The sequence below is a fragment of the Heloderma suspectum genome, chromosome 4, assembly GCF_057233095.1.
Source record: "Heloderma suspectum isolate Gila_16-S chromosome 4, 16-S_ref, whole genome shotgun sequence".
In the NCBI taxonomy this organism is placed as follows: Eukaryota; Metazoa; Chordata; class Lepidosauria; order Squamata; family Helodermatidae; genus Heloderma; species Heloderma suspectum.
The window spans coordinates 236838000-237922500 of record NC_139461.1 but is presented as its reverse complement, the minus strand read 5'-3'; the positions used below and the strand labels follow the sequence as shown (position 1 = coordinate 237922500).

General features: G+C 43.6%; 4 protein-coding genes and 1 long non-coding RNA gene across 19 annotated transcripts in view; 3 read left to right on the top strand and 2 right to left on the bottom strand.

The window, feature by feature from the left end:
- Nucleotides 1-1569, top strand: part of SZT2 (SZT2 subunit of KICSTOR complex) — a 103625-nt gene extending 102056 nt beyond the window's left edge. For all 11 annotated transcript variants that reach the window (XM_084852785.1, XM_084852792.1, XM_084852787.1 and 8 more), the window contains one exon: nt 1-1569. This exon is cut by the window's left edge and continues 597 nt beyond it. The gene's annotated coding sequence lies outside the window, so the exon portion shown is untranslated.
- The window catches only part of HYI (hydroxypyruvate isomerase (putative)), an 8376-nt gene extending 570 nt beyond the window's left edge, over nt 1-7806 (bottom strand). Inside the window, exons 1-8 of one of the 2 annotated variants that reach the window (XM_084852797.1) lie at nt 7517-7806; nt 6411-6522; nt 3407-3521; nt 2726-2804; nt 2181-2230; nt 1861-1930; nt 1481-1615; nt 1-1206 (exon numbers count right to left, since the gene is read on the bottom strand). The exon at nt 1-1206 is cut by the window's left edge and continues 570 nt beyond it. In XM_084852797.1, the coding sequence (XP_084708923.1) occupies nt 1133-1206; nt 1481-1615; nt 1861-1930; nt 2181-2230; nt 2726-2804; nt 3407-3521; nt 6411-6522; nt 7517-7715 (834 nt within the window). In that variant the 5' untranslated portion in view covers nt 7716-7806 and the 3' untranslated portion in view covers nt 1-1132. Of the gene's footprint in view, nt 1207-1480; nt 1616-1860; nt 2277-2725; nt 2805-3406; nt 3522-6410; nt 6523-7516 lie in introns of those variants that run through there. The other variant, XR_014790589.1, reaches the window with a different exon arrangement.
- A 243382-nt stretch (nt 7807-251188) lies between these two features.
- PTPRF (protein tyrosine phosphatase receptor type F) lies at nt 251189-975332 on the top strand. 3 transcript variants are annotated; one of them, XM_084852779.1, is made up of 34 exons: nt 251189-251526; nt 360808-360894; nt 551204-551362; nt 648433-648578; nt 649819-649960; nt 853621-853809; nt 867913-868023; nt 884241-884510; nt 886454-887035; nt 887479-887612; nt 889651-889795; nt 896220-896525; nt 898961-899154; nt 912606-912632; nt 915606-915723; nt 921671-922249; nt 922768-922865; nt 927430-927683; nt 928471-928561; nt 930232-930444; nt 933173-933324; nt 936044-936159; nt 939722-939819; nt 949706-949829; nt 950964-951139; nt 957204-957323; nt 958082-958236; nt 959958-960243; nt 963336-963514; nt 969213-969339; nt 969991-970116; nt 970463-970617; nt 970930-971065; nt 972629-975332. In XM_084852779.1, exons 3-34 carry the CDS (start codon nt 551281-551283, stop codon nt 972695-972697), a joined length of 5700 nt encoding a protein of 1899 aa, XP_084708905.1. In that variant the 5' UTR covers nt 251189-251526; nt 360808-360894; nt 551204-551280; the 3' UTR covers nt 972698-975332. The 3 variants fall into 3 exon arrangements, with proteins under 3 accessions (XP_084708905.1, XP_084708906.1, XP_084708907.1); XM_084852780.1 differs by lacking the exon at nt 912606-912632; XM_084852781.1 differs by lacking the exons at nt 251189-251526; nt 912606-912632 and adding an exon at nt 309294-309372.
- Nucleotides 946130-1026476, bottom strand: LOC146348287 (uncharacterized). 2 transcript variants are annotated; one of them, XR_014790587.1, is made up of 5 exons: nt 1026417-1026476; nt 984971-985058; nt 957690-957848; nt 956062-956199; nt 946130-949747 (listed from the first exon to the last, which is right to left on the bottom strand). It is a non-coding gene; the product is annotated as an uncharacterized LOC146348287 (long non-coding RNA). The 2 variants fall into 2 exon arrangements; XR_014790588.1 differs by lacking the exon at nt 984971-985058 and having other exon boundaries at nt 947028-949747.
- A 302-nt stretch (nt 1026477-1026778) lies between these two features.
- Nucleotides 1026779-1057851, top strand: KDM4A (lysine demethylase 4A). The gene is made up of 22 exons (XM_084852782.1): nt 1026779-1026887; nt 1028025-1028192; nt 1029731-1029906; nt 1031789-1031903; nt 1032700-1032893; nt 1033354-1033403; nt 1035858-1035961; nt 1037502-1037639; nt 1038812-1039059; nt 1039986-1040173; nt 1041649-1042007; nt 1042603-1042723; nt 1043534-1043712; nt 1045115-1045313; nt 1046700-1046776; nt 1048258-1048313; nt 1048509-1048617; nt 1050827-1051015; nt 1051451-1051621; nt 1052297-1052416; nt 1053060-1053152; nt 1054684-1057851. Exons 2-22 carry the CDS (start codon nt 1028055-1028057, stop codon nt 1054822-1054824), a joined length of 3165 nt encoding a protein of 1054 aa, XP_084708908.1. The 5' UTR covers nt 1026779-1026887; nt 1028025-1028054; the 3' UTR covers nt 1054825-1057851.
- The last annotated feature ends 26650 nt before the right edge of the window (nt 1057852-1084501 follow it).

The window sequence follows — 1084501 nt, the reverse complement described above, 5'->3', positions numbered from 1 at the left end:
ACAGTAAAAATACTATGTCACTGATTCCCACACAAGCTGTTGCAATTGTCCCAGGAGAGAAGCAGAGTAAGCTCCCACTATCTTGCCAAAACAGCATCTCTGCCGTGATGGATGGGACCACTGCCAGATTCTTATCCCGGGCTTGTAGGATGAACTGATTTATTTTCTAAGGCATTTGGTTCAGGCTTGGGTGAATGATGTCACTTCTATCTGCCCAGAATTTATGCTGCAGCATACAGCCTTGAAGTATGGAGCAGTAGATCCTGGGCCTGGCCAAGGTGGTACTTTGGGGCATGTGTGGGCGACTATAGGTAGTTTAAGCAGCAGTGTGCTGTGCAAGGAGAATGCAGATAAAGTAGAAGACAAGATATCCCTTGAAATCCCAGCTGGAGCCACTACGTGGCACTATAGAGTTAGGTCTGGAGAGGCTGGGCTTTCCTTCCTCCCTTTGCACCAAATTGCTTCCCATTCTTTGATGGCACGCCATCTCCCTCTTGCTAACATCATTGTTTAGTGTGATCTGAGGGTGGAAACCTAATCTTTCACTCCTTAGTGTGTCAGCCCTTGTAATTGGAATGAGAGGGTGGGTGTGCAGATGAATTGCATTCTAAAAAACAGCAAGGTAGTGTGCATGTCTCACAGGGAGAACTATGGCAGGAATACCATCTGTCCAGGAACACAAAGCGACACGGGAGTGGAGCCTTAGCCATTCTGGGGCTAGTACTGTCACTTTATTAGGCAACAACATCCTGCTGTGGTCTTGTAGTCCTAGTCCCCACTCGGCCATGGAAGCTAACTGGGTGACTTTGGGCCAGTCACAGACTCTCAGCCCAACCCACCTCACAGGGTTGTTGTGAGGATAAAATGGAGAGGAGGAGGATAATGTAAGCCGCCTTGGGTTCCTTGCAAGAGGAAAAAAGGCGGGATATAAATGCAATCAATCAATCAATCAATTGTGCCTAAAGAGAGAGAGACATGAAATAAAGGGATATTTTAGGTGGTTGAGCTGGTGCCAAAAGGGTGGCCTTTCCAACACGGCTTTTCTCTCTACTGGCATGCAGTGATGGGCACTGTTGTTCAGTCCACCTCTGGTGCTCTTTATTCCAGTTTTTCTGCTGTTGAGCTTAACCCTTCAGCTTCCGCCATGCAGCAAACCATGATTCTCCCAGTATGAGTGCAGCCAGCCCAGCCCCTCCAACGTGTCTCCTGCAAGGGAAGCCATAAGTATGCACATCAAACAAAAAGGCAGTCTTAACAGCCATCCCAGGCTTCTACAAGCCTAAGCTGCTTTCACAGGCCTGAAGCCTCTGCTTGGCTACAGAGCAGCAGAGCCTGGGTTGGTGCTGCGCTCTGAAACGAGTGCCAGCAGAGAAGAGCTCCTGATTGTGGGTTGCGCGGGTTGCCTTAAGACTTTCACCTGCAACGGTCAGCTTCATACAGCAAGCCCTACCCCATTCCCCTAAGATAAAGGAAAACTCGCCTTTTGGTTTATACTCGCATCCTACATAGCCACTGTAACCCATTGAGTCCAGCAGGTCAAACAGGTACGGGTAGTTCAGTTCTCCAGGACTGTCAGGCTCGTGCCGTGCTGGTACCTGGGCAATCTGAATGTGTCCTGCAGAGGAAGACAGTGGCCATCAGAAATAAATGTGGGACTGGGCTTAGGGTCCTGCCTCACCCATACCCACCCTCTTACACTACAGTGCTACCCGTGCTGTAGCAAAGTCTAGCACTTGCCCTTGGCCAACATCCATAACGCTAAGTTGCAACAGATTGCATGGGGTGCAGGCAAGAGAATGGGAAAACCAGGGAAATGGGTCACAGACCTGAACACTACGGAACAGTTGGACAACGCCTTACCAATGATTGGGAAGTATGTCTCCAGGTTCTGAGTCAGGCTACCATCCATGATCTGGCAGTGGAAAATATCCTGTGGAATGAACCATGTACAGAATAGCAGACCTTTAGTCCAAGGCCAGTACAGGTGCAGAGAGACTGCTGCCTCCTTCCTCTCCCTTTCACAGTATAGAGACCTGCAGCTCATCCTCCCCGCTGGTCTCTAGCTGGGGAGCAGCTGCTGCAGCAAGCAGCAAGAGAGCTACTCTGGGCCCAATGCCACCTCCTGCAGCCAAGGGGTGGGATCAGAATCTCCGCAGGGAAATACATCCTATCAGACTCACTAGCTGCAGCTTCAGGCTGGGGCTTCCCACCTTCTTCAAAATGGCAGCAGCTGAGGGAATACAGATTCACAGTATCACAAGTGTTTGGCTGTGACTCTGGAAGAGAAGCCATCTAATTCCATTTCTTATGCATCTCCAAATCCCAGTACCCATTTTCCAGTATTGGAGTAGCCCCTAGAACAGGGGTAGGCAAACATTTTGGGCTGTGGGCATATTTAGCAATTTGAGAAACTGTCCTGGGTACCGCCAGAAATTGGCTGCCATGGGAAGTGTGAAAAAGGAGGCAAAGGTGGTATCTGAGCTCAAACACCCTAAACAGCTCCTTTGAACCCACATTTTTCAGCACCAACAGAAACTTATTCCACAGCAATCCTAACTGCTAAGAAAATGTGTTAATTTATAAAAGTGGGAGGGGTAGGGCACCTTGGTGGGTGCCAAGAAAGTTGCTGGGGGGTACATTGGTGCCCATGGGCACCACACTTCCTACCCCTGTGCTAGAAGCACAGCCCCTGCCTGTGAAGGGGAAGCCTTGTGCTTTGGCTTACCTTGCTGTGGGGTGGTCAAAAAGTAGCGGGGATCACTAATCCGGCTATTTATAGGTTCCAGTAAACCAACCAGATTTTCCTGCAACACCAGACAAAAATAGGAGAACAGTCACTCAGAGCCCTGATGATGATGATTTCAGTTATATCTCACCCTTTTTCCTCTTGCAAGGAACCCATGGCGGCTCACACAACTCTCCTCCTCTCCATTTATCCTCACAGTTGAGCTGAGAGTCAGCGAATGGCCCAAAGTCACTCAGTGAGCTTCTTGGCTGAGTGGGGGGGATTAGAACTGATCTCCAGAGTCCCAGTTCAACACTCTAACTACTACACCACACTGTCACATGACAGAAAATTTTGCTGTTAAGTTCCTCTCCTCTACTGTGTCAGCTGTGGATGAATATCATAACCCTGATGCATACTATTTGAGTGCCTAAATCTCCCCTAGCCCATGTCAAACTCTTAACCAGCATCCTTCCTCTCTGTGCAACCTCCTGGACTTGGTTGCCCAGGCTTGTCAACTAATTGAGTTGGAGCTTCTCTGAGCATGTCTTGCTATTCTTTTGGCTACTGGAGCTCAGGAAGGTCTATTACTATCCTATGGAAACAGTGTTAAGTGGGTACCTGACCCTTCTGAAGCAGCAGTGCAATCTGCTAACTAATGAATATCCACCAAACCCATACCTGAGCCAGGATGTCAGCAGCATATCTGAGGTTCTCAATGAAGGTGGCTTCCATCTCAGCTAACACTGCCTCCCGTTCAGCACCCATAGGAAGTCGCCCAGCCATAATGTGGATCCTACAAGCATAGGGCTGTCTCAGGATAGAAGAGGGACAGTCAACTACCTCTGGCATGGACTAAGGCCAGAAGCAGCGGTGTTGATGGATATGCGTCCTCAGTTCAAGGCATCTGGTATGATGCGACCACAATGAAGGCTATGTCATGACTGGTTTAATCATGCCTTGAGGAGATGCACAGACCCATGAAGTGATCTTCTGCACTGAACCGTCAACACACATCACTGCATAAGGCTTATAATGGGGGCAGGCTACTACTTTCCATGTAGAGCAGCCATGACAAGAGCATCTAAATTCTGTAATCAGAACAATACAATGACAGTCAGTTCATTTAATATGAGCTCACCTAGCTTGCCTTAGGTTATTAGCTCATGAACACCCACAGGCCACATATACAAGATCACTGGAGATAGATGAATAGACTTTTAGGATCCTTTAATCCTGATGTTGGACATATGCAGTCACTTTGGTAGGAGAGATGGATATTTTTCACCATTGCCATGCATGTGTTGTTTACATATAAAATGTGGATTCTAACCAAAGTTTCTGCATGTGGTTACAGAAACAGATCGGTGTGCATTTTTCCAGATTAATTCATGTCATTTAATAGCGTAATCTTATGAATGGGGCAACGACCAGTGATGCCACTTTTGTTCAGCTTTCTCTGCCGAAATCCTAGGGACTGGAGTGGCCTAGTGAGGAGCTGCAAAATTGGTATTGCCGGTGAACTTCTGGCACTGTCCTAAACATACGTCAGTAGTATTGGTAATTTCTGAAGTTCAGGAGTTCATCATGACAGCCCCCACAAGTCAAGCCTCCAAGAAGAATCCATAGTTACGCCCCCTGGATGCTAGATGGATGGATCGATCAATTGATCCTACTTGTCTACTGTTTATACCCTGGCTTAACCCTTGTTAAAGACTTGATAATAAAACACATACCATCAAAACAAAAAAAGAACTAAAAAAACAGTTTACAGAGCACAACTACAATTCTATGCATAACCTGGGTGCTTAATTCTGACTGCATAGGTTCAATTTACAAAACACCAAGCTTTAACAAAAGTTCCTTAGCTTTTAATTAGTAAATGTGAACAATCTTGCAAAGAAGTATTACCATTTAAACTGCTAGCACGAACTAGGAGCCACATCAAAGAAAAGGAAAAAAGTAGCCAGCTTCTGCTTGATTATTGTCCTCATTCTCTGACTTCCTCTGTGCTACTCTATCACAAGCAATAGTAAAACTTTTAAGCCCTGTTATCGCCTTACTCACTTGCCAGAGCAAAGAGAATCTGTCAATCACCCTGGCCTTCTGGCAGATATCACTGCTCCTACTCTGAAAAAAGGTTTTCTCTCCACCAGCTTTGAGACTAGAGAAGTCTCATTTCAGCTACACAGCAGCAACTGCAGCAATACTTCCATGCTGTCTACCTACACTGAGCTACCTAGTTTGATTCATCCACGATGTGGTCATTCATTCAGAATGACTATTGGCTGCAACAGCAACTCCATTCACCAGCACCAGCAGCTCATGCCCACCTAAGATTGGCATGACTACCATGACCAGCTCTTTCATCTATAAAGATGCCACTCTGTTGCCTTTAGAAAATAAAAACCTTTAAAAATGAGAGGTTTGTTTTATTACATCATCCTTAGTTGGTGATTGCATAGGTATACTTTTAACGCAGAATTACTTTTATCAGGAAAGCAGCTAGTTTTACCTAGAATATTTTCCCAAGATGCTTTCCCAGCACCTGGGCCGGCAAAGAACTAAATAAGGACTGCAGGAGAATTTGTGTAAGAGGTCTCTGGATATTCACTATCACCTCCAGCATTTATTGGGTGAAGTCTCTCTCCTCCCCTGTACCCTCTTATTACCTTTTTCTGTTCATTGCAAGCTTATCTGCTACTGCCAGTCTTTGTTTCCTTCTCCTACTTATGTCTTCCTACTTCCTGGGTCTCGACTAAATTGCCATTTTCTGTCCGTCAAGCCATCTCCCTTCAACCCTTCTTAAAGCCATTTCCCCCCAAGAAATAGTACAGGAAATTATCTTCTTACAGGTTTCCCCTCCATCTCACCCTTGTCCTCTCTCTTTTTATGTTCCAAAGGCCATCCTCACCCAAGCTGTATGCCGCATATTTAATACAAGAAGAAACTACCCCAAACAAGAATTTGGAACAGCAGTTGATACAGGGAATCAGAAGTATTTAATGTGGAAAGATCCTGTATTAACTAATGCCTGTAATAAGATTACAGTACAAACATATCCATACTGTCCTTGCATGTGAGCTAGCACAGCATCCGGAAAAGATGGCCCAGTACTGTCTCTGAATTACAGAAAGGCACTAGACCAGGCTTCTCCCACCTGGTGCCCTCCAGATATTTTGGACTTCAACTTCCATCAATCTCAATCAGCATGGCCAATGGTCAGGCATGCTGGAAGCGGTAGTCCAAAACATCTGGAGGGCACCAGGTTGGGGAAGGCTGGACTACAGGGAACGCTCCAAAGTGCCCCTGCCGCACTTCCAAAGAACAAGAACTAGAGCAATGGATTGTCTCTCCTTTAATAATAATTAATAATCAAGGCTGCTACCAGACAAGTTTAGAAATAGGTAGACACAACCACTTACCCTTTGATTTTTTTCCCAGGCAAGAGGCTCTGCTTTTGCATGGATCTATGAGGAGCAAGGCAGCAACTTATTTTACCCCTCACAGTAGTAAGATGTGCAGTAGTAAGAAAACCTGTAAAAGATCCCTCAGTAACATAGCGACCACAAGGAAAGTGATGTCTGATTATTCCTGCATGGAACAACTACTCCAAGGAAGGGATGATATTGTGTCATATACAACTGAGTCCACTGTCAGATCAAGCTATATATTAAAGTACTACCTTGGACATTTCAGGGCCTTGGCATACTCCACAGCCAAAGCGAGGCCCTCCCGGAATTCAGGTTGCCGGCCAGGTACTGCACCTAAACCCTTGTCACCTTTGTCTTGGTTTCCTGAGAAAAAATAGCCTCCTGTAACATATGTATTACGGGTGGGGGTAAGCACAGTAGGTAGGTTTGGGCCAGAAAGTGGCCTTGTGGACTGGAAGGAAACTGAGACAGGAAAGGGGTATGCACCACATAGGACACCTGCTGCTATAAGTGCGAATGAGTGCTCAATGTTCATATTCTTTGAGGTCAGGCAGAGGCAAGAGGCACAGAACAAGTTTATCTCCAGAGTCCTTGGCAGGCAAGCCCCAGGCACCTAAAACCAGCCACCCTTTCTTCTCATCAGCCACTGCTCTGAGTGTGAGGGGAAAGGCCATCTCAGGAGGCAGTAAGGATTATAGCAAGGTTTAAGAGGTTAGAAGTTGGAACAAGATCTCAGAGCATAGTCTGCCCAGAAGGAAATGATGTTGGGCATTATCTTGGGCATCCAAGGTGACACAGAGGAGCAGGATAAGAGATAATGGAACTGACTTGTACTCAACAGTTGCAGGAATGCGTGACACCGGCTGGCAGTGAACATTTGAACTGATACCAGGAGAGAATTGCCACTTAAAAATAAAATAAAAATAAGCAACCTTCCCCAACCTGATCCCTGCGGATGTTATGGACTTCAGCTCCCATCAGCCCCAGCTCGCATGAACAACGGTCAGGAATTCAGGGAATTGTAGCCCAAAACATCTGGAAGGCATCCGATTGGGGAAGGCTGAATCAGCAGCTGTGCCTTTAACAAGCGGGCAACAACTGGCCCCAAAGAGGAGAATTGTTTTCTTTGCACGGAGACGCGGAAGCAGGAAAGCTTGACCTACTGAGGTCCGCCTGGTAGGCGAGCACAGGGCCTCCCGCCCCGAGGCGCTCGCTCCCCCTACTAGCGGAGCTCTCTCGGGCGCCTGCGGAGCCACTGGCCTGTGCCACGCAGGTCCGGGGAGGGGTCCGCGGCTGGGCGTATACAGCGGGGGCAGCGGCGGGGGCAGCCGACAGCGACGCCCAATTCGGCTGGTACCTGGAGGGGTATTGAGCAGGACCAGCTCCAGCCCGGCCCGTTCTGCCGCCGCCCGCAGCTCCGCCGCGCCGCAGGCGTAGGGGAAGCCCAGCTCAGCCGCCCGGAAGCCAGCCCGGGCAGCCGCCTCCATGCGCTGGGGCAGCGTCGGCTGCTCCTGGAAGAGCCAGTTCAGGTTGGCGGCAAAGCGCAGCGGTGCCATGACGACGGACGGCGGCCGGGCAGCCCGAGAGCGCCCCGGGGCGAGCCGGGCAGCGTCCGCGGCCCGGCGCAGACTGCGCGCGGCTCGGGGCGGAGCTCAGGCGGCGGCGCCTCCGCCCCCGGCCAGCTGGGCGGAGGCCGGGCGACGCTGCCCTACGCCGCCCGCGGCTCGCAGGCGCGGCGCTGCGCCGCGCCAGGACGGCCCCGCTCGCTGGAGGAGCCTCCCAGCGCGGAAAGGCGCGGCGCGCGTACGTCCGGCCCGGCCGGCCACGTTCTTGCCGCGAGGGCGCCTTCGCTCGCCCTGCGCCGCTCTCGCCCTTCAACCCCGGCCCCCTGGTATCTCCAGAGGCCGCTTGCCACGGCCTTAAAAGGACGTGAGAAAAGGCTTCGTCCTCATCTTGAGCTCAGTCCCAAACCAAAACCCAGCTTCCCCTGACCAGAGAAAATCACCTTTTTTTCCCTCTTGTGTCAAAGCACCTCGCTGTCTCCTCGGCATCCGTGCATTCCCCTCCTTTTCCCGGGCCATGTGGAGTCCATCCCATTGCATCACCCTGTGGCCTGTGTGACTGTGTGACCTGTCACTGTGAAAACCACACCCTGTGTGACTGTGGCCGCGTCACTGTGAAAACCACTGGGGAACTGAGTGGAACACTCCTGAGAATAGCTGGACTATATTCCCGCAAATGGAGGCTGCAACATCCCCCCCCCTTCTCCCCATAACCATCCCTCCCCAGAGCCCTCCTGCAACCATCACAATGACCTGCTGACCTGCTCTTCCTCCCACACTGCACTGGGGACTAACCTGGATTTGTAGGCAATGTGACAACACCATCTTGTCACCTTCTGTCCCCTCCCCCCCCTTGCCCTGCCTTTTTGACATCTTGCCTGAAGAAGAGATCTGGGGATCTCGAAAGCTTGCACATTTTTTGGTGATCTTTTTGGTTGGTCTAATAAAGGTATTACAGCAACGCAGATATTGGATTTTTTTCCTTATGGTCAACAAGTCTACCTACCTTTCCTCTTTTGCCTTCCTGCTGTTACCTTGCCCGTAGATTCTCATCCATCTTCTGCCCCAGCACTGCCTGTTCAGCACACGCACACCTTTTCACTGTCCATGAGCAGAGGTGTAGCAACCCCTTGAGAGGGATGCTGCTGTGCTTTCATTGTGGGGTCAACTGAACCCTGTTCTAGTCAATCCTGAGTTTCATTTCACTTCATTATGTTTGTGGATGCTGCTGTTTGGGTTCCATGGAGGGTGGGAGCAGCAGTTGCCCAAATGTAAGCAAGACCTGCTCTACCATAAAATAAAACAGGATTTCAGGCAACATATTCCAGAGGCGAACACCGTTTCCCTGCCTCTTCTCTCTGTATTTGAGTGTCATTTTTTAAAAAATGAGCTGCTATCTAGAGATTCGTTGTGATTTTTTTTTCTTGGTCTTTATTATTATTTTTGCTTCAGGTGTGAAAATGTCTAATGGCAGCAGAGAGTATATGGAAATTTGGCCACTCCTTAAAGTATCTGCTTAGCTTGGAAGCAGGTACTACTCGTCTCATAGTTGGGTCATGGGGAGTGGGGGGGGGGGATGGCCACAAGTTGTCCCTCTCTTAGAGAAAGGTCATAGAATCACAAAACTGGAAGGGATCCGCCTACCTTCGCACTTTAAAATCTGTCTAGTTCAATACTCTGCTCAACAGCCGGACCAATACAAGCTCTCTGAGGCCGTACTGCTGTTCAGTCTGGAGCGTACTCCAAGCAGGAAGGAAGCACACAGCAAGACCAGTAAATCCACAGAGGCCATGCAAGCCAAGCCAAGCTAGGCCCCACAAGGAAAGGTGAAAGCCAGTTCCCTGCCAGAAATTACCACCCCTCACCCCATCTAATCCACACACTCCCATGTCTTTTCCCATACAATTATTCTAAGCCGAGAACATCTTAGAGGTATAAATTTGGAGACTGGGCCTAAGGTTTTCTGCTCAGTGCCCTGCAAGATTACGCACCCTCCTAACCATGCACTTTGCAGTTCTCAGCTGCTCTGCGGCACTGCTGTCTCCAGCCTCTGCTTTGCATTTTGCACACGGCTCCTCTGTGGCCCGATGCGTGCTGTTTGTTTGCTTTGAAGTGATGTATAATCTGCGCTGATAATTAAAGAACGTCATTCCAGGGTTAGTATTTATTGATACCAATTTAACTCGCCTCATACATCAAACACCAACCATCCATCGAAATCCCTGGTGCATTTCTGCATCCTGGAGACCTTGTTTTCATTATCCAGAACTGACAGGAATGGCTTTGGGGGCACTGGCTGCTCTGCTTTGCCTGAGGCTTCATACTGGCTACCTTTTCTTCCTTCAGCACAGACAGAAGCATGGCTGCCATTCTGGTTGAAATGGGGCTTTCTTTAGGGCGATGTGTTCAGTTCTGTGATTACTACATCATATACCACATGTATATAGCAAGTCACCAGGAATGTAGTTCAGGACCCCTGAAGGTCTAAGAGTACATCATATTACGGATTAGGAAGCTTCTAGGTTGAAGATTATTCATGTGTAATGTTTGCTCATTCAGAGCACTTAATATCCAACAGGGACTGTGCCAGCCCCATGCTGGTCCAAATGGCAGACCAGGAGTGCCAGTCAAAACATGGAATTGCCCTAAGACTGTGTACATATCTTTGTACCTCTTTTCTACCCCACTCCACTTCCAGTTCAGTGTTCTATGCTTTTAACTGAACAACTTACTCAGGCAGTTAGCAGTACTAGAATCTGCCATCAGTTATGGTGTCCCATGTGGTATAGTGGTTAGAGCATTAGACTGGGACTCAGGAGATCCAGGTTCTAGTCCCCATTCAGCCATGAAGCTGACTTCAGCCAGTCACTGACTCTCAGCCTAACCTACCTCACAGGGTTGTTGTGATGTTAAAATGGAGAGGAGGAGATCATGTAAGCCATATTTGGTTCCTTGCAAGAGGAAAAGGTTGGATATTATTAATCAAGGGAGCAATCCTATGGCCGTTGGTCAGCAGCTAGATGGCCATAGGATATGTCATTTCCCTGGAAACGTCAGTTTCTAGGAACCGACCTCAGAGCCCGCACTCTGAGGTCAGTCCCCTGACAACCAACCTTCCCCCCCTCCCACACTGTCTCGCAGGCAGCTCAAAATGGCCCCACACTCCGCGCTCAGAAGAGGAGCATGGAGCGGCGAAAACAGGGCGTTCCTGGAGGTGTACCAGGGCGGGGAAGGCAGAAATGCTGGTACGACATATCCTCTGTGTCATCTGGCAGCCACTTCCCCCAATCCGCCTTCCCATGGCTAGATAGCTGAAATCGGCTTGTTGTTGTTCAGTCGTGTCCGACTCTTCGTGACCCCATGGACCACAGCACGCCAGGCCTTCCTGTCCTGCGCTCTCTCCCAGAGTGTGCTCAAGTTCGTATTCATTGCATCGGTGATGCTATCTAGCCATCTCATCCTCTGCCGTCCCCTTCTCCTTTTGCCTTCAGTCTTTCCCAGCATCAGGGTCTTTTCCAGGGAGTTTTCTCTTCACATTAGGTGGCCAAAATATTTGAGCTTCAGCTTCAGTATCTGTCCTTCCAAAGAGCACTCAGGGTTGATTCTGCAAATGCAGGGTGGCTGAAGCGTGGAGGGGACAATCCCCTCCGCCCTTCTCCTGCCCTGCATTGGATAGGCAGTCGCCTCCGAGTTCAGAGGTGGCTGCCTATCCTGATAGGATTGCACCGTAAGATTATGATGATGTCACTATTTGCACCAGTGCAACCATGGCTGGTCTGTGTAATAAGGCTGCCAACCAGCTGGGTCTGTTTACATAAACCAAATCCCGCTGTTTTCACCATTATGCCAACAACACTTTAACTTAGAAGAACAGAAGAAGAGCCATGCTGGATCAGATTTTTTTTCCCGCCTCCCAGCTGAGCAGAGCAGAGCAAAGCAAGCTGCTCCAGCTGGTCCAGGGACTACAGAAGCAGGCAAGCTCCCAGAGAGCGAGCGGACAGAGCGAGCGAACAGGGGGAGCAAACGGGAGTTGGCCAGGGGAGTTGCAGTGGTTGAAGAGACAAAGGAGACAGAGGCTAAGAGGTAAGTGGGTTGCAGGAAGCCCAGGGCGCTGCCCTTTATCCTTCTGATTGGCTGTGAGCTCACCAGGTGCTTCTGAGAGCTCCAACTGAATTGGGTGTGTGTGGCCTGAGTACTCCCAGCAGCTGACTGGGCGGGAAGCTTCAGTCTGTTTCCCGCCTCCCAGCTGAGCAGAGCAGAGCAGAGCAAGCTGCTCCAGCTGGTCCAGGGACTACAGAAGCAGGCAAGCTCCCAGAGAGCGAGCCAACAGGGGAAGCAAACAGGAGTTGGCCAGGGGAGTTCGGCAGGGGAGGTCAAGGGGGAGGCCCCTAACATTTTTTTAATTTTTTTTACTAACTTTTTTTCATTTATTTGACTTGTAGCACACACTTCCACACCAGTGGGACTCTGCTTTTAACCTCTATTGAGTAGAGGAGCAGGCACAGGCTAGTCTAGAACAATCACAAAGCTAGACACAAAAGGGAAAAGAGGCTATGGAAGGACAAGACTCTCCAGTGGTGGTGACCTGCAAGGTGTGTGCAATGTTTGTTTTCTTGCCTGAGAACAACATGGCCTACACCTGCAACAAGTGCAAGTTGATCACGCTGCTGGAGGAAAAAGTAAGTGGACTGGAGCGGCGACTGTCGACCCTCCGGGGAATAAGAGAACACGAAGAGTTCTTGGACAGAATGGGGGAACTACAGCAGCAAAGTGCAGACCAGAAGCTTGAAGAGCAACAGCAAGATGAGGCAGTGGGAAATGCTGAGGTGAAGAAAGATGGAATAGAGGATACTCCTTGGAAAACGGTGACAGTTAGGAGAGGAAGAACTAGACGCCACTCTGCACCAGTGGAAGCAGTGGAGCTGTGGAACCAATTCCAGGTACTTGCAGATGAGACTGGAGGACAGCCTGCAGAGGAAGAATCACAGGGGAACCTGCATGAGAGTGAGCAAGAGGCTAAAGGTCAGTCAAACAGAGGTGATGAAACCCAGGCCTACAAGAAGAAGAAGAGAAGAGTGGTAGTAGTGGGAGACTCCTTGCTGCGTGGGATCGAGACCCAAGTATGTCGCGAAGACCCATGGACTCGCCAGGTATGTTGTCTCCCGGGAGGACAGATTAGAGATGTGACTGAAAGGTTGCCTGCACTCATAAAGCCCACTGACAGGTATCCCTTTCTTCTCATCCATGTGGGAACAAATGATACCGCCAAGTGGAGCTACGAAGAGATCACGTCAAACTTTGAAGCTTTGAGAAGGAAACTCAAGAACTTTGGGGCCCAGATAGTTTTCTCATCCATCCTTCCAGTAGTTAGAAGAGGGATAGAAAGGGAACGAAAAATACTCCAGGTGAATGACTGGCTACGAAGGTGGTGCCGACGAGAGAGATTTGGATTCTGGGACCACGGGCTATACTTCCTGGAAGATGGGCTGTTGGCTAGGGATGGGTTGCACCTCACAAAGGCTGGGAAGAATGTGTTTGGCCACAGCATGAAGAACTTCATCAGGAGGGCTTTAAACTGAATTCTACGGGGAAGGGAGATGTAATGTTGGGGGTAACAGTGGACATAGGCGCATGCACTGCAATGGAGAGAACAGCTCTGATAGCGCCCAATAATAGTCTTCAGACACATGTAGGAAGAAAGCCAGACTATGAAGCACATGGTCTTCGATGTCTATATACTAATGCCCAGAGTATGGGAAACAAACAGAACGAACTTGAACTCTTAATACAAGAGGGAAATTATGACCTGATAGGTATAACTGAGACTTGGTGGGATGACTCTCATGACTGGAATACAGCAATTGAAGGATATAACTTGTTCAGAAAGAACAGGAGGAACAGAAAGGGAGGTGGGGTTGCACTGTATGTGAAAAATACATATCTCTGCACAGAAATACAGGAGGATGAGCTTGGTAGCCCCATCGAGAGCATCTGGGTTGAAATAAATGGAGCAAAGAATAAAAGGAACCTGGTGGTCGGAGTCTACTACCAGCCACCCAATCAAGGAGAAGACAAGGATGAAACTTTTGAAAAGCAAATAGCCAATGTTTTAAGGAAGCATGATGTAGTAGTAATGGGGGACTTCAATTTCCCCGATATTTGTTGGGAGACAAATTCTGCAAAACATGGCCCCTCCAGGAAATTCCTGACTTGTGTGGCGGATAACTTCCTCCTACAGAAAGTAGAGGAAGGAACTAGAGGATCGGCTATCCTTGACTTGATCCTAACCAACAGAGATGACTTAGTGGATAAAGTAGCAGTTACAGGAACTCTGGGGGAAAGCGACCATGTTGTACTTGAGTTCTTGGTTCTAAGGGAAGCAAAAGCCGAGTGTAGTCAAATGTGTACCCTGGATTTTAGGAAAGCTGATTTTCATAAACTCAGAACAATGATCAGTAAGGTCTCATGGCAAGCGATGCTAGCGAGAAAAGGAGTCCAAGATGGGTGGGAGCTTTTAAAAAAGGAAATTCTCAAGGCACAATCACAAACAATTCCAACAAGAAGAAAAGGTGGAAGACAACAGAAGAAGCCAATGTGGCTTCACAAAAAGCTTAGGGATGACCTGAAAACAAAAAAGGACACATATAGGAAGTGGAAAGAAGGCCAAGTAACAAAGGAAGAGTACAGGCAGATAGCACAGAATTGCAGGGATGGCGTCAGGAAGGCTAAAGCTGAGAATGAGCTGAGGTTAGCAAGGGATGTTAAAAACAACAAAAAGGCTTTCTTCAGCTACGTGCATAGTAAAAGGCAGAGGAAAGAAATGGTGGTTCAGCTATTAAATAAGGATGGAAAAATGATAACAGATGACAAAGAAAAGGCAGAGGTGCTCAATTCCTACTTTGGCTCTGTCTTCTCCCAAAAGAGGGTCTATGACCCCCCTGGCAAAGGCGAAGTACAGGCTGAAGGGGCAGGATTGCAGCTTGAGATCGACAGGCATATGGTCAAGGAACACCTCATTACTTTGAATGAGTTCAAATCTCCAGGGCCAGATGAACTGCATCCTAGAGTCATAAAGGAACTGGCAGAAGAACTCTCAGAACCGCTGTCTATTCTCTTTGAGAAATCATGGAGGACGGGGGAAGTGCCAGATGACTGGAGGAGAGCTAACGTTGTCCCTATCTTCAAAAAGGGTAAAAAGGAGGAACCTGGGAACTACAGACCAGTCAGTCTGACATCAATTCCTGGGAAAATTCTGGAGCAGATCATAAAGCAATCCATCTGGGAGCACCTTGACAACAATGCCGTGATTACTCGAAGCCAACATGGATTTGTCAAAAACAAGTCCTGCCAGACAAATCTGATCTCATTTTTTGATCAAGTCACCTCCCTTGTAGACCGTGGGAATGCTGTAGACATCATATACCTCGACTTCAGCAAAGCTTTCGACAAAGTGCCCCATGATATCCTGATGAGCAAACTAGCTCGAAGTGGGCTAGATGAAACAACGATCCGGTGGATCCACAGTTGGCTACAGAATCGGACTCAAAGAGTGCTTATCAATGGGACCTTCTCAAGCTGGGGAGAGGTAACGAGTGGGGTACCGCAGGGCTCAGTCCTGGGCCCAGTGCTCTTCAACATTTTTATTAATGACTTGGAGGAGGAGGTGCAGGGAATGCTGATCAAATTTGCAGATGACACAAAATTGGGAGGGATAGCTAATACTTTGGAAGACAGAAACAAAATTCAAAGTGATCTGGATAGACTGGAGCGCTGGGCAGAAAACAACAGAATGGCATTTAATAGGGACAAATGCCAAGTTCTGCACCTAGGAAAAAGAAACCAAATGCACAGTTACAAGATGGGGGATACGTGGCTCAACCACACTACGAGCGAGAAGGATCTTGGAATTGTTGTCGATCACAAGCTGAATATGAGCCAACAATGTGATGTGGCTGCAAAAAAGGCAAATGCTATTTTGGGCTGCATTCATAGAAGCATCGCTTCCAAATCCCGGGAAGTACTAGTTCCCCTCTACTCAGCACTGGTTAGGCCTCATCTGGAGTACTGTGTCCAGTTCTGCGCACCACACTTTAAGAAGGATGCAGACAAACTGGAGAGGGTTCAGAGGAGGGCAACAAAGATGATCAGGGGACTGGAAACAAAGCTCTATGAAGAGAGACTGAAAGAACTGGGCATGTTTAGCCTTGAGAAGAGAAGACTGAGGGGAGATATGATAGCACTCTTCAAGTACTTGAAAGGTTGTCACAGAGAAGAAGGCCAGGATCTCTTCTTGATCATCCCAGAGTGCAGGACACGGAATAATGGGCTCAAGTTACAGGAAGCCAGATTCTGGCTGAACATCAGGAAAAACTTCCTGAGTGTCAGAGCAATACGACAATGGAACCAATTACCTGGGGAGGTGGTGGGCTCTCCCACACTGGAGGCCTTCAAGACGAGGCTGGACAGCCATTTGTCGGGGATGCTCTGACTTGGATTCCTGCATTGAGCAGGGGGTTGGACTCGATGGCCTTGTAGGCCCCTTCCAACCCTACTATTCTATGATTCTATGATTCTATATGAGACCCAAAATACATCTAGTCCAGCATCCTGTTTCTCACAGTGTCCAGCTAGGGAAGCCCACTAGGAGATCAACAGAAAGCAACCAACCCTCTCCTGCTGTTTGTCCTCAGCATCTGGTACTCAGAAGTCTACAGACTCTGAACATGGAATCAAACACAGCTTTATTCTGAGCTGTCCCTTCCTCTCCTTCCCCTGGCTCCCAATTGGAGATATTTGAGATCATTAATGTTTTTGCGACAGTTTGGCATCTCTCATCTCCAGAGCACCCTGTGGAACCTGTGTTTGCGTACTTGATTAGGGCACTTGAGGACAACATCCTCTCCCACCGTTTAACACCTTTCTCAGATACAAGATCTAGGCATGGACACACTAGCTTTCCTCGTAACGTGTGTATGTTTTTATTAATATTCCCTCCATCTTGTGGCTTTTGGAGTTCACTGATTAAACCTGGTGGTGTGAGACATGTCATTAAGTGATTTTCCATTCCAGAGATACTATTTCACGGTTTTGTACATTCGTTCCATACATCAGTTCAGATAAAGCATCACATGTTCCTGAAATTCCATACGCACAGCAGAAACTTTCCATAACTTGCAGCAGGGAATGACTTGTTGTAGACGTTGCTTCAAGGTGATCTCTCCGATTTTGGTGTGAATATGTACATTGTTGTTATAGGACCGTCACCAAAGAAAGGATTTAAAAGAGGACAGAAGGAGTGCAGTTTATTTAAGCTTTAATACAGCCTTCCCCAACTGGGTGCCTCCAGATATTTTGTACTATAACTCCCATTGGCCATGCTGGCTAGAGATTATGGGAGTTGTTGTTGTTGTTCAGTCGTTCAGTTGTGTCCGACTCTTCGTGACCCCATGGACCATAGCACGCCAGGCCTTCCTGTCCTCCGCTCTCCCCCGGAGTGTGCTCAGGTTCATATTCATTGCATCGGTGATGCTATCTAGCCATCTCATCCTCTGCCATCCCCTTCTCCTTTTGCCTTCAGTCTTTCCCAGCATCAGGAGGGCACCATGTTTGGGAAGGCTGTTTTAACACATATCTTTTAGAGGAACTATTGAGGTAACTGGTTTACTGGTGAAGATTCTCCAGCTGTTTAGAATTAGCAGCAGACAGCTCATACACTTGCACAATTGTGGGTAAGTTGACTCTCCATTCTAGCATCAATTAACTATGCAGGGAGCCTATATAGTTGTGGTTGGCAACTAGCAACCCCCCAGCTCAATTCAGCTCATGGATGATTGCCAGCTAGTCCACAGGCCAATTTCCCTCTCTTTGCTCTTCCTTCCTTCTCCCTTGACAGTCTACTTGTTTGCCTGCTGCCAATACAACAGCCAGAGAAACAGCTGGGCTTAAAAGTCCTCTCCCAGCATGTGGCTAGGAAAAAGGTGCAGAAACAGCAGAAAATAGCAACTACTCATGAATTTCCCTATTAATTTTGGTTTTTCCAGTGACAATTGATATGTGTGTAGATGTGTGAACACATGGATAATTGCTAACAGTCACTCATGCTGTTTCCTCAGTTCCTCTCTTCAACATCTTGGAGTAAGCCTCATGCCAGCATGGAAGTAGTCAGCATGTCAGCCAAGCCGGAAGGACAGAGTCCTTGTGTGTGAGTTACAAAATAGGCACAGTTTCCATGAGAAGGGCAGCATATGTTGTTGTTGGCAGGTGAATGTTTTTGTAAGAGAGTGTGGCCGGTCAGCCCAGCACTCGCTCCTAGGCCACCCCATCAGCCAATTAAGGTACCAACCTTAATTGCCATCTGGCATGCCACTGTTTTCTGTTTGTTTGATGCCCTTGGGGAAAGGGACCTTAAATTATTCCATGGACCTGCCCTCCTTTTCTTTGGACATTGTTTTCTCTTAGTCTGAGCTGAGTAAGCACTGACAAATGAGTAATCAGCCATTCTTTTGTTTGTGTTGCCCTCTGAGAGGTTAAAGCAATTTCCTTTTTGACTTAGGGAGGTTCATTATGCCATTGTATGAGAACCCCTGCAGTGATAGGATAACTGCTGTATAATTATGTAACTAGCATAAAAGCTTGCTGAGGTTAGAATATATTGTTTGAACTGATTTAGTTGGATTGATGTGTTGCTTTCAGCACCACAAAAGGTTGCACTATTGTTCTCTGATATTGGGAGAAGCTTGTGAGGGTGTCAGTTTACTGCCAGTGAAATAACTCAGAAGCTGTCAAAGGAAAGCATTCCTTAAAATACACTCTGAGGAGGAATGCAACAGCAAGAGAAAAAGCTTGACAAAATGCTGGGACACGAAATGAAACAATACAGTTAAAAGAAGCGAAAGGCCGACTGGTGGCAGTGGGGTGAAGGACAGCCATTTGGAGGGAATACACAGTGAAAAGATAGAGAAACCCAGAAAGGAAATAAGGAAAGACAAAAGCTATGAAAAACAAGATATAAATACAATGGGCTGGATAGGGAAGCTTGTAGCAAAGAAGAAGGAAGCTGGTTTCCACTGAAAGGTTTTGAGGAGGGACTTCTGGGTTGCTTAACCCCAAGTTGGTAGGCGGAAAGGCATGGTGCACCCTCCTTGAAGTCTAAGCTTTTTGGCTACCTCCAGCAACTTGGGTGGCCATCCCAGATTGACTGTTTCCATTGTATCAGGGGTGGCCCACTTGTGGCCTTCTGGGTGCTTTGGCCCATAACTCCCATCAGCCCTAACCAGCATAGCTAATGGTGAGAGATGATGGGAATTGTAGGCCAAAACATCTGGAGGGCCACGAGTTGCCCACCCTGCAACATATGGATCTATCTGTTACGAATAGAGAGGCAGTTGCCTGCCTCATCATTGCAAGCTGTTGGAATGGATAGCCTGCAGCTTTTTTCCAGCCCTGTATTTCTTCCTGCGTGGGGCACCTGCCCACAAACCCATCACAGGATAAGCACTTTTAAAAAATTACAACTGCTCCTGCTTGCTTGCTGCTACCCATTCAAGTCAGGGTCTTCAGGTGCCGGGATTCCAGGCTCTGGAAAGAAATGAAAGGGCCTGGGGCTCAGCTCATTAGGAGGGCTACACCACCTCGACTGCCCCTGGCACTAATTATACCACTGTGTGCTAGGAGATACTGTAGCTCAGCTGTACCCATCTGAGATGAGGAGGACTGCAGCAGCCCAGCTCACCCTTCCCCAGCTCATTACAGCAGCACCATGACAGCCAAGCAGGGAGGGAGGGTGGAGGCAGCACAATGCTCAGCTGGGTCTGCAGGGCAGCTGGCTAATCCATGGCATCTAGCTCTGTCTCCAGTAATAGGCAGCAGCCCATAAATGCCAGCACTCCAATTAGTCCTGCCCCCTGGCCCCATCACTGAGGAGGAGCTCCTTCAAAGCAGTATGAGACAGAGATCCCTTGGTACAGAGGAAATCTCACAGCGCAGATGACAAGAGACTCCCTGGCAGCAGCAAGGTGGGGGGCACTTTGTCAGGGATCGGCTCTGGTCACAAAAAGGCTCTGGAATCCGCCTTGATATGGGACTCAGGCCTGCAGGACGTTAGTAGCAGGGCCCCATGTTCCTTTATGGCCAGAGGGGCTGTTTTGTGCATTACTTTTAAAGAGGCCAATGTGCTCACCTGAGCAACACCTGTGTCTGGAGATGTGTGCAAATGTAATGTCAGAGAAGTACAACATACATATCTACATCCATGAGAAGACACAGCATTACAGACAGATTTCAAATTACATTACAAATCAGAAGACAGATTTGGCTTCTCAAATAGACGTGTGTGTGTGTGTGTGTGTGTGTGTGTGTGTGTGTGTGTGAGATGTGCAGTCTTCTCAGAATATGTGCAGCAGAGATTGTGGACAGAAACTGGGTTCTTTACTTCAAAGAAATATTCAGCCCCTTCCTCCATCTCCTGGACCTTCCTGGCCTACTGCTGACTCACTTGCTTGCTTACCAAACCTTCCCACCACCACCACCACCACCAGCACATAGCCCCTCCTGTGCCGTTTCTCCCATTTACATAACTGGTTCTTTGCCTCCTTAGTTGGTTTCTCAGGTTCCTGCTTCTCATCTCATTTGATCCAGGAACTACCCTCCATGGACTCAAGGAAGGTGCCTCTGCCCAGGTTTGGGGGACACCCCCCAAACACACACCACAGCTCACCCCATTCAACAGGGTCCCCCAACTGTCTATGTATCATCTGCAGGGAGCTTGAGGGGCTACTATGGGGAGGATGGGATGGGGAGGTTCACTTCCACCAACCTCGTTTCATGTTTCTTAATCTGGATCCAAGCCATTGTCTGCTCTGGCTCCTTTCTTCAACCTCTCTGCTTTCTGTCCTGATATCTGTCTCCTTAGCTCCACCTAGTACTACTACACTGGTCCTCTGCCTCTGTTCATTGCAGAGGATCCTGGAGGAGCATGATCTCTGTGTTTCAGAGCTTCCTGGGAAGGTAAGAAATAGAAAAGGGAGATTCATGTTGTTTCTTACGTTCTAATTCATCATAAGGATAACCTATCCTCCCTTCCAGGTCATCTCTGCATTGCAGAAGAGCTTGCATGTGACAAGATCTCTCATTGCACCAGGTCCTTAGGAAGGCTGAGAAACTTGTGCTCTCTCTGGCCTGCCTGGAGGCCATGTACAAGGTGACAAACATTGAACATTTGGCTTGTTGGGCCACTGATTGGCTTCTGGGCCTCAGCAAGTGCCCACTTTGCCAACCACTGGAAACAGCCAAGCACAGGGCTATAATGCTACTAGGACAAATGGGCAGACCCAAATTCTCACTGAAGTCTGTGCTTTATTGTAGCAAAGGAGTCTGTCCCATTAAGGGATGTGGGAGGGCCTTTCATTTCCACAAAAGGTATTTTTGGCCAGGTGTTGGCCAGATGTATCCAAAGAGGTGTATTAATTAGTTTCCTGGGGAGCTAGTCCATAATAACAGCTCATTAATGGAGAAAGTGTTTGCTTTTTTCATTTAGACCCTGCGTATTTTATCATTAATGAAATGTCTCAGATGACACAGATGTCTGTGTAAAATATGAGAAAGTATGTCGCTATGCTATGCAAGTATGCAAACATGCCAGCTTTTAGATCTTACAGAACTCTTCATTAAACCAGCATGGAAAGATAGCTATAGACCAGATGTCATTATAGTTTTTCCTTTACTGGCATTAATCCCAATAACTGGAAAAGAATGGTAAACCTCTCAAAATGTTTTGGTCTCTTTCGAAAGACACATTTTAAAAAGCCCATCAAGTACCAGAAGGAAACATTTCACACACACCCATATAGGTTTTAATACCTATAATGGAAAGAGTAAGATGAGATCCAGCCCTAAGTCCATTTGTGTTGAAGGAGGCTATATACTAACGCAATTTGTGTTGTGTCACCAATCACTTGAAACCAGTGACACAATACATTGAGGCATAGGACTGGAAACTGCAGTGATGACCCAAGAGAAGGAGGATCTTGTGTCAAGCAGTATGAACCAGAATCTAGGGGTCAGACTAGATGTGATGTTTGGTGTTACAAAGCTGGTTTTTGCTTGTATTGGAGAGAAATTACAGCAATGGTGTATGGGAAGGTATGGGGAGGGTTTACCCTTTGCCCCCTAACTGTCCTGATCAGTATCCCCCCCCCCCCCGGGTACTTGTTCTTCACAGCAGGAGTAAAGCTCCTTGTGGGGGCTGGAGGAGAAACGTCTTCCTGTTCTGAGTTCCCATTCTGCAAAGACAGAATAGCAGGAACAAATGGTTCTGTCTTGGCTTGCACGGGGGAAAGGAAGATACATGGCTTGAGAAGCTGAGGGTCGTGATCCTGGGGAGAGTTTCTAATGTGAGGTCACTGGATGGGTTTTCAGGATAGATATTATAGTATCCAAGGTTGACTGAGGCTCTTGGTTGTCTATAGAGTTACCTCCAACGTCATGTTGCGTGCATTAACGTCAATGTAAGCAGTGAAGACCCCTTCATGGATCACTGCCGTGTTGTGGCAAAGGGGCTTGCGTAACTCAGTGAAGCCATAAGCTATGCCATGCAGGGCCACCCAAGACGGACAGGTCATGGTGGAGAGTTCTGACAAAATGTGGTCCACTGGAGAAGGAAATGGCAACCCACTCCAGTATTCCTGCCAAGAAAACCCCATGGAACGTTTCACAAGGCTAAAAGATATGACGCCGGAAGATGAGACCCTCAGGTCGGAAGGTGTCCAATATACTACTGGGGAAGAGCAGAGGGAATTTCCAAGTAGCACCAGAAAGAGTGAAGCAGCTGGGACAAAGCCGAAAGGACACTCAGCTGTGGATGTGCCTGGTGGTGAAAAGAAAGTCTGATGCTGTAAAGAACAATATTGTTTAGGAACCTGGAATGTAAGATCAATGAATCAAGGTAAGCTGGAGGTGGTCAAACATGAGATGGCAAGTTTGAACATCGACATCTTGGGAATCAGTGAACTAAAATGGACAAGCATGGGCAAATTTAATTCAGGTGACCATTATATCTACTACTGTGGGCAAGAATCCCTTAGAAGAAATGGAGTAGCACTCATAGTCAATAAAAGGGTGGGAAAGGCAGTACTGGGGTACAATCTCAAAAACAATAGAATGATCTCAGTACAAATCCAAGGCAAACCATTCAACATCACAGTAATTCAAGTCTATGTCCCAACCACTGAGGCCAAAGAAGCTGAGGTTGATCGGTTCTATGAAGACCTACAACACCTTCTAGAACTAACACCAAAAAAGATGTCCTCTTCATCATAGGGGATTGGAATGCTAAAGTAGGAAGTCAAGAAATAACTGGGAAACAGGCAAGCATGGCCTTGGTGTACAAAATGAAGCAGGACAAAGGCTAATAGAGTTTTGCCAAGAGAACACGCTGGTCATAGCAAACACTCTTTTCCAACAGCACAAGAGGCGACTCTACACATGGACATCACCAGATGGTCAATATCAAAATCAGATTGATTATGCCCTTTGCAGCCAAAGATGGAGAAACACTATACAGTTAGTAAAAACAAGACCTGGAGCTGACTGTGGCTCAGATCATGAACTTCTTATTGCAAAATTCCGGCTTAAGTTGAAGAATGTAGGGAAAACCACTAAACCATTTGGGTATGACCTAAATCATATCCCTTCTGAATATACAGTGGAGGTGAGGAATAGATTTAAGGAATTAGACCTGATAGACAGAATGCCTGAGGAACTATGGACAGAGGTCTGTAACATTGTTCAGGAGGCAGCAACTCAATCCATCCCAAAGAAAAAGAAATGCAAGAAAGCAAAGTGGCTGTCTGATGAGGCTTTACAAGTAGCTGAGGAAAGAAGGGAAGCGAAAAGCAAGGGAGAAAGGGGAAGATATATCCAACTGAATACAGAATTCCAGAGAACAGCAAGGAGAGACAAGAAGGCCTTCTTAAATGAACAATGCAAAGAAATCGAGGAAAACAACAGAATGGGAAAGACTAGAGATCTTTTCAAGAAAATCGGAGATCTCAAGGGAACGTTTTGTGCAAAGACGGGCATGATAAAGGACAAAGAAGGCAGGGACCTCACAGAAGCAGATGAGATTAAGAAGAGGTGGAAAGAATACACAGAAGAACTATACAGGAAAGATCTGAATGTCCCTGATAGCCATGATAGTGCGCTCACTGAACTTGAGCCGGACATCCTAGAGAGTGAAGTCAAGTGGGCCTTAGGAAGCATTACTAAAACAAAGCTAGTGGAGATGACAGTATTCCAGCTGAGCTATTTAAAATCCTAAAAGATGATGCTGTTCAAGTGCTGCACTCAATATGCCAACAAATTTGGAACACTCAACAGTGGCCACAAGACTGGAAAAGGTCAGTTTACATTCCAATTCCAAAGAAGGGCAACGCCAAAGAGTGTTCAAACTACCACACAATTGTGCTCATTTCCCATGCCAGCAAGGTGATGCTCAAAATCCTACAAGCTAGGCTTCAGCAGCATGTGAACCGAGAACTACTGGAAGTACAACCTGGGTTTCGAAGAGGCAGAGGAACTAGAGATCAAATCACCAACATTCACTGGATCATGGAGAAAGCAAGAGAATTCCAGGAAAATGTCTATTTCTGCTTCATTGACTATGCTAACGCCTTTGATTGTGTGGATCACAACAAACTGTGGCAAATACTTAAAGAGATGGGAGTACCAGACCACCTTACCTGTCTCCTGAGAAAGCTATGAGGGTCAAGAAGCAACAGTAAGAACCAGACATGGAACAACCGATTGGTTCAAAATTGGGAAAGGAGTACGACAAGGCTGTATATTGTCGCCCTGCTTATTTAACTTATATACAGAGTACATCATGAGAAACGCCAGGTTGGATGAATCACAGGTCAGAATTAAGATTGCTGGGAGAATTATCAACAACCTCAGATACGCAGATGATAACACCCTAATGGCAGAAAGCGAAGAGGATCTCAAGAGCCTCTTGTTGAGGGTGAAAGTGGAGAGTGCAAAAGCTGGTTTGAAACTCAACATTAAAAAAACGAAGATCATGGCATCTGGCCGCATCACTTCCTGACATATAGAAGGGGAAGAAGTGGAAGCAGTGACAGATTTTATGTTCTTGGGCTCCAAGATCACCACAGACAGTGACTATAGCCATGAAATTAAAAGACGCTTGCTCCTTGGGAGGAAAGCTATGGCAAACCTAGACAGCATAGTAAGAAGCAGAGACATCACCTTGCCGACAAAGGTTCGTATAATCAAAGCTATGGTTTTCCCAGTAGTAACATATGGCTGTGAGAGCTGGACTGTAAGGAAGGCTGAGCGCCGAAGAATTGATGCGTTCAAACTGTGGTGCTGGAGAAGACTCTTACGAGTGCCCTGGACTGCAAGGAGGTCAAATCAATCAATCAATCCTAAAGGAAATCAACCCTGACTGCTCCTTGGAAGGACAGATACTGAAGCTGAAGCTCAAATACTTTGGCCACCTAATGCAAAGAGAAAACTCCATGGAAAAGACCCTGATGCTGGGAAAGATTGAAGGCAAAAGGAGAAGGGGGCAGCAGAAGATGAGATGGCTCGATAGCATCACCGATGCAATGAATATGAACTTGAGCACACTCTGGGAGAGAGTGGAGGACAGGAAGGCCTGGCATGCTATGGTCCATGGGGTCATGAAGAGTCGGACATGACTTAACAACTGAACAACAACAACAAAGCAGTGAAGAGCTAGAAATCACTATCATGTAGGCAGGTGCCCCAAAGTAATACAGCTGTGAAAGCCCTGCCTGATTTTGATGCCGCAATCAGCATCACAGTAAAATCTTGAGACCTTTACTCTAACCTTCTCCCAACTGCTGTGCTTGTTAACTAGTGAATAGGTCTGGACCTTAAAATAAATATTTCCAATGCCGGCAAGAACAGGTGTTGTTCAAAAGGATTACCTTTCTAGCCTGACTTCCTCTCAAGTCTAAGGAATTCCCTCCCTCCATTCTTGACTACAAGATCCTTCCTAGATGAAGATAACTTTGAAACTATAAACTGGGAGGGGTTGACCAAAGATTTAAAAATGGCTTGGATGGACTTCGACCCACAGTATCCCCCTCCTTAAACAAATGATTGTTTCCTCCCCTTAGAAAGAAAATCTGCCTTTCCAGAAATGTTGTCCATGCCTTGTTTTCTGCCTCGGAACTTGGGCTCATGCCAATGACTGACCTTCATGATCCTGGCGGCCTATTCCACTGCATAAGCAGTTTTCCGCAGGTGAGTGACTCAGGTCAATGTGTGCAAGGGGATTAAAAAACAAGAGCCAGTGGGCTATCCATTTAAGAGCTGCAACTCAATTAAGGCTATTGATTAATCAATGAGAGCAAGCATGACTCCACTCTTCAGCAACAATAAAAATCTTGGCCAGTGATGGACAGCTGCAAATTACGAAAGAGGAGCTGGATTTCAGGACAGACCATGAATGGTGGTAAAGGAACTCTGCTGAAGATCATCAAGGGTGTAGTTAACAAGACATGAGCTTGCCAATCCCACCACCACTTTGTAAAACTGAAACACAGAATGTTCACTTCTTTTTTATTGCAATGCCAAACCAAACACCCTAAAATTGGCAAATTGCAGCATGGCGTGAGGAGCTAGAAACACGGTCTATTCGTCTACTCTGTGAGGAGGTGCCAGATGAAACCAGTTTGTGAAGTTTTAAGGGTTACTCGGGTCTGGTCTTTAGCACTAAAGTCCTGCAGTAACAGGAGAAGCCATAGCTAGTGGGGGTTTCACTTTACCTGTTAAACTTTTTAGAAACCTCTCCAGGCCTGCACCTGGTGACTCCAGTAACTAAGTAGGTCCTGTAGAAAAGGCTGTAGTGGGCCCCACGCTAATTGATAAGTCCTCATCCTTGCTAATTACCATCTACAATGGCTGAGGTATGAGGCACAGTGATGGCTTTCCCTCAGTCTCTTGCTTGTGTTTGAGTTGGGCTGTATGGATACACATTAATTAGTAAAGAATCCAATTCAGTTTGTTCAAATTGACAGTTCGTCTGTACCATGCCCTCCATGATAGAATGGGAGAAAACAAGTAGATTCACTATGTTTTCACAAAGTATTTCTACTATGTCAGCATAATATGTTGCCACATAATACTTAAAATATTAACATTAACATCTTAGCACTGCCGCCTCTCCCAGGACCCTGCCCTTTCCCCTGGCCCACGGTCAAGCGAGGAGAAAGAGCTGATCTCCAAATCTGCAGAAGATCGGAGATAAGCCCTTTTCCCTGCCCCTGCACAGCGATGTTGGAGCAGGGAAAAGGGCTTTTCTCTGATCTGCAGCAAATTTGAGATAAGCCCTTCTCCCCTCTCACCACTGACTCTCAGTCCCCAAACACTACAGCACAGTAGTCAGAATTTCAAAATTTGATTCACAGTGACAAAGTCAGGGCTGGCACAAGACCTCCTGCCAGCTGAGGCAAGAGGCTGCTGCCTCTTTCGGGGGGCCCACTTGTGACAACAGCAGCAGCCACCCCTTCCCTCCCCCCCTGCCAATGATGTGAATGGTGGGAGCAGGTGATGGAGACCTCCCCCTCTCTTCCTCACGTGTTGGCAGTGGCAACCGCTCCCTCTCCCCCTCTACTCCCCAGCACTAGTGACAATGATGATGGCCATTATGACAGCCACAACAACCTCCCCTTTCCCGCTCCCAGCGGCAGTAGCATAGGTGTTGGCACGGCCCCTGGATCTTCTGAGCTGCCCCAGTTGCCATCATCTGCCTTAATATGAGCCTGCTTCTTCCTTCTGAGCTCAGTAGCTTTGCACTTACTAAGGGGGCCTTAGGACTCGCTCCCTTAGCAGACCAATAGGGAGTGTAGTGTGAATGCACCAGTCTTTTAAACTAGAGAGGAGGCTGCTACTTTTCCTTCCGCAGCCTGCTCATTGTGTTTTCTGTCTCCCCCTACTTTTCTGCTTTTATATGCCCACTGCTGGGAGCTTGCTTGCAATGACATTTTGGAGAGATAAGGGCAAGAAGAGCTCTATGTGAAACACTGGTATTTCACGCGGCATCTGATTTTACTGCCCCAAATTGGAACCTTCGGCTTCTGCAGAAGTTCAGTAGCTTCAGCACAGCAAAAGATTCAATGAGCCCCAAAAAACTTCTTTCTCCCCCTCCACTTTAATTTCTCCTAAATAGCCGCAGGCTTCAGATTATTTCAAAAGGAGGGTTAGGACTATGTTACGTCATGATTGAGGAACTGCTGGGGCTTTTAAATAGGTTTTACTGTTTTTAAGAAAGCGAGAAGAAGCTCTCAGCCACTTCACCACATAAAGTTAATTTACATATGTGCAATCCTTACAAACCCTCCACAGCCTCCTAAATTCCTCTGAAGTGCTACCTCTCAGAAAGGAGCCAGTTGGCTTGGGGAATTCTCTCCCCCGCTCCCTCCATTTCCAATCACAATTCTTTTCTTCTTCTTCCCTCTCTTATCCCGACCTCTCCTTCTCTTCTTTATTCCACCCAGAGCATATCTTGGAGAATTCTTAAAGAGAATTCTCTTTGGTGGGCAGCAGCAGTTCTGAACTCCATGGATGGTAATACCTGAATCTTTATGTTTTAATTAATTTTATATATGGTCACAGACTATTTAGAACACAAAGTAATCCTCAAAATAAAATACTTAAGACCAACCCCCCCAACAATTCAACAATTATTTAAAATATTTAAAACTTAAATACAAGTTAGTATATTAAAATGTCATAAGCCAATTGTTACATATGAGTCTGGAGAAGGACCTTACGAATTTTAACAGCAGAAAATAAAAATTTTGCAACCACCTCTGTTACATGCTTATTAGTATCAGCCAATAAGTAAATCAAATACCAGTCAGAGAATCTTCCAGGGAATTTATTTACAATAGGTGTAATAAGTCTTATTCACTCCTCTCTATAGAAATTACAGACAAGGAGTACATGTGATAAAGACTACTGCTTCAGCTCCACATAAACAAAGACGATTTGTATAAGGGATCCCCTGGAAGTGACCATCCAGTACAGCAGAAGGAATTGCATTAAACCTGGCTTTAGAAAAGATGTTGCAATATTTAGGAATGGTCAGATTTACAAGGTATTTTGCACAACTCTTCATGTCAAATGTCAAGCCTAGGTGAATTGGAGAACACGTAGTATGGGCAGCAGATAAGGAATACTGGATATCCATGTCTTTAATCTGGAGCACAAGTATAGATTTTGCTTGAGAAATATCTTGGGTGGAAAGAAAGCTATCAGAAAAACCCAATATCTGTAATTTGCCTCTGATAGCTTTAGACCACTGGCTGGTGTAATTGTCTTCCCAGAGAAGGGGCACATATCCTGGTTTGGAATTTGGAGTTTTAGCCAGTATCTAAATGCCCAACGTCAAGCAATACATTTTACTGATGAAAACCCAGCCTCACGCCTTAAAATTGCTGATGGCACACAATTAGGTGCACCCAAGAGTCGATGCAAAAAAGATGAAAGTATTTGTTCTAAGGCAGAGGAAAACTCTAAGATCCACACTGGAACTCCAAATAGTAATTGTGGCAGCACCTTAGCCTTAAATACTCTGAGTGCAGCAGGGATAAACTGTCCTCCCCTAGTATAAAAGAAACGAACTATAGCTTTAGCACTGTTAGATGCTGATTGTATAGCAGAAGAGCAGTTCTGAACTGCATTTGACTTTATACAAACTGACAAGAGGCTTTGTTGGTCTCCTTCGCCTCACTCAAGTCTTCAAGAAAAGTGGGTTCATATGGTTGCAGAGGAACGAATCTGGGGCTGTTTCGTTTGTCAGTTGCCTTTATCCAGGAACAGGAAGATGTTGCACACTCAAGAGAGTGTGCATAGGATTCCAGCACAAGTTACTTTTACTGGGAGGTTAGCAGCCTGATTTTCTGCATGTTTACTCAGAAATAAGTGCTGAGTTGTGAGCATGGTACTGCAGGCTTAATACACTGCCCACCCAATTCCAGTCTAATGAATTGATTACCCTTTCAGCCCGGTCCTATGCATGTTTTGTCATTTGTGTTTTTTCTTTTTGCAAGGACTCTAGCTTCAGTGGTGAGGGAAAGGCATTTAGTACATGCTCAGAGTTTCTCCATAACTTAGCCCTAGTTGAAAACAGACTCACTGGCTGAATCCTGGTGAAGTCTTGGCACAAATGAAGTTATGGGGAGGAAGATACAATGAGAGCTTGTGCATAACAAGGAGGAGGTAGAGGAGAGTTGTACGAAACAAGACATCTGTTTTTATGAAGAGTTGCTGGAGGATGATAGGATGAGGGATTGTTTATGGAGGATGTAAGTGTTTAATGGTGAAAGAAAAGCATTCTACATATGCTCAGAGGCACTCTATATTTAAGAACATAAGAAGAGCTATGCTGCATCAGACCAAGGTCCATCTACTCTAGCATTCTGTTCACACAGTGGCCAACCAGCTGCCCATGGAAATCCACAAGCAAGACATAAATGCAAAAGTACCCTCCCACCCATGTTCCCCTGCTGCTATCATTGGTGAAATGTAAATAAATCCTAGTAATTCTAAATTTGCATGTATGTATATGTTCACTGAATATAGACCAAGTCTGAAGCTCAAACAGGATTTATGTCTCAAAATAACATATTTTGCTTTAATTTCACTAAGAGCTGAAAAGGAGGGATGGAGCATGGTTCAATGACTAACAGATCCACCTTCTAATCCTAGGGCACATTTTTACCATGGTCACCCATCACTGAGATGGCCATTCTTCAAATGCCAGCACTCTTCAATATGAAAAAAAACTTGAAGTGGATTTCAAGCAGCATAATTCCCTAGCACCTGCTCCTATCCTTCTGAAACTTTGCAGGTTTCTTGCCTGGGGAACACCTCTAATGACCTGTGCATTTTCATACAAATTTACCCAAAAACTGTTGAGGGAGGGGGTGAAGGGAAGGAAAGCAAATCACTTCCTCCTCCAAATTGGAGAACTCCCCTTCTACATGAACTGCTGCACCTATCTTTCTGAAACTTTTCTAGTTCCTTACTTAGGGACATCTCTAGGCTGTCTCTAATTTTCAGAACAATGGTCCACAAGGAACATAGAAAGATAAGTATGTCCTGTTTTGGAGACCCTCAAAATGTCAAGGCTACCCTTGCTCAAAAACTGCTGTGGCTCTCATTCTGAAATTTGGTAGACATGATCTCCTCTGATGGGGCAATGAATCCTTAAATTTTCACCTAATTCTTTCAAGGAATAAACATGTTATTGTCAGTTCCCTTTAAAAGAAAACCAATATATAAAGGCATGTAGCACAAAAACACTCTGCACCTATTTTTCTGACATTGAACAGGTGTAACCCCCTCGTAAGGGGCTACTATGCCTGCAATTATCATCCAATCCTGATAAAGAGAAAAAAGTTACAATTTTTTAAAATTTCCCATGATAGCCAACAGGAAGCATAAAGACTCAGTATTCGGAACCTTACCTCAGGTTTGGTACTGAGCTGAAGTGGATGGACTCCAAATTGACTCGAGCAGAAGCAGGATGTTTTCCAAACTGCTGAACTGGTTTTTAAGTTGAAGTGGGAGTGGGCAGAGTCAGTGCGTACTTCTAATGTATGCATATATGTATGTGTTCATTTATACATGCACTCACGCACGCACATATATTTTAGAGGTGTGCCCTGACCCTCTGGTTCAACTTGGACTTTTTATATTTATATATATATAATTATATATAAATTATATATAAATCTGTGCCCCAGATTTTTTAAGACCCTAGCAATGCCCCTAGGCGGTAGTTCACTGCACAGCTCTCTCCTCCCTTGATGCCTCGTTTGAGGGTCCATCCTCAGAGTGAGCCATTGGAAGGGAGGTAGCATTGGAGACCTCCTCTACCATAGTCGCACAGGTGATCTCCAGAGTCACCTCTCCACCACTGCCTTGCTCTGAGGAAGGACCCCTCACAGCAAGGCATTTGGGTCAGGGCCTCTGGAGAGCTATGCTGGTCGCTCTCTCATCTAAGAAGCTGGTGGGGCTTCTCAGATGCCATGCTTTGGCAAGCTGCCAAAGCAAGGCATTGACTGTGGGATGCTCCAGAGAGCAGCTGGCACAGCTTTCTGGCATGCCGAGCAGGATGCACAGGGGACGTGGGATCCACCACCTGAGCCCATGAGATGGGCTCCATCACCCACCACCTGAGGTGGGTGATGGAGCCCATCTCATGGTAGGGCCAGCCTTGGGCAAAGTTGCAAGAACCAGTTCTGTCTCTATCTTGCCAACCAGACTGGTGAAGTTGGCCCTTAAGTTCCAGTATTATTTATACAATGTTTATTTATATTTATGGCCAATTTACAAACCAAAGGACCTCAAAGTAGCTTACAATAGTCAATTAAAACATAATCATAACATCATAAAATATCAATTAAAATATTATACAACCAATCACAGTCACGAAACAAGACTAAAAGCTAAAAATAGCAACTTGATAGATCCAAAAGAATTTTGAAGCGCAGAAGGCCTGATGGAACAAATAGGTCTTTATCAATCATAAAAAATGTATTAGATACACGCAATATGACAGCAAACCAAACTCATAATGAGAAAATAGATGCTGTGTCTATTGAATAGGTACAGTATTACATATGGCTGTACTGTTCCTGACTTCCAGTGCATAACATACCACTGTGTTCTACAAAGTCTAGTCACTTCAAAGCAACCTCCTCAACATTTACCACCTCAGCCCTGTATCTATGTGCCCTACCAGTGCCCTAATCTTGTGCATGCACTGTGATGTATACTAGAGATATGGAAATAAGCACCTGACTGAGCCTGTAAATGTGGTAGAATGAGCCATTGCACTAGCTATCTTTTAGAGTCACTAGGATCTCCACCACCCCATTCGTTCTATGAGGGGCTGGTTTCTGACAGCTGGTTCCTACTTATCCCAGCCTTCCATGCTTTTCCTCAACATTTGGATGTTGCCATGTGGCACAGTGCAATGCAAAAGAGTGCTGGCACTTCTCCCTAATGCCCAGTTATTTGGTTACATTAACTGCAATGATTAACAGTGCCAGCAAATGCTAAGCAAAAATCCAACAAAGACATCAATTCAGTCTGCTAGCTTTCCAAGCCATGGACACCGTCCCTCTTCTTTAGGGCTTACTTCAATCTTTGGCAGGCACAGATGAGTCCTGGGCCTGGAAAGAACACATACAGAATTATCCTAACCAGGTTTATTTGGAAATAAGTCTCATTAATTTCAATTTACTTCCAGTTTCAATTAATTATGTTTAGGATTGCAGCCCAAGTCTGAGTGGTGATTTAGAAACCTAGACTCTCCAGGGTAACAACAGCATGACTGATGTTAGCAAGAGCAATTTCTGACAAAGAGGACAAGGGAAGGAAAAGCCAAGGGTTCCCAGGTCGTCCAACAGAAGCAATTTCTGGACCCTAAATGCTTGGAGGTACCATGGCAGGATGCAGCCACTGTACTTCCCAACCTGTTCCTCCACTAGTTATCCTGCTGACCCTCCCATTTTATTTTTATGTTTTTGTATTTACTTTATAGATTTCTATCCCACTTTGCAGGGAATCTACCTTCACAAGATGGCTGACATATTTGTTGTTGTTTATTCCATCAGTCGCTTCTGACTCTTTGTGATTTCATGGACCAGCCCACGCCAGAGCTTCCTGTCGGCCGTCACCACCCCCAGCTCCCCCAAGGTCGAGTCCGTCACCTCCAGAATATCATCCATCCATCTTGCCCTTGGTCGGCCCCTCTTCCTTTTGCCTTCCACTTTCCCTAGCATCAACATCTTCTCCAGGGTATCCTGTCTTCTCATGATGTGGCCAAAGTACTTCAGTTTTGCCTTTAATATCATTCCCTCAAGTGAGCAGTCTGGCTTTATTTCCTGGAGTATGGACTGGTTTGATCTTCTTGCAGTCCAAGGCACTCTCAGAATTTTCCTCCAGCACCACAGTTCAAAAGCATCTATCTTCCTTCACTCAGCCTTCCTTATGGTCCAGCTCTCACAGCCATAGGTTACTACGGGAAATACCACTGCTGGCTGACATATGCAGTAGCAAAATACAGTAACAAATACAAATTATCAAAATAACAGTAAAATCACACAAACACATCTCTCTTGCTCACAAGTTCAAATTGTGTGTGAACTTCTTATGTATTTATATATTTTCTATTACATTTATATCCCACCTTTTTTCCTCTTGGAAGGGACCCAAGGCAGCTAACATGGACCTCCTCCTCTCCATTACCCTGTAACGTAGGTTAGGCTGAGAGTCAGTCATCCAGTGAGCTTCATGGCCGAATGGGGACTAGAACCTGGGTCTCCCGAGTCCCAGCCCAATGCTCCAACCATTACATCACACTGGCTCTCATAGCATGAGATTGGCTTAAAACAGCCAATTTGGGTCTCTGTTTCTTTACTATCTGGTACCTGGGTCTGACAGCTCATCTGTCACACTGACCCTACTAACACTGCAGCCACCTGTTAGAGTATCGCTGAAATTCTCACCCTTCCACAGCGAGCCTTGAGGTCCATAGGTTTGAATAGTCCTCCAAAGCCATGTGATTCAGTAAGACCATGTCCATGAGCCTGAAGCAATGCTCAGCTACCAACCAAGAGCCTGAAAATCCTATGTAGAGCTAAGCACATGTAAGACGATTTTAACCAATGGGCTTAGAGCATTCGTAAATCTGCATAGGGTCAAGGCTGCAAAATTGAGAGCGGGCAATCTACAGCTTTCACTGAAGATGAGAGGCCCACCAGCCCAAGTGAGGAGAGCCAAGAAAACATCTGGCATTCCTCCTGTAAATGCTGATTGCCACATCTCCTGCTCCTGCCTATTTTGCCATTTACTTTGTAGTCCAAGAGGGCCCCATGGCCTAAGGAATGCCATGGAGAAGGGACATGCTGCAAGCAGATCAAAAGGCCATTTCAGGCTCGCTAGTTTAATCAGCTCAGTTACATTTTTGTTGTTGTTCCAATCTGGCTCTTCTCTCCTTAACAGGGGTAATAAAAAGAGAAGCCAGTGTCATGGCTCATAGTCAGCCCCAATGATGGTGACCCCTAGCTTGGAGAGACAGAGCAGCTAGATGGATGCCATTTCCTTGCAGGAAAGATGGAGCCGTCAGATGTCTTTGCTCCCTCTTCTAGCAGATTGACAGAAGAGAGGAAGCCTGCTGCAGGGAGATCAATCTTTTGGCCCTCAGTTTATTAGCTGACTCTTATCTTTTGCTAAATTTCAAAACACAGCTTTGATCTCTTTTTCCCCTCTCTTTCATGCAATGTGATTTAATTTAAATGGGCTTTTCTGTGGGCATGAGGCACGCATTCAGAAAAAGGTTGATTCCAGCACACTGATGGAAGAAGCCAGCAGAAAGGATTTGTGCAGAGCACTGGTAGGTTGAGGAGGGAAGGGGGTAGGAAAGAGGAACAGAAGGACGCCTCTGGCCTAACGCACATTTGGCCATCAGCATGATGGCTGCTGCTTTACCCACAGAACTCAGGGCCAAAGCACGAAATATGCACAGTTGCACGGCAGAAAATCCAGACAGACTGCTTTTTTGCTGGGAGGGGGTGATTCCAGTAGAAGAGGGGCAGGCAACAGGTCCCTCCCCACTGCCCCCATGTCTGCGATGCTAATGTATTTTGGTGCTGCAGCAGCAACAAAAAAAGACACATTGCCCATTTAAATGTAAGCACACGTCTTGTTTGAATGGCAAATCAGTCTTGTGGAAGCGCAATTTGCCTTCAAAACAAGGTGCGCGTTCACCACACAACTTGTTTTAAAGCGGAAATGCAGCTTTTTTAATGCTACTGCTGCACCACCAAAATTTACCAGGAATTCAGCAGCACAGCTGCGATTTTGGCATTGGGGTGAGTGCAGCTCCCAGGGGGACTGGGGGCCAATTTTCAGGGACCATCCAAAGTTGCTCACCCCTGAGGCAGAGAAACAGCAGGGGAAAGGGGGATCTTAACCCTTAACCCACCTGCCACTTTTCTAGTGTGGCTGCCCCTCGCCCCACAATGCTTTCCCTCCTGTGGGATCCCAGAAAAAAAGTGGGCAGGGGGGGAAAAAAGTGGGCCCTCTCCTTCCACCACTTCTCTGCTGAAAATCACCCACTCCCAGTATACTAATGTTCAGCAAAGAAGCAAGCTACTAAGGGTTTCTTACACAGTTCTGTTCAACTGTAGTATCACCCTCATACAAGCAAACATTTCTCATGCACTCCCCCTCTATACACACACATGCATGTGCGCACACATGCATGCACACGCATGCACGCACACTCAAACACCAGGTATCAAGGGTCCAGGGAGTACTTAGTCATACTGATCCAGGGGCATGTTTCTACACTATTGGCTTCACTTTCTTTGCAACTTTGTTGCGATGTTTCCCCAATCGCATCTTCTCCTTTTCCTGTTTCCACAGCCCTTAAAGACCCAGCTTATCATCACTGTAGCCCTGGGCTCTGTGCTGTTTCCACTGAGCTCTAATCAAATTATTTTTTTGATGGATGGGTGGAGTCTGGGTTGGGTTTGATTACCTCATCAGTGTTCCTGTCTCCTTGGCCGTGTTTCCAGGACAACAGAAGGAGAAGCTAATGGAGGAGTACCAGATTTTTAAAAGGATTTAGCTTTGCTGTGAAGAGAGGCTTCCCTCCTCTCCCCCACTTTCTCCTTTCCCCAGAAAGCCCAGATGCACCTGCATTTCAGGAGCAAACCTCATTGAGCACAATGGGAGTTACTTCCGAGTAGACACACATATGCTTGTGCTGGGAAAGGGGGGGGACACAAAGAGGGAAACCAGCCCCCATTTTAACCCAGAGGACCTCATTGACCACAATGGGCGTTACTTCTGACCAGACAGTAATGGGTTTGTTGGGGGAAAGAGAACAGTGAACACAAGGACAGTAAACACAAGGACAGAAACCAGCCCCCATTGTAACCTGCAGGATCTCTATCAGGAAGCTCTGAAGTACTTTCTTCCTAAGGCAATTCATTGGAGCCTCGTAATTCCACTTGGTCGCTTAATCGCACTTAAGGAATTGGGCTTTAACGTGTGCCATTTCAGTTGAGGGGGAATCTCTGTAAGTTCTGATGTGGCCATTCAAAGGCAAGCCTCATCGACTGCAATGGGAGTTACTTCTGAGGAGACACTAATGGGTTTCTTGTGGGAAAGAGACGGAAACCAGCCCCCATTTTAACACACAGGATCTCTATATGGAAGCTGTGAAGAACTTGCATCCTAAGGCAATGAACCGGAGCCTCAGCATCATTTAAGGAATTGGGCTTTGATATGTGCAGTGTCAATTGAAGGGCTTTGCTGTTATTTCTGTGGTCATTGAGAGGGCAAGCCTCATTCAGCACAATGGGAGAAAACACCCCTTCATTGGGGTCATGGGCTGTGTTCTGGTGTTTATTTTCAATGATGTTTTAAAAGTTGGTCCCTCAGCATCCTGCTCCAAAATGGCAATGAAACTTCTGGAAAACAGGGAGGGAAAGGGTTGGGTCACTGAGGTCAGAGTGGCACACCCACAAAGGCCGGGCTACATACCCCATGAGCAGGACTATGATGCTGAACCCAGCGCGGTTGTGGAAACAGGTCAGTAATGGAGCTGAAGTAAGCTAGAAAAGTCAGACTATAGTCAGAAGAAGTGGGTTTTCTGCGTTAAAATGTGGGGCTGGTGCTGAATGGCCATGACGTCATGGAAACACAGAGACCTCACTGCACAGTAAGGTTGGAGTAAATTGCTGGTGGAAACACAGCCCAGCTTGACTGTGACTCGGCTTGAAAACTAGAAGTCCAGAGTTCCATACTTGAAAGAAGGCAAGGCACATAGTGTGCTGGATGGTGTAGTGCAGGTGGGCAGAAGATAGACCTGGATCTACTGGTAGATCTTTAGGTGATTTGCAGTACATTGGCAAGGATTTCTAACTACCAAGAATTTAACAATAGCTGCAAAAAAAAGGACTCCCTACTGCCCTAAATTATATGCTGAAAGGAAGAAAGCTTGCGGTAACTTGGAGTTGATTTTTAATGGAAGGACTGAGAGCTCCATTCAGTTCTGATACTCAAAACAATTTCCTAGGCTCAGAATTCTTTAACTGGAAGTGTGTACCTTTTGCACCAGACTCTGGTTGTGCATCTTGGAATTCTAGTGAAAAATAACATAGATCCTGCAAGCCTGAGGACTCCTGGCTGCTGGTGTAGCATTCTTCAGGAATAGAGAAGGTCTTCCTGTCATGCTGAGATCCCTTCTCTCACCACCTCCCTCCACAGAATATACAAGGTGGCCAAGAACTCTCTAGCAGATGGACAGAAAGCAAAGGCAAAGAGCAAATCATCCTAATCCAGCTGACATGGTGATGATGGATGCAGTCTTGACAGGCCTGAGCCATCCATCTCCTCGAGACAGTGAGGCAGATACATTGCCTCCTTGCTGTGGGTAGCAGAAGATTTGCTGCCCGGTTCTCCTGTCTACTAAAAGGGACTGCACACTCTTCAGTTCATTCCTAGCAAGGAGTTGGGCAGGGATGAGGGTAGGCGGACTAAAGGCAGACCTAATGGGGTTTTCCCTGACTGGGGATGATGGGAGTTGTAGTCCAACACATCTGAAAGGCGCCCACTTGGGAAAGGATGCCCTATTCTATCTCAAATGATTGACTGCTGTATAATAGTTTTCAAAATGTTCTACCTTATGGAAACCTTTTTTTACCCTTCATTAACTCACTAAGGAGCTTTGTGCGTTGCAAAGAATTTCAGGGCATAGTCTAGGGAAGGGGTGGGGAATCTGTGCCCCTCCAGATGTTTTTACTACAACTCCCACCAGTTCCAACTAGTTTCACCAATGGTCAGGGGTGATGGGGGCTGTAGTTCAACATCTGGAGAGCCACAGTTTCCCCACCCTTGTTCTAGGGCCAACTGCCTTGTGTGCAGGAGAGGAAGAAGTCAGAGATCTGTTTCACACATAATGACAACCTTGAGTATGGGTTATTGTTTAATTGTGGGTTATTGTTGAATCATGGGTTGTTGTTATGTGTGAGCCCTACACTATGGTTTAACTATGGCTTGTTAACCATGAACAACCCAGAGTTCACAACCCAACAACAAACTATGGGTTCTCTTCCTGGGTTGTTCATGGTTCACAACCCATAGTCAAACCATAGTGCAGGGCTCATACATAACAACAACCCACAATTCAACCACAACCCACGACTGAATGACAACCCATACTCAACCCATACCCTAGGTTGTTGTTATGTGTGAACCAGGCCAGAGAGATGATCTCAAATCACTGACATCTCCACCTACTGCTGCTTCACCAGCAGGGAGTGGACATGCTCTTCCTCTCCTCACAGAGGCCATTAGAGCCAAGTGCCCTGTGAGCAGGAGAGGAAGAAGAAGCCAGCAAGGGGTACCACCATCATCATTACCTCATTTAAATAGGCTATTTAAAGACCACATACAGAGTTTATTGTTTTAATGATTTCTTATTAATTTTTATTAATCTCATGTAAGCCACTCTGGGTACCTAGACAACTGAACAGCAGGGTAAGCCTACAATAAAATGAATATAATAAACAACAGAGCACACAGATCACATAAAACAAGGGGGGGGAACACTTTTTCTGTTGAGGGCTGCATTCCCTTGGGGGTGATCTGTCAGGGACTTGGGACGGAGACAGAAGTTGCCAGGGCCACCCTTTCTTTCCTTCTGCCACCCTCTATCACCTCCTCTCCTTCCTTCTCACCCAGTGCGCTGTCCAGAAAGTGTTACAGAGGAACTTCAGATGTGCTGACACTATGACACATATATTCTGCACTATGGATTGAATCAGCATTACCTTGACACCTTGGCCCAAGAATCCATTTTTGTTCTGGAAGGCACAGCCTCAAAAGCTGCCAGGAGTGGTGTCAAAGCTCTGGAACAGCTGCAGAGGTATGGAGAGCCACAGAACATGCTTGCATGCTCTTAGACTGGATTAAAGAAAGTTGTTCCCTGCAACTGGGAGAAAGATGCAAATGCCTGCCTCATTGCCATGTCACCATCCAGATGACTTATCTATAAGGGTACCTTTGAATCAAACGCCATAGTGCAAAAGATGACCCAGTCCTGAAGTGCTCCTATCTCCCACCAGACAGTTCAGCAAGTACAAACACTACCTGAACAACCTTGATTACACCTTTTGTTTTGTATACTGTACTGTGCTGCTCTGCATAGTCAGCTAGATGTAAATTAATCAATGGGCAACATGAGCTTCTTTTCCATTCCCCAGAACCAAACTGTTGGCCCCTTTGTTGTCCTACACTGGTTCCCGCCTCTGAGCTCTTTGTACCCATTGTTTCAAATCTTATAGCTGCCTTGGAGTTTGGGCAGTCATTCATTCTTTCTGCTTGGGCAAACCTCACGTAGGTGTGTCTTAGCTCTGAGAATAACCCAGGATCCAACTGGCTTTAATTCTGTTCCTCATAATGCTTTCCTAGCACAATTCTCTGTTCTACTCTGATTCCTGACACCATTCCAGGGCCAAAGTCTCCCCTTGTGCTTTCCAACTGAACCACCTTATTGCTTCATTTGCTCAGAGAGACCCATTACCTTGTACACCCAGAGAGAGAGAGCGCTTCACCAGCCCGGGTAAAGCACCCATTTGAGTCCCAAAGCTGCATTCTATAAGTGTAGGAACACTGACCAGCTAGGCCACACAGGCCTCTACAAGCTCTGTGTGAGTTGCCAGCTTTGAGTCCAAGATCAAGAAATGAGCTTAAGGTCGAAGGCACCGGAAAGCAGCTGCCAGTGCCTCCCAGCTTCTCCCTAGAGTTTCCAATAAGATTCAAAAATGGCCTATTCAGTTTGAGTGGGCCATTTTTGAATCTTATTGGAGACAATAAGGAGCTGTATTGGCAAGGCTTTGTACCTGGTGCCAGCTCCCCTGCCCTCTGAGGTGGGAGAGCACAATTGCCCTGCTGCATCACACACACACCACATTGTCACTGTCTATCACTCCCAACCCCAACCACTGGTGTCCCACTACCTGCTACCCTACTACCTCTTCCACCACTGCCTGCCCTCCGGCTCACTCTCAGCTTGATCTGGATGCCAGAGAGCTCTCTGAACAGCTGCATCTGTCGGAAAAAGCAGCCAGTGTGGCTCTTTAGAGAGCCAGTCAGGCCCAAACGCTTGGCTGTGAGGGGGTCCTTCTTCAAAGCCAGGCATTGTGGGAGGGGTGTCCAAGGAGATTGCCTCAAATGCCTCAGAGCCAGAGGTCAGGGGGCTGCCCGAGAGTGTGGGGTTGGCTGGGCTCTCCAGAGCAAATGCCGCAGTGGGCGAGCAACCAAGAGGGCTCTCCAGAGCATTTGGCACAGTGCTGCCACCTCGCTGGAGCAAGGCAGCAGCTGGGGACCCTCTTAGTCAGGCAGGGAGCATGCGATTTGCTGCTCCGAGGGAGATTCAGCCTGCGTCATGAGGGGGCCAGTCCCGGCAAGGTTCTCCATCTATTTCTATTTTCAATCTCTCTGTCCTTGCCCTGAAGTTTAAACTATCAAAGCCATTCTTTTGGCTGCATATTGATAATGTAGACTTCAAGAGTGCCTGAAGTGGCTTGAGGCTATTGCCCCATTTTTAAAATTGGAACTAAACTGAGGAACCCAAGGGTACTCTGTGCCCACAGCATTTTCCTAACCTTTTGCAACTAACCAGGAAGTGAAGTCCTTTGGGTTCCCCTTCCTCTGGAAACAGGTAATTATAGCCCCTCCTACTTTCTTTTCCTTTCCCCCCTAAATCTATCCATTTCCACCTCTATGGCCACCTATCACCACCAGCACCTGAGTTCCCTTGGTTACATAGACGTCCAATCCCCTGCTCTGCCATTTCCGTAGGGCCACCCTCTCTCCTTATTTGGCAAATGCTCATTTCCCCAATCTTCATCTTTGTCTATCTTGCATCTCTACAACAGTCTAAAATCCTGCATTTAAAATGGGGCGTTCTGCTTCCGTTATCCCTCTTTCACTGGGTTCCTTTTCCCCCTCCCCTTTCCCCCTCCTTCTCCCCTGTATCTGAGTCTTCCATATCTTTCATTGATCTCACTCCTCTTCTTGCTCCTTTTCTTCTTTTCACAGAGGAACTCTAGGGGAACACAACCCGGTAATTTGATAGCTCATTATCTGAGATCTATTTAAGAACGGAACAAAGGGCATTTAGTGCAGGAGACACCCTGGAGGGTCACAGCGTCATCACAAGAGCCCACAAACTTCCATGAGAGAGCCATCTCAATAGCAGGGCGAAAGCTCTGTGTGAAAAAAGCCTTAGGGCACTTCTACACCAGCCTAAAATCCTGCTTTAAAAAGGCGGCTTTCTGCTTCTGTTTTAAATGCAGGATCACCCCTGACTCCCTTTACACGCGCTTCCTTCCCCCCCCTTCTCCCCATATCCGAGTCTTCCATTATCTTTCATGGATCTCGCTTTCACTGATCTTGCCACTTAAGTCTTTTCACGGAGGAAACTGAAGCAGAACCAGCGGTGTAGTGGTGGGGGGTCATGCGGGGCATCGCTCCAGCACTTTTTTTGAAGCCAGCCCCCAGCCGGGGTGCAGTCTGCTAGGGAAGGAGGAGGGAGCAGAGGGAGTGCAGGCGGCTGCCCCTTGGCTGCTGGCCAGACAAACGGAGAGAGGGAGAGAGCCTGAGGGTGCTCTGCAGCCTCCTCTTGCCCCCCCCCCCGTCTCCTCAGCTCTTGGCTTCTCCACCTGTCCCTGCTCCATGCCTGCACGCCCGGTGCTGCCCTCATCTCCTGCAACACCGGTCACCCATTCAGGCCTGCTGCTGCTGCTGGCTATGGCAGCAGCGGGGGGCGGGGGGCGTGCTGCCACCATTATTTACTTATGGGGCAGGGCAGGTGGCTGGTTTGTGCTAGTTTTTAGGATTTATCACACAATCCTATCCAGGTAAGTGTGTGTAGGACTGCAGCCTTAGCTGCTTTCCCAAGATCTCTGTAAATTTAATTAAAAGACTCATTGGATTGCACTGTTAATTCTTGATTTCTACAGTAAGCAGAACTGCCAAATGCAACCTGCTCTGTCAGCTACACTTTTTGGTACAAGGTTGGCATGTATCTGGGCAAACAAACCCTGGTGGAGGAAAGGGAAACAGAAAAAAAATCAGTTGAGGGGTAGAGGAGAAAGAAGGTAGGTGTGTGTGCGTGTGTGTGTGTTTCAATCCAGCTAGGTGTGTGGACATTTCTGTTGCAGGATGGGAGTGATATAATGAAGGAGCTTAGGAAAGGCTAATGGGTAATGTTGGGGCGCTAAGGGAGCATGCAGGGGGGCAGTTTAAATGAGAAGGGATCTGTCCATGAGGGCTGAGTTGAGACAGGTTGAAGCTTCCATAGAGTATAATATTTTGAAAACCTAAAATGTTTGTGTGTGAGTGAGTGAAAAAGATTAACACCCCTGCATTTTTTTCTCAGACATCCAATTGAAATACCACTGCCTTACTCTCAGCTGCACTGTTTTTGGATCCCAGCTGAAGGCTGTATATCTTACAAGGTTGTACAATCTTGGAAGGGGCGTGGCTGTGACTGTCATGAAGGGACCCTGCACTTCTGAATTTGCCACTACACTAATGAGCAGAACACAACAGGGTAATTTAATAGCTCATTATCTGCAATCTAGTTAAAAATGGAACAAAGGGCATTTAGTGCAGGAGGATCACGGCATCATGTAAAGAGCCCACAAACTTCAGTGAAGGAGCAATCTCAATCGCAGGATAAAAGCTCCGAGTGATGAAGCCCTTAGTTAATCCTGGTAGAACTTGTATACTGGCCCATGTGCTAGGGGGTGGGTATACTAACACAGCCATTTTTTCTCTTCTGTAACAAAGGTGCATATGAGTGTTTTAAAGAACAAAAAGTTGTAAGAACAAAGTCTATGCTTTTGGACTTTAGTGAGTGTTCACGCTGATTTCTTCGATTTAGAAGTAGCTATTCCGCATTTGTAAGAGCATGGTACATAAATCCACTGTATGCACACTACATCTCTGATTAAAGGCCCTCTTAGACTCACGTTAGCTGTTACATGTAGACACATGCCAGTTCCATGTGTGTGTGAGTAAGGACACACAGCAACAGGAGGAACAGATCACTCTTGCCAGAGGTCTGAACTAATCACTTGCAAAAGACTTTCTCAATGAGGCTGACACCCCCCACAATATTTGGCTGAGGGCTGCAGGTTGCAGCAAGAGATTCCTGGCTCATTTTCCCTCAGGCAAAGCAGCAAAAATGTGCAGTACCCTGTACCCCCTTGGAACTTGTCAAAAACATTTAGGATGCTTTGACTCTGTGGAGTAGCCTTCCCCAACCTGAGTCCCTCCAGATGTTTTAAACTATAACTCCCATCAGCCCTAGCCAGTGTCGGGGAAATTGTGGTCCAAAAGACTGGAGGTCACATGTGTTCGGAGGATTTGGTAAAGCACTTTATTCATGCATGAGGTTGCTCTCCTGAGAGAAGAACAACAACTCCAAAATGGTGGTGCGCACACACGCACACACATAAGAGGTGGCCTCTGGATGGGGCGGTTCTGCCTTCAAGGCAGCCTCCATGCCAAGGTTACACAGCCAATAGCAACATTTGGCAGCAACCTACAACCAATCATATTCAGATAACACAGCAAAGGTTCTGCACATGCTCATTTATACCTTATTCATGTAGGCATGATGATCTCATCATGACTCTTGGCACATACGCAATGGTATCTGTTATCGGAGTACTTCAAGGCACTTCCTTGCATGAACACAACAGAATTGCAAATGTGCTTTGTCCATCTCCAGCTATTGGAGATAGTCTCTTACTGTTCACCCACAGGGGCTTGTTTGCTTGTGTGAAGTATTTTTATCCTGTCCCTCAGCCAAAAAGGTTTCCAGAGTGGCTTACACAGAATCAGTAAAACAAGATAGGCCCTGCCCACAGGCTGACAATCTAATCTAATCTGAGCTAATCTTTTGCTAACATAATCTGGAGAAATCAGCAAGGTGAAGCTTTCCAGGGCATGGAGATAAGCATTACCAGTTGCTGAAAACTATAGATCATCAAGCTGCTTTTAAGGGCACAGGAGCCAGTTGAGAAATTGGCAACCCCTGATTTTCTAGGCCCTTCTAGTCTTTTACTGCTACTCCCACACCAGTATGGCCAATGGTCAGGAATTATGAGAGTTGTAGTTCAAAACATCTGGAGGGGCCCAGGTTAGAGAAGGCCTCTGTAGAGTAAGGGCACCCAGATACTACATGTCTGTTCACTAAGATCCCTTAAATCACAAAGAATGTAATGGGTATTTCATTTAATAAGAAGGGCATGGGATAGAAAGGATTCAGTAAGGGAGAATCAGTGTTGGTTGCAAAGGAAATAATAACTAAAATGGAAGCAGACCATTTCTAAAGAATAGCACTGTTATCAACATATTAACTAATGCTTAGGGTTTAGATCTGATAAGTACCCGCACCAACCACCACCAATCCACTGCCATTTTGAGTGAATATACAAACAACCATCAACCACTTGGTGACCCAGCAGCTTGAGCCCAAATGGATCACCAAATTACGGAGAGATGAGGAAGCTGATCTTGGGTGGTTTACTGCCAAGTAGTAAGGATTATTTCCCTACGTATCAGGTGCAAATGTGCAATAGAATGTGTAACAAAATGATTGTCTGTATGGGCTCTTGTGATGAGGATAATTTTGCCATACCTGGTAAAAAATCTGGGTAAGCAAAGCAATGGAAACATGACCTACTTCATGAACTCTATTACTGCAGGTTCTTTTACAGCCTCTCAGAAGATACCTCTTAGCTCCAGGGCTACTCATGATGTCCCATTGCTTCTCTGCTCTTTACTCCAATCCTAGGACACTTTCAAATCCAAATCTAAACATATAACCTTGTGCATCAGCAAAGAGACTATCATAGTTGCATATGGATATAACTGACTCAAGAAGATACATACATACACACACACACATGGCCCCATTTAATCAATTAATTATAATTAAATTATGAATATGCATATTATATTTTGATATTTATTGTACATAATAGGTGCTGTCAGTAAAATAACAGATACATAATTTACATCAGGGATGGGGAACGTGTGGCTCTCCAGATGTTGTTGCGCTGCAACTCCCATCATCCCTCACCATTGGCTATGCTGGCTAAGGCTGATGGGAGTTGCAGTCCAACAACATCTGGAGGGTCACATGTTCTCCATCTCTGCTTTACATTTTGGGAAATCACCCAACACCCATTGCTTGAATCAATAAATATGCAGAGATTGTTTGAAACAATGCTGCCAGCAATGAAAATCTTTCAAAGGGGTTCCAATTAAAATTGGCTTTTTAAAACCCACATGTTTAAACTCTGGTTAATGTATTTGATTAATCACACCAATTAATGGAATAATGCTTTCAGCTCTGCTTTCAAGTTGTCTTTTTATTTATTTTTATTTTTTAACGACACTGAAAAGATAACTTCTAAACCACATTTGTAATTTAAACATGGCTATCATCTGTAGTTTATGATGTGGCTCTCCTGACATCAATGTTTCAGATTTGGCAGCTTCAGTTAACTTTTATTTTATTACTATAGCTAACGGCTTTTTTAAAAGCATCTTAATATGTAGAACAAGTAGCACTAGAGAGCTCCCATTTCAATACATGCAGATTTGCCTTTTATTCAGAAAAGGCTGGGGACCCTAATGTTTCAATGAAAGTAACATGAACAGGGAGTGCCCCGGGTTACACTGATTTCACCTAAGGCTTTCATGCTGACTGAAAGTGTAACTGATTCCCATTGCTGTGTTGGCACGGGACAGAGTGAGAAGCAAGTGGCTGGAGCCAGTGATCTTCCTCTCCTTCCTGCAACCACTGTGGAAAGAGCTTGATATTGATTGGGATTGTGTGGGAATACGTCACAGGCAGTGTTGCCTGAGACTTTTCGGCAGAAATGAGCAGAAAGAGCAGGGCAGGCCCTCTTCACCACTGAGTCCATGAGAGGCTGCTATCAAGGACTGGTCCTTACCGGAACACTCTAAACTAGGGTGCAGAACCTCAAATCCAGAGTCTGTGGTTCCCCAGAAGGCCACTCCCACTTCCCCTGGCCACCCCCTTTTCTTCCAGCCATCACTTCTTTGGTCGCTTCCCAGCTTTTGTGCAGTTGTCACCCAATTCTAAAAGGCTGAAATGCCTCTCCCGAGGCCTCGTGACTGACAATAAGACCCTTAAGCTAAAATATGCTCATATCTTTGGCCCACCCCCTTTGCCTTTGGACCCACGCCTTTCATGGGGCGCAGTCCCCGAGAGCATCTCGAAAATGGAATTCAGCCTCATGCTGAAAGAGCTTCCCCAGCTCTGCTGTAAGTTGCCCATATTTTAAGCCCTATTCATTTTTATTTCATTTCATTTCATTTCATCCATTTATGAGTTGCCCTATAGCTGAAGCTGTCAGGGTCAAAGCAAAAACAATAAAACCAAAGATAAAAACAACAACACATTAAAAGCCTTATTTTAAAAGCAGCAACAAAAAATCAGTATTTAAAAGGGATAAATAATTGAGCAGCTAGAAACAGAGAAGATTATTTTAAAATGCAGCATTACACATATTAAAAAATAAAGCAAGCAGCAGCTAAAAATACTTTTAAAAGGCCTGGGAAAATAAAAAGGCCTTTTCCTGGTGACGAAAATTCAACAAAGTAGGCGCCAGGAGGACCTCTCTAGGGATGGTGTTCTACAATTTGGGGCCTATGACAGGAAAAGCCCGCTCATGCGTAGCCACCTACCCAAGGCCTGCATTAGTCTCTTGATGAGATGTTGCTAGGAAGACATATGGAGGGAGCAATCCTATGGCCGCTAGACAGTGGCTAGACGGCCATAGGATATGCTGTTATCCGGGAAACGACCTCAGAGCCCACGCTCCAAGGTCGCAGAGAACTGACCTCCCCCCAATTCTGTGCTGCCTTGGAACAGCCCCATCCTCCACACTCTCAAGAGGAGCGCGGAGCAGCCGCAAAGGGCGTGGCTGGGGGTGTTCTGGGGCGGGGAAAGCGTAGCTGCCTGTACACAGCCTCCTTCCCCACGCTGTGGTCCCATGGCTAGACAGCCACAATCGGCTGTCTAACAGAAAAAGCAGGGCAGGAGGAGCGTGGAGGGAACAATCCTGTCCACGCTTCTCCTACCTTGCTTTGGATAGGTGGTCACCTCTGAGTTCGGAGGCGGCCGCCTATCTAGATAGGATTGCGCCCTCAGTCTCACATATTTATGGGAATCTGAGTACAATAAAAGTCAGCCCCTTGTTGGAGATGGACTGTTATTTTGCCCAATGGGTCAATAAGCTCAATTTCTGTTGTCAGTGATTTAGCCAGTGAATCAAAAAATTAATTTAGAGGTTAGGTCCTATAACCTGCTTAACAATTCTGAACTTACACGTCCAAAGGCTTGGCTGGTTCTAATTTGATGAAGTATTTTAAAGCCTGAATATCAGGGCTTTAAAATCAGGAGAAGGAGAATGCAGGAGAAGGAAGAGTGGGGATGAGCTTGCTGGTCCTGTCCCTCTGTTGCATCACTATACTTGGCTGCAGAGCTCTACATGCATTGCTCAGTGGACTTCCGATACAGGGACCGCCTGCTGATATGGGGAAAGTTATGTTTAGTTTCCCTCCAGAACTGAAGAAATAGGGAATTCTTTGCACCGGGCCTGGGGCTTGTGTAAAGTTGTGCCATTGATTGGGGTGTGACCATGGACTGAACAGGTATAGAATATGGCATAAGTGTGCTCCTCTGTGCCACCCATGATCTGCCTTCACCTCCACCCCATTTTAGCCCTTCCAGTGGTGGCATGTTCCACAGGCATATCTAGGATGTTCTGATAGGGTGTCATATTTTTCATGACATCATTTTCAGATGCTATGGCCCTGCAGCTGGCAGTTCTCAAGTATAGGATCTCAAGTACAGGATCATGCTGTCATTCATTAAATTTGAACTCTTCTAAGGGTTTCCTAACAGCTCTATAGCAATATGTGAACACTGCAAAGGGTGCTCGTTAGCTTGGCTGGTTGCAAATAAATTATCCAGGCACACTGCACTGAAAGCTATAACAGCCAAGAAACTCAGCTACAGAAGAGAAAAAAAAACCAAAAGGAAAGGTGGCTGTTTTTAAAAGCCTATGGTTTGAGTTCTGGATTTGAATATCTGAGCCTTAATGACCTTGCAGATATTAAAGGGCACAGACACATGAGAAATTACACCTCCTACTTCATTCCCACACAGAGCCAGGTAGTTTGAGCTCTGAAAAGGGATGTACTTCAACACAAGCTGCTTTACCTATAAAGCATTAAAAAAATGAAATGTAGACCTGGTTCACACGTAACAGCCCAGAATATAGGTTCAGTATGGTTGTCATTGAATAAGTGGGTTGTTGTTGAATCATGGGCTGTTGTTACATGCAAACCCTGTGCTATGCTTTAACTATGGGTTGTTAACCACAAACAATCCAGAACTCATAACCCAACAAACCATAGGTTCTCTTCCTGGGTTGTTCGTGATAACAACTCATAGTTCAATCATAGTGCAGAATTTGCATGTAACGACAACCCACAATTCAACAACACATGATTTAACAACAACCCATACTCTGGGTTGTTGTTACATACAACCCAGGTCATTCTGTTTCCACACTGTAGAATGGAGCCCCACATTGGGCATCCTGGACAGAGGCAAAACTAGGAGGGACGGAGGGATTAAACAATTGTTCTTGTTCTATGAGGCAGCAAGTATCTCCCTTACACTCTGGTTCACGTTCATAAATTATGTACATTCTCTGTGGATGTAATGAACTCCCAGAAGTCAAGGAGTCTGGTGTACACAGCAGAGCAAAGACAGCACTCATTAGGTGTCTTTAAGAGGCCCCCAAAGGCCTCTGGCTTTTCATGCAAACCGACGGCTCATTAAAAAACAATAATTGATCAGCAGGGAGCTAAACACAAGGCCTGCTCCACCACCACCACCACTCACCTTTCCTTCCGGCCTGATTTTCTCCTTCAACTTGGACTTGTTTGTGAATTCAAGCAATCCTGAGTTAGCTTCTCACTTAAATAGCAGCCACTAGCTGTCTGTCTGCCAGGGTGACGGAAGCAGGTTGCAGCCCATGCACAATGCCATGGCCCTCTCTGCTCCTGTCGATTCTGGTCTTTTGGTGTTTCCACACAATCCCCAAAGTGCTTTAGGAGAAGGTGGCTGTAACCACCTGCTGGATGAAGACTGACTAAAGTTGAAGGGGGTCAAGCAGCTCCTCAGGGCTTGTTGCCCTCACCTCACCCTTCTCTTGTTGCTCTGATTGCTTGGCACCCCTCCTTAAATAGACTGGCTTCCTGCCCACTCCCAGATCTAAGACAAGCTCCTCTGCCTCACTTTCAAAGCCCCCCCGGCGTTGCCCCCCTTATCTTTCTGTCCTTATATCCTGATACATCCTAACTCATGACCCTCATTCCTTCAGACCCTTCCTCAAAACCCACCTTTCCCATGGCGCCTTTGGTTCAACTCCCTGGCTCACTTGCACTTCTGTAACCTAGAGGGTAACTAAGCCTAAGCAGGTGGAATTGAAACAATCCCACATTACTTCCCTATTTACCTCTGCTTCTACATCCTATGTTGTTCTGCCATATTGAATTTTAGATTGTATGCATCTCGGGGCAGAAACCTGCCTTCTTGTACTCTGTAAGTAAGTGCACCCTGATGGAGGTGTGTGTGTGTGTGTATATATATATATATATATTAATTACCATCATTCTGTTTTTTAATAAGTGACTGGCTTGTAGACTCGATGGCCTTATAGGCCCCTTCCAACCCTACTGTTCTATGATTCTATGATTCTACTTTGTGCCATATTGAATGTGGTTCTGGCCAATAGCTAAAACAATAAATCCAGAACAACTCCCCAGGGTTAGTGGTTATTGACAAGAGGCAGGACAGCTGGGCACAGGTGATTCCCCTGCAGGACACCCAAGCCAGTATTGACAGTGGCAGCATATTTTCGGACCTTTGTCACAACCATGGGCTGCTAGAACTGTTTTTCAAAAGTAGAAACCAAGGATTTTGTGTTCAAAGGTATTTGAAAAACAGACACATCTACTGTTGTTTATTTTTTAGAAGTGGTGAAGAGATAAAAAGCAATAATTGGGTTCCTTGGGCATAACAGGAGTGATCGCTAGATATTATTTCAATTAGGAAAAGTTTGATTCTGAGGATGTTACACACAGAAGCTTGCAACATTAAAAAGGGCCAATGGGGTAAATAGGAAAAGGCCTTTGAAGAGGGGCAGCTGGGAGTCTGAAGTTGCCCCTCCAGAAGCAGCATTTCCTTTTTAAAAAGGGCTGTCAGGGCAACATTGCATGCATCTGTGTGTGACATCTAATTTGGTCCATGCTCCTAACATCACAAAGGTCTTCAAGCATAAAGACCAGTTTTTACTTTGGTGTCATAGTGTCAATAGCCCAAAGACGTGGGCAACTTTGGAGGCTCCAGGGGGCATTTTTACCACTCTGCACCCTCCTGGAGGCTGAACTCCTCCCACTCCCCCCCCCAGTGGAATTCTGCAGGACGGCAGCAGCAAAACACTTGGCAGCTTGCCGCCAAAATTCAGCAGCAAAGCACTACGGAGCAGTAAGTAGTTCAAATTTAGCTTGCGAACAAGCTAACTATGACCTATTTACTACTCCTTAGTGGTAAACAGCCAACTTTTTTTGCCACCACCACAAATTTTGGTGGTGCGGTAGCAGAGGTCAGAGGGACTGTAGTGGGGGGCGGGGGGATGTTGCCCAAAGGCCACATGTTGTCCTGCTACAAACCTTCCATCACATTTACATAGATGAGGAAGTTCTTATACAGATACATACGGTACAATGTATACCATACAATGGCTCATTCATAACAGGATTCACAGTAGATTAAGATTCACAGCTCTTATGGACACGGGGTTGTCACTGTCACAATGGTATACATACCATACTATACCTTTTTGGCCCTTACAAGGTCCACATGACTATGACTGCTACAGGTTCATGAAGCGTTGGCAGAATACAAGCTGAACTTTTGGCAAACTTACCCAGGATTATTTAACAATAGCAAGAGAAAATTGTGATGTTCTTTGTCATCCACCCACTCAGGGAGTGACACAGTTCAGCATCTTCGCTCAGGAGCCTCTCAGCTGGGTTTGCAGGTGCTCCAGAAAGCAGCGCATACCAAGCAAATAGAAGGCAAGAAAGAACCAGGCTATCACTCAAGAGCAGAAGTGGAGATTGATCACGGGATGTGGCAGCTTTATGAAATCGATCACTGTTATCTCCAGGGGATGCATACAGCAACAAATTAATAGGAACCTCACAACCAAGCAACACATGGTTGGCTCCATGGGAGCGCTTGCAAACAGTAGGGTTCCTGAGAGAAGTATTGAACTCCCTCCCCTCCTCCCTGCGCTTACATGATGCTTCTAGATGTGCACTGCTGCTTGTGTTCACTGCAAATATTTAAAGCCAGATGCGACATATCTGCCCTCCAGATGTCTTGGACTGCAACTCTCATCATCCTCAGCCAGCATAGCTGACTTTGTTGCTAGGTTGACTCTTGGTGTTTCTGTAGCAGTTACTGCACCTTCTACTTTGCAGTTATGCCACATTGGTACAGTGCTGGTGCAGCTGCTGCCAAACGAAGCTGACCACAGGATCAGCGCACACAAGTGTGAGTTGTGAATTCCCCTGTTCAAATCTCACTTCAACCACGAACTCTGGCAAGCTACTATGTCTCAGCCTTAGCTTCTGCATCTAAAATATGATGATAATGACGACCTATTTTACGAAGTTGTAGTAGTAAGGATTTCTGGGTGAATGCATGTGAAGCCACTGAGCACTCGAAAGGTACTCCATGAAATGCAAAAGTATTGTGTTCAACAACTGCAATAAATTCCTGTGGCTCATTATAGCAAGTGATTGCAGTCACTGAAAACAATACTTTGCATTTTATGCAGTATTTTTTGAGTGTTAAATGTGCTTCACAGACATTCACTCAGAAATCCTTCCTACAACAACCTGTACTGTGGGAAGAGATAATGCATGCTAGTGCACTGCAACCAAGGGAAAGTCTGACTCAAAGTCTGTGAAACCCATACTGGGGGCCATGTAGCATGTATTTGCTACCATGTCCACTCAGTCCCTGGTATCACGTGCCAACCCAACAGGTGGTGATGGTGATGGTTCAGAACCAGTTGACAAAAGCTGCCATCCTACACACCCTGTCATCTGCAGACTTCTGAAACTGGCCAGCTAGACCTAGTTCCAGTTCCTGTACAGAGCAGGTCCCTTCCACTGCATTTCTTTCTGACTACGAGATTTCTGTAGGGAGATGGCCTGCATTCCCCAAACGTAACAGGAGAGGGCAGCCTCAGCACAACAGTGAGGCAGTTGATGGCAGAGGAGTTGATACCTGCAGAGGAGCAGGTAGAAGGTGGTTGTCCAGTTCCCCAGTTCACCTGGGGGACAAGGCAATCTTCTTTGAAATCCTTCCACTGCTGCTGGTATCCTGGCCTCAGCACCTCCATCCCTTGCTTAGGCCTCACATTAACATTCGACTGCTATGATCTCTAGGTCATGCCAAGGTCTGCTAACGGGTAGCAATCAAGAGGCCGAGAGCCTCTCCTTGCAGTCAACTCCTGAAACTAACATCAGTAACTAATGAGCGATAGCAGTCATTCGGTTCCATCCATGGAGGATGTTAACAATCAGCAAGGGATCAATAAGCAGAGGTGATTATTGAAAGCATGAGGAGGAGGGAAATATGTTGATTATGTTGGGTTGTTAATCCCTTCTTAGCCACTGTTGACTATGCAGGTGTTTGGGTTGGGTCTATAGCTGAGGGGATGGGAATTGTACTAGTCATGTTTGTGGAGTAATTATTCCTCCCACCCACAGTGCCCTGTTATGACACTGTCACAAACACTCAAGGGTTTCGAGTGTGAGGGACTGGTTGTCATATAACTGAACCCAGCAGGTTTGGGGACCCAGCAGTCAAATTAGGGTAATACCAACCACCTAGAAGTAATCAGCAGCAGATATACTCCCAGACCCCTTGGGCTTTTGTTCCTATGATGCCAGATGCACTAATAATTTCCAGATCTGCTCTCTCCCCAATGCCAGGCACTCAGTTCAGCACAGATCACAGTTCTTTTGGCACAAATAATACCGAAGTCCAATACCAGTAAAAGGTATATATTAGCAGGGGTGGGCAACTTGTAGCCCTCTGGATGTTTCAACCTACAACTCCCATCAGCCCTAGGCAGCAGACCCAATGCTGAGGGATGATGGGAGTTGTAGGCTAAATTGCCTGGAGGACCAAACTGTGCCCACCCCTGTATTAAAGGGATGTTTGGGGATGTTGCAGTGAAATTTACCTTGCTGCATAGCAGTGTCACAAGGTTTTCAGAAGCTTCCAGACTGGAATCAAAGGGTCACAAATTCAGCTGGATGCCCTCATTCAGTATCCCCATGGACACAGCAACTCTATCACTTATGCCAACTTCAGATCCGAGGGCCAAATCCAACCCTCCTGGGGTCCCAGTTCAGCTCATTGGGGTTCCTCAGATGTCCACACCCCCTTTCCTCCCAACCACCAATTGCTGGGTAGCTTCCCAGCTTTTGTGCAGTTTTTTCCCTCAAAATAAAAGGTTGAAACGCCTCTCCTAAGGCTTAGCTACTGGCAGTAAGAACTTTAAGCTAAAATAGGCTGGTATATTTGGTTTTTGGCTCCATCCCTTTTGCTTTTGGTGGTGCTCACCACTGGAATGTGGCCCCTAAGGGCTCCTCCAAAATGGAATTTGGCCCTCAGGCTGAAAGAGGTTCCCCACTCCATTCTCGCCTTTATGAGCTCTAGCCTCAGCCAGCCCCAATGAGTTCCAACTCAGGACATCTTTGGTGAGTTGGAAATGGAATATAAATATTAGGTAATCCCATTTCTCTTTGTGTCTGTGCAGAAGGATGAGTCATTAATCTTTCAAAAAAATATTTGGCTCTCTGAGGCCGAATGTCAATCTCTCCATGCCCTTGGTGGTCAGTTTTTGTACACTGGGGCACTCCTGGATTTAATGCCTTACTGAGGCTGGGGTTTTTTTGAGATCAGCCTTCCCCAATCTGGTGTCCACCAAATGTGTTGGACTGCAACTCCAATAATTCCCAGCCAGGCATGGCCAATGGTCATCCAAAGTTTCCATCTAAGACATCTGGAGGGCACCATGGTGGAGAAGGCTGCTTTAGATGGTAATGTGTACTACTGGTACACTTACTTCAACATATGGTAAACCAGCCCTACTCCATCTGGGGGCCCTCCCATTCATTCTGCTAAGTGGGGGCCTAGACTGCGACTTGATTGTGAGCCACTGTTTTGAGTATGGCTAGGAATTGTGGGTATCTTCCTACCAAGTCTGGATGCAGAAAGAGACACTCATGATGTGTTGACTATTCTTGTCTTATATCTTTAATTATCTAGACCATAGCCATTTTGTTTCTGATCAGGCAGGATCAGCTCAAGACATTTTGGAAGACGATCTGTTGGAACCAGAAGAAACCTACTGAATCTCAATAGGCTACAGTAGGTCATATGACAAGAGAAGACTTCACCAGGTAGGGATGGGCCAATGAGTGATGTTTGAGCTCACCAAGCTTTTCCGAACATCAGCTCGCCGCTTGTCTTATGTTTGATTTACGGCATAATCCTATGCATGTTTAGACAGAAAAAAGTCCTGTAATTCCCAGCATCCCCCAGCCAGCATGAGGATTGTGGATTACATTCATGTTTGCAATCGCTGCTCATTTTCACAAACAAGAGAATTGCACAAACTGAACAGCAATTGAACATGAAAGTCGCACAAAATCCCCAAATTTGCTCAAATTACTAAAGTTGCGCAAATCTCCCCCATAGACTAAAGCAGGGCTGATTTCAACATTTGTGCAAATTTGGAAAATTGTGGAAATCGAACAAGGAAAGTGCACAAAGCAAATGCAAACACATGTTTGGTAATTTGCAAGCATTTTCAGCGGACACATTCTGGCACTCGCAGTGGGGTTGTGAAAAGGGCAGTCTTGCATGTTTTGCAAGCAGAAACGAACTTCTCATACATCCCCATCCCCAAATATGTTTAAAAGCTTCTGGGTTAGGCTTGCTCTTTGGTCTCAGCTTGCTGCTGTTCCTTACCACAAACGTGGCCTCACAGATTTCAGCCCTACTAACCTGTCAGTAGCTGGTAAGTACTGAACACTGGGTGCTTCCAGACAGAGGGCTCTTGGCAGTAGCCATCAGAAGACTTGTGCAGTTCATCTTTTTCTCCTTAACCAATTTTAAAGGGAAGACAGCAGAAGCAATAGGAAAACACAGTATGGTTATTAGTTGATGACAAGTACGCCTGGACCCCCTGTAAACCTCTGTGAAAAGGCAGAGTGATGGCGCCCCCCCCAAAAAAAAAACCCTAAAAAGCCTAATCTGGAAGCACCCACTAGTCCCATGTGTGTCTTGGCTTTCCTGCCACAGCCCAGTATTTTGCTGGGGAGTCCCTAAGCTTAAAGCCTGATCCTCTAGGTGAGCTCTGGGCAGCTGCTTTTGTCTCAAGGCTTCTCTCTCTCTTCTCTCATTGCTTTCTTCCAGGGCCAGGTAAAGCAGCCACCCCTGCTCTCTGTGGTGTGACTGCTGCATTGGAAAGCAAAACCATCATGGGAATGACAGAAGTGGCCTCCTTATCTGTAGCATTAGGACTTTGCTGTCACTACCAGAGCAATTAGCATCTCATTTAGAGTCTTTAGCTGCCATAATCTGCCTCTCATGCTGATGTACTCAGAAGAGGGATAAGAAGGAGTTAGTAATGGCCCCTGGGGGCCGGGGGTGGGGGGCGGGGAGAGGAAAAGAAGGAACCAGTAACCTTACCTGAAGGCTCTCAATGCACATGGACATCCAAGGGATTAGAGGGAACTAGTAATACCAGTTTCCCTGTTGCAGAGCCTACAGCTAGAATTACACAGGATCCATGCTGGACCCAGATTTTTGCTTTACATCTGTGGGACACACTTAGAGTCCACTTCCTACAAGAAGCAAGACCCAGGAGTCCTGAATCCATTTTCTCCTGCCCAACACAGCCATCCCCATTTCTGATTGAGTAGGACCCCAGGTTTTGTGGCTTTTGGTGCAGTCCGCTTCCCACTGTCCTTTATTTTAAGGATACAACCCACAAACCCCTGCTAAGGTAGCACAATTTTAGAGACTGCCATGTTATTGAAATGCTTATCTAATTGTCCTTCTGAACAGGAAGCGAGGTCCTCTGCAGGCTATGCAAGCTCGGGGGCGGGGGGGATGGCAGGACTGTCAATCCAGCTGCCCCCTAGGGGAAACTCAATGGGAACATGGATGCAGCTTGTAAGAGACCATCTGTTTGCAGCAGCAGCCTCCAGCACCCAGGCTGCTGCCACATGCTCCCTGGGCAGTGCTACTTTTAGCTTTACCCTGGGGGACACAACTCATTCTCAGGATGGAGGCAACCAGCTGCCAGAACTTACACAGAAAGGAGAAACTGAGTTCTGCACTCCGTGACATCCCTCTGTCCTATCACAAGAGACACGGTTGTGCTTCTTTCTGGAGCCCATCCTCGCCTTCGTGCTCCCACAAGGCACTCTAGCAGCCCAATTTGTCAGAGGCTTGTCATCAGGTGGCTTCCAAGTAGTTCTGGAAGTACATAGCAAATCCCTCTTTCTATTGTGTTGTCTTTCTAAGCCCAGAGGCCAGGGAGAAATGTTTGTCCCAATGCACCCGATTGGCCCATCTTACCTTGAGGGACATGTTGCAGCATCTCACTAGCAAGGTTCTTCTCAGTGTGTGCCTTGAATGAAAGCAGCCTCCATGGCATTATTACACTGTCCTTGCTGTGAGAACAGCTTCCTGAGTGAGGATCCAAGCTGATGCAAGAAGGAACCAGCCCTGTGGTCTTTCCTTCAATGGACAGCTCCTTCCTCTGAAAATCAGTGTCATTCGACCACCTACATTTCTTGATCCTCACTTCTATAGATAGTACACTGTGGAAACTAGCAGGCAGATCCCTAGCCTGTGCAATGTAAAGACCAATGGGGGAAGGCAGGCAATTTGGATTCAATTACGTTAAGAAATCAGGTTTGTCAAATACTAGTCAGATTTCCATCAATGACAGGACAGGGGTGATAGGCCTGAGGATTTTTGCTAGCATGCAGGAATGCTGTATAAGGGAGGAGCAGTTCAAAGTCTGCTTCAAACAGTGCAAGAACTAGGCCTGACAGCTATCCCTCACCCACCCCACTATTTGGGAACGCATGGCTGTGCATTCTAACCTGCCCATGTGAAGCCAGCTTATTGCCAGGGAGGCAGAGGCTGTGTGTGTGTGTGGGGGGGGGGAAGCAATCTCGGTGTGGTTCAAACACAGATGTATTGCCTCTCTGTCTCTTGATCATACCATGTGTGCAACCTTTTTTTTTTTTTTTAATGGGCATAACTTCCTAGAAGACACACTGCACTGGAAACCCAGTGTGATCAAGAGACAGATGATAGAGTTATTCTCTAGTAGAGGGGATGAAACATACAACCTGAATGTTTAAAAGTGTGCAAAATGGCAAGCCATTGGGCAGAGTAGATAGCCTTGCTCATTTTAAAAAGAAGTCTAAACGAGCACTGCCACACTGGTGTAATACACTGGTCTGAAATAATAACAATCTATTAAATAAAACAAAATCATGAAATGGCCCAATTTGATGGAGTTGGCTTGCTGATCTCCATTCATGTCACAGGCAATATCCATTAGGCACCCATGCTACTGAGGGAAGGACTGTATTTTCCCAGGCACAAAATACTGCATTTTGAATACTCAGAAAGTATGGTATCTTTATAACAGAAGAGCTACTTAAAGAGAAAACGTTTGGATCCTGCATAACTACAAAAAAGTCACAACTCATGAAAAAAGCAATTGTGTAGAAAGGTCCCATAATTGTTTTTTTTTTTGCTGCAAATGGCAAAAGTGCTGGTTGCCTCCTGGGGTGCTGGACTGAGGCAAGCTAATTCCTCTTGAGCACCTTAGTTCCTCAGAGCCCAGAGCCCAGCTAATAATTCTGAGAATTCTCCAGAGGTCCTGGACTCAGAAAATATACTTTGCTGCAGAAGAAACCAAAGCAGAGGCAGGGCTGGCTCTACCATTAGGCGGAGTGAAGTGACCACCACAGGCAGCTGGTTTAGTGTGTCATGAAAATGCAGTACATTGTGAGTTATTAAATTTATTATTGTTTTATTTCTACAACCAGGGAGGGGGAAAGATGCTTGTGGGGGTTTTGGCCTCATGTGCCAAAAAAACTTAACTGGCCTTAGGCGCCTCGACTGGGGGGCAGGGGGCATTTGCCTCAGGCAGCTCAGTGTCTTTTGCTGGCCCTGAGCAGTGGTTGTGATGGCCTAAGAGGAACTACTTGCTGCTGAGGTGGTCTTGAACGTAGTTTTTCTGATGCTAAGGCAAACAGCAGGAGGAGCTCTCTCATGTAATGGCCATATGCAGAGGGATCATTTGGGCCTGGACTACAGAGGATGCTGCTCCAGCCCCCCCCCCCCACATCTCCAGTTAAAAGGATCAGGTAGCAGGTGATGGGAAAGATGTCCACTGCTTGAGACCCTGGAGGAACGCCTCTGCCAGTCAGAGCGGGCAATACTAGGCTACAGGGATAAGTCATCTCTGACACCATGTAAGGCAGCTAAATTTGTTTCCATAGATATGTGCATGACCGTGGAGGCTGGTGGCTCTGATGTCAGCAGGGAGGTAAATAGCTCTGGGTTTCAGTCAGAACTCCAAAGCAGCTATCCAAGGTGTGAAGCCAGAGTTCTGACTGAAACCCAGAGTGGATTCACCGTCCACTGACTTTGGATCCACCAGCCTCCTCTGGTGCACATACACTGGCCAAAGGAGGGCACAAAGAAAAAAAAATAAAAAGGTAATATTGGGGGCGGGGAGTTATGAAAATGCAGGAAAAATAATATGATGTGGGTGGGCAGGGGAGCGGCTTGCACAAAAACGTCACAGGCATCCTTCAGTAGGTGCTAATGACACTGGAACACCACCCACCTCCACAACATGCCAAGCAAAATCATTTTGTGTGCTGGTACAAGAAGCACTGTTGTCCAGCAATCGCAGTTAACAACTTAACTCGGGGTGGGCAGAAGGTAGGCCTGCAGATGTTTTGGACTTCAACTCTCAGAAGCCCTTACCAACATGTCCAATGGTCAGGGATGCTGAGAGTTGAAGTCTAAAACATCTGGAGATCTGCCTTCTGCCCATCTGTGGTTTAACTGTTGGGAAATGGGTAATTCTCCCTTAACAGGAGCAGTTGCAGGGCAACACTGACTGATCTGTTGAGTTGCATCTCTGAAGACCCCCTGGAAAAGCCACTGCATCTGGAAAGGCCCAAAGATATGCCACAGAAACCTGGTTCTCTGGAACGTGGGCGGCTGGTAGACCTCCACAGTGCTATGACTCCACATTTAGGATTGTTAGTCAGTAATCTGTATTTGTTTTAAACAAATCTCAAGTGAGGCAGTGGCCTATTTACATTCTGCCTGTGTTTACACAAGCATAATAGTACTAGCGCAACAGTTTCCCCCTGAAACATGCCATCACCACCTCCCCATGCTGTGACACATTGGGAGGGCAGCTCAGTGCCTTCCCCAGCATTGCACCAACCTGCAGCTCACCCTTCTCAACCGCAAGCCCTGTCATCTGGCACCCATGATGGGGAACGTAGTGCAGCCATTTATATGCACAGACTGAAGGAAAAGCCAGTAATTAATGAAGCCCCTTTCATTACTATTATGCAAATGTGATTAATTTCAGCTGTTATGAATATGCAAATATTACAATTATGATCTAATTACCAGCACTTGTGATGGGGAACAGGCAAATGGTTTTTTAAAAAGCAGCCAAAGCACCCCAGCAGTGCCAGATGGGCACAGGGGTATGAGGTCAGGGGGCATTTGATAGCTGGCAGAGAACAACAGAAGCAGCAGAACAGCCAGGCAGGAAGTGGGATGAATGAACATGATTAACATCACCGGGCCTAGGGAGGAAGATGTGTTCCCCAGCCTTTCAAGTCACCTATGTGCCCTTTGCTATAAGTGTCATCCATCTGGACACAGAAAACTCCATGCCAACTTCCAGACACATTGTAGCTACTGAAAGATGAGGCATAACGAGAGTGATCAGAAAGAATAAGCTGCATTAAAGGGATGGGTCATGAACACACTGGAATTATTACCTTTTCCATTCTTTAATGGAGTGTGCTGTTTTAACAGCACCGTCAGATGCAGGAATTGAGCTTTTCCCATCCTACCACTTCTCCCTTTGCCAGAAAAAGCTGCTAAGGGAGCAACCCTATGGCCCCTAGACATTGTCTGGGGGGCCACAGGATACTGGGGACTGCCCTCTCCACTGTGGGAGACAGTGCTCTGATCTAGGAAGGGAGCAACAGAGATCCAACCCCCCTCTCCCACCCACAGCCAGCACAGGAAGAGCCATGCCGGCTGCACTCCAAGGTCAGAAAAGCAGCCTTGGAGAGGGGGAAAAGGAGGCGTTTTGGTGGGTGTGGGGAGGAGCAGACTGGAGAGGCCAGGATGTGAACTGTCCTCCTTCCATCCAGTGAAAAATGCAGAGTTGCTGTCCAGCACATCTGGAGGACACTTTGCTGGGAGTTGCGGGCCAGCACATGTGGAGGACACATCGTCACAGGGAGTTGTTGCCCCCAACACATCTAAAAAACACATGTTTACTGGGGGTTGTGGGCCAGCACATCTGGAGGACACGTGTTTGCAGGCCAACATGTCTGTAGGACACTAATTTGCTGGGGGTTCTAGGCCAGCACATCTGAAGGGTGGCAGCTTGGCAAAGGCTGTCACAAGGGATAACTTAAGCAGCCTCATATCTGCCCCCCCCCCAAGATACGAAGGGCTGGGTAGCAAGACTCAAGCAGGCTGGGATAGACCATCCACCTTCTTCCAGCCATGCCATCTTTCAGTTCATCTTGGTCCCCGGTGCAGCCAGCTCAGATTAGTGCTAATCCTGGCACCCCCGCATCTCCAGAACAGCGTAGGAACCATTCCGTTCTCTCTCGTCCCTCTGGAAAACTCCATGTGGGCTGGGTGGAGCACTGCAATCCTTTGCCTCCGTTGAGATGCCTGATGTGCACGCCACATGCGGCTACAGCAGCAGCAGCAGCCCATATTTTATTTATAGATGCATAATTAGTGTTTTCCCTGGGAGAGGCAGAAGCTAAACATTGCTCATTAGAAGGGCTGTGCCTGGCACAGGCAAGTGCAGCTCCATGCTGGCTGAGCAGTGAGGGGCCAATAAGAGAGCTGCTCTCAGAAGGGCGCAGCTCAGGCAGCAAGGGCAGCCATGGGATGAGAAAGATGTCAATGCCCAGGATGATCCCTGGGTGGTGTTTTCTCCCTTGTAACTAGCAGCAATGCAAAAGAGCTCCCTTCTTAATATACTGTGTGCTGCACTGATAAGGTAAGGACCAAGAGGAACTCCTGGAAAGATCCAACCATCCCTTTAGCCTTGGCAACACCTTAGGCTGTCTCACACCTTATGAGAAGCCAGCTTAGGTTTGCTACCAAATAAACTTGGAGCTAGGGGGCTGCAACCAACTCTGGCTCTCTGTTGAATGTACTTATATGATAAGCATGTTTGTTGTATTCACAACTTACATTTTTTAGTGTGTACTTAAACCATCTTTTGCGTACACCTAAAGATGTGGTGTGTGGACGTGGCTCCTATTTGACCATGGCAATGGGAAATTTTACATCAACATGATCATGCCATATGAAATCTTTTTGCTAGGACAAGATTGGTGGCAATAGTTGAACTATGAGGTTTTCAACTTCATTTCAAAACAGAAGCCCGGTTTCATAAATTCATGGTTATGGACAGAAGCTGGAAAGTCCATGAGGAGTGTCTGGTCATAAGCTGGAAATTGGTGTTACAGAAGGAAGAAGTTTCCAACAAGAAAGAAGGACTGCCTATTTTGCATGTCTGCCTGTCTTTCTCAAGCCTCAAAAGCCCATTTCACTGTTATTCATGTACATGTATACCACTGAATGCTGCATTAATCTCTTTCTTTCCAAAGCACCATCTTAAGAAACACCCATGGAACTAATTCAAAACACTATAATAAAATTTCAAATTGTATGAAACGTCTGGTTTTGCATATAGATAGAGACAGGACAAATGAGTAAATGTGCATAAAGTTTTATGCAGTATTTGATCTCAGAATTTGGAATTTATAGTTATAGAATTTGTACTTACATGGAACAAAAATCCAAACCCCTTGTAGATAACTTGTCCAAAAAAGATTATATGAAATTGTACCATGTACACACGTACACCTGATCCAGCACAAGAGAAGATTTTTTGTATGCACAGCCAATGCAGTTGCAGATGCGCATCAGGGAGAATGCACATCTGTATTCACACAGCTGTGTTCATCCAGGCCCCATTGAGCTGTCTGGATGAGTCCTTTAATGTGGAGCCCTTCTGGGAACACTAGATGTTGCATGACTAGAACTAAATGGAGACCCATGAATTAAGGGTGTGCTTACTGTTGCCTCTGCCAATCAAATGCTGAGGTGAAGCAGCCATACTCAGTAATTCCTGCCACTTAACTCTTAAAGAATCTCATGGCATTGCTAGCAGGTTTCTGCCATGATGGTGATGTTGGAGGCAGTAGTAGCTGATCAAGAACTAATCAGACTGGATACAGAAGAGGCCACCCAGAAATCTTAAGATGCTGTTGCCCTGATGGATCAGTAGGTGGTGCTCTTGCTTCAGTCAGCAGAGCTAGGACCTAGGGATGTAGGAAAGTCACTTATATTTTCAGGGATCCTGTTTGTGTGGGGGGGAGGCGCTCCATCCCTCCCCCCGGAATCCTCGACGGGGGGTGAGGCGATCCGGTCCTCCCCCCAGGAATCCTCGACGGCCGGCTCTGCTCCGCGGCAGCTCCGCGGAGCAGCCGGCCAGGCCAGGGCCGTCCGCAGCCGGATTTCCGGCTGCGGACTGGCTGGTGTGGATGCAAATGGTGGCTGCCAGAGTGGCCGCCATTTGCATCCAGCCAGGGAGCTGTGATAGGCTACGTAAGTCTTTACATAGCCTATCACGTCTGGGTAAAAAAACACACACAAAAAGGGATACGCAAATGGCGGCGGCTACGGCAGCCACCATTTGCATTCCTTATTTTTCGCCGTTTTAGTCTATGTAAATATTTACGTAGACTATTACAGTGAAAAAAAAGGGGGACGCAAATAGCGTAGTGGGTGCTATTTGCGTTCCTTTTTTATTCACCGTTTTAGCCTACGTAAATATTTACTGTTTTTTTTTTTTTTAACCCAGACGTGATAGGCTACATAAGTCTTTACGTAGCCTATCACGTCTGGGTAAAAAAAAAAAAAGAAGAAGACCAGACTGCAAATGGCGGTCGCGGCAGCCAGTCGAAAGACCAGCCGCCGCCGCCGCCAAAGCCGCCGCTGGAGCCGCCGCCGCCCGGAACATCCGCCCCAGGTAAGTCTCGTCCCGGGGGGGATCTGCGGGGCGGGTGGGGGGCAGGCTGTTCTGCCATGGATTTCGGGGGGCCAAATGCCAGTGCATTCGGCCTCACTGAAATCCGTGGCGGAATTCTCTGCCATCCCTACTAGGACCGGTGTTTAAGGGGTGCTATATACCCTCTGGATCTTGACACAGCAAGCAGTAATCTTGTCCCTTTCCCAGAGGGGAAACCAGAGTCCCATTACTCATGCATACACCAACTCATTTACAGTGGAAATTTAACAGTGCTCCCAGCCCCCATGCGTGCCTGCATGCCAGCAGTTTTCAGACTTGCATCTTTAGGGAACGTCTTCCACATCTGCACAACAGAACACCACTGGAGATGGTTCTGGGGCATATCCCACACACTCTGCTCACACAAGGCACTGACCAGGTCTGTGGAGGGGGGGGTGGAGAGACACACAGCTATTAAGAGTGCTCTTTAGCAAACACAGCCAACACTTCCCTGCAGCTGCACACAGCAGGGGGGAGCTATATAATGAAAAACAAGCTGTTTTTCAGGGAAGCTAGTCCTCCATTACTCATATTCTCATTGTGGAACCCTGGATATGCCTGTGTCTGTGAAACACAGAGGGACTCACCAATGGCAACTGGTCATGAAGGCTATATATGGTCATGCCTCTGATACTGGAGGTATCCAGTATCAGAGACAGTATGTTTCTCCATACCAGTTGCAGGGGAACATGAGTGGAAAGGTGCTATTACACTCATGACCTGTTTGTGGCCTTCCCACAGGCAGTTGGTTAGCCACTGCCTGTGGGAAGAGAATGCTGGATTAAATAGGGGTTTGGTCTGATTAAGATGCTGAACTGCAGACCGAAAGATTGGCAGGACAGCAGTTCGAGACCCAAGTGCCACGTGACAGAGTGACCTCCCGTCTTCAGTCCCAGCTTCTGCCAACCTAGCAGTTGAAAGCAAGAAATTGCAAGGAGATAAATAGGTGCCGCCTTGGCGGGAAAGGTAACAGCGTTCCGTGCACCTCGGTGTTCAGTCATGCCGGCCACATGACCACGGAAGCGTCTTCGGACAGCGCTGGCTCTTCGGCTTAGAAATGGACATCAGCACCACCCCCTAGAGTCGGACACGACTGGCTGGGGACACCTTTACCTTTACCTGATTCAGCATGGCTCTTCTTATGTTCTTATTCCCAAATAAGTGTGCATAGCCATAGAATGGTAGCTTCACAACACTCTGGAAAGTAAGTTCACCTGAAAGATCATGAGCGAATGACTTTGAGCACTCAATGAGTTCAATAACTGAGCAGGGATTTGAATCTGGGATCTCCTCATCTCCAAACCACCGCACTACACTGCCGCCCCCCTTTCAGGCATCATATTCACACGAAAAGTGTAATATGAGAAATCATCATGACTCAAATCAGTGAGCTCCCACCTTGCACATGTAGCACTTGTTCACAGATTTAATAAGCATCCAAAGGTCCTTTGCCTCTGTCTTATTGTAACATGAATCAGGACAAAAGGGAGTCATGCCCAAGAGCCATCCATGCCCTATGAAACCAACCCCACAGCAGGACTTTGCTAAAGCTGGTTCTCAGCCGACTCAGTGATGCTTGCAAACAGACAATTGCCCCTTGATCCTCTCTCTTTCGCCATGAGCTGGTGCCTTGGGGCAGCGCATCAAGCAACCAGTTGCTCTTGCTGCTTGATTAATAGCCCTTTGCCAAGGAGCAAATGCTGTTACACAGACACACAGGGCGGAGCTAAGGTGGGTTGTTCTTGGACTGGCACTGCTTGAACAAGAATCCCACAATTCCCCCAATAACCCTCGCCCCCCGCCCCAATTCTCTTCATGGCTAAGGGTCTGCCCTCACTTTGTCTTGTTGACTGTGCAGCTGCCTAATCCCAGCCGAGAGGCGGCTGCATTTCCGAGCTGCCTGGTCCAAGCCGTCTCGGCTCTAATGCAAACCATCCATCTCCATTCCAATTAGACATTACAGGGGAGTCACACGAGACACTCCTATCGGCAGCAGCATCTCAGCTCAGGCAGCTCTGCAGAGCTGGGGAATTAGGTAACCAGGCAACAGAGGAAGATGCAGCACTGCTGTGACACAGAGTTAAACCCAGCAGCACAACGCCGTGTGCAGCCCTGTATGCTGACCCTTGCATGTGTCCAATACACACTAGCCCAGACCAACTAATGGGTCTACAACTACTAAGCTTTCCTGCCAGTTCTCTCATGACAACAGGCATGCAATAACCTTCCTCTTGCTGCACACACATAAACACACACATGCACGCATGTAGACCAGGGCTTAGCCCAGAAACCCGCTTTTCTAATGCCTGAATTTAGCCCTGGAATGTATGAAGCAATAATTTAAAAATATGAGTGCCTTTGGGCATGTGCAGAGTACCCAGAGACCTGCTTACCACAGAAAGGGAGGGAGGGGGTGGCTGACAGGGTCACAGAGGAAAGAGGCAGGAGAAACCAATGTGCCTTCCCTCCTTTGGCAAATGGAGATATAAAGGTGCATGTGTGTCTGGTATCTTAGCTGGGAGCTGACACCCTCACAGGCAGCATCTGAAGTCTCAGGAATCCTGCCAGGAAAAAAAGAAAAGAAAGAAGGTGGCAACACCAATCTTGCCCATACATAACTCCCTTCATCCCTATAGCTTGGGATCTATTTTGCCCATATACTTCAGCAGCCCTTGTGTACTTTTGTCATGCCTATGAAATCTCTTTGAATTGACAAGTGAATTGTGTGATCAGGTGGATATACGCAAGAGTCCTGGAGCACCTCCCAATCACTTACATTTAAGGTAGTGGCTTTGGTGCGCTTCCTAGCCACACACGGGCCTGTGTTCTGGCTCATCCCTTAGACCAGCTTTCCCCAACCAGGTTCCCTCTGGAGGTGTTGGAGTACAACTCCCAGAATCCCCCAGCCAGCAACTGGAAGGCACCAGGCCAGGGAAGGCTGCCTTAGGCGGTGGGGTGCTGGAAGTCGTGGCTGATCACAGTACAAAGAGCTGCAGTAGACGGCAGGGGCTGGTGGCTCTGATATCAGTGGGGCGGTGAATCCGCTCTGGGTTTCAGTCAGAACTCTAAAGGAGCTATCCAAGGTGTGAGGCTCCTTTAGAGTGCTGACTGAAACCAGGAGCAGATTCACTGCCCCACAGACATCAGAGCCACCAGCCTCCACTGGCGGGAGGGCAGGGGCAAAAGGAACCATCTGCTTGATCTGCAGCGGACAAAAAAGTGTTCTTTTTTTGAACCAAGCAAAGTAACAGGTCTAGGCGTGGGCAATTATTACCCACCACAACATGCAGATGCTGTGGTTTATAACAGCCCACACCTAGACTTGTTGCCTCGCTCTGACAGAAAAGAAGTTCTGTCATTTTGACTGCTGAATCACTTACATATACACAATTTTAGAGTTTCCCCATTCTTAAACAAAAAATCTTGGTGGGAGCAGACAGGGAGGCGGCCCTATTCACATGGCTGTCCCTTCGGCCGGCCACATGGGGCCTTGCAGTTGCTCTCTCGGCCTTTCTGTAGCAGAGAAGGACTGACTCCCTACCATCACCTGCTTTCATTCAACTCCAATTTGTGCTAATTACTGCCTGCTCTTCTCCCCTCAGGGGGCAGGATGAGAGGATAAACACAGCCATGCAGGCAGGAATTAACCGCCATGCAAGCTCTTCTTCCTCTGCTCTCAGCTGCAATTGCTCCAGGCTTGTAGGCAAGGAAGGCCTACCTTGCCAGGGTCATGCTTGCCACAGCAGTCAAAGCAGGGGCTGCCAGTAGGAGGTGGGAAATCACACACCCGAGGAGGAGGCTTGGCATGTGTGCCATTTTCTGAGGCCAGCTCTGGAAAATATGCAGGTTTACACAAACGGCCTTCTGCAATAATATTCCATAGCAACTGAGCAAGCCACAAGAAAGACATCATTATTATTATTTATTATTAAATTTATTAATCGCCCATCTGGCTGGTCACCCAGACATCATTACTACCCCATGTCAGAGTGGTCAGCATTCATTTCCTGAGACACACACAGAGACCGGGTTCAGATGACCCATGGTACCTGCAGGTACCAGATTGACTATGCAAACCCCACTTGGGAGTTGTCATCTTGTGTCATATGACATGAGAACACCCAAGCAGGGGACGAATATTCAAAATGGCGGCTGCACATGCCCTGCACCCCTCACAGCTTCATCATGGGTTAGGCTAACCCACAGTGAGTTGTTGTGTTGTGCAAACAAGCCCGCACACTACATCCTATATGTGCACACAGAAGAATACCTTACAGAATGTTGCGGCTCTGTTTTCACAATGTTGAGGGGGGGGGAATCCAGCTGAATATGAAGATGTGACAAATACACCTTTGTGTCATGACCCCAGATTATAGAAACAAGGAATTCATTACAATGGGCTTTGCTTAAATTGTTTAGATGAAATACCCTCTTTTAGACAATAATCGTTGTCTAGAATAAACAATAATAGTTACTTTAATATAATGTCTGAATCAACCTAAAGGGTTGCTAAAGCTGCAGTCCTGTACATACTTACTGGAGAGTAAATCCAGCTTCACTCAGTGGGACTTACTTCCAAGTAAGGATTGGGCTGTACGCCTTACAATCCTATGCGTGTTTACTCAGAAAAAAATCCTCACTGTTCAATGCAGCTTACTTCCAGGTCAGCTTGCATAGGACTGTAGCCTCAGATATATATATTTCTCCACTTGGGTGGGCCAAGAACTAGCACTCCAAAGTAAGGTGGTCAGGTGAAAAGGTCAAACTATAACAGCTGAAATACCCTCTTCTAGGCAAGGGTTAATTGTTGTCCATCAACATTTAGCACCTGAACAGCTGACTGAAAAGGCAGCTATACTTCTTTGCATGCTTCGAGACATATGGCTCCTAGTGCTACCAGTCAGAAGGCATTGGGCAACTATTCCATCTTTTCTTCCTTATCGGATTTTCCACAGTAAGAAAAAGGATGGAAGAAACAGTGAGAAAACAAGGGAGGGTGACAAGTAGAAGACGACTACATCTGGATCCAACCCCCCCCCCCATCAAATTCTATGAACAAGGCAGGGCAACTGCACAACAAAGCCTTCTCTGGAAGTGCCCTTTATCACATGGCTGGGTTGGCAATCATTCTGTTCCTGTTTGTTTTGATGCCTAGAACCCAGAGAAGAGAGCTGACCAACTTTTTCAGGCAGGGCTCCTGGATCTTTAATGGCTCCTGTCAGGCAGGCAGAAATATAACAGCTAACACTTTGCACAGCATTTTTATTTCCACACCTGCTGGAAAACAATCACCTGCTCTATTTCTGCTTGTCGTGCAGTTGTTGGAAGCACAGATACTCTGCTACGGGGGGTGCGGGGATGTTGGCAATTCTATTTGTGATGGGATATTTTTTCTAATCCTGGAGAATCTGAAAGATCTGCCTTTTTCCAGATTCAGTGCCTTGTTTTTGTAGTCGCTACTGTCTGAGCTCAGGAGGCCTTGTATCCTGACCAAATATTATCATCTCCACCTGCTATCACCAATTTTGTACTGATTGATTGATTGAAAATATTTTTATCCTTCTCCCTAGCAAAGAAAAACTCTTAGAGCTGCTTACATGGAATCAATAAAACAAGACAGTCCCTGCCCACAGGCTTACAATCTGAAAAGACAAGGAAAAGGGAAGAGAAGAGGTAAACATTAAATAGTTTTTCAGCAGGGCTGATGGAACGGCCATGTTTCCCCCTCTCATCTCCCCCAGTACAGCCTGCTAGAATGGCTGCAGGTAGTAATAGTTGAGGGAGGAGGACCTTTCACAAGGGAGGTATTTCAGAAGAGCTGGTAGATGGCCAGCTTCATTATGAAGGCTCACCTACCAAGGCCATCCACCAGCAAAATTGAGCAGTGCCCAGAGCCCACAAACTTTGGAAGAGCTTGCCAAACTTAATCCTCCCAGCATGATCCCTAATCAATCCTCCTGGCTGGTCTCCTGAGACTTTTGAAATGAAGAAGAGTGTGTAGCCAGCGTGGTGTGTAGTGGTTAGAGTTTTGGACTAGGGCTGGGGAAACCCAGGTTCAAGTCCTCACTCGGCCATGAAGATCACTGGGTGACCTTGGGCCAGTCACCAGTTCTCAGCCTAACCTTCCCCAAAGGGTTGTTGTAACATTAAAAATGGGGAGGAGAACAATGAACACTGCCTTGAGCTCTTTGGAGGAAAGGCAGGATATCCATGTAAGAAATAAAAATAATAATGCATCAAGGGCGCAATCCTATGGGCACTAGGCAGTGGCTAGGCTGCCATAGGATACGTTGGTTCCCTGAGAACCCACTACCTCCCACTCTGCCTCGTAGGCAGCGTGGAATGGCCCCACACTCCATGCTCATGCTGAGCAGCACAGAGCAGCATAAAAGGGGCGTTCCCAGGGGCAGGTGGAAATGCCAGTACAACACATCCTATGTGTCGTCCGGCCACCGCTCCAACTTCCCACAGCTAGACAGCCAAAATCAGCTGTCTAGCCATGTATGCAGGGCAGGAGAAATGCGGAGGAGACAATCCCCTCTGCACTTCTCCTGCCTGGCATTGGATAGGCAGTCGCCTCCGAGTTCAGAGGCCGCCGTCTATCCTCATAGGATTGCTCCCTCCAGAACTAAATGAGCAGAATGCCCCTGGGGAGGGAAGGGCCTTGGTGTGTGTGTGTGTGTCTTGGGGTAGGGAGCAGCTCTGAAGCTCTCTTGCTCAAAGCCCTATAAGGACCTGGGCTCTCTGATGAGTATAGGGTTTATTATCTAAATCATTCTGTCAAAGAGGAGAAAGTGAGGTCTATCATCTGGTTGTCCTTGTCAGAGAGGATGGGGGATGCAGGGATGACTTATCAGACCTCCCAGGACCACATAATTGAGGAACTAGATTGGGATATGATATTCTCACATGTCTGCCCGATTTATTGCCACATCTCTTGGGTCAGTTGTCAGGATCAATCACTTTGAACCTGCTGTGACTCTGGGGTGCTCGAGTTCTTTCTATAGCAAGCCAGAGGAAGTACAGGGCCTGAGTCCTCATCTCCACTCAGGGGAAACTACATTTTAGTGGAGATTTCACAGTAAAACTGGAGCAGAAGCTGGGTCTAGCTGCTGGCGTTCTGGCCCACAGCAAATTAAAAGTCACCAGTCACGCTTTAAGCACAAGCTACAGTACTGTCATGGTGCTTTTTGCCCACTGTGTCAAAGATTGCCACTTTTTAAAACAAAAACTGCTACTTTAAAAGCAGCCTTACGTACTGGTAGCTGGTGATGCTTTTCTCATTGTTTATCTCCATACCACGAGAAGATGCACCTCCTAAATCTGTGTGTGTCCAGTTGCTATTAAAGACATAACAGCAGGGCCACATAAAAGGTAACAACTCCTAGCCATGAGGCCAGTAAAAAAAAACAAAGTAGCTAAGCTATTCACCATTGTAACAGCTTAATCCTCAGTCTTACCAAGAGCCTATTTGTTCTTTCCTATATATACCCAATAGACCCCAGAGACCTTCAGGAGACTCCTTATTGATCACTCTGTGACCAATAGAATGTTGCCAGGTAATAACACGTAGGCAGGTCTTATCACTCTGGAACGCATGTGGCTTGAGAGGCACAAACTGTGGTAAGCTTCAGATACCTCTTGAGAACACATTCATTTACATGGACTTTCCCTGACCTGTACGGGACTGTGACACTGCCCTCATTTATTGATGTAATGTTTTTAATTTTAATACCTCCAACTCTCAGTCGCTGCAGGTATTCAAGCAAAGACTGGATAGCCATCTGTCAGGGATGCCTTAAACAGGATTCCTGCACTGAGCAGGGGGTTGGACTCAATGGCCTATATGGCCCCTTCCTACTCCATTATTCTATAACTATGTAATATTTTATGTTTTAAATATTGTATTATGTATGCATTTTCATGAGACCAACTTAGAGATTTCATTACATTAAGTGGCAAAGAAGTATTATAAACCAACACCCAAACAAATGTTCAGCTGAAACCCTACAATGGGTTACTACATATCAGGGCTGCAAAGACATATGCTGATCCCAGGGGATCCATGATGCTGCGGGTGTAATCAGGAGCATGTCTCCTCCCTGTGAACAATACATCTTAGCTTAAAAGCAACACAAAAAGCCGAACCCTGCAAAATACACAAGACACTACCAATGAACAGAATGAGCTCAATGCTAGATGCAGTCCTCTTCTGCTGCCTGGATCAGTCCTGGCTGGATGGACAGAGAACAATTCTCTGCCACAAATACCGTCTTCCCTCAGACTGCAGGAAAAGCTGCAGTTGAGAGGCGGCGGCTGCAGGCTCCTTCCAGAGCTACCCTGGGAGCTCATGCACAGGTTTTACTGCCCTGATATTTCTTGCAGAGCGAAATCTATCTATAAATCTGCCACTTCCCCTCATTGGTCTCTTTGCGTGCCAGCCTGCTGGGTCAGGAAGTACTAATAGCCGGTGTAATGTAGGCTGACACCACAGCCCCAGTGCGGCAGCTCACCTCTCTGAAGCGTCTGCTCAGAGAGAGAGAGAGCAAGGAGAATGAGCACAGGCAATGCAGCAAGAAGAATAATCCTGCACAGCTTAGCCAGCAATATTATGGAAGTAGAGGGAGGAATCATTGTATCTGTGTCTGGAGAGAAAGGTGGCAGTACCTAAAACCAAGCTAGGAACATAGGAGGCTGCTTTATACCAGGTCAGGTTCATCTAGCAAAGTATTGTGCACTCCAGGGGGTCCCCAACCTTTTTGGGTCAATGGACACAACTGGAATTTTGAAAGCATGTCATGGGAGCTCTCACAACATGGCTGCCATGGGGGTGGGGCTTGCCCATTCACAAAGTGGCTACCATGGTGGGCATGGCCAGACACAAAACAGTTATTTCCCAGAAGGCAAATGGTGAGACGCAAAGAAAAGTAACTTGACCAAGAACTTAAGTACACAGTAGAGGTAGGAACTGAGCTCCAAAACACAACCCACTCTTTTGAACCCAAATGAAGATGGCGCTGGAGCATAACACTTCACTTTGTAGCATTCCAGCCTCCCAATTAAAAAAAATAAAATAAAAACACCTTAGGAAATAAAATAAAAATCAGGAGGGGAAGAAAGCCTGGTGGATGCCAAGAGACATGCCTGTAGGCCCACCGGTGCTTCAAGCACCACATTGGAGACCCCAGGTCTACTCTGACTGCCACCAGCTGTCTAGGGTCTCTTGTAAGGGGAGACACGATAGAGGTATACAAAATTATGCATGGTGTGGAGAAAGTGGACAGAGAGATCTCTTTCTCCCTCTCTCATAATACTAGAACCCACGGTTATTCCATGAAACTGATTGGTGGGAGATTTGGGACAGATAAAAGGAAGTACTTTTTCACACAGCGCATAGTCAACCTATGGAATTCACTTCCACAAGATATAGTAATAGCCACCAATTTGGATGGCTTTAAAAGGGGGTTGGACAAATTCCTGGAGGTGAAATCTATCAATGGCTACTAGGCTTGAGGGCTATGTGCTACCTCCAGGATCAGAGACAGTATGCCTATGTACATCAGTTGCTGGGGAACATGGGTGGGAGGTGCTGTTGGACTCATGTCCTGCTGGTGGGTTTCCCATTGGCCACTGTGTGAACAGAATGCTGGACTAGATGGACCCTTGGTCTGATCCAGCATAGCTCTTCTTATGATCTAACGTTCTTATGTTTTGTTTTACGTTGCTCAATCCTTTTAACCAGTTGGGGGCAGGTTTGCTCCGATGTCATGGGGTGGTAAATCCACTCTGAGTTTCAGTCAGAACCAGTCAGAACTCTAAGGGAGCTATCCAAGGTAGCTCCTTTAGAGTTCTGACTGACAGCCAGAGTGGATTCACTGCCCCACTGACATCACAGCAGCTAGCCTCCACTGCTTTTAACTGGAGATACCAGGGATTGCACCTAGGATCGTCTGCATATAAAGCACCTGCTCCATACCACCAAGCTATGGCTCCTCAAGGTCAGTTGCCTTGTATGGAGACAAAGTTAATAGGGCTGCTGCCATCTTCATTACTGGCCCCTTGCCTTTCACAACAACCATCTTAACTACCAGCACTGATGCTCATCTCTGTGCCATCATGAAAAGCTTGAAATTTATCTGAATCAACTTGCTGTCAGGCTGTTTTCTGGTCAGTTGGCAACCCTATTCTTTAGAGTGGAGTGCCTGTTGTTGTTGTTGGTGGTGGTGTTTTTAACCAAGATCTTTTGTCTAATGAAACTAAAGACCTGAAACATACATGCTGCCTGCAGTCCCTCAGGCGGCCTCACGGAGCCAGGCATACGAACCTATGGTGAGTTTTTCAGAATGTCAGTTCTAAAATGTCCAGTCTTTGTCACTTCTATTTGATAAGGCTCTTCAGAATTGCACCAAAACAATGGCTCAGATGTGGGAATCTAACCATCATGTTGCATATCACAACCCAAGATCATTTACTTATGAACTGCTCCTAGGCAGTTTCACTGAGTTCAATGGGATTTACTCTTAAGTAAGCATGTTTAGTTAGGACTGCAACATTAGGGCCTTTCCTGGTTATGAAAAACAACAACATGGATTTCTTTCCTAATGCCATATTTGTGCTAGCTCCAATCCAGGGCTGGTAGCATAATATTCATCCCCAACGTAATGGAGATGAGGGGGAATCCTCATACTCATTTTCTCCAGTTTTGTTTAAGTCAGCAGGGATATGCATTGCAGCAATGGAGAAGGGGAAGCACAGAACCTTCGAAGAATTACATTGCATAAGAACATTAAGAATGTGGGATCAGACAAGGCCTATCTATTCCAGCATTGTCTTCTCACAGTGGTCAACCAGATACCTACAGGAAGCCTGCAAACAGGACATGAGTGCAATAGCACCCTCCTACTCTCCACTTGTCCTCCCCAGCAACGGGTATTGAGAGTCATACGGCCTCTGATACTGGAGGTAATATACAGCCATTGTGACTAGTTGTCCCTGAAACACAAAGCTGCATTGCAAGTTGGGCAAGTGATGATGCAACTGCATGATTGTTTGGTCAGACTGTCTAAGGGCCTGTTCATACACGTACTCAGTGCACTGACTGGCTTATGTAAGTAGTCCCTACAGCAGGGGTGGGCAACTTTTGATCCTCCAGATGTTTTGGCCTATAACTCCCATCAGCCCTAGCCAGCATAGCCAATAGTGACTGATCATGGGAGTTGAAAGCCAAAACATCAGGAGGGCCATAAGTTGACACCCCTGCCCTAAGGGCTTTGGATCGGACAGGATCCTTGAGAGATCATGGCTTGGATCTAATTTTTGTGTGACAGATTCTGGGTCTCCCTGTCCCCTCTGCATGCTTTGGGGCAGAAGCCTAGCTGTGGGGGGCAAAGGCATTGCAAACAGACCCTTTGTGGTATCTGTCTCTCCATGCTGTGCTCTCCATCCCAATACAGAAATACCAAGGCTTATGGCTAGAGATCAATAAGCTGTGAACATGGCCACTGGAGTGCTGTGAGAAAAGCTGCCTTTGTGCTAAGTCACCATGTTATTTCGTACCCTTCCTTGCAGGCAAATGGCCCATGTCATCCTCCTTCTACTGAGCCAGCTTTAATTACATCCACTAGAGGTATGGCCTATCAGCAAGGTGGCTTCTGTAGAACCTGAAGGCCAAGTACTACTTTACAGGGTGGGTGGAAAGTAGCATATGTGAGTTTTCCTTCATGGGAATTATTGATAGTATATTCAACAAAGAGTAAGGACTAACCATTGTATGCTTTTATCAGCTTCATCCAAAATAAGCTTAGTCTAGCCCACAACATTTTATGACACTCTTAACCTTGTTGCAGCACAGTCCTATGTATACCTGCTCAGAAGTAATTCCCATTGAGTTCAGTGGGGCCTTAGGTAAGTGGGTATAGAATTACAGCCTTGTTCTTTAAAATGCTACTAGACCCTTGGTTGTTATTGTGGGTTTCTTATACAACACTGGGAAGCTGACATGCACCGTCTTCCCAACCTGTAGAAAAAACAACGGGGGGACGGGACACAGAGCTTCAGACAACATGGGGTGTACGTATTTGTGTGTGTGTTGGCGTGTGTTTGTTTTCCTAGATAATCATTGCAGACTTGGCCAACCACAGAATTCGTATTCCCAGTCCCATAATCCATGGCTTTACCACATGCTCAGAAAAATCAATTCCTGGGGACTGGAAGAGATAAAAGAACATCAGTATCTACTGGGCATTGACCACACCTGTGTACTCCCTAGCATCTCCCTGTGCTCCATTCCCCATTAGCTGGAGCATCAGGGGTGCCCTATAACAATTTACCAAGAGCCATCCATTCATCAGAATGAAGGATCTCTCACCATATGCCTTAAAAAGGGTGTCAGAAAGGAAACCCGGTAGCCAGTGTCAGGGAAGGGCAAGGCCACACCTCTAGAAACAGCATCTCTAGAGAGACTAGCTCCAATCAGTGGGCCAAGGGAAAAGAACTTCCTCCACTACCAGGAGGAAAGGGCAACGCTGTTCTGACCTGCCAAAGGGCTGGTGGATGCTGAGGAGCAGCAGCCTTCTGCATTTGTGTAATGCCAAAGAGGAAGAAAGATGGGATCTTCCTGCCTTATACCAAGCCAGCCCATTGGACCATCTAGCTCAGTATTGTCTACTACACGAAGGGTGGGCAGAAGATAGATCTGGATCTACCGGTAGATCTCTGGGTGATTTGCAGTAGATCAGCAAGAGGTCTTGATTCCCAATTGTTTAACAATAGCAGCAACAACATGACTCCTGTACCCCTACCACCCTCCTAAATTATGCTGCAGAAATAAAGTTTGGGGCGGCTGGTGTGCATTTTTGTGTGAAAGGACTGTGAGTGCTGTTCAGATCTGGCACTCAAAACAAATTCCTAGGCTGAGAATTCTTTAATTCTAAGTATCCATCTACATATTGCACCATGCTCTGGTTGGTGGATCTTAAGATTCTAAAAAAAAAAACAAAGCAGATCCCACAAGCGTGAAGTCTGTCCATGCTTGTACTACACTGATTAAACGCAGCAGTCTTTCTCTCCCTTACTTGGAGATGCTGGGGCATGCAAAGCATATGCTCTACCAGTGAGCTACAGCCCTTCCACAAAGAGGGAGGAGCCCAGGAGAAAATAGCTCCTCTCTGAAGTACAGTGATCAAATACAAAAAAAAAAAGGACAGGTCTCCTGTACCTTTAAAACCTATCCCAGCCCACTGCCACACCATTCCTAAATTATACTGCTGAAATGGGGAAAAAAACCAGAGGGAATTCTGGCAGGTGCAACTTCTCCTGTAGTGTTGAGAAAAGCCATGTCTCTTTTTTCTACAAAACTATTAGTTTAATGGTATGTATATACCACTTTCTAAAATTATTTACAAAGTGGTTGGTGGTAATAATGGCCCACAGGCTCCTTTGTAGTGAGTCACCCTAACACAGGGGTGGGCAACTTGTGGCCCTGCAGATGTTTTGACCTGCAACTCCATCAGCCATAGTCAGCATAGCCAATGGTGAGGAAGGATGGGCGTTGTAGGCCAAAATATCTGGAGGGCCACAAATTGCCCACCCCTGCCCTAAAGTGAAGCTAAATTGGGGCAGCAGGGCTAAGGCTGTTACCTTGTCCTATTGGTCCCTTTCCTGTGGCTTTAACAGCAGCCTGATACACAGGTATTATTCAGCTGGTGAACCTTTTCCCACTGTTTAGCTTCATCTCAGGAAAAGCACTCCATGGCTCAATCTCTCTGGGTGAGGCTGCAGTTAAAGGCCTAGGAGTGAGGCCAAGAAAGGAGGAGGCAACTTTACTCAAAAGAAAAAAAGAGAGGCCACGCAGCAGTGGCAACAAGTTGTGGTCAGGTGCCATTCTTGCAGCCTTGGCTCGCCCAGGTCCAGCATCTCTAAGGCTCCCAAGCAACACTCCACTGCTGGATGAGGACAAAGTCAGCCATGGGCCATTCTCTCAGCAAATATACTTCCCAGTAGCAACTACTTAATGGCCTTCAGTTTCATTGGGTCACAGAGCAGCTCTGCCTGGTTGGAGCACTGCCTGCTCATGCCACTACCACAGCATACGTCCCTTGACCGAGGAAGCTGTGCCTGTTTCCCAAGGGCGACAAGTCTCCCTTTCTTGTCAGCACATCTTCTTGCTGTTGCCATAGTTACCAAGACTGCGTGTCCTTTATCCCACGGAACTCTCTGTAATGAGGGGCATAATGAAAGGAACATTTCAAAGGAAAGGGCAACATCATGTTCGGCCACCTTCCTCCATCCCCAAGGAGCAAGTGGAGCTGAGCACCCTACCCAGGAGGAGGGGGAAGGGATCTTGCCTCCCAGACTTTATTCTCACATTGGCCCACAGAAAAACAGCTCTTCCACTGCTCCGCATCCTCACACCAGCTAAACCAAGCCATTGTTCTTACTCCTAGCTTTTCCCTGTTTTCGACACCATTCCTTTCATGCACCCTGGGCCTAGGGTAGCCACGTGCAAAAGAGGACAGAGTTGCTGCACCTTTCATAGTTGGGAAAAAGAGGGAATTTTGCATGACAAACGCCACTTGCTGGAATTCCTGTTTCTATACAACAGCTAAAGGTATAGGAACCCCATTCTTATTTTCATCTGGCCACCCTAACCCCATCACCTTGTTTTTGGTGCAGAAGCCCACGTTCACACTAGGGTGGTGATTGGAGGGCAAAAGGGATCTTACCCTGGCACCCCATCATTAATTGTGCATAGCCTTCCATGTACAGCAGTGGTAGGAAGCCTAGTGCCTTCCAGATGTTTAGGACTACAGTTCCCATCAGGTCCAACCAGCATGGCCAATGGTCAAGGATTATGGGAGCTGTAGTCCAAAATATCAGAAACTGCAGCTCGTGCAAAATGTGGTAGCCAGACTGCTAACAGGGACCAGAAAGTCTGAACATACAAGACCAATTCTGGCCCGCTTGCACTGGCTGCCTATATGCTTCCGACCCAATTCAAAGATTTTGACCTAAAAGCCTTACATGATGGACCTGATGGCTCAGGTCATCATGTACTGACCCATACACTACACTCTGCATCTAAGGCCCTCCTCTGGGAACCTCATCCGAGGGAGGCTCGAAGGGTGGCAACAAGGGAAAGGCCCTTGCTGGTGGTTGCCCCCCATTTATAGAATAATCTCCCTAACATGACCTGCCTGGCGCCAACATTGTCATCTTTTTGGTACCATATTAAAACTGCCCTCTTCTCTTGGGCATTTGGCGGCATATAAGGAGTCTCTTTGATTGTCTCTGATGGATTATTTTAAATTGTTTTAGAAATAACTTGTTGTGTGTGCTATTTGTTCTATGTCATTATGTGAATGTTTTTATTCTTTATATAATGTATTTTAATTTTTTTTTTTTAATTGTGAATCGCCCAGAGAGCTTCAGCTATGGGGTGGTACAGAAATATAATAAAATTCACCAAGCCTTCATTGGGATTGCTTCACTGGATGCCAAAGCACCATGGCTGGTGAAGGTGCAGCAGCACTATCTGAAAAGGAGGGTTGTGAGCATTCTTGCGTTGCAACAGTGTCACTGTGCGCTATTGTGTTGCTGGCTGGGCATAGGATCCTGCCTACCTTGTTGTTGTTGTTCAGTCGTGTCTGACTCTTCGTGACCCCATGGACCATAGCACGCCAGGCCTTCCTGTCCTGCACTCTCTCCAGGAGCGTGCTCAAGTTCATATTCATCAGCCTAAATTGCATAGGAATTAGGGGGTGGTCAGATGCAACAGAGGACAGGGCTTCTGCCCCTTTAATAGTTATGTAGAAGAGGGAATTTTGCATGACAACAGACACCAGTGGAAATTCCTGCTTCTATACAACTATTAAAGGTGCAGGAGCCCTGTCTTCTTTTTCACCTGGCCATCTTGCTGGGGTTATAAGATCAGGCAGCAAATATTTGATTTTCAAATGCACTGGAGCCAAAACTAATATCCTTCAGGAACTGACTTATTGGCATAAGTAAAAGGATTAGTAAAGGGATGAACAGGAAAGTGTCTTCTGGCAGGAGGTTAACTAGCAGTACTTAACCCATCAAAGAATGGTTTCTGAATCATACAGCTCATTCATTAAGCAGATGGGCAATTCTTCTACTCAGGAAAAACTCTTTAACATTTGACAAACACAGAGACCAGCAGTGAACAATTCTCACCAAGAAGGAGAATGGCAGTTCAATTTGAATTCAGATACCCTGATGCAGGCTTAATGCTGGTTGTTGCCACCTTTTCAAACTGAACCCGACTGTCATTTTGCTTGCAGCATACAGAACAAGCCATAATTCTGTATCCAATTCAGGCACACAGCCAGGTTCACATGAGGACCCCGTCCCTGTTCCCTTTAGCATTCTGCAGTCCTGTGTTATTGTGGCGGGGCCAGGCCTTTATATGCCTTGCTGCAGATTTTAATTAAAGTTAACATTCATATGGCTCCCCAAAGTAGGCAAAATAACCAGCCACAAAGGGGTTAGGGAATGGAATCTCTAGTCTGCAGCCACTAGACTACCTTATCCAAGGCTGTGCGTAACTATAATACCCAGGAAGAAATTCTACCCCAATACATCACTTCCTTCTCCCAAACCAAGGCACACTCTGCTTCCTTTGCTGCCTTTTTAATGAATTAATCTGATTGCAGCCGGCTGTGTAAATTGTGCTCAACTGAGGCCAGAGATCATGGAGCAGGAACTCTAGCCAAAATACTGGAGATTATGTTCTGAATCAGTCCCAAAAAATCTGAAAATGTACACCATGAGCTGGCAGCATGGGGATCCAGTCCCAGAATTGGTCTCATTGTGATGGGCTATTTTTTCCTCCTACAGTCTGGTTATGGGAATGCATCCTACTCCCGCATGAATAATTCACAAAGCCATCAATCTCTGTGTCCAAATATCAATGTTACAAGGGGAGTCAAAGAGCACTTAGGAATAAAAGCTTCATTAAAAGCCTTGGCCAGGCAGGGGTAGGGAATGAGAAGGAGGATTTGCCCAGCAATGCAAGGAGAAGGTGTATGAATGAAAGGGATCTGGCAACAGGAAGAACTGCCAGATTAACATTTCAGAAATAAGAAACCACAAAGATCTGGAAACCATACTAAAAACAAAAGCAAAAAATGCACGCCACATACAGAGAGTATGTATGCAGGGAGCGAGGAGAAAAAGACTGGGCTGTCACAGAAATAAAGACAAGGCAGAATGTGTCGGGTCCAGGCAGCCTCCAGTTGCAAGGCATACTGGCTCTGATCACAAACCCTGATGCGGTTCTGAAGAACAACTCCCACTGCAATGTTACCATACCCCCATCCTCTCATGTAACAGAAATTAGTGGGATGCTGGGAAACTGGATATCAGCACCCCCTGGGGAGTGAAAAACCCACATCAAGTCAGAGAGTAACACTTATCAGATTGGGGAGGAGGGGGAGGGGGGATCCAGCTGACACAATCTGCTAGCATTGTGCAGCCTAGATCACACATCTCCATCTGAGCCTCCATCCCAGCACTGACTGACTGCTGAAAGGCAAGAACCAGCGCTGTAGGGCTCCACTGGATAGATTTTCACCCCAGCATTGCCCCAGTTCAGCCTCTGCAAAGCACCAGGTGATGGAGCTACAGATGCAGGCTTTTCCGGACAGACATTCCCATGCCGCAGGGAGCGAATTAATTTGCTTTGTGTATCAGTTACTCTGCTAACTAGATCACAGCGATTTAAGCCTCAGCCCGTCCGTCTAGCTCCCCAGGGTACGGCCCCTGGCAACACTGCTACACTCCAGCATAAGTGGGGTAAAGAAATACTCGCCCAGGGGCTCCAGCACAGGCCAGGGAATGGTGGACCCATCTGGAATTACCAGATGCCATGCCTCAGCCACAGGCCCTCACTCCCAGGGAAGGCTGAGAGGCTCCCCTCTCCCTGCCTCTTCCCAGCAGAGGGTGCCGTGCACAAGACACAGGCTCAGGCAGCCATTGCCTCCCCCTCCAGCCAGGCTGTGTCACTAGGGGGCACTACAGGGGCATGCAGACTGCGGGGAGAAGTCTGGAGCTCAGGAGGATGCTATGAATACAGGGACAGGGCAGTGGAGCAGCCCAGAGCACCTCTGGAATGAGGGAGATGATAGGGTGGAAGTTCCAGACCATGAGATCCTGTGTCAGCTCACTCAGATACTTGGGGGCAGGCAGGAACTGGCTTCTGATCAACTGAGGGATTCCTGTGCTTGAGATCTGATTTGTGAGGATGCTTCCCAGGTCTCAGTTCCTCCAACCTGCTTTATGCACAGCCCAGTACATCAGAGCAGACAACTATAGGAAGGGTGTGTGGCTGATGCACCCTTGGAAGCAGGAGGCATTTGTTGGGTAGATGTGGGCACTGCTGCTCCTGCTGTCTCAGTAACTAGTTTCTATGCAGTGGCACCCAGCATAATCAGAGGCAACCAGAAGGTGAAGCGTTTGCCAGAGTGAGGAATGGCATGTGAGAGAGAAAGAGACAAGAGACAATCCATAGGAGAGACAGCAGCACTGCCACACATCTGCCTGCAAGCCGGTCAGGAAGAGTTGTGCTCCACATTCTGTCTAGTGCTTATTACTGCCACTGTCTCCGTAGGAAGAAGGCATTGGACAGGGTTAGACTATCAACAGAGATGCAAATAGCCAAAGGGGTTCATTGGCCAATAGGTCTGACTGGCCTAGCCATACAAGCAGTGAGCAAAAACCTTTCAGTGACTAGTCGACCCTTCCCCAACTTGGTGCCCTCCAGATGGCTTGGACTATTTATTTATGTATGTATTACATTTCTATACCACCCAACAGCCGGAGGTCTCTGGGTGCTTCACAAAAATTAAAACCACAAGTACAGCATAAAAAATATAAAATATAAAAGCATTACACCTACAGTATAAAAGTATAACCAGCATAAAACCTAGCAGCAATGCAAGGATTTAAAATACAGTAACAAATTTAAAACAGCAGAGCTCAAAGGCTAGATTGCTAAAATGCTAACATTCCTAGGAAAATAAAAAGGGTTTCACCTGGCACTGGAAAGAGTACAATGTAGGCACCAGATGAACCTCTCTAGGGAGTTCATTCCATAACTGGGGTGCCACAGCAGAAAAAGCCCTCTTCCTGGTAGCCACTCACCTCACTTCCTTTGGCAGGGGCTCCCAGTCCACTAAGGATAATCTTAGGGTCCAGGTAGGTACATATGGGAGGAGATGATTCTTCAAGTAACCTGGCCCCAAGCTGTTTAGGGCTTTGAATGTTAATACCAGCACTTTGAATTGGGCCCGGACATGGACTGGCAGCCAGTGCCGCTGGAAAAGTACTTGCCTAATATGATCACATTGGCCAGTCCCCGTTAACAATCTCACTTCCCTGCTTTGGGCCAGCAGAAGTTTCCAGACCGTATTCAAAGGCAGCCCCACATATAACGCATCGCAGTAATCCAGATGAGAGGTTATCAGAGCATGGAGAACTGTAACTAAGCTGTCTCTGTCCAGATAAGGGTGTAGTTGGTATATCAGCCTAAGCTGATATACCACCAAGGTGCCACCAAGTCCACCTGTGCCTCAGTGACAGTTCTGGGTCCAGGAACACCCCCAAACTATTAACCTGAGCCTTTAAGGGGAGTGCAACCCCCTCCAGAACAGGTTGAAAATCATCTACAACTCCAAGCATCCTGGCTGGGGTAATGGTTATAGTCCAACACATCTGGAGGGTGCCAACTTGGAGAAGGCTGGACTAGTCCTTCCCCATCCCTCTTCAGGGTGATACTATGGTGGCATTAACATTGTATCTATGGAAACACACCATGGAGCTGGAAGCTCAGGTTTATGATGTCACCCAAACCAGAAAAACCAGCCAGCAGGACAGGTTTGTCTTTGCCTGGATTACCTCCTCCCACTTAGGCGCACAGCTTTGGGTGCTAGGAAAAAGTGGGCGGGGAGTGGCCTTTCATTACCAGGCAGATTGTGTGATCATGTGTAAGAGGCTGTGCCTGAACTAGCAGAAATCCCCAGGACACTTTAACACTGGTTTCGCCCGAGAACTGCACCGTGCTACAAGTGTTAGTTGCACACTCGATGAGGGCCACTGTACTACCTAGCCACATGATCTGCACTGCAGACCAGCACAATAATGGCTCTGACTGCTGTACTGCCATCTGCACAATGTCAGGGGCCGTGTGAGTCAGGACTGGATTATTCTGTGCCACACCATTCCTGGAGATGCATGTGCATCAGAGCGTCCTACAATCCTTCCTACAATCTTGTGCAGACAGGTGCTGGGCCTTTGATAGCCCTCCATTCAACCTTGCCTGCAGTCCAGACAGATGAGGAAAGATCACTGGCTTTCCAGAGACCACTACAAGTTTCTATGTAGTTTGCAAGGATTAGGTGTGCTGAAGAGGGCACCTAGGCTTTGTAAAGACACATGGTGATCTGCTTTGATTGAAGAGATACATGTATATGCATCTCCTTGTTCCCACTTCCTGCCACATCTGAATTGTGGCTCCCAACACTGCACAAGCAACCTGGGAGAGCAAAGAGATCAAATGCTGCATCCACGCCCAACTTTGCAGAAATGCTCCTATTGCTTGGGGTGAATTGCATGTCTAGTAAATGTATATGGCACATGCGTCTGTACTAGACTGTGAACACTGAAAGATGTATTGGATGTGGATTTGTGTAAATGTTATGCAAATGAGCTGTGTAAATGTTTCAAATATAAATGGAGAATTTACTTTTTATAAACAGCATATAAATGTTCATGGCCATTTACAGAGCAAAATAAGAGACAAGCCCCTACTCCAAGGAACTTAGTCTCAAATATCTGAGACACTCAAAATGAGTTCAGAAGCAAACATTAGATTTACCTAATTCAGGTGACACTAAGCAGTAAGCAAATGGAGCAGGATAACTTCAAACACTGGTTATGAGGCTAGCATTTGAAGAAGAAGAAAAAAAGCAGAAGTTTTAAGCACATTCTGCAGAGGCTGAGCTGAAATGCAAAAGAGCTCATGGCCCATCAAGCAGCTCCAGACATCACAGTGCCTGAACTGAAGGAGCCGGATGGATATTGCTGTGCTATAGCTGGACAAGGGGGAAGAGATGAGCCTTGTCCAGCCATTCTCTATGTCTGCCTCTTCCCAGCACATCATCCTAGGGGCTTTGTCATACACTGCTGGTACAGTCAGGTCCAGTGGGCTAGGTGCTCAATCTCTTCCCCATCAGGGTAATTAATGGGCTTCAGGGCTCACTCTCTGTTGCTGACTTAATTGCTACATGCTGCAAACACCAGAGAGGTGGCAAGGAACACGGGCAACAAGCAGTAGATTAAGCAGCATTAAGCAGCACATCACTAGATCTCCATGGATCCTGTCCCTAGAGTTTGCTGCCCTGCCAAGACCTCCTCTCGTGCACAGCATCCAGCCCCAGTGCAACTCAGTGCCCTGTCTGAGCACTTGCACATCCCAGTTTATCACATTAAGGAAGGTCCTTTTGGCCTCTGGGGAGAGCCAGTACCTTCTCTAGAATTTGATGGAACCTCCTTCAGAGCAATGAGAGACAGAATTCTGGGGCAAAATTGGGCACACAGAGAGCTTTCACAAAAGAAGGACAACCGGGACTGTGTCTCCATGAAAACGGAAAGAGAAGCGAAGGGAGGAGTACCAGATTTTTAAAAAGGAATCAGCTTTGCTGTGCTTTGGTCCATGCAGGGCTCCATGAGCAAGTGATCCACACCAGTAAAAGTCGCTTCACAGAACATACTTCCTGGTAGTGGTGGGGGGTTTGGAGTGAACATCATCTGACTGGAGGGCCACTCAACCAATAAGAGAAGCTTCCCCCCTCCCCCCCTTTCTCCTTTCCCCTGAAACTCCAGATGCACCTGTATTTCAGGTGCAAGCCTCGTTGAGCACAATGGGAGTTACTTCAGAGTAGACACACATATGCTTGTGCTGGGAAAGAGGGGGGAACAGGGATTGGAAACCAGCCCCCTTTCTAACAGCAGACTCTTTATAACACAGGTGTGAAGTAGTTACTTCCTAAGGCAATAAACCAAGCCATGGAGAATCGCAGGTTCCGTAGGCACTTTACAGGCTTCAGGAAATCAGTGCTTTAAACACGGAATTCAATTCAGGGGGATCTCTTTAAAGTCCAGTGTGGGCATTCAGAGGGCAAGCCTCATTCAGCACAATGGGAGTTACTTCTGAGGAGACACTAATGGGTTTCTTGTGGGAAAGAGAGCAGTAAACACAAAGATGAGAAACCAGCCCCCATTGTAACCCAATGCTGCGCAGGATCTCTATAACGAAGGGTTGAAGTAGTTACTTCCTAGGGCAATAAACCAAACAACGGCGAATCAGAACCTCAAGACAGCGCTTTACAGCAGTTAGGGAATTTGGGCTTTAAACTATGGCATTTCAATTGAGGGGGATCTCTGTAACTTCTGATGTGGGCATTCAGGGGAGAAGCCTCATTGACCACAATGGGAGTTATTTCTGAGTAGACAGTAATTGGTTTGTGCAGGGATGGGAAACACACAGGAAACACCCCTTGACCAGGGCCATGGTGAAAGGCACACCCCTGGGCAGGGCTAGCATACCTGAGGTAAATGTGGGGGTTGGGGCACACAGCAGCTATATCGGAGAGAACCTGACTTAAGGAAAAGAATTGGACTTTAAACAGTCTCAGGAAATCCAGTTTTTCCCCCATAAGTTCTGGGGTGGCTGCTGGATGGCCATGATGTCATATATCCCTAATGACCTCTGAACGCAGCCAGCTCAGAGTACATCGCTCATGGAGACACCCCCAGAGGTTTCCCCTTTTTTCATCAACAACAACCCATGGGTTGCTGCCCACCCAAACAAGCCATGCTGGCCAGGTTTGGACAACATAGCAAACTGCACCAGTGTGGGTAACTAGCAAAATCTGCCCAGCAGGCACCTGGCATACACAGCAGCTGCAACAAGCCATGGTGGCCTGTACTAGCCGCCATGAGTGAGTGAACCAGGCTATAGTGTTTTACTTCTTCTAGCAGCACCATGGATCCTAGACAGGCACAACAAAGCCCAAGGCTGAGCCAATCTGTTCAGCAATGCTAATGCAGATAAATGTCAGACATGGCCCCAAATAGATTTGCAAGCCAAGTAAGGTGATAGACTACTCCCTGCTAGGTAAGATGGGTTGCTTCCCAAGTCTACCAACCTCAGACATCAACAAGCAGGCTTGGGCTTTCTCCCAAGACACCACAGAGGACTTTACATCCTTACAGAAAGAGTTCCTCATGCTCCTTCTGAGCATGCTCAGCAATAACAAGGTGCTCCTGACCCTGCCACACATAGCAAGTAAGTTGCTTGAACATATCAGTAATACAGGAGTGCATGCAGTACAGTGGGGCAGAGAAGTGGCTTGAAACCCATGTAGGTTAGAGAAGAACAGAAATGTCCCAACCCCAACTGTTAGCTCGATTGGCAGGCAGCCCTCAGGTTCCCAGCTGCTCACTCCAGCTTGGTAAATGTGCCAGCATGCACCACTGCGAGCCCTAATGGACAGAGTAAATGGAAACTTGCCTGCCTGGGACAAATTGCAAAGCGCATTATGGGACCACGTCCAGATCTCTAACACACTAATCATTCCCCAGCTCAATTAGACACTGACATACACACATGCCCCCAGCGGTCCCCAAGCGAAGGCTTAAACAGTTGGAATCTGCTGCTGGCTAATTTGCACGGAACCAAAACAGGAGGGTGGAGCTCCCAGCTGTGCAATCAAAGAGTAGGAGGAGGACTTTGGAATGGTCAGGCCACACCTCTAATTACCCAGGACAAAACACATTGGCATGAGGCCAGCCAAGTCTACACCACACTTGTGGCAGAAAGGACCAGGATTATGGAAATAATTAATGGCATGGATGTGAACATTGTGAGGACCAAAAGATGCTCTGTATGATCTGATGTATGAAATTAATGTGGAGAACTGTGAAATGGAATTTCCATAACACAAAGCCACAGAACAACGTCTCACATCACTGAGTTTCAGAGGGAATCTCCGAAGCCAAAAAATATCACAGTGTGGAGGAGAATATTAATTGAAATGTATAAGTCAGGGGGAGAATTTGAATTCGTAGATGTCTAAGTCAGAGATCCTGTCCTCAAGTCATTCCTGCTGATCAGGGTAGGAGGACCATGACCAAAAAAAACCCTGGCGGAACACATAGATAGGCCAGCTAGGGATGGATGAAACTATCAATTTCAGTTTCATTCATTTTCTCCTTTTTCCAACTTTAAGTTGGCTTTGCTCCATTTCTATTTCAGGTTGCAAATGATTTTTTTTTAAGTCACCATGAAAATGTGCATACATGTTTGGGTTCATTTCTCCTAATGTACTGTTCTTTTTTTGCAAACATTTCCTTAACGCACTTTTTGATTGGAGAATTGCCATTCAACATTCAGAAATGTGTGAATATCGAAATATAACTGTGCTTCAGTTTGCATATTGCCTTCAGATGTTTTGGACTACACCTCCCAAAAGCCCCATGCAGCATGGTCAATGTTCATGGATTATGGAATTCTAGTCCAAATCACTTGGAGGGCACCAGGTTGCTTATTCCTAGCATATTGGTTCTGGAAGTGTGAATTAGGTAAATTTGCATTAAAATGCAAACCAAACTAATTTCTTCCCCATCCCTATGCCAGCATCACGAATTCATGCCAGTGAAACTATATGGTTGTGCTTGTGGAAGGTTGTGATAGTGAGACCCTGATGCCTGAGGAACACCATCAGCATAAGGGGGCAGAATGGGTGGTATAAGGAACCTGGGAAGGAATAAAACGTGGTAAGAACTCTGTGGTCCCTCTTGGATCACTCCTGCCCTATGTGCTCCTGTAGTGTTAAACCAACAAAATTGGTGTTGTAAATAAAAAACATTCTCTTTGCAGTCACTGGAGACACTGCATCCTCCCCCACTGCACACAGGCCCTGCCACGTTGGAAGATAGGATTCTAACTAAACCAGTAGCCAATTCCGGCCCAGCACGAAGAGCATAAAAGCCCCAGCAAGGGAACAAATTTCATATAACAAGACACACTGTTAAAAACACAGCATGAGGCTGTATCACTGTATCCCCATCTCTATAGAGCTATGATCGTAGAAGTGGTTACTTGGGGATGGGAAACTTCCGTGAAAAGGAACACTTGGCCGAATGGGAGCACTTTGCCCAAACAGCAAATGTCCACAGTTAACAACAAGGTAGGAAAGTCAGACAGATAGCACTTGTGTCCTTGGACCCCTTACAGGAACTTAGTCTCAGGACATCACAAACACTCACCAACCACAGCTGGGGCTGTAAGCACATAGCATCCTACTCATATAAGTGGGGAGTCTCATCAGGGAAGGGGAGCTGATTCCTCAGATATGACTCCTTAGCATTCTCCATCCCTCCTCAGGTATCTCAAGATGCTTAGAACACTCAAACATCCATGCTCACAGACTGTCTTCCCCCATCCCTAAAATGTGGGTGGAGGTATACTGGCTTAACACTCTCTTACCCACCACATAGTTGCAGTATCCCCCACAAAGAGGATACAGAATAAGAATTGCTGTAAAGGGCAGACTGTGGGCCACCAATCCAGGTGATCTCCCACAGCCACCTTTGTTGGTGAAGACCAAGAACTCTGATCCACTCTTTGCTATTGCTAGTCATACTATTCTGACTCATTCTCCTTGGAAGGTTAGAGAAAGGCAAGTATTACCAGTGCATTGTCTCAATGACAACTTTATTTCACCAGGAGGTGACTTCCCAAAGATAGGCAGCAGGGCAACTAAAAGCTGAGCGCATAGCCACTGGAAGAATGGTAAGCCTGGCTGTGGAATGGAGAAGCACTTTGATGAAAAGGATCTTCCTGTCTCAATTACCCATTCAAACAACAGGTAACCACATCCAATCTGACCGTGGAGGGTGGTGGCTCTGAAGTCAGTGGGGCAGTGAATCCGCTCCAGGTTTCAGTCAGAATGCTAAGGGAGCTATCCAAGGTGTGAAGCACCGTGGATAGTTCCTTTAGAGTTCTGGCTGGTTCTGGCTGAAACCTAGAGTGGATTCCATTGCCTCACTGACATCGGAGCCATCAGCCTCCACTGCAATCTGAATCCCCCACCTGCTAAGCCCCGTCCCTCCCATCCACCTCCTTGCATCCTTCCCTCCAAACTCTATTCCCCCTCTTTCCATCCCACCACCTGTTTACCTGGCTTGCTGTTCTGGCAGCCATAGGATCAAGGACAGAGAGAGGTTTGTCTTTCGTCTCCCCTCTGTGAGGCCTTGCAAGCCAAGTGGGTCGCAGAGACAGAGGGCTTAGGTTCTTCACCAGCTCAGATTAAAATGGAGTCAGAAAAGGACTGTAGGGGTCTTGCTATTCATATTTGAGGGGACCATTAGGAGCTGCTGACATCTGTACTTCCGAGTCAGGAAATAGGAAATTCGGCAACATCCCTAGTGCCTCCTTGGGTGGCCTTTCAGCTGTATTGCAGCACTTGCCATCTGTGCAAGCCGACGGTTTCTCAACATGCTCACGTTAACTGTACAGCCAGATTGTCACAATGCAACAAGAACAGCCATTGGTATTTAGCACCAGTCTGAAGCAGTCCTGCCACAAGGCCTCTGCCCAGGCAGAGAAACAGCCCTCACGGCTGCAATCAGACACAGGCAGCTCACTCTAATAGAGACTGCTAAGACCACAGGGGAAATAATTGAAAATAAGGGCTCCTGCAAACCTGTTTGGAGTTGGCGCTTTCTCCTGAGGGGGAGGAGATTATCTTTACCCAATTTTCCCAGTTAAAATCCTCCCCCGATCACCATTTGCCCCACAGATAGCTACTGTTTGCCCTGAGAGGTATTATAGTATGGGAGGGGGCTGTTAAGCAGGGAAATGGCCCAGGGGGGAAGATAAAATCCTCTCCCACCCCTTCTACTGCTGCAGTCCCAATCCAATTCACATACATGTGCGCACGCGCACGCACACACACACTGTGATTGTTAACCTTTTTTCAAACCACAGGAAATACCAGTCACAAGCTTCCTGTGTCACATGTAGCGTGGCCCTGGGAATCCAGGATATTATATTATTATTATTATTATTATTAACATTTCTATACTGCCCAATAGCCAGAGCTCTCTGGGTAGTTTGCAAAGATTAAAAACATTAAAAATACAATATACAGAGATTAAAAACCATTTACATAAAAAAACACATGAACAGACAATATACACAAAAGAAACATATATCTAAAACAACTTCAAATAAACAATCTCAAAAGCAAAGAACCATAGCCATAAGACATTCCAGGATCGATTAAAACTTATCATATGCTGCTGAATGCCTGGGAGAAGAGAAAGATCTTAACCTGGCACCAAAAAGATAAGAATGTTGGCACCATGCAGGCCTCATCGGGGAGATCATTCCATAATTTGGGGGCCACCGCCGAAAAGGCTCTCCCTTGTTGCCATCTTCTGAGCTTCCCTCAGGCAGCCGGAGGAGGGCCTTAGATGTTGAGCATAGTATACAGGTAGGATCGTGTTGGGAGAGGCACTCCATCAGGTCTTGTGGTCCCAAGCCATGTAAGGCTTTATAGGTTAAAACCAGCACCTTGCATCAGGCTCAGGAACATACAGGCAGCCAGTGCAAGTGGGCCAGAGTCAGTCCTATATGTTCGGACCTTCTGGTCCCTGTTATCAATCTGGCCATTGCATTTTGCACGAGCTGCAGTTTCTGAACTGTCTTCAAAGGCAGCCCCACGTAGAGTGCATTGCAATAATCTAACTTGGTGATTACCAGAGCATAGACAACTGAAGCCAGGTTATCTCTGCCCAGATACGGACAGAGCTGGGCCACCAACCAAAGTTGGTAGAAGGCACTCCATGCCACTGAGGCCACCTGAGCCTCAAGTGACAAAGATGGCTCAAGGAGAACCCCAAGCTACAAACCTGTTCCTTCAGAGGGAGTGCAGCCCCATCCAGAACAGATTGAGCACTCTCCATCTGGTCAGAAGAACCACCCACCAACAGCATCTCATTCTTGTCTGGATTGAGTTTCAGTTTATTAGCCCTCATCCAGTCCATTGTCGCAGCCAGGCACCGATTTAGCACATCCACTGCCTCACTTGAAGATGAAAAGGAGAAATGGAGCTGCATGTCATCAGCATACTGATGACAACATGCCCCAAAACTCCAGATGGCCTCACTCAACGGTTTCATGTAGATGTTAAATAGCATGGGGGACAGAACTGATGCCTGTTGAACCCCATACTGGAGAATCCACGGGGCCAAGCAATATTCCCCAAGCACCACCTTCTGGAGATGACCGTCCAAGTAGGAGCGAAACCACTGCAATGCAGTTCCTCCCACTCCTGGCTGAGACAATCATCCCAGAAGGATACCATAGTCAATGGTATTGAAAACTGCCAAGAGATCAAGGAGAATCAACAAGGTCACACTCCCCCTGTCTCTCTCCCGACATAGGTCATCATACAGGGCAACCAAGGCTTTTTCCATGCTAAAACCTGGCCTGAACCCTGACTAAAATGGATCTAGATAATCGGTCTCATCCAAGAGTGTCTGGAGCTGGTTGGCAACCACCCGCTTAAGAACCTTGCCCAGGAAAGGAACATTTGCCACTGGCCTAAAATTACTAAGATTATCCGGGTCCGGGGAGGGTTTCTTTAGGAGTGGTCTCACTACTGCCTCTTTGAGGCGGCCCGGGACCACTTGCTCTCGCAAGGAGGCATTAATCACTTCCCTGGCCTAGCCAGCTGTTCTTCCCTGCCACTTTTTATCAGCCAAGAGTGGCAAGGATCCAGTATGGAAGTGGTTACATGAACCTGTCTACACACCTTGTCAACGTCCTCCAGCTGTACCAACTGAAACTCACCCAGGAGAACAGTGCTCTGGATACCTCACCAGATTCACCTGCTATAACACTGGAGTCTAAGTCGTCCCGGCGGTTGCAAGAGATCTTATCCTGGAAGTGCCTAGCAAATGCATTACAGCGGGCCTCAGAGGGATCTACAGTGTCCTTAGGGCTGGCATATAATAGCCCCAGACAAGGAGCCCTCAGAGTGAATGTTGACATCCCGCAAAACCAACAGTCTGGGGGATCGCAACAGTGCACCTGAGACCACCTCCGTCAGCTCAGATAGGGAGCCTGTTGAGCAGCAGGGTCAGTGATACACCAACAGAGTCCCCAGTCTGGCCCACTGGCCCAACACAAGGTGAAGACACTCCAGACCAGTAGTCACATGGACAAGGAGCCTGCAGAGGGAGATGGAGTTCCTACAGACCACAGCAACCCCCCCTTCCCTGGCCCTCAGGTCTTCCCTGATGCTGAACCAAGTACCCCAGTGGGCAGAGCTGGGAGAGACTAACTCCTCCCTGGTCACCCACCCAGGTCTCGGTTATACATGCCAGATCGGCCACCTCATCCACTATTAAGTCATGGATGAGGGAGGTCTTACTTTGAACTGATCTGGCATTTAAAAGCAGCATCTGGAGACTCGAGGGCAGGCTGACCGGGCAACCAGCATGCCTGCAGTTGCGAGGAGGGCCGGAACACGACGCAGCCATTAACTGTCTGGGCCGTGTTCCCCTAACCTGGCTAGCCCTCCTCCCAATGCCATATCTCCCTTGACCCATAACCACACTAATTGCAGGCCCCTCAAGTGCCCTGACACGGCCATATATCTTCTCACCCAGGCACATAACAGGATCCTAAGCAAAACAGACACAAAACAAAACCAACCAACACCCACACACAGAAGCGACAAGAACCAGTCAACCCAATGTTAGTGGGGTGGTCCTTGCCCTTACGTCAGGTATCAATACAGGATAAGCTGGGGTGGAGTGGGATGCAACCTGGTTTTTCCTTCTCTAGCTCATCTTCTTGCTGCCTGACCAGGGTGTAGTTCTCCAGCTTGAAGAAGTTGACCTTGAGTTGTCCACATGCTGCCCTTGGCTAAAGTGAGGTTAGCCTTAGAGCCCCTTTCAGGACACAGGGGGGAAACAAGGCCAGCTCTATGATTAGGGAGTGTGGCGCAGTTGCATTAGGTGGCAGATGCTGGGAGGTGGCACCAAGGTGATGGAGGTGAGAGCTGTGGGCCATCCGGCCTAACCTGAACCCCCTAAGCTAGACTGCTGCCTTCCGGTGTGGTGGAGGAAGCTGTCCCATTGCCAGAGTTGAAGAAAGATTCAACTGCCACTCCAGTGACTACATGGAATGGGAGGGGGCGCCACCTTGCCCTTCGCTTCAGGCAGCAAAATGTCTTAGGCTGACCTTGGGGGGAAATCTGTACTAATGTCATCCCACCTCCCACTTCCTGTCCTTCCTGGCTAACAGATCACTTCTTCATCATCTACTGAGCTGGATGAAAGCAAGTGACAATGACTCATCCCTGTGTACACCGTGGGCTCGAGACGCTTTATGTTTTGATTGTTCCTTGAATTACTAGTGAATATTTTATTGTAGGGATCAGGAAACTGTCACATTTCTATTATCATTCTGTATTCATTTCCTTGGCATCTTTGGCAAGCTTCAGAGCCCATCAAAGAGTGACAAATGACATTAAGTATAGGGATCACTTCGCTGCACCTACTGCTGAAATGAAATCCCTCTGGGTGTGGGTTGGAGCAGCCACAGAATACCACAGGTTCCTGGTGCTTCTTAGGCCTATTTCACAAACAAGACAAATGTTCTACATGGAAGTCACTTGAATGTTGCAAATTGCACAAATTCCACATGATGAACTACACACAGCGTCAGGACCAGGGTGGGTTTGCAGGTGGCCATACTTTCATTAAGACCTAAAAGGCATCTTGACCAGCACCAGTTCCCAAGGCTGGTGGCCTGAACTGGACATTGGGGTCTGATGTGTAGCAACCCAAGCTGAATATGCTGTTTTACTGACCAGGCAAAGGCAGAAGACCAGACTCTCAGTACGTGTCTGAGCAAAGGGCAATTCAGAAGGGGGGGAACATACATAACAGATGTTGTTGGACTTCAACTCCCATCAGCCCCAGCCAGCATGACCAATGATAATAGATGATGGAGACTGTAGTCCAACAGCACCTGGAGGGCCACAGATTCCTAGCCCTTGCTTTATACTACCAGCCAGTTGCTTGCCCTCCAACAGTCCCATTTCAGGCAGGACTACCATGTTTTTCAGAGCTTCTTCCTAGAGAAAACCCAACCCTTTAAATCTCTTCATTGTCAGATGTTTCCCTCATCTCTTTGTTTTTTGTGTTTCTTTTTAATTCTACGAATGCCAATGACAACCAGAGCTGAAGTCCCCAGGATAAACCTCACAAATGTTTTGCCTGTCAGACTGGTAGCTACAGCTTTCAGCAAGATAATTGTTGATCATAGATCATATGACTACATGACTATACCTTATGTGGTCTGATCCAAACAAAGAAATGAGCATAATATGCATTCTTTCACATTCACTTGCTGATTTGTCATCTTCTGAACTTTCCTTCTAAAAGCCTTCAGTCTTATGCAAATCCTATGCTGTTTGGCTATTGTCAAGCACTTTGCTTCTCCCAGGCAACCAAAGTTTGAGAGGGGAGGAGTGGATGAAAATGGGATGAGGAGTTGGGGGTGATTTTTTGCTGGCTTCTGTCTCCTTCCCTAATGTACTGATATATCCTCAAGAGGAACATTAGAAAATGAAAAGTGTCTTCTTCCACTGTGCTGGTGGTGGGTGAGAAGGAGAAGGAGAAAGAAAAAGAGTGATTGAGAGAAACAATTTTGGGGCACTGGCTTCAATGAGTGAAGGGGGAGAAAGAGGAAACCAAGAGTGGATTTTCCTGTGGAGGGAAAAGAATGAGGGTTCAGCCTTTATACTGAAAATCCTGCCTAAGCCTGTGCTCAGTGGCACTGTGCTCCTGAATGCCTCTGGGCATTCAGTGTGTGTGTGTGTGTGCGTGTGTGCACGCGCGCGCATGCGTGTATGTTGGGGAGAGTGGGACGGGGGGGGGGACACTTGGGGCTCCAGCCTTGACCCTTTGCCAGCTGGTCAGAGCCAAAGCTTTCATAAACCAAATAATCTCTGTGGAGAGCAGCCAAGGTTGGACATTCAGACTGACTGATCAGTAGCCTAGGAGAACCTGATCATGGTGTCTCCCTGCAGGTGATTCCTGGATGTACCTAGTAAAGGGAGTGAGTTATGGGGGAAAGGGGAAGGGGAAGAGTCAGTCTGGATGTGTAGCAATGCAGGTTTTGTAGATACCTAGAGGTGCCTGGGCATGCCTATTTTTCAGACACATATTCTAGCAGGGGTGGGGGGAGACTGGGTTTGTCACCCAAGGAAAGGCAGGCTCTGAAATACATGGGGCCCAGGCCATGAAATGCTTTAAAGGTTAACACCACCCTCATGAACTGGGCACAGAAGCACACTGGTGGCCAGCACAGTCTTTAACATATAGGCCAGCCTTCCCCAGCCTGGTGCCCTCCAGATGTGTTGGAATGCAACTCTCACCATTCCCAGCCAGCATGGCCAATGCTGGGAGTTGCAGATTAACACCTCTGGAGGGCACCAGGTTGCTGAAGTGCAATGTAGGCTGCAAACCAGGGTTGCAGGACCTGGGCCCATGCACTTTGCCCCAGCCAGCCACCAGTCGTTAGTTTCTTGGCCTTTGCACATTCTTTTTCCCCATTAAAAGAGATTGAAATGCCTCTCCTAAGACTTAGTTGCTGGCAGTAAGAGCTTTAAGTTACAATATGCTGGTATTGGGAATATTTGTGGAATTTGGCCCCACCCCTTTTGCATTTGGCCCTACCCACCACTGGGATGTGGCCCTCAAAAGTTTCTTTAAAACAGGATTTGGCCCTCAGGCTGAAAGAGGCTCTGAACCTCTGCTGCAAATGCTTATTTATTTATTTAATTAATTTATTAATTGCCTATCTGGCTGGTCACCCAGCCACTCCGGGCAATGTAAAACAATAAAAACAGTTCAAAACAATAAAATTCAACATTAAAACATCGTATTTCTAACATTACCCTAACCCACCCCAAATGCCTGCCTGAACAAGCACGTTTTTAATGCATGGCGGAAGCTCATTAAAGAGGAGGCATGGCGGAGTTCCCTAGGGAGGGAGTTCCATAGTTCCACAGTTCTTATGTACCAAGATGCCTTCCCTGCTGCATGAAAGAAAGATTGAGAGCACCTACTAGTGTTGCATTGAGATCAGTAGTAACGGGGGCAGGGGAAGAGGATGCTCGCTACTGAGCTCCCTTCAAAACCTGACCATTCCTCATGGCCGGCTCTGTCATTAGGTAGTGTGAGGCAGTCATCTCAGGCAGCAGATGCTGGGAGGTGGCACCAAGGTGTTGGAGGAAATTGCTGGGGACCATGCTGACTGCTTTGTATCCCCTAAGCTAGCCTGCTGCCTTCAGGTGTAGTGGAGGATGCTGTCCCATTTCCAATGTTGAAGGAAGATTCAATTGCCAGTCCAATTGGCTTTTGTATGTGGAATGGGAGGGGGCGCCATCTTGCTCTTCGCCTCTTCGCCTCAGCCATTCCTTCATTTGTTTGCTCCAGTGTCTGAGCTTTCTTGTTGCAGAATACCATGCTGCATCTCTCTTAGGCAGAGGTTCTTCACAGCTTTTGGCATGGCTTACTAGCCAGACACAATTAGTAGTTGCCAGTGACCCTCCCCTCCCCTCCCCTCCCCTCCCCTCCCCTCCCCTGAGTTCTCTGGATATGTCAGAGGACCGAGGGCTCAGGTCTATCTCACTTCACTCAAGCCTCTGCAGGCAGGGGCATCATGAGAGACTTGCACTGCTTCTGCCTTCTGCACAAGCCTTCTGCATGAAATCAAATAAGACCTAGCCTCTCTCCACACTATCCCCGCTCCTCTGGAACATGCAGAAGACTAGGTGAGAGCTCATGACTTCTCTTTCACTTCATGCCAGGCTTTGTAGAAGGACTGGAGAGATGTGAACCCCTCCAGCCACTTCCCAAATGCCTGTGGGCATATCTCTCATGCCGCTTCTACCTTCTGCAAAGCCAGCATTGAGCAAGAGAGTGACTCCTCCCCTCCCCTGAATTCTCTACAATGTATGAAAAACTGAAGAGGGGGCACCCAAAGGAGAGGGCTGTTGTCCTTGGCAACCAGGTGAGTGGAATTGTGGAGTCCTGCTCCGCCGGCAAAGCTGATGACTTATTTCCAACACCTCCCAAGAGGCTACGCAGGCCAGATTGGGATGCCCTGCAGGCCAGATAAGCTCCACAGACTGGAAGTTCTGCACCTTTACTCTAGTAGTATCAGTAACTGCAAGGACTAGCAACCTCCAGTGTGACTGTGGAGGACAGCTGCTACGTCAACTGCTGTGGATTTGTTAACCCAACACTTCTTTCACAGACAGTCTATGCAAGACCCAGGTGCATGCTCGGTGGCATCACTCACGCCTTTCCATTCCCAAACTCCCCCTGCCTCAGCCAAAATGCAAACAGAGTTACTCCCTTAGCAGCAGCAGGATTCCAGAGCCAGGAGTCTGATGGATCTGGGTCCTCAGATAAACTGCCCTGCCAGCTGCCAGCTTCATCCCGATGTGCACATGGTCACTGCCCTGCTCTGAGGTGAACTTCTACCTCCCCCAGAACTCCCAGGGATCAAGGACCGCAAACAAATGATACGGTCCCTGCCACAGTGCATTCAATCAATTGTGGCAGTGCCCAAACCCTGCCAGATGCCCCCATGCCCTGTTAGAGGGGAGGGACATAATTCTTTAGCAGCTGGGGGCTGCAGGGGAATATGCACACTTTAGAGTGACTATTTAACAAACAAACAAACAGAACTGTAAAAAGCTGTGGTGCCTAGGAGGACAGATGATCATTATTATTTATAAAGTACCATTAGTATACATCGCATATTACAGAAAACATAAGCAAGAAAGAAAAGGTCCCTGTCCTAAGGTACTTACAATCTAAATCTGAACATTGGCTGGGGTGGGAGGATAACAAAGGGAAGGAAGAGGCATGTGCAACAAAACAGAGAAAGGAGGAATGGGAAAGGCAAGAATAACATGAGATGGATGCGAGCACATGCAGTAGCTATCTACTTAGGCTTTGTTTCATTCAGGGATGAGGACTTGAGGGGTTAATCCAAAGGCATCACAGAACAGATGAGCTTTCAAGAGAGATCTGAAGGAAGAGACAGAGGTAGCACCAGTGTTCTGGGATTGAGAGCTGGGCATATGGGGCAGCAAAGGAAAACGGGAAGTGTGACTTCAGATACCAAGAGTGAAACATTAAGTTGCCAGATGCATTTTGACCCTTCTGGTCTCCTTCATCAACTTAAATGTGACAGGTAGCAACCTCACACTTCCAGAAATGCATTGATGGGCCAGGCCTTTCCTATGCTGCTCAAGCACAGAAGAAGAGCCTTGCCGGATCAACCAAAGGCCCATCTAGTCCTGCATTATGTTTCCACATTGACCTACTAGATGCCCATGGGAAGCCCACAAGCAAGATGTGAGTGCAAGAGCACTCTCTCAGCCATGTTCTCCAGCAACTGATATTCGTAAGCATACTGCCTCTGATCCTGGAGGTAATATAACCATAATGACTAGTAGCCATCGCTATATGACCCTCTACATTAGTACTCAAAAGGCAAACTGTAAATCCCCATTTGACACATCTTCTACTCCTAAGAGTCTCTATGGCAGCCTTCTCCAACTTGGTGCCCTCCAGATGTGTTGTGCTACCACTCCCATAATTCCCAGCCAGCATAGCTATTGGCCATGTTGGCTGGGAAATATGGGAGTTGTAGTCCGCCACATCTGGAGGACACCAGGTTGGGGAAGGCTGCTTTATGGAATGAATGTATGTAAATGTAGGTGTATGTGGTAAAATGCAGGAATCTAAAGTTGCCAGCTGGTTCTTGCTGAACTTAAATGCCTCATCTCACATATCTTTCCATATTCTTTGGAGAGCTGGGGATGGGGGAGCTGGAAGAAAGAATGCCATGGACAGATATAGCAGGATATGATGGCAGAGAGATGAGGTGGCAATGGCAGTGAAGGAACCACCTGTGCCAACATGGCTCCTCCAGGTGTGTAGATTGTGCAGTTTGGCTGTGAGTGTCAGAAGCACATGGAGTGTACATCCAAACCTCCCCCTGCCCAGCTGTATGGCAAAGAATCAAAGCTGATGTTTTGGTGATAAAACCCCATAGCCCATTTAGATGACTTGGGAGAATACATTACCAAGAGAGCTGGACCTCTCCCTACATCAGAGGTGGGGAACGTGTGGCCCTCTAGATGTTGTTGGACTGCTGCTTCCATCAGCCTTAGCTAACATAGCCAACAGTGAGGGATGCTGAAAGCTGCAGTCCAAGGGCCAGAGGTTGCCTACTCCTGCCCTACAGCCATTCTCAGCCCAAACAAGAGATTGAAATTGGCCCATCAGCAGTGTACGGTAGCATGCAGTATATAACCTAAGTGGCTATAAACCACTTGATCCAGACAGGGCAGGGAAACAAGCATTTGTAGTGCTTGTTCTCCAGGTACTGCAACACTTTCTCTTCTTCCATTCTCCTAGTTATGCCCATCCTGCTCCCACACTATAACACAGGAGTGCACAACCTCAGCCAATGGGGGATGCATTTGGCCCCCCAGGGTTCTCCAGAAGGCCACTCCCTTTCCCCTGGCCATACCCCTTTCCCTGGCCACACCCCTTTCCCCTGGCCACACCCCTTTCCCCTTACCACCAATCATTTGGTAGTTTCTAGGCTTTTGTGCATTTCCTCTTCATTCTAAAAGGTCAAAATGCCTCTCCTAAGGCCTGGTTACTGGCAGTAAGAGCTTGAAGCTAAAATATGCTGGTATTTTTAGTATTTGGGCCCTGCTCCATTTCCCTTCAGCCCCACCCACCACCAGAATGTGGCCCTAAGAGGTTCTCAGAAATAGAATTCAGACCTCAGGCCAGAAGAGGTTCTGCACCCCTGCTGTAACATGTACTCCTGGGCCCAGCCAGCTCATTGGCTAATTGCCATTCTCACTGCCACAGTTGCTCTATTCTGAAGCAGAAAGAAGGAAGGGAGCCTCTTTGGGGCTCAGCTCAGGAGGAGCCACTTTAGCAAGGAGTTTTCCTCCCACTGTAAGGACAGTACGAATGTACCATTAGAGGACAGTGACTGCTCCTTCAGTGGATCTTGTTCAGTCATTAAGTCGTGTCCAACTCTGCGTGACCCCATGGACCATAGCACGCCAGGCCTTCCAGTCCTCCACTCTCTCCCGGAGTATGCTCAAGTTCATATTCATTGCATCGGTGATGCTGTCTAGCCATATCATCCTCTGCCATCCCTCTCTCCTTTTGCCTTCAGTCTTTCCCAGTATCAGGGTCTTTTCCAGGGAGTTTTCTCTTCGCATTAGGTGGCCAAAATATTTGAGTTTCAGTTTCAGTATCTATCCTTCCAATGAGCAGTCAGGGTTGATTACCTTTAGGATTGACTGATTTGACTTCCTTGCAGTCCAGGGATTCGTAAGAGTCTTCTCCAGCACCACAGTTCAAAAGCATCAATTCTTCGGCGCTCAGCCTTCCTTATAGTCCAGCTCTCACAGCCATACATTACTACTGGGAAAACCATAGCTTTGATTAGACGGACCTTTGTCAGCAAGGTGATGTCTCTGCTTCTTACTACGCTGTCTAGGTTTGCCATAGCTTTCCTCCCAAGGAGCAAGCGTCTTTTAATTTCATGGCTGCGGTCACCGTCTGCGGTGCTCTTGGAGCCCAAGAAAAAGTCATTGCTTCCATTTCTTCCCCTTCTATATGCCAGGAAGTGATGGGGCCAGATGCCATGATCTTCGTTTTTTTAATGTTGAGTTTCAAACCAGCTTTTGCACTCCCCACTTTCACCCTCAACAAGAGGCTCTTGAGATCCTCTTCGCTTTCTGCCATTAGGGTGGTATCGTCTGCGTATCTGAGGTTGTTCATAATTCTCCCAGCAATCTTAATTCCGACCTGTGATTCATCCAACCCGTTGTTTCTCATGATGTACTCTGCGTATAAGTTAAATAAGCAAGGTGACAATATGCAGCCTTTTTGTACTCCTTTCCCAATGTTGAACCAATCGGTTGTTCCATGTCTGGTTCTTACTGTTGCTTCTTGACCCTCGTACAGGTTTCTCAGGAGACAGGTAAGGTGGCCTGGTACTCCCATCTCTTTAAGTATTTGCCACAGTTTGTTGTGATCCACACAATCAAAGGCTTTAGTGTAGTCAATGAAGCAGAAATAGACATTTTTCTGGAATTCTCTTACTTTATCCATGATCCAGAGAATGTTGGCGATTTGATCTCTAGTTCCTCTGCCTCTCCAAAACCCCGCTTGTACTTCCGGCAGTTCTCAGTTCACATACTGCTGAAGCCTAGCTTGTAGGAATTTGAGCATAACCTTGCTGGCACATGAAATGAGCACAATTGTACGGTAGTTTGAACACTCTTTGGCGTTGCCCTTCTTTGGAATTGGAATGTAAACTGACCTTTTCCAGTCTTGTGGCCACTGTTGAGTGTTCCAAATTTGTTGGCATATTGAGTGCAGCACTTGAACAGCATCATCTTTTAGGATTTTAAATAGCTCAGCTGGAATACTGTCATCTCTGCTAGCTTTGTTTTAGTAATGCTTCCTAAGGCCCACTTGACTTCACTCTCGAGGATGTCCGGCTCAAGTTCAGTGACCGCACTCTCATGGCTATCAGGGACATTCAGATCTTTCCTGTATAGTTCTTCTGTGCATTCTTTCCACCTCTTCTTAATCTCATCTGCTTCTGTTAGGTCCCTGCCTTCTTTGTCCTTTATCATACCCGTCTTTGCACAAAACATTCCCTTGAGATCTCCGATGTTCTTGAAGAGATCTCTAGTCTTTCCCATTCTATTGTTTTCCTCGATTTCTTTGCATTGTTCATTTAACAAGGCCTTCTTGTCTCTCCTTGCTATTCTCCAGAACTCTGCATTCAGTTGGATATATCTTCCCCTTTCTCCCTTGCTTTTCGCTTACCTTCTTTCCTCAGCTACTTGTCAAGCTTCATCAGACAGCCACTTGGCTTTCTTGCATTTCTTTTTCTTTGGGATGGATTGAGTTACTGCCTCCTGAACAATGTTACGGACCTCCATCCATAGTTCCTCAGGCACTCTGTCTATCAGGTCTAATCCCTGAAATTTATTCCTCACCTCCACTGTATATTCATAAGGGATATGATTTAGGTCATACCTGAATGACTTAGTGGTTTTCCCTACGTTCTTCAACTTAAGCTGAAATATTGCGATAAGAAGCTCATGATCTGAGCCACAGTCAGCTCCAGGTCTTGTTTTTACTGCCTGTATAGAGCTTCTCCATCTTTGGCTGCAAAGGACATAATCAATCTGATTTCGATATTGACCATCTGGTGATGTCCATGTGTAGAGTCGTCTCCTGTGCTGTTGGAAAAGAGTGTTTGCTATGATCAGCGTGTTCTCTTGGCAAAACTCTATTAGCCTTTGTCCTGCTTCATTTTGTACACCAAGGCCATGCTTGCCTGTTATCCTGGTTATTTCTTGACTTCCTACTTTAGCATTCCAATCCCCTATGATGAAAAGGACATCTTTTTTGGTGTTAGTTGTAGAAGGTGTTGTAGGTCTTCACAGAACCAATCAACCTCAGCTTCTTTGGCCTCAGTGGTTGGGGCACAGACTTGAATTACTATGAATGGTTGAATGGTTTGCCTTGGATTCATACCGAGATCATTCTATCGTTATTGAGATTGTACCCCAGTACTGCTTTTCCCACCCTTTTATTGACTATGAGTGCTACTCCATTTCTTCTAAGGGATTCTTGCCCACAGTTGTAGATATAATGGTCACCTGAATTAAATTCGCCCATGCTTGTCCATTTTAGTTCGCTGATTCCCAAGATGTCGATGTTCAATCCTTGTTCCAAGCACCAAAGTGTTTTCCAGGGACAAAATTTAATAACACAGTCCCTAATTTAAATTTATACAAGGCCATCAATTACCACAGCAGCATCTGGGAACTCTGCTGGCAGTGTCAAATTGCCAGTCCTGGTTGTTTTATTGGGATTTCATAATATCTGGATTATTTGCAGACAGGAAATTTCCTTACATTAATTAAAACATTTTAACAAGCCAACACAATCAATCATGTTGCTCTCTTTTCAGCCCCCCAGTTGTGTCCTGCTCCAGCTTTCAAGGGATCGCAGCAGCTCAGAATGTTCGCTGTTTTCAGATGTTCAGAAACCATATGCCATGAATGCGAGTGGTGGGGAGCAGGATTCCACTCGTGGCCCCTGACCTTCATGCATTCATTGTCCCTTTGTGAACGGAGCCTCAGCATTTGGCAAGGCCCCAGATGCATATACAGAAACTGTACAGGTACAACTTGTACCTGCATAGGCTCTGCTCCCAAAGAAATCATGAAGGCTGGGTCTGGGGATAACATGCATTGTCCTGCTCCCCCTCCAAAAGTGATTTCTGTGCGGTGCCCAAAAAAGGTGTTTATGATCACTGCCAGCTTGAGGTTTTTGAGGGCCCTTGGGCAAGACAACCTCAGTGCCCCCCTCCCGCAGTGAGTCTACCTTCTCACTACCATTGTCTCCAGCTGCTATTGCTGCCCCTCCTCATCACTGCTACCACACACTTGCTTGACAGGCAGAGAGCCAGTGAGCAAGTGGGCAGTGGCATCTACTGCTCCTCCTTCTCACCACCACCGTTGTCTGGGTGAGAGGCAGGTGAACAAGCAGTGTGTAATGGTGAAGAGGAGGAGCAAGTCCAGGGGGCTCTTGTCAGTGGAACCCTGCTGGGATGTGGGCCCTCAGCATGTGCCTGACGATGCCTACTATTGATGCCAGCCCTGCTTGTGATCTCAGCTAGAATTTCAGGGCCACTGACAACTCAGAACAGCCTTTCCCAACCTGGGATCCTCCAGATGTGTTGAACTATTTTTTCAGATTTACTCTCTGGGGATTATTGGAGTTGAAGTCCAACACATCTGGAGGGCACCAGGTTGGGGAAGGCTGACTCAGGAATTTACGAGTTCTATTTCCAGACCTGCCCCAGGAGCTGCACTAAGCAGTTTTTCCCAGAGGCTGATGGACTGAGAGAACAGCCTCATTGCATCCCACACCATACAGCCTAGAGCTGATGTACACATAAAAAAGCGTATGGCCTCCAGGGATTTTACCATTACAGAGCCCCTCTCTGGGAGGGGAGAGATCTTCACCAGACCCCCTCTCCAGGAGACCAAAGTTGCTGAGTGCATATACTGGAGGTTGGGCCTGAAGGGCAGTCTGGGGATTCTGCTTGTGTACCGTCCACCCCGCTGCACGACTGACTCCCTGGCCGAGGTACTTGAGGTGGTCTCTGATGTGCGTGTACAGTCCCCTAACGTACTGGTATTGGGGGAGTTCAACGTACATTCAGAGGCCATCCTCACAGGAGCACCTCGGGACTTCATGGAGACCATGGCTTCCTGGGAGCTGCACCATATTCTAACTGGGCCCACCCATGTAGCCGGTCATGCACTAGACCTTGTGTTTGTTTCTGGAGAAGTGGGGAATGATCTGGAAGTCGGGGGTTTATCCACCACCCCCTTGTCATGGTCAGATCACTATCTGGTGACGTTGAACTTCTTGGTTCCACAACCCCTCCGCAGGGGTGGAGGACCCATTAAAATGGTCCGCCCCAGGTGTCTTATGGATCCAAATGGATTCCTGAACGCGCTTAGGGATTCTCTGGGGCACGCCAACGGCCACTCGGTCGAGACCCTGGTGAGTGGCTGGAATGCCACAATCACTGGGGCATTAGATCAGGTGGCTCTGAAACGCCCTCTCCCCCTGAACAAGGCTCGGACTGCACCATGGTTCAATCTGCAGTTACGAGCTCTGAAACAGGAGGTGAGACGGCTAGAGCGCCGGTGGTGGAAGTCTCGCTCCAAAGACGATCAGACACGGGCTAGAGCTGTATCTTCAGCCTATCACATGGCGATGAAGGCAGCAAAAAAGGAATATTATGCTGCCTCCATCGCGTCTGCAGAGTGCTGTCCCAGGAGGATGTTCCAAGTGGTCCGGAGCCTGGTCGGTCCTGTGGCTCCTGAACCACTGGAGCATTCTAAGGCCTCCTGTGAGGCCTTGGCAAGGCACTTTGCAGATAAAATTGATCAGATTAGGAGTGTTACTCCGCACGCTGTGGATACAGTTAGTGAGCAAGAGGCGGCCTGTGGCAAACCGGTTTTGTGGGATTGGTTCCAGCTTCTTCCTCCTGATGAAGGCCGACCACCTGCTTACTTGATCCTTGCCCATCTTGGCTCATTATGAGCTGCAGAGAGAGGCTGGGTGAGGGGATCAGGGCGCTAGTGAACGCCTCCCTTGAGGAGGGAGTGATGCCATCAGCCCTCAAGGAGGCAGTGATAAAACCGCTCTTAAAGAAGCCCTCCTTGGATCCTCAAGTTCTGAACAACTTTCGCCCAGTCTCAAATCTGCCATTTTGGGGCAAGGTGATTGAGCGGGTGGTGACGATGCAGTTGAAGGCACACTTGGGAGAAACTGATTATCTAGACCCATTTCAGTCGGGCTTCAGGCTTGGGCATGGGACAGAAACGGCCTTGGTCGCCTTGGTGGATGATATGAGGAGGGCTCTGGATAGGGGTGAATGCTCCTTCCTTGTTCTCCTCGACCTCTCAGCGGCTTTTGATACCGTTGACCATGGTATCCTCCTGGACTGCCTGAGGGGTTGGGCAATGGAGACATCATGTTGCGGTGGTTCCGGTCCTTCCTCTCCGGCAGGTACCAGAGGGTAGCACTGGGAGAGGAGGTTTCGGACCCATGGCCACTCACTTGTGGGGTGCCACAGGGTTCCATCCTCTCCCCGATGCTATTTAACATCTATGTGAAGCCGCTGGGGGCTATCATCAGGAGGTTTGGGGTGCGGTGTCATCAATATGCGGATGACACACAGCTCTAACTCTCGTTCAAATCTTCACCAAGGTTGGCCATAGAATCCCTGTCCAAATGTCTGGAGACAGTGAGTGGCTGGATGGGGAGGAATAAGCTGAAGCTGAACCCTGACAAGACCGAGGTAGTTTTGGTGGGAGACAAGAGGAGGCTGGGGGATGCTGACTGGTGTTGAATGGGGTACGGCTACCCTTGAAAGACCAGGTCCACAGCCTGGGGGTCATTTTAGACTCCCAGCTGTCCATGGAAGCTCAGGTGTCAGCTGTGAGCCGGACAGTGCTGTATCAACTCCATCTGATACGGCGGCTGCGTCCCTTCCTTCCTGACCATCTGCTCCCATAGGTAGTACATGCCCTGGTCTCCTCTCGTTTAGACTACTGTAATGCGCTCTACGTGGGGTTACCCTTGAAGATGGTTCGGAAGCTGCAGCTGGTACAGAACGCAGCGGCTCGCCTGATTAAAGGCAGCCGCCGGCGAGATCACATCACTCCAGTGCTGAAGGAGTTGCACTGGTTACCAGTTGTTTTCCGGGCCAAATTCAAGGTGTTGGTTTTGACCTTTAAAACCCTATATGGTTCCGGCCCAGCCTATCTTAAGGAGCGCCTCCAGCAACACCAGACAGGCCGCTTAACAAGATCAGCCTTGGATGGCCTTCTCTCTGTCCCATCAGCCAGGACAGCTAGACTGGTGGGGACAAGGGAGAAGGCCTTCTCTGTGGTGTCCCCCACTCTGTGGAATTCCCTCCCTAAGGAACTCCGCCATGCCCCCTCTTTAATGAGCTTCTGCCATGCATTAAAAACGTGGTTGCTCAGGCAGGCATTTGGGGTGGGTTAGGGTATTTTAGAAAATGTTTTTATTGTAGAATTTTATTGTTTTAAACTATTTTATTATATGTTGTACATCGCCTAGAGTGGCTGGGTGACCAGCCAGATGGGCGATTAATAAATTTAATAAAAATAAAACAAACAGAGGGAGATTGCAAGTTCTAAAAAACAACCACCCCCAAACCCTCCTTCCATCTAGAAAGCTGACTTATCAGATGGATGGCTAAACTAATTTTCCCCCACCCCCAGTGTCTTAGGTTTCCATCAGCTTTCAAAGAAATGTTTTGACACAAAGGAAGATATTCAATCCGGACAGCTTTACTGCACACTTTTTCCAAAAGTGTAGATCAGCTCTCACTTACAGATTCCATTGCTCTGTAGCTTTGACTTCGTGAGTTTTATCCATAACCCCCATATTATTTCCTATAACATGGTGTCATATTTGTGTCTGTGTCCTCACACTGTAAATGAACAAGTTGACAGTAATTCAATATAATGCGGCATGTACACAGGGTTATGGATATGAAGCTGATGCAATGTCCATGCTACAACTCTGATGCTACAATGTTGCAGCTTCTTGTACTCTAAATGCAACAGTCTTGTCAATTCAGAACTGGAAAATTATGGAGTTGGAAAGAAGGATTTCAAAGGCCACTAAGTGGAATTCCCCTGCTACAAGGACAGAGACCTTATACCAGCCTTCCCCCAACCTGGTGTTCTCCAGATGTTTTTGATTTCAAGTCCCATTAGCACCAATCAGCATGGCCAATGGTCAGGAATGCTAGGAGTTATAGTCCAAAACATCTGTAGGACTCCAAGTTGGGGTAGGCTGGCTTATACACAAAACTTCCCCGGGGGATCTTTGACAAGCCTTACTTTTAAAGCCTCCAAGGAGATTCTAAACAGGCAGTTTTGTTGCTGGAGTGCTTCTCAAATTTGAAAGGCTTATCCTACTACCTAAGCTAACCTAAACATCATATCCTGTCCTTTAAATGGCCTCACTTCTGTTCCTTTGTCCTGAGTGAATATGGTGAATAACTGCATTCCCTCTTCTTTCTGATGTCTCTTTAAGTAGCTGAAAATTGCTTTTCCTCTCATTTCCTATTGTCCACGCTAAACATATCCTGGTTACTTCAGCCTTTTCTTCTATGACAACCCTTTGGAGTGGGTCCTTCAACTCCCACATAGTTTCCCTCTAAATCCTTTAAAGTTTGTTGACAGCCTTCCTAAGATTAATCTCCAGGCTTGGTTATACATTCTGTTATATAAAATGGCACTGGCCTTTCATGCTATAGCAGTGCTCCCCAACTCCATGCTCTCCAGATGTGTTGGATCCCCAGCCAGCAGGCCCACGTTGGCTGGGAATAATGGGAGGTATAGTCCAACACACCTGAGGGAACCAGGCTGGGGAAGGCTGTGCTACAGCATCACATTGCTGTGAGGCAAATGACATGTTGGCACATGGGACCAGATCCTAGCAAGCCCAGATTGTCCATCCTGAGAACAGTGAGTCTGGGAAGGTTTTTTACCATGGCAGTCAGATGCCTTACTTGTTAGCAACTGAGATGGCAGGAATTGTGTGTGCCTGATCTCCCCCCGACCGACCAACACACACACACACACACACACACACCTTAAGGCAAGGGTGGGGAACCTCTTTCATCTCAAGGGCCAAATTCAACTTTGGAGAAGCTCTTGGGGGCCCTCATTCCAGTGGTGGGAAAGGCAAAAGGGGTGGGGCCAAATACAACCCGCCCCCCCAGCATATTTTAGCTTAAAACACTTACCACCAGTAATGAAGCCTTAGTAGAGACATTTCAGTCTTCTAGATAGGGGGAACGCTACACAAAGGTTGGTGGTTGGGAGAAAGGGGGTGGGGACATGGCCATCTGGAGAACCCTGGAGGGCCCCATTCAGACCGCAGGAGGGCTGGATCTGGCCCCCAGGTCTGAGGTTCCCTACCCGTGCTTTACTGGCTGAGCAGGCCTGAGAATGAAAAATAGACCAAGGACGTGGGCTTCATGTAAGTATGCTCCAACCCTACATCCTAGCCAATACAGAAGGCTGAATCACAAATTTAATCAGGGTTAATGTGGCTAAAAGGGATTCCCCCTGACCTCAAAGTTATTAGCAACGTTTGAGGAGTGAAGTGCATGGCACTCAGGAAAAGAGGGGCAATCCTGGACAAAGAACCCTTGGCTAATCCGATTCCCTTGCCAGAGCCAGGCATGGTTGTGAGAAAGCTCCTGCAGATGCCTGCACAGGGCTATATGATCGGCAATGAGAATTCATCCCTGTAGCTCTTTTTGCAGCCTGCAAAATAATCCACAGAAACCAGCAGCAGATACCAAATAAAGCAAAAGTAATTATGCCCTGCAATGCTTAGCTGACCAGGCAATGGGGGGCACGGGCACAGAAGGCGGAGGCACTAGCTATTCTGTATCAAGGGTTCTGGGTCCATCTGCTTTCCCTGGAGGATATCTCTGACCCTCCGCATTCATCCTTCAGGGAAACCGAGGTCAAAGCATCAACAGTGCCCTGGAGGATTCTACCAGCTGCTGGGGCTGGGAGCGTTGGCAGGCCTCAGCTAAGGGACAATGTCCCTTCTGTTTAGTTCTGAATGCACTGCGGCACATTGTGGCAGTCCAGTGGCAGACAGAAAAAGGAGAGGAACAGCCAGTATGAACACAGGGCTCAGAAATCATGGAGCACTGGATATAAATGCCCCATGGTCTGACCTGAAGCACCTACATGATGTCCCATCCAAGCCTGTGCTAGGAAGCAGCCTATAGTGCACAGAGAGAAGGCCAGCCTGGCAAAGCCTTCATTATAGCAGGTGTTCTTTCACTCTATCCCCACCTACACAGCTTGACTCTCACTTCCCTGCTGAGGACCTGACTCCATCCTCATGCTATAAAACTAAAACCAATAACATGGTTATAGATCCTGGGTTGAGACAAAATAATGATCAGAACAAACCAGGGTTTGTCATATTTGGATGACATGACAAACTATGGTTTGTTGCAAACTGGGATCAGAAGTTTCTCACCTCCTCCCCTTGGGTGCAAAGGAAACAAGAGGAGAGAAGTTAGTGTAAGCTTGAGCTTTGCTACAGTGTGTGTTCATGCTCATGGAACTCATGGGTCAAACCTTAAGAGCGATGTCCAAAGATAATTTTAAAATACCTCCACTTCATAAGTTTGTCAGACACCTAGGTTAAGGTGTAGGCAGGACAGCGGGCTTTGCCCACATCTTCACTGAGGAGCAGAAAAAGCTAAAGGCATAACAGGGTCCTGCCTGGCAAAGGACTTGGCACTCTTCCCTCCTTGTGAATGTGGTTCTGAAGATGGCAGTGTGGGCACTTGTGATGTTATCACAGATATGAGGCTTCAAAGTTCCTAGTCCCTGTCATAACTTCCAGAGGGGTAGTCATGTTAGTATGTTGCAGCAATAACAACTGCAGTGTCTAATACTCCTAATGCAAAGATCATATGCTAAGGATCCAATGTGTCTGGATTCCATTAGTTCACTTAATAGAAAGTGTCACCTGTTACTGTTTACACGGCACAGTTTGCACAAAAACCACTTCAGTTCAATCACTTCCACATAAGCCAGGCATTAACAATGATCTCTTGACACGTTCTTGCAAACCTCTGGCAAACACTGTCTGTGTATGCAAGGAGAACCTCAGAGTCTGGCTGGGCTCCTTGAGAGCAGAGCAGATGGGAGCTGTTGCTCACCTATTCATCTGGGATTCTGCATCCCTCCTCCAGAAATCACAGCAAGAAGGTGGGCCTTTTTAAATGGCTATGGCCATCAGCTCCAGGTTTTTGAGGGCCTTTATTTATTTATTTATTACATTTCTATACCACACAATAGCAGAAGTTCTCATAGGACATTGCTACATGAAGCAAAAATCCCACACCCTTACCAGGGTTGCTTCTTCTGGAGTCTTTGTGGGATTACGATCGGCGCAATACACGTGCTCCTCCCCCCCCCCACCTTTTTGGCTGTTTTCTTTGTGGGCACATTCCATATGTTTCATTTATACAGCCACTAGATGGCACTGTGATATTGCACAATTCCAGAAATACACCACTTCTTTGATGATGGTGTATATTTATTACTGCACTTTTGGCAATTTTAAAAAAGGCAGAATAATGCTTAAAAATGACGGGAGAGGTACCAGAGGTTGATGACATCATGAAAAGGACGCGCAAACTTCCGTGAGTGACCCACTGCAAGTGCACGATAAAAGCCTCAACCAATGCGTCCCCTCCCGCAGTGAGTCTACCTTCTCACTACTATTGTCACCAGCTGCTATTGCTCGTCCTCCTCGCTAAAACTTGCTTGCTTGATAGACAGAGAGCCAGTGAGCAGTGGCATTTACTGTTCCTCCTTCTCACCGCCACTATTGTCTGGGCCACAGCAAGAGACAGGTGAACAAGCAACTTGCAGTGGTGGAGGAGCAAGTCCAGTGGGCCTTTCCCAGGGTGTGCGCCCTTGACAGATACCCAACTATGCCTGCCTTTGGCTCTGGCGATGACACAAACCACAGAAATGAAGTGACTCATTTTTCATCATTTTACCTATAGGCCTACTAAGACATAATGGGGAAAGCATCATGTAGGTCTGCTCCACAGCTATAAACTAGGGGGTGTACAAACTGTACAAACTGTAAAGCAGAGCAGCAGTGGGTGGCAGAGGGCTGCTGATCTATTCCCCTGCAAACCATTTTTCTCCTGAATCGCACCTCCCAGCTGCATGGAACACTTTCTCCCATATGTATCTACCTGTGCCTTAAGGTCATCCATGGATGACCTTCTTCATGTGTCCCCTCAATCTGAGGTTCAGAGGCTGCCTAGAAGAGAAAGGACTTTTTTGGTGGTAACCCCTCAGCTTCGGATGCTCTTCCTAGAGAAGCTCACCTGGCACCCACATTATTGTCCTTTTGGCACCAGGTCAGGACTTTTTTGTTCTCCAAGGCATTTAAATTTGTTTGTTTTTATGTTAATTATATTTCAATTCTACCCAATAACTCTGGGCTGTTCACAAAAGTTAAAACAAAAAAATACAAAAACAGAATAAAACAGAATATTTAAAACTTTAACAGTTTAAAACACCAAAAAAACCAAAGTAAAAACCAAAATAAAAGCCAGCAGTAATGCAAAGATCTAAAACTGCACTAACACAGTTTTTAAGACTGAAGGACTAAAAATCTTGGTTGAATAAAAATGTCTTCATCCGGCACTGAAAAATACATAACAGATGTCAGGTGATCTTCTTTGGAGGGCATGCCATAACTGGGGTTTCACCAGGGTGTCACCACTGAAAAGGCCCACTCCTTTGAAATATTTTAGATACATTCCATTAGTTCTTGTGAGGTGTGTCTTTTAGCTCCTGTATTTGATGGCTTCTTTGCACTTTTACCATCTGTATGGTTGTTTATATGTTGGCATGTGTTATTGGGTTTTTTATGCAGTGCTGGTTTTTACTTTTTATTTACTAGGATTTTTACTGAAGCCAAATCCTGGAAGCCAAATTTAGGTTGCTAGGGAGGCTGAAAACCAGAACCACCAAGGGGGCTTTCTTGGAAATGCTACCTGTTCCACACGCAGGGCCAGCTACACAGGCGAAGCTGAGGAGTCTCAATGCATGGATGAGATGATGATGCTGGGAGAAGGGGGTCAGATTTGTTAGGCACTGGGGAATGTTTTGGGACAAGCCGGGCCTGTACAAGAGGGACAGGCTCCACTTGAACCAAAATGGAACCAGACTGCTGGTGCTAAACATAAAAAAGGTGGCAGAGCAGCTTTTAAACCAAACCCTGGGGGAAGGCCAACAGAAGCTGGGAAGCATCCGGTTCGGGTTAAATCATCCCAAAAGAATGAAGATTAAAATGTTTCTGATTACCCAAATGTAGAAGGGGAAGAAATAGGCCAGGAGCACATGGTAGAACATAACAGCCAATCAAAGGGGCCAATGTCCCATAGCAAAAGATGCACACTCCAGAGGCATCTGGGGAGGGATACTGTATATAGGTATTTCTAGGCAAATGCTAGAAGCCTCCGTGCCAAAATGGGGGAGTTGGAGTGCTTGATTTTAAAGGAAAACCTGGATATAACGGGCATTACAGAAACCTGGTGGAGCAGAGAGAACGGGTGGGATACAGTCATCTCTTGCTATAATCTCTATAGAAAGGACAGGGAAGGGAGTACTGGGGGAGGTGTTGCCTTGTATCTCAAAGAAAGCATAGTGTCGAGCAGACTAGAACACCAAAAAGGAATAGGATCTTCCACAGAAGCTCTGTGGGTGGCAATACCAGGCTCCAAAACTAATTTAGTGCTAGGAACATGCTATCATTTCCCAGACCAGAATGCTCAGAATGACCTTGAGATGGAAAATGCAATCAAGGAGGCCTTCAAACAAGGAGGTGTTATAGTAACGGGCAACTTCAATTACCCCCATATGGATTGGATAAATGCATGTTCCAACCATGAGAAAGAGGATAAATTTCTCGATGCCCTAAATTATTGTGCCCTAGAACAGTTAGTCAGGGAACGGATCAGAGGGGAGGCGACGTTGGATTTAATCCTAAGTGGTGTCGCCCAGGACCTAGTATGAGATGTAAATGTTGTTGAACCAATTGGAAACAGTACGATCAGATTTAATATATATTTCAGTTGAAAATTGCCCAGGAAGTCCAACACAGTCACATTTGACTTCAAAAGAGGAAACTTCTCTAAAATGAAGGAACTGGTGAAACGGAAGCTAAAAGGGGGAATCAAAAGGATTAAATTCCTTCAAAGGATTACTCAAAACCACAATAATAGAAGCCCAGCTGAAATGTATACTACACGTTAGGAAAGGTAGCACCAAATCCAAGAGGTCACCAGCATGCTTAATGAGCAGTGTTAAGGGAGCTATTAGAGAAAAGAGAGCTTCCTTCAGAAAATGGAAGTCTTGCCCAAGTGAGAAAAGCAAAAGGGAGCAGAAGCTTGCACAAAGACAATGCAAGCAGACAATAAAAGATGCAAAAAAGCATTTTGACAAGCATATCGCTAACAACATCAAGGCCAACAATAAAGAGTTCTTTAAATACATCAGAAGCAGAAAACCAGCTAGTGTCCTGTTCTGGACCAACTCTTGGCTGTTTGCAAGCTAGTACAGGGAGCAGGCAATAGAATAGTCAAGTTGGCAAGCAAACGGCCAAGCACACAGGTCTCAGTCCAAGGCATTTTAAGCTAAGACAGGGTCAACAATCCAGACGGAGGTCAGAACACCAGCAGTCAGGCAGGCAACAAGGAGCAGGCAGCAGCGGGAGTAGTCAAGATAACAGGCAAGAGGTCAAACACAGTAAAGCAATCAGGTGTATTACTCAGTCCAGAAGCAGGATTGCTGAACAGTCCAAAAGGTCAGGAACCATAGCATCAGACACAGGGCACAATACAGGCAACAAGGCATATGGCAGAAGCTGGAAGGACCAAGCTGCTCCACAGTTGGCTAGCTTCCACTGCAGGCTTTTAAGCTCCAAGCCAGCCAGACCCCACCCAGAGCTCAGCTGTAGCAATCAGACCTCCCGTCCCAAAGGCTACTCCTGAGGAGTCCCTTTCTCCTGAGGAAACCTCTTCTGCAGGCGAGCACTGCTTTGCACAGGAGCCCTGCTAGCCTGCCTCTTGAGGCAATGACACTTCTGGGGATCGGGGGTGGCTCAGTCTCTTCCTCAGAGGCAGAGTCCTTCTCTCCTGACTTGGATGGCCAGGCAGCCACTTCCTCCGAGGGTTCAGGCTCCTGTGGGGCTGGTGACAGTCCCTGGTCTGGGGTATCCTGGGCTTCTGGGACCTCCAGCTCCTCCTTTGAGGAAGTCTCCTCCAATTGGGGCATGACAGCTAGGGAGGCAGTTGGAACACTGGATGACAGTGGAGTTAAAGAAGTACTGAAGGAGGACAAGGAGACTGCAGAGAAGCTGAATGAATTATTTTCATCCGTTTTCACTGCAGAAGATCTAGGACAGATACCTGTGCCTGAACTGATGTTTTCAGGAAGGGAGTCTGAGGAACTGAGGCAAATAATGGTGACAAAAGATGAAGTTCTCAACCTTATTGATAAATTGAAAGCAAATAAATCACTGGGCCCAGATGGTATCCATCCTAGAGTGCTCAAAGAACTCAAATATGAAATTTCTGATCTTCTAAGTAAAATATGCAACATGTCCCCTATATCAGCCTCTATACCAGAGGACTAGAAGATGGCCAATGTAACACCAGTTTTCAAAAAGGGATCCAGGGGGGATTTGGGAAATTACAGGCCAGTTAGTCTGTTCCAGGTAAACTGGTTGAAGGCATTATCAAAGATAAAATTAGTAAGCATATAGAAAGACAAGCCCTGCTGAAAAAGAATCATCATGGCTTCTGCAAAGGTAAGTCCTGTCTCACTAATTTTTTTTAGAGTTTTTTGAGAGTGTCAACAAACATGTAGACAGGGGTGATCTAATAGACATTGTTTACTTGGACTTCCAAAGGCTTTTGACAAAGTCCCTCACCAAAGACTCCTGAGCAAACTTAGCAGTCATGAAATAAGAGGACAGGTCCTCTTATGGATCAGTAACTGGTTAAAGAACAGAAAGCAGAGAGTAGGGATAAATGGTAAATTCTCCCAAAGGAGAGAAGTAAATAGTGGGGTCCCACAAGGATCTGTATTAGGACCAATGCTTTTCAACCTGTTCATAAATGATCTGCAATTAGGAGTGAGCAGCGAAGTGCCCAAGTTATTATTTAGGGTGGTTAAAACAAAAAGGGATTGTGAAGAGCTCCAAAACAATCTCTCCAAACTGGGAGAATGGGCATCTAAATGGTAAATGTGGTTCAATGTAAGCAAGTGTAAAGTGATGCATGTTGGGGCAAAAAATGCCAACTTCAATAGCCTGATGGGATCTGAGCTAGCGGTAACTGACCAGGAAAGAGACCTTGGGTTCATAGAATCATAGAATAGTAGGATTGGAAGGGGGCTACAAGACCATCGAGTCCAACCCCCTGCTCAGTGCAGGAATCCAAGTCAAAGCATCCCTGACAAGTGGCTCTCCAGCTTCATCTTGAATGCCTCCACTGTGGGAGAGCCCACTACCTCCCTAGGGAATTGGTTCCATTGTCGTATTGCTCTAAAAGGCAGGAAGTTTTTCCTGCTGTTCAGCTGGAATCTGGCTTCCTGTAACTTGAGCCCATGATTCCATGTCCTGCATTCTGGGATGATCAAGAAGAGATCCTGGCCTTCTTCTCTGTGACAACTTTTCAAGTACTTTAAGAGTGCTATCCTATCTCCTCTCAGTCTTCTCAAGGCTAGACATGCCCAGTTCTTTCAGTCTCTCTTCATAGGGCTTTGTTTCCAGTCCCCTCATCATCTTCATTGCCCTCCTCTGAACCCTCTCCAGTTTGTCTGCATCCTTCTTAAAGTGTGGTGCCCAGAACTGGACACAGTACTCCAGATGAGGCCAAACCAGTGCTGAGTAGAGGGGAACTAGCCCTCCCCAGGATTTGAGAGCTATACTTCTATTAATGCAGCCCAAAATAGCATTTGTCTTTTTTGCAGACACATCACATTGTTGGCTCATATTCAGCTTGTAATCGACAACAATTCCAAGATCCTTCTTGCTTGTAATGTTGTTGAGTCACATATCCCCCATCTTGTAACTGTGCATTTGGTTTCTTTTTCCTAGGTGCAGAACTTGGCATTTATCCCTATTAAATGTCATTCTGTGGTTTTCTGCCCAGCGCTCCAGCCTATCCAGATCACTTTGAATTCTGGTTCTGTCTTCCAAAGTATTAGCTGTCCCACCCAATTTTGTGTCATCTGCAAATTTGATCAGCGTTCCCTGCATCTCCTTATCCAAGACATTAATAAAAATGTTGAAGAGCACTGGGCCCAGGACTGAGCCCTGCGGTACCCTGCTCGTTACCTCTCCTCAGCTGGAGAAGATCCCATTGATAAGCACTCTTTGAGTCCGATTCTGTAGCCAACTGTGGATCCACCGGATCATTGTTTCATCTAGCCCACTTTGACCTAGTTTGCTCATCGTGGGGCACTTTGTCAAAAGCTTTGCTGAAGTCAGGATATATTATGTCCACAGCATTCCCACAGTCAACAAGGGAGGTTACCTGATCCAAAAATGAGATCAGATTCCTCTGGCAGGATTTGTTCTTGACAAATCCATGTTGGCTTCGAGTCATCACGGCATTGTTTTCAAGGTGCTGACAAATGGATTGCTTTATCATCTGCTCCAGAATTTTCCCTGGGATTGATGTCAGACTGACTGGTCTGTAGTTCCCAGGTTCCTCCGTTTTACCCTTTTTGAAGATAGGGACAACATTAGCCTTCCTCCAATCATCTGGCACTTCCCCCTTCCTCTATGATTTCTCAAAGAGAATAGACAGTGGTTCTGAGAGTTCTTCTGCCAGTTCCTTTATTACTCTAGGGTGCAGTTCATCTGGCCCTGGAGATTTGAACTCATTCAAAGTAATTAGGTGTTCCCTGACCATATGCCTATCGATCTCAAGCTGCAATCCTGCCCCTTCAGCCAATACTTCGCCTTTGCCAGGGGGGTCATAGAACTATGTGCTATGACCCCCCTGGCTATGTGCTACCTCCAGTATCGGAGGCAGTGAGCCTGTGTACACCAGTTGCTGAGAAACATGGGTGGGAGGGCGCTATTGCGCTCATGTCCTGCTTGTGGGTCCCTGGTCGACAGCTGGTTGGCTACTGTGTGAACAGAATGCTTGACTAGATAGACCCTTGGTCTGATCCAGCATGGCTCTTCTTATGTTCTTCTGTACTGTTTATTATTCTTTTACTGTTATACAATGCCTAGAGAATTTGTTTTATGAGGAATTAAATTAAAATAATTATTAAATAACTTCTCCCATCTGGGCTCCAAGAATAAAAGAGGAAAACATGGCTGAGTGTTGGGTGCAGCAGGTGGGAGAAGGATTCAGCCCTCCCATATTGGCTACTTTTCTATTTTGAATCACTCCCTCCCACTTTACAGCTGTGCAGCACAAGCCCTGTTCTAAGAGTCTTCCCAAACCTGGTGCCTTCCAAATGTGTTAACTACAACTCCTACGACTACCCAAGGGATGATGGGAGTTGCAGTCCAACACGTCTGGAGGGCACCAGGTTGGGGAAAGCTGATATGGGTCATACAGCCATCCCTTCTAGCTTAAGGACCAAATTAGATCTGATGGGGGAGGGGGAGAGCAAGTGTTCTTTAGTTAAGAAGAGCTTCACCTGTGAAATTTATGGGGATAGGGGCTGTAATTCAAGGCACAAGGGCAGGGCCATTGAAAAGGTGAAAGCCCTAAGCAGGAAGGTTGTGTCACAGGTGGCAATTGGGTAGGTCACATCCACTCATGAGCTGCTGATGCTCTTCCAATGTGCCTCAGCTGTAGTTTATGCACAAGCAGACTGAGGGCGGGGGAGTTCTGCTGTTCCCCCATTCACTGGACAGACAGAGGGCTCTTCTGTGGGTGTTGATAGGAATGCTGCTAGTGCAGGACTATAGCTGCCAAATTCCTCTTGGTAGCCTCTTACTGCATGAAGTTGCATTTTCATGAAGCAACTGCAAAATAAGGAAGACAAGGTGCTGGGATGTAGAGTTTGTACCTTCCCCATGGTCTTGCACACAGCGCAGGTGCATCATGCTATGGCCCCAGCTGGCTGAGGAAGTCCTTGCTGTCTGTTGCAGGCATGCTGGGTGAGACTGCTTTGACCCCAGCAGGTGTCTCATGCTGTTCCTCTGCTTCATGCAACAGATGCCTTCCGGTCAGGCTTCTCTGAACACGACAGGTAACTTGTATGAGAGTCAATGCTCTGCCATGCAGAACACATTTCAGAACGAGAAAAAATGCGCTCTTGTACATAAGCCTGTTCTCCTTTGTTACGCTGCAGATCCATCCTGAGCTCTCTGAGTGCTGTACTGCACAGAGCGTGCTTGCTGGAGAGGTAAGAGCGTTACAGCATGGAACAGATTTTCAGTTTTTGCCAGATAAGGAATGAACCAGCCAGTGATGAACGTGAATTACACTGGTGGAGTTGTGGGAGGGGGCAAGTTGGAACTCCCATAATATTATACTGGCTCTCTAGCTTAGGGCCAAACTAGATGTGATGGGGAATGCCATGTATATTTACGCACACGTCTTCCCTGCTCATATATAAAGCAGGGGAAAGTCTATTATTTACACAGTAATAAAGGAATGCACACCGTGCTCCATTACTTCAAGCGCTTTTCTTCCCAGTCCAGTTCACTTCCAATATTGGAGCCAGAGTGGGAGAAAAGGATTTTAAGCAATGGAGTGTAGCAAGGTGAGGCAGGGGAGGGGAAAGGGTTTAGCTTCTCTCACCCATGCATGCCTTTTACTGCAGCCTTCCCCAACCTGGTGTCTTCCAGAGGTTTTGGACTACATAATCCCTGACCACTGGCCATGGTGCCTGAGAATGGTGGGAGTTGTGGTCCAACACATCTAGAAGGCACCAGGTTGGGGAAGGCTGCAGTAAAAGGCATGCATGGGTGAGAGAAGCTAAACCCTCTCCCCTCCCCTGCCTCACCTTGCTACACTCCATTGCTTAAAACCGTTTTCTCCCACTCTGGCTCCAATACTGGAAGTGAAGGCTGCTTTTAATATAATAGACTCCAGCCCTCTACTTTGTATGTGAATCGGGCAGGCACATGCTTGGAACCCATCATAGAACTGATGTAGTATTGTGGCTAACACTGAACATCAAGCCAGGAACTCCCCAGTTCAGATCCCAGCCATTAACTCATTAAACATTCTTAGGCAAACTATTATTTCCTTGGCCTCAGCCCCTCATCTGGAATATGGGGATATTGGCCTACCTTATAGGGGTAAGGAAAGGATTACTGAGAGTAACCAGTACGCATTCCAAAGAGCCATGAATGCTAATTATCGTTAATCATTACCACCACCACCCCTTCATGGATCACTGCCTTGTTGTGGCAAAGGGGCTTGCGTAACTCAGTGAAGCCATAAGCTATGCCATGCAGGGCCACCCAAGACGGACAGGTCATGGCAGAGAGTTCTGACAAAATGTGTTCCACTGGAGAAGGAAATGGCAACCCACTCCAGTATTCTTGCCAAGAAAACCCCATGGAACGTATCACAAGGCTAAAAGAGATGATGCCGGAAGATGAGCCCCTCAGGTCGGAAGGTGTCCAATATACTACTGGGGAAGAGCAGAGGGAATTTCCAAGTAGCGCCGGAAAGAGTGAAGAGGCTGGGCCAAAGCCGAAAGGACACTCAGCTGTGGATGTGTCTGGTGGTGAAAAGAAAATCCGATGCTGTAAAGAACAATATTGTTTAGGAACCTGGAATGTCAGAAGGCCTGGCGTGCTATGGTCCATGGGGTCACGAAGAGTCGGACAGGACTGAACGACTGAACAACAACAACAATTACCACCACCACCACTTCTGCTTTTCTATGAGGGTTCTGACTCCACTCTAATATCTGGAACAGCGTGAGGGAAGATGAGTAGCTGAGATTATTAGCTGGGCGGTGTTTTTTCCCCTCACAGGTGCACTTGTGTAGCTCTGTGGGAATCTCTCCCCGGTAATGGGCTCCTTCCATCATCAGTCTCTGTCTTCTTTAATGGGATGGGGGAGGGGAATGTCCCCAGCCTGACCCCTGCTCAGGCACTCACTCCCAGCCAAGAAAGGGCCCCTCAGACTTTGGACTGGGAATGGTATGTGAAGGAGAGGAGGAGGAGGAGGAGGAGGGGGAGGGGGGAGGGGCAGAGATAAGCGCAGTGGAATGCAGGGGCTCCTGACAACAGTACCAGCATCTCGCAGCTTGTGCAAATTCCTGCTGCGCCTTCGTGGGAGGAATGTTTGCTGTACCCATCAAGAGCACTCAAGCTGTGAGGAGCCCAAGGGGGAAACTATCTTCCTGATAGTGCCATTACACCTAAGTACCAAACAAAGGCAGAGAAAACACAGTAATTCTGCCCAAATGGGGGAGGACAGGTGCCAAATATTTAAGGATATTTTCATCCCTCTGTGCTGAGCAACTGGGTAACCCAACCCTGCAATGCCAGCCTCAATCAGCCTGCTAACCTCCCAGAAGGACACTTTTGTGCTTAATAGTTACTGTCCCATACTATCATACATATATAGGGCAAGCTGCCCGCAAGCATCAGCAAAGCCAGCTCCACTTTCTCCTTCCATAGACATCTCCAATTGCTTTAGCCACAGCTTTGAAAACTTTAATAATGAGCAGGCAGCTTGCTGAGGAACCACACGTATTGCCCAGAATGCTCACCAGACCTGGGACGTGGTGTTGCTGGAGAGGGCAGCAGGGTTTTTTTTTCCATAGGGAAGACATTCCCCTTCCCTTCTAGGGCTCTGTTCCATGTGGGTTTTCCAAAAGGAATGAACGGTCCAAACATTTGCCTATATATACAATGTACTAAGAACCATAAAAGCAAATGATATGGCACAGCGAAAGTATACAATAAGCATACAATCAAATTGAACAGGAGAAAAACCTTATAGCTTAAAAGACATGAGAGATAATTTTCCTAAATCATGTCAGTAAAGACATCAAGCAAAGTATTAACAGAATAATCATATCCCTCAGTTGCCCTCACTGGGTGAAATAGGATCACTTCTCATAGCCCTGAGCTGGTGGAACACGAAGGCAGGTATGCTAGCAAATTGAATTTACACCAGCGGTACGACACCATTGTGTTGGTGGGAGGCCACTGTCAGCAAACCACTCTCACAAAGGGAAAAAAAAATCAGACAGAGTACATATGTGGCAGGTGAGGAACAAAGCTGAGTAGGAATTTCATGTTCCCCCAAGGGGTTGCTCCTGTCTTCTGCAGCAGTGCAATATTATGCCAACAAAACTGGTGGCTCCATAGCAGAGCCTGCCACATTGGAGGATGGGGTTCCTACTAAGCTTCGCTCCTCATGTGCCACATACATACTCCACAGGAATCGCACAACAAGACAACCCCCAACTGGGGCTTGCATATTCAAAACAGCGGCTGCACACACCCCGAATGTGCCACAGCCTCACCATGGGTTACATAACTCATGGCGGGCTGTCAGGTCATGTGAACAGCCTGATACTCTCTCTCATCATTGTTACCACTTGCTTGCTTGACAGGAAGAGAGCCAATGAGCAAGTAGCCAATGGCATCTACTGCTCCTCCTTCTCACCACCACTGTTGTCTGGGCCAGCATGAGAGGCAGGTGAGCAAGAAGGTTGCAAGGATGAAGAGGAGGCGTAAGTCCAGGGGGCTCTTGCCAGTAAGCCCCCTGAACTATACCTACCCTTGATACAGGCCCTGGCACAGCACCACAGAGTCTTCTCCAGCACCACAGTTCGAAAGCATCGATTCTTCGGCGCTCAGCCTTCCTTATAGTCCAGCTCTCACAGCCATACATTACTACTGGGAAAACCATAGCTTTGATTAGACGGACCTTTGTCGGCAAGGTGATGTCTCTGCTTCTTACTATGCTGTCTACGTTTGCCATAGCTTTCCTCCCAAGGAGCAAGCGTCTTTTAATTTCATGGCTACGGTCACCGTCTGCAGTGATCTTGGAGCCCAAGAAAGTAAAATCTGTCACTGCTTCCATTTCTTCCCCTTCTATATGCCAGCAAGTGATAGGGCCAGATGCCATGATCTTTGTTTTTTTAATGTTGAGTTTCAAACCAGCTTTTGCACTCTCCTCTTTCACCCTCAACAAGAGGCTCTTGAGATCCTCTTTGCTTTCTGCCATTAGGGTGGTATCGTCTGCATATCGGAGGTTGTTGATAATTCTCCCAGCAATCTTAATTCCGACCTGTGATTCATCCAACCCAGAGTTTCTCATGATGTACTCTGCATATAAGTTAAATAAGCAGGGCGACAATATGCAGCCTTGTCGTACTCCTTTCCCAATGTTGAACCAATCGGTTGTTCCATGTCTGGTTCTTACTGTTGCTTCTTGACCCTCGTACAGGTTTCTCAGGAGACAGGTAAGGTGGTCTGGTACTCCCATCACTTTAAGAATTTGCCACAGTTTGTTGTGATCCACACAATCAAAGGCTTTAGCGTAGTCAATGAAGCAGAAATAGACGTTTTTCTGGAATTCTCTTGCTTTCTCCATGATCCAGCGAATGTTGGCGATTTGATCTCTAGTTCCTCTGCCTCTTTGAAACCCCACTTGTACTTCCGGTATGTCGATGTTCAATCTTGCCATCTCATGTTTGACCACCTCCAGCTTACCTTGATTCATTGATCTGACATTCCAGATTCCTAAACAATATTGTTCTTTACAGCATCAGACTTTCTTTTCACCACCAGACACATCCACAGCTGAGTGTCCTTTCAGCTTTGGCCCAGCCGCTTCACTCTTTCTGGCGTTACTTGGAAATACCCTCTGCTCTTCCCCAGTAGTATATTGGACACCTTCCGACCTGAGGGGCTCATCTTCCGGCGTCATATCTTTTAGCCTTGTGATACGTTCCATGGGGTTTTCTTGGCAAGAATACTGGAGTGGGTTGCCATTTCCTTCTCCAGTGGACCACATTTTGTCAGAACTCTCTGCCATGACCTGTCCGTCTTGGGTGGCCCTGCACGGCATAGCTTATGGCTTCACTGAGTTACGCAAGCCCCTTCACCACAACAAGGAAGTGATCCATGAAGGGGGGACAAAGGACCTATGAGGTGTCAAAAAGAAGTATCCTTGTACCATTCATTTTGCCAGGGACATGCTTCCCTTTGCCTAAATAGTATAAAAACCCAGCGCTTGAACACCTGTTGCTCCTGGCCTCCCAAAGTTCCAGTACCACATATTTTGGTGCACTGCAAGTTCAGTATTCCTGGCTATGTCCATTGGCTCTCACTCACTCCTTGCTGAAATCACTCTCAAGCCACAGACCCCAGGGTTCTGCCAGACAGCCTTGTCAACCCTTTTCTCCAGGACATCTAGTTCTGGTTGCCGAAGTCCCAGCTTTCGCTTAAGTGGAGACTTACCAACAGCCTTTTTCAAGGCTTCTTTTCCACAACCACTGCAGGAGTTTCTCTGTACTTCAGCGTTGTTTTCAGGAAGGATCCAACAGGATCCCAGGAGAAGTATCTTGCAGTCCCTGTTCTATCTTCTGGAAGTACTGTCCCTACAGATTGTAGCATCCATCCCCTTTATCCGCTTTCCTATCACGGGCTTGCATGACGGTTGGTTAGACCCAGTATACTGGCCACCAGGCCCTGGGATATGGACATGCCTCACACAAACTATTGCAAAACCCTTCTCTCTCGAGTCAGTAGTTCTCTCTCCACCCATCCCCATAAGCCTTAGACCCCAGTTTGCTTAGCCCTGACCCCACTAGCACTTCCAGAACCATAGTCCAGCCCAATTTGGCTCAGCCCTACCATTCATGTCTGTGGCATAGCCTTCCATGCACAGTAGCCCTCGGTTTAGACACCAAGTGGGCCTTTGAGCTAATTTCCTCCTTTTGAATCCTGTGCATGGATGTCTATGGCATTCATTTGTTTTCTGCCTGATCTGTTTACTATGCCTAGGGTTCGTTGTATATGAACTGATTAATTCAGTCCTGGAATACCTAGAGTGCCTTTTAGCACTCAGCTAATTCCCAACATGATCAGTGTTTATATGTCTTGATTCTTGTGTGTTAAATAAACCAGCCCCCTTTGGAACAGAGTTGTGTGTGTGTGCCTCATTGGGACTATCTGCCGAGACCTGCTACGAGAGCACTTAGATGCGTGTATCTCGGATCGTGTATATGTGTTCCTGTCTGATTATATCAAGCAGGACTCCAGGAGAGACTTGAGGGTCTGGGCCCAGGAAGTTATAAATGCCTCCTTGCAAGAGGTCCCAGCTGCCTTGAAGGAGGCTGTTGTGAAATCACTCCTGAAGAAAAGCTTCTCTGGAGCCTGACGATGGGGGTTACTATTCATTATCAGCCAGTTACAAATATATCCTTTCTGGGCAAAATGTTCAAGTGATAGTGCATCAGCTGCGGCCCCTCCTGAAAAGACACAGCCTGGCCACAGTTATCCATGTCCTAGTATGATAATATTTAATTTGGAGTACTGGGTATAGCATAGCAATGCATCATACATGGCCTGCTTTTGACGACAATTTAGAAAATGGTGAAAATGTTTCAAAATACAGGACCTGGATTATTGGCCAGGACTAGGTGAATGGAACATATCACTCCAGGTTTAAAACAACTACACTGTTCCCTGCTCCATTTCTGAGCACCATTCATGTACTGACAAGCATTAAGCTTTACAGAACTTAGGAACCAAGTACCATAAAGACGAATAGATTTAAGGGATTAGACCTGATAGACAGAGTGCCTGAGGAACTATGGACGGAGGTCCGTAACATTGTTCAGGAGGCAGCAACTCAATCCATCCCAAAGAAAAAGAAATGCAAGAAAGCCAAGTGGCTGTCTGATGAGGCTTTACAAGTAGCTCACGAAAGAAGGGAAGCGAAAAACAAGGGAGAAAGGGGAAGATATACCCAACTGAATGCAGAGTTCCAGAGAATAGCAAGGAGAGACAAGAAGGCCTTCTTAAATGAACAATGCAAAGAAATCGAGGAAAACAATAGAATGGGAAAGACTAGAGATCTCTTCAAGAAAATCGGAAATCTCAAGGGAACGTTTTGTGCAAAGACGGGCATGATAAAGAACAAAGAAGGCAGGGACCTAACAGAAGCAGATGAGATTAAGAAGAGGTGGAAAGAATACACAGAAGAACTATACAGGAAAGATCTTAATGTCCCTGATAGCCATGATAGTGCGCTCGCTGAACTTGAGCCGGACATCCTAGAGAGTGAAGTCAAGTGGGCCTTAGCAAGCATTACTAACAACAAAGCTGGCGGAGATGACAGTATTTATTCCAGCTGAGCTATTTAAAATCCTAAAAGATGATGCTGTTAAAGTGCTGCACTCAAAATGCCAACAAATTTGGAACACTCAACAAGACTGGAAAAGGTCAGTTTGCATTCCAATCCCGAAGAAGGGCAATGCCAAAGAGTGTTCAAACTACCATACAATTGTGCTCATTTCAAGTGCCAGCAAGGTTATGCTCAAAATCCTATAAGCTAGACTTCAGCAGCATGTGAACCGAGAACTACCAGAAGTACAAGCTGGATTTCGAAGAGGCAGAGGAACTAGCAATCAAATTGCCAACATTCACTGCATCATGGAGAAAGCAAGAGAATTCCAGAAAAACGTCTATTTCTGCTTCATTGACTACACTAAAGCCTTTGTGTGGATCACAACAAACTCTGGCAAATTCTGAAAGAGATGGGAGTAGCAGACCACCTTACCTGTCTCCTGAGAAACCTGTACGAGGGTCAAGAAGCAACAGTAAGAACCAGACATGGAACAACCGATTGGTTCAACATTGGGAAAGGAGTACAACAAGGTTGCATATTGTTGCCCTGCTTATTTAATTTATATGCAGAGTACATCATGAGAAACTCCGGGTTGGATGAATCACAGGTCGGAATTAAGATTGCTGGGAGAATTATCAACAACCTCAGATACGCAGACGATACCACCCTTATGGCAGAAAGTGAAGGGGATCTAAAGAGCCTTCTTCTGGCCCTTCTACTGCCAGAGGTGAGGTGGCTGGTGACTGGAGATACAGACTCCACTGTGGTGGCACACCAGCTTTGGAAACCCCTCCCCTGGAAGGTTTATCTGGAGCTGAATGCTTCTGCTATCTTTTCTGTGCCGGATGACTTTTTTGTTTTCTCAAGCCTTTTAGATTTTTTTTTAAATACTTTTATACCACGTAATAGGCTAAAATCTCTAAGCATACATAGTATAACACATAATACCCTATTCAAACCAATGTGAAAACAGTGTACAAACAATATAAAATAATAAATAATGAAAAACATTACAACAAAAATGATAATAAGATTTGTTGACTTCAACTCTGCTTTTATTGGTTATGCTGTTTAATGTGTCTTCAGTCTTTGTTATTTTTTCTGTTTACTGATCTCATTGGTAACAGGGGTGGGAGGGGTTCTATTATCAGCCACTCTGAGAATCCTTGGATCTAAGAGCAGGATAACAAATATTTAAAATAAACAAACAACGAGATGCATGAAGTAAGGCTAAATTATTCTGCCCCCATTTCTACTGAAGTAGGAGAAAACAAGTGGCAACTTTAGTGATGGAGAACTTGGTGAAAGGACTTTTCTTGCAAAAGGGAATACTTTGCACAAACAACAAACATACATTTATATACAAAATTTGTATACTGGTCCACATCTAAACCAGATTCCACAGTGGTGAATATAAAAGGTAAAATGATACATTGCCAACAACAAGGTTAGGAAGGCTGGATGGATATATCTTTTGTTCTCAGGCCCCTTACAAGTACTCTGCTTAAAGACCGCACTAATACCCATCCACCAGGAACTTCAGCTACACTGCTGTAACTGGGGTTACAAAGACAAGGCACCCACCGCTGATCATCAAGGATGGGCCCACTAGGAATGGACAGCACATGCCTGAAAACAGGATTGCTGAGCGTCCTACATCCCTACACGGACTGTCTCCTCCCATAGAATATGAGGAAACTGTGTACTGCTTTGAGAACCCTCTCTTATTCAACAGGAAGTAGTTCTGTCCCCCACAAAGATGATACGGGTAAGTATTGAGTTTTCATGAAGGGAAGGGGATCATAGAATAGTAGGGTTGGAAGAGCCCTACAAGACCATCGAGTCCAACCCGCTGCTCAATACAGGAATCTAAGTCAGAGCATCCCTGACAAGTGGCTCTCCAGCCTCGTCTTGAATGCCTCCACTGTGGGAGAGCCCACCACCTCCCCAGGTAATTGGCTCCATTGTCGTATTGCTCTAACAGTCAGGAAGTTTTTCCTGATGTTCAGCCGGAATCTGGCTTCCTGGAACTTGAGTCCAGTATTCCGTGTCCTGCACTCTGGAATGATCAAGAAGAGATCCTGGCCTTCCTCTCTGGGACAACCTTTCAAGTACTTGAAGAGCACTATCCTATATCCCTTCAGTCTTCTCTTCTCAAGGCTAGACATGCCCAGTTCTTTCAGTCTCCCTTCATAGGGCTTTGTTTCCAGTCCCCTCATCATCTTTGTTGCCCTCCTCTGAACCCTCTCCAGTTTGTCTGCATCCTTCTTAAAGTGTGGTGCCCAGAACTGGACACAGTACTCCAGATGAGGCCAAACCAGTGCTGAGTAGAGGGGAACTAACACTTCCCAGGATTTGGAAGCTATGCTTCTATTAATGCAGCCCAAAATAGTATTGGCCTTTTTTGCAGCCACATCACATTGTTGACTCATATTCAGCTTGTGATTGACAACATTTCCAAGATCCTTCTCGCTTACAGTGTTGTTGAGCCACGTATTCCCCATCTTGTAACTGTGCATTTGGTTTCTTTTTCCGAGGTGCAGAACTTGGCATTTATCCCTATTAAATGTCATTCTGTGGTTTTCTGCCCAGCACTCCAGTCTGTCAAGATCACTTTGAATTTTGTTTCTGTCTTCTAAAGCATTAGCTATCCCACCCAATTTTGTGTCATCTGCAAATTTGATCAGCATTCCCTGCACCTCCTCATCCAAGTCATTAATAAAAATGTTGAAGAGCACTGGGCCCAGGACTGAGCCCTGTGGTACCCCGCTCATTACCTCTTCCCAGTTGGAGAAGATCCCATTGATAAGCACTCTTTGAGTCCGATTCTGTAGCCAACTGTGGATCCACCGGATCATTCTTTCATCTAGCCCACTTTGACCTAGTTTGCTCATCAGGATATCATGGGGCACTTTGTCAAAAGCTTTGCTGAAGTCGAGGTATATTATGTCCACAGCATTCCCACAGTCCACAGGGGAGGTTACCTGATCCAAAAATGAGATCAGATTCGTCTGGCAGGATTTGTTCTTGACAAATCCATGTTGGCTTCGAGTAATAACTGCATTGTTTTCAAAGTGCTGAGATATGGTTAGGCTGAGAGATGGTGATTGGCCTAAGGTCACCAGTGTTTGAACCCAGGTCTCCCCAGTCCTGGTCTAACACTTTAAACCCTTGCAAACATCCTTGCAGAAAGAGCAGGATTAAGCCATTCTCTGCACAGTAGCCAGGCCATGTCAGAATCCCAGCAAAACCAAGGCCATGCAGGGTGGAGGGAAAGCTGATTTGTGGCAGACTGAAGGACAGACATGGAAGGGTTGTGAATGCATTTTTCTTCTAACATGAAGAGGGAAACTTCCCCAGACATTAGACCAGCCTTCCCCAATCTGGTGCCCTCCAGATATATTGGACTACAACTTCCATAATACAACTCCTAATGGTCATGCTGGCTGGAAATTATGGGAGTTGCAGTCAAACACATCTGGAAGGCACCAGATTGAGGAAGGCTGCATAGAACCACTCGTGGTCAAAATTACACTTGTTACGTATGGGTACGCCACCCCCAGCATCTTTGAGCATAGCTGTTCAAACTCCCCTTTTCAAAGTTGGTGGATCGCACCTTATAGAATCAGACACTCTGTTCTTTAAACAAACTTCTATGTTTTATTTAAAGAACAGGCTTTTCCACAGAGCTCTCTCAGGCTGTGGCTTCTTTCCCCACAGGCCAGAAGAAGTGGGTGTTGCCCTTAACTACTTCCTGGTTCCTTCTAGGAAGCACAACCTATTCAGGCTGAACCCAGTAGTGGCTTCATATTGTTACATCCCCCTCTAGGAATCAGCCACAAACACCTAATTCAGCTGCCTGAGTGGCTTGCCAGATGTGCAGACTTCACTTCGATGATCAGGCATTTGAGCCCAATACATGTTACTTTCAGTTATTATTTTCATCATGCCTGAGAATCATCCTTTGATGCAGCTAGAGCACTGTTCAAGCTGGAACTCATAAAATCTAACTGTAGCCAGTTCCATAATCTCTGAAACTCCAAAGTCAGGGCCAACTTTACCATGAAGTAGTCACTTCAGGCAGAAGGTTCCACAGGGGGCAACATTTGGAGAAATGTAGCTCTCACAGAACTGTAGCACTAGCTTGAGCAAAGACTTCAAGAGACATGCAAGCCACATGGGGGGGAGAATTGCTCAGAAAGCCCTAAGAGGTCTGTTGTCTAGGCAAAACTGGCCTGCTCAGACAGGGAAACAGCTTGTGAGACATTTTTGGCTCCGGGGTTAATTGGCATATATCAGTGCCATCATGTCCCTGTACCTATAGACCAGAGATCTGTTATGGCCACATTTCATCCAGTAAAACTGTTATCCCTTCTGCTTTTCTTCTGTATACACCCCAGAGAAGGGCAAGGGATGATGCAGGAGTTCTGGCTGCGCTGCAGCAATAGATTTATTGATTTTTCCGAACACATTATTTACTCAGGGATTGATTAAAGAAATTCCAAGGCAATAGCCCTTCCCTCCAGAAGCCACCTTACTGGAAGTGGAATAGGAGATCTCTGGCCTTTAATAAACCAACAAGAATTTATTTTGTTGGCTTGTGAGCACAATGAATGGTAAGAAAGCCAAAGTGAAGGAAAAGTCCTGGCCAATCCTGACTTTCAAGCGTCTGGAGCGCCTGTCCATGTCACTCAACATTATTCCATGTCATCCATGGCTGGGGAGGTTTGCTGGGGCCACCCAAGCTTCCAGAGCAGAGCTAGCTGTCAGCACTTTAGATAACGCTTTGGGAGCCTGTGTAGAGCCGCCTCCACAATTGTTTGGGAACATTTCAGGATTCGTTAAAGAAATGAATAACTAACACAGCTTGACGCGGCATGAGAGGGCAGTGGAGCCGGTACTGCCAAGAAGGGAGATATTACTAATTCAGAAGGAGCAGTCACAGATCCAGCCACCGGGTGCATTGGGGCCTGGTCTGGCAGAGAGCCTGCAGAACACATCCCTCCTCCATGCAGCACCCTCCCTCCCCCATGGGAGACCTGCAATGTGGCTGGAACAAACATGCCCAGCATTACACCTTCCATCCTCCGTGCAACGGCTGAGGCCTTAAGGCATCAGGTGAGCTATCTCCCGAGGAATTAAGGGTTGGGGGAGAGCAGTTGTTTTCCCCCCACTGGTGTAGCTTTGTGCCTCATCCATGCCAGCAGCTATCAGGAAGCTGAACAGAGAATGGAGCACTACTATTTCAAGTACTTCATAGCAGGGAGGGGCGAAGAGTGAGGATGGCAGCAGCAGCAGCTTAATAGCAGACTCTCAGCTCTCAATGATCTGCTTCTAAAAAGCTGCATTTGCACTCTGTTCGGAGTCTCTTGTGACGGCAGGCTCCAGCTCTTTAAAATCAAATGATGCTTAAAATTAATTCTGTTAACTGATGAAAGAATTCTGATTGATGAATAATATCGCTCAGCTTTTCTAAAGGAACGTTTAGGAACGCCTTCCCCTGTGATGTCTGCTCCAGTCTTGCTCTGTAACCTTGTCATTCATGCTTTTCTTAGGAACATGCCATGACATCAGGGAGGACAGATGTGTGGGAGCTTTCAGGCCAAAGGGAGGCAGGTTGTGAGACACAGGGCTCAGGGAAATGCTTCTGTTTATAGCATGCATCCATGAAGAGAAGGCTGGTGGACACAGTTCCAGAAGCAAAACACATCCCTTCTCCTCAGGTCATACTGGACTGAAAATGCAATAATGTAGACCTCCTGAGCCCCTTTAGTTGGGCTTGGGGGCCTTTCTTCATTCCAACTCTGCTTTCTTCTCCTAGAATCTTTTACTACCAAGATGAAGCAAGTGTAGTAAGTGGAAGATGTTGGTCTCACCGAAACCTCCATTATCATTATGACCTAAGTCAGCTTCCCTCGACATGGCACCCTCCAGATGTGCTGGATTGCAATTCCCATAATTCCTATCTAGTTTGATGAGAAGTGTCACCACAAAGTTTCTGCCTATGAGTCTAACAGAAGGTGCCTTACACTGTTACAGCCTGGAACATGTATTATTGAGAAGAATTCATTGCATTTCATTTGAGTGTTATTCCTTATAACCTGTGTGCAAAATGATTACTTCTATATACCATAAGCTAGCTTTAAGTGCAAAAATGTGTTCTTGGAACTTGGGCAGGGGAGCTTGCTGAGGTGGATTGGTTAGTTCTTCAAAGTAAAAATCTAATTACCTCATAAGTAAATAGACCTTTGCAAACGTGTTTTTGAAGTTAGCTGTTAGCCTGGCTGCGTTAGGGAGAGGCCCTCCTGAGGTAATAAGCAGAAGCTAGGACTGAGTCCAAAACATCAAACTACACAGATGTAATTCTAAGATAAGGAGCTAGAGCTAACATTGGATAAGATGTTATAAACAGTGAGATTTTGGCATGGTTAAGCAGAGAGATCATGGGAGAACAAGAAGCCTACCAAACATGATTGCCTAAGTTCTGCCAACCATGCCTGCCAGATAGGTAGCTATAAGATCTCAATGATGACTGCTTTCTTGGTTGAGAGGAATAGAGCTTTTAATAAGAATATGCTAGCCACTATTTCTATTATGCTTCTAATCATCCTAAGGGCGCAATCCTATCGAGATAGGTGGCCACCTCCAAACTCAGAGGCGACCGCCTATCCAAAGCAGGGCCGGGGAAGCATGGAGGGGATTGTTCCCTCCACGCTCCTCCTGCCCTGCATTTTTGGCTAGACAGTCAATTGCCACTGTCTAGCTGCGGGAGCATGGAGCGGGGAAGGAGGCTGCTGTATGACACATAGGATGTGTCGTACAGGCAGTTCCACCCTCCTCGCCCCCAGCCACGCCCCTTTTTGGCTGCTCCGCACTCCTCTTGGGAGCAGGGAGGCCACGGCTGTTCTGCTGCCTCCGAGGCAGTGTGGAAGCCGGGGGAAACAGTTCTCCAGAAACCGACCTCAGAGCACGGGCTCCAAGATCAGTTCCGGGAAAACAATATATCCTATGGCCATCTAGCTGCTGTCTAGAGGCCATAGAATTGCTCCCTAATTGTATTGTCTATAGCAATGTGAATTGTTTGTTTCAGCATTGCAAAGTTTTGTTATTGTCTAATACAGTTTGAGCAGTAAAAATATATTTTGTGGTACCACTTTGTGTTATCTAGCTTGAGGGGTGCTTCAGGGCCCACAACCCAGAAATTAATCCTTGAAGCCCAGAATGCTCAGCTGGGATTTATAGACTGACTGGGGTCCATCCATATAGGTACAGTTCTCTCCCTTGTGGGGAGCCTACATGGAAACGGAATGAGAACTGCTTCCAGTATTATCTGGATTTTCATGAAATCGCTTTTGGTTCATCCCAGGCACACGATGCAAAAGGTGTGGAACAAACACTACCTTAAAACCTGCTTTTCACAAGTCAAACTACATTTTAATCCACCTTGGATGGGCAAAGTCCTGCTAGCAGAAGTGAACGTCATCAACCCCACAGATGCTGCTCAGCCAGTGACAGGGGCTTGCTCCCACCCCTCTCCATGCTCCACTGCTCAGGGAAGTTTGATGGAAGAGATGAGTAATGTCAGATAGTTTACCCTACACCTCTCCCCCTCACATCCACTGGCTGTGAACCAGCAATATTGAAGCCCAAGGACAGACCGGCAGGTAGCGCCTAGGTCCTGCACGGAAGGAAGGGAATTGGAATCGCCTACCTCTGCTAGCACTCCGGAGGCAGTGGTGGCAGCTGCTACCTCCACTTCCCCGAGTTAAATGAAGGCTCCTCTTCCTCCCCACAAACACACACACACAGAAAGGCAGACATGAATGAATCAGCGGCTGCTCTCTGTGAATGGAAAAAGCAAACTGCTCGGTTACTTAAAGGGGTGACGCAACATGATTCCGCGATTGGGGAAGTTTGTTCTCAGCCCTGTCCATGCTCCCTTGCGGCACTGGCAACCTTTTCTCCTTCCCTTCTGGGTATTCCTTAGTTGTAGGTGTATCACGCCACTGCAAAGTTGCAGATGTATCAAGACTGCGAAGTTGTAGGTGTATCGCATTAAAGCGACAGCAAAATGCCGTGGCTGCAGGCTTCTGCTATTGGCTGCCCTTTCTCCTTCAGCTCTGTGTATTCTTTATTGTGTACTACATATAAATGGGCTACTCCACTATTGTGAATGAAACAGCGCCACTGCTATTATGAAAGGGAAAAGGAGGCTACTTATTGTGAAAGCAGCCCTACTGTAAATGGGGAAAAAGAGGGAATGGGGGGGAGGGGCAGACCCACCCCTTGACCATGTCACTTGCAGGTCACAGAGGCACGCCCAGGATTTAATGCGGGGGGATGGGGCACACTCCTGCAGAACTGCTCCGGAGCCGCATTTAAGAAAAACAATGGAGTAAAAGGATTTTCCAAAAATGTGTATTATTGGGACGAATGCTGCAGGGTGGCAGCAGATTGGCGACAGCATCATCTTTTGCAAATGACCCCAATGCGCTCTACCGCCACATCAAATTGGCCATGTAGATTGGCCCCTGGCCAGGTGAGTCACAGACACACCTTTTCAGGTAAGGGAAAGAAGCTAGTTGGATGGAATGGGAATGGTTTACCTATCTCAGCACCGCTAGCAAAACTTCCTCATAGTACCTCCCAGGTGTGGGAAGCCAGCAGACAGAGACTGGCTGTCCAGAAGAGTGGAAGAAAAAGGAGCATTGAGGAGAATTCCTAGCACTTTATTGAGAATGCAGGACACAAAGGTAGTGCATACTCCAAAGAAGGGAGGCCAAGCTGCTGCTTCACTTGCAGCCCTGAAGCCAAGGAGAAAAGGAAACAAAGAGGGGACCTACTGGAGAAATAGCCTAGGACAGACTGGCACCAGCACTTAGGCCAGCTGAGCAGTTGCCCAGGAGCACAGTACTACCACAGAGCCCATGGGCGAGTTTTGGATGACCCCTTCTACCAGTGCCAGCTCCAGGCTTTTGAGGGCCCTTGGGCAAGACACCCTCAATGGATCCCCTCTCTCAGTGCGCCTATCTTCTCACCACCATCTCACTACCATTGTCACCAGCTGCTATTGCTACTCATCATCATCACTGTTACCACTTGCTTGCTTGACTGACTGACTGCCAGAGAGCCACTGAGCAAGTAAGCAGTGGCATTTACTGCTGCTCCTTCTCACCACCTTCATTGTCTGGGCCAGAGTGAGAGGCAGGTGAACAAGTAGGTTGCAATGGTGAAGAGGAGGAGCAACTCCAGGGGGCTCTTGTTACTGGGCCCCTGCTGGGGTGTGGGCCCTCAGCCCGTGCCCAGGCATGCCTATTCTTAATACTGACCCTGCCTTCTACTGCAATTCAACAGGCTATCTATACTGCAATGCAGGGAGTCTCACACAGCAACAAAGTTAGCTATCAGAACCCTGCCACTATGCTACATATCTGCTAATTTGGGGGCCAGCCCAGCAGCTTTTTGGGGAGCCCACTGAAGATCTAGAAAAAAAGGCTTTCCTTAGCCCTTCCACTGGTTCCAGGAAAGCCAGTGGTGTTTTGGCACTGCAGCAGCAGAACTAGGGACAGTGTGCGTGCATCTATGTACACGTGCTTGGATAGGTTGCTAAGTGGTCCCCCCAAGACACATGGCATCTGCCCAGCTGCTAGTGTTGGTCATGAGGGCCAGGCTGGAGATGGCATATTTTCTGAGAGAGAGCAGGCCTGTGTATTCCTGTAGGCTCTCAGGGATCTATCTCGCTGCCATTATAGCTAAAATGCATCACAAAAGCACATGCATCCCCCCTTCTGCTTGAAAAAGTATAATCTCTAGCCAGGACTATGATTCCCTAATGGCTCTGTCCAAATCTGGGGCATTAGCTGCCACCGCTGCTGCCCCCCACCTCCTGATTCAATCAAGCAGAATGTCACTCCGTTCCTTCTCTGTGCTATGTTATTTGGGCTGTTTAGCTGTGTGCCTCTTGGTGTCAGCGGGCTGAGATAAATGGCCCAAACATGCTTCCTAAGTGCATTTCTGGGACGTGGTTCCTCAGCAACAATCAGTCGAGGCATGGCTTAGCACACAGGAGTTCACCATTATGGTCAGTGGACGGGGTGACCCAAGCCAGAGGATAAATGTTGTCATTTTAACAGCTTTATTACTTACGCAGATGCAATGAGACGGTGACCTCTCAGTGATCGCAGTCTAAGTCAAATTCAAATAAAATTTATTCCCAGAGCAAGATGAATTAATACACATGCTAATTTTACCTGGTGTCATGCATGGGTTGCAAAATCTATGGTGTCTTCATGTCCTCAACCTGGAAGTGTCACATCTTACAGAACAGCAAACCTTAAATCGCATTGCCATTGGACTTCCCTGACGGTAGGAAGGAGTACAACCCCACTTCAATTGACATTCCCTCTTACAGAATTTCCGAGGGACCTTTCATTGCTCCAGGAATCTTTATTTTATTTTATTTAAGGTATTAAATATCCTGCTCTTCAGTCCAAAACGACTCCCAGAGCAGCTTACCAAAGAACTTAAAAACAAGAATAAAACAATTTAAAAATCAATAAAATGACACAAAAGCATTAAGCAGCAGAGCAGGCAGTACTACACTGTGAAAACAAGATGAAAACTAACAGATCTAAAAGGCCTGAGCAAATACAAAGTCTGCACCTGGAACCAAAAGGAAATCAGACTTGGCAACAGACAAGCCTCCCTGAGGAGACCATTCCAAAGCCAGGTCACCATACCTGAGAAGGCCCCGTTGCTAGTCACCCCCCACCCCACATCTCCAGTGGCAGAGGGAGAACCTTGAGAAGAGCTTCATACTTGGCTGGGTTTATATGGCAAAACATGGTCCTTAAGGTACTTGGGTTCCATTCCATTTAGGGCTGTAAAGGTGAAAACCAAACTGTTTGTGCTCAGAAATGGACTGGGAGCCAGTGTAGTTGTTTTAAAAACTGGGTTCACCTGGTTCTAATCAGTAGTCCAGGCAATGTATTTTGAATGCATTTGCTGTATCCAAGCCGTCTTCAGAGGCAGCCCCATGTACAATGCCTTACAGAAGTCCAAATGGTTGTTGTTCAGTCGTTAAGTCATGTCCGACTCTTCGTGACCCCATGGACCATAGCATGCCAGGCCTTCCTGTCCTCCGCTCTCTCCCAGAAATGGAATGTTACTCAAATGTGGATAACTATGGCCAGGGGGGGATCCTCACAGAAATGGGTTCAGTTCGCGCTCCACTTTGCTGCACTTTTTACTGAAGTCAGACCTGCTCCGTCTGGGGACGCACGGGGCTTGAAAACCCGGATTATCCCAAAGCTAACCTGGGGCTCTCGGCAGGTCACACAACAGTTTACTGCAAATTACTGTGAATTGTTTGGGTGGCTACTGGGTGAAGTCTCATCTACGTCATCATTTAGAGAGCCTGTTTCCCACTCTCACCTTGTTCCAGCCCTTCTGGTTTCTCTGGCCAGTGTGTGTGTTAGGGCGCCCACCCTCCCCATCCTACGTCTGACCGTCCCCACCCAATTTAAAAACAGTATTTTCCCTCTTAAACTGCAATAGCACAGTAGCAACAGGAGTGAATGCACAGACCCATTGATTTCATTTTACTTAGGATGCTGGAACCATCAGGTGGAGTAATTCTTTCCTGAGGGACTTTGCCCTGCCTCTGCTTAGCGGCAATGTAAAGACTTCTCCTCCAATTGCTCTATTTTGACTTATCACAGTGCCCTAGATTTGCTATCGCGCATTTCTATTAAAGAACGAGGGGACTGGCTATGTCCCCCCTGCATTAAATCCAGGGTGTGCCTCTTTGACCTGGCAGTGTCTTGGGGTGCCACATTCCCTCTTGTTTCCCCAATGGAAGTAGTTTTTCCCATTCCCATTGAGAAAATCTCCAGAAGTGCAGCGGTGACCTGTCACATTACTGCAGTAGTGGGGGCACTCACTCACTTTAGGTGCCTGCTTTCCATCTTTAACATATCCCCGCATTCTGTGCATGTTTACTCAGAAGTAAGGAATACATCTCTCTCCTGCAGTGAAAGGGTTAAAAGCTAAGTTTAGTAACTTGCCCTAAAGTGCTCTTTTGCTTCTCCGATGCTCTCTTAAATCACTATTGTGATGTTGTACTTCTTTTATGTTCTTTACTTTCTCTGTTGTTACATAAAATCCCTTCTCCACTTTATCGCGGTAACGTTATGGGAGCTTCTCATTGTGAGCAGGGTGAAGGAGAAAGGAAGGGGGGTTGGAAGCAATAGGCCAAAATGCACACATGAGAAAAAATAGGATGGGAGCAATAACTCCGCAGCAGATTGCTGGGATGCAGAGAAATTGGGGTGGGGGAAGCCTTCAGATGCTGCACTGGAGGACTGGGGATTTTTGTTTCTTCAGGGAAATCTGCACACACAGGGAAAATTATTCACAATGTAGCATTAATGCACTATTTCAACGCTGCACTTTTATGCCTTATCGATTTAAGAGGCATTTTAAAAAGTTAGAGGCTGCTGGGCTGAGCACATCTTTACTTTGCACCAGAGTTTAATGATAGGCAAGGTAAAGTAAATACCACGAGGTAGCTCAGACCTCCTGAATGGCCCACCACAAAATGGCAGAAACATCGGGAAAAATACAAGGAGAGAAACACTGGGGAAACACCCCTTGACCAGGATCAGCATGGTCATGGCCAAATAAAAGACACACCCCTGGGCAGGGCTATCATGCTGGAGTAAATGCGGAGGGTTGGTGCACACCTCAACAGAAGCACTAGGGATGTCAGAGAATTCCGCCAAGGACTGAAATGGGATTGAATTCCCTTCAGTCCGTGCCACAGAATCCTCTGCGGAATGGCACCACGAGGTCCTGCGGAGCCAGCAGTCATGCGGCTTTTTTTCGTCATCCGCAAAGAGTAGCGAAATTTTCGTAAATAAAAACACAGTGTAGTATATTCCGATAATAAATACGTAAGTTGTTTTTTTAAATTAATTGTGCTCACTGCCTTGTTTGTGGGTGTTCTTTTTATTTTTTTATTTATTCTTAAATTTATTAATTGCCCATCTGGCTGGTCACCCAGCCACTCTGGGTGATGTACAGCATACAATAAAACAGTTTAAAACAATAAAATTCTACAATAAAAACATTTTCTAAAATACCCTAACCCACCCCAAATGCCTGCCTGAACAACCACGTTTTTAATGCACGACGGAAGCTCATTAAAGAGGGGGCATGACGGAGTTCCCTAGGGAGGGAGTTCCACAGAGTGGGGGCCACCACAGAAAAGGCCCTCTCCCTCGTCCCCACCAGTCTAGCTGTCCTGGCTGATGGTACAGAGAGAAGGCCATCCGAGGCTGATCTTGTTAAGCGGCCTGTCTGGTGCTGCTGGAGGCGCACAATTTAAATTGAAGTCCTCCTTCTCCGTTTACTTTCAGCCAAAACACTTCCTCTTCCTAGGGCTTCCCAAAAGAAGGCTGTCTTAGGTGTGCCTGAGCGATAAACTATTTGTTTAAAGCAATGCTGTTTTAAAGAAAGAAAAAGCCTTTTAAAATGACGATGCCGGTCCTGGAGTGGCATGGTCATTTCAAAAAGTTTTTCTTTCTTTAAAACAGCGTTGCTTTAAACAAATAGTTTATCGCCCAGGTACACCTAAGACAGCCTTCTTTTGGGAAGCCCCTAGGAAGAGGAAGTGTTTTGTCTAGGGATGGCGGAGAATTTCTCCACGAATCTCCGGGAGGCCAAATGCCAACGCATTCGGCCCCCCGAAATTGGTGGTGAAATTCTCCACCGGCCCCCCGCCCCCCCCCCCGGGATGGGACTTACCTCGTGCGAATGTCCCTCTCGGCGGCGGGTCCCAGCGGCAGTTCGGCGGCATTTCGGCAGGGGCGGTGGCGGCGGCCGGTCTTCTGACCGGCTGCCACCGCCGCCATTGCAAAATAAAAAAGTAAAGTAAAAAAAACCCCACACAACCGTGATAGGCTACGTAACGATTTACGTAGCCTATCACGGCTAGATTTCCAAAGTCAGCCATGATAGGCTACGTAAATCGTCACGTAGCCTATCACGGGTGACTTTGAAAAAAAAAAAGCGCGTATGCAAATGCCGGCACCCATGGGGCGCCGCCATTTGCGTTCCTTAGTTTGGCACGTCTGGTCTACGTAAAGATTTACGTAGACTACGGCGAAAATAAGGGCAACGCAAATAGCGTTCCCTCATTTTCACCACAGTCTACGTAAATCTTTACGTGCCAAACTAAGGAACGCAAATGGCGGTGCCCATTTGCATACGTGCTTTTTTTTTTTTTTTCAAAGTCACCTGTGATAGGCTATGTGACCATTTACATAGCCTATCACGGCTGACTTTGGAAATCTAGCCGTGATAGGCTACGTAAATCGTTACGTAGCCTATCACTTGTGTGTGTGTGTGTGTGTGTGTGTGTGTGTTTTTTACTTTACTTTTTTTTTTTCGCGGCCGGGTAGACGGGGCGCTCCTCCCTGGCCTGAATTTCGGCGGCGAGGGATGGGGCGCCTCCCCCCCGGCCTGAATTTTGGCCAGGTGAGGTGGGGCGCCTCCCCCCCCTCGCCTGAACTTCTGGGGGAGAAGCGAAGCGCCTCCCCCCCCCACCACGAAGCAAGCTGCGGGACAAGGTAAGTCCCTTTCGTCCATCCCTAGTTTTGTCTGAAAGTAAACGGACACAGAGGATTTCAATTTAAGAAAAAAAAAGTAAATATTTACGAAAAATAGCGATTCTTATGGAAGTTACGCAGACTCACAGAAACAGCTGGGCACTGGAATTACAGTTGTTGTTACGGATTTATCTTCGTAATTTTCGGAGTGGAAAAAAGAAGAGGAGAATTCCGGGGGCTTGTGAACGGCGGAACAGAGCACTGGCCGCAAACTGCGGAAGTCAAGCAGTACAGAACAATTCGTACATCCCTAAGAAGCGCAGACAAGCCGAATTAAGGAAAAGATGGACTAAAAATAGTCTCAGAAAAACTGGTTTTTCCAGCGCAAACTCTGGTATGGCTGTGGGATGGCCACGATGTCATGTGCCCTGAACGACCTCTAAACACAGCAAACCCACAGCAAACTCCCTGTGGGAACAACCCTCAGGAGGAGCCACATCTCATGCACCAACCTTAGTTGGGGGAAGGTGATTTGTGCTATGGAAGTCACTCAGGCTTCCAAAGACAAGGCTGCATGTAACAGCATCCTCAGAGTACAAACTTGATTCTTCAGTGGAGTGCAACCCCATCCAGAACAGGATGGAAACAGACAAGTCACCCACCAACAATATTTGTGCCTAGTCTGGAATGAGCTTCAGTTTATTGCCCCTCATTCAGCCCATTACTGATCCTTGTCATTGTTACTACACTTTTGTACCTTCACCAGAACCGTTTGAAACAGAGAAATAGCACTGGCTATCCTGAACGCATGGAGGACACTTCTCTCCAGTTCCCTGGATGACCTCACTCAGGGTCAAAAGACATGGGTTGTATCCAGTGTTAGTCTAACATATGTCCCGTTCATTTCAGGGAGTCATAAGAACATAAGAAGAGTCATGCTGAATCAAACCAAAGGTCCATCTAGTCCAGCATTCTGGTCTACTCTAAGTAGGGCTAATATTGGATACAGCCCTATGTGACACTAATTTACATAGGGTAGGACCCATGATCTGTCTTCCAGAGGAAGAGCTCGCAGAAGATCCTTCTGCTGATTTTTAAGGATCCACCCTCTCCCTCTCCCCCCCCCCTCTCTCTCACACACACACACACACACACCACAGCTCACTCCAGTCAGCAGTGTCTCCAAACACTCTCTGGAGCATTTTCAGGCGCCTGGGATGGGGGCCGTCATGGGAAGCAGGGGGTAGTGAAGTCCACTTCTATCAGTGCAGTTGATCCAGTGAAATCTGGATCCAACCAGTAGCATGTAGCTGATCCCCGTCTTTGTTTTTTTCCCTAATGTAAGTGTACGTGGCTCCAATTCAGATTGGGACTACAGTATATTGTGAAGGGACAATCAATCTTTCCCCCACCAACTGCTTGTTTCTGAAACTACCACCCCCACACCACGTGAGGGGTTAAAAAAAGAAAAAAAAAACTCCACTGGTGACAATGGAGGCTCCCCTCGCCCCATGTTTTAAGTCCCCACATGTGTGTGTGGGAATTTCAGGCAGTGCTTCCTCGCTTCCCGAAGGAGTAAGGTTTAATCCGCCCTTCCCAGTACACTGTGGTGCCACTCTGAATCAGGGCTCTGTACGCTTACACTAGGGTAAAAAACGAAAAGAGAGGGGTCAACCACATGCTACATAATTAACATAACATGGAACGTGACCCTCAGAAGTTTAACATGTTTGTTAAACAGCACAGGAGACAAGGTAGGGTACATCATAGCACAACTGCCATGGGGCACAGCAATTGTCCTCCAGCACCACCTTCTAGAAATGGCCATCTGGACAGGAACAAAATCACTGAAGCACAGTGTTTCCAATCCCTATCTCAGATAACCCATCAACCAGAAGGATACCATAGCTGGTAGTATCAAAAGCCATCAAGTTGTCCAAGATAATTAGCATGGTCACACTTTTCCTGTCCTGCACTGCCCATCCACCAGGATACACAACACAGTTTCAATGCTAAAGTAAGGCCTGAGACCAGATTGCAATGGATCAAGGCTGCTCTTGCTCAGACTGGGAACTCCTAACCAGATCCAATGACAACTCATCAAGTTCTCCTACTTGTCTTCATGCACTGGTGTTTTATAGTCTTATACACACAAACACGGAATTCTGAGTAATCAGATAGCTTATTTTTCTACTGCAGCCTTCCCCAACCTGGTGCCTTCCAGGTGTTGCGGACTTTAACTCCCATCAGCCCCAGCCAGCATTGACAATGGTCAAACATGCTTGGAGTTGTAGTCCAAAACATCTGGAGGGCACCAGGTTGGGGAAGGCTGTTCTATTACTGCAGAGAGCCTTCCCTTTGTTTCTTCTTCTAAGCTCTGTTGCTCATCTAGTTCACTTATGATTGTCGTTCTGACCGGATAAAGTCAATAGCAGTGTTGTAATGGAGAGAGGGCTTGCAGAGTCAAAGTACAGGGACTTTTCAGTTAGCAGAGACAATGATGTGATCTGCCACCCCACTCCACTCAGGCTTCCCTGTTTCCTCTGAGTTTATCTGCATTCCTCACTATGGTTGGGGAAGCAGGGGGCAGGATTAATTTTCCCAGCAACAATATATAGTTATTCAATCATCAAAAAACCTGCTGGTCCTGTATTGCTTCGTAAGGCGATACAGGACCAGGACAACGTGGAGCATCTTTGCTGGTCCCAGGCACACCATCCTCCCAATCTGGATTCGGGACTGAAATATCCAGGAAAAGTGGGGGTGCATGGAAGGTAAGTTGTAAGTAAGCGCAATTTGTGACATTGCACAACAGCATGACTGATCATGGGGTGCGTCAGATAAGGCGTCAGCCTTAGCTTCCTTCCTGGCTTTGTGAGGTTTGGACCAACATGAGATAGCCTTATTGTCTGGTCTTTGAAACTGGCAAGTTTTTTGATGATTGAATTTCCTTGAATTTTGAAAAGCAATGTTATGTCTCCCCAAGGGGGGGGGGGTGCGTGTACACACACACACACACACACACAAACACACTCACACACACTACTCTGTCTGTCTGTCTCTGTCTTTCTCTCTCTCTCTCTGTCTTTGCAATCAGAGGTACAGTGCTTCTGAACATTGAGGTCCTACCACGAATATGAATATAAGAAGAGCCATGCTGGATACGACCAAGGGTCTAGCATTCTGTTCACACTGTGGCCAACCAGCTGCCCAAGAGGAACTCACAAGCAGGATATGAGTGCAACAGCACCCCCTGCCCATGTTCCCCAGCAACTGGTGTAAACAGGCATACTGACTCTGATATTGGAGATAGCTATAGCCATCATGACTAGTAGCCCTTGATACCCTTAACCTCCATGAATTTGTCCAATGCCCCTTTAAAGCCATCCAAATTAGTGGCCATCACTACATCTTGTGCCAGCGAATTCCATAGTTTAACTACACACTGTGTGAAGAAGTATTTCTTTTTACCTGTCCTGAATCTCCTACCAATCAGCTTCATGGGATGACCCTGGGTTTTAGTATTATCAGAAAGGGAGAAAAATGTCTCCTTATCCACTTTCTCTAACCATGCATAATTTTAAACACCACTATCATACAGTGGAAGCCGGAGGCCAGTCTGAATGGTGAGAAGGAGGGCAAGTCAGCAGAGACATAGCCAGGGGGTCATGAGAGGCAGAGCCAAGGGGGATTAGTGGATGAGGAGCAGTCTTTGAATCCCCGACCCATACTACAGAAGGAGAAAACTGAGGCACAAAACATGGAAGGGGGGGAATTGCATAATCACACAAAAGTACTCCTTTGCATCTACATTCTCCTTTTCTAGCAATAACTCTCATTTCACAGAGAGTCAGGTGAATTTAAGATGATGAATGGGAGCTGAGAGTCCACACAACCATAATAAAAATAATAATTAAAATAAAATTTGATACTCTCAGAGCCACATAGAAAAGCAGCCTTTGGAACATAGGAACAAGTTCTGAAAGCCTCCCAACATCCATGCTTTTGTTCTGAAAGCATCCAAAAATCAGTCACAAGGCATCTACCAGAGCAAGCCTACTCAGAAGCAGCACAGTACAAAATTATGTATGTATGTATTTCTGTACCACCAATAGCCAAAGCTCTCCAGATTATGCATATCTTACTTCTAAGAAGAAAGGACTAGACTGCCCAGGAGAAAGTATAGGCATCCCTTTGTATGTAATGATAATGATGACTGTATCCTCGGAAGCCAGCAGGAACCGTTTGCAACTCCCCCCACCCCGCCTTCACACATAAAAACACCCCAAGCCATAACATCAATGATAATGATCATAATTAAAATAACACATGATATTCTCAGAATCACACAAAAAAGCTGCCTTTGGAATACAGGAACAAGTTCACACTCCTGTCTCACCAATCCATGGTGTACAATTGTTCGCCAATCCTGATTAAAAAATAATAGTATTCTGAGCATGTGTAGTTTCATCCTTTAAACTCACTTAAATTATATCACAACTATGACTGCAGAAATACAATGGAGCTTGTTTCTGCTATCCTGATGCTGAACATATTTACTTCAGAATCAGCACCATTTGCTTCTAGAAAAAGATAATCTATTTCAAAAATAAAATATTTTTTAAAATGTCAATTTGTATAGTTTTGTATTTTTTTATCCTGTAAGTTCTACCCTTATAAGTTCTACCCTTAACAGCGGCCTAAAAATTCCATTTCAGTAGGCTGTGCTCAGGGAGATGAGAGTGAGAAGCAGCATCATTCCTACTGAAAGGCTGGCTGGGGAATGCTGGGAGTTGTAGAACTTATTTCTGCCTAAATGTGCCTAGGATTGCATCCTACTTTTTCCTCTCATCCCTTCCATTCTGTTTTCCTTGTGTGTCATGTCTTTTTAGATTGTAAGCCTGCATGCAGGAATTGTCTTCACTTACTGTTTGAATTCAACATGCCTGTGGTTTGTTGGGTTGTAAACTTGACTTGTCCAAAGCCTTTACAGCATGTTTGATTTGATGAACCTCCTTTTGCATTGTGTTCTTGTATGCACCCTGCAATGTGTAATGAGAAACAGCTTTACCACATGGCTTCTACATCTTGGCTCTGTGTTTCCTCCTCCCTCCCAATCCCTCTCCTTTTGTGTTATGTCTTTTAGAATGTAAGCCCATGGACAGGGGCTGTCTTGGTCCCTATTTTTGTAAATCACCTTGGGAGACTTTTGAGCTAAAAGGCAGAATAAAATGCAATCAATCAATCAATCAATCAATCAATAGGCTTGCATACAATTTCAATTTATATCTCTTACTCAAAAGTGGCTTTGAAAACATGACTGGCAGTGCAGAAGCTCCTGTGATAAAAATTAATGAAAATTTCTGAGTGCATGATACCGCATACTTCTAATTCTGTTGTACAGAGAATCCTGTGTAACTGGGAAGTTTGCAATTTTCTTTTTCTTTGAATCTGCAGAAATTGTCCTGAGAAGATGTGAAATTACTGTCCTTATACAGTATTTGCCTAACTTGAACCAGAAAGTAATGGATTGGGGGGGGGGGGGTGTCATAGAATCATAGAATAGTAGGGTTAAAAGGGGCCTATAAGACCATCGACTCCAACCCCTGCTCACTGCAGGAATCTAAGTCAAAGCACACCTGACAGACAGCTGTCCAGCTTCATCTTCAATGCCTCCAGTGTAGGAGAGCCCACCACCTCCCTAGGCAGGTAGCATTGTCGTATTGCTTTAACCGTCAGGATGTTTTTCCTGATGTTCAGCTGGAATCTGGCTTCCTGGAACTTGAGCCCATTATTCCGTGTCCTGCACTCTGGGATGATCAAGAAGAGATCCTGGCCTTCCTCTCTGGGACAGCCTTTCAAGTACTTGAACAGCACTATCATATCTCCCCTCAGTCTTCTCTTCTCATGGCTAGACATGCCCAGTTCTTTCAGTCTCTCTTCATAGGGCTTTGTTTCTAGTCCCCTCATCATCTTCGTTGCCCTCCTCTGAACCCTCTCCAGTTTGTCTGTATCCTTCTTAAAATGTGGTGCCCAGAACTGGACACAGTACTCCAGATGAGGCCTAACCAGTGCTGAGTAGAGGGGAACTAGTACTTCCCAGGATTTGGAAGCTATGCTTCTATTAATGCAGCCCAAATTAGCATTGGCCTTTTTTGCAGCCACATCACATTGTTGGCTCATATTCAGCTTGTGATTGACAACAATTCCAAGATCCTTCTCGCTTGCAGTGTTGTTGAGCCAAGTATTCCCCATCTTGTAACTGTGCATTTGGTTTCTTTTTCCGAGGTGCAGAACTTGGCATTTATCCCTATTAAATGTCATTCTGTGGTTTTCTGCCCAGCACTCCAGCCTATCAAGGTCACTTTGAATTCTGTTTCTGTCTTCAAAGGTATTAGCTATCCCGCCCAATTTTGTGTCATCTGCAAATTTGATCAGCATTCCCTGCACCTCCTCCTCCCAAGTCATCAATAAAAATGTTGAAAAGCACTGGGCCCAGGACTGAGCCCTGCGGTACCCCGCTTGTTACCTCTCCCCAGTTGGAGAAGATCCCATTGATAGGCACTCTTTGAGTCTGATCCTGTAGCTAACTGTGGATCCACCTGAGAGTTGTTTCATCTAGCCCACTTTGAGCTAGTCTGCTCATCAGGATATCACGGGGCACTCTGTCGAAAGCTTTGCTGAAGTCGAGGTATAATGTCCACAGCATTCCCACAGTCCACAAGGGAGGTTACCTGATCCAAAAATGAGATCAGATTCGTCAGGCAGGATTTGTTCTTGACAAATCCATGTTGGCTTCGAGTCATCACTGCATTGTTTTCAAGGTGCTTACGGTTGGATTGCTTTATCATCTACTCCAGAAATTTCCCAGGGATTGATGTCAGAGTCAAACTGACTGGTTTGTAGTTCCCAGGTTCCTCCGTTTTACCCTTTTTGAAGATAGGGACAACATTAGCCCTCCTCCAATCATCTGGCACTTCACCCGTCCTCCATGATTTCTCAAAGAGAATAGACAGTGGTTCTGAGAGTTCTGCCAGTTCCTTTTTTACTCTAGGATGCAGTTCTTCTGGCCCTGGAGATTTGAACTCATTCAAAGTAATTAGGTGTTCCTTGACCATATGCCTATCGATCTCAGGCTGCAATCCTGCCCCTTCAGCCTCTACTTCACCTTTGCCAGGGGGCCATAGACCCTCTTTTGGGAGAAGACTGAGCCGAAGTAGGAATTGAGCACTTCTGCCTTTTCCTTGTCATCTGTTATCATTTTGCCATCTTTATTTAATAGTTGAACCACCATTTCTTTCCTCTGTATCCATGTATCTGAAGAAAGCCTTTTTGTTGCTTTTAGCATCTCTCGCTAACCTCAGCTCATTCTCAGCTTTAGCCTTCCTGACGCCATCCCTACAGTTCTGGGCTACCTGCCTGTACTCTTCCTTTGTTGCTTGGCCTTCCTCCCACTTCCTATAAGTGTGTTTTGTTTTCAGGTCGAGAGGAGGCTGGGGGATGTTGACCTGGTGTTGAATGGGGTACGGCTACCCTTGAAAGACCAGGTCCACAGCCTGGGGGTCATATTAGACTCCCAGCTGTCCATGGAGACTCAGGTGTCAGCTGTGAGACAGACAGCGCTGTACCAACTCCATCTGATATGGCAGCTGCACCCCTATCTTCCCGACCATTTGCTCCCATCAGTAGTACATGCCCTGGTCTCCTCTCATCTAGACTACTGTAATGCGCTCTACGTGGGGTTACCCTTGAAGATGGTTTGGAAGCTGCAGCTCGCGCAGAACGCTGCGGCTCACCTGATTAAAGGCAACCACCAGCATTATCATATCACTCTGGTGCTGAAGGAGTTACACTGGTTACCAGTTATTTTCCAGGCCAAATTCAAGGTGTTGGTTTTGACCTTTAAAACCCTATACAGTTCCGGCCCAGCCTATCTCAAGGAGCGCCTCCAGCAACACCAGACAGGCCGCTCAACAAGATCAGCCTTGGATGGCCTTCTCTCTGTCCCATCAGCCAGGACAGCTAGGCTGGTGAGGACGAGGGAGAGGGCCTCCTTTGTGGTGGCCCCCACTCTGTGGAACTCCCTCCCTAGGGAACTCCGCCATGCCCCCTCTTTAATGAGCTTCTACCACGCATTGAAAACTTGGTTGTTCAGGCAGGCATTTGGGGTGGGTTAGGGTATTTTTAGAAATACAATGTTTTGATGTGTAATTTTTCTGTTTTAAACTGTTTGTACTATTGTACATCGCCCAGAGTGGCCAGGTGACTGGCCAGATGGGTGATTAAGAAATTTAATAAATAAATAAATCCATAAGCCCAAGATCTCTGTCTTGGTTAGTCACAAGCATACAAGCTAAGTTGGGATTCCCCCACCACCACCCCATGTGTATCACTTTACACTTGCTTACATACAGCTGCATTTACCATTTTGATGTCCGTTTTTCCTCTACAGAGTGATCCTTTTGGAGCTCTTCACAATCCCTCTTTGTTTTAACTGCCCTAGTTAATGTGGTGTCATCAGCAAACCTGGCCACCATGCTGCTTAGTCCTAGTTCCAAATCATTTATTATTACTATTATTACATTTGATATTATTACATTTATATCCTGCCCTTTTTCCTCTTGTAAGTAACCTAAGGCAGCTTCTATGGGCATCGTCCGCCTCCATTTCATCCTCACAACAACCGTGTGAGGTAGGTTAGGCTCAGAGTCAGTGAGTGGCCCAAAGCCACCCAGTGAGTTTCACAGCTGAGTGGGGACTAGAACCCAGATCTCCCAGGTTCCAGTCCAACACTCTAACCACTACAACACACTGTCTTTATGAACAAGTTGAAAAGCATTGGTCCCAATACAGATCCCTGCTATCTAAAAAGCTATCTAAAAGTTCAATATGTTTGAAAATATATTTTAAAACTTAAGCAGGAAAACAGTGAATACCCTTTTAAGTTGTTAAATCAAATCATGCCACATGAGAAGGCTTAAGATATGAATGGTTTATAAAGAAAATTACATGCAGAAGAACATAATATACAGAAGTAAGATATGAAACACACAATGATTACAAAGAAAATCCATGTGTATGCTTTGCAAAATACACTACAGTTTAACTCTTGCTAAGGCCTATTACAAAAAATGTTGGTGGGCCCAGTAGACCCAATGTTATTAGGCCCAAAGCAATGTTAGTAGGCCCAAGTAAGCCCAGTAGCAGTTTCAGTTGTACTTAGCTGTATTTAAACTTTCACCAATCCAAAGTAGTTAAATGCAGTGCTTGAAGATTTCAGCTATATTGCCATATGAGCCAAACTTTTAGAGAAAAGGAAGGGAGGGAGGGATAGGGGGATTAAAAGGAATGTATAGCTACCTCGGCAGATACCAAGCAGGCTTTCGTGGACCCAGAGGAAGGTTGAAAGAGACCTCTCCTAGAACCCAGAGTGTACAACTCAGCAAAGTCCAGGTAGGGAAAAATAATCCAGGTAGAGAGTGAAGACAATATTTTAAATTGAAAAGTGTTGTGAAGCCCATGCTTTACCAGTGAGCATAATAAAATAGCAGGCAAAAACTACACCAAGCTGCTCAGGCACCAGGTGCCTGGCTCAGAGAAACTGGCTTGGGGAAAGATGGCCCAAAATAGTCTCAAAGCCAAGAGAAAACATGTTCTAAAAGAGAAAAGAGGCCTCTTCTTCTCCCAAAAGGGAGGCAAGATCCAAAAAAGTTCTCAGAACAAATCAAAACCTGCTAATAAAGTTCAGAGTTAAGCAGAAGGTAAAAATCAAGCAAGCCAGGTTGGAACAAACATGGTTCTTGTCTTTTTCACAGGGTGCTGTTGCTTTCTTTAATCCCCTGACAGCCCTCAATTTTCTGCTTTTTGATTGGCTCTTTTCTGTAGTTGCTAACTGGAAAATTTGGATCTGAATGGGGGGGGGAGAAACCTGCAGGGGCAGTTTCTCATTGTTTTAGGCAGCTGATGTTACTCTAGGCCTTATCATACATAATACATGGAAACACTCCAGACTCGTGGAGCTGCTAGCTGCAGGGAGTAGCACATACACGTAACCTTTTCTCATACTGCTCTATTGTTCCATGGCTTGACCACAGCTTTGTCAGCATGATTGCCTGCTTCTCAATCTCCAGGCAACAAAACTTTCTGCCCTCAAGGAAAGACAGGCCTGCTATGAAGCCAAGTTTCACTCCCATTCCATGCCATAGCTTCCTTCTCAGACCTCTGTTCCCAGCACTTGAATCCAGAAAGGGACCTTAGTAACACAAACAGATAATGGGAAAGGGGGGAGCAGAGGAAGAAGGGGAACAGCTGGGAATCCAGACCAGTAAACAGAAGCAGTGAGGTCTGGTCACACTGAGGGGATTGGTTGTCTGCGAATACACACACAGAGGACCCAGAAACCGAGTTAGTTGATGCTGCTTTTTCTCTACATGGCAGTTATTCCCCTCCGCCCAACCCCGCAACATTCCAAGTGCTGGCTTATGAAATCTCATAGGAATTCAGTATACCAATAAAAATTTTAAAAATAAGTAAACTGAATTTTTAAAAAGAAATTCCATCCCACCAACTACAATAGAAAGGGAATAGGAAAACATATATGGTTTTCATATGTAGCTTCCAGCTTTTTGGCAAATGATGGACACAAACAGTTGCCAACACATGTTTTCAGTGCCAAAACTGCATGATCAAGTATTAATTTTATTTTTTCTGTTAACTTCCCTTTCTCCCTCAGTCTTCAACCAATCTTCCTGAAATTTTCAGGTTATGTAAAATAGACATTTCCATTTGGCACGTGTGATTGTCAGGAAGATTGAGAGCTAGTGTGGTGTAGTGGCAAGAGTGTTGGACTGGGAATTGGGAGATCCGGGTTCTAGTCCCCACTCAGCCACGGAAGCTCACTGGGTGACTTTGGGCCAGTCACAGACTCTCAGCCCAACCCACCTCACAGGGTTGTTGTTGTGAGGATAAAATGGAGGAGGAGGAGGAGGACCATGTACGCCACCTTGAATTCCTTAAGGAGGAAAAAAAGGCAGGATAGAAATGTGATAAATAAATTAAATAAATAAGATTGGTGAAACTCTTTCAATTTTATTAAAGTTGGAATAACCCACCCACCCTGCTTTTCATTTAACATGGTGGAATCCTTTTTTGACTGATCGCCTTATCTGTTGGAGGCACAACTGTGCCTCCAATAATTAGCTATCCCTGTTGTAAAGTATTTTGGGGTGGCTTGGTCTTGAATGAACAATTAAGACTCATTAGCTTTATAAAAAGACCTGCTCCTAGTGAAGATGAAAACTGCTAGAAGTGGTTTGCTGATATGGATTGACACAGCTGCCTGCATTTTTGGACTCCCCTTGGGGATATGGCCATGGGGATTGACAAGACAAGCACCTGCACTTCAAGATGTACTACTATACCACTGGTCAATAGTTCCTACTCCTTGGAGTGAATTACCAGGCACCTGGTTTAAGAACTGAAGAAGAGACCTCCTGGATCAGAGCAGGGATCCATCTAGCCCAGAATCCGGCTTCCCACAGCAGTCAAGCAGATTCCTCCAGGGAACTTGGAAACAGGGTTTGGAAACAACAGTCCTCCTCCACTGTTGTGCCTCAGCAACTGGTGCTGAGCATCATACTGCCCCTGATAGCCATTGTGGCTAATGGCATATCAAATGGTTTCCAGGAGATCCTCTTATTTGAGCTTTCGGTTCAATTGCCTTTGCTGTTTTGTCTTGATGCTTACATCATACCCTTGAGAAACGAGAGGGGCTGCAGCTCAGTGGCAGAGCACTTGCTCTGCATGCAGAAGGTTCCAGGTTCAATATTCGGCATCCCCATGTAGGGCCAGGAAGGAATCCTGCTTGAAACCATGGAGAGCCACTGCCAGGCTGTGTTGACAATATTGGGCTAGATCGACCGAGGCTCTGATTCGGTATAAGGCAGCTTCTTATGTCCCAAATCTGCCACAGCCAGGCATCTGAACAGGGCTGGCTGCTGTCCCAGTGTCTCCTCAAAACCTTTGCAATTCCTTGCACCCCTACCACTCACTACCAGTCAGTTAACCACTCCCTCCCTCTTGTCTCCACATGGCTGCCATTTTATCTTCTAATCTAGACACTTCTTTGTCCTTTTCTGTAGGTCACCCCAAGTTGGGCTGCCTGCCAAATTGTGGAGCAGAGAAGCTTTGCTATTTCCTACCAACAATCTCAGGGAGATAAGAGAAACATGGAAATAGATGCAAAATGTTCTTACATCTTGTAGATACGCATGCCAGATGACACCAAGGTGCACCTCGGTCCAGCCCCCTCAGAATCTAGCCCTGGAATATACGAAACAAAAAATGGAAAGGAGTATCTCTGAGCATGTGTAGACCAACTTTCTCTCACCACTGAGAGTTTAGGGGCTAAGGTTTCCGAACCTTTTTGTTTCAGCTCTTCCCATTCCCACAATCCAGGTGTATGTGTGTTTTAGCTGTTTCTGGCTCCCTACCAAAACACGTGACTAACAGGGAGTAGTGTGAGCATTGCAGTCCACATGGCTGGCTTTGTGTACTGATTGATCACAGGAGCATCTCACAGGGAAAGGTGCGTCCTTTTGCTCAAAAGACAATCCCTGTGCTCCTAGTTGTGCTTCACAGGGGCCAGCCATGTCGCATTTTGCTTGCATAGCCATTTTCCTCTTCTCACGCATATTCTCATTCAAAATGCTAATTGCCCATAAAAATCATTACAGGTTTCTCAGTTTTCACACTGGCATATGCCCTTCAGTGTAGCACATCCCCCTGAAATGTGCAATTTGACCAGATGTGGCTGTCAAAGAAATAGACAGACTGACAGATGCCTTTGCATTTTGAATTAGGTGTAACCAACGGCAGTTGCCCACCCGTTCGTGAATGCCGAGTTGGCTCCTTTCTGAAAAAGCTTGTGATTGACAGAAACACGGATGCAGCTAACACCTGAAGAAGTAGCTTCTCCCTCAGCCAGGCGCTGGCTCATGATGTATGTAAGTAATGAGTAGATAGCCGCAGGGAAGAGTGCAGGAGCTCTCAAGCCAAAGCTGTGGTCTATCCCCTTATCCCCCACTGCCTCGCTGTCATACCATCAGCTCTCTCTGCACATCAGGTAATAACTGCTAGGAACGGAGAGGGCTCCAGTGCTCACCAAGGCAGAGCCGAAGTCCATCCCTGCTGCTGCAAGAAAATGCCGCTACCAACAGTTATTGGGCAGTACAGAAATTTAATTAATTGATTGATTAATTAATTAATTCAAAATAAAATAAATATTGCTGCCTAGAGGAGCTGCAGGTGCCAAGGAGCTGCAGTTTGCAAGCTGATTTCAATTTGTGAATGCAGGAGGGCACAGAGAAAAGGCTGATGATCGTGAGGTGAGCTGAAAGCTTCATATCAGGCAGCAAAAGCACAGTAGGCCCCATCCAGTCCCCATTACCCTCACAAGTGTCCATTGCCCTACATCAAGGGTGGGCCACCTGTGAGCTCCAGGGCCTCTTGCCTCAGCCTAACTTTAAAAGCCCTCTGCATGTGATCAATTCAGTTCTCTGGCAGGAGCGACCTATCCCTGCCCTGGGAGATCCTGCTGGGTGGGAAGAAAGAGAAAGAAAGAAGAGGGAGTGGCTGAAAAAGAATAGGGGTGACCCATCCATTTTAGTTCTAACCCTTTCCACCACTGGCTTCAGCCCCACCCACTGCCAACATGCCCCCAACAGATTACCCATGAGAGGATACAGACAACAACAGAAAAAAGATTGCCCGCCCCTGCCCTGCATATATAGTGGCTACCTCCACTTGCACTAAGAAATTGTAACAAAAGACCGCTAAGGGAGCAGGGGACACAAGACATAGTGACAGATGCTCTCAAATAGTGACATCATTATATGTAAGCCCCCGGTTGAAGATAAACCACTTAAAAGAGACAAAGCTATCCCCTCTCTGGACTTATCCACGCAGCTCTACATTGTGAAACTGGGACTGCGGTTCTAGTGCTTTCAGTCCCTACCATCCCAATGTGCAAGGTGAGTCAGATCATGCCTGTTTCCTGCCAGTCTACACAGTTTGTTTCAGTGCACAAATGTGGGGGATGCAGAGACAAGGCTGAAAGCTCCAAATAAGGAAACAACTTTTGGGGAGCACATTAGTGGAGCTAATCTTTGGAACACTTTGTTCAGAACATGCCATTCTTGGAATCTTATCCCACCAGCTCCACCATCTTGTTGTAATAGCGGGGTAGAAGCATCCCTGGGATGAGACAGAAGTGTTCCTGGTCAGTAGAATGGAAGATCAGAGTATAGGAACTCAACCTGGCTTGGATGGGGTTGTGCTCTTCCTGAAGACACAGGTTCACAGTTTGGCTGTGCTCCTGCATCTGTTTTTGAGCTTGGATGCCCAGGTGGAGATGGTGTGCCATCTGTGCCCATTTTTGAAATGTAAGTTCTGGTCCTAGTTACACATACCCTAGTTATATGTCAATTGGACTACTGTAATGCATTCTACATGGGGCTTCCTTTGAATACTGTTGAGAAACTTCAGCTGGTCCAAAATACTGCAGCCAGACTATTGGCTGGGGACCAGTTTTTAAGAGCATGTGACTCCACTGTTATAACAGCTTCGCTGGCTGCCAATACACTTCCAGGCACAATTCAGTGTGCTGGTTATCACCTCAAAGCACTAAATGGCTTGGGCCCAGCTTACATGAAGGACTGCTGCAACACTCTCCTATATTCCAACGTGACAAACTCCTATTCCAATGTCTGGGACTCTGGAAACCTGTGGAAAAAACCCTGCATAGACAAATATCCTTGGTTTTGGATCCAATCCACTTTCCCAGCTTAATCCCTTTTTTTACAATGGGCAACTGGCCTGAACTGGCTAGTTCTTTTGTCATAGAAATCCAAACCTGTTTAAAAAGGTAGAACCATCCATTAGGTAAATTTCAGATTGGCTTACCTTGAGCACTTACATCAGAGGTGGAGTTTATTTTGCCATTGATTCGAACTACACTTCATCTTAGGATAGAGGCCAGCTTCAGATGGTCTCAAATTCCCATAAATATATGGAGTATCACCCCATTCCCTTATCTCCTTCAGAACTATGTGAATCAGGTGACCAAAAATGTTCTGCCAGAGATTTAATGCTGTTTCAGACCATATATTCTGCAAGGCACTCTGTGCATAGTCTGAAACCCAGGACTCTAGTCAAGCAGGTAAAATTTAAGTTGATTTACTTGTTGATTTTATTTGAAAGCCTGTACATGATTTTGTTGTCTTCCTTTCTCTTCTTATTTTTCCTGCTATGTGCAACCCCTTCTCCAAAATAAACTTTCTTTATATGCATTGATCATGTGCTTCATTTGGCTTAAAGGGTATTTCTCTGGACGTTCTTGATAAAATACCCCTCCTGTGCTAGACTGCATGATTATTAAGCCAATCCTTGGCTTGGATCCAGAATTGTTGTTCCACCAACAAAAGGATACTACAGGTGGAATGGGACTTCTGCACCCTCTCCTCCCCCCCTGCAGCCCCCACACCCTCCAAATGTGCTCTGGTGGTTTGGGGGACCTTCTGGAGGAGATTTGGAGGGTGCACGGGGGGAGGGGCTGCAGTTGGGAGGAGAGGATGTGGAAGTGCCATTCAGCCAGCAGTATCCTTCCGCTGGTGGACAACAATTCTGAATCTAACCCCTAGTGTTCTAAGGATATTTTACAAGGTCCAGTAGGATTGTGTCTCCTCTAGGCAAGTCAATGTAAACTTCCTACTTTTTAATATTTCTAGAATTGGGCTTAAGCGAGGGGTCCTTGTCAACCGGGTTCAGAACCCCACCCACCCAGACAGCCTAGGGCATTTTTTTAGACTGGGATCAGCTTGTGGTGGCATATTATCATAATTCTCTTTCAGGGAATCCTTACAAAACAGAGGGAATCTTGTCAGTTCAGAACTATTTATCCCCACACATTAGCTCAGTTCACACCGAATGACTAACTATGAGTTAAACAACCCATAGTTAGTTGGGGCCATGCAGCAGTGAGCAACCGCGCTGCCTCCCACCCACTCACCACTTCCGCTTTGCATCAGCTTACATAAGCAAGCCAAGAACACCCTTTTCCTGGTTTGTTCGATGCAACATAGGAACCCAGAACTCTGGGTTGGTGAGGAACAAACAACCCAGATTTGAATCAATGGTTTGTCATTCGGTTAAAACTCTGGGTTATTTATCCCTCAACAACAAGAGTTCTGGGTTCACACATTGCATCAAGCAACCCAGGAACAGGTGTTCCTGGCCTGTTTATGCAAGCTGATGCAAAGCAGAAGTAGCTAATGGGTGGGAGTTGCATGCTCACTCACTCCTGTATAGCCCTGCCAATACATGGGTTAACCAGATGTAAACCAGACTACTGTCATGAATACCTTCTCCTTAACTCGTGGTTTGTATAGCTCTTCTGGAGAGGCCTTTTTCTATGTCCCGCCAACATCTGAGGCGGATTTTGCAGGAAATTAAGAGAGAACTCTCAATGGCGGCATCTTGGCTTTGGGAACTCCTTCCTGAAGGCGATTCAAACAGCACTCTCATTTTTAGTCTTCAGAAGACATGTGAAGGCTTTCTTGTTCAGACAGGTTTTCTGCCTGTTGAGGTAATCTGTTGAGCTAGCGGTTTTATAATCTTGTTAAGTCAGCTGCTGTTTTTGATCTGCTCTTGTAGGTTTTATCTTTCTTTTTCCTTTAAAAAGTGTAACTGATTTTATTTTAGTTTTAAGTATATGGTGATATTTACTTTGTAATTGTATGATCATTTTGTTAGCAGCCATGGGTGCTTAACTGCAGAAGGGCAGGGGAGAAATGTAATAAATAAATCAGGGGAATTTTCTCTCTCTTTTTTAATTAACTAAAATTATAAGAGTCAGTGAATACACAAAATAAAAGAATTGTTCATAAATAATCTTGAATATTTATTGAGTCAGTCATGTATCTTATAATACCATAACTAAACCCAAAATTGTTACAACCCCCCTAAAATAAAATAATGTATATATTCACTTATTTAAATTACACTTACTACCTCTCTTAACATTTCCATACTTAGCTGTTGTATTCCAGTACTGTAAGACACCTTGGGCGCAATCCTATGCATGTTAAGACAGAAAAAAGTCCTATACCTCCCAGTGTTCCCCAGCCAGTAATGGGAATTGTAAGACTTTTTTTCTGTCAAAACATGCATAGGATTGCACCCTTTGCCATCTTTCCAAAGAATCCTTTTTTGGTTTCTCTCCGAGCATCTCTGGCACCATCCCATCCATGGCATGCAGAGTGCTGCTGGAGCAGTAGGATGAACAGGGAAGGGAAACTGAGAAAGAGATAGAAGGAGAAAAGTACCTGCAGCAAAAGGCTAAGTTCAGTCTTGCTAGAGATAAGGAAATGACTCTTCCCCTCCCCTCACTCCCTGCAACTATTTCTATGATACATTGTCCACCTGGGAACATGAGAAACTGTCACCTGAATTAGCTGTAATGGCCAAGCAATTACTGTTCCTGGCCTACTCCATCTCATTGCTGAAAGAAACATGAGTGGAAATAACCAGCAAAACCCAGACCTTCTGAGCTAGGCTGCATTTTCCCCCTTGCTAGCAACATTTCATCATTTCCTGGTAGAACAAGTGCCCCCTGCCATAGATACCAGATAATGATTACAGAAAGCCATGAAATATACATAGATATAAACAAAGCATTAGGACAGATGCTCAGAAAGTACTAATACTAATGTTTTGGAGATGCTCAAAAAGTACTAATACTAATGTTTTGGATTTCCCTAAATGAACAGCAGGGATTGGGGCACTTTAAATACCACATGTTATTATACATGCAAGCAACTGAATGAATGATTAGGCTGACCACCTGACGGTGCACCTGTGGTATTTGTACTTGGGCTCAGGAATATGTCTAGGTGCCAGTTATAATAGATTGACTTTTGGATGCTATAAGCTTACTTGGCCAAACTAAATGTGATATTATTCAAGTCTTTAGGCTTTGCATGGCATTAAAAAAAAGCTACTGGGGGGTTTCCTGAGCTGGATCAAGACCATGGCACGGGGTGTGAGGAGGACTTTAACCCTTTGCTCCACCATGCCCACTATTTGCAATGGGAGAAAAACTCCCATTGTGAATAGAAGGTGTGAGGGGCAGGGGGAAAAGAAGATTCTGATCAGGACTGCATTGGGGGCAAAGAGTTAAAGCCCCCCTTTTCCCACACCAAGGTCCCAATCCAGCCTCCTCTCCAATTTATTAATTTTAAAGGCAGCCATGCAAGAACTAAAACAGGGGAGCAGAACCTCTTTCAGCCTGGGGGCCAAATTCCATTTTGGAGAAGCTCTCAGGGGCCACATTCCAGTGGTGGGAGGGGCTAAAGGCAAAAGGGGCGGAATTAAACTACCAGCATATTTTAGCTTAAAGTTTTTATTGCCAATAACTAAGTCTTAGAAGAGATGTCTCAACCTTTTAGAGGCGGGCGGGGTGGGGCGGGGCGGGGGGGAGGGACTGCACAACAGTTGGGATGATTGGTGCTTGAGGGAAAGTGAGTGAGTCTAGGGGGAGGCGATGTGACCTTCTGGGGACACCCAGAGGGCCAGCTTTGGCCCCCTGGCCCTCATTTTGCACCCCTGCACTAAAGACATTAATAATGTCACAGACTGTATAAATAACAGCTCCAAACTGTATACATTCCTGCTCAGTTATAAAGCTTAATGAACAGGCTTGGACAAAGATGCTCTCTTTTTTAGCCTATCCTTATCTCAGAGGATTGTTATAAGAAGAACTGTGTACCATTTTATATGCTGGGAGGGAAGGTATAAATATGAAATTATAATTAGACATGAAGGCAGATGCACAAACTCTGTCACATTCTGATCCTCTGCTCAAAGTATTCTGTTCTGTTCCTTTCACAGGTGAGATAAGTCAGCTGCTTTTGGACAGCTCCCACCAACTTTTTCCCATGCCTGCCATAGGTACCTAGGGCTTGACCCTGAAACATATGGAGTAATAACATAGACAGTGCACACAGACATGTGCAGAGTGCCTTTCCTTCACCAATAAATCACCAATACTTAACCACAGCAAGCCGCACGCAAGTTCAATGAGCTTAGTTTTCACTGGTTTATGTGGCGCGTTTTTATTTATTGAACATTTTATTGAGGGTTTTATGGTTATGATATGATCTTCATATCTTGTAAGCTATTCTGAGCCATTGAGAAAAGTAGGACAAAACATCAAAATAAAAGTAAATAAGGGATTAGGGCAAAGGCCTACCAAGTCAAGATGTATGACTTCCAGGCAAACTTAAGACTCACTGATTGATGATGGGTAGCAGGGGAGGGGGGGATAGATGGCTTGGAAGAGTCTAGAATACAGCTACAGCTATGTTACTCAAGCCCTGTAATGAGCAGACAAGAGAGGCTCACCCAAAGAGATAGACACTTTTTAGCTATGTTATCCTAGACATACCTCACTCAAAATTCCATTTGTCTCCGGTCTGCTTCCCTAATATTTGCCCATTTTCCTCACTTTCAGTTTCAGTAAACAACAGTCTTCCTTTGCTCCCCTTGCTGCCTGTGTGGCAGAGCCCCAGAGCTATTTATATGGTAATTGATTTGTCCTGCCAGCTCCTGCATCATGGCCGCAGGGTCAAGTCATTATTTGCATTATTCCAGGTGGGACATGACTGAAGGCTTGTTCTCATGACCCCCCCTGAATGCATGTTTTTAGTCAATCCATGCTAGCTATAAACAGAGCTATTTGTGTGAATGCTGACACTGTGTGCAAATGTGGCACAGACTGGCTTTTTGCATGCTGCTGCGAGTCTACTTTTGGGGACATAGAAGAAAGCATGTACAAGCTGATCTACGTGTTGCATTGCTGGATGGCCACAACATAGCTAAAAGTTGGCCCAGAACTACGCACTACTGCAGCTGTTATGTGTGGAAAGAGTTGTGAAAATAGGCCTGAAAGAGTTGTCCATGGTTTGGGGGAGGCACCAAGGAGAGATGCTAACTAAGCATCAGCAGCACCCAGGGTGTTTGAATGGCAGGTCAACTACAAAGCCTCAGCCAGTTCATACATTCCAGAAGGGGACTCTACCACCCGGCAATGCACATGGGTGAATTACATGGCTGAAGGCATCCCGCAAGGCAAAACCTCACTGCACACTTCTTGGCAGTCAGACTGGAAGCTTTCTCCCCAATCTGCTATTTTTGCATGTGCATGGAGAGTTAATGGGGATATGCATTCATGCTTGCTGCAGTCCCTCATGAGGACTTGATGACATGCCTTTGGTAAATATTTGAATAGGCTCTCAACTACCTCTTCTCACTGTTCTACAACAGGCAAAATGAGATTAGGGCATCAGTATTCAGCACAAGGCCCACAGTCACTTTTGTCATGCCCCTCCAGGAGGTTAACAGATGCCTTTTCCTGCCAGGGGTTCTTTTCTTCCCTTTCCCCATCCAAGGAACAATGTCATTTGTCCTGCCTGCGTCTTCTCCCACCCCCACAGCAAGCCTTTCCTGTCACCCACTCCTGTGCATCAGAGCAAGTCTCACCAGAGTGGGAAATTACCCCCTCCTTACAGCAGCAGGGAGTGGGGAAAAGGTGGTGTGGCTGCAGTCATTTAAGAGCACAAGGGGCAGCAGGCTTGGATCTGGAGGGGGTTGCACTCCCCCTAAATGATCACGTTGGTAGTTTGGGGGTGCTCTTGGATCCAGAACTGTCACTTGAGGCACAGGTGAACTGAGTGGCACAGAGCACTTTTTATCAGTATACCAACTACGCCCTTATCTGGACAGACATAGCCTAGTTACAGTTATCCATGCTCTGATAACTTCTCGTCTGGATTACTGCAATGCGTTATACGTGGGGCTGCCTTTGAAAACAGTCCGGAAACTTCAACTGGTCCAAAATAGGACAGCAAGATTGTTAACAGGGACTGGTCAACGAGCTCATATTATGCCAGTATTTTTCCAGCTGCACTGGCTGCCAGTCCATTTCCAGGTCCCATTCAAAGTGCTGGTATTAACATTCAAAGCCCTTAACGGCTTGGGGCCAGGTTATCTGAAGGATCACCTCCTCCCATATGTGCCTGCCCAGACCTTAAGATCATCCTCAGCGGCCCTTTTCCATGAGCCTCTGCCAAAGGAAATGAGGCGGGTGGCTACTAGGAGGAGGGCTTTTTCTGCTGTTGCACCCCAGCTGTGGAATGAGCTCCCTAGTGAGGTTCGCCTGGCACCTACCTTGTATTCTTTCCGACACCAGGTGAAGACCTTTTTATTTTCCCAGGCATTTTAGCATTTTAGTTTTCTAGACTTTTAGCTTTGCTGTTTTAAATGTGTATTTTAAATCCCTGCATCGCTGCTAGGTTTTATTCTGGTTTTATTCTGGTTGTATTGTTATACTGTGGGTTTAATGTTTTATATATTTTATATTGTTTTATTGTGTGCTTTTTGGTTTTAATGTTTGTGAACTGCCCAGAGAGCTTTGGCTATCGGGTGGTATAGAAATGGAATGAATGAATGAATGAATCTGTGAAAGGATGTGGCAGCAGCTGCAGAAACACCATCCATCGGTGGAAAAATGGCACGGGGCCAGGTTGATATGAGGGACTCATCCTGAACAGAGCCCCCCTCCCTGTCCCCTGTCCATCCCCCCCACACACACACACACACACGCCTCCTGAATTTTGAGGCAGTGAAGGAAAGCATCAGGATGAGAAAAGGTGATTTTTAATTTCAACTTCATTCCAAAGCAGAAAGGGTAGAGAGAATGGCAGAGGCTGTGAAGTTGATGAGGTTTCTCAGGACATAGCATGGCCCCAAGAAGGAGGAGAGGAGGGAACACTGGCATTGCTGGCATGGGAAGTGGAGGTTTTAACAGAAGGTGAGAGGAAGAGTCAGGGTTGCAGTTGCCAAAGGAAAGGGGAAGACCAGCTGTGGATGAAGGAGGTCAGTATAGTACCCCTTGGCTGAATTTTTCCCCCTACTAAAGAGAAACCCATGCAACATGCTCTAAAAACACTAGCATTGTTTCTTTTTAAGGAGCCATCCTATGCAAGTTTAGATAGAAAAAGGCCCTACAACTCCCAGTATTGGCGTATTTGAGCATGCTGAGAGTTGTACGACAGTCTAAGCATGCATATGATTGTGCCCTTAGTTACATTTGAATCCCACCTGTCTTCTAACAGCTTGGAGTGGTGCTTTAATCTCACCACTACCTTGCAAGGTAGGCTAGCGATTAGGCTGACAAACACTGGTTGGGTTCACACAACATGAAAACCCACACTCAAGGTTGAGCATAGATTGAGTGTGGATTGTTATAGAACTGTGTGTTGTTGCTGAACTGTAGGTCATTGTGTTCTGTGAACCCAGACACACTAACAAACCATGACGAGAACCGATGGTTTGTTGTTGGGTTGTGAACTGTGGCTTGTTTGTGGTTAAGAAACCATGGTTTGTTAGCACAGTTGGGTTCACACAACACAATATCCCATGGTTCAAGAACACACTCAACCCATACACAACCTTGAATGTGGGTTGTCGTGTTCTGTGAACCCAGTCAATTACTTGCCCAGTTCCACCCAGTGACTTTCACACCTGAACGGGGCTTTGAACCCCAGTTTGCCATATTCATAGCCTACACTTTAGCCATTGCATCATAGTACCTATACATGTTCTGGGGGACTTTGGGCAAGATACCCTCAGAAGCTCTCCCTGAACTACTGCTTTTGGGCCCAGAGGGAGAGAGCAGGCAATCTGCACAACCACACAGGGAGAGCAGAAGGCAAGCAGAGGATGCTGCTCCACCTCCTAAGTCATGTCAGTGTTTGCATGCATAGGGTGAGTAGGTGACAACCGGAGTGAGGAGGTGGGCCAGGAGTTTCCAGGGGCTGGCAGTGGGCTCCTTGCTGGGGTAGGTGCCTAGCAACGCTGGCAGGGCTTCCTACGCCAAGGCAGGTCAGGGGCACCCCAAATCAGCCCAAGCCAAATCAAGGCCGCCTCGGAAGCCCCAAAGTGGCTTCCTAGTCAGATCAGGGGGTCCATGCACAGCCCTACTTTTCATACAGAAGGCCTCAGGTTAAATCCCTAGCATTTCCAAGCAGGGCTGGAAAGCCTCCTGCCTGAATCCCTGGAGAGCTGCTGCCAGTCAGTGTCAACAGTAGATGGGCCAATGGTCTGACTCATTTCCTATGTTCCGTATGTACAGCTTTCTATGCTCCACAGATGCAGAATACTTACCAGGGATTACTGTGGTGATCTAACAGTGACTTGAGATTGAAAAAAAAAAGTTAATACTGCATAGCCAAGCAGAAAATGAAAGAGAATGCCAAAAGTTTCAAAAGAAATGGTGTGTTATCTGCTCCTAGGAGAAGCATCTGCCTCAGAACTTTAAACAAGTTGATTGTGGCAGGTGAGACTGCAAATGCGAGTCAGACAGAAATTCAACAAGTGCAGCTTGTTCTCTCACTGGATCCTCATGCCCAGGAAAACTTGCATTTGTTTCTTGTCTACACATTATGCAAGTATTAAAGGCAGAGAGCTTATGGCAGGGTTCAAGGTGGCTCTTACAGCGAGGTATAACCAAAACAGCTAGCAGGATCCTCAAAGTAAAGTGCTGGGATTAGAGAATGAGACTCTGGGTCAGTGAACCAGGGTTATAATTGTTAGAATAAACAGGGAACATTGCAAGTAGATCTCTGATGGTACTTGGCAAGAACAGAAGATGTGACTTTTAAAAATATATAGGGGCCTTGAGAAGCATGTCCAATCAGGGAGCACGGTAGGTCTGGCCAATCAGGGAAACTGATGCAGTTGTGTATAAAAGACATCAGGCTGCATTTTTCTACTTCTGTGGCAGGGTCTCAAATTTGTGCAGTTTGAACAAACTGTGGTCTCAGAATGTGAAATGTGATCTGGGAAATCAAGGTGTTTAGATAGGGTTCAGAAGATAATATACCAAAGGTGCTTTGGGAGGCTCCTAGCCAATTGGAAGACATGTGCAGCTATTCTGTCATTTTCTCTTTAACAGATTGTCTGTGGTAAGAAAAAAGATGGACATAGTGGTGGGTGACAAAGAGAAGACAACAATGTCTGGAGCCACCACAGGGTGGATAGTGCAATAAAGGGCTTGTCTGGAAGCACAGCAAAATTGCATACTATGAAGAATAATTATTAATATTCATTCACAAAACAGCTAGAAACAATGTATCCTAGATCCTTCTACACAAGGTTACATAATGGAGTCAGATGAAGACATAATGATGGTGGCCTGAAAGGTTCTCTGCAATCAACAGGAAGATCTGCTCAACTGCCTCCCTCAGAATTTTCTCACCCTACAGGGAAAGTTTCCAACTTTGGTCTGTAGCTTCCAGCCGAGCAAATTTACGGGCTATTTGTTTCAGTAGATTTGATAGCCAGAAAGCAATCTTAGGAATCATGTGTATCAGAAAATGCTAACGCTAATGGGAATTTCAGATAAAGGGATGATAACGCTGATAGAAATGAAACCATCTAAAGTATAGCCAATTGAAGGCTAAAACCTGATGAAAAGTTGCTGGAATTTCTTTACACTAAATCATTGAATGATATCATTACAGATAAGGAACTGAGGTACTATCATTCTATAATATATCCTGACCATGATCTTCTAGATTGTATATTTATTTGAAACATTTTATCCCACCTATATTGACCCCAAGGTAGCTTACAAATAATTAAAAACATTATCCATTACAACAGTAACAAAGTTAAGACAACAGCAGCCAGTAAAACAGTAAATAAATCAATAATAAAAACCCATCAAAAATTAAATGCTGCCTTTTTTTCGGAAAAATAAAAAGCTTTTCAGGTGCAATCCTATGCATGTTTAGGCAGAAGAAAGGCCTACAACACCCAGCATGCCCCAGCCAGCAAGGCCTTTTTTCTGTCTAAATATGCATAGGATTGTACCCTTAGTTAATGTCTAAAAGATAGTAATGTAGGTGCCACACAAATATGGTTAGGGAGGATTTACTATAGTTTATCATAATAGGAACATGCCTAGCCTCCTCCCACCTGCCTCACATGCTTCCCTCTCCTCCTATAGTGCAGCTCATCATATCCCCCAACCCCCCAAATTGTTAATCTGGTTTGTTCAAAATCAGACAACTTCAAACCACGGGCTATGAAGCTGGCTTGTTTGAAGCAAACCATTGTTAAGATTAAGTTTTAACCCATAGTTTAGGGTTTGGACAACATGCTAAACTGCAGTCAATTTAAAACAAACACCAAAACCTCTGATTGCCTCCTTGCAGCCAATCCGAATAATCACATTTAAACAATTTCCTATCTTTTTGTGGTCTTGTCTTTTTTGCCTGAACATTATGTGAAAACTGCCAAACTTTACCATCCCCAAGAAAACAAGTAATTAAGAAAATAAGAGTTCTCTTAATTAGTAATTAAAAGAACTATTGCCATAATCAACACTATGCAATACACCTTCCAAATTGCTGTTTGTTTCCATGTGTGATCTGGGGGACGGTTTTAGGCCCTGTTCTATGGCGAGAGCATGGATGCGTATGGAGGGGCACCTCAACCACCAATCCCATGATGTATCCAGCTTTCAAGTTCTGGTGCCACTGATGCTCTTTCATCTACACTTATTTTGCCTCTATATTGGTAATGGGAGAAGGCAACATTTATTAATAGGCCAAATTCGGCATGGGGCCTCCAGTTGCTGACACTTATTCTACTTTCATAAGAATGACTCCTAGTTTCAATGTGAGACTGGAAGCCAATCCAAGTTCACAATCTATGGATCCTGGAAAGGACCTGATTATGTCCTCTCACATCCCCTTTGTCACCCTGAGAACTCTACTTTTACTATCCACGATAATGAGTGACTTGGGGAAGTACTAAACATCAGACACTTTTGCAATTGTAAAATAGGAGAGAAGTTCTCCAATTGTTGGTTTCTCATGGAACCGCCAATTTTGGCCTGATATTTAACCAGAAGGATTAAGAGGGCAATCCTGTACACGTCTATTCAGAAGTAAGTCCCATTGAGTTAGATGGGGCTTCTCCCAGGTAAGTGGACATAGAATTGTGGCCTGAATGCACTCTTCTTTGGTTCAAGGCCATCAGGCCCTTCAACTGAAAAAGATGTTCACCCCTGCTATAGATAGTACCTTTGAGAATTCAAGCACCCAAGCCTCAAGATGGGCATCTTTAGCATGAGGCAGTCAGCACTTTTGGAGAGGTAGGTTTAAAGGAATTGAAACTATAATACAACAGGTGCCTTCAGGTTGGCTTCTCTCATCTTTTGAGAGACAGAGTGAGGGAGGGTGGTGGTTGAAATAGCAACAAGGGGTTTAGCTGATGAGCAGAATATTGTCAAAATGTCAGGATGGGCTTATCTTTATTTCCTGGCTTTGTATAGTTAATAAAAGACGGGGCAACCAGAGTGATTTTAATTCCCTTCCTATGTGAGGGTAGTCAAGGAGCAAAGGCTAACAAAAGCATCCTTCCCTTCTCCTCCTTGCCTGCCCTGGGCAAAGTTCCTTGTTTGATACTTCTCTGTTCCCCAATTGCTTCAGAAGCGGGAATTCGTCACACAGGCCGCCCAGCTGCTGCCGCCACTGCCAAGCAATTTAGCAGTTGCATCATAGCAAATGACTCCACACCTGCTGCCAATCAACTGCCTGTGCAATTACTTTGAAGCAAGGGCTCGCATGAGCAGCAGCTCCACAAGGTGAGGGGACAAGGTGCCAATGAGCCCAATGAGGTACTAATAAGCTGGCACTGCCAAAGTCCCCCTTTGGCCTTAGGACAGCACTTAACAGCCTGGCCTCTGCTAGGGAAGTGTTTGCAAGTAGTAAAGCCACGGCCTGCCAGCCAGCCAGGGGCCACTACGTGGCTACACTACAGCAAACAACTAATGAGAGGGTTCAGCCATCTACTTGTACTGTCCCAGGTGCATTTCTTCGAGGCTGCCACCTGGCCCCTAGTGCGAGTGCCAGCTTGTACAGCTTTTTCTTTCACTTTTGCATCATCACTGGCAGTATATAAGTGGATAAAAAACATATTCCCATTGGACAACTCATGCTCAAGATTATATAGATAGTCCAACACTTCGCATTTAATCTTTTCACAGGCATATTTCAAATGTCTCCTAATATGCATGTTTATTCATGTACATTTGTGTAATTATGAGACAGGCTGTTGCCTAATGTTAAAACTGTGCGAAGAAAAACAACTTTTTTCTTAAAGCATCCTAAAAGATAGCATTAATAAAGTCAGTAAAATAAAAACTTTGTAAAGACTGACTAACATTCACAATGCAGTATGTAAGTATTTCACCAAACCCTTCCTCAGGTGGATGCTCAACACTAAGGGCACAATCCTATCAATAGCACCCTCAGTGATTGGAAGCCCCTGAACTTGGAGGTGTCCGACCATCCAATGCAGGGTGGGGGGAGCAGTGGAGGTGATCTTTGCTTCCCCATCCTCCCACCCTGCAGATTTCACTAGATGGGCCCATCTAGCGAGGGCGCTTTGGAGGGAGAGGGGAGGAGGCTCAGGGTAACTTGTATCCTGGCCTCTCTGGTCTGCTCCTGTCCCCACCCACCAGAACACCCCCTTTCTCCTCCTCTGAGGTTACTTTTCTGACCTCAGAAGGCAGTCGACATGGTTATTTCTGTGCCAACTATGAGGGGGAGGAGAGGAGGGTTGGATCTCTGACTCCCCCTTCTGATGTCGGAGCACTGTCTCCGACCACGGAAGAGAGAAACCGAACAATCCTATGGTCCCTGGGACACTTCTCTCTCCATCGATCACACGACCCAGTCCTATGCATGATTATTTGGAAGTCAATCCCACAGAATTAAATGGGTCCTAAACCCCAGTGCTTAGGGTTTCAGCTGGAGTCAGTAGAACTGACCTTTCTGCTCATGATTCCTTTACCTTCTACCTCAGCTCAGGGATGACTACTAACAGTTAGGAGTGTCTGTTTCCTTTCTCTCTTTAAATTCTTTTCCTTTCTAAGCCTAATACATTTGGAAAAAAATATTATTGCTGAAGAGAGGATGGGGTGGATGAAGCACCTGCACCCTTGCTGTTGTAGAGCAATGGATTTGTCAGAGGATGCTGTCCACCTGACCTGTTCAGTTAGTGGGTCAGATAAAGCATGGAGACCAAGGAGAAGGGAAAAAGCAAAATGCACTTACCCACATAAAGAGAGACGCAGGAAATTAGAAGAGACTGCAGACACAAAGACAGCCATGACCCATTCGTTAATGTGTCGAGAACAATGCAGCAGAGGACAACCCCAGAGATCAGCAGATGACAATACAACTGTGGATGGCTGAGATATAATCATAAGCTCCAACGTGCAGCTCTTGGGCTATTTCCCCCACTGTTCATCCGCACAACTGAGCTTGCTCACTCTCCTTTGCAGTTTCATTTGTTTATCAAGATAACATTTCAGTGAAAGCAACAGAAGAAGAGATGACAGAGAAAAGAACAAGTGCATGGAAGGGGAAAGACGGGGGCCTGCCAGGATGCCAACATGAAATTGAGTTTAGCAAACTGCTGTTGCTCATTGCTCACTGATAACAAGAACACGAAGGGAAACTAGTATCAGGAGCCAAAAATGTATTAGGCAGCAGCTGGAGAGGCCAAAAGCAATGGGGTGAAGAGAAAGATGATAAAAGAACATCTGTCAAAACTAGCCCAACCCCTTGTCAAGGTAGAGGCCCTGGGGCAGCAGGCCCGAGAGTTTCAAAAGGTACTTTGAAAAGTGATCCTTGACTTCCCACCAGCACCTGTGGGGAATAGGAAGAGAGTCCTTCCCTATTAAAAAGGGTGGGAAGGGAGAGCTGAGAAACGGCAAGCTACTCAACCATGTTACTGGCACTTTCCAAAAGGATGCTCTTCCTGTGCACACACTGGGCCCAGGCTTGTCAGTTCTGCATTTCAGAAGTCCTCAAACATTGCACATGCTTTCCCCACTAGCATCGTTTGAAGTCTCCCTGCATTTTCTGTTGATTTGCTGTACAAAGTTTAAAAAGCAACAACAAATTGTCCTTCACTGGATTCCTTAACATAAAGTCATATGTTAACTCTGAGAACATTTCTTCAAAAAGATTATGTTCTTCTAACAAAATGTTTTGTGTAGTTAACCTCTGTCTCTCCCCATTCTCCCCTACTTGGGTCTATTCTCTGCTTTGTTTGATTTAAAACTACAAAACCCTTTTGGGCAAGGCCTGTTCTAAACTGTGTCTACAATACAGCACACCGTTATGTCTAACTTGTGCTGGCGTGTGGCCAATCTTTGTACAGTGGCAGACTTCAAACTGCTGGTGCCTTAGACATAGAATATGGGGGGGGGGATTAATACTACAGTCTGACCTTTGTAATTCTAATATGAATTAGCCCTGGTGTGAGTAATGTTGCCAGCTGGTTCCCCCCACCTCAACCCTGGGAAGGCTCCTGAACCTCTACTCGGTGCATCGTAGACAGATGTTCAACAGGTCCATCTTGTCTCAAGTAGCTGCATGTGCTTTGAGAATCATAGAATAGTAGGGTTGGAAGGGGCCTACAAGGCCATCGAGTCCAACCCCCTGCTCAATGCAGGAATCCAAGTCAGAGCACCCCTGACAGATGGGGTCTTGAATGCCTCCAGCCTCGTCTTGAATGCCTCCAGTGTGGCATTCACACTACCTCCCCAGGTAATTGGTTCCATTGTCGTATTGCTCTAACAGTCAGGACATTTTTCCTGATGTTCAGCCGGAATCTGGCTTCCTGTAACTTGAGCTCATTATTCCGTGTCCTGCACTCTGGGATGGTCGAGAAGAGATCCTGGCCTTCTTCTCTGTGACAACCTTTCAAGTACTTGAAGAGCACTATCCTATCTCCCCTCAGTCTTCTCTTCTCAAGGCTAGACATGCCCAGTTCTTTCAGTCTCTCTTCATAGGGCTTTATTTCTAGTCCCCTGATCATCTTTGTTGCCGCCCTCTGAACCCTCTCCAGCTTGTCTGCATCCTTCTTAAAGTGTGGTGCCCAGAACTGGACACAGTACTCCAGATGAGGCCTAACCAGTGCTGAGTAGAGGGGAACTAGCACTTCCCGGGATTTGGAAGCTATGCTTCTATTAATGCAGCCCAAAAGAGCATTTGCCTTTTTTGCAGCCACATCACATTGTTGGCTCATATTCAGCTTGTGATCGACAACAATTCCAAGATCCTTCTCGCTTGTAGTGTTGTTGAGCCAAGTATCCCCCATCTTGTAACTGTGCATTTGGTTTCTTTTTCCTAGGTGCAGAACTTGGCATTGTTCCCTATTCAATATCATTCTGTGGTTTTGTGCCCAGCACTCCAGCCTGTCAAGATCACTTTGAATTTTGTTCCAGGGTATTAGCTATCCCACCCAATTTTGTGTCATCTGCAAATTTGATCAGCATTCCCTGAACCTCCTCCTCCAAGTCATTAATAAAAATGTTGAAGAGCACTGAGCCCAGGACTGAGCCCTGCAGTACCCCGCTCGTTACCTCTCCCCAGTTGGAGAAGATCCCATTGATAAGCACTCTTTGAGTCTGATCCTGTAGCCAACTGTGGATCCACCGGATCATTGTTTCATCTAGCCCACTTGAGCTAGTTTGCTCATCAGGATATCATGAGGCACTTTGTTGAAAGCTTTGCTGAAGTCGAGGTATATTATGTCCACAGCATTCCCACAGTCCACAAGGGAGGTTACCTGATCCAAAAATTAGATCAGATTAGTCTGGCAGGATTTGTTCTTGACAAATCCATGTTGGCTTCGAGTCATCACTGCATTGTTTTCAAGGTGCTTACAGACTGATTGCTTTATAATCTGCGTAGAGTAGTCCCAAGATATCAGTATCCAAGTGTATAGTTTAGGAGCAAACCACTACGACATAGGCAATGCTGTGTGCTCTGCGGTGAAATTATCTGTGTATTAACATAGCATCTGTATGAATACGCTCCCAGGACAACTTTAGCACCGAGGACTGTAAGTCCCTGTTTCCTAGAGAATTATGGCCATTAGACTCTTGAAACCAACTGCCATAATGGTATAGAAGAGCAGTTAGACCCTTTATCTGGCCATAGACTGTAACAAACAGATTGGGAGTTTATTTCCCTTTCCTTTTCCCCATCTCTTTGATATTGGGAATTTTGCAACCTCATCTGCAAGTTACAGGAAGGGGGTAGTGTGGCAGTTAGCTAGTTAATACATGGGAATTTAGGGCATAGCTAGCCTAAGGATCTCTATAGCCTACAGTGTGGTTTCCTGCTCCTCCCCTTCCCTTACCTCTCTCTCTCTCTCTCTGACCTTTTGTCATTGCTGGGAGCACATCTGCTTGCTTGCTCTAGTTCCTGTCTGTACAGTGAAGCACAAAATGGACTGAACAAACTCCTTTTGGAAACTCTATGCTGTACCTGTATTTTATGGGCAAGATTGTTTATGAGTAAAACCATTTTACCTTTTCTTCACCAAAGAAGGGTGCGGTCTCCTTTTATTGTTGTAAGATAGCCTGTGTGCATGTGGGACTGGTAAATGCTCATTCTGTTCTGCCACTTGTTTTTTTCTCTGCTAACTGCCTTTTTAACAGGCGGCAGCAATACCAAGTAATTCCCATCAGTTGAATGCTGGTGCGGTATAGTGGCTAAGAGGCTGAGGTACAAATCATGAAGTTCTTGGTTGTACTTTTGCCTCTGTCATGAATTCTCTAGGTGGCCTGAGACAAACCCCTCTTTCTCTGCCCAAGTACCCCAATCTGCAAGTCAGGAGCTCATCATCATCCTGATTTATTTTATAGGGTTGTTGTTAGGATTGCAACTAAATAATGCATGTGAACCACTCTGAACACTTGCAAGCACTACACAAATGTTAATTGTTGTTATTAAGGATCATTATTAGAAGATCGCCCATTAGGCAGTTGACTTTCCTGGGGGCAAATTCATTCCTTTGTTGTTGTTGCTGTTGTTGTTCAGTCGTTAAGTCGTGTCGGACTCTTCGGACTCTTCGTGACCCCATGGACCATAGCACGCCAGGCCTTCTTGTCCTCTACTCTCTCCTGGAGTGTGCTCAAGTTCAAGAGTCTTCTCCAGCACCACAATTCGAAAGCATCAATTCTTCGGCGCTCAGCCTTCCCTATAGTCCAGCTCTCACAGTCATACGTTACTACTGGGAAAACCATAGCTTTGATTATACAGACCTTTGTCAGCAAGGTGATGTCTCTGCTTCTTACTATGCTGTCTAGGTTTGCCATAGCTTTCTTCCTAATGAGCAAGCGTCTTTTAATTTCATGGCTACAGTCACCGTCTGCAGTGATCTTGGAGCCCAAGAAAGTAAAATCTGTCACTGCTTCCATTTCTTCCCCTTCTATATGCCAGGAAGTGATGGGGCCAGATGCCATGATCTTAGTTTTTTTAATGTTGCGTTTCAAACCAGCTTTTGCACTCTCCACTTTCACCCTCAACAAGAGGCTCTTTAGATCCTCTTCGCTTTCTGCCATTAGGGTGGTATCATCTGCATATCTGAGGTTGTTGATAATTCTCCCAGCAATCCTAATTTTGACCTGTGATTCATCCAACCCGGCATTTCTCATGAAATTCATTCGTAAAGGTGGATAAATACTAAGGTACCAATATCTCCATGATCTCAGATTGTCTTAGTTATGCTGACAGTTCAGGAACGTGAATGGAAAGCCAAAGCATTAGTAGCAAAGCTTCCCAAAGAGGGAAGCCTTCCAATGAAGGTACTGGGAGAGCAAGCGCTGAGGGCAATTTAAATTTTCATAAGGTGATAGAAGGTTTGCTACCCAGTTATTTCGATACAGGCATACATGTAACTGGCACTGAGTCAGAAGGCAGCAAGGAATGCAAGCAGGAAGATGGTATTCTGTGCTGATAACTGTAAAATCCATAAACCAAATGGAAAGAAAGAAATAGTTCTCGTATCTGGAAAGCAGAATGTTTAAGGCTGTGTCTGCACTTTTCTTCTCTGCTACTTTGATGCGATAGGAAGCAGACATTACTGTGAGACCACATGGACAAGAAATTATGTAGTGGGGGGTGACCCACTGCCAAGGTTGCTCCTGGAGCCATTCAGACTTGAGGAATGCAAACATCCATACTGTTGCCCCAGGTTGCAATGCATCATCAACGAGAGGTGCCAAGTCTCAAACTGCCCCACCATATATCTGCCTGCAAACATTTACCCCTAATCCAAGATGCATGGGGAGAGGGACGTATTGGAGGTGGAGAGGGAGTAACACACTCTGAGCATGCTCAAGGGTGCTTTATAATTAAGAGAATGTCATGGTGTGAGTCCTGTGGGTAAAACACATCAGCATGAAGTTGGTGCAGAATTGCATCTTGATGAAAGTCATACTTTCTGCAAAATCACACTAGGGAGAACTCTGACAGGACGCACTTTGAAAAGCACAGCCGCTGCAGCAGCATTTATTGCCAGGTGAAGAGTGAAGTGTTCAGTAGGATGAAACGGTTTTTCTTCAGTTGTGTTCCTGATGATGACACTGCATCCTGAGAAGATACACACTTATTACTGACCTCCATTTTTTCACAGCTGTAGCTTTGCAGCCCACATGGTGAGATTCTCTTCTAAGGCCTCTTCTAATTTATAGCATGATAAATGCACAGTTCTCACTCATTGTCCCTTTATTCTAGGTAGTGCTTCCATTTGGGGCATCTTGTGTTTTCCCTGCACAAGCAGCAATATTTTGTTACAGAAGAAGTATGAGCTGTCTCCCTACCACCCCAGTATCGTTGCCTGAGGGTCGCAGGCTGCGGTCCTGTGCACAGCCACCGGGAGTAAGCACCATTGGACAGAGGTAACTTCTAACATGGATAGGATAGGGTTGACAGACACTGAAATGGTTAGTGCTTGTGACGTCACTAGTGAAGAATGACTAGTGATGTCAATGTGCTGTGATCCCCACCTCTACCAATCTAATTATGATAACTTGTTTAAACAAAAGTTTCTTTCTTTCTTTCTTTCTTTCTTTCTTTCTTCTGTAGAAGTTGATCACTCCCCCACTGTACCTATCAACAGCAGGGGTGTTTGTCCCATCTTTAAAAAATAGTTAGATGATAAATGCCAGCAAGATCATCCTCTCCTCCATTCTGAGAACTGGTTGCTTCTTATTTAAGAACATAAGAAGAGCCATGCTGGATCAGATCAAGGCTCCATCTAGTCTAGCGTTCTCGTCACACAGTGACCAACCAGCTGTCAACCAGGAACCCACAAGCAGGGTGTGAGTGCAACAGCACCCTCCCACCCATGTTCCCCAGCAACTGGTGTACACAGGCTGACTGCCTCCAGTAGTGGAGATAGCACATAGCCATCAAGTCGAGTAGCCATTGATAGCCTTTTCCTCCAGGAATTTGTCCAACCCCCCTTCTAAAGCCATCCAAATTGGTGGCCATCACTACATCCTGTGGTAGCCAGTTCCATAGTTTAACAATGCTCTGTGTGAAGAAGTACTTCCTTTTATATGACCTGAATCTCCCACCAAGCAGCTTCATAGGATGACCCCGGGTTCTAGAATTTTGAGAGAGGGAGAAAAATGTCTCCCTATCCACAGTCTCCACACCATGCATAATTTTGTAAACCTCTATCACGTCTCCCCTTACCCTCCTTTTTTCCAAGCTAAACAATCCCAGCTGTTGTAACCTTTCATCACAGGGGAGATGCTTCAGCCCCTCTTTAATTTTAGTTACCTTTTCCCATGCTTTTTCCAGCTCTACAAAATCCTTTTTTTAGGTGTGGTGACCAGAACTGTACACAGTATTCTAAGTGTGGTCGCACTACATACTTATATAAAGGCAGTATGATTTTGGCAGTTTTATTCTCCATCCTTTTTCTAATTATGCTTAACATGGAGTTTGCCTTTTTTTTACAGGAGCTGCACATTGGTTTGACATTTTCATCATGCTGTCCACCACACCCCAAGATCTCGTCATTGGTCAGTCACTGCTAGCTAAGATCCCATCAAGTCATACTTGAAGTTGGGAATTTTTGCCCCAACGTGCATCACTTTACACTTGCTTACATTGAACTGTATTTGCCATTTAGATGCACATTCTCCCAGTTTGGAGAGATCCTTTTGGAGCCCCTCGCAATACCTTTTCGTTTTAACCACCCTAAATAATTTGGTGTCATCGGCAAACTTGAGCACTTCACTGCTCACTCCTAATTCCAGATCATTTATGAACAGGTTGAAAAGCATTGGTCCTAATACAGATCCTTGTGAGACCCCACTATTTACTTCCCTCCATTGGGAGAATTTATCATTTGTTCCTACTCTCTGCTTTCTGTTCTTTAACCAGTTACTGATCCATAAGAGGACCTGTCGTCTTATTACATAATAAGACGATAATAATTATTACATAATATGTAATAATCTTATTACATATTACATGCTCAGGAGTCTTTGGTGAGGGACTTTTGCAAGCCCAAGTAAACAGTGTCTACTAGATCACCCCTATCTACATGTTTATTGACACTCTCAAAGAACTCTAAAAAGTTAGTAAGACAGGACTTACCTTGCAGAAGCTGTGTTGATTCTTTTTCAGCAGGGCTTGTCCTTCTATATGCTTACTAATTTTATCTTTAATAATGCCTTCAACCAATTTACCTGGAACAGACATTAAACAAACTGGCCTGTAATTTTCTGAATCCCTCCCCCCATCCCTTTTTGAAAACTGGTGTTACATTGGCCATCTTCTGGTCCTCTGGTATAGAGGCTGATCTTAGGGACACATTGCATATTTTGGTTAGAAGACCAGCAATTTCATATCTGAATTCTTTGAGAACTCTAGGATGGATATCATCTGGGCCCGGTGATTTACTTCCTTTCAATTTATCTATAAGCTTGAGAACTTCATCTTTTGTCACCACTATTTGCCTCAGCTCCTCAGACTCCCTTCCTGAAAACATTAGTTCAGGCACAGGTATCTGTCCTAGATCTTCTGCAATGAAGACAGCTGAAAATAAGCCATTCAGCTTCTCTGCAATCTTCTTGTTCTCCTTCAGTACTCCTTTAACTCCATTGTCATCCAATGGTCCAACTGCCTCCCTAGCTGGTTTCCTGCTTCTGATACGATTTAAAGATTTCTTTACTGTTGGCCTTGATGTTGTTAGCGATATGCTCCTCAAAATGGTTTTTTTGCATTTTTTATTGTCTGCTTGCATCTTCTTTGTGCAAGCTTCTGCTCCCTTTTGTTTTCCTCACTTGGGCAAGACTTCCATTTTCTGAAGGAAGCTCTCTTTCCTCTAATCTCTCCCTTAACACTGCTCATTAACCACACTGGCAACCTCTTGGACTTGGTCCTAGCTTTCCTAACCTGTAGCATTTAGTTCCTTCCTTGACTGTTCTGTACTCCCCAACCACACATCACTAGCCCTAAAACACAGATTTCACCTATTTAAAGAAAAAAGAAGCAGCAACATCAGCAGACACTAACAGTAGCAGCGTGTTCACACTGCAGGTACAGTTCTTCCAATCCCACTGTGGCTTGTAACCTGTTACCCTAGGTGCCCAAGATTTTTAAATTCCTTGATGCTATTCCTGTCCATTTGCTTCCTGGTCCTGTGCTTCATGCCATCCCACACTTGGAAACTTGGTTACCCCAGTTGATGCAGGGAAAAAGTGGACACCAGGAACCAGGATCAAATATGCAGGAGCAGGCATGTCTCCCATTTCACTGAGAGATTCAGAGGTCTATGTCTCTTCCAGGAAATCAGACCTTATTGCATTGTTTGTACAAGGTAGGGGCTAACTCAGCCTTCCCCAAACCGATGCCCTCCAAATGTGTTGACTATAACTCCCATCATCCCTGGCAGGTATGGATGTTTGGGATGATGGGAGCTGTAGTCGAACACATCCTGGGGTTGGGGGGACAGTTTGGGGAAGAATGGCCTGGCATAACAGAAAAATCCAGGAGGTTAATATAATATCTCAAAAGTCCCCACCCCCAGATTCCAGTTACGTCTACAACCAAATCTGAAAGGGAGCCAATATGGGCAATTTATATTACAATTGAATCTTAAGATGAATCTGAACTTAGGATGCACACATCACTACAATGAGTCAAGCAACCCAAGAGATTAGCCTGTGTACCCAATAGCTGGTGATTAATCATTAATCAGATTAATCCAGAAATGGATATTCATTATTTGAACTCACCAAGATCAGAAAATGTGGTTTCAAATTTATACGTAATACCAGGGATGGGGGAGCAGGAAGGGAAGGGAAACTGTGTACAGCATTGTAAGGGAACTGGCCTGCCCAAGAGATGGAAGCAAGTAGATGACAGCAAGGCAACGGGCAATTCTGCAGCACAGTGCAGCAGGGCAGACACCCAGAGTTCATCTCTTCTCTGTATTTTCAGGGGGTGGAATGGGACTTCATGTATAACTCTCTAGCTAAAGTGACCTAATTTAGAATGCTTGGGTGAAGCTCTTATTCTGAAAGACATTAAAAATGCCAAAGAAAGCAGTGGGGGGGGGACATTCAGGGAGTGACGCAGAAGATATGTAAAAAGAGGTTTGAAGGATCTAGTTTTATAATTTAGCTAAGGGAAAATTCAGGGGGGACAGCCTCTCTGTCTATAAATACCTTCAAGGTAACTGGATAAATGAAGGAAGGGAATTAATTCACAGGCTTAGCAGGTGTCAGGACAAAAAGTAATCACTTGGAGTTGAGCAGGAGAGGTTTAGGCTAAGTAACAGAAGATCAGTTACCAGAAAGAGCAGCTGGACAGCACTGTGGCTACCTAAGAGGTGCTGAAGAAGGTTTCAGTGCAGCAGGACTCAACCACAGGTCAGAAGGGGTAGGGAACTTGGTGCCCTCCATATGTTTTGGACTAGAACTCCCAGAAGCCCCAGCCAGCATGGCCAATGTTCAGAAATTATGGGAGTTGTAGTCCAAAAATCAAGTTTGCCTACCCTTTCTGTTCAGACTCAAATCTCCCCCAAAGTCGTGTCCTCTGACCTGAAAGCCTTGCCCAATGCATACAGCAGGGATGGGCAACTTGTAGCCCTACAGAGGTTTTGGTATACATCTCCCATCAGCCCTAGCCAGCATAGCCAACAGGGAGGGATCATGACAACTGTAAGCCAAAACATCTGGGGAACCACAAGTTCCCACCCCTGGCATAGAGGCTGCTTGTGCAGTTACTTAACACAGAGTGAAAAGCACTCTGGACGTCTTCAGAAAGGCTCTAATCTGTTATCATTTCACATGTTCCAGGTTGGAATGCTGGACAGAGAGACTGGATTGAAAGAAGAACAGGGTTCCTGTGTGTATAACTGCAACCTAAGTGCAGGGGCATTTTGTCACGCAGAGATGGCAAAAGTTGCACCAGCTGAAATTCCTCTTCTATAGGACTTCTAAAGGTACGGGAGCACTGTCCTCGTTCACCTCTGCCCCCCTCCTAGTGCTAGCTCAACTTACACCCCAAGGGAAAAAGCAGGCCTGCCTAATGCTAGATTCAAGGCAGCAGCAAGCAGCATGTGAGGAGTGGTAGCTGGCTTAGCAAATGGCACAGATCACTGAGAAATAACAGCAGTAGGGGAAAATGTTTTTGCTAGCCAAGAATTCATAATATAGATAGAGTCAGGCTCTGCTTCCCATGGCAGGTTTATTTGCTTTATTTATTGCTGCTGAAAGGTGCTCTCTTGGCAGACCCCAAAACCTCTTTGGTGAAACTGAAGCTGCAGAGGCAGCAGAGGTGGATGCAGGCCTAGCAGTGAATCTGCAGTGAGAGGCTGATACAATTTCTGCCCATGCTTGCAGCCTGCTCACTCTGCAAAAAGATAATAATACATTTGTGGTGCTGACTTCACCTGGGTAACCCTATGGGTCACTGAAGCCTGAAAAAAGTGTTCTCGTGTTTTGAGGAATAGTCTAGTGCTGTGGATAATGCTGGGGCATCCGTGATATATCCAGCATTCATGTACGTAGGTGTCTGGAAAACCAGATCAACCTTCCTCAAGCTGTAAGGGACACTGTTATTGGGGGGGGGGGTGGCTTGGAGGGGCGTGTGTGTATGTCTACACTGTTTGCCGCTTGATCTCTCCCAAAGCCTGTTCTCTGCAGCTGTGGGAGGCCAGTATTATTTTGGATAGGATAATTGTAGGCTTTTAAAAAGAGAAATTTCTACAATTCTATTTTTGAGGAGGGGTGTGTGTGTGTGTCCCCGACCCTGATAGTCTTTTTCGAAGGAAACTAAATTAAATAATAAAACCTGAAAGAGCCCAGAGAGAGCTGGGCAATTTATTTCTTCCTGCTGCATCTTGCTTTAACTGCATCTGTTAGTACTTGGAAATGGCAGTAGTGTAAATGTAGTTGTTGTTTATCATGTCACTGTCACTGTGTGTGGCTATGGGGTGTGTTAGTTGCTTGGCTCTGTGGTGGTTGCAGATAAACATACCTAGGAATGAGAGCCATGTTTTGTTTTGTCTTTCCTGCTGCAGGGCAAATTTTGCTTCCCTCTATCTTTGCTCATGGACTCCATTGCTTCAGACAGGCTTTTAGTGCCCCCCCCCTGCACCCCACACTCTTTTTTAAGGTACCATACATGTTTATCTAGTTAAATGTTTATTCTGCACCCTTTTAAAAATTGATTCAGGTACTGGTGGTTTTGTGATGGTCATCAGAGCCAGCCAGTCAGCTTTCGCACAGCCAGTTTCTGCTGGGGACAGGAAAACAGGTTGCTCATGCGCTAAATTATCCAAGGAAGCTTGTACATCCTACCAAAAAAGGGTGAACCTAGATCTGGAGCAGGCTCACCCCCCAAACTGTGTACATTTGTATGCAGCCATAAGTTAACATTCATGTTTCCTGTGCACAGAGAATAAGGAGAGGTTCCCAGTTCTGTCTATGTACGTGGTGATGGTGATGGTGATGGTGATGTCGTCTATGCACATTATCCTACTTCTGAGTCGGGTGAGACCTTGCATAATAAGTCTGGTTATGCAAAATCTGTCATCTCTGGCAGCATCAGTGTAAAGCGGAAACCAATTTGTGGCATTCTTGCTTCAGCAGAGGGCTGCGAACTCATACTAGCTCCTGCTCCTTCATCTGCTGTTCCTGGGTCTTTTAACAGAAGCTTGATCTGCAGGAATAGGCCAGTCATAATGCTTGTCCTATGCTGTGAGACGCTTCACCTGCTAATTTCTACATTTCACATTGCTGTTAAGAGTACAGGAGTAAGCCAGGCCAGGTTTTTCAGATGAGTTGGCAACCCTAGGATCAGAATTTGGCATTTAAGTTGAATAACGTTATTTGTGATCCATTCTTTAAAGCAGCATTTTAACTTCTACCTAGAGGAAGGTTAGGCTGAGCGTTCATAATTTGTCCAAAGCTTCAGAGCTAAGTAGAGATCTGAATCTGGAGGGGAAAGCATCTAAACATAAATTAATCTTGAGTGGTTTTTGTTTTTTTATGCCACGACTTGCCATTTAAATACTTTCTGCACATTCAACACTGCTGACAAGTGAACAAGGGTTTGTTGGGTGATGATGATTAAATACTTGGCTTGTTTTTTAGAACTACCATTCGGATCTAGGGCACAAGTTAACACTGTCAATCTAAAGATCGGCCTCCGCTCACCCCACCCCCCACCCCAAACGCAACAGTGTTTGGTATAATTTTGATTCCATAGCATTTGATCCAGCTGCCTTATGGTTGCATTAATTGTAGCTTTTGGCATAGAACTGGTGTACTAAATAATGTATTGACATTCATGCTTCTCAAGCAATTAGCATTCATCCTACTGTGTAAGCAGGTTTCCTTAAGGTGTGCACTTGAGCTTGCAGGTTTAGCTGGGGAGTGATAAATGGGGTGGCCAGGCTGGAAAAATCACACAAGCCGAGGAGAGAAGGCTTCATGTCCACAAGCCTAGCTATCGCAGTTTAACAAGGGAGACCCAGTTTAATGGACATCCTCTGTTATAGTTATTAATGGTAAAGTCCAGATAAAGAAAGAAAGCCATCATTTTAAATGTCAAGTATAAGAGCACCCCCTTAAAAACAACAGAGACTGGTTTCTACTTTAGACAGCCTACCTTTTCTCCTAACAGAGGCTCTGTGCCTTTAACTGCAGCATGGCAGATGAAAATCAAAATGGTCTAGCTTTCACCTTATTGCAACACTGCACCTGTTGAATTTCTGCTAGTTGCATACCCAATAAAAGCACAAGAAAATAAGTGGCATATATATTCTGTTTTCTTCCAACATGGCAAAGAAAAAAGTCATTGCACAGGTAAAGCCAGCACCTTGAAATCTGGAGAGCGTATATAAAATGCAAGATGGTATCCTGTAAGTTAAAGCAGGAGTAAGCCAGATTCTTATTCCCCTTACTTCTGTCGGCATATTATGTAACTGATGTGATTTAAGGAGGCAGTGCCAAGGTCACAAGGTTTCTACATTTTCCCAGACTACTGCTTGACAGATTGTGAGCACTTCTTGGATTCTTTTTTGCTGCATGTCTCAGTGTTTTTTGTTATACTATCAACAACACAGATGCTGGTGTCTGTAGCATCAGCAGATCCTGGGCAGCCCTCCAACAGCAAGTCTGCACATCTAAAACACTGTTTCCATTAAACTGCTGTGTGCTGTTTGGCTATCAGTGCCCTAGTCACCCAAAACACCCCAGGAACACCCCCTTCAGTGTAACCCCCCTCCCCTTGTTGCAGGGACTGGGTAGGATATGACATTTGTCTTCAACAAAATGTTGCCTGGGATATTTTTTATCACATATTTATCACACACAGTTACATTTAAAGAGATACAAGAATTTCTAAATCTTTCAAGCTCCTGAGGAAGCAGCCCTAGACTCCGAAACACATCTCAAGCGATAAATAATAATGTGCATTATCCAGCACCCGAGTTTGCTCTTTGGGGAGGTAGGAATGTGAGCCTGTGTCTTGCCAGTCCAAGTCCAACCTACTATCAGTATACCACACTGGCTCTCATACCAGACATGAATGCATAGACACGGGTAAGGCAGATCCGGCACAAGGAAGGGACCACTTTACAAGCTGCAAGATAAACCAGAAATAGTGGTGTAGTGGGAGCCAAGGCTCACAGGGTAACAGTGCCAGCATTTTTTTGATTAGCAGGAATGCTGACCTCATCTGCCACTGCCGTCAGAATTCCCTGTCCCCTCTGAGCTTAGCTACAATCCTCACAGTACCTGGGGGTGGAGGGGGAATGAGTTTTCCCAACAAGAATATATTGTTCCCTGTTGCAATGCAAAGTATTTTGGGGTTCCCTGGCCTTGAATGGACAATTAAAACAATTTACAAAAGACCTGCTCCTGCTGGAGATGAAAACTGCTAGAATTGGTTTGTGGAAATGGATCAACACAACTGCCTGAATTTTTGGACTTTCCTTGAGGGCGTGGCTTTGGGGACTGTCATGATGAGTGCCTGCACTTCCAAATTTACCACTACATCACTGAAGAGATGTTATGGCATGCAAAATCCTCTACCCAGCCTTTTCCAACCTGGTATTCTCTGGATGTGTTGGACTACAGTTCCCATCCTCAGCCAGCTGGGGATGATGGGAGCTGCAAGCCAAAACATCCAGAGAGCACCAGGGTGAGGAATCTGCCCTAGCCCCTGCTATCTGAGGAACTGCAAAAAGAAGCCAGACTGTATACTCACCTGCCAGTGAAAAATGTTCACATACCAGAACAGCCTTAATATTAAATTTGACTCCAAAAGCACTGAGAAGGCATGGAATAATTTTGCCATATATACAAATAACAACAAGCTTGATGCTACTTCTTCAGGATGAGGCAAAGTGAGGTGGTTGCCTCAGGCAGCAGAGGCTTAGGGGTGGGAAGCAGCACCAGTAGGTGTTGGGAGACAGAGCTCTGTGTACCCCACAGCCTGCCCTCTGCTCTCTAAGCTAGCCTGCTGCCTTCAGGTGTAGTGGAAGAAACTGTCCTCTTTCACTAATGTTGAAGTAAGATTCAACTTCCAGTCCACTAGAGGAAGTGGGAAAGCATCCTCCACTTCAGGGCCGATTTCAGGGCTTTCTGTTCATGAGTGAGTGCAGCTACCAAAAACCAAAATGTCACCATTCTCAGATGCAAGTCTGCAAAAAGTTAGGTTTGGGCATATGTACTGTGAGTAATCCAGTTGCACTCAATGGAACTACTCACTTGCATACAATTAAGTATGGTCATAAACCAATACATACTTTAAATCAAATACCAGCCATATAGTATGAGCGGCAGGGAATCCAGCTCCAGGAATTACTTAAAATCCCTAGATAATATCCTCTCTAGTTGCTACTCTTTTACATCTTTTATGGATTATTTTTTAAATGGTTAAGCTATTTGCTGCTGGTTTTGGTCCCTTGGGTAAACACAAGAGCAGGCAAATTTGCAAAACACGTTTGCATGCCAAGGTGACTCTAAAGGCTCCTTCTATCAGGTAAATACATAATTAGCATGTTTGCAAATAAATTGATTATGCACATGATTGAAGCGGGTTCTGGCTGCTGTATAAATATCATGTTGGTTTTTTTAAGTTGCATAATGAGTTATTTATCCATTGAGCCCTTTTGTCTGTTAGGTTTCTGCTTATGTACTGCTATTGTCAATATCCTATTGCACATAGGTGGCTTTTTTACAGTGGCTGCAGTGCAGATTTGTTGCACACACATGACACATCTAGAATTGTTGTTAACCTGCAACCCCTTTTTATTTTGCAAGCCAAGACTACTTTATCTCCTTCCCAATTTAGTTTGCTTGCTTATCTAACTGACCTGGTTTGCATGATCACTATGGCTTAAACAAGGTGGCTTGTTTAAGCCATGGGGCATGCCAGGCACCATTTGTTTAATCACCCACCTGGACATGGCTTGTCATGTCATCCAAATCCAGGTGGCATGGCTTGTTGGAGGGGGAAACAACCCTCATATAACCCATGGGCTGTTGTTGGGTTATTTGTGGGTTGTTTCCCCCTCCAACAAGCCATCTTGCCCAGGTGGGTGATTGGGCACATGGCACCTGGCACGCATGATGGCTTAAACAAGCCACTTTGGCATGATGAAACCATGGTGACTGTATAAACCAGGCCTGTGTCTATTGTTTAAACTTCCTGGGCCTTAAAATCAACAAAATTAAATAATTCTTGCTTGTTTGATAGATTTGCCTTTGTAATATTTTTGTTCCACAAGAAAATAATTTTATATTTATTCTTGGACTGTCTAAAGCAGCATTCACCAACCTGGTACCCTCCAGATTTTTTGGACTATAACTCTCATCAGCTCTGACCACCATGGTCAACGGTCAGGAATGCCAGGTGTTGTAGTCTAAAACATCTGAAAGGCACCAGGTTGGGGAAGGCTGGATTAGGGTCCTAGTTCAATTGCTAAATATTGGTGTGCTGCACCCATTTTATGCACCATATCAATGAAGGGTACAAAACCGACTTCATGGCTTAAAAAAGTTACAGTTGCCAAAATTCCATCTTCCTAGAACTCTTAAAGGTAGAGGAGCCTGGCCCTCCTTGGCATTTTAGAGGCTAAAAATAAATAAAATAACATAACAATCTGCTCACTCTCCTTATACCTCAGCAGTATGCTTCTAGAGCTCTGAGGAAAAAGAGGTCTCCCACCAGTACAATCCCACAATTTGGCACTGTGTTAATGACTGAACCTGGTCCCAGAACAGTGGTGACATAGCAGATGCCAGCATTGTCCCCAATGTTTCCTTCCTGTCCCTAACAGCCCCTTTTATAGTATCTTAGGGGCTAAACAGAGGAAGCCTAGTGCAACCACAAGCCAGCCTCATTAAGAGAAAGTGTTTTGCTTTGTAAATAAATATGGTTAAACTACAGACCATCTGCCACAGGAACAGGATGCTACTTTAGCAGAGGCACCACCACCACAGCTAAAACTGTTTGACAGAATCAAGCTACAAGTTGTCTTCAACCAGTGGCATTGCTAGGTCTGGGTCCATGGGCCTTTGGCCCTGAATCTATTTCCTGGGACCCCACATCTACTCCATAGAGCCCTGAGTGTCCACTGGTGCTAATGGAAGAGTTGTTTTCTCAGTTTAATTGCCATGCAGGGTGCAATTTTCAAGGGAGATTTCAGCTGGGGGAGGGAAGGGTTAATTCTCTCCTTCCCACATGCTGCAACCCACCCACTCAAATTCATCCCCTGCATGGTAATTAAGCTTAGAACAAAATGTTTTGCATTGGTTTGGGATGATCTGGGTCAGGGTGCAAATTCATTGGGAAAAAATACTTTATTTGAGATCATTTGGATGAGAAATTTATTTGCTGGCTTTGCCTCCTGTGAAATTTAAATTGTAATTGTTTCTAGATTTGCATATATAGCTATAAATTAGCATATGCAGATTTTATGTAGATCTGTGTCCCTTCAGCCTGGGGCCCAAATCTTTAAAGTGCCTAAAATGCCCCTGTACTTAACAAACGATGACTGTGTTTTGTCCAGTATAAGACATTATTGTAATAAGCACATGTGGCAACAAGTGAAATACACTGTGGTAGATCATTCTAATGTGACAAATAGATATCTATAGAGTCATAAATGGTAATGCTTAATATCATCTGAAAAAGCCATACAGGAGGAATCATACAGCAGTGCAACACAGTGTACGCTGCATTATGGAGCATCCTTCATATAGAATGTCCCAAAATATATCATGGAGAATTCATCATGAACTAGACAGGCAAAGACAAATAAGATTTGCCAGTGACATATTGGGAGAGGAAGCAACTTGGAAAGATTAATGTGTAGGAGATGCTGGACAGATGAACGGACAATGGCCATGCTCACTGGGAGTGATGGGAGCTGTAGCCCAACACATATGGAGGGCACCAGGCTGGGGATGGCTTCTGTAGAGTTTCTTATTGAAGTGTTTGTTGGAATTAGTTGCTGGAGCTCCCAAGCAGTAGGCAAGCCATATTAGTCAAATCCAAACCTGCAGACATTTATTTGTGTTGGCAAATTATCACAGGAACTATTTCCCAGCATGGGATGGTTCACACATCTTCATTCATAGTTCCATGTTAGTTTAGTTAATGGTGAAAGAGATCCCACAGTAGTTCCCGAACATCCTACGGTAAAATAGTATGAATGGCTCAAACAATAACTACTGCCCACCTAGAAAGAAACAGTTGCCAAGAATTGCTTCTTTTTTTCTCCATGGGCTGGAATGCATTTACTTTCACAGAAAAGGAATAAAAGAATACAAATAGTCAGAAGTGGAGAGGGAAGATGATGAGAAAGTAAAGGAGATGAAAAGGGGAAAAGATAATGTTCTAGAACAAGGGTCAGCACTGCAGCATGTCAAGTAGAAGTACTTTAGATCATGTACACAGTGGCCTGGTTTGCCATGGTTAATGAACAGTGGGTAGTTGAGAAGACAAAAGGGAGCAAGTGTGCGTGCGTGCTAGTTCCCTTGCACCTGTGCACTCCCACTTTGATAAACAATTCAGGAACACTTTGTGATGAGGGAACTGGTGAAAAGAAAGTTGAAAGGGGGAATCAAGAGAGTTAAAACCCTTCAAAATGCTTGAAAGTTACTCAAAACCACAATAATAGAAGCACAGATAAAATGTATACCACAGGTTAGGAAATGTAGTGCCAAATCCAAGAGGTCACCGGCATGGTTAACCAGCAGTGTCGGGGAAGCTATTAGAGAAAAGAAGGCTTCCTTCAGAAAATGGAAGTCTTGCCCAAATGAGGAAAACAAAAGGGAACACAAGCTTGCACAAAGAAGATGCAAGCAGACAATAAAAAATGCAAAAAAACCATTTTGAGGAGCATATCGCTAACAACATCAAGGCCAACAGTAAAGAAATCTTTAAATCGTATCAGAAGCAGAAAACCAGCTTGGGAGGCAGTTGGACCATTGCATGACAATGGAGTTAAAGGAGGACTGAAGGAGGACAAGGAGATTGCAGAGAAGCTGAATGAATTATTTTCATCAGTCCTCCTCATTGCAGAAGATCTAGGACAGATACCTGTGTCTAAACTGATGTTTTCAGGAAAGGAGTCTGAGGAGCTGAGGCAAATAGTGGTGACAAAAGATGAAGTTCTCAACCTTAAATAGATAAATTGAAAGGAAGTAAATCACAGGGCCCAGATGGTATCCATCCTAGAGTTCTCAAAGAATTCAAATATGAAATTGCTGATCTTCTAACTAAAATATGCAACACGTCCCTAAGATCAGTCTGGCCAGAGGACTGGAGACTGGCCAATATAACATCAATTTATAAAAAAGGATCCAGGGGGAATCCAGGAAATTACAGGCCAGTTAGCTTAATGTCTGTTCTGGGTAAATAAGTTGAAAGCATTATTAAAGATAAAATTAGTAAGCATATAGAAGGACAAGCCCTGCTGAAAAAGAATCAACACACTCCGCAAAGGTAAGTCCTGTCTCACTAACCTTTTAGAGTTCTTTGAGAGTGTCAATAAACATGTGGACAGGGTGATCCAGTAGACATTGTTTACTTCCAAAAGGCCCTCACCAAAGACTCCTGAGCAAACTTAGGAGTCACAGAATAAGAGGAGAGGTCTTCTTAAGGATCAGTAACTAGTTAAAGAATAGAAAGCAGAGAGTAGGAATAAATGGTAAATTTTCCCAATGGAAGGAAGTAAATAGTGGGGTCCCACAGGGATCTGTATTAGGATCTGTCATGGTCAGCGGCTTAGCTGGACTTTCAAGGACCACACTAACACGGTCTGCACTCACAAAAAGCTTTATTCAGAATGGAGTATTGAATCACTGAGATGCTTCATCTCAGACACTTGAGTGACACAGAATGGAATTTCCAGCCCTCTGATGGTAATAAACAACTTACGCCAAACCATATTCCTCCGTGCTCCCCCCTCCCATATTTGCTAGTCATCATTGCAGTTTCTCATACAAGAAAGCTAATGCATTACATCTCTTGCTTAAAATCACATGTAGCTTCGTAAAGGTTACAACAGCTGACAGGAAAATACTAGCTTAACCGCAAACTCTATAGGAAGCTACAGAAACCCACAAACTACATCCTGTTTCTCTTCACCTCTGCACCAAGTAAAGCCTTTCCTAAATATTCTGCTTTGCTGAATGGCTCTTTATCTTATTATAACTGCTAGCTTAAAATGGAGTCTCTTTGGTCAATGCTGAATGTCCATTACAGCCATGACAGTTCCCCCATTTGAATCCATTCTTCAGACTCACATACCTGGGTTTCTCTTAGCTTCTGGGTTTCATCTTTCTGTTCTTTTTCTTCCTGCAAGTTTTGCATAACCATTATTTTCATCTTTTTAGCAGAGATAGTTTTTTCTCTGCCCCCTTTGTTCTTTTCACACAACACAAAACACATGCCATACACAACTGGAAGCAAACAAACAAGTAGCAACAACAGGAACCCAACCAGAATCTATTTTAGAAGAGGCTTGAGCCAGCTCAGCCAGTCAGGTAACCAACTGGGCAGCCAACCAAGCCATTTTTCTGCTTGACCAGAATCCCTGGGAATGTGTGTTATCTCCTGTCTTTTTGCAGCATGCTCTAGAGCATCACTAATTTGGGCATTTACCACTTCTAAGGAGCTGTTCACAAACACACAACATTCATAGAATCATAGAATAGTAGAATAGTAGGGTTGGAAGGGGCCTTTAAGACCATCGAGTCCAACCCCCCTATCATCTCCAATCACAGCTTGAAGCCTTCTAACATATCTTCCGAGACAAATAATACCCACTCCAATCATGAAGAGTATTGTCCCTTTAGCAAAACAACTAATTACATTGATCTTACTTTTAGGGTTGGGAACATTTTCTCACATTTTGCAAGCTTCACTAAGGTCTCATTTATTTTGGTGTTAACCAGACGGAAGGGCGGAAACCATTCTCATGCCAGGGACTAGCCATGCAACGTAACAAGTTCCCCACCACCTGGTAGGGAGCTTCTTATATGCCCGGGTGTCATATACAAAATACAGACCTTCCTCTGAAAGCCAGTTTGCACTTGGTCAATGAAGGAACTCATAATTTCCTGTAAAGGGCACTCAGTAACCCAGTACACTGCGGCCTGTGACCCTTGTTCCGCTTGGGAAACAGTTTCCCCAGGTAAGATTGTGTGAACACTCCTACACTGTCTGACTGCTATGTAATTATGTATGTGTGGCCAGCATTGCATTCTTGTGGTGTTATTTGTGCGATTTTCAGGGTCTAAAAGGTTCCGAACCTATATGCACACTCAGTGCCATTTAAGAGTATTTTTCCTTGTTTCTCTCCCCTCACCTCCCAAAACTAGTCCATTGATAATAACTCTTTCTTACAAACTTATTGTTCCTTTTCTCACTTCCCAATACCAAACGTTGTTTGGGTGACAACGGCCAGATATTCGCCTATGTGATTGTACCCAGCCTAGACCCATATGGAATTTGCAGTGATCATGGTGCGATGAATTGGCCCAATGGGAATAGGAAACATTGACACACTCTGCTTGCTAGTACGTGGCACATGTGAGCATACCCCACAACTCTGTTCTGTCAAATTGGCCACTCTTTGCATCCATTGGATGGCCAAGTTCCCATTGTAGGAAAGAGTGGGGGCCTATAGGAACATAAACACAGCTCTTATTATAAGCCAAATCATTATTCTACTTGGGCTTGCCTGTTTTTCTCTTCACTCAATTTGAAAACCACACAAACAGTCTGAATATCACACTCAGGAGGAAGAACAAAATCACACATGCAAGCGCCAACTGCTCTTGTTGTTAAGGGCTCATTGGTCTTGGGGCAGCCGTCTGCATCAGGCAATCATCTAGTTCTGGGCATGGTCTGGCTACTGGCCTGCTGATCCTGAGCGTCAAGGGTCCAGTGGTTCAGGCTTGCCACATCTGTTCCTGGACTCGACAATCTGCAGGGCTCTCTTGTGGCTCACGGGGCGCAACCGCCTTCTTGACGTGAGTAACGTGGATCCAGGTGTGGTTGCCTTTCACCTTAACCGCTGTCATGGTCACCAGTTGCATCTCATGTGGGCTGGTCCACCTGGGCTGCAGGGCATTCTTTTGCTAGAAGGCCTTGACCTACACTGGACTCCTGGTAACAACGACTGGTTTGGGCGCTGTCAGGAGCTGGCTGCCTCAAACCTACTTTAACCTGTTGAATCAAATGCTGAAAACTTTTGATTAGAGCTTTGCAGTATTCTTGCATCTGGTTATCAAGGTGGTCTAGACTGCATGCCACTGGGGGTGACACCCCTCATTGGTCTCCCTATCAGAATTTCATGTGGGTTAAGTTCATTTCTTCCTGGGGTGGCCCTCATACTGAACAAGACCAAGGGCTGTGCCTTTGGCCAGGGTAACTTGTTTTGTTCACAGATTTTTGTTATTTTATTCTTCAAAATGCCATTCTGCCTTTCTTCTGCCCCCACTGACTAAGGGTGGGGCAGTGAAAATGTTGCTCGATGCCTAGACTTTTGACCACTAGCTGGACCACTTGACACTTAGGCATTTGGATGGGTCCATTTGCAGTGACAGGAAGGGCCCTCCAAAGGAGGGTATGCCCCATTTTTTATTTATTTGCTTATTTATTGCATTTATATTCTGCCTTTTTCCTAAGGAACTCAAGGCGGCTTACATAATCTTCTTCTTCTCTATTTTATCCTCACAACAACAACCCTGCAAGGTTGGTTGGGCTGAGAGTCTGTAACTGGCCCTAAGTCACCCAGTGAGGTTCCATGGCTGAATGGGGACTAGAACCCAGATATCCTGGCTCACAGTCCAACACTCTAACCACTAAAACACACTGGCTCTTTAATGGTTTCTCACTGTTATGCCTCCGACAGGTTTCACACTGGGAGGCTGGAGATTCGCAAAGGGCTGTGACTCTTGGAGCATACCACACTTGCTCGATCATTTTGCCATCCCCCATTTGGTTGTATATCAGCCCATGTGGGCTGCACGAACCATACATTCGTGTAACATACTTCTTCCTCTCATTCAGAACCAGAGTCGGGGTCAGAGTCGGGGCCTTTTCACTGGTTATTTTGGGCAGGGACACTCTCTCTGCATGTGACCTACTTGTCTACACTGGAAACGTTCTCTCTAAAAGATTCAAACAGGGAACGGGGCTGCGGTCCCCAATTCCCTTTTCTCAAAACCTCTGTGACTTCGCGCTCGTCCCCAACTCCTCACCAACATCTTCCGCAATTCCCTCTACCTCCAAACTGAGCTATTTGTTACTGTAGCTGGACTACTTGTAGGCTTAAATCTGCTCTTCTAGGTCTTCTCTCTTCTTTGCATCTACACAGTGCTGTCCAACTTCAGTGACTTCATCTAATTTCTTTCCCCTCCACCTTATGGCTACTTCTTTAAGAGTCTTTTGAATTGGGGGAGGGAGAGCAGGCATGATAGTGTTCACTATTGCCCTAGGGGCAGTTACATTCAGGTTGTGTACACCAGACCATCTTTCAAATGCTTTCATAATTTGGTTTTGGAGATCTGCTGCTGTCTCTCCAGTTTTACATTTTATGCCGTGTATTTTATCCCAATTACACGTGTCTGGGAACACTTTGTCAAATGTTGCCACTAGATTATCTAGGTGAGTTTTCAGTGTCATGGTCTGCTGGTGGATCCTCCGGCCATTGTGACTGGGTTTGCAGCTTATTCCAGTCTACTGGGCTAACAATTAAATGCATTAACTGATTGACATCAGCCCAAGTAGGATTATAACAACTCACAACACAAAGGAATTCCTTAAATTTCTCTGGGTCTTTCCAGGGATCAGGGAACTGTTTGACTAAGTTCCTCAAATCAGATGGGGACCATGGGACATGTACTATCATTGTATTTTTCCCATCCTCGGAAGGCACTTGGCGCGTAGGACACCGAAGGTCCTCTGACCTCTCTTGGTCCTGACCTGAATCAATGTAATGGACTCAGGAGGTGGCCTGTATGGTGGTGACTGACTATAGGCATCAAAAAGAAAGTCTTCAGGAGTCTCATCATCAGTAAAATCTTGTCTAGGGGTGCTCTATTGTACCTTCTGATTAGAATTCTGAAGTCTCTTAATTTCTGTTTCAGATAAGTGTTTACCAGCCTCTGCATACCAATCATAATATATGCCCCAGGGAGGCTGATTTATCCTTGACTCTTGACCCTCTAATTGGGTTCTGAAATACACAATGATTTCTAATTTAAAATTGCCCTCAGTTGGGAACCAGAGCCTCGGATCTCCTCTAATGTCCCTGTTCCACTTGTTTAACCATTTACAAGTCTTGGGACTATAATTGTCACCAGAAACCCCCTTCCTGGTGATGGCATGGGAATCCTCTTACTTTGTTCTGACCCCATTTCCTCAATAAACAGAGACTAATACAACACCTCGTTCGCCAATGCACTAGCAATCGTTCCAGCTCACTGCCTGGATTAGCTAGTGGCTTTCACAGGGCATCTTCACTGGTCTAGGATCACAAAAGACAGATGAAACAAGACAAATAAACCCGTGCCTTTCCCTGGGGCCCCTCTTTCCTGGTAGCAACTTCACCGAGTTGCTATGGTCTCTCTGGAGACAACCCCGTCTTAACAAGAGACTTCTGAGCCTCAGATGGAGATCACCATTTCAATGGTCCGTCCTGGGCAGAACCGTGTTGCCATAGTGAATCTGGGTGAGAGGCAAGGAGGACACACCTTTGTCTCTTAGGAATCCAAGCCCTTAAAGGTATTTTTCAAATGGGTTCCGTCTTTTCCAGGGATGGCCAGAGCCAGGGTCCTGCGATACCTTGGGTGGTCACTTACCCCAAATGCCAGATCCTGGATGAGCCCCCAACTGTCATGGTCAGCAGCTTAGCTGGACTTTCAAGGACCACACTAACACAGTCTGCACTCGCAAAAAGCTTTATTCAGGACAGCGTATTGAATCACTGAGATGGTTCATCTCAGACACTTGAGTGACACAGAATGGAATTTCCAGCCCTCTGATATAGATCATAATAAACAACTTACGCCAAACCACATTCCTCCGTGCTCTCCCCTCCCATATTTGCTAGTCATCATTGCAGTTTCTCATATAAGAAAGCTAATGCATTACATCTCTTGCTTAAAATCAAATGTAGCTTCGTAAAGGTTACAACAGCTGACAGAAGCTACAGAAACCCACAAACTATATCCTGTTTCTCTTCACCTATGCACCTGTTTCTCTTCACCTCTGCCTTTCCTAAATATTCTGCTTTGCTGAATGTCTCTTTATCTTATTATAACTGCTAGCTTAAAATAGGGATGTACGAAAGTCCCTTACCGTTGACGAAGGTTGATTCGCAGTGGGGGGGAGGCGCCCCGTCCCTCCCCCCTGAAATTCTGGCCGGGGGGGAGGTGCCCCGTCCCTCCCGCCGCGAATCCTGTTCTGCCGGGACTGCAAATGGCGGCGGCCGTAGCCGCCACCGTTTGCGTCCCTGCAGTCAGCCATGATAGGCTACATAAATGTTTACGTGGCCTATCACGGCTGAGTGAAAAAAAAAAACAAACCACGCCTACGCAAATGGCGGCACCCATGAGCACCGCCATTTGCATTCCTTATTTTGGCACGTGTAGTCTACGTAAACATTTACGTAGACTATGGCGAAAATAAGGGGAACGCTATTTGTGTTCCCCTTATTTTTGCCGTAGTCTACGTAAATGTTTATGTAGACTACACGTGCCAAAATAAGGAATTGAAATGGTGGCGCCGATGGGCGCCACCATTTGCATACACGTGGGTTTTTGTGTTTTTTTTTCACTCAGCCGTGATAGGCTAACGTAAACATTTACGTAGCCTATCACGGTATTTTTTTAAAATCTAGCCATGATAGGCTACGTAAATGTTTACATAGCCTATCACGTTTTTTGGTGTGTTTTTTTTACTGGAAATGGTGGCGGCGGCAGCCAGTCGGAAGACCGGCTGCCGCAGCCGCCGCCGCCGCACCACTGCTGAACCGCCGCTGGAGCCGCCACCGCCAGGGACATTTGCACAAGGTAAGTCCCGTCCCGGGGGGGCGGGGAGGGAAGACCGTTTCGCCACCGATTTCGGGGGGCCGAATGCGCTGGCATTTGGTCTCCCCGAGATTCGTGGCGAAATTCTCTGACATCCCTAGCTTAAAATGGAGTCTCTTTGACCAGTGCTGAATGTCCATTACAGCCATGACAGACCAATGCTTTTCAACCTGTTCATAAATTATCTACAATTAGGAGTAAGCAGTGAAGTAGCCAAGTTTGCCAATGACACCAAATTATTTAGGGTGGTTAAAACAAAAAGGGATTGTGGGGAGCTCCGAAAGGATCTCTCCAAACTGGGTGAATGGTCATCTAAATGGCAAATACAGTTAAATGTAAGCAAGTGTAAAGTGATGCACACTGGGACAAAAAATTGCAACTTCAAATACAAGTTGATGGGATCTGAGTTAGCAGTGACCAACCAGGAAAGAGACCTTGAGGTTGTGGTGGACAGCTCAATGAAAATGTCAACCCAGTGTGCAGCCACTGTAAAAAAGGCAAAGTCCATGTTAGGCATAATTGGAAAAGGGATTGAGAATAAAACTGCCAATATCATACTGCCCCTATACAAATCTATGGTGTGACAACACTTGGAATACTGTGTACAGTTCTCCTCACCACACCTAAAAAAAGATATTGTGGAGCTGGAAAAAGGGCAGAAAGGGCAACTAAAATGATCAAGGAGCTGGAGCATCTCCCTTATGAGGGAAGGTTACAACAGCTGGGATTGTTTAGCCTGGAAAAATGGTGAGTGAGGGGAGACAGGATAGAGGTGCATGGTGTGGAGAATATGGATAGGGAGACATTTGTCTCCCTCTCTCATGAATCTAGAATCCGGGGTCATCCCATGAAGCTGATTGGTGGGAGATTCAGGACAGATAAAAGGAAGCACTTCTTCACACAGAGCATTGTTAAACTATGCAATTTGCTACCACAAGATGTAGTGATGGCCACCAATTTGGATGGCTTTCAAAGTAGATTAAACAAATTCCTGGAGGAGAAGGCTATCAATGGCTACTAGTCCTGATGGCTATGTGCTACCTCCAATATCAGAAGCAGTATGCCTATGTACACCAGTTGCTGGGGAACATGTGCGGGAGGGTGCTGTTGCACTCATGTCCTGCTTATGGGTTTCCCTTGGATAGCTGGCTGGCCACTGTGTGAACTAGATGGACCCTTGGTCTGATCCAGCATGGCTCGTCTTATGTTCTTATGTTGTGATATCTGAACCCAGAACTCTGGGTTGCTGGGGACAAACAACCCAGAGTTTGAACCCATGGTTTAATACATGGGAATATGCAGTGATAAGGAGTTTTATTTAATGCAGGGTGACCTAGAGGAAGTAGGTATTATCTGAAATGTTTGGCAAACTGGCATAAGATAAACTTGCCCTTTTGTGATTTTGTATCACTTTTGTTGTTTTATGGCTATTCTTAGTGCCTCCCATTTCTAACTGAACATACTATTGTGCAAAAGGGTTTAAGTGTTCGATGTGAATTGGGGAACAAAAAGGTGAGATTGGGCCTATTCAAGTTTCCTGATGCCAATTTACAGATGCTTTAGGGGACACTGCTGAGCTACATTAGAATATAAGGTTTTATCACACCTTAACACACTGACAGACACCCCCTCCCTGCAAAACTTTTGAAGCTCCAACTAATCTTTCCAACCCTTAGCCTGCATCTGTCCAGATCTCAATCTACAGGACCCTTGTTTTTCAATGGTCACAGCTAGATCACATCATCCCTAGAGATGGGAGTGAAGAGAAGGCGGAAAAAGAAAGGTGGAAGAAAGACATGCCCCTTTCAAGAAGGAATCTGGCTGTTCACTTAGCTTTTTGTTAAAGCTAATCTCCTTAATGAGGGAAGGGTCCTGAGCAAATGCTCCTCTTATTTTTCTTAACAATGGGATGTGCCCTGCCAGATGATATGCCTGCAGCCAAACCTGTCTGGCAGATTTCAGGCCCACCTTCTCTCTTAGGATCAAGAATCACCAAGTTGGAAAGGCCCCACGAGATTATTCAGCCCAACTCCAATTCTCACAAAAATATATATTACTGTGATAATTCCCTAACAACATTTATTTATCACCAGAGCCTCTTTGGTCTAAAACATGACTGAATTAAATGAACTTCACTTAACTGGTCATATTTATCCCCATATAATCTCACATCTATATGACTTTACAAACAACATGCTTGCGCTGTTCATCACATCACAGAGAGTCAGTGTGGTATAGTGGTTAGAATGTTGGGCTGGGATGCTGGAGATCCAGGTTCTAGTCCCCACTGGGTGACTTTAGGCCGGTCACTGATTCTCAGCCTAACCTACCTCACAGGGTTGTGTTGAGGATACGATGGAGAGGAGGAGGACCATGTACAGTGCCTTGGGTTCCTTGCAAGAGGAAGAAAGGTGGGATATCAATGTAATAATAAATGAAATTAAAAAGTATTTATCAGTGTTTTATCAATATTTTGATACCTCATTAGATAATAGTTGGCTAAATTAGATTGCACTGTGCTGTATTTGTGTGTTGGCATGAGACAATGCACACTGCCTAAAGGAGAGGTCCATGTGTATGGAAAGTTTGCACACACACTCACCCACAGAAACTGATTCAATAAAGGATATCAACTTTCCCTGGATTGGCTTCCTTGCTCTCTGCCAGCACTGCAGCAACATTCCAAACAAATAAAAAGCTTACGAGTTAACAAAAGCCAAAGACTTTTATTAGTGGCACCACTATAAACACAACAGCACTCTGAACACCACATTTGGCATCCCGGTGAACTGCAAAAGCTCCCCAGTGCCCTATAATTGGGGAAACACAGATTGCACCCCATGTCTCAGAGATTGTTAATGCTACGGTGGGATTTGCTGCTGCCAGTCTAGTCAAAGCAATTTGCTCTCTTGTGACACTATCAGCTAACAAATTCATGACATGGATACAGATGTTTAGGAACAGCTGTTTCCAGGAGTCCAGGAATCCAAAAGTAAACACGGATGAAACTGCTGTTGTGTCTTCTTCCTCAGCCCAACTTTAAAATTTTAAATTTATTCTGAGTGGAGAAAGGCTTCACATAGAAGCGTTTTTCATTTTGTTCTCTTTTGACAGTACTGGATACAAAGGAGAAAATTTGCTGGAACTTCCACTCTTTACAGCCTGGCTGAACCTTGACCTCTACCATTATCAAGGCTCACAGCACTGCAGAAATTATCCGTGGTGCTGTCAGCGCAGGACTTCGGGACAGCCATCCAGGGCCCCACTCAGCAGAATGAAAAGGAGGGTCCACAAACGCAGCAGGGTCGGCTTACAGTTGCAGTAACTGAAGTAATGCACATTAACATGTAAACGGTGGAGGGGCTGCCGTAAGAACATTAAATGCAGAATCTAACATTACCATAACTGAGTCTGGAAGTGATGGAGAAATACAGCTATCTTATTACCAACCCACAAGCCACATTAAGTTGTTTGGATGCAATTCCTCTAGTCACTGGAAAAGTTTGGCAACAAAGAGGCATGTGGATGTGGCGTGTGAAGTTTTAGTAAGGCAAAGGCCAGGAATTGCCATTGCATGGGCAGGCAGGGGGTGGGGACTGACAAGAAGGAGGCCTCTATGATCACACCCAGACTTTGGAACTCTGTTGCCAGGGTGGTTTGCCTTGCCGCCTCCTTTGTTGGCCTTCTACCACCTTCCTATTTAAAAGCTAGGTTTTTATTGCTTGCGTACTGTAATTATATGCACTCTTTCTGATTGCTTACTCTGGTTTTTAACTCTGGCTTTTTCTTATGTTTGATTATGCTTCTTGCTGATGTTGTTTTTGAACTGTTTTATTGTTTATTTTAATTGTTGGTTGTTCCTTGTATATACTTCTGTTTTTGTTGTATTGTATTTTACTGTCTTTGTAAGCCGCCTTGACCTATAAGAGTGGGGTATCAATATTTTAAATAACCACATAAATAATAGCTGAATTGCCATCTCTCACCAGAGGGAAACATTAGCCATAGCTTGTTTGCACATAGGTTAATTTGTTTAAATAATCTAAACTTAACGCTGTCAGTTTTGCCAGCTTTGGAAAAAAGGTAATTAAATATTTTATGCTACTACTGGGATTAAAAAAAGATTAGCAACCCTAGGGCTTTGTTCGTTGGAAGAGTGGATCCCTTACACTTACACAGGGGTTCCCAAACTTTTTGGATCTGTGGGCACATCTGGAATTCTGAGAGTGTCATTGGTACTCTCACAATGGCTGCCACAGGGGCTTGCCGAGGCACAAAATTGCAGCCATGGGTGGCCTTGGCAGTCACCAACCACATTTCCATGAAGGCAAACTTGTGAGACTAAAATAAAAGGAACATGCCCAAGAGCCTAAGTATAAGGTAGCGTGGGATCTGAGCTCCAAAACACAAAACCACTCTTTTGAACCCATAGTTTTCTGTTCCAAAACACATTGCACAAACAGGAAACTGATGAGGCTCAGAGGGAAGTAACCTGGCCAAGAAACTGAGTACAGGGCAGAAGTGGGTTCTGAGCACCAAACGTAAGCCTGGCATCAGGGGTCGGCATGAGCAGGCAGCTGCTAAGGGACCAGAGGCTCAAAAGGGCCCAGGCCTGATCCTGCCCAGCAGCTACTGCCAGGGGCAGACTGGTGTTGTTGTAGTTGCTCTTCCTCCTCCTCCTCCTCCAGTCCTCCTCCTAGGCATGGGTAAAAGAAAGTGCTGCTGCAGCAGTCGGCCAGGCGAGCTTGTAGGGCCTGTGCTGCTTCACTTCAGAACAAAACCATTTTTAACCTTACATTTTGAGTAGCAGCAACCTGAACCAATCAGATGCTGCCCTGGGGGGGGGGGACAATGAGGGCACAGGAGTGGCAAAAAGGCCACCCCTTCACTGCTCCTGTACCGTCATTGGCCATCCCCACTCCAAAGGTAGCAACCAATTTGTTTAGATCAAAATGTAAGTTTAAAAAAAGTTTTGTTTTGAAATGGAGTGGTGGCTGGCCCTGGTGCAGGGAGGCAGGTTGGGTGGTGTGTAAGTGAGGGGCCCATTGGCAGCACTATGCTAAGGGCCTACTGGGGGCTGCACCAGCCCTGACCAAATGCCAAATCACATATTTCCCTCCAAAAAGCACAAATATTCATTTCACAGAAGACAAAACTGGTGATGCTCAGAGAAAACACACACACACAAGCCAGGAAAAACACACCACACATACAAAACCCAGGCAGAACACACACCATGTTCAAACAAACAAAGCAGCTAACACACACTTGTTCTCACTACCCCCCTCCCCCAGCCCACCAGGATGCTCCCTGCTCCCCCTAGCCACACAGGACACTCCCTACCACCACCAGCATACCTTTTTCTTTGATCTGGATGGCTGTGTATACTTCAAAACAAAGCAGCCACCCACCATTTTTAATTTCTAAGAATGTCTCTGGAGCCCATGTAGACCCCAGAGGCATTGTTGGAAATAAACAATACAGTGCTAGAGGCCAGCACTTTGCTTTGCAGCATGCCAGCTTCCCAGTGTGTGTGTATTTATATATATTACAATTCAGGATAGGCAAGAAGACTGGCGGGTGCCAAAAGAGGTGTCTGTGGGCACCACTTGGAAACCCCAGGCTTACAATTTCAGCCCTTGAGTTCAATAAACTCCAGTTATGAGGTCGTAGGAATAGGAAAGTCATCTCCTAGACTGGAAGAAATATTTTAAATTCCTAGATGTAGGTACCAAATATTTAGGTGCCAGTCCTCTCTAAGGCTGAATAAATATTTCTAATACTGCAAAGGCACAGAAGCAACTAGGCACGTGGGATTTTTTTTAGCTCCTCTGAGACCCCAGAATACCAGTCAACTTTGTTGATGTTAGGCTAGATGGCCCAGTGGACTGGCTTGGTAGCTGGCTTTTTATCACCCGGATCATCTTCTGCCTCGGAAGCATTTTTCATGTCACTTCAGCAGCTCACTACCTTTCGCAGTAGAGCTTTTGAGTCACCTTGAATACAGGCTTACTTGGTTATTTGTTAACATTTATTAAATCCCAACAGTGTGTGAGGTATCGTTCAGAGTCTCTGGCAGACAGCTGACACTCTCAGAATGCTTCTTTCCCAATACAGAATACAAAGATTCAGCGTGCTTCCAGACAAGGCTTTTCTGGTGCCATCACCGTGCCTCACTCATGGATTTTACTGGGGTCCAGACTTCATCATCTTCCACTTGTAGCCCTCCCATGTTTTCCCAGCACTTCTTCCATCTTTTTCCTTACCACAAAGAATATGTTAAGGTAAAAAAAAAAAAAAGGATGGAATTGTTGCACAATGCCTTCCAGTTGGTAACACTAGGAACCTTCTGTCTGGAAGCACCCTTATTTCTTTATTACAATTGTATTCTGTTCTCAGGTCATGGAGCTCAGTGCAACAAAAGCAGACTTCTCAGGCATACAATCTCCCAGCCTGATTCTGGACAGGCTATTTAGTTTCAGTGGTGGAATGACATCAGGAGCTCTTAGACTTTTTTTTTTTTTTTTAACTTTTAGGCATTAAGGTCACTTCAGGCTAGGGATGTATGAAAGTCACTTACCTTTTCGAAGGGTGACATTTGTGGGGGGGGCGCTCTGTCCCTCCCCCCGAAATTCTCCCTGGCCAGCTCTGCTCCACGGCAACTCCGCAGAGCCGCCGGCCGGGGCTGCCCGCAGCCGGACATCCGGCTGCTGGGCAGCCTGCACAGAGATGCAAATGGCAGCCACCATAGCCGCCGCCATTTGCGCCCCTGTCTTTTGCCGTAATAGGCTACGTAAATATCTACGTAGCCTATCACGGCAAAAAAAAAAGGGGGAATGCAAATGGCGGCCGCCGTGGGCACCGCCATTTGCGTTCCCCCCCTTTTTTTTGCCGCGATAGCCTACATAAATACTTACATAGTCTATCACGGCCTCCGCAGGGACGCAAATGGTGTCCCTGTGTTAGCTGTGATAGGCTACATAAGTATTTACGTAGCCTATCATGGCTATAATGAAGAAGCGAATGGCGGCACGTAAGTGCTCTGTTTCGCGCGCCATTCGTGGGGCGGGGGGCTTCGTTCCGCCACGGATTTCGAGGGGCCGAATGCACTGGCATTCGGCCTCACCGAGATCCGTGGCGGAATTCTCTGACATCCCTACTTCAGGCATAGTCTAATTGGATGCAATCTATGAAGCAGTACTTCTGAGAAGCTACCAATGATTTAAAACGGTTTAACATGGTAGTCCAATGCATAGTAGCTGTATTTGGTAAATTATTCCCATTATGGGTAAAATTTAGTTTGATCAAAAAAAGGACTCTTAAGATGGTTTGAGCACCCTGATAAGCCACAAACATTTCATAAAGCTCCTCTGATTCACTTTTAAAAATATAACTTTCTTAACTGAATAAATCTGGATTCTTTTAGTTCCTCCTTTTTTATTTAATATTTTCACTTATCTCCCTCAGTAGAACTTTAATGTTGCTTTTCTGCTGAGGATTGATGGAAGGGGCAACATGGAGATGTTTCAAAAGAGTTTTGTATCTGATAATTGCATTGTTTCCTTTCAATAACTTTTAAAAAAATCATAGAGCTCCTAGTGTAATTAGAACATACAGTGGAAATGAAGAAAAGACATAGATGCTGTCTTCATGCATATATCTCATGTAATTAAAAAGTGAGGGGGGGAGAAAACAAATACAAAATGTAGGACAGACTAGTTTTCATCCTGAATACTAATTTCAGTGCAGGGGTTTGATAAGTATACAAAAGGATGAAGAGGTAGCAAGAACAGGGCTGTATTAACCATGAAACAAAATCAGGCATAAAACAGAGCCTCAGCCAGATTTTTGGTGGATGGGAGTGGGGGTCGTAGGATCGTTATCTGGCATTTTTCAATCGTGGAGAGTTTGACTTTCCTGCTTTTTGCATTGGGCTCCTTTAAAATTCCTCAGACTGAGTGTCATGCCAGCTGTTTCCACAACGGTGACAAGAGAGTAGCGACTATATTCCCAGGTGTAGAAAACTCTCAAATGACAATTGCCTACCTAACTCAAGGTTCAAAATACCCCTGCTTCCTGCACTGTAGCATATTTCAGGTGAGGTGTAGGTAAGAGGGAGTCTGCTTTTGTGTTCGTGTCTAAGTACTGGCCGTAGAAAAAGGAGTAAAAAACAACCTCAGAGCAGAGTTTAGCCTAAGCCATGCCCATGAATACTTATGGAGGGAACCAAAAGTACCATTTGGTGGCACCCATTTCATGGAATGCCCTTCCCCCTGGCATTCAGGAGATGCCAACTGTGGCATGCTCACCTCTTGAAGACCCATCTTTTTACACAGGACTTCCCTGAGTGATTGTGCTGCCCAGTTTGTTTACTAATTATGTTGCTGTATTTAGTTTTAATGTTTTTGTATTTATTATGATGTATATTAATGTATTTAAGCAGTATACAAATCTATTTATTATTAATAAAAATATAATTTCAGCAAGTCCATTCCATATAGTATATATGGCAGGGTTGTAGTTGTTCAGTCGTTAAGTCGTGTCCAACTCTTCGTGACCCCATGGACCATAGCACGCCAGGCCTTCCTGTCCTCCGCTCTCTCCCGGAGTGTGCTCAAGTTCACAGTCATTGCATCGGTGATGCTATCTAGCCATCTCATCCTCTGCCGTCCCCTTCTCCTTTTGCCTTCAATCTTTCCCAGCATCAGGGTCTTTTCCAGTGACTTTTCTCTTCGCATTAGGTGGCCAAAATATTTGAGCTTCAGCTTCAGTATCTGTCCTTCCAATGAGTAGTCAGGGTTGATTTCCTTTAGGATTGACTGATTTGACCTAATTGCAGACCAGGGGACTCATAAGAATCTTCTCCAGCACCACAGTTCGAAAGCATCAATTCTTCGGTGCTCAGTCTTCCGTATAGTCCAGCTCTCACAGCCTACATTACTATTGGGAAAACCATAGCTTTGATTATACAGACCTTTGCTGGCAAGGTGATGTCTCTGCTTCTTGCTATGCTGTCTAGGTTTGCCATAGCTTTCCTCCCAAGGAGCAAACGTCTTTTAATTTCATGGCTCCAGTCACTGTCTGCGGTGATCTTGGAGCCCAAGAAAATAAAATCTGTCACTGCTTCCATTTCTTCCCCTTCTATATGCCAAGAAGTGATGGGACCAGATGCCATGATCTTAGTTTTTTTAATGTTGAGTTTCAAACCAGCTTTTGAACTCTCCACTTTCACCCTCAACAAGAGGCTCTTTAGATTCCCTTCGCTTTCTGCCATTAGGGTGGTATCATCTGAGTATCTGAGGTCGTTGATAATTCTCCCGGCAATCTTAATTCCGACCTGTGATTCATCCAACCCGGCGTTTCTCATGATGTACTCTGCATATAAGTTAAATAAGCAGGGTGACAATATGCAACCTTGTTGTACTCCTTTCCCAATTTTGAACCAATCAGTTGTTCCATGTCTGGTTCTTACTGTTGCTTCTTGACCCTCTTACGGGTTCTGCAGGAGACAGGTAAGGTGGTCTGCTACTCCCATCTCTTTCAGAATTTGCCAGAGTTTGTTGTGATCCACACAAAGGCTTTAGTGTAGTCAATGAAGCAGAAATAGACGTTTTTCTGGAATTCTCTTGCTTTCTCCATGATCCAGCGAATGTTGGCGATTTGATCTCTAGTTCCTCTGCCTCTTTGGAACCCAGCTTGTACTTCCGGTAGTTCTCGGTTCACATACTGCTGAAGCCTAGCTTGTAGGATTTTGAGCATAACCTTGCTGGCATGTGAAATGAGCGCAATTGTACGGCAGTTTGAACAATCTTTGGCATTGCCTTTCTTTGGAATTGGAATGTAAACTGACCTTTTCCAGTCTTGTGGCCACTGTTGAGTGTTCCAAATTTGTTGGCATATTGAGTGCAGCACTTTAACAGCATCATCTTTTAGGATTTTAAATAGCTCAGCGGGAAGACTGTCATCTCCACTAGCTTTGTTGTTAGTAATGTTTGCTAAGGCCCACTTGACTTCACTCTCGAGGATGTCCGGCTCAAGTTCAGTGACCACACTATCATGGCTATCAGGGACATTAAGATCTTTCCTGTATAGTTCCTCTGTGTATTCTTTCCACCTCTTCTTAATCTCATCTGCTTCTGTTAGATCCCTGCCTTCTTGGTCCTTTATCATGCCCGTCTTTGCACAAAACATTCCCTTGAGATCTCTGGTTTTCTTGAAAAGATCTCTAGTCTTTCCCATTCTATTGTTTTCCTCGATTTCTTTGCATTGTTCATTTAAGAAGGCCTTCTTGTCTCTCCTTGCTGTTCTCTGGAATTCTGCATTCAGTTGGATATATCTTCCCCTTTCTCCCTTGCTTTTCGCTTCCCTTCTTTCCTCAGCTACTTGTAAAGCCTCATCAGACAGCCACTTTGCTTTCTTGCATTTCTTTTTCTTTGGGATGGATTGAGTTGCTGCCTCCTGAACAATGTTACGGACCTCCGCCCATAGTTCCTCAGGCACTCTGTCTATCAGGTCGAATCCCTTAAATCTATTCCTCACCTCCACTGTATATTCATAAGGGATATGAGTTAGGTCATACCTGAATGGTTTAGTGGTTTTCCCTATGTTCCTCAATTTAAGCTGAAATTTTTCAACAAGAAGCTCATGATCTGAGCCACAGTCAGCTCCAGGTCTTGTTTTGACTGACTGTATAGAGCTTCTCCATCTTTGGCTGCAAAGGACATAATCAATCTGATTTCGATATTGACCATCTGGTGATGTCCATGTGTAGAGTCGCCTCTTGTGCTGTTGGAAAAGAGTGTTTGCTATGATCAGCGTGTTCTCTTGGCAAAACTCTATTAGCCTTTGTCCTGCTTCATTTTGTACCCCAAGGCCATGCTTGCCTGTTTTCCCAGTTATTTCTTGACTTCCTACTTTAGCATTCCAATCCCCTATGATGAAAAGGACATCTTTTTTTGGTGTTAGTTCTAGAAGGTGTTGTAGGTCTTCATAGAACCGATCAACCTCAGCTTCTTCGGCCTCAGTGGTTGGGGCATAGACTTGAATTACTGTGATGTTGAATGGTTTGCCTTGGATTCGTACTGAGACCATTCTATCGTTTTTGAGATTGTACCCCAGTACTGCTTTTCCCACCCTTTTCTTGACTATGAGTGCTACTTCATTTCTTCTAAGGGATTCTTGCCCACAGTAGTAGATATAATGGTCACCTGAATTAAATTCGCCTATGCTTGTCCATTTTAGTTCGCTGATTCCCAAGATGTCGATGTTCAATCTTGCCATCTCATGTTTGACCACCTCCAGCTTACCTTGATTCATTGATCTTACATTCCAGGTTCCTAAACAATATTGTTCTTTACAGCATCAGATTTTCTTTTCCCCACCAGATACATCCACAGCTGAGCGTCCTCTCAGCTTTGGCCCAGCCGCTTCACTCTTTCTGGCGCGACTTGGAAATCCCTCTGCTCTTCCCCAGTAGTATATTGGACACCTTGCGACCTGAGGGTCTCATCTTCCGGCGTCATATCTTTTAGCCTTGTGATACGTTCCATGGGGTTTTCTTGGCAAGAATACTGGAGTGGGTTGCCATTTCCTTCTCCAGTGGACCACATTTTGTCAGAACTCTCCGCCATGACCTCTCCGTCTTGGGTGGCCCTGCACAGCATAGCTTATGGCTTCACTGAGTTATGCAAGCCCCTTCGCCACAACAAGGCAGTGATTCATAAAGGGGATATGGCAGGGTACTTCAGCATAATAATACTTAGCATATATATAGTGCTTTTCTTAAGTGCTCCAGCTGCATTATCACATGCGCTATCTCAGAAATCCTTAGAACAAGCCTATAAGGCAGTAGTATTATTACCTCCATATTACAAATGGGTCTGATAGTGGCTTGCTTGAGAGCCAAACAGCTCTTTACGTGGGAGACCTGTGATTGGATCTCCCAACATTTTAATTTTAAAGCAGATGTGGAAGATTCTGAATTTGATCAGAGCAGCAACTTGGGCGGGGGGGGGGACATGTTTAATTCCCCCCCCCCAGTGCCATTTTCACAGTCTCTAAATGTCCCCTCCCTGAAATTGCTATTACACCCATGGTGGAAATATAAGTAGCTCTTACTCCCTTATGTCTAAGAGCAGTTCCAGGGAAGGGAATTTAGCTTAGGAAAATGGTGCCACAGAAAGGGTCAAGAATCTACCATTGCCAATGCTCCAATTAAATCCAGAGCTCTACACGCAGATACTTTCATGTAAAAACAGAAACAACAGGAGATCCAACCAAGGGATCTCCCACACAACATGTAGTTTGGTCCCAAGGCCAGTGAGTGAATTCGTGAGGATTTGAATCAAAGTGTGGGATTTTCCAGCCCATACGCATAATCACTATGCTATACCTGCCCTCCAGCATGGCAGCTTCCTTCTGGGCATGTCCTTAAATTGGTTCCAAGAAAGGAAAACTTGTCAGCAAGGAAATACATGAAGGAACAGAAGTAATACATGTCCATTGTGCCTTTAAGAATGCTGAGCTTTAAAAAAAAAAAATTAAGAACAAACTGGAGGTACATGACTGAGAGTGCAAATTATGACTTCAGTGCTTAAGGAATTCAGTCAGGAGGTGGAAACTGCATGGCCACAAAGTTCACAACTGAGAGAGAAGTAAAGTGTGTGTGTGCATGTGCGGGAAGGATTTAAATAGAAGCTGTACTTGAGGAAGAGTTTGGGTACAAAATTCCTTTCTCAGCAGAAGGAATTAAGAAATGATAGTGGGAGTCATCCACTGTCCTATCGTTTCCTTTACTAAGCATGCCAAATATTTCAAGTTTGGAAAAAAGCCACCTCAAGTTGCCTGATATCAACAACAGAAAGTGCAGTGCCTTGAGAGTTTGCAGAGAAACCACTCCCGTTGGCACCATCTGCCAATAATGCTCTAACCTGTCTACCACGCAGCTTGACTACTCCCTGCCTCATATTTTTACCTCGTTCCTCCCAGTATTATTGGTGTACATTTCCACAGCATGTCGAAGGTGCATTCTGTGCAGTCACTATGCAAGGGACCACACTGCCCTTTATGCATGCCAGTAGGGATGATAGTTTGAAATGTTAACTAATATTATTGATAGACTCCAGAAGATGCACTGGACATACTGAAAGAGGAGGAGCATGTGGTTAAGATGAGTCCAATTATCTCCTGAATGTGATTTGTAGAGTCAGCTATCCCCTGAGAAAGGGAGTTTTGAGCTAATGGCACTGAAATGAACTGTTTGGCTGTTGACTAAGGCATTGATCTCAGGCCCTGATTTTGGGAGCTGTTGTACCAAGGCCCTGGCTAATAGGATCAGTTTTACAGGTCTCAGCACTCGTGCAGGAAACCAACCCCGCCGCAAGCCCCACACAAGAGCAGACATCAGTTCTGCTACACCAGTGCTCTTCCACTTCCTGTGCGCCTCCTCTCCTCTGATACTCTGCCCAGTGTCACCCCCTAAAAGGGGGTGGGTACCAGAATAGATAAAGGAAAGGCCAGAGATGGTCCTTTCACCACTATATCCTATGGACTGCTGTTCAGTCCTGGAACCAAGAGCAATGATGCAGCCAAGAGGGGACTTTAGACCAAATGAATCTGTGTAGAAAGTATCTTTCCACTTGCCAGTTAAAGGAATGTGGCTTTAGCAATGCAAACTATTGTTTGCACCAAAGCAGCTAAAACTAATCTATAGGATCTGGCTGTAAGAAGATTAGAAGCTTCTACTGAGTCAAGGGAAACAGTTATTTGCATTAAAGCCCTTCCAAATATCACATGCATTCAGATTTTAATTAGTTTGCTAAACAGTTAATTGGTTAAGAGAAGGCATTTTATTGACTACAGTCCCAATCCTAAAACTTGTGGCATACACATACAAGATTTAGATTTACAATGACCTATAGTCTTTGCAGGGGTAGAGGAAGCCAATTTGAATAGTTCAGTCCTGGAAACTCATTAGACCCTGATGGATTTCTGATGGCTCTGGGAGATTTTCCTGCTGGCATAGCTAACGAAACGATGGGGAAATGGCCTGGGTGGTGGTTGAGATGATCACTCTAGATGCCCTCTCCTACTGGTCAGAGCCTGGGGGCCTCCACAGTTTACAAGCAGCTGAGGCAGTGGTCTACAATTTCACTCACCATGGTGAATGTTCCACCACCCTCTGGCAAGTGTGATGAACCCCAGTCTTACTCCCAGCCTTGGAACCGGAGAAAGAGGCAGAGATCGTTGCCACAGTTGTGCTGCACTTCCAAGGCACCAACAAGTTCCAGCCCTCTTCAGTCTGCAAGCTGCCCCAGGAGGGCCGGGATTAGGTGTGCAGTTGCTCTTGGTTTCCAAGGCCTTCTAACAGCCTTCAGAGTACAGTACAGTACAACTGTGTGTGTACACAATTCCTCCCCGCTCTCTCGCTCCGAGCAGGGGGAGGCAAGGGCTTATTTTCACATTACACTTCCAAGGCCAGCACAGTGGCAGGAATCATCCCCACCACTATCCTAGCCCTGGGCTTGGGAGGGGAACAGGAGATTGTGCCTGACCCCATACTGAAGACTGGAAAGTCAGTGGGGAGAGGGTCCCGGTCAAAAATAACAGACACCTGGCTGAGGTCAGTGAAATGGCACGGATGACAGGCTGGTGGTGGTGGTGGTGGTGCTGCTGCTGCTGGTGAAAGATTTGTGCTAAACCCAACCACAAGCAGGCTGGAGCTCACATTAGAGCCTATTCTGTCAAGGTGACAATGGGCATCTCTACACCAGCCTAAAATCCTGCGTTTAAAACAGGCTTTCTGCTTCTGTTTTAAATGCAGGATCACAGCGAGTCCCTTTTTCATGTGCTTCCTTTCCCCCCACCTCCTTCCCCCATAACTGAGTCTTCCATTATCTTTTATTGATCTCATTCTTCTCCTTGCTGCTTTAACTCTTTTGACAGAGGGAACTGAAGCGGAACAAAACGGGGTAATTTGATAGCTCATTATCTGCAATCTATTTAAAAACGGAACAAAGGGTATTTAGTGCAGGAGACACCCTGGAGGGTCACAGCATCATCTAAAGAGCCGACAAACTTCTGTGAAGGAGCAATCTGAATCACAGGATAAAAGCTCAGTGTGAAGGAGCCCAATGGCAAAGAGGAGTAACTTTTCTGCCACCATTGCCTCTGTCATGTTGGCCAACACAGCAGTATTCATAGTTGTAAAACAGGGGTGCACAACTAGTTTTAGGTGGGGGGCCAGATGACCCCCCTCCCAGCTGCTTTGGTTGCCCCACCTCCTTCTCCCATTGCAGGGGGTAGGTAGGGTGGGCTAAGCGGAAGGGGACTTGCTTGTGCGAGTTCCAACGCTCTCCACTCAGATTGGACTTAGCAGCATGAATGAGGGGTGTTGGGACTTGCCCATGTGCAGGGACAGCAGCTGCTTTCCTGGTGGGGGCGAGTCCCAATACCTGCCCCCCTGCTTCACCACTGCTATCACCAACCTGAGACTGGAGATAACATCAGAGATTCTGCTACTGGTGTGCGCCAGCAGGGGAATCCGCACTGTTATTTCCAGTCTCCTATCGGAGATAGCAGCCGGGGGATGCCCTATGAGGGGATTCCTCCGGGGACGGGGCTGTGTGAGCTGGACTGGGGTGCCCCACAGGCCAGATTAGGCTGTATGCCAGAGGTTCTGCACCCCTGTTATAAGGGGTCTTTTACCATTTGACCCACAGAAGGAGTTAGACGATGTCTCAGTGGCCTGCTGTGATCAACTTCAAAATAAAATGACTAGCACCTGCTCTTTCGTGTGCTAGTTATCCCTAGGGCATCCATTTGTCTTTTCTTTTTTTAATGGCTACTTTCCAGTTTGTGCAGCCTCAGACAAGTAGTGCAAGTGGTGAGTGGTGGCACTTACCACTGCACACTTGATCGTCACCATTCCTGGCTGCTTCAGCTGGCCAGGAAGAAACTGGCCTGTTGAGAGGAGCACATTGCACAGTTTTGAAGGAGGCTGTAGTAAGGCTATCCCTAAAGCAACTCTCTCAATGCCTCCAAATTAAATGCCTTTCAGCCAGTCTCAGATATGCCATTCTTGGGTGAAGTGTTCAAGTGTATGGTGATAACCCAGCACCAGAGATTCTTGAATTCAACTGATTACCTGGAACCTTTTCAGTTTTGCTTCCCATCTGGTTTTGGCACTGAAACAGCCTTGGTTGCACTAACAGACAACAGTGCCATGAGAAGAAAATGTGTCACTGCTGGTCCTGGGAGTGTAACCCACTTGGTCAACAGCTTCTGATAACATCAAGCATGGCATCCTTCCAGGTTGCCTTCCTAAGGTGGTATTATTGGGAGGAAGCATTTTGGAGTGCATCTAATTCTTCCTGGGTCTCGGAAGGTAGTGCTGGGAAACTACTACCTGTGACCTTTGGCATATGGATGCCATCTTGTCTCCTGTTTAACATCTACATAAAACCAGTGGGTGATGTCATCCAGTGATTTAGGGTAAAATATCATCAACATGTCGATGACACCCAGCTCTACTTCTCATTTTCATTTAATCATAAGGAGACAGTGGAAGAGCTAAACCAGAAATTAGATGGGGGCAAACACATGGGGGCAATCTAGACAAGATGGAGGTATTGTCAGTTGGGGGTGCAATTGATCCAGGTGTAAATGTACAGCCTGTGTTGGGCAGGATTGCACTCCCTCTGAAGACTCAGCTCTGCAGTATGGATGAACTCTTACACCTGACCTTGCTACTAGGGCCTTCTTCACACGGAGCTTTTATCCTGCTACTGAGATTGGTTACTCATGGAAGTTTGTGGGTCCTTTAGATGATGTTGTCAATCGCCAGGGCGTCTCCCACACTAAATGATTTATTCCATTTTTTAAAAGATCAGAGATAATGAGCTATCAGATTACAGCGCTTGAATTCCCTTGTGAAAAAGGACAACCTGCAATAAGAGGAGCTAGACCAATGAAACATATGAAAAACTGAGATAAAGGGGAAAGGTGGGGAAGGAAGAGCATGTAAAGGGAGTCTGTCATGATCCTGCATTTGCAGGAAGCAGAAAGCCTCATTTTAAATGCATGATTTTAGGCTGGTGTGGGGATGTTCTAGATGTCCAGGAGCCAGCAGTGGCTAGGAATGTCTTCTATCAACTAAAGCTGATATGCCATCTGCACCCCTTGTTGTAGAGGAAGGATTTATTAACCTTGGTGACTTCCAGATTACATTACTATAATGGTCTCCATGGCAATACACTCTTTATTGTAAGCCATCCAGATAAAATTACGTTATGGGGCAATATACAAATGTTTCAAATAAGTAAATAAAATGATGCTGGCTTGAAGTGTACTCGGAAACTGCAGTTGGTACAGAATGCTGCTGCAAAACTGTTTATAGGAACAAGGCACACAGCATAATTTTAAAATTGTTCCACTGGCTCCCAGATGGATTCTGGTCTTAATTTTAGGTGCTGCTGGTTTTGACCTTTAAAGCCCAACAGTCTGGGAGTGGGTACCTTGTGAATCATCTTCTGTATGAACCTACCCATACACTTAGGTCATCTACAAAAGGCCTGCTCTGTTTCTTCTCTGTCAGAGGTACCGAGGGCGGCTGCAGAGGACAGGGCCATTTCAGTGGCAGCACTGAGGTTATGGAACTCACTCCCCAGAGAAGCTTGTTGCCTTGCTCTTTTATTAATTTTGAGGCACTAGTTAATAATGGCAGTTTTATTTCAGCGCACCCTTGGGATCAATTGAGTTAAAAATATAAATCGAGTTAAGAAAACTGGGTTGAACTACTCTTGCTTTGTTTAGATTGTTTGGATTTTTCTGGTTTTATTGTTTTAATTTGTTTTAGTGCAGGGGTCGGAAACTCAGATCAGATGGGGGGCCGGATGAGCTCCAATCTGTGATCAGAGATAACAAGGGGGTTCCTCTCCCCACTTCCTCCCCAAGCCTCCAGTAGTCCCCAGACCATGTGTGCAGATTGGGGAGGGGGAGGGGCTTGGGAAAGGGAGTGGATGGGGCCAGGTAGGGAGCCCAAGCCTCCACGGGTCGGATTAAGTATGTGGTCTGGAAATCCTCCACCTCTGTTTTAGTGAGTATTACCTATTATGTTGTTCATGTAATCCATTTTGCAAATTAGCTTTGGGTGGAAATTAGTGGGATAAAAATATCTTCTAAAATAAAGTGCTTGGGTGGATCAGATTGTCAGGATCAGGGTGTACATGCCTCTAAACTAATTGATTAAAGGTCCCACCTTTATATTTGTTCATGGTTCAGACCATTCAAACTTGCAAACAAATCCCACTGGGAATTGGAATACTTTCACAGATGATATATGAAATGTAGCTTATGTGGTTGTACCCATTCTTCCAACAGTGGTGATCATGAACTCAGAAAAGAAGGAGAGAATATTTTGCATAAGCACCACTCTGAATATCTATCTTTGTGACTCCTCAGATATCACCCAGACATTCTTGATTGTCAAAACAATGCACTGATTGCAATGAGTACAGTAAAACATGACAATCAGTGATTTGTGTGAAACCTGGAGGTGCCACTGCTGAAAAACACTGCAACCAGTTACCACCTTCTGAATTAATAATCCATAATATATATGCATACTATTATTCTAGCATTTTTAAATCAAAAAAGCATTTGGCACTTGTAAATCATGTTTACCAATGAAGGCTGAATTAAGTATAAAGAACCCGGTCTTGGATATCCTCAACTCTTAGTTGAGCACATTCAGAGAAAGCTGGATGAAAGTAATCCCATAAAGCAGCATTTTGCCTGTGTCCCCCGTATGTTATTTAGGTTAACGGAGAACAAGAGCCTGAGAATCAATGGATTTAAATTACAATATTTCATTAATAAAACTAAGAGTGCAATCCTAGCCCCCGAATGTTGGTAACTAGAGAGAATTAAACATTAAGCTAGAGCCAGGGCCTGCAGGAGAGAGCCAGGGCCTGCAGGAGAAGCCACCACTACCGGGGAAGAGGCATGCCTGCTGCTGCTGCTGGGCCTGCTGCTGCTGCTGCCGCCACCGCCGCCGCCACCACCACCACCACCAGGCCTTCCCTGCAGACTTCTGCCTGGCAGACCGCCAGTCCCTGCAGGACCAGGCCCCCAGGTACCCAGCCAGCTGTGCTGCTCCACCTGCCCCTCCCTGGAGGGGCTACATAAGCTGGCTGGCTGAGGTGGCCTGGGAGAGCCAGGGCCTGCAGGAGAAGCCACCACCACCGGGGAAGAGGTGGGGGGGCTGCCGCCGCCGCCGCCGCCGCCACCGCCACCACCACCACGCCTTCCCTGTGGACTCCTGCCTGGCATTATTTTTAAGTAAATAATAAATTTAAGTAAATTTATTATTTACTTAAATTTATTTTTAAGTAAATAATAAATAAAATAAATTATTTTTAATTGTTTTTTTAATTGTTTGTTGTTGTTGTTGTTGTTTTTCTGGGGGATTTTGTTGTGTTTTTAGGGGTGGGTAGCCTGCCTGATAGGTGGGAGCGAGGGGGCATGTGTCCACCTGATGGAGGCAGTGGGGGGAGTGTTGGGGGCCAGAACATACCGAGGCTGGGCGGCAGGCGCTGGCGGAGTGCTAGGGGCAGGCCATGTCAGGTAAGGGGAACAAGGGAGAGATGTGTAGTATCTGTCCCCTGCTCTGGGCCTGTCCAGAGCCAAAGCGTGACCCCATCTTCTGGCCTTCGTATGCTGCTCTGCAATGCCAGGTCTGTTACCCAGAAAACCTCCCTCATCCATGACATGATCCTGGATGAGGGTGCAGACCTGGCATGTATTACGGAGACCTGGCTGGCCGAGGCTGCTGCTCCAACCCTTGCAGCCATGTGTCCAGCCGGATTTTTGTATGCACAGCAGCCGAGGGCTGGGGATCAGGCAGGGGGAGTGGCTGTTATCTACCGAGAGTCCTTGGTCTTCACCAGACCCCCTCTCCGGGAGACCAAGGTTGCTGAGTGCATGTACTGGAGATTGGGCCCAAAGGGCAGTCTGGGGATTCTGCTTGTGTACCGTCCATCCCGCTGCACGACTGACTCCCTGGCTGAGGTGCTTGAGGTGGTCTCTAATGTGCGTGTACAGTCCCCTAACTTATTGGTGTTGGGGGACTTCAACATACATTCAGAGGCCATCCTCACAGGAGCACCTCGGGACTTCATGGAGACCATGGCCTCCTGAGAGCTGCACCATATTCTAACTGGGCCCACCCATGTAGCTGGTCATGCACTAGACCTTGTGTTTGTTTCTGGAGAAGCGGGGAGTGATCTGGAAGTCGGGGGTATATCCACCACCCCCTTGTCATGGTCAGGTCACTGTCTGGTGACGTTGGGCTTCTCGGTTCCACAACCCCTCCGCAGGGGTGGAGGACCCATTAAAATGGTCCACCCTAGGCGTCTTATGGCTCCAAATGGATTCCTGAACGCACTTGGGGATTCTCTGGGGCACGCCAACGGCCACTCGGTCGAGACCCTGGTGGGTGGCTGGAATGCTGCAATCACTGGGGCATTAGATCAGGTGGCTCCAAAATGCCCTCTCCCCCCGAACAGGGCTCAGACTGCACCATGGTTCAATCCGCGGTTACGAGCTCTGAAAGAGGAGGTGAGACGGCTAGAGCGCCGGTGGCGGAAGTCTCGCTCCAAAGACGATCAGACACGGGCTAGAGCTGTATCTTCAGCCTATCACGTGGCGGTGAAGGCAGCAAAAAAGGAATATTATGCTGCCTCCATCGCGTCTGCAGAGTGCTGTCCCAGGAGGCTGTTCCAAGTGGTCTGGAGCCTGGTCAGTCCTGTGGCTCCTGAACCACTGGAGCATTCTAAGGCCTCCTGTGAGGCCTTGGCAAGGCACTTTGCAGATAAAATTGATCAGATTAGGTGTGTTACTCCGCACGCTGTGGATACAGTTAGTGAGCAAGAGGCGGCCTGTGGCAAACCGGTTTTGTGGGATTGGTTCCAGCTTCTTCCTCCTAATGAAGTGGACAAGGTGCTTTCATCTGAAAGGCCGACCACCTGCTTACTTGATCCTTGTCCATCTTGGCTCATTATGGGCTGCAGAGAGAAACTGGGTGAGGGGATCGGAGCGCTAGTGAACGCCTCCCTTGAGGAGGGAGTGATGCCATCAGCCCTCAAGGAGGCAGTGATAAGACTGCTCTTAAAGAAGCCCTCCTTGGATCCTCAAGTTCTGAACAACTTTCGCCCAGTCTCAAATCTGCCATTTTTGGGCAAGGTGATTGAGCGGGTGGTGGCGATGCAGTTGAAGGCACACTTGGAAGAAACTGATTATCCAGACCCATTTCAGTCGGGCTTCAGGCTTGGGCATGGGACAGAAACGGCCTTGGTCGCCTTGGTGGATGATATGAGGAGGGCTCTGGATAGGGGTGAATGCTCCTTCCTTGTTCTCCTCGACCTCTCAGCGGCTTTTGATACCGTTGACCATGGTATCCTCCTGGACTGCCTGAGGGGTTGGGCACTGGAGACATCATGTTGCGGTGGTTCCGGTCCTTTCTCTCCGGCAGGTTCCAGAGGGTAGCACTGGGAGAGGAGGTTTCGGACCCATGGCCACTCACTTGTGGGGTGCCAAAAGGTTCCATCCTCTCCCCAATGCTATTTAACATCTATGTGAAGCCGCTGGGGGCTATCATCAGAAGGTTTGGGGTGCGGTGTCATCAGTATGCGGATGACACGCAGCTCTACCTCTCATTCAAATCTTCACCAAGGTTGGCCGTAGAACCCCTGTCCAAATGTCTGGAGACGGTGAGTGGCTGGATGGGGAGGAATAAGCTGAAGCTCAACCCTGACAAGGCCGAGGTACTTTTGGTGGGAGACAAGAGGAGGCTGGGGGATGTTGACCTGGTGTTGAATGGGGTGCGGCTACCCTTGAAAGACCAGGTCCTCAGCCTGGGGGTCATTTTGGACTCCCAGCTGTCCATGGAGGCTCAGGTGTCAGCTGTGAGCCGGACAGCGCTGTATCAACTCCATCTGATACAGCGGCTGCGCCCCTTCCTTCCCGACCATCTGCTCCCATCGGTAGTACATGCCCTGGTCTCCTCTCGTTTAGACTACTGTAATGCGCTCTACGTGGGGTTACCCTTGAAGATGGTTCGGAAGCTGCAGCTGGTACAGAACGCAGTGGCTCGCCTGATTAAAGGCAGCCGCCGGCGAGATCACATCACTCCAGTGCTGAAGGAGTTGCACTGGTTACCAGTTGTTTTCCGGGCCAAATTCAAGGTGTTGGTTTTGACCTTTAAAACCCTATATGGTTCCGGCCCAGCCTATCTTAAGGAACGCCTCCAGCAGCACCAGACAGGCCGCTTAACAAGATCAGCCTCGGATGGCCTTCTCTCTGTCCCATCAGCCAGGACAGCTAGACTGGTGGGGATGAGGGAGAGGGCCTTTTCTGTGGTGGCCCCCACTCTGTGGAACTCCCTCCCTAGGGAACTCCGTCATGCCCCCTCTTTAATGAGCTTCCGCCGTGCATTAAAAACGTGGTTGTTCAGGCAGGCATTTGGGGTGGGTTAGGATATTTTAGAAAATGTTTTTATAGTAGAATTTTATTGTTTTAAACTGTTTTATTGTATGCTGTACATCGCCCAGAGTGGCTGGGTGACCAGCCAGATGGGCGATAAATTTATTAATAATAAATAAATAAATAAATAAATAAAATTAAGAACCCAGTCTTAAGATGGTGCATTGGTGTCCCTTCACTGGTGGAGAGGACTGGGGGGGGGGGGGTTCTGCCACAATGGAGGCTTCCACTGTGCCTGCTATTATTGCCACCAGCAATAGCTGGCAGAATGGGCCAAAAAGGGGCCATTCTGTGGGTTGGGGCAGAAAGTAACCACCTTTGGATCTGCCTTCCATTCTCCCAAACCGACCTAATCCAGCTATGAGCTATGCCAGCCCTGGAACTGGTGTAGGTAATTTTACCCCTCCCCATCGCTGCCAATGGCAGGGGGAAATTCAAAATATATCATTCCACTGGGCTGAAAAGCGTGGCAAAACCAGCTCCCCACCCCCCAAATACCATCTGCCCTGGTTGATTTCGGGGATGAGGCAGTAATTCCATCACTCTGCTCCTCCTTGGCCCAGTTTAGGACTGCTCTGCCCACTGCCTGTTGGAAATGACACAGTGTTTTTCAGCCACTAAAGGCACACTCCTATGCTTGGCTGGCTGGGGCATGCTGGGAGTTATAGGACTTTTTCTGTCTAAATAAGCATGGGATTGTGCCCTAAAGGAGTGAAATTTTGCAACAGTCAGTTGTGAGAGCAAACTAATCTGGATAAATATGAGAGAAAGGGAAAGGGAGAGTAGACAGGAAAGCAATAAGTGGTTGTTTCAGTTATACCTGCTTAGACTTGATTATATGCTTAGTTACAGTAGGGGATGAGAATATGCAGGAGTTATGGTACGTGCTGTAAGAATCTAAGAGCAGATATGGCAGGCTGGAAGAATTATCACCCCCCTCCCGCCGCAGCATGTGGTCTCCAGCATCAGTGACTTCAAGTTATTTTTTTTAAAGCGTAGTAGCACAGGCCTCTAACACTACACTTTTCTCTGCTTTCAGGTTTAGGGTCCCTATATGTGAGAATGCATGCTAAAATCGTAATGTTTAACATTACTATATTTTAAAAATATTAACAACATATATACTAAAGGGGCTGAACTGGCTATGACTTACCCAGAAAAGAGATCTTGGGAATGTTGTAGGTAGTTAACCGAAAATGTCAACACAGTGTTGATGTAGTGAAAAAGGCTAAGAAGTGGTGGAGTTTGGTGGCTCTGATGTCAGGAACTATCCAAGAGTTCTGACTGGTTCTGACTGAAACCCAGAGTGGATACACTGTCCCACTGACATCAGAGCCACTAGCCTCCACTTCTAAAAAGGTAATTGGGATTATAAAAGGGATTGAAAGTAAAATAGCAAATATAATAATGCCACTATATCAATAATTGGCACAACCACACTTAGGGCGCAATCCTAAGTTGATAAGTGTTTGCCTTCAACCTCGGAGGCGACCGCCTATCCAAAGCAAGGCAGGAGAGGCACGGGGGGATCATTCCCTCCGTGCCTCTCCTGCTTTGCTCTTTTTCACTAGACAGCCGTTTCCAGCTGTCTAGCGGTGGGAGGGGGCCGACCAGGAGAGGAAGCTGCCGTACGACACATACGATGTGTCGACACATGTAGCTCCGCTTTCTCCGCCCTGGAATGCCCCCAGCCCCGCCCCTTTTCAGTCGCTCCACACTCGTCTTCCAAGCGTGGAGGACAGGGCTACTCCGCGCTGCCTTGGAGGCAGCACGGATGAGGAGGGAGGTCAGATTTCCACAAACTGACCTCGAAGCGTGGGCTCCGAGGTCAGTTCCTGGAATACAGCATATCCTATGGCCTGCTAGACAGTGTCTAGCGGGCTACAGGATTGCTCTCTTAGAATATTGTATATAGTTCTGGTTGCCCCATATATATATGGTTGCCCCAGCTGTAATATATATATATATATATATATATACACACACACACACACACACGAACTGAAAAGTGTGGAGAAAAGGGTAACTAAAATAATCTGAAAACTAAGACCTATGAAGAATGGTTGAAAGAGTTGTGTTTGTTTAGCCTAAAGAAAAGAAGCTGGTCTTGGGTCTATAGAAGCAAGCAAGCTGCCACAGAGTGAGTGATCAGAGCGAGTGAACAGGGGGAGCAAACAGGAGGTGGCCAGGGGAGTTGCAGTGGCAGAAGAGACAAAGGAGACAAAGGCAAAGAGTGGGTTTTTAGCCTGCAGTGAGTAGAGGACCAGGCACAGGATACTCTAGAACAACCAGAAAGCTAGACACAAAAAGTGAAAAGAGACTATGGAAGGACAAGACTCTCCAGTGGTGGTGACCTGCAAGGTGTGTGCCATGTTTGTTTTCTTGCCTGAGAACAACATGGCCTACACGTGCAACAAGTGCAAGTTGATCACACTGCTGGAAGAAAAAGTAAGAGGACTGGAGTGGAGAGTGTTGATCCTCCAGGGAATAAGAGAACACGAAGAGTTCTTGGACAGAACGGTGGAACTACAGCAGCAAAGTGAAGTACAGGAGTTAGAAGAGCAACAGCAAGCTGAGGCAGAAGAGGAAACTGCTGAGGTGAGGAAAAATTAAGTAGAGGATACTCCTTGGAAAAGGGTGACAGTTAGGCACAGAAGAACTAGAAGACACTCAGCACCAGTGGAGGCAATGGAACTAGGGAACATTTCCAGGTACTTGAGGATGAGACTGGAGGACAGCCTGCAGAGGAAGAATTACAGGGGAACCTGCATGAGAGCGAGCAAGAGGCTGAAGGTCAGCCAAGCAGAGGCGATGAAGCCAAGGCCTACAACAACAAGAAGAGAAGAGTAGTAGTAGTGGGAGACTTCTTACTGCATGGCATCGAAACCCAAGTATGTCGTGAAGACCCATGGACTCGCGAGGTATGCTGTCTCCCGGGAGGATGGATTAGAGACATGACTGAAGGGTTGCCTGCCCTCATAAAGCCCACTGACAGGTAACCCTTTCTTCTCATCCATGTGGGAACAAATGAGACCGCCAAGTGGAGCTATGAAGAAATCACATCAGACTTTGAAGCTTTGGGAAGGAAACTCAAGAACTTTGGGGCCCAGATCGTTTTCTCATCCATATTTCCAGTAGTTGGAAGAGGGATAGAAAGAGAAAGAAAAATCCTCTGGGTGAATGGCTATGAAGGAGGTGCCAATTAGAGAGATTTGGATTCTGGGACCATGGGCTATACTTCCTGGAAGATGGACTGTTGGCAAGGGATGGGTTGCACCTCACAAAGGCTGGGAAGAATGTATTTGGCCACAGCATGAAGAACTTCATCAGGAGGGCTTTAAACTGAATCCTACGGGGAAGGGAGACATAAAGTTGGGGGTAACAATGGATGAAGGCTCATGCACTGCAACAGAGAGAACAGCTCTAATAGCACCCAATAATAGTCTTCACAAACATGTAGGAAGAAAGCCAGGGAGGTAGTGGGCTCTCCCACACTGGAGGCATTCAAGATGAGGCTGGACAGCCATCTGTCAGGGATTCTCTGACTTGGATTCCTGCATTAAGCAGGGGGTTGGACTCGATGGTCTTGTAGGGCCCTCCCTACTATTCTATGATTCTATGAAAGAAAAGAAGATTAAGGGAAGAAATGATAGCTGTCTTCAAATACCAGAAGGGTTGTCATGCAGAAGATGGAGCAGATTTGTTCACTGTTGCTCCAGAGGGCAGGACTAGAACTAATGGGTGAAAATGTCAAGGAAGTATATCTCAGCCAAACATTTGGAGAAACATCCTAACATAAGAGCTTTTCAGGAGATGGTGGGGTCTCCTTAATTGGAGGAAAATGGAGTAGCACTCATAGTCAACAAAAGGGTGGGAAAAGCAGTACTGGGGTACAATCTCAAAGACGACAGAATGATCGCAGCACGAATCCAAGGCAAACTATTCAACATCACAGTAATTCAAATCTATGCCTTAACCACTGAGGACGAAGAAGCTGAGGCTGATCGGTTCTATGAAGACCTACAACACCTTCTAGAACTAACACCAAAAAAAGATATCCTCTTCATCATAGGGGATTGGAATGCTAAAGTAGGAAGTCAAGAAATCACTGGGATAACAGGCAAGCATGGCCTTGGTGTACAAAATGAACAAAGGCTAATAGAGTTTTGCCAAGAGAACACGCTGATCATAGCAAACACTCTTTTCCAACAGCACAAGAGGCGACTCTACACATGGACATCACCAGATGGTCAATATCGAAATCAGATTGATTATGTCCTTTGCAGCCAAAGATGGAGAAGCTCTATACAGGCAGTAAAAACAAGACCTGGAGCTGACTGTGGCTCAGATCATGAGCTGCTTCTTGCAAAATTTCGGCTTAAATTGAAGAACGTAGGGAAAACCACTAAACCATTCAGGTATGACCTAAATCATATCCTTTATGAATATACAGTGGAGGTGAGGAACAGATTTAAGGGATTAGACCTGATAGACAGAGTGCCTGAGGAACTATGGACGGAGGTCCGTAACATTGTTCAGGAGGCAGCAACTCAATCCATCCCAAAGAAAAAGAAATGCAAGAAAGCCAAGTGGCTGTCTGATGAGGCTATACAAGTAGCTGAGGGAAGAAGGGAAGCGAAAAGAAAGGGAGAAAGGGGAAGATATATCCAACTGAATGCAAAGTTCCAGAGAATAGTAAGGAGAGACAAGAAGGCCTTCTTAAATGAACAATACAAAGAAATCGAGGAAAACAATAGAATGGGAAAGACTAGAGATCTCTTCAAGAAAATCGGAGATCTCAAGGGAACGTTTTGTGCAAAGACGGGCATGATAAAGGGCAAAGAAGGCAGGGACCTAACAGAAGCAGATGAGATTAAGAAGAGGTGGAAAGAATACACAGAGGAACTATACAGGAAAGATCTTAATGTCCCTGATAGCCATGATAGTGTGGTCACTGAACTTGAGCCGGACATCCTAGAGAGTGAAGTCAAGTGGGCCTTAGCAAGCATTACTAACAACAAAGCTAGCAGAGATGACAGTCTTCCAGCTGAGTTATTTAAAATCCTAAAAGATGATGCTATTAAAGTGCTGCACTCAATATGCCAACAAATTTGGAACACTCAACAGTGGCCACAAGACTGGAAAAGGTCAGTTTACATTCCAATTCCAAAGAAGGGCAATGCCAAAGAGTGTTCAAACCACCGTACAGTTGCACTAATTTCACATGCCAGCAAAGTTATGCTCAAAATCCTACAAGCTAGGCTTCAGCAGTATGTGAACCGAGAACTACTGGAAGTACAACCTGGGTTCCGAAGAGGCAAAGGAACTAGAGATCAAATCGCCAACATTCGCTGGATCATGGAGAAAGCAAGAGAATTCCAGAAAAACGTCTATTTCTGCTTCATTGACTACGCTAAAGCCTTTGATTGTGTGGATCGCAACAAACTCTGGCAAATTCTTAAAGAGATGGGAGTACCAGACCACCTTACCTGTCTCCTGAAAAACCTGTATGAGGGACAAGAAGCAACAGTAAGAACCAGACATGGAACAACCGATTGGTTCAAAATTGGGTAAGGAGTACGACAAGGCTGTATATTGTCGCCCTGCTTATTTAATTTATATTCAGAGTACATCATGAGAAACGCTGGGTTGGATGAATCACAGGTTGGAATTAAGATTACCGGGAGAATTATCAACAACCTCAGATACGCAGATGATACTACCCTAATGGCAGAAAGCGAAGAGGATCTCAAGAGCCTCTTGCTGAGGGTGAAAGTGGAGAGTGCAAAAGCTGGTTTGAAACTCAGCATTAAAAAAAACTAAGATCATGGCATCTGGCCCCATCACTTCCTGGCATATAGAAGGGGAAGAAATGGAAGCAGTGACAGATTTCATTTTCTTGGGCTCCAAGATCACTGCAGACGGTGACTGTAGCCATGAAATTAAAAGACGTTTGCTCCTTGGGAGGAAAGCTATGGCAAACCTAGACAGCACAGTAAGAAGCAGAGACATCACCTTGCTGACAAAGGTCCGTATAATCAAAGCTATGGTTTTCCCAGGAGCAACGTATGGCTGTGAGAGCTAGACTATAAGGAAGGCTGAGCGCCGAAGAATCGATGCCTTCGAACTGTGGTGCTGGAGAAGACTCTTACGAGTCCCCTGGACTGCAAGGAGGTCAAATCAGTCCATCCTAAAGGAAATCAACCCTGAGTGCTCATTGGAAGGACAGATACTGAAGCTGAAGCTCAAATATCTTGGCCACCTAATGTGAAGAGAAAACTCCCTGGAAAAGACCCTGATGCTGGGAAAGATTGAAGGCAAAAGGAGAAGGGGACGGCAGAGGATGAGATGGCTAGATAGCATCACCGATGCAATGGATATGAATTTGAGCACTGGTGTGCTATGGTCCATGGGGTCACGAAGAGTCGGACACAACTTAACGACTGAACAACAATGACAACAAGAAGCAGAATTCTGGGAAGCCTGATTGCAGGGAGGACTGTCACTGCATTAAGCTGAACATGGTTCTAAGCTCGTTTCAGGCCTTCCCACTCAGTGCAGGAAGGTTGGTTCGAGGAGGGGCCAGGACCAGTGTGTACCGCCCTGTAGCTCTTCCACACTTAGAGTTTTGAATGCCTGCATCAAGTGGCCATTGCTTTCATGCCCTACTTCTGAGTTTCCAGGGGTATTGGCTGGTAGCTGCTGAAAAAATAATGTGGGACTAAGTGGGGCTTCATCTGATGAAGTAACTGGGTAAGGTAATGTATTCCATACATTTCTGTGGTAATTTTTAAAAATCTTGTTCCATATTTATTTACTGAGAAATCGTATACTGCACCATTCGACTGCATTTGCATAATTCCATGTGGCTTACAACAATTAAAACAAAACAACCCTACCCCCTGAAGAAATCAAACAACAGCATAAAAATGGAAACAGGCTCGGCAAATAAGAACACTCTAACATGAAGTTGCACAACATAAAAATCATCTGCCCAGCAAGACAAATGCCTGCCAGAAAAGGAAAGTTTTAACCAGGCAGTGAAAAACAGATCTCATGGGGCAAGGTACAGGTGGGCAGCACATGGAAGTTGTTCAACCCTGGGGTAAGGTATTCCACAGCTTGGGTGCAGCCACCAAAAAGGCCCTCTTATTTATTTATTTATTTATTTATTTATTATTAAATTTATTAATCACCCATTTGGCTGGTCACCCAGCCACTCTGGGCGATGTACAACATACAATAAAAACAGTTTAAAACAATAAAATTCTACTATAAAAACATTTTCTAAAATACCCTAACCCACCCCAAATGCCTGCCTGAACAACCACGTTTTTAATGCACGATGGAAGCTCATTAAAGAGGGGGCATGACGGAGTTCCCTGGGGAGGGAGTTCCACAGAGTGGGGGCCACCACAGAAAAGGCCCTCTCCCTCGTCCCCACCAGTCTAGCTGTCCTGGCTGATGGGACAGAGAGAAGGCCATCCGAGGCTGATCTTGTTAAGCGGCCTGTCTGGTGCCGCTGGAGGTGCTCCTTAAGATAGGCTGGGCTGGAACCATATAGGGTTTTAAAGGTCAAAACCAACACCTTGAATTTGGCCCGGAAAACAACTGGTAACCAGTGCAACTCCTTCAGCACTGGAGTGATGTGATCTCGCCAGCGGCTGCCTTTAATCAGGCGAGCCGCCGCGTTCTGTACCAGCTGCAGTTTCTGAACCGTCTTCAAGGGTAACCCCACGTAGAGCGCATTACAGTAGTCTAAATGAGAGGAGACCAGGGCATGTACTACCGACGGGAGCAGATGGGATCCATAAGACGCCTGGGGCAGACCATTTTAATGGGTCCTCCACCCCTGCGGAGGGGTTGTGGAACCGAGAAGTCCAACGTCACCAGATAGTGATCTGACCATGACAAGGGGATGGTGGATATACCCCCGACTTCCAGATCACTCCCCACTTCTCCAGAAACAAACACAAGGTCTAGTGCATGACCGACTACATGGGTGGGCCCAGTTAGAATATGGTGCAGCTCCCAGGAGGCCATGGTCTCCAGCCTCTCTCTTGTCCTGACCAATCATGCCTCAGGTATGGATGGGACATGGAGAAGGACCTTTCCAATAGATCCGAGAGAGCAGGCAGACTGGGAGAGAAGGAGGAAGTGCCCTGGCCCCAAACTATTTAGGACTTTAAAAGTAATCACTGACACTTTGAATTATTACTTATCATTGGGGTTGGTATCTCCTGCATGTTATGTGGGAGAAAAGTCTTTCCTTTTGTCAGTTTTAAATATACCAAGGTTAATTTAATCGGGTAGTGTGAGAAAAGCCCTTGTGACTTCATGGACCGGTGGTCTTTCTCCAGAGCAACCTCCCTCCCCACAGCCCAGGCATGCAGTGTTCAATTCTCTTGCATCTCCTTTTGAGCAGAACCAAATGGATGGCTATGTGTCTGGGCCTCCTGTGACCCTTTTAGCTCCAGGATGAGCAGCTGTAGCCATTGCGGAATTCAAGAAAAAATGTCTGCATTCAAGAGGGCTAGGATACGGTTGCTGTGGGAACAGTAATGTAGGTTCCCTTACCTTTCTGTAATTAAAATATCAACAGAAAAACACAAAGTGCATTTACTTCTCTGAAAAGCAAGCTTTGTAAATTTGTTATTTTATGTGTTATATATTTATTATGTCTCCAGAATTTCAGAGCTGCATTTACTCAGTTTACATTAACAAGCTAAAGTTGTATTAGCCATCAGCCCTGCAAATTAGTCCTAGGATCTGAAAGAAAAGCTGGAGGCTTTGTAACCAACAGTAAGAAATAAAGTTCCACAGGGCTAATTCTTCTCAGTGATACTTGTCTTGGTGTAAGACTATTTATTTCTAATTATATAAAAAAAGTTGCACCTATTGTTCAAAAAGGGAGTCACATGCTTGTAACAGTGACACAACCAGGGCCTGAAATTAGAATCTATGTATTGACTCATGGGAAAAAATAGAATTCTACTACAGAGCAAAAAGTATGCAAATCTTGCTTTTGTTACAAAAGTCAGCAGGATGACTTTGACATAGGCAGGTCACAGAAAAGTTTGGGTGAGCAGCAGATGCTATTTCATCAGATTAACTTTTCATAGTAGGACTGCATGTGAAAGCAGTTTCTTTTTCATTAACAGAGAATGTTGCAATACTGAATTTGCTGTAAATGACACATGCTAATAAACTTGGGCGATTTCTACTGTTGGAGTATGGAGTTTTGAGAATCCATCTGGAATAAAGGTGCCATGCCCTACACATGTTTTAATAGTAAGGCTGTATTCACACTGGGACTACTCCAGTGTGATCCCTAATCTTTTGTTTTCAATATATTGTTCTTTGTGTCCTTACTATGCACCTTCTTTGCACCTTCTTAAGTCTTTGCAATACATATGTAGTTCCTTTCATCACAATTGACTATTCTCATTTGGGGGGGCAGGCTTTAATATGTGTGTGTGTGTGTGTGTGTGTGTGTGTATGTATGTAAGTATGTATGTATGCAAATGTGTACAGTCAGGGGTGTGCCTGGCTTAGGGTTTGTTCATTAATTTCCTTAACTAATAATTTGTGCTTAGTCTTTCTGAAGCTTGGATTATTTTTCTAATTAATTTGGGGTGGATGAAAGGTGAGGGATCAACAGTTCTGGGGTTTCTCATTCACTTGCCTGCCCACAGATGGGAGAGTTCAATGCCAGTGAGAAGGGGGTATTATTCATCTCAGTCCTGTTTCTCTAAAGATAACTGGGATGGAATATCCACTCTAGTGGCAGGAATGTTTCATGCAATGTGTGCTGATTAATAATTAGAGGTCTCTAACTACGGCTTAACAATTAACTGGTTCTTTATTGAGAACAAGTATTTACAGAGCTATTCTGCTTCAGCTTGATTCCCCACACAGTGCACATAGGATCTCAACTAGTGTGTCCTCCAAACTTTCCCTCACTGCAATATATCATTTTCTTCTAAAGTTCTGTTCAGGTTGCTGTAACTTTCCTTTGAATATAGCAGCAGTATTTTTTTGCTGAGACTCTGCTGGCCCATCGTAGGGCTGGCCCTACCATTAGGCATACTAAGGCAGTTGCCTCATGCAGCTAATTTTGGGCACCATTAGCAAATTGGTAAGTTAATGTTGTATTTTTACTACCAGGGAGGGCAAGAAGCATTTGTGAGATTTTCTGTCTCAAGTGCCAAAATAACTTAATATGTACCCTGAGCTGGATGGTGCAGAGCATTTGCTGCTGCTGCTCCTCAGGCAGCAAAATGTTTTGAGCCAGTCCTGCTACTGGGACCAGAAACTACTTGTAGATGGCATGGTGGCCATTTATACATCACTGAAGGAAATGCCTCTTCTTAAAAGAAGACAAGAGGATGATGGATTGCATAAAAATTGCATATGTGAACTTATATGTATAGAAGAAAATAATTTCTATAATTGAAAGAGAAATACAATACATCTCACCACAGGAGGAAAGACTGACCAGGTGATCATTTCCCCTGCTTAGTCTGCTGTCCAGGTGCTAACTGTTGATGGGCAGCTTCAAGGCCTCTGCTGCTCTCCCTTCTTAGGGTTCTTGATCTTTAAACCAGACTTGGACTGGATTGCCCTTCAAATAGAGGCCATCTTCAAACATAGGACTGTCATCTGACAGCCCTTCAAACTGGGGACTGTCCTATGTAAAGCTGGCCACATAGCCACCCTAGTAGATGGTCTACTGCAGGAACATGGCATTTACCAGGCTGTTGTGTTCAGTTCAGCTGCATAATGGTTCTAGTACATAAGTTTTCCATTTCTTGTCTGGGTGACTGCTTCACACAAAACATCTATATTATTCCTATATTCATTTTACTCTCTTCTGTATTGTATTAATGGCCTAATGCAGATCTCTCACAGGTGGTAGAGGATGGGAAACATCAGCCCCCCAAATGATGGCATGCAACTCCATACTCTTCTTAGAAACCTCAGAATTCAAGCGTTAATTTTTTCTAAAGTGGGGAGATAAGTTTGAGAAACCAACATATAATAAAGATTCAGAAACCAGATAAAAAGGTCACACATGAATTTGGTTTCATCATTTTGTGGGAATTAATTCAAATCGGGTTTTTCTTCCAACGTTTTATACAGTTGCTTGTTTATCTTCAGCAACCCTGTAAAGAGGTTACAGCCCAATCCAACGAAGATGGAAGTAACATGCTTCCACCTTTGTAATAGATCAGCAGGCAGAGTGCTCAATGTTCAATTTAAGGGAAACCGGCTCAATCACAACATGCATCCCAAATATCTTGGGGTCACACTGGATAGGACACTTTCCTATAAAGAACACTTGATGAAGATTGCTGCCAAACTGAGAAGTACAAATAACATTCTACACAAACTATGTGGAACTAGCTGGGACTCAACAGTGGATATGCTGAGAACGACCACACTCAGTCTGGTTTACTCAGCAGCAGAGAATGTGCCCCAGTGTGGCTTAATAGTCCGCACATGAGAAAGATCGATACACAACTGCATGAGTCAATGCGTATTGTTAGTGGGACAAGACGATCTACTCCCACATACTGGCTGCCTATTTTGAGCCATATACCACCTCCGGATGCAAGACGAAAGAGTGCCCTTCTTCAAGAATACCGGAAGATTATAGACAATCTCCAGCTACCAATATTAAATGACATAACCTACTTGGAGCGAAACAGGTTAAGATCGAGACATCCAGCCATTTCTACTGCTAAAGTTCTTCTAGAAGATGATTTCAATATCCACAACATGCGGAAACAACATTGGCTAGGAAACTGCCCTCCACAATGCCAAAGCTTGCCCTGCATCTTGGAAAAACCACCTGGATTTGACCAGCCCCATGCGATATGGACAACTTTGAACCGAATTCACATGGGTCATGGTAGATGTGCAGATGCCCTTTATAAATGGGGCAAAACAACATCATCAAATTGTGATTGTGGGGCTGAAAAACAAACTATCCAACATATAGTGACAGTGTCAAAAATGAGCCTATAATGGAGACTTCGCTGATTTCCTGGCTGTGACAACTGACGTAAAAAACTATATCTGTAACCTAGACATATGTTTGTAATATTCCTGTCTATATTTTATATTTTACATTTCATATTTATTATGCTCTATGTTTTTATTGTAATGCGATGTAAATGTGCCATACGATAAATAAATAAATAAATAAATAAATAAATCCCGTATACCCAAATTCAACATGTGATACACTACATGATACTTAATTACTGGGTGTTGTGGGAAGCATTCAATAATTTGGCAGAAGAAGCTGGAGGAGGCACAACATTATAGCCATAGATCATTTTGCACCTGAAAAAGACTGTCAAATTATATCCTCACAAAGGAAGTGAAAATTGTGTTGTTGTTTTTTAGTGGAAATATTTTTAATGACCTAGAGAGAAAGACAGACAGACAATGGAAGCAAGAAAATGGTGTCCCTTCTGGAATCTACTCCCTGAAGCAACAGGCTTCACAGTAAGGCTGTCCTTGGCATAGCTGCATGGCGAGAGGACAGGGTAGGTGCTGGATCTAAAGAACTACTTAAGGGAGGCTGATTGCCTGAGGGCAATATCTGGAGTGATTAATTCAGGAAGAACACCTCTTAATACTGCGTCTAATGTCATTATAATCAATACAAGGCATGCTTCACAGTGCTTTGATCATCATAGGGAAACTGTGATGTCTGTGTACATCACTGTGTACCACCATTTCTCAAGCCCCTTGCTCTGGGCCAGACAATGGTGTTGGCGAGATCTCACTGCTTACTTACTCACTGGCTCTCTCCCTATCAAGCAAGTGACAGCAGTTATGAGAAAGAGAATGAGGAGCAATAGCAGCTGGTGGCAATAGACTTTACTGAGATTGGGGGCATTAAGGGTGTCTTGCCCAACGGCTCTCAAAATCATGGAACCAGCACTGCTTATAATACATGTAAATGTAACTCTTGTACTTGTGTGGGAGTTGTCATCATTTGGTGCTGCATTTTCTCTCCCTCTTCTTTCCTAAATCTTGCAATAAGAATGCAAGCCATTAACATTATTCTTCCTCCTTCCATGCATCTTGTACTGCATTGTGTAGATGTGTTGCTAAACTATCTAACTAAGAACTATTTACAGATCTGCTGAATTACAGCCTAAATCTTCAGTATAGCACACACAGCCTAATGCCTGGTGTGTCCTTCAAATGCTGCCTTCTGACAAGTCATGCTCCACTCTCCAAGTTCCAGTGCAGGTTGGTACAAGTCAGACAAGCTCCCCTAATTCCTTTACAGAAGTGATATTTCAAACCAAATCTAATTCTAGCTGCCATTGCCTCAGGAGGCTTGTGGAGAACAATCTCTTGTCAGGAAGCAGTAAACTCCCCCACTAGTAATTGTAGAATCATAAGGTTGGAAGGCACCCCAGGGCTTATTTTTTCCAGTCCCTTGTAGGATTCCCTATAACTAAGCCACCTCCAAAAATGCTTAGCTAGTTCTTTTAAAAATCTCCAACAAAGGAAATACTACAGCTTTCCTAGGTAACTTCTGTCATTGCCCAACTACTTCTTCTGTGGGGAAGGTTACTAATGTTCAGCTCAAATTCCTGCAACTTAAACCCATTGCCTCTTGATGTACAGTCACTATGGTATCTAGCACGGTTTCATCAGCCATATAAATATTTGAAGGCTAGCATCATGTTCCATCATAATCATAATGAACTCTTCATCAAATTTTTGATTATTTGTCTAAATCTTTACCCAAGTATGCGACCCATGGTAGTCACAGTTTTTCAACTGAAGTATAACCAGTGCTAAAGTAATTTTACTTTAGGACAGATTCAGAACAGATAAAAGGAAGCACTTCTTTACACAGCACATAGTTAAACTATGGAATTTGCTATCACAAGATGTAATGATGGCTGCCAATTTGGATGGCTTGAAAAGGGGAGTAGATAAATTCATGGAGGTTCAGGCTATAAATGGCCATTAGTCATGATGGCTATGTATTACCTCCAGTATCTGAGGCTTCTGTGTACCAGCTGCTGGGAAACACGAGTGGGTGGGGGCTATTGCAGTCATGTTCTACTTCCCACAAGCAGCTGGTTGGCCACTGTGGAATAGAATGCTGGAATAGTTAGGCCTTTGGTCTGATTCCACATGGCTCTTTTCATGCTCTTATGTGCCATTCACTATTTCTTGGGTACAGAGTTTCTGCTAATGCATCTCAAATTTATACCTTTAATTTCTACAGCTGCAATATACTTCAAACACATGTTCTTCTTATGATTCACTGTAACTTGGCCCCAGGTCTTTCTCATCTGCAACTGACTTTATCCCCTCAATTTGAATTTGTGCATATGGTTAATTGAAACAATATCATTTTTTTTCAATGGAGATACATTTATTGTTTTTGGCTCAAGTTTTCAATTTAACATGATATTATAACTGTAATCCTATCCTTCTAATTGTGTGCACTTCACCCAGTTTTGTCTCATCCACAAATTTCATAAATATGCACCATAATCCTTTATCCAAATAATTCATCAAAAAGGAATGGAACTCATGAACTGAAGTCCCATTTTGCAATTGTAATCGTAATTCAGATTGCTTTTTAGAGGGAAGTCGAGGAAGAAAAATCATAGGAATAATTACTGCTGGTTAATAAAGCCTATTTATTCTCCTATTTAGGGTTAATTTTGCAAGCTTACCACTTGTTCAGGCACAAAGGATCGAATATTAACAGCACAAGGCCTTTCAATGATACCCAGGAGAAGGATAGAGATTTCCCAAAGTCTCTTCTACAGCAGGAGGTGGGAGAGTTGCAGGAAAACATTGAAAAGGTGCAGGGAAATGCCAAACAGAGCCATATGGTCCTCAAGATGTACTGCAAAGTGAATCTACAGAGGGAAACATTCCCTTGCATCAGCATGAATGAATTCAAACGTTGGATCAAAAACATGCGACACAGTCCAGAAAACTGCACCAACAGGCAAGTGAAAAGCTCTAATTGACTATAACATTTTTTTTCCACCCACTAGAAAAAAAATGTTGTGGAAGATGACTAGATTCCCATCACAAATATAAATCTCATTTTATATATAGCAGCTGAACTCATACCATGATCTAAATCCATTCAATAACAGAATGATTAGAATTTAAATAGCAATTCCAGAGTGTTCAAAGTGGTTTATAGACATGATCTTTGTGGTTTTTACAACAACTCCGGTAGGTCAGTATTATTGTTCATATATTGTAGAAGTGGGTTCAGGCTGAGAGATGGTATTTGGCTAAGACTATCTAGCAAGTTCACAGCCAAGGTGAGTTTTGAACTGGGGCAAATAGTTTAAATGGTACTTACTTCCACTAAGTGCTTAGGATTGCTGCCATAGAAACTGTTTTTAAAAAAATTAGGTTTGACATCACTGAGCAGTGTATTTAAATAAATAGTAGGGCTTCCGAGGCAGGCCCGATTTGACTTGGGCTGATTCAGGGGGGGGAGGGGGGGACACCAGCTTCAGCCTACGAAGCAGAAGCGGGATATGGACATCTGAATACCGCTTCAGCCCCCCCAACATGCCGCCTCCCCTCCCCTTGCCTCGCCACCCCAACACCCAGCTCCTTACCTGAGCCCTTGTTCTGGGGGGGGCGCCGCTGTCAGGGGAGCTGCTGCTGCCACTGCTGCCGGTGCTGCAGGGGGAGCTGCTGCCAGCGCTGCTGGGGGAGCTGCTGCCAGCGCTGCCTGTCTCAGTCCGCCAACTGCCTGTTCTGCCCTCTTTGCAAGGAGGGAAGAACAGGTGATTGCTGGGAGGCACCGGCCGCCTGTCAAGCCTGCATGGCCTCCTTCCTTGCGCAGAAGGAGACCATGCAGATTGGACAGGCACGAGGGCAGGAGTTGCCTTCCAACTGCGCCCTCTCCCTTCTTTGCAAGGAGGGGAGGGCGCCTGGTTGGAGGACGAATCCTGCCTCTGCTCAAGCCTTCACAGGTTCCTTGCTTGTGAGGAGCCTGTGAAGGCTTGAGTTAGGCCAGCACCGGCAGCTCACAATGAGGGTGGGCTGCCGCTGGTGCAGCTGCCACCACCAGCTCCTAGGCCCTCTGGATGCTTGCTGGCAGTCGTCTTATTGTTCCGGGGAGTGGGGGGAACCATTTAAAAAATGGTGACTCTCTGTATTTCCATTTTAAAAATGGCTCCCCCCGTTTCTGGAATAATAAGACGGCTGCTGGCGTGTGTCCAGAGGACCCCGGTAAGGAGCTGGGTGGCAGCGTGGCAGCTGGGCTTCAGATCACACTGAAGTACTTTTGAGCGACCTGATTCACTTTGGGCCACTTCGTGTACCCTCCGCCTCGACTTGGAGGTGGCCCAAAGCACCCTGCTTCAGGTCAGAACTCAGTCTTCAGGTCAAAGTGGTGCACAGCCCTAACAAATAGTGTAATTATGCACAAATAGTATTGGTGAAATCACATTAATAGGCATGTTTCTTTCTTTCAGAAAAACCTCCAGCATCTGTTACTTATTGTATATACTATTGCTGCATTTCATTCCTTCCCAGTTGCTGTTTGTAAAACTGAGTGTTTGCACTCTGAGCATTTCTTCAGAATTCTCACCCATCACTTAGGGAGCAATCCTATGGCCATAGGATATGCTCTTTTCCAGGAACTGGCCTCGGAGCCCGCGCTCCAATGTCAGTTCCCTGAAATTTGACCTTCCCCCTCATCTGTGCTACCTCTGAGGCAGCGGGGAGAAGCCCCGAGCGCGGAACGACTGAAAAGGGATGGGGCCAGGGGCGTGTTCCAGGGCAGGGAGAGTGGACCTGCGTGTATGACATCCTATGTGTCATACGGCAGCTTCTTCTCCTGGTCGAACCCCCCACCGCTAGACAGCCGATCCCCCCGTGCCTCTCCTGCCTTGCTTTGAATAGGCAGTCGCCTCTGAGGTCGGAGGCAGCGGCCTCTCTACTTAGGATTGCGCCCTTAGTTAGTTCTGCCGTAAGTATTTTGAATCATGTTATTGTTGGAATTGATACATCTTTGTTTAGAGGTTGGCTGTCCGACCCAGCCTTTTTGTGATTCAAATATATAAAACATATGGCCAATTTCCAGAGAGGCAGCCATGTTAGTCTGTTGCAGCAAGAACAACCAAGATTATTGTGTCACCTTAAAGACTAACACATTTATTATGCCATAAGCTTTTGTGGACTCTTGTCCACTGACATAAATATGTTAGTCTTTAAGATGCTACAAGATTTGTTGTTGTTTATATAGTGAATTGTTATTCATTCAGATCTACACGCTATAGATGGCTCTATGGTTCCATAACACAGTATTCACAAAGCCAACTCTTGAGAAGCCATAACATTTTGAAAGGTAAACAAAACAAAACAGGAATTTGTGGTATATGAAAGACCATCTCAAGAATCACTATATTTGGTGAGAGTTCCAGTTCTGGAAAAGGTATGGGGGCAGGGAAGGCCTCTCTTTCTTGTAAACTCCTGACTTCTTCAGAGTTAATTTTTTCACACTGTATAACTTAAGGGATCAGTCTGGCAGAGGCATTCTCACAAAGTGAGGACATTGAGGGAGGTGATATATAACATCTTGAACACCTTGACCTTTGACAGTCGTGGCTGAGCTGCCTACTCTGCTACTGTGTCTCTTCCAATTCTCTTGGAAGAGAACCTGCCCATCTTGTCATACTCTCCTTAATATGGACTGCTATAACTTATTTTCCTTCTATATTCTGGATAACTGCTGCCAGATATGTTTTCTTTCCTCCTCTAAACCACAATTCTCACCTTACCAATCAGGCTTGCTCATATGGACCATGTGTCTCATACACATACCTTGTGAAATCTCAGACTCAAATAGCATGTCACTTTTGCTGTGGTGTCATCCTGCAAGACAAACTCAGCCTTGTGCTTTCTCTCTCTCTCTCCCTCTCCTGCTCGCTGCTGTTAATTACTTTTTCTTTGTGAATATTTCTTTCAATAAATGTAGCAGAAAAGACAGGAAACAAAACCAAGCAATCTCATCTCCATACATAAGAAGCATCGTTGAAAACAAAACTTGGATGGGAAACTTGACAGTTGAAGAACTAAGGCAGGAGGTGCTGCAAAAATTTGTTGTTTTTAGATTTAAAATATCCAGGGTGCTTCCAGTTGTCACTCCTAAGAACACCAAACTGGAAGGGAAAGGGGAAAGTAACTCCAAAAAGGAAGCACTAACTAGGACAGAAGGTTGGTGCTACTGTTTTGGCACAGTGGCTGGCTGCATAATGGCAGAAGGCCGGTCCTACCATTAGATAGAGTGAAGCAGCTGCCTCAGGCAGCAGATGCCAGCAGGGCGGAGGGTGATAGTTCCTTGGCCATTCCTCCTGAGCCTGGCTCCCCCAGCTGCTCCCCCTAAATCCCATCCTCCTGATCCTACACCCCAGTGGCAGCAATGCTTGCTTGTTGTTGGGTTGGGTTGTCTGGATATCTTGCCTAATTGCCTTCTCCCAACGCATCCCTGACAGGTCTGTTAAGAAAGACTCCTAACTGAAAAAGCAGGCAGAGAGGCAGCCAGACCATGCACTCCACCAGGCTTCACATGTGTGAATTTGTTGCTTTGCTCACATGGTACATGCTCATGAGGTGCCTGCTCTGTTGCAGTATTTGTGTGGGAAGACAGCAAGGGCCAGGAGGAGCGGTGAGTGAGTCCAGAGAATTGTGTATGCTATGCAGCATATCCTGTGCCCCCTAAGATAGCCTACTCCTTTCAGGTGCAGTGAGGATGTTGTTCCATTGCTAGTGTTGAAGTAAGATTTAACTGCCAGCCCTGTTGGCTTCTATATATGGAATGTGTGGCATGCAATCTTGTCCTTCATTTCAGGCCACAAAATGTCTTGGGCCAGAATGGATGGCTGCTGTGTGACCTATTCAGCAATCTAGCTAGTTCATCTGGACTAGCAATGCCCATCATCAATGAATGCATGAATGCATTTATATATGCAAAAACATTCACTTGGAACTGCCTTGATGCAATGGACACCAGAGAAATATTTGCACAAAAGGCTGGTGCATATATAAAAGGGGAGACAAAGAATTCTAGGGACAGATTCAGAAAACAGTGCACTCTGAAACCAGTAAACATGTGGACATGTTTTTCTGCAATTCTCAAGCAATGAAACTCAACCTAATTCTAAGAGGGGGACTTCTAAATAAATATGTGGACATCAGTCTGCCTGGACCATGCTATTATTTATATTTGAGATGCCCAGACTTGTTCCCACAGTGCAGCATGTGAATATTTCCTCATTAAGAATTTGGATGAACTCACAAGCTCATTTATTATAAATGTGTAACCTACTCATCAGAGAGCAATAGCTTTTGGTTACTGCTGACCTGAGACAGGGCCAAGCCAACAGCCTCTACACTATTCCCAGTTCCTCACAGCCATCTACTTTTATTATTACATTTTCAAACAGTTATGCTGTTAATACTTAGGAACTGAATCCTGAGCATGCACAAAAACCTTCTTGCTTTACATTTATTTGGATTAAATTGTGGTAGCTCCATGCTATGGATCTATGACAAAAGAAATAAGATATACATGATAATGTGCACTACTTCCCAAAAACCAAATTAAAGTATGTTCCGGCATTAATTAACATAAAAGCATTTCCCTTTTTCCTCTTATCTCATACAAAGGAACAACAGCATTACTTTAAATATTTGACCATGGCCGTGGAGCTGATATGCTGAGCCAGCCTGCTGTTAGCCCATCAATATTAGAACACTGCTTTCTTGTGCTCCAATTTGTCTGTCATCTCTGTCTGCTGCCTTTTATTTATATAGTAAGATCTTGAGCAGGGCTTGATAGTTGTATCCAGAGAGGACATTGGCCATGACTACAAAAACTCAGCTACTACCACTATAAATTTAATTGAGTTTTTCTTCATGCACGACTCGCAAACTATCCAGTGGACCAAAGGCTTCTAGTACAGAGGATGTGATTTCCAGGATGACATCAATCTCAGTTTCTCATCTTAGAAATGGCCTGAAGCCTTCATATGGAGGGGAGTCACACCTTGCACCTGAAACTTCCCAGTCCAGTTTTTTCAATATGACTTGATCAGAGCAGAAGGCAAACACTCCAATCCAGCAAAAGAGATCTAAGTGTGTTGTTGACACAGATGCACGTGTGGATACATCTCCCAGTGCTCACCTTACCCCGATTGAACAGGCTGGGTGCACCTTTTGATGCAATCCACACCTGCTGCCACCACTTATGTGTTTACAGCTTGTCTGCGACTTCAGGACCAGGGACCAAAGTGCCGGCACCACAGCCAGCTCTACCATTCAGCAGAGTGAGGCAGCTGTCTCTGGCAGCAGATGCTGGGGAGCAGAGAACAGAGGCAAGCTGTTAAGGACAGAGCAGTATTTGCCACACAGCTTACCCTATGTTAAATTAGTCTGCTGCTCTCAGGTGCAATGGAGGATGTCATTAGTGCTGAAGTAAGTTTCGACCACCAGGCCAGTTGGCTTCTGGAATGGGGTGGGGGGAGCATATAGTTCTTTGCCCCAGGAAGCAAAATGTCTTGGGCCAGCCCTAGTTGGCACATGCCTACTAATGTGCATGTATGGCAAGAAGCTGCATGCTTCCCCACACGCTGAGGATACTGGAGGCAAGTGAAGAACTCCTCATTATGTGCAGGTTATTGACTTTCCTGGAGTCTCAGGTATCCTTTAGTCTTCATCCTTCTTTTCCCCATTGGCTTGATTACACCACTCCTATCCATCCCTTCTGTATCATCTTTGTTCTTAGTTCAACTCCTTTGTCCCAAACTAAGAATGACCATTTCATTAGACTCCTTACCTCTTTCATTTTATTAATTTTATGTGTGTGACATTAAGATGTAATGCTTCCATCACCATTAAAATGCCAGATTCTCAGATTTTCCCCTCTTCATTTTTAATGAGTAGACAGAATCCAGATGGCACAATCTCATTTTCCATTTGCTGCTGTGACCAACTATCTTTACAATTGTAGGGACTAGACTAATTAATGGAGAATAGTAATACCAGCAGCTGTTAGCTAAGGGCCACTTCACACACTACCATTTTTCTGCACGAAGATAATCTCTATGTAGGAAAAAATTAATTTACCAGGCAGGATTATCATATGGTCCCACCATGCTGGTGGCTGCTACCTCAGGGCTAATACTAGTGTAGCATACTTATTGTCAGGGTGGACACTGAGCCCATAGAATCCCAGAGTAGTTCTGATTCTGAGGAAGAACAGTCGCTCCTGGGAGAGGAGCGTGCTCCTCTTTCCCAGGACCAACAGCTGATGGAGATTCCTCCCACCAGCATTCCTAGTTTAGTTAGCAGTCCAGGGAGTGACCAAGCACAGACTTGGTGGATGCGCGACGCAGACGCAGAGAGCGGCGCCAGATGGAGGGCGCGGAAAGGAGGCGTAGTGCCAGGTTGGCGCGCAAACAACGGCTGCGCCCAGAGGATCCAAGGGAAAAGGGGAGGGACTCTCCCTAGTCCTTAAGTTCAGGGGTCTGCCAGTAATTCCCTTTCAAATGGGGACCAAGCTGTCAAGGGCTCCTTGGAGGCCTCTCTCAGTCTAATCCAGTAGCCAAGTCCAGACACAGACAAAGGAATTCCTTTCAAAGCTTTATTCTTCTTTTACAACTTAACAACTATACCGATTGCAACTAGATCTGAGCAGCCCAGTACCTATGCCCTAAGTTGGAACAGTTGGTCCCCGTTTGAAAGGGAATTACTGGCAGACCCCTGAACTGGGGCTGTTATAGGGTGCTTCTAGACAAGTATTTTATAGTATCATCACTCTGCCTCATTCACAGAATTTTATATAGGGTCCAGATCATCTTCAACTTGTAACCCTCCCATGTTTCCCCACCACTTCTTCTGTCTTTTTTCTTATAGCAGACAATCCTGCAGGGGGGAAAAGGCAGAATGCTTTTCAATGCTTTCTGACTGGTAGTGCTAGGCACCCTGTGCCTGGAAGCACCTATAGTTCCCCAAGGGCCCAGACTATAACTTGCCACCTTCCCTTCCCCCATCCATGGCACCTAGGAAACACAGCCATATAGAGCAGAAGTGAAGAGGCCCCAAGATGAGCTATACCTACAACAGGCTTAGTGTTGACCCAGGCTTAGTGCAGGACTGACCCTACCATTAGATCCCAGGATCAATCCCTTGCCATTGTCTTACAAGGAAAAGGAACTGCCCCTATCTGCTAACCATCACAAGAACAAAGGCACAACTCAAACAGTGTATATTGAACAAGATCAGCAGTGGAATGAGATCTGCAGGCAACACATAGAAGTGAGGTGGTTCTTGAAGAGCTCCTATGCCTGTGACAGTTGAAAGAGAGTGTGCAGGGTAACAGGAGTAGCTTTCATTTCAATGCATCCCTATGTTTGGATATTGCTGTACTTGCTAGATAGCTACCTACCATGCATTCTGAAAAGGCACAGGAGCCTAGGAAGAAAAGGTGACAACCTCACTCATTGCTGCTGGTGCAGTTGATGGTCTGTATGGAGTGAAACTCAGGTAAATAATTGCCTCTGTGAGTGGGATGAAGGCTGCCTGATTGCCTATAGAGAGATGAAAAAGACCTGGATTTTGTCATGAGTTAAGGGAACATTGGATTAATGACTGAGAAATGGTGCTGCCCACTATGTGGTATTCCATTATGCACGTGCCATTCCAGTTTCCTACTCTACCAGAGGCAGTTCCCCATGAATCTATGTTGGGGAACTCACCCACTGGGGAAGAAAATGTGGACAGTAAGACAGTGCTTACCCATCTCATGTGTGGAGGACAAGCACTGTCTCCAGTGACTGTTGTGCTCCATGTACCTTGGCTCATATACTGCAAGGAAGATGGAGTCATGATGCTTGGCCAGCACTATCAATAAGTGCGGTGGAGTGATAGATGTTCATCTACAAAGATGGCTGTGCTCCCCATGACCTTCATCAATGCAATTGCATCACTTCAGTTTGAGATTTTGTTGCCAACAGGGGGCCCTTTCCATAACCTGTATACTCACCCTTTGAGCCCAGGTTGCATGGCAGACACTGCTATCCTCTGCAGAGTAAGAGAGGGATACTTAATCAGCATACAGTTCTCATATTGCAAGGAAAAACATTCAGTGGAGAAGACACTGTGTTCATGGGTGAGTGACTGGTGTACATTGGAGTGCTCAGGGTAGAGGATGGAGATTATTTGATTATCTACGCATTGAATGTAGGTTTTCCACACCCTGACTTACCTGTCTGGGTTGCTTTGTCCTTGTAGTCCCAGTTGCAGCAGTGCCTTTAGGGTGTTGGTAGGTGTTTGTATCTGTAGTCCTGAGGTGGAGTACCTGTAGGGGTTCTGAGAAGGAGAAGACAAGGGTTAGCAATATGCCCGTACCACTTTTTTTGTGAACCTTGGCTGCTTGGTTTTTGGTTTTTTGTTTAGTGCAAACTGCTCTTTCACCAAGGTACCCATCACTGAGTTTCCACTTATGTGCTCTAAGTTCTCTGGCCATGAAGAGAGTGATAGCTCTATGGTTTGATGCATAAGATCAGAATTCTCTGGCTAGGTTGTATATATTCTGGTGGTGTGTCACAATTGGCTGCAAAATTACTTGCAATCCTGCCCTTTCTTCGAGCTATAGGGGTGGAGAGGGAGGGGGAGAATAATCTTGGGTTGTTTAAATTGGAGTTTTAAAAAATTACATCACCTCTTTTTCAGGCATAACATTATGCCATTACATAATAGGAACAAGTCCTGAACAAATATAAGATTCCACACTTCTACTTCACTCCTCCTTGCCATTAGTATTGCTCCACTGGCACAATGCCTCCACCAGCAGTAGTCTCCTGCTCAGGACTGACCCTACCATTAGGCAGAGTAAGGTGACCACCTCAGGCAGCAGATGCTGTGGCAGGGAGAAGCAACAAGATGTTGGCGGACAGAGCTGTATGTGCCATATGACCTGATCCATGCCCTCTAAGCTAGCTTGCTACCCTCAGCTGCAATGGAAGACACTGTCCTGTCACTTGTGTTGATCCAGCTGCCAGTCTAGCTGCATTTTGTACATGGAATAGGGGAAGGGGAGTGGAACATCTTCTCCTTCACCTTAGACAGCAAAATGTCTTGGACTGACCATGCTCCTGTTGGTGCAAGTGTATCACTGTGCTACTTTACATTGTGTTCTGCCAGCATAGCATTACCTCTGCTGATGCAAGGCACTGCTAGAATGGTAATGGTGTGTGTGTGTGTGTGTGTGTTTGTGCATCACAAATACAGAGTTCAGGCTGCTACATGCAATGGCAGTTCTACTAGTGTACTCACAGGCTAGAAAACATTAAAATAGTACCTCATGTCTTATAGTAAACTCCTTTGTTTATAGAGAGGTCTTATTTCCATATAGGAAAATAACAGTAGGACAAGTTGCTGTTAGATGCTCAGGTTGCCATTAAGCCAAAGACTGCTGAAAGTGTGGTCTGAACAAGATGTAAGGGAAATCATGCCTCACAAATAGACTTTGACATACTTAGGATGTGAATAAACATCTGGCTAAAGTATTGTGATGACCACTGGTTGTGAACAAATAAAATGTATTTGTGGATAAAAGGTGTTCTAGCTGATAAAATATACCTCTACTAGATCTCTAATCAAAGCCTTAAAAAATAGAAAAATATCATGACAGAAAAGGATCAGCAGTTGGTTAAAAAGTAGAAAACACGAAGTATAATTGGTATCAAATACAAACAACTGCATCTCAGGATCCTCTTTCATCAGTGTGTGCTACAGCTGACATTATGAAGTGTGATGGGGAACTACATGCCTAAATACTCAGGGACGTAGGGACTACATATGGACTACATCTTTCTAATATGAATCCACTGCCTGGTTAGAAATGCACACTTCTTCACACTTTACATGTTTACGGTGGAACCTAGCTATCGTGTAAAGGTTTTAACTCAGCCTTCCCTAACCTGGTGCTTTCCAGATGTTTTGGACTTCAACTCCTGTCAGCTCTAGCCAGCATAGTCAATGGTCAAGAATCCTGGGAGTTACAGTCTAAAACATCTGGAGGGCATCCGTTTGGAAAAGGGGCATGAATGGACACTGAAGGATGAGGATAATAAGCTAGATTCTAAGCATGTTTCTAAAATATGAGATTGGGTAATGAGTTGGTTATGTGACCAGGCTAACTGACTATCTTAATCCTTACCCTTTGTGGGAAACAGCTGACTCTGTAGACCAACTGGTGCCCTACATGGTTCTTCACTACATTCAGTCCCTCAGACTGGGGGAGGGGTGGAGAGAAAAAGATAGACTTGAGTTGCCCTTGACACTGTTGAGGAGACTTGTCATCCTACCATCATCTTCTGGTGGTGGAATGTCATGAGAAAATGCCACTGTTGTGACTATCCACTGGAAGGAAAGTGTGCACTTAGGCATAGGTCTGCTTGAAGTGGGGTTTATAACTAGGTTGCCCCATTCACATGCTGAAAGTCACATTCCTTGGGTTGGGATTGGTATACCCAGAACCCAATAACTGGGCCCCAACAACAGCATGAATGCTCTATAGACTTGTGCTGTTTCCTCTTGGGTTGTGTCATTAGGATGGATATATGGTGTTTTGGGAGTGAAGCTGGGACCTTATATATATATTTCATGAGCATGTATAGATGATTATTCAGTGAGTGGTATGTTCAGTGTCAACATCCTTTCCCCCTGTTCTCCATTATTAACTTCACCCCATTGGAGTTCTTGACATCCAGCCTCTGTCCTGGTCTTGGCACGTAAGGAAGAATTATCTTAAGTTTTGTTATCTAGCATCTTAGGTTTCTGGGTGGTGGCTCAAACAAGAGTTGATAAGGACCTAGTTCTTTGTTGCCACTGCTACAATGCACTATATTACAATACTATTATAATGCATTATAATTCTAGCTCCCATCCTACTTGCATCTCTCTACTAATAGAAATACCACAATTTCAATTTCACTGTAAACATCGATGAAGTATCCAAAACCTTAGTGCTCTGTGCTGTTCAGGTCACCCCTTAGAAAGACTGGAAAATACACACGACAAAGGCATTATCTAGATATTGGGTATGGCACTAATTCTATGGAAGGAGAGTCATGAAGGATCAGAAGTCTCTAGCCTTTAATAAAAGAGTGCCGAGGAAGGACAAAGATCATGGCTGTGTAGAGAGAGTGAACAGAAAAACAGTAATTGACTGTACCAGTACACAAGTCACACTGGACAAACAATAAAAAGGATGAAAAAAAAATGAATAGCCATCAAAATTGGCAGACGTACCAAAAACATTATTTGCACAACTCAAACATTCCAAATTTAATATAAGATGAAAGAACTGAGTTTTGTGATGGGTCTTAAATAAGGTTATTAATATTATTAATAATAAACATTAACATTTATATGCCACTTCTCTACTATCATGGAGCTCAAGGCAGTGTACATATGGGGCTTCTTCACACAGAGCTTTTATCCTGCTATTTAGATTGGTTACTCACCGAAGTTTGCAGGTCCTTTAGATGACATCGTTAACCTCCAGGGTGCCTCCCACACTAAATTACCTTTATTCCGTTTTTTAAAAGATCAGAGATAAGGAGCTATCAAATTACCATGCTTGAGTTCTGCTTCAGCTTCCTTGTGAGAAAGGAAAAGCCACAATAAGAGGAGCTCGACCACAGCGCCATCCAGTGGCTGTATAATGAAACATAATGAAGATTCAGATATGGGGGGAAAGGAGGGGGGAAGGAAGCGTGTGTAAAGGGAGTCCATCGCAATCCTGCAGTTAAAACAGAAGCAGAAAGCCCTGTTTTAAATGTAGGATTTTAGGCTGGTGTAGAGATGCTCATCCCCTTCATGGATCACTGCCTTGTTGTGGCAAAGGGGCTTGCGTAACTCAGTGAAGCCATAAGCTATGCCGTGCAGGGCCACCCAAGATGGACAGGTCATGGCAGAGAGTTCTGACAAAATGTGGTCCACTGGAGAAGGAAATGGCAACCCACTACAGTATTCTTGCCAAGAAAACCCCATGGAACGTATCACAAGGCTAAAAGATATGACGCTGGAAGATGAGCCCCTCAGGTCGGAAGGTGTCCAATATACTACTGGGGAAGAGCAGAAGGTATTTCCAAGTAGCACCAGAAAGAGTGAAGCGGCTGGGCCAAAGCCGAAAGGACACTCAGCTGTGGATGTGTCTGATGGTGAAAAGAAAATCCGATGCTGTAAAGAACAATATTGTTTAGGAACCTGGAATGTTAAATCAATGAATCAAGGTAAGCTGGAGGTGGTCAAACATGAGATGGCAAGATTGAACATCGACATCTTGGGAATCAGCGAACTAAAATGGACAGGAATGGGCGAATTTAATTCAGGTGACCATCATATCTACTATTGTGGGCAAGAATCCCTTAGAAGAAATGGAGTAGCACTCATAGTCAAGAAAAGGGTGGGAAAAGCAGTACTGGGGTACAATCTTAAAAATGATAGAATGATCTCAGTATGAATCCAAGGCAAACCATTCAACATCACAGTAATTCAAGTCTATGCCCCAACCACTGATGCCGAAGAAGCTGAGGTTGATCGGTTCTATGAAGACCTACAACACCTTCTAGAACTAACACCAAAAAAAGATGTCCTCTTCATCATAGGGGACTGGAATGCTAAAGTAGGAAATCAAGAAATCACCGGGATAACAGGCAGGCATGGCCTTGGTGTACAAAATGAAGCAGGACAAAAGCTAATAGAGTTTTGCCAAGAGAACACGCTGATCATAACAAACACTCTTCTCCAACAGCACAAGAGACGACTCTACACATGGACATCACCAGATGGTCAATATCGAAATCAGATTGATTATGTCCTTTGCAGCCAAAGTTGGAGAAGCTCCATACAGGCAGTAAAAACAAGACCTGGAGCTGACTGTGGCTCAGATCATGAGCTGCTTCTTGCAAAATTTCGGCTGAAATTGAAGAACGTAGGGAAAACCACTAAACCATTCAGGTATGACCGAAATCATATACCTTATGAATATACATTGGAGGTGAGGAATAGATTTCAGGGATTCGACCTGATAGACAGAGTGCCTGAGGAACTATGGACGGAGGTCCGTAACATTGTTCAGGAGGCAGCAACGAAATCCATCCCAAAGAAAAAGAAATGCAAGAAAGCCAAGTGGCTGTCTGATGAGGCTTTACAAGTAGCTGAGGAAAGAAGGGAAGCGAAAAGCAAGGGAGAAAGGGGACGATATATCCAACTGAATGCAGAGTTCCAGAGAATAGTAAGGAGAGACAAGAAGGCCTTCTTAAAGGAACAATGCAAGGAAATCGAGGAAAACAACAGAATGGGAAAGACTAGAGATCTCTTCAAGAAAATCGGAGATCTCAAGGGAACGTTTTGTGCAAAGACGGGCATGATAAAGGACAAAGAAGGCAGGGACCTCACAGAAGCAGATGAGATTAAGAAGAGGTGGAAAGAATACACAGAAGAACTATACAGGAAAGATCTTAATGTCCTTGATAGCCATGATAGTAATGTCCTTGCTAGCCATGATAGTGCGGTCACTGAACTTGAGCCGGACATCCTCGAGAGTGAAGTCAAGTGGGCCTTAGGAAGCATTAGTAACAACAAAGCTAGCGGAGATGACAGTATTCCAGCTGAGCTATTTAAAGTCCTAAAAGATGATGCTGTTAAAGTGCTGCATTCAATATGCCAACAAATTTGGAACACTCAGCAATGGCCGCAGGACTGGAAAAAGTCAGTTTACATTCCAATTCCAAAGAAGGGCAACGCCAAAGAGTGTTCAGATTACCGCACAATTGCGCTCATTTCACATGCCAGCAAGGTGATGCTCAAAATCCTACAAGCTAGGCTTCAGCAGTATGCGAACTGAGAACTACCAGAAGTACAAGCTGGGTTTCGAAGAGGCAGAGGAACTAGAGATCAAATCGCCAACATTCGCTGCATCATGGAGAAAGCAAGAGAATTCCAGAAAAACGTCTATTTCTGCTTCATTGACTATGCTAAAGCCTTTGATTGTGTGGATCACAACAAACTGTGGCAAATTCTTAAAGTGATGGGAGTACCAGACCACCTTACCTGTCTCCTGAGAAACCTGTACGAGGGTCAAGAAGCAACAGTAAGAACCGGACATGGAACAACTGATTGGTTCTTGGGAAAGGAGTACGACAAGGCTGCATATTGTCACCCTGCTTATTTAACTTATATGCGGAGTACATCATGAGAAATGCCGGGTTGGATGAATCAGAGGTCGGAATTAAGATTGCTGGGAGAATTATCAACAACCTCCGATATGCAGACGATACCACCCTAATGGCAGAAAGTGAAGAGGATCTAAAGAGCCTCTTGTTGAGGGTGAAAGAGGAGAGTGCAAAAGCTGGTTTGAAACTCAACATTAAAAAAACTAAGATCATGGCATCTGGCCCTATCACTTCCTGGCATATAGAAGGGGAAGAATTGGAAGCAGTGACAGATTTTACTTTCTTGGGCTCCAAGATCACTGCAGACGGTGACTGTAGCCATGAAATTAAAAGACGCTTGCTCCTTGGGAGGAAAGCTATGGCAAATCTAGACAGCATAGTAAGAAGCAGAGACATCACCTTGCCAACAAAGGTCCGTCTAATCAAAGCTATGGTTTTCCCAGTAGTAATGTATGGCTGTGAGAGCTGGACTATAAGGAAGGCTGAGCACCGAAGAATTGATGCTTTCCAACTGTGGTGCTGGGGAAGACTCTTGCGAGTCCCCTGGGCTGCAAGGAGGTCAAATCAGTCAATCCTAAAGGAAATCAACCCTGAGTGCTCATTGGAAGGACAGATATTGAAGCTCCAATATTTTGGCCACCTAATGCGAAGAGAAAACTCTTTGGAAAAGACCCTGATGCTGGGAAAGACTGAAGGCAAAAGGAGAAGGGGACGGCAGAGGATGAGATGGCTAGATAGCATCACGGATGCAATGAATATGAACTTGAGCACGCTCCGGGAGAGAGCGCAGGACAGGAAGGCCTGGCGTGCTATGGTCCATGGGGTCACGAAGAGTCGGACACGACTGAACGACTGAACAACAACAACAAGAGATGCTCATGGTCTCCCATTCACCCACTCATCAGATCCACTTAGCAAGGTTGCTACATCATAGGCCTTCAGTCCATGTCCTGTGGGCTTCATTTAAGGAAAGAAGAAGAGACATAAGTTAAGATCCCTAAATAAATTCTGGTTGAAGTTGTGGGATTAACAAAATAGAGATATGTACAGGGGGGAGGGCTGAGCTTAGAAACATATACAAATAATCCAGGGTGAAAATGAGAAAAGGAAAACTACATCACAATTCTATACACATCTACTCAAGAGGAAGTACTTTAGAGTTCATTGGAGTTATTTTCAGAAAAGTGTGCTTAGGACTGTAGCCTCAGGGTGTGATCCTATACTGCAGATTGGCTGGTAGAAGTTGGGCAGACTTTAGAATACAGCAGAAGCCCCACTACACCGCATATCCCCCGATATTCCTCCACCAGTGCAGATATACCAGCACAACTTCACCAGCAGTGGGAGCAGCATGGGGCACAGACAAGAGAATGATGGGAGAGTGATGGGGAAGAACAGTCATATGCCAGACCCCGATCCCATTCCTGAATCCTGACTTAGCATTGTGACAATTCCAGAGTAGGAATGTTGAACCCGAGAGACAGAGAGAGAATGATCCTTCTCCTCTATATGTATTTGTACTTTTACTGAGTAAGCCACATTTGAGAGAACTGTGGCATCCCTCCTTTGTTTACCGTGGGGCACTGTGGTGGCCCTTCATACCATCCTGCTGTGTTGCTGCAGCTGCCTGTGATCAGTGGGATTTGGCAGTGTTGCCATGGATGCAGGGGGTGGGGCATAGCTGTCATTGTTGCTCAGTTCTGTGCTTTTTGTTGTGGTGTTTCCCCTCTGCAAGTTTTGTACTTTGCAAATAAGATACCAACTTAACTCCATGGACATTGTGGCTACATAAATGGGCCTCCAGCATATTGGGGCCGTAAGACTGTTTAGCCCGTGTGCTATGTCATTTTCAGTTGCTCCTCAGATTCTGCTGCTTCTTGCCTGTCTCCATCCTCCTTTCTTGTTTTCTCCAGCTCTTTTATTTCAAAGGCAGTTAAGATGTGGATCTCCAGCTATATGCCTGCCAATATCTTTTGGCCCCAAGGCTAGGCATGCCCCAACAAGCATAAACGTGTATAACACAGTTAAGAGAAGCGTGGGTTTTAAAGACTTGGTTGTGCAGTTTTGGATTAATGATGGCTGTTTTAATTATTTATTTGTACAGCACAAATGAGGGGGGCGAAGAAGATGCACTGAGAGCAAGCTAACACGACATGATGAGAACATTTTCAGGGGAACTCTCCCCCTCCTCTTTGCCAGAAACCCCAACAAAGAAGGTTGCTGTACCTACTTCGTTACCTGTTTCTGCTGGAGAGGGTTCTGCAGGCGGAGCCCAGAGAGTTCAGGCAACGACCAGTGAGAAAGCAGCCCCACCTCCAGCCTGTCTTTGTGAGGGCGGAGCTGCCGCTGAGCCCTAGCTCATGAAAAGGTGGTGCTGGGTGTGTCTGACTGGTTCCTCGTACAGATTTGCTAACCTTTAGCCCAGGGGCCCCGGAGCAGTTCACACCTATTTCTGACGAAAATGGCATGACTCAGTCGGGGGTGGGGGGAGTGACCCACCGTAAAGAGAGCGAAGACTGGCCGTTTGCCGAGGGTACAGGAGAGAGTTTACCTCTCCAAACAACCTTCTGGCAATTGTGTGAGGGACCTGCCCCCAGCGTGTAAATATCCTCCCTCTCCTGCAGCTCCGGGAGGACGGAGGGGCCAGGGAGGGGGTTTCACGGGCGAGAAGAGGCCGTGCGTAATAAAATCATAAAATCATAAAACAAGGGGGCTGAAAGGAGAGAGGGGGAGGGGAAGAGTGAGATGCAGCCGGGGTGGGGGCTGTAATAGGCATAATTCTGTGAAAGGGACGGGGAGGGCACACCGAAATGGGGGCGGGTGCCTGGGAGGAGGAGATCCTGGGCAAGAGAGTAGGTGATGCGGGTTTCCATGTTGGCAGTTCCGTGGAAGCCGTCGGGAGAGGGCGAAGCGGGTTTTGAGGGAGGAACCCGAGAAACGGGGGCGGAGAGGGACTGTGCAAAGTCTATCCCGAGGTGTGCGTGCTTCAACTCCACACACTGGAGCCCGAATCCTAGTGCTATTCTAAGCAGGTTTACTCGGAAATCATCCCCCCTCATTAAAATGGGTCTTGTTACCAAGTAAAGTGTGAGTAGGATTGCAGCGCGAGGGAGAAATTCTAGGGGCACGACCCAGAGAGGTGAGCGGAGGGAATTTGGTCGCCCCACGGCGTGCGTGCGTGCGGGGGGCGAGAGCCGCATACTGAGGAAGATTGGGACACACAACTCTTGGCCAAACATCAGCATTGGCTGTCGTGGGTATTGAAGAAAGCTTGCGTGCGGGGGGTGGGGAGAGACATGGAGCGGGTGTATCGGGGTGCACGAGGAGGACTGTGCGAGGAACGCAAAGCGTGACCGGGAGGGGGAGGGAAGAAAGCGGCGCAGCAGCCTGGGCGGGGGGGAGCGGCGCGCGAGAGTAGGAGGGGTTGAGAGGCGGGCGAACGGGCGCGAGCAACTCCTGGGCTCTGCAGGCAGGCGGGCGGGCGGGCTGGCTGGCTGGTGCAGGGCGCGCGCGGCGCGGGCCTGCTGAAGCGGGTTGGCTGTGCTGGCGGCTCTTCGGGCGCGCGCGCGCGCGGACTGCGTGGTCCCGCGCACAGAGCGAGGGTGTGCGTGTGTGTGAGGAAAGGGAGCGGAGGGGCTCCGGGAGCTGCCGGTGTGTGCGTCTGCACGGGAGGGAGAGCGCTTGAGAGAGCGAGAGAAGGAGACTGTGGCGGAGCCCGGCGCCAGCGGCTGCTTGGAGGGTCGGAGCAAGGCAGCATGCGGGTGGCGTCGCCCCGGGCGCGTGTGGTGAGTAGTTTCCTTGGCGTCTCGCGGTCTTGCCGGTCACTCGCCGCCTGTTGAGTGGAGAAGGCATTCTCCTCCGCCTTTGCTAAAAGACCCCCCCCCCCCAAGTTGCCCACCAAATCCTGGACTTCCTTCGTGGCGACTTATACTCTGAATGCGCCGCGGCTTTCCGCCGGATCAGCTTCAATCCGTCCCCCGGGGCGGGAGTGCCGCTCTGTTCCGTCGTCCTCCTGGAAACGTTCCTCCTCTTCAGGAGCGGGAGCTCGCCCTCCCCACAGAGAGGAGGGAGTCTTTGGGACCTGATCCACAGGCGGTAGGTTGAGTTCTGTGTGCAGGCTGGGGATGGATTGTTACCCGGCCCGCCCGTCTCTTACCTGCCGCCGCCATTCTCAATCTTCTTCCTTTTTTATTCAGGATTCCAACTGAGGGTCGTTCCCCCCCCCTCCCGGTCTGCACCGGCTCTGGGCTGTATCCCCCCCCTCCCGCGGTGGGCGCTCTCTGTGTGTGTTTTTAGTTGGCATTATTTCTCGGGGACTTGGGTTGTACCTGTTTTGGAACTGTTGCATGATGGAGCATGTGTATTTTCTCCTCCCCTCCTTTCCCTCGATTTGTACTTAAGATGTACGTGTATGGCAGTCGCCCACCCTCCACTTTAAAAAAATCAAATGGTGGCGTTAGTTGCAGAAAATAATTAAAAAATACATTATAAACATCGTGGAGACCCTTTTTCCTGATTGTGCGCTCAAGGAGTTGAAAATAAAACAAGAATTTCCCTTATATGAAGGAATAAGAAGGAAAGCATCAAGTGTCCGAATATTCTTGTAGCCTGGAAAGATGAAATACGTTTTCCATATTAATGAAAGTGGCCCGGTGACCTTAACCACTGGAAGACGTAATACACCGGAGTCATCGACAGTGCCTGTAAAGAAATGAGTCTTGGTGTATATTTTTTCCCCCAATGGCGTTTTGAAAAGGTGAAGAATAGAGATGATCAGTCTGCCTGATTTCACCTGCGGTGCCTACAACCCAAGACTTTCATGGTCAGGAATGTTGCCTTGCCTGCTTTTCCACCCTGAGACAAATGTTTAGAAACAAAATCTTTGGATTTCTCCCAGGTCTACCGTACAGTCTGGAAAAGAGAAGCAGTGACGCTACTCCAGCAATAGCCCCGAAACTAGATGCCTTTAGAATGCCTTCTTTCTCCTTTCAAAAGGGAACCAAGTGTGTTGGGCTTTCTGTCTTTTTGCTTTGTTCTCTTTGACTGCAGATTGATGGAAAGAAATGAGAGAGAAACAATGAGTTTCTTGGCATTGGTCAGACTGGTTTGTGGTTTTGCACTCCCAGACAGCTTTAGAAAGGTGCCTTCTTCCTTCAAAGTATGTGCTTAGTGCTCCAGGCTAAACGTGGAGCAATTAGAAAACTACCTGAAACACATTTTTGCTCTGACAGTTGGTTATTAGCATTTATCATTTTATTTTCTTTAAAGGAAGAGATGTATAAAAATTACGGACAGCTTTGTGTGTTCTTAGCATTTGCATATTTTGTTTCTGTGATACAGGTTTCTGTTCCTGCAATAACATCTGTGGGCAAAAACAAGGCCAGTGATTTGTTTTCTCTTCAGTTAAATAGTAGTTGGCAGTGACTGTTAAATACTGAACAATGTTGCTTTACATGTTAGTGTGTTAGGTGCTGAGGGCAGAACAACTTTGGCATTTCTCAGAGCCCTAATATAGAATGAAAACAGTGGAAAGCTTCCCCTTGGAATTATGTGAGAGAACATTCTTCCACTATAAATTCCTTTTTGCCTTTCATTCTCAGAGGTGCTCTAATATGTTTGTATGTAAGATTTAAACTTTTGCCCCCTGTTGGACTGGCAGGAGTACTTTAGATGAGAAGAAAAGGACCCTTTTAAAATGCAAATGGTGTAGGCACTTTGTCAGCCAGCTCCCACTCAACCTGTTGGTTTCTTTTTAACTGAAGCGATGACTAGCAGATTGTATGAAATCCCAAAGCTACTTTTGAATATCAGGAATAAGAGTTAATATTTTCAGTGTTGCACTTTCCAGTTTTTAAAATCTTCATATGATGGCTTTACATGGCGGTATAAAAACCCTGAACAATGGAATTGCAGTTATGAATTTGAGTTCGTTATTGTGCAAGGCAATGTAGCTGGCTGAAATATTAATAGGATGCAGGAAAATGAATGCATGCAACTCTTGGTTATTTCCTATATCTATTGTTTTTATAAAGCAGATGCAGTTCTTGAAAGTGCAGGCTAAATATTCACCTTGAATTTTAAATCCTTACAAGAATTTCCACACTAAGAAACATGTATTCATGGAGATCACTTGAATCCATGAAGGCCAATGGTCTCTGGGACAATTATGTTAAGAGTGTTGAAGATCCATACTTACTTTCGCTATCATAGATGTTATCAATTGTAGTTGTAGTGACTAGCAAAATGGCTACTTGTCAAGTAGAGAACTGAATTATAGAATGATTTGTTCTAGGCATAGCCATGTAGTCAGAGTTGAGAAATTAGCTGCCTTAATGTTTGCAGTGTTTTGAAATCCTTGAATAAGATAACTGAGCCATCTAGTTAAAAAGTTCAGAGGGTGATTGCTCACCCCATGCTCCATTTATCCGACCCTGTCTCCTCTTCCTACTCCACCACTACCCTCATTTTTTCTTGTTACTTTTCCAGAAGATAGGGAGGGAACTGGGAAAAAAATGGTATTAGTGCACTATGTTCCCGTGTGTTGTGCTAATTGTAGCCACTCCCTGCATCTGGAAGGAAGATAAATACCCCTATTCACAGCCTCTATAAGGTAGCCCTGTGTTAACCATGGCTGAATTATGGTGGCTTTGCCCAGGGCTTTCTGTGTCTCCTATATAAGTTTAAAGAGCTTGTCTAGTTTCCTAGAGGCAATTTTTGCTCACCACAAGTGAAAAAAGGAGTGTCTAATTACAGTTTGAATTAACTTCATCATGGAAAAAATGAACAAATAGGACATAATATACCAGGAATGTCTCCTGCTGAAGTCTTATTTAGAGAAGTAAGAAGCAGGACCATAGGTGTTCTTGTATGCAACTCAAGTTAATTTCTCTGAGGCTTGGGCAGGGGCAGTGTCTGGTTGGTATCCTTTGATTTTGCTTCTGTTAATCATCATGTATGTTCATATTTAAAGGAAATGTTACATGACAGTTTTAGATTGCCAACACTGTTGGCTGCTTCTCCTTGTCACTAGAGGTCCTGGGTCGACTACCTTAATTTTAAAAACTGCATTTAAAACTCAGGTATGTAGAACTCATTTTGATGCTTGACTCCAAGTGGCCAATTTTACATTGCTGTCAGTGTACTTTACTTTAATCCTTGGTTTATTACTTTGTCATAGTAGCATTGTTTTAGCTATCATTCTGAGAGTGTTTACATACAAGAGTGTGATTAGGTAATTCAACTTCGTAAATAGGAAATGTAGCCTGTCATCCCAACAGCCAACCTTATGATTCTAGAAAGTTGTAAAGCAGTATATTTGAGTGTCCAGTGGGTTGCTTTTAACTCACTAAATTTGAGTGTGACATGGTTTGGCATTCATCCATTTCTGGAAAAGGTATTCATAACGAAAAGTTAAAACAGCTTATGGTGAAAGAGCGAATGCATCCCTTTTACTACAAAAGATTTTTATAATTCAGCTGGGTTATAAATATTGCCATCTGCCCTTTCTGCTTTTTTATGTGTTGCTTGCCTGCGATAGTGTGTTGGCTCTTGGCAGAAACCATAAAGAAGCTATAGTTTTTCTTCCTCTGTCCTTCTGCTGATAATGTCAAAATATTTGGAAAACAAAGTAGGAACATTTCTGGACTGAAGCATTTGGTTCACACTGGCTGAAGGACTGTTTGGGTTTCATCTTCATTTGCTTGTGGTGGTGCTCATGAGAAGATCTGACCAATATCTCTGCCTCTTGCCTTGGCAGTTGCTGTGTTGCAACTCTCAGGAAGGAGAAAGATGTAAGCTTGTATAATGGGAGAAAAGCTTTTGTTTTTGTTATCCTCATAATGCTGGGCTGAGAGGAGAAATGCTTAATGAAGATGATTACTGCTGAGTTCTTGGCCTTCTAGAAATCCACTCGTAATATAGGTTCATGCATTTTCTTTGGCATCCATATACTTAAACCTGCAAATGGTAATGATGGAGTCTGCTAATGCTATACTGTCAAGGAAGCACAGTTCTTCGTATACTTTTCCATTATATATCTTAACTTAACTATTACTTTTGCAAGCAAATGTTTTTAAAAGATAATGAGCAGCTTTTTATAAGGAACCTATTATTCCTGACTGTACTGGTCTTCATTGGGTCTTAAATATGGTACTGTATTTTTCTCTGTCCCTGCATTAGCGTGAATAGCCTTTCACTGATGTTAACCTATTCAGGTAGTTTCCCCAATAGAAATTGATTCCTCAGACACTCCTAAAAGCTATACGAATAAGAACAGAGCTTAGTAAACTGTTCCAGCAGAGTGTGATTAACATGTTTGTAGCTGCATAGTTTGTAATTTACGCTTTTGTACAATGTGACATGCATGATTATGAAAAGCTTGAGTTGTGTATTTTATATGGTAATAGGACTGTAAACTTAAGAACCCATCAAGTATTTGTTGAATCAGCTAAATGCCACCAGACAGCAGTTTTCTGGACTTGTTAGTACATTATGAAGGGCAACCCTTTTTACATTCCAATTTTACTGTGCTTTCTAAAGTGCTTTTCCGAAGAGGCTAAGCGTTAAAACTACTTAGTTCCCATTATGCAACACAATAATAGTAATAATAATAAAGCTGTATCTAAGATATCAGGACAAAATGCTGATGTGTAATGCTAATCCAATGCAGAAATATTAAGTGTCCCTTGTACAATGCAGGGTAAGAGGATCACATTGAAGTAACAGGATAGTTTGACAGTTGAACTTGAAACTGAGTGCATCTAAATTGCACAGGGCACAATTGGTGCAGACATTTTCACAATACTTGTACAGGAATCCACAGACACATACCCTGAGGCATGAATCTAGTAGTGTGTGAGTTTCTGCTGCAATCTTGAGATTCAGTTTGCTTTTAATGTTTTTGTTTTTTTTAGTTCTTGTGGCTCTAGATAACATTGGGGGATATTTTAAAATGCATAGCGAAAAGCAAATAAAACCCCCACATTCCTTAAAATAAGGCCTCATGGTTTCTAAGCATGCCACAGTTTTAAGGGTTTAAACTATGATATTAACCTGGTTTGCACATTGAAAACAGTGTTTTTGATGATGTTGACAATGAACCTTGAGCTAGTGTGCTGGTGACTGACCACTCCTGCTGGGTTAACCCAGGAACGCTCTGCCTGAACCTGGAATTGGAGGTTATTGGGGGAAGAACAACCCAGACCTATAAATCATGGTTTACAAGTTGGGGTTGTTGTTTCCTTAACCTCCAGTTCCAGGTTTGGATGTCATGATAGATGGTTGTTCAACCCAATGGTAGCGAGTGGGAGCCAGCACTGTTGCTTGTATTGGGGCTACTAGTACCCTCTAATGTAATACAGCCCTAATATAACCCTCTAGTTCATAAGTTTTCAGTACGGCCCTCAGTGCTGATAGGATTAGTAGCTCTTGTTCTGGAAAGTAATTTCGTGAACTGAAATTATCCGTTCTATGGGAGTATTGTTGTATATATTTGTAATTTACCACAGAATCCAGACTGCTCACTCATGATGTGGATTCACAAATTCTTGGTATTGTTTTTAAATCAATTATCCAAACCTTCCAAATGTTGTACATATATCTGTGGACTAATGTGTGCTGGGCTCCTCCCATCAGCAGGAAGATGCCAAACCTAATTTTGAGCTTGCAGAGCCCAGGGTGATTAAATAGTTGAACACGCATTGAACACGTTCACGGTTTTGCTATCCTTGTGGCTCTCCAAAAAGTAATTGCAATAACGCATCACCTGGAGGAAAGTGGTTATATGAATTGGCATTTTTTGTAATAGTACATGTGGGCATCAAATGAAAGCAGTGGGAGAGCAGTCAAAAAAGGAAGGAATAAAATATTGTGGTATGGTTGAGATATGTCATGTTGACCTACTATTTATTAAGTATTTGTTTATTTCTGGTATGGATGCTTATGTTAGGTAAATAAACTTGGATTTAGTCAATGGATTCCGCCTTCCCTTAAACATTGACTGCTTTAAATGATTCACATGTTTTCATAACATTTTTTAAAATTGCCTTTAATGACTGTTGATGCTTTGTTTTCCGATTCAGTACTATGTTTTCATTTCTATCAAAACATCTATGTAATTATTACAATATATAAGCTAACAAATCATGATTATTGCTGCTCAGAATATTGTCCAGACTCTTTGTGGATACAAGTCTCAAGCTATATTAACTGACTCACTGACTCTATGTGACAGGGGAAGAAGGAAATAATTGCAGTTTTACAGAAAAGGAAGGAATGTTTGTTTCACTGAGTTTTACTTGTAAATCTCTGTGTTTATTAATATATCTTAACCAGTGGGACCTGCTCCAAAATGTTGCATTGTGGAGTGAATCCAGCCAATCAACTGTGCTCCCCTCCAGGATACCCCATCCATTTTTTTGTCATCCCCAAACAATCAACAATTTGTGGCAAATGTGCACGCCTAGTTCTTTTTGGGTTGTTTTTGAGGTTCCCCGCCTTTTTTTAAAGAAAGGTTTTTGTGTATTTCCCCATCCTGCTGATACCTCTTTCTTGTGCTTGGATGGTGCTGTTTTGGCTACATAAGCATCAAAATGCACAGCCTAAATATCAGAAATAGAGGAGATAAAGATGATTTATCAGAAGTTTCACAGACTTGGATTAAGTTTGGCTCAGTAAAACCAAGTTGAATAAGTAACCAAATTAGACAGCGTGTGGAAAATTCCTGGCAAAGATCTAGCAGGGGTAATATACATCAAAATGGTGATGGCTTCCAGCATATTAGGATGGGTGAAATAACATTTGTGCATGTAAGTTAATTCCTCATTGTTACCAGTGGAAGCTGGGGAGACATTTTACTGGGTATTTATTTGTTATCCTGCCCTTTCTTCAAGAAATTCAGGGCAGTACACATGGCTCTCCCACTTAAAATAAAAATCCTCACGACAACCCTGTGAGATAGGTTAGGTTGAGAGACAATGACTAGCCTAAGGCGAGCTGATGAATTTCATGACTGAGCAGGGGTTTGAGTCCAGGTCTTCCTGGTCACAGTACAACACTGTTCACCATGGCACACTGATTTCTTCAGGATGATAGATCCTTGTACTTGGCAGGAATTGTAGCTGGGCCTCTTTGCATGGCAAGTGTGAATTCTATAATTAAACTGTCATTTGTTTTCATTAATGTGTGTGACAGATACGTTTGTAGAAATTGTATCTGCTGTCCTTGCAAGGTTTTGTTTTACTTTGTGGTAGTTTTTCTTTTTAGTAATGATAATTTGAGAGCTAGTGGCTTGTGAATCAGGAACATAGAAACACAGGAAGCTGCCTTACACTGCATCTAGCACAGTTGTCAGCGGTTCTCCAGGGTTTCAGGCAGGAGTCTGCCTGGAGACATCGGAGATTAAAACTGGAACCTTCTGCATGCAAAGGATGTGCTCTGTCACTGAGCTGGTTCAGTGCTGGCTCCCCTCCCTCAGGGATCTACCTTCTCACCACCACTGTCACCAGCTGCTACTGCTCTTCATCCTGTTTCTCATCATTGCTCCCACTTGTTTGCTTGGCAGGCAGAGAGTCAGTGAGGAAATAAGCAGTGGCATCTACTGCTCCTCGTCCTCCTTTCCATCAACATTGCCTGGGCCAGAGTGAGAGGCAGAGTTCATCATCAAGAGAGAGATGAACAAGCAGGCTGCCATGGTGAAGAGGAGGAGCAACTGCAGGGGGCTTTTGTCAGTGTTTTGTTCCTGTTGGAATGTGGGCTCTCAGCGGGGGGCCTGACCATGCCTACCCTTGTTGCCAGTCCTGGCTGTGAATATACTCCTTGGCCTTCTGCATTGCTGTCTCTTAGCCTCCAATTCCCCATCTGAAATATTAGGATAATAATGCTAATCTACCTTACAGGGTTGTTAAAAGTATATAAATAATACAATATATGTAAAGCGCTTTGGAATACTCTAAAGCGCTACACAACGTTCTTTAGATACATTATCATTAAAATCTTAACAGTTACTATTTTTATTTGGCTTTGAAGGCCAGAAGAGTTTGGGTATGGGACAGGTAAGAAATTGAGGGGGAAAAGTATTTCAGGAGGTAATGCTTGTCAAATAAAAATGGTATTTTGCAAGGATACAGTGTAAGGTTCGGGAGATTTGTGGTGAATGGTTTCCCTGAGGTGGCTTCTGTGGTTTGGACTGTTACATGCATTATTTCTTTGGGTCTCCTTGTTTAGTACAGGCATTTTTAGAGCTCATATGAATGATCAAGTAACACCTGGGTAATTGAACACTGCAGGGGTTATTTGGTCATAACTACAATTGTTCAGCAGGAAATTAACAGTGCCTGTATTAGTTCGCTAAACCCTCACTCAAAAGTCCACAAATTTTGGTTTGGCTCACTAGCTGGGCATTATTTCTGGTTGCCGCTAGCCCTTCCCCAGGTGAAATGAAACAAGGCTCTTTCCGTAAGAGCATTCTTGTTTTATGCACAAGGGGCTCTCGGAGAGTACAGAAATAGAGAGATCTTGTTTGTTCAAGACTTTGATTTACTTATTCTTCCTTGGTAGCAGCAGTAATAATCACAGTTCTTCTGATCTTTCACTTGAGACAGGGTGGTTGGTGGTTGAGCCCAGCTGCAGCCCAGCTCTGTGATGGTGTCTTTATGCTGCAGCTGCACCACGAGGCCGTATGTCTACTGCAATAGCATCTCATTGCCTTTATCACCAGCCATTGAAACAACCCCTCCCACCCACTTTGCTACCAGCCCCACAGCAAGAATGAACAAACAGCAACAGCCATTCCTGTAGACACTAGCAGTGTCCACAAATCTGCAACGGGGTCCATGGGGAGTGGAATACCACCCTCAGGAACACGCAGAAGCAGCAATGAGAGGGTAACTAATTCAGAAAGAAAGGGGAAGGGAGGTGATAAAGGGAACATAGAAGGAGAGAGTTTTAAAGCATCTGGAGTTTAAGGGGTGTGTGTGGATGCATCCTGACAAATAGGAAGAAGAAAACAAGCCAAAAGAACAGATAGGAAGAAGAGCTCCACCTTAACTTACAGAGAAGGTGAGCAAGTTCATTAGCAGCACTCCATCCCAAGTTCTCTCTTGCCTTTTCATCATGCCTCCCCAAATAATTGGGATGGGGTGAGGGGATCTGTGAGAAGGACTCATACTATGTTAGCGTCTCTGATCTGGTTGATAGAGAGACCATAGGTGACAATGTACTGTGCCCTTTCTGATCTGTCTGGTTGAAGTGCTAAAGAAGGGAGCATCTTCACAAGCAATAAACTGTATGTAGGATTCTTGCACAACACGATCTATATGCCATTTTTAATTCCTGCAGATGAGTAGAGTATGAATTAAGGGGTCCACAGTGGGTCTGCAGAGGAAAGCATAGGGAATCTCTCCAATTAATATCCTGAACAGACCAGAGGAGAAAATAGACTTAGGTTGATATTTAGGGAATCTGATGGACTAGCAACTTTACAATGTTTTTGTTGTTGTTGAGTGAGTGACCAGATATCTTCTGTGTCTTTGCTTCTAGCCAGCATTATGTTTTAATTGGTAAATGCCTGTGACTATAATACTCATTTTGTTGGTCTGAAATGGGGAGAAACGCCACCACATTTAGGAAGGGTTTTCTGTTACAGGAAATCCAGACACACAAGTAATACTTTTGGCTTGGTTTCCATAGGGAATGCATGAATAGGAGTCTTCTCAGCTTGTTTGGGATCTGAAGTAGGGAGGCGTCTGGGATCTGAAGTAGGGAGGCGTCTCGCTTCCTGCAGAGGTCAGAACACTCAGCTAGTAGAACAGACTTTATGGACTGGCTTATTTTCTCCTCCCCCCATACTCCTGGGAAGGAGGAGGAAGCAGGAGTCACTGCTGTAGCTGATCTCCCATGAATCCGCAAGGGTCTGTGCTACCGGAATAGGTGAGGAACTGTGGCTTTGAAACAGTTGGCTGCTGTTGTTTGCTGATCTGTATGAGCCAGCATTCTCCAACCTGGAGATGTTGTCTGGGGCTGATGGCAGTTGCAGTCCAGCACTACTTGGGGAGCACCAGCTTGGGAAAGATGAATATGGGGCAGTGTCAGCATTTATATATATTTAAAATATTTACAAAAAACTGAATTCAACCTACTTGTCATTCCGTCCTTTGTCGCCACAAGCCACCTAACTTACACTGTTCCCAGCAAATATTTAAATGCTTCATCTAGTCTCCTGGTGAAGATTGCTCTGTAGTTAGGAAGAAGTAACAGAGTGCTTCTCTGTGTATCCCCTTACAGCCCTAACATGGTGGTTAGATAGTGAACTTAAGTGGGCACCCTAGGTCAGAACACTGTATAGAGTTCCCAAGTCATCTCCCATTTAGATGCTATTCAGACCTAAAGATATTTGATACAGAGATTGGAGAGTGGCCCAAAATAGAAATTTAAAAACAACAATTAAATCAAAGCTAGAACTGATGACAAGAATTCTGTGAACGCTGCAACAGCATAACCAGATACAAGCAGAATTAAAATTAGAGATCTAAAAGGGTTAAAGGTTTTAAATTACATGGTGCTAAAATTACAACAAATTGGGTGCCAGATGAAGCTCTCTGGGAAGAGAGTTCCGAAGCAAAGGCTGCAGCGTATGCTCCTCATGTGATGGTGGTGGGACCTGGAGAAAGGTCTCCAGGCAGATCTTAATGCATGAAGAGACTCATGTGGGAGGAGGTAGTCCTTGAGATACTTGGGACCTGCTGCACCATCTACAGGTATACAGGTCAGTGCTAGCACTTTGAGTTGTATCTGGAAGCAGACTGGGAGCCAGTGTAGCTGTTGCAAAACTGGCCTTGATATGTTCCATTCACCTAGTCACAGTCAATAATCTGCTGCTGTATTTCTAAGCTAACTGAAATTCATGAACACTCTACAAAAGCAGACCCAACAGCAAATGTATTACAAGTATTCAAAAGGGATGTTACAAGAGCAGAATTATGACCAGGCTATCTGTCCAAATGGGGCTGCAGCTGGTGCATCAGATGTAACTGGTAAAAGGTGCTGCATGTCACAGAAGCCACTTGGGCCTTTAAAGTCAAGGCTGGATCTAACATTCCCCTCAGACTGCAGGTATGAACCTTTGGGGAAGTGCAACCCCATCCAGAACAGTTTGAACACCACTATGAAAGGAAGATGCACTAACCACTAACAGTTCAATCCATCTTGTCTGGATTGAACTTCAGTTTATTGCTCGATTACTGATTCCTGTCATTGGCTCAAAACCCTATGGCTTCATCTGAATTGGATGAAAAGGACAAGTAGAGCTGGTTGTCACGTGCATGTTGATGACACTTCACTCAGCAGTTTCATGTAGTTCTTAAACAGCATGGGGGACAGAATGGAACACCTCTGCATAATTGCCATGGGCCAGAGCAACATCCCCCCCAGCAATACCTTCTGCAAATATCCATCAAGGCGCTGAGAAATGGAACTGTATGGGTACCTTGATTAAGTCTGGGGCCAATATGTTTTAAAAACTGCTTGTCATAGCACATAAACATGCTAAAAACATGAGTTCAAATCTCCAGGGCCAGATGAACTGCATCCTAGAGTAATAAAGGAACTGGCAGAAGAACTCTCAGAACCGCTGTCTGAGAGTCTCAGAACTGCTGTCTCAGAACCGCTCTTTGAGACATCATGGAGGACGGGTGAAGTTCCAGATGACTGGAGGAGGGCTAATGTTGTCCCTATCTTCAAAAAGGGTAAAAAGGGGGAACCTGGGAACTACAGACCAGTCAAGTCTGACATCAATCCCTGGGAAAATTCTGGAGCAGATCATAAAGCAATCCATCTGGAAGCACCTTGAAAACAATGCCGCGATTACTCGAAGCCAACATGGATTTGTCAAAAACAAGTCCTGCCAGACAAATCTGATCTCATTTTTTGATCAAGTAACCTCCCGTGTAGGCTGTGGGAATGCTGTAGACATCATATACCTCGACTTCAGCAAAGCTTTCGACAAAGTGCCCCATGATATCCTGATGAGCAAACTAGCTCAAAGTGGGCTAGATGAAACAACGATCCGGTGGATCCACAGTTGGCTACAGAATCGAACTCAAAGAGTACTTATCAGTGGGACCTTCTCAAACTGGGGAGAGGTAACGAGTGGGGTACAGCAGGGCTCAGTCCTGGGCCCAGTGCTCTTCAACATTTTTATTAATGATTTGGAGGAGGGGGTGCAGGGAATGCTGATCAGATTTGCAGATGACACAAAATTGGGAGGGATAGCTAATACTTTGGAAGACAGAAAGAAAATTCAAAGTGATCTGGATAGACTGAAGCGCTGGGCAGAAAACCACAGAATGACATTTAATAGGGATAAATGCCAAGTTCTGCACCTAGGAAAAAGAAACCAAATGCACAGTTACAAGATGGGGGATACGTGGCTCAACAACACTACAAGCGAGAAAGATCTTGGAATTGTTGTCGATCACAAGCTGAATATGAGCCAACAATGTGATGTGTCTGCAAAAAAGGCCAATGCTCTTTTGGGCTGCATTAATAGAAGCATAGCTTCCAAATCCCGGGAAGTACTAGTTCCCCTCTACTCAGCATTGGTTAGGCCTCATGTGGAGTACTCAGTCCAGTTCTGGGCACCACACTTTAAGAAGGATGCAGACAAACGAGAGGGTTCAGAGAAGAGCAACAAAGGTGATGAGGGGACTGGAAACAAAGCCCTATGAAGAGAGACTGAAAGAACTGGGCATGTTTAGCCTTGAGAAGAGAAGACTGAAGGGAGATATGATAGCACTCTTCAAGTACTTGAAAGGTTGTCACAGAGAAGAAGGCCAGGATCTCTTCTCGATCATCCCAGAGTGCAGGACACGGAATACTGGACTCAAGTTGCAGGAAGCCAGATTCCGGCTGAACATCAGGAAAAACTTCCTGACTGTTAGAGCAATACGACAATGGAACCAATTCCCTAGGGAGGTGGTGGGCTCTCCCACACTGGAGGCATTCAAGTCGAGGCTGGACAGCCATCTGTCAGGGATGCTCTGACTTGGATTCCTGCACTGAGCAGGGGGTTGGACTCGATGGCCTTGTAGGCCCCTTCCAACCCTACTACTATTCTATGATTCTAAAAGAGTAGCACTATTCTTCCAGCTTATAAAAACCACTGGGAACTATGGGTGCTTCCAGACAGCGCTCCTAGTACTACCAATCAAAAGACATTATGGAGCTGTTCTGCCTTTTCCTCCTTAACGGGTGAGAAAAAATACAAAGGAGGAGTGGGGAAACATGGGAGGATTACAAATAGAGGGCAACATTGTCTGGAACCCTCCTAAAATTCCGTTTGAGGCAGTATAACTCCATAATAAAATCTTTGTTCAGGAGCACCCAATGACCTCATGTAATAACAACCCATGGATTGTCAGGGCCATGCAGGAGTGAGCGAGCGTGTTGCCTCCCGCCCATTTGCCCTTTCTACTTTCTTTCCAGCTTATCAAATAACCCAGGAACATGTGAAACTGGAACTCAGGGTTGTTCAGGAAGAAACAGCCCAGAGTTTTAACTCATGGTTTGCTGTTGGATTAAAGCTCTGGGTTGCTTCTCCATGAAACAACCCAGAGTTCCAGGTTCACACATCATGGAGTACCAGCCAGGAAGGGTTGTTTTGTAAACCAGAAAGAAAGCAAAAGCAGTGAGCAGGTAGGAAGCAGCTTGCTTACTCCTGTGCAACCCCGACCAACCATGGGTTAAATAATCCATGGTTGACTGTTATGTGCAAACCGGGTCTATGACTCTTTGCAGAATTGAGTTGATCTACAGATAAAAAACAAGAAATACCTGACCTTTTTATTGACCAAGCACAGTGAAATACAAATAGTTCAAACAGTATGGACAGTGAAATGTAGAGCCCTAGAACTGCAGACATACAGACATGAAAATAAGTTCATGTAATTGAGTACCTCTCCTTGAGTGTAATATCTTTTGTGCCGAATAGCTGTGGTATTTAGAATTCTGTAAGTCTTGTATTTATTAGCATTTATTAACTGCTTTTCTACATTTGTCTTTGGCCTGAAAACAAAATGTTTCTTTTTATAGAACTTCCTTTTATGACTAGCTTGTTCATGTCACCTCTATGTATATGCATTTGTTTGTGCATTTCGCCTTTTTCTCCTTTTGTGCTTCATTTGTAATGTTTTTTTTTATAACTTTTGTTTGAAAAACAAATAAATGTATTGTTTCTTTCTGAACATTTCTTTTAGAGGTCTCCACTAAATAGTAGTTCTTAGCCGCAATCATATGTGCTTGTGTTTTTCTTTTCCTCTGTGGATTATTTATTTGTTGAATGCTGTTTCTTTGTTCTGATCTTGTTCTTGGGCAGCTTTCAATTATTGTAGTGATAAGTACTATGGAGAACTAAACCCATGGAAACAAGCGTTTCAGCAAGCTGAAATGCTCTTGATTTTGTTTTCCATAAATTGTTAAAATGAAAACTGTAAACTTCTGAAAAAAGCGTTATTGTTTCCCGGAAACCTGAGACTGAGATTCATATCTAATCTGGTTGTGTTTCTTTTTGGCTTTACTAGGTACTGCTGTTGCCTCCATAGGAAAAAAAACAAGTGCCTGTATTTATGACTAGAACTTCGCAGTTGAGTTTAGCAAATGCAGCTAGGTTTTTAGCCCAGACACATTTAAAATGAGCTATTATGGAAAGAGAGCTGATATTCTAATAAATTACCTTCGTACTATAGGTATGAAGCGCTCATCATCTTCATGAAACTTCGCATCTCATACTTAATCCATGTATCTCTCTCAGTCCCCAAACTATGAAGCCATAGGACAAAAGTGCTTGTCCTTTAAAGCTCAGAGAAAGGAGGCTAATAGTTGGAGATATCTATGTATATTTCAACAACTTCCCTAACATCAGCCAGAGAGCACCAAATCCTTCTACCTATTCAATATTTTTCTGGCACCAGTAAGTAAACATGCCAAAAGCATGAGAAGTACTTTGCATGTTTCTTCAGAGGAATAACTGGTTTTATTGGATAAGTGGAATGCAGTGGATATAGTCAAAGCAGTGTTTTTCAGACTTAAAAGTCCCTTCTAACTTATGCTGTGTCCCAAGTCCATTTTGGCTTGCACAGCAGCTTTGCACACAACTGCATGTATGCAGCTCGTTGCTGTGAGTGTCATCAGTATACTCATTGCATCCAGTTTTTCCCCTTTTATAGCTGATTCAGGTGAGGCACTGGAAATGCTGAACCATATCCGGGCTTGGTACTGGACTAGATGAGGGCCAATAAACTAAAGTTCAGATGAGATGGAGGTGCTGTTGGTTGGTGATTCCTCTGTTCTGGATAGTAGTTCCTGACTTGTTCTAGTTAAAGTTCTAGATAAAGTTGTAGTTCTCTTGAAGGACCATATGTGCAGTTTTGGGAGAGTGGGCTTGATTCAGCTTTACCCATAGAGGCACAAGTGATCTTTGTGGCACAGAGTACCTATACCCAGTTCTGGCTGGTGTACCAACTGACACCTCTTCTGGATAGCAATAGCTTTGCCATGGTTATCCCATTCTCTAATAATCTCCAAGCTATAATGTATTTTATGTGAGCCTGCTTCTAAAGACTGTCTAGAAACTTCAGTTAATTCAGAAGACAGACCAGGGGTAGGCAACCATTTTGGTCTGTGGAATCATTTGGCAATCTGAGAAACTGTCCTGGACATCACGACAAAATGACTGCCATCTGAGGCTGACTAGTCACAAAGGACAAGTAACTTGCCCAAACGACTTGAGTACAAGGTAGAGGTGGGGTCTCAGCCCCAACACACCCAACAACTCCTTTGAACCCACAGTTTAGAGTGCCAACAAAAATCTATTTCACAAAAGGCAAAGCTCTATTGTAGTATAAATACTGTTAACTAATTTTCAAAATAGCTTGGAAGAATGAGTACGTAGCATGAGCCAGAGTGCAATTAACTGTGATGCTAGTGTGAAAGCCCAAGGGGGCTTTTATGCTTCTTTTTTCTCAAGCAGCACCCTGCCCCCCCGCCTTGTTTTAGAGATGTGAAGGCCCAGAAAAGAAACAGAAAAATTCAGGGGAAAATACATTTTTCCCTCCAAGACTTTTTGGTTTTGTGTGTTCCTGAGATTTGACAAATGGAAAAAATGGATTATGCAATATTTTCTTTTAGAATGATGAATAAAATGCTTATAACAAGATGATCATATATTGGTACGTAGCCTTTCCTCTCTCAAAATAATTTTAAAAAACTATATAAAAGGGAGGCTTTTATGTAAGGCTATGTACATTATCAGATCATTACGATTCCTGTACATTGATGACAAGCAATACAGTACAACTCTCAAATACAAGAGCAAGATGCATTTCTGCCTCCAGGGGCACTGCCATTTCCACAAGAGAAGGAAGAAGTGCCTTTTTGCTTGTGGGCTTCCATCTAGAGATTGATAAAATCTGTATTGGTTCTAAAAATGAATGCTTTCTATGTCTGCTTGATGCTGTGGAGAAGACTAAGTTCAGAATGCATAAAACTTTTGGTTTACTATAATGTTGATGTTTTCTTCTGTTTTTCCATTTAAAATTTTTGCCTGCTTCTCGTAAACTGGCAAAAACTAAGAGATGCTATAGATTCCTTAGAGTTCAGCAGCTTGTAGCTCTATTTGTAACAAAACTTAAAAACCTTTAAAAATAAATTCAATTAATAAATTTGTAATTAAAAGAATAATTTATTTCAGACAATAAATTTAATATATCAAACATGATTTGTAATGAGCAAATACATAATTCATTTTATGTTCCTAAAGTAATAAAGTGACCTTAGATCAGTAAAGGGCATTAAAACATTCCCCCCCCCCATTTTCCACACAATTTCTGTTTTTTTCCAAAAAGAATAGGAAAAATCCATGTCTTCAAATTTTTGGAAATCAGATAGAAGGAAGCAGCAAAGATAATGGCTTTAGAATGATATACAAGTATAGAAACAGCTAAAAGAAATCTAAAGACCTGTCATAAAGAAGATGAGAGATGTTTGCAAACATTAGTGAGAGAAGGACAAGAAGCATCAATGAAACTTGAGAGAGAATGAGTGAATGCCTTTGGAAAATGAAGACATACAGTCTCATTGTTTGAGCAGACCGTTATTATAGCTTGTTGTTCCCACAATTATTCTGTGTGCTGTTACTTATTTCTGTTTGATAGGTGGGAACTGAAGCTGGGACTCACTCACTTGCCCAAAGCAGCCAATAATTAACCCTGTCTAAACAGGGATTTGAAATCAGGTCCAACACCCTCTCTCATCTGCCATCATATCTTTGGAATATGTTAATGCTATCCTGATCAAAAATATATTCTGACTAGCTTGAAATTATTTATTTATTATTAAATTTATTAATCGCCCATCTGGCTGGTCACCCAGCCACTCTGGGCGATGTACAACATACAATAAAAACAGTTTAAAACACTAAAATCCTACAATAAAAACATTTTCTAAAATACCCTAACCCACCCCAAATGCCTGCCTGAACAACAACGTTTTTAATGCACGATGGAAGCTCATTAAAGAGGGGGCATGACGGAGTTCCCTGGGGAGGGAGTTCCACAGAGTGGGGGCCACCACAGAAAAGGCCCTCTCCCACGTCCCCACCAGTCTAGCTGTCCTGGCTGATGGGACAGAGAGAAGGCCATCCGAGACTGATCTTGTTAAGCGGCCTGTCTGGTGCTGCTGGAGGTGCTCCTTAAGATAGGCTGGGCCGGAACCATATAGGGTTTTAAAGGTCAAAACCAACACCTTGAATTTGGCCTGGAAAACAACTGGTATAAATACTGTTTATTATGTTTTATATGTATTTAATATTTGGCCCGGAAAACAACTGGTATAAATACTGTTTATTATATTTAATATGTTTTAGCTTACAACTCCTATCATCCCTCACCATCAGCTATGCTGGTTAGGTTTGATGGAAGCTGTAGGCCAAAACATTGAGAGGGCCACAAGCTGCTTGCCCCTGCAATAGTCTTTACTGGACTAACATTTGTGCTAAAACCCCCAAATTCTGCCTTTGGAATATATTGTGCAAGCAGTTCATACCTGTACCAATCCTATTCTGGTTCCACATTTTCCCTTGTATTGTGATTTTTTTGCTCTTCCCCCACTCTCCCAAGGAAGATGGTTGTTAGGGGCAATAGGAGTGAGGCAGGAATAAGGAAACCATTCCTCTTCCTTATATATAATATATAACTTGTATTTTCATTCTTTTATTAGATTGTGAGCATCTCCTGTGTGTTCTGGGGCTTGGTATCCAGGAGGATACCATTGACCATGGTATCCTCCTGGATTGACTCCGTGGGATGGGTATTGGAGGCACTGTGTTACAGTGGTTCCGGTCCTACCTACGGGGCCGATTTCATTGGGTGACTATTCCTCGGCCCCTTGGCAATTGAGCTATGAGGTGTCACAGGGTACCATCTTGTCCCCAATGTTGTTTAACATCTATATGAAGCCGCTGGGAGTGGTCATTAGGGGATTTGGAGCTAAATGCCATCAGTATGCTGATGACACGCAGCTCTATCTCCCTGTGACATCTGAATCAGGAGAGGCTGTGCAAGTCCTGAATCAGTGCTTATACTCAGTAATGGGCTGTATGAGGGCCAATAAACTGAAGCTGAATCCTGGCAAGATGGAAGCCCTGTGGGTGAGTGGTTCCCGGGTCTGGGAGATAGGCTCATTGCCTGTTCTGGATGGGGTTGCACTCCTTCTGAAAGATCAGGTCTGTAGTCTGGGGGTACTCCTAGATTCATCATTGTCACTGGAGGCCCAAGTGGTCACGGCGACTCAGAGTGCCTTTTACCAGCTATGGCTGGTTCGTCAGCCACGGTCTTTCATGGCCAGGGATAGCTTGACCACGGTGGTACAGGCATTAGTAACCTCAACACTGGATTACTGCAATGCGCTCTATGTGGGGCTGCCCTTAAGGCTGGTCTGGAAGCTGGAGCTAGTGCAGAATGCAGCAGCTTGGCTTTTGTCGGGAGCTGCCCCTTTTCAGCGTGTAACTCCTTTGCTGAGGGAATTGCACTGGCTGCCTATTCGCTACCAGGCCAGGTTTAAGGTATTAGTACTAGTGTACAAAGCCCTAAACAACTTGGGACCAGGATACCTGAGAGAGTACCTCTTTCCTTACCAACCACAACAACCTGCCTGGTCACTAAGGTCATCAGAGGGCTTGTTCCTGGTGGTTCCACATGGACCCATGGCCCGGTTGGAGTCCACTGGGAAAAGAGCCTTCAGTGTGGTGGCCCCCTTCCTGTGGAATTCCCTGCCTTTAGAAGTCAGGCAGGGGCCAACATTGTGTTCCTTCTGGCGGCTCCTGAAGACGTCGTTATTCCAAGAGGCCTTCTTTGCATGACCAGCCATGGTTTGTTAATTCCACTTTGTTGGGGCTTGTCTTTTTGTAAAAATGTTTAACTCTTTCTTTAAAAATGTTTTAACTCTTTTAACTTGTTGTTTTATTATTTTACCATGTTGTTCACCGCTCTGAAATCTTCTGATGTGGAGCGGTATATAAATATTGTAAATAAAAATAAAATAAAATAAATATAATACATAACTTGTATTTTCATTCTTTTATTAGATTATGAGCTTCTCCTGTGTGTTCTGAGGCTTCTCGCTTTACCCTCGTGGTACAGGAAGAAGCCCCACTGCTGTGGCTACTGCCAAGCTAATGTAAGAACCCTATCTTAGTGGTCTTGAGATTCATCAGAATTATAAGTGAGTTCGGTTTGGAGATCTTCTTTTTAATAGTGCCAGTATGTTTTTATCCGCATTGGAGCAGGACTGAACTGGGCTTCTATGAACTTTCTCTCCTTGTTACCATGCCGCCACCAAAGATGCATGTATTGTGTTTAGATATTATTAGAATGGGAAACCATTTGTGGTTGGACAATTGTTAACATTGGCTGGAAGCTGGCTGACATAATATGTCTGTAGCAAATGAGGGGCAAGTTTTCTAAGTGGAGCTCAGTGCTTTAAAATTATTGGTTTTCTCAGTATTCTAAGTGATTTGATAGCCTGTTGGATTCTAATTGCAGAGTGTAATTAAAATAAACGTCATAATGCTAATCATTTATGTATTTTGCCTATGGCTGATGTTTTCAATTGGGCACTGTGATAGTTCATTGGAAGTGTTTTTATTACTATTTCTATTATTCTGCATGTTTTCAGTCCAGTGATATTTTTGAAAGTGGATAAAATATTGCTGCACAGTGTCATTCTGGTTTTTTCATTACTTAATTGTATATTCTAGTAATAATGTAATTATTGCTTTTAACAAAATCTGCCTGGCTTGAGTGTTTAATTCTATCAGACTCGAGCAGTTGCTGATCAGGGGAATAAATGACAGGTTATACATGGATATGAATAGTCAATTATTAGCTTCTTTAGGGGGAGGGAATGTTTCGCTTCTGTCCAATGCCTAGCGTTGCAAATCAAAGCAATATACCAGATGTTTGTCTTGACAACTGCAGTGTGTGTGTGCAGAAGGATTTGAAAGGAAAGCATTTGGTACTTTTTTAGTTTCTGTTACTTGTCTTACCTGGTTATTTCCCCACCCCCATCTGCCTGTGGACAACCTTTTAGTGATTTCTATGGGCCAACTTTTTTTTCTAGGCACCTATTGCTTCTGAAAGTACTTTTGGCTGTGGACTGCTTGGATAGGCAGCTGGATTAATAATTCAGGTTTGGTGTAAATTGTTACTAATGTACCTGGGCTGGCCTGAATTGGGTACTCTTAAATTTTTGTTTTGTTATCTAAGCATGTAGGGTACATATTGTGGAGCTGACAGAAAAGCCTGATAAAATGGCTAATGCTTTTTCTTTAGTTGTAACCTAGTGGTGAGACTCAATTTTGTGTACTAGGTAGTCACCACAGTGTTGAATCTGGAGGATGTGAGAAACCCAATTTCCCTGCCTGGCTTTGACTTTCACGTTGAAGCTTTGGACAAATCACACCTTTGCAGCCTAAACTACTTGACAGGGTAGCTGTGAGGCTAAAATGCCACTGATGTCCTTGGAAGGATGCTGGGATGCAAATATAATGAGTCTGAATCTTCCTTTTTTCTGTTCTGAAAGAATAGTTAGAATCTAACATAATAAAAGGATATGAATCTCCTCCATGAAAAAGTTGAAGTTACATCAGAATGCAAAAACAACAAAGACTCTTGTGGTACCAAAAAACTAAAAAATCTATTATGGCACAAGTGTTTTGACTTGAAGACTAACAAATCTATTATGGCATAAGTTTTTGACTTAAAAGATCAGTGGGCATGAGGCTAGATTTCTGAGTACTCCTGTTAGATCATTTTAGCAAAATCCAAGAGCATTTCTACACCAGGCTAAAATCCCGCAACTTTACTGGGGCATTCTGCTTTCATTTTATATGCAGAATCATAACGGGCTCCCTTTACATGTGCTTCCCTTTCCACACCTTTCCCCCTCTTAACTGCGTATTCTGTCGTGTTTCATTATACAGCCACTAGATGGTGTGGTGATCTAGCTCCTCTTATTACGTCACTTCCTCTTTTCATGAGGAAATTCATTGTGCTGTAATTTGATAGCTCATTATCTCTAATTTTTTAAAAATGGGATAAAGGTAATTTAGCATGGGAGACGCCCTGGAGGCTGACGGCATCATGTAGAGGACCTGCAAACTTCCATGAGTAACCAATCACAATCACAAAATAAAAGCCCCATGTGGAGAAGCCTCAAGTGATTGTTCCAACATATGCTCAGGTTGTTATTCCTCTGTGGGTATTACCCCTATGGCCAGGGTGGGGAATATGCGGCCCTCCAGATCTTGTTGGACTGCAACTACCATCAGCCCTAGCCAATATAATCACTGGTGAGGGATGATGGGAGCCCTGCCATATAGTGATAAAAACTAGGTCTGAATCAGCCTATAGTTTTTTTTCCTTTATATTTCCTTTAGATTTGGCATTCTTAGACGGCTGGGCTACATTTTATGAATATACTGGCAACTGTTGTTCATAAGCAAATGGAAATTCAAGTAAAGTTGTTCCCCAATGAACATAATTTGTTTAGTGATCCACATTTGCAAGTGTGTGAAGCAGGTTTTTGCTGCCCTGCTGCCTCCTTTGAGCCCAAAATGACGCTGGTAATTCTAAAACTGAAGGAAGGTTCATTGCCTACCTTGTTTTGAAGTTCACTAGCAGAATAATCTCCTCATACCCCAGGTTTCAAAAAGCCTTTAAATTTGCTTGATGTGCGCAAAATGTTTTGAGCAATTAAAGCAATTACTCTTTTTAAACTAATTACTGGATGTTAACAGCAAAAATGGGTATGATCAAAAACAAAGATGGCAAGGACCTAACAGAAGCAGAAGAGATCAAGAAAAGGTGGCAAGAATATACAGAAGATCTGTATAGGAAGGATAATAATATCGGAGATAGATTTGACAGTGTGGTCAGTGAGCTAGAGCCAGACATCCTGAAGAGTGAGGTTGAATGGGCCTTAAGAAGCATTGCTAATAACAAGGCAGCAGGAGATGACGGTATCCCAGCTGAACTGTTTAAAATCTTGCCAGATGATGCTGTCAAGGTGATGCATGCCATATGCCAGCAAATTTGGAAAACACAAGAATGGCCAACAGATTGGAAAAGATCAACTTATATCCCCATACCAAAAAAGGGAAGCAGCAAAGAATGTTCAAACTATCGAACAGTGGCACTTATTTCACATGCCAGAAAGGTAATGCTCAAGATCTTGCAAGGTAGACTCCAGCAATTCATGGAACGAGAATTGCCAGATGTACAAGTTGGGTTTAGAAAAGGCAGAGGAACTAGAGACCAAATTGCCAATATCCGCTGGATAATGGAGAAAGCCAGGGAGTTTCAGAAAAACATCTATTTCTGTTTTATTGACTATTCTAAAGCCTTTGACTGTGTGGATCATAACAAATTGTGGCAAGTTCTTGGTGGTATGGGGATACCAAGTCATCTTGTCTGCCTCCTGAGGAATCTGTATAACGACCAAGTAGCAACGGTAAGAACAGACCACGGAACAACGGACTGGTTTAAGATTGGGAAAGGAGTACGGCAGGGTTGTATACTCTCACCCTACCTATTCAAACTGTACGCAGAACACATCATGCTATGTGCTGGGCTTGATGAAGCCAAGGCTGGAGTTAAAATTGCTGGAAGAAACATTATCCATCTCAGATATGCAGATGATACCACTTTGATGGCTGAAAGCGAGGAGGAGCTGAGGAACCTTATGACGAAGGTGAACGAAGAAAGTGCAAAAGCCGGGTTGCAGTTAAACCCCCAAAAAACCAAGATTATGGCAACCAGCTTGATTGATAACTGGCAAATAGGGGGAGAAAACATGGAGGCAGTGACAGACTTTGTATTTCTAGGCGCAAAGATTACTGCAGACGCTGACTGCAGCCAGGAAATCAGAAGACGTTTACTCCTTGGGAGGAGAGCAATGACAAATCTTGATAAAATAGTGAAGAGCAGAGACATCACACTGACAACAAAGGTCCACATAGTTCAAGCAATGGTATTCCCCGTAGCTGCGAAAGCTGGACCATAAGGAAGACTGAGCGAAGGAAGATAGATGCTTTTGAACTGTGGTGCTGGAGGAAAATTCTGAGAGCGCCTTGGACTGCAAGAAGATCAAACCAGTCCAAACTCGAGGAAATAAAGCCAGACTGCTCACTTGAGGGAATGATATTAAAGGCAAAACTGAAGTACTTTGGCCACATCATGAGAAGACAGGGTACCCTGGAGAAGATGCTGATGCTTGGGAAAGTGGAAGGCAAAAGGAAGAGGGGCCGACCAAGGGCAAGGTGGATGGATGATATTCTGGAGGTGACGGACTCGACCTTGGGGGAGCTGGGGGTGGTGACGGCCAACAGGAAGCTCTGGCATGGGCTGGTCCATGAAGTTACGAAGAGTCGGAAGTGACTGACCGAATAAACAACAACAAACAGGACCTTAAAGAAAGGGAAAGGGAAAGACTTGTGCATGTCTGAAGCATACATGTCTTGAACATAGAAATATAACCTTGGTAAAAGCAGTGGCTGAAACTTTTCAAGGTCTGTAAGCAATAAAAAAGCATAAAATTAGTTCCTGTTAGAAATCTATTAAAATAGTACCTGGTTCACTGAACATTCCGTGCAAGCTCCTCCTTGGAATCCATTCCTTTTAGAAATACGTTTTTAAAAGTCACAGCAACATTGTCTGGACAGAACATCAGGGAAATTTGTAGCTTTATTTTTATAAAGAAATTGTGCGGAATTAGTATTGATTTAATATAGCAGCTTGCTAGCACCACTGTATTAAAGGGTCACTTTCCAGCTCGGCTGCTAAAGTCTCCTCTACCCTCCCCCCCCCCCCTCCGCCATGGCTCCTTTAGTTCAGGAATGTTTTTGCCAGGGGTAAGGGAATAAGGAGGCTCTCATTTTTTTTTTTAAATCAACTTTTGAAGGTTTTATTGCTAGACTTAAGTTGTTACGAGGTTGGAACTCAGTGCATAAATTCTTATCTTGGGGACTGGAGTTACATGCTGTTGTGATCTGCTGTGTTCATTGATTTGCTTATTCTCTTCCATACACATTTTATTAAATCAGCTTGTACAACTGTGTTCTCTTGTGTGGATAAGCACATCTCTGTTTAAGCAAGTCCCTTGCCTGGGTTTTTCAAGGCAGCTATGAATCATAAACGTTTCTGTTACCCTGCAGATTATTGTACTACATGGCCTCTATAAGGAATTTTGTGCACCTTCAAAGTAAACCTTTAAACAAGATTAGTACATTCTTATATCTCAGTTTTTACATTGGTACATCTGGGTTGCTCAAATTTTGTCAAAAATATTTTGGAGTGGTATTTTAATACCATTTGATTCTAGTGAGGAAGGTACTGTTGAACTCACATTTGCTTTGAATATTACTTAATGAGTGCAGTTGGATCAGTATTGGCATTCGGACATAGAGTAACAAGGTTGAAAACAGTCCCAATAAACAGACATATGACATGGTAGTTAATCGCATAGTTTCCTGGTGCTGCATATCTCAGGTAGGTGAATGTAGTATTTGAACAGACAGAATTGAATTGCAGTCATGCTGTGTTTGGCAAAACAGCCCAGTTCTGAACTTCTGCCAATTTCTGTTGTTCTTGTGGGGGTCTTGTCACACGTATAGACTGAAAATGTGTATCTTATACCTTGCACAGCCTATTTAAGGAAAAGTAAAAATATACTTAACATTACAATGATCTATGAATAAAGAACAGAGGGAGTTACTAGACTATGAACTGTTGCAGAGATCTCCATCTGCTAAAACAACCTTGCTAAATTTTTATTTGTGCTTTTTGCAGGGAGAGCAATTCTTCTATTTGTGGGAGGCCAAGCAAATATAGTTTATCACAATGACTTCGTTGCAGAAACTGAATAAATGTCTCTTATGTCTGATTTGTCTTGAAATTTTGCTTGAAATAGTAGAAAGGTTGTGTGTGGACCTGCTTAAAACCTATTATCTTAATCAGGGGCATTGCTAGGTTCTTAAAAGATCCGGGGCACAGGCCCATAACACAAATTTGCATATATTATATCTAATCTCTGAGTCTAGGCGGATCTCTAGTATATATGTGTGCGTGGTGTGCATGTGATGTGCTTACGTTGTGCATAGATTACATACATACATACATAAGAAGTGTGCACTGACCCCCCACCCCACTTCAACTCACACTCGGATTCAGCATTTTGGAGAACATCCTGCTTCTGCTTGGGATAGTTTGTAGTCAGTCCACTTCAGCTCAGCACTAAACCTTGGTCAAGGTTTGGAAAAATGAGTCTTTATGCTTCCTGTTGACTACCATGGGAAATTAGAAAAAAACTGCAAGTTTTTGTCTCTTGGTCAGAACTGGATGGTAATTTCAGGCATGGTAGCCACCTAGAAGGGTATTACCCCTGCCCAATATCGGAAAAATAGGTGCAGGGTTTATATTTTGATTTTCTTTTAAAGGGAACTGCCAATAACATTTTAATTCCTTGAAAGAACTGCATAAAAATTTCAGGATTCATTGCCCCATTACAGGAGATCATGTCTGCCAAATTTCAGAATGCTAGCCACAGGGGTTTTTGTGCAAGGGTCGCCTTGACATTTTGAGGTCTCCAAAAGAGGACATACTTATCTCCCTATTTTCCTTGTGGACCATTGTTCTGAAAGTTACAGACAGCCTAGAGTTGTCCCGAAGTAAGAAACCAGCAAAGTTTCAGAAGGATAGGTGCAGCAGTTCATGTGGAAGGGGCGTTCTCCAATTCGGGGGAGGGAGTGATTTGCTTTCCTTTCCATTCACCCCTTCCCCAACAGTTTTTGGGTAAATTTGTATGAAAATGCACAGGTCATTAGAGGTGTCCCCCAGGCAAGAATCCTGCAGAGTTTCTGAAGGATATACATACATGCAAATTTAGAATTATTAGAATTTATTTACTTTTCACCAATGTTAGCAGCAGGGGAACATGGGTGGGAAAGTGCTCTAGCACTCATGTCCTGCTTGTGGGTTTCCAGTGGGCATCTGGTTGGCTGCTGTGTGAACAGAATGATGGACTAGATGGAGCTTGGTCTGATACAGCACGGTTCTTCTTATGTTCTTAAACAGAGATTGCCTCTGAGTGTGTGCAGAATGTTTTTCTTTTACCACTGAGCACTTACATTCTCCCCCTGCCAATTCTATTCCCCTCCATGCAACCATCCCTCCTTATCCTACCATCCTCTAGCAAGTCTTCATCAAAACAGATGTCTTGTTTTGTGCAACTCCTCTCTACCTCCTCCTTGTTATGCACAAGGTCTCATTGTATCTTCCTCCCCATAACTTCGTTTGTGCCAAGACTTCACCAGGATCCAGCCAATTAATCTGTTTTCAAAACTAGGGCTAAGTTATGGAGAAACTCTGAGCATGTACTAAGTGCCTTTCCCTCACCTCTGAAGCTAGAGTTCAAGCAAAAAAACCCCAAACCCACAAATGACAAAACATGCATAAGACTGAGCTGAAAGGGCAGTCAATTCATTAGATGGAATTGGGTAGGCACTATATTAAGCTTGCAGTACCATGCTTACAACTCAGGACTTATTTCTGCGTAAACATGCAGAACATCAAGGTGCAAACCTCCCTGCAAAAGTAACTTGTTCTGGAGTCCTATGCACACTTTCCTGAGGGTAAGCCTCATTAAACATAATGGGACTTCTCAGTAGGCATACTTAGGATTGCTTAAATTAACAATATTTATCTCCCTTTCCACTTAAAAAACAAACCAAGAACTCCTATTTTTTAAATTAAAGCTTTCTGTTCATAGGAAGCTGCCTTATACTGAGTCAGACCCTGGGTCCATCTAGCGCAGAATTGTTGATACTGACTGGCAGCAGCAGCTCTCCGAAGTTTCAGGTAGGATTCTTTCCTAGCCCTACCTGGAGATGCTGGGGATTGAACCTGGGGCCTTCTGCATGCCAAGCATGCGCTCTACCACTGAGCTACAGCCCTTCCTATTGCTGGATAATGGCAACTGACAAACAGTTTTGTTTCTCTGCAACCATGTGAAACCACTCTTCTCAAAGACTTGAGTGAGGAGAAGGAGAAAACCCAACCCTCTTGTCTGTTTGTATAAAGTCAAATACAGTTCAGAACTTCTCTTGCCCACTGAAGAGAATTCTCTTTAAGAATTCCCCAAGATATGCTCTGGGTAGAATAAAAAAGAGAAGGAGAGAAAGAACAAGACAGGGCAGGAAAGAAGAAAAGAAACATGGTGATTGGAAATGTGCAGGGGGGTGGGGGGGTAGAGAGAATTCCCAAAGCCAAGTGGCTCCTTTCAGAGAGGTAGTACTTCAGAGGAATTTAGGAGGCTGTGGAGGGTTTGTAAGGATTGCATGTACTTAAATGAACTTTATGAGGTGAGGGGGCTGAGGGCTTTTTCTAGCTTTTTTAAAACTGTAGAACCTATTTAAAAGCCTCAGCAGTTTCTCGATCATGATGCCACATAGTCCTAACCCTCCCTTTGGGATTATTTGAGTCCTACAGCTATTTAGGAGAAATTAAAGCAGAGGGGGAGAAAGAAGTTTGTGAAGGCTGACTGGATCCTTTGCTGTACTGAAGCTACTAAATTTCTGCAGAAACCAAAGGTTCCAGTTGGGGCAGTAAAATCAGATGCAGTGTGAAATACCAGTATTTCACATGGAGCTCTTTCTTCCCTTCCTTCTCCCTCTTCAAAATTTCATTGCAGGCAAGCTCCCAACAGTGGGCATGTAAGAGCAAAAAAGTAGGGGGAGAGAGGTTTTTTGCACCTCAAAAAAACCCCTACACCAGAGATTAGGGATAGTGACCTCCTAATGGTCACCTTAAACACCTTCTGATTAGGATCTCTAATCCCCTGGGTGACTTGACAGTTTTTACTGTTTGTTTTAGACTTTGAGAAAAGGAAACTTTATGGATGGTTAGCACAAAATCCACTGGACCTAACTGTCTGAAATTTGGTAGATTCAGTCAGCTCCACAGGGCCTGCCAGGTCTCCAAATTCCATGAATGTATGTGGAAGCACAAAAAAATTATAGCTCTTTATTTTGACAAATTTTCTTGGAAAAACAAATTTTACCTGTGGCTAGCACAAAAGCCACTAGACCGAACTGTCTGAACTTTGGCAGGCTTAGTCATCTCTATAGGGTCCCCAAATTCCATGCACGTATGTGGAAGTACAAAAAAAAAATAGCTCTTTGCTTTGACACATTTTTTTCAAAATAACAAATTTTACCTGTGATTAGCACAAAACCCACTGGGCCGGATTGCCTGAAATTTGGCATATTCACTCAACTGCATGGGGGCTACCAAGCCTCCAAATTTCATGTATTTGTCATACAAACACAAAAAGTTATGGCTGTTTTTGTTTTCCAATGCAAGTCAGTGGAAAAATATATATATAAAAAAAGGCAATTAGGACAGCTCAAAAGATCCAGGGCACAACTCAAAAAAGATCCAGGGCCTGTGCCCAGGTGGTCCTCTCTCTAACGATGCCCCTGATCTTAATACAGCTGCAGACTCCACAGTAACCACAGTGACAATTAAGCACAATTTTTGCATGCTAAGGTTTTCCAAATTTATTAATTACTTAAGAACTTCAACTGTTTGTATTGTGAAGATTCAAAATGGTGTTGCCAAGTTTCCTTGCTGATACAGGCATTGCTGGTAGCAGAATTTTTTTGTGGGGGGTGGATGGGGTGTGTGTTAAATGATGGCTTTGAACTACTACCTATAGGAATGAGGAGGATTTCACCAACCTTAAAACATTAGTTTGAAGTAGATGACACAACTAGCAGGAATATTGCCAGCTATTACTGCACAGTATTGTCAGTTCTCACCGTTTTACTTCTAGAAATCGGTTGCATTCATGTTTCAAATAATCCCTTTTAATTTCTGATCACATAGCACAGACAAACATACCCTAGCAAAATGTAATAGTGAAGGAAAACAATTTGGATATTTCTGTATGAAATTCAAGTTCCCAGTGTTGTCAGGAAAGCTAACACATGATCTTACTTTTTCTAGTTTATCAGTTATAGTTCAGATGGGTATTTTGGATTGTTTACTCAGGTCCCCACTTGTGCATAATGTAGCTATTTATGTTTTTGTTCTAAATTGCCTTCATACAAGTTAAATATTGCTTAAACTAAAGATGAGCAATATGCTCGTGGGATTAGCCTATTCTAAACAGAGACAGTAACATATTTTTAGAATTTATGGTTAGAGAATCATTCCAGTGATGTAGCCATGTTAGTCTTTTGCTGCAAAACAGTCTTTCAGCATATTTTAAGACAGATTTATTATGCCATACTTGGTTGGACTAGAAGCCACTTCTTCAGATGCATGACGTATATCATCAGTTGATAGATATAGACACACTGCACCCTGTTGTGAATGAGTCACTCTGTTCTTATCATGTATACATTTTGACGTGCATAGAAATATCGCAGACGTAGTGCTACCCTTACATTCCATGACCTTTTAGTCCCACTGTTTAGTGTACCTGTGTGTACATTATGTAATCTGCCAGCTAAGGATAACAATGTATGCATCTGATGAAGTGGTCTCTAGTTCAAAAAAGGCTCATGCCACAATAAATGTGTTGTTTTTTAATTGTGCTGTTTGTTTTAGAGAATTGGACTCAGTTGAGTTGTTGACATAACTGGGATTTGATGTGCAATATCTCTCTCAGCTTCTGTTTTCTGACTATAAAATGGGAAGCTTATCTGCACGTTTATACACCACATTCAGGAATGCTCAGAGAACTAGTGAAATAATTGTAAAATGCTCAGTATATTTACATCACTCATTTTATCTGCAGTATTGGCAGAGGAACGTACACTATAAAAACTAAAAGAACAATACCATGAAAATAATGTTTTATGATACACTGTCATAAATAAAACACCATCATAGCAGAAAACATCTAATGTACTCACCTTCTGAAGGCCCAGTAAAAAAATAAATGTCTTTGCTTGCTTCCAGAAAGATAACAGAGAGGGAGTTAAATGAGCAACCTGTACCAGATTTCTAAAGCCACTATTGAAAAGGCTTTCTGTGGAGGCTAATTAGTCGCCATATAAGGTGGTCTTATATGGCAGATCTTGAATTTTGGTGGGGTTCATATGGAGGAGACAATCTGTGAGATAATCAGGACACATGCTGTTTAGAGCTTATAGGTCTAACCCAGCACCTTGAATTGTGCCTGGAAACAAATTGGCAGCCAGTGCAGATGTTTAGAATAGGTGTGATACTGTGACAACTTGCACCTGGCAACTGTCAATGCATTCTGCACTACTTGAAGTTTCTAGTGCTGGGTGCAGAAGTAGCTCAAATTGTGAACCTTGTCCTTCAGGGAAAGTGTGGACCTCATCCAGGACAGTTATTTCCTGAGCCAGCAAGTCTCCCACCACCAACAACTCTGTTTCGTTTGGTTTGTTTAAATATATCCACCGTTAGCCAGTCAGTTATGAAATCCAGATATGCATTCAGGAATGCCACCACCTCACTTAGCCTTGATGAAAAGGAGTAAAGTTGAGTGTCATCAGCACATATGTGACACCAAACTCCATATCTCTGGATGACCTTTCCAAGTAAATTCCATGTAGATATTAAAAAGTGGAGGAGGATCTGTATAGGACAGCCCCACAAGAAGGAACAATAGTGTCCTAGCACTAACTTTTGGAACCTACCGTCCAGAAAGGAGCTATGTGTAAGTGCTACTTTCAACTCCCAAATAGGAAAGTTGATCCAGGAGGAGTCAGTAGTATCAAACTGTGGAGAAGTCCAGAAAAATAAATCAACAGGGTCATACTCCTGCTGCCTATTTTTGCATAAGTCCTCTATCAGGGAAACCAAGGGTTTTCTTTAATCCAAAACCTGGCTGGAAATCAGATTTGAAATGGACCTAGGTTATTGGCTTAATGCAAAAGCAGCTGGAGTTGTCCAGCCGCCACCACCAAATGGACAAATTGGAGACTGAACTATAATTGCCCAAGTCAGGAGGACCCTATGCATATTTAGACAGATAAAAGCCCTACAACTCCCAATATTCCTCAGCCAGCATGTCCAGACCCCTCTATCTAGATGATGCTAGTCAGATGTTACTAGCCAAGAAGGTCAGGGATTGAGTGGGCATGTTTTGGTGCATATGCATCCATGTACTTTGTGTATATCCTCAGGTGAAATCAACTGATACTTCTCTGAGCAACCACAAGCTAGTTTATCAGCAAAATGATTCGCAAGTGAGTCCCAATGGGTTACTGATAGTTCCACTCGGTCATTAACAGGAACCTATTGACGTTTGCTGACAACCCAAAATAAGTACACCAGATATTTGTCTGTTCATTTTTAACATTTCTATACTGCCTTATTTGCTAAAAAGCCATCAAGGTGATACACAGAAATTTAAAACAATGAAATCTTTAAACAACAACAACAATAATAATATTAAAAACAGTAAAACATTGGAACATTAAAACAACTATATCATTTAAAAGGCCAGATTTAAAAGATGTGTCTTTACACCCTTTCTATAAGCCAAGAAAGTGTGGGCCAATTGTAGTTCTTGAGGGAATGTATTCCATAGTTTGGGAGTGACACAGCCCTTTCATGCGTGCCTGACAAATGGGCCTCTGTGGGTAATAGAACCCTCAAAAGGGTTTTCCTGCAGATCATAATGCCCAGGTAAGTCCATAGTGAGACAGGCGGTTGCTTAAATAGCTAGGTTTTAAACGGATGTAGAGCTTTAAAGGTTCAATCCAACACCTTGAATTGAGCCTGGAAAGTGATTGACAACAAGTGCAGCTCTTCCAAGACAAATGTAATATGCCTCAATACCATGCACCTGTTAGCAGCCTAGCTGCCACGTTTTGCACCAATTGTACCTTCTAAATGCTCTTCAGTGGTAGCCTTATGTAAAGAGCATTACAGTAGTCAAAACGTGATGTAACAAAGGCATGGATAACTGTTTCCAAGTCAGACTGACTCAGGAAAGGTCACAGCTGGTGGACCACGTGTAACTCGTTGCCACTGCTGCCACCTGAAGATCCAGGGACAGTGTAGGATCAAAGAGCACTCCCAGTTGACAAGTCTGATCCTTTAGAGGGAGTGCAGCTGTTTCAGAACAGGTTGAATCGTGATCCCCGAGTCAGTTTCTGCTGACCATCAGTGCCTCTATCTTGTCTGGTTTTAACCTCAGCTTGTTCACCCTTGTCTAACCTATTATTGAACTAAGGCAATGTTCAGGTGTTTCAACTACCTCCTTGGTGACAAAGAGCAATAGAACTTGGTGTCATTACCATATTGGTGGTGCCATACTCCAAAGCTCTGGATGACTCAGTGGTTTCATGTAAATGTTAAATAACATGGAGGGCAAGATAGAAACTGGTGGGACACCATAAGCCAAAGGCTGTGGAATTGAACACCACCTTTGGACCCGATCCAACCTGATCTAACAGAAAGGACTGAAAGCACTCCAAAGCCACAACCCCAAGGCCAAGCCCTGCTGGGCTGTCCAGAAGGATACCATGGTTGATGGTATCAAAAACAGCCAAGAGGTCTAAGAGAACTATTGGGTTGTGCCCTCCCCCTTGCAGTTCCCCACGTAGGTCAGCCACCAAGGTAACTAAAGCAGTCTCAGTCCCATATCCCAGCTGAAAACCCAATTGAAATTCTGCGGATGCAATGTTGGCAGAGAAGTAGGAGTCCTTTGCCACAAACTTTGCATGGAATAGGCCTTCAAGTAGGCAATAAGGTGGGTTTAGTCAGATTTGTCCTGATTATTGTGCTACCTATACACTATTTATCACCCAGTCAATTCATCTTCTTCAGATAATGTTCCTCTGAAAGTTCCTCTGAAAACAAGGGGATTGCATTAGAGCTCTTCAGTGGGAAAGAACCTTGGGGAGCAACTGAGTTAGCTGTCCAGATCAGCCCCCTTTTCCAAAAAATGTCCAGTGCATCAATAGGAACTTTGAAAACTTGCCAAACCAGTTGAGAACTCCATGAGGGCAGACTGGAAATCCATTGGATTTAGCAGCCTCCAGGGGTGAATTATTTGACTCTGTCCTCTGCTTCTCGAGAGGCTATTGAGTTTGTGAGTCCCACTCTCATCAGGTAATGATCTATCGATGTATTAAATAAGTAAACGTTCATGACAAGGAAATCAGTTAAAGTTTCCCCACTCACAGATTAGCCTCTTCTTGTCCAGTACAAAACATTGGATCAAGTGTATGAGCAGCTACATGTGTTAGATCAGAAATACAGTGGGCAGGGCTATGGTTGTCATAGTGGCCTGAAGTATACCAGAAAATTGGGCCTTTCTATGGATGCTGAAATCTTCCAGGAGCAAAAGTGTGGATATTTTCAGTACCAGGCTTGAGACAACCTTCTTGTACTCATTCAAGGACTACACTAGGCAGCAGGTTGGATGGTACACTAACAGAGTCACTAATATGTTTATAGTGCCCCACACTGGATACATACACTCAATAAAAGGAGTCTGTTGGATGGGGTGCCTGGTAAACAAGATTGCATCTTTGTGGATAATGGCCAGTCCACTTCTCAGTCATAGTCCTGGTATCTGCCCCACTTACCTCCTCTATCATTCCACCTAACACACAACACACCCTAAAATAAAGTAGAGATCAAGTGTAGAGGAAAATATAATTATGACCTATCTCTTAATTAAACCATAACAGCTGCTCCCATTCTCCCTCACCCTGTTGGAGAAAACTATATTTTTGTTGATGTTGAACTAAGGCTGCAGTAGTTGGTCTCCATGATCTGATGTTTCCTGTTGTTACCCTGGCACAAGTGAGAGTGGTAATGTCTATTGGCTGCTGAAATGTTGTTATGCTTCAGACCAAATTAAAAAAGTAAGCATCATAACAGAATTCCTTGCTTTCATTTTGCTTTGAAAGTAGATTTTTGTTTACTTTATATGCTGCAAAGCATTTCTAATATTATGGCTACCAGATACTTAGTTCTGTGGTAGCAGTTTCCAGAGGGGTAGCCCCATTAGTCTGTTGCCATTAAAAAAAAAAAAGACTAACACATTTATAGTATAAGCTTTTGTCGACTACAGTCTGCTTCATCAGATGCATGGAAATTTATCCATAGTTTATATACCTGAATATATACATATGATTTGTGGGGAGAGAACTGTAAACAGTGAAGTAGAGGAGAACATAATGGAGATAGTACAGACAGTGACAGTTATGTTACTAGTTGTGACCATTCACAAAACAGTCGTTGCTGATAACACAAACATTTTGATGTTGGGAAAGCCAATCAATGCATATAGCATGATTAAAAACAATAACACCCTGTGTCTCATTTCAAGCTGTAGGAGATAGAATTGAACCTCTTGAATTGTAACTCAAATTATAACCCAATTCATAATTTTGTAATAAAGTGATAAGTTAAAGTTGTTAGCTGTTGAACTAAGAGTGTCTGTAGATATTAATGCTGAGCTGAAAATTCTCAGAAGATACTTTGTTGAGAAAAATTCTGGGAATTTTCCTTTTCACATCCTTAACCCCCCCGACCCATTTTACAGAATGTTTTCTGAGATTATACTAGGTCTAGGGCATCACTGGGAATGCAAAATGGCCAGGATGCCTCAAACCAAACAAACAAACAAACAAACAAACAAAAATCCTTTGGGAACAAAAGAAGCCATGTCACTATTGATGAAGTAGCTCCATTCCAGGAGAACTTTTCCTCCACCCCCAAGAGAATATTTAGTGAAATGGTACCCCAGTTTTGGGGAGGCCATTTTTACTCAGCCCTGTTATGGAAACTTTGATAAAATGGATCAAGGATATTAAAAAGAATATAAACAGTATTTCAGAGTGTAAATATCAAAACTTTCCTGACAAAATAGGTATTTTATGACATGACTGGCTTTTTAGCAAATAAGGCCGTATGTTGTTTATTTGTTCATTCGCTTCCGACTCTTCGTGACTTCATGGACCAGCCCACGCTAGAGTTTCCTGTCGTCTGTCGCCACCCCTAGCTTCCCCAAGGTCGAGTCCGTCACCTCCAGAATATCATTCATCCATCTTGCCCTTGGTCGGCCCCTCTTCCTTTTGCCTTCCACTTTCCCCAGCATCAGCATCTTCTCCAGGGTACCCTGTCTTCTCATGATGTGGCCAAAGTACTTCAGTTTTGCCTTTAATATCATTCCCTCAAGAGCAGTCTGGCTTTATTTCCTCGAGTTTGGACTGGTTTGATCTTCTTGCAGTCCAAGGCGCTCTCAGAATTTTCCTCCAACACCACAGTTCGAAAGCATCTATCTTCCTTTGCTCAGCCTTCCTTATGGTCCAGCTCTTGCAGCCATAGGTTACTAAAGGGAATACCATTGCTTTAAGTATGCAGACCTTTGTTGTCAGTGTGATGTCCCTGCTCTTCACTATTTTATCAAGATTTGTCATTGCTCTCCTCCCAAGGAGTAAACGTCTTCTGATTTCCTGGCTGCAGTCAGCGTCTGCGGTAATCTTTGCGCCTAGAAATACAAAGTCTGTCACTGCCTCTACGTTTCCTCCCCCTATTTGCCAGTTATCAATCAAGCTGGTTGCCATAATCTTGGTTTTTTTGAGGTTTAACTGCAACCCAGCTTTTGCACTTTCTTCGTTCACCTTCGTCATAAGGTTCCTCAGCTTCTCCTCACTTTCAGCCATCAAAGTGGTATCATCTGCATATCTGAGATGGTTAATGTTTCTTCCAGCAATTTTAACTCCGGCCTTGGATTCATCAAGCCCAGTACATCGCATGATGTGTTCTGCGTACAGTTTGAATAGGTAGGGTGAGAGTATACAACCCTGCCGTACTCCTTTCCCAATCTTAAACCAGTCCGTTATTCCGTGGTCTGTTCTTACCGTTGCTACTTGGTCGTTATACAGATTCCTCAGGAGGCAGACAAGATGACTTGGTATCCCCATACCACCAAGAACTTGCCACAATTTGTTATGATCCACACAGTCAAAGGCTTTAGAATAGTCAATAAAACAGAAATAGATGTTTTTCTGAAACTCCCTGGCTTTCTCCATTATCCAGCGGATATTGGCAATTTGGTCTCTAGTTCCTCTGCCTTTTCTAAACCCAACTTGTACATCTGGCAATTCTCGTTCCATGAATTGCTGGAGTCTACCTTGCAAGATCTTGAGCATTACCTTTCTGGCATGTGAAATAAGTGCCACTGTTCGATAGTTTGAACATTCTTTGCTGCTTCCCTTTTTTGGTATGGGGATATAAGTTGATCTTTTCCAATCTGTTGGTCATTCTTGTGCTTTCCAAATTTGCTGGCATATGGCATGCATCACCTTGACAGCATCATCTGGCAAGATTTTAAACAGTTCAGCTGGGATACCGTCATCTCCTGCTGCCTTGTTATTAGCAATGCTTCTTAAGGCCCATTCAACCTCGCTCTTCAGGATGTTTGGCTCTAGCTCACTGACCACACCGTCAAATCTATCCCCGATATTATTATCCTTCCTATACAGATCTTCCGTATATTCTTGCCAGCTTTTCTTGCTCTCTTCTGCTTCTGTTAGGTCCTTGCCATCTTTGTTTTTGATCATACCCATTTTTGCCTGGAATTTACCTCCGATGTTTCTAATTTTCTGGAAGAGGTCTCTTGTCCTTCATATTCTGTTATCTTCTTCCACTTCCATGCATTGCTTGTTTAAAAATAATTCCTTATCTTTTCTGGCTAACCTCTGGAATTTTGCATTTAATTGGGCATATTTCCCCTTATCACTGTTGCCTTTTGCTTTCCTTCTTTCTTGGGCTGCTTCCAGTGTCTCAGCAGACAGCCATCTTGCCTTCTTGGTTTTCTTTTTCTTTGGGACGTTTTTTGTTGCCGCCTCCTGAACAATGTTGCGAACTTCTGTCCATAGTTCTTCCGGGACCCTATCTGCTAAATCTAGTCCTTTAAATCTATTCTTTACCTCCACTGCATATTCATGAGGAATATTAGTGAGGTCATATCTAACTGATCTGTGGGTCTTCCCTCTTCTCTTTAGCCTGATTCTAAATTGTGCAATAAGAAGTTCGTGATCTGAACTACAATCAGTTCCAGGTCTTGTTTTTACCAACTGCATAGATGTCCGCCACCTTTGGCTACAAAGATGTAGTCAATCTGATTTTGGTGTCAACCATTTGGTGAAGTCCACGTATAAAGTCGTCTTTTAGGTTGTTGGAAGAGTTTGTTATGCACAGTGAGTTGTCTTGGCAAAATTCTATCAGTCTATGTCCTGCCTCATTTTGTTCTCCCAGACCATGCTTGCCTGTAATTCCAGGTGTCGTTTGACTACCCACCTTAGCATTCCAGTCTCCTGTAATGAAAATAACATCTCTTTTTGGTGTATTATCCAGTAGGTGCTGCAGATCCTCATAGAACTGATCTACGTCTGCTTCTACAGCATCTGTGGTTGGGGTGTATATTTGGATCACTGTGATGTTAAATGGCTTACCCTGAATTCGAATTGAGATCATTCTATCTTATAGAAGCATATAATTAATAATAATTTATAATTTAAAAATTACTTAGCCACAAGCTGTCCAGGAATGAACACTTCTCCCCCTTCCCCCAAGTAAAATGAACTTCAAACAGCGAGAAACAGCTAGAGGCCAAATGCAGATATTCTTAGTCAGACTTGATTTTGCAGCCGTGGGCACACAAGTAGTATTGATTTATGTAGTTCATAGAGTTCATTGTGACTGCTCATCAAGGCAAGGATTGCAGACAGTCTCCTTGGCTCCCACTGCCCCCCCCCAAAAAAGAGGGCTTTGTAAAAAGTTTGCTTGTTATCCTCAGAGCACTTTAGCCACTGATATCCCATCCTCAAAGTGTTTTGAGAATTGGGTTATAACTGCAGCTTTAAGGTGGTACGTATATCTGAAATTTTGTTCATATGCTAGTTCTAGGATTAACCTATGAACAAAACTTCGGATATGCTCTTCATAGTTCTAGTGGGGCAGCCCACAAAGTATATGGGAATATCACCCCTTCTTAGTCACCAGTTAATTTGATCCGGAAGAAGATACTTTCTTAAAACGTTTTTGCTAGCTAGCATGATTTCATATTTGAACTGCTTCTGTGTACATGCTGCTAAGATTATTATCTACCCTCTTCTCACTTGTCTCCCTATGAACACTGAGTGTGCTTTTGGGTGCAGGACTGTGACCTGCTCCTGACATCTGTGTATTCAGCAGGATGTGTAAAACAGCACATGTACAACTGTGTGTGATCCACGTGCAGGAGTCCTGTGTTAAGGAAGTCCCCTTCCTGAGTTAGCCAGGATAGTCTCTGCAGTGCTGTTGGAGTCCCCTTGGCTTGTTGTGCTGAGGGACTTCACCATACATGCTGAGGCTGCCCTCACAGGAGTGGCATAGGCAAGTATAGGTTTGTCCCAGTTCATTTCTGTCTCCATTCATTCAGCAGGGGACACCTTGATCAGGGTTTCTGGGGTGAATGGGGTGATGGTGAAGTAGGTGTGGGAATACTTCCTATACCCCCATTGTTGTGGACAGATCACTGCCTAGTAGGGTTTAAGTTTACTGTAAGCCACTGTGGGAGTGGGGGACAAATTAAAAGAGTGAACCCCAGGAAGCTGATAGATACTAATCGTTTCCTGAGGGCTGTTGGGGATTTTATTATCACCTTGGCAGGCGGTTCTGTTGAAGCACTGGCTGGACTCTAGAATGGCAAAATGGTCTGGGTGGTTTACACAATTGCTCCTGATTGCCCTTTTCTGCTATGTAGACCCAAATGAATCTTGGTGGACAATGTATGCTGGGAACTGGTCAGGTTTATTCGGCTGGATGTCTCTGAGGCTTAGGATAATGGTATCCTTCTGGACTCCCTGGCTCATTTCCGCATCAGTTTGCAAATTTGGCAAAAGAGGTTCACACAAAAATCCGTGCACACTTTTTGCAAGCAGTTATTCCCTAACGTAATGCATTTTCATTCAATTTCCTTCACTTTTTGAGTTGCAAATTTGGCAAAAAATAGCCACACACAAATCCTGGTGTGCACACTTATTGGAAACAGTTGCTCCCTAATGTAATGCATTTTTGTGCATGCTTTCTCCTAAAATATGCATGTTTGTTCCAATGTTTCTTTCGCGAACTGCATAACGAAGTTCTGAAAAATGTGGATTTCAGTGTACAAATGTGTTCCAGTTCATGTATTTATATCATTTCTATACTGCCCAATAGCCGAAGCTCTCTGGGCAGTTCACAAAAATTTAAACCAAAAAGCACACTGTAAAACAATATAAAAACATTAAAACCACAGTATAACAATACAACCAGAGTAAAACCTAGCAGCAATGCAGATATTTAAAATACAGATTTAAAACAGAAAAGCTAAAAGTTTAGAAAGCTAAAATGCTAAAATGCCTGGGAAAATAAAAAGGTCTTCACCTGGCGCTGGAAAGAATACAACGTAGGTGCCAGGCGAACCTCATTAGGGAGCTCATTCCACATTCCAAATATTCTAAACACATGTAAAGTACCTATTTTGTCAGGAAAGTTTTCATATTTACACTCTGAAATACTGTTTATATTGTCTTTAATATCCTTGAACTACAGTAGCTCTATTTTATCCAAGTACAATAATAGGTACTTTACAATTAAGTACCAAATATTGGTTTGGGAGGTGTGAATTGGGCATGTTCATATAAAAATTTGGACTGAACAAATTTCTGCTCGATCCCTACTCCTGTGTAAGTGTGCAGAGGATTTTAATTTTAGAAGTAGATGCCCAAAAATTAAAATAAAATTGCAGTCAGGAATAATGGGAAGAAATTTAGTTGGAATATAGCAGTTTCCCCCTCTCCCTTTTTAACAGATACCTTATTGAATTTTTATAATAAAACTTTTTGGGTCTTTCTAAGAGAACTGAATGAAAGATCTTACATGCCAAAAATCTGGTTTCATCATGAATTCTAATTAAAAAAAATAACTCCTCCCCCCAGTAGTTATTCAAACCTTGCAAGGCAGAGAGTTTCAGTAATCTTGTTTAATAACTGCATCTGAGAGTAGACTTGAGTTTCTGGAAACATATACCACAAATAAGTTGTTAGTCTTCAAGATGTCTTGTTCAAGAAGTCACACATGGCTTCTCCATTTTGGCTTTATTTCTGTAAAATAAATAATGACACGGTGTAATATGTCATGTGTTGTTGTTCATCTGAGGTTGTATTTACCTAATTTTAAGACCTGCTAAGGACCAGATGATTTTTATTATGTCCTGATACATAAAATCATAGAACTCAAAGAGGGTGTACTTTCTTTTTCACATGACTGTAAATGATGTGTAATGGTCTTCATATAAAGTTACTTTTTGAAGTTGGGTAGGGGAGATCATTCTAAAAAATGTGAAAGGAAAAATGGCCATTTTTTTTTTTTGGCATAGGGTATGTTTTTAATTTGCACCTACCATTAAGATGGCAAGAGTTAGACCCTGCCCATGGGCTTGCAAACGAGTATTTCAGTTACCTTGGCCCAGAACTGATTGCACACAACCTAGACAGTAGTTTCCATTTTCTTTGCTTCCAGGTAGCAGTTGCTCTCCTGTGTCAAAGAACATGAAAAGCAAAGGAAGCAGTGTTGGTCCATAAGAACAATTCCAGTCTATCAACTTATTAAGCCCTATCTTTCTCTTCACCTTTGCCCTACACGTTTATTAGACGTCGGCTGGGCAGAGATGGTATCTTTATAGTATACCTCGTTTAGTGCACTGCTGGTGTTAATTAGCAATAATAATCCCAGCCACCACCTCCGCACTGAAGTTTAAATAAGGGAGTAAGCGGTTTCTCTCACTTTGGGTAATTGAAAGTTGTTTCACTTTTGTCACAATATGTAATTGCCATGGGTAAGACACCTTTTTGATTTCTGGCGATGTGTCACTTTCCTTGCAGATTCTCTTCCACTTTGTTCTAAACTGGCTAATAATTTTAAGAGAGCTCCTGTGTGGTTTCCTGGATATGTGACTCACAGAAGGAATATTATACAGGCACGCATCTTCATGAAAGTAAAGCCAGGCAACCAGCCCAGCTTGGTAGTGGAGGGTTCAGACTTCAAAGCCACTGTCATGACCTTGACTGTGCACAGACAAGCTATGTGTGGTACTAAGGAGCTGAAAGGTCCTCTGGATGCTTACTGCCTTGGTGCAGTTATGAGATGATTTTATTAGTGGTCTAGGAGTTCCTAGCAGCTACTCCCTCACCCTCAAGTTCCGTTTTTGAAAGTGTCTTAAACAAGAGACATGAGAGGCTGAAATACAAAGAAACCTTTTGAAGTTGAAAGTGGGTCTGCATGAAAATGAGCTGCTTGCCTGTGAAAGGAGTCAAGTGTGAAAGAATAGGATAGTTTCACTAAATGAATCTGATAGTCTGAATAAGACACTATAGTGAGGCAGAGAAGAAAAATTTGTAAAGGTCAGAATTGATCACATGATCTGAAACTAGGCAGTGGAAATACATGAAAAGAATTGAGTGGAAATGCTTCAGTTTACTTTTTTTTCTTGGCAGCCTTTTTTGTCAAAAGGAACTCCAGAAAAATAATAAAAAGAAGCTGGGAATTTGATTCCTTTGGGATCTTGTCCCCCTTTCATTCAGCTCTTCTCTAGTTTCAAACCTTTTGAGATCAAAGAACGACAGTTCTTCATTACTTGCAATATCTCATTACAAAGACAATTCTAATACTGCATACTTCATTTGGCCAACACTCTTGTGCACATTTTTCTCCAAATTACCATTTTAAAATATTCTGAGTAGTCCTTGTTAGTGTTTCTTTATTAATACTTTAGTAATCAACATAATTTTCAGGTTCTCGTACTATAAATCTGAATTACTTAGAACAGAAGTAATTTGAGTTGTGAAATGTCTTTTGAATACCAAATGCTGCTTTGACAACCCACATCTATGACTACGGTATTTGCATAATACTGCGTTGGCCAATTTTTTTATTAGTGTAACTGAGATCAGATAGTGTGTGCTGTCTATCTTGATCGAGATATTATCAATCCCATCACAGCTGGCATCTTCATCATTAGAGTCATGTCTATTGATCATCTTTTCTTACCTCTGCACGGAGTAAATAGCAAATGCTGGTGAATAAATAGCTTTTGGATTTTTCCAAGATAGAAACTTTCTCATTTTAAGGACTCTATAAACCAGGGGTGGGCTGACTTCTGTCATCCATGATCTGCCATTTTTTAAAAACTTGGAATCTCTGAGGCTAATCATTTTGTTCTAACTTGACAAAACAAGAATGCATACTCAAGATATCTTAAGAAATAACTAGTCTGTGTTAGGTGTTCATGAATATACACTCTTGTTTAAGAATAGTCATGCCGATTAGATTAAGGTCCACAAAGTTCCGCATTCTTTGCAAGAATCCTAGCAACTAGCAGGTGTTAGGTGGCCCACTAGTGGATCACAAATTATCTTGTGTTGTGCCTGTCTCTGCTATAAACAGTTGAGAAGTTTTCTCTCAGGGATGTTGTAGGTATAATTCTTTAGCCACTACTGTTATGTGAAGGAGCATGGCTCCTAAAGAAATAATCTGAGCATCTGAATAATTCAAAAGGATAATGCTGTGTATAGACCGGTACTGATTTTCTGGAGGTTGTTCAAAAATTGAAGAAGCTTAAGTTAGCTATGAAAGTCATCTCCTTCTTCTTCCCCAAAGGTTGTGGTAAAAGAGATAGGAACCGTGTTCTCTATTTCTAGTTAAGCATGATATAATGCTTATTTGAAAGTAGACATTCTTTAATTTTTGCACTCACATGGGTATCACAGATTAAAAACAGCAAGGAGAATACATTTTGCTGCAGTTACGTAATTGTAGTTTTAAAGCAGCCTTGATATTTGACCGCAAAATAATCAGATCCTGAAACCTTAGAGAGACTGCTAGACCTAATCACCAGCCCTTTTTGTTCCATTATTGGCCCCCAGTTACCAATCCCATAACCTTCTTGATGGGAAAGAACAATAAAACGTGGGAAATAGTCGAGCCATAAGGAATTAAGTTTGTTTTTCTGGACAGGTGAGAGCGGGAGGGATACTTCCCCTTTTCTGAAATGAGCTATGTGCAGTGTTGCATAGTACTTTTCACTGTAGTTTATACAAGGTTGGCAGCTGCTGTACCACACACTGATTCATGAGTTTATCAAGCCTACTTTTCTTCATTGCCCACCCCCCTGGAAAGTAAGTGACACATTGGCATCCACTTTCTTCTCTTTCTCTGAACAGGAAATCTAGGAACTGGCATAGTTGCTATTGCACTGTGGAAAGTAGTATATTATGTACAGATCCACTAGATCTTTTAGACTCCTAAGCCTAGTTCAGATATAATGGACATGATGTGTGATTTTTAAATTCTGCATCCAAACTTCATCCACAAATTGTAGTTTGTCTGGAGCTGACAAACCAGGATCTGAGGCTGCTTTGCAAAACACTTTGTGCCAACTTTGATTTTTCCATTACATATGAACTCAGAGAGCCAGTGTGGTGTAGCAGTTAAAGTTTTGGACTAGTGCTAGGGATACCTAGGTTCAAATCCCCACTCCCCATGTAGCTCGCGGGGTGACCTTGGGCCAGTCATGCTTTTATAGCCTAATGTACAGGTTCTCGTAAAGGGTAACCATCTACTCTGTCCTGAGCTCTTTGGAGGAAGGGCTGGATAAAAATGTAATAAATAACGTAGAAGGCATAGAAAGGAAACGAATTACTCGCTAAGCGATATTGGTTTAGGTAGGGTTTCTGCGGGATGCTTTATGTGGAATGGTTTTTCCTCTGCTGAATCCAAATATTTAAATCCATTGCTTTTAAACTATAAAGTGATTCTATAGGTTCTTAAAAACAGTTTCCCACCTGCCTTTCTTTTTTGTTCTTTGCAGTCTTTATTTGAACTGCACCTCAAGACTAAGGAAAGGAATCTGTTACTGTATTGCTTTATTTCCTTACAAGAAGGCATTTGACTAAGCATGCAGTCAAAGCATGATACACGTATGCATTGGTTCTTCAAATACCCGCAAAACTGTATGTTGCAGCTGAATACATAAGCAGAATTTTTCTCTACTATGATTATTCATTTAAACGATTCAAAGAGTTTGCATTTATTTACACTTGCTCTTTGGGAAGCATCAGAATTCTATCCATATAGGTGAATTGGCAGATCACTTTCTGGTAGATCCATAATTTATGAAATAGTAAAACTTCAGTCTTTTAAAACACTCACACTAGCCTATTCTGTGATTTCACTCCTTCTTGCTTATTTTGCAACCTTGCAACTTTATCTGCTTCACTTGATAAATCAAGAAAGATTTGCTTTATGATCTGGATCCAGGCATTGTATACTGTTGTGCAGAGACACAGAAGGATGAGCAGTCTTCCACAAATTCACTTGCCACAAGTGAGTGCCCCTGATCAGCATGACTTCTCAATCCAAAGGGGTGGGGGGTCTCAAATTGTGCTGAGTTGGGACCATTTCTTATGAAAACTGGCTTCTGCGTAGTTGTGGAAGGGAGGAAGGGTTCTTCAGTTGCACTGCTGAGATTTGGAGCAGGCAGAAAAAGGGTGAGGACTTGGAGCTCCTGCCTGCTCTAAAGTTCAGTGTGATAAAGTTCAGGGAGATGTCCCCTTCTCCCAATTTCCTCTGGCATGTGCAGAGGAATTTGGGATGGGGAGAGAGCAGTGGTAGCCACATATGGCTAATAAGTCAAGACTTTTCTGTTTACTTACTGTTTCTTTTAAAATGTGTTAATTCTTTTAATATGTATTCTGTTCTTTTATCGGTTGTTCACCGCTCCAAAATCTTTGATGTGGAGCGGTATATAAATATTGCAAATAAATAAGACAAAATTAATGGACCTCTGAAGATGGGTTTGCCATGCAAGTAGGATTTGGATGTAGTTCAGATTCCTGTCTGTCTGCACCCCAGTTGATCTAAAGCAGGGAAGGGAAACCTGTTGTTGTTGTTGGCCATATTTTCTTGGTAGTTATCTGTCTCGGACTACATGCCCGTGGTGGGCAGAACTGGAGCCAAAAGTGGGTAGGGCCACCCCTTCTTTCTCTCTCTGTGCCACTCCTCTCTCTCTTTCTTCCTCCCCACCCAGCAGACTTGCCAGAGATCTGAACTGATTACTTGCAGTGGGCTTCCCTCTTTTCCATTGCCCCCAACTCCTTTTCTCCTTCCACTTTCTTTCTTTCTTTCTTTCTTTCTTTCTTTCTTTCTTTCTTTCTTTCTTTCTGGATTCCCTCCACCTGCATGAAACTAGGTTGAGGGCTGCAGATTACTCAGCCATGATTTAAAGCCTGATAAGCTACAAGAAGTAAGTTTGTATTGTATTTTATCTAAGACACGGCTCATGCAAATAAGTGACATTTATTTTCTTTACACAATGTGTCAAGAAAATTTAGTGTGAACTCGTTGTTTACATGGGGACAGCTGTAGTCATTTTTGTGACCAGCGGCTTGAAAAGGGCAGCTATGATTCTAGAAATGCTGCAGCTGATTCACACTCAAGTTTCTAAATGCAGTCATGTACTGGGTACATATCATGTAAGGAAAATAACCACTAGCTTAGGCACTTAGGAGAAATTCCTGTGCTCTGAGTTATGTAGCATGTGAAGGTCCTATCTCCTTTTGCCTAGCAAATAAATACTGTTAAAGAAAAAAAGTTAATTGACTTGTAAGCAAGAAAGCTGTGTACTATTTAATCTTGGCGGAATTATCCAATTAACATGTTCCCAAAAGTCTGCCCTAATGTATTGCTCAGCTAGCAATATTTTTAGCAAACTTAGTCTCCAAGGCATTGCATCCAAATCTTTTTCTCTTTAGTAATTCTTCCAACAGAATCTTGCTTGGTTCAGTGCAATTAGGATAGTTCACAGCACTGTTCTAGGCTTTTGCTCACAGGCTCCTGGATTTCTTTCAGAAGGAGGAATTAGCTGTGAACTTGGATATGTAGCATTGTGTGGCATAGATAGTGGGTCTCTAACACATCCATACCAAATTGTACTGGATATGACAAGAACCAGAGGAGGGATAGAAAAGATATGAGTTGCAGCTGCATACTTAGCAGCTGTTTGCATGTCACAGTGGCATTTGGTGGCAAGAACAAACCATGGGTTAACTTTGGGTTCTTTAACCCATGAACAACCCCAAGTGCCTGGGTTTGGATGTTGCGGCAACAACCTACAAATGCAGCATTCATACGTTGTTGCTCGAAACTGGAAGCAGCGCATGCACAGCATGTGTTCCTGCAATTTGTGGGTTAATTAACCCATGATTTGCTGCCGAATGCTACCATTACCTGTGAACAAGGTCATTGAATTGTTTGTAGATTTAATGGCAATTTAATATTGGGAAAAGAGATCAAGGATGACTTGCCTTGAACACCATGTAAATGGAGAGAGAATTTATGCTATTTACTATCTAGCCCAGAGGTTCTGTTCATGTAATATCTGGAACTAAGGACTGGCCTGCTTCCCTTTGCAGCTCTTTAAAAGGGCTTGTTCTGCTGATCTGACCACTTCCTAGGGCAGAGGGCAGCTTACTCCTCCTGTTAGTAATACATTTCAAATGGGTTGCTTTCATATTCTGATATTTATGTATGTACTATGAACCTGTTTTGAGTTGACTTCTGTAGGCAGATGCTATGGATAACAACATACTGTTTATATATTTATATTTTTGTTTGCTGTTTTTCATGCTCTGTTTTCTGTTGTATACTACTTTGAGTGTAATGTTTATGGAAAATGAAGTATACAAATAAAGAGACTGTGACTATGGACTTTTCAAGAGTAGGTAATGTGAGAAGACCAAGGGATGCAATTTGTAACAAAATTGGAATGGTGAACTTTTAATTAAGTAGAGCTGACTACACAGTATAGAACACATATTTAAACCTGTTTTCATACAGGTGAAATCTTCCTAGTTGAATTCCATCACTTCTTCTCTGATCGATCCTTATTTGTAAATAAAGTTTTGTGTTAAGGCTGTGCATACTTTGCATTAAAAACAAAGGAAACGAATCACATTTCTGAACCAAGAAAAATAAAATTCTGTGACATATAAATCATGTCTATCAAATGCTGGCATATAATTTTCATATTTTCTTTTGATGCTGACTGTGCAGAAGGCGAAGTAGATATTCAAGCCCCATCCTCTGTTAATTGGGGTTTATTCCAGGAATTCCCCACATATTTTTTATCTATCTTCAAGAGCTTCTGCTCTGAAAAGTGGCCAAGAAATAGCAATAAGAGGAGTTCTTCTGGATCAGTCCAAAGGTCTGTTTAGTCAAGCATCCTCTTTCCCACAGTGGCCAAGTAGATGCCTATGGGAAGATGAGAAGCTTGGACATGAGGGCAAAATAACCCACTCCCACTGCAGTTTTCCAGCAACTTGTATCCTGGAGGAAGGAACAACAAAGATTAGAAATGTAATTTTAACATAAATGAAATCTTGAGTCCCTCAGGATGCTGAATTCTGTATCCAGTACTGATTCTGTGTTTGCATGGTGCAGTTGCAGAATGTGCATAGCACATGTACTAGTCATGAGCCCGGTTTGAATTGATCACAGAGGGGAAATCCTGGGCGAATTTGCAAAATTACCCAAGGCAGCATGGCTTATTGTGTTGTGCGAACTTGGCCAAAGTGGCTTGTTGCCCTGGGTAACAAGCCATCTAGAAACCTACAACAGGTCATGGGCTCTGGGTGGCTTGTTACCCATGGCAACAAGCCACTCTGACTGGGTTTGCATGACACAACAAGCCACACTGCCGAGGATAATTGTGCAAATCCCCTGGCACACAGCCAGCATGTGCATGGTGATTGTGGTGGTGAGGTATAAGCCACCATGGTGTACAGTGGTGAGAAAAAGTTTGTGAACCCCTTAGGATTGTCACATATTTGCAACCTAAAATGTTATTAGATCTCACTCTAACCCCATAATCCTAGATAAAGAACAATAAATAACCTGATTAAACAAAGGACACACACATATGATGCTTTTTCAACATTTATTTATCCACACCTGACTCAACATTCAATATTCATGTGTGAAAAAGTATGTGAATCCTTAGATTCAGTACCTGCTGTCACCCTCTGGAGCAGCAATGACTTCAAGTAAGTGTTTCCTGTAACTGTTGGTCAGTCTCTTACATCGGTTTTGAGGTATTGTGGCCCATTCCTCCTTACAGAACTGCTTCAAATCAGTGAGATTTGAGGGCTTCCTTGCATGAACAGCTTGCTTCAGGTCCTGCCACAACATTTCGATGGGGTTTAGACCATACTTTGACTAGACCATACTAAAACATGGAATTTCTTCTTCCGCAGCCATTCTTTTGTAGGTCTGCTTGTATGTTAGGATCATCGTCATGTTGCATGACACACTTTTGGTTCAGCTTCAGCTCACGGACCGAGGGCCTGACATTCTCCTCTACAATTTTTTGATACACTGTAGAATTCATGGTTGTGTCAATGAGGGCAAACAGTCCAGGTCCTGAGGCAGCAAAGCAGGCCCAAACTATTGCATTCCCAACGCCATGCTAGACGATTGGGATGAGGTTTTTTGGTTTGAACTTGGTGTTTGTTTTTTGCCAAACGTAACATTTCTCATTGAGGCCAAAAAGTTCTACCTTGGACTTGTCTGTCCAGAGAACATTGTTCCAGAAGTACTGGAGATCATCTATGTGATCTTTAGGGAACTTCATTTAGAGAGTAGTGGTTTCCTCCTGGCTATCCTCCCATGAACACCATTCTTGTTTGGTCTTTTTCTGATCATTGAGTCATGAACACTCACATTAGCCAAGGTGAGAGTGGCCTGCAGATACTTGGATGTTACTCTGGGGTTCTTTTTGACTTCCTGGATGGTGCACCGGTTTGTTCTTGGTGAGATTTTGGTAGGATGACTGCTCCTGGGTACAGTGACTGTGGTCTTGAACCTTCTCCATTTGTAGAGTATGCGACAGTGGATTGGTGGAACCCCAAATCCTTAGAAATGGTTTTGTAACGCTTTCTAGACTGATAAGCAGCAATAACTGCTTTTCTGAGGTCCCTAGAGATGTCTTTCAATCATGGCATGATGTGTTTCTACACAACCATATGGTGAAGACTGAACTCACAAAGTTTCTGATACTTTTATAGGGTGGAGGCTCTCAAACTCACCCCTGAAGATCTACCTAATTACTTAAATACCTCTTATTATTCCCTTTAGTTGAGCTGATGCAACCAGCGGTTCACTTACTTTTGCACATTCTCTGACTCTTAAGTACTCATTTATACATTGTTTTATTTCACAAGACATGAATTGGTTAATATAAACCCTACTGGATATTTAGAAAAGGGCTGGTTTTGATTCATGAAGGCTATCATGGTAAAACTATGGAAGTTCTGTAATTATCATTAGGGTTCACAAACTTTTTCTCATCACTGTATTTCCCCCTCTGTGATTGTGCAAATGTGCTCATGGTGTCATAGTAAGAGATGACACATAGGAAATACAGTCATATGAATAATACTAGATCAAACTGTGTCCATAATTATCCCTATGTTAAGGCAAGCAAAAGTGTGAACAATTATATATATATATATATATAGGTTTTAATTATACTTAGGCAAAATCTTTATAGACAAGGCTGGAATGAGGTTTTGGACCCAGAAACTAATTCTGATTTCTCCTCTTTTCATCCTGTGCCATTTTTGCTTGTGTTAATCAAAATGTGGAAACCTTGCTACAGTACAACCTCAGGTTTGAATTTTCTGATCAACTACATACCTCATTACAGGTTTACAGATAGTTCTACTGCTGTGAGGTTAAGCCTGGAGTAAAAAGAGGTGGCAGCTAAGAGGGAATGGTTTTCAACTAGTTTACAAGAATCTAGGATGAGGGCCAAGGTGTGTGTGGGTGTGGGAGGACAATGGTAGAACTGGTAAGATGATTTGGGGTGTGGGTGAATTCTGAGGAATACAAGAAATTTAGTGAAGATTGGTGGTAGGAGAGCCTTCAGAATCGCCAAACCTATCAAAAGCTATTTTAAAAAAGATCACTCCATTGTCAAAGTTATTGTTATTCAGCTGTACATGCCAAGAAAGCAAATTCAGCATGCTATTGTTTAGAATTCTTGATGGTTTCATTTTATAGCATTTCGAATTGGAATTTTCTTTAACTTTGTGCACTCTGAATAATACGTTCTACTAAATGTGATTCTTCCTGGAGACATTGAAGCAATGTTACAAATAGCTTCTTGTTTAGTGCACCAGAAAGACATTCTAGCTGAAGCGGAAACTAAATTTAATTTCTTTTAAATTATTTGTTTAAAAGCCTTTGAGTGTCAGGACTGGCTCCAGATGGTAGCTATGTTAGGCATTCCATGGCCAAAGATTGGCAATGAGTCATGCCCCAATGGCATTGCCTCTGTAACTTTGACAGAGCACCCAAGAAGCAGCATGGGAAAGTTTGCAACCCATCTCTTCCGGGTTGAGAGAGTCCCCCGAGCACTGCTTGGAGTGCTTGCACAGAATGAAGGAAGAAATGTAAAATACGTATGGTACAAACTCTAATGCATAATTCCTTTGTTTCAATAATGATGCATGCATTTGGTTTGGAGAATTGGGGAGTTTGGATAAAGTATGGGCGTATGCTTGAGGACTCAGGAAAAAATTAAAAAAGACAACATTGTTCTGTTTTATTTTACTGACAAAGGTATCTGTGTGTGATAAAAAAAAGAATGGTTTTGTGTACACAACGGGACTTCCTGATTGGCTCTGAAGCTACGAATCCTTCTGACTTCACAGTTCAATGTGTATATTTCAATGCCAGTTGTAAATATGAAGTAATGACAAAACTTGCAATAGTATTAACTTAGCTGTTTCCCACATGTGTATAATTTTGCATGGATTTTGAACCAATTCATTGTTTGTAAATTGCACTGATCTCAACATATTTGGAAAGGGGTGAGGGTGGGGAGTGAAGTTGCCATGGCTGTAACAGCTGGCAGATACTACGAAGTTTATTGCAAGGTTTTCAGTATACTGTTTTCCATCAGGGAACTGTTTGTTTCTTCTAAACTTAAAGCTATAGTTATAATGGACAGAGTTTTTGCAACTTCTCTAACTTCAGTGCAGGAACATTTTTTCCTGTAGTCCAGTTGAAATGCTCAATTTATGGGGGCACTATTAAAACAATAACAACCCTTCATTTTTTTCCATGTGTAAGAGGAGTATTGCTTTACAACGCAACCCTATATATGTTTATTTGGAAGTAAGTTCTACTGAATTCAATTGGACTTGCTTCCAGAAAAGAATGTATAGGATTGTAGCCTTAAAGTGCTTCCAGATGGACGGCTCATAGCATGATCAATCAAAAAACATTGTGCAGCTATTCTGTTTTTTCCTTCATAACAGATTCTTTTATGGAAAGAAAAAAAGATGAAAAGTTCTGGAAGAACACGGGGAGGTTACAAATTGAAGACAATGTTATCTGGAGCCCTCATAAAATTACGTGAATAAGGCAGGGCAGTTGCATGATAACAGTCTTGTCTGGAGGCACTTTTAGTTGATCTCCTCCGCATGGGTAAATTTGAAAATTTCTGTTCTAAATTCTTTATTTAAAAAAATAGTGCTGGCTGTAATATTTATCCTTTTAATTTGTATCCTGCTTTATGCATGTCGTGCTTTGTTAATGAAGCTAGGCACATTTTGCTGCTGTTTATAGCAGCATAATATACATGGTGCTTTAGAGAGAAACATAAACAAAAAGGGCAGGTTTTTGTGCCCAGAAGCTTGTAGTTTATATTAAAAAAGAGAGAGAGAGAGAGAGGCAAAGGAATTAGAAGAATAATATAGAATATTAGCAAATGCTTCCTGTTCCACAATGGGGGAAGGATCTTCAAAATTTCCCAGTTTTATTGCTGTGCTGTAAGCTTCAATAACCTGTAAGCACCATCCTTGGTTTCCCAACTGTATGCACGAGCTGAATTTTTAAAACAAGTTTTTCCTTCCTGACAACTTCCCTTGTTGGTCATTAAAGTGCTTTGGATGGCACTTGGGAGCACCGACCCAGATCAGTGACAGGGTTGACCACATGGTGTAATCAGGAACAGAAATCCAGGGCACAACAGGGAAATGATGCAACATTGTGGTCTGGATTCCTGTTCTGGATTACATGGTCTGGTCAACCCTGACACTGACCTGGGTCAGTACTTACACTTTGGAGCAGCAGCCCCTGAGATGTGAGAGGCTGCCACCACAAGAAAATACCGCCCTCCCATGCACACTTGGGATTGCTTTCTGCTTATGAATGGCAGGGGTTAGATCCTGACGAGTGACAATTATATTTTCCATATCTAGTATTGTATCAAAATTTCAAAACAACGTTTGCTTCTGGTTTTGGGTGTGTTATCAAGCAGTTATCAAGCAGTACTGATTTCATGCAGTCCTGTTCTTGCAGCAGGTGGAAGATAATACTCTCACAATACTCTCACACACCCAAGATTTTCTAGAGGAAGTATATTTTACTACAGTGAGAAGGAGGCTAGATTTAACTGTCTGGATTCTGTTTGAGGAGCACATGGCGGATTAGTTAAAATCCGGATTATTTAAATCAGCAATTTAAACAAAATAACCATTTAATATTTTTTCTAAACACCAAAACATATCTGTTGACAACTGAATAGAACCTTTATATGTCTACTATATAGTAGGATTATACTACTAAAGGAGGGTATACTTTGCTACATATTCATCTCAAAACATACATCTGTTTCTCTCCTTGTACTCCTGCAAGTAAATGCAATACTATTTACTTCCAGACTAAGTGGCCAGAACTTTCCAGGCACAAGGATTGCTAGTAACTGGGCTGATAGAACAGTGTTTTCTCCTTGTGATTGCAAGCAGTGTAGTCATGTGTCCTGCTTTACAGAGGACAGTCTTCTATTTGAAGGTGGTCTCTATTTGAAGGGCTGTCATGTTCAGGCCCCGTTTAAAGATCAGGAACCATAAGAAGGGAAAGCAGGAGCCTTGAAGCAGCCCATCAACGTCACCTAGACAGCAGACTGTGCGAGCACACAGATCATCTAGTCATAGCCTTCCCACTATGGTGAGATGTATTGTATTTCTATTTAATAATTTCTAAATTTTTATCTATGCATAGAAATTGTCATATACACATGTTATGCAAATCCGTGTCCCCTTTTTGGTGATACATTTCCTCTTTATGGCAATGAGTACTTAATTGGAAATGAATATTCATGTTGTTTGGTAGGAAGATTCATACATTTTCATTATTTGAGAGCTGAACAAATTGATTATGGGACTTAAATAGGAGTATGATATCATGTGCATGGGCTCAGTGCTATATCCTGTATGCAGCATAATTACCTGGGGCAGGGGCTAGATCCCAAAGTATTTGATTTGCCGGTCTCTGGGTGCTAGAATCCAATCTATAGTAGCAGTGTTCTATTGTGCCATATTTATAATGCTTGCCCTGAAAGGTAAGATGCTTTTTGCATTGTTCTTTCCATAGAAAAATCTTCAACCTTTGAGTTCAATAATAGGTCACATGGCTGATCATATAAAGTAGGGTAGGCAGACTTCAGGCTTTTGGGATCTACTTTGTTTTGTTTGGTTTTTACTAGAACCTTGAGATCCACTAACTGCAATAAGTGCAGAAGACACACACTTTGAATTAAAGAATGCTGACCCCAGTAATTTGTTTGAGTACCAGAACTGAACAACAAGGGCATGGCCATGACATTGTGAGGGCTTTAAAACGAAAACAAAACAAAACAGACCCTTTCCATCCTGTGCTGGTTTCCAAATCGAACCCCTGTGAAGATATTTGCTCTGCTGGGGGGAAAAAACAGCTTCGGGGGGGACGGACGAACGGATTTGGATCGGGGAAAGAGTGAACCTCCCATTGTTGGGGGCTCTGATCAAATTTGATGCCCTCACATTTTTTTCTAAAGCACACACACACATTTTGTTTAATTTGGCCCTTGAGCGGCACAAATTATCAAATAGCTCCTTCCTCTATGAGAACACTGAGGGAGGTAACCTGGGAGGAACTTTCCATGCACACAGTATGCCACTTGGTAACACATCTGACTATAGTAGCTTAACTACTTGAGCTTTAATGCTGCTCCTTCACTCTGCAGTGTGGGTGGGAGAACACTGCATTCTTCTCTTTCCCAGGCTCCAGACCTAATTATATGGTTGCCACTGGTGACCGGGGCACCACAATTTGCATCCCTGAAGATGGGGTGGGATTAATGGGCTGTTGGGAGGCAAATTGTATTCTGTAAAGATTGGGGACAGCTGGGAGGGTGCGGTGGGGTCAGTAGCAGAGAGATGTCAGGGTTGCAAAGCACAGAAATCTTGCTTCCAGGTAACTGAAAATTCCACTCAGATTCTGAGCTGTGATTAGATGCTGCCTTTACTTTTAGCAATGGTTTTATGCTGCCATGAATGCTACAAGCATTCACATTTATAAAATAAAAACCTGAGAGTTTAAGATTCCTTAGAATGCAGCAGTTTTTGTCCTTGAAGCCACTTGAAACCATTTTTAGCAAATCTCCCATGCTACACTCACTTTAGTTTACAAGCTAAGCTAATATGAAATGCCCTTTTTCAAGTCCAGTGTGTCTGTTGGAGCTATAATATATAGAGAGCAGAGCATAAACATTTTCCCCAAACAACATTCATGTACATACTGTAATACATTTGTGGTCTTTAATCAGTATTTTATAGATACACTATTCTCATTTTGTTTTTTTGTTTTTTTGTCCAGTATTTAATCTTAGCAATTTAGCATTAATTATGCTTGTAACATGTGGTAAGATGCCAAATGTATTACTAAAAACCGGTGTACTACTTCTGGTTCATTGTTTTTATCCCATAATCATAATTCTAAGAAAAATACAGATGTTTCAGGCAAAGAACTTACATACATCACATATAATCTACATAAGCATTCAGTGCTTGTGATTTCAATTCAGGGGTTTATAAATTGTTGCTGGTCTTGGTAGATGGCTATTACTTGTGGTTGCACTGATGCACCCCCTCCCATGAGTCTTCTGGTATGCATAGGGGACTAAAGAGGGGGAGACGTCTGTGACTTTGTGCAGAGCTTCAGAGAAGCTTCTTCTAGTGTCTCTGAAGCTCAGCAAGAAGTCAGTGATCAGCCGTGCTCTTCCCCTGATGTCACTGTGTGTGTGCCAAGGGACTTGGAGAAAGGGTGGGGTTTGCGTCTGTCACCTTCCCATCACAAATTGAGAACCCTTCCTCCCCTTTCTAGATCACTGCACTGTGTGGAGAACTTGCTTGGAGGGAAAGGAGGCATTTTTGCTGTTGTGCTGCATCAGAAGCTGGCAGTAGCCAGACTGAATTATCTTTAATAACAGTTCCATTATTTTTTAGTAATTTATTTTTATGCATCTTTATTATAGCAACCTCTATAGGAATGCTGGTATTCCATTAGTTTGCAGCAGAAGGATAGATGGGATTGCAGGGCCACTCCATTGGCTCTGATGAGAGGTGGCTGCATTGGCTCCTCCTCTCCCTGAACTGTTTCTGCTAAGCACTTTGTAGCTTTAAGAACTCTTGCCTCACTTTGCTTGGCTTTCACTTTATCCTTTTTTTCTTTTCTGTCATGTCTTTTAGTTTGTAAGCCTGAGAGTACAGACTGTATTGTTTGCTATAGATCTTATGCAAGCCACTATGGGAGCCTTTTCCACTAAAAAAGCAAACATGCTTTCAATAAATAAAAAATGTAAAACCTTGCAAACAACCTCCCCTCCTAGCGAAAGAGGGCATAACACACTAAATGCTTTACCCAGAGGCATGACTCTGATACATTGCCCATGAGGTTGCCTGCCATAGCCCTAGCACCACTGTAGACCAGCCTGGCCACTGTCATCCTACATTATATGTAGGAAAAGTTGCTTGACTTGTTAGTTCAAATTATGTGCAGGCTTAGTAGCCCATAATTATTTCTATTAGCCAGCAAGAATATAGTAAAAGTGCCTCTGAACAAATGTGCAGAGTGCCTTTCCCTTTACACCCAGCAAATGGCAGCCCCCCCCCCCCCAAATTAAGAAGAATGGCTAATAGTACAAATGGGATTGTTCCCCAAAAGCCAGAGTTCTCTGCCGCTCTCCTGAAAATTGCCCCCACTTCCCTAGTAAACCACAGCATAGTAAGCATTTGTTTTTAAACCAGGGTTAAAAAGGCTAGGAGACGGTCTTTCCCTCTCTCCTAAAGAAACCCATTCCAGATTTTTCTTCCTTCTCTTTTCAGGTCAATCAGTTTACAAACCAAGCGTTTCTATTCTTCATAAACACATATATACCTACAACTGGAATGAAGTGGCAGGAGCTTGTTGACTGGGAGGTATTTGGAAGGAATATATACTCGGCATGAGGGGTGGAGGCTGGGGCTGCAAACATTCTTCAGTAGCTCCTGCTGGGTTCCAGGAGAAAGATAGTATGGAACAGCAGGGGGAAGCAAAGTAAACTGCATAGTGGAAGCAGCTTTGCACATGGTGAGGGAGAGAAACTAAAACACAATGCTGAGCAGCACCCAGAGAGAGATTGAGAAGGGTGCAGCCAACCACACACAACCAATCATATGTGATCGGTGGGCTGAGGGTAGGGAAAGGTTTTTCTGGCAAATTTGGGTGCTATAATGCAGCCTCCTTCTCTAAGCATTCTTGCTTGGCAAGATCAAAACCTGTTTTTGGCCCTACCGTGTTGGTGACTAGATTCATTGAAGGTTGTACCCTGGCATTAAAGTGTTCCCATAAGAATTAGCACCCAGAGATTTATGGGGTGCATCTTGAAAGAGAGACCAAAATGCATTGTGTAAACGTAACCCACTGGTACATTTTTCTTTAAGAATTATGAGTGGGAATATTCCTGCACATGCTCAGTCAAGGAGTGAGTAAAACTCCTTGACAGTGAGCAGTTGCCAAAATGCAGTGTGGAATAAGCTTGCTTTCTGCTCTCTGTAAGACTCAGAACCCTTGAGACAGGTTAGTAGAGAGGTTTCCTTTTGAAATTTGTTTTAAAGAGTCATGATTTTTTTTTACAAACACTATGAGTTCCTTGTTTATGTTTTATATACATATAAAGGGCTGTTTACAAAGTTATTCCTGTGTTGCTGGATCCTAGTCCATTTTGAGAAGATTGCTGCGGAGCTGGAGTGAACTGAGTAGAGGCTGTTTTCTTTCTTCGGTCAGCAGAAAAATCAAACTTTGGAGAAATTTTTATATTTTTGTTGTGGACTCAAGATGAAAGGCAGAACTTTGGGAGGGCTGTGCTCTGTTTTATTGTTTTGGTGGTAAGTGAATTGTTATGCATGTAAAATTATTACATGTGCATTATTATTGTTTTTAATTAAGAAATTAAAATGATATATGTTAATTGTCTCTGTACAAGGCCTTTGCTGTGAGTCCCTTTAGAGACCCTGAAAAAAAGGGTTACATAAAGTTTTCTGATGTATTACTTCTCTAAGAATGAAAGTGATGGTGTGGAAGGAGCAGGAAGCACACATTTCTTGCACTAACTGCCTTTCCACTTTTTTGTCTCAACTAAAATTTTATTTACTTATTTTAAAATGTAGTCCTTGGTTAAATAGCCTCATTAGATTCCTTAAGCTGTTAATATAAAAACCAGTAATAGAATAAAAGCACCCCCAAAATCTAAAAACAGAAGCCCAAGCAACAACTTTATCATCCTCCACAATTAAAAAAAAAATTAAACAGGAAGGTCTGGACCAGTCTTCAGAGTCAGCCTGGTGAGCCTCCATGGGAAGGACAGTAGGGATGTACGAAAGTCACTTACCTTTTACGAAATTTGATTTGCGGTGGGGGGGAGGTGCTCTGTCCCTCCCCCTGTAATTCTGGCTGGGGGGAGGCGCCCTGTCCCTCCCCCCCAAAATTCTGGCCGGGGGGGGGAGGCACCCCGTCCCTCCCCCCCGAAATTCTGGCCGGGGGGGGAGGCGCCCCGTCCCTCCCGCTGCGAATCCTGGCCGGCCGGGTCTGCAAATGGCGGCGGCTGTAGCCGCCGCCGTTTGCGTCCCTGCAGTCAGCCATGATAGGCTACGTAAACGTTTACGTAGCCTATCACAGCTGAGTGAAAAAAACACAAATGCGCGTATGCAAATGGCGGCGCCCATGGGTACCGCCATTTGCGTTCCTTATTTTGGCATGTCTAGTCTACGTAAACATTTACGTAGACTACGGCGAAAATAAGGGGAACGCAAATAGCTATTTGCGTTCCCCTTATTTTCGCCGTAGTCTACGTAAATGTTTACGTAGACTAGACGTGCCAAAATAAGGAATGCAAATGGCGGTACCCATGGGCACGGCCATTTGCGTACGCGTGGTTCCCCCCCCCCACTCAGCCGTGATAGGCTACGTAAACATTTACGTAGCCTATCATGGTATTTTTTAAAAATAGGCTACGTAAATCTTTACCTAGCCTATCACCCTTTTTTTTTTTTAACTTGGAAATGGCGGTGGCGGCTGGTTGGAAGACTGGCTGCCGCCAAGCCGCTGCCGAACCGCCACTGGAGCCACCACTGCCAGGGAGATTCGCCCAAGGTAAGTCCCATCCGGGGGAGGGGGCGGGGGGGAGACCGTTTCGCCACCGATTTCGGGGGGCCGAATGCGCTGGTATTCGGCCTCCCCAAGATTCGTGGCGAAATTCTCTGACATCCCTAACAGGAACTGTAAGAAACCAGGGCATCTTAATTCTGCTGCTTCTCAGTCTTGTCACAAGCCATAATCTGTGAGAGGTAGGAACCTTAAACTATAACATTTTGGAACATTTCTTCCTAACATCAACTGCCATTTATTTTAATGCCCCAAAATTAATATTGTATGTACAAGAATATATAGGCTGAGTCTATTAGATGTGCAGAATTTATTAACTCTGATTTATCTTTAAACTTGTCCACATTATCTGTAGATATTGTATAGTGAAAAGAATTAGGGTTCCTTGAGTATATTTAGTTGAGACGGTTGTCAAATATGTTGAGGCGGGTGTTACTTTAGTATATACTATATGGGATGGCAATAAGTGGCAAATGTGACTGTTGCAATTGCTATACAAAAGCATTATGTGTACTTTCATTTTTGTAAAAATGTAGATTCAGAAGTAGTGAGTTGTTTAAAATGTCGACTAGTGTAATGACGTACTAGCTGATGCTCTGAATTTATAATGAAAGAGCAGCAAACAAGGGTAGAGATACCTTGTCAGTCTCCCTGTTTTTCACAAATAATATTAACATTCAACGTTTTTTTTACTGGGTTCTAGTCCTGCAGATTTATATATCCTTGCTTTAATGAACAAATCCCATACACATTATGGTGCTTGACTTTTAGAAGGCTTTATTTCCCTAGAAATGCCTGTGATGCTATTGTTATCATATTTGATGTCTTAATTACATTCTAATTGTTCAACCATTTCTTTCTTCTCCTTGTTATATTTTAAAAGGTCAGGTGTCTTAGTTTACTTGTCCTTCATTTCTCTTTTTTATTTTTAGTGGACCAGGTTTTTAATTTTTTTTGTCCTGCATTCCCTTGATACATTTGTGATGGCTTGCTTTATCCCTCCTCTTTGGCAGCATTAGCTTTCTGGTATACTTTCCCTTCAAGCTGTAGTTGACTTGTGAGTTTGTTCAGTGTCCTTCCACTTTGTGTTTTCAGTGCAGGTTTAATAAATTGCCTTTCAGTCTCTCTGGAATCCATATTGGTTGCTACTTCTCTCTTCAGGCCTTTTGGGTTTATCTGGGAATAATGCTTTAATTAGAAAGGTTTCTCCAGATTTGTTTCATAGCTCTGTATTTTAATAATTCTTCTTGCTGGTCTTTACTAGTCTTCAAATTCCACCAAGCGTGGATTCCTGAAATAAATTGCCTTTTAATAGTTGGATTCTGTGCACACACCACCCCCAGTGTCAGTCAATTACTTGATTAATGGTCTCTGAGATCAAGCTTGTGGTGTTTGCATCTCATGTAACATTTCTGTAGTGTCAGTGTGCCAGGTCTAGGCACTGTACAAATGATATGGGCCATGCTATGTCCAAAGGGCTTAGAATCTAAGATTTGTTTCACATCTATGGTCAGTTCATTATTGAAGTATCCTGAGCTCATGTCTTTTGAGCCTTCCTAGTCTCACATACAACTGCTAGTGTACCTAGATATCCCTCCACAAGATGTGGTGATGGCCACCAACTTAGATGCCTTTAAAAGGGGATTAGACATATTCATGGAAGATGCGGCTATCAGTGGCAGCTAGTGATGATGGCTATGTGGTACGTCCAGGTTCAGAGGCAGTGTGCTTCTGCAAGTCAGTCCCTGGGGAACAAAAGTGGGAGAGGGCTATTGCCATTTGCTTCTTGTGGGCTTCCAATAGGCATCTGTGGGACGGCTGCTATGGGAAAAAGTCCATCCATAGGCTGCTGTGGGAAAAAGGACGCTGGACTATGTAGGCCTTAGGTCTCTTCCAGCAGGGCTGTTCTTATGTTCTTATGATAAGATTGTCTGCCTGTATAGCATTTCTTCCCCTTCATGGATCACTGCCTTGTTGTGGCGAAGGGGCTTGTGTAACTCAGTGAAGCCATAAGCTATGCCGTGCAGGGCCACCCAAGACGGACAGGTCATGGCGGAGAGTTGTGACAAAATGTGGTCTACTGGAGAAGGAAATGGCAACCCACTCCAGTATTCTTGCCAAGAAAACCCCATGGAACGTATCACAAGGCTAAAAGATATGACGCCGGAAGATGAGCCCCTCAGGTTGGAAGGTGTCCAATATACTACTGGGGAAGAGCAGAAGGAATTTCCAAGTAGTGCCAGAAAGAGTGAAGCGGCTAGGCCAAAGCCGAAAGGACACTCAGCTGTGGATGTGTCTGGCGGTGAAAAGAAAATCCGATGCTGTAAAGAACAATATTGTTTAGGAACCTGGAATGTCAGATCAATGAATCAAGGTAAGCTGGAGGTGGTCAAACATGAGATGGCAAGATTGAACATCGACATCTTGGGAATCAGTGAACTAAAATGGACAGGCATGGGCGAATTTAATTCAGGTGACCATTATATCTACTACTGTGGGCAAGAATCCCTTAGAAGAAATGGAGTAGCACTCATAGTCAAGAAAAGGGTGGGAAAAGCAGTACTGGGGTACAGTCTCAAAAACAATAGAATGACCTCAGTACAAATCCAAGGCAAACCATTCAACATCACAGTAATTCAAGTCTATGCCCCAACCACTGAGGCCGAAGAAGCTGAGGTTGATCAGTTCTATGAAGACCTACAACACCTTCTAGAACTAACACCAAAAAAAGATGTCCTTTTCATCATAGGGGATTGGAATGCTAAAGTAGGAAGTCAAGAAATAACTGGGAAAACAGGCAAGCATGGCCTTGATGTACAAAATGAAGCAGGACAAAGGCTAATAGAGTTTTGCCAAGAGAACACGCTGATCATAGCAAACACTCTTTTCCAACAGCACAAGAGGCGACTCTACACATGGACATCACCAGATGGTCAATATCAAAATCAGATTGATTATGTCCTTTGCAGCCAAAGATGGAGAAGCTCTATGGAAGCAGAAAAAACAAGACCTGGAGCTGACTGTGGCTCTGATCATGAGCTGCTTCTGGTAAAATTTCAGCTTAAATTGAAGAACGTCGGGAAAACCACTAAACCATTCAGGTATGACCTAACTCATATCCCTTATGAATATACAGTGGAGGTGAGGAATAGATTTCAGGGATTAGACCTGATAGACAGAGTGCCTGAGGAACTATGGACGGAGGTCTGTAACATTGTTCAGGAGGCAGCAACTCAATCCATCCCAAAGAAAAATAAATGCAAGAAAGCAAAGTGGCTGTCTGATGAGGCTTGACAAGTAGCTGAGGAAAGAAAGGAAGTGAAAAGCAAGGGAGAAAGGGGAAGATATATCCAACTGAATGCAGAGTTCCAGAGAATAGCAAGGAGAGACAAGAAGGCCTTAAACGAACAAATCAAAGAAATCGAGGAAAACAACAGAATGGGAAGACTAGAGATCTCTTCAAGAAAATCGGAGATCTCAAGGGAATGTTTTGTGCAAAGACGGGCATGATAAAGGACAAAGAAGGCAGGGACCTAACAGAAGCAGATGAGATTAAGAAGAGGTGGCAAGAATACACAGAAGAACTATACAGGAAAGATCTTAATGTCCCCGATAGCCATGATAGTGCGGTCACTAAACTTGAGCCAGACATCCTAGAGAGTGAAGTCAAGTGAGCCTTAGGAAGCATTAGTAACAACAAAGCTAGCGGAGATGACAGTATTCCAGCTGAGCTATTTAAAATCCAAAAAGATGATGCTTTTAAAGTGCTGCACTCAATATGCCAACAAATTTGGAACACTCAACAGTGGCCACAAGACTGGAAAAGGTCAGTTTTCATTCCAATTCCAAAGAAGGGCAACGCTGAAGAGGGTTCAAACTACCGTACAATTGCGCTCATTTCACACGCCAGCAAAGTTATGCTCAAAATCCTACAAGCTAGGCTTCAGCAGCATGTGAACCGAGAACTACCGGAAGTACAAGCTGGGTTCCGAAGAGGCAGAGGAACTAGAGATCAAATCGCCAACATTCGCTGGATCATGGAGAAAGCAAGAGAATTCCAGAAAAACGTCTATTTCTGCTTCATTGAGTACGCTAAAGCCTTTCATTGTGTGGATCGCAACAAACTGTGGCAAATTCTGAAAGTGATGGGAGTAGCAGACCACCTTACCTGTCTCCTGAGAAACCTGTACGAGGGCCAAGAAGCAACAGTAAGAACCAGACATGGAACAACCGATTGGTTCCAAATTGGGAAAGGAGTACGACAAGGCTGTATAGTGTCGCCCTGCTTATTTAACTTCTATGCAGAGTACATCATGAGAAACGTCGGGTTGGATGAATCACAGGTCGGAATTAAGATTGCCGGGAGAATTATCAACAACCTCAGATACGCAGACGATACCACCCTAATGGCAGAAAGCGAAGAGGATCTCAAGAGCCTCTTGCTGAGGGTGAAAGTGAAGAGTGCAAAAGCTGGTTTGAAACTCAACATTACAAAAACGAAGATCATGGCATCTGGCCCCATCACTTCCTGGCATATAGAAGGGGAAGAAATGGAAGCAGTGACAGATTTTATTTTCTTGGGCTCCAAGATCACCGCAGATGGTGACTGTAGCCGTGATATTAAAAGACGCTTGCTCCTTGGGAGGAAAGCTATGGCAAACCTAGACAGCATAGTAAGAAGCAGAGACATCACCTTGCTGACAAAGGTCCGTCTAATCAAAGCTATGGTTTTCCCAGTAGTAATGTATGGCTGTGAGAGCTGGACTATAAGGAAGGCTGGGCGCCGAAGAATTGATGCTTTCGAACTGTGGTGCTGGAGAAGACTCTTACGAGTCCCCTGGACTGCAAGGAGGTCAAATCAGTCCATCCTAAAGGAAATCAACCCTGAGTGCTCATTGGAAGGACAGATACTGAAGCTGAAGCTCCTATATTTTGGCCACCTAATGTGAAGAGAAAACTCCCTGGAAAAGACCCTGATGCTGGGAAAGACTGAAGGCAAAAGGAGAAGGGGACGGCAGAGGATGAGAGGGCTCGATAGCATCACCGATGCAATGAATATGAACCTGAGCACACTCCGGGAGAGAGCAGAGGACAGGAGGGCCTGGCGTGCTGTGGTCCATGGGGTCACGAAGAGTCAGACACGACTTAACGACCGAACAAAATAGCATTTCTTGTCATCAGCCTTGGGAGGTCTTCAAGAGGGTTTAAATTTTTTTACATTTCTTACACCTTTACAAAAGACCATTTCCAACACTTCCTCTACTGTTATGTTTTTCCTAACCTACTTCTCCTACAGTATATCTCACTTGGGCTGCAATCCTTAACATACTTACTTGGGAGTGAACTGTATTGAACACAGTGTGATTTACCTGTGGGTAAACATGCATAGGATGGTGCTGTAGGATTACTTTTCTCTCCCCCTTTTGTTGTTTATTCTGTCATTCGCTTCCGACTCTTCGTGACTTCATGGGCCAGCCCACGCCAGAGCTTCCTGTCGGCTGTCGCCACCCCCAGCTCCCCCAAGGTCGAGTCCGTCACCTCCAGAATATCTCTCTCCCTGCCCATCATTAAATAACGTTTAAATTCTCTGCCCCATCACTGCAATCTCTGAGCTTGGGGTAAACCTCCACCGGTATTTTGTCGCATTCTTGGTTTAGTTTCTAAAAACTTAATCAAGGAGTTTATTCGATCCTTATATTATTAATGAAGTTATTAAATAAATCTAAGCAGGTTCTTGTGGCATTTTGCTGGTGCATTCCCCAGTGACACATGCTGCAGTTGTCTTTATACATAAGCTGCTCTTTTGTCTGTACAGTGAAACCTACAGATAACGTCTTTAGAATGCATTTTTCAGTTTTTGTTAGAGAGGTATGCCTGTATACCTCTGTTCTATATGAAATATGCATTATCCTTCAGTTCAGTTTATTTATTAAATGGGTTGAAGATGAACATTCTCCAGTCTTAAAACTTTGCAGAGTGGTATTTTCAGAAGTTTACAATAGAAATGCTGATGTAATGCTTTCACATGCATGGAGTTATGGCAGCTGATCATGTGATGGCCAAAAGGTTTAGTACTTACTGCACTGAGTCTGCTAAGTGCTTTTCTTGTTTGTTTTTGTTTTAGATGCTACACTAAGCATACACACTTCGTAGCGTACGTAGACTTTACCCTTGGGTAGGCTTCTGCTCAGTTACATTTTTTCCCCTTGCATATACCTCTACTGCTTTGAAGTAGAGTCTTTCTCACTTCAAATTTCCGGCATTACCTTTCTGGATTTGTCTTTGGAGAGAAATTAATAAAGGAAAGAATAACTACAGCTTAGTTTGTAGCATTTGGCATGGAATTTGGATCCTAAGCACATTTGTTATTAGAGATGGAAGAAATAATGGTGCTGTCCTTTTGTTAGGGGAAAACATATTACAGATGAAACAACAGATTTACCCCCTGGTATAGAAAGTAATATGGAAGATAATAAAATGCCTTAGTGCACTGATGCTGAAGGGCTGAAACTACTAGCTGTATTGTGAGCTTTTGGGTTTTGTATTATAAAGTGGACATATTTGTATGTGCATACAACTATGTTATTTATACAGTACAATATTGATAAGCCTTACATTGACTCTTTAAAACCATACTTTCCTCTTGCAGAAGCCCCTCCCCACACCTCCAGTCTTTGTCGACATGCTTATCTGTTCCCTTATGAATGAAAACAAAGAAAATCTTGAGTATCTGTTTAAGCAGCTCAGCGCCATTCTCTTTATTCCCATTGCTGTTGCCATAGCCACCCTCTAGTTGAGCTTTATACTGTCAACTTTGCAGGGGGAGATGTCATCAAAACCTTGATGCATTTTAAATATAACTGCAGATATCATACAGCAGCTAATCTACCTCTTATTGGAAACCTCCCTACAAAACTCGGCACTTTATTTATTTTGCTCCCTGCAGAACAGAGAACAAACTTGCATTACTTTAATGCTTAAATTATTGTAATACAATGATAGATAAGCATGATTAAAGCTAAAATGCAATAGTCTGCTGGTAATCATTTGCAATAGAATGTTTTAGAGATGAGAACTGAAAGGTGTGTGAATAGTAATTATTAATCTACTTGATAAATGATATTGAGTTTTTCTGTTGATGGGAAAGTAGATTTGGTTTTGAACACATACTTTTTTCAAGAATGTTCTGAGTATTTTATTGCTGTGGTATAAAATAGTTTGAATATAAATGCAATATATTGTCTTAATATAATATATTAAGTTGTATTATAATTGTTTTAATAGACCTTTTGGCCGTGTACAGGATTTTAGTGTGGCTTGTTTTGGTCAGGTGGCATTTGAATGCTCATTGTATTGTTTTATATATGAAATAAGATGAGCCAAGAGTCCCTAGGAAGCCTTGTGAATTGCAGGTCTCAAGTGGGGCAGGTGGGATATAGTTATGGATCTCTTAACAGAGAATTATCATTATCTCACCAAACTATAATTCTCCAGATTATTTAGGGGAAGCCAAGACAAATTGATATAAAATCAATATATTTACAGTGTAAATACCCTTTAACTCTCCTTTCATAACTTGGGGAATCTAATGGAATCTGCCAGAGGAGACAAGAAATATAAAATATTTAATAGTTTTGAATAAGTTGCAAATAGAAGCAGTGTGTGTCAAAATGATGTTGTGCTTCTGCAATATGATGTCTTTAGAAGCTCTCTAGCTTGTTCCACTTGAAAGCATTTTGGGATTATGATAATGGTAGAGTCTGCCCTTTCTCCCACTTCGTGAAAATGGAAAGCTGGACTACTGAAGCATTATTTCTCAGTGTTTCCCCTTGGTATGTTTTGTCTTCAAGGTAAATAGAGCTGAAGGTTATGAAAGCAAATTGCAGTTTTGAGGGAATAATGAATAATTTTATGCTAAATAATGAACTAGTAAACTCGAAGCTTATGTTGCAAAAGTAAATCAGATGTAATGACGAGTCTCCACTGTGTTCAGTTTCTAATAACATCTTTGCTGAACAGCAGGGATGATATGTCACTTCTTTAATTACTTTTAAAATGCCGATTATAAGGTGTGTGTATTAGTGATGATCTGCTGCTGTTTCAGGTCAATAAGTGTCTTACTTCAATTTATTCTAAATTGATTCTTTACAGACTTAAAGGAAAATTGTAATAAGGCTTCAGACTACAATAATGATGTCCACCCCAGGGTGGTTTAACTATAATTAACTATTGGTAGCCAGTTTAGTTAGAGCAATGCTAAAGCTGTGTGAAGGCCATCTCTGCAAGAGTTCTTATGCTGCTGGAGATGAGAACACCTTTATTAACTACGCTATAGGTGGTATAAAAGATTATTGAAAACCAAGTAACAGTTTCAAAAATCCCATTTCCTTAAATTTACTTCCACTATAAAATCAGTGCAACAGCGTTCCCTTTAAAAATTCTTCTTTTGTAGAGAGATGTTGCTGCTACTGAAGGGATGTTGAAAGGGAGGATGAATGAGGATGTTAGGCCCAGGTTTCTCACCTAATAATAAGGTTGAAAGTGTAATCATTGAACATTTAAAACTTACTTGGGTAATGTGGTATATGAAAGGTATATTGCAGTATCAGTTTTCAACTACCCCAATATTGGCTTGTATCATCTTATGGGGTTTTCTTTTGGGCTTAAACATAGAATCTAAGGTCAGGTGGGAGCTAGACTTCCCACTGTGCAATCCTACACATTTCTACTGAGAAATACATTCCATTCAGTTCTATGGGCCTTACTCCCACTTAAGTGAACATGGGATTGCAGCCTCAGTCTAGCCCCCTACACATGACTAGCAGCATTTGTCATTCACAGTACTGTGGCACTCTTAAAAATGTAGCTTGGTCCTCCCTGCCAGTGCCACAGTCCCCTCAGTTCCAGAGGAAAGTGCAAAAGGGTGAAGCAGAATCAATGCAATTTATATAAGTGTTCAGGCATATGTTGCTTTTTGAGTGGAAATTGCTGCTAGGACTTCTGCATTATAATAGTCTGAACTAGGGATGCTCACCGGATTTGGCTGAAGCACAAGTTGGACTCCTTTGGACCATTTCTGGTGCTTCCTGAGGTGAAGTGGCCTTCCTTCCAAAATAACCAGAACTAAAGCTGGGCCCTGCACAAGACTTCATTCGTTGTTCAGCTTTGGAAAGGCTGGCAGCGTCTCGAAAAATAGTGTCTTTTTCTTTCATTTTTCTAAACTGGGGTGGGCAGAAAGTAGATCTCCAGATATTTTGGACTTCAACTCCCATATTCCTGACCATTGCCTATGCTGTCAGGGGCTTCTGGGAATTGAAATCCAAAACATCTGACAATCTACTTTCTGCCCATCCCTGCTCTAAATGTTGATGGGGGGGGGGGAAGGAGAGTGAGGTTGAGTAACTGACAAGTCCACCTTATAATCATAGGACATGTTTTACCAGGGGTTCCTCCAATCACTATGTTATGGGGAAGGCAAGGAAGGGACCATGGGACAGACATTCTTCCAATGCTACCATTCTTCTGTGATATGTGCCACTTGTATGCAATTTGCCCCAAATCCAAATCATTCACCCCTCCCAAATTTGGGCACTCCCCTTCCACATAAACTGCTGCACCTATCCTTCTGAAATTTTGCATTTTTCTTACTTAGGGCTACCTCTGTGTTGTTGGTCATTTTCTAAAGAATGGTCCACAAGGAACATAGGAGGAACTATCTATCTGAAACTTGGTGGAATTGATTCCCTCAGAAGGGACAAGTGTCCTTGCAAATTTCATCCGATTCTGCTAAGAAATAAAACTATTATTGGCAGTTCTCTTTTAAAAAACAAATCAAAATATAATGGTGTGTAATACAACTCCCCCTGCACCTATTTTTCTGACATTTGGGAAATGTACTCCCCACCTAAGAAACTATTATGCCTGCAAATTTAATCCATATCTGACAACAGAAAAAGTTATAGTCGTGATTGCCCAAGATAGTCAGTGAGAGGCATGAAGCCTCAGATTTTCAAATTGTGGCTTGGGTTTGATACCCGAGTTGGAGCAGACAGCCTCTGAATGGGTTTGAACAGAATTGGGCCATTTTCCAAAGCCCTGAATTCAGGTCCAAGTTGAATCCTGTGGTCATTGTATACCTCTAGTCTCAACTAAATATCAGAATGCAACCAGTCACCTGTTCCTTGTGTCAGGTAGATGTTTAGGCAACAAAAACCAGACACCTCTATGATGTGTGCCATTTTCATGCACCTTACCCAAAAAGGCATGGGGAAGGAAGGGGAAGCGAATTACTCACTCCCCCTCAAATTTGAGGACTCCCTTTCCACATAAGCTGCTTCCAGAAGTTTGGAAAGGTGGCATTTTAACACCCATTATAAACTTCGTGGAAACATGTCTTCATGTTCCTTTTTTTCTCATTCTCCATCTTTGTTAGATTGCATGTTACTATGCAGAATTTTTAAAGACAGTGTTTATATTTGGAAAGGATATTTCCACAAAAAACTTGTCTTTTTTTTTTTTTTTTGCCAATTTGGACTTAGTATCCTGATAGATTGCTTCTTTGTCCCTCCCAAAAACACTGTTATGGGAGAAGCCTAGTAAAGTCATTCCCTGAGTGGAAGAGCTAGCAGTACACCACCTCTCATCTCACCCCCCCCCAGCATTTTTCTTTTATGTAGAGGTTTAAGCGGGGTCAGGGGCAGGGAATGTATTCCATCTGGCTTACAAACAAACTAAAAACCACCCTATGAAGCTCTGAAGTGGGTCCTTAACTTCAGGATGAGCCTGTTTTACTTTGGGCCAGAGTCCCCTTGGTTTGGAGTCAGTCCAGATCTCTCCAAATCATACCTCTTTGGCTCAGGCTTCAGATGAAATTATTGTTGTTGTTGTTATTTATTTATAACCTGCCTTTTCCCCAGTCCTGGGACTCAAGGTGGCTTTACAACATTAAAAACTTGTATAGTTAAAACGTATAAATAGAAATATACAAAAGTTAAAAAATATAATTAAATCATCAATAATACTGAAATTGTATAAAATTTTAGAATTTAAAAAAACCAACAACAATATAAACAATAGTATCAATCCATCATATTCTCACAAGTCCAGACTATCTATCCCCAGAGGCCTGCCAGAACAAAAAAGTTTTTGCCTGCCTGTGAAAACACACCAAGGAGGGTGCCACTCTTGCCTCCCTGGGAAGGGAGTTCCAGAGCCTTGGGGCAGCCACCGAGAAGGCCCTCTCCCACATTCCCACCAGGGAAGCCTGTGATGGTGGCAGGACTGCGAGAAACGCCTCCCCTGAAATCTCAGGGCATGAGCAGGCTCATAGAGGAGAATATGGTCTTTCAGATAACCTGGACCCAAGCCATATAGGATTTTATAGGTCATGACCAGCACTTTGAATTGTACTGGAAACAGACTGGGAGCCAATGAAGCTGTTTTAACTGGAGAGTTGTATGCTCCCTGTAGCTAGCCCCAGTCAACAGCCTGGCAGCAGCTCTTTGAACCAGTTGAAGTTTCTGAAACTCTTCAAAGGCAGCCCCACATAGAGCACGTTACAGTAATCCGAACAGGATGTAACGAAGGCATGTGTCACTGTGGCCAAGTCAGACATCTCAAGGAACAGGCACAGCTGGCACACTAGCTTTAACTGTGCAAATGCACTCCTGGTCACCGCTGAAACCTGGGCATCCACGCTCAGGGCTGAATCCAGAAGCTGTGAACCTGTGTCTTCAAGGGGAGTGTGACCCCATCTAGCACAAGCTGAATCCCTGTTCCCTGATCTACCTTTCAACTGACCAGGGGCACCTCTGCCTTGTCTGGATTAAACTTCAGTTTGTTTGCCCTCATCCAGTCCATTACTGCCGACAGACACTCATTTAGCACTGGAACAGCTTCCTTGGAATTAGATGGAAAGGAAAAATAGAGTTGGGTGGCATCAGCATACTGGTGACACCAAACCCTAAAACTCCAGACAACCTCTCCCAGTGGTTTCAAGTATATGTTAAATAGCATGGGGGACAAAACAGAACCCTGAGGAACTCCACAGGCCAATGGCCAGGGAGTTGAACAGAAGTCCCCCAGCACCACCTTCTGGGTCCGCCCCTCCAAGAAGGAATGGAGCCACTGTCAAACAGCGTCTCCAAGTCCCATCCCAGCAAGGTGGCCCAGAAGGATACCATGGTTGATGGTATCAAAAGCTGCTGAGAGGTCCAGCAGAACCAACAGGGACACACTCCCCTAGTTCCCGGCATAGAAATGGATGCAGAACCCTAGTATTTGGGCTTTGTTTGCATCTAAGACATGTGGCAACAGTATAATGTTAGTGTCCACAATGGGAGAAGTAGGCAGAAGTAAAGGAGCAACATACACGTAACTGGGTGAAAATGGGTTGCAATTTATTAGTGCTTAAGAGGGAAATGATCCAAACATTCTAGGTGGGCAGTTGCCCACTACTGTGCATAGTCTTCTTACATCATTACTGCCACCCTTCCTCCCCTCCCCTCCCAACTTCTTGCAACTGCACCACTGGCATCACCACCTCCTCTGGCTCTCCCTGTTCACTCTGTGCAGAGTGTTCCCACCTGCTGGTAGCAGATGTTTATTGGATGGGAGAATGAGGCAGAAGGATCAGAGAGGGGCCAGGGCTCCCCATTTCAATGGAAGACCCACAGATCTGGGAGGCATATAAAGATCCATGCAAACCTGGAGCCATCCCTGCTGGCATCCAGGGTGCATACTGGTTATAACATGGGCAGAAAAAAGATACAAGGCAAGAGGATGATGAAAGTCAATATCTGTTACCCATAGCCATCAACTTTGGAGTGAAGCTGTTAGCACATCCCAGTTACCGATTAGTTTCAGTGCCCCAGATTCCCAAGGCCTTTTATGCAGTTACACCCCCAAGGGGGTTGTAATAGGGCCAATGGCTTCCTACTGATGTTTAACTTCTGTGGCCTAGTTACTTCTGGCTAATTGGTTCTACTTTGTGCCTTGATATTGATGGCAACACCTATATGATAATTGGCTTTCTTCAAAAGGCTTGGTTCTCTGTGGTCACAGGGCTTGCCAGTGCTGCTTATTATTTTGCTGTGCTTGCTTCTGTATTCTGACCTTCAGGGAAATGTGAAAGCCCAGCCGCAATTGCATAGCACTGCATTGAGAATGGACTGTATTCACAGAGGGTCCAGGAATTCTAGGTGTTAAATGTAAGGCTATAGCCACCATCAACAAATGTGAGGGTGAATTCAAATAATTTTTGTTATTCAGCTTGTTAATGATGATGTTATGCATCACTTTCCCCACTTAGAAAAATATATGCCACAGGGACTATGTATCCTGCTTTGTCATCTTACCCTTAATTTGTTTTTGCTTTTTTGTGGGGGACACAGATTTGTTAAGACAATACTTCATACTGCTGTATGGTGTGTGTGTGTGAAGTATTGATTAGTGCTGGTCAGGCCATGGCAGCTCACTCCGCTGCTTACAAAATAATTTCACTCCTATGTAAAGGGCTGCACTGAGCTAATCCTCCTTACACTGCAGCACTTGTCACCTACCTGATAGGTGTTAAATACTCCATTCGGAGGGGATTATCACCAGCTCCTCTGTTCTAGCAGTGGAAGAGAAAAGAGAGCAGATGCTTTCTTGCTGTTCTCTTAGGGAGGAGTAAGGGGGATTCCCAAGGGCATGATTGTAACACTTCTCTAAAGCTATTTGGGATCCTCCGGGATAAAATTTGAACACAGGGTTTAATAATGCATTTTTGGTGGGGCTTTTAGTTTTAAAACTGTGGGCTGGAGGCTGGTTTTTTGCCTTTTTTTTTTTTTTTACATCCCCTGCATCAGTATAAAGGCCTCCCTTGTGACACACAAGAGATACTACATTTGCACTTGGTTTGTTTATCCTAGCTGTGGAACTCATGTGCTAATGAAGAAATTCTTCTTTAAGATGACTGCTCTTCTCAGTACTGGTTAGGGATGGGCAGGCCCCCCCCTGTCTGGGTTCTCTGGGTGCCCACCCAGCCCCTGCCCCCACTCACGCACACCCGGACCCGCACTCAAGCTCCCTGCTGCTTGCTGAGCCACCTGCATTCACCCAGGCATCAAGCTCTGCGATTACCATTTTTTGAAAAATATAGCGATCGTGAGAATGCACATATTTGTATATACGCAAAATGGGGCTGTCACCCATATACGCAAGATTACAGACATTTGCTTGCCTGTAATCTTGCGTATATGGGCCATTCATGGCCCCATTTTGCATATATGCAATGTGCACATTTTTGCAAATGTGCATATTTGCATATACACGTATATGCACATTTTCGCAAATGCACATATTTGCATACATGCAAAATGGGGCCGTGAATGACCTATATACACAAGATTACAGGTGCTTCCTCTCCTGCAATCTTTTATTCATGGCCCCATTTTGCATATACGCAAATATGTGCATTTGCGAAAATACGCATATTCATGTATATGCAGATGCGCACATTTCTGAAAATGTGGGCATTTGCGTGTATGCAATATGGGGCCCTGAATAGCCCATATACGCAAGATTACAGGCAAGGAAACGCCTGTAATCTTGCCTAAATGGGCTATTCACAGCTCCATTTTGCGTACGTGTAAATATGCACTTTTTCATGAATGACACTTTTTTCCTGAAAAATGGTGATCGCAGAGCTAGACCCTTCCACATGGGTGAGTGTGGGTGGCTCGGCAAGCAGGGGCAGGGGCTTGGCGAGTGCAGGTGGGGGTGTGTGTTCCACTGGATTCCTAGATGGAATCGGGCGCCTGCGCCATCCCTAGTACTGGTGATGGCTCTTGGGCTTCACCATAAATGATCAGAGCAGCTTTACCAATTGATCTGCCTTCTGCTGATTTGTGTGGAATGGTTCAAATTCATTAACGTCTTTACTGAGTTACAGGAGGAGAGGTTTGGGTTATACGTAAGAAAAAAAATAGGGACTGTGATACTCTGTCTCGTCTGTGAGGATTTACACTGTTCTAGTTTGTTATAAAGGTAAGCAAAAAGAACAGGAAATCATCCTTATTTCTTGTCATACTCCAGAAGATTAATGATTAGCAGTGTTTCAGGTCTGAGAATACTTTCTAGAAAGCCTCTGCCTGTTATCAGCCAGAGTTTATTATGGAAGTACATATATTTTTTAACTATAAGTGAAATTAAAGCCTATTCAGTTGGGTTATTGTTCAGCCCAACTCTCATGAAGAGAAGATATGGATGTGTGGGTTAACTTATTGCCCTGAGCATCTTATGCCCGACAGTATGCCCCATGTTTATCCCTGAGAGCAGCAATGGCTTCTGAAGTGCTCTGTTAAACATGTGTTTCCTATTCAGTGATGAGGAAAACAAGGGCAATGTAGGCTGCAGAGTGTGTATTATGCTTCTGCCCAGTTTTATTTTTATGCTCTATATGAATTCTCCAGTTTAATTGTGAGTTGTCTATCTCTAAGGACTACAAAAGGATATTAAGGAAAGAGCAATGTCATAAACTTGCTCAATGTGTTCACACATTATCAAATGAGAACCTTCAAACACTTATTTTATTGAATGCATTAGTGTCCCCTGTTAAAACTGTTCCTCTTGGATAGAAAATAGATCTGGCTTGGAGGTGATAGCAAAATACTAGAGACTTGAATCCTCTTGATTATAGGCTTTCAATATTCTGAATGATTCATTCTGCTTTTTTGTTGTCTAAACCAGCTGTTAAAATTTACCATATCCTTTAAGTAAATTGAACAAGGCTTACCACAGAAATATGAAAATAAATGTGAGTAACAAAAGTCAAATTGGTTTTAGTCTCCTTTTTTCAAACCTGTTCTTGGGATTATTGGTGGCCCGCAATCTTAGCAAGGCGAGTTTTAAAAAAATAATTTTCAAGTGAAGCTGGCAGTCAAGACTTAGCAGCTGTTTATTCAAGACGAGTGGGTGATTTATAAGCCAATTCTGAGAATTGGCAGACTTGTTGCATGAAAAGGGATCTGTTAGATGTGAAGGGGAATGTGCAAGGTACGATAAATGTACTGCTGGTATATCTGGTATTTTAATACTGTTTCTCTTCGGTTTTCTAAACAATCCCAGATGGTCAGTGTTGGTTCTTCCAAATAATAGGCTAAGGGCTTACATAACTGAGATGAGGCAAGATCAGTACTTCGTGGTACTATTAACACTAGGTAATTGTACTATACCATAGTGTATAAATGGTTCAGTATTATTTATTTATTACATTTTATTTCCCATCTTTCTTCCCCAAAACCTCAAGGTGTTATACAACAGGGGTTCTGAACCTCAGGTGTGGGAGCCAAATCCAGCCTGCCTGGGATCCCAGTCTGGCCCTCCAGGGCCACACCCCTTTCTCCTGGTCCTACTTCTTTCCTCTGCCAGCTGATTGTTTGGTTTTGAGTTTTGAGCAGTTCTCCTCCCCCTCCCAAGTATAGTTACTGGCAGTAAGAGATTTAAGGGAAGGGAGATGTAAAGTTGGAGGTAACGATGGACGAAGGCTCATGCACTGCAACGGAGAGAATAGCTCTAATAGCGCCCAATAATAGTCTTCACAAACGTGTACGAAGAAAGCCAGACTATGAAGCACATGGCCTCCGATATCTATATACTAATGCCTATGGGAAACAGACTATGGGAAACAAACAGAACCAATTTGAACTCTTAATACAAGAGGGAAATTATGACTTGATAGGTGTAACTGGGACTTGGTGGGATGACTCTCATGACTGGAATACAGCAATTGAAGGATATAACTTGTTCAAAAAGAACAGGAGGAACAGAAAGGGAGGTGGGGTTGGACTGTATGTGAAAAATACAAATCCCTGCACAGAAATACAGGAGGATGAGCTTGGTAGCCCCATCGAGAGCATCTGGATCAAAATAAATGGAGCAAAGAATAACAGGAACCTGGTGGCCGGAGTCAACTACCGGCCACCCAATCAAGGAGAAGACAAGGATGAAAAGCAAATAGCCAGTGTTTCAAGGAAGCATGATGTAGTAGTAATGGGGGACTTCAATTTCCCCGATATTTGTTGGGAGGCAAATTCTGCAAAACACGGCCCCTCCAGGAAATTCCTGACTTGTGTGGTGAATAATTTCCTCCTACAGAAAGTAGAGGAAGGAACTAGAGGATTGGCTATCCTTGACTTGATCCTAACTAACAGAGATGACTTAGTGGATTAAGTAGCAGTTACAGGAACTCTGGGGAAAGCGACCATGTTGTACTTGAGTTATTGGTTCTAAGGGAAGCAAAAGCCGAGTGTAGTCAAATGTGTACCCTGGATTTTAGGAAAGCAGATTTTAATAAACTCGGAACAATGATCAGTAAGGTCCCATGGCAAGCGACTCTAACAAGAAAAGGAGTCCAAGATGGGTGGGAGTTTTTAAAAAAGGAAATTCTCAAGGCACAATTACAAACAATTCCAACAAGAAGAAAAGGTGGAAGACAATAAAAGAAGCCAATGTGGCTTCACAAAAAGCTTAGGGATGACCTGAAAACAAAAAAGGACACATATAGGAAGTGGAAGGAAGGGCAAGCAACAAAGGAATAGTACAGGCAGGTAACACAGAATTGCAGGGATGGCGTCAGGAAGGCTAAAGCTGAGAGCGAGCTGAGGTTAGCAAGGGATGCTAAAAACAACAAAAAGTCTTTCTTCAGCTCCGTGCGTAGTAAAAGATAGAGGAAAGAATGGTGGTTCAGCTATTAAATAAGGATGGCAAAATGATAACAGATGACAAAGAAAAGGCAGAGGTGCTCAATTCCTACTTTGGCTCAGTCTTCTCCCGAAAGAGGGTCTATGACCCCCCTGACAAAAGCGAAGTACAGGCTGAAGGGGCAGGATTGCAGCTTGAGAACTATAGGCATATAGTCAAGGGACACCTAATTACTTTGAATGAGTTCAGATCTCCAGGGCCAGATGAACTGCATCCTAGAGTAATAAAGGAACTGGCAGAAGAACTCTCGGAACCACTGTCTATTCTCTTTGAGAAATCATGGAGGACGGGGGAAGTGCCAGGTGACTGGAGGAGGGCTAATGTTGTCCCTATCTTCAAAAAGGGTAAAAAGGAGGAACCTGGGAACTACAGACTAGTCAGCCTGACATCAATCCCTGGGAAAATTCTGGAGCAGATGATAAAGCAATCCATCTGGAAGCACCTTGAAGACAATGCAGTGATGACTCGAAGCCAACATGGATTTGTCAAGAACAAATCCTGCCAGACGAATCTGATCTCATTTTTTGATCAAGTAACCTCCCTTGTAGACCGTGGGAATGCTGTAGACATCATATACCTCGACTTCAGCAAAGCTTTCGACAAAGTGCCCCATGATATCCTGATGAGCAAACTAGCTCGATGTGGGCTAGATGAAACAACGATCCGATGGATCCACATTTGGCTACAGCACTCTTTGACTCAAAGAGTGCTTATCAATGGGACCTTCTCAAACTGGGGAGAGGTAACGAGTGGGGTACCGCAGGGCTCAGTCCTGGGCCCAGTGCTCTTCAACATTTTTATTAATGACTTGGAGGAGGAAGTGCAGGGAATGCTGATCAAATTTGCAGACAACACAAAATGGGGCGGGATAGCTAATACTTTGGAAGACAGAAACAAAATTCAAAGTGATCTGGATAGACTGGAGCACTGGGCAGAAAACCACAGCATGACATTTAATAGGGATAAATGCGAAGTTCTGCACCTAGGAAAAAGAAACCAAATGCACAGTTACAAGATGGGGGATACATGGCTCAACAACAGTACAAGCGAGAAAGATCTTGGAACTGTTGTCGATCACAAGCTGAATATGAGCCAACAATGTGATGTGTCTGCAAAAAAGGCAAACGTTATTTTGGGCTGCATTAATAGAAGCATAGCTTCCAAATCCCAGGAAGTACTACTTTCCCTCTACTCAGCACTGGTTAGGCTTCATCTGGAGTACTGTGTCCATTTCTGGGCACCACACTTTAAGAAGGATGCAGACAAACTGGAGAGGGTTCAGAGGAGGGCAACAAAGATGATGAGGGGACTGGAAACAAAGCCCTATGAAGAGAGACTGAAAGAACTGGGCGTGTTTATCCTTGAGAAGAGAAGACTGAGGGGAGCTCTGATAGCGCTCTTCAAATACTTGAAAGGTTGTCCCAGAGAGGAAGGCCAGGATCTCTTCTTGATCATCCCAGGGTGCAGGACATGGGATAATGGGGTCAAGTTCCAGGAAGCCAGATTCTGGCTGAACATCAGGAAAAACTTCCTGACTGTTAGAGCAATATGACAATGGAGGCAATTACCTGGGGAGGTGGTGGGCTCTCCCACACTGGAGGCGTTCAAGACAAGGCTGGACAGCCATCTGTCAGGGATGCTCTGACTTCGATTCCTGCATTGAGCAGGGGGTGGACTCGATGGCCTTGTAGGCCCCTTCCAACCCTACTATTCTATGATTCTATGACTCTAAGCTAAAATATGCTGGTGTTTTTGGTTTTGCCCCTTTTCTTTTGGCTCCCCCCATTGCTGGAATGTGGCACCTGAGAGCTTCTGCAAAATGGAATTTGGCCCTTGGGCTGGAAGAGTCCCTGAACTTCTGGTGTACATGGTGCTCCACTCTTCCATTTTATCTTCACAACAATTCTATGAATTCTAGATTAGACTCAGAGATACTAATTGGCCCAAGGTCACTCATGGAATTTCAACCTGGGTCTCCCTAGTCTTCATCTGACTCTCTAGCAGGGGTGGACGAGAGTGACTTACCTGTCCGCTTCCCCCGTGAAGTTCAGGCCGGGGTGGGAGGCTTCCCGCCTCGCCCGGCCGAAATTCAGGCCGGGGGGGAGGCTTCCCGCCTCGCCCGGCCGCGAACTCGAAAGTTTTAAAAAAACAAAAACGCTCCCGTGATAGGCTACGTGACGATTAACGTAGCCTATCACGGCTAGATCTGCAAAGTCAGCCGTGGTAGGCTATGTAAATCGTCACGTAGCCTATCACGGGTGACTTAAAAAAAAAAAAAGCGCGTATGCTAATGGTGGCCCCCATAGGGAGCCGCCATTCGCGTTCCTTTTTTGGTTGCTGTAATCTACGTAAATCTTTACGTAGACTACAGCAACCAAATAAGGAACGGGAATGGCAGCTCCCTATGGGGGCCGCCATTATCCGTACGCGCTTTTTTTTTTTTTTTAAGTCACCCGTGATAGGCTACGTGACGATTGACGTAGCCTATCACGGCTGACTTTGCAAATCTAGCCGTGATAGGCTACGTTAATCGTCACGTAGCCTATCACGGAGGTGTTTTTTTTTTCTTTGATTGAAATGGCGGTGGCGGCGGCAGCCGGTCGAAAGATCGGCTGCCGCCCCCGCCCAGGACGAACACCCGCCGAACTGCCGGCCGGACCCGCCGCCGGGAGGGACATTCGGCAAAGGTAAGTCCCGTCCGGGGGGGGGGGGGGCGGAGAATTTCTCCCTGAAACTTGTTCAGGGGGCCGAACACGTTTGCGCTCGGCCCCCCGAAGTTTCGGGGAGAAATTCTCCGACATCCCTACTCTCTAGCCACTAAATTGTACTGGGTTCATGGGCAGCTACTATGCACTTCTCTTGGTTGTTCTTGCTGTATACAAATGGCTTCATGATAAACCTGTATTTATGGTAATTCAAATCCAGCTGTAAAGTGTTCCTGAAGTGGGGCAATCAATTCATTATATGTTTTTCTGTACAGGTATAAAATGGTAACCCTAACTAACTCATTTATTATGGCATAAGCTTTGCAGTTAGATCCCACTTTGTCAGATGCATGAAATGTTATCCTGAGTTGGCAGAGAAAATTTGTAAACAACAAGGCCTAAAAGCCAGGCCTTGTAAGATTTACAGCAGGTCTATGACATTTCTATGCAAAATTCTAATATATACAAGATAAGAACAGTGGTAGTTATTGGTGTTAACACAATCTTTCTAGCTTTGTAATGCTAATTTCTTACCTATAGTGAGAGAGAAATCTGTGTTCCCGATTAAAACCTATAATGCTATTATTATGGAACTGTTCATATTACAGAATAGTTCCAAAGTACGAGACATCGGGCCCTGCAGTATAAGACAGGGGTGGCAAAAGGTAGATCTTCTGGGAAATATCTGGGCATTTTGAAGTGGGTTGGCAAGGGTTTCTGCCTCACAGTAGCTTAATAATAGCAAGTAAAGATGCGAGTAAAACCTAAAAATAATTGCTTGCCATGGCTGGCCTTGTATCAATCATTTATCTCCCAGTCTCCATTTTATTTTATTTTATTTTATTTTATTTATTTATTGCATTTATACCCTGCCTTTTTTCCTCTTGCAAGGAACCCAAGGTGGCTTACATTATCCTCCTCCTCTCCATTTTATCCTCACAACAACAACCCTGTGAGGTGGGTTGGGCTGAGAGTGTGTGACATGTTCCTTGCTGGAAAGTAGTTGCCTCTGCCCAGGTCTTTGTGCACTCTGCTGCCAGTTCTAGAGATGTGTTGGAATCCCCGATCTATAGTAATTCAGAAGTAGATGTCTTTATTTAGGTCATCCCAGTCTATGGTTCATAAGTTGAGCTCATATGTTGGCATAGCTACCTTAACCAGCATTTTGCGTGTACCTTCTTTCCCACACCGCTATTTTTCACCTGACTGGTTGGTGGACATTGGGGTTCTAGTACAAACCAAAGTAGATCCCACAAGCTTGGAGTCTACCTGTCTCTGGTAAGTGAAGCCCCAAGGCAGATTAAGTAATAATTTTGCAATGTCTCATACCATACTATTTAAGACCCAGACTTTATACCCTGACATAAAAGCGCTTATGGTAGGGTGTACCAACTGCTATACAGTATTGCAAAGCACTATATTAACTCATGTGTTACAGAGACATTTTAGTGGTAATTAATCCAGTAATCCTATTTTTAGTCTGTGCACATGAGAGAAAAAAAGCAAGCCACTTAGCCTAATAACTGGAGTTCTTGCTGATTCCACCTCTATTTTTTGTAAACTGCTTTTACACCTAAGATGTAGTGTACACAATATTTGGAATTCTCTAGTTCCCATTTATAGCAGATAATGCCTGGCCGTTTTTGCTGAATCCAACAATGTTTCTGAGATCAGTCAGATGGGAAGTTGTTGTCTTCCAGACTCTGCTTGATAAGAGCATTAATTAAGGATGTTAAACTCAAATGGGTTGAGAGGATTAAAAAAAACACACACCTATAATTTTTCACTCAAAAATCACTGGCTTTGACAGTGAGGGAGATGATGGTTAGCTTCTTAAAAACAAAACAAAACTCTTGCCATCACAACTCTAATGTGCTACCTTTCCACACCTTGCTTTACTACAGTGATTGCTGTTTCCTCCAGTCACCAACTTCCCCTCTTCCTGGGTGTGGGCACCCATCTATAGCTCCTAACTTCCCACCATCTAAGCCTGGGGTGGAAAACAAGCAGCCTGAGGGCCATATGTGATCCTTGGCCCAACTTCATCCGGTCCTCAGCATCATCCTGCTCTCTAGACTGCCCTTCTAGGAATCACTCCCACCTTGTGTGCATGTGTGTGTGTGAGAGAGAAAGGATGGGGTGCAGTCTTGCAGTGCTGTAAATTCTGTCCACCATCAGATCTAGCTCCATACAACATTGGCTGTGGCCCCTTACTGGCTTTTCCTTTGCGTCAACAGCCCTTCACAGGAGGAAGGTTCTCCTGATTTAAGCCCCCTTTTTGCATAGCCACTCCTGGTCTTAGCCCTCTTTTCACACACTAGAGCAGCTGCCTCCTCCATCCTTCCTGTCTAAACATCCCTGTCATCCAAGCCTCATTTTTCTCTGACCAAAGGCCCTCACCACTTGTTCTACATCCTTCTCCCTTGGCTATAACTGCTAGTGAATTGCCACTCCTACCCTTTGACATCTGTGTTGCTAATTTAAACGGAATGAAGAAGAGTCTGATCCTGCAGCATCCAAGTCTGATCCTGCAGCATCCAACGGCAGTCATTAACAGATCACCCTCTCTGCCCTAACAAGGTCATTGTTTCCTAGACTTGAATATGGCTCAATAATTTGTGTGGCCAGCATGATAGGGATGCCACATTGGGAACCTCAAGGGGCCTGATTAGGCTCCTAGGCCTTAGGTTTGACTGTCCTGGACTAGATGGTCTGGAATTGTTTCGGATGAAAGCTTGTAAATTGGATAATGTTTCTGGTAGCCAGGTGAGATCAGGAAGTGATTGATAACTAAAGTATCATGGTATATACTCTTCTTATAGATATTCTTTGATTCTTGTCTCCAAGGCCTTCTTTGTTTTTTAAGAACTTGTTTGTCCTGCCTTCAGTTGAAAACATACACACTCTTTTCATATATGAGTTGAATTGATGTGGCTGTCAACTACAGGGGTGCTAAGGAGCTGGGCTTAATTCAGAGTAAGTTTCTCAGATCTACATTTTTTACTGTTTTAAATAAAATAAGCATTTAAAATACAGTACAAAAGGTTTTTTTTTTTCTCTTGGCAGGTAGAGTAATAAGTAGATAGATTTAGTGTGTAGTTATTTGCTGTTGTAGCTGCCAAAATTAGAAATCCATTTGTGGAGGCAAATGTGATTAACTATTAACAAATGGTTCTGAAATGAATTAAAGGTTATAAGAGCTCTAGTTAATCTTATGTATGAACTCATTACTAACAAGGTAGAGCAATGCTTGCCCTTGCTTGCCTTATACGTTTTGAGTGAATATTGTGTATGCCACACAAAGTATGCATCGCCATTGTATGTATGTATGTATATATTTATTTAAACAAACATCGCAAATACCAGGGCAGTATTCTAAAGAATGATTTAAAATCACGTAAGATACAATAAAAGCACAAAACATATATCCTTATCTGGATAGAGATAGCCTAACTACCGTTATCCATACTCTGGTAACCTCTTGTCTGGATTATTGTAATGTGATATATGTGTGGCTGCCATTGAAAACAGTCCAGAAACGTTAGCTAGTGCAAAATAGGGCAGCAAGATTGTTAACGGGGACTGGCCAAAGTTATCATATTATGCTGGTATTTTTCCATCTGCACTGCTTCCAGTCCATGTCTGGGTCTGATTCAAAGTGCTGGTACTAACATTCAGAGCCCTAAATGGCTTCAGGTCAGGTTATCTGAAGGATTGTCTCCTCCCATATACCCCTGCCCGGACCCTAAGATCAGTGTCAGTGGTCCTTTTTGGGGAGCCTCTGCCAAAGGAAGTGAGGTGGGTGGCTGCTAAGAAGAGGACCTTTTCTGTTATGGCCCCCCAGTTGTGGAATGAGCTTCCCAGAGAGGATTGTCTGGCTCCTATATTGTACTTTTTCTGGTGCCAGGTGAAGACCTTCTTATTCTCCCATGCATTTTAGTCTTTCACTTTCTGTTTTAAATGTTACTGTATTTTAAATCTTTGTATTGCTGCTAGGTTTTATTTTGGCTTTTACTTCTATTTTGTGCTGTGGTTTTAAACTTAAAATGCATCTTATGTTCTGTTTTATGGTTTTAATTGTTGTGAACCGGCCAGAGAGCTTCGACTATTGGGCAGCATAGAAATGAATGGATGTTTTCAGTGTACACCTAAAAATGTTACATGAGAATTTGACACAAGCATGTTTTATGCAGGCTAATTTAACAGAATGCCGTGACTTACTGTAGCCCCTGTCCTGGCTAGGCAGGAGGCCCAGGGGAAGTGGCCTGCTCTACAGCACAAGCACTCACAGGTGGTTCTTCAGCATGTCAGGCAGAATTCAGTGAGGACCTTGGACAGTGTACTGCAGTGGATGCTGGCTGGAATACTCCCTCAGAAGAGGAGTTGTTGTCTCAGTAAGGGACGGCAGCTAATTGAGGCCTTAAGAAAGCTTGTAGCCTCAGCCCTTTCTGAGGCTCCACCTCTGGAGCTGGATGCAGGTTTTAAAGGATCCATGGTTCTCTTTGAAGTGGGATGAATAGTGCCTCAAAGCCCTCCTTGGGCAATGTTAAGCCTCCAAGCCTGCAAAATGACAGCTGCCTGACTTGGTAATAAACCCAGACTTGCCTCCACAATATGTGAAATGGCTCAAAGTCTTCAATGGTAGAGGAGGAAAAAAGCAGCGGTTGTTGCAGGTTCAGTCTTCCTGTTCCTATGAGCAGTGCTCTTACCTTCAAGAAGAAATAAAATGGTGTGTCCATACCTCTTCAGTGCTTGGTGCAAAATGGCACTGACTATACCTCTGAGAAGCATATAATGAATCACTTCAGTGGTGGCTCATGCCCCACTGGTGAAACTGAATTGTTGAACCAGTTTCATCCAGTGAATTCTGAGAAGCTCATCAAACCATGGTGGCTTCCAGGGCATTCAGAGAGACTCCTCATCAGGATTCTACAAGTGTTCAGAAATGCATGGTGATGATTATATAGGAGATTGCTATAGTGTCAAAAACACAAAAACACTCTTCTCCATAATGCATATAATTCTTGCTCTTGGAGCAAGAAAAGAGAGTAAAGATTGCTATATTTCTCTCCTAAGTGTGTGTGTGTGTGTGTGTGTGTGTGAGAGAGAGAGAGAGAGAGAGAGACGGATGGAGGGAGGGAGGGAGGGAGGGAAGAAGGGAGATGGAGGGCACGCCTGACCTGTGTAAACATCCGCCTGTCCTTCACTGTTTTGATATCTCTGGTAAGCCTCCTCCCTTTCATGTCCTTCCATAAGATGAAGAGCCCTAATCTTTTAAATCTTTCCCCATGTGTAAGCCTCTTCAGGCTTCTAATCGCTTTTGTCACCTGTCTCTGGACCCCTTCTATTTCTGCGCTATCTTTTTTTTAGAGATAAGGTGACTCAAAATGAAACTAAAAAAAAAATAGATCATGCTATTTATAAACAGTCTTGCTGCTGTTTATGCAGCATCCTATATGAACAGATGTCTGGACTACCATTCTGCCCTTGCTTCTGGGTGGGTCAGTAGAAGGAAATAAAGAGAAATGAGTTTATTTCTATAGCTAGTAACTGGTGGAGACAAATCTAATGGGAAAACTGTGGCAGGCTGCTGGGAAATCCTAGGGGCAAAGGACAAGGAGTAGGATAAATCTTGCAGAGTTCCTTAATTGATGCTAGATCAGTAGTATTAAGGAGACTTTGATGGGCTTTTAATAAAAGAAGGCGGCTGTTATTATCTGGTGAATATTGCATAAACTGTGGTGAGAGGAGCTTTTGGTGTGGCGGAGCCATCAAGTATCCAGGTTTGAGCAACACATCAACTTGTGTAAAGAGAACTCTAAAAATTTCCCACAATGGAGTCTGAATTGCTCTCCTTTCCAAAGCTGGCAGGCTTGGCAAATAAGATGGATGAGAGATAAGGACACTTTGAGAAACCTACACCGAAATTTTATATTTGTAACCTCTTGTGTTTCCTGACTGATTTGGGTGCTATTCACATCTAAAGAACAATAGAACAGTGTCTTTTTTTTAAAAGCCCACAGCTACAATAAGATAACAAAATGGTTCCTCATGCCTTAAACATTGGTCTGACTTTGGCAAGAGAATTAAAATGAGAGTATGTGGGAAGGGAACAGTTTGAAAGTCAGCTCACATGATTTTAAACTTAAAATGGAAAATGATAAATAATAAATGTGAAGTTTATTTCTGTGCTGAATGCACTAGTGCTTTTTGCATTTGCACCTGTAACTTAGTGCACAATTTTATGCATGTTTAGACAGAGAAAAGGGCTACAACTTCCAGCATGCCCCAGCCAGCCCTGCTAAACATGCATAGGATTGTGGTCTTATTCTGCATTTAAGCGAAGCAGATGGACGACAATATTTTCAGCCCTGTCTTCAATCTGCTCTTGAGGGTTCTCTCTTGAGTTTATGGTTGGCTACTCTTCTTTAATCTGTGTTTCACCAATGTAGGCTAACAGGGTTCTGGCTATTCTAGCACATCAGAGACTTGATTAGGGTATTGCAATCATAGAGCCTGTATAAAATAATAAATGGGAGGAAAGTGATTATATCCTTGAAATTAATTCTGTGGACCTAACTGGGTGGCTATGAGGCTTGGAAGTGGTATGGTTTGCTGGATCTAATGAGTAATCCATTTGTGCTTCCTCTGCTTTTGTGGTAGGCATGTAAAGGTTCCTGGATTCTCATAGTGGAAGCCAGTACAGCTGGTGAAGAATTATTTTGCAAGCACTCAGTGACACAGTATGAATTCTGCTTGCATCAGTAGTACTGTATTCTGTGTGCATAGTTGTTGGGTACAATCCCTCCCTTTGCCTTTGCCCTTCCATACTTATTTAAACACCAACCAGCACAGCTAAATCTCATGTGCGTATGTGGCTAGGTTGTGCATGCGTAATTTTTGACTGAACTCATACTGGCTAATGTAATGCTTTAAACTATGGTGTGGTAGTTGGGAATGCATGGGCATGCACGACAGTTGTGCATGTAAATAAATAACTTCTGGAATTTAAAAGAAAATGCATTTTCAGTAAAAGAATGAAAGCAGAGGCAAAAAAGGAAGGGTGCAGGTAAAATAGGCAGTTCAATAGTAATATCAGCTGTCCAGAGAGCTTCAGCTATTGGGTGGTATAGAAATGAAATGAAATAAATAAAAATATATATTTTACTGAGCATCTAGACTCCCAAATTTATAATTTGAACAATAAAGAGGGTAGATAGGTAAGTCTATTGGTCAAGCCCAGTAGCCTCAGTCCAGTAACAGTAATACTTCAGATCAAATGATAAACCAAAGTGATAACTATACACTTCCAACTTCTTGTTGTTGTTCAGTTGTGTCGGACTCTTCATGACCCCATGGACCATAGCATGCCAGGCCTTCCTGTCCTGCGCTCTCTCCTGGAGTGTGCTCAAGTCCATATTCATTGCATCACTGATGCGGTCTAGCCATGTCATCCTCTGCTGCCCCTTTCTCCTTTTGCCTTCAATCTTTCCCAGCATCAGGGTCTTTTCCAGAGAGTTTTCTCTTCGCATTAGGTGGCCAAAATATTGGAGCTTCAGCTTCAGTATCTGTCCTTCCAATGAGCACTCAGGGTTGATTTCCTTTAGGGTTGACTGATTTGACCTCCTTGCAGTCCAGGGGACTCGTAAGAGTCTTCTCCAGCATCGCAGTTTGAAAGCATCGATTCTTTGGCGCTCAGCCTTCCTTATAGTCCAGCTCTCACAACCATACGTTGCTACTGGGAAAACCATAGCTTTGATTAGACGGACCTTTGTTGGCAAGGTGATGTCTCTGCTTCTTACTATGCTGTCTAGATTTGCCATAGCTTTCCTCCCAAGGAGCAAGCGTCTTTTAATTTCATGGCTGCAGTCACCGTCTGCGGTGATCTTGGAGCCCAAGAAAATGAAATCTGTCACTGCTTCCATTTCTTCCCCTTCTATATGCCAGGAAGTGATGGGGCCAGATGCCATGATGTTAGTTTTTTTAATGTTGAGTTTCAAACCAGCTTTTGCACTCTCCACTTTCACCCTCAACAAGAGGCTCTTTAGATCCTCTTCGCTTTCTGCCATGAGTGTGGTATCGTCTGCATATCTAAGGTTGTTGATAATTCTCCCGGCAATCTTAATTCCGACCTGTGATTCATCCAACCTGGCGTTTCCCATGATGTACTCTGCATATAAGTTAAATAAGCAGGGTGACAATATGCAGCCTTGTCGTACTCCTTTCCCAATTTTGAACCAATCGGTTGTTCCATGTCTGGTTCTTACTGTTGCTTCTTGGCCCTCGTACAGGTTTCTCAGGAGAGAGGTAAGGTGGTCTGGTACTCCCATCTCTTTCAGAATTTGCCACAGTTTGTTGTGATCCACACAACAAACTTCATTGACTACGCTTTAGCGTAGTCAATGAAGCAGAAATAGATGTTTTTCTGGAATTCACTTGCTTTCTCCATGATCCAGCAGATGTTGGCGATTTGATCTCTAGTTCCTCTGCCTCTTCGAAATTTTTTATTTATTCATTCATTCATTCATTTCATTTCTATACCGCCCAATAGCCGAAGCTCTCTGGGCGGTTCACAAAAATTAAATCCAAGCAACACACAATAAAACAATTTAAAATATACAGAACATTAAAACCACAATATAACAATACAACCACAATAAAACCTAGCAGCAGTGCAGGAGTTTAAAATACAGATTTAAAACAGCAAAGATAAAAATTTAGAAAGCTAAAATGCTAAAATGCCTGGGAAAATAAAAAGGTCTTCACCTGGTGCCGAAAGGAATACAATGTAGGCGCCAGGCGAACCTCACTAGAGAGCTCATTCCAGAGCCGGGGTGCCACAGCAGAAAAAGCCCTCCTCCTAGTAGCCACCCGCCTCACTTCCTTTGGCAGGGGCTCACGGAGAAGGGCCGCTGATGATGATCTTAAGGTCCGGGCAGGCACATATGGGAGGAGGCGATCCTTCAGGTCACCTGGCCCCAAGCCGTTAAGGGCTTTGAATGTTAAGACCAGCACTTTGAATCGGGCCCGGAAATGGACTGGCAGCCAGTGCAGCTGGAAAAGTACTGGTGTAATATGAGCTCGCAGGCCAGTCCCTGTTAACAATCTTGCTGCCCTATTTTGGACCAGTTGAAGTTTCCGGACCGTTTTCAAAGGCAGCCCCACGTATAACGCATTGCAGTAATCCAGACGAGAAGTTATCAGAGCATGGATAACTGTAGCTAGGCTATTTCTGTCCAGATAAGGGCGTAGTTGGTATACCAGCCTAAGCTGATAAAAAGTGCTCCGTGCCACTGAGTTCACCTGTGCCTCAAATGACAGTTCTGGATCCAAGAGCACCCCCAAACTACGAACCTGATCCTTTAGGGGGAGTGCAACCCCCTCCAGAACAGGTTGAATATCACCTAGCCGGGCAGACGAACCACCCACTAACAGTACCTCCGTCTTGTCTGGATTGAGTTTCAGTTTATTAGCCCTCATCCAGTCCATTACCGTGCACAGGCACTGATTCAGAACAGTCACTGCCTCACCTGGTTTTGATGTAAAAGAGAGGTAGAGCTGGGTGTCATCTGCATATTGATGGCACCTCAGCCCACACCTCCGGATAGCCTCCCCCAGCGGTTTCATGTAGATGTTAAACAGCATGGGAGATAAAATAGAGCCCTGTGGAACCCCATGGCACAATTGCCATGGCACATAGCAGTAATCCCCCAGCACCACCTTCTGGAATTGGCCATCCAAGTAGGAGCGGAACCACTGTAGTGCAGTGCCTCCTACTCCCAACCCAGACAACCTATCCAGAAGGATACCATGGTCGATGGTATCGAAAGCCGCTTGTACTTCCAGTACTTCTCGGTTCACATCTGAATGCAGATTTCCAGAGAATAGCAAGGAGAGACAAGAAGGCCTTCTTAAATGAACAATGCAAAGAAATTGAAGAAAACAATAGAATGGGAAAGGCTAGAGGATCTCTTCAAGAAAATCAGAGATCTCAAGGGAACGTTTTGTGCAAAGACGGGAATGATAAAGAACAAAGGAGGCAGGGACCTAACAGAAGCAGATGAGATTAAGAAGAGATGGAAAGAATACACAGAAGAACTATACAGGAAAGATCTGAATGTCCCTGATAGCCATGATAGTGCGGTCACTGAACTTGAGCCGGACATCCTCGAGAGTGAAGTCAAGTGGGCCTTAGCAAGCATTACTAACAACAAAGCTGGCGGAGATGACAGTATTCCAGCTGAGCTATTTAAGATCCTAAAAGATGATGCTGTTAAAGTGCTGCACTCAATCTGCCAACAATTTTGGAACACTCAACAGTGGCCACAAGACTGGAAAAGGTCAGTTTACATTCCAATTCCAAAGAAGGGCAACGCCAAAGAGTGTTGAAACTACCGCACAATTGCGCTCATTTCACATGCCAGCAAGGTGATGCTCAAAATCCTACAAGCTAGGCTTCAGCAGTATGTGAACCGAGAAGTACCGGAAGTACAACACTACAAATGTTTAGAACAGAACCCCTTCTCACATCATCCAACATCCATAAGGAGTTGTTCCCTGTACAACAACTTGTTGCTTCATACAAATTATGGTGAGTGCTGGCTAGAGCAACTGGAGACCAGACAACCTGTAAAAGAATTTACATATTCATGCCAAACAAATACGAGTGTTTTGGCACCTTAAAGATGTACAGATTTATTGTGACATTAACTTCCATGCACTAGAACCCACTTCCATCAGATTCATGAAGTGCGTGCTCATTTTGCAGATATATGTATGGTGTGTGTGTGTGCACATGCACTCCACATACACACATGTATAGAGGGAAAACTGTGAACTCTGTGGCCAAAAGTCTATAAAATGCAAGAGGTACAGTATGTGACATTTCTAGCTAAAATGTATACCAGAAAGCCCCTTCCGACCCTATGATTCTGTGATTCTATGATAAGCAGAGGGACCATTCGCAGCAGCACTCATTGGTGATAACAAGGTTTGGTATGCTAGTTTCCCAGCTATAGTGGAAAAGAAAACCTTGGTCTTCAAGTCCTGAATGAATAGAATCCAGCTTTCTGATAAATTATAGTTCTGAATGAAAGCTTATGGAACAGTAAGTCTGTTTGTCTTTAAGGTACTACAAGGCTTCTTTTGTCTGCTGTAACAGACTTCTAGAATTTGTAATCTTGAATTGTACATCCCTAATATGGGATATGGCATAGAATCAGCTCAAGAAAGTATTTACTCACAACTTCATAAAAAGACACAACAGCATGTAATGTGGCAAATCTTCAAAATAATTAGCACCACAAATATAGTTACATATTTTTTTGTAGAGAACCTCTCGAAAGCTGTTCATAGAATTGTTTGGTAACATAGGACAGCAAATTTCCTGCTGGCATTACTGTAGCCTAATTCTTAGATATTTCTCTCAGCGATATTGTTATTTGTTTTGTTTGTATACCAGAGAGCAAATCTAAATTATCAATTACTAATGAATATTATTTGTGGGTATTTTGGTTTTCATCTGTGATTTACCCAATAGAAACCCAGTACAGCAGTTTTCCAACCTAGCGCCCTCTAGATGTTTTGGACTACAACTCCCAGCTTTCCTGACCATTGGGCATGTTGAGGCTGATGGGAGTTGAAAATATTTGGAGGGCACCAGGTTGGGGGAGGTTGCAGTATATACTACATATTGAGGTGAGTAAGCACAAAAGAAATGTCAGGAAGTTGGGCACCCATGCGTTCTCAAGCTAACCATGTACAATTCTGCTTGCCACCCTTGCCATTGTGAGTATTTAATCTCCCTCTGGTTAAGGTGATGAGAGTAGCCCCAAACTTGCTTTCCAACTTATAGTTGGAAACTGGCAGAGGATTGTACCTGACTTCACACAGAGGCACAGTGAAAATTTGTGGACCTCTGCAGAAAGTATTATTTCTGGTTGCATCCTTAAAATAGGAACCTGAAATCTAGACCTGGTAATGAATTTGCTAGTATGCGTAACACCCAATGCCACCCTCAGAAAATGTATTTATTGCCCCTTGTGTGTGCAGTACATCTCTCCTCCCCCTTGCCCCCCTCAATAGGTCAGGTCCATAGAGGAGTTGTGCATACAGATGAGCGAAGCTACTTGGGTGTTCCCCTCCCCTCCCACCTGAAGGGGTTTTGGCATAGAGTGGAATTGAAATAATTTTGTTCCACCAAACTCTGGAGTGAATTGTGGAAGCCTTAACAGCCCTCTGCAGTTCACCCCACAGTGAGTAGATGGTGTTCTACCAACCCCTTGCTGGATCAGAGGGTCCTCAGAATATGAAGGAGCAGGCCAGGGAAGGAGTGCTCAAACATCCTGATGGCCCTCATGCGAGGGCGTCGTTATGATATGGCCCACCTGGACACGGGCCCCGGATCTTTTTTTTGAGCTGTGGCCCAGATCTTTGAGCTGTCCTAATTGCCATTTTTTTTTTAACGTTTTCCCATTGACTTGCATTGGAAAACTGAAACAGCCGTAATTTTTTTAGTTTGTATGATAAATACATGAAATTTGGAGCTCCCATGGATCTGTTTAAACCTGCCTAATTTCAGGTAGTTAGGTCAAGTGGCTTTTGTTCTAGTCACAGGTAAAATTTGCTATTTTCAAGAAAATCTGTCAAAGCAAAGAGCTATAATGTTTTTGTCCATCTGCATAAGTGCATGGAATCTGGAGACCTGACAGCCCTCATGGAGCTGATTGAATGTGCCAAAGTTCAGACAGTTAGGTCCAGTGGCTTTTGTGCTAGCCATGCATAAATTTTCCTTTTCTCAAAGACTAAAGCAAAAAGTAAAAAACTGTCAAGCCACATGGGATTAGATATCCTAATGAGAAGGTGTTTAAGGTGACCATTAAGAGGTCACTACCCTAATCTCTGGTGTAGGGTTGTTGTTTTTTTGAGGTGCAAAAAACCTCTCTCCCCCTACTTTTCTGCTTTTATATGCCCACTGTTGGGAGCTTGCTTGGAATGACATTTTGAAGAGGGAGAAGGAAGGGAAGAAATAGCTCCATGTGAAATACTGGTATTTCACACAGCATCTGATTTTACTGCCCCAAACTGGAACCTTTGGATTCTGCAGACGTTTAGTCACTTCAGTACAGCAAAGGATCTAATCAGCCTCCACAAACTTCTTTCTCCCCCTCCACTTTAATTTCTCCTAAATAGTTGTAGGACTCAAATGATTCCAAAAGGAGGGTTAGGACTATGTGACATCATGATCGAGGAGGCTTTTAAATAGCTGAGGCTTTTAAATAGGTTCTGCGGTTTTAAAAATGCTAGAAAAAGCCCTCAGCCACCTCACTGTATAAAGTTAATTTGAGTATGTGCAATCCTTACAAACCCTCCACAGCCTCCTAAATTCCTCTGAAGGACTACCTTTCTGAAAGGAGCAACTTGGCTTAGGGAATTCTCTCTACCCCCACCTCACCCCATGCATTTCCAATCACCATTCTTCTTTTCTTCTTTCCTGCCCTGTCTTGTTCTTTCTCTCTTTCTCTTCTTTATTCCACCCAGAGCATATCTTGGGGAATTCTTAAAGATAATTCTCGTCGGTGGGCAAGAGAAGTTCTTAACTGTATTTGTCTTTATACAAACAGGGTTGGTTTTTCTCCTTCTCATTCAAGTCTTTGAGAAAAGTGGGTTCACATGGTTGCAGAGAAACAAATCTGGGGCTGTTTTGTTTGTCACTTGCCATTATCCAGCAATAGGAAGGGCTGTAGCTCAGAGCACATGCTTGACATGCAGAAAGCCCCAGGTTCAATCCCCAGCATCTCCAGGTAGGGCTAGGAAAGAATCTGGCCTGAAACCCTGGAAAGCCGCTGCTTCTGGTCAGTATCAACAATACTGGGCTAGATGGACCCAGAGTCTGATTCAGTATAAGGCAGCTTCCTATGTTCCTATGAACAGAAAGCTTTAATAAAGGAGTTTGGGGTTTGTTTTTTAAGTGGAGGGGAGATAAATACTACTCATTTATACAACCCTATGTATGCCTACTCAGAAGCCCCATCATGTTTAATGAAGCTTACCCTCAGGAAAGTGTGCATAGGATTCCAGCACAAGTTACTTTTGCAGGGAGGTTTGCACCTTGATGTTCTGCATGTTTACTCAAAAAGAAGTCCTGAGTTGTGAGCATGGTACTGCAAGCTTAATACAGTGCTTACCCAATTCCATCTAATGAATTAACTACCCTTTCAGCTCAGTCCTATGCATGTTTTGTCGTGTGTGTGTGTGTGTCTGTGTGTGCGCGCGCGCGCATGCATATTGACGTGAACTGTAGCTTCAGTGGTAAGGGAAAGGCACTTAGTACATGCTCAGAGTTTCTCCATAACTTAGCCCTAGTTTTGAAAACAGATTAATTGGCTGGATCCTGGTGAAGTCTTGGCACAAATGAAGTTATGGGGAGGAAGATACAATGAGACCTTGTGTATAACAAGGAGGAGGTAGAGGAGAGTTGCACAAAACAGGTCATTTGTTTTGATGAAGAGTTGCTGGAGGATGGTAGGATGAGGAGGGATGGTTGCATGGAAGGGAATAGAATTGGTAGGGGGAGAATGTAAGTGCTCAGTGGTGAAAGAAAAGCACTCTGCATATGCTCAGAGGAACTCTCTATTTAAGAACATAAGAGCCACGCTGCATCAGACCAAGCTCCATATAGTCCAGCATTCTGTTCGCACAGTGGCCAACCAGATGCCCATGGGAAATGCACAAGCAGGACATGAGTGCCAGAGCACCCTCCCACCCATGTTCCCCTGCTGCTAACTTTGGTGAAAAGTAAATAAATTCTAATAATTCTAAATTTGCATGTATATATATCCCTCAGGAATTTTACAGGTTTCTTGCTTGGGGGGACACCTGTAATGACCTGTGCATTTTCATACAAACTTACCCAAAAACTATTCGGGAAGAACAGAAGGGGAAGCAAATCACTCCCTCCCCTGAATTGGAGAACGCCCCTTCCACATGAACTGCTGCACCTATCCTTCTGAAACTTTGCTGGTTCCTTACTTCTGGACAACTCTAGGCTGTCTGTAATTTTCAGAACAATGGTCCACAAGGAAAATAGGGAGATAAGTATGTCCTCTTTTGGAGACCTCAAAATGTCAAGGCCACCCTTGCACAAAAACCCTTGTAGCTTTCATTCTGAAATTTGGCAGACATGATCTCCACTGATGGGACAGTAAATCCTGAAATTTTTATCCAATACTTCCAAGTAATAAAAATGTTATTGGCAGTTCCCTTTAAAAGAAAATCAACCCTGCACCTATTTTTCCGACATTGGGCAGATGTAATCCCTTTCTAGGGGGCTACTATGCCTGAAATGATCATTCAGTTCTGACCAAGAGAAAAAAGTTAACAGTTTTTTTCTAATTTCCCATGGTAGTCAACATGAAGCATAAAGACTCATTTTTCCAAACCTTGACTCAGGTTTGGTGCTGAGCTGAAGTGGACCAACTATTAATTGGCCCGAGCAGAAGCAGGATGTTTTCCAAAATGCTGAATCCGGGTGTGAGTTGAAGTGGGGTGGGGGGTCAGTGCACACTTCTTATGTATGTATGTAATCTATACACACACAAGCAAGCACACCACACCACACGCACACATACATATATATTAGAGGTCCGTTTAGACTTGGATATATATGTATGTATGCGTGTGTGGTGCAAATTTGTGTTATGGGCCTGTGCCCTGGATCTTTTAAGAACCTAGAAGTGCCCCTGTCCTCATGTGATATAGCAAGGATGATGTGTTTTTATAGCCCTTCACCATACACCGTAAAAACATCATAGCAGACTTTCTCTTCTGCAGAGCGGAGAATGCTGCACGTTACAGAAGAATAAGTCATTGATTCAGTGAGGGGTAGGTAACCCCCTCCCTGGCAGGATCAAGGGCATTGAGATGAGGGTGGTGGTGGTTTTGTACAGCTCCTACTAGAACCTGTGGCTCTGGTGTGGATTCCTATGGCTGTTGGACTCTGCCCCATCCCTAGTTGTGTATGAATCTTAGCTTTAATTTGTTTATTTTTAAAACTGGATAATCAAGTTCCCCCCACTGCTAAAATAGAAAACAGAAGATTTTGGATTTAGTAATTTGTAGGTGGGCTTCCTGTTCATGAACTGAAGAAAATAAAATCTTCGGATTTAATGGGTTAATCTTGTACCTATCTAAAACTTGTACTTGTATGTTAGGAGATTAGATCAGGAGACCACCGCTTTGTTTCTCCTGTAATTAATTTCAAATTGTAGCATGGACTGTACTTACTGGGGGGCGGGGGGATGGCGCTGTCATAGTAAAAGAAACAATGCATTAGTAACTATTAAATCACTGGGAGAGAGAGCGAGAGAGATCAGATAAAAGTGTGACAGAGGGTTTTTTTTTCAAAGTAGTTTGGGGGCTCTAGGAACTGACCTCAAAGTTTTAGGTGCCACCTTGCATATGGCTGAAAAATATGTTAAATTTTGAAGTGCAAGAGTCAGGTGGTCTACTGTCCGGGATTTTCCTAGACCTGCAATATGTGACACCCCCTGCCCCAATATTTCAATCAAGAAGAAAGAAGAATACAGTCAGTGCCACAAACAGCATACTAATGATTATTATTTATACATATAATATGAATATCAATGACAATGACAGAATGTTAGAAAACTGATTGTATAAAATACATAAAACTGACTGTATTGAAAAAAAGAAGCCTAAAACTCAAGTGTCCATGTATTTATAAGTTCTTACATCAGATACAGTATTTGTCAATGCTCCTCATACATCTTGATGACAGTTTAGTCCGTTGGTCATCTCAACAGGGGATGTAAGCCCTCATGTGATCCATTTGCAGTAAATAAACTTGTACAATGTCCTCAGTGTGTAGTGGATCCTTTAAAAAAAGATGGTATATTCCCTAGTAATTAACAATTCTCTATAGAAGTGGGTCCCTGTAAGAAAATGTTGTGCATGTGTGTGCAGGGAGGCTGCCCAGCTTTGAGCAGCTGCCTTACATGAGGAGAGATTGGATCAATTGTCAGCCCTCCCAGTCAGTGCTTTCAAAGCCCTTCCTCCTCAGTTTCTTCTCCTGGGCATTCTCCTTGCCAGAGGAGGGACAGTGGAGAGCTGTTGTAGGATCCAGTGGGGAGGACCTTGGGCACCATTGAAGGGTCTTTTGCTGCCTTCCCTTCAGCTGCAAGAGAGGGGTATCTTGTTATCTCATGCTGTCTGTTTTGCGGGGGGAGGGAGAGGGCCGAAGAACAGAGAGAGAGCCAGTTGGGGGAAGGGCCATAACTCAGTGGTAGAGCACATGCTTTGGTCCCAGGTTTGATCCTTGGAATCTCCAGGTAGGGCAGAAAAAACTCCTTCTTGAAACCCTGGAGAGCTGCTACCATGGCGCCCACAGGGACCTCCAGTGGTGCCCATAAAGCTTTCCACTCTCTGCCCACTTCAAAAATTATAAAATATAAACCTTGAAAAACATTAGGGCATCTTGTTGTCCTTCATGTTCCTCCACCTGCTGCAGATCAGCTGTTGGCCAGCAGGCAGAGAAGAGTTGTTTTCTGGCCCCACCCAATCTTTTGCCCACACGGATCTTTCCCTTTGCTTTGCCTCTCACCACTCCCAGTCACTAGCCTCACTATTTCTCTCCCCACATCCCTTTTCCTCACTATTTCTCTCCCTTCCCTGTCCCTAGCCTTCTTGTTTCTCTCCTTTTCTAGCCTCTAGCCTCGCTTTTTTCTCTCTCCTTTATCCCTTTGCCTTGCTGTTTCCCCCTCCCAGCCTGTAGCATCACTGTTCCTCCCCCCCAGCTCACTTTTGACTAGTCACCCCGCCTGGCAGCCATTATGTGACTAACCACATCTGCCATTGCAGCCATTTTGTGGTGGTGCCCACATCAGTTTCTCAAATTCCCAAATGTGCTCACAGGTCCAAAAAGCTGAGGACCTGGTGTAGAGAATATTGATCTCGATGAACAAATGGTCTGACTCAGTGTAAGACAGCTTCTTTAGTACACTGTTGGACTGGCTGCCTAAATTGCCATGGATTAGGAAAAGGAGGAAGAGATGGGGAGGCAGTCTCATTTGCAGGCTTGAGAAGAGCAAAGGTGAAATGATAAGAGGGAGATCTGGAGGGAGAGAATAGAGACTTAAGATGTAATTATCCCTTCTCTTCTTAAATGCTGTGTGTCTCTTCCTTACTTGCCTCTCCATGTCTCTTGCTGTCCTCTTCCCTCTGTGAGCATGTATGTACATGAGCAGTTTTCCTTTTTCTGCGTCTGAGATTTTTAATCCCATTCATTCTTTATTCTATTTTTTTGTATTTGTGCATACCTCAAGGATCCCCTAAGCATGCAAAAATCTCTTGTTTGTGGGTGGGGCTGATTTGGCAATACAAGAACTGGCACTCTTCCTCTGCAAGTTAGAGATAGAATATATGATAATTTGCTGGAGAGTTGAAGTTACAAAACTCCAAAGTTCTGCTCAGGATAGAATATCATTGCAAACCTCTCTACACTTACTGAAACAATCAATTCACAATAAATGAAATACTCCTCCACTGAAAGAAGCTCATTTTGCATCAATGAGACCCTATAATAAAAGGCATAAAAACAGTATAGAGAATCCTTTAACTCTGAACATTCACCAGTTGTTACACTCCAGCAGACATAAAATGTAGATGAATATATACTGCACTTTGAACATTTTTAAACACCATGTTTTTGTGGATCAGTGCATGTTATATAGTCACCTTTGTAATATTCTATCACTATCATTAGTGAATCAGGTTGTATATATATACTTTTTGGCAGGCTGCCTGGTATAGAGGACTGAGAGACACTTTGCCCCAGTATTTGATATTATGTGCTGTTACTTTAAGAAGGTCAGCCTGGCACTCTGCATACAGACAAGCCTGGAGGGCATACATCTCCAGCTGGAATGAGTGAAAAGGCCCAAGCAAGCTATCGTGCCATGAGGTCAGGAATTTCTGGTCATGTACTCAGGACAAGATTCAGCAATATTACCTAATCGGCCCAACAAATTGGGTGCCACATGATTAGCTTATGGTACATTAATCAGGAGAAAGACATGAATACACCCCAGGCAAAGAATACATCCCAGGCAACCCTCACAATGATGAATAATTAATAATAAGTATGGTGGTCAGATGGATATTCCCACCCTTAAGTACAGCAATCCCAGAGGAGTCCCAGCCTGATTACACAAACTTAGGGATGTACGACTTACCTGTTTTGTTTCGTGACATCCGCGGTGGGGGGGAGGCGCTCCGTCCTTCCCCCTGAAATCCTTGCTGGCCGGCTCTGCTCCATGGCGACTCCATGGAGTCGCCAGCCGGGGCCGCCCACAGTGACATCCGGCCACTGCTGGGCTGCGCAGGGACGCAAATGGCAGCCACCGTAGCCACCACCATTTGTGCCCCTTTTTTTCGCTGTGATAGGCTATGTAAATATTTATGGCAGCTGCCATTTGCGTTTCCTTTTTTTGCCACGATAGGCTACGTAAATATTTACATAGCCTATCACGGCCTCCACAGGGATGCAAATGGTGTCCCTGCGTTAATTGTGATAGGCTACATAAATACTTACGGAGCCTATCACGGGAAAAATCGTGAAGTGAATGGTGGCCGCAGATGCGGCCGCCATTTGCAAAGCAGCGCAAATGGCACCAGGTAGGTGCTCTGTTTCGCATGCCTTTCGTGGGGGGGGGGCTTTGTTCCACCATGGATTTTGGGGGGATTTCGGCTTCACTGGGATCTGTGGCGGAATTCTCCGCCATCCCTACACAAACTAGACAGAAGATCTCCAATGTGTCAAAAGTAGTTTTCTTGTGGTAGTCATTCCACTCATGTTTCTTTTTGTTTGAATACTATAAAAACCCAGAGCTCGAATGCCTGTTGTTCCTAGCCACCCCAAGATCCTGGTACTGTACGTTACTAGTGCATGACAAGCTCCGTGTTCCTGGCTGTGTTCATTGGTTTTCACTCCCCTTTGCTGAAATCACTCTTGAGCCACCTGGGGTTCTCCCAGAGAGTCTCATCAACCCTTCCTCCCAGAGCTTGGCCTGGGGTGCCAAGCTGAAGAGGGCGCCAAGCTGAGCTGAGGGGCTGTGTTTTTTTAACGTACTGTCTGCAGTGAGCTAGGGTGGGAAAATGCAAGCGTCTGTAACCTTTCTTTCAAGGTTTTACAGGTTGTTTGGGTACTCGCTACAAAAATGATCTTCCTTCAATTAGCTTTAAAGTATGTTTCTTTTTCAGTTTCCATTTTGATGTCATTTGTGCTAGGTAAAAATTAGCGGAACACAGCTTTGTTGCCACAACTTTGAAGCAACGTTACCAAGCACTTAGCAGTTCAAATACTGTAAACACTGTAAGCCCTATTGTCAGGGTGGAAACTGAGCCTATAGAGCCCCAGAGCAGTTCTGATTCGGAGGAAGAACAGCAATCCGTGGGAGAGGAGCTTGCTCATCTCTCACAAGCACAGCAGCTGGCAGAGATTCCTCCTGCCAGCATTCCTGGGATAGATAGTGACCCTGGCAGTGAGAGAGCGCTGGAGGGGGGCTTGCTGGACGCTCGGCGCAGACGCAGGGAGCGATGACAGATGGAGGGCGCAGAAAGGAGGCGTAGCGCTCGTTTGGCGCGCAAACAACGGTCGCGTCCTGAGGAATCAAGGGAAAGAGGGAGGGTCTCTCCATAGCCCATAAGTTCAGAGTCTTCCCATGGTTCCCCTTCAAACGGGGACCAACTGCCTTACCTGGAGCTTAGGCTACTCTGCTATCTTTCCCCAGTGCTGTTCCTTGCTTAGTCACTAGTGATTAGTATCTGAAAGAGTCATAAAGGAATAAAGCCTTGGAAAGAATCCTCGTCGTCTGTGTCCCGAGTTGGCTATTGGAGGGGACTGCAAGAGGCAGCTATGGCGCTCCTGACACCTATATAAATAATAATAAAAGAAAGCCGTAAGCTGTAAGAGGTCAACTGGATACCTTTTTATGTATAGCTTTTCTTTATTATTTTTAAAGATAAAAAGAATGGGTATTCTAAAATAAAGAATGCTTACCAAAAGATTGGAACTGCTATAAAACAAAAAAATATTACAAGTAAAACCCGTGATAGTTCTGCTGTGTTGCATAGTGCACTGCCACTGCTCAGAGTGTGGCTTTTTGAACTTTGGCTGGTGCAAATTGTAGCGCAGTGGTTGAGAGATCAAGGTTTTGAGCAATGTTGTTCTCAGTGGACATCGCACCTGCACCAGGCTCCATAAATCCTCTGGGTGGCCTTGCAAAACTGAGGATTTATGGGGGCCGGGGCGGAGGCACCAAAGGCACTCCTCTCCAAGGGTGCTATTTATCCTAGGGCCAGCCCTCCTCCCAGTACTCCAGGTTCTGGCCACCAGCGAGAAGGATCACAGCCAGCCTTCTGTTTTATGGTCCCCCTTGTTTCCTCGTCAAGCCCTGTACCCATAGCTGCTGCCAAAATCCTGTAGAGGATTCGGACAACACACAATATGAGCTGGAATCTTTCTGATTCCAGTTGCACACAGTACATATCTGGAGAAGGAAACAAGGAGAAGCAGGAGGTTGGCACACAAGGTGCTGGAAATACATGTGTGTGTGCTGAATTTAGGTGTCCTTATTGTCAGACCTTCCCCTTCTGGCCATGGTAACTTTACACAAAGATCAGCCACTATGCTTCCTCCATGGCTAGAGACAAAGCTTTTCTGTCTCCATGGCTAGAGGCAAGCCCTTTCTCTCCCTCCTATTTTGCAATCCTCCTTTTGCTCACCTTTCTCCCAGGAAACATCAGAACATCTCCCCAGCCTCTACCGCTTTCCAGGAACTGAGCCCAGATTGGCCACGCATGTCTGCCTAGCATTCTATTCAGAGCAATCCCTGGTTCAGACAACAAGCATGTCTTTAAGCTAAGTTCCCCACATTTGGGTCCTATGCATGGTTCTCTATGGTGCGCATTTGGTTTCCTGCCTTACATGTTTAATAAATGGGGTAATCGGTTCCCTCTTAGAATTCATGTAATGCCTTATGATAGCAACAAGCTAATTCTCCATAACTGATCATTATGTATATTTCTGATTCTTTGTCACAAATAAACCAACTATTTTTGGATTAGACGTGTGTGTGTGTTTGTGTGTCACTGGAACAAATCTGCCAAGAATGTTAAAAGATCCCTTAGACACACGTATCTCGGAATGTGTGTACCCTTACACATGTGTTCAGAGAGGACACTCAACATACTGTATGTCATTTGTGGCATTGAGTGTAATTTCTATTGGACTCTGTTTGTGTTTGCATTTCTCTTTTTTTGGTGGTGGTTGTTCAGTCATTCAGTCGTGTCCGACTCTTCGTGACCCCATGGACCATAGTACGCCAGGCCTTCCTGTCCTGCGCTCTCTCCCGGAGTGAACTCAAGTTCGTATTCATTGCATCGGTGATGCTATCTAGCCATCTCATCCTCTGCCGTCCCCTTCTCCTTTTGCCTTCAATCTTTCCCAGCATCAGGGTCTTTTCCAGGGAGTTTTCTCTTCGCATTAGGTGGCCAAAATATTGGAGCTTCAGCTTCAGTATCTGTCCTTCCAATGAGCACTCAGGGTTGATTTCCTTTAGGGTTGACTGATTTGACCTTCTTGCAGTCCAGGGGACTCGTAAGAGTCTTCTCCAGCACCACAGTTCGAAGGCATCGATTCTTCGGCGCTCAGCTTTCCTTATAGTCTAGCTCTCACAGCCATACATTGCTACTGGGAAAACCATACCTTTGATTATACGGACCTTTGTCGGCAAGATGATGTCTCTGCTTCTTACTATGCTGTCTAGGTTTGCCATAGATTTCCTCCCAAGGAGCAAGCGTCTTTTAATTAAATGGCTACAGTCACCGTCTGCGGTGATCTTGGAGCCCAAGAAAATGAAATCTGTCACTGCTTCCATTTCTTCCCCTTCTATATGCCAGGAAGTGATGGGGCCAGATGCCATGATCTTCGTTTTTGTAATGTTGAGTTTCAAACCAGCTTTTGCACTCTCCACTTTCACCCTCAACAAGAGGCTCTTTAGATCCTCTTCGCTTTCTGCCATGAGGGTGGTATCGTCTGCGTATCTGAGGTTGTTGATAATTCTCCCGGCAATCTTATTTCCGACCTGTGATTCATGCAACCCGGCGTTTCTCATGATGTACTCTGCATATAAATTAAATAAGCAGGGAGACAATATACAGCCTTGTCGTACTCCTTTCCCAATTTTGAACCAATCAGTTGTTCCATGTCCGGTTCTTACTGTTGCTTCTTGACCCTCGTACAGGTTTCTCAGGAGACAGGTAAGGTGGTCTGCTACTCCCATCTCTTTAAGAATTTGCCACAGTTTGTTATGATCCACACAATGAAAGGCTTTAGCGTACTCAATGAAGCAGAAATAGACGTTTTTCTGGAATTCTCTTGCTTTCTCCATGATCCAGCGAATGTTGGCGATTTGATTGCTAGTTCCTCTGCCTCTTCGAAACCCAGCTTGTACTTCCGGTAGTTCTCGGTTCACATACTGCTGAAGCCTAGCTTGTAGGATTTTGAGCATCACCTTGCTGGCATGTGAAATGAGCACAATTGTGCGGTAGTTTGAACACTCTTTGGCATTGCCCTTCTTTGGAATTGGAATGTAAACTGACCTTTTCCAATCTTGTGGCCATTGTTGAGTGTTCCAAATTTGTTGGCACATGGAGTGCAGCACTTTAACAGCATCATCTTTTAGGATTTTAAATAGCTCAGCTGGAATACTGTCATCTCCGCCAGCTTTGTTGTTAGTAATGCTTCCTAAGGCCCACTTGACTTCACTCTCGAGGATGTCCGGCTCAAGTTCAGTGACTGCACTATCATGGCTATCAGGGACATTCAGATCTTTCCTGTAAAGTTCTTCTGTGTATTCTTTCCACCTCTTCTTAATCTCATCTGCTTCTGTTAGGTCCCTGCCTTCTTTGTCCTTTATCATGCCCGTCTTTGCACAAAACATTCCCTTGAGATCTCTGATTTTCTTGAAAAGATCTCTAGTCTTTCCCATTCTGTTGTTTTCCTGGATTTTCCTGGAGTTCATTTAAGAAGGTCTTCTTGTCTCTCCTTGCTATTCTCTGGAACTCTGCATTCAGTTGGGTATATCTTCCCCTTTCTCCCTTGCTTTTCGCTTCCCTTCTTTCCTCAGCTACCTGTCAAGCCTCCTCAGACAGCCACTTTGCTTTCTTGCATTTCTTTTTCTTTGGGATGGATTTCGTTGCTGCCACTTGAACAATGTTACGGACCTCCGTCCATAGTTCCTCAGGCACTCTGTCTATCAGGTCTAATCCCTTAAATCTATTCTTCACCTCCACTGTATATTCATCAGGGATATGATTTAGGTCATACCTGAATGGTTTAGTGGTTTTCCCTACGTTCTTCAACTTAAGCCGAAATTTTGCAACAAGAAGCTCATGATCTGAGCCCCAGTCAGCTCCAGGTCTTGTTTTTACTGACCGTACAGAGCTTCTCCATCTTTGGCTGCAAAGTACATAATCAATCTGATTTCAGTATTGACCATCTGGTGATGTCCATGTGTAGAGTCGCCTCTTGTGCTGTTGGAAAAGAGTGTTTGCTATGATCAGCGTGTTCTCTTGGCAAAACTCTATTAGCCTTTGTCCTGCTTCATTTTGTACACCAAGGCCTTGCTTGCCTGATATCCCAGTGATTTCTTGACTTCCTAGTTTAGTATTCCAATCCCCTATGATGAAGAGGACATCTTTTTTTGGTGTTAGTTCTAGAAGGTGTTTTAGGTCTTCATAGAACCAATCAACCTCAGCTTCTTCAGCATCAGTGGTTGAGGCTTAGACTTGAATTACTGTGATGTTGAATGGTTTGCCTTGGATTTGTACTGAGATCATTCTATCGTTTTTGAGATTGTACCTCAGTACTGCTTTTCCCACCCTTTTGTTGACTATGAGTGCTACTCCATTTCTTCTAAGGGATTCTTGCCCACAGTAGTAGATATAATGGTCACCTGAATTAAATTCACCCATGCCTGTCCATTTTAGTTCGCTGATTCCCAAGATGTCGATGTTCAATCTTGCCATCTCATGTTTGACCACCACCAGCTTACCTTGATTCATTGATCTAACATTCCAGGTTCCTAAACAATATTGTTCTTTACAGCATCGGACTTCCTTTTCACCACCAGACACATCCACAGCTGAGTGTCCTTTCGGCTTTGGCCCAGCCGCTTCACTCTTTCTGGCGCTACTTGGAAATTCCCTCTGCTCTTCCAGTAGTATATTGGACACCTTGCGACCTGAGGGTCTCATCTTCCAGCGTCATATCTTTTACCCTTGTGATACGTTCCATGTGATACGTTTCATGGGGTTTTCTTGGCAAGAATACTGGAGTGGGTTGCCATTTCCTTCTCTGGTGGACCACATTTTGTCAGAACTCTCCACCATGACCTGTCTGTCTTGGGTGGCCCTGTACGGCATAGCTTATGCTTCACTGAGTTACGCAAGCCCCTTTGCCACAACAAGGCAGTGATCCATGAAGGGTTTTTTTGGTGGTAGGCTTCTTTAATGTGTGTTTGGCCTTTTTGTCATTGTTTTGTGGTAGGTATAACAGTCAAACCACTTTTAAAATAACATAAGCAGAATTTTTTGAGCCTACCAGAAGTTTTATTAAAATGTAGTTTTGTATGACAGCATGATTGCCTCTGGCCAAAAATTAATTATATGTGTTGCATTTCCATCTCTAGTGAGGTTTGCACCAAGGATTTTTTTATGTTCCGTTTTCAACTCAGTTTGCCCCAGTAGTAATCTTTTTCCTATTGGGTAGATCTTAGAGGTGGGAATGGAATAGGTTATTTCTTACATTACTCACAGGTGTGTTGGCTCCAAAGAACAAGCCTAAAAAGCTAAAAATAAAGGGACATAGCTGATACATACATGTTTATGTTTGCCACTTGATGCTCTTCGCTTTCCCTTAGTAGTTCCCATTTATCTTTTATTGTTCTCTCTTTTAATAAACAACACTTGCGGACTGAATTTTTAGTAATCTATTAAAATAGGCTATTATAACAAGAATTGAGGGCCATATTTGGTGTGCCAATATTTTAATGTAAAGCATTTGGCCTCTGTCAGCATAATACCCTGCCTTTATCACCTCATTGAATATGCTAGAGGAATGCTGATAGTAATTTGCACAGCATCATTTAATCTCCTTTGTCAAATTATGAAGTTGTTATTGATTTCAAGCTGCTGGTTAGCTTTACAGAGTTCTTTGCATCTTAACGTTTTTCCTAGGGATTTTCATGCTATGTTACTTATTGCTAGAGCTGTCAATTAGGAATAGATGTCATGAACAGTGGGGAACAAATACGTTCTCACTAGACCTCACAGTCTGTACTCTATTTCAAACAGAAAGTTGTCTAACTTAGGGTGTAATTAAATAGTGGCTATAACTGGTAATAAGCAGTAAATTAAAGCATGCCGAACTCTCTCAAGTCCTTTGTACTTTTGGATAAAATGGCTAGGATGGGGGGAGATTGCTTATTTCAAGGACAGAATCAGGCTTCCTGAACTCTATTGCTCTTGTAGTAGCCCTTAGTTTGAGGACCATGCACTATGGCCTTAAAATAGTAGATATATATGTGCAATAATTTGTAGTAATGTTATTCTCTTTGCCTTGTAGTCTGTGGAGCTCGTTTGAAACAGTGTAACAGAGTAAAAATATGAAGGCATACATAAAATGGTCTATGTGTTTAGCTAAAACATCATCCTGGCTAATTGTTTTCTACCCTGCAGTTGCACTCCTGGAAGTTTGCATTTTCTGATGTTAACTAAAAAGATTAATATTATTAATTTTTTATTTCAAAAAAGTATAACTTAAAATAATTGCATTTAACTTGCAGCTGATGCAGACAGCACACTTCTCATCCCTCAGCTAGTGTTAAGGAATTGGGAGCAGCCCAGAGGATCCGGTGCACTTTCAGATGTAAATTTCCAGCCTGAACCATAGTAAAGGCCCACACTGGCACTGTCCTTAACTTGCATTATTTTGACTTGATGAGATTATAACAGTGAAACTTGGCTGTGGCTTCATAATTCAAGTGCATCTTTTTCTCTGTATGAGAAATGGATGCAGGAACTCTCTATTTCAGATACTTTTAGTCATATTGGACCAAACAGATGCTCAGCCCCTTCAACCATAGTACAAGAGGCTTCCTTAAATCTAATAAATATATAGTATCTTACCCCCTCTGTCGTTACCAATGAAAAGTTTATCCCTTGCGCTGGAGAGGATGCAAGGAAAAGGGGTCTCTGATGCTGATGTGGTGGATTCTGGGAGCATGTTCTTGAGATTATATCAGACATAGCAAGCTGTTTTGGAAATAACACTAAATCATAGTTTGGCATGGTGTGTGTGAGCCTGCTCTCTCCTCATAGCTGCAAGGAGGAGATCAGAAGCATTTGCTTCCATTTTCAACTAACCATTGTTTCTCGTTATGTCTGACCTGGGAATGGCAATTAGTTGTAACTATGGTTTATTTAAATAAACCAGGATCATCAACCACAATTTGTGGGATTTTAGAAATGCTTTTGCTTAGTCTTTGCTTTGAAAACATCAAGTGTTAGAGTCCTTTTCTGTACATTAGATGACCCACTGAGTTAAGGAGAGGGTGAGGAACATTTTAAATGCTTTATAATTGTATGCTCAATTACTGGCTAATTTGATATTTGGTATGATAATTGTATGTAAAAGTATGTGGGCATTTTAACAGCTTTCGGAATGTACCTGTTTGTAAAAACTGGTGAAGATTCAAGTACGCCTTACAGTTTCACTGTTTCTGCCATAAGGGAGCATTGCCCTCCAATAGACAGCATTGTCTTCAGCTCATAAACTGGCATTTTACCATCAGTCACCAGATGATTTTCAAATGTCAGTTAAAGGTGCATGATAAACTCCCAGATTTCAGTTGGAGGCTGAAATCGTGCTGTACTAGGCAAAAATTTGTAGGAAGGAAATGTTGACCTTTCTTAAATGTTCCCTTCACACCATCAAAAATGTGTGCTTTAATTAGATGCGCCTCAGCAATACAAGACCTTTGGACCTGCAGTGTATGTAGCAGAAATGAATGGGAATAAAAACTATTGAAAAGTCTGTCAGGAATTCTTGATGTTAATTCTGGGTCTGATCTTCCAGACTGACAATGCATTTAAGAAATTGAGAGCTTGAATTGCAAATCTAGGTAGTGAGCGACCTTGTTGGAATTTACTCATAAAGTATGGTTTAAATCGGGGGTGGGCCCTCTAGATGTTGTTGGTCTACAACTCCCAACAGCCCTAGCTAGTATAGCTAATGGTGAGGGATGTTGGGAGTTATAGGCCAAAACATCTGGAGGGCCACAAGTTGCCCACCCCTGGTTTAAATCATGCAAGAGGCTCCCAAGGAAGCTCTCTACAATATGGGGCTTTAAACTGAACAAGTGGGTAATATTACAGATGCTTGTTGGGGTGTGTGTGTTGTGTTTTCAGGACTGCAAAATAACATACCAGATCCACGTGATAGACTAAAGGTGTGCATTAATACTCTGCAAATTCTGTGTAGTTTGAATATAGCTAGAAGATATGGCAGCATTACCAGTGAGGTACAATTTAAGAATGATTAAGCATCAGCCTCCTTTTTCTGGAGAGTTTATCTGAATCACTTTACATAATTATGAGCTAGTAGGACAGGAAGGCCTGGCGTGCTATGGTCCATGGGGTCACGAAGAGTTGGACACGACTTAACGACTAAACAACAACTGGGATTTAATGAGGATTGAGCAGTTGGCTCGCATTTCAACTATTACCATCAATGGCGTGGTTGGTCTATTGGTTGAATTAGGTATCAGCATTATAAATAAGAGCAATGTTAAGATCCCAGTCAGTATTTCAGGAAAGGATGATGGGTGAACTGCTGTACATTCAGGTCGCAGCAAAATGTTAAGTCTTGCAAGCCAGGGTTTGAGGCTGTCTCTATTATAGCACCTAAATTGTTCAATATGTTTGGCAAATCTGTAGACCCCAGTTCATTGCCACAAACTGCTTCCATTTCCAGCAGTGCTTGTTCAGTTGAGAACCTCACTCACCCAAATTATTTAGGATAGTTTCCAATTTCACTGAATCTCTCTCTACCTATAATCCTAACGTTCTGGAGGCCTTTGAGAAAGATTGTGGCATCCATAACGAGTACATTCTGATTAGAATTTGTTTGGCAGACATGCTCTACTTGTGCATAAGGAACTGTAGCTGACATTCTTAATGCTCTCCTGCTGACTGGCAGCATATATAGTTACTTTATGGAAAGTTTCCAGTGTATATTGAGATTATTATGTTTTGTATTTTATAGGGCACCACCTGAATGGATCTGATCAGTGTGAAAAGGACCTACGACTCCTGTTTGCAAAGGAGCTGTGCGGAGGTTTACTGCAGAGAGGTGGGTATAAGCGAGCACCATGTAGAGAAATATAGAGTGGGCACCGCTACAGCTTTTTATATAATGAAAAATATCATTTTTATAAACCACTCTCAACTAGTCTTTTATAAACCTTAAAAGTACAAGATTTGTACGACTTTAAAAAAGAGAAACCTTGAAAAAAGAGCAAACACAAAAAAGTTCCAGTTGTAAAAAAATAATTGGCACCTCACACATGTGTAAAAATGGCCTGGAAGGGCAGGTGTGTTTTGCTGGGGATGACCTGTGAACCTGAATTTGTGTCTCATATATTTGTGCTGCTGTGAATAGTTCTCCTTAAAATATTCTAGGTAGCTGAGGTTGTTTCTTTTAGGCTACAGATTTTAGAATAGGGGTTTTTTTTTTCTTTCAATTGTGCAAATTCGCAACGGAAGTATCCAAATTATCCAACAGTTAAACTACTTTCTACTTTGAAGTTAAGTTCACTAAGTAAATCTGCACTTCTAGTACTAGTAATATTGCTCCCCCTTCCAATAATTGCCTTTAGCATTTTCTTACATCCAGTTAAGGCTTTTAATTAACTCAGGAGGGCTGCATACTATGTTAACCACAGAAATGCAAGACAAGAAGTGTTTTTTTTAATTACTAGGTGTTCTTGTAAAGCTTGCGCTAGAAACCTAGAAAATGATTAGAAATTCAGAGTGCCCCTACTGCTCATGAAAGAGACAGAGATTGTTGAAGCTTCCACTGGAGGAAAGGGGGAATTTTTGCCAATTCTCCTTTCCCTCTGTGCTCTCCCCATGTCACCTCTCACAGGGTTTCAGAGCGTCCCCGAACCTGCTAGAGTAACTTTTCAGGGGGCTGTATAGAGGAAAAAAAATGGCAAAAACAATCTCCTCTTTCCCAGCTGGAACATCATGTGAGCAGCATTCCATTTATAGGAACTCTGGATTCAAGCCAATGCATTTTTAGCAAGTATGTAGATCAGGTCTGTGGGCTGATTGTGCCCCCCAATAATAGGGGGAGCTCAACCCCCTCCAGAACAGGGTGACCACCAGATGAACTACCCACAACCAGTCTAGGCCATGTGGTCTGGATTGAGTCTTTTTTTCCCTCCTTCTGGCTCATTTTTTAGTCTGCTTCTGTCTTTCCTGCTCCATCTCTACTTGTGTGCTGCTGCTGAGCTGATCAAAACTTTCATTTTTTAGCAGTCATACACTGAGGAGTCACAAATTCATGCAAGCTGTGCAGCATTCCTGCCTGGCTGTATCAGGCTGGGAAAAGTGGCACTAATACTACTGTGGACCTTTGGACCTAGGGAGAGGAGGAGCAACGTAAATGTAGTGACACAGGCATTCTCCCATCATCACCCTCATTGATATGATTGTGCTGGATGCAGATTGTTGTGGGGGCGGTGTCAGGTGCATAATTTGGGGGTCCTCTTGGATCCATCATTGTCACTGGAGGCACAAGTGGCCTCAGTGGCTCAAAGTGTATATTGTCAGCTGAGATTGATGGACTAACTATTACTTTACTTGTACAGAAGTAGCCTAGCAACAGTTATGGTTTCTAACCTCCCATTTGGATTGTTATAGTGCATTATAAGTGGGGCCGCCACTGAAAATGGTCTGGAAACTTCTGTTATTCCAAAAGAAGGCAGCTAGACTATTAATTGGTACTGACCAATACAATCATATTATCCCAGTAATTTGCCAGCACTGGCTGCCAGTCTGTTTCCAGGCCCAATTTAAAGTGTTGGTTTTAACATTTAAAGCTCTAAACATCTTGGAGCCAGATTAACTAAAGGATTGTCTGGTCCCATATCCACCTACCCATATCCTAAAGTTATTGCCTGAAGCCCTCCTCCAGGCACCCCCACCAAATGAGGCAAGGTGAATGGCTACAAGAGAGAGGGCCTTTTTTAGCAGTGGGGCTAAAAAACGTCTGTAGAGTGCCCTCCCCAGGGAGGCTTGCCAGGCACTTATATTATGGTCTTTTCAGAACTAGGTGAAGCTATTTTTGATTCTCCCAGACATTTTAAGAATTGTGTTTAGTGCTTTTAGATCTTCACACTGTTTTATCTTGCTGTTGGTTTTACTTTGGTATTATGTGCTGCATAGTTTTACCTCTTGCTGCTGGTTTTATTATATGCCGTTTTTATCATGTTTTTTTAATCATTATTTACTGTTTTGTATTTTATGTTTCTAATTTACCTGTACGCTGCCCAGAGAACTCTGGTTATTGGGCAGTCTAAAAGTGTAATTAGCAAATAAATAAAAGGTGGGAATGGATGGGGTGCAGAGAGATCTGCGTGGAGAGAAAAAATAGTGGGCTAAGATTCAGAGAGAAACAGACAGACATATATATGGTTGTGCAGGAGAGAAGAGAGAACATACTATTTGGGACATATGGGTAAAAAGCAAATACTGAGTTAAATGATAACCAAAATGCTTTTTTTTCAACTGTTAATAAAACTGTCAAACAGTGGTGCAGCTAGCTAATTTTAGATCCTGGACTTATGGTCTTACAGGGGGGTGATGGGGGGCTTAAGATGTCATTATGTATTACTTCGGTTGCGAAGAACCCAACTAACATTTTTCTTCTTCCCCCACCCCACGCTGCCATTTCATGCTTTATGGCTTCTGCATTCCTAATATGTTTCAGCAAAAAGAAACAAACGAACAACTGTTTGCTTACCCTGATTTAAACAAACAAACTTCGGGCATGTGCAGTTTCACATTTTAAACTCACTTAAATCATGGCACCATCATGACTAAAGGAATAATATGAAGTTTGCTTCTGCTCTGCTGATGCTAAACACATTTACTTGGGAATAAGCCCCATGCTGTGGAAAAGGAAATTATAGTTTAAAATAATAAAATAAGCATCTGTAAATATTTATCTGCCTGGCCAGTTACCCTCTGACCATATTTTTTTTAAATAAGAAGAAATGATGCTGCAGTGAGCAATATCAGTCCTGGTAAGCCCCATCACCTGTCACTCTATGGGAGGTCATTTGGGGGCCCTTGACTGTGGGGCCCTGGACTTCAGCCCTTAAGTCTAGCCCTAGCTGCACCACTGCTGTCAAAGTGGCCCCCTGTGTGATTTGAGTTGTATGTTCCTGTTATAGACTCACGTTTGTTTTCAGGGAAGCTATACTATACTGGTACAGGGAGAATGCCTAGCAGATCTGACCCCATGTAGCTGGATACTGGCCTTATTAACTAAAATTGAAAACCTTTCTTCCCAAACACTTTTTGAAACTATCTCGAGATTACTTTATATGGACTGGTGTTTTTTGGCTGGACCAACTGAGAATGTGGTTTTGCAGGCTGTGATAGTTTGCATCATCCCCTCTTCTTTTTAAAAGAAAGACATAATAAAAAGATAAAGTTAAAATAACCAGGTGATACTGATCATTCAGCAAATACCAGCAGCATTAAAATCCCAGGAGTCTCCATTACAGCGCTAACGCAAGCTCTCCTGCCTCCTGAGGCAGGAGAGCACATACAATGCCGCCTTTGTTGCTGCTGCCCGTCTCCCCCTACCCACTTCCACATTCATGTCCCGCCAGCCCCATCCGTCTCCCCCCTCCCCTGCCCCATCTGTCTCCCCCTGCCCCATCTGTTTCCCCGCTCCCCGCCTGCATGCATGCCACATCTGTTTCCCTCCCACCCCACCCCAGCTCACTCATCCCTTTGGCGCCGCATTTCCCGTACTATTGCCATGCTCTGAAGAGCTGCATCAATCAGAAAAGCGGCCAGCATGGCTTTTCAGAGACCTGGTCAACATCAAATGCCTGGCTTGAGGGGTTGTTTCTGAGAACCAGGTCTTGTGGGAAGGTGGCTATTCAGAGAGCTTGTCTGCCGGGCACTCACTCTGAGAAGATCTGCAGAGCAGCAGCAGCAATAGGGTACGGGGGGCGGTTGGTGGTATGGTGGCAATGGAGGGGCAGGCAGGCAGCACACAGCAGTGGCAGGTCCTCCTGGGGCTGGTCCTGGCAAGCAAGGAGGGCAGTGGGGAGCCCTGTCTACCATTCCTTGCAGTGCATAGCCAGAGGCAGCTACCTCACCCTGCTTCATGGGAGGGCTGGCTCTGCTCCATTAGCATTTTATCTTGTTTTTTTACATGCTAAATGTGCATATTAAATAATGGTTTTAAACCATTGTATTTATCCTGAGCTGGTGGGATGAACTGGACTAAGATTCATTTTTAAAAAAAGTCTCTTCCGTTATCCATTCAGTCTGGTTTAATGCTAGCTATGTTGTCTCATCTCTGTTTCTGGGCTTTTATCTCTAATCGTAGAAATCATAGAATAGTAGGGTTGGAAGGGGCCTTCATATCTCCCCTCAGTCTTCTCTTCTCAAGGCTAAACATGCCCAGTTCTTTCAGTCTCTCGTCATAGGGCTTTGTTTCCAGTCCCCTGATCATCTTTGTTGCCCTCCTCTGAACCGTCTCCAGCTTGTCTGCATCTTTCTTAAAAGTGCGGTGCCCAGAACTGAACACAGTACTCCAGATGAGGCCTAAACAGTGCCAAGTAGATGGGAACTAGTACTTCCTGGGATTTGGAAGCTATGCTTCTATTAATGCAGCCCCAAATAGCCTGATTTCCTTAGGTAGCTTTTAATTTGCAGGTTAGTTAGGGAAAGTTATTCATTTTAATCTTGAATCCCTTTATTTCTTCAACTATCTTCATTCTAGATTATAATTCTTTCTCACTTTGGAGTTTGTAGTTATATCTATGAAGGACTTAAAAAGGAAGTTTTGTCACAATCTGGGTTTACTATTACTACTGGTTTAAACAGCATTCTCGCAGTGGTTTCACACTGGTAATTGTTTATGCTTAATCAATTAAACAAAGTTGCATCTAGGAGCTCCCCACCCTATGAATCTATGAACTAAAGGGACTTTGTGATCATTATGGATAATCAAGTTATTATGTGCAATGCTACAAGAGATACGAGATCCATAGGCAGGCACTTCAAGGTGTTATTTCTTTTTTATTGGTTGGACATCTGTTCTAGAATCCTTGGCTCAGTAATGAATGTAGATTTCTGGTCCTAAAAATGACTCATTTAGATATTTCACCCTTAATTCTAGCTTGTTCTATCACTAATCATAAATTAGAAGCAGACAACAAATTCACTATAGATAATAAGATTATGAAGGCAAATTATTTCAGCTCATAGTTTGGCATTCCAGTATCTGAATGTTGCATGTTGAAATATGTTTGGCGTATTTCTTTTAAGATATGAACAGATCTCTTGTCTGTCTTGTAGTGCAGATGCTAAAAATTTGATTAAAATGCTGTCTTTGTTGCAGCACAGAATGGGATTAACAAAAACGAACTCTAATCTTTCTCAAATGTTTGAAGTTCACATTGTAGAATTAAAATTAGGTACTATAGTAGTTAGTGACTAGGAAGAAAAGTGAGTCTCTCTCTTCTGAAGTGTGAATTTCTCATGAACTGAAAACATAGGTGGCGTAGTACTGCGTGATTGTACTTGCATCAGGCTCTAGCCCTGTGTTTCATCAGATATTTCATCTCATGGTGGGCACGTGCACATCCTCTCTGGCCAGCACAAAATACTTATGCTTTCCCTTCCTTGCTTCACCTTTTTGCTGGTTGCAACAATCAACCCAGGTGTGACTCTCAGTAGTTTTGGCCTAGCCACTATACTCACTTGGGTCTACTGTTCCCTTTTCTCATAGCTGATCCATAGCTGGAACTGCTGGTTCTTCCTTTAAACTGTTTGTTGATCAAAGAAGGTGCAGGAAATCTGCTCCATAACTGTTGCTGAATACCATTGTCACCTTTTGTCCAGTGGCAGCAGCCATCCCGCCCCCCCGAATGCCCCTGAGAATAACACTGTATCATGGTGTAGCATCATTCCAGAGACGCATTCTGCTCCACATTTGAAAGGGAACACTGCTGGGCTGCTGAGGGCTTTTTTTTTAGTTAAAAACATTTTTTTAAACCCTCTGCCACCTCATCTTTAAAGGTAAGCTCACCCCTCACCCAAAAGCTTTTTGGTTTTGCGCCCCCCCCCCGTGAAATTTGCAGAGGATAAATGGTCCTGTGAAAGGGTGGGGGGATGTCTACATTGAGGGCTGTCCAAGGTTTCACACAGAGGTCTTTCTCAACCATACTTGGAGAAGCTAGGTATTGAACCTAGGACCTTTTGCATACAAAGCATGAGCTCTAGCACTTAGGTATGGCCCTTCCCTAAAATATATTCCCCCTTGCCCTTAGGAACATAGGCTTTATACTAAGTCAGACCATATGCTCCATGCATGCACACGTGAAGCCCCTTCTGCAGAATCAAACCAGTAGATCATCTAGCTGTCTGCTCTGACTGGCAGCAGCTTATCAGGGTCTCGGACTGAGGTCCTTCCTAGTCCTATTACTTAAGATTCTATCATCTCCTGTTAGAGACAGAACCTTTTAGAGACTGTGAGCTTTATATCTACATAGCATAGACTCTACTAATGAGCTATGAGAGCTGTGACCCTTCCTGTCTTCAAGGCAACATCTTGTTTATGCTTTTCAGATAATCCGCTAGTGATATTCACAAAGCGATCAGGTATGCTAAAAAGTATGTTTTGCAAAACTGTCTCTTCAGCTACTACTATATTTTAGACAGAAAGTAAACAATAGCTTTGAACTCATCTTTCTCTCTCTTTGAGTTTAATCCAGATTAATGATAGCATAACCTATTAGTGGTGTGTCTGTGTTTGAAAAGGTGGTTAATGTTTTACCTATTGCTTCAGGTAGAAGGAGTAACTCTGAACCCTTCCCAGACAGCCGTTCAGCTATTTGGAATTTGTAATAAACACCTTAGATACAGTAGGATTCTCTTAAATACAAATTCTGTGTAACAGATGACAGAACATAATGAAAACATAAACTGTTACACAAATAAACCTGTCAGATGCATAACACTGCTGCTATAAACAGCTATAGAGTTTGCATACTGGGTTAGGATGCTGCTTTTGGGGTCAGTAAATCTACCAGGGAAAGAGAATGCTGGGTCTGTGGAAACATCTACTTTCCCTGGAAATAGCCCTTTGGCGTAAGCCTGAGGTTAGGTCAGGCACAAGTATTTTAATGGGTGTATTGTAAAAAAATATATTGAAAGAGATTCAGGCAGTGTGGAGTTTGAAAACTTGTGCATAGCTTTTGGTTTGACATGTTGCCACAGTGCCCTAGAACATCCTACTGAATTAAAGGACAACTGTTTTTTCTTCATTCAGCAGGGTGGGGATGGGTGGGGACAAAAATTAGGCTTTTATTATCCCGATTACCTTATTTCTACTCCTCTTTAAGTCTCTGGGTATGTACAGCACAATAGTATTGATCTTTGACCCCATTCACCCTAACCAAACCAAGTCATAGGCATCACCTATGACCCAAGCCTGTGTTATATGTTATATTAAAGCATCTACTTCATATTGTAAAGCATCTAAAATGTGCTGCAATATTCTGAGCTCCTTGCATAATTCAAGCAAGGTAGTTTCACCCCAGTGAGGTCACCGTGATGTGAAACTTCAGATAATTTGGATTACTTTTGAATTCATGTAGTTTGTATTTTGCATAATGCTGAGTTTTCATGTCACTTACTGACAGTACTGGGCTAGATGGACCAAGGGTCTGACTTGGTATAAGCCAGCCTCCTATGTTCTATATGTAAATGATATAAGTCATGTATCAGGGTGTCCTGTGAGATGTGCTGCTGGCATGTTTCAGTTGTCAAGGAAGTTAGAAGCAACAGGTGAGAATTTCCAATCTCTTACAGCTGTTTCCTGACTGAGGTGGCATGTGGGATGTTCTGTTCACAAAGGTAGAGTGAGATCATGCAGCCATTCTCACAGGTAGAAGGAAATCTTAAAGATTAAGAGATCCTGGGCTATTTTTTTTCTCCTCATAGGGGTTCTCCTAACCTTTCCTATACCTTTGTATCTGTAATGTTATACAGTTTTTAGGCAACTAGGGTGGTTTTGAGCTTGCAGTATACATCAGGTTAAAGCTTTTTAAAAGAAGAGAGAGAGATTTTTATTGATAAAGATATGAAGAATGAAAGACAGCAAAGACTGTCGGAAATTATAGAAAATTAAAAATACTTTTAACCCTGTGCAGCATAATCTATAGCTTTTTAAAAACTCTTCATTGATGGTACAATGTTGAATTGGTTCTAAATCTTTAAAACATTGCTAGGTTAGGATTTACATATTTACCTATCAGTGGACAGGTAATGGGCAGCAAATTCCAAATAATAGGTGAAATTAAACAGCTTTCATAGGGACAAAATTGACTTTTAAAAAAAAGCCCACCAGGGACTGAGGAGTTGAGTTTTTGACCATTGGTCCAGTCAATTGCTGACTGATGGTTGGGGAAAACCTTTGGAAAACCGGGTAGGAAGGAGAATGAAATGGAGTTTTCTGGAGGGGGGCATTGAATAGAACACTCCACACTGCGAGATTTTATTGCATATCACACTTGCAATCACCTGTGCTTAAAATATGTATGAACAAAAGCAATAAGGCCTTCCTGAATAGCTGTGAGAGAAGTACAATATGTGGTTTGCTTATATTTATATGAACATTGCCTCAAATCATGGAGCCATGAACATAAAAGAAGCTCCCTGGAAATTTCCCAGTGTGCCATAAAGCGGGAAATAGTTTCACTGCATTGGCAGATGCTTCAAAGGAAAACTTATCTTTTTACAATTCATGGGTCTTCCCTTTTGGCCTAATAATTTATGGAGCCTCCGCTCTTCCATTCAGCAGGGAGGGAATCGTCTCTGAAGTCTGAAATAACTGAACAATGTTTTTGTGTATGGCTTTGAATGATCAAAATCAATTTTGAGAATCGTTATTAATTTTATTTCCAAAGTTAATAGAAGTTATTGTTACCAGTTACAAAGGAAGATTTGCTTTTCAGTAGTGCATATTAGTTGTAACATTGATTTTGTCTTGAAAGTGTCCAGAAAGAGAATTTAGAGCAAATAAAACAGGTGTGAAGGTACATGTTTTGCTTGTAAAGATGATACTGTAGGGATTTATAAGAAATCGAAAACCTTCTGCAGTTTCAATGAAATGTAGTAATTTGTGTCTTAAAACATCCCCAGTTTGACTATAAAGGTCTTATCTCACCTGTATAAAGAATTTATGTGCAAATGCATATTTTATATTTTACTGTTTTCCATCTATGGGTTGCTTTATACTTTTTACAAATGGTAGTTGTGCTGTGTTTTGGAGACAACAAAAATGTGCGAGCCATTTGATGTTACTATGTTGTAAATGATGTTAGTTTATTTTGACTACAAATGAGGACTGAAAAAGCTGAATTTGTGTGTAGTCTTTTAAATTAAAAAAATTGCAATTAGCTTGAACACTTTACAGCTCACACTGGCTTTGAGTTTTTGTGTTAAGCTTTACCTTGCTGATCCTTTGTCAGCTGTAGCTCCTCTTTAAACTCCAGTAGTCTCCTGTTAATGTTAAAGATGTTAACAGAACCAATCTGTGTTTGAAAGAGAATTCTGGTACAATATGCCAAGATGTTTGTAGTGGGATATACTGTTTCCTGTCTTCAAAGCTGGGAAGGATGTTAGGAAAAGAATTGGAAGAATAACTCAAAGGTGGAAAACAATAGTAACTAGTCGTATATGCTTAGGCTGACCATACGTACCATTTTAAACAGGACAGTAACATTTTTTTCATATTTCCTGACCGCCCTGTCGTTTTAATATAAATGTCAATTTTGTCCCGTTTTTAATTTTGTGTAAAAACTGAATGCATTTATCATAAGGCTCTATGCTAATCAATGCATGTAGTAAAACTTCTAGTGTGATGAAAGAGGAAGTTCCATTTACTTTATCCAGTCAGGGCCAGGCTTCTTGAACTAGCGGTGATCAGACGCCGCCCCCTCGCTTGTCTGCAGTGGCGGGGAATTCAAGAGGCGGTCGCTAAGCCCCATTCAGCGTGTGGGAGCCAGGAGAATGAATCTTACTGTTATTTCTACCATCATTCCGCCCATAGAGATTCTTCCCGCCCTACATTCAGTTTGATCCGTCCCGTTTTTGTCATCCCAATATCCCGTTTTTGTCTCAAGGAAATATGGACAGCCTATTTGGATTTTAGGGACCAGATGTTATTGCTAGAATGCTTTGATAAGTAAAGTAGCTGTTGTTGTTGTTGTTGTTGTTATTATTATGTGCTTCAGTGAGTTCACTTTGGGGTGAGAGGCAAAGCTGAGAGAAAGTGGCTTACCTAAAGCACCCTCATGAGTTTGTGGGTTTGTGAGATTGAACTGGGAACATTCTAGCTCATTCCTGCTACACTAATTCTGTTGCTAGATATCTTTATGGAAGATAACATTTTTGATTGATCAGTTAGGATTTGATACTGAAATTATGTATGTGAAACATTTTGAATACCTGAAATACACTATATAAATGCTAATTATTATTTTTTAGATATTTCGGCATTAGAGATTAGACATTTTAGAAGGTCTTATCTCTAATACTGACTTGGATTCTAACTTAACATCTGTAAATTGGACAGAATTCATCAAACAGAGCTTTCCCATCTCTTGGTTCCTTCTGCAGCCTCCAGTTGGGGAACTCTTTGCATTAGCGTGGGATATGTGGAGAGCTGCAGATGGAAGGGGAATTGGAAGAAATCCCTCCCTTTTTGTGAACTGATGAACAATTTAGGATCTAAGCCACTAAATTCAAGCTCGTTTGCCACAGTAGTTGCTTTCATGTTGTCACCTTTTCCCACTGAAATGGGAATTTTATTTTAATTGTTAGCCACCGTAAGTCTTTTGAGGAAAGGCAGGATAAAATGGTTTTATATAAAATCAACTATCAATAAGTAAGGCAGGGTTGAAATCAATGTTCCTTCCCCAACTGCAGCAGCATAAACCACTTGTGCACAGAGAAAGAGCTGTAGGAAGCAAGTTCCTTATATATTTGGAGGAAAAATGTTTCATGCTTGAGCCTGCCACTGTTGGCGAGGAGCATGTATAATGTCAAGTTGCAGAAAAGCTGCTGGCTTACACTTTTGTTGAGACACCAGAAATCCAGTGAAGAATATATGCTAGAAAACAAAAGTGATACTAATAACTGTGACAGCAAAAATGTTAATGTTGTTGTATTGGCACAGTATAATTGAAAAAACAACTACTACTACAACAGTAATCGCAATTAACAAATCCACCCCACCCCAAATTTCAAAGTACAAATTCTAAAAATATATGCAGCATACAAGTTGTTGTTCAGTCGTTCAGTCGTGTCCGACTCTTCGTGACCCCATGGACCATAGCACGCCAGGCCTTCCTGTCCTGCGCTCTCCCCCGGAGCGTGCTCAAGTTCATATTCATTGCATCGGTGATGCTATCTAGCCATCTCATCCTCTGCCGTCCCCTTCTCCTTTTGCCTTCAGTCTTTCCCAGCATCAGGGTCTTTTCCAGGGAGTTTTCTCTTCGCATTAGGTGGCCAAAATACTGGAGCTTCAGCTTCAGTATCTGTCCTTCCAATGAGCAGTCAGGGTTGATTTCCTTTAGGATGGACTGATTTGACCTCCTTGCAGTCCAGGGGACTCGTAAGAGTCTTCTCCAGCACCACAGTTTGAAAGCATCAATTCTTCGGCGCTCAGCCTTCCTTATAGTCCAGCTCTCACAGCCATACATTACTACTGGGAAAACTATAGCTTTGATTAGACGGACCTTTGTCGGCAAGGTGATGTCTCTGCTTCTTACAATATCAGAATCTTTTATACAACATAAAAGAAGGAGCCTGGGGAAGGAGGACCAGCCAGCAGCTGCACCGGGTGATCCTGAGCCTGAGCCTGCTTCTGCCCCCGCCCACAGGTACTTAAGGCGGGGCTGCCAGAGGCTGCTCGGGAAGGAGCCTGGGGAAGGAGGACCAGCCAGCAGCTGCACCGGGTGATCCTGAGCCTGAGCCTGCTTCTGCCCCCGCCCACAGGTACTTAAGGCGGGGCTGCCAGAGGCTGCTCGGGAAGGAGCCTGGGGAAGGAGGACCAGCCAGCAGCTGCACCGGGTGATCCTGAGCCTGCTTCTGCCCCCGCCCACAGGTACTTAAGGCGGGGCTGCCAGAGGCAGCGCCTCGGCGTCACGCCAAGTGCGATGCTAAGTGCGCACTTAGCGTTGCACTTGGAGTTGTGTAGGATCTGAAGATCTACCCACCTGCCTCTCCAGAGACACCAGCAGCCACAATACCAGCAGCAAATAGCAGCAGCAGAGGGCAGCAGCTTTAAAGACAAGGGGAAGGGGCAAACGTGGACTATCTGCTCCTTCTTAGCTGCTGTTCTCTTTTATCTCTTTTATATTCTTTTAAATTGTTGTGCATTTTATATCCTAACATTTTAATATGTGCCTGGGAGGACTATTGGGCAACTCAGGGGGTGGGGGAAGTGCCACCATAACTGTGGTCACGGGCAGGGGGAGATATGGCGTTGGGGGATTAACAGGCCAGCTGAGGAGAAGAGGGGCTAGACACCTTACAGCTGTCCCCTCTTCTGGTTCTTCCCCCAACCTGATGGTTCCTGGCAGCCTTACCAGTCTGCCCTCGGGTCTGGTGGTGCTGCTGCTGAATGCCAGGTCGGCCCAAAATAAGACCTCCCTCATCCATGATTTGATTGTGGATGAGGGGGCTGACTTGGCATGTATTACTGAGACCTGGGTGGGGGAACTGGGAGGGGTCACTGTCTCCCAGCTGTGCCCTCCTGGGTACTCGGTGCAGCACCAACACTGATTTGAGGGTCGGGGAGGGGGGGTTGCCATGGTCTATAGGAATTCAATCTCCCTCTCCAGGCTTCCTGCTCATTCGAGTGCAGATCTTGAGTATTTGTACCTTGTGTTGGGTACCCGGGACAGATTAGGGATTCTGTTGGTGTACTGCCCACCCTGCTGCCCATCAGACTCCCTGCCTGAGCTGACGGAGGTGGTCTCGGACTTGGTGTTGAGGACCCCCAGGATGATGGTCCTGGGGGATCTCAACTTCCATGCCGAGGCCGCTGTATCCGGGGCGGCTCAGGACTTCGTGGCCGCCATGACAACCATGGGGCTGTCCCAACATGTCATCGGCCCAACACATATAAAAGGACACACGGTTGATCTGGTTTTCTCGACTGGGCAGGTGGATGGTGATCTGAAAGTGGAGGAATTAACATCTGTCCCTTTGTCATGGTCAGATCACTTCCTGCTGAGGTTTAGACTTCTGGCGGCCTTTCCCCTCTGCAAGGGTGGGGGACCTATTAAAATGGTCCGCCCCCGGAGATTAATGGATTCCGATGGATTCCAGAGGGCTCTGGGGGATTTTCCTGCTGGTATGGCTGGTGCTCCTGTCGAAGCCCAGGTCGCTCTGTGGAATGCAGAGATGACTCGGGCGGTTGACATGATCGCGCCCAAGAGCCCTCTCCCTCTGAGCAGAGCCCGGCCAGCTCCTTGGTATACACCTGAGCTGAGAGCAATGAAGCAAGAGAGGAGACGGCTAGAACGCAGGTGGAGGAAAACTTGTGCTGAGTCTGACCGAACACAGGTAAGAGCCCACAATCGAGCCTACTCTGTGGCGGTGAGGGTGGCAAAGAGACCGTTCTTTTCCACCAGCATTGCATCTTCTCAGTGTCGTCCGGCGGAGCTTTTCCGAGTGGTTCGCGGCCTGTTACGTTCTGGGCCAGGGAGAGAGACGGTGGAACCCTCGGTAGCACGAGGTTTGCCGGGAGAGGGACAGGGGGAGTGCGACCCTGTTGATTCTCCTGGACCTCTCAGCGGCTTTCAATACCATCGACCATGGTATCCTTCTGGATAGGTTGTCTGGGTTAGGAGTTGGAGGCACTGCACTACAGTGGTTCCGCTCCTACTTGGATGGCCAATTCCAGAAGGTGGTGCTGGGGAATTATTGCTCTGTGCCATGGCAATTATGCCATGGGGTTCCACAGGGCTCTATTTTATCTCCCATGCTGTTTAACATCTACATGAAACCGCTGGGGGAGGTTATCCGGAGGTGTGGGCTGAGGTGCCATCAATATGCGGATGACACCCAGCTCTACCTCTGTTTCTCATCAAACCCAGGTGAGGCAGTGGCTGTTCTGAACCAGTGCCTGGGCACGGTAATGGACTGGATGAGGGCTTAGAAACTGAAACTCAATCCAGACAAGACAGAGGTACTGTTAGTGGGTGGTTCGTCTGCCCGGCTAGGTGATATTCAGCCTGTTCTGGAGGGGGTTGCACTCCCCCTAAAGGATCAGGTTCGTAGTTTGGGGGTGCTCTTGGATTCAGAACTGTCACTTGAGGCACAGGTGAACTCAGTGGTACGGAGCACTTTTTATCAGCTTAGGCTGGTATACCAACTACGCCCTTATCTGGACAGAGATAGCCTAGCTACAGTTATCCATGCTCCGATAACTTCTCGTCTGGATTACTGCAATGCGTTATACGTGGGGCTGCCTTTGAAAACGGTCCGGAAACTTCAGCTGGTCCAAAATAGGGCAGCAAGATTGTTAACAGGGACTGGCCTGCGAGCTCATATTACGCCAGTACTTTTCCAGCTGCACTGGCTGCCAGTCCATTTCCGGGCCCGATTCAAAGTGCTGGTCTTAACATTTAAAGCCCTTAACGGCTTGGGGCCAGGTTACCTGAAGGATCGCCTCCTCCCATATGTGCCTGCCCGGACCTTAAGATCATCATCAGCGGCCCTTCTCCGTGAGCCCCTGCCAAAGGAAGTGAGGCGGGTGGCTACTAGGAGGAGGGCTTTTTCTGTTGTGGCACCCCGGCTCTGGAATGAGCTCCCTAGTGAGGTTCGCCTGGCGCCTACATTGTACTCCTTTCGGCGCCAGGTGAAGACCTTTTTATTTTCCCAGGCATTTTAGCATTTTAGCTTTCTAAATTTTTATCTTTGCTGTTTTAAATCTGTATTTTAAACTCCTGTACTGCTGCTAGGTTTTATTGTGGTTGTATTGTTATATTGTGGTTTTAATGTTCTATATATTTTAAATTGTTTTATTGTGTGTTGTTTGGTTTTAATTTTTGTGAACCGCCCAGAGAGCTTCGGCTATTGGGCGGTATAGAAATAAATAAATAAATAAATAAAATAAACATGGGTGTAAAAAACTCAAAACATAATTGGTGCAGTTGTGAAATTTCTTAGTATTCTGAATAATTCCTTCTGAATAAATTCTGGCAGAAAACTGGTCCATTAATCTGGTTTTGATGATCCATATTTATGGAAAACAGTTGCAATGTCCTGTTTGATGCAAAACACGGGTTTTTTAATCGTATTGTTGGAAATGACTGAAAAGTTACAAACACAGCATTGTAATATCTCTGCTATGGGGTCAAATGCATCCTTTTTGTATATTAACTTTTCAAGGTTTTGCATTGAGCTAGAAATTGCAACTTTCAGTATGTTGTTTCTTACACTAGTCTGTAATTTGAAAAAAATATTTCTTTTGCAAATATTTTAAAGTTTGCATGCATTTTTCACTTTTTACTGGATTGTTTTGTAACAGAAATAAGAAAGACACTTGTTATGGCATGAGCTTGTATAGCAGGATTGGGCAACGCTGGTCTGCATGCGGTCCCTTCCCTTCTGTGACCCCCACCCCCTGAAATTGAGGGGTATTCCCTCTAGAAATAATGTCTGTATTGGCTGTGGAGCTCCCAAAAGGTCAAATTTAGTTTGGAAACACCTTTTAAATGTTTCTATTTTTGGTGCCTGCAGGGAGTGGGGCTGTCCAGAGGCAAAAATCCCTCCCAGGCCTCCTGCAGTTGCCCACTCCTGTTGAATAGGGTAGAATAGCCTTCCACAACCTGGTGCTTTCCAGAAGTTTTGGATGACAACTCCCAGCATTCCTGACCACTACCTGTGCTGGCAGGGGCTGATGGGTATTGAAGTCTAAAACATCTGGAAGGCACCAGGTTGGGGGAGGCTGGGCTAGAGCCTTCTTTTGTCAGATTCATAAAGTGATCTGGAAGTTTATATGGGTGTACATGTACTGTATATAATGGATGGGATTGAGAGAGCCATAAGCATTGTTCTGCTCATGCAATAGGATGTTCCCATTTCCTTCTTCCTGTGGCAGCCTGTTGTGCCCCACAAGTTAGATGTGGTGAGGGGACTATTGGGGGAAATTGAACCTCCCACTTGGTCAAGTGAAATCCCTTTCACTCATGCAAACAGCTTTCTGGAAAAAGCATGTTTGTGTGTTGACAGGGGATTGGATACAGACTTGGACTAAACCCATTGAAATGGATGGGACTTTTGTTAGTGATGACTAACTTAAGTCCCATTTATTTCAATTGGCCTACTGCAAGCCTGACTAAGTCTGGATCTAACCCATATAATCCTGTCATAGTCATAAGAAGACAGATGAATTTAAAGTCCTGATGAATTTATGATCTATTTAGGTGCGGCTCACGCCCACAGCCGTCAGAGCATAAAGAGTGCCACCACCTCATGCCAATTCAATCCGCGTGCCTGCAAAGATACTGTTAACACTACAGGGGTGACTCACCTTCAGTAACGAAAAAACCATTTGTAGCTTTTGTTTTAAAATTTATCTGATATATCTAATGAATTCTGCAACTTCATGCTGTCGTTAAATATGGTTGCTCTAATGCTGGCCATAATATGTCCTTGGGTATTAAAATGTCCCCCCACTAGTTTCTGAACATTGCCACTTTTAATGTCTGATCTGTGTATCTTTCTTAACTCAAATACTGATCTCTTTGATCTTTGTAAACAGCAAAAGAACATTGTTGACAGGTATGGCATATTTCATATTGGAGGAAGTGGATGAGAGTGAGCACTTGATAACATCAATTATTATGTTAGGTTGCATAATAATGTTGTTTATGTTAATGGGGAGTAGCCATTTTTGGTTAGGGGACTCTCTGTAAGCAACGTTTGTCCTCCTACCTGGTGTTGAGGTTTAAGCAACACCAAATGAGGTTCAAATTTTAGCTTTACCGCTACACTGCAATCAGCGTTTTACTTGTTTATCTGGAACAACAATGCCTAAAACATGGAGAAAGAATGAAAGGATAAACAAAAACAAGACACAACTGTTTGCATGCGTACTGTGTAGTGGATTTAAAAAGACTGAAGTTGTAGCTACCTCTTGGGGTGATCAATGTGTACATATTAAATAGAAAGTTAATTGCTGTCATCCTCAAAGTTAGAGAAAAATGAAAGATTATAGTAAGTTCATTGTTTGAGGTCGTGGTGATCAGGAATTCGTTAAATAAGGTTCTCAGTTTTGACCAGTTGATCCTAAGCTTAAGGTACACTGCCTTGAGGAAATGGGAATCTGTTTACTCTAGGATTCTTCACCCTGATGTTTTTGCACAGACCTCTGTTTTGTGGTTCCACTTACTTACCTCATACTTTAGCTTGTGTCCAGACTTAAATATGATTTGAATAACATTTGACTGTTAAAACTTAAGTGACAGATATAAAGGATGCTCAGATAATGATAGCTCTAGGACTCTTAAGTGGAAGAAATCCCAAACATGTGCTCTTTCATTTATTACATTTCTGTATTGCCCAACAGCCAAAGCTCTCTGGGTGGTTTACAAATATTTAAAAACTTAAAAATACAGTATTATGCGTAAAATAAAAACAGTTTAGCTATAAACATATAACTAGAGCAGACACACATATATATCCAAACAATATCCCTTGAACTGATTAAAAACCTATCATATGCTCCCAAATGCCTGGGAGTAGAGGAAGGTCTTAACCTTGCACTGAAAAGATAACAGTGTTCGTTCCAGGCAGGCCTCACTGGGGAGTTTGTTCCATAATTGGGGGGCCACCACCGAGAAGGCAGTCTCCCTTGTTGCCACTTTCCGAGCTTCCCTTGGAGGAGGCACCTTAGATGATGAGGCCACCTGAGTCTCAAGTGACAAAGATGGCTCCAGTAGAACCCTCAAGCTACAAACCTGCTCCTTCAGGAGGAGTGCAACCCCATTCAGAACACCCTCCATCCATCAGAAGATGGTCTTGTCTGGATTGAGCTTTGGTTTATTAACCCTCATCTAGTCCATTGCCACAGCCAAGCACTGATCTAGCACATCCACAACCTCACCTGATGAAAATGAAAAGGAGAAATAAAGCTGCGTGTCATCAGCTCTCCGAGCTGCTCCTCTTGCAGAGTGTCTAACACACAGGAGGACAACTTGTGGCCCTCCAGTTGTTTTGGTCTACAATTCCCATCATTTTTCACCATTGCTATGCTGGCTACAGCTAATGGGAATTGTAGGCCAACAATATCTGGAGTGTCACAAATTTCCCACCTCTGCTCTAACATATATAGTGGACAGTAGATATTGATAAAACCTCATGTCTCTATGGAAGGTACTGGAAGATGTTTGATATGGAACACTCTCCCTTAATGCATCTGACGAAACAGTCTGTCTATGAAAACTCATACTGCAATACATGTGTTAGTCTTCAAGGTGGCGCAGGGTACTCTTTTGTTTTTGCTAGAGCACTAAGGAGTGGCTACTCTTATGAGAACTCTGGGAAGAGTGAAAATTAATCACCTTTTCCGTTCTATAACAACTGGATTTTTGCCTTAGGTAATGCCTTCTCTGAGATATCAGGAGAAAAAAGATAATGGGGGAACGCTGCAAAAAATGCATGGGTGAACAATACTTTAGCCACACCGCCTTGCTGATCCAGACTTCTAGTTTGTGTATTCCACTGCTCAGACCACGGCTTCTGTTTAGATATTATGTTAGCATCTAAATTCTCTTAGAATGGACTTTCATGTGCTTGTGATTTTGTGCTTGATTTATCCAATATTTCATAGTTTGGATTTACATTTCTTGTGGGGGATGTTTTATATATTTCTTTAGGCTCGTTCTTATCCTAGTGTACATAAGATAAACACATGATGATGAGTGTGGGGAGGGGAGAGAATGTTGAACCTTTGACATAAAGCAGTTGTTTAGTCATCTTAGTATTCCATGATTTTTAAAAAATACAACAGTAGCACTGTAATCTGCTCGAAGGTCTAGACCCTATATAGGGAGAAAAAATAGTTACATAAGAAATAAAAATGCTGTTTGAATATCTTAACTTCTTCTGCTTTAAAAGAACCTTCTTATAGACTTCAGGCCTTCTAAACAGTAAAAAGCTTTTCACCGTAAATGTATTCTACTTAGATTTCACTTAGACTTTTAGGAGCTGGATTCTAAGTAGAAAATATTGAATTACTTCCTGTTAGACTTTCAGAATGTGCATAACAGCAAATTGGGTGAAACAACAAATGCCATGAAAAGTGTAGTTTCTCTTTAGCTAAAATTCATAAGTCAGTATTATCGGAAGCAAAATATCTGTTTATTATAAATTTTCATTGAATTTCCGATGAATGGGAAAGTATAATTACTCATCTTAAACCCTATATATTGGCATGCCAAATTCTTAGATCAGAAATCAATTTAAGGTTGGTTGCAAGAACGCAAGGGAGAATCATTAACTTCAATTAAAATAAGCACTAAGGATTAGCATAATCTTCCGCTTGCTATCTCATTGAGGAAAAATGTCTATCTGACATCTTCTCCAGCAATAAGTTGTTGCATTGCCAGCCTTTGAAATGATCCCAGTTTAAACAATGTGCTTTTTAAAAATGGAAAGAAACACCTTATAGAATTAGTTGAATGAGAACAGTAATTACTTCTTTTATAAAACCTCACAATGGGGGTTATGGGTTAACCAAATTAAGCTAAATAAATATTTGTTGGTGTTAAACTAGCTTAGGGTGCAATCCTATGGCTGCTAGATGGCCATAGGATTTTTCAGTTTGTTGGAACAGAGCTCAGAACCTGCGCTCCAAGCTCGGTTCCCAGAAACCCAACTCCCCTTCCCCTCCCCCGTTGCCTCATAGGTGGCACAGTTCATCCCCAGCTCCACGCTCGTAAGAGCAGTGTGGAGTGTCCAAAAGGGGGGCGGGCGTTCCTGGGGGCAGGGAGGGGAGGGGACCATGGAAGCACCGTTATGATACTTCCTACGCATTGTCTGGCCTCCCCCCTGCTTCGACATGCCCTGACAAGACAACTGAAAGCGGCCATGTAGCCACAAATACAGGGTGGCCTGAGTACGGAGGAGAAGATCCCCTCCTCGCTGTGCCTGCCCTACATTGGATAGTCAGCCGCCTCCAAGTTTGGAGGTGGCCAACTATCCCCATAAGACTGCGCCCTTAAGTGTCCACCTTTGGGGACTTTTCAGTTCCGCAGGGTCATTTTGAAAGCTGATTAGTTAATAAATGAGTGACATTAGGCTCCTTGAGTGCCATTTTTGGGTAGAAAGGTGGGGTATACATTAAATAAATAAATAGAATTCTTGAGCAAGGAGAGGCTTTAAGTTGGTATGGTATTCTGGTGTGCTAGGAAAACAACTTGAATTTGCCCTGGTGCTAACTTGTAATGATGCCCGTGAGTTTGGATTGTTTGTGAAAGATATGCTGGTGTATACATTCTGGGATATAGCTTTTCAACTGCTGCGTCTCCTGTGTGGTAAAACAGTGTAGTAACTGCAAAAGTATAGCCCATCTTTAAATCAATCTGCATCTAGAGTAGTTACTGGCAAAGGATAAAAGCCCATTCAAGTAGTTGCAGCCACAGAGTTTAATGCTAATGTTTTCACAGGGCACATAGAAATCATTACATATATTTCATCAGAAGACATAAATCATTAGTGTTTGAGAGCACAGCTGGAGATGGATTGTCAGAAACTCCAATTAAATGTCTGCTCTGAAAGTAGGTAATGATGTAACCCACAAGTTATGAGAATATTTGTGGCCAAGAAGCAAAACATAGCTAATTTTCAGCAATTAGGAAATGACTCTCTGCTTAAGACCAAGATGCAGTGTCATAAATAACTGCAAAGGGTTTATTGAGCTGCACAGGATTGATTCTGCAGTGCAAAGTTGACTGCAGGTATTAGGGACAGGTTAATGAGAATTTTGTGCTGAAAATTCTCCTCTTGATCTTAGCGCTAGGTTTAGAATGTTTAATTAGTTCAGATTACAGTTTGATTTGCAGCCAGGTAAAGAGACAATATGTGTTGATCTGGAGGTTGGAACAATATGCTGCTGTTTTAATTTTTTAAAGGGCCAATGGTAGGCTTATATTTCTGCTGATTCACCTTAAGTAGTTCCTGATCTAAATCTGATGCCAATTTCTTACCGGCGGTAAAACTGAGTCTAGTTATAGTTATATCACTTTATAATGCAGGTGGGGCCCCACATAAATGAATGCTCCTTTCCATATTATTATTATTCATCAGTTTTCTGTCCCATTTTTCTATACAAGTACATTCAAAGCAGCCAAAAATGACAGAGGACTTTGGCTATTGGGCAGTATAGAAATGAAATAAAAAAAACATGCTACCCCCCCCAATAAAATTCATAACAGCTTCAGAGTGAGTCAGTTAAAACCCCTCAGAAACAGCATCAGAATAAGCTATATTAAAAAACGCAAGCAGTAACTGCCATGAAGAACCAAATATCTGAACAAAGGCAGGTTTTGAGTGCCGAGCTAAACATGGGAAGAGAGGGAACCTAACCAGTCTCCCTGGGAGGGCATTCACCCGTTTGGGCACCGTGACCAAAGAGGACCCATCTCTCATGTCCCCCAGCTGTACCACTAGCTGCAACACAGAGCAGGGCTTCCAAAGCCAATCTTAAGGTATGGGCAGGTTCATACATAGAAAACTAGTATGTTAGAACTAGGCTGAAATGCTTATCCTTGACATCTGTTTAGAGGGAATACTTTGTATAGAGGCACATTCAATCACGTGAGAATTCTGAAATGGTACAGTCTGCACACAGGCTTGCCATCTCAGTGAGAGCTAAGCCTGAGCCTTAGTTTCGGATAGTAGGAGGCTTGAGTTTTATTTTCTAAATGTCTGTCTGCAGCAATTTAACCTTGGAATATTTCAGGACAAATAAATTAGGCTAAAGTTATGTGTATTCATTTGAGCTATTTTTGAATATAAACACATTCAAATATATATTTAATGTGAGACTAATCAAGACTTTGAAGACTTGTCCATCATCTTCTCCCTAACCAAGATGCAGTGTATAATTTAAAGCACAATGAAAGATAACAGGCTCTGGAATTTCTCTGGGTTCCAAAACTGATCTCTGTATTCATATGCTTTTAGATATGAAGCTTTCTTTCAAAATGATGCGTATAATAATCCAGTTTTAGCAAGGAGACCACTTTCAGAATTACTCTACGTTATTGATTTATATTAACATCAAAAGAGCACACCAAACTAAATTTTACCAGGTGACTTGCCATGATAAAAACTGCTTTGTCAACTTTTGTTCAAAGGTGGTGAATGAATGAATAAATAAATAAAATGCATAATAAACATTGTTGTGTTTATGCAAAGAGATGAGGCAAATACCTGCGACCTTGTTCACTGAACTCCTTATTATTGTTTGCACAAAGAAATGCAGGAAGAACATTGTAGTTGTTTCTTGACTATTACTTGACTTGCAACATTTCCAAGTATCACAACTGTGACACTTTTGTACTTGATAGAGCAAAGATAATTGTATCAATAGCTTGTTTCTAGCTTGGTTAGAAATTATTTAATACTAGCAAAATGACCATCCGTAGGGCAGGGCATATGGCGAGGCTATTGCCTATTTGAGGTGTTGTGGGGTGGGATCTGGCAACAGAGGTCAAACAGCTCTAGGAGGCAAGAATAGTCATCCTAGCTTTCTGAGTGTGAGGGAAGACACCTGACAAAGTAGCTCTGCCCAAGTGATGAAGCATCAAGGTAGCTGTCTAGTTTGGACATAATGACAACCCATGGATTGTTGTAGCCACATGGGAGCAAGTAAGTGCACTGCTTCCTGACAGCTCGGTGCTTCTGCTTTGTTTCCAGATTACAGTACAACCAAGGAACGGCCCATTCCTGGATTGTGCTCTATAATTTGATTGCTGGAACTCTGGTTGAGGGAGAAACAATCCAAGGGATAAAACTCAGGGTTGTTTCACCCTCAACAATCCAGAGTTCCAGGTTCACTTGTTACAGAGCACAACCCAGGAACCGGGCATTCCTGGGTTATTTTGTAAACAAAGCAGAAGTGGAGAGTGGTTGGGAGGCAATATGCAGCCCCGACTAACCATGGGTTAAACAACCCATGTTTGGTCATTACGTGTGAACTGAGTCAGTTACCTTCATAGCTGTTTTTATTTATTGGGTGTATTTACCTGAAAAGCTAAGTTATTCACTACTAGAAATGGAGGGAAGAGTTGACTACCTGGCCACCTCACCCTGTTACTGAATCTGCAGAGGTGCATATCTGTCTCCTTTACTTTTTCTTACCTTGAGGCTTAGTCATTGGAGCTGAGACATTTCATTGGCTGGGGCTCCCCCTTGCATTCAGATCTGGGCCCCATCACAAACTTTCCCTAATTTTACGCCTCTGCCAGCTTTCCCCAGCTGCTGCTCCAGCCAATTAGATTAGGAGGACTTTGTTTAAAAGACAAGGGTGTGGGCTCAACTTCTGGGGTGAAGCAGACTGCAGTGAAGTCAGTTGAGGACCCTGGGAGTGGGGATTTTTTATCAGAGCAGTGGACAATGAATGGGAACTATGGAGCATAGTTAGAGACCTTCTGGGCATGCTATTCATGATGAACCTGACTCAGTGAGTCTGTTTGCATGATCATGGAAGAGAAACTAAACCAGAGTGGCTTATTTCCCCTGTTGCGTGTGCCAGGGTGATTTGCATAATTACCCTCACTAGTGCAGCTTGCCATGTTGTGTGAACCTGGTGAGGGCGGCTTGTTGCTGTGGTTAAAAAGCTACCCCAGAAGCCTAAAATAGCCCATGGATTCTGGGTGGCTTGCTAACCATGGTAACAAGCTACCCTCTCAGGATTCGCGTGACATGGCAAGCTGTGCTGGTGAGGGTAATTATGCAGATCACCCCGGCATGTGACTGGCACACGTGGTGGGGGAAATAAGCTACAGTGGCTTATTTCCCTCTCTGATTGTGTGAAGCCAATCAGAGTGCCCTTTTCTAGATTTACAAACTGAACTAAACGCAGAACTCTTAGATTGAATTTAGAAGTACATCAAAATGTTAACTTATGGGCTGCACTTAGCCTAAACATTGAGTGTACATTGAACTTGAACTGGAAGCTAAGCCTACATTTTGTTTTACAAGTAGACTTTTCTACTACATCTGCACTATGGCCCTTATCCATGTAGAACAATATATTATGGTTTTTAACCCCTTTTCCAAAAGTCTAGGTATCTGGCTGCAGTGGGACCCATTTCTTGAGAAGAAACAATTGTCCTCTTGCACCAAGGATATGCCTCTGCGGGATGGGGGCTCTTGGTAATGGGAGATTTGATCATTAGAGCCAAATAGCTGGGTTTATGACAGCATGTTATGTGATGTGCTCTAGTTAGACCCGTGTACAACTTTGCACAAGTTCTAATGAGACTCGCGCACCCACTTATAAAGAATCTTTAGACATTGGCAGTAGAGCGTCTATGACTAAGAAGATTATTCCCACCCAAAGAGATTCACACTCAGACATTGTTGGAGAGGATAACGCCACAATGGCACATTTACTGGGGTTTACAAAGATTCAAATGCACAAGCTAATTTGGGGAATTAGCTGAGCAAATGTCTTTAACTCTTAAGACCAGCTGGGGATGCTCCAGCCTTCACCAAGTTAGGAGTCTGCCTGAAGCCTACACACACACACACACACACACGGGGGGGGGGGGAGGGAAGGGAAAGGAAGAGGAGGTGGAGGCTACAATTTCTACAAAGAACCTCGAAAAGCAATATACCTTTCCTTGGGCTGAAGCCCTTTCCTGCAGTCAGGAACTAGTGTACGTTGCAGTTCCTGGTATTAAGTAAAGAGGAAGGAAAGCAGAGAGCCTTGGCTGGGGAGGCAGAGCACCCACTGTTGGCACCTTGCTCTGGCAAGCAAGGAGCTTAACCATTTCAGTGATTTCAGCTTGGAGCCTTTCCTCTGGGAGGAAAGACTCTTGAGTGATTTCAGCAGCAGTGTGGTACCTTACCCCTGCAGGCGTGAGGCACCTAGTGATTTCAGCAGCATGGCCACCCACCTCTGTGAAGAGGGGGACTGGGGACTGTCCCACCCTGAGGCTTCTTATACAGTTCAGAAAAAGGCAGTGACATCACACTCTGATGAACCAGACACTGCTCATAGGCACTGGTAATGGTGCTACTTGCTATGGGAGAAAGAGTGAGTTGGCCTCCCATCTTGAGGGTGCTTGAGGATGATGGCTGTACTTGCCAAAAACAAAAGTCCTACTTAGTATCTCTTATTCACGTAACAAAAGATGACCTTGCATCTTAATGACTGTCTTAAAGGCAGGTGTCAAGGCTGGAGTTCAACGATAGGAGTATATTGCAGATGGTTGACTAGATAACTTACCAGATATCACTCTTGCTATCCAGCGCATTCATGTTTTGCTGAATTTTGACCCCTACCTTTGCCTTTGGGGAATGCATTTTAAGAAATCCATTAGAAACTGAATTACTTGATCTAGCCTTGGATGTTGCTGTCAACTAGGGATGTACAGATTCCCCACTGTTCGTTCTGGTGGGGAATCTGCGGGGGGGGGGGATGCGATCCGTTCGTGCCCCCCCCGCCCTGGGAATCCTCCAGAGCGGCTCCGCTCCGTGAGGATTCCATGAAGCTGCCCGGCTAGAGGGCCATTTACCTGGATGGCTGGAGCCTTTCTCCTCTGCGCCGATCACCTTTTTTTTTTTTAAATGGCGATCGGCAGGATGTGCCCATAGACTTATATGCAAAATAGAGCCGTGAATCTTGCGTATAAGCCTATGGACACATAGACTTATACACAAGATTCACAGCTCTATTTGCATATAAGTCTATGGGCACATCCTGCTGATCGCCATTTTTTTTTAAAAAGGCGATCAGTGTGGAGGAGAACGGCTCCAGCTGAGCAAGCAGCCGAGTGCCATCCCGTGTGGAATCCTTGCAGTGCAGAGGTAAGTGGGGCCATTCTGTCACGGATTCCAGAGGCCGGATTCCAAAGATTCTGGCCTTATTTGAATCCGCGGCAGATTTCTCTAACATCCCTACTCTCAACCCCATTCCTGTGCCTTTCTCCCACCTTTGCTGAGGCTAGGGATGAAGATGCCTGGCTTTGTGGCTGTGTCTCAGAATGGAGTCAGTACCGTTCAGTCAAAAGAGGGCTACTTTGTAACAATGTAGACCACACAATGACCTACCTGCTTGGTGTAAAAGTTGGCAGATGTCGTATGTCATCTAAATAGTGCTGGGCAGGAGCCAATTTTTATGGTGCACGTCAGCACCAGTTATGTGAGAAAATGTAGTCGTGTAATCCTGGAAGCCAAATTTAGGTTGCTAGGTAGGAATCTGAAAGCCAGAACCTTCAAGATACCTTTCTCTGAAGTGCTGCCTTTTTTACACGCAGGGCCAGCTAGATAGGTGAAGTTAAGGGGCGTCAGTGCATGGATGAAACAGTGGTGTAGAGAGGAAGAGTTTAAATTTAGACTGGGAAACATTTGGGGACAAGATGGGCCTGTACAAAAAGGTCTGGTTTCAATTGAACTGGAGTGGGATCATACTGTTGGCATGTAACATCAAAAATATAGCAGAGCAGTTGGTTTTAAACCACCTATTGAGGTAAAGCTGGCAGGAGTTGGGGAGTGTCTGGTTTGGAACAGAAAGCAGAGAATAGAAATAAAGGGACAGTTCACATAACATAGGGATGTAAATGTGGTGATCCCCCAGAGATCTCTGTTGGGCCCAGTTGTTTTTAACGTACATCAGTTATCTGGAGTTCAGAGTGAGCAGTTACGTGGCCAAGTTTGCTGATGACACCAAATATTTAAAGGTGATTAAAACAGAAAGGGACAGCAAAGAGTTCCAAATGCATCTCTGCAAACTGGGGGATTGGCCATTAAACTGTTAAATGTGAATCAGTGTAAGCAAGTGTAAAACGATGTATATTGGGACATCAAACCCTAACTTTACATACATGCTAGTGGGTTCTGAGCTGGTGGTGACTGATCAGAAAAGAGATCTTGGAGTTGTGGTGGACAGCTCAATGAAAACATTGACCCAGTGTGTTGCTGCTGTGAAAAAGGCAAATTACATGTTAGGCATATGTAGGAAAGGAATACCAATTCATGGTATGACCACACTTAGAATACTTTGTACAGTTTTCATAGTATCATAGAATAGTAGGGTTGGAAGAGGCCTGTAAGACCATCGAGTCCAACCCCCTGCTCAATGCAGGAATCCAAGTCAGAGCATCCCTGACAGATGGCTGTCCAGCCTCATCTTGAATGCCTCCAGTGTGGGTGCAGTTTTGGTCACTGCACCTCAAAAAGGATATTGTAGAACTGATGAAAGAGCAGAAAAGGGCAGCCAAAATGATCGAGGGTCTGGAACAATTCCCCTCTTAGGAAATGTTACAATGTTAGGGGTTTTCAAGCTTAGAAAATGGGTAGGGGGGACGAGAATGATAGAGTGTATAACATTATGCATGGTATGGAAAAAGTGGATAGGCTGAGGTTTTTCTGCTTTTCTCATAATACTAGAATCCAGGTTCATCCAGTGAAGCTGAATGGTGGGAGAATCAGAATAGACAAAAGGAAGTACTTCACACAGTGCATATTAAATTGTAGAGTTTGCTACCACAAGTTATAGTGATGGCCACCAACTTAAACAGCTTTAAAAGGGGATTACAAATTTATGAAGGATATAAGGCTTTCAATGGCTACTAATCATGCTGTCTTGTGTGCTACCTCCAGGTTCAGAGGCAACATTCTTCTGCATACCAGTCACTGGGGAACAGAAATTGGAGAGGGTTATTGCCATTTCCTTCTTGTGGGCTTCCCAAAGGTATCTGGTTGGCTACCATGGGAAAAAGGATGCTGGACTAGATAGGCGCTGATCCAGCAATGTTCTTCTTACGTTCTCATGTTCATTTTTGGCAGCCTGACCTCCAGGCAGCTATGCCATGCATAGAAGAGAGAGAGTTGACCATCAGGTCTGCTGGGACCCTGCTTTCACGTACGTCTTCCTCTCACAATAAAAGCTCATGGTGGGCTTCCTATGTGTGTTTGCACCAGAAGTCAAGCATGACTAAAAAATACGAAGTAGGTACTGGTTCACAAATTATGTAAGCACGGGTCACATTGTCTGATGCCAGACCTTTGTATGACTGGCAATTTCATTAGAGCAAATACTTTGTGTGTGTGTGTAGTGTTATGATCTCTTGCATAAGATTTGGAAATTGCAAGTTGATACCATTACATAGAAGGGCTCACCCTCATTACTAGCGCACCTCATCAGACAAGCCGTATTTTAGATAGGGGTCAGCAATGCCAATTAGCTTGCAGTGATGTCTTTATAACATGGCTTTCTTCCAGCCCACTCCTTGTCCTGCAACCACTGCAAGGAAAGAGCCCGATCATTTTCCCAGCAGCACTTAATTTTTTTACTTGAGCTGCCCGAGACAGAGCGTGTTGATGCTGTTAGCTTTTCAAATTTTTCTTTCTGACTTGGTTGCTTTATCCTACTCCTTTTCCTTCCTTAACTGCAGGGAAAAGCAGCTGAGCCTGGGTGGGGGTGGGAGTAGTAACACTGATTTATTTTCTGTGGGTGCTTAAGAAAGAGTGGAACGCTGCTGGGACAGGGAGTGAACACACATAATCTGAAAAGGGGTGGGAGTCTCTGACGATGGGTGCATGTCTTAGCTCTCAGAACAGAGCTACATAAGGTGCACATGAGGTGCCTAAGTTAGAGGCTAACCTGTAAATTGCACCTTAATTTGTTAGGAATGCTTCAAAGCACATGAGTCCAAGAGAAGTGTAATCAGTACTAGGGTGTTATTTGAATATAATAGATGAGATTTCATACTATCAAGAATAAGAAGCCAGTGACCAGGTTTCAAGGAATTGCATAAGTTTAACACCACTGATAGGGAGTGGTGGTGGTTTGACTCAACAGAAGTAAGTGCCAGTTCTCCTTCGTGGTCTCTGTGCATCACACATATGGGCTCCGCGCCTGCATGGAGACTCATTCGGGAAACTTCCAAGCTGAGTAGTTTTGGCGGGAACCCCTCCCCCACTGTCTCTGGTATATTTAGTGTGGGTTCCCGCCTCCTCCTCAGTTCCTTTTCGACCGCCTTAGCGTTACTTCATGGGGAACTTCTTCGACATTCTGTCAAGCTGTATTGTTCCACCTTTCTCTTATCCTTGGTTCTTTTTCCTTCTTTATCTTTTTCTTCTTTACCTAAACACGAGAAAAACAAGCGAGACAGAGAGAGAGAGAGAAAAGGAGAGCGTTGGAGAGCGTTGATTGCCTCAGCGGCAACGCGTTTTTTCTCCTCCAGCTTATGGCCCAAAAGCCTCTGTTTAGAAAGTGCATGGCATGTGGCAGTAAGGTGCCTTCTTCGGACGGTCACTCCTTATGCCTACACTGCTTGGGAGAATCCCATAAAGTTGAATCTTGCCACCACTGCCAATCGCTGTCGAAGCAGGCTCACAAGAATAGAGTAGATTGGCTAAAGGTGATCCTTTAGCAACGGGCCTTCAAGCGGTTGATATGCCTAAGGCTCGGACTCCTCGAGAGCCGCCCGCTGTTGCTTCTTCCACGAGTACAATGGTAGCAGCCCCTGCATCTCAGTCTTCTCCTCCATTAACCGCAAAGCCTGTTCGAGTGGATCCACCTACTCCAGGAAGAAACCTGACTATCTCGGTAGCTAAAAAACTTTCAAAAAGGGCAAAACACCCTAAACCAGCAGTGGATGCACCGGAGAAAAAGAAGAGAAAGAAAATCTCTAAATGGCAGGAGAAGGAGCGGGATGTCCCGCCTCCCCCTCCTCTACTTGATTCTCCCATCCATGTTGTGATTCCTCCAACACTGGTGGTGACTTCAGATCCGACCTCCACAATCTAGGAGGGTGAGTTGAGGGACACCCCAAGCCCACCACCCTGTCCAGCTCAGACAGCTCCATAACGGAGATCCAGGTCTCCTACACCACGCCGTTACGATATTCAGTCACCTCGGTATCGGCCGACGCCTTCTCCTTGGCAGCCTCTTCGATACCAATCTCTGGATCAATACCATACGGATCGTTGGCAGGGACAATATGACCGTGATTGCTCCTGCTCTCCATCCTGTGCTTGCGATCGTTTTTCAGTCTCATTGTCTCCTCCCCATGGACAGTAATGTGATGCAGATTGGAAGCTCAGGAGGGACCGCAACCTTTTCCTGGATCGCTCTCGTTACCTGGGAGCCACTTCTCCGTTACATGCTCTGTTTCAACCTGAACAACGACTGCAGCTCGAATTACATGACACTTTCTGCCCTTCTCCGGTACCAAGATGTTTGACGTCTCTAACACTACACCAATCTGGCCGGGACCGTCAAGCTCCACCACCTCCAATCCCGCCTCATGGTGCGACCGATGTAGCACAGCGACCTGCCCCTTCACAGGAATCTATATAAAGTGCATAGTTGCATTCTAATTTCTATATACAGTGCATAGTTGCATTTTAATTCTGGTGCTCAGTGGTCTACTTGTCTACACTGCAACGCCTTCTCAAAGCAGGCGAGGAAAAATAGATCTGAACCAGCTTACAGCTGCTTTATGGAAGGGGGCTTTGGAGTCTGTCGAAAGCCCTAAGACAATGGTGGAGGCAGTTATGCCACCCCAGCCAGGGGCAATAGAGCCTGTAGCATCGGGGTCCAAATCCCCCCGACATCCTGCTTTGCCAGGCACCCAAGACCCTCCAACATCAGGTCAGTCTTTGACGTTGACGCCCGCGAAACGAATTTCCAAAACGGCAAAGTCTTCAAAAAAGTCTACCCTTTCGTCTTCTGATCATAAGAACTGAAAGAAGACCGCCAAAAAATCTCAAGATGTCGCTCGGGACTGAGTGAATGATCAGACAGCTGTTGCTCCTCTGTGTGTTCAACTGCTGCCAGAACAGTCACCGGTTTGACATGAGCCTCCTGCCTCTACCCCAACAACACCTCGGAATCAGCGATTGGGGATAGACTTTGGTACCAAAGTCCATACTGACACTACCACCCGTATCTTCGCCCATACCGAGAGTGCCTTTTCACCAATGGGAACTTCCCCCATTAACATCCACATTGGAGGATGACACCAGAGAGCTCTCACCTCGACAACCACTACCTCATCCTCTGCGGCCTAGAGATACTTCCTACGATCAGGGCTGGAAGAGGCGCCAGCGGTCACCTGAATCGGTGTACTCTGTACATTTGTCTTCCAGAGCTTATACACCTGTTCGTGGAGACAGAGGTTGGTACCAGGAATGGTCTAGATCCCCCAATCAGATTGGGGAAGGCATCAATCTTACCATAGACATCCCAGGCCAGTGCAGTGGACTACATGTAATGGAGAACCGGAATGGCAATATCGCCGCTTGCCAGATCACCCAAGTTGGGAAGACAGTCAATCCCGATCAACGCCATCAGCTATGGTATTGAAACCACCAGATCAATCACTGCTACTGGGACCAGTGTCATTGCAGCCCCTTCTGAATGTGGCCCTGCCTCCTCCTGTGTATTGGACTCCTATGACTCTGCCTTAGGCACCACCACAACAAAGTCTAGTACAAACTATGTTTCAGACGCAGGCATCGCTCCCTGAAGCGGTATCAGGTCTATAGCCCAACTCACAACAGACAGCACAACCACAGTTGCCTGAGACAGAGGGCTATGAGTCGGACTCTACTTCCGAGTATTCAGGTCCGCTTTCACTTTCTTCACCTGATGCGATGTTCAGTGCGAATGATGCCTTCTCTCCTTCTGATGATTTGGGCCATTTCACTGACGAAGTTCTTAGAATGGCACAGCACTGGGGCTTGAAATGCAGCAAGCTGCCCCACCCATACAGGACCCAGTCTTTGATGCAGTAAATGCAGACTCATATAAACCTGTGGCTATACCACTATTGCTGACTCTTAACGAGACTATCAAGCAGTCATGGGGTGCCCCCTCTACAGTACCATCAATATCAAAGTGCCTTGAGGGTATGTACCATCTGCGCAATACTGACTTGGAATACTTGTTCAAACACCTGGCACCAGAGTCTGTGGTAGTCGAAGCAGCGCAAGGGAAGTCGAGGAGAGTACATTTTTCGCCAACCGACAAAGAAGGAAGAAGGTTGGACTTACTTGGCAGGAGACTGTACTCTTCTGCTTCTATGGGTTTCAACATTGCCAACTATCAAGCTGCAATGTCAGGTTATCATTCGTTGTGGGACAAAGTGGTCAAGTTACTGGAGCATTTGCCAGATGATAAGAAGGAAGTGGCTCGTCTTTTCAAGGTGGAGGCTTTGAAACTGTCAAGGCAACAGATTAACACATCTTGCCATCAAACAGATTGCAACTCTAAAGTTCTAGTGAATTCAGTCACCCTTCGATGCCACGCTTGGCTCCAGTCTTCAGGTCTTCCACAGGAGCCAAGAGCTAGAATAGAAGACTTGCCATTTGATGGACGCGGCTTGTTTAAAGCCAAGATGGACAAGGCACTAGATATAGTACAGAAAGCTTGCACCACGGCACGTCGGACGGGTTTTCTCTCACAACCTGAACAGCAACAAACTAGACGTCATCGCTGGTTTCAATCTTCAGTCCCTAGATACCAGCCGTACAGCCCTGGACTTGGTCAGTAACAATAACGACCACAGACAGGCTGGCAAGGGAAGTCTTTCCAGCATTTGAGGTTCCAGGATTACCGCAAGAAGCAGGAGGTTAGAGGCAAGCGGTGTCCTTGACTTGCTACCCATTCTTCGATCATCCTACCACCAGCCTCCCCTTTTTGGGACATGTTTGGCGAAATCCCATCTGGCATGGAGACACATCACAACAGATTCATGGGTTCTAGCCATATTCTGGAAAGGATATTTGATTGAATTTGGCGCCATCCCTCCCCTCGGTATCTTAAAGTTTAGGGCTCCATCTCTACTCCTCCTTACTGAAGTTCAGACCCTCCTTGTCAAAGGGGCAATTCAGCCGCTTCCACAGAACCAACTGAAGGACGGTTTTTATTCTCGTTACGTCACGATACCAAAGAGGGATGGAGGCCTTCAGCCAATAATGTACCTCAGGCAGCTAAACAAATACATTTCACCCAGAAGATTCCACATGGTCACTCTGGGATCTATTCTTCTCCTCCTTTTCCGAGGAGTTTGGTTCGCCTTCATCGATCTCAAGGACGCTTACTTCCATGTAGCCATAGAGCAGTCTCACCAGCATTTCCTCCGTTTCGCCATCGGTCCCGACATCTATCAGCTCAGAGTTCTGCCCTTCAGTCTCGCCACCACACCAAGAGTATTTACAAAGTGCATGGCAGTCGTGTGTGCCCATATTCGATTGCAGGGGATAGAAGTTTATTCTTACATAGACGACTGGCTTCTGGTAGCGTCGACAAAGGCACAGCTCCTGCAGTCAATAGAGGTGACCTGCAATCTCCTCAATACTCTCAGACCTTGAAAAGTCTCACCTGCTGCCTACTCAGATCATAATGTTTATAGGGGTGCTATTAGACTCCAAAGTGGGCAGAGCTTTCCTATCTGATACCAAACAACAGACAGGAGTCACATTTTCATCAAATGTGCAGACAAGCAAGTCCACCACAGCGTACAAAGTACAATGCTTCCTGGGGTTTATGGCAGCTACTACGGCTGTCGTCTGATATGCACAGCTGCAGATTAGACCCCTACCGAATTGGTTCATCTGAAATTTTGACAACAAACTCAGTGCTTGCTGGACCAGGCTGACGCTCCCATCCAACATCAAGGATTCTCTACAATGGTGGTCGGTACCAACCAACTTGAATCAGGGTCTCCCATTTATCCAGTTATCCCCATTGGTGGTGGTGATGACAGACACGTCCCTCTCAGGATGGTGAGCCCATTGCCGGACACTAATGGTGCATGGCAGGTGGTCCACCAGCGAAGCCACTCAACACATAAATGTTCTAGAGCTGACAGCAGTGGACAAGGCAATTCGCGCCTTCGAACTGGACCTGACAGGCTGGCTGGTCCAAGTGACATTGGACGACATGACGGTGACTGTATATATGAATAGGCAATGCCGGCCACATGACCACGGAAGCGTCTTCGGGCAGCGCTGGCTCTTCGGCTTAGAAACGGGGATGAGCACCGCACCCTAGAGTCGGACACGACTGGTTGGGGACACCTTTACCTTTACCTTTTTACATGTCACGGGAGTGGACAATGTTCTGGCAGATCAGCTGAGTTGGTCAATGCAAACATCCCACAAATGGGAGTTGGACAGATTGGTTCTGACCAACCTCTTCCAAGTGCTGAGGTACACCACGAATCAACTTGTTTGCCACTGCAAGCAACGCTGTCTGCCACCATTTCTGCACAAGAGCAGGATGGGGTCTGGGCTCACTGGGAGATGCCTTTGTTTGTCAATGGGATGGGACTCTGTTTTACATTTTCCCGCCATTTCCATTAATAACCAAGGTTTTGGCGAAGATTGCGACAAATGGTACCGACTGCATCCTGATAACACCTTGGTGGCCACGCCAGCCCTGGTTTGAGCCCCTAATGAGGATGGTGAAGGGCCAGTATCAATGGCTCCCAATAACCCCATCTCTGCTGTCCAGAGAGGGAGGTCAGATTCGACACCCATACCTATTGACTCTGTGCATGACAGCATGGAAAATCCAGTGACAAATGATCCTGAAGCCCCAGACAGAGTACAGAGTACAGAGATCCTAGACGCCACGCGCAGACCCTCCATTTATCTCTATTCAAGGAAGTGGGATAAATTTGTGACGTTTGCTTGTCAGCAGTCTTTCCATGCCAAGGGATGCTCAATTCATAATCTCCAATTTCTCCTTTCACTTTTTGAGAGAGGACTTAAACTCTCCTCCCTCAGGGTTTACCTGTCCGCTTTTTTGCCTTTTTCTCCCTCCTGTTGAGGGTTTTTCTGTTTCTTCACATCCTATGACTAAAAGGTTTTAAAAAGGGATGAGGAATTTAGCACCCCCGTTTCGATCGATGGTACCTACCTGGAGCCTTTCGGTTGTGCTAAAAGCACTTTCATCGAAACCATTTGAGCCTCTCGCCACAGTAGAGTTGTGTCTTTCCTGGAAGGTGGCATTTCTAGTGGCCATAACATCTGCACGTCGGGCTAGTGAGCTTTGTGCACTTAGGATTGGCCAGCTGTATCTCCAGTTTCATTGTGATAAAGTGGTGGTGCGCCCTGATCCTGTTTTTCTGCCTACGGTTATTTCAGAGTTCCATTTGAATCAGGATGTTGTGCTGCCTGCTTTCTTTCCCTCCCCATCCACACCTTTGGAGTCAACATTACACACACTCGATGTGCGTTGTGCATTTGCATTTTACAAAGCGAGGACGGAACAATTTTGTTTATCACTGCGCCTTTTTGTTTGTTATGGCAGCAGAAGGAAGGGCCAACCTCTGTCCACTCAAGGCTGGTGTCTTGGATTGTTAAGACCATTGAGCTCTCATATGAGTTGGCTGGACATAAAGTGTCTTCCCCAGTTAGAGTGCACTCTACTGGGCGGTAGCGACATCCGTCACATTTGACAAAGGGGTTTCTGTTCCTGAACTATGTCGTGAAGCTACATGGTTGACACCATCCACCTTTGTCAAGCATTACAGGTTGGATTCTCAGGCGAGAACAGACTGTGTTTTGGTGGTGCTATCCTGTCATCTCTACTGTAATGGGATACTGACCCACCTCCTGGGTAAGTTCGCTTGCTACTCGCCCATATGTGTGATGCACAGAGACCACAAAGAAGAAATGCAGGTTGCTTGCCTGTAACAGTAGTTCTTCGAGTGGTCATCTGTGCATTCACATAACCCACCCACCATCCCCACTTCGGTGTCATACTCAAGTTCGATATTTGGTACTGAAGTGTTCACTTCTCTTGGTTTCGAGGCCACAATGTTGGTCTCACGGAACTGAGGGAAGAGGCGGGAACCTGCTAAGGATACATATGCTGGATGGTGGAGGAGGGGTTCCTGCCAAAAACTCTGCAGCTTTAGAAGTTTCCCGTTTCAAGGCTCCTTGCAGGCGCAGAGCCCATATGTGTGAATGCACAGATGACCACTCAAAGAACTACAGTTACAGGTAAGTAACCTGCATTTTTCACTGTTCCAATTAACATTACCCCTCCAGCAGGTAGTTCAGAAGTTATTACTCAGTAAAAACAAGAACAGCAATGAGGTAGGAAAAAGATCACCTTTTCTTTGCTTGTTGAGCAGGTGTGGTTTATCTGAAGAAAAAAATTGCCCGAACTGAAGATGGTGTCTTCAGTTAGATCTTTATACCTCAGTTCTTGTGTGAATGCACTGTCCTAAAGTAGGATTGCAGAGTTAGCTTTGGTATTCATGTTTGCTCTAATGTAATGTCTCTTTCAATTTAGAAGGTCATTTGAGTATCTGCAGCTCTAAAGCTAGTAGGGAGACAAATACCCTTGTATGAGTCTACGTTTTAGGCCTGTTGTATTCTTAGAGTGAGAGGACCTCACTGGCTCACAAACTCCTCTCCCTCAAGTCCCTCTTCCTTCTTCTTGAGGCTTGCACACTCCCAACTCCTTTGTCCTCTCCACCTCTCTCATTTACAAATACTCATCCTCATGGTTAATCTGTACTAGCATTTTGCTAATCATGGTTAGCCAAACTACAGTTTGGAACTTTAGTTAAAAGTGGGCTTACAGACTATGGTCTGAGTTAATAATAGCTAACAACATCCTGATAAAAACATAACAAAGCACCAGACTAGCTCCAATATTAAAGGGAGGAAGGAATTAATGTGCACATTCCTTTAATGTGAGTCTGTAGGACACATCCACAGGCTCCTAAACATTGTTATAAGACTTGGTTAACAGCTATATTTTCATTTCATTTATGACACTTCTCTATCCCCCAATAGCTGAAGCTCTCTGGGAAGTTTACACAGATTAAACCTTAAAATACATTATACATAGTATAAAAGCTATTTACATACAAACGTATAAGCAGGCAGCGCACACACAGGCACATATATCTAAACAATTTTAATGATCAACAACAAGAAAAATCCAGGACCTGATACTTGTACCAGGCCTTAAATGTAAGCATGAGAGAAACATTTCTAAAGTGTCTTTCTGCTTACTTTTCTTACCCAAACCACTTTGGTGAATATTTGGTTTATATTAAGGTGGTAGACATTGCTAGCTAAGCCTTAAAGTTGCTATCAGCCTTAAAAATCAAATCAATAATTCGAAGAGCCAAAGCTCTTTATAAAAAACAAACTCCCGTATACTGTCCTGGATCAATCATGGCTTCAAGAGAATAACACATATTGCTGATCTTCCTATGGGCACATTCTTGTTAATTCCATTGTGAGGACAGTGGGGAAGCTGCAGCGGTCTCAAATATAAATTTGTCCATAGAATTACATGTTTGTTTCTTTATGGGATTTACTGTCACAAGATGTAATGAATGATGACCACCAGCTTTTGTATGCCTTATGAAAAGGATTAGAGTTAGACAAACTCATGGAGCTGTCGAAGGCTACTATTTATCATGGCTGTATGGGACCTCCAGATTCAGAAACAGTATTCCCCTACCATTGACTAGGGAGGGCTGTTGCCTTCACACCCTTCTTGTCGTCTTCTGGAAGCGCATGCTGTGAAGAGACGGGACTAGAAGCAGCTGTGGTCTGATCAGCAGGCCCCTCTTGTGTCCTTATGGAAGATGCAGCGTAATGAACTTGCCTTGTGCATACGATGTACTGCTTACTCTTGCAGAAGAGTGTCCCCAAAGAATTGTGCTACAGATTGGGTTAATGTACTGTAGTGACCTTTTCTTTCTCCGACCATTTGCTATTATTCATGTGTGTGAGTGTGTTCTATTAAACTGTTCAGCATTTATTACTTGATGCAGAAATTTGTTTAATACAAGAAAAATGTTAAACGATACATGCCTTTCCAGCCTTAAGTGATTTACATTGCACATTCCAGTCACTAAATTACTTGTTAATAATGGAGACCCTTCTATGGATTATGTCAGTAATTAGTCCATTTCTGCAGTGTCTAAAGATGTTATCATTTGTTTGTTAACCAGAGTAGGGTTTTTCCAGCAACAAGTATAAATAATCTTACCAGCTCATTTGTGAACCAAACCAGAGAGCAAACTAGAGTAAAGTTAACTGAATCTGCCCCCACCCCCCAATTTATTTATTTATTTCTATCTGTCTGTCTGTCCGTCTATCTATCTGCCACCCATCTGGCCCGCTCCCCTGTGGGAGAAAACAGTGGTGAGTCAAGGGAAAGCAGGATGACGCTAAACTATTCAGCGTCATCTTGCACTTTTGAGTTCTGCCTGTATAGAGCTGATTTTGGAGTACATGAATATCCATAGAATTAGAAGCAGTAGAGTTCAGTTATCCTAATCAGCTCTTCTGTTTAAACTTTTTGAAACAGAAATCCCTGTGTTTTGAATTACTAATTTCTGTAGCACTTTTCAGAGTACAAATGCTTTATCATCCCTATTTATCTTCACAACAACCATTTAAAGTAGGTTAGGACAGTCAGTGACTTGTTTAAGGCTAGTTGATGGAGACTTTGAATGTGGGTGTCCAGAAGTCTAAAGTTATTCCACAGCATAACTTTTTAAAAATGTGCACAGATAAATGCAAAACTACATCCAAAAAGGAGGAGGGTAATAAAAATATAAGATGCAAAAGGAGAATTAATAGGATGGCCACTTACTGATCACATAAGAAAAGGACAGGAGTAGGCAGGTTTGCATAAAATTTGTATATGCTAGTTTCAGATGCAAAGTTTGAAATTATAAGTGTAATTTAAGTAGAAATACTATATGTCTCACCATAGTGGAGAAGACCGTGACTTTTTTAATTTAGGAAGGCCTGAAGTTGATTTGGGCTCATATAGTTTTGGCCTTGCCTACAGTGTATACTTTTATGACAATTATACTTGCCAATGTGTGAATTCAGTGTACTGCCCAATCACCATGAAGTTAACAAACCATGTTATCTGATATTCAATACAAAATGGGAGCCTATGCCACTGAGTCCTCAATTCTAAATGTACCCAGGCCAGAGAAATAAATATATATTTTGTATGAGAGGTCACTAAATTACATGACTGATAAAGCAAATGACTTGCACAACTTTCATTTTCGTGACTAGCATTAACTTTGCAAACACAGCTCAATGATTTTGAGAGGAAACAAAGGCTGATATCAATTAACACCTTAAAACATAAATTAACATGGTAACTTAATCACAAGTAACATTTGCAATTGAACTCATGCTTCCTTGGTGCTAATGCTTAAGCTACCCTTTCCCATAATTTCTTTAGCGGCAGGCAACCAATAAGAGAAAATGTTAAGACAAATGGAATGAAAATGAATTTTGAGCAATTCCTGCCCTCAACAGTGTAGCTTAAGTACCAGTACTAATTCTGCATCGCCCACACCAATGATGTAAAGACTCAGTTTTAAAGCACTGTAACTCACTTGTTTCCTGTATTGTTTGAAAGCTTAAAGAGTTACAGAAAATTCTGGATTTCCAGAAAAATAACAGCAAGGTCAAAACTGGTACCTATGTTCCACAAATAGCACCCCACTCCCATCATTCTCAAATCCAGCCATTCAAGTTCCATGGGCCTGCTCCATATGTTGTCTCCAGTTCCTACTGTTCACCTCCTTTTGCATTACAGACTTTGGAGATTCCTTATTTATCTTTAACTAACGTGGCTGTGTTTTATATGTGCTTGCTACGCCCAAGTGCTTGACACACATTGTGCCACAAAAAGAACTACCCTGGATTATTTTAAAATCAAAATACATCCTCCCAAACTCCTGCTTGGTGCCCACTGTCTTGAAAGTATATGAATAACACCTACACCAGCTCTGCCCCTGGATCCACCTTGACTAATAGTACACACTAGATATTTCCTGTGATTTCCACTTCAATCTGAGAAAAGTGAAGGAAGTGCAGTCAAGAGTAAATAACTCCATTCCAGACTCCTTTCTGAATTAACTGCCAATTGAAGCTCTCATAAATACTTCCATTATCTTTTAAGATTAGGCAGATGCCTTCTAAGTTTTGTTAGAGGTCTTAGTTGTTTTGTTTCCTTATGTTGCAATGCAAAATTAAGGCTGCCGTGATGACCATAGATAGCATGAATTGTTGGTTAAGTATTTTCATGCTTTTTGGTATTTTAACTGGAGTAATCTTATGCCTTTGTAATCTTATGCACTTAAGAGTTTTGTATTTGAATTTGTTTCAAAGTGTTAATTATGAATGACAGTTATTATGCCTATACTGATGTTTTCCCAGATGATTAATGCTACTAGATCAAAAGCAGCATTCTTCACTGAAACATGCTGTCAGTTGGGACATTCTTCTCCATTCTCTCCCATCCCTTCATTCTGACCACAAACAACCTCTTTAATTGCTTTTCATAGGAAGCTCCCCTCAGGGTAATTCTATATTTCCTTAATCCAGCCTTTCCCAGCCTGGTATCCTCCAGCCAATGCTGGCTGGTGATGATGGGAGTTGTAGTCCATATTTGGAGGGCACCATGGCTACTTTAATCCATGTAGAACTAAAAGCGAGAGCATTTAGTTCTTCTTCCACCCTGGACCCAACAGTACTAGATAACTACCGCCCAGTTGCAAATACCCCTTTCCTAGAAGGTTCTTGAAAGGGTTGTGGTGGAGCAACTGCAGGCACTCTTGAAGGACACTGATTATCTAGTCCCACTCCAGTCTGGGTTTCGATCTGGTTACGGTACTGAATCAGCCTTGGTTGCTCTGATGGATGACCTTTATCGAGAGAGGGACGAGGGAGTGCAACCCTCTTAATTCTGCTTAACCCCTCATTGGCCTTTCATGCCATCGAATATGGTATCCTCATGGATCAACTCCATGGCACTGTGTTACAGTGTTTCCAGTCCTATCTGTGGGGTTGATTTCAGACAGTAACATTGGGTGACCATTCCTTAGCCCCTTGGCAATTGAGCTATGGGGTTCCACAGGGTACCATCTTGTACCCAATGTTATTTACCATCTATGTGAAGCTGCTGGGAACAATCATTAGGGGCTTTGGAGCAGTATGCTGATGATACACAGCTCTGTCTCTCCTGATTCAGATATCCCTGTGACATCTGAATCAGGTGAGGCTGTGCAAGTCCTGGATCAGTGTCTAGATGCAGTAATGGGCTGTATGAGGGCCATTAAACTGAACCTGAACCCAGGCAAGACGGAAGCCCTGTGGGTGAGTGGTTCCCGAGTCCGGGAGATAGGGTCATTTCCTGTCTGGATAGGCTTGTACTACTTCTGAAAGATCAGGTTTGTAGTTTGGGGGTACTCCTAGATCCATCATTGTCACTGGAAGCCCAAGTGTCCATGGCAGCTTGGAGTGACTTTTACCAGCTTTGGCTGGTTCATCAATTATAGCCTCTCCTGGACCGGGATAGCTTGGCTACAGAGGTATAGGCGCTAGTAACCTCAAGATTGGATTACTGCAATGCACTCTATGTAGGGTTGCCCTTAAGGCTGCTCTGGAAGCTAGAGCTAGTGCAGAACGCAGCAACTCAGCTGTTGTTGGGAGCTGCCCCTTTTCAGCATGTAACTCCTTTGCTGAGGGAACTGCAGTGGCTGCCTATTCGCTACTGAGCCGGGTTTAAAATTTTGGTACTAGTATACAAACAATTTGGGACCAGGATATCTGAGAGAGAGTGCCTTCTCCCTTACCATCCTGCCTGCTCACTGAGGTCATCAGATGGCATGCTTCTGGTAGTTCCATATGGGCCTATGGCCCAATTGGAGTCCACCAGGAGATGAGCCTTCAGTGTGGTGGCCCCCTTTCTTTGAAACTCCCAGCCCCTGGAGGTCAGGCAGGCGCCAACACTGTGTTGCTTCCGGCTCCTCCTGAAAACAGTGGTGTTCCAGTAAGCATTCCTTAATTGACCAGCCATGGTCTTTATTGGCATTCTGTTTTTAATAATTTTAATATGCTGTTTTAATCTTTTTTTTTTTTTTACTATTGTACTTCTTGTGTTCACCACTCTGGAATCTGTTTGGATGGGGAACAGCACTCAAATGTTGTAAATAAATAAATAAATACATTTTGAAGCATTTCATCTGTTCTCTGTAGCTGCAGAGGCATGAGATAGGATACTCTTATCCCAGCCACCAGCTGGCTAATGAAGAACTATTGTGCGGTCATCTCCCTCCAGTCATGAGTCCCACTAGGCTAGGGGAAGATCAGCCCAGTTCAGGTCATTAGCCCTCTTCCCCCTCTCCAATACAACTCTGCTGCTGCAGTTTGTTGCCCTATGGCTGCTAAGGGGAGGGGCCCTAATCACCAGCAAGAGGAAAAAAGGGCTGATGGGAAATTGTACGTCCTCCCTCCCAACAAGGTGAAGATTGTTTCTTCTTTTCCATCTGTTTTAAAAATGTAAATTTAAAAGGATTTCAAAAAGTGTGGTAGCATGAAGTGAAGAATCTTCCATTACAGTGGTAGGTGGAAGTGTGGAATCAAAAATCCCACTGGCCACTTATAAGACCCTGGATGTATTAAAGTAGTTCTCTGGAATGTGGTTGTTATTTATTCTGTGGCTCCCGCCACTAAGTGATACTTCGAGCTGCAATAAGAAGTCTAACTTGCTAGTATATTCTAGAATACCCTTATTCAGCACCAAGGTTGGATGCTTTGGTTTGTTTGTTTGTATGCTCTGTATGCGGTCTCTGCAGCAACTCTCTGGGTGGCCCACAGAGCTGCTTTTGTTGCACACTGGAGTGGAATCTTATCAGTCCCCCCAAACCGTGACATTCCTCTTTGTTATAGTCCCCTCCAGGGTAATATTAGGATTCTTTTTGGTTGCCTTGATCAACTGATTCTTGAATCTTAAGATAGATCTGAGTGTCCCCAATAATGCCTTTTTGCTAGTAGGGGTGGCTGTGTTTGATCACCATTCATGTCTGCATTTTCAGATAAAGCCAGAATATAATAAATAGAAAACATTAAGGGATACTGTCAAACTCTCAGAAGAGATTGCTCTTATGGGAAAAATAAGTAAACCTCCACTGCACACTTGCATACCATTTTACAGTGGGGTGTGAGGAACATGAAACTAAAATTATGTTTTCCCTGAGCTAAAAAGCACAACTGCAAAAGATGAATAGGAACAGAGTAGGTGTACCACCATTACATTTGATGTAAGGATTGCTTTACATGTCTGGGAAAGGTACGAGGGTGAGAATCTCTTGAATAGTCCAGAATAGGAAAGAGACGGAGGGGCAGCTTTTTATCTCTTCCCCCTGGCAACAGTTCTCTTTAAGTGTGGCAAAATGCTATTGGTCAGGTAGCTGGCTCTGACTCTTCTCATGAAGAATTTGGAAAAATGACTAAATATTTGCTATACAGGTATGGTTATAATTTTGATTAAAATAATATCAACTTAGAAAGTGGATATATCTTAGTTACTTGAGAGACAATTTTAAAATCCATTTTAAAGTTCTAAACAAGAGTGATTACATTTTGCTGAAGGGTAATAGGGTTAGGACATGTTCCATTTGATGTTAAGGATGAAAGATTTGTTTCCTAGTTTCCTAGCTTAGCTAGATAAAGCAAGAGGCCTTAATCTTATTAAAAGAACTGTGGCTGCTTTAAACTACTGGCATTTGAAATGTGTAATTTCCATGCATTCATGGCTTATGTGCCATTCAGAGTCTAAAACAAGGCAGTCCACTATCCCCTTGTAATTAAGTGTCTGTGGCAACAGCTGTTGGGAAAATGGCTCACAAAAAGGCATGAATATGAGGAATCGATTACAGAAAGCATTTTATTGTCGTGGCAATCTGTAATTTCTTCAAATGCTACTGTGAATTTAAAGGATATAAGACATTCTTAATGCTTAATAAATGAGTACCTTACTTTCTCTTAACCATAAAATTAGCTGCTGAGTGGAATGTCTTTTGATTTATGTAAAATCTATTTGTTTATATTTATATAAATTTATATCCTTTCAATATAACAATTCTCAAAGTGGAAAACAAAAATAAAACCAAGATACAATTTAAAACACCAGTAAAACTCTCTGAATGAGACAACAAGCAGAGAAAACAAATATAGCAATCAATAAAGCCAAATAGGTACATTCACCATAAAAATCTTTTGTAACTCTTGAATTTAATTGAATCCTGAGCTATGAACAATTGTTCCCACCTCCAGTTCAAACCAGCAAGGGGTTAATCAGGCTCTGACACTGGGGGAAGTTCAAGGAGAAGTCCCATAGCTTAGTGGTAGAGCACATGCTTTGCTGGTAGAAGGTTCAATCTCTGACATTTCCAGGTAAGGATGGGAAAGGCTTTTGTCTGAAATGGTGGAAAACTACTACCAATCAGTGTAGACAACACAGAGCTAAATGAACCAATGGATTGACTTGGGCAATTTCCTATGTTCCTGGAAGTGGGGATAAACTATGCAGGTGGTCCTTAAACACAAAGAGATTCTTCTTTGCACTTTTAGCATGTTAGTGTCCGATTAAGTTCTTGTTGGTTTAAATCAGCCTTTCTCAACCTGGTGCTCTCCAGATGTGTTGGACTATAACCCCCATCATCCCTAGCCAGCCCAGCCACTGGCCATGCTGGCTGAGGATGATGGGAGCTGTAGTAAAAACATAAGGAGGGCACTAGGTTGAGGAAGGCTGGTTTAAACTAATTGGAGATTGTAATTTAAATAACTTACCTGAAATGCAGTGAGTTGGATCCAGACTTAGTCATGGTTAGAGTAGACCTACTGAAATAAATAGGACAAGTAAGTCATTGACTTTAAGCAAGACTAAGTCTGGATCCAACCCAGTAACAATTTGGCTGAATGATCAATCTTGAAGTGGAAGTTAAATTTATTCATTCTACAAATTATTGTGTCATATCCAGGAGGCTAGAATGGATTATGGCCAGGAAGAGTGGGACATCATGTGAGACTTTTTATTCCAGTACATCCTATTTGATTGAAAATTGCTGTGCAATGAGAATTTTATGCAGTTTGGAATTGTGTCCTTTCCTTTCTTGCCTGGAATTGTACTTCATGTTCTTGTGTACCATTACTATGGTAGTATAAATAAGTTTTGTTTATGCTTTTTATTTAAATTGGAAATGCTGAGGGCTCATTCAAAAAAAACAAAGTGTTATGCCTGAATTTGCATTTGCTTTTCATGGCTTTCTTTGTCACTGCATGTATTGGGTGTACAATAAATTTTAAATATTTTAAGAGAAGGTAATTCAGATAAGCCAAAGAATAAAATTATTATCAAGGTCCGAATCTAATGCTTTCACTGCCTCATGTGTAAGAGGCAAAATCAAATTTCTTCTACTATTTAGGTGTTGTTTAGTTGTACCATTAAAATAACTTGCTATACTCAGTTGCCTTAGCTGATTTACCTCATGTTATTCTTGAGTACAGTTCCAATTCTGATGTGTTCCCTCATCTCCTGTTCCTTTTTCCATCTTTCTTTTGTTGAGTTGCCAACATTTCTTCTTATGTTACCTGTTAAACTCATAAAAGAGAGGACTATGGCATATGGTGAAGTGAACTGTATTTACTACAGTTGTTGTGTGTTCATCTGCTAGTCTTGTAAATGATAACCGAATTTCTGTTCCAGGAATCTGGCTTTACAAGAGAGGATAAGAATTGCCAGTGTAATTGTTAAAAGTATCTGTTGTAGTGAATGCACCAAAACCTACAGTTGAGCTATTGAAAAGAGATTGCATATAAGTATTAAAACACAGTTAGCCTAGTGGTTTGCAGCATGGGTAATATGAAGGAATGTGTTAGGAATACCCTATTGTTTGACCTTCAGAATTTATGTATTTTTAAAAAGCATTGCTTCGATTTTAGAGTGTTTTAATTGGAACTCTAAATAGTAAAGGCTTTTAAAGAAACAAAGTGCTCCCTAGTTGAAAGATAACTCTTTCCTTGTCGGTTTGTTGGGTAAGCTGCACCCTAAAGCCTGAACTGATATGCTTGGACATGCAGAAAACAAATAGGTATGCACAGCCTCTGTTGATGCATGGGTGAAACTTTTCAGGTTAACAAATAGAAATCAGCAATACAAGGTATTATATTTTTCAAGGGTTTAACAGGAGTTACTGACAGCTGAGAAACAAGAGTGCCAAACCTATCAAACCTACATGTCCTTTTGAGGTAGCTGTGAAAAATATAAACAATGTCCCAGAGAAGCAACTGTTCTAGTAGTAGAAAAGGAGAGCTGATGCGTTTATCATTAAGTATGGCATTGTTGCATACAATTCGGAGAACTGAGAAAATTAAATGCATTTTAAGTAGTATTTGATCCTATGTACTTTTCCCCCTAGAAACTGAATTTGTGTTAAATTTATCTTGGCTCATGAAAAGAGATGTAATGACTTCTGCTAACGAGATAAAGGCAAAGGCAGCACTTAATTTCCTAGGTGATACACAAAATAAAATGATTTGCATGCCTTCAAAAGATTATGCACAACCTTGTTAAATGCAGTACAATACAAATGAAGAACAAATGAGCTACCCAGATAGGATGCATTTTTGTAACTCAGGGCTGCTGTCTGCAGAATTCCAATAGAGAGTGAATCAAGAGGCACTTGTTCTCTCCAGTGGCTCTCAGGTTTTTGATAATCATTGTTGGCAAGATGATGTATCCAGGCATGCATTGATAATGTGTGTGTGTGTGTGTGTGTGTGCGTGTGCGCGTGCGCGAGTGCGTATGTTTGAAAGCAGTGATGTGTCAGTCCGAGGTTTCATGGTTACGGTACTTTTTGGAGAAGATGCAGACTTTCCAACATCTAAATCTAATTTAGTTCAATAGTATGCATATTTTTCTTTCCTCTGACTGATTGCTTTAGAACATGCAATATATTCAAGTCATTTTAACAAGAGATGTTCCCAATAATTGAAGAATTCCCACTTTTAGAGTGTTCTACATGCAAATAAAGTGTCTGTGTTGGTTCCAGGGGGTGATTTTGCAATTAGACTAATCTTGTAATGAGTGATTAGGTGAGCGACAGCACTCTGCTTGCAAACAGTGTATATTGACTGGTGAAGCACGGTAATGAAGCGTAGAAAGCTCAATGCCCAGTGTTCTCTGGTAGAATTGTCAGTCACTGGCAAATCATGGCTGAAACAGTTTATTGAGTATGACTGCCAAATCTTACACAGGTGCCAGATTAATTTTGATGTATCGCACTTAGAGCAATGGCTTTGGACAGTTACTTTGCAGTGCATTTGCTGGAAAACCATCAGAGGAAATTTTGAACAATTGGACTAAAATAGCTATGCTACTGTAAATAATCTCCTGTGATGCTTTAAAATCTCTGTAATTAGAAATTAATGCTTGTGAATTGTAACATGTTTCTACTATAAAACTAATTTCTGCTGTCTGTTCAGAAAGACATTTTTTAGGCAAAAGCTGAAAGAGGCTGCATATTCTGCATGTTGCTTTACTTATTTATTTAATACTAAAATGTCCCAATCTCACTATGTACTCTCCTCGGGAATATTCAGGTTATAGTGTTCCAAATCGGTTTTAATACTTTTGTGGGTGTTGCAGTCTTCAGTAACTCAGTGAAGAACTGTGGGGATATTTAAACAATAGGTATGATGTACTTAGGAAAGACAGGATGTGATATTCAGCCATATAAAACAATAAATAGAAAAATAGCAGGCTTGACATAGATATACATTGCAGCAATATTATACCCTTTTATGGAAAAAAGACTTTGTGAAATTAGTGTATTGTGACTTTATAACCTATGTGATTTAGAGCCAATTGAAAATATTTTGATACAAGTTGAACTCAAACATAAGTTTTAGGATTTAATCATTATGAGGAAAAGATTAGGGCAATTACATGGGAGAAGTACTTATCAGAAACCATCAACAGGGCAAGTGGTAGGAGGCGGAAACTTGGCCTCAGATGGAAAGGTCTGTTGGTTTATTTTTCCTAATTCCTGGTTGTATCTAATAGTAACAATATGCACTATTTATAAAGTGCCTCAGACACTAGGTGCTGTACATTTAACTTCAAAGGAAGAAACTCTGCCAGCAGACTTACAGTCTTAAAAAAAGGACTATTAGGGTAGGGAAAGACACAAAAGAGGAAGGGGAAGTAGAAGAAGCATAGATCAAAAGTTAAAGATGTGTGAGTGGAGATATATTTTCAGAAACACTTGAATGAGGGAGAGGTGTGTAGATGTTGAAAGAGAAGAATGGAGTGTAGGATGATGAGAGAAGTATTGTTGTTCAGTCGTGTCCGACTCTTTCGTGACCCCATGGACCATAGCACGCCAGGCCTTCCTGTCCTGCACTCTCTCCCGGAGCGTGCTCAAGTTCATATTCATTGCATCGGTGATGCTATATAGCCATCTCATCCTCTGCCGTCCCCTTCTCCTTTTGCCTTCAGTCTTTCCCAGCATCAGGGTCTTTTCCAGGGAGTTTTCTCTTCGCATTAGGTGGCCAAAATACTGGAGCTTCAGCTTCAGTATCTGTCCTTCCAATGAGCAGTCAGGGTTGATTTCCTTTAGGATGGACTGATTTGACCTCCTTGCAGTCCAGGGGACTCGTAAGAGTCTTCTCCAGCACCACAGTTTGAAAGCATCAATTCTTCGGCGCTCAGCCTTCCTTATAGTCCAGCTCTCACAGCCATACATTACTACTGGGAAAACCATAGCTTTGATTAGACGGACCTTTGTCAGCAAGGTGATGTCTCTGCTTCTTACTATGCTGTCTAGGCTTGCCATAGCTTTCCTCCCAAGGAGCAAGCGTCTTTTAATTTCATGGCTACAGTCACCGTCTGTGGTGATCTTGGAGCCCAAGAAAGTAAAATCTGTCACTGCTTCCGTTTCTTCCCCTGAAATGGGTGAAGTAACCTGAGATTTAAACAAGAGAAAAGTATCTGCATAATAGAGATGTCAAGAAGGTTAGTAAAATGACAGAAGAGAACACAAATAAGGAGCCAAGGAAAAAAGATTGCATTGGTTCTGTTTCATTATCAGATCTAATTGAAGGGGGTGTAATAAAGGAGAAGGGAAGACATGGGGAAAAAACAAAAACAAATGGTTAGCAGAATTAATAATGGAAGAAGTGGGGAGAAAGAGGGGAAAACCAGAAAGAAGACAATTCTAGCAATCATGCTGAGAAAGAATAAGAGAACAAAGCAGTGTCTTTGCACTAGAGGTGCACCATTTAAATCAGCTTGGGGGCCATTTCTACATGTTTTAATTAAGAGGTTGCACTGCTCATAACCACAGAAAGGTGTGTTTGTAATGTTTAACCCATTCTCTGCTAACTCTTTTTCTCTCAGTACTGTCTACACCATCTCTGTTAGCCATTCTTACTTTCTCTCTCTATTCCATACCATACTCTGCTTGGAAACACTTTAAAAAGCACTCAAGGCTTTAAATCTCCCAGCAGTTCAAAGATGCACATGGGCCATGAAATGTGCTTGGTTAGCTGTAACAGAATGGAAAAATTGGAGTCGTCTCCCCCCACACCTCTTAACTTAGAAAGAGAAGAAACAGTGCAGAGCATTATTCTATTAATGGGCCTGTTTCATAACTTTCCACAGGACTTCAAATAGGAAGGCCAATGAGCCTTATGTGGTACAAGACTGCAGTCAAAGGAGAATGAATTTTAGCAACATTTAGAATTTGGAAACAAGTTTTTGCAGTAGCTTGAGTAAAAGAAGAAAAAGAGTCAAGGAAGATTCAGGGTTCCATACCTGGGGCAAAGGAAGAATAGAAGCATTATCCACAGGTCGAGAAAAAGAAGAAGGTATAGATACAGGAGAAGGACGTATCAGCAGCTCTGTTGCAGTTAAATAAAGCTTAAGATAGTGAGAAGACATCCACTCAGAAATAGCAACAAGACAAGCAGTGATATTAGAAATAAAAGATGGAGATGAATCAGAAGTAGGAAAGTAGAACTGCAGTTTGTCAGAAAGACAGGGCTATTCACACAACATGCTAACCCACGCTCAGTGGTTGAGTGGGTTGTTTTGAACTGTGGGTTGTTTGTTGAACTGTGGGTTAGCGTGTTGTCTGAATGCAGATGGGGTGGCTTGTTAACCATGCAGTGTTGCTTATTTTTTTGAACAAGCCACCTTGAGAATCCATGGTTTGTTGCTGGGTTGTTTAGGGTGGTTAACAAGCCACACTGCATGGTTAACATAACCCACCCTGCAGAAAACATGCTGCGTTCAGACATCACACTAACCCATGGTTCAACAAACAACTCACGGTTCAAAACAACCCACACTCAACTGCTGAGTGTGGGCTATGTGTTGTGTGAACAGCCCCAATGTCATTGAAAAAAGAACAAATAAAAGGATCAAGATAAAAGAGAGAAGGGGACTGAGCCCTAAGGAACTCCAACTGAAAGATGGGAAAGATACAGAAAATGAATGTCCAAAAGATAAGCATATGCCCACCAAAACCTAAAGAGAAAAGAATAAAATAATTAACAGTGTTAAAAACTAAAGAGAAGTCAAGTAGCAGCAGAACAGAAAGTTAACCACATCATTTAGCAAGTAAGGGAGCACTGAAAATGGTTTAAGGACAACAGATCCAATGGATTGCAACCATTTCTGGTTTAGTTTATTTCAGTCTCAAGGGAATGCTGGAGATTATGTGCCTATTACTAAATATGTATACGTATGTGTGTTTATACGTGTGTGATGGTTGGATGGATAGGTAGCTAAACATTCTTAAAGTAGCAGGAAATTGCTGTGGGGGAACATGTAGCTGTGTACTGTTCTCTTTTACTTTTGCTTTTTTTTTTTTAACAGACAAGTGCTTATGCTGATGTGCTCTCAATATTTATTGTTATTCTTGTCATTTGAGGCAGGGTGGGTATGCTGTTTGTCACAGGTATATACGCAGGCCAGCAGGCGAACATACCCCTATTGCAGCAGTGTTGGCGGTGCTGCAGAGGTCTAGTTTCCTAGGCACAAGTTAAAATGCTACAAAACCCTGTAAAACTGGTTTGTCCAGAGACTATGGCAAGCTCAAAAAATGAATATGTATACTGTGGACAACAGTGGCTTTTACAGTGCCACTTCTGTGTCTCCTCAAAGCTATTTCTGAATATAGATATAGTGCCTGTGCAGGAGATTTGAGCTTCTTTCCTGCTCTTATTTTTTTGCCATACACCTCTTCTTTCATTGGAGGGCTGTGGCAGTGCTTGGTGGCTGCTTCTGGGATCTCTCGCTTAATATTTCTAGTGGCATGTGTTTGCTTTTGTTACAAAAGATAAACTCTTGAAAAGCAATAGAATGTTTACAAAATGAAAAGCTTTTATCCTGTTGCCTGCAGTTCCTAGAGGCATTGGGGAAATGAATGCATGCAAGTATGGAGCAAGCTCACTGTGAACAGCCTGATTCAAGCTTTCCCATTCCTATTTCCTGCCTCCTGTCTGCTTCCTTGCTGTTCCTTGAAAATAGAGCAGTTCTATTTCCCAGATGACCACTAGAATTAAAAAAAAAAAACCAAGGCAGTATCACGAACTGCTCTTCTTTTTGAACAAATTGTGTTGTCATTTTTTCCCTTTTAACTGGTATCTGTAGTACAAAAATGACACAGTTAATTAATGCAGGATTTCTTTTCTGTGATGCATAATATGCAAAGCTTTGGTAACGTGATTATTAGATGTGTTTCACTTGCAAGGATGGGATAACTGGAAGATGAATTTTCTTTTTGTCATGGACAGTGATGGATCAAAAATAATCCCCTAACATTCATTTTATTACCTTCCTTAACAGAGGAATTAAGATCTTAATTGAAGCCCTGGAAAATCAAATTGTTTACCCTGGGAAGAAAAGCTACAAAATATGGTGTAGGTCATAAAAGTGCTCAGATCTATTCATATCACACAATGAAATCAAGTGAATAAAGATTTCAGTTAAAGGCTGGCATGTATTTACAAGGGACCGTGAAGGCATGTCCACAGATTGTACAAGCAGTGGCAATTGACAAGAAAAAAAAGGGTGTGGTAAGATTTCCTGGAGTATCTTGTCTTTCAATAGAAGAGAAAAAAATCTGACACAACTCATTTGTATATTCATATTCTTTTAAATATGCTAACCTTTAAAATGGGCTTAACATTGTGTGTGTGAATAAACCAACAATACTTTCAAATTTTGATTAAAACTAACCACACCATAACTACTCCAGTGCAGTAGTTACCTAAGAAAAAGCATCAGGACTCAAGCCTCCCATGGGTCTTGAACTGGTAGCCCAAGCAATGTCAGGCAGGGATTCAGCCTGTGGGTGCAATATGCAGTCTTGGCCAAAATTGGAACTGCTGGGAACTGCAGACCATTAAAGAAGCCTCTTGAATATCAGTAATTCAAAGCAGTCTATGTGATAATATCTAATCCCTACAAAAACGTCTGGGTCAGGCTTACTTGTTGATCTTCGTAATTGTAAGATCCACTCTTTGCCTTGCTCCCCCTCTGCCTTACCCTCAATTGCACAGACCTGATAAAAGGTCAGTGTAGGAACTGGGCACGTTTGGATTCAGTTTGAAGGGAGAGTATGTATCGAGTTCTGAATTCTTTTTCTTGAGTGCAGAAGAAAGCTATGTTTTTGAAGGTCAGCAAGTGATGGAGAGAACAACCCAGAATTGGCCTCATTGCTAGAGTTGACATAACTCTAGTGCTCGCAAAGTTTGCAAAAGTGTAGTATAGTATTCAGCAAGGAGTATGGATCCTTTGTTTTCCGAAAAGCACATTGGAACAACAGGCGTTGAATGAGCAGCTAGGATTCCTTTGGCAGACACATACATAATACTTTGCAGTTGCTATAGGTGCTCTTTTTGTCATTTAGCATGAAGAGTAGCAGTAGTCATTACTATAGTGGGACACACCGACATGGTAATGACTGAGGATATTTCTGGGTAGCATATGGCACATGCACTAGTTGCATTCCCTGTGCAACTCAAGCTACATTTTGGCCATCACTTGGAAAAACTGGCCTTTTAATGGATTGTTCTAAAAGCCTTTCAGAAACAGTAAAGTAGTTGTCTTTATTGCTGCAATTTGCTAATAAGTTCACAACTCACACCAAAGTAGAAAGTACTTAAATAGTTAGGCTTATCAACCTGAAAGATGCATTGTCTCAGCTGCCAAGACTGATTCCCTTCTGGTTTTTATGCAGTGAGCAAAATATTCAGCTGTGTTGTTAATTAGGAAACATTAGCAATATGAACAAGCAGATGTGATTTTAGCTATTAGTTCTCAAATCACCTCCTTTTAATCAGTTTGAACACTGATGTTCAGGTTAGACTAACAGGTCTCTCTTGCAGACCTAAATTGTATCACTGCCTAAAATGTGATCAAGTTATTCTATAGTTTGTGGCCCTTATTCTTACACATGAATCACCCCTTTTAACAACAATGACCTGGTTCAGATGACACGACAGTCCACTGTGGGTTAATTAACGCTTGAGGTGCCACAGTGTGTGCCAGCCGCCATTATGAATATACAAGCCCTGGGCGGGGGTTGCCGTGGTTTGTCATGTCATCCAAACCCAGGTAGCGGAGATTGTTTGAGGGTTACACAACCCTCGCATGAACCACAGTCTGTTTTACGGTTATGTGAGGGTTGTTTAACCCTCAAATAACTCCTGCCACCTGGTTTGGACAACACAAGAAGCCATGGTAACGCCTGGCAAGGGCTTGCATATCCATAATGGTGGCTGGCACGTGCCACAGTCCCTCGCAGGTAAATTACTCCATGATAGGCTGTTGTGTCATGCAGACTGGCCCAGTGTAGTTTAGTGGTCTGTCCAGTGTATAAACCTGTCTTTACCAGTGACCTGGATGCTGGAGAGGATATGCACACCTGGTCAAACTGTAGTGATCCACTCAGTTTTAGTGGGCTCTAGTGCAGGTATAGGCAACTAGATGCCTGTGAGATGTGTTGACTACAACTGCTATAGTCGCTGTGTATTGGCCATCCTGGCAGAGGCTTATGGGAGTTGTAGTTCAAAACATTTGGAGGGAATCAGGTTGCCTATCCCTAATCTAGTGCTTGGGCACAAGATGTTCAGCTGAGAGGACATACACAGTATTAATGATTTTTTAATGACTGCAAGTTACCTTTCAAATAGTATCAAATTATCGAAAGCTCAGTTTTTCTATTACCAAATACAACTGTTTTTCTATTAAGAAGATTTTTTTTCCCCAAATGGAAGTGGTTTAATTAGAAAACAAATACCATTAACGTGTTTACTCCATACCATGTGGCCACTTTGATCTACTGTCTAGTACCTCTTCCATGCACACCAGTCAAGAACTTCTAGCTTAATTATCTGCTTTTGGCCCCACCTTATTTCTCATTCCTCCCCACAAATATGTTAGTTTAGAGAATTGCTTCACTCTTGGCTCCATGATTGTAAAGCCATCTGGAGAAAATGTCAGTGCCAGAATTAAGTAAATAGTGAAAATATATTTTCTGATATTCGTAGTCTATCACGAACAGTATTTGAACATGAGAAATGGCATTATAAAGTCCTAACATTTCCAAAACAAATAGTTAAGCTTCTGACATTTGCATCTTGGTGTAATAACACTAGACACTTCTGTGTACTCTTTCCTGACCCAAACTACTGCTAGGACTGTCATTGCTGTTTGCTCCTAATACATGCTACTCTATCTGCTCATCAAGACTGTTTCCATCATAGTTTTTGTCTTGCTACTGTTGAATAACTGAGGTATTGCTTGTTTGCTAAGGTTATTTCAAGGACTCTAGCTGTACAGTGACTCACATGACCATGGGTTTACCCGAGATATGCCTTACAAGCTCATGTAGTGGCCATTGTGCTTTTAAGTATGGACTCTATTAGCTGATAGAAATGTCTCTTTTAATCACAGATACTTTGTTAGAATAGTGAGAAACTGAAGTGGTTTAATTTCAGAACTCCACATTTACTTTAAAATATTATTGTACTCTAATGTGACTTTATGGTGATCTTTGAGTAAGATAAAGCTGTCCAATTATTCAAATATTGATAACAAGGTTTTTATCTCTCCTCATTTTATATTTTTTTCCTGTCCAGATTTATGCTAACTTATGGGAATAAAGGACCTTGGGAAATTTCTGTTTTGTCCTATTTATGGTAATAAGAATATGGAATCTCCACATTTGGATTTTAGACAAGCCAGGCAGCTTAATTTTTTTGTAACATCCAGTCGTTTGTTAGTTGGAAGTGTTTTGCAACAGAGACAAGATCAGGGATTCCCATGCCTTGTTTTCAAGCCCACTTTCTAATATTGAACTCCCCATGACACCAGTCATTTTAACAGGGTAATGATACTACTAATAATAATTTATTACATTTCTGTACCACCCCATAGCCAAAGCTCTCTGGACAGTTTACAAAGATTAAAAACATTTGAAATACAGTATACAGAGATTAGAAGCTATTTACATAAAAAACAGATGAACAGGCAATATACACAAAGACAACATATATCTAAAAGCAACTTCAAGCTATCAACCATAACCATAAGAAATCCAGGATCGATTAAAACTCATCACATGCTGCCAAATGCCTGGGACAAGAGAAAGGTCTTGATCTGGTGCTGAAAAGATAACAGTGTTGGCGTGAGGCGGGCCTCATCTGGGAGATCATTCCATAATTTGGGGGCCATCACCGAGAAGGCCCTCACCCTTGTAGCTGTCTTCTGAGCTTCCCTCTGAGTAGGCAGCCAGAGGAAGACCTTAGATGTTAAGTGAAGTGTATGGCTAAGTTCATGTCGGGAGAGGTGCTCCATCAGGTATTGCAGTCCCAAGCCGTGTAAGTCTTTATAGGTTAAAAGCAGCACCTTGAATCAGGCTTGGAAACATACAGGCAGCCAGTGCAAGTGGGCCAGAGTAGGTCTTACATGGTCGGACCTACTGGTCCCTGTTATCAATCTGGCTGCCGCATTTTGCATGAACTGCAGCTTCTGAATCTTCAAAGGCAGCCCCACGTAGAGTGCATTGCTGTAATCTAATTTGGAGATTACCAGAGAATAGATAACTGAGTCCAAGTTATCCCTATCCAGATAGGGGCATAGCTGGGCCACCAACCGAAGATGGTAGAAGGCACTCCATGCCACTGAGGCCACCTAAGCCTCAAGTGACAAAGATGGCTCTAGGAAAATGCCCAAGCTACAAACCTGCTCTTTCAGGAGGAGTGCAACCCCATCCAGAACAGGTTGAGCACCCTCCATCCAGTCAGAAGAACCACTCACCAACAGCATCTCAGGCTTGTCTGGATTGAGCTTCACAACAATTATCCCAGAAGGATACTATGGTTGATGGTATTGAAAGCTGTCGAGAGATCAAGGAGAATCAACAAGGTCACACTCCCCGTGTCTCTGTACCGACATAGGTCATCATACAGGGCAATCAAGGTTAGATCATAGAATGATAGGGTTAGAAGGGGCCTACAAGACCATCCAGTCCAATCCCCTGCTCAATGCAGGAAGCCCGATTCCCAGGCGGGCTCCCATCCAAACACTAACCAGGGCTGACCCTGCTTAGCTTCTGAGATCAGACAAGATCAGGCACATTCCCCTGACTGAAATGGATCTAGATAATCAGTCTCATCCAAGAGTTTCTGGAGCTGGTTGGTAACCATCCACTCAAGAGCATTGCTTAGGAAATGAACATTTGCCACTGGCCTAAAATTACTAAGGTTTTCCAGGTCCAGGGAGGGTTTCTTCAGGAGTGGTCTCATCACTGCCTCTTTGAGGTGGCCCAAGACCACTCCCTCTTGCAAGGATGCATTAATCATCTCCCTGGCCCAGCCAGCTGTTCCTTCCCTGCCACTTTTTATCAGCCAAGAGTGGCAAGGATCCAGTATGGAAGTGGTTGCACAAACCTGTCCAAGCACCCTGTCAACATCCTTGAGCTGTACCAACTGAAACTCATCTAGGAGAACAGGACAAGGCTGTGCTCTGGATACCTTACCAGATTCACCTGCTGTAATACTGGAGTCTAAGTCCCAATGGATGCAAGAGATTTTATCCTGGAAGTGCTTAGCAAATGCATTACAGCGGGCCTCAGAGGGTTCTACAGTGTCCTTAGGGCTGGCATGTAATAGCCTCTGGATGACTCTGAAAAGCTCCACTAGGCAGCAAATAGAGGATTCAATAAAAGCAGCAAGACATTGTTTTTTGCTACCCTCACTGCCCCTTAATATACTTACCACCCCACCATGAATTGCACTTTCCTCTTGCCTGTCCAGGCCTTCTGTCTCCATTAGGACTGCCTGCTCCATCCTCATGACTCCAGCTAGGTTCATGGTGCTAGAGAAGGACCAGGCATGTACTGTCCCCTGCTCCTTTTATTCCATCTGTTCCACTGAATGTATAGTCTAGTTGACTATTATTTGGTGTGTGATACTGATATACCCCATAGTATTTGGGAAAGGACTTCAAGGTGTGAATGTTTTGCTTTATGATTCTGGGTTGAATATATTTGTTAGTAGTTGATCTGGGATATCAGACAGCCTTATTGTAAGAAGGGTGGCTGCTTTCCTGCCTCTGTACTGTGTGTTACATCTTAGTTCCAAAGCTGGCTGTCATCATTGGTCATTTTTGTTTGGTGACAACCTTAGCTATCCTGTAGAGAGAGATTTTAAACTCCAGAAATGAGCCTTGACCAAGCTTTCTGGGTGGATTTATGGGAGGTTTTCACCATGACACATGGCAAATGACATTATGAGCCTTTAAGCATAATCTTTTCTACGTAGGAAGGGCAAATCAGTCACAATGAAACATAGCTTTCAGGAAAATGTAGTAATAAAAAGCAAGTTTAACTTGAGTATTTTATTGGCATGAATCAGTTTTGGCCTGATAGATGTTTTTCAGTTCACAACATCAGCAATAGCACTGTTATCACTTGATTCAGACGTTTATTTATTTATATACAGCATTTTTACCCCACTCTTCAGCAGAAAGAGGCTCCCAGAGTGGCTTACAAAGATTACTATTTGGACATGTTATAATGATTTCCCCATTATTTAGCTGAAAAAGATTAATTTAAAAAATCCTCACAAGTTACTTTCTGTCCAGCAATTGATTAATTGGTTAAATATAGTAGCTTTGCTAAAGAATACCCCACCTTTAATTGTTTTTAAAGTCCAAGCTTGTGTACACAAATAGTTATTCAACACGTCAGCAAATTTTATTCTGGGTTACATTATGCTGTTTGTGTTGCTTTCTGGTAGTCTTCAGAATGGCCTGTAGAGATTTGGTGGTACAGTATACTTTTATAAATGTTATAGGAATCATTGGCTGACATAAACAACAAACCACATGGTGAGAAAGAGAGGAAGGAGCGGCCAGAATACATAGAATGTTGAAAGCATAATGGAAGGAGAATGAGAGTATTGATGGCAGACAATGCTGTTATCTTGATCTAGCACTAAATGCCTCTGCCCTACTTCCCAGCCTCCTGGGCACATTGTTTCCTCATGTCACTGCTGTGGTGGCTGTAGTGGATTCTCTGAGCTTTTGCCTCGGTGTAGCCTCCCATAAGATGACACTGTAAGATGCAAGTGAGTTGGGCTTTGGATGCATAAGTGTCTGAAGTTAATTATCTACTTTATCTTCAGCAAGCTGTCGCTGTATTAAGTCCTGACTAAGAAAAACAGACAAAGGCCTAGACTGTGACCAACATATTGGCTGGCTGTATCTTCTGTTTGCACATCCTTTTGTGAACAAACAAGTGTGCTAGTGCATGGTGCTTCTGTCTTGTTGTGGGACAGAGTTCCTGGTTCAAACGTCATGACAAACAACCCAGGGACACAGCATCCCTGGGTTGTTGGGCAGCGTGTGCTAGCATACTCACTTGTTCACAAAAAATCAGGGTTTTTTAAAAAAACCCTTGGGTGATGAGCAAACCAGGCCATAGACTTTCCTTCCCACCATGAGTGAGGACCTGAAGACATACCACCTCTACTTGTATTATAATTATGCCAAAGAAATATTTGTCAGTTGAGTGTGTGTGTGTGAGAGAGAATTTTGAGCAGTGCTATTTCTTGCTTACTGGTTTCTTGTGAAGACTTGGTTGCCTTGTTTTACCAGTAGGATCAGCTATTTCAATTATTTATTATCCCCTTTTATAGGCAACCTATGTCTGCAACACTCCCTATATGGCACTGATATATACAAAGCTAGTAATTCTGATACATACAATAATAATAATTTACAGCCCAGTCCTATTTGTTTTTACTTGGAAATAAGTCTCACTCAATTAGTTCATTGAGACCTACATCCCCTCTTGTTCTTCCTCACTTGGCGTTGCCACTTCTGACCAGATCTCTTTAAACCAGTTTTCTATTTCATCCAAACCAGGAAACTGTAATTTAATATTCGCTTACTAACCAGGATCTGATTTAGGCATTGCATCGCATTACACTGGCACAACCATTACACAGGCAATACACTCACCACTGCAAGGGCCAAAAATGAGCAAAGTTTGGGGCATGGTGGGGAAGGAATGGGACTCAGTTGGAACCTTATGCTCAGTCTTGTCACTAATACCAATGTAATGTTCTGCACACAAAACAATGGAAGTGTTAACTTATGCTTAGAGGTGCAATTTTAACTGAAGAAGAAAGTAGGCCCACCACATAAGATATGAAGCTACTGCTATCAGTTAATGATCTAGACTAGTAGAATGTGCCACAAGCATAAACAAGAACAAGAAATATGTGCAGAGCCAAGAACTCAAGCATATGATCTCATCCACATGCTACACAACAGGCCACAAAACATATAACATGTATATGCATATTATCATGGGTACATTTCCCAATTTTACAGAGGGAATACACCTAACACAAGAAAAAGGTTAAATACTGAGACCCCAAGATGATAATAACTAGCTAGGCTGGCTTCACCCTTTAAAATAACTGGATATGCCCCCCACCCCCAATTTTATTTCTGCTTCTGTTACCTGAAGTGAAAGGCCTTTAAGTTATATTGAAGGCCAAAACAGGGCTTCTGAAGTGTCTACCAGAAGCAAGGTTGAAAATATAGATAAAACATAATACATGGTGGATTTCTCAATTTCATGTGGTGCTTGTGTTAGCAGAAAGATGTGTGGAAATCCCACCCCACTCTATTTTCTGTAGTTTTTTATTTGATGTCTTTGTATATAATATAAGCTCGTAAGTTCCTCATTGATGAAATTCTGAGCTTTGGTGAGATACACTACTACATAGTCCAGGGCTGGCTCCAATTTGGCAGGGCAGGAGAACAGGCTTCACAGTGTCTGTGGACCCTCTTCTTTGCTTCCCCCATTGTGGATCCCTTTGCCCACCACCACCAACTCAACAATGCCTAAAAGGAAATGCCCCACCCTGGAAAGGAATTAGGAAATCAGCCCGAATACATTGGGATCAACTCCTATCTCCTGGTGGGATGGGTGGCAGCAGAGTTTGTTCTGTCCTGTTCTGTACTCCCATAGCCTTGCTGAGTAAAGCTGCTGTGGGTCAAAAAACAATGAGAGAGTCATGCTGCACTCTCTCCAGTTGGAAAACCTGCCATTGAGTCAGGGCCCTCTGAGGCAATCTCTCATTTCCTGACTGGTGGTGTGTATGGAAGAGGACGCTAAGTAGAACTCCTGATTATTTGGATCCGTAACAATCTGGTTTCAGGCCTGGGCTTGGGACAGAAATAGCCTTGGTCACCTTGGGGGTGGGAAGAGTGCAACCCTATTGGTTCTCCTGGATCTCTCAGCAGTTTTTGATACCATCAACCATAGTATCCTTCTGGTCCAGCTGGCCAGCTTACATTTAGAAGGTGTGGTTTTATGGTATATCTGGTCCTTTGTGGAGAGTCAGTTCCAGAAGATGGTGCTTGGGGACTTTTGTTCTAGCTTAAAGCACTTGGCTCTGTATTGTCCCCCATGTTATTTAACATTGACATGAAATTGCTAGGAGTCATTATCCAGAGTTTGGGCCATAATGTCATCAGTATGCACATCAGCTCTACCTCTTGTTTCCATCTACTCATCCCAGGGAGGCTGAAGAACAATTGAACTGGTAGATGAAGTAAAGCTCATCTGAAGCTTAATCCAGACAAGATGGATGTGCTGTGGATGTGGAGGCTTTATATATTGGAAACTGTCTTGTGAGGGAATGACCCTAACATGACCCTAGACCCTTAAAAAAAAAAGTCCTTCACACTCCTCCTAGCTTCACCAACCACCAAAGGGTAAAAGGAGTATGAAAGAGTTCCACTTCATTTTAACCAGGTGCTCCTCCCAATAGAAATAGATCACACCAGAGACCACTATGACGTCCTCGTGTGGATGTTTAGGTCATTCTCCCATTTCTCAGACAGAGGCAAGCCAGGCAGCTGAAGAGCTGGAGTTTATCATGCTCTTTTTTGTCCCCATGATGTAAAAGGAGTGCAAGAGCTCCCTCTCTTGGGCATTGCCATAGGGGTCTCTGGTACAATATCCATTTCCCAATAGGAGAAGCAACAGTGGAGTATAACTTTCTGGAGCTCCATCAGATGCCTCTCCTGTTGGGAAATGGGAAATTGCCCCAGAGGCCCTGTGATGCTATAGGGGCCTCTGGGATAATCTCCCATTTCCCAGTGGGAGTAGTGCATGGCAGTTAGCAGAGGGAATGTGTGAAACTCCCTCACACTCTGCTTTTTTTTTTTCTGTAGACCAGTCCCACCACCCTTTTTGAAATGAAAGATGCCCCAGCATCTCTGGTCAGTGTGTGGCCCCCTGCTGGGCCTTCACAGGTGCTCAGTCATGTCAACCTCTTATTCTGGGTTTAATACAATCTTTAATGAAATCTTTGCAATTATTTATCAATATTATAATGTAAAACATATAGCGTTGTCTTAAGAGTTTACTGTTCTTGTGCCATACATAAAGATCTTACTCTGTATTTATGGTTTATTCAAGCTGAGGCTATAGAAGTTATCTAAAAAACACACTAACACACCATAGATTATTTAACGTAATAAACTGCTGCAATTATGACATTTTACAGGCATCTATAGCTAGTGTATATTTGCAGCTAACTTAGCTTTGCGATAAGATCATCCCTGAATTGTTGTTAAGAGAGACTGCTGCCCACATGTGTGCACAGTTAAATTAGCTCTGTAATGTATTGCGTCATCCCTGGGATTTTGCACCCAAGGAAGCCTATGTTTGATTGTTGTAAAAAGTACAAAAAGCAAATTAGCGTTGGGGTAAGAAGTAAAATAAGCTATCGGAACTGTTTGGCTACTGCGGTTATTCAAGTGCAGTATTTCACATCACTATACTTGATAAGTTGAATCAACTCTTCTTGAAAGGTTTCTTCTAATGTCTGAATGTTTTCTTTTTCTACAAGTGAAGTGTTTAATCCTTCAGGCGGCTTCTTTGCTCTGAGAATTCTTTTCTTGTAGTATCAAACAATCCTGTATTAGGGGAAAGGTTTTCTGGTGGGTTGTTTTGTAGGTGTAGATCTTCTTTTCTTTTTACCTTGGGTCTGTTGGTTCGAGAATGCTGATAAGAGATTTTATGTCAGGGGTGGACAACTTGTGGCCCTCCAGATGTTTTGGCCTACAACCCCCATCAGTTCTAGTAGATCAGAGCCAACAATGAAGCAAGATGTAGGCCACAACTTGCCCACCTGTCTGTTATGTGGTAGTGATTGGGAGATCCTTTGTTACAGCTCAGTTGTAGTGGCCTGGTTTCTCCTTGCCTTGAGATATTAAATGCGAGTGGGCCTAAAGTCAGAGTGTGATGGGAACCAGGAATGGTTTACACCAGAACTTATCTGGTTTAGATGGTGAAGGTTTTGCTTTCGGGTTAGATCTAACAACTTATGCTCACATTTTAAATAGCACTAGTTCTTGAATGTTCTAATGTATTCCGTCTAGCAAGTTCTTAAGATGTTTTGGACGCTGCCACTGATACAGAATGTGGCATCTCACAGCCTGACTATAATAGGCCACTATGAGAATTTTATACTGGTACTCCTGGGTCTGCATAGGCTTCCTGTATTCTAAGCGCAAATCAAAGTTCTTATTTTGACTTATGAAGGCTTGAACATCTTGGGGACTGCATGACTTTGAGATTACTTGTGCATCATTGGTCCTATTAAGATAAACACAAAACATTAGTTTGTTCTTGACTTGTTGCAATTGCTTTTTTTTTTTTTAGTGTTGTGTGTTTTATTGTTGTGTTGTTTTATTATTAAATTGTTAGCAACATTGGGCAGTATCCAACGGGGCTGCTCCAGCTTCCCTGGTTCCGTTGTGCTTATGGGACCCACTAGTTGCACAATGGAGCTTTTGCGCTTCTAAAAATAATCCAGGAAACCAGTGGAAACACTAGTTTCCAGATTGGAACAGGTCAGCAGAGCTCCTTTCTGCAAGCTCTGCTGATCTGCCCCATTCTGGAAATTAAGCATTTCCACTTATTTCAGGTTATGTTTACAACAGCAAAAGCCCCATTGTGCAAGCGGTGGGTGTTGTGAGTGCATGGGCACAATAGATTACTGTCCCTTGAAATTATATATAGAGTGGGATAATGGGCAGTATCCAGTGGGGCGCTTACACCCCTGCCCATTTCCTTCCACCCTGCTGATTTCCTTCTGCAAGCGGTAGGTTCCGCCAATTCTGTTGCGCAAGTGAGTCCTACTGCTTATGCAAAGGAGATTCAGAGCTTCCTAGGGGAAGCCCCGAAATGAGCAGAAATGCTTGTTTCTGGAAGGAGGCAGGTGGGCAGAGTTCCTTTATGCGAGCTCCGCCGATCTGCCTCCTTCTACAAACAAGCATTTCTGCTAGTTTCAAGTTGCCCTTGGAAACGCTGAGGAAGATCGTGCCTTTGAGGCTGGCATTTAGAAGCTAATGGTTAAACCTGTAGGGCTTTGAGTATATTTGACCTCTTGTTTTATATGGTTTTAAATATGATACATTGTAGGATAGGTAGTATAAAAGCATAATCGATAGAATGCACTAGATTCAACACAAACAGTCAAAAATTCATTTTCTGTCAACGTTTTGTGCCTCATTGGGAATTAAAAAGTTTGTTCTGGTAATTCTTGTGATTGGGCAGTGGGGGTGGGGAGAAATACCAAAAGCTTTATTCTACATTGCTGTTCTTATGCTTAAGGCAAGAGGGAGAGGAGCTGTTTGCTCTCTTTTGATTTGTAAGAGTTGCATATATTGAGCCTGATTTAAAGATAATACTGGTGTTGAGCCATTGTTTCATGACCCATCATCTCATTTAAACTGGCTCCTGTCCAACATTTGTTAACTGCCCGGAGAGCTTCGGCTATGGGGTGGTATAGAAATATAAGAAATGAAAAGAAATGAAATTCATGCATTATTAGTACACTAGCACATACCTGCCCATGATGTGGAACCTTGACATGCTAACCATGCGCACAGGCAAAATCACCCCGTTTGAATAAGACATTGGGCATGTGTAGTGCAGTGCTGTCAAGTTCTTCTTACCCATGCAGCATCACCAGAGGTTAGAATAGCAGAATTAGGTGACCAGTTCCTTAAAGAGCATAAATGAAAGTGACATTCTTGCATTTAGGAACTGAATTTCCTGGTATTCGTTAAAATTAATTCTACCTTCTATTAATATAGATTGTGTAAAATGGATGCTGCTACATAAATGCAATTTGTTTCTTTAAAGCTGGTCTACCTTTACAGCAAATGTAATTGGTTTGAGATAAATTGCTGATTTTTAATTTTGTGGATAATGCGAAACCTGTTGTTAACATAAATAACTTTTTGGAGAGCAATATGTAACGTTAATAACTTGGTGAGCATCTGTCCCTTGAATAGTGACTCAACAACTAATTCCCCAAAGTTTGCTTTCCTTCTGACATTATATTTTTGAGTATTTCACATTATTACTCGCAATTGTTCTCAATTCTGTGTAACACGCAGTGCTCTTCAAAACTGAAGTTGCATTCACATGGCCATCTCAGTCTATGGCAGTTACATTAAAAAAAATAACCTGAAAAAGCTATAGTTGTGATTGAGTGTAAAATTTGATCAAAGCAGACTAATGCACAAGCAGTGGCAGTCATACAAATGCCTGAGACTGTGGTTTTGTAGCTAAAAATCAGCCCAGGCTAATTAAAAAACACAGCTATCATGGGCCAAGGCACTTGTCTGAATGGGTCTTTGGTCTCTTGAAGGTTAAAAACAAAGCAGATGAGAATGGAGAACTTGGAGCAAGATACTAGGACTTGGATCCAACAACTCTTTGTGGGTACGAGAACTCCAAATTGTGCGTAGAGGTCCACAGCCTTAAGCGGCTTATCCATTCACTTTAGTAAATTTATTTATTTATTTATTTATTATTAAATTTATTAATTGCCCATCTGGCTGGTCACCCAGCCACTGTGGGCGATGTACAACATACAATAAAACAGTTTAAAACGATAAAATTCTACAATAAAAACATTTTCTAAAATACCCTAACCCACCCCAAATGCCTGCCTGAACAACCACGTTTTTAATGCACGACGGAAGCTCATTAAAGAGGGGGCATGACAGAGTACCCTAGGGAGGGAGTTCCACAGAGTGGGGGCCACCACAGAAAAGGCCGTCTCCCTCGTCCCCACCAGTCTAGCTGTCCTGGCTGATGGGACAGAGAGAAGGCCATCCGAGGCTGATCTTGTTAAGCGGCCTGTCTGGTGCTGCTGGAGGCGCTCCTTAAGATAGGCTGGGCCGGACCCATATAGGGTTTTAAAAGTCAAAACCAACAGCTTGAATTTGGCCTGGAAAACAACTGGTAACCAGTGCAACTCCTTCAGCACTGGAGTGATGTGATCTCGCCGGCAGCTGCCTTTAATCAGGCGAGCCGCCGCGTTCAGATGAGATTCCTGTTAAAGATGAGATTCCTGTGACTGGGAATTCCACGTACTTGTTGGAACTCACACAACCCTCTGGATTGGGAGCAGTCTAACAAATAATGTTAATTTTGCTTTTGACCTATAGGAAAAAGGTTAAAACACTCCAAAACATTTCTGTTCTTCTTTAAAAGAAGGTATATCTTAGAAAAATGGATGTGTAAAATAGACCACTTACTTTCATTTTGATATAACAGATTACCAATATAAACCGTGGCTGGTCAATTAAGGGAGGCTTCTTGGAATAAAGATGTTTTCAGGAGGCACCAAAAACAACACAATGTTGGTGCCTGCCTGACCTCCAGAGGCAGCGAGATCCATAGAAAGGGGGCCACCACACTGAAGGCTCTTCTCTGGGTGGAGTCTAATCAGGCCATAGATCCATGTGGAACCACCAGGAGCATGCCATCTGATGACCTCAGTGACTGGGCAGGTTGATAAGGTGCTCCCTCAGGTATCCTGATCCCAAGTAGTTTAGGGCTTTATACACTAGTACCAAAACTTTATATCTAGCTCGGTAGTGAATAGGCAGCCAGTGCATTCCCTCAACAAAGGGGTTGCATGATGGAAAGGGGCAGCTCCTGACAGTAGCGAAGCTGCTGCATTCTGCACTAGCTCTAGCTTCCAGAGCAGCCTTAAGGGCAGCCCCACATAGAGTGCATTGCAGTAATCCAGTCTTGAGGTTACTAGCACCTATACAACTGTGGCCAAGCTATCCCAGTCCAGGAGAGGCTATAGCTGGTGAACCAGCTGAAGCTGGTAAAAAGCACTTCAAACTGCCATGGCCACTTGGGCCTCCAGTGACAGTGACTGATCTAGGAGTACCCCTAGACTACAAACCTGATCTTTCAGAGGAGTGCAACCCTATCCAGAACAGGAAATGAGCCTATCTCCTGGAATCAGGAACCACTCATCTGCAGGGCTTCCATCTTGCCAGGATTCAGCTTCAGTCCCTCATCCAGCCCATTTCTGCTTCTAGGCACTGATCCAGGACTTGCACAGCCTCACCTGATTCAGGTGTCACAGGGAGATTGAGGTATGTGTCATCAGCATACTGATGTCACTTGGCTCCAAATCCCCTAATGACCACTCCCAGCACCTTCATTTAGATGTTGAATAACATTGAGAACAAGATGTTACCTTACAGAACTGTCATGCCCCTGCTGGAGGACTCTTCCTCTGAGGAGGAGCTAGAGCCCCCAGAGACAGACAGTACCAAGGAACCATACCTGTCCAGAGATCTGGGGGAGCCTGCACCCTCAGAAGAGATCACCATGGGACCATTCCTGCAGGAATCATAGAAGAATAGTAGGGTTGGAAGGGGCCTATAAGGCCATTGAGTCCAACCCCCTGGAGAAGTTCCATCTCTGAGACAGAGGCTGGGCAACCACCTAGCCCATGAGAGCATCTGCGCCTCAAGAGGCAGGCCAGTAGGGCTCCTCTGAGAAGGAGTGCTGATTACAAAAGAGGACTCCTCAGGTGCTGTTACAGAAAAGCCTTGCCATCGGGGTTCCTCATGGCAACATTCAGTTCATTTTGGAATGACCAGCAGGACCTCCTCTGAAGATCTTAAATGTCCCCTGGGTATATATAAGGGAAGGCAGCTTGCTAAGTATCCCAGTCCCAATTTGTTTAGGGCTTATTTGGACCACCCCTGTCTTAGCCTGAACCCTATTGGTTGGAAGTCTCTATGCTGGAACGTTTGCTGGTTTCATTGCATTTCTTCTGTATTAGCCCTGCACTGACAGTGTGCTGCAGTCAAAGCAGGAAAGGAACCCCCTAACTTAATTGCCAAAGGCCTGAGGAATAGACACCCAACGTTATTCTCTGAAATTGACCCCACAAGTAAGAGTAGAACCACTGTAACACAGTGCCTCCAGTGCCCAGCTGACGAGTCAATCCAGGAGAATACCATGGTCAATGATATCGAAAGCCAATGAGAGATCGAGCAGAATTAAGAGGGTTGCACTCCCCCTGCCCCTCTCCCAATAAAGGTCATCCATCAGGGTGACCAACACTGATTCAATTCTGCAACCAGATAGAAACCCAGATGGGAATGGGTCTAGATAATCACTATCCTCCAAGAGTGCTTTCAGGTGCTCTGCCATGACTGTCCCAAGTACCTTCCCTAAGAAAGGTTATTTTCAACTGGGCAGTAATTGTCAAATACCATTGGGTCCAGAGTGAGTTTCTTCAGGAGTGGTCACACTACTGCCTCCTTAAGGACAGCAGGTACCAACCAACAATATTGGGGAACCATACTATTTATACTTGCTTTATCTGGTGATATCCTGGGTCATAGCTCTTGGATGCTTTCTTGCTCTTATAGTACTTATGAAAGGAAATAGTGTGCTATGGTCTTTATGTGTGAGAACTGTACAGATGAAACTTGCAGTATAGCTATTTGATCAAACTAGCTTGTGCTGGACCTAATGTCATTGGACAGATCACTTTTATCTCTGGAAATTGATTCCTGGGCTAAGACAAAATAATTTTTAATCTAATAACAATCCAAAACGTATTGTTAAGGCAAAAAGCCATTGCACACAATAGTCCAAAGTATAACAAAGACTTGTACCCCTTGTATCAGACTTGTATCAGCCAAGCGGAAGAAAGAAAAATAGAAGCTGAAGCAGGTTCGTGAAAGAGGGCCCAGTAGAAGGTTACTTGTAGGAGCTTGAACGGACCAGTTGGGAAAGCAGGTCACGTTTTGTAACTGGGAGCTGTCCAGCAGAGAGCCAAGGAACTATTCACACACAATCATTTTCATTCACAGTAGCTTAAATAAGCCACTGTGATTTGTGGCACTTGCCAGGCACGTGTGGATGACCATTCCATAACCCAGTCTCCACTCATAGGTTGTTGTCTTGTCCGAACCTGGCAAGGATGAGTTGTTGGCGTGGTTAACAAAACACCCAGAACTCAATGGCTGTTTTAGTGTAGTTTGTTAACCACTACAACCACCCCACCCTTGACAGTATGAGAGAGGGTTGGGTTATGGAATGGGTGCCATGGTGGCTTATTTAAGCCACTGTGACTGAAAATGGTTATGTGAACCAGAACACTGTCTACAGAAGTAGGAAATAAAGGCAAATGTTTGGCTTTTAGAAGTAATGTCCTAGTAATGGGCTTGTTTGGATTGAAAGATTCCAAATCACTGGGAGGCACAGTCTTGTCTTTGATGCCTAGCATGTCAGTCATTGCATAACATGAATCCAGTAACTTATTATCTGTGTCTGAGGACAGACTGGTACTAGGGTCTGCAAATGGGGTTGTGAGGACTGGTCATTATAATTAGAAATTTCAAAAGCATCTTCTCTTTGGCAACAAAAAGTATTTAACAAAATTTAATCCCATTTTGTAAGCTATCGATATGCCAAATTTAATATTATTAGGCTGTATAGAAGATTGAGATTTGTCATCATATATTGAAAGCAGTTACTTGTAAGTTGATCACATTTCTACAAGAGTACTCAAGGCAGCTGATTAAATAAATTAATAAAACATCATAAAAACCATCAATTTAAAACATTAAAACAATAAGCAGCAGCAGTTATTCCTGATTAATAACTAGGTTCTAGAGGCGTCCACTGGAACAAAATAGTTTTCTCTGGCCATCTAAAAGGAGGCAGTGATGGGACCAGGTGTACTATTTTGGGGGGGTATTCCAACTCTTATTTCAGGCCACCTCCTGTTGCTTACCTTCTAGTGAGATGAATAGGAGGAAGACTGCTGGATTGTAGTGCTGTTCTCAAACAGGCTTGTGGAAGGAAGGGAGGAGGCTAATTTGGGGATATTTTGGTCTCTGGCTATTTAGGGCTGTAAAGGTAAAAAGCAGCACCTTGAACTGAGTTTGGAAGCAAATTGGTAATCAGTGAAGCTGCTGAAAGATCAGTGCAATGTTATCTGCTCTACTAGTTTCAGTCAGAATCCTGGCGGCCGCATTCTGTGTCAGTTGTAGGTTCCAGACTCCCAAAGGTAGCCTTGCATAAAGCACATCACTTAATCTAGTCTGGTAGTGACAAGGGCATGAATAACTGAGGCACGGCGTCTGGTTTTTCCAGGAATGGTACAAATGGCATACAAAACAAAGTTGATTAAAAACACTCCTAGCCATTGCTGTCACCTAGCTATCCAGGAACAGGGCTAGACATAGTAGTATTACCACACTGTGAATCCACTTTTCCAGTGGGCATGCATCTGCATCCAGAACAGGCTGAACACCTACTCCAGGATCACTGTAACACCTGATGAATACCACCTTCATCTTGTCTGGATTAAGCTTCAGTTTGTTTGCCCTCATCCATCCAAACCTGTGGCCAGGCACCTTTCTTATCCAAGGAGTTTTATCTGCTTTTATTGCTGCTTTTATTCTGCTGATTTATTGTTTTTATTTTACTTTTATGGGTTTATGTTACTGTAAACTGCCCTGGTAATACTGCAATACCACCTGGTATTGAAAGGTGGAATCACCATATTTACTAACAAGTTAGACCTCAAATGAAATGTAGTGTGAAGTGCTCCCGTTTACCATGCCAGCCAGCTATACCTTTTTTCAGGATACTCCACTCCATTCTCCCCGTTTCTGTTTTTTTCTCCCAACAGTCACTCAGCATTCTGTGTCTGCTGAGCATGCTCAGTATTCCTAAGACTGCTTTGGGGGTTCCCCCCATGAGGTTTTCTCAAAAGGTTTTTTAAAACTTCTACAGACGTCGCCATTTCTCCATGCCTACCAATAGCTGCCCCTTATGTGTGAATGGTGACATTTTGGCTACATAAATAACTGCACTCAGAGGGAAGGAGGGGTGGGTAACCTGTACTCCATGGGCCACATGTGGCCCTTGGAGGTCGCCTGTGCCCAAGGAGGTCACCTGTGCCCAATTCCCCCTCCTGCGCCATGGTGGCAAGATAGTGCTGGGGAAAGCGGGTGTACTATTTGATGGGCTGTTTAGGAGTCCGATTGAGCTGGGGGAAGGGAGTGCATGGAGATAATCATCCCTGTGCACCCTCTTTCGTACCACATTCTATTCCCTGCCATTAATAACTTTAGCCTCTGCCTCCTACAGTGATCCGTGTGTGTGTGTGTGTGTGTGTGTGTCCATCCCAGAATTACCAGCTGGTACTGCATGTAGCCTTCAGGGCTGAAAAAGTTTCCCATCCCTGGATACACAGGATAACAAAGTCACGTACTGAGTTATGGTGGCTATGTAGTCAAAATGGGGATATTGAGAAACAAGAGGAAGATATCAGTATCCTTAGGGTAAGCCCAACGTTTGCAGAACTAAAGAAAATATTTAAGGGAGGGAAAATTCTCTAAAGCGCCCCCCCCCCCAGTCCAGTGAGGACTGAGCATGCTGAGTGGCAACAGAAGGCTGAATGTGTTGCGAGGAGAAAAAATTGTGAGGGAGAGCGATGGAATGGAATATCTTGAAAGAAAGCATGCATGACTGGCTCCAAGGAACACTTAACAGGAACATGCCACACTGCAACATTTAGTTGCAGATCTCATATGTAGACATCTAGCAAATAAATAATAGAATAGACTGGAGTCCTAGAGAATAATAACTTCTGGCTAGCAAAATTATGCTCAGTGGCAACACATAGTATTCAGGAAGACAGACAAACTTGGAAACCTTTGAAGAAATATGGAAGCCATTTTTGGAATACTTTGGTGATAACTGGTGCAGCCTATTGAAGTAGCCCTTTGAGCCATTCACGCACTTCAAATCTATGTTTCCTTTCTTATCCTCCCTCTGTCTTTTCTCTTTGAAAAAGCAATGCGGGATTATAACCTCTGATCTAAGTGGCACTGTGACATTTCATGCAGGAGGGTGGGGGAGGGGAAAGGGCAACACATATACGTGTGGGGGGCAGCGGGAAGAAAGTGTTGTGCTCACAGTTCTTGGCCATGTAGATGTTTTCCTTTAAATATGTTTCTCTGAAATGTATTCAGTTAGAATCTCTTCTCTCCTTGGAAAGAGAAAAGATTTAATAAAATATCAACAGGAAAGGAGCTGAGGGTGAAAACAGCACTGGGTAAACAGTTTGTAGGGACAGGAGAGGCTGTATGCTGCTGTTAAGAAAAGGGCATTCATGGTAACAAGGAGGCATCTACTTGGCATGCTCATGCAAAGACATAAAATCACATATTCATTTGAACTAACCATCACAACTCTAGTATAAATAAAGACTACTTGAGGGACAAAAAACACTACAGCTAACATCCTCATCCTGTGGATCGCCGTAAGATTTGCAGTTCAGATATACTTGCACCACTGTAGTTGAAATGCCTTTTTGTTATCTGACATCCCTGGATTCTGTGTAATAGACCTCAGTTCCTTTCCTGACAGAGTGGTGCTGTGAGCCGTCAGTAGCACAGCTATGCTACATGGACAGGTGGGGAATAGAGGAGAAGGTATGGAGAAGCAATGTTATTGGGACCTTTATTCCATATTATCTGAACTGCTGAATCAGTGCAGTGAGGCCCCAGAAGGTTTTTCCTAGCTCTAATTAAACCTGTCTTGCTTTAGTACTGTTGCTTATTTGTAAGCAGCTGCATAACTTTTATTTTAAGCATACATGGAATATATTAGCAGGATTTATAATTGTGGATACCATACTCGAAATACATTTATTTGATTGATTTTGCTTGCAAGTTCAGAAAATAGTTCAGCTGACTACTTTAGACATGCAGTTCATTCTGAAATGCCCTGTCAATACTATCCACATTAATCTAATTTCAAAGATGGTATTTAAAAGTACAAAGTTATAAGGCAGAGTAGTCACATGTTTCATAGAAGTTAAAAGTACCCTAATGAATGATGGTGATTACTCATTTCTGTATAAAAAGAGAAGAGCTTTGTCTTCCTTCCAACCTGGCTTGCTATGGCTTTTCTTCTGCTAGGCATGACCTGCTGGCCACTACTTACAGCTCACGAATACATAGGCTTTTGATGAGCTGGTGTTCTAATAGGAGTGGTCAGGTGGCAGTGTGAAGCAGGAGCATTCATGTGGGAGGAGTAATTTCTCTGCCTGAATTCCTGTGTCTAATTGGGCTCTGTTGTCGCTTTATGTACATATTGTGGATAAAATATGTTTCCGACTGTCTTGCCAAGTTAAAAAAACTAATCAACTAAGGACAAGAGGTTAACGTAGGCTGAACTCTGAATAGAAATCTCATGCTGTTGCTTAAAAGTGGAGGATTTATAGAACATCCCCATTTTTTAAAAAACAGCAACATAGTAACATAGTACTAAAACAGATTTGAAAAAAATTGCTTCACAGCATTGCCATCAGGCCCTGTGTGACGGTGATACATGAGGCTCTGTCCCACGGATGGGGTCTTGATTCTGTGTTTAATCAGGCAACTAATTCACTTGGTATGTTTGCATGCACATGCACGTGCGCACGTGCATCTTTCCGTCATGGTTCACGACAGAAAAGATCTTGCCGTTCAGACTCATCTTGTTACTTTTAATGCACAGCTGAGGCCTGTTCAATAGACAGAACAGTGCTACTTAATTGACCCGGAGAGCCGCACCCTCAACCTTGTGATTACTGCTCTTGTTGCCCTGGTTTACTCCCTGGTCACTGGGAGTAGCAAAGGTATAGGGCAGTGGAAGTGGGAGGAGAATAGGTGAGGCTTGGCAGTCTAGATCGGGCCTCCAGATGGCCTATTGAAGGCCTGGAGTATGGAAAGAGGAAGGGGAGTAGAGCATATGCTTTGCATGTGGAATGTCTCGGGTTCAATCCAGGGCTTCTCCAGATGGGACTGGAAAGACTCCTGTCTAAAACCTGGGAAAGCCACACACAGTCAGTGCAGGCAATACTGAGCTAGAAGGATCAACGGTCTGATTTGATATAAGGCAGCTTCCCATATCCTTATGAAATGACACCTGAAGAGCAAAAAGGACTAGACCCTGCAGAAAATGATGTTATTTATTTAAAGTGTGTGTATTCCATCTCATTTTTTATAGCTGCTCAAGGCATCTTATAACATATTCAAAACATCATCATCGTCATCATTCCTCAATTTTTTCTAGGTGCTGCAGAAAGATTGTTAAAAAACATATGGTACAGTCTAATACAAGACAGGATACACACACACACACACACACACTGGGGAAGGAACAGGAAAACAAAACTCACAATATAATCCTGTGCTTGTCTACTGTGAAGTAAGCCCTATTAAGTTCAATAGGATTCCGAGGTAAGTGTGAATAGGATTGCAGCTTTAACCACATCTCAACAAAAGATGTTTAAAAATAAAGATTAAAGGATAGGAGCACAGCAGGTAAAACAGACATAAATTCAAAAGGTTAGTAAAAGAACTTTTCAGCTCAGCAGACCAAAAAGTTTTAGTAAGGCAACGTAAGGCCATTAGAGAGAGGGAGAGAAGACGAACCTTCCTAGATAGGGAGCCTAGATGTAGATACTGTGACTCCGCACTACCTCACACTGTCTGTAGAGAGTCTCCTTTGGCACAGCTTGTATTACATGACATGCTGGTGAAATTATTTGAATTGAGAAATGCCTGGGAGGGGAGACTGAAACACAAAGGTGTGTTGAACAGCAGACTTTGACTGTACATAGGGCTGGAGTAACTCTAGCACTGAGATTTTTTAAATTGTAGTTTAGTGATCATCTCCTAAAGGCATTTATTCTTTTTACAGGAACTTAGTGAAATTCAGAACATAGTTCTGGTATTTACTGAGTACATGCCTCTAAGCACTTGCAAATTATTGCTTCTAGTATTTAGGTGAAGTTTGCAGATTGGGAAGTTGCTCAGTTTCATTGACTTGTGATAGGCATGTGAGCATGAAAGTAGTATTTCTTAGAAAGCTGTGGAAATTAGCTTGTGAGAGAATTAGTTTTTCTACTTTAGTAAGTAGCCCCATTTGGTACGAACACTGACTAAAGCATTCCCAAAGGAATGTTTTCAACAGAAACACTAAAGCTTCCTTAAAAGGGTCCTGGACAGATTTGTTTGTAATACTGACTGAAGCAAGAGATAAATGGTGATCATATCTAGTTTAGTAATGTGTTGAAATAATGTCCTGAAGTTGCAGCAGATTTGTGGTGTTAGTTTGATCCCCCCCATGGTTGCACACCTCTGATTTGAAGAGATGTACCTTTAGAGATGTCATAGAATCAAAGAAGCATAGAATAGTAGGGTTGGAAGGGGCCTTTAAGACCATCAAATCCAACACCCTGCTCACTGCAGGAATCCAAGTCAGAGCATCCCTGACAGTTGGCTGTCCAGCCTCATCTTGAATGCCTCCAGTGTGGGAGAGCCCACTACCTCCCCAGGTAATTGATTCCATTGTCCTATTGCTCTAACAGTCAGGATGTTTTTCCTGATGTTCCTGATCTGGCTGCCTGTAACTTGAGCCCATGATTCCGTGTCCCGCATTCTGGGATGATTGAGAAGAGATCCTGGCCTTCCTGTCTGTTATCATCTTTCAAGTACTTGAAGACCACTATCCTATCTCCCCCCAGTCTTCTCTTCTCAAGGCTAAACATGCCCAGTTCTTTCAGTCTCTCTTCATAGGGCTTTATTTCCAGTCCCCTGATCATCTTTGTTGCCCTCCTCTGAACCCTCCCCAGCTTGTCTGCATCCTTCTTAAAGTGTGGTGCCCAGAACTGGACACAGTACTCCAGATGAGGTCTAACCAGTGCTGAGTAGAGGGGAACTAGTACTTCCCAGGATTTGGAAGCTATGCTTCCATTAATGTAGCCCAAAAGAGCATTGGCCTTTTTTGCAGCCACATCACATTGTTGGCTCATATTCAGCTTGTGATCTACAACAATTCCAAGATCCTTTTCGCTTGTAGTGTTGTTGAGCCAAGTATCCCCCATCTTGTAACTGTGCATTTGGGTTTCTTTTTCCTAGGTGCAGAACTTCGCATTTATCCCTATTAAATTTCATTCTGTGGCTTTCTGCCCTGCGCTCCAGTCTATCAAGATCACTTTGAATTTTGTTTCTGTCTTCCAGAGTATTAGCTATCCTGCTCAATTTTGTGTCATCTGCAAATCTGATCAGCATTCCCTGCACCTCCTCCTCTAAGTCATTAATAAAAATATTGAAAAGCACTAGGCCCAGGACTGAGCCCTGCAGTACCCCATTCGTTACCTCTCCCCAGTTTGAGAAGATCCCATTGATAAGCACTCTTTGAGTCCGATTCTGTAGCCAACTGTAGATCCACCGGATCGTTGTTTCATCTAGCCCACTTTGAGCTAGTTTGCTCATCAGGATATCATGAGGCAGTTTGTCGAAAGCTTTGTTGAAGTCGAGGTATATTATGTCCACAGCATTCCCACAGTCCACAAGGGAGGTTACCTGATCAAAAAATGAGATCAGATTTGTCTGGCAGGATTTGTTCTTGACAATTCTATGTTGGCTTCGAGTAGTCATTGCATTGTTTTCAAGGTGCTTACAGACTGATTGCTTTATCATCTGCTCCAGAATTTTCCCAGGGATTGATGTCAGACTGACTGGTCTGTAGTTCCCGGGTTCTTCCTTTTTGCCCTTTTTGAAGACAGGGCCAGCATTAGCCCTCCTCCAGTCATCTGGCACTTCACCCATCCTCCATGATTTCTCAAAGAGAATAAAGAATAGATAGTGGTTCTGAGAGTTCTTCTGCCAGTTCCTTTCTTAGTCTAGGGTGCAGTTCATCTGGCCCTGGTGATCTAAACTCATTCAAAGTAATTAGGTGTTCCTTGACCATATGCCTGTCAATCTCAAACTGCAATCCTGCCCCTTCAGCCCGTACTTTGCCTTTGCCAGGGGGGTCTTAGACCCTGTTTTGGGAGAAGACTGAGCCAAAATGGGAATTGAGCACTTCTGCCTTTTCCTTGTCATCTGTTATCATTTTGCCATCCTTATTTAATAGCTGAACCACCATTTCTTCCCTCTGTCTTTTACTATGCACGTATCTGAAGAAAGCTTTTTTGTTGCTTTTAGCATCCCTCTCTAACCTCAGCTCGTTCTCAGTTTTAGCCTTCCTGATGCCATCCCTGCAGTTCTGTGCTACCTGCCTGTACTCCCTCCTTTGTTGCTTGGCCTACCTTCCACTTCCTATATGTGTGCCTTTTCAAGTCATCTCTAAGCTTTTTGTGAAGCCACATTGGCTTCTTCTGTTGTCTTCCGCCTTGTTGTTGGAATGGTTTGTAACTGGGCCTTTAGAATTTCCTTTTTTAAAAACTCCCACCCATCTTGGACTCCTTTTCTTGTTAGAGTCGCTTGCCATGGGACCTTTCTGATAATTGTTCTGAGTTTATTAAAATCAGCTTTCCTGAAATCCAGGGTACGCGTTTGGCTACACTCGGCTTTTGCTTCCTTTAGAACCAAGAACTCAAGTATAACATGGTTGCTTTCCCCCAGAGTTCCTGTAACTGCTACTTTATCCACTAAGTCATTTCTGTTGGTTAGGATCAAGTCAAGTCAATCCTCTAGTTCCTTCCTCTACTTTCTGTAGGAGGAAGTTATCCGCCACACAAGTCAGGAATTTCCTGGAAGGGCTGTGTTTTGCAGAATTTGTCTCCCAACAAATATCGGGGAAACTGAAGTCCCCCATTATTACTACATCGTGCTTCCTTGAAACATTGGCAATTTGCTTTTCAAAAGTTTCATCCTTGTCTTCTCCTTGATTGGGTGGCCAATAGTAGACTCCGACCACCAGGTTCCTGTTATTCTTTGCTCCATTTATTTTGGTCCAGATGCTCTCGATGGGGCTACCAAGCTCATCTTCCTGCATTTCTGTGCAGAGATATGTATTTTTCACATACAGTGCAACCCCACCTCCCTTTCTGTCCCTCCTGTTCTTTTTGAACAAGTTATATCCTTCAATTGCTGTATTCCAGTCAGGAGAGTCATCCCACCAAGTACTTACACCTATCAAGTCAGCTGGCAGCATCTTACCTTTCTTCTGTTGGTATTCTTGGCATTCTCTAAGGTGCTGTGATACAGTTCTGCAGGTAATTCCATCATAGCATACCTCTGATTTTTAAAAAATTATTCAAAATTTAAAAGGTTAGGCACTGTGGACTGAAAGAAACTGTAAGATTTGTAAGCAGTTGGCTGAAACCCCTCACCCACATACACACTCAGAATGCATTACTGAATGGATTGCTGTCAGATTGGAAAAATATATTGAGCAGTGTTCAACAGGTATCAATGCTGGATACATTGTTGTTCCATTTTTTCCATTAATTACTTGTACAAAGGATAGGACAGCATACCTCTAATTCATGGATGATATTGAATTGGGCAGAAATAAACACACCTTAGGGAGATTGTGTGTGTGTGTGTGTGTGTGTGTGTGTGTGTGTGTGGCGGGGTAGAGTGGGGTGGAGGGATAAACATTTCCATCATAAACTGGAGAACTGCACAAACAGCACCACTTTAGGGTGAATGGTTCATAGAAGAGCATGAATCTACAATTTGCTTTAGAAATTCTTTAGAGAGCGCTCTAAGAAGTTTGCAAGGTAAATTATATGAGGAAAGATTATAGATAGTGGGCATGTTTGTCTTGGGGAACAATCATTCACTCACTGATTTATGTTAAACACTGGGAAACATTTCAACACCATAATAGCAATTCAGGAAATCGAATAAGCTGCCTAAGGAATTGTGGAACTTCCTGCCTTGGAAGTTTTCAATAAAGAATTGGACAGGTATGAATTACCTGTCAGGATCCTTTAGATCCTAAACCCTATAGAAATAGGATATCCTTCCTTGGGTGAGGAATTTAGGCTGATGCATCATGGCATTCCTTAAGCATCAGTGTTTTTGCCTGAACAAATGATCACATCGATCATAAAAGGTTATACAGGACTTAAAAGTTCAAACTCAGTTTGTCATACAGTCAGGGTCAGAAATATTGGAACTGTTTTGGCAGTTGGCCTCTGTACTCCACCACATTGAAGTTAAAAGGAAGCACACCCCGATGGGAGCGAAGTCAGGACTTTCAGCTGTAATTCAAGGGGCTTGACAGAAGTGGGGCACTAACCATTCAGGAAGGACAGCCAGTGGCATACACACACACACCATCGTTGGTGGCTCATAAGTAATGGAACAAACCAACATCACTTCAAACTTAAGGATCGCCTTTAATACCTGGATGAAAATCCTTTGCTGTCAATGACTGCCTGAAGTCCGGAACCCATGGACATGACCAAATGCTGAGTTTCCTCCCTCGAGATGCTTTGCCAGGCCTTTAGTGCAGCTGCCTTCAGCTGCTGCTTGTTTGTGGGTCTTTTTGCCTTCAGTCCTGTCTTCAGTAAGTGAAAAGAATGCTGTATTGAGTGGAGATCAGGTGACTGACTTGGCCATTGAAGAACATCCCACTTCTTTGCCTGGAGAAACTCTTGGGTAGCTTTTGCTGTCTGTTTTGGGTCATTATCCATCTGCAATATGAAGTGGCGTCCTATCAGTTTGGCAGCATTCGGCCGAATCTGAGCAGAAAGTATAGCCCTATACACTTCAGAATTTGCCCTGCTGCTTTTATCAGCAGACAGGTCATCAGTAAAACACCAGTGACCTGGTTCCATTGGTAGCCATACATGCCCATGCCATAAGACTGCCTCCACCATGTTTGACAGATGTGGTCATGCTTTGGATCATGTGCTATTCCTTTCCTTCTCCATACTTTTCTTTTCCCATCATTCTGGTACAAGTTAATCTTGGTTTCATCAGTCCAAAGAATCTTATTCCAGAACTGGGCAGGCTTTTTTAGATGTTTGCTGGCAAAGGCTAACCTGGCCTTTCGGTTCTTGAGCGTTACCAGTGGTTTGCACCTTGTTGTGAAGGCTCTGTATTTACATTCATAAAGCCGTCTCTTGACTGTAGATGTTGCCAATGACATGCCTACCTCCGCAAGAGCGTTCTTGACCTGGCTAGATGTTGTGAAAGGGTTCCTCTTCACCATGAGCAGAATTTTGCAGTCATCCACTTTAGTTGTCTTCCATGGTCTTCCAGGCCTTTTGCTGTTGCTGAGCTTTCCAGTTAATTCCTTCTTTTTCAGGATGTTCCAAACTGTTGTATTGGCCACTCCCAATGTTTTTGCTATCTTTCTGATGGGTTTATTTTGTTTCCTCAGCCTAATGATGGCCTCCGTCACTCTCGTGGACATATCTTTGGACCTCATGTTGGGGCTTCCAGTGAACAGCTACCAAATGCAACTGTAACACTCAGAACCACCTCCAGGCCTTTTATCTGCTTGATTGGTCATGGGGCACCCAGGAAACAGGCCACCCCTGGCCATGCAGCTGCTTGTCAGCCATTCGTTCCATTACTTATGAGCCACCAACGATGGGTGTGTGTGTATGCCACTGGCTGTACTTCCCGAATGGTTAGTGCCCCACTTTTGTCCAACCACTTGAATTACAGCTGCAAGTCCTGACTTCGCTCCCACCTGGGTGTGCTTCCTTTCGACTTCAGTGTGGTGGTGTACAGAGGCCAACTGCCAAAACAGTTATCCTTGTTCCAATATTTCTGGCCCTGACTGTATATTCAGATGCCCAATTGCAGAGAAGTCCTAATTGTCTTATGTGTCTCTGAAGGTGACGAGTCGGTGGGAGCATATTTTATTGATTCTTAAACGTCTTTGTTGATTACCAGTCCATTTCCAAGCACAATTCAAACTGCTGGTGCTTACCTTATAAAGCCATATACAGCTTAGGATAGAGTACCTAACGTCCACATCAGCCTGTCCTCGCACAGAGGATCTCCTTTGTGTGCCACTGCTATCAAAGGTGAAGTGGATGGTGACTGGGCCTGCTCAGTTGCTTATCAGCTGCTCCCTGTGTCCACAGGGAGGCTCACCTGGCATCCACTTTGTTGTCTTTTCAATGCCTGCTGAATACCTTTTTATTTTTCCAGGCTTTTCACCTTTAACAGGAATGAAATTTTTGATGCTAGATTTATCCATTTTATTCTTTCAGTTATGTTCTTTGTTTTATTGTTTAGAGCTACTTTGGAGAACGTTTATTCTGAAAAGCTGCATACAAATCTACTAAATATATAAAAGATGACAGCAGGATGTATATTTTCAGTTGAAACACTTCCTCCTAGGATAGCCCTATGTCCTCTTTTACAGACGACAGTCCTCTATTTGAAGGTCTGTCTTGTCCAATTACAGTTTAAAGATAAAGAACTACAAGAACTGTTGGCCATCTAACAGCTAGCAGGCGCACAGGCCACCTGGACACAGTGTTCAACTCTATGGTTAGATGTGCTGTATTTCTATTTAAATTACAATAATTAATTTCTAAATTTGCATCTATTTATGCAAATCACTGACCTCTTTGGTCCTCTTTTTTGGTCATGCTTTTCCTCTTTTTTGGCAGTTCATACCTGGCCACTCCTATCCTCCACAAGGCAGACAGGTTGCTGCTGGACAAACGTTGGATGTTACACTAGAAATGTATAACACATATAAAGTACAAAAGTAAGTTACGCAGCCCCCAACCAATACATTTCATGTTTATTGTATGGAGTTACTATACCCAGAATCAGGACATGTGAAAGTAGAATTATAAAGTTGAGTCAGGATTGAAAATGAAATTATATCATTTAAAGCCGGAATTGTTGGGCTGTGATTGAGTTTTGTTTTTTAAATATATATTCAGTGGGAAGGTGATGACACTCAGTCACATTATATATAGTTTATCCACTTATGTCCATATGATAAACCTTTGTATCTACTCCTGAAAGTAGTTGGAGTTATGTATGCCTGTCTCAGTGAATCTTCTTGGCATTTATGAAAGTTTTAATAGTAGAACTGGAAAGCCTTAGTTCTGCACTCCAGCAGTAACGTTAGAGAGGGGATGCTCACTATTAAATAGTACCACTCAGTGATGAAATCTTTGTTCCATGGAGCTTTCTGTTCAAGAAGGAGGGGGGGGGGAAAGACTGTTTAAAGGAATGTGGAGGAGAAAGACTGATACTCTAGAATTGTATGTTAGGGATCTATAGTTCAGTACTTATAAATGCACTGTGACTAATGAGAGATTTTCTGAACTTCTACCCTGCAGACGTAGTCTATTGTTTCAAAGTAAAGCTGGAACCATTTTTGGCTCCTACATTCTTGCCGGTTAGAAACCTTTCTAGCCTTTCTCTTTTGCAGTTAAATGGTTGGAGTACTTCAAAGGATTTTAAGGCAGTGCTACAGATGGAAGGTAGTGTTCAGGGTGTGCTCAAACTGTGAGTGGGATATGAGCACCCAAGAAAGAGCAGGAAGCTGCCTGAGTTCATTGCCTTGTATAGGGAAACATTCCACCAGTTCCACTTAATATGAAGAGATCCAGTATGAAAGCTACTTGCACCTGACCCATCCTTGGTGGAATTTGTCATAGTATGGTCCCTACAGCTTAGCTCCAGCCCTTTCTCTCAAGACCCTGACAAGTCTCACATGAACATGCCTCAGATATTTGAGTTAGCTTTCTCCCAGGTGCTAGGTCTTTTTGGTATGGGCTGTGTGGCAGTCTACTGCTGAGATTTGGCCATAAAGATTATCAGGAGATGTACTGACATGAAACCTACAGTGATAGTGCCTGATCAAAGGGCTGGATGGCCTATCTACATATTCTACATGATGTTGTCCTCATCCTCTGCTACTTTCAGAATACGTTTTCTACTTGTAATGATGAATTGCTTGTTACATCTTCTCTTGACACATTATACCTGAAGGCTCCTTGGCGGAAAGTAGATTTATATCGCTACCTGGTAAAGGCAGAGGTCTTGCAGAAATGTTTCCAGAGTCAACATTTCTTTTAAGTCAGTAATTGCTTAGCGGAAGGTTGCTGTCTATGTGAAGTATTTTTCTGCTGTGCTTCCTGTGGTGGTTTTCTAGACTGGAGTCAAGGAGAAACCAGGTATAGAGAGTTCTTAAACTAAATGACTTGCGCTTAATGGGAAATTGATTGTAACATCAACCTGGAAGTACTCAAATCCACACATGCATGTATAACACTTGTAGGTTTGCAACTGAATGTATAAACTGGTTCTGTTGAAAAGCTCTGTGTTTTGGTGATGTCATATTTGATCTGTGACCATTCATTCGCTTTAGTCAACCCTTGATGAAACATGCTTGTGTTAAGAAGTCCAGAGAGGATGGCTTTTGCTGTAATTTCAGGTTCTAACTAATCACCATACTTGGGGTCAAGAAGGAATTTTGCCCTAATGCAGATTGATTTGTTGAAGGTTTTTCATTTGTAGTATAGCTTCACTTGTTTGCTTTAGTCATCTTGAGTCACCTGCTTTATTGGACCTTTGATGATGGGTGAATAGTCAGAATGGCCAAATGAGATGTGTTAGGCAGCCATATTATTTTGCCTTAAAGACTAGTACGACTACCATCAACTGCTGAACTATAATCAGTCACAAATCATGAGCCTTAAGAGTGGGATTCTGGACATGTTTCTGCTGGCTCCTGAGAACAAATACCTTTTTCACGTAAAGCTTCTAGGGTTTATTTTGGGTACAAGTAGATGTGTGCGCATATAATTATATGAAAAATTGGCTTCCAAACAGGATACAAACACCTTTTATGCTTACAATACTGTTTCGCTAAAGGAACGCTTCCACCAACCCAGTTTTTACTGCTCCTCTGCAGTGAGCTTTACCATTGTATACACAAGTGATCACATTTTGACAACATTATGTTTAGGTTCTGCAAAACCATAATCAGTTGTATGAATGCAAACTATTCAAGCTATATAATAATTTCCTAAGCCTGCCGTCTCACACCTCATTATTGTGGAGAGAGGCAGGCAAATGATAAATTGCTTGGAAATCAGAAATTGTTCATCTTCTGGAACGGCTTAGTGGAAGGAGAGGAGGGGAGGGCAGAAGTTGAATGTGCTTTTTAAAATCATCTGTAGTCTAAGGCATGGTTAAAAGCAACATTTTCTACACATTCTGTTAAATTGAACAAGCGGAAAAAACGGTGAAATAATGAATATTAGGATTGCCTTTGTCTTCACTGTAGCAGTATTCTAAAAAAATAGAAAGCTAAATAAATTACCATGCTGTTGAATTTCAGATATTGATATTTTTAAAAGAATAGAATATTGTATAATGTTTGTGACAGTGTTTTGTGGCTGTGTATTATTATGTTAGCAGTTCTGCAAAGTACTTTTAGGTCTTGTTAAAGCTTATCCATTAACAAGACAGATTGCGACGACTTGAATATCTTAATAGTAAATTTCTCATCCCATTAATAAGAAAATGCAAAGAATGTTATCAGAAATTTCTGTCTGACATGCAGAAAACACTAAACTTTTATCGCAATGCAACAAAAATAAACTCATTTACTGCTGCACAAAAATGATTATGCCCTGTGTTTGCCTGTTGTAAATTTGATTTATTCCTATAGTAATTACAGCAGTTGATTTGGGGAAAGTTGAAAACATTTTTTTCCTCCAGCATAACAAGGCTTCTGTGTTCCCTTTGCTACTGCATTGCAACACTTTGAACTTGCTTAGCAGACAGGACAAAAGGGCTTAAAATTAAAATACTAGGAGGATGAAAAATACATTTGTCTACATTAACTTTGTACATTTCCCATTTTTAATTCTAATAATAAAAGAAAAATAGTATGACTGATATAAGAGGTTATCTTTCCTTTTTTTCCCCAATGTCCTTCTCCAAATGCTTCAATAAAGGGCAGGGCAGTTCTGCAGGATGGTTTGGCAATTCTGCTGCATACCCTGAAGTACAATTTAATTATTAGCTGTTGGTAAAATAAACAAGAAAGTAAGTAAACTAGCTCCAGTGCCCAAGGTCACTATAAAGTGCACTTATATGCAGAGAATCAACTCTTGATGGCAAATACAAATGCAAATAATTCCTAAGACACTTGCAAGTATGGTATCCGCTCTTTACGAAGTATAATTATATTACTGTGTTCATTTACATATTTTAAGCCTACCAAAATCCATCTGCTTGATGAGTACTTTGTATACTTGATTTTAGAAAAAAGCACACAAGTTCAGGCTATTGTAAGCTAATCAGTTGCCCCAATCACCAAAGGAATAAATCTTGTGTATTACATGGAGAACGCATTCAACTTGGGGAGAAGGCTAAATCAGTGCTCAACGTTTTGATGGGAGATGCCCACTAAATATTTCTATTAATTAATTTTGGTGGGGTTTTCTAGCCTCAAATCAAACACTGGCCTGTTCTGGAAAAATAGGGCATGAGGATTTCTGTAGAGAACACTGTAGAGCAGTGATGTGAGGCAAAAAATTTTCCATACAAAATTTTCCAAACTGGAAATTTCCCCAGTGTTTCTTTTTTTTGCAGAAAATTTCCAATTTCATAAGTATTTATTTATTTGTTTGTTTGTTTCATTTCTATACCCCCCAATAGCCAAAGCTCTCTGGGCAAAATTAAAACCAAAAAGCATAGGATAAAACAATATAAAATATAAAACCACAGTATAACAATACAACCAGAATAAAACGTAGTAGCAATGCAGAGATTTAAAATACAGATTTAAAACACCAAAGCTAAAAGACTAGGAAGCTAAAATGCCTGGGAGAATAAAAAGGTCTTCACCTGGCACCGGGAGGAATAGAACGTAGGTGTCAGGCGAACCTCTCTAGGGAGCTGATTCCACAGCTGGGGTGCCACAGCAGAAAAGGCCCTCTTCCTGGTAGCCACCCACCTCACTTCCTTTGGCAGGGGCTCATGGAGAAGGACCGCTGAGGATGATCTTAGGGTCCGGGCAGTCACATATAGGAGGAGGCGATCCTTCAGATAACCTGGCCCCATAAGGACTTTGAATGTTAATACCAGCACTTTGCATGGGACCCGGAAATGGACCGGCAGCCAGTGCAGCTGGAAACGTACTGGCCTAATGTGATCTCATTGGCCAGTCCGTGTTAACAATCTTGCTGCCCTATTTTGGACCAGCTGAAGTTTCCAGACCGTTTTCAAAGAAAGACCCACGTACAACAAATTGCAGTAATCCAGATGAGAAGTTATCGGAGCATGGATAAATGTAGCTAGGCTATCTCTATCCAGATAAGGGCATAATTGGTATACCAGCCTAAGCTAATAAAAACTTCTTCATTCTACTGAGTTCACCTGTGCCTCAAGTGACAGTTCTGGGTCCAAGAGCACCCCCAAACTGTGAACCTAATCTTTTAGGGGATGTGCTGCCCCCTCCAGAACAGGTTGAATATCACCTAGGCGGGCAGACAAACCACCCACTAACAGTACCTCCGTCTTGTCTGGATTGAGTTTCAGTTAATTGGCCCTCATCCAGTCCATTACCATGCCCAGGCACTGATTCAGAACAGCCACTGCCTCAGCTGGGTTTGATGAGAAAGAGAGGAAGAGCTGGGTGTCATCATATTGATGGCACCTCAGCCCACACCTCCGGATAACCTCCTCCAGCGGTTTTATGTAGATGTTAAACAGCACAGGGGATAAAACATGTGGAACCCCATGGCATAATTGCCATGGCACAGAGCAATAATCCCCCAGCACCACCTTCTGGAATTGGCCACCCAAGTAGGAGCAGAACCACTGCAGTGCAATGCCTCCAACTCCCAACCCAGACAACCTATCCAGAAGGATACCATGGTCGATTGTATTGAAAGCCGCTGAGAGGTCCAGGAGAATCAACGGGGTCACACTCCCCCTGTCCCTCTCCCAGCAGAGGTCATCCCACAGGGTGAACAAAGCAGTTTCTGTTCCAAAACCAGGCCTAAAGCCCGATTGAAATGGATCTAGATAATCCGTTTCGTTCAAGAGTGCCCGGAGTTGTCCTGCAACCACCTGCTCAAGCGCCCAGGAAGGGGACGTTGGCCACTGGCCTGTACTTGTTAACGTCCTCCGAGTCCAGGTTAGGCTTTTTCAGGAGTGACCTGATTACCACTTCTTTTAAAGAGGCTGGCACCACTCCCTCTCTCAAGGAAGAATTTACAACCTCCTGGACCCAGCCAGATATCCCCTCTTTGTTTGATGTAATAAGCCATTAAGGGCAAGGGTCGAGCACACAAGTGGTCAGTCGGACTTGGCCAAGCACCTTATCCGCATCCTCAGGCCTCAATAACTGAAACTCATCCAATAAAACTGGACCAGATGGTGCTCTGAACGCCTCTGCCAATGGAACGGCATTAATTGTGGTGTCCAATTCATGACGAATCTGAGTGCTTTTATCGTCAAAGTGCTGTGCAAACTCATCACAGCGTGCAACCGAGGGTTCTGAAGTCTCTCTCTCTGGCCCAGAATGTAACAGACCACAAACCACTCGAAAAAGCTCCGTTGGACGACACCGAGAAGATGCAATGCTGGTGGAAAAGAACTGTCTCTTTGCCACCCTCACCGCCACAGAGTAGGCTTGATAATGAGCTCTAACCTGTGTTCAGGCAGACTCGGCACAAGTTTTCGTCCACCTGCGTTCTAGCCATCTCCCCTCTTGCTTCATTGCCCTCAGCTCGGATGTATACCAAGAAGCTGGCTGGGCTCTGCTGAGAGGGAGAGGGCGCTTGGGCACGATCATGTCAACTGCCCGAGTAATCTCTGAATTCCACAGAGCAACCTGGGCTTCGACAGGAGCACCAGCCGTACCAGCAGGAAAATCCCCCAGAGCCTTCTGGCATCCATCAGAATCCATTAGCCTCCAGGAGCAGACCATTTTAATAGGTCCCCCACCCTTGCAGAGGGGAAAGGCTGCCGAGAGTCTAAACCTCAGCAGGAAGTGATCTGACCATGACAAGGCGACAGATGTTAATTCCCCCACTTTCAGATCACCATCCTCCTGCCCAGTTGAGAATACCAGATCAAGCGTGTGTGCTTTTATATGTGTTGGGCCCATGACATGTTGGGACAGCCCCATGGTTGTCATGGCAGCCATGAAGTCCTGAGCTGCCCTGGATACAGCAGCCTCAGCATGGAAGTTGAGATCCCCCAGGACCATCATCCTAGGGGTCCTCAACATCAAGACCAAGACCACCTCCATCAGCTCAGGCAGGGAGTCTCACGGGCGGAGGGGTGGGCGGTACACCAGCAGAATCCCTAATCTGTCCTGGGCACCCAACACAAGGTACAGACACTTAAGATCTGCACTCGAATGAGCACTTGTTGGTTCATTACTAACGAAGAATGGATGCCCATTGCAAATTCAATATTAGGCAAGCTTGCCAGTTTCAAAGCTGTAGATGAGTAGTTGTCAGCATGTCATGCACAGCTCTTTATTAGTGTGTTAACAGCTTTCAGTACCTTTGGTTTTTTTCTTAAACAATGTAAGGGAAGTAGATGCTATTGTCTTTAAATGTTTACAGATATTCCATTAAAAATCTGCTTAATATAAAGTTTAAATCACATTAACATTTAAATCACATTAAGTGTGCTGTAGTTTTTTCCTCAGATATTAAGGTCAAATAGTTGTGGTGTATTGGGACAAAACATTAACATGGGGTACTTATTTTAGCTTTGCTATTTACTAAATATAGGTAAAATAAACATGATATATAATATAGGTAAAATAAATTAGATCACCCTTTGGGGCAGGGGTGGGCAACTTGTGGCCCTCCAGATGTTCTTGGCTACAACTCCTATCAGTACTAGCCAGCATAATCAATGGTGAGGGAAAATGGGAGTTGTAGGCCAAAACATCTGGAGGACCACAAGTTGCCAACACATGCTTTGCATAGTAACATTTTCCAGAAAATGTTCCCAGTAAGCTTTCCAGTTCAAAAATTTCCAGAAAACCCAGATCACTAGAGTAGGGAAACTAAATTGGCTATCCAGCTGCTGTATCCAACTAATTCTGATGGTATGCATTAAATACTTTTGGCCCTTGCACCAACATTCTTATGAATTAATGTGTGTTCCAAATTTTCCCTGTATTTGTTCTGTCTAGATGTTTAGATGCTTCAGAAGGTTGCTCTGTGAGAGAATGTGATGCTAAGAGGGTTGCTTTTGAAAGCATGCTCTGTTGCCTTTCATCCATGTCTAGGACTATCTTGTTAGCATATACATAAGGCTTTAGCCCTTCCTCTTCTATTAGTTGACTCTTCTAGCTGCTGTCACCTCTCCATTGTGTTACAGCCTACAGGGGAACATTGAATCTCTTGGTGAGAGCAGCTGTAGATTTTAGGTACTTGTAGAGCAGAAATGGACCACTTGTGGCCCTCCAGATGTTTTGGGCTACAGTTCCCATCAGCCCTAGCCAGCATAGCCAATGGTGGAGGGTGATGGGAGTTATAGGACAAAACAGCTGAAGGGCCACCCTTGGTCTAGAGGGATCCTCCATTTGGGTGTCCCAGTTTTGTTGTTCAGTTATTTTCTTTGGCTCTGGGGTTACTTAGGAGAAAGGTTCACTATGACAGAAGATACTGTTTCAATTCAGGGCTTTATTTGGGGGTGAGGAATTAGAGGTGAGAGGGATTACTGGCTGATTGTGGTCAGCCATTTATCAGTGGAAACACATTTTTATAGCAAGTCTGCTTAACCTTTAATCAGATCTTCATCTAAGATTGAATTAAAAAATAGTTACATGGTCTGTTCACTCATTTCTGCTGAACTTGTTAAGAGCAGGTATAATATATGCTGGCTCTAATGTTATGGTTTTTCAAAGTCAAATCCTAACCCATATGACTGGGATTGCCCCAGTGTTGTTTCACTTCTTTAGAATTTAATTATAAGATCAACTTTTCTTTCTCAAACTATTTTGCACCTCATTCTAGTATTTCTAGGTTTGATAGGGGAAAACTGCGATCTGCATAATCACCAGAAGCTTCAGCTTAGAGTTCTGAAAATTGCAAACAAGCTGGTATTGTGGTCATAGTTAAGCGTTGATCAAAATAAACCAAAACACTTTTCATGCTAAGACCCACATCTGGGGTGTTCCTTAACGAGCAGGAATAGTGGTAAACTAACCAGCTTTTTGCATATCACTGAGGGTACCTGGCAATACTGAACTTATGTTGGTCTAGGCCAGACATTCTAAAAGCCAAAAGTAAAACTGAAGAATGCTTTTAAACCGTCATGAAAATAGGACATACATTCAGATATGAAAGAAGCATTGTGTTCCAATTATCAACACATTAATGTAATTTTAAAGGTAAGTGCAAGACTCATGCTGATACTTTGACTTGGGTTCTGGCCAATGTATGTTTGAATTGTAGTCCTTTCCCCTAGAAAAAGATTCAACTCTTCGATATATATATTGTTGCTGTTTACAAATGTGGTGTTAGCTTCATGGAGCCCTGCCCATGTGAAAACTGGTTCTTGGAATTACTGTACCACTGACATCATGTTTGAACTGGGCCTTAGAATTGCGTAACATGATTAGTCATGCTCCACATGTAAGTATGCCCCGAGAGTTGAGGAAAATCTAGCTTTTTAGAGCTCCTTTACCACCTTGATTAAAGAATGTTAGAGAGGGATATTAATCTTTAAATTACTTTGAGTATGTATCTAAGACTTCAAGTACAATGCAGTTGTCTCATGGGACACATTTTGGAGCAAACTCAATTTGTTTGGTATAAAAATTGGATGGCATTCAGTAATCTTACTCACTGCTGTATATGACAAATTATTACCAGTTTATGTCTAGTGTAAGTAGTTGTCAATAGTGTTCTGATATAAGCAGAGTTCAGTATACTTCAGTAAGACCTACAGTTATCTTTTGGAACTAGCTGTATCGTGTGACCTGTGTAGTGTGGTCGTTGTTCCCTCTTGTTCTGCCATACTTGACTGTAGCTTTCTTGTTTATTGGGTGATGCATATCCTTTGACTGGGAAGGGAAGAGACTACCTGCCACTGTTAAAACAGTGAGGAGACCAGTTTATTTTGAACAAGTTACCTGTGCTGGTATTCTCTTGCTTTTGCATACAATTCCTTCACAGAATTAGAACAGTTTTTTTTTTTTAATGCATCCTGGCGTTCCTCTTCCCCAATTTGTGCAAAGTTCTTTCCACTAGCTTTTCAGTTGGTGAACAAAGCAGGAAAGAGTAAGTAATATCAATAACCCAGAGTGGGGCCAGTGAGGGCATGTGGACTGGGGAGATGGAGGTCTGGAGTGAGAGGTCTGGCATTTTAACCCTTGTCATAGACTTATGATGGCATTCCAGGCATTAGTTCCTGTGACAGTTGCACTTGTGACTTTTCTGGCTGCTTCATGGGCAGTCCTGAAATCAAGGAAGGCAAAGGCTGTTAGTAGATTCTTTATTGCTTTAGGAGTTTCTGGTGTTTAGCGTCAAGCCAGTTTTTCTTTGACATCAGTGATAGCCTTGTCTTCTGAGGAAAGAGCCAGTTGCCCTTTGGAGTGCATCAATCCTTCAGTGGATGAATGGCACAAAGCAGTAATTATTCTCTGCCTCTTGTGATCTGAGTAGTGGAAGCTGTGCGTCTGGGCACATCATTAAATTTCCAAGCAGCATGGTGGTTAAAAGCCTTGAAAGGGAGAGATTCTGGTGGCATTTTAATATGTTGGGGATGGGAGTACTCAGTAACAGGTGGTATTTAAAAACTAATTAATATTTGTGAATAACAATGTGTTACTGGTAACAAAACAAATCAATCTCTATGTGAATATTTATGATGTTGATTTTTTAGGGCTTCTGGAATTGCACATTATTTCTCTGGCTGCCATTGCATGTTACTCTTCAGTCATAATTTCCTGCACAAAACTGAACTCCTCTTGACAGCAAATAGCCAAGTTCCTGGGAGTGAGATGGTTTGGTAGATTAGCAGAGCGTAATTCTTGATAGTTCAGTATATTTGGGTGACTAAGTTCCAAACTTTTTAAATATTCTTTACCATTACAGTGAGCTGTGCAATTTAGTGTGTGATTTCATCCTATTAAGAGCCAGACCATGTACACAGATAATGCTATGTTTGAAGTGAAAACGGGTGTTAAAGGTTGCTCTGTCTCGACTTTTGTGAACAAGTGTTTTACAGTAGATCAAACTTGCCTAATGTAATCTTCATAATGCTTTCATTTGAACTGCTCCCTGTGGCTTGTGTTTGGGGGAACTCAAAGAGGAGAATCCACTTTGTTTCTTAGTGGGGCGGAGTTTTCTATTTCATGCATGTTCACACTGCCATTTGAAAAAGATAATGGGTTTTTAACCTCAATGAATCTTAGATTGCAGTCTTTGTGCTCATGGAGCATTTCTTAGTCTTGTACAGGGAACTAAACTAGATTGTTTTTTCCATCGCCTATCTTACCCATAAGCTGTGGTCTTTGGAGGTCTTTTATGGGGCAAGTGTTCATTTGTCTAAGTGCTTCTAGTATGATGGGTAATTTTTTTTTAAAAAAAAAAGTGTGTTGACATAGGATTGTTATTTAAACTGCATTTTAAAATTCTCAATGATAGCATGCTTTTTTAAAACAAAAATCCTTTTAAAGTGAAATATGAATTTAATAGACGCATGCTAAGGCCAGGCCTGCACTTACAATCTCTTAATAAGGAATTGAAATTCCTCCCCTCACCCAGCTCCTTACCCTGTTGTGGGCAAGAAAACACCTTCCGAATGCCGAGCTACTCTGTATTGATGACAGCAGCTGCACCATTTCATAGCCATCAGAATACATGAAGCGAGTGGTAGCCACTGGGCTAGTAATTCAATTCCAGCTGGGGAAAGGGGCAGTTCTTCTGGCCTTCTGAAAATGGAAATGTATTTCTGTTTCTAGGATGGCGGGGCAGAGGAGTGGGAGGAGGAGATAACTGTAGTAGTGGATGCAGCAACAATAGAAGTAGCATCAGCAGCACTCATGGGAACTTGGAGGAGAAGAGCCCTGGGCCTAGGTGGCCACAAGAAACAGACAGGACAATATCCAGAAAAACCTGTCCTGTCTGGCTACTTCAGCTTGAGAACCCAGCAGTCCTGCTTGTGGCCACACATTTCCCGACCCCATGAAGCAGATGAGGCGATATGCCTTTGAATATCTGTCACTGGTGAACATGACTGGGAAAGTGCTATTATGTTCATGTCCTGCTTGTGGGTTTCCCGTAGGCACTTAGTTGGCTGCTGTGTAAACAGAATGCTGGACTAAATAGGTGTTTAGTCTGATTCAGCAAAACTCTTATGTTCTGATTAGATACTATTACTTTCCTTTGGACCCCTGGGGCAAATGAAGTAGCTGGATCCCAGGAACTTTTGTTATCCTTCTCTCCTTATTGAGACCTAGCAGAGGCTGTACACTGCAAGAACGTGGAAAAGCCAACACCACCCCTGTAGGGAGGTCCTCCAGAATTCCAATGTTCCATATCAGACTTTGAGGCTCCCCTTGCCATGGCACTGCCCTATGAGTGAGGTGTGCTGTGAGGCCATGGCACACATCCCATAACAGAAACAGTGTGACTCTTTTGCACTGTGGGTTCAGGAATGCGCAGGAGCAAGCGTGCTGACTTCTGTCCGCTTCTGTTTTGCTAAACTCAGCAGACATCCCATCTTGGATTGTTGTCCATGACATGTGAACCCGTAACTCTGGGTTGATGAAAGAGAAACAACCCAGAGCTTTAACCCATGGTTTGTTTGCTTCTGTGTGCTGCCGAACAATCCATTGTTAACAAACTGTGGATTGTTCATTGCATATGAACTGAGTCATTGAATTAAAGACTGCTTTCTATACAATGATGGGATGTATTATGGAGTAGTATAGTCAAAGAAGATAATATTAGAACAAAAAAATTCTCTATACCCCTGAAATATACAACTTAGTATTCTGAGGGGGGCAGATTTAGATACACTTAAATCTAGTCAATGTATCAAATCAATTCCCTCCATGTGAACTGTGTTTAGCCCTAACTTTAGCTCTGTTACCTATAACAGTTATTTTCTAAAATTAAGAAATTACCTTAATCAAGGTATATTTGGTAATATTAAGGTTTGGGAAGGCTAAAATATTTCTGAGCTGAGGAAATTAATGCAAGATAATGGTATTGAATCATATGCTGAATTTTTAGGAATCATGGCAGGACGTAGTCCACACAGCTAGTGTTTCCAGACTGTTCACACTTTTTATGTATATTTAACTGATTTTTGTTTAAAAACATGCATTTAAACAGCTGGGTGAATTTCCTTGTGTATAAAGTATTCAGTCCAAGGCTATACAGTATGTTAATCTGCTAGGTATTTCTCAATAGTTGCCCTCATTGTCACTTGTACACCACCAAATAAACAGAAGCTATGGGGAAGAACTGCTATAAGGCCTAGAACAACTCTATCTTACCTAAGGTCCTGATTTTCCCTTCCAGTAGTGGGTGGGGCCACCCCATTGCTGGCATACGCCCTGATGTGCTTTTCTCTCCCCCACAAACTTTCACTCATGTACTTATATACTCAGACAATGACACTCTCCTTTCCCAACTACACCTTTCTATGTTGGACCAATGTGCAGCTGCATCCCTCATTACCAGACAATATCAGAAATCCAAATCATGTAGCTGTTCCCTGGATGATTGCCATAATTTTGCCTTCCCCACATTCCTTGCAATTGATCTATGTAGAATTCCTCCCAACCCATTCATAATTTACCAATCCAGTTGTGTCAAGGTTATCATTCTTGACAGTACACTTCCTTTTAGGTATTTTTTTTTTTGCTTACTTTACTGTCCATTAACCAGAGTCCTTCACATCTGTACAACAAGCAACTTTTTACTAAATGTTAGGAAAATGCAATGCACCTCTTAAGATGCAGGTGGAAGCTTGGATTTCACTAAAATGAGGTAGGGTGAGTGAAAAGTGAAGCACCTATATATAGGAAGACATGGCAGTAACAGTCCCAGGTGAATTTCCAGATAACTGTTCTGATCTGCTTCACTTCTCAGCTAGTGCCCTTTTTTAGAGAGAAGGTAGGATCAGCAGCAGTTGATCTGGCTGCTCTGTTTCTTCTGACCATGGTACTGGCAGATTACCCACCTTCTTTTTCCTTGTATCTGGCAAATGTTGTGCAGAATGCAATGGACAATATAACTTCTGTCAGTACGTTGACCTCCACATTTGGGAGTGAATAGACAGATCTCCACTTTGCCCTCAGCCAACCAAAAGTGCTTTCTGCAGGCATTCTGATATAACTAAAGTATATAGTCTTGGACTGAATACTTTATACTCAGGGAAATGCACCCAGGAGTTTAAAAGCAGTTTTTTTAAAAAGACTTTTAAATATACATAATTGAATTTTATTTCATGGTGCTTCAAAGGGCCCCGTAGACAGACATAGCCAATCTCAGAGCTTGTGCAGGTTCATATAGATGAATAACCCTATCCCAAACAGTTCACTTCAGAACAATGTAAATCTGTACACATTATAGCTAGTGCTTGTTTGCTTGTTATCAACCTTGGGCAGCATTTGAACTTTACAATAGCCTGTGGCTATGCTCCATGCTGTTAGGTGTGGGTTTATAGAGGACAGTGCACTCGGAGTGGAGATAGAAAGCTATAAAACTCTTTACGCAGCTTTAGCTAATGTAGGAATGGATGGGTGGTTCAGCTAGAAGTGTGAAAGCCAACTGTACCATAACTATTTGGGGGGTGAATTGCTTACAGAAATTAGGCTTTCAAGCATTTACCAATCGGTTCTTCAAAGTAGCTGCCCCACATTGGTTAGCTCATACTGTGGAATGTTTGCCACAAAAACAGCTCTTCCAATTTGCTACCTCCCAGTTTCTCTCTCCCCAATCCCCCACACCCCAGGTCCTGCTACATAAAGGTTTATTAATCTTTCCTCAACTTACAGAAGCACAGTTGTGGAGTTGTTGTGCGAACAGATGCCCCAAGTTAAGAAAGGAAGAGAGAGAGAAATTGTACTATGCCTACCGCGTGTTTGAGGTTACCAGCAGATTGCTTTTCAGACAGAATGAATATCAGCATATCACCAAAGTCCTCAGTTGCTGTCCCAGCCCCATATCTTGATATCTCAAACCTTGACCTCTTGCCACTGGAGATCAGCAGAAAGAAATAGAGAAATACTCTGTTCTTATTGGTGGGAGATTTCACTAGAAATTTGTTTATAAGCAGTGGAAGTGCAATTCTCATCGAAGGATCGGATTTGTTATGCGATTTTGAAGAACACCTGTTTGTGGAGGTGAGGCTAGAGCATTCAGAGAGGATGGGGTGGGAACCGTGGGCAGAATAGATGCAAATTTTTAGCCTGGAATCTTGTCTGTTAGCCCTTATCCTTATATATTTTGCTTAGTGGCAAATTTAGGAATGTGTTGTATTTTAATTTTGCACTGTGAACCATGTTTAGAGCTCAGTTGTGGAAGGAACCTCTAACATGAATTGGGCTGTGAGTGAGGAGAACTGGAATATGGGATGGATTTGTGTGATTAGGGCAGCCAGCAACAAGAAGAGCCTTTTGAGTGTTTTTATTTTCTGTTTGTTCAGCACACCTTTTTATGTGGCAAGGGTACTGCATTTTCTTCAGCCTGAGGTCTGAATTCAGTTTTAGGAAAGCTCTCAGGAGCAGCATATCAGTGGTGGGGACTGAGGGTAAAGGGGGTAGGGCCAAACTTTAAAAATGCCAGCATATATTAGCTTAGAGCTCTTACTGCCAGTCACTAAGCCTTAGGAGAGGCATTTCAACCTTGAAGAAAAATGAAAAATACAGAAATCCATCAAATAATCGACAGTCAGGGAAAAGAGGGTAGAGCCAGAAAAAGGGCATGTGGTCATCTGGGGAACATTGGAGGGCTGGATTTGGTCCACAGACAGGCTGGATTTGGCCTGTGGGCTTGGGGTTCAACACCCCTGCTCTGTGGTGTAGCCGTCTCCAGAGCAATCACTGTAACTGTGGTTTGCCAGTTCAGGCACCAGAGCACACGAAAGTTAGCATAAATCATGGTTCACAAATACACTTCAAATTATGGTTTCTGATTCTGGTTTGTGGATCAGTCACAAACTATAGCTTGCCAATTCAGACGTCATTACACAATTTGGTTAAGCTTCACAAGCCAAAGTTGGACATGACATCTGAACTGAGCCAATGTTTAGTTTGAAGGTATTCTTCAGTGTGTGTAAAAACAAACAAGCTGTGAAGACCTAATATTTCTAGCCCTTTAAATTACCCAGTGTTATGTTTGTGAATTAATGCTAGCAAGGCAAATTAGAATTAAAATGAGTACTTTATCTGCATATGTTATTAAAAAATTCAGTGTGAATTCCTTGACTTCTGCCTAAATATTTTCATTTAAAAAAAATAATGATGAGAAAGTATGCTTTTATAGCGTAGGAGAGTTGGTGGCTGGGATTTCTATTCCTTAGTTAAGATTTTATGAATCATAGTTAAGTGAATTAAGTACAGAGCTACAATAGGAGTTTAGGTTTTGTACACTTTAGATGTTCGGGGGGTGAGGGGTGGGAATAAGTGTCCAGAAGGATAAAACACACAAGAAACTATATGGCACACTTTTGGTTCTAGTTTTCATTGAAGTAGTAAACCTGTGTCTAGGCTGTTCTAATTCAGGGTAGAAGAGTTCTAGCCTAGCCCAATTTCCCGTGTGGAGGAAATATGCTCTAATTGCAGGAACATTCAGTCACATGACCCCTCACCTGCAGTCTGAAGTAGTACAGTCCAGACACAGGTTACCACCTCAGTGAAAAATAAGTCACAGGGTGCTTCCAGATGAGACTTCTTTGGCGCCATCACTCTGCCTCATTCATGGAATTTTACAGGTGTGTGTGTGTGTGTCCAGATGTCATCATCATCTACTCATAGCCTTCCTGTGTTTTCCTACCACTTCTGTCGTTTTTCTACTGCAGAATACCATGAAGTAAAAAAGATAGAATTGCTGCACACTGCCTTCTGATTGCTAGCACTAGGAGCCCTCCATCTGGAAGCACCCAGTCACTGATTATCCAGGATGCTAGAAAAGCACTGAACCAGTATGAGGTGGTTCATTAAATTTGTTTATCTGCCTGTGTCGATGGAATTAGTAGACATTTTCATGTGTTGATATTGTGCCTTAAGCAACTACGTCAAGTTTAGGCAAGTGACTTTGAAGATAACACATACTGGGATTTTATCACAGAAAAAAACATTGAAGATCATCCACATTTCTGTCCCTGGTATTTGATAATAAGTGCTGATATGTGAAGAGGTTAAAGAGTTACTAAAACTTCCTTAATCTCTTTTTTTAAAAAGCCATATTTTGTTATTGGCTTCAGATTGGCTTCAGATTTTGTGATGTAAATGTGATAACATTGTAATGGAAGCATTTCATGTCATCTTAACTTGGTAAAATACATGCATTAAGCAGTATTTATGTTAGTACACGTTATGATGCATATTGTAGGTGAGGATTCTTTTATCTGATGATGACACTATTTTAAAAGCCCTCTTCAGTTCTTCTTTCCATGGTGAAAGAAGGCCTGAGGAACGCTTCAGCCCTGTCCTCTCCTTCATTGCATCTGCTGCCCTATATACGTGGAGGGCCACTGTCTGAAGTACAGAGCCTCCTCTATCCATGGGGGCTCTCTACACGATTAAGAACCCTGAAGAGGGATACAATGAATAAAGTAAGTGCTGGCCCATAACCTTAGCAGTCCATTAAGTTGTACGTTGTTGTGGCTAATATGAATAGAAGGCAAAAGCTGATTACATTGGATGCCAGTGTAATCCAATGTATTTCAAAACAATTGGCAAAGATGCTGAGATGTGTTTGTACTTGGTAGGTGTTCCCAGAGATGTTGGGGTTTGTGAGCAAAGAGAGAACCCAGTTTCATTTGTAGCAAAAAGCCTGATAGCTGCTAAAGTATTTGGGGTCTAAGAAACAGTAAACCCAGATGGGAGCTGTGAAAAAAACAAAGCAGGGGAGAGCCCAGGGCCAAGGAGATATGATCAAGTGTGGTCAAAGAAGTGTTGCCTGAAGATGAGGAACAAATGGGAGTCTGGGTGTTCAAAACTTTATGCTTCACAGAAGAATTTATACATATTGGCAATGTGGATTGGCATTCTTTTTAATAGCTAGAACAAGGGTAGGGTCTAGTAACTCAAGATTTGGTTGGCAAAGTTGGGTGTTAGATGCTTGTAATCCCCCCCTGCCGCCCCCCGTACAGAGAGACCACAAGAGAGTCTGTGTAGGTGTGAGTTCTACATGGAAATACAAGGGGAAATCTGTCTGGGACAGGGCATCTTAATACCTGGGAACACATTCATCATCATCTTATAGACTAGTTTTTGATACATGCTTTATTGGACTTGGTTCTTGAGCATGTTGGCAACTTATCTAAAAAACACGTCTATATGAAAAGAAGAGAGAGATCCCTGCCTGTTTTTTGTACTGTGCAACCACGGGCAAGAAGCTTAGAAAAGTTGAAGAGTGATTGGAAGGTCCTGACATATCTCTGACAAGAGTAATAATTTCCTAACTCATTATCTGATAGTGGTTAAATAACTGTAGTCATGAGCCCTCTGCTGATGTTACACAGTGATTGTTGAGGGCCCAGGCAATGCCCTTAGGAAACGTGTACAACACACATTCAGAAAATGGCATGGCAGTGCAGTGCGTTACCAGTGTATCTTTGTTGTTTTGCACTTCTGCGGATTATTTGTGCATAGTCTTGATGGTAATGGATGTTTTGTGAGTTAAGGTGAGTCCTTTAAGTTATATTACTTCCCTATGTAAAGTATATATAGGATGGAAACTTTTTCATATTTCTATATGGCCCTGGAAAAAGTTTTTGGAATGTGGACTGTAGAGCAGGTGTCTTTTTGTAAACCTTTTTTCTTTGTTAAAAGCCTGAAGCAGCTAAACCTTGCTTGTGGAATTTGTTTGTTTGTTTGTTTGTTGGAGGGGGTTTTGAGTGGCATGCAGCAGCATCTTTTAAAGTGACTGTCTTCTTGCTCAGTTGGAAAGGAGCTTTCTGATCTGGGTCATAGTTTATCTGTACTGGCTTTTCCTTAAAATAATTTCTTCAATAAAATCAAGTTGATTTGAATAGAATTTTTTTTTTATTATAAACAGTTCTTTCTCCTGCAATGCAGATGAAAGGGAGAAAAGTTGTTTTTCATTCTTGTTCAGATAAATATGTCGGAAGGGAGAATCCTACAAACAAGTTCCTGAAGATAAATCATAAACTACATTAGCTACATTCAGATTACGTTTTGTAAAATTTTCCATCTGTATAACTTTCTGAAATTTCTGAGCAACTTGTTGTTTTAACAAGAGAGCATTGCATTGTTGCTCTTACACAGATTTACTTATTTATTTTATTACATTGTTATATAGTACTGTTATATTGTGGTTTTAATGTTCTATATATTTTAAATTGCTTTATTGCGTGCTGTTTGATTTTAATTTTTGTGAACCGCCCAGAGAGCTTCGGCTATTGGGCGGTATAGAAATGAAATGAAATGAGTAAATAAATAAATAAAATACATTTCTATTTATGTAATAGAAATAGCCCCCCTGGGCAGTTTACAAAAGTTAAAACATTAAAATACAATATACAAAGTTTAAAAGCCATTTACATAAAAGCACACAGACAGTATACACAAACAACATATAACCAAAAACAACTTTGAGCTAAAATCAGTTTAAGAAAAAATCCAACAATAAAAACAACACAGCTTAAAAACAGTATACAAGAGTCAGCAAAAGGATCAAGAGTTCTAAAAAGGGAAAGCCTGCCAGAATAATGGTGTCTTTAATTTCTGCTTAAAGACCTTCAAAGAGGTCAGCAGGCTGATTTCAACCAGCAAATAATTTCACAACTGAGGGGCAGCAAAGGAAAAGGTCCTCTTGTGTGTGGCTGCCAATCTCACATTAGGCAGCTGCAGCAGATAGCCCTCAGAGCACCTTAGGTGGCAGAGTGGGACGTAGGGGAGAAGGTGCTCCATAAGGTACCTTGGACCTAGACTATGTAAGGCTTTAAAGGTAAGAACCATCACTTCATATTTTGTTCAGAAACAAATTGGTAGCCAGTGTAAAGATTTTAAAACCAGTGTAATATGGTCTCCATGGGATGTCCCAGAGACCAACCTGGTGCCATATTTTGTACCAGTTGAAGTTTTCAAACCCAGAATTATTGAATTATGTTATCTTGAATTATGACTGGCTCCACATTTTTGTGTGACCCTGGCTATCAGTGGACTCTAATCTTACCTTTTGAATCACCTTGTTCTGCTTTTGCAGTGGGACTATGTCAGATGAGAGGAAGCTGTTAGAAGGGGTTGGGTGGGAGATGGTAATAATGGGACAGAGTAAAATTTTTAAAATGCTTCCAAGCATCTTCCCTTTACTGACTAGAGGGTCACCTCTAAGCTGAGAGGTGTGTGCCTGCTGCTACTCTGAGGGTGCAATCCTATGGGGATAGGCAGCCGCCTCCAAACTTGGAGGCAACTGCCTATCCAATGCAGGTCAGGAGAAGTGCGGAGGGGATCATCCCCTCCATGCTTTAGCCACCCTGTATTTGCCGATTTCTACAGCCATGTTGTAGACAGCCGATTTCATAGCCGCGGGGAGGCGGAGTGGGGGAAGCGGCTGCCGGATGACACATAGGATGTGTTGTTCCAGCATTCCCGCCTTCTCCGCCCTGGAATGCCCCCCGGAATGCCCTGTTTTCACTGCTCCGCACTCCTCTTCTGAGTGGGAGCGCAGGGCTGTTCCGAGCTGCCTGAGGGGCAGCACGGGAGGTGGGGAAAGTCGGTTCTCAGGGTATCGACCTCGGAGTGCGGGCTCCGACGTATCCTATGGCCGTCTAGCTGCTGACTAGCAGCCATGGGATTGCTCCCTGAGTGGAGTCCTTTTGCCTCTGTGGTCTTGGGCCTAAGGCTTAACTGGCCCACCCTTGTTGTTTTGTTGTGTGGTGATGAGAGGTTCTACAGCAAAGGCCACTAGAAACATTTGAATACTTCCAAGTTAATTTGGAGCTATGACGATTAAAGGGAATCATCCACATGCCTCCCCCCGCCCTTTCAGTACAGGAATGACATCGGACCATGGTCTCTTGCATTACATCATGCTTGTTTAATTGGGAGTTGCTGTGCTGCTGTTTTTGTATGAAATGCTGAACAGGAAGCATGGGAAGCTTATTTCTGAACATGGTTCCGTAGCGTGTATTCACATAAAAGGTGGTTTTAATAATATCCTGCCACACAAATATGTATAAATGATTTGTCCCAATAAAATAATTTACTGCAGGAAATATTCCACAAATATATTACATTGGAAAGGTATAGCATAAAAAGTAAATTGGTGCGATTTTTGTAACAAATATCTTCAGGCCATTATTGTGTTACTATTTTGGAATACCCGCAGTAGCAGGTTACGTACCTGATCCCAGCATTCACGGAGTACATTGGCAAGGCATCCTTTTGACTCCTGGCACCTTCACTTTACTCCAGTAAATACATAAGTGGTTCACGTCTCAGGGTAGTAGTGTAATTTAATGTGCGGGATTGCAATAGTCCTGGAGTTCTGTATAATAGTAATGTGGAATTGGGAGCGCAGTGCAGCATGCTTCACTCACCTTGTTCTAAATGTGCTTTTGTAGCTTTTGTGCAGTGGGAATTGGCTTTAAAAACCTGAATATCTCATAAAACCAATATTCACAGGCAACTTGAGATTGTGCAGATTTAACCTTATTTGCAGAATCGAGTTGCAGTGAAGTCCTCTGCTTCTTTTTGAATTCCTTTCTTCCCTCAGTACATGCTTTGGTGGTTTTTGTTTTGTCATTGTCAAATACTAAATTAATTTCTGTTCCTGAAGCTTATATTATAAAGTTGACTTTAGACTCATAATAATTGTCAATTTAACTTTGATACCATGTAGCATTTACCAGCTACACTGTAGCGGTGGGATTAAATAGCTGCTCCATAGTGTGCCTGTCTGAAGCAGTTGAGGGATTCATTGAATATTCAAGATATGTAAGGCTGCGTACATTAGGTTTTTGGGTGCTGAGGCCTCCTTTCGGGGAGGCACTCAACTGTAATTGAGTTGGTTTTGTTTAGTTAACAATGCCTGCTAAAATGAGTCATGCCTTAGTATATGTATTGTGTTTGAAATTGTACTGAGCTGCGAATATATGAAGAATATATGGGAAAAGTCCCACAAGTTTCACTTCTAGATATAATTTGGGAACTAAAGGGATTCTTTATGCAGAAGTTAGCATCAAGCTGTGGGCTTTCAGGATGCAAACAAGTGTTATGATATGGTATATGGCAAGAATATGGAGCCCTAATGCTCTCCTATAGAATTGAATTTGTTGTGCTACACTTGAACAATTGTACAATTACCAAGAAATAACATTAAATCCAAAAAAATGTAAAGCATTTATAACTGAGGGGAGAGGCAAATATTTAAATACAAGAAATGCAGAAAACTGGCTAAGCTCTGGCACCTCTGCAAACATCCTAGGCATTTTGAACAGGGCCCTAATCTGCATGAAAGAGAGCATTATGATACTGTTGCAAGCAAAATAATTGTGTACAACATGCAATGACCTGTCTTTCTTGCCATGGTTAGGTCTGTGCTGGTGTATTGTGTGACCATATTTTAATATTACAAACTAGAACAACAAACATACTGGGAGGGGAAGAGGCATAGTGCCCAGCGGCAGAGCATGTGATTTTATATGTATAATGTCCCAGGTTCAAACTCCGGCATAACCAGTGGAAAGATCTCAGCAGGAAAGACCCTGCCAAGATCTGAGAGAGCTGCTGCTGGCAAGAGTACACAGCGTTGGGGTAAGATGAACTAATGGTTTGACTCTGCTTATGACAGGTTCATATCTGTAATATTTTTGATTACATGAGTAATACTGGAAGAAATGGGCATGTTTCACTAATGGTAAAAACTGCACTATGACGAAAACAAGAATCCCAGAAGTTTCCAAATACTAGGTTGGACTTCAGCTAAACTTCTTTGGGCATGGAATGTTTTATAGGATCATAGGATTTTAATTTTCCTTGTAGCTTAATACAGTGCGCTAAGACTAGATACACTTGTTAGCCCATATGTACTCCAAGATTTAACCTCTCTCAAAACAAGACTTGTACTCACTTCCTGTGCCTCATGGTTCTGTATCATATCCGAAATTGATCTTGAGCATTTTACTTTGTCAGAGGATGTGCAAGAGCAATTTTGGACAAGACTGTGAAACATGGATAGCTTTTTTTTTTAGAAAAGCAGCTGTAAATTTGGAACAGAAACAGACAACAGAAGTAGGCAATGACTTCCCATTTCACACTGGCTTTTCTTTGTGAAACAAAGATAATTTTCAAAGCTTCTACTAATGATAGATAACTTTTCAGAAGATGAGCAGTCTAAAGGGTTTTATTGCTCTATTACTTTCCTTAATAATGAACCAATGAACATATTACTATATAAAGCTGGAAGTCAGAAAGTAAGTTTTCAAAAACTAACACTGAAGAGCTGCTTCCAGTAGTACCCCTGTACCCAATAATTCAGCAAAAGGCAGGGAAAACCCCACAGGTACAGCTAGTTTTGGAATTACATCTGTCAGTTATGTGTCAGAATGAAAGTTTATATTATTTTTCATCATTTCTCTTTTTTTGCTAATTTTTTCCCTTACAAGAGATGGCATTTTGGCTTGCTTTTGAAAGGCCTTGTTATAGCCAATCGTAACGTTGTGGTGTCTTGAGAGTAACAGTATTGCAACAGTAAATGCAGATGGTTTCCTATTCCATCTGTCTTCTTAGATAGTTTGACTAAAATAGAAATCATTAAAATAAGAAAGTGTGTGATCACTTTTCAGAGCTGGTAGTTTACCTTATTACCACATTTAAAGTAGAGTTGAATTAGAAGAATAGAATCATAGAGCTGGAGGATCATCTAGTCCAACCCCCTGCTCAGTGCAAGTTCTGCTCTCCAGGGTGCAGCTACAACTCCCTGACAGATGGCCATCCAACCTCTGCTTAAATACCTCAAGTGAAGTAGAATCCACCACCTCCTGAGACAATATGTTCCATTGCTGAACAGCTCTCACTGTTAGGAAGTTTCTCTAAAATCTGCATCCCCGAGATTTCCATTGTTTCTAGTTCTGCCATAAAGAAGATTTAACCCATTTAATATGTAGCATCTGCACTAGCATCTGGGAATCCTTGTGATTACCCAAAGAACTTGTGTTGGTACTGGTTCCTTGCACCACAATGTGGTGAGCATGATTTTCTTACAAAGACACTTGTCTGTATGGAAATGTGTAGGTGTTTGGGTTATTTATCCAGATTTTTAAAGAAGGTCATCTAAAAAGCACAGAATATCACCCAGCAAGTGCACAATCTTACTTTTGGAAGGGTAACTATTAAAAAACAAACGGACAATGGAAGTGTTGAGGACAGTATAAAAATTAGTGTATACTTTTATAATCACATATTCTGTGTCACAATTCTTAACTCTGTCTGGTACCTAAAACAAATAGCGTACTACCAAATGCATGCATTTTATATTGTTGTTTTGTGCATATACCCTTGTTATGTATTTTTTGAACAAACATGAAATAAAAATATTTATAATGTTTAAAAAAATCATCTAAGGGGCAGGCAGACTTTCTCCCTGTATTCCTATGGTCAGGAATCCTCTTAGGGCCTGTGATTAGTGATAGCATGTAAACTGCAGCAAAATTTTGACTTGTTATTTCAAATCAGTATGTGAATGTCAGCCTTCCCATCCTCTGCAGATCACAGCTGTGCATAGCTATCCTTTTTGCCCATTCTCTCTTCCATTTTCACTGCCCTCTCAGACTCCTCCAACAGGTTTTTTCCCCTCTTCGCCTTATTTTTCTGGACAGTTCGATGTTTCTATCCTTTCCTAGGTATACTTTCCCTTCTACCTGCCCTGTCCCTTTCTAAGATCTCAGCAGCTCAGGCAGTGGTGCTTAGGCTGAGGACAGCTTAGCCCATAGCAAAGAACAGAGCAGTTTAGCCAGACAGCTAAACTGTGGAATTCACTACCACAAGATTTAGTGATGGCTACCAATTTGCTGGCTTAAAATGGAGATTAGACAAATACATGGAGGATAAGGCTATCTACTAGTCCTGATGCCTATATGCTACCTCCATTATCAAAGGCAGTATGCCTATGTACATCAGTTGCTGGGGAGCATGAGCCAGGAGGGTGCTGTTGCACTCATGCAGGTTTCCCTCATGCAGCTGGTGGCCACTGTGGGAACAGAATGCCTTTGGTCTGATCCAGCATGTTTCTTCTTTTGTTCTTATGACAGCTTTCTGAGAGCCCAGATCCTCTCTGATTCAGGCAGCTGGCCTAGCACTGCCCAAAAGGACTAACAGATGTCATCACTGCCACCACCACCACCACCCACCACCAAGTCCTTTAGTGCATTGCAATATAGATTATTCTCTCTACCCACCTTTTGCAGTTGTGTTTTCAAAACTGTGTAGTGTTATGGAAAAGTTGCATTTACCTGTGCGTGCGTGCGTGCGTGCATGCATATATATATATATATATATATATATATATATATATATATATCTCCTGGAATCCTTTAGCACATACCAGGATCTCTCTCTCTCTCTCTCTCTCTCTCTCTCTCTGCAGTCATTTATTACTCCTACTAGATATATACCTCCTGTATGACATGTTCTGGAAGTGCTAGAATCTTCAGTAATTTATTCTTGTGCATAACCCACAATGGACAGTGCAGTAAACATGAGACTTCTGGATAAATGGAGTTGCATAAATCTTTTAGTCCAACATATCAGTTGCAAGGGCAATCATCTTGCCAAAGGAATGGCTTATAATGGTTGCAGTGAAACACAACACATTATGTGCAGTGGTCAAATATTAATATGCATAGGCAGTGTTTAAAGATCAAGAATGAATCTTACTGAAGATGAAATTTCAAAGCGCTTCGAAGGTTTCATAATGAGGCTCCTGGATGTAGTAAGCTCTGCCTTATCAAAGGCAGTCACTCTTTCGTGAACTATATCAACAATTAAATGAAAATGTGTTTCTTGAAAAGGTTTGCTGACACAGAATACTGAAGAATTTAGACTTAAGGGTCTTCTTAGGTCCTTCTTAATTACCTAAAAATGTAGCTGTGGTACTTAACAGGGAACCAGATTGGCCACTCTGAAAGAGCAATTGTGTATCTCACTTGTCTGTCCCTCTTTTTTTAATCATAAGGATGCCCTTTTCCAACCAAGTCCATTAAACTAATGAGGGTGTCTCAATGAGAGGTGTGGTTAATGTTAACGTTACCTTTCTTTATAGCCACAGCCATCTGTAGGAATCCATTTCCTCAGCTAATGATTAGGACGTTGACCCTGCCTGTCCATTGGGCTTTGAAACAAAAGAATCCATGAAGATATAGTGGCTTAAGAAACTTAAGACTATTTGTGTGGTCTGAGCTAATTGTAGTGTCTAACATTTTCTTCTCCTATATAATGTGTATAATGTCTTAAAATTATAGTGTGAATTTAAATCTTTATTTTTCATACATAGTTCTGCTTTGCTGTTTCCATGGTCCAATCATTGAATCAGGCTTCCTCCAAATGGAAAATACTATTACCCTACCTACCTAAATGCCTCCCTATTTATTTCAGTTTTTGAAGCTTGTTTGATTTTTGACAATGTGTGCTGTCCATTGATACTATATCAATCAAGATTTTTTAACTGATAAAGTGGACCAGAAACTGTTTCTGATAATTCAATCTATAGATATTACAACGAGGACAGCATTATTTTTTCTTGGATAGCTGTGTGATGGATTGGCCGTAGATGTTCCTGACACATCCTGTCAGAAGAGGTTATTTTATCTGAAACCAGTATTACAGAAGAGAGTGGTCCTGAAAAACATCATTCACTTTTATTAGTGACATCCATCACTTCCTAATTATTGCAGTTTTCGGGTAAGAAACAAGTTCTCCTTAGTGTCCTTTCAGGGACTTGATTGTCACTGATGTAACCAGACTGTACTTAAGTGACATGGGAACTAATAGGATTAATTTATTAGAGTTAGGGCACACCTGTGCTTCAGGCTGAAATACACTGCTTTAACTTGGAGCCATATATTTTGAGTGTATATATCAAGCAATTTTGCTGAGACTGGTAATACTAAATTGAGCATAGTAGCAGGGATGAACATCCCAGTATTCATATTAGATATTAGAGCCATTTTTGTTGAGTAGCTTTATAAGAACATACCTCATAGCACAGAAATGTGTATCTTCTAGCCACTTCTCATATTTTTATTAGAACTAAGAAGAATATAGGTTTCATATAACTTCATTCCCCATGTTGTGTGGTGTTCTTAAATATATGAGATGAAAGGATGAAAAGTGGTAAATTAAAAGAGCAGAATTTCAAAACTACATGATTTTTAAAAGTAGCATGCAGTTTTGGTCCATTTGAAATAGACACTTCGGTCACTTTGAATGGCTGAGCTGGCAAAAAGGAATTTGTCAGTCTCTAGCATGTTGCGAATTAGGCCATCAAACATGTAACTAGTGCTGTCAAACTTGTATTAAGTTTTCATTGTTGTGAACTAGTCACCAATCCAGGCATCGTTTACTGACATTTTAAGAGCTTGGTAGGATAAAATGGACAAATGGATCCATTTGAAAGAGCACACAAAGTGGAGGTAGATTGTGTTAATCCAACCACTCTTTCCAGATGAGCTTTATTGTTCTTTGGGTATACATGACATTAAACTAAGTTTTTTCCAAGTCTGCTGTCAGTGTATGAAGGAAACGGATTCTCTTTTTATTTTTGTGAGGTTGTCTATACTCTATATAAATGGGTGAGGTAATATTAACACAGTTTCTGAGGAGTGGAAAATCAAGATTTTGCAACAGATATTTTGCATTGGAGGGTGAAGATGAAGGTGTATAGAATTACATTTTATGTATGTATGTATATATTTAAAATATTTCTTGGCCGTCTTTCAGGGAAGGAGCCCTCTCAACACAGCATACAACAATAACACTCACATAATAAAAACAGATATGGTAATAAAAACAGTATAGCAATACAACTCTGATAATAAAAACAGATATGATAATAAAAGCAGTAAAAACAGCAACAGCAGCAAACATCCTAAAAAGCAACAAATATGCAATTGATATATGTAATATGTCTTCCCTACCCTAGTTAAATGTTTCAGAAATTCTTGCAGTTACAAACTTTTGGAAAACAGTAACACTTTATAGAGATATGCTACTAGTAGTATTAATGCTGCCAGTTTTAGATTATGACTGAGTCTGCCTGTCATGAACGAAGCAACAAACATGCTGCCTCCCATGCACTTATCATTTCTGCTTTCAATTTACAAGTCAGGAACTACCCAGTTCTTGGGTTGTTTTGTGATGTGTGAACTCAGAAACTCTGGGTTGTTTATGGGTTAAACAGCCCAGAGTTAACCCAACAGTTGACCATGGTTTGTTGTTGGGTTAACTTTGAGTAACTTAACCCATAAACAACCCAGAGTTTCCAGGTTGTCTGGGGCACTTCTAACAACCTGGGGCATTCCTGGGTTGTTAATTGAAAGTGGAAATGATGAGCATGTGGGAGGCAGTGCACTCATCGCTTTGCTCATCCCTGTAAATTCCTGGGTTAAACAAGAAAAGAGAATGCAAGAAAGACAGGTTCCTCATCTATAACTGTAAGCATTTAATAATTATAATGGACAGTTTTTGTTTTCAGGAAAACAGGTACAGATTTACATATTTAATGTATTATTTATAGAACTGAAGTTTGCATGATCTGGTAATAGCAGTAATTAAATAATCTGGCAGAGGCAGTAGCACTAGTTTTTGCGGCGGATGGGTGATATTGACTTCCTGAGAGAGAGATCCCCATTACATAGGCATTCATTTTAAATTCAGGCCCAAGGATAAAATCTACTATCCATAAACGATGCAGGAGTGGGTGGCTTTTACTTCTCTGCTAAATACATTGCTGGCTTCCCCATGGCGGGGGTAAATTGGTCAATTAATGTGACCCTGCTGGGCACAGTCATAGGCATCTGTTATGCCATCTACCTACCATGAGACCCAGATACTTCTAGTATTTTCTCTTTCCATTTTTCTCCGTCCATCTCATAAGATTAGACAAAGTTTTGTGCATGATAAGAATAGCAATAGCTGTTTTCCAGTATGATCAGTACAATGAATTCTTATTCGTAAATTTTAGACTGATGGAAGCTAGATGTGAATGTCAGGGAAAAGGATATCCTTAATTGTCATGTGACTGTCTGAAGTATCCAGAGCAGGCTGGATGTCTGTATCATCCTGTCTTCCTCTCTGTATCTCACAGAGTTCTTCTTCCTACCTCTCAGCTATCTCCCTTTATCTTTTCACACATCTCTCTGCATCTTGAGCATAGGAAGAGCCCTCCTGGATCAGTCCAACAGTCCGCCCAGTCTTTTTCCAAAAATGGCCAGGCAAGTATCCCCAAGAAGCCCACAAGAAGGGTGTGAAAGTAATGACAACTCTCTGTACTACTCTGTTCAATGTTATAAGCCTCTGTCATGTCATAAGAACATAAGAAGAGCCATGCTGAATCAAACCAAAGGCCTATCCAGTTCAGCATTCTGTTCACACGGTAGCCAGCCATTTGCCTATGGAAAGCCCAGTAGCCCCCATCTCCTGCTTATGTTCCCCACAACTGGTTTACAGAGGCATGCTGTCTCTGATACTTGGAGGCAATATATAGCCATCATAACTCTTAGCCACTGATAGGCTTATTCTCCATGAATTTGATTTATCTCCTTTTAAAGCCATCCAAATTGGTGGCTATCACTACATTTTCTGGTAGCGGATTCCATAGTTTAAGTATGCACTGTGTGAAGTACTTTCTTTTATCTGTCCTGAATCTCCCACTATTCAGTTTCATGGGATGACCCTGGGTTCTAGTATTATGAGAGAGGGAGATAAACTTCCCACTGTCCACTTTCTCCACACCATGCATAATTTTGTATACTTCTATCATGTCTCCCCATACTCACTCATGAGGGTACATTTGGAGCAGAGAAACAATGGGTGAAGTACTCCCTCCCCTCACTGCTTTTCCACTCTATATTCCCTCCTTGTGAAGGAGCAGCTTTTCTTAACAAAGACATTAGGGACTCCCTTCCACATATTTGTGCATAATGCGCACAACTATCCCCTTCATGAATCTAAAGTATAGATTTGACATGCAGTGTGGAGGTTGGCTGGCTGCAACAGGCTGGAAAAAACTGGTGTCAAATCTACCATGCACCTCTGAATCCAGGAAGAGGTGGAGCAATAGGGAACATAACATGGGTATTTCCCATTCCCATCCCCTCATTGACAGGCCTGTCTAAGCCACAGATGTTTCGAAGGTGCCACAAATTAGAGGTGTGGGATTCTTCTGGAGGCTGCAAGTAGGGAGGAAACTGCACTTGGTTCTCAGGCCTTATATTGTATTTATTTGCTTATTTTACTTGTTGCATTTATATCCTGGCTGGTGGCATATATGATCCTCCTCATCCTCTCCATTTTATCCTCACAACAGCCCTGTGAGGTAGGTTAGGCTGAGAGTCAGCAACTGGCCCAAAGTCACCCAGTGAGCTTCGTGGAAGAGTGGAGACTTGAACCCAGATCTCCCCAATCCCAGTCCAACACTCTAACCACTATACCATTCTGGCTCTCCAGAGTAATGGTACAGGCCAGGATTAGAAAGTTCTGGGCTAAATAGACCTATGGTCTTTGTGGGCACAGCAGCTCCTTCTGGACATCTATCCCAGTTTGCTTGTTTGCCCTGCCAGCTTCATCCCATCTACTTTAGCCAGCTTCATGTCATCACTACCTCCAGTCATGTTAAGCCTTTCTGGTGTCCATGCACACACACCATTGTGGTAGCAGCAATGCATAGATGGTCATACATATTTTCAGCAGCATTAGTGTTCAGAGGAGTCAAGGAGCAGAAATTATATGTATTGCCAGAAGCATCCGTCAGAGGAGGGGAGCTGTTGCCATCTGGCTGTTGTGGTCCATGGTTTAGAAGAGGTGTTTGTAGGGAAATATATTGAACTCTACCTCAATGTGAGAGTTGGGTAGTTCACACAATGCAAACCCCGTTTGGACAAAGAAACAGAAGGATTACCCATTTGAATTTGAAGGCCAGTAGTAGCTACGGTGCCTTGAAGTTCCACTGCTGTATTTTTAGAATTAGCTGGTATAATGATGAAAAGAATGGGTAGTGCAGTTACTGCATACAGTTTGAAAAAGACTTGCTACAAGCACAGGCTTGAATAACCTCTTCTGGATTCCTTCTTAGTTTGGCTTGCTATCTGTCCACCTCCTCCTCCAAGTTTGTCTTCCCAGGCTTTACATATTGTAGAATCTTTTTGAGCTTTTCAGGTTCCATACCTCTTTCAGTCTCCTTTTGTAGCCTCAACCAGTTCTCTTAAGTCTTTTTTCATCATTGCCTGCTATTCCTGACCTACAAAATCATTCTGCTTCACTTTCAAGAGATTCTTTTGCATTTGACCTTACCTGAGGGTTTATTCAAAGCATTTTTTTCAACTGCACAAGCAGCCTGTGCAGTGTCCCATCCCCAGCGTGTGAGCACCTCCCCAAATTTTTCTAATGGAAAAAAAAATATATGAAAGAGGGCAGAGAAAATGGGAATGATTAGAGAAATTAAAATAAAGAGAAACAGGAAGAAAAGAGGAAGAAAGGAAGAACGGAAAAATAAGAGAAGGTAAAATGAAGATGCCTTGCAAAGAATGGGTGAGATTATCTTTCCTCCCTAAACTGTAGTGGAAGAGTGAGACTCCCTCCCCACAAAAGTATAACTGAGTGGCTGAGAACCCTCTGATTATAATTATTACAATTTATTTTATTTACAATATTTATATACCACTCCACATCAAAAGATTTCAGAGCAGCGAACAACAAAGATAAAAGAATAAAACACCATGTTAAAACAATTAAAACATTTTAAAAGAAACTAATTCTATTACGATTTAATAAAACGTAGCTGGTCACGCAAGGAAGGCCTCTCGAAATAATGTCTTCAGGAGGCACCAAAAGCAACACAATGTTGGCGCCTGCCTGACCTCCAAAGGCAGGGAGTTTCACAGGAAGGGGGCCACCACAGTGAAAGCTCTTTTCCTGGTGGACTCCAGCTGGACCATGGGTCAATGTGGAACCACCAGGAACATGCCCTCTGTTGACCTCAGTGACCGGGCATGTTGGTAAGAAGAAAGCACTCTCTCAGGTATCCTGGTCCCAAGTTGTTTAGGGCTTTGTACACTAGTATTAATACCTTAAACCTAGCCTGGTAGCAGATAGGCAGCCAGTACCACCCTCAGCAAAGGAGTTACATGCTAAAAAGGGGTAGCTCCCGACAATAGCCAAGCTGCTGCATTCTCCACTAGCTCCAGCTTCTGGACCAGCCTTAAGGGCAGCCCCACATAGAGTGCCTTACAGTAATCCAGTCTTGAGGTTACTAATGCTTGTACCACCATGGCCAAATTATCCCTGTCCAGGAGAGGCGTTAGCTGGCGAACCAGCCGAAGCTGGTAAAAGGCACTCTGAGCCACTGTGGCCACTTGGGCCTCCAGTAACAATGATGGATCTAGGAGTACCCCCAGACTACGAACCTGATCTTTCAGAGGGAGCGCAACCCCATCCAGAACAGGCAATGAGCTACCTCCCAGAATAATAGGTTATTCAAGCCTATGCTAATTGTGGTGACTAGAATTTATCCTTTCACAAAACGATTGTCCTGAAAAATACGTTGGGGTTCTGTATGGTACATTAGGAATAATAGTTCTACAGCTGTCACAGAATCGAGGCTCCTCACAAAAAGGCACTTCAAAAACTGCATAGCTACCTTTAACCTAAGCATATAGAAGGACAAGCCCTGCTGAAAAATAATCAACTTGGCTTCCACAAAGGTAAGTCCTGTCTCACTAACATTGTAGAGTCCTTTGAGAGTGTCAATAAACATGTAGACTAGAGTAGGGATGTACGAAAGTCACTTACCTTTCCGCGGATTATGTTGATGGTGGGGGGGGAGGCGTTCTGTCCCTCCCCCTGGAATCCTCGATGGGGGGGAAGGCGATCCGTCCCTCCCCCCGGAATCCTTGACGGGGGGGAGGCGATCCGTTCCTCCCCCCCGGAATCCTCCACAGCCGGCTGTGCTCTGCGGCAGCTCTGCAGAGCAGCCGCCCAGGCCAGAGCCATCTGCAGCCGGAGCAGCCGCCATTTGCGTTCCTTATTTTTGGCCGTCTTAGTCTATGTAAATATTTACGTAGACTATGACGGCGAAAATAAGGGGAACGCAAATAGCGTAGCGGGTGCTATTTGCGTCTCTTTGATTCGCCGTTTTAGCCTACGTAAATATTTACGTAGGCTAAAACGGCAAATGAAAAGGGACACAAATAAAGAACAGAAAGCAGAGAGTAGGAATAAGTGGTAAATTCTCCCAATGGAGGGAAATAAATGTATTAGGACCAACGCTTTTCAACCTCTTCCTAAATGATCTAGAATTAGGAGTGAGCAGTGAAGTGGCCAGGTTTGCGGATGACCCCAAATTATTTAAGGTGGTTAAAACAAAAAGGGATTGCGAAGAGCTCCAAAATGATTTGTCCAAACTGGGAGAATGGGCATCTAAATGGCAAATGCGGTTCAATGAGAGCAAATGTAAAGTGCACGTTGGGGCAAAAAATGCCAACTTCAAGTATAGCCTGATGGGATCTGAGCTAGCGGTAAGTGACCAGGAAAGAGATCTTGGGGTTGTGGTGGACAGCTCAGTGAAGATGTCAACCCAGTATCCAGCTGCTGTAAAAAAGGCATACTCCATGTTAGGCATAATTAGAAAAGGAATTGAGAATAAAACTGCCAATATCATATTGCCCCTATACAAATCTATGATGCAGCCACACTTAGAATACTGTGTACAGTTCTGGTCACAGCACCTAAAAAAAATTATTGTGGAGTTGGAAAAAGTTCAGAAAAGGGCAACTAAAATTATCAAGGGGCTGGAGCATCTCCCTATGAGAAAAAGGTTACAAGAGCTGGGATTGTTTAGCTTGGGAAAAAAGGAAAGTAAGGGGAGACATGATAGAGGTGTACAAAATTATGCATGGTGTGGAGAATGTGGATAGGGAGACATTTTTCTCCCTCAAAGTTCTAGAACTCAGGGTCATCCTGTGAAGCTGATTGCTGGAAGATTTAGGACAGGTAAAAGGAAGTATTTCTTCACACAGCGCTTAGTTAAACTATGGAATTGGCTACCACAGGATGTATTGATGGCCACCTAGGGATGTATGAAAGGTACTTACCTTTCGGGGATTATGCTGATGGTGCGGGGGGAGGCATTCCATCCCTCCCCCTGGAATCCTCACGGGGGGGGGAGGCGCTCCGTTCCTCCCCCCCCCCCCGGAATCCTGGCCGGCCAGCTGTGCTCCACAGCGATTCTGCGGAGCTGCCGGCTGGCTCCGCCAGCAGCCGGACATCCGGCCGCTGGCTAGCAGGGATGCAAATGGCGGCGGCCATAGCCGCCACCGTTTGCGTCCCTGCAGTCAGCTGTGATAGGCTACGTAAATCTTTACGTAGCCTATCACGGCTGATTAAAAAAACACACACGCGCGTACGCAAATGGCGGCGGCCATGGCCGCCGCCATTTGCGTCCCTTATTTTGGCACGTCTTGGTCTACGTAAACGTTTACACGTGTTTGTTTGTTTGTTTGTTTGTTTTTTAATCAGCCGTGATAGCCTATCACGTACGTAGCCTATCACGGTGTTTTTTTAAAATCTAGCTGTGATAGGCTATGTAAATCTTTACGTAGCCTATCACATTTTTTTTGTTTTTAAACCTGGAAATGGCGGCGACAGCCGCCGGAGCCATCACCGCCAGGAGGATCCGCCCCAGGTAAGTCCTGGGGGGGTGGCAGGGGGGTGGGCCATTCCGCCACCGATTTCAGGGGGCTGAATGCGCTGGCATTCGGCCTCCCCAAGATCCGTGGCGGAACTTTCGTACATCCCTATGGCCACCAATTTGGATGGCTTTAAAAGGGAGTTGGACAAATTCCTGGAGGAAAACGCTACCAATGACTACTAGTCCTCCAGTACTAATGGCAGTGAGCTTACGTACACCAGTTGCTGCGGAACATGGGTGGGAGGGTGCTGTTACGTTCCTGCCTTGCTTGTGGATTCCTGGTCGACAACTGGTTGGCCAATATGTGAAGAAAATGCTGGTCTAGATGGACCCTTGGTCTCATTCAGCATGACTCTTTTTATGTTCTTAAACTGCAAATCCATTGTAAGGGCTTGGGAGCAATTGGTGCAACAAGACGATCAGGTCTGGCTTTAACACAAAGTGATCTAATTTACATGTTATACAATAAAACATTTTGGATTAAATCCACCAGGAATTGGTGGAGAACTTTTAGAAGCTAGGCACATTACTATAAGGGCAAACTGGGGTGGGGGCTTGTGAGTTAGGAGACGGGGGATTCCCTCTATTAGGGGAACAAAACAGACAGACACTACTGCACTGTAACAAGAATCATTTGTCTTATTGACAAAGCTCTCTGGAAGTGTACAAACATACATCAAGATAATAAATATATAACACAAACTAGCCTTAATTGTGTCTGGATGTCTTGTGTTCTTTGGCAAGCTCCATCTGTAAGATCTTGCAGTCTGCTGGGTTGAGTTGAGGCCTTGTTGCCCCCCGAAGAACCTGTGCTGAACTGAACCTGCTGGAAGTCCAGTCATGTGATATTAATGTTCTTCAAGGATTCTACAGTTCTTCAGAAGGGTGAAGGACTAACACTAATAGGAAGAACAAGACCTCAAAAGACCCTGGGAATTGGAGTATGATGCAATATAAACATGTGTCATGTGCTGTAGCAGTGGAAGTAGAGTTGCCCTGTTCTGTTTCAAGCTGTCTGCTGAAAGGGACTAGAGTGATCAATGTTACCCAGGCTACATTTTGCTGAAGGGCTTTGATGGAAGAAGTCAGTTCAAGGGTTGCTGAGGAGAACTGTAGCTGCTGAAAACAGTAGTTGGAACACAGGTTGGTTCACTAGATTGGAGCAAAGGCACCACCTGCCGACATATCATTCATAGCTAAGCTCCCATCTCTGCCTGCTGATGAACCTCTAGTGTTTGCTGAAAGGAATATAATGCCTCTTGCTGTACCAGCAGTACTCTCAAGTGCCCCTGACTCTGCTAACAATCAGGAGAAAACTGGGGAAGCTCACAGTGCTGTTGGAGATGCTGAAAGCGCTACGTCTAACCACATCTGGTGGCATGTCAGGTCATAATGGTGTTATGAAGCCAGCTTCCAAATTCATCAAGTACAATCCAAAAGACAACACCTTTGAACATTTTCATCAAAATGGCCAATGCTATGTTAGGTGTAGAACATGTTTCAAGTCTCCCGACGTAGTAAAATTGTTTTCAAAGAGTACTCAAATGCCCTCCATTGCAAAAGAATGTGGGAGTATTTACAGAAATGAGACAATTCAGAAGCATCTGGAACTATCACAGTGAAAGCGTTAAAGCATTCCAGCTTTCAACCTTGACACCTGTGGAAGTCCTCTGTGGGAAAGCAATATCCAAGGCCAGTGAAAAATTAGCAGACAAAGATGGTGCTGTCCTCCTGCACACTTACGAAGATGCAAAGAAACTGACTCTGAGTGTGTACTCATTTCGTGCAAGAGTAGTTGTGAATAAGTTGGCATCTGTTTTTTCCTATAACAGTGCAGAATTGGTACATAGGACTCAGATGGACTTTCAGTACTTGGTGTCAGGGTGGAAACTGAGCCCAGAGAGCCTCAGAGCAGTTCGGATTCTGAGGAGAAACAGCTATCCATGGGAGAGGGGCCAGCTCATCCCTCACAGGCTCAGCACCTGGCAGAGATTCCTCCTGCCAGCATTCCAGAGATAGAGAGCGACCCGGGTAGTGAGGGAATGCGGGAGGGGGGCTTCTTAGACGCTCGACGCAGACGCAAAGAGCAATGAGCGATGGAGGACACGGAAAGGAGGCCTAGAGCCCGTTTGGCACGCAAGCAACGGCCGCCTCTCATGGACCCAAGGGAAAGAGGGAGGATCTCTCCCTAGCCCAAAAGTTCTGGGTTTTCAAGTGACTCTCTTTCAAACGGGGATCAACTGACTACTTGAAACTTAGGCTACCTTGTTCCTTGCTTTAGTTGCTGGTGATTAGCATCTGAAAGAGTCATTAAGTTGTAAAAGAATTAAAGCTTTGAAAAGAAATCCTTCCATCTGTGTCTTGAGTTGGCTATTGGAATCTACTGGGAGAAGCCGCCAGAGCGCTCCCGACACTTGGCTCCAAATCCCCACAAATAATTTATGCAGTGCATTGTGGAAAGTGAAAGAGACAGTCTCACCAAGAAATTGACTGAAATACATTGGTGCTGTCCCCGAGGTAAGATGGGACTGTGGACCAAACCAGAAATGATAAAATTTAGGTAATGGTGAAAATCATTACAAAATCTGGGGATGATGAGTAGTACTTTTTGGGTGTTAGTGGAACCTGCAGCTGTGGTGCAAAAGGAGTGCTGGATGTAGTTGAAGATGTCTGCAGCAAGACAGTTGGACCTGCAGCAGCTAGGCACATCTTCATGCATGTATCCGACTTGGTCACAGATGGAGCATCTGTCAACAGCCCACTGATCAAATATTGCATGGAGGTCTACAAATAACTTCCCCTTCATGGAACACTGCCTTGTTGTGGCGAAGGGGCTTGCGTAACTCAGTGAAGCCATAAGCTATGCCGTGCAGGGCCACCCAAGACGGACAGGTCATGGCAGAGAGTTCTGACAAAATGTGGTCCACTGGAGAAGGAAATGGCAACCCACTCCAGTATTCTTGCCAAGAAAACCCCATGGAACGTATCACAAGGCTAAAAGATATGATGTCGGAAGATGAGCCCCTCAGGTCGGAAGGTGTCCAATATACTACTGGGGAAGAGCAGAGGGAATTTCCAAGTAGCACCAGAAAGAATGAAGCGGCTGGGCCAAAGCCGAAAGGACACTCAGCTGTGGATGTGTCTGGTGGTGAAAAGAAAGTCCGATGCTGTGAAGAACAATATTGTTTAGGAACCTGGAATGTCAGATCAGTGAATTGAGGTAAGTGAAGGTGGTCAAACATGAGATGGCAAGATTGAACATCGACATCTTGGGAATCAGTGAACTAAAATGGACAGGCATGGGCGAATTTAATTCAGGTGACCATCGTATCTACTACTGTGGGCAAGAATCCCTTAGAAGAAATGGAGTAGCACTCATAGTCAACAAAAGGGTAGGAAAAGCAGTACTGGGGTACAATCTTAAAAACGATAGAATGATCTCGGTACGAATCCAAGGCAAACCATTCAGCATCACAGTAATTCAAGTCTATGCCCCAACCACTGAGGCTGAAGAAGCTGAGGTTGATAGGTTCTATGAAGACCTACAACACCTTCTAGAACTAACACCAAAAAAAGATGTCCTCTTCATCATAGGGGATTGGAATGCTAAAGTAGGAAGTCAAGAAATCACCGGGATAACAGGCAGGCATTGCCTTGGTGTACAAAATGAAGCAGGACAAAAGCTAATAGAGTTTTGCCAAGAGAACACGCTGATCATAGCAAACACTCTTTTCCAACAGCACAAGAGGCGACTCTACACATGGACATCACCAGATGGTCAATATCGAAATCAGATTGATTATGTCCTTTGCAGCCAAAGATGGAGAAGCTCTATACAGGCAGTAAAAACAAGACCTGGAGCTGACTGGGGCTCAGATCATGAGCTGCTTCTTGCAAAATTTCGGCTGAAATTGAAGAACGTAGGGAAAACCACTAAACCATTCAGGTATGACCGAAATCATATCCCTTCTGAATATACAGTGGAGGTGAGGAACAGATTTAAGGGATTAGACCTGATAGACAGAGTGCCTGAGGAACTATGGACAGAGATCCGTAACATTGTTCAGGAGGCAGCAACGAAATCCATCCCAAAGAAAAAGAAATGTAAGAAAGCAACGTGGCTGTCTGATGAGGCTTTACAAGTAGCTGAGGAAAGAAGGGAAGCGAAAAGCAAGAGAGAAAGGGGAAGATATATCCAACTGAATGCAGAGTTCCAGAGAATAGCAAGGAGAGACAAGAAGGCCTTTTTAAATGAACAATGCAAAGAAATCGAGGAAAACAACAGAATGGGAAAGACTAGAGATCTCTTCAAGAAAACTGGAGATCTCAAGGGAACGTTTTGTGCAAAGATGGGCATGATAAAGGACAAAGAACGCAGGGACCTAATAGAAGCAGATGAGATTAAGAAGAGGTGGGAAGAATACATAGAAGAACTATACAGGAAAGATCTGAATGTCCCTGATAGCCATGATAGTGCGGTCACTGAACTTGAGCCGGACATCCTCGAGAGTGAAGTCAAGTGGGCCTTAAGAAGCATTAGTAACAACAAAGCTAATGGAGATGACAGTCTTCCAGCTGAGCTATTTAAAATCCTAAAAGGTGATGCTGTTAAAGTGCTGCATTCAATATGCCAACAAATTTGGAACACTCAACAATGGCTGCAAGACTGGAAAAGGTCAGTTTACATTCCAATTCCAAAGATGGGCAACGCCAAAGAGTGTTCAAACTACCACACAATTGCGCTCATTTCACATGCCAGCAAGGTGATGCTTAAAATTTTACAAGTTAAGCTTCAGCAGTATGCGAACCGAGAACTACTGGAAGTACAAGCTGGGTTTCGAAGAGGCAGAGGAACTAGAGATCAAATCGCCAACATTCGCTGGATCATGGGGAAAGCAAGAGAATTCCAGAAAAACGTCTATTTCTGCTTCATTGACTACGCTAAAGCCTTTGATTGTGTGGATCACAACAAACTGTGGCAAATTCTTAAAGTGATGGGAGTACCAGACCACCTTACCTGTCTCCTGAGAAACCTGTACGAGGGTCAAGAAGAAACAGTAAGAACCAGACATGGAACAACCGAGTGGTTCAAAACTGGGAAAGGAGTACGACAAGGCTGCATATTGTCACCCTGCTTATTTAACTTCTATGCAGAGTACATCATGAGAAACGCCGGGTTGGATGAATCACAGGTCGGAATTAAGATTGCTGGGAGAATTATCAACAACCTCCGATATGCAGACGATACCACCCTAATGGCAGAAAGCGAAGAGGATCTCAAGAGCCTCTTGTTGAGGGTGAAAGAGGAGAGTGCAAAAGCTGGTTTGAAACTCAACATTACAAAAACGAAGATCATGGCATCTGGCCCCATCTCTTCCTGGCATATAGAAGGGGAAGAAATGGAAGCAGTGACAGATTTTATTTTCTTGGGCTCCAAGATCACCGCAGACGGTGACTGTAGCCATGAAATTAAAAGACGCTTGCTCCTTGGGAGGAAAGCTATGGCAAACCTAGACAGCATAGTAAGAAGCAGAGACATCACCTTGCCGACAAAGGTCCGTCTAATTAAAGCTATGGTTTTCCCAGTAGTAATGTATGGCTGTGTGAGCTGGACTATAAGGAAGGCTGAGCGCCGAAGAATTGATGCTTTCGAACTGTGGTGCTGGAGAAGACTCTTACGAGTCCCCTGGACTGCAAGGAGGTCACATCAGTCAATCCTAAAGGAAATCAACCCTGAGTGCTCATTGGAAGGACAGATACTGAAGCTGAAGCTCAAATATTTTGGCCACCTAATGCGAAGAGAAAACTCTCTGGAAAAGACCCTGATGCTGGGAAAGACTGAAGGCAAAAGGAGAAGGGGACGGCAGAGGATGAGACGGCTAGATAGCATCACCGATGCAATGAATATGAACTTGAGCACATTCCGGGAGAGAGCGGAGGACAGGAAGGCCTGGTGTGCTATGGTCCATGGGGTCATGAAGAGTCGGACATGACTGAACGACTGAACAACTACAAATAACTTAGTTGGTGAAGTTGGACACATGTTCCAACAGCTTGTAGGGCTGAGCATATATTTCCACACATCAGGGCTCAGATCCAGAGAACTTTGGGACATTGCAGAAACCATCAGCTGCTGTCTCCTTGCACTCCCCAAGCTTTTTGGGGCCGGATGGACAGAGTTTTCCTTCTCTGCATTCAGTCTTAGTGTCTTGGCATTCCCTAGTCCTCATCATAAAGATGTTTGAGGAGAAGGCAGCACCTGGGTTTCTTGCATTCCTTCTTGGTGAAGGTAAGCTCTTCTATCCTTTCTGGCTGATGTACTTACAGTCTTCAGTAGGTACCAGAAGCAGCTACAAGGGGATAGGGTCACCATCCTCAATATAGTGAAGCTGGCAGTGTTGGTAAAATCAAAGCTGTTGGCAATGAAAGAACAGTATTCACTTGGTGGGTGAGTAAAGGCTTTCAAGGATGAAGCTGTTACACAGCCAGGTGGAACAGCAATGCTGAAAGGAATTCAGCTGGTAACAAAGCACAATAAGAGATGCAAGGAACACCACCAGTATGTATCTGACAAGAGGGATGTTGGTGCTGTCTGTAATGAAGTAGTTAACTTTCTTGTTGAGTTGTTGAATCAATGCTTTGACATTGATGCTGATAGTTGCTGATTAGGAAGGCTTTTTCCACCTTACAACCTTCACTGAACCTGGAAGCAGTTCACAAGGTGCTTGGTATAGACCTTAGTCTGGCAGAACTCTCACTGGAATACAAGGAGATACTTCAACTTGATAGCATCAGTGATGTTCGCAAGATGACATTGTCCCATTTGGTCCATTTTCCTGCGTTATCCAAAAAATACAGAAATGTGACAACACTCATGGTATGTCTTCTAGTGGCTAAGCCTCATAGTGCTGATATTGAAGGTCTCATCAACACAAGTGTCACGTTGAAGTCCATAACCAGAAACATTTTCAGTTGTGTCAGAAAATGAATACCTCTACGTTTATCACAATATGCCACCTGTCATTGGAAGGGATCCTAGGGCATCAGTGCTCCTATGGATGACTAAACGAGAGCACAGAACCAAAGACACAGCTAAAGCAAGAGAGCAGATGTGGTTTACTCAAATTTTCTCAGGGGCTTCCAAGCAACACTGTTCATCCCATCCAATCCCAGATGGTGATGATCTGATGATCTTATAAAAGGAAATTTTGATGTGATAGGTGTAGTGTGAGAAGAGGTATGTCACAATTACATAGTCATCTTCTTTGCATTTGTACTGCTACGTGCCACTGTTGTATACCTGCCTATACTGTTGATATGTACATGAGTTCATAAATGCTTTTGACTAGTCAAGCAGTTGGTCCCAATAATATATGATTTAGTATAAGGTTATGAAGATTGAAAGGAAACAATAATCACCTTAATGTTCTATTTCTTTATCTTTCTTATCTATTTTAAGAAACAACCTTGTTCCTGATTAAAGCCCGTATTCCCAACTGCAAAAAAAACTTAGTGTCAACTGCACAATTTTTTTCCAACTCCACAAAATGTGTCCAGCTGCACATTAGAATGAACCCTCCTGACCCAACATTAGTAGCCTTACGCTTTGCTTCTCAGTCACTTGGTCTCTGCAGCTCTTTCCTAGGTAGCATTGTCACCTTAGCTGCTGAGTTATTAAGTCTGTTCAATTTGGCCTAATTTGGAGGAACCGTTCCCACCTTGCTAAACCAGAGTTGAGCAGCCAAGACTGAATGACAGGGTTGCACACTCCTTCTTTGCTGCTCCCCATGCCTCCCCACAGTTTGAAGTTGTTTTAGTAAACTAACATTAAGAGAGCAATTCTATGGCCCGAGCTCTCTGCCCCTCCCTCTTGCAGCCGGCATTGAGAGAAATGTGCCGGGTGCCTCTGCGAGCTCAGAAACACAACCTCAGAGAGGAGGGAAAGACGGCGGTTCTGTGGGTGGGGAGGGGACCATGGTGGCTGCCTTACAAACAATTCTCCGGCCAACCTAGCCTCCTTCCCTCCCACTCCCCAAGCCTCAGCTACATGGGCAGAAACACCTGTCTAGCTAAAACGCAGAGTGGGGGGAGCGCAGAGGTGACAGTTGCCTCCACACTCCTCCCACTATGCGTAAGATGCCTGTCAGCCTCTGAGTTCAGAGGCTAACGGATATCCAGATAGGATTGCACTCTAAACCACACCTCCCCAGTTTGGATGTAATGGCTACCTATAGTTTAATTAAACCAGGATGTAAGCACCGAAGAAAGGAGTGGGCAAGGAGAGAGCACACAGTCCTGTTGCTTGTTCCTAATTGTTAAACTTTGATTTAACAAGTCCAGGAATTGTACAGCCAAACTGGACCTTTGTCTTTCTGTCTCTGGGCTTAACACCTGGCCATGAAGTGGGGATGTTATCCTGTTGCAAGCATAGTATCTGTTGTTACTTATTAAATGATGTTAGTATGCATGGTGTATGCTTCCAAAGTAGTAATTTTTAATTTTATTCTCTCCAGTTTAATATGAGCTTTTTAATAATGTAGAACTTCAGAGACAGAAGCAATGCATTTGCATATGCCAGCTACACACCATCAGGTTTGTGTCTTTATACATCCTGTGTTTTATTATCAAAGCCTGTTTTTTTAAAAAAAATATTCATAGCACCCAAAGGTGCGCTAGGCACATCACAGAAGTCATAAAGAGACACAGTCCCTGCACTAAAAAGCTTGTAATCTAAATTTAGGATTGACGTAATGCATATGGATAAGGGAAATTTTGTGTGTGGTGTGAGAGAGCTGCAGGAAAATCAGCTGATTACTTAATGCAAAGCAACTGCATATTATGCCTGAATAAGAAAAAAAATGGTTGGTGAAAACTATTGCAGTTAATTGACTTGTAATAACTTAAAGGAGTAACATCTTGTGAGAGAGATTGAACAATTAGGAAAATGTTCAGGCCTACTCTGGTTTGGAAAGGGCATTTCTTGACTCCATCTGTGAGACCAGCTGTCAGGAAAAAGAAGATGGGTTGCATAGCATTTAGGATAGGTCTTCTAATGTTGGAGGGAAGGAAGTCTGAAGTAGTTAGGTTTTCCAGGAATAAGGCTTAAACAAGATTTAGGAAGGTCATGTGACCTACTTTACAGAGGACAATTCTTCTATTTGAATAGTTGTCAGAGGACAGTCCTGTATTTGAAGCGGTCCTCTCTTTGAAGGGCTGTCCAGTTTAAATATAAGGACCCATAATAAGAAGGCAGAGCAGAGATTTTGAAAATGCCCAGCACCTGAAGAACAGACTGAACATGGGGAAACACAAGTTACATGGTTATACTTCCCAAAGCTGGTGAATTGTATTGTATTTCTATTTAAATTATAGTAATTCTGAATCTTCATCTATACATGTAAATCAACATATGCAAAATGCATGCAGATCTGTGTCATCTTCTGGTGATTGTTTCCTCCTTTTTGGCAGTGCATAAGTGGTCACCCTAATCATCGTACATCCACTTAATGCATACTCGAGGACAAAGCGACAGTCACTCAGTCATGGTTTGCCCTTTCTCCAACCTGTTTGTGTACTTACTCACAAGAGAAGGTAACTGTCGTACCTCAGTTCAGTTGGTAATTGCTTAATTCTGGAATACAAGACAGCTGAATGTAGGTTTGCCACATAAGCAATCCTGTCTGTACCTTTTTAATACAAGACCATAGGAAGCTGCCTTATACTCAGTCAGACCATGGGTCCATCCAGCCCAGTATTGTCAACACTGACTGGCAGCAGCTCTCCCGGGTTTCAAGCTGAAGTTTTCCAGCCCAAGCTGGGGATGCCAAGGGACCCTCTGCAAACAACCTGGGCCCTTCTGCATACAAAGCATGTGCTCTACCACTGAGCCACAGCTCAGTGGCTGTGGGAGAGAATGCAGTCTTTGAGCCTGACACTGAGTGCCCCCACCTGTCCCCTTTGCCCACCCTTTTCCTGTATCTGCTGTGTGGTAAAACTGGCTGTAGCTGGTGGGGGGAAAGAGTGGGGGCAGGATTCTCAAGCACTCCTTTCTCTTCCACTTATCTCAGCATTTTTAAAGGGTAGAGACATGATCTCTAGGCGGCAATCTTATCTTTCCACCTTGCAGGAGAAATGGGATGCAACACCTCTTCTTAGCTCATCTGCTAGAGTGTCAACGCTGACATTGAAGCGCTGTGTTTTAGTCTGTTTTTTCAGTTAATTTCCATACTTGGAGATTGAAGCAGCTCGGCACCTTTGAAAAGCTTAATCCTGTCCAGCCTAAAATTCCATTTGTATGCCATGGGTGAAGGCAATATTAGTAGGACTGGGAACAGGGGCCTCCAGGCAAGCTTTCCTTCTTTAGGAAGCAGTTGCCAGTATTCATTTTTTCCCTCTGAAATATCAAATTTTTGATCTTTCAAAAGATTGAAGTGCAATATATCTGTCAACTCCCTACAGACTAATTTGTGGGTAAGTCCAGTGCCAGCATAAACTCCTTTGCAGGGAGGATGGAAGAGGCCATCTGTCAGTGCTATTCTTTGTTGCTTTCCCAATGATTGCTGGGGGGGGGGGGAGTTGGAAAGTTGTCTGCTTTAGGTAGAACCTATCTTGGCCCTGATACCTGAGGGAAGTGAAATCTGGGATACTGATATTATGTGGCTGCCAGTGCTTTGAATGTTGTCTTGGAAATACAGAAAGCAGGTGTTCATTCCCATTTTGGATCCCTTTCCTCTGTTTTTCCTTATTATAGAACTTGGCCTAATTCAGTGTGCCTGAGTGCATACAACTGCTGTTCGTTCTTCATAACATGTCCCTTAGATATAGTTCTGTGATCATGCAAATGCATCATTTTAAAAAGAGATTTGCTTTTGAAGACTCTGATTAGCAATCTGCTTTCTTTTTCAGCTGAAAGTTAGGGGCAGAAGTCCAATTCACTGTTTATGTTGAAGAGGGAATTTCGGTTTCTTGTTTTCCTCAGCCATTAGATATGCAATTTGAGTAAATAGCAGTTTTAATCAGGTTTAATGACGTCTTCTCTGTGTGTAAGGGTCCATAAGATATTTAAGTCTAAAGGTCTGTTGTAATCAGCTAGGTTATTAGATTTGTTTACAGATCATACACTATGGCTTTCCTTTAACAGTGTATGGTTGACCTTTATTCTTAGTTAAAAGTTAATTGGGGAATACACAATACAGTTACTACTGCTGCTGACTGGGATGTGTTGCACTGCATATACTTTTTGAAGGGGAATAGTAAGATATCAGCTTGCCATATATTATGTGTTACAAAATTACAAAAACCATGTGTATTGGTCATGTTTGAATGAGCTGAGGGCCATAACAACAGGTGATATTAAATGCGTACTTGGAAGCTTTTCATCCCGACCACAGCGTGTGGTGAGGGGAGTTTTAACTCTTCTCTCCCAAACTCTGATCCAAATGAAAATCTCCTCTCCCCCTCATACTGCCATGAGCCTTAGGGGAAAAAGCTCTTGGTGTAAGTGAGGTCTTTTTTTCTGAGGGTAAGAGTAGCATGGGGGCAATTTGCATTGGGGTTGTGTCTGGGGAAGGAACGTCCAAACCGCCCTTCCCCTTATACTGAAGTCCCAGTGAAAACTGGGGTAGGGGCGGCACCTATTATTATTTTAGTTTTTTAATTATGTTTAAATAGTTTTTTAATTATGTTCCAAGTGACATGTTTAGTGTCATTTATACTTTGACACTGACAAAGGCTACTTGGTGTTTGAGATAGGAGTTGAGCATGCAGGGATGGGGAAATCACAGAACGTGAAAATAATAATGGTCTTTGCATAATGTTCTTGAGCGTTCAAAAGCGCTTCACACAGAGACAAAGCCAGACTCAAGGGGGCCCCCAGCATTGTGTTTCTGATGGGCCCTGTGCCGAAGCCACCTGCCTACCCACAGTCTTGGCTTGGGGCATTTCTTGTTTTAGAAATTAAAAACTGATGCTAACCCAGACAATTGGAAACCCAAGGGGAAATCTGCCTGGAGGGACTATCTTGTGGTAGTCCAATGTTAATAAAGGCAGTTCTAACTGGCCTGTCATTCATAGGAGAGAAGTTACATCTACACATTAACGGTTTCCTTGAGTGCTTATAATTATTGATGATTTTATGCAATGAATTAATTGTAGCTTGTTGTATGATAGAAGAGTGTGGTGGTCACTGTAGGGAATGGGGCTAGATGCTGGACTAAATGGACCCTTGGTCTGATCCAGCTGAGCTTTTCTTAGGTTCTTATGTTCAGTATTATGAAATGTTGGAATAATCTTCCCCTTCCACTGCTCGTGTACATAAGAGTTTCTGTCTTCTTCTTCTTCTTCTTCTTCTTCTTCTTCTTTTGGTGTCTGAGCTTTTATTTTGCTGACATTGAGTATATATCTATTATGATTTTATTGAGAAATAGTGGGGTTAATATTTAATTCTGTCCCACCCACTAAATAGATCAGACTAGAACAGACTCACAGGTGGTGTAGAGGATCAGGGAGTTCACGTATATCTCTCAGCAATTTCCATCTCTTCTTATTCCTCCCCCAAAAGGTTCCAGGTTGCGTGTAGTTGCCAAGAATACCTCATTACCCCAGCTAGTAAGGAGACATTGTAAGAAGAAAAGGCTAACAGTTCAATAATATGTGGGGCCATTTTTGCAAAAACATCAAAACAGATTAGAATTATTTGCATAAAAGGAAGATATGAATTACAATTTCAGATTTTAAAAAAAATGATGTCAAAAGATATGTGCACAATCTTCACTCTACCTGATGTGCCCAGAGGGAGGATTTAATTAAGGGTTTAATAGCTTAGCGTCCTGGGTTTGATACAGTGTTATGTGCTCTCTTTCTGCAGTGATTTGCCCTTAGTAATAATCACTGTTTGAATAACTAGATATTTCTTTTATGTGAGATTCCAGTTAGTTCTAAAACTTGTTTTAAACTGGTAAATCCACAATGGTTTTAAAGATAGCTACTTCTTGTTACGTGCTGCCTAGATATCCTAGGTTTATCTAATTGAACCTACAATCCTAAGTACAATTGCTTAGGTATTTTCTACCTAAAGTATACCTATTTTATACCTATAAACGTCTACAATGACCAACACCAGAACATTAACAAAGATACAGGCCAATGCCTTTAATTATGAGCTCTCAAGCATGCCCCCTCAAAGATCAATATATGTCTTTAGTGTATAATTTTTCCATTAAAAAAAAACATGCTTTTGTGTCCAATGTTTATGACCTGGTTCTCATGTCACAGTGGCAATTCCTGGGTTGTTTAACCCAGAAATTGCTGGGGACAAGCAAAGCAATGAGCACACTGCATCATGTGCACTTGTCATTTCCACTTTAAATTAACAACCCAGGATTGCCCTGAACAGCCCAGAAACTCCAGGTTGTTTATGGGTTAAGCAACCCAGAGTTAACCCAACAACAAATCATGGTCAATTGCTGATTTAACTCTGAGTTGTTTAACCCATAAACAACCCAGAGTTTCTGGATTTGCACGTTACAAAACAACTCAGGAACAGGGCAGAAACAACGAGCACAGGACTTGCATGCTTTGCTTGTCCCCACAGTTCCCAGATTAAAAAAACCAGGACTTGCCGCCATGAAATGTGAACTGGGTCTATATGTCTGAACTTGCCAGCATTCATTGTGTGGCTAGGTCTATTTTACATCAGTTCCTACCAGTGCAGGAAAGATTTTGTTCTGTTATTCTGCCCCTCAGAAATTCATACCGTTTGGGGAAGGGCTGTTAAGCATTGGCCACCTAATGCGAAGAGAAAACTCTCTGGAAAAGACTCTGATGCTGGGAAAGACTGAAGGCAAAAGGAGAAGGGGACGGCAGAGGATGAGATGGCTAGATAGCATCACTGATGCAATGAATATGGACTTGAGCACACTCCGGGAGAGAGTGCAGGACAGGAAGGTCTGGCGTGCTATGGTCCATGGGGTCACGAAGACTGGGACACGACTGAATGACTGAACAACAACAAAAATGTCCGGTAGAGTGTAATACTAATTTTGGACACTGTAGGACCATATGCTCTCTGCTCCAATGGCCTGATACAGATAAATTCCTTCAATTAAATCCCTGTGCCACCCCTTTTTTTTTGGTGGGGGTAGAGAACTATGACCATAAGGTATATTCCTTGAGCTGTCCTTTGACAAATGAAAGATTTAAAGCACAAAAAACACCTATAGTGATGGTAGACTCTCAGTATTGACAGAAGCACCTGAAGCTTAGGAGTATCTGTTCATAATCCCAGAGGGAGCTGTCATGAACATTTCTTCATATTTGGAGTTGGAGAGTGTACTTACAATATCTATTTCTTCTATTGAATTTCCTGTCAACTGCTAGTGTATTTATGACCATAATGGACGTTCCAGCAGCTTGACTGAGACAAAACGGTATGTATGTACATCCATTTCTCAGCGTATTATTTTATATCTGGCAGGACCTGATGTCAGAATATGTGAAATATTTGAATTGCAGCTTTATTAGTTACAAAAGAGCCATCTGACACCATCATAAAATATTCCTTCCTTGCAGGTCGATTTTAGCACTAAATTTGGAGTGTTTTAGCCATGTTTCGGTATACTGAATGAGAACTATTCTCTTGGGCCATATGGCATCTGCCTCTGAAACAGTACTTTGGGCAAAAGCCTTGTTCCAGGCCTTGAATATTTATTTAACCTGACTAAAGATTATCAAATGTAATGAGGTGAATTCTGGGCACAATCCAGACAGTGCTACCTTCTCTAGCTCACATACTTCTCACAAAATGTTTAACAAGCCTGTGTAGTACTCGTACTTAAAAAAAAATCTTCCCAGGTAGCATAGTATTCTATTAAACATGGCAATTCTTAAACTGTTATACATTTCCTTCAACTTAGCAACGTAAATATTTTATATGTCACATAATTGAGTGTCTATTTTTGTTTCTTATTTCAGTTTTAATAGGCTTAGCAGATCTGAAATGGTCACTAAGTTGTTTGGAGTTCCTCTTTGTAGCAAGGTCACTGGATCATTAACAAAGGCCTTCCTTGGGAAGTTGCTGCTATAGAACTAACATGCCTTGCCATTAAACTTGATCAATATTTAATATCAAGATATACAATTTATTTTTTCCTGTCTCTGCAAGAAAAGAAGCCACTATTGAGCAGTAACTTTTCACCCACTGGAAGTCTGCTTATCCAGCTCTTCCCATTCCCGTTACAGATGTTAAAATTGTTCAGACAACAAATTAAAACAACAATAACAACAAAACAGTGCTCCGGAGAGGTGAAATAAACATTTCTTCCACCAAGACTACTTCCTATGAAGCAACCTGTGTTGTACCACTGCATTTCACTCTTCTAATTGGTAATCTTTCTGTCTAGCAGTTTCTGCAGAGCAGGGCTTTTCATTTTTTGACTTGATAATGTGCATTTTCTAAGCATAATTTAGACCCAGGGTAGGCAACTTGTGGCCCTCCAGATGTTTTGGCCTACAACTTCTATCAGCCCTAGCCAGTATAGCCAATGGTGAGGGATCATGGGAGTTGTAGCTAAAACTTCTGGAGGGCCACAAGTTTCCCACCCCAGATTTAGACAGAGCAAAGCTTTGTAACATTCATGTGTAGCTCTGATAAAAATAGATTAAAGAAGAAGAGTGCATAGTAACATGGACCTATGGCAGGAGTGAGCAGATAGGGATTAACTCTCTGCATGATTTGCAGTAGATCAGCAAGCTTCTCCTATTCCTAATTGTTTGAAATAGCAATGTGTAGGTCTAAATTAAACTTTTAGAATCCCTGACCTGTAGTTAATACAGATGTAGATTTGTATTTATATATGCAGGTCATCCTAGAATATGGTTTATCCAGTATGTAATTTGTACTGTTTGACCCACTTTTTATGTGTTGATTTTAGTATTTCATTTAATTTTGTTCTTATTGTTAATTGCTTTGAGAATTGTGGGGTTTTTTTATGGAGCAACTCATAAATATAATAAATAATGCCCCTGAACTATCATTTTGCATATGGCTCCAGTTAGTAGATTTAGGGGTTCTAGTAAAAAACAAAGTAGAACCAATGAACTTGAAGTCTGCCTTCCCCTGACCAATGGCATTTTCTGGAACCTACCACGAATGTAACTCTGGCTCTCTGCAAACCAAATTTTGCAAACTCATTGCCATTCTTCAAAACACATGCTGCCTCTTCCTTCTCCAGAGCAAATGTCCTCTCCCCTTCTCCTTGTTTGTCTTAATGAATTATGCATGTTAACCATGGTTTCTGCTAGCTAAGTTTATCCTTATCCAGGCTTTGCAAACTCACTTCAAACTCTGATTAAGTTCCCTAGTTAGTGTTAACCACTGCTCATATCAGTGCACATAAAATGGTAAACCATGTTTTATGGCTTTATATGTTATGTTTTCATATTCTTTGCTTTAAAAAAATTTCTTCTGCAAACAATCAAAAAAACATCCAGTTAATGGGGGGAGTAAAAATGCTGTAAATAAATAGTAATGAACTTAAGGAAAACTTAAGTACTTAAGGAAAACAAAGGGAGAAAAGGAGAGTGAGAAGGGAGTGTACACTCCCAAGGCTGGCTTTTTGCAGTCCCAGACGTGGTTCACACGGTCACAGCGGCTTAATCAAGCCACAGTAGCTTGTTTAAGCTGTGGCATGTGCTGGCACTTGCTGGGTGCCATGTGCCTAATTACCCAGCCAGGCACAGCTTGTCATGTCATCTGAACTTGGGTGGCAAGGGTTGTTGGAGGGGGAAACAACCAGCATGCACTGTGGCTTAAACAAGCCCATGTGGCTTGTTTAAGCCATGGTGATTGTGCAAACCAGGGTAATGAGTGCAGATCTATCTGCACTGGATCTAGATTAACGAAATTATTGCAAAAGTTGAGCTATCCTTTTTACAGTACCAGCACCACTGAGGTTGGGGCACTTGTCTTCCTATCTTATTGCATAGACTGGAAGGGGCTAGAATAATCTTGGCCCAGTCTGCCTGCCTCAGGGAAGTGGGAGGGGAACCAGGAAGGAACTTGTACCTTGTTTTCAGCTTGCTAGGGATATATATGTTTATACGTGTCTCAAACTGACTTGTCTATGTTCAGGGAATAAGCATTTCTGGAACATGAATGCCTGGGGGAATTTCATACTAATGTTTAGGAAATATGATCCCTCTTTGGTCCTGTCTGTATTCTGCTGGAGGAAGGCTGCTGTAAGTCCGGTAGAGCTGGGTTAGAAACTAGCATGTTTACTGAAATAAATGGGAGCACAGTATACATAACTTCAGGAATTTTAGTCTATGTAGTGGAGTGCCCTTGTAAGGTACCTGGGAGAAGTAACAGAAACAAGATCAGAGCTTTTCCTGAAAAGGAGGTTTTTATTGAGAATTTGAAACAAAAGGGAAATTGTATGGTAAATTACTGAAGGCTTGTAGAAGGGAAGTGGGGCAGGGGGGGAGAGAGAGAGAGAGAGAGAATGATATGAAACAAGCAACTATGTGGTGATGTTCTAGGATTCAGGGAAAAGGCAAAGACTGAAGTGGTGGAAGCTGGAAAGCTGATGAGAGGGAGGGAACAAGTTATACCTTGTGACAAGACTGAGGTACTTTTGGTGGGAGACAAGAGGAGGTTGGTGGATGTTGACCTGGTGTTGAATGGGGTACGGCTACCCTTGAAAGACCAGGTCCGCAGCCTGGGGGTCATTTTGGACTCCCACCTGTCCATGGAGGCTCAGGTGTCAGCTGTGAGCCGGACAGCGCTGTATCAACTCCATCTGATATGGCAGCTGCGCCCCTTCCTTCTCGACCATCTGCTCCCATCAGTAGTACATGCCCTGGTCTCCTCTCATTTAGACTACTGTAATGCGCTCTACGTGGGATTACCCTTGAAGACGGTTCGGAAGCTGCAGCTGGTACAGAACGCGGCGGCTCGCCTGATTAAAGGCAGCTGCCGGCAAGATCACATCACTCCAGTGCTGAAGGAGTGCACTGGTTACCAGTTGTTTTCCAGGCCAAATTCAAGGTGTTGGTTTTGACCTTTAAAACCCTATATGGTTCCGGCCCAGCCTATCTTAAGGAGCGCCTCCAGCAACACCAGACAGGCTGCTTAACAAGATCAGCCTCGGATGACCTTCTATTTGTCCCATCAGCCAGTACAGCTAGACTGGTGGGGACGAGGGAGAGGGCCTTCTCTGTGGTGGCCCCCACTTTGTGGAACTCCCTCCCTAAGGAACTCCGCCATGTCCCCTCTTTAATGAGCTTCTGCCGTGCATTAAAAACATGGTTGTTCAGGCAGGCATTTGGGGTGGGTTAGGGTATTTTAGAAAATGTTTTTATTGTAGAATTTTATTGTTTTAAACTGTTTTATTATACGTTGTACATCGGCCAGAGTGGCTGGGTGACCAGCCAGATGGGCGATTAATAAATTTAATAAATAAAAATAAATACCTTTCTTCCCCTATGATCTGCCTGAAAAGGTATTGAAGGGGGGAGTGTGGGTGAGGGTCCTTGGCATAAAGATGAATCTAAAACAAAGACAGGAAGAGCAGCGTTCCTCACATAGAGGGCTTCCGAAACTAGGCCCTCTAGGAGCTAGTTAGGCTGAGTGTATCCTAACAAGACTGCCCTCATGAAATCACACTTCTCATGAGATTTTGTGGAATTTCACTCAGTTCAGGGATTTAAGATCAGTTATCTTAGAAATACAAAACTGAAGCTAGGGTGACAATGGGAAGGAAGATTTCCAGGACCATAAAGGGGGAAGATGATTGACTATCATTCTTGACAAAGGTGGATGTGTTTTGGTATGAATAAGAAGGTCAAACTTGGGGCTTTCAGTAGCCACTTGATAAGTACTACATGATCATTGGTACAGTGTTACCTTGATTGAATTAAGGCACTGGGGAGAGGTGGCTTTCGTGTCTTCAGGAGTTCAAAGGCCAGCATATAGAAGGCTGGGACACTTCCTTTTCCATATCAATAGAAGGTGTCAGTAAGGACTGCAGATCCATTCTATCCTTACTGTTAGACCTTGCCAGGTAATATTCCTAGACAAAATGGAGCCTTTTGAGCAGAGATGATAGTGTGGAGAGGTGGAATTGTTCTCTGTGGGAACAACCTCCTTGGTCAGCCTGCAACAGTTCCATGAGGAACCATCAAACCTGGTTGTTCAATAAACTATTAGTATGCAGAAATTATTCCTCTTCATTAAAGCAAACCAACCTTTTCTGACTGAATTCTCATTGACAGCAAGCCCTGTGTTTAGTTCCTGCTGGTGTTCAATTCTCATTTGGTAACTTTTTCTCATATAAATATTTTTGCTTTGCTATGGGCTTTGTCCTGTGGCCTCCACTTCTTTCCATGGAAAATAATACATATTTTATAATTAAAATGTTGTACCATATTTAGTATAGGAGGTGCAATTTTGTGTATTGCAGTAGACAATTGTACATTGTAGCGGACACGTCTTTAGCTGTCTTAAAATGTCTGTCTTTGCATTTTGTCACAGTATATCAACAGCTGATTCCCTGGTTACTGATGACCAGGATGGCAAATCTTTGGATTATGTACTTCTAAATGAGCTCTTCCCTTGTTAAGTAACCATGTTTATTTAAATCTGATAATCCTGCTTGAGATAATTTATTTACTGTCTAGCCAAGATGTACATCTGTAATTCACAAAATACATCACTAACCTGATGCTAAACATCGTGTTTGGATTATTGCAATGCGTTATATGTGAGCTGCCTTTGAAAATAGTTCAGAAATGTCAGTTGGTACAGAATATGGCTGCAAGAGTTGGACTGGATGTTATGAAAATATTATGCAGTGCTTTGTCTCCTTTACTGGCTTCTGGTCCATTTCCAGGTTCAATTCAGAGTGCTAGTTTTAACCTATAAAACTTTTCACAGTTTAAGAAAGTAAATAGAGCCGGACCAAGGGTCCATCTAGTCCAGCATTCCATTCACACAGTGGCCAACCAGTTCTCGACCAGGAACCCACAAGCAGGACATGAGCGCAACAGCACCCCCCCACCCATGTTCCCCAGCAACTGGTGTACATAAGCTTACTGCCTCTGGTACTGGAGGTAGCGCATAGCCATCAGGACTCATACCTATTGATAGCTTTCTCCTCCAGGTATTTATCTAATCTCCTTTTAAAGCCATCCAAATTGGTGGCCATCACTACATCTTGAGGTAGTGAATTTCATAGTTTAACTATGCGCTGTGTGAAGAAGTACTTTCTTTTATTTGTCCTGAAACTCCCACCAATCAGCTTCATGGGATGACCCTGGGTTCTAGTATTTTGAGAGAGGGGAAAAAAAGTCTCCCTATCCATATTCTCCACACCATGCATAATTCTGGGATCCTTAAGGTACAAGGTCCTACAACTCCCAGCATGCCCCAGCCAGCCATGGCAGCTGGGGGAAACTGGGAGTTGTAGGACTTTCTTCTGTCTAAAAATGCATAGGATTATGCCCTTAGTATCTGAAGGATCACCTCTTCCCACATATACTTTCCCATGCCTTAAGATCCTTCTCTGAGTGCCACTGCAAATGAGGTATGGTGGGTGGCTAAGAGAGAAAGGGACTTTTCAGCAGTAGTCCCATGGTTGTGGAATTGCCTCCTCAGGGCTCGGCTCGTGCCTACATTTTATTTTCACAGGCCTTTAAAACCTTTAGTATGCTGTAATTTAGTATTATTTTAGTTCTTTGAAATCGTTTGCTTCTTTGTATCCTATTTTAATTGTTTAGTATTATGGTGTTTTATTTTCCTTTTCTCTGTTTTAAAGTTATTTGTCTTTATAGTTGTGCTTTTGTGTATTGGTTGTTGAGTCATCATTTGTAGATCTGTAAGACCTGACACACCACAAGCTACCTATCTTTCCTTAGTCAGATTTTGGAAGAAGTATGATAATAATCAGGCCATGCGTTTACAGCTGGTATCCACAGGTCTAGTGTTGGTGAAATTGGAGAGAGGGTCACAGAACAGATTGTATCACTCCAGTTGACAGGACTCTTCCTAACATATTGCAGGCAATCCATCTGCATTGTAGGTTGTGTGGGTTTGTTCTTCATTGGTTCAGGTCAGGATGTGAAGTTGACCACAGGTTTCTATTAGTGGAAATGTGCAGTTTTAGACTATTCATGGTCAGGTTTACAGTTTGAAGGCAGTATCTTCCGCTGTATTTAGACTTGAATGAATTGTTTATGATTACTTTATAAAATCCAAATTTGTCTTAAATATTCAAAGGCTTGTATATGTGTATGCTGTTGACTTTTGACTCTTGAGTTCTCTTATGTGTGTTGCGGTGCTGGTGTTTTCTAGACTGGCAGGCACAAGAAGCAGGGCCTTTTCAGTGGTGACGCCATCTTTGTGGAACTCAGATGGGATGTGTGTTTGGCCCCCTCTTTCCCTGTTCTAAACAGGCCTTAAAATATCTTTTTATTCCAAATCTTCATTTAATTGCTGATGCTGATCTGGTGTTTGATCTCTGCTGGTCTGGACTGGGATGTTTTAATGCTGTTAAGTTTAATGTATCTCACATGTGTTTTATATCTTAAATTACTTTTATGATTATAGGATTTTAAAATGTGTTTATATTAGTTTGATTATATTGGAAGCTGTTTTGTGGAAGCTATTTGGTTGGAAAAGTGGGATAGCAATACATAATAAATGGATATGTCTCAACATCATGGTTAGTGCTGATTTATCTCACTTTCCACTGGACATAGTACTTGTACCACTATAATAGTGACATTGTCAAAACCTTTAGTTCTTCTAGTTTTTAGGTTCCATTAAGTTTCCTCAAAACTTTAATATTTAATTGACCCAGTAAAATTTAAATGCTGCATCTTTCAACCAAAACATTATTTTTCTTATAGTGCAGACTAGATGTACACGGTGGAGCCCATTGCCACCAGAAATGGTGATGGATAAATATATTGTTTTGTTTTTAAATTGACATTTACAGACGTGGTTGATATTGCCACTCTTTGTTAAAATGAGTAAGACAGCTTTGTGGTTGGAATTTCCATGAATTAAAGGAATTTAAATACCCTAGAGACAAATGGGCAGTTTACATGATTAGCTAGCCCTCTATGTTAGGGCAACTTTGTGTGGTCCAGCGGGCAATTCCCCCCTGGACCTCCTGTGGGCCACATTTCTGTCACTGTTGCAGCCAAAAAAAAAAGTGGAGTCGAAGTAGCAGTCTGCCACCGAAATGCAGCGGCAAAATGCTACAGTGGCTTAAAACAGGCAAATTTAGCTTGAAAGCCTTTGTAGCTACTATGGAGCCACCATGGGGGGTTAAAATGGACAAATTTAGCTTGTTTTCAAGCTAAATTTGTCTGCTCTAAGCTTCCATAGTGGTTTCCTGTCAAAATTTGATAGGGTGGTGGTAGCGTATTGCCCACCCCTGCTCTGTGTGGCAGCAACTTATGATAGGATGATTGTTTGGCTAGAAAACCAGAATTTTGAATTGGGTAGGATCTGGATAGAATTAAAGTAATTGCACCAGCAGGGGAAAGCATGGTTTGACTGAGGACTGCTGGGGAAAAGCTACTTGGAAAATGCATGTATGAATCAATGAAAAGAGTGAATGAAGAGTTTTGATGGTGTTAAGGGATACGACACTAAGCTGGATCTGCATTAGTCTGGCTCACTAGGGTTAATGTTAGGCTGCCTTACTTACTTGCTTCTGAATTATGGAGGGCATCTTTTTGATAGCTGCCCCTGTGTCATGAAGAGGTTAAGCTGCTGTTCTGCTTCCTCTAGCTCAAGAGCAGTGTTTAGCTACTAATGTCCCTTTCCAAATTAGGTTGATATTATTCAGATTATAGATTACTATGGTACTATGCACATTTTTTATTAAACAAAAGAGGCTAAAATATGTGTTCCACTTGGATCACAAAAAGTGTGGGTGGGGGGAGAATCTATATGTGCCTAATGAAAAGAATAAAGTCAGCTTGGCGAAGACAAATATATTGCCATGCCTCCCAGAGAATATAGCCAATATTGGTTTGTAAATTATTATTTTTAAAATCAATAATTTCCTACATACTGTTTTTAATCTAATGTTAATTAATAAAAGTAAATAAGTGAGGTGTGTTGTTGTTGTTGTTGTTAAGTTCTTCTGTCTCTGTTTTGACCATTAGGTACTGGCTACTCCTTTTTGTCTTTTGAAAGGCAGCTATTCATGGAGGCATGTAGATGTTTCAGAGGATGAAGTTCAGTAGGTGTACTCCCTAGTTTTAAAGGATATTTGCTATATCACGAGGCTGAGACTTCTCTGCTCTTGCAAATGATGAATTGGAAAGGTGGCTCTTATATGCCCTGAAGGCTGCACACCAGACCAGCACATGAACAATAGGGAAGCCTGCTCTGTTTTGGGATTAGCAAACCTCTGTTAATTTTTCAGTTGCATGTCGGAGGCTCTCTGTTGTAGCCATGCATTGTGACATCATCTGTTTTGCAGACAGTTGTGAGACTTCAGAATAAATAGTAGGCTAATTCCAGCATTCAGTGGGCTGGCTTTCTGCTGAGTGGGAGCAGAACAAAACCAGCTTTGTGATGGGTTGTTTTTATGTTTCTCCACAGAGCTGCTGGAAGTCTAAATTATAGTTTTTCTGATGGCTATTGGAGAAAGGGCAGCTAAAACCGGGGGGGAGGGGGAGGTACTGGGAAAGCTGTTGTCAGAACTCAGATGGCTACAATAGAGGTTTCCATTAGCTGATGAAGTACTAGGCGTGGGAGGTCTATGGCATCTGATCAGAACTGATATGAAAAAGGAGTTGTTGTTGTTCAGTCATTCAGTCGCGTCCGACTCTTCGTGACCCCATGGACCATAGCACGCCAGGACTTCCTGTCCTCCGCTCTCTCCCAGAGCGTGCTCAAGTCCATATTCATTGCATCGGTGATGCTATCTAGCCATCTCATCCTCTGCCGTCCCCTTCTCCTTTTGCCTTCAATCTTTCTCAGCATCAGGGTCTTTTCCAGTGACTTTTCTCTTTGCATTAGGTGGATAAAATATTTGAGCTTCAGCTTCAGTATCTGTCCTTCCAATGAGCAGTCAGGGTTGATTTCCTTTAGGATGGACTGATTTGACCTCCTTGCAGTCCAGGGGACTCGTAAGAGTCTTCTCCAGCACCACAGTTCGAAAGCATCAGTTCTTCGGCGCTCAGCCTTCCTTACGGTCCAGCTCTCAGAGCCATACATTGCTACTGGGAAAACCATAGCTTTGATTATGCGAACCTTTGTCGGCAAGCTGATGTCTCTGCTTCTTACTGTGCTGTCTAGGTTTGCCATAGCTTTCCTCCCAAGGAACAAGCGTCTTTTAATTTCATGGCTACAGTCACCGTCTGCGGTGATCTTGGAGCCCAAGAAAATGAAATCTGTCACTGCTTCCATTTCTTCCCCTTCTATATGCCAGGAAGTGATGGGGCCAGATGCCATGATCTTAGTTTTTGTAATGTTGAGTTTCAAACCAGCTTTTGCACTCTCCACTTTCACCCTCAGCAAGAGGCTCTTGAGATCTTCTTCGCTTTCTGCCATTAGGGTGGTGTCGTCTGCATATCTGAGGTTGTTGATAATTCTCCCGGCAATCTTAATTCCGACCTGTGATTCATCCAACCCGGCGTTTCTCATGATGTACTCTGCATAGAAGTTAAATAAGCAGGGTGACAATATGCAGCCTTGTTGTACTCCTTTCCCAATTTTGAACCACTCGGTTGTTCCATGTCTGGTTCTTACTGTTTCTTCTTGACCCTCGTACAGGTTTCTCAGGAGACAGGTAAGGTGGTCTGGTACTCCCATCTGTCAAAGATCATTGTTCTAAATCTATGCCGGAGAAAGTACTTGTCCAGAACCAAGTTATATCCTGGACTGAGAGGTTAAAACTGATGAAGCCTAGAGAATGGTCAGACATTAAAGGCACAGAAAGGATATTTTGTCACCAGGTCATTCCTCAAGTTAGAGACTGAAATGAAGAACTGGTAATCATGAAACAAATTCAGAATAAAAATTCTTCAGGATAATCAAGACCCAGGATCAAGGTCATTAGGTAGCTGCTGCTAGAAAGCTCCAGGCAGGCTGCAGTTGACCACAAGAGCTAGCCACAGAGATCCTTGGTCTATTCTTCACAACTCCACATAAGTTGCTCTATCTCAAATAAGGAAGCAATCTGATCCTAAGAGTTTATTTTATCTGCAGACTTTCCAGTTGGACCTTACTCATGATTAGATGCTGATATGTGTGGCTGTAATGATTTGTTTGAAGAGCTGTGATCTTTGGAAGACGACCGTAATCTTGAAAATGAAATATTTTCTGGCCTGCATTTCAGTGTGTGATTTGTTTCCCTCCAGGGCATCCTTGTTTCTGTTTAGCATTCTGTATGCCATATTGAGACCTGGGTCTTGTTTAATCATTTTGGTTCTGATTGCTTCCTTGTATCCATAGGTCGCATCTTGAATTCAGTGTTTTGCATTACAAATCTACTCTCAGGAGATGGGTAGAATATATGGCTCCATCTGCCATGTCTCATTTTAGCTTTTCTCAATGTGTTCCCATTAACAGGTGAAATACTCGGCCCACCGAGAATTTAGCTCATGTCTCGGTATACAATTGAAGATGAATGCTGTCCAGACAACTGTTCTGCAGCCTTGTGATGAGGTGGTTGTAACAGAGAATATTCAAAAGTATAAGCCTATTCATACTGCAGATCATAATTTGCAATCATGTGATCACCTTGTAGTTTAAATACTGAACTGTACTTCCCTTTTCTGTCTATGCATCAAATTCTGAATACCAGGGAAAATGCAAGGTAGGTAGTTTACTCAAAGGAATATAATTTGCACTCTTTTGATCTTTGGGATTTGACTAGAAATGCCTCTGAAATGAAGATGTAACATTTAGAAGTTTATTTCAAGAAATGCAACACTAAAGGTGCTAATGATAATTCTGATGTTGATATTAGGTTTTATATAGATTATCATTATATTAAGCCATAATTTTGCATCCCTCAGCTGTTTTTGTGATAGAATTATTTTTTAGTGATTAAAATGTATTTTCCATGTCACCTTTAATGCCTTAAACAGCTAGTTAACACCTTTGTTTAAAACATCTGCTTCAGGCTGTGATACAGCTTGGAAATTTTTAGCCTAGAAGATGAACATTTTACCTGTTTGAAGGGCTAAAAGTAGATTAGTCCAAAATGATGATTTTAATTATTTTTTATCTAGTACCTCTCCTAAAACCTCAATAACTGTTGCTGTAGCAATAAACTGTTCCTGTCACTAGGGCAGAAGTGGTGATGCCTCCTAGTTTTTTAGTATATTTTTATGTCCAATTATTTTCATCATATGTAGATATTTTAGAGGGGGAATGAGAAAAAAGGAACATCATGACTTGGTGTTGATGAGCAGCCACTTCACAGCTGATATTGGCTGCATTTTGACATTCATCCACAGTTTTATAAACCATGACTATGGAGCCTAGAACAAGCATTGTGGCTCCCTCGCCCCTCCCCTCTCCTCATCCTATCACACTCCAGCTTGGCTTGGAGATCCTGGCTTGCATTAAGCCAGAGTTTCCTGTTTCCTCCAAACTGGGGCCCTCTGACTTAGTGTAGTGAACAAACAAGATAATAAGCCAGGGTCTGATCCTGGATCTCTAGGATATTAAGCCAGGACCGTTGTACCAAATCTGACACATGAGAGGAAGAGGGCAGGTGCAAGGGAAAGGAGCATGGCCATTACATTCATCTATGGCTTCATAAACCACAGATTATGAAGGTGTTGATGAATGTCCAAATGTGGCCATTATGTGTCTCTGCTCCCTTGTTCCTGGCAAATACTGCAAGTAGAGTGCTTCACTTTTTTTCCCTCTTCCTTTGGTAGGAGCAACACAGCAGGACTGGCAGTAGAGCTGTATGGATTAAACCATTTCTTTATTCATTCTAAAACTGATCTAAAAGATCAGCGTTGCAAGTCATTTGCTTTGCCAGAAGCAGTTACTACTCACTGCAACCAGATGCCAATACCTATTCTTCCTTTCAGAATTTTGTTCCTTGAAGCTAGAAAGTGCTGTGGAGCTAGTAAGCCAAGTCCCTGGCCTTTTAAGTTCAAATTAGTTGTTTTAGTAGCCCGCTAGTGCTCTTCCCAGAGTACTCTAGTGTTATTCCCAGCCATTTAAAGTTGGGAGAGGGAGCTGGAATTGCTCTAATAGCTTTCTTTCTATTTAGTGCTCTTTCCAGCCTAGGAAATAGAGCATAGTGCTGTTCTAACATAGGTGGAAAGAACACCAAAAGGTATGCTGGCTCAGGAAGATGGATGTGGATACATAAGAAAGGGGAGTGGATGTAATGGGTTAGTGGTGGGATGAGCAAGATGCCATGCAGTGAATGAAACACATTCTGGAATGCTCAAATATTTCAGTGTTAGGATATGGAGGGTGAGATTCTGATTAGAGATTGATTTTCTTAACCATATTTATTATCGTCGAACAAACATGCAGATACTATGTAATGTTTGGCCAAACTGCTAAAAAATGAGTTAGCCTCATATTCCAGATGATTTGCATGCCATAAAATGTCTTAGACGATGCCTTGGCTGTGGAGCATCCCTCTCTCTCTCTCTCTCTCTCTCCCTCCCCCCCCGCCCCACCCCCAGTTTGGAATCAAGATGGATTAATATTCTGTGTCCAGCAGCCCAACTCAGTTCTTCTGTTTCTGTATTGTTCTTTTTTCTCAAGCTTACACTTGTGCAGGAAACACCTGTTTAACATGTCCCTTACATTTCCACGTGTGTCAAATTGGCGTATGTCTCCAAGCAACTAGAAAAGCTTCCCAGGATGGCTTTCAAAGCATGCAGTGGCAGCAGAGAAATATTTGTTTGTTGCCTTCACCACCACAGAGTAGACTCAATAATAGGTACCTGTGCATGATCAAATTTGGATTGAGTCTTTTACCACTTGCACTCTAAGTTATCTCCTAACCTGTTTCATTGTCCACAGTTCCACAGTAAACCAAGGAGCCAAATGGGCTCTACTATGTGGAAAAAGATGATTAAGAGCACTAGTGTTAATTGCTCTGGTCATCTGCATTTCACAAAGCGATGAAAGCGTTGACAAGTGTGCCACCCGTGCCAACTGGAAACAACTCAAGGGCATGTAGAAATCTATTGGATTCCATTATCTTCTGCAAATGGACTACTCTAATAGGTCCACCATTTCTGCAGAGGGGAATACCCATTGTAAGATTAAACCTCAGCAGGTAGTGGTCTGACCATGACAAGGGAATGAACACATCCCCCACATCCAGACCACCATCTTCCTGTTCACTTGAGAACGCCAGGTCTAGAGTGTGACCTGCCATATAGGTTGGGTTGGTGATAAATTGGGACAGTCCCATGATTGGCATGGTGGCTATGACATCTCAAGCAGTTTCTGACAAGGCTGGCTCAGCTTAGCTGTTGTGGACATTCAGTCAGAGGGTCTTCTGCATCAAAACTGAGGCAAACATTGTCAGCTCAGAAAGGAAAGTATTGAGAAGTTGGGTGGTCAGTACACCAACAGCAGTGCCACCTTGTCCTTAATGCCCAATGCCAGGTACAAATATGCAAAACCAGCGCTTGATCTGATGGGAAACCTGAAAGGGAGATGGAATGTCTATAGACCACAGCAACAATGTCTCCTCAAACCTTCAGCCTCAAACTCAAACCTTTTAGTGTTGCATTAGATACCTGGGAGGGGAAAGCTGAGATAAACTAACTTCACCTTCTGAGTTTTGGTGACACAGGCCAGGTTGGCCCCCTCATCCATGACCAAATCATAGATGATTGTCTTATTATTTATCAAACTGGCAGCACTTGAAGACCCAGTGGTAGGTTTGCATGACTCCTCAGAATAATGTGGTTAAAGGAAAGACTGGAAGGTTGAACAGATCCCCCTTTCCTCTTCTTTCCTGTTGTCCTATCTCTTTCCCCATTAACACTGGTATCGTGGCTCCTTCCTCTCCGCCCCCCGGCATTTTCCACACAGGATCCATGACGCATACTATGCAAACTAACCAAACAGGTAAAAGATTTATCAGAAAAAGTTTAAGTTATGGGGAGAGCAATCCTATGGCCCACAGATAGCATCTGGGGGACCATAGGATATGTCAGATTCCTAGATCTGAGGTTGGAGACAGCACTCTGACCTCAGATCCAGGAATCCACGCTCCGCCCCCTCCCTTTCACAGCCAGCACAGAAAGAACAACACCGACTGCCTCTCCAAGGCTGGGAACACAACCTTGGAAAGGAGGTGAAGGAGGCATTCCGGTGGGAGGGGAGGGGAGGGGACTGGAGATGCCAGGATACGAGCTATCCTGAGGCCTCTCCAACCTCCTTCCCTCCCCCTCCCACGCACCCAGTTAGATGGGCAAAAATGCCCGTCTAGTGAAAACACATTGCAGTAGGAGCAGGCAGGCAAAGATTGTTTCCACCCGCTCTACGTTGGATGATGGTGAACCTCCAAGCTTGGAGGTTTACAGTCATTGCAATAGGATTGTGCCCTAAAAGAAATATATACCTTAAAATTAAAAGCCCCAGTAATAAGATCCAGATGTTAACATCAATATAGCCTCAATCTGCTGTCTCTTCAGAAAGGATGCACCAATGTAAAACAGTCTAGGGTGTTTCTAATATCCACAACCCAGCTACCTGAACAGGGCAGAACCAACCTGCTGTCCAGACTAGTCCTTGAACTCACACTTTGAGCTCTCAGTCTTGGCAACAGCCTCTCTCTGGGAACCTGCAAACTGTGCTCATTCAAACTCTAAATATATGCTGAGGGCACCTTTGCTCCCATGTGATCCCCCGCCCCCCAGTGGTAACATTGAAAAGGAAGTAGATGCAGACTCCCCTGCGGCAGGTGTTCTGATTGTCTTAGGGTGCAGGTCTCCTCACCAGGATTTAGATGCCAGCATGACATCTGGCTCACTCAGTCACAGTCAACTGTGGTAGCAATTTAACGTGTGGTAGCAATTTAACAGGAGTCAAATGGTAAATATAGTCTCTCCTGCTCTTTTGATGATCTGACTGCTGTTGCTGTGGACTGTTCTTGTTGTCTGGCACACCTGGTGGCCCTGGGGATATCCCCATACACACAAACAGCTGCAGAAGGCCCTGCAGCAGGTGTTTCGGTCATCCAGATTGGAGTCTCCACATATATCTGGAATGAGCTTCAGTAGCCATCCAACATTATGTTTACTACCCTGCTATTTCTGGAAAATGTATTTAAAGTTTGGTTTAGTCCATCCTGTGTTAAGATGATCCAGGAGCCCTTTTCAGGGATTGTACTTACACAGTGACCATATTTTTACAAGTGGTGCCATGTGCTTGTATCTGAGAGAGCACCCTTGTACTACCTTGGAAATAATGGTACTTAATCAAAGAGCTAGAGCTTTCCCCACTGAAGTGTACAAAAGCAGCTGTAATTTGAAATGCTTCTGTACTGTGTTGTTACGATTCATTTTTGGTGGTTTAGGACTGGATCCTATAAGCTGATGTACAAACACAGCATCTCTCATAGGGATAGGGAGGAAAGGTATTCCCATTAGCGCCAGGGCAGACCCTTTTGCTGGTGCAGGATCGAAAACTCGCCCTGGAGTAGCCTTCACCATTGCACCATTCTGAGACAATGTGTATAAAAGCCAGGTGATACAGATTAGTTGGCTAACTGACGTCACTATTACAGATATAGAGGAAAAGAGCATATTCTAACTATCCGGAGGGGTACTCCTTTATGAAAATGCAATACACAGAATCCAAGGGGACACTTACGCCCCCACCAATCCCCTTCCGCAAGTGGTAGGTCCCATCGCACAATTCCGTTGCACAAGCAGGACCCACCACTTATGCAAGGGAGATTTAGCATTTACTAGGGGAAGCCCTGAAATGAGCAGAAACACTCGTTCCTGGAAGGAGGCAGGTTGGCACAGCTCCCTTATGTAAGCTCCACCAACCTGTCTCCTTCCAGAAATGAGTGTTTCTGCTCATTTCTGGTTGCCCGCAGAAGGGCTAAGTTGGCATTGTGCAAACAGTTGGGGTGGGGAAGAGAGTTGGCAGGGGCGTAAGCACCCCACTGGATTCTGCCCAGTGTTTCTATGAAGTTTGACATGTTACTGGGAGCAATTTTTGTTCATGTGAACCATGGGTCAGAACAGGACACTGATGTGAATATTGCCAGGAGTGCCCCAAGCTGCACGGTAACAGTTATTTGTGAAATTGCTCTGAGTGTCTTGTAGAGCTAAGACCAGAAGCAGAACAAATATTTGCGAAATATCATCTCATGCCATTTTTCTTTCTGTGTCTCCACACTCATGGTTGTTGCTTGCAAAGCGTTAATGCTTCAGTGCTTCAAATGGTGAGTGTAAAGTATGGAGGCCTCACTGAAAGGCAAGTGGCTATGATTTATTCCACTTGCAGTTTACGCAGACCATGGCCTGGCATCCATTTTGGAGAAAAAGGATTTACACTTCAGGAGCATGCTCAGTCTTACTCTGCTAAACTAAGTATTCTGCCTTTTGGCCACTAAGTGGCAACAAACCTAAAACATTCAAACATTTAGAATTTGGATTCATCCATTCTCTCTCTCTTGCTCTCCCCCCCCCCCCACTACAATTATATGTACATATGGTTGGAAATACTTTATAAGGTCATGGTTAAAAGTAATACTGTCTTCCTCAAGCGCAACGGAAATGGATCTCAGCTTTGAGCCTCAGTCGCTCAGCATTTCGGTAGGCACACCTGGTGCAAATAGGAAACCTTCAAGAAGTGGGATGCAGATTTTTATATAGATGCTTGATGTTAAAATAGATGGAATGAATTGTGTTACCATTTGTACTCATAAAAATGCATTTTTTAAGATTGTAAAAGATGAGATGCAAACTACTATAGTTTATGGTGTTACATGGAAGATGCTTTTGGTTCAGTATTTATGTACATTCTAATCCTAAAAACCTGAAATTGTTTTTGACTTATTGCTAAGTCTGCTTTGCCATCCCCACACTTATGTGGGGGAAAGCATTCTTTGTTCCTTAATGTTTTTCTTTTGAACCACATCTACTTTACATTTATGGCTTTAAGTGACCAATCTGAATGAAGCAAGTCTGTTTTTGTTACATCAACAGGCCATTTAGTATTCATACAACAGATAATCATTCTTCAATTTATGCAAGTAGTGTAAATTTAGGTCATATTTGGAAGGATATTATGGCTCACTAGGGTTGCTGTGCTGTGCAGTCTTGGTGCTACTGCTTATGTAGTTTTAGGAATAACTTTCATTTCTTTAAGAGATTTAACCTAAAGCTGTGTCTCAGTTCAGGTTAGCTGCCCTGTGTTTGGCAACAATGGTTGCTTTCACTTTAAGAGGCTCAGTCCAAGAACGGAGCAGGTCTGGGACTTGGAGTCATGATGGGACAATTAGCCAAGCAATCATGCCAGAAGGAAGGCAATATTTTTTATTTTATTTATTTATTTATTTAATTTCTATACCGCCCAATAGCCGAAGCTCTCTGGGCGGTTCACAAAAATTAAAACCAAACACACAATAAAACAATTTAAAATATATAGAACATTAAAACCACAATATAACAATACAACCACAATAAAATCTAGCAGCAGTGCAGGAGTTTAAAATACAGATTTAAAACAGCAAAGATAAAAATTTAGAAAGCTAAAATGCCTGGGAAAATAAAAAGGTCTTCACCTGGCGCCGAAAGGAATACAATGTAGGCGCCAGGCGAACCTCACTAGGGAGCTCATTCCAGAGCCGGGATGCCACAGCAGAAAAAGCCCTCCTAGTAGCCACCCGCCTCACTTCCTTTGGCAGGGGCTCACGGAGAAGGGCTGCTGACGATGATCTTAAGGTCCGGGCAGGCACGTATGGGAGGAGGCGATCCTTCAGGTAACCTGGCCCCAAGCCGTTAAGGGCTTTAAATGTTAACACCAGCACTTTGAATCGGGCCCGGAAATGGACTGGCATCCAGTGCAGCTGGAAAAGTACTGGTGTAATATGAGCTCGCAGGCCAGTCCCTGTTAACAATCTTGCTGCCCTATTTTGGACCAGCTGAAGTTTCCGGTCTGTTTTCAAAGGCAGCCCCACGTATAACGCATTGCAGTAATCCAGACGAGAAGTTATCAGAGCATGGATAACTGTAGCTAGGCTATTTCTGTCCAGATAAGGGCGTAGTTGGTATACCAGCCTAAGCTGATAAAAAGTGCTCCGTGCCACTGAGTTCACCTGTGCCTCAAGTGACAGTTCTGGATCCAAGAGCACCCCCAAACTACGAACCTGATCCTTTAGGGGGAGTGCAACCCCCTCCAGAACAGGTTGAATATCACCTAGCCGGGCAGACGAACCACCCACTAACAGTACCTCTGTCTTGTCTGGATTGAGTTTCAGTTTATTGGCCCTCATCCAGTCCATTACCGTGCCCAGGCACTGATTCAGAACAGCCACTGCCTCACCTGGATTTGATGAGAAACAGAGGTAGAGCTGGGTGTCATCTGCATATTGATGGCACCTCAGCCCACACCTCCGGATAACCTCCCCCAGCAGTTTCATGTAGATGTTAAACAGCATGGGGGATAAAATAGAGCCCCGTGGAACCCCATGGCATAATTGCCATGGCACAGAGCAATAATCCCCCAGCACCACCTTCTGGAATCGGCCATCCAAGTAGGAGCGGAACCACTGTAGTGCAGTGCCTCCAACTCCTAACCCAGACAACCTATCCAGAAGGATACCATGGTCGATGGTATTGAAAGCCGCTGAGAGGTCCAGGAGAATCAACAGGGTCGCACTCCCCCTGTCCCTCTCCCGGCAAAGGTCATCCCACAGGGCGACCAAGGCAGTTTCCATTCCAAAACCAGGCCTGAAGCCCGATTGAAATGGATCTAGATAATGCGTTTCATTCAAGAGTGCCTGGAGCTGTCCTACAACCACCTGCTCAAGCACCTTGCCAGGAAGGGGATGTTGGCCACTGGCCTATAATTGTTAACATCTTCTGGGTCCAGGTTAGGCTTTTTCAGGAGTGGTCTAATTACCGCCTCTTTTAAAGCAGCAGGCACCACTCCCTCTCTCAAGGAGGAATTTACAACCTCCTGGACCCAGCCGGACAACCCCTCCTTGTTTGATTTAATAAGCCATGAAGGGCAAGGGTCAAGCACACAAGTGGTTGATCGGACTTGGCGAAGCACCTTGTCCGCATCCTCAGGCCTCAGTAACTGAAACTCATCCAATAAAACTGGACCAGACGGTGCTCTGAACGCCTCTACCAATGGAACTGCATTAATGGTGGTGTCCAATTCATGACGAATCTGAGCGACTTTATCCTCAAAGTGCTGTGCAAACTTGTCACAGCGTGCTACCGAAGGTTCCACTGTCTCTCTCCCTGGCCCAGAATGTAACAGGCTGCGAACCACTCTGAAAAGCTCCGCTGGACGACACTGAGAAGATGCAATGCTGGTGGAAAAGAACTGTCTCTTTGCCACCCTCACCGCCACAGAGTAGGCTCGATAGTGGGCTCTTACCTGTGTTCGGTCAGACTCGGCACGAGTTTTCCTCCACCTGCATTCTAGCCGTCTCCCCTCTTGCTTCATTGCCCTCAGCTCAGGTGTATACCAAGGAGCTGGCTGGGCTCTGCTCAGAGGGAGAGGGCGCTTGGGCGCGATCGTGTCAACCGCCCGAGTCATCTCTGCGTTCCACAGAGCGACCTGGGCTTCGACAGGAGCACCAGCCATACCAGCAGGAAAATCCTCCAGAGCCCTCTGGAATCCATCGGAATCCATTAATCTCCGGGGGCGGACCATTTTAATAGGTCCCCCACCCTTGCAGAGGGGAAAGGCCGCCAGAAGTCTAAACCTCAGCAGGAAGTGATCTGACCTTGACAAAGGGACAGATGTTAATTCCTCCACTTTCAGATCACCATCCTCCTGCCCAGTCGAGAAAACCAGATCAAGCGTATGTCCTTTTATATGCGCTGGGCCGATGACATGTTGGGACAGCCCCATGGTTGTCATGGCGGCCACGAAGTCCTGAGCCGCCCCGGATACAGCGGCCTCGGCATGGAAGTTGAGATCCCCCAGGACCATCATCCTGGGGGTCCTCAACACCAAGTCCGAGACCACCTCCGTCAGCTCAGGCAGGGAGTCTGATGGGCAGCGGGGTGGGCGGTACACCAACAGAATCCCTAATCTGTCCCGGGTACCCAACACAAGGTATAAACACTCAAGATCTGCACTCGAATGAGCAGGAAGCCTGGAGAGGGAGATTGAATTCCTATAGACCACGGCAACCCCCCCCCCCAACCCTCAAGTCGGTGTTGGTGCTGCACCGAGTACCCAGGAGGGCACAGCTGGGAGAGAGTGACCCCTCCCAGTTCCCCCACCCAGGTCTCAGTAATACATGCCAGGTCAGCCCCCTCATCCACAATCAGATCATGGATGAGGGAGATTTTATTTTGGGCTGACCTGGCATTCAGCAGCAGCACCACCAGACCCCAGGGCAGACTGGTAAGGCTGCCAGGAACCATCAGGTTGGGGGAAGAACCAGAAGAGGGGACAGCTGTAAGGTATCCCCTTACATTATATTAAGGCATGTACAGAGGTCTAAGTTAAGCACAGCCACCGAGTCAAAACAACAGTTGATTAAGTGCCCCATGATTGACTCAGCTGCAATAATTAGGCTGTAGCTTTGTATGCATATTTCAGAAACTGAGTGATTTTCCCCCTAGGTCTGACTTAATCATAGTCAGGGAATTCCCCAGTATTTTGAGCATAACAGTCATGAGTAGGGGTAAGCAATGTGGTGTTTGCGAGCACCAACGCACCCCTGGACAACTTTCTTGACAACTTTCTTTCGCCAAGGTGCTTTACCCCTTCTACCTTTAAAAAAAACTAGCACACATTACAAATTGTAATTTCCAGTTACAAATTGTAGCCTCCTACTCTGTTTTCTACAGTGCATGTGTGTGTGCATGTGTTACAGTTCTGTCTATTTTTGAACCAGTTTGTGGTTGGAAACTCGGCCACCTTGGTGCAGTCTAGTGCATGCCCTCCCCCACCTTTTTTTGTGGCCTCTGCCACCCCACAGCTTGCCAGCACTGAAATTCGGCAGTATAGCAGCGTCGTCAAAAAATACATTTCTTCACTGTAAAACAAGGCATGCAGGGAGAGCACACCTTGTTTTAATGCAAATTTTCACTCCTGAGAGCTTCCGGATGCATTATTATGCATTAAAACAAGGTGTGCAGGGAGGGCATGCCTTGTTTTAAAGTTCAAAGGTGGCTTTTTTGCTGCCATCTTATTGCCACAGAATTGCACTGGAAATTTGGCAGCAGTGGGAGGTTCCAGGGGAGGAAATTCGCCCCCAGACCCTCTGAAGTTGCCACCCCTGGTCTGGTGGGAAGAATTGTTGTCAGGTTTAATTTTGTGGTTTTCATTGTATTCCCTTCATCCTCAAGCCTATTGTGGTCAGCCAAGACCTCTAAAGGAGTTGGTTGATGCAGAAGTGGTCAAGAAGATGTACCTGTGTTGCACTAGTGGGTGTGAAGCTGTGCTCTCAAAAGAAAGGCAAGAAGTGGACTGCACACAAGGTGCTGGAAATTGTGTATGAATCAGAACTAGGTACCCTTAGTTCTGTCCTCCCCTTTAGTCACAGTGATTGTGCTCAAGAACTAGCCTTGGCATATTGACTACTGCCAGAGGCAAGCCTCTGCGACTTCTTTGCGACTGCCCAGTCTTTGCAGTCTCCTCTCCTTTCTTTTTCTCTCCCTTTTTCTCCCAGTAACCTTAGGGGTCCAACTTTCTGAGATCTGTAGCCCAGCCTAGTTCAACATGGGCTCTCCACACATGTCCATGGTCTAGTTCTCCTTGCACTGTCACCCTCAGTTTACTTACCAAGTAGATTCTTAAGCTAATCTCCCCGCCATTTGAACCTGATGCATAGGTATTTATGTTCTTCATTTTGCATTTGTGTACATTTGGTTGATTTGCCTAGGGTTTGTAATCTGTGAACTAATTGAATCACTCCTAGAGTTTATATAAGTGCCCTTTGCCTACTTATACAAACTCCAGGATAATCATTGTTTTGATTCTGTTTTGATTCTTGTGTATTCAATAACATTTCCCCTGTTTTTGAAGAGACCAGTGTGTGTGTGTGATTGGATCATCCTAGTCAAGGCACACTATTGTCAGAGTTAAAAGATCCCTTAATGGGTGTATCTCAGAATATGTGCACTCATGTACACTTGTCCAGAGAGGACATTCGGTAACACAGCATGGCCCCCTTTGACCTGATCTAGGAGTATTTTCTCGTAGCATTCTCTTACATTAGCATACACTGCCATTGATTAATTTAAAGGAAGCACAATTTTGAAAGCAGTCTCATTGAATGCTGGATCCATTTTTGTATTTTGAGATCTTTCGTGTGTTTTCAGAATGCAGAGAAAATTTCCTTTCATAGTTTGAAAGGACATACTTTTTAATGAACTGAGCTTTATTTGGGGATTTGCCCTCTCACTATAGCTGCTAAGCTGCCATAGTTCCTTTGTTCATGAATGGATACCTGGAATCATTTCTGTGGGTTTGTTCAAAGTGGTGGTAGTTGTGGCTGGCTGTAGCACAGTAATGTGGCTGTGGGCTTCAAAAGGGATGATCTTCCTGTTGGCTTAGATTGATGAATATGGGTGAGCTATGCTGCATTAGCTGAATGAATGGTATGTCATCCAACTCCTAACTTTGTAAATGATGGGTGAAAAGCTTTAGCTAATGCCTTTTTAATAATTAATTGCTGTGTACGGGCACATTTTAAAGCCATTTTCATTTTATATGTTACGATAGAGCTTTGATTAATTACTCTTTCTTGCAAAGTTGTAATAGAATGGTCTGTGAAGAAATGTTATACTTCTCATTGACCAGCTAATAATGGATCAGTTTAGAGGCAGTTGGCTATAGTTCAAGCTTATTTATTGAGTATAGTGGCATGTACATTAATGTTAAAGTAATAGAAGCTGCTGTCTGTTTTGATGGACTGCTGTCCCCTGCTCTTCTTACATTATGTATATTTGAGGATTGGGCAAGGAGCTCCTTGTGTGTGGATATTGCATGCATGACTCTACTGAAAACAAGTGTTACCTCAGGGGCACCCTGAAATGCCAGTCTTCTTGCTACCACATTTAACACTAATATATTTTACAGACACAACACGCAGCTCACGCATGAGCATATACACACATTGTTGCCATTTGATAGTCAGACGTTTGCATCTTAAGAGTGGTAAGACACCAGTGTTTGGTAGGAGCTTCTTGCACTTCCTACAGCCCACTGAATGACTCTGCCTCTGACTTATACTGTATTTATCACCTACTGTTTACTGAATAAAACTTGGTGAACACAACATAAGATGGGACCTAGACTACAAGGAGTTCCTGTCACTAGTTGAACCCACAAGCTTGCTTGTTCTCAGAATCTTGTGTATGAAATGAATGTTAACACAAATGAGACCAGGCCATCTAGTTCTCATGGCAAAATACAGAATAACCTGAGAACTGCTTAACAAAACTAGAACTTATTCAGAAAAGTGGAGCATAAATTTGGGCACACAAAAAGGAAAATAAAGTAGCATTTTGCTGATAGACTTCAGCCAGACATTGGGCTGCAGTACTTGGAATTACAAAGAATAGATAGATTTAAGTAGATCTTTCTTGGAGAGAAAAGTTGTCTCTCTGATGAGCAGATGCTGCCATCATTGAGTTCTTATGGAAACCTGTTTGACTAAACAAGAAAATTTGACATCTTGAATCACATAAATGCTACCATTCTGAAGGAAGGAAGCTCTTTCCAGTAGAGTGATAGTACAGTCCCTCATGGTAGCAGAAGTGATCACAATCTTTTTAAAGTTTCACTGTAACAAAGGACTCATTAATATGTGGATTAAACAGTGAAGGAGCCTTGGAATCAGGAATGTGAACGGACCATGTAAGAGTCTTATCAACACAATTAGCTAATGTCACAATGAAGTTGGCTTGGGGATTACAGAGAGGCTCACATTTAGTTCAAATGGAAAGGCAAAGAATCTGAGATAATTGGTTCTGTATAAACCCAGGAATGAAAGACAACAGGAATGAAGGTGACTTGATTTTAAATCCTGTGCTGGTTTACATTCAAAACTGCCACCCGTTGGTGCAGATTGTAGAGATCATGTGACCATATTGTTGCAGTGCTTGCACTGGCTTCTGATTTATTTCCAAGTCCAATTGAGGCTTCAGTGGTGGGGACTAGATTCACAGCAGGACTCCAAGGCATGCTTTTGCATATATTCATCAGAAGTGACACTTCTACCCTGCTTGATCCCCACACACTTTGCAACTTTTTGTCTCCTTATGTGGAGTAAGAGGGTAAAATAGGTTATTAAATTGTGAACAAGTAGTGTGTAGTAAGAGCATTTATTGTGGCTATTTTTAAAAACCTCATAATTACTGTAGCAGTGTTATCAAACTAAGGTCGGTCAGTCCACCCACTCACCTCCTTTTTTTAAAGTAAAACATTTGGGCTGTTGGCATGCATAGTTATTATATAGGCCTGTTTAATTGTTTATAACAATAGTGACTCAGTGTGTAGAACCAATGCATTGGCCAGAGACATAGATGTTTTAGGGAGTAATCACAAGGGGTGTGAATTACAGGGGGGACTCCTTGCCTTTCCAGAGTTGTCTGATAACATTAAGACTGACATAGATCCCGCACTGCCTGCAAAAGGATCTTTTTTATCTGCAGAACAGTTACATACATCTGCATCTTCCATTGCTCTATAATATGTAACATGCCTATACCCTTTTGAGTAAAAACACACATATTCCTCTGAAAATAGGAGGTGCCAGTGAATCTTAAATCAGCACCTTGTAAATGGGGAGCCTGTCCAATCCTGCAGGTCATCTAAGGAAGACTGCAGTGTATTTTGTACATTAATGATTGCTATAGCAGATATTAACATCAAATCTGTGACCTGTATCTGTCTACAGAGTCGTTTGGATATGGAGTGCAGTAATGGTATGCAGTACCTATTTCATCTATTAAGAGTTCCGGGGGGGGGGGGGAGCAATAAAGTAATGCAGTAAAAAATGTCCCAATTGTCCCTGCTATAAAATGCTGTTGGGCCTTCTGGCAGAATGTCATGAGCAATGAATGGGGCTGCCCAGCTGTCAGCAGTCATTTAGTAATGAAATACCACAGATATATTCAGTAATTCTCTTCCCCTCCTTCCTCTGTGCTCTGCTGCTATACTCACTGAAGAGAAGATTCCGTGAAATCAATTAGCTGAGCTACCTGTTTCATGCTGGGTGGAATTAGTTGCAGGGAGAAATCTCAGTTTCCTTCAGCATTAGGTGAATTGTGAAACCAATTAGTTGCTTTAAACCTCCAAGAAGATTTTTTTATATACAGAGAGAGTAAAAACAGCCTGGCTAATTTGGCATGCAGACATCACTAACTTCCCCAGCAATGTATTAGCTGCTTGAGTTAAAGTTAGCCACTCCAAATTTCATCTGGCCCAGCTTTCTGTAGGCTGCTATTTATAGTTCTGTTTTGAAAAGATTCATGTCTAATGGTGTTTAGCAAAAAGTGTACCTAATACTTACGTGTTAACTTTGCCCCCATTGAAGATGGTCTGACAGTAATAACTGTGTTCAAGACCTAATCTGTCTGTGGTACATGCATATTCTCAACCAATTTTTGTACAAATGAGTTGTGATGGTTGCACTCATGTGTCACTGGATGGTGTTTTTTAATATAAAGATTTAAGGCTGTGTGTTTATCCTTGCAGTCCAGTAGCTTAGCATGAAATGGTTCAAAAGATTTACTCCTGCAGTTCAAGATTCTCAAAGTTGCATGAATAAGCCCAGGCCTCTAATAAACAAAAGCCTAAAGAGCTGGTTTGCCGTCTTCTCTGCAGATGCCTAAAGCTTTCATCCGTCCAGAAAAATGACAAACTGCATCAAGCAAAATAAGTTATTGATGGCAGACTATTTTTTGTTAACAGTTCCTTTAAAAACACTTGCAGTTTCTGATGTGATGTTCTGGCAATTAACTGCTTAAACTCTGCTAAAAAGCACTTTATAAATTGGTGATTCATGCCATAAATTTTCATAGTCCCTAGAGGTAGGAAAGTTGTTGCATTAGTGTTAACTGGAAATTTTTGAAGGTAATAGTTAAATAAATACTTCAGTTGTTGTTGTTGTTCAGTCGTGTCCGACTCTTCGTGACCCCATGGACCATAGCACGCCAGGCCTTCCTGTCCTGCGCTCTCTCCCAGAGCGTGCTCAAGTCCATATTCATTGCATCAGTGATGCTATCTAGCCATCTCATCCTCTGCCATCCCCTTCTCCTTTTGCCTTCAGTCTTTCCCAGCATCAGGGTCTTTTCCAGAGAGTTTTCTCTTCGCATTAGGTGGCCAAAATATTAGAGCTTCAGCTTCAGTCTCTGTCCTTCCAATGAGCACTCAGGGTTGATTTCCTTTAAGATTGACTGATTTAACCTCCTTGCAGTCCAGGGGACTTGTAAGAGTCTTCTCCAGCACCACAGTTCGAAAGCATCGATTCTTCGGCGCTCAGCCTTCCTTATAGTCCAGCTCTCACAGCCATACATTACTACTGGGAAAACCATAGCTTTGATTAGACGGACCTTTGTCGGCAAGGTGATGTCTCTGCTTCTTACTATGCTGTCTAGGTTTGCCATAGCTTTCCTCCCAAGGAGCAAGCGTCTTTTAATTTCGTGGCTACAGTCACCATCTGCGGTGATCTTGGAGCCCAAGCAAATAAAATCTCTCACTGCTTCCATTTCTTCTTCTATATGCCAGGAAGTGATGGGGCCAGATGCCATGATGTTAGTTTTTGTAATGTTGAGTTTCAAACCAGCTTTTGCAGTCTCCACTTTCACCCTCAACAAGAGGCTCTTTAGATGCTCTTCGCTTTCTGCCATTAGGGTGGTATCGTTTGCGTATCTGGGGTTGTTGATAATTCTCCCGGCAATCTTAATTCCGAGCTGTGATTCATCCAACCCGACGTTTCTCATGATGTACTCTGCATAGAAGTTAAATAAGCAGGGCAACAATATAGAGCCTTGTCGTACTCCTTTCCCAATTTTGAACCACTCGGTTGTTCCATGTCTGGTTCTTACTGTTTCTTCTTGACCCTCGTACAGGTTTCTCAGGAGACAGGTAAGGTGGTCTGGTACTCCCATCTCTTTCAGAATTTGCCAGAGTTTGTTGTGATCACAAAGGCTTTAGTGTACTCAGTGAAGCAGAAATAGATGTTTTTCTGGAATTCTCTTGCTTTCTCCATGATCCAATGAATGTTGGCGATTTGATCTCTAGTTCCTCTGACTCTTGGAGACCCAGCTTGTACTTCCGGTAGTTCTCGGTTCGCATACTGCTGAAGCCTAGCTTGTAGGATTTTGAGCATAACCTTGCTGGCATGTGAAATGAGCACAATTGTACAGTAGTTTGAACACTCTTCGGCGTTGCCCTTCTTTGGAATTGGAATGTAAACTGACCTTTTCCAGTCTTGTGGCCACTGTTGAGTGTTCCAAATTTGTTGGCATATTGAGTGCAGCATTTTAACAGCATCATCTTTTAGGATTTTAAATAGCTCAGTTGGAATACTGTCATCTCCGTTAGCTTTGTTGTTAGTAATGCTTCCTAAGGCCCACTTGACTTCACTCTCTAGGATGTCTGGCTCAAGTTCAGTGACCGCACTATCATGGCTATCAGGGGCATTAAGATCTTTCCTGTATAGTTCTTCTGTGTATTCTTTCCACCTCTCCTTAATCTCATCTGCTTCTGTTAGGTCCCCGCCTTCTTTGTCGTTTATCATGCCCGTCTTTGCACAAAATGTTCCCTTGAGATCTCCGGTTTTCTTGAAGAGATCTCTAGTCTTTCCCATTCTGTTGTTTTCCTTAATTTCTTTGCATTGTTCATTTAAGAAGGCCTTCTTGTCTCTCCTTGCTATTCTCTGGAATTCTGCATTCAGTTGGATATATCTTCCCCTTTCTCCCTTGCTTTTCGCTTCCCTTCTTTCCTCAGTTACTTGTCAAGCCTCATCAGACAGCCACTTGGCTTTCTTGTATTTCTTTTTCTTTGGGAGGATTTCGTTGCTGCCTCCTGAACAATGTTACAGACCTCTGTCCATAGTTCCTCAGGCACTCTGTCTATCAGGTCTAATCCCTGAAATCTATTCCTCACCTCCACTGTATATTCATAAGGGATATGATTTCGGTCATACCTGAATGGTTTAGCGGTTTTCCCTACTTTCTTCCATTTAAGCTGAAATTTTGCAACAAGAAGCTCATGATCTGAGCCCCGGTCAGCTCCAGGTCTTGTTTTTACTGCCTGTATGGAGCTTCTCCATCTTTGGCTGCAAAGGACATAATCAATCTGATTTTGATATTGACCATCTGGTGATGTCCATGTGTAGAGTCGCCTTTTGTGCTGTTGGAAAAGAGTGTTTGCTATGATCAGTGTGTTCTCTTGGCAAAACTCTGTCAGCCTTTGTCCTGCTTCATTTTGTACACCAAGGCCATGCTTGCCTGTTATCCTGGTGATTTCTTGACTTCCTACTTTAGCATTCCAATCCCCTATGATGAAAAGGACATCTTTTTTTGGTGTTAGTTCTAGAAGGTGTTGTAGGTCTTCATAGAACCAATCAACCTCAGCTTCTTCGGCCTTAGTGGTTGGGGCATAGACTTGAATTACTGTGATGCTGAATGGTTTGCCTTGGATTCGTACTGAGATCATTCTATCATTTTTGAGATTGTACCCCAGTACTGCTTTTCCCACCCTTTTGTTGACTATGAGTGCTACTCCATTTCTTCTAAGGGATTCTTGCCCACAATAGTAGATATGATGGTCACCTGAATTAAATTCGCCCATGCTTGTCCATTTTAGTTTGCTGATTCCCAAGATGTCGATGTTCAATCTTGCCATCTCATGTTTGACCACCTCCAGCTTACCTTGATTCATTGATCTGACATTCCAGGTTCCTAAACAATATTGTTCTTTACAGCATCAGACTTTCTTTTCACCACCAGACACATCCACAGCTGAGTATCCTTTCGGCTTTGGCCCAGCCGCTTCACTCTTTCTGGTGCTACTTGGAAATGCCCTCTGCTCTTCCCCAGTAGTATATTGGACACCTTCCGACCTGAGGGGCTCATCTTCCGGCGTCATATCTTTTAGCCTTGTGATAGGTTCCATGGGGTTTTCTTGGCAGGAACACTGGAGTGGGTTGCCATTTCCTTCTCCAGGGGACCACATTTTGTCAGAACTCTCTGCCATGACCTGTCTGTCTTGGGTGGCCCTGCACGGCATAGCTTATGGCTTCACTGAGTTACGCAAGCCCCTTCGCCACAACAAGGCAGTGATCCATGAAGGGGTACTGAATATTTCAGTACTGTGTGCCATAGCTGAAGTTTGACCCTTCTTGTCCATGAATCTATGTTTTTAACAGGGGAAAAGGGACACAGCTAGAACGTTTGAAGTTCTGTTGACCCTTTCTTATGGACCGTTTTGAAGCTGGATCATTACTGCATTCTGGTTGTTGAAGGGATGTTGTGAACCTTGCAGTTTGCTGGCTATGAGTGTTGGGGAATGCAACATACTTGCTCCATTTGTCCGACAAATCTCTTAAACAGGCTTATTGTTAATCCCAAGCACAAAGGTACTGTTTTAGCAGAGTGTATCCAGAGTAATTTGAAATCATGGGATTTCAGGCTGAAAGATCTCTGCTCGACAAATTCTGATGTGGGACGGCATTGGCTACTCCTGGCTTGTGCTGTGAGCATAATTTTTGGTAGTTAGCTAAAGTTAGCATTTTAAGTACTTCAAGAATCTCTATTATGAGAGTTTTTAGAAACATTATGCCAAGGAATTTGTTGCCAACTGTGAGCAATATTCTAGAAGCCTCTAGAGCTGAAAAAGGGTGGTCAGTTTAATCCAAATCTAAAAATGGGCACTTCACTAGATACCATGGACCAGGAAGTGAGAGTGGGAGGACATGGGGGAATAAGGGAGACTGTGAGCCCAAAAGCCATTTCTTGATGGCCAAACTGTGGTTTGATTTCTACTCCTGAGTTTGGCAATAGTCTCCTCACAGTCTTATGCAGTTGGTTTTATTAACAGTTTTGTTGAAGGTATCTATATTATTAGAAAAGTTACAGTTAAATGTTCCATATAGAGTAAAGATTTACAACAATGCTTACAATTAGCCTTCTAATATCAACCACCATTTATACTAATAGCAGTCTCAGTTGTTTGAGTGCCATTACTTATGTAGCCAAATGGCACCACCCTCAAACAAGAAGGAGGTATTAGAAGGCAGAGAAACCCCAAGGTTTCCAAGAGTACAAAAAATCCTTGGAAGAGGGATTCCCCCCCCCCCCAACATCCCAATGAGGACTGACCATGCTCTTAGGCATAGAAGGCTGGCTGACTGTTGTGGGGTGGGGAATGGAAAATGGGGAGGAGGGGTAATGGAATGGAATATCTGGAAGGAGGCATGGCTGATTGGCTGGAACACTTTGGTCCCACTTATATATACTAATAGCAGTCTTAAGTTTTCTGAGTGCTGACCCCTTATAGCCAGCCAATATGGCTCCATCTACATAAGACAAGGAGGTAGCAGCAGGTTAGGGGAGCCCTAAGGTTTGAAGAAGTACAAAACTACCTAGGAAAACACCTGCAGCGGGGAGAAGCCCGCCAAACAGCCCAATGAGGAGGACATAGTGTGCTCAATGACCATAGAATGCTGACTGTTGCAGGAAAAACAAAAGAATAGGTGGAATGGAGCGTCTCAATTCCCGAATAGGAGCACTCAACACTGCAGCATTTTGTTGCAGGTCCCACTTGTTTCCTCCCAAATTCTAATTCTAAATACCATAACAAGAAAGCACTTAGAACAGATACAACGGCTGAATAAAGAAATTCCTGTATTGAGTGTATGCTTTTAACATGACAATCAAATTTAACAGTATTCAGTGAGGAGATGCAATCCGTATTTGATTGGAGGAGGCAGGGGGTGGAGAGCTAGGTATTAATAAAGTTTTAACAATTACACATTTTCTGCTAGATGGATACAGGTATTAGCCATCGTACATGGCTTCATGATTCTACAATTCCCCCTACCTCTAAACTTTCCTGATTCCTTCTGTTGAAGGTTTGTCCTGCAAAAGCTTTTTTAAAATTAAATGGTCATGTGTCTCTGCTTTTTAATGTTCATATGAGTGTATTGGTTATTTATTACAAATTTTTAAAAACATTAAAATGTTCATAAGAAAATAGATTGTGTGGTTTGTTATGCTTTTTCTAATGTTTGCCTAATCTAGCAGTGCTGCTCTTGGATATCCATATATATTGAGAGGAGAATGAAGGGTTTTACTTACTGTAACCTTGCGGCCTCCCCCCGCCCCCGATTCAATTGTCTGAGCCCCCACTCCACCCCCAGCATGCCTCTTATTATCACCCCTAGGACACAGGGAAGGAGTTGCTGTTATATGAACACAGACACACACACACACTCACACTCACTCACTCACTCACTCCCCTCCCCAACTCCTAGATATCAGAGAAGAGGAGCGGCTGACAATATTGCATGACAGTTGTTCCCTTTTTCTCTCACCCCACCCCAAGAGTTAAAGGATGTAGGTCTGTGAGGGCAAAAGAACCTCAGCCCTGTAAACACCCTCCATAGCATCACTGTACAATGCTCTCCCCTGGGAAACTTGTCTGGTGCGCACTTCAATGGAGTGAAGGTGAAGATTTTTTTTATTTCCCCAGGCTTTTAATTTCATACAGAAAATGTTTCAAGGCTGCTGTGTTATCCTGCTCTTTTATCCCATTGTTGTTTTTACTCTTTTAGATTTTATTGTTCGTTATTTTATAAGCTGTGCTGGAAATATTTACACTGAAGGGTGAGATACAAATGTTAAATCAATCAATCAATCAGTCATTCAATCAGGAGACTGAGTGCAGGCCTGCATACTTATAATCTCTCTCTCTCTCTCTCTCTCAGAGGGGGTGGGGGGAGAGAAGGCTTTCAGCTAAGTCACTTGTGTTTGGCCAGGCAAAAGAAACAAGGGTGACTGGATTGACCTCCTCTGTCTTGTCCCTTTCCCTCATAGAAGCCCAGGAAGAAATGGAGGATCTAGTTCTGTGGGGTTTTTTTACCAGTTGGATGATTGAAGCTGAGCCTAGGTTCTGCTTTCATTCTGTCCCTCTCCCCTTGCTTTTGTTAATGGGGGTGGGGGGACAACGGACAGAAAGAGAGGATCCTCTTTCTGGGGTTCTTTTAATCCATGGAGTGGGTGCAGGGTCCTGTGTACTATGTCTTGTCCTGACCTCTAACACATTAATTTGAACAACAAAGATTCTTGTGGCACCTTAAAGACTGTCACATTTATTATGGCAAGCTGTTGTGGTCTATAGTCCACTTCATCAGATGCATGGAGTTATTGAAAGTTTAATGTTTATTAAGTACAGTTGAGAGTTTCAAGTATGTATATACAACCTGAAACTCTCAGGGCATCTCTACACCAGCTTAAAATCCTGCTTTTAAAATGGGGCTTTCTGCTTCCGTTTTAAATGCAGGATCACAAATCCCCTTTTCATGTGCTTCCTTTTCCCCCATTCCCTTCCCCCTCCTTCTCCCCATATCTGAGTCTTTCATGATCTTTCATTGATCTCGCTCCTCTTCTTGCCACTTTTCCTCTTTTCACGGAGGAAACTGAAGCGGAACGCAGCGGGGGTAATGTGATCGCTCATTATGTGTGACCTATTTAAAAATGGAACAAAGGGCATTTAAGTGCAGGAGACGCCTTGAATGATCATGGCATCATGTAAAGAGCCCACAAATTTCTGTGAAGGAACAATCTCAATCGCAGGATAAAAGTTCAGTGTGAAGGAGCCCTCAGTAAGTCTCTATGTATCTGATGAAGGGGGCTATAATCCATGAAAGCTTATACAATAATAGATTTGTTAGTCTTTAAGGTGCCACAAGAGTGTTTGTTTCAGTACAGAGTTCCATTCTGGAGGCAGCATGTGGGAGTGCTTCTCTTGCTTGTATCTCACTGCCTTCCTTACTGCACCAAAGAGATAGCCTAACATGGTAGCTTTGAGTACAGAGCACCTTTATTCTGTAGGTAGTGAGTGTTGCTGGTCCTCTTTCCTTTCCAGAAAAGGAGAGGGAGAGAAGCAACCCCATGCGCTGCTTCCAGAATTACTGGACAACTGAATGCACACACATCAGTCTCACCTGAAAACAGTTTTAGTTATTTTCACGTCAGTTTTACTGCATAGAAAACATTACTGCCTGAAATACTCCTTATCCACAATTCTTAAATGCTAGAATCAGCATTTGAGCCAAAGGAAGGGGAGGGCTATTGCATGAACTGTGCTGACATTTTCACTGGGTGTAAAGTCATAACAATTTTATTGGTTGCACCTAACAAGCAAGAATTAAAATGTAGGGAAATGTTTGTGGTTTTAATATCTGTAGTGTTTAATTCTTCTGATTGTTAAAGCATCATTAAAAACCACAGATTGAAACTGAAAAGATCTAATAAAGAGCTTGTCAATAGGAGAAGCTCCTGATCATTCTCCTCCAGGCCATTTTGCCAGGGAAAGTATGAGCCTGCATAGCTCTTTGTTTCATAACCATGGAACAGGAGCAATACGTTGTTTAGATGGCTACTTTTCACTAGTTTTGTGAGGAGTTATCTAGACAAAAGAATTATGCAGTGCATGGTTCATACTAAATCAGGCCCACCACACCTCTGCCTCTTCCTTTCTTGGGCCCTAATATTCCTGTTCTGAATGATTATCAAATGTTAAATACGCAGCCTATGCACTGAAGTGGATCTGCCAAGTCTCCCCCTCTTTTGTCTCTTCTCACCTCCAAATTGCATTGGGTATGTGTGGCTTTGTGTGGGGTACCAAGGAAACACTGAGACTGGAATTGGAGTGCCAGTGGTCCCTGGGAATAGACACTCCCACACACGCCCCACCCAAGTGGAAACACTCTTGTTAGGTATGTATGTAAAGGGCAACATACAAGTACAAGATATTTTACCACACTATACAGAATGTTGAGTCCAGGACCAGCAGTATCTTACATCTGGGACCAGCAGGCTTACAAATAGAATATAGTTTGAAGAATGAACAAAAAACACCATTAATGAGCACTGCTGCATCCTACATCCTAGAAAATAAAGAGGTTCCATATCCTATGGGAAAATGGCTCAAATGGCAGAAAATAGCTCCCTGTTCATAACCGAGAACTACCGGAAGTACAAGCTGGGTTCCGAAGAGGCAGAGGAACTAGAGATCAAATCGCCAACATTCGCTGGATCATGGAGAAAGCAAGAGAATTCCAGAAAAATGTCTATTTCTGCTTCATTGACTACGCTAAAGCCTTTGATTGTGTGGATCACAACCATCTGTGGCAAATTCTGAAAGAGATGGGAGTACCAGACCACTTTACCCGTCTCCTGAGAAACCTGTACGAGGGTCAAGAAGCAACAGTAAGAACCAGACATGGAACAACCGATTGGTTCAAAATTGGGAAAGGAGTACGACAAGGCTCTATATTGTCGCCCTGCTTATTTAACTTCTATGCAGAGTACATCATGAGAAACGCCGGGTTGGATGAATCACAGGTCGGAATTAAGATTGCCGGAAGAATTATCAACAACCTCCGATATGCAAACGACACCACCCTAATGGCAGAAAGCGAAGAGGATCTCAAGAGCCTCTTGTTGAGGGTGAAAGAGGAGAGTGCAAAAGCTGGTTTGAAACTCAACATTACAAAAACTAAGATCATGGCATCTGGCCTCATCACTTCCTGGCATATAGAAGGGGAAGAAATGGAAGCAGTGACAGATTTTATTTTCTTGGGCTCCAAGATCACCGCAGACGGTGACTGTAGCCATGAAATTAAAAGACGTTTGCTCCTTGGGAGGAAAGCTATGGCAAACCTAGACAGCATAGTAAGAAGCAGAGACATCACCTTGCCGACAAAGGTCCGTCTAATCAAAGCTATGGTTTTCCCAGTAGTAATGTATGGCTGTGAGAGCTGGACTATAAGGAAGGCTGAGCGCCGAAGAACTGATGCTTTCAAACTGTGGTGCTGGAGAAGACTCTTACGAGTCCCCTGGACTGCAAGGAGGTCAAATCAGTCAATGTTAAAGGAAATCAACCTTGAGTGCTCATTGGAAGGACAGATACTGAAGCTGAAGCTCAAATATTTTGGCCACCTAATGCGAAGAGAAAACTCTCTGGAAAAGACCTTGATGCTGGGAAAGACTGAAGGCAAAAGGAGAAGGGGACGGCAGAGGATGAGATGGCTAGATAGCATCACCGATGCAATGAATATGGACTTGAGCACACTCCGGGAGAGAGCGCAGGACAGGAAGGCCTGGCATGCTATGGTCCATGGGGTCACGAAGAGTCGGACACGACTTAACAACTGAACAACAACAAAAGGTGGGGAGCTGGAAACTGCAAAGTAATAATGATGTAAAGGTACTGTGTCTTGCTGCACAATCCTGGAAGCTGGATGGAGGGGAATAGTTGAGAGCTTGTAATTTTCTGCTGCTAGAGAAGATGTAGTTACAGTATGCAGAAGATTTTCTTAATTTTTGCTTTATCTTGAAAACAGACTAATAATGTAACATTTGCTTGGTTCCTCTCACACCATTAAATAGACTTTGTTGTCGTCCCCGTCCCCCCCCCATAGAGCTTTTGCCTTCAGGAATGTAAGCTTTGGCAACCAACAGAATTAATATAGCTTTCCTTTTAAGTGCTATAAAAATGTGTATGTGTGCGAGTGTTGAATCAAATCATAATGACTTGGAGTGTACATTTCAGCACATTAATGCCTGAATGGATTGAAAAATCCACCAGCAGTAACTTTATTCCTTCAGCAAACTCGGTAAAAAAAATTACTGAAAGCCTACCCAAGAGGCTGCACATTTTGTATCCCCTTTAGGTATCTCACAAGGTCAGTTAAAGACTGTAGTCTGGAAAAAGTGAGTAACTTCAGTAGCAAAGCAGTGACATTACTGGAGATAGCAGATGGAAGGCACCCCTTTTTAAGGTCTATCCATTTACTGTCAGCAAAAATCTTGATTATGAAAGGCCAGTTCCTTTTGTGAGGTACATAACTCATAGAGATGGATCTTCTATTACAATCCAGGTTTATCTTGAATCAGTGTATTAGTGGAGTACAGTTCCTTTGGTGAACAAGATGTGTAAAAGTTGTGAGGTATAATTGATATATAAGGAAAACACACCTATAATTTGCGATAGCAGGATTGTGGAATAGCTGTGATTTTTTTTGAAGGCCATGCTCAGGACTTGCATTTTGCAGATAGTTTCTTTTTCTCGATAGCACAGATGAATTGAAAGAAATGAATAGAAGTCGGTCTTTCTGAAAAGCACAGTTGCATGCATGCACGCGCATGCTTGCGCACACACACATGCACACTCTCTCTCTCTCTCTACTGTAAAAATAAAGGTTGATAATATTCCTGTTGAACAATGTTATACCTTTTGTTCCATCCTTAGTGTGTTCTTGTTGGCTTTTATGGCGTTTGTGGTACCAGTATCACATTCATGGTTCAACAAATTCACTCATCATCTTGCTAGTGGAAAGTGTCCCACACTTGCCACAAAAGCCTCCCTTCTGGGAAAGGCACTTGGGTGAGGCGTGGTTTCTCTCCCATCCTGCAAAAGCCCATTTCACAGCTGTCTTGTGCAAATCCCCACTGGAAGGAGAGAACCCATGTCTCCTTTCAAAGAAGGTTGATTTGCCTCACTTCGCATTTGTTTTTGTGGGGAAAGGAAGGGAAAGAAACCATCTCTCCTTTTTGTTCATTGTGTGTGTGTATGTATATATAATATATGTAAACCAGCCCATAAACTGAGCGCAGAAAGAGAGAGAAACCAGCTGACCATCAGACCCATTGAAAGAGCCTTGTTGAGCCTTGTTTTCTGTAAGCCCAGAGATCAACTTTATTTTCAGTCTGGGAATGTTTAGAGCCAGACTGATTTCTAGATGGCACCAGTGTGTTAGAATTAATCCTTCTGGTTAATCTCACAGTTACTAGTTTTTTATGAACATCCTCTAACATCACTTGTAGTCAAAGTATATTGAACAAACAGTGTACACAATTCCTTTCTTATGTTGATGATTTCTGCATTCTCTGAGGTTTCCTGGAGACCATTCTTATTGCATTGGCAAATTACAAAATTATGCTGAAGTATGCACATTCTCCTGTGTTTCTTGGAGAGTATGCATATTGCCCAGAGAATGTACAAAACATAGTTTAAACATGTGTAACCTGCCTCTTACTACTTAAAACCAGAGAGTTAATCCTACTTACACATCTGGACAAGGGCAAATGAATTAACAAAAGAATTATTAGAACATATTAAGAATAAATCACCCATCCCAATAGAATGGGGCTGTTCGCACAACATGACAACTCATCATAGGTTATTTAACTGATTTTAAATATGCATCCCTGTTTGGGGTTGTTGTGTTGTTCGAATCCGGCGAGTGTGGGTTATGCGAGGGTTAAACAATCTTCACATAACACCCCCCACACACACACTCCAGGATTGTCATGTTGTGCAAACCCATGCTTGACGGGTTCAGACAACATGACAACTCCCAAGCACTGGTTGGATATGCAACATGGTGCCTGTGGACAGCATGGCTCATTGTGGGTAAAATGACTCAAAGTGAGTTGTGGCCTGTTGTCCGAACCTGATCAATATCTTGTAAAGACAAACCGAATGAACCCTTCATAGATAACAAAACACAGCTGAGTGCTGAGCACAGTTCTGCAAATGACCATGGATGGATTGGTCATAAACATCCCAAACTGAAGTATAGGAGCCAGTTACAAAATATAACAATGTATAGTTACCCTCAGCTGTGGCTCGGGGCCACCAACAACCAGACCTCAGCTCTGTAAAGTGGGTTCTCATTCCTTCAGAGCAGCTCTCAGGTCCTCAACAGCAAAGCAGCCTCTGGCCCAGGCAGGATCAGTAGTCTCTTTTCTTCCAGAAGGCAAGAAGATATATCACAGCTCTCAAGAACCTAGGACAGTCTCCTGCTTCCTTATTGAAGTCAGCCACACTTGGTCCATTTTGTCCTTTTTCTTTCAAACATCCTTTGAACAAGAACTAGCACCAACAACAGAAATGCTCTCCCTTTTCTCACTACCTTAATTTTTGTCAACTGCCCAGAGAGCTTCGGCTATTGGGTGGTGGAGAGATACATACATACATACATATATACCTGCCTTGAGGCTTAAATACCACCTTGGTCATGGTGAGCACACCCACATTAACTCCAAATATATTAATTCTCTCCACACCATGGCAAAACGTGATATAACATTACATTCTGTTACATTGTACATTCTCCTTTACACTGTTATAAATGAAAATATTAAAACTTAAAAAAAAATTACTCCCATCAAGTTTTCTGGATTTCCTTTCCCGCTTACTATACTCCATTATGAGCTTCTGAGGCCCAGTCTGGTATGCATGCACAGGCCTCAAAGACAGTTGCAGACTATGCACATTGACCAGAGAATGGGCATATGGCCTGGAGAATGTAGGAAATGCCGTCAGATGCACAATCCCCAAGGCCTGTTGGGGATTATGCACAATGGCTGGAGAATGTGCAAAATGCAGTTGAGTAACGCACCTTCCTGAAGGCCTTTTGGAGATTATGCATTATGGCTGGAGAATGAGCAGAGTTTCCTCTTCATGAGCAGATTATATACACATTCTTGCACATTCTTCATGAGGTATGATAAATATACACAATAGCCAGTTGGCCGCTCAACTCACATTATCCTTAAAAGTGTGTGTGTATGTGTTCACACACCTACACAGAGGGCAGATTTACATGATCACGTTTCGCCATGGTGGCTTAAATAATCCACCGTGGTTTACGGCATGTGGCAGGTGCCCATGGGCGCCAGTTCCATAACCCAACCCCCACTCATAGGTTGTTATGTCATCGAACCTGGTGAAGGTGGGTTGTTGGCATGGTTAACAAACCACCCAGAACCCATGGGCTATTTAAGGGTTGTGGGTGGTTTGTTAACCATACCAACAACCCTCTCAATGAATGGCATGACAACCTATGAGTAGGGTTTGGGTTACAGAATGGGTGCCTGTGGAAAATGATTGTGCAAACCAGGTCACAGAGTTCTTCTGTTTCAAGCAGGTCTTTTGCAGAAATTGCCAGCATTACTTTTGCGCTGCTGCTGCCTCTCAGAAAAGCCCAAGGAGAAGGGAGAGAAACTAACTTTCCTTGAAAGGTGGTAGGGTGATTTCTCTCCCTTCCCATCGGATGCTTGTGCCTGCCGCAAAAGGCCAGTGTAAGGCAAACAACCCTTTCTTACCTAAGTTCTCTGCTCATGCCACAGGACTGGAGAAGGGAGGGGTCAGTGGTGACCACAGCAGTGGCCTCAGTAGTGAATTGAGCCAAAAATGCATTGGTCTCCTGGGGAGCTGAGCTCATAAAAGTTATTTAAATGCTAAATGCTGAGGACAGTGAGGAATGAGGGAATGTGTTTGTCATTTAACAGCCATAGCAGTTCATTCTAGAATTTAATCTCTTATTTCTTCCTGCTTGCTTGTCTCTAGGCTATAATGAAGGATTAGAGTATTGTTTTTATTGTCCCTCCTTTCTGTTTCCCAAGGTTTAAATGGATGAAGCTATTGTTTCTCAGACGCTCCCTGGCACTATGGAAAGTAACCATGTAGCAAGCAGTCTCATCTTTCTCTGCTCATGGATTCAGTAACCATTTAGCATTCACATGGGGTAGACACTGTGGTATATATGTCAATATAGTATATTGCAAATATGTATGCAGAATAGCAGTTCAAACAAACAACAATGATAGCAACCAACAAAGGCCTGCTCAACGAGGAGGCATCTTACTTCTTTGCTTGATCTGTGTATCACTGACCATCACATACCTCATGTCGTGCCCAAGGGTTTTAGATCTCTTTCATTCAGTCAGGTTTGCTACAGGTAACCAAGAATAATACCCAGATCAGTGAATGATTGTAGGCCAGTGGAAATGAATGAGCAGTGATTTAGGATTTTCGGTGCTATTTAATTACATTACCTCTTTGGATAGGTTTGTTGTGCAGGAAAGAACAGGCAGGAAAACTGCAACAAAATGCCTTTTAAAAAAGAAGAAAAAAAAAGGTGTTTTGTCTCTGTGTGTATTTCATGTTTCTTGCTACACAGTTGTGAAATACCTGGTGTTTTTAAAATAACATTAGAGCAGCCCTTTGAATGGCAGACAATGCGTACAGGCCAGAATATTGTACAAGAACCCTTATACTCAATGAAATTTATACATTATTTTTTGGGAATACGCTTCCTGTGATCTCTCATTTGGCCCAAGTAGCATGTAGTTATTGCTGGTTATTCTCTGATAGGCTAACTCCCTTGATGTGCCAGTCTGCAATGTCCAGAAAGTATCAGCCAAGACCCTATTTCGTAATTGGAATCATTTTCAGAACTATTTCTTCTTAAATGAGTTGTTCTGCATGTCTCCAATAGCATCTGTCCTTATTGCATGAGTATTCGTAGCTGTACTACTCAACATTACATTTTCATAATTAAATCAGTTATTTAACAGACAGCTTTACCCCACTTAGTATAGTGTGTGTGTGAGAGGGTGTGTGTGGTTGCCTTAGGCTGCAGATGCTGGGGTGCAGGGAGTGGCATCTGGGTTAAAATAAATGGAGCAAAGAATAAAAGGAACATGGTGGTCAGAGTCTACTACCAGCTGCCCAATCAAGGAGAAGACGAGGATGAAACTTTTGAAAAGCAAATTGCCAGTGTTTCAAGAAAGCATGATGTAGTAGTAATGGGGGACTTCAATTTCCCTGATATTTGTTGGGAGACAAATTCTGCAAAACATGGCCCCTCCAAGAGATTCCTGACTTGTGTTGCTGATAATTTCCTCCTACAGAAAGTAGAGGAAGGAACTAGAGGATCGACTATCCTTGACTTGATCCTAATCAACAGAGATTACTTAGTGGATAAAGTAGCAGTTATGGGAATTCTGGGGGAAAGCGTCCATGTTATATGTGAGTTCTTGGTTCTAAAGGAAGCAAAAGCCGAGTGTAGCCAAACGCGTACCCTGGATTTCAGGAAAGCTGATTTTAATAAACTCAGAACAATGATCAGTAAGGTCCCATGGCAAGCGACTCTAATGAGAAAAGGAGTCCAAGATGGGTGGGAGTTTTTAAAAAAGGAAATTCTAAAGGCCCAGTTACAAACCATTCCAACAAGAAAAAACAGTGGAAGACAACAGAAGAAGCCAATGTGGCTTCACAAAAAGTTTAGAGATGACCTGAAAACCAAAAAGGACACATATAGGAAGTGGAAGGAAGGCCAAGCTGCAAAGGAAGAGTATAGGCAGGTAGCACAGAATTGCAGGGATGGCGACAGGAAGGCTAAAGCTGAGAAAGAGCTGAGGTTAGCGAGGGATGCAGCAAAACGGCTTTCTTCAGATATGTGCATACTAAAAGACAGAGGAAAGAAGTGGCAGTTCAGCTACTAAATAAGGATGGCAAAATGATAACAGATGACAAGGAAAAGGCAGAAGTGTTCAATTCCTACTTTGGCTCAGTTTTCTCCCGAAAGAGGGTCTGTGAGCCCTCTGGCAAAGGCAAAGTACAGGCTGAAGGACCAGGATTGCAGCTTGGGATCGATATGTTCAAGGAACACCTAATTACTTTGAATGAGTTCACATCCCCAGGGCCAGATGAACTGCATCCTAGAGTAAGAAAGGAACTGGCAGAAGAACTCTTAGAACCGCTGTCTATTCTCTTTGAGAAATCATGGAGGATGGGTGAAGTGCCAGATGACTGGAGGAGGGCTCATGTTGTCCCTATCTTCAAAAAGGGCAAAAAGGAGGAACCTGGAAACTACAGACCAGTCAGTCTGACATCAGTCCCTGGGAAAATTCTGGAGCAGAAGATAAAGCAATCCATCTGTAAGCACCTTGAAAACTCAAAGTGATTACTCAAAGCCGATTTGTCAAGAACAAATCCTGCCAGAGAAATCTGATCTCATTTTTTGATCAAGTCACCTCCCTTGTGGACTGTGGAAATGCTGTGGACATAATATACCTCAACTTCAGCAAAGCTTTCACAAAGTGCCCCGTGATATCCTGATGAGCAAACTAGCTCAAAGTGGGCTAGATGAAACAATGATCCGGTGGTTCCACAGTTGGCTACAGGATTGGACTTGAAGAGTGCTTATCAATGGGACCTTCTCAAACTGGGGAGAGGTAATGAGCGGGGTACCACAGGGCTCAGTCTTGGGCCCAGCGCTCTTCAACATTTTTATTAATGACTTGGAGGAGGAGGTGCAGGGAATGCTGATCAAATTTGCAGATGACACAAAATTGAATGGGATAGCTAATTCCCTGGAAGACAGAACCAGAATTCAAAGTGATCTTGATAGACTGGAGTGCTGGGCAGAAAACCACAGCATGACATTTAATAGGGATCAATGCCAAGTTCTGCACCTAGGAAAAAGAAACCAAATGCACAGTTACAAGATGGGGGAGACTTGGCTCAACAACACTACAAGCGAGAAGGAACTTGGAATTGTTGTCGATCACAAGCTGAATATGAGCCAACAATGTGATGTGGCTGCAAAAAAGGCCAATGCTCTTTGGGGCTGCATTCATAGAAGCATAGCTTCCAAATCCCGGGAAGTACTAGTTTCCCTCTACTCAGCACTGGTTAGGCCTCATCTTGAGTACTGTGTCCAGTTCTGGGCACCGCACTTTAAGAAGGATGCAGACAAGCTGGGGAGGGTTCAGAGGAGGGCAACAAAGATGATGAGGGGACTGGAAACAAAGCCCTATGAAGGGAGACTGAAAGAACTGGACATGTTTAGGCTTGAGAAGAGAAGACTGAGGGGAGATAGGATAGCGCTCTTCAAGTACTTGAAAGAGTGTCATAGAGAAGAAGGCCAGGATCTCTTCTCAATCATCCCACGGTGCGGGACACAGAATAATGGGCTCAAGTTACAGGAAGCCAGATTCCGACTGACCATCAGGAAAAACTTGCTGACTGTTAGAGCAATACGGCAATGGAACCAATTACCTGGGGAGGTAGTGGGCTCTCCCACACTGGAGGCGTTCAAGATGAGGCTGGACAGCCATCTGTCAGGGATGCTCTGACTTGGATTCCTGCACTGAGCAGGGGGTTGGACTTGATGGTCTTATAGGCCCCTTCCAACCCTACTATTCTATGATTCTGTGATTCTATGATTCTAAGATAGAGTTGTGTGTGTGTCACGTGTGGCCTGGCCTGCGCCCCCTAAGCTAGCCTTCTGCCCTCAGATGTGGTAGAGAAGACGTTTCATTGGTCTTTTTGAAGTAAGATTAAACTGCCAGTTCAGCTGGCTTTGCATGGAATGGGAAGGCTGGTATCCTGTCCAGCAAAATACCTTGGGCCAGCCCTGTCGCCAAATATGTCTTGGAGTCTCTGGGCCGTATCCAATGGGGCCACACTTAGGGAATTAATTCAGCACTATCATAAACAACATTTAGTACAACGCCAATTGTGTAAGAAGACCCGTTGCACCAGCTTATGGTATTAGTGTTGTGCTAGAGGTTGCTGAAGCTAGTGCTACATCAACTGCATAAACACAATGGCCTCATTGGATGCTCCCCTCTGTTAGTTCATGACATTTGGTAGGTGCTGTGGGACAAATTAGTATCTCTCAGCCTAACCATTTTGAAACATTATCTGCAGTATTTTTACTTTGCAAAACATTTGATATGCATCTGTCTGGGCTTTAGGAAACCAAAAAACATATTATGAAGGATATCAAGCACGTTTGGTGAATAAGAGAAATTACAAGTTCCACATACTCTATATTTATGCACAGTGTTGACTTTGTAAAGTTATGAATTTTTTAATCAAATCCAGTGTCTTAGTTTTGTGGCAGTGAAAAGTCTTCTGCCTCCTATAAAGAATATTTGAAAAGAAGCCCAATTTTATACAGGTTCAATTTATGATCAAACTGTGGTTTGTGGTAATCATGGTTTAGAACCTAAACAATGGTTTAAGCCTCCAGGAATACAGGCAATCACTTTTATTGGCTATCTGCTCAACACTCTTGTCATTAGGTGCAGTGGCCTCTAGAGATGAAGTAACACTGATAACAGTTATTTGTTCCTTAATCATGGTTTGAGATGCTGTTTGAATTGGGCCATAGAATACATAGAACATAATTATTAGCTGTAAATGGAATACTTCTTCGCCCATCAGATATATTGACAAACTGTAGCACAGAATTAGTCCTTTCACAGGTGGTCCCTGGCTTAGAATACAAACATGCACTCTCTATGTTGCAGTCTTTGCTTAGTAATGTGTTGGTGTTATCCTCATCATTGCAACATTTTTGAGTGCATCCAGATCAGGGTGAAAAAAAATGCTGTGTAGTAGAGTGAGAGGAAAAATGGGAATTAAATCTAATAAAGGAGTGATAAGAGGCATCGCTCATTGCTTACACATGAACTGATCATGCATCATGCCAGGATCAAGGCAAGAAAGGCAGCTCTATGACACTTTAAAGGATTGTTCCATGGCAAAGCTGCTTCCCTCTGCTAGAGGTGTGGTTTTGTACCAGTCAATCAGTAATCCCTGATGAGAGTTGAACTGCTAGGCTTATTCCTCTAAATACTCCATATGTTTTAATTAAAGGAGTGTGATATGCAGAACATGGTTTCCTTACCTTTCAATTTAAAAAACCTTCGATAAGATTTTATCAGCTTAGGCTGGTATACCAACTACGCCCTTATCTGGACAGAGATAGCCTAGCTACAGTTATCCATGCTCTGATAACTTCTCGTCTGGATTACTGCAATGCGTTATACGTGGGGCTGCCTTTGAAAACGGTCCGGAAACTTCAGCTGGTCCAAAATAGGGCAGCAAGATTGTTAACAGGGACTGGCCTGCGAGCTCATATTACGCCAGTACTTTTCCAGCTGCACTGGCTGCCAGTCCATTTCCAGGCCCGATTCAAAGTGCTGGTCTTAACATTCAAAGCCCTTAACGGCTTGGGGCCAGGTTACCTGAAGGATCGCCTCCTCCCATATGTGCCTGCCCGGACCTTAAGATCATCATCAGCGGCCCTTCTCCGTGAGCCCCTGCCAAAGGAAGTGAGGCGGGTGGCTACTAGGAGGAGGGCTTTTTCTGTTGTGGCACCCCGGCTCTGGAATGAGCTCCCTAGTGAGGTTCGCCTGGCGCCTACATTGTACTCCTTTCGGCACCAGGTGAAGACCTTTTTATTTTCCCAGGCATTTTAGCTTTCTAAATTTTTATCTTTGCCGTTTTAAATCTGTATTTTAAACTCCTGTACTTCTGCTAGGTTTTATTGTGGTTGTATTGTTATATTGTGGTTTTAATGTTCTATATATTTTAAATTGTTTTATTGTGTGTTGTTTGGTTTTAGTTTTTGTGAACCGCCCAGAGAGCTTCAGCTATTGGGCGGTATAGAAATAAATAAATAAATAAATAAATAAATGAGGATCCCCTTGCAGTTTTTGGTGTCCATTGTGCAGTGCTAATTTTGGGAGGGTTCAGCTATCCAAGAAGATAGCTAAACCCCATGTTTCTGGCCGAGCATCGCAGTTGTTTAACAAGACTGTCTTAAAGTCTTGTAGTACTGAAAAAATCTTGCCTGCTGGAAGTAAGAACTTCAGAAAAGCAATGACTGTATTCACACAACACGACAACTCACCATGGCCAGCCAACCATTCTGGTTTGCCATGTCGTCCAAATCCGGAGCATTTTCTGTGGGGTGGTTTAATGTTTGCGAACAAGCCACATCAAGAACCCATGGCTTGTAGTAGGGTTGTTTGTGCCCATGGTAGGTTGTCATGTCATCCGATCCTAGGAGACCGATTTTATCGTGGGTTGCCAGGATTGGCTACAGAGCTGCTTTGCATGACCAGCAAAAAACCCTGTGCTACTTTTCACCATTTTGGCAATGCCACCTCCAGCCTCCCTCACCAGTGACTACCTTTCCACTGATGCCAAAAGGGCGCCTTCAGGAAAGAATCACCTACAACTTTAAATAAGTAATTAAAGAGACTTTCTCTGCCAGTGCAAAAGGAGGAGGAGCCACTAAGCCAGGCTATTGAGTGTTGCTGTGGGGCGCTCAGAGCGGCTGGGTGGCAATCAGTAGAGCAGACTTGTCTTAAAAAAAAACTATTCAATGGCTGCGTAGCAGTAGTAGGTCATCTGCTCTACTAGCTGTAGAGCAAGAATGTGGATGGCAGAGAGAATGAGAAACAGAGCACTATGAGACTGAGTTTTATGATTTTTAAAAAAAAAATTAAGAGGAGAGTGAGTGAATGTGAATGTATTAGCAAGAGAGAGAGAGCAAGCAAGCAAGCAAGCAAGCAAGCAAGCAGAAGAGATCGTGTATGTGCGTGCATGTGTTTATGCCCTTATTTCTTATACGCACTTGGCATTCATGATTTTGAAGTCACTTGGAGCACAATCCTGTGGCCGCTAGCAGCAGCTGGACAGCCATAGGACTATTTTGTTTTCGGGAACTGACTTCGGAGCCCGTGTTCCAAGGTCGGTTCCCAGAAAATCCCCCCCCCTCCTCATAGGCAGTGCAGGTCATCCTGGGCTCTGCTCTTGTAAGAGCAGCATTGAGTGGGAGGAAAAGGGGCATTCCCAGGGGCTGGGAGGGGTGGAGACTTCGGAAGGGCTGGTATAACGCCTCCTATGCATTGTCCCCCCCCCCCACTCCAAAGCGCTGTGGCTAGACAGCTGAAATCAGCTGTTTAGCTGCAAATGCAGGACAGCCAGAGCACGGAGGTGGAGATTCCCTCCATGTTCCACCCACCCTGCATTGGATAGGCAGTTCACTCCTGGTTTGGAGGCAGCCGCCTATTCCCGTAGGATTGTGCCCTTGCTTCAGTTTCCTTCTCTACAATGTGGTTTGTTGCTGGAACAAAAAAAGTGGCCCCAAAGGAGTGCTTTTGTGTTGATTATTGTCGCTGCTGCTGTGTTACAGTGTTACAGCGTTACAGCATGCAAAAGGATGGATTTGGGGTTCTGAGAAGTTGCTGCTGTAACTATGGTTATGTCCACACTACAAAGTAGCCCATGGTTCTTATACCCATACTGCGTCGGGGGAGAGTAGTGGATGATATCACCGGAGTATATTCTATTGTTATCTAGTTTGCTAGATTGGGCTTGATTGATTGATGGATTGATTGATTTTGATTTGAATTATACCCCGCCTTCCTACCAAGAAAAATGTCAGGGCAGCTTACAGTCACAAATAAAACTTGATGAAACAATATATTAAAACACAATCAAGAACACAACAATAACTGAATAAAAACAGAATCCAACACAACAGACCTGCATATACACCAAAGGCCCGCTTGAATAAAATTGTTGTTGCCTGCCAGGAGAAGGACAACAAAAAGGGAGCCAACCCAGCCTTTTGCCTCAAGGAGATCTGCAGCCAGGCAGTGGGTTTTTTGTGGGGGAGGGGAGGTTGGGGGTGGGATGCAGTCAAGGGGGACTGTGAAGTATTTAATGAAAAGAACAGTACTTTCATTCATTAAATACTTTCTGTATTTAATTTCCTTCTGACTTTGCAGTTTACAATTCCCTAACACCACCATCAGCACCATATGTATTATGTATAATCCTGAAATAAACGATAATACTCCATGTATCTGATAAAGTGGGCTATAGGCCACAAAAGTTTATGCCAGAATAATTTTTTAGCCTTTAAGGTGTCACAAGACACTTCATTGTTTTTGCTGTTAATAAAGTTTCTTTGAGCTGATGTTCATGCAAAAGATGGAGGCACATTGTTGGGCCATATGAGAAGAGAATGTTTTTCACATTTTTTGTGTTTAATATGAGTTATAAGAACCGGTATCGGTGTTTAGGCCCCCTCCCTTGGGTCTCTGTAAAATAAATGTCGAAGTGGGGCACTTGCTGCACCTTGTCTGTACTGCACATGCGTGGAATGAGTACACACAGTAATGCAATGCACAGATGGCCATTTTACATGCTAAGAAGGCTTATTATGAACACAGCGTAAGACAATTATGTTTTTCTAGTATACTATTATTTACTTTATTTAATTTATTAATACTACATTTATATCCCACCATTTTTCCTCTTGCAAGGAACCCAAGGCGGCTTACATGGTCTTCCACTTCTCCATTTTATCCTCACAACAACCCTGTGAGGTAGGTTAGGCTGAGGCTCAGTGACTGGCCCAAAGTCACCGAGTAAGCTTCATGGCCAGGTGGGGACTAGAACCTGAGTCTCCCAGGTCCCAGTCCAACACTGTAGCCACTATACTATACTGGCTCTCATATTTGTGTTTTGCCTTCCCGGATTTTAACCTTCACAATAAACCAGTAATATAGATTAGATTGAGAAGTAGTGACTGGCCCAGATCACCCAGTGAGAAATGGGAGGCATTTGCCCATGCTTCTCAGACAGAAAAATGTCCTGGGCCAGTACTGGCAATGTATGCATGTGTGTCCTGTTTAGCTTTTGTGTCTGAAAGAGGCAGTGGGTCAGTCTGTGTTTCTTTCTTAAGCGTGTGCGTGTGTGAGAGAGAGAGAGAGAGAGAGAGCACTTCAGTGTGTGTTTGTTTTCTGTGTAAAACAATGCTTTAAAAGGGGAAGCATGTGTTGGTATTTGAGTTCTCCACCATAGAAGAGATATTAGTGTTTTGCTTCCAGAAAAGCATAGAAGATGATTTCCACTAACATATGTAGTAAGCAATGTTTTTTGCATTATTATTATACGTTGTTGACTGTGTGTGTGTGTGTGTATGCACAAATGTATGTGAATTCAGTACTGAGGGCAGAGTAGGGAGCCCACTACAGATGGCTAGCCCTGGAACCTATGATGGACTTGATCCAGCCGTAAGGATATCTCTGTAGGACATCATCATTAGCAACTGCAGCATTGTGATTTTGTATGGTTGTGTGAATTCACACACACACACACACACACCCTGCCACTGTGCACTCATTATCTTAAAGTCACTTGATTCTCTGTGGAATGAAATTTGTTTCTGGAACAGGAGAATGTGGGTTCAAAGCAGTGTTTTTTTTTTGTGGCTCTTTGATTTCCCCACCTCCTCTTTTGCATGTACAATCTTAAAGTTCATTTTAACTAGAACCAAAATGGAACCAGACTGCTGGTGTTAAACATAAAAAGGGTGGCAGAGCAGCTTTTAAACAAAACCCTGGGAGAAAGCTGACAGGAGCTGGGAAGCATCCGGTTCGGGTTAAATCATCCCAAAGGGATTAAGATGAAAATGTTTCTGATTGCCCAAATGTAGAAGGGGAGGAAATAGGCCAGGAGTACATGGTAGAACGTAACAGCCAATCAAAGGGGCCAACATCCCATAGCAAAAGATGCACAAGCCAGAGGCATCTGGGGAGGGATACCATGTATAGGTGTTTTTATGCAAATGCTAGAAGCCTCCGAGCCAAAATGGGAGAGTTGGAGAGCATTATTTGAAAGGAAAACCTGGATATATTGGGCATTACAAAAACCTGGTCGAGTGGAGAGAACCAGTGGGATACTGTCATCTCTGGATATAAACTCTATAGGAAGGACAGGGAAGGGCATACTGGATGAGGTGTTGCCTTGTACATCAAAGAGGGCATAATGTCGAGCAGGCTAGAATACCTAAAAGGGGTAGGCTGTTCCACAGAAGCACTGTGAGTGACAATACCAGGTTCCAAAACTAATTTAGTGCTAGGAATGTGCTATCGTCCCCATGACCAGAATGGTCAGAATGACCTTGAGATAGAAAATGGAATCAGGGAAGTGTCCAAACAAGAAAGTGTTTTAATAATGGGCAACTTCAATTACCCCCACATTGATTGGATAAATGCACATTCCAGCCATGACAAAGAGGTTAAATTTGTCAATGCCCTGAATGATTATGCCCTAGAACAGTTGGTCAAGGAACTAACCAGAGGGGAGGTGACCTTGGATTTAATCCTAAGTGGTGTCACTGAGGACCTAGTACAAGATGTAAATGTTGCTGAACCAATTGGAAGCAGTGATTGCAGTACGATCGGATTTAAATGGAAAATTATTTGGATCATTTATTTAAGTGGAAAATTGGCCAGTAAGTCCAACACAGTCAGATTTGAGTTCAAAAGAGGAAACTTATCTAAAATGAGGGAACTGGTGAAAAGGAAATTAAAAGGGTGGGGGTCAAGAATATTAAATCCCTTCCAGCTAAAACATATACCACAGATTAGGAAGGGTAGCACCAAGTCCAAGAGGTCACCGGTATGCTTAATGAGCAGTGTTAAGGGAGCTATTAGAGAAAAGAGAGCTTCCTTCAGAAAATGGAAGTCTTGCCCAGGTGAGAAAACAAAAAGCAGCACAAGCTTGCACAAAGGCGATGCAAGCAGACAATAAGGGATGCAAAAAAGCATTTTGAAGAGCATATTGCTAACAACATCAAGGCCAACAATGAAGGATTCTTTAAATATATCAGAAGCAGAAAACCAGCTAGGGAGGCAGTTGGACCATTGCACGACAGTGGAGTTAAGGGATTACTGAAGGAGGACAAGGAGATTGCAGAGAAGCTGAATGAATTCTTTTCATCAGTCCTCGCTGCAGAAGATCTAGGACAGATACCTGTGCCTAAACTTATGTTTTCAGGAAGGGAGTCTGAGGAGCTGAGGCAAATAGTGGTGACAAAAGATGAAGTTCTCAACCTTATAGATAAATTGAAAGGAAGTCAATCACCAGGCCCTGATGGTATCCATCCTAGAGTTCTCAAAGAACTCAAATATGAAATTGCTGATCTTCCAACCAAATTATGCAAAATGTCCCTAAAATCAGCCTCTATAACAGAGGACTGAAAGATGGCCAATGTAACATCAATTTTCATAAAGGGATGCAGAGAGATCCGGGAAATTACAGCCTGGTTAGTTCAACATATGTTCTGGGTAAATTGGTTGAAGGCATTATTAAAGATAAAATTAGTAAGCATATAGAAAAACAAGCCCTGCTGAAAAAGAATGAACACGGCTTCTGCAAAGGTAAGTCCTGTCTCACTAACCTTTTAGAGTTCTTTGAGAGTGTCAGTAATTACGGAGACAGGGGTGATCTGGTAGATGTTGTTTACTTGGACTTCCAAAAGGCTTTCGGCAAAGTCCCTCACCAAAGACTCCTGAGCAAATTTAGCAGTCATGGAATAAGAGGACAGGTCCTCTTCTGGATCAGTAACTGGTTAAGAAACAGAAAGCGGAGAGTAGGAATAAATGGTAAATTCTCCCAATGGAGGGAAGTAAATATTGGGGTCCCACAAGGATCTTTATTAGGACCAATGCTTTTCAACTGTTCATAAATGAACTGGAATTAGGAGTGAGCAGTGGAGTGGCCACGTTTGTGGATGACACCATTTTTTTTAGTGTAGTAAAAACAAAAAAGGGATTGTGAAGAGTTCCAAAAGGATCTCTCCAAACTGGGCAATGGGCAGCCAAATGGCAAATACGGTTCAGTGTAAGCAAGTCTAAAGAGATAAATGCAATGCGGGGAAGACGCATGGCGCAGCAGATCTCAGTCCATAAATTAGTATCAGAATGGGCCATGAAAGCACCTGCACTTTTGTGAACTATTGTTTGCTTGCTTCTCCTTTAGTCATTTTCTTGGAGCCCTTGAAATATATTTTAAATTGTTTTATTGTGTGCCGTTTGGTTTTAATTTTTGTGAACCGCCCAGAGAGCTTTGGCTATTGGGCGGTATAGAAATGAAATGAATAAATAAATGAATAAATAAATAAATAAATAAAGAGATGCACATTGGGGTGAAAAATGCCAACTTCAAGTATAGCCTGATGGGATCTGAGCTAGCGGTGACCGACCAGGACAGAGCTCTTGGGGTTGTGGTGGACAGCTCAATGAAGATGTCAACCCAATGTGCAGCCACTGTAAAAAAGGCAAACTCCATGGTAAGCATAATTAGAAAAAGGATGGAGAATAAAACTGCCAAAATCATACTGCCTTTATATAAGTATATGGTGCGACCACACTTAGAATACTGTGTACAGTTCTGATCACCACACCTAAAAGAAAGATATTGTAGAGCTGGAAAAATCGCAGGAAAAGGCGACTAAAATGATAGAGGGGCTGGAGCATCTCCTCTGTGAGGAAAGGTTACAACTTACAAGCTGGGATTGTTTAGCCTGAAAAAAAGGAGGGTAAGGGGAGACATGACAGAGGTCTACAGAATTATGCATGGTGTGGAGACTGTGGATAGGGAGACGTTTTTCTCCCTCTCTCAAAATTCTAGAACCCGGGGTCATCCTATGAAGCTTCTTGGTGGGAGATTCAGGATAGATAAAAGGAAGTACTTCTTCACACAGCATGTAGTTAAACTATGGAATTGACTACCATAGGATGTAGTGATGGACACCAATTTGGATGGCTTTAAAAGGGGGTTGGACATATTCCTGGAGGAAGAGGCTATCAATGGCTATTAGTCTTGATGGCTATGTGCTACCTGCAGTATCAGAAGCAGTAAGCCTGTGTACACCAGTTGCTGGGGAACATGGATGGAAGGGCACTGTTGCGCTCATGCCTTGCTTGTGGGTTCCTGGTCGACAGCTGGTTGGCCAGTGTGTGAACAGAATGCTGGACTAGATGGACCCTTGGTCTGATCCTGCATGGCTCTTCTTAAGTTCTTATGCCTCAGTTTTCTCTTTCTGTGGAATGGGTTGCTAGCTGTTTGGGTTTCAAAAGACAGCTCCACCTCCAGTGACACCCTTGGCTCCACCTATGGTGACACGCCCTCGGCCCCACCAGTCAGATTGGCTACCAACCGCCAATGTACAGTATACACAGAGATGGCAAAGAATGACCAGGTCTGAGATGCTGAACCTATGACTTTGGCAGTTTCCCAGTCAAATGTGGCTTTGGTACAGGTAATAGGGCTGCACAGTTGTCAACAAGAATATGGTAGTAGTTAATGTACAGAACAGCATGCATATATCTCACCACCAGAACAGGGAATTCTCTCCGTATTGTTTTCTTCTAATTATACCTCATTGAGCAGTCCTTTCAGTTTCTTCCCTCGGGTATTGCCAAACCAAGTCAGGGAGTGTTTCTGTTATAATGTGTTCCTACTAAGCTGTGTGTGTACCTTGTTACAATATCTTTAATGTAATGGCTGCATGCACATTTCCTTTTCTTCTGTAATACACAAACTCACTGGTATCCACTGCAAGGAGGTATTTGAACAGTATTGTGCTGATCTTGTTCAAAATGGTCACCTGTTTTACAGTTTGCAAAGAAGCCCAACTAGTGTATCTTCTTTACATGGTCAGAGTTTGATTATTAATAATTTAGCATCACTTCCCAGCATATTCCTCAGGATTTTTAGAGAATACTGTTTGCCTTTCTCAGTGGCATATAGAAAGTGAAGGGTAGTTTTGCTCCCCACCCACCCCACCCCGCCCCTAGCACTTTATTTCTCACTAAGTACGATGTACTTTATTGTTAGACATAATTAAATAAGTTTTGGCTCCTCTTCCTGTGTTGGCTCAACAATGTTGGCTTTCTGCCCTGAAAATGCTAGAGAAGATTTAAGGCCTTTTTTCTCCCTCAAAAAGCAAGTGTCTGTCTAGGTTTCTCTATGATAAAATTGTTTTCTTGTCTGCCATGACAGATAAGAACACAAGTAGACAGAAGTTGCCTTCTTCCTCAGTAGAATTCCTGAAAGGAATTCCCATTTCATTTTTCAGTGGAATTGGTAATTTCTCTTGGACAGAAGATGCAGGCAGGTCCCTTTCACTAGTAGTCTGAGGTACCTTGGCCTCATTTTGTTTTTCAAATTGGGACAGGTTAATAATTGTGTTCTTTGTGCAAGTGTATACCTCCCATTTTCTCTTCAACTTCTCATTTAGTACTTCAGTGTGCTACTCGAGTGTACTGACACACTTCTTAGGTTGCTTGAAGAGGTATTTCAGTCTTCTTTTGATGCTCATGAGAGATAGCTGCTGTTCTGCCTGAATTTCTGAACTCTTGCTCCATATCTCTTTCACTTCGTATCTCTTCTTTCACTTGCATTTCTGTAAGATTAATTATGGTTGCTGAGTTTGTGGAGGAAGCACTTGATACTTCTCCAATCCAGCCTTAAAATTATTTTCCATTTTAGGAAAGAGATGCCAGAATTTTGAACATTATGCACATTTATTCAATTTACTTAGTAGTTTCATTATTAACAGAATCCTTACATCGTGTCAGTTAACAGGAATAGTGTCCTTAAGACATTGATTTATGAGAGTTAGCTGTGACTGATGCTGGAATTTTAGTCTTTAGGATTTCACATTTTCTGTAATCCTTTAAAAGTTGAAAGCAGAATTGACCCTGTTTGACATTTCAGATGTTTCTGGGACATTTCACTCTTGAAACAAATCTATAATTTCCGTTTTCCTTTTTGATTCAGATATCCAAGTTTAAATGGCAAAATACAAATATGATGATAGCTGTGAATGCTGCATGCACATTTAAATGGCCAGGGTTTCCTGCAATAAATTTGGAAGTGAGCGACTTGATCTTTTTCTCATTGATGGGAGGAAAAATGCCTGTCCTGATGGTGCTAGATGTTTGTTTTGTCTTTTACACTTTAGTACTTTTTCTTCCAGAGCTCAGAATGTAGCGTATGAATCGGCTTGCAGATTCAGGAGTGAGATTTTGCCCTAGAGATAATAAGTGGATGCAGGGATTGATTTGGCATATGGGGTAAGACTCTATTTTAGGCAGTAGAGATATTGGCTGTGTATGTAAATGTGCAGGATGTACACACAACTGGCAACATTAAAAAAAGTTGATTTGTTTATCTTGTCCCAAGGGCACTATGTAAGTAACAATGACTTCACATTTACAAGAAAAGAGGGGATTCCTGTCCTCAAACAGCTGACGGTTGTAACTGTTAATAAAAAGTCTGGCAACAAATGAAGAAAAATTATTCAAATACTGTCTTTATGTTATGCTAGATTTACTTCATGTTATGCTTGATTTTTTCTGACATATTCCAGGTTTAGGGGTAAATGTCAACATCCACTGGATTTCTGAGATACAGTCAGGGCCAGAAATATTGGAACAAGGATAATTGTTTTGGCAGTTGGCCTCTGTACACCACCACATTGAAGCTGAAAGGAAACACACCCAGATGGGAGCAAAGTCAGGACTTTCAGCTGTAATTCAAGGGGTTTGGCCAAAAGTGGGGCACTAACCATTCAGGAAGTACAGCCAGTGGCATACACCCCCCCCCCCATTGTTGGTGGCTCATAAGTAATGGAACAAACCAACATCATTTCAAACGTAAGGATCGCCTTGAATACCTGGATAAAATTCTTTGCCATCAATGACTGCCTGAAGTCTGGAACCCATGGACGTGACCAAATGCTGAGTTTCCTCCCTCGAGATGCTTTGCCAGGCCTTCAGTGCAGCTGCCTTCCCCTGCTGCTTGTTTGTGGGTCTTTCTGCCTTCAGTCTTGTCTTCAGGAAGTGAAAAGCATGCTCTATTGGGTTGAGATCAGGTGACTGACTTGGCCATTGAAGAACATCCCACTTCTTTGCCTGGAGAAACTCTTGGGTAGCTTTTGCTGTCTGTTTTGGGTCATCATCCATCTGCAATATGAAGTGGCGTCCTATCAGTTTGGCAGCATTCAGCCGAATCTGAGCAGAAAGTATAGCCCTATACACTTCAGAATTCATACTGATGCTTTGATCAGCAGTCAGGTCATCAATAAACACCAGTGACCTGGTTCCATTGGCAGCCATACATGCCCATGCCATAACACTGCCTCCACCATGTTTGACAGATGTGGTCATGCTTTGGATCATGAGCTGTTCCTTTCCTTCTCCATACTTTTCTCTTTCCATCATTCTGGTACAAGTTAATCTTGGTTTCATCAGTCCAAAGAATCTTATTCCAGAACTGGGCAGGCTTTTTTAGGTGTTTGCTGGCAAAGGCTAATCTGGCCTGCCTGTTTTTGAGCGTTACTAGTGATTTGCACCTTGTTGTGAAGGCTCTGTATGTACATTCATAAAGCCGTCTCTTGACTGTAGATGTTGCCAATGACATGCTTACCTCTGCAAGCGCGTTCTTGACCTGGCTAGATGTTGTGAAAGGGTTCCTCTTCACCATGAGCAGAATTTTGCAGTCATCCACTTTAGTTGTCTTCTGTGGTCTTCCAGGCCTTTTGCCGTTGCTGAGCTTGCCAGTTAATTCCTTCTTTTTCAGGATGTTCCAAACTGTTGTATTGGCCACTCCCACTGTTTTTGCTATCTCTCTGATGGGTTTATTTTGTTTCCTCAGCCTAATGATGGCCTCCTTCTTTCACATGGACACCTCTTTGGACCTCATGTTGGGAGTTCCAGTGAACAGCTACCAAATGCAACTGTAACACTCAGAACCACCTCCAGGCCTTTTATCTGCTTGATTGGTCATGGGGCACCCAGGAAACAGGCCATCCCTGGCCATGCAGCTGCTTGTCAGCCATTCATTGCATTACTTATGAGCCACCAACGATGGGTGTGTGTCTATGCCACTGGCTGTACTTCCTGGATGATTAGTGCCCCACTTTTGTCACACCCCTTGAATTACAGCTGCAAGTCCTGACTTCGCTCCCATCTGGGTGTGTTTCCTTTCAACTTCAGTGTGGTGGTATACAGAGGCCAACTGCCAAAACAGTTATCCTTGTTCCAATATTTCTAGCCCTGACTGTATACTAACCATACAGATAGAAAATCATACAGGAAAAAAAGTTCCATCTCTACACTCTCAATTCACAAGGCCTTAGTAATCCCTTCATTTTGGCCTAGAAACTATAGATTCAATCTCTGGATTTCTTCAGCTACCTCTTGGTGCTTGTCCATAGCGTGGCACAAGGCCATTATAATGAATGCAAGGCCTATGCATGCCTTCCATATTCCCATCTAGCCTGCTCAATCAAGAAATATGAGAGTGCAGTGAGAGGAAGGATTGCTGAATGGGGCTCCTGTAGTGATCCCTCTGTGTGGGTATTGTACCCACAGCGAAATATTTGTCTTCTGACTTGTAGAAAGTTCTTTTACATGCCCTACCTCCTTCTTAAAGCCTAAATGCACTGCTGATTATTATTGTGCAGTGGAGACCCTCTGCTGGTTTCCTATTGGATGTTGCTTCCACTATCGGGCTATATTGCTGGGAAAATATTCCCTTCTGAAAATGGATGACCTCAGCTACATAAATAAAGAAGTCTTTTAATGCATCTAATTTCAAAATATAATGGCATTTACTTAGAAATATAAAAATGTTATTTTAAATATAAAATACATTTTATATTTTAACATTAAACTCTCCACTTCAAATGGATTCAAATTTTGTGGGTGGACAATTTTTCCTTACATGCAGCAAGAGTAGCAAAAAAGGAGACTTCCTTTTGAGGATGGAGAGACATCCAGACCCATCTTAATCACTGACTTAGAGATGGCAGGTAGAGGAAGGATGCCATCAAAAGGAATGGGTTTCTCTTAAACAAGATGGGAGACTATTAGGGCTGTCAGTGTAGAAATATTAAAATTTATGACCTAGCTTTTTAAATGATCTGTGTATTTTAAATAAATCTGCATGTTACCAAAACCTCATAGAAGGATCTTTTGATGATATTAGAGGTAGGATATAGTTTCTCCAGTTTGCAAGCCCTTGAAATGTGATTAACAAACCTTTGGAAATAAAGCAGGAAAACCCTTCTTGAACTGCACAGTCCTGTATGTGTTTACTCAGAAGTAAGTCCCATTAAGTGAAATGGGGCTTACTTCCAGGTAAGTGGATATAGGATTGCAGTCTAAGTTGTTTCTTAAAGCAAATTTAACACAGGGAGGAGTGGGCCAGCGTGTTTTTAGTGGCTGGATGGTGGTGTGCCTTCGATCTTAGCTCCACCAATTGATTGGTTGGAGGGTAAATATTAATCTGCTGTTGAAGCTTTAGTTGATTGATCTCCAAATTAAATTGATTAAAGCTTACTGAGATCGTAGAGGGGACAAAAAATGGTGTTTGAGAGAGCAGAACTATAAAACGTTGTTTATATAATTTGCAGTTTATCAATTGTTTTTGGTACACTTGATAACCATCTTGATCCTTAAAATCATAAATCTGTTCAGCCTGAGATCAGATTTGAATTTATTTCCCTGAGGGTGTCATGGAAGGGAGGAAGTTCAGTCTTCCCAATAATAATTTGGTATTTCACATACATTGAGTCCTTATCTCAGAACAAAGTGAGTATACTTAAAGATCAGTTTGTCACCTGTAATAAGTAAAACTCTGCTAAGCAGGTATTTTATTTTAGTGAACATGCATTTAGTGAACATGCTGTCACTTAGGGCCAAACTAAATGTGATGTGGCCAATCTGTAATTGTGTTTACAGGCTCCCATGCATTTTTTAAATAAATTAATAGTGGGGCAGGGCCTGAATTGGCCACCAGAGCACAGCACTGAGAGCAGGGGTTAATACTTTCTACCATGCCATTTTACTGCTTTCCAAAACTGTACAGGTGAAAACTATTGATAGCTGTAAGTTTTCCTGAATGGGGCAAACAACAAGGGTGGATTTTAATTGTGCAAATGGTGCAGGGGAAAGGGTTAACCTGCTCTCAGCACGTGCCACAGTCCCAATCCAGTTCTCTGCCCCCCCCCACTTATCCATCATAATAAAAGATGTGTGCGTGTGTGTCTGTCTGTTTGTTAGTGCCATAGCACCAAAACGATGAAACGTAAATACCTGAAACTTGGCATGCATACTATTTCAACCTGTGTGAAGCTGGATCCGTTCGCTAGCTGATTAAAAGAAAGTCTAGTTGCACTCTTGGTAGACTGCTCATCTGATAGCAAGTCTGCTAGTTGGCCTTCCTCCAAGGCTACCTGTAAAGTACCTTCTATCCATTCAGATGAAGAAATAGGCATGTGTGTATTTGTCCCATGTTATCTATGTGAAGGAGCATCTTGTGTCAAGAGGCCCCTACTTAGGATTATTTGTGGAGTTGTCAAAAGCCAGTGGTTATGAAATGCAGTGCTTGCCATGAATAAAAGGTCTTCCATTGACAAGGGACACATGAAATAAAATATTGGAACCTCATTATGGATAACACAGAGCCTAATAAGTAAGCAGTCCAGGTGCCCGTTTTAATTCTAGCATTATGTATACAGTGATCCTACCTACTCATTGGCATAGGAAAAGTGTGTTGCTTTTCAAATGTGTTTAGAGGTCTGATAAATTTTTCTTTTTCTTTCTTTGCTCTGCAGGAATAAATCTGCATCTGGGATACTGGATGTGTTGACTGCTTGCCTATGAGTAAAGGTGACTTTCTCTACTTTGGAATATGGTGCCTAACTTCAGCATCCCAGTATTTGTTGTGCCAGCAGTAGTTCTATGCTGCTTGATGTCATCCATCGAGGCAGATAGTAAGTAGCATTCAAATGGGAAAATGTTATGACTGAGAACACCGTCAGCAGACTTTATTCATCCAAAGTTAAATGGGTCTAAAGCACATGGATTTGAAACAGGGGAAGGCGCTGTGTTAGTTTGTTTTCAGTATGTGTGATGCTTGCAGACAAGTCCAAACTGAGGGAAACTATTGAATTACTTCATTGCCTTTGTTTACCACATTTCAGGTCACCTTGGATCAAAAGGGGTGCAATTCTTGATTTCGTATCAGTTCTTAAGATTTTTGTTTTTATTTGAAAGCACAGATCTGCTATTTTCTTTTTTCTTATTCTTTTCTCTGTTACTTTTGTATGTCTTGTGCCTTGTACTATTGACTGGATATATATATGTTATGATGAATCTATGATTTTATATAGTTCTAACGTATTCTTTTAGATAAGTTATTCCTAAGCTAAAGAGACCTAACCATTTTAGCTTCTTCTTACATCGGGAGTGTTTTTGTCCCCTTATGCATCTGTGTGCATATGGACACAAATACCTACATATACACTTTGGGCCCATTACATTTGACAGAAGGGGAAGAGATTAACGTTCATCTTTAAAGTGTGCTGACCACATTACTCAAATTTTATGTCATGCATGCCACAATTGATTTCTATATAAGTGCATTTTCATATCTTGTTTTCTTTTCTGCTACTTCCCTACTTGGCATCTGTTTTTGCTTTTGAATGGCGTCAATATATTGTACTAATCTCTTCAGGAAATTGGTCATAGGCTAATTAAGAATCCAAAATATGTAAGTCAAGCCATGGTGGTTGCTTATTTTATTATTTATTACATTTCTTTACTTCCCAATAGCCAAAGCTCTCCGAGTTTATATGCTGTGACAGTGCCTGTTGTTTAGGGTTACTTCTGTCTCTGCTGCAATCCTTTTATCACTAGTATGGTTATGGAAATAGAATGAAATTAAAAGTAGAATTGGGCTAAAATAGGAGTGGTTTTTGTGAAAGCTTCTCCCCCTAGTAAAAAATGCCTTTCTTGAGGTGGGGGGACCAGCTGGTCAGTCCATCCAGGGTGAGAACAGGAGATATTGCCCTCATTCTGAATTGGCCCAGTTGCATTCTAAAGCCATCTCCCTGATCTTTAGATGAAATTATTAGTAAGATAATGATGGAAGTAGAACAGAAACAGCTGCTGAAAGGGGCAGCAAAACAGGTGCACAAAGCATGACAAAACATTTTTTGTTCAGGGAGGAGTATGTAATGCCTTAATGTTCATCTTGGGATAATTCAGTGAATCTCTAAGCAGAAGATAGGTTTAATGAGGATGCTAGGAGTAAGTATATGCCTGGTACAGGATAGTGCTCAAAAAGTGTTTGTTCATATATTATACCTTGCCTCATCCTGCACCCAAAGTTTTACCAAAGTTTTAGTATTACAAATACTAAAACAATCAGGGGAGTAGTAGGGGGAGTAGTATATATATAATTGATTGTGCAGCCAAAGGTCTTCATAACATAAAACTGAAACCATTACATAAAGCAAAACTACATGTCACTATGCATATCATGTCCATCGGAAAATTTAAAGTTAAATATAATAATCCTAAAGCACAGTATAAATAGCTAAAATACTTAATATAGGAGTCTCCAACCCTTTGGGGTGATGGGCGCATTTGGAATTTTGAGAGAGGGTTGTGGTTGCTCTCACAAAATGGTGGCCATGAGAGGGGTGCCCATTCATAAAATAGCTGTTACAGTGGGCATGGCTAATCACAAAACACTCATTCCCCAGAAGGCAAATTGGTGAGCCTATAAGAAAAGTAAGTTGCCCAAGAACCTAAGTATAAGGCAGAGGTGGGGTCTGAGCTCCAAAACAGAAAACCACTCTTTTGTATCCAGCTTTCTGCTTTGACACCCATATCATAGAAAATAAACTAATGAGGCTCAGAGATGAGTAATTTGGCCAAGAAGCTGAGTACAGTGCAGTGGTGGTGTTTAAGCCCCCACAAAGCACAACAAAATAGCCATTTAACAGAAGGCCTGCTGATGGTTCTCAGAAACACACACACACGCATACCCCAGGCAAAACTCACAAGATCACAGGCAAAACCCCCCCAACAACTTGCTTTCCACCTTGCTCTAGCACCCTAGAACACTTCTGACCAGCCTTCAGCATATGTGGGGCCCAGAGGCATTTTTGGAAATAAAGATGGCACTGGATGGTGGCACTTCAGTTTGCAGCATGCCAGCCTCCCAGTTAATTTTTTTTTAAAATTTAAAAAACCCTTTTAAAATAAAAATCAGGAGGAGCAGGGAGCTTGGCAGGCACCAAGAGAGGTGTGTGTGTGTGCACATTGATGCCCATGGGCACCACGTTGGAGACCTCAGAGTTAATAGAACATAAACTGCCAAAACAGTCCTAAAAAAGATGTGGTTGCATTCTTTCCAGTGTTTGGTGTGTCCATCCCCCTCACAGCTGGATAACTGGGAAGCACCTGGAGTAGAGGCATGGCAGGTAGGCAAACCATCTATATAGAGGGATAACCTATTCCACAGTATTATTACAGTATTATTACAGGCCGGTTAGCTTAATGTCTGTTCCAGGTAAATTGGTTGAAGGCATTATTAAAGATAAAATTAGTAAGCATATGGAAAAACAAGCCCCGCTGAAAAAGAATGAACACGGCTTCTGCAAAGGTAAGTCCTGTCTCACTAACCTTTCAGAGTTCTTTGAGAGTGTCAATAAACATGTAGACAGGGGTGATCTGGTTGTTTACTTGGACTTCCAAAAGGCTTATGACAAAGTCTCCCACCAAAGACTCCTGAGCAAACTTAGCAGTCATGGAATAAGAGGACAGGTCCTCTTATGGATCAGTAACTGGTTAAAGAACAGAAAGCAGAGAGTAGGAATAAGTGGTAAATTCTCCCAATGGAGGGAAGTAAATATTGGGGTCCCACAGGGATCTGTATTAGGACCAATGCTTCTCAACCTATCCATAAATGATTTGGAAGTAGGAATGAGCAGTGGAGTGGCCAAGTTTGCGGATGTTTGCAGTTTATCTCTTCCCATATATACCTGCCCAAACTTTAAGATCATCCTCAGTAGTCCTTCTCCGTGAGCCCCTGCCAAAGGAAGTGAGGCGGGTGGCTACTAGGAAGAGAGCCTTTTCTGCTGTGGCACACCGGCTGTGGAATGAGCTCCCTAGAGAGGTTCACCTGGCACCTACGTTGTATTCCTTCTGGCACCAAGTGAAGACCTTTTTGTACTCCCAGGCATTTTAGCATTTTAGCTTCCTAGTCTTTTAGCTTTGTTGTTTTAAATCTGTATTTTAAATCTCTACATTGCTGCTAGGTTTCATTCTGGTTGTATTATAATATTGTGGCTTAAATTATTGTATATTTTTGTATTGTTTTACTGTGTACTTTTTGGTTTTAATTTTTGTGAACCGCCCAGAGAGCTTTGGCTATTGGGCGGTATAGAAATGAAATGAAAAAAATGAAATGAAAAAAAAATGATGACACCAAATTATTTAGAGTGGTTAGAAGAAAAAGTGGTTGTGGTGGACAGCTCAGTGTAGATGTCAACCCAGCGTGCGGCCACTGTAAAATGGCAAACTGCATGTTAGACATAATTAGAAAAGGAATTGAGAATAAAAATGCCAAAATCATAGTGCCCCTATACAAATCTATGGTTCGACCACTCATAGAATACTGTGTACAGTTCTGGTCACCAAAAAAAGATATTGTAGAGCTGGGAAAAGTGCAAAAAAGGGCAACTAAAATCATCAAGGAGCTTGAGCATCTCCCCTATGAGAGAAGGTTACAACAGCTGGGTTTGTTTAGCTTGGAAAAAAAGGAGGGTAAGGGGAGACATGACAGAGGTCTACAAAATTATGCATGGTGTGGAGAATGTGGATAGGGAGACATTTTTCTCCCTCTCTCAAAATTCTAGAACCTGGTGTAATCCTATGAAACTGATTGGTGGGAGATTCAGGACAGATAAAAGGAAGTACTTCTTCATGCACTGCATAGTTAAACTATGGAATTCACTACCACAGGATGAAGTGATGGACACCCATTTGGATGGCTTTAGAAGGGGGTTGGACAAATTCCTGGAGGAAAAGGCTATCAATGGCTGCTAGACTTGATGGCTATGTTCTACGTCCAGTACCAGAGATAGTGAACCTATGTACACCAGTTGCTGGGGAACATGGGTGGGAGGGTGCTGTTGCTCTCATGCCTTGCTTGTGGGTTCCTGGTCGACAGCTGTGTGAGCAGAATGCTGAACTAGATGGACCCTTGGTCTGATCCAGCATGGTTCTTCTCATGTTCTTATGTGCTTATGTTCTTATTGTGTACCGGCTGCGATTTCAGGATAATTCTCAAGGGAAGCTGTGCTCAGAGTGTAGTAATGTAGTCAGTAGAGGTTATAAGGGCATGAATGAAAGGGGAAAGATCCTGACTCTCTAGAAACCTCCAAGTGGGTTTAGGTTTTCTACTAACGTTGCCTCTGTCTTGTCTGGATTCACCTTAACACTATTGGCCTACATCCACAGAGTTGTGTGCACAAGCTGCTCCCCTCAGAACAGCCCCCCCTCCCTCGACGCCAGATGTATCTACATGTTGTTAATGTCCATGGGCATTTCTTCTTTCTTCTTTCCAGTATTTAACATGCATGTGATCTCTTCTCCTAGATCCAGTAGGAGTTTCCTTATGATTTTTCTCACTCAGCATTAGCCAGCCTTGGAGAATGTAAGTGCATGCTGCTGGCTTGCTGCCTGAAAGGGGAGTGCAGAGAAAGACAGGTGGGATGGGAGGGAGGGAGGGAGGGAGGATGGATGATGTTCCTCCCCATCCCACCCTCAAGGGCCATTTGCCACTGCTGCTGTTTTCTTCATGGTCTGACTTTGTTCCAGCAGTTAGCACTGCTGCAGTTGACAGAGTTATAGCCATTCTTCCAGATTAACAGGTTCAGGAATAATTTTTACATTTCTGTTCTGAAGTTGTCCTTGTACTGTGAATGGCTTTCTTACCTCAATATTGTTCTGTTAAGCTATACCAGAAATAAAGCAAAGAACCGTCTAGGTTTCACCCATTTAGGTGTGGGGGCCTGGGTAGATGATTATAGTTCCTTTCTGTTCTTTCAAGCAGAAGTAGCAATGCTCCGAAACATTTGGAGCATGAGTTAGTTGAAGATCACATTGGGAAACCTTTCAAGGCCTGTACTTAATACTTCTTCATATTAAATGGCTGAATGTGTCCTTTTTCCTTATACTTTTCTTCAAACACTTTTCTTACAGCTGCTGCATAAGTAATATATTTGCTAGTAATACCTCTGCATAGGAAAAAGCATATTTGTCTTGTATTAAGTGGGGTACAAGAGTTAATTTTGCTTCAGTAACACATATGCGCACATTGGCTTTCCAGTTCATGTATTCATAATGCAATATACTTGTACCCTCTATTTTATGTGCAATAGTGGACATTCTTTTTCTAGCGCAGAGATTATTTCCATGTAAGAAAAATGTCATGTGGTAAGTGATTCTGAGATGGGTTGAGGGCACAGAAATCTACAGGCCTCTTCTTTATCCTTGCACAGAATTACTTCCTGATTGGGAAGGCAGATTTTGTGGTGCTACAGCCTGAGTGACCTTACATCCTTCCAAGAGTATACAGATTAACATAGAGCTTCGTTGCATGTGATGGGTGGTTTGGTCTTGATGTGTGTCTTTAAATTCTAATTTTTCCCTTATCTGTCCTCACTGGTGCTGTTGATAACAAGACGATAGTGTTCACAGCATATTGGTCTGAATCACTGCATTAGGTGGACAGAATGGAAGTGCATCAGCTGCAATTGGCAGCACTGCTGAATGTTGGCAATTTCATTTTTCCTTGCTGTCTGTGTGACAAGCAGGAATCAAAGCAATCAAATGCCTAGTTAAGTACTGACACTACCTGGAGATGGAAATTGTGTGTTTTACAGAAAAGACAAATTCATTGAAACACCATGCAGTTGTGGCCGTCGGTTTTGTGCAGAAACCAAATATGCTGGTGAATAGAATACAAAACTGTTACTCAAAAAACGGAGTCTAGAGAGGGACTGATTAATGACTCTGTTTATTTATTTATTTTTATTTGAACTCAGGCATTTGCCTTGTTGATGAGAAGACATAATTTGTATAAACATGACCCCGCCTCCCCAATTTGTACACAGGCATTCCCTCTGCTCCTCTGAAGTTGCTGAAAAGTACTCTGGGAGTGTCAAGCCCAATTAATATATGCTAAGTGTTTGAGATTCTTCTGTTGTAAGGTGATAGTGCAGAATAGACCTATAATTGACCTAGGTCCCTGGGCTTTGTGAGAGAATTATGTGTAGAAATGGAGCGTAATTGATAATGTAGCAGGGTGTACATGGATCAGTTGTGCTGTATGTGTCTGAAAGCAGATTTCCGTGAAAGCAGAGAACCCAGGGTGTCTCACTCTCAAAATCTGTTTTGTTTTTTCTGCTCCAGTTTTTGCTGCTGCTGCTCTTAGCTTCTTGATAATTAGGCAGCTGTGCATATAGTGAGACATCACAGGGTGAGATAAAAACAGATCCTTGAAGTGTCATTTCATGGGGAACAAACTATGGGATAAATATGGACTTTCCTAAAGTTAGGTTTACAGGGTAGTCTTGAGAGAGCAGTATATGACTCAGATATTTCAGAATGGGGGGGGAGTCTTGTAGATTACCCTGTTGTAAAAAGCACTAGGATAAGCAACATAGCTCAGACATCTTTCTTAAGATGGTATAAACATTGCTAGTGAAGACAGAGGGTGAGGCCTGTGCTGGTGCATGTCTGTTTTTTAATTTACAGATGCTGATTTGACAGAATGCTTCCAAATTTTTATCTGTAGAGTGTAGGAAAAAAATACTAAATTTCCTCTGATCTGAGTGTTTCTGTCAGGGTGACCTTAATTTCATTATATTTTTGAAGCAATTCAGGATGATTGTTCTACACTTTCTCCCTCAGCTTCTTCATGTTTGTCTTTTATGTGACCTCTCTGCTTCCCCTTCTGTCAGCTCTTGACTGTGCAAGGGAAAATAGCTTTGCAGATTTCATTTAATGTTCATTTTGATTGTCAAGGAAAAGATGCTCTTTCCAGGCTTCTGGAATATATTGCTTACTAAAAACCCAAACACTGCAAATCTTTTTCTGAAAACCAGGAAATGAAAATCAATTCTTTCAGCAGAAGCTATTGGGGCTGTGCTGTGTTTCCTTTCCCTTTATTAGGCATTGTGTTTGAGGTTTGGGGCATGGCTTCCATTAGCTGGGGCCAGGTTTGGGTGACCCACCAGAACTCCCTTTTCCATGGCAAGTGAGTTTCAGATTATCTCAAACAGAATTTCAAAGCCTTTGAAGAAAAAAGCCACATCAGAAATGACCTTGCATGATGGAGGAACAAAAGTGGAGCTTATATAAATGGAGAAGTGAACTAACATAGGATATGCTCAATTACCTGCACTTGACTTTTTGACATTTGGGAGCAACTGTGTTTCTTTACTGAAGCCTCCTCTTTGGGGCTTCAGTACAGAGAACAGTCCTGTCACTTGGCATTTGTGCCACAAAATCTGGAGTTTATATGAATCTGTTGTATCTTCCTTTCTAATCTTGTATATAATGGTTTGGGCAACATACGGCATATTTGCATGTTATTGATTTCAACAAATAAATGGCAACATTGGGGTAACACCTCTGAACAGTACACCATTACTGTCTCCATTACACTTGTTGCATCCTCCATAGTAGCATCCCTCCATGGGGTTTGAACAGTCTTCAGGTAGTTTAAGGTCTTAGGGATCTTGATTGTCATTGTCAGGTGCATCCCCTTCTAAGGTGCAGGGCTGGAGTGATGTCCCCTCTTTATACTACTGTACTTCTCGCCTATTGTGATGCCTGCATTGGTTTTTGCTTACCAGTTTGTCACTCCTGTATTCCGTCTTTCTTTCCAGTCACCTATGTTTCACAGTTAAGTGTTTGGTAACGGTCACCAAAAATGCTCTGAGGGTCTCAAGTTATTCTTGTCACTGAATTGTCACTGGAGGTCAAGCAGTTTTTTTAACCTGCTGGAATTAACTGACATCTGCGTCTTGGAACTTTTGAGGTTTGTTTCAAGTGGCCATGTTCAGAATTTGCATCTGGGGGAAAAACAAGGCACATCTTTAGCTATACTTTGGCCTTCTGTTCCAGAAACACGTCATTTACTCATCTTCTTTCTCTGGTACACATTTGCCTTCCAGTGCTTCGCTGATGATTATTCTGTACCTATGAAGTCCCAGAAGTGACCAGTGCAAGATAGCTTTGAGAAGGACTCATCGTTTACCTCTCACTTCGTTTTACTTCATGTTCCAAAATTGTTTGCATGTGTGTGTGTGTTTTTAATAAGATTGATGGAATTTCCCAAATGGGATGGAGGACTTTGTCCTATCTTGGAATTTCGGAATTTGAATAGTTTTATCACAACCAAGAGATTCAGAATGACCACCTTGGCCACAATTCTTCCCTTCCTGCGGAGAGATGTTTGGTTTGCTGCCGTGGATCTCAAGGATGCATACTTTCACATAGCAATCGAAGAATCTCACCGGAGTTTTCTCCGTTTCATGATCAGTACTGACATCTTCCAATTTTGAGTTCTATCATTCAGGTTGGCAATGGCTCCAAGAGTCTTTACAAACCGCATGCCAGTAGTATGTGCTTACCTCAAGATCCAGGTCATTTCCCTAGCTCAACAATTGGCGACTAGTTGCTACATCAAAGGGTGCTCTAGATCGGGCTGTTGTAGTTGTTCTAAATTGTTTGTCTGTGTTAGGACTTGGTGTCAACCACAAGAAATCTATTCTTCGACCATCTCGAATCATTCAATTCATCGGAGCAGTGTTGGATTCTTGGATGGCCTGTGCTTTCCTCCCCCTAAGCAGAGTGCAGACTTCAGTGTGGCTGGCCATTTCCCTCTACCACAGCATACAACCTTGCATACCATCAAGTTTGTTGGGGTACATGGTGGCAACGGTTTCGGTAGTGGAATGGGCAAGGTTCCAAATGAAGCCATTACAGAACTAGTTCCTTCGAGCATGCAGCATTGCAGCCGATACGCGACGGATCCAGTTAACAGTACCGGACAGGGTTGTGCAGTGATTACAATGGTGGATGGACATAACCAACCTTCAGCAAAGGGTTCCCTTCATACAGCCGCCTCCATCTCAGGTTATAATGATAGATGCTTCTCTTTTAGGATGGGGGGCTCACTGCAGCCATCTCTGGACCCAGGGGTTATCGGACTTGAAGGAGAAAAGACGGCAAATAAACTGTTTGGAGTTTCTGGCTATATGGAAGGCCCATTGGGCATTTGAGACCTGTCTCCTGAACTGTACATATTTTAATGGGCAGTACGTCTGTCCGTTGGCATTTAAACAAGCAAGGGGGGACTCATTCATCCAACTTGGTGCACCTGACACTAAAAATGTTTAAATGGACCGTTCCGAGGAGCATTTGTTTAATGGCCCTACATATTGCAGGAGTAGACAGTCTCTCAGCAGACTCCCTAAATCGCAGTTACTGATTGTCCCACGAGTGGGAGTTGTCACCAACAATTTTACACTGGCTGTTTTGAAGGTGGGACTGACCGTTGGTGAACCTGTTTGCAACCAAGGTGAACACAGTCTGCAGGAGGTTCTGTTCGAGAGCAGGAGCAGGTCGTTAGTTGATGGGGGAGGTGTTCCTACTACAGTGGTCCAGGACCTTGTCCTACCTTTTTCCTCTGTTCCCCCGTTCGGCAAGAATGATTGTGAAAATCAGGGGAGACAGCACCAACTGCATCTTGATTGCCCTATCATGGCCAAGGCTGTTTAGCCATGGGAGAGTTTTCTTGTCTCCCATTGCAGTTGAATTTCATATCTCAACACAATGGTATGCGCCATCACCCAGATTTGCAGACACTGAGCCTGATGGCTTGGAAGTGATTGAATTCCCTTCTATACCGAAAGAGGTGCAGAAGGTATTAGATGCAGCAAGAAAACCAGCCATGCAACATTCTTATGCTAGTAAATGGCAGGTTTTTCGGTCTTTTGCGGAGTCTACTGGTTTTATTTCTTCATGCTGTTCTGTAATGGACATACTCTGTTTTCTTCACTATTTATATAAAAAGGGACTTAAATACTTGTCTGTACAAGCACATTTGGCAGCCATTTTGGTGACCAGGGGACCAATACAAGGGGGTTCGATTTTTACTCACCCTCTTCTTACGCACTTTTTGAAGGGTGTAAAAAACTACTCCATCCATCTCTATGATAGTTCGGCCATGGAGCCTTTTGGTAGTGCTTCAGGTTTTGACAGCAAAGCCATTTGAACCCTTCGCTATGATTGATCTCCATTTATTAACCTGGAAGGTTGTGTTCTTTGGTAGCTATAACATCTTCCAGGGGAGGAAGTGAATGCTCTACTTTACGGATTGATTTGCCGTATCTTCTTTTTCACAGGGACATGGTAGTTCTCCGACCAGATATCATATTTCTGCCAAAGATAGTGTCTGATTTCCATATCAACCAATCAGTTATGTTGCCAACCTTTTTTCCATCTCCTGAGTTGGATACAGAGAAGAACATGCATGCTTTAGATGTTTGTAGGGCACTAGCTTTCTACAAATCCAGGACTGAATCTTTTTAGAAGTCACAAAGGCTTTTTATGTGTTATGGGGGAGTGAAGAAAGGACTACCAGTTGTGGATAGTACAGACTATTCAGTTAGCATATGAGGTCGCAGAAAAGGAGCTCCCCATTAATGTCAAGGTGCATTCTACACGTGCAGTGGCAGCATCCACCGCTTTGGGGTGTACCATCGCTGGACTTGAGTAGTCTAATCCCTCAACTTTTGTGAAGCATTATAAACTTGTTACTCACCCATATGTGTGATGCACAGAGACCATGAAGAAGAAATGCAGGTTGCTTACCTATAACAGTAGTTCTTTGAGTGGTCATCTGTGCATTCACACAGCCCATCCACTGTCCCCACTTCAATCTCGATGGCTGTTTGATGTCGGTATTGAGGTGTAATATTTTCCTCATATCTGAGGCTGTAACATGTCAGTCTTAAGGAACTGAGATGATATGTGGAAACCTGCTTGGACATGCACACAAGGATGGTGGGGGAGGGTTCCCACCTAAACGTTTTTCCTCAGCCTTAGAAAGTTCCTGAAGCGAGGCTCCACACAGGTGCAGATCCCATATTTGTGATGCACAGATGACCGCTCAAAAAACTACAGTTACAGGTAAGCAACTTGCATTTATACTTGCTGGAACTGCCAACATATATGGTATTTTGGAGCTTTTGTTAAACTGGTAAATGTTGATTTTCATTTTAATGCTTTTAAAATAAATGTTCAATTTTTCTTATGTTTTTAATTGATTACTTAGTTATTTGTGATATGTATATACCACTAAATAGAATAAAATCCCTAAGGGAGCAGTCCTATCGGATCTAATGCTGGGCAGGTGGAGCGTGAAGGAGATCTTCTCTACGTCCAGCCACCCTGCATTCACGGCTAGACAGCTGATGTCAGCTGTCTAGCCACAGGACTTTGCGGGGGGGGGGGGTGGATGACGCATAGGAAGTATCGTATCGGAAATTTCGCACTCCCCACCCCTAGGAATGCTCCCTTCTGCCTCACTCCACACTGCTCTTCCGAACGCGGAGCCCGGGGGTGATCTGTGCTGCCTATGAGATGGAGGGGGTGGGGAAGTGGTTTTCTGGGAACCAACCTTGGAGCATGGGCTCCAAGGTCGGTTCCTCAAAACCGAACAATCCTGTGGTCATCCAGCTGCTGTCTAGCAGCCATAGAATTCTGCCGTAAGTGGTTTATAGTTTTAATTCTTATGTCTTTGACCCCCTCCCATCCAATTTATCTAATACCAAGCTGTCCATTTTCAGCTGGCATGGAGCAACTTAGTTAAAGGATCCCAGGATGGGTGGGTATATGAAGTGCACCCGTGCTGGTAGACCATATGCAGCCCCTTTGAACACCACCACTACCATTGAAGATGTTCCCTTGTTTATGCATTTGTATATAAGCAGTTTTGACTTCTCCCAACAATCTGTTTCATGAAAATGGAGGCTGTTTTTGGGAAGTAACATTTCCGTCTCCATATTCCTTGCTTATAATATGCTGGTGTTTAAGAAGCAGTTGTCTGCAGATTTGTTTGCCCCTTTCCTTTATAGTATGTATATAGTATGTATGTATGTATTTTTTGACATATCTATACTGCTGAATAGCCGAAGTTGTCTGGGAGGTTTACAACAAATTAAAATCATAAAATACAAAACAATACAATATCGATAAAATACAATATAAAACTTTAAAACTACAACATAAAAATAAAACAATCAAACTTAAGCTAGCAGCAAGACATTTAAAATACAGTACCAGATAAAAACAACTAAAAATCTAAAATGGCTGGGAGAATAAAAAAGTCATCACCTGGTGCCAAAATGAGCACGAGGTGGGCACCATGTGAATTTCTCTGGGAAGCTCATTCCACAACTGTGGTGCCACTGCAGAAAAGACCTTCCTTTTTATATGTCATATATCAGCTCTACCACTTTAGCTCCTCTTAAAGGGGGAGCTCCCCTCAGTTTATTGATGAGTTAACTCAGTGGCTGTCTGTGGGGCAGTATTCTTTGGGAGGCGGAAAAACAAGGCACTTGGAAGAGGATGCCAAGTTCCATGGAGGGAGAGAACTGTGTAACAGTCAGAGATAGAGGCATTTTCTTCCCAGTAGCAGAGATCTAGTGTTCCAGCCATCAAAACTTCTGTAACAACCACAGAAACTACTAAGAAGCAGAGAACAGCAGGGAGCTTCAGCCAATAGTAGCTTCTTCCTCTTTTGCTGCTGCCTCTGTGTGGCTGTCTGGCTTTAGGGAGGGAGTCTGACATGCCTCGTTCTGGTCCTCTTTTTGAATGCCATTTTTGGTTTTGTGTTTCAGTCCACAGATCCCTTCTACGCACAGCAGTGGGCTGCATACATATACAAGGATTCTGCACATTTGTCTGCTGGCAAGATTAACAGTAGGATGGGTAGGGTGGGAGCACCTGCAAGATAGAGTAAGTTTTAAAAGGGCCAAGTTTTAAAAGTTTGAGAGGAGATGTTTCACTGGTGTGGCACAAGTTGAGCCAAAACGTTTGAAGGAGTCAGAATGCCTCTGGTACGTGCTGCAAACAAATCTAGTCACAAAAGGGTCAGAAGTCACAGTTAGGATTCAAATCCCTTCATCCACAGGTGATCACAGCAGCCTTACTGGACCCATTTAACCTGCTATCCTTTTTCCATTGCAGGAAAGTGTGCTAGTGATGTACTTGATTCTGTTGCATGCTTTCAGCTGCCAAAAGCGTAATGAAACCCCAAGTATGAAAATGCCTCACTCTTGAGTGATAGGAGTTTGTTAATACCTTCTGTTGTTTATATGTAGTATTATCAGAGAACATATCACTTCATAAGCAAAAGATGGGATCCTGGTCTGCAGACCTTAAAATGTAGGCAGCGTGTTGGGATGAAGGAGGAAAGGCTAACAAGGGATGGAAGCAAGTAAATGCAGTTACCTTTCGTTTAATTTTTTTAAATGCTTTTCTTCTTGCTACTTCTCCTGTGAGGATTGCAACATGGGGCATTGTAGTCACAGGTGCTGGTTTTCTTCAAACTGTGCACAGCTTTCACTCACAGGTTAATGTAATATAACCCTAAAAATATGTTAATATAATGAGCCTAGGAATAGTAGTAGGCCTCCTATAATATACACAGATGGACTATTGCAACAAAAGAATTCTTGCTGTGTTATTTCCTGATTCAGAAGGAAGCTCTGCGTTAGCAGGTCATATTATTTAGTGGCTCTCAGGATATATGTTTTGTGTATCTGATTGTGTTGGCTGGAGCCCCATGATATCTAGGGTTTGATTTATTGACAGTGATTGTGACAAACAATTTTTCTTGCATTGCATTTAATGACTTGTGCTGCTGTTCACATTGCAAAACTACTATCTGTTTTCCTGGGTAAGCTTGTCTCAGGGATTTGCATGTGTTAATTACTGATGTGCCTCTGCATCACATGTTAATATATAATCTAAATTTCCTGTCTGAAAATCCGACATATTGTAATTAATATTTGTTCAAATATTCTTGCTTTATCAGTATGGTCAGAGAGATCAAGGAGAAACCAATCTTCTATAAGCTTAGAGTTCCTAAAGTAAGTTCATAAAGGATTGGGGGTGGGTGGGTTGAAGGATGTCTCAACTTTAGCCTGTTTTATTCATTCTATCAAGTTTTTTTTTAGGGGAGTAGGGGGGTCAGATTCCTATTTATCAATATTATAGGCTGTTATTCTGTGTATTTATTCATTTGAAATTATGTTTAAGTTGCCTTTAAGGGTAGAAACGTCCATGTCTAAAACCTCAATATTCCTTAGAATCAGATCAACCATATTGCTGTCATTTGATCTGGATAACAAGATGTAATTTCCTGACTATTATCTGCTCTCACATAATGACCCAGCTTGCATGTAACGGCAGCAAATTGTGGGTTAATGAATGCACATGTCAGGCGCATTCTGCACCCATTTTGAATATTCAGCCCCCAATCTGGGGTTCCTATGTGATGTCCAGACCTGGGCACTTTAAGTTAATCTTGGATTAGACAACACAAGATAATCTACAGTTAGTAGGAATGTATACAGTATGCATTGTGGCAAATCTTGGGTTAATTAACCCACAATTTGCCACTGTTACACACAAACAGTCCCATAATGTTGGGAGCCAAGCAGGAACTAACCCAGCTCATTTGCAGTAAGCAAGGATTTTGGAGGTAATCCTGGCTCCATCTCAGTTTTGTTACAATCAGCAGGGGTTATGTGGGAAAGCAAGATTTAGGGAGCAAGGCGAAACTGAAAGAGATTAGGAGAATCCTACACAACCTTAGTCTGAGGCTACCAACCTTTTACACACCAAAGCCATATGCAGCTGTTTGCCTGCAACACAAGTAGGGCTAAAGTGTAGAGGGGATGTGAATGTTCAAGCAAGCCCTGCCTTAATGTCCCCACATGCCTGGCTGCATAAGTAATCGACTGTTTTAGTTTTGCCAAAACCATCCATTCATTGTCAATTATGTCTTTGTCCAGCCCACATCTCTTAGGGTGCAATCCTATGGAGTCATCAGCCTCCGAACTTGTAGGCTGATGTCTGTCCAATGCAGGACAGCTGGAGCACAGAGGCGATCTTCGTCTCTGTGCTTCAGCCATCCTGAATTTTTGGCTAGACAGGCGATTTCACCTGCCTAGCTGTGGAGCTTCGGAGTGGGAGAGGGGAGGCAACATGGTGCATAGGAAGCTGTATAACACAGCTTCTGCAGTCTCCTCCCCTCCCCGCCCCCGGGACAGCCCACTTTTCCCTGTCTCTGAACTCAGTTTCTTAGCACAGAGACATAGCCAGCGTGGAGAGAGCCACGCCAGCTACAAGGGGGCAGGGGCAGGGAGCACGGTTTCTTAGTTCCAAAGCTGGAGCCCTGGTTCCAGCCTCAGAGCCTAGAAACTGAAAAATCCTGTGTCCCCCAGTCGCTGTCTAGGGAGCATAGGATTGCTCCCTCCATAACTCTTAACTTCCTTTGATAAACTATTGATAGTATTTCTTATCACTATTACTACTTCATTAAAATGCTTTCATTTGTTATCTTCATAATTAGCCTATTTCTTAACAGTCTTTCCTAAAATATTCTGCATCTGTAGAGAGTAACTGGGAATTCTAGGATACCTAGTCAAGTTTCCTCCTTTATCTTAAAACAGTAAATTTTATTTCTTCCCTTTGTCCGTCTGCTGTTGTTTCCTGCAAATTTTGAGTTATATCTTAAGTTATATGTTTGGCATAAATGAGTATATTTTGTCCTGCTAAAACACTAACTCTAATGTTTCCTGAAATATAAATACTGCATGTGAAGGGAGTAGTGATGAGACTAGAACCTGCACCACTGGAGATCAGCTGACATGTATAGATGAAGTTTTGTTGGTGTGTTAAGTTTACTAAGTGCTAATAGACCAGAAGTATCATAAATACTGTATACTGATGGTTATCCTTTAGAAAACTACTAATAGGTTACATCTGGTTTGTTCATATAGCATTTCTATTCTGTCTCTAACTTGGCTTTGAAACAAGCAAGCTTAACAGATATAACAGTGCATTTTCTTCATTCCTCTCTTTTCAGAGGGTAGAAATTCCACTTAAGCGCTTGTTTGGCATACAAGTGGGTATTATGATAGCAATATTCAGGCTTGGATGGTATTTACACCCTTTTTCTGAGAATGTTCTGCATAAACCTATGGGTTTTGCTCTAAAATCCCCTAGGACTCTAAACTCTGAAGCAGGTACATAGAAATATATGTTCTTTTTTTTAAAAAAAAACAAGCAAACAGTCAGCTGCCTCAGCAGTCTAGTTCTCAAAATGTGGGAATTGTTTCAGCTGTCAAGGAATATTCCAGATTCTTTCACTTTAAACAGCATTTTAAAGAAATAAAGTGAAAACACCTTCACAATTTTCATTTGGTCGGAGTATCAAAAAGGACTTGGATATATTTGAAAACATTAAGCTCAGAAAAAGGAGGGTTGCATAAATACAGTCTAGAGAACATAAAAATAAAATATTGGAAGACCTTTTTGAGCTTGAGAATAATTTAGAATTCTTTGTTGTTCAGTCGTTAAGTCGTGTCCGACTCTTCGTGACCCCATGGACCATAGCATGCCAGGCCTTCCTGTCCTCCGCTCTCTCCCGGAGTGTGCTCAAGTTCATATTCATTGCATCAGTGATGCTATCTAGCCATCTCATCCTCTGCCGTCCCCTTCTTTTGCCTTCAATCTTTCCCAGCATCGGGGTCTTTTCCAGGGAGTTTTGTCTTCTCATTAGGTGGCCAAAATATTTGAGCTTCAGCTTCAGTATCTGTCCTTCCAATGAGCACTCAGGGTTGATTTCCTTTAAGATTGACTGATTTGACCTCCTTGCAGTCCAGGGGACTCGTAAGAGTCTTCTCCAGCACCACAGTTCGAAAGCATCAATTCTTCAGCGCTCAGCCTTCCTTATAGTCCAGCTCTCACAGCCATACATTACTACTGGGAAAACCATAGCTTTGATTATATGGACCTTTGTCGGCAAGGTGATGTCTCTGCTCCTTAATATGCTGTCTAGGTTTGCCATAGCTTTCCTCCCAAGGAGCAAGCGTCTTTTAATTTCATGGCAACAGTCATCGTCTGCGGTGATCTTGGAGCCCAAGAAAATGAAATCTGTCACTGCTTCCATTTCTTCCCCTTCTATATGCCAGGAAGTGATAGGGCCAGATGCCATGATATTTGTTTTTGTAATGTTGAGTTTCAAACCAGCTTTTGCACTCTCCTCTTTCACCCTCAACAAGAGGCTCTTTAGATGCTCTTCGCTTTCTGCCATTATGGTGGTATCGTCTGTGTATTGGAGGCTGTTGATAATTCTCCCGGCAATCTTAATTCCAACCTGTGATTCATCCAACCCAGCGTTTCTCATGATGTACTCTGCATAGAAGTTAAATAAGCAGGGCAACAATATGCAGCCTTGTCGTACTCCTTTCCCAATTTTGAACCGATCGGTTGTTCCATGTCTGGTTCTTATTGTTGCTTCTTGACCCTCATACAGGTTTCTCAGGAGACAGGTAAGGTGGTCTGCTACTCCCATCTCTTTCAGAATTTGCCAGAGTTTGTTGTGATCCATACAACCAATGGCTTTAGCGTAGTCAATGAAGCAAAAATAGACATTTTTCTGGAATTCTCTTGCTTTCTCCATGATCCAGCGAATGTTGGCGATTTGATCTCTAGTTCCTCTGCCTCTTCGAGACCCAGCCTGTACTTCCGGTAGTTCTCGGTTCACATACTGCTGAAGCCTAGCTTGTAGGATTTTGAGCATCACCTTGCTGGCATGTAAAATGAGCGGAATTGTACGGTAGTTTGAACAGTCTTTGGCATTGCCCTTCTTTGGAACTGGAATGTAAACTGACCTTTTCCAGTCTTGTGGCCACTGTTGAGTGTTCCAAATTTGTTGGCATATTGAGTGCAGCACTTTAACAGCATCATCTTTTAGAATTTTAAGTAGCTCAGCTGGAATACTGTCATCTCCGCTAGCTTTGTTGTTAGTAATGCTTGCTAAGGCCCACTTGACTTCACTCTCTAGGATGTCCGGCTCAAGTTCAGTGACCACACTATCATGGCTATCAGGGACATTCAGATCTTTCCTGTATAGTTCTTCTGTGTATTCTTTCCACCTCTCCTTAATCTCATCTGCTTCTGTTAGGTCCCTGCCTTCTTTGTCCTTTATCATGCCCGTCTTTGCACAAAACGTTCCCTTGAGATCTCCAGTTTTCTTGAAGAGATCTCTAGTCTTTCCCAATCTGTTGTTTTCCTCGATTTCTTAGCATTGTTCATTTAAGAAGGCCTTCTTGTCTCTCCTTGCTATTCTCTGGAACTCTGCATTCAGTTGGATATATCTTCCCCTTTCTCCCTTGCTTTTCGCTTCCCTTCTTTCCTCAGCTACTTGTAAAGCCTCATCAGACAGCCACTTTGCTTTCTCACATTTCTTTTCCTTTGGGATGGATTGAGTCGCTGCCTCCTGAACGATGTTACGGACCTCTGTCCATAGTTCCTCAGGCACTCTGTCTATCAGGTCTAATCCCTTAAATCTATTCCTCACCTCCACTGTATATTCATAAGGGATATGATTGAGGTCATACCTGAATGGTTTAGTGGTTTTCCCTACGTTCTTCAATTTAAGCCGGAATTTTGCAACAAGAAGCTCATGATCTGAGCCACAGTCAGCTCCACGTCTTGTTTTGACTGACTGTATAGAGGTTCTCCATCTTTGGCTGCAAAGTACATAATTAGAATTCTTAACCTTGGACAAAGCCCCTCACCTGGTGACAGCATGTTCTCTCCTTGAGTGGAGGTGGCCAGCTAGATTGAGAAGGCCCTTCCCCGTAGAGCTGGGAGGCAATCTCCAGTCAACTTCCTGCCTGAGAAGCAGGCTCCATCAGGGTTCCTGTGTTTGGCATCAAAGCCAAGCAAAAGAAAGAAAAAAGAACAACAGGAGAAGGGGAATATTGCTGGGTAGCTGGTTGACATTTGTCCCACCCTGGCACATAGGGTCATCCTGAAAAGTCCCTACCACCACCACAACACCAAGCATTTGCTCTCAAAATAAGATATTAATTGAAGCATTTGGTACTATCTTGCATAGTTTGAACTTTTGCCACCAAACTTACTGGACTTGTTGTATGTTAGGTCTAAGGATGGATCAACCTGTCAATTTCGGTTCCACTCAGTTTCTAATTTTTCTGACCTTAAATTCATTCCATCCTGTTCCCTCGTCAGTTTGTGATTTTTAAAAAAATGTTCTCAGAAAGGTTTATACGCATTTGTGTGTGCATTTCTCCTAATATATGCATTTTGTATGCAATTTTGCCTAAAATATGTATGTGTTTCAGTTTGCATATTGGTTCAGGAAGTGCAATTAGATACGTTTGCATTAAAATGTGACTCAAATAAATGCCTACCCCATCCCTTGTTAGGACATGGAAAACAGGCTTCAGGCTAGCAGGATCTACTTTGTTTTTACTAGAACCCAAAGATCCACCAACCAGGGTCTGGTGTAATATTCCCACACTTAAAATTAAATAATTTTGAGCCCAGGAATTTGATTTGAGTACCAGAACTGAATGCATCTCATAGTCCTTCCACAGAAAAATCTACTCGTTACAACAGTCTTTCTTCATTTCAGCACTATAATTTAGAGCAGGAGTTGTTTTGTTGCTGCTATTGTTAAACAATTGGGAGTCAGCAGTCCTTGCTGATTTACTTCAAATCACTCAGATCTATCAGTAGATCCAGTTTTACCTTCTGCCCACCAGAATTAGGTCATTTGTGACAGTAATAGTACAATCTGCACTGGCTGTAGACATTTAATACCTACAAGCCATTCATTAGCTGCTGGCCTTCTCTACAATACACATTGAGCTTTTGGCAAAGTCACAATAGTCACCGATAGCAGTACTAGAGGAATCTCAAAAGGGATTAATGATTTATAATGGCAGCTGCTGCCACATTCTGAACCCTTCATTAGTCAGCTTGGAATCTAACATCAAGGAGCTTTATATAGATAATATACCAATTTTGTTCTGTGAAAGAAATGGTGGACTTTTTTCTTGACTCAAGATTCTCTGGATCCTGCATTTGAATATTTGAGGAGCAAAGTATGCTCATCTTGCATCATCCTGTTCTTTGTGTGAAAAATAATTTAATACCTCTGGCTCCCCCTTAATGTTACAATAACAGCAGAATCTGAACAGTACTTCCCAAAGCATTAAGGTAAATGCCTTGAGTTGACTTGTTAGCTATTGAGACTCCTAACTTCAAGAAATGTGTCTAGTCCTGTGATGGTATTGACCATTAATTACTGTTTAGTGTTAAGAGAGTTCCTTCCACATGCCACTATGTAATGGTAAATATTTTATCTATTTAAAACCTGATGCATAACTGCTGTTAACCTTTTCTAACCAACTAATGATTCTGTATACTTCAATCACATCCCTTCTAGTTATAGCTTTATCTAAACAGAGAGTCCAATAATTTAAAGTGTTCATCTGATAGTGTTTGTGGGCCATCTTTCACTTTAACCAGTTTTCTCATTAACACTTCAAAAGCATCTTACTACTTGCAATTATGGAGGTGAAAATAGTGCTGGAAAAAGAGCATCAACTGAAGCTGCAAAGTGGCTCTATCCCCACCCTACTTCTGGAATAAGCCCTGCCCAAGGCATATGACAATCTGTCATCATTTGACAGCACAGTCAGGGATGTAGTCCAGTAGTCCAAATGCATTGTAAGCAAAATCTGACCCTACCCTATGTGCCAGTGACTTAGACTACTTGAAGGATGAGTGAGGGGGCAGAGTGCATATTTCAAATACCTTGGAAAGCTAATTGAAATATAGGTTCACCTTCACACTTATACGTCACAATAACTCATGGTGGCTTAATAAGCTACTCACAGTAGCTTATTTTTTTAAATAGTCCATGATGCCCTGCCACATGACCATGCTAATAAGCTATGGTGAGTAGCTTATTAAGCTACTGTGTGTAATTTGACTCACCTTCCCCTTCCCCTGTCCTGCTGCAGTCCCCCCGCCCAAGCAGTGGTGCTGTTTCACCTCTAAAGCGCTGGACATTTGCAGGGTCCAGACAAAACTTCATAAACAGCCTCCCCCAGTCAGGAGGCACCCAATCCACCATCAAACCCTGCCATAATCACTCACCAAGCAGCGAAAAACCTGAGTGCAGCAAAAAGGGGGATGGAGTTGTAAAACCTTGGGGGTTTGCAGGATCGAGACCAAATTTCACACATAGCCTTTCCTAGTTGTGAGGCACCCAATCCTCCATCAAAACCTTGAGCAATTGCCCCAGGGAAGCGAAAATCCCAAGTGCAGCAAAAAGGGGGTGGTGACTAGGGTTGCAGCATCAGGACCAAACCACACACAGCCTCTGCTAGTCAGGAGGCACCTGATGCACCCTCAAAACCCAGCGCCCTGACGCTGACAGCAAGGAAACTCCAGGAAAAAGGGAAAGGTTCCTCCTGTGCAAGCACTGAGTCATTACTGACTCCTAGAGAGATGCCGCTTTTGCTGGCATTTTCATGGCAGACTCTAGCTGGGTGGTTTACTATTGCCTTCCCCAGTCATGACTACCTTTCCCCCAGCAAGCTGGGTACTCATTTTACTGACCTCGGAAGGATGGAAGGCTGAGTCGACCTGAGCCGGCTACCTGGGACCCAGCTTCCGCTGGGATTGAACTCAGGTTGTGGGGAGAGTTTCAGTTGCAATACTGCCGCCTACCATTCTGTGCCACACGAGGCTCAGGGAAACTCCAAGGTGGCTATAAAACTTTGGAGGTTTGCAGGATCAGGACCAGGTTCAAAGAGATGTAACGCTCATTCACTGAAGTGCAGTTCTTCCCATAGCCATTGCTGGCAAAGATGCTTTAATGTCTTCACAATACTGCAATTGCAAGTTTGCACAATTGCTTGAATCTGCAATCGCAGTATTGGGAAGACGCTAAAGCCTCCTTGCCGGTAATGGCTATCTGGAGAATTTCACTTTAGCACTTCAGCGAATGAGTGTTACATCTCTTTGAAGCTTGGATTTTTGCTGCTGTCAGGGCACTGGGTCTGGATGATGCATCAAGTGCCCTCTGAGCAGGAGAGGCTGGGTATGAGGTTTGGTCATGATCCTGCAAACCTTCAAGCTTTTATAGGCTTCTCCCCCTTTTTGGTGCACCTGAGATTTTCAGTGCTGTCAGGGTGCTGGGTTTTGATGCTGCATCGGGTGCCTCCTGAGTAGGGGAGGCTAGCTATGAGGTTTGGCCCCAATCCTGCTCATTCTCCCCCCGCCCCCCATAGACTGCTGGCTTGGTTGCTTCAACATGTTTCTAAGTGTCAAGCCAGCGAAGAGCAGAGCGACAGCAGTTTTGACTGCTCTTCCCATACAACTCTGTAGCCAGCCAAAATAAGCCACAGTGACCACCAGACAACACAATAACCCTTTATTTATTTATTTACAATATTTATATACCACTCCATATCTAGAACAGATTTTGGAGCGGTGAACACAAAAAATAAAACAGTAAAAGAATAAAAAAATTAGAACACCACATTAAAGTTATACTTGTTTAAAAAACAATGCCAATAAAAACCATAACTGGTCAATTAAGGAATGCCTCCTGGAACAGTGCTGTTTTCAGGAGGCTCTGAAAGCAACACAATGTTGGTGGCTGGCTGACCTGCAGAGGCAGGGAATTCCAAAGAAAGGGGTCCGCCACACTGAAGGCTCTTCTCCTGGTGGACTCCAATGAGGCCATAGGTCCATGTGGAACCACCAGGAATATGCCCTCTGATGACCTCAGTGACTGGGCAAGTTGGTAAAAAGGTGCTCTCTCAGGTATTCTGGTCCCAAGTTGTTTAGGCCTTTGTACACTAGAACTAAAACCTTAAACCTGGCCCAGTAGTGAATAGGCAGCCAGTGCAGTTCCCTCAGCAAAGGGATTACATGATGGAAAGGGGCAGCTCCCGACAGCAGCCAAGCTGCTGCATTCTGCACTAGCTCCAGCTTCCAAGCAACCTTAAGGGCAGCCCCACATAGAGCGCATTGCAGTAATCCAGTGTTGAGGTTACTAATGCCTGTACCACCGTGGTCAAGCTATCCCTGGCCATGAAAGACTGTGGCTGACGAACCAGCCGTAGCTGGTAAAAGGCACTCTGAGTCGCCGTGACCACTTGGGCCTCCAGTGACAATGATGGATCTAGGAGTACCCCCAAACTACGGACCTGATCTTTCAGAGGGAGTGCAACCCCATCCAGAACAGACAATGAGCCTATCTCCTCGACTTGGGAACCACTCATCCACAGGGCTTCTATCTTGCCAGGATTCAGTTTCAGTTTATTGGCCCTCATCCAGCCCATTACTGAGTTTAGGTACTGATCCAGGACTTGCACAGCCTCTCCTGATTCAGATGTCTCAGGGAGATAGAGCTGTGGATCATCAGCATACTGATGGCATTTAGCTCCAAATCCCCTAATGACTACTCCCAGCAGCTTCATATAGATGTTAAACAACACTGGGGACAAGATGGTACCCTGCGGCACCCCATAGCTCAATTGCCAAGGGGCCGAGGAATGGCCACCCAATGTTACTGAAATTGGCCCCGCAGGTAGGACCAGAACTACTGTAACACAGTGCCTCTGATACCTATTCCACGGAGTTGATCCAGGAGGATAGATACCATGGTCAATGGTATCAAAAGCCGATGAGAGATCAAGCAGAATTAACAAGGTTGCACTATCCCTGTCCCTCTCTTGCTAAAGGTCATCCATCAGGGCGACCAAGGCTGATTCAGTCCCATGACCAGGACAAAACCCAGATTGAAATGGGTCTAGGTAATCGGTATCCTCCAAGAGTGCCTGCAGTTGTTCCGCCGCTACCCTCTCCAGAACCTTTCCTAAAAAGGGGGTATTTGCAACTGGGCGGTAGTTGTCTAACATCATTGGGTCCAGAGTGGGCTTCTTCAGGAGTGGTCGCACTACTGCTTCCTTGAGAACAGCAGGGACTACCCCTTCCTGAAGGGAATCATTCACCACTCCACACCCTGGACCCACCCAGTCATACCCCCTCGGTTAGCTTTTATTAGCCAGGAAGGACAGGGATCAAGAGGGCACATGGTCGGTCGCATTGCTGCAAGCACCTTGTCCACATCATTAGGCCACAACAACAGAAACTGATCCCACAAAATTGGGCAGATGGTGGCGTCAGACACTGCTACCCGCAACGTCATACAATAAGCACGATTATGTGCTCTAGAGCAGGCTCATTCATCTTTGCTTTGAAACTTGCACCATTTGCACTCTAGCTGACCTCTAGCCTGTTTCATTGCCCGTAGCTCTCCAGTATACCAGGGAGCAAAATGGGTTCCACAGCACTGGAGAGGGCACTCGGGTGTAATCGAGTCGATGGCCCTCCACATCTCACTGTTCCACTGTGAGGCTAGGGCCTCGGCTGGATCACCAGCTTGCTTCACTGGGAAATCCCCAAGAGCATTCAGAAATCCATCAGATTCCATCAGCCTCTGTGACCATGGGTTATCAGAGTAGATTATGTTGACCAAATAAGCCATTGTGGGTTAAAAAAAACTCCCATCAGATGACATAATAACCCATGATTGGTTAATTAAATCATTGTGTCTTAATTAACCAATCATAGTTTATTGTGATGTCCGAACCCAGTCTTTACTCACCTGAAGAAACCAGAGAATTGCATGAATGCTGTTTTGGTTCATTGGCGTAAGGAGCTCTCCAAAGGGAATATAGTTCTTATATAAGCAGGATGATTAGTCCCACCTTGAGGGAGTATCCAAAAAGGTCCTGAATGCTATTTTAGACATTAAACATAATGTTGAGGAGAAGAACTCCTGACAAATATAATATGTTCATTTTTTATTTCAGAAAAGGGTGGGGAGAATACACCCATTCCACTTCCAGAGTTTATAGAAAGAATGAAATACCTTACAAGAATAAAACATTACAAAAATGAAGCAAAATCAAAATTGTTATAACTTATCTCAAGATACTTTTTAAAAATTAAAAAGCCAGATTTGCCATCAAGACTGTTTTTTTTCCTTGTGAGAATATGAACATAACATTTTAATTGCTTCATGAGCATAATATCCCAGACCTTAATCAGCCACTCTAAGGGCACAATCATATGCAGGTTTAGACAGAAAAAGTCCTACAATTCCCAAGATTCCCCAGCCAGCATGTCTAAACATGCATAGGATTGCACTCTTAATTGTCCTAGGGTATGTCTGGATCTCTCTTACCTAGTGAAGGTTATCTTGGCTTCTGTGAGTAAAGTATCTAAAGGAGCACCTAATCCCATATCAACCTGCCCATACCCTAAGGTCATCTGCCATTTCCAAGTGCCTCCTCTATCAGAAGTGAGGCAGATGTCCATCAGAGAGAGAGAGCGCGCGCACGTTTTTATGACTGTGATGCTCCAGTTATGGAATTCACTCCTCAAGGAGGCTTTCTTGACGCCTGTGTAATATTTTAGGCTCCAGGCAAAACTGTTTTATTCGCCCAGGCATTTTTAATACTGTTGGACATCTTATCTTCTAATTGTATTGTTGGCTTGTAGTGTGCTGTATTTTAAATTTTATATTGTTGTAAATAACCTGGAATCTGTTTTGATGAAGGGTGGTATATAAATATTTTAAATAAATAAAATAAATTCCAAGTTAGAGAGTGAATTTGAAAAACATCTATTTGAGCTTCAAAAAGTCTCAATATAACCACTTACAACTGAAATAAAACTGTTCCGCCAGTGTGAATTCCTTATTTCCAATGTAGACCAATCTTAACACAACTCCACCAAAATGTAGAAAATTTGGCAATAGTGTACCTCCAACAAAGACAAATGTGATGCTTTTAACAATGTTGTCTGCGCACGTCTGTATGAGTATTCTTGTTAATTCTTGTTAAGCTGCTCTTAGAGCTCTCTCTCTCTCCTTAGGGCACAATTCTATACATATTTTTCCTGTCAAAACATGCATAGGATTGTGCCCTTAGAACATCAAAGACTTATTGGCTCTTTCTAAAATGGAAAGAGCCACGTGTTTGTTATTGTTTTCCCATTGCGAGGAAGGATAACTGGTGGCAGGGACTGTGTGGTTAGTGAGGGAGACGGGGTGGACAGTAGAAGTGGTAGGTATGGTTGAAATGAGACGTGGCAACCATTGAATAGTTGTTGTCCAGAACTGAAAGAATTCGGACAGCTACTTTAAAGGAAGATATTTTTAATGTGCCCTCTTAAACACAGAATATTCTTTCTACTATAATATACAGCCAGGGCCAGAAATATTGGACAGGGATAACTGTTTTGGCAGTTGGCCTCTGTACACCACCACATTGAAGTTGAAAGGAAACACACCCAGATGGGAGTGAAGTCAGGACTTTCAGCTGTAATTCAAGGGGTTTGACAAAAGTGGGGCACTAACCATTCAGGAAGTGTAGCCAGTGGCATACACACACCCCCCATCGTTGGTGGCTCATAAGTAATGGAACAAACCAACATCATTTCAAACTTAAGGGCCGCCTTGAATACCTGGATGAAAATTCTTTGCAGTCAATGACTGCCTGAAGTCTGGAACCCATGGACATGACCAAATGCTGAGTTTCCTCCCTCAAGATGCTTTGCCAGGCCTTTACTGCAGCTGCCTTCAGCTGCTGCTTGTTTGTGGGTCTTTCTGCCTTCAGTCTTGTCTTCAGGAAGTGAAAAGCATGCTCTATTGGGTTGAGATCAGGTGACTGACTTGGCCATTGAAGAACATCCCACTTCTTTGCCTGGAGAAACTCTTGGGTAGCTTTTGCTGTATGTTTTGGGTTATTATCCATCTGCAATATGAAGCGGCATCCTATGAGTTTGGCAGCATTCAGCCAAATCTGAGCAGAAAGTATAGTCCTACACACTTCAGAATTCATCCTGCAGCTTTTCTCAGCAGTCAATAAACACCAGTGACCCGGTTCCATTGGCAGCCATACATGCCCATGCCATAACACTGCCTCCACCATGTTTGACAGATGATGTGGTCTGCTTTGGATCATGAGCTGTTCCTTTCCTTCTCCATACTTTTCTCTTCCCATCATTCTGGTACAAGTTAATCTTGGTTTCATCAGTCCAAAGAATCTTATTCCAGAACTGGGCAGGCTTTTTTAGGTGTTTGCTGGCAAAGGCTAATCTGGCCTGTCTGTTCTTGCACGTTACCAGTGGTTTGCACCTTGTTGTGAAGGCTCTGTATTCATAAAGCCGTCTCTTGACTGTAGATGTTGCCAATGACATGCCTACCTCTGCAAGCGCGTTCTTGACCTGGCTAGATGTTGTGAAAGGGTTCCTCTTCACCATGAGCAGAATTTTGCAGTCATCCACTTTAGTTTCTTCTGTGGTCTTCCAGGCCTTTTGCTGTTGCTGAGCTTGCCAGTTAATTCCTTCTTTTTCAGGATGTTCCACACTGTTCTATTGGCCACTCCCACTGTTTCGGCTATCTCTCTGATGGGTTTATTTTGTTTCCTCAGCCTAATGATGGCCTCCTTCACTCGCATGGACACCTCTTTGGACCTCATGTTGGGAGTTCCAGTGAACAGCTACCAACTGCAAATGTAACACTTAGAACCACCTCCAGGCCTTTTATCTGCTTGATTGGTCATGGGGCACCCAGGAAACAGGCCACCCCTGGCCATGCAGCTGCTTGTCAGCCATTCATTGCATTACTTATGAGCCACCAACGATAGGTGTGTGTGTATGCCACTGGCTGTCCTTCCTGAATGGTTAGTGCCCCACTTTTGTCAAATCCCTTGAATTACAGCTGAAAGTCCTGACTTTGCTCCCATCTGGATGTGTTTCCTTTCAACTTCAGTGTGTACCGAGGCCAACTGCCAAAACAGTTATCCTTGTTCCAATATTTCTGGCCCTGACTGTATACTTATGGGATTGTATAATAGAGTGTCTGAGACTAAGGGGGTTACATTTCTGTCTTGGAAAATAATGCTTGCTCCTGTTGATGAGCCAGTGAAAATGTTCTAATGAAAATTAGTTAGATTTCAGACTTGCTGAAAAATGTAGTGTTGCAGGCTCAGTTTATGCTGAATTTTCTTACTAATTTCCTCCTATGCAGATTGAAGGGAAGCTGTACTGGAGTATGGCTAATGCGGCAATTATAAGGACACCGTTTGTTTTACTTTGTGTTAAACAAAACATATCTATTCATAAGGTGAAGATTGCAAATATATTGTATATGATTAGTCTACTGCTGAGATGAATTTCAGCTACACTGCATCTTACTATCACTACTATTTAACATTTATTTTGTTAGTAATGGCCTATGTTGTTTACTGAACATATAAATGCTTAAGTACTGAGTGCCACAGAACACATACCTTGTGTTTCTGTGGCAGGGGGTGGGGTGGGGGGGATGGAGATGATTGCAGATTTAATGACTCAGTTATAGTTTACATGCCAGGAGAACAGAGTTAAGGTTCCAGGGACAATACTGATTTATGGCTGTTTCCCATGTTAGGTCTCTTTAGAGTTACTTTAGACAGCAGATTCTGGGGTGTGTATGTATGCAATTTCCCTGTCTCCAATTTTAACCTCTTGGTTTTAAAAAAAAAGAGCTCTAGTACAAAGCTAGGACATTTTAACTTTTTATGTCAGGTGTGAAAATGTCAAAGGGTGGCACTAGTATTATGCCAAATTCACAAAATGGAAGTTACTGATGTTGCACTAGTATAAAATTGTACTAATGCTACGAGCTAAGCGTCTTTGTCATTTGAGTAGCACCAAACGCATCAGTTTTGTCATATAATGCAATGGGAAACTTGGTGTTGGCCTGAATGACTTAATATAATTTGTCAAAAGAAAATTTTTATTTCGTATAATTGGGTTGTGCAGAACTAAATGATTCTAGCTTGAGACAAATTAAAAACATAATGCTGAGGAGTTAGCAAGGAAGCTTTGATTGCTGTGGTCAGGATGCTTTCCTATGACATGTGGATTTAAATCACCAATATATTTCTATAAGAATAAGAATGAAATATAGCAACCTGTTATGAATAATAGAATATGGTAATAATGCAGCAGTACACAACAGCTCTACAGACTGACAGCACTGCTGCTAAGAGTTAGTATTTTAAAATATGTACAACCCGTTGTCAACAGAATTAAGAACGGCAACATTACATGGCTTATTTCTGCATGAGGGTATTTTGTAGGGAAATTTAATGACAAACCGTTCTGCATTTTGACCTTTTTATAAATATTCTGAGCTTTAGCATCTTCCAGTGAATTGGTGAAATTCTCAAATTAAGACATGCAGAATCTTAATGGCTACTCTGACATTTTGCTAGACCTGGCTGCCTGAGTACCTGAACTTGATTAGTTTTCTAATGTGCTTGCTCTGCCAAGCCTGAGACACCAGTTTCAGTGTAGTTTAGTTTTCTGTAAAGTGATTGCACTGCAAACCTCTTTCCAATTAAAAGGTGATGCTGTTCGGGTAATGGAAAGTTGTTTTATTGTTCTTGTCCCTTGATATGCATGAAAGCAGTAAGGTTTTAGGAAAGTGATATAGCGTGTGTTTTTGTAGCTCTTTATTTTCTACAGCAGGTATTATTTTCAAAAATGTAGGAAATTTCTCATGAGTCTAGCTGACTGGATGACAGAGAACACTGATCAGCAAGACACCTTCTGCATTAGAGAGAACTTAGTGAGAGGAAGAGGTTTCCTGCTTCCAAAGTAGGACAGAACTACTAATTGTTTTTAAAGACCAAAGAAATCTGAGATGACACTGCCCAGTTGTGACAGCCAAGTACCTTGGTTAATGTCTGATTCCAAGCTGATGAAAAGAGTAACTCCTCCCCTCAGGCAGACTAATGATCTCTTTTTGCCTCCATTAATTTACCCTCTGATTAAGACAACCAGTTCAGACCTTGGCAAGGATGACAGTAGTGAGCCAAGGAAGATAACCTGAGGGAAATAATTATCAAAGTGGTAAAGGAGGTAGGTTTGCTATTTTTCCATAAGTGCAGAGGTAAAAACAACAACACTCTAGACTACAGCTCTTGGATGATGAAAATAAATCAATTAGAAATGCCAGAAAATGGGGTCCAAGGCATTGCTGATGTATGCTGAGGAACAAGCATGCTGATTCTCCATTCTAGTCTGCAGTAAAAAGTCTGAATAGAAGCAGTTCACTGATTATGTCTCCATATTTGGCAGTGGATTCTAGACCTGATTTATAGCATTTGTTTGGCTTTCAGCAAGTAGTAAATGCATTGCTTAATTATTCATGGCAGATGTATTATTGTGGGAAATTAAGACATCAAGAAACAAGTAAAAACTGTTACTGAAGAAAGTGATAAACAAAGCTAGAAGTGGAAGGAGCTGTGGGATGATGCTCCTGAAACATCAGGGGCTGGCCCTCAAGAATAGTTGTTTCACACCTTCTGAAAATAATCGGTTAAACTTTCCAAGTCCTTAAACCTCTCACTCATCACACATAATTAATAGTGCTATATTAACTTGTAAGTTAGATTTAATTTGTTTAATGTGTCATTTAAATTATCACATTCACAAATGTGAGAACCCCCCTCTATTGTCACCTTGAGCAGAGAAACGTGTATAAGCAAACTCACATTTTCTAGTTATTAACTTCCTTGATTATTGTGAAAAACCTAGCTTTTGGCTCACAGAATCTCTGTTAGGTCTCTCCCCCCCCCCCAATATTGTAGGGGGTTGCCTGTAACACTGCACCATCTTTCTACAGTGTAATATTGCTATCCCACCCCAAAGACATGCAGTTATGAGCTCTAAGAGGGAGGAAAAATGTTCAACCCTGGAAGCTTCATAGTCTCTTCATAATAGTAGAGGCTTCCTGGAATCATCTGGCTGGCCATTGTTTAAAAGAAGATGCTTAAGTAGGTGGGCTCTTGGTCTGATCCAGCAGGGCTGCACTTATGTTCTGACATGGAAGGTTGCAGCCTTGGCATCTTCTCTGCCTCTTTCATAACACCACTACATAGGTGGCTCTGTCAGCGAAATGGAGTTAATTAGGTCACACACCATTTCTAGAAGGGTGAGGCTGGCAATATTAGTCTCCTTACCTAAAGTGCTGTCCAGCTCTGGCACTTTGTCACAGAAGGCAAAGGGAATGAGGTAGGAAGAATGCAAAGTATCTGAGCACAGCCCACTGAGGATCCTAAAAACCACAGTAGACCAGTGATTAGCAACTGCTGTGGTTTTGAGGCGCCCACCATATATTTTGGACTACAGCTCCATAATCCCTGACTATTAGCCATGCTGGCTGGGGTTGGTAGGAGTTATAGTCTGGAAAACACCAGTGTGTCTGCCCGTGCTGTAGACCACCCCCCTCCATCATAGGGACAGGGAAATAAGCGCTGGTGTGAATGAAAGGATGTTGGGTTAAGAATATGGGAGGCTGATACGGTGAAGTAGTCAGTGAGGTTAAGCACCAGTTAATTAGACTTGGTAAGAATGGTGATGTTAATGAGATAAAAAATGATCAGTTGCAATAATTCCAAATTTAGTTTAGCATGGAGTGTTTTGCAGCTTTAGACAGATGTAATTTTCTATATTCTACAAATGTAGCTTGTATGAACTGGGAAAGATGGCTTAGTGTGACTTCTCTTTGTATTTGACATAGCGTAAACTCTCTGCATTTTGTCTCGTATAAACAGAGAAGCAGATTGAGCTACCAATGCATTTCGAGGATTGAGGGGGGGTGTCTCTGTGGTGCCAGATCCATTTAGAAATAAGGCTCAAGTTCTTGTCTTTTCTAGCGTTTCAGTGACCTGTGGATTTGTGAAGAATATTGACAAATAGAGCTGATCCCCAAAAGCGCACCAGTCAAATTTAACACAGGCATGCTGACAGCCTAGTCTCAGTGGTGGCAGAGCATATGTTTGGACATTAGATTCCTGAGATACCATGTGCCATTACTCTTGTTTATGATACATGCCTTGCCTTCTTTGCTTGGGGTAGCAGCAGCTATTCACACTGGGTGCATATGTGATGCTCTCTATGTGGTGTATCTTCCTAGACGTCGGGGAGATGGAAGGAAAAATGAAGGGCGTAGGATCTCCTCTTGCCCTGATTATGGCATCTTCTTTACTGTAGAAACAGTCCTGTCCTCTTAGTGGAGTTTCATTCAAGTGAGGCAGTCTGCATGGTTCTGCTTCACAGTGTCACATGAGGGGTGGGGTTTTTTTGGCCATATAAGTTTCTGAGTTTCTAACATTTAATAAAACTAAACTAAATTGTGAAAACAAAGATCAGGAGAAAAGAGTTAAGGTAACTCTCCAAACTGTTACTGTTATATGAAAAATTGAAGACATTTTACATGGTAGAAACAATTATTTTTTAATATATTTTTATTTATTTTATATGAATGAAATAAACAGTACCAAAATTACCAACAACCTCATCAATGCCTCAATTTCCCAGCAATACAATATTCTGATGAGGACACCACAATAACAAAAAGAGAAGGAAAAAGAAAAAGATAAGGGAAAAGGGAGGAGGAAAGGAAGCGAAGAAAAAAGAAGAAAATTCCTTCCCCCTCGCTCCTCCCCTCCCTCTCCCTCCCTCCTAACAAATTGAGTTTAAGCTCCAATACCCCCCGGTCTCCAATGTCATTCTATTTTAAAGACTATATCTATAACCTTAACAATCTTACAATTTAATAAACAACCTTACATTTCTATATCATATCATCAATCTTATATCAAAGAGAGAGGTCTAAAATTCATTCCCAAAAGCCTAGTATTATTAGTAATAATTTAATATTTATATATAAAATATTACATAATAATAAAACTTAATATAAACCTTCAACATTCAGTAATATATTTTATACTAGATATATTATCTATTTTAAGATAAAAGCAAGAAAAAACAAGAAATGAAAGAAAGTAAGCCTATCTATCTATCTATCTATCTATCTATCTATCTATCTATCTTTTGAGTTAGCCTGGATCATATAGGCTAAATAGAAACAATTAACAAAGCTTGTTTAAAGATTCCAGTTCATGTGGTTGTAACAAAATTCTCACGCTTTTTTACGTTCAGCCAAGCCTCCTCCATTTCATGATTTTGAAACTTCTTCATCTGACCTTCAGACACAATACAAAGAGTAGCAGGATATTTTAAGTAGTATTGTAAATTCATTTGTTTTGCCAAGTTCTTTGCTTTGATAAATTGCTTTCTTTTATTCGCCACCTCTTTGATGTGGTCTGGAAACAACATAATTTTATCTTGTTTCCAGGAAAGGCTTCGAACCTCTCTAGCCAGATGCAGGAAAAATTCTTTGTGGAGACTTTTGCAAATTGAGCTATGATGGTGTAATCAGTCCCTTTAGCATTTGGCACACGAAATGCCTGCTCAATATCAAGTAAATAATCAGATGGAATAGGGAGTGTTTCATGCAAAAGTTTATTCACAAAAACAAGCAATTTTACATCATTAGGCAAAATTTTAATCCCAAAAATACGTACATTGGATCTCTTCGTGAAGGCGTCCAGTTGAGAAACTCTGTCAGAGATGTTTTTTAAATAAATTTGTATTGTGGTTTTGTTTCCAGCCACACGGTCTTCAAGCTCGTTAATTTTCGACTCCATTTTTTGCCATGACACATTAATCAAATCTACAGCTCCTTGCAGGGCGGTGATGGAATTTTAGATCAAATCCAACCTCTTGACTTGCTCCGTAAATTGCGAAGATAAGGTCTTTATCAGCGAGAGTTCGGGGGGAGTAGATGTGAGTTCCTTCTTTCTCCTCGGCGCAGACATGTTTCTCCCAAGCAGATCTTACAGGTCCTCAGGTGTTCTCAAATATTGTTAAAATTATCCCTCAAAGGTTGTTGATATTTCTTAAAGCATGTATTATATGGAACACGTCAGCCCTGTTTTCTCCTATAAAATAGGAGTCTCAGTACAGCTTTTCGCGTTGGTAAAGCTCTGGGGAAATAATCCTGGAATCCAGTCCCGCCACTATTGCGTGGGAGTTACATTTCTCCAAGATGTTGCCCAGAGCTGATGCCTTGCCCCCCCTTTCCATTCCAGGGGGGAGATGAAAAGGTTTTCCAACCTTTTAAAAAGCTGTTTGAGAAAGCTCCCACAGAGCCCCATGGAAGCTACCAGAGTGACATCGGTCCCGACCGGAAGTCGGTAGAAACAATTATTGAGAGAGCTCTATGGACACACTCTGCTTTGTTCGAAGACTGAGTTCAGGGAGAGTCCCAGCATTTGTCTAAGCCCCTCCTGAATTTTAGGTATCCTTGAATCCATGCTCCTGATTCTGTAGTGTCCCTTACAGTGCTGCAGGCTCCTTGTACTGGGGACCCCATCTAGTAGAGCTGGCTATCTTGAACATTCTAAGAGTTATTTATGGGGCAATTCCTTCAGGTACTCGATGCCAGTTGGTCTGATCTTATATAAAATAAAGGTTGCAATCATATGGTCCCTGGGAGAGTGTCCCTGGGGGGAATAGAATTTAGTGAAATTCCCTCTCTGCCCATGGAGAATGAGGTCCACTCTCTCAAGCAACCCTGTTAGTACAGAGAAACCTGCTTCCCATGCTGTGCCACTGCTGGTGCTCAGACAGTGGTAACTGCAAAAAGGGAGCTTTCCAGAGCAAATTGGGGGAGGGTTTAGATCTGCTAGATCCAAAGCCCTCCCTTTCCCCCACAACCCCCCACCCCCACCCTGAATGCAGGGAGGGAAGTATACCAGGTCTCGGGGAGAGAAAAGTCTGGGGAACAAAAACAGCTGCAAAAGAAGAAAAGAAACCAGAAGAATGCTCCCACACACACATACCTTCCACCCTTCTGGCACAGGCCCAACACAGCTTTGGATTTGGAAATTCTTCTGCCTTGGATTCTTCTTCCTCTGTCACCATTAGTTTGCTCTGTAATTTAGGAAGCATTACTAACTACCGCACAATTGCGCTCATTTCACATGCCAGCAAGGTGATACTCAAAATCCTACAAGCTAGGCTTCAGCAGTATGCGAACCAAGAACTACCGGAAGTACAAGCTGGGTTTCCAAGAGGCAGAGGAACTAGAGATCAAATCGCCAACATTCGCTGGATCATGGAGAAAGCAAGAGAATTCCAAAAAAAAGTCTATTTCTGCTTCATTGACTACGCTAAAGCCTTTGATTGTGTGGATCACAACAAACTGTGGCAAATTCTTAAAGTGAAGGGAGTACCAGACGACCATACCTGTCTCCTGAGAAACCTGTACGAGGGTCAAGAAGCAACAGTAAGAACCAGAGATGGAATAACCGAGTGGTTCAAAATTGGGAAAGGAGTACGACAAGGCTGCATATTGTCACCCTGCTTATTTAACTTCTATGCAGAGTACATCATGAGAAACGCCGGGTTGGATGAATCACAGGTCGGAATTAAGATTGCTGGGAGAATTATCAACAACCTCCGATATGAAGACGATACCACCCTAATGGCAGAAAGCGAAGAGGATCTCAAGAGCCTCTTGTTGAGGGTGAAAGAGGAGAGTGCAAAAGCTGGTTTGAAACTCAACATTAAAAAAACAAAGATCATGGCATCTGGCCCTATCATTTGCTGGCATATAGAAGGGGAAGAAATGGAAGCAGTGACAGATTTTACTTTCTTGGGCTCCAAGATCACTGCAGACGGTGACTGTAGCCATGAAATTAAAAGACGCTTGCTCCTTGGGAGGAAAGCTATGGCAAACCTAGACAGCATAGTGAGAAGCAGAGACATCACCTTGCCAACAAAGGTCCGTCTAATCAAAGCTATGGTTTTCCCAGTAGTAATGTATAGCTGTGAGAGCTGGACTATAAGGAAGGCTGAGCACCAAAGAATCAATGCTTTCGAACTGTGGTGCTGGAGAAGACTCTTACGAGTGCCCTGGATTGAAAGGAGGTCAAATCAGTCCATCCTAAAGGAAATCAACCCTGAGTGCTCATTGGAAGGACAGATACTGAAGCTGAAGCTCCAATATTTTGGCCACCTAATGCGAAGAGAAAACTCTCTGGAAAAGACCCTGATGCTGGGAAAGACTGAAGGCAAAAGGAGAAGGGGACTGCAGAGGATGAGATGGCTAGATAGCATCACCGATGCAATGAATATGAACTTGAGCACGCTCCGGGAGAGAGCGGAGGACAGGAAGGCCTGGCGTGCTATGGTCCATGGGGTCACGAAGAGTCGGACACGACTGAACGACTGAACAACAACAACAATTTCATTGTTTAAAAAAACCTTTTCTTTATGACAAGAGTTAAACTTGAAATAGATATGTGTGAGCCTTTCTGAGTATTTTCCTTGAATTTTGTGAAACTGGCACCAGTAGGTGGGAACCTGTTTCCTGAGTGGGGCCCACTTGGTTGGGTGAGTCTCCATTACATTAGCGTCTAAAATGTGTGGGCAGCTGCAGTGAAACTGTGCCACTTTTGAAACTGTAAGTTTTATTCAGTGGTGGTAGCTACAGAAATAAAGTCAGGGCTGAGCATTTGTGTTGAGGTCCCTGCACTTAATGCCTACTGTGTAACAGACAAACCGACAGCCTAACAATGGATGTCAGAGAAACAGAAACAAGACAAGTGGAATCTGCAGCAAATTGTTCCTATGGGCTGTATCCAATGGGGTTCTTATGGTCCTGCCAATTCTCTTGCACGCTGCCCATTCCCATCCTCAAGTGGCACCCATCACTTGCAGAATAGAGAGTTAGTGCTTCTGGGACAACCAGAAATGAGCGAAAATGCTCGTTTTTGGAACGGGGCAGGTCAGCAGAGCTCGCATAAGGGAGCTCCGCCAACCTGTCCTGATCCAGAAACAAGCACTTCCGCTAATTTCGGGGCTTCCTCTGGTAAGTGTTAAATCTGTTGTGCAAGCGATGGGTCCCGCTTTGCAACAGAATCTGCAGGACCCTCTACTTATACAACAGAATCTGTGGGGCACAAGAGAATTGGCGGGGCATAAGCATCCTCTTGGATACTGCCCCATGTATCTTCAGCTCCCAATAGGGAAGTTCCTGTTGAAGGTTCTAGCTTAGACAGCAGTGCCCCCCTGCAGCATACTCCATTCCACCTCCACCCACTCAAGCTTCCCATTTCCTTTTTCCAAATGATGTTCAGCATTCCATGGCTACTGAGCATCCTCAGTCCTCATAGGACTATTTTGGAGTATGGCTTGCCCCTTTAGGTCTTGTTTAGATTGTTTTGTATTTCTACAAACATTGGATTCCCCTGAGTATGCTCATTCCTCCCTTTTGTTTCTCAGTTAACCTATGAAATCATCAGCACTCAACACCTGAGACTATTAGAGGGAGTGATGGCCAGTGCATATTCGTCTCACTCCTGCTTTTGTTTTCTTAAGGAACTGAAGGTTTGTTTAGACAGGGAAGATGGTGTGAGTTGAATTACCAAGTATGGCTACAAATTTGTGGGGAGAGGTGTCCTGAGAGATGTGACTTATAAAGGGCAACTATTTTGAATGTGTTTTCCCAGTGGAAAAAAATAGTGAGACTCGCAAGAGAGAAAATGTTGCAGAGTTGAGGATACAATGCAGGCTACCAGTGGCAAGAATTTTCCAATTTGATGTGTGGAGTTTTTGTGGGCTAGGGGTGGGAGCCGTGTTTATATTTTCCTAACTTTATGTCTTAGCTCTGTACTTAACGCCATCTGGGGTTTTTCTTCTTTGAACAACATTAAAAACAAATATCTCGAATTATCATTTTGGTTTAAAATAGAAATACTTTGGTTCCAGAACATTTGTGTGCTTTATGACTTCATGTAATGAGTTTATCTCTTAGGATTATGTACAAAGCAAAACATAATTTATACAGAACCATTTAAGAGCCATGGTTATTTACCTAACCCATGGGGTTAAATTCTTTTCTGAACTTAGGTTTACATTGGAAGGTGAGGTAGGTGAATATGAAGAGGTCACTGATTATCTGGAGAAGGACACAAAAACGTTAGCATTATCTGTAAAATGCTGGTTTTAGTGTCTCTGTTTACCCAGAATGGCATGGAGTTTTTAAAGCAAAAAGCATTTCCTATTTAAAATGATGCGAGCAAAACAAACTTCGTAAGGCTGGCTCTCTGTTGACGCTCATACTGTTCTGAAGTTGCCCTGATGTTTTCCACAGAAGCAGCTTCAATGAGCAAAATCTGACAGATGGCTTTAAAAGGAGCAATATCAACAAGGCTTCTTTTGGAAAACAAATGCTGCAGTTGTGACTTTAGATTGAGATGATTAATAAAAGTTTTTATAATGTGGGCAAAACTTGTTTTCCTAATCCAATTCCTAGGAGATCTAGCAGTGACAGACAGTGTCTAGCAGAAGCAGCTGACTTTGCTAAATGTGGGATGGGTTAAGGTAATATATGACCAGCAAATTCCTGCAATCCAAATGGGCGTTTTGCGGGAGGGCTACTTAAGTACCATATCTGTACAACTTCAGGGGAGATCACCAGACTACCAGAGGAAACGGCAATCTATCCGTTCAGCCTGTCATTAGAGCTAATGAGGAGGCTGCTGGTGAGTGATAACCATTTGGTGATGGTGTAATAATATCTTTCTGGCACATGTCTGATCATGGGCAGCATGCTGATCCCAATACTTCTCAAAAGGTTTCAGAAGAGAAGGCACACAATTCTGTACACTTCAACAAACACATTACTTTAGCAGCAGAAAATTTATATTTCTATTTACATCTCCATTTATATCAGATTGGAACATTCTACCACTTTGGAATATACTGGAACTCTATTCCTTATTAATATAGAAATGAATATATTTCTGTAATTTCTTTTACTTTAAAAACACATACCAAGTGACTGAGGACATTTCCAGATGATCAGTTTATAACAAAGCAAATCCAGTTGTTACTCAGGGCTTCTAGACATCTTTCCTAAAGACAGCTGAATACTTTTGATTCTTTTTGTAGCTGATGTGCCTGTGTGGTTGCATGAATGTCTTTGACACATATTGGGCTTCTCCACATGGGGCTTTTATCCTTTGATCAAGATTGGTTACTCACAGAAGTTTGCAGGCCCTTTACATGATGTCGTCACCCTCCAGGGCCTCTCCCGTGTTTTGTGACCATTCCCGCGGCTTTATTTGCAACAGGGATAATGAGCTATTAAAAATGGTGGTTTAAATGTATTTGAATCGAAGTGTGTAATGACAGAGTTGCACTATAATAGCAGCACCATCTAGTAGCTAAAGAATGAAACACATCAAACTTGCAGATAAAGGGAATCCCCCTCCCAAAAAGAGGAAGTGCATGTGAAAAAGCAATCTTAATCCTGCAAAGAATCTGGAAGCAGAAGTTGCGAAATAAAAAGCCTGGTGTGGAGAAACCCATTGGCACCATGGCATCTTCATCTATCTGATTAAGTGTCCTATAGTCCACAAAAGCTTATGTGGGAATAATTCTATTATTCTTTAAGGTGCCAGAAGACTCTTTATTGTTGCTGCTGCTGCAGTAGATTGACATGGCTAATTCTCTGGAAGTTCTGACTGTATTTCCACTGTTTTCCTGGTCCTTAAGCATTATGGGCTAGGCAGTCTCTGTGATAGTGTTGCAGTGCTATTTCTGGGGCAGAAACAGCTTTGAAGGGCAGTTGCACCTGCATGTGCTGTTATCTTCTCCTGCTTCTTAGAATACAGGTTGACAAGCAGGCAGTTAAGTTTCATAAATGTATTTGAAAGGCTGCCTTAGGCCAGTTTGCAGTCCTCCTGCATCACAAGAGCTGTGGCTTGCTCAGATTGAAGCTAACCATCCCACCTTCTTTGCCCTTCTTCCCATCTGGCATACTTAAATATGTGCTAAAAATGAATTTTGGTACAAGGCAACCCCACTTTTGTCCATAGGGGCACCTTACGTTTGTTTGGTACATGCCAGTTTATAGTGCTGACTCTGAGGGAAACTAATCTTTTTAAAAAGATTAGGACAATCAGAGCTTATTTATTGATGCATAAGGAAGACAGACTTCTGCTGAAATGCATTTTAGTGAAATCATCAGAATATTTTTGTGAGCTGCCCCACATCAAACACTGAGATGCCAGATTCTCTGTGTGTCAGTATGACCTCCACATAGAAATTCAAAATCCTCATCGCTTCAGTTTGACTGGAGATGGTCTGGCTTAAACCTCACAAACGAACTGAGATCAAAGTACTTCCCTGGGAAAACTTCTGTTTAAATATATTGATGTTTTAAATCTAATGCCACAGATGTTTCCCCAACCCCAAAGAACATCCTTGTAGAAATAAAAGAACTTGCATGTGTAGACATCGGCAGGAAAAGAAAAAAAAACCCTCTCCTTCAGATGATTTTCTGCAAGTCCTAGAAGTATGGTATTTCAGTGGAGTTATTTCTTGGTAGTTTTGCTGAGGTAGTTTTCCTCATCCGTTTTCCATGTGAAGGTTTATTTGAAGTATTCGATCTTTAGACACCAGTTCATTGCACATGGCTTCAGTTTCTAGAAAGCAAACTTATTTTTATGTTACTAAAATATTTCTAGCCCTCTCTATATCCGTAGATCTCAGGAACGGATACGACAATAAAACAATCCAACATAGAACCAAAATAAATCCAACATAAACCTTGGTCGTCTTGCCTTTGGGAAAGAAGATGATGCAATGGGAAAATTAAAACCTTTTAAATAGTAATTCTGTAAATCCCAGACTCAAAAGGTATTTTGGGTGATCACTGTATTACCCCATTGCAGGACATGGAAAAACTTGAAACATTAGAGCAGTTTGTGCCACACCTCTTGCTAATTCCTTTCCAAACTCCTATATCCAGCTACTTTATATTGTAATTAGACTGTCCTGAACACTAGATTTTAGGGCTGATTTATATACATTTAGTTTTTTGCTGTTATACTGGACAGACTAATGGTTGTTAGAAGACCATTAATAATTACCAAAAGAGCCACAAATATAGAACTTTCAAATCAGTATTTGACATTCACATATCCTAGACATTCACATATCCTAGACACATTGCTTCATTATTCCCTCCCCCACATTTGCCCAGCTTCTAAAGATCTCTTGCTTGTCTGTTCCTTTCCTGGTAATATCACAGCTCCTAGTTCTTCTTCATGGTCTCTTTGCAGCTTCACATCTGGATTCTGTACCTGTGCAAAGCCTAACTCAGGAAGCGTTTAAAGGCAAAGACAAGTTCACTTGGGATGGCCTCAGTGTGAGGAGCACCCTAGCTGCCTCTTGCAGTCCCCTCCGATAGCCAACTCAGGACACAGACGACGAAGATTCTTTCCGAGGCTTTATTCCTTTATTACTTTATGACTCCTTCAGATACTAATCACTAGCGACTAAGCAAGGAACAGCACTGGGGAAAGATAGCAGAGTAGCCTAAGCTCCAGGTAAGGCAGTTGGTCCCCATTTGAAGGGGAACCACGGCAAGACTCTGAACTTATGGGCTATGGAGAGATCCTTCCTCTTTCCCTTGGGTCCTCGGGACGCAACTGTTGTTTGAGCACCAAACGAGCAGAGCGCCTCCTTTCAGCGCCCTCCATCTGTCGTTGCTACCTGCATCTGTGCCGAGCGTCCAGCAAGCCCCCCTCCAGCGCTCTCTCACTGCTAGGGTCACTATCCCAGGAATGCTAGCAGGAGGAATTTCTGCCAGCTGCTGTGCTTGTGAGAGATGAGCGAGCTCCTCTCTCACGGATTGCTGTTCCTCTTCAGAATCAGAACTGCTCTGGGGCTCTATGGGCTCAGTTTCCACCCTGACACTCAGCAGCCTTGGTTCGTGATGCTGAAGCAACTCTTGGGTGGGACATTTTCACGGCTGCCTCTCCAAATGGACCCTCTGTCTTGGGACTGGGGCAAGATTCTCCACCCACACCTACACAGCTTCAGCTTAATGGCATGGCTCATCTGGCTGCTGAATCCTTCCCGGAGGCAGTCGCTGAGGTACTTCAAGTGGCCAGTAAACCATCCACCACAGTGGCCTACACGGCCAAATGGAAGGCATTCGTGAACTTTGTGGCAGGACTTCAGACAAATGTGGTTACCTGTCCTTTGCCCACCATCTTAGACTTTCTGTTTTTTCTAAAGTTCAGGGGCTCTGTCTCATTAGTTAAAGATTATTTGGTGGCCATTTTTGCCAGTGAGTGCCCAGTTGAATTTTTTCTGTATTTTTTCATCCTGTGGTTAAACAGTTCATGAAAGGTTTGTCTAACCTGCATCCATCTCACACCCTACCAACAACCTTCTGGAGCCTCTCTGTCATTTTGTCACAACTAATGAAGCCACATATTGAAATGCTTGCCACATGTCCTCTGAGGCTTTTGTGCTGGAACACTGCCTTTCTGCTGGCAATAACATCTGCAAGATGGGCGAGCAAAATTTATGCCCTCAGACATGGCCCACCATTCTTACTCATGCACTGGGAGAAAATGGATCCAAGACTGGATATTTTATTCCTCCTGAAAGCAGTGTCGTCTTTCCACCTTCATCAGGACATTACCCTCCCAGTATTCTTCCCTAATGTGTCTATACCTTTGGTGTCCTCAGTACATACCTTGGACATTCACTGGGCATTGGCATTTTATCAGGGCAGGACTGGGAAATTCCAACAAAATACGAGATTATTCCTCCACTACAAGGGTCCCCAAAAAGGGAAGGCAGTCTTTGTGCTGCACTTTTCATAGTGAATCTCCTTGACTGTCCACCTGTTATACCACCTGGTTAAACCCTCTTCCAGACACAGTCTGGGCGCATCCTACTAGAGCCGTTGCAACATCTACAGTCTTCCTTTGGGGATTTTCAGTGGTGAATCTTTGCTGGGTGGCTGCGAGGCCCCAGCTCTCTGCCTTAATTAGGCATCATCAGTTGGATGTTTGGGCCAGGTTAAATGCCTCTTTTGGAAGGACTCCCTGGCTTATTAGCACTTACCTTGCCTCCAATAAGTAAGCAAGCTACTCTTCCCATATGTGCGACAGCACAGAGACCATGAAAAAGAAAGACGGGTTGCTCACCTGTAATTATAGCTCTTTGAGTCATCTGTGTACACAACCTATCCTCCTGCCCTACTTCACATGCCCCTTATGCATCTGTTTCCACTTCCTTTTAAAATTAATTTTATTTAAAAAAACACATTTGTATCCCACCCTATATCATTAAGATCTCAGGGCGGTGTACAGATAAAATCAATTTAAACAGTATAATACAATAAATAATTTAAACCGCAAAAAAAGTAAACAATTGAACAAGCTAATACCAATTAAAATCTAAAACAGCAAAACACTTAAAACAGTGTGCTACTTTGGGAATGCATTTAGCCCTCAAAGGCTTTGGTAAAAAGCCATGTTTTCACTTAGCGCTGGAATGAAACTAATGTACATGCCAATCAGGCCTCCAAGGGGAGGACATTCCACAAACAGGGCGCCATAGCAAAGAAGTCCCTCTCCCACGTCCCACCATAGCATATGTCTTGCACTGGTGGGATGCAGAGGAGGGCCCCTCCAACAGATCTCAGTCCTCGGGCAGGCATATATAGGGCATAAATGTCATCACCAGAACCTTGAATTTTGACCAAAAGTATATTGTCAGCCAGTGCAGTTCTTTTAAAACTGGTGTTATATGATCTTTACGAGATGTTCTGGTCAGCAGTCTAGCTGCTGCATTTTGCACTAGCTGCAACTTCCGAGTCATCTTCAAGGGCAGCCCCACATAAAGTGCATTGCAGTAGTCTAATCGGGAAGTTACAAGCACATGTACTACTGTGGCTGGATTATCCCTGTCCGAGAAAGGCCAAGCTGGTGGATCAGGCAAAGCTGGCCCCAAGAACTCTGAGCCATGGAGTCCATCTGAGGTTCCAGTGACAGACATGGATCTAGGAGTACTCCCAAGCTACGCACCTACTCCTTCAGGGGGAGTGCAACCCCATCCAGGACAGGTCGCTTACCCAGTTCCTGGACTCAGGAACCACCAATCCACAGAGCTTCTGCCTTGTCAGGATTTAGCTTCAGTTTATTGGCCCTCATCCAGCCCATTATAGCCTCCAGGCACTGGTCTAGCACCTTCACTGCCTCAGGCGACTCCAATGACAAGGAGAAATAGAGCTGAGTATCATCAATGACACTCCATCCCCAAACCCCTAATGACCTCACCCAACGGCTTCATATAAATGTTGAACAGTATGGGGGATAGAATAGAACCCTGTGGCACTGCACAGCATAATAGCCATGAGGTAGAACAGGAATCTCCCAATACCACTCTCTGGAATCGGTCCTGCAGGTAGGAGCAGAACCACTGTAACACAGTGCCCCCATCCCCCATCCCGCAGAGCTGATCCAGTAAGATACCATGATCAATGGTATCAAAAGCCACTGAGAGATCCAGGAAGATCAACAGGGTAGCACTCCTCCTGTCTTTCACCTGGAGTAGGTCATCAGTCAGAGCAATCAAGGCTGTTTCAGTGCCATACCCTGGCCTGAAGCCACACTGAAATGGGTCCAGATAATCATTTTCCTCCAAGAATGTCTGAAGCTGCCCAGCCACCACACGCTCAAGCACCTTGCCCCAAAAGGGGATATTAGCAATGGGGCAATAGTTCTAACATACCTCTGGATCCAGGGAGGTCCTCTTCAGGAGAGGGTGCACTACAGCCTCTTTCAGGGCAGCAGGCACCACCCTGTGACAGAGTGAAGCATTTACCACCCCCTGGACCCACCCAATCAATCCACCCCTGCTAGACTGTATTAGCCAAGATGGGCAAGGGTCAAGCTTAGATGTGGTGGGACAGACTGATTCAAGCGTCTTGTCTACATCATCAGGCTGCAACAGCTGAAACTGATCCCAGGAAACACAACCAGATGGAACACTGGACACCTCCCTAGACTCTGCAATAACTGTGGCATCAAGTTCTGAGCGAATACAAGTGACTTTCTCCTCAAAGCGCCTAGCAAATTTATTACAGCAAATGACTGAGGGTTCCAATCCCGATTTCTCTGAGCCCGAGCCAGATCCCAACAGGTTCTTCGCCACTCGGAACAGTTCTGCTGGGCGACATTTCGAGGACAAGATAATAGAGGTGTAATACGATTTTCCCCATCCTCGCTGCCACATAATAGGCACAAGTCAGAGTCTTTGCTAATCTTCGATCATACTCGCTCCGAGACCTGTGCTGCCTGCACTCTAGCCATTGTCCGGCCTGTTTCATTGCCCACAGATCTTCTGTAAACCAAGATGAATTACGGGCTCCACAGCACCAGAGTGGGCATTTGGGAGCACTTGTATCGACAGCCTTTCCCATCTCGCCTTTCCATAGTGAGACCAAGGCCTTGACTGAATTGCCCTATCAGCCGGAAAATCCCCCAGAGCATTCAGGAATCCATCTGATTCCATAAGTCTCTGGGGTGGACCATCTTAATCGGTTCCCCACCCCTGTAGGGAGGCTCTGCTACCACCAAACCAAACTTCACAAGTAAATGCTCTGACCATGACAACGGAGTTTTTGGACCCCTCCCCCCAAACCCACATCATCCCGCATCTGCCCAACAGCAAAACCAGGTCCATGGTATGTCGTGACACATGTATCAGGCCAGTGATGTACTGAGACATCCCCATGGTTGTTATGAAGTCTCGAGCAGGCCCTGTCAGGATAGCCTCAGCATAGCTGTTGAAGTCCCCCAGAACCACAGTCCGAGGGTTCTCCAGCACCACCTCCGAGACCACCTCAGCCAGCTCAGGCAGGGAGACTGCTGGGCAGCAGAGTGGGCAGTACATCAGCAGCATACCCATTCTGTCTCTTTGGCCCAATACAAGGTACAGACCCTGAATATTGGTGCTAGGATGGATGGGTTTCCTCGTGAAGGAGATGGAATCCTTATGGATGATGGCACCTCCACCCACCCAACCCTCCAATCTAGGTTGGTACTGTACTGAGTACCCAGGTGGACAAAGCTGAGACAGATCCACCCCACCCAGCTCATCCAACCAGGTTCCAGTAACACCATGTCAGCCCCTTCATCCACAATCAAGTCATGGATAGTAATTGTTCTCTTATGGACCGACCTGGCATTCAAAAGCAGCACCAGCAGATCAGAGGGGGGACTACTTATAGCTACTCTGTCAGTCAGAAACTTGAACAGAGTGGGAAGGCAGGAGCCACACCCTCTTGAGCATACAGTTGGGGTTGGGGCAGCCTCCAGAACTTTTCTCTTGCTTTCAAAGCTTTCTGAAGTAGGCTTTCCACAGGTGCAGAACCCATATGTGTGACTGCACAGAGGACCACTCCGAGAACTACAGTTGCAGGTAAGCAATCTGTCTTTTCCCCAACTCTGCATTCATTCTCTCAGATCCCTGCTTCTGAGTGAGCTCTCTTCCCACACAGCTTCCCAGACCTCAGCCTCTCTAGGAAGCCACCTTTCATGCAAAAAGCATATAGCTCTTCCTCTTCCTAGGCCCATGTGAAGTCTTTACATAATCAAACTGACAGACATCAGTTCCCTCACAGTCCACACAGTTAATATTCTATGTATTAACATGTTTATCCTGACCAGGTTTGATGTTTGTAAACATTCAGTGATACCTCAACAGTTCAGTCTGGGGGCTTACAAACCGATTACTTTTTAAACCTATTCTATAAAATATTAGCAATGTGATCATTTGGGAGGTTGGGGCATTTACTCACTCAAAGGAGCACAAGAACTTAAAGGAACATTCAGTTAGAGAGAAGTGGGGTCTGAATATACTAGGTCTTATAATTATTATCAGGGAGCTTTAGACAAACACCAAACTTACAGGAGAAAGCTCAGCAAGCCTTTTTAAAAATACAGTAAAGACATTGCTGAGTAAATGAGTACTATATAAGAGAAGTTCTTTACAATTGTCTAATATTGAAGCAATCTTAAATATACAGTATAGAATCCCTGTCACTGTAGGGTTGCAAGCTAATCAACTAGGTACAAAGGTACTTCCACTATCCTGAACATTTCAGGCTTTTCATATATTAAAAAACAAAAATGTAAATATGTTGTTAATTTACTTGTCTGATGAAGCAAAATAAATGAATGAATCTCAAACAACTGAATCAGGAGCTAAAAGAATATATGATTCTTGGGAAAGAAAAAGCCAAAAGCAAGTAGCTAGTTGGAATGCTAGCTGATCTACAAGTATTGGCCTGTTGGGGGAGCAGGAAATTCGGAGAATTTCTCCCCGAAACTTCGGGGGGCCGAGCGCCAACGTGTTCGGCCCCCCGAACAAGTTTCGGGGAGAAATTCTCCGCACCCCCCCGCCCCCCGCACCCCCCCCGGGACGGGACTTACTTTTGCCGAATGTCCCTCCCGGCAGCGGGTCCGGCCGGCGGTTCGGCGGGTGTTCGTCCGGGGCGGGAGCGGCAGCCGGTCTTTTGACCGGCTGCCACCGCTGCCATTCCAAGAAAAAAAAAAAAACGCCCCCGTGATAGGCTACGTGACGATTAACGTAGCCTATCACGGCTAGATTTGCAAAGTCAGCCGTGATAGGCTACGTTAATCGTCACGTAGCCTATCACGGGGCGTTTTTTTGTTTTTTTTTTTAAACTTTTGAGTTCGCGGCCGGGCGAGGCGGGAAGTCTCCCCCCCGGCCTGAATTTCGGCCGGGCGAGGCGGGAAGTCTCCCCCCCGGCCTGAATTTCGGCCGGGCGAGGCGGGAAGCCTCCCCCCCGGCCTGAACTTCGCGGGGGGAGCAGCGAAGCGCCTCCCCCCCACTGTGTAAAGCTTCGAGGACAGGTAAGTGAGTTTCGTCCACCCCTAGCAGGCACTTGAGGTTCTTGGGTTCCATTATTGGAAGGCATATGCAGTGCTGGCATGTAAAGGCTGCAGCTATGATTAATCCACTCAGTCTCAAAGTTCCGCCTTTTTACCTCAGATGAGCCAGTGTGGTGAAGTGGTTAGAGTGTTGGACTGGGACTCTGGAGATCTGGGTTCTAGTCCCCACTTGGCCATGAAGCTCACTGGATAACTTTGGGCCAGTCACTGGGCTGGTTCGCATGGCACGCCGGGCTCACGGTGTGTGCCAGGCATGTGCATTATGAATATGCATCCCCCAATGGGGTTGTGGCATGTCATCCAAACCTAGCCATCGGGGGTTATTTGAGGGTTAAGCAACCCTCACATAACCCTAAAACAAACCCCACCAGGCTTGCATATTCATAATGGCGACCACATGCACTGCTGATTGTGGGTTAAATAATCCATGGTGAGCCTGGTGTGTTGTGCAAACCAGGTCGGCCTGCCCTACCTCACAGGGTTTATGAGGATAAAATGGAGAGGAGGAGGACGATGTAAGCTCTGCCTTGGGTTCCTTGCAAGAAGAAAAAAGGCAGAATATAAATGTAATAATTTAAGATAAGAGATGTCAACGTGGGCCCACAATTTGGGGGAAGAAGAAGCATGTGTCTGTATGGGGATAGTGAAGGACAAAACTGAAATGCGGTGCAACAGAAGTGCTGGTTTGGGCTTATTTGATTTTTGGCTATTGCAGAAGAGCAGTTTAGTGCGCATCTGGTTCCTGATAGCATAGGATATACTATTGGGGGTGGAGGAGGGCTCAGGAGTCTATTAGACCCACAATGCTGGGAACCGGAGACTCCTTTGAGATGAAGCAGGGCTGACTCTTGTTCCTCAGCCTTGATTAGTGACCATATAAATATTAAAGGTCTGCACACCATGGGTCAGTAACTTTTGTGTTTGTGCTCCAATGATAGTATTTTGTTGTGTCTGTAGTATGTTGCTGTTCTTAGCAGTTTCTGTTAGCTGTGTTTGTTTCTTCTAAGTTATTACAGTTTATATTGATGTTAGCTGTCTTAGGGAGTTTTCAAACCAAAAGACAGGATAAAAATGTTTAATAAAAATTTAATCATAGCACACCTCACCCAAACTCAGCATTATTTTTGTAGTTGCATTTTATAGCACAGATATACAAAACAGAATAAAAGGAAAGCATTTATTCATCAAAGCAAATAGAATTAATGCTGATCCAAATTAATTTTTTTGGAACTGATATGGATCAATATAAGGATTTTAGATTACGTAGATGGTTTATTAAAATGAAATTACATAATGGTCGTAAGTCTGGTGGCTGCAGCTATGGAATTGTTAATAGTGTGAGAAATGCCCAGTATTAAAATAAATGTTGTTTTTTAAAAATTTTATCAGAAAAGTGACAATGTGAGGAATTACATCTTTCTGATTCAGTGTTTCTGTACTAATATAGCTTAATAGTCAGGAAAGGTGGTGTGCTTCCAAGACAGGTTGGGAATCCTTTTTTTCTGATGGGACACATTCCTTTTGGCGTAATCTGTTGGGGCTGCCTGCTGGCACTGGGCAGGGCTGACGCCTGCAGTGGGCAGGACCAGTAGGTGAGGCCATTCTCTTCTCTCTCCCCTCCCCTTTGTCCCCTCTCAGTGAGTTTCCAGGGGAGGGACAAATCGCTCTTTCCAGAGGTCTGAACTGATGGCTTGCAGAGAGCTTTTGATATTAGTCCCAAGAGCTGCATGCATCCTTAGGGCCACAGGTTGCCTATAAGAGAAGTGCCTGCTTTTGCTTCTAAAGGCTAAGACCCACTGACTTCCTGGGTGTGCTTCAACATGTATTGGTTTGTATAGATCACTGCTGTGATTTGGAGCACATTATCTCTGCATCTGACAGAATTGGGGGCTAGTCTCTGAGATAGGTGTCCTTTTCATCTCCCCCTCACCCCATTACAGTTATTGGTTCAGTAATGACATGTTTGCAAATAGGATGCTTGAGGTTTTATCTGGTGCAGTTAGAGAATACATACACCCTATAGATTTATCCTCTATGAAGCAAATAACTATAAAGTAGTAGGAGGGAGAAAATCAGACTCCAAAAAAGTAGGAGGAGCTATATAAGAGGGGATGTATAGAGAATATCTGTATGTAATTGAGAACATGCCTGTCACCGAGATTTATTACTTTTGAGTGAATTCACACAAAATGTTGGAGCCCCTTTCCCCCTGCTACTACTTCTAATGTAATTCACTGCACCCTTCCTTTTAAACTGAGGTGGCATAGAAGGAGCTCATGGCTTAGAGGTCAAAGAAAACTCCCTTTTAACGCTCAAATTGTACCTTGCAGTGAGTTCCCTTTTTCTCTTTTCTTTTCTCTTCCCTTACTTAGTTTTTCTTAAAGTCAAGATCAGCCCAGGCAGATTTAGGGCAGAAGAATAGTGAGGAGAGAGGCTGATTAACCCTTTCTTCTCTGGTTGTTTTTCAATCGAAAAATCACCCACCCCAAGCTGCTTTTTTCAGCTGCAAAGGAAGAAGATACGGAGTCCCCATATCTTGTCTCCTCTGGGTGAAAAAGCAGCTTGGGGAGGGTGATATGTTTGACCAAAAAAATACCCAGAGGGGAAAGGGTTGAACAGCCTCTTCCATCCAATCCAACTTGTGGCCTGCTCAGGCTGGTTTTGGCTTTAAAAAACACACACCAAACATAGAGAAAAAAACCTGGAATTCTCTGTAATGTGTAATTTGAGCCTAAGATTCCCCACCTCCAGTCCCCACTCACCTAGACATGTATTTTGCCATTGCTGGACGGATGATGCTTTGAATATACTATGAACTGTCTGATCTACATTCGGTCTGTGCAATATGTACTGTGTCTCCTGCCCAGCCTTCATATCTGCATTAGGGATGTACGAAAGTGACTTACCTTTCGCGGATTATGTTTATGGGGGGGGAAGGCGCTCCGTTCCTTCCCCCGGAATCCTCAAACGGCCGGCTGTGCTCCGCGGCAGCTCCGCGGAGCAGCTGGCCAGGCCCGGCCAGGCCAGAGCCATCCGTAGCTGGATTTCCGGCTGCGGAGGGCTCTGGGTAAAAAACAACAACTGCGTACGCAAATGGCGGCAGCTACAGCTGCCGCCATTTGCGTTCCTTCTTTTTGGCCATCTTAATCTACGTAAATATTTACGTAGACTATGACGGCGAAAATCAAGGGGAACGCAAATAGCGTAGCGGGCGCTATTTGCGTCCCTTTTTCATTCACCGTTTTAGCCTACGTAAATATTTATGTAGGCTAAAACGGCGAATCAAAGGGGGACGCAAATAGCGCCCGCTACGCTATTTGCGTTCCCCTTGATTTTCGCCATCATAGTCTACATAAATATTTTCATAGATTAAGATGGTAAAAAGAAGGAATGCAAATGGCGGCGGCCATAGCTGCTGCCATTTGCTTACGCGTTTTGTTTTTTTTAAACCCACCCCCAACCATGATAGGCTACGTAAAGATTTACGTAGCCTATCATGTCTTTTTTTCTTTTTTTTTTAAACCTAGCCATGATAGGCTATGTAAATCTTTATGTAGCCTATCACGTCTTTTTTTTTTTTTTCCACAAGCCTGGAAATGGCGGCGGCGGCAGCCGGTCGGAAGACTGGCCACCGCCGCCGAAGCTGCCCGGAAGATCCACCCCAGGTAAGTCTCATCCCGGGGGGGATCTGCGGGGGTGGCGGGGGGGTGGCAGGCCATTCCGCCACAGATTTCGGGGGGCCGAATGCACTGGCATTCGGCCTCACCAAGATCCGTGGCGGAATTCTCTGACATCCCTAATCTGCATAGTAAATTGGTACTATCATAGTGTTGGTGCAATAAGCATGATCTCCTCAGTATCAGGAATGAGGTCAGCATGGGATTTTGTGTGCCATCATCACTACTGCTTGGAGAGGAATTATTTCATGTACCCCCACTTTGTCTCAGCCATTCAAAATGGGAGCATGAGAAACAAATCGATTTGTCAATCCCTATTTGTGGGAGTTTAAGATTTAAACTTTCATAGATTAGGGCCCGTTTGATTAAAGGCATCTGAAGAAGTGGGCAACAAAATTCACTAGTCCTTAAGGTGCCACAAGTCTGTGTTGGTTTGGAAGCAATAGTCCAACGTAACTGCCCATCTGAAAAATACCAAATCATTCAACTTGAATAATCAAAGATGGAACAAATTGTTACATTGCAAATAGAGCAGTTTTTTTAAAATTCTGACCATTAGTCTTGAACAATAGGCAAGATTCAACCACCCACCTGAGTTTTATTCATGTTAAAGGACGCTGTGCGGCCGTACATTAAAATCCTTGCCAATTTACTGACACCAGTTCATTAAAATAAAAACAAAAACAAAAAGTATCAAGGTAGTGCTAATCTGTATCTTTGAGCCTAGCAAATGGCTTGGGCTGACGCTGAGGCAAGTGCCATTCTCTGCTGATCTCAATAATATCCCAAAGCAGAGCCCCACTTCAGCAATCATAAAGCCCTGTAAAGACCCCTCCTCCTGGGCTCAGGGGAAATTGGATCTTTAGCAAGATAACGCTATCGCCTAATCTGATTAGCCCCAGAGACTGCAGATAAACATAACAAAGAACAGCCGGACACCAGCTGTAAACCCAATCCAGTCAAGTAAATCAGGCAGCTGCCCTGAGAAGCTCAGCATCTGGGGCCTGTCACATACAATGCTTTTAGGGAAATGACAGACTCAGTTCTCACGTTAGACATGGGAAAATGTGTTAATCTGTTTACCTTAAATGGATTTACCTCAGTCTGAATAAGAAGAGATTGCTGTAGGAAAACACTGCGATGGCTGTGGCTGAGCAGGCAGAGAAGAGCTGTGTGCTAAGGATGCCAGGTCTATTGCCCAACAGCATGACACAGGTCAAACAGAAAACATGAATGGCAGCACAATTTAATTCAGCAGTGAATGGAAACATTAGGTGTGATGACAGCATAACCTACAGCTATGTCTTGTGTACTACTAACCTGTGGTTTCGCTTTTAATAACCTTCACATATTTTTTCAAGTACAAATTCATTCCATCTTGTTTCCACATCAGAAAAAAATGTTTGTTTCTCTCTCAAAAATATTTGTACAAAAATGCATTTGTGTGCAAGAAAATGCATACCAATTTCCACATATATTCTCAGTTTTTGGAAGCCGTTTACCCTAATGTTTTTCCAGTTGGTGGGAATCTGGCCTGATATGGAGCAGGAAAGCCCTGAACCATGCCCCATCCCACCAAAGAAGCAGCCTGGCTTCTTGCTATTAAACGGTGACAAGGGGGAACACAAGCAGAAGAAGTCAGAGGAGGGGAATAGAAGAGTGAGAGCAAGCAATACACCTAGGAAGTGATAGAATATAGACTCTTAAGGAGTCTGGGTGGGGGAAGGTAGTTCAAACACCCATCTTAATCCAAAGAAAGGAGTCAGAGTAAACTTCTCACTGGAATTAAAATAGTGCCCCTCTAAGGACTTCGGACACACTTCTCATGGACTACTGAAGTCCAACCATTCTTCCTCCAACAATTCTTAGTTTCCCCATCATTCAAGAAGATGGTCCTTCCTCTGTGGGTTCCATCACCCAATCTTCAGAGAAGCGGAAAGGCCAGAGAAACACTGTCTTCTTCAAGGTGCTGTCAGAAACTATAAGGTGACCAACCACTTATCTTTGTTCATGACGAGACTGGTGAGACTTCAAACCCTAGAGGCTTACACTTATCAAAGGATCCCGTGTTGTAACATGAATCAATAAAATAGGTGATTTTCTTCAAAGTACATGGTGTCCACTCTTTAATCGTAGATGGAACAAGCAGGATATGATGTGTCCCTCCCTACGGGGGCCAGGGGTGCACTGCCTAACAAGGGAGGGGCCTTGGCTCAGTGGTAAAGCACCTGCTTTGCATGCAGAAGGTCCCAGGTTCAATCCCCAGCATCTCCAGGTAGGACAGGAAAAAACCCTGCCTGAAACCCTGGGCCAGTTCTGCACCTCATGTCATATTAATATGATCCCATCATAGTGATGCTACATCCCTCTTGCACATTTATATGTCGTAGCACATGCAATGACATGTTTTGTGGTATTTTGGATAATACGGAATAAAAAACAGGAAATAACGTTAGAAAAGCAGTATATGAAATGCCTAATGTGGCCCAACAGTTATCAGTACACTTCAATACTGATAAAAAGCACTAGTGTAGATCTAGCCCTGGAGAGCTGCTGCCAGTCAGTGTTATCAATACTGGGCTGGACAGTGGTCTGACTCAGTATAAGGCAGCTTCGTATGTTCCTAACAGAGTGTCTTCAAGGATAGAGTACAGAAGAAACATGGCAAAAGATATAGAGACAGAAGGCGACAAGTGGTTGAATGTAGCTAAGCTTGTTTGGAACAGAGAGTAGGATGAGAGGAGTTATGGGCTAAGACTGTATTTCTAGATTTGCACAGAACTAGGGTATAGACCTTCTGACATGGAGGTCTGTACTGTGCCATTGGACTACGTTCAAGTATATTCATACTTGGTCTCCCTGCATGCCTCCACAGCTCCTCCTGTTGCTCAGATAGATCTGTGAGAGATTTTAATTACAGCCAAACTGACTGTTCTTTTCTCTTATTGAAGCTGGATTTTCTGTGAACATTGTATTATTCACAAATTCAAATTTTCCAGGTCAGAATATTCATGAACATTCCGTAACACCATAGTAGTTCAGCCAATTGCAGCTGGATGCCTTATCACCAGAAAATCTCATAGTGTATTACTATTACACTTTAGACAGTGACCACAGGCTGTCTTATTTGTTGACTTGAATGGTCTTTGAGGTTCCTACACTTTTAAGCTCACTGGATTGCTTTAAATAAAAATGTTTTTCCATTCTGTTTTATGCTGGGTCATGCATAGCTTAGTTTTCTGTAGATGAAACTGAGTTTATGTTTCAGTTGTTGGACTTGCTCAGTTGATGAATTTGCCAAGTCTGTGTATGTTCAACAGTCACACCTAAACGTTGGATGTTTTGCCAGGGTTAGCTTCTACCTCAGCATGTCTCCCTTTAGGGTAGAAGCTAATATTTTAGGGAGACATTCTGTACCATCTCCTATCCTGCCTTTGGAATCCCATATTGTGATAGTACTGTTGTGATAGTAGGAGCAGTCATAGTGGACTACAGCACATATTTAGCATTAGCTGCTGTATCTGCACGCAAAGCAAACCTATTAAATCCCAAGGTGATCATCTTTTATAGTTGCCTTGCTTACCTCAAGCCATTGAAAGGAACTGGTGAATGTAAACATTAAGTATATTCTGCCAAACAAGTTCCTCTATTTATTTTATTTATTTAGATCAGTTTCTGGTCTGCTTCTTCCCAAGGTTTGGAGGGCATTGCAATATAAAACAATACATGCAGTAAAAAACAAATACCCAGTTAGGTTAAAATTACCTCATGCTTGCTTAGTCTGCTGTTGAAACAGCAGAGGTTCCAAACAGGAAGATTCCAACAAGTATTCAGGGTTGGACTCTGACGGACCTCTAGGGAAAGGGAGTTTCACAACTTTGGGGCAGCCATCACAAATGTTTCTCTACACATCTGTGCTAAAGTTTCCGTTTTGAACTTGGAATATGGATGGTATAGTCAAGATTGGACTCTTGGTTATCTCTCAAATTATGAAAGAATCAAACAGTTAAATTTCATTTATTTCATTTCTGTACTACCCAATTGCCGAAGCTCTGTGGGCAGATCACAACAATACTTCAACATCAGCAGGTTGCAATGTGTCTGGAAAGCTATAGAAAGCCACTATGACCATAGCACAGCTGCTGTATGCTAGTTAGGCAAGACTAAGTTTTAAAAAGTCAAGGACAGAAATGCGTTGCTTCTGTGTTTTCTCTTTGAGTAGCATGCCTTCTTCCTGTGGAAGAAAAGCTGCTGTCACATCTGCTCATACACCGAAATGCTTCTGTCTAGGATGTTGATTCCCAGTAACCTCTATTTGATAATGGCACTTGCAAGTAGCTGTTCCGTACTTCTATTCACTAGAGTAGAATGGGGTCAAGAATCTTAATTAATTCTCCCAGAGCAACATTGAAACCTTATCTTCACTAAGAAATATTCACTCTCAGTGCCATTTCCTTTGTCAATTCTGTTGAAATGATTCAGCAACTAGAAACAAAGATAGGTTAGCTGCCCTGACTTGGTGATTTTTTTTTTTTAATGTCCCTGAGTTAATACAATAATGTCACTAAGATCCAAGCTGAGACCTGGTTTGTATATAACGAAAACCCAGAGTATAGATTCAGTATGGGTTGTCACTGAATTGTCTGAACTTTGCACTGTTAATCACAAACAATCAAGAGTTCACAACCCAACAACAAACCATGAGTTCTCTGCCTTGGTTGTTTGTGGTTAACAATCCATAGTTAAACCATAGTGCAGGGTTTGCACATAACAATCCACGATTCAGGAAGAAGTCACAATTCAACAACAATCCATACTCAACCCACACTGGACCATACTCTGGGTTGTCGTTATGTGCAAACCAGATGAGGGCCCTGACTCATCCGGGAAGCTTTCCAAGCTGGGGTGTGCTGAAGCAGCATACACTGTCCCCTCCGGGCAGTCAGCCCTGCCTTACGTTGGCCTGTTTTGGGAGCAGTGCCAATATGAGAGCCACTCACAGACTGCCTGTGCTAAAAGGATGCCCATTTCTGTAGGAACAGCACAGGTGAGGGGAAAACTGGCAAGGCGGAGGGAGACAAATTCTGCAAAACATGGCCTGCAAAACATGACCCCTCCAAGAGATTCCTGAATTGTGTTGCTGATAATTTCCTCCTACAGAAAGTGGAGGAAGAAACTAGAGGATCAGCTGTCCTTGACTTGATCCTAACCAACAGAAATGACTTAGTGGATAAAGTAGCAGTTACGGGAACTCTGGGGGAAAGCAACTATGTTATACTTGAGTTCATGGCTCTAAAGGAAGCAAAAGCCAAACGTTTGTAGCCAAACGCATTCCCTGGATTTTAGGAAAGCCGATTTTAATAAACTCAGAACAATGATCAGTAAGGTCCCATGGCAAGCGACTCTAATGAGAAAAGGAGTCCAAGATGGGTGGGAGTTTTTAAAAAAGGAAATTCTAGAGGCACAATTACAAACCATTCCAACGAGAAAAAGCGGTGGAAGACAACAGAAGAAGCCAATATGGCTTCACAAAAAACTTAAGAGATGGCTTGAAAACCAAAAAGGACATAGGAAGTGGAAGGAAGGCCAAGCTACAAAGGAAGAGTACAGGCAGGTAGCACAAAATTGCAGGGATGGTGTCAGGAAGGCGAAAGCTGAGAACGTGCTGAGGTTAGCGAGGGATGCAACAAAATGGCTTTCTTCAGATATGTGCATAGTAAAAGACAGAGGAAAGCAATGGTGGTTCAGCTATTAAATAAGGATGGCAAAATGATAACAGATGACAATGAAAAGGCAGAAGTGCTCAATTTCTACTTTGGCTCAGTCTTCTCCTGAAAGAGGGTCTGTGAACCTCCTGGCAAAGGCAAAGTACAGGCTAAAGGGGCAGGATTGCAGTTTGAGACTGATAGGCATATAGTCAAGGAACACCTAATTACTTTGAATGAGTTCAAATCCCCAGGGCCAGATGAACTGCATCCTAGAGTAATAAAAGGGACAGGCAGAAGAACTCTCAGAACCACTGTCTATTCTCTTCGAGAAATCATGGAGGACGGGTGAAGTGCCAGATGATTTGAGGAGGGCAAATGTTGTCCCTATCTTCAAAAAGGGCAAAAAGGAGGAACCTGGAAACTACAGACCAGTCAGTCTGACATCAATCCTTGGGAAACTTCTGGAGCAGATGATAAAGCAATCCATCTGTAAGCACCTTGAAAACAATGCAGTGATTACTCAAAGTCAACATGGATTTGTCAAGAACAAATCCTGCCAGGCTAATCTGATCTCATTTTTTGATCAGGTAACCTCCCTTGTGGACTGTGGGAATGCTGTGGACATAATATACCTTGACTTCAGCAAAGCTTTTGACAAAGTGCCCCATGATATCCTGATGAGCAAACTAGCTCAAAGTGGGCTAGATGAAACAATGATCCAGTGGCTTCACAGTTGGCTACAGAATCGGACTCAAAGAGTGCTTATCAATGGGATCGTCTCAAACTGGGGAGAGGTAATGAGCGGGGTACCGCAGGGCTCAGTGCTGGGCCCAGTTCTTTTCAACATTCTTATTAATGACTTGGAGGAGGAGGTGCAGGGAATGCTGATCAGATTTGCAGATGACACAGAATTGGGCGGGATAGCTAATTCCCTGGAAGACAGAACCAGAATTCAAAGTGATCTCAATAGACTGGAGTACTGGGCAGAAAACCATAGAATGACATTTAATAGGGATCAATGCCAAGTTCTGCACCTAGGAAAAAGAAACCAAATGCACAGTTACAAGATGGGGGATACGTGGCTCAACCACACTACAAGCAAGAAGGATCTTGGAATTGTTGTCGATCACAAGCTGAATATGAGCCAACAATGTGATGGGGTCGCAAAAAAGGCAAATGCTATTTTGGGCTTCATTAATAGAAGTACAGCTTCCAAATCCCGGGAAGTACTAGTTCCCCTCTACTCAGTACTAGTTAGGCCTCATCTGGAGTACTGTGTCCAATTCTGGGCGCCACACTTTAAGAAGGATGCAGACAAACTGGAGAGGGTTCAGAGGAGGGCAACAAAGATGATCCGGGGACTGGAAACAAAGCCCTATGAGGAAAGACTGAAAGAACTGGGCATGTTTTGCCTTGAGAAGAGAAGACTGAGGGGAGATAGGATAGCGCTCTTCAAGTACTTGAAAGGTTGTCACAGAGAGGAGGGCCAGGACCTCTTCTTAATCATCCCAGAATGCAGGACATGGAATAATGGGCTCAAGTTACAGGAAGCCAGATTCCGACTGAACATCAGGAGAAATGTCCTGACTGTTAGAGCTATATGACAATGGAACCATTTATCTGGGGAGGTAGTGGGCTCTCCCACAGTGGATGCATTCAAGATGAAGCTGGAGAGCCATCTGTCAGGGATGCTTTGATGTGGATTCCTGCATTGAGTAGGAGGTTGGACTCGATGGTCTTATAGGCCCCCTCCAACCCTACTATTCTATGATCCAGTAGAGGCTCCTACTGGAGAGAGTCAATTTGCCCCAGTTCCCCCTGCACTACTTCCCATGCTGTTCTTTAGGATCCCCCACCCTCTTGGGCAGACTTTAGGATGGCACAGGGGGCAGAAAGGCAAAAATCACCTTGCCCTTTCCTCCAGCAGAACCATCCTGTGAGTGGAATTCCACTCATCAGTAGTCTGGATCTCAGCCAAAGGATCTCAGTCAAGGAGTTCATGCCATGCATATAACCAGCCTTATAGATTTCCCCCTTCTCCTATAAACAGCCCCCTGTAGTGCCCAACATTATCCTTGAAACTTAAGGGAATGTCATTGCATCTTCTGATTCAGCATGAGCAAGTGTTGTGGTGGGGAGGGAAGAGGGAGAAATTGTAATCCATGCATGCCTTTGTACATGTTTAAAGACATTCTTTGGATCATATTTGTCTAATGTTGGTGCAGTTTTAGTTAAACTGATCCTTAGCAGTTTTGCTTGTACTGCAGACATCTTCTGTTTGTATCAAACAGGCTTTCTGTGTGTCTGGGAGCTGGGCACCTAATCCCATCCAGTAGGTTGCAGATGGAGGTTAACATTTAAAGCACACTGCCATTTTCCTTTTGACATTTACCTGTCAATCCCTTCACTGCTAATACCCAAGGACAAAAATTGAGATGCAATGGCTCAGTGCTGCATGACATATGGAAATGTTACTATCTTTGCTCTTGATTAATATGTCTCAGAAGTGCTAGATATCCCTGGAGGTATTTACATGCTGTGTAGTCTCCTGCTCTTTTCAAGACCCTAAAGGTGCACAGCCAGGATTTTCCACAAATCATCAAATAAAAAGGACAAGTTATATATTTTGCATCTAAATCTATGTTCTTAAACTGAACTGAGAAGAATGAACTGTTGAATAGTTTTCCCCCCATCATTGAATTAATTAAAATGAAAAAACTGTGGTTTCGAAAGTCAACTCTCCTGGGAAGAGACTTGCTCTTCATCTAAGCCACTTAGTAGAACGAAAGCAGATAAATGTGTGCTATGTTTTTTGTTCTGTTCCTGAAAAGGAATCCTTGTTTGTGGAATTCACTGCTGCAGAGGGACCTATTGAAGCTACTATGTATGGGCAGGCTTAGGTTTAGGACTGTCTATAAATGAAGACATAGTTGTCTCTTCCTTGAATGCAACCCATGACTATGAGTTTTAAGTGTGTTTACGTGTGGTGGGAATCTAAATCTTTATTATTGCTGTAGCTCTGTGTGTGTGTGCACGCGCGCGCATGTAAAAGAAGCTAAGCAGAAATGGAATAGACTTGGATTTTGGCTTTGGAATATGTGTATATTGTATGAGAAATAATCTTGTGACCAATTATAGTGAAAACCTACCATACTTGCAAACATAAACCCTCATAGATTTCTTAGAAATGGCTACTTGCCACAAAGATATCTTTACAAAAAGGGAAAATATGCATGGGGTTCTAGCCCTGTTATAACATTCCACTGAGTGTTCTTGCCATGTTAACTTTTGTACTCACTTTTTAAATGTGTATTGAAAATGGCCAAAGGCATATACCTTGTAATGTCTGAAGGAACAGGTGTATACCTAGCAATGCTTCCTGAAGCAGCTCTGCAAAAAGCATGTCTGACAAATGCACATTAGGAAGATGTTTGCTTCCTTCCCAATCCAATATTTAAAAAACATAAATAGGAGAAAAGTAACACTGGAAGTGTCCCTTAGGTACCTGTATTGTTCCAAAAAGATTTTTGCCATCCTTCCCTTCATTGAGGGTCACTTAAATCTTTTAAGACTCTCTACATCAAAGGTCCATCTAGTAGCTTTTTGTCCCCAGGTATGGCCAGCAAGAACTTATAGGAAGCACACACAGAGTATGATGGAGATAGCTATCATCTGTTGCTTGTCCCCAGCATTTGACAATGTATGATACTACGTCTGGATAAGGAAGTTTGGTTTTTAACTGTCATAACTAATAGCTGCTGATAGAGACATCTCCCTTGAATTTGTCTAGTTCTTTAAAAATCCTTCTTAGCTTGTGATCATTAGTAATGCCTGGTTCACACATAACACCAACCCATGGTGTTGTCAATAACCATATGTTAATGAATTCTGTGTTGTCATGATGTGTTAACCCAGCTGTGCTAACAAACCACGGTTTGTTAACCACAAACAACCCAGAAAGAAAGATAACCCATGGTTTGGTTTTGGGTTGTGGACTCTGGGTTGTTTAGGCCATGAGTTGTTGCTATGTGCGAATACAGAACCATAAATTGTTCATGGGTTGTTTTGCCAGGCTACAGAGGCGGTGAGCAAGGGTGGTAAAAATAGAACCAGAGCTCTACATGCTAGTGCTGCAAAGGCATTTGGGATACAGGGAGGGAGCGGGTGAAAGAGGAGAGGAACAAAGAACCCAGGGGTTGTGACAAAAGACATAGTTTGTTGGCCAGACAAATCCTGGGTAGGGCAACAAACCATGGGTTAAATAATGGGTTATATATGAACCAGATCTCTGACTTGATAAATTCTATGTTGATGATACGTTGCATAACAAAATATTTCCTTTTGGACTTTTGGGGGTGACTTTTCCAATATGTCGTAGACATTTTATTTGACCCTCTATTGTAGTGCTTTTCCAAGATTTTCAAGTTTTCTTTTAACTTAACATTATGTTTTGGAGAATGTTATCCTTTACAAATGTGATTGTGCTGTTGTGTCTGCTTAATTTTTAACTTGCACATTTGTAATCACTGTTTTCAAGTGGTTTGCCAACACTTACACCATGAATCAGATCTAAATGGTGCATTTAGGATCATGAATCAGATCCTAAATGCACCATTTAGGATTAAGAGTAGCCCCTTTCTATATATTCAATGACCTTCTACTCCAGGGTACAATCAAAAAGTATATCTAAACATTCTGTCTCTTTGTCATGATCCAGTTTACTCATGTAGTCTGAGGGTAGCTGAAATCCAGTTTATTGTTATTAAGCTGTTTTCCTGATGTATTTATACAGTTTAATATCATTATCAGGTTTGGTTAAGGGAGTTCACAAGTTCATTTGATAGGTAAACATACTAACCCAATTCACATGATTATCTAAACCATGGCTTAGGTGAATGTGAACAACCCATGGTGAGCCTTGGGCTTGCACACTCTCCTCTCCCCTTCCTTCACACATGAGAGTTTCTGTTTTCCCTTTAGAATAAACAGTTCTGTGTTATGTATGAACTTGGAATTATGATATGTTCTAATCAAGTTAATTCAAACAGACTGAGATGGTTTGATATCCTGGTTTATTAGCTAACTTTGGTTAGAACAAACCACAGTTCCCCAAGATGGTACATAGTGCAGAACTGTGGTTTTTTCTATAGTTAAAGTGGAAGCTTTCATTCACCTCATCTTGCACATGAAGGAGATGGGAAATGGAAACTTTGATATTCCAGGTATTTTGTATGTACCTGAACAGGGAATGCTAAAACTAGGGACACCACATATATTGTATGGTGATGATTTAAGGAGAAAGAACCATAATATTGGAGTACATCCATCCTCCTGACATAAAGGGGTTAAACACATTCTATTTTGAAAGCAAAGGTAAATGCTTTAGAAGTTAGATTCTAGGTAAAGTATTAAATTAGCTCTTCCTGTTTGACACCTTATTGTAACTACCAAGCAGCTAACATGTGGCTTTCTGTAATAAAGATTAATTTTGTTTTCTTCTGGGAAAATAGCTCCCCTTGGAATTGGTTTAAAAAAAAACCCAAAAACCTCCATAGTTTACAGATTTACACAATCTTCGTCTCTGTAATATAACAATAAATCTGAACTTCTTTGTGGTGCTGACTAACATATACAGCTCTTTTACTTCTGTTTTGGTGGGATAATTTGGTTCTTTACTGCTGTTTCCTTGCTTATTTATTTAAAAATGTATATCCTGCCGCCTCCTCAGTGCTTGGCATAGCTTCTAAAATATAAAACATTCTACAAGAAAATCTCAACGTATAAAAATATATTAAAGTCATCATCAAAACTACTAAAAGGAGATAAAGTGGCAGTAAAGATAAAGTTCTAAAACAAACCAATTTGTCCTATGATGCAGAAAAGACTTAACGTTTCTTAGAAATTTCTTAGTAGCCAGGTGCATGTCTGAACTTCTACAAGATGCCTATTCAACATCCTCTCTAGGCCTCCATTCTAAAGGGACTGTGCTACTCTGCAGTTGTTCTTACAACCTTTGCTGCCAAAGACCTTAGTAGATGGGGAGAAACATGTTCTAAGAATTCTGCAAAGCAAGATGCCATCATATGTTGCAGTTGAATATAGAAGTAATGGGCAATGCACTTTGCTTTCCCACTGATCAGGTTTCCCCTTTGGAATGCCAAATTCCTAGGAGTGTACGAAACCCCACTTACCTGGCTCTGCTGGGTTCCACGGCGTGGGAGACGCGATCCGGTTCTCCCCCTGGAATCCTCGCCGGGGGGGAGGGGAGACGATCCGGTCCTCCCCCCCAGAATCCTGCCCAGCTGGCTCCACTCCATGGCCAGTCCATGGAGCCACTGGCTGGGCCGATCCACAGCAAGGCCTCCATCCGCTGCTGGGCTGCTGTGGCCACAAATGGCGTCCTGCATAGGGGACGCCATTTGCGTCCCTACGCTAGGCCATGATAGGCTACATATATATTTATGTAGTCTATCATGGCTAAAGCGGGGATGCAAATGGCGGCCGCTATGCCATTTGCGTCCCTGCTTTTGCCATGATAGGCTACGTAAGTATCTACGTAGCCTATCATGGCAAAAGACAGGGACGCAAATGGCATAGCGGAAGCCATTTGCGTCCCCGCTTTAGCCGTGATAGGCTACGTAAATATTTACGTAGCCTATCACGGCCTAGCGTAGGGACGCAAATGGCGTCCCCTACGCAGGATGCCATTTGCGGCTACAGCAGCCCGGAAGCTGACCTGGAGCTGCCGCTGGAGCCGCTGCTGCTGCAAGAGCCGCTGCCAGGTAGGTCCGCTCTGGGGATTTCGGGGGGTGGCGGGGGGTAGTCTGTTCCTCCACGGACTCCCGGGGGCTGGATTCTAAAGAATCCAGCCTCACTGGAATCCGTGGTGGAATTCTCCAACATCCCTACAAATTCCATATGCATGTACAGTTAGGCCCTTGGCTAGGCTGTGTTGTATTTCATTATCCTTCAGAGATGTGTGTGTTGTTAGAAATTATTGCTTTGTAATATGCCAGATATTTTATTTGACACTACCCAGTTTTAGACCCGTTTAATCAGGCCTGTCCATCTGGCTTTAGTATTCACACATAAACATCAAAACTGTATGGAATAGCACCACTGGGAAATGGCTCTCGGCCTAGTGTGTGTGGGCAAGGGACCACTGTGTATCCCCGTAACAAAGAAGAAGTTCCTGTAGAGAAAAAGCTGTGTTTCTGGTTCCCTGTGGAAGTTGAATTTGCTCCCTTGTATACCTGCATTTGTCTGATATTTAATGACATGATCAAACCACTTGATGGGAAATATCCATTCCAATGGAAAAATCCAAAGGGAGTTTCTCAAGAATTATCTATTACTTCGGGTTTTTCATATGACTACTGAAGAAGGCTTTTCAATATGCTTCTGCTTCAGACAGTGGGGTCCTCTCACCTAACTTTAGGAGCCAAACATGTAACATGCACAATATATGAGAAACGAGAAGCCAGAAAACAGCTTCTCTGTCCTGTTCTTTTTCGATGCCATGAGCATTAGTAACAGGTCAGTACATTAAGCCCATGAATTATTGAACGTTCAAATGGATATGGAATTGGGAACATTTCTAGTGACTGAATGCAGTTGAATTTAAAAGACCATTGAAAGAGGAAAACCCACATAACATTGAATGCTTTTCTGCTTCTCAACTTTTCTGTGAAAAGGTGCTTGCACTTATGGCTGTGAGAAAATAGTAATTGTGGTTTGCATTCTCACATGTAGAGTTAGTGTGATTCTGAAGGGGAAAAGGAGCATCTCATTCCTTTTCTCCTCTGTCAATGGAATATCTTCTAGTTTCAAATGTGCAGAGTCTGAAATCATTTGTGCCTGTGATCACCAGCAGCAGATTTCAAGCTCAGAACTTTGCCTATTTTTCTTCTTTACTCTGGCATTGCTGTTAAATTAGCAGCCAACCAAAAGAGTTAGAGGCAGCTGATTCTATAGCTGTGTGGTGGGCTGCTCAATTTGCCGTGTCAGAACAGATGGCACTTAACATTTACCTTTGCTCTCTCTTCATTGCCTGTCTGTGTCTTCCTTGAAAGCATTCTATGATGCTTTCGGGTCAAAGCCATCTCTTCTTGAGAGGAGAGGGCACAACTATTGAACAGTTAGGGAAGGTAAAGTCCTTTGTGTGTGGTTCTGCAGAGTTGGGATGCCTACTGAGCATAGACATTTGTACATCACACTAACTTGGAAAGGTGACTTAGCCTGTTGACATGTGACTTAAAAATACGTTCAAAGGATCTAAGCTTGACCAGCAGTAGCTTTTCCTAACCTGTATGAAGATTCTTAATGGTATACGGTTTGTCTGAGGTAGCAACATGCTGTCAGGGATATGCTAGCAGAGTAGAGAAATAATATGCTTGATGATAAAGATGCAAATGTTCAGTAAAAGTAAAGATTATTGGAAACCAAGAATGATGACTTGTGGTTACACAATGCTGCTGGAATATGCTGCAGAATAAATAAAATAGAGTGAGCTGGAGTGAGCAGGCACTCCCAATGCGAACCTTCACTGCATCACAAACAGATTCTGCGTTGTGACAAAGATAATGCTAATTTGAAATGTAATCAAATGATAGTGGTGTGTGGCACCCAAAAGAATTTGTCGAATAATTTAAAAACTGCTCATATGATGGCAAGGAGATATTGGAAGAAGTCTGCTTTTATTAATAGTGCAACTGGCTATAGAAGGTTCATTGGTGCTTTCTAGAAGGCCTCTAGTCGCTCTTAAGAACTATAATTGTTCCAAATGCAGGTTATGTTCCTGCTCTGAAAAGAGAAGACTGCTGATCTCACAAAGTCTACAGGAAGAGAAAGCAAAATTTGGAGTTGTCTTCACCTATCATGGCTAGCACAGATTTCCCCCACAATTTCCATTATTCTTGCCTGTGACAGCTCAATCGTTTGTTCCCTGCACAGATCATGGAGGCAGTTAATCTTATTCTTTCCATCTCTAATATGGTAGTTGCTAGTTAATTATCTATGAGAGAGGGGTTAGGATGCTCTCCTGCCAAGGAGACCATATGCCCCCAAGAAGGGAAGGGAAGAAAACACCTGTGGTAAAGGCAACTAGGAACTATCTAGTTTTCTCCAATTTAGGTATCATTTGAGGAAGGAGAGCTCCTGCACAGAAGTTGTGAACTTGTCATGACTATCTCTCAGGACATATTGTTGCCCTGGAATTTTAAGAAAGGATGTTCAGACTCTGTAATTTGAAGGGGAATTTCATGCTGTGATTCATCAACCAGGACTTATTCATCCCATACCCTGTATGGATTTATTTCATTGAAGTGTAAAGTAGGAATGGAAAATTCATCTAATCCTTGGATGTTACATAGAGTTGTTATCAAACAGAATGCTTTATGTCATTTGTGTGTGCGTATGTCTCCCCCACCACAAAATTTGTATTTGTGTCCCCACCCCAGCATATCTGTGTCTCCCCCCCGCAGTGTGTGTGTGTGTGTGTGTCTGCGTGTGTGCTCCCCCCCCCGTATGTGTGCGTGTGCTCTCTAGATCCCTTGGCAACACCAGATTTGGCCCTAAGGGCCAAAATAGTTACGCACACCTGTTCTAGAATATTTTCATTGTATCCTCAACATTGAGCCTGGTGTCACCGCCGATGGTTCCTGAATCTAAAAGTGGATCATTCTCCAACTCAGAATCCTACGGTTAGTGGCTGGAATTGGGAAGGCTGGAATTGGAGTGTAGCAAGATGAAGGTACTGCTCTGTTGATGGGGGAAAGGCAGAAAGTCTGACTCTTACTGTTTATGCTTAGCTTGGCCAATCAAGAGACTTCATAGCTGCCTGTCACTCACAAGGGTCAATGTTCTTCCAGTGTTGCCAGTGGTAAAAAGAGGGCCCAGATTTCACACACACACACATACACACACACACACACACCCTTTTACCACTTGCAAATGGGCCAGTGAGATGAGGGAGGGGCATTCCTAGTTTAGAGCAAAATTAAAAGAAAATAATCATTTTATTTGCTTAAACGTGCTCTAAAGAGCTTCCATAGAGGGTCTGAGTCAGGTTACTGATATTTTTCCCATGCCCAGGGAAGGAGGAGAAGTGGACACAGGATTAGCTATTGGTAGGAGAATTAGATCAGTCCCTCCATGAACATACAGCTGAGTTACCAACTTCTTGTTATAGTACAGAGAGGAATTACCCATGACCATCTTGACAGATGCAACTCAAAAAGTGTCCATGCTAGCTCCTGCCTATAGCAGGAGGAATGGTACCAGTCAATATATGTATAATAAAAAGAAGAAGGGAATTGACCACTTCACTGGCCGTTCACTTTACCATCCCAAGGAAATGTATCACTGCCCTTGAGATTCATTAGGCTCATAATTTAATTGGGCTCTTGATATATCAAGTTTTCAAGGACTTAGGTGTCTTGCACAGAAGTCTTTAGCCATTAATGTGGGTCTTCTATACACAAGAAGGTGCCATAAGTTAGTAAGAAATCAGTTTCCTTGAAGAGATTCAAAGGGTTAAAGGCTATATGGAGCTAATTCACCCTCTACTTTATTACTTTATTGCCAGAAAAGCAGACAAAAGTATTTACCTGGAATAGCAGTACCTGAGAAGTTAAATGACACTGTTGCTTAGATTTTGTATGTAAGATTAATAAGATGAGGGAGTAAATTCTGGGAAGAAGATATGGCCATTACTATATTACCAAAGCTTCCAGTAGATAATTACCCTTTTAAAACACCCAGTGCAATTTTTCCTTTTGTTTGCCTCACGTACAAGCTCCCTCTTCTTATGTCAAAGCACATACAGGCTTGTATGAGAGGGTGGGAGCAAGGTTGTTGATTCTCTTGGGTACTGTCCTTTTAAATTTTTCCAAGAGATAGGGAGCCTGGATTTTAACAGACTGCGAGGTGAATCAAGTTACCAACCAAGCAAACAAAACACAACCAACCCAATTTCACAGCAACATCTTGAACAGAATATATGGAGGCTGAAGAACAGCAGATGAAAACTCACTCCCCTTTACCTACCAGTTCCTAAGAGTTAAGATTATTTTTCTGTCAAAATCGATGCACTCATTAATCTGGTTTACACAACATGACAGCCCACTGTGGGTTAATTTACCTGTGGGTGCCATTTTTTGCATGGCGGCCAGCTTGCTGTGGCTTTATCGTGTCGTGCAAACCAGATGGCAGAGGTGGTTTGAGCGTTAGATTGATTCCTTAAATTCAGCGGGGAATTATTCACATTTCTCCACCACTCTTTTCTGTTGGAATATTCAAACAATATTTGTTCCCATTTTTACAGACTTGGGGTGCCATCAGATTTCCAATAATTTGCATATAGTATCCATGCTGCAGCCACTGTATGAGATAGCAATGTTAGATTTTAGTTAGAAAAAATAACAACGCGTTCAAGTTCAGTCTCAGTCCTGTAATCGAGTTAATATATCATCTGATTCTAACTGCAGTAGGACATGACTATCAGATATGGGTCATGGTTCAGTTTTAAGAAATTATGTGTAGAGTTTAACTTGTTTGATTGTATTAAATTCAGATTTCATCTTGAACTAGGTTATTTTTTAAAAAGAGATACTTCCTATAGTTGAAAAGTCAATTTTTAAATCATCAGTTTTTATCCAGCCTGTACTCTGTTGATGTCAAGAGCAATTTAAGATGGTATGAAGACTCATTAATTCAGGTACACAGGTTAGATGACAGGAGTGACTTCCACATTTTAGCAATTGTATAGTCCCATTACATTTTACATAACTACAGTGTTTTGTTTGTCAATTAAAAGCTATTCTATATGTATGTATGTATGTATGTAGTCATTTTTGTCCCATCTGTCTGTGAATTCTATTCACCTGACTTCCCCAAGGAGTCTGTTAAGTGTGCTTGGTTGAATGCCAACCCATCATTGCCTAATGGAGTTAAGTACAATGTGGATATACTCAAAAACCACACTGGATAAATTACATACATGGATGCCTGTTAATATGATAAGAACAGCACTTATATTGTGTATGTAATTTACTCCATGAAGTTCACTTATTCATAGGTGAAGGACCAAATTAGCAAGACAAAAGTGCCTGGTAATGTTGTTAATAACGATCACATGAGTCTGCAAGATAAATCCGAGGCTCTGGCTGATGTGATGCTATTGAATTCAGAGTGTATTGGATTGGGGCAGCTTACACAGTGGGAAGTTTAGTGTCTCCTGAAAGCGATTTGGGGCCACTGTGTGCAAATCCAAATAGCTTTTAAAACCCTCTAATTCGGAAAGGCAGCCTGCCACCATTCATTTCGTTGATACCTGAAAGTCTGGTCTCCAAATCAAACACATAACCTACCAACAAACACAAGTGCTTCAGAGCTAGAAGGAATATTGGATTAATGTTGGTCGTTTTCTGTAACTTCCCAAGACACGGAGTTTGTTTTCCATGTAAACAATAAGTACTGTGAATATGTTCCACTGGCAAAGTTCTGAGGAAAATTAAGGTCTAGAACTGTGAATGGTTCAGTGGGCAAATGCTGGAACACCACAAATCACTTAAGGGACCATCACTTTCATTTGTATGTAATGGAAGTCAAGGAAGCAGCTGCTTTGCTAGCAGTGAGGTTTGTTTTCACGGTTTCATCTTTAAATTTGTGTTTTTCTTCTAGTCATTTAAAGACAGAAGAAAAACACATGCTATAGGGCCAGCTAAAGTGCTTGCTTGTATGTTTACTGTATATCTTTCTGTCATGATGACAAAATTGTATTTCTGCTTTGTGACCTCCTCGAGATGAATAAGCAAATGCTGTGAACACAGGGGAAATGAAGGCAAGGAACTTCATGGAAGCTCAAGCCACATAAGTGGTGCCTTTTGGTGTTCTGCTTTTCAAAAGCTGCCTAGTGTGGCTGGTTCTAAGTGTGCTGACAATTTGCTACAGTATTTGTAGAACTGGCAACCAGTCAAATATGTGTTTCTTTTCTCCCCTAGAGACCATACCAATTTTAAATACTCATACTACCTTTAAATACTCTACAGCCATCTTGTTGTATAATTAACAGAAGTTTAAGTGTTGGTTTAAGTTTAAGAGAACTCTGGGCCAAAAATTCAGAAGTGTAGTAAACAATGTATACATTAAAAAGCCAACCCCGGCAACAATGGCATCACACAGGGAAAAAAATACAATAACAAAACTGAACTCATTCTGTTTTTAGTCTCTCTGGTTGAAGATGCATTGTAGAAATAATAATATAAACAAACAAACTTTAGCTTAGCATTAAGATGTTTGCTAAAGCCAAGATACAAGTTTAACACTGCAATTTAAACACAGTTATCTGGAAGCAAGTTTCACTGAACTCATTGCAGCCATGAAGCTGATTACTGGGAGATTCAGGACAGATAAAAGAAGTACTTCTTCATACAGCACATAGTTAAACAATGGAATACACTACCACAAGATGTAGTGATGAGCACCAATTTGAATGGCTTTAAAAGGAGACTAGACAAATTCATGGAAAAGGCTATCAATGGCTATTAGTCATGATGCCTATATATTACCTCCAGGATCAGAGGCAATATCCCTATGTTTACTGGTTGCTGGGGAACACAAGAGGGAGAATGCTAATGCATTCATGTCCCACTTATGGGTTACCCAGAGGCAGATGGTTAGCCACTGTTTGAACAGAATGCTGGACTAGATGTACCCTTGGTCTGAGTCAGCATGGCTCTTATGTTCTTATGCATGTCTGAGTAGCCATGCATAGATTTGCACTGTGGGATACAGTGCAAAAGCTTCAAGACTTCATATCTCCATAGTCAAGCAAGATTCAATACATCCCACCAGAAGCAAGCCAATCTCTGCTTTTAGTTCCAGGAAGTCAGTGTAGATGCAGGTTGGTCAGTCAAAGACCCCAGGTTAGGGGCTTTCCTCACTGCATGCCACATAGGGTCAAATATATCAAAAAGAGCTGCTTCTCTAAAAACAAAACAAAAAGCCAGGGATTTATGTCATTTCTAACTAGGGCTGAAACATTTAATTGATAAGGTAGATTATTAAAGCATTTTAATCAACTAAAAAGGCATCCCTGATTAGCCAAGCAATACATGGTTTTTTAGAGTCAATTATTTTTAATATAAATTTTATAATTTGTAAAAAGCACAGATAGCGGGTATCATCTTGGAAAAGTCATTTCTACTTAACTCTTATTTAGGAGGGCAGTCCTCTTCTAAGATGACTCTTTGTGTGAAATACATGCAACATAGAAAAACAAAGGGAGTATACTTTTTCTTCAAAACTGCAGTTTAAGTCACATGCAAATATATGCATATTTAATTGTTTAATTAATCAATCAAAATGCATTTGATGAATGACTAAGATTTTTTATTAGGGTGCATGGTGGATTGATTTAAAACCAAGGCTGATTTAAATAATTGATTTTAATCAAGTTTCCCATTGAAACATCTTTCTAACATTTTCTGAATAATGGTGCAAATCTAACTACAAAGCCATGTTAATTTACAACAAAGGAGAGTATTATTTACACTGTTTTTTCATTCTTATAACTAGGTCTTCTATTTGTCACACAGTTTACATTTTGCACTTTTGTTTTCCCTATAGAGGGAATGCCTTTAAAAATTCATATATAGGGTTGGTCTTATGATCAGCATTTGAGAGCAGTGGTAAATTTTGAAGTGCAGGTGTTCATCATAGCTCCATCCCCAAGGAGTGTCCAAAAATCCAGATGTGTTGATCCATATCTGTATAGATATAGGATAGCTCAAAACAATACATGTATGCATGGGATAGCTCACAACAATATATTATTGCTGGGAAAATCTGTTTCTCCCCAGCTACTATGGGGAGTGCAGCTAAGCCCAGAGGGAACAGAGAAATTTGCCCCAGTTCTTCGACCATGTAAGTTGTGACTCCACTACACCACTGTTTGTGAGGTTAAGTATGAGAATATAGGAACCTGCATGCTGGACTTTTCTTCTTCTTCTTCTTCTTCTTCTTCTTCTTCTTCTTCTTCTTCTTTCCAGTGTTGCTGTTTTCTGCTTCACTCTGTCTTGGCTCAGCTCTACCCTCACAAAAATAAGATAGCAAACAAAAATAAAATGAATTGTTATGTTTGGTGTAGGTAGCATGTAAATATTTATATTTAAGAAATGATCAGATTAGTTCTTCATTTACATAGAAAAGTCTCCTTTACATCAATGTATCTGGTAGAGGCATTGATTCAGTTTAGAGATTAACTGTAAGTCTAGGATACTAATAACCTAGTTATTATTTAAAATAACCCTAGTATTCTTTTTTAAGGCCCATTTTAAATAAAATTATTTAATTTTTTAAAAATGAACCATTTTTTATCCATCCTAATGGGTGACAGCTCTGTTTCTAACCAATCCAAGGCTGACTTAGATGCTCAGTGTATAAGATTTACATAGTCCATAACACAGTACTTCTATTTGTACTATTCAATTTTCACAAGCCCTGTTTAGGCTTAAAGCAGGTAGAGGGTTGAGGTTGTGCACGCTGGCCCCTGCCTCCTTCAGTTCAGACCTTGCTGTATTAAATCGGCAAGGTCTGAAAGGGAATTCTACGCTGAACACGAGGAGAATTCTCTGCATGATCAGGAACCTGATAAGGCATTTTAGTCTTTCAGTTTCTATTGTTTTAAATATGTTACTGTACTTTAAATCTTTGCATTGCTGCTAGGTTTTATTTTGGTCTTTATTTTTTATTTTGTACTGTAATTTTAAGCTTTTATGTTGTATTTTATCATACTGTATTTTATGGTTTTAACTGTTGAGAACTGCCCAGAGAGCTTTGGCTTTGGGGCAGTATAGAAATGTAATAAATAAATAAGGCAGGGTCTATGTCACGTGGATGGAACAATCTCATGGGGGCATATGTTCACAAAGATCAAATGGGCTTCATGCCCAATAAGCAAATCTCAGAAAATGCTAGAAGAGTGTTGAGTACTATATATTTTTGCAAAACCACCTGCAATCTTTTGATTATGTAGATGCTCAAAAAGCATTGACTGTTAGGAGTGGTCCTTTATGAAATCAGCGCTATCTAGAATGGGTATGGGACAGAGAGGTTTTCTGCATACTATTGAACAACTCTACAAAGAGTCAAGAGCAGGGATCAGAACAAATGGATTGGACTCATCCCTGGTTTATTCAGAATCTGTTCTTTTAAAATGTTTTAATTGTTTTAATTATGGGGTTTTATTCTTTTATCTTGTTGTTCACTGCTCTGAAATCTTTGATGTGGAGCAGTATATAAATATTGTAAATAAAATAAATAAAAAATAATCCCCATTACTCTACAGGGAAGAACAAGGCAGGGGTGTCCTTTTATCTCCCTTTATCGCTTTTTGCGTTGTCTGTTGAGTCTCAATTTCAATAAGAAATAATAGAAAAATTACTGCATCACTATCAAAAATGAAGAATACAAATACATCTGTTTGTGTACGTGGCAATCATCACAAATAATCCTGAACTGTCACTTCAAGAAATTCAAAGAGAAATAATCGTGGGTATAAATATAGATGATGAAACACAAAATCAACTTAGCAAGATATTTCAATTTTCATGGGTAACTAGGGCATGGAAGTACGTAGACAGCGACATTACAGAAAACTATACAAAACTGGTTAAAAAAATATCATTTCTTATTTCTGAAGCAAATTGAACATGAAATATACTCATGGGAATCTTCCCACCTTTCTTGCTTTGGGAGAATTGCTGCAGTCAAAATGACATTACTCCCAAAACCTAACTTCCATTCCCATTTACAGACAATATCTTTAAAAATGGCAAAGAGTAATCAATAATTTTATATGGAAGAACAAAATACCCAAATGTAATCAAAATGATTTAAAGAAAGAAAACAAAGGGTGAGTAGGGGTCCAAATTACATTATAGCAATTAATAAGTGTATATTGTCAGAGTTTTTCATTGGAAGGGGATGGAATATACAGAGGAGCATGGTTTTCCTATTAGTGAGATAATGGTAATTTTGTCTGCATTAAAACATCTACACGAGATCAGAAAACCTTTCATCAGTGCAACTTTAACAGATGGAGTTAAAGGGTGCATGATATCCGAGCTATACATATTGTTGATTGAATTATTTTGTGGGTCATCTGAAGCATTAAAAGCAGGCTGGGAAGTAGATTTAGGGATGCCAGTTGACCATTCCGTTTGGGACAAGTGTTTTATTTCTGGCTCAGCTAAGGCAATAAGTGCAAGAGCAAGGGAACTGACTTTCAAAGTATTTTTTGGTGGCACTTAACCCCTATCAAGACACAGAAAATCTTAAAAACAGCTTCAAATAAATGTTGGGGTCTATATCATGGGATTGGTACAGTTATCCACATGTGGTGGTCATGTCTTCTGGTAAAGGCTTTTCAGAATAAAGTTTTCAAAGAAATTAACAATATGACCAAATAAACATTACAAAGATGCCAGCACTTGCAGTTCTGGGTATTTTTCCAAAGGTATTTTTCTACACTGCAAAAGGACATTTATTTTTCACTAATTAGAGGCCGCAAGAGCCACAATTGTAGCCCAGTGGAAAACTCAGTATATTTTTCTGTCAAGGCTCAGTTTTGGAGGCTTTGGGATTGCTTATTAATAGACAAGCTTACCCACAAAATGATTGTTAAAGGTCATGCAAAACCTGAAAATTTTATGCAATATGATAGCTGTTTTTGTGTATATAGATCATACATCAAAGACCCTTCAGACCATTGTAAGATTTTGGTTACATCTTACAATGGTCTGAAGGGCATTGGTCTGTTTTCTCTCTACAAAGAAAGAACAATTTCAGCTTGAAGATTTTTCAATTCTGTATTCTGTGTATCCAAACTAAATTGGTTGCGTTTGATTATTTTCTTTAACTTTTTCAGGCTACGTTTAGCCCATGTCCATTGTACTGAAAAAATGAGAGAGAGAGAGAGAGAGAGAGAGAGCAATCATGCTTATATTTCCTTGGAATTTGTCCTAATTGGAATATACAGGTTTTAGGAAGGTACCTGTTCTCCAGTAAAAATGGATGTGATAACAAAGTTACCTTAAGGTACAACCTTATGCATGTTTAGACAGAAAAATGTCCTACAAGTCCCAGCATTCCCCAGCCAGCCATGCTGGCATAGGATCGCACCCTTAATGTCAGTTCTGGTCTTTTAATTATCACTCCCTTCCAGGAAATTTCATCAGATGATTTATCCTCATTTCTTTTTCCTAGAATCATAGAGTTGGAAGTCCGGTCCAACTTTCCCCAATCTAGTGCCCTCTACAACGTCCATCATCCCAACCTCCAACACCACCAGTCTTACTGGCTGGAGATGATGGCAGTTGCATTCCAACCCATCTGGAGAGCACCAGATTGGGGAAGACTGATCTAGTCCAACCCCCAACTCAGTGCAGATTCTGCAATGCAGGATGCAGCTATCCTGCAATTCCCTGCAATTTTTCACTCATTGGTTCTGAACCTGCCTTCTGGAGCAACAGAGAACAAGTCTGCTCCATCTTCTGCATGACAAACTTTTAGATATGTGAAGACTGCTATTGTGTTTCCCCTTAATATTTTCATATCCAGGCTAAACATACCTAACTCTTTCAACTGTTCTTCATAGGACTTGGTTTCCAGGCCTCTCACCTTCCTAGTTGCTCTTCTCCAGATGCACTCCAGATTGTCAGTGTCCTTAAAATGTGGCACCGAGAAATGGACACAATAAAAATGTGCCCTGGCTAATGAAGAATAGAGTAGACCAATGACATCCTGTGACCTACACAATATGATTCTGTTAATGCAGCCTAAGATTTAATTACCTTTTTTAGCAGCCACATCACACTGATGGTTCATATTCAGCTTGTGATCCACTAAGACACCTAGGTCTTTTTTACATGTACTGCTGCTAAGCCACGTCTCCCCCATCCAATACTCATGCCTTTAATTTTTTGTACCCAAATGTAAGACATTGCATTTATCTCAGTTGAATTTCATATTGTTTTAGCCCTGTGTTCCAGCTTGTCAAGATCCTTTTGGATCTTGATTCTGTGATCTGTGTTATCCCACCTAGTTTGCGTCATCTGCCGATTTGATCGTAACCCCTCAACCCCAGGTCATTTATAACAATGTTCAGTAGCACAGGGCCTAGGAGAGAGCCTTGTGGCACCTCTCCTCAGGAGAATGCTGAGCCATTAATGAGCAGTCACTGAGTGTGGTTCCTCAACTAGGTTGTGGACCCACCTAACAGTAGTAGCATCCAAGCCACCTGTTATTGTGTCAACAAGGATTTCAAATGCATTGCTGAAATCAAGACATACTATGTCCATGTCCATGGCATTCCCGTGATCTACCAAACTGGTAACTCTTACCAAACAAAGGAGATAAGGTTGGTCTGGTATGACTTATTCCTGACAAAAACATGTTGACTCTTAGTAATCAATGCATTATTTTCTACATGCTCACAGATGCTTAATAATTTGTTCCAGAATTTAACCTGGTATTGATGTCAGGTTGACTGGTTCTGGATCCACATTTTCCCCCTTCTTGAAGATGAGAAAAACATTTGCCTGTCTCCAGTCTTTTGGTACCTCACCTGTTCTCCAGCAATTCTCAAATATTGCACAATCAAAACAAGCCACTGTGACTTAAGCAAGCCACAGTGGATTGTTGTGAGCTGCAGCATGCGCTGGGTGCAATTTGCATAATCACTGCCCAGCTGTGGGTTATTGTGTCATCTGAACCCAGGCAACATGGCTTGTTGGAAGGTTAAACAACCCTCCAATAACCCTACAACTCTTGATTGCCTGGATTCAGATGACATGATAACCCTCAGCTGGGCAATGATTATGCAATTTGCACGGAGCGCATGGTGCAAGCTCACAACACCCAGGTTCAGATGGCTCTAGTTGTGACCAAGCAGTGATTATGCAAATCATGCCTGGCATGCATCGCAGCTCGCAGCAAGCCACAGTGGCTAGTTTTGATCATGCAAACCGACCCAGTGGCTCTAAAATAATGTCCACAAGCTCCTTCAGCACCTGGGGATGTAAATTTTTTCTCCATGGAGAGTTGAACTCATTTAAAGTAGCTAGGTGTACTCCAACCATCTCCTTGCCTATCTTCCTTATATAAGGAAATCCTTCCTTATATAAGAACATAAGAAGAGCCATGCTGGATCAGACCAACGGCCTATCTAGTCCAGAATTCTGTTCACACAGTGGCCAACAAGATTAATTAATTAATTAATTAATTACATTTCTGTACAGCCAATTAGCCGAAGCTCTCTGGGTGGTTTACAAGACAAAGCTTAAAATCATAAAATGCAATAACATAATAAAACAGTATAAAACCATAAATTTAAAACAGAATAAAACAAAAGCTGTAACCTAGATAAAAGCCAGCAGCAGTGCAAGGATCTAAAAATGCACTAACACTGATGCATTCAGGAAGTCCACATGTGTGGATTTTCACAGGCGTAGGACAAGAGTGCAATAGCACCCTCCTGCTTGTGTTCTCCAGCAACATACAGCCTTCTCCATGAATTTGTCTAACCCCCTTTTAAAGCCATCCAAATTGGTGCCCATCACCACATCTTGTGGTAGCAAATTCCATAGTTTAACTATGCACTCTGTGAAGAACTACTTCCTTTTATGTCTTGAATCTCCCACCATTCAGCTTCATGAGATGATCTTAGGTTCTAGTATTATGAGAGAGGGAGAAGAATGTTTTCTATCTACTTTCTACAACATGCATCATTTTGTACATCTCATGTCTTTCAGTACTCACCTTTTTTCTAAGCTAAACAGTCTCAGATAGTGTAACTTTTCCTCATAGGAGAGTTGCTCCAGCCCCTTGATCATTTTGGACGAGCCTTTTCTGAGCCTTTTCCAGTTCTACAGTATCCTTTTGAGGTGCATTGATGATTTGTGCTACCCTTATGGGAGAAGAGTTCTGTTTTCCCTAAGCAGCAGACTCTACCCATTCCTTGATAATTTTGTTCCTAATCTTATCAAAGAAGCCCCTGTTGCTTTTAGCATCCCTCACAAGTCTCTGCTTATTCTGTGCATTCGTCTTCCTGGCACGATCCATACAGGTTTGGGCTACTCTGTTATATTCCTTGTATATGTCCCTCCTTCCATCTCCTATACTTGTCCCTTTTTAGTCTCAGCTCATCAGAGAGCTCTCCGTGCAGCCACACTGGATTCTTTTGGTATCCCCATTTTTTTTTGTGCCTTCAGTATAGCAGTTTTCAAGATCTCCCATCCCTCTTGAATTCTCCTTCAGGATTTCTAGCCATGGGATTCTACCCAACTTTTCTCTGAGCCTTTTGAAATCAGCTTTCCTAAAGTCCAGGGTATGTGTCTGACTAAGCATAGTTTTTACAGCCCTTGGTATCACAAATTCCAAGTTGACATGGTCACTTTCTCCCAAGGATCCTGCCATGTTCACCTCTTGTTGTGTTAGTGAACTCTCTAGCTTTTATTTTCTCTATCTTTTCAGAAAAACTTTGAAACCTTTTCCTGAACAGGGTAAATAGACTGAAATTCTTTACATGCATATGAGCCCAAGTGACTTCTGTGGCGAGGAGCAACTATGATCTCGGAAGCTAAGCAGGGTCAGCCCTGGTTAGTACTTGGATGGGAGACCGCCTGGGAATCAGGCTTCCTGCTTTGAGCAGGGGGTTGGACTTGATGCCCTTGTAGGCCCCTTTCAACCCTATGATTCTATGATTCTAAATGTGTTCTTCTAGCTCATTCTAACATTACTCCAATTTCACTAATCCTCCTTGCCACATGGGCATTAGAACTGTACATTCCAGTATTATCTCCCTAACGTTAGTGAGCTGGAAATAATTATTTTCTTCTGCAAGATATTTCACTTTAACCCTGTCATCTTTTGCAGACCTTCAAAATATTCAATTATGGCTTCTTGGCTATGTGCCCTGTGTGTATACATTATTGCTTCTTGTTTGCTTAAGAACTGCTGTCAGTTTCACTAGGCATTTCTGAGATCTTATGTAATTCAATAAAAACATGTCCCTGGCCACTTTTCCCACATGATACATAATACTACATATACCTTTATTATAGCCTTTCTTGCCATCTCTATGCCTTGGTGTACACATTAATGAGTTGGCCACAATGAATTGCTTAAGTCTTTTTCTGTGGCTCATCTTTCCACACAATTCCATTTTTGGTGAGAAAGAATGGTGCAGTGTATGATTAGACCATGAAGCTCCAGTTTTGGAGAGATCATTTTTTTCCATAGTCAAAATGATACAACAGCTCTGATTGCTACTTATTTCCAGATAGATCCTAGCCACAGAAATTGGTTTCGTTACCCAAATTGGGACTTTTGGCTAGTTCTCCACTGCAACATAAACCAATCTGGATTTGCGCTGAGTCAGACATGTGGGAGTGGGTTTTGTGCATATGTTCTTGGAGAAAGCCAGAAATGTACATTGCAGTGACATTGTTTAGGACAAAACCAGAATATCTTGTATCTAGAAATGTTAGCTTCGAGTGAGACACTTACTTCATTTAAAAGATTAGAAGACAGCTAGTCTCCTAAAAGATTAGGAGAAGCAACCTATTTTTCCATTGGATTGAGATTGGAACTTTGTTTTCTAGAAGCTAATTGGACAAGCTGTTTTTTCCTCAGTCCCCTTTATTTAAGTGGGAAAATTAAAATCACCATTTGGATCCTAGAAATATACCTTCTGTTTTAGACTTCAGTACTACGTTCTCTCACATGGACAGATAATGGTATCAACTTCCCTTAGCTTGCCAGATTTCCAAATGTATGGCAAGGTTGGATTCATCATTTTGTTTTCATCTGTACTGTCTGCCTTGAACTCCTTTTCCCTTTTGTTTCTGTGTATCCCAAATACACTTCTTAATTTGGAGGTCTGCTCTAATTGGTGAATTTGCAACTCAAGAGCTTCCCACACAAGCCTGACAGTTCACTTATGCTACAAGGTTGTTAGGGAAATAGAGAAGGTATGATTAAGGGAAGCTTTTGGCCAGTGACTCATCTCATTCACCAGTCTCTCCTCCCCAGTTTTTGTCGATAGGAGGTGGTGAAAGTGACAGAGAAAGGAAAAAGTGGAATTGGGCCAGAACTTGTGTTCCACCAGTTCTCCAATCTCACTGCAGGGAGTGTAAGGGGGTAGTACAAATTGGAAGTATTGTGGGTTTGTGTTTAAATAGTTAAGGGTGCAATCCTATGGCTGCTAGACAGTGGCTAAATGGCCATAGGATTGGTTAGTTCCCAGAGAACTGCCTCCCCACCTCCTTGCCCACTGCCTTGTAGGCGGCGCGGATTGTCCCCATGCTCTGCACTTGGAAGAGCAGCATGGAGTGGGGCAAAACGGGGCGCTCCTGGGGGCAGAGCAAGGAGTTCATAAGTGCTGGTAGGATACTTCCTATGTGTCGCCAGGCCTCCCCACCTCGCAGTCCAATGTCCCGCAGCTAGACAGCTGAAATTGGCTGTTGAGCCACAAATGCAGGGCAGCTGGAGCGCGGAGATGATCCCCTCCATGCTCCACCCACACTGCATTGGATAGGCGGTCGCCTCTGAGTCTGGAGGTGGCTGTCTGTCCACATAGGATCGCTCCCTAGGAGAATTAGCTTTCTCAATAGCTTTAACAAAAGAATGGGACTAAATGTAACATTCCAGAGTTGCAGGAATTGCAGTTGCAGAGTAGTAACATTCCTAGCAGTTGCAGGTTCAAGAATCTAAAAGTTCTGAGGTGGTCAGGACAAACAGGTGTCAGGCAAAAGGCAAGGTCTCAGCAGGTAGCAAGGTTCCAAAGCAACAGAGCAGACAAGGAGCTGGCAGAAGGAGAGCCAGTGCCCAGTCCAGAAGTACTCATACCAGGAAGCAGTCAAGGAAGCCGTCCAGGGTAAAGGGAATGGGAAATAGGATTCAGAAAGTTCTCATCATCTTTGTTTCCAGCAATTTGTCCAGCTCCCAACTGCTGTTCTTAAGCAGAGGATGTCAGAACTCCACCCAGGATCCAGCTGTGGCTTATTGGTAGCCCCTGAAAAACATCTTCTTTCTCCCTGCTCCCAAGGAGTTCTCTGCTGCAGGCAGGTACTTCTCCTGGTTTGAGGAGTCTGGCCTGCCTCTTCAGTCTGTGTCATTCCAGGGGTCTTGGCGGTCTCTCCTCTTCTGCCTCTGAAGTGGATTCCCTTCCTCCTGTGGGGGTAGGTTCAGGGTGACCCTGGAGGGTCCTGAGCCTCAGCAGCTGCTGCAGACTCTGGATCTTCCTTGGAGGAAATCATCCAGTGGGGGCATGACATATAAGATGCAAAAAAAGCGTTTTGAAGAGCATATCACTAACAATATCAAGGTCAGCAATAAAGAACTTTTTAAATATATCTGAAGCAGAAAACCAGCTAGGGAGGCAGTTGGACCATTGGATGACAATGGAGTTAAAGGAGTACTGAAGGAGGACAAGGAGATTGCAGAGAAGCTGAATGAATTCTTTTCATTTGTCTTCTCTGCAGAAGATCTACGACAGATACCTGTGCCTGAACTGATGTTTTCAGGAAGGGAGTCTGAGGAGCTGAGGCAAATAGTGGTGACAAAATATGAAGTTCTTAAGCTTATAGATAAATTGAAAGCAAATAAATCACCAGCCCAGATGGTATCCATCCTAGAGTTCTGAAAAAAATCAAATATGAATTTGCTGGTCTTGTAACCAAAATATGCAACATGTCCCTAAGATCAGCCTCTATACCAGAGGACCGGAAGATGGCCAATATAACACCAGTTTTCAAAAAGGGATCGCCGGGGGGGGGGGGGGCGGAATCCAGGAAATTACAGGCCAGCTTGTTTTACATCTGTTCCGGGTAAATTGGTTGAAGGCATTATTAAAGATAAAATTAGTAAGCATATAGAAGGATAAGCCCTGCTGAAAAAGAATGAGCACGGCTTCCACAAAGGTAAGTCCTGTCTCATTAGCCTTTTAGAGTTCCTTGAGAGTGTCAATAAACAAATACAGAGGGGCGATCCGGTAGACTTTGTTTACTTAGACTTCCAAAAAGCTTTTGACAAAGTCCCTCACCAAAGACTCCTGAGCAAACTTAGCAATCATGGAATAAGAGGACAGGTGATGATGAGCAAACTAGCTCAAAGTGGGCTAGATGAAACAACAATCCGGTGAATCCACAGTTGGCTACAGAATCGGACTCAAAGAGTGCTTATCAATGGGACCTTCTCAAACTGGGGAGAAGTAACGAGTGGGGTACCGCAGGGCTCAGTCCTGGGCCCAGTGCTCTTCAACATTTTTATTAATGACTTGGAGGAGGAGGTGCAGGGAATGCTGATCAGATTTGCAGATGACACAAAATTGGGCGGGATAGCTAATACTTTGGAAGACTGAAACAAAATTCAAAGTGATCTAGATAGACTGGAGCGCTGGGCAGAAAACAACAGAATGACATTTAATAAGGATAAATGCCAAGTTCTGCACCTAGGAATAAGAAACCAAATGCACAGTTACAAGATGGGGGATATGCGGCTCAACAACACTACAGGCGAGAAGGATCTTGGAATTGTTGTCGATCACAAGCTGAATATGAGCCAACAATGTGATGTGGCTGCAAAAAAGGCCAATGTTATTTTGGGCTGCATTAATAGAAGCATAGCTTCCAAATCCCAGGAAGTACTAGTTCCCCTCTACTCAGCACTGGTTAGGCCTCATGTGGAGTACTGTGTCCAGTTCTGGGCACCACACTTTAAGGGAGGATGCAGACAAACTGGAGAGGGTTCAGAGGAGGGCAAGAAAGATGATGAGGGGACTGGAAACAAAGCCCTATGAAGAGAGACTGAAAGAACTGGGCATGTTTAGCCTTGAGAAGAGAAGACTGAGGGGAGATATGATAGCGCTCTTCAAGTCCTTGAAAGGTTGTCACAGAGAGTAAGGCCAGAATCTCTTCTCGATCATTCCAGAGTGCAGGGCACGGAATAATGGGCTCAAGTTCCAGGAAGCCAGATTCCGGCTGACCATCAGGGAAAACTTCCTGACTGTTAGAGCAATACGACAATGGAATCAATACCATAGGGAGGTGGTGGGCTCTCCCACACTGGAGGCGTTCAAGACTAGGCTGGACAGCCATCTGTCAGGGATGCTCTGACTTGGATTCCTGCATTGAGCAGGGGGTTGGACTCGATGGCCTTGTAGGCCCCTTCCAACCCTACTATTCTATGATTCTATGATTCTATGGATCAGTAACTGGTTAAATAACAGAAAGCAGAGAGTAGGAATAAATGGTAAATTCTCCCAATGGAGGGAAGTTAATAGTGGGGTCCCACAGGGATCTGTATTAGGACCAAGGCTTTTCAACCTGTTCATAAATGATCTGGAATCAGGAGTGAGCAGTGACATGGCCACGTTTGTGGATGACCCCAAATTATTTAGGGTGGTTAAAACAAAAAGGGATTGTGAAGAGCACCAAAAGGATCTGTCCAAACTAGGAGAATGGGGATCTAAATGGAAAATGCAATTAAATGTAAGCAAGTGTAAATCGATGCACGTTGGGGCAAAAATCCCGACTTCATGTATAACCTGATGGGATCTGAGTTAGCGGTGACCATCCAGGAAAGAGATCTTGGGGTTGTGGTGGACAGCTCAATGAAGGTGTCAACCCAGTGTGCGGCGGCTGTAAAAAAGGCATACTCCATGTTAGGCATTATTAGAAAAAGAATTGAGAATAAAACTGCCAATATACAAATATACACACTGCCTCTATACAAATCCATTGGCGTGACCACACTTGGAATACTGTGTACAGTTCTGGTAACCACACCTAAAAAACCATACTGTAGAGCTGGAAAAAGTACAGAAAAGGGTAACTAAAATGAACAAGGAGCTGGAGCATCTCCCCTGTGGGAGGTTACAGCAGCTGGGATTGTTTAGCTTGGAAAAAAGGAGGGTAAGGGGAGACATGATAGAGGTGTACAAAATTATGCATGGTGAGGATGGAGAATGTGGATAGGGAGACATTTTTCTCCCTCTCTCAAAATACTTGAACCCGGGGTCATCCTATGAAGATGATTGGTGGACCTTAAGCTGTCTTCCCAGTTCAGAGCAGCTCAGTTATTACATATTGAGCATGGGTGAAAATCATATTGCTGGGGATATTCAGAAAACAACTGGCTTAATTTCTATAGGGTGTGTTAGAGTGTTTCTTCGATACCTTGCCAGCAATTGAAACTTGGCATCTTGGTAACATGGAAATGATGTCTTGTTTGTCTGCAGATGCTCTATTTTGAACTCTGTGCATGTGAAAATAGTCTATACAAATAAAGAAAAATGGCATGTGTATTAGGAATGCCAGAGTGCACTCATTATCATTAGTCAAGTTGCTCTCCTTTTCATCAGGTAGATGAGGCCAAGATCCAGCTCAGAGAACAATATACACTATCATTAAAATGAAATGTGTTTTTATCTGTATCACCATTTGTAGTAGCCAAGAAAGCTTGTTTGTTACCCTAACAGGTTTCCTAATGAGATTGTTTACAATGGAGTTTATTGGGGTTGGGAGGCCAAATAATAGTGTGCTTTGTGTTTTTCTACAAAAGAAGGGTGAACTCACTTTAAATTCTTAAAACTAAAGGAGTGAAAATTAGACTGGCGAGGTCTCTGAACTTGCTGCATCAAGAACCAGCTGCTTGCAAAGGAGGATTAAAACCTTTTAATCCTTTTCTGCAAAATAATATGGTGTTTAATGTGGCAAGCATGCTAGCAAAATTAATTTTCATGTTCCTTTTTTCAGTGTGGAGCATTCAACTCCATCTCTTTTTAGGCAGCAGAATTTCGCTCTGCTTCTTTTCCTGATTGTATATGTTCTGAGCTTGTTGCACATTGCACTGCAATTTAATAATTTTGACATTTTCCAGAAAAAGTTGTAAATTAGGAACTGTAAGTTTGAATGTAAGCCCCCTACAGCAGTCTATTAGAACCAGGGTCTGACAGTGCTGAGAAGGCTGCCTGAGGCAGTGCAATAATAACCCAACTTTGTAAATAAGTTCACAAAAGTTACTAGCCTACAAAACATTTTAATAGCCTACCTACTGATACACACTATAAATGAAAAACACTTTTTGGGGGTGTGAGCAACGTACTGATCCCATGCTGTAGAAAAAGCCTGTTTAACACATCCTCGCTAGCTGGTCTGGGATTAAAAAAAAAAAGGTAAAGGTGTCCCCAATCAGTCTTGTCCGACTCTAGGGTGCGGTGCTCATCCCCGTTTCTAAGCCGAAGAGCCAGCGCTGTCCGAAGACACTTCCGTGGTCATGTGGCCGGCATGACTGAACACCGAGGTGCACGGAGTGCTGTTACCTTTCCTGCTGAGGCGGTACCTATTTATCTACTTGCAATTTCTTGCTTTCGAACTGCTAGGTTGGCAGGAGCTGGGACTGAAGACGGGAGCTCACTCCGTCACGCAGCACTCGGGTCTTGAACTGCTGACCTGCCGACCTTCCAGTCTGCAGTTCAGCGTCTTAACCACTAAGCCACCGCGGCCATGGTTTGGGATTACAGAATTTTAAAAGAAGAAAAGAAAAACATACAATAAAATATTGGGTTTTTGTTTGTTTCAAGTTTTTGTAACTTCAAAGCAGCACAAAGGAACATACAGAAAAAAGTCTTGGCTGCATTTACACCTTTCAATCCTGGGTCCCTTTCATATTGCCATATTCCAGTTCCCCAAATCCAGACAGTCTAATTTGCATATTATGCAAACTATTGGGTGATTATGCACATTGTGTAGTGTGTTGGGAAAAGGGTAAGTAACCCCTCTTGCTGATTTCTCATTCGAAATCATCCCTTTCAAAGTTGCTTTATAGGAAGGAAACAGATGGTCGGGTTTTCTAGGGTATTTGTATATATAACATGTATGTGAACCCTCAAAGGCAAAATAAACATTAAGAAAATTATGTATTTTAAGAAGGATGCAACCCTATCAAAGTTTCCTGAGTAAGCTCCACAGCGGGTCTTATGTCTGAGCAGTGATGTGGGACAGAAATTTTTCCAGGGTATTATTTTTCTGCGGAAAAAAATTAATTTCATAATTTTGTTAGTAAAAATGGATGTATGCCAATTGCAAATACAATATTAGGCGAGCTTGGCAGTTTCAAAGTTGTAACACATGAACCCAGACACTGTGACCTGGGTTGCGCAATCACTGCAGCCCACCATAGCTTATTTAAGCCAAGATGAGCTGCAGTGTCTGTGGGTGCAAAACTGCCTATTCAAGCTCCAGCCATGACTTGTTGTGTCATCCAGACCCAGGTGGCAGGGTTTGTTTGAAGGTTAAAGAACCCTCAGATAACCCATGGTCTGTTATATGCTTATTTGAGGATTATTTAACCCTCAAACAACCACTGTCCAGGTTCAGGCAGCACAGCACATCATGGCAACCCCTCACTGAGGGTTGAATATTCAGAATGGCTGCCCACACGTGCCACAACCCATGGTGGGCTGCAGTGATTGTGTGAACTGGCCCTAGGGGTTAATCATGGGTTAAACAACCCACGATTAACTTACCATTAGTTCTCTGGTTAACTACCCACAATTAACCCATAGTGTCTGGGTTCACATGTCACACAATAACCACCGATTGGAAATTGCATATTCAAAATGTTCACGGCAAATCTTGAGGTAATTAACCCATGGTTTGACACTGTTCTGTGCAGATGTGGCCGAGTGTGTTTTAGAATATCAGGCAGAAGTGAAATGAAGGTTGGCTGTGAGTAAGCACTATTCATGTTTGCCCCAGGAAGGCAGGTTGGGAGTCTGTGTGAAACAACGGTCAGACAACATGCAATTCCTACAATTTAATCGGTTGCATCCCTAACTCTGTCACAAAAATAAAGCAAATTGCTGAGATAGAAAAATATAAAAGAGAGACACTGCTCAGTTTAAGACTTGGTGTGATTGTGTGATGCTTTGATGGGACTAAAATGCCATGTGTAATGTGACTGCATGCAGGTCAGTGGAGACTGAGGCTTCTGCATGCAATTGAGCAGTCAGTTTCGGCTGAGTGGGAGTCTGAGGGGTCATTTGAATTAAACTGATTTTTGCTGTAACCCGAGGTATGTCTTTTTTTTTTTGAGGGGGGGTATTTTTGGCTGGAAAACCAAGCTAGGCATTGGCAGATGTGCCAGAAGTGATGGAGGTCTGACAGTAATAACTTTTACTGTGGTATTTCAAAGCACTGTTCAACAACCCCAAGGCTCAAACTACACATGGTTATTTCAGGGTTACCCTGCCCCACCTAGGGAAATGCAGGTGGAAAGCTGCAAAGTTGGTTGCAGAATCAGCACTGGGGGAGGGGTGATTAACACTTCCCCTTTAAGCTGTTTTTACAATCAAAATTCATCAACCCACCACAATAGTCCCCCTATCTTCCCCGTTGGGTGGGAAAGCAATGAACACCTGCTACAATCAACAGCACATTCCTCTGACTGCATTTCCTTAAAAAAACAAACCCAGCACTTCAGAAGACATTGGACTGGAGTGTTGTCATATACTCCTCTCTGTCCCCCAGCAATATGAGCTACTTTGTAGGGGTGATGTAACCTATACTCAGCCACAGCATGCATGCACACATGCGCACGTGCGCACACACACACACGCACGCACGCACAGAGTATGGGGATGATAATAATAATGGTGGGCTATTTCCATTGGCATTAGTAGCATTAGTAACAACAAAGCTAGCAGAGATGACAGTATTCCAGCTGAGCTATTTAAAATCCTAAAAGATGATGCTGTGAAAGTGCTGCACTCAATATGCCAACACATTTGGAACACTCAACAGTGGCCGCAAGACTGGAAAAGGTCAGTTTACATTCCAATTCCAAAGAAGGGCAACGCCAAAGAGTGTTCAAACTACCGCACAATTGCGCTCATTTCACATGCCAGCAAGGTGGTGCTCAAAATCCTACAAGCTAGGCTTCAGCAGTATGCGAACCGAGAACTACCGGAAGTACAAGCTGGGTTTCAAAGAGGCAGAGGAACTAGAGATCAAATCGCCAACATTCGCTGGATCATGGAGAAAGCAAGAGAATTCCAGAAAAACATCTATTTCTGCTTCATTGACTATGCTAAAGCCTTTGATTGTGTGGATCACAACAAACTGTGGCAAATTCTTAAAGTGATGGGAGTACTAGACCACCTTACCTGTCTCCTGAGAAACCTGTACGAGGGTCAAGAAGCAACAGTAAGAACTGGACATGGAACAACCGATTGGTTCAACATTGGGAAAGGAGTACGACAAGGCTGTATATTGTCGCCCTGCTTATTTAACTTATATACAGAGTACATCATGAGAAACGCCAGGTTGGATGAATCACAGGTCAGAATTAAGATTGCTGGGAGAATTATCAACAACCTCAGATACGCAGATGATAACACCCTAATGGCAGAAAGCGAAGAGGATCTAAAGAGCCTCTTGTTGAGGGTGAAAGTGGAGAGTGCAAAAGCTGGTTTGAAACTCAACATTAAAAAAACTAAGATCATGGCATCTGGCCCCATCACTTCCTGGCATATAGAAGGGGAAGAAATGGAAGCAGTGACAGATTTCATTTTCTTGGGCTCCAAGATCACCGCAGATGATGACTGTTGCCATGAAATTAAAAGACGCTTGCTCCTTGGGAGGAAAGCTATGGCAAACCTAGACAGCATAGTGAGAAGCAGAGACATCACCTTGCTGACAAAGGTCCGTCTAATCAAAGCTATGGTTTTCCCAGTAGTAATGTATGGCTGTGAGAGCTGGACTATAAGGAAGGTTGAGCGTCGAAGAATCGATGCTTTCAAACTGTGGTGCTGGAGAAGACTCTTATGAGTCCCCTGGACTGCAAGGAGGTCAAATCAGTCAATCCTAAAGGAAATCAACCCTGACTGCTCATTGGAAGGACAGATACTGAAGCTGAAGCTCCAATATTTTGGCCACCTAATGCGAAGAGAAAACTCTCTGGAAAAGACCCTGATGCTGGGAAAGACTGAAGGCAAAAGGAGAAGGGGACAGCAGAGGATGAGATGGCTAGATAGCATCACCGATGCAATGAATATGAAGTTGAGCACGCTCCGGGAGAGAGCGGAGGACAGGAAGGCCTGGCGTGCTATGGTCCATGGGGTCACGAAGAGTTGGACACGACTGAATGACTGAACAACAAATTTCCGTTGGCAAAGTACATTTTTGTGTGTTTATAAACTCTGGAGAAAAACTGTTATTTTGCATGAAATAAGATGTGTTACGGATTAAGTGTTGTATATGAACCACAGGTTGTGGTCTATAACAAACTCTGGTAAGTTTCAAAACAAGACAACTTCAAACCATGAGTTTTGAGGCTAGCTTGTTAGCCTTAATTGGACTGGATATAAAACATCATCTCTGGTTCATAAACAATGCTAAGCTGGGATATTGTGAAAGCAAAACTAAATGCTGGTGAAGCCCTTCTCCCAGCCATGTGGGAGAAGAAGGGAGGGGGAAGCCAGGGAAAGCCTGTGTGCAGTGAAGCCAGCTCCTAACCTATACTAAGATGGAGTAGCACTCCTTCACCAGGCACCTTGGTCAGAGCACATATGATGTCAAATGTCCACTAAGTAGGACCCTTCGCTTGGAGAAGTATCCTTATCTCTGCCTTGTGAAATTGCAGTGGCAATTTTTCTCAAGCTATGTATAAATAAAATTTGTTCTTCCACCATTGTCATTCTCTGAAGACATCAGTTGTAGGGGAAGTGAGTTAAGCTAACAATGGTTAGGTGTATCAACATACCTTGATAGAAGGAGGCAGGAACAATTTCAGCATAAGTGGGAGATGCATGGTGAAGGAGCTCCTGATCTCATGGCTCACTACCAATCCCTTCACTGTGTCTAGAGCTACACGTGTACCAGGTGTGATTGGCTGAGATAATTTAGTTTTAATTGGTTTAATGCTAGTCCTATTAGTAATTTGTCTTCATTGTAGCATCTTAGATAATTAATAGGAAGTTTCTCTTGTTAATGGCTATGGATGTGGGCCAGTACTTCTACTGTGTTTTGTAGGCCATAACCCACTTCGTGAAGTGGAAGGATTCCCTTGCCCAGTCAGGTGTGCCCTTATTGCTTAGCATATGCCATGCAGTACATTTGTCATTTTTCTCATAAACAATGGCAAGTGTACTATTGACAAGTGAAATATCAATATTAAAAGCCAAGATGAAACATAGCTTTGCTTTCTACTGTGCTTCTTAGATAACTGAGCCCAGTTTGAGCTTGCACTCAACTCTGCAAAACCCTTATGTATAAAAGAGAGCATCTGCATAAAAGAAGACCATTTTAATACCTTTTATATTCTTCTGAGTCTGCTTTGTGCTCATGAGCCATCAGTAACTCTTTCTTACCTCTTTTGTTTCACATTTTTCTTGCTTGTTCCTATGTCTCTTAAATCACTTCTCTATGCTTTCCCACCCTCGAGTTGATAAAATTGTATACAAAATAATCCATTAAATAAAATGTATTCTGGCAGTGGATCTTTGTGACCTCAACCTAAGAAATCTCTTACTTAAGAATTCAAGAGCCAGTTACTATATTTCACAGCTACAAGACATATAATTAAAAGTGGAATCCTCATCTTAAAACAATGCCTGGGGAGTTTTCTATATTGTAGAAAGCCTGGAACCCATGGTGATGGCCCTCTGGTGCAGTCCATTAGCTTGATTGGCAGAGTTGCTGTGGAGGAAGAAAGGGCATATTTAAAAACAGCATCTTTTTGGATGAATCAGGTTGCAGAAGGTTGTTGGCCTGAGGCATTAACCGTATCTTGTAACATTATATATTCTGTGTAATCAGCATTTATTCCACACCCCATGACAAATTAGAGATTCTAACTGTTGTCATGAGCACCTTAATTTAGCATTGTACCTATCATGGCACCATCTGCTGGGAACAGGTAGACTTGACTGCTCCCTCCTATATTCACTATATTTCATGTAAAATACATTTGTTTAAACAAAAACAACATGCTTGAAGATTTGGGTGCATAAAGAATTCATTTTGGTGTATCACCTTCTAGGCAGGTCTCTCCAGAAAAGACTTCGTCCACCATAACACCCTGCAGTCCTACCCTGGCTAGATGACCCAGAAGGATACCATGGTCAAGGATACTAAAGGCTTCTGAGAGGCCCAGGAGAACTAATATGGTTGTACTCCCTCCTGTACATTCCCTGGGATAAGTCATTTACCCAGGCAACCAAGGCTGTTTCAGTCTAGATGCATATATTGTAGATTTTTGGCTATTTTTTTGTGGCTAGTTTTATCAAAGCAAAACGTTCTCCCACCTTGTTTGCTCCAGGTGTTGTTGTTTATACCCATAGATATACTTCATGGAAGGCACTGGAGCCATAACTGATCACATCCTGTTTGCCAACCGAGAATGCTAAACTTCCTTTCTGCCAGACTACTGGTACCTTTCTACCAGACTTCCTCTTTTCCCGGCATTTTAAATGGTCTCAGAAATGAGATGGAAGTTTGGATGACACGATTTGTAAAACAGAAGAAAAAGGAAACTCAAAAACACTCGATTGGATCCAGATGTGCTGTTATGCAGGGATCCAGCAGAGGCTCCCACACCATGACTCATTTGTTTCTAAATCTTAGGGATTTTAGTAATCCATTTTCAAGATCTTTCAGAGATGGTATATTTTTGGCAGTTTAGGATTTTAGTTAGAATAAATGCAACATGTTTCCCAATTGTCCATTTTGCTTCCCAAAAAACTTCTGTGAATTTTTAAAATCTTTTTTTTAATTATTTTTATTGAGTTTTAATCACATATTTTCAATCTTATCAGTGAGCTCATAAAAATATTCTAAGAAAACACAAACATTACGTAGGAAATTCAGTTACAGTCAACTAGGATCACAGGAGTTTCAACATATTAGTAACTTCATATTTTTCCACAGAAGTTGAAGGGGTTTAAGATTCAGTTGTAATTATCGAATTGTATCTCTCCATATCTGTCCATGACATGATGGTGCTTTTCTCTGGGAACCTTGTTTGTTGATAAAGTCTATGAATTTATACCAGATTGTATGGAAGGTGTCAGATTCTTTTTGTTGTCTTTGTGCCCTTATCTGTTTAGTTAGTTTTTCAACCAACACAATATTCCAAAGGTAGTTATACCACACAATTATTGATAGATCTGTAGACTCATTCCAATTCTTTGCTATTAATTGATGAGATGCTATCATCATAAAGGTCAGCATTTCTTTGTCTGGTAAATGTTCATTAGGGCTGCTAAAGACAGATAGTAGTGCCAGTTTAGGATCCGCATGAACCTCCACTCCTGTTATATTACTGCATTCTTGAAAGACCTCCCTCTAGAAGTTTTGTATTTATCCACATTCCCATGTACCTAATGTATTACATCCCCTCCAACAGTTCAGTGATGTTTATATATATGGCTTAAAGTTATTGGGGTTAAATACCATCTCAGTACTACCTTCAAGGAGTTCTCCCGTATTTTGCTGACACTGAGCAATATGGCTTTTTAACCCATATTTCATTCCATTCCATTTCTTTTCTTCTATCTTTTCTTGTATGTCATGTTCCCATATTTCTTTCAGCCCTATGGTTGTTCCCACTGTTTCCATAATCAATATCTTATAGTGAGTTCTTTATCTTAATTCCTAGGTAGATATTCATATATATTTTGTATATTCTCCTAATATTTAATAAGTGCATTCGATAGCTAGTGATGACTTGAGTTCAAAATTTTATATCAATATTTGGAAGCATGGGATATTTAGTATGTGACAATATTGATAGGTAATATCTAGTGGTATATCAGACTCAGTGGCCTTGTAGGCCCCTTCCAACCCTACTATACTATGATTCTATGATCACAATGGTTTTCAGAGAATACTCCCCACATTGATTGAGCTGCTAAGGAAATCCTGTGGGTTGCAGATGATTGTGGAACATCTTTTAGGACGCACACTGCTCTAATAGAGCATTCTTGGGCTTCACCATCTCCTAGTGGCAAAGAACTTGTGATTCATAGAATCATAGAGTTGGAAGGGATCTCAGAGGTCATCTAGTCCAATCGCCTGCTCATGCAGAAAATCTGCTGCCACAGTATCCCTGATACGTTGCCATCCACTTGTGTCTTTGCATTACCTCCATCATGACTTTTACCCTTATTGGCTCCCAGAGGGATGTTCTCTTTGTATTTTGTAAGAGAGGATGTGTAAGCTTATCCTTCAACAGTAAAGATACAGTGAGCCTGCAGGTCACAAGAATAGTATTCCAAAGCTTGTCCACCATTATGGATCTTCTGACTGAGGAACTCCACCATAGGCTTCAGAGAACTCAGGCTTCCCCATAAGACTGCTGTATCATATTTGACATTGTTTATGGACAGCATGGATTGGTACTTAATATTTTACAGTATTTGATAGTTGACATATAATGGTATTTTTATCTTGAAGTAATCGACAAATAATGTGGTCTTAGTTTTGTATCAGCGTAGCGTACAATGGTAGTTAGTATTCGTTAGTATATATGTGGTAGTTCACAGCTTATGAGATTTCTTACTGAAAGCCTGCCAAATTCAAAACTATTAAGAGATGACAACACGTCTAACAGTTACTCTTGGGCTCTACAGTGTGACTGTTGTTCTGCCCTGCTGCTTTGATTCATTGTTTTATGTTTTTTAGTTTTTAACTGACTACTGGTTTTCTCTCCTCTTTTGTAGTTGTAGTTGGAGGTATATATATTTTTTGTGTTTATTGTAATTTTTAAATTTACTGCTAGCCTCATTGGGCACTGAATATGGAAAGGTGGAATAAAAATTCTGATGATAAAGTAAATACACATTTAATTGAAAGTAAATTCCAAGGTGTTCAATGAGGCTTACTTTCTAGTAAGTGTGTTTAGGACTGCAACTTAAATCACTCAAATGTGTGAGGTAAAACATTCACCTTCAAAGTGTATGTATCAGTTTTGACTTTGCCATTTACATTAATATTTGAATTGAGAAATTGGAAAAATTGGCAATTTTGGAATAGTTAAAAATATTTGTTTCTACTCTAGCAGCTTTGGACCTGCCAGGTTTATGAAAACTGTTTTCAAAGTATGTTTATTGCATCCTTTTAAATTCTGTCAATTAACAATAGCTTTCTAATTTACATCAAACTTCAGTGTGGTTGTCTATGCTGAAAAAGTCATCCACCCCAATTTAAAATGATATTAAAACTTCCTTCATGAAATGTATGTTGGCAAATTATTTACTAATGTGGTGGAATCATAAAAGCGAGATTATCTCTGGAGTTCTTAGTGGTCGGAAAAATTCTGCTTTTCTATATTTTTTCTTTAAGATTGTAATCTTATACACACTTACCTAGGACTATGTCCCTTTGATCTCACTGGGGCTTACATCCGAGTACGTATGTATAGGTTTGTAGTGTACATGTTTTACTTTTGTATGAGCTAGAAGAAAATCAACATGCTTCATATATATGTGATATATGTGCTGGGAGAAAGCTATGCATGGTGATATATAATTTCATTCTTAATTTGGATTCTACTGTCTGTTATTTAATAAATTTAGATTAGTTTACTAGCATCACAGAGTAAATAACATAAAATAAAAAGACCAAATCAAGGGTAGAAACTCAGTACATGACAAATCAGCTGAACAGACTGCACTGCAAAATGGTCATTTAAAAGTGCAAACGACATCAGCGTGAACCGTATCAAAATTTTGCTGAGAGAGATGGTAGAGGGGAAGAAATACAGATATATGTAAATATTACTAAGTAGAAATAGATGTGAGTCTGGATAAGTAAATATGTGAAATCAATGTAAGTTAAGCAATCACAGCTAATAATTGATTGATTTTAATCTCAGGTTACTGTCTGTGGCACTGTAGTGAGCTGTCAATTTCCCACATCTCAGAAATACTTTCTCTGAGCTTACCCTGTGCTTCTCACTGCTAGGCCTATATTTAAAGGGCTCTTCATTATTCCAAGATATTTAAGCATTTTCATAGAATTAATTGTGTGCATAAATACTTCCACAAATTGGGAGTGAAGTAAGATGGTGTCAATTTGAATGGATTAAATGAACCAACCAGGGAAGTTCTCGTCTTCGCTGTAAGGTACTATAGTGCACAGAATTATGTATAAGGAATTAGGTCTTTTTCTACTCCAGATTCTTAAAGTCTTCTTCAAAGAGCTTGCAATGTGATGATCTCAGTTCCTCTGATGGTCTCCTTCCATAATTAGCATTCTGATAATATCCTGGCAAATAGAGTGACTGGGTTTTCCCAGTGGTGACAACAGGGCCTGGACCACAGGGTGCAGGTCTGGGGGCCCACAGTCTGAGAAGGGCCCCCAAATGACCCCCTGATAGGTGGAGGCTCCTCCTGCTGTCCTCCTGTGTCCTCATTGGCCATGTCCCCCCAAAGGCAGCATCTGATTGGTTCAGCTCACCTGCATGCAAAATTTAAGAAAGGGGAAAAAGCCCTTTCCTTTAAAATGGTGTGCTGCTGTAGCATTTCCTTTACCAGTGAGTCAAAAGGAGGAGGTGATGCAGCCACACCACCCCCAGTAAAAAATAAAAGGAGGGTGAGGGTGTGTGGGAAACCAACTTGCTCACAAACCCCACAAACATAGCAGCACCTCTGAGTTTGTCTGTATTATTCCATGGAAGCTTGAATTGTTTTTTCCTCATGATGTTCTTCTTCTTTTTTAATGCTAGGCTTAAATTGGGAATTGGATCTTGTAATTTTCAGCAGAGCACACCATGTGGAAAAACTTTTTGAAGTTTGTGTTCAACTTGAATGGATGCATCAGAGGGATAGAAATTTCTTCCTTCTCCAGTCTCAGAGAAGAATGCGGTGGCAGCAGCGAGGATGATGCTGACCTTTCCCCTTAACCCTTAACGGAAAAGGACAGTTCCACTCTGTGATTTTTAACTAGCATTTAAATTATTGGGGGTTGGCATAACCAGGAGTTTGTTTGTTTTTTAGTATCTTAGTGTGCATTTTTAATAACAGGAACAGCAAGTGTGCATTGAGCTTTTTCATAACCAAGTAAAGCAGAAACACTTCATTGTGAGAAACACTGCAAGGCCATCCAAGCTGTTTCAACCATTGTTCTCTATTATGAAACAATGTTTATTCTATCCAATAGCTGATTAACTCCACCTGCAGATGGATTATGTGCTCCCAGAAATCAGGATCCAACTCTCAGGGGCATTGATAGATACTTAAAGGATTCAGGGCATGGGCCTGTAGGCCCACCCCTGAGAATAATTAGGCATGTCAGCATTTTACAGAAGGCTTCATGGCTGGAGAATGGGGAAGAAAGACCCACAAAGCTTCATGACATACTCTCAAAAAGGGAAGTCACTTCCTTCCTCAGCCCTATATGCAAAACTGTTTAAAGAGAAAAGGAACATGTGCCTTCAGGATCACAGGCCTGGCTTTTGTCAATACTTTGGTAAGTGGCAATTGCTAGAAATAGGTATGAGGCAGCTTTTCATCATTGGATTGGTTTGGCTAGGTTTAAACTTGGAATGCTGCAGTACTCATTACCTTTACTTTAGACCCCATGCACGTCTTGCCTACATCTCACCACTCGATTTATTTGTCTTGTAGGCAAGCCAAATTTCATGAAAACTCCTGAGGATCAGATTGGGATTTCTGGAGGTGTAGCCTCCTTTGTATGTCAAGCAACAGGAGAGCCAAAGCCACGTATCACATGGATGAAGAAAGGAAAGAAGGTCAGCTCCCAGCGATTTGAGGTAAGAAGAGAACAAGCGTTTCCTGAGCATTTTGTGATGGTGCCTGTATGTTGCATGGTATTAAGTATGATCAAACCTATGGAAAGGTTTGGAAAGGATAGTTTTCTTCCTGACATATATGCTCTGTAGTAACATACTTCTGACTTAACAAATTTCCAGACTTGCATTATTGAGGAGAAAAATGCTTCCTTATAGGAGTGTTTGATTAAATCTCACCTGAAAGTTCAAACAACAAGATTCTCCAAGTTATAGTACAGTTTCCTTTTGTTATCACTCTATAATCTGGGTTTCTTTTGATTTTGCTCTGTTTATACATTTCTTCTGATTTTGCTGTGTTTGTACATTGAAATTAGATGAATGTGAAGTTAATTAGTCTTGTGTCAGTTAATTTGCAGTCGTTGCCATTAGGGAACAATTTATAGGTGATTTCCTGGTAAACTAACAAGTTCCCTCTTTGCTTTATGGAATGGTTAAAGCCTTTTTACCATTTAGCGAAATGGAAAGATAATGGCCCAATTCATATAACACATACAAACCATAGTTTGCTTGTTTGTGCCATACCTTGGGCTTGCGAACTCCTTCTTTCCCCTCTCACACCATCCTCCAGTTCACTTAAACTATTATTTGAACAGTTTACTGTGATATCCAGATCAAGCAAGCTATGGTTTGTACCAGCTGTAGTTTTCTTCCAATCTAGAATTGCAAACCACGGTTTACAATTGTACTTCCAGTTTGGACATTATGACAAACTATGATTTGTTCAAATCAGGAAGTGAATGAGAGGAGGAGAAAGGAGAAGGAGATAACACATGAATTTAAAGCATGTTGCTAATGACCAAACCATGTCTCATGGCAAAGCCATAAATATTTATAAGCTTGCCAGTTACTTCACTGTTTTGCTTATGCTAATACTCAAAACAGTTGTAAAACAGTCTTGCCCTAAGAGATTCTTTAATCTTCAGCCAAAGCAGTATGATCTCTCAATTAGCATTGCCACAGTAAATACCATTTGTTGTGTCCTTCAAATTTGACACATCCAGATTTCATCTTGTAAAAAAAAAATTAAAAAAAATCAAAGTAGAACTGGAGAGTGGAGGAACCGGGAGGCATATGCGGTCCCCTGGCCCTTTCCCAATTTCTCAGTCATACTTAAAGAACTTGGAACATTGCATGTACACAAGACCATGGTTGTCTTTGGATCAGTAAAAGTTGGTAACAAACTTCCCTTCTTTTGGAAAAGGTTATTGAATTTGATGATGGGTCTGGATCAGTTCTACGCATTCAGCCACTGCGTGTCCTTCGGGATGAAGCAATCTATGAGTGCATGGCTACCAACAGTATTGGGGAGATAAACACAAGTGCCAAACTGACAGTGTTAGAAGGTAGGTGGGAGCCTGTTTAGTCGCTGAGTTAGAACTGGATACTACATACTGTAGCTAGTTGTTCATGTTGAAAAGATTGGACTTAGAATTTGCTGTTGGTATGTTTGCTGTTTCTCCTTCTTCTATAAAAGGATTTACGTTTTGATTGTGGTGTTCTTTTCATATCCAATCCGTTTTAGTGTTTTATTAATAATGTCATTATTAAGGACATACATTGAGATTTATCCTGGATGGATAAGGCAATGTTGTACCAATTGCTTGGAAAAGCATCTACTCTCAAATAACATGCATGTTTGAAGAGGGGTTTACAGCAAGATCTGGATTTCATTATTGTTATCTATAAGGGGAAATGCATAAAGCTATGCAGTCTACCATGCTTAAAATATTCCTAACTCTTCCATGCTAGTGATGCCATTGGTTTTTTTAATCTTAGGATTGCACCTCTTTTTTCTCACTTTGATATGTGTAATGTACAGGATGAAAAATTGTGCTTGGGGGGGTGCGGGATGCCCAGGGGGGCCCCTTCTCTCTCTCTCTCTCTCTCTCTCTCTCTCTCAGTCTTCTCTGCAAAAGTGAGGAGAACAAGAGTGAGCACCCAGAGGAAGGCTAGCAGGCAAACAAAAGAGCTTGGAAAAGGTGACCATAGAGCCTGGTATCTAGAGCATCTAAAGATGCACTAGCCGTTGAGCTCCTTGATCATTTGCCTGCCTGCCTGCTTCCCAGTCTTCATGTTTGTGTCTCTTGGGGGAATAAAAGAGACAGAGATACTGACTGGAAGGCAGGCCAGCACACACATGACCATGGACACTATCCTGCTAATTTGCCTCCAATTTCCGTGTGTGTCTCTCTTTTCTCATTGCCCTGGAGGCTAGAGGAGAAAGAAGAAGATGCTAACTGGGTAGCAGTGATCCATATTCAGAGGCTAGAGGAGAAAGAGAGAAGCCAGGCTGGCAGGTGTGTGTGTGTACATACCTCACTCTTGCTGTACCTACTTGCTCTGACCACACCCATTTTTCACTCACTGCTGAAATGCAGACCCCAATAAGTTCCGACCGAAGGAATGACCCAGTTTGCACAATCACATCTTGTTAACCCTACCGTAAGTGTCAGTTGCATGCCGGCCAGATTTCCCTAATTACCCTCACTGTTATTGTCCAAACCTGGAAGGCATGGCTTATTTGAGGGGGTAGCAACTCCCAAATAATCTATGGACTGTTATTGGGTTATTTGAGGATTGCTGCCCCCCCCCCCCCCACAAGCCATGCCGCCCAGGTTCAGATGATACGGCAAGCCGCACCAGCAAGAGTAATTAAGGAAATCCGGCTGGGATGCAACCAGCACACGTGGTGGGGGAAATAAGCTACTGTGGCTTATTTCCATTGCTGTGATTGTGTGAATTGGCCCTCTGTGGACCTCACCAGAAAAAGGGTTCCCTGCCGCTGGCTTAAACTGTGAGGGGGAAATATCTCCACACATTTTAAAGGATTATAAGGTAAATGAGATGCATATCCAAGTCTTGATATGTTAATAACATTGCATTGCTTTCAGTGAAATGTACACTCTGCTTGGAGATGCATATTTCACTGAAAGCAATGTAGTGTGGATAGACAGCATATGCCCTATAACGCACATCTGGATGTTCATCCAAATTTAGGCCTACGGTTCGAGATCCAGCAAATCATATATGCATAGGAGGAGCCTTCCATATGCAGATCTCCTTAGCTGGATTGGGTGAGGAAGCGTGAGTAAGAAGTGGAAAGGGAAGATTAAAGACAGGGGAAAGCCCTTCTCTTTGTCTTGCCTCTCCTCTCCCCTGCCACACACACACCCCGCCGCTTTTTTTGTACTGTCCTTTGATACTGTTTATCTGTTTAGATAGTCTGGAGATGTCTGGATGTGCTGTATTCTCTGAATCAATTTTAATTTGCCCTAATTGTCTAAAATGGAAACATCTGTTTTGAAAACAAAGGATTAAGCAGATATCTTGGTTTATATAAATTATTAACTAGTGCAATCTTCCAGTGAAGAAGGCTTATGTTGCAACATAGAAGTTAAGAAAAACATTGCTGCTGCTTCTTTTTTTAAAGCTTTTTTCAGATTGTTCCACATCTGGAACATTGTATGTCAATGACTGAGCAGGAAAGAGGAGTCTGTAGTATCTCATGAATTTACAATAGTATTAATGGGAGCCTCTGTATATCTGAGAGCTAAAGGGTAGGTCAGGTGGTTCTAAATAGTTTACCGTCCTTACACCAACTGTTGTTCTTTCACATATTTTACTTGACCATCAGATCTCCTCTAAGTTTCTACTCAGTATATTTTAAGGCATTAAGAAGCCATAACTGTATCCTGAAAAGTTTCAACTCTGAAATTAGAATATTTGTGGGTAAGATTAGTATAAGAAAACTGGGCTAGCTTATTGGGTTTATGCAAGGTTTTTTAAATGCATTCTGGTAGGTAAGAAATGGATGCAATAACAGTCTCAATATTGGTCCTTCTCTTATTGCTCCAGGTTTGAATGTCAAGGGTCTTTTGGCTGAAGAGTGTTTTCTTGCTTCTGATAGTGCAGGTTAAAATAATGTTTGGATAGTAGAAATGGTCCTGGTATTTATTTATTTCAATAAGTGTTTTGGCAAAATCCTGTCTTTAATACATATTATTATAAATATATGCTGCAAAAATATTCCCACAGCTCCCCTTGGGGCTTTGCATTAGAGTCAGAAGTTCGCAACCCATCAATCAGGGTTTAGTTGGCTTCCGTAGTGTCATTTCAGCTGGCTAATATGGGACCTTGATTTAGATTTCTGCCATGGATTGTGGTGCTCTTTCTGCTTGCTAACATATTCCATTTGGTACATCGTTAAGAAGCAAACTGGAGCCAAGAATCCAAATGCAAGCAAATGTTCTGTAGCAGTTACTTCCCTGTGCTATCTTTCATTCTCCACTTCCATCTCTCTGACTCCAGATTCTGTTGGTGAACAGAGCTGCATACACTTAGTGTAATTGAAAATTATTTCTTCTGCTGATAGCAGGAGAGGTAGACATGCAAACACCTCTCCCTTTCTTTTTCTCCTGGGCAGCTGATAAATTGAATAATGTATGAGTCATATTGAGCATTTCTGTCTTTTTTCAATTATTACCTGCAGCAGCACAGAAATACTCTTGCATGCCTAGCAGAGGAAGAGTTTGAGCAAAGTGAGCAGGAAGGGATCAGAATCAATAAACTGACACACACACACACTCTCTCTCTCCCTCCCTCTCTCTCACACAAGGAAAGCTTCAGGGACAGTTAGTGGGCACCTGGTGTCACAAATTAATAAATATGTGATTGAGTTGTAGGGTTGGGGATTACACTTTGCTTTACAGAGCCTTTTAAATAGGGAGATTTTACAGAATGTAAGAAGAGAAGGAGCATTTCCTACACTTCACCAATGAGCGACTCACCATATTCTCCTTTTGAGCAAAGCACAACAGCTCTGTTGGGCATGACAGAGGCCAGATTGGATTAGCATCCATTGCCCTTCTGTATAATCTGCATTCTCTCTCAGAGTCCAATAGCAACCCTGGCAAGGAAAGGGAGCGAGCTGCTTTTCTCCTAGGCTTTGTAATTTATGCATTTCTTTTATCATCCTGATCTCTTGCAAGCATATTAGTATTGATGAACAAAGACTTTGGCAATTTGAACTTAAATGCAGCATGGCTAGCCTTTACCCTATCAGTAGCTTCAAGCACACAGTGGCACATCAAGACAACACGGAGCCAATATACACATAACTTAATTCTCTTTGTTTTAAGCTATCTTAATGAGAGTTAAAATATTGTCTTTTTTTCCATCTGTGCTATATTTGCATAGCTGCCTTGAGTTTCGGCTCCATAATTCTGTATCAGCCGAGAAGTGGATTCCCCCAGTGATTTGTGTTTATGAATTCCAGCTCCTTTGTTAAAATGTGAATTGCCACGGTCTTGAAGCTGGACTTGGAATGACTTAGATTCTAGTTAGCTCTGCCAGTTGTCTTTGCCTAGGAGGATACTGTAGACAGAAAGCAGAGCAGAGAGTAGGGTGTTTATCATATTTAGTCTTGGAATCAAACAAGGGTATGGTGTGGGGAAGGGAAGAGGAAGGGGAGAGCACCTCTGTCTCTCCAAGGCTCACTGATTACTGAACCATATCATGAGTTTAATTTCCATCACCATCTGCTGGCTTCATCCCAGTTCCTGGAGTTACCCAGTTTGAAATGCAGTAAATGATAAACATTTGACAGTTACAAATGATTTCTGCAGAGAGCTAGATCTCCCAAGGCCCGAGACAATATGTCCTTGTAAATGCTCATCTAACACTAGGTTTGCCATTTCAACAGTAAACAAAAGTTAGCTGTGTTTAATCCTTATTTACGCTTAGTTAGTTACAAAAGAATCAGCAAGAACAAGGGAGTTTGGCTTATGTTTATCTCATTCTCTTTTATATACTCCTGCCAAGAAAGGAGTCTTTGTCATAAAATCAGAGTAATTAAAAGAAGAGAGGTTATATTTGAATAGTGTCTCTAAGCAAAAGCTAGTAAATTAGCGTTATGGGTCATTTCAAACTGGAGAGAAATGTGACATTTCTAGGGGGGAGAGAGCTTTCAAATCTCTCATAAGACCATAAGGAGAGCCATGCTGGACCAGGCCAAGGGTCCATCTAGTCCAGCATTCTGTTCACACAGTGGCCAACCAGCTGTTGACCAGGGACCCACAAGCAGGGCATGAGCGCAACAGCATCCTCCCACCCATGTTCCCCAGTAACTGGTGTACATAGGGCTACTAACTCAATTGTCATGCAATGGTCCAACTGCCTCCCTAGCTAGTTTTCTGCTTCTGATATATTTACAGAATTCTTTATTGTTGGCCTCAATGTTGTTAGCGATATGCTCTTCAAAATGCTTTTTTGCATCTCTTATTGTCTGCTTGCATCGCCTTTGTGCAAGTTTGTGCTGCCTTCTGTTTTCCTCACTTGGGCAAGACTTCCATTCCCTGAAGGGAGCACTCTTTTCTCCAACAGCTCCCTGCTCATTAACCATGCCAGCGACCTCTTGGATTTGGTGCTACCTTTCCTAACCTGTGGTATACATTTTAGTTGGGCTTCTATTATTGTGGTTTTGAGTAATCCCCAAGCCTTTTGAAGGGATTTAATCTTCTTGCCTCCTCCTTTTAACTTCCTTTTCATCAGTTGCCTCATTTTAGAGAAGTTTCCTCTTTTGAAGTCAAATGTGACTGTGTTGGACTTGGGCAATTTCCCATTTAAATGTATGTTAAATCTGATTGCACTGTGATCACTGTTTCCAATTGGTGATCTGAGATCTCATACTAGGTCCTGGGTGACACCATTTAGGATTAAATCCTAGGTCTCCTCCCCTCCTCCCCTCTGGTCAGTTCCATGACCAACTGTTCTAGGGCACAATCGTTTAGGGCATTGAGAAATTTAACCTCTTTGTCATGGTTGGAACATGCATTTATCCAATGCATGTGGAGAGTAATTGAAGCCACCCATTATTACAACACTTCCTTGTTTGGAGGCCTCCCTGATTCTGTTTTCCATCTCAAGGTCACCCTGACCATTCTGATCATGGGGACGATAGCATGTTCCTAGCACTAAATTAGTTTTGGAGCCTGGTAATGTCACTCACAGTGCTTCTGTGGAAGAGCCTACCCCTTTTAGATATTCTAGCCCACTCGACATTATGCCTTCCTTGATGTACAGGGCAACACCTCCCCCAGTACGCCCTTCCCTGTCCTTCCTATAGAGATTATAACCAGAGATGACTGTATCTCACAGGTTCTCTCCGCTCCACCAGGTTTCTGTAATGCCCGCTATATCTAGGTTTTCCTTAAAATCAAGCACTCCAACTGTCCCGTTTTGGCTTGGAGGCTTCTAGCATTTGCATAAAAACACCTATACATGGTGTCTCTCCCCAGATGCCTCTGGCATGTGCATCTTTTGCTTTGGGACATTGGCCCCTTTGATTGGCTGTTACGCTCTACCATGTACTCTTGACCTATTGCCTCCCCTTCTACATTTGGGCAATCAAACATTTTAATCTTTATCCCCTTGGGATGATTTAACCCGAAACGGATGCTTCCCAGCTCCTGTTGGTTTTTCCCCAGGGTTTGGTTTAAAAGCTGCTCTGCCACCCTTTTTTATGAGCTCGTCCCTCTTGTATAGGCCCAGCTTGTCCCAAAACGTTTCCCAGTGCCTAACAAATCTGAACCCCTCCTCCCTGCATCATCATCTCATCCACACATTGAGACTCCTCAGCTTCGCCTGTTTAGCTGGCTCTGCACGTGGAACAGGTAGCATTTCAGAGAAAGCCACCTCAGTGGTCCTGGATTTCAACCTCCCACCTAGCAACCTACATTTGGCTTCCAGGACCTCAGAACTACATTTCCCCACATCTTTGGTACCAACATGGACCACAACCACTGACTCCACCCCGGCACTATCTGCTAGGTTATCTAGATGGTGCGTGATATCCTCAACCTTCACACCAGGTAGGTAATTTACCATGCGGTCTACACACCCATCACAAACCCAGCTGTCTATGTGTCTAATGACCGAATCTCCAACTACTGCAGCCCCCCCCGGAGGTACATCCCCGGAGGTACATCCTCAGTGTGAGAGACTGTTCATCTTCTGAGGAATGGGTCCCTTCTAGGGATCATTTCTCTTCCTCAGAATGACTCCCTCCTTCCCCGAGACCCGCATTCTCCCTAACAGCAGAGGAGCTCTCACCCTGGGAGTGGGACACAGCTAATCGGTCCCTGAATGTCTCATCCACGAACCTCTCGGCTTCTCCAGGTCAGCAACCTTGGCCTCAAGGGAATCTCCTTGTTCCCTGAGAACCAGGAGCTCATTACACCGAGCACACACCGATGACTTCTGTCCAGCAGGCAGATAGTTATACATGTGGCACTCAGTGCAATACACTGGATAGCTCCCACCTCCCTGCTGGCTTTCTACTTTCATAACTGGTTTTTTCTTTGAGTGTGTTTTCCCTGGAATACTTAGTTGTTTACTATGAGAGGGTGGGGAAATTATTTATAGTTATTTATTTACAGTTACTTACTGTGAGTACGGAATAGGGAGGAAAGAGTTGATTGCCCTGGCTTCCTCGGCCTGTTGCTAAACCTGCACAGTTGCTTAATTCACTTATTTGCTGACACTTTGTCCCTGGGGCTGAGACACTTTGTCACTGGGGCTCCTTCTGCTCAGAAAGCTGGCTCCCTTGCAAGCGTGCCTCCTTATATACATAGGCCCAACTGCTGCTGCAGTGAATCTCATTGGAGGGCCTCGCCATTTTCTTTAGGTCAGAACTGTTAAATCATCCATATATCTATCATAGGGGCAGCCTAGAAATGAAGCCTACAATATAACCTACAACTGGTCTGAGCAAGCTTCCCAGTTTACATTTATATCCATTTTAAAGCTTCACGCTTATCTTTTTAACATGAAAACAACTCCCCCTCTCAGAAATGGCCCTTAGCAATGCTATATTCTGGGTTCTAGTGGTAGCCAGGCATCACAAAGGTAGCCTAAAGTTTTGTATTTCAGGTGTTGACTTTGACTGTCAACAAATTGCTGTGATCTTGGTGCCTGTGCTCTAAATTCCATTATTTATGCCAAATTTAGACAGCAGTATAGTGTTATGTTGCTCCATCTTTTTATGTAACAATGATAATGGTTTCTACAGATGAAGATGATATAATTTAGGTAACTTTCTCAACCAGAGAAGGTTTAGGGAGTTATCAATCTCTCATCCAGAAAGGAGTGTCAGCAGATTTATAGAATTTATCAACTCCAAATGTCATAATTTCCATGTCTTATCACTGTTTAAATGAGTGATTAATGGCACATGACCATATAATGTATCCACAATGACCAGTTCCATCAAGAGGATTGCCATGCACTGTTATCAGCTAGGTTCATTCTGCAAGGTTTATGGAGCAAGAAATACCACCTTTGAAAAGTTTTAAATGGCATCTTAAAGAAATTAATACACAGTGAAGACCCTGGTGTGAGAACCTTGAACTGGAAAAAAAAAAGTCTTTGGCCTCTAAATCTTGATATCATTTTTCATTGAGAACAGTTTTCTGTTTTCTTTCTGATCAGATCTTCTGATCTGCAGCAGATTTGCAGCCAGAAAGTTATCACATTTGACTTGGCTTCAGGATGTCATTGGGAGCACAATGGAACCTCATGCTCAGAATGGATTAAAAAAATAAAACAATTTATTTGATGCTTTGGGCATGAAGTTGCTCATTTTAGCTGAGCCAATTCTGAATCAAGTCTTGGAGGAGGGGACTATCACTCACCACTACAGAGAATATTGCCCTCTGGTTTTGACTATGTGTGCTGTGTTTTCAGCTCACAAAGGCAGGTTGGCAGCAGGCTTAGGCAGAGGACAGGTGTGTGCTGCTCCTGGCAGTGGGCTCAGGCAGTGTAAGTGGACTGAGAACTGCTGAGAGTTTCAAGGGAGGTTGAATTGATCTCCATTACTGTTGCCAGAGCAGATCATGCATTCCCTGACTACCAAAAGCTAGGCTGAAGAAGCCCAACAAAATGTCACTGGTTTCCTTTTATTATTTATTACATTTATATATGCAGGGAGCTCAAGGTGACATACATGTTCCCATCCGCCACCCCGGTCCATTTTATCTGTCCACCCCTGTCCATCCTCCTGTGAAATGAGGTTAGGATAAAAACAATGACTGGCTCAGAGTTACCCAGTGAGTTTCATTGTCAAGTGGGGGATTGAACATGGTTCTCCTTGGTCCTAGTTCTATATCTTGGCCCGTTTGCATGATAATGCAGGCCACCATGGCTTAGATAAGCCAAGGTGGGTTGTAGTGCATGCTGGTGGCTATTTTGAATATTCAGTCCCCAGCAGGGGGTTGCCATGGTCTGTTGTGTTGTCCGAACCTGGGCGGCAGGAATTGTTAGAGGGGAATTGTGTGAAGGGTTAAACACCCCTCAAATAACCCACAGTCTGTTGTAGGGTTATTTGAGTGTTGTTTAACACTCAACAACCCCTGCTCCCTGGGTTTGGATGACACGACAGAGTATAGCAAACCCCCACTGGGGGTTGAATATTCAAAATAGTATATGCCGCAACCCACCATGGCTGAAATAACAGTGGGCTGCAGTGTTCATGTGAACCTTGTCTATAACTACTGTACCACACTCCTTCCACAACTCTACACTGACAAAACAATGGTGGGCTGCAGTGATCATGTGAACCTTTTTTTGTTTGTGTGAACCGCCCAGAGAGCTTTGGCTATTGGGCGGTATAGAAATACATACATACATACATACATGAATGAATGAATGAATGAATGAATGAATGAAGCCTTGTCTATAACAACTACACCACACTGCTTCCACACTGGCAAAAGAATTTGATAGGGGTACGGAAGCTGGATGTAGGTTGACTGGTGATGGGCCAAACTCTGTGTGGGCCTGCATCGTAGCCAAGGGCAGAACAGTCCTCTCAAACTTGGTTGTAGTCTGCAAACAGATGCATAGCATGAAAAATAAGATGTATTAGAATATTAAACTGCTGGTCTCAAATCTGCCATCCTCTACAACCTGCTGCCTGAAGCAACCTGATTCAGCTGTTTCATGTTAGAGATCAGCTTTGCTGTCAAGCAGAGTTGTACTTTGCTTCTGCTAGTTAGTTGTGTAATATGTAAAACAAACAGTTGTGTAAAACAAACACCTTCTAGACAGTTCTTAACACTGTGATATTATGCCCACTTTGTGTTTAAATATCCACAACAATGGGATGGAGACAGAAGCAGAATTAAATATCCACAACAGTGGGATGGAGACAGATGCAAAATCTGATTGCATTGCTGCTGAAAAGCTTGATGTGCCATTTGCCATGGAATAAGGCAGAGTGACCCTTCTCAAAAAGGCATCATCTAAGACAGGGGTGGGCAACTTGTGGCCTTCAGATGTTGTTGGCAGCTCCCATCATGCCTCACCATTAGCTATGCTGCCTAGGGACACTGGTTGCCTTCTCCTGACCTAAGAAAAAGTTTGAGGAGAGTGAATATGCATTGGAACTGCACTCTCCAACATACTAACACTTGCCCTACTTAAGAACATAAGAAGAGCCAAGCTGGATCAGACCAAGTATCCATCTAGACCAGCATTCTGTTCACACATTGGCCAACCAGCTGTCGACCAGGGACCCACAAACAGGGCATGAGCGCAACAGCACCCTCCCACCCACGTTCCCCAGCAACTGGTGTACATAGGCTCACTGCCTCTGGTACTAGAGGTAGCACATAGCCATCAAGACTAGTAGCCCTTGATAGCCTTTTCCTCCAGGAATATGTCCAACCCCCTTTTAAAGCCATCCAAATTGGTGGCCATCACTACATCCTGTAGTAGCTAATTCCATAGTTTAACTATGTGCTGTGTGATGAAGTACTTCAACTGGCCCGTAATTTCCTGGATTGCGCCCCCCCCCCCCCCAATCCCTTTTTGAAAACTGGTGTTACATTGGCCATCTTCCAGTCCTGTGGTATAGAGGCTGATCTTAGGGACATGTTGCATATTTTGGTTAGAAGATCAGCAATTTCATATTTGAGTTCTTTGAGAACTCCAGGATGAATACCATCTAGGCCTGGTGATTTATTTGCTTTCAATTTATCAATAAGGTTGAGAACTTCATCTTTTGTCACCACTATTTGCCTCAGTTCCTCAGACTTCCCTCCTGAAAACATCAGTTCAGGCACAGGTATCTGTCCTATATCTTCTGCAGTGAGGACGGATGACAGACTTCTGTGTACACTGTCCAAGTTGGGGTGTGTGTGTGTGTGTCTGTGTGTGTCTGTGTGTGTAAAGAAAATTCTAAATACCACTGGGGTTGCTGACATTGTTTAAAACTTTTACTGATGCTGTGCTTTAACAGCATCCCAAACGCTGCAACACAGAAGTGAAATAGGTTAAGCTTTTCCTATACATACTCACTTAGGAGTAAGTTCCATTGAAGAGTTTCCCCTTAGTATTCAAGAAAGAAGAAGCTGATAATAACAAAATTGGCATAGGGAGATTTTGTATGTTGCCCACTATCTGATCAAGTAACATAGTGAAACATCTCAAGAATCCTGTGGGCATTTGCTTTGGAAGAAGCACTATTGGGATTTACTACTGGGAAGATATTTAATGGATTGGGTAACATATCAAGTGAGTGACAGGAAAAACAGCATCTGCTAAAATGCTTCCTTTTTTTGTAACTAAGGCTGCAATCTTAAACACATTTGCTAGGGAGTAAGTCCCAGCAAAGAGAACAGGATTTGCTTCTGAATAAACATGCTTGGGATTGGGCTGAAATACTTGTCACGGGGTAGCCATGTTAGTGGAGTGGAATGAGGTGGGCAACTTAAGGCTGCAGCCCTATGGTCGTAACTTAGTACAACTTAATTCTGGGGAAACTTGCAGAGGGTCAGGCTGCAAACATGCCCCAAGTAACCAAGGGTCAGTTGATACAGGAGAACCAAATGGCAAGCCTTTCCCCTCATTTCTTGCTTGTGGGTTTCCTGGGGTCATATTGGTGGCTGCTGTGGGAGGCAGGCTACTGGACTGGATGAGCCTTTGGTCTGGTCCGTCAGTGCTTTTCTTATGTTCCTGAATTAAATGGATGAAATGCTTCCCCATCTAAAAATATCCCTGTGCATAGAAAGCTAGTATGTCAGGGCGATTTTCAGCCTAACCTTCTGTCTGACATACTAGTTTTCTATGTGTATTGATATTTTTTCATGTGGAAGAATTAAAGTGTACAAGCCACCACCTGCAGTCTGAAAGTACCTTTCACACAATGCATATTTAATGAATGTGGTTATGGCCACTAGCATATATGCCTTTAAAAAGGGTTTGGACAAATTCATACAGGAGGATAGGTCTATCAGCAAGTATTAGCTGTGATAGCTAAATAAAATCTCCATGATCAACGGCAATCTACCTCTGAATGCCAGTTGCTGGGGGCAAATGAGAGGGAACCAAAAGCTTCCTATTAAGAAAAGTAAAAAGCTAGAACACTATGACCTGGGAATCAACATTTTTTTAATTTTATTTTAGTCCAGATAAATAATTTTGTAATGTAAAACAGAATATGGCAAGGAGGAAACACCAGTAGGGTTAAAAAAAGAAGCAGCAGCTTGTAGCTGGCTCAGTGAAAGGATCTAATATTTAAAAGTTATTTGTATTAATATAATTTATCACTGATTTGCATCAGAAGAATGGATATCAGAGAGAAGTGTGTTTTTTAAGGTAAGCCTTTTGTTTTGTCAAAAGCTGCCTCTCAGCTGTCCTTCAGTATCTCACTGCTGCTGCTGCAAAGTTCAATGGAGTAAGGTCATGGTTTGTTTTGGGGTTTTTAAAAAAAACCTTTTTGGCAGTTAAAGCGCCACCAGCAGGGTGCTCAGGATGGGAGGCTGTCGCCTGACAGGGGCTCCAGGCCACTGCCCTAAGGTGGTGCCATTGGTGCCATTGGCTGCAACTGGCAGTTTCATCTTCTTACATTGATATGAAATATCAATGCCCAGGTTAACAAGCTTTTTTTGCCCATCCCATATTAAATAAATAGAACACTCCTTTGCCAGCTGCATATTTGTTTCCGAAGGACCTTCCCCAAGCCTCAAAAGACCATTATACTGCTGCACTATAGAGGAAGGGCAATCTTTCCCTCATGACCGTAAAGAGCCAGCAGTACTTTATAACTAGAAAGGAGAGGGAAAGGGTCACACATTGATCATGGGGAATACCTCTAGGTTTGGAGCTGACTGCACAGCTTGCTGCACATCCAGCCCTGAATTCTCCAGTACAGTGTAGGGAGGTGGGATGTAAAACCACGTCCTTGCGCTGTACTGCTGAGGCTTGGGACTACTTCTGCAGCATTCAGAAAGACATTTAATCCCATTCCTGTATACTGTGGCTTAGGTTGGAGGTGACCACACTGTTCTCATCCTCCATCCCTTCTCTTCTCCCATTAAAGATTGCTTAGGAAAGAAGGCAGGCTGAGCTCCCCTGCGAGTCCTTGCAGTCTCCCAATTTAAGGAACCTAATAGCAAGGTGAGAGAAAGGCAGATTCACCTGCTGCCTGTTTAGAAGTCAGGTCAGAATCAAAGAGGGCCCCCTCACTATGCCTCACCTACAATACTGATGGAACAGAGAATTTCATTGAGGCATTTCCTTCCTTTCCTTCTTCAAGCCAAAACAAAATCACACCATTATTATTAATCGACCACTTCTTGATTCCAGCCTGCAGCACGGGCTGTACAAAATGAAAGGCTTGTTGCAATGTTTACCAGAAGTGATTACAGTACTCTTAACAGCTGGTATCAATACAATGCGCCCCATTGCATGTCTCTGACTCTAATTCTTGTTGTTGCTGGTTTGGTTTGTAGAAGAAATCATTGTGTAGTTGCCATATGACTAGCAGCAATTTGTGACAGCTCATCACCCTAATTCTGTTTTGAAGGGGTGGGGAATGTGAAGTGACTTTATTCAAATTAATACTGCTAAAGATATTGAGGTTTGAGTGCTTTGACTACAATTTGTCTCAGACTGACCCTATGGATCGTATTTGCTTAGACTGATCACTTGTATTTGGCCTCAGAAAGCGATCTTCCTCCCATTTGAAGTTAAAGGTTCCCTGAGCATATTTGTTTGCTGTCTGGGACAGTAGGTAGAGGCAGAGAGAGAAATTTCTTGGGATCCCCAGAGATAAGAAAGGAAAATAAGTAATTGTCTCTCATTTAAAACTGTAATGTCTACAAATAGAGTAGTAAAAATTTTAAGAATTGTTAAAGGTAGCTTCCCCCCAAAACAGCTGCCTGTAAAGGCTTTACTCAAAAGAAATTCACAGAGATATGTGAGGTAAGGCTAATTATAAAAGTTTATAAAAAATATAAAATACAAAAATTATTATGTACCATGAGGTTAATTTTAAGATTAGAAATAAGCATCAAATCACGTTGTGTAAAATAATAATATAATCTGGATTTAAATTATTTGTTTGCAATATCTGTTCCAGTTTCTAGAAAATATGCTGGGGGAACCTGTAGCCATAAATCATTTGGTTGACTTTCTCAGCCCACAAAGTCTGTTGAGACGGATTGACATGTTCAGTAAAACAGGACTTTGGTGACTTGTTTTCTGTTAAAGATTGCAATTTAACACGGTAGTTAAATAAATGCTTGTGTGCATTTATTACAACACGTGGAATATCTTCTTCAGTTTTTAATATGCAGGTGCAGTTTTTGGTAGTCACAGAATTTATCATAAAAGTCTATTGTTGCTATTTCCCCAAACTGAAGTGCTTTTAAAAGTACCAGATTTCAAATTCATATAATAACTATTGTTTTTACTGTCAGATTTCCAGAATGGTTAAGACCTCTAAAATCTTAGCATACTGGAAATTGATTGATCAGCTTTTCAGCCTGGATGACCCAAAATGCTTACTGTGCTGTGTTGTGCTGGTAAACAAGACCCCTAAACAGTAGAAAAATTACACCTGTTCCATCTCATATGAATATGTGTGTGAGACTGCTTTGCTGACAAAGATGAGAACTTTAGTTTTCAGATAATCTGCTATTTGTCTAAGAAGTATTACTCCAGGCAGATAGCCTGCATACCCCAATTTGCATTGGTGGGAAATGCCATGTCATTAGAATAAATAAATATTTTTTTCTATATCTATGAAAATAGATATAGAAAAAGGAGTAAAAAAACATTCTCCTTTTAATTCCATTATCTCTTTTATATATGTCAAAATAGAAAAGGGGCAGGAATTCAGTCTTGTTTCAAACAGGTAGTGGAGGTTCTATTAGATCAAAGGTGGACAACCCACAGCCTGGAGGCCACATGTTCTCTCCCTAGGCCTTAATTGCAGCCCCCAAAGGTGCCCTGACCACCACCACTCCACCACCAAATTCTTTCCCCAGCATCCCTGATACAGATTGCTCTTTCTTCTCTGGTAGCCCCAGCAAGGAAAAAGTGATTCGTATCAGGTTTGCTGGGATGTGTGTACTCACATGCCTGAGTGTGCATGTGCACGCAACCCTTGACCCCCAAGCCAGTTTCACATGTAGCCCTCAGGGCTGAAAATGTTACACATCTGTCCATTAGATAGAATCATAGAATCATAGAATAGTAGGGTTGGAAGGGGCCTACAAGGCCATCGAGTCCAACCCCTTGCTCAGTGCAGGAATCCAAATCAGAGCATCCCTGACAGATGGCTGTCCAGCCTCGTCTTGAACGCCTCCAGTGTGGGAGAGCCCACCACCTCCCTAGGTAATTGGTTCCATTGTCGTATTGCTCTATCAGTCAGGAAGTTTTTCCTGATGTTCAGATAATAGTGCTATAGATGAAAACCTGGTCAAGTATGTATCAAATATAAGATACAGACCAGTATCGGCAAATGGAAATCAATATTGGTTACTGCAAAGTTATCCCATAGTTTCTCTCCCCTGCCCCCGCCAGTACTGAAGGGTGCCAAGAGACGCAACATAATTTCGTTTTGTTGGGCGGTTGCATTCTTGACTATCAGGTGTGCCAAAACAAAACGGCCAGAATTAGGGAAAATCAAAATCTTACAATTTATGAAACTGGCACAATTTTATTTTTGACTGTGTCAAGATTACTGTAGTTCCACACCCAATCTTGCAAACAAGTTCACAAACCTTATTAGCCCCCTTTTTTTTTTTACCACCTTCCCTGCCCACACATAACTATATTCATCATTTGTGGCCTATAAGAGAAAAAAATCCAACTCTTTAAAAGCTTGCCTGTGTAGTAACTTGGGAAACATTGTTATTTGTCATAGGGGAAAAGGGGGTAGTTATTTTCAAGCCTAGAATAAATTATGTGAAACAACATATATATCCCCTTTTTCATGATAAGTAGCACTTGTCACATCAGTCACCATATCTCCCATTAACTGCATTGCCACTTTCAGGGTTATTCCTAGGCAAGGAATATGAATACAATTAGATCCTGGTATTAGGATAAATCAATCATATCTAGGTTCATGGTAAATAAGAGAACATTCTCGGAGTATCTCTGGTTTAAAGAAATTGAGATCTTTCAGTACAAAAGGCCAGTTCTTGAATCTGTTTGTAGCATTTAGTGCAATAAACCCCGGGGGGTTTCCCTAGAAATTAAGATATCTATAATTGTGCATAGACTGGCTTATGAATGGTATATGAATGGTAATGGTACAGGGATACAAAAAATAAACGCATTGTCTCGTTTATCTGATTAGACTCCTGGATCTCTAGAAATCAACATGGATATTTATATCATAGAATCATAGAATAGTAGGGTTGGAAGGGGCCTATAAGACCATTGAGTCCAACCCCAATATGGATCATCAGGGAGCGGAGGGCACATAATTTGGATAACTAGGAATGTTGTATAATCAAGATTCAGACCAGGGACTTCAACTAAATTTGCTTTAGCAGTATTAAACATGCTGTTTGTAAAGAGCTTTAAAATCCAGCAACCTGCACTCTGAATTTATTAATTACCCCAGTAGCTTCTCTCCCAAAGTGATTGTATTTCACTAGGGAAATATCTGTAGTTTGCAGAGTCTCATGAAAAATTTGAGTGCTTGGTAAATCTTATGGATGCTTCTTGCCAGCTCAGTTTCTTTTTGTGTTAGAGGTCCAGAGGAGGCATTTAATCATCCTTTGTCCCAGGAAAGGATCCCTGTGTTAAGGAAACTAATGTGGCAATATGTGATCCATCCTGTTCTCCTTGGTCCTCCCAGTCTTCCAGCTGCTTGATGAGTTGGGTTAGTTTTTGCCATGGAAAAACTGCACTGTATTCATCTGTCATGCTAATGCCTTCCTCTGTGGCTTCAATCCCTTTATCACATTGGTCCAGCTGGACTGAAATCTCTCCAAATTCTTGCTTAGCAAGCTCAGTGGAGAAGCCCCAGATCTGATTATCAAGTGGTAACTGCTCTCACACTAACTAGCAGCCTGCGTCTTGCCGTGCTGCCACTCTGTGGATCAACATTTCAACGCAGTTCGCAAAATGTTAAAGCGACATACAGACTCCAGAAAACATTCCTCATCTAATGAGTGGCAGTTTATTACCTGAAGTAGCTTCTGCCCCGATGGAATTTTTTTCTAGCTTAAGGATAGGTATTTGCATTTTATTTTGCAAAGTCAAAATGTCTGTTACCTTTACAAGTCTCATATGGCCAGGATAACTTTCATGTCACTTTTTAGTTTCCAGCAGGAGAACCAAGCTCATGAATGGTACAAACAAGCCACCAAACCATGAGAGTCTCAGTCTTCTGGTCTGGCTGATGGTTATGTTGCCACCAGCAAGTGTTGCTTTATTCCAGACAACTCTTGAGGTGTAGTGAATATGCACTGGACTGGCTTTACCTGTGCCTATGAACAAACGTGTGTGTGTGTGTGTGTGTGTGTGTGTGTGTGTGTTTCCAGCCAGAACTCTAAAATTCTGAGGGGGAAAGGTAATAGATATATATTAGGTTGCTGTGTTAATACCGGATGTAATACTATGTTTGTACTAGTGTAAAACCCATGTTGCCATGGGCACTAATATTCTGAGGGCAAAACATTCTGCAAATTGCAGTTCTGGGTAGTGCTGGCTGATAAGAAAATCCCACCTATTGGGAAGCCTGAGAGGAGTTCGACTTTTTAAGTTGCTGTGCCAGCAGATGATGCGGGTGATGCACTCCTGGCTCCATGGAAAAAGCAGCTCAGCTTAGCCAGCCTGTTCTGTGCCTGCTCCATGCGCCTTCCGAGTCCAGACTGGAGCAGAACCAGGAGGAGGTAGTGCCTTCATAGGGGCTGCTGCTTCCCAGCCTGCGCACTTGCCTTCAGCAATTATTATTAAGAATTATTATTATTTTTATTTAAAAATTGTTGTAGGCTGGCTGGAAAGAAAGCACCGTAGCAAATAGAGACACTTGGGGAAGGGAATTGGGGAAGCAGCAACAATGGAGTGCTGATGGAGGACCAAAGATCCCAACCCTAAAAGGAAAGGGGCAAAGGGGGCTTCTCTTTTCTTGGGTGGGGGGCAGAAAAATACAGTTGGATGTGGTTGCCAGGGTGCCCCCTGAGAGATAGAGGGGGAAAGAGGAGGCCCTTGCTGGGGGGGGGGGTGTCATTTAAAGATAGGAAGATGAGGAGATCAGGGGCATGGGGGGCCTGCCTTGCTATACTTTCCAGTGGGCATTATTGCCATTTATTTCTTTTTCTGAGAGTGGTTAATGGTGTTCTGTCCATTAGTGAACTGTATTCCCCCCCTTCACATTCATTTGGAGGTGGATAGGGAGGGGAAGGGGGCAGAGGAGGGCCTGGAGGGTTTCAGTGGCAACTGCAGGGCCCCTTCTCTCACCTCCAGGAGGCCACATTCTCTCTTATCCAAGTAAGGTGACAACCCCACCACGTAATTCACCGACATTCTCTTGCCGCTGCTGCCTCCTCCGCCTCCTCCTCCATCTTCTTCCCCATTTTATTTATTTTTATATCAATAAGAATTTCCCTCGTTAACTTCTGATCAGGGGAAACCTTTTCTGTGCACGTACAGCATCTAGAATGCTTGAGGAGAGGCTGGATAAATGCAGCAGAGGTGACATCTTTGTCTCTGGCAGAGGCTGTTCTTTTCGAAGGGGTGATGGCAGGTTGTGCCATCTTTGCTTCTGGCTGGGATGGGCTTTTTGTTTTTAATGGAGGTGAGGGTAGGAGAAAGAAACCCGCCAACAGGAGCTGCCATCTTTGTTTCTGACACAGAGGCTTCACTTGTTAATGTGGCAACAGCAAGAAATGCCATTTTTTCTTCTGGCAAAGAGGCTATTCTTGTTAACATACTGTTGACTATTAAAGCTTGAGCTCTGAACTTGTTTGAACTTTCAAAATTTTCTGCACATCTACACTGCTCAAGCTTCAGTTTAAAACAAAAAAGAGCAGAATCTGTTTGGTAGATCTCAAGTAATACTCCTTATACTACTGTATTCTTATATAGATATGTAACACATATTTGATGTGGTGATGTGCATAATAAATATTTTTAAAGGATTCTAAGCATAAACTATATTGCTTGAAGTCAAGTGATGGAGGGAGTGTCAAATCAAGAGGTGAACATTGTCTCTTGAATCATAAGGCAGAATGGGGTTTTTTTAGGTATTTTTTTTTAAAGGAAATATAGTCGAGTGCATTGAAAGTACATAGCACAAAAAATGAAAGAAGATTCAAAGATCTTTTTAAAGTTACACTGTGGTCTATCGAGATTTCAGATCAGACTACAGCTCATTCATTTTTATCTACAAAATTGGAGAAAAAATCAGGTCAGCTTTGAAAGATGAAGTCCTGAGTCATCTGACTGAGGAGGGACAAGCCAGTCTGATAAAGCAGTATGACACTTGCACCAACACTGACTCTCTCTTCCCCAGTGCTGTGCAATGCTTAGAAAAACGGCTGGCGAGTTCTTTAAACTTTTCCTTCCTTAGTCTATTTGCATTCCCTACAAAATCTTGAGAATAGGCAGTAGGTATTAAATTTCTTCCTCCTCTTCACTTATCATGAGAAGTTGCATTTCAGGAAGAGAAAATTATATAAGACTGAGTTTGTCCTCCCTGTGTAAATCTACATATTACAGGGGGTGTAGAAGTAGGAGGCAGGACTGGGCCCAACTGGTGATGGTGACACTGACAGCCAAGAATTAGGTGAATATTTAGTACCTTAATCAGCAGGGTAGGTTAGAAGTTACTCCGGGGCTTTTGTGGGATGCTGGGAAGGTGCTTAGGACAATATCTTCTGAGGCTCAAGCTTACATGGTTGGTATAGAGCACTGAGTTGTCTGATCCCCCACTTTCAGCCAAAAGTGGTATGGTCCATGAACTGTTCTACTGTGTAATCTGCTGTGTGATTAGGCTTTGAAGGCTCAATATTTTGAGCAAAGTAGGATAAAAAGAGAACAGGTCACAGGCAGTATAAGCCAGAAATGGAATGACCCAGTGAAAAGAGAGCTTCGGCTATTGGGCGGTATAGAAATGAAATAAATAAATAAAGTAAGTAAGTAAGTAAGTTATGAATTGTTGATTCACAACTCATTCCAAACTGGAAATGCAAGCACAATGCTGTCTGTGCCCAAACCAGCTCAAACAGCACAAACTTACCAGATGGTGCTCTATGCTTTCCAAGCAATGCATTGAGGTCCCTGTCTCCTCCTGGCAGTGCAGTAAGGGGAGTGAAGAGAGCATTTCTCATCTAAAACTTGTTCATTGGTATCCAGGACAAAGCCTGCAAAACTTTCCTGAATCTCTTAACAGCATGTATCCATTCAATAAAATGATTCTAGAGCAGGACCTCTTAAAACACCCATTTTTGACACTATCCTAAAGAAGGACCGCGCTTACCTATGGATGGGCCCTTATAATTATAGTGATCTGTGAGTTAGTAATTTCAATACTGGATTACAGCAATGTGCTTTATGTCGGGCTTCCCTTGAGACTGGTCTGGTAGCTACAGCTAGTGCAGAATTCAGCAGTTAGGTTGCTTAGTTGGGTAGCCTACCAAAAGCATGTTACACCTTTGCTCAGAGAACTGTACTGGCTGCCAATATATTACCAACCAGGTTCAAGGTGATGCTATTGACATATAGGGGCCTAAACAGCTGGGGACCAGGCTACCTGAGGGAGCACCTTCTCCCACATCAACCTGCCTCTTCACTGGGATACAGATCAGGGCCTTCTGGTTGTCCCTTTGCCTGTAGGGGTACATCTGACAGCAATCAAGAGGAGGGCCTTTTCTGTTGTGGCACTCCACCTTTGGACTTCTCCCTTCCCTGCAAGTGCGACAGGCGCCATCCTTGACTGTATTTAGGCAGCTTTTGAAAACTTATTAGTATACCCATTCATTTCTTGATTTTAATACCTAGTTTAGTAGATTTTAGTTGCTTATTTATTTATTTGGTTTATACCCTACCTATCTGCCAAAAAAAATGCCACTCAGGGCATCATTGTTTTTTATCTTTGTATTTTATTTTAATAGTTCTAATGCATTTCGCACACATTCCCATAATTTGATAATGAAGGGCAGTACATAAATATTTTAAATAAGTAAATAATTGCCAGATACAATAGGTGGTAAGAGGATTGCATTGATCTATATTCAGTTGTAGAGGAGTAAATCAAGCTAATCACAAGTAGTGAGACACAGCACTGTTAATGTACTGCCAGTGGTCATCACAGGTGCATGCTGGTTGTAAGCATACTCTCTTACATATTAATCCCAGGAATGCTATGACAAGCATTCTATCTGATTATGTTTATGCCATGTATGATGCTATTGATTAGTACATTTACATCCCACCTTTTTCCCTCTTGCAAGGAACCCAAGGCAGCTTACATGGTCCTCCTCCTCTCTATTTTATTGTCACAACAATTCTGTGGGGTAGGTTAGGCTGAGAGTCAACAAGTGGCCCAAAGTCACCCAGTGAGCTTCATGGCTGAGTGGGGACTAGAATCTAGTTCTCCTGAGTCACAGACCGACACTTTAACCACTACACCACACTGGCTCTCACTGGCTATGTCCTAAGCACAAATGAGGAAAACACACTCAGGAAACTCTGTTACAACTACTTGTAATAATTAGTGGTACTTGGTAATGTATATACTTCTGACAGCAATACTAGCCTAAAACTCCTAAAGTATGGTTTCAAGCAGGTGAGTGGTCTTAAATGGAGAAATGCGTGTAGTTGCGTGAATACCAGAACAAAACGTATTTAAGCAGTACTTGGAAAGAAAGAAGCAATATAGCCATTGAATAGATAATAAAGAATGAATCAAAAGGAGTTTACTGCTAAACTATAGTTTTTAGAGATGGTAAATCATATATATAGTCACACTTTAATGGTGTTTATAGCTACTGTCAGAGAAAGATTTTGAATATGAGGGCTGAGCATGTATGTATTTGTTATACCATCTAAAAGCTCATGGCTTCACAGATTTACTAAATGTAAGAGGACCCAGTTCTCTCAACATCATAAATAGAAAGTAGTATCCAGAACCACAAACCCAATTCTGAATTTCCAACAGAAGATATTTTAATTTTAAAAACACAAAATAATCAAGAAAATAAACCATAATTGGTCCCAGAATTATCTGTAACTATACTTTAATTGGGAAAAGATTAGGTACAAATCCAAGCTATCATTGGCTTGTTAAGACTTGCAGAAAACCATGTCTTAGCAACTTGAAAAAGCAGAAATATTAGACTCTAAAGTAAGTGGTATAAAATCCCTTGATATAAGAAACCCTTCTCAAATCCAACAAGTAAAAATTCGCTTCTCTCAATCTCAATCTAGCACAAAAGAAAGAGTGCCCATAGCACTGAGATTTAAAGGAGAAAGAATTCCATGTTTATGGGGCACATATTATTTTTATTTATTATATTTGTATCCCAGAAACACTTAAGTATGCAAGTGCTCTCAAAGCAGCCTACAATGGATTTTTTTATTTTATTAACACTCAAACAATAAGCAGCAGGTATGATACAGTAGACAAAAAACCAAACATAAATAAGGGACAAGAGAGCCAATGAGAATTTTCAGTGTTCTAAAAGATTTTAAGTGCCTGGGAGAAGGTCTTCTCCTGACCCCCCAAAAGATGACAATGTAGGTGTCAGGCAAAACTTCTTTAGGAAAGCATTCTAAAGATTAGGTGCCACAACAACAACAAAAGACCCTCTCCACTTATATTACCTCAGAAAGTGGGAGCACCTGGAGGAGAGCCTCAGATGGCTGTGTCTGTGATCAAGTGAACTGGTGCAGGGGAAATGTTTCAATAAGTACCTGGCCTTAAGCCATGTATGGCTTTACAGCAGGCGTGCGGAAACTCCAGCTTCCAGCCAGGGTTCTTCTTCGTGGTCTCTGTGCATCAAACATACGGGCTCTGCACCTGTGTGGAGCCCCGATTTGGGAAACTTCCATAGCCGAGGAAAGTTTCTGGCAGGAACCCTCCCCTATCGTCCTACTGTGCATGTCCATCTTGAGTTCCCACCTATTCCCTCAGTTCTCTTCTGACCACCATGCTGGTTGCCTTGTAGGGAACTTTCTACTCTGTTACACAGTTTAGCTTTATTTAGCTGAAGTCTTCTTGTCAATAGTTAGGGTTTTTTTTACTGGTTTTCCTAAAAAAAAAAGAGAGAGAGATTTAGTTGGTTAGTTGTTTGTTTTTTGTCATGCTGTTGCCACAGTCCCCTGATCAATGGGGGGGGGGCTGCATATGGCACTAAAAGCACCTTTTTGAAAGTGCGTTAAGTGTGGGAATAAATTACCACCAACTGATGAGTACTCACTTTGTTTTGCGTCAGTGAGGCTCGTGTTGTAGAGACTTGCCTGCATTGTCAGGGCTTCTCTAAGCAGGCCCATTGCAACTGCCCCGATCACCTTAAGGCAATCCTGTAGAAAAGGGTGCTGGAAGCAGTGGACATGTCTAAGAAGTCTGACCAGAGAGCCAACGATCAGGTGCCGCAACCTGTGAGAATGTCAGGAGCCTTTGGTCCCAGCCTTGGACTGAACTGACCCCCCTACTCCAGGCTGCTCGCTGTGTCTTAGGGCGGCACAGAAATTTTCTAAAAAGGCTAGAGAGCATAAATCTGGTTTAGAGGCACAGGAGGAGGAGGAGGAGGCAAAAAGGTCACACAAACAGACTCTTGTCACCTCCCTTGCTGGATTCACCAATGCGTGCCCCAACCACGTTGGTACCGAGATTGGATCCAACACACACTGCATCCACCTCAGAAGGGAAGATAAAAGATACCTCTCCAGTACGGGACCTGCACAGTCCAAAGCCTATAATGCCTATTATTCCCCCAAGGCTCTCTGAAGAAATCTCTCTCAGGAAAGGTCTTCAGACTCAGGTCACTTCAACACAAGAGAGAGAGCATCATTGGGATCACTTCAGGAGGGAACTTTCACGTTCTCTGTTAAGGGACTGGGAGAGATATTTGGACTGGCTCCCCCTGCACAGACAGTACTATTGGGATGAGTGGCAGTCCCACAGAGACCAAGATATTTATTTTGATCAGGCTAGATATTTGGGTGCAACTTCTCCCCAATTCCAGCCACTGCCATCAGCAACAGCAGTAAAGGAAGCTTTCCTACCTCCACCTCCTGCTCCTCCAAGATCTACATCGCTAGGAAGGAGGGTGCCATTAGCAACTAGCACGCAAAGGAAGGAAAGTGTGGATATCACTTCAAGGCCATTGGTCTTGGTACCGCCATCAGTGCAGGAAGAGATTCGCCAAGAGTGTGAGTTCTCGCTGCTCCTGTTTCGATTCTTTTCTTGCCTACGCTGTTACAGACGGTGCAGCAGTCCTGGAAGGCATTGTCTTCAATGACTCCTACAACTAGAAGGCTGGAATTATTATATAAGGTGCAACAAAAAGATGTGGCATTCCTCTTTGTTCACCCCTAGCCAAATTCAGTTCTTGTCAAGTCCTCCCAGGGCCGCTCACAAAAAAATGCATACTTCTCCAGTGGATAAGGAGGGGAGATGCTTGGATTTGGTAGGCCAGCAAATCTATTCATCTGCAGCTCTGGGCCTTAGGGTGGCAAATTATCAAGCCAGTATGGCTTGATACCAGTTGTTTTTATGGGACAAGATGTCTTCATTATGTGCCTATCTGCTGGAAGATCAGAGAGAATTGGCAAGGGTTTTTCAGGAGGAAGCATTCCAACTCTCCAGATAACGAATTAACACTGCCCAAAATCAAACTGACTGTGGTGCTAAAGCTGTGGTTGGAGCCACTGCGCTACACAGACATGCCTGCCTCAGGTCGGCAGGACTAACCCCAGAGGTGTGTTCCCATATCAAGGACCTTCCTTTTGACAGGGAAGGACTGTTTAATTCCAAGATGGATGAGCAATGATACTATCCAAAAGGCCAAAAATACTGTAAAAAAGATGGGTCTGGGGCAGCACCATCAACAACAATCATTCTACAAAAATTGATGATGGTTCCGTCAATTGCCTCATTATCAACCCCTTCAGAGGCAAGATCATGTCTTTCAATACCAGAATGTTTCACAGCAACAAAAGAAATCAGCGGGCTAGTTCCACCAGCCAAGACCAACATCAGATGGCACCTCTCAGAGTTGACTTTGACTCTGTGCATCCTCCCCCTGATCCTGCCTCAGCCTGCCCCAAATTTCAGAATCGTTCTTCAGCAGCTTTTGGACTCTGATAACCTCAGATGCCTGGGTCCTTGACATCATTCTGTCCGGATATATGATAGAGTTCAGTGTCCCTTCTCCTCTTGGTACTGTGAGAATAACTTCCCCTGCAGAGGTGTTACAATAAAAAACACAGTCTCTGTTAGTGAAGGGAGCCATCCGAAGAATTACTCCATACCAAGAGATGAACGGTTTTCTCTCTCGTTATTTTATGGTACTGAAGAGGGACAGAGGACTTCATCCCATTTTGGACCTCAGGGATCTCAGTTTGTGTGTTAGAAGAAGGAAATTCCAGATGGTCACACTGGCAACAATTCTTCCTCTGTTGAAAAAAGGTTATTGGTTCACAGCTGTGGACTTGAAGGACACCTATTTCCATATAGACATCCACCAGTCACACCACAAATACCTCTGCTTCATCATAGGACCAGGCATGTTAGAATTTAGAGTTCTTCCTTTTGACCTGGCCATGGCTCTGAGGGTGTTCACAAAGTGCATAGCAACAGTGTGTGCACACTTTCAGGTGCTGGGTATTGAGCTATACCCATTTCTCAGTGATTAGCTAATCGTAGCTTAGTCTCATGTGGAAGTTGTGTGGGCCACACTGACTGTCTGCAATCTTCTCATGAGTCTTGGTCTACTTATCGACAAGGGAGAAGTCCCAATTGGAACTGACACAAGTAGTCCCGTTCATTGGGGTTGTACTAGATTCAACATCGGGCAGGGCTTGTCTGCCAAAGGATTGGGAAGCAACTTTGTCCGACCTCGCAAAGAGTTTGTACAGCATGTCCATCTTGAGTAGTCCTACGAAGAACTACTACTGCTTTCTTGATTCAGCGGTTTCTGGGACTTGTGGCGGCAACAGTGTACGTGGTTCCTTGAGCAAGGCTATGGATGAGACCACTGCAGAACTGGTTTCTATGCTCATTCAACGGGATCAAAAACACCTGTTGAGTGCTATTGATGGTACCAACTACGATTTCAAGGTCACTTGATTGGTGGATGGATTGCTTCATTAAACCGGCTCCATCTTGAATTCTAACAACCAATGCTTCTCTCGCTGGTTGGGGAGCACATTGCAGACAACTTAGGATACAAGGCCTGTGGTCTCGTGATGAGAGGTGGAGACATATCAACTTCTTAGAGCTACTGGCAGTGAAGAAGGCTCTCCATGTCTTCGAAGTCAACCTTCGAAACCGAGAAGTACAGATACTTATCGACAGCACAGCAGTTGTATGGCACTTGAACAAGCAAAGTGGCACACATTCATCCTGTCTGCTCTGACTCTGGACATCTTCGACTGGGCAATCCCAGTGGGGTTGTCTTCTCAGTTCTTCACATTGTGAAGAAAGACAATATCTTAGCAGATGCCTTAAGCTGAACTTACCTTTCCTCCCACAAATGGCAAATGTCTCCCTCCATTCTTCATCTGTTCTTCCAGTGGGGCTCTCCATCAGTGGATCTCTTTGCATCTCTGGAGAACACGATGTGTCTGAAATTTTGCATGAGAGCAGGTCACAGCAAATGGCCATGGACAGGAGAGTTCTTTTATCTCTCCCCACCATTCCCACTACTCGTGAAAGTGATTGTCAAGATCAGAGCAGAATGGACAAATTGCATTCTCATCGCCCTTTGGTGGCTAAGGCAAGTATGGTTTGCCACTCTACTCAATTTAGCCCAAGGAAAATTCCTTCGTGTACCATCAACACTGAATCTCTTAATCAAAGACAGGGGTCGGGTTCGACAACCAGACATATCAATGCTCAAGTAAACAGCATGACAGGTCTTCGGGGAGGAGACTCATATGCTCTTTCACAGGATCTAAAACTCGTCCTAGAGGCTACTAGGAGACTGGCAATGAGAAGATCGTATGCCAGTAAGGAGAAGTCATTTCTCGCCTTCAATGGAGCGTGTGGATTCAACCCAGTTGAGGGTCCAGTTGGTGGAGTTCTTTCTTTTTTAAATTCTATGTTTAAGAAAGGACTAAAATGGTCATCAATTAAGGTCTATTTAGTGGCCATCTGCACTGTTCACCCTTTAGTTAGACAATTCACAAAAGGACTAAAAAATGTGGTGCCTCCTATATGCTCACCTGTTCCACAATGGACTCTCAGTTGTATTAAAGGCTCTAACCTAGAAACCTTTTGAACCTCTTGCCACGGTTGATTTGCAGTTGTTGACTTTGAAGGTGGCCTTTTTGGTTGCAATTACATCAGCATGGAGGTCCTTGGAGCTGTTTGCATTGCATATTGACCGCCCATACCTAGTTTTTCACAAAGGTAAAGCAGTGCTCCAGATATAGCTTTCCTTCCTAAAGTAGTCTCTGAGTTTCACATCAATCAGGACATTATTTTACCAACATTTTTTAAATCTCCATCCTCTCCTTTGGAGTCAACTCTCCACACATTAGATGTCAGATGAGTGCTCACTTTCTACAAATCTCTAACAGAGAATTTCCATAAATCTCAGTGTCTTTTTCTCTGTTATGGAGGGTTGAAGAAGAGGAGGCCAGTCTCTACGCAGAAGTTGTCATCCTGGATATTGGACACAATTAACTTGGCATACCAAATAACTAGGCTTGAGCTTCCCAGGTCAGTCAGAGTGCATTCAACAAGAGGTATGGCCTCATCAACAGCCTTTGGAAGAGGTGTGTTGATACCTGAACTCAGTTGGACTGCAACATGGTCAAAACCATCCACGTTTATCTCACATTATAGACTGGATGTTCAGTCCCAAAAGGATTGCTTCTTTGGTCAGGCAGTCTTGTCAACTTTGCAGTGAATACAACATACACCTACCCTCCACTGCTAAGTCAGATTGTTAATTGTCCATATGTGTAATGCACAGAGACCATGAAGAGAAAAGGCACGTTGCCTTACATGTAACTGTAGTTCTTCATGTGGCCATCTGTGCATTCACACAACCCACCCACCGTCCCTGTTTTGGTGTCTGATTCTGTACTAAGGTTAATAGAGAGGTGTGAAATTAATTTCTCTTAGATCCAAAGCCACATCAAGTGGTCTCAAGGAACTGAGGGAATAGGTGGGAAGCTGAGATGGACACGTGCAGTAGGATGGTGCGGGAGAGTTCCCGCCAAAAAAGTTCCTCAGCTATGGACGTTTCCCGAATCGAGGCTCCACACAGGCAGAGAGCCCATATGTGTGAATGCACAGATGACCACTCAAAGAACTAGGTAAGCAACCTGCAGAGTCTCCTTGAGTTCCTCCAGGGGGCAGGGCTTGGCCTCCAAGCTTCACACCTGGAGGAATCCCCCATGGAGGAATCCCTGCTGTTATCTCCGATGTGAGATTGGAGATAACAACAGGGATGTGAGCAGTGAGTGGCCAGCTCTGGGAGGTGCTCTTCCTGGTGCCAGAAGAGTTGTTTCATGCACTGCACAATGGCCCCATGGGGATAGCAGATACTGCCCAATGCCAGGGCCACTTTCGGTGCTGCAGGGAGCAGCTACACCTCCCAGCACTGGCCAGATCCCTTTCTCCATGCTGGGAGACCTGTGCTGGGAGCACAGAGAAAGGCAAAATGGGTGGGTCAGTGATAGCTGTGGCCATTCCCATTGATGTCATCTAGCCCACAGCCGTGTGAGGGCAGTTCAGCAGGAGCTGTTTCAAAACAGGCAAGGTATGATCCCATTTTTCTGTTCCAATATAGCATAGCAAGTGTATTCTGAATTAATTGCTTTCAGAGCTGTCTCAAAAGGCAGCCCCACATATAACATGTTGCCATAGTACATTTTGGAAGTTACCAGAGCATGGGTAATTGTGAGCAGGCTATCGCTATCCAGGAGGGGTTGCAGCTGGTTTTAAGTGTGTTGTTTTGCGTTTAACATTTCTATTGTAAACTGCCTTGTGAGGCCTTGCCCCTAAAAGGTAGAAATATATTAATTTTTTTTAAAAAATAGAATAAAAAGTGTGCTCTAAGCTACTGTGGTCACTTGTGGCTCTATGCCAGAACTGGATTTATGGGTGCTCCCAGACTGCAAATCTGATTCTTTAGCGGGAGTGAAGCCCCATCTAAAACAGGCTGCACGCCACAAAATTTTTCAGCATTTTGAAAATGTCTTAAAATTAAAGGCTGAATTATTCACCTGTCATGATTCCACATCTAGGATTTTGTGAGTAAACGGATTCCTAGCGAACACAATTTGCATTCCTGAGACTCTAAGCTTTCATTCTATGTAACATGGGTCTTTTGTCCTTCTTGTAATGTTACGTCTAAAAATAAGTAGGCTCTGAAAAGGTCTTGTATGTCCTCAGGAAGGCAAGGAGATAGTCTAAGGTGCTCCTCCCTGGGAAGCATGTTCTAAAGCCAGTAGGGTGTAGTGATTAGTTTGCTGGACTAAGACTATGGAAATCCAGGTTCAAATTACTGGGTGACCTTGGGCTAGTCACTTTCTTTCAGCCTAACCTACCTCGCAAGGTTGTTGTGATGATGAAATGGGAGATGATCTTGTAAGCCACCCTAAGCTCCTTAGAGGAAGGATGGATAAAAATGTAAAGGACAGAGCAACTGTATACTTCCGAAGGAATTCAGTGCTTCCAAGTATCCACTGCTCTGCTGGCAGATGCTCAGCAGAGCAGGAGTGACAGAGGTAATCTTCACCTCTCTATCCTCCTTTCTGTTGCTTTTCTCACTAGACATGCTTTTGAACGCGCATCTAGTGGAGTTGCAAGACTGAAGTGGGGATGGGAGCAAGGAGGCTTCAGGATGTTGTGGCTCCTCAGTGCCTTTCCTCCTTGCCCCCTCATCTGCATTCACCCTCGGAGCGCCAACCTTGGGTGAGGAAGCTGTCACAATGTTTTCCACTGCGGCTGCAAGGTGAAACAATCCCTGATCAGATTTCCCCTCCTGAGTTAATAGTAGTTAAGTCCTAGTAGTCTTACAGCCCCAGAGGGGGAACTCCGAAGTATCCTATGGTCCCTGGGATGCTCTCCCAGGGACCATAGGATTGCTTCCTAATTAAATTAGAATTAAAGAGTTGCAGCCATGTCTGAGAAGGCTGTGCTTCATACATCAATTGGTTTAACTACCCTAATATAAGGAATATAAAATAATTCCTCTATCACAAATCATCATGGATATATGGCCTCATATAGGGAAAGGTGAGCCCTAAAATATACAGGGCTCAGATGATATAGGATGAATACTCCTGGCAGATATAGAGAGAAGGGAGCATATTCAAACTACTGTTTATGAGCTGCACTAACTTCAAGTTAAGTTTTTGGGGCCAAGGCATGGTGCTGGTTGGTTTGACTATTAAATATCTATACCTACTGAGCTCCATGTATTTTAGGGATTGCCGTATGAGGCCACAAATCCATTCAGATCCACCCAACATAGAGAGCATTTATCCTGGAAGTTACGAAGAGCATTGGTGGTGTTTAATCTAATTTCTTTTGCTTATCTAGATCAAGCACCCTGTTTCAGTTTCCTTGATGTAGACATACATTTTTTTGTATTGCAGAGAATGACTAGAGCTTTTTATGCAAGGTGTGTAGTAAAGGAGGCACAGTTTCCCTATCCCCCCAAAATAGGATAATCATTTAAGATTAGAGAACTTGTCACTTCGTCTCAGAAATAATTGCTTTCCCCCAGCCTGGTCATACTGTCAGGCCCCCAGCCCACCTTCTCCCACCAGCATCCTGTGTGTTTGACTTGAATTCTGCCCTGTCATCCTAACCGCTCATTCTGCTTACTGGAACTGCTAGCAAATAACTACTGAATTCTTCACCAGCTTGCTCTTTTCCGAGCAAGCCTTCCAAATTCCTTTATTGCTTTTTTCATAGGCGTTGACTTCCATGTTCGTTTCTTTCCTCTGAACCCACCTTAATTTGTCTACTATATTCTTCTCAAGTTGTAGATTCTGGGGATTTCTGTGGTACCTTCAAGCCTCTCAGCACCGGTTTTACATGGCTAGGAAATATATTATGGTTGCTTCAGGGTTTGGTATATCTGTGGCATGTTCTCTAGCAATAATATATTCAGACTCTTACCATGTGATGTGGCATCATTATGTTGTATCTGTGCCGCAGTTGCATGCTAGTGGTGTCGGTTGACAGATGTGGAGATACTTACAGTGTGATGACTCCACATGGTAAGAACTTGTACACGTTACTGTTGTAGGGTGGAAAATTTCCTCTGGGTATCAGTCGTGTAGTTAGGGCTGGGCCACAGGGGGTTTCCAAATGACCATCCAGAGAGTGGTAGATAATGGGGGCAGTAGTATACATGCCCGTTGTCAGCACCTGGTTTGGCATGGGCATGCAGGGGCCCATCAGTGCTGATGCTGCACACTGCAGCCTTGTTTCTTCCTATTTTAAAAACATTTTACAATTGGACATGGCTGGCCCGTCATATGATTACAGATGTTCATCGTATTGTTATTGCTTTAAAATATATCCTTTTCTACAACAAAATGTGCTTATTCCTGTTTAGCATTAGGGCAAACTCCAATTTTATTCCTGTAATCAGGTTGGTGCTATGATTTAAGTGAGTTTAAAATGTGAAACTGCGCATGCTCACAGATTTTATTTTTTTAATCAGGGTTGGCAAACAGGTTTTTCATCTTTGTTTTGCTCTAACATATCAGGAATGTAGCAGCAGTTCTAAAACATGAGAGCAGGGAGCTGAAAAGTTTGTGGTGTGCTTCACAACTGAAGTAATACACATGGCCTTCTAAAGCTCCACACACACCCTAAAACCATTAGGTCCAGAGCCTAAAATTGCCTAGCTGCACCACTGGTGGGGATACTGGTTACCATAGCAACTGTACTACATAGCCCAGCCCTGAGCTGCCCCATTAAACATGTCACTGAATCAACTCTGATAAGATCTGTGTTTTGTGAGGACAGCAATTTTATGTCATGTGAAAACAATCTGTATAGCCTTTTTGTGCCTGTCAAGTCCTTGAGGACTGCCTCTGTCCTCCCCAAATTCTCAAATGCCAGTGGAGGGTCTCTGTGTGTGCAAATTCCTTTAATATCCTGAGTGTGAATTCTGCTGACTGAAAATGTTTGATTATCCAGCTATTCTTTGACCTGTTCCTTCCCTATTAGGGAGTAGTCCAGTGTCTGGAAGAGCAGTTTTTCACATAAGGTGTACTGAGCCTTTACTGTACTCGATAGATGAGAGGAATTCATCTGATTAGTATAGAATCGGCTTCCCATAATGCAGTTTGTATCCTTCATTTGCTTGTCGTGCTGCTGCAGACATTGTCACTGATCCAAGAACTGGTGTCAAGATTCTCATGCAGTAAAACTGAACAACCCCCACCCCCTACCTTCACTCTGTGCCTCTCAGGAGGAAGCAAAAGGAGAAGGTGGCAGGAGGAGTCCTGTCTTTGCTAATTAGACACTAAAAGTGATGGAAGCTTTTTTAAAGCAGCACTCTTGCCCCAGGCATGAATTTACTAACTTTAGTTTGTTGTTAGGTTTGGTTCATTGATCTTGTCACAACTGATGATTCATTAAGTTGTGACTCCTGTAGAAATTACAATGTGCAGATTAATCCGAAGGACACATCTGAGCACTCTCAAAGTGTTAATTATTTAGGAAGGGCTCTTGGTAGCAGGCATGTGCTGCACTTCAAGTACCAAGTGCCGTTTTAGATGCTTGGCTCATAGACTGTGGGTGGCAGAAACACAGCCCTTTTAGTTCATGTTACTCAGACTGGTCAGTTCTTAAATATATCCTTAATTATTACATGGTACTTTCCAAATAGTTGCGTATTTGTTGCTTCAACAACCTCCTTCCCTATTGCTCTTTTAGCCAAGCCCATAAGGCTTCAAATATCTTAAGCAATGTTCATGTCTACCCATCCTCCTCCCAGTGAAGTTAAATCTGTCCTTTTATAATATTCTCACATCTAGATTCAGTACTAGCCATGGTTTCAGTGCAAGTGCTAACAGTTTTAACACAAGGACATTCAAATATTTGGGGAATTTAAGTTGGTCACATACTGAAAAAGCAAGGCTGTTGAATCTGTGCGATTAACAGATGTACTCAATACACTCAGGGAGTTTCGTCTTGTTTATTTAAGAGGCGAATAAAGTTCTGATGAGAATATTCCTCTGCTCTGTAATTTTTTTTATTTGATAGGCAGTCATGGAGGCTCCCCAAGAGTCTGTTTCATTGTTATCATGGTTCTAGGACATGTATACTGTTTTCTTATTTACAATGAATCATGAATTAAGGTACAGAGGTGGTTGCATAGGTTTTTGCTTCACGAGACTTGTAGCGTTGTCATTATAAGGGAAGAAATAAACCAAAAATACTGACTTGCAGCATATGGATCTGCCTTGAGTTCATATTACCTAATGTTCATATTAAAATGTACCAATTGTGGTACATTTTATAAGATGAATTCTAGTTGTTTAAAAACCTTTACTGATTTAGTTAAGTTGATCCAGAAAACTACATAATTGTAATTCCAATTCAAATGGTCATGTGAGTAGTTGAACATCTTCAAACTGCTGACTCTCATAGCTAACTTACCAGTTTTCAGAGTTGATGAGAGAAGAAGCTAATCTTAATAACACAGGAGGTGGTTGAAACAGTAGCTGGAGCTAAGCTGCAGTTTAATTTCCTTTACTCCTCTCTAACACACTTCCCATCTTGTGTGCACAGAACAATGAATTTCATTATTTTCTAAGGAAAGAGAAAGAAACCAAGAAACTTACTAGAAACCAAGGCTGGAATTAAAAAGGAACATGCAGAGAATTTAGCAGGTCTGTTTGGAGCATAAGTTCAGTCACAAAATTTGACAGCTCATCTTCTCTGCCTTCCTATCATTCATGTTATGAATGTTCATTGGAACATAGAACTGAAATACTTCTCTTAACCTTTTCTTTTCTGGCATAGGTTTAAAACAAAACACTTTCAATCAGCTGCTTATATTAGGTCTAAACTGCTATTTAACATCTGAGCCTAGTCAATTTTGCTTGAGCTAAACAATAGATTTTAAATGTTTGAACATCTTCTAGCAGTTTTTTTATACTGTATACATTTCAGCAGTTTATCATGAAATTTATCCAAACCTGAAGTGACAGAGCCAAAATACACATTATCAAGTAGCATGTAGCTGAGGCTTGTCTCTCTCTTTTGCTCTAGTAAGTGCACATGGCCCCAATTCAGATCAGGACCACGGAACTCTAAGAGGGAAGGGTTAAACCTCCCCCCCTTTTCCCCGAATTCCTGTGTTAAACAAACAAAAATGTCTACATTAGCCTCAGTGGAGGCTTCTTTTCTTTCGTTAAACCAACACACACATGGGGGGGGGGGATTCAGGAAAAAGATGGAGTGGCAGGTTTAACCTTACCTTCCTGGAGTACAGTGGCCCTGGTCCAAATAAGGGCAATGTGTGCTTACACTAGAGTAAAAAAAATGAGACAAGCCTCAGCTACGTATGCTATGCAATTACCATCATGTGTAGTTTGATCATTAGATTGTAGGCAAATTGGACCTAATGGGCAACTGGGTAAAATGTAGATCTATCTGTTCTAGGTACTGGAATACAAATTGCTAAGAAGGAGTCAGTTGCCATGCAGTGCTAAATACTGTGTGTATATGAACAACCAACCAAAAATTGTCTTAAAAGTAGACAACGATGATTACTATTTTATTATTATTGTTATTATATATGATGATGATTAAAAATAGTTCTTGGCCTCCTTTCAATGCAGAAGCCCTCCGAAGGCAGCGTTATCCATTTACTGAAAGTTGAAGACACTTCAGTACAAGTGAATGGGTTGCAGACATGGTTCAGTTTGGTAACACCATCAAGTTAAATCCATTCTGCATATTATTTTCTGCTCCCACATGGAACACAGATGCTCTCTCTTGAGATAAACTTCTATCAAGGATACAATTTGTGTGAGACAACATGCTACTGTCATACTTTGTGGCTAAAGGCCCTAGTGGTAGAGCAAAATCCAGGTTGTTTGGAATTCCTCTTGGCCTGGTTCAGCAATCTGGGCTGCAGCCTTTACTCGCATTTATGTAGTGCCTGTTCTAATTTTCAGCTCTGTTGGCAGTGTCTTACCCCCAAGCGATGTTTTGTGTGTGGGTTGGGAGGTGAATAGAGAGGTTTATTGACACAAAATTAGTACCCTTAATGTGTCGGACGTATTGTAACATTCACTTCAAACTGACTTGTCCATTTTTCTCCCTTGTCATGAGATGACTTTCAAGCAATTGCCCTGAATCAAAGATCGGGATATGTGGTGAAGACATTTAAATAACAGATTCAACATGGATATCAGTTTACATATTGAATCCTCCAAGTTCCTCTCAGTTGAAGGATTTTATAAAGTAGAATTTATAATATAAAGTGTTACAAACAATTGCTTTGTAACAATTACAAATAAGAAAGATAAAATAATCTAAACCAGGGGTGGGCAATTTTTAGCCCTCTGGGAGTTTTGGCCTACAATTCCCATCATCCCTCATCATTGGTTATGCTGGCTAGGGCTCTTGGGTGTTGTAGTCCAAAATATCTGGAGAGCACCAGGTAGGGAGATTACATTCACTGAAAGTATATGTAACTTGAGGCCACTTCAGAGATTCTTTTTGTTTTTGTTTTATTTGTATATGCCTTAAAAACTAAAATTTGAATACAAAAAATTGTTGTTGTTCAGTCGTTCAGTCGTGTCCGACTCTTCGTGACCCCATGGACCATAGCACGCCAGGCCTTCCTGTCCTGCGCTCTCTCCCGGAGCATGCTCAAGTTCATATTCATTGCATCCGTGATGCTATCTAGCCATCTCATCCTCTGCCGTCCCCTTCTCCTTTTGCCTTCAGTCTTTCCCAGCATCAGGGTCTTTTCCAGGGAGTTTTCTCTTCGCATTAGGTGGCCAAAATATTGGAGCTTCAGCTTCATTATCTGTCCTTCCAATGAGCAGTCAGGGTTGATTTCCTTTAGGATGGACTGATTTGACCTCCTTGCAGTCTAGGGGACTCGTAAGAGTCTTCTCCAGCACCACAGTTCGAAAGCATCAATTCTTCGGCGCTCAGCCTTCCTTATAGTCCAGCTCTCACAGCCATACATTACTACTGGGAAAACCATAGCTTTGATTAGACGGACCTTTGTCAGCAAGGTGATGTCTCTGCTTCTTACTATGCTGTCTAGGTTTGCCATAGCTTTCCTCCCAAGGAGCAAGCGTCTTTTAATTTCATGGCTACAGTCACCGTCTGCAGTGATCTTGGAGCCCAAGAAAGTAAAATCTGTCACTGCTTCCATTTCTTCCCCTTCTATATGCCAGGAAGTGATAGGGCCAGATGCCATGATCTTAGTTTTTTTAATGTTGAATTTCAAACCAGCTTTTGCACTCTCCTCTTTCACCCTCAAAAAGAGGCTCTTGAGATCCTCTTCGCTTTCTGCCATGAGGGTGGTATCGTCTGCATATCGGAGGTTGTTGATAATTCTCCCAGCAATCTTAATTCCGACCTCTGATTCATCCAATCCGGCGTTTCTCATGATGTACTCTGCATATCAGTTAAATAAGCAGGGTGACAATATGCAGCCTTGTCGTACTCCTTTCCCAATTTTGAACCAATCGGTTGTTCCATGTCTGGTTCTTACTGTTGCTTCTTGACCCTCGTACAAATTCAAGTAACATACAGGTGTACTTGTCAGGGAGCTGTGTTTAGCTGCAGCATACACATATTAGCAATTCAGGTTTATTGCTGAATAATCTTTAAAGTGCTTGAGTTCAGGTAACTTCTTTCTGGTCCACTATACATACATTCTAACATCTAGCTAATTGCCTAATTTCAACATCTTGTACAATAGCTTTAGAAATTACAGAGTCCCACTGAAGCAGTTATAGTTGTGTTAGATTCTGTGCTTTTATGTTAATGCCTTAATAGTCATGTTGTATGAAGGACTAGGCAAAGCATAGCTGTTCCTTGCAATATGATGTTTATCCATAATCCATATCCTGTTTGCCATTTATTCTCAAGAACTTCCTGCCTAAAATGTGATGATATTCCTTCTACAGAAGCCTGCAGAAAGATCGTACTCATCATATTTCTGATATGAAAAAGTGGGTTATTGCATCATGATCAAAACTTGATAATTTAGGGGTCCTCAGACCAATTTCAGGATCCTCTTAAAAACAGACACTTTTTCTAGTTGTTTGCCTAAATCTAGAAGACTCACACCTGCCAACAGGAATTGTCCCAAACAATTACAGAGCAGAGGGAAGTCTGGGCTATCTCCATTATGGTATCTGAAACTTTGAAGCTTTCAACATTTTAAGGGTGGTTGGGACATTTATTACAGCCGACCATTTTATGTGAGAGACACGGGATGACAGATGGGCATGAAAAGTGCTATTCTCTGGGGATAGTCTGTTGTGGCTAACTGCATGTTTTGGTTGTGTTGAGAACTGATGTTCTCAGTCGAGATAGCAACTGTTGCTGGTTTTCTACTCAAGTACCATTGTAACAAACACATTTATAGATAATTTTAGAAACTTTATTTCTTTTTCTGATAGTTGCTATCCTGCTCTTCTGAAGGGGCTTGGCAAAACATTGCTCATTGATGTAATCCATAATATCTATGTCAGTGCTCTGAGGTGAGGAAAATGGCCTTGGTGTCTTACCATATTTTAGGCTGGGCTTACTTTTTCTAGGTATTCCACACAGTACCACAGCACACTGTGTTTATTATGTTCTAGACAAGTTGCTCATGCAAAATTATTTTTCTAGTGCTCTTCCTATTCCATAGAGAAAGATGGCTCTGTCTTACAGTGTACATCCTGAGTGCTGGGAATGTTTTATGTTTTTCTGTGAAGGCAATATAAGGTTGTTAGACAACATCTTTTAGTGTCTGTATCCTTACAACCACATTAATCTCAATTTCTGCAGATAACATTAGAATAACCCTTAATTTTCTTCAATACTTGCATATGTTTTGGTGGTGATGTGATACAGGGGGCAGTGTGAGCAACACAGGGGACTACTCTCACAACCAGTGTGGTGATAGCTAAGGTGGCTGACAACAGGAAAAGCCTGCAAGAGGCTTTTTGTCAAGTAGGTTGTGCACATTTGCACTATATGCAGGGTTTGGCTTCTGTACAAGTGATGGATTAAAATCTTTCATTTGGAGAAGGGTATACATCTTATCGTGGGCTACAGATCAGCATGTGTGGGCTTTTCAAATGATGCTTCTCCACAGCCATCAAGCACCTGATGATCAAATGGATACAAGATCTTGATCAAGTTAATACAATATCTTAAATCTGTGGTGTTGACCTGGACTTTTATGCACTCCAATGCCAGCTTCAGAATGGTAACACCACAGCAGTCCAAACAATTCTATTTAGATTATGAAGCAACCAAAGTGTACCAATGGGATGGCTATCCTAGCATGCTCAGAGAGGACTCAAATTTTTAGAGGGACCTGGAATGTGCAGTAAACTTAAATGTTAAATAAATAAATGAAATGAAAGGGGTTCACATGTATTTCTGTCTCATCACTTCCTTGCTTAGCTTAGAGATGAACTACACCTTCAGAAAAAGCACACTATACACTCTTCCTAGGGCTGTCCAACTTCCAAATGCAACTAATGATTACACATTTCCCCTGCCCAATAACAAACTCCCTTAAAACTGAAAGCTTTTACTAAGAAAAAGCCTTGAATCATTTTTGTGGACATGCTAGATTTAACTGATGGTGAAGTTTTCACGTAGGAAAGCATTCAAATATGTGATTTTCCCCACCTGTGTTCTGAAGTGGTATAGGCTCAAGGGGCCTGAGCTGTGTGCTTTATCTGATTGTGTGGGTATCTTTTCAGACTACTACTGGGGTGAGGTGAGAATCTTTTGGCATTGAATGCTTTCCTTACATAGTAAATGAAGCCATTGGCCTAGCTGCTTCCTCTAGTTAGTTGCACTCATATTTGCAAAATGAATAACTTATGACTGACTTTACAGTCAGCGTGATGTGACATTTTATTTGCAATTGTAAATACAGGCCATAGTTGTGAAATGTGAAAAATATGATGTGTCATAAATGTTACAACCTCCTCATTAAATTTATTGCATGTTTTCTGAGCTATCCAGCAAATGGAATAAATCTGAGTCTTTGTTTCCTCGCAGCCATAGTTAAGACATTTTCTCAAAGATGTGCAAATAAGAGATTGAAATGGAAACCATCTTTTTGTTATCTGTAGATTTGAGATGGTCAGACATCAACATAATTATAAAGTCCACCAGTTTTGCTTGAGTGCCCATTGCCTGCAATTGACTGTGCATCTGTTAGCTGTGAGCTGCTGGTTTCCACGGAAACTGCATGTACCACTACCTGTGAATAATTGAGAATGACAGCTGTAATGAGGGAATTTGGGGCAAATTGTGTAAATATTCGTAACCAGATTACCCTGATAAAATATTTTCACAGCAGATAAAGACATAACTTCCAGGCTTAAGGAGATCAAACTGAAGAGGAGCAGGAAGGGTCCATCAGTATGAAATCCAGGGAATGAGTGCTTTAAAACCTGTAACAAATTCCCCACATTTGAGAGTAGTGTTTGTGAAACTCTGATTCCATGGACCGGCACCTCAAGGGCCTGAAATACTTTGTAGTTCCATTCCTGGGGGCAGGTAATTGGATTGTATGTGCTTTGAATATGTAAGTACTGTTGGGCCCAGAAGGGAATAGCCAAAGAAGCTGTTAGGTGGAGGCAGGTATCTTTTTCTTTTACTATTTCAGAATACACCCAATGGAGGATCAAGGTGGAGGTAATACAGAATAAAAGTGCCACAATAAAGTACCCCCTGTTATCCTTAACGTCTCTCACCTATTTTAAAGAAATGCATTATGTGGCTCTTACACAACGTTTCGATATTCTGTGCACTCCAGTACATTGCAGTGCACACATGCGGATGGAGAGGAGGGGAAAGGGAAAAGGCAGGCAGAGCCAGCTGGTTGAACAGGACTCAGTATGATTGCTGCTCAGATCTTGTTGGCTTTTGTTTATGTTGGGTTGAGAATTCCCATTGCCCATCCCTATGTTCCTTGTTTCTGTGCTAAGGCTACAGAAGAAACATGTGCAGTCATGTCAGCAGGCGAGAGTCTAGTTATGAATTAGCACAAACTCTCTTTATGTATTTGTAGGTTCTCTTGTAGTCTGCAGCTAATAAAATGGTTACAGGCCTTGGATATTAAAACTAACTGGCCAAAATTAACTTTTCCAGTAATTCCTTTATTTTCCTCTCAACACCTGATGTACCTCAGCATTCTGAAGACACAGTGCATGCCTGCTAGCAGATTTGTCTTCTTGACAGACCACAGATACAGGGGGCTGTAGTAATGTAACCTTGTGTTACACATCCATTTCATGCTGCTGCCTACCTTTGCTGCACCTGAAGTCTTCTTATTCTTCACTGCACCAGCTGCCTGTGGTATGAGAGAAACTATGATAATACACCATTTTCATACTTGAAAAAAATGAGTGTCAAACATTGCTCAAACCTTGAGGTTAATTAGGTGGATACCTAGTAGTGTCTTTTCTATTCTGTTCTGAAGAGAAGAAAGCTGCCATTTGTTGTTTATAGGTCCATTGAGACACAAGGTGGTACTTCGTGTGTGTGGAGGGGGCAGCGGGTGCTACTTTGCAAACAAGCCAGCCTGGCAATCAGTTATTCTGGCTTGAGAAATGGAACTTGTCACAGGCTTCATCTGCACTGAAGTGGTTAGTTAATTTGAGGGAAAATACCTATAAAAAGCCACAATGCCACCTAGGGCACTGGGAGTGTATGTGTGTGTGAGTGATGGAAGAAGAGTTGTTCTCTACAGAAATATTCAACAGGCTTAATTCCTAAAGTGGGGCCTCTCCGGGATTTCTCTCCTGCTTTGTAAAGGAAGATTCTTTTAAAATTTGGAGGGAGAGAGAAGGAGGTGTGTGTGCAAGCGCGCGTGTAATTAATTGTGCTTTGTTGCTGACTGACAACATGTTGTCAAATTTGATAGTAAGAGAGGTTTAAGTGGAAATAAATACGCCTGTTCTGGTCCCACTCCATTCAGGGTGCCAAAGCCTTGTCAGAGTGAAATATAGAATTGAGTCTGAATGGCTGAGCAACTTCCATCTGCTTCAAATCTCTCCAAGATAATCAAGAATGATGAAAATGGTTACTTTGTTTTCGACCTCCAACCGACCTGCTAGCCCAGTGTCTATAAAACAAGCGAATTCTACTGACCTGACATAATTCTGAGTCCTCTGTAGATGACACCTCTTTCATCAATATTTCTGGTATGAAGAATTGGTACACTTGCAACTGCTCTTTATTCATAAAGATACAGCTTTTGATTTAAGATTCACTCAAAAGACTTTTGTATATTGACTCACCAAACTAGCTTTGCAAATCCAGTGCCTGTTGTGGTAAGGAGTGGTTTCCTACAGGCAGTGTAGACATGCCATCCCCTGAGAGAATCAGCTGGCCCAGCGAAGAAGCATAATTTCCCTGTTGTGATCAAGCGTAGGAGAGGACAGAGCAGGTTTCTGATGTTAGCTAGCATGACAAGACGTGGAGTGGAGTTACTGAGCTGTGAATTAGTAAGTCTCTGGTTCAAATCTGACCTCTACCATGAGACCTTTAAGGGGGCAATCCTATGCATATTTAGACAGAAAAAAGTCCTACGATCAGGGCCTTCTCATTAGGCAGACTGAGGCAAACAATTCAGGCATTGTAGCTGGAAGAGTGGCAGGGAGAGTGTCCCGCCTTCGCCCCCTTCTTGGCCTCCAAGCTTGGTTTCCATTGGCGATGTGGCGATACTGCATCCTTTTAAGTTGGGTTGGGTTGGATCCTACCTCCCTTCCACCCACTACAACTGCTTGTGCTCCTTGGCATGCCTGTCTTGGCGCCACTGTGCCCCTTTTGGGTGAGCTCTTCCTCACCCTCTCGCCCGCAGCCACTTGCATTGCGTTGCTGTGATCCTGTCACTGTTTGCTTCCTGTGTTGTGTTAACTTGGGTTGGTGTCTGCTAACTGCCCAGTACAGCTGCTCATGCTTGCTTTTGCCTGCCTTGCAATAGTTTTGTGCCCCCTTTCAGGTTGGGTAGATATGCTCCTGCCAACTCTCCTGGAGCTGCTTGCACTGCTGCCCAGCCAAGTCAAGCTGTGGGTTTGTACTGCTGGCGGCACCCATTTCTCATTCCACTAGCTGGTTCTGCTGCTGGAGGGAAAGAATAAGCCAGATGCTCAGTTCTCTCCTCTCTCATCAAGCACAACAACCTTTTCCCTAGTGTGCCTGGGTCTGATCACTCTCACCTTGATGCCCTCTGTAGCTCAGATGCTGGCAAAGGGAAGGATAGGCACAGGATGCATATGAGCTGAGCAGCTGGCAGGATCATGAATAGGGAGCAAGAAGCTGGGCTGCAAGTAACTGTACTGCACATGCTACCACCATGAGATATTCATTATGAGAATCAAAACATTATATATAAAAAATGCACTGCTGTTATTTAGTTTTTGAATATGTAAATTATTGTTTGTATAGTTTCTCCATCATGCTGGTTATCATAAATCTTTAGTTTCTGGTCCTCAGTTTTCCATGCGTATTTCTCTCTCCCACCCCTTTGCAATAGTAGTCTTTGTACTTCTGGGGGGTTTTCATGATCCCCCACTCACCTTTTGCAATGTATAATCTACAGTTTCTCCTGGTTTCAAAACCTGATACTTTGCACTGGGAATGCAGGGTACGGGAGTGGGGAGATGTCACCTGGATAGGTCCTGTCTTGTTGGCTTCCATCTTTTTCCATTCTCAGTACATCTATATATTAGGTTCAAAGCATAACTTCTAAAAAATAGCTTTCCACCCTTAGTTGGAGTGGATTTTCATGTGTCTTTTTAATAAATATTTTAAAAGAAAGTATTCCTGCATAGAAGCCACCAAAAATGAGCTTTTGGTTATGTGTGATGCACAGCTGTGTTCCCCTGCCCTACTATAACTAACACTGCAATCCTATGCATGTCTACTCAGAAGTAAATTCTGTTGCTTTCAATCACACTTACTCCCAGGTAAGTGCATATAGGATTGCAACCCAAGGCTGTAGCTAAGCCTAAGAAAGAATGTGAAAGGGAATTAACCACTCTTTCCTTGTTTATCCCTGCTTTCATCTTGTTATTATTTATTATTTATTACATTTCTGTACTGCCCCATAGCTGAAGCTCTCTGGGAGGTTTAGAGAAGTTAAAACATTAAAATACAATATACAACGTTTAAAAGCTATTTACATAAAAGCTCACAGACAATATATGCAAACAACATATAACTAAAAACAACTTTGAACAGTCAGTCATTGTTCTCCTTCTTCTGGGTTGAACTTTAGCTTGTAAGCTCCTCAGGGCACGGACATGGCTCCTTGTACTCTGTAAAATGACAGGCACACAGATATCATCATTGTCATCATCCCCATTAATCTCCATTGTTGCATTTCCTTGTTGGAAAAATCTGTGTTTGTTGAATTTCTGCCTTCTCATAGTTGTTTAAAATCACAGCAGGCCTATGAGAGAAAAAGGTGATAACTCTACCAAACAGGGAGTTTTGTAGTACATGGCAAGGAGGGTGTGAAACATCTTGGGAGAAATGCAAATATCTTTTCCTCTGGGACATCTCCATGATCACTACCGAAAGTCATCTGGGAATGTGCCCCTGATTAATTAGTTATCTAAGCATACCCTTAGACTGAGACTAGTCCCATTTTTTAAAAAAAGTTTTATGCACCGTGCCGGGGGGGGGGGGGGGTTGTTGCTCTGCCTCAGGCAGCAAAATGTCATTCTGAATGCTGGGAGTTGTAGGACTTATTTCTGTCTAAACATGCATAGGATTACATCCTAACTACTTATTACTAGTATTTCCCTTTCCCTTCTTGGTCTCACTGCTTACTTGTGTAGGGAATTCTTTACTTAGTGCCCCTTTTTGTAAGGAGTCTCCATCAATGTTCAGGAGAGTTCTGGCTATATGACAGATTTGGAGAATAAATGCAAAAAGCAGTCAATTTAATAAAAACGATTACACATGTATTCTTTCTAAGTTTTGTTTCAGGATATTTGGAGTAACTCCTGCAGCTGGTACTATAAGGATTACTATGAATTGTCTTGAATTTCCAGACAAGCTTTATTTCCAAGGCTAAATTTTGGTATTCAGACTAGATCTATGCCCTTTTGATGTTTGTTAGCTTGGAGTTATTAAAATCTTTTTGGTTGACCAATAAACTGAAACCGAACTATTAATTATGTCACACTTCTGTGCTTGATTATGTGGTCACTCAGGGAAGGTTACACTCAGCTCTCTGCTTGCCTTTGCCTCATCTTCCCTGGTGTGTCCCATTCACCTTCACATTCAGCTCATATCTTTTTGTTTGTTCTTGCACATGCTTTATTTCCTTCCTGCTTTGTATCCTCCGGACCTCAGGTGATACTTTTCTGTGTACCAGTGTTCTTGCCTACTCCTTCAGATTCTCGCAAGTCTACTTTGTGTTTGACTTTTTTTACCCTTTGCAGACACACCAGCCCCTCTGCCACTAAATAGCTAAATAATACTGTTGTTCACGGTAACCCTTGCCCCTATATTTGTCCGCTTCTTTCTTCTGTGCTCACTGTATAGGGATTGCAGGCTCTGTGGGAAGGGGATGTTTCATTTTTAATCTCTGTGAAAGGCCATGCAAGGTTAAAGTACTGTGCTGTTTATTAAGTATACAGTGTAATGTTTCTCTATGCAGAAATATGGGCCCACAACTTAGCAGTGTGTGGGCTAAGTGAAAGCCAGCTCTTCAAGGGAATGTTGCAAAGAGAAACAGAATTAAAATGCATAAAGTGTGTGGTACATTAAAAATTATACAGAAATTACCAAAGGTGGTATCCTAGAATATGAATGCACCCCCTAGCTAAGGGCTGGTTTGCACATGATTTTCCCTATGTTGGGGTATTCCTCACCATCTGCGCGTAGAGCTCTGGCCTTTTATTTATTATTATATTATTATTATGGAGGGGCCGTAACTCAGTGGTAGAGCAGTTACTTTGTAGTTCAACCCCTAGCATCTCCAGGTAGGGCAGGAAAAAACCCTGCCTGAAACCCTGGAGAGCCATTGCTGCCAGTCATTGTTGATAATAGTAAACGAGATGGACCAATAGTCCAACTCAGTATAAGGCAGCTTACTATGTTCTTATTTATTCAGTGAATGAATTGCCCTACACATACATAACAAAAACAAATACAATAAAACCAGTGATAAAACATTAAAATAATTTTAAAACAGTAACAGTAATAATTTAAAATAATTTAAAAGGAAAGTTATGACTTTAAAATGCAGCTTTAAACATAGCATTAAAAATAAAACAAACACTAGTTCTTTCAAAAAAAAAATTTAAGAAAAAAAGGCCTAGGAGAATAAAAAGGTCTTTGTTTGCCATCAAAAAGTCAATGAAGTAGGCATCAGGTGAACCTTTCTAGGAAGGGTATTCCACAATTTGGGGGCTATCACAGCAAAGGCACACACACAAATAGGCAGCTGTTGAATATCAGTATGCAAAGGCATAGTTGATGGCATAGTTTCTTGTTTCAACTGATCATAGTTAAGATTAACCACAGTTTAGAGCGCAATCCTATGCATGTTTAGACAGAAATAAAGTCTTCCAACTCCCAGCATTCCCCAGCCAGCCATACTAGCTGGGGAATGCTGGGAGTTGTGGGAATTATTTCTGTCTAAACAGGTATAGGATTGCACCCTTAGGGTTTGAATAAAATGCTAAATTGCAGTTAATCTAAAACAGACACTTCTGATCTCCCCGCAATTGTGCCAGAGGAGAGGTGGGGGAGGAGGAGTGCAGAAGCCTGAGGCTCGCTTTGGTTCGTTCTCATAATGCTAAAGCATGCTTCAGTGTTACGTCCAAATACAGCCAGTGTGTCTAGTTCAAGGTCACACTTCATGGCTGAGTCGGGATATGAATTTAAATCTCCCTTATCAAAGCACAGCTCCACAATAAGGAGTAAGGAAACAATGGGGCATGTTCACATACATTCTTAGATCACTGAGAGTTGTAAGTTACTCTATCGCTCTCTCACCGGCTGAGTTTTAAAGGAAAATTTCAGGCAGAATGTGTGTCACTCTTACATTTCAGGTTGCTCAGTAAACCTCAAAGTGCAGGTCTTCGATAGCAGTGTCTGTATTCAAGGCAATAAGGGAGGGTCACTGAAATCTGAACTTGCCTCCCTGCTGGGAAAAAGGTAAAGATTTAGTGACCTGCTGTGAGCAGCCATTTACTTGGAACACACATCGAAGTCCTTAATAGCAGGCACAGGATTGGTTTGTGAGGAAAAGAACACTGAATGTGTCCGGCCAGTAGGTGAAGAGTCCCTAAAGTGCTAATGCACTTGCTACAGCATTGCTGATGTACAGTTAACTAGCCCCTTCCATGTTCTTTGACAATCAGCTCCTCCTCCCGCTTCTGGCAATGTGCTGGAATAGTGGCCTGCTACTTTGATCCATGCACTGAATTCTGTGTCCTGCAGCCAGAATTTGCATCCACCCTTGCCTAACATCCATGTATCCAGAATTAGAACATTTTAATGAAATCCTGGATTTCAGCCAGCATTCAAATTGGCTGTGTGCAAAAAAGGTATTGGATTAAAAGCAATCCCCTATTCCAGGGCTAAGGCTGTGCCTTCTGAGCCTTGCCCTCACATACCAGCAACACTTGAATTTTTACATCTCTAGCCATATATTACTTAAGCAGTAGCCCATTTTTTCTCATTGATGGTGGGGTGGTGAGGGTGGTAGAGCTTTGGTGGCACTAAAGCATCGTTGGTGTTAACTCTTAGTCACCTGTAATAACTCAGGGAGACTTCGCATCTAATCCTTACATTTGCCTGTGGGTATCTTAGAATCATAGCGTTGTGGAGTTACCTTAAAATCAGTTAGTCAAAAATGGCAAGAGAATAGGGGAAAGAATATTGTCTTGATGCTTTATTTATCTTCTTTTCCTGCACTTTCACCTCTCCCACCCAACCGCCCACCCACGCACCCCACACCCGCGTTTCACCAAGGTGATAGCTTTTGATGGCATCGTAATTTGGGTCTGGTACTATGTGGTGGTGAGTCATTTTAGCTTGTCTTTCCACAGTTACTGTGGTGTATATCTGGCTTGGTGAATCCATAAAGTGCATTTCAAATTTATTGTTTTAGGGTTTGGCGTGGATATTGCCCCCTTTTGTAAAGTGCAGGGCTGTGGAGTATTTTCCTCCCACCTACCATACCAGCTGGTGTGTTCTAGTCTAGACTATAGGAGCCTCTATACTTTGATCTTCTGTATCACATCTGTTGTAAAAGGATTAGCTGAAAACTCCTACCTCAGCAGCTTATGGCTGTCATCTCCTGCCACCTGTACTTTGGCAGTTGCAGACTAAGCCCATACACTTAAACAAATAAGTGAGTTGTGTTCTACATGGATAAAATTGTAGGATTCACCCTGCTTTAATTAGTGCTGGTGAAGCTCCTCAAAACTCCTTCTGTTTGCTATCATAAACACATTACATATGCTTGCAGCACAGTGAAAAGGCATAGAGAGGCAGGTGCTGTCTTTAAAGCAACAAATCAACCTGAAGGTAATTGAAAAAAGCCACAGTTATTTTCAGAACAGGTGCCTAATACAGAAGGGATGGAAATGAGAAAAGTTGCCAGCCTCCTTGTAAACATTTTCTTAGAAATTCGATAGTAAAAGTAGGAAATGCTTGTGTTGTTTGGGTTTGTGGAGTAGTCTCCTTTGAGCATATTCTTGCTCCCAAAAGGTTGCTTACAATATCTTTGTCGGCCTTATTGTAGTTATCCTAACAGATGCAGCTTGTCACTTTCCTGAGGAAATCGTAACCTCATTTTGAACACACTGCTTATTTAATCTGTTTAATTTGTAGAACATATTATTTTAATCCGTAGAAAGTTAGTCTTTTGGTTAAAGCGTTGTGGATCACCTATTCACTTTGTAAAAGTGGAAGGAAAGGAGGATCATTCCACAAAATGTGGATCAGTTACAAAGAAAGTGTGCTTAGTGAGATGATGTCACTAGACACCCCTTGGGTGTAAATTCATGTTGCATTCACTACCAGCCATCCTCATTGTAACTTCATGTTCACCCTGCCTGCTTGAATGTGCATGGCTTGTACTTTTTGACCTTCATGTATGTTGGTATAAATAGTCGCTTCTGCATTTCCTTAGGGTTTTTTTAATTGTGTTTCTTTAGCAGTTACAGTCAATTTTGATTTAGCTTATTCATTTAAGCCCCCATATTTAAGTTATTGAACTTTCCCCTTATCATTGATGGTCAGGGCATGAGAGGTTAGAGTTATAAGCTGGCAGGCTAGCTGTCAGCTCATGTTCTCTTCTCTGGGCCAATGCTATACACCCTTTTGTCTCCCTTTTCATCTCCTGCTTTGCCTCTATTCATAACTACCTCAGTTGTGTTCATTGTGTTGTTATTACAAAGCAAGGCTATTGTGCACATTAATATTTTTCCACATATATTCATTTATACATTCTTCTTGCTTTCTTATTAATCAAAGTTTCTTTTCTTCTTGTTGAAGGCTAATTCTTTTAAAGGCACCCTCATAATCTCACATTTTCAAGTTCTCGTTAATTTAATTTCCATTTTCATTTCTGTTTCATTTGTTAACAGGCCTACTTTCTCCCTTGTTACTCTTTCCCTTGACAAATATTCATGTGTGCTCGCACACACACACACACACACACACACTTCATTAATTTACCTTTAAGATAATTCAGACACACTCTCTTAAAAAATACAAGAATCAAAGGGGATTGTATATGGTAGTTATATATTATAGTATCACTCACACTGTAAATTAACACTGTTTCCATGCTCTATCCCAGTCACACCATGCACACACACCAGGCTGAAAATAAGATTGGGGGGGGGGGGCATGAGGTGTCAGAAAAAATCTTACTGTGTGTGTGTGTGTGTGTGTGTGTGTGTGTAAGGGGGGAAATCCCAGAACCATCCCAAACTTCCAGGGGACTGAGGTCTGCACACAGAACCTGACAGCAGGGAGCAGTATGCAGGTGCAAGCCTTCAGCTGACAAGGAATAACATGTTCCAGTCTGGGGTCTAAGGAGTGTGTGCGTGCACATGTATGGAACTGGACTAGAGGGATGTGTACCTGAAGGTGCAGTTCTGCCAAGGCCAATCTCCATACACAATCACACAACTGGATCAATCTGTAACTAAAAACAAATAAAATATATTATTTTTCTGATCCTTTTCTGTTCTCAGGCTATTTTATTTTTTTATTCCACCTAACTTGTTTTTTTTTAACCAGACCCATATGATGAAGCCACAATGAATTTAACGATGTAGCTTCCCTATTAGTTTATAGCATTAAGAGTAACTTATGTCTATATGTTGTTTGGCTTGGGGGGACTCTCGTGGATGAATTTAGCTTGCTTTCCTGAACTCTATTTTCTAATGTACTCTTAAGATCCTCCTTAGCACAGTATTAAAACCTATTAATGATAGGGTTGGTTAAAGGCAAAAAAAAATGCACACACAGACACCTCTTCCAATGGAAGATAGCCATGGTGACATAATATTAACTGTTCTTTAATTAGTAGCAGGTAGGTATTCTGACTAAAACAGCAGGCATTACACATATCTTACTTAAACAGACTTTGGGGCTGTTCTTAACCAAAAATGTACAAAAAGGGAACTTAAGAAGATATATAAATGCCCCCTCCTATTTATAATGCTCCTTCCCTAAACAGATACATTTGGACCCCTCTTTGGGGGGGTTTTCAGATGGGTCCTGAAGACTTTTTTTCCCCAATCTGCCTTTGATATGCAGGGTTGGTTTAACTGTTGTTCTTGTTTGGGATCTGTGGCTAGGCTGATGTTTCATGTATTTTTGCTTCTTTTTTTAGCCGTTAGGATTATGAATTACTCTAAAATAGTTTTTGGTTTTAATAATTGCAAGGTTTATTTTAGTATTGTTTATAATTTCTTGATTGTCAGCTGCTTTGAACTTTTTAATTCTGAAAGGTGACATAAAAGTCCCTTAGATAAATAAAATATATCTTATTAAATATTTTTACAAAAGTAAAAATGATTTGTTGGTGTTTTGGAAATAAGAAATACAGCAGCATCAATACAAAGTCCAGGCATTAAAGTTAATTGTAAGATTTGGGGTATATTCCACCACATACTAATTCCTGAGCATTTGTGCACCCAAGTGGCAGAGGACTTAATAGAGTCTCCTTCTTGCTGAGCTGGTCCTTGGGCACGCATGGATTGCAACATCCTGGCTGTTGTTTTCAGTGGAAAGTTGATGCATGCCTCCCATATAGTGATCTGTGAGTCCTTTGCTTCTGCAGAACCCCAGACTGCAAATTACTGGAACACAGTAATATCTGGCAGGCCTCATCTCTGTAGAGCAGGAGCAACAGAATGGCCCGAGACATTTTGCTGTCTGAGGCAAAGGACAAGAAGGAGCTCTCCATTCCACTAACAGAAGACAACTGGACTGGAAGTTGAATTTCCTTCGACATTGGTGATGAGGCAGCATGTTCCACCTCACCTGAAGGAAGCAGACTAGCTTAGGGGGTGCAGGGCATGGAACATATAGCTTTGTCCTCCAAAAGAGGGAAACAGCCAGTGGGTTGCCATGCTGCCCCTTCCATACCACCCAGCATCTGCTGTCTGAAGCAATTACCCCACTTTGCCTAGTGGTAGGGTTGCCCTGCACAATAGCCACCCATTCTGAATAATGGCTGGTATGCTACAAATTGTGCATTTCAAGGACTGGCCAGGAAGGAAGATGGAAAGAGGGAAGGGAGACTGCTCAGTTAATTCCTGTGATAAATGTCTGTGCCATAGTTTTTAAAAATTGCACCTGAAAATTGTGTTTACATTTTTAAATTTGAACATTTAAAATATGAAATTTAAGATTAATGCTTTGATAGAGTATGTATAAAAGTAAGAAGTCCTAATCCATATCTTGGTCATGTAAAAGATATCCTACATGGGATTCTGGTTTGTTGATATTGATGCCAGGCTGTTGCATGAAGACTTATTCATACTGTTTTCAAATTTTTCCCCTGAGAAGAATCTGTATTGTTGTGAATTTGGCCACTGTGATCACTGTGAATTGAGTAGGCATTGTCTTTAATAAAATAACTTGGTCCTATAATTACTAGAAAGGTATTTTCTGATGGTCTGGAATCCACTCTTTAGAAGATGCCATCCTTCTGAGTTAGATGGGTGGGCAGTTAAATAGTTTAAGAGTTAGTTTGCAGTTTGAATTTGAGAGCCACTGCTGGGAGTTTCCAGCCGAAACTAGAGTACAGTTTTGAAGTAGTGGTAGGGCTGCACAAGTTGCTCTCAGTGAATCTAAAGCAGAATTTGCAGCCTTGCTTCCTGCTGTAAGGTTTCCTGTTTGCTTCCAGTATGCTCTGCTTGTACACTTGTAAAGAAAACAAGACATCATACGTCTCCAGTGCTCTCCCATACACAGGAAATGTAGCCTTGTAGCACTGCCCTTGGAACTGCTGGCTGTTCAGGGAAATGGGAACACTTAATCCCTATGCAGGGGTTCAGCCTGCACATGTGAAGGCTAAAGTGGGCAGGGGGGCATGCACACAAGCCCTGTTCCCAATGTTCCTGGGCATTTAGGTGCCTCTAAAGGTCTTCATGCATTTAGCGGTAGTCTGCAGAGGGGTTGTAATTGTCTTTGGCTGAAAGTAGTTACAAGCCTCCCCACAATTGGTGGTCATGTGGCCGGCATGACTGAACACCGAGGTGCACGGAACACTGTTACCTTTCCCGCCAAAGCGGTACCTATTTATCTACTTGCAATTTCTTGCTTTCAAACTGCTAGGTTGACAGGAGCTGGGACTGAAGACGGGAGCTCACTCTGTCATGCAGCACTCAGGTCTCGAACTGCTGTCCTGCCGACCCTCCGGTCTGCAGTTCAGCGTCTTAACCACTAAGCCACCTCGGCCCTTTTACAATTGGGAGCCCTGCCTTATCGTGTGGAAGTTTGTAAGTGCATTCAGTGAAATGTGCTTACAACCCCTTGCAGACCCTCATACTCGTGCATGAAGATCTAATTGGAGCCGGAGGCATGGGGATGTTGGGGTTGGTGCTTGCCTGCATATCCTTGCCACCACTACCCCTTTTAGCCCTCACATGTGCAGGCGAAATATCTGCATAAGACTTTGGTATATTTTGGAATCTTAGAGTTTTTTACTAAGCTGATAAAATTGAACTAAGTTATGACAGATTAATTTGCCATTCTGAAAGGAAACCTTTTGGTAAAGTCATATTACATTGTAAGCTTGTAGGCAGGTACTGTTGTGAATGTTTTACTTGTTATAAAGCGCTTAGTACACTAAGTGCTATAGAAATAATAAATGAGGATAAAATGATGTTATAGCTTTTGGCCTAGGGCCATCAGTTGTTTCGGGTTTCAGCCTTCATACATTTCTCTAAATAAAATACCAAACCTTGCAGAAAATACCCAGTGGTCAGCATATCAGTGAGATATTCCTTCCTGAAAATCTAAATAAGGATTCTTCTCATTTGCAGTGATCCAAGTATTTGGTTCTGACACTGATCTGTGTTGAGATTTTAAAGTGAAAGCAACCATTCTGTAATGGCTGTGTGACAGTGATGGAATATTTGTATAAGAAGCCAGAACAGTGTAGGGTTCTGTCTGTGTTTTTTCTCCTGATTCTTTTTTTTTGGTGATAAAATATGCTAGGTATGCAATAACTTTCTCATCCCGAGTGTGTCTTTAAAGTGGTTTTAAAAGGACGTATTCCTTAGATCCTCTCTCTCACTGAGGTTGGCTGATTCAGTTGACCATTTCTGCTTTTCCTCTTACGTTTACCTTGTTGCCATGGCAACCAGGATGGAATAAGTCACTAGGTGGCTTTGTTGGCTTTGTTCCACATCACCATTAAATGACAGACAAAAGCACCAGATTTGGTGGGTTGGGTTTTTGTCTGTGTGTGTTGGTGGGTATTTTAAGTCCTTAAAATATAATAAAATTTAGGTTAGGAGCCCTTCTGAATTTTTGATAGTATTAAAGTACAACACTGATACCCAGTGAAAACACTAAGTATAAGAAAACACCAAAGTCTGAAGCAGTTAAATATTCCTCAGATAATTACAGAAAGATTACTCTTTTATCCAGGTATGTACAAAACATCACACCATTTCATATTGATGTGAAAATTGTACAATTAAACAGTGATGTCCATTTCAGGTTGGATTTTTCACACATTGTTGAAACCGAAGCACTTGAATATAAGAATAATCCTGCTGGATCAGGCCAAAATTCCCCCTAGTGCAGCCTTCCCCAGTCTGGTGGCCTCCAGGTGTATTGGACTGCAACTCCCAAAATCCCCAGGCAGAATGCCAAGCTGACTGGGGATGATGGTAGTTGCAGTCAAATACATCTGGAGGGCACCAGGTTGGGGAATGCTGATTTAGGACACAAACCTATGCATGTTTAGACAGAAAAAACATGGTTAGAGTTAGACAGCAGAGCTGGACTGGGGAATGTTAGGAGTTGTAGGACACATTCCTGCTCATGCATATAACCTTAAATTATGGTTTACCATTCGGCACAAACTCACCCAGTATTTCAAATGTGTCTGCAACCATAGATTTGTATATAGGCATAATGGTACTGGCAGTTTTATTTGCAGTCACTTTTCTAATGATCCCTAGCATGAAATTCACAATATTTCACAGCTGCTGCACACTGAGTTAAGATTTTCATTGAGTTGTCTGCTGTGACCCCCAAGATTTCCTTCCTGGTTAGTCACCGCACGTTCAGATCTTATCTCTGTAGATATGAAGGTAGAATGGTTAGCCCCTGTGTTGCATCACTTGACACTTACTTAGGGTCAAAACAGACATTACTATAAATCCATATCTAGCACCAATGTCTTTTTTCATTTTTACACTAAAGTACGCACAGGGAGCCCAAACCAGATTGGGACCCGGGGGTGGGGGTCGCACTTTAATTATTCCCCCCTCTTGCTATGTGTCCAATCCAGATCAGGGCCCCTGTGCCTACTCAAGAGGAAAAATGGGGGAAAAGATATCGTTGGTAGATATGGATTTAAAGTAATGCTTGTTTTGGCCCTCAGACTGAGGGTTTTTCTACATTAAGCAAAAAATCCACAAAAATCCACATCCTATCCGGAGCTTCCTGCTTTTGGTTTCTTTGCAGGATTAGGAAGGACAGTGGACGCTGGTTTGAACTGAGGGAGTGTCTTCCTCCCTCCCTGGCATGTGTGCAAAGGAGCAGGGTGGGGGGGATCTTGTTTCCGTAGCTTAACTTCTGCTGTATTCTTTTCTCGCAGCCCCCAGGAAATCTCTGACTTACTTCTAAGGAGACATAAAATGTAAGATTGTGCTGTAAGTCTGCAATCCTCAGCACACTTACTTGTGAGTAAGCCCCATTGAACTTAATGGGGTGCTCTGAATCAACAGATGACATTGCTTCTGAGCTTGGTGGGGTGGGGAATCAGATGTGTATCCCTTCGTTGCAGGGAGGCATTTTACCCTCTTCTCCCTCCAACTGAGAAATGTGCTCAAGCATTTTACAGGGGAGACACCTGGGAATTGAGGAAAGTCCATCCTCAGCAACACTTGAGCGGTGGCAGGAGTTGCAACTGGTGGACGATTCTTGCCCTCGCACCTGTCAAATTTGCTCCTGCATGACCTGCTCCCATCCTCAATGCCTTCCTCATCCTGACGGCGTGCGCCCCCAGCAACTGAAAACAAATGCCCACAGCAGGCAGATAGAGTGGTTTCTTCCGCTATTGGAGAATTTCACAGGGAGGACATGCCTCTCCTGTTCCGTGGGCTGGAAAAAATACCACATTTATTGCGTTTGGGGAAAACATGGGATAGGCTGGGGGAAATTGCAGGAGACACCCTGGAAGGTAACGGCGTCATTGTCAGGGGCTCCCTAGCTGCCTCTTGCAGTCCCCCCCAATAGTCAACTCAGGACACAGACGACGAGGATTCTTTCCAAGGCTTTATTCCTTTATTCCTTTATAACTCTTCAGATATTAATCACTAGCGACTAAGCAAGGAACAGCACTGGGGAAAGATAGCAGAGTAGCCTATGTTCCAGGTAAGGCTGTTGGTCCCCGTTTGAAGGAGAACCACAGGAAGACTCTGAACTTACGGGCTTTGGAGAGATCCTCCCACTTTCCCTTGGGTCCTCAGGACACGACCGTTGTTTGAGCGCCAAGCGAGCGGTATGCCTCCTTTTGGTGCCCTCCATCTGTTGTCGCTCCCTGCATCTGCGCCGAGCGTCCAGCAAGGCCCCCTCCAGCGCTCTCTCACTGCCAGGGTCACTATCTATCCCAGGAATGCTGGCAGGAGGAATCTCTGCCAGCTTCTGAGCGAGCTCCTCTCCCACGGATTGCTGTTCTTCCTCAGAATCAGAACTGCTCTGGGGCTCTATGGGCTCAGTTTCCACCCTGACATCATTCCTGCTCCCATGAGGCCCCCCCTTGTGCTCCTCCCCTGGGGCCCTGGGTTTGTGGGGGTACAGCTGGTGGAAACCAGTTCAGCAGCAACGGAGCAACCTCAGCAGCAACGGAGCATGCACATTTTCCGTGAGTTCCCAGGATCGCTCATCTGGCCCATACCCCTTCCAGTCCACCAGATATTGCAGGCGTCTGTGAGAAAGGCAGGAGTCCAGAATCTCCGCGACCTCAAACTCCTCCTCCCCCTCCACCAGCACTGGCAGCGGGGGGGAGCCGGCTGAGCGATGAGGGTTGTCAGAAACCAGTGGGGACAGCAAGGACCGATGAAAAACAGGATGGATCTTCATGGAGGGGGGGAGAGCCAGGTGAAAAGCAACAGGATTAATCTGGGCTGTAATCTGGAAAGGCCCCGTGTGGTGAGGCACGAGCTTCTTTGTGGGCGAGTGAGAGGAGAGGTATTGGGTGGACAACCAAACCCAGTCCCCCAGTTGCAGAGACGGACCCGGCTGGTGCCGCCGGTCCGCAGAGGTCTTGTAGGCTGTCTTGGCTTGCTCAAGGGAGTCCCGTAAGAGGTGGTGTACCACTCGCAACTCCACTAAAAACTCATGGGCCGCTGGCACCGAAGAGGGAGCTAGGGTGGATGGGAAAGCCCTGGGGTGGTAACCAAAATTGGCAAAAAATGGAGTTTGGAGGGTGGAAGCATGGCCAGCATTGTTATAAGCAAATTCTGCGAGAGGCAGCAAGGAAAACCAGTCATCTTGCTGGTAATTGACATAACAGCACAAATACTGCTCCAGAGTCGCATTGGTGCACTTGGTCTGACTGTCTGTCTGTGGATGGTGGGCGGAGGAAAGACGGAGCGTCACATGGAGAAGCCCAAGTAGCTCCCTCCAGAAGTGGGCAGTGAATTGGGCCCTCCTATCCGAAATGAGACCCTTGGGCCATCCGTGGAGCCGGAAAACATGCGCCAAAAACAGCTCCGCCATCTCCCTGGCTGTGGGCAACCCAGAGCAGGGGATGAAATGGGCCATCTTAGAAAACAAATCCACCACCACCAGAATAGTGGTCTTACCGTGTGAGGGAGGCAAGTCAGTGATGAAGTCAAGGGAGAGCAGTTTCCAAGGTCCTGAGGGGGTAGGCAGGGGGTGAAGCAAGTCTGTGGGCTTGCCTGAGGGGGCCTTCGACCGTTGGCAGGTTGGGCAGGAGGCGACATAGGTCTTGACGTCCCGACACACACGAGGCCACCAAAAATCCCACGTCACTCGGTGCAGGGTCTTGGCAAAGCCAAAATGCCCAGCGGTGACGGAGTCGTGGCACTGATGGAGGACCTTCTCGCAGAGGGGTCTAGAAGGCACATAGACCTGACTGGAATGGTAAAGCAGGCCACCTCTCAAAGAGAAGTGGGTAGAGCAGGGGGGGCAGAGGCTAGCCCCAATTCCTCCACTTTTGTGTGGACTAATGCATCCTGAGCCTGTTCAGAGTGAAGGAGCTCCTCCCAAGAGCGAGGTACCGCAGCTGCCACCAGGCTGTGGGGGGGAAGAATCAGAGGGGGGGGATTTCCCTCACCCCCTGGCTGGAGGTCCAGCTTACGAGAAAGAGCATCTGCTTGTAGGTTGTCGGAGGCCTTCACATGGCAAATCTTAAGGTGGAACCGGGGGGGAAAAAAGGCACCACCTGATCTGCCGCTGGTTTAAGGCACGGGCTGTCTGAAGATGTTCCAGGTTGCAATGGTCGGTTCTAACCTCAACTGGGCGTTGTGCCCCCTCCAGCAGATGACGCCAGGTCTCCAAAGTGGACTTGATGGCCAACAGTTCCTTCTCCCAGATGGTATAATTCCTCTCAGACATGTTCAGCTTCCTGGAGTGGTAGGCGCAGGGTTGCAACCCGCCGCCCACCCGATCTGGCTGAAAAAGCACCGCCCTCACCGCAAAGTCAGAGGCATCAGTTTGCACTACAAAAAGCTTCCTTGGGTCGGGATGTAACAGGATCGGCTCAGAACTAAAAAGCTTCTTAAGTTCTTCGAAAGCCTGTTGGGCAGATGCCGTCCAATGAAAAGGAGATTTCTTGCCCTTAAGGAGGTCTGTGAGAGGAGATGTCAGCCCAGCAAAGCTGGGCAGGAACTTTCTGTAAAAATTAGCAAACCCCAGAAAACGTTGCAAGTCCTTCTTGGTGGATGGAGCCTGCCAGGAGAGGACAGCCTGGACCTTTGCAGGAGCCATCCTGATACCGTCAGCTGAGATAATGTAGCCAAAATAGTCCAAGGAGGTTAGGTCAAACGCACATTTCTCCAGCTTGGAATACAGATGGTTCTTGTGGAGGCGCTGGAGGACGGCGGAGACATGGTGCTGATGGGCATGGGGGTCCTCAGAAAATATAAGTAAATTATAAGTAAATCACTGAGATACACAATGAGGAAAGTGTCCAAATAGTCCCGGAAGATGGCATTCATAAAACGCGAAAACGTGGGGGGAGCGCAGGCGAGCCCAAACGGCATCACTAGGTATTCATACGCTCCATACCGGGTGCCGAAACAGGTCTTCCACTCATCCCCCTCCCGGATGTGAATCAGATTGTAGCCGCCATGCAGGTCCAACTTTGTGAAAATTGTGGCTCGCCCTAGGCGCTCCAGCATCTCCTGTATGAGGGGGAGGGGGTACTTGTCGGGGATCGAGACCGAATTCAACGCTCTGTAATCGTGCACCGGGTGGAGTTCTCCCAATTTTTTGGACACAAAGATGGTAGGGGCGCAGGCGGGGGAGGAGGATGGACGAATGAAGCCACATCTGAGGTTTGTGTCCAAAAACTCCCATAGAGCTCGAAGTTCCGGCTCCAGCATCGAATACAGCCGGCCAGCGAGGATGGTCGCCCCAGGAATGAGGTTAATGGCACAGTCAAAAGGGCGGTGAGAGGGGAGCTGGTTGGCCTCCTTCTTGTCGAAAACATCCCGAAAAGCCGCATACTTCTCTGGGAGGATCACAGTAGCTGAAGAACTGCCAGAAGCAGATGAGGAGGGGGAGGAAAGGGTTAAGGCCTGGGCTGGGACTGGCGCGTCGTTTGGGAGGCAATGCTCCCGGCAGTAGGGAGACGCAAACTCCACTCGCTGAAGCCCCGAAGAAATCTGAGGATTATGCTTAGAGAGCCAGGAAACACCCAGCACAATTGGGTATTGGGGAACCTTGGCCAAGTGAAACTGAATCTGCTCAACGTGGGACTGGGCGCGCAGAGTGAGTGGAGCTGTAATCTGGGTCACCACGCCCGAAGAAAGAGGATGCCCATCGATGGTCTCCACTTCCAAGGGGGCAGGAAGAGGCAGGGTAGGAATTTTGTGGAAGAGGGCGAACGTATCGTCCATGAAACTGGTCGTAACCCCAGAGTCCACTCAAGCTAGGGCCTCCACCCCACCCCACCCCACTGGGAGCAGAGGAGGTGAACATGCAACAGCAGATGGGAGGGGGGTTGCGGAAGGCACCCACCTGGTGGGGAACTGACCCCCACACTGGAGACCCCCAACAGGCTTGGGGGGCAGCCTAGTCAGACCTGGGGACAAGGAGGAGGAGGAAGGAGAGGAGAGGAGGGGGAGGCAGTGGGGCTGCGAGTCTAGCATGGCAGTTTTTGGCGAAATGTCCTAGCTTTCCACACCGAAAGCATCGGTGCTCCGCACGCCACCGCTCTAGTTCCTCTGGCGGCAGCGGGTCTTGGGTAGCTCCCAGCTGCATCGGGGTCTCCACCCCCACCGCAGGGGCAGGGGTGGGGGAGGGGGCAGGAAACGGGGAATGGGAGGAGGGAAATCCCGGCCCCCAGCGCCCTGCTGGGTCTGCCAGTGCCCCTCCAGCCGACTATCTCTCTGGAGGCAGATCTGGATGAGGTCCTCCAAAGTAGGCGGGCTAGGCGTGCGTTCCAACTCATCCAAGATCTCGTCGTTCAAACCATCCAGAAACTGAGCCAGCAGCGCAGCATCATTCCACTGTAAATCCTGCATCAGTAAGTGAAAAGTTGTCGCGTAGCTGGAAACTGAGTCTTTGCCCTGCCTGAGGCAGCAAATCTCCCGAGAAGCCATCTGTGTGCGCAGGGTGTGCGCACCAAAAAATCTGGCCATCGCTGTCATGAAACCGTGATAGTCCCCGAGCAGGGGGTCATTAGCGAGAAGAAGTCCCGAAGCCCATTTAGCCGCCACACCTGAAAGTAGGTTAATGATGAAGCCCACACGAACCTGTTCTGTCAGGAAATCTTCAGGTCGGAGGCACATGTACAGCTCCGATTGGGAAAATCAGAAAAAGGCCTTTTTCACCAGAAAACTTATCTGGCAGAGCCACCGGGCACTTGCGGCGGGGGGGGAATCGGAGGTGGTGGGGGTTGAACCGCAGCTTGCAGACTCTGTACGGCAGTCGTCAGTTGAGCCACTTGATCACGAAGAGCCTTGTTCTCTTGCGCGAGTGCTTGCACCGCCGAGTCCATGGCAGCCCCCAGAGGCAGTAGGAGCAGAGAGAGAGAGAGAGAAAAAAAGAGGAATGGGGACCAAGCTGTCAGGGGCGCCTTACCTGCCTCTTGCAGTCCCCCCCAATAGCCAACTCAGGACCCAGATGACGAGGATTCTTTCCAAGTCTTTATTCCGTTATTACTTTATGACTCTTTCAGATACTAATCACTAGCGACTAAGCAAGGAACAGCACTGGGGAAAGATAGCAGAGTAGTCTAAGCTCCAGGTAAGGCAGTTGGTCCCCATTTGAAGGAGAACCACGGGAAGACTCTGAACTTATGGGCTATGGAGAGATCCTTCCTCTTTCCCTTGGGTCCTCGGGACACGACTGTTGTTTGAGCACCAAACGAGCGGAGCACCTCCTTTCAGCGCCCTCCATCTGTCGTCGCTCCCTGTGTCTGCGCCAAGCGTCCAGCAAGCCCCCCTCCAGCACTCTCTCACTGCCAGGGTCACTATCTATTCCAGGAATGCTGGCAGGAGGAATCTCTGCCAGCTTCTGTGGTTGTGAGAGATGAGCGAGCTCCTCTCTCACGGATTGCTGTTAAGAGCAGGGATGGGGAGCGGCGTGACTCGGCCCATAGCAGGAAGAATGCCCAAGTCACTTCATGCAGTGTCCAGAGCTGCGCAAAGCCAGGGACTCCGCTAGCACTGGGTGGAGCAGTTGCTCCTCCTGGTGCTGGTCAAGTCTCTTTCTCTATGTCTCCTCCCAGAACTGAAAGAAGAAGAAGAAAAGGGTGATGTCAGGGGGTGGGACCACACATCCCCTCTTGTGACATTAGGGGCAGGGCCACCGCCTGACATCATACATCCTGTGGGGGGCCTGGTAGGAGGTAATCAGTTCTGCATCCCTGCCCTAAACCATAAGAGGAACTGTCGTCTTATCTCATGACCGCTAAGTTTACTCAGGAGCTATTGGTGAAGAACATCATTAAAAGTTTTTGGAAGTCTAAGTATATAATGTCTACTGAATCCCTTGTCCAGCAGGGGACACTCTCAACAACTCCAAAATGCTGGCAAGATAGAACTTCTCTTTTCAGAAGCCATGCTGATTTTTCTTCACAAAAACTTGTTCTTCTAGATGCTTAATAATTTTGGGGAGTATCCAGTACTGCTGCTCAGCCTCCACCAGTTCCATTGTGGCCACAGGACCCACCACTTGCACAACAGGGAATTTGCAGATGTGAAAGTAACCCCAGAAACACTTGTTTCTAGAATGAGACTGGCCAGCAGACTTCCCTTCTCCGAGCTCCGCTAATCTGCACCTTTCCAGAATTGAATGTTTCTTTTAGTTCTGGATTGCTTTGGGAACCACGTGGTTCTAATTACCCTAGCAGTAAGTCCCACTAGAGTGCGGGCAGTATTGGATGTTGCCTTTTATCTTTAATCATGCTTTCTACTGATTTATCTGGAACAGTCATTAATCTAACCAGCCTATAATTTCTTGGTCCCTCTCCCCTCAGATTGTTTCTTAAAAATTGCCTTCGTGTTGCCTACTTGCCAATTCTCTGGTATACCGAGGTCAGGTTTGCGAACATTGTATTTTTTTGTTAGAAGATCAACAATTTCACAGTTTAGTTTTTAAAGAACTCTTGGGTGTATGCCATCCAGACACAGCAGCGTTAATTTTTAATGTGTTGGTAAGCCATATAATTTAATCTCTTGTCACCTCTATTTGTTTCGGCTCTTCGATGGTCTTCCTGGGAAAAAAATCTGTTCAGGTGTGGGTTCAAGCATGGGTATACATCCTGTATCTTTCTCAGTGAAGAAGGATGCAAAGAACTTGTTCAACTTCTCTTTTATTTATTTCATTTCATTTCGTGTCTATACCGCCCAATAGTTGAAGCTCTTTAGTAGCTTCTCTTTTCACTCTTTCATCAACTTACAGTCCCATTATCTCCCTTGTTGGTTTCCTGATTTATTTAAATAACTTGTTGTTGACTTAATGCTTTTAGTAATATGCTCTTAAATTGTTTGGGGTTGACCGTGGGGGTGTTGCTTGACTTGTTGTTAACTTGCTATTGTTTTGCCAGTCCTTTTTGCTTACCTCATTTGGGGAAAACAGCTTTTTTTTCTGAAGGAAGCTTTCTTGCCTTTTATAGCTTCATTCACTCAGCTTGTTAGGAGTTCTGTCATACTCTTGGACTTTTTCATTCTTTTCCTAATCTATGGTATACATTCTAGCTGAGATGTTCACTATTTTCCTAATCTGTGGAATATGTTCTGTCTGAATGTCTATTATTGTGGCTTTAAATAGCTCCCAAGAGTTGTAGAGAGATTTGATTCTCTCTTTCAACTTCCATTTAATGAACCCCGTTTTTTCTGTTTTTTTAAGAGGTTTCTTCTTTTGAAATCAAGTGTGACCATGTTGGAATTTCTTGGCAACTTTCTACTTACTTATAGGGACCATAGCTCAGTGGATGAGCACGTACCTTACATGCATGAGGTCCCTGATAAATCCAGATAAAACTGTCATCTAGCCAGTGCTGGGAAAGACCTTTGCTAAAGACCCTGGAGATCCACCACTAGTCAGGATAGATAATATTGAGCTAGGTAGACAAATAATAGCCTCATCTACATACCTCTCTGTCTCTGCTGGTGATGCATGCTCTTCAGGTCAGCTGGATGAGAGCCAAGAACTCATTGCACCCAACACAGACTCACAATTTCTGCCATAATGTCCCACAAATTTTCCTCTACAATGCCCCAGAACGATGCAATATCTCATGGATTCTGGAAAAAACATGGCAGCTGCCAGGAGCTGCTGCTGATGTTAGTTCTCTTGTCATCTCCACCTTAGGCAACAGCAAAAAAATGGTAAAAAATTAGAAGGGTAAAACACACAAAGACGAATGTGAGGAACAAAACAATTGAGATGTTAATGAATAAAACACATGATGAACACAAATCGAATAAATGAAACACGAAACAACTTAGAGTTTCAGCAGTGAAAACAAATGGAATCCCTTAATGAAATCAAATCTCGTATATACCTATTGGCATTACTTAACTTCTCTTCACGCAGATGCTTAACTTTGCTGCTTTTCATTTTCCTTGACACCTCATCTACTGAGGTTTGCTCTTGCCTGCTCAAGATTAGTTTATGGTAGTTCTTTATCACTTCCTAGCACCGATGATCTCCATGCAAAATCAGCTTGCATTATGCAAGATCAGCTTGTTTTAGGCTTTAAAGTTATCTGGACATTAAAATTCTCTGGAAAGTTCTCTCCAGATTAGCACCCACGATTTGTCCATTTTGGTAGAAATAAAGTTCTCAGGACAGGATCCAAAGTGCAGCCTCGGAAGCAGCCTGTTGAGCATGTTGAAGCAGAGCTTCCTGAGTGGGTAGCAATTTGTCTGTACTTGATTCTCCTGACAGAAAGGGTTCCATTCAGGCCTTGTTCACAGATCTGAGAGGACTTACTTTGTCATTCATGACAACAGACAGACTTTCTAGCTTTTGGTAGTGATGGGATTTTAAGTGTAGCTCTTCAAAGAGGTGACAGGCCATGTACACAAATGCTTCTGTAACGTTTTCATATGATTGTCAAGCCTGTCAGACCGGTGTTTTTTCTCTTGCCATTAAAGATGTTGGGTCACAACCAAAATATGTGTGTACCACTGTCAAAGCTCTTGATCTTGTTTCTTCAAGCTTCACATATGCTATTGATGGTGTAAGAATTGCTCTGTCTTTCAAAGGCCACCCCAATCAACAGGCATCATCAGCAAGGGACTGATTAATAAGGTTATGGAATTTACCAAAAAGAATGGCAACTTCTCATCCATCTTTGTGCCTCCCACCACCCTTTGATGTCTCCTCCATCTTCCTCTTTACCTGACTGGCCTCTCCATACTTCAGTATCTTTGTCATTTGTTAGTTACTCCTGCTTTGGCTTCTGTCATCTCATCTCTGTCTCGTTTCCCCTTCCTGTACTACACCTACATTGCCTGCTTCTCTCTCTCCCTTCTCTGTGTGAATACCTTTAGTTCCCATATTCTATACTGGGAGAGGGGGAGTGGGGACCTCTTTCAGCCTGAGGGCCAAATCAAATTTTGGAGAAGCTCTCAGGAGCTGTATTCGTGGGGCGGGGGGAGGCAAAAGGGGTTGGACCAAAAAATACATCCCACCCCCTGCATATTGTAGCTTAAAGCTCTTACTGACAGCAACTAAGCCTTAGGAGAGGCATTTCAACCTTTCAGAATAGGGGAAAGACTGGACAAACTCCAGGAAACCACCAAACGATTGGTGCTTGGGAGAACGGGGCCAGGGGAAAGGGCCATGGCCCTGACAACAGGAAGAGCAGGCTCATTGCCTGCTCACATAAACAAATGGAGTGCCAGAGGACTTCGTCATCTGTTGTTTCCTCCAAGCTGGCCCAGGCCCCTTACCTTGGGGGAAAATAGAAGTGGGTTTGGTTGCAAAAAGGATCTGAATGAGCCACAGTGTCTGAATTTGGAGCAAGGTAATGTATTAGTGTACAGCTCACCCTGGCTCACTTAAGTGTGTCTGGGGCTCCTTGGCTCTGCAATCATCTTTCTGGAGTAGATCTGCTCTATACATGATCCATGTGGCCAGATTCTGGTGGGTCCTCCTTGGCATCAGGGGTTTGCACTAGAGAAAGATGGGTGGAGGATAGGGGCTTCTTGCTCTTTTGTGTTTAAAAGCAACAATGCCTTGTGGCACATTAAAGACTCACAAATTAACTGTGGAATAATAAGCTTTCATGGGCAGGAATACACTGAACAGAAAGTTATTTTGAAAGATGTTGCTTTTCATGTAGCTGGAGGAAAATGGAACTTGCTGAAATAAAGGTATAGGGGCCCTGATTATCTCTGTTGCGTCTGATCCACCTGGATTAGCTGGTTTTTTGCCCAGGTGTGCTTCCCCTCCTGCTGGCTCCCTTGAATCTTTCTTCCTGAGGTTTTTTCCTGAAATCAGATGCCCTCCTCTCCCCTGTCCTTACATCCCTTTTTACAAATAGGGGTGTCCTTAGGCGACAGGGTCCTTTAAAGACAGACAGACACACACACACACACACACACACACACACACACACTTTAAAGCCTGAGGCAGGTGCCTCAGACAGCTGATTTGGAATGTCACAAAAAAGCAGCAAATTATTCATTATTTAATTCCTTTATTGTTATTATTATCATCATTACCATCATCATCATCGTATTTTTACTGCTAGGGAAGGGGAAAGGTGCTTGTAGGATTTTCTGCCTCAGGGGCCAGAACAACTTGACTGGCTTTAAGTACTGCTATGCACCTTGACTGGGGTTAGAGGAGAAGGCATCATTTGCTGCTCTGCCTCGGGCAGCAAAATGTCTTGGTGCCAGGCCTGGTCATGGTTGTAGAGACTTGTGGGGTGGGAAAAGGTAGCTGAGATGGCACCGTAAATTATGTGGGCTAGAGAAATAACTGAGGGTACAGAGAAATCTGTGGATGGGGAAAGATGTTCAGGATTACATCAACCTTACTGTGTAATCCTAAATATGTTTACACAGAAGTAAGTCATTCTGAGTTCAGTGGGATTTCGTCCCATGTTAGTGTATGTAGGATTAGAGTCTTACTTCTTAGTAAACGTGCTCAGAGCTGCAACATGCTTTATCCACCCTAAAGATAGTTCCAATATCTGGATCTAGAGAGAAACCTGGGGATTGATAATTTGTAATTTAAAAACAAGCAACCAAAAACAAAAGTAGCCATGCTGGTTCATGATAAATAAAAAATCCAAATCAAAAGTTTGGCAATACCTTTATTAGGAATTTTGGTTGGTCCTAATAAGGGTATCCAACTATGCATTTGGGTGCTTTTAGAGTTGTATGATGACGAGGTTGCTAGAAACTTAATATTGCAAGATTTGGTGTAGATTTTAGGATTTCCAGAAGTTAGAATCCAAAAATTGTTTTTAAAAGTGTTCTAGAATCCCAGAAACTATCAAAATAAAGTATATGGAATAAAATGAGGAGCCACCTTTGGCAGTGGCTCTCTCTGCCTCATCTTGTCTGGGACCAGGAACAGCAATGTAACATCCTTCAGTCCTGAGGTCTCTGGTTTCCTTCATATGGAGCTTTTATCCTGCGATTTGAGATTGCTCTTCCATGGAAGTTTGTGGGCTCTTTACATGATGCCGTGTCTCTCCAGGGCGTGTCCTGCACTAAATGCCCTTTGTTCCGTTTTTAAATAGATCGTAGATAATGAACTATCAAATTACCCCATTGTGTTTCACTTGAGTTTCCTCCATGAAAAGAGGAAAAGCAGCAAGAAGAGGAGTGAGATCAATGAAAGCTAATGGAAGACTCAGATACAGGGAGAAGGAGGGGAAAGGGGGTGGGGAAAAAGGAAGCGTGTGAAAAAGGGAGGAGTTGTGATCCTGCATTTAAAACGGAAGCAGAAAGCCCCGTTTTAACTGCAGGATTTTAGGCTAGTGCAGAGATGCCCCATGTCCAGTGCTGTTGTGCTTGTTGGTGATTGGGGTGTGGGGAGAAGAGTGTCACTCAAAAGTCTATGTTTAATGGGAGTTACTCTCTAGTAATTGTGTAAATTTGCAGCCTAAGAGCATGGGTTATTATAGTCTACAGTACATTCCCACACTCTCCATTGCCAGTCTGCCATGTTCAGTTTGCAATTAATTGCTAAATGTTTAAGGTGTGCCATACAGCTCTTTGCTGGTCCCAGGCACTCCATCCTCCCCATCTGGATTTGAGTCAGAAAGACCAAAGAAAAGTGTGGGCACATGGAGGGTAAGTTTTAAGCAAGCACAATTTGGGACATTTCACAGTTCTGTCCTGAAAGCAAGCAAGAGGTTCATCAGCTTGCTTTCTATACATTTTAAATTATAGTAATTATTTCTAATTATACACATGTATTTGTATATGTAAATTAGCATATGCAGATTTGTGCAATTTTTGTCCTAACAGCCGGAGCCCCAGATCTTTTTGGTACCTTGCACCATACTTGTGATTATTCATAGGTGAGGGGAAAGCACTCCGCACATTCTCAAAAACATTTTCTTACTAATTACCTTGTATATTCCATAGGCCTGAGCTTTGCACTGAAAGCAAGTTCTGGGTATAAGCCCTAGTTGGGTTGTACCTCAGTCACTATGAAGTGCCCCCACAGGGCTAGGTTAGCTAGATCTGCTCCCTGTACATCTAGTGCCACCTGGAGCAATTTGTTATTCAAGCAACTTTTAATGACATCTGGTCTATGCTTGTGTTATGCAGTATCGACTGTGGATGTTGCCTAGGTGCCTGCATGTGTAAGTATGTTCGTGCTAATAAACTGATGGCTCTGTCTTTGGATGGAGAGTTGGACTGGCCAACTTATAGTCCCTTCCATCTCTGATGCTCAGTTTTTTGTCATATAAAATATGTGAAGGCAGAAGACATCTTGGCATCAGGATTCCGTTTGCACTTCTCTGCAATTTCTACCCGTTTCTTCTCTGCAATTGCATCCCTGTAATTCCCACCCATTGGTTCTAGTCCTGCCCTGTTGATCCAGAGACCAGGACTAGAACCAATGGGTGGGAATTACAGGGAAGCAGATTTTGGCTGGACATTAGGAGTAACATCCTAACAGTGAGAGCTGTTAGGCAGTGGGAAGACTGCCTTGGGCGGTAGTGGGTTCTCCTTTGCTGGAGGTATTTAAGAAGTGGCTGGATGGCCAGCTGTTGGGGACTCTGTGGCTGGGTCGTGCATTGCAGCACCTGCGTTGAGCAGGGGCTTGGACTACGAGCATCCTTTCCCAACCTGATACGCTCCAGACTTCAACTTGCAGCCCCAGCCAGCATGGCCAGTGGTCAGGGATCCTGGGAAGTGTCAGCCAAAATATCTGGGGGGCGCTGGTTTGGGGAAGGCTGGACTTGAAGGTAATTTCCAACTCTGTGGTTCTTAATTTCTTTTAAAGACATTTGTAGTTTTTGCCCATTATCAAGTATTTTCCTGTGACATATAGTAGCGGACAGGAGAGAGGTTGACTATTCTGGTTTCTCTTTTTTACTTGTACTTGAATTTCAATTGTAGATTAATATAGAGTTTTCTTTTGTGTTTTGAAATTGCTGTTACCTGCCCAGATCCTGAGGAGAAAGGTGCCATAGAATACTTTAAAATAAATCAGTGCAGAAAATCAGTATCCACTCAAGTTGTGGAAACACCTGTTGGTCTTATTGCAGGCAATGTTACTACCTTTTAGCTTCCCCAATACCATTTCATATGGGTGTGCAGGGCATTGTATTCCTAAATTTCTGTGCTCATAATTATACACTAAAATGTCATAGCTGGGACATTGTAAATGCTGTGATAATCTTATGTTAATATATTTGTGGCCGAACAGTTCTGTCTTGTTTTAATGCTTTGTGAAAGATAAGTGAACCTCGGGGCTTGTGGACCAAATTGCTCTGTCTGTCAGCTACTGTCTGCTTCTTGCAAGTGCTTTATGGTCTCATTTTAGTCTTCTTTTCGTTTGGGTTAGCACCAATCCAGTCTTTGTGGACAGTGTCAACAGGGATGAAACTTAGAAGGGACATAAGCAAGGCTTGGCTCAATGATATTTCTTAAGGGAGTAGCATGGAAACATGGTCAGAATTGCAAATTGGGTCCTGTTCCCCAGGATGGACGTCAGTAAACTCCACAACTCACTTCAGCAGCTGGTGACTGCTTTCTCAAATAAGTTCTCTAAGGATTACTTTGCCACTGAAAGAATGTGGAGATAAGAGGATGTTTATTCTTGCTTTCCTGCAGCTTTGTCTGCGTAAATGAGGCAGAGCAGAGTTTGCTCTTCTGTGCCTTTCTGCTGCTTCATGCTGAAGGTGGATTTATGCCTCCTCCTTCACATGTATCTTACGGTTATGGGACTCTTCGTGTGTGGTTATGCATTTCTATTTGGCCATGAGAGTATGTGCTTGCTAACTAATTGTAATTGTGTGTGCATGCGTGCATGTGTGTGTGAGAGAGAGAGAGAGAGAGAGATTGTGCACATGTCCACATATCAAAATTAATCATATGGCCCATAGATAGGTTTTTACCCTTGGTATATAATCTGAGCTCACTGTGTTCACTTTTGAAGGGAAAATTCAGCTGTTCGTGGGAAGCACAGAAAAAGAAGCTGAGCTAGCATGCCTCATATCTCAGTGGCTTGAGTATGAAAACCAGAAAAGGTGAAGGGATTTTCTTTTTTAAAAAATCCCAGTTGTAGAGAGCAGAATCTGTTGGCTCCATTTTTAAATGTCAGTGAATTTTATTTTACAAAGACAAATGTAATAATATATAACAGGGAACCAGAGAAGAGAATGCAGCCTTCCTTCAGGTGGCACATCTTTTCCATTGCTGCATAAGAAGGGGGAAAATAGAACTCACTTTGAACTGGTTGTTTTGTGCAGCACAAAATAGAAAATAACTTGGAGAGCATGGATTCTAGCTTTGTTCATCCTGTGAAGTTCAGAGGATATTAAAGAGACTTAAATGAGAAACCAGGCTTAGAAATGGTTTGGGTGAGTATTTATCAAGTAGAAGTCATTTGAAGTGTTGCAAAAGCACAGAGAGGCCTCCAGCTTTTTTTATTGTAGATATTATTTTGGTAAAAGCTGATACTTCCTGAGAAATGACTACATCACTTCTCCAGAAAAAATTATATTAACTCATAGTAAGAAGCAACAACAGACTGGTACATGAGACGAAGTCTGTCTTAAATACACATACATACATTTAGAGTTCCTTGGCGAAGCACACTGTGGGTGGGCAGTGAAGTAAGCTTTATCCTTGAGAATACTGGGCTCAAACTAGGTTATGTCAAAGTAGCTAGTAGTCGAGACCTCTTGGGAGGAGGAACCATGGTGTCCGAGGTGTGCTACCGCCTCAGAATCCATGATGATAAATGGGTTCAAATTCTCTGCTAATCCTTCTGCCATAAAATCTCAGGTTTGAGCAGGCAAATGCTCAAGTGTTTGGTGAATACATATGTAGGGTTTCTTTTAGTGGCCTTCCAAAGACATCCTTCAGAGCAACTTGTGTCAAATTACATGGACTTTGAAATACAAACAAGGATATTAAAATACCATTTTATGTTGGAATATGAATTTGCTGGGAATGTGGGTATGTTTCTGCACCATTTATCTGGAGTGCATTGCCAGTAAGAGCAACTAATGCATCTCCCCAGGTGTATAACCTGGACTTCTGGATGGACCATTTGATACTAAGTCAGATAAGTAGCACTTCAAATCCAGTTCTGTGTCCCATGGGGATTCTGGCCCTCTCTGCACAACGATGTTGGCATTTGGTCTTTACAGATGTGACATTTGGCAGAAGGAGACTATAGGAATAGACACATTCTTGGGAGCCTGACTCAGACACAGAGAAAAACCTTGCTTCCAACCTTGGGGATCACAGAGTTGATACAGCTCACAAATTCTGTTCATATACCTAAGATAGTGAGATATCTACTCACAGGTGTATGATTTGCCCTGCCCTGGGTTAGGACGTACGTTGGCAACTCGCATACTTTACTGTGATGTACATAGAATCATAGAATAGTAGGGTTGGAAGGGGCCTACAAGGCCATCGAGTCCAACCCCCTGCTCAATGCAGGAATCCAAGTCAGAGCATCCCTGACAGATGGCTGTCCAGCCTCGTCTTGAAGGCCTCCAGTGTGGGAGAGCCCACCACCTCCCCAGGTAACTGGTTCCATTGTCGTATTGCTCTAACAGTCAGGACGTTTTTCCTGATGTTCAGCTGGAATCTGGCTTCCTGTAACTTGAGCCCATGATTCCGTGTCCTGCACTCTGGGATGATCGAGAAGAGATCCTGGCGTTCCTCTCTGTGATAACCTTTCAAGTACTTGAAGAGTGCTATCATATCTCCCCTCAGTCTTCTCTTCTCAAGGATAAACACGCCCAGTTCTTTCAGTCTCTCTTCATAGGGCTTTGTTTCCAATCCCCTGATCATCTTTGTTGCCCTCCTCTGAACGCTCTCCGGTTTGTCTGCATCCTTCTTAAAGTGTGGCACCCAGAACTGGACACAGTACTCCAAATGAGGCCTAACCAGTGCTGAGTAAAGGGGAACTAGTACTTCCCAGGATCTGGAAGCTATGCTTCTATTAATGCAGCTCAAAATAGCACTAGCCGTTTTTGCAGCCACATCACATTGTTGGCTCATATTCAGCTTGTGATCGACAACAATTCCAAGATCCTTCTCGCTTGTAGTGTTGTTGAGCCATGTATGCCCCATCTTGTAACTGTGCATTTGGTTTCTTTTTCCTAGGTGCAGAACTTGGCATTTATCCCTATTAAATGTCATTCTGTTGTTTTCTGCCCAGTGTTCCAGCCTATCAAGATCACTTTGAATTTTGTTTCTGTCTTCCAAAGTATTAGCTATCCCGCCCAATTTGGTGTCATCTGCAAATTTGATCAGCATTCCCTGCACCTCCTCCTCCCAGTCATTAATAAAAATGTTGAGGACCGCTGGGCCCAGGACTGAGCCCTGCGGTGCCCCACTCATTACCTCTCCCCAGTTTGAGAAAGTCCCATTGATAAGCACTCTTTGAGTCCGATTCTGTAGCCAACTGTGGATGCACTGGATCTAGCCCACTTTGAGCTAGTTTGCTCATCAGGATATCATGGGGCACTTTGTCGAAAGCTTTGCTGAATTTGAGGTATATTATGTCTACAGCATTCCCACAGTCCACAAGGGAGGTTACTTGATCAAAAAATGAGATCAGATTCGTCTGGCAGGACTTGCTTTTGACAAATCCATGTTGGCTTCGAGTAATCACTGCATTGTTTTCAAGGTGCTTACATATGGATTGCTTTATCATCTGCTCCAGAATTTTCTCAGAGATTGATGTCAGACTGACTGGTCTGTACTTCCCAGGTTCCTCCTTTTTACCCTTTTTGATGATAGGAACAACATTAGCCCTCCTCCAGTCATCTGGCACTTCACCCATCCTCCATGATTTCTCATAGATAATAGACAGTGGAGTTCTTCTGCCAGTTCCTTTATTACTCTAGGATGCAGTTCATCTGGCCCTGGAGATTTGAACTCATTCAAAATAATTAGGTGTTCCTTGACCATATGCCTGTCGATCTCAAGTTGCAATCCTGCCCCTTCAGCCTGTAAGATGAGATCAGTATTAAGCCAGTTCTGTATAATTTAGAAATAAAATCAGCACCTTTACTGTTTTGAGCTTTAAAGAAAAGTGATATAAAATATAGTTAGTAAATAAATAAAAACTTCAAAAGTATTTGTAGTCTGACAGCTTTAATGTGCTATCTGGGGAGTTCAAGCCTGAGCCTCTTCCTTGGGTCTCTGGCATTTGTTAAATCTCCATTTGAAGTCCTGCCTATTACACACAGCCCAGTCATACAGCTGTAGTGGAGGATAAATGGGGAGCATACTGGTAACTCCACATTTACCTTCTAAAAGAAAAGTGGATATAGGAGTTTGTCTGACTTGAGATGGTCCTATATGAAGTGAATCACAGATTAAAATTCTGGCATGTTGGACAGCACAGCTGTCATGATAATAGCTGGATCAGGCTGTTTGTTTCTCTGTGTGATATTCTGCCAGTTAATCTCTCTAAACTTATAGGCTTACCTAGAGGGAAAAGTGTTTGTTTTTAGAACCAGCTTTCCCTCAGGGTGATAAAGATTCAGTGAAGTAAGCAAAGATTCAACGAAGTAAGCATGGGAGCAGAGCACAGTGGATCCATGCCACCTTTGGCGACTTCTCATCTTTACTGGCTTGAGAAGGTAGTTCCTGTCTGATTATACAGTAGCCAGTCTGCAGCTTCATTTAGGGCTTCATCACACCGAGCTTTTATCCTGTGATTAAGATTGCTCCCATCATGGAAGTTTGCAGGCTCTTTACATGACGCTGTGACCCTCCTGCGCTAAATGCTCTTTGTTCCATTTTTAAATAGATCACAGATAATGAGCTGTCAAATTACCCTGTTGCATTCCGCTTCAGTTTCCTCCGTGAAAACAGTTAAAGCAACAAGAAGAGGAGCAAGATCAATGAAAGATAATGGAAGACTCGGATACGGGGAGAAGCGGGGGGAAGCACATGTAAAGGGAGTCAGTGGTGATCCTGCATTTAAAACGGAAGCAGGAAGCCCCATTTTAAATGCAGGATTTTAGGCTGGTGTAGAAATATCCTTAGTGAAATAATTAGGTAAGGCAGACACTTGGCACAGATGCCTCATTTCTTGATGACTCTTTAGTCACACTTCTACTCACTGCATGTTGTGCTCCACAAAGGGACTTGCCAACAGAGCCATTATGCCCAGTAGATATTCCAACCCCCAACTGCCCACTACCTCATGGCCCACCCAAGCTCTAATGTGTACTATAATACAAAGTCACACCCAATCCGCTTCATGGTACCAAGGCATCAGGCTAATACCTGCTTTCTCTTAAAGAGCAGCTAGGAATATCGTGAGCAGACCCCACAAAATTTCTTTTTATATGAAAAATGGAAGTGGAGCCAGAGGAGAACACATACCTGAAGACAAGATAGAGGAGCAAGGATTGAAACTACGAAGGTGTTGGCAATACTTCCCTGCATTTATGCTACGTCTGGAGATGCTGTTTCAGCCTTGCCTTTGGGAACATTGCACTATATTCTGATAATATGTGTTTGTATTTCTGTCCTCTCTACTAATTTAATGTGGTATTAAGCTGCCCTGGAATAAAGTTGGATTCTGGTTTGCTTCAGAACTTCTGCATCCAGGAGGATGTTGCATGCTACTTTTTTTCTTCACACTGTAACCTCCAAGTTCTATAAGACCAGTTTGTGAGAACAAGAATTGCAAACAAAATAGTCTTTATAGTGGTCCTGGTGCCTGCTTCTGCTTCAAGTGCTCAAGGCATGAGCCATTACCTGGGTCCATAGCTCTCCAGCTCCTCTCTGTTCTGGAGTTTGGGCAGCAGACTGAAGTATGCCGGCACCCTGCAGAGAGCAAAGACAGGGCATTTCCATGAACTGGGCTTACAGAGTGAAGTGTGTGTATGTTCTGATGACACATGTTTGTTTTCAAGTGAGCACCTCCTCTAGAATCATAGAATAGTAGGGTTGGAAGGGACCTACAAGACAATCAAGTCCAACCCCCTGCTCAGTGCAGGAATCCAAGTCAGAGCATCCCCGACAGATGGCTGTCCAGCCTCGTCTTGAACGCCTCCATTGTGGGAGAGCCCACCACCTCCCTGGGGAATTGGCTCCATTGTCGTATTGCTCTAACTGTCAGGACATTTTTCCTGATGTTCAGGCGGAATCTGGCTTCCTGTAACTTGAACCCATTATTCCGTGTCCTGCACTCCGGGATGATCGAGAAGAGATCCTGGCGTTCCTCTCTGTGATAACCTTTCAAGTACTTGAAGAGTGCTATCATATCTCCCCTCAGTCTTCTCTTCTCAAGCCTAAACATGCCCAGTTCTCTCAGTCTCTCCTCATAGGGCTTTGTTTCCAGTCCCCTGATCATCTTTGTTGCCCTCCCCTGAACCCTCTCCGGTTTGTCTGCGTCCTTCTTAAAGTGTGGTGCCCAGAACTGGACACAGTAATCCAGATGAGGCCTAACCAGTGCTGAGTAGAGGGGAACTAGCCCTCCCCAGGATTTGGAAGCTATGCTTCTATTAATGAAGCCTAAAATAACATTGGCCTTTTTTGCAGCCACATCACATTGTTGGCTCATATTCAGCTTGTGATCGACAACAATTCTAAGATCCTTCTCGCTTGTAGTGTTGTTGAGCCAAGTCTCCCCCATCTTGCAACTGTGCATTTGGTTTGTTTTTCCAAGGTGCAGAACTTGGCATTGATCCCTATTAAATGTCATTCTGTTGTTTTCTGCCCAGCACTCCAGTCTATCAAGATCACTTTGAATTTTGTTTTTGTCTTCCAAAGTATTAGCTATCCTGCCCAATTTTGTGTCATCTGCAAAATTGATCAGTATTCTCCGCAACTCCTCCTCCAAAAAATGTTGAAGAGCACTGAGCCCAGGACTGAGCCCTACGGTACCCCGCTCATTACCTCTCCCCAGTTGGAGGATCCCATTGATAAGCACTCTTTGAGTCCGATTCTGTAGCCAACTGTGGATCCACCGGATCGTTGTTTCATCTAGCCCACTTTGAGCTAGTTTGCTCATCAGGATATCACGGGGCACTTTGTCGAAAGCTTTGCTGAAGTTGAGGTATATTATGTCCACAGCATTCCCATAGTCCACAAGGGAGGTTACTTGATCAAAAAATGAGATCAGATTCGTCTGGCAGGATTTGTTCTTGACAAATCCATGTTGGCTTCGAGTAATCACTGCATTGTTTTCAAGGTGCTTACATATGGATTGCTTTATCATCTGCTCCAGAATTTTCTGAGAGATTGATGTCAGACTGACCGGTCTGTAGTTCCCAGGTTCCTCTTTTTTACCCTTTTTGAAGATAGAGCCAGCATTAGCCCTCCTCCAGCCATCTGGCACTTCACCCGTCCTCCATGATTTCTCATAGATAATAGACAGTGGTTCTGAGAGTTCTTCTGCCAGGTCCTTTATTACTCTAGGGTGCATTTCATCTGGCCCTGGAGATTTGAACTCATTATCATGAACTCTGCACCTTTGGATATAGCATTGTAGGCTTTCAGCTGCCTTTGTTTATTTGAAATAACAGAATTCTATTCACATTTTAACAGTGACACTGAACAATAGTTTAAATCAATTAAAAAGTTCCAGCTTAGAAAAGAGGCCTCCATTCTGTGTACTTTTTCTGAATGTTTTTTCTCTGTTGTGAAGGTGGATTGTTTTGTTTTGTTTTGTTTGTTTGTTTGATTGATTGATTGATTGATTTGTATCCCGCCTTTCTACCAAGAAAAATGGCATCCAGGGAGGCTTAAAATCATAAATAAAACTTCATTAAAACAATAATAAAACACATGCATTAAGAGAGCAATCCTATGCCCCCCAGACAGCGTCTGGGTGGGCACAGGATAGTTCGGATCCAGGAAAGTGCACTCCCTTCCCCATCCCCCTCATAGCTGGCGCAGAAAGAAGAGCACTGGCTATCTCTCCATGCTCAGAAAATGGAGCACGGGGACAAGGAAAAGGGGGCGTTCCTGGCCGCAGGGAAGGGAACTGGGGTGGCTTCCATACAACATTTTCTGTGGCTGTCCCAGCCTCCTTCCCTCCCCCTCCAAGGCACTGCTAGCCCGTCTAGCGAAATGCAGGGTGGCTGGAGCATGGACCCACTGCTCTCCTCCCACCCTGCATTGGATACTCGGCAGCATTCAAGTTTGGAGGCTGCCAACTATCTGGATAGGATTGCGCCCTAAAACAGAAGTAAAAACACAATAATAACAGAATAAAAACAGCATCCAACCTAACAGACCCACTTACACATCAAAGGCCTACTTGAATAAAAAAGTATTTGCCTGCTTGTGGGAGGTCAGCAGAGAGGGAGTGAGTTCCACAGCTTGGGAGTGGCTACCAAGAAGGCTCCCTCTCATGTCACCACCTCTGAAGATGACAGTCTCTAAGAAGGACCTCTCCCAAAGATTGTAAGACCAGGGCAGGTTCATATGGGAGAAGGTAGTCTTTTAGATAGCTTGGTCCCAAGCTGTATAGGGCTTTATAGGTCATAACCAGCACTTTGATTTCTGCCGATAGCCAGTAAAGCTGTTGTAACATGAGACTCACATGCTCCCTGTAACTGGTCCTGGTCAACAGTCTACTAACCAGGAGTTCCTCTGTCTTGTCTGGATTAAGATTTAATTTGTTTGCCCTCATCCAGTCCATTACCAACATCAGACACTGAGTTAGAACTAGAACAGTTCCTTGGATTTGGATGGAAAGGAGATTTGGGTGTCATCAGCATACTGTTGGCACCAAACCCCCCACTTCCGCCCAATCTCTCCCACTGTTTTCATGTATACGTTAAATAGCATAGGGAATAAGATGGAACCCTGAGGAACACGATACGCCAGCAGCAACGTCATTGAACAGGAATCCCCCAGCACCAGCTTCTAAGATTCCTGAAATTTGAGATTTAGTATTTTTTCTCTCGCTGTCTCAAAGTCACTGAAACCTCTGTAGGTCAAAGCTGGTCACTAGTGGCCTAGCCATCAAATATGTGGGTGTCCCGAGCTTTAAGTTAATCCCCCACCCCACCCCACAGGGGAACAGGGGGAAAGAACAAGATTGTTTGACATGGGAAGGAGAGTTGATGCACGATCATCACAAAATGCAGCAAGTACCAGAATATGGATGAACATGGGGAAACGGAATACTATGGTCTAATAGGAAGTCTACTGCTCTCTTGGGAGAAGTCTGTGGATAATAATAAATCAAGAGGAGCATGACTCCTGGCTGTTCCTGGGGATTATTTTGTTCAGGCTCTAAGAAAGGAAGTTAAAACATGCAGAAAGGCAGACTGGCTGTTTTTCAGTTTGTATTTTTTATTCTTGGAAAAATGCTGACATGGTTACTAATTATGTAATAAGCGGGAAGCTATGAGGAACTTGAAAACCTGACAACTTCTTTGTTTTGAGAATAGGCCATAGCAGGATGCATGAAAACGGGATAAGGGAGCAATACTCATTCCTGATTGATTTGATTTTAAAATTCAGCATTAACCCCTCCTGCTTGGATACACCAGTAGGGCCTCAAAACCTTTTAGCTCTAGCAAATAAATCAGCACATCCCTGCTGTCTGTTGCATAAATAAAATATGCACATTGTTAACTCTGCATTATTACAGGGTATCTTCACTTCAATATTTATAAAAGTGTCATCTGTTGTTTTGCATTGGCCTTATCTCAGTTTCTGTAACAGGGAGAAGAGATTCCGTGTGTGTGTGTGCGGGGGGGTGTAACATACAGTTGCAACTCCCATTGTCTCAGAAGATGTTCAGTGAGCTTTTTTTTGTCTCTGTGTATGTGAAAGAGAGCTGATACTTCCAGAATCACTGTGCCGAAGAGATAAATGGAATTGCCAGAGGGTTACTAATATCTTTTAAAAGAGAAATATTTTTCCCCCTAAAGAAGGTGGAAAAAAATTAGAGCAATTACATATGTATTGTGAACTTCTATACCAAAGAGAGCAAAAAATGAACAGGATGGAAGGCTTTTCCATTCAATGTTCTAACTGTATAATTGCCCACAAATTGCTTGGAGGGAGAACAGGGAGGAGCAAATTGCTCAGGAGTTTTGCATAATAGGTGCATTTCTTTGTTTGTGTGTGTCACTGGGCAGAGGAAGGCTGGCACAACAAACAGTGCATGTGTCCTTTATCACAACCAGCAACCTAATGTGTTTACACAGATGAGTCCTGGTTGCATGTACAGCATCTCTTCTGTATGTTGGTAGATTCTGATCCCTTAATAGACCAGGCTGTTAAATTATCTGAAGCAAACTGAGTTGTCTTCCAAAACACCTGCTGTTCTTTACCTGGAATAGCCTCGCTCACCACTGTCCGTGAGCTCATCTATTCTCCATCTGTAACTAAGGCTCTGGTGTTCAATACAGTCCCCCTGCCCCTTACAATTGCAGAAGGTATCAACACCAAAACATTTGCTACCAACATAATAACCTGAAGATATCTGCAGGCGTTTTTGAATTGAGCCGAAGCGGTACTGGAGAGTGACATCATGAGGAAATAAATGCTTTTAAATAATTGCATACAGCAAGTTCGACTAGATCAAAGAATGAGCTACATTTAATATTAAAAGCCGACCAGCACTTGTCAGATGACCTTTAGGTAATCACGAGAAGTATTGATAGTGTGCATAAATGTACTTGAAATGGAATATCCTCTATAGATTCCCACTTCTGGGCCATGGACCCTCTCTTGGCAGCCTCAGAAGATAATAGGCTTATCTGGTAATGTTTTAGAACCAGCTCAGATAAGCATTTGCCTGAGGGTTTCACGTGCCATTCTACTCCCTGGAAAAGGCTTTTCCATTTCTCTTGGGTAAAGGGGTGTTCTTAGAGATTTCTCTGCTTTCCATCAGGTTGTTTGTTTCCATTTCTCATGTTGACTTTGCACTTTCCCTTGAAAATGTGTTTGTGTGTACTGTTAATTCCTGTACAGTGTAGTTGTGTTTGGGTGCATCCAGACAGCAACATCCTGCACTACTGAATACTAGAAAAAAGAGATATAGAAATCCATAAGGATTCAAATTCCAAATTCTCATTCAGGCTATGCTACCACTACTGACCCCATTAATCCCCTGGTCTGCCATTTGGACCGGCAGGAAACAATATGGGTGCTTTGAATCAATATGTATAAAGCCCAGAATATCTTCTGTCCAGAACCATTTTTTTCAGCCTTGTTATCTGAAGCCTTACAGCACTTTGAGGAAGGTGCCTAAGGCTCCCTTTTCATGAAAGAGAAATACCAGGTATGCCCTGACAGCTATTGTAAAGTTCAGTACGTTACCTCAGCACAGGCGTCACAGAACTAATGATTTTAATACAGGTGCTTTAGAGGAGTTGGGGTGGAAGAGTGTGGTGATCTACATTTTTTTTTCATTTCCTTTTCCTGTTTCATGTTCTTCACTGTACATGAGGTACCGGGGAATCTTGTGTGCTTACTAGCCATGAGTAGCTGTGAGTGAAAGGCTTGTATGTAAAAGTTGGGGTATAGGTAAATTAGATGGAATTCCTTTTGAGTATTGAGGGGGTTTGAAAGCTATTTGCAAGATGATCTCCTTGGCAAAGCTGTGGGTAGGAATCCCAAAGTGTTTTTAAGGGGAGCACGTGTTCAGGGAGGTCAAACATTAAATTAAAAATACATTTTAAAAAAAGGATCCCAATTGTATTGAAAAGACATAGCTCATTAATAGTATGGAACAAGTGGGACCTATAACAAAATGTTGCAGTGTGGAGTGCCCCTGTGCAGTGTTCCAGACAGCCAGTCAGCCACATCTTCTTCCATAATTCCCCTTTCAACTCCCCATCCCACCCCAACACTCAGCATTCCATGGCCACCAAACATTCTCAGTCCTCAATGAGTTCTTTTTGGGGTGGGTTTCCCCCTTAAGGTTTTCTTTCTTTCTTTCTAAAAAAAAAACGCTTTTGCAAACATTGGGCTTCCCTGAGCATGGCGATTCTTATTCATGGGTGGTGCTGTTTTAGCTACATAAGGATAGGCACTTGGAGAATGTGTTCTTTATTAGCAGATATGATATTTATTTATTTAAAGCAGTTTTACCCTGCTTTACAGCCAAAAAGGTTCTCGAAGTAACTTACATATGATGAATAAAAATAAGACCGTTCCTTCCTGCATGTCTATAATCTAAAATTCACAACACAAGAGGTAAGGTAATGGGGAAGAAAGGAGCCGGGAAGCAAACTCAGGCACCAGTTCATAAAGTTGCTGTATTTTGTATATTTAATTTTTGTGAACCGCCCAGAGAACTTTGACTATTGGACAGTATAGAAATGTAAGAAATACAAAGAAATACATAAATAAAATAAAGTTAATAATTCTTATACTGGCCAACTGGAAACAGTTAGAGCTGGTCTTTCAGCAGGGCTGATGGGATGGCCACACTAGCCATTTCTTTATGGTAGGGTAGGATAGGTTATAATAGAAGAACAAGAAGCTGACTGTTCAAGATTTGGCGTCTTCACTTTGTCTTCCTCTTTCCACACATTAGCTGTCAGCTTAGTTCCTCCGTCCACACCTAAGCTCTGCTCCCAAGACGCAGCAAGCAAGATGCTGTAGTCAGCTGTGGGGTCTTAGAGCTGCATCTCTCTCTCTTTTATCAACTAGCCTTGACTGCAACAACATTTGTTGGGCTTTTACCTGATTATATCTAGGGGGGCTCAGCTTCTCTGGCCAATTTTGTGGGGCAGCTTTCTAAATTCCTTTTTCTCTCCCCCTTCCCCATTCTGTGATCCCTGTCTGCTGGCCCAAAAAGCCATCTGTTAGATAAAGCCCCTATGATTGCATCCCTAGTGATACTGGCAGCAGCATTTTCCACCCAATTTTTTTTTTTAGAGTTCTACTGTTTTGTTGTTTGCACATGGTGAACAGTCTGCTGTGCTATATTCCTGTCTCTGTGATGGTGCAAATACAAAGTTGCTTGCCTATAAGGAATTCCCAAAGAGGGGGACTTCTCCATTAATAATGGGTGGTAGTAAATCGTAATCTAGTAAACTTGCAAGTTCCTTCCCTCTTAGTTCAGTTGATGGGTTTAGTCCATTCTGAGCAGCAAGGAGTGAGCAGATTAATTTTTTGATTGGCACAAGCTCTTCATGGAATAGGCTGCTCTCAATCTCTTGGCCCAGACTCAGTGAAATTACGCGCTTGGTGACAGCCAAGTGAGTCATTAACTCTATCATGAGCTTCTGATATTGTGTGTTCATTAGGCAAAAATTAAGACACTTACTAAGGTGTTAGTGGCCAAATACTGAATTCGCCCCTCAAAGTAGGGGTTAGCTCCTAGGAAAGCAAAGTCAGAGGGGGATGGGAACTCTGTATTCTGAACTAAGAATACAAGGTATGAGTTTAAAGAATTCATGCAGAAAGTTGGTCTCTGTTGAGAAGAGTATTGTGTAATTGCTGCAAGTGTCCTTGAGTTTAAGCCCAGGAGTTTGAGAGATTCTGAAGGCATGGGGCATATGCAAAAGAGATTTGTTTGCTCCAATTTCTCACATGGTTTAGAGCAGGGGCATGGAGCCTGGTTTACTCCAGATGATCTGGACAAGTCCCTTAATAGCTGATCATTGACCATGCTATCTGGGGATGATGGGAGTTGTAGTCCAAAACATCTGGAAGACACCAGGTTGCCTATCTATGTTTTAGAGGGTAGGAAGGTAAATTAGTAAGCAAAGGAGCTGATGTTCTCCTTCAAACAGCAAACAGTGTCCACAGTGGACAGGTTTTCTCTGCCTTTAAGCATTTGTTTAAAATATTTCTATACTGGGGTAGTTTACAGTACAAACGCAACACAACAGTAAAAAGTGGTGCTAAAAAGAATCATAGAAGGAAAGAAAAATACATGAGAACTTAAAAGCCTGAGAAAATAAGTTATTTGCCTGGTGTCTAAAATACATTAGGATTGGTGCCAGGCAAGCCTCCCTGCTGGGAGAATTCTACTAGTGAGGTGGCACTGCTGAAAAGCCCCTCACCCCCATAGCCACTTGCCTCATTTTATGATGGGGGCACCCCGAGGAAGACCTCTGAGGAACCTAGTGGGCAGTTACATAGAAGAGAGAATTTCAGTTTGATGTGTAGCCAGGAAAATTTAGGATAATTCAACTGCAAAACTAAGACAAACTATTATGTGCCAAAATTCAGCCTTATATCACAAAATATTAATGGCATATTGTTTCATGTCCTCATTGCAGATTGAATCAGGCAATCCTAACTGGAACTTGCCCATGTAGAGAGAGTAGTTATAGCACATTCTGACTTCAAGGTACCTGAGAGAAGTGGTGTAATTTCAAAGCTCACACAGCATGCCTTTTCGTGACAGACCAGTCAACTATACCAGTTGATAGCACCTGAACTTGTATTCAGGTACTGGGTGAGTGCATGCTTTCCTCTATTGTACCACAGCCAGCAATAGAATGATGAGGAAAATACTTTTTACATGTGGTTAGAGCAGAGTTGATGTTATTTATTTATTTATTTATTTATTTATTTATTTCTCTTCTGCCCAATAGTAATATGAGATAATTTCTCCAGGCTTAGACCACTTGGGCTCCAAAGGTTGTAATTTTGCACCCAAGCTTGTAACTGTTGTCATTGAGTTATGTCTGTGTCAGCACTACCATTTTACATTTTGCTGTCATTACTTGACAGGCTCACACAGAACCTCTGAAATTCACACTACAGTATGCAACTCTCTGTTTATCTCCAGCCTGCCAATTTCAATTAATTATAACTTTAAAAGACAAATCATAGCACCATCTCCTTGTATATAACATGTGGAGAGGGCCTGTATTTATTTCATACTTAACCAAGTTGGTTTTCAAAGAATACCACCACTACATCCTGGGCCAGCTCATGTGATCAAAATAAGCCGCCGTGGCTTAAACAAGCCACAGCGGCTTGTTGTAAGCAGCGGTGTGTGCCGGGCATGATCACCCAGCCACAGCTTATTGTGTCATCTGATCCCAGGCAACATGGCTTGTTGGAGGTTTAAACAACCCTCAAATAATCCATGGGCTGTCCTAGGGTTATTTGACGGTTGTTTAACTCCCCAACAAGCCATGCTGCCCAGTTTGGGCGACATGATAAGTTACGGCCGGGCAGCGGTTATGTATATTGTGCCCAGCATGTGCCAATCTCACAACAAGCCACCATGGCTTGTTTAAGCCACCATGCTATATTTTGATTGTGCAAACTGGGTCTCTCTCTCACGTCCTGACATACCCACAGATTCTGTGTCTTCATAATATGACAGTCCGCACCATACGTGTTGCTGTCCTTGGGTATTTTTTTTCTTTGGGGCAGAATAAAGCTTGTAGGTGTGATTGCTCTGTGCTGTTCAGGCTTTTTTGTTATTTTAGCAATGTTGTTTCTAATTCTCTTCCATAGTAAGCAGAGGAAAAAGAAGCCTTGCCTTCTGGTTTGGATGCATGCTCTGTTTGGACCTGTTTTTCTGGGTTAGAAATATAAACCTTACATTGCTTTGAAGCTGAAGGTTATTTTTTTATATTATCATAACTGCTAACACTGGCTGCCTGACTGTGGAAGGAAAGGCATCAGGTAGAAAAGCCTCTTAGAATCTGAAGTACAGTGTTTTTCAAATGGATGTACTGGCACGACTATTTGAGATTTTTCCAGTTGTTGGAAAAAAACTTGTTTCTAGTTTAAGTTTAAACTATAGGACATGGGTCATGCTGTTGACTGTTCAGGGCAAGGATAGTATTTCAGGTTTTAATATCTTTTGCTGTACCTGAACCTTGAAAAGATTGTGCCAAGGCAGAAAATATTGTTTTAAAAGCCAGCTGATACACACATCCTTAGAGGTCTCTTTTATCAGTAAGTTCTCAAAGCCTTTCTGCATTTTCCTTTGAATTATTCTTGCCTTGCAATTTTATTCTGAAATTTCTAACTGTGAGGAGAAATTCAGAAGATTTTGCTTCCATTTTTGATTAACTACAGCTTGTTCTGTTGTCCAAACCCAGCTGTAGTTAATCTTAATGAAGCTGGCTTATTTCAACAAACCATAGTAAAGATTAATCACAGTTTATGGTTTGGATGACAGTCTAAAGTGCAGTTAACCTAAAATGGAACAAAAATTTCCAGTCTCCTTGCAGACGTGCGAGAGGAGGAGAGGGGAGGAGAAGCACACAAGCCCAAGCTACACACAGGTTTGTTCCCATCACAGTAACCCATAGTTTATCATAATATCCAAATGCAGCCACTGCCTGTGTTCACACATAACAGTAAGCCAGAATTGCTGGTTTATCCTGGTTTATTGGGAATGAATAGAATTCTGGGCAGGGACCTAACAGAAGCAGATGAGATTAAGAGGTGGCAAGAATACACAGAAGAACTATACAGGAAAGATCTGAATGTCCCTGATAGCCATGATAGTACGGTCACTGAACTTGAGCCGGACATCCTAGAGAGTGAAGTCAAGTGGGCCTTAGCAAGCATTAGTAACAACAAAGCTAGCGGAGATGACAGTATTCCAGCCGAGCTATTTAAAATCCTAAAAGATGATGCTGTTAAAGTGCTGCATTCAATATGCCAACAAATCTGGAACACTCAACAGTGGCCACAAGACTGGAAAAGGTCAGTTTACATTCCAATTCCAAAGAAGGGCAACGCCAAAGAGTGTTCAAACTACCGCACAATTGCGCTCATTTCACATGCCAGCAAGGTGATGCTCAAAATCCTACAAGCTAGGCTTCAGCAGTATGTGAACCGAGAACTACCGGAAGTACAAGCTGGGTTTAGAAGAGGCAGAGGAACTAGAGATCAAATCGCCAACATTCGCTGCATCATGGAGAAAGCAAGAGAATTCCAGAAAAACGTCTATTTCTGCTTCATTGACTACGCTAAAGCCTTTGATTGTGTGGATCACAACAAACTGTGGCAAATTCTGAAAGTGATGGGAGTACCAGACCACCTTACCTGTCTCCTGAGAAACCTGTACGAGGGTCAAGAAGCAACAGTAAGAACCAGACATGGAACAACCGATTGGTTCAAAATTGGGAAAGGAGTACGACAAGGCTGCATATTGTCACCCTGCTTATTTAACTTATATGCAGAGTACATCATGAGAAATGCCGGGTTGGATGAATCAGAGGTCGGAATTAAGATTGCTGGGAGAATTATCAACAACCTCCGATATGCAGACGATACCACCCTAATGGCAGAAAACGAAGAGGATCTCAAGAGCCTCTTGTTGAGGGTGAAAGAGGAGAGTGCAAAAGCTGGTTTGAAACTCAACATTAAAAAAACGAAGATCATGGCATCTGGCCCTATCACTTCCTGGCATATAGAAGGGGAAGAAATGGAAGCAGTGACAGATTTTACTTTCTTGGGCTCCAAGATCACCACAGACGGTGACTGTAGCCATGAAATTAAAAGACGCTTGCTCCTTGGGAGGAAAGCTATGGCCAACCTAGACAGCATAGTAAGAAGCAGAGACATCACCTTGCCGACAAAGGTCCGTCTAATCAAAGCTATGGTTTTCCCAGTAGTAATGTATGGCTGTGAGAGCTGGACTATAAGGAAGGCTGAGCGCCGAAGAATTGATGCTTTCGAACTGTGGTGCTGGAGAAGACTCTTACGAGTGCCCTGGACTGCAAGGAGGTCAAATCAGTCCATCCTAAAGGAAATCAACCCTGACTGCTCATTGGAAGGACAGATACTGAAGCTGAAGCTCCAATATTTTGGCCACCTAATGCGAAGAGAAAACTCCCTGGAAAAGACCCTGATGCTGGGAAAGACTGAAGGCAAAAGGAGAAGGGGACGGCAGAGAATGAGATGGCTAGATAGCATCACGGATGCAATGAATATGAACTTGAGCACGCTCCGGGAGAGAGCGCAGGACAGGAAGGCCTGGCGTGCTATGGTCCATGGGGTCACGAAGAGTCGGACACGACTGAACGACTGAACAACAACAACAACAACATGCAGTTTGTATACTACCTTTATTCCTGGCTTACGATCTTGGCTTATTTGGGAGCCACAAACCAGGAGCCCAGGTCCAGACATCACACAAAACTTTCCATTCCTGGTTTGTTTTATCCACTCGCATGGAAAGAAGAGCAAAATAGGAGTGAACAAGCTACCTGTATAAGCTTGCTGCTCATTCACAGTAAACCAGGATAAGGCAGAAGTTTTGGCTTATTGCTATGTGTGGATGTGACCACTGTCTAAATTTAAATTATAAGCTCCTTAGGACAGGGACCTTTCTTCACTGCATGTTTCTCCAGAAATTCAAATGCTATGTACATCAAAAGTGCAGCAATAACAACAACAACAACAACAACAATGCAGCTTTCCTGTGGCAAGTCTTCATATTTTGAAATCTGCCTCAGATAAGTCTTTGTGATCTTCTCAGAGATCTATCTGCTTTCCAAAACTGAGCTTTACTTGGGGTATCGGAACTCTGACTCCAGCCGCTAAACAGAGAAGAGTGTATCTTAGCACTATCACCAGCATCCTATTTCATTTCCTCAGGTAACAAGCACATCTGAAGCCCTGGTACTCAAGGATACTTATCATTGATGGACTCCATGAGGTCAATGCTTCTTGAGTCAGCTGGTTCAAACATTCCTTAAACTGTACAGAACTTGGTGTCCAGCATAAAGCAAAATGCTCCAGTAGCTTATACATTATTGTTAGTAATAGGAATGTGCTTGAAGACCTAAACCTCTGTTGGAAATGCTTTGGAACAGAACTGTCATATGGTAACTTTGTCTTTCAGCATGTTTCAATCCCAGTCTTCGTGGGTTTCTCCTCTTGTTGACACCATACTATTTCCCTTGTGTGTAGCAGGGATTCTTCCTTGAACCCCTTGCCTTAGGCAAAGCACTGTAAAATAAATTAGTAGTAGTAGTATATTTATTTATATCCTGCCTTTTTCCCAGTACTTGGAAAGAGGAATCATTGGAGGGATAGGAGATTACAGCAGCATTTGTTTCATGCATTCCTGATTTTTGTAATCAACATGTTAAAGAAGTGGCACACTTCTATTCCTCTATGTATTCCCAGGTTCATGGGAACAAGACTTTGCACTACGCTGGATTATGGCTTAGCATACAAGAGGTTCTGGGACAGGGAGTCATGTGGTCAGGTAAACATTGTGAGGTGAAGAGGTACAAAGCTTTCCACATTTTGAAGTGCAGTATAACATGGGGCAAGCACTAGGCTGGTGTCAGGAGATGTGATGAGGAGGATGCTCTGTGATACACATAGCACTTGAAATAAATATTTATTGTGAAAATTAGTTGAAAGTTAAATTACACTGTAAAATATTTCTTATATTTTTATTATGGTCAGAAGGTTCTTCCCGCTGCTGGCTTGATAGAAGCGAGTGCCTCCATACAACTGCAAAGGAAGCCTATGGGAAAGGGAGGTGGGGAGCATTTTAACTTCAGCTAATGCTCAGCAAGGGGGGCTCACATTCCATCTGCCAAGAAATGGCTGATCAAGTCTTCACCCACCTCTCTTTCCTCCAGGGAAGAGAGACAGGGAGCATGCTGGCTTCACCCACTACGCAGTGGCAGGATTCAGAGTGCTGCTGCCCCACCACTCTTCCTTGCTGGGGATGGTGCAGGGATTGCCTCGCAGTTGCCAGAACTATTCCTGCTCTCCTCTGCAACTTCAAGGTTTGGAGGAAGGCTTGCCACTAGACAGAGGGCAGCACCATTTGCTTGCCTTGGTGAATGTTATCAAAGGCTGCAGGTGAACATATTGCAATAGAAAGCTGCTGGTGGTATAGAGGTTGCCAGGAGAAGACCATCAGGGCAGACGACCGCACACATGAGAACTGCTCTATCTCTCGCTAAGTCTTGGTGGTTAATCAGAGCCCCTGAAATCACATGCATACTGGCAGTTAAGCAGCAACTGCAGTGTGGAGGGCTCCTTGTCTGTATGTGCACAGAGTATGGTTCACCCTGGTGGAGCTGGTATGAGGAGTGAATGGGAATTCATTGTCTAGCCAGTAGTTTATTGAATTAGCGAATATGATATATTAGCATTGTATACTATATTGACATTGTTGCTGTTGAGAGAGTCTCACTACAGATGTTACTGACTGGATGTGTAATAATAAGGACTTTGTTATGAATGCTGGGGGAAAGAGCCTGCAGTATTTGTCATGACCGAATGGAGATAAGGGAATATCTTAAGCAAAGTGTGTCCAGTTCTGTTGGTTTAGGATTTATGCTTGCATTCCATGGTTTTAGTGTTGCATAGATAAGTAGGTAAGCTTAACAATAAATCTTCTCTCTAGATGCCACTGTTCCTTTCAGTATTTGAATATGATGCAAAGGGGACTTGACAGTGTTCCTTACCTGGAAAAGTCAGGTGCGCATAGTTGCTTGGTTTTTCTCTGAATGCATCTAGTTTTTTTCCTTTGGGGGATGCTCATAATAAAAATATTTTTGAATGGTCAAAGGTCTTTGCATATGTTACCTGTAATACCTACAACAATCCTGTAAGGTAGATTTGTATTATTATTTCGATACTGCAGGTGAGAGACTGAGAAAATAGTCGCTTGCCTGAAGCTACCAAGTGAGTTAATGACAGAGGCAAGATTCAAATGTGTGCGTGTTGGGCCGGGGGCGGGGAGTCCTGATGCACAGCTCAGTCTGTCAACAGAGGAACTCTAAACTGTGTCAGTCAACTCATTAGCATATTTGCAAAGTCTTGTGGGATCATACAGTGACAGACAGTGGGTCTTTCTAGAGAGCAGCCATTCAACGATTATGATGTCATTTATTAATAGAAACTAAATCATAGATTAGGGCACAATCCTATGGATTAGGTGCCTGAATGATGGAAGCCTCTGAGATCAGAGGCTTCCGAGTATCCTATACCCTGCCAGGTTCTTGCTGGCAGGGCGGGAAGAACAATAAAGGCTTTTTTGTCTCTCCACCATCATTTGCTATATTTTTTGCTAGATGGGCCTCTGAGCCCATCTGCTTGACATGCGGTGCCACCATGCCAGGGGCAGGGACAGTGGTTGGGAGACCTTTGGATCCAGTGGATCCATGTCCCCTCCTCTCCCTGCCATGCTTTAATAAAGGTATCTGTTAAAAAAAACAAACACCAGATCACTGTTTGGGAATATATATATTCCAGACACACACACACACCTCAATCCAGATTAGGACTACTACAGGTGAAAAGGATTAAAGGCTACCCCCCCCCCCGCAGCATCCCAGTTCAGATTGGGACCTCTGCACTTGCTCTAGAGTAAATATATATATGCACACACACACACAGTATATCTGCTACCTACATTGTTAAAAGTAAAATGTGTTTTGGCTCTTAATATGCATTAGAATTTATATATTGTCTGAAATGGAAACATTTTGGGGTATTCATTAATTCCTAATAAGGAAGTAGCAACAAAATAATTTCATTTGGTGTTCTGTTTTGATTACCATTTTCTGTGGCCTCCTTCGAGTGTTCTGTTTTCTGTCTTTGGTTAGGGTAGGTAATGTCAACTTTTTATGTTGTTGTTGCACCAAAACTCTGTAATAATGGAGCAATGACACAGTGAGCCCTTTGTTTGGGAGCTTATTAATCTGAGGAGAGGAAACATTCAATAAGAAGAAAGAAATGGGAGGGGGCAGCAGCTTAAGTGCAGCCATTAAATCGTATTATGGAGACCCTGTGTTTGTTCGTAATAGAATAAAATTAGCAATGCAAATATTTCTACTCCCCAATTATCCTAGATATAAATAGAAGGTCGGAGATCTGCACAGTTAATACCAGTCATGTTGAAACCTTTTCTCAGCAGTTCACCAGCAAAGTGGTTTTGTGTTTTCCAATCTGTATTCATGGAATTTGAGGGACCTGGTGAGGGAGATGGAAAGGTAGAAACAGGTTTAATGGGCTGTGAGAAGTAAATTCTTTTCTGTGCTATTGAAAACAGAACAATCCAATGACATTTGGTTTTTAAAAGGTAAATATCAATTACATTTCTAACCCATCAGCTTCTCCCTAAATTATTTTTATATAGAATTTGCAAATATAAGGATGCTCTTCTGAGTAGAGGTCCAAATTTCATACAAGGTTAATAAGATCATTGGAAAGATCAACAAGAAAGGCTAGAGCTCAGAGTGCAAGATCCTGAGCACTCAAAAATTCCCCTTTTAAAGGTACCTTTCTGTTTATAGTTTTCCAGTTGATTCTAGCTTCTATATGAACAAAATGGCTTCTTGATCACAGGTTATAAAAAAGAATAGAAAACTTGCATTTTTTCTTACAGCATTACATGTCTTGATAACATCAATAACAAGAAGGCTATGCCCACCAATCCTGCCTTTCCTGTTCCTACTGAGAAGGCAGTCTATTTCTTATGCTTGGAGCTGTCCTTCACAAAGCTTGATTTTGTGTTTAAAAACATGGCTGGATAGCTCAGATTTCAGGGAGCAGGTGCACTGTTCCAGTCTAGTATCTGCGGTACAGGTATACTGCGAGCTTCAGCCATAGTCTATATGGCCGACATGCACTAGTGCATGCTACTGAGCTCAAGGCTATGTCCAGGGGTGGGGCTGGGGAAGAAAAATACAAGTGTTGCTGTCTTTCTGGTGTCCTCCAAGGCTAACTTCAGCTTTGAGAGGGGAGGCTCAGATACCTTTTGTAGGCGGGCCCTTTTATCTTTTGGAGTGAAGCATGTGAATTGAATATCCCAGGATCTTCTTCATTGTTACATGGTACTCAGGAATAATCTTGCTTGGTTCGAGGCCTGGCCAGGTCAGAAGCAATGTGCAATACCTCTGAACTGACTGGATCCCATGCCAAGTGAAAGTTGAGGTTAACACTACTATTTGAGTAGTGAGTGCCTCAATAGGCACTTAATAGGTTATGGGTCTGGCAGCTGTCCAACTCTGCTGATGGTGCCAGCCCTGATGGCTCTGCTGTCCATAAGGGTAACGTATGACTTCTGTTACACATAAGCCAAAGTCCACAGCCTGACATAATTGCAAAAGTTAGGATACCAAGAGAAGAGGCTGGTCAGGAACAACAGAGCTCTCTTATACAAGGAGTTTGTAAATGAAATGATTAGTTATAAGCCATGGTCTATCAATATTTGCAGAAAAGATTGTCTTGTAATTATGGACTATGAAACAATGTGTTCAGACAACTAATAGACTTTGAAAACTAGATTATAATGTCACAATATAATGACCTGATAATATAATGCACCCATTTCTTGAGATGTCTGATCTGGCCATGGTGATGTATGCTTTAGTTACATCCAGTTTGAACTAATGTAACAGGCTCTACATGGGGCTGCCTTTGAAAAGTTTTTGGAAACTTCAGCTGGTCCAGAATGCTGTGGCCAGACTGTTGATCAGGGCTGGTTACAGGGGGCATGTGACTCCCTTTTTACAACAGCTTCACTAGCTACTGCTCAGTTTCCAGACACAATTCAAAGTGCTGGTTATGACCTATAAAGGCCAGTATAACTTGGGATCAGACTATCTGAAAGATGGTGTTCTGTCATATAAGTCTTCCCAGGTTTTAAGGTCTTCCAGGGAAGCCCTTTTCTAACCCCTGCTGCTGTCAGAGGCATGTTTGGAGGGGATGTGAGAGAGGGCCTTCTCAGTGGCTGCCCCCCTGCTCTGGAACTCCTTGTGGAAGGAGGCTCCCTCTTTATTGTCCTTCACTCAGCAGGCAATGGTGTTTTTATTCAGACAGGCTTTTAGCATGTAAGCTTGCTGAAGGGGATTCTATAGGGTTAGGTACTGTTTTATTTCTTTTATTATTGTGTTTTTATTTTTTTATAATTGTTTTAATTCAGTTTTTATTTTGATATTATTAGCTGTCTTGAGTGCCATTTTTTTTAGTGGAAGGATGAGGTATAAACCAAATACAGTAAATAAATAATAAAATAAAATAAGAGTACACTAAAGAAAATCTCTGTTATATAGTTATCCTTATGATACATCTTAGAAATATGTACTTAAACGAGACAAAGACCTTGAAACTCAACAGCTGAATCTCCAAGAAGGAGAAGCAGATTTTTACAAGATGACTTCTATTTTTGAACCATTCAGAATTATACTCAGTAGTGATGTCATCAAACTCAATAGTGGCCCAGTTCAGAATACAAATTTGGCACACTCATAAAGCAACAATATTATTCCGAATTGTGTTTCTGCAGTTCGGATTGTAATTTGAACTAGAGAACAATTTACCCCTTCCCACTGATTCATTTCCATGGCTGCAGCAACAATGATGGCAGGGAAGGAGCTCTTGCTCTCTTCCCTTTTTCCCCTCTTTGGGCTACTGCAATGGGGTGATTTGGAATTCCAGTTCACTTCAGAATTGGGCTTGGCAAACTGAGCTATTTTTTCTGTAAAAAATCAGAAAATAGCTAGGTTAATTTTGTGCCAAATTCAAACCATATTGTGCTCCCAGTGGCATAATTTAGAGAATAATGGGCTAGAATCTTTTCCCCTAAGCCACCCTTTTCAGCCCTCAAACCCCTTTAAATGGTGGCTACTTTAGCAGTGACAATAGAAAAGTGGGAGGTCTCTTCTTGGCACTTTGAATGCTGCTATGGCATTCAAAAAGGAGCACAAACTTGCACAAAGGAAATGCAAGGAGACAATAAGAGATGAAAAAAAAACCTTTTGAGGAGTATATCACAAACAACATGAAGGCTAACAACGAAGATTTTTTAAAATATATCAGAAGCAGGAAACCAGCTAGAGAGGCAGTTGGACCCTTGGATGACAACAGCGTTAAAGGAGTACTAGGAGGATAAGGAGATTGTAGAGAAGCTGAATGAGTTCTTTTCATCTGTTTTAACTGCAGAAGATGTAGGACAGATAGCTCTTCCTGAACTGATGTTTTCAGAAAGGGAGCCTAAGGAGCTGAGGCAAATAGACAGGGGTGATCTGGTAGATAAGGTTTACTTGAACTTCCAAAAGGCTTTTGACAAAGTCTCTCACCAAAGACTCCTGAGCAAACATAGCAGTCATGGAATAAGAGGAGAGGTCCTCTTATGGAACAGCAAGTGGTTAAAGAACAGAAAGCAGAGAGTAGGATAAAATTATAAATTATCCTAATAGAGGGATATAAACATTGGGGTCCCATAGGGATCTGTATTGGGACCAGTGCTTTTCAACTTGTTCATAAACGATCAAAGGATTGAGTAGTGAGGTGGCCAAGTTTGTGGATGACACCAAATTATTTAGGGTGGTTAAAACAAAAAGGGATTGCAAAGTGCTCCAAAAGGATCTCTCCAAACTGGGAGAATGTGCATCAAAATGGCAAGTGCAGTTCAACGTAAGCAGTTGTGAAATGATGCATGTTGGGGGGGGGGGGAATCCCAGCTTCATGTATATGCTGATGGGATCTGACCTAGTGGTGACTGACCAAGAAAGAGAACTTGGGGTTGTGGTGGACAGCTTGATGAAACTGTTGACCCAGGGTGCAGCTGATGCAAAAAATGGCGGCAGGTGGTGTTTTTTTTTCCATGTTAGGCATAATTAGAAAAGGAATTGAAAATAAAACTGCCGATATCATACTGCCCTTATATAGATCTATGGTATGACCACATTTGCTATCATGTTTATAATTCTGGTTGCCACACCTAAAAAAAAAGGATATTGTACAGTTGGAAAAAGTGCAGAAAAAGGCAACGGAGGGAGCAATCCTATGGCTGCTAGTCAGTGGCTAGATGGCCATAGGATATCTGGTTTTCCGGGAACCGACCTCGGAGCCCATGCTGTGAGGTTGGTTCCCGGAGAACCAACCTTCCCCCCACTTCCATACTGCCTCGCAGGCAGCGCAGAACAGCCCCAGGCCCCGTGCTCGCAAGAGGAGCGCAGAGCGACCAAAACAGGGCGTTCTGGGGGGTGTTCCAGGGCAGAGAGGGCAGAAATGCCGGTACAACACATCCTATGTGTTGTCCGGCAGCCTCCTCCCCTGCTCCGCTCTCCCACGGCTAGACAGCTGAAAATGCAGGGCAGGAGAAGCGTGGAGGGAATGATGCCCTCTGTGCTCCTCCTGCCCTGCATTGGATAAGTGGTCACCTCCGAGTTCAGAGGCAGCAGCCTATCTGCATAGGATTGCACCCTAAAATGATGAAGGGGATGGAGCATCTCCCCTATGAGGCAAGGTTACTACATCTGAAATAGTTGTAGGGAGATATTTTTCTCCCACTCTCCTAAGACTAGTCACCCCATGAAGCTAATCGATGGGAGATTCAGGACAGATAAAAGGAAGTACTTCTTCACATAGCACATTGTTAAATTATGGAATTCACTTCCACAAGATGAATTTTTTCTCCAAAAGATCAGCACTCCCCTAGAAAAAGTAGCCTTTCGTAGTAAAGATTGCAATCCCAACCCTTCTGGGATTGCAAAGCACTTGCAGAAGGAGGGGGAATTGTGCTGTGGGAAATCACCTCCTTTAAAGTGAGTGTTGTCAGTTCAAAGCAGACAAGCATTTTAATTCCTGTTCACATGCCCCTTGAAAGATATCTGAAATGCAGGGGAGGGGCTTTTTGCAGAGGGAGAGGTTTTGTGGAAAGAAGCCCCCCCCCCTTTCAGCTCAGCCCAGCACATTATGTATGGCTTTGTTACATGTATTGATCTGCTTTTATTTGTAAAGGGACCAGCTCTCCCCCCCCCCCCCGCCCCGCTCCCCTAATGCTGCATTGAATATTAGGGGGATAATATTGAATATTGAAATCAGCTCAAAGGAGGATGTGCTGGGGAGGTTATGCATGAGGTTCCACAGCCCATCACCAATGCATTAACCATGGTTATGGGACAAGCCACATTATGGATGCTAGAGCACTCTAAGGCCTCCTGTGAGGCCTTGGCAAGGCACTTTGCAGATAAAATTGATCGGATTAGGAGCGTTATTCCGTGCGCTGTGGATACAGTTAGTGAGCAGGAGGCGGTCTGTGGCACACCGGTTTTGTGGGATCGGTTCCAGCTTCTTCCTCCTGATGAAGTGGACAAGGTGCTTTCATCTGTAAGGCCGATCACCTACTTACTTGATCCTTGCCCATCTTGGCTCATTATGAGCTGCAGAGAGAGGCTGGGTGAGGGGATCAAGGCGGTGGTGAACGCCTCCCTTGAGGAGGGAGTGATGCCATCAGCCCTCAAGGAGGCAGTGATAAGACCACTTTTAAAAAAGCCTTCCTTGGATCCCCAAGTTCTGAACAATTTTCGCCCAGTCTCAAATCTGCCTTTTTGGGGCAAGGTGATTGATCGGGTGGTGGCGATGCAGTTGAAGGCACACTTGGAAGAAGCCGATTATCTAGATCCATTTCAGTCGGGCTTCAGGCTTGGGCATGGGACAGAAACGGCCTTGGTCCCCTTGGTGGATGATATGAGGAGGGCTCTGGATAGGGGCGAATGTTCCTTCCTTGTTCTCCTCGACCTCTCAGCAGCTTTTGATATCGTTGACCACGGTATCCTCCTGGACGGCCTGGAGGGGTTGGGCATTGGAGACACCGTATTGTGGTGGTTCCGGTCCTTCCTTTCTGGCAGGTACCAGAGGGTAGCACTGGGAGAGGAGGTTTCAGACACGTGGCCACTCACTTGTGGGGTGCCACAGGGTTCCATCCTCTCCCCGATGCCATTTAATATCTATGTGAAGCCGCTGGGGGCTATCATCAGGAGGTTTGGGGTGCGGTGTCATCAATATGCGGATGACACGCAGCTCTACCTCTCATTCAAATCTTCACCAAGGTTGGCCGTAGAATCCCTGTCCAAATGTCTGGAGATGGTGAGTGGCTGGATGGGGAGGAATAAGCTGAAGCTGAACCCAGACAAGTCCGAGGTACTCTTGGTGGGAGACAAGAGGAGGTTGGGGGATGTTGACCTGGTGTTGAATGGGGTACGGTTATCCTTGAAAGACCAGGTCTGCAGCTTGGGGGTCATCTTAGACTCCCAGCTGTCCATGGAAGCTCAGGTGTCAGCTGTGAGCCGGACAGCGCTGTACCAACTCCATCTGATACGGCGGCTGCGCCCCTACCTTCCCGACCATTTGCTCCCATCAGGAGTACATGCCCTGGTCTCCTCTCTTTTAGACTACTGTAATGCACTGTATGTGGGGTTACCCTTGAAGACGGTTTGGAAGCTGCAGCTGGTACAGAACATGGCAGCTCACCTGATTAAAGGCAGCCGCTGGCGAGATTACATCACTCCAGTGCTGAAGGAGCTGCACTGGCTACCAGTTGTTTTCCGGGCCAAATTCAAGGTGTTGGTTTTGACCTTTAAAACCCTATACGGCTCTGGCCCAGCCTATCTCAAGGAGCGCCTCCAGCAACACCAGACAGGCCACTCAACAAGATCAGCCTCAGATGGCCTTCTCTCTGTCCCATCAGCCAGGACAGCTAGACTGGTGAGGATGAGGGAGAGGGCCTTCTCTGTGGTGGCCCCCACTCTGTGGAACTCCCTCCCTAGGGAACTCTGCCATGCCCCCTCTTTAATGAGCTTCTGCCATGCATTAAAAACATGGTTGTTCAGGCAGGCATTTGGGGTGGGCTAGGGTAATTTTAGAAATGTGATGTTTTTAATGTTGAATTTTATTGTGTAAACTGTTTTTATTGTTGTACATCGCCCAGAGTGGCTGGGTGACCGGCCAGATGGGCGATTAATAAATAAAATGAATGAATGAATGAATGAATGAATGAATGTTTCTCCTTGGGCAACTTTCATACCCAGGTGGAGCATGCTGAGAGAAGCACTCAGAAGACAGGAAAGGAGGAGTTGGATATACAGCATTTTTCCTCCTTGGATTCTACAGCATGAATATACCTATAGATACATGTATTACAACTTGAGGATTGTGGGGAGGTGCAGAGTTGAGTATACAGAACATACTGAAATGTTGACTGAGTAGCGTATTCCTAAAAACATAAGGTTAGGCATGATTTAAGTAGCAAGAATATGGTCTGAATGACTAAAACAAGCGCACTTGGAGGTTGAGATGGATAGGGAAATGTGTTGAAACTTACAGAACAAATAAAAAAGAGCAAGTCCAAATGTCTTATCCTGATGGATGTTCACTTTCAATACCCAGTGAAAAGCAATGTTGCACATACATACAGCTCATAACAGCTCAGAATGGTGGAACTCAGAAGTTTTAATTAAAACACTTTGCACATTCGAACTATGATAGAAATGGTAAATAGCTGTGTAGGATGTTCCAAAACTGGATTGTGAGCTTTTGTGACACTTTCACATTAAGGAAGAACCCACTGGGTGTCTGTGAAGTAAGTGTACACATTTCTCCCTAGAGCTCTCACAGTAAGAGAGGCTGTGAAATGTCTCACTGCAAGCCTCTTTGAAACAAAAAACAGAAAATTACTATAAATGCCTGTGTTAATTTTTTAAAACATATTTGTTGAGAACCTGAGCAGTGACAAAATTCCAGGCACGGCATGATTACAAACTGTATTCCCAAATTCCGTATACAGAATTTTTATAGGCAAGCCATGAAGTTGGTAGAAGAGATGTAGCAACAAGAGCATTTTCCTGCTTTTCTTCCCAGGGGAGTCTGGAGTTTTAGCTGAAAGAAGATTAAATAGAAGCTCCATATCCACAAGAAATATGGTTGCAATCTCTCCACCATCTCTATAATACTCATTTCAGTAGTCTGGCATTCTTGTTGAAGGGGGGAAGCTGCCTCCTCCACATGTCCAACCATTTCAAAAAGTGGACAGTGGAAATGACTGCAGTCCTGTCCCCCAATCCCCTTCAGTAGTATCTCAGGAATAAAGAGTCACGGAGAAAAATTATGCATGGTGAGGAGAATGTGGATATGGAGACATTTTTCTCCCTCTCTCGTAATACTAGAACGCGGGGCCATCCCATCCCAGGTGGGAGATGCAGGACAGATAAAAGGAAGTACTTCTTCAGACAGTGCATAGTATGTGTGAAGCTGATCAGCCACTGTGTGAACAGTGAACATAGTTGGTCAGCCACTGTGTTAACAGAATGCTGAACTAGATGGACCCTTGGTCTGGTCCAGATTGGCTCTTTTTATGTTCTTATGTTCTTAAAAGGGGCAGTATCCTACGCTGCCCATGCACTAGAGGGACCTACCGCTAGTGCAATGGGAAGCTTGCGGTTCCTGAAAAAACTTGAAATTAGCAGAAATGCTAGTTTCTGGGACAGGTTAGCAGAACTCACAGAAGGGTTTTTTTGCAGAAGAATGTCCCGCTCATTTCTAGGTTTTCTAGCTAGCTCATGTTGCACTAGCGGTGGGTCCTGCTTGTGCAACAGAACTAGTGGAGGTGCAGTGACAGTGTAGGATACTTCCCATTGATAGACAGTGTTTCTTTTTCCCCTTTCTTCCCTTTTTAAAAATTTAACTTAAATACATAATTACTTCTGTTAGAAAATTGACAGCAACTCATGACTTTCTAAAATTAGAGGTGCTTCAAGCAACATCCCCTTGCTGTGGAAGTCATAATCCCTAATTCCAGACAAGTGCAGAATGTCTGCTGTTACTTTGTATAAAGGTGTCCCCAACCAGTCGTGTCCGACTCTAGGGTGCGGTGCTCATCCCCGTTTCTAAGCCGAAGAGCCAGCGCTGTCCGAAGACGCTTCCGTGGTCATGTGGCCGGCATGACTGAACACCGAGGTGCACGGAACGCTGTTACCTTTCCCGCCGAGGCGGTACCTATTTATCTACTTGCAATTTCTTGCTTTCGAACTGCTAGGTTGGCAGGAGCTGGGACTGAAGACGGGAGCTCACTCCGTCACGCAGCACCAGGGTCTCGAACTGCTGACCTGCCGACCTTCCAGTCTGCAGTTCAGCGTCTTAACCACTAAGCCACCGCAGCCCTTGTTACTTTGTATAGCACTCCCTTATGTATTCAATTTCAATTTAAAATAAAGTTCCCTTCTTTAGTATGTTCCACATGTTCAAGGACTTCACATGTTTAAGGTTCCTGATAAGGGCAAATTAAGAGCAAGATAGAAATCCTCTATGGCAATTATTTGAGGAAGACATTGCAAAATTTCTAGGAAATCAAGAGAGGCAATGCATGACTTTGTTGAGGATTCAATAAAACCTCTGAATTCTATTCAAAACTCAACATCTGAGAAATCTCTCTTTTCCCCTAAATAGTAGTTGTGATGCTAAACTGCACTTCATTGTCTATTTCTCTGAGAGCTTTTCTAGGCAAGGCTGTTAATCTGCTCTGTCTACTTATGGTTTTGTTGCAGAATTGAAATCAGATCTCCACGCAAAGAGCTTTCCCTTTCCCAACTTTCCATACTTTCCACTACATAAACTCTAGGTGGTGCTATGGTATAGTGGAATAACACAATTACAGTAGTGGGAACTTGTGCTCTGTTTTGAGATTTTAAAAACCCTGCATTTTCCTCGCTCTCCCCCCCCCCATGCAAAAGTGCTCTTAAAAAAACAGAAGTGAAACTGGAGGGTCACAACATCATCTAAAGCAGCCATAAACAACCGTGAGTGAGGAATGACAAGTTCACAATAAAAGCCTCATGTAGAAAAATCCTAAAGACTGAAGGCAAAAGGAGAAGGGGACAGCAGAGGATGAGATGGCTAGATAGTATCACCGATGCAATGAATATGAACTTGAGCACACTCCAAGAGAGAGCGCAGGACAGGAAGGCCTGGCGTGCTATGGTCCATGGGGTCACGAAGAGTCGGACACGACTGAACAACAACAACAGCAACAAGAAAAATCCTAAAGCTACAACCTTATTTGACCAGGATGCTGGCACCTATCACCTACTTGGAATAACACACATCTTTCCAGGGCTTCTAGATCACAAAAGAGGAAGAGTTTTGATGTAACAAGTCTGTCAGAGATAGCTAAAACCATCTCCTTTTTAATTAACACTTCTCTAGTCTATCTCCTAACCCAAAAAGTGGGAAGAAGATCTGAAAAAAGTTGGGCAGTCCCCTCTCCCCTGGCTAAACATAATAAAGTTGGAATATTGTTCTTTATTCCTTTGTCACTCTGGTCCACCACTCTGTCACTCTGGTCACCTCCTCCTGTGACCACTCGAAGATGTTGCACATGAGTTTCTGGCAATTTCAGCAGAGGCTTTTCTCTCCACCTGGTTTCACTCGGCTCACCTACCTGTGTTACTTATTTGCACCTATGGGAAATAACGAGCAAAGCCAACTGTCTGCCTGTTGTTTTGAGGCCTCAGCTGATTACTGCCTCAGCTGGTTGCTACCTCATCCCAGGTGGATAACTAGCTTGTAGCTCTATGGTCCTCCTACCTAAGATGAAAAAGGAGGGATGGAGGGATCCTACCAGTCAGATATAGTGTGCACAACTGGCCCACCTCACAAGGCAGTTGTGGCACAGTGAAGCATTACAGTAGTAATAGTCAACTAAGGGCTGAATCCTATTGGGATAGGTGGCCACCTCCGAACTCGCAGGTGACCACCTATCCAATGCGGGCAGCAGCAACACGGAGGGGATTGGCCCCTCCATGCTTCAGCTGCCCTGCATTCGCAGCTAGATAGCCAACTTCGGCTGTCTAGCCACGGGAAGGCGGAGCAGGGGGGGGCAGACAATGGCCGACGCATAGGAAGCAACAGAACGGCACTTCTGCCCTCCCTGCCACGCCCCCAGGAATGCCCCATTTTCGCCACTCTGCGCTCCTCTTCCGAGTGCGGGGCAATTCCACGCTGCCTAGGAGGCAGCGCGGAAGGGGGTGGAGGTCAGTTCTCAGGGAACTAACCTTGGAATGCAGGCTCTGAGGTCAGTTCCCGGGAACCAACCTATCCTATGGCCGTCTAGCCACTGACTAGAGGCCATAGGATTGCACCCTAAGCAAATAATACAATATTGTACCTAGGAAAGAAAAAACAGGTAATGGGCATGGATGGGGTGACACTCCTTCTGAAGTATAGCTTTCATCTAGCTTTGTCACTTTGAGTTCAGTTGTCGTTCATAGCATGGAGCCTTTTTTACAAGCTTAGGCTGGTATGCTAGCTGTGAATTCTCCTGGACAGGGTAATCTAGCTACAGTGATCCCTGCTGTGGTGACTTCCCATTTAGACTACTGTAATACATTGAATGTCTGGCTGCCCTTGAAGAGAGTTCGTAAACTACCACGGATTAAAAATGTGGCTGTTAGGATTTTTACCAGGACAGCTCTCTGGGAACATATCTCACCAGTCCTGAGTTGCAGTGGCTGCTAATTTGTTTCTGAGCCCAATTGAAGATGCTGGTGTAATACCTGCTCCTAAGGGCCATGGAATGTAAGCTGTGAAAAGTAGAATGGAGAGAAAAGTGAATGAGGTTGGAGTTTAAGAAAGTCTGTTGGAGCTGGTCAGGTAAATGAGCAAGAAGGAGAGAAATGGTTGGAGGAGAAACCCAAGGAGGGAGGATAGGTTGAGGAGAAAAACAAGAGAAGGCAGCAAGTGAAGCAGAGCCTCTGAGGAGAAAGATAAGGCAGAGTGGCAAAAGCAAAGAGAAAGGGACAGAAAGAGCAGCCCTTAGCCCAAGAGGAGGGTGAAATGCAGCGGCAGAGGCCAGCTACAGCAGTCCAAGGAACTGTAGAAGCAACTGTCACTGTCCTAATAACAGTTATTTGTAATTAACTGTGTTTAAGGTTAAAGTTATTTGTATTTGGTCTTTATACAGTCAGGGCCAAAAATATTGGAACAAGGATAACTGTTTTGGCAGTTGGCCTCTGTACACCACCACATTGAAGCTGAAAGGAAACACACCCAGATGGGAGTGAAGTCAGGACTTTCAGCTGTAATTCAAGGGGTTTGACAAAAGTGGGGCACTAACCATTCAGGAAGTACAGCCAGTGGCATACACACACACACACATCGTTGGTGGTTCATAAGTAATGGAACAAACCAACATTTCAAACTTAAGGATTGCCTTTAATACCTGTATGAAAATCCTTTGCAGTCAGTGACCCATGGACATGACCAAATGCTGAGTTTCCTCCCTCGAGATGCTTTGCCAGGCCTTTACTGCAGCTGCCTTCAGCTGCTTCTTGTTTGTGGGTCTTTCTGCCTTCAGTCCTGTCTTCAGGAAGTGAAAAGCATGCTCTATTGGGTTGAGGTCAGGTGACTGACTTGGCCATTGAAGAACATCCCACTTCTTTGCCTGGAGAAATTCTTGGGTAGCTTTTGCTGTCTGTTTTGGGTTATTATCCATCTGCAATATGAAGCAGCGTCCTATCAGTTTGGCAGCATTCAGCTGAATCTGAGCAGAAAGTATAGCCCTATACACTTCAGAATTCATCCTGCTGCTTTTATCAGCAATCAGGTCATCAATAAACACCAGTGACCCGGTTCCATTGGCAGCCATACATGCGCATGCCATAACACTGCCTCCACCATGTTTGACAGATGATGTGGTCTGCTTTGGATCATGAGCTGTTCCTTTCCTTCTCCATACTTTTCTCTTCCCATCATTCTGGTACAAGTTAATCTTGGTTTCATCAGTCCAAATAATTTTATTCCAGAACTGGACAGGCATTTTTAGGTGTTAGCTGGCAAAGGCTGATCTGGCCTTTCGGTTCTTGAGTGTTACCAGTGGTTTGCACCTTGTTTTGAAGCCTCTGTATGTACATTCATAAAGCCATCTCTTGACTGTAGATGTTGCCAATGACATGCCTACCTCAACAAGAGCGTTATTGACCTGGCTAGATGTTGTGAAAGGGTTCCTCTTCACCATGAGCAGAATTCTGCAGTCATCCACTTTAGTTGTCTTCTGTGGTCTTCCAGGACTTTTGCTGTTGCTGAGCTTGCCAGTTGATTCCTTCTTTTTCAGGATGTTCCAAACTGTTGTATTCGCCGCTCCCACTGTTTTTGCTATCTCTCTGATGGGTTTATTTTGTTTCCTCAGCCTAATGATGGCCTTCTTCACTCTCATGGACACCTCTTTGGACCTCATGTTGGGAGTTCCAGTGAACAGCTACCAACTGCAAATGTAACACTTAGAACCACCTCCAGGCCTTTTATCTGCTTGATTGGTCATGGGGTACCCAGGAAACAGGCCACCCCTGGCCATGCAGCTGCTTGTCAGCCATTCGTTCCACTACTTATGGAATCAACTACTTATGGAATCAACGAATCAACGATGGGGGGGGGGGTGTATGCCACTGGCTGTCCTTCCTGAATGGTTAGTGCCCCACTTTTGTCAAACCTCTTGAATTACAGCTGAAAGTCCTGACTTCACTCCCATCTGGGTGTCTTTCCTTTCAACTTCAATGTGGTGGTGTACAGAGGCCAACTGCCAAAACAGTTATCCTTGTTCCAATATTTCTGGCCTTGACTGTAGTTAATGCTTTTATTCACTGAAAATCTTAGACCTTTCCTGAGTAATTTCCAGTCTGTCCCTCTTCATCCTGATTATAGAACTCCAGTGTCCAGACCTTTAAAGCCTATATGGTTGGGACCCAGGTGCCTCAAAGAGTCACCTGCCACATCAGTGTGCCCAAATGAAAAGAGCAGTTACTGAGGTCCTTCTCTGGGTATCCCCACCATCAGAGATGGCAAGAAGACATTCATTATTAGCTATTCCAAATTGTGTAGTGCTGGCTTTCATTACAGTTAGGGGAAAGTTCTGCACATGAGCTAATTAATATGTAATGATGCCATCAGCCAGGTCCCCCAGCGATTACCTCAGAGGTAAAGAGAGGCTGAGCCCATGAGCCCTCCAGTGACTAGTTGAGCCCACCTGAACCAATCAGGGGTTCAGTTGGGCCTTAAAGGAACATATCCTCCATCATGCCACATACTTTCTCTGAGCTCAGCTCCCCACTCATCCCAAGATCACTTCAGATGTGAAGAGGCTGAGCCTGATCAGTCCCCCTCTGTCCCAAGCCTATCTTATGAAGAGAGGTGTTAGAGAAAGCATGCCACAGAACACTTTTCTTCTGAAGTTCAGCTGAACCCAACAATCCGTTTAGGGCCTGAGACCAGCTGAATGTGCTTAACTGACCTAGGTCCCAGACAGTGCACAAGGTAGCTCATACTAGACCAAGGGGAAACAAATGGCAGGCTGCTTATTTCCTCTCAGGCAAAAAATGCCCTATCTTAGCAGGATGAGTGCTAATGTCTACATGTGCCCTACTTTCTTGGGGCTGTTCTCTGGCAGCATGAGAAAAATAGATGGTTTAAAGGGAGATAATAATTGGGTGAATGGTAGTTATGGGCACTGGAATATGGACAAAACTGGAAAGTAAACATGGCTGTTAGGATGGGGGGTTCGTAGAAAGAAATGTATTTTCTAGAATATTTGAATTTTTGCAGAAATGCACTTTAGGGCTGGTTCCACTTGTGGCTGTTGGGCCTGGCTTTAGAATTTATTTGTTTTCCTCATTGAATTCCACGTTTCAGAATTGTGTTCTGTGTTCCACATTCTAGAGGTGGCTGTTCTTTACCTCTCCCAGAGTTTTTGAGATGTGCTTGTTCCTTCGTAATTGATGGTACCTATCTTTTTACTTATGTTAATGTCTTTGTATTAGACTTCTCCTTAGGGGGAGATTTGGTTGTCCTTGTGCATCTTGTGGCTTTGCTAGGGAGATGTATAACAGTAAGTCTAACCCAGACTCAATCTGAATGTTTTATTACACTACAGAGGCACCATCTGGATCCTGATGATTAAAACAACCCTTTAGAGCTGCATGGAGCTTTCAAATTGCGTCACCAAAAACACAGAACAAAGTAACACACTCCAATATAAAACAAAACTCTCAGATGGCCAGAGCTGAGACAAGGTGCTTCGGAAGCCTAGGGCAACCTGAGAGCCAAAAGGATTTATCATTCAAGCCACAGATAATTCAGACATAACTTGAGCATAGTTCATTGGCTTGGCAACATCTTATCCTCCAAAGAACAGCAGAAATAAATGAAGGGGAGGGAAACCCAAGGCACAACAGGGAGGAGTGCAGAACAAATAGACTGAGGAAGAATGCTTGTAAAATCATGCACAGAATATATATTAATAGCTGTGATCTCTCCCTGCATGCAAGTGAGGCTCCCACCAACACTTCCTACTGCAAGATCAACTTCTTCCTGACTGTGCAAAGGCCTTGACTTATCTTGACTTGATCAGCCCCCTATGGCTATGATCCGCTTGCATCCGCTTGTTTGTCTTGCCGTCTTTATCTTTATCTAGCCCTTTTCACTCTTTCACTGTACCTGGTAACTTGAAAATGGATAATACTTAAGAGAGATGGATAAATATGATTATTTTCATTGAATACAAATTATCAGATCTAGAGCAGAATCGTAGGTGGACCTATGTATATTCCATGCTGCCGCCAACCCACTTCCGATTCTGAATCCAGAAAAGCTGCTATATCCTGTGATTCGATTTTGATAAAAGCTCTGTTATGGATAATAATTATAGTATATTGGATGATATTTGTCAGTCCTAGAAGATCTTGAGCTCTTGGCCTTGAGGCACTGGAAAAAAGGAGGGTAAGGGGAGACATGATTCAGATCTCCAGGGCCAGATGAACTGCATCCTAGAGTAGTAAAGGAACTGGCAGAAGAAAAGAACCGCTGTCTATTATCTTTGGGAAATCATGGAGGATGGGTGAAGAGCCAGATAACTGGAGGAGGCCTAATGTTGTCCCTACCTTCAAAAAGGGCAAAAGGAGGAACCTGGGAACTGCAAACCAGTCAGTCTGACATCAGTCCCTGGGAAAATTCTGGAGCAGATGGTAAAGCAATACATCCGTAAGCACCTTGAAAACAATGCAGTGATTACTCGAAGCCGACATAGATTTGTCAAGAACAAATCCTGCCAGACAAATCTGATCTCATTTTTTGATCAAGTAACCTCCTTTGTGGACTGTGGGAATGCTGTGGACATACTATACCCTGACTTCAGCAAAGCTTTTGACAAAGTGCCCCATGATATCCTGATGAGCAAACTAGCTCAAAGTGGGCTAGATGAAACAACGATCTGGTGGATCCACAGTTGGCTACAGAATCGGACTCAAAGAGTGCTTATCAATGGGATCTTCTCCAACTGGGGAGAGGTAACAAGCGGGGCACTGCAGGGCTCAGTGCTGGGCCCAGCGGTCCTCAACATTTTTATTAATGACTTGGAGGAGGAGGTGCAGGGAATGCTGATCAGATTTGCAGATGACACAAAATTGGGCGGGATAGGTAATACCTTGGAAGACAGAAACAAAATTCAAAGTGATCTTGATAGACCGGAGTGCTGGGCAGAAAACAACAGAATGACATTTAATAGGGATCAATGCCAAGTTCTCCACCTAGGAAAAAGAAACCAAATGCACAATTAGAAGATGGGGGAGACTTGGCTCAACAACACTACAAGCGAGAAAGATCTTGGAATTGTTGTCGATCACAAGCTGAATATGAGCCAACAATGTGATGTGGCTGCAAAAAAGGCCAATGCTTTTTTGGGCTGCATTAATAGAAGCATAGCTTCCAAATCCTGGGAAGTACTAGTTCCCCTCTACTCAGCACTGGTTAAGCCACATCTGGAGTACTGTGTCCAGTTCTGGGCACCACACTTTAAGAAGGATGCAGACAAACTGGAGAGGGTTCAGAGGAGGGCAACAAAGATGATCAGGGGACTGGAAACAAAGCCCTACGAGGATAGACTGAAAGAACTGGGCATGTTTAGCCTTGAGAAGAGAAGACTGAGGGGAGATATGATAGCGCTCTTCCGGTACCTGAAAGGTTGTCACAGAGAGGAAGGCCAGGATCTCTTCTCGATCATCCCAGAGTGCAGGACACAGAATAATGGGCTCAAGTTACAGGAAGCCAGATCTGGCTGAACATCAGGAGAAACATCCTGACTGTTAGAGCAATACGACAATGGAGCCAATTCCCCAGGGAGGTAGTGGGCTCTCCCACACTGGAGGCATTCAAGATGAAGCTGGACAGCCATCTGTCAGGGATGCTTTCAGTTAGACTCCTGCACTGAGCAGGGGGTTGGACTCGAAGGTCTTACAGGCCCCTTCTAACCCTACTATTCTATGATTCTGTGATAGAGGTGTACAAAATTATGCATGGTGCGGAGAATGTAGATTGGGAGATATTTTTCTCCCTCTCTCATAATACTAGAATCCTAGGTCATCCCATGAAGCTGATTGGTGGAGATTCAGAACAGATAAAAGGAAGTACTTCTTCACACAGCGCATAGTTGAACTATGGAATTTGCTGCCACAAGATGTAGTGTTGGCCACCAACATGGATGGCTTTAGACAGGGGTTAGATAAATTCCTGGAGAATACGATCAATGGCTACTAATCCTGATGGCTATGTGCTGCCTCCAGTATCAGAGACAGTATGCCTATGTACACCAGTTGCTGGGGAACATGGGCAGGAGAGTGCTGTTGCACTTGTGTCCTGCTTGTGGGTTCCTGGTCAAAAACTGGTTGGCCACTGTGTGAGCAGAATACTGGACTAGATGGACCCTTGGTCTGATCCAGCATGGCTCTTCTCGTGTTCATGACCTTAAAAGCAGTCAAAATCGTCTATGATTTTGACTACCATCAGAGAGAGAGGGGGCGGGGGGAGCTTGATAAGGGACAGGAGCTAGGCAAAGATGCATACAGTCAGGGCCAGAAATATTGGAACAAGGATAACTGTTTTGGCAGTTGGCCTCTGTACACCAGCACATTGAAGTTGAAAGGAAACACATCCAGATGGGAGCGAAGTCAGGACTTTCAGCTGTAATTCAAGGGTTTTGACAAACGTGGGGCACTAACCATTCAGGAAGGACAGCCAGTGGCATACACACACACCCATCATTGGTGGCTCATAAGTAATGGAACAAACCAACATCATTTCAAACTTAAGGATCGCCTTGAATACCTGGATGAAAATCCTTTGCAGTCAATGACTGCCTGAAGTCTGGAACCCATGGACATGACCAAATGCTGAGTTTCCTCCCTCAAGATGCTTTGCCAGGCCTTTACTGCAGCTGCCTTCAGCTGTGCTTGTTTGTGGGTCTTTCTGCCCTCAGTCTTGTCTTCAGTAAGTGAAAAGCATGCTCTATTGGGTTGAGGTCAGGTGACTGACTTGGCCATTGAAGAACATCCCACTTTGCCTTGAGAAACTCTTGGGTAGCTTTTGCTGTCTGATTTGGGTCATTATCCATCTGCAATATGAAGTGGTGTCCTATCAGTTTGGCAGCATTCAGCCGAATCTGAGCAGAAAGTATAGCCCTATACACTTCAGAATTCATTCTGCTGCTTTTATCAGCAGTCAGGTCATCAATAAACTCCACTGACCCGGTTCCATTGGCAGCCATACATACCCATGCCATAACACTGCCTCCACCATGTTTGACAGATGATGCGGTCTGCTTTGGATCATGAGCTGTTCCTTTCCTTCTCCATACTTTTCCCATCATTCTGGTACAAGTTAATCTTGGTTTCATCAGTCCAAATAATCTTATTCCAGAACTGGGCAGGCTTTTTTAGGTGTTTGCTGGCAAAGGCTGATCTGGCCTTCCGGTTCTTGCACGTTACCAGTGGTTTGCACCTTGTTGTGAAGGCTCTGTATGACATGCCTACCTCCGCAAGCACATTCTTGACCTGGCTAGATGTTGTGAAAGGGTTCCTCTTCACCATGAGCAAAATTCTGCGGTCATCCACTTTAGTTGTCTTCCGTGGTCTTCCAGGCCCTTTGCTGTTGCTGAGCTTTCCAGTTAATTCCTTCTTTTTCAGGATGTTCCAAACTGTTGTGTTGGCCACTCCCACTGTTTTTGCTATCTCTCTGATGGGTTTATTTTGTTTCCTCAGCCTAATGATGGCCTCCTTCACTCGCATGGACACCTCTTTGGACCTCAAGTTGGGAGTTCCAGTGAACAGCTACCAACTGCAACTGTAACACTCAGAACTACCTCCAGGCGTTTTATCTGTTTGATTGGTCATGGGGTACCCAGGAAACAGGCCACCCCTGGCCATGCAGCTCCTTGTCAGCCATTCGTTCCATTACTTATGAGCCACCAACGATAGGTGTGTGTGTATGCCACTGGCTGTCCTTCCTGAATGGTTAGTGCCCCACTTTTGTCAAACCCCTTGAATTACAGCTGAAAGTCCTGACTTTGCTCCCATCTGGGTGTGCTTCCTTTCGACTTCAATGTGGTGGTGTACAGAGGCCAACTGCCAAAACAGTTATCCTTGTTCCTATATTTCTGGCCCTGACTGTATCTGCCAATAGTTGTTGTTGTTGTTCAGTCGTTCAGTCGTGTCCGACTCTTCGTGACCCCATGGACCATAGCACGCCAGGCCTTCCTGTCCTGCGCTCTCTCCCGGAGCGTGCTCAAGTTCATATTCATTGCATCCGTGATGCTATCTAGCCATCTCATCCTCTGCCGTCCCCTTCTCCTTTTGCCTTCAGTCTTTCCCAGCATCAGGGTCTTTTCCAGGGAGTTTTCTCTTCGCATTAGGTGGCCAAAATATTGGAGCTTCAGCTTCAGTATCTGTCCTTCCAATGAGCACTCAGGGTTGATTTCCTTTAGGATGGACTGATTTGACCTCCTTGCAGTCCAGGGCACTCGTAAGAGTCTTCTCCAGCACCACAGTTCGAAAGCATCAATTCTTCGGCGCTCAGCCTTCCTTATAGTCCAGCTCTCACAGCCATACATTACTACTGGGAAAACCATAGCTTTGATTAGACGGACCTTTGTCGGCAAGGTGATGTCTCTGCTTCTTACTATGCTGTCTAGGTTGGCCATAGCTTTCCTCCCAAGGAGCAAGCGTCTTTTAATTTCATGGCTACAGTCACCGTCTGCGGTGATCTTGGAGCCCAAGAAAGTAAAATCTGTCACTGCTGCCATTTCTTCCCCTTCTATATGCCAGGACGTGATGGGGCCAGATGCCATGATCTTAGTTTTTTTAATGTTGAGTTTCAAACCAGCTTTTGCACTCTCCTCTTTCACCCTCAACAAGAGGCTCTTGAGATCCTCTTCGCTTTCTGCCATTAGGGTGGTATCGTCTGCATATCGGAGGTTGTTGATAATTCTCCCAGCAATCTTAATTCCAACCTCTGATTCATCCAACCCGGCATTTCTCATGATGTACTCTGCATATAAGTTAAATAAGCAGGGTGACAATATGCAGCCTTATCGTACTCCTTTCCCAATTTTGAACCACTCGGTTGTTCCATGTCTGGTTCTTACTGTTGCTTCTTGACCCTCGTACAGGTTTCTCAGGAGACAGGTAAGGTGGTCTGGTACTCCCATCACTTTCAGAATTTGCCACAGTTTGTTGTGATCCACACAATCAAAGGCTTTAGCGTAGTCAATGAAGCAGAAATAGACGTTTTTCTGGAATTCTCTTGCTTTCTCCATGATGCAGCGAATGTTGGCGATTTGATCTCTAGTTCCTCTGCCTCTTCGAAACCCAGCTTGTACTTCTGGTAGTTCTCGGTTCGCATACTGCTGAAGCCTAGCTTGTAGGATTTTGAGCATCACCTTGCTGGCATGTGAAATGAGCGCAATTGTGCGGTGGTTTGAACACTCTTTGGCGTTGCCCTTCTTTGGAATTGGAATGTAAACTGACCTTTTCCAGTCTTGTGGCCACTGTTGAGTGTTCCAGATTTGTTGGCATATTGAATGCAGCACTTTAACAGCATCATCTTTTAGGATTTTAAATAGCTCGGCTGGAATACTGTCATCTCCGCTAGCTTTGTTGTTACTAATGCTTCCTAAGGCCCACTTGACTTCACTCTCTAGGATGTCCGGCTCAAGTTCAGTGACCGCACTATCATGGCTATCAGGGACATTCAGATCTTTCCTGTATAGTTCTTCTGTGTATTCTTGCCACCTCTTCTTAATCTCATCTGCTTCTGTTAGGTCCCTGCCTTATAGTTATTTCATGGTAAATCACCATTGATAAAACATGATAACAATGTTTAGCGATCTTTAAATAATTTTTTCAGCATTATTACAAATGTATTCCATGGTCAGTAATGGGGAAGTGAAGCAGTAATGAATGTGCTCTCAAAGGATGTATAAGAACCTGAAGAAGCATTTTCCTACCCATTAAAGTCAGTAGTAGAATGGCCCAAGGGTGAAAAAAAAAAACAGGCTACTTGGGAGTGGTGAGAAGAAACTGGAAGAATTGTGAAGGCAGAAGAATGGGGAGTTTCTCAACCAACAGTGCATCATGCTGGCCCAGCTGAAGCCTCTCCTGCATTGCCCTTGTGATTATAACATTTCTTACTGAGCTTGCTGCTAAATACTACAATTATACATCTTGATGTAACTCTGGGGTGTCCAACAAGATCCCTGTGGGCACCAATGAGCCCAGGGACATCTCTCTTGAAGCCTAACAGGTTAAGACCTATCTCTTTTCCCAGGCATTTGGCAGCACATAATGAATTTTAATCAGTCCTGGTAGTTGACTGACTGTTCAAGGTTTTAAAGGCATATGTTTGTGTATATTGTCTGTGTGCTTTTATGTAAATGGCTTTTAAACTTTGTATAGTGTATTTTGCTGTTTTAACTTCTTTAAACTGCCCAGAGACCTTCGGCTATGAGGCGGTATAGAAATGTTGTTGTTATTGTTAGGAGTAGGAGTAGAGTAGTAGTAGTAACAGACTCCTTGCCCCCTCCTGTCTTTTATTTTCTCAGAAGTTTTTTTTAATTAAAAATAATATTTTTAACCGGGGGGGGGGGGTGGCTGGCATGCTGCAAAGTAAAGGTCTGCCCTCTAGTGTCATCTTTATGTTCAGAAGAGTGGGTTTGCGTTTTGGAGGTCAGACCTCCACCTCTGCCTTGAACTTGTGTTCTTGGGGAATGTGATTTTTCTTTTAGTCCCACCAGTTTGCCTTCTGGAAAAATGTGACTGGCCATGTCCACCATGGTAGCCAGTTTATGACTGCGCAACCCACCCCCCAGCAATCATTTTGTGGGAATACCTACAGTACTCTCTCAAAATTCCATGTGTGCCCACTGACCCTAAAAGATTGGTTGGGGACCTCATCCAAATGCAGGAACAAGCCCCTTTCCTGTTGTATGGAAGCAAGGCTATAGTTCAGGTGACAAAGTTTAATTAAAGAACTTGCTAGCCTCTTGCTTGGCCACACCAACACACTTCTCCCCACTCACCCCACAAATCAGCAGAACTTAAAAAAAAACCTAGGGGGAAACTTTGTCCTGTGCACTCCCTTTTAACAGAAAGTGATTTTCATTACCATTGTTCAGTGGTTATAAAGTCATTAGCTCTTACTCTTTCCTTCAGTATTCTGCCAATACGTTACTACCATTTATAAGAATTCCTTATTCAGCGCTAACAATGGGCTCAAGCTGGGAATATATGCCAAAAGACATTCCAAAAGACACTTGGGAAACCTTAGGGGAAGGAATATTCTGGTGTGCTGTGGCCCTAACAGTGGGCACTGGGCTAGTATGTCACTGTTGACGCACTAGCCTGCTATATGTCAGCAGCATTTCTTGTTTACTATGGAGATCTGCTAGATTCCTAGATGCTTGCTAGGAGATCTGCTATGGGTTCTTTCAGCTTTCAGGGTTGTATGTAGTAGCTTCCCAGGGCAGCTCAGCTAGTCAAGTCTCCCTTCTTTTATTATTCCATCTGCAAAACCAGAAATGTTCCTTAGCATAATCAGAGCCTTCTCTGTTAGAAGGAATTACCAGCATTTAAAAATTCAGTTCAGACTGATTTGCAAAAATCTTTACTCTGTATATACTTCATACAGGAGGAGCCCATCTGGATCCCTCTTTGTGTTAGCTGTACTGTATACTGTTCTGTAGCACAATTTGCCTTTGATCAGAAGCTGGTGGGTCTATTCATTACACCCTGTATAATGCAATTGACTACAGGCTCTTAAAGGGGGTGACAGTGTTATAAATCAACAAAAGCTGATCAGAATTGAGGGTGAAATAGCACCGGAAATATGGCCCATGTAATCCATTATTGGAAATAGTTTTAACAGCCATCTTTAGCCAGTTTCCTCTAAAACAAGGCACATAATAATCTGATGATAATAATGATAAGCAGCCCCAGGGATAGTATGGATCAAACCTGGCATTAGCTTTCAGAAAGTATTTATTACAGGGCTTTGCTGTCTGTGCCACATCCCTTGTGTGCTATTATCCTGGACTGCTGCTTTATATCAAAGTTATGCTTTGGGTCTTGGTAAGGAGTTGCCTTTGTACATGTTTTCCAATATAGGATTTGAGAGAAAATGCAAGACCCAATTCCCCTGGGATCTCCAGGCAAGTCTTATATCTATGTGCTTACAACTAAAAATTCAATTTGTATGTATTTATTGTAAACAAATACCTAGCATAATTTAAATACAGGATTTGGTAAAAAAGGGGGTAGTGGGTGGGGACTCTGGTTCATATGCCAGACATCTGTTGTCTCTATTTCTTAGTGACCCTGACCTAGGCATCTGGCCTAGGGAAACTTAGCTGAGCCTAATCTTCAAGTCATTGCTGAAATACGAGGCTGTTGGCCTATAAAAAGGATGGGGAATCCCTAGCCATAGGCTGAAATTGGCCTGCCGGGCTCCCCATTTACCTAGCCAAGAATCTTGCTGTGGCCTTTCCCCCAAAAAGGGAGAGAGAAGTGGTCCTGGCACCTTGAGGAGGCAGCTGCTGAAGGAGCTGTGTGTGTGTGTGTGTGTGTGTGTGTGTGTGAATGGTGTGGGCTGTTGCCCTGCCCATGGCTGGCATGCACCCCCCCCCCCGTGTCCTTCCCTGGAAACAATGCAGCCCTCTGTTGAAAAAGGCCCCCCTCGCCTGAGCTAAAGTCTGCAGTCTTTTCTACTGTCACAATTATATGGCAAAGATCAACTGTTGATTAATGGAATGTTGACTCATCCTCACCAATAGGAGGTTTTCCAATGGTGATTGATTCTCAAGTGTTTGCAGCAATGCCCCTTTTGTGGCCTCTATTAAAAGTGGAGGAACCGATGAATGTTGTCTTGTCTGATTGCAGCATTTATTATACTTTTCAATTCTTTCTCGCCTTTATCCTGCTGGAACAAAGTGCTGCTCAAGCAACTGAGCCTTCTATGAAGAAACCACATGGAGAAGCTAGACTTCAAGGACATTTGATGCCATAGATTATGATATAAGGACCAATTTACACATTACCACTTAATGAGGGAATGTGTGTATTGAAGCCTCCTTCAGCCTTAATTAGCCTCTGGAAGAAGGGAGCAGGCTCTTTTCTCTCCAGTGGTCTGTACAGCCAGCCAGGACTAGAGAGTGTTTCCAGTATTCATCTTGCCCCCTTGTCATGCCCTGTGCACCTGGACCAGAGAGATGTGCTTGTCTAAGAGTCAGACTACCTGTTAATTATATAACGTGCAGTTCCCTGTGTTGTTTTTGTTTACCTGAAAGTAATTGCACAGGGCCTTCATCTGGATTGGACCACTATAGGTGGAGGGGGAAGTTTAATTCTTCCGTCCTCAAATTCCACAGCCATTAAAGAAAAAAATACTCCATTGCCACCGATGGAGGCCTTCCTTCCTTCCTTCCTTCCTTCCTTCCTTCCTTCCTTCCTTTCGTACCGCACCCAGGGAAAGGAGTGAATTTCAGGAGGGAAGTGGCTGGAGGGGGCAGGTTTAAACCCTTCCTCACATGCAGTGGTCCTGATCTATATTGGAGTTCCATATGCTTTTTTTCAAATAAACAAATGCATGCACAGGGAGTGCACACTATGCTATGTAATTAACGTAGCATGTAGTTTGACCCTACATCACTTGCCATACACAGACCCATTATCTAGCTGCCTTTGGCAGCAGCACCTCACCTTTTTGGCAAAAAAAATTTGGCTTGCTCTGGCAGAAGCTGTTCTCCCCAGAACAAATCAGCCAGGTGTTCTGTCCCAGGCAATGGTCCTAGCCAGAGGGGTTCTAGCCTGAGTGAGGGCCTGTGCTATGTATGGGTGCCAGGGAAGCAAGGTAAAATACCTCAAGTCCAAGTCTAGGATCTGGCAAGCAAAGTCAGACCAAGCAGAAGTCAGGTGACAATCAGCACAGTTAGGCCAAGCAGAGATCAGGTTCTGGTGAAGCTAGGCAAAGCAAAGTGTAGCAGAAGTTGAATTCTGATAAGGCAAGAGGGTAGTACCCTGAATAACTCTGAGTGGACTCTAGCCTGGAAGTCAGACAAGATAGACTTGAATATTGTACCAACTCCATCTGATATGGCGGCTGCGCCCCTACCTTCCCGACCATCTGCTCCCATCGGGAGTACATGCCCTGGTCTCCTCTCATCTAGACTACTGTAATGCGCTCTACGTGGGGTTACCCTTGAAGATGTTTCAGAAGCTGCAGCTGACGCAGAACATGGCGGCTCACCTGATTAAAGGCAGCCGCCAGCGTGATCACATCACTCCGGTGCTGAAGGAGCTGCACTGGTTACCACTTGTTTTCCAAGCCAAATTCAAGGTGTTGGTTTTGACCTTTAAAACCCTATATGGTTCCGGACCAGCCTATCTCAAGGAGCACCTCCAGCAACACAAGACAGGCCGCTTAACAAGATCAGCCTTGGATGGCCTTCTCTCTGTCCCATCAGCCAGGACAGCTAGGCTGGTGAGGACGAGGGAGAGGGCCTTCTCTGTGGTGGCCCCCACTCTGTGGAACTCCCTCCCTAGGGAATTCCACCATGCCCCCTCTTCAATGAGCTTCCGCCACGCACTGAAAACTTGGTTATTCAGGCAGGCATTTGGGGTGGGTTAGGGTATTTTTAAATAATGTTTTAATGTATAATTTTACTGTTTAAATTGTACTGTTGTACATTGCCCAGAGTGACTGGCCAGATGGGCAATTAACAAATTTAATAAATAAAATAAAATAAATAAAATAAAATATTGCTCCAACAGCAAGCCCACACTAAGCCTTAAATAGGACTATAGTAGCCTCTGGGTACTAGCTCCATCTCTGATGAGTCAAGCCTCTACTCTTTAACAGACCCAGCCTGTTTTAGGAGCTGTTGATTCTGGGTGCACAGGCAAGGCCAGTGGTCTGCTGTGATCTCTAAGCTGGAGTCTGAAGAGGGCAATGCAACCTCTTTAAGTGCTTGAACACTTGAGAAGGCAGGAACATCTAAAGCTGATTCTGCAGGCAAAATCTCCCCCTGGCCTGAAATGTCCTCTGTATCCACAGTCTCATCCCCCGAGTATGGGATTCGGAGCTCTGGGTCATGAGGCAGGCCTGTGTGTAGTGAACTGTGGTGGCCATTGATTCATCTTGGCCAGGAGAGCATGGCTTAAATAGTCACATTACTACCATTGAACCCAAAGGCTGTTTTCATGTTCTCTGAATGGTTTTAGATGTGCCACTTCTCATGATTCAATTAGCTTTGTTGAGAGGTTTGGCATTAGCTCAGAAAATAAATGAGAAGAAGGGGAGATTTCTGGCCCTAAAAATGGCACTTCATGTTGATCTTGAACTGTGCTCAAAAGTGCTTTTCTTCTGTGTTATAAATTGTGGTACTCACCCAATTGTAAATGATAACCTGAAGTGCGCTCACTGGAGCAGACTCCATTATCTGAAAGCTTATAAGAGGTGGACAGTTGAGCACTACTATGGTTAGGGTTGGGTGGAGTGGTGATAGATGTGTTTGAAAGCTCAAGAGGGTAAGAGCTGGGCTTGCTTACATGCAAAATAAACTGTAGCAGTTGTTCTCTCCCAGAACAACCAGTCAAGGAACCTTCCTAAATCCAAAATGGGGTAGCCATAGAAATACCATTGGGAATGAAAATATATTGCATATTTATTATATGAATAATATACTTCTCTACTCATAACCTGTGTGTTCATATGAACATTACCAGAATAGGGCCTGCTCCATTGCTGCTGGGAGTTCATGAGTTATTACTGTCTAGTAAACTAAACATAGGACTGCTCTGTGATATCGTCACATGACTTTAATAAACAATACTGTTCTTGTGTTATAAAGTGGAAGTATGCTCCTATCCATAAAGAGTTGTGAGCGGTACAGAAGTAAGGCACGGCTCCTACCAGTATACTTGGTACTTCGTGCCTTTTTCTGAATGCATCCATAAATCTCTCATTTCATGTTAGTCACAGAGGAATATTTGGAGATCCTGCACCATTGTACCACACAGAACTAGGAACTGTGTTGTAGAGTAGCCTGCCCCACTACCAGTATACATTTCTGTTCTCCGGACTCATATATGAAACCAGAAACCCATCTCATAAGCACATAAGAAGAGCCCTGCTGAATCAGACCAAAAGCCTATTAAGTCACACAGTGGCCAACAAGCTGCCTGCCGGAAGCTCACAAACAGGAAATGAGAGCAATACATACATACTGCTTATGTTCCCCATACAAAGGCTCACTGCCTCTTATGCTGGATGTTATATATAGCCATCATGGCTAGTAGTCACTGATAGCTTTATCCTCCATGACAGTGACTCCTTTGGCAGTGGGGAAAAAAGTATTATAAGATCATCTTCAATTCCTTTACTGCAACTGGACTATATGACTAGAGCCTGAACATTGATTAAAAATAGCCTTCACATACAAATAAACATGACAACACCTGGGGTGTCCACAGTACAGGAGCATAATGCAAAAATATTTCACTCCCAGCTGTATATAGCAGGTGAACTTCGTATGCATATGAAACTTTACAGATCACTCAGGAAAGGCAATGGCTCGATTTACACTTATTACTGTGGCTTAAACAGTTTGCCTAATTATTCATATCTAGCCATTTGCCTAATTATTCATCTGGGCATTACTTCTCATGTTGTCTGAACCCAGGTGGCACCAGCACCAGGTCAGGGTTATTTGAGGGTTGTTTCCCCCTCAAACAAGCCATGCCACTCAGGTTTGGACAACACAACAAGCTGCACCTGGGTGGGTAATTAGGCAAATGGTGCCCAGTATGTGCCAGCGGTGCCATTGCTTAAACAAGCCACAGCGGCTTGTTTAAGCCATGATGATTGTGCAAAATGGGCCACTGACTTGGTTTGCATGTCACGATAAGCCACCATGAATCACTAATTAACCCGCAGGCCTCCAAGATGCACACTGGCCACCATTTTGAATATGCGTGGTGTAGTGAAGGCATGCCGCGCTTGCGTCGTGCAAATCCGGGCATTACCAGTTGTTTAAGGCTTAAACAACCCTCAAATAACCCTAAAACATCCCATGGGTAATTCTAGGGTTATCGAGGGTTGTTTCACTCTCAAATAACGTATGAAGCTTGGGTTCACACGACAGGCTTTGGTGTGCCTTATATATTCAAAATGCCAGCCAGCTCATATCTCAGAGCCCTGCAGGTTAATTCATCCATGGTGGCTTATCGTAATATGCAAACTGGCTCACTGATAAATAGCCCAAGAGTGGGCATGTAAATCACATTGAGGTGTTTAGGACAAATTTATTCATGCATAAATTCGCATGGTCACATCTTTAGAGTAAAGGACTCATCAGACTCAGGACATTAAAACATGTCTTTCTTAGAGAATCTTTACTGCACTTGCTTGATAGTTTTCAACATGGATTGCATTGCTTTTCATAGGGATTGTATATATGGCAATGTAAGCGCAATCTCTTGGGCACCTTTACCGTCTTGAAGACCTGAAATGAATACGAAATATTATTTCAGGCAGATTTTTTAGATGTCTCCAAATTTAGGCCAGGTCAGTTATGAAAGACATAGAAATTGTCTAGATGGAACTTGTGATACACTTTTCACAAGTGTCACTTGCATGTGTTTACATACAGACTTTTAAAGTACATTACATGTATGTACTTCCTGTCTCCATGTGAGAGAGAACCATTGATCTCTACCAGGCCCCTGGTTGCATATTTATTGAATTTGAGGATAGGATCAAGAGTACAAATAGAAACTTGAAGCAGCCCTGATGGGTCAAGCTGAAAACAACATTAGCATTTTGTTCAGTGTTGTTTTACGTCATGATGAATAAGCTGTGGTTTTATGCTAGTGCTGTGATTCAGTCTGTAATAGCTCTCTTCTTTTTGCTCTTGAAAAGGTGTTAGCAGATAAAATAACGATTAAGAACTCGGAGTGTTTTCAGTCTATTCTATACATGATACTTCAGAAATGGTGGTGGTGGTTTCTTGTTACGTTTTAAGAGTTCAACATTTGCTACAAATGGCCAAGGTCTGAGAGTGTGTGACTTCCTGGCAAAATATCTAGGCTGTGCTAAAAGGGAGAAGAGGGTATAATCCAGTGCTGCTATTTTTACACAGCCATATCTCAAAAGCAAAGTTCAGTTTTAGAAGAAATTTGTGCATGGCCTGTGGAATTGCTGCCCACATTATAGTCTGGTTTCTGTAAATAAAATATTTTGACACAGCTGTAAGATAAATTGCTGAAAGCTGTTTTGTATGTATGCTGTTATTACCCATCCTAAATGAAATCATATGATTGGCTATAATGTGTGAAGTTACATTTCTAAAATATTCAAAACAATTAAAATTAGAAAGCAAGAAATGTAAATATTTGAGAGCCATGTTTTCAAATAGACCATTACGGTTGAAAAATCCATTACTGCAATAAGTGTACTTGTCATTTGGCTTGCTAGGAGATCCCCTGATGAGCTGGGTGGCTGAGAGCAAGGATTCAGGGCTGTTTACTAGATTTAGTCACAATGGCAGTGGAGCTTTGTAACACCCTTCACTGTATTCTCAGCAGCCCACAAGATTCATTGGCATCCCAGAACACTAATTAGTCAGGGATTTATCCCAGAGCAACATGAATTAATCTAACTTTTTATATGCTCATGGGCATACGTTCATAGGGGCAAGGGGGTGCAACTGCCCCCCCCCCATTCCAGTCATATGTCATTCTGAGAGCAACAACAGCGGCTGCTGTGCTGCATCTGCCCTGTCTATCTCTACTCCCAGTTCCAAGCTACACAAGCAAAGCCCAGGTCAGGACAAAAGGTCAGTAAATTAAACACAGGAAGGGGCGGGGTGCCCTCAGGTTTAACCAACACCATGGGAATACCTCCTCATAAGGCAAAGAGGTAGTAGCAGGAACAGCAAGACCAGGCTTTTCCATGCCAAAGTAGCTCTACCCTGAGACCTGCAACAGCATCTCATGCTGTGCACACCTGCCCTATCTATCTCTACTCTCCAATTCCCTGCAGCACAGGTGGGCAAGGCCCAGCTGTGGGGTAGGGGTGCTGATTCCATCAAGCTTAGTTGAGAATGGCTGTAATACAAATGGAAGAATGTGGACCTGGAAAGGGTGGTGAGGCAGGATTTCTGGCAGGCCCAGTCAAGCAGCACCATGGCCTTTGGTTTGGTAGCCTGCAGGACTGTCTGCCTCCTAAAGCATCCCTCACTGACTGTGAGTATGCAAAACATTGACTTCTCGTCCTGTTCCACCTGGCATGGGCCCCTGATTGAGTTCAGTTTCATTTAAAGTGAACCAATGAGGTGTTTTCCAGGCCACAGGTGAGCTGAGGTGGGGGAAGAACACAGGAAGGTTGCCCATCTGGGAATTGTGTGTTGGGGGGTTGTTTTTAAGGACAGAATCACAAGGGAAGATGTACTCCTTATGTACACTAGCGTTTTGTGGCTTAACCCCCCCCCCCCCGCATGTATAAGATTGGTCTGTTAATGTTGGTATGTGAAAGCACCTTAAAACCCTATGTTTTTACCCTCAAAGGCTGGGAAAGTGCTGAAAGAGGACATAAGGGAAAGGGAGAGATGGCGAACTGTCACATTGTGAGGGTAGCCATTTCAAATTTCATACATATTCATGGGCATCCGCACGAAGGGGCAAGGAGGGACAACTGACCCCCTGGGGATGAGCCATAATTTCCAGATTCCCAGTTTTCATTTAAAGAAAAAAAGCAGGTTTCTAACCCGTGTAGAACCCAAGATATGAGGCAAAATGTGCAGCCGCTATTATGCCTATTCATTTTGTGAGAAACTAGCCTGCTCCCACCTTTTAGCCTGAAGTCACAGCAATGGTTAACACACCCATTACCTGGGTGTGTTAACCCTTCTGTGTATGTTAAGCCTTTTGGCGGTCTTTCCTGTTAGGAAGTAATTGCAGCCTCATTTTTTAAATTAAAAAAAAAACGACTTAGAAATCCAGGAGTTTCTACTGCTTCTTCCATCTTAATGGAAAATCCATTAAGGAGAAAAAGACAGAATATCTCCACAATGTCTTCTGGTTAGTAGTGCTAGCAGCCCTCCATCTGGAAGCACCTCAGGTCCTTTCTTCACTTATTTAAACTGCATGTTACAACTTCCTGGTCTAAAAATGCCTTGTTATAATATGCAGTATAATTTCCAAGCAGCAGAAGGCACAGTGATAGGCTAGAGTACTCAAAAATAATCCCAGGGGACAATCTGGAATGCTTAACCAAGAAGAATATTTATGAAGGGAAATAGCATTAGATAGTACAAAATCAGGCATTCAAAAGATAAAAGAAAGGTAAAAGCCATACTAATTAAGCACTGACCTGGATGTAGATAGTAGAATTCAGAAGCAGGATAAAAATCCTCAACTTAATTAACAGGTTCTAGGGATTTAGAGTCCATTATCCATAAGAGATATTTAGTCCTGTTTGAGAGAGCAAAATCAATTTCTCTTTCACTTTCAAGCATGCAGCATGGAAGTCTCAAATATAGTCATTCAAATCCAAGTTTGAGGACAACAGATATTCCTAAAACATTCCTACTGTAGAAAACCTTATAACAATCTTGAGAAGGATGACTTACAAACCCAGGTAGATTGTAGACAATTCTCTTTTTTAAAATTAACATTTTATTAAGCTGTTTATCAAATATATTAAAGTGCCTTGGGGCAGAAAAGCTGGATATAAATTTAAATACATAATAAACTGATTTAGAACAATCATTGCTTGCTAAAATTAAAGACAATCGTAACATGATACAGACATAAAACAGATGGGATGCAAACTTAATGATAGTGGATAACTGATTCCACATCTTTCTTGCTGAGTTTTGTCTGTGAATGATCATTCATTAGACCACTGTTTAAGGGAAGATGAGATCCTATATACTGAAAATTAGTAATTGCGTATATAAACCGACCTGTATATACTGACAACCTGACAGTATCAAATATTCAAGAGAAATACAGAACTAATATGTAGAACAAGCTGCATTCACTTGCTTAATGATCCTAAAAGGTAATTGCTACAGCCTTAGACTAAGAATACAAGGGTAAGCTTAAAATTGTGTTCATGTTTTGTTGTGCTGTGCAACTTTGCTCCCATTACTTCATTTGGCTGTTCTTCCCTATGTTGAGTAAACTTGTATTTTGGGCATGGTGTTACAAGGTTATCAGGTGGCTTGCTGAAGTAAGCTGTTTGTCTTCAGGATACTGACTCTTATACCGTTTGGACGATCAGTGGGGAACAATGCAGTATGGGTTGTTTTCCCTGCCCCCACGCATGTCGTTTGCCTGTCCAGCATTTCCCTAATTACCCACATCATGTCGCAGGTTGCCATGTCATCCGAATGTGGCATGGCAGGGGTGGCTACTCACCCACACTACAACCCCTACTGGGTGGGTAGGAAGAAATCCCCGCTGCACCGCACGCAGGGTTTGGATGACACAGCAACCCATGGCATGGGTAACTGGGGAATTGCCAGTTACGCAACTGGCACATGTGGGGGCGGGGAAAACAACCCATACTGCATTATTTCCCTGCTGATCGTCTGAATACAGCCTATATGGAAGCAGATGTCCTTTTTTCTAATTCTTCTCATGCAGCTCAAAGGGCTTTGGATTTGGAGACCAGCATTTCTACAGTTCCCTGGAAAGTAGAAACAAAAAGCTTGGGAAGTGTTTGCTTCTAGTAGAGTGGTAAGGGTCAAAAGTCGTGATGGCCAAATGAAGACAAATGTGAGCTTCCACTGGTTTGGCATGAGGACATGAATTAGGGATAGGAGGAGACATTTGACCTGGTTTATGAAGGTAGGTATACAGTGCAAGAGAGAATTGCTGCTGCTACGGAAATGGGATGATGTAACTCAGGCCACACCTGCATGCAGCCAGGCTCATACTGGCATTCTGCTACAGCTACACAATCATTTTTACTGATTTTGCCCATTCAAGCTCCTCAGTATGACTGGATGGAGAAGCTCCAAGAGCCCAGCCTGCACCAACTCCTGCTGTCTGTGAAACGTTGTCATTTCCAGACTAGGCCTTGCTTCTGGCTCGTGTAGAGAAACTCTTTAAGTAGGGTCAAGGATTTGGGGCCTCTTAAAATTGCAGGTGATTGTTAAAACCCTGAGTCTGAGTTCTATACTTATGTGAGAGCTTTACTCTTAAAAGTGCTGTGAATTATTGTTTTGCTTTCCCTCGGTCTCCATTGCATGGTGGGAAGTGAATAGATTACCTGAGGTTTTGCCCTTCTGGTAAAGCCATAGACTTTTTCTCAGAAAAAGAATAATCAGCTTGCAACTTTAGCCAGCCCATCATGTGTCTGTTTTGCTGTGAACTGAAGAGAAATGCTGTGAGAATTCAGAAAGGAGAAATGTTTTGTGCTTCAGGGAGGAGGTACCGTAACAGGCAATGGGAAAAAGCAAAAAGAAATTATTCACAGCACTTTAACAGAAAAGGTCTCCACAGACCAGAATTCTTAGACTTAAGGCTTTTACAGAGAGTTTGGATTTGAGAATGAAACCAGTCTTTGACCAAACTGAAACAGCTTTTATAAGGGACATACATGCACAGGAGAGATTAATGCCAGGGAGAACAAGCCAATTAAATTGTGGGATATGTAGAGAAATAATGCATTTGTCAAGGCTGTATTCTGGGGTAGTGCACTGCTTCCACATCTCAGGAGAATCTGCTGAGCCTTTCAGTGTAGCCTAGGCCCACTAGCATGTTGGTGTTTAGTCTGGGGTTGTGCTGCCACTACTCGATATACTATTTTTTTCTAGGTAGTTCGTTAACACTGGTAAGTATATCTGGCAGTAACTGTTGTGGAATCTACATCTTGTTTATTTCTCTTTTAACACATCCTACATTATTTGACACAATGGTCTGGTTTGCACATAACACTAACGGACGGTTTATTTAACCCACGGTTTGTTCCCCTACCCAGGGTTTGTCTGACAGACAGTTGAACATCTGGAGGAGGGGAATAAAAATTCCCTGGATTGTTTGTTTCCATCCTCCTTTCACCCACTCCCTCCCTGTATTTCAAATGCCTTTGCAGCTCTGTAGTACTGGCATGTAGAGCAGCTGTTTGGTTTTTTTTTTACTACTCTTGCCTATCATCTCTGTAGCCTAGGAAAAGAACCCATGAACAACCCACAATTCTGGATTCACATGTACCAACAACCCATAGCTCAGCAAACTCAAGAGTTTACAACCTAACAATAAACTATGGGTTATCTTCTTGGGTTGTTTGTAGTTAACATACCATCGTTTGTTAGCACGGCCACATTCACACATCACAGCAACCCAGAATTCAACAACCCAAACCATAGCTTAGCGTTATGTATGAACCAGACCAATGATTGTTCCAATCTCACTGTTTACTCTTCTCATAAATACTCTGTCCTATCCCAACAACATTGTAATTGTGGGGTCTAAGGCTCACTGATTAACAAAAAGTTTTATAACAGCTTAGGGCAGTTAATAATTATAGAAAATATTGTGTGGGGAAAGCAATTAGACCAATACATTTAGGCAAGTTGGAAAATAACCATACTAATTTAGCTAGAACTCTGACTTTGGGGAAGTTAGATTCTTGCAAGGTACAACCAGCAATGGACAAAAACCTTAAATAGCCATGTTATCCATTAGAAGCAAATCTGAAATCCACAATAGGGCATACCTTTAATAGGACCAAATAAAATATTACACAAAGTGAGCTTAAAGGCTTGCTCACTATTTTGTGACATTTCAGTTGGTCCTAGGAAAGGTATGCCCTGCTACGGATTTTGAACTAGTGCTGGGCAAATTTCCCTCAGCTCAAATTGGAACTGGCTCAGAATTTACAATCTTTCTCAGAGAACTCTGAAAAATAACCACATTTTTCCAAAAGTTCTCTCTCAGTTCATAACGTCAGTGCAGGGCTGCTGATGCACTTTCTCATTTTCAACTGCCCCTCAAATTTACATCTAGTTTTTGTTAAAGTTCTGGACACTAATTGCAGCACAAAGTTGTGCAGAAGGCACAAAAGGTTGTTTTTAAGGCTCAAGGTAATCATGCAGTCCCTGAGCTATTGGCCCAGAGGGCACAGCTTAGGAAGCTCCTGAGCTTTGGAAGCAAGACAGCTGTGCAATCTTTGAGTTTGTCTGACCATGCTTGTGGAAACTCCCCAGCCCAATGAGCTAAAGCTTAGGCAGCCTTCTTTTTATATACCCTCTGAAAGAACTTCCCCCTAGCCCATATGACTAGTAAGAGCCCTGCCCTCAGCTCTGATTGCTATCACATGGATTAGGGAGCTTTGGTTAGACAAGCTCTGGGATTGCATAGTTTGGGAGTTTCCTTGAGGTGTGCCATGTGGGTGGATGTCCAACCTCTTCTGGAGGGGGTTGCAGTCAGGTTCATAGTTTGGGGTGCTTTTGGATCCAGCATTGTCATTAGAGGCATAGGTGGCCTCAGTGGCAAGGAGTACCTTTTATCAGCTTAAGCTGATACACCAGCTACGTCCTTATCTGGATAGAGATAACCTAGCTACAGTTATCCATGCTCTGGTAACCTCTAGTCTGGATTAGTGCAATATGTTATACATGAAGCTGCCTTTGAAAATGGTCCAGAAGCCTCAGCTTGTCCAAAATAGGGCAGCAGGATTGTTAACAGGGACAGGTCAGTATGAATGTATTAAGCCAATGCTTTGTGATTTGCACTGGCTTCCAGTCCATTTCCATACCCAGTTCAAAGTGCTAGTATTAACTTTCAAAGCCCTAAATGGCTTGGGGCCAGGTTACCTGAAGGATCATTTCCTTCCATATATACCTGCCTGGACCCCAGGATCAGAGGCCCTCCTCCAGGTGCTCCCACCAAATGAGGTGAGGTGGGTGATGACTAAGGAAAGGGCCTCTTCAGTGGTGGAACCCCAGTTGTAGAACGCCTTCCCAGAGAGGCTTGCCTGATGCCTAAGTTGTAGTTTTTTCAACACTAGGTGAAGACCTCCTCAGGCATTTTAGTTCTTCAATTTTTGTTGTTTTTAAATCTGGTATTGTATTTTCAAATCTTTACACTGCTGCTGGTTTTTACTTTGGTTTTATACTGTCATTTTAAACTTTTAAATGTTTTATATTATGTTTTATTGTACTGTATTTTATAGTTTCAGTTGTTGTGAACTGCCCAGATAGCTTCAGCTATTGGGCAGTATAGCAATGTAATAAATAAAAGAATGAATATGATAACTCAGGGACAGTATGGTTCCCTGGACCCTTTGCTCAGCTCTGTAATTAGTGTCCAGTATTTAGACTAAAAGCAAAGAAACGCTAAAAAAATGCAGCTTGCTTAGCTGTTGAATGAAAGATTATCTCTCATTGAACATACTTTTGGCCATGTGCCTACAAACCAGTTTGGTCAGCCTTGATGTGCAGGATGTTATTTTACATTCCAGTCCAGAGAAGAACTTTTCAGGGAAATGATGCTGAACTTGTAATATGAGCTGGACAAATTCGTATTCCAAACCAGGTAATCTTGAACATCACTACATCATCACTAGGTGCAACAGAAAGTGAACAAGCCAAATTCAAAAGGTATACTGAACTTTGTGGCTTACATTTTTTACCTTGTCTGTCCTTCTTGCTCTGTGCTCTGCTTAGTTTCCCATTATCTCCCCTCCCCGTTCCCAGTTTGGTGGTTCTGTTGCCTCTGTTCATACCTTATGATACTTACACATAGTGTCTAAGCCTCTGATGGAGTGCTTATAAGATGGTCACTTATGGATCACCAAAAAAGAGGAAATGTATCACCAAAAAAAGGGGACAGAAGATGGTACAGATTTGCATAAAATTTGCATATGATAATTTATAGTTATAGATGAACATTTAGAAAGAATTACGATAATCGAAATAAAATACATCTCACCATAGTGGGACCAGGTGACCTGTGTTCCTTACTTAGTCTGCTGTCCAAGTATTGATGGGCAACTTCAAGGCTGTTGCTCTTCCTCCCTTCTTATGGTTTCTTATATTTAAACTGGACTTTGATTGGACAGCCCTTCAAATAGAGAATGCCTTCAGACAGAGGACTGTCCTTTGTTAAATAGGACACATGGCACCCTAAGGGCTATCAAATATATTTCTGAATCTCTGATCTAAGAAAAATCAAGCTGATGTATTTCCTCTAATTAGCCCATATGACAGATGGTTGTTGGTATTGTGTGACCCTGATGAACCCATGTTTTTCTCCCTTAGCCCTCCCCTTATTGCTGCAAACAGGCTCAAATTACTCTCGTTTCTCAAAAAATCACTGTTGAAATCAATACAACATGAATGAAAACCTCATATTATTGGAGCACTATTTTCCTCTTTCCAGTAACAGTGCTGAGAAGAATTGATTGAGTTTGGGTGTTGCATTTTAAACAGTCATTCTAGGGCATTTTGTTCATGTTTTTCCTTGTGATTTCTCCTTTTTCATGTACTGAAACTGAATACCCATTTATGATGAACAAATACAAATGGCAATATTGAGTATTGCTTGTGGTGTTTGGTAATGCAAGACCTCTCAACAGCTACTACCTTTGCTGTATATTAATGGCAATAGCTACACTGTTGTTGTTGTTGTTGTTGTTGTCGTTCAGTCGTGTCCGACTCTTCGTGACCCCATGGACCGTAGCACGCCAGGCCTTCCTGTCCTGCACTCTGTCCCGAAGTGTGCTCAAGTCCATATTTATTGCATCGGTGATGCTATCTAGCCATCTCATCCTCTGCCGTCCCCTTCTCCTTTTGCCTTCAATCTTTCCCAGCATCAGGGTCTTTTCCAGGGAGTTTTGTCTTTGCATTAGGTGGCCAAAATATTTGAGCTTCAGTATCTGTCCTTCCAATGAGCAGTCAGGGTTGATTTCCTTTAGGATTGACTGATTTGACCTCCTTGCAGTCCAGGGGACTCGTAAGAGTCTTCTCCAGCACCACAGTTCGAATGCATCAATTCTTCGGCGCTCAGCCTTCCTTTATAGTCCAGCTCTCACAGCCATTCATTGCTACTGGGAAAACCATAGCTTTGATTAGACGGACCTTTGTCGGCAAGGTGATGTCTCTGCTTCTTACTACGCTGTCTAGGTTTGCCATAGCTTTCCTCCCAACGAGCAAGTGTCTTTTAATTTCATGGCTACAGTCACCGTCTGCGGTGATCTTGGAGCCCAAGAAAATAAAATCTGTCACTGCTTCCATTTCTTCCCCTTCTATATGCCAGGAAGTGATGGGGCCAGATGCCATGATCTTAGTTTTTTTAATGTTGAATTTCAAACCAGCTTTTGCACTCTCCTCTTTCACCCTCAACAAGAGGCTCTTGAGATCCTCTTCGCTTTCTGCCATGAGGGTGGTATCGTCTGCGTATCTGAGGTTGTTGATAATTCTCCCGGCAATCTTAATTCTGACCTGTGATTCATCCAACCCAGCGTTTCTCATGATGTACTCTGCATAGAAGTTAAATAAGCAGGGCGACAATATGCAGCCTTGTCGTACTCCTTTCCCAATTTTGAACCAATCAGTTGTTCCATGTTCGGTTCTTACTGTTGCTTCTTGGCCCTTGTACAGGTATAGCTACACTGGGGAACCAGTAATTACAGCAGTAGTCCACCACTACTGTAGTGACCATTTTTTGCTCATCTGTCTGTTTTCTAACGACAGCATAGGAACTGGGGAGTATAGTATTGCTGCTGCATTGAGTTGATACAACAGCACCACCCACCCCGCTTACTAAGTGTGCTATGGATAGGGACATACCAACCATTTGGGAGAGAACCATCTCCATAATATATCTGGGAGAGATAGAATAGACATTGTATCCCACCTTCCCAGCTGGGAAGAATCCAATGCAGCAAGCCAGTAAGAGAATAATAAGAAATGGGAATTACCCACATGACCAGATTTGCATGCTCGTATGATGCATGGAGATTCTGACACACTGAACAACTGATAAAAGGAAGATCAAGTTTGTGCTTAATCATGCCACAAATGTGGGAAGTGGTTCCTGCCTTCCCAGTATTTGACAAAAGAGATGGTAGGAGCCGTAATCTAGACAGTATTTATAATTCCAAATATCAGTAACCATACAGGATTTATAATATCTGTGGGCACTATTCCATTAGTGTCCGAGCTCTTGTTCGTCTATATGACTTCTAAATCTGAGCATTTAGCACAGATCATGTGGGGTTGCAATTACATCTGCTGGGGGAGCATTTAATAGTAGTTACTCAGAAGCTTTATGTGCATCTCTGTCAAATCTGTACACTTCCACTGCACAGTCATAGAACAATACCATAAGATTAGCAGTCAGTTGTTTCCATATTTTATTTCTCTTATGCTGCATCTGCAGTCTGCCGTGAACTCTTTTACCAATGAGTTTACCAATGCCATTAATGATTTTACATATATTTGTCACAATCTGTACTTTTCCATGTAACTGCCTTCTGAAAAAAGCTGCAAATGTGTCAGGCAAGCAAAATGGTTACATTGCCTGTTTACACCCCCCTTTTCCTCTACAAGCAAATGTGTATGTATACACATGTAACACTCTATGCATCCAATGAAGTGGACTCTATTCCATGAAAGCTTATGCCATAATAAACTTGTTAGCCACAAGAATATTGGTTTTACTGCAGCAGAATACCATGGCTACCTTGCTAGAAATTGAGTTCTGTTGTTATCCAGTTAGAACCCTCTGGTGGGTCAGCACATCAGTCTAATTCTAATATGGCGATCCTGTCAATTCCATGTGACCATTTTGCTTATCATATCATAGAATCATAGGGTTGGAAGGGGCCTACAAGACCACCGAGTCCAACCCCCTGCTCAGTCCAGGAAGCCTGATTCCCAGGCGGTCTCTCATCCAAGTACTAACCAGAGCTGACCCTGCTTAGCTTATGAGATCAGGCGCATCCAGCCCTTTGCTCATCTTGCTTGCCTGACACATTTACAGCTGGACCTTTGGTATCCATCTGTCAGAGCAGAGGATGAGAGCTTTCCCTCAGCCCATCTGAAAAGCTAATAACATAAGATTGTTGAGATGCCCATGACTCTCCAAGCTGAGTTATTTCTCAGTCAGCGTGACCTGGGATTCTATAGAGGACAGTCTGTCCCCCTGTTTCTCTCTTCTATTGCAGAGGTGATCTGTTTGATACTTTAGTGTCATTTTCAACTAACTCTTTGATCTGATTGCTGATTATGGTCAGATTACTTTAAAAATGTTCTGGAATTTGCTGAAATGAGATTCTAGCACAAGTAATAGGTTACCTGTGATTTTCTTTGGTATTTGTGACCCCCATCTCAGAGTGTGCTGATTGGGTTCTCCTTTTCGTATTTTGTGGCTATGGCCATTCCTGCTGGCCTAGCTCTCATTACATTTTGAAACAGTGATTAGTGAGAAGCCTGACCAATAGATCAGGGTCAGGCCATGATCATCTAATAGATACAGTGATTTTGAATGGGGAGGAGGGACCCTCTTGAGCATTGACTTACAAGGGAAAACTGCTCAGTTAAGAGAGCTGTCATGGTAGCTCAGGCAAGATTTGTGCCCAAATATCTCCTAACCCCTTTGAGAAGAGGAGGAAGATACACATCTCAGTGCCTGGAGTTGCTCCTTAAAGGTTTGAGGGTGGGAAAAGGGAGGAAATGAGAGAGAGGGTTAATTTTAATTGCAGTGTAATGTCTATCATGAATTGTACTGCTGATTCAAAAATCCATTGCGCAATTTGGTTTAGAATTGCTATTTATTGTATAATTTGTAATAAGTGGCTCGAGGCTTATTGTGGATTTAATTGAGAAGCTCAGGCCATTTTACTGTGCCTCAGGTGTCAAACATCTGTTGTCTTGTTTGGTTGGTAACTGTTTCTTGGAGACTTGCATGTGCTAATTACAGATGCATATTGAATCTTTTGTTGGAAATTTCTGTCTTGTTTAAACAAGACCGTTAGACAACAAAGGTGTGAAAGGATTACTAAAGGAGGATAAGAAGATTGCAGAGAAGTTAAATTAATTATTTGCATCAGTCTTCACTGTGGAAAATGTTGGCCAGAAAAACTGCCTGGACAACTCTTTCGAGGGAGGGCATTTGAAGCACTAGTACAATAGAGGTGGGGTTTTAAGGCTAAGTGACCAATTAAAAATCAACATAGTTGGGCAACCTACAACCAAGTTCTTAAGAATTCAAAGGTGAAATTCCTGATCTTCTAATAAAAACTTGTAGCCTGCCACTAATAACAGATTTGCATACCAAAGGATAGGAAAGTACCAATCAATTGTAGTTTTTAAAAGGGGATCCAGGGGTTATGAGCAGTTAAACTGTTGGTCTCCGTTAAATTATAAGGAAACATTAATAAAGCTAACATTATTAAACATACAGAAGAATAAGTCTTGCTTAATGAGAATTAGTATGGCTCCTGCGAAGACGTTTCCTGCCTCACCAACGTTTTGAAATTCTTTGAGAGTGTCAACAAACGTATGGGTGGGAAAGCTCTTATAGACATTATATCAGGGGTGCATAACCTCTTCTAGCTCGAGGGCCAAATTCCATTGTGGAAAAGATATTGGGGGCCACATCCCAGTGGTGAGTGGAGCTGAAGGCAAAACGGGCAGGCAAAATACAAAATATACCAGCGTATTTTACCTTAAAGCTCTGACTGCTAGTAACTAAGCCTTCAGAGAGGCATTTTAACCTTTTAGAATGGAGAAAAATCTGCACAAAACCTGTAAAAAAATTAATTGGTGGTTGGGAGAAAAGGGAGCGTCACCATCTGGGGACCTCCGGAGGGCCAGATTTTGTCCCTGGGTCTGAGATTCTGCACCACTGCATTATATATTTGGACTTTCAAAAAGCTTTTGGCAAATTCCATCACCAAAGACTATCAATAACATGAGTGATTGTGGGATAAGAGGACAACAGGATCAGTAACTGGCTAAAGAACATAAAGCTGTGGTCAGGAGTCAATCGACATTGGACAGTTCCAATGGTGGGAAATAAGTAGTGGGGTCCCCCAAGAATCTGTATTGAGACCAGTGCTATCTAATTTCTATTTAAATTATCTGAAGTCAGACATGAGCAGTGAAGTAGCCAAGTGTGCAGATGTTGTAATTACTTAGGATGCTGAAAACCCATGGGAATTGCAAAGGGCTCCAATGGGAACTCCCCAAACTGGATGAATTGGTAACAAAATGGTAAATGAGATGTAATGGCCTGGTTCAGGCATAACTATAGACTGTGATTTGTTGTTACAAGAAAGAACCTCCATGAGGATTGGACTTGGGGGTTCCCCTATCCCCTTTCCTCCACGCACATGGGAGGATGAAATAAAAAGCTTTCAACTGCTAACCACAGTTCCCTGATCAGCCCAGATTTGGGGAACTATGGTATGTTCTAAAGGTGGTTAGTTATCAAAGTGGGTGATCAAACCAAAAAAAGAGGGTTTTGTTTCTCCATTCAAACAAGTTTGGTGTGGTGGTAGGATACCAACAGCTGTGACTACTCTAGCTCCCTTTCACCATCTAGGGATTAAATCTGTGAAAGCACACACACGCACACACACTTCTCTCTCAAATTTCAGGAGCTCAGGCTCTTTGAAACCAATAACTCTTCTTTACCCTCCCTTAATAACTGACCTTTTGTTCCCTAATAGAGCTGTAGAATTCTCCCTCCCCCCTGCCCTCTGGCACCATTTCCCAGTGTTAATTCAACTCTGCTTTGTAGTTACCTTTATCTCTTTTTTGCAGCTGTGTCTTATGCTCTCAGTTCTCTTTCTGTCGTTTGTATTCGCCATTTCCAGACAAGCTATTTTATCTTCTTCCCTTAGCATTTTAAGGAACCACCCTGGTATGTCCTCATGCTCTGTGTTAGCACAGTAGGCTCATTGTACCTTCATCCTGACCTTAGGAGATTTGTATAGCGCAGTCAACATATTTCCACCCTTACTAACAATCTCCACTCTATAGAATAAGGCTCTCAAATTGTGCTTCCAAATATATATTTTTTCCACTATGGGTGTTGTCTGTTTGTGGTGGATATCTTGGAAATCTATTGTTTTGAATGGTTCAACATGTGTTCAGAGTGTAAGCCAATGTTTGTGTTGGAAGTGTTTATTATATTTAAGACTTCTGGACAAAGAAGTCTGTGGTCTGCGATAGGGACAAGTCTTTAAAAGCTCACAATATGCATTGTTATCTGCCATGATGTAAATGAAAAGACTATTGTGCAACTAAAAAACTAAAAACTCACAACATTTTTCAGTTGATTGTGGCTTAGTACCCTAAACTAGTTCTGAAGAAAACCAAAGGGCTCTTCAGAGATTTGTATGCGCATATCCCCTCCCCACCATGCTCATTGCATCACTCCCACTCCACATAATTGTTTTGTTCTGGTCCCAACCTAATATGAAAAAGATCCTGAAAATCTCTAAATGTGTATGCTAATCCACAGGTTGCAAGTTGAAGTCTCTTGACATTAGTGGAAAAAAAGGTTTACTGTTTATAAAGGAATCTTCAGATTTTGAAGGGAAAGGTGGAGTGTCTGGGAGAGTGAGTCTGGTAGAGCAGTACTACTACAGGGGGAAAATAGTTTTCCCATTCAGACTTGGTGGGGAGAAAGGGAATGGTCATAGCTCAATAGTAGGGCACAAGTTTTGCATGTAAAAGGTTCCAGGTTCAATCCCTGTCATCTCCAGGTAGGGCTGAGAGACACTCCTGCCTAAAACTTTGGAGAGCTGCTGCCAGTCAGTGTAGGCAATACTGAGCTAGGTGACCAGTAGTCTGAGTCAGTATAAGGCAGCCCCCAACATTCTTCTATGTTCCCTTCTCCCCACCTCCCACTCTACCCACTGCTGCCAGGCACAGTTGTGGCATATCTAGTCTGAAAGGGAAGGAAGGGAAGTGGTAATAAAACAAGAAAGATTCCGAGAGGGATTCAGTAAAGTTCTGACAGCCATCAGTTGAGCATTAGTGCTGGATCTACACAATAATATGACCCTTTCTAATTTCCTTTTTCTGCACAGTAATGCCAGTAGCGTTTGCTCTTTTATTTAGGCATCATAATGGGTAATAATAGATCTCTTTTAAAATCATTTCCCCTCATCATTTCACATTACAGCAGCAAATACAGGCTTCGAAAGGCCTTTTTATGTGCTTCCATTTCTTATTCAGTGACACTAATGTAATGGGGTCCTCCCAGAGTAGTGCTGAAGTAGCCTAGAGATTATTAGAGTCTGAATTTAAATTCAGAAAATAATTTGTTAAAACCCTTTAGCGCATTCCTACAGAAAACCACACAAGCATTTGGGCTGTTCATAAAGCAGCATCAAAAAGCATTGGACCACATGCCTCATTCCTCTTCGGCACCTCCCCCCCACCCCTCGCCAAAGCAACCAGTTTGCCACAAAGAGACAGGATCCTCTGGAACCTTCAGGACTGGCCAGGTTTGATTATAACATGAACTTCTATCCAGGATAGAGTTTATTTAATTAGCTGTGTAACACCATAAAGAACTATGAGCTTTAGTAGCCAAAGATGTACTTGTAAAGTGGGCTGTTGCCTATGGATTGCAAGCGTCAATGTTTTAATCTTTAAGGTGCCCCAGAATTGTTTGCCTTGCCAGCAATCTCATCTGGTCATTCTGAAAATGAAGGATTGCAGCCAGCATCACATGTTGTATTAGGAAGCAGTTTATGTAACAGATGCCAGGCAGTTGAGATTTGAAATCGACTCTGGAAAATAGGAACAAAAGAAGCTCTGTTATCACATTAACACTGGTGATCAAAAATGCTTTCTGACAGTGGTTTGTGAAGTGGCAGAGCAACTGCCAGAAGCTAGGTGGAGTGCTAGTGACATTCTGATCTGTGCAATTAGGAGTTTAAAAAGCAGCTCTCTAAAATGCAGAACTGAAAAAATACAGTCATTCTGCCTGAATCAGTTTATAATGGCCTAATAAATGCTATACGTAGTGAAAATGCAGCAAAGGCACCAAAATGCAGGCTTCAAAAACCATGATGGGAATGAAACAAGCATTCATCTTAAAACAAATTCAAAATAGCACTGAGATTAAAAAACAAAACAAGCTTTTAAAATGCCAAGTTTGATGTAGCCAAGGTAGAGAATAAGTGGTGGTAGTTTTCAGCAGAAGAAATACGGATAATAGCTTCATTGTAAAAAAATAACCCTTTATCTCTCTCAGATCCAGAGACACACATGGAGGTGTTCAGTATTGGTATCCCTTCCTGGGACAGATACTTTTCCTTGCATTCTTTAACCTCTCTCTTTTTTTTAAACTCCAATAATATAAATGTATTTGGATGAAAACAAATATCTACTTAGAAGACATTAAGCCGAAATTCTGCCCCTCAATAGTTCCCCTCTGGTCATTGCATGACTTCTGGAAACCTGCTGCTTTGTCCAGGTATCACATGGATAGCTTTCTTTAGCAACAACAGTTTGGTCAAAGCCTCCCCACCCCCACACACATAAAACCCAAAGTGCAAAGAGTTAATATGATCTTTTAGCCATTCTGGGCAATTTCTCTTTATAGGTTAGGTAAAGCTTGAGACAGAGGAATGTCTGTTTCCCATTTCTTATATGGAGCTGCACATTCGTAGACCATAGTTCACCTTCGGGCTGAAAACATCATATTTATATACAAAAGGGAGTAGCTCGCTGGACTGGAGTCTTTATGTATGTATTTAGAACAAAATTATCTCCCCCTTTCACTGTAGTCACATTGAACTAACAACAGGGCAGCTAACAGCAAAATTACAAAATCATAAAAATTAACAATACGATAAAACAATGAAGACAATAAAAACAGAGACAGATACAACAGGTAAAAAGAAGGGACCAGTGGTCTATGAAAGCTCCTCAACTCAGCAGTTCACATGCCTGCTGGAATAAAAATGTCCTAGTTAGATGATAAAAGACAAAGAGACAGGAAGCCAAACAGTCTGCCCGATGCAGCGGGTTCCGTAATGTAGGCACAGCCACAGATAACACCTTCTTTCATATCCCAGCCAGTTCAGCCTGGACACCACTGGAATGGTGTCCCAGGCAGAGCAGAGATCCCCCAGTTGTAAAGGTAAGCACAGGACTTACAATTGTTCTCAGTAATGACTAGGAGACCGGGTTAGCTATTGTAAAATTGGTGTTATATGCTCCCAACAATGAGCACCCACTAACTTTCTGAACCAACTGGAGTTTCCAGAAACTTTTCAAAGGCAGCCCCTATAATAAGCTAGCCTGGAGGTAATTAAGGCATGTGTCACAGTGGCCAGGTTGACCTTCCCAGAAATGGGTATAGTTGGTGCACCAGTCTAAGCTGGGTAAAACCACCTCTGGCCACAGTTGCTGTATGGGCATCCAGAAGTAAAGCCAGGTCCAAGAGTACTCCCAAACTGTGAATCTGGTTTTTCAAAGGGAGTGCTACCTCATCCAAAAAAAGCTATAAACCCCTATTCTTGAGCAGGATGAACTACTTCTATCTTGTCTCAATTTCTTAGCCCTCATCTATCTCCAGTCACTGATTCAGAACAATAGCTTCCCTGGAATCAGATGGAAAGGAGAGTGTGTGTGGTAGATATTCATGGTAGAGAGAAGGCCTATATGACATAGCAAATGTCACCAAATATTGCAAGTAGAAGAATACATTGATGGCATAGACATACAAGCCATTCTGGACGGCCTTTCAGAAGCTGATTAATTGAATGAAATCTTATTATGTGGCAGAGGAAAGAATTTTTGCCCATGTAATCATGCTTTCACTTGCTACAAATTTTCCTTTTCTACATGTGAAGTCATGGGAAACATTTCAGGCCTACATTATAGAAATGCCTTGTTAGTTTTACTCATGCTGTAGAGCACTCTATTCTTCATTTGCTCTGGATAACTCTCCCCCCCCCCCCGTTTTTTAACATGTATGCAGATGATACATTGCTGGGAATATGCAATATGCCCTGCATTGGGACCACTTGTATACATCTTTCCTGACTGAGGTCAGGATTCTATGCTATTGTCTTATCCTCACACAAATCAGGAGAGAATTACTGTGTTGCACCCTAGTAGTAATTAAGGTGATGTCTGACAGCCTGGGGTTTTGGTCTGGCATTCTTTCATTAGCCTGTTCTAGAACACGTTTCCTTCACTCTGGCTAGTGTGTAACCAGGCCTGTGTCCTAGATCAGTCATTTGACTCACCACTCCCTTGAACAGCATCTTAAGGAATGCAGTCAAATGACTAATTCTCAAGAGGGCTAAAGTTTAGAAAGTTATCTGTTTGAGACAGAGGTTAGTTTGGGAGTTCCTTCAAGTTGCCAAACCCTGAAAAGAAAAGGTTTGGTTGGCAAGGGGTAGGCAATCCAGTACGCTCAAGATGTTTTGGACTACAGTTCCCATAAGCCCCATCTAGAATGGCCATTGGTCAGGGATAATGGGAGTTGAAGTCTTGAGACTTCTGGTTCCCACAATCAAACAGCTCACCATGGTTTATTTAAGCCATGGTGGGCTGTAGCATGTGCCAGCGCCTGTTTTGATTATTCAATGCCCAACATGTCATGACATGTGAACCTGGATGGCAGGGGTTGTTTGAGTGTAAAACGACCCCCACATAACCCAATAATAGACCATGGGTTAAGCGAGAGTTGTTTAACCCTTGCATAACACCTGCTACCTGGGTTCGCATGACACAACAAGCCACAACTGAGCGTTGAATATGAAAATCCCACCTGGCATGCACCAGTACGTGCCACAGCCCACCATGGCTTAAGTAAGGCCACAGTGGGCTGTTCTGATCATGTAAACCAGGTCTGAAAGTCATTTGAATGCATCCCCTGAAGGTGCTGATCATGGGACTGAGTGGTCAATGATCTATTTTGCATAGGTGTGAGGGGCCTCCTTGAGAGATCCTTGCTCATATTTTTTTAATTGAGAACTTTACAAATTGTTCTGCTAAATATGCACAAATCAGACTAGAGAAGATTTTCTCCCCCCCCCATCCCCTGCGCAATATCCACTCTGCAGAGCTAATGAGATAGTGAAGATGTGAGCTGTAATTGTTTTAATAAAGTGCATAGATGTGGCTGGATGCACACAGGGAATAGAGCTGTTGAATAAAAATATACAGTTTTTATGTAGTCACTTTTCTTCCCTTAGCTGTTCTTTTAAGAGACAAAGGATTATTTATAGATCATGGAGAAATGTTAAATGAGTTCATTGAATATTCTGTTAATATGTAGAGATAGGAAAACAAAAGATGCTACTGTAAGAGTTCTTTTGTAACTTCTCTTTCTCATCAGAGTATCAAAGATAAATAACAAACTTGAAAGACTGCTTGCAGGTTTGGATAAGAAGGGAACCAGTCCCTTGTTCAATGGGGAGCAAAGACGGATTAGTGGAGACAGGAGAATAGTCTGTTCATACAGAAAGGGACATGGATCAACTTTTCTCTTCAGGCAGTGAAGACAAAAACAACAAAACTGGTTTGAATGGTAATAGAGAGAATGCCAGTTTAAGAATAAAAATGACAAATCTTTTTTAAACACTGTGGTTTATGAAGCAGCAGGACAAGGGGGAAGAGAATGCACTAAGATGGGGAGAAAGTAGTTCACCCCAACAATATGGAAGGAAGTTTTGTGTAGCAGAAGCAATTTTACCAGTGTGCTTTCTTAATGCAGCCAGCACAAGTTCAGAAAGAACCAACACAGTGGAAAGCAAGCCCTCAAAGTGGCCCAAAGATTTTCACTGGATTAGTGTCTGAGATTTGTTGCAGAATCTTTCCTATTCCTGACACACACATCTGAATTTATTTTCTTCATGATCAACTTTAAAGGTGTGTAATCATGCGAAAGGTAGTCTCTGACAGCACAATTTTAATTCTTGCCAGCCACTCGACAGGCAATCGGTACAGCAGGAACAGAGTGCAGGTTCCTACTGTCTCCTTGGTTTAATAAATTCATTGCTATCGCCATTCCATTAATTACTTCATTTCTAAATACAGTATTAAATTGTTATCAGTTTCTTCTTGGCTGATTCTCGTTGTTATCACAATTGGAAGAGGTGGGCTTGAGGTTACATCATCCTGTCAGTGTGTGTAGACATTGTCTGGGCTACGCAGTCTCCATCAGGTCCCTGATTCTGTCTAAGACATTCCAAGCTTAATGCTGTACAAACTGGTAAAACATAAGTGAGAAGCAGTACCTAGTGGGCTATTGGATTTCTTTAATCAATTGCTTTTATTGGATTTCCTTAATCTATTAATTAATTTATTTATATCCCACCACTGCACTACATTTGAGGTAGTTTTCTGTTGTGTGGATTGTTTATGTTGAAATATGGCTGGTGTAAATTATGTCTTTTTAGAAAGAAAGGGGATAAAATATATTTATAGGGATCCATACCATTGCTGGGAGATCCCAGAGATGCCTTTTCTGTGAGTATATCACAGTTGCCTTCTGGTGCTGGGCTGAGTTAGGGCAGATGCTGAGAATGTAGATCTACATCATTAAAATGGACAACTGGTACATGAAAGAAAATAAAAGATAACGTGACCCATGCAGTTATTTATTGTTTGGGACTGCAATACCTGACAGAGACCCCTTCCAGTATGAATCTACCCCTACACTATAATGAACATCTGGTCCTCCTCCGTGCCTCCTCTGAGGGCAGTTTGGAGGATAGCAAGGGAAAGGGCCTTTTCAGTAGCCCCCTCCCCCCTGAATGGGTAATGCTCTCCCCAGTGAGATTTGCCTGGTGCCAGCATTGTCATCTTTTGAGCACCAGTTTAAGACTTTCCTTTATTCCCAAGCATTAAATGACATTTGATGGGCTTCTTAATGTAGTTGTCTTATCAGGTTTTAACAGTGTTTTGCTGTTAATTGTTTTTAGCTGTTTTAAATTGTACATTTCAATTTTTTTGTAAGATGCCTTGAGTCTTTTTTCTGAGAAAGGCATCTAAGAAATGCTCATCATCATTTTATTATTTATTTATTTAATCTCTATACCACCCAATAGCTGAAGCTCTCTGTGTGGTTCATCATCATGACTAAAAGAACCCATAGTGGCAGTATAGGGCCAGGAGTGGCCCATTTCCATGACACTTGGACATACTGATGGTCACATCTGATATTCTGCTAAGAAACTTGATGAAAAGCACACTGCAAAGATGGTAATATTGTCCACGCAAAACATGGGTGGGGTCATTTTTTAGTCTGACTGTTGCAATTTTGAGGTTAATAATGACTGTCACTTTTAGCCGTAAACATCCATGACATTGCTTTCTTGTGTTCGTTCTTCTCAAAATGTAGAACCAAGCCCTGTTCAGAAGTGATATGTCAATTGGTTTGGGGTTTTTTTTGCAATTTCTTTTTTGGTCAATAAAAAGTACATTTAGCTGGCTAGAATCTACATTGTTCTCATATATATATATGACTAGTTTGCACGACACAGCTGGCTCGCCATGGGTTATTTAACCCACAATGAGCCGCAGCATGTGCTGGGCAACAGTATGAATATGCAACCCTGAGTGGGGATTGCTGTGTCATGCAAGCCCAGCCACCAAGGGTTATTTGAGGGTTAAACAACCCTCACATAACCCTACAACAAACCAAGGGTTATATGAGGATTGTTTAACTGTCAAATAACCCTCAGCAGCCAGGTTTGCACGACATGACAACCCCTGAGTAGGGGTTATATATTCAAACTGTTGCCCACATGGACCACAGTTCATTATAGCTTACACAACCCATGATGAGCCCACCATGTCGTGGGAACCAAGTCATTGTCTCATTAACATTCAAAACTGATTTATTCAAAAGAGCTGTGATGGATTCACAGCAAAGTTCCATCTAGCCCAGCGTTCTGTTTCGAATAGTGGCCCCCTAATTGCTTGTGGGAAATGCACAAGTAGGACATATGGGCAGCAGCCCTCTCATATTATATTTCCCCAGCATCTGGTATTCAGTGGTATAATGTCATGACATCAGAGATATTTCTGTGCTTGAGGTGTTCTCTTTATTGAAACAACAACATCTCTCTCACTAATCTTCCTTCTTGAAATTTAAGTTGTTTTGCTTATGCAACTTTATATATGGGAGGGGGGATTGTACTGTGAATAATAATAAAACTAATATTAATAGTATGTATGGTGGTCTGTGAAAAGTTTAGGGGTGTGAACATGGCCTGTTGTCCCCAGCTGTTTATTGCAGAGATGTAGTAAGGGTAATAGGGTCAATCTGACAAGAAAAAAAGTAGTATCTTCTCTCCAGAAGGGTGTTAGTAGAGATGAATTCCTAAAAAGCTGTGATGTTCTGGTTACTTGTAGGAAGTTCAGTCAAGCATAAGTACTCTTGCAGGTTAGAAAGGAGCACCAGGGTAATCGGGAAATGGGATAAAATCTCAATAGCTGCATGTTTATGATTTAACATTCCCAGCTTTAAAGTCCACTTTTCAAATACCAATATGCTCATAACACTGCATATATTTGTCTTCTGGGCTTCAATATATTGTTGCTTTAAGGTTTACATGTTTAGGGTGTGTGTGTGCGTGTGTGTGTGTGTCTATCTGTCTAAAAGGGAAATTCTGCTGGTCACACTGCTACCAATAATAGTGAAATTACCCCACAGTGTTTAGAAGTGCTGATCAGTAAGCCGTAGTCATAAAAACTGTCTAGAAGTCATTGTGCAAAAAAGTAGCACTCAGGTGCAGGTTCAGAGTAATGAGTATTTTACATTTTGGATGTTGCGGTTTCTTCTTCCTAGAGGACAAGCTAAGTGTGAAGTGTAAAACACTTTAGCTGGTGGCCCTTATTTCCATAAATCATCATTGAAATATGTTGATCATCATTATTTAAAAGAGCTCAATTAAAAGTTCAAACATATTATGGTACACAGCTAATAAAGGGCCTGATATGAAATGCAATAGTACTGTAGTGACATTGTGCCAGCCCCATTGCTAATGACCCAAAATATTAAAAGACTTATTGAAGTTCAGTCATCAATCAAGGTAAATAGATTCTTGTGGCAAAGAATGTAAATGTGCTTCTTTGATATGGCGTGAATACCAACTATCCCAGCCTTCCTCTTTGCGTTTGTATCTGCTGTTATCAATATATGAACAGCTGGGCTAAAATGGCGAGGGGAAAGAGGGGTGATAATTAATGTTTCATTTTCTAATTGCTGGATAGAGCTATCATGACAATCCTGATTACTGAATTAGTCTTCTAATTGCACCTTCTTTCTCTTTTCAAGTTGCAGCCAAAAGTGGTGTCTCTTGCACATTCATGGAGCCAGAAAGGAAAATTAAGTAATGGATATTATTACAGAGTATGTCCACTGTGTAAATATAAACTCCTTTAACTGCCATGGCTTCTGCTCAAGCAACCCTGGGGATTATAGTTCTGTGAGAGGGCTAGAGATCTCATGCAGAACAGTCCTATGCATGCCTACTGAGAAGTAAACCCCATAACATTCACTGGAACTTACTCTCAGATCAATGTGTATATGATTGCAGCCTAAGATACTTATGCATCATACAACTACATTTCTCATATTCATTAAGGGAAACTATGACAGATGTGGCATACAGCTACTTTCAGTATAGATGGTCTGCCATTTAAAAAAACATTAGTTGATTAATTATCTGTTATTTAACTGGTTAAGTAATTGCTGGTTCAGTACATAATGCGTTTTGCAAAAACCTCAATATAGATTCATTTCTGAAATACTGAACAAGCTTAAAAGGGCTTTTGTTTCTTAAACTGTAAGTTAACATACATTGTTAAAAGGTAGTGATGACATCACCACTAGAAAATGATGAGGTAGACAAGATTCTTCAGTCGCCACCATTGATACTTTATTAAATACAACATCTCAAAATGAACAGAAAATGACACAACAATTATTAAAAAGTGGGTCATGTCACAGATGCCCACATAGCGAGAATGAAGCTTTTCATATTATTTCAGAGCAAGAACTGCCAATCTAAATTCAACCCAGTCAGAAGATGAGGACAGCCCCAGCGTGGCACCCAAGGTCAGTAAAAAAGAAATGGGAGTTAGTAGCTGAGGTAACTGGACAATTAAAAGAAATTAAACAGAATGTAACAAAGGAGTGGTGGTGTGTGATCAAGCGTCTGGAAACTAAAATATCAGACCTTACAGAAAAATGACAGATATATTCAAAATGGTGGAAATTGAGTATCCAGAATCTGACCTTCACAACTGAACTTAACAAAACTAACACAGAACTATCAAGTCAGGTGGAAGTTTTGGAAAAAAGGAGCTGCCATCTGAATCTGAGGATCCATGGGGTCAAAGAATCTGCTGAAGGGTGAGACCTAGCCAATTGCATAGTACAAATACTGTCAGAGCTCTTCCAGGACTTGTCAGTGTCTCCAGTAGTCATAGACGGGGCATAGAGCCATGGTGGCAAAGCCACAAAATGGATGCAGACCTAGAGGCATCTTGATCTGCTTTACTTACAGCTTCCTGAAAAACCAAATTTTGCAGGCAGCTTGGCATCTTAAACTACAGAAATGGAGGGCAATAAGCACAAGTTTTTCCAGGATATATGTCTGGAAACATTACAAAGATGGAAAGCCTTTCAATTTTTCACAGTGCAGGCATTTCATATGGATGGGGCTTCCCACTGAAAATAGCAATAATGCAGGATGACACAGCACAAATTATCAGTAGCCATCAAGAAGCAAACAAGTTACTAGCCCTCTTCAACCTCAATCTGAGTCAGAGAAACTGATACAAAAAACAAGGATGATAAAGATGCTGGGAATTAATCTCAATTCAAAAATAAATGGACTTGAAATACAAGAAACAGAAACCAAAAAAGGAACAGCCAAGTAAAAACAGAGATCCACTCAATCACTAGTGAAATTGATTCTACATCTCAAGAGAAACATATCAACAAAACCCACTATACAACATGATAAAAGACGTTAAGATTACCCAAAAATAGGATATATAAAAATACGAAGCAGGGAGGACTAGGAGTCTCCAGCATGCAATGGTACTACGAATCCTACCAACTGAGGCAAATATTGACAGCGATCCACAACAACGAAAGGAAACCATGGTTAACCATGAGATTCACAGAAGATCAAATTCAAAACATAGAAGGCTTATGTTTTGTTCTCCGAATTGGATCAAATTGCAAACCTGTTTCTACATGTAACCTTCTCAATTTGGAAAAAAGGGCATAAAAATTAATTCCTCCCATATCACCTTCATCCCCATTTATTCCATCAGCTATTATGTGATACAGAGAAAAATGTACAGTATAAACAATGGAAAACAAAAGAACCTTTTAGTTTACAAGAACTCTGTCAAGGAATACATCATAAACCACATACTCAACTAAAGGAACAACTAGAAGATATCACTACCAATTGGGTCCAGATACATTAAATAATACACTTTAGCTTGAACGCTCTAATTAAATCTCAAGCTATCAGACTTCTAGCAGGTTTTGAAAACTTCATTCTCATATCTGAAAATAGTCAAAATAGCATTTTATAAAATGCTGAATCAGAATCATGTGGAACACTGGTTGGATTAAAAAAAAGTTTGGAGAAAGACTTAAAAGAAAAATAGACCCCCAACAAATGGGAAACCATTTGGAATAAAAATAACTTCAAATCTATATCTGCAAGAATCAGGGAAAATGCACTTAAAACCATACACCACTGGTGCCTCTCCCCAGGGATGTTGAGTCGTATCTAGTACAGTAAGCTCCACATGCTGGAGAAGCTGTAATTAGCTGGGGTCTCTATTCCATGTGTGCTGGGAGTATACAGAGGTTTAAAAAATGATGCAATTTTTTATAGAATGTAGCAGCATAATAAAACAAGAGTTCTGTGATGGCCCAAAACTGCCATTGTTATCTATTTTTGAAGGAGGTAACAAAAAATTACCACCGTGAAGAACTTCTTTTTGGGACTTATTTGTGGTCCCAAAAAGACTATAACCAAAAACTGGAAAACAAACATGGATCTATCCATTGATTGCTAATACAATCAAATCTAGAACTCTGTACTAGTGGGGAAATTAACAAAACAACTGGTAGTTGCAAGATTGCAAAAGGAAACAGACTTCTTTGAAGTATTATTTTATTTATTTATTTATTTATTTACTTGATTTGTGCCCCACTCTTCTACCAAGAAATAGCAGTCAAGGTGACTTACAGTCAAAGGTAGGTAGGTGTGTGTGTGTATAATAAAATAAATACATTAAAAACACAGTTAAAAACAGCACAATAACATAATAAAAACAGCACTCAGCCCCACAGAACTGCTTTCATGCTGAAGACCTGCTTGAATAAAAACATCTATGTCTGCTGGTGGAAGTACAACAGAAGTATGGTACTGCTTTATGACCTTCATTAACCAAAAGGAAGAAAACAGTGCTGTATCTGATGTTGCTAGCCCAAATAGTGTGTCCAGAAAATAATGTCATTCCATCATAATCTGGGGAAAATGCATTTGTTTATTACTGAAATGAATCGGTCTAGAGTGAGGATGAGCAGCAATGTTGGTCTCAAGTTATGCTGATCCAATTTTTATATTGTTCAAAGCTTACATGTTAGTTTGGGTGAGACATGCTCATTATCAGACACCAACTTGTGCTGCTTTGTGGGGTTTTATCCCCATCAGGTAGGGATTTCTTATTCTTAAATTATATAATAACTCAAAGGTAACTTTGATTTATCTAGGAATGCACAAACTATTCATACTGTATAGACTTCTTAACAACACAGCAGGACCTTGCCAAATATGACTTCTCTGAACAGCACCACAGTAGGAGGGTAAGTGTTGGGGTAAGCCGTGACCAAATCCCAACTCCACTAAAATTAGCAGCAGAATTCCCTTGAAGCTTACAATAGCTGGCATGGCATATACACTACTCCTGACATTTTGGTGTGTTCTCTAAGTGCACAGTATTAAGGACAAGAACCTGTTGGAGACATTATTGTTCATTGCTGCTTCATGTTCAGTAGGCCTGGTGTCATCGATGGTTTGCCCCAGGCACTACTGTGCTAAAGGAAATTCTCTAAGAGGAGGCTTGAAGCACTTACCTTGCTGTCTAAATGCATTGTTGAGGGAGGTGGGTGCATATTGCAGGGATAGTGCTATGACATCCTATTGTGCCCCAGGGCTGGTGCAATGATATGCATTTGCTTTCTCATTCTCCCTGTAATTTCTTCCCATGAAATATTAAATAATCAGAGGGGCATCTTGATGATTAAAGGCAAAGATGTTGCAATTTATGTTTAGTGTGATGCCTTTTCCAGTTGCCTTTGGGTACATGCCTATTTCTGTACTGATTTTCTCTGGGTTTCTACGTCTAAAGGCTGGACTATCCCAGTGTCAGTCCTAAAGCTATGTTGCTGCAGTATTTTGAGCAAGGAGATCATTGGGTTTTATGTAATGATTAGCTTAAACAATTCTACCTGGGAGCAAAACTTGATATAGCCAGAAATTGGAAGTGATCTTGTTTGCCTACCAAGCAGCAATGGAAGGACAAGATTTGGCAGCTGATGAGCAGGTATAAATTTACCCAACCGTAAATTGGCTAGAAATCCCCTCCACCAACCCCATCATAGCTGTCCATTTCCTTTTTATCTCATACATGGAGGTTTTGCCAGCTGATGAGCATGTCTTTGCCAGTTATGCATGGACTTTTGGTCTGAGTTCATGTACAAAGTTGTTAAGTCTCTTCACTTGACTTTTCACCCCGTCTAAACATTTAAGAATCTTTTTTTCTTCCTCTTTGCTTTCTTGTCAGATTGCTTTTAATAGTATGTGTACCCCACTTTCCCTGAATTCAATTACTGTTAATTTATATGTATCTTTTTTTACTGCATACATTGTTAACATGCTCTTCTACAGTATTTAAATGTTCTTTTTGTGTGTCTTTGAAAGAAATAGTTCAGTAAAAATCATAGTTTTTTGGTTGTTGAAAAGCTGGGCTGCATGTTATGGTCACCACAAGAGTTGGCAGATCTGTGGCAAATCCCTCCTCTCTCTTCATATGTAATGTTTAGCATCACCCGCTGTGTGAAGGGGCAGGGGACAGGGCAGAGGGGAATCATATATGTACTGAGTTATCAGAACATACAGTATATCCTGCTTTTCCACTAAACCAGGGATGGAGAACCTGTGGCCCTCCAGATGTTAGACTACAACTTCCATCATTCCTGACCATTGACCATCTTGGCTGAGGTTGATGGGTTTGGAGTCCAACAATGTCTGGAGGGCCACAGGTTTCCCACCCCTGACACAGCTGCTGCCCCCGTGTAGCTGGCCTAGAATGGAAAGGGGAGAGACTGGAATGATCTATGGACACACAGACTTGCACGTAAAATTCACGGCTCTATTTTGCATATAAGTCTATGGGTATATCCTGCCAATCGCCATTTTTTAAAGAAAAATGTTCGCAGAGGCGAATGGCTCCGGTTAAGGCTTAAGCAGCCGAGTGCCGTTCCAGCCAGAATCCTCCTGGAGCAGAAGTAAGTGAGTCCGTTCTGCCACAGATTCCAGAGGCCAGATTCCAAAAAATCTGGTCTCATTTGAATCCGCGGCGGATTTCTCTGCCATCCCTATATATCTCTAGCTCCATGAGGAGCCACATTTGCAAATGGATGCTTCACACACATGTTCTCTTTCCAATCCAGCCCTTGTTGCTACATGTGCTGAGAGCTCTTTTGAAAAAGCAATAATAATTTCAATAAGCTGTTGAGGGGCTGGATTTTGTCCCCCTGGCTTCCTGTCCCCTCAACAGCAGATTAATGTGATTGCTCTTTTTCAAATCTGTACTCGTAGCCCCAACTGCTATGCATGCGCAGTTTAATCTGCATGAGAGAGTTTTCCCCAATCTGTCAGTGGCTGCCAGTTATGACCTGGTTAACATGACACGATAAATCACGCTGGGTTGTCACCATCACTTGTTGCAGGGTAGCTTGCCATGACTTCCGAACTCGAAGTGTTTTTTTCATTGTGGGTTGTTTTCCATGAACAAGCCATCCTGAGAACCCATGGCTTGTTGTTGGGTTGTTCAGGGTGGCCTGTTTTCAGGGTGGCTTGTCATGTCATCCAAACCCAGCAGGGTGACTTCAGCATGAGTTGTTGGGAACAGCTAAAGAGCTGCCCGGCAAGAGTGATGAAAACCCCTGCCACTCCTCGCAATCCTGCTAGTGCCGCTGCCATTCTCCCTCATCCCTTGTCAGTATACTCTGCCCTGTGCTCCTAAAAATCTAGAAGAAGAGACACAAGAGAGGGTCCTGAGCTTATTTTCAACCTTTAAAAAAATATTTAGCCTTGCACAAGTGCACACCTTCAAAAGTCCACTGCTATGAAATTTGAGTAATTTTTGCCTCCAGTTTACTGCTCTGCTATGAGCTGTGCATACATTTACTGATCCCACTCACTGCTCTGCCTTGAAATTTGTTTATATTTACTGATCCACCTCACTCCCTGCTCTGCCTTGAAATTTGCATATCTCTCCTGATCCCCATCACTGCTGTGACTTAAAATTTGCGTATCTTTACCAATCCCCCTCACTGGTCTGCCTTGAAATCTGGATATCTTTACCGATCTTCCTCACTGCTCTGTAACCCATATGTATATCTGACAGCTAACAAGAGAGACCAGTGGAGGGAAGCGACAAGCATGAAGGGTGGGGGGAGCCAAAAACAGCTGGTGGCTGCAGGAGAAGGAGCTTTTCAGGTGGGTGTAATTCGGTATTACGTGAGCAGCCTTTTTTTAAAAAAGTATTCACTAGGAAGGCAAGCCTGGACCTGGAGGATGAAATTGACAAGGATATTGACAAGAGTGGGATCTTGCTATGCTGGGCTAAATATTGGACAAGTAGTCTTGTGCTCCTGTGCACTTGTGCAAGACCCTGAATAAAAGAATAAAAATCAAAAGTTTGCGAACGCATTACCACATTCATAAGGGCTCAGAAAATTATATGCATTTAGTGATCTGATGCAGGGGTGGGATGGGGAGTTTCCCTTGTGAGTCAGCAACTGCAGCGGACAAATTGCAGAAAGGATGCTGACATAGGAAATGAGAAAATGAGGATTTCTGCTGCAAAGGTGCCTAGGATACATGCTGGGAGCAGGCACGAGGACTAAGGGGGAAACAATCTGGCAAGCCACTGTGCACCCGATCATCTGTTGAGAGTAAAGTGGGTTATTGAGCAAACAACCCATGGTGGCATATCTTCATGTTGGCTTAGCGTGGCATGTGAACTCACCCTATGTGTTGGCCCCAGTGCATGCAGTGAGCACTTTTAAGAACTAGCAGGTGAAAACTCACCATGAAGATGAGGATCCCCAAGGCAACTGTATCTTGTAGCTGCACTCTTAACTAAAGCCTCCAGGCTGTACCCATCTTTTCCTCGGCTGTTTCCTGGTTGTTGTTTTATAGCATTGCCATTGGGGTTGTCCCCACCATTCATTCCCTGTTCCCTTCTTTCTTCATATTTTCTGGCATGCAGCCCCATCCTTGTTCCCCAGACATCTAGTTGCTCTTCGCACAAACCTCTTTTTATGATGCCCACAAGTGCTAGCATGTGTCAATAAAAGCCAGGCTAAGTTAGCAACATCCTCTTGGGCTCCCAAAGCATTGTGTTGCCTGCCTGTTTAATTGGTAAGCTGCTAAGAGCAGGGCCTTCTCTTTTATTTGTGCCACGTATGGCAATGTGAACAGTTTCAGCATTTAATAATCTCATCCTCTTTGGAGAGTACAAGCAGTTTCTAATCCTATCGAATGTTTTGAGAGGAGAGAGGCTTTCAACAGTAAATACAGTATTTTGCAAGGCACTTCTCTCTGCAACAGAAACAGATCTGTGCTTCTCTATGCTCACTCCTTCTGGCAGTGCAAATGAGCTGGTGCATGGCGGAGTCCCACCGCTTGTATGTCTTGCTCTCCTGAGGAGAGTGACCTTTGGAGAAGTATGCTCCTCTTCTCGGGGTTCCACTCAAGATTCTGGCCTCGTGTGCTTCCTTTCTGCAGAACATTATTATACATGGATTCAAGCCAACTAGTCTCTCCCTAATTCCTCTGATCTGTGCCCCAGGAGCACTTCTGCCTACATGCAGGAGCTGTGGAGATCTAATGGCCACTAATGATAACTGCTGATTGTCTCTTACACTGCCTGTACAAATGTCACATTAGGCTTTAATAATGAAAAGAGAGAACAAACCATTCTTTACCTCAAGGACAAAGAGCTGGAGATGGGGACTGTCTAGCTAGTTACTGTTGAGGCTTTTTTGGATATAGAAAGCACCCTGGTGAACATGGCTATTGTAAAAAAAGTTTAGATTGAATGAATGGAAATACTCTAAGGGAGCAATCCTATGTGGATAGATGGCTGCCTCTGAACTCGGAAGCAACCTTCTTTCCAATGCATGGTGGGAAGAAGGCGGAGGGGATCATCTCCTCCACGCTCCAGCCACCCTGCACTTGTGGCTAGACAGCTGATTTCGGCTGTCTGGCTACAGAACATCAGAGCACGGGGTGGGGAGGCTGGATGATACATAGGAAGTGTTGTACCAGCACTTACGAAATCCTCACCCTACCCCTGGGTGCTGCTCTTCTGAGCATGGAGTGTGGGGATGATCTGCACCACCTACAAGGTGGTGGGGGAGGGGGTGGGGAGGCAGTTCTCCAGGAACTGACCTCATTGCGGGCCCTGAGGTCAGTTCCTGGAAACCAACCAGTCCTATGGCTGTCTAGCTGCTGTCTAGCAGCCATAGGATTGCACCCTTTGTTACTATTTTCCTTGAAAGAGAAAACTGTTTGAAATTAGATGCTTGTATTAGAAGCCTCTGTGTAGCTTTTTGTTCCTGACAATAAAACTCCAAAAGTCATGGCTCTACTGTGTTGAAACTCTGGGAGTATGCACTACTGATTAACAACAATATCTGCATAGGATGACAGACTTGTACAACATCCTTTTGCTAACATTTGTATGTTTTAAAGTAGTTAGAGAAAAATTGGCAGGCCTAACAGGAGAAATGACTGTGATTGGTGCACCTGCTGACAGAAAGTGTTGTCACTTTTCTATAGTTGTCAAGTGGAGGAGAAAATATAGCACCAAACTGCCAGCACATCTGGCATAAACTAAAGGTACATATCTGTCCTTCTGAATACACCTTAGTCAAGAACAAACTTCAGAGAAGAGTTGACAGGTACCAGATGGTGTGAATGAGCCCATAACTTAAGTACATTGGTGTCACTGTCAGTCAGAGAACCGTAATTCAGGGATTGTATCCTCGGTTGTGAGCAACTGGTTGAGTCTTACCCTGTGTAATACATTTTTGTCTCCAAGCACATCTTGTGGTGTTGGTGCAGCTGGCTCAGTACTCACACCAGATTGACCAAAATTAGATCTCCCTGTGGGTAAAGCAAAGCTGACCTCTGACAGATTCATCTAATCTAAAATCAGTTCACTATCCTTAATGCACATTCAGCAGTGACTCGGTAAGCCCAGAGCAAGCACATCAGAAAAAGATAGAGCAACTGCCCATTGCCAGTTGTATTTGGATGCTGTTCTTTTGCACCTTTCCCAGTCTGCATTGAGTGGCTTTGAAACAGCTTAAAATATATATTTATTGTACATCCTTAGGAGAAAGAATGAAGTAGCATTTTACACTTAATGCAAATCTGTTCACACTATTGTTCTGCACACTGACCTGTTTATAAGGTTGGCACACTGAATAGAAGGATAGATGTATTTGCTAAGTGTAGCCTGGGAACGTCTTGTATTGGGAACCCATCAGCAGATTGTAGGGAAAGAGCACAGGCAGCACCTTCGTTGCAAATCTCTAGTCTGTAAATATTTTAGACGTTTTGTATTATTGCTCTGACCTGCAGTGTTTAATAAACTGTGTGGACACCTTGGACTTCGCAGCTTCCTCTGTTCCTGACTGTATCATAAATTATACAAACTTTGTTTTTAGGGTAGATGCAGAGATTTTTCAGCTTACGACATACTTCAGATAAGATATGTATCTGGGATTCCTGATGCACAAATGTTTTGGAAAGGGGTGCATCTGGCCACCACACTTTTGAGATCCTGTCTTCCAGAGATAGAAGTGAAGGGTTTTGGAACTGTCCAAACTTTCTCAAATGCCTTCAGACTAACAACCTCACATTTCCCCACTTGACAGTTTTGGCCTTACGTGCTCTGCTCCTTTCCACTGGAACTATTTATATTGAGTTTATAGTCTCCTGACAATTAGAGCTGTCAAGGACTTTATTATATATGAATATAGGTATAAGAAATTATATGCATGCTAATGGGAAAGTAATCTCTCAAATTAGAAAATATTTATTACCCAAAGAGCTACCAGAGTAACCCCATTTTTATGTTTGGAACATAACTCTAAAGATAGAATTGCATTACACAATGCAGTGTAATGTGTACAATGGAGCAACTGTTAGCAATGGATTTTAAAGACCCTTCTGATGATTACCAAGCAAATCGTGCACTAGCAAGCAAGAGAAGTGCCTCCACAGTGCAATAAATGGAACTGTAAAACCTTAAGATTATGGTTTCATATAAAGACGTGGTATGCCTTCCTCTGCATTATGCATTTTCCCCTCCTGTGTGCCATCTCTCTTGCTGGGTTTTAGGTATAGAAAAGCTGGGTAATTGCGCTAGCAGAGATCATTGCTTGCAATCAGATGTCATTCCAAAGAAGGAAAGTCTTCATAATTAGATGAGAGAGCAAAGTACTTAGAGCTTTCTGTAGTAAATGTCCAGGATTCAAAGTGTACTTTAGCATGAATTCCTCTGGGACAATCATACTACAGCATCTGTCATACTGGGCTGTCATTTCTTTTTCTCTCCCTCCTTTTCACTAGAGTCCAATTTACACATCTGGCTATGTAATTGTGTGAGTGCCTGTTACAAACAGCAAATGCCAACTGTAGCCTAGGGAAGCACCTCGCATGGATTTTCTAGATTACCATTGGCATGTACATTCCATACCACTGATGCACTCCTGCAGTGGCCTCAGGGTCCCAGCAGGTGGTATGTTAAGCAGCCACATAGGCATCTCACTGTGGTGGGTGGTTGCTACTGTTTAACATTTGTTTATTTACAACACAAGGCTGAACACTTTACAGAGCACAAATGGACATGGTCCCTGCCTAAAAGGTTTATGCTCTAGTTGAAGTCAGGCAGACAAGATAAAGATAAAGGAAGGGACAGACCTTTGATCTGAAGCCATAGGCATAGGGTAGGGGTAGGGTTAACACGGTATCCCTCCCTATACACAGTAGCCCTCCCCAGATGCCTCTGGAGTGTGCATCTTTTGCTTTGGGACATTGGCCCCTTTGATTGGCTGTTAAGTTCTACCATGTACTCCTGACCTATTTCCTCCCATTCTACATTTGGGCAATCAGAAACATTTTCATCTTCATCCCTTTGGGATGATTTAACCCAAACTGGCTGCTTCCCAGCTCCTGTCAGCATTACCTCAGGGTTTAGTTTAAAGGCTGCTGTGCCACCCTCTTTATGTTTAGCACCAGCAGTCTGGTTCCATTTTGGTTCAAGTGGAGCCTGTCCCTCTTGTACAGGCCTGGCTTGTCCCAAAATGTTCCCCAGTGCCTAACAAATCTGAACCCCTCCTCCCTGCACCACTGCCTCATCCATGCATTGAGACTCCTCAGCTTCGCCTATCTAGCTGGCCCTGTGCATGGAACAGGTAGCATTTCAGAGAAAGCCACCTCAGTGGACATGGATTTCAACCTCCTACCTAGCAACCTTCATTTGGCTTCCAGGACCTCGCAACTACATTTCCCCACATGTTGTTACCAACATGGACTACAACCACCTACTCCACCCCAGCACTATCTACTAGGCTATCTAGATGGCATGTGATATTCACAACCTTCGCACCAGGCAGACAGTTCACCATGCGGTCTACACACCCATCACAAACCCAGCTGTCTGTGTGTCTAATGATCAAATCTCCCACTATTACAAGATCCCCTCTCCCCAGAGGCACTTCCTTGATGCAGCTTTAACTATATAGACATGGACTATAGACCAGCGTCCTTGCAAAACTGGGGTGGGAAACTTTTTTTCTTTCAAGGGCTGCATTCCCTCAGGGATCATCTGTCAGGAGCCACATGCCAGCGGTGGGGAGGGCCAGAGCCAAATGTGAGCAGGGCTACCACCACCGCCCCGTCTTTCTGACAACCACTTTTTCTTCTTCTCTCTGTGCCAACCTCTTCTGTCTTCCTCCTCATTTAGCAGAGAACTCTTGCCTGAGGTCTGAACTCATTACTGGCAGAGGACTCCTCCCCCTTCCATAATTCCATCCATTTCTGTTCTCCTCCACACCCACACCATAGGTTTGGACTGATAGTTGGCAAGAGAGCTTCTAGCTTCCAGTGCGCCATCTGTTTTGGCTTACCCCCTCCCAGCTTCTTTTCTTTGGGCTCCCCCCACTGGCATGAAATTAGGCTGAGGACCACAGGTTGCCCAACCCTGTTGTAAGATAAAATTTGGGATCACTATTCACTACTTAGTTTGCTTTCATTAAAAACAGACGGAGCAATTCTTTCCAAGGAAATTCCACAAGACAAATAATAAGGTTATTATCATATATTAGATGTGAAAGCCATTGACACATTTGTAGGTCATGACCTCAGAAACACTTGAAAGGACAGCTGAATATGACAGGCACAGAATGGGTAGAAGCTGTAGTGACAGTAGGGTGCAGTAGAGAGAAAATCTAAGTGCTGCATAACACAAGATTGTATTATATGTTTTGGGGTGAATGTGACTGGCTGGCTAAGCAGCTCTGTGTGTCTTTGAGTGTGCAGACACCACAATGAATATATCACTTTTGTGATCATATAATAATTGATTCCAGATTTTCATTGTTTAATCAATTCATGCCATCTAAACGTATCACTTTTGGCCTAACATTCCAGTTCCTTTTTATTTAGAGTTGGCTTTGCTTATTCAGCAACTTCTATTTTATTTTTGGATTAAGAAATAGATGTGCTTTATTTTAGGATCCTTGAAAAACTAGTGAGAGAACTGCAGCATAAAGATTGATTCCTCTGGAAAGTGTTACATTTAAAATTAATCATGAGTAAGTTTGTAAACTGCTTGTTATGTGTAGTACTTAAGACTAGAATTCGCTTTTAATGGCTGTGTTGATGCAAGCTCTAGGGGGAGAAGAGTAGTATGAAGGGTGCAGCCAAGGTTTGCTCAAACATTCACTTGGCAATGCATGCCTAGAGCAGAGTGGAGCAGTGTGAATTTTCTCTGACACAACTGTTTCTCTTCAGTCTGGTTAAAGATGCAGCCCCTACATTCGAAAAGTGCTTTTGTAAACTACCAGTGTTCCTTATGGAATTGTATAAAGTCATTGCTGCACAATGTTCAGGCATGGGTGGTTTTATTATTCAAGCCTTCTGTTTGGGGCCTGCTCAGCTGGTATGGGCACCAGAATGATTTTGTCCACATTCTACATTTTTTAATACACTACTCTCTGTTGATTTTGCTTTGCCTTTACTATTACAGTAGAAGCCTTGCCAATAATTTTTACCAGTGGGACCTACAACAAAATGTTGCAGTGTGGAATTTTCCTGTTCAGTGTTTCAACGAGCCATCTCTTCTTTCAGGATACTTCATTCCTTACCCCCACCCCCACCCCCACCCCCACCCCGCACTCCAACAGACACTCAGCATTCTGTGGCCACTGAGCATGCTCAGTCTTTATTATCCTTATTGGGATTGGGGCAGGACTACCTCTTAGGTGTTTTTTCCTATTTTTGTCGACTTCTAGAAAACTTGGGGCTGCCCCAAACATGGTGATTCCTCCCTCTTATTTCTTAATGGTTGTTTTTTGGTTACATAGCCATCATAACTGAGCATCTGATCTTTCTATTAGTATATATGACTTTTTAAAAATATATCTATGGCATCCAGTTGTAATGTAGAGGGCGTTATACAATCCTCTAATATGTATTTTTAGCTTTCTTTATCTCATGTGCTCAGGGAAGCATACAGCAGTTTAACCAGAAGAGATGTATCCATATATTCAAAGTTATCCTTATATAAGTAAGTAGTTAAAACAAATTACTTTGGGGGGAGCACAGGAAGACAGAAAAAAATAAGAACTTAAACATCATTCCTCCCTGTTCTTAGGCACCTGTTCACAGATGATTTATAAAATGCCTGCTAGAAAAATATTGCTCGGAGTCAATTTTTTTCTTCCACTTACTTCCTCTACAACTTTTTGTTGCTAGTACTGGCTTGCCCTGATTGCTTATATTGGTAGTACAGATAGGCTGATTGTGCTAGACAGCTAGGCTGTTCTTAATATGTTTAGGCACAGGTTAGGACAGGGTGGGATGTCCCATGTTTTACTTATGGGCAAGTGGAAGTTGTTGTCTTTAAATATCCACACGTGGAACCTTCAACAAAATATTGTATTGTGAAGTGCCAGCCATGTCCTCTTTCAGGATACTCCATTCCATTCTGCATCTTCCCACCCCACCCACGGTTTTCCGTTTTCTGCAATGCACTGCATTGCAGGGCTTCTTTAAACTACTCTCTCAGCATAGCCCTTCAACCTGCAATAGGGGGATAACAGTGAACTACACTGCAGGGTTGTTGTATACTACTCTCTTAGGCCAACCCGCAATGTGGGGATAAAAGGAATGGATTCAATTGCAGGGTTGATGTACACTCTAAGCTTCAGCCCAGCCTGCAATAGGGGTCTAATACCACTGGACAACACTGCAGGATTGTTGTAAAATACTCAGAACCTGACCTGCAGTATTCAGTGGGAACTATACTACAGGGCTGTCATAAGCCACACTATTCCATCCACAGCTGCTTCTAACCTGCAATATTGAAAATGAACTGAATTTAAAAACATAATTAAAGAATAATAGAGTTACGAAGAGCTGGAACTCCTCTTTGCTGCCACTTTGGGTGTGGGAATTGGGTGGTGTCAAGGGCTCCTTGGAGGCCTCTCTCAGTCTAATCCAGAAGCCAAGTCCAGACACAGACAAAGGGATTCCTTTCAAAGCTTTATTCTTCTTTTACAACTTAACAACTTTACAGGTAGTAACTAGATCTGAGCAGCAGAGTACCTATGCCCTAAGTTGGTCCCCGTTTGAAAGGGAATTACTGGCAGACCCCTGAACTTAAGGACTAGGGAGAGTCCCTCCCCTTTTCCCTTGGAGCCTCTGAGCGCAGCCCTTGTTTGCGCGCCAACCTGGCACTTCGCCTCCTTTCCGCGCCCTCCATCCAGCGCCGCTCTCTGCGTCTGCGTCGTGCATCTACTAAGTCTGCTATCTCTGCTCGGTCACTCCCTGGACTGCTTTCAAGTCTAGGAATGCTGGTGGGAGGAATCTCCGCCAGCTGTGGGCCCTGGGAAAGTGGAGCGCGCTCCTCTCCCAGGAGCGACTGCTCTTCCTCAGAATCAGAACTACTCTGGGATTCTATGGGCTCAGTGTCCACCCTGACAGGTGGTGGGGGTGGATGAATTCATGCCCAATTCCAGCTACATAAAAATCTTGGATTTCTCCACTTATTTTTATGGGCCGCTCTCAGTGCTGTCGAACCACCAGCATGCAGGTCCAATAGATTACCCCCAAGGACTGAGCCATAAAAATAAAAGGATTCCCCACCCCTCTCTTATGATGCTGTTTTGGGCTTCCTCCCTTAGGATCCCCCTGCTCTGAGGTTATCTACACTTCTACAGATCTTGGGTTCTCCCGGGTCTACCAATAATCCCCTCTTGTGCATATGGGCTGCCATTTTGGCTTTATAATGGTGGGCACTCTTCCTTGAAGTTCAAAAATTGAATATATGATGATCACATTGGGCAACAAGACACACTGCCCCTTCCCAAGCAGATAAAAGAGCCAAGCTAGGCAAGATATTCATCACATAGTTTGCTTTGAGATCCTTGGTTTTTTAAAAAATAAGTTGGTGCAGGGAGGGACAAGCCAGATTGGGACCATGGCACGGCAGGTTACTTCCCTAGCAGCAGAACAAGTATGGGTGAAAAGTGCATAATTTTTGAAGGGCTGTCTTCCCCATATCTGATTTAACTTATGTGACTTCAGAGGTGAGTATCTTGCTTCAGTTTCACCTTTACCCTATAATGATTCTGTATGGAATTAATATCCATTTGCACCAGTTTCTCTCTTCCCATGCGTTGTGCTGAGAGTGGCTATTCCCAACTGCCTTGCAGTACGCAAGGAGGTATGGAGGCAGTAAAACACTCTAGGCAATTACAGCTTATCTCAGAACCATCCGAATTGGCCTTTTAATACTAGTTCCCTATGGATGTTCAGAACTAATGCTGATTAAGCTACAGTGTTAGCTAAATTGAATTTTATGCCAAACCTACCACCGAGGAAGTGTGAATGCTCCAGTAGTAGACGGTCTGTCTGGTGGTAGTTCAGCAATCAAGTGCTAATGTAACCATGCTTTGAGGACAACGAACCTGATGCAGCCTTTGTAGGGGAAGTGACCGTTCGTTCAGTGGGGCTTTTGAAATGCTGCCTTTTATACCAGTGAGGCTGTGTGTGTTGGCTTGTTTGAGAAAGAGAGAACACATGCTCATTCTTTTCATTCTCCCATACATGCACGCGCGCACGCACACACACACACGAGCGAACCACCATGTATATGATCCATTGGAAGAGTTGGGAAGGGTAATCTTTTCTTTCCTTACTCTTTCCTCCCATGTTATGAATTGTGCTTTGCTGACTTTCACTGCTTCGTAGCAAGAAAGGTCAGGAACCTCATAAACAAGGTGAGGAGAGAGATGGGGGAATGCAGAGCAGCAGTCCGGGCCACTGATTCTTTCTGACATTAGAGCACTAATGAATGTTCTGTCATGGTCCTGTGAATATTTCAGGAAACATTCTCCTCCCATCTTCGCTGGGCCTCCTAGTTGCCAAGGTTACCTGACGTGACTTTCCTCAGAGAGAGGTAGCTGCAGGTTGGCTGTTCCTGGCATGCCTGCCATGTTCTGAGTGAATTTGCCTGGGCGAACAGCTCAGGGAGCAGTTTCACCTGCATTTCTTCTTCCCCCAGGTGCTGCTTTGTGCTCTCCCTCCCCATGGCTTCCTGGTGTTTTTTAAATTTTTATTCATTTTACTGTTGGAGTTGCAATCATATTAATTTTGTTTTGCTTGCATAACCCGGACTGTTATCGTGTGACTAATTACACACACATTTTCCTTCAGACAGTAAATGGGAGAGATAAAACTTCAGCAGGTTTATGTGATTCCTGCTTATCAAATTACAGTAATTATTTGAAGAATGGTTTAAAACGTAAGGAGTAATGAATTTAATTATTAGCTTGCAGCAAAGCCTCATACTGCATAGAGCTGACAAACAGGTTTTTCATAAACTGACAGCAGGCAGACGTGATAGCAAGATGCTAGGAATGCAGGGAGACCCCAGTGGCCACGCTCAAAGGGAGCCGTATATTTTGCAGGGCTGTTTAATGGCCATTCTCACTAGTCAGATTGTTCTGTCTGTTCTTCTATAAATCACCATAAGGGGGCAGCCCAGAGGACCTTAACCTTTACTTTCATTTTGTACATGAATATTACAAAAGAAAATAAATCTCAGGAGAACCACACCTCTGGCAGTAGATTTTCCTTCCCCCGAACGAAAATTAATAACAGGAATTGATAGCAAGGGAAGATCAGATAATTTCTATATTATCTGTATCCACAAAACATCATCACCTTGCCAGGATTAGGCTGCCGCGGTAAGTGAACATAAGAAGAGGCCTGCTGGATTAGACCAAAACATCCTATTTCCCACACTGGCCTATGGGAAGCTCACAACCAGGACATGAAGAATATAGCCCTTTCCTGCTGCTGTTCCCCAGCAACTGGTATTCAGAGGTATGCTGCCTCTGATCCTGGAGGTAGTATATATCCATCATTAGTAGCTATTTACCACCTTATTGTCCCTGAATTTGTTTAATCCACCTTTAAGGCTATCTACCTTGGTGACTATCACCACATCCTGAGGAAATGCATTCCATAGTTTAACTATATGCGGGGGTGAAGAAGTGCTCCCTTTTCCTTTTTGTCTATCGGATGGCCTTCTCTCTGTCCCATCAGCCAGGACAGCTAGACTGGTGGGGACGAGGGAGAGGGCCTTTTCTGTGGTGGCCCCCACTCTGTGGAACTCCCTCCCTAGGGAACTCCGTCATGCCCCCTCTTTAATGAGCTTCCGTCGTGCATTAAAAACATGGCTGTTCAGGCAGGCATTTGGGGTGGGTTAGGGTATTTTAGAAAATGTTTTTATTGTTTTTATTGTATGTTGTACTTCGCCCAGAGTGGCTGGGTGATCAGCCAGATGGGCGATTAATAAATTTAATAATAATAATAATAATATCCTGAATCTCCAACCATTCAACTTCATTGGATCACCCTGAGTTCTAGTATTATAAAAAAAAAGTAACTTGATCCACTTTCTCACAAAGTACATGATTTTATAAATCACTACCATATATTCTCTTATTTGCCTTTTGCTTTTGTGTTTGTTTTTGTGCTGGGGGTCATCCATGATTAGATGTTATGATTGTAGTATTAATTATATTATACTGGATCGGGACATTGGTCTTCTTACCAAGCATTGTGTACTCTGATTGACAGTGGTTCCCCAGGAAGAACCTTTCCCAGATCTGGTACCTGTGGTCCTTTTAATGGGAGATACCTGGGACTGAACCTGGGACCATCTGCATGCAAAACACAAGCTTTATCACTGAGCTATGGATAGGGTTGCTAACTGACTGTCTGTTTTTACTAGTTCAGCCAGTTTGGGAGTGTCTGGGCTTACTACCAGGTGGCGGTTGAGTTTCAAAAAGGGGATGTTTGTTGGAGGGTGGTCTCCACAATTTTCTGCCTCTTCCAATTTTGATGATGATTATTAAATTTTATTATATTTTAATCCACCCAATAATAGACATATGAATTTATGTTGTATATGTTTATGTCTATGTTGTGCATGAATGCACAGTTGGCATTGTGTGAATGCGTGTGGTGCTGGCCCATGTGTAAAAGATTTGACATGGCTTCCATGCTGTGCTTGGCCTCTGCCTCTCTTGGGTGGTGAGTGACAGGAAAGAGAAACCTGGTGACTTGCTGGTGACTGGACTGGATTTGAAAATGTTGCTTGCTCTTTGGTCCCAGTCTAGCTCCACTGTAGGTGAATGTTGGTGGTGCCCAGAGGGGGAAGAGATTGGAGGCTGCATGGAGGATGAGGAAGCAGGTTGATGGCATTCAGCTTGGGCCAGCTCAGCCCATAGCAGTGGCCACAGTAGCTGTGACTGTCTTGCTTGTTAGCTTCTGGCAGCTTGGTCAACCACCCCACCCTGTACTATATTTGGGGTGATGGCAGTGGCAGCAGCAGAGGTGGTGGCTACATTTAGGACAAAGCCCTCCCAAAGCAGCTTATTATAAAAACAAAACAACCCCCCCCATAAAACTACAATATCCCCTTCCAATAGAAGTTATCAATTAAGATATCAATTACAACTTTTGACAGTCATATAAAATTAATTGAAACAATTAAGAAGCAACCGTTTAAAACCAGTAACAATATAAATAATTTCATTGTCAAATTCAGCCCAGCATTTCAACTAAAAACAGCTTGAAATAAATGGTTTTTAGAAAGCTGTTTAAAAGCCTGTAGCGATGGAGACACATACACACCCCTTTGGAAGGGATTCCATTGATATGGGGCCATCACTGAGAAGGCTCTCTCTCTAGTGTCTGCCAATCAGTTTGATCTTGAAGTTGGGCCCAAGGCTGTCTTTTGCCCACTGGGTGCCTGATTGCATTTGCCATAATGGGGAAGAACCAAATAGTGGTGGTTGGCACTGGAGAGGAAGGAGTGCTGAGTCTGCACCCCAGAGAAGCAGCCAGAAACTTCATGCCAGGATATTTATGTCCATTTTTTTTATGCGTGAGAGAAGAGGTGTGCACCTCTCTGAATATTTCTTGTCTGTCTGTGCGAAAGAGAGAGGATGGGAATGGATGCATATGCGACTCTATTTCTTGTCTGTGTCTGTCATGTGTTTATGAAAGGATGTGACAGAGTATTTTGTGGGTGAGGGACTTGAGAGTGTGCATCTGTAAAATGGATAAATGTTTTCTGTATTCTTAATCTCTTGACTATATAATGCAGCCTTCCCAACCTGATGCTCTTTAGATGTTTTGGGCTACAGCTCTCAGCATTACTGATCATTGGCCATACTGGGTGGGGCTGATGGGAGTTAAGACCCAACAGATTTGGAAGGTACCAGGTTGGGGAAGGCTGATACAGTGCCTATTTAAGTCTTGATCGGCAGTCTGTGGCTTGGCTCACTTTCTTGAGAGATCCGTTCTATATGTATTTTGAGTTCTCTGCCATGGATTCATTGATTATTATTGCGGCTAGAGATGCTGTGTTCCCCATCTGTAAATTTTCTAGGCTGTCTTCTAAATAATTAATTCCATAATAATGTGCTGCATAATATGTGTATTATACCAATGACACTGTGGAATCTGCAGCTGGGCTCACCTGCCTGAGTAATCTGCAATGCACACATTTTTAGTTCTTGCTTTGTGATTGTGCCACAGTTATAGCTAGGTTTGTGTTCGGTTGATCTGTATTGACGAATATGTGGATGCAAGGCTTCCACTATTTGTTCCAAATGGAGCCATCCATCTTTCTCAGGAGCCAATGTTGCATACCACCAATACCCGTGGTTGCTCCCCAGCACTGACTGGTATCCATGGGCAGTTATATTCCTGATCTGGCTTTGAAATTCACATCCTTTAGCTCGCTGAAGCAGTCCCTGATGGATAAAAAGTCCAGGGAGAATGAGTTTGAATAATGAGTCTCTTATATTGAGATAGACCACACTTTCCTTATTCAGAAGCGCAGTAGAAAAGCATGAGATGTTCATCAGAAATGTGCCCACCCAGAAAATAGAGGCACAGCCCAACAGCACATGGATCAGTGATCTCCTGAGACACTTGTAATGAACACATTTCTGTCAACTTCACCCCTCAAGCAGGCCTATCAAATAGCTTGGAAGTGATGGACATGAATCCAACTTGGAATGAAGGGTAAAAAAAAACAAAAAAACCCAGCAACTTTCCTAAGGTAACCTACTAAGCTGTACTGTACTCAGTATAGCTTAGTAAGTTATCTTAGGAAAGTTGCTATTTTTTTCCAGCATAACCTTCTTCAGAGCAGAGAGAATAAATAAGAACTGTAAACCATTTTGTAAACTCAAAGAAATAGAGAAAGTATCAATGAAGAAATTAAAAATAAAGTCACCAACATGAAGGCTAGGAAATTTGCCCTGGCCCTTATCTTCCTTTCCCCTGTTATGTTAACCCTGTAACCTGCACTCTGGGACATACCTTCTAAGCCGTGCTCTTGTCTTGATGACAGCAGAGTGAAATGAACATAACTCCATGCCATTTCTTTATCTGATGCAGAATGGCTAGAGAACAGACATGGAGAGTAACTTTTTGAAGTTTGATAAAGGAGATGTCAGTAATACTTCCAAGTTGAGCAGACTCTCAGAACAAAACCACATACCCAAAGGAAAAGAATACAAAAAGGCTGATTCACCAATGGTTGGAAAAAGAATACTATAAATTAAATCAACCTGTAAGTTTGGATCAGGAAGCTTTTGTGGTGACTAAGTGAAACAAAGGCTTGGCCAGTGCTGTTTTCTCCTATGTGTTCAAAATATTACAGCTGCATTTATTCACTATTTTCAGGGTGAGTTTGAAAATTTAGGTCGATGGCTATTTTCTTATTTCTTCTGAGACAGGCTTTGCTTCTCTCTTTGTGTGCTGACAAATTGAGACAAATACTGTGGCTGAACTTAAAAGGACCGGACAATTTTATGACTTTTAATAACATTTGTAGCTATAAAAGCTAAGAACAATAAGGGTAATGAAATCATATGCTGCAGGGCATAAACAATTCTCCTATTCCCATCTCACATAAAGAAATGTGCGGCTAGCCAATAACAGCTAAGGAGAGAATCAACTCCTCCTCCAAGGCACCAAAAGAGGGAGTTCAATTTGCTTGCATATACAACCTCTCATGTAAGGAAATCCACTGATTTCACAGGCACCTCTTCTCAAACTGTAGTAGAGGGGCTTCAGGTTTTGCTTCTTCTTGCCCTATGGCCATGCTGCAGCTTCCATGTCTGATGTCTCCAGTACATATCTACAAAGCTGCTTTCTCTTTTCCACGGGGTGTCAAGTGTGATACCAAGAAGGCCCATGCCAGCTCACTTTATAATCTTCTCCTACAATTTATTTGAACAGAATTGGCATGGTATGTAACTCCATTTAGCCAATCTGGCCCCTTGCACAACATATGGGGGCTTCTCACTGCCTGCGGTCCCTTCCAATAAGATCCAGCTGCTTTTAAGTCCAAAGTTGAGGAGACTATAGCTTCCAGAAGCTGGCTGCCCAATAAACTTTTATGGCAGCTATCATTTTTAAACTCCGAATGGTCCAGAAGTGGACAGCTCCCTGGAGCTTGGCAGGAAATGACCCATGGTTACAATTTTACACATTAGGTTTCTGCAAGGAAGGGGAAGAGCAGTGGCAGTAAGCTATCCGTGGGGTTGCAGACAGGAGTTCAGGAAAGCAAGTTAGACTCCTCAAGGCCTAACTATATGCTCCCTGTGAACTCTACCTCAGCAGGGGGTAATTTGGAATAAAGAAGCAGCTTTCCTGAAGATATAAAGGGTGGGACAATTGGAATTCAGTTACATGCATTTGCATATAACATGGATAGGCCACTGTTTGGCTTTTCCTCTGTTTGGGTTTCTATCTACTGAAAGAAACCATGGTGACAGAAAAGATAGTCCTCCCAGCCTGAAGGTTCTGCTTTTTAACTCCAGTTCAGTTGTTTGGGAAAGCTAACTTACCCAGGCATGTATCACAGAGGCCTGGCTGAGTAACGTTGTGTGTGTGTTGGGGGGGGGGGGTGTCTCACCTAGCTCTGCCCACCAGGTTATTCTGAAGTACAACAGGCTAGGACTGGGGGACAGGGAAATGGGATGGTAGCAGTCTATAGAAATGATGTCTCGCTGTGCAGATGCGCCACCCAGTAGTTTGCTAACTTGAGTGGCCTGGACAATGTAGGGATTCTTTTGGTGTACTGTCTGTCCTGCTACTCAAGAGTCTCCTTTCCTGAGCTAGCTGAGGCAGTCTCAGGGCTGGCACATCGTGGTGCTGGCTTCTTGTTCTGTGGGATTTCAATGTTAATGCTGAGGTTGCTAGGTTGGGAGTGGCTCAGGATTTCATTGTTGCAGAACCCAGAGTCAGAGAGACCACGGAGTGAAGGAAAAAGAGATTCTTTATTTAATGTGCGGGCTTAAGTCTGGAATCATTTCCAAAGAGCCAGAAGCCCCGAAATACATCAGCACATTGTTTTTATAGACATTGTGACACATATGAAACGGCTCCTCCTCCCCCTCCCATGTGGGGTTGCAGTCCTCAACATTTCTTTTCCCAGCACCATTGTTTATAATACAAGAACTGGGTTATAGGGTAGCCATGATAAGGAGAGAACAGAAGAGAACAGCAGAGAACAAGATATACAATTGTATGACCTTTGACAAGATAAGGAATTCCTGTGTCTCATCAGCTTACAACAATATATTCAAGGGAGAAAGAGCTCAGCAAGAACATGAAGCATGAGACTGCATGAGGCTACTTAGTCTGACCCTCGATATGGCTGCTACATCATGTCTGCCATAGCAACCATGGAGCTGTCCCAACTAGTCCCCCAACTGTTGTGAACTGCCCAGAGAGCTTTGACTATTGGGTGGTATAAAAAAGTAATAAATAAATTTTAAAAAGTATCTGGCCCTATGGCTGTAGCGGGGCACACTTTCAGTTTGGTATTCTGGAGTTGGTGCTCTGAAGGTGGAAGAGTTATGTGTGACTCCTTTGTCATGGACAGATCACTATCTGGTTAGCTTTGGGCTGGCTGCCAGTATGGACTTCCACAGGGCTGGGGGACTGGTTAAAATGGTCCACCCCAGTGCCTGATGGATCCAAATTGTTTCCAAAATACACTTGAGGAATTTCCTCCCTTGCTTATTGGTGATACTTTCTAATCCCTGGCTGATACATGGAGTACAGAAATGGCCCAGGCCGTTCACACTATTGCTCCTAAGTGCCCTATGCCTCCTGATAGAGCCAGGTCAGCTCCCTGGCTTAACAGGGAGTGAGAGCAATGAAATAGGAGGACATCAGTTAGAACACCATCGGAGGAAAAAGAGGGACAAATCTGATGGAACATGGGTAAAAGATTTACACTGTGGCAGTGAGGGCAGTGAAATGGGAGGACATCAGTTAGAACACCATTGGAAGAAAAAGAGGGACAAATCTGATGGAACATGGGTAAAAGATTTACACGGTGGCAGTGAGGGCAGTGAAATAGGAGGACATCAGTTAGAACACCATTGGAGGAAAAAGAGGGACAAATCTGATGGAACATGGGTAAAGGATTTACACTGTGGCATTGAGGGCAGTGAAGAAAGCCAACTATGCTTTTCCACACTGTGTGAGGCCTCTTTCACCAGAATGCTGGGGGGTGGGGGGCCTGGAGCAGTCAGTGGCTCACTGTGAACAATTGTCACTCAGTAAATAAAGTGACTCAAAAGTGACTCAAAGTCACTCAGATTTACCTTGACTAAGACTTCAATATTGAGACAGGTCAGACTGATGGAGGCTTGGCAACCACTTTTCAGCTTGTAGATCTTGAGGCAAAAGCCACCAGGTCAACCCTTGCCCTTCTTGGCATATTAAACTAGCCAATGTGGGACTGATGCCTTGGATAAAGAAAATGGTTAATGCCTCCCTGTGGGAGGAGGTTGTTCCCTCTTGCTTAAAAGAGGCAGTAATAAGAATTTCACTAAACAAACCTTCCCTTGACTCAGGAGATTTGTCTGTCTTTTGGCTAAGGTGCTCAAGAAGGTAGTGGTATCACAAGTCCAGATACATCTGGATGATACTGATTATCTGGACCCATTTCAATTGGGCTTTCACTGGGATATGGGACTGAGATTGCTTTGGTCACCTTGGTGGATGACCTACGCCGGGAACTGGATGGGGGAAGCACATCCAGTTAGTTCTCTTGACCTTTCAGCAGCTTTAAATATTATTGACCATGGTATCGTTTTGGACTGCCTGGCAGGGCTGTGCTTTAGGGGTGCTGTTTTGCAGTGGTTTGGGTCCTTTCAGGTTGTGGCCTGAAGGTGGTGTTGGGGATTACTGTTTGACTCCACAGCCATTAGCCTATGGTGTCCCAAAGGGTCCTGGCTTGTCCCCCATGTTGTTTAACATTTACATGAAACCTCTGGGAGAGGTCATTCAGAGTTTTGGAGTAAGGTAGCACCAATATGTTGGTGACACCCAGCTATATTGCTCATTGTCACCTGACACAAAGGAAACAGTCAAAACCATTGCACGTTGCCTGAGTTTGTTAATGGGCTGAATGAATGTGAATAAGTTGAGGTAAAACCCAGGCAAGACAGAGATGTTGTTGATCAGTAGAAAGTCTGGTTCGGGGATCAGGATTCAACCTGTTCTGGAAAGTGCACTGTATCAGGATCATATAACACCTGCCTTGAAAGACCTGCACCGGTTGTCAATTGTTTTCTGGACTCAATTCAATTCACTTGGTTTAAGGCTTTGGACCCGGTTATCTAAGGAACCGCCTGTCTCATTATGAATCTGTCCAGCTATCAAGATCTGTGGCAGAGGCCCTTTTGAGGGCACCAATACCTGCAGAAGCCCGTTTCTTGAACACTTTTGAAAGGGCTTCCTACTGTGTCACTCCCAGACTGTGGAATGCATTTCCTGAAGAACTATGATTGAAGAACAATCTCTTGGCTATTAGAAACAGCGTGAAGATTCATCTTTTTATCTAGCCTTTTAAATTACATGGTTGTTTTAATGTTCAAATGTTTTACTGTTTTTAATGTTCATATTTTTATGGTCTAAATTGTTGTGCACCACCTTGATAGCTTTTTAGCAAATAAGGTAGTATGTAAGTGTAAAGACGCTGAACTGCAGACTGGAAGGTCAGCAGGTCAGCAGTTCAAGACCCGAGTGCTGCGTGACGGAGTGAGCTCCTGTCTTCAGTCCCAGCTTCTGCCAACCTAGCAGTTCGAAAGCAAGAAATTGCAAGTAGATAAATAGGTACCGCTTCGGCGGGAAAGGTAACAGCGTTCCGTGCACCTCGGTGTTCAGTCATGCCGGCCACATGACCACGGAAGCGTCTTCGGACAGCGCTGGCTCTTCGGCTTAGAAACGGGGATGAGCACCGCACCCTAGAGTCGGACACGACTGGTTGGGGACACCTTTACCTTTTTTTTAAGTGTAAATAATCAAATAATCCTTTATATACACTGAACCCCACTGAACCCTGAACAGCTTTGCATCTTCCATGTCCATCTCATTCACTTAGGGTGCAATCTATGCATGTTTAGACAGAAAAACATCCTACAACTCCCATGCTGGCTGGGGCACGCTGGGAGTTGTAGGACTTTTTTCCCCTTAGTAGTTCTTTCATTCCTGCTCAACAGCATTAACTCTTCCAAGCCAGGTAATCATTTCAGAGTTTCCCTGTGCACCCATCTTGTTCTCTGAATTCAATTTGTTCTAAACCACCTATAGCTCAAAACATGGTGGTCATTATTCTTTTCACAAGGGAGCAGTGGCTAAATGTTTAGGAAAGTGGTTAACATGAGAGCTAGAACTGGAGATGGGCGAGCAGCCTTATGCTCATCCTGAAAAGCATTTGCACACCATTCCCTGAGCGTTAAAGTTGAACAAGAAAACCTCAAAGGTGCTATCCAAGAATTTAACACTCAGAGGGTGCAAATGCCAGCTTTCCACCGGCTGCTACTCTGTCTCCCTCGCGTCTGTTTGCAACAATTTGAGCAGCAATGCAGTCATGCATCATATTTTTGCCCCATCTGTACTCATGCATTCTGTATTGCAGAGAATTTCAAAGGCAGGGCAGAGTTTGATGGGTGGGATTATGGGGTGCTGTTTGAGAGAGATTGTATTTATCTGCACCCACTTTTGTGAAACTTGGCAGCTTACTCCTCAGAAGCTGTGGACAGTCAAAATATGGTTCACCAGAGGGCCTCTATGTCCTTTAATTGGGCTTTACCAACAACTCTTTTATCAACTGCCTTTTTGTCTGTTCTGATCCATCTTCCATGATGTGAGAACTAATAATGTATAGGGTTTAGAGTGTCAGACTAGGATTGGAAAGACACAAGGTGCCCACAGTCCTGGTGTAGACCTCAGAGTCAATAAACCTGATATAACAATGATCTTTCTAGTCTAAATTATAATGAAAAATTCCCCTTTCTTCTAAGGGCATCATTGTAAAAGGCAAAAGAAAACGTATAAGATAAATTTTTTTCCCTCAATGTGTCCCAGGTAGTACATTAAGATTTAAGAGCAAGTTTCTAAATTCCTTTGGTTTGGTTCTTTTTCTTTTCTTTTTTTACCCACATAAGGGCTTTTAGATATTTTTCTTAATCTGATTGCTCCAGATAATACCAGAGAAGTGGATTTATCTGAAAACCAATACAATAAGGCCAACATTTGAGTTGCTTTGTAATAAAGATTAATCTTGAGTATGTGTATACCATACTTAATTATGTTAGCTTGTAATGTTTTCCCAGATATTCTAGATCTTTTGTTGCCATTTATAAATGTCATTATATTAGTATTTAATTTAGTTAGTTGTTGTTGTTCAATCGTGTCCGACTCTTCGTGACCCCATGGACCATAGCATGCCAGGCCTTCCTGTCCTCCGCTCTCTCCCAGAGTGTGCTCAAGTCCACATTCATTGCATCGGTGATGCTATCTAGCCATCTCATTCTCTGCCGTCCCCTTCTCCTTTTGCCTTCAATCTTGCCCAGCATCAGGGTCTTTTCCAGTGACTTTTCTCTTCGCATTAGGTGGCCAAAATATTTGCGCTTCAGCTTCAGTATCTGTCCTTCCAATGAGCACTCAGGGTTGATTTCCTTTAGGATGGACTGATTTGACCTCCTTGCAGTCCAGGGGACTCGTAAGAGTCTTCTCCAGCACCACAGTTCGAAAGCATCAATTCTTCGGCACTCAGCCTTCCTTATAGTCCAGCTCTCACAGCCATACGTTGCTACTGGGAAAACCATAGCTTTGATTATACGAACCTTTGTCGGCAAGGTGATGTCTCTGCTTCTTACTATGCTGTCTAGATTTGCCATAGCTTTCCTCCCAAGGAGCAAACGTCTTTTAATTTCATGGCTACAGTCACCGTCTGTGGTGATCTTGGAGCCCAAGAAAATAAAATCTGTCACTGCTTCCATTTCTTCCCCTTCCATATGCCAGGAAGTGATGGGGCCAGATGCCATGATCTTCGTTTTTTTAATGTTGAGTTTCAAACCAGCTTTTACACTCTCCACTTTCACCCTCAACAAGAGGCTCTTTAGATCCTCTTCGCTTTCTGCCGTTAGCGTGGTATCGTCTGCGTATCGGAGGTTGTTGATAATTCTCCCGGCAATCTTAATTCCGACCTGTGATTCATCCAACCCGTCGTTTCTCATGATGTACTCTGCATATAAATTAAATAAGCAGGGCGACAGTATACAGCCTTGTCGTACTCCTTTCCCAAGTTTGAACCAATCGGTTGTTCCATGTCCGGTTCTTACTGTTGCTTCTTGACCCTCGTACAGGTTTCTCAGGAGACAGGTAAGGTGGTCTGCTACTCCCATCTCTTTCAGAATTTGCCAGAGTTTGTTATGATCACACAATCAAAGGCTTTAGCATAGTCAGTGAAGCAGAAATAGACATTTTTCTGGAATTCTCTTGCTTTCTCCATGATCCAGCGAATGTTGGCGATTTGATCGCTAGTTCCTCTGCCTCTTCGAAACCCCGCTTGTACTTCCGGTAGTTCTCGGTTCACATACTGCTGAAGCCTAGCTTGTAGGATTTTGAGCATCACCTTGCTGGCATGTGAAATGAGCACAATTATACGGTAGTTTGAACACTCTTTGGCATTGCCCTTCTTCGGGATTGGAATGTAAACTGACCTTTTCCAGTCTTGTGGCCATTGTTGAGTGTTCCAAATTTGTTGGCATATTGAGTGCAGTACTTTAATAGCATCATCTTTTAGGATCTTAAATAGCTTAGCTGGAAGACTGTCATCTCCACTAGCTTTGATGTTAGTAATGCTTCCTAAGGCCCACTTGACTTCACTCTCGAGGATGTCCGGCTCAAGTTCAGTGGCCGCACTCTCATGGCTATCAGGGACATTCAGATCTTTCCTGTATAGTTCTTCTGCGTATTCTTTCCACCTCTTCTTAATCTCATCTGCTTCTGTTTGGTCCCTGCCTTCTTTGTCCTTTATCATGTCCATCTTTGCACAAAACGTTCCCTTGAGATCTCTGATTTTCTTGAAAAGATCTCTAGTCTTTCCCATTCTGTTGTTTTCCTTGATTTCTTTGTATTGTTCATTTAAGAAGGCCTTCTTGTCTCTCCTTGCTATTCTCTGGAAATCTGCATTCAGTTGGGTATATCTTCCCCTTTCTCCCTTGCTTTTCGCTTCCCTTCTTTCCTCAGCTACTTGTAAAGCCTCATCAGACAGCCACTTTGCTTTCTTGCATTTTTTTTCTTTGGGATGGATTGAGTTGCTGCCTCCTGAACAATGTTATGGACCCCCATCCATAGTTCCTCAGACACTCTGTCTATCAGGTCTAATCCCTGAAATCTATTCCTCACCTCCACTGTATATTCATCAGGGATATGATTTAGGTCATACCTGAATGGTTTAGTGGTTTTCCCTATGTTCTTCAATTTAAGCCGAAATTTTGCAAGAAGCAGCTCATGATCTGAGCCACAGTCAGCTCCAGGTCTTGTTTTGACTGACTGTATGGAGCTTGTCCATCTTTGGCTGCAAAGGACATAATCCATCTGATTTCGATATTGACCATCTGGTGATGTCCATGTGTAGAGTCGCCTCTTGTGCTGTTGGAAAAGAGTGTTTGCTATGATCAGCGTGTTCTCTTGACAAAACTGTATTAGCCTTTGTCCTGCTTCATTTTGTACACCAAGGCCATGCTTGCCTGTTATCCTGGTGATTTCTTGACTTCCTGCTTTAGCATTCCAATCCCCTATGACGAAGAGGACATCTTTTTTTGGTGTTAGTTCTAGAAGGTGTTGTAGGTCTTCATAGAACCTATCAACCTCAGCTTCTTCAGCATCAGTGGTTGGGGCATAAACTTGAATTACTGTGATGTTGAATGGTTTGCCTTGGATTCGTACTGAGATCATTCTATCGTTTTTGAGATTGTACCCCAGTACTGCTTTTCCCACCCTTTTATTGACTATGAGTGCTACTCCATTTCTTCTAAGGGATTCTTGCCCACAGCAGTAGATATGATGGTCACCTGAATTAAATTCACCCATGCTTGTCCATTTTAGTTCGCTGATTCCCAAGATGTCGATGTTCAATCTTGCCATCTCATGTTTGACCACCTCCAGCTCACCTTGATTCATTGATCTGACATTCCAGGTTCCTAAACAATATTGTTCTTTATAGCATCGGACTTTCTTTTCACCACCAGACACATCCACAGCTGAGTGACCTTTTGGCTTTGGCCGAGCTGCTTCACTCTTTCTGGCGCTACTTGGAAATTCCCTCTGCTCTTCCCCAGTAGTATATTGGACACCTTGCGACCTGAGGGTCTCATCTTCCGGCATCGTATCTTTTAGCCTTGTGATATGTTCCATGGGGTTTTCTTGGCAAGAATACTGGAGTGGGTTGCCATTTCCTTCTCCAGTGGACCATATTTTGTCAGAACTCTCCGCCATGACCTGTCCATCTTGGGTGGCCCTGCACGGCATAGCTTATGGCTTCACTGAGTTACGCAAGCCCCTTCGCCACAACAAGGCAGTGATCCACGAAGGGGAAATTTAGTCAGTATTTTCCCAGAAATAGCAGTTGGAAGGTAGTCTCGACAAAGCTATTAATTTTAACTACAAATATAGAAATTATATTTTTGTGCTTTTCTCTCCACAAAGCAATTTTCTCATAAAATACGAAGATGTTAATTCATTGGATGAGGACATTGTTTCCTCTTGCTGTGTTACCACTGGGGGAAACCTTTCTAATCTCTGGCTCCTATGTATGTCAGTGAACTAGTTCAGGAACAGTTCAAATAGTCTTTTGTATATCAAATACTCCATGAACTCCATTCAAAGTGCTAATGAAAGCCCACCTGATTATCTGTGTTCTGCCATGCTGTACATCAAGTGAGTATCTGAAAGGAAAGGGTAGAACTGTTTCTTGCCTTTAAAGACTAAAGAGTAAAGGTTGTGTGGCAGTTTCTTCTCTAATCCAGGTTCTGGAGCCAGTTGAGGATCTGATTAGTTACTCAGAAAGATTTAGGTATAGGCACTTTGGTTTTGATTCAGAACGTTCTTATTAATTGTTATTCATGCGCATCGAAGACTAGAATGCACCTTAAATGGCTGTGTACATGAAAAATTAAGTTGAACCAAGGACAGAACAATTAAGGTGTGTAATAATTGCACATCCAAGTTTAAAATTCACCTTAAATGGCTGTGTGCATAAAAATGAAGTTAGACCAAGGACAGAGCAATTATGGTGTGCAATAACTGAAACAGGAAATTAAGTGTCTTTAATTTGGCATAAATTGCAAAGACTGCTACTTTGGTTATTAGGATTTCTGTATCTATTTGTAATTAACTAGGCTTCAGAATATGCTCATTTCCAGTGGTTGGGGCCATGTGCCTCTGATTTGAATGATGTTGCCAAATACAGATACAAACCTTCCCTGCCTAAGGTTTGGACAGGGAGGGCTTGAGTACTTTCCTGGTTTGAGTGCTTTTTGACACCAGTACATAGAAAAGCTATCAGCCTGCATAGAGATGGTGATGGCAACCATAACTTTTGTATAGACTCAATTGTTAGACTGGTAGAAATGGCAAGGTCCCTTTCAGTTAAACTTTCCTTAAGTGTTCTGAATATAAGCACAACAGTTGGGCAGATTTGTCAACAAGAGTGTAGTGCATGGGAATGCAACTTCAGACACGTGGGCCTAATCTGGCCTGCAGAGGGTTGCACACTCTAGACTCTAGCGTATGGTGATATGGCAGAGCAAGACAGACATTGTGCAAAGAACATACTATGTCATTGTGGTTTTCATGGGAGAATCAGCCCAACCGTTAGAGTGGGAAAGAATGTAGAAGAAATAATTACAGTACTCATTCATCAGTTCTTGCACATAGGTGTAGAATGTTGGGCAATCGTTTCTGGGAAGCAGCACAACTGGCTAGTTAGTAAGCAGTAAGAAGAGGAGAGGCAGGAAAAACTTAATCCTTTGTTGGAAACCAGCAGCATGCACTCATGTGATGTTGGATCAGAAAATAGAGGAGCTTTGGGGTATTTCTAGTTTGCTTATTAAGTGAAATCCACCAGATTTTAGGACTTGTTCTCTAAATATATCCAACAGGTAAAAATCTTCTTAATGTCATTGTTTAGACTGCGGTAGGGGAGCTGCAGAGCTGAATTCATAGCATTAATACATTTACGTGCTCCTTCTCAAGGTGTTAACTTCTACTTTCACCCATTACCCTGGCAGGTGACTGTATTGACTATATTGAAAGTACACTCTTATGGAATAGGCCATTATTGAGCAATTGGCTGGAGTTGTCTGCAAAATTAGCTGTATATGGCTGGCATGATTGGATTCCTGCATTGAGCAGCGGGTTGGACTCGATGGTCTTGTAGGCCCCTTCCAACCCTACTATTCTATGATTCTATTCTATGATTCTATGATTAATGTTTAATGTAAATCATCAGAAATAGTACCTCTGTGTGTCTGCCTGAGAAGATACAGAATGACTACTTCATTTCTTCTGCAATGGGTCTCCCTTGGCTCCAAATATATTAAGACATTTTGTTCATCATTTTTTAACTCTCATCCAGCCACTGTTCAAGTCACTCAGAAGGGTGTGTGTGTAAGCTTTGATACATGTAATAGTCTTGAAAAATTATGCTGGCAATGGAGCTAAGATCTATTGCTATTCTAACTCCTTGATGGTGCATGTTAACTATTGTATTCCTGGGCTGTGGGAAGTATACTCTGTTCACATTGTGTCCCTTTTGGTGTATTTTGCCACAACCAGAAACAGACATACAAACCTCCCAAGAACCTAGAATTGTTCTGGGACTTCTCTTTCCCAATAATAATTTCAGAGCCAAAGACACACACTGGCTTCAAAAATGGGGGTTGAAGGAATTATAGTCTGTAAGAAAAATGGATCCCTTTCAGCTTCATGTTTAACTGAAATCTGTCCCTAATGTCTCTGAGGCTCCCGCAGTGTGTCGGGATACACACAGAATGAATTCAGGGGCCATTTCATCATTGTATAGTAACACTGAAGCCTCTGTGACAACATGTGGCCAAAGAGGAGCACTCCTCTGTCTGTGCCCTAAAATGAGAAATGTCTGTCTTGAAGAAGAGTTTGATTTTTTGTTGATGAAAACATTGACATTCAAAGGGGGTGCATTTTCCTTTAGTTCCATGAGCACCAGGTTTGTGCAGCATCAGCAGAAAGGCAGGAAATACATTTTTAAGTGTTTTGTAGGAATTTTGGCTGATCTACTGTATTGGTATTGGGTTTATATGGATACAAACACAGAAGAGGGAAAGAATACCCTGATCCCAAAGTCCTGGCATGATTCCACTGTCAACTTGCTGCTTGTTTGAAATGTTATTTTTAATTCATGAAGGATTTGTTTTAAAGTCCTGGCTGGAATTACCAGCTATAATTTTTACAGTACATGCTTTTGAAATAGGTGGATGGTGTTTCCAATGCAGTGAATAGAGGATTGAGCTGTAGTACTTACTGTCTATGTTTTTTTTAAGTTCTCCCATTAAACTTTGATCAATTACATCAACCCAACATTATAAAGCACTACTTGTCAAGACTCTTATATTATATATGCTTGTATCCAGGTCATTGGCTTTCCAATGGCTTGTCTCACAGCCTTGGCTATATAGCCAAGTGATTAACATGACCAAGGTTCTGTGCCTGAATTTCACCAGGAGTTGCAAGATCATTGTTACTCATCATAGTTTTTTGTCTTACAATTAAGGGACCAGGCAGATTTATAGACTTGCTACTTTTAAAACTGGTTCACATTTGATTTCATAGCATTTTTTCTCAAACAGTAAAATAACTTCAGTTTTCTTTAACTTATGCCCCTTATCCCCAGTATCAGACATGTTGCCATAACAAAAAATAATCCTAATGTTTCATATTTTCATATTTTATATTTTGCTGAGCCAGCTAAGTAAATTTACTCCAGCCCCGAGTAAATCTGTTATGCTAAGGTCCTTTGTATTAGATCTTTCTAAGGTCACAGATGTGGCCTGTGCCAGATGGGATAGTACTCTCCTTGAAAAAACAGGTTCCTGGAGTTGGGGTCCTCCTGGACCCAGATTTGATTCTTGAGGCCCAGGAGACAGCCATGACCGGAGATGCCTTTTGCTGAGCTTAGGCTGGTGCACCAACTCTACCCATTTCAGGAGAATGCAGACCTGGCTGTAGTGTCACACTCCTGAGTTACATCACAACTGGAGTGCTGCAGTGCTTTCCCAGAGCTGACTTTGAAAAGTATCCAGAAACGTCAGTCTATAGAAAACGTCACAGCCAGGCTGCTAACTGGAGCCAGGTATAGGCAGCATGTCACCTCACTATTGAAACAACTGCACTGGCTCCCTATTCAAAGTGCTGGTTATGACCTTTAAAACCCATTGTGGTTTAGGACAAGGATATCCAAAGGGACCGCATTCTCCCGTATGAACCTGCTTGCTCATTAAGATGTTTAGCTGGCACAAGGGAAAGGGTTTGGAAACCAGACTTTGGAAACCTCTTCTGAGGGGAGGTCCATCTTGCTGCCTCCATGTTGACCATCTGTATCAGTATCAAGACCTTCTTGTTCAGGAAGGCTTTTGGCTTTTAAAGGATTGACTGTACTGCTTGACCTTTACTGTATTTATATATAATCATCACAGTAGAGTGAGTTGCACTGATGGATCTCTGTGTTACATATGTTTGTAGATATGGGGTGGATGTGGGTGTGGGTATTTGCTGCTGCTTTTAATAGTTTTTACTTTGGGCTCATTATTCTTGTTGATTTCCTTTTTGTTGGTTGGCTTTTATTGAATTCTATGGTTCTTGTGTTAGCCACCATGGAATTACAAAGAAAAGTGGGCTATAATTAATTAATTAACTAACCCTATGATGTAAGAAGCAAAGAACCTAAAACCACTCAGTGGATTACCTGGCTTATTGTGCTGGTACACGCAGCCCATTTGCTCCCACTTGGTTCCTCCCATTATGCTGATTGGCTAAACAACCCAGAAATGGTTTATTTAGTGTGTCTGAACCTAGGATTCTGGCTTATTGCTGCCAAGCAAACCAAGGTTCCTAAGCCAACAGCAAGCCTTTATCAGTGATCCTGGTTTGTAAAGAGAAAAACACACCAGGATCCTAGGATAACACACTACACAAACAATTCCTGGTTTCTGGTAATCGGCACACAGTTCGTTCATAATAAGCCAGGATTCTCCAGAATTCCTTACTGTTCTGTGGAAACATGGCCAATTAATTTGTCTGAGTTGAACATTTGAATTGGGTGCCTCCAATTAATTTGCTAAGCCATACACATACCACATTATGTTGCCTTGGGGGTGGGGGAGACAGTGTTTTCTAGATTTGCAAGACAGCTGCATTTACAGGATACTTAGGTTATTGCCTGTTATAGATACAGGTAATGGCTGTGTTCTTATACATGTTACTGAATGGCATTGTCAGAAAATATTAGCATTTTAAAGCTGAACACTATCAACCCTCACAACCTAATTCCATTTTAATAATGAATATGTCCATAGATTATCAATTTAATTGGTTAATCTACCTGGTACACATGGTTCTGCTGAAGGAGAAGCAATCATGAACTGGCCATTCATTTCTGAAAATAAACCAAAACTGAGCATGTCCTGACCCTTTCAGAGACAGCAGGTGACCCTAAATCTGCTTCCTTCCCTCCATCCCTGCTGCACAAAGTAGAAACAGTTACATTTAAAATCCACTTGAGTGACAGCAGGGATGTGTAATGTTTATAAGGGGTCAAATTTAGATATTTAGAAGATTGATACTGTCAGATTAATGTATTTCCTACACCATTTTTCATTCATTGAGCATAAACTAGATTCAAATGGATCAAAATCAATTATCCATTAATTTTAATAGCAAGTTACATTAATGATACATGGAAAAGCTTTATTGATTATGTTGCTACAAATTAAAATCTCTATACTAATAGTATATCAGACCAGTGAACAAGCAGGTGAACAACTTGGGAAATCCAAGATGAATTAACAGAAGAGTTAGAAAATAGAATTTAGAGAAAGCCACAGTAATTCCTTTTCCACAAACTTGGGCTGTTTTACTTTTACAGATGGGTTTTTTAATGCTCTGCTGGTTTTGTCACAGTCATACACAAGTCAAATTCAAATGGCTACAAGAGTTGGATCTTTCTAGTGCAAATGCCATGTTTTTAAAACATTGCTTTGTACTCTATTGTGGGCATGACTGGGAGCCAGTTCTGCTTTGATTTAGTGCTCACTTTTTGGCAGTCATTCTGTGAGTGAATGGAAAAGTCTCATCCTGGATTATCTCTGTAACTGCTGAAAAGATAAACCTATGAACTGGTCCCTAGGTTGAGTTTCTAAATAGTCACTCACCTAGTAGTTTGTGATGAGTAAGAATCACCTCCAGGCACCAAGCAAAAAAACTTTTAGCTGTTGTTGTGCCACAGATCACATTCAATGTGACATAAGACCTGGTAAATTTTGTGGATTTATTTGCAAACTTCCTAGATCGTTGATGTATTCTTCTACTCAGGTCATCATTTGTGGACGAGTTAAATGGATAAACCATTCCAGCTTAGCTTTTCTATGTATGTGCGCTCATTCAGTGATTTCCAAATGTTATATGAATACAAACATTGCATTAGATCAGAATTATTACAGCTGAATTAATTTACTACAAAAAGCTGGTTTGTTACAATATCCCACACTTGTATGACCAGAACCACACTGTCAAGTTTCAGAGAGGTGGCAAAGCTCTTCTGATGGCTTTTCTTGTGTATTTTGTTCACATACGGTGATTCCAGACAAGGCCTTTAATGTACAATGGCCATACCTCTTTTACACAATTTTACAGAGCTTCCAGTCAACATCAACATCCACGTGTACCCCCTCCTCTGTTTTCCCATTACTTAATCCTTTTTTTTTCTTAACACAAATAATCCATTAAGGAAGGAAAAATCAGGATAGCAGCACAGTACTTTTGCAGGTGTGGATTGGAAAATGCGTGTTTGAGACACGGGTTTGGGATGCCCCTCTTTTCTGTGTCACTTGTCTTGCACTTCTGTTTCAGTCATTTCATACTCTGCACAGCAACCCCTCTACAGACCTTTCATCTGTGTTTTGCCTCCTCTTTTTTGCCTTCTAAATATTTTCTTTACAAGAAACAAAATGAAAGCATTCTCCTAAAGTAGTTCCCACTTTTGCCTCTCTCTGCATGGCTCTCAACAACTCCTTGATTGATTCCTGAATCTTCCTTCTCTCCTGGAATGAAAAAGTTGTTCTAAACTCCACCCCACCCCTTGCAACTGGCTATTTAATTAAGGGATTCTGTTATATCATTTTCTTTCTTTTTTTTTTTTTTTGAGTGATTGAGTACTTGTGCAGTTCTGATCTAACAAAATAAAAGTATTGGGATTTGTTTTTAAAAAGGGGCTGCTTTGTGCTCTGAATCTCGGGGAGGAGTGTTGAGGCTTTCTGCTAAAACATAAGTTTCAGAGCCAACTAACAAGCAGGGAAAATCAAGCCAGCAAGATGACATTGTAAAACTGATTAAATAGGATGATAAAACTGAGTAGATTGGGTTATCTGATAAGATTCTTTCACAGCAAAAGATGCTGAACACTGTATTTGTGACAGTGTTCTAGGAGATTATGAAAATTGTGTAGTTATTTGAGAAAAAGGCATGAGAGGTATAATTGAAGTGAGCAAGGAAAGACATGACGATTTGCATGAGAGACCTGTGGAAATTCCTCAAGGTGGACTGAAAGTCCATAAAGTAAGCCATAGTACCTATACCAACCAAAACTATGTACAAAGGTATGGTGGAGGGGAGAAGTGTCACATGTTCACATGCTTCCCTCAGAAGTTCCATTTCAAAGAAAACTGTTTATCATGTGGCAAGGTTATCACAGATAAAGAACAGAAAGGGTGGGGAGGCATTTGTTACTGAAGTCCAAACTATGCAAATCAAATAGACTCTCAAAGAAATTTGTAACACAACAAGAGATACCTGGAGTGGCTTCATCCACATGTCTGCCTGGAAAATCAGTTTTCTAAGGAGCACACAGTATAGTGTTGGTGGGCAGGTGGCAGCTTTAGAGAGCCCCATTAGCCTTGCTCTCCAGGTGTTGCAAATACCATAATGGGAGAGCAGCCAGTGGGGCTCTCTGGAAGCACCCACTTGCCTCACTGGAGTGAGGGGGATGGAGTGCGTAATTCGCTGTTTTGCCACCTGAGCAGGGGGGATTCATCTCGCCTCATAGGAGGGCTGGCTGTACTGCTAAGGGTTACAAATAGATTGCAAAGACAGCTAGGGCCTGGATGGTCAGGGTACGTGTGGACTGTGTATGTAGGCCCTCAGCTAGGTGTGTGTTCTACATTGTTCCTCCAACTGATTGTCTTAAATCCAACTAGTCTTCGTTGCATGTACACAATGCTAACATTCATATATGCAGAATCGCAGAGATTGGGTATGGATGTGCCTGTTGTTATTTTCAATCAGATTCTGTGGATAAAAACAATTCAAGTAGTAAGTTCCCATCTTACAACATTCAATAAGATTATTATAAATCTTGGAAGTTTCCACCTTTTGATGTCGTATTTGGGAGCCACTGGGAATCTGATGAGTGGATCTGGTATTGAGGATATACCTGGCACTGGTGTGTGTGTGTAATTCTGTGGGTCATATAATGACAGGCTAAGCATATTCACATGCAGTCCATGGCCACTTACTGATATCAATAGTAGTAAGTGCTCTACTATAGCAGAATTATACAATACACTATAATACTCCAGAGGTGGGAATCACTAGAGAGCACACATTGTCTTTACCCCCAGACAGCAATAAGGACACTGCAGCAAAGACCACTAAAGAGAACAAAGAAATATCCTCTGAATCCAGTGAAGCAATGGAGCTTGTCAACCTAGTAATCAAGAAACTTTTCTTACTTTTTAAGAAATCCGTCACTAAAGAAACACAGTGGAGCAGATTTCTTTAATAGTTCTACAAATCTTATCCAAAAGGCTTGAAGAAACTAAAGTAACTCTGAGAAAGAGTAGAAGAACAGTATACCTTTGGATTATGTATCTTCACATGGTTGATATAGCAAAGGGATTTATATGGACAGAAATGCCTGGGAACTGGAAATTACGTTTGCAGAAAGTTGAACAAATGCTTGCATTTTTTTCAAGTACTGGACATCATAATTACACCAGATATGCCAGTCTATACATTCCGCAAATGATAGAGGATAAAGTCAAGTAACTAGAAGTAGTCAAAGCATTCCAGGAAAGTAATTTCACATTAAGACATTAGAACATGGCTTGGAGTATGGATAGATATGTTCATAGAGCAAATGCTTATGCAAATGTCAAAAAGCAAAGAAGTGTTGATACATTGGGTGGGGTGGGGGGATGATGGAAAGCCAATGAGCCCTATGGATTGCGAGCCATTTAGCATTTCACAAAGTACATTAAGAGCATTAAAAAAACTACAGAGAGCTTAACATTGCATGTGTCCCTCCAACCGATGTTGCTGTTATGTACTACCTGTACAGGGTTCATTTCCAGTGTGTGCTATGGAAAACACTTGGAGTTTACAATGTGTTCCCAGAACAGTAGGGATAGCAATGATGGCTATCTTCATCCAACCCCCCCCCCCCCCCGATACACACACACAGAGATGAACCAGCACCAGAGAAATGATGAAAGATAGTTGGTTCTACCTGCCAAATCACAATCAACGAAACTTGCAATCGATGATATGCATGCCAGCTTTATGGTCTTGTTTATACTGTTTTTAAGCATTGCAGTGGTAGCATCAGCACAAATGCTTACCAATTCTTCCCAATGATGAAGAGGACTAAGCAGTAACATTGACAGTGAAAAACCAATGCATATATATTCTCATCAATTGCTTCAGTGTCAGGATTTGCATATAATAGGTTATTAATGATTATTTAATTATAATGACCAAACTGACAGATTACCTATATCTCCTTATATTTTGGTGTGATCAGACATTAGATATATAATAGGTACCTTGATGTTTCATGTTGAACAGTTTTTTGATAAAGGCAATTTACTTTTGAATTCTATTGAAGTATTATGTGAAAAGCAAAAATGGTCACAGTTTTTTCACTGTTTCCTACATTTTGGATATTGAATATAGGATACTTCCCTGAACAAAGTGCAAGTGGAATAATTTGGGGTGAATTTGTTTATGGGTAGGCCTTGTCTGTGCAGTACGTCTATTGGACTAAGTCCTCTGGCTTCATGACTGAATTTGGGCAGAGGGTGTTATTGCACCCATGTCCTACTTGTGGGCTTCCCACAGGCAGCTACATAATGAAAAACAAAGGCTCACTAGCCTGACCAGCCTCACTGCTGAGAAGGTATCAGAGGTTTGTAAATGTAGAGAATTGATGCCCAGTAACTACTAATAAGGTTGATAGCGGCTTTCTGGCAGTTCAGATAAGTCTTTTATTATAATGATTATTACCTTGGCTAGATCATAGCTGTACTGAGGTCCTTGGAGGAAGGGGAGGTTGGAATACAAATATGATAAAATAAAAATAGTGTTCATAAACTATGTAGGGTGAAAAGCCACAGATGACCCAGCTGGTATTTCTCTTGACAGTTTTCCAAAACATGATTACCCTCTGGTGATCACACTTGGGAGTCAGAAAATACTACAGTGAATATTTGATATAGAGTTAGGGCAAAAAGTTACAAGAAATTTGTTGAGAGAGAGGATTAGCAGATGTTGTTCGTTTTCATATCACATCTCACACTTTGAACTTGATACAACATGGTAGTTAGTAATTACAGGGTTAAAATGGATTATCCTGAATGAAAATGAAATCCAAACAGTAGAAAGTCTATTTGAGCAAGCAAAATCGAAGATGCAGACTAGCACAGTTCTTTTAAGAGCTATGTTATCTAATTAAATAATACTAGAGCTCACATGAAAAGCAAATATATGCAAATAACCTAAAACAGGGGTAGACAACTTGGTACTATCCAGTTGTTTTAGACTACGACTCCTATAATTCCTGTCTATTGGCCATGCCAGTTGGAGTTTATGGAAGTTGTAGTTCAAAGCAACTACCCCTGACCTAGAACCATAGAAAGAGTAAGATGTGTCAAATTCCAACTCTTCTGTGGGTGTTTGAGAAGGTAGTTGATATTAGGAGATTCAGAAAAGACAGGAAGATGGGTCTGACGAACCTTGTGGAAGAGTAGAGACCAAGTCAGCATGGATGGTTTAGATACCTGGACGCTATTGTAAGAGTATATGGGAAGGCCAACTGGAAGGGCAGTTATAGCGGAACAGCCAGCATAAGCATATGAGAATATTACAAAGATACATGAAGATTAATGTTTGAGAATAAAATACATACAAATATCCTTACCTTATCCTGAGACCATTAGTCAATACCAGTCTTTCCTAATCCCCTGGAATACCACAACAGCATGGTCAATGGTAAGGAATGCTGGGAGTTGTAGTCCAAAATTTCTGGAGGGTGCAAGTTGGGGAAGGCTGCCCTATGCTATCTCCTCTGACTGAGAGCAGCTCTCCAGGGTCTCAAGCAGTGGTTTACCTAGCCTTGCTTCCTGAGGTTCTTTAACTGGAGAAGCTGGGGATTAAATAGTGTCTCTCCTGTATGCAAAGCATGTGGTCTTCCCTACTGAGCTATGGGCCTTCCCAGTAAGAAGCTGGCTTGTACAGGGTCAGATCAATTGGTTTATTTGGCTCAGTATTGTCTGCTCCAAATAGCACTGCCCTCCAAGGCTTAGTCAGACAGGTCCCTTTCCCAACCCTGCTACCTATATCCTTTTAATTGGAGATGGCAGGGGTTGAACCTGAAGCCTTTTGCATGTAAAGCTATGGCTTCTCCCTTCTGGAGATTTGTAGGGTTATACAGATTGTAGGTTTCTCAGAGAGTTGAAGGTGTCATGACAGAGGCATCATTGCCTGTGGTGGGCACGCTTTTTCCCTCTACAGTCTGTGCTCACTGATTTCTCCGGTCTTTGTCATGCTTTGAAAGGCATAACATGCCTTCAGGATTTGCTCAACAACCACGAGGGTCAGGGGGTTTTGCTTTGTTTTGAAGTGACGTGCTCAGGTTCTGTTTTGCTATCTGGAGGCAAGTGGGGCCTACAACAAACTGTAGGAAGTTCAGTGTTCCAATTAGCCAGCTAAGCCCTCTTCCAGGATACTCAGTTTTGTTCCCCCTCATCCCTAGCTTTCTGTCATCGACCCTCACTCCCCCAAGTATCCAGCATGCCATGGCTACTGAGCATGTTCAGTCCTCATTAGTTTGGTTTGGGGAGTCCCTCCCTTAGGGTTTTGGGGGGGGTGTACTTCTGCAAAACTTGGGGTTCCCCCACACCTACTAATACTTTCATCTTGCATGCAGATGGTGCCATTTTGGCTACATAATGAGTGGCACTCAGATAATTCGGTTTACTATTAGTATATATTATGATATCTAGCTCAGGAGATAATTTATGAGAAATATCCAAGAAACAAATGGAAGGGATGCATTCAGAGAATATGTCAAGCAATCTGTCCATGGAAGAGCTATCTGAAAATGATTAAGCTCACTGAGAACGGAAATGGGTACAGAGTAGCAGAACAAAAACTAAGAATGCTGTAGACATCATATCCCTTGACTTCAGCAAAGCTTTCAACGAAGTGCCCCATGATATCCTGATGAGCAAACTAGCTCAAAGTGGGCTAGATGAAACAACGATCCAGTGGATCCACAGTTAGCTACAGAATCGGACTCAAAGAGTGCTTATCAATGGGACCTTCTCAAACTGGGGAGAGGTAATGAGTGGGGTACAGCAGGGCTCAGTCCTGGGCCCAGTGCTCTTCAACATTTTTATTAATGACTTGGAGGAAGAGGAGCTGATCATATTTGCAGATGACACAAAACTGGGCGGGATAGCTAATACTTTGGAAGACAGAAACAAAATTTAAAGTGATCTGGATAGACAGGAGCAATAGGCAGAAAACAACAGATTGATATTTAATAGGGATAAATGCCAAGTTCTGCACCTAGGAAAAAGAAACCAAATGCACAGTTACAAGATGGGGGATACGTGGCTCAACAACACTACAGTCGAGAAGGATCTTGGAACTGTTGTCGATCACAAGCTGAATATGAGCCAACAATGTGATGTGTCTGCAAAAAAGGCCAATGCTCTTTTGGGCTGCATTAATAGAAGCATGGCTTCCAAACCCCGGGAAGTACTAGTTCCCCTCTACTCAGCACTGGTTAAGCCTCATGTGGAGTACTGTGTCCAGTTCTGGGCGCCACACTTTAAGAAGGATGCAGACAAACTGGAGAGGGTTCAGAGGAGGGCAACAAAGATGATCAGGAGACTGGAAACAAAGTCCTATGAAGAGAGACTGAAAGAACTGGGCATGTTTAGCCTTGAGAAGAGAAGACTGAGGGGAGATATGATAGTGCTCTTCAAGTACTTGAAAGGTTGTCACAGAGAGGAAGGCCAGGATCTCTTCTTGATCATCCGAGAGTGCAGGACACGGAATCATGGGCTCAAGTTCCAGGAAGCCAGATTCCGGCTGAACATCAGGAAAAACGTCCTGACTGTTAGAGCAATACGACAATGGAACCAATTCCCTAGGGAGGTGGTGGGCTCTTCCACACTGGAGGCGTTCAAGACGAGGCTGGACAGCCATCTGTCAGGGATGCTCTGACTTGGATTCCTGCATTGAGCAGGAGGTTGGACTCGATGGTCTTGTAGGCCCCTTCCAACCCTACTATTCTATGTTTCTATTCTAAGACAGATAGGATTGCTATTCCAATTAGGTTTAAAAAATGGTGAAACTAGAACACGAGAGACATAGTAGGTCATCTCTGCAGTTGGAATTGTTTACCATGAGATACCATGTTTACTCTAGTTCCTAATGTGTTTCTTTAGGATTTCCCCCTCTACATTTAAGAACATTATGAATACTGTGCGAGGTCAACCAATGATCTATCTGTTCCAATATAGTCCACAATATGGCCAGAACTGGATACTGCAGTAGAAAAGCGCAAGACTATCATAGTGTGACTCATCTCCCATCGTTCATTCCTAGCATCTAGTAAATGCATTAGGGGCCTAAACAGACTTGCCGTCCCTGGATTTGGCAATTTTTTCATTATTGTTCTTGGATTATTTTCTTTTTTAAGTGCAAGTAGCCCTCAGAAGTTTGGGCTGGCTCAGATGCTTTTTTGTGTGAGCAGTTATGCTCCAGGTATTCTTAAGGTACCAGGTATTTGTTTATGTTGTACTCTTGTCTGTTGCTTCATGTGGCTAAATTCCCTAGAGGGGATCCACTTATTTCACTCAGAATGGAGCATTTTGAAAAGTGTACCTTTAGTGTGTCCCTTCAGAGAGCCACATCACAGTCCGCTGGCAAGGCTGTCGTTGGAAGCTGCTGTGTATTTGTGTTTCTTTCTGTTTCTATGAGTAACCTGAATTATTTGTCTTTGTCATGGTTGATGCCAAATTGCTTTTGAAGACCTTGCTTTATGGAACTGTCCTTTGATGTTTGGGTGCTGTTGACTGTGCTTGGCTTTGGCAGGAACAGGCCCTCACTTGTTCCACCCTGGGGGAGTGGGATGTCACTCACACATGCATTGAAATTGGTGTTTACTTTATTGTACTTCCTTGGCAATGTGTGCTAAGATCTTTTTTTAAAAAGTTAGTTCCCTCTCCGCCCTTCATATAAACCTCTTAGTTTAGTTGTGTGTATGGTCAAACAACATTGCATCTCTTGCCACATAATGTGCAGCCATTACTCTGCCCCTTGAACAGCATTACTGCTCTTGATTGTCTGGCCTTAATTGAGCAACAGTGTCATGCCACCAGCTAAAGGCTATATATTCAGCATGTAGAAGCACTGAAGTATACTGTGTGTTGGAGTCTTGGAAGCTTGAGCCGCCCATTAACAACTCTGTTACACAAGATGTTATGTTATAAATGTTCAAATGTATATATTTAAAACATAATTTGTTTTCCTTTAAAATACTCTGTGGTATACAGATGATAAAAATAACCCAAAACAAAACCATAAGTATAAAAAACAGTAATAACATACCACCGTAATTAAAGTAAAAATGCTTCATAACAAAACATTTAGAACCTTGTGTGAAAACAGAAAGCCTTTAGCCATAAAGCTTATACCTGACTATTCCATAATCTTAGTGATATACCAAGAAAGCCTTGTTCTGAGCACCTCTAGGTCTAGATAGTGGTATCCGGATAAGAGCTTCCCTAGCTGATCCCAGAAATAAGAATGTGCATATGGAAGAAAAGTGCTTTCTAAGGTATGCTGGATCCAGCACCTTGTCCAGAAGCTAACTGGCAGCTATTACAACTGAGAGTGAAGTAAATATGCTCATTGTAACCTGTCCTCAACTGAGATGTGGGAGCAGAATGTTGCATTAGCTGCAGCTCCTGAATGGTCTTCAAGAATAGGCCCTCTAAGAGTATATTATAGTAAGTCAACCTTCTCTCATTACTTCCATTAAATGTACCATTTCAGGCCATGGGCTCAGATGATACTCTGTGATGTAGCCTGGATTGCAGTGCTCTGCTATGGTCCAAACTTTAGCAGGGTTTTAACTTTAGCAGGTTAGGTCAGATTCCTAAGGAAGCAAGACAGGAAGAAATCAGCACCACAGAAAGCTCTGAGTGGGGCTGCAGCTGGAAGCCAGACACAGTTGTCTGTATGTTGCTACAATTAGCAGGAGGTCAAGACTGAGCCTTAAGTAGGAAGTTGCCCACATTTAGGCTGGTTGGCTCCACCTCTGCACTGACTGAGGCTTTGTCTCTTAATGGGTCCTGGTCTGTTTTAGCAGCCTCAAGCTGTGATGACATGGGAGTGACTGCAGCATGCAAGTGTCCTCATGGCAAGAGTCTGAAGATGGCAAGGCAACCTCCTCTGAATGCAGAGGAGCTGACCCCTGGGATCTTTCTGAGACACTAGGTCCTGGCGAGGTTGAAGCCTCGTGATGCCTTTCTGTGACCAAATCTTTTTCTTGCGTGCTTAACTCTGGAATCTCCTTGGAGGACAGGGGGTTGGGATTCCCTGAGGATGAGAATTTGGGGTACTGGTCCATGCAGGAATGGAAATACTATAGAAGGCTGTCCCCAATTTAACCTCTTCAAAGGCTGAGAAGGATTTGATGACTATCATATCAAAGGCTGCAGAAAAACACACACAATAGAATCACACCTACCCTATCCATTGTCTAGACACAGTTCATTCATCAGGGTAACTGAAGTAATTTCTGTTCAGAACCCAGACCTAAACCTAGACTAAGATGGATCTGAAAAATCAGCATTCTCTAAGAATGCTTAGAAGTAAGCAGCTAACACTTGCTTGACTAAGAGCACAGTGCTATGGGTTGCACCATCATGATAATAAGCCCCTGAAATTGAAGGCTTATGTTCATCCTATGCAGAGTGAGAGGAGCAAGCTCTCCAGAGGATTCTTTGTAAGTCAGATGCCCCGGTCTCCTCCCCTCTCTGTCCACAGAACCACCCCCTTTCTCTCTGTACAAGCTTGTGTTTGTGAGCTCGTAGAGGCAGCCAGCATGGTTCTGTTAGTGCTGGCTGCGAGCTGGAGTGACAGGGAGCTCTGATTCCCAGCTCTGAGGTTGTAGTGCTGTCAGCAACCTCAGTGCTGGGAATCCAAACAATCCTATCCCCCCCCCCCAGATTCTGTCTAGAGGCCATAGGATTGCTCCCTAATATGTTTTAAAAAGACAAATTTGAGATCCCTTTAATTTAGGTTCCAGAGGGTAGCTGTGTTAGTCTACTGCAGCAAAACAACAGAGTCTTGTGGCAACTTAAAGACTAAACAAATTCCTCTACTCTCCTAGAGAAAACACTGACCAATACTCACTAGCACCACAAATCATACCATCATGCTTTAACCAGGTATGGCAAGATATAGTGCACAGGTTCTGGACTGCATCTCTCCAAATACATAGGCCATATTCTCAGACTCATAAACTGAATCTTCCTGTCACTGGTATCGTGTCAAATCTAATTATTCTAATTTCCTAGGTGAGAAAGTTGAAGTTTGGTAAGTAATCCAATTTGAATGTTAGCCTAGAATCACTGAAAATGCCAGCAGGCTGCTTAGGTCAAACTTACTTTACCGTTTGTCTCCCTGGCTTTGGGAAGAATCAGCCTGTGAAAAGTCAGTTTCCATGGCTTTGGGAGGAGTCAAGAGACTATTCACTTAACTTTCATCAGGATTCCTTGCAAACCAAATTATTTGCCTTGGAAGGTTAATGCTATGTACTAAGCACTCCATAACTTCTCTGTGGCTTCCAATACTTTCTTTTGTATCTTCTGCTTTTGACCCATCAGGGCATTGGCTTGGAGGGACTACGCATCTTACTTAATTTGTCTATGGCTATGATTTTCTTTCAAGATCGAGAGAATTGACACAGTGAAGTGCAGTTTGCATGGCACATACTGTATTTTGTGAGAATTCTACCCATGGTAGTGTGTGTTCTATGCATTTTTTAAAAATAATAACAGCACAAGTATGGAATTGATATGGTATGTAGCACAGAATTTGGTAACTTGGAAATGTGCTGGCAATGTCTGAGGGAAACATTTTGACAGTTGTGTGACTGGCAGAAAAGAAACAGGGCAACTTCATGGGGTGAAGTGATAGGGAAAAATTGCACTAATCAAATGCCTGTTGTATTACTGCTAAAGGCCCAGATCTGAGTCTGGAAAAAAGGTAGCAATTTTCTCTGCCCCTTGTGTCAGTCTGTTCCCGAAGCTCTGTGTTCTTTCCTCACTGCCCGTTGCCACTGCAGAATGGCACAGTCCTTTGTCAGTTATCAACATTCACATTTCCCTTTCTGAAATCTTTAGGAGACATTGAAAATTAATGAAAATAGAACTTAAAATTCTTCTTTGTGGCCTTTAAGTCCAACATTTGGGATTTAGCATGTGGGGGTTACAGCAGGCCTTCTTTTAGAAACCTCTGTTGGAATAGGTAAGTGCTCTTCACAGAAACTGATGAATGAAGCCACCATCCTAACTTAGTTTTTTTACCCCCTGACTAATGTGGAAAACAGCAGCAGAAAAATATTTCCCTGAGGAAATTTCAGTCAGGAGAGTTATTTGTTTTAATTTCTGTAATCAAGTTTTTAGGCAGACGCTTGCTTGAATGTTTCTATCCTTGAGTATTTTATTAATTTACTTCCCTTGCACCCTGGTAACTTAAGCACCTCAAAGATTTTTCGGTATTCTCATCTTCATCCATTTCTGCCAATATAAAGATCAGTTGATCATGATGTTATAATTTACCTTTTCTTTGTGGTAATCTGATTGAGCAACGAGGCCACTGGTTTGCTTTGTGTCAGTTATTTATTTCATGTACTTTCCTTTGTCTTTCTTCTATAATATATTTAAAGGTTTCTCCTAGGTTTTCTGCTGAGACTCCCTAATCTGGGAGTAGCAGTATCCAACAATCATCAGATTGTCACGTTTTTCTTACCATTGTCCAGTTCCATCCTCTATTGTATAGTGTGATAGGTATTTGGGAACTACAAGAGTAGTGGGAATTTTTTCAAATCAGAGGATCTTATAAGCCAAAACATATAGCTAGCTTTCAGAGTCAGGAATGAAGCTGGACCCTGTGTCTGATATTACTAGCTGTGAATATTCAAAAATGAATCAAACCCTACTAGCTCTTCTTCCTCATTTCAGAAACTTCTAAAAAGCGAGTTTGGGATTGCACTATTTCTATCTATAATCAGGGCTATATTTTCTGGAAGATGGGCTGTTGTCAAGGGACAGGTTGCACCTCACAAAGGATGGGAAGAATGTGTTTGGCCACAGCATGAAGAACTTCATCAGGAGGGCTTTAAACCGAATCCTATGGGGAAGGGAGATGTAAAGTTGGGGGTAACAATGGACGTAGGCTCATGCACTGCAACGGAGAGAACAGCTCTAATAGCACCCAATAATAGTCTTCAGACACATGTAGGAAGAAAGCCAGACTATGAAGCACATGGTCTTCGATGTCTATATACTAATGCCCAGAGTATGGGAAACAAACAGAATGAACTTGAACTCTTAATACAAGAGGGAAATTATGACTTGATAGGTGTAACTGAGACTTGGTGGGATGACTCTCATGACTGGAATACAGCAGTTGAAGGATATAACTTGTTCAAAAAGAACAGGAGGAACAGAAAGGGAGGTGGGGTTGCACTGTATGTGAAAAATACATATCTCTGCACAGAAATACAGAAAGATGAGCTTGGTAGCCCCATCAAGAGCATCTGGATCAAAATAAATGGAGCAAAGAATAAAAGGAACCTGATGGTCGGAGTCTACTACCGGCCACCCAATCAAGGAGAAGACGAGGATGAAACTATTGAAAACCAAATAGCCAACGTTTCAAGGAAGCATGATGTCGTAGTAATGGGGGACTTCAATTTCCCCGATATTTGTTGGGAGACAAATTCTGCAAAACATGGCCCCTCCAGGAAATTCCTGACTTGTGTGGCGGATAACTTCCTCCTACAGAAAGTAGAGGAAGGAACTAGAGGAACTGCATCCTAGAGTAATAAAGGAACTGGCAGAAGAACTCTCAGGACCGCTGTCTGAGAGTCTCAGAACTGCTGTCTCAGAACCGCTCTTTGAGAAATCATGGAGGATGGGTGAAGTGCCAGATGACTGGAGGAGGACTAATGTAGTCCCTATCTTCAAAAAGGGTAAAAAGGAGGAACCTGGGAACTACAGACCAGTCAGTCTGACATCAATCCCTGGTAAAATTCTGGAGCAGATGATAAAGCAATCCATCTGTAAGCACCTTGAAAACAATGCAGTGATGACTCGAAGCCAACATGGATTTGTCAAGAACAAGTCCTACCAGACAAATCTGATCTCATTTTTTGATCAAGTAACCTCCCTTGTGGACCGTGGGAATGCTGTAGGCATAATATACCTCGACTTCAGCAAAGCTTTCAACAAAGTGCCCCATGATATCCTGATGAGCAAACTAGCTCAAAGTGGGCTAGATGAAACAACGATCCGGTGGTTCCACAGTTGGCTACAGAATCGGACTCAAAGAGTGCCTATCAATGGGACCTTCTCCAACTGGGGAGAGGTAACGAGTGGGGTACAGCAGGGCTCAGTCCTGGGCCCAGTGCTCTTCAACATTTCTATTTATGACCTGGAGGAAGAGGTGCAGGGAATGCTGATCAAATGTGCAGATGACACAGAATTGGGCGGGATAGCTAATACTTTGGAAGACAGAAACAAAATTCAAAGTGATCTGGATAGACTGGAGTGCTGGGCAGAAAACAACAGAATGACATTTAATAGGGATAAATGCCAAGTTCTGCACCTAGGAAAAAGAAACCGATTGCACAATTACAAGAAGGGGGATACGTGGCTCAACAATACTACAAGCGAGAAGGATCTTGGAATTGTTGTCGATCACAAGCTGAATATGAGCCAACAATGTGATGTGTCTGCAAAAAAGGCCAATGCTCTTTTGGGCTGCATTAATAGAAGCATAGCTTCCAAATCCCAGGAAGTACTAGTTCCCCTCTACTCAGCACTGGTTAGGCCTCATGTGGAGTACTGTGTCCAGTTCTGGGTGCCACACTTTAAAAAGGATGCAGACAAACTGGAGAAGGTTCAGAGGAGGGCAACAAAGATGATCAGGGGACTGGAAACAAAGCCCTGTGAAGAGTGACTGAAAGAACTGGGCATGTTTAGCCTTGAGAAGAGAAGACTGAAGGGAGATATGATAACACTCTTCAAGTATTTGAAGGGTTGTCACAGAGAGGAAGGCCAGGATCTCTTCTCGATCATCCCAGAGTGCAGGACACGGAATCATGGGCTCAAGTTCCAGGAAGCCAGATTCCGGCTGAACATCAGGAAAAACGTCCTGACTGTTAGAGCAGTACGACAATGGAACCAATTCCCTAGGGAGGTGGTGGGCTCTCCCACACGGGAGGCGTTCAAGATGAGGCTGGACAGCCATCTGTCGGGGTTGCTCTGACTTGGATTCCTGCATTGAGCAGGGGGTTGGCCTTGATGGCCTTGTAGGCCCCATCCAACCCTACTATTTTTGATTCTTTGATTCTATAATTCTATGATTATCAGGGATCTGAAACTATGTTTTGAATTTTAAATAGTTTCTCAGTAAACAGCTAACAAGTGCAGTATCCACCAGGAATATGGGAAAAGATGGTGAAATATTCCCTCCCCTTTTATAGTTGAATAGTGCTAAATTGCTCTTGTTCAGCAAACTCCTCACTTAGCCATAAAGCTAAGCAGTAGAGCATTGAAGGCCTATTTTTACCTCCCCTTCCCCATGCTGAATGTAAGAGTTCTTGTTGAAACATTCGCTGCATCATGGAGAAAGCAAGAGAATTCCAGAAAAACGTCTATTTCTGCTTCATTGACTATGCTAAAGCCTTTGATTGTGTGGATCACAACAAACTGTGGCAAATTCTTAAAGTGATGGGAGTACCAGACCACCTTACCTGTCTCCTGAGAAACCTGTACGAGGGTCAAGAAGCAACAGTAAGAACCAGACATGGAACAACCGATTGGTTCAAAATTGGGAAAGGAGTATGACAAGGCTGCATATTGTCACCCTGCTTATTTAACTTATATGCAGAGTACATCATGAGAAATGCCGGGTTGGATGAATCAGAGGTCGGAATTAAGATTGCCGGGAGAATTATCAACAACCTCCGATATGCAGATGATACCACCCTAATGGCAGAAAGCGAAGAGGATCTCAAGAGCCTCTTGTTGAGGGTGAAAGAGGAGAGTGCAAAAGCTGGTTTGAAACTCAACATTAAAAAGACTAAGATCATGTCATCTGGCCCTATCACTTCCTGGCATATAGAAGGGGAAGAAATGGAAGCAGTGACAGATTTTACTTTCTTGGGCTCCAAGATCACCGCAGACGGTGACTGTAGCCATGAAATTAAAAGACGCTTGCTCCTTGGGAGGAAAGCTATGGCCAACCTAGACAGCATAGTAAGAAGCAGAGACATCACCTTGCCGACAAAGGTCCGTCTAATCAAAGCTATGGTTTTCCCAGTAGTAATGTATGGCTGTGAGAGCTGGACTATAAGGAAGGCTGAGCGCCGAAGAATTGATGCTTTTGAACTGTGGTGCTGGAGAAGACTCTTACGAGTCCCCTGGACTGCAAAGAGGTCAAATCAGTCCATCCTAAAGGAAATCAACCCTGACTGCTCATTGGAAGGACAGATAATGAAGCTGAAGCTCCAATATTTTGGCCACCTAATGCGAAGAGAAAACTCCCTGGAAAAGACCCTGATGCTGGGAAAGACTGAAGGCAAAAGGAGAAGGGGACGGCAGAGGATGAGATGGCTAGATAGCATCACCGATGCAATGAATATGAACTTGAGCACGCTCCGGGAGAGAGCTCAGGACAGGAAGGCCTGGCGTGCTACGGTCCATGGGGTCACGAAGAGTCGGACACGACTGAACGACTGAACAACAACACAGAGAGGAAGGCCAGGATCTCTTCTCGATCATCCCAGAGTGCAGGACACGGAATCATGGGCTCAAGTTCCAGGAAGCCAGATTCCGGCTGAACATCAGGAAAAACTTCCTGACTGTTAGAGCAATACGACAATGGAACCAATTCCCTAGGGAGGTGGTGGGCTCTCCCACACGGGAGGCGTTCAAGATGAGGCTGGACAGCCATCTGTCGGGGTTGCTCTGACTTGGATTCCTGCATTGAGGAGGGGGTTGGCCTTGATGGCCTTGTAGGCCCCATCCAACCCTACTATTTTTGATTCTTTGATTCTATAATTCTATGATTATCAGGGATCTGAAACTACGTTTTGAATTTTAAATAGTTTCTCAGTAAACAGCTAACAAGTGCAGTATCCACCAGGAATATGGGAAAAGATGGTGAAATATTCCCTCCCCTTTTATAGTTGAATAGTGCTAAATTGCTCTTGTTCAGCAAACTCCTCACTTAGCCATAAAGCTAAGCAGTAGAGCATTGAAGGCCTATTTTTACCTCCCCTTCCCCATGCTGAATGTAAGAGTTCTTGTTGAAACTGATGGCAGGGGTGTGTGTCTGACCCTAATTCTTCCTTCCCACCCCACTCCGATCCTCCAGTTCTAAGTAATCCCCCAATACCCCTCAAACACACATGCATACACAACTGTTTAAGCTGGATTTAAACAGTTTAAAGGATCCTGAATATCCAGATTCTGAAGGGGATGGTCTGTCTCAATGGGAATGAGCAAACATGCTAGTTCTTGCCACCCAGTCACAGCTGCTGCAGCTGGGCAGAGCTAAGCAACCCAGGGATGCTGTTTCCCTGTGTTGTTCATTGTGACATCCAAACCCAGAATTGTGGGTTGTTGGGGGAGAAACAACCCAGATACAGAACCGAAGAACAAACCATGGGTTCTAACTCTGGCTTGTCTCTTCCCCAACAACCCACAATTCCAAGTTCAGACACCATGATAAGCAACCAGGGATGGAGCATCCCTGGGTAGTTCCCTCTGGGTAGAGGGAGAGGGCCTTTTCTGTGGTGGCCCCCACTCTGTGGAACTCCCTCCCTAGGGAACTCCGTCATGCCCCCTTTTTAATGAGCTTCCGTCGTGCATTAAAAACGTGGTTGTTCAGGCAGGCATTTGGGGTGGGTTAGGGTATTTAAAAAAAACATTATGGTAGAATTTTATTGTTTAAAATTGTTTTATGGTGTGTTGTACATCGCCCAGAGTGGCTGGGTGACCAGCCAGATGGGCGATTAATAAATTTAATAATAAATAAATAAAATAGTTTACCTTAGCAGGAGCAGGCAGGTGGGTAGGAGCAAGCACATTTGTTTGCTTCCACTCATTCATGACTACCAGGATTTAAACCAGGGGTGGGCAACACACAGCTCATGGGGCACATGCAGCCCCTGCTGCCCCCTGCTACAGCCCCTGCCATCACCCATTTCCCCCCCCCTATTAATTTCTTTTCCAAAAAAAAAAAATGGTGTCCATAGCAGCTACAGAGCATCCAAATGGCCAAATGTAGCTTTTTTTGCATTCTAAATTTAACCCTTTTGGTGCTCCACAGCCACTACAAAGTGCCAAAAGGAATAAATGTAGCTTGCAAACAAGCTAAATTTAGTCATTGTAGCACTGTGTAGCACTATGGAGCAGTTTGCAGCCAAATGTTGGCAGTGAATCAACAATTTCAGGTCATTGATTTTCTGGGGCCAGGGGTGCCCTGCTGAATGCAGCTGACAGTGGGTGATAATGGCCCTCAGACCTCCAGAAGTTGCCCAGCCCTTATTTAAACTCTGGGTAGTCATGACATATGAACCTGATCAATATGTAGGAAGTGGGGGGGGGGGCATCCTTTTTTTCCCAGCAGTGTGGAGTAAAATCTTCCCTCACTCTCTGTGACCTGAGCACTTGACCCATCAGCACAAAACGAACCTGAGAAGGTATGAAAAACATCCATAAATATGTTTACAGCCTTCTTGATCTTTTTTGGAAGATAGTTGTGAAAACTGTATTGACATAAACTGGATTTTTGTAGTGAAGGGAAAAGATTTACAGGTACCCATTTGCAATGACCTTCTCCCACGTAGCTGTGGGTTCCATGGGCAAGTCCTGATAACAGATACCTGCTTTGCATTTGCTGGGGGCTCACCATCAGATCCACTGAAGCACATGAATTGACTGGTTCTTTGCTTAGAATATTCTCTTGCACAAACAGGGAAAGACTGCAGGAGGTTTAGGAATTAAATTTGATTACTTGGAGGGTTTGGCCTCCTTGGATTAACCACCTGTTTTATATTGCAGGCAGCAAGGTGCAGCTGTAATTCAGGCACACTTGGCTAGTTCGAAGAGAGTGTTTTTGTTTGCTACTCTTTGTGTCTGCCTTTGCAGGCTAAGCTGTGTCTCCTGATACTCTTGTATATCCCTGCTTTTGTTTAATTTTGAACTGTAGAGCAGTATGTGTTGTGGTTGTATCAGTGCTGCTCTTTCTTGTCATTGAATTCTACCTCTGGTGTCTTTCCAGTTAAGCTCTGTGTACCTTTTGTCTTTGAAAATCAATGGAGAGCAAATTAAAAAAAAAAAACAACCCTAGTTTTCTGTGGTACCTTTTGCACAAAAAGCCTTTTATATTCGCTGGTGAAGAGGAGGTTTCTGGGGATGCCAGACTGGGAGACACAAAATGACTTGGATTCTAATTAAGCTCCAGTTACTTTTTTGTATTCCTTTAGAAATTCCTTTAGAAAATAGTACATCCCCACCATTGTCTCTTACCTTCTGAACAACGAAGCCAGATTCCAACCTATTGTATTGGTTTATGCTATAGAAGCCTAACATGGAAAAGTGGAGGCTGTGTTTGGATTTTTCACAGGATACTAGCAAAGGATGATTACAGTTTGAATTGTCCAGCTTTGTCCTGTAAATAGGTTGACCATTCAGAGATATGAGCACAAGACCAATGCTGGAAAACTGGAGCGGTTGAAAAGGTTATGTAAATTACGAATATGCAAATTGGACATGGAAAATTGATATGAATGAAACATGTTATATTCAACAGATTCTTTCAGTAATTTGGAGGCTATGGCCTTGTATCATAATTTAGATTGGTAACTTCATTGCTCAGATAGAAATAGATAGAAGGGATATAAGAGATTGGTGTGCTAAATGGGGAAGAGGAGGACCTTAATGGTGAATTTGAATGCAGTTGTCATAGCAAGACGTTGATTTCTAAATATGCTACAGAAAGCTTGTTTTATCTTGCAACCTATGGTTCCCATTACACTTTTCTTTATGGTGATTCTCTGTGCAGTGATGGGACAGTTAAAAGGTTCAAGCTTTCCTGGAAGCAGTATTCTCAGTCCCAGATAATTGAGGGAAACCATATTTACCCAGTGGTAGAAGCTGGGCATGCTGCATGTGCTTAGATACTCTCTTGTTTGTTTGTTTGTTTAATGTATGACCGTGTATCACATGTCTGTCCTACATAGCCAGTGCAATCACATGGAGACAATTTCTGCCTTTCTCCGCATTCTAAAATTAATGTGTTTTACAAGTGGGGCTCTGCAAAAAAAGGTTGTAATGTGGAATGCTTCTGTTCTAGGTTCCAGCCACTTAATTCAAATCCACACACTGCTTTTCCTGTTGTTGTTCCTCTTCCTCCATTACTCAGTTAGCATTCTGTGACTACTGACCATGCGCAGTCCTTGCTGGACTATTTTAGGACTTTTTCCTCTCTATTATTTTTTGTGGGATGTGTGTGTGTGGATTGTGCCTAATCGCAGCTACATAACAATCTTGGATTTCTCCATTGATTTCTAAGGAGAGCTCTCACTTTTGTCTTCGTGGAAAATTAAAAATAGCTTCTCACTGTGAACCAAAAAATGACGTATCAAGGCAATTAGGGGGTTCTCTCTCTATTTTTTTTTACATCTATGTGTGTGTGTGTCCCTTTCCAGCCACTCCATTTCTTTCCCCTTCCTGCCCAGTTCTCAGTTTTTTACCTCTTACTGAGTCAACATTCCATAGCCATTGAATACTTATGGAACTGTGTTTTTGCCCACCTCCCCTTAGGATGTATTTCTAAAAGAAACTGGCCATCTGCAAACCTTGGAGTTATCCTTATTCAGCTAATACCACGCTCATGTTCTTGGGCTGGTGCTGTTTTGGCTGTAGCTCCATGAACATGGGAAGCCTTGAACTGAAAACAGAGGGAATTATGATATTCTAACTAATGAAAGCAGAAGCAAAGCTACAATTGACCAATAAGGGGAAATGGGAAATCCATACGCCATCGCCTTTGTTAACTGTCTTGTACTAACTTACAATGTTGCTGCCCTATTTTGGACCAGCTGAAGTTTCCAGACTATTTTCAAAAGCAGCCCCACTTATAACACATTGTAATCCAAACAGTAATCCAAAAAGAAGTTATAAGAGCCTGAACCACCGTAGCTAGGCTATCTCTGTCCACATAGGGTTGTAGTTGGAATATCTGCCTAAGCTGATAAAAGGTGCTCTGCACCACCGAGGCCTCTTATGACAGTGCTGGATCCCAAAGCATCCCTAGACTATGAATCTGATCCTCTAGGGTAGGCATGGGCAAAACGCAGCCCACCAAGGCCATTTGTGTGCCCGCCCCCCTGGTTGCCACTGCTGCCAAAAATTGCCTCTGCTGTGCCACAGCAGTTCTGCTGCGCAACAAAGTACAGGGGCAATGCACGCCATTGTTATATTGTGGTTTTAATGCTTTTATATTTTATATTGTTTTACCCACACTTTTTGGTTTTAATTTTTGTGAACCACCTGGAGAACTTCAGCTATTGGGAGGTATAGAAATGAAATACAAATAAATAAACAAACAAACACAAACAAATATGTTTCCAAGCAGAATTTGACACCCAACTGTCAGGAGCATGATTCTGCTGGGAAACTAGATGCATGCTCCCCTGCACCTTGTTTCCCAGCAAAATTGCTGTTTCTGTAGAGAAAGAGGGCACCCAGGGACAGTTTGCCCTGTTCCTTTGCAGAATGGGGCTTCGTACAGCCCACCACAGCTGTCTGGGGGGCTGTAGGGAGCCTGATCCTGTTGGTAATCAAGGCACGCTCTCCCCACACACCTTGTTTCCCAGCAGAGTCACTGCAACTCCAGCTCTACAGCCACTTCTGCTGGTAGCACAGCCACTTCCACTGACAGGATGTGGCCCCTGGAGAATTCCAGGGGTCCAGTGTAACCCCCCAAGCCTCCAGTGTTGCCCACCTCTGCTTTAGGGGAGTCCTAATCCCTTTCAAAATAGGTTGAACACAACTCAGCTGGTGTATAGCACCTTTCCCTTCCTCATGGTGAAGATCCTCGTATAAAGTTTACTCACAAAGAAGTCCTGTTCTCCAGAGGATCCCAACAACAGTAATTAAAAGTTTCTATCTTGTAGGTTCAGTCCATTTTATTGCTTCCTGGTGAGTGTGAGATTAGTGTTGAATAGCCTATTAATTGACCCTTGCACAACATCTCTTAATTACCCCAATGGCAGTTTGTGTTTCGACTATTTTAAATGCGAAAAGGGAAAAAAGAGAATATCAGTCATGGAAGCCTCTTCCCCTTGCCTCCCCCAGCCCCAGAGAAACAAAAACTGACATTGGGGCAATTAAGATATGCTATGCAATGTGCAATTAATAGGCTATTCATCACTAAAATAGGTGGAACTGGCAAACAAGAAGAGTTCAATTAAAGTCAGGGTAAAAAGGTAAAGGTAAAGGTGTCCTCAACCAGTCGTGTCCGACTCTAGGGTGCGGGGCTCATCCCCATTTCTAAGCCGAAGAGCCAGCGCTGTCCAAAGACGCTTCCGTGGTCATGTGGCCGGCATGACTGAACACCAAGGTGCACGGAACGCTGTTACCTTTCCCGCCGAGGTGGTACCTATTTATCTACTTGCAATTTCTTGCTTTCGAACTGCTAGGTTGGCAGGAGATTAAAGTCAGAGGAGCCCGTAAAACCCTCTGCGAGTTCACACTAGACAGGCTGGTGCTGTAACTGCATTTTATTAAAATAATCATAAATCAGGTCTGAAAAGATACTGGAGGGCAATACAAAAAATAACTGGCTGACAACAATGTTGCCTGGATGCTCCAAAAAAAGTGAATGAACAAAGTTCACAATTCCAGAGAAAGAGGCTAGTGTGGAAGCATTTAGGGATGTATGAGAATTTTGTTTCAGTTCGCATATCAGAAATGCCCTTGTTTACAATCCCAAATGGAACAGGGGTGCATTTTTTCCGAAAATGTTCTCAAATTCCTGAACTTGCTTTCGTGTTCGCAAAATGTGTACTTGAAAAATGCACAACTTCTCAAAATGCACAACTTTCTCAAAATACACAGCTTTCTTACAACTTTCTCAAAAGACACAACTGCAATTTGGGGAATTGTTGTGCAAATTGAGCAGAGACAAGCAATGAGCTGATGGACATTGCTCATTTGCCCATCCCTAGCAGCAGCCCTGGTTTTCTCCACAGTTACAAAGTATTGAAACTTTTTTTAAATTAAAGATTCAAATCAGAGTGGTCATTTCCCAGACCTCTGATCTGGGTAATAGAGCAGCCCTCTCAGCCCTTGAGTCCTCCCCTCCAGATGTGTTGGCCTACAACTCTCATCATCCCTAGCCAGCATAGCTGATGGTGAGGGGAGCCAAAACATATGGAGAACTACAACTTGCTCACCCCTGCCCTAAATAGAGAACTGAGCCATATCTTCTAGCACAGCCTTCCCCAACATGGTGCCCTCAAGTGTGCTGGACTACAACTCCCATCAGCCCCACCCAACACGACCATTCAAATGATGGGAGTTGTAGTCCAAACACATCCACAAGGCGCCATATTGGCGAAGGCTGTTCTAGAAGATGCTGGACTAAGAGACTGAAAAAACTGTCCACTATTTTTTTTTTTAAAGGAGGATGGACATCCTATCAGGCCTTGGGTTCCTTGCAAGAGGAAAAAAGGCAGGATATAAATGCAATTAAAAAAAAAAAACTCCCATCATGAAAAACTGGGAAGGGCTCTCTGCATTCTCCAGTTTAAGTGTTGTACCCACCATGTGGGAAAGAAGAGTGCAATACCTAACTGTGGCCTGTAAAAGCATAGGGGTGTCTTTGTACAGTTGAGAATAATGCTTTGCATAGCACAAATATCCAGGTTAGAAAGTCTGCTAAAGCTGAGCAGGCTGACAAAAAGAGATCTAACCGTCTGTGGATTTTCTTAAGCATCTGCAAACAAAGATCATGTGAGTATGAATGAGGTTCTAGTATTTTAAGAAGCCTTTAAATGGTGTTCTGACTCTTTTTCCATATATTTGCCTGTCTCAGTTGCAGTGCATGCAGTTGCATTGCCTCAGATGTAAGGAAATGAGTTCAGGTTGGCAGTTGTTCGCTGAAAGGCTGTTCTGGAGCATTCCGGGTTTTTCTATGCAGGCCTCATAATGGGCTCAGCTACACTTATCTGTGAGAATAGTGCAGCTACTGAAGACTGAATTACCTCTTTCCCTCTCTATTGTAGATTAAAAAAAAAAAAAAACCAGTTAATCATAGTGATACTTTCACCTTATAATAGAGCAGTAAGCCACGGCATGGTGTACATTGCTCATTTTCTGCACGCCTCAGGTACCTCCAACTGCCTGGGAGAGTTTCTGGCAGCTTCCTCATGTGTACCCTGGCATGGATTGGTGCAATTACTCTGGCTTGTTAATTTTATTTTCATTTGTTCCTCATAGTCTTTTAATAATCATATCTGCTGTTGGAAGAGCAGAACAACATGGGAAAATGTGCTGTGAAAAATACTTGCCAAAGGTTTGAGCTTCCTTTTTATAACTTTGACTATGTACAGACGTACATTGTTTGAGCAGTTCCGCTGCTGTTGAAGCATGTACTCATTGCATTCTGTTCAGGTGTACAATTCCCTGTCCAGGATCAAGGTCAGGGAAAGTAGTTCTTCCAGATTGGCTGAGAAAGTGTCTGTGCACAGCCTTGATTGGCTGCCACTTCCAACATTTTAAACAGCTTCTTGTTGCTGGAATGTAGACACATTACTGCCTGGTAACATGAATCGTTTCACTTTCTCCTACAGAGAACCAGCTTCCATCTGGCTTTCCAACCATAGACATGGGCCCACAGCTCAAGGTAGTAGAGAAGGCTCGCACTGCTACAATGCTCTGTGCTGCCAGCGGCAATCCTGACCCTGAAATTTCCTGGTTCAAAGACTTCCTTCCTGTGGACACAGCCACTAGCAATGGAAGAATTAAACAGCTCCGTTCAGGTAAAAGGCTTCTCATTTTCTTGGCTCCCTAAAATTTCTCTTCTATGTAATATGTCACTCCAACCCAACATGTTGCACCACTTAGAACAAGAGGTTGAAGAAAAATTAGATTTTGATTCCAGTCACTCAATTGGTCCAAGGACAGAGATAATTAGTAATTCGTAGTCAATTTTCAAAACATGCTTCATTTATTTTATAACCAGATTTGGAATCCATTACCAAAAACTCATTGCATGACCTGCTGGGTACACTGACACAGACTTGCCAGTAATGAAGTTGAAATGTGTAGTTTCATATGCTTTCCCATCTTAGCACTGTGGTGTGATGGTACATTAGATAATGCATCAGACTTGATACCTGGAGATATAAGTTAAAGTCCCAGCACAGCCATGGACTCACTGAGAGAAGTTGTGGGTTGTTGCAAGGATGAGTAAGATCAAGACTGTAAAGCTCTTAGCACATTAAAATATGCTATATCCATTATTAATAAGGGAGATATTTCAGTCTGGTTTCTGAATGCACCAAAGGGAATTAAATATTTCAAGGATTCCATTATGTTCTGCCGAAGTGCAACCCCCCTGGTAATAGAAAGCTCTAGATGTAGCAGTGGTGCCAGACCGTGATAGGGATAGGAAGCAAGGAAGGTTGAGGGAGTACACCCATAAGACAGCCTATGAGCATCCAGAACTATTGCTCCATACTAGGGATGGGTGAGAAATGTATTGGATTCCATTTTAATGCAAGCGTACCAAATTTGCACTTCCCAAAACTATGCGGGAACCAGAATGCAGTGATACAGCGATATTCACTTTCCCAAATTTTGTGATGCAGTTTGTAAATTAAAAATGTATACAAAATGTGTATAATATGCAAAAATGCACACAAAAACACATGCAACAGAGAAAACTGCACAAAAATGCATTCTATTAGGGGAAATCACTTGCAAAACACACTTATCTTTAGAAAAGTGCATACAAATATGCATAGGTTTGGAAAAGTGTGTACAAAAATATGTACATTTAGATAAACACGCATGGAAATACAAATCCACAAACAGATTTGGAAATGGGACAGATTGAATTTAATGTAGGAAAAATTAGAAATGGAGCAGAATTGAACGTGACAGATTCATCCATCCCCATTCTGTACCCCCTGCAAGCAATGTATTTCATGGGTGGTAGTGGTCTGGCCCTTAGGTTGCTAGGTAGCAGACTCTGCATAAATGAGTTTATAGTTAACTCCTTGCTAACACCTGTTAGACTTCAGTCTTGCACTAGGCTCTCCCCATATAGAGCAGTGTGCACTAATGATACTGATACTTTTACAGTTTACGTAATTTCACAGTGACCTTTGGCTTAATCTCAAGATGTTTGCGCTGAAAGAAAATATCACCCTCATTAATTTAACTTGAAAAGCACTACGCAGGCCACGCTAAGGAAGTGCATCCATGGATACTAACTCTTCATACTTGCTAAATCAGCATCTGCATCTAGGAGGACTGCTGATGAGCAGGGCAATCCCTAGGCACGTGCTGGGCTCTCAACAATATTCACATCACGTGCATTCAGCTACTACTGAGCAAGCTTGGGGCGGGGGTGGGGACCTGAGTTTAAACGTAAAACATGTTCAGCACCATCACATTCTGAGTTCAAGAGATCTTGGGGTTGTGGTGGACAGCTCAAGGAAGATGCCAACCCAGTGTGCGGCCGCTGTAAATAAGGCAAACTCCATGTTAGGCATAATTAGAAAAGGAATTGAGAATAAAACTGGCAATATCATACTGCCCCTATACAAATCTATGGCATGACCACACTTGGAATATTGTGTACAGTTCTGGTCACTGCACCTAAAAAAAAGATATTGTAGCGCTAGGGAAAGTGCAGAAAAGGGCACCTAAAATGATCAAGGAGCTGGAGCATCTCCCCTATGAGAGAAGGCTACAACAGCTGGGATTGTTTAGTTTGGAAAGAAGGAGGGTAAGGGGAGACATGATAGAGGTATACAAAATCATACATGGTGTGGAGAATGAGGAAAGGGAGACATTTTTCTCCCTCTCTCAAAATACTAGAACCTGGGGTCATCCTATGAAGCTGATTGGTGGGAGTTTCAGGACAGATAAAAGGAAGTACTTCTTCACACAGCACATAGTTAAACTATGGAATTCACTACCACAGGATGTAGTGATGACCACGCATTTGGATGGCTTTAGAAGGGGGTTGGACAAATTCCTGGAGGAAAAGGCTGTCAATGGCTATTAGTCTTGATGGCTATGTGCTACCTCCAGTACCAGAGGCAGTGAGCCTGTGTACACCAGTTGCTGGGGAGCATGGGTGGGAGGGTGCTGTTGCACTCATGCCCTGCTTGTGGGTTTCTGGTCAACAGCTGGTTGACCACTGTGTGAAGAGAATGCTGGACTAGATGGACCCTTGGTCTGATCCAGCATGGCTCTTCTTATGTTCTTATGTAAGTTTCTCTTGTTTGTTTTTTCTCATTGCAAACAGTGTCTCAACTGAGTTCCTCTTGGGATTCAGACTCTTATCATTGAGTTCCCTGGTTGCAGAAGACACAAGGTTGGGGATGGGGGGAGGGTAGAAATCAATGGGTACTACATCTGCTGCAAGCCTGAGAGAAAATTGATTAGGCTGAATGGTAAATGAGGATTGTAGATTTCCATATAGCATCCTTAGAAGTTAAGTTTAAGATCATTATTTTTAGGAAGAACTCACAAAGCAAAATTAGTATATGCATCCTTATCCTATCCATCTTTACTTGAAGTAATTCTCATTAATTTCATTGAAGGTTACTTTCAAACAAGTATGAATAAGAATATAGTTGTAGAGTTGCATATTTTATTTTCTTAACAAAAAGAGGAAACTGTAAAGTCTGGAATACATAGGGTTCTGATTCTGCATGGAACAGGCAATATTGCTACTGCTCAGCTGGTGCAGATACAGGCCTTTCCAGACCCTGTTTTTTTATTTCTATATAGCATTTTCCCAATACTCAGATTGCAATATGTCTCTGAAAAGATGCAGTTCTTTCCTCAGCTTGCAGAATCAATAAGATTTACAGTGCTGTGTGAAATAGGGTTGTGTGAATGTCATGGACACCTGTTGCAATGTGCCTGTGACACCACTGATAAATGACACAACTCTCTCCCCCATGTGCCCTTTATGTGATGCTTTCTAAAAAACAGCCCTTCATTCCTTTCTTAAAACCTTCTTTAAAGGCTGGGCACCTCTGCACTCTACCACTCAAGTGCAGGAGCACTCATGTAGGCCTTTAAAAATAAAAAAAATTGCAAGTCCCCTTGCCTACACAAAGCTCTTACAATTTTGTGAACTTATTTAAATAAATAAAGAGAGAGAGAGAGAGAGGTTAGAAGGTTATGTACACCATCTCCAGCATAACAGTGCACCTATCCCATCAGGGTTTTTATTTTTTATACAAAAGTAGTGAATAGATTATTTCCTAATATCAAGTCTGTTCCTCATGTAACAAAGCTGTGTCTCCCTCCCCTTATCTTACATGTGGATAGGATATTTCACAACTGCCACTGGACCAGGACTAACATAGTACTATGCATAGGACAGAAGTGGGGAACCTGTTTCCCTCCAGATGTTCCTGGATTACAGCTTCCATCTTCCCTGATCATTGGTGATGCAGGCTGGGGCTGATCGGAGTTGTAGTCCAGCAAGATCCAGAGGGCCACAGATTCTCTATTGACTTAGGGGAAAGTTCAGATGTTGAATATCATCTTGACAAGGCTTTAGTAATATTTCCTGTATTTTCTGTTAAAAAAAAACAAAACTATTGCCAGATCTGATTTGTGACTCTGCAGCCCTGTATTGATTGTACAGGGCTGGACAAGACAATTTGTAAACAGTTCTTCCAGCTGCAACTGCTGCTTCCTAAAGCTGCTTCCCAAAATAAAATAGTTATAAATGTTTGATCATAAAACACTAAACTGTATCTTCAGACAAGACAGTATAAAAGAGGCAGGTTGGCTTAATTGGGTAGGATTCAGGCTATCCACATTCAGTTTAAGTTTGGTTAAAGATGAATGAGATTAGGGCTTGATCATATTCTCAACAATTTTAGACATTGGTTTCAAAATGTAACACAGCTGTGGAAGGATTGTATTAGATGTATGGTTTTCCACTTTATTACTTGCTCTCCAAGCCAAGGAAAAATAGCTAGGAAGAGAAATCTGGAAGAGGTCTGGTAACATTGCCCCTCTGTTCCCAGTTGATTAGCACTGTAAAGCTTTAGTGTTAATAATCATTGTTATTTTTATCACACTCCTCCCCCATTTGGTGCTCAAGATACTATTAATAAAATAATGCTGTAAAGTAGAACAAAAGCATATTAAATGTAAAATTGACAAGACTACAGTGGAGGAAAATGTGGCGGTGTCTACATCAGAGTAATGGTGTTAGAAAATATCCAATATATGAAGGAGGCAGTTACACTCAGCTGAAAAATTAGTGTCAAAATGAGAGCAGATGCACATACTGAAACTAAAACAAGAAATGGGGCAATGCAGGAGATCAAGACTCTGTACTTGGTGAGCTTATGGTTAAAAGATGGTGGAGTTCAAATGATATAAAAGCAGAGATATGTAGAGCTTTTGTCTGCTCATGCAGCCCCTTCACGCAAGTGAGCAAACAGATCAGGAAGTCTTCCCATTTTGTCTGAACTGGGAAAATATCATTAACAGCTTTGAAACAAGCCACGATATTAAACCATAGTTTGAAATTGGTTAATATCCTGGCTTGTTCTGAAGCTGTTAATCATAGTTTCCTGGTTCAGATGAAGAGGCTCATTCATATCTCAGCATATTAAGCCAATATGTGATTGGCTTGATACATAATACATACATAATATGTGTAATATGTATATCATCTGATATACATACATAATATGTGTAATATGTATATTATCTGAATGCAAAGTCACACACTACCAGGTCTGACAAGCAGCCAACAAGATTGTTCTTGATGCTTGTGCTTTCCCATTACTGGAAAATATAGTAGTAGCAAATGTAGATATAGTAGCTAATCAGATGTTATGTAGCCAAATAGTTGCTAAAGTCTGGTTTTAGTTGGCAGGTCAAATACTTCTGTCCAGGGGTTATAGTCTGCTCCCAGATAACTTTACAGGCAAGGCAACAGCAAGATCCATATTCAAGCCCTGCAGGAGATTGACATCCCTTGTTATGGAATAGAATTACCACAAATCTAAGAGAAAGAAAGGCCAAGTGGGCATTTATCTGAGAATAGGTGATAAAATGCTCTCTGAGAGAGGTTGGTTATACTCGGTATCTAAAGCAATATCAGAGGAACCAGAAATGGTTGAAAAGTATAAACTGAAATGTATGTTATCTCACCTTTCTTTTGAATAGTACTTTGTTAGAAACTAGCTCCTATACCTAAATGTATCTCTATGGAAGGGAATGTTACTAATTTAACTCCCTACCACATGGAATGTGCAAAGCTTAAAGTAGGAGGCCTTGTGTCTGAGAGACCTCAGGGCTCACATTCTCTAGGCTTTGGTGGGACCTGCATTGGTTTACCCCAGAGCATCCAGTACTCTTGTGCAATACCACAAGGGTTAAAGGAAATGCAGAGTTATAGATTCTTGTTTTGAGTAGCAATCCTGATACAGCAGTAAGAACATTATTCGTGGCTGGTGGGCTGCATTCATTTTGGTAAGTTGCAAGTTGTGCAAAACAGTTCTAGAGTCTTGCATGTGAACATTCCCTTCAATATTATTATGTGCATAGCTGCCCCTTGGAGAATGTCAGAGCCTCAGTTCTACTGGTATTGCTACAGCCATAGGCAGTCCCGTTCTTTACACAACTGTGCAATGCGCCATCTTCCTCCGTCTTCCTTAAATTTCCATTTAGTCCTGAACAATTCTAATAAAGGTGGTTATATAATAAATAAGGCTTTGAGCACATGAAGAACTGGCTAGAAGTTCCGATGGAGGTCTCATAGAAACACAGGAAGCTGCCTTACAGAGAGTCAGACCAGTAGGCTACCTGGTGCCCTCCCAATATTTTGACTACAGCTCCCATCATCCCTGACCATTGGCCATTCTGGCTGGGACTGATAGAAATGTTAGTCGAAAACATTTGGAGGGCACCAAGTGCCTGCTCCTGGTCTACACTGATTGGCAGCAGTTCCCCATGGTTTCAGGCAGGATTCACTCTCAGCCCTATCTGGAGGTACTGAGGATTGAACTTAGGGCCTTCTGGATGCAAAGTATATAATCCAACATTGAGCTACTGCCCCTTTGAATAAGTCTGTCACTGGGTAGAACTCCAAATGAAATTAATGATGCATCTTCTCAAGCAAGACAAACTAATCTGTTCGGATATACTTTCTGAACTCTGGTCCATGCTGAAATTATACTCTATTGGAATTATTTTTTTATTTTATTTCATTTCTATACCACCCAATAGCCGAAGCTCTCTGGGCGGTTCACAAAAATTATGACATGGGAAGTTGCCCTAATCTTTACTTTTGTGTTATATGGCTCACATGTTCATTTAGTGATCCTGACCACCATCATGGAAGATGCCTGGAGAATTCCATTATAGTTATTCTTGTGCCACATTCTCCACATATGTCTGTGCATACCAGCCCTCCAAATAGATGTTGTTTCATTGCCTCTGAGCCGCTACCCACCCCTGGCAAGAATTATCTTTCACTGTCAGATCTGAAGATTGGGCTTTAAAGCAAAAGAAAGATGAGTCAGCAGCACTTTAGGGGATCCATTTTGAATGTGTGCTGGATTCTTTAGCTTTGCATAGGCCATTTATACAGACTTTTCAGTGACTACCTGGGTACGCTTAAGGATTAACTTCAGATCTTCTTGGCAGCAGCATAAAACAGGTGCTCTTTCAGACAGCCAGGAGACCAGCAGCGATTTCTGGGCTCTGTTGTAGAGTGGCTGTTAATTGAAAGGGTGGGGTGCCGATGTTAGTATGAACTGAGAATCTTTAATTATGGTAATAATTGGGAGAGTAGGGAGAAAAGTGAGCGCTCAGCAAATTTTTATATTGGGCATGAAGCATTAACCCTCTTCTTCCTGTCAATACAACTTGTGAGCCATGCAAGCTTCCATGATGAAAATGGTTCTGTCAAGGGGAATGGAATGGTAGTTAGAAGAACAGATAAATAGGCAGCAGATTTATTATGGCAGAGATTATCCGCAACTTCAGCAACGGTGTGAGCCTTCCTGATGTTTCACTCATCTGTGGACAAAAGCATCATCAAATATAAACCAGCCATAAAGTGGAAATGGAGTAATGTCATCTCGGCTGTGGAGAATGCTAAACGAAGCAGCTGGAACTGCTTCTTCTGATTAAAAGCTAGGGCTACCGCCTGAAGGAATAGACACTAGGAGAGAGCGAGAGAAAGAGATAACAAGTGTAAATATTTTAATTACTCTTTAAGAGACAAGTTAAACATGCTTAAAATCTGCCTTCTTTGTATTTACAGAAACTCTTTGAGTGTCTTTCTTTGTTTCCCATTGGGTGATCAGTGCTGTGGATAATGGAATGTGGGGAGCGGTTAATCTCAGATACACAGCACTCGTATGCTTACTGGTATTTATTGATCAATACACGGAACATGATTTGACGCTCTGTGTCCTGTTTAACCCTCTCTTTCTATCTGTTTAAACTCCCCAGTTTTCTTTGGTAAGTGCTTGGTGTTCAGATGTGCAAAATCTGCATCAAACCAACACATACCATGAACTGCCTACAAATTAGATCTGCATGATTCTCCCTGCCCTTACTAACAGCCTTCATTTGCACAAAATAAGACCAAGGGGACAAAACTGGGGATCAAGGGGGTTTGCTTCCAGATTACATACACAGGTCTTCCTCTGCACATCTGGACCATGCTAACAGTAAGGCCCATGACCGAGCAAACCCTTGTATGTAACTGTGCTTCTGTTTGATGCTTTGGAGCAGTTAGCTTCCTTACCAAGCCCTCCTTATAAGATGCACTCATAGCATGTGAAATTATTTTCAGCTCCCTTATAAAGAGGGTAGGAAACCCTTTCTCTGTCTACAAAAATGATGCAGAGCATGCCTGGTGCTCCATTGGTCCAAATTAAAGCTAGAAGAAAGATTTTTTCTTTTTTATTTGAAAATTTAGTGGTGCCGGGCAACAATTTCTGGACAGGGAGAACTTGGTGTAGGATTTATCCGAGTTATCCCTGTGTTCGTTGTTCAACTTTTGAGTTTCAGTTACGTAATCAGCAGATTTTGTCCCCAATGGTCCATGTAATCTTAAACCAAGAATGTATTTCTCACCAGCCACCATATGCTTAATTTTTCTCCCTAGACACACACACTTACGCTCAGTCCACTCACTCTGATACTTCCACAGCCCCATCTTTTGGCAGAATAAAAGGGCACGGCACCCATCTCCCAGTGGCTCCTCCATTTCAGTTGTGACAGTGAATGCCAGTGGTTTTGCCTAGTTAGCATCCTTCTTTGTGCAGGACCAGCAAGACCTTAATTGGAAAAATGGGGCAGACTCTGTGTTCTTGGTAGCAGAGAGCTTTACTAACCACCTGAGGGCATCACTCTGAGTTGTTACTGCACATCATTTTTTAAATTATTCTTGTTGTGCTAATACAGATTCTAGCTTTGAAAAACTTCTACTTTTTAGTTATAATTCTCTTCCTTTCCTCTTTGTACTAACGCTTCTCTCTAATCTTATTTGCATTCAAATTACCTCACCAGGTGGTACACCAATCAGAGGTAAGAATGCTGAACTGTGCCTCCAATTGTCATCCCACTCCATTTCCTTTCTGCCATGCCCCCTCTTCAGCAGTGTGCCATCCCCAGCTATTCTTTCACTCCAAACTCTGTCAGCACACGTGCTCATCTGTCGTTCCCTCCCATGTGTGCTTGTTTTTGTTTATTTTTAGTGTGGCACCTTGTAGAATCATTCATTCCAGGTGTGCACAGGTCAAAGGGGGTTATTCAATGGGACATTTTCAAACTGGAAAATGCTGTTCCCGTTCATGCCACAGAGGGCTCTGAGGTCTTGGATCTTTCAGATTCAGCCACCCTCTGGGGTACCAACTCCAGGCAGGTTTGAAATAGCCTCTGTGTGGTGTGTTTTGAAGGATGTAACATTTTCACAAGAGAACAGTGAAGCATTCTGTACTATTGAACAAATAAAAGGAAATAAATTCTTGAAATTTCAGGCAATAAACAGTGAATTCCTTTGAGAGCTGTAGGTGCACCTTTCCACCTTGCTGGCCCTTCCAATATGAATGTAGAGGGAGGAGATGTAAGAAGCCAGCTCCACCCCTTCTGAAGTCTGACAAGGGCTCATGGTGCACCATAGCATAAAGATTTGTTGTGAGTAAATGAATCAGACACACATCTGGCTGCCTTAAGTCTTCAGTTGTTCAGCACACCTCCAGTCTGACAGCTCTGCATCTCCAGGCCTGCTAGTTTCACTGCCTATGTATGTGCTAGTAATTTTTGTAGTCTATAAACGCTCAAACTGGTCCCTGGAATTAATTTTAAGGTTGTGATCAGTACTATGTAGTCTATCTCTGCTCTCTTGTGATTTCAGTTACTGCTGTTGACTGACCCCTGAATTTCCTGATAAACCTATTACCACCACTAAATTACACTCTCTCATTTGTCCTATGGCTCCCACTTTTCCCTCTCCCTCTCCGCTGAATCACTGCTGGAAGTTAATAATCCAACTCTTTGGAACTGGTTCTGTTGCTGGGGGTTAATATTTTCAATTCTTGTTAAGTGGTTTTGGAGCAAATGTGAGTTGCTGTTTCATTTGCATCAAGTTGCCTCTGTGGAAAATCTGGGCCAGGGAAAAATCTGTAAACCTCATTTTGATATGAATGGGTTTCTATAACTGTCATCTTCACTTTGGAATGCTGCAAGACTGACAGCTGTAACGTTACTAGTTCTTTATAAACTATTTCTCCATTTCTATCACATATCTTAAAGCAAGATGACAGACTGAATGCATAGTAGCCAAGCAGGCCATGTTCCCAGCCCAAGTTTTCCCCCTAGCAAGCTGGGCCTTTCCCTGCATATAACTGCCATGTGTTTCCTCTTATCAACAAATGAGGGCATTAATGACTCAGCACCAGAACTGCCTGGATGTTCTATGCATCCTTTTGGGGAAAGTGGACGTACTCTGTAATGAGAATCATCCATCTCATAAAACATAAATCTCCTTATCTGAGTCCTAATGAGGTATTTTAAGGATGTGCCTGACAGCATTTAAAATGTATGTGTCCTGTTTGAATGTCAAAGATGGCATTTCTGTAAGTGCCAACAGCCACCTCTTGGCACCTCTTACAGAATTTCTGTCAGACTGACACCTTTTGTTAAACACAGGCTATTGAGTCTCTAAAGATACCAACTGGGGTAGATAAAGGCACTTTTGGGAAAGGGAGGTTATGCTAACGTAGTGGTCTGTCCTGTCATCCTCACTAAGGTAAGTTTGTTGCATTTCTGGGAGGTATGCTTTTTATCTGGAAATTAGACTAAACTAACAGATTATTTTGTTTGCATGGTTAGTTGGATGCATTTAATGATTCATGGTTGATAGGTACATTCTACGTGAATGCCTTGAAGCCCAAGCGCACTCTCTGCCTGTTGAATGAATGTGTAATGGGAAACCAAGTTAAGCAACTGGAGAAGTAGGGCAAAGTTTTGTTTCTGAGACTAACCTTTCCTTTGGGCCTTGCAGCCACGAGCCCTAACCTCGCTGCCCCGAGGTGCTGTCATTTTTCTAACTGAGAGCTCTATGTTCGCAAGGCATGTTGTCACTTTTAACATTCCCCCTTTGCCTTTCAGGTGAGACCCAGGCTGAAAGGTCAGGGTGAGTTTTGATAGACTGTTCAGAGATGCGTGGGTCTAGTTGGTGGCTGGTAGGATAGAGAAGAGGATGATGAATGGATGTGTGTTTTGAAGTATGGCCAATAGGCAGCAGTGAATGTGTCTTTAGGGGAAGTGACACATGTCCCCTTTCTAAAAGTTCAGATCAAGTTTTCTGTGTTGCCATAGAATGGAATTGAATAAATATAATGGGAAATGACATGTTCTGAGCTGCTGTTCTCCTGGAAGCAGAGAATGCTGGCATGTCATGCATTTCTGATACTTTAGATTTGTCATACCAGGTACATGGGAGGAAGTGAAATATTAAGAGAGAGACAGCATTTTAAATAACACCTTTCTTGGGAACTTGCTTCTCCATACTTAAGAAACTCACAAAAAGAATGGGAAGCAACAGAAAGCATTAGTACCAGTTGGATAGATTCCCCCTCCCCCAACAAGTGAGTGTCATGCCAGCAGAATGAAACGACATTACTTTAAGATTGAAAAGCCTGAAAATTGGCAGAGAAGGCCTGAGAAACCTTTTTACCTAATACTTCTAATTTTGCCCAAGTTTCAAGCTGATTTTGCCCCTAGCGCCCTCTGCGGAGATTGCAATCCTTTGGCAGTCTTGCCATGCTGTTTCCCTCGGGACCTACAAAACTTAATATCTCTTTTTTGTATCTGGAGTGAAAGAGAAGAGTGCATGAAACCCAGATACATGACACACCAAAGGAAGGCAAATCAGTGATTGAACTGTATGCCTGCTTTTGCTCTTGTATGCTGCTCGGTTTCATAGGTCTGTCAGTGACTGCCTCACTTGTAGATATCACAGAAGCTCAGCTTCATTCCAGGTGCCAGTCATCAAGCTCAGGTAGGAGACAACTGAACAGGAACATAATGAACATCAGTAGCAAAATTGCTGTGGTGGTTCCCTTTCTAGCATAATTGGCAGTAAAGATGATTAAACTTGGCTTGGAGGTATTTGGCTGCCTTTCTGTGCCGCATCTAAGAATATTAGAATGTTGATTGGCACACTGACAGAACAATCCTGTGCATGCTTACTCAAAAGTAATTCTCACCTAAGCTCAGTTAAATTTACTCTCATATAATTGTGCATAGGATTGCAACCTTAACATATAAGAGATGTTTTCAAGGTTTTGCCAGGAATGAAAGGTAAAAACCTATTTTCACAGTACCATCCAGGTTCTTTCAGAACTGCACCTGCCAGTGTCTTAAGACTGTGTACAAAATTGTCTGGATCATTATTTATACACCAGCACTTTGATGCTCATGCCATTTAGACTTCTCAGTTTTCCATAACTTTGCTGACGTAGCAGGGGAGATCCTGCCAAAGTCAGGTTACTGTTCTATTGTGTAGATCAAACCTGCCTCCAGAGAAGTCTACAGAATATTTTCCAGCCACCTCTGGCAGTGCTTATAAAGCCTCCTGCACCTCCACCCCCATCTGAACTGTTTTTATTTGCAAGTTACCTGTCAGTCTGGAGCATATGCGTGTACCTGGTAACTAAAGAGGAATAGTGTAAGGGCACTCAGACATGCATACTCTGTTTGGAAATATCTTGGGGACAGGAGGTCAGGGGTTTGAGTCCTTTTTCCTAGAGGTTCCCTCCACCACCTATCAGCCACAGCTCAGGTAATAATTGCTTGCTATTACTAGATGTGAGCATTTACATGTCACTATAGTTGAGGATTGCCTGGTCTGGATCATGAAAATCACAAAACAAACCTGATAGCTGCTGCTGCTCTGCTACACCTTGTCTGAACAGAATAGCAAGATCTAAAAGCACAGGCTGCTTGCCAGTGTAACGTGTGAAAGCACCCTAGGAGGTGGCAGGAAGTAGGCTTTTCTGGCTAGCGTCTCTTTTTCTTCCAAGCCCTAATGTAACAACAGGGAGGGCTCTCTGCATAATTTTTATTACATAGCAGAACTCGATGAAGTTCATTTTTTCTCCCTGACATATAGACTTAGGCTACAGTCTCAATTTATCCTTCTAAATAATGTAGGTGGCAGCAGTTGATTCACATTAGTTTTCCTTCTGTTCCAATGATATGAAAACTGAATTTGACCTCCATGCCTTGAAGTGGGAAGAGTGGAGACAGCAATTTCAGCTTCTGTTCACTGTGCTGTTTTCTCTGGCAAGCTGAAATGGGTTCAGACTCTGACAAGCAGATGGGTTAATGCTTTTTCTCTTGGTTCAGGTGTGTGTATGGATTGTGAGCAAAAGCCCTCTTCTATCACCTCTGGAATCGCAACTTCTGGAAGCACCAAGAAAGTCTTTGCTTGCCTTGGAAGGATTAGGGTTCTGCTCCTGGCAAAGCAGCACAAAAGCTGTTTTTACATTCATCTTATATTCTTTTTTTACCATTGTTATGATTGTGCTTATTTCTTCCACAACCTGGATGCAGCCCATATTAAGGAAATTCAGGTGGAGACAGGTCTCAGGTCTCATCCACAATGGGCCAGATAAGGAGCAAGAATCTGGTAAATGCCATTCCAACCATATTTGTCCCTCATGTGGACTGGGCTGAGGTCAAGCCTAAACATGGTTACTTAGATTTAAGACAAGCGGTACTATTTACTGATGCTTACTTATTAATGTTATTGGATATGGGGAATTTGTTTATCATGAATGAGAATAGTGATCTTCAGAAGCAGAGAAACAAGAGACTTCTCAGGGTACAAATTTTGTGATCCTTTCTATTTGTAGGTTTCTAAGATTACTGATTATTCATACTTCATTGGGGAGCGCAAGGTTAATTTTAGAGTGGAATTGATAGTTAATGGAAAGGGGGTAGTGTACAGACATGAGAGGTGGTTGGCAGAAGACAATATTTGTTGCTAAAAGTCTAAGATTTGCCCTTATTTCAACTGAAAAGACCTGCATTCTTTTGAGTTTCTGTGCTTGGTAGACATGGATGTTTTATATAAGAAATGAATTGGAAAAGTGTCAGTAACCTGTTTGCCTATGCAGCTATAAAAACTGGACACACCAGATGCCTTTTAGCAACAAGCATGGATGCCCCGTGGCTGTTGTAAGTGGTGTTTGGTGGACCCTACGAGAAGTGCCATGTGACATTTACTACAAACATTTGTGTCCTTGTGTTCTTGATGGAGCAGGAGCACACAGCAAGAATATCTGTTTTGTAAAGGCTTTGTCATAGCCTGTATTGTCTGTGTCTTTTTTTCTACATAGGGGCCCTGCAAATTGAGAACAGCGAGGAGTCGGACCAAGGCAAATATGAATGTGTCGCCATGAACAGTGCGGGGACCCGTTACTCTGCTCCAGCCAACCTTTATGTGCGAGGTAAAGTTTGAGAAGGCAAGCCTCCATCCCTTTCTCCCTTCTGTTCCATGGTCCTTGCCTCTCAAATGACCCATAAGATATTGCAGCAAGAGGGTACCTTAATGATGTCCTGTGAATGATAGAACTTAAATGTCCATTCTGTCCATGAGTTCAAATTTTGGAAGATCCATCCTTGCCTTTTGGGGAGTGGAGGGCAGGGCTTCTTTGTAGTCATCCTGAAGGAGCCAATGTCAGAATCTGTCATGAGGGTGATGGGGCAGGGAGGTCATGTTTTATTATTTATTTGTTGGTTTTGTTAAAGAAGAGCTTGTGTTTGGGGCTGTGTGAAATTAATGGGTCTCTCCTCTTAGGCTTGATCAGTTCTCTTGCAGGTGAGCAGGTACCTCCTGTTGGCTCTGGAATAACATCCTAGCTTTCATAAGTTGTCTTGGTCAATTCCTCCTCAGCAACGGGGATGATTGCTGCAGCTATTACAATAGCTTCAATGCCTGCTGGGAATCAGCTGCAGTTTGTTGCACAAAGCCACTTTGCCAGGCTATTTTCTTATCTCTCTATTATTCCCAGAGCTCAGAATAGGAGGAGTCTTTATTTCTACATTAAATCTGATATTGAATTTTGTGTTTGGAGGGCAAAGGGTCCAGTACTTCATTAAGAGCTAGTGAATTTTCTGTTGGGTTTTACAAGGGGACAATATGTGTCCCCCTTGGTGAGACCTTACATAAGCCAGGACAGTGATGTTAGACATCCCTGGGAGGTGTGGTTTGGGACTTGCATAAAAGAAGGAAAGAGACGAAGAGTGTCAATGTGGTTCCTTTGACAGGTTGGCAATTAAACCCATCTTTTATTTCTTCCTAGGGCCTGGATCCTAACAACTACCTGTTTAGAACTAATGTTTCCATCTTCATTTCTTCCTCCTCTTCCTCTCTCTGTCTCCCCACACCCACCTAATCTTCGCAACATGCATACACACACCATTTATGAAACAATGCTGCCTTAACCAAGCTTAGGAACAGTAATTCTCAGGAGAGGCCAAGATGACTTGCTGTGTGATTGCTTTTAGATCTCTCAGTTGCTCTCATTTGTGTTCAGTGCTCATTTTCTGCAGGTGCCTTTTCATTTTGCTGAACAGTTTCAACATATAAATCCGTAGGAAGCTGAAGTTTCAAATATGCCCAGAATTCTTTATCTCTACAGCAGAAACACCCATTTCACACTTGTACTATGATTACGATTGACCTTACATTTCCTGTATTCTTATAAATAATTTTTCAAGCTAACTCTAGTAAATGCTGTTTGCCCCTAGAGTGAGGGGAGGGTGTTTATTTGAATGTATCTCATGCTTACAATGTTGTGTAAACTTTTATACATTCTCAGCCATGGTCCCATTCTATTTCAAGTATCTCTCCCTATGTCTAGCCTTTCCAAACAGGCTTGGGAAGGCTAATGTTTTACCTGAATGCACAGCTTGCCAATGCAAACAAACCTCACCTTTAAACCTGCCTGATTCCCTGTTTGCTGAGCCTTTCCTTATGTAGCTGGAGAACTCCCCTTGGACTCTAAGGAGTGCAGTAAACTGTGACCCTAGTCTTGATGTGAAGAGCAGGCTGTTCAGCTAGCTGGCTGGTTGGCTGGCTCTGGAGATAAGGTGACATGAGCCAGGCTTCTGGCTGGGAGATGTTTCTAGCCCTGTGTGTGTGGCTCATTTTCTATTAACCATCTTATTTCTAAGGCATAAATTTAGGAACAACCCTCCTTTTTATTGCACATAATCTTTACAAGGTTGGACTCCAAGCTGCAGGATTGAGATAAAGCCCCATAGTATATAAAAGGCAGGTTACTACATAAATTGTCCCCTGTGGAGCTTTGCCATATGTACTGTTTCCCAGACAATATTTATGCAGGTGGCTTTGTTTTACAAAACAAAATAGATACCCTAACCAGCCTATTGAAAGACTTTCACAATTCCTCTGGCTCCCAAACCATCCTTTAGGCATTTGTCAAAGCAGGAGGCTACCTTTCTCATTTCTCAGTTTTGAGAAAACAAAACAGGGTGTGTGTGAATATTGTCCATATTAGTGTAGCCAAGCAAGTTACATGTTAATTTCATAGCACATGGGGAAAGCTACAGTGCAGCCATGAAGGTCCCTTCTTGCTTGTAAAGTGTGCTCAGGAAGGATTGCTTTGCATCAGGAAGGAAGTGCTTAACCTTCATCTGACAGACATTTCTCCTCTACAATTCCCCATCCTCTCTTTTTCTCTCACCCCACCTCCCCAAAAGAGGCTTAGTTGGTGGGCAAGTAGGATAGGACTTTTCTGTGGCAGTATCCAGTTTATGGAATTCCTTCCTAAGGGAGGTTCAACTAGCCCCATCCCTGATTACTTTTAGGTGGGTAGCAAAATCATTTTTATTCCCAATAGCTTTTAATGGTTTTTGATTTGAGATTGAAGGTTTTAACTCTGCTTGGTTTTAATGTTTTGTTTTAATTCTACTATTGTCTGGTTTCTGTGGTATTTTATTTTATAGACTGCCTTGGAGGCCCTTTTTAGGACTGAAAGGTGGTATAGAAATGCTTGGATGGACGGATGGATAGATGGATAGATGGATGGAGCTGGAGTGGGAAGTTGTGAGGAAAGTGACTGGCAAGAGAATGGTTAAGCACTTCCTTCCTTCTCGTCCCTTCTCAAATGCAAGTCACTCCATGCCAAGGGCACTTAGCAAAGGAGAAGGCTTTGTTACACATGGCTGCAATATAACACATAGTTTGCCTCTTAATCCTTTTTGGATCAGTGTCCAAGAAATTAGCAGCATGCTAGAGTATGTGCAGCTCTGAGAATAGAAACATGTGCAGCTCTGAGAATAGAAACATGGCTAACCGCTATGGACTGTGTAGCTGATGCTTTAAGAGCCAGTTAATGTGTGTGTATAATAATTCTTAATATAGCACTTTTCCTAAGCATTTTTCGTAGCATTTCCATACCATCACAGTAATCCCCAGGGTGCCCAGTATTATTATGCTCGTATTACAGTCTAGGAGGTGAAGCTGAGAGATATCTGGCCCTTTTTGTGTTTTTTTGCCAGTTGTCCCCAACCAAACTGAGTAGATACAAAGTCCATGATGGATAACATGGTATAGTTACATTCTTCCAGTGCATAAAAGGCAGTTGGCTTTAGCCCTCTTCAGACGTTGAAAATTCTAACCACAGAGGGGAGATGGGGTCACGTGCTCCAGCCCTGCCCCCTCTAGCCCAACCTCCCTGTCTTAAAAGGAATTATAACTGCAGACAACTGAATACTGTACAGTGGCCCACACTATCAGGAACCCTGACTGCACACAGTTCCTGAGCGTGTGGAGCACTACCCACATTCAGCTGAACCATGCTCAGTCAGAGTTCCCAAACACGCAGAGCACTGTAGCTGTATTCAGCCGAATGTGGTTACAGTCCCTCTTCAGACCTTCCCCGTCAACAAGGGGAAGTTGGGGTAGGGCTGGAGCTTCCCTCCTCATTAGGAGTTTTGGATGCCTGAACTACACATCCTTTCATCACTTAGAGGTTCTTATAGTGCTGCAAGATGAAGCAAAAGTGAGCATTAGCCAGGAGTCAGCCATCACTCATTCATGCAGACAATGTCAGCCCAGTTAGTGCTACCATTTTGGGTGAATTGCTTTTTACCAGCATTCAAATTGCTATCTGGAGCTGCTGCTGAGGAAAATGTTTGCCCCTCAAAAATGTAGACTATTTAATATATTTCAGTGTGGGGATGCTGGCTCCATTTGGCTTGTGCCCATGACATCAGTGTAAAGTTTCAAAGAGGCTCTAAGCATTTTACAATACTGTAAAGCACTACTGCACAGCTGTACTGTAAAGCGGATTGCACTGTGAAACGGCAATTCTATGCAAAACTAGCAGCCTTGAACACCACTGAGAATTAAAAAATAAATAAATAAAGGGTTGAATCCAGATCCTTGGTTCCTCCAGGGTCCCCCAAGCCTGCAGAGCAGATTTGGAGGGTGCATAGGGGGTGGGGCTGCAGGGGGAGGAGAGGAAGCAGAAGTCCCATTCTAGAAATGGTGTCCTTCCCCTGGTGGAAACAAGGATCTAGATCCAATCCAAAATAATTAAAGCAGGACATAAGTCTATCTGAACGAAGTAAGACTTGGTTCTGGGTAAACATACAATCATTGCAAGGCATCATTATGACAGCATGTATTTTAATCACATTTTACAGTAACTAGGAACATCCTTGTTTCATCCCCTGTCTTTGGCTGACTTGCTGGGTCATGACCAATCCTTTGCACCTATCCCAGCACCATACTAATTGTTCAGATATGCTAAATATCTCCCAGCTTTAATACTTCCTAATGTCTAGAATGGAGCCATCTTCTCTGGAGAGCTTCTATGTGGCCTACACACACACACACACACACAGCAGTAGCAGCAGGATAGGAGCCACTTCCTTTTGGTTCAATCCCATATAGCGGGGAAGAATGTGAGTTTTAAAGAACACATGCACATGGCCCACATGTTGAGGTGGGAAAGATCCATTCATTTGGTCTCATGGACATGGTAAACTCACGTATACTTCTCAATAGGATAGATCGGATCACACTGATGGAAACCATCCCCCATACTGCTGTGTGTGTGGGAGGGGAGGGAGAGAAGAAAAGTGGCCTGCTTCAGAACATTTCAGAGGGGTGCAGAACCTCAGGCCCGAGAGCCAAATCCAGCCCTCCTGGGGTTTCAGTCCAGCCCTCCAGGGTCCCCCAGATGGCCATGCCTTTCCCCTGGCCACAAATTGTTTGGTGGTTTTCCAGCTTTTGTACAGTTTTTCCCCACTCTGAAAGGTTGAAATTCCTCTCCTAAGGCTTAGTTACTGGCAGTATGAGCTTTAACTAAAATATTTGTGGCCCCATTCCTTTTGCCTTCAGCCCCACCCACTACTGGAATGTGGCCCCCAAGAGCTTCTCTGAAATGGAATTCATCCCTTGGGCTGAAAGAGGTTCAACACCCCGGCCTTAGGGGGACACCCATACTCCTATGGTATTCAGAAATCTGCCTTTGCTGTTGCATACTCTATGCCTAGAGATGTTAGAGAAATCCGCCACAGACTCCAGTGAGGCCAGATTCCAAAGAATCCGGCCTCCAGAGTCCATGGCAGAACGGAGAACTCACCTCCGTCTCCCTCTGGAATCCGTTTGATGCCGGACAGCGATCCTGTGGAGCCGGCTGCCAGCTCCATATAACTGGCGATACGGCCAGCCGCCATTGCCGTGCCGTATCGCTGGCTGAGTGAGGGCTGACTCTGGACGCATATGGTGTCTGCTACGCCATTTGCAGCCATAAAGCTCTTAGATTAAGCTAAATTCAGCTGTAAATGGCTGCAATTAGTTTAAACTAAGGGCTTTACAGCCACAAATGGCATCCGCTACACCATTTGCGTCTGTAGTTTTTCCCGCAATAGGCTAGCTTTGATATTTTAGGGAGTTTTTTCTTCCATATAAGCCCTGCTGCTTATTGAAAACTTTGAGTGACACAAGCCTGCTCTGTGTTGTACCGAAGTGTGTGTGTGTGTGTGTGTGTGTGTCTGTGCATGCACGTGTGTGTGCACTCGTGCAGGAGGGGCACTGTGAGCAGGGCCTTTTCACTCATGGTACTTTAACTCCCTACAGTACTGTTTTTTAGGAAGAGGGCATGGAAATGGAAGAGATAGCTATAGTTTGCATAGTTCTAAATTATTAGTTTAGTATGATTTTTGTAATTGGTTCCTATTGTTGTCTTCCATTATGCTGAATATGCTCGAGCTCTTAGTTTGCTTTCTGTTTCTACACTGAATGCTGAGAATTGTGATGATGCCATGCGATGGTTCTCCACTGACACCTTTGCCATTTTGATGCTATTGGCTTCAACACATGAGGCTGACCTAGTGGCTACTGTCAGGCAGATGGTGTGCATGAAACATGGAACACGCAAGGCCTGTTCTGGCTCCTGTAGGCAGTAGCAGGACTTGAGTTGCTAGTTGAGATATATTTTGCATCTTAAAATTTCTCTTCCCATGGCAGATGTAAAACACTTCTTACCGTCATGCTTTAAGTCCCAGTGTTTTGAAAAGAGCAGCAAGGGTTGCTTCCTGCTGTGCCGGAGATAAGGGATGAAATGAAGGGCTCTGGGGAGAAAATGAGCATTTCAATTCAGAAGGTGTTGGCATATTTTCCGATAAAGCAGGAGCAATTTCAGCATTAGATATGAGAAGGTACAGCTATGCCCATCCAGAACCTTTCCTTTCCAGAGCAGAATCAGCTACAAATGTTTATTTCCTATAATCCATTAGTATAAAAAGAGATTAAGAGATAATCCAGCAATTAGTAACAAATTACAGGCCCCAAGCTAATTCTTGACTGACAGGCTAGAAAGTTATCTGTTTGTATTAGTGTGTTTCGTAAGTGCACCTTTACTTACTGCAAACTTAAGTACAAATAAATGTGGACAAACCATCGTAGTTTGCTTGGCCTGCTGCGTAAAACCATGCTTTATATTGATGCATTGTATTATAGTATTGTTGTCACTTCGGATTGCACAGTCCTCTTTTCCTAATGCTTGTCTCACTATTAGGTCCCTGCCATGGAAGCCTGATAATTCTGCAAAGAGTAGCCTCTAAGGCCTAGTTCTGACTGAGGTGGTAAACCTGCATCTGGAGTATACCAGTTAAGACTGCGGGGGGGGGGGGGGGGCTCACATGATTGAATGCTTTTCCATATAAAACACACACACACCAACAACAACAACCAGAAAAGCCAAACAACTTTCATCCACTCCTGGGTGGTAACAAGGAAGAAGCAGAACAAAAACTATTTTTTCCACGATCTATCCTTAATGGCTATTGTAAAAGTTTTCCATATTCATGGTGGCTCTTGAGCAGGAATGTGCCAGAGTGGCTCTGGAACAATGTACAAGAGTCCGTCAATGCTAAGAGTATGTATTATGGATTATTGTTTAAATTCCATGCTACCTTTGGTGTAGTCTATTTAAGGAGCAATTTGGTGACCATACATCAGCAAAACTAGTTGAAACCCCATCCCCTCTTATCCTTGTAAATAACTTACTGATGGTACCATCCGCTATGTATATTGTCCCATTAAGGGTTTTTAATTGATGGTGTATTCTGCTGACAGGCAATGTTTTTCTCCCTTCTCTTCCCCCTCCCTTAACATGTGAGTCATAAGCAAGTTTCTAATCACCAGGGCAGCCTCTGTCTCAGCAAGGGTTCCATTTCAGGCAATGCACCAGGATATCAACCTACTATAAGGTCATTCCTGCAATCTTCCATGCCCTTCAGGAAAATACAACTAACCTCTTACTGTCTCTCCTGCAGGAACAAAATCAGGGAATGTACCGGATTGTCCTGCTGATTTGGGGTGACTGTTGCTTTGACCTCTTGCCCACCTTTCTTTTCCAGTTCAGTGCACCAGGGGCCCTGACACAGCAACTGTTTCATACTGTGCTAATGTTTCTCTGCTGCCTTTAGCTCTGTTTGGAAAGAGGGAGAAAGAGGCTCTTCATGCTAGAAGAATTTTTTTTTGTTCACCAGGACTGCTTCCTCTGTGTTGAGCAATGATGGGGCATGTGTGCTCATACTGAGCTGTGAGTGTGATAAGTGGGGTTAAAGTGCATCTGCTGCCGTCTGTGCAGTTAGAACGGAGCTTGGCACTTAATTTGGTACCCTGTGATGTCTGAAATGTGGTGGGTATGTATGTGTGTGTTGAATGTATGTGCATCTGTTCTTGTGTGTGCTTAGCCAGGAGTGGGGCTCCCTACTAAAATCTCCTCAGCCTTTGGTGTGTCTGAGACATGTGCTCCTATATGTCAGAGGTTGGGTCATGTGCATCTGGATAAGGAAGAGAAGCTGGATCCACTGTTCTGTGGCAGAAATGGCAAGTTTGTTTACGTGCGTGTGCGTGCGTGTGTATGCGTGCTTGCACAGTGGGTAGTCCTGGCCAGTCTCAGCCATCATGTCTTGTTGTTTCAGTGCTGTGCAGACACATGCAGCTTGGCCTGTTTTTACTCTCTGTGTTTTTCCTTGTCTTTTTTTATTCCCTTCTCATCTTCATCGCACAATGTCATCAAACAAAACAAACTTTCATCTCTCAGATCAGCGAGAAGGTTGGTCCTTTTCACTTCTTATCCATCTACAGTATGCCACCTCTGATAGGACTTTTCCAGTAGGGGATAGAGAGCCAGCCTTTCAAAGGGAGGTTCTGATGGCCCCTGGCTCCCTGCCAGGCACTGCCCAGGAGGCCTGATGAAATCTGCTTCCTATTTGCTATGACCGTGCTGACAGCATTGACCACACTGCTTGCATGCCTTTGTCGCTTGATGCTTAAAATGCACAGACCCTTATCTGCATGCAGCCCACCAGAAAGGTTTCCTTGTTTGAGGGGGGAAAGGGGTGCATGCACTTAGGGGGTAGGCAGTAAGGGGGGGGGGTCCTAAACCTATTGCTTTGTTAGATTCCACTGTGGTTTTCTCTTTCTGTTGTAGGATGCAAAGTACTCATTTGAAGTTTAGATCAAAACAACCCCCCCCCCCTCTCTCACACACAGTGTAAGCTGCTTGGCGTGTTGGGGCTGGGTAGGAGCAATTGATACAGACAAAGTAGCTGCCTTTTGAACCTTTGAATTTTTTTCTGTAAGATACTTCACACCTTCCCATTAGATGCTGTGCTTTATGGTACATGCAAAGTACCACTGATGTAATTGGAGAAGCAGAGCTTCCTCAGGTTGGGCCTTTTTGTTTACAGGAGCGTAACCTTCAAGCTTGAGACCCAGGCTTGGGTCAGCAAAGCAACAACTGTACAACAGGAAGGAAAGTGTGCTGCTGCCCTACCTGCCTTTTTCTTATTGGCGGTGCTGTGTTGCACCAAGATATTAGATAAAAGGTGATCTGTGGCCATTAACTTTGGTGGCAGACAGAAGCAACACCAATATTTTCTCTGAAGTGAAACTTCAGTTCTAGGCTAGAAATTTACAAACTGGTGCTGAGTATTGGGATTAGGGAAAAATGCTTACTGGCCTTGGAAGTGCCACAGCCTTGACTAATTCCCACCTGCAGCGACAACATTCTCCTACCCAATGTTAGCATCCCTTCTGTTAGAAGAATGGAATCCATTACTCTACATGTTTATGAAAGTGCCAATAACTGTAGAGCAGATAATGTTGAGACTCTGGGCATGTCTACACAGTAGTTGTTTTGAAGGGGGACTGATGTACATCCTGCAGTTCACACACCCCACTGTTACATTCCATGTTGGCCCCACACCAGTCTCTGTGTAGCTTCAGTGATCACAGGACCGATGGGTAGTGCCTTCTGCATGCCAGGACCTGTGGATGGAATCCGCATTATGAAGTACCTGAGTTTTCAAGGTATCTGCATTCTTCTGTTTCTTGCGCTTCTGGTTTATCACATCAACACTAAACTGTGCAAAGCCTGAGAACCTTCTGTTAGGACCTGCCCTTAAACTGAGACCCTTCAAGCTGTTAGACAGCCATTCTTCATTAGGATTGTAATTAGAGCATGTTTAATGAGCTGTTATTGCAGTTGTCCCAGAGTAGCTTTTGTTCTCATTATCCTTCTCTGAATATACTTCCCTTGGACAGCAAGGAGGTGAGAAAGTGTTCTTGTTTTCTGTCTTATTCTAAAGCTTGTAGAGGGCAATAACATTCTGTGTAGTCCTGGCAGGGATGGAAGCTGAAGAAGTTGTGAAAAGATCCTAAAGCTGCATAGATTCTCCATGCCTGGCACTCTGCTGTGCAAGGTCAAATAACCTGAAGAAATTAAATTGTTCTTCCAGTGGTACCCTCAATCATACATCAGCAGCAGCCTTGACTGACAGATGGACACTTAATGCTGCTTCATGTATGTTTTTTTCCCAGCTTGGATGTAGGAGAAAAAGTTTTTCTTCACACAGGAAAATCATGGGTCTCTTATTTGCCCTGTGCACAGGTTTTGCAGCCAGATCAGCTTCCAAACTGATGTACATGTGGCAAAACAGATATAATATTTTCATATATAAAGGTGTTCCCAGATGTACATGTTTTCAAAGACCCTTGTAGGAAAAATGCCATATGTGAAGCAGGCAAGAAAAGGTGTCATTTAAGCCCAGCTCACCATAAATGTCCCGAAGCACAAATGTTCAAAGGGAAGAGTTACGTAAGGTACTAAATATTCCAGTGGGATGTTTCCAGGACTTATAATTTCTTTGGCACTGATGATTACATCTTAGATTTTTCCCCGGTTTTACTTAGAACTGTGTACTGTTCACCCATGCATTTAATTGTTGCTCTGCAATTGGTACCAGGTTATTTCTTAAAGAGTTTTTTTTTTTAATCTTGATACAGCAGCTCTTTTCTTTCTCCCCCCTCCTTAATGCTGTATTGTTTTCAGAAGTGAATGAATGCAGATTTCAGAGCGGCAGTCTGCCTCTCCCTTGCTTTACTATTAGCATGTCACCAGGCCAAACTGTGATGGGTCTTTGGCACTGCACTGCTGTAATGATAGATTCTCTTTTATATCAGGTTGTCAGTGCATATAATTAGCCCTAAAAGTTATAGCTGAAATATAATCCAAAAATGGCTAGGCTCTGTTTTGGAAATTGTCTATAAAATGTTAGCACTCAGGGATGCATTGGGAACATAAATAGTGCAGCATTGTTTGAGAAGGAGATGAGACTCTAAATGCATTTTCCTCCTTCTGGTCTTTTCCCTCCTGCTGGTGATTCTATCAATAGATTGTGAGGCCAGGAGCCACCTTTCCTTTGGAAGATTATGTTTAAAACAATAGCAAGGAGGAGGAGAAAGGGCTGGAGGAGTTATCCTGCTCTGACTGATAAGATTTCCAGTCTGTGCCTTCTCCACATTCCAGAAGCAGGTGAGGTGAGCGGAGTAAGCTAGAGGAGTGGCCTCTGGACTGTACAATGGAAAGGAGTAATCAGTTTCCCAACACAATCGCTTTAACCCAGCCTTCCCACAAAGCCAAGGCCACGTTTGTAAGCTGACCCAGGTGGTATAGGTCTATAGGTGTCAGAAAGCTGAGAGCCAGACTCATATCTTCTATGGAAGTGTTTGATACAGGAGGCAATTGACTTTGGCATAGGAGGCTTATAAGGCAGCTAACCCTAAATGTAGGAGGGAGCAAATTTGCATGATGTACCCCTCAGAATCATGATTTTTTTCAGTGATAATTCAGTAAGATACTTTTGCAAACCACAAGATTGATGGAAAGCTCGTGAGATTTCTCTCTTGATGATAACTACTTTGCCTTTGTTTCTGAGCTGTTAAGGGCAGCCCTGTTTTTTTGTCACAACCAGGAAGAATAAAAGCTAGGCCAAGACTCCACATTTTTAGCTTTAATCAGCCACACAAACTCCTGAAACAATGCTATGACACATGATGGGAGCCCTAGGCATGGGGCAGGCAGATGTAATACCTGCAGGAGATGAAGCAGGGTTTGTGATTGGGATTTTAAAGTCAGGCTATGAGAAGAGAGCTGAACCTCTGGGAACAAGAGGTATAGCTAAGAAGTGTAGTCGCAATGGCACAAATTGCTTTTTAATACCCTTCAAAATAATACAAAATGAATCCTACTGTCCAGTAATGCAAAAAAAAATTTTAAATGCCATGTAGTAGGAAAAGTAGTTGCCTAAATCCTAAATCCACCTTTTGCTTTGAACAAGACTTTCATTTTCAATTTGATTCTGCCACTCTCTCTTTTCTTCTCTTCCATTGAGTCCTCTTCTTTTAGCTTTGCAGCAATCATTTAATTAGTTATTATAACTCCCCAGCTTTGAGCAATTGTCTAGTGCCCGAACTTTCCCAAGATGGAAGCAGAAAAGTAGTGGGAGGAGGAGGACTTTTACTGAGATGATCTCAGTGTTTGATGAAATTCGAGAAGCAGCTGCTCTAATATGAGAGAAGCAGGGTGATTGATCCATGTTCATTTGCTGTGGATATAGAGAAGGTGCATGCTAATGCATGCTAAATTATTAACAATTTTCCACCTCTTTTTGCAGTATTGCCTACGTCTCCCTTCCCCAGCTCCCAAAAACTCCTAGTTTCTGCTGGTGTGTTCTTCCTACCTCCACTACTGTGAGACAGCTCAGGATATGCTATGTTACTTACTTTCCACCTGAAGTGCTAAATTATTGTTTAGCCTGCGTGTTCACTTCAGTGGGGAAGCTTGTTGGATTGTTCATCTTTTGCAAGCCATGTGTGGTGCCATGCCCTGGAATGAATGACAGTGAATTTCATGTTTGATAATCTGCTGAAATAAACCTTGGACATCACTGCCCATAGACCTTTATAATAATTTCCCTTGTGTGCTTCTTGCAAAACCTCCAAATTGCGCTCCTGTTTTATCCAGAAGGAGTTTACACCACCACCACCCCAAACTGGCAAATTCTATTGCTGGAAAAAAGTATGGTGTAAGGGAAGCCTTGTTAGCGTGAATAATATTAGGAATGTTTTGGAGGATTCTAGGCCAATTTTGCCCCTGTTATTTGCTTTGCAAATTGGAAGAAGGTTTCTGCAAATTCCTACAACCAGTGGGAGTGGAGGTGCCTGAGATTATTAATTGACTCTTAGGCCACAGAGAGGAGAGAGACTAGAGCCTGGTGGAAGCTAGAGCCACATGTAGCCATGTGAATGCTGTGTAACTGAGACTCACCATATCTGCTCTGCTAGAACATTCTAATGCTGATTGACAGCCATGTTCCACATCCCACTGGACTCAGCACACAAAAAGACTGCCAATTACCATAGAATGATACGCTGGTGCTGGGCTGAAATCCACCTTGTTTATAACTTCTCCAGGCACTCATGCAGATTATAATCCAGCCCAGATTGGTAGTAGCATCTCTGAGCCCAAACTTCCATCTTTTATTGACATATTAAGATCTCAGCATGTGGTTTAATGGCATAGGAAAGAAGGAAAGGAAGCTGCCCCCTCCCCATCTCTTATCCATTATTGATTGCCCTGCCCCTGGTCTTCCCCTCTACACGTTGAGAGCTACAGTTTGATTTTCTGCACTTTTGATAAGTATTTGCAAGCAGACTAGAAGAGAGAAACCACCAAGGTGATGTCAGGGAGGGAGGCAAAGCCTTAGATCAACAAACATTGAATCCCGTATCTAGCAGTCTCCCCACTCCCTCAGTGGGGAAGCTCATTTTCCCCTCCTGGGCAAGAGAATCGGTTTCTCTTGCTTGTATTATGCAGTTTTTAGCCTGTTTAGAGTGGATGGAGGGCAATCTGTTGAGGCTAGATCACTTTAAGTCACTAATAGGCCAGCACCATAGCAGAAAGAGGGCTACCATTCCTTGAGAATGAAAGCCTCAAAGAGAAGAACTAGGGCAGCCTCATTCCTTCACCTTTATGCCTTGTCACCAGTCTAGAACTGTTGCTACAACATCAAGGTGCCACAGGAGAAGAAAAGAGGCCATCAGCTTCGAGTCAGTGCAGGCCTTGGGGAGATGTGTATCTTTGCTCAGTCACAAGACTAGCATTTGGCTGAGTTGTCTTGTAGAATGCTTTTTTCCTGTCCCCAGATCCTATCTTTGGGTAACCAACCCTTGGGGAAGGAGCTTGCCTGCAGCCTTTCTTGAAATTGGTTTTGTGCAGGAGCTGGATGGGGGGAGGGATATTTTCATTGCCATTCATCCTGAGGCTGAGTTAGAAGGGGCCCATCTCTGATACATTGTCAAGTAACCTTTTCTCTTCCCCTGCCGCTAGAATAGTAAACAGTAGCTTTCAAAAAGGGCAAGAGGTTTTCTCAATAGCGCTTTGCTGAATGAACTAAAGCGCTTATCAGCAGATCCACAAGCCGTATTCTTTCTTCCCACACATGGGCCTGACAGGTTCTTTTACTGCCACAAAGGAGACAGCTGGGGACTGATGTCTGAGGGATATGTCAGGGAGTGCTGTTCTGGTGCAGACACACTCTAATTCTAACCACTGCTCATGGATGTATCTGAAGGTGGCTTAGGTAATCAGAGACACTTGTAGGAGCTATCCTGCCTGGTTCTCACTGGAGTGGATGGTGAAGGCAGTTCCTGCATGTTACTGATTTCTTTTGGCCCTTCTGCATGAATTTCTCCCAGTCTCTTTCCTGTGTCCAGTGGCTGCATTTCTGTGCATTTCCACCCCCACTCCCACACACTCAGTTTTTTGTCTAGATTTTATATAGCAGCTTTTCTCCCATATCTGGCCTCTTGCCTGTCCGACGCATGTCAAGTCAAAGAATAATTGCCATGCACGGGCCTGTAGCATTACTCCTAAAGCTTGCTCTTTTTTTAGACCAGTTTGGTTGGTGAGTGGGAGGGAAGTTGGTTGTTCCCCTGGATTGAGAAACAACATATGAACAATCTCTTCCTGTACTGGCTCAATATCATGTTCATTGCGGGGGGATGCCTCTTGCCGATCAGAACCAGGCTGCGTTGGACAACCACCCCATCATGTTGACCCATTGCCATGTCCATCAAGTACCTGGATATCTTCATAACTGTGCTAGAGCGCTGGTTTGCTTTAATTTCTGTCTTGTTTGGGGAGTGCTCCCCTGTCAGTCAGGTAGCAAGCCTCTCACTGGCGACCATGCATGTAGTTATTGATTTGAGATTGAATAATTGATTAAAAGAAACAGCCCACAAGACTATAGATTTAGGCATTTGAAAACATGCACATTATCATCCCCCGCCCTTAGCTGATGAGGAGCTAATGAGCCCTGTTTGTCACCAAGATGGGGTGTAATATACACACACTGTTGACACTGTTCTCTAATTTATCTCCAAACTCTCGGTCTGTTGTACATGCTAGTGCGGGGGTTTCTGCGTTCAGTCTGTTTCTGCGAGTCTGCTGGCTTGGGAATGAATCATCAAAGAGAGCTCAAGTTAAATTTGATTAGGGGAAGTGTCAGCCTGTCAGCCTGAGCTGAGTCTTGTCAGCCGTCTGTCAGCAGCTGCCCCTTTTCTGACGAGATTTTGAGGTGCTGGAGATGGCACAGGAGGAAACGCAGCATGAGGTGCTCCCAGTGGGCTCCAGCCCCTGAACAAGTCTCTCCCACCTTCCTAGCAAATAGTCTGCCCCACTACTTCTCAATTGACCCTCACCCTCTACACTGCAGCTCTTCACTAGTCAGCCAGCTCACACTGTGTGAATAGGACAGGCTGTGATATTCAGGAGGAGAAGCCTCCCCACAAACATGCACTGACATCTCCATTCCAGAGAAGCGGGCTTCCCAGGAGAGACATATTGCAGCCTTTCCCTCTTTTTAAATAAAACCTGAAATGAGTTTGCCCAGAGGAGACAAAGATTTACTGTGCTTAGTTGTGTTTCGCTATTCCTGCTTAAATTGACCCATCACACTGGCCTTAGAACAGGGGCCTCATTTCTCAGTGTCATCTCCCTGACTGAAGTGTGTGCAGCCAACAGCCAGAGAGCTTTAGTGGATCTGAGGGTTTGCCTACAAATAAGCCGAATGAGGAGTCTGATACAAAGAGATGCTGCATGGTGAAATAAGGAGTGACCTGTCTCCTGGAGTGCATTCCCAAAGGTGGGGAGGACCCCATCACCCAGGTGCTCTGCTGTCAGCTTGGATCTGACCTCCTGTCCATTAGGATGAGCTCCTACCTAGCACAATGATCTGACTGGACTCTGAGGTGGCCCAGGCTCACTCCTGCATCTGCCACAGGGATGCTGTTTTAGCTAGCAGTGATACATGCAGTAATTTTAAAAGAAAAGCCTGTAGCTATCCCTGCAAGATAGGTTTGGCCTGCAGGTTGCTCTGCGGTGAAACCAACCAGTTGAGTAGGTAATTCCATCTTGCTGAGGTTCAATGTACCCTGTGGATGGGGAGTGAATGTATTTTCTAATTAGTGGGATGCAGTTGAAATGGGGAGATACATTTTAGTGTCAATGATGTGGCTTAGTTGAGAGAAGAAGAATGGTGCCAGCCCTACAGCTGGATTCCCGATAGAAGTGGCTCAAAAAGGAGAGCCATAGGCATGAAACTTGCCAGAGCAGCAAACAGCTCTTGTGCAGAATTCTCTTTTTCTGGATTGATTTGCTACCTCTAAGGACAAATGTTGATCCTTCTCCCTCACTCCACCTCAGTTTTGAAGCAAATGAATACCAATGGCCAGGCTATGAACCTACTAGTTGTCTATTCCTTGTTTCAGTGCGGCGCGTGTCACCTCGATTTTCAATCCCTCCAAGCAACCATGAGGTGATGCCTGGAGGGAGTGTGAACCTCACATGTGTAGCAGTGGGGTCCCCAATGCCCTATGTGAAGTGGATTGTTGGAGATGTGGAGCTGACAAAAGAAGATGACATGCCAATGGGCAGAAATGTTCTAGAGCTGCTCAATATCACACATTCAGCCAACTACACCTGTGAAGCCATGTCCTCACTGGGCGTAATCCATGCAACAGCACAGATCACTGTCAAAGGTAAGCTGCTCCACATAGTATCCTATACCTGTACCCCTCCACAGTACCAGGTGGTAGCATGGGATGCAGATGTGACTAAAACTTTGTTTGTGACATAGAGCTACATCTGCCTGCTCTCACAAGCCCATTCCTAGATGCCATTAATATTTTTGCTCAGAAAGACTGGCCAAATAATACTGTGGAATTGATACATACTCCCCCTTGACCTAAGGGATTAAGAGCAAATTCTGCTCCAGACTCTAGTCAAACAAGACTTTTAAGGCACATCCACATGCCTCTCCCTTTGCTCAGGTTACTCAGCATTTGTCTTCCAGGCTCTTCTCACTTGGTTTCAAAGAAAGAAAGCAGAAGTTTTCTTACTTTGTATGAATAGAATGCCCAACTCTCAGAATAAAAGAGCAAGTTTCCAGGAGAAATGTTAGGAAGTGTTGTCTACATTAACCTCTCTACTGTAATTCCTCTCTTTTATTATTTGGTTTTCCCATGGATGGTATAAAATGACACCCAAGATAGCATTTGTTTGTTTATTACTTTAAGTGATTTTTAAGCCACCATTAAGGCTTAGAATCCTCTGAAGGCTTTATATTATAAGATAAAAATAATACAAAACTATGCAAAATAAATACAATAGAAAATAAAAAAAATCAATTAAAATGCTATAAAACAGATAATACCAATAAAACCTGCAGCCCACAGTCTATGGAAAAGCCTGTAAAAACAGGTAGGTCTTAGGAGCCTTCCTGAAGACCTACGAAGAAGGGGCCTGAAGAACCCCTGAAGGAAGCAATTCCAGAGCTGTGGGCTATCACTGAAAAGAGCTCTCCCTTGTAACCCCCCCCCCCCCCCCGCCAGCCTAACCACCCTTGGTGGTGAGTAGATGAGAAGGGCCTTTTCACCTGATGCCCTCATAGTGTGGTCAGGCTGGTCCGGGAGAAGGCAGTTTTCAAGGCAGTGCAGCTGGTGCAGTACCTCACCCCCACCAATATCTGCGCAGCTTTATTCTGCACTAGCAGACGTTTCCAAACAGTCTTCAAAGGCAGACCTACATAGAGTGCATTACAGTAGTCCAGCCTGGATGTCACCAGAGCATAAACAACCAAGGCAAGATCTTCGAGGGAAGCATATCTCTGTCAGCTTACTTGACAAAGCATGGTGGGAATGCCTACCTTCAGTTCTGTTGCCTTGCCAAGCATCCTCATAGCTAATCTGATTCAATATTTACATTAATCCAGCTGCAGAGGGCTGATCATTTTGATGGTCAGGCACAGAGCCTTCCAATCTAAGGCAGGGGGAGTACTTTGCTTCATGGTCATAAATGCTTCTCTGGCACCCAGCTACAGCTGAATTAAATAGCCAACAAATAGAAGAATCCCAGTATAACAGAACACAGTAGTGGTCACAGATTTTCTTGTCTGGATATATGGCAGTTCTGCAAGAGCAGTTCAGCTCTCCTATTAATGCTTGGAGTTGGCATAGCCCAGGATTCCTTAATACCCCACTACTTAAAGACATGTGCCCCAAGTTCCTGCAGCCCACAACCTTACAGCTCTTGTAGGAGCAGTACAGATAGAGCTACTGTTGCCTTTGTAATTCTCCCTGAATTGGCCCTGAAGAAGGCTTCCTGAAGTGTATCCCAGCTGAAGAACCCTTTCTCTCTTGGAAACCTGACTTTGGATCCTTGTTTAAATTACCTTTATTTACCCAGCTGCCAGCAAGTGCTTTGAGCACATCTAATAACATGATTGCTATGTTTACCCTTCCATTAAGAAGCACTTCAAGCAATATATGGAAATGTGTAATATAAAAATGTACGTTCCTGACTATGCAATGATTTCTGCCTTTAAAAGAGAATATTAGAAAGAGTTTGAAACTCCTGTATAGTTCTGCACATTGCAGCATTCGTACTAATCAAATTACCAACAACATGCTTTTTTTATTTTCAGCCTTGCCAAAGCCACCAACGGAGCCATTAGTGACTGAGACAACAGCCACCAGTGTGACTCTTACCTGGGACTCAGGAAATGCTGACCCTATCTCCTACTACATCATTCAATATAAGCCCAAGTCATCGGAGGGGACTTTCCAAGAAGTGGATGGTGTGGCAACCACCCGCTATAGCATTGGTGGCCTGAGCCCCTTCTCAGAATATGAGTTCCGTATTATTGCTGTAAATAACATTGGCAGGAGTCTCCCTAGTGAGCTGGTTGAGGCACGGACAGGAGAGCAAGCCCCATCAAGCCCACCTCTCAAAGTGAAGGCACGGATGCTGAGTGCCAGCACCATGTTGGTCCAATGGGAACAACCTGAAGAGCCCAATGGACTGATCCGGGGTTACCGGGTGTACTATACCACTGACCCCCACCTACCACTCAGTATGTGGCAGAAACACAACACTGATGACAGTCATCTCACCACTGTGGGCAGCTTGATAACTGGAACCACCTACAGTATCCGTGTCTTGGCTTTCACCTCAGTAGGAGATGGCCCCCCTTCTGATGTCATCCAGGTCAAGGCCCAGCAGGGTGGTATGTATGTTTGGTGTGAGCACTATCCCCTCCATGGCCTGCTCTGTCCCAATATTCCCAGGATCCAATAATTTGAGTCCAAAGCCATGGTTGTGGTATGATCCAGAGCTGCTTGTATTGTGGGGAAAATCTTTATGCTTCTTATTTGGGATTGGTAGGCAACTTGCACTTTTTCAGATTATAGATAGTTATTCCATCAGCACTTTGGAGGTGGGTGCATAAATTGGATGTTTGCAATGAGGGGAGTGTGTGCAAAAGATGACTTAAAGCACTAGCCTGAGAAACTATGTTACATCTTTGCTTGAACCTGGAGCTTAGAAGAAAGCAAATGTGTTAAGCAGTGTTCATGAAAATGCATTGGTCATAGGTATTATGTCTTGGAAATTTCTTAAAGCTTCCTTGGAGCTCCCCACTCCCCTGACTCTTGTTTTATTGGTCTCCAGTTCCAGCCCAGCCAGCTGACTTCCAGGCTGAGGCAGAGTCTGACACACGGATCATGCTGACTTGGCTGCCAGCCTCTCAGGAACGCATCACCAAGTATGAGCTGGTGTTCCGGGAAGCTACAGATGAGATTGAGGTGAGGGGCACAATGACCCATTGCTGCACCAAAGTTTCCTATAGATATAGGACATGTCTTTTGTTGCTGCCTAGCTATTAGACCTGGGCCCAATTAAAATATTCATGTAGCTGTTTGTTGTTGAAAATGCTTTTTGTCTGAGCAGGTTTCCATGCAGCTGTGAACCCTAGCATATACTTTTACATGAGAAAAAGGTTCAAGAGCTCCTGCAGTGACAAGGATCCCTGCCCATGACAAATAATTTCTGGTGGCAACCATACCTCTTCATTGGATTTGGCCTCAGAGGCCCTTATGCCATTAGACTGTGGCTCTGAAGTGAAGGCCAGCCACAACTTGTCTTCCATGTATGCTATCTCACTAGAACTTACATTAACGCATGTTTTATTAGCCAAAGTTCTTCAGTGTCTGGGAAGTGACAGTGATTCTTTCAGCATGACTGTACATGAGATGACCAAAGACCAGGGCTCTGAGCTGTCTGTGCTTTAAAAGTATCAACATTCTACACCAAGGTTACCTAAATTCTGTGCCAAGAAACTATGGATTCTGTGGTATAAATTGTACAAATAAAAGCAGATTTTCATATATCAATGAGTTTGCATGATCCTTCTGCTAGACACGGGGAGGAGCAGTGGGGCTGGGGCTGAAGCTGAAGCCCCACTACTTTGACCACTAGAAGTCCTACCTAGGGATGTTGGAGAAATCCACAACAGAACCAGATTAATTTGGATTTTTATTAATCTGACTCACAGATTCCGCAGACTTGACTGGCTGTTCCCGTCAGGCAGATTCCGTGGACATGTGGACCATTTTTCTAACCTTTGGGAATTTTGTGCAAATTTCATTATAGAAAAACACACACACAAAAAATCTGGCCAACAATGAGCATTTCCACCATAGTCTAAAGCATGAAAATGCACATGTCGGGGGAATTTACGCAAATTTTAATTCACACAAATTTGGAAACAAAAAAAATCCAATTCCATCAATGGGCAGACAACAGAACAAAAGGTACCTGACAATCCACAAAACACAGACTGACTGTATTTTACACAATCCATCCCTAGTCCTACTGAGTTCCACTCTGGCTCAAAGGTTTTAGCATGCATTGCTCTCACCCTTTATATAGCCTATTGTTTCTGCCCTGTGTGCTAGAACCTTACTTTAAAAGAGAGAGAGAGAGAGAGAGAGAGATTCTCTGAATGCTTAATTCTGTGTCTTATATCAAATTCTGTGGCTTTTCTGTGCTCGTGGAATACACACAGCCCTGCCCAAGACCACTTTCCCTGAGGGTTGCATATTGGATCCTAGATCAACCCAGATATAATAACACCATATAGGTCGAAATGCATTGTATTGTAACTACGAGTACAGTTTTGGGTCTGTTAACTTTGTGCCTTTTTTATTATGGTTGCAGAGTATCGAGACTGCTTAAAACAAAACATACTAGTTATGTCACCACCATCACCACCAGCCTTTTAAATTCTGTAGTTGTTTCAATGTTTTATAATTTTTAATACTCTTTTTATGGTGTTAAGATTTTATTGTTTTAAGTTGTTGCTCACTGCCTTGATGGCTTTTTAACAAAGCTGTATATAAATGTTAATAATATATAATAATAAATAAATAATACAGTACAACAGTGACAAGATGGTACAGGAAAAAATCATTCTTCTAGTTTTGGAGAGGGGGACTTGCGTAAAGTCTTGGAGAGTCTTCCTAACACTTCTGTATTGGCATGTTGAAGGATGTAATGAGCACTCTTCCAGTGGACAGAAATTTTATTCTTGAAGAGAAACAGAGCAGTGAGTTCCTTGCTGTAAGGTGGTGACTTTGCTACAGAGATGCAGAGCCCTGGGAGCTTGGTGACATGTGTTTAGCATTGTATTGTCACATGATTTGTATATACTTGTATAGCCCTATCCTTGTATAGCCAAGAGTCCAGGACTCTTGTGGGAGTGGGATGAAGCGGTGCTAAAAGCCATGCTCTTCCTTAATTTCCATCAAAGTAAAATGACAACTTACATCTTGCCTTTTCTAGCATAAGGTGGAGTTTGACCAGACCTCATCATACGCAGTTGAAGGGCTCAAGCCAGACACACTCTACAAGTTCAAGCTGGGAGCCCGCTCTGAGCTGGGCCTGGGAGTCTATACTGCAGTTTTGGAAGCCCGGACAGCACAGTCCAGTAAGTGTCTCTGCTTGGCTGTGAGAGAGTGAGCAAGGGGCAAACGCTCTTGCCCTTTTGTATGAAAGGTAATGGGGAGGTTGGAACCAAGAGCCAGAGAGATGTGGTATGACAGGGCAGTTATGGCTCTGAAGCAGGAGCCACTTCGCCAGGGTAAGTCTTCTTGTGTTCTTCAGACCATGCTTTCACTTTCAACAGGTGGACTCACAGATATGCTGGGGAAAGGGAATAGGTGGGAGAAGCTGTTGGGATTTATTTCCAGTGTCTCTGTGAGTTTACTGGCACATTCCCCTCACCCCCCACTTTTCAGTTGTGAGCGGGTTTAGAATGAGTGTCTGATATCTGCACCTTGTGCATGCGCATTCCTGCTCTGCATGTACTCATATCCCAGTCAGAGACACCACTGCTTGCCTTTTCCTACCCTTCCCAGGCATATCCAGCCATCTCTGTACAACAGGAGTGCCGCACACATTGCATTATTGCTAAACTGAAGGCGTTTACAAGCCTGTTAAGAATTAACTCTGTGGGAGGGGGGGTCTCTGATGTTTGCATGTGGATGGAATAATTAATAACTTCTTAAGGGAATGTATGCTGAATGAGGTGGTATAGTGTGTCATGTGGATGCTTGATTCCTATGGGGTGGAAGAAAGAAGATAGCCGCTGTGTGGCTTCTGCCCCCAGGATCTGAAGGCTCAAGGGAAACAGCACTAGGCAACAGTGGAGTTAGTCAGATGGCCAGATAAAGGGGTGACTCATGAATTGCTTTCATTCTCTTCTCAGCCGATGTGCTGGTGGAATAGGAGACCAGTGCACCCTTATTGGCAGCTCAGAATGCTGCATATAAGCAGATTGAAGCTATCAAAGAGCTCCAAGATAAGCCTGTTTTTACTAACGATTTGGGGGTCTGCTTTTATGCCGAGAGCATTAAAACGAAGAAGAGAGTAATTTCCGTTTGTGCCATCTGTCAAGGACTGAGTGACTGTGTGAGGCAAGCAGCGGCAGAGGCAACAGCAGTCCTCACTGTGTGGGGCCAGAGGGTGCCTGGGATGAATCAGGGTGGAGAAGGACTGTTCCATTCATGATTAGAATGACCTTTCCTCCTTTCACGAGCATTAGCATATCAATCATTAGGATTCCAACAGCCCTGTTTAACTTGCACTCCAGATAATGGGATCTTAGTGCCAGCACAATGGATAGGACGACATATATGAAACAGCATTCAAATGGGGGCATTATAAATATTTGATATTGGGGAGGACACTCTAAATGTGGAGAACAATAATTGTTCTGTTAGCAGCTACTGATGGGGCATGTGTACTGATAGGTATCAACTGGGCACTTCCCCAGCCACCATACCAACCAGGCAGAGCAGACAAATCTCACAAGCAAATAGCAATACAGATATCTCCCAGCTGCGACTTATGCTTGATGATTCGGGGTAACTGGACCATATTAGAAGTCTGTGCAAAAGGCATAAGGTCCAGCAATTAAAAGGAGGTTAATCCTGATTTTATGTTGTTTTAATTATTCATGGATCCCAGTCCAGAGCTAAAGGGAGGAACCTCTCTTCACACCTTCCAGGTGGGGTGTGGGTATATGTGGACTCAAAGGGGGTTGTTTAACCCATGATGAGCCAGGGTATATGCCAGGCAACATTTTGAATACACAACCCCTGACTGGGGCGATCAGAGGATTGCCATGTTGTGCAAACTCAGCCACTGAGCGTTATTTGAGGGTTAAACAACACTTGCGTAAGCCTCAGTTTGTAGTTTAACCCTCAAATAACCAGTATGCTCATTTTGCCTCTGAGAATATTTGTGTGTCATGGTGTTCATCATTCAAAAAATGTGGATAGTATGTGTGCATATTCACAGAGGCAACATGAGAATACTGGCTCCAAAAGGTTTTGCATGTTGGTGTGCATTCCTATCTCATGTACTTTCCCCATTTATTGTGCTTGTGTGGTTGAGATTTATTTTGACCTTCTGATGTTAAGCTGCAGCTTGTGTACTGGCACTTTGTGGGTGTGTCTCTTACTCAGCCAACAGCAGGCATGGGAAATGTCTGTGTCTCACTTGTTGCTCCAGTTACTATGCTTGCTAATCATACTTCTTCCATTTCTAATTCTCCTTCCAGTTGCTGAGAGCTTTGTCAAGCAGAGGTTATTAGAGCAACATCTGTCACAATGAGGCCTGCTCTCCCAAATCTCTTCTTAGGGGTTAGTCAGGGAAGGGATTGCTTATAGTTAAGCTCTGTTCTTACCCAGGGAGCCTGCAAGTTCAGTATCTGTTTCTGGCACTCCATGTCTCTTTCATGGGCTAGGCCTGTACTCACTTTGGCTTCCTCCTCCACTGTCTCGGCTTTCTTTCTTTACTGCTTGCATCTCTGGTCTACCCCAGCAAGTCTTTTAAAAATGGTTTTAAAAATATTTTATTTATAGTACAGAAGCAAAGAAACAACAAATAGAGAACATTACACCTCAAAATCATTGAGCATCAAACATCATATGAACAAAATGATCACAAACAAAGATTCCAAGACATATAGGTCTGCCATTTTACAATATAAAGATGCACACTGAAACCATATGAGGCAATATCTGTCATTTAACCAAATCTTGGCAGAACTGACCATCTTAATTGTGGAGGATGCCTGCTATTTTCTTTGTTATTTGCATATACAATAATTTGTTACAGACATAAGAACACGAGGAGAGCCGTGCTGAATCAGACCAAAGGCCTACCTGTTCCAGCATTCTTTTCACACACTGGCCAACTAGCTACCTGTGGAAAGCCCACCAGTAGGACATGAGTGCAATAGCACCCTCCCATTCATGTTCCCCAGCAATTGGTATACAGAGGCATATTGCCTCTGATACTGGAAGTAATATATAACCATCATAACTAGTAGCCACCAATAGCCTTAACCTCCATGAAGTTGTCTAATCCCCTTTTAAAGCCATATAAGTTGGTGGCCGTTACTACATCTTGTAGTACAGATTCCATAGTTTAACTCTACATCATGTGAAGAAGTACTTCCTTTTATCTGTCCTGAACCTTCCACCATTCAGTTTCACTGGATGAGCCCTGGTTCTAGTATTCTGAAAAAGGGAGGAAAACTTCATCCTATCCATTTTTTCCATACCATGCATAATTTTATACACCTCTTTGTACACATTCATAACCTTTTTCTAACATAAAAAGCCCAAAACATTGTTGCCTTTTCTCATAATGAAGTTACTCTATCCCCTTGATAATTTTGGTTGCCATTTTGTGCATATTTTCCAGCTCTACAGTATGCAGAGGCAGCCAGTAAATAGATAATTTAATCTGTGAAAATAATTCCCTATTAGGACCATCAAACAGGCCAAGGAGGGCTAGCTGTGTGATCAATTCTGTTTGCTGTCCATTGATTTTCACAAGCTCCATTTGCACTTGTTTCCAGAAAGTTTCTGTTACCAGACATTCTTACCACATATACATAATATGCTAATATCCTTATGCCCTCACCAGTATGCTGGTGAGCTTGTACCCTTGGTATGAGACAGCATAAGAGAGGTGAGGTATCAGCTGTGAACTACTTTGATGGAGTTTTCTCTGATTTGCACAGACACTGATTTCAAAGGTTTCTTTTTCCATATTTCCTCCCATTGTTCTTCAGTTTTCTCTACACTTAAGTCCTTTCCCCAGACACCTTTTATACCCTTTAGATGTACTGCTGTGTATTCGATAAGTCTCTGATGCTAAGCCTTTTGCTTATATTTTAATATTAGGAGTTCAGAGGAGGTGGGTACCCTAATCACTTGCGCTCTGACCACCATGTTAGTAATAAAGTATAAAATCTGATGGATTTGCAGTCAGGTAAAATGCATGTTCTGCAATTCGTCCTTTAGTTGTGATCCTGTTACTGTTTTTTTTTTTTTAAATGAAGAAATCTCGTAGCTTGTAAAGACCAGTCATATCACCTCTCAGTTCTTAAAATGCCATTAAACTGCTCAGTAAAATAGGAGGTGATCCAGGATTGGAATTAATGGGGAGATTGGTGGCTAACATTTCTTTTACCACATGGGGACCCATGGCTTTCCATTACCCTTATTTGTCAGATCTACAAGGTTCTACAGGACTCCACATGCTCAGGATCTTTCTAGGCTTTAATATTGTTATCATCCTGGGAGTGTGCCTTGAATCTGGGACAGGGCTCCCCTCCAATACATTATTTAAAAGCTTGTCTAAATGTGGTGTTAACTGGCTGCTAATTTTTTAAAAATAAAAATCCCAATAAATCCTTTCATAACAGGTGATTTGTAACTTTTCCCTTTAGAGACTACCCTTTTTTATTTCTTCTTCTGGAAGAAAATTGCTTGATCTCTTTGGTCATCATGAATTGGATGAATTCAATTTCTTTCAATTTAGAGAATTCAAACTTTCTCTAAATAAGCCTCTATAGCATCGGCTGGTGGATTATCAGACTTTACATCTGCTTTGGGACACACAGATGGACAGGAAAAGGAAAGCAGGAGGTAGAAACAGTGACCAAATATCCACCCAGGCAACTTTCTCCAAATCCATGCTGTCCATGGGGTCAGTGACTACACGTCACTCCCCCAGACATGACTTTTATTCACACATAGGCTTTGTTTTAGTTTCAGAGCAGTGGACCCACAGGACAGCAAGTGCAAATAAGAGAACTGGTGAAAGTTGCAGGCCATGCACCCACAATGGTAAACAGCCCGCTATTCAAATATGGAGACCAAACCCTATGCTGCTGCAGTGGAAATATCTGTAGCTAAAACAAAGAAAGAGATTGCTCAGTTCTTTGAACGTAACTCCTCCAATGAATTTTAATTTGGGACTCAAAGAAACCAGTTCTCAGAGGAGTTTGTATTAGCAAGTTAGTTGCGGCTATGAAATTAAAATTGCAGAGTGGGAAAGACTGAGTTCTGACATTACTGCGCTAGAGGAACAGCATAAAGGGATGGGCAGCAATAGGATATATACAGAGCTGGTGCAGAAGAGGAGAGAGTTGGAAATTCTAAATATTGGTAAAATCACAACAGCTCTCCTGTATTTAAATTTATATTTAAACTTTTTTTTCCTTCACACTGAATTGACTTCAACTCCCAGAGCCTCTTCAAACTGTCTTCCTTAATTGAGGACTGGGTGAAGCTCACTCCAGTGTCTCAGGACTTGGTCTCATTTGGCAGCTTGGGGACTATCAGCCTATGTCCCCTCTTGATGTTCACTTCTGTGATTGCCAGCCACTGAACAAAGAACTCAACCATGTTCTGGCATTCCATGGACTCCATCATGGGCTTAAAGTTTTAGCCACCAGCCTCAGTTTTCCAAATCCTTCAGCTTTTAAGTGCTTCCCCAATGTCACCTTATGAGTACTTGTATTTTCTCCTTCTCAGTGCTTATGTCTAAGGCGTTTTGTTCCAGCAATGTCTTTTAATATTGTGGATAGATTAGAGATTTTACTTTCAAGTGGCTTTATTGTTTGGAACCATTTCACTGTCAATTCTTTGCAAAATTACTTAAATTGTTCCACCATTTCTTTCAGGATCTCTTTGGTAGCTGCCACCCGCTCCCTTTCACCATCCTGGGTTGCTTGGGCACATATTTAGATCTTCATCCTTGTCTGACAGTTCCAAATTTAGTTCTAGTCCCTGTGATCCAAAATAGATCTTTAAGTTTCGCTCTTGGGTCATCCTTGCTGCGTTTCCTAACTGGGAATTCCTTTTAACCTATCTTCTCTTCTCCCAGTCTAAAATATCAGACATGCCTGCTTTCTTTTGGCAGGAGGGTGAATTGTTTTTCTAAGTTTCACCACCCCTAAAAGTCTTGTTCTATTTCTGTTAGAAGCTCTCCTCATGACCTCGGTGGCCCCTCGTTCTATGCCCTACTCAGTAGTTTCACAGGTGTATGTGTCAAATACAACAGAAGTGTTGTCCAGAATTGCCTGCTAGCCAGTTTTTGCACAGTATGGTCAGACCTTCCTCAGAAGCTGTTTGCCCAATAGTCTTCCTCAGACAGGGCATCACTGAATTATACAAGGGGTGATGCAAGGGATATTCCTACTCCCTTTTTTGTTTCCAGCATTTTCAGACCTCAGATTCTTCCTTGTCCATTCTGTTCTCTCCTAATACTTACCCTATTATCTTATCTCTCTGTCTTGTGCTTTCCAGTTCCTTTTTCTCTTTAGGGCACCCTGTGCTAAGGTAAATACTGCTATAATTCTAGATCCCATGCATGGCACAGACTGCCTCTCACAGGCCTCTCCTCTGCATATATCCCCCCCCCCCAAAAAAAAAGAGAATTAGGCGTAGGAGAAGCTCTGTTGGCTGGGTAAGATCTCCCTGTGGAGTGTGTCTTTTGCCCAACCATTTCCCCTCATCTCCCCACTTCCTTCATTTATTTATCCCTAGCCCCTTCTGCCCCACCCCAAGAGGTCGTGTGTGTAAGCACCAGCTCAACCACCATCCGGGTAAGTTGGGTACCGCCACCGGCTCAAAGCCGCAATGGAGTCATCACGCAGTATTCCATCGCATACCAAGCAGTGGAAGGAGAGGACAGCACCAAACATGTGGTTGAGGGAATTGGATACGAGCGCTCCAGCTGGGAGATCAACAATCTGGAGAAATGGACAGAGTACAAAGTGTGGGTGAGGGCTCACACAGATGTGGGTCCTGGGCCAGAGAGCGACCCTGTCTATGTTCGGACTGATGAAGACGGTAGGTTCCTATCTCATGGTTGAAGGTAACCAAGATTCTTTTGGTTCTGCTAACGGTGTAGCATTTGCATGTTGTTAGGGTTGCTTCTCCCTGCTCATGGGACAACTCACCTGGGACCTTCTTGTAAGGCACACACACCTTTAAATAGCAATCAGGGCAGCTGCTTTTTCAGAATGTGTGGTCTAAGTGCAATCAATAGGAAAGAAGGGGTCTCTTGCATGTGGGGTTCATAGATGTTAAATTATAATTCCCACCCCTGGTGAGCAGAATGCCTGCTGCCTACATGGATCTGTTCCTCTTCTGGGCATGTAATTGAGCAGAGTAATTCTCTGTCAGGGACATTCTGAAGCAAAAATGGCATTGCATTAGCTAGTCTGTCAGTTGTATCATGCCAGCTTAAGTCTCTTCTGTAGAACATGCTAGTGCTCGTGGTGACAGAAGGCACTTCCAGGCTGCATCATGGCCTCAGAGGCCAGACTCAGAGAGGGCATAGGCAGGCAAATGGGGAAAGGGAACCACTCTCAAACTGAGAGCAGGCGTTTTTCAGTTTCACTGCCCTTGCACCACTGCAGTCCTGGGAAGTGGAGCATAGCAATGTTCATTGACTACTTCTTGGGGTTGCTGGCACATCTGTATGTCCTGCTGCCTGAATTGTTTGCTTCAGTTCTCATTTAGCAAAGCCTTAGCTGGAGGGAAGCTGCTATCCTAGAAATGTCGCAGCAAGCTCTCTGCATTAGTTTGAGGGCAGCAGAGTTGGCCATCCCAGCCAAGGTCTCTGTCAGGAGGGGTTTTGGAACTTTCCAATGCACTGATTTTTCATAAGTAGCAGCACAAGAAGGGAGTGAAATGTGTTTTGCATCTTGGAATGTCGGTTTCTAGTTCACCCTTCTTATAATTGAGGTGACCTCCACTGACCCAACAAAACTCAATCCCTAGACAGCTGCCGTTAGCATAAGGCTCTGCCCTTTAATGCCAGCACTAGATAAGCCTTGTGATGGCTGTGCCTTGACAGCATTGTCACTGGCATTGTCCCAGCCACATCAAGCTCTGGGAGGAAGGGGGATGTTAACCAATTACCACACTGCTGTCAGATCTTCTTTCCACTCACTTTTTGGAAAAGATGAATAACCATCTGAGAAAGACACCCCATCTCCAAGTTTATGTAGCAAACTGGATTAAGGCCCATGATTCTCTTCCCATCCCCCATGTTGCCCTGCTTTCCTCCCTCCTAATCTATGTATCTTTCCCCTCTGTGCTTCTCTTCAAGTAATTATCTACAATTAAGACTGAAATCTGTGGAAAATAAACAGTTGCCTGAGGCTGAGCACCTGCCTGCCTGCCGCACGTCTGTGTAGAATAGTCCATGCAGGTTCCACCCAGTTTTCTAGCCCCAGTTAACTTATTTCTCCAAACAAACCCCTTGATTCGTTGGCAATTGGGGCACTGTGTTCTTTTGGTCACTGTGGAGTTCTCCTGCAATAGCAGAACGCTGTTCTGGGCTTTCACGCTAATGTAGCAGTATGGCAGCAGTACTCTCTGGAGAGAATACCTTGCCCTGCCCCTCATATTTTATTTTTTTCTTTATTTAAAATATTTCTTGGCCGCCTTTCAGTGCAGAAGCCCTCCCAAGGCAGCTTACAGCAATAAAATACATAAAAACTGTTAAAATAGTAAAAGTTATAAAAACAATAAAAACCAACAATAAAACCAGCAACAATGTTAACATGTACAAAAGCAGGAGGTGCTTTGGGTTGTTGTTGTTATTTTGTATTGATACTTTTGTCACAGTCAGTGTAAGAGCCCAGAGTAATAAGGATGTAATTTTTCCCAAACGGTAAACAAGGTATAAACTGACTTATGAGCATGCTTCTCTTTGGAAGGGAATTTATTTTTTTCAGGCAACTGCCACTTTCCTTTTAGTGTCAAAATAGCAATCCATATGCTGAATGCACAGGCAAGAACCTCCATTTCCAGAACTGCCCCCCTCCTTGCAGGTCTCTCACATTAGGCAATGAACCAGCTGACCTTAGAAAAATCAAGTTATAAATTCCTCTTCCATGCGCTCCTATAATCTGCCCACTCCTTGATGTGTATGTCTAGTAGAGGTGGGGCTACCTAGTGGTCTGGGCAGAACTGTTCATTTTGCATCTTCTTGTGTCACTACTTGAATAGTGGGACAGCCTAGATCACCAATGCTGTTGTGAATGTGTGCCATTCATTCTCCTGTGGTATCTGTGCTTCGACACTGGGATGATATGCACAGAAGAGTGTGTGCGTGTGTTTCCCCCTGTTCAGAAAGACTTTTATCTTTTCTGAGTAAATGGGTTTGAGGGTAAGGATTGGGGAAGGGAATCACTTGAAGGTAAAAGGTACTCCTCTTCGACAGTTGCAATATAATGGATGTCTCTGACTAAGTTTTCCCATGTGCATTCCAGTGCCCAGTGCTCCACCACGGAAAGTAGAGGTGGAGTCTGTGAATTCAACAGCCATTCGTGTCTCCTGGAAATCGCCCATCTCCAACAAGCAGCATGGCCAAATCCGAGGCTACCAAGTCACCTATGTGAAGATGGAGAACAATGAGCCAGTTGGATCACATCTCATCAAAGATGTCATGGTAGCAGAGTCTCAGGTATAGCCTGGTGTGGGTGAATATAAATAGATGCAGAAGGGCCTGTATGTTAGAGACATTTTCACTTTATAGGGCTGGTTAAAAGTGTAAATCAGGGGTGGGGAACATGTGACCCTCCAGATATTGTTGAACTCCAACTCCCATCAGCCTGCACCAGTTGTAGTCAACAACATCTGGAGGGTCACTGCTTCCCCAACCTGGCCCAGTCTAAATAAACAAATTGTTTGAGAGTTTGTGGGCAAATTCACAGTATGTGGTATAGATACCTTGTAGGTAGAAACCATCAATACATACTCAAGTCCCAAGTAATTCACAGTATGTGGTATAGATACCTTGTAGGTAGAAACCATCAGTACATACTCAAGTCCCAAGTAATGAATAAAACAATGGGAAATTGATGGAGTACATTTTAGGGAAAATACAGCTAGCTAGGCTTTCTGTGTATCACATTATCTAGAAGGCTTTCATTAAGGTTAAGGGCACAATCCTATGCATGTTTAGACCAAAAAAAGTTCTATAATTCCCAGCATAGCAGGCTAGGAGTAGCAGGACTTTTTTTCTGTCTAAACATGCATAGGATTTCATCCCAAGCATGTGTTAAACATCACTGTTTCTGCAAACATGCAGCAAGGATGGACCAAATGAGCCTTTAGGATTCCCTTCTAACACTTAAAAGTTAAATCATCTTTTAAGGAATGTATGGCATTCCTTAGTATCATGTTGGAAACTAACTTAACACTCTGTTTCAAGTTCTCCCTTTTCCAACAGGTATTAACAAGGTTTTGGCTTTTTGTCATACATGATTGGGATGACTTGCCAAAACAGAGGGTTTTGAGAAGTACCTTGTCCTGTGAGAGAAAACAATGTGGAAAGGGTTGGGCTGGAATAAACCATTCTGATAAGACCTGGGGCCCTCCTTACTTCATCCAGCATGTCAGGGAGCAGAACGAAGCAGGCATACCATAATATCTCTCTGGAGTTGAGTGGTACACTAAGTTTGTCAGGATGTGCTGAGTACCCATGACTGTCACTGAAGTGAAGAAGAAAACAACAGGCCAGGAGTTTCTTTCAAGGTGTCTACTGAAATATTTCCCTTTGCTAAAACAGAATACCTCTTGGGGTCAGGGGGAGCCTCATACAGAAAAGATGTGCAGTTCCTGGGGCTTTTACAGGGGTGATCAGTTGTGAGCTAGGCTGTTTGAATGACACCCATAGGATTACTGGAGAGCTGCATCGACTAATTGATCTGTCTCTTGAATGCAGCACTTGAATTATTTATATCTTTTGCAACAGAAAGCAAAGCATAGCAAAAAATTAAAATAAAAGAAATTCCCCCTTCATACTTGGGATGTTAAAGCCCAGTCCAAGGAACAAGGGGAAGAAATAAAGTGAAGAAATAAACAATGACCTACTAGTTTAGGGCTGCACTGTCTGACCTAGATCATCATGGCTCCTACAAACTTTTTAAATTTTCTATATTTGAGAAGCTGCCCAATTTCCTTGAGAAAGAGGTCCTTCTAGATTGGTGTAATTTATCATCCATTTGCTAACTTGGTCTTTGGGATTAAAGAGTTGGTTCCAAGTAAGCTATGCTGTTAATCTCTCCTGAATGAAATAAAGTTTGAAGTTGCTTCTTGAACAGCAGGTTTTATATAAACCTGCATAGAAAGTAGCACTAGTCTAAAAAACAAATTTCTCCACCTTTCTCTTAGAACACCAAGTGTTCATTGTGTGTTCAGTGCTCCCCTGATTATCTTCCATGGGTCTGTCCCTGCATCAATATCTCTTCATGTGGCAGAGATCACAGGCTGGCTAAAGTCTCTCCACACCTGTTCTCCAGCAGGTGAAGAGCATTATAGTAGTCTGTGGCCATGCCTTGCAGAGTTCCTAATCGCTGTCTGTCCTACTGCCTGGACAGAGGGTAAAGTTTTACTCTTGTCATTTTCTAGAAGTGTCCATATTCTTCACAGACTCTTGCTGGGATATGTCCAGTCCTTTGGAACATGACCTGCACATAGTGGAGCCAATAAGAAGTTTATTGCCAACCATTTTTTCTTGCAGAGATATTGCAACACAATCATCAGGGCTAAACTGGGGAGGCATCTAACCAGAAAGGGATGCCTAGAAAATGGATAGGTCTGTTAAATCTTTGTGAATTTATTCTGGATCTTGGCCAGGGAGTCAGCTGAGGTGGGTGGGGACTGCAAGTAATCCCTGCTTCATGGAGGCATGTAGCATTTTAGATCATCTTGGATATGGGTAGTGTTCTTGGCTGATAACCAGGCAGGTGGAAAAGCTGCAAGCACTGTCAGGTGAACTTCTTGAAGGCCAAGGTGGAACAATGTATAATATATTTGACCCAGGTTCCCCAGAATCAGGGAAACAATGGAGCCAGAAGGAGGTTCTGGTTGTGCTTTCTTCTAACCTGGCTAGGCAGACCAAGCAACCTTTATCGCTGTATATAGGAAGGAAGGAAGGAAAGAAATGTCCAGATTAAAGACAACTCTGATGCTTCGTGGAGAAAACTCTGCAGATGCTGAATAAGGGTGAAAGAGAAGGGAATCACTGCTGTATTCAGACCCTACAAGTCTATGGTTAGCCAGATCTTCCTTGCTGAAGGTGGGAACTGATACCTCATAGTAGGGAAACATTTCCTTGTCTCCACTGGTACCTCGCCTATTCCCTACCAATGGCTGCAGTGCTAAGTGCTTTTATCATGCACATTCTTTTGACCCTGGAATCCCTCAGCCAGGTGTCTATGAGTGGGAGGGGTGGATTAAAATAGAATTACTAGTCAATTCTGTTATGTTTCTGAACTTGGCAGATTGGACTGCCTCCTTCTCCCACTCGCACCTCTTCCAATCTTGGCATGTGTAGACCATTTAAAATAAGGTTTTTCTCTGTGATGATCCTTACATCACACCTTCCATTCCAACCCTTTGAGTTAGACCAGTTTGAGGATTAGAGCCCCTTGGAGCTGAATGCTATCTCTAACCACAGCTCTTCTCTGCTGTTTCCTGTTGGGTATTTGTCAATTGCTCTCCATGCCACAACTGGACTTTAAGCTGTTGATTTTGCTTTCTCTGCCCAGAGCTAAAAAGCCTGGTTTTACCACTTGGGATACTTTATCTCAGTTTTTTCCATCTTGCTGGTATATACTGCTGTATCATCTTCTCTTTCCCTTCCTCCCCGGCTGTCCATTGCTCAAGAATATTGGACGGACAAGGAAGGCTATCTTGTCATACACACACTTTCCTGAATTTAAATTAGTACAAGAGAGGCTTACAACCATGCCTTCTACCCCTCCCGCTGTCTGTACCTAGCAACTGATTGCCCTGTCAGAGCTCTTTACACTTAAGTGAGCTTCTGCCCTGTATCCTTGCCTCTGGCTGACAAATGGACAACAGGATGGAGTCAATCAGTGTGCCTTACATGGACAGGCACCCATGGCTTTATCTCAGAGTTTGCTTGGCTGTATTACCTTAGCAGATCAGGAGCCAGAAACAGGCACCGGTATCCTATATGGAGGAATTAACCCTTCTCCTTGTATCTACAATCACCCAATCCTGCTTTTTCAAGTGTTAACCTGGAGCAGGGAAATACTCAGTCGCTTTCTGACCTTTGAATGTAATAATCCTGGCAGTATCTGTAGGGTTCATGATACCAGAGAAATCAAACTGCTGTGTTGTACAAAGGCCCCACAACCCATTGATATGAAGTTCATATTTCTTGGTGCCTAGGCCCTTTCTTCTGCGCTTGGTGTTCCTTCGAGCCCTTGTCTGCACACCTAGCAGCATTCCCATTTGGACACCTTTTCATGGGCTGCAATAGGCACAGTGGGTGGGGATCATGTAACAGGACACATGGCTAGCTCCCAAACTTTTAAACAAGAAACATACTTTTTCTCTGCAAGTGCACATTAAGAACATACGGAATTGCCTATAGAGCTGTCTGCAAAGCTGGTATCTGTTGGTACGTCACAGTGGGCCCAGCTTTCACTCCAGGGTGCTGAATCAGCCATCCTGATGAGTCCCTTATCTTTCTTATGTACTTCTTTATTTCCTAACTCCTTTGCCAGTGCAGTAGGATCCTGACCAGTTGTTTCCTGGGCCTCTCCTATGCATCCTGACCCTGTAAACTTTGCCAATAAGCCTCCAGGGGGTCTCAAACATAGTAATGGGACCCAGGCACTTTACTTAAGGTACATCTGCAGGAGCTTAATGAAGAGCGAGCTGCTGACTTGCTCTCTGCTGTGCTGCAGTGCTACCAGTGCAGATGGCTAGAAGGTGGTGTTGCAGCTACCAACTCAATAGGAATTACATAACACAAGGGGGACAATCAGTTTCCACCTGGCCCAATAACACTACTGATTCTGGCCCAGCTTCTCAGTCTTAGTAATGCATTACTCAGGTGCAGCTGGATTTAACCATTCCTGCTTGCCTCCAGACTACCAGCATTGACATTGCTTCATTCCAATTTACTTCCTGATGCCATGCTTCAGGGTGCTTCCAGAGGAGACTTCTATGGTACCATTGCCCTGCTTCATTCATGGAATTTTATGGGGGGTCCAGATGGCACTGTTTTCTACTTGTGTCCTTCCTGTGTTTTCTTACCACTTCTGTCTTTTTCCTTAACAAAGAAAATCTGTGAAGGAGAAAAAGATGGAACAGCTGCACAATGCCTTCTGCACAATGCTAACCCTATGAGGCCTCTGGAAGCACCCCGTGTTATTTCTTATGTAGTCATCCAATTTCTGCTTCTGTCCTGAGATACTTCACAGAACTCGTACTTTCAGACAGTCCTGCCCTGGTTCAGTCTTGGATTGGATCTGGTCTTTGTTCACACTTTGTACTCTATTCTACTGTGTCAGAAAAGGCATCTAAGGGAATATTCTCTTGCTGCAGGGGTGGGCAATTTCTTACCTTCCAGATGTTTTGGCCTATAAATTCCATCGGCCCTAGCCAGCAGTGCGGGATGAAGGGAGATGCAACCTTCCAAATGTTTTTGCCTACAAGTTCCCCACCCCTGGCTTACTGCCTAAGGTGCCTATCTGTCTCACTTGCAGCCACAAGCTTTTCTTTTTATCGAAATGTTCACACACAGAAAGGCAAGGAGACTTCAGATGGTACAAATAAACTAATTCAATTTGTTCATAGCAACATAGGAAACTGCCTTATACTGAGCCAGGCCATTGGTCCATCTAGCTTGGTATTGTCGACACTGACTGGCAGTGGCTCTCCATGGTTTTGGCAGGAGGTTTTCCAGCCATACCTGGAGATGCCAAGGACTGAACCAGGAACCTCCTGCATCCAAGGCATGTGCTCTCCCACTGAGCCATGGCCTTTCCCCACAAGGACCTTATCTGGATAATAGGAAAATGATGCAAAGATCTACCATTTCTTACAAACAGATATCCCACAATATCGCAAAATCACACCAATCCTCTTTCAGATTCCATATTAAAATTACATATGTGAGTTTACAGGAAACTACAACCAATTCAAAAATCAGTGATTAACAAATATTCTTGATTGATTAGCATACCTCTTGAGGAAGAAGTGCACACATCCTATGTTGACCAAACTATCTTTAAATTAAACTGGAGTTCAGCAGTTGAGAGAAGCATCTTCCTAACAGTCCTAATTAATCCTATCAGTAGCAAATTCTAAATTCAGTGATTTCCAGATAGCTTTTCCAAGAACAAATATTGTCTACCTGGTGCAACTTCCAGCTTAAATCAACTTTAATTATAGCAGTCAATAGACAGAAACAGCCAGCATCCTGTAAGCTTTTTGGCAAGAAAGAACAGAACTTTTGTCTTTCGATCAGATTCAGAACCACGGTCAGGTTATTACTGGCATTTTATATCAAATCTAATGTGATATATGGTAAAGGAATACCTAAACAACTAGTCTTTAATTAAAAGACTTAGTTCCTAACCAAGTCATGATCTGAAAGGTGATCAGTTTTGAATACTGATTTTATCAACTGTTACATACTTTCTACACATCCATGCATGAGCTGAGAAAGCACAAAAAGGGCCATGTGTTAAGAAAAACATGGAAATGTATGGGATATATTTGCAAAGGGCCCTAAAGTAATAAAGGGCTAGATTTAGCTACCAGTGCTTATAACTGGAGTTTCTAAGCCACGTACACCTTCCTGCACATTGTACTTTGTGCCTCACCATCCACTCAAATCACAATCCATTATATTCCAAATTCTGCAATCATAATACATTTTTCACACATGTACTAAGAACATAAGAAGAACCCTGCTGGATCAGAGCAAGGATCCATCTAGTCCAGCATTCTCTTCACCCAGTGGAAAACCAGCTGCTTTTGGGAAACCCCCAAGCAGGACAACAGTGCAACAGCACCCTCCTGCCCATATTCTCCAGCAACTGGTGTACATAGGCATACAGCCACTCCATTTTATCCTCACAACAACCCTATGCGGCAGGTTAGGCTGAGAGTCAGTGACTAGCCCAAAGTCACCCAGTGAGTTTCATGGCCAAGAAATCCAGGTCTCCCCAGTCCAAGTCCTTGTGAATTTGATTTGCATAATCTTGAATTTGAGTTCCCAAGACCCAGAATTAGGATATTTTGTAGTGCAGAACACACTTGGCCCTGACTGTATCCCCAGTTTATCCATCTCCCATATTTGGTATTCACAGGGAGGTTAAAAAGATACAGGCCTTCCCTAACTGGTGCCCTCCAGATGTTTTGGGCTTCAATTCCCATCAGCCCCAGCCAGCATGGCCAATGGCCAGGAATGCTGGAAATTGTAGTCCAAAACTACAACCTGGAGTGTACCTGGACTGATCTATACAATAGGATCGGAGCATCGGAAGTACCCTTATACCGTCATACCATGGATCACATAGTTCAGTATTGTGATAAGATAAGCACAGAAATATGACTTTGGAACCAGCCATCATCATACCAAAGAACAAGAAGGAGTCCTGCATAGCAACCTTTCCTTTGGCAAGAAGGTTCTGTAACCATTCAACTTGGTTTCATTAGAAAGATCCACATAAGACTCATTGGTCTAAAAACAATTTGACAGCTAAAGTGAAGAACGGTTGTGCGCCAGGCATGAATGTGCTTCTAGGGCAGCACTTCACTGTAGCCACAGTTTGCGTACAGGAGGAAAAATAAATGTTAGGATAGGGCTGGCCCAACTAATCCATATCAGAGTGCTCTCACCAGATCTGCAGCCGTGGTCAGAAAGACAGTGGCTACAGAGAGTTGCGTGAAACCTAAAATGAAACGTTATAAAGGCACTGCAGCCAACATAAATACCAGCTGCCAGTGTTAGCTCTGCCTGCGTCGCTTCTACCGCTCAAAAGTAGTGGCAGCAGCTGAACCTTTTTTATTAAGGCCACTGGCTTCCTAAAATCCATTCATCTTGCTCAGCAACGCTAAATACTTAGGAAGCAACTGGGCTGGTTTAGCAGAGTAATGTTTTTATCTGCAGGTGACTGTTTCATAAATTCAAACTTTTAGCCAGACCAGATTTCAGAGAGATGCTCCTGCAGGAGAGGTTCCTCTGATCTGGGAAGAGTATGCTGGAAATGTCAGTGTAACCATTTCTTTAAAAATGGTGAAGATTGAACATGTCGCATCATTGTGCTGGCCTGCTTTAAATACTTCTGCCCTGTCCCTTTCAGAAATAGTTTTGTAATTGTGAAGCTTTTTCACAATTCTGAATATTGTTACTTATTTGCATAACCTACTTACTTGCTTAATTTGTTTACTGATATTGATTTATATGTCATATTTTTAATATATTTAATACACATAGTAAAGCAGTGTTTTGCTATTATTATCATTGCCATAACCTCATCTTTTGAAAAATATTCAAAGCAACTTACAAAAAAGCCACAGTAAAGTAACATAAAAATACTTTAAAAAAATATACGTAAAATACTAAAAATAGCAGCAGTAAAAACATAGAGGCTGAAAAGCAGCAGTCCATAGCATCTTTAAAAGAAAGAGATTATTTGTTTAAAAAAACAAACATTTGTATCTCATCTTTCAGCCCCACACAAGGCCTTTAAGTTGGCTCAGGATCATAAAGAAATAATGCACTAAATAATAAAACAGAGTATACAACAGTAGGTGAAAAAATTCAAATTAAACTAAAAGCTTGGTGAAACAAAACATTCTTCACAGTTTGCAAGAAAGCTAGTCAACCCTCCTAAGGTAAAATGTTCCGCAACTTGGGTGCCACGGTCAATAAGACCCTGTCCTGTGTCCCACTCAGTTGGATTTCCCATGACAATAGGGTGTTGAGCAAGGCCCCAGATCTTCATTGCAGTGGGTGAGCAAGATCATGTGGAAGAAGGCAGTCCTTCATGATTTATTTGTTTGTTTGTTTGATATATTCTGGTTCCAAACAATTTAGGACCTTATAGATACAGATCAGCACTTTGAATTGTGCTCATAAACAAAGTGGAAGCCAGGGCAGATTAAACAAAACAGGAGTAATACGCTCCAAAAAATGGATCCCAAATTGTACTCCCTACTGAATTTTGCACCAGTTGAAGTTTCTGAATGCTGTTTGAAGACAGCCCACATAGAGTGCATTGCAGTAACCAAGGCATGTCTGACAGTGGCCTGATCGGCTTTTTCTAGGAAAGACAACCAGACAAAGTGTGCAAAGGCAGTTCTGCCACCTGACTGTCTAGGAGCACATCCAGACTGTGATCCTGGTCTTTGAAGGGAAGTATAACCCTGTTCAGAATAAATCGTACACTTCATCTTGGATCAGCTTTTCTACTGACCAGCAATACCTGTCTCCTATCTGGATTAAGTTTCATCTTATGAGCGCATTTCCAATCCATTACTCCACTCAGGCATTGGTTCAAGGCTACAACAGCCTCACTGGACTCAGAAGGAAAGGAGAGAGTTCAGTGTCATCAGTAAATTGATGGCATCCAAATCCCTAGAGGACCTCTCCCAGTAGTTTTATCTAGATGTTGAACAGCATAGGGAACAAGATGAAAGCCTGCAGGACCCCAAAGTTAAGTGGCTAAGGGGTAAATCTCCCAGCACTAACATCTTAGACCAACACATGGCAAAACAGTGCTTCCCAACCCATTCCTTCCAGACAGCCCAGAAGCATACCAAGCATACCAAGTTGATGATATTGAAAACTATGGAGAGGTCTAGCAGAAGTATGAGACACACTCATCCTGTCCAGTTCCTGCTTTCAGTCATCCACCAGGGTAACCAAGACTGTCACTGTCTTAGTCCAAAATTGAACTGGTTTTATTATTATTAAATATTAAAAACTTGTTAAAATAGAAAGGTCTTCAACAGATGTTAAAACCAGAAAAACTGGGAGTCCAGCAGATCTCCACAGGGAGGACATTCCACAATTTTGGTGCCACCATCAAAAAGACCTGTCTCTGATACTCACCCATCTGATCTCATATAATGACAGGACAGAGAGCAGGGCCTCTGATGTTGACTTGATTGTATTCATCTAGGTTCTTTCCCCCTTTCCTTTTGTGTGATTTGGGGGGGGGGGCTAGCCCTCTCTCTTTTTGTATCTGTCCTGTTAAGATGCCACTTGCTGCCACTAAGCCTCTCTTAATCTGATTCCAACTTGGCTCTGATTTACATAGCACATCAATAATCTAGAGGACACTTTCAGTCCCAAGATGGCCATGGACCCAGCACAGAGTCACAGCAAGGAGATGAATATTACTGGTGAGGAAATGGCATGCTTTAAATAGCTACATTTTCAATTGTAGGAGAATGAATGAGAGATGGGTTTATAAAAACCTCCTGCCCTGAAAGCACCACCACTTTAGTGCAGCATATCAGTTGAGAACAGGATTGGTGAACTTTCATATCACTGCTTATATTACAGCTATGGATCTCAGCTAGAAACACTGTCCTGCTTGATAAAGATTGCTAAGATGATGACCCAGTTCACACATCACAGCGGCAATGCCTAGGCTGTTTCACCCGGGAATTGCAGGGATGAGCAGAACGCACAAGCCGCACTCATCATTTCTGCTTTCAGTTAACAACCCAGGAATGCCCTGTTCCTGGGTTGTTTTGTGACATGCAAGCCCAGAAGCCATAAACAACCCAGAGTTCCAGGTTCACGTGTCATGAAACAAATCAAGAACTGGCCATTCCTGGGTTGTTAATGGGAAGTGGAAATGACAAGCGCACTTGTTGTTTCGCTTGTCCCAGGCAATTCCTGGGTTAAACGAACCAAGAATTGCTGCTGTGATGTATGAACCCGGTCAATGTGTGTGAAGTACTGTGAGCACTCAGAAGACACATTACCAGCCTTCTCCAACCTGGTGCCTTCCAGATGTGCCCACCAATGGCCATGCTGGCTGAGAATGATGGGAATTGCAGTCCAACACATCTGGAGGCACCAGGTTGGGGAAGGGTACACTATACAGATATTTGGTAATATTTGGTTGTGTTAACAATACTCTGCCAAACAGAACTATGAACAGGAATACAAACTATATACGATCGCTTGTATTCCTGTTCATCAGAATCGCAGAAACACTGCTAACTGGTACAGCTCTGCCTGTTATGGCACTTGAGACAATTCAGGGAGTTAAGCAACATGTAATTTATACCACTGTGAGAGTAAGATTATGAGAAGAAGATCAGGAAGGAGTACCTTCCACCTCTTGTGCGAAAGGGCTTTATGTCATTGCTACTGTAGATCAGAATGTTGGTGTTGTTGCCCTGGCCTGTTCTTTAAAATAGCTTTTAACGTGGTTAAGGACAGTTCCATCACAGAGCAGGAGTAGAGATAACTTGTGCCATATTCATACACAGCATCTAAGAACCCATGGTGGACATCAGGTAGCAGGGACAGCAGATATTCTGTGACATAGATAAGAGGGACTGAGGCACAGGAAGAAAGAGCATAGGCACTACGTATAGAACCGAAGCCATTGGATCCCATGGGTTCTGCTACCGTGATGGCATGTGTAGAAAATGTAAACAGCTGTTTTATATTAAAATGGGTAGCCAGAATGTCAGGATTTTGTTTTCCAAATTCCCTCTGAGATGCCTAGGGCAGGGAGAGTCAGACCACAGAGCTGAGGATGACCTCACTGAGGATGACCTCACTGAGTATGAATCACAACTAGAACTCCTTCCTACAGCTGAGGCAGCTCAGTATAAAGAGTCACATCCACAATAATAGGCATGGCCTGTTGCTTCTCAGCCGTTGCCTTACCCTGAGGATTGGAGATGTCGCTGTGTGGAGTGTAATGGACTGCTGCTACAACATAAGAACCTCTGCAAACAGTGCTTGTGCACTTCATTCCTCGGGGGGAAATGGTTATGTTGGCACTGGCACAGTTCCATGGAGGAAGCTGGATGAGTGAAGCAGGTGCATCATGCAACTGTGGCAATTTTGAGCATGCCAGTGTAATTCTTCTAGGGCAAAGGCTTAGTGGCACGGTTAAAATAATCAAAATCATGTCCAGGACAATTTCATACAAACCTCTCTGCCTATGGGACAAGGCCTGTGCTGTTACATTTTCCATCAGCTACCACGCTTCCAGGCTTTCATCAAGGCTATTTATGCTCTGCACTCCAATTCAAATTCTGTGCCAAAAAAGCTGAATTCTGCAACATGTTTCTTGCACAAATTGAGGAAATACAAGTTTTCTTACTTTGCATAATTCTGCTGCTGCTAGTCAGAACAAGGGACTGTGTAGGGCATGGCCACTCTGAACCCTGAAATCTAATTCACCCATCTTTCTGATTTCTGAGATTTTACCAGCCACTATTAAGTCTACCTTCTCAGCCATAAGAACTAAAAACCTGAATTTTTAAAAATAAACACTTGAGATGCTCAGAAGGCAGAAATCTGTTCCTGGTGCTCCATTTTGCACTATCTCTGTGCTTCAGATCAAATACACACAGCCCTGGACTTAGTCTACTGCATTATTAGTTGGAATTCAAACGTAATACTGGTGTCCCAATGCCATAACCAGTCCATGTCCTTCCTTCCCATTCCTCTTCCTTTATTAAATCCCCTTCCTCCTTTCCCCACTTCCCATAGCTGTTGGTTAAGCATTTGGAAAGCATTGTTTGTATGATTTTAAAAACAAACATTCATAAAACACAAACACACATTTTAAAAATACTACTATTGGCAATGGAAATGGATAATGATAAGTACATTTTGCTGAGGTGGAGGAATCAGGATGGGAAAAAAAGTGTCCAAAGCAGAGCTGTGGGAAGTACAGATCTTCTGGGGCCAGCTTGATTACTTCTGTGGGAAACCTTGCTGTTGTTGCAGCTTTCGGTATTTCCTCCCACAAAAGCAATCTGCAACTGTCCTTGCTGCTGAAAGATACCCTAGCAACCCTGGAGCTCACTTATTTTGGAGAGCTTGCTTCTGAGTTTTGCTGATAGTAAAAACATTCATGTCTTTGCTAAACCTTTGTTTACTACAGAGTAAATTGCAGCAAAGTGACCAGAGAGCCAGATAGTTCAGGAGTATGAAGCCATTGGCCTGCCAGGGGTGGGGTGGGTGGAAATCGTTTTTTCAGAACGTGGGCATGTTTCTTTGGAAGGCAAAGAGGTGAGTAAATGCTATGCACCAGAAATCTGCTTGCTTTGTAACATGCATTTAGGTAAATGCATTCTTAGCAGGAATTTCACTAACTCTGCTAATGCGACAGACCTAGAAATTGATTACGGTGATGAGCAAGCTATTTCTCCAGCTGGTTCCTGAGGAAGCTTATCTTGACACGCATGCAGCTATTGCTTGTTTTGACCATGGAGGGATACAGGAGTCTGAGAATTCTGGCTGGGAAGGCTCAGCTGGGGTGGAGTGGGGGTTATTCCCCTGAAGGTCATTTTTCCTGCTGCAGTTTGGGCCCAGCCATAGCACATTATGATGGAATTTCTCTGTCCTCTTTCCACTAGGACCATATTGGTTTTCTATCACAGAAATACAGCATATTATCTTCTTCACATGGGTTTCTTCCAGTTCATCCCTTTATTGCTAACAGAAGCAAGATGCTATTTTTAAAACTGGCATCCAGAATGGCCTAGGCAAACCACTAGATGTAACAAATACCTCAAGCAGTTTGGTACATGTCCAGCTAAGCTGATGCATGTTTACTTGGAAGTAAGTCCAACTGCATTCAATGGGGCTTGCTTCCAGGTAAGTGTGCATAGTGTTTCAGCCTTTGCTATCTTGCAGAGTGTAGTTCTTTTATCTGGTTCGGGGGGGGGGGGGAGATGGAGAAAGAAAACTGGGTGCCAAGGTACAATGCTTTGTGTGACCGTTCCGAGAGATGCTTCTGGAAGAAAGCAGTACATCCACTTCAATCCAGTTTGTACCAAATCTTGTGTGCATGTGTTAATAATCCACAGCTTTGTCATCGTTATTCCCTTACTCTGTCTCCATTTTCTTTCCTCCTTCCTGTCCCCCATCAGTTGAGGGTTAAGGACTCTGTTGACCACGTAAGTACCATTTGTGAGTGTGTTTGTTTGGATCAGAAGGGTCTGAGGATCATCTTGTGAAATCTGTGTGCATAGTGCTGTCAAAACATCCCCGTCAATCCTCAAATGGTTCTGGGGAGTTGCTCTGTGGAGCTTCCACCAGCCGCAAATCCTGAGCAAATTGGCATTTAGATTGCTGCTAAATGCAGAAAAGCAATTGACATTTTCCATAATCTTTATTTCCAGCTTGTTGCGATGCAATTTCAGGCAGATGCGGGGGGAGCAGCCCTCTCTCTACAGTCCCTGGCCCAGCTCGTTACATGACAGAGTCAGATCTATAATCTTTAAACCTTATTGATCCCAGCCATGAAAAATACCCTGCTCTCTCGGCTGTGACCTTTGGTTGAAACAGAGGCTGTAATAAGAAAACAATCACATTCAAACAGTTACATTCAATTTTTCCAAGTAATTTTGAAATATAAATTTGGAGGAACAAGCTTGAAAATTACCTTTGGAGACTATGAGAGAGAGAGAGAGAGATTCAATTACATACCCTGCTGTGGCTTCCCTTCCCTCTTAGGCAGGACTTTGCTAGAAGGGGTTTGCAGCGACAGCCCTATGACTATTTTGTCTGGTACCTCTCTCCTTTCTCAATCCACCTTCTTTCCTTCCTTCCCTTCTTCCTCACTCTCCTTTGCATTGTCCCAGTGGCATGCTCTTCCTTACGTGAGAATTTCCTCCTGTGTGGACTGTGGTGATAAGTACATCTTTTGGAGATGGTCATGGCCTGTGGTGTTGTGTGTTTGAGTATCTCCCTCATATCAATTTATTGTCATTGACTGATTTGGCTCACTCACACAACCTGCGGGGGGGAAAGGGGAGTCTTACTTGTCCTCTGATTTTGGTGTCATTCTGATTGGTCTTTATTAATTGGGTTTGTTAATTTGGGTTTGCCAGTGAAAACTATGAAATAATAATTTGGGTTAAGTGGGGGTGAATCCTGTATCTTTCTTGGGTTACCAAACAGGAAGCCACTTCACAGTTCTAGTTTTAATGAAGTGATTGGAGAAATGTTAACGATTCTATGGCAGCCAAAGAAAGAACCCTGACAACCCAAGGAGGAGATCCTGTTCTATCAATCATCACTGCACAGACTTCTTCTCAGTTCTGATTTATATCACATTTGGATTTCTATACTTGGTCATTTCCACCAGCAAGTTTCTTGTGGCACAGGATTAATAGTTGACATTCTGCTGGAAAGCCACTAAAGGTTGCCTTCAAACAGGCTTTTCTCCATGGATTCCTGTGTGAGGAAGTTTGCCAACAGAATGGAGGAGGTTTGTGAGATGTAGAATAGACTTTAGGGGAGGTAACTCACCGTTGGCTTTCCTATGGCCATAGGCTACAAGGCCAACCTCACCCATGAAATGCTGTTACTTGCCCCTGCTGGTATCTCTAGCTTTCACGACTGTGGACACACCACTGAGGAGGCAAAACTGGCACCTCCTGTCCTTCTGTCTTTGTTTTCTATAGAGTACTCTATCTGCCCTCTGTTATTCTTACCGTATGTTCCCTGCTGTCTATGGCATGAGTAGTTTATTTTTTAAGGAGGAAGGCTCTCTTGAATTACCTTGGCTGGTGAGTATGTTATGGCAAGTGGTTCCACTTGGCACAATTGTTTTGCTGCCCATCCTAGTACCTTCTGTTGGCAAGACTGAAATGAGTTGCAGACCTCTGTTCTGTTATACTGCCGTTAACCCTTCCTGTTAACTCTGATGGAAGTGCTGCTACTTCCTTGTTATTGGGGTCACGTTAGATTCCTGGCCGGTGCTTGTTGTCTTTTGCTTATGTATCTATGGGTATGTGGCAGCACTGTGAACCCAGCAGACTGTTTGTTTCATGTCCTGGTTGTGGGACTGGGCAGCAGCAGTCATCCCTGCCAGGCATTGCAAAAATATGCACTTGTTTGTGGCCTTTTGATTTGAAGAACCTGTTATATTTTGATCCCACTTTTCCGATTAAAATTTTATCCCGTAAGTGGCTCACATCAATTAAAATTCAGTACACAATGCTGCCGGAAGGCAATGTATGTAAGTGAAAATAAGACATAGACCCTTCCTGGACTCAGGCTTACAAACTAAAAACAAGATGCACAGGGGAAGGGGAGTAGAGGGAAAAGGTAGAGGTGAGAGAATAGTTTGAAAGTTTCAGAACAGAAGGTGTGTTGTAGTTATCCAGTTGGGGCCATGCTGCCCTCCCCTTGCTGGTGTTCTTTTTGAGATGGAGATGGCGCATCTACCCAGCAGCTCTTGGTCTTCAATCTGGTGACAAGCGCTGTTGTGGTAGAATTAGGTGAAGTTGTTCTTCCTGTCCTGGTTTGAATTGCTGTGTTGTATTGGTTCCATGTTGGTTGCGGGGGGCGGTTGGTTGTCTGTAATAATATGCTAGACAATTTGTTTAGGATTCAGAGTACAAGTAACTACCATCACATTGCAGTGGCAGTTACAACTGTGGAATTCCACAAGCTGCTATAGAAATGCCATTACTCTTTTTCACCCGTGTCTGCATTAGAAGAAGGTTATGTGTATTCTTTTGTGTGATTTAAGGGAAAATAGTACTTTCTGAAGCATTCTGGCAAAGGCAAGTGCAGAGGAAGCACAACTAAAGTAGCCTATGGCCAAAGGCACCTGGGCCTACTTTGCAGAGGTCAGAAAGCTTTGTTTCCCCAGTTTCTGTCATCAACTGGGTCATCTCAAGTGAGCAGGCATGTTTTCCAAATGCAGAGGATAGTTTCACTTCTGCTCTGTGAGGGGCACACAGCTGTAAGAGATGGAAGTCCTTGGATCCAAAGTAATCTCTTAAACTGGTTTCCTCCTTGTGTTATTTGAAACTAATCTGTCACAAATATGTGAGAGATGGGAGTATTCCTGTACTCATTCCTTGTATTTCTTGTGTGATGTATCTAAAGAGCTAAAGAGCTCTTGTTTCCCATAGGAAACCATCATAGGAGGCCTTTTACCTGAAACTACCTATTCTATCAGCATCGCAGCCTACACCACTAAAGGGGATGGGGCCCGCAGCAAGGCCAAGGTGATTACTACAACTGAAGCAGGTGAGCCAATTGTACTACAATGCATCCTTCATGGACAAGTCTATTTTAATGTTTTGATCTCCCATATTATTGATGTAGCTGGGGAATTATGGACTGGCAGACATTTTAATGTTCAGAAGAGAAAGGAAGATGGAAAAGATCTACATCTTTGGCATTCCCTGGTTTGCAGACTGTCTGTAGGAGGATTACACCATAGAAGAATGGAAACTCTTCCTCTCTCTAACGGCCACTTCACACGTTACAATTTTCCTACATAGAGATAATTCCATGTAGTCCAGCTTTCTGTGTCTGACAGCAACAAGCTAGATGCCTCTGGAGAGTCACAAGCAATGCAGGAAAGCAATGGCCATTGCCTGTTCATTACCCCAAGCATCTGGTATTCAGAGCCATACCTCTCCTGCACATAAAAGTTCCATGTAGCTATCATGCCTAAGAGTTGTTTGCAGAACTATCTGCTATGAACTGTGGAAATACTCTTTTGAAAGGCATCAGAGCTAGTGACCATTAACTACATCTTATGGAAATACATTCCATAAGTTAATGATGGGCTGTGTGCTTTCTTTTGTCTATTCTGATCCAACTTCCAGTCAGTTTCACTGGATTGTCCCTAGTCCTAGTATTATGAGAGAGAGAGAGAGAGAGAGAGAGAGAGAGAATTGTTTAACCATTTGCGATCACATTATGATGAATATGTATTTTTGTAGATAGAGACTGTGCCCATGCACACAATTTGTAATGGGTGAGTGTAATGCCCGAGACAGAATCTTTTCATTCTTGTTCCTTGACAATCTCCTGGTATTACAGAGGCCCTGCTTGGACAGTGACAGAGGTGTGAAGTTGTGTGTATATGTACTATAGAACATCCTTGTTAAAATCCCACATGTAGAACTGTACATCAGACCAAAGAATTATATGTTTACCTCTCTTGCTCCAAACGCTTCTCTAAACAAGAGGCAGCAGATGGATGGATGGATGGATGGATGGATGGATGGATGGAATGGCCCCCAGGGACACCCAGAGGTTCACGATGGTCAGTGTGAGAAGCAGAGGGTTCCACCTAGAACTGCCTAGCCAACTCAGGATTTGGAGTTGCAATCTTATCTTCTTATCCAAGTGTGCCTAGTGGGACAATGAAGAGCTTTTGTCAGACAAACCACACCCAGGGAGGTTAATTATGGTAATGATGTGGCACGCAGCCAGCATGCGCAGGGTGGGAAAATAAGGTGCGATGGCTTATTTTCCTTCCCCAAACATGTGAACCTGGCCAGCATGTTAACGAAGTGGCATCCTGCTGGCTCCAGATAGTGTGCAGGTTTGGACTTTGTGTGTCTGCATATATAAACCCTTGAAGCCAGAAGACTTTGGATGAAACTACTGCCCACCCTCCCCTGGGATTTGCCAAATTCCATTTAGGTTGGTTTTCAAAGTCCACCGTTCCAGAAGATGGGTATGGTGACTCAGGAAATGTTAATGACTTGGCAGAGGCCAGGCCTGGGGGAATGGTGTTGATCTGAGCTCTTTGGAGGCTTGTTCTCATATGAAAGTTACTGGCTCAGCCTAGTCCTTGTCTCTTATCTACTAATTGGGCCTTGCCACCAGTCTGAGTGAATTTCAAATTAGTTCCTGGCACAAGGTTAGATAATCTTTCCATAGGAACTTGTTTCTGGTGGTTACCTTCTGCTGCTTCCTGCACTGCTGACATCAGAATAACACTCTGTGCTCCTTCTCTTGTCAGCATCGCCCTTTCTTCTGTGCTATGATACCTGCACTGATCACCTCTCCATCACAGTTTCCAGCTAAACAGCTGAAACCTGCTAAACATTCCATTTGTTTGTTTGTTTGTTTGTTTGCATTTACATACTGCCTTATCTGTTAAAAAGCCATCAAGGTGGTGTACAACCATTTAAAGCAATAAAACTGTAAAACAATAAAAACAAGACCATTAAAAACTATTAAAACATTAAAAGCTACACGTTTTAAAAGGCTAAATTGAAAAGATGAATCTTTGTTGTTGTTCAGTCGTTCAGTCGTGTCCGACTCTTCGAGACCCCATGGACCATAGCACGCCAGGCCTTCCTGTCCTCCGCTCTCTCCCGGAGCGTGCTCAAGTCCATATTCACTGCATCGGTGATACTATCTAGCCATCTCATCCTCTGCCGTCCCCTTCTCCTTTTGCCTTCAATCTTTCCCAGCATCAGGGTCTTTTCCAGGGAGTTTTCTCTTCGCATTAGGTGGCCAAAATATTTGAGCTCCAGCTTCAGTATCTGTCCTTCCAACGAGCAATCAGGGTTGATTTCCTTTAGGATTGACTGATTTGACCTCCTTGCAGTCCAGGGGACTCGTAAGAGTCTTTTCCAGCACCACAGTTCGAAAGCATCAATTCTTTGGCGCTCAGCTTTCTTTATAGTCCAGCTCTCACAGCCATACATTACTACTGGGAAAACCATAGCTTTGATTAGACGGACCTTTGTCGGCAAGGTGATGTCTCTGCTCCTTAATATGCTGTCTAGGTTTGCCATAGCTTTCCTCCCAAGGAGCAAGCGTCTTTTAATTTCATGGCTACAGTCACCATCTGCGGTGATCTTGGAGCCCAAGAAAATAAAATCTGTCACTGCTTCCATTTCTTCCCCTTCTATATGCCAGGAAGTGATGGGGCCAGATGCCATGATCTTAGTTTTTTTAATGTTGAGTTTCAAACCAGCTTTTGCACTCTCCACTTTCACCCTCAACAAGAGGCTCTTTAGATCCTCTTCGCTTTCTGCCATTAGGGTGGTATCGTCTGCGTATCTGAGGTTGTTGATAATTCTCCCGGCAATCTTAATTCCGACCTGTGATTCATCCAACCCGTCGTTTCTCATGATGTACTCTGCATAGAAGTTAAATAAGCAGGGTGACAATATGCAGCCTTGTCGTACTCCTTTCCCAATTTTGAACCAATCGGTTGTTCCATGTCTGGTTCTTACTGTTGCTTCTTGACCCTCGTACAGGTTTCTCAGGAGACAGGTAAGGTGGTCTGGTACTCCCATCTCTTTCAGAATTTGCCACAAATGGTTGTGATCCACACAATAAAGACTTTAGCGTAGTCAATGAAGCAGTAATAGACGTTTTTCTGGAATTCTCTTGCTTTCTCCATGATCCAGCGAATGTTGGCGATTTGATCTCTAGTTCCTCTGCCTCTTCGAAACCCCGCTTGTACTTCCGGTAGTTCTCGGTTCGCATGCTGCTGAAGCCTAGCTTGTAGGATTTTGAGCATAACCTTGCTGGCATGTGAAATGAGCGCAATTGTACGGTAGTTTGAACACTCCTTGGCATTGCCCTTCTTTGGAACTGGAATGTAAACTGACCTTTTCCAGTCTTGTGGCCACTGTTGAGTGTTCCAAATTTGTTGGCATATTGAGTGCAGCACTTTAACAGCATCATCTTTTAGGATTTTAAATAGCTCAGCTGGAATACTGTCATCTCCGCTAGCTTAGTTGTTAGTAATGCTTCCTAAGGCCCACTTGACTTCACTCTCTAGGATGTCCGGCTCAAGTCCCGTTCTAAAGGCCAAGAGAGTGGGGGCCAAAAGTAATTCTTGAGGGAGCACATTCCATACTTTGGGGGCAACGCAGGAGGAAGCCCTTTCACGTGTGCCTGACAAACGGGCCTCTGCAGGTAATGGTGCCCTCAAAAGGTCCTCTCTTGCAGATCTTAATACTCTGGCAGGTTCTTAGCAAGACCAGTGGTCCCTTTGAGCTGCTTAGGGCTTTAAAGGTCAAAACCAACACCTTGAATTGAGCCTGGAAAGCAATGGCAACCAGTGCAGGTCTATTAGGACAGGTGTAATATGGTCCCAATACTGTGCACCAGTTAACAGCCTGGCTGCTGCATTTTGCACCAGTTGAAGCTTCTGGACATTCTTCAAGGGTGGCGCCATGTAGTGCACATTGCAATAGTCTAAATGTGATGAAACCATACTTATATGGCACTCACACAACAGCTTCATCACATGTTAGCCAAATCTACTCAGCCCATATTCAGAATATGAGGCTGCTATTGAGAACTGGCTCTGGGTGCCACAATTCAGCACAGATGAATAGTTATCTTTGCACTGTGCTGATATCTGAATAGTTTTGCTGTTGATGGATTAACGTGTCAATCTCACCTGATTGGGGGGAAGGATGTGTGTCTGTTGTGGGTGGAACTGAGATATGAAACCATCCATTTTATACAGCAGGTGTTAAGATTTGAAGGGAGCAGCCTTTAATTTGTGCTACACATATAAGATGTGGAGTCCTGTTGATGCTCTGCCATCACATCAACATTCCTAGCAGGAACCAGTTCATCAGCTCAAACACAGCACATTTTGATTGCAAACAGCATGCCACGCTCTCTCAACTGCTCACACAGGTGGTGAAATTATAACAATTGCTATGAAAATTGCCTACATCAAACTAGCGGTGATTCCGAATCGGAGCCTGGGCATCTCTGCATCATCTTATGTTAGCACCCAGAATTCTTTTATCTTATGGCAGTACTTTTCTCCTTCATCACACTGTCCAAGTCTGCTTTGTCTGCACCCGCTTCTGCAAATGCCAGAATTCAGGGAGTGATTGAGTAGATGCATTGAGATTTGAGAGACAGACATAAGTAGGTTTTGAAAGCAGTGTCCAACTGCTGCAATGTTGGGAATTGCTACATTTGGATTATTTTATTTATTTCTTTATTTAAAACATTTCTTGGCCACCTTTCAGGGCAGAAGCCCTCCCAAGGCAGCTTACAGCAAAAAAATACATAAAAACAGTTAAAATATTAAAAGCGATAAAAACAATAAAAATATCAATAAAAGCCAATGGTAAAACCAGCAACAATGATAATGGCAGTAATAGCAACAACTGCAGTCATATCAGGAGAAGGCCATGGTAAAATAATATGTTTTCAAGACCTTCCTAAAAGCCTGCAGTGACGGAGCATGGCGGAGCTCCAATGGCAACTTGTTCCAAAGGTGTGGGGATGCTGCAGAGAAGGCCCTCTCACGTGTGATCATCTACCTGACTGTTGTCATGGCTGAGCAAATGAGAAGGGCCTCTCTTTCTGATCTTAAAGTGCAGGCAGGCTGATATAGGTGAAGGTGGTCTTTCAAGTAGCTTGGTCCCAAACCATTTATGCTGTAGAAATAAGGGATTCATAGCTGCTAATAGTTTAAATAATTTGCCTCCTTTTGAATATTGGTGACTCACCTACTGACACACTGCATTAGCAGTCTTTGCAAATTCTGTAGTTCGGCAGTCACAGAAGTTTTCACAAAATACAGTATTTGACAGAATTCCTGCAGAATCTTGCCAAGAGACATACACTGTCACTCACCACTAACTAGAACTATGGCCTTTGTCTTCATTTTATGTTTTCCTGATCCTTTACCATCCTAGAACTTCCACCACAGGAATTTAACAAAAAAAAACTATTAAATTACCTGAACAAATAAGGTAAGTTCTGCAGACAAAATTATATTAAGCATATTTGTGTAACCAAGCTGTACAGAATTTATCTTTTCCAGTATGGGGGGGGGGGGTAATTATGTAATGTAAATACTTGGAAAAGTAAAGGCAGAAATACAATATAATACAGTTATTCCTGGACTTAACCACTTCAAACTGTAGGTTGTGGCTTGCATTTTTGGAGTTGCCCATGCCAAAAAACTCCCTTCCTGTGGAAACCTAGCATGTCAGGGAGAAGCCTTTTAACTTAGCCTTCTTCCAGCTGTGCTACTTTTGTGAGTGCAGAGAGTTTTTTATGCAGGGGAGCATTCAAACATGGGATCTTTCACCCTCAATCGGAAATGCTATGGAAAGGCTATGCCAACTGGTTTTTCTCAACATATAGTTAAGCTCTAAACCTGCTTAGGTGAGTGACTCGAATAGTGCTCTCTCTCCCAGTCATAGCATGTCACCCTGTTTTTGTCCCACAGTTCCAGGCAAACCTACCATGATGATCAGCACCACATCCATGAATACAGCCTTAATCAACTGGCACCCACCCAGAGAGATGGTTGGAGAGCTCCTGGGATACATGCTGCAGTACAAACGTGCTGATGAAGAGAAGATGACCATCCTTCACTTTGGGAAGATGGTCGATCACCACACTGTGTCCAACCTTTACAAGGGTGCCACTTACATCTTCAAGTTGTCTGCCAAGAATAGAGTTGGTCCTGGGGAGGAGATTGAGAAGGAAATCACTACTGCAGAAGAGGTGCCAAGTGGCTTCCCCCAAAACCTACATGTGGTGGGGCTGACCACTTCTACCACGAAAGTGACCTGGAACCCACCACTGCTGGCTGAGAGGAATGGAAAAATGACCAACTACACAATTGTGTATAGAGACATTAATAGCCAGCAGAACCTGACCAATGTTACTAAGGAAACGAGCATCACTCTGACCAACCTCAAACCTGACACAACCTATGACATCAAAGTTAGAGCACACACTAGCAAGGGAGCTGGGCCCCTCAGTCCCAGTATTCAGTCTAGAACGATGCCAATGGAACAAGGTAGGCACCCCCTGCTGTGATCATGTACTGAAGCCCTATGCCAGTAAATGGGCCAGGGGTGGCCTGGTCAGTCTTAACTCACTAGGCTTATAACTGGGGATTGGGGTTGGGAGCAGGCATAGAGAATGTATGATTGCATATGTTGTTTTGAACAACAATCCATTTTCTTTTTGCGCATAAGGATTGAGGCACAATTGCTTTGGTGTGACCTTCAAAAAGCTTCTTTCAAGAACCAGCACCTAGTAACTGGTACCTTTTGATTGTGGCAAGGAGCCAGTGGGGAAAGTGGAAGGTTACAGTTCAGTCTGAACCTCTCATCTGTGTGCCCGAAGAGTGCATTTGCTCTTGGGAGACACTTGAAAAGCTCAGGTGCCCTCCTATGACGTGAAAGAGGTTATTGTATCTTAACTGAAATTACCAACTTGTGCTGCTACTTAGAAGGGTGAAAGGACGGGTACTGATTAGTTCCCTACTGTTGCCCCACAAGGGACACTCAAAAGGATTTTTTCTGATTACAGTGTTTGCAAAGAACTTCCGTGTGAGCGCTGTGATGAAAACATCAGTGCTACTTAGTTGGGAGGTGCCAGACTCTTATAAATCTGCAGTACCTTTCAAGGTAAGAGAATATCACTGTCATGGATTGGGACCTGATCCAAGTGTAGTGATTATACTGTTCCAGAAAGACTCAATCTGGCCCTTAGCTCAGTGGTAGAGCACCTGCTTTGGGCGCAGGAGGTACCAGGCTCAATCCTCAGCATCTCCAGGTAGGGCTGGGAAGGCTTCCCTAAAGCTCTGGAGAGCTACTGCCATCAGTGTCGACAGTGCTGGGCTAGATGGATCAATGGCCTGACTCAGTGTAAGGCAGGTTCCCGGCTGGCTAAAAGTGACAGCAAGGGATCTGTCTCAGGGGCCCTCAAGCCAGGGGTTTTGCTGCCAGTAGCCTAATACTTCTTAAAGTAACAACCTTTAACCACGGATTTGGTGTCAGGATGCGAGAAATGTAGGCAGCTGTTGTCTTGGCTACTGCAGAGTCCCTACGCTTTCTCCCTTCTGTCTCCTTTAGTCTGGTTCACCAAGTATGGTAAATCTGCAGTTAGGCAAGTCTTTTAAGAATAGGTCAAAAAACCTTGTATTCCCCACTTGGCCATGAAGCTCACTGAGTGACTTTGGGCCGGTTTATTACTCTCAGCCTAAACTACCACACAGGGTTATTGTGAAGAGAAAATGGAGAGGAGGCAGATCATGTAAGCCGCCTTGGGGAAAAAAGAAAAAGTTTTTTTAGAAACGAAATGGTGCGCTGTAGTAGCTATCGAGTGCTACAGAGTGCTAAAAGCATCAAATTTAGCTTGATAGCAAGCTAAATTTAGCCCTATTAGTGCTACTGACCACTATGCAGCACTTTAAATCAGTGGCAAACTGTTGATTAAAAAAAAAAAACCCTCCCAGTGGCCCCCAGGCCTCTGCAGTTGCCCACCCCTGCTTTAAACATTACCCCAACAGATTGGGAGCCGCTTTTTCATGCACTCCCATGTGACTGGAGTAATGTTTTCATGATTCAGCCACCACATTTATTTTTACTTCATTTATTATTACATTTATATCCTGCCTCTTTTTTTTTTAATGGGGGTGCATATTGCCCGCCCCTGGTTTAAAGAAACCCTTAGAGCAGGCTACAATTAGAAGGCAGAACTCTTGAATTCCCAGGCAAAATGTTTTGGTGGTCCTGCTGATCATGGAAGTATTTTGGTGCTGGCTTCAATTAGGGCAGAGGAGAGGGGCTTCTACGACACAACGGGACACCATAGTATGCGAATGTGTCTGCTTTTCCTTCTAGCAACATTATATACACTGGTAAGCACTCTTGCTAACAATGGAATTCCATGAGGGGGATTTGATTGTAAAAGGTTAGTTCTTTGGACTCATTCCTAGTGCTATACTAGGGAAGGTCCTGGTACAATGAATGAATCGTCACGACTGTTGTGTGGTGTGTGCTTCATAAGCTCTGGTGTGATTGCCATAGCTGAGGCTGCTGACGTGAGCAGAGAGTTGACAGCAGCTGCTACTGCAGGTTGGCCATGGTGAGGCACAGGAGCAGATGGTGTTAGTGGCTTGCTAGCTGAGGAGCAGCCATGCAAAGACAAGGGGCGTAAATGAGTTTTGTTCTTCCTATTGAGACTCCTAGACGTCCAGGCCATGCACAAGGACCAACAGAGTAGCTTCCCAGAAGCAGCTGTGAACTCCGGAAATGGGAACTTTGCAAACAGGGCTCCCTCCCCTCTGTGCCTAGCTGCTTAATTCAAGCGTGCAGGATGCCAGGCCAAAGCCTAATAATCTAACAAGCACTGCTGATAAATCTCCATGGGAACAATTAGCATTATCTACACTTGATAAACAGTCTCACACTAAATCTACATCCCAAAGGGTGTCATCTTTCTTTTTAACAGATTTAATTAAAGTAGATATTGTTCTGATTTGTGAATACTGAGGCACAGGCTAAATCTCATGGTATTTTTATTGGGGATGAACTGAGACCTCTGAAATTCCTTTCCTGAAAATCAATAATGAGGCTTTCAGTTCTCCTCAGGGAAGAGTCGCTGCTTTATCTGGTCCAGGAGATAAAGTCCCTGCAAAGAGACAACCAGTCTTATGGAGAGAGTGAGAGGCGATGTTATGATGAGATTCCTGTTGCAGGCAGAACCTGACCCTGTCCCTGATCTAAAAGAACTGCTTGCCTGCCTGTATTAGATGATAAAAATGCATGTTGAGCTTACATCTTGTTGGGGAATGAAAGCTGATTTTTAGACATTTTCATGGGGGCATAAGCAGAATATGTTTGGACTAGGAACCTTGGCTTCCACCCCATATTTTAGACCTTGGCAGGATTTTAGTAAAAGAATCATTTTAGAGATCGGTTTTTGCTGCTCTGGCACAGTGACCCAGTTCGCATGCCATGCTGCAATTCCTGGGCTTCGCCAGGCACAGGCGAAGCGATGAGCACGCTGCCTCCCATGCGCTTGCCATTTCCGCTTTCAATTAATAATCCAGGAACGCCCCAAACAACCTGGAAACTCTGAGTTGTTTATGGGTTAATGAACCCAGAGTTAACTCAATTGTTGGGTTAACTCTGGGTTGTTTAACCCATAAACACCCAGATTTTCCAGGTCCACATGTCACAAAACAACCCAGGAATGGAGTTTGCCTGGCTTGCTTCGGAAAGTGGAAGTGGTGAGTGGGCAGAAGACAGTGCTCTTGCTTGCTCCAGCACAAGGGGAATAAAAGTCCATAAAACTGAATGCATGGCAAGAGACAGAGCTGAGATTATCTATACAGAGATAAAGTTCTGATTGGCAAGGATACATTCCTCAGTTTGGTACCTCCTCTACAGCCCACTGGAAACTCAGGTGCCAGCATCTGTATCTAGATGCATGGGTTGCATCACTGGGACTCTGCTTAAAGAGGTAAATATGGAGAGCTAAATATAAACCATTATATTTCAGGCTGGGGCCATATTTTAGACCCTTGAAGGTATCATTTATTCATTTACTACTTTCCTGTGCTGCCCAATAGCCAGAACTCTCTGGATAATTCACAGAACAGAGGTAAAACCATAAATTACAAGGACAATAAAACATAATGTAATGTATAAAACAAATTAGAACAGCCACAGAATAAAGCCAAAAACAAATCCAGCATTAGAGAACAAGAGCAAGGACCTAAAAATCACTAACACAATTTTAAATCTGAGGGACTAAAAAGCCTGTGGAAATAAAACGTTCTTTACCTGGCACTGAAAAGACCTACAGTGTAGGTGCCAGGTTAGCCTCTCTGGGGAGGGCTTCCCACAGCTGGAATGCCCGGGGTTCCTCCACTGAAAAGGCCCTCTCCTTAGTAGCTACCTGCGTCATCTCATTTGGCTTGTGCCCATGAAGAAGGGTCTCAGAATATGATCTTGGTGTCTAGGTAGGTATATACTGAAGGAGGTAACCTGGCCCCAAGCCATTTAGGGCTTTGAAGGTTACTACCAGCACATTGAATTGGACCTGGAAATAGACTGGCAGCCAATACAGATGACAGAGCGTTGGCATGATACAATTGTATCAGCCAGTCACAGTTGGCAATCTTGCTGCCCTACTTTGGACTAAAATTTCTGGACCATTTTCAAAAGCAGCCCCGCTTACAAAGCACTACAGTAATCCAAACAGGAGGTTACCAGAGCATCGATAACTGCAGCAAGGCTATCTCTGTCCAGAAGGTATTGCAGCAAAGCTGATAAAAGGCACTCCTAGCCACTGAAACCTCCTGTGCCTCTAGCAACAGTGCTGGATCCAAGAGCAGTCCCAAACTACACACCTAATCCCCTTGTGGGAGCGCAACTCTCTCAAACCCAGGTTGAACATCGCTCAAGTGGTCAGACAACCCACGCACTAACATCCACCTCCATCTTATATGGATCAAGTCTCAATTTACTGGCCTTCACCCGGTCCATTATCATGCCCAGACACTGGTTTAGAACACCCACAGTCTCACCTGAACTACAGGAAAAGGGAGAGTTAGAGTAGAGTATCATCTGCATATTGATGACACCTCATTCAGCATCCCAAGATATCCTATCCCAGCAGCTTCATGTAGATGTTGAACAGCCTGAGGATAAAATAGAGCCCTGTGGAACCCCCTAGCATAATTTCCATAGGGCAGAGCAATAATCCCCAGCAGTGCCTTCAGAAATCAACTGTCCAAGTATGAGTGAAACACTGCAATACAGAACCTCCAAGCCCCAAACCACACAACCTACCTGTAAGGATACCAAGATCTATGGTATTGAAAGTTACTGAGAGGTCCAAGGAAACCAACAGGGTCTCACTCCCATCTCTCTCTCAGCAGAGGTCACCCCACAGGGCAACTAAGGCATTTTCTATTCCAAAACCAGGCCTAAATCACAATTGAAACTCAGTTTCATCCAACAGTGCCTGGAGGTGACGGGAAACCATATGATTGTGATTACTCAGATTAGTGGTAGTCACACTTAAGAAGAGGTCAGCTTCTTTGGTGTCTTATGCAGTGAGAAGATGGCAAAAAAGACCCAAGCCAAATGGTAAAGTTCTGAAAAGGATTTCATGCAGGTTTTTTCTGTGATGACACCTATAGTTTGGGCTGTTGTAATCTGTTGACTTTGCTTGCAGATTCTGTACAATGGCCAGACTGTGGAGGTGGATGGCCACTCCATGAAGAAGCTAATTAATGACCTTCAGCCAGACACCAACTACTCCTTTGCACTTACAAACCGGGGAAGCAGTGCTGGGGCATTGCAGCACCGGGTCTTCATCCGGACAGCACCTGATGTCCTCCAGAGCAAGCCCATTTCCACATATAAATATATCCATAATGGACAGTTCACCCTCACTCTCCCCAAAGTGAAGACTTCTGTGCCAGTCAGGTATATTCTCCCTACTTCTATGATTCTACTGTTTACTGGCCTGTTGCTGTGTTCAACCGAAGGAGAGCAGGGTGTTAGAATCAGTCTTGTATGTCCCTCTGTGCAGGTGGGAATCTCCTGAGTCCCTGGAGTGTCGTGGGATTTTTCCATGGGCAATAAGGAGTGCCATCATTGGGAACTGTGTCAAATTTTACAGGCTGTGATAATAGTGTGAATTACAAAAGCACAGGATACTGGACTTGAAATAGCGACTTACTCAGGATTCTGCTCCTGGCTACCATTTTTGTGCATTGTGTCATGCTCCTCTGTCACCTATCTTTCTATGAAAATTGGAGCCACAAAACCATAATATTTAGAACCGTTAAGCCATAATCCCCACCTTCCTCCTTAAAGGTCCCAGAATATACCTTCTGTAGTGTTGCATGGTTACTTTAAATAATAATGTAGGAGGCTTGTTGAAGCCTCATTTGTGTTTGTGGTCTCCCACCACTGAAAGAGGAATCCAGTGTTAGGCTATCTTTTCCAGCCTCCGGCATGATTCCCCCCAAAACTAGTCTTGTGGCCTCATTATTCTAGTAAATGTCAACAGTCTATAGCCCGAGTTTTCAGAAAGTGCAGATAAAATGAAGGTAGCAAGTGGGAGTTGCAGGGATGGCAAGGTTGTATCCCACTCCAATCCACCTTAGAGTAGACCTATTGAAATGAATGGGACATAAGTTAAACTAACATTGGATACAACACCAAGGTTGTCTGTAGCATGGCTCACCCCTTTCCTCTTGTTTTCCAGGTGGTACTACATTGTGGTTGTGCCAGCAGACCACACAAGCAACATACTAGCCTCCAGATTGAGGACCCCAGATGAGATAGAAATGGACCAGGTAGGAGAAGGGAGAAACCTGCTAGTGTCAAAATTTGTTTCCACTTGTTTTGTGGAGAGGAGGGGAAACAGGTGTTCAAGAAACTGACCTACACATGTGAACTGAGTTGGGAAGATTATATGGGCAATGTTAGCCACTCCTGTAGTGCTGGAGAAGCTGGTAAAAGACTTGGGGCTTCTTTGCCTTTGCATGTGTGGGATTATTCCTCAAGGACAGCTGTATTTGGTGCCATCTTCTGCCTTCCTGAAAATGCTGGGTTCCTCAACTACCCATGATCTCCATGTTCATCGCTAGCCAACTCTCAAAATTGCCTGCAGAGCTACTTAGCCTGAAAGAGCTCACTAACGTGCCATTCCCAGGGGACTCGTTGCATTTATGGATCACATTCCTATTTCCTTTCGTCCTCAGGCTCTGTCACACAATTTCTCTGAAAAGCAAGATGTAGAAACTGAAGCTTAGACATGGCTGTGTGTGGGTGTGAGCATGCATCTTGCTTCAACAATTAGGATTTAGAGAATTGGAAAAATGGGTGGACGGCAGGGACACCGCTCCAATTGAGGTCACAAGCCAGCGGCCTCCTTTGCTGACACAGCTGCACAGTTCTGCACAGCCTCCGTCTTCATGGCACTACAGTGTTCTGATGTTCCATGCCTGCCCTTACACATTTTTGTGTGAAATGTATTTCATGCCTTCTCCTTCATTTTAAATTAGAATTTCTGTTCAGAGACTAGCATTCATTTTTATTCATTAGAAAAACATCTTTAAACATCTGAGAGCCTTTCTGAGCAATGTAATTGAATTTTGGTGTGTTTATATCCTTTCTCTTGAATTTGTGGATGACTATGAAATTTGTCATTTTTCTCTGAATGTCCCATGAAATCTGTTAGCACCGTGTGTGATTTACACAAAGCCTGGCTGCAGCCCAGCAGGATGTGGGGCGGGAGCACCTGCCATTGTCTTGCAATTTTGTACCTTTTACTGCAGCCTGCAAAGTGTGTTTTTGGGGTTGGATGAATTGGTCTCAAACCCTACTGAACCTTTACCTGTCTCTAACAGTACAAATTCCTGGGCAACCAAAGATACATATGTAGATCGTGTATGGCCAGTGCTTCATTGTCTTCTTCGTGCTGACCAGGAGGGCCACAAAGACATGGCTGCTGGTGATCACCATCCAAGACCAATACACACATCAAAATTATTTTTCTTACAATGTTGAGGACTAAAAACTTTTTATAAAATGTACTATTTTTCATGAAACAGTGCCTAAAGTTGTTGTTGTTGTTGTTGTTGTTCAGTCGTTCAGTCGTGTTCGACTCTTCGTGACCCCGTGGACCATAGCACGCCAGGCCTTCCTGTCCTGCACTCTCTCCCGGAGCATGCTCAAGTTCATGTGCCTAAAGTAGATTATGTTAAAAACAATCAAAAGATGCATTAGAATCCCAGAACAATACTTTGCTTAAATATTTTACCCCCATATAGCCTAATAGCTATGATGACAAGGGAGCAGATGTCAATTTGTGGAGTTATGGAGAAAGCTTTAGGGAATTCACTAGAGTAAGGAATATCTGGGCCATCCTGTGCAATTTACTTGATTTGCAAGTTTTCCTTGTGGAAATGTAGTGTCACCTTGGCATAGCATTTTCTCTCATTGGCTTTGTTTTGCCACCCAGCTACTCGAGGCCATAAACGAAGGGGCCCCAGACAGGCGCCAGCGTCGGCAAGCAGAACGCCTCAAGCCCTACATTGCTGCCCAAATGGATGATCTGCCAGAGACCTTCATCTTGGGGGATGAAAAAAACTATAAAGGCTTCTACAATAAGCCACTTTCAGAAGACCTGAGCTACCGTTGTTTTGTGCTGGCTTCACTAGAGGATGGTGATACGGTAAGGAACATGAGAAGAGAGAAGACTGGGTATTGCCTGAGAGCCATTTCAGAGGTGGCATTAGGGAAATATTGGAGCATTAAAGGCTGTGGAAGTTTTATCTGCAAACCCTTTCTGCTTCCCCATGCCTCCCTTGCCTATGTGTATAGGGGCCCAGCAGATCAGAGAGAGAAAATAGACTCCCAGCCCCATTCTTTGCACCTCTTCACTTCCCCCACCTCCATAATCTTTTGGATTATCCATTGCTGCAAGTCAGTATGAATGAGGGAGAGGAAAGGGTGAGTAATGCTGCTGCTGCTGCAAATGTGTAAATAATGTCCAGTCATAATGAAGACACTCCGGCCCTTCTGCTCTGCCCTGTGCTGTGGCTCTCACTTTCAGCCTCATTTACTTGTAATGGCTCATTAGAGCTGGTCAAACGCTTCATTACTCATCTGGTCCGAGTACTTGTGCGGCGGACATAGCAAACATGCAGCTACCGACCAGGAGAGTTGGAGGCCTTGGATCAGCCAGGGAAGCTGCCCTTGTGCCACGAGGCTGGGGACTGCATGTACAAGAGCGACTGTTCACAAGAGCACTACAACTAGCAGAGCAAATCCTCCAGGCACCTGGTTTTATTTTGTGGTGCAGCTGCAACTGTTCAGTAGCTAAGCTCCAGTGCCAGGTGGCAAGTTCTACCTTGAAGCTCAACTCAGTCATCCTCTCCTTACACAAAAGCAGGTGTAGGCAACTTGTGGCCTTCCAAATGTTTTGGCCTGCAATTCCCATCACCTGTAGCCAGCATAGCTGATGGTGAGATATGATGGGAGTTGTAGGCCAAAACATCTGGAGGGCCACAGGTTGCCCACCCTGCCACTAAAGCTTCCTGTCTTCATGGCCTTTCGCCTTTCTGGTATGCAGGGGCAACCCTGCGAAATGATGATGTTACAATTTCATAAATGAGTGTTGCTGAAAGAACTATTGCAGAGCACAGATTACTTTCCCATTTAGCACATTTCATTTGTAAAACGTAAGGTGCCAGGACTTGCACATCTCTAGAAAAACCCTAGAACTTTGGAAATGTGTTCTCATTTATATTGTATTTATTTATTACATTTTAAAACAGCCCAATAACTGAAATTCTCTGGGTTCTGTACAAATTAAAAACATAAAAATACGAAATAGCAATAAGATAATAAAACAAGTCAGAGAAAACAAGATAAAACAAGTCAGAGAAAAAACAAGATAAAACCAGCAACAGCACATAATAAAACCAGAACCAGCAACAGGGATAAACAATGGAAAGACCTAGAAGCACTAAAACTATTCCTAAAGTAGGGATGGGCAAATGAGCGGTGTTCAAGATTGGAAGGATTCTCCAAACATCATCTCACCTTTCGACCTGTGCTCAATTGCTGTTCAGGTTTGTGATTGCTACACACTCTGTGTGAACAGAAAAGTTGTGCAAATTGAGCAGCAATCAGACAGGAGATTTGTTCCCCAAATGTGCACAGATTTCCTCCATAGACTAAATTGGGGCTGATTCAATCTACTGTGGGATTTTGCGGAAATTAGGAAATTTGTGCAAATTGAACTGGGAATCGGGAACAAGACAAACATCAGCACGTGTTTGACACTTTCCAAATATTTTCAGTGGACATGTGCTCACATTTGTAGCTTTGAACAGGGCGCGTGCATGTGTTTTGTGAGCAAAAATGAAATTCTCGTACATTCCTATCCTAAAATGTCTTGGAAAGTAAAAGGGTCTTCACCTGACACTGAGATCACAATGTAGGCACCAGGCAAACCTCATGTGAAAGGACATTCCACAGATGGGGCACCACCACTGAAAAGGCCTTCTCTCTTGTAGCCATCTCATTTCTCAGTAGTGTGAAAATAGACTCCCATCTGTTTAAAATCTCAGCCTCCAGGTTTGTATACTCTTGTAACAGCAGGAGTCTCTAGAGTCGCTAAAAGTAGAGTCACCAAAAGCAAGGTTAGTGCATGCTGCTCCCTTGGACAGAGCAATAGGTGCTTTCCATAAAAAGGGAGAACATATTCCTACCTATCTGTGTCTCCCCTGACCTACAAGGCAAATTTGAAATGGCAATGGCACAGGTGCTTCCGTCTTTCACATGAGCATAGCATACCCAAGGATTGAGTCAGCCAATTTTGCATATATAAGGTGTCAGGCAAGGGCTGTTCTTGCTCTATGGGTTGCAACTTGAATGAGAAGCTTTTGTACATGAGGAGCCCATGTGAAGCCTGCTCTGCTTAGGGCTTAGCTGTAGCTTCAGAGACAGCCATGACTTGGTCAGCTGTGTAATGTGCACCATTATACCCGGAGGGTGTTCCCTGACATATCACCCCCTGGGGCGATGTGTTTATATCAGCATAATAGGTATTATAAACCACTTAGTCACTACCCGCCAGCCCCAATGCTCAATTGGCTGCAACTCCAAAGCCTATAATTTGGCTCTTTGTGCATCTGAGACTGGCAACGTGCTCTCAGCTGGGCCATTCCATTCTGGCACTGAGGGAGACTACTTTCTGGCTGCTGTGGTTCAGAATGTTCTGTTACTGAAGGGAGGAGGTGGGTTTTTGCAGTGTGTGTTATTAATTCCATAGTTACTCTTCAGAAAGATTGCAGGTGGGCAGCTTGGGACTACTGGGCAGAGGGAAAGCTGGAGACGATGTAGGTAAAGGATCTGATGAATGATTTTTGTCTGCTCTTCTCTTCCACTCACAGAAGAAGTATGCAGCCAGTCCCTACTCAGATGAGATTGTGATGGAGGTGTCAGCAAAACAGCAGGATGAACCAGAGATGCTGTGGGTGATGGGCCCTGTCCTGGCTGTCATCTTAATCATCATCATTGTCATAGCTATCCTGCTCTTCAAAAGGTGAGCAACAGCCTAGGCCCATGCAATGTGATGGTGCCTGTGGTGCAGTACTGCCCCAGCTTCAAGTGCATGTTCTCCTATACAGTGAGTAACTTAATGGCAAACCCAAGGGAACACTCGGTCCCCTCTGAGGCACATGGTCTGACCCTACCCAAAGGCCTTACTCACCTGTAGCTGCAGAACAGTGCTCAGTAAAGCAAGGCTCTAGAGCAACAGTAGATGGGAAGTGTAAGATCACATTCAATAGGCTCTGCATTTCACTTTTTACTGGGGAGGTGTACACCGTGAGTGAGTTGGGGCTGTTGGCAGCACCAGATAATCATTTATGATGCCATAGAAGATGGGACCATTTCTGCTTAGCAGTGATAGGCTGATAAACTGACTACTATAGCTTGAATTATGCAAGAGACTTTGGCCAGGAAATGCCTACACCCCTCAGTTTATTCAAAGACCTGGTGCTTTCCCCCAGGAAAGAATGGACTCTCCATGTGGCAATGGGTATCTTTGTTCCAGGGAGCTGTCCCCAGCATGGGCATAGGTGTTCTGATCTATGTTCTGGGGCACAAATGTCCAGTATGAACTGCTGGTGAGTTTTAAAAAAACAGGAGCTGCTCATACGCCTACAGAGAGTGCTGATTCTCCCACCTTAGTTCTGGGCAAGCTATCATACTTTTTCCCCAGTTAAATGTGCATGGTGCTGGGAGGGCGGCAGGGGCTAACTTTGGGTTACTGCATGCATAATTAATGCCTCTGTGTAACTGTGATTTCTCCTTTCATTTCTGCTGTCCCTGGATCTAGCAAACAAGAAAGGTAGACATCCTATTCCTTCCTTAGTTTCATATGTTTCAAATCCATGCTTTCATCTTGTTAAGAATAGTAAACTTGCTGCCCAGACCAATCTGCCACTCTGCTTGTCTAGCCATTGCAATATGCTGAATTCTTTCACCCTTCTCTACTTCAGGTGCTTCCAGATGAGGCCTTTATGGCACCATCACCCTGCCCCGTTCATAATTTTAAGGCAGGCATCCAGATGTAGTCATCTTCCACTGGGAACCCTCCATGTTTTCCCACCACCTGTTTCCTCTTTTTTCTTACCACAGAAAATCCATTAAGGAGAAAAAGACATAATAGTCGCACCATTACTTGGTAGCACTAGGAACCCTCCATCTAGAAGCACCCTTAGTCTTGCTGTTAGAGTTAAATAAAGAAGTTCACAATTAAGGTGTGACCAGATTTCAGGGAACTAGTCACTTTCAAAGCATTGGTGTCCTGGTGCTTGTGGGGTTATTCCCCCCACCCGCATATTGGCCAGGGAGATGACATTGCCACAAGCTGACTTGAGTTCCTTGGTGAACTCGACATGCTCTGTAAATCATTTCAATAAGGCTGTGCTCTGAGCCGTTCCTTTCTTGGTGTCACGATGTATCCAGTAAAGGTCTCCCACTGGTTGCAGACTTTGGTGCCTAGCTGATCACTGATAAATCTGGAATGCTATTACCAGAGAGTGGGATTCACCTTCAGCAGGAAGTAGGGGCCAAAGCAGAGCTTCTGACTGCCTTGTACACTAGTCTCTTCAGGGGATGAATTCAGGCTGACACAGAGCTCTTATTTCAGACGCTGTAATGATGTGGCTACTTTATAAATTACTCTTCCCCCTCCCTCCCTCGCCCCAATGCAGCTAAACAAATTTATTGAACAAACCTCGTCTCTACGCAGCACAGAGAGCTCTTTAGGTACCACGCTAACTGCGCTGCATCCGTCCAGAACAACCTGGTGCCTGCTAGCACCACTAGGGGCTGAGGGTTGCTAGCAGCTCATGCTGCCTTGTGGCATTTTCTCCCTTCAACGAATGGGTTTGTGCCATCAGGCAAATTGACATTTTTCCAGGGTGCTCTCAAGGGCTCTCCACATTAATCATCAGTGCTCTGGCTTGCCGGAAAGAACTCCAAAGTCCCTTCACCTCTATAGAAGAGATTTAAACATTCACACCTGTTGACTTGCCTGCAGGCTGCAGTACAATGCTCCCTAGTACCCATCTGAGAGACTGCAGTGTCTGTTTCTGGAGCTAAAACATCCCTTTCCTGCCCCACCTCTACTTAGTTGCCCCAGAAAACACATTGCAGCTCTGCAGTAAAGTATGGAAAAGCAGCACCATATGGGGCTATTTGGTTTAATGATAGTGAGTGAACGTCACCAATAATTCTTGCCATCCCAAAATTTCCTGTAAAGGTCTCCCATTTAATTACTGGACAGGTTCATCTCTGCTTAGCTAGTGAAATCTACCAGGATAAGAGCCTAGGGTGGTGGAGCTGTAGGCATAAATATAGCATGAAGAGACAACAGTGTATTTTATTGTTCCATTAACACACGCCTGGGGGGCCTTCAGCTATTCAAGACAAGTATTAATGGACCAGTAAAACTCACCCTGAAGAGCCCTTACCCCATTATATTACAACTCTTCACATTTTAAATAATTTTTTAATACTTGGGAAAATATTCCATGTGTTCTTCCACCACAGGAAGTAGCCTCTAATAAATGAATGGGGGTGGAATTTGAGTTTCTGTAATACTGTGCCTGGCTGAGAGGGGAAGGGTTTACCAGTCTCCCTTGCTTGCTGGTAGGTATATTATTGAGTTTGCTGCCTGACCATCTTGAAGCTCTCAGCGATTTGGGCCAACCCCACGTTCGACTTGTAAGCTGTGCCTTCTCTTCCTTTAGGAAAAGGGCCAATTCACCCTCCTCTAAGGATGAACATTCCATTGGCTTGAAGGATTCCTTGCTGGCCCATTCCTCTGACCCTGTTGAAATGAGACGGCTCAACTACCAAACACCAGGTAGGCTATGGCTGTACAGCCTCCCATCCCCATTGAGCTCTGTGCCTCTCTTATGGGTAGGTGTTTATGACCAGAGACTGTTTGCACCACCACCTCCTTCAGTACGTGTGCACCCCATCAACCTAGTCCCAATGGCCAGTGACTTAATACAGTGCCCACACATATGACTGATAGCAGCTATAAACAGAATAGGGGTGCCTGGCTTGCTGCTTGCTCTAAGGCCAGACCAAGTAGGTGTCACAAAAGATGGGCAGACACACTAATGACCAGGAATGTGGCTCTGTTGAGTCTTGGCAGGATTTATAGTATATTCCAAAGATGACATTCAGTTTTGTCATCTTTGGAATATACCTAAAAATTAGGCAGCAGAGGGAAAGTCCAACACACTGATAGGTTTACTGTCCAACAGCAAGGTAGGCAGATGCTATCCCAGTAGGCTGGTTTGTTATTGTGACTTGGCTCCTGAAGTGCCTCCCACCACCCAACTCTTACGGCAGTTTGCAGCTATAAGTGCTGCTGGCAACAGTATCTCAGCAGGGAGCATGTCTTAGACTGGCTGTTTTTGGGAGAGTGTCTCATCCTCACCAATACAGGATTGGGTTTACATTTCCCCTTGTTAGAGCAGAAGCAGCTTGCCATCCTGCCCTTCTTAACTGGTGGGATTCATGAAGACACTTGAGCCATCTGAGCTGTAAATTAGGACTTCCTTGGCTTCAAAATTCTACCTTGCAAGATGTGTCCTGTATTCCTTTCCCTTTGAACTGTTTGTCCTGTTAGTGGTAGATTTTGCAGGGAAGTATCTCCAGGGTGGGAGCTGCTAGTTAGCCTGTGATAATGTGCAGCACTGCTCTCTTTTCTGTCTGTCCAGGACTTGGCTCCACCACCTCATATCACCTTACAGATGGGACAGTGGTCAGGGCCATGTAGCTTGTAGAGCTTGTAGAGCTGTGGGATGGGAACTCGTCCCACCCTATTAGTGGAAAGTCAGTATTTCACCAAATAACTTGCACAGTCCAGCATGATAGGAGAGCTGGAAGTCTAGTCACAGAGTGAGGAGTGAAGCATAAATATGGCACAAAGCTGTGCTCAGGTACAAAGCAAGTTGCACAAAAAGTAACGTTGACAAAGGCACAGCTTGAGGAAGGTGAGCCAGCTTCATGTGGACATATTCTCAGGCTTGACTAGAATAGCTGAACTGCTGCTTCCAGCCTTTGCACCCTTTTGTCTTCCCAAGTGGCCAGCAGGGAGCAGTCGATATGCCAAAGAGCTCCAGCACTCATGTTACAGCCTGAGTCACTACGTTGCCTCCACCTAATCTCACCTTCATACTGATATGGATGGGTGCCTTCTGTGGGCCAGACAGCAGCAACTAAACCCTGAGCAGTCTGGTAGTTAATATCCCTGCTGCCAAATGTAGAGGCAGGAAGGGCTTTGTTCAGTACATAATTAATCAGGCTGCTGTTATTAAATATTAAGTGTATCACTTTAATAGTTTCTTCTTCAGACACAGCTTCTTGCATGGATTGTCAGTTCCCTTGTACTCATGTTCCATTTTGCAGCGTTGTGACCGGTCAGGCAAAGTGATGTCACTATTAAGTGGTTGGGCGACTTATGACGCAACCATGGTCACAAGGCTCTGCTGCTGGCTCATGTAGCAAGGGAAGTATGGTCTTGGGAAGACAACGTGTGCTAGAAATGGGAACTCTCTTTCCAGGCCAACAGGCAAAACCATTTATCATGTCCGTTGTGGGAAAAATCTAATCCCTATCCACTTTGTGGTAGTAAAATTGTCTGTGAAATAATCTTAGTTGTAGCTGCTGCTTGTCTTAATACATCACTCACCATTCTGCCACATGTGTAGCAAGTGTTGCGCTGCAATTTTTTCTCCCAAACAGGCTTTTGAATTTCGTGGTGGGGACTTCTATGCTTCCCTTTGACCCTCCTTTGTCATACCCTTGACTCCGCCCTCAGCAACAGCTAATGGGATTTCTGTTCTTGCAGGTGCCAGTGGCCCCAGTTGCCCGAATATCTCAAGTTAGTTTTTCTCCTCCTTTTGCTTCTTCCTCACTCTCTTTTTTTTCCTCTCCTTTCTTTCTCATCTTTTTTTGTTCAATGTCATGAAGGTCAACCTCACTCACCACAGACATAGAGCTAACAATTTCACTGGCTTATGGACCAGGCAGTCCTCCAAAGGCTAGTTTCTGTTGCAATTCACAGAAGATGCTCCAGCCTACATAGAAGGAAAGGAGGAGAGGTTAGGTCTTGACAGTTTTCCAAAGATGGCATTCAGAAATCAGCCAGTGAAGTTGCAATCTGGGCTGAGCACATGAGACTGCAGCTGCTCTTCTCTTGGCAAGTTGTATAGTTACAGCTCTGACTTTAGGAAGACAAGGCCTGGCTGCCATTGCAAAGGATGCATTTATCGTGCAAGCAGGCCATATAACATTTCTTCCAAAATGAAATGGAAATGCTGGTCCAATAAGCTGGGAATTGCTCATCTCCTGGATGTCCTTTTCAGCCATTGTTCTGTTGGCAATACCTTATTGGAATGCCTTAAGCCCAGGAGTAGTTGCTCTCTTTTTCTTTCTTGTCCTGTGTCTTAATGAGCTTCAAATGAAGTGTGTCACTTGCAGATGTTATTTTAATTTTCCGATCTTCTGATGTTGGGTGGGCAAACAAGGAAGGTGGGAATTGATTGTCCCCACAGGCTTGTAAGGTTTACTTTGGCTCTAGCCCCCCATGGAAAGGAAGAAAATGAAAGTGGGTGGGGTCTGTTGCAGATTTAATTTCATGTTGATGCTTTGAGCATTACAGAGGAACAAAGGTGGGGCTCAGCTGTCAGAGCCCAGGTGGGTAGTTAAGAGTGTGGTGTGAGTCCACTTAGTCTGGTTGTGTATTCTTATGCAGTCAACATACTCTAAGCTAGTATGTCGTCTTACTGCCCAGACCCTCTGCTCTCCCACCGTGTCAGTAGGCAAAACGTTATTGGATAAGAAATGTTCTTAAATTACCCAGTTATTAGAGGAATGAGTTACTGGTGCCTTTCCAGTAGGAATGTGGCTATTAATGCTTAAGACCTGACTGCTGCCTCAATCTCTGTGGGTATGAGTGGGCTGTTAGAGAGAGAGATACAGAAACTGGTCCCAAGGCCCAGTAAGCAAAGGAGGCATCTGTTCAGGATCTCTATTTCTTCACTGTAGCGCACACTATTGGTGAACTGAAGGCCGGTCCCCATTCTGTAAGAGCTTTGTGCTTTATTGCTGCCCCCCAGCCTAACCCAGTCACATTCTGTGCAGGAACATCTTTCCAAGCCCCTTCACCCTTTCCACCTGGTATGTGGAAGCCACCTGGCTGGTTGCTGTCTCATCTGAGCATGTACACGTACATTGTGCCATTGCTTGGGCACTGCATGTCATGTTACCTTGCTCATATTCCATCCATCTTGCCAGTGTTACACATTGCCATCTGGTTCACTGTGTACATGTGGAAGAATAACTCCCCTTTAACTTAGCAATAATTTTCCCCCCTGCTACCTCCCTCTCCCTTATGTTTGTTCTGGCAGGCATGCGTGACCACCCTCCCATTCCAGTGACAGACCTCGCTGACAACATTGACCGACTGAAGGCCAATGATGGGCTGAAGTTCTCCCAGGAATATGAGGTGAGCAGCCTTATGTGTTCTTTTGGATCCATGTTCTCCTAAACTGTAGCTTCTTCTGCAGCTTCTTACCTTAGCCTTGCTGAACTAACAAGAATTCCATCCTGACTCATCTGTCCAAGAAATCCTAGTACTTCAATACCATGGCTCCCCCAATCCCGTATCTGTGTACACCTCTTAATCCTGATCCGTGGCCCACACTTCTATATCTGCCTCTCTCAGTTCTTTCATGTCTCCAGTTAGGACCAGTTGACTATTACCTTTTCTGACACTGGCATCACTGTCCATATTCTGAAGGTGTATAAACTGTAACGTGGGAATGGCCATGTGCATACCTGTTTTGCATCCTATATATATAGTGGCTTCCCAATGTGTATATTGGGAGCAATATGGATACTTCTGTGGCCATTCTCACATTACATTTTACACATTTTCTGATAATTATGAATAATTGCTGGAAAATGTAAAGTGTGCAGTAGCCACTGGAGTGTTGCTTATGTTGTTATGGAGGCCAAAACAGCGTTATTGAGAACCCACGAATTGCTATGTCTCTTGCTCGCAAGCTCCTTCTCTCCACGATGAACCATTTACTAGGCAGATGATTAATTTGAAAAATTGCTATGTTGGAAAAAGTTCCCTTGTAGCTATTAGAGTCACAGTAGCAGGATAAATGTTTTCCTGTGCTTGCAGCAAGCCCTGCAGGGCCCACTTCAGCAATGAGGGGTTTATATCATAAATAAAACACTCTCATATGGAGAGAGGGGGGAGGATAAATTGAGGAAGTGTCCTTTATACGCATTATTGGTCCTACTTGAATTGTTATCTTCCTTTGCCCCTGACCTCCCCTTGCTGCAGCATATCTCCCTTGATTCAAGAGATGTGATACAAGCATTACCCACAAGGCAAGATTACAGGGGCCAGGAAGCCAGGGAGAATCACTGGCTAGCTAAAGGCTCACATGTGAAAGTGGGACTAACGTCTAGGAGGTTTGGGGAAACAGTTAACCCCGCACTACTAATCCATAGGATATACCAGAGAGAGGAGTATGATGTCCAAGCAGGGCTCCTAACTAGGTGAGTGCACAAAATAAGCAGGCATGATCATTCCATGTGCCTGTTTGCCTGCCAACCCATCTGCATTTTTCCCCACATGGAAGCCCATTTGTAGCTGGACCTTTTGTTTCACAGACTACTGTGACAGGAATCTTTTTTCTGGAGCATTGCATGAAAAGACTGTGAGCAACGTTAGCAGCATCAGCATCTGGGGCTGAGTGACCCTGCTCTTATAAGGGGCCTGAGTTACACTGGAGAGCTCAGTGTCTCTCAAAGTGGCCATTAGATACATTTGTGATGTGCATCCTTCCAATTCCCCTCTTTCCAATTCCAGTTTCAGGCAATCATCTGCTATATTGGCCATCCTGAAGTAGCTATTCAGCAGGGAACTAATAGCAGCCAACGGCTTTTTCTCAGGGATTCTGCTGCCTTGTACCCTAGTCTGAGCCACTTTTCCCAGACCAGGGTGGGCTGAGTAGTGGGAGAGGATTTTCTTATTGGCACAAAGAGTCCTGAAGCAAAACTTGCCCACTCAGGAAGTTGGGGAAAAAGTAAAACAAACTTTTCTTGGGTTGTCCATAGTGCTACTGGAGAAAATTGAAACGTTCAGGCCTGACAAGCACATGGAGGCTACTGGCACAGCAGGTGCTGCATAGCAGCATGATGTGGGAGGAGAAATCCAGAAAAATAGGTAAATTATTCAAGAGCAATCTTGTGTACCAAAGCTGAGTAATGAAAAAGCAGTATAGCACCAGGACATATTGCTACATAGGGAGGGTATTCTGTATCCCCTCACTGATTACAGTTTCTACCCCCAAAGGACTCCGATCTCACTCATGAACCCTCCGAGCTAGGCAGTCCGGTATATTGACCCTTTTTGAGCTGTGTATACTCTCAGTCCCAGTTAACTTGACCCAAGCAGCAAAAAGGGAAGGGAGAGCAATTTGGACCATCCCTCAAAGCTATTTGCTCTCTCATAAACATTGGGAAGAATTGCATTTTCGGTATTCTCACACGAACCTAGCAGCAAAACGTCCTTAAGACAAGTTTGCACATTCTGCCGAGGGCATGCTCAAGCCCAAAGGGCAATTCACAGGTCTGAATACTTAACAGCACTTTAGCCACAGATAACATTAGGAGCAACCATCAGCTGAGCAAAACCTTGCTCCTCAGTGAGAGGAGAGGCACTGCAGTCTGCAACCTCTGCTTTAGGTCCTCAGGGGCAATAGCAGAGAAAGAGAGGTCAGGTGCTGAGTCAGCAGCTTGCAGAGGCTGCAGTTGTATCTGCATCTGTGATGGAGAGAGTAGGTGGAGCAGAAAAAGGATTTGCCCAATGATATGGCTGCCTAGTGATGCCAATGCCAGTTGTGAACTGTTCTGGACCTGAAGGCAACTTGTTCTCCGTGTGCCTTGCGTACATGATAGGAGTGGCTAGCTCATTGTCACTCTAAATTGGTCTGTATGTGGTGGGTGAACTAAGCCACAGAGAGAGTATCTTTAGCCCTTGGTGTACAGTGAAACTTGGAGAGAATTTACAGCCAGGGATTAATAGAATTAAATAAACACAATCCTGCCAGCGTGTTAATTATTAATCTACACTTGCTGTGCTGGAACAATGGCTGTACTTGAGCTCCTCCTGTTGGACTGTTGTTTGTACTGCAGGCAGCCTGTGCCCACAGGATACGCAAAGCAGGTGGTCTACCAGACTGTGGATAAATATTACGCAATTTTAAGGTGGGATAAGTGCTTCTCCTCTGCTCATTGAGTGAACCTAGCTTTTGCTATTGACTGGAGAACTAGAGTGCTTTTTCCATGCTGACAGGGAGCAGATGCTATCTGCTATGTGTATAGTGGGTGAATTGGCTACAGTTCGGTTCTTTATATCTGTCACTGGTCATACAGCCAGCACATAACATTTTGCTGCCTGAGACAGAGCAGCAAATGCTGCCACTACTACCACCCCAAAGCCACGGTGCATAGTACTCAAGGCTGGCTGAGTAATTTTGCCACATAGGAAATAGAATCCGATATGCGCCTGTCCGTGATAGTAAAAATACAATAATAATTAAATAAGTAACATGTGCTGCCCTTTGATGACAGCCAAAATCAGCTGCCTTACTCTGCCTAATAGTAGGTCTGGCCCTGATCATGGGCCTTTATATACCTTATGTTGTTCCTTCCCCTTGGGTTCAAAACCAGGCTGGAGCCTTTGTGTCAATGCTGGATCTTTGAAGTGTATGCAGCATCATGCTAAGGCAAATATACTCACAGAATGGCCATTTGTGTCAAGTGGGAAATACTGTTTTAATAACTTGAGAAGCTGTGTGGATCAACTACACACTTGAGAATGTTACAGGGTGGCGAGGGGAACGAGCTTTAGATATATCTGCCTACTATCTGACATGTTTTTTGAATACTGGCACAGGAAGATGCCCATACTAAAGTGAACACTGCAGGGAAGCAGGCAGAGTCACCAGTCTTGACAAGTTTGCATCGCCATGGACTGCTGGCATACTCCCCAAACTTTCTGGACAGGTGATTCTTTGCCCACTTAGCTCAGTAAATGGGACCGCTGTGTACTTATGCCTTCTGCAAAATGTGCCTCTCCCCTGAATTGTTGGGATGTGTAAATTACACAGTGTTATAAGGGGCTGTTAGCCTATCCCTGCCTCACTTTATTGGGGTCAGCGTATTTATTCATTATTAGTACTACTTATATGCCGCTTGATATAATAAAATCTCTAAGCATAGTAGATGGTGGCTGCAGTGCTCCAGAAAGATTAAAATCCAAGCAACTATAGATACTAGAACAGCTCCCTCCATATGAGATGTGTTATGGAAGGAGGGAAAGGGTCCAGTGTTTGGATCCAGATCTTTTCGTTATACACCCTTACTCTGAGACCCCTAATGGTGGCAATTTCTGTTTCTGACTTCACCTTATTCTCACCTTCACCAGTTTCCATCACAGAGCAGGAAAGTTAACCCAGGATTTCTGGCCCTCAGCATCTCCCTGCCCTGGTTCTATCTTGCTGGTTTGGAATCCACCCATCATGGCTCCCAGGATGCCCCACACTCAGCCTTCTCTCTGGGGAACCTTTGTGAAGCCAGTCATTGAGGAAGCCCCGCAGAGTCTGCTTAGCAGCCACCTGCTGAGACAACACGTTTGTAGTTGCCCCTTGGATGATCATGAAGCACATCACATGCTTCCATGGATCTGAGCCATCTCTTTTCCAGCCAGCTGCCACAGCGTTAGGGCCCATCAGGAGCTGTCGCAAGGTGCAGACATGTAGTTGTGTGATGACAGGTACAGCCAGGAAATAGTCAAGTAGCCTGTACCATGCGACATCTCTCTCCTCCCATCCTCCTGAAAGAGCCTGCCAAGTGTCCCACTTCCAGAGTTTCCTTAGTCTCCCCTTGGCCATTGACAGGCAAACAAGCAGCCTGCTGGGGTTTTCCTAGAGCTCCCCCAGAGAATACTGCCTGGCACTTTAAGAGCTCTAATCCAGTGTGTCAGCAAGTGGGCAGTAACAAGACCCCCCACCCTGCTGCTTCAGCAGGCCCTTTGCTGATGCTTCTCTCCTCTCTGCTGTAGCAAGCAGGAGTCAAGTTACAACCCACAACAAGCAGGGGAAGAGAGCATTGGAGTAGAAGGATGGACAGGTACACAACAACATATCTGTCACTGCCATCAAGCTCTTGTGACAGGCAGTGGGTTTGGGGTGAGCTCCTCATAGCTTGACTATCCTCAGTTGCCTCTCTACCTGCAGGGACCAAGCCTTGCTCCTTCTTCAGTCTCTCCTCTCCTGCACCTGTTGATCCCACCACGACTATGTGCAAGTTCCCAGAACCAGGACTGCTTATCGTACTGCAGTTTATCATAGAAACTGGGAGGGTTTTTTTTCTTTCTGTCAGAAGTGCTACAGTTTGATTTGTTGCCAGTTCATGAGCCATTATTTCCCCATTTAAGCATCGTTGTGGTTCAGCATTGGCCAGTGGTTATGCTAACATGTCTTTTTGAACTGCCACCATTAATATGCTGGGCTGAGTGTTCACAAAGTTGTTGTGCTTGTGTTAGAACACGGCCTCAGGTTCACAGCTTAGGAAGGTTACAATCCCTCTTGATAGTACTGCAGGACGGCATTCCTTAGCCAACCCACAGAGTTAACAAAGTTTGTCCCAGCTTGTACAAAAATCTGTATTGAAAGAGTGGGTTGCCAACTTTTTTCTGGCAGGGTTCCTGTGATTTTAACAAAAATCAAGTAAAGCTGTCATTACTGGGCTTGCATACCAGGAAAAGCCTCACCTGCTGTATTTCTGCTGATCGTTCAGTTATTAAAGGCACAGGAGTCCTGGTAGAGAAAAAGCTGATAACTGTATAGCCATGGTTTCCCATTCACCCCCTTCTCCAGCACATGCACACGCGCACACATTCTGCTGGTACCGCCCTCCGTTGGGTAGTGCCTGCTTGTGGTTGGGCTCAAAGAGTGGGAATAAATTTGCATATACTGCTGAGGTAAAGATGATTTGCCCCTGGACAGGGGAGAGGAGGTAGGTGAGGGGATTAACCTTTTCCTTGGTGTGTGGCCCATCTAGAGCACTATGCATAATGGTTTTCAGTGGCATTCTGGGCACCCCAGCTTCCCTGCCTTATTTACTCATTTGTTCACCATTAAGGGAGAAACAGGTGCACATTAATTCATCATTGAGGTTTAAATTAAATCATTTCACTTCTAAATGAGCCACTCATTTGCAGGCGTATTTAATTAGCACCTCTTCACAGCCAGGTGGATTCCTCCTTCTGCTTTTCTCACCTGTTTGCCCTCTTATGGGGTCGTTAGTGACAGAACAGTGGAGGATTTTGCACCTTCTCACTCCGAAGAGAAACAGTGGCTTTAATGGCAGCGCTGATGGAGCAGAGGGGCAGGGGGAGAGATGGTGAAGCTGTGCTGCCCTCCCCTCCCCTCCCCTCCCCAGACATTGCAGCTATCTCAATGTGAGTCTGAGCAGAGGTGTGTTTTGCACTTCTGACCCTACCCGTCTGCCTTTGAACAAGACCTGTGGGCGCATAGTTTTTCACTGTATATAGCCATTCTAGTGGTAGAAGTATGTGAATAAGAGAAAGTAGCCATTTTCTTAACTGTTTGAAAAGGTGGCTTTCTCCATCCAAAACAGCTTGACATTTGGCTGTTGTGTATTATCAGCCTTTCATCCATAAATGGATAAGGTTCTGAGCTGAGGATGTTATCATATCTACTGAAAATGTGAAATACAATATTTTATTTATCAAAATATTTTGAAACTGTCCCTCCTAATGTCAGTCTTGGGATAGGCTCCATTTTCTGCGTTTGTTTTGAGCTGTGAAATACCTGCCCAGAAGTAAACACATCCTATCACAGTCTTACTGCAAAAAGAGAAATGTCGTTTACCAAGTAGCCAGATGGAACTCCTCCATAGTGGGGAGAACAAGAACTGTCTGTTTGTAAGATGGACAACTCCGGGTCAGCGTGGGCCAGAGAGACTTGGGGTACTTCCAGCCAGAGGCTCCTAGCACTGCCAGTCATTGCTCTTCTGCTGTAAGCTAAAAGCAAAATTCCCATGGACTGTCCACACTTCTCCAGGCTTCTTCGGTGCGTGTGCCCTCACTATGTTCCAACCACACAGTGGGCATAACATAGTGAGTGGGCAATATTGTCCCTTCCCCTTCTCGGAGCCCTCATGGTTGCAACATACCCCTTCTCCTATTTTGAAGTAAGTGTTTTCCAGCACATTTAGCACACTGCGTGTGTGCATTTTGAAGTGCTTGCAGCACAGGACAGGTGGATTGCAGACTTGCTTCCAAGTAAACATGATGGCAGTGGGGCTGTAAATCCATATATATTTTTCTGCTCAGTTTCACAGCTTGGTTAGGAAATTGCAGAATAACACCCTTAAACCCCTCTCCTTTCTCTGGACATTTGAAGGGGCTCCTTTGATTCAAGTGACTCAAAAGGAGAAGGGAGGACTGTTCAAATTGACAAAAATGTATGTCAGTTTCACCTCCCTGTCATTTAAAAAACCCTCTTGGATAATTTCACAGTGTCTCTATTCCAGCTTAGTGAAATTTCAATTAAAAAATAAAAATAAATTGAGCACCAATAAGAAGGTTGTAGTCTTGCAGTTAGCTCCGACACATCTTTACTCAAAAGTAAGTACTGCTGTGTTCAGTGGGATCTCTCCCTGCTTTTCTCCCTAAAAGAAGTCTTGGGAGAGGGGAAAAGTCTTGCGTTGCAGGACACAAAATGGCTCTGTAACCTGAAATGCAGGACAAAGAAATAGAGAAAGGAGGGGCACCCCCAAAAGGTCATCCACATCTCCTCCTACCCTGCCTCAGTTGCACATTTTGCTGTCCCCATCTGCTGAAAATTGCACTGCAAACACACACATATGCACACATTTTTGAACTGCATAACATTTTGCAGTTAGAAAAAAGATGGATGCAGCATTGGGGAAACACAGGCTGATTACAAATGGATCACAGTGTCATCTGGGCCCTCTGTAAAATTCCATGAATGAGGCACAATAAAAGCCTTGTCTGGAAGTACCCCTGGTGTCGGCCTAGGAGATCTGCTTAGTGTGACAAGAGCCCCAGTCATGAGCTGCAGAGAGCTGGGCTGCGTCTGCTCCTGCCACTTTGCACTGCGCTGCCTGCTTATTACTCTGATAATAGAAGATTATAGGGTTCCTGTTGGAAACGTCTATTTACATCCTGCATTTCCCAAACCGCCTATTAGCAGTGCTGTGATGTCATATCCTCCCTGCTGAGGCTGTGAAAACCCCTTTTGTGTGCTACATTGGTTTTCCTTGAAATGGAGATCCTCTGCCATTGAACCTAACACAGGGATGCTCTGTTTTGCCAGAAGGGCTGGTGCAATACCTTGAACTTGGTCATCATTCCTCCCAGTGACCCAGCCCCATCTGATGGTTTTGTTGATGGCAGTCTCAGCTGTTGCTCCTCAAAATGCAGAGGAAGGACAGTGTCTGCATAGCCACTAGTTATTCATAGCTTAAGGCAAGGGAGCTTCCCAGTGGTGCTAGGGAGGAGACAGGCCAGGAAAAATGCCAGCACAAACTGAACAGATACTGAGCTGTTCTTGCTTTGCTGCTCATGTGCATTCTGATATGTCTTGGCTTCCTATCTGTCTTAAAGGGGCTTGCTCTGGGCCTGCTTAGTCACGGTGAGCCGTAAGTGCGCCTGTGGGCCACTGGAAAAAGAGCCCTCTGTCCACTGCGGTATCCTGTCATCGTAGAGAATGGTTCCCCAATTGCCATGTCAGGCTTGGGAGAGACCATGTGCCGGGTATTGTTTGCTGGAGACCGCAGTCAGGTGTATAAGGGAGCTTTTGCAGGAGAGCAGGCAATATTTGCTTATGTGGAGAAGTAATCCAGCTAGAGAGCACTGTGGCAGATATGTTGATGAAAGAAGGCAAGTGGGTTGGATGGGCAAGGCTTCCTTACGACTTGTTCTCTGAACCTACATTTAGGAGGCAGGAGGGAGTTCACGTGTTTCTCATAAACCCCAAAGTGAAGGGACGTATAAATAAAACTATGGAGTATTATCTAGCTGAGAGAGATTTCTCTGGCTGAGTATGGAGTGGAGGAACATATTGTAAAAGGGTCACACATTGGGTAATATTGCTTCCACCGCATGTTACTCCATTCTGTGAGGATGAATGAAGTAATGCCTCCTTCCACCTGAATGCTGTGCTTCACCTAACCTGGTGCTCCCCAGGGAAGGAAAGCCAGGAACTGCACTCACTCTGCTACTCTGAGCTTCTATTGTACGCTGTGACGTTGAATGGCATTTTTTCAACCTCTCTTGCCATCATTTGCACATTTGACTCACTGAAAAAATGACAGATGCTCCTTTTTAAAAGTAGCTCTAGCAGGCCTGGTACGCAAAGATGGGGAAAAACTTGAGCAATGAGGGATTTGGGTCTGTTGAAAATGTTGAGCAGCAACTATTGGCCTGGGTACCTGGGTTGCTGTTTCTCTGCTGCCAAGTAGTGTGGGGAGGGATTTATAGGGAAGAAACAGCAGTTGAAAGAGCCTTAACCCACCCACACAACACACGTTTGTTCATAGACAAGTATCTGCTGTAACAAGCAAGGAAAAGTAGATAGAGAGGTTGCCAGGGAAAGGTTAGTTGTGTATGCACAATTGTGCACACACAGACACTTCCCTTCCCCCTACAAATCACGCTGTGCAGTGGAGAAACAGTGATCTGTGTTCCTAGACTTATGTTCACCATAAAGCCCACTGTTCATCCCTAAGAAAAGAGGCATCAACTTTATGTGCATGCTTCTGTTCTCAAATTTGCTTTGAAATATATTTTGGGTATTTTGCCCTTTCAAGGCCTTCAACTGGGCACAGATTTCCCAATATGCTGCACATCAGAGAATTTATTCATACAAGACAATTGTTACCAGCTTGTAGTGAATCACTGTTTTTGGCTTTTAGACATGGGAGAATTCACATAATGTAAAAACTAATTACTGCACTGATTGCAAGTGGCCAATTCCTAAGTTCACTTTTGGGGTTTATGTCTCAGCATAGACAGGGCTTTTTTGTCTGCCCAGATTGAATGCACCTGTGGCAAATAAATCTTGTGAATTAGCCTTCAGATCTCTAATATGAATCTTTTGCATTTTTCATTCTATACTGTTTTTATATTCTGGGAGTGGCTGCTGTTTATTTCAGAATTAAGAAGATGTGTGATAGCTTGAAAGCGTGTAAACATGCCACAAATTGAGAGTAAGCACTGTATCTTAGTGTTTCTTTTCCTCTCTTCTTTCTTGCAGTCCATTGATCCTGGGCAGCAGTTCACCTGGGAGAACTCCAACCTGGAAGTGAACAAACCAAAGAACCGCTATGCAAATGTAATTGCCTATGACCACTCTCGTGTCATCCTGACCTCCATTGATGGTGAGTCTATTAGCAGCTCCTGGTGCTAACAAAATGCCCTGCATCAGACATGAGGAGTTGAAGCTCCATACTACTACTACTACTACTATTATTATTATTATTATTTACAACATTTGTATACCGCTCCACATCTAAACAGATTCCAGAGCAGTGAACAACAAGAGATGAAATTGACATAAGATATTCTTTTTTTTAAAAGAGTGCCAATAGGAGTATGCATCACCTCCTATAGCTATGGCTATGAGAGAACAGCAAGAGTGCAGGTCCTCTTTGACCATGGCTAGAGCCTTTTACTATCTCTGATATCTGCCCATGTCTGAGCCAGAATGTGGCTGCCTCTTGTGCATCTTAGCTGTCCAAACTGGTCCTTAGCCTCATTTTTTCATTGAACGGTCCAGGAAAAGCAAGGATTTTATGTTCTCTAGGAGGTGTACTCAACCACAAAATGATCTCTGGACTGCCTGTTTGGGCAGTTGGTTCCATGTTGAGCTTCCCTTGTAATTTTGAGCCAGTGTATTATAGTTGGAGCAAAATAACCTCTAGAGGGAGGGGAAAGATATGGCTCATTAAGGACATCAAGTACCTTAGCACTTGTGTATCCTGCAGTGTGAATAAGGGCCTTATATTTTTAACCCAATGTGTGATGTTAGCTCCAAAATACATGTCAGGTTTGAGGGTTGGCCTGGCAGGAGTATGTGTCCTACAAGCAATTCTGCCTTTACTGAAGCAGTTGCTTCAATAATTCATCCCATTGGAAGAGGTGAGTAAGCTATTGTCAAAGAGATGTAGGCCACAAGTTTCTTGGGACATCCAGTACCCAACCCTTGGACAGACTTTATGCTGCTGCTGTAGCAAGGGACAAACAGCTTGATCTCTTGATTTTGCGGAACACTCATCAGTCTCCAGAGCGTCTGATTGGGGTTGTTTGTGCTCTGTGGGATAGTACAATTTCCTCCTTGTATACTGCTTAAATGCCAGTTAAAATGGGCCCCTCATCTATTTCCATTCTGCCAGAGGTCTGCTTGGCAGTCCTGTCATTCTAGATGAGGTGTCTGTATGATCTCCTCTCTCTCCCAGCAAGTCCTTTTGCTTTCTCAACTTCCTGAAGACTCATGCTCTTTCTCTGTCGTTCAGGAGTCCCTGGAAGTGACTACATCAATGCTAATTACATCGACGGCTACCGCAAGCAGAATGCCTACATTGCTACACAGGGGCCTCTGCCAGAAACACTTAGTGACTTCTGGAGGATGGTATGGGAACAACGCACAGCCACAATTGTCATGATGACCCGGTTGGAGGAGAAGTCTCGGGTATGAATAAACTCAACTTCTGCTGCTTGGCTGGGATAACTCGGAGAGGTGCAGTCCATGTTGAATCTGGGTGTGCAGCTTCATATAGTACTGGGACACGGAGGAGTCCTAAGAGTATGCCTCTGAGGAAATTAGAGCTGTACAGCATTACAGGCAAAGATAGGAATAATGTATTGATGCCAGCCTGCCCATCATTTATATTCTCCCCACTCAATCAATTTTAGAAATCCTTATCTGAACACTATAATCAGCCACCATTTGCCTATATGAGTGAAGTGACTCGGAAGGGTGGGGATGGGGATGGTAATCTGTTTTATGACTGTTTTGTAGACTGCAGGGGGGTTGCTTCATCAGTGAGTCATGGTGGTAATCTTACCCTATAAAGCTACATAGAAAGGATAAAATCTCAGCATGACTCCCTGTGGGAAATAATGGCTTGACAGGCAAAGCTTTGAGCCTCTCTCAGGCCTTGTGAAGATGCTCAAAGGGATTCAAAGAGGGAAGGATCGTAATCAGGATGGCAAGCCCAGTCCATTGGCATGCCCAGCCTCCACGCATTGGAGGGCATATTTCTATAGTGGCATACATGGCAACAGTGTTAACTGTAACTGGAGAAATTGGGATGGTGCATGGCGTCTCCATGCATAGGCCACTGTGCAGATGTGTCTTCCAACATACAGAGATGAGGCATACTGAAGGGTGATAGCTGCCACAGTTACAATCCCTGTCCCCTTGCATACACTTTGAATGTGTACACAGAGCTTTAGGGAGGGTTATACAAACCCCCACATAGCCAAGCCTTTCCCACTTGCCCAGGAGTCACTGGGCTGAAGATGCCTGTGTGTAGGAATACCCTCAGAAGCATGGGGCTCAGTCTGGAGAATCTTGGTCAGAGGGCTCTCCAGAAAGTAACATCTTTTGGAGTGAGCATTTGTGCTCACAGAATATTTTATGTTTCCATGCCAACCACAGGGCAGGGAGATGTGCGCTTGGACTGTGGTGCACTCATCTCTTTAGTCAAATAGTCTTGAATCAAGAGATGGGAAATGGGGAGTTTTCAGGGAGAGGGAAGTAGCTGAATGAAGGGGGGATGTATGTGGAAGAAAAGAAAATGCACTCAGTGATGTACCCTTCTTTGCTTTGCTGAGTTAATACTGAAAGCAGAACACTGCCCTTTGTGTGATCAGAGGAGTACTGTGCGGAGTTGCAAACAGCACAATAGGGACTAGTCTGCACTCCCACCCCAGGTAGAAAAGAATCGCCCCCAGATTCTTACAGAAATAGCTTGTCAGTGTTGGTGGATGGCAAAAAGAAATGGATTTGCCCCTGCCACTTATGCATTCAAGTAGCTGTGCAGAAGGAGCCTTATTTGTCATGTGAATGTGTACCGCTTTTGTTGAGCCTACACTAGTGCCCAGTAAGAACTGTCTTTCTAGATCAGACCAGTGTTCAGTATGTTTGACTTCCTGACACTGACCAGCCAGAGATCACAGAAGAGTTTACAAACCTGGAATAAGAATGATGATCTATTCTCTCCCAGCATCTGATGTTTGAAGTTGGACTTCTGGATGTCATGGCTAGTAGCCATTTATTGTTTTATCCTTCATGTATTTTATCTAACCTGATTTTAAATCAATTCGTGCTAGTGGTATCACAACATTCTGTAGCAAAGTGTTCCATTAAATCATGCATTGTAAAAAAAAAACAACCCACAGGCTTTTGTTTGAGTTAAATACATGCCTTTTAATTTTAGTGGATGGCCTCAAGGTTTCTGACAGTTGTTCCTAGTCATTCTTCCTACACTACTCATGATCTCATAAGTCTCTTATCAAGTCCCTCCCCAGTAATCTTTTGTTCTATGCTAAATGCTCCCTATTGTTTAAGACTTTTCCACAAGGATGATCCACCTAGGTTGTTTTTCTGTCACCCATTTCTGTACCCTCTGCAGTTCTACCATGTCCTTTTTCAAGGTGGGGCAATAAGAATATGTGGTTACCCTAGCTGCTGTTGCGTGTGTGTGTGTGTGTGTGTGTACACGCGCACAGGCACAGGCATTGGCATTGCACAGCAGGGCAGGTAGGCTATGGCACAATGTCTATTCCAGCAAAGCAGAGGGAGGGAATAAGTTGGTTCTGAAGGTGTTTATGAATTTAAAGCTAAGATCCAATTTACTTGTGTAAGTAACAGTGGACTGATGCGTCAAACATATTGAAGTGGTGGCAGCTTTGTGTGACAAGCAGTTTTGTGTGTAAATGATTCCCTGCACGGCTCCAGCAATTTAAGCATTCCAGCACAACTCCTATCTTTCAGAGTTCATGTTGTGAATGGCTAAAATTGCAAGAACAGATAAGTTGCATAACCAGTTTGTGAAGTGGAGCTGCCTCCATGTGGTTGCATTTAAGCAGCCACCACAATGTTTGTTTGCACCTATTAATTGGGCCTTAGAAGTCCAGAACAGGCCTTTCAGTTTTAGAATTGTGTTTGCAGTTGAGGTAAAAGAGAAATGGTCCCTTTTTAGTGTCAGAATAAATGAATATCCAAAGTCCAGTTTGCTTTGGGGCCGTCCACCTATCAGAAGATGCTCCACAGAGTGTGTTTCTCCAAGATAACATGTTCTGTAAGGCCCTTTGGGCACTTGTCTCTGTCTCTTGCCTTGCTGCTCTTGAGATGCACATTATCTCCTGGTAGCACACTTCCGATCCTTCCCTCTCCTAATTACTTCCTAGGAGACAGGGGATGCAGCAGTACCCTCGAGGTGACATACTTCAGTGAGCTAGCCTGCTGTCCAGCCAAGTGTAGTTGGGCGGTGGGTGCACTTACCCACTTGTTCCTCTGCACTGAGCTAAGTTCATACCATGGCTCTTTAGAGGCCAGCCTGCCTTTGCTAAGAGTTACAGATATGATATAGATATGATGGAGAAGCAGCCACCCACACCCAGGGGGGTTCAGTCTCCTAAGGAATCAGAATTGCTTCAGAGTGAACACAGGCAAAGAGATGCTTGAGAGGTAGGAGTAAACGCCTGATCTAAAGGCAGATCCTGCACTTGGGCCCTCTCCAAGCGCCAGGGTGCACTTTTGACACCACTTCAACTTTTCAGTGCTCGCTCAAGCTTGCTCCTTTTCTTATCTCCAAGCACAAGGAGCTTTTGAGAAATGTTTCAAATAGGTGCTAGCAGATGGCAGTGACTTTCTCAGCCCCAGCAATGCTATGTGTGAGCATTGGTGCCTTGAACTTTGACATCTGGGATTTGAGGAGCTCAGTGCTTGAAAAGGTTTCCAAATCTTGCCAAGGGGGAGCAATCTGCAGGAAAAATCGGTTATGTGCTTTGGTTTTTATGGCCTGCAGATCCTGCCAGCTTGGTAGCGTGCATCGTCCTTACCTTTCATGTTTGCACACTACATAAAAGCTGCAAATAGCAGATCCATTTACAGCCTCCAAAGTATCTGCAATTGGCAGCAGAATCAGCAATACGCACAATCTGTCCTGAGCCTCCAGGGTCCTATGTGTGTGTGGAGGGGTGGAAATAGCCCAGGCTGACTGGATTCCATCCTTTTCCAGAGGAAACTTCCCTTGTTCTCTCCCAGTGTCTGCATCACTCAGGAGGAAGTGCCCTTGAGCCCAGGTATATCAGAGACCTTCCATTCCAAGTTTTGCAGGCAGTGGGTCAGATGGGGTCTGTCATAGCTATGTTCTAAACCAGCTCTTATTCCTTTGTATTAGCTGTATGAAGGGAAAGCCTCCTTATTCTTACAGCAGTTGCGGGAGCCACTGGGCCAGGAGCCACTGGAGCCAGGAGTAAATGAATTTCCAGGTTGTGAGCGTGCTCCTGACATTAATGAGAAGCGAGCGATGCCAGAAGAAAGACTCTCTTATCTGGTTTAGTGCCATCGTGCATCAGCTTCAGCATAAAATTTACAGAGCTTGAAAATGGGGCATAAACATTATGGGTAAATTTGGCAGAAAATGTGAGTGACTCTTATCTGGTCATGAATAAATAATTTTCAATTACCAGCTAGGGCTCTGCTATTAAACCCTGGGACAGATTACTTCAAAGTTTGTTTTGTGTTTGTACACACACAGTGATGCAGTTTCCTCAGAGTTGGGCAGAAAAGGGAGACTCTTGCTGAAGAGGCTGCTGGACCCAGGCAGGCCTTCACTCTTGCCTTCCTGATGTTACATTGTTTGTTATGTGAGGGAGCCAAGCAGCAGGCCTTTCTAGTTGAAGGCCACACTTCTGTGGCCTCAGGGGAGCCAGGATTACAGCTAGCCACAGCTCCTCTGTAGCCTTCCCCATCTGCACAGGCAAGCTGCGTCCAACCAAACTTGAGTACAGAAAAGGGCTATGCCTTGGAATAAGCAGCTATCATGAAGCAAAGGAAGTTGCACTGCAGTGGAACTACTCTTAAGCTCTAGGGTGCACTTTCATCTCTTACCCAGGAATGGATACAAGGCCCACCCACTAAAAGCGTCCTCAATTAAAAGGCAGAACGCCATTGATTTCTAATTAGGCTGTTGTTCCTCATTCTCTGCACTCCCTATAAACGCACACAGCTAATAATTATGTTTACTATTTCTTGACAGTTCCAGATGATCCTAATTCATTCTTCCTTGTCGAGGGCAGGAATGAAACCTCTGTAGCCAAGCAGCTGTAGACTTAGCTGGGCAAGAGAGAGAGGCACAGGCAGAACAAGAAGCAGAGGGCAAGAGTTGGTTTGGTGAAAAGCTCATGGGGTGAGGGAGAAACGGAGTAGCAGCAGAGACAAATGGAATTTTGTTCTGAAAACATTGAGAGATGATCATGGGAGATGAGTTGGGGGGAAAAGGGGGGCAGATTTTCCGCCACCTTACCCTGCCTTGGAATAAAGGAGCAGAACCCATACACAGCAAATGTGCACCTAGGAAAACATTTTAGTGCTAGTACCTCTCCGTTGAGTGGGAGTAGAAGTGGGCTTAGTCCCAGCTGACTGGACTGTCCACCATGCATTTATGGACAGCAGGCACACTCCTTATTCTTGCTTTTGGGCTCTGGCTCTGACAAAGAGCTATTGCAGGGATGGTGCTGTAAAAGAGAAGAAAATATGCATCATAAACTGACACATCTTCCAGTTACTTGGCACCTTTCCAACCAAGCAGGCCAACCCCAGTTCAGCAGAGAGCAGCATTCTCAATTACCCTAATGACAGGGCTTCTCATTTCTCCCAGTTCACATACACATCTCAAGTCAGAGGTATCTTAGATCTGCATTTCTTCAGGGCCCCAGCCATAGAGCAGCTCATTATAAAACCTCCGTTTGTTTCCCTGGGAGCTTTCTGAATGTCCCTGGGAGATAGGGAGACACCCTGAGTTTGCTGCTGTGGCTCACCTTGGGTGTCTCTTCTCTTCCTAGGCTTCCCTTGGCACAAACTGGCTGGCTGTCAGTTTGCTCTCAGGCATCTGCAGTTCCATGCCCACATACAAGATTCCACCCCCAATCAGCTGATTCTTGGGGAGGGCAATGCCAGTGGCCCTCAAGGCAGGAGCCATAGCAGATTCCCAGACAGAGGATTATAGGCTGTGGCTAGGCTTCCCACATTCACCACTGAGGGGGAGGAGAGATAAGTATGCTTGTCTACAGACACCAATCTTCCCAAAGAGCAGGGAAAGGACAGAAAATTACAGGGAAAGAAATTGCTTTTGAATTGACTATTTTTCTCGGTTTCTCTCCCTCTTGCCCATTAGCATCCTCCTTGTTTCTGCTTCCTACCTTTGACCACCAAGTATTTTGTTTTTCCTTGCTCCCTGCCTGACCATCTGGTCTTACTAGCCTCTAGCAGAATGAGGTCCAGGACAAGACAAAAATATCCACTTTCTTGTAAGTCTTGGCCAAATGCACTATGAGTGTTCTGCATTTCTACACTATATACCCAGGTATGTCCATTCCTATCAGCCATCGGCTCCTAGTAAGTGCAGGTGAAATGTGAGAATTAGGAGCAGAGGGAGCAAATCAGGCTCTGAAGCATTTTAGGGGCATATGCAGAGCCCCAGCCCAGGTGCTGATCCATTCTTTCTTGTGTCTTATCACAGGTGAAGTGTGACCAGTACTGGCCAGGCCGTGGTACAGAGACCTATGGATTGATCCAAGTGACGTTGCTGGACACAGTTGAACTTGCAACGTACACAGTCCGGACATTTGCCCTATACAAGGTACAAGAACAAGGAGGGAATGCAAGCAGCCCAGGTCTTGTGAGAACACCCAGGAAGTCTTTTGGCCAGAGAGATGCTCAAGGGAGGGAGGAGCCCAGGGAGGTATATTGGCTCTTCTGCAGATGCTTGGAGGGAGAGAACCATCATCCAAAATAGGCTGGTGTTAGCTAAAGCAGAAGCTCCAGCTGCACTCACTCCTTGACCACACAGTCCTCCCGTCTCTGCTCAGGGTCACGTACGGCATCATGTCTTCCGTCTGAGTTTGGGCACAGTAAGCACCCAGTGTTCAGAAGTGAATGACAGCTGGATGGGTCAGCGCCATATGAGTGCATTGTGGTGAGGTTGTTTTCTTCCTCACACACTTACTTAGAATGGGAAGAGGAGCCTTGAGGGTTCTTTGTGCATCTCATCCCTGCAGTAAAAGCCAGGCCTGATATCATCATGCTGGTGTACTCAGGTGAAGCCTGGGAAGCGTTGTTTGTTTTAACATTCTTAGCTGCTCTTCAGCGTGGCTCTCAGAGCAGCCTACAAAATAAAATCAAAAATGCAACAAACAACAAATCACAGCAGGCAGCTAAAAATCCAGGATTAAACAAAAATAGAGCTAATCAGTACAGAATATGTGCATATTGCCAGAGAAGGTACAGTAATCATGTATGCTGAAGAGTCTTCATTAATTTATGACACAGAAGTGTTGAGCTAGGGGATTAAGCCACTGCCCACCACCACCAGCTGGTATCTTTTGGCTTCGTCCACAGAATGGCTCCAGTGAAAAGCGGGAGCTGCGGCAGTTCCAGTTTATGGCTTGGCCTGACCATGGTGTGCCGGAGTACCCTACCCCTATCTTAGCCTTCCTGAGACGGGTGAAAGCCTGCAATCCCCCTGATGCTGGCCCAGTGGTTGTACATTGCAGGTAAGGCTGATGCCTACACATGGAGGACATGCACGTTTGTGGCCTACCACTGTAAAGAGGTATGACGAGCCTGCCAGTCTCTGTATTTTGGCAGTGGCACACCTATTGGGATTTACAGCCAGCCTGCTACTGCAGAAGCAATGGAATCAGCATTATAATCCCTCTGCTACCATAAACAGCACTTTGCAGTCAATGCCAATCAGAGCAACTCTTAATTCACTGTTTTCCCTGAGAAACAGCAACAATATTATAAAAATTAAAATGATCTCAGAAGCAGAATTTCAAAGGGGAATTCCACATATGCCACCAGTTGCAAGAATATTATTGACTCAAACACCATCCTTTGCACACAGAACACATGCACACTCTTGACACCCACAAAACACACAGTTATTACTCTGTTATTGACTTGAATCTATTTCCCACATGAATGTGAAGGCTTAGGTTTGCTACATGTTAAAATCACATAAAAAAGCTCTAAACGCATCTATTTTCAAGACAGAAAATCTCTTTGAACCACAGTAAGATGAACTATCCCAGAACCATGCTTACACAAATCAAGACCGGGGCCGGCATCAAGGGTATGCGTGGTCGGGCTTGTGCTGAGGGCCCACACCCCAACAAGGGCCCACTGACAAGCTGCCCTGGACTGTCTTCTCCTCTTCACCACTGCCACCTGCTTGTTCCCCTGTCTCTCACTCTGGCCCAGACAATAGTGGTGGTGAAAAGGAGCAGTAAATGCCACTGACTACTTGCTGACTGGCTTTCTACCGGTCAAGTAAGCAAGGGGTAGCAATGATGAGAGAGAGGATGAGGAACAATAGCAGCTAGTGGCAGTGAAAACGTAGACTCACGGATGGTGGAGCTTGCCCAAGGGCCCTCAGAAACCTGGAGCCAGCACTGTTCAAGATACTGACATGCATAATCTAAACTTAATAAACATTAACATTCTGCTAAAAGTACATGCACTGACAACACAACAACATATGAGTATCATTCTACATATACATGAAGCACAAATCTAGTTACAGATACACAATCCGTATGCACAGTCATAGGCTTTCTTGCTGCACTCTGGGATGGAAAGAAATGATTGCTTCAGCCACAAACATTAGTTCACTAGGAATCAGCATCTTATCTGGCCAGTGATTTATCTCTTGCAGCTGAGTGGGAACTATTACTGAACAAACCACTTCATCACTGCAGCTCTCACAAACTCCTTAGAAACGGTATTTAATGCTCTCCCTTCATGCTCTAGTTCAGATGGGAGTGGTGTATAATTAACACACGCTCTCTCCCCATTAAAACCCTGTTAAGTATTTGATGTGAGTAGCAACAAGGAGATGTCCTGCTGCAGAACTCTTAGCTGTAAAATATCACATCTGTTTCTTCTTGGTTGTGCTGGTTTGTGCACTGAACCAAGTTATTCACCCCAAAAGGCACAGCCTTGCCTCCACTGAGTAAGATTAGGGCTCACTGGCTTCGTAAGAGAGGACATTACACAGGGGTGGGGTAGAGGATTCCAGCATCCTAATTCTATGTGCTGTATTCACCAGGGTCAGCCTTCCTCCTTTAGGGGTCTTGTAAGAACATCTTATATGGAAACCATGACCTTGAGGAATTCTTGCATCATTGTGGGGTGGAGGGAGCAGATTATAATAAAGGTTTGGGTTTGGCTCTGAAGGAAGCACCGTTCCATGTTTTGTGGCATGCTTTTACAGCGCTGGTGTGGGCAGGACAGGCTGCTTCATCGTAATTGATGCCATGCTTGAGAGGATGAAGCATGAGAAGACAGTGGACATCTATGGGCATGTGACATGCATGCGCTCACAGAGGAACTATATGGTGCAGACTGAGGATCAATATATCTTCATCCATGAGGCCTTGCTTGAGGCAGCCACCTGTGGAAATACCGAGGTGCCTGCACGCAATCTCTTTGCTCACATCCAGAAGTTGAGCCAGGTACCTCCGGGCGAGAGTGTTACAGCAATGGAGCTGGAGTTTAAGGTTAGCACAACAGCATTTATGGTGTTTCCCACATGTGTAAATGCACAGCGCAATCATGGGGCTGCATGGCTGGAACTGGTGCCCCTGTCTGTCATCCCCCACATATCTGTGTGCTACTATGAGGAGTCGATTTCTGGGTTGAACGGAGATTCAGATTTTCTAGGGATAATTATTCTTTTGTAAATTTCTAAAACAGGAAGAAAGTGATTAAAATACATTTGAATTGCAGAGTGGGTGTCCTCGACATTTCCCTCCCGGATTGGCAGCTTCTGGGAAGGATATAAAAAGGCAGATTGATGTGAAGTTCTCAGCAGCACTGCTTTGCAGAGCGGCTGGAGCTGCATCCAAAATCAGATGCAGATTTGGACATTAGTGATAATTGATGTCACTACAAACAACTTCTCTGGAAACGCTACTAGTTTAAATATTTGAGATGTCAACAGCTCCAGTGCCCCCTGCCTTGTGCCATTCTTCCTTCTCCCTAGTATGGAGGAGGAGTGAGGGAGGGCTAGTGTTAGGTTTAGCTGGCATGTTACTCAATGCAGTTTAAGAAAGTAAAGTCCCCCGCTTGTCACGAGTGTCTGTGCTTGCTAGTACCATCACCCACATTGGTGGCAGCTTCACACCAATATTTCTTACAGCCTTGACGCAGGTTTATTTATTTATTTATTTCATTTCTATACCGCCCAATAGCCGAAGCTCTCTTCAAAGGTTGCAAGCTTTGCTAATGCCCACGTACTCTGATGATGTGCATTTGTATGGCAAAGGCGTGTGGGGGAAGATAGTTCCTGTGGGGAAGCAGTGGAGCATGTAGACTGTGAAACAGCCTATGGAAGCCTCACTCTACCCTGGGAATAGCGTCTTGCAAAACAGCAGCCAGGGAGTCAAAATATTGACTTGCTGTGCAAACAGAAGGTAAAACAGTGCTGCCTCTGAGCTCTGAACACTGCCAGTTCCAGGTGTTGGGGGGCCCTTGGGCAAGACGCCTTGTGCAGGGCCCTTATCCTCCTCGCCACCATTCATTCACCCACTTCCTCAGGGCCCAATCCCCACTACTACCAGAGACAGGAGCGAGCAAGCTGCTGCTGCACCTTTTCATCACTGGCACTTATGGATGACAGAGTGGCACTGGCAATGTCAGCAAGGAAGAAGGAGTTGAGGAGCTGGATGTCTCACAAGATTGCTGGCAGCTGCTCTTCACCATTGCTTTCTTGCCTGCTCTCTTCTGTGAGCGAGTGGGCAGTGGAGAGAGTGGTGAGAAAGTCAGCAAGCCTGCTTCTCCTTGCCACCACCATCATTCCCAAGAGAGAGGATGGAGGAGAGAGCAAGTGTTAACACTGGTGAGGTGGTGGAGCAGCTGGCACTCACTCTTTTTATCCTCTTTCTCTGGGTGGAATTGGGCCTGGTGCCAGTCAGAGGGAGAAGGTGGGGAAGTAAGCAGGTGATGGCAGCTGCTGCTTCCTCTCGCTGCTCTCTCTCGCTGGTCTGGCCTACTGGGGAGAGTCGGCAAGCAGACAGCGATGAGGAGGAGGAGGAGCAGGGCCAGGGGCCTCAGGCAGCCAGCACTGGGCCTCAGCAGATGCCAGACAATGGTGGTGCTCCATGCCCCACATCAGAGCAGCAGCCACAGAGTGAGAGAAGTGGGTAGGTAGAGGTGCACTGAGGATGAATGAAGGAGGGATGAAGAAAGTGCCTGCATATAGATAGCAAAGTTCTACGATTAGGACACACCTCATTTAGCACAAATGCTTCTAAGGATTCCTCTTGTATCCTGCCCCCCACCTTTGTAAGGGAGCATGTGAGAAATGTTCCTGTTGCAGTCAGAGAGGGAACATCTCCTGCCAGCAGCTGGAGTCAGGAATCATGAGGCTAAGCAAGAGCCACCTTCTGGAGCTGTTGCATCCACACTGAGCAGTCTTGCAAACTGGTGGTTTTTACAGAGGGACTAGCTCATCACATTTCTTCCTAGAGCTGCTCAGGGCCAGGATCTGAACCATATGTGGGGCTTGTCTCCTCCTCCTGAGTAGGCCTGCTGGATGGGAAGGCTTGGGCTACTATGGAGTCCACAAAGTCCCCAGTTGTGCTAGGGTCCACACAGGATCCTGCACTCTCTCCTCTTCACAGGAGTTCTCACTGGAACTGAGCTCTGAGTCCTGACAGAAATGTCTGAAACTCCCTTCTCACATCCATTCAGTTGTGGTATTCCGTGCAGTCTTCTGTACCGAGCCACTAGAATGTTCCAGCCATGGCTCGAGAGGTAATGGGTAGAACATAGGAAGCTGCCTTATAGTGAGTCAGACTGTTGATCCATCTAGCCCAGTACTGTTGACACTGACTGGCAGCAGCTCTCAGGGTTTTAGGCTGGAGTTTTTCCAGCCCTACCTGGCAATGCCAGGGATTGAACGTGAGACCTTCTGCATGCAAGGCATGTATGTGCTCAGAGGAGCTCAGGTATATGTCTCTGGGGTCAGGAATAACGCTAGAATGAGAGTTGCAGTGCTAGTGATAAAAAACAAACACAGCTCCCAAAGAGGCACAGTCTTCTAGAATGACCCTGACTGCCTCCCTACACACACTCACACAAATCGCAAGTCAATCTTGGAGCCTTTTCACATGTTACAGCTTTAGTTCTACAACTAAGGCATTTTAAAATATGCACCTACAAACGTAAAATGTAAATGTGACAAATACATTTTCAAACATGCACCTTAAGGGTACAGTCATCAAGGAGCCATGATAGGCTGGGCAGATACCTGTCAAGTGTGTCCGCATTGTGACAAACCCACTTTGCCTCTACTTAATGTGTGGAATGGTCCTTAGAACAGTGGTACACACTATCGTCCTGGGCTATCTTTCCTCTGCCTGCCATCTTCAAGTCTGCTGGAATGGATGGAAATGCCCCTTATCTGCAGGTGGGGAAAAGCCCTGCCTAGCTACAGGTACCCCAGCATACTAGATCTGTGCCATCTTTGTCATTCTTCTCTGTAACAGAGTGAATAGTGTGTGTCCTTAATATCGTGGGAGCTGCTGCTGCTGCTGCTGCAATATGTCCCTACCCCCCTCTGATCTGTTTTTTTCTCCTCCCCTCACAGCTTCTCGCCAACTCTAAAGCACATACCTCACGATTCATCAGTGCCAACCTCCCATGCAACAAATTCAAAAACCGTCTGGTAAATATCATGCCATATGAGCTGACACGGGTTTGCCTGCAGCCAATCCGGGGTGTGGAGGGCTCAGATTACATCAATGCCAGCTTTGTAGATGGCTACAGGTAAAGTATTCATTCTGACCAGGGCCTAAACCTCCTTCCTTGTTGATGCTGCATTCTACCAAGTAGTGTCCATGTAATAAGTGCATAATCAATTGCCTTTCATTTGGGCCCATGGGACTTTGTTAAAGCTGCCTGCCCCTAGGGCCTTGCATCTTGCTCCTTTTTTCCTCTTAGGCTTTATTAGCAGTTAGCTGTGGATAGCAGGTACTGGTTTTTCTCCAACTAGGTTGCTGCTGGCAACCCACTATATAACTCACCTCCCAAACTCTTGTTCCCACAATGGGGCTGTCTTGCAGCATTGGGAACAGCCTTGCAATACCAGGAGGTGGGATGCGTCCTGACGCTTGAAAGGTAAGATAAGACCATCTTGCACAAAGGAGGAACCAACCTGTCTCCAGAGTGGCTTCCTTACTAGCAGTAGACTCAGGGATCCTTGAGGAGGGCAGCACTCTGCATAGCAGAAGCACTGCTGTACATTTTTGTTGTTGTTGTTTAGTCGTTCAGTCGTGTCCGACTCTTCGTGACCCCATGGACCATAGCATGCCAGGCCTTCCTGTCCTCCGCTCTCTCCCGGAGCGTGCTCAAGTTCATATTCATTGAATCAGTGATGCTATCTAGCCATCTCATCCTCTGCCGTCCCCTTCTCCTTTTGCCTTCAGTCTTTCCCAGCATCAGGGTCTTTTCCAGGGAGTTTTCTCTTCGCATTAGGTGGCCAAAATATTGGAGCTTCAGCTTCAGTATCTGTCCTTCCAATGAGCAGTCAGGGTTGATTTCCTTTAGGATGGACTGATTTGACCTCCTTGCAGTCCAGGGCACTCGTAAGAGTCTTCTCCAGCACCACAGTTCGAAAGCATCAATTCTTCGGCGCTCAGCCTTCCTTATAGTCCAGCTCTCACAGCCATACATTACTACTGGGAAAACCATAGCTTTGATTAGACGGACCTTTGTCGGCAAGGTGATGTCTCTGCTTCTTACTATGCTGTCTAGGTTGGCCATAGCTTTCCTCCCAAGGAGCAAGCGTCTTTTAATTTCATGGCTACAGTCACCGTCTGCGGTGATCTTGGAGCCCAAGAAAGTAAAATCTGTCACTGCTTCCATTTCTTCCCCTTCTATATGCCAGGAAGTGATAGGGCCAGATGCCATGATCTTAGTTTTTTTAATGTTGAGTTTCAAACCAGCTTTTGCACTCTCCTCTTTCACCCTCAACAAGAGGCTCTTGAGAACCTCTTCGTTTTCTTCCATTAGGGTGGTATCGTCTGCATATCGGAGGTTGTTGATAATTCTCCCAGCAATCTTAATTCTGACCTCTGATTCATCCAACCCGGCATTTCTCATGATGTACTCTGCATATAAGTTAAATAAGCAGGGTGACAATATGCAGCCTTGTTGTACTCCTTTCCCAATTTTGAACCAAATAAGTTGTTCCATGTCTGGTTCTTACTGTTGCTTCTTGACCCTCGTACAGGTTTCTCAGGAGACAGGTAAGGTGGTCTGGTACTCCCATCTCTTTCAGAATTTGCCACAAATGGTTGTGATCCACACAATAAAGACTTTAGCGTAGTCAATGAAGCAGTAATAGACGTTTTTCTGGAATTCTCTTGCTTTCTCCATGATCCAGCGAATGTTGGCGATTTGATCTCTAGTTCCTCTGCCTCTTCGAAACCCCGCTTGTACTTCCGGTAGTTCTCGGTTCGCATGCTGCTGAAGCCTAGCTTGTAGGATTTTGAGCATCACCTTGCTGGCATGTGAAATGAGCGCAATTGTGCGGTAGTTTGAACACTCTTTGGCATTGCCCTTCTTTGGAATTGGAATGTAAACTGACCTTTTCCAGTCTTGTGGCCACTCTTGAGTGTTCCAGATTTGTTGGCATATTGAATGCAGCACTTTAACAGCATCATCTTTTAGGATTTTAAATAGCTCAGCTGGAATACTGTCATCTCCGCTAGCTTTGTTGTTACTAATGCTTCCTAAGGCCCACTTGACTTTACTCTCGAGGATGTCCGGCTCAAGTTCAATGACCGCACTATCATGGCTATCAGGGACATTCAGATCTTTCCTGTATAGTTCTTCTGTGTATTCTTGCCACCTCTTCTTAATCTCATCTGCTTCTGTTAGATCCCTGCCTTCTTTGTCCTTTATCATGCCCATTTGCACAAAACGTTCCCTTGAGATCTCCAATTTTCTTGAAGAGATCTCTAGTCTTTCCCATTCTGTTGTTTTCCTCGATTTCTTTGCATTGTTCATTTAAGAAGGCCTTCTTGTCTCTCCTTGCTGTTCCCTGGAACTCTGCATTCAGTTGGGTATATCTTCCCCTTTCTCTCTTGCTTTTCGCTGCCCTTCTTTCGTGAGCTACTTGTAAAGCCTCATTAGACAGCCACTTTGCTTTCTTGCATTTCTTTTTCTTTGGGATGGATTGAGTTGCTGCCTCCTGAACAATGTTACGGACCTCCATCCATAGTTCCTCAGGCACTCTGTCTATCAGGTCTAATCCCTGAAATCTATTCCTCACCTCCACTGTATATTCATAAGGGATATGATTTCGGTCATACCTGAACGGTTTAGTGGTTTTCCCTACGTTCTTCAATTTCAGCCGAAATTTTGCAATTTTGTGAGCCACAGTCAGCTCCAGGTCTTGTTTTTACTGACTGTATGGAGCTTCTCCATCTTTGGCTGCAAAGGACATAATCCATCTGATTTCGATATTGACCATCTGGTGATGTCCGTGTGTAGAGTCGCCTCTTGTGCTGTTGGAAAAGAGTGTTTGCTATGATCAGCATGTTCTCTTGGCAAAACTCTATTAGCTTTTGTCCTGCTTCATTTTGTACACCAAGGCCATGCCTGCCTGTTATCCCGGTGATTTCTTGACTTCCTACTTTAGCATTCCAATCCCCTATGATGAAGAGGACATCTTTTTTTGGTGTTAGTTCTAGAAGGTGCTGTAGGTCTTCATAGAACCGATCAACCTCAGCTTCTTCGGCCTCAGTGGTTGGGGCATAGACTTGAATTACTGTGATGTTGAATGGTTTGCCTTGGATTCATACTGAGATCATTCTATCATTTTTAAGATTGTACCCCAGTACTGCTTTTCCCACCCTTTTGTTGACTATGAGTGCTACTCCATTTCTTCTAAGGGATTGTTGCCCACAATAGTAGATCTGATGGTCACCTGAATTAAATTCGCCCATGCCTGTCCATTTTAATTCGCTGATTCCCAAGATGTCGATGTTCAATCTTGCCATCTCATGTTTGACCACCTCCAGCTTACCTTCACTGCCAAGCCACCTCATGGGGCTGCAGAAACAGCAATGAATTGGCAGTGTGCAGGATGACGGAGGCATGTGAATGGCAAAGCCCCAGCAACCTGGGGAGGCCTTTTGCTGCAAAATGGAAGAAAGCCTACCCTGTTGCCAGGCCAATAGGCTGCCATGCTGGGGACAGAAGAGCAGATTAGCTCCTGGCCACTTTTCCTGCTTCAGATCTCAACTACCCAGGGTGTTTAAGAGCTGCCACCTTCATGTGTCTGGTGCTGCGACAGAGCTGCTACTGTTGGGAGAGGGATGCTGGTGAAAAAGCCTGCCAAGCAGCAGGTGGTAGCATTTCATGTCCTACCTAAACCGTCCCTGCAGGCCCCTGTTTATCTCTTCCCGTCCTTCCCTTTGAAGTGAGCAATCGTTTTCCACTTTATCTAAAGAGATCAATTGGCCCAAGGTGCTATAGATGGCTCTGAAGCTGCATCTTTATTAGTGCCTTTGTTTCTCCCTCCCTCCCCCCCCCTTCCACTCCCGCCTTTTATGATGTCTTATAAATCCACCTTGGAGCGGCTTCCATCTCTGTCCCACACATTACAGCTGTCCTACAACAGATTCATTAATTTTTAGCACCAGTGGAGAGATTAAATGAGAGTGGATAAGGCTAAGAGCCTATATTCTATATTCTATAGTCTGTAGTGCCCCACAGTGGTAACATAAAGATGTTACAGCTTCTCTTTACAATTATCAGACTGATTTTACATTCTTCCTTAACTTCACTGTGGAAACTGGCTACCCAACCCTGCCTTCACTGATCGTGGATGTAGGGATCCTTGAGAAAGAAAATACAAATCCTATGTATTTGATCGGTTCTTCTTGATTCCTGTGAAATCAGCAGCACAACTAGATTTTGTAATAGCAGAAATCCCATCCTTTGGGTTGATGCACAACATACACCCTATGTCAGTCTGGACAAGATGAGGCTCTACAGCCACCTGTCAGGGATGCCCTGACTTGGATTCCTGCACTGAGCAGGGGGTTGGACTCGATGGCCTTGTAGGCCCCTTCAAACCCTACTATTCTATGATTCTATGACTCTTTGCAGAAGACACACCTCAAAGCACCCAGCAGTTTTTAGTAACAAACTTGAGATTGCTGTAACACTAAGCTGGCATGATATCCCAGCCTGCATGTACATTTTAGAAAGCCTAACTAGTATTTCTTATAGCAGGCATCCCCAACCTTTTTGGGTCGGTGGGCAAATTTGGAATTTTGAGAGATTGTCATGGGCGCTCTTACATAATGGCCCCCATGGGAGGAGGATTGACCATTCATAAAATGGCTGCCATGGTGCAGGCATTGCCAGTCACAAAACACTAATTTCCCAGAAGGCAAACAGGTGCACCTATGGGAAAAGTAACCCAGGTACGAGGCAGAGGTGGGAGCTGAGCTCCAAAACACAAAACCACTCTTTTGAACACAAATAAAGATGGTGCTGGAGGGCAGCACTTGTCAGGGATGAGTCTAGGCACTTTGAGATGTCTGACAGGTCTGATTCTGAATCAGAGTTGGAGCAGCAAGATCAGAGGCCAGGGGAGGGACCCTCCCTAGTGAGCCATGATGCTGGGAGAGGTTACTCTGAAGACCTTGACATACAGTTGGCCCAGGCTGAGTCGCTGCCCCCTCCCTCCACTGTGAGAACTCAAGTTTCTGAGGAGGAAGAGGGGCATGACTTGAGAGATGCTAGGGCATGTCACAAAGCAAAGCAGGAAAAGTTGGGGGCAGGGCTCAGATGCTCAGCCAGGATAGCCACTCCTGGAAGCCAACGTAGGAGGGAGCCACCCTAGGGAGGGTCATCACTGCAAGGCAAGTCTGGCCATGAGGTTCACACCCAAACTGTCAGCAACTTCACTACTCTCCGATCTGTCTCCTCTACTTAGGGATCATAGATTAGTTGTTTAGGGGGCTGAGGCAGTCTGATTGTTTCCTGGAATCTGCATTTGTAAAGAGGCTAGTTTCTAGCAAAATAGCGTTAGCCTGTAGCTCTGTCTTCTTGTGGTGTTGATTGCGAAGGGGGAAGGACGATCCATTTCTGACAGCACTTTGCAGCATGCCAGCCTCCCAGTTAATTTAATTAAAAAGGGGGGCAGGGAGCCTGGTGGGCACCAAAAGGGGCATCTGAGCACATTGGTTGCCCATGAGCACCATGTTGGAGACCCAGTCTTATAGGATTAGTTATCTCAAATTATTAGGCATGCCTCTTTGCAAGTGAGCAGGCTTGGCCTTTGCGTTATAACCCTATTTCCATTCAGCGACCTTGGATAGTCTACCAAAGATCTAGATGTGTGGCACAATTCCTCCCCACAACTGCTCAGTCTTGCTAATCATCTCCTTCCCATCCCAGAAGTGCCCAAGTCAACCACCACTCAGAACTTTTGGATATCTTGCAGGCAGCAAAAGGCCTACATTGCCACCCAGGGACCCCTGGCTGAGACTACAGAAGATTTCTGGCGCATGCTATGGGAGCACAACTCCACCATCGTGGTGATGCTGACCAAGTTGCGAGAGATGGGACGGGTAAGCAAGTACCTTAAGCTTCTAGAGAGGATTAGTGCTAAGTGGAATGATTTGGGGCTGTTTCCACAGTAGCGTTCTAGATGTATAGCCCAGACTTTGAGCCAGAAAATTCAAGGTATCTGACTCATAGAGCTGGAAGGCACTGGTGTCACTGCAAATGGTAATGCTCATTGCACTAAGCCTGCCAGCTGCATGCCTGACAGGCTCTGCTAGGACCCAGTTGGTGAGCTTTCTCTGGAACCTTCAAAGTGCTTGGGTTGTTTTTCCCAAACTTTAAGAGGAGCCATCAACTTCAGGTTCCTGGCTCTATGGGTTTGCCCAGACCCAATAAAAAGAGGCCATTTGGACTACAACTGGAGTTTCCTTGTAACTTTGTACGGAACAGCAGGCTGATTGCTCATCAGGAAGGCATGGAAAATGGAGGTATGCAAGTAGTGAGGTGAGCCTAATCAATCACATCATGCTGGGAGGGAGGGAACAAACCAGTGATTTGCTGCTTGTGTTAGAGGCTGGAGCTGCGGGCGTCAAGAAGAGCTTCACATTGTCACTCTAGAATTCCCCTACCTTCAGTCACTTTGTAATGTAATCTTCATTCAAGGAACTGCTACATATTTTAAGAGTAGTGATTTTGACTTTTCCTTTGTTTTTCAGGAGAAATGCCATCAGTACTGGCCAGCAGAGCGTTCTGCTCGATACCAATACTTTGTGGTGGATCCCATGGCTGAATACAACATGCCTCAGTACATCCTGCGTGAGTTCAAGGTCACTGATGCTAGAGTGAGTACCACACAGTGCCTGATGTCATTTCATTATGCACAGAAAGTGCAAGTACCATAGTGCAGAAAGGCATTTATTAGGCATCTGAACGTCCATTGCCTTGTCATCCCTGCATCGGTGTTCCTGTGTCAAGGGGCTGAGCCACCTAGAAAAGAGCAGCATGAATTTCATACACACTTACCTATACCGCTTCCTGGTATAAAACAAAATAGCCAGTGTGCAGCAAAAGTAATCTGCTCAAGTGGGCTGGGCCTCCCGTCCTTAGGGCTTTCCAGGCTCTGAATAGGAAGGCTGTCGTGTATTTGGGAGACAACATGCAATGACCTTACCTTTCTCTCCCAACTAGGACGGACAGTCGAGAACCATCCGGCAGTTCCAGTTCACTGACTGGCCTGAGCAAGGAGTACCAAAAACAGGCGAGGGCTTCATTGACTTCATTGGGCAAGTCCATAAAACCAAGGAGCAATTTGGCCAGGATGGACCTATCACCGTACACTGCAGGCGAGTTTTGGCATTGGGCATGCCATGGAGGCCGGCTTAGCGCTATGTGCCCATGGTGAGGTGCTTGGGGTTGCCAAAGAAAGCTAGAGAGCTAATGCACAAATGGCTTCACCTCCCTATGCATGGAAGCCATTTCCATAGGAAAACCACAACTGAGTTGCGGTTTTGAGCACGTAAGAGCAGGGTAGTACTTGCACTGCGGGACTTGAGTATATGGGAGACCTTCTGGTTGTGATCTTTTGGGCCTTCAGCTGCCTCCTTCTGAATCCAAGCTGAGACAACCACTCACCTTCCTCTCTTCCTTGTGTGCAGTGCGGGAGTCGGACGCACTGGAGTGTTCATCACTTTAAGCATTGTCCTGGAGCGCATGCGCTATGAAGGCGTGGTTGACATGTTCCAGACTGTGAAGACCCTGAGGACACAGCGACCAGCCATGGTGCAAACAGAGGTACATCCATCTGCCACACTGTTTTGCACTCGAACACTAGTTAGACATGACTGGACTGAAGTTCTGCCCTCACTTGCTTTCAGTATGGGGAAGTTTTTGTGTACATAGGGCAGTGTGACATATAACACATGCCAGGCAGCCATCAGCCTTGCCCCCATTCCCATGTTCACATAGGGTATGTAGAATAAACTATAATTGGAACAAACTACTAACAAACAAGTTATCTGTAGCATCGTCAGCATGTAAAGGACATAATGATGGAAAATAGCTGAATCGGTCAAGAGTAATGAAACCATGGCAGAGTACCTATAGGAGGACCTTCCTGCTCCTTCCAGTAAATATTCTCTTCTTGAGTTATGCCTCACTGTGGGTTAGTTCCCAAAGAGTAGTCAGTTGCTATGTAGGAAAGTATTGTATTAGCACCAATTACTACTTTGGGTTCATTCACTCTTTCCTGCTGGTCAAATACTTCCTGGAACATTTTACTGTTGCAAGAGCTTCTGGCACTAGTTTAAAGCACTGCAGGGAATTTTGTACACTTCTTGGAGAAAATCCTTTTGGGAGAGGCAGAAGTGGTGGCATGGAATGTGAGGCAATAGCCTCTCAGATCACCCTCACCATCTGTGCAAGCTCCAGGAGAAGACAGAAACATTGAGTTGCACCGTGCAAAGAACAGCACCAGCAAGCATTTGTAAAGGATCAAACCTGTGGTCAGGTGGCTATCCCCTGGCAGGAACCCAGGCAGCTATTGGGCCTAACTTGAAGGCACCCTGAATACTGCTTCATTGCTGATATCCATTTGGCCTGCTGGCTAAACACAGCAACTGCAGCCCCAGATACTAATGGATGGCTTTTTCCCTTTCCAGAAAACAAGCAGGACAGAGGAGCTGTCTTGCTTGCTGGGAGAGGACAATAGGCTGCCTGCTTCTTATAGCCAAGACAAGAAATAGTGGTGACTGCCCTCTCCCACCTACTCCCCCCCCACACTGTTGCTTGTCCTGTTGCCACTCAACCGTCTGGTATTTTGTACTGCTTTTTGTACAGTGCAAGGGTATGTTAGTCTGCCTTTTCCCAGTAGCTGGATGAGAGGGAAAATAGAAACTCATCATTTATCTCCCCTTCCATAGAGCAAGCACTTTACTCCTGTAGTGCACAGCGCCTCAGTAAAATACTGTAATGCAGGAGTAAACTAATACTGATGCCAGATGAGTAAGTGTGATCACTGCTGAAAATTCAGTATTTGGGTTTCCTATACAGTCGAGTCCAGCTCTACTGGGAATTAGCCCCTAGCCTGGCCTTATTTCTTGGCACTTTGAAAAGGGTGACATGGTAAAGGCAGGCATAATACCTCCTCTTTACATCTGGCACAAGGTCTAGTGCCTGGCCTAGTAGAGGCCAGTTACCTCCTTTACAGAGTAAGAAAGAGGTGCAAGACAGTCTCTTTGCAGTAGGTATGGGGTGCATGGCCCTTCTGCTTTCTCTTTAATCTTTGTACTATTATGTGATGGAAGTTGTGGCCTCCTTTACAGCTTCCTGCTGACCCTTCTCCTCCTCCTTCTCCAGGACCAGTACCAGCTGTGCTACCGGGCTGCACTGGAGTACCTTGGCAGCTTTGATCACTATGCAACGTAACTAGTGCTTTCAGCCAGCTGCAGCGGGAATGTCCAAGAGCAGAGACGGGTTCTTCCCAGCCGGCCACCCATTTGTTAGTCCTTCTGTGCAGATGTTGCTGCTGCGGCAACAGCCTCCCCACAACTGACCAGTTTTGACCACAGTATTTAGGTACATTGCCACAGCGCCAAAAGTGGGACCATCTTCTAGCATTTTCAAGCTCCAGATTAATCTCTGTTAATGCCCCCACTCCTCCTCCTCCTCTTGATAGCATTTCATGGTGAGAGTCACTGGGTGGATGGATTGGGATCTTTTATATATGTAAAATAGTTAACTAGCCTTTTATATCTTTTCTTTTTTAAAATTATTTTGCAAGTCTTAATGTTTTGCTCAGGCAAAACAGGAGAATGGAGGTGGTGGGGTTTGAATTTCCTTTTGCTTCCCCCCCCCTTACTCTTTTGTTGTCTCAACCATAGTGGTGCTGCCCATTTTCGGGCAGCCCCAGGTTAATATTAGTGGCTGGCTCACAGCTCTGGGACCCTTCCACTCCCTCTTCACTCCTTTGTAGAATATTCAATTTCACAGAGCTGGAGCCAACCTAATGATTATTCCTAAAGCCTTTTTTTTTTCATAGGCCTGTCTGTCAGGTGGGACTCCAGCAGCTATCAGATGCTTGGTCCTATTGACATGTGTCCAGTGACCTCATATTTGTAAGCAGATCCCACGTGAACTTTGTTTGAGGGAGACCCACTGCCCTGGGATCCTCTCTTGTTAAGTTGGGGGGAAATGTGGCATCCTTGCCACACACAAAAGCAAGTCCCAAAAGGGACCTGACCACAGAAACACATTTATTTAGTCCTTTCTGTGCCAGTAGCATCCTGAGGTGCTGTTGCCTAGGCAACTGTGGCCAACCAAGTGCGTTAGAACATCTTCCAAGGTGAAAGAGCACAACTCTGGGAAGCCAAGCCTTCCTGCACAAATGACCTCTGAAAGGGGGGGGGGGCTTGGTTATTGGGGGCGGGAGGGGGGATCAGGGTTCTTCAGGTAAGGAAATCTCTTCTCAGAGGCTGGATGTGGCTATAATTTCTACTATCCTGTAAACATTTAAAAGTCATTAGAATTCTGTATTTTCCACTACAACAGGATGGTCTAATTAACCAATGTGGCAAGACTACTGGACTTAATTTAACAGTACTATATATTAATACTCATTATCTCACACTTGCACTAAAGGCAGGGAGATTACAGCCTTCTCCCAGGTGCATAGCTCTATAAATAAAGGTGGTGGAAAGGTCTCTAACTGTATTATCCAATGTATTCAACTGCATTGAAATCAACAATCCTGAGTGGTGATGTTGGAGAGAACATTCATTTTTACCTTGTGAAAGCATAGTGCTGTAGGGGTCACTGTTGTATACAGTCTGTTTTCTATTTGTTAATAAAAATCTACAGCATCATTGCATAATTCTTGATGTTAATAAATTTGAATAATCGGGTTTCCTACATATTTGTTTTCCTGTCTTGTTTTATTTGGCAATTAGCACTAAACCTGTAATCTCCCTGGAAGGAGCTCTAAAAGTTCACGGTTGTGTGGGAATGAATTCTACCTGACCTGACCTGGCTGTGGAAAGCAGCTGAAATGAGAAATAAGTTTCAGGAAAAGGAAAACATTCTTCTTGGGCTTCTCACAGAAACAAGAAGGAATGAATGGGTGGAATTGGCTGCCTTTCAGTAGAATAGGGATGTGCCATGGATCATATCTGCATTAATTCAACTGCTGAAACAACTTCCCCTGCATCAGTACTAATTTATCTTTAGGATGCTGCACTGCTGCTAGGATGGTATAAAAGTGCTGTTGTTTGTCATACGTTATAAGGGATCCACTATCTATTTTTAGCCAGTGGGCACATTTGGAATGTTGAGAACATGTTCGGGATGCTCTCACAACATGGTTGCCATGAGGGGGTGTGACCAGTCACAAAACACTTATTTCCCAGAAGATAAACTGGTGAGGCTAAAAGAAACATAACTTGCCCAAGAATCTTAAGTACAAGGCAGAGGGATTTATGAGTAGTGGTGTACGGATTTTATTAAATCTGTTCCATCCATGTTTGCAGATTGTCAGGCATCTCTTCTTCTGGCATCTACCCATTGATAGAATCGGATTTTTTTTTTTACTAGAATGTCATTGTACTTGCACTAATTTGTATTAGCATTAATGCGCACTTACTCTAATCCTCCTCCAAAGTGAAAAACTGGTCCATTCACCCGCGGAATCCATGTGACTCAGAAAAAGCCAGTCCACTGCAGAATCTGCTGGTCAGTATCAGAGAAATCCGAACTCATTTGAATCCATTGCAGATTTCTCTGACATCCCTAGGTATGAGTTCCAAAACATAAAACCACTCTTTTGAACTCTTTTGTTTTTGCTCCAACACCCATCTCAAAGAAGATAAACTGTAGATGGCCAAGAAGTTGAGTACATGGCACAGCCCCAAATGCTAAATCACATATTTGTCCCCCAAAAGCACAACAAAATACCATTTCACAGTACGCAAACCAGTGATGCTCACACAGATAAAATACCCAGCCACACCACAGACCCACCCCCACCCCCAAACTAAAACAAGGTGAAATATAGCGCACGCGTGCACACAAATAAAAAAAAACCACGGGCAAAACACACACCACAGCAAAACACAGTAGCTAATACATACACCACATTAAAAAAACAGGCATCCCACACACATACACACACAGCTTAAGCGCACTCTTCACCACCCCTCTAGCCCCCTAGGATGCTTCCAACTACAGCAACACCAGATTACATTTTTCTTTTTTCTGGGTGGCTGGGCAAGACCTTGTATGCAAAGGAGGGAGGGAGGGAGGGAGGGTGGGTCTGATCCACAGAAGACAGGAAACCACCCCTTGGAACTGAAATTTTTATATCTGCTCCAGCACAACCTGATTTCACACCAAGGCAAACAAATAAGTCACTTGACAGAGACTGCAAGGTAGAGGAGGTGGTATCCTCCCCACAACACACAAATCCATTAATTTGAACCCACATTTTCCTTTCTGCTGCAGCACAAACCCATTTAGGGAGGGGTAGAGAGATCCCCAGAAACATTAACAATCTCGGATATGCAGTTGATACCACTTTGATGGCTGAAAGCGAGGAGGAGCTGAGGAACCTCATGACGAAGGTGAAAGAAGAAAGTGCAAAAGCCGGGTTGCAGTTAAACCTCAAAAAAAAAAAAACAAGATTATGGCATCCAGCTTGATTGATAACTGGCAAATAGAGGGAGAAAACGTGGACAGACTTTGTCTTTCTAGGCGCAAAGATTACTGCAGACGCTGACTGCAGCCAGGAAATCAAAAGACATTTACTTCTTGGGAGGACAGCAATGACAAATCTTGATAAAATAGTGAAGAGCAGAGACACATCACACTGACAACAAAGGTCTGCATAGTTAAAGCAATGGTCTTCCCCGCAGTAACCTATGGCTGCGAGAGCTGGACCATAAGGAAGGCTGAGCGAAGGAAGATAGATGCTTTTGAACTGTGGTGCTGGAGGAAAATTCTGAGAGTGCCTTGGACTGCCAGGAGATCAAACCAGTCCATACTCCAGGAAATAAAGCCAGACTGCTCACTTGAGGGAAGGATATTAAAGGCAAAACTGAAGTACTTTGGCCACATAATGAGAGAATAGGATACCCTGGAGAAGATGCTGATGCTAGGGAAAATGGAAGACAAAAGGAAGAGGGGCCGACCAAGGGCAAGATGGATAGATGATATTCTGGAGGTGACGGACTCGACCTTGGGGGAGCTGGGGGTGGCGACGGTCAACAGGAAGCTCTGGCATGGGCTGGTCCGTGAAGTCACAAAGAGTCGGAAGCGACTGAACAAATAAACAACAAAAAGAGATCCCCACCCCTCCATATACTCCACAATTATGCCCACAACCTGAGGACACCGGGGGGGGGGGGGTGAAAAAAATGAAAAACCTTACCAAGGGGTAGGGAGCTACTGCACTGCCCCCTACACACACACACACACACACACACACACAATATACAAAACAATTCCTGCCTCCATCTCTTCCTCCAAGGCTGCGCACACATATACAGAGAGTGGAGGGAAAGCAAAGCAACAGAGCTGCTAATTCCCTCCAAAGTCTGGACTTGATGTTCTGTGCTCTATTTCTCAATTAAAAGAAAATAAAGTTGTGTGTGTTCAGGCGTCTAGTAAAGTGACTTGGAGCCAGAGGACTGTGGGTGCCCCCCAAAATAAAATTTTTAAAAAAGGACTGGACTGGCTATGGGCATTCTCTTGAACATTCTGCTTGCAATTTTTAACAAAATAGCTGTGCCTGATCCACTTGGGGGAACCAATCAAAACAAACTGGGAATCTGGGGAAGGATCCGGGAAGAACACTCTGCCTCCCTTAGTGTCTGCCTGAGGCCCTGACTGAGCGTGGATGCAGGGGAGAGATCATGCGGTAAGCTGCAGATGTTGGCAAGATAGTCATGCATGCGGAGCAGCCAGGAGCAAAACAAACAGCAAGCAAGCATATGGGACTAACAGTGCATGAAAGGACTGTCTACCTATGAGCCCAACACAGTGAATTGGGGGGCTTGAATGGAGAGAGGCAACGTGGGGGCTCTGGCAGGTGGGAGGGCAGTGCCCCATCCACCCTGAATAAGAAATCACCCATTCATTGCAACTTTCTGTTGCAGGGGCTTTGCTAGACCTGGGTCCATAGGGTCCGAGCCCCAATTCTATTTCCCATAGCCCTGAATGTCCATTGGTACTAATGGAAAGTTATTCTAAGCTTAATTATTTAAGCTTAGGTACAGGGGATGATTATCAGGATGGTTGTACCCGGAGAGGAAAAGGTTAACCACTACCACATGCCGCACCCCACCCACCCACCCCCTAGCAATTTAACATAGGAAATACATTTCTATTGGTTCCAATAGAAGATATTTTTTTAATTTTAGGTGCCATGTTGGGGGGAGGGGATTTTCAAGGGGGCACAGCTGGGGAGGGAAGGGGTAATCCTCTCCTCCCTGTGCACTGTGATCCTTCCTGAAAGTTGCCTTTTGTATGGCAATTAATGGAAGACTTTTCTAAGATAAAGGGGGGTTGCAGTTGGGAGTGGCAAGGGTTAGCCCTCCCCTCCTTGCACGCTGTGCCCCCCCCAAATCCCCCCTCACACATATGTGGCAATTAAGATTAGGTAAAAACCTTCCAATGGTGCCAATGGATTTTTTTTTTCTGAATATAATTGCATGGGATGGGGCAATTATACTCGGGGAGGGAAAGAGAAATGAAGTAGGGGGAGAGAAAAAGATGTGAGTGGGGGAGAAAGAGAGGACAATGTGTTTATTGCCCTCCCAAAAGGTTGCATAATTTGGGCAGGAGATGCTTCTCCCATGAACCCACGTGTGTGTGTTAGATCCTTGTGTTATGCGTGTGGTACGGCTCCTCTTGATCGCTGTGTGTTTCCCTGTCCTGCATTCTGGCACATGGAGAGGTGGCACTAAGTGTTGGGCTTCCAAGCCTGCTCTGCTGTGTCTTCCTCTGTGTCTCTATATGTGTGTGTTGGGGGGCAAGGCACAAGTCCCCACCAAATAGAGAGCTCCAGAAACTGCAAAACAGAGCCAGCCATCCTTCTACTCCCCACCCCCGCTGCCAACTCCTCTTCCCCTTTCTCTTTCAGGTTCCCTTTCTCCCCTCCATGCTGCCCAGTCCTTGCTCTATTCTTCCCCTCCTGCTAATCTCCACACCCAAACCTGCTTCTTCCTTCCTTCCACCTACACATGTCCATCGCCAGGAAATTTCACCCTTTTTGGGCTCGTCAGACTTCCACAGCACACCCAACATGGCTTTCTTTTGCGAGCCAAGCCGCACAGCTTCTCCGAGTTGTAGGGACCTTTAATGGTTTTTTTGGTCTCTGACGTAATTTGCATAAATAGAGGTTTGAGTGAATTACAGCCACAAATTGCATAAATTTGTGCAAATTTGAGCTATAAATTGTGCAGATTTGCATAATTTGCACAAATTGTGGCTGTAATTTGCACAAATCAGAATTTACAGCCAAAATTTGTGCAATTTTTTTAATGCAAAAACGATTGCGGAAATTCCACTACTTGGCCTGACTCGTACATTGAGTCAGGCCAGCTGGCGGAAGATGGAACCGAGTCTGGGGGGGCCGAGCCGAGAAAAGCTTGTTGAGCTCCACCCCCTAACCACATTCCTCTGACATCCCTACTTCCAGCCTCCATCTCTACTCTCTTTCCCCATTTTCCTCTACCTCCTCTGACCCACGCTGTAATCCTCACTGTTCCCACCACCCACCCAGCATTTTGAACCATCCTGAATGTAATTGTTCCTACTTCATTTTATTTTGGAGGAGGTAACTGATGTGCGTAATGATGATGGATGGGGGTAATTAATTGATTAAATATGGAGCAGGATCTGGGTGGGAATTGGGAAAATGAGGATGACCCCCTAATTTGCCCTTGTCTTGCTTTTGGATTAGTGCTGTTAAATTTTTGGAACTTCATTTTGGTGGAAACGTTGCCATTTTTAGGTGGGGTGAACAGACTCGTGAAAAAACCTACCAGCCACACTTTTTAGTGCATTTTTTCATGTCTGTTCTCAGCTATTCCAAACCAATTTTAACTGAAGAGGAACTACTGATTTGGGGTGATCTAGGAGTGCGCGCACATTGAGAATTTTTTGTATTTGGTGTGATTTCCATGGGAAACTAAGTGGCTGGCTTTGCCATCTGTGAAGTTTAAATACATCCTAGTAATTTTGAAGTTTGCATATATAGGTATAAATGAGCATATGCAAATGTTATACTGATTTGTGTCCTATAGGCCTTTTCCAAAATCTTTTAAGAGCCTACTAGCAGCTTTGTTCTGTTGTATTAATCTTGGTAATGTAAAATTTCAAGATTTTTGTAAATTGCTTGGGAAGGCGGTATACAAAATATTTTTAAAAATAAAAATAAGGGGGAGATGGATTCTCCATAAGTGTGTGACCTTTCAGACAGTCTTCAGTCCTTACTTCTCTCATGTTAACAACTAAGCAGTGCTTCTCCACCTCCTTTTTAGTCAGCTCACTGAACATAGACCCAACTCTTCCAGATTCTCATACAAAATACCCTCAATTCCGAAGACATTCTGTTTGTTCTTTGCATTTTGTTCCAGTTTAAATTTATCTACCCTAGACAAAGTGACTCAAACTATACACAATATTTCAAGTGAGGCCTCACCTGAATTAATTATCTTAAGAATTATAATTTTTCTTCTTTGATGATGCCTCACATTGGAAGCTGCAATCAATGAATTTGTATCCATAAGAAAAATATTATCAATCCTTGTTCAGCTTTGTTACTTTGCTTCTGTTAATAAAATCCAAAGTGGCAGCCACTTTGAAGAACAGAATGGCGTGTTAATGCAAATACTAAAAATACTTTTTGATGCAAAGGAAAAAAAGACCTGCAAGAAAAACTACTTCCCCCTTCCACATTGTTAGGGTTAGAGCAAGGGTAGGCAACCTGGTGCTTCCAGTGTTTTAGACTAAAATTCCCATTAGACCCAGCCAGCATAGCCAATGGTTAGGGATTCTCTCTAGGTTAAGAAATGGAAGGTGGAATTTAAGCCCTTGTTCTAGTCCAGTCTTTCCCAACCCAGTCCTCTCCAGAAGCACTGGACTACAACACACATCATCCACCACCACAATACCCCTTGGCTGTGCTGGTTTAGGATGAGTTACAATCCAACACTTCTGGAGGGCACCAGATTAGAGATGGCTCAACTAGCCAGTTACCTTTATAGATCATGACCAGAAACAGAAATGTTCTTGACTTCAGAAGCTACCAAACTTCTAGAACTACAAATATCACTGCTTTCAGAATGAGCACTGCTAGTCAATGTCCAGGTGACAGAGGTGACTTGGCCCAGAAGGCTTATAATCTATGGATAGCACATAAGAGGAAGCCTAACAAAATAGAAAGGGAAGGGTTAACTGGTGGGAGCAGATTTTGTTGTTGTCTGTGTTGATTCAGGATTAGAGAAAGGTTTTGCTGAAGAAGTGCCACAGTTGCCACAATTTGGAATTAAAAATTACCAAGCGTTGGTCAAGCAAAACTGGAGGAGCTCTGACCTGCCTTCATCAGGAGAGAATCATCAGCCCACATTAAACTTTTGCACATTTGTCTAGCATAATGTCCTACAGAGTTTAACACATGAACATGCTATATACCTAGTACTGGGTGTTTGGCTTTGATGTCTAAAAGACAAAATCCTTTGACCTTCCTGGTTACAGCTTTTCTTCCTGTAAAATGTTGCATAAATTGCTGTAGCCACAACATAATGTTACTGCTAAACAATGACTGCACTTGTAACTAGCAGAGTTATGTTTGCAGTGCATGCTGTTTTTCTCCATAGAAAGGGGGTCAGGAACAGAGGCAGCAGGGTCATGACATGCCTCTTGTAGCTTGGGAGGTTGTTGATGATCTGACTAAATAAGTTACACCTAAATATTAAGGCTTCTTCCTGCCTCTCTATTGGGACCTAATGCGAAGAGAAAACTCCCTGGAAAAGACCCTGATGCTGGGAAAGATTGAAGGCAAAAGGAGAAGGGGACGGCAGAGGATGAGATGGCTAGATAGCATCACCAATGCAATGAATATGAATTTGAGCACACTCCGGGAGAGAGCGGAGGACAGGAAGGCCAGGCGTGCTATGGTCCATGGGGTCACGAAGAGTCGGACACGACTTAATGACTGAACAACAACAACAAAAAATCAGAGAGAAAAATCGATCTTGCTGCCTCCTCTTTCATTGTCTCATAGAGCATGGCATATTCCGCTTCACGACTTAATGACTGAACAACAACAACAACAAATCAGAGAGAAAAATCGATCTTGCTGCCTCCTCTTTCATTGTCTCACAGAGCATGGCATATTCCGCTTCACTGTCAGAAATGCAATCTAAATAAGTAGCATTTACCTCTTAGAACTGCTCATTCCTGGCTCCAGATGTTCCAGTCAGGCAATAATTTGGAAAAGGCAAGCGGTATCTTTACAGCATTCAGAGCTCTGTTACTTTCCTGGATACCAGCCAGCTCTTACTGTAAAGGCATTCCTCTCTCTAAGTCCACAACCCATATCAATGGGACATGGGCCTAACTGGAACTTGGAGACATTCTTTTAAAACTAATCATAAAGGGGAAACTATTATACTGCTTCAAGGGAGAAATACACGACTAGAGAAAAAGACAAGCAGCCAGAGGTGTCATTAGGGGTAAATCTTGTCTTTCAGAACATTATTAATAACCACAACAAATGCTCTTAATGTACCTTGTTTTCATAAAATTTAATACTTGAATATAGAGAAAAATAGGACTTCGAATGCTGTTGCGAATCTTGGTTCAGATTGCCATCCCACCAAAACCTGAAATGATGCCCTTGCAGTTGGCAGAGCATCCTAAGCTTCAAGAATAGTGAAGATCTCACTCTGACGCTGCCTGGTAAAATGAACCTAGTAACATTGTGCCAGTGCTTGTTGACTTTTCAAGGCCTTCATACATCTTCCAATCACTCTGAATAATCACTTTGTCTCTAGCCCATTGTAGAAAGGCAGGACTTTCCTCCCCCTATCATCTTTTCTAAAGTCTGGCATATACCATTCCAACTCAATTTTGCCCTCTTGTAAACTGTCTCACTGGGTGTTAGGTTGAGCTGTTTGTGTGCCTACTTAATATTTACAGACTCACGAAGGGCAATTCATTCATACACACCCTTTCCCTCTGCAGGAACATTCCACCACCTAACAAACTCTCAAATATCAACTTATGCAGTCCAGAAAAGCACCAAGCACAGGTGTTCCACAAAGTGGCTGCAGAGTAAGTGGTCTTGATGTCCTTGTTTTGCTGCTTCTCTTATGATGGACTGCAGCTACTGCACAGGTACAAACGGTATATCTACACTACACCCTTATATTTGTTTTATACCAGTTGTACTGTAATAGTTTCCCCAAAAGGAATCCTCAGAATTGTAGTTTTGTGCTCACTGTACATTATTTCTATCACCATAAAACTGTAATGGAGGTAATATGCATGCACTTGCAAGTAAAAAAAAAAAAGATCCATCAATCTCTTAGAAAAAATAGTGTCAGGCTAGAGCTGAATAACAGAGGCTATATTTGGGACAGTTCCCTAAGTACAGGGCTCAATGATATCAGAGGACATTTTGAGAAAAGCAGGACTTAAGAGGTCTTGACAGAGGCTAGCAAGTGAGGGTCAGGGAAAGGATTGCAGAATACGGTGGAAATACTGCATAAAGGGTCCACATAAAGCGTGGTTTGAGATTTGGATCCTGGTTCCCAAGAGAGTTTGGGGGAAAGATGGAAAGACATCCCCAGGCTGGAAACGTTCTGATGATACAGGTAATAACAATGAACGGTTCCTATATGAGCGACTAGCCAAAGGTTTGTGACTCATGGGGAAATGTTTTGGCACACAACTGCCAAATATCCCTCCTTGAGAAACTCCTAAAGCTTAATAATCTGAATAATCACTTATTTTCAGCTTAAGTGATGCACCAGGAATTGAACTGCAGTGTCCCTTATTAACTAGGAGGCATGGACTCTATTGCCTTTAGTTGCCAGAGCAACCAAAAGGAACTGAACAAGTCAAGCTGCTCCAATTAAAGGCAATTTAGTGTCCCTAGTCAGTACACTCATTGTGTAATAATCTCTGCAGTCAAGGCACTATCTCAGGGCAATATCACCCACTGAAGCCAGGGGCAAAGCTCCAATGAGACCAGAGAGCATCTTGCTCAGGTTGTCAGGTCAGGGCCCAATTTTCAACAAAAATGGCAAAATAATGTTGAGTTATGTTTTCCACACCTTTAGCTGTTATTTGTGCCATTTATTTGTCAAAAAAGAGAGTAGAAAATAAAAGAGAAAGCCAGCAGTGAATAATGTTCCTTATATTGTTTCATAAGAACCCCAGAACCCTGCTGGATCAGACCAAGAATCCATTTAGTCCAGTATCCTGTTTTCAACAGTGGCCAACCAGCTGTGTCCAGGAACCCCACAAGGCCAAGCATGAAGGCCTACCCTACTACTGCTTGGACCCCAGCAACAACTGGTATAAAGAGGTACCCTGTCTCTGAACATCTAGGCTCCATTTGGCTTTCATGACTATAAGCTCTACAAATCTACTCTGAACTTTGAATGCCTAATTCTCTTTTTAAACCATCTAAAAGGCAAAACTAAATGTGACACCATTCACACAATTAGCAATTGTGTGCGTGACTTTTAAGTGTAAATTGCAGGCACAGGGGGCCAAGGACCTGCAGGGGGAGGACTACTTAACCCTTTGTCCTCCCCCCTCTCAACTGTGGACCTGGTTCATGTTCCTGATCTGGAACAGGGCTTCCACATCTGCTATTTGCACTAGAAGAAAAGCTAACATTTGTACCTGGTTATTTCAGAAACCTGGCCCCAAAAGTCACAGCTGAAAACAGTACTTCTCCCTGCGCAAGACCAATTATTGAATTCAGAATCACGGCAGCCTCATATTACCTCCGCTCCCATTGCCATTGTAAACCTCTGGCTTCTCCCTTCACTCTCTTGTCGAATGTGGATTCTAAACCCTCTGTGCAGGAACTGTGCCAGTGCGCTATTCTGCACAGCACTTAACACGCCCCTTGTGCTGTATACCTGTTGCAGTAATAATGGCGTGGTGTCTCAGAAGGGGACTGTCTATGTCTCAATGACGCTAGGGTAATGTATGCCTTATCTAACAGGATGGGGACCATCGCCACTTGCTGTTCAGCTATAGAAATGCTGCAGCCGAGCAAAGGGCCACTCCAGGCCATTCAGACCGTGCACCCTAAAGTAGCAAATTGGTGAGAGGATTGTTACATGCTCTATTGCTGTGAAGCATGGGACCTAAACAGGACACTTTTTCCCTATCAGATTGGAGAAAAGTGCATTCATCAGATAAACCCATCTGTTTCCACGTTAATCACCTAGTGCAAGTGTGCAGACTGTGAAGTTCAAGTAGGCTAGATCTTCACACTCACCCATGAAATCATAGGAGTCTTGCATGGTTTGGACAGAATGTCCTAACTACTTTCCCCCGCATCTTTGCTCAGCGCTGGCTATTATGAGAACCCCGCAGGGCACGCATTGCTTCACATTATTTCCTACGGGCAACAAAATGCAAAAGCCACAGGGAGCAAAACGAGGAAGCAGCAGCACTCACCCGCAAACCTCAGCTTCGGTGCTCGCGCTGTATCAAGCCAAGGGCTGCGGTGGGGCCATAGCCAATATACTCCAATTGGATGCACCTGCTGGAGGCAGCAGAGGAACAAGAAGCCAGATTAGAGCAGCTGGAAGAGCAGCTGCCTCAGTCGGATTCTAGAAGAAGGGGCTTTCCTTACATTATTGCCCCAAAGTCACCACCGAATATTCAACAGGCTTCTAGCTAAGCACTATCTGTTCTCTACCCTAGTTTTGTTTGTGCAGTGACAGATGAGCTTTAAACCAAGGAGGAGTTGCCTTTTGAAGCCTATGTCAGCATACAGGAACATATGAGTGTGGTACTCTTCTGCTGTTCTAATATTGCATTTGCACATTAATGTACTATTGGTTCCAAGAGCAAAGCCCTAGTAAAGGGAATCCTATGCATGTTTACTCCAAAGTAAGGCCCACTATGCTCAACAGGACTAACTCGTGGGTAAGTGTGTATAAATTTGCAGCCTGCATGATCTTGTTAAGAAGAGTGAGCATCTTTTAAGACTGTGATCCCACAATGGACTAAGATGATCTTATACCACTTGAAGCTGGGATTTTATTCTCTATGGAAGTTTCCATCCCAACCACTAGGCAAAACTGCCCATTTGGCTTCCATTCACTTTTTTTTTTTTATCTAGTACCCTATCTGAAATTATCTCCAGCTTTGTCAATATTAAAACTGTCTACTTTCAGTCTATTTCTCTTTCCACCTACCAAGGCATCTGCGTGATTTGCCTAAGGATGGTATTTGCCTAAGGATGGCATGGCATGGCTTTGAGTAAACAGCAGTAACATTAGTCACTTTTCCCCTTCTCCCCCTTCACCTTTTTGCTTTGTTTACCATCTTGCCTGATGAGGAGTTCTGATGAACTCAAAAGCTTGCACAGTATCTGGTGATCTTTGAGGTGGCCTAATAAAGGTATTACGCTAATATGAATTTTAGCACTTTTCTTATGTAATCTTTCTTTCAACCAACATGGCTACTTTCACTTTTTTTCATTTGAAAATGGTGGATTAAAATAAGGGCTCTCAACCAATTAAATAAATTGTAGTTGATTAATGGGTCTGCCTTTGAAGATGGTTCAGTAGCTGCAGCTTGTGCAAAATGCAGCGGCCAGATTGATAACTAGGACTAGAAGGTCCGCATATATAAGACCAACTCTGGCCCACTTGCACTGGCTGCCTATATGTAGGGATGACCGCGGAATCCACCACGGACTCAAATGAGGCCGAATTCCATTGAATTTGGGCCCCTGGAGTCCATGGCGGAACGGATGTACTCACCTCCGCCTCCTGGACCCATGTGGACCGAATCCTCCCTCCTGTCAGGGTGGACACTGAGCCCATAGAACCTCAGAGCAGTTCTGATTCTGAGGAGGAACAGCTGTCTGTGGGAGAGGAGCGCGCTCATCCCTCCCAGGCCCTGCAGCTGGCAGAGATTCCTCCTGCCGGTATTCCAGACATAGATAGCAGTCCTGGGAGTGAAAGTGCGCGGGAGGAGGTCTGGCTGGATGCCCGACACAGACGCAGAGAGCGACGAGCTATGGAGGGCGCGGAAAGGAGGCGTAGCGCCCGTTTGGCTCACAAGCAATGGTTGCGTCCAGAGGACCCAAGGGAAAAAGAGAGGGACTCTCCCTAGCCCATAAGTTCAGGGTCTGCAAGTGATTCTCGTTCAAACGGGGACCAACTGTTTCCAACCCGGGGCATAGATTACTCTGCTGTTCATAGCTTAGTTGCTGGTGATAGAGTTATTAAGTTGTAAAAGGAATAAAGCCTTGAAAAGAATCCTTTGTGTCTGGAGTTGGCTACTGGAGTAGACTGAAAGAGGCTGGCTAGGGCCTCCTGACACGCTTTGTTTGGGAAGTGATCTGGACGCAAATGGTGTCTGTGACGCCATTTGTGTCCCTGCATTTTCTTGTGATAGGCTACGCGTTTGAATTTGCATAGACAGTTGCGTAGCCTATCGCGTTAAAAAGGCAGGGACACAAATGGTGCAGTGGACGCCATTTGTGTCCCTGCTTTTTCACATGATAGGCTACGCAACTATCTATATGCAAATTCAAATGCATAGCCTATCATGAGAAAATACAGGGATGCAAACGGCATCGCGGATGCCATTTTAATCTGGATCACTTCCTGTTTCCGCCCAGCAGCGGTACAGACAGCAATGGCGGCCGTATCGCTGGCAGAACGGAGCCAGCTGTCGGCTCTGCAGAGTCAATGCGGAGCAGAGCCGGCCGGCAAGGATTCCGGGGGGGGAGGAACGGATCGCCTCCCCACCCCCCCACAAATGCAAGGTAAAGGATTCAAACATCCCTACCTATATGCTTCCGAGCTCAATTCAAGTTTCTGTTCTTGTTGTTTTAGAGCAATGTTGTTTTGTTCAGTTGATTATGTAAATTTGCTGTATTTTGTGTTCTTATTTGTATTGTATGCCGCCTAGAGTGGCAGGGGAGCCATCCAGATGGGCAGCTAATAAATAAATAAATAAATGTGCTGGTTTTAACCAATAAAGCCCTACATGGCTTGGGATAGCTGATGACATGCCTCTCCCGAAATGAACCTACCCATATGCTACATTCAGCATCTAAGGTCCTCCTCCGAGTGCCTCCTCCAAAGGAAGCTTGGAAAGCAGCAACAAGGGAGAGGGCCTTCTCAGTGGTGGCTCCCTATGTGTGGACCGAGTTCCCCGAAGTGGTCCACCTGGCACCTACATTGTTATCTTTTCGGCATCAGGTTAAGACCTGTCTCTTTTCCCAGGCATTTGGCAGCACATGATGAGTTTTAATCAGTCCTGGATGTGTCTTTAGTTATGACTGACTGTTCAAAGTTGTTTTTAGTTATATGTTGTTTGTGTATATTGCCTGTGTGCTTTTATGCAAATAGTTTTAAAGCTTTTTTATATTGTATTTTAATGTTTTAACTTCTGTAAACCATTCAGAAAGCTTCGGCTATGGGGCGGTACAGAAATGTAATAAATCCTCATACAAGCTTGTAAATTAACTCTTAGATTATATTTGCATATGAGTAAAAACAATAGTTTTGACACACACAAAAAATACTTCTTGGTTTTAGATGATGCATGCCATCATCATAGAAGAGGCATTCTCTCCTGTCCTGTGTGAGAGAGCAGGGGAAATGGGTTGGATACAGATTGGCCATTCTGTGACTAGAAGGGCTTCTTCTGTTCAGGGAAGGCACTGGGATCCAACAGAGGCTCCCTGCTGAAGGAAGGGGGCAACGAGGTGATCTTCACCAATTCCCCCTCCCCCTTGCATTGCCTCTCAAGCTGCTGCAGAAAGTCTCCCAGCCCTCCAGTGCAGCTTTTTAGGAGGCATAGGGGGTAGAAAGAATGGCAAAGATCACCTCCTTGCCTCTTTCCCCCAGTGTAAGCAAAACTCTGCTAAGTGCCACTTTGGATCCAACCCAATGTCTCTTAAAACGATGCTTGTCACCTGCAGTTGTATTAAAAATGTGTTTTTTTTTCATCTGCTGCCTGATTAATTGGGGCACATTTTTAGTTGATCTAAAGGGTTTTTTATTCAATTAATTTCACCAATTAAGTGTTACATCCCTAGTTATAAGCACCAGCTCTGACAGCCTCTTCACAGATCAACTAGCTGGTATAGCAGCTGCTCTGCTGTGACTCCAAGGGACTAAGTTGCAGCCCTATGTCTGGTTTCTATAACACCCAAGAACTGGATAGCTCCAGCTTAGGATTCCTAGAGAATGATTAACAGCAATAGCCATGAGTTATGATAGTAGGTAGTGTGAAGTCAAAGTATACTTCAGGATATTCTAGGGCAGCCTTCCCCAACCTGGAACCCTCCAGATGTTTTGGACTATAATTCCTATCAGCCATGTTGGCTAGAGGCAATGGGAGTTAAAGTCCAAAACAAGTGAACGGCACCAGGTTTGGCTACCTCCTAAGTCAGAAAATTTAACTTGTATCTCCAATGCTATATTTTCCAAGGAATGAAAAGAAATACCAATTTCCAAATTGGTATACAGTATACGCATGTTATATGTGGGGTAGGCAACCTTTTTGGGCTCTGGGCACATTTGGAAATTTGAGAAACTGTTCCAGGCACCACCACAAAATGGTTGCCATGGGAGGCATGGCAAAGGACAAGTAACTTGCCAAAACAACTGAGTATAAGGCAGAGTTGGGGTCTGAGCCTCAACACACTAAACAACTCTTTGGAACACCAAAAAGTTTTCAGCACCAACAAAGACCTATTTCATAGCAATCCCAGCTGCCAGTAAGAAATGTGTTAATTAAAATATAATAAGTGGGAGGTACAGGGGACCTTGGTGAGCACCAAGAAAGGTGCCTGGGGTTGCATTGGTGCCCATGGGCACTATGTTGCCTACCCGTTATATACCATTGCTTTGTCAAAGCACTATTTACGTTTATGTATACCCATGTCTCCAGCAGATATAAAATTAAAGGGATAGAGACCTTTAAGGATATTTGTCCCAACTTCCACAGAAGAGATATAAGAGAGATTATCTAGTTGTTTAAATTTAATCAATAATCTTGAAATAAATGGATTGATCCAAGCTATAGTAAATATATTCATGACTAGATTACTGTAACGCACTCTATGTGGGGCTGCCCTTGTGCCTGGTTCTGAAGCTGCAGTTAGTGCAGAGTGCAGTGGGGCACCCAGCTATGTACACATTATACCTGTGTTAAAAGAACTGTAGTAAAAATGTAACCTAAAAGCCATTGTATGTGTCTTAAGCAGCACATAGTACTGTAAGAGCTGCGCATGCCTGGAATGAGCAGACAGTAACCCTAAGATAAGGTTGCTAAGCAAACCGCTGGCAACCAATCAAAAGTAACACGCTGGCTGAGGAATGCAAGCTAAGTGATAAAACTGTAGCGCGGAGGTTGCCCAGGGTCGACTCTGCTTTGAGCGTGAGCTCCTTTGTCGAACTGTTTGCAAACAATAAAATCGAGCTGGACCCAGCCTGAAGTTGACTCTCCTCTTTGGGGCAAATTGGACTAGCCTCCAGGGGGCGAAACTAGCATTTTGTGCAACAAACTGGCGAGCCAGCCAGGAGTCCCTTGGATCACCCTGGGGTCAAACGACAGAACCGGCAAAGGTGCCTGTGGGGCGCGCCGGACCGCCTTTGAGGTCTGCCACGGCACCAGAGAACGGGGGTCGGGACACCCAGGAGGTTAAAGGCGTGGACTCCATTGATTGAGTCAACCAGGCTGAACGGGTCTGAAGAGACGGCACTAGGGTGTTGGGCAGAGTAAGTACTTGATTTCCCTTCTGTCTTTCTGTTTGAGTTGCCTTCGGAGCGTCTGAGGTTTGTCAGACTCTGTGTGAACGTCTGAGGTTTGTCAGACTCCGTGTCAGTGTCGGAGGTTTGTCAGGCTCCGTGTATGGTTTCAAATAGAGGTAGGCACAATGGGGGCGGGTAGCTCCCGTTTAGAAAGCTCTGCCACTCCCTTGGGATGCATGCTAAAGAACTTTAGCAAAGTCAAGCGTCTGAGGTTTGTCAGACTCCGTGTACTAAGATGTCGAAAGGCAAGCTGGTTACACTCTGTCAATTGGAATGGCCAGCATTTGGAATTAGTTGGCCAGACATAGGATCCTTTGGTGTAAATCTTATAAATGCTGTATATAAAAATGTGGTGAATAATGGGCAATGGGATCAATTCGCCTATATTGATGGTTGGTTGAATTGGTGCGGAAAGAATCCCCCTTAGTTACAGAAGTGTAAATGTGTAAATGTGTTACTGGCAAAGGACCACAGGGGCAAGAGACCCCGGGTGGTGTCTGAATCAAGTAGTAAGAGATAAATTTGCCTCAGGGAAGGTGAGGTTATCAGCATTTGGATGAGTGCCAACCAAAATCCACTGAAGGCGAGAAAAGGTTGAATATAAAGTTCAATATTGTAAAGTCATGATGGTATGCTCCGAGGTGAAGCCCAAAGCCCCTGTTCTCCCTGATTCAAGCCCCACAGAAGGAGCTTGAAGACTGGGAGACCCTGCCCAAGGTGCCCTGAGCTCCCCCCGGTCTGATTCGGTCTGTTAGGTTGGGAGGAGAGGTTGTTGGGGGAGGGAGGGGGCCCTCCAGAGACAGTTTGTCTGCCACCGTATCCAAGTTTGTTAGAAGAAGCAAAAGCAGTTAAAAAAGTTGCAACTTCTGAAGAAAGAGATTTGTTTGACGACTTAAAGACTGTGGCAAAATCAAGAAACAAAGACAGAGCAAGTTCTTAAAATATCAGGGTCTGTGTAAGCTTATCTCTGTCAGCCTGCTCAGAGCAGAGCCAAGGGGGACTTGCCTAACCCCCCTTCGCCGTGGCTGGTTTAGCCTTAGCAAGCAGAGAGGCTGGAAGGTGTCTGTGAGGACCTGACAAAAGAGTGAGATTTGCAAAAAAAAAAAACAAGAAAAGCATCACAGCTGGAAAGCTGAGCAGCACTGCTCTGTTCTTATCTGTGGAGGAATCTAGAAGAGGTGTAAGGTTACACCTTCCCCATTCGAACTGATGAAGAGACACAGAGCTTTTGTTAAAAACATCCCTTCTTTATGGCCCAAAGCCTTCTTTGTTAGAGGCACTCTGCACATGGACTGGAACTTTAGACAGTTAAAGACTTGCCATAAAAAGTACTGTGAGGCTTGTCATAGCCTTAAACTCCCGTTGTTGTAGATTGTGTGTTTGTTTGTGATCAGCTCAGTGTACAGTTTGATTTGTGATTTCAACACTCAGATAAAAAGCTGCATTTGACTGAAAGAACTGGGTATATTTAGCCTTGAGAAGAGAAGACTGAGAGGAGATCTGATAGCACTCTTCAAGTACTTAAAAGGTTGTCCCAGAGAGGAAGGCCAGGATCTCTTCTCAATCATCCCAGAGTGCAGGACACGGAATAATGGGCTCAAGTGACAGGAAGCTGGATTCCAGCTGAACATCAGGAGAAACGTCCTAACTGTTAGAGCAATACGACAATGGAACCAATTACCTGGGGAGGTGGTGGGCTCTCCCACCCTGGAGGCATTCAAGACGAGGCTGGACAGCCATCTGTCAGGGATGCTCTGATTTAGATTCCTGCACTGGGCAAGGGGTTGGACTCGATGGCCTTGTAAGCCCCTTCCAACCCTACTATTCTATGATTCTATGATTTCCAAGGCTTTGATTTCATTTACCCTAATGAAGCACACAGATACAAATTGCTAGAGATTCATAGACTACAAAGGAAACAGCCTTCAAAAAGTTCAAAGAGAAACTACGAAAGTTAGTTTCCCTTTAAAAAGGGGGGCAGCAAATTCTCTTAACTTAAGAGGTGAGAGAGAGAGAGTCCCCCACTCTCCCGTGATACTTCTAAGCCCAGCTGTGTTTCTGAAGCCTAAGAAAGTTCCTGCCCCATGTGTTCCAGCTCTTTCTCAAAATCTGAACTGTTCTGACGTTCCATTTGCTCAGAGGCAAACCTGACACTCTGCCAAAACTCATGCAGTGTGGAGTTGCCAATGCAAAAATGGTGGCTTGGAACTCTTTCCACATATGAGAACGCCCTTCCCTTGTTTGATGGGCCCTGACCATGCAGTCAGAGGAGGAGTATAATGGTTAGATCTGCTCCACCATGCCCTACTATACAAAACAAATGTTTTCCAGTCATGGTGTTAGATTTTAATGATATGAAAAAGGTATAAAAGAAGGCAGAAGAAAGTAGCAGACAAAAAGGCTTAAAAAAGAAAGAAAGCTTATCCCAAATGTGTGTCGTTGAGATTAGTAAGAAGATCTAAGCAAGCGAGTCTCTGTCGAAGCAATGGCAAACAGCCTAACTTGCAGAGAAAACAAAGAGTTAAAACTGGTGCATGGCACAGAGAATTTGAAACATGATTTGCAGAACAGGCAAGCCAAAAGATAAGTGTGCCTGTTACAAGAGGGAGGCTATAGTAGCCATAAAAAGGGGTGAAGCCCCCGTATGAAGCTTTAACAAAAATATTACTCACTAGAAGTGGACAATTAAAATAAAAAAGGCTTTTCTTAAATTGAAGCAAGCCTTAATATCACCGCCTGCTTCAGCCTTATCAGACCCCAGATCATGAAGTTTTTAGAGCTATGGTGCACATGAGAGCACATAAAAAAGTGCCATTCCTGGAAAAAGGAAAAGGCAATGCTGGCAGCCACCATGGGCGGAGATATAAACAGCAGCTTGAGAGCACAGAAGCGACCGGGGGGGGGGGGGGCAGAAAAGGAAAGGGCCGACCGGGGCTCAATAAATGTGCGTATTGCCGAGAGAAGAGACATTGGAAGAAAGATTGTCCAGAGCTGAAAGAAAAGAGAAAAGAGACTCACCCTGAAGGCTGCCAAATGCTGGCAGGGTCCTCCAGTGGGGGGGAGTCTAGCTGAAGGGCCACCACCCTACGAACAAACGCTCGGGAGAATCCCAAGGTAAAAGTAAGGGTTGGTGGCGAGGACTGTAAAGCCCTAGTAGATACTGGAGCCACATTTTCTATGATCCCTGTGAAGCCCCCCGGCAAGAGAAAGTGGAAAGCATGTAACTATAAAAGAAATTAAAGGGGAAAAAAACAAACTAAATTGCCCATGTGTAAGCCCCTCCTCACGAAGACTGGAAATAACATACTGGAACATGCCTTTGTAGTTTCATCTGCATACCTGGTTGCCCTCTTGGGGCGGGACTTGTTAACAAAACTGCAAGCTAAAATCTTCTTCAGTGATAATCAGATTGTAGTACAGCTGCCAGCAATGCAGGGCTCAAATTATCGAATGGCCCTTCAAGCAATCAAGATTGTGTCAGAGGCCAAAGGGACTGAGATTTTAGAGAATGTTAATCCATGTGTGTGGGCAGACAGAACCCCTGCCCGACCAAATGCATAACACAAATTAAAATCTTCTTTAAAAAGGGAGAGCCCTGTGTGTGTAAGGCAGTATCCTCTGAAAAAAGCCACCTGTGCAGGCTTGAAGCCGCTCATTGAGAAGTTCAAAAATTATGGTTAGTTAATAAAGGGATCATCCCCCTTTAACACCCCGATTTTGAGTGCGCCCGAGGCAGATAGCACCTCCTTCAGGTTAGACCAAGACCTGAGAACAGTGGCTGACTGCCCTTTGTGCCTCAAAAATGATTCAAAGATGTTTGAGCCCCCAGCTCAAATGAGAAGTCGCCCATGCGCTTACTATCCTTTTCAGAGATTTCAAATTGACTTTTCAGAGTTGCCCCAGACTCATGGCTATCGGTACCTGCTAGTAATGATAAAAGCAATTGACTGCACCGCTCAGACAGTAGCCAAGATCCTGTTAAAAAGTAATCCCTAAGCAATTGTTACCTAAAGAGAGTGAATCAAATCAGGGGCCCCATTTGGTTGGACAAGTGACGCAAGTAGTGGCCCAGGCATAACAAACTAACTAGAAGCTACACCCCCCTTGGAAACCTCAATCTACAAGTCAAGTTGAGAAGATGAACCGCACCTTAAAGACAATGCTCATTAAAATTTGTTTAAAGATTAAGTTGAAAGGCCACAGGCCTTGCCAATCACCTTGACTCGAGTATGGTGCACCCCCAAGGGAAGTATTAAATTGACACCTTTTAAACGTTCCATAAGTGCCCACCTCGGATATTACCTATGGCTGATAGCTTAAATGTGAATTTAAAAGTAAAAGTTTTAAGATTCAGGGCTATGTTACTGCTTTGCAGTCTGTTTTGTTTTCACAGGTTTGCGACACCGCACCAATCCTGGCCTTTAGATGCTCCAGTGCATAATCTCAATCCCAGCGATTGGGTGCTAATCCAGTCATAGAAAGATGAACCACCTACCAAGAAGCAGAAGGGTCTGTTTCAGATCCTACTTACCACTCCCATTGCTATGAAAGTCGCCAAAGAAAAGAAGTGGATTCATCACACTGAATAAAGGCATCACCTGCACCAGAGAGGGTCACACCGGAAGCTGACCCACCTGAAGGTCACCGTTGGAATAATGAACCCCTGAAAGGACTCAAGTAGCTCCACAGAAAGAGGGTGCTCTCGTTTCAAGGGTTCCTGATGAACGGAACAAAACTGAGTTCCAAAAGTTCAAAAAAAAGTGTTTTTGTTGTCAACATTCTAGTAGCTAGAACAAAGGCGTCCTAGGCCTCACTTGCTGTTTAGAGAAAACCATCAATGCCACAGCAATAATAGTTTGCGCCTTTAAGTGCATAGTCCACCGCGGGACCAAAGAGAGTATAAATTTGAGAAAAGCCTTTTGAGGGGGGAATTGTAGTAAAAATGTAACCTAAAAGCCATTGTATGTGTCTTAAGCAGCACATAGTACTGTAAGAGCTGCGCATGCCTGGAATGAGCAGACAGTAACCCTAAGATAAGGTTGCTAAGCAAACCGCTGGCAACCAATCAAAAGTAACACGCTGGCTGAGGAATGCAAGCTAAGTGATAAAACTGTAGCGCGGAGGTTGCCCAGGGTCGACTCTGCTTTGAGCGTGAGCTCCTTTGTCGAACTGTTTGCAAACAATAAAATCGAGTTGGACCCAGCCTGAAGTTGACTCTCCTCTTTGGGGCAAATTGGACTAGCCTCCAGGGGGCGAAACTAGCATTTTGTGCAACAGAACTGCACTGTCCGGCCATTAGCTACTAAGCCGTGTTCAAGGTTTTCTTGTTAACATACGAAGCCCTAAATAACTTGGGACCAGGATACGTAGCAGACTGCCTTCCCCTATAAACACCCAGTTGACCTTTAAGATCTTCAGAGGAGGCAGTGTTCACCATTCCACAACCAACAGAATTTTGCCACTTATCATGACAGATGCAGGCATTCTCAGCACACCCTCTGGAACACCCTCATGTGGTTCAAGGCAGAAAAAGTAGGAGTTTTAAATGCCTTCTGAAAATTTGCTTGTTTACACAAGCTTTCCATGGCTTGTAACTGATTATGACCAGCTCCGTTTTATCATTTCTTTTTATTTATTTTGTTGTTGTAAGTTGTAACTGTGTGCTGCTATATTGTATTATATATGTAATTTAACAGTGGGTGGTGTGTGTTTTTTAGTAATTTTGTATGTCAACCACTTACAGTGCAATCCTATGGTCCCTAGGAGAACATCCCAGGGACCATAGGATATGTTGGATTCTCCCTCCGGAAGCCACAGACACTGCCATGACCGCAGGAGGTGGAATCTGACAACAGGCTGTTTCCTCTTTCCCACCCAGTTGTAGCCGCTGTGGAAAGACCTTGGAAGACGTCAGGGAGGGGAGGGGACTGGACAGGCCAAGATCCTGATGCCTATTCATTGCTGTCCATGCCCACTGTCAGTAAGTGAGCTAGACAGGCTCAGAGGCCTGTCTGGCTTACTTTTTTTTTGAGGAGGAGGAGGAGGAACAGGAAGCGAAATCATCTCCATCAGCTCTTGCTGGCATGGCACAGGATAGACGGAGGGCTCGATCTGTTTCCTAGGTTGACCTTTTGAACCTCCTGTGAACTTTTGAACTTTTTGGCAAGAACAGCTTCTGAGAAGAAAGCAACCCTTTTGCAACTAAGAACAAAATATAAAAGGAGTTCTTCACATTCCCTATTTCAAATGTTCACTTCTCAGGAGATCAGCTGTTCCCTTCATTTGCTCCTATAGAAATCACCCCCACTCGGTGTTTCCTCAGGTGAGCAGAGTGGCTCAGAGAAGAATTTTGCCTCACCTGCAAATTAGTCCCAGTGGGGCTCAGCAGGTGCTGGACTTTGTTCTGCCCAGATGCAGGAAGATTTATTAGAACAAACTTACTACTCTCCAGGACTGAATCAATTGCCTTTCATTTTCATATTTAACATACACCTACAAGGAAGAGAAATAAATGACCTGATAGGTTGAGAGGAAACGATGGACTCAGTAGCCTTGGGTCTTATCTGCGCAATATTTATTTTTGGCCCTGAAAGCACTATAGATCTGTGTCTAGTCCAAACCATTAACACTTTCAGAAATAGATAGGCTCTACCTATATCCTTCCTCTACTGTTTTCATGATTGGCTCTGCCCAGCAGCAGAGTGCTAAATAAACTAGTTACTCTTGGCAGGTAGAAAAGTGCTTAAAGGCTTGGGAAAAGCCAATACCCAGCCATGAAACCCAAACTTCAACTAGGTATAGATATGAACAGGGAGAACCGTTCTTCAGTCAGACAGCAACTCCTGCCCCTAACTATACAGCAGCCAGCTGGAGGGAAAATAGCTGGATCTTGGAGAGCTCAAGTTAGAAAGAGGGAACACACTACCATTAAGCCCTGGTCATTAGGAAACGGCTGACTTGAGAGGTTTGTTTCAAGCCTCTTTTGTTCCTGTATCTTTACGCAGTTCACAGTGACAGCACTTACAGCCCTGTCTAAAAAGAAAACTGAAAGGAGGGAGTGTGGGACATACATTACTGTATTGAAAAATAAATTGTTTCAACTTAAAATTGGTAGTATGAACTACAAGAAAGTCTAATGGAACCGTCAAACTGTAAGATCATTACCTCCATTTAGAGTGCAGGGTGACCTAGAGTCTGGAACACAACATTTTCAGAATTCAACATAGAGCTCTGCTTGGTCTAAAGTATTTAGCATCCACTGCCACTGAAACCCATTTCAGTGATGAATACGCTTATCTGCAGTTCTACTCTGACAGTAGCAATGAATGAACCCCACAACAGTAAATAATAAAGCACCATCCTTTCCTTTCATGCAAGGATGGTCTCCACTTAATCCACTGGGGTCATGGCTAGAGCAAAGGCTCCATGAGTTTCTGTCAAAAAGTGAGAGGGAGAAAGTGTGGTGTTTTAGGAGAAGGATAGGAGAGAGAAGTACACCCTGGGTTGCCAAGGCAGGGGAGGCTGGTATCTCCTAAAAGCAAGTCAGCAAAATAGAGCAGTTTAAATATACTCCCATTCATTCCAAATGTATGAGTCCCATGCCAAATTGGGACCCAACCAAGGCTCAGTTCTTATAGGAGTGACATTGCTGCTGCTTCCCAAACCACTCCAATAACAGAGGCAGGATAATATGTGCAGAACCAAGCCAGCATCAGAAGCCAAGTAGGAGGGCACTAGTGTGTCTGTGTGTTGTTATGCGATCCAGCCTCTCCCACACATTTCACTCTTCCCTCTAGTCTTGTCTCCCTCAGTCTCCCCATCTGGTGTGGAGCAACACACAAGTCCTATTTCTTTCAGCAGGAAGGAAGAGAGGGTGTATGAAGGGACCAGGGGAAGAGTGGGATTGATAAGCCACAGCTACATTCTCCACTGTGGATGTAGGAAGGTGTGTTGATACTCAGGCCCATGGGCCAAATCCATCCTAGCTGGAGCACTCCAAGGTTCCCCAGAGGGCCCCACCCCCTTTCCCCTGACCACCGATTGGTGATTTTCTGACTTCTGGAGTTTTCCCCACATTCTAAAAGGTTGAAATGCCGCTCCTCCTAAGGCTTAGTTACTGGCAGGAAGAGCTTTAAGCTAAAATATGTTGGTATTTTTGGAATTTCGGCCCTGTCCCTTTTGCCTCCAGACCCCACCCACCACTGGAATGAAGCCCCCAAGAGCTTCTCTGAAACTGAATTCAGTTCTCAGGCTGAAATACAGTCAGGGCCAGAAATACTGGAACAAGGATAACTGTTTTGGCAGTTGGCCTCTGTACACTACCACAATGAAGTTGAAAGGAAACACACCCAGATGGGAGCGAAGTCAGGACTTTCGGCTGTAATTCAAGGGGTTGGACAAAAGTGGGGTGCTAACCATTCAGGAAGGACAGCCAGTGGCATACACACACACCCATTGTTGGTGGCTCATAAGTAATGGAATGAATGGCTGACAAGCAGCTGTATGGCCAGGTGTGGCCTGTTTCCTGGGTACCACATGACCAATCAAGCAGATAAAAGGCCTGGAGGTGGTTCTAAGTGTTACATTTGCAGTTGGTAGCTGTTCACTGGAACTCCCAACTTGAGGTCCAAAGAGGTGTCCATGCGAGTGAAGGAGGCCATCATTGGGCTGAGGAAACAAACCCATCAGAGAGATAGCAAAAACAGTGGGAGTGGCCAACACAACAGTCTGGAACATCCTGAAAAAGAAGGACTTAACTGGCAAGCTCAGCAACAGCAAAAGGCCTGGAAGACCATGGAAGACAACTAAAGTGGATGACTGCAGAATTCTGCTCATGGTGAAGAGGAACCCTTTCACAACATCTAGCCAGGTCAAGAACGCTCTTGCGGAGGTAGGCATGTCATTGTCAGCATCTACAGTCAAGAGACGGCTTTATGAATGTACATACAGAGGCTTCACAACAAGGTGCAAACCACTGGTAACGCTCAAGAACAGGCAGGCCAGATTAGCCTTTGCCAGCAAACACCTAAAAAAGCCTGCCCAGTTCTGGAATAAGATTATTTGGACTGATGAAACCAAGATTAACTTGTACCAGAATGATGGGAAGAGAAAAGTATGGAGAAGGAAAGGAACAGCTCATGATCCAAAGCAGACCACATCATCTGTCAAACATGGTGGAGGCAGTGTTATGGCATGGGCATGTATGGCTGCCAATGGAACCGGGTCACTGGTGTTTATTGATGACCTGACTGCTGATCAAAGCAGCAGGATGGATTCTGAAGTGTATAGGGCTATACTTTCTGCTCAGATTCGGCCGAATGCTGCCAAACTGATAGGACGCTGCTTCATATTGCAGATGGATAATAACCCAAAACATGCAGCAAAAGCTACCCAAGAGTTTCTCCAGGCAAAGAAGTGGGATGTTCTTCAATGGCCAAGTCAGTCACCTGATCTCAACCCAATAGAGCATGCTTTTCACTTCCTGAAGACAACACTGAAGGCAGAAAGACCCACAAACAAGCAGCAGCTGAAGGCAGCTGCAGTAAAGGCCTGGCAAAGCATCTCGAGGAAGGAAACTCAGCATTTGGTCATGTCCATGGGTTCCAGTCTTCAGGCAGTCATTGATGGCAAAGGATTTTCATCCAGATATTAAAGGCGACCCTTAAGTTTGAAATGATGTTGGTTTGTTCCATTACTTATGAGCCAGCAACGATGGGTGTGTGTGTATGCCACTGGCTGTCCTTCCTGAATGGTGAGTGCCCCACTTTTGCCAAACCCCTTGAATTACAGCTGAAAGTCCTGACTTCGCTCCCATTTGGGTGTGTTTCCTTTCAACTCCAATGTGGTGGTGTACAGAGGCCAACTGCCAAAACAGTTATCCTTGTTCCAATATTTCTGGCCCTGACTGTAGGTCCTACACACACACACACACACTGCTGTAGGAAAAAGAAGAGTAGTCCAGGTTGTAGCCTGGCAATCCTAGCCCCAGAAATGTTTTCAAAAGCTGGTGTCAAGCCTGAGAACCTGAATCTTCTTTATATCACAAACATTGCAGTGGAGGGATACTGTGTTTAAGCATGTGTATGAAGTCCCGCCCCCACTCCAGCTATTGACTTGAGTCCTCACATGCAGTCCATATGTAAAGTTCAGAATCTGCCTTAACACGGCACCTGGTGGGATTTCCAAGCATGCCACCCCAAGCCCAGGCAGTTCTCTTGCAATAAATAAGATACTGAAAAGAGACAAAGATGGTTTACAACAGGATTCTGGGTTTCTTTTCTATGGTATCCCACACAATAACACAAGTCTTTGTGTACTGTTTTGCACAAGTCTTTGTGTAAAACGGCACAACCCAGCTCATTCTGACTTGGTTTCAAATCTGTGCATACCTGAGTCTCATATTACTCTCCTCTATTTAATCACTTTAACAATCTCATCCTGACTTAGACAAGGAAAAATATCATCAAATAATTCATGCCATGAATTTAACTCATTTTTGAATAATTACTTGGTTCAGATGGTTTCCCATTGGTTGCCCATGATTCACACCTCACTGAAATATCATCCCCCCGTTCTCTCCCCGCACCACCATATCACCCCATTCAGAATGCTATAGCTGAATCTGTTGCAGCCTCCTCTTTATTCCCCCTTCCCTTTGTTTTCCTCAGACAATTATTATCTATAATGTTTTCAGGTTTTAATCCTTTCATATTTGAGCTTTTTCTCTCTCCCTCTTGATTCTCTTAATGTCTTCTGCATTTATCTGTGGTTTGTCTTGTGCATTCATATCTAATACAATTGCACTCTTAGAATTCTTTGTAGCAAGCATCTCTAAGACACTTTGAAGGTAAATTACATCTATAAAGCAAGGACCCCAGGGACACTGAAGACCTCTCTTCCATTAGACTGAACAGAAATACTCACAAGCAAGTAAAGGCAGCAGCTTTCTTTCCAAAATAATTCAACATTTTACTTGACCGGGGGGCGGGGGGGGGGGACACGAGGAAAGAGAACCAGAAATAGATGTTCCCACAAATTTTAATTACCCCCAATCATGCCACAAGGCTAGGCATAAAAACCACTAACAATGGCTGTTTGTGAAAGTTATTAACCACTTTGTATCTGGTTTTGTGTCTGGCACAGTGAGCTATAAATATTCTATGGCCCACGTGCAACACAAAAGATACTTTAGCCTTTTAGTCCTGAGAATTCCACACTTCGTTTTTGAAAAAGTTACATTCTAGTCCACATGGTTGCAGAGAGAAGGCGAAACATATGATGGAAATAAATACTAAAAGATTAGAAACATTAAATCAAAAGGCTAGAAAGTAGTTCATTCTTCAATGGTCATGATTGTCAAATTCCTACATTTTCAAGGTCAGATGCACTTTTTTCACTAAAGCTTCTCTTTGCATGAGCCAGGTGTCCTGTGGTATTTCCTCACTGCACCTGCCACATTAATCACCACTCCTATGCTGTAGCCTGGCATAGTTTGACTTTGCACATAGCTCTTGTATTCTAGAGATGTTAGTGACCCAAAGCTGCAGTTGCAGCCCACCTGTGAAGAGAGGTCTGGGGAAGAGCTGGGAGCAGGGGCATCATTAATAAGGGCCCACTTGGGCATGGGCCCCAGACTTTTTTTGAGCTGTGCCCCAGGTCTTTTGTTGTTGTTGTTCAGTTGTTCAGTCGTGTCCGACTCTTCGTGACCCCATGGACCATAGCACGCCAGGCCTTCCTGTCCTGCGCTCTCTCCCGGAGTGTGCTCAAGTTCATATTCATTGCATCCGTGATGCTATCTAGCCATCTCATCCTCTGCCGTCCCCTTCTCCTTTGGCCTTCAGTCTTTCCCAGCATCAGGGTCTTTTCCAGGGAGTTTTCTCTTCGCATTAGGTGGCCAAAATATTGGAGCTTCAGCTTCATTATCTGTCCTTCCAATGAGCACTCAGGGTTGATTTCCTTTAGGATGGACTGATTTGACCTCCTTGCAGTCCAGGGCACTCGTAAGAGTCTTCTCCAGCACCACAGTTCGAAAGCATCAATTCTTCGGCGCTCAGCCTTCCTTATAGTCCAGCTCTCACAGCCATACATTACTACTGGGAAAACCATAGCTTTGATTAGACGGACCTTTGTCGGCAAGGTGATGTCTCTGCTTCTTACTATGCTGTCTAGGTTGGCCATAGCTTTCCTCCCAAGGAGCAAGCGTCTTTTAATTTCATGGCTACAGTCACCGTCTGCGGTGATCTTGGAGCCCAAGAAAGTAAAATCTGTCACTGCTTCCATTTCTTCCCCTTCTATATGCCAGGAAGTGATGGGGCCAGATGCCATGATCTTCGTTTTTTTAATGTTGAGTTTCAAACCAGCTTTTGCACTCTCCTCTTTCACCCTCAACAAGAGGCTCTTTAGATCCTCTTCGTTTTCTGCCATTAGGGTGGTATCGTCTGCATATCGGAGGTTGTTGATAATTCTCCCAGCAATCTTAATTCCGACCTCTGATTCATCCAACCCAGCATTTCTCATGATGTACTCTGCATATAAGTTAAATAAGCAGGGTGACAATATGCAGCCTTGTCGTCCTCCTTTCCCAATTTTGAACCAATCGGTTGTTCCATCTCTGGTTCTTACTGTTGCTTCTTGACCCTCGTACAGGTTTCTCAGGAGACAGGTAAGGTGGTCTGGTACCCCCATCACTTTAAGAATTTGCCACAGTTTGTTGTGATCCACACAATCAAAGGCTTTAGCGTAGTCAATGAAGCAAAAATAGACGTTTTTCTGGAATTCTCTTGCTTTCTCCATGATGCAGCGAATGTTGGCGATTTGATCTCTAGTTCCTCTGCCTCTTCTAAACCCAGCTTGTACTTCCGGTAGTTCTCGGTTCGCATACTGCTGAAGCCTAGCTTGTAGGATTTTGAGCATCACCTTGCCGGCATGTGAAATGAGCGCAATTGTGCGGTAGTTTGAACACTCTTTGGCGTTGCCCTTCTTTGGAATTGGAATGTAAACTGACCTTTTCCAGTCTTGTGGCCACTGTTGAGTGTTCCAGATTTGTTGGCATATTGAATGCAGCACTTTAACAGCATCATCTTTTAGGATTTTAAATAGCTCGGCTGGAATACTGTCATCTCCGCTAGCTTTGTTGTTACTAATGCTTCCTAAGGCCCACTTGACTTCACTCTCGAGGTTGTCCAGCTCAAGTTCAGTGACCGCACTATCATGGCTATCAGGGACATTCAGATCTTTCCTGTATAGTTCTTCTGTGTATTCTTGCCACCTCTTCTTAATCTCATCTGCTTCTGTTAGGTCCCTGCCTTCTTGGTCCTTTATCATGCCCGTCTTTGCATAAAACGTTCCCTTGAGATCTCCAATTTTCTTGAAGAGATCTCTAGTCTTTCCCATTCTGTTGTTTTCCTCCATTTCTTTGCATTGTTCATTTAAGAAGGCCTTCTTGTCTCTCCTTGCTATTCTCTGGAACTCTGCATTCAGTTGGGTATATCTTCCCCTTTCTCCCTTGCTTTTCACTTCCCTTCTTTCCTCAGCTACTTGTAAAGCCTCATCAGACAGCCACTTTGCTTTCTTGCATTTCTTTTTCTTTGGGATGGATTGAGTTGCTGCCTCCTGAACAATGTTACGGACCTTCGTCCATAGTTCCTCACGCACTGTGTCTATCAGGTCTAATCCCTGAAATCTATTCCTCACCTCCACTGTATATTCATCAGGGATATGATTTCGGTCATACCTGAATGGTTTAGTGGTTTTCCCGACGTTCTTCAATTTAAGCCAAAATTTTGCAAGAAGCAGCTCATGATCTGAGCCACAGTCAGCTCCAGATCTTGTTTTTACTGACTGTATGGAGCTTCTCCATCTTTGGCTGCAAAGGACATAATCAATCTGATTTCGATATTGACCATCTGGTGACGTCCATGTGTAGAGTCGCCTCTTGTGCTGTTGGAAGAGTGGTTGCTATGATCAGCATGTTCTCTTGGCAAAACTCTATTAGCCTTTGTCCTGCTTCATTTTGTACACCAAGGCCATGCCTGCCTGTTATCCCGGTGATTTCTTGACTTCCTACTTTAGCATTCCAATCCCCTATGACGAAGAGGACATCTTTTTTTGGTGTCAGTTCTAGAAGGTGTTGTAGGTCTTCATAGAACCGATCAACCTCAGCTTCTTCGGCCTCAGTGGTTGGGGCATAGACTTGAATTACTGTGATGTTGAATGGTTTGCCTTGGATTCGTACTGAGATCATTCTATCATTTTTAAGATTGTACCCCAGTACTGCTTTTCCCACCCTTTTGTTGACTATGAGTGCTACTCCATTTCTTCTAAGGAATTCTTGCCCAAAATAGTAGATATGATGGTCACCTGAATTAAATTCGCCCATGCCTGTCCATTTTAGTTCGCTGATTCCTAAGATGTCGATGTTCAATCTTGCCATCTCATGTTTGACCACCTCCAGCTTACCTTGATTCATTGATCTGACATTCCAGGTTCCTAAACAATATCGTTCTTTACAGCATCGGATTTTCTTTTCACCGCCAGACACATCCACAACTGAGTGTCCTTTCGGGTTTGGCCCAGCCGCTTCACTCTTTCTGGCGCTACTTGGAAATACCCTCTGCTCTTCCCCAGTAGCATATTGGACACCTTCCGACCTGAGGGGCTCATCTTCCAGCGTCATCTCTTTTAGCCTTGTGATACGTTCCATGGGGTTTTCTTGGCAAGAATACTGGAGTGGGTTGCCATTTCCTTCTCCAGTGGACCACATTTTGTCAGAACTCTCTGCCATGACCTGTCCGTCTTGGGTGGCCCTGCACGGCATAGCTTATGGCTTCACTGAGTTATGCAAGCCCCTTCGCCACAACAAGGCAGTGATCCATGAAGGGGCAGGTCTTTTGAGCTGTCCTAATTGCCCTTTTTTTTTTTTTTACATTTTCCCATTGACTTGCATTGGAAAACAAAAATGGCTATATCTTTTTTAGTTTGTATGATAAATACATGAAATTTGGAGGCTGAGTAGCCCCCATGGAACAGATTGATTCTGCCAAATTTCAGGTAGTTAGGTCCAGTGGTTTTTGTGCTAGCCAAGGTAAAATTTGCTTTTTCCAAGAAAATCTGTCAAAACAAAGAGCTATAATTTCTTTGTTCTTCCACATAAGTGTATGGAATTTGGAAAGTTGGCAGCCCCCCATGGAGCTGATGGAACCTGCCAAATTTCAGGCAGTTATGTCCAGTGACTTTTGTGCTAGTTACAGGTAAAGTTTGCTATTTTCAAGAAAATGTGTCAAAGCAAAGAGCTATAATTTTTTTGTACTTCCACATAAATTCATGGACTTTGGGGACCCAGCAGGCCCTACGGAGCTGACTGAACCTACCAAATTTCAGACAGTTAGGTCCAGTGGATTTTGCGCTAGCTATGCGTAAAGTTTCCTTTTCTCAAAGTCTAAAACAAAAAGTAAAAACTGTCAAGTCACCCAGGGGATTAGAGATCCTAATCAGAAGGTATTTAAGGTGACCATTAGGAGGTCACTGTCCTTACCCTCTGGTGTATGGTTTTTTTGAGGTGCAAAAAACTTATCTCCTCCTACTTTTCTTTTCTGCTCTTACATGCCCACTGTTGTGAGCTTGCCTGCAATGACATTTTGAAGAGAGAGAAGGAAGGGAAGAAAGAGCTCCATGTGAAATACTGGTATTTCACACAGCATCAGATTTTACTGCCCCAACTGGAACCTTTGGATTCTACAGAAGTTTAGTAGTTCAGTACAGCAGAGGATCCAATCAGCCTTCACAAACTTCTTTCTCCTGCTTCACTTTAACTTCTCCTAAATAGCTGTAGAACTCAAATAATCCCAAAGGGAGGGTTAGGACTATGTGGTGTCATGACTAAGAAACTGCTGGGGCTTTTAAATAGGTTCTACAGTTTAAAAAAAAACCTAGAAAAAGCCCTCAGCCCCCTCACCTCATAAAGTTCATTTAAGTACATGCAATCCTTACAAACCTTCCACAGCCTCCTAAATTCCTCTGAAGTACTACTTCTCTGAAAGGAGTCACTTGGCTTAAGGAATTCTCTCTACCTCCCTCCCCCGCACACATTTTCAATCATCATTCTTCTTTTCTTCTTCTCTCCCCTATCCTGTTCTTTCTTTCTCTTCTTTATTCCACCCAGAGCATATCTTGGGGAATTCTTAAAGAGAATTCTCTTCAGTGGGCAAGAAAAGTTCTGAACTGTATTTGACTTTATACAAACAGACAAGAGGGTTGGGTTTTCTCCTTCTCAAGTAGTTGAGAAAAGTGGGTTCACATGGTTGCAGAGAAACAAAACTGGGGCTGTTTTGTATGTCAGTTGCCATTATCCAGCAATAGGAAAGGCTGTAGCTCAGTGGTAGAGCGCATGCTTGGCATGCAGAAGGCCCCAGGTTCAATCCCCAGCATCTCCAGGTAGGGCTAGGAAAGAATCCTGCCTGAAACCCTGAAGAGCTGCTGCTGCCAGTCAGTGTCAACAATACCGTGCTAGATGGACCCAGGGTCTGACTCAGTACAAGGCAGCTTCCTGTGTTCCTCTGAACAGAAAGCTTTAATAAAAATAGGAGTTTGGGGTGTGTTTTTTAAGTGGAGGGGAGATAAATATTACTAATTTATGCAATCCTATTTATGCAATGCCTACTGAGAAGTCCCATTATGTTTAATGAGGCTTACCCTCAGGAAAGTGTGCATAGGATTCCAGCACAAGTTACTTTTGCAGGGAGGTTTGCACCTTGATGTTCTGCATGTTTACTCAGAAATAAGTCTTGAGTTGTGAGCATGGTACTGCAGGCTTAATACAATGCCTATCCAATTCTGTCTAATGAATTGACTACCCTTCCAGCTCAGTCCTATGTATGTTTTGTCATTTGTGGGTTTGGGGTTTTTTTTGTGCATGAACTCTAGCTGCAGTGGTGAGGGAAAGGCACTTAGTGCATGCTCAGAGTTTCTCCATAACTTAGCCCTAGTTTTGAAAACAGACTCATTGGCTGAATCCTGGTGAAGTCTTGGCACAAATGAAGTTATGGGGAGGAAGATACAATGAGAGCTTGTGCAGAGAGGAGTTGCACAAAACAAGACATCTGTTTTTATTAAAAGTTGCTGGAGGATGGTAGGATGAGGAGGGATGGTTGCATAGAGGGGAATAGAATTGGTAAGGGGAGAATGCAAGTGCTCAGCGGTGAAAGAAGAACATTCTGCACATGCTCAGAGGCAATCTCTATTTAAGAACATAAGAAGAGCCGTGCTGCATCAGACCAAGCTCCATCTAGTCCAGCATTCTGTTCACACAGTGGCCAACCAGATGACCATTGGAAACCCACAAGCAGGACATGAGTGCAATAGCGCCTTCCCACCCATGTTCCCCTGCTGCTAACATTGGTGAAATGTATTAAATTCTAGTAATTCTAAATTAGAATGCATGTATATCCTTCAGAAACTTTGCAAGTTTCTTGCCTGGGGGACACCTCTAATGACCTGTGCATTTTCATACAAATTTACCCAAAAACTGTTGGGGAAGGGGTGAATGGAAGGGAAAGTAAATCACTCCCTCCCCCAAACTGGAGAACTCCCCTTCCACATGAACTGTTGCATCTATCCTTCTGAAACTTTGCTGGTTTCTTACTTAGGGACAACTGTAGGCTGTCTGTAACTTTCAGAACAATGGCCCACAAGGAACATAGGGAGATAAATATGTCCTCTTTTGGAGACCTCAAAATGTCAAGGCCACCCTTGCACAAAAAACCTTGTGGCTATCATTCTGAAATTTGGCAGACATGAACTCCTCTGATGGGGCAATGAATCCTGAAATTTTTATCCAATTCTTCCAAGGAATTAAAACGTTATTGGCAGCTCCCTTTAAAAGAAAATCAAAATATAAACCCTGCACCTATTTTTCTGACATTGGGCAGATGTAATCCCCTTCTAGGGGGCTATTATGCCTGAAATTATCCAGTTCTGATCAAGAGAAAAAAGTTACAGGGTTTTTTTTCTAATTTTCCATGGTAGTCAACAGGAAGCATAAAGATTCATTTTTCTAAACTTTGACTTAGGTTTGGTGCTGAGCTGAAGTGGTCCGGCTACAAATTGGCCCAAGCAGAAGTGGGATGTTTTCCAAAATGCTGAATCGGGGTCTGAGTTGAGGTGGGGTGGGGAGGTCAGTGCACACTTCTTATGTATGTAATCTATACACACATGCAAGCACACCGCATGCATGTACCACACACACATTAGACGTGCGCTTTGACGTGTGTGTGTGTGTGTGTGTGTGTGTATGCAAATTTGTGTTATGGGCCTGTGCCCCAGATCTTTTAAGACCCTAGCAATGCCCCTGGCTGGGAGCCTTCCCTCAGGCAAAAAATGCCACAGCTACTGTAGAAAGAAGCAGCAGAGCTCACAGCCAGTAGTGCTGCTGCTGCCTACCACCCCAATACCACATTCTTCACTGAGGGGCCCTACCAGAGCAACCCAATCCAGGAGTTGCCTCTCCTCTCCCCTCCCCTCCCCTTTAGCTGTGACTGGTGACCTCAACCCAATTTGTGAAATTCAGCCCCATCCATTACCTACCACTTGGTCTCTCGGCCCCTTAACATTTCTAGTCCATAATCAGGACTGGGGAAACTGTACTTCCAACAGTTCCAAAGAAAGGAATAATGTCCCCAGGTTTTCCCATCATAGTACTTCAAGCCGCAGATGTGCCACGCCTATGATGTCACAGCCCCTTAGCTTCCTAGACCCACAATATGCCAGTTCAGTGGCAGATTATCACTTCCTTCCTCACACCAGGACTTGTATACTATTTATACAGGAAAGAAAGCTTTTGGACATGTACCACATGCAAAGATTTATCTCTGAGAAACACTAACTATTCTTTACCCATGGATATAAAGAAGGGCTTCCACATGAGAGTACTTGGTTGCCACTATGTAAACAAAATGCTGGACCGGATGGACCCTTGGTCTTATCCAGCATGGCTGTTCTTAGGGCAGATAGAGCTAAGTCTTGCACCCCTTATTTAGACATTAAGCCAGCCTTCCCCAACACAGCACCCTCTAGATGTGATGGACTACAACCCGCATCACCACCACCACCACCAGGGGGTTGTAGTTCAACACAAACGGAGGGCACCGGGTTGGAGAAGTCTGGCTTAAGTCATATCAGATGGCACAAGTTCTTAAATGCGTGACTGCTCTAGGGGAACATATCCACTCTGATTACCAAAAACAATACATCAAAGTTTGTAAAGTGTTAGGAAATGTATGCTTCTGGATACATGCAAGTTTATTATTTATTTATTGCATTTATATCCCAACTTTTTTTCCTCTTGCAAGGAACCAAGGCAGCTTACATTATCCTCCTCCTCTCCGTTTTATCCTCACAACAACAACCCTGTTAGGTAGGTTGGGTTGAGAGTCTGTGACTGGTCCAAAGTCACCCAGTAAGCTTCCATGGCCAAGTGGGGACTAGAACCCGGCTCTCCCAGCTCCCAGTCCATCACTCTCACCACTATACTACACTGGCTCCCAGTTTAGGAATTGGGTTTTTTTTTTAATCCCCCAAAGCTAATTCAGCCACCCAAATATCAAACCATTTCTTTCCTTAAGATTGACCCCAAACTCCAAATTATTTCAGCCGCATTGATGAAAGGATTTATTTTGAGCCAGGGCTCACCAGAACGTTGCATTTAAAAACTATTTTCCATTCCATAGTTCCATACTGGATATGTGATGTACAATTCGCTGGCCATGTACAGAGTACATCTCAACACAAAGTAATCACAACTCTACATGTCTGAGATTGATGAGAACATATTCAAGCTTGAAGGGGAGGGGGTATAGGGTGTCAGTCAATGTGACATCAAGGCAGACTTCAGACCCCATACTTTTAATTTTGGAAATGCACTGAGAAGTTGTTCTTCAATAATAAATCAAGCTGCAGTCAATGCCTTGCCTTCCACCATTGTAAAACCACAACCAGGCTAGTTGTCTGAAAAGGTGTGTGTGTGTGGTAGTGGTGGAGTTGTAGCACCCCTATCTCACACTCAAAATCTCATACCAATTTCCTAAATATTTAAAGTAACCTGGAAAGATTTAAACTTTGGTACAAACTAGTAATGTCCATCTTCCCCAAGGTACCCATTGAAATGACAAAGATTAATAAATTGAAACACAGGAGCACAGACACTGATAGTGAGATAATTTCCCTCTTTTATCCAGGAGAGAATGGGGGGCCAGTTACTCAGGAATACAACTCATGGTCCAACCAAACCTCAGCCAGCCTGAGACAAAGCCCAATGTATAGTTTAAACTCAAGTAGAGAAGAAAGTGATCTGAGTGAGCCACAACATGACTCAAGCTGCCTCTTGACTCTTTGGATGGCAATCAGGCAACATGTCCCTCCCACATAGTCCAAGGAGCAGGCAATGGGGACTGTCATGTCTGAGCCCCACACATTACATTAATCACGCTTTAAAAAAACATACTTTAATGCCACTACTTCTGTTTTGAAGGAAGAGCAGCCCACAAGGCTCCATACTTAATGCCACCACTTCTGTTTTGAGGGAACAGCAGCCAACAAGGCTCCAATCTAGTGTTGCACTCCTGATCTGGCCCCTTGTTGGTTTCCCACTAAATTTCTCTCTCTCTCTCCCCCTCCCACACACACGCGCATGAACACACACACTCTCCAAAGGTTTTTATTTTCTTCAAAATAAAAATGGTGAGAGGCAACTCTTCAGCATCACATTTTACAGATCCTTATCTCCAGACCCCACTGGGAAACACCAGAAGGAACCACTTAACCTAATGAAAGTATTTCCTACAGATGTGCAGGACCAAATATATACTGACACATCCCAGGAGCCCTGATCAGATGTTGTCTATTACCCAACATGCACAAACCAGGAAATCCCAGACAACCCACCATTTCAGGTATTGGCACTCTCACAGTAGAGGTGACTGTTTATATTGCTGTGAGCCGCCTTGGGAGGGCTTCTGCTCTGAAAGGCAGCCAAAAAATATTTTAAATAAGTAAATAAATAAGGACTCCATTCTTAGACCATATGCTACCAATACTCCAGTACAATCCATTGACAATCTTCCAGACAGGCTTCAGCAAATCCGCTTGCCACGCTCACCATGGAGAGTGTGGCCCCACCCAGTGGCAAGTGTGACAAGCAGCCAGCCTTCCTCCCAATTTTGAAGCTGCAGAGATGGGTGAGGATTGCCCAGGCAGTTTCCCACCACCTCCACAGCTCCAAAGATGGGAGGAAGGCTGGGAATTGTTTGGCAGCCACAAGGCTAAAGTGCCTGAGAAAAACCTCAGCCATGCAGGGCCTAACAGTCACTCCCCTGGCTTTCCTGCTACAGTGCTTCAAGACACCTTGAGTCAGTGGCTCCTGAAAGAGCACACTTCTCCCATCAGGAAAAGTTGGGGGCGGGGGGGGGGGATTGGAAGCCAATGCTTGAAGGCACTTGGGGCATTGTGAGGCAGCAGCTCCAGATAGCACACACTTCTCCCCACCACCCTTTCACTGGGAAAGGCAAGGTAGGGGAAATGTTGGAGGTTGCTGCTTCAAGGTGTTTGGAGAGCCTTAAGAATGCCCCCACTTGCCCTTCTGTTGGGACAGCCCCCCTCCTTGCCCTTCTGATGGGTGAACATTGGAAACCACTGTTTCAAGGCATTAAGGGATACCTAGAGGCAGAGGCTTTGGACAGCATGGGGGTGAGCTTGAGAAGACAAGGATGAAACTTTTGAAAAGCAAATAGCCAATGTTTCAAGGAAGCATGATGTAGCAGTAATGGGGGACTTCAATTTCCCTGATATTTGTTGGGAGACAAATTCTGCAAAACATGGCCCCTCCAAGAAATCCCTGACTTGTGTGGTGGATAACTTCCTCCTACAGAAAGTAGAGGAAGGAACTAGAGGATCGGCTGCTATTCTTGACTTGATCCTAACCAACAGAGATGACTTAGTGGGTAAAGTAGCAGTTACAGGAACTCTGGGGGAAAGCGACCATGTTATACTTGAGTTCATGGTTCTAAAGGAAGCAAAAGCCGAGTGTAGCCAAACACATACCCTGGATTTTAGGAAAGCCAATTTTAATAAATTCAGAACAATGATAAGTAAGGTCCCATGGCAAGCGATTCTACTGAGAAAAGGAGTCCAAGATGGTGGGAGTTAAAAAAAAAAAAAAATCTCAAGGCACAATTACAAACAATTCCAACAAGAAAAAAAGGTGGAAGACAACAGAAGAAGCCAATGTGGCTTCACAAAAAGCTTAGAGATGACCTGAAAACCACAAAGGACACATATAGGAAGTGGAAGAAAGGCCAAGCAACAAAGGAAGAGTACAGGCAGGTAGCACAGAATTGCAGGGGTGGCGTCAGGAAGACTAAAGCTGAGAACGAGCTGAGGTTAGCGAGGGATGCTAAAAGCAACAAAAAGGCTTTCTTCAGCTACGTGCATAGTAAAAGACAGAGAAAAAAATGGTGGTTCAGCTATTAAATAAGGATGGCAAAATGATAACAGATGACAAAGAAAAGGCAGAAGTGCTCAATTCCCACTTTGGCTCAGTCTTCTCCCAAAAGAGGGTCTATGACCCCGCTGGCAAAGGCAAAGAACAGGCTGAAGGGGCAGGATTGCAGCTTGAGATCGATAGGCATATGGTCAAGGAACACCTAATTACTTTGAATGAGTTCAAATCTCCAGGGCCAGATGAACTGCATCCTAGAGTAATAAAGGAACTGGCAGAAGAACTCTCAGAACCACTGTCTATTCTCTTTGAGAAATCATGGAGGACGGGTGAAGTGCCAGATGACTGGAGGAGGGCTAATGTTGTCCTTATCTTCAAAAAGGGTAAAAAGGAGGAACCTGGGAACTACAGGCCAGTCAGTCTGACATCAATCCCTGGGAAAATTCTGGAGCAGATGATAAAGCAATCCATCTGTAAGCACCTTGAAAGCAATGCAATGATTACTCGAAGCCAACATGGATTTGTCAAGAACAAATCCTGCCAGACTAATCTGATCTCATTTTTTGATCAAGTAACCTCCCTTATGGACTGTGGGAATGCTATGGACATCATATACCTTGACTTCAACAAAGCTTTCGACAAAGTGCCCCATGATATCCTGATGAGCAAACTAGCTCAAAGTGGGCTAGATGAAACAACGATCCGGTGGATCCACAGTTGGCTACAGAATCGGGCGCAAAGAGCGCTTATCAATGGGACCTTTTCAAACTGGGGAGAGGTAACGAGTGGGGTACTGCAGGGCTCAGTCTTGGGCTCAGTGCTCTTCAACATTTTTATTAATGACTTGGAGGAGGAGGTGCAGGGAATGCTGATCAAATTTGCAGATGACACAAAATTGGGCAGGATAGCTAATACCTTGGAAGACAGAAACAAAATTCAAAGTGATCTTGATAGACTGGAGTGCTGGGCAGAAAATAACAGAATGAAATTTAATAGAGATAAGTGTCAAGTTCTGCACCTAGGAAAAAGAAACCAAATGCACAGTTACAAGATGGGGGATACGTGGCTCAACAACACTACAAGTGAGAAAGATCTTGGAATTGTTGTCGATCACAAGCTGAATATGAGTCAACAATGTGATGTGGCTGCAAAAAAGGCCAATGCTCTTTTGGGCTGCATTAATAGAAGCATAGCTTCCAAATCCCAGGAAGTACTAGTTCCCCTCTACTCAGCACTGGTTAGGGTTAGGCACCACACTTTAAGAAGGATGCAGACAAGCTGGGGAGGATTCAGAGGAGGGCAACAAAGATGATCAGTGGACTGGAAACAAAGCCCTATGAAGAGAGACTGAAAGAACTGGGCATGTTTAGCCTTGATAAGAGAAGACTGAGGGAAGATATGATAGTGCTCTTCAAGTACTTGAAAGGTTGTCACAGAGAGGAAGGCCAGGATCTCTTCTCGATCATCCCAGAGTGTAGGACACGGAATAATGGGCTCAAGTTACAGGAAGCCAGATCCCGCCTGAACATCAGGGAAAACTTCCTGACTGTTAGAGCAATACGACAATGGAATCAATTACCTGGGGAGGTAGTGGGCTCTCCCACACTGGATGCATTCAAGATGAGGCTGGACAGCCATCTGTCGAGGATGCTCTGACTTGGATTCCTGCATTGAGCAGGGGGTTGGACTCTATGGTCTTGTAGGCCCCTTCCAACCCTATGATTCTATGAAGTGCAAGGGGTAAGGCACTGTGCCTGGCAACTACAATTTTTTGCATGGCGAACCAAAAACTGAAGATCTCTGCTTTTAGAGAATACTATCCTAACTACCATGGCTGCTAAGGCTCTTTACCAGGGCCAGCTCTCCCATGAGGTGCCTGCACTAGGGTGAGGTGCCTGCACCAGGCAGTGAAGTGGGAGGAGTGGCAAATTGCATTGCTCCTCCCCCTGCCCTTGCCAGGAGGGCCTGCTCCCACTGCCCCATCATCTCCAGCAGGTGCTCTGGAGAGTCCCGCCAGCTGCTCTCCTGTCTTAATAATGTTTATTATTTACCTTGCCCTGAGATCTGTTGATATAGGATGGATTACAAATATTTTAATTAATAAATAAAGGCTTCCTGATATCTATTCAGACAACACTATTACAGGAAGTAGTAGATATGACGCCGGAAGATGAGCCCCTCAGGTCGGAAGGTGTCCAATATACTACTGGGAATTTCCAAGTAGCGCCAGAAAGAGTGAAGTGGCTGGGCCAAAGCCGAAAGGACACTCAGCTGTGGATGTGTCTGGTGGTGAAAAGAAAGTCCGATGCTGTAACGAACAATATTGTTTAGGAACCTGGAATGTAAGATCAATGAATCAAGGTAAGCTGGAGGTGGTCAAACATGAGATGGCAAGATTGAACATCGACATCTTGGGAATCAGCGAACTAAATGGACAGGCATGGGCGAATTTAATTCAGGTGACCATCATATCTACTACTGTGGGCAAGAATCCCTTAGAAGAAATGGAGTAGCACTCATAGTCAACAAAAGGGTGGGAAAAGCAGTATTGGGTACAATCTCAAAAACGATAGAATGTTCTCAGTACGAATCCAAGGCAAACCATTCAACATCACAGTAATTCAAGTCTATGCCCCAACCACTGAGGCCGAAGAAGCTGAGGTTGATCGGTTCTATGAAGACCTACAGCACCTTCTAGAACTGACACCAAAAAAAGATGTCCTCTTCGTCATAGGGGATTGGAATGCTAAAGTAGGAGGTCAAGAAATCACCGGGATAACAGGCAAGCATGGCCTTGGTGTACAAAATGAAGCAGGACAAAGGCTAATAGAGTTTTGCCAAGAGAACACGCTGATCATAGCAAACACTCTTTTCCAACAGCACAAGAGGCGACTCTACACATGCACATCACCAGTTGGTCAATATCGAAATCAGACTGATTATGTCCTTTGCAGCCAAAGATGGAGAAGCTCTATACAGTCAGTAAAAACAAGACCTGGAGCTGACTGTGGCTCAGATCATGAGCTTCTTATTGCAAAATTCCGGCTTAAATTGAATAATGCAGGGAAAACCACTAAACCATTCAGGTATGACCTAACTCATATCCCTTATGGATATACAGTGGAGGTGAGGAATAGATTTAAAGGATTAGACCTGATAGACAGAGTGTCTGAGGAACTATGGATGGAGGTCCGTAACATTGTTCAGGAGGCAGCAACTCAATCCATCCCAAAGAAAAAGAAATGCAGGAAAGCAAAGTGGCTGTCTGATGAGGCTTTACAAGTAGTTGAGGAAAGAAGGGAAGCGAAAAGCAAGGGAGAAAGGGGAAGATATATCCAACTGAATGCAGAGTTCCAGGGAACAGCAAGGAGAGACAAGAAGGCCTTCTTAAATGAACAATGCAAAGAAATCGAGGAAAACAACAGAATGGGAAAGACTAGAGATCTCTCCAAGAAAATCGGAGATCTCAAGGGAACGTTTTGTGCAAAGACGGGCATGATAAAGGACCAAGAAGGCAGGGACCTAACAGAAGCAGATGAGATTAAGAAGAGGTGGAAAGAATACACAGAAGAACGATACAGGAAAGATGAAGTAGCTCAAACTAGCTCAAAGTGGGCTTGATGAAACAACCATCAGGTGGATCCACAGTTGGCTACAGAATCGGACTCAAAGAGTGCTTATCAATGGGATCTTCTCAAACTGGGGAGAGGTAATGAGTGGGGTACTGCAGGGCTCAGTCCTGGGCCCAGTGCTCTTCAACATTTTTATTAATAACTTGGAGGAGGAGGTGCAGGGAATGCTGATCAAATTTGCAGATGACACCAAATTGGGCGGGATAGCTAATACTTTGGAAGACAGAAACAAAATTCAAAGTGATCTGGATAGACTGGAGCGCTGGGCAGAAAACAACAGAATGACATTTAATAGGGATAAATGCCAAGTTCTGCACCTAGGAAAAAGAAACCAAATGCACAGTTAAAGATGGGGGATACGTGGCTCAACAACACTACAAGCAAGAAAGATCTTGGAATTGTTGTCGATCACAAGCTGAATATGAGCCAACAATGTGATGTGGCTGCAAAAAAGGCCAATGCTCTTTTGGGCTGCATTAATAGAAGCATAGCTTCCAAATCCCAGGAAGTACTAGTTCCCCTCTACTCAGCACTGGTTAGGCCTCATCTGGAGTACTGTGTCCAGTTCTGGGCACCACACTTTAAGAAGGATGCAGACAAACTGGAGAGGGTTCAGAGGAGGGCAACAAGGATGATCAGAGGACTGGAAACAAAGCCCTATGAAGAGAGACTGAAAGAACTGGGCATGTTTAGCCTTGAGAAGAGAAGACTGAGGGGAGATATGATAGCACTCTTCAAGTACTTGAAAGGTTGTCACAGAGAAGAAGGCCAGGATCTCTTCTTGATCATCCCAGAGTGCAGGACACGGAATAATGGGCTCAAGTTACAGGAAGCCAGATTCCGGCTGAACATCAGGAAAAACTTCCTGACCGTTAGAGCAATACGACAATGGAACCAATTACCTAGGGAGGTGGTGGGCTCTCCCACACTGGAGGCATTCAAGACGAGGCTGGACAGCCATCTGTCAGGGATGCTCTGACTTGGATTCCTGCATTGAGCAGGGGGTTGGACTCGATGGCCTTGTAGGCCCCTTCCAACCCTACTATTCTATGATTCTATGATTCTATGATCTTAATGTCCCTGATAGCCATGATAGTGCGCTCACTGAACTTGAGCCGGACATCCTAGAGAGTGAAGTCAAGTGGGCCTTAGGAAGCATTACTAAAACAAAGCTAGCGGAGATGACAGTATTCCAGCTGAACTATTTAAAATCCTAAAAGATGATGCTGTTAAAGTGCTGCACTCAATATGCCAACAAATCTGGAACACTCAACAGTGGCCACAAGATTGGAAAAGGTCAGTTTACATTCCAATTCCAAAGAAGGGCAACATCAAAGAGTGTTCAAACTACCGCACAATTGCGCTCATTTCGCATGCCGGCAAGGTGATGCTCAAAATCCTACAAGCTAGGCTTCAGCAGCATGTGAACCGAGAACTACCGGAAGTACAAGTGGGGTTTCGAAGAGGCAGAGGAACTAGAGATCAAATCGCCAACATTCGCTGGATCATGGAGAAAGCAAGAGAATTCCAGAAAAATGTCTATTTCTGCTTCATTGACTACGCTAAAGCCTTTGATTGTGTGGATCACAACAAACTCTGGCAAATTCTTAAAGAGATGGGAGTACCAGACCACCTTACCTGTCTCCTGAGAAACCTATATGAGGGTCAAGAAGCAACAGTAAGAACCGGACATGGAACATCCGATTGGTTCAAGATTGGGAAAGGAGTACGACAAGGCTGTATATTGTCGCCCTGCTTATTTAACTTATATGCAGAGTACATCATGAGAAATGCCAGGTTGGATGAATCAGAGGTCGGAATTAAGATTGCCGGGAGAATTATCAACAACCTCAGATACGCAGACGATACCACCCTAATGGCAGAAAGCGAAGAGGATCTAAAGAGCCTCTTGTTGATTGTGAAAGTGGAGAGTGCAAAAGCTGGTTTGAAACTCAACATTAAAAAAACGAAGATCATGGCATCTGGCCCCATCACTTCCTGGCATATAGAAGGGGAAGAAATGGAAGCAGTGACAGATTTTACTTTCTTGGGCTCCAAGATCACCGCAGACGGTGACTGTAGCCATGAAATTAAAAGACGCTTGCTCCTTGGGAGGAAAGCTATGGCAAACCTAGACAGCATAGTAAGAAGCAGAGACATCACCTTGCCGACAAAGGTCCGTCTAATCAAAGCTATGGTTTTCCCAGTAGTAACGTATGGCTGTGAGAGCTGGACTATAAGGAAGGCTGAGCGCCAAAGAATTGATGCTTTCGAACTGTGGTGCTGGAGAAGACTCTTACGAGTCCCCTGGACTGCAAGGAGGTCAAAAACACTCTTTGGCATTGCCCTTCTTTGGAGTTAATTAGCTTACCAATGCTAATTACCAACCCTATTGGTAATAGGGTGTTTGGATTACCATCAACACTGCTTTGCCTAATCCAGTTAAGTCTGCTGTCTCCTCCTCCACTCCATCTTAAGACCGTAACTAAATGCAGACTTTGTGGCTACAGCATCAAGACAGCTTTTTTCTCTTCATCCTACCTCCTGCTTTACTTAACATCCAGCCTGCTGAAGAGTTCTGGAGAACTTGAAACCTCACTCACTCTTGTGATAGTTTGGTTGGTCCCAATAAACACATTACCTATCTATGGATTTGGAGACTTTTCTCATAGACCAATACATCTTTCTTTGGCTTTTCTGTGTCTTGGAAAATACCAAATTCAGCCATTCAGGAGCAGGATCTAAAACCAGCATCCCTAGGTGTAGCCTGAAACCTGCAGAGCACTTAGTAGAGCCTATTCCAATTAACAGAAAGGCATGCTATGGTCCATGGGGTCACGACACGCCTGAACGGACACGACTGAACAACAACAACAATAGTTCGTTCCAGCAAAAATAACTAAGGGTCTTGTGGTACCTTGAATTCTAATACATTTATTCTGGCATAAGCTTTCGTGGACGCTGTCCACAGATGCATGAGGTACTGATCTCAAATTGGCAGACCTATATACACATGCTGGGGGGGGGGGGGCTGTGTTATCCGATGGAATTGAAATGCAAAAAAGTACAGAAAGTGATAATGACCATAATAGTTGCCATTCACAAAACATTGTTGGGTAATAACACAGATATCATTGCAATGGCGAACCAATTGACACATGCAGTGTGGTAAAACAAAAAATAGTCCTTATTCAAACCAAAGGAAATAGAGTTGAACTTCTTCATTAATTGTAGTTCAGCAATTTGACATTGGTATCTTGACTTTGAAGTTCCTTTGTAGAATGGCCACCTCAAGGTAATCGACAGAACGTCCTGGGAGGTTGAAATGTTCCCTCACTGGTTTCTGAACATCGCCATTCCTTATGCCAGATTTGTGTCCATCTATTTTTTTCCATAGAGACTGGCCTGTTTGCACTATGTAGAATGCAGCAAGGCACTGCTGACGAATGTTGGCATATATCACATTGGAAGATGAGCTGGTTTATGAACCCCTGATACTATGGATGGCATTATTAGGTGCTGTAATAGTATTGTCAGAGAAAATATGCAGACAGAGTTGGCGTCTGGGTTTGCCACATGGTCTGGTCCATGTGTCGGTATTTCTGTCGTGAGGTCTGTTGATGCTGGTGAGTATCCTTTTTAGATTGGGCAGGTGTCTGTAAGCAAGTACAGGCCTATTCCAGTTAAGTCTGCAATCTTCCCCTCACTCTATCTTAAGACTGTGACTAAATACCAATAAAAACTTTGCCAACTTTTTTCGCTACCCCCTACTCCTTTGTTTTGCTCAACATCCATAGCAGTAGCACTGCCTCTTCTCTGCCTTCCTGCCCTGGACTCCGCTGCTTTAACATGTTTTCTCCCTACTGGCTCACTTCTGGTATTGGAGCTGGACTTGGGGAAAATGTCTTAAAGCTGGAAGAAGAGGTGGGTTTCCCCCCCCCCAATGCACTTCTTTTAGTGTAAAAGGTTAACCCCCACTCCCACTTGATAGCGAAACTGGAGAATGTGTGTTTCATAAACATGTGAACATCTGGTTTGGCCCTTAGCCTCTCTTTTGTTCAAACCTCTACCACCCACCATTTCCTCAGGTCCCTGCTCTGTAGAATGTATTGCCTCTGCTTACTGTGACTCACTTTCTTTAGCCATCTTGACTCATTTCCCCACCTGTGCAGAACCCCTGCCAATAGCATATAAACTCTTGTCAGTTTTTTTGTACTGCCATCCTTTCCATCAGCCCCTTATGTTCTATATTAAGGGCACAATCCTATGCATGTTTAGACAGAAAAAAGTCCTCCCAGCATTTCTCAATTGGTTGTAGGACCTTTTCCCATCTAAACATGCATAGGATTCACCCAAACTATATTTCCTGTTCTCCTTTTCCTCACAACTATCTCATACATTTATCATTCCCCTAGCTTCCTATTTCTGTGCCACTTTCTTCCTTCAGCCTCCATGCATTTTGGCTGTTTGCTTCTGAGTTTTCCTACCTCCTGGGACCTCTTCCCACTTTTCAGTCCTCCTCATTCTCCTTATGATAGATTTTTACTTCCTCTGGCAATGCTAGAGCAATGTGAAGCCATGTCTGATCATTTCCCTCAGCAGATGGAATGTTCACAAACATTGTAAGACACAACATCAGCTTAGCTAATTGGGGCTTCATTGCCACCGATATTACAGTTGTCACAAAATCCTGTAGTGCATTACAATATTGATTGTTCACAGTCAAAATAGGGATTAAGGAACACTTGTAAACTAACCCAGTTTAGCCCAAATGAAAAATGCATACTCCAGCAGGTTCCATGACATAAAATAAGAGACCCCATGTAACTCAGCCCTGAGGTACAAACATACCCGAAGTATCAAAACTTTAAATTTATTAGCTTTAAAATATGTATTGCTCAAATGTCTATATTATTTCAAGCAAGAAAAAATTATGGTTATTGCAATCTATTAGATTTGTTCCACATGGGAAGATTTATATAGGCTCCAAATTGAGGGGGGTTCTCTTACACTTTGCCACTTAAAGTAGTGTTTTCATTTGTGAGTTTCCCTAAAGGCTGAGGGCTCTTTTCACTCATTCTGGTCATAACTGTGTCTGAGAGCAGGAATAATTCTGGTCCCTTCCAACAACTGTCTACTGCTGCCCTCTTGCTGTTTTTTAATAAGTAATCTCCAGCCAGGAGCAGCCAGCAACAATAAATGTGTCACCAGCCTTACATGCTTCCTTTGGTAGTGATTCTAAACCATTTATCATCATAAAAAATGGCTCATGTCATCCTTCATGATATTAAAAGTTGCTCCAGGACTTTAGTAATGAAACAATGTGCCTGCCAGACCTATGGAGAAGCTGAGCACACACAGCGTTTCCCTCACAGCTAGTCGTCAGTCATCTCTTGCTCTTTCAACATAACCAAAGTTTTTCAGACCATGTCTCTGGAAGTATTTGGAAACCAGCCAGCAATATTTTCTTGCCTTGTCTTTATTCCCTCTGTTCCAAAATTTGCAGGTGCCACTGTCTTGAGACTTAGGAATTCTTAAGTCTAATCAACATTTCTCAAACAGATTGAATGATTTTCCTGAAATTTTCCCTGGAGTTGCATTGGAGAGACTCAATAGGGCCATCCTAATCCTATGATAGGAGGATTTGACTCACATAGTGATTGGCATCTGGCCTGGGCTATCTAACCAAACATCTGGCTTACTAGGACATATAGTTATTTGTATGTATTTGATTTATAGTCCAAACCATACCAGTGGCTTAGGGTAGATCATAATTTTGTGTAAGTATATGGATCCCTGACCCTCAAGGGCTTGCACCTTGAGTGAATATTGCTGGTGATAACCCTGCTCTGGGTGGTTAATGCTTATTTGGGCCATGGCATGCTAATGGTAGCAAAGGCCTCCTATAAATATCACAAGATAGGAAGCCTGGTTGGTTTTCCCTCAGTACTAGAGAAGTTCAAGCTTAGCCTGAGGCATGAATTGGTCTTCCCTCAGAAGCTGATCTAGTGTCATACTAGAGTCAAATCTCTGCCCAGCATAAATCTTCTGTTCTCTCTAGATAGGTCTTTCAAAGACAGCTGTACTGTTGTGAGCAAAGGGGCCACTTGTCACCAAGCGTATATTGTATATATATTAAATCAATCTAGTATGGAGAATATCTATTAGTTATGTAGGTTTTTCTAGAAAAAAATTGAGTGGTAGAAACTGCCAATAACCTAAGACAGCTGGGATCTAATTTAGCATGTTTGACTTATATTTAGTAAACAAACTAAACACGTACACCATGCTAATTTTACAAGCTATATAAATATCTCAAGTGTTTTGTTTAACAACCAAAAGCTTTTAAATTTAAATGTTGGATTGCAAATTCAAAGGTATAGTTGGAAATTACTTTCTTTAGTATACTTTTAAATATTTAGAAGAATTCAGTAATAGACACTTCTTTACATTGATTACATTTATGAAAACATGAAGGCACTGAAACCTTAACATGTTACGTTTAGGATGTCCAAGATTGATGCATTGATATTTATTATGTATAGTTACTTGCAAAAAAGTTAATTGCAACTTTGAAGTTGCCTAGTTTAATTGGTATACTATCCATTCATTATGTTACTAAGGGTGCAGTCCTATGGGTTGCGCTCCTGATAGATGGAAGGATCCAAGTTTGGAACCCTCCACCTATCCTATGTACTGCTAGCAAGAGCCAGGCAGGAAGAGTGGAGGACAGAGGCAATTTCAACTCTACTACTCCAGTTAAAATGCACAAAGCAGCTAGACAGGCCTCTGAGCCCTTCTAGCTGACTTACCTTTTGGTGGGTGGGGAGGGGACTGGAAAGCCCATAGGATATTGCATATCTCAGCCTCTCCCCTCCCCGTCCACCAACACACACCTTTTTCTCCCTCTCCAGCTTCTATGACAAGGTTGCAGTTGCGAACTCATAAGAAAAGCTTTCTGCAGCAGCTGGAAGGGGGTAGGGGAGGGAAGATCCATGATCAGATCTCCTCCTTTGCGCTTGTAGTTCTGTCTATGGGCATGGAGAAGGTGATCCACAGTTTCCTACAGTGTCCCAGACACTGTCTAAGGGTCATAGGATTGCTCTCTAATTTTATGAAACGAATTGTTAGAAATTGAACATTTCCAGCAGACAAAATATAGTAATGGAAAACTTTTCATTATGAAAAATGTCCACCCTGTATCACTTACATCCGGTAAGGTAAACAGCCAGCATCTAAAGCCAAAATCACCCCCTAAAAGGCCTCCTCGACAGTTTTAATTAAATCAGCATAATTTTTCAGCAAGAGTTATCAGATCCCTTTATTTCAAGCTGTAGCTGTTAGGACACTGGAATACTCTTACTTTATAACACCCCAGCTCCGCAACACTATATAGAGCAGCCAGCCATAGGCATACAGTACCCCATAATTTTTATCTGGAAACTTCAGTGTCTTGGTTAGATCCATATTGGCTTTCTATAGCATCGACTGTGGTATCCTTCTGGATCTTTTATCTGGGTTGGACAATGTAGGCACAGTGTTATGGTGGCTCCGGTCCTTCCTGGATGCATGATCTCAGAAGGGTGGTGCTTGGAGACTTCTGTTCCATCCCATGGCCATTGGCTTGCAGAATGCTGCAAGGTTCCATCTGATTACCTGTTTTTCAACATCTACATGAAACTGCTAGGAAAAGTCATCTGGAGGTTTGGGCTAAAATGCCATCAATATGCAGATGAGAGTCAGTGCTACCACTTATTTCCATCTAATGATTTAAGGGAGGCTGCTGAACTCCTGAACCAATGTCTGGAGGTGGTCTTGAGATGGATGAGGGCAAACAAGCTGAGACTTAATCCAGACAAGACAGAAGTATTGTGGGTAGGGAATCTGAGTAATCTGGACAGAGGATTATATCTGGTCCTAGATGGGATTGCACTCCCCCTGAAGGACCATGTGTGGAGTTTGGGTGTGCTCCTGGATTTGGCATGAACTGGAGAAACTCAGGTGGTGACAATGCTGAGAAGTACTATTTACTAGCTTAGGCTGGTACACCAGTTGCCACCCTATCTGGAAAGGGAAGATCTTGCCTCAGAAATTCATGAGATCATCAACAGAGGCCCTTCTCACGTGCCCATTATCAAGGGCAGTTAGGCTGGTGAGTACAGGGGAGAGGGCCTTTTCAGTGCTGTCCCTGCACCTCTGGAATCAACTACCATCAGGGTTTATCAGAACCTTTCCTTGCAGATATTAACAAAAGCTCTGAAGGCCCACCTGTTTTTGCTGGCCTCCCCATAGTTTCTTGGGGTGCTGGCTTTATTGGTAATTTCTGATTCCATTTTTTATTGTCAATCTGTATTTTATTGATTTTTACTGAATATGTCCTTATTGATTTTTATCGTTTCCACTTTGTATGATTTTTTATCTTGTTCGCCACCTTGACAGGGTTCCATTCTTAAAGGTGGCCTAAAAATAATTTTAAATAAATATTAGGCATCCAGTTCTGTCTTCAAGACCAGCACAGACCTTTACTAGGCCAACTCAACAAGTTGCATGATGTGGCCCTACTCTAGATACATTTTGGTGCCTAAGGCAGAAAATCCAAACAGAACCTCTTGTGGTGTCAAAATATACACTGGTACCCTATATATATTTACTAGGGAGTAAATCCATTTTAACCTAATGGTTTTTCTCCTGAGGAAAAAATGCATAGGATTCTGCTGTATGGCTGTAATCCTATGCACGCTTATTGGAACAAGTTCAGTTGAAGCCAGAGACTTCTGTATAAAGATGGATAGGACTGGGCTCCACATTATGTTGTTGCCCTTTAACTGTGCCCCTTCCTCACCCTAAGTCTGATGCTGCCTCACCCCGTGACTGCTGGATGTGTTGTTCATCACAAACAATTTATCCTGCAATGTAGTGTGCTCCAACACAGGATGCTGCCTGCTGTATAATATGGCAACAGAAGACAGACAAGGACACTGTATTATGGGAATGAGCCAGTCTTTGGAGAAATTAGTAGGCTCATATGGTTAGGGCTGCCAAATCCAATCCCTATGAAGAGCACCTTCAAGAGTTATATAGAAAGCAATGTTCTAGTGATCACAGCTTTTGGTAATACTGATTGATTCCAGATAAGGCTTTTATCATGTCATAGTTCTCCCTGGCTTACAGAAATTTTGCAGGGGTCCAGGCAACACTATCTTCCACTTGTAATCCTCCTGTGTTCCCTCCATTTCTTTCATCTTTTTCCTTACCACAGAAAATCAGTTGAGGAAAACAACAGAATAACTGCACAATACCTTCTGAGTGCCATTGTGCAGGTGAGCAGTAGCGCTAGAAGCCCTCTCTCTGGAAGCACCCACTATTGCACTTGGTGTTATTCTGACTGTAAAAAGTACAGGAACCCTCTCACCGTTTACTCCTGTCAATGTGTCATGATTTTATTATTTGTTTACCAGAATCAGAAAAAAAAAACCATCTACCTAATCCAGCATTCTGGTCACAGTGGCCAACCAGCTGCCTGTGGGAACTCTGCAAGTAGAGAGCACGAGTGAAATAAACATCACGCTACTCGTGTTCCCCAGTGACAGGCACACAGCATTACAACACCGTCACAGCAACGACCCTTTGGGTAATCTGATAATATTGATCTGCAACCTCCCGAGTTTAAACGGACCCTGATCCGATTTCGGCTTCATCCTCACTGCTTAAAAGTGTTAACGTCCATAGCTTTTGATCTAGTTGTAAATTAAACAACAATAGTAATTATCCACCACAGGAGAGAAGGAATCCGAAATGTTTTCATTTTCAGTGCTAAGGTAAAAAAAAAAAAAAGTAGATAATATGGCAATAGTATAATAATAAAAATGGTGATATATAAAGCTTTCCCCCGTAAGCGCTTCTTCCTCTAGCCCGGCTCATTATTTCCAATACGAACACAAATATTAGATAATAGCGTCATCAGCATTGGACACTTCCTCTTTCCCTCAGCGTCTGACCTTAACGCAAAATCCGCTTGGCAACAGGACTCCTTTCCTCAATGATTTCCTGAAGGTACTGACTGGATCTGAACTATAACTACGTGAAAACCGTTGCACTGGGGGAGGGGGGGGATGTTGAGGGAAATGAAGTAAAAGACACACCGATCTCTTTAACTATTCCGGCGGATGGATCTGCGTATTGTTCTTACAAATAGCGTCCGTTCCGTAAACCGCCACGGGACTACTTTCGCGACGGGGAGCGCTAATTCGATCTGCTGTCGCGACGCTGACGAAACGAAGGCGACGTGAGTGATTGGCAGCGCATGTATCCTATGAGACGGTAAAAGCGAGGAAGGAGCTCGCACGGATTGGCCCGTGGCACGCCATGAACGTGACGTGAGAGGCGGGATGCAGGACGGTGTTGGCCCCAGACTAATACTCGATCTTGGGCCCTGTCAAAGGCGGAGGTGGTGTTCGTAAAGACCTTAGGTGAGTACGAGTGAGGAGGTTTGGGGGGAACCGTGGCAGAGGGTGGGTCCCGGAGTGTGCCGCGGGAATAGCAAAAATGGATGGGTAGAAGGAAAGGCTGATCCGGGCGGCCCACCCCCGCCGGTCGTAATCGGCGGTTGTGGAGTGAGAAGCATCGAGAGCGCTACGCTTTCCCCGCGGGGGGTGGGGGCAGATGGGCCTCGAGATGGGAGCGGGCGGCTCTTTCCTCCTCTGGGCCGATCCTCTTAATCCCGAGTGGATGAAACCGAAAGGCGAAGAAGCGGCTCCGTCTCGACGCCCGGGCCTTCCTTACAGACAAGGGGAGGAATTGTCGGTCTCCTTCCCTCACACGCGTGCAAGGAAGCGATGTGTAGCCCCCACCCCCCCGGTGAGATAGCTACAGGGGCCCCAGCACGTAGGCACAGCCAGGCTCTCCTACCACGAGGGGGATGCTGACAAGTTCCCACGCTTCCCCGTGTTAGATACACCTCCCCTTCTCCCCGCGAGGCAGGCCTCTCCCAAATGTAAACAAAACAGGCCTGTACAAAAGCGCATGTGCCCTGGCACTGAGGTATCTTTCTCTTCGCTCTTCCCTGAGCTTATTGGCCTGCTAGGACTGGCATGTATCCCTGCCCAAGGATAAAACAGCACTGTTGAAGGAAATGTAATTCAAACCCCAATGGCAGGGTACAACCTGACCGAAGAAAGATGTCCCCTCAAAATGCACCTCTCAGCATGCAATTGCTGGCATTGGTGCCCTGTTCTCTGCTTCCCTCTATAGCCATCACCAAACAGCTTCAGTATTGAAGAGTGGGGTGTCTAGCAAACAGCGGCATTGGCAGTACAGTCTGGTACTTGCGCTTTGGCGGGGCAGCTTTACATTGTGGCAGATAATGTTCTGTAAATCCAAATCTGAGATGGATATTTAGGAGTAAGAAGGTGTTGAATAAAACATAGCAAAGGGTGGAGGATTTCCTGTTTTCTTATTCCCAAGGTAGTTAGGCCTTCGCTTTTAATGGTGTTTAAGAAAACAAAACACAATATCTTGGTTGATGTTCAATGCTCTTTATTATGCTTTCATTGTTCTGGGGAGGCCTCTTATTTATATCGTTGATTGTATTATTTTTTCTGGTTTAGATGTGACAAGTACAATTGTGAACAAGAGCCATGGCATCTGAACTAGAAAACCTAAATCCAAGTGCTAGAATAATGACATTCCACCCAACTATGGAAGAGTTCAAAAACTTCAGCCGTTACATTGCATACATAGAGTCCCAAGGAGCTCATCGAGCTGGTCTGGCAAAGGTAAGAAAGGCTGCAGAAGTGTTTACATACTCACCAATATTAAATATGGTTCAGAAAAATATAGTGTACCTGGTAGAGGAGCACAGCATGGTGTTAATGAGCAATGTATTATGCCTTAGAGGATATCTTATGAAAAGGAACTTTTTTACACAGTTACAGTAGCTGATGATAAGGAAATATTGTTTCTCTCATTATGAATAAGTCTTAGTGCTCATCGCTGATGAAAATCCTGGAATTCTGGATTAGAAATAGAAGAATGTTGCACATTCTTCTATTTTCATGATGACTACCACTAACCTGGTTTGTATGACATGACAGTCTACCATGGCTTAATTTACCTACAAGGGCTGTTGCGTCACGCTTGGCACCATTTTTGCATGCCACCTGCAGGTGTCCAGCTTGCTGTGACTTGTTGTAAACCCAGGTGGCGGGGTTCAACATGGCGGCCAGCACATGCTGGGGTGCCTTCAGGGTTAACCCATGATAGCTTGTCATGATGTGCAAACTGGCCCATGTAAGATGAAGCTTACATACTTTTCTTGGATTGAGATATGAGGGAGGTGAAAGAGTCTGTTAAAAATTATTTCTCTAGTGTGTGCTAGTAAGAGAGGTGATCCCTGCCCCCCACTGGAGCAGATCTTTAGGGTAGGGAGGGAGCTGCAGGTGGGGGATTGCCCCCCTCCTGGTTCCGTTGATGGATTCCACCCTCAGTATGAAAACAGTCCTTGAAAAATAGTTGTGTGCACAAATTTTAATAACCAGTTCACTGAAGAAGTATTGAGGTGGGGATTTATCTTTGCGAGTAGTTTCTTAGAAATAGGATGCTGATCCCTAAACATTGCACACTGGGAACTGGTCAGTGCTGGTCTTCTTTCTGTCTTTCTAGTAGAACAGACGACATTATGGGCAGTTATGTTAGCACTACCAGAGGAGCCATTTTGGCACTAAAGCACTGAACCAGATACATGGGAGTGCTCCCAAGCAGGTGCAACCTGATGCTGAATCCTTAACTTCTCATGCTAGATGTTTTTATATAAATATTAAGTTATGGTCAGCAATGTGGATAGCATTGTATATGAACAGACTAGTCTTATGTGATACTCAAGAATACCCTTGATAGTATATGTGTTTATATCTGTAGAGCCTGATTATCAGAAGTACTATGTACCCAGAACTTGAAGTTGTTGGGAACCTGAGGTACTTAATTAGTTTTCTGCCCCTGTGGAATGTATCCTATTCTGCATCCTCGCCAATAATTACTAATGTGAAGAATTAAAGTGAATTGTTTTCTGGTATGGCACAATGCCCTTAAAGAGATCTCTCCTGCTCTCACACTTGTAGTTTAATCTTGCAGTTTCAGTGTTTGTAGCTTTACTTTTACAAAGTAATTAATATATTGCAGTATAATGCCAATGAGAACTGTATTACTCCTGGGAAAATTTCTCTTGAAATTATTTTTCTGGGGCCACTTCCTTTAGATTCTATTTACTTTTCAGATTTTCTGAGCCTTTGCCATGTTTTTGTCCTGAACATTCTAGGTTGTTCCTCCTAAGGAATGGAAACCACGCAGATGGTATGATGATATCGATGATCTGAGCATTCCTGCTCCCATTCAGCAACTTGTCACTGGCCAGTCAGGCCTCTTCACGCAGTATAACATCCAGAAGAAAGCTATGACAGTTCGGGAGTTCAGGAGGATAGCAAATAGTGATAAGTAAGAAAAGTATTAAACAGCTGCTCTACGAGATTGATATTCACATAGCTTCTGTTTATTTCCCTTTGTGTTGTTAAATAGACTATTTATTTATTTATTTATTCATTCATTCATTCATTTCATTTCTATACCGCCCAATAGCCAAAGCTCTCTGGGCGGTTCACAAACCATATAATACTTATATGTATAAGAGCAGCCTTTCATATCCTGGTGCCCTCTAGATGTTTCGAACTACAATTCCCAGCATTTCTGTCCATGCTGGCTGGGCCTGATGGAATTGAAGTCAAAAAGATCTAGAAGGCACCAGGTTGGGGAAAGCTGAGTTAGAGTAAACTGTTTTTTGGAAAGTATGCCCATATTGCCCTGCTTAAAGGGTTTGTTTCAGCTTGCCATAAGAAGGATGTAAAGGATGTCTCATGGTCTCTGAGGGAAGCTCAAGAAAAAATGAAACAATTAAAATAGGTGGCATCCTTCTAAAGCAGGGGTGGGCAACACACAGTCCGTGGGCTGCATACATCCCCCTGGCCATTTTTATGGTCCCTCACTGCTGTGGCAGCAGCAAAAAAAGAGCTGTTTCAAAGCAAAATCACCCCTTTTCTCCACCATTGCACTGCCAAATTTTGGCAGCAAACCACTGTTTTATCCTTCTAAAGGGAGCTATTTTGCTGCTTTCACCCCACTGTACTGCTGAATTTCAGCAGCAAGTTCAGGGGTGGGACTGGGGGGGTGTATGTGACACCCCCCACCTCAACAATTTCCCACCCCTGCTCTAAAGCCTAATGAATGTTTTGAATTATAGAGGGTTCGCTATGTAGTTAGGCTCTAGTAAGATAAAATTACCTGCAACCTAAAATCCAAAGATTACAGTATAGTGAGTTTCTTTATTACATTTATAACCACCTTTCCTCCAAGAAGCTGAATACACAGTGTATTCCTCCTCCTTCTCCTCTCTGTTTTATCCTCACAACAACCCTATGAGGTAGATTAGGCTGAGAGTAGGTGACTGGCCCAGAGTCACCTGGTGAGCTTCATGGCTGAGTGGGGACTAGAACTCGGAATTCCCAAGTCCCAGTCCAAAACATGTATAGTTTTTAGAAAGGTATTTTAGATTGAAGTAGTCAGTGGAATATAAGACAGTAATACAATATTTTAGATTTGAACTAATTCAATAGTTTTAGGAGTACAGGCAAGGTTCTCTATTCTGGGCAACTGTTGTGCAATGTATAGTCCAACATCCATTTTAGAATTTAATTTGCTGGGAATTCTAGTTTCTGTTTCTTACACCTCATGAATGCAGAGAAGCTTCCGTGTGTATGGTCTGCCCCTTCATTTCAATAGAAAGAACAGATATCCATGCACAAAGGAATGGGTCATTCCCAAGGAACTGATTTGGAGTCCATTTCTGTGACCCCTAGATGCTGTCTTTACCCTTGCTAACCTCCCTGAATACACTTCTGTTCGTTCTCTCTCTCTCTCTCTCTCTCTCTCTCTCTCTCTTAAATATTACAACTAGAATAACTCAGACAAAATTATTCAGTTGATCAACATCTTTCTGGGTGAAAGCAAATCCAGAAAGATTAATTCTGGATGAATTCTCAAGATAGGTAAATCGATTTTTGGTATAGAACTTGAACATGATTGCAACAGTGTACAGTCATTCTTACTAAAAGTATTAAAGGAAACAGCAATTGAATCCTTGACTCCTTAATTGTGAATGTTTGTACTTAACCATCTTCCTTTATAACCTTTTAACTGTCTATGGTGCTTATGTAATTGTTTTTGAATATTGGCCCTTTTTTGTGATAACTCTGTGGGATGGGTTAGAGAACAGAGAAAAGTGAGTCAGGAAGTTGTTTATAAAAATAAACTTGCTTTGCTTTAGGTACTGCACACCTCGGTATACTGATTTTGAAGACCTTGAACGCAAGTACTGGAAGAACCTCACATTTAATGCTCCAATCTATGGTGCAGATGTTAATGGCACGCTGTATGACAAGGTAAAGAGGAAGACACATGTGTAGTTGCTTCCTGGCTTGGGTGGGGTTTAACTTGCTTTCAGTGCTGATGGCAAACTATCTGCCTTTTTGCTAAGCATCAGATGTTGTTAAAGTTCCTGTCTTGCCTATTGTCTCCTGAAATATGTTTTCTAGAAGATTTGCAGCATTGCCCTAGAAACTGTCATTTATACCCAAGACTGTATACGACTTCTCTTCCCCCACATCAATTAGTAATACAACGTATAGCTCTTTATACAAACATCACCCCAAATAATTGTAAAACACAAGTGTTTTAAGTAGTCAGAAGGTGTTCTTATAGGTAATATAAAAGAAGTGATACCTGGTTACTCAGTTTGTTTTATGTATAGATGGGGAATTGCATGTTTTGTTGATAAGATGAAGACTCTTTGCAATTAGGTGGTATAACCGAATACGACTAATTGAGATGTCTTAATATTACCATTTACAGGCAATGATACTGCTCAGTAACTTTCTTCTGAGTGTCATTTACTTCAGTCCAATCTGCTGAAAACCCTTCTAAATACAGTTATATCTGTCCCCACTGCTAAAATTAGAAACCAGGTAGAGGATAGTAGTAATATAAAACTAATGAAATAAAGGCCTGGTTTTTTTTTTGTTAAAGCCATGGTGAGGTTGGAAGTAGCAGAGCTGATACATATGCCAGTAGTAACTGTTTTAAATGTTCTGAAGCAGAGTGTGGTGAGGTGATGAGTGATCATAACTGCTGTCGTATTAGTTGGTTGCTGTTATTGTTTGACTGGCTTCATTTCTTCAGCATATAGAGGAGTGGAATATTGGCCATCTGAATACAATTCTGGATATAGTGGAGAATGAAAGTGGTATTACCATTGAGGGGGTAAATACACCTTATCTCTACTTTGGTATGTGGAAAACTTCCTTTGCCTGGCACACTGAGGACATGGACCTCTACAGCATCAACTACCTGCATTTTGGGGAACCCAAGTCATGGTGAGATCTCCTCCATTATACTTTATTTAAGCTTTCACAGTGCAGAAAAATGTAGTATTTTGCCTGTCTTTAGTTTTGTATTTCATTAATTACCTAATAAGACAGCATTGTTGTCTTATGGGTTGTTGTTAAACCGTGGGTTGTTGTTGAAACATGGGTTGTCGTGTTGTCTGGACCTAGCCACAATAACAAACCATGGTTTGTTAACCACAAACAACTCAATTTACAGCCCACAAACAAACCATGGGTTATCTGAATGGGTTGATTGCAGTTAACAAACCATGGTTTGTTAGCACAGCAGGGTTCAGACAAAATGACAACCCATGGTTCAACGACAACCCATACTCAACCTTGAGTGTGGATTATCGGGTTGTGTGAACCCACTCACTGTGTTAAGTCTGAAACTCATAAAAGCCCCAAGCTCTTCTATGATTTTTCCTTAATGTTTTTGTGACGATAGGTATTCCATTCCTCCAGAGCATGGGAAACGTCTGGAACGCCTCGCTAAAGGTAACCATCCCTTTCTGTCGTAATGGATGTATATAGTTAATTGTTGCTGAACAGCAATAGGAGCTACTTTCACCGTAACGCTACCATGGCAGTAGCCCTAGTCCAGTGTTATGAATATACTGACAGGGAGAGGGAGCTGTTTTCAGGTGGGGGAAAAAATACTCTTCTGATGCAGCAACTTGTTCCAGTTCTCATACAGTTCAACTGACAGGTCAGTGGAGTGGTGAAATTTACTAGACCAGATCACAAGCACGTACTGATTGAACCCGTTTCATTAATTCTTAAGAGCGGTAATCTTTGAAATATGATTGGATATTGCTGCTAAGATATTAGCCAATCACTGCCTCCTTTTCTTTTTTAAGAAAAAAGAATATGGGTATGGGTACAGATATGGACAAACACTTGTCCTTTCCTATGCCTTAAAAGAAAGGTTAAAAATCCTCAAAACTAGCTCCTCAGCTTGGAGTTGGAAGAGGAAGTACTACTGATCAGCACTATCCAGTAGGTGCCTGCAATAACATGTATGCACACATATTGCAGCAGGGGTGGTTGCACTACATGAAGCTAATTTTGGCTTTGCCAAGTAGTGCTTGAATTATTACAAAAACTGAAAAATCATTTTGACCAGAGACCATGGGGACCATGTAGCTCAGTGGTAGAGCACATATTTTGCATAACAAAGCTCCAGACTCAAACCCCAGCACCTCCACTTAAATGATCTTAAATGAGCAAGACTAAGAAAGATATTTTCTGAGACCTTTTAGAGCTGCTGTACATAGGCTTCCTCTTCAAATGAGAGTGGGAGTCAAGTTCTTTGTGGTGGTACAGCATACATTTTGTTAGAATCCAGAAAGGAAATATTTGGTTTTATTTATGCAATCATACTTTGGGGTAGGGGGACAACTCACTTTAAAAATAATGCTTGATTGACATCATTTCAGGATGGATTGATTTAAATCAAGATGATTTAAACTGTAATTTAAATCAAGAAAAAGGTTGATTTCAATCAAGTTTCCCATTGAAACTTTTTTCCTATATTTCCTGAAGAATGGTGCAAATCTAGCCACTAAACCATGTTAATTTACTAAACAGAGTATTATTTACACTGTTTCATTCTTACAAGAAAGCTTTGCATCTCTTTGTCTCATGGTATATGCTTTGCATGTTCTCCATTTTTATCTATAGAGGGTTTAAAAAAAACAACAACCCCACATAGGATTTCCCTTATAACCATTACCCATGACAGTTTGAGATTAACAGCGCAGTCCTATACATGTTTACACTGTATTGAGTTCCGTTGAGTTCAATAGGGCTTACTCCCAGGCAAGGGTTATAGGATTGCAGCCGAAGTATAGTAATACAGGAAGATTCACACAGGACATTTTTGCCATCTTTTTCTTTCCAGTGTTGCTCCTTTCTGTGTTGCTGTGCCTTGGCCCAGCTTTGCCCTCACAAAAACTAAACAAGAAACAAAAATGAAATGCCCATGACTGATAGGTCAAAGGAAAGCTTGATAGTTACTGGGCAAACTAAAACAGTTTATTTCCATCAGGTGGAAGTGAAATGGTTATATTTGGGTAGAGTGTAAATATTCATATTTGAGAAATGATCAGCTTGGTGCTTAATTTGGATAGAATAGTCTCCTTTAACACAATGTAGACCCCTTCCTGTGGAATTCCCTGCCTTTAGAGATCAGGCACGCGCCAACATTGTGTTCCTTCTGGCGCCTCCTGAAGACGTTGTTATTTCAAGAGGCTTTCCTTACGAGACCAGCCGTGGTTTATTAAATTCCACCTTATTGGGATTTGTCGTCTTAAATTTTTTTAACTCTTTTAACCTGCTGTTTTATTCTTTTACCTTGTTGTTCACTACTCCGAAATCTTCTGATGTGGAGCAGTATATAAATATTGTAAACAAATAAATAAATGTATCTGGTAGAGGTGTTGATTCAGTTCAGAGATTAAGGGTGCAGTCCTATGGACTGTGCCCTCACTGCTTAGACGCCCCTGAATTTGGAGGCTTCCGAGATTCCTATGCCCTGCCAGGCTGAAGTGGAAGGAGCAGTGGAGGCGATCCTTGCTTCCCCATCCAATCTCCTATATTTTCACTAGACAGGCTTTTCAGCCTGTCTAGTGAGGGTGCTTTGGAGGGGGAGGGAAGGAGGCTGGGAAATGGCCTTCCCATTGGTGGGAAGGGAAGGAGACAGGAGAGGCCAGGATACGAAGAATATTTATACTCTACCCAAATATAAGCATTTCACTTCCACCTGATGAAAGTAAACTGTTCTAGTTTGCCCAGTAACTATCAAATTTTGCTTTGACCTATCAGTCATGGGCATTTCGGGGGGTTTCCCTCCTTAGTTTTTGTAAGGGCAAGACTGTGAACCTTTAATTCAGCTGTGTATTATATTTATACAGAAGCAGCAACATACTGAACAACTCTTTTCTTAAACAGGGTTCTTTCCTGGAAGTGCCCAGAGCTGTGAAGCTTTCCTCCGTCACAAGATGACCCTGATCTCTCCATCAATATTGAAGAAATATGGAATTCCATTTGATAAGGTGAGGAAGCAGCATTGGCATTGCTACAACTTTAGAGCAAATCTATGAAGTAACAGCAAGCGTTATAAGACTGTAAGATTGGGATTTTAGACACGCATACCAGAAGATATAATATGTTCTATTTTAATCACTGTTAATTTCTTAAAGTCCTTTGGCTTATGTAGACAAAACTGCCGCAGCAACACACAAGAGGGAAGAAGCTATAGATGTTAAGGGAGCCCAACATTTGCGGATGCCAAGCAACATTTTAGAGGGGAAAAGACCTAAAGGGAGAAGCCCCCAAAATAGCCAAAAGAGGACCAAGTGTGCTCAGTGCCCACAGATTGCTGACAGAAAAGAAAAAAAAAAACCTGAAAACCAGGTGGGAGAGGTAACAAAATAGAGTGGCTGGGAAAGGAAGATAGTGGAAGAGACACATAGTTATTAAAAATGTAGAGAACCATCTCATTGTCTGCACAGGTAATTTCCTGTTTCACACTGAGATTTTTTTTTTAAAAAGTCTTTAGGGCTGGAAATAAGAGCTGCCCATAGAAATTAAATGGAGATTCCAAGATTTCAGTATAGTTGGACTGGGCAAGTGCATTTACCCTACTCCCTCCCGAAACAGCCCAATGTGGACTTGAATTGCTCATTCTGCACCCACTGCTGACACACTATCTGGGGGTTGGACAGAAAACTGGAGAGGGTGGACATGAATGGAGTGGCTGGAACCCTGGACAGAAGTACTCCACACTGCAGGTTGTTACAGGGCCCAACTTATCTCTTATGACACCAATTAACATTTTGATATATCGCTGGCTTTCTAGTTTCCAGAAAAGTGCAAGCTGCTTTAAACTTACCAGGAAAGGTAGTTCTCTTTGCAAGTGAATTCTGAGGTGTATAGTTCAATGCCCTGCATGTGGCTGATATATGTAGCAAATTTGTTTTGATTTGTGTCTAGTTAGCATAACTTGCCTGTCATAATAGTTCGGCATACTTCTCTTTTTTGATGTCATTTTGCAGTTTCCAGTTGAAATAGAAAAGTCAGTTTTACAATGTTAGAAGATGATGTGAAGTCACAGCTCACACATGGTTTGTTTAAACATTTGTTTACAAATGTATGCGTGGTCAAACAAAATTTAATTAAAATCTATATTGCACCTCACTTTTATCTGGCCAATCTGAAATATGCCAGATTAAGTTCCACTTGCAGAAGTTGAGTCTCCTAGAACTTTGTGAACAGTGCAGGTAAATTTACTCAACCTTTGACAACTTATCAAATGTTGCCAATCTTCATTAGACTGTGATTCATTTAATCTCCACTCTAAGTTTTTAACTGCTTGTGTGTTTCTAGTTTGATTGTTTATGCCAAGGTCCATTCTCGGGTTGCATTTTTTTTTTTTTGCTTGTTGGGATATATGATAGGATATATTTTTACTAGATAATTCTTCTAGCAAGCTGAGTAAAAGAGCCATGCTATTTCCAGCGCCATGCAATGATAATTATGAGTTTTAGAGGTAGTATGAACTATGGAAATCCAATTAGGTTTATTCTCTTTCAGGTGACCCAAGAAGCCGGGGAATTCATGATAACCTTTCCTTATGGATACCATGCTGGTTTTAATCATGGCTTCAACTGTGCTGAATCTACTAATTTTGCCACACTCCGGTGGATTGAGTATGGAAAGCAGTCTATTCTAGTATGTGTCAAATTGCTTGCGTCCTATATATTTAGAAAACAGTGTTTCAGTTCTGTGTCTAGCACCTTGATAATTTGGGGTGATCTGAGATCTAGAAAGCAGTATTTTTATAATTTTTATTGATAACTATGGGCTGTAAAGTTGAATTGGTCATTTTAATCTCCAGGTTGGAAGCCCATAAAAATTGTGGTGAGGTTTAGTGCAAATAAAGTCTCTGGATTCAAACTTTTCTTTGGAAATGAGGGGAGGACTTCATCCGAGCCCTATGAGCCACTATGCAGGTCTATTGCTCATTGACTTATGTTGAAGTGTCAGCATTAAGCAGGTGTAAAGCTTTAGTTCGGGACAAAAGTAACGTGTAAAACATAGTCTTCCAAATACGCACACATCTTGCTTTACTATGTAAAGTGCAATGTTTGTAAAACAGAAATATGGAGTGGTATCCTGCTATGTTAACCCGTGAACACAAATTATGTTGTGCTAGTGTAAGGGACCTCTATACTGTCATTCGTGTTCGCTGGTGGTGCGATAGAGGTCCCTTACACTAGCACAACATAATCTGCATTGACAGGTTGCTACAGTAAGATACTGCCCATGGTAATGAGGCTTACTGAAGTTCCCAGTACACTTCCCAGAAACTGACTTCTGTTGGGTTTCTAAAAATATTTATATTCTTACATCCTGCTCTTTCTTCAGGTTCCCAGTGTTCTTCCATCTAAGGGTCTGATCAGTTCCATGCCTTTATTTGAATCAAACGGCACTTAGCTTCAGTAGTGCAGCAGCTTCAGATGATCACAGGCCATTAACAGGGTCACTGTTTTATTTAATCACTATTCCTTTTAAAATATTTTAAAAATGCAAGCCCACAACAGGTCTTGTACTTGTGATCTGTAGAATGTCAGGCAGGGGTTAAGCTTGTGCACTACCACCCAGTGCCCCCCAAATACATTTGCATTTTTTAAGTAGAGACCTCTAGCTTTGTTACCCTCTCCCTTTTTGCGAAGGATTACTCTTCAGTCTCTAATCTTTGTACCTGCTATTAATTCTGACTGGGGATGGTATGATCTGGAATTCTTGGAGGATTGTAGGAACAGAAGGCATGGCAGCAGAGTAAAGTAAAGCTGCATTGAAATGGAAACATGTGGCCTCAACTGATTTGTTGTTCCATGCAGTGTTCATGCCGAAAGGACATGGTCAAAATCTCCATGGATGTCTTTGTGAGGAAATACCAGCCAGATCGCTACAAGCTCTGGAAAGCAGGAAAAGATGTGACAGTCATTGACCATACCCTTCCAACACCAGAGGCAGCTGAGTTCTTCAAGGGAGAGCTTCTCCAGAAAGTTAAAAATGAGAAGCAATGTCCTGAGGAAACTGAACCAGAGGAAGAATGCAAAGGAGATGAAGATATGGAGAAGAGAAGGTATGCATGAATGTTTTTATTCACAGAAATGGTGACTTGACTAGGGCAGGAACTGGATGCACCCCTTTTAATCAGTTGCGTCTGAGCAGTTCCTCCTGCATTCCATCTTAAGACTGCTACTACTTGCAAGATTTGGGGGCATGATACTGTTTTGTTTAGCATCCAGCTTGAAGAAGAGCATTGAATACTCATAACACAGGTTCATGCCTTTGACATTTTGATCCTAATAAAGGTATTACCATTTTTTAAAAAAAAAAATGAAGACCCTCCCTCTCCTAGGGACAGAATGATTTGATCCAGAGTGACAGTCAACCTGCTTGGAACAATACCATCAGCAAATATTATTTGAAGTTTTCCAGCTCCCAGTAGGCTGCTGAGTATGTCAATGAACACGGAAAATGTAAGCAGTGTGGGGGAGGCTAACTTGTGCTATTTAGCCAGACTGTTCTCCCAAAATATTAGTATCATAGGCTGGTGAGAGAGTACTTCAAAAGAAAATGTGAGTTGCTTTATACATCTTACTAGATTAAGCTGTGAATTACAGCCTTCTGGTTTGATGTAAGGCTGTATTCGTGATGGCTACTCCATCAATATATAATAGGTAAATGTATATCATTTGAATCTTCTACTTAAAATGGAGATTTACAGCTGAGGAAATGCTGCAAAATTTATTCCAAGCCTTGATGTCAATGAAATCCCATCCCCTGGGTCACCCTGTGGCAGAGAGTGGGGCAAGTGAGTGTCTTTCAGTTGTTTTTCCTCAGAGGTGTTAGGTTCTGTCCATGGTGATGCATGTGTCACTTTCGGAGCTGTACCTCTGGCTTCTGAAATTCTACAGGAAGGTCATAAACCAGCTAGTCATAATAGATAGAAACCTGATGTGCTGGCTTGAGTTCTGTTTAACTTATAAGAGTTGTTTCTTGCAGTGTGCCCAAGCACCGCATTGGAACCAAGCGACACCGGGTCTGCTTGGAGGTTCCTCACGAGGTGAGCCAAAGTGAGGCCTTTCCCAAGGAAGAGCTGGGTCCAGTGCAGTTTGAGATGGAAGTGGCAGAGTCTCCAGTTGGACCAGCTAGAGAACCTGTACCACAAGGTGACCAACTTGCACCCCCAGGTAACTACTTCAGGGTCTTGCGCCATTGCACAGCTCCCTCAGTGTGGGCCATGACTAGGGGTGTATGGAACTCACCTTTCCGAGTCCATTGGGGGGTCCGCAGCGGGGGGAGGCGATCCGGTCTCCCCCCCTGGAATCTGCAGCGAGTCCGTGGAGCCACCGGTCAGGTCCATCTGCTGCCGGACTGCTGGTCTTCGGACGCAAATGGCATCCAGCATAGCGGATGCCATTTGCATCTCTGCCTTTTGCTGTGATAGGCTACGTAAAGATTTATGTAGCTCTTTGCTGTGATAGGCTATGTAAAGATTTACATAGCCTATCATGGCAAAAGGCAGGGACACAAATGGGGTCCACTACGCCAGACGCCATTTGTATCCGAAGACAGGCAGCAGCGGATAGGACAGGCAGGAGCGGATGGCTGGCAGCAGGTATGGTCCAGCTGTTGCGGATTCCCCCAGATGGCGGAGGTAGGTCTTTTGTTCCGCTGCGGGCTCCGGGTGTGTGGGGGGGGGGCGGATTCTTAGAATCCAGCCTCATTGGCGTCCGTGGCGGAATTCTTTGGCATCCCTAGCCATGACACTGGAACTTTATTCACACTGTTACTGTTAGGTGTCACAACTCACACTAGATTGAAAAGGGATATTTCAATCTATTTCAGCATTAGGAGTAGAAAATTGGCAAAAATGCCTTCTGAGTACAAAAGATGCTTAAGGAAGCTGGGGAAAATGCAGAGAAGCTAGATGGATTCTTTGCAGCAATGTCCACCTTAGTTATTCAGATTCTGGCAAGCTAGTAAAAGATTTTAGAGCAGTGAATACAGTGAGCCCCATGATCAGGAGGTGTTCTCCCCAATGTTGTGAAAGAATCTGTATGGAATTGCAGAACTAACAACTGTGGCAATGATAGGCAGCCTATCATTGAAATTGAGAGAAGGTAGCTAAATGTATTTACTTATGTCCTACTTTTATATCCTGTTCCACATCTAAACAAATTCTAGCGTGGCGAACAATAAAAGATAGAAGAAATAAAACACCATATTAAAGGTTTTTAAAAACAGAATACTAATAAAAACCAGTGCTTAAAAGACTTGCAATAATTTGGGAACATGTTTTGGGGTGTGCAAGTAGAGGAGATAGAACATTAAAAAACCATGGGGGTAGGGAGCCAAACATCCTGCAAGCAGAGAATTCAAAATTGGCAACAAGAACTCTGAAAACCAGGTAAATATTTAAGCATTGGTGTACATACTTTGAAATTGGGGGAGGAGGCTGAACTACAGTGTTTTATCAGGGATTGAAGTCATGGAAAGCAATTTGGGTTACTGGAGCAGTGCTTACATAAATAGACTGGACCACATGGTGGTTCAACTGTGGAAGCCCTAGTCGAATCTGTCTACTTGTTAAGCTTTAACAAACAGTCCGTTTTACTTGAGCGACAATTGCTAATGAGTACTTTAAACATTGTTTTCGATCCAGAATATGCAGATTCCTCAGAAGTAAAATTTGAAGAACTGAAAAATGTCAAACTGGATGAGGAGGAGGAAGAGCCAGAAGCAGCTGTTCTGGATCTTTCCATTTCACATTCTGTGACTTCAGCCTTGACCCCCTCTGCCATGAAGCAGAGCTCAGGCTCCAGTCTCCAGTCTGGCTCTCCACTGTGTTCGGGTTCTTCAGATTCTGAATCCCCTGACCTCCCCCGGCAGGCTCTTGAGCAAGCCGAGGTCCTCACGGTACACAGTTATGCTAAAGAAGAAGCCAGTAGCATGGACAACGAGCACCCCTCTGGGAAGAAAGCCAGTGCTACAGCCGGTGTGAATGCACAGGAGCTTGCAAAAGTAATGGAAAGATTAGGATACAGGGCGGGGGCGGGCAGTGCACGAAAGAACTGTCTTTCCATAGCAGATGCTAAAGGCAGATTTTAATTATCAGTAATGTCGAAATAGGATGGGCTACATGACAGACAATTGTCTTGGTCTTCAGACAGATCTTTTTTAATGCAATGTACTGTCAGCCTGATCCTCAGAGTGATTTGCTAGTGCAAACATGAATTAGATATTAAACTGATGTGAATTTTACAGGGGTATGTGTTAGGACTGCTTTTTTTGCCTTGGGTTCCAAGTAACTGAGTACTTGATGCTCAGAAGTATTAACATCTCTGCTTTCTAAAATATGAGTACTTTTCAGAATACAAGTCTTGCATGTCGTGGAGCTTAAACAATAAAATGAGCAGGCTATTTTCATTTGCAGATTCTATCCAGTAGCTTGGTACAGCAAAGGCATCTTATCCAAAAACAACTTATAGATTTCAACTCTTTGCTCTCTTCCTGCTAGCTTCAGTTTTGAGAAATAATTTTTGTTAAATCTGTCTATTCTGTACTGGTCCTGTTCTTTATAATGTTATGGCTACTGACCTATGTCTGTCTTGCCCAGATGGCGAAAGAGTACATAAGATCAGTTAAAGATCGTAAGAAGTCAAAAGGGCGTCGTCAGCCCTTGAGCAAACTCCCTCGTCATCACCCGCTACTGGTTAAAGATGGTCTCAGTGATGATGGTAAGTTTTGTGCCTTGGTAGTGAAGGTGGCAGTGCTAAGTGTCGAGTAGTATAATTAAAATTATTCACTGTCAACTTTGTCAACCTTGAGATTTTCCCCTTTTATGAAACCAATTACCTAGGGAGGTAGTGGGCTTTCCCACACTGGAGGCATTCAAGATGAGGCTGGACAGCCATTTGTCGGGGATGCTCTGACTTGGGTTTCTGCATTGAGCAGGGGGTTGGACTAGATGGTCTTGTAGGCCCCTTCCAACCCTACTATTTTATGATTCTATGATTCTGTGTTATAGTAACCAAAAGAGCATCTATCTACATTATTCCCATGTTACCTTGCTTCACTCTCTTCTGAAACATTTTGATTCCTAATTCCTGGGAAGATGCAACCGTTGGCTAGTTGAACTTGAGTTACTTTGGGATTGAATTGTCAGCCACCAGGTTAGGGCCTAGTTCAGCGCTTTGGTTCCAAAGGCAAAGAGCACATGTTCTGTATCTATTTTAAAACAGTTGTATCACTTTCAAGTTACTGGTCCCAGAAATTGAATAAGCTGAGAGCCACTATGTTAAACCCTCCACTTTTGCACAACCTGTGTAAGAACCATATTTGTAATTGTTGCTAATAAAGCAAACTCCCAGCAGGTGGATATTGTTGAGCTGTCATTGGGACAGAGTCGTCTCAGTCAGTGGCAGTTGTGAAGTGTGTCAAATTGCTAATGGTCTTCCCAGTACTCTAGACCTATTATTTTCTTGACTGGCTGAAAGAAAAGCCAAAGGCTTGTAAGTTTCGACTGACCTTAGTGTTTCTTATTGCAGAGATGTCAGAACAGCTGGCACCCGAAGAAGAAACGGAGGAGACGGAAGCATGGGCAAAGCCCCTCAGCCAGCTGTGGCAGAATCGCCCTCCAAACTTCGAGGCAGAAAAGGAATATAACACCACCATGGGTCAGCAGGCCCCCTACTGTGCAGTCTGTATGCTCTTCCAAACCTACCAGGTGAGAAGGTTAAATCCTCTTTACAGGCCTTTGTATTGCAGGAGCACTGAGGAAATGTGGTCCATCAGGACTGCAACACTAGTAGTACTACTTCAGTTCTATAATTGGCATCTGTCAGTAGCTAAATTGTTTTGCTCCCAGTGTATCTTCATTGTAAGTGACGCTAGTGGTATAACATTATGAGCTCTGTGTTTCTGTGTTTATAAACTGACTTCTGACTGCATTTGACAGACTTACATCTTTGAATGTCTTGGTCCTCCAAATTCTGTAATTTTTATTATGCAAGTGACCACTTTCAGTTGCTTTTTCACAAGGTGTGTGCACAACTAAGAAACTCAATTATATGCATGGAGACAAATGCATGTGTGTTCTTTCTCATGCACATCTGTCATGTGTCTGTTGCAAGAAATCTTTTTTTCTGTCTTCTAACAGGCAAAGCAACATGGGGGTACTGGGGGATTGATGGCCACCTTGTTAGTTTAAAACAATGGATGGCATCTATTCTAGACCACAGTTGATTGGACATCACATAGTTCTTGGAGGCGTTTTCATAAAAGTGCATGCGAGACTAATGTATTGTGCAAGTTCCTTTTTAATAAAAGTTTAATGTATTCATAGTTTACAGCTCCCAATAATCCCCTCAAAAAGAGCTATTTGAAAAGATTTGGAGTGTCTTGCATCATTTGTTAATCTCCGTTCTCTTGAACTTTGTATTGGTGGCGTAGCTAGTGTGGTTCGTCTTTTTACTTAAGCAAAGAGAAGCTCATGAATCCCTCCCTTTTCACTCTCTTGCAAGTGCTTGCTTCCACAAATTGCATTTCTTTTGAAAACTTCACAGCTGTGGGATGTGGCTCTCAAGTTGCGGTAGGCTGTATCCTGCAACTGCTAGAGTCAGGCTCCTCTCACCACCATAGTCCCTTTAACTTCTTTGAACCAAATTTGCAACTTATAATAAAACCCTCATCACCAGGCTGATGTGGCCAAAAATATAAACTGAATAGGCTCTGTGGTAGAGTTGCAAGATTATAGATAAAACTGAGGCCTAATCTAGCCTGCATCCTATTTTGACGTATGACCTCCTGTTTAAATTGTTAAAATGATACTATAACGTTCTGCACTTTAATCTGACAGCAGGTTGGCTTACTGATTATTTATCTGGCATTTTCCGTCTTTCGCCTTTTCCAGTAGGATATTCTACCAACCCTAAGTCTGAATTTTCACTAATCCTGTCATTGGCTATGTCATCACACCTGATTAAGACATAGCAGTGTAAAACAACAACTTCTGCGGTGTTTTGCTTGGATCATGACAATACCCAAAAGTGCATATGTCTTTTTAATAGCTGCACTTCCTTCCTAAGTTGCACTTTTTTCCTGTAAAATACACCTTTTCTCCTTGGCAGGCAGATTGTGGAGGCCAGAGCTCACAGGAAATTCAAGGTGCTGCTGATGGAAAGATGAGAACTAAACCCCTGATTCCTGAGATGTGCTTTACTACCACTGGTTGCAGCACAGATGTCAGCCTCTCCACCCCTTACTTAGAGGAAGATGGCACCAGCCTTCTGATCACCTGCAAGCACTGTCAGGTCCGCGTACATGCGAGTGAGTACAATGTATCCTGGTCCTGGCTAACCATTTACCATGTATTCTGATATTACATACTGCCTTTCCATTTTCCCATACTTTAAAAGGGGGAAAGGTGAATATGTTGCAGCTCACAGCTGCTTGCTTTTGTAATCAGGGAAGAGCACAGAGAGATTGGGGAACTGTATTCTGGGAACTACCATAACTTGCACCGAGAATAAAACAATCAAGGGAGTGGAATGCCTTGTATAACATGAGTTAACTGGAAACTTATCAGGAAATCTCTAATCTGTGTACATAGTAGAAATAAAGCATATCAAAGAAATGAAGATGCAGCAGATGTAAAACACATACAAAAATACTTTTTACACCACACACAGTTCAGCTTTGAAATGCTACCACTGGAAAACTTGATGGCCAGTAGTGTAAGAGTTCAGAAGAAAACAAGACAACTAATGAACAATAGGAATATCAACTGCTATTAGGATGGCCATCGTAAGTTTTCTGCATAATGCTTGTGATATCCTAATACCTTAAAGTGCTATAGAAGGGGTGGGCAACCTCAGGTCGGGGGGCCAAATCTGGCTCTCCTGGGGTTCCAGTCTGGTCTTTTGCAGTTCTCTAAATGACCATGCCCCCTTCCCCAGATCCCATTGCCTTTCCCCCAACCACCAATCATTTGGTGATTTCCCAGCATTTGTGCCATCTTTCCCCATCCTAAAAGGTTGAGATGCCCCTCCTAAGGCTTAGTTACTGGCAGTAAGAGCTTTAAGCTGCAATATGCTGGTATTTTGGGCTCCGCTCCCTTTGCCTTTGGCTCCACTCACCACTGGAATGCAGCCTGAGAGCTTCTCTGAAATGGAAGCTGGCCCATGGGCTGAAAGAGGTTCCCCACCCTTGCACTAACGACTGGGAAACTTGGAATAGTGCTGCTGTAGTAGTAGTAGTAATGCCGTTAGTGCCTTGACATCTAAACCTGGTCAGTTACTCCTTTAAAATGGAGTCCATTAATCTGACAATGACTAGAGTCAGATCTGACCCGACATGATTGTTCTTATGTGTCAAGTAAATCATGAAGAAATGTATAGACTTGACATTCCAGTTTTAAATGAGGGAGGAGAGTGAGTATCAATAAATCAGTGCTGTTAAATGACAAATAATAGTGTAGTTTGAACGGATGATGGAATGATAAGTATGATGCTGTCTTTGCTTAAATTCTTTAGAACTGTCCGTTTCATTCTCCCTCTGGTCTAAATGCCAGCCCAGGGGCATAATGCCATAATTAGATCTGATTTATTGTTAATAAATAATACCTGAGGCAAGAAGAGTGGAGTATGAAAGGTTGCCAGGTCTTAGAGAGAACCTGCTTAGCCTGCTGAAGTTATTTTTTCATTTCTGTGTTAGGTTGTTATGGCGTAGCCCCTGAAAAGGCAACTGAGGACTGGAAGTGCTCTAGATGCAAAGCTAATGCTTTAGAAGAGGTAAGACTGCCTGGTGTGCCACAGCATTCACTAAAATTCTCTTGTATACATGCATGGGCTTCAAGTCATTACAGTTTGGAGCAATGTTTGCAGCGATGGGATAACTTTTGATGTTGAATTTATTGCAGTCAACAGAACAGACTTGAGATAACTTTTGGAACAGATGTATGTACATGAAAATTCTTCATTAAATTTTAAAGAAAAGTCCACAGAATCCTATGAATTAGCTCTTGTCATGAAATTGGTTCATGGAATTGTCTCTAGGCAAATTGCATGGTTGACTTGTTTTTACCCATGAAATGTATTTGTGTGTTTTCCAAAAGCTCTTGGATGGTGATGATGATGATTTACATTTCTATACAGCCCCATAGCTGAAGCTCTCTGGGCAGTTTACAGAAGTTAAAATGTTAAATACAATATAAAAAGTTTAAAAGTCATTTACATAAAAGCACACAGACAATGTACACAAACAACATACAACTAAAAACAACTTTGAACTGTCAGTCATAACAAAAGACACATCCGGGAACGATTGAAACTAATCATGTGCTCCCAAATGCCTGGGAAAAGGGAGAGGCACCAAAAGGATAATAATGTTGGTGCCAGGCAGACCTCATCAGGGAGCTTGTTCCACAGATTCAGAACTTCATACTGGAAGTGACTGAAATAGTAATACCTTTTGGCGGTAGCTCTTCTGAAATTTCCCTGAGTCGATTCCTTAGGTCAGACATTGAGAATCTTTGTCAAAGTGATTATATTTTATGGTGCTTGTTAAGAATCACTGTCTGGTCTACTGGTTTAAAGAATGCTGTGCTGCTAGGGAAAGGTGTTCTCATGGTCTACCTTGTCTTGCCTGGCTTATAGGCATTGGAGTTGATACAGGTCTGCAAGAGCTAATGCCAAGAAGTACCTATTGAATTAGCTTCTACCAGAATAAAACAGAGATCCTACATCAGCTCCACCTTCCATTGATGGGGGAAGGCATCCTCTTCAGCAATTCCATAATTGGACTTGGTTGCGTGCATTCTACCCAGTATGAGCCATCTCTTATGTTCTCCATCCCTGCAAGCTTCCTGTACAACTGGCTTAGCTCCTCCTCCTTTTTAGTGTGCCAGATTAAGAGCTTCCTCTCAGACGAAAGTGGTTAAAGCACTACCTCAGGTTTCCCCAACCTGGTCCCCTCCACATGTTTTGGACTATAGTTCCCAGCATCCTCATATACAGTCTGAAGTATAGAGCTCTTGTGTCTTTGGGGAATATAAGAAGGTTCCATCAAAAGGATTATTTATTAAGTATTTTTATACAGCTTTTTTATAAAAACCACCAGGATGGTGTACAACATATCAGAACAATAAAGAAAACATAAGCAATAAACCCTTCATAAAAACATCAAAAACAATAAAGGATGAGGGTGTCTTTCTAAGAGAAGCATGTTGATTGACTCTGTTTTGATAATGTGGTTTTTCCCCCTTTTTTGTCAGGATTGCTGTTTGTGCTCACTTCGAGGAGGTGCACTTCAAAAAGCCAATGACAACAAGTGAGTCTCCAGGGGTTACCAAGCAGGGAAGGTCTCTTTCCTAAAATGCATCAACTGCTTACTTAACTCCATGCAGTAGATTTGGGAGTGATGTGCTCCTGTTTGGTGTAGGGCTAGTTGGCAGGGTGGGGGGTTATACAGCCCATATGGTTTCCTGCTATTTGTTCTGAAAGGGAAATGTATGTCTGTTTTCAGGTGGGTCCACGTTATGTGTGCTGTGGCAGTTCTGGAAGCCAAATTTGTGAACATTGCAGAGCGCAGTCCAGTGGACGTCAGCAAAATACCGCTGCAACGCTTCCGGCTGGTAAGCAAACCATCCAGTTCCTATGAGTGGATCAGGAGTTGCAACATATGCTTTATAGGATTCTTGCATCAGGAGTCTGATAAAGCAAGTAAATAAGGCTGTTCAGATCAGATGGCACATATTGCTAGATTTGTAGGATCAGACAGGAAAATATACAGTAAAATAATGAATCTAGGCTGAGATGAGAGAGACAGAAGCATCTGTACTAAGGTATAACACTTGGCATATATCCTGTGCTTTTTATGTGTACTAAGCTCTTAACATACATTATTTCAGTAGTCTGTACGACAGTCCCATAAATTAGGCCAATATTATCCTCTTACTGTAGAAAGGAGACTATTGCTGTGAAATGATAGCCTCCTAAGGCTGTCATGAGTGAGTTTGTGACTGGCACTCCATCCGTTAACTCCCATAAGTAAGCGTTCTCAGCAACATTCCAAGATTAACTTGATGACACTCTTGCAAAATATCAGCGTGCCGAAGAAGCCACCACTTTGCGGAATTACAGTACTCCCTTTTGATTACCTTGTTTGCTAGAAGTGTATTTATTTGCTATATTTGTGTCCTGCCTTTCTTCCAGGGAACTTAGAGTTGCTTACAAGGGTGTTCCCAAATGCCAGGCTTATACTTGCTTGGCTTCAATAATATGCCTTCAGACAACTCTCTGGCTCAAAACTTAATCTGCTAGGGAGTGTAAAAGAAAGTTTTCCAATGTCAACACACACACCCAAACTTCCACACGGTATTATTAACCTTTCTCCTGACTGCGTGAAGGATTATCTTTCCTAGGTAAATAAATATTAGTGATTGTGGGGTTAGAAAACTTTCCTAGGTAAGAGTGGGTGCACTGTAGTGCAAAAAGCATTTTTCTGACCAGTGTCAGATTGAATCTTCCATTTGCATTGTAACTGAGAAAGCCTGATTGTGCAAAGAAAAATGGAAAAGGTAAAACATTTACTTTTATTCTACTGCACCGTTTGTGTGGTGTGATACAGTATGACCAAAGATAGGAATATGAAGTCCTTTCATTAGCAAACAGTTGCATAGTGTTTTATTTTAAGCTACCTTGAGTGTAGGGAAAGGCAGGGTCAAATAATTGGAAATCTATGAAAATCTACAGGGAAATAAGAAATAGACGACTTGAAAAGGGGAAATGTGGTAAACTGAATACCATGAATTCTGATTCTTCACAGGGTTGTAGAGTAGTATTCACTTAAAGGAAGTATCTGGCTGTTGGGGGAGAAAAGTAAGTGCCATTGAAATAAAAGAAGGAGCATAAATGTAGAATAAAACATAAATCAGGATTGACACAGACATCCTGAAAAAAGAATTCCTCACATCTGAAATACTCAGTGCATTCCTCTCATCCCTTCTCCGCTGAAACAATTCTGACTTCTAAAAATTGGGACAGGAAAAAATCTGAGAAAAAAGTACCTATAGATGTTTCTTTGCACTGAGATGAGCATTCATTGCTGATTTGGAGCTTAGACTGTGGGGACACTAGAGCAGCCTTCTCTAACTTGGTGCCATTCAGATGTTTTGGACTTCAACCCCCATCAGCCCCAGCCAGCATTGCCAATGGTCAGGAATGCTGGGAGTTGAGAACATATGAAGAGCCATGCAGAATCAGACCAAAGGCCTGTCTAGTCCAGCATTCTGCCTCTGGGCAGTCCAAAATTCCTAGAGGGCACCAGATTGGGGAAGGTTGCACTAGAGGCTCATCAGGCATGGCATGAGAAAGAATGGGGTATCAGAGACACTGTGCCCTGCAGTTTCTCAGCAGTGTATTGGGTGGGGAAAGCTGACGGATAAGCCAAAAGCGATTCATGAGGAGTCTCATAGTTCATCATCTTGGTGGCAGAAATATTAGCAAGGGTTGACACAATGTAAGAATCATGTTGATACAATATAAGAATCACAGGTAAACATAGCATGCAAATAGATAACACACAAATGGAATTTGGGGACAGATTCACAAAACTGTAATTTTGCGGGGGGGGGAACTGGTTCAGCATTATATACGTCTGTGTACAAGCCAATCTTGTGTGATATAAATTCGCATTTATTTCATGACGTCAGCTGCAGAAATGCAACATCTGAACTGCATTTCAATTTGATATGGCTGAAGTGTGCCTTTTGCAGCTGTGATTACCTAGGCTTCTTGGCACCTGTTGAAACGCCTTGATTGCAATGCTGAATTTGTTCACAGAAATGTGTCTTCTGCAAGAAGCGGCGGAAGAGAATTGCTGGCTGTTGTGTGCAGTGCTCTCATGGCCGCTGTCCTACATCCTTCCATGTCAGCTGTGCTCAGGCAGCTGGAGTCATGATGCAGCCAGATGATTGGCCTTTTGTGGTCTTCATTACTTGCTTCAGGCATAAGATCCCATCCCAAGCGGAGGTAGGTAATGGAGGCTATTGGGCTCCATTTAGACTCAGTATTTTTTGCATAGGATGCATTACTCCTGAACATCTTAGTTAGCCAACTGGGCCCTGGACAGTGGTGAAAGTGATCAGTAATCAAAAGGCATGCAGTTTCAGCAAAACATGGAATTTTGGAAAAACATGGCTAGACTTTATAGTTCTGAAAGAAGATTATGGGAATATTCCCCTTTGTTCACTAGATCCAGGCCTCTGTGTTAATTGATAGCTCTGGGAGGTTTTCTTCCCTTACTATAAAAAAAAATGCACTGGAAGCACTTTGCCTCTTGAGCAACCTTTCATAAGCTTGGAGGTGTTCTGGGAGGCTAAACTATCCAAGCTTGGGCGGGTGGGGGGGCGTGTGCATGTAGATATAGATAGAGATGACTTGACTCTAGCTCCTCTCTTCCCTCAGCGAGCCAAGGCTGCCCTACAGGATCTTGCCGTGGGGCAGCCAGTGATTAGCAAGCACAAGAATGGCCGTTTCTACCAATGTGAAGTGGTCAATCTGACCAAGGAAACGTTTTATGAGGTCAACTTTGATGATGGATCCTACAGTGATAACCTATACCCAGAAGACATTGTGGTATGCTATGTAGTAAGGGATCTGTTCCACTAGAGGGTGTACCATTCTAGGGGACACCTTCTCACATGCTCATATTGCTGAAGTGTCACTGTTCTACCGAAGTGGAACATATTTCTAAAGCACCTGAACAAGGCTCAGTGTATCACTTTGGGTTGTAGGATATAGACTCTGAACATAGCACTTGCATAAGTAGACTCCTCTATTATAAATCTCTCTCCTTCCCCTCCCACAGTTGGTCTATTTGGTGCCTTTAGCACCTTTCCTTAAGGAGGCCAAATAATTCCAGGTGAAGCCGCTGTGGTGGCATCACAAGTCTGAAACATTAGGTATACGGTGTTATTTGTTTCTATTGCCAAACTTTTACCTGTATTATTGATACCAAGTTTAGGGTTATACTGTGACGAATTAGGAAGAATTGGCCGCATTAGAACTGTTCTGGCATAAGACTAAGGCTTGAACAACTTCAAGGCAGGAATTTTCTGTAACGTGGTCTGACAAGTTTCATTCCTGCTATCCCTTGTCTGAGAGAGGACACTTCCCTTTTTTCTTCCCCAATCCCATACATTCATTTAACTGGTAACAGTCTTCAGGGTAGATTACTCTAGGCAATGTTTCTTCTGCCCATTTGCAAGTAGATAATGTTTACCTTTCCCAAACTTTCTCCAATGTGGACAGAGTCAAGATTGCCTCCAGCTGGGTCCCCCAGCCGGAGGGGAAGTTGTTCAAGTGAGATGGACGGATGGTCAGGTCTATGGAGCTACATTTGTGGCCTCACATGTCATCCAGATGTACCAGGTAAGAGAGGGGAGAAATCCTATTTTTTGTATATTGTTCATGACCTACCAACTTGGGGGGCCTCCACCCCTGTTCAGTTCAGCAGTTGTTTGACTGTTGTACAAGCGGCAGGTGAAGTCTATGCTGTAGGCTGGCCTGTACTGGGTAGAAAGGTATAGTTGAGTTACTGTGAAAGCTGCATTGGTTGAGATGACCATTTGAAATTTGTGCCTTCTTAATTTCCCATGTATTTATTACATTTATATCACGCCTTTTTTCCTCATTTAAGGAGCCCAAGGCAGTGTACATAATCCTCCTCTCCATTTTGTCCTCACAACAACAACCCTGTGAGGTAGGTTGGGCTGAGAGTCTGTGACTGGCCCAAAGTCACCCAGTGAGCTTCCATGGCTGAGTGGGGACTAGAACCCAGATCTCCCGACTCCCAGTCCAACGCTCTAGCCATTACACCACACTGGCTCTCTTTACTATTAGCTGATCTTCTATTATCCGCTCCCTGATCACTATAGGGTGTGTGCTTATTCCATGCTTGTCTGCTAGGATCACGTTCAGCAAAAGCATTCCATGCAGCAGTCCATGAGTTCATGGATCATGGTATTGTTGTCTGTGGTCACCTGCCAGCTGTCTGGTTTTTTTCTGGAATTAGGTGGAGTTTGAAGATGGATCCCAACTGATGGCAAAGAGGGATGGTGTATACACACTTAATGAAGAACTTCCCAAGAGGGTCAAGTCAAGGCTGGTAAGTCAAGGAGCAGGAGAAGTTGATCTATGTAGTTCTTTTCATGGAGCAGCATGATAGCTGTCTGATGAGTAGTGGGCATTCTTTTTGTGCCTGGGATTGTTCCATTCCAGATGTTTTAGGCACAGTCACATTGCAGTTACTAAAAAAGATGGTGGGTGCTGCTGAGCAAGTGGGATTATTTCCCTGCAGGGTGCAGTACTAGCTTGTAAGGAGATAGCAAACATTCTGGGTGCAGCTGAGAATTCTTAGGACATTTTAAAATATTGCTTACTGAAAACTTCTAGGCCAGTAGCCAGTCTCACCAAGAGAAAACTTTAAAAGCTGGTTTGGTTTAAATAAGCTGGCTATGCTGGGAGTTACTGTTGGGAAAAACTGTGGGTAGGGCTACGTGTACTCTGTGCTTAAAAAAAAGAAAAGAAAAAGTGCATGCCAAGAAAATCTGGATTCCGTAACCACATCCCTATTCAAAGTAAGCAAATATTTGTGTGTTTTCTTATATAATTGAGTCTGCTTCTGCCAGTCATTTCATTTATTACATTTCTATACCACCCAATAGCCAAAGCTCTCTGAGTGGTTTACAGAGATTAAAAACCCATTATACAAAGTGTAAAACCATTTACAGACAAACATATAAACAGACAGTACACACAGAGACAATATATATCTAAAACAATTTCAAACAATCAGCAATAAGACCAATCCAGGACCTGATTAACCTCATCATATGCTGCCAAATGCCTGAGAGGTTTTAAGTTAACAGTGTTGGTGCCAGGTGGGCCTCATTGAGGAGATCATTCCAAAATTGGGGGGCCACCACTGAGAAGGCCTTGCCCACTTCCAGTCTTGTTCATCCCTCCCCTTTGGACTTATGAGATGTCACAAGGCATCTAGCTCTGAAAATGTGCAGGGAGTCCTCACAACCATAAGGGCTATGAACCATTTTTAAAGGAAGGTGAGATTGTCAGGCTGCTGTGTTCTGCACCCAGTACTGAATTCTGCATTTATGCACAATAGTGGAATACACATAGCCCTATTGTGGAAAGAGCCTAAGTGCACATGTGAATCCAGTACCTATGAGCCTAGGATTTACCATTTAATCTGGATCAACTGCACACTTGTGTGTTCTCTAGGAATCTATTATCTGTGCTCATATAAACTTGAAGTATCTTAACACTACTTTGCCTTTTTCCTCACATGCAATAGATATTAAATATCGATTTCTTTAAAAACTTTTTTAAATGAGCCCTTACTGAGCACAGTACTAGAGATGTGGACATTCAATGAAAGGAGGCTTTGATCCCTTTCCTGACTTGCCCTAATGTCCTTTTAATGGGTAAGCATCCTGAACTGAGGTTTCAGGATCTGTCCAGTAAAACTCATGAATTGTTGTTTGCTTAGAATTAATTCAAAGCCAATCTGTCACCATTGCATTTTGTAGAGAAGAAAGTGGGAAGAATTGGGCCATGTCTAATGCAGAATGTGAGTGCCACTCTCATGGGTAACTATCTTGGTTGATTTTTTTTTTCAGTCTGTTGCCTCTGACATGCGCTTCACAGAGATCTTCACGGAGAAGGAGGTCAAACAAGAGAGAAAAAGACAAAGAGTGATAAACTCACGCTACCGTGAGGATTACATTGAGCCTGCACTGTATAGGGCCATTATGGAGTAGCAGCTGGCAGCAGGATTGCAGTGACCACCTCTAGGTGGATCCTAGCATTCCACCACAGCAGAGGCCAAACAGACAGTCTTCACATCCAGGTTTTTAAAAAAATGAGATAAACTGACTTGATTCTGCAGCACCTTGAAGGTAGTTGTCAAATAATGGAATGGATTTAGCTTTACTGGCAGACTCCAAGTCTAGAATTTGGGAGCACTTCTCTGACTTCCTGAACCAGTTGGCTCACACCAGTTTGATGGCTTCACCTTTCCCAGCAAGTTGCTTTATGCAGTACAAACTGTTCTCTGCCAGAGGCAAATCTTAATACTACCCAGGGAGCAACCCAGACAGCTGCAGTGCTACGGATGAAAACGCCCCCCCCCCTTTCTCCTGGATTAAATGCCTGGTTCTGGGAATGTTTCCTAGCTCACCATCCCTGCACAAAGCTGGCGATGTTACTGGTGCTTGACAGTGAATTCCTTTTTATATTTATAACCCTGTTTTTGTCATGAGCACGCATTTTTTCAGCATCACCTCTGAGACAGAGCCAAGTGAGCTGAAGAAGGGAGAGTGAAACTGATTAACTCTCTTTAGTCCCAACTTCTTGAACCTTTGATTAAGCTTTTGTCCCTATTTTATATTCAGAGACTTATTTACTCATGCGTTTAATTGTAATAGTATGTGCCTATGTAATAGGAAACTGTTTGGAGCCATTTAGCACCGTGCATTCCTCAGGCAAGAGATTCCTGGAAAGTACCCCTCATTAAGACAATAAGGACAATAAGGGATTTCAGGAACCTGTTCCTCCTAGAAAGGCAACAAGTTGGGCCCAGGTATGCAGCAAGGATGCCTTGGAAAATTATAGTTTCATCTTGCTGGCATTGGCTTCAGCTTGTGGGGTGTCTGAGTCCAATTAGAGTATTCATAAAATTATATCAAAGGTCAGCATTACTAGTATTTCCGTTTGGAAGCATTGCGCTGTTTTCCCCCAAAACCATGCCGGTAAGAGTAGCAGCAGGGCATTTGTGTATTTAGTCTTATGTGGGGGAAGGTCAAAGGCTATGATTTCAAGAGGGACACTGCTTCCTTGCAATACAGCCATGGCAGCAGTCTCCATTAAGATGTGGTCCAGAAAAAGTCCAAAGCTGTTACCTTAGCTATAAATACATTCTTGTCTGTGGCCATTAACATGCCCAGATGATTTGATCTTGGAAGATAAATGTACCCTTGCATTCGCTGATTGCTCTGGCAAAGGTTTTGGTACCCCTGCCCTCTGTTTAGCTATTTCTCTTGCTGAGCAAGGATGCTATATAGCATACTTTTAGGGGTGGGATGTCACACAACAGGCTATTGGAGCGAAGGTAAGGCCACTGCTTCTAGATTAGCTATGCAGTATAAATTGCAATTGTTTATGCTAATCAGTTTGTCCTAAATTTGACCAAATTGCTCTTCAGCCTGCCAGCATAGAAAATCTTGAGGCCTTTTCTTGGCTCTTATCTCCCTCTATTAGTTGGAATCCTGGGTGCATCCAGAGGCAGCCCGGAACAGTAGGGGAGATGCAAATCTTGGTAACCAGAATTGACCGGTTCTGTGTATTACTATAGAGTTTGAGCAGGTCAGTCTCTCTAGCACAGCCTTTCCCACCCTGGTGCCTTCCAGATGTTTTGGACTTCAGTTCCCATCAGTCCCAGCCAGCATGACCAGTAGTCAGGAATGCTGGGAATAGTAGTCCAAAACGTCTGGAGGGCACCATGTTGGGGAAGACTGCTGTAGGAGTTGGACCTCTTCAGAAGCACAGTGTATGTGGGATCTTTTTTTGAAATACTGTGTGCAGCTGAATACATGTCTGACAAAACAGACATATTTTTTGGCGCTTTGGTGTTAGGCAGAAGCCATTTTGAGTAATATACTTTGTCAGTATTCCTCGGATTCCCTCAGGTATATTCTTACTGATAAGCAGAGACCTTTCTCTCTCTTCCTGGAGACTCCTGCTCTCCCAGCTGGCATTTCCTGCATCTTGAGTCAGGAAGGATTGTGTTTGCTTGAACTTTTTGCTCAACAGCATTCAGCTGTGCAACATGATATATATTGAAATCCTTCTGTTGGTCTGTTTTTGTATGGCTCACTTGTCAGTATGCTTCGGCTCCAGAAATGGGCTTTTCTGCATCAATAGTACTGAATCATGACTGTAAAAATCAAATTGCGAAACACAAGAGACTTTTCCTTATGATTTTGTCCCAAAATGTCCTTGAATTTAAAATGAAATCTAGAAGGTATGTAACAGCAGATAAAAATGTTGAACTGTAGCTGTACTGTGGTTCAGGGCCTGAGATATTTTATTAATTCATATGAGGGGTTGAGTACATCAGTATGGCTCTGGAAATGGCTTTTCCTGTTCCAGAATGTGGGGAAACGTGATATTAGATTGCTACAGGATAAATGTAAACTGAAAAATTAGTGTACAAACAATATGTTAATGTGAATTCACACTTTGTGATGTCTGAGGATCCTGTCCAGAACTTACCAAAAGCATTTTCTCAACCTAATACCCCATTCTCTTTTGTGGGTGTGTCTATTGTTTTCATCTTGGTCAATTATATTTTTTTCATCTTGGTCAGGCTAGGAAATCAGTGTACTAGCAGAGCAAGTCCTTGTCCCTCCAAAATGCTGATTGTTGATAAATTTTATATATATGTTGATGCAATAACTGGGGCAAGCTCCTTCCTATTGGTGTTCTAATAGGCTTTTGAGGAGTTACTCCACTTTCTTAGCTTCTCCCCCACTTTAAACACAGACATCTGTATTGGGATGCAGCGTGTTCAGCATGAACATCTACACTTTGTGATATAGACATGGTCTGTCATTACTCCCCTTCTCTAAAGCAGACTCCAATAATTTCTGACCTGTCTGAAGTTGTAATGGTTTTGGAATGCCGATGTGAGATGGATACAAGATAGGCAGCTTTATGTATTGTTTTCAACCTGATCTAGTAATATAATTTTGAACTAGACTCAATTGATTAAATCTGAAACACTTTAACTTTGAAAGCCTTGTGTTTTTAATTACACTGCTGAACCTCTGCCACCTATATCAGGTTCTTCCTCGCTTGTGTCAATTTCCAAGTTATATGGGTTTTTCCTCCTTAAACCAGTTCATCCAAACACCCCTTATTGCTCCTTCCCCTCAAAACTACTTAACACTCCAGATTTTATTCAGTAAAATAAAGGCAATACAATTTGCACTTGAACATTTATCTGATTTAGGCCCGTAGCTCCTGATCCAGAAAGTGATAGGCAGATGGAAGGCTAGCTCCCTTATCTGGACCTTCTTAGGAAGCGTGGGAGGTGAATGGAAAGGGAAGGTAAGAAGATGGAATGCTTGCTCGTCTCTTCCCTTCTTAGAGGATGGCATGCAGCAAAACAAACGTAGGAGCAAAATACAAAATACCTGGGCTACACTTTTTAGAACTAATCTATAATTTCCTAGCAGTTTGCAGATACCCAATTTTAGCCCAGGTACCCCATGCTGTATCTCAGATTTCCTGTGCTTAAGAAAAATGTGTATGACACAAAAGCTGTGGCATTTTAACGGTGGGCTTGTTCACACATCACAACAGCCCACCGTGGTTTAATTTACCTGCATGCTGGGCACCATTTTTTTATGCTGCTTGTTGGCACCTAGCTTGCTGTGGCTTGTCATGTCGTGCGAACCCAGGTGGCAGGGGTTGTTTGAGGTTTAGACAGCTCTTCAATAACCCTAAAACAAGCCATGCGCTTGGCTTATTTATTTATTATTTATTATTGCATTTATATCCCGCCTTTATTCCTCTTGCAACGAACCCAAGGCGGCTTACATTATCCTCCTCCTCTCCATTTTATCCTCACAACAACAACCCTGTGAGATAGGTTGGGCTGAGAGTGTGTGACTGGCCCAAAGTCACCCAGTGAGCTTCCATGGCCGAGTGGGGACTAGAACCCGGATCTCCCAGCTCCCAGTCCAACACTCTTGCCACTACACCACACTGGCTTGAACTGGAGTGTGGCTTTTCAAACTGGGCCAATTTATATTTTGGCCTCTACCAATTCCAAATTTACTCCCATCGCAACAAGTAACTGAAATGCCTCAAGGGCCTACAACAGTTGGCAGATGCAGCAGTGGTCAGCAGTGACCTTCTCTGTGCCTGTAGCAGTTCTGTTGAATATGGGGGAATCATAGAACAGTAGGGTTGGAAGGGCCCTATAAGACCATCGAGTCCAACCCCCTAAAGCTAAAGGTGACAGAAAAATACATGGGGAGGGTGCATTTTGCTGTTGGAGGATGAGCTGATAGTGGTTTTGTTGCTTCAACTATATTTACATGGAAATAGAACTTAAAGAACTCTCACCTATTTTGAGTGGCTATTTCACAACCAGTTGTCTCAGTGATATACTGACCTACTAAAACTAGATTCCTCGGGCAATATTTGAGTGTTGATGGGCCAATGTTTTATGTCTGGATAGTGTTGCAACACTTCCACCTCATATTTTGGAGAAGATGCACAAATTCCCTTTTCACCTATGAAAGGTCATGGCAGAAAATCACACACACACCCTTGTTCTTTCCCTTGCCTTCATTTGCCCAGGAAGGAAATTATTAAAGTGTGATGAAGGGTTGATGACTCCTGAAGTCTCTTTCCTGTGTACCTCCACTCTAGGATGGGCATGTTCCCTATCTCACACTCTATCTCATGAAATATTGTGGGTCTACATTTGAAAATTTCAGTTCAGGAGATTTTGAGAAGTGTTTACAGGAGAAGGGGGAAATAGTCTCGTTTCTGGCAACTACAGCCCTGTGTTTGCTGCAGTGCTCCCTTGCAATGCAGTCCAGACCAATCTCTGTTCTAGAGGACCCATATCCAATACATGACTATGTAGATGTGTGTTAGTCACACACTTTACTGTTCTAACCAAGAATTGGTCTGTGGTATTCTAGTCTGCACACTTGTAAATGTTTCACCTCCTTTTAAGTGGATTTGTTTTTATGCTCTCTGCCCTCGTTCATGCCAGGTCTCTGCAGGCACTGTATGTGGCAATTACTAGACAGTAAAGAGGCTGGAAGGAGGAAGCTCTGGGGCTGCCTGTTCTGCTGTTTGCAGGATACAGGGAGAGCTGGCAGGAGGCCTAGGAGCTGTCATGACATAAAGACGGCATCCGCCTGCCACTCGCCCAGGGTATGAACATAAGGTCAGGCTTGTCCTCTCAGCTTGTGTGTGAGGCCCAGACAGAGCTAGAGGAAGACTTGCACAGTAGCTCTCTGTGCTTGTTCTAGGGAAGTGGGAGGAAAGCCAACAGGAGCTGCTTTAGAGGTGCAAGGGGAGCTCAGGGCTCCAAAGGAGAGTGGTGTGCTGAGATTTTTTTTTAAATCGCCACTGACTTTGTTTGTTGGCACTTGACATAGAGCAGGAGGTGGGGAGTAGCGTAGGCAAGCCCGACCTCTTTAACCGTGCCCTTCCTTTAACTTACTATGATCCCCAGAACAGGCTGGGATAGAAATCCATATAAGCAAATAAGAATTGACCAATTTTAATATGCGCAACAACGAATCATATCCCAAATTGCTGGTGAGGAGAGTTTAGGGATGGGGTCACTGGGCTGCTAGCACTGCTGTGTTGCTTGAAAACCATGAGGAGCTAAAGGCACGTTGAAGCCTGATGAGCTTACATGACCGCATCTGGTAGGTATTCTAGTATTCACATCCCTGATCCTCCTAAATGTTAAGGGAGGGCTGATTTCCCTCTGGCGTGCTATATCTGCTTGTTTGGATCCCTATGGTGTATTGATGTGTTTTATTTGTAAGACATTTGTAACCTAACTTTTCATTTCAAATTAAAATGCCAAGATGGCTGCAATCAATGATAAAAATTATCAGAACTCCTTAAACTAAAAAACTTAATAGTTAAAGTACACTTAGAAATAGCTTCCTTACAGGTCCATTTGGACCTGGGGAGTATCTGTGAAAAATAAATTTAAGTGATACTGACTATGCACTCTTATCTAAAAATGCAAGTGCTTTGCAGGATCAGGCATGGTCCAGTCCAGTATTTTTTGCAAGGATCCCAGCAATCATCTGGCACTATGTGATCTACTAAAATTAGCTGTTGGATCCTGGTCTACCTTATAGGTGACTTTTTGACCTTAGCTCCTATGACTGATCCTAGAGAGACAGTGGTAGCAAGTGAAATATTATTTGCACAGGTTAGCTTTATATTGCAGGAGCTTGATTATGTAGGTCATTTCTTATACTCCTCTCTACCTCATGACATCCCTGGAGCATTCCCTGATGTTCAGCTTCCATTAGCTTCAATGGCTGGCACAAACGCCATTGTGTTTCCCTCCAGCCTGACTTGGCTAGAAGCCAGGGAGAGAGCGGGATTTTGCCTCACAAAATCATTCCTTGCATGGCCTGATGTAACACAGCCTTCACCCCCTGTCCCCACATGTTTAGTTTGAAATGTCACTCTGGACCCATTGCAAACAAGAAAGTAAGGTGTACTATGCCCTACTGTGTCATTGTGCTATCTGGCAGGACACAACCTCTGGCTTAAGTGTACCTCCATCACCATCCCAAGAGCTTTGGACAGATTAAGGATGGCAGGAAAGAGAGGAGAGGGGCTAAAGTCAGTTATGCAAGTCTGCAACCTTTCCCAGCTCTCTTCTAGATTATGCAGTAAGCTTTTCCTTGAGTAACCCTGAGAGCTGCTGAGACAGTCAGTCTAGGCCAGCATTGGAGAACCTTTTGCCCTCCAGATAGCGTTTGAATACAACTCATCTCTGACCATTGGCCATGTTGGCTGGGGCTGAAGGGAGCTGAAGTCCAACAACATCTGGAGGGCCACAGGTTTCCCACCTAGGTCTACGCCATGCCTGCCACATCAACTAGAAGAGAGTCAAGGAAGGTGCTTTAGCTCTGTGGCCTTGAACAAAGCTGCAGTGTCTTCCTCCATTATCTCTTGTATGACCTGCTCTGCTCTGTCATGCTCCAGCTGAGCAGGGAAAGAGAGTGTCCGTTCCCATCTGCAAAGGAAGCTGTAGAACCCCCACCCCTGGGTCTGCAAGCAGTGGCAGGCCCAGCTCCTGGGTAATTGTGGCGCCAATCCAGGCTGTGCTCAGCAGCACCGCAAGGCCAGTGAACTTTGCTAAGTCCTTGAAAACTGGGCAATGCCTGCCAAGAGCAAATAAACTCACAGGCTGGTCAATAAACTTTACTCTCTCCCCAGTAAGAGCATGGATCCATTCAAGGTTCTGATGGCCGATGCCCCTGTAGCATCTCTTTCATTGTCAACAGTTCCCCCTAGCAAGGGTGGGCCCAAGGACCCTATGACAAAAGAATGGAGGCAGCTCTCCAAATGGCCTTCAAAGTTTCAGCCACAACCTATAGCACATCTGCCATTAGCTCCTTCTTCACCAGGGCAACATTCAAGTGGGCAGAGCAATTAGTGGGTATGGAATCTGTGCCCAAGCACGTGAAGGATGGCCTAAGGAAAATCTCTTACACAGACGCCCTTCTTGCTGATTCCTCCCTGGATGCCCTACAACTTGGAACCAGAGCTATGTCTGTCAATACAGTGGCAAGGATAACCATTTGATTTAGTCACTGGGACATCGACCCAATTTCTCAGGCACCATTGGCAAACTCTGCATGTTTGCAGTCACTAGACCTTTTGGGGAACCACTGGATTCAGATTTGGTTGAGAATAAGAACAAAAAAACCCACCCATGGCCAAAAGGAGGAATTAACATAAAAGCCTTGGCAGTCCTTTAATTTTAATCAAAGTACCACCAGAATTAACCTTTCCAGAGGTTATAGGTCCAGATGGCACCAGCCCTCTCAAACTTCAGTCCTCCTCCTCTACATATGCATTGACTTCCAAGTACAATGAGGCCAAAGAAGAACTCTGCACGGTGCAATACCACCCTAGTGGGCCATAGCAGAATGTAATTTGGGTTGAAATTGAAGCAGTTGGTGGTGGACACAGTGTCTGAGAGCTACTTCCTGGAATTTATACACAGGCCACGACCCAAGTTTATCACCTCCTGCTGCTAGAATAATTGAATGAAATACCAGAACTTCCTCAGGGCCATCCAGCTCTTAATTGGGATCAGAGCGACAAAGCCAGTGCCAAAATCCCAGACCAGATGCAGAGTCTATTCTGTCTTTTTATTTCGCAAAAAGAAGGGGAGATCAGAGCCATAATGGACTTGAAATGGCTGAACAAGCATCTCAGCAAGAGGAATTTCAAAACAGAAATGCTGAAATCAATCATAGCAGCCATCAGTGAACAGGGCTTCCTAGATCTCTGTGATGCATATTACCACATCCCTATCTGGAGGAAACACTGAAATTCTTCCATTTTTCTTACAGCAGCCAGCATTTTCAGTATCAAGCTCTTCTTTTCACCCTGACCTCACTACCCAGAACCCTCACAAAAACTCTAGTGGCCTTGGTAGCTCACCATAGATTTGTATAAGGGAATTGTGATCTTGGCAGTTTTATCTGGCAGAGAGAGGGCCTTTTTGGTGGCCCTTTTCAGAGGGCCTTGGCAGAGAAAGGGCCTTTTCGGTGGTGGCGCACCAGTTATGGAATGATCTGCCTGATGAGGCCTGCCTGGTGCCAGCATTGTTATCTTTTTGGCTGCAAAGTGGCAGCTGTGTTGTCTGTCCCGAGGGACCTCACCTCACAGCTGCCCCAGAGTAAAAGGCTCATGTAGATGGGGCCTTGGTCACTGTTTCCAATTAGTCTGACAACACTCACATATCATACTAGGTTCTGGGTGACAGCATTTAGCATTAAATCTAGGGTCCCCTCCCCCCTGGTGGGTTCCATGACCAACTGTTCTAGGTCACAGTCATTTAGGCCATTGAGAAATTTAACCTCTTTGTCATTGCTGGAACATGCATTTACCCATTCCATGTGATGGTAATTGAAGTCACCCATTATTACAGCACTTCCTCCAGCAAGCAAACATCTTGCTTTCCAGAGAACTCCCCTAGGATGCCTGCTCAAGCAATGCCCTGTGCTGCAAAGTATCAGTGAAAGAGTCCCGGAGCCCAAGTGGGTCCCACAGCAGCAGGCAGCCTAAGGACATTATTAGCTTTCATTTGGTTTCTAATCGTCACTCCTAATCTACCTGCCCATCCTTGGCTGAGGGAGCTGGAAGGTGGGACCAGGTTTACCTGTAAACTGTTCCCTGTAGATGGTGATGATAATTATTCTCACCTCAGAGAAAGCTACAAGTTGGCAATTAGTGCTACAAAGACTCAAATGATGTTGTCCCATAGCAACGTGGTGCTGCCAGAACTCCTGCATGTCGGGGGGAGGAGTGGCAGAGCACAGGGAAGCAGGGGGGAGTACGAAGCCATTTCATTCAATTATAGCATAGCACACATCTACCCCTCGGATACAGTAGCAGCACATTTTCTACATTCATTCACATTCATATCTGCAAATCTTTGACTGATTTGACCAATCAGTTTTGAGACTCCCTAGAGTCTCCTCTGCTGTCCCTTGGGAAAGGAGTGCTCAGTTTGGCATGTTGAATGCTCATTCCTACTCAGCAATAGTTCTCAAGAGCCCCATGGATGGAATAATCAGCTGAATTAGCTCTGGGCAAGTACGGGGGGCGGGGTGTGTGTGTCAGCAGTGGGGAGCACAGCCACCGCGCTGCTGGCATGTGGCCCCTCACGTGATTGCTCAGACCCCATTCACACGGTCTCAGCCTCTTCCTTCCTGAAAATACCCCCTTCCAAATAGGATGTTTAAAAGCCTCCATTGACACCAATGGAGACTTTTAAAACGCCTGATTGCAGCATGGGAGGGGCAACCTTTTTGAGGAGTGAGTTAGTTCTCTGCCCCTGCTTCCATTAGCTTTGGAAAAAGTCTCCTTTGGTGTCAATGGAAACCTTTTTCAAGCTTAAATCCAGCATGGGAGGGCCAATTTTTCAAGGGAGGCTTGCAGCTTTGGGGAGGGGGAGCTAGCCCTCCCCTCTCTAGCAGCGGCCCTCTCCGACAATCCCCCCCATGCCACAATTAGCTCATAAAAGGTCTCCATTGGTGCCAATGGAGACTTGATCCAAGCCTGATGATGTACCACAGTGGGGTTAAAGCAGGGGAAATGTGTTATTTCCAATCACTGCAGAGATTGGAGATTTTCAGCTGGGGACAAGCTGACAGGCTGGATGGGGACCCATCATAGGCCATATCAAGCTTGTGGTACAGAGGTTCCCTAGGCCTGTCCTAGCCTATCTTGCAGACCTGTGACTATATTCCTGTACTGGGGCAAGATTTCTAACAACCCAAATATTCTTAATATGGCCTTCCCCAACCTGGTGCCCTCCAGATGAGTTGCATTACTACAACTCCCATCATGATAATCCCTCCTATTGTGCAGAGTACAGATTATTAGCTGTTTGTACTCTGTACTAAGAAAATGGGGGGGTGCACTTTAAGGGATAGTTCTATAATTTAAAGGTAGGAATGACCAACGTCTTACTGGGAAAGGGGGACAGATGCATCCTCAGCCAGCCTGCTCAAGTGCCAGGCCCTCCTCTGGCTATCCTGTGCTGGTTGCATCAAGCCAGGTTGGGGAAAGCTGTATTAAAGATATTTATGTTAGAAATCCTGCCCCATCACTTAATGCAGGGTGCTTGGCAGGTCTGCATATGCCGCTAAGCACCACATAAATGCCACCTCTAATCTGGTGGGCACCCACCATAAAGCAATATAACCTTCCAGAGGTTCCTAGGGCATCTGCTTGTTTAACAATGAGAGACGGTGCCAGCAAGCTTGGGGGTGACTGGGACATCTGTGCTTGGGGGGCATTCCTCCCAGCCCTCCAGCAAGCACACCTCCTGGTGCTAAATTGCTAAATCTGGGTTATCACAAGACCTCTGGGGCATCCTGTTCCTTTTGCATGGGGTGCTTGGTGGGTCAACAGTTAGCATCTTGCCCCAGTTAAACACTATATCTCGTGCCATTTCTGAGCAAGCAGATGCACTGTCCAATATGCAAAGCTGCTCCGGTTGCTAGGTAACATCCTGGCTTTTTTCTGCTCCGATCCTACAAGTATCCATGCAGCCAGAACTGAAATATGATAGTGGTGGATAAGCTAATTTAACACAGGACTTCACGCTTGACCTCTGCCCCCTAACTTTGTGGAGTATGAGGACTGTGCCCTAGAAACACGGTGCAACATGGAGGGGTGTGGGTGAAAAGGCTTCATCCTGTAAAAGGCACCTAGCAACAGTTTCCCTTATACTGGCAGCTCTTGCATATATACAAACACCAGTACTTGTTACTGTCCAGGGACAATAACCCTAAACCACCCTGCACACTGCAGATAGCAGTGCAGGCAGTTCAGAGCCTGTGTGTTTTGCTGTTGCTAAACTAGGTGTACATCACAGCTTTGTATGTGAGCAGGCTATGCAAAAATCTGTCCTTTGCAACCTGACTGATTTGCTCCATTTTGACTCAGAAGGACAAAGTCTCTCTATAGACTGTGCTTGCCAGAGGACGGAAGAATCTGTAGGTGCAGCCTATGCTGGAGTATTCTCCTGCCCTGCTGTGTGTGTGTGTACACGCGCGCACACACACACATATTTTGCAGGTGCAATTATTCTGCTGTGGATTCACAGTTCAGCTTTTCCGATCTGAAGAGTTGCCAGGTTAACAGATGCTGTGGCACGAATTCAGTCATCCTGCTCCTGGGGATATTTTTAGGTCACCCTCTATTAGTGCACAAGCATAGAAATTAGAACCTGAACCATCAGCAGCCTTTCCTAGTCAGCAATTCAGGATGGCAAAGCAGTTTTGGTGGTCTGTTGCTAAGGGAAATGCTTGGGAACCCGGATGAGGCCAGGGCACAACTATTGGAGGCAGGAGAATTATGCTGATTGGGGTAGCAGGGTGTCTGCTTTAAAAAGCAGTGCTCTGACCTCAAAGGGGAGATTGTACTGCAGGAGTAGTATTACAATCAATATATGTATGTGTAGGATTCAGGGAGTGTCTAACAGCCACTGTTTTATGTCTAGTTAAGCTTTTATAATATTCAGAGCAGGAAAATCACACTGTGAGGTAAGTGTATTCTATGTCCGGCAGCAAATACAAAACTGATTGGACAAATCAGTCAAAGATTTGCAGATATGAATGTGAATGAATGTAGAAAATGTGCTGCTACTGTATCTGAGGGGTAGATGTGTGCTATGCTATAATTTGGGTGGCAGCTGGTTTATCTGTGAACATGTTTCAAAATCCTGAAAATGTCACAGATTCTATCACAAAGGGCTATGTGTGACATAGCCTGCCTTAGAAAGCACTGACACCTTTAAAAGGCATTAATGTTTGGGGGGGAGCACAAACTCATGCAATGATAGAGTAGAAACATCATAACTAAATATGGCCAAGCTCCATGATTGGCTCATGTGTTCTATTCAGCTTCCTTCTCTCCACCTCACCACTCTCATCTCCAGCAGCCTCTTAAAAGTGTGGCTATGGTCCAGCCAAAGCTGAGCTCCCATTGATCAATTTTAGTGAGATCAGTACTTGCATAAATCTCTCCCCCTTGCAATATGGGCATATGGGCTAAGCTAGACAAGATGCTGGAAAAGCAATGATCAAATCTCCTGCAAGTTTTCTTGTACGTTCCAAACAGCTGTGTGTGTGTGGGGGGAGTCAGATCAGAGAAGTGGCACTGGCAGAGGAAATGTTTAACTCTCTCCCATGCATTTTTCCTGATCTAAGCCAGCCCCTCTCCAAAAAGCTGTTCTTTGTTCTGCAGAGGAAAATATGCAGGAATGATGTAGGCACCTGTACACTTCCCCTCCATGAGCAAATAGCAGCTGGGGAGGCAGGATTTAGATGAGGGAAATGGCACAGGGGGATGCTTACACATTCCCTCCCTCAGCACTGCTTCCCAGATCCAGTTTGCCACCCTCCCCATGGATCTCCCAGTCTCTCATCCAGTTCAGCCATGAATGTATGTATATATGTATGTATTGGAATTTTTTTATACTGCCCTTCAGCTAAAGACTTTGAGCAGTGTACAGTACAAAATTTTAAGACACTTCTAAACCAAGGAACTTAAAAGTTTGGAAACAAATCAGCAGATACATAGGAACAAGAAGGCTAATAGACTCATACTAACAGTCTGATGGTGAAAAGAAAATCCGATGCTATAAAGAACAATATTGTTTAGGAACTTGGAATGTAAGGTCAATGAATCAAGGTAAGCTGGAGGTGGTCAAACATGAGATGGCAAGATTGAACATCAACATCTTGGGAATCAGCGAACTAAAATGGACAAGCATGGGCAAATTTAATTCAGGTGACCATCATATCTACTACTGTGGGCAAGAATCCCTTAGAAGAAATGGAGTAGCACTCATAGTCAACAAAAGGGTGGGAAAAGCAGTACTGGGATACAACCTTAAAAATGATAGAATGATCTCAGTATGAATCCAAGGCAAACCATTCAACATCACAGTAATTCAAGTCTATGCCCCAACCACTGAGGCCGAAGAAGCTGAGGTTGATCAGTTCTATGAAGACCTACAACACCTTCGAGAACTAACACCACAAAAAGATGTCCTCTTCATCATAGGGGATTGGAATGCTAAAGTAGGAAGTCAAGAAATCACCGGGATAACAGGCAAGCATGGCCTTGGTGTACAAAATGAAGCAGGACAAAGGCTAATAGAGTTTTGCCAAGAGAACACGCTGATCATAGCAAACACTCTTTTCCAACAGCACAAGAGGCGACTCTACACATGGACATCACCAGATGGTCAATATCGAAATCAGACTGATTATGTCCTTTGCAGCCAAAGATGGAGGAGCTCTATAGAGTCAGTAAAAACAAGACCTGGAGCTGACTGTGGCTCAGATCATGAGCTTCTTGTTGCAAAATTTCGGCTTAAATTGAAGAACGTAGGGAAAACCACTAAACCATTCAGGTATGACCTAACTCATATCCCTTATGAATATACAGTGGAGGTGAGGAATAGATTTCAGGGATTAGACCTGTTAGACAGAGTGCCTGAGGAACTATGGACAGAGGTCCGTAACATTGCTCAGGAGGCAGCAACGAAATCCATCCCCCAAAAAAAGAAATGCAAGAAAGCCAAGTGGCTGTCTGATGAGGCTTTACAAGTAGCTGAGGAAAGAAGGGAAGCGAAAAGCAAGGGAGAAAGGGGAAGATATATCCAACTGAATGCAGAGTTCCAGAGAATAGCAAGGAGAGACAAGAAGGCCTTCTTAAATGAACAATGCAAAGAAATCGAGGAAAACAACAGAATGGGAAAGACTAGAGATCTCTTCAAGAAAATCGGAGATCTCAAGGGAACGTTTTGTGCAAAGACGGGCATGATAAAGGACACAGAAGAACTATACAGGAAAGATCTGAATGTCCCTGATAGCCATGATAGTGCAGTCACTGAACTTGAGCCGGACATCCTAGAGAGTGAAGTCAAGTGGGCCTTAGGAAGCATTACTAACAACAAAGCTAGTGGAGATGACAGTATTCCAGCTGAGCTATTTAAGATCCTAAAAGATGATGCTGTGAAAGTGCTGCACTCAATATGCCAACAAATTTGGAACACTCAACAGTGGCCACAAGACTGGAAAAGGTCAGTTTACATTCCAATTCCAAAGAAGGGCAATGCCAAAGAGTGTTCAAACTACCGTACAATTGCGCTCATTTCACATGCCAGCAAGGTGATGCTCAAAACAAGCTGGGTTTCGGAGAGGCAGAGGAACTAGAGATCAAATCGCCAACAACAAACTGTGGCAAATTCTGAAAGAGATGGGGGTACCAGACCACCTTACCTGTCTCCTGAGAAACCTGTACGAGGGTCAAGAAGCAACAGTAAGAACCAGACATGGAACAACCGATTGGTTCAAAATTGGGAAAGGAGTACGACAAGGCTGCATATTGTCACCCTGCTTATTTAACTTATATGCAGAGTACATCATGAGAAATGCTGGGTTGGATGAATCAGAGGTCGGAATTAAGATTGCCGGGAGAATTATCAACAACCTCAGATACGCAGACGATACCACCCTAATGGCAGAAAGCGAAGAGGATCTAAAGAACCTCTTGTTGAGGGTGAAAGTGGAGAGTGCAAAAGCTGGTTTGAAACTCAACATTAAAAAAAACTCAGATCATGGCATCTGGCCCCATCACTTCCTGGCATATAGAAGGGGAAGAAATGGAAGCAGTGACAGATTTTATTTTCTTGGGCTCCAAGATCACCGCAGACGGTGACTGTAGCCATGAAATTAAAAGACGCTTGCTCCTTGGGAGGAAAGCTATGGCAAACCTAGACAGCATAGTAAGAAGCAGAGACATCACCTTGCCGACAAAGGTCCGCATAATCAAAGCTATGGTTTTCCCAGTAGCAACGTATGGCTGTGAGAGCTGGAGTATAAGGAAGGCTGAGCGCCGAAGAATTGATGCTTTCGAACTGTGGTGCTGGAGAAGACTTTTACGAGTCCCTTGGACTGCAAGGAGGTCAAATCAGTCAATCCTAAAGGAAATCAACCCTGAGCGCTCATTGGAAGGACAGATACTGAAGCTGAAGCTCAAATATTTTGGCCACCTAATGCGAAGAGAAAACTCTCTGGAAAAGACCCTGATGCTGGGAAACACTGAAGGCAAAAGGAGAAGAGGACGGCAAAGGATGAGATGGCTAGATAGCATCGCTGATGCAATGAATATGGACTTGAGCACGCTCCGGGAGAGAGCGCAGGACAGGAAGGCCTGGTGTGCTATGGTCCATGGGGTCATGAAGAGTCGGACACGATTGAACAACAACTAACAGTCTTAGAAACCTAAGCCAAATAAAAACATGTACACTGCTTGCCAGAAGCCAAACAGAGAGGACATCAATCTTACCCCCTTGACAGGAAGTTCAACAGAAAAGGCCCCATCCTGTATTTCCGCCAGCCTTGCCTCATTTCATAGTAGAACATAGAGTAGGGCCACATACAACAATTGTAACATATAGGCAATCTCATATGGAAGCAGATGGTCTCAGATAGCTTTGTCCCAAACTGTTTAGGGCTTTGCAGGTAAGGGCTGATTCATGGCAATTGCATGTGCTGTATATAGACATATATTTGCATTGTGAACACCATAAAATGGGAAGGGGAGACACTAAAGGGTCACATAGTCAGCCTGTGCTAGGAAGTCATCATCAGCCACAATTGCGTTGGTGCGCTGCATGTTTGTTCACACTTTGTGGTTGTTACTGCTGCAAACAGTAGCGCATGCATGATGAAGCACATGCTATGTAATGTAAGAATCTGCCCCAACACTACCCAGCCCAGAATCACTGATGTAAGACTTCCTCCAGTATGCAATGCTGGCCCAACTGCACAAACAACCCAGGCAGTTGCTTGGGGTACCAATGGGTGCCAGGGAAGCTGTGCATTATCTGAAGGACAGGGTTTCTTGCAAAATCATAGTGCAGCCTTTCCCAGCCTGGTGTCCTCCAGATGTTTTGGACTACAACCAGAATCCCTGACGATTGACTATGCTGTCTGTGGCTGATGGAAGTTGAAGTCCACTACATGTGGAGGGCACCAGGTTCCGGAAGGCTGCCATAGCAGATGCCAGTACGTATCTCTCCAACTATGTGCTGCTACTGCTTGAGGCAGCAAGTTGTCTTCGGCCAACGTTGGTCTTGTGTGCTAGGATTTTCTTTTGGTAGGCATTTTATTTTATTCATTAAAACATTTGTTTAGGTAAATCAAAATTGGCTTATTTCATCCTTGCTTTCAATAGCTTAATAAGCACTGGAGCTACTGCATGTTGAAAACTGCTGAAGGGAATAAGCCCTTTTTATCTACAGGTTTACTGAAGGACTCCTATGAGTATATTTACAAAATACAAACTGACTGACCACATGAATGGTGTCCCTTAGACATAGCAGCACCCATCACAATAGATTGTTGGAAGGATGATCTGGGACAGGTATTAACTATGAGCAAGCCAAGCTTTTTTTTGGTGGTGGTGGTGGGAGGTTGATGTTACTCTTCTGTTGTTGTTGTTGTTCGTCCTGTCTGGGGATGATGGGAATTGTATTTTAACACATCTGGGGAGTACAAGGCTGGGGAAGGCTGATTATATGTACACCTCCCAGGGATATCTTCTAATAGGTGTTAATATTTATTGATACTGCTGTGTAAACCTCTAGTTATATGATCAAAAGTGAGACTACAGGGTATCTCATCATCCCATTAGATTAACACAGGGAATCAAAATATCTGGTCTTCTTTTGGAAGTAGGCTTCTCCCTTTCTGAATCAATGAATCCCCCTCAATCCTTAGCTTCAGCCACACTTCCATGACAGTGTCAGGGGTTGCCTTCCCCACCCTGGCTTCTGCCAGATGCTTTATTAATACTACAGCTCTCATCAGCCCTAGCGAACATGGTCAATGGGCAGGGGTGATGGAAGCTGTTTAGAGCATCTGTTACAGTTACTCTACAGTTACAGTGTGGGGAATGCTGGCCTGAGGGATCCCTTCCAGGATCCCTTGCAGCCTCTGACTGCAAAAAAGTAAATAAAGTTCAAAGACACCGAATTGGATGTCAGCCGATTTATTGAGCAACAGTGGAATGCATGGATGATGCCTCACCCTGTGGAAATGAGAGGCCTAACACTGGCATTACCAGCCTGCTGGCACCACTTGAAGTACTTCTCTTCTGTTGTCGTGTTCCCAGAAGAATTCCAGGGAAACTATGTTGCTGCTGTATAAACTGCCAGCTCCAGTTCACATGGGTATTGACCTCCACTTAGCCACACTGGATAAATAACAATGTTTTTAGTTTCTTATTCAGGAACAGGAACAGTTCACGTTCTTCTAAAGCAAAGTAAAATAATAAAGCCCAGCACACACACACAGATATCTAACACCTTTCTCCCTCGGCTTCCAACACTCCCGCTCACTGCCCTTGGAACCCCAGCTGCCAGAACTGCCCTTGGAACCCCACCAACCAATCCCAACTCAGCAAAGAATCACAATGTAGTTCTGCCATCAGTACAGTTAATCCCACCAATAAATATAATTTGCTGAATGATAATAAAAACAACAGTTCCCCATTTTACCACAGGATACAATCCTTGTGAGGGGGAAAAACTTAATCTGGATGATAGTCAAGTACTCCCTACAGCAGGGCTCCAGTGTCTTGGACAATGGCCAGATAAGCAGCAAGCTAGCAAGTGCAGAGTACCTATGTTTGGCGTAGACAAAGCATAACATAAACTACTGCACCTGTGACATAGCTGTCTGTCACTGGGCTTGCAATGATGCAGGATCCTGGCTGGGAGATGTTTAACAGCTGCACCTGGAGGAGTTGGGTGCCTCCTGATCATCATGGGTTGCAGACGTGTGGGCCAACCTCAGCCTTCACTGCAGTGGTGTAGTAGCTGGAATCCATACCAGCTGGGTGGCAGCCTATGGTGAGAATAGGGAGGCAGAGAAGAGACAACGTTGATGTCAGGGTGGACACTGAGCCCATAGAATCCCAGAGTAGTCCTGATTCGGAGGAAGAGCAGTCGCTCCTGGGAGAGGAGCGCGCCCCTTTTTCCCAGGGCCCGCAGCTAACAGAGATTCCTCCCACCAACATTCCTAGATTAGACAGCAGTCCAGGGAGTGACCCAGCACTGATAGCAGACTGGTTGGATGCGCGGCGCAGACGCAGAGAGCGGCGCCAAATGGAGAGCGCGGAAAGGAGGCGTAGCGCCCAGTTGGCGCTCAAAGAACGGTTGCGCCCAGAGGATTCAAGGGAAAAGGGGAGGGATTCTCCCTAGTCCTTATATTCAGGGGTCTGCCAGTAATTACCTTTCAAACGGGGACCAACTGTTCCAACTTAGGGCATAGGGATGCTGCTGCTCAGATCTAGTTGCTACCTGTAGAGTTGTAAGTTGTAAAAGAAGAATAAAGCTTTGAAAGGAATCCCTTTGTCTGCGTCTGGACTTGGCTACTGGATTAGACTGAGAGAGACCTCCAAGGAGCCCTTGACAATTGAAGAGATGGCAACATTTTGTGTGGAAACTGGCATGCCTAGGTAGTGTGCGCCGGAATGGGGCTACCTGTGTTCAGCAAGCAGTGCTCAAACATCGGCCTCCCCCTCTGCCATGAATGGGAGAGGGGGGAAATGCAACGAGTGTGGTGTTACAATTCCTCTGGTCCTTTTGGGAGGTTGCAGTGGGCCTCTGTGGCTGGCGATGATGTGCATGGCTGTGGGCATCCTGTCTCTGGTTGTGGATAGTTAGTGACCATCCATGCACCATCCACACACACCATGCCAATCAGCTGAGAAAGGGAAAATGTTTTCATTCCTATTGCTGTGTGCTGGATGGGAAAGTTTAAACCTTCCTGTTTGCGTGCCACAACAAGGATGAAAATCCCTGCTTCACTTTAAAAAAGCTGTTACCTCCAATCAGCTGATTATCACAGATAAGATCTTTCCCCTGCTGAGCACTGAAAAAGGCTCTTTCTCACTGTGCAGCAGGGAAAACTCTTATCTCCGATCAGCCACTGATCAGAGATAGCTTTTCCCTGCCTGGGGAAGAAGCTGGTGGGCCAGGGGAGGAGGAGGAGCCTCCGTGGGCCAGAGTTTTCTGTATCTTTTACTCACCTGTTGGCCTTTTGTACTCTTTTCCAGGATTCTGTACAAAATAACTGAGCTATTGTTCCAGCAGTTTGGTTCATGTTGACACTACTAATTTCACTAACTACTGGTGGGTTGCTCCTGTCACAGACAACTTTGTGGCAGAAATTTTAACTATCTTCAGATAACTGAACTGCGTTGTAGAATCTAAACCTTATAATTAAGCAGGCAAACAAAAGGCCTCCAGCCAAATGCTCAAGAGGCAGTTTGACAGGAGCAATTTTGCCTCTGGCATTAGGCAGTAACATTTGGATCTGGCTTAACTGAGAGACCAGTTGGAGCTGGGCTACAGCCTACAGCCACTCATTTTAGCACAATAGATTCCTCAGGATGGTGGGTGATGAATCATCAGTGCCGAACCCCAAGAGCTAGATCAGCATGGTGCCAAAGCCAAAAAAGAACTCTATAGTGAGTAGTGCTTGTATGCCCCTGCTCATCTTTCCTTAGACTTTCTATAAATCTGTCCAGGGTCAAAGTTGAGTATCAGCAGATATTCTTGTCTTCCTTTCAGGGAACTTAGCAGAGCTCAGTTAGGAATAAGGATAGCTACTCCCTGGGGCTCCACTTGATCTCTGTGACATTTTGCTAACAATTCAAGCTATGGGACTCAGCTTATCACCTGCAGAGCAGCCTCTGTTTACTTCCCTTAACTTAAAAGGCCCCTGCTGGGATGCTTTTTTTAGAAATGCACCTGGAATAGACTAAGTTAGCAACAAGATATGATGAGAACATTGACGGGGCCTATTTGCAAACTGGTTAATCTTCTTGCCTTCATCTATACACTTGAATTTCCCTTTTTCATCACTACTTGGTTTTAAGAAGTACAGGCATTTCATATTTTGGGGGGGTTGCTGAGTAGAATGTGCAATCTTCAAAGATCATGCCTGAATTAGAAAGAAAAAATCATGGAGAAGCCACGATTCTTTGAAGATAATGCCTTAATTAACAACAAAAAAAGCCAAAGGGGGTAAAAGTTAGTCTCGTTTGAAGGGATAAAACAACCCCCTGATCAATGCAGGAAGCCTGATTCCCAGGTGGTTGCCCATCCCGCTACTGACCAGGGCCAACCCTGCTTGGCTTCCGAGATCAGATAAGCGTGCACACATCCAGCCCTTTGCTTGTTGCTGAAGAAACATTGATTGCTGAGGAAGCTCTGCGATCAGTAGCCGGAAGACGACATGGGGCTGTCAAGAGCTGTGAGCGTGGTGGGTGTGGAATCAGCAGAAACAGGAAGAGTTTCTGATCCTCCAATGAGAGCCTCCATCTTTAAGAGCAGGAAAACAGCACAGCGCTTGAGTGTGAACCCAGCTTGCACATTCAATGAAGCACCGCAATGGGGAAAATGGGTGAGTGTAGATAATCACGTTTTAATGCGAGAGCGTTTAACCCGACAGGACACCGAATTCATTGTGATGATGGGCGCAATGTAGATTGGCCCTTGCAGCAAGGGAGCAACCCCGTAGAAAGTACCACCTTCAGAGTGGGACTTGGTAGGCCATTCAGCCTGAGAAGGGGAGGGGCCTGTAGTAGCCAATGGCAGTTTAGTAGAAACTCTCATGCATGGTGTTTTAACCCAGGTAGTTACCTGAAGCCTCCTCTATTATGCAAAGCCTGTTAGAAAATCTTGTTGTCAATTGCTGCATAAGGATATTGTCTGTAGCCTGAAGCAAGGCCCGATTGTAGTTTGCGTAATAAAAGTAATTGACTGGAAACACTTGACAGCTTGACTACAAAGGAAGCCAACAGCAGGGTACCTAACACACACACAGCTGTATCCTCCAGCAGAGGTGAATGCCTAGTGGTTCTGGAGGAACAGCTGAGGGTCTGCCACTACTGCCCCCTACCCCACCTAGCATCTGCCACCTGAGGGGGCCACCTCAGTCTGCCTAATGCTAGGGGCCGGCCTTGCTTGTATGAACTTTTGAATGTGTGCAAGCAATGCTAATTTCTGACTATTGGCAAGGGGTTATGACTATTGCCATTAGCTGACATGGAGTAACTCGTTTGCGGTGTACTAGTGCTTAGATCCTAGAATCATAGGGTTGGAAGGGGCCTACAAGACCATCAAGTCCAACCCCCTGCTCAATTTCCAGAAGCCTGATTCCCAGGTGGTCTCCCATCCAAGTACTAACCAGGGCTGACCCTGCTTAGCATCCGAGACCAGGCACATCTACTCAGAGTGGTTGTACCATATATGAATTTGAAAGATTTATATTAAAATAAAATTTTGATCCTCGTTTTAGTCAAGATCATTTCCTCAATCTTGTGTCTGCATTCAAGTATTTTATTTTGTGTGTCCTGAACCTACTGCCCATCAATTTCATTGGGTGACTCTTGAAGTTATTACAAGACTGGGACACAAATATATTAGCAAATATAGTCAAATGTTAAATAAAAGATCACACCCCTTATTTCTCCTTTTCTACCCTATTCTCCTTCCCTTCCCCATTCAGATAGCCATTTCCTTGAGGGATCCTACCCTTTCATGCAGGGCTCCTCCTCTTTCATGCAGCCTGAAGGAAGCAAAGACCCTTTCCTCTGTTTTCGTCTTCTCCTTGGCTCTGTTTGAGAGTTGTTGGTAATGGGAGAAGGGAGTGAAGTGGGGAGCTGTGTATTTCCAATAAAGCATGGACCCTTCCTTTTGTGCCCTCTCAAAGAACCCGCAAATCCCAGAGAGGCCTTAAGACAATGGTGTTTAATCATACTAAATTACTTCCTAGCTGTTATGTGTTCTCTTAGCAACATCCAGCTTGACATGTTTCAAAATACTGTTTTATGTCAACAGGAACACATTAAAGCCTTAAACACCATCCAGTAATCATACCCCTAATCTTCTCTTTGGCATTTAGATGGCTGCGACATCTTGTCTCAAGGTTCACTGTGGCAGGAAATCTGATTTTGTTTTCGAGTGCTTCCAGCATGTGGCCACCTGAGAGTATGGAGTAGTGTTTCCAGTGACACAAAACACAGGCTGAATAACAAATGAGAACCTTGCCACTGTCTGTCTTAACTATTTGGATGATTGTTTCTTTCACCCTTTGTCAAAAGCAGGTCATGGCCTACATCAGAGGCTATGTGATTGATAATCTTTGTGAGCTAACACAGCTGGCTGGAGAAGGTGTGATTTGCAGAGTCCTCGAGCCATCCCCTCTAGATTTTGGGGCTTGGGGTGGGAAGAGATTGTTGAGAGGAGCTATGACAGGAGGGTTATCCTGTTGAATTTGCATTGCTTTTGTGGATGCATGGATCCAGTGTGCTGGGGGTGCAGAACATCTTTCAGCCCAAGCACTAAAATCCATTTTGGAGAAGCTCACCAGCGGTGGGCAGGGCTGAAGGCAAAAGACAGGGGTCAAAAGGCAAAGGGAGTGGAGCCAAAAATACCAGCCTATTGTAGCTTCAAAATCTTACTGCCAGTGACTAAGCCTTAGGAGAGGCCTTCCAACCTTTTAGAATGGGGGAAAACTGGACAAAAGCTGGGAAAGCAGCAAATGATTAGTGTTGGGGCAAAGGTGGTGGGGCTAGGGAAAAGGGGCATGGTCATCTGGGAATCACAGAGGGCTGGATTTGGCCTTTGTACCTGAAATTCTGCATCCCTGCTATACTCAGTGGTAGCTTTTCCCACCTGCTTAAAATGGTGTTCTGATAGAAATGCCCAATGATACTAACCCTTTTCATGTTGTCTTTTCACAGGGATTGGGGCCGTCTAAAGAATACTGCTTCCTGTGGGATTTATTTCTGTTAAGGAGTTTAAGCTCTGCTAAGTTAACCCAGAAGCTGTTAATATCTTCTTTCATAAGTAATTGGGTTCAATTAAACCTTTTTAGTCACTAACAGTGCAATTCAGTACATATCTACCCCACCGACTTCAATGGGACTTACTCGAAGGTGTCTATAGGAATATAGCTAATCTACTGTTTACTTGTATTAATGTCAGCTTCTATTACCTATTCCTGTGGGCCAGTACACCTATCCATAGAGAATGTAGGGGCCCCTCACAATTTGGGCCTAGATGGATGTGGTGGATGGAATAGGTTTAACTTCCAGCTGTACCACACCATGAGTCCTGCACTAGTGGTGTCAATGTAGTTATTTATCCCAGTTAAAGTGGTAATAGTTTTCAGCTAAAATATTCTGATGTGCTTACATCTGAAATGTTATATCAAAGACCCAAAGTGGGCAGCTGCATTATCAGTTGCAGAGCAGCACAGATTAAATAATAAAATAGTAATGTGCAAGGCTGATGATAGAGCAGAGTGGATCACTGGCAGTTCCAAAGGACAAACCATACAAAATCTTGTGGCACCTTCAAGTGGCAGAAGCTTTTGTGGACTAGAGTCCACTGCATCAGATACATTAAGAGTCCTCAGGTGTGTGTGCGTTTGTGTGTGTTTAAATAACGAGGGAAAAATTGAAAATGGTTATGAAATATAAGAAGTACAGCCTATGATAATTCAAATAAAACTTAAATGTATGCAGAATAGTGACCATACACTACACTATAGCATAATTCAATTTGTTATGTTAATTGATACTTATAGCTGTTCAAGAAACCATTGTGACTCTTCACTATTAGTTATAAACATACAGAATCAACTAACTTTTAATTCAGCAATTTCATGTTGGGGTCTCCAAAATTATTTTGTTGAAGAATGGCTACTTTCCAGTCATAGACATTTAAATGTTCTCCACCTAATTTCTGAACATTGCCATTTGTTAAATGTCAGATTTGTGTCCGTTTACAATTTTGCATAGAGACTGAACTTCTTGCCCCATGTAGAAAGCAGATGGGCACTGCTGACACGGGCATTGCTGACATCTTATTAGAGGATGAGCTGGTGAATGACCCCTTGATGTTGTACCCAGCAGAGACTGATGGCTCCGATTTCGGTGGGTTTGTGAATCCGTTCCAGGTTTCAGCCAGAACTCTAAAGGAGCTATCGAAGGTGCTGGACCTATTTTGGGGCTAGGATTCAGCACCTTCAATAGCTCCTTTAGAGTTCTGGCTGGTTTTGACTGAAACCCAGATTCTGGATTCACAGCTCCACCGAAATCAGAGCCACCAGCCTCCACTGGTTATACCTGATGTTATTGGGGTCCTGTAATAAGGATCCTGTAGTAAGTGGATAAGGGAGACAGGAGTTGGCATTTGGGTTTGTTGCATGGTCTGGTTACTGTGTTAATTGCAGCCTTCCCCAACCTGGTGCCCTCTAGATATGCTGCCGCCATTGGCCATGCTAGATGGGGATTATGGGAGTTGTACTCCAAAGACATCTGGAGGGCACCAGGCTGGGGAAGGCTGGTCTATTGTGTGGTCTGTTGTTGCTGGTGAGTAGCTGTTTTATGTTAGGGGGCTGTTGGTAAGAAAGGAGAGACCTATCACCCAAGGCCTGTAAAAGGGATAGATGGTTGCCTAGGATGGGCTATAGATCACTCACTACTGATGGTTTAGGTGCAGTTGTAAGTGACCTGATGTTCTGCCACTCTTTCTTCTGGGTGTCCCATAACAGAAAAAAACACAGTTGTTGCAAGCTGTATGTTGGAGTGTTTCATTTGCTCCCATCAGATTAGGTGTCTTTCCATATGTTATCTCAGGCAGCTCTTGAGACTAATGCAATTTCTAGAACCAATTTCTTGGTTGGTTCTGTCAGCTTTGAGGCTTCTCTTAAATGCTGCTCATATCATCCATTGCCCAGCTAAATGGTTTCTGGAAAGTGCAGAGCTGACACAGGGGTGTGTGTGTGTGTGTGTGTGTGTGTGAAACAGTCCAAATTTCTTAACTTTCCTCAACTCTCTCTCTCTCTGCTCCACATTACAACTCTAGAAAAAGGGCACCTCCTTTGTGTCTTGTTTTTGAGATTTTGAAGGGTAACATGACATTGAATCATCTGGTGAGGTTTACTTTGTTAGCCAGAGATAAGAGCAATATAGGGTGATGTGTCAGAAGTAAAATCAGGCATTTATAGGTGATATGCAACCACCACAAAATAAAGCATGGTCTTTTTGCATGGTGGAAATTGGTCCAGGATGAACCTAAGAAAAGTCCACCTGGCCTTTCTATGTAATATGTCAAAAGAATTATTGAGTGGCAGTAAAACCTGTATTTTTGTGGAGTAACTTAGCTACTCAACAATTAAACAATTACCATGTTATTTATTTTACATGTTTTCAAGGTGGCGCAGAGTGATAGGCGGCAGTATTGCAACCGAAACTCTCCCCATGACCTGAGTTCGATCCCAGGGGAAGCTGGGTCCCAGGTAGCTGGCTCAGGTCGACTCAGCCTTCCATCCTTCCGAGGTTGGTAAAATGAGTACCCAGCTTGCTGGGGGAAAGGTAGTCACGACTGGGGAAGGCAATGGCAAACCACCCCGCTATAGTCTGCCATGAAAACGCCAGCGCAAGCGGCGTCCCTCTAGGAGTCAGTAATGACTCGGTGCTTGCACAGGAGGAACCTTTCCAAGATTATGTAGAACAAATTCAGCCCAGTTTCAAGAACATGAAAATAACCTTAACTGAGGAGACTGATGAAGTTATTTAAGGGCTGTCCTATAGTAGCTTCACTGGACCTGGTGATAAACTAAACCTCTCCCCCTGCCCCTTTGCTCTGGAAAGGACTTTGAACAAAGATCTGAACAGGGTAAGCTAGACCCCACCTTTACATCTCTGTCATTCCAGGCTGGCTTAGCATTATGCTAAGTAGGCACTATTGGAATCACCTGGAATATGCATCATCAGGTCCTCCCAGGCAATTGGTTGGTCAATTAGAGCATCTCTACACCAGCCTAAAATCCTTCATTGAAAAGGGGGCTTTCTGCTTCTGTTTTAAATGCAGGATCACAACGGACTCCCTTTACACACGCTTCCTTCTCCCCCTCCCCTTTCCCCTTCCTTCTCCCCCTTATCTGAGTCTTCCATATGTTTAATTGATCTAGCTCCTCTTCTTACTTTTCCTTTTTCACAGAGGGAACTCAAGCAGAACACAAGTGGGGCAATTTGATACCTCATTTTCTCTGATCTACTTAAAAATGGAATAAAGGTCATTTAATGCAGGAGACGCCCTGGAGGTTCATGACATCATCTAAAGGGCCCGCAAACTTCCATGAGTAAGTGATCTCAATAGTAGGATAAAAGCTCCTTGTGAAGAAGCCCTTCATTTCCTCTCTGGTTTCTTCTCTGGGGGCTGTCCAGCCCTCACAGAAATACTGAGATTGTGAATTCTTGTTTCTCTGTTTTGGTCTTCTTCAGATGGTTGACAAAGAGTCACAGCAAAACTCTTCTGTGCTCTGGAGTTCCAGGTGCGCCTCCCCCAACCTGTAAGCTGCTTTGGGGAGTTACTCTTAGAATCCTGATAAGTGAGTGCTAGTGAGCTAGTTTGATGCTTCATGTTATTTTTGGAGCAACTGACTACTTCAGGACTTCTCGCTGCTTAGTTCCATAATAAATATATTGAACTGGAACCCAAGGTTGATTTGATTCTCTTGACAAGCCTGGAAGTTGGCTTACCTACCCGTGTGCCAGACTGCTTGGCAAACACTGATTCTTCAGGTGGCTAAAGGAAGGACTGAAAAGGGGCCTATCCATTTCCACATATAAAAGCTATAATCCTGTCTTCTCACATGGGCAGGATAAGGGATATTAAAAATACATCTTAGTAGGGGTGGCACTACCTTTGAGGAATAAAGTCAAAAGGGTGTTGACTTGTAGCCTGTCCTAACTCCCAGGATTAGAGGTACAGATACTGTCACAGACCTGCATTCTCTACTCTACGCTGTAATTTCAGCTGGCCCTGTGACATCTGCTTTTTTCCTTTGGTGAATGCAGCTTTCCAATGTAGTATTAAAGTACTGAACAGTATATGTGCAGAGCAAAAGTTGGACCAGATGATTCACTGGTCAGCCATATGGTCTTAGAGGCCCCTTCCAACCCTACTAGTCTATGATTCTATGATCTCACAAAACAAACAAATAACCATGGGAGAAGCAAAGGAACTACATAAGAAAGCAGATAACATCCCTAACAAGGCCAGGAAAGCTACATACAACCCACAGCCATTACCCATAACTAAAAAACCAACAAGAGAATAAAAGGAAAAGAAATGGATCAATTAAAAGCAATGATTAATAGTGGCTTTTCTACGTGTAAAACAAAGGCTGTTTCAGCAGCCCAACAACCATGCTATTTTCAGACTGTAATGGGAGATACGAATCAAAAGAATGTGACATCAATGATGTCACATGAGAGATGGAAAGTGTATATGAAAAGTGTATATCTCTCTATATGAGAGATGGAAAGTGTATGCATGCATGCATGCATGCCTGAGTGTGTGTGTGTGTGTGTGTGTGTGTGTGAGAGAGAGAGAGACCAACCCTTTTGATTATCCTGGATTTCTCAGTGGCTTTTGATACCATTCACCATGGTATCCTTCTGGGTCACCTTGAAGGGATGATGTTACAGGGCATTGTTGTTCATGGGTTCCACTCACTCCTTGAAAGTCACTTCCAAAAGGTGGTACCGATACATTGTTGTCTGATTTGGCCTTTGCCTTGAAACCACTGGGTGGCTTTAAACTGCTGAGTTGGGTCATCCACACATTTGGGCTGAGGTGTCACTGGTATGGTGAGGACATACAGCTCTACCTCTCATTTGGATTTTCCAATCCCAGGAGGACAGTACAGGTGTCATATCAGGGTGTGATGTTAGCTCAGGAGTAGATGGGGTGAACAACCTAAAACTTAATCCATATGAGGAGATGCTGCTAGTAAAGGGTTACCATTCTGTAGGTGAAGATGCACAATAATTTCTAGATGGGTCTGAACACTCCTTGAAGGAGTGGGTATGCAACTTGGATGTGGCTCTTGGCCTCACACTTTCCCTGGATGCACACAGAATGGTAGCTAGGAGTTCCTTTTATCAGTTTTGGTTGGTGCACCAGGTGCAGCTTTTCCTGGAGAAATCAGACCTGATTTCCTTTATCTGTGCCCTGGTTACTTCTAGGCTGGATTACTACAATCTTTCTAGGTACAAATGCCTGGAAACATCAACTGGTCCTTAAGTGTCTGCCAGATTATCTGGCGGAATATCTCCAATATTATTTGGAGTTATATGCTCCAAATACACCCGCCTTAAGATCATCCTCAGCAGCCCTTCTGAGCCCCTGCCAAAGGAAGTGAGGTGGGTGGTTACTAGGAGGAAGTCTTTTTCTGCTGTGGCACCCTGGCTGTGGAATGAGCTCCCTAGTGAGGTTCACCTGGCACCTACATTGTATTCTTTTCAGTGCCAGGTGAAGACCTCCAGGCATTATAGCATTTTAGCTTTCTAGACTTTTAGCTTAGCTGTTTTAAATCTGTATTTTAAATTCTTGCACTGCTGCTAGGTTTTATTGTGGTTTTATTGTTATATTGTGGTTTTAATGTTCTACATATTTTAAATTGTTTTATTGTGTGCCGTTTGGTTTTAATTTTTTTGAACCACCCTGAGAGCTTTGGCTATTGGGCAGTATAGTAACGAAATAAATAAATAAATAAATAAATAAATAAATAAATAAATAAATAAAATATTATTTAATCTGCCCTGGTTGAGATTGACCTCAGAGGTCCTGCTCCTGTCACTACATGAGACTGGAGACTGGGGGTGCTTCCAGACAAGGTGTTTCATGTGCAATCACCCTGTCTCATTCATAGAATTTTAGCAGGGTAGGGGGGAGATTTCTAGATGTCATCATTATCCACTTGTAGGCCTCCCTTGTTTTCCCATCACTTATTCTGTCTCTTTTTCTTACCATGGAAAATCCATTAAGAAAGAAAAGACATAATAGCTACACAATGCCTTCTGATAGTTGGTGCCAGGACCCTTCTTTCTGGAAGCATCTTGGGCTTTTTTAGTGGTTGTTCCAAGTTTATGGAATAACCTCCTAGTGGAGATCCACCAGGCTCCTTCTTTCCATTTTTAGACAGCTCCTGAAGACTTGTTAAAAATTCAAGTGGC

What these genes read in the sequence shown, in the direction of transcription:
- KDM4A (XM_084852782.1), top strand. Translation starts at nt 1,028,055, where the DNA reads ATGGCATCTGAACTAGAAAACCTAAATCCAAGTGCTAGAATAATGACA. An exon ending in ATGGCACGCTGTATGACAAG is followed by an intron (nt 1,031,904 to 1,032,699) that starts GTAAAGAGGAAG and finishes TCATTTCTTCAG; the next exon opens with CATATAGAGGAGTGGAATAT. An exon ending in GAAGATATGGAGAAGAGAAG is followed by an intron (nt 1,039,060 to 1,039,985) that starts GTATGCATGAAT and finishes TGTTTCTTGCAG; the next exon opens with TGTGCCCAAGCACCGCATTG.
- PTPRF (XM_084852779.1), top strand. Translation starts at nt 551,281, where the DNA reads ATGGTGCCTAACTTCAGCATCCCAGTATTTGTTGTGCCAGCAGTAGTT. An exon ending in TCAGCTCCCAGCGATTTGAG is followed by an intron (nt 648,579 to 649,818) that starts GTAAGAAGAGAA and finishes CTTTTGGAAAAG; the next exon opens with GTTATTGAATTTGATGATGG. An exon ending in GCTCAACTACCAAACACCAG is followed by an intron (nt 936,160 to 939,721) that starts GTAGGCTATGGC and finishes TTGTTCTGGCAG; the next exon opens with GCATGCGTGACCACCCTCCC.